Source organism: Pleurodeles waltl, chromosome 8 (assembly GCF_031143425.1).
Source record: "Pleurodeles waltl isolate 20211129_DDA chromosome 8, aPleWal1.hap1.20221129, whole genome shotgun sequence".
Taxonomy (NCBI): domain Eukaryota; kingdom Metazoa; phylum Chordata; class Amphibia; order Caudata; family Salamandridae; genus Pleurodeles; species Pleurodeles waltl.
Window position 1 is genome coordinate 827,426,691 of NC_090447.1, and position 1,132,866 is coordinate 828,559,556.

A 1,132,866-nucleotide genomic window follows, 5' to 3' on the forward strand; every position below is an offset into this window, starting at 1 on the left:
TTCACCTCTTCCAGTGGGGAAGAGATGGAGCCTCCTGTGAAGAATTTATAAAGGTAAAATTACTAAAAGTAAGTATATTTCACCTGTTTGGCATAAGTGTCAGCCATGAGAATAAACACTAAATGGAAGGGAAATAGGCACATACTATCACGTGACCCAAATCACACTCCTGACATCCTTCCATTTAAAACACATAAATACAGCCAACACCCAAAGCTCAGCCCTTTTCCCCTCAGACTATGGGCCTGATTCCAACTTTGGAGGACGGTGTTAAACCGTCCCAAAAGTGGCGGATATACCACCTACCGTATTACGAGTCCATTATATCCTATGGAACTCGTAATACGGTAGGTGGTATATCCGTCACTTTTGGGACGGTTTAACACCGTCCTCCAAAGTTGGAATCAGGCCCTATGTGACACTGCATCCAAAAGAAACTACATCCAACTTCCAGTGTGCAGACCATAACACTCGAGAGGAAGAAGAACTTCACTGAGGAGAATATAGGGGCTTATTTATAATCCCCTAGCGCTACCTTGCGCCACATTAACGTCATTATTTTTTACGTTAATATGTCCCAATGAGGTTTAAATCCCCGCGCTGCATTTAGAGAGTAGCGGAATGCATGCATTGCGCCACTCTGTAACCCTTTGTGCTACATTATGCTTGCGCAGGTATAATGTATGCAAAAGGGGCGTTCCCCCGCTAGGTGGGGGGACAAAAAAAATGGCGCAAGGAAATCTATGAAATTTTCTTGTGCCATTTTTTATGACACTTTTAACGCCTGCTCAGAGCAGGCGTTAAAAGGGGGCTTCCATTCTTTAGTATGGTCCCCTATGTACTCTGCTCGAGTAGCGCCAACAGTTTGGCGCTACTCCTGCAGAGTACATCAATAGCATCACATTGAATGACGTTATTGCCGCCTACTCTGCGCCATGGTGCGCCGTATTTTAAATACAGCGCACACATGGTGGCGGAAGGGGAGTGCTAAGGGGCGCAGGGAAAGTGAGTTGCACTTGGTGCACCACCACTTTCCATAAATCTATCCCATAGGTCCTGAATTGAAATATGCGGTCTGCCTCCTTAAATCAGAATAGCAGAAATGCAAGTCTTGTGGCAGGACTTTACATACTTTGCAATTGCATTGGGAAGGAGTCATGCACTATGGGGGAAATTAAAAATAAACTGCAGGCTGAGAGATGGCAGCTGAAGGAGATGTTCTTCATGGGTAGAAAAGGCTATTCCTGAAGATGGACCTGGATCTCTTCTTTGTTTCACACCCTTTGAGAAGTGTGTTCTCTATGTGGCACACCCTATCCTGCCACACAACCTTCCTCTTCTAGACAACCCAAACATAAGCCCAGGTAAGAACTGAAGACCTTCTCTTTCCCAATAGGATTTCCTGCAATCACACACACACACACTACTCTGTCCTTCTCCCAAAGCACAATGTTATGCAGACAGAATAGGCATATCAATTATACACTCCCACCAACATGTACACCTTTTAAATATGACACTATCATGATTTTCTTGTACTCTTCTTTCCTCTTATACAGTCATCCTTACATTAAATGTGATTACTACAGCTGGAGCAGGAGTACTTCCTAATGCAGCAGGGCATCGGGTCATATCTCCAAATCGTTTCCTGCAATACACACAGGATTGTTACTAGGTTATCAGTGCCACTAATGCATAACAGGAGATTTATATACGTTTGTAACCTTACAAGTTCTTTTTTAAATTGGTGGTCATTTTTATGAAATAATTTACTTAACTCAACCATAAAGTCATATTTTTCTTTAAACATGTTCAATGAATTTTTAGAGCAGTACCAACGGCAGCATGAGATGCATAAAAACAGTTTGATTGGCAATACTTCAGAAATTTATGTTGTCATACGCTGATCTTAAAAGACAAACACAGAAGGGTCAAAGAAAATATACATTCCCACTTCTCATCCTTTTAACTCCTCCATGGATGCCTAACATAGCTCAAGGATGAGCACAGGAAAATCATGCAAATAAACATTGCCGATGCTCTGAGGCAAACCTTTCAATGCCAGGAGATGTCATAAGATCTTTTAAAGCCAAGCTAAGCTATCTTGAAGAGTCTATGGCAGACTCTATCTTAAGACAGATTACTGTGCCATTTGTTGACATTGTGTGCATTGTTTTGTTATAAAAAACAATAACATTTACTATAAAAAAGACAGATTACTGTGTCATTAAAAGATTTGGAAGATCTAGAGGAGCTAGTGAATCTTTTTATTTCACATATTAAGTTAGTTACTGTTCAGGTGTACCTAGATTAATCGAACAGCTGTAATGCTCTAAACAAAGCATAGGAATTCTAATTTGGAGATCTAGACAACAATTTCCAATACACTGCAAACCTGCTTTGGGAGCGTGCTAGGCTGTGTAAGATCTGTTCCAATGCCTGCACATGCTATACAACCATATAGCTATAGAGGGCTGGTCCTTCTTTTTCCAGATGAGAACAATTAAATGTTTGTCAACCTCCGCCATATGACGAGCCAGGGCCCAAGTGTGTGTTGTTTCACTCTAACTTGCACTTACACCATGGACCCTCAGTGAGCTAACTTTAACTTGCTACCCAACCATGCACTGCTCATGTCCACCTATGTTGCATCACTCATGACATGTTAAAAGACATCATTGATAACATCACTACTGACATTTTAAATGGTATAATTAATGACATCACTGGTGGCATCATCCAATGAATGTGACAATTTTCCACACACGTTTCATACTGGAAGGAATTCAGTGAGCTACATCTAGACCCAATTTCCTATTACCTATGTGGTGCTAATGGCTGTCATCTTTGGCAACATGCAGGACATGAAGCATATATGTGAAATCACCTACATTTAGTAGATAATATGTTTTTAAGTGGTATTTAGGTGTTTAAGAATCATAATGATTCCATCAATTTATTAAAAAGAGGGATTGGACATTATTTGCCTTAATGACGTGCACCTGTTAAATAGGGGTGGGCAGAACTTGTGGAGTTTTACTCCAGGGATCTCTGCGGAGTTACATGACAACTCTGTGAGATTCCGCAGAGTTCCACCCACCCCTAATTACGAGTGACTCAATACATTTTGATGGGTAAGGTAGGGAGAGTTACTGGGAGCAATGGAATTATACATTTTCTGCGAATACTGCAACTACCTGGCATTGCACCCAGAACTTTGTCGGCTGCAAATAAGCTAAGTCCTCCAATGAAATAATTGGGGGGGGGGGGGAATTTGTAGGAGGCTGGCCTGGTTTGTAGTGGGTACCCTAGGTACTTACACCTTATACCAGGTCCAGTTATCCCTTATTAGTGAAATGCAGTCAGTGTTCTGGCAGCTTAGGCTGTCTAGAGATAGCTGTAGCAGAGCATCTTAGGATGAACTAGGAAACATGCAGAGCTCCTGCAATACCACTATAGTTACACAGTACTTCTACACAATAAAAGACAATACTCAGTGTTACGAAAAAAATATAGAAACTTTATTTTAGTGACACAAGGCCAAAATATCTTAGAGGCAATACTACTTCTGGAGGTAAGTATTATACACAATATATACACTAGAGACCAAAATCAGGTAAGTAAATAGTCACAGAATAGTGCAAACAGTAGAAAATGCAATAGAATGCAATAGGCCTAGGGGCAACACAAACCATATATTAAGAAAGTGGAATGCGAATTACGTCACAAATTCCCCTGTAGGCAAGTGTAGTGTGTAGAGGGCCCCTGGGAGTGAAAGAAAACAACAAAGATAAGTAAAATACCCCACCCCGGAGCCCAGGATAGTAGGAGTGAAGTACAGCAAGCTTCCTTAGAATACACTGCCAGTCGTGATGAGAGTTAGTGCAAGAACCAAGCAAGACTTCAAGCAAGATAAGGTGGATTCCTGGACCTGAAGACCTGTGAAGATAGAAGAACAAGTCTTGCAGAAGATTCCAGGAAGGACAGGAGCCCCTGCCAACCTAGGAAGATGGTGCAAAAGAGGATTCTCCGGTTGGAAGAAGTCTGCAGAAGAGCACCAAAGAAGATGGCTGCGGGTTCCTGCATGATGCAAGAGATGTCCCACGTCGAGAAGTTGTATGCAGGCAGTTTGTATCGCTGGATTCATCCAACAATCCTTGGTTCAAGCAAGGTCACAGTTTGCATCAAAATGGCGCTGCCTGGCCCCAGGAGGAATGTGGGAGCCTCAACTCAGACTGAGGAGGCAGAGGAGGCTGCCAACACTGGAGGGAACCCACAGATGACCAGGCAGCACCCACAGTAGTCCCAGGACATGGGGGCAAAGAAGGTGCAAATTGCAGTTGCTGCAGCACAACAAAAGAAATTCCCACACCGCCAGAGAACAAGTGAGTGAGTTCTGCTTCACAGGATGAAGTGCTGGGGACCTGGGCCATGCTCTGCATGAAGGATTCTTGCAAATAGTGCACAGAGGCCTCAGGAGCTACAGATGATGTGGTGCATCGGGGTACTGTCGCAAACTGGGAAGGCAAGCTCTTACCTCTGCCAAAGTTGGACAGCTAAACCGTAGGACAGTCTGGGTTAAAAGGGGTCCACCACCTGTGTTCCAGGGAGAACGATTGTCACCAGGAGAGGAGTCCCAGAGAACCGGTCGTCATCTTGGAAGGTGCCTGCTGGAGCAGGGCAGTGACTCCGTCTCTCCCCTGTAGATTCCTTTGGTTCTTCTGGTTCACGGTTAAAGCAGAGAGTCCTCAAAGCGTGCATACCTTGGAACCTGTTGCAGTTGCTAGCTGGAGCTGAAGTTGTAGGGTCACATCAGCCTTTCTGGATACTTTGTTGCAGTTACAGCGGTCCCTGGAGCAGTCTGCAGTTGATCTGACGGTCAGAAGCTGAAGCAGAGGTTGCAGAGGATTCTTGGAGGAAACTTGCAAGCTGAATCTGAAGAGGAACCCACAGGAGAGACCCTAAATAGCCCTGAGAGGGTGATTGGCTACCTAACCAGGTATGCACCTATCAGGAGAGATCTCTGACGTCACTGGCCACTCAGAGATCTCCAGTATCCCCACACCTTGGAAAACAAGAGGGCTAATGCCAGGGACACACTGGAGGAGCTCTGGGCTCCAACCCTGGGGTGGTGATGGGCAGGAAAGTGGTCACTCCCCTTTCCTTTGTCAAGTTTCATGCCAAAGCAGGAACTGGGATCCCTGAACTGGCGTAGACTGGCTTATGCAAGAAGGGCACCAGCTGTGCCCTTCAAAGCATTTCCAGAGGCTCTGGGAGGCTACCCCTCCGATGCCTGTAACACCTATTTCCAAAGGGAGAGGGTGTAACACCCTCCTACCAAAGGAAATGCTTTGCTCTGCCTTCCTGGGACTGAGCTGCTCAGACCCCAGGAGGGCAGAAACCTGTCTGTGAGGTGGCAGCAGATGTAGCTGCAATGCAAGCCTCAGAGAGCTGGTTTGAACGTACTGGGGGTCCATGGTGGAGCCCCCAGGATGCATGGGATTGGCCTACGAATACCAGATATGGAATGGGGGGACAGTTCCATGAGCTTAGACACCTTACATGGCCATATTCAGAGCTACCATTGTGAAGCTAAAAATAGGTATTGACCTATATGTAGTGCACGCTTGTAGTGGTATCCCTGCACTCACGAAGTCCGGGGACTTGGCCCTGGACAGAGTGGGGGCACCTTTGCACTACTTGCTAGTGCAAAGGTGCCCTCAGACTTATTAACTTTGTACCTAGACTTCAGTAAATGAAGGTTAGACATATAGGTGACATATAAGTTACTTAGATGCAGTGAAAATGGCTGTGAAATAGTGTATGCACTATTTCACGCAGGGTACAGTGACAGTCCTGTGAAAGTGTTTGTCTGAGCTACTTTTGGGTGGCAAAAGAAATGCTGCAGCCCATAAGGATCTCCTGGAACCCCAATGCCCTGGGTACATAGGTACCATATTCTAGGGACTTATAAGGGGGGTCCAGTGTGCCAATTGGAATATGAAGTCACTAAACTATAGTGACTAATTTGGAAGCAGAGAGAGCATAAGCAGTGAAGTTCTGATTAGCAGACCTTCAGTGACACAGTTAACCACTACTGACAACACACACATTAGGCCACAAACTATGAGCACTGGGGTCCTGACCAGCAGGATCCCAGTGAGACAGGCAAAACATATTGACAAACAGGTAGAAACTCGGGGTAACATGCCAAGAAAGATGGTACTTTCCTACAGAATGAACACGCTGTCATCAGCACAGACGAAGTTCCTGCATGTTTTCCACAACACATTGTAATCCCCATTATTTTCCCACTCATTTAGTTATCGGGCCCTCAGAAATAGTTATCATGCGGAAGGGAAATAACTGGCAGTATTTTGCACAATTTTTAATGAGGCCCCGAGTGTCGTTATGAGCAGGGCTACAATATTCTGTGGCGCAATGCCACAGAAGTTGCACCAGATGATAAAACAATGTTAATTTGAAAATTGTTTGTTGATACTGCTCTACTCCACCTTAGTTTAGCCTTTCCCCATCCTGTATTTTCTGTGGACTGCACTGTAGACATGTTCCTTGTCTGGGCTCCACCTGCTAATGCTGCTTGACTGTAGATAATTGCCTGCTTACAAGGCGCGAGGGACGCTGGGAGCGATCTCTGCTGTTATTTTCCAACAGTGCGGCTTTCACTCTTTGCTGAAATCCAATCCACAGAGGATTAATCTGAGACAAACAACCTCTGCAGCTTCACTAGTAAGTAAGTAATACTATGAAGTGCCGTGTACAGTGCCGAGCAGAAGAACTGATTTGTCTTTATAAACATTAACAAAAGAACCAGATTGGACACCAGAGTTCCTTGTGTCAAATCTGCTCTGCTTTCTGTTTAATCCCAATATTGATTAAAGCAACTGCCTCAAAAGTATGCCAGGTTTATTATAGCACTGCAACGCACTCTCGACACTTCAAATCACTGTCAATAACAAGTGCCCATCATTGCTCAATGCAATAGTTAGCATCTAATTACCTATGCATTTAATAACATGCAAAGGTTGAAAGCTTGACCAGAGTAGCAAAAACCCGAAACTACCTAGTTGCACACATATGTTTAGTGCAGTAACACACTGGCTTCAGGGTACAAGTCCTAAAAAAAGAAGTGGGGGGACTCACTAAGTTAGGTAGTATGAAAATGAGATAACGGTGCGTGACATCACATCGCGCAACATCACAGGAAGCATCATCACAGGAAGTGACTGTAGGAAAGTAACATCTTTCTTGTCATGTTACCCCAAATTTCTACCTGTTTGTCAGTATGTTTTGCCAGTCTCACTGAGATCCTGCTGGACAGGATCCCAGTGCTCATATTTTGTGGCATAATGTGTGTATTGCCAGTAGTGCTTATCTGTGTCACTGAAGTTCTGCTAACCAGTGCTTATGCTCTCTCTGCTTCCAAATTAGTCACTATAGTTTAGTGACTTCATATTCCAATTCCAATTGGCATACTGGACCTCCCTTATAAGTCCCTAGTATATGAAACTTAGGTACCCAGGGCATTGGGGTTCCAGGAGATCCTTATGGGCTGCAGCATTTATTTTGCCATCCATAAGAAGATCAGACAAAGCCTTCCACAGGACTGCTACTGCAGCCTGAGTGAAATAGTGCACACCTATTTCACAGCAATTTCACTGCACTTCAGTAACTTTTAAGTCACCTATATGTCTAGCCTTCATTTACTGAAAGCTAGGTGCAAAGTTACTAAGTGTGACGGCACCCTTGCACTAGCAAAGGTGCCCCCATGCTGTCCAGGGCCAATTCCCAGGATTGCAGGGACACCAATACACATTTGCACTACATATAGGTCAAGTCCTATATGTAGCTTCACAATGGTAACTCCAAATATGGCCATGTGGGGTGTCTAAGATCATGAAATTGCCCCCCCATTCCAAATTTGGTATTGGGGGCCAATTCCATGCATCCTGGGGGCTCCACCATGGACACCCAGTACTTTCAAACCAGCTCTCTGATGCTTGCACTGCAGCTACAGCTGATGCCACCTCACAGAGAGGGTTCTGCCCTCCTGGGGTCTGAGCAGCTCCGTCCAAGGAAGGCAGAACAAAGCATTTCCTTTCAGAGGAGGGTGTTACACCCTCTCTCTTTGGAAATAGGTGTTACAGGCTTGGGAGGGGTAGCCTCCCAAAGCCTCTAGAAATGCTTTGAAGAGCACAGATGGTGCCCTCCTTGGTAAGCCAGTCTACACCGGTTCAGGGATCCCCAGTACCTGCTCGGGTGTGAAACTGGACAAAGGAAAGGGGAGTGACCAGTCTCCTGTCCATCACCACCCCAAGGGTGGTGCCCAGAGCTCCTCCAGTGTGTCCCTGGCATTAGCCACCTTGTTTTCCAAGGTGTGGGGACACTCCAGGGACACTCTGGAGATCTCTGAGTGGCCAGTGCCAGCAGGTGATGTCAGAGACGTCTCCTGATAGGTGCATACCTGGTTAGGTCTCCAATCCCCCCTCTCAAGGCTATTTAGGGTCTCTCCTGTGGGTTCCTCTTCAGATTCAGCTTGCAAGACACCTCCAGGAATCCTCTGCATCTCTGCTTCAGCTTCTGACCATCATATCAACCACAGACTGCTCAAGGAACCGCTGTAACTGAAACAAAGTACCTAGAAAAACTACTGTGACCCTGCAACTTGAGCTCCAGCCAGCAACTACAACAGTTTCCAAGGTGTGCACGCTCTGAGGGCTCCCTGCCTTCATCCTGCACCAGAAGAACCAAAGGAATCTCCCGTGGAGTGACAGAGTCACTTCCCTGCTCCAGCAGGCACCTTCCAAGACGATGACTGGTTCTCTGGGACTCCTCTCCTGATGACAAGCGAGCTCCCTGGGACACAGGTGGTGGACCGCTTCGACTCAGACTGTCCTCAGGTCCAGCTGTCAAAATTTGGCAGAGGTAAGAGCTTGCCTTCCCAGTTTGCGACAGTACCCCTATGCACCACATCATCTGTAGCTCCTGAGGCCTCTGTGCACTATTTGCAAGAATACTTTGTGCACAGCGTGGCCCAGTTCCCCAGCACTCCTTCCTGTGATGCACAACTCTCTGAGTTCTTCTCCATCGGTGTGGAATCTTCTTTTGTAGTGCTGCAGCAATTGCAATTTGCACCTTCTTTGTCCCCATGTCTTGGGACTCCCGTGGGTGCTGCCTGGTCATCTGTGGATTCCCTCCAGTGTTGGGAACCCCCTCTGCCTCTCATTCTGAGTTTAGGCCCCCAGGTCCCTCCTGGGTCCAGGCAGAGCCATTTTGATGCAAACCGCAACATTGCTTGAACCAAGGCTTGTTGGACGAATCCAGCGCTGCATATTGCCTGCATCCAACATCTCGACGTGGGACATCTCCATGCAGGAACCCACAGTCATCTTCTTTGGTGCTCTTCTGCAGACTTCTTCTAACCGGACAATCCTCTTTTGCACCATCTTCTAGGTTGGCAGGGGCTCCTGTCCTTCCTGAAATCTTCTGAGACTTCTGGACTTGGTCTCGTCTCTGCACAGGTCTTGAGGTCCAGGAGTCTACCATTTGTTGCTTGCAGTCTTGCTTAGTTCTTGCAATAACTCTTATCACAACTTGTAGTGTGTTGCGAGGAAACTTGCAGTACTTTACTCATACTTTCCTGGGCTCTGGGGTGGGGTATTTTACTCACCTTTGTGGTTTTCGTATGCTCCCAGCACCCCTCTACACACTACACTTGCCTAGGGGGGAATTTGTGATTCGCATTACACTTTCTTAGTATATGGTTTGTGTTGCCCTTAGGCCTATTGCATCCTATTGCAATCTATTGTATTTTCTACTGTTTGCACTATTCTGTGACTATTTACTTACCTGATTTTGGTCCCTAGTGTATATATTGTGGATAATACTTACCTCCAGAAGGAGTATTGCCTCTAAGATATTTTTTGCCTTATGTCACTAAAAAAAGTACATTTATTTTTCGTAACACTGAGTATTGTCTTTTATCGTGTAAAAGTACTATGGCCCTGATTTATACTTTTTGGGGCAAAACTGCACTAAGGCAGTTTTGCACCAAAAAGTTTAGCACCGGCTTGCACCATTTCTGTGCACCAGCCAGGCACCATATTTATGTAATGGTTCAAGCCGGTGCAAAAGGTAGGCTAGTGTAAAAAAAAATTACGTTTGTCGGGTGGGGCTGGTGGTATGGAAGAAGGGGGTTCTACACCAAAAAATGACGTTCGACAGGTTATAGTAAAAAAAAATGACTCTAACCAGCCTAAAGTCATTTTCTGACACAAAGCCATCCATACCGTATGACTCTTGTCTTACAAAAGATAGGAGTCATGCCCACCACCCCAATGGCCAGCACAGGGGACCAGGGTCCCCTGGGAATGGCCATTGCACCCTGTGCCATGTATGGGGGGTCCATTTCAGGGTCCTCTATGTCACTTTAAAAAATAAAATGCAATACTTACCTGTACTTACCTGAGATGGGGTCCCCCATCCTCCGCAATCTCTCTGGTGTGGGTGGGGGTGTCCCTGGGGAGAGCCCCAATGGACTTTTTCCATGCTGTTCCAACATGGAAATAGGCCCACAGATCCCCTAACGCGTGTCCTGACCCAGGCGTTAAAAAATGGGGCAAAGTAAGCTTTGCACTATTTTTTGACCCCTCCTCCCTCCTGTGCACCATTTTTGCACAGGAGTATAAATATGGCATTAAGGCCATAGAGTCATTTTTCGCACGGCAACGCCTATCTTGCCTCTCATTAAGGCAAGGTAGGTTTCCACGTTCAAAAAATGACTTTAACTCTATAAATTTGGCACTAGATGGGCCTAGCGCCAAAGTATAAATATGGAGTTCATTTTGCACCGAATTAGAGTAAATAAAATTTACACTAATTTGGTGCAAACAGAGAATAACTATGCTCGTATGTGACTATAGTGGTATTGCAGGAGCTTTGCATGTCTCCTAGTTCAGCCTCAGCTGCTCTGTTACAGCTACCTCTAGACAGCCTAAGCTGCTAGAACACTGACTGAATTTCACTGATAAGGGATAACTGGACCTGGTATAAGGTGTAAGTTCCTAGGTACCCACTACAAACCAGGCCAGCCTCCTACAGTGACATCACAGGAAGTGGCATCACATGTTCGCAATGGCTATCATTGGAGCATATTGCGAGATTTAACAATAGAAGATGCTCAGGCCCATATTTATACTTTTTTAGCACTGCATTTGCACCGCTTTTTGATGCAAAAGTGGTGCAAACTTACAAAATACAATTGTTTTGTAAGTTTGCGCCGCTTTTGCGTCAAAAAATGACACAAATGGAGTGCTAAAAAGTATGAATATGGCCCTCAGTACTTAAGCCTGTGACGAGGTCTCTGTCTGAAGGACTGAACAGCCCACATGTGGATGTAGTTTGGTATCTAACTACATTTGCCAAGCCACTAAGGGCCGTATTTATAGGCACCTAGCACCACAGGAGCTTCACTCTTTGTGACGCTCCTGTGGCGCTAAGCACTGCGTCATATTTACAAGGTGGCGTTAAGCCATTTTTTGTGGCTTAACGCTACCTTGTAAATATGGCCCCTTCCCACGCAGCACTGTGCGTGGAAGGGGCGTGCAATGGGTGTTGCTGTGGGCGTGCCACAGCAACACCCACTGCATTTTGACACTGCCTCAGGTTTATGAAATTTTGTAAACCTGAGGCAGCGCCAAAATCTAATGCCACCCCCAAAGGTACCGTTAGCAGGGTGCAACGAGGAGAAATACTTTTTTCCTCCTCGTTATTGGCTTTTTTCTATGCATGCTGCATTCTACAGCACATATAGAAAAAGCAAAATGCCAGAAATGATTGTTTATGTGCGGGAAGGGACACCTTCACACACATGAACAATCACACCCCTCAACGCAGACATCCTTGCACGATGGTGCAAGGATGCCTGCGTTGGCAGCTAAATTTAGTGCCAGCAAAGGGGGAATCGTAGCGGTGCGCCCCTAGCGCCACAGGAGCTTCACTTTTTGTGATACTCCTGTGGCGCTAAGCACTGTGCCATATTTACAAGGTGGCATTAAGCCACTTATTGTGGCTTAACGCCACCTTGTAAATACGACTCCTTCCCATGCAGCACTGTGCTTGGAAGGGGCGTGCAGTGGGTGTTGCTGTGGACATGCCACAGCAACACCCACTGCATTTTGATGCCGCCTCAGGTTTATGAAATTTTGTTAACCTGAGGCAGTGCCAAAATCTAACGCCACCCCTAAGGGTACCGTTAGCAGGGTGCAACGAGGAGGAATACTTTTATTCCTCTTCGTTATTTGCTTTTTCTATGTGTGCTGCATTCTACAGCACGTATAGAAAGAGCAAAATGTCAGAAATGATTGCTTATGTGCAGGAAGGGACACCTTCCCTCACATAAACAATCACACCCCTCAACGCAGACATCCTTGCACAATGGTGCAAGGATGCCTGCATTGGCGCTGGCAGCAAAATTTAGCACCAGAACAGGAGGAATCGCAGGGGTGCGCCATAATCAGTTAAATACAGCGCATCCCTGCGTTTCTAAAGTGATGCAGCACGGCGCTGCCAATTTTGGCGCAGCACCGCACTGTGCCATTTTTCAATAAATCTGTCTCTAAGTGCTGCAAGACAGGCATACTAAATCTGGCACCATGAACAAAGCATAGTTTATGCATTGCAAAAAAACATGCTAGAAAATTGTGAATATCAAAACGATAAAATGTATTATCCTATCTAGCATACCACCATTAAAAACACTGACAATTTTAACACACTATGACCATTATAAAAACAAAATGCAAGTTGCACACTGCACAGTTTTAACCGGATGCTCTGCAAATCTGTTACTGCAGACATTACAGAACATTCTATATTGCCACAGGATGTTGGACCATGAAAAATTAGTAGTTAGTAGATTATTGAAAGCCTACCATGAATTAAGAAAACTCCCATGCTTCTGCATATCTTTTTATTGTGCTGCGCTGTAGCATATACCTTCCTAGACTGAGCATCATTTGCATGGCGATTAGCAGTCAGCCAGCTGTTAACATATGGCATTGGGGTCCAAAGCGGCAGAGGAGGGCACATGAAGTTTATAAACATTAATGAGGATAGGCGTCCAATACCGAGAGAGTTTTATAAGGGTGACAATATCAAGCTACTGGTGCTAAAATCCCTTTCGCAGTCACTTGAAGTCACAGGAAGTGTGTTTATAGTCCTGATAACAGACTACAGTTGATGTGGAATCTCATTACCACCATTATTAACATAGTCTCTGAAACCTTCAGATATGAGTTTATAATTAATAGAGAACCTCTTTCACAGGTTTTGCAGTTTGTCCTCACCTTCATACCATGGTCTCTCAATGGTATTTGGCCACTTGTGTGGGCTGAAAACATCTATCTCTGATGTGAGCGCTACAAATGCATCTGTCTGTGTTGATGTGGCAGACCTATTGCTTGATGACTGTGCATATAACCTAGAGCACGGGTTATCTGCCAGGTTTTGATAAAAGGGGGTAAGGTTTCTTTTTACTCACATGAGTCCTCACTGCTGATTGGCACTCCTCTAAATAAGCCACTCTCATTAGCTCATTCAGCCTCCTTCCTTTGTCTCTTTGGGAACTCCTTAGGCTTTTCAATTGCCCTAACTGAACAACTGATGAGCTGTTAAGCTTGCGGCAGAGTTACGTCATTCCTTTGCAGTGCTTCAGACAGTGTTCCAATTTCATAAATAGCATCCCCAACACCTGCTTGATTCCGCAAAAAATCTGAAGGCATCAGGATTTTATTCAACCCACTGGAAGTTGAACGATGTCTGACATCACAAGAAGTGCTTAAGCTTGACTGAAACAAATGCTGGTGAAGGGGTGGGTATGGCTCCCAACCTGCTTGACTTGCCCTTTTCTTTGAAGTAGTCCACTGAACATACTCACCCAATTTTCAGAATTGCAATTTCTAACTCTTTCACACATTCAGAGAGTTCCTGCTGATTTTTGGGAGACTGGTGGTACACAGCATACACTTTTTTGAAAAATGATGTAAGGTGTTTAACGCCTGGCACAGTATCAACTGTGTCCGATACACTAAGCTCAACCCGGTGGAATAGACACTGCCATTTTACAAGGTTAGGGAATTTTAGACATAGCCTCTCCAAAACACCAGAGTTTCTCCCATGCATTACACTGGCACCATCACTGCACACCCCTATTCAATTGCCTTCAGGGAACTTGTTGCAAAATCCAAGTTTCTCAAGACATTTCAACATTGAGGCCTCAACGCACTCTGCATCTCCCCTAGTTAACTCCACCAAGTCAATGAAAAAAAAGTTAAGAGGCTCCTTTCCATTGACTACAGCACATAAATAAATAATTAAAACTGACATGGAAGAAAGAGTTGTTGACTCATTGATACAAACAGAGATTTTGGAACCTGTTCAACAATAACCATGCATAGCTTTCTCCGCATTTCATTAGCGATGCAATCGGTTACCTGTGCTGCAGTATATTTGCTGTGTAGAATAGAGCCCATATCTGCTTCATTAGCAACCTGTAAGGCTAGTAGACCTGGGAAGTCTGAAAAGGGACGGATATTTTTTGGCACAAAAGTAAAGAGTGGGAAAAACCTTATCTGTAAAAGTATGGCAATGCCTTTGCCGTTCCACGATAGTTGATCGCAGTACTTCATTCTTCGACACAGCTTGGATGTCACATGCTTTAAAATGTGTTTCAGATAGTTTGTGCTTATGATTTGTTTTCCGCAGTGAGGTTAACTGGCTAGCTTTTGTTGGGCCAGATGTATAAATGCTCCCAGTGATCCATTGTAGGAAGTTGGCTCTGTATATACTATCTCAAAGTAAGAGATAGTGTGCACAGAGCCAAAGGGTTCCCCTTAGAGGTAAAATAGTGGCAAAATAAGATAATTCTAATGCTCTATTTTGTGGTAGTGTGGTCAAGCAGTAGTCTTATCAGAGGGTAGTGTTAAGCATTTGTTGTACACAGACAGGCAATAAATGAGGAGCACAAACTCAAAGACTTAACTCCAGACCAGTAGTTTTTATATAGAAAAATATATTTTCTTAATTTATTTTTAGAACCACAAGTTCAAGATTTGAAGTAGTTACAGAAAATGTAAGGTACTCCACACAGGGAAATTAGGAACTTTGAATTAGAGCAATAGCATACACAGTTTTGGCTAAAATGGCAATAAGCGATTTCAAAAGTGTACACACTGCAAAAATCAAAAGCTCCTAAGGGAGGTAAGTAATGGTTAGATTGTCAGGTAAGTAAGGCACTTACAAGTCTCAGTTCCTGGGCAAAGGCAGCCCACCGTTGGGGGTTCAAGGCAACCCCAAAGTTACCACACCAGCAGCTCAGGGCCGGTCAGGTGCAGAGGTCAAAGAGGTGCCCAAAACACATAGGTGCCTAAGAGAACAGGGGTGTTCCGGTCTGCCAGCAGGTAAGTACAAGCGTCCTCGGGGGGCAGACCAGGGGGGTTTTGTAGAGCACTGGGGGGCCCACAAGTAGGCATGCAAAACACACCCTCAGCGGCACAGGGGTGCCGGAGTGCAGTGTGCGAAGCAGGCGTCGGGTTTTGTATTGGATTCAATGGAGGGACCCCGTGGTCACTCTAGCGGTGCGGGCAGGGCACAGGCTAGCTTCTCGGGCCAGCCACTAACTGGGCTAGGCAGAGGATCACCTGAGGGTCACTCCTGCACTGAGGTTCGGTTCCTTCTGGTCCTGGGGGCTGCAGGTGCAGTGCTTGATCCAGGTGTCAGGTCCCTTGTTACATGCAGTCGCGGTCAGGGGGAGCCTCTGGATTCTCTCTGCATGCATCACTGTGGGGGACCAGGGGGGTCATCTCGGGCTACTCATAGGGTCGCAGTCACCTGGGAGTCCTCCCTGTGGTGTTGGTTCTCTGGATCTCAAGCCTGGGGTGTCGGGTGCAGAGGGTGAAGTCTCACGCTTCTGGAGGGAAGAGTGAGGTCTTTGAAGTTTGTAGAGAAGTTGCAAGTTTGTTGCTGGTTGCTGAGCAGAGCCGCTGCTCACAGACGTTTCTTAGTCCTGGGGTTCAGGGCAGTCCTCTGAGGCTTCAGAGGTCGCTGGTCCCTGTTGGATGCATCACTGATTGCGGGTTTTCGAGTCAGGGCTGGGGCCAAAGAAGTTATCGTCTTCCGTCGTCTCTGCAAACTTGTAGGTCAGCAGTCCTTCTTTGGTTCAGGTTGCAGGAATCTGATTTCCTGGGTTCTGGGTCGCCCCTAAATACTCTATTTAGGGGTGTGTTTAGGTCTGGGGGGAAGTAGCCAATGGCTACTGCCCTTGAGGGTGGCTACACCCTCCTTGTGCCTCCTCCCTGAGGGGAGGGGGGCACATCCCTATTCCTATTGGGGGAATCCTCCAAAATCAAGATGGAGGATTTCTAAAGGCAGGGGTCACCTCAGCTCAGGACACCTTAGGGGCTGTTCTGACTGGTGGGTGACTCCTCCTTGTTTTTCTCATTATCTCCCCTGGACTTGCCACCAAAGGTGGGGGCTGTGTCCAGGGGGCGGGCATCTCCACTAGCTGGAGTGCCCTGGGGCACTGTAACACAAAGCCTGAGCTGTTGAAGCTCACTGCTAGGTGTTAAAGTTCCTGCAGGAGGGAGGTGTGAAGCACCCCCACCCAGAGCAGGCTTTTGTTTCTGTCCTCAGAGAGCACAAAGGCTCTCACCCCAGGGGGTCAGAAACTCGTCTCTCAGCAGCAGCCTGGCACAGACCAGTCAGTCCTGCACTGAAGGATTGGGTGAAACACAGGGGGCATCACTAAGATGCCCTCTGTGTGCATTTTTTAAGAAATCCAACACTGGCATCAGTGTGGATTTATTATTCTGAGAAGTTTGATATCAAACTTCCCAGTATTTAGTGTAGCCATTATGGAGCTGTGGAGTTCGTTTTTGACAAACACCCAGACCATATCCTTAATATGGCCACACTGTACTTACAATGTCAAAGAACAGACTAAGACACTGTAGGGGCATATTGCTCATGCAGCTATGCCCTCACCTGTGGTATAGTGCACCCCGCCTTAGGGCTGTAAGGCCTGCTAGAGGGGTGATATACCTATTCCACAGGCAGTATTTTGTGTGCATGGCACCCTGAGGTTGATGCCATGTCGACTTGCCTTTTTCTCCCCACCAACATACACAATCTGCAATGGCAGTGTGCATGTGTTAGATGAGGGGTCCCTAAGGGTGGCACAACATATGCTTCAGCCGTTAGAGACCTTCCCTGGTCACAGGACCCTGGGTACCACTGGTACCTTTTACAAGGGACCTATCTGTGTGCCAGAGGTGTGCCAATTGTGGAAACAATGGTACATTTTAAGTGAAAGAACACTGGTGCTGGGGCCTGGTTAGCAGGGTCTCAGCACACGTCTCAGTCATCTCAGCATCAATATCAGGCAAAAAGGGGGGTAACTACAACAGGGAGCCATTTTCCTACATCCATTCTTTAGACATACTCACACCCTGTAATGCTGACACTCCAAGCAGCTTGACCTCAAGGCATATTTTGCACTCAAGGCAACCATTTTCACTGGTTGCCATGGATACTTTAAATTGAGCCCATTGATTGTGGTCTCAACACTCTGGCAAGCTAGTATCCCTTTCAAATCTGGCACCCACATCCTGGTTCTTAGTTATTGCGTCTTTCAGTTGAGCTGGTTGAATCAATCCTTGGGATGACATCACTCTCTCTGAATCTTGAGCAGATTCATCTTTCAAGCACTCCCTGGCTTGTATTAGGCTACCTTCAGAAACAAACCGTGATCTCTTGATTTCATTTGCAAAAACATCCATGATGCTGAGTTTGCGTTTGCCTATTTCTGTAGAAATCAGAAGGCACTGGATCAGCTTTATTTTGTTGCATTTCTCACTCTTATAACAATAATAATTAATGGTTGGTGAGCAGAAAAGTTTTCTTGGCAAAGCATTTCCAGCATTACTGAACCTAGGTGACTTAATTTGCATGTAGATTTTTTATTGACTTGGAAAGACCTTGTTTGTGCCATTATAGCCACCCATCCAGGTGTTAATAAAAAAATCAATAAAGAGGAAGTTATAAAAGTCCCTAGAAAATAAAAAAACTTGCCCTTAGCTAGCAATTAATGTTTTTCAAATTTATCCTTTCAATATGGCTCATTTAGTTTTCCAAGTAAAAGGTTTGTGGTCATAAATGGACCAAACATTTACTGACAAGGAGTATGATTGCTTTTTACTTCTCTTGGCTACCACTGATCAAGCCTCAAGGCTAGGGAGAGAACGCAAGGTTTCCTGTCTGGCAGAAGCTGGCTGTGCAGCACTCTGGTGATCTGAGTTGTCTCCTCTGTGTGCATGGGACCCGACGCAGCCCTGCTGTGTGGTAGGATGGATCATGGTAGGTATGAACAGGACAAGATAATGGGGCATGATTTCTGCACATAAGGCAGTGGCCTCTGTTAAATAGGGTGGCTCCCAAGATAACATCTGTAAACTGTGGCACATAAAAAATACTACATATATTAGGCGATTGTAAGCATTTTGGTAGTTGAAGGAAAGGTGACATGCTGCCATTGCCATTCATTCCTTAAATTACATTCTAGGCATTCCATGGATATCCATCAGTTTTGAGCACACAAAATGAATATTTGAAGGAGTTGAAGTGACTTTACATTTTGAAGGAACAGCAGGTTGCCTTTAATGAAATTTAGATCAGGTTCCATAGAATAATTTGTGGCTCCCAATACACAGAATAAAGAAAATAGATTGGAGATCTTGTTGTTATACCAGGTGGAAGAATTTTAACAACAGTTAAATCCGCATCCCATTCTAGGCCCATTCCTTACTCCATGAGAACATACTTAATTGGCACGTCTTCATCACGAACCAATTGCACTGCATCAAGACATTCTGACAAGCATATGGATGCCTTGCTGCACCACACAACCAATAGCAAGACGGTGCACAAACCTGCAATGACATCTAAATAAGTATATGAAGAAAAAGAATGAGAAAAGAGTCTCATGGCTTCCTCTACTCAATGCTGCTAGTGAAGTAAGAGGAAAGTGAGTTGGCTTGTGTACCCAACATATGAACTGGATTCACTGCACACATGCAGCAACATTGTAGGCTATTCAACAGAAGCGAGGATTTTGTACAAGGCACATCCTAAGCTCATGCACTTGAAGGTACTGCTGTATTTATTATTAGGGCTCCCAGTTTTATGGTATTTATTTTTTTAACATTTCTGTCTGTATTTATCTATATTTCTTTTTTGACCAGCTTGTTGTTATTGATCCATATTTATTTTGCACTAACTATTCTACGGATTTCATGTGGTCTATAACAGTCATGGCGATAGAAATACATCTGTTTACGTTGGACAGAAAATAGTATTGATTGAGAGCTTGAACAGGCAAGAATGTGAGCAATAAAGCTTATTCTGCCACTGACTGCTTCTGCATTTTACAGCAGCCACAAATCATGCTAAAAGAAATTTCAAATGAATGAAATACCTGTGCTTGCAGCACATATATTTTCCATGTGCTCTCAAAATGCATGTGCCATAAAATAAAATATAATAAAATTTGCCACCAATATGTGCCAAGGGGCTGTTGTCCTAAGTGAAGGTATTCAATGTCAGCTTAGCTATCTATTACAAGAAAAGGGCTATGGATCAAGACCATAGACTGGAAACAGGTGGGGTTTAAATATCCAAGTTTAATGATACATCAACGGGGCACCATTGAGGCTTAACACAGGGGACACTTTACCTTGGGTGGAAACAAATGAAAACATTTTCACATTACATGTATTAGCATGGATCTATGCTAACATTCCTGAAATACGTGTAATCATTTTTAATCGGGCCCAGATTTAAGGGGGCCAAGTGCCTCCTTGCACCATATCATCGTAAGTTTTTTTTCACGCTAATCTGACCCAACAAGGCCAAAATTGCTGTGTCATATTTACAAAGTAAAAGATTTATTTGGGCCATTTTTTGCGACATTTTTGACGGCTGCACAGAGCAGGCATTAAAAGGAGGCAAACCATTATTTATTATGGGCCTTAATGTCCTTTGCAGGATTAGCGTCAACAATCCTGCAAAGCACCAAACTAACATCAATAATTTTGACACTAGCTCACTAACTACCACCACGGTGCACCATATGTTAAATATGCGGACACATGGTGGCGTTAGGGAGGCACTAAGTGACGCAAGAAAAGTGGCACTGCATTGTATGCAGCGCCACTTTTCTTAAATCAGTCCCTCAGTTTCCAAACAGAAGAGAACACATCCTCCTTCCGCCATTAACTTAATAAAGTTAATGATTAAAATAAAATTAATTATACTTATCCAAAGGATTGCATAAAAAATAAAACAAGCCAAGCCAGCGAGTGGAGTGGTTGGCGATGTGTGGCTAGCTTCAGTTTTGAAAAAAATCCTTTCCTTTGATTTACCACTTGTCTAGTCCAGCCAGTACAGCACTCGGAGGCAGGCAGCAGGGGATGGAACAAAGTACCAGGGGAAGAGCTGACTTGCCTTTCGATCCTTTGTTGTGAGACCTGGTACACGTAGCAGGCAAATAGGTCAGGAAGGCAGCAGCAGGGCCAGGAATCTACATCGAGTCTCAAAGGGGAGGGGTGAAGATATCTGGGTCAGGTCTCAAAAGGTAAGGACCCAGAGGAAGCAAGAGCAATGCAGCACGAGTGCGGGACTGTAGAGGTTCAGCAATGCCCATGCAGTGAGGCCTGATATGACCACTGATTGGTCTCAGGGTCAAAGCGTTTACTGGAGGCAGCCGGCAAGGTCACACGGCAGATGAAATGGCAAGTCAGGGCTGCCAAAGGTAGCACTTTAGTGTGCTACACACGATTGACAGCCCTGTAGTGTGGTGGTGGGCAGGCACAGCTACCCCTCTGAGGCAAGGTATATGCAGAGGGCGTGGTAAAAGGCTATTCAAGGAATTTCCAGATTTTGCCTACATTAAATGGACTTGCTTGGTGGTGCATTCTTGTTAGAGTGCACAGCTTTTTCAGCAGGGTGGACGCTTTTCACCCTTTAAAAATAGTGGGGGGATGACATCTACCCGCAGGTACCCTCGACCTGTGCCCTGACTGGCTTTGAAGAAAGTTTTATTTTAGGGCAGGGGGAAGTAGGGCTCTTGTTGCCAGGCTACTATACAGTGACAATGCTGCAACATGTCATGCATTGAGATAATCTGTTTTTAAAGGGAAGATCTATATGATGAAGGCTAGTGATAGGAGGCCACATGGAGCAAAGAGGCAGGATAAAGTTGTGTAGATCCTTCTGCCTGGACCAGTTCATTCCTTTATCCATGAAATTGCACTTTTTTCACAAATCCATGGGCAGGAATACTAAACTGCCACTATCCCTGGTGAACTGTAGCTCCCCTGGCTTCGAGAGAGGGGTGACTTTGTAGTGTGGTTAGTTTTACGTATCCTTTGCGCATTAGCTTCAGGCTTTAGGCCTCTGTGCACTTTGCTCTACATGCTTTTATTCGGCTTCGTACTGTTATTTTTCAAATAGCCAGTTCTACGGTCCTGTTTTATATTTCATATCACACTGTTTAGCCTACTTCAGCACTGGAGTTCTCCATAACACATTCCTGTTTCACTCTGTGCTTCAGTCAAGGATACAGTCTGGTACATTACCGATAGACGTGGTAGGAGTTTAGTCTTTGGCATTCCTGCGTAGGGACATTTTGTGATCACGCTGACATGTTATTTATAAAAACACTTCCTTGTACCAATACACGCAAGAGGGAGATTCCGACCAGGGAACCATAACTAGACGCTGACTGCCTCGTTGCAGATGCTGAACCAGATCACAGGCCTTTGCTCAGGTATGAGGGCTGATGTCTCCCGAGGGATTCAGAAAGGCAAGTTAGAAGCTTAACATGCTGTGCTCGAAATAGAAATAGCTGAGGGAGAGTAGAAATAGTTAAACACCATGATAGCGTTATTCTTATGTTTTACTCTCCTCGTGACTATTTCAATCCTACTGTGTTGTATGGTTCTGGTTATTGCGGCTCACTCCTTATTATCTAAAATGCAGTCATTTTATTAAAACATTATATAAAACTTATACTGCCTTTGTCATTTGTATATGAGATCGTACTGTAAAAGAGAGAGTTGGTTTGGATCTGAGTGACCACGACTTCCCTGAGAAGTTCCAAAGATGTCATGCGCTCGGCTGCCCAATCATCTCTTCCCTTTGGGAGAAATGAGGCACTGCTAGTTAGCCGGAGCAAAACCGGATTTAGGGTGACAGAGGTCCTTCCAAGTGGGTCCGACTCAGTCCCCCACACCGTGAACGATCCTGCTGCCTAGAAATCCAGTAGTCTCATTTAGGATAATGAGAGCCCACGCGACATGGCGCCGCCAACGATTGGTCTGGCTCTAATTTTTGGGTCCGGCTGACTCTCTCGGTCTCATATATATATTGACTCCTCGGTTCCATAAGCGGAGACGTCCTTGGGGCTGAGGGTTTCGGCCGCCACGGGATAGGAGCATCCTATTACTTAGTGGTCGGTTGTTCAAGCTTGAACTTTGAAAGGAAAACCCGTTATTGGTGTGCTTTCTCTGCCCCAGTGCTATTTTTATGATGGTGAATCCTCAAGTAGTGAACGTAGCGCTTAATATGTGTCAACCGCTCACAGGACATCTGATGGCACATGGACTGACGGTCCAGGGGGGTCCGGTCACTTTTGTGGTGGACGCCCATGCAGCCTATAGAACAGAACTTTTTTATTCTTGGGTCATATTTCCAGCAGTTGATGCGGGTACAAACACTTTTCACGAATACACTATTGCAAATGTCCCTGGACAGTACAGGGCTTCAACATACTTAGAAATACCTTTATCTTATCAAGAACACCATAATTGGCTTGATGGCGCCCTCCCACACACAGTAGCACAAGTTAGGTTAGGTCCACTGAGTTATGATGGTTTGACCTGGCCTTTATTGGCTACTTACACACCATATCCTGCGGTTGCTAACTTGGCAGTGGCTGACGTACGTCGTTTATATATAGACTTAGCAACTACATACAGAAGACTGGTTCAGTTTGTGATGCAGGCTTTGTAGGAAGTTGGCTCTGTATGTGCTATTTCAAAGTAAGGAATAGCATACACAGAGTCCAAGGGTTCCCCTTAGAGGTAAAATAGTGGTAAAAATAGATAATACTAATGCTCTATTTTGTGGTAGTGTGGTCGAGCAGTAGGCTTATCCAAGGAGTAGTGTTAAGCATTTGTTGCACATACACATAGACAATAAATGAGGTACACACACTCAGAGGCAAATCCAGCCAATAGGTTTTTATATAGAAAAATATCTTTTCTTAGTTTATTTTAAGAACCACAGGTTCAAATTCTACATGTAATATCTCATTCGAAAGGTATTGCAGGTAAGTACTTTAGGAACTTCCAATCATCAAAATTGCATGTATACTTTTCAAGTTATTGACAAATAGCTGTTTTAAAAGTGGACACAGTGCAATTTTCACAGTTCCTGGGGGAGGTAAGTTTTGGTTAGTTTTACCAGGTAAGTAAGACACTTACAGGGTTCAGTTCTTGGTCCAAGGTAGCCCACCGTTGGGGGTTCAGAGCAACCCCAAAGTCACCACACCAGCAGCTCAGGGCCGGTCAGGTGCAGAGTTCAAAGTGGTGCCCAAAACACATAGGCTAGAATGGAGAGAAGGGGGTGCCCCGGTTCCGGTCTGCTTGCAGGTAAGTACCCGCGTCTTCGGAGGGCAGACCAGGGGGGGTTTTGTAGGGCACCGCGGGGGACACAAGTCCACACAGAAATTTCACCCTCAGCAGCGCGGGGGCGGCCGGGTGCAGTGTAGAAACAAGCGTCGGGTTTTCAATGTTAGTCTATGAGAGATCTCGGGATCTCTTCAGCGCTGCAGGCAGGCAAGGGGGGGATTCCTCGGGGAAACCTCCACTTGGGCAAGGGAGAGGGACTCCTGGGGGTCACTTCTCCAGTGAAAGTCCGGTCCTTCAGGTCCTGGGGGCTGCGGGTGCAGGGTCTCTCCCAGGCGTCGGGACTTTAGGTTCAAAGAGTCGCGGTCAGGGGAAGCCTCGGGATTCCCTCTGCAGGCGGCGCTGTGGGGGCTCAGGGGGGACAGGTTTTGGTACTCACAGTATCAGAGTAGTCCTGGGGTCCCTCCTGAGGTGTTGGATCGCCACCAGCCGAGTCGGGGTCGCCGGGTGCAGTGTTGCAAGTCTCACGCTTCTTGCGGGGAGCTTGCAGGGTTCTTTAAAGCTGCTGGAAACAAAGTTGCAGCTTTTCTTGGAGCAGGTCCGCTGTCCTCGGGAGTTTCTTGTCTTTTCGAAGCAGGGGCAGTCCTCAGAGGATGTCGAGGTCGCTGGTCCCTTTGGAAGGCGTCGCTGGAGCAGGATCTTTGGAAGGCAGGAGACAGGCCGGTGAGTTTCTGGAGCCAAGGCAGTTGTCGTCTTCTGGTCTTCCGCTGCAGGGGTTTTCAGCTGGGCAGTCCTTCTTCTTGTAGTTGCAGGAATCTAATTTTCTAGGGTTCAGGGTAGCCCTTAAATACTAAATTTAAGGGCGTGTTTAGGTCTGGGGGGTTAGTAGCCAATGGCTACTAGCCCTGAGGGTGGGTACACCCTTTTTGTGCCTCCTCCCAAGGGGAGGGGGTCACAATCCTAACCCTATTGGGGGAATCCTCCATCTGCAAGATGGAGGATTTCTAAAAGTTAGAGTCACTTCAGCTCAGGACACCTTAGGGGCTGTCCTGACTGGCCAGTGACTCCTCCTTGTTTTTCTCATTATTTTCTCCGGCCTTGCCGCCAAAAGTGGGGCCTGGCCGGAGGGGGCGGGCAACTCCACTAGCTGGAGTGTCCTGCTGGGTTGGCACAAAGGAGGTGAGCCTTTGAGGCTCACCGCCAGGTGTGACAATTCCTGCCTGGGAGAGGTGTTAGCATCTCCACCCAGTGCAGGCTTTGTTACTGGCCTCAGAGTGACAAAGGCACTCTCCCCATGGGGCCAGCAACATGTCTCGGTTTGTGGCAGGCTGCTAAAACTAGTCAGCCTACACAGATAGTCGGTTAAGTTTCAGGGGGCACCTCTAAGGTGCCCTCTGTGGTGTATTTTACAATAAAATGTACACTGGCATCAGTGTGCATTTATTGTGCTGAGAAGTTTGATACCAAACTTCCCAGTTTTCAGTGTAGCCATTATGGTGCTGTGGAGTTCGTGTTTGACAAACTCCCAGACCATATACTCTTATGGCTACCCTGCACTTACAATGTCTAAGGTTTTGTTTAGACACTGTAGGGGTACCATGCTCATGCACTGGTACCCTCACCTATGGTATAGTGCACCCTGCCTTAGGGCTGTAAGGCCTGCTAGAGGGGTGGCTTACCTATACTGCATAGGCAGTGAGAGGCTGGCATGGCACCCTGAGGGGAGTGCCATGTCGACTTACTCGTTTTGTCCTCACTAGCACACACAAGCTGGCAAGCAGTGTGTCTGTGCTGAGTGAGAGGTCTCCAGGGTGGCATAAGACATGCTGCAGCCCTTAGAGACCTTCCTTGGCATCAGGGCCCTTGGTACTAGAAGTACCAGTTACAAGGGACTTATCTGGATGCCAGGGTCTGCCAATTGTGGATACAAAAGTACAGGTTAGGGAAAGAACACTGGTGCTGGGGCCTGGTTAGCAGGCCTCAGCACACTTTCAATTGTAAACATAGCATCAGCAAAGGCAAAAAGTCAGGGGGCAACCATGCCAAGGAGGCATTTCCTTACACAACCCCCCCCCCAAACGAAAGAGGATGAGACTAACCTTTCCCAAGAGAGTCTTCATTTTCTAAGTGGAAGAACCTGGAAAGGCCATCTGCATTGGCATGGGCAGTCCCAGGTCTGTGTTCCACTATAAAGTCCATTCCCTGTAGGGAGATGGACCACCTCAACAGTTTAGGATTTTCACCTTTCATTTGCATCAGCCATTTGAGAGGTCTGTGGTCAGTTTGAACTAGGAAGTGAGTCCCAAAGAGGTATGGTCTCAGCTTCTTCAGGGACCAAACCACAGCAAAGGCCTCCCTCTCAATGGCACTCCAACGTTGCTCCCTGGGGAGTAACCTCCTGCTAATGAAAGCAACAGGCTGGTCAAGGCCATCATCATTTGTTTGGGACAAAACTGCCCCTATCCCATGTTCAGAGGCATCAGTCTGCACAATGAACTGCTTAGAATAATCTGGAGCTTTTAGAACTGGTGCTGAGCACATTGCCTGTTTCAGGGTGTCAAAGGCCTGTTGGCATTCCACAGTCCAGTTTACTTTCTTGGGCATTTTCTTGGAGGTGAGTTCAGTGAGGGCTGTCACAATGGATCCATATCCCTTCACAAACCTCCTGTAATACCCAGTCAAGCCAAGGAATGCCCTGACTTGAGTCTGGGTTTTTGGAGCTACCCAGTCCAGAATAGTCTGGATCTTGGGTTGGAGTGGCTGAACTTGGCCTCCACCTACAAGGTGGCCCAAGTAAACCACAGTTCCCTGCCCTATCTGGCATTTGGATGCCTTGATAGAGAGGCCTGCAGATTGCAGAGCCTTCAAAACCTTCTTCAGGTGGACCAGGTGATCCTGCCAGGTGGAGCTGAAGACAGCAATATCATCAAGATAAGCTGTGCTAAAGGACTCCAAGCCAGCAAGGACTTGATTCACCAACCTTTGGAAGGTGGCAGGGGCATTCTTTAAACCAAAGGGCATAACAGTAAACTGATAATGCCCATCAGGTGTGGAGAATGCTGTTTTCTCTTTTGCTCCAGGTGCCATTTTTATTTGCCAGTACCCTGCTGTCAAGTCAAAGGTACTTAGGAATTTGGCAGCACCTAATTTGTCTATGAGCTCATCAGCTCTTGGAATTGGATGAGCATCTGTCTTGGTGACAGAATTGAGCCCTCTGTAGTCCACACAAAACCTCATCTCTTTCTTTCCATCTTTGGTGTGAGGTTTGGGGACTAAGACCACTGGGCTAGCCCAGGGGCTGTCAGAGCGCTCAATCACTCCCAATTCCAGCATCTTGTGGACTTCCACCTTGATGCTTTCCTTAACATGGTCAGACTGTCTAAAGATTTTGTTCTTGACAGGCATGCTGTCTCCTGTGTCCACATCATGGGTACACAGGTGTGTCTGACCAGGGGTTAAGGAGAAGAGTTCAGGAAACTGTTGTAGGACTCTCCTACAATCAGCTTGCTGTTGGCCAGAGAGGGTGTCTGAGTAGATCACTCCATCTACTGTGCCATCTTTTGGGTCTGATGACAAAAGATCAGGGAGAGGTTCACTCTCTGCCTCCTGATCCTCATCTGTTACCATCAACAGATTCACATCAGCCCTGTCATGGAAGAGCTTAAGGCGGTTCACATGGATCACCCTCTTGGGGCTCCTGCTTGTGCCCAGGTCCACCAGGTAGGTGACCTGACTCTTCCTTTCTAGTATTGGGTAAGGGCCACTCCATTTGTCCTGGAGTGCCCTGGGAGCCACAGGCTCCAGAACCCAGACTTTCTGCCCTGGTTGGAACTCAACCAGTGCAGCCTTTTGGTCATACCAAAACTTCTGGAGCTGTTGGCTGGCCTCAAGGTTTTTGGTTGCCTTTTCCATGTACTCTGCCATTCTAGAGCGAAGGCCAAGTACATAGTCCACTATGTCCTGTTTAGGCTCGTGGAGAGGTCTCTCCCAGCCTTCTTTAACAAGGGCAAGTGGTCCCCTTACAGGATGACCACACAGAAGTTCAAAGGGTGAGAATCCTACTCCCTTCTGTGGCACCTCTCTGTAAGCGAAAAGCAGACATGGCAAGAGGACATCCCATCTCCTTTTGAGCTTTTCTGGGAGCCCCATGATCATGCCTTTTAATGTCTTGTTGAATCTCTCAACCAAGCCATTAGTTTGTGGATGGTATGGTGTAGTGAATTTATAAGTCACTCCACACTCATTCCACATGTGCTTTAGGTATGCTGACATGAAGTTGGTACCTCTGTCAGACACCACCTCCTTAGGGAAACCCACTCTGGTAAAGATACCAATGAGGGCCTTGGCTACTGCAGGGGCAGTAGTCGACCTAAGGGGAATAGCTTCAGGATACCTGGTAGCATGATCCACTACTACCAGGATATACATATTTCCTGAGGCTGTGGGAGGTTCCAGTGGACCAACTATGTCCACACCCACTCTTTCAAAGGGAACCCCCACCACTGGAAGTGGAATGAGGGGGGCCTTTGGATGCCCACCTGTCTTACCACTGGCTTGACAGGTGGGGCAGGAGAGGCAAAACTCCTTAACCATGTTGGACATATTGGGCCAGTAGAAGTGGTTGACTAACCTCTCCCACGTCTTGGTTTGTCCCAAATGTCCAGCAAGGGGAATGTCATGGGCCAATGTTAGGATGAACTCTCTGAACAGCTGAGGCACTACCACTCTCCTAGTGGCACCAGGTTTGGGGTCTCTGGCCTCAGTGTACAGGAGTCCATCCTCCCAATAGACCCTATGGGTTCCATTTTTCTTGCCTTTGGACTCTTCAGCAGCTTGCTGCCTAAGGCCTTCAAGAGAGGGACAGGTTTCTTGTCCCTTACACAGCTCCTCCCTGGAGGGTCCCCCTGGGCCTAAGAGCTCAACCTGGTAAGGTTCAAGCTCCAAAGGCTCAGTTCCCTCAGAGGGCAGAACTTCTTCCTGAGAAGAGAGGTTCCCTTTCTTTTGCTGTGTTGCAGTTGGTTTCCCAACTGACTTCCCTGTTCTCTTGGTAGGCTGGGCCATTTTTCCAGACTCCAGCTCTACTTTTTCACCCTGTGCCTTGCATTGTGCTCTTGTTTTCACACACACCAGTTCAGGGATACCCAGCATTGCTGCATGGGTTTTTAGTTCTACCTCAGCCCATGCTGAGGACTCCAGGTCATTTCCAAGCAGACAGTCCACTGGGATATTTGAGGAGACCACCACCTGTTTCAGGCCATTGACCCCTCCCCATTCTAAAGTAACCATTGCCATGGGATGTACTTTTCTCTGATTGTCAGCGTTGGTGACTGTGTAAGTTTTTCCAGTCAGGTATTGGCCAGGGGAAACCAGTTTCTCTGTCACCATGGTGACACTGGCACCTGTATCCCTCAGGCCCTCTATTCTAGTCCCATTAATTAAGAGTTGCTGTCTGTATTTTTGCATGTTAGGCGGCCAGACAGCTAGTGTGGCTAAATCCACCCCACCCTCAGAAACTAGAGTAGCTTCAGTGTGGACCCTGATTTGCTCTGGGCACACTGTTGATCCCACTTGGAGACTAGCCATACCAGTGTTACCTGGATGGGAGTTTGGAGTGGAACCTTTCTTGGGACAGGCCTTGTCTCCAGTTTGGTGTCCATGCTGTTTACAGCTATGACACCAGGCCTTTTTGGGATCAAAGTTTTTACCCTTGTACCCATTGTTTTGTGAAGAGGCTCTGGGCCCACCCTCCTGTGCAGGTTTTTGGGGGCCTGTAGAAGACTCTTTACTATTTTTAGTTTTGGTTGTCTCATCACCCTTCCCCTGGGGAGTCTTTGTGACCCCTTTCTTTTGGTCACCCCCTGTTGAAGTCTTGGACACCCTTGTCTTGACCCAATGGTCCGCCTTCTTTCCCAATTCTTGGGGAGAAATTGGTCCTAGGTCTACCAGATGCTGATGCAGTTTATCATTGAAACAATTACTTAACAGGTGTTCTTTCACAAATAAATTGTACAGCCCATCATAATTACTTACACCACTGCCTTGAATCCAACCATCTAGTGTTTTCACTGAGTAGTCAACAAAGTCAACCCAGGTCTGGCTCGAGGATTTTTGAGCCCCCCTGAACCTAATCCTGTACTCCTCAGTGGAGAATCCAAAGCCCTCAATCAGGGTACCCTTCATGAGGTCATAAGATTCTGCATCTTGTCCAGAGAGTGTGAGGAGTCTATCCCTACACTTTCCTGTGAACATTTCCCAAAGGAGAGCACCCCAGTGAGATCTGTTCACTTTTCTGGTTACACAAGCCCTCTCAAAAGCTGTGAACCATTTGGTGATGTCATCACCATCTTCATATTTAGTTACAATCCCTTTGGGGATTTTCAACATGTCAGGAGAATCTCTGACCCTATTTATGTTGCTGCCACCATTGATGGGTCCTAGGCCCATCTCTTGTCTTTCCCTCTCTATGGCTAGGATCTGTCTTTCCAAAGCCAATCTTTTGGCCATCCTGGCTAACTGGATGTCCTCTTCACTGGGGCTATCCTCAGTGATTTCAGAGGTGTTGGTCTCTCCTGTACGGGAACCAGCATCTCTGACTATTATTTTTGGAGTCAGGGTTTGAGGGACCCTGTTCTCCCTAGATAGGATTGGTAGGGGGGAATTTTCCTCCAAGTCACTATCCTCTTCCTCTGAGTTGCCACCCTCAGAGGGGTTGGCCTTTTCAAACTCTGCCAAAAGCTCCTGGAGCTGTATTTTGGTAGGTTTGGGGCCCATTGTTATTTTCTTTATTTTACAGAGTGACCTTAGCTCCCTCATCTTAAGATGGAGGTAAGGTGTGGTGTCGAGTTCCACCACAGTCACATCTGTGCTAGACATTTTGCTTCTAAAAGTTGGAATACTTTTTAAGAATCTACAACTGGTTCTAGAATCTAATTCAAACTTTTACAAACTTTTAAACTCTAAAAGAAATGCTAAACAGGATCTAACACAAGGCCCTAGCAGGTCTTTTAAGAATTTAGAAAACTTTTCAAATTGCAAAAATCAATTTCTAATGACAATTTTGGAATTTGTCGTGTGATCAGGTATTGGCTGAGTAGTCCAGCAAATGCAAAGTCTTGTACCCCACCGCTGATCCACCAATGTAGGAAGTTGGCTCTGTATGTGCTATTTCAAAGTAAGGAATAGCATACACAGAGTCCAAGGGTTCCCCTTAGAGGTAAAATAGTGGTAAAAATAGATAATACTAATGCTCTATTTTGTGGTAGTGTGGTCGAGCAGTAGGCTTATCCAAGGAGTAGTGTTAAGCATTTGTTGCACATACACATAGACAATAAATGAGGTACACACACTCAGAGGCAAATCCAGCCAATAGGTTTTTATATAGAAAAATATCTTTTCTTAGTTTATTTTAAGAACCACAGGTTCAAATTCTACATGTAATATCTCATTCGAAAGGTATTGCAGGTAAGTACTTTAGGAACTTCCAATCATCAAAATTGCATGTATACTTTTCAAGTTATTGACAAATAGCTGTTTTAAAAGTGGACACTTAGTGCAATTTTCACAGTTCCTGGGGGAGGTAAGTTTTGGTTAGTTTTACCAGGTAAGTAAGACACTTACAGGGTTCAGTTCTTGGTCCAAGGTAGCCCACCGTTGGGGGTTCAGAGCAACCCCAAAGTCACCACACCAGCAGCTCAGGGCCGGTCAGGTGCAGAGTTCAAAGTGGTGCCCAAAACACATAGGCTAGAATGGAGAGAAGGGGGTGCCCCGGTTCCGGTCTGCTTGCAGGTAAGTACCCGCGTCTTCGGAGGGCAGACCAGGGGGGGTTTTGTAGGGCACCGCGGGGGACACAAGTCCACACAGAAATTTCACCCTCAGCAGCGCGGGGGCGGCCGGGTGCAGTGTAGAAACAAGCGTCGGGTTTTCAATGTTAGTCTATGAGAGATCTCGGGATCTCTTCAGCGCTGCAGGCAGGCAAGGGGGGGATTCCTCGGGGAAACCTCCACTTGGGCAAGGGAGAGGGACTCCTGGGGGTCACTTCTCCAGTGAAAGTCCGGTCCTTCAGGTCCTGGGGGCTGCGGGTGCAGGGTCTCTCCCAGGCGTCGGGACTTTAGGTTCAAAGAGTCGCGGTCAGGGGAAGCCTTGGGATTCCCTCTGCAGGCGGCGCTGTGGGGGCTCAGGGGGGACAGGTTTTGGTACTCACAGTATCAGAGTAGTCCTGGGGTCCCTCCTGAGGTGTTGGATCGCCACCAGCCGAGTCGGGGTCGCCGGGTGCAGTGTTGCAAGTCTCACGCTTCTTGCGGGGAGCTTGCAGGGTTCTTTAAAGCTGCTGGAAACAAAGTTGCAGCTTTTCTTGGAGCAGGTCCGCTGTCCTCGGGAGTTTCTTGTCTTTTCGAAGCAGGGGCAGTCCTCAGAGGATGTCGAGGTCGCTGGTCCCTTTGGAAGGCGTCGCTGGAGCAGGATCTTTGGAAGGCAGGAGACAGGCCGGTGAGTTTCTGGAGCCAAGGCAGTTGTCGTCTTCTGGTCTTCCGCTGCAGGGGTTTTCAGCTGGGCAGTCCTTCTTCTTGTAGTTGCAGGAATCTAATTTTCTAGGGTTCAGGGTAGCCCTTAAATACTAAATTTAAGGGCGTGTTTAGGTCTGGGGGGTTAGTAGCCAATGGCTACTAGCCCTGAGGGTGGGTACACCCTTTTTGTGCCTCCTCCCAAGGGGAGGGGGTCACAATCCTAACCCTATTGGGGGAATCCTCCATCTGCAAGATGGAGGATTTCTAAAAGTTAGAGTCACTTCAGCTCAGGACACCTTAGGGGCTGTCGTGACTGGCCAGTGACTCCTCCTTGTTTTTCTCATTATTTTCTCCGGCCTTGCCGCCAAAAGTGGGGCCTGGCCGGAGGGGGCGGGCAACTCCACTAGCTGGAGTGTCCTGCTGGGTTGGCACAAAGGAGGTGAGCCTTTGAGGCTCACCGCCAGGTGTGACAATTCCTGCCTGGGAGAGGTGTTAGCATCTCCACCCAGTGCAGGCTTTGTTACTGGCCTCAGAGTGACAAAGGCACTCTCCCCATGGGGCCAGCAACATGTCTCGGTTTGTGGCAGGCTGCTAAAACTAGTCAGCCTACACAGATAGTCGGTTAAGTTTCAGGGGGCACCTCTAAGGTGCCCTCTGTGGTGTATTTTACAATAAAATGTACACTGGCATCAGTGTGCATTTATTGTGCTGAGAAGTTTGATACCAAACTTCCCAGTTTTCAGTGTAGCCATTATGGTGCTGTGGAGTTCGTGTTTGACAAACTCCCAGACCATATACTCTTATGGCTACCCTGCACTTACAATGTCTAAGGTTTTGTTTAGACACTGTAGGGGTACCATGCTCATGCACTGGTACCCTCACCTATGGTATAGTGCACCCTGCCTTAGGGCTGTAAGGCCTGCTAGAGGGGTGGCTTACCTATACTGCATAGGCAGTGAGAGGCTGGCATGGCACCCTGAGGGGAGTGCCATGTCGACTTACTCGTTTTGTCCTCACTAGCACACACAAGCTGGCAAGCAGTGTGTCTGTGCTGAGTGAGAGGTCTCCAGGGTGGCATAAGACATGCTGCAGCCCTTAGAGACCTTCCTTGGCATCAGGGCCCTTGGTACTAGAAGTACCAGTTACAAGGGACTTATCTGGATGCCAGGGTCTGCCAATTGTGGATACAAAAGTACAGGTTAGGGAAAGAACACTGGTGCTGGGGCCTGGTTAGCAGGCCTCAGCACACTTTCAATTGTAAACATAGCATCAGCAAAGGCAAAAAGTCAGGGGGCAACCATGCCAAGGAGGCATTTCCTTACACAACCCCCCCCCCAAACGAAAGAGGATGAGACTAACCTTTCCCAAGAGAGTCTTCATTTTCTAAGTGGAAGAACCTGGAAAGGCCATCTGCATTGGCATGGGCAGTCCCAGGTCTGTGTTCCACTATAAAGTCCATTCCCTGTAGGGAGATGGACCACCTCAACAGTTTAGGATTTTCACCTTTCATTTGCATCAGCCATTTGAGAGGTCTGTGGTCAGTTTGAACTAGGAAGTGAGTCCCAAAGAGGTATGGTCTCAGCTTCTTCAGGGACCAAACCACAGCAAAGGCCTCCCTCTCAATGGCACTCCAACGTTGCTCCCTGGGGAGTAACCTCCTGCTAATGAAAGCAACAGGCTGGTCAAGGCCATCATCATTTGTTTGGGACAAAACTGCCCCTATCCCATGTTCAGAGGCATCAGTCTGCACAATGAACTGCTTAGAATAATCTGGAGCTTTTAGAACTGGTGCTGAGCACATTGCCTGTTTCAGGGTGTCAAAGGCCTGTTGGCATTCCACAGTCCAGTTTACTTTCTTGGGCATTTTCTTGGAGGTGAGTTCAGTGAGGGCTGTCACAATGGATCCATATCCCTTCACAAACCTCCTGTAATACCCAGTCAAGCCAAGGAATGCCCTGACTTGAGTCTGGGTTTTTGGAGCTACCCAGTCCAGAATAGTCTGGATCTTGGGTTGGAGTGGCTGAACTTGGCCTCCACCTACAAGGTGGCCCAAGTAAACCACAGTTCCCTGCCCTATCTGGCATTTGGATGCCTTGATAGAGAGGCCTGCAGATTGCAGAGCCTTCAAAACCTTCTTCAGGTGGACCAGGTGATCCTGCCAGGTGGAGCTGAAGACAGCAATATCATCAAGATAAGCTGTGCTAAAGGACTCCAAGCCAGCAAGGACTTGATTCACCAACCTTTGGAAGGTGGCAGGGGCATTCTTTAAACCAAAGGGCATAACAGTAAACTGATAATGCCCATCAGGTGTGGAGAATGCTGTTTTCTCTTTTGCTCCAGGTGCCATTTTTATTTGCCAGTACCCTGCTGTCAAGTCAAAGGTACTTAGGAATTTGGCAGCACCTAATTTGTCTATGAGCTCATCAGCTCTTGGAATTGGATGAGCATCTGTCTTGGTGACAGAATTGAGCCCTCTGTAGTCCACACAAAACCTCATCTCTTTCTTTCCATCTTTGGTGTGAGGTTTGGGGACTAAGACCACTGGGCTAGCCCAGGGGCTGTCAGAGCGCTCAATCACTCCCAATTCCAGCATCTTGTGGACTTCCACCTTGATGCTTTCCTTAACATGGTCAGACTGTCTAAAGATTTTGTTCTTGACAGGCATGCTGTCTCCTGTGTCCACATCATGGGTACACAGGTGTGTCTGACCAGGGGTTAAGGAGAAGAGTTCAGGAAACTGTTGTAGGACTCTCCTACAATCAGCTTGCTGTTGGCCAGAGAGGGTGTCTGAGTAGATCACTCCATCTACTGTGCCATCTTTTGGGTCTGATGACAAAAGATCAGGGAGAGGTTCACTCTCTGCCTCCTGATCCTCATCTGTTACCATCAACAGATTCACATCAGCCCTGTCATGGAAGAGCTTAAGGCGGTTCACATGGATCACCCTCTTGGGGCTCCTGCTTGTGCCCAGGTCCACCAGGTAGGTGACCTGACTCTTCCTTTCTAGTACTGGGTAAGGGCCACTCCATTTGTCCTGGAGTGCCCTGGGAGCCACAGGCTCCAGAACCCAGACTTTCTGCCCTGGTTGGAACTCAACCAGTGCAGCCTTTTGGTCATACCAAAACTTCTGGAGCTGTTGGCTGGCCTCAAGGTTTTTGGTTGCCTTTTCCATGTACTCTGCCATTCTAGAGCGAAGGCCAAGTACATAGTCCACTATGTCCTGTTTAGGCTCGTGGAGAGGTCTCTCCCAGCCTTCTTTAACAAGGGCAAGTGGTCCCCTTACAGGATGACCACACAGAAGTTCAAAGGGTGAGAATCCTACTCCCTTCTGTGGCACCTCTCTGTAAGCGAAAAGCAGACATGGCAAGAGGACATCCCATCTCCTTTTGAGCTTTTCTGGGAGCCCCATGATCATGCCTTTTAATGTCTTGTTGAATCTCTCAACCAAGCCATTAGTTTGTGGATGGTATGGTGTAGTGAATTTATAAGTCACTCCACACTCATTCCACATGTGCTTTAGGTATGCTGACATGAAGTTGGTACCTCTGTCAGACACCACCTCCTTAGGGAAACCCACTCTGGTAAAGATACCAATGAGGGCCTTGGCTACTGCAGGGGCAGTAGTCGACCTAAGGGGAATAGCTTCAGGATACCTGGTAGCATGATCCACTACTACCAGGATATACATATTTCCTGAGGCTGTGGGAGGTTCCAGTGGACCAACTATGTCCACACCCACTCTTTCAAAGGGAACCCCCACCACTGGAAGTGGAATGAGGGGGGCCTTTGGATGCCCACCTGTCTTACCACTGGCTTGACAGGTGGGGCAGGAGAGGCAAAACTCCTTAACCATGTTGGACATATTGGGCCAGTAGAAGTGGTTGACTAACCTCTCCCACGTCTTGGTTTGTCCCAAATGTCCAGCAAGGGGAATGTCATGGGCCAATGTTAGGATGAACTCTCTGAACAGCTGAGGCACTACCACTCTCCTAGTGGCACCAGGTTTGGGGTCTCTGGCCTCAGTGTACAGGAGTCCATCCTCCCAATAGACCCTATGGGTTCCATTTTTCTTGCCTTTGGACTCTTCAGCAGCTTGCTGCCTAAGGCCTTCAAGAGAGGGACAGGTTTCTTGTCCCTTACACAGCTCCTCCCTGGAGGGTCCCCCTGGGCCTAAGAGCTCAACCTGGTAAGGTTCAAGCTCCAAAGGCTCAGTTCCCTCAGAGGGCAGAACTTCTTCCTGAGAAGAGAGGTTCCCTTTCTTTTGCTGTGTTGCAGTTGGTTTCCCAACTGACTTCCCTGTTCTCTTGGTAGGCTGGGCCATTTTTCCAGACTCCAGCTCTACTTTTTCACCCTGTGCCTTGCATTGTGCTCTTGTTTTCACACACACCAGTTCAGGGATACCCAGCATTGCTGCATGGGTTTTTAGTTCTACCTCAGCCCATGCTGAGGACTCCAGGTCATTTCCAAGCAGACAGTCCACTGGGATATTTGAGGAGACCACCACCTGTTTCAGGCCATTGACCCCTCCCCATTCTAAAGTAACCATTGCCATGGGATGTACTTTTCTCTGATTGTCAGCGTTGGTGACTGTGTAAGTTTTTCCAGTCAGGTATTGGCCAGGGGAAACCAGTTTCTCTGTCACCATGGTGACACTGGCACCTGTATCCCTCAGGCCCTCTATTCTAGTCCCATTAATTAAGAGTTGCTGTCTGTATTTTTGCATGTTAGGCGGCCAGACAGCTAGTGTGGCTAAATCCACCCCACCCTCAGAAACTAGAGTAGCTTCAGTGTGGACCCTGATTTGCTCTGGGCACACTGTTGATCCCACTTGGAGACTAGCCATACCAGTGTTACCTGGATGGGAGTTTGGAGTGGAACCTTTCTTGGGACAGGCCTTGTCTCCAGTTTGGTGTCCATGCTGTTTACAGCTATGACACCAGGCCTTTTTGGGATCAAAGTTTTTACCCTTGTACCCATTGTTTTGTGAAGAGGCTCTGGGCCCACCCTCCTGTGCAGGTTTTTGGGGGCCTGTAGAAGACTCTTTACTATTTTTAGTTTTGGTTGTCTCATCACCCTTCCCCTGGGGAGTCTTTGTGACCCCTTTCTTTTGGTCACCCCCTGTTGAAGTCTTGGACACCCTTGTCTTGACCCAATGGTCCGCCTTCTTTCCCAATTCTTGGGGAGAAATTGGTCCTAGGTCTACCAGATGCTGATGCAGTTTATCATTGAAACAATTACTTAACAGGTGTTCTTTCACAAATAAATTGTACAGCCCATCATAATTACTTACACCACTGCCTTGAATCCAACCATCTAGTGTTTTCACTGAGTAGTCAACAAAGTCAACCCAGGTCTGGCTCGAGGATTTTTGAGCCCCCCTGAACCTAATCCTGTACTCCTCAGTGGAGAATCCAAAGCCCTCAATCAGGGTACCCTTCATGAGGTCATAAGATTCTGCATCTTGTCCAGAGAGTGTGAGGAGTCTATCCCTACACTTTCCTGTGAACATTTCCCAAAGGAGAGCACCCCAGTGAGATCTGTTCACTTTTCTGGTTACACAAGCCCTCTCAAAAGCTGTGAACCATTTGGTGATGTCATCACCATCTTCATATTTAGTTACAATCCCTTTGGGGATTTTCAACATGTCAGGAGAATCTCTGACCCTATTTATGTTGCTGCCACCATTGATGGGTCCTAGGCCCATCTCTTGTCTTTCCCTCTCTATGGCTAGGATCTGTCTTTCCAAAGCCAATCTTTTGGCCATCCTGGCTAACTGGATGTCCTCTTCACTGGGGCTATCCTCAGTGATTTCAGAGGTGTTGGTCTCTCCTGTACGGGAACCAGCATCTCTGACTATTATTTTTGGAGTCAGGGTTTGAGGGACCCTGTTCTCCCTAGATAGGATTGGTAGGGGGGAATTTTCCTCCAAGTCACTATCCTCTTCCTCTGAGTTGCCACCCTCAGAGGGGTTGGCCTTTTCAAACTCTGCCAAAAGCTCCTGGAGCTGTATTTTGGTAGGTTTGGGGCCCATTGTTATTTTCTTTATTTTACAGAGTGACCTTAGCTCCCTCATCTTAAGATGGAGGTAAGGTGTGGTGTCGAGTTCCACCACAGTCACATCTGTGCTAGACATTTTGCTTCTAAAAGTTGGAATACTTTTTAAGAATCTACAACTGGTTCTAGAATCTAATTCAAACTTTTACAAACTTTTAAACTCTAAAAGAAATGCTAAACAGGATCTAACACAAGGCCCTAGCAGGTCTTTTAAGAATTTAGAAAACTTTTCAAATTGCAAAAATCAATTTCTAATGACAATTTTGGAATTTGTCGTGTGATCAGGTATTGGCTGAGTAGTCCAGCAAATGCAAAGTCTTGTACCCCACCGCTGATCCACCAATGTAGGAAGTTGGCTCTGTATGTGCTATTTCAAAGTAAGGAATAGCATACACAGAGTCCAAGGGTTCCCCTTAGAGGTAAAATAGTGGTAAAAATAGATAATACTAATGCTCTATTTTGTGGTAGTGTGGTCGAGCAGTAGGCTTATCCAAGGAGTAGTGTTAAGCATTTGTTGCACATACACATAGACAATAAATGAGGTACACACACTCAGAGGCAAATCCAGCCAATAGGTTTTTATATAGAAAAATATCTTTTCTTAGTTTATTTTAAGAACCACAGGTTCAAATTCTACATGTAATATCTCATTCGAAAGGTATTGCAGGTAAGTACTTTAGGAACTTCCAATCATCAAAATTGCATGTATACTTTTCAAGTTATTGACAAATAGCTGTTTTAAAAGTGGACACTTAGTGCAATTTTCACAGTTCCTGGGGGAGGTAAGTTTTGGTTAGTTTTACCAGGTAAGTAAGACACTTACAGGGTTCAGTTCTTGGTCCAAGGTAGCCCACCGTTGGGGGTTCAGAGCAACCCCAAAGTCACCACACCAGCAGCTCAGGGCCGGTCAGGTGCAGAGTTCAAAGTGGTGCCCAAAACACATAGGCTAGAATGGAGAGAAGGGGGTGCCCCGGTTCCGGTCTGCTTGCAGGTAAGTACCCGCGTCTTCGGAGGGCAGACCAGGGGGGGTTTTGTAGGGCACCGCGGGGGACACAAGTCCACACAGAAATTTCACCCTCAGCAGCGCGGGGGCGGCCGGGTGCAGTGTAGAAACAAGCGTCGGGTTTTCAATGTTAGTCTATGAGAGATCTCGGGATCTCTTCAGCGCTGCAGGCAGGCAAGGGGGGGATTCCTCGGGGAAACCTCCACTTGGGCAAGGGAGAGGGACTCCTGGGGGTCACTTCTCCAGTGAAAGTCCGGTCCTTCAGGTCCTGGGGGCTGCGGGTGCAGGGTCTCTCCCAGGCGTCGGGACTTTAGGTTCAAAGAGTCGCGGTCAGGGGAAGCCTCGGGATTCCCTCTGCAGGCGGCGCTGTGGGGGCTCAGGGGGGACAGGTTTTGGTACTCACAGTATCAGAGTAGTCCTGGGGTCCCTCCTGAGGTGTTGGATCGCCACCAGCCGAGTCGGGGTCGCCGGGTGCAGTGTTGCAAGTCTCACGCTTCTTGCGGGGAGCTTGCAGGGTTCTTTAAAGCTGCTGGAAACAAAGTTGCAGCTTTTCTTGGAGCAGGTCCGCTGTCCTCGGGAGTTTCTTGTCTTTTCGAAGCAGGGGCAGTCCTCAGAGGATGTCGAGGTCGCTGGTCCCTTTGGAAGGCGTCGCTGGAGCAGGATCTTTGGAAGGCAGGAGACAGGCCGGTGAGTTTCTGGAGCCAAGGCAGTTGTCGTCTTCTGGTCTTCCGCTGCAGGGGTTTTCAGCTGGGCAGTCCTTCTTCTTGTAGTTGCAGGAATCTAATTTTCTAGGGTTCAGGGTAGCCCTTAAATACTAAATTTAAGGGCGTGTTTAGGTCTGGGGGGTTAGTAGCCAATGGCTACTAGCCCTGAGGGTGGGTACACCCTTTTTGTGCCTCCTCCCAAGGGGAGGGGGTCACAATCCTAACCCTATTGGGGGAATCCTCCATCTGCAAGATGGAGGATTTCTAAAAGTTAGAGTCACTTCAGCTCAGGACACCTTAGGGGCTGTCCTGACTGGCCAGTGACTCCTCCTTGTTTTTCTCATTATTTTCTCCGGCCTTGCCGCCAAAAGTGGGGCCTGGCCGGAGGGGGCGGGCAACTCCACTAGCTGGAGTGTCCTGCTGGGTTGGCACAAAGGAGGTGAGCCTTTGAGGCTCACCGCCAGGTGTGACAATTCCTGCCTGGGAGAGGTGTTAGCATCTCCACCCAGTGCAGGCTTTGTTACTGGCCTCAGAGTGACAAAGGCACTCTCCCCATGGGGCCAGCAACATGTCTCGGTTTGTGGCAGGCTGCTAAAACTAGTCAGCCTACACAGATAGTCGGTTAAGTTTCAGGGGGCACCTCTAAGGTGCCCTCTGTGGTGTATTTTACAATAAAATGTACACTGGCATCAGTGTGCATTTATTGTGCTGAGAAGTTTGATACCAAACTTCCCAGTTTTCAGTGTAGCCATTATGGTGCTGTGGAGTTCGTGTTTGACAAACTCCCAGACCATATACTCTTATGGCTACCCTGCACTTACAATGTCTAAGGTTTTGTTTAGACACTGTAGGGGTACCATGCTCATGCACTGGTACCCTCACCTATGGTATAGTGCACCCTGCCTTAGGGCTGTAAGGCCTGCTAGAGGGGTGGCTTACCTATACTGCATAGGCAGTGAGAGGCTGGCATGGCACCCTGAGGGGAGTGCCATGTCGACTTACTCGTTTTGTCCTCACTAGCACACACAAGCTGGCAAGCAGTGTGTCTGTGCTGAGTGAGAGGTCTCCAGGGTGGCATAAGACATGCTGCAGCCCTTAGAGACCTTCCTTGGCATCAGGGCCCTTGGTACTAGAAGTACCAGTTACAAGGGACTTATCTGGATGCCAGGGTCTGCCAATTGTGGATACAAAAGTACAGGTTAGGGAAAGAACACTGGTGCTGGGGCCTGGTTAGCAGGCCTCAGCACACTTTCAATTGTAAACATAGCATCAGCAAAGGCAAAAAGTCAGGGGGCAACCATGCCAAGGAGGCATTTCCTTACACAACCCCCCCCCCAAACGAAAGAGGATGAGACTAACCTTTCCCAAGAGAGTCTTCATTTTCTAAGTGGAAGAACCTGGAAAGGCCATCTGCATTGGCATGGGCAGTCCCAGGTCTGTGTTCCACTATAAAGTCCATTCCCTGTAGGGAGATGGACCACCTCAACAGTTTAGGATTTTCACCTTTCATTTGCATCAGCCATTTGAGAGGTCTGTGGTCAGTTTGAACTAGGAAGTGAGTCCCAAAGAGGTATGGTCTCAGCTTCTTCAGGGACCAAACCACAGCAAAGGCCTCCCTCTCAATGGCACTCCAACGTTGCTCCCTGGGGAGTAACCTCCTGCTAATGAAAGCAACAGGCTGGTCAAGGCCATCATCATTTGTTTGGGACAAAACTGCCCCTATCCCATGTTCAGAGGCATCAGTCTGCACAATGAACTGCTTAGAATAATCTGGAGCTTTTAGAACTGGTGCTGAGCACATTGCCTGTTTCAGGGTGTCAAAGGCCTGTTGGCATTCCACAGTCCAGTTTACTTTCTTGGGCATTTTCTTGGAGGTGAGTTCAGTGAGGGCTGTCACAATGGATCCATATCCCTTCACAAACCTCCTGTAATACCCAGTCAAGCCAAGGAATGCCCTGACTTGAGTCTGGGTTTTTGGAGCTACCCAGTCCAGAATAGTCTGGATCTTGGGTTGGAGTGGCTGAACTTGGCCTCCACCTACAAGGTGGCCCAAGTAAACCACAGTTCCCTGCCCTATCTGGCATTTGGATGCCTTGATAGAGAGGCCTGCAGATTGCAGAGCCTTCAAAACCTTCTTCAGGTGGACCAGGTGATCCTGCCAGGTGGAGCTGAAGACAGCAATATCATCAAGATAAGCTGTGCTAAAGGACTCCAAGCCAGCAAGGACTTGATTCACCAACCTTTGGAAGGTGGCAGGGGCATTCTTTAAACCAAAGGGCATAACAGTAAACTGATAATGCCCATCAGGTGTGGAGAATGCTGTTTTCTCTTTTGCTCCAGGTGCCATTTTTATTTGCCAGTACCCTGCTGTCAAGTCAAAGGTACTTAGGAATTTGGCAGCACCTAATTTGTCTATGAGCTCATCAGCTCTTGGAATTGGATGAGCATCTGTCTTGGTGACAGAATTGAGCCCTCTGTAGTCCACACAAAACCTCATCTCTTTCTTTCCATCTTTGGTGTGAGGTTTGGGGACTAAGACCACTGGGCTAGCCCAGGGGCTGTCAGAGCGCTCAATCACTCCCAATTCCAGCATCTTGTGGACTTCCACCTTGATGCTTTCCTTAACATGGTCAGACTGTCTAAAGATTTTGTTCTTGACAGGCATGCTGTCTCCTGTGTCCACATCATGGGTACACAGGTGTGTCTGACCAGGGGTTAAGGAGAAGAGTTCAGGAAACTGTTGTAGGACTCTCCTACAATCAGCTTGCTGTTGGCCAGAGAGGGTGTCTGAGTAGATCACTCCATCTACTGTGCCATCTTTTGGGTCTGATGACAAAAGATCAGGGAGAGGTTCACTCTCTGCCTCCTGATCCTCATCTGTTACCATCAACAGATTCACATCAGCCCTGTCATGGAAGAGCTTAAGGCGGTTCACATGGATCACCCTCTTGGGGCTCCTGCTTGTGCCCAGGTCCACCAGGTAGGTGACCTGACTCTTCCTTTCTAGTACTGGGTAAGGGCCACTCCATTTGTCCTGGAGTGCCCTGGGAGCCACAGGCTCCAGAACCCAGACTTTCTGCCCTGGTTGGAACTCAACCAGTGCAGCCTTTTGGTCATACCAAAACTTCTGGAGCTGTTGGCTGGCCTCAAGGTTTTTGGTTGCCTTTTCCATGTACTCTGCCATTCTAGAGCGAAGGCCAAGTACATAGTCCACTATGTCCTGTTTAGGCTCGTGGAGAGGTCTCTCCCAGCCTTCTTTAACAAGGGCAAGTGGTCCCCTTACAGGATGACCACACAGAAGTTCAAAGGGTGAGAATCCTACTCCCTTCTGTGGCACCTCTCTGTAAGCGAAAAGCAGACATGGCAAGAGGACATCCCATCTCCTTTTGAGCTTTTCTGGGAGCCCCATGATCATGCCTTTTAATGTCTTGTTGAATCTCTCAACCAAGCCATTAGTTTGTGGATGGTATGGTGTAGTGAATTTATAAGTCACTCCACACTCATTCCACATGTGCTTTAGGTATGCTGACATGAAGTTGGTACCTCTGTCAGACACCACCTCCTTAGGGAAACCCACTCTGGTAAAGATACCAATGAGGGCCTTGGCTACTGCAGGGGCAGTAGTCGACCTAAGGGGAATAGCTTCAGGATACCTGGTAGCATGATCCACTACTACCAGGATATACATATTTCCTGAGGCTGTGGGAGGTTCCAGTGGACCAACTATGTCCACACCCACTCTTTCAAAGGGAACCCCCACCACTGGAAGTGGAATGAGGGGGGCCTTTGGATGCCCACCTGTCTTACCACTGGCTTGACAGGTGGGGCAGGAGAGGCAAAACTCCTTAACCATGTTGGACATATTGGGCCAGTAGAAGTGGTTGACTAACCTCTCCCACGTCTTGGTTTGTCCCAAATGTCCAGCAAGGGGAATGTCATGGGCCAATGTTAGGATGAACTCTCTGAACAGCTGAGGCACTACCACTCTCCTAGTGGCACCAGGTTTGGGGTCTCTGGCCTCAGTGTACAGGAGTCCATCCTCCCAATAGACCCTATGGGTTCCATTTTTCTTGCCTTTGGACTCTTCAGCAGCTTGCTGCCTAAGGCCTTCAAGAGAGGGACAGGTTTCTTGTCCCTTACACAGCTCCTCCCTGGAGGGTCCCCCTGGGCCTAAGAGCTCAACCTGGTAAGGTTCAAGCTCCAAAGGCTCAGTTCCCTCAGAGGGCAGAACTTCTTCCTGAGAAGAGAGGTTCCCTTTCTTTTGCTGTGTTGCAGTTGGTTTCCCAACTGACTTCCCTGTTCTCTTGGTAGGCTGGGCCATTTTTCCAGACTCCAGCTCTACTTTTTCACCCTGTGCCTTGCATTGTGCTCTTGTTTTCACACACACCAGTTCAGGGATACCCAGCATTGCTGCATGGGTTTTTAGTTCTACCTCAGCCCATGCTGAGGACTCCAGGTCATTTCCAAGCAGACAGTCCACTGGGATATTTGAGGAGACCACCACCTGTTTCAGGCCATTGACCCCTCCCCATTCTAAAGTAACCATTGCCATGGGATGTACTTTTCTCTGATTGTCAGCGTTGGTGACTGTGTAAGTTTTTCCAGTCAGGTATTGGCCAGGGGAAACCAGTTTCTCTGTCACCATGGTGACACTGGCACCTGTATCCCTCAGGCCCTCTATTCTAGTCCCATTAATTAAGAGTTGCTGTCTGTATTTTTGCATGTTAGGCGGCCAGACAGCTAGTGTGGCTAAATCCACCCCACCCTCAGAAACTAGAGTAGCTTCAGTGTGGACCCTGATTTGCTCTGGGCACACTGTTGATCCCACTTGGAGACTAGCCATACCAGTGTTACCTGGATGGGAGTTTGGAGTGGAACCTTTCTTGGGACAGGCCTTGTCTCCAGTTTGGTGTCCATGCTGTTTACAGCTATGACACCAGGCCTTTTTGGGATCAAAGTTTTTACCCTTGTACCCATTGTTTTGTGAAGAGGCTCTGGGCCCACCCTCCTGTGCAGGTTTTTGGGGGCCTGTAGAAGACTCTTTACTATTTTTAGTTTTGGTTGTCTCATCACCCTTCCCCTGGGGAGTCTTTGTGACCCCTTTCTTTTGGTCACCCCCTGTTGAAGTCTTGGACACCCTTGTCTTGACCCAATGGTCCGCCTTCTTTCCCAATTCTTGGGGAGAAATTGGTCCTAGGTCTACCAGATGCTGATGCAGTTTATCATTGAAACAATTACTTAACAGGTGTTCTTTCACAAATAAATTGTACAGCCCATCATAATTACTTACACCACTGCCTTGAATCCAACCATCTAGTGTTTTCACTGAGTAGTCAACAAAGTCAACCCAGGTCTGGCTCGAGGATTTTTGAGCCCCCCTGAACCTAATCCTGTACTCCTCAGTGGAGAATCCAAAGCCCTCAATCAGGGTACCCTTCATGAGGTCATAAGATTCTGCATCTTGTCCAGAGAGTGTGAGGAGTCTATCCCTACACTTTCCTGTGAACATTTCCCAAAGGAGAGCACCCCAGTGAGATCTGTTCACTTTTCTGGTTACACAAGCCCTCTCAAAAGCTGTGAACCATTTGGTGATGTCATCACCATCTTCATATTTAGTTACAATCCCTTTGGGGATTTTCAACATGTCAGGAGAATCTCTGACCCTATTTATGTTGCTGCCACCATTGATGGGTCCTAGGCCCATCTCTTGTCTTTCCCTCTCTATGGCTAGGATCTGTCTTTCCAAAGCCAATCTTTTGGCCATCCTGGCTAACTGGATGTCCTCTTCACTGGGGCTATCCTCAGTGATTTCAGAGGTGTTGGTCTCTCCTGTACGGGAACCAGCATCTCTGACTATTATTTTTGGAGTCAGGGTTTGAGGGACCCTGTTCTCCCTAGATAGGATTGGTAGGGGGGAATTTTCCTCCAAGTCACTATCCTCTTCCTCTGAGTTGCCACCCTCAGAGGGGTTGGCCTTTTCAAACTCTGCCAAAAGCTCCTGGAGCTGTATTTTGGTAGGTTTGGGGCCCATTGTTATTTTCTTTATTTTACAGAGTGACCTTAGCTCCCTCATCTTAAGATGGAGGTAAGGTGTGGTGTCGAGTTCCACCACAGTCACATCTGTGCTAGACATTTTGCTTCTAAAAGTTGGAATACTTTTTAAGAATCTACAACTGGTTCTAGAATCTAATTCAAACTTTTACAAACTTTTAAACTCTAAAAGAAATGCTAAACAGGATCTAACACAAGGCCCTAGCAGGTCTTTTAAGAATTTAGAAAACTTTTCAAATTGCAAAAATCAATTTCTAATGACAATTTTGGAATTTGTCGTGTGATCAGGTATTGGCTGAGTAGTCCAGCAAATGCAAAGTCTTGTACCCCACCGCTGATCCACCAATGTAGGAAGTTGGCTCTGTATGTGCTATTTCAAAGTAAGGAATAGCATACACAGAGTCCAAGGGTTCCCCTTAGAGGTAAAATAGTGGTAAAAATAGATAATACTAATGCTCTATTTTGTGGTAGTGTGGTCGAGCAGTAGGCTTATCCAAGGAGTAGTGTTAAGCATTTGTTGCACATACACATAGACAATAAATGAGGTACACACACTCAGAGGCAAATCCAGCCAATAGGTTTTTATATAGAAAAATATCTTTTCTTAGTTTATTTTAAGAACCACAGGTTCAAATTCTACATGTAATATCTCATTCGAAAGGTATTGCAGGTAAGTACTTTAGGAACTTCCAATCATCAAAATTGCATGTATACTTTTCAAGTTATTGACAAATAGCTGTTTTAAAAGTGGACACAGTGCAATTTTCACAGTTCCTGGGGGAGGTAAGTTTTGGTTAGTTTTACCAGGTAAGTAAGACACTTACAGGGTTCAGTTCTTGGTCCAAGGTAGCCCACCGTTGGGGGTTCAGAGCAACCCCAAAGTCACCACACCAGCAGCTCAGGGCCGGTCAGGTGCAGAGTTCAAAGTGGTGCCCAAAACACATAGGCTAGAATGGAGAGAAGGGGGTGCCCCGGTTCCGGTCTGCTTGCAGGTAAGTACCCGCGTCTTCGGAGGGCAGACCAGGGGGGGTTTTGTAGGGCACCGCGGGGGACACAAGTCCACACAGAAATTTCACCCTCAGCAGCGCGGGGGCGGCCGGGTGCAGTGTAGAAACAAGCGTCGGGTTTTCAATGTTAGTCTATGAGAGATCTCGGGATCTCTTCAGCGCTGCAGGCAGGCAAGGGGGGGATTCCTCGGGGAAACCTCCACTTGGGCAAGGGAGAGGGACTCCTGGGGGTCACTTCTCCAGTGAAAGTCCGGTCCTTCAGGTCCTGGGGGCTGCGGGTGCAGGGTCTCTCCCAGGCGTCGGGACTTTAGGTTCAAAGAGTCGCGGTCAGGGGAAGCCTCGGGATTCCCTCTGCAGGCGGCGCTGTGGGGGCTCAGGGGGGACAGGTTTTGGTACTCACAGTATCAGAGTAGTCCTGGGGTCCCTCCTGAGGTGTTGGATCGCCACCAGCCGAGTCGGGGTCGCCGGGTGCAGTGTTGCAAGTCTCACGCTTCTTGCGGGGAGCTTGCAGGGTTCTTTAAAGCTGCTGGAAACAAAGTTGCAGCTTTTCTTGGAGCAGGTCCGCTGTCCTCGGGAGTTTCTTGTCTTTTCGAAGCAGGGGCAGTCCTCAGAGGATGTCGAGGTCGCTGGTCCCTTTGGAAGGCGTCGCTGGAGCAGGATCTTTGGAAGGCAGGAGACAGGCCGGTGAGTTTCTGGAGCCAAGGCAGTTGTCGTCTTCTGGTCTTCCGCTGCAGGGGTTTTCAGCTGGGCAGTCCTTCTTCTTGTAGTTGCAGGAATCTAATTTTCTAGGGTTCAGGGTAGCCCTTAAATACTAAATTTAAGGGCGTGTTTAGGTCTGGGGGGTTAGTAGCCAATGGCTACTAGCCCTGAGGGTGGGTACACCCTTTTTGTGCCTCCTCCCAAGGGGAGGGGGTCACAATCCTAACCCTATTGGGGGAATCCTCCATCTGCAAGATGGAGGATTTCTAAAAGTTAGAGTCACTTCAGCTCAGGACACCTTAGGGGCTGTCCTGACTGGCCAGTGACTCCTCCTTGTTTTTCTCATTATTTTCTCCGGCCTTGCCGCCAAAAGTGGGGCCTGGCCGGAGGGGGCGGGCAACTCCACTAGCTGGAGTGTCCTGCTGGGTTGGCACAAAGGAGGTGAGCCTTTGAGGCTCACCGCCAGGTGTGACAATTCCTGCCTGGGAGAGGTGTTAGCATCTCCACCCAGTGCAGGCTTTGTTACTGGCCTCAGAGTGACAAAGGCACTCTCCCCATGGGGCCAGCAACATGTCTCGGTTTGTGGCAGGCTGCTAAAACTAGTCAGCCTACACAGATAGTCGGTTAAGTTTCAGGGGGCACCTCTAAGGTGCCCTCTGTGGTGTATTTTACAATAAAATGTACACTGGCATCAGTGTGCATTTATTGTGCTGAGAAGTTTGATACCAAACTTCCCAGTTTTCAGTGTAGCCATTATGGTGCTGTGGAGTTCGTGTTTGACAAACTCCCAGACCATATACTCTTATGGCTACCCTGCACTTACAATGTCTAAGGTTTTGTTTAGACACTGTAGGGGTACCATGCTCATGCACTGGTACCCTCACCTATGGTATAGTGCACCCTGCCTTAGGGCTGTAAGGCCTGCTAGAGGGGTGGCTTACCTATACTGCATAGGCAGTGAGAGGCTGGCATGGCACCCTGAGGGGAGTGCCATGTCGACTTACTCGTTTTGTCCTCACTAGCACACACAAGCTGGCAAGCAGTGTGTCTGTGCTGAGTGAGAGGTCTCCAGGGTGGCATAAGACATGCTGCAGCCCTTAGAGACCTTCCTTGGCATCAGGGCCCTTGGTACTAGAAGTACCAGTTACAAGGGACTTATCTGGATGCCAGGGTCTGCCAATTGTGGATACAAAAGTACAGGTTAGGGAAAGAACACTGGTGCTGGGGCCTGGTTAGCAGGCCTCAGCACACTTTCAATTGTAAACATAGCATCAGCAAAGGCAAAAAGTCAGGGGGCAACCATGCCAAGGAGGCATTTCCTTACACAACCCCCCCCCCCAAACGAAAGAGGATGAGACTAACCTTTCCCAAGAGAGTCTTCATTTTCTAAGTGGAAGAACCTGGAAAGGCCATCTGCATTGGCATGGGCAGTCCCAGGTCTGTGTTCCACTATAAAGTCCATTCCCTGTAGGGAGATGGACCACCTCAACAGTTTAGGATTTTCACCTTTCATTTGCATCAGCCATTTGAGAGGTCTGTGGTCAGTTTGAACTAGGAAGTGAGTCCCAAAGAGGTATGGTCTCAGCTTCTTCAGGGACCAAACCACAGCAAAGGCCTCCCTCTCAATGGCACTCCAACGTTGCTCCCTGGGGAGTAACCTCCTGCTAATGAAAGCAACAGGCTGGTCAAGGCCATCATCATTTGTTTGGGACAAAACTGCCCCTATCCCATGTTCAGAGGCATCAGTCTGCACAATGAACTGCTTAGAATAATCTGGAGCTTTTAGAACTGGTGCTGAGCACATTGCCTGTTTCAGGGTGTCAAAGGCCTGTTGGCATTCCACAGTCCAGTTTACTTTCTTGGGCATTTTCTTGGAGGTGAGTTCAGTGAGGGCTGTCACAATGGATCCATATCCCTTCACAAACCTCCTGTAATACCCAGTCAAGCCAAGGAATGCCCTGACTTGAGTCTGGGTTTTTGGAGCTACCCAGTCCAGAATAGTCTGGATCTTGGGTTGGAGTGGCTGAACTTGGCCTCCACCTACAAGGTGGCCCAAGTAAACCACAGTTCCCTGCCCTATCTGGCATTTGGATGCCTTGATAGAGAGGCCTGCAGATTGCAGAGCCTTCAAAACCTTCTTCAGGTGGACCAGGTGATCCTGCCAGGTGGAGCTGAAGACAGCAATATCATCAAGATAAGCTGTGCTAAAGGACTCCAAGCCAGCAAGGACTTGATTCACCAACCTTTGGAAGGTGGCAGGGGCATTCTTTAAACCAAAGGGCATAACAGTAAACTGATAATGCCCATCAGGTGTGGAGAATGCTGTTTTCTCTTTTGCTCCAGGTGCCATTTTTATTTGCCAGTACCCTGCTGTCAAGTCAAAGGTACTTAGGAATTTGGCAGCACCTAATTTGTCTATGAGCTCATCAGCTCTTGGAATTGGATGAGCATCTGTCTTGGTGACAGAATTGAGCCCTCTGTAGTCCACACAAAACCTCATCTCTTTCTTTCCATCTTTGGTGTGAGGTTTGGGGACTAAGACCACTGGGCTAGCCCAGGGGCTGTCAGAGCGCTCAATCACTCCCAATTCCAGCATCTTGTGGACTTCCACCTTGATGCTTTCCTTAACATGGTCAGACTGTCTAAAGATTTTGTTCTTGACAGGCATGCTGTCTCCTGTGTCCACATCATGGGTACACAGGTGTGTCTGACCAGGGGTTAAGGAGAAGAGTTCAGGAAACTGTTGTAGGACTCTCCTACAATCAGCTTGCTGTTGGCCAGAGAGGGTGTCTGAGTAGATCACTCCATCTACTGTGCCATCTTTTGGGTCTGATGACAAAAGATCAGGGAGAGGTTCACTCTCTGCCTCCTGATCCTCATCTGTTACCATCAACAGATTCACATCAGCCCTGTCATGGAAGAGCTTAAGGCGGTTCACATGGATCACCCTCTTGGGGCTCCTGCTTGTGCCCAGGTCCACCAGGTAGGTGACCTGACTCTTCCTTTCTAGTATTGGGTAAGGGCCACTCCATTTGTCCTGGAGTGCCCTGGGAGCCACAGGCTCCAGAACCCAGACTTTCTGCCCTGGTTGGAACTCAACCAGTGCAGCCTTTTGGTCATACCAAAACTTCTGGAGCTGTTGGCTGGCCTCAAGGTTTTTGGTTGCCTTTTCCATGTACTCTGCCATTCTAGAGCGAAGGCCAAGTACATAGTCCACTATGTCCTGTTTAGGCTCGTGGAGAGGTCTCTCCCAGCCTTCTTTAACAAGGGCAAGTGGTCCCCTTACAGGATGACCACACAGAAGTTCAAAGGGTGAGAATCCTACTCCCTTCTGTGGCACCTCTCTGTAAGCGAAAAGCAGACATGGCAAGAGGACATCCCATCTCCTTTTGAGCTTTTCTGGGAGCCCCATGATCATGCCTTTTAATGTCTTGTTGAATCTCTCAACCAAGCCATTAGTTTGTGGATGGTATGGTGTAGTGAATTTATAAGTCACTCCACACTCATTCCACATGTGCTTTAGGTATGCTGACATGAAGTTGGTACCTCTGTCAGACACCACCTCCTTAGGGAAACCCACTCTGGTAAAGATACCAATGAGGGCCTTGGCTACTGCAGGGGCAGTAGTCGACCTAAGGGGAATAGCTTCAGGATACCTGGTAGCATGATCCACTACTACCAGGATATACATATTTCCTGAGGCTGTGGGAGGTTCCAGTGGACCAACTATGTCCACACCCACTCTTTCAAAGGGAACCCCCACCACTGGAAGTGGAATGAGGGGGGCCTTTGGATGCCCACCTGTCTTACCACTGGCTTGACAGGTGGGGAGAGGCAAAACTCCTTAACCATGTTGGACATATTGGGCCAGTAGAAGTGGTTGACTAACCTCTCCCACGTCTTGGTTTGTCCCAAATGTCCCAGCAAGGGGAATGTCATGGGCCAATGTTAGGATGAACTCTCTGAACAGCTGAGGCACTACCACTCTCCTAGTGGCACCAGTTTGGGGTCTCTGGCCTCAGTGTACAGGAGTCCATCCTCCCCAATAGACCCTATGGGTTCCATTTTTCTTGCCTTTGGGACTCTTCAGCAGCTTGCTGCCTAAGGCCTTCAAGAGAGGGACAGGTTTCTTGTCCCTTACACAGCTCCTCCCTGGAGGGTCCCCCTGGGCCTAAGAGCTCAACCTGGTAAGGTTCAAGCTCCAAAGGCTCAGTTCCCTCAGAGGGCAGAACTTCTTCCTGAGAAGAGAGGTTCCCTTTCTTTTGCTGTGTTGCAGTTGGGTTTCCCAACTGACTTCCCTGTTCTCTTGGTAGGCTGGGCCATTTTTCCAGACTCCAGCTCTACTTTTTCACCCTGTGCCTTGCATTGTGCTCTTGTTTCACACACACCAGTTCAGGGATACCAGCATTGCTGCATGGGTTTTTTAGTTCTACCTCAGCCCATGCTGAGGACTCCAGGTCATTCCAAGCAGACAGTCCACTGGGATATTTGAGGAGACCACCACCTGTTTCAGGCCATTGACCCCTCCCCATTCTAAAGTAACCATTGCCATGGGATGTACTTTTCTCTGATTGTCAGCGTTGGTGACTGTGTAAGTTTTTCCAGTCAGGTATTGGCCAGGGGAAACCAGTTTTCTCTGTCACCATGGTGACACTGGCACCTGTATCCCTCAGGCCCTCTATTCTAGTCCCATTAATTAAGAGTTGCTGTCTGTATTTTTGCATGTTAGGCGGCCAGACAGCTAGTGTGGCTAAATCCACCCACCCTCAGAAACTAGAGTAGCTTCAGTGTGGACCCTGATTTGCTCTGGGCACACTGTTGATCCCACTTGGAGACTAGCCATACCAGTGTTACCTGGATGGGAGGTTTGGAGTGGAACCTTTCTTGGGACAGGCCTTGTCTCCAGTTTGGTGTCCATGCTGTTTACAGCTTTGACACCAGGCCTTTTTGGGATCAAAGTTTTTACCCTTGTACCCATTGTTTTGTGAAGAGGCTCTGGGCCCACCCTCCTGTGCAGGTTTTTGGGGGCCTGGTAGAAGACTCATTACTATTTTTAGTTTTGGTTGTCTCATCACCCTTCCCCTGGGGGATCTTTGTGACCCCTTTCTTTTGGTCACCCCCTGTGAAGTCTTGGACACCCTTGTCTTGACCCAATGGTCCGCCGTCTTTCCCAATTCTTGGGGAGAAATTGGTCCCTAGGTCTACCAGATGCTGATGCAGTTTTATCATTGAAACAATTACTTAACAGGTGTTCTTTCACAAATAAATTGTACAGCCCATCATAATTACTTACACCACTGCCTTGAATCCAACCATCTAGTGTTTTCACTGAGTAGTCAACAAAGTCAACCCAGGTCTGGCTCGAGGATTTTGAGCCCCCCTGAACCTAATCCTGTACTCCTCAGTGGAGAATCCAAAGCCCTCAATCAGGGTACCCTTCATGAGGTCATAAGATTCTGCATCTTGTCCAGAGAGTGTGAGGAGTCTATCCCTACACTTTCCTGTGAACATTTCCCAAAGGAGAGCACCCCAGTGAGATCTGTTCACTTTTCTGGTTACACAAGCCCTCTCAAAAGCTGTGAACCATTTGGGTGATGTCATCACCATCTTCATATTTAGTTACAATCCCTTTGGGGATTTTCAACATGTCAGGAGAATCTCTGACCCTATTTATGTTGCTGCCACCATTGATGGGTCCTAGGCCCATCTCTTGTCTTTCCCTCTCTATGGCTAGGATCTGTCTTTCCAAAGCCAATCTTTTGGCCATCCTGGCTAACTGGATGTCCTCTTCACTGGGGCTATCCTCAGTGATTTCAGAGGTGTTGGTCTCTCCTGTACGGGAACCAGCATCTCTGACTATTATTTTTGGAGTCAGGGTTTGAGGGACCCTGTTCTCCCTAGATAGGATTGGTAGGGGGAATTTTCCTCCAAGTCACTATCCTCTTCCTCTGAGTTGCCACCCTCAGAGGGGTTGGCCTTTTCAAACTCTGCCAAAAGCTCCTGGAGCTGTATTTTGGTAGGTTTGGGGCCCATTGTTATTTTCTTTATTTTACAGAGTGACCTTAGCTCCCTCATCTTAAGATGGAGGTAAGGTGTGGTGTCGAGTTCCACCACAGTCACATCTGTGCTAGACATTTTGCTTCTAAAAGTTGGAATACTTTTTAAGAATCTACAACTGGTTCTAGAATCTAATTCAAACTTTTACAAACTTTTAAACTCTAAAAGAAATGCTAAACAGGATCTAACACAAGGCCCTAGCAGGTCTTTTAAGAATTTAGAAAACTTTTCAAATTGCAAAAATCAATTTCTAATGACAATTTTGGAATTTGTCGTGTGATCAGGTATTGGCTGAGTAGTCCAGCAAATGCAAAGTCTTGTACCCCACCGCTGATCCACCAATGTAGGAAGTTGGCTCTGTATGTGCTATTTCAAAGTAAGGAATAGCATACACAGAGTCCAAGGGTTCCCCTTAGAGGTAAAATAGTGGTAAAAATAGATAATACTAATGCTCTATTTTGTGGTAGTGTGGTCGAGCAGTAGGCTTATCCAAGGAGTAGTGTTAAGCATTTGTTGCACATACACATAGACAATAAATGAGGTACACACACTCAGAGGCAAATCCAGCCAATAGGTTTTTATATAGAAAAATATCTTTTCTTAGTTTATTTTAAGAACCACAGGTTCAAATTCTACATGTAATATCTCATTCGAAAGGTATTGCAGGTAAGTACTTTAGGAACTTCCAATCATCAAAATTGCATGTATACTTTTCAAGTTATTGACAAATAGCTGTTTTAAAAGTGGACACTTAGTGCAATTTTCACAGTTCCTGGGGGAGGTAAGTTTTGGTTAGTTTTACCAGGTAAGTAAGACACTTACAGGGTTCAGTTCTTGGTCCAAGGTAGCCCACCGTTGGGGGTTCAGAGCAACCCCAAAGTCACCACACCAGCAGCTCAGGGCCGGTCAGGTGCAGAGTTCAAAGTGGTGCCCAAAACACATAGGCTAGAATGGAGAGAAGGGGGTGCCCCGGTTCCGGTCTGCTTGCAGGTAAGTACCCGCGTCTTCGGAGGGCAGACCAGGGGGGGTTTTGTAGGGCACCGCGGGGGACACAAGTCCACACAGAAATTTCACCCTCAGCAGCGCGGGGGCGGCCGGGTGCAGTGTAGAAACAAGCGTCGGGTTTTCAATGTTAGTCTATGAGAGATCTCGGGATCTCTTCAGCGCTGCAGGCAGGCAAGGGGGGGATTCCTCGGGGAAACCTCCACTTGGGCAAGGGAGAGGGACTCCTGGGGGTCACTTCTCCAGTGAAAGTCCGGTCCTTCAGGTCCTGGGGGCTGCGGGTGCAGGGTCTCTCCCAGGCGTCGGGACTTTAGGTTCAAAGAGTCGCGGTCAGGGGAAGCCTTGGGATTCCCTCTGCAGGCGGCGCTGTGGGGGCTCAGGGGGGACAGGTTTTGGTACTCACAGTATCAGAGTAGTCCTGGGGTCCCTCCTGAGGTGTTGGATCGCCACCAGCCGAGTCGGGGTCGCCGGGTGCAGTGTTGCAAGTCTCACGCTTCTTGCGGGGAGCTTGCAGGGTTCTTTAAAGCTGCTGGAAACAAAGTTGCAGCTTTTCTTGGAGCAGGTCCGCTGTCCTCGGGAGTTTCTTGTCTTTTCGAAGCAGGGGCAGTCCTCAGAGGATGTCGAGGTCGCTGGTCCCTTTGGAAGGCGTCGCTGGAGCAGGATCTTTGGAAGGCAGGAGACAGGCCGGTGAGTTTCTGGAGCCAAGGCAGTTGTCGTCTTCTGGTCTTCCGCTGCAGGGGTTTTCAGCTGGGCAGTCCTTCTTCTTGTAGTTGCAGGAATCTAATTTTCTAGGGTTCAGGGTAGCCCTTAAATACTAAATTTAAGGGCGTGTTTAGGTCTGGGGGGTTAGTAGCCAATGGCTACTAGCCCTGAGGGTGGGTACACCCTTTTTGTGCCTCCTCCCAAGGGGAGGGGGTCACAATCCTAACCCTATTGGGGGAATCCTCCATCTGCAAGATGGAGGATTTCTAAAAGTTAGAGTCACTTCAGCTCAGGACACCTTAGGGGCTGTCGTGACTGGCCAGTGACTCCTCCTTGTTTTTCTCATTATTTTCTCCGGCCTTGCCGCCAAAAGTGGGGCCTGGCCGGAGGGGGCGGGCAACTCCACTAGCTGGAGTGTCCTGCTGGGTTGGCACAAAGGAGGTGAGCCTTTGAGGCTCACCGCCAGGTGTGACAATTCCTGCCTGGGAGAGGTGTTAGCATCTCCACCCAGTGCAGGCTTTGTTACTGGCCTCAGAGTGACAAAGGCACTCTCCCCATGGGGCCAGCAACATGTCTCGGTTTGTGGCAGGCTGCTAAAACTAGTCAGCCTACACAGATAGTCGGTTAAGTTTCAGGGGGCACCTCTAAGGTGCCCTCTGTGGTGTATTTTACAATAAAATGTACACTGGCATCAGTGTGCATTTATTGTGCTGAGAAGTTTGATACCAAACTTCCCAGTTTTCAGTGTAGCCATTATGGTGCTGTGGAGTTCGTGTTTGACAAACTCCCAGACCATATACTCTTATGGCTACCCTGCACTTACAATGTCTAAGGTTTTGTTTAGACACTGTAGGGGTACCATGCTCATGCACTGGTACCCTCACCTATGGTATAGTGCACCCTGCCTTAGGGCTGTAAGGCCTGCTAGAGGGGTGGCTTACCTATACTGCATAGGCAGTGAGAGGCTGGCATGGCACCCTGAGGGGAGTGCCATGTCGACTTACTCGTTTTGTCCTCACTAGCACACACAAGCTGGCAAGCAGTGTGTCTGTGCTGAGTGAGAGGTCTCCAGGGTGGCATAAGACATGCTGCAGCCCTTAGAGACCTTCCTTGGCATCAGGGCCCTTGGTACTAACTAGAAGTACCAGTTACAAGGGACTTATCTGGATGCCAGGGTCTGCCAATTGTGGATACAAAAGTACAGGTTAGGGAAAGAACACTGGTGCTGGGGCCTGGTTAGCAGGCCTCAGCACACTTTCAATTGTAAACATAGCATCAGCAAAGGCAAAAAGTCAGGGGGCAACCATGCCAAGGAGGCATTTCCTTACACAACCCCCCCCCCAAACGAAAGAGGATGAGACTAACCTTTCCCAAGAGAGTCTTCATTTTCTAAGTGGAGAACCTGGAAATGCCATCTGCATTGCATGGGCAGTCCCAGGTCTGTGTTCCACTATAAAGTCCATTCCCTGTAGGGAGATGACCACCTCAACAGTTTAGGATTTTCACCTTTCATTTGCATCAGCCATTTGAGAGGTCTGTGGTCAGTTTGAACTAGGAAAGTGAGTCCCAAAGAGGTATGGTCTCAGCTTCTTCAGGGACCAAACCACAGCAAAGGCCTCCCTCTCAATGGCACTCCAACGTTGCTCCTGGGGGAGTAACCTCCTGCTATGAAAGCAACAGGCTGGTCAAGGCCATCATCATTTGTTTGGGACAAAACTGCCCCTATCCCATGTTCAGAGGCATCAGTCTGCACAATGAACTGCTTAGAATAATCTGGAGCTTTTAGAACTGGTGCTGAGCACATTGCCTGTTTCAGGGTGTCAAAGGCCTGTTGGCATTCCACAGTCCAGTTACTTTCTTGGGCATTTTCTTGAGGTGAGTTCAGTGAGGGCTGTCACAATGGATCCATATCCCTTCACAAACCTCCTGTAATACCCAGTCAAGCCAAGGGAATGCCCTGACTTGAGTCTGGGTTTTTGGAGCTACCCAGTCCAGAATAGTCTGGATCTTGGGTTGGAGTGGCTGAACTTGGCCTCCACCTACAAGGTGGCCCAAGTAAACCACAGTTCCCTGCCCTATCTGGCATTTGGATGCCTTGATAGAGAGGCCTGCAGATTGCAGAGCCTTCAAAACCTTCTTCAGGTGGACCAGGTGATCCTGCCAGGTGGAGCTGAAGACAGCAATATCATCAAGATAAGCTGTGCTAAAGGACTCCAAGCCAGCAAGGACTTGATTCACCAACCTTTGGAAGGTGGCAGGGGCATTCTTTAAACCAAAGGGCATAACAGTAAACTGATAATGCCCATCAGGTGTGGAGAATGCTGTTTTCTCTTTTGCTCCAGGTGCCATTTTTATTTGCCAGTACCCTGCTGTCAAGTCAAAGGTACTTAGGAATTTGGCAGCACCTAATTTGTCTATGAGCTCATCAGCTCTTGGAATTGGATGAGCATCTGTCTTGGTGACAGAATTGAGCCCTCTGTAGTCCACACAAAACCTCATCTCTTTCTTTCCATCTTTGGTGTGAGGTTTGGGGACTAAGACCACTGGGCTAGCCCAGGGGCTGTCAGAGCGCTCAATCACTCCCAATTCCAGCATCTTGTGGACTTCCACCTTGATGCTTTCCTTAACATGGTCAGACTGTCTAAAGATTTTGTTCTTGACAGGCATGCTGTCTCCTGTGTCCACATCATGGGTACACAGGTGTGTCTGACCAGGGGTTAAGGAGAAGAGTTCAGGAAACTGTTGTAGGACTCTCCTACAATCAGCTTGCTGTTGGCCAGAGAGGGTGTCTGAGTAGATCACTCCATCTACTGTGCCATCTTTTGGGTCTGATGACAAAAGATCAGGGAGAGGTTCACTCTCTGCCTCCTGATCCTCATCTGTTACCATCAACAGATTCACATCAGCCCTGTCATGGAAGAGCTTAAGGCGGTTCACATGGATCACCCTCTTGGGGCTCCTGCTTGTGCCCAGGTCCACCAGGTAGGTGACCTGACTCTTCCTTTCTAGTACTGGGTAAGGGCCACTCCATTTGTCCTGGAGTGCCCTGGGAGCCACAGGCTCCAGAACCCAGACTTTCTGCCCTGGTTGGAACTCAACCAGTGCAGCCTTTTGGTCATACCAAAACTTCTGGAGCTGTTGGCTGGCCTCAAGGTTTTTGGTTGCCTTTTCCATGTACTCTGCCATTCTAGAGCGAAGGCCAAGTACATAGTCCACTATGTCCTGTTTAGGCTCGTGGAGAGGTCTCTCCCAGCCTTCTTTAACAAGGGCAAGTGGTCCCCTTACAGGATGACCACACAGAAGTTCAAAGGGTGAGAATCCTACTCCCTTCTGTGGCACCTCTCTGTAAGCGAAAAGCAGACATGGCAAGAGGACATCCCATCTCCTTTTGAGCTTTTCTGGGAGCCCCATGATCATGCCTTTTAATGTCTTGTTGAATCTCTCAACCAAGCCATTAGTTTGTGGATGGTATGGTGTAGTGAATTTATAAGTCACTCCACACTCATTCCACATGTGCTTTAGGTATGCTGACATGAAGTTGGTACCTCTGTCAGACACCACCTCCTTAGGGAAACCCACTCTGGTAAAGATACCAATGAGGGCCTTGGCTACTGCAGGGGCAGTAGTCGACCTAAGGGGAATAGCTTCAGGATACCTGGTAGCATGATCCACTACTACCAGGATATACATATTTCCTGAGGCTGTGGGAGGTTCCAGTGGACCAACTATGTCCACACCCACTCTTTCAAAGGGAACCCCCACCACTGGAAGTGGAATGAGGGGGGCCTTTGGATGCCCACCTGTCTTACCACTGGCTTGACAGGTGGGGCAGGAGAGGCAAAACTCCTTAACCATGTTGGACATATTGGGCCAGTAGAAGTGGTTGACTAACCTCTCCCACGTCTTGGTTTGTCCCAAATGTCCAGCAAGGGGAATGTCATGGGCCAATGTTAGGATGAACTCTCTGAACAGCTGAGGCACTACCACTCTCCTAGTGGCACCAGGTTTGGGGTCTCTGGCCTCAGTGTACAGGAGTCCATCCTCCCAATAGACCCTATGGGTTCCATTTTTCTTGCCTTTGGACTCTTCAGCAGCTTGCTGCCTAAGGCCTTCAAGAGAGGGACAGGTTTCTTGTCCCTTACACAGCTCCTCCCTGGAGGGTCCCCCTGGGCCTAAGAGCTCAACCTGGTAAGGTTCAAGCTCCAAAGGCTCAGTTCCCTCAGAGGGCAGAACTTCTTCCTGAGAAGAGAGGTTCCCTTTCTTTTGCTGTGTTGCAGTTGGTTTCCCAACTGACTTCCCTGTTCTCTTGGTAGGCTGGGCCATTTTTCCAGACTCCAGCTCTACTTTTTCACCCTGTGCCTTGCATTGTGCTCTTGTTTTCACACACACCAGTTCAGGGATACCCAGCATTGCTGCATGGGTTTTTAGTTCTACCTCAGCCCATGCTGAGGACTCCAGGTCATTTCCAAGCAGACAGTCCACTGGGATATTTGAGGAGACCACCACCTGTTTCAGGCCATTGACCCCTCCCCATTCTAAAGTAACCATTGCCATGGGATGTACTTTTCTCTGATTGTCAGCGTTGGTGACTGTGTAAGTTTTTCCAGTCAGGTATTGGCCAGGGGAAACCAGTTTCTCTGTCACCATGGTGACACTGGCACCTGTATCCCTCAGGCCCTCTATTCTAGTCCCATTAATTAAGAGTTGCTGTCTGTATTTTTGCATGTTAGGCGGCCAGACAGCTAGTGTGGCTAAATCCACCCCACCCTCAGAAACTAGAGTAGCTTCAGTGTGGACCCTGATTTGCTCTGGGCACACTGTTGATCCCACTTGGAGACTAGCCATACCAGTGTTACCTGGATGGGAGTTTGGAGTGGAACCTTTCTTGGGACAGGCCTTGTCTCCAGTTTGGTGTCCATGCTGTTTACAGCTATGACACCAGGCCTTTTTGGGATCAAAGTTTTTACCCTTGTACCCATTGTTTTGTGAAGAGGCTCTGGGCCCACCCTCCTGTGCAGGTTTTTGGGGGCCTGTAGAAGACTCTTTACTATTTTTAGTTTTGGTTGTCTCATCACCCTTCCCCTGGGGAGTCTTTGTGACCCCTTTCTTTTGGTCACCCCCTGTTGAAGTCTTGGACACCCTTGTCTTGACCCAATGGTCCGCCTTCTTTCCCAATTCTTGGGGAGAAATTGGTCCTAGGTCTACCAGATGCTGATGCAGTTTATCATTGAAACAATTACTTAACAGGTGTTCTTTCACAAATAAATTGTACAGCCCATCATAATTACTTACACCACTGCCTTGAATCCAACCATCTAGTGTTTTCACTGAGTAGTCAACAAAGTCAACCCAGGTCTGGCTCGAGGATTTTTGAGCCCCCCTGAACCTAATCCTGTACTCCTCAGTGGAGAATCCAAAGCCCTCAATCAGGGTACCCTTCATGAGGTCATAAGATTCTGCATCTTGTCCAGAGAGTGTGAGGAGTCTATCCCTACACTTTCCTGTGAACATTTCCCAAAGGAGAGCACCCCAGTGAGATCTGTTCACTTTTCTGGTTACACAAGCCCTCTCAAAAGCTGTGAACCATTTGGTGATGTCATCACCATCTTCATATTTAGTTACAATCCCTTTGGGGATTTTCAACATGTCAGGAGAATCTCTGACCCTATTTATGTTGCTGCCACCATTGATGGGTCCTAGGCCCATCTCTTGTCTTTCCCTCTCTATGGCTAGGATCTGTCTTTCCAAAGCCAATCTTTTGGCCATCCTGGCTAACTGGATGTCCTCTTCACTGGGGCTATCCTCAGTGATTTCAGAGGTGTTGGTCTCTCCTGTACGGGAACCAGCATCTCTGACTATTATTTTTGGAGTCAGGGTTTGAGGGACCCTGTTCTCCCTAGATAGGATTGGTAGGGGGGAATTTTCCTCCAAGTCACTATCCTCTTCCTCTGAGTTGCCACCCTCAGAGGGGTTGGCCTTTTCAAACTCTGCCAAAAGCTCCTGGAGCTGTATTTTGGTAGGTTTGGGGCCCATTGTTATTTTCTTTATTTTACAGAGTGACCTTAGCTCCCTCATCTTAAGATGGAGGTAAGGTGTGGTGTCGAGTTCCACCACAGTCACATCTGTGCTAGACATTTTGCTTCTAAAAGTTGGAATACTTTTTAAGAATCTACAACTGGTTCTAGAATCTAATTCAAACTTTTACAAACTTTTAAACTCTAAAAGAAATGCTAAACAGGATCTAACACAAGGCCCTAGCAGGTCTTTTAAGAATTTAGAAAACTTTTCAAATTGCAAAAATCAATTTCTAATGACAATTTTGGAATTTGTCGTGTGATCAGGTATTGGCTGAGTAGTCCAGCAAATGCAAAGTCTTGTACCCCACCGCTGATCCACCAATGTAGGAAGTTGGCTCTGTATGTGCTATTTCAAAGTAAGGAATAGCATACACAGAGTCCAAGGGTTCCCCTTAGAGGTAAAATAGTGGTAAAAATAGATAATACTAATGCTCTATTTTGTGGTAGTGTGGTCGAGCAGTAGGCTTATCCAAGGAGTAGTGTTAAGCATTTGTTGCACATACACATAGACAATAAATGAGGTACACACACTCAGAGGCAAATCCAGCCAATAGGTTTTTATATAGAAAAATATCTTTTCTTAGTTTATTTTAAGAACCACAGGTTCAAATTCTACATGTAATATCTCATTCGAAAGGTATTGCAGGTAAGTACTTTAGGAACTTCCAATCATCAAAATTGCATGTATACTTTTCAAGTTATTGACAAATAGCTGTTTTAAAAGTGGACACTTAGTGCAATTTTCACAGTTCCTGGGGGAGGTAAGTTTTGGTTAGTTTTACCAGGTAAGTAAGACACTTACAGGGTTCAGTTCTTGGTCCAAGGTAGCCCACCGTTGGGGGTTCAGAGCAACCCCAAAGTCACCACACCAGCAGCTCAGGGCCGGTCAGGTGCAGAGTTCAAAGTGGTGCCCAAAACACATAGGCTAGAATGGAGAGAAGGGGGTGCCCCGGTTCCGGTCTGCTTGCAGGTAAGTACCCGCGTCTTCGGAGGGCAGACCAGGGGGGGTTTTGTAGGGCACCGCGGGGGACACAAGTCCACACAGAAATTTCACCCTCAGCAGCGCGGGGGCGGCCGGGTGCAGTGTAGAAACAAGCGTCGGGTTTTCAATGTTAGTCTATGAGAGATCTCGGGATCTCTTCAGCGCTGCAGGCAGGCAAGGGGGGGATTCCTCGGGGAAACCTCCACTTGGGCAAGGGAGAGGGACTCCTGGGGGTCACTTCTCCAGTGAAAGTCCGGTCCTTCAGGTCCTGGGGGCTGCGGGTGCAGGGTCTCTCCCAGGCGTCGGGACTTTAGGTTCAAAGAGTCGCGGTCAGGGGAAGCCTCGGGATTCCCTCTGCAGGCGGCGCTGTGGGGGCTCAGGGGGGACAGGTTTTGGTACTCACAGTATCAGAGTAGTCCTGGGGTCCCTCCTGAGGTGTTGGATCGCCACCAGCCGAGTCGGGGTCGCCGGGTGCAGTGTTGCAAGTCTCACGCTTCTTGCGGGGAGCTTGCAGGGTTCTTTAAAGCTGCTGGAAACAAAGTTGCAGCTTTTCTTGGAGCAGGTCCGCTGTCCTCGGGAGTTTCTTGTCTTTTCGAAGCAGGGGCAGTCCTCAGAGGATGTCGAGGTCGCTGGTCCCTTTGGAAGGCGTCGCTGGAGCAGGATCTTTGGAAGGCAGGAGACAGGCCGGTGAGTTTCTGGAGCCAAGGCAGTTGTCGTCTTCTGGTCTTCCGCTGCAGGGGTTTTCAGCTGGGCAGTCCTTCTTCTTGTAGTTGCAGGAATCTAATTTTCTAGGGTTCAGGGTAGCCCTTAAATACTAAATTTAAGGGCGTGTTTAGGTCTGGGGGGTTAGTAGCCAATGGCTACTAGCCCTGAGGGTGGGTACACCCTTTTTGTGCCTCCTCCCAAGGGGAGGGGGTCACAATCCTAACCCTATTGGGGGAATCCTCCATCTGCAAGATGGAGGATTTCTAAAAGTTAGAGTCACTTCAGCTCAGGACACCTTAGGGGCTGTCCTGACTGGCCAGTGACTCCTCCTTGTTTTTCTCATTATTTTCTCCGGCCTTGCCGCCAAAAGTGGGGCCTGGCCGGAGGGGGCGGGCAACTCCACTAGCTGGAGTGTCCTGCTGGGTTGGCACAAAGGAGGTGAGCCTTTGAGGCTCACCGCCAGGTGTGACAATTCCTGCCTGGGAGAGGTGTTAGCATCTCCACCCAGTGCAGGCTTTGTTACTGGCCTCAGAGTGACAAAGGCACTCTCCCCATGGGGCCAGCAACATGTCTCGGTTTGTGGCAGGCTGCTAAAACTAGTCAGCCTACACAGATAGTCGGTTAAGTTTCAGGGGGCACCTCTAAGGTGCCCTCTGTGGTGTATTTTACAATAAAATGTACACTGGCATCAGTGTGCATTTATTGTGCTGAGAAGTTTGATACCAAACTTCCCAGTTTTCAGTGTAGCCATTATGGTGCTGTGGAGTTCGTGTTTGACAAACTCCCAGACCATATACTCTTATGGCTACCCTGCACTTACAATGTCTAAGGTTTTGTTTAGACACTGTAGGGGTACCATGCTCATGCACTGGTACCCTCACCTATGGTATAGTGCACCCTGCCTTAGGGCTGTAAGGCCTGCTAGAGGGGTGGCTTACCTATACTGCATAGGCAGTGAGAGGCTGGCATGGCACCCTGAGGGGAGTGCCATGTCGACTTACTCGTTTTGTCCTCACTAGCACACACAAGCTGGCAAGCAGTGTGTCTGTGCTGAGTGAGAGGTCTCCAGGGTGGCATAAGACATGCTGCAGCCCTTAGAGACCTTCCTTGGCATCAGGGCCCTTGGTACTAGAAGTACCAGTTACAAGGGACTTATCTGGATGCCAGGGTCTGCCAATTGTGGATACAAAAGTACAGGTTAGGGAAAGAACACTGGTGCTGGGGCCTGGTTAGCAGGCCTCAGCACACTTTCAATTGTAAACATAGCATCAGCAAAGGCAAAAAGTCAGGGGGCAACCATGCCAAGGAGGCATTTCCTTACACAACCCCCCCCCCAAACGAAAGAGGATGAGACTAACCTTTCCCAAGAGAGTCTTCATTTTCTAAGTGGAAGAACCTGGAAAGGCCATCTGCATTGGCATGGGCAGTCCCAGGTCTGTGTTCCACTATAAAGTCCATTCCCTGTAGGGAGATGGACCACCTCAACAGTTTAGGATTTTCACCTTTCATTTGCATCAGCCATTTGAGAGGTCTGTGGTCAGTTTGAACTAGGAAGTGAGTCCCAAAGAGGTATGGTCTCAGCTTCTTCAGGGACCAAACCACAGCAAAGGCCTCCCTCTCAATGGCACTCCAACGTTGCTCCCTGGGGAGTAACCTCCTGCTAATGAAAGCAACAGGCTGGTCAAGGCCATCATCATTTGTTTGGGACAAAACTGCCCCTATCCCATGTTCAGAGGCATCAGTCTGCACAATGAACTGCTTAGAATAATCTGGAGCTTTTAGAACTGGTGCTGAGCACATTGCCTGTTTCAGGGTGTCAAAGGCCTGTTGGCATTCCACAGTCCAGTTTACTTTCTTGGGCATTTTCTTGGAGGTGAGTTCAGTGAGGGCTGTCACAATGGATCCATATCCCTTCACAAACCTCCTGTAATACCCAGTCAAGCCAAGGAATGCCCTGACTTGAGTCTGGGTTTTTGGAGCTACCCAGTCCAGAATAGTCTGGATCTTGGGTTGGAGTGGCTGAACTTGGCCTCCACCTACAAGGTGGCCCAAGTAAACCACAGTTCCCTGCCCTATCTGGCATTTGGATGCCTTGATAGAGAGGCCTGCAGATTGCAGAGCCTTCAAAACCTTCTTCAGGTGGACCAGGTGATCCTGCCAGGTGGAGCTGAAGACAGCAATATCATCAAGATAAGCTGTGCTAAAGGACTCCAAGCCAGCAAGGACTTGATTCACCAACCTTTGGAAGGTGGCAGGGGCATTCTTTAAACCAAAGGGCATAACAGTAAACTGATAATGCCCATCAGGTGTGGAGAATGCTGTTTTCTCTTTTGCTCCAGGTGCCATTTTTATTTGCCAGTACCCTGCTGTCAAGTCAAAGGTACTTAGGAATTTGGCAGCACCTAATTTGTCTATGAGCTCATCAGCTCTTGGAATTGGATGAGCATCTGTCTTGGTGACAGAATTGAGCCCTCTGTAGTCCACACAAAACCTCATCTCTTTCTTTCCATCTTTGGTGTGAGGTTTGGGGACTAAGACCACTGGGCTAGCCCAGGGGCTGTCAGAGCGCTCAATCACTCCCAATTCCAGCATCTTGTGGACTTCCACCTTGATGCTTTCCTTAACATGGTCAGACTGTCTAAAGATTTTGTTCTTGACAGGCATGCTGTCTCCTGTGTCCACATCATGGGTACACAGGTGTGTCTGACCAGGGGTTAAGGAGAAGAGTTCAGGAAACTGTTGTAGGACTCTCCTACAATCAGCTTGCTGTTGGCCAGAGAGGGTGTCTGAGTAGATCACTCCATCTACTGTGCCATCTTTTGGGTCTGATGACAAAAGATCAGGGAGAGGTTCACTCTCTGCCTCCTGATCCTCATCTGTTACCATCAACAGATTCACATCAGCCCTGTCATGGAAGAGCTTAAGGCGGTTCACATGGATCACCCTCTTGGGGCTCCTGCTTGTGCCCAGGTCCACCAGGTAGGTGACCTGACTCTTCCTTTCTAGTACTGGGTAAGGGCCACTCCATTTGTCCTGGAGTGCCCTGGGAGCCACAGGCTCCAGAACCCAGACTTTCTGCCCTGGTTGGAACTCAACCAGTGCAGCCTTTTGGTCATACCAAAACTTCTGGAGCTGTTGGCTGGCCTCAAGGTTTTTGGTTGCCTTTTCCATGTACTCTGCCATTCTAGAGCGAAGGCCAAGTACATAGTCCACTATGTCCTGTTTAGGCTCGTGGAGAGGTCTCTCCCAGCCTTCTTTAACAAGGGCAAGTGGTCCCCTTACAGGATGACCACACAGAAGTTCAAAGGGTGAGAATCCTACTCCCTTCTGTGGCACCTCTCTGTAAGCGAAAAGCAGACATGGCAAGAGGACATCCCATCTCCTTTTGAGCTTTTCTGGGAGCCCCATGATCATGCCTTTTAATGTCTTGTTGAATCTCTCAACCAAGCCATTAGTTTGTGGATGGTATGGTGTAGTGAATTTATAAGTCACTCCACACTCATTCCACATGTGCTTTAGGTATGCTGACATGAAGTTGGTACCTCTGTCAGACACCACCTCCTTAGGGAAACCCACTCTGGTAAAGATACCAATGAGGGCCTTGGCTACTGCAGGGGCAGTAGTCGACCTAAGGGGAATAGCTTCAGGATACCTGGTAGCATGATCCACTACTACCAGGATATACATATTTCCTGAGGCTGTGGGAGGTTCCAGTGGACCAACTATGTCCACACCCACTCTTTCAAAGGGAACCCCCACCACTGGAAGTGGAATGAGGGGGGCCTTTGGATGCCCACCTGTCTTACCACTGGCTTGACAGGTGGGGCAGGAGAGGCAAAACTCCTTAACCATGTTGGACATATTGGGCCAGTAGAAGTGGTTGACTAACCTCTCCCACGTCTTGGTTTGTCCCAAATGTCCAGCAAGGGGAATGTCATGGGCCAATGTTAGGATGAACTCTCTGAACAGCTGAGGCACTACCACTCTCCTAGTGGCACCAGGTTTGGGGTCTCTGGCCTCAGTGTACAGGAGTCCATCCTCCCAATAGACCCTATGGGTTCCATTTTTCTTGCCTTTGGACTCTTCAGCAGCTTGCTGCCTAAGGCCTTCAAGAGAGGGACAGGTTTCTTGTCCCTTACACAGCTCCTCCCTGGAGGGTCCCCCTGGGCCTAAGAGCTCAACCTGGTAAGGTTCAAGCTCCAAAGGCTCAGTTCCCTCAGAGGGCAGAACTTCTTCCTGAGAAGAGAGGTTCCCTTTCTTTTGCTGTGTTGCAGTTGGTTTCCCAACTGACTTCCCTGTTCTCTTGGTAGGCTGGGCCATTTTTCCAGACTCCAGCTCTACTTTTTCACCCTGTGCCTTGCATTGTGCTCTTGTTTTCACACACACCAGTTCAGGGATACCCAGCATTGCTGCATGGGTTTTTAGTTCTACCTCAGCCCATGCTGAGGACTCCAGGTCATTTCCAAGCAGACAGTCCACTGGGATATTTGAGGAGACCACCACCTGTTTCAGGCCATTGACCCCTCCCCATTCTAAAGTAACCATTGCCATGGGATGTACTTTTCTCTGATTGTCAGCGTTGGTGACTGTGTAAGTTTTTCCAGTCAGGTATTGGCCAGGGGAAACCAGTTTCTCTGTCACCATGGTGACACTGGCACCTGTATCCCTCAGGCCCTCTATTCTAGTCCCATTAATTAAGAGTTGCTGTCTGTATTTTTGCATGTTAGGCGGCCAGACAGCTAGTGTGGCTAAATCCACCCCACCCTCAGAAACTAGAGTAGCTTCAGTGTGGACCCTGATTTGCTCTGGGCACACTGTTGATCCCACTTGGAGACTAGCCATACCAGTGTTACCTGGATGGGAGTTTGGAGTGGAACCTTTCTTGGGACAGGCCTTGTCTCCAGTTTGGTGTCCATGCTGTTTACAGCTATGACACCAGGCCTTTTTGGGATCAAAGTTTTTACCCTTGTACCCATTGTTTTGTGAAGAGGCTCTGGGCCCACCCTCCTGTGCAGGTTTTTGGGGGCCTGTAGAAGACTCTTTACTATTTTTAGTTTTGGTTGTCTCATCACCCTTCCCCTGGGGAGTCTTTGTGACCCCTTTCTTTTGGTCACCCCCTGTTGAAGTCTTGGACACCCTTGTCTTGACCCAATGGTCCGCCTTCTTTCCCAATTCTTGGGGAGAAATTGGTCCTAGGTCTACCAGATGCTGATGCAGTTTATCATTGAAACAATTACTTAACAGGTGTTCTTTCACAAATAAATTGTACAGCCCATCATAATTACTTACACCACTGCCTTGAATCCAACCATCTAGTGTTTTCACTGAGTAGTCAACAAAGTCAACCCAGGTCTGGCTCGAGGATTTTTGAGCCCCCCTGAACCTAATCCTGTACTCCTCAGTGGAGAATCCAAAGCCCTCAATCAGGGTACCCTTCATGAGGTCATAAGATTCTGCATCTTGTCCAGAGAGTGTGAGGAGTCTATCCCTACACTTTCCTGTGAACATTTCCCAAAGGAGAGCACCCCAGTGAGATCTGTTCACTTTTCTGGTTACACAAGCCCTCTCAAAAGCTGTGAACCATTTGGTGATGTCATCACCATCTTCATATTTAGTTACAATCCCTTTGGGGATTTTCAACATGTCAGGAGAATCTCTGACCCTATTTATGTTGCTGCCACCATTGATGGGTCCTAGGCCCATCTCTTGTCTTTCCCTCTCTATGGCTAGGATCTGTCTTTCCAAAGCCAATCTTTTGGCCATCCTGGCTAACTGGATGTCCTCTTCACTGGGGCTATCCTCAGTGATTTCAGAGGTGTTGGTCTCTCCTGTACGGGAACCAGCATCTCTGACTATTATTTTTGGAGTCAGGGTTTGAGGGACCCTGTTCTCCCTAGATAGGATTGGTAGGGGGGAATTTTCCTCCAAGTCACTATCCTCTTCCTCTGAGTTGCCACCCTCAGAGGGGTTGGCCTTTTCAAACTCTGCCAAAAGCTCCTGGAGCTGTATTTTGGTAGGTTTGGGGCCCATTGTTATTTTCTTTATTTTACAGAGTGACCTTAGCTCCCTCATCTTAAGATGGAGGTAAGGTGTGGTGTCGAGTTCCACCACAGTCACATCTGTGCTAGACATTTTGCTTCTAAAAGTTGGAATACTTTTTAAGAATCTACAACTGGTTCTAGAATCTAATTCAAACTTTTACAAACTTTTAAACTCTAAAAGAAATGCTAAACAGGATCTAACACAAGGCCCTAGCAGGTCTTTTAAGAATTTAGAAAACTTTTCAAATTGCAAAAATCAATTTCTAATGACAATTTTGGAATTTGTCGTGTGATCAGGTATTGGCTGAGTAGTCCAGCAAATGCAAAGTCTTGTACCCCACCGCTGATCCACCAATGTAGGAAGTTGGCTCTGTATGTGCTATTTCAAAGTAAGGAATAGCATACACAGAGTCCAAGGGTTCCCCTTAGAGGTAAAATAGTGGTAAAAATAGATAATACTAATGCTCTATTTTGTGGTAGTGTGGTCGAGCAGTAGGCTTATCCAAGGAGTAGTGTTAAGCATTTGTTGCACATACACATAGACAATAAATGAGGTACACACACTCAGAGGCAAATCCAGCCAATAGGTTTTTATATAGAAAAATATCTTTTCTTAGTTTATTTTAAGAACCACAGGTTCAAATTCTACATGTAATATCTCATTCGAAAGGTATTGCAGGTAAGTACTTTAGGAACTTCCAATCATCAAAATTGCATGTATACTTTTCAAGTTATTGACAAATAGCTGTTTTAAAAGTGGACACTTAGTGCAATTTTCACAGTTCCTGGGGGAGGTAAGTTTTGGTTAGTTTTACCAGGTAAGTAAGACACTTACAGGGTTCAGTTCTTGGTCCAAGGTAGCCCACCGTTGGGGGTTCAGAGCAACCCCAAAGTCACCACACCAGCAGCTCAGGGCCGGTCAGGTGCAGAGTTCAAAGTGGTGCCCAAAACACATAGGCTAGAATGGAGAGAAGGGGGTGCCCCGGTTCCGGTCTGCTTGCAGGTAAGTACCCGCGTCTTCGGAGGGCAGACCAGGGGGGGTTTTGTAGGGCACCGCGGGGGACACAAGTCCACACAGAAATTTCACCCTCAGCAGCGCGGGGGCGGCCGGGTGCAGTGTAGAAACAAGCGTCGGGTTTTCAATGTTAGTCTATGAGAGATCTCGGGATCTCTTCAGCGCTGCAGGCAGGCAAGGGGGGGATTCCTCGGGGAAACCTCCACTTGGGCAAGGGAGAGGGACTCCTGGGGGTCACTTCTCCAGTGAAAGTCCGGTCCTTCAGGTCCTGGGGGCTGCGGGTGCAGGGTCTCTCCCAGGCGTCGGGACTTTAGGTTCAAAGAGTCGCGGTCAGGGGAAGCCTCGGGATTCCCTCTGCAGGCGGCGCTGTGGGGGCTCAGGGGGGACAGGTTTTGGTACTCACAGTATCAGAGTAGTCCTGGGGTCCCTCCTGAGGTGTTGGATCGCCACCAGCCGAGTCGGGGTCGCCGGGTGCAGTGTTGCAAGTCTCACGCTTCTTGCGGGGAGCTTGCAGGGTTCTTTAAAGCTGCTGGAAACAAAGTTGCAGCTTTTCTTGGAGCAGGTCCGCTGTCCTCGGGAGTTTCTTGTCTTTTCGAAGCAGGGGCAGTCCTCAGAGGATGTCGAGGTCGCTGGTCCCTTTGGAAGGCGTCGCTGGAGCAGGATCTTTGGAAGGCAGGAGACAGGCCGGTGAGTTTCTGGAGCCAAGGCAGTTGTCGTCTTCTGGTCTTCCGCTGCAGGGGTTTTCAGCTGGGCAGTCCTTCTTCTTGTAGTTGCAGGAATCTAATTTTCTAGGGTTCAGGGTAGCCCTTAAATACTAAATTTAAGGGCGTGTTTAGGTCTGGGGGGTTAGTAGCCAATGGCTACTAGCCCTGAGGGTGGGTACACCCTTTTTGTGCCTCCTCCCAAGGGGAGGGGGTCACAATCCTAACCCTATTGGGGGAATCCTCCATCTGCAAGATGGAGGATTTCTAAAAGTTAGAGTCACTTCAGCTCAGGACACCTTAGGGGCTGTCCTGACTGGCCAGTGACTCCTCCTTGTTTTTCTCATTATTTTCTCCGGCCTTGCCGCCAAAAGTGGGGCCTGGCCGGAGGGGGCGGGCAACTCCACTAGCTGGAGTGTCCTGCTGGGTTGGCACAAAGGAGGTGAGCCTTTGAGGCTCACCGCCAGGTGTGACAATTCCTGCCTGGGAGAGGTGTTAGCATCTCCACCCAGTGCAGGCTTTGTTACTGGCCTCAGAGTGACAAAGGCACTCTCCCCATGGGGCCAGCAACATGTCTCGGTTTGTGGCAGGCTGCTAAAACTAGTCAGCCTACACAGATAGTCGGTTAAGTTTCAGGGGGCACCTCTAAGGTGCCCTCTGTGGTGTATTTTACAATAAAATGTACACTGGCATCAGTGTGCATTTATTGTGCTGAGAAGTTTGATACCAAACTTCCCAGTTTTCAGTGTAGCCATTATGGTGCTGTGGAGTTCGTGTTTGACAAACTCCCAGACCATATACTCTTATGGCTACCCTGCACTTACAATGTCTAAGGTTTTGTTTAGACACTGTAGGGGTACCATGCTCATGCACTGGTACCCTCACCTATGGTATAGTGCACCCTGCCTTAGGGCTGTAAGGCCTGCTAGAGGGGTGGCTTACCTATACTGCATAGGCAGTGAGAGGCTGGCATGGCACCCTGAGGGGAGTGCCATGTCGACTTACTCGTTTTGTCCTCACTAGCACACACAAGCTGGCAAGCAGTGTGTCTGTGCTGAGTGAGAGGTCTCCAGGGTGGCATAAGACATGCTGCAGCCCTTAGAGACCTTCCTTGGCATCAGGGCCCTTGGTACTAGAAGTACCAGTTACAAGGGACTTATCTGGATGCCAGGGTCTGCCAATTGTGGATACAAAAGTACAGGTTAGGGAAAGAACACTGGTGCTGGGGCCTGGTTAGCAGGCCTCAGCACACTTTCAATTGTAAACATAGCATCAGCAAAGGCAAAAAGTCAGGGGGCAACCATGCCAAGGAGGCATTTCCTTACACAACCCCCCCCCAAACGAAAGAGGATGAGACTAACCTTTCCCAAGAGAGTCTTCATTTTCTAAGTGGAAGAACCTGGAAAGGCCATCTGCATTGGCATGGGCAGTCCCAGGTCTGTGTTCCACTATAAAGTCCATTCCCTGTAGGGAGATGGACCACCTCAACAGTTTAGGATTTTCACCTTTCATTTGCATCAGCCATTTGAGAGGTCTGTGGTCAGTTTGAACTAGGAAGTGAGTCCCAAAGAGGTATGGTCTCAGCTTCTTCAGGGACCAAACCACAGCAAAGGCCTCCCTCTCAATGGCACTCCAACGTTGCTCCCTGGGGAGTAACCTCCTGCTAATGAAAGCAACAGGCTGGTCAAGGCCATCATCATTTGTTTGGGACAAAACTGCCCCTATCCCATGTTCAGAGGCATCAGTCTGCACAATGAACTGCTTAGAATAATCTGGAGCTTTTAGAACTGGTGCTGAGCACATTGCCTGTTTCAGGGTGTCAAAGGCCTGTTGGCATTCCACAGTCCAGTTTACTTTCTTGGGCATTTTCTTGGAGGTGAGTTCAGTGAGGGCTGTCACAATGGATCCATATCCCTTCACAAACCTCCTGTAATACCCAGTCAAGCCAAGGAATGCCCTGACTTGAGTCTGGGTTTTTGGAGCTACCCAGTCCAGAATAGTCTGGATCTTGGGTTGGAGTGGCTGAACTTGGCCTCCACCTACAAGGTGGCCCAAGTAAACCACAGTTCCCTGCCCTATCTGGCATTTGGATGCCTTGATAGAGAGGCCTGCAGATTGCAGAGCCTTCAAAACCTTCTTCAGGTGGACCAGGTGATCCTGCCAGGTGGAGCTGAAGACAGCAATATCATCAAGATAAGCTGTGCTAAAGGACTCCAAGCCAGCAAGGACTTGATTCACCAACCTTTGGAAGGTGGCAGGGGCATTCTTTAAACCAAAGGGCATAACAGTAAACTGATAATGCCCATCAGGTGTGGAGAATGCTGTTTTCTCTTTTGCTCCAGGTGCCATTTTTATTTGCCAGTACCCTGCTGTCAAGTCAAAGGTACTTAGGAATTTGGCAGCACCTAATTTGTCTATGAGCTCATCAGCTCTTGGAATTGGATGAGCATCTGTCTTGGTGACAGAATTGAGCCCTCTGTAGTCCACACAAAACCTCATCTCTTTCTTTCCATCTTTGGTGTGAGGTTTGGGGACTAAGACCACTGGGCTAGCCCAGGGGCTGTCAGAGCGCTCAATCACTCCCAATTCCAGCATCTTGTGGACTTCCACCTTGATGCTTTCCTTAACATGGTCAGACTGTCTAAAGATTTTGTTCTTGACAGGCATGCTGTCTCCTGTGTCCACATCATGGGTACACAGGTGTGTCTGACCAGGGGTTAAGGAGAAGAGTTCAGGAAACTGTTGTAGGACTCTCCTACAATCAGCTTGCTGTTGGCCAGAGAGGGTGTCTGAGTAGATCACTCCATCTACTGTGCCATCTTTTGGGTCTGATGACAAAAGATCAGGGAGAGGTTCACTCTCTGCCTCCTGATCCTCATCTGTTACCATCAACAGATTCACATCAGCCCTGTCATGGAAGAGCTTAAGGCGGTTCACATGGATCACCCTCTTGGGGCTCCTGCTTGTGCCCAGGTCCACCAGGTAGGTGACCTGACTCTTCCTTTCTAGTACTGGGTAAGGGCCACTCCATTTGTCCTGGAGTGCCCTGGGAGCCACAGGCTCCAGAACCCAGACTTTCTGCCCTGGTTGGAACTCAACCAGTGCAGCCTTTTGGTCATACCAAAACTTCTGGAGCTGTTGGCTGGCCTCAAGGTTTTTGGTTGCCTTTTCCATGTACTCTGCCATTCTAGAGCGAAGGCCAAGTACATAGTCCACTATGTCCTGTTTAGGCTCGTGGAGAGGTCTCTCCCAGCCTTCTTTAACAAGGGCAAGTGGTCCCCTTACAGGATGACCACACAGAAGTTCAAAGGGTGAGAATCCTACTCCCTTCTGTGGCACCTCTCTGTAAGCGAAAAGCAGACATGGCAAGAGGACATCCCATCTCCTTTTGAGCTTTTCTGGGAGCCCCATGATCATGCCTTTTAATGTCTTGTTGAATCTCTCAACCAAGCCATTAGTTTGTGGATGGTATGGTGTAGTGAATTTATAAGTCACTCCACACTCATTCCACATGTGCTTTAGGTATGCTGACATGAAGTTGGTACCTCTGTCAGACACCACCTCCTTAGGGAAACCCACTCTGGTAAAGATACCAATGAGGGCCTTGGCTACTGCAGGGGCAGTAGTCGACCTAAGGGGAATAGCTTCAGGATACCTGGTAGCATGATCCACTACTACCAGGATATACATATTTCCTGAGGCTGTGGGAGGTTCCAGTGGACCAACTATGTCCACACCCACTCTTTCAAAGGGAACCCCCACCACTGGAAGTGGAATGAGGGGGGCCTTTGGATGCCCACCTGTCTTACCACTGGCTTGACAGGTGGGGCAGGAGAGGCAAAACTCCTTAACCATGTTGGACATATTGGGCCAGTAGAAGTGGTTGACTAACCTCTCCCACGTCTTGGTTTGTCCCAAATGTCCAGCAAGGGGAATGTCATGGGCCAATGTTAGGATGAACTCTCTGAACAGCTGAGGCACTACCACTCTCCTAGTGGCACCAGGTTTGGGGTCTCTGGCCTCAGTGTACAGGAGTCCATCCTCCCAATAGACCCTATGGGTTCCATTTTTCTTGCCTTTGGACTCTTCAGCAGCTTGCTGCCTAAGGCCTTCAAGAGAGGGACAGGTTTCTTGTCCCTTACACAGCTCCTCCCTGGAGGGTCCCCCTGGGCCTAAGAGCTCAACCTGGTAAGGTTCAAGCTCCAAAGGCTCAGTTCCCTCAGAGGGCAGAACTTCTTCCTGAGAAGAGAGGTTCCCTTTCTTTTGCTGTGTTGCAGTTGGTTTCCCAACTGACTTCCCTGTTCTCTTGGTAGGCTGGGCCATTTTTCCAGACTCCAGCTCTACTTTTTCACCCTGTGCCTTGCATTGTGCTCTTGTTTTCACACACACCAGTTCAGGGATACCCAGCATTGCTGCATGGGTTTTTAGTTCTACCTCAGCCCATGCTGAGGACTCCAGGTCATTTCCAAGCAGACAGTCCACTGGGATATTTGAGGAGACCACCACCTGTTTCAGGCCATTGACCCCTCCCCATTCTAAAGTAACCATTGCCATGGGATGTACTTTTCTCTGATTGTCAGCGTTGGTGACTGTGTAAGTTTTTCCAGTCAGGTATTGGCCAGGGGAAACCAGTTTCTCTGTCACCATGGTGACACTGGCACCTGTATCCCTCAGGCCCTCTATTCTAGTCCCATTAATTAAGAGTTGCTGTCTGTATTTTTGCATGTTAGGCGGCCAGACAGCTAGTGTGGCTAAATCCACCCCACCCTCAGAAACTAGAGTAGCTTCAGTGTGGACCCTGATTTGCTCTGGGCACACTGTTGATCCCACTTGGAGACTAGCCATACCAGTGTTACCTGGATGGGAGTTTGGAGTGGAACCTTTCTTGGGACAGGCCTTGTCTCCAGTTTGGTGTCCATGCTGTTTACAGCTATGACACCAGGCCTTTTTGGGATCAAAGTTTTTACCCTTGTACCCATTGTTTTGTGAAGAGGCTCTGGGCCCACCCTCCTGTGCAGGTTTTTGGGGGCCTGTAGAAGACTCTTTACTATTTTTAGTTTTGGTTGTCTCATCACCCTTCCCCTGGGGAGTCTTTGTGACCCCTTTCTTTTGGTCACCCCCTGTTGAAGTCTTGGACACCCTTGTCTTGACCCAATGGTCCGCCTTCTTTCCCAATTCTTGGGGAGAAATTGGTCCTAGGTCTACCAGATGCTGATGCAGTTTATCATTGAAACAATTACTTAACAGGTGTTCTTTCACAAATAAATTGTACAGCCCATCATAATTACTTACACCACTGCCTTGAATCCAACCATCTAGTGTTTTCACTGAGTAGTCAACAAAGTCAACCCAGGTCTGGCTCGAGGATTTTTGAGCCCCCCTGAACCTAATCCTGTACTCCTCAGTGGAGAATCCAAAGCCCTCAATCAGGGTACCCTTCATGAGGTCATAAGATTCTGCATCTTGTCCAGAGAGTGTGAGGAGTCTATCCCTACACTTTCCTGTGAACATTTCCCAAAGGAGAGCACCCCAGTGAGATCTGTTCACTTTTCTGGTTACACAAGCCCTCTCAAAAGCTGTGAACCATTTGGTGATGTCATCACCATCTTCATATTTAGTTACAATCCCTTTGGGGATTTTCAACATGTCAGGAGAATCTCTGACCCTATTTATGTTGCTGCCACCATTGATGGGTCCTAGGCCCATCTCTTGTCTTTCCCTCTCTATGGCTAGGATCTGTCTTTCCAAAGCCAATCTTTTGGCCATCCTGGCTAACTGGATGTCCTCTTCACTGGGGCTATCCTCAGTGATTTCAGAGGTGTTGGTCTCTCCTGTACGGGAACCAGCATCTCTGACTATTATTTTTGGAGTCAGGGTTTGAGGGACCCTGTTCTCCCTAGATAGGATTGGTAGGGGGGAATTTTCCTCCAAGTCACTATCCTCTTCCTCTGAGTTGCCACCCTCAGAGGGGTTGGCCTTTTCAAACTCTGCCAAAAGCTCCTGGAGCTGTATTTTGGTAGGTTTGGGGCCCATTGTTATTTTCTTTATTTTACAGAGTGACCTTAGCTCCCTCATCTTAAGATGGAGGTAAGGTGTGGTGTCGAGTTCCACCACAGTCACATCTGTGCTAGACATTTTGCTTCTAAAAGTTGGAATACTTTTTAAGAATCTACAACTGGTTCTAGAATCTAATTCAAACTTTTACAAACTTTTAAACTCTAAAAGAAATGCTAAACAGGATCTAACACAAGGCCCTAGCAGGTCTTTTAAGAATTTAGAAAACTTTTCAAATTGCAAAAATCAATTTCTAATGACAATTTTGGAATTTGTCGTGTGATCAGGTATTGGCTGAGTAGTCCAGCAAATGCAAAGTCTTGTACCCCACCGCTGATCCACCAATGTAGGAAGTTGGCTCTGTATGTGCTATTTCAAAGTAAGGAATAGCATACACAGAGTCCAAGGGTTCCCCTTAGAGGTAAAATAGTGGTAAAAATAGATAATACTAATGCTCTATTTTGTGGTAGTGTGGTCGAGCAGTAGGCTTATCCAAGGAGTAGTGTTAAGCATTTGTTGCACATACACATAGACAATAAATGAGGTACACACACTCAGAGGCAAATCCAGCCAATAGGTTTTTATATAGAAAAATATCTTTTCTTAGTTTATTTTAAGAACCACAGGTTCAAATTCTACATGTAATATCTCATTCGAAAGGTATTGCAGGTAAGTACTTTAGGAACTTCCAATCATCAAAATTGCATGTATACTTTTCAAGTTATTGACAAATAGCTGTTTTAAAAGTGGACACTTAGTGCAATTTTCACAGTTCCTGGGGGAGGTAAGTTTTGGTTAGTTTTACCAGGTAAGTAAGACACTTACAGGGTTCAGTTCTTGGTCCAAGGTAGCCCACCGTTGGGGGTTCAGAGCAACCCCAAAGTCACCACACCAGCAGCTCAGGGCCGGTCAGGTGCAGAGTTCAAAGTGGTGCCCAAAACACATAGGCTAGAATGGAGAGAAGGGGGTGCCCCGGTTCCGGTCTGCTTGCAGGTAAGTACCCGCGTCTTCGGAGGGCAGACCAGGGGGGGTTTTGTAGGGCACCGCGGGGGACACAAGTCCACACAGAAATTTCACCCTCAGCAGCGCGGGGGCGGCCGGGTGCAGTGTAGAAACAAGCGTCGGGTTTTCAATGTTAGTCTATGAGAGATCTCGGGATCTCTTCAGCGCTGCAGGCAGGCAAGGGGGGGATTCCTCGGGGAAACCTCCACTTGGGCAAGGGAGAGGGACTCCTGGGGGTCACTTCTCCAGTGAAAGTCCGGTCCTTCAGGTCCTGGGGGCTGCGGGTGCAGGGTCTCTCCCAGGCGTCGGGACTTTAGGTTCAAAGAGTCGCGGTCAGGGGAAGCCTCGGGATTCCCTCTGCAGGCGGCGCTGTGGGGGCTCAGGGGGGACAGGTTTTGGTACTCACAGTATCAGAGTAGTCCTGGGGTCCCTCCTGAGGTGTTGGATCGCCACCAGCCGAGTCGGGGTCGCCGGGTGCAGTGTTGCAAGTCTCACGCTTCTTGCGGGGAGCTTGCAGGGTTCTTTAAAGCTGCTGGAAACAAAGTTGCAGCTTTTCTTGGAGCAGGTCCGCTGTCCTCGGGAGTTTCTTGTCTTTTCGAAGCAGGGGCAGTCCTCAGAGGATGTCGAGGTCGCTGGTCCCTTTGGAAGGCGTCGCTGGAGCAGGATCTTTGGAAGGCAGGAGACAGGCCGGTGAGTTTCTGGAGCCAAGGCAGTTGTCGTCTTCTGGTCTTCCGCTGCAGGGGTTTTCAGCTGGGCAGTCCTTCTTCTTGTAGTTGCAGGAATCTAATTTTCTAGGGTTCAGGGTAGCCCTTAAATACTAAATTTAAGGGCGTGTTTAGGTCTGGGGGGTTAGTAGCCAATGGCTACTAGCCCTGAGGGTGGGTACACCCTTTTTGTGCCTCCTCCCAAGGGGAGGGGGTCACAATCCTAACCCTATTGGGGGAATCCTCCATCTGCAAGATGGAGGATTTCTAAAAGTTAGAGTCACTTCAGCTCAGGACACCTTAGGGGCTGTCCTGACTGGCCAGTGACTCCTCCTTGTTTTTCTCATTATTTTCTCCGGCCTTGCCGCCAAAAGTGGGGCCTGGCCGGAGGGGGCGGGCAACTCCACTAGCTGGAGTGTCCTGCTGGGTTGGCACAAAGGAGGTGAGCCTTTGAGGCTCACCGCCAGGTGTGACAATTCCTGCCTGGGAGAGGTGTTAGCATCTCCACCCAGTGCAGGCTTTGTTACTGGCCTCAGAGTGACAAAGGCACTCTCCCCATGGGGCCAGCAACATGTCTCGGTTTGTGGCAGGCTGCTAAAACTAGTCAGCCTACACAGATAGTCGGTTAAGTTTCAGGGGGCACCTCTAAGGTGCCCTCTGTGGTGTATTTTACAATAAAATGTACACTGGCATCAGTGTGCATTTATTGTGCTGAGAAGTTTGATACCAAACTTCCCAGTTTTCAGTGTAGCCATTATGGTGCTGTGGAGTTCGTGTTTGACAAACTCCCAGACCATATACTCTTATGGCTACCCTGCACTTACAATGTCTAAGGTTTTGTTTAGACACTGTAGGGGTACCATGCTCATGCACTGGTACCCTCACCTATGGTATAGTGCACCCTGCCTTAGGGCTGTAAGGCCTGCTAGAGGGGTGGCTTACCTATACTGCATAGGCAGTGAGAGGCTGGCATGGCACCCTGAGGGGAGTGCCATGTCGACTTACTCGTTTTGTCCTCACTAGCACACACAAGCTGGCAAGCAGTGTGTCTGTGCTGAGTGAGAGGTCTCCAGGGTGGCATAAGACATGCTGCAGCCCTTAGAGACCTTCCTTGGCATCAGGGCCCTTGGTACTAGAAGTACCAGTTACAAGGGACTTATCTGGATGCCAGGGTCTGCCAATTGTGGATACAAAAGTACAGGTTAGGGAAAGAACACTGGTGCTGGGGCCTGGTTAGCAGGCCTCAGCACACTTTCAATTGTAAACATAGCATCAGCAAAGGCAAAAAGTCAGGGGGCAACCATGCCAAGGAGGCATTTCCTTACAGGCTTTAAATACTAATGCAGCGCGTGCTGCTCCGGCTCACCCACAGGCTGTGGTTCCGGGTATTATTCCGGCCACTGTACACTCAGTTATGGGTAAAGTACCGGCTAAACGTGAGGACACTCCATTTTGGCTGTCGCAAAAAATTAATACGCTGGAAGCAGTATTTCCCCATACGGGACCTCAGGATAAACATAGAATATTGACGATGTGTTTGCCGTATAGAATGGTTCCTCCGGTGGACCATTGTAATACCTGGGGCACGGTGTTTGCTGCGCTCTACACTACAGCACACGGTACACCAACATTAGCTAATCTACCGGAACTGCTTAAAAAAATTCAAGATGAATATGGGGCTGCCCCCGCCTTAGATTTGGGCATGCAGCTGATGGGCAATTTTGCCGCAGTTTCTTCTATTATTCAGAGTAATCTCAAGGGAGAGGCAATGGCGCTAGCCGTTCGTATGCGTCTTCGAGACATTCCGCAGATTAATCAGGAGCGGGAACTCCCTAGAATAATAGCAGAAACATATTCTAGTATCGGTTGTGATAGCCTAGGGGCTAGACCGCAAAAACCCCAATTACAGGGTAAAAATAGTAAAGATAATGCTAAACAACAGCAGCCTGATGGTATTAAAAAGCACTGGGAAAAGAAACAGCAAACACCTAAGAAAGATGGGGGACAGTCTCCGCAACCGGAGACCCCGCAGAATTGGTATAATCTCAAGAATAGGGATAATTTGAAGACGCCTGATAGATATCAATATACTGATACACGCCAATCTCGTTCCTTTCAGGACTCCTCGGACAAGAGAAGTGAGAGAGGTGGGCGGTCAGAGCGGAGAACTGAGTACGTAAAACCTAGACAGGAATCACAACACTCAACTGAGGTTTCTGTTAAACAGGAAGAGAAACCGCTCCAACAAAAACAACAATTTAAAAAGAAGAAAGTGGCAGCAGTCTCAGTTAGACATGCTGCTCAAGAAGAGAGTTCTCTTGATGAACAAGACATGGGCGTTGGCACTGTTAGACAGCGCGGCAGAGGTCACAATAGTTCGCTGGAGTCTTCTAGAGCATCTGGAGGTGAAAGCAAATGATGACTTCATACAAGTCGAAACGGCAGATATGCGAGTCTCTGATCCTGATAGAGTATATAAAGTAACTCTGCAATTAGAAGGGGACATTGACCGCATTGTACACGCCATCTTTTGGGACCATGTGGTAAAATCATATGACGTTCTGCTGGCCGAACAAGATTGGCCACCTGACTTTGTTCGCGACTGTCCGGTTGGGGAGGAGGTTATTACACCTTCATTCTCACCACTTGTTCCAAGAGAACTAGCAGAGTCCTATAGTAAATCATGGGCTCTGGCACAGGCCCCTGCACTATATAGAAATAACGTGGGGTGGGATATACAATCACCTTATCATGTAATTCCGATAAAGGGCGAACCTCAGCTGCAGCCGCAGTATCCTATCAAATTTGAGGCAAGGGCATCGGTTAGGAAAATTCTTACACAATTGGAGTACCAGGGTGTAATTGAACCCTGTGTTTCGCCAATGAATAATCCCTTATTTCCAGTTGCTAAACCGGACCATTCATATAGGATAGTGGTGGATTACAGACACTTAAATGGACATACACGCACATATGCAGTACAGAATTCACACAGCGCAGCGCTTATGAATAATATTGTGCGTAAAAAATAAAAAACAACATTAGATATCTCAAATGGATTTTTCTGCCAGAATATAGTGCCCAAAAGTCGGGACTATACTAGTTTCAGTGCGTTTGGCTCTCAGAAAAAGTTTTGTCGTTTGCCTCAGGGGTATAAGAATAGCCCAGGACTATTTTCGGCTCGTGTAACTGAAATTCTGCACGAGTTGGACCCTGAAGCGTTATCATATGTTGATGACATATATAATTGAGAAAATACTCACTGCTGTACAGATGGCTGTGATTAAAGAAAGACCTCTTGCCCAGGGCCAACGCATTATTGTCGTTTCCCCGATTCCGGCCTTAGAGGAGGTTACTAAAGCGAGTGTTCCTAATTCGAAAGGTTTACACCCACGATGGATACAATGGGCTACGTCTTTGACAGCCACTGATGTAGATTATATATTTGACCCTAAACTGCAGACTCAAGAATTTCTTCAATATGAAATGGAGCACCCAGTTCCCGCTGGCACGTTACCTAATGACCAATATCAGGTGGTCATGTATACTGATGGCTCTGCGCAGCCAGCGGTTGGGACTAAACAACAGTATTCTGCTGCATGTGCGGTGGTGAGCGGCACTATGGAGGGGGAAGTGTTCTGCCCCCGACATACTTATACGCAGACCTTGGGAGATTGTACAGCACAGTTGGCTGAGCTCAAAGCTCTATTGTTAGCCTTGGAACACGCGGATCCGGCGATACTAACCTTGCTGGTCTGTGACTCCTACTAATGTGTTCAGTCTTTCAATGAATATTTACACTACTGGAGGTTGAATGGGTTCAGAGATTCTAAAGGCAACACCATTAAACACAAATTGCTGTGGGGGAAGGTTGCGAATCTGAAGGAAACGCTTTCTGAAGTCCATGTTGTACATACACTTGGACACCAGCGCGTTGGAATACATGTTGCTGGGAATACTTTGGCTGATGAAGCCGCGAAGTCGGCAGTGGCAGTTGCCACTGTGGCTGCAGTGACTCGTTCGAGGTCCAAACCAGACACAGAGATTTCGGCTGTCATAAAAGCTACGGCTGAGGGCACGCCATTTCCTAAAGGATTCCCTTCTAAATATAGTTACTGCTTGGGTAGTATGCTAAATGCTGTTGTTAAAATTCCAGGCGTTGGTGTACGTGAAATGCCCAATAAAGTTGAGAGACCTCGATTAATATCTGCAGCACATGAGGGGGCGGCATCTGCACATGCTGGTGTGGCTGCCACGATTTCACTTTTACAGGCTAGTTACTGGTGGCCTGGTCTCTATAAAGAGGCAAAGCAGTATGTCCTTTGTTGTGACGTCTGTCAACAAATTAAAGCTTTGACGGCTAGACGCCCGCAACAAACGCCCCTTCTGATTTCAAATAAACCTTTACAGTGTGTGTACTTGGATCATTGTGGTCCACTGACGCCAGATAGTGCATACAAATATATATTGGTTGCTGTAGATTCGTGCTCCAGATTTGTGTGGGTCTGGCCACAGCGCTCGGCTGACGCTCGGACTGTTATTAAAGATTTGCGCATCTTTGTCGATACATTTGCAGTTGCGGCTTTTCATTCGGACCAGGACCCTGCTTTTGCCTCTAAGGCATTCAGGGACACCATGGCTTCGTTGGGGGTCCAACTCCAGTTCTCGTCTCCATTTCATCCCGAGGGAAATTCTGTTGTGGAGCATTTAAATCGTGATTTAAAGCAATCCTTAACGGCCAGAGTTATAGGTACGGGTCGTAGTTGGCTAGCCCACCTGTATGGAGTACAGAGAGTACTTAATAACTTGCCTAGAAGGTCCCTGGGGGGTCGTACTTCATATGAGTGCCTGTTTGGAACACAAATGTATGTTCCTGATCTAGATGGTCCTGGTGTGGAGGCCGCAGATACGCCCTTTGACATAAATGATTGTGTCACTGTTTTGCAGGATTTACAACAATTTTGTGAAGATAACTCCTCTGCGAGTGCTGCCTCCACAGGAATTAAGGATGAGCCAGTAACGCCTACTGGTTGGAAACCCAGGATTGGGGATCTTGTGCGTGGAAAGGTCTCAGTAAAGAAAGAATTTGGTCCTTCTTATCGAGCACCAGTCCCTGTGTTAGGGGTTAGCGGCACGAGAACTGTAATTTTACCGCCGCTGCACGGGGCCAAAGGAAATCGCTTTGTTTCCATTGATAATGTCAAGTTACAACATGTGGCCGATTCTGCACAGCAGACCAAGAGGGACACCCAGTAGTTCCGGAATCCCTCTCACTACTGGGGAAGAAGTCCCGCTGCAGGTGATTTGCATCAATGCTGTTTCCTCTCCGAGCTTGGGGAGGGTGGAAGCTGATCTTGCGATTGTTCCACAGACGGTGATTAATTTGGAATCTTTTGATCAAGTTGCTGTACGTTCTAATGATATTTCTGAACATGTGGTTTATAGCGTGCCAAGGCGAGAGCCACCATCTGCGTCTTTGTTCACGGTTGCATCTTTTGCACGAACTGCCTCTGGCTGCTTCAACGACACTGATGATGCCGTGTCAGACTCCTCGTCCTCTCTATCTTCAGCCCGAGGTCCACGTAAGCTGCTGTGTTGGCTTAACCACACATATTTTGTTTTTCCTTGGAACTATTTGTGGCTTTTTATGACTGTAATGACTCTTTTCTTATGGTTGGGATTTGTGGTTACTTTTTTTTTGGTAATACATGGTCATTTTCTTCCTGAACGATCTGACATTGAGCACGTGGAGACGGTGTTGAAACCACATTTTTCGTCTCATATGGTTCGAAGAGACTTGTCCAATGTGAACATTTCTGCAATACCGATTCCGGATGGGATTGTGTGGGATAAAGTGATGTTTGATATAATATGGTCCCACTGAATTGATTCAGATACCGTATGTTCTCAAGTTATCAATGAATGATATTGTTATACCAGGCATTGTTTCTGATGATTGGGATGTGAAGACAGTAGATTCTATGCTGACAGAATTGCAATATTATACTGTCTACGACGATGAAGATGCTTACCTATTTAGAGATAATCATGGTGACATGTTTTGCTACAATTATTATGGACACCACTTTATTCATAAAGCGAGTAGCCCTAAGTCGATATTTGATTATGTGCAATGGGACCATTGCCCGACTCCTCCACAGGGGAGTTCTAAAACGTATTATGATAAATTTGCATATTTTTCTGGGCATAATCAACAGAATGCTAAATCTTACTATTTTAAAGTTACTCCGTATGCTAATAAGCAAATGTTATTGACCGATACTAAATTACTGTATTCAAATTTGTTTGTATCTAAACTTTTGGTTGAGGGGTATGAATATTGGTTCAAGACTGTTGACTTAAAAAGTGTCTGGGGAACAAAAAATTTGCAAATGCGAGGCAGGGACACTTTATTTAGGGCATATATTATTCCTGTCCAAATGATTTTCCTCAATGACACTGTGCAACAGACTAGCTGTTTGGGCTTAGCAACGATTAAAGATTTGAATTTGCCTGGTATACCTGTCCCTTCCAAATTGAACAATTGGCAGCGATATGTTAATGCCACGTTTAGTGAGTGTACACACTGGGTCCAGAATGGTACGCTTAACACTTCATTGATACATCCGGGCGGGTGGTTATTATGGCCCATAGACACTAATGGGTGTCATCAGCGTTTTGTCACCTCTTCAGGGGGGGTTCAGGACTAGTAGGGCAGACCCTTGCTACATATCACCAGAACATGCTCATATCATAACTTCATACAGCGTGGGAAAGCTTTGTCAGCAATGGTTGAAGTCATCCATGCTGGATGCAGTTAAGTCACATCTCACGTTACTGTCTAATGATACTGACTTACAAGATTTTTTGTCAGGACCACGGATGCCACGAAGAAACGTTTTTTGTATGAAGTATATAATGAGATTTGGAAACTTTCACAACAAGAGGCAGTGGCCCGGTTGAGACAAATTGATCAGGAAAATCTGATACAGGCTTTGTCTGTTGTGGATAATGGGATGCATACCCTTTCAGACCGTGTTTACACAATTGACAACATCGTTTCCTCTGCTATAGATATTATTAAATCAGATATGTCTGCTTTATATCATGGGCAGAGTCAGACGCGGTCAATCTTGCAGCTGGGTTGGACTCTGCAGACCTTGAAGGCAGGTTGCGTTCCGCGGCAGCACATTCGTGCCAGGGAGATATTTATTTCCTTTAATTTGACTCGTCAACAACAGCTGATGGCAAAAAAGGAAGCAACGTATGTTATGTTAAATATTTAAAAATTGGAGAAACTGCCTTTTACGGTTGCTGAGATTCCGTCAGCTGAGTGGTTGATTCATGGGGTTATTAATCTGCCTATCTCCACTCTGCAATGTACTTCTTGTTTAAAGCACATTCCGGTGGGTAGATATGAACGGTTGGGAGACAGTTCCATGCACAAGGTGTGGGAGCTTCCCTTTCTATACAGATGTATTAATGGTTTGAGGGAGGTTTTTCTTAGCGGTAGCGAATGCGAAACTTCTGTCAGCCATTCCATGGTTTGTAAACAGCTGTCCTTGCATGGGGCATGTAATGCCTCGATTGCTAACTTAGCTTGTTATCTGAAGGGAGTTCCAGTCCCAGTAATTAAAAACACTTTCCAGGTTCTTTCAAACAGCAGTTACATCCTTCTTAACAGTGAACCCTGTTGTGGCATGCGTGCCGGAATAGTTTACGTAGTCGTTGTCACCAAGGCCGTTACGTGCTGCGGGAATGTGTTGTTTCCCCCCACTCAAATTAGGGAGGTAGCGGACATCTGGCCTCATATTGCTACTTCCAAGGTGAATTTCGACAAGTTGAGTCGACTAAAGGCTCTATTGTTTCAAAAGCATGTGGCCCTTACATCTGCTAGCAAGACCTATGCACTTCAGGTGGCAAGGTCATCGGCGGAAATACAGTCTTTTATGAATACTAACTTTCCCAGTCAATTTGGTGAACTCGTGGGATGTATATTTAATGCGTCCAGCACTGCTGGAATTGCACGTTGGTGTTGGTTTCGCTCACACCTTCTCTTCTATATTCGGTTTAATACCTTCGGCTCTTCACTCTATTTTCGGAAGCATTTTTGGGGGTTTCCTGATTACTTTGGCTTTATTGGCTGGGGTTTTGCTATTGCTGCTGTTCTTCCGCAATGGCTGTCCCGCCGCTATGAGATCCCTTGTTGGCGCTCCCGTCAACGCAGCTGTGTCGTGAACGCATGATACAGCATTTTGGAGCGACACTCCTGGTACAATTGGAGTGTGACTGGTCTTTGACATTCCGGCCGGTTTTGGAGTGTGTGCAACCCGTGTTTCGGTGCCTCTGGTGCTCGTTTGAACATGCACTGTCTCTCTGTCTCTCACTGCAGCGCCCTCCAGTGGTCGATGCTGATTTGTTGATGTTCCCGATTAGGGCTCATTCCCAGACTTGTGTACTACGGTTGCGTTTGCTTCATGAGGCAGTTTATGAGATTCCCTTCCTGGAGGAAGATGGTTTTGTCTCATTGGTACTTTTTGCCGTGGATCTTCCGATATTGACGTATATCGAAGTGGAGGAACTCCTGCTTTCTATTGCTTCTGTCTGACAATTGGATTTTTTTTTTTCTCAGTAAAACAAAATTTACATTATATTGAATTTGGCATTATCGTCACATGCTTCCTAAATTTATGACTTTGTTGTCCTCTGACCTTGTTGAAATATATATTTTTATGTATTGTTTATATCTGGGGCATACTTTTATATTATTGGAACCACTTGCTACCGACAAGGGGAGGGTGTAGTGTGGTTAGTTTTACGTCTCCTTTGCGCATTAGCTTCAGAATTTAGGCCTTTGTGCATTTTGCCCTGGATGTATTTTATTCATTTGCTCGCAGCTTAGAGCCTCTGTGCACTTTGCTCTGCATGCTTTTATTCGGCTTCATACTGTTATTTTTCAAATAGCCAGTTCTACGGTCCTGTTTTATATTTCATATCACACTGTTTAGCCTACTTCAGCACTGGAGTTCTCCATAACACATTCCTGTTTCACTCTGTGCTTCAGTCAAGGATACAGTCTGGTACATTGCCGATAGACGTGGTAGGAGTTTAGTCTTTGGCATTTCTGCGTAGGGACATTTTGTGATCACGCTGACATGTTAGTTATAAAAGCACTTCCTTGTCCCAATACACGCAAGAGAGAGATTCCGACCAGGGAACCATAACTAGACGCTGACTGCCTCGTTGCAGATGCTGAACCAGATCACAGGCCTTTGCTCAGGTATGAGGGCTGATGCCTCCCGAGGGATTCAGAAAGGCAAGTTAGAAGCTTAACATACTGTGCTCGAAAAAGAACTAACTGAGGGAGAGTAGAAATAGTTAAACACCATGATAGCGTTATTCTTATGTTTTATTCTCCTCGTGACTATTTCAATCCTACTGTGTTGTATGGTTCTGGTTATTGCGGCTCACGCCTTATTATCTAAAATGCAGTTGTTTTATTAAAACATTATATAAAACTTATACTGCCTTTGTCATTTGTATATGAGATCGTACTGTAAATGAGAGAGTTGGTTTGGATCTGAGTGACCACGACTTCCCTGAGAAGTTCTAAAGATGTCATGCACTGGCTGCCCAATCATCTCTTCCCTTTGGGAGAAATGAGGCACTGCTAGTTAGCCAGAGCAAAACCGGATTTAGGGTGACAGAGGTCCTTCCAAGTGGGTCCGACTCAGTCCCCCACACCGTGAACAATCCTGCTGCCTAGAAATCCAGTAGTCTCATTTAGGATAATGAGATCCCACGTGACAACTCGGTATAGGAGGCTGGCATGGTTTGCAGTGGGTACCCAAGGTACTTACACCTTATACCAGGCCCAGTTATCCCTTATTAGTGAAATGTAGGCAGCGTTCTAGCAGCTTAGGCTGTCTAGAGGTAGCTATAGCAGAGCAGCTTAGGGTGAACTAGAAGACATGCAAAACTCCTGCAATACCACTATAGTTACACAGAACTTATACACAATAAAAGACAATACTCAGTGTTACCAAAAATAAAGGTACTTTATTTTAGTGACACAAGGCCAAAAATATCTTGGAGACAATACTCCTTCTGGAGGTAAGTGTTATACACAATACGTACACTAGAAACCAAAATCAGGTAAGTAAATAGTCATAGAATAGTGCAAACAGTAGAAAATAAAATAGAATGCAATAGGCCTAGGGGCAACACAAACCATATAGTAAGAAAGTGGAATGAGAATCACAAATTCCCCCCTAGGCAAGTGTAGTGTGTAGAGGGGTGCTGTGAGTGTAAGAAAACACCAAAGGTAAGTAAAATACCCCACCCCAGAGCCCAGGAAAGTAGGAGTAAAGTACAGCAGGTTTCCTCAGGACACACCACAAGTCATGATAAGAAATATTCCAAGAACCAAGCAAGACTACAATCAACAACCAGTGGATTCCTGGACCTGAAGACCGGTGGAGAGAGGAGACCAAGTCCAGAAGTCGTAGAAGATTTCGGGAAGGACAGGAACCCCTGCCAACCTAGAAGATGGTAAAAAGAGGATTCTCCAGTAAGAAGAAGTCTGCAGAAGAGCACCAAAGAAGATGGTTGTGGGTTCCTGTATGGTGCAGAAGATGTCCCAGGTCAAGATGTTGGATGCAGGCTGTTTGTGTCGCTGGATTGGTCCAACAAGCCTTGGTTCAAGCAAGGTCACAGTTTGCGTCAAAATGTCGATGCCTGGACCCAGGAGGGACCTGGGGGCCTCAACTCAGACTTAGGAGGTAGAGGGGGCTCCCAACACTGGAGAGAGCACACAGAGGACCAGCCAGCACCCACGGAGTCCCAGGACATGGGGACAAAGAACGTGCAAAATGTGGTTGGTGCAGCACTACAAAACAAGGCCCCCCGCCGCAGGAGAACAACTCAGTGAGTTGTGCGCCCCAGGATGGAGTGCTGGGGACCAGGGCTACACTGTGCCTGAAGGATTCTTGGAAGAAGTTTACAGAAGCCTAAGGAGCTGGAGATGACGCGGTGCACTGGGGTACTGTCGTTAACCAGGAAGGCAAGCTCTTACCACCACCAAACGTGGACAGCTGGACCTTAGGACAGTCTGGGTCGGATTTGTCCACCACCTGTGTTCCAGGGAGCACGCTTGTTGTCTGGCGAGGAGTCCCAGAGAAACGGTCATTGTCGCAGAAGGTGTCAGCAGGAGCAGGGAAGTGACTCCGTCACTCCACGGAAGCTTCCTTTCGATTCTTCTGGTGCAGGGTGAAGACAGGGAGTCCTCAGAACGTGTACACCTTGGAAACTGTTGCAAATACTGGCTGGAACTGAAGTTGCAGGTCACAGGAGTTGTCCTGGATACTGTGTTGCAGTTACAGTGGTTCCTGGAGCAGTCTGCTGCTGATCTGACGGTCAGAAGCTGAAGCAGAGGAGGCAGAGGATTACTGGAGGAGTCTTTCAAGCTGAATCTGAAAAGACACCCAGAGGAGAGACCCTAAATAGCCCTGAGAGGGAAATTGGCTATCTACACAGGTATACACCTATCAGGAGGGGTATCTGACGTCACCTGCTGGCACTGGCCACTCAGAGATCTCCAGAGTGTCCCTACACCTTAGAAAACAAGATGGCTAACACCGGGGACACACTGGAGGAGCTCTGGGCACCACCCCTGGGGTGGTGATGAACAGGGGAGTGGTCATTCCCCTTTCCTTTGTCCAGTTTCACGCCAGAGCAGAGTCTGGGGGTCCCTGAACTGGTGTAGACTTGCTTATGCAAGAAGGGCACCATCTGTGCCCTTCAAAGCATTTCCAGAGGCTCTGGGAGGCTACCAATCCCAACCCCGTAACACCTATTTCCAAAACTAGAGGGTGTAACACCCTCCTCCCAAAGGAAATGCATTGTTCTGCCTTCCTGGGACTGAGCTGCTCAGACCCCAGGAGGGCAGACACCTGTCTGTGAGGTGGCAGCAGCTAGAGCTGCAGTGAAAACCTCAGAGAGCTGGTTTGACAGTACTGGGGGTCCATGGTGGAAACCCCAGGATGCATGAGATTGCCCCCAATACCAAATTTGGAATGGGGGGACAATTCCATGATCTTAGACACCTGACATGGCTATATTCGGAGTTACCATTGTGAAGCTACATATAGGTATTGACCTTAATGTAGTGCACATGTGTAATGGTATCCCTGCACTCACCACATCCGGGGAATTGGCCCTCAACAGCGTGGGGGCACCTTTGCTAGTGCAAGGGTGCCCTCACACTTAGTGCCTTTGCACCTAGCCTTCAGTAAATGAAAGTTAGACATATAGTTGACTTATAAGTTACTTAAGTGCAATGAAAATGGCTGTGAAATAGTGTGGACACTATTTCACTCAGGCTACAGTGGCAGTCCTAAAGAGATGTTTGTCTTAGCTCCTTATGGGAGGCAAAAGAAATGCTGCAGCCCATAAGAATCTCCTGGGACCCCAATGCCCTGGGTATCTATGTGCCATATACAAGGAACTTATAAGGGGGGTGCAGTGTGCCAATTTGAATTGGAATATGGAGTCACTAAACTATAGTGACTAATTTGGAAGTGAAGAGAGCACAAGTACTGAAGTTCTGGTTAGCAGAACTTCACTGACAAAGTTAAGCACTACTGGCAACACACACATAGGCCACAAACTATGAGCACTGGGGTCCGGGGTAGCAGAATCCCAGTAAGGCAGGCAAAACACACTGACAGATAGGGTTTTAACTCTGAGCACTGGGGTCCTGGCTAGCAGGATCCCAGTGAGACAGTAAAAACACACTGACACACACTCACAAACAGGACAAAAGTGGTGGTAACTATCCTAGAAAGAGGCTACTTTCGCACATATCCCCCCTCAAATGAAGGACAAAAAGACTAACCTTGGCCAAAGAGACTTTATTGTCTAAGAGGTGATAAGTGGAGAGTAGATCTGCAATAGAGTGATTACTCCCTTTATCATCCACTGTATGGTTACTTCCCTGCGGGGATGTAAACCACCCTGTTTGGAGATTTTTACCTAACCAACAGTGTGAGTGTAAATTCTCTGAGTTTCTATTTGTAAGTTTTAAAGTTGGGCAGTGGGATTGGTACACTGGGCCTATGTCAAATGAAGAGAATGCCAGACAGGGATGTTGTCTCAATAAAGCCATAGCTGGATAAAAGGTTTGTACATATGGCTGTAAGAGAGAACACGGTTGCTGTTTCTCTTGAGTTGGAGCAGGGCAGGGCTGCTGTCCTATGAGCTCCACACTAGAACATGGCAGGCTTCCTAAGTGTTCAGAGGTAGTGCACGGCTGCTGCACTAAAGTTTCTCTGGGAGGGCTGGAGTGTTGCTCCATATTTACTAAAGTTGTGTAGTTTTGCACATCTGCTTTAGTGGTTCCACAGAGAGGTTCTTTTACCTCTGGGAGTCCAGCTTTGGTAGCTGGGGGCTCCTTTGGTACAGGTTCCACCCCAGGAGAAGTTTCTCCCACCACAGGAATGGTATCCTTAGTGGCAGGGTGGGTAAGGGTTACTTTGATATCCTTTTTACCTGTTGGTGGAGAGGGATCCTGAGATTTCAGGTCTTTTTCTCTCCTTTGCTTTCTTATTTCACCTGCTTCCTCAGGGATACCCAGCATGGATGCATGGGTTCTAAACTCTACCTCAGCCCAACCTGAGGCCTCTAGGTCATTCCCTAAGCGACAGTCTACAGGTAAGCTAGGTGATACCACCACCTGCTTTGGGCCAGTAACTCCACCCCAACTAAGTTGAACTACAGCTAAGGGGAGAGACTGAGTGGAGGTATTGACATCAGTAACCTGGTACTTCTGTCCAAGGAGGTGTTGTGCAGTTGACACCAAGGCCCTGATTTATACTTTTTGCTGCAAACCTGCGTTAATGCAGGTTTGCGTTGAAAAGTATAGAGCCGGCTAGTGCCATTCCTAGACGCCTGCTGGGCGGCATATTTAAGGAATTACGCTAGCCAGGGCAAAGAGTGGGCTAGCGTCAGAAAAGTTGATGCTAGCCGGGTGGGGGTGGCAGTATTAGACATGGGGGCTTAGCACCAAAAAATGACACTAGGCTGATTAGAGTAAAAAAATTACTCTAACCAGATTAGCGTCATTTTATAGCGCTTAACCTACCATGCCACATGACTTATGCCTTAGAAAAGGCAGGAGACATACCCACCACCCCAATGGCCAGCACAGGGGACAAGGGTCCCCTGGGCATGGCCATTGCACCCTGTGCCATGTGTGGGGGCCCATTTGAAATACTTACCTGTTCTTACCTTGGATTGGGTCCACCATCCTCTGCAGTCCCTCTGCTGTGGGTTGGGGTGTCCCTGGGGCCTGGGGAGGGCACCTGTGGCTTATTCCATACTGTTCCACCATGGAAATATGCCCACAGGTCCCCTAACACTTGCCCTGACCCAGGCGTTATTTTTTGACACCTCCTCCCTCCCATGCACCATTTTTGCACAGGAGTATAAATATGTAGTTAAGGCCATAGAGTCAATTTTTGTACGGGAACGCCTACCTATCATCTCATTAAGGCAAGGTGGGTTTCCACGCCCAAAAAATGACTTTAACTCCATAAATGTGGCACTAGACAGGTCTAGCGCCAAAGTATAAATATGGAGTTAGTTTTACACCAAATTAGAGTAATAAAAAATTACACTAATCCGGCGCAAGCAGAGTATAAATCTAGGCCTTAGTGTGACACAGCAGACCTGTCCCACACTAGAGGGCCTCAGACAGCAAGCTGTCAAACAGCAAAATGGGGATGTCAATGATGCCCATAGAGTTTAGTGGGAAAATAATCTCCTCTATACTGAGGCAAGGGACCCTAAACCTGGTGCCATCAGGAGAATGGTCATCTCCTTACAGTATAGGGAATTCTTCCTAACTCTGGCACGTGACATTCTTTTGGCTGGACATTTGGGGCAGAGTAAAACATGGGACAGACTTGTTCTTCATTTTCACTGTCCTCATACGTCAGAGGACACTAAGGAGTTTTGTCCCTCCTGTGTGATCTGCTAAGCCAATAGCAAGACTGGTGGCACCTCAAAGGCCCCCTTAATCTCACTGCCAATGGTTTGGGTGCCCTTTGAAAGGGTAGGGGTTGATATTGTTGGCCCCCTTGACCCTCCAACAGCTTCTGGAAATAGGTTCATCTTTGTGGTAGTGGACCATGCCACAAGGTATCCAGAAGTTATCCCCTTAAGGACCACTACAGCACCTGCAGTGGCAACGGCCCTGCTGGGAATATTTTCCAGGGTGGATTTCCCTAAGGAAGTTGTATCAGACAGAGGTAGTAACTTCATGTCTGCTTACCTCAAAGCTATGTGGAAGGAGTGTGGTGTAACACACAAATTCACTACCCCTTATCATCCACAAACAAAATGGATTGGTTGAGAGGTTTAATAAAACTCTCAAAGGCATGATCATGGGACTCTCTGTAGGAGGCTGGCCTGGCTTATAGTGGGTATCTGATGGTACTTACACCTTGTGCCAAGTCCAGTTATCCCTTATTATTAGATTAGTAGTGTTCTAGCAGCTTAGGCTGATAGAGGTAGCTATAGCAGAGCAGCTTAGGCTGAACTAGGAGACATGCAAATCTCCTGCTATACCACTTATATCATATAGCACTATATTAGAAACACAATACTCAGAGTTACTAAAAATAAAGGTACTTTATTTTAGTGACAATATGCCAAAAGTATCTCTGAGGATATACTCCCTTAGGAGGTAAGTAGAATACACAAGAATCCTACAGAGAGTCCCATGATCATGCCCATACACACACAGGCAATAAATGAGGAACACACACTCAAAGACTTACTCCAGGCCAATAGGTTTTTACATAGAAAAATAACTTTTCTTAGTTTATTTTAAGAGCCACAGGTTCAAGATTTACATTAAACACTTTAAATGTAAGGTACTTCACTTAGATACTTTAGGGACTTTGAAAAAAAGCAATATCGTATACAGTCTTTGCAAAAATGACAATAAGCTATTTTCAAAGTGGACACTGCAAAAATCAACAGTTCCTGGGGGAGCTAAGTAAAGGTTAGTTTGTGAGGTAAGTAAAACACTTACAAGTCTCAGTTCTGGGGCATTGGCAGCCCACTGTTGGGGGTTCAAGGCAACCCCAAAGTTACCACACCAGCAGCTCAGGGCCAGTCAGGTGCAGAGGTCAAAGAGGTGCCCAAAACACATAGGCGCCTATGGAGAACAGGGGTGCTCCGGTTCCAGTTTGCTAGCAGGTAAGTACCTGCGTCCTCAGGGGGCAGACCAGGGGGATTTTGTAGAGCACTGGGGGGGACACAAGTAGGCACACAAAACACACCCTCAGAGGCACAGGGGCGGCCGGGTGCAGTGTGCAAAGCAGGCGTCAGGTTTCAGGTAGAAAACAATGGAGGGACCCGGGGGTCACTCTAGCGGTGCAGGCAGGCATGGGGGGGGGGCTTCTCTGGACAACCACCACCTCGGCTAGGCAGAGGATCACCTGGGGGTCACTCCTGCACTGAAGTTCGGTTCCTTCAGGTCCGGGGGCTGTGGGTGCAGTGTTGGTTCCAGGCGTCGGGTCCCTTGTTACAGGCAGTCGCGGTCAGGGGGAGCCTCTGGATTCTCTCTGCAGGAGTCGCTGTGGGGACTCAGGGGGGGTCGTCTCTGGTTACTCACAGGCTCAGAGTTGCCAGGGAGTCCTCCCTGAGGTGTTTGTTCTCTGGATCTCGAGCCGGTGGCGTCGGGTGCAGAGTGTGAAGTCTCACGCTTCCGGCGGGAAACGTGCAGTCTTGGAAAGTTGCTTCCTTGTTGCAAAGAAGTAGCTGGTTTTGAACAGGGCCGCTGTTCACTGGAGTTCCTTGGTCCTTTAGTCCAGGGCAGTCCTCTGTCGGATGCATCGCTAGAGCAGGTTTTCGAAGTTGGAGACATGCCGGTAGGGCTGGGGCCAAAGCAGTTGTCATCTTCCTCCTTCTCTGCAGGCTTGTAGGTCCGCAGTCCTCCTTGTTTCTTCAGGTTGCAGGAATCTGATTTCCTGGGAACTGGGGAGCCCCTAAATACTGAATTTAGGGGTGTGTTTAGGTCTGGGAGGGCAGTAGCCAATGGCTACTGTCCTTGAGGGTGGCTACACCCTCTTTATGCCTCCTCCCTTTGGGGAGGGGGGCACATCCCTAATCCTATTGGGGGAATCCTCCAAACTCAAGATGGAGGATTTATGAAGGTAGGGGTCACCTCAGCTCAGGACACCTTAGGGCTGTCCTGACTGGTGGGTGACTCCTCCTTGTTTTTCTCATTATCTCCTCCAGCCTTGCTACCAAAAGTGGGGGCAGTGGCTGGAGGGGTGGGCATCTCCACTAGCTGGGATTCCCTGGGGTGCTGTAACAAAAGGGGTGAGCCTTTGAGGCTCACCCCCAGGTGTTACAGTTCCTGCAGGGGGAGGTGAGTAGCACCTCCACCTAGTACAGACTTTGTTCCTGGCCACAGAGAGACAAAGGCACTCTCCCCATGTGGCCAGCAACATGTCTGGTGTGTGGCAAGCTGGCAGAAACTGGTCAGCCTATACTAGAAGTCGGATTGGTATTCAGGGGGCATCTCTAAGATGCCCTCTGGGGGTATGTTACAATAGATTGCACACTGGCATCAGTGTGCATTTATTGTGCTAAGAAGTTTGATACCAAACTTCCCAGATTTCAGTATAGCCATTATGGAACTGTGGACTTCGCGTTTGACAAACACCCAGACCATATACTCTCATGGCTACCCTGCACTTACAACGTCTAAGGTTTCGCTTAGACACTGTAGGGGGATAGTGCTTATGCACATATGCCCTCACCTGTGGTATAGTGCACCCTGCCATAGGGCTGTAAGGCCTGCTAGAGGGGTGACTTACCTATGCCACAGGCAGTGTGAGGTTGGCATGGCCCTCTGAGGGGAGTGCCATGTCGACTTAGTCATTTTCTCCCCACCAGCACGCACAAGCTGTGAGGCAGTGTGCATGTGCTGCGTGAGGGGCCCCCAGGGTGGCATAAGACATGCTGCAGCCCTTAGAGACCTTCAATGGCATCAGGGCCCTTGGCACTAGGGGTACCAGTTACAAGGGACTTACCTGAGTGCCAGGGTTGTGCCAATTGTGGATACAAAGGTACTGTTCAGGGAAAGAACACTGGTGCTGGGGCCTTATTAGCAGGGTCTCAGCACACTTTCAATCAAAACTTAGCATCAGCAAAGGCAAAAAGTTAGGGGGTAAGCATGTCAAGGAGGCATTTCCTTACACAACCTCCCCCCAAACGAAAGAGGATGAGACTAACCTTTCCCAAGAGAGTCTTCGTTTTCTAAGGGAAGAACCTGGAAAGGCCATCAGCATTGGCACGGGCAGTCCCAAGTCTGTGTTCCACTATAAAGTCCATTCCTTGTAGGGATCTGGACCACCTCAACAGTTTAGGATTTTCTACTTTCATTTTCATTAGCCATCTGAGAGGTCTGCGGTCAGTTTGAACTATGAAGTGAGTACCAAAAAGGTATGGTCTCAACTTCTTCAGGGACCAGACCACTGCAAAGGCCTCCCTCTCAATGGCACACCAACGCTGCTCCCTTTGGAGTAACCTCCTGCTAATAAAAGCAACGTGCTGGTCAAGGCCATCATCATTTGCCTGGGACATGGCTGCTCCTATCCCATGTTCAGACGCATCTGTCTGCTCAATGAACTGCTTAGAGTAATCTGGAGCTTTCAAAACTGGAGGCAGGGGCATTCTTTAAGCCAAAGGGCATCACAGTAAACTGATAGTGCCCATCATGTGTAGAGAATGCTGTTTTCTCTTTTGCTCCTGGTGCCATTCTTATTTGCCAGTACCCTGCTGTCAAGTCAAAGGTACCCAGGTATTTGGCAGCACCCAATTTGTCAATCAGCTCATCTGCCCTTGGAATGGGGTGAGTATCTGTCTTGGTGACAGAATTAAGCCCTCTGTAGTCCACACAGAACCTCATCTCTCTCTTGCCATTTTTGTTGTGAGGTTTGGGGACCAAGACCACTGGGCTAGCCCAGGGACTGTCAGAGTGCTCAATCACTCCCAACTCCAGCATCTTGTGGACTTCCACTTTGATGCTTTCCTTAACTTGATCAGACTGTTTGAATATTTTGTTTTTAACAGGCATGCTGTCTCCTGTGTCCACCTCATGAGTACACAGGTGTGTCTAGCCAGGGGTTAGGGAAAAGAGCTCAGCAAAATGCTGGATGACTTGCCTGCAGTCAGCTTGCTGTTGACCAGAGAGGGTGTCTGACTAGATCACTCCATCTACTGTGCCATCTTTAGGGTCAGTGGAGAGGAGATCAGGGAGAGGTTCACTCTCTGCTTCCTGGTCCTCATCTGTAACCATCAACATGTTTTCATCTGCCCTGTCATGGAAGAGTTTTAGGCGGTTAACATGGATCACCCTCTTGGGGGTCCTCCTATTGCCTAGGTCTACCAGGTAGGTCACCTGACTCTTTCTCTAGCACTGGGTAAGGACCACTCCATTTTTCCTGAAGTGCCCTGGGAGCCACAGGCTCATGAACCTAGACTTTCTGCCCTGGCTGAAACTCAATCATAGCAGCCTTTTGGTTTACCACATCTTCTTGAGTTGTTAGCTGGCCTGAAGGTTTTTACCTGCCTTTTCCATGTACTCTGCCATCCTTGAACGTGGGCCTAGTACATAGTCCACTATATCTTGCTTAGGCTCATGGAGAGGTCTCTCCCAGCCTTCTTTCACAAGAGCTAGTGGTCCCCTAACAGGATGGCCAAACAGAAGTTCAAAGGGGAAAAACCCTACTCCCTTCTGAGGCACCTTTCTGTAGGCTAAAAGCAGGCATGGCAAGATGACATCCCATCTCCTTTTGAGTTTTTCAGGGAGCCCCATGATCATGCCCTTCAATGTCTTGTTAAATCTCTCGACAAGACCATTGGTTTGTGGATAGTATTAATTTGTAAGTGACCCCACACTCATTCCACATGTGTTTTAGGTAAGCTGACATGAAGTTGGTACCTCTGTTAGAAACCACCTCCTTAGGAAATCCCAATCTGGTAAAAATATCAATGAGTGCCTTGCCTACTCCAGGGGCAGTAGTGGACCTAAGGGGAATTTCCTCAGGGTCCCTAGTAGCATGATCCACTACTACTAGGATATACTGATTCCCTGATGCTGTGGGAGGTTCAAGTGGACCCACCATATCCACTCCCACTCTTTCAAAGGGGACCCCCACCACTGGAAGTGGAATGAGGGGGGCCTTTGGATGACCACCTGTCTTACCACTGGTTTGACAGGTGGCACAGGAGGCATAAAACCCCTTTACCTTCTGGGACATAGTGGGCCAATAGAAATGGCTGACTAACCTCTCCCATGTCTTGGTTTGTCCCAAATTCCCAGCAAGGGGAATGTCATGTGCTAAGGTCAGAAGGAATTCCCTAAACTCGTGAGGCACTTCCACTCTCCTAGTGGCACCAGGTTTGGGATCTCTTGCCTCAGTGTAAAGGAGCCCATCTTCCCAATAGACCCTGTGGGTTCCACTGACAATTCCTTTTTCTTGTTCAGCTGCTTGCTGTCTTAGTCCTTCAAGAGAGGGACAGGCTTCCTGCCCCTTACACAGCTGTTCCCTTGAGTGTCCCGCTGGACCTAAGAGCTCAACCTGGTAAGGTTCTAACTCCATGGACTCAGTTCCCTCAGGGGATAGAACTTCTTCCTGAGAAGAGAGGTTCTGTTTCTTTTTCTCTGCTGAAACGGGTTCCCCAGTCTTCTTTCCTTTTCTCTTGGAAGGTTGGGCCATTATTCCAGACTCCAACACTTCTTTTTCACCATGAGCTCTAAACTGTGCTCTAGTCTTGACACACACCAGTTCAGGGATACCCAGCATGGCTGCATGGGTTTTGAGTTCTACCTCAGCCCAGGCTGAGGACTCCAGATCATTTCCAAGCAGACATTCTACTGGTAAAACAGAAGAGACTACCACATGTTTCAGACCAGTGACCCCTCCCCATTCTAAAGTTACCATAGCCATGGGATGTACTTTAGTCTGATTGTCAGCAGTGGTGTAGGAAAGTACCATCCTGCCTGGCATGTTACCCCCAATTTATACGTGTGTGTGTGTTTGTTTTCGCCTGTGTCACTGGGATCCTGCCAGCCGGTACCACAGTGCTCATAAAGTGTGCCCTGTAAGTGTTCCCTGTATGGTGCCTAACTGCATCACTGAGGCTCTGCTAACCAGAACCTCAGTGTTTATGCTCTCTCTCCTTTTAAAATTGTCACTGCAGGCTAGTGACTAATTTTACTAATTCTGATTGGCACACTGGAACACCCTTATAATTCCCTAGTATATGGTACCTAGGTACCCAGGGTATTGGGGTTCCAGGAGATCCCTATGGGCTGCAGCATTTCTTTTGCCACCCATAGGGAGCTCAGACAATTCCTACACAGGACTGCCACTGCAGCCTGAGTGAAATAACGTCCACGTTATTTCACAGCCATTTTACACTGCACTTAAGTAACTTATAAGTCACCTATATGTCTAACCCTCACTTAGTGAAGGTTAGGTGCAAAGTTACTTAGTGTGAGGGCACCGTGGCACTAGCCAAGGTGCCTCCATTTTGTTCAGGGCAAATTCCCCAGACTTTGTGAGTGTGGGGACACCATTACACATGTGAACTACATATAGGTCAATACCTATGTGTAGCTTCACAATGGTAACTCCGAACATGGCCATGTAACTTGTCTAGGATCATTAATTTGTCACCCCAATACTATTCTGGTATTGGGGGGACAATTCCATGCATCCCCGGGGCTCCAGCATGGACCCCGGTTACTGCCAAACTAGCACTCTGGGGTTTTCTCTGCAGCTACCGCTGCTGCCAACCCTCAGACAGGTTTCTGCCCTCCTGGGGTCTGGGCAGCCCAGTCACAGGAAGGCAGAACAAAGGATTTCCTCTGAGAGAGGTGTTACACCCTCTCCTTTTGGAAATAGGTGTTAAGGGCTGGGGAGGAGTATCCTCCCCCAGCCTCTGGAAATGCTTTGAAGGGCACAGATGGTGCCCTCCTTGCATACGCCAGTCTACACCAGTTGAGGGAGCCCCAAGCCCCTGTTCTGGAGCGAAACTGGACAAAGGATAGGGGAGTGACCACTCCCCTGTCCATCACCACCACAGGGTTGGTGCCCAGAGCTCCTCCAGTGTGTCCCAGACCTCTGCCTTCTTGAATGTAGAGGTGTGAGGGCACAATGGAGACCTCTGAGTGGCCAGTGCCAGCAGGTGATGTCAGAGACTCCTCCTGATAGGCTCTTACCTGGTTAGGTAGCCAATCCTCATCTGAGGGCTATTTAGGGTCTCTCCTGTGGGTTTCTCACCAGATAACGAATGCAAGAGCTCACCAGAGTTACTCTGCACTTCTCTCTTCGACTTCTGCCAAGGATCGACCGCTGACTGCTCCAGGACACCTGCATAACTGCAGCAAAGTAGCAAGAAGACTACCAGTAACATTGTAGCGCCTCATCCTGCCGGCTTTCTCGACTGTTTCCGGGTGGTGCATGCTCTGAGGGCTGTCTGCCTTCACCCTGCACTGGAAGCCAAGAAGAAATCACCACTGGGTCGACGGAATCTTCCCCCTGCCAACCCAGGCACCAAATTTCTGCATCACCGGTCCTCTGGGTCCCCTCTCATCTTGACGAGCGTGGTCCCTGGAACACAGGAGATGGATCCAAGCGACCGCGACAGTCCAGTGATCCTTCTGTCCAAATTTGGTGGAGGTAAGTCCTTGCTTCCCCACTCCAGATAGTAATCCTGTATACTGCGTGAACTGCAGCTGCTAGGGCTTCTGTGCACTTTTGCAAGACTTCCTTCGTGCACAGCCCAGGTCCGCAGCACTCCATCCTGCATTGTCCAACTCGGTGAGTTGACCTCCAACTTCGTGGGACCCTCTTTTCTTGTGCTGAGATGACCGTCATGCTCAGATCTTCTGAATGCCTGATCAGGTGCTACTGCGGGTGCTGCCTGCTTCTGCGTGGGCTCTCTTTGCTACTGAGTGCCCCCTCTGTCTCCTCCTCCAAGGGGCGACCTCCTGGTCCTTCCTAGGCCCTGGCAGCACCCAAAATCTCAACGTGACTCTTGCAGCTAGCAAGGCTTGTTTGTGGTATTTCTGCGTGGAAACAACTCTGCATCCTCCAGCACGCCGTGGGACATCTTCTGACCAAAGGAGAAGTTCCTGGCACCTTCCGTTGTTGCAGAATCTTCAGCTTCTTCCACTCAGAGGCACCCCTTTTGCACCTTCATCCGGGCTTTAGTGGACTCCTGCCCCCCCGGACACTTGCGTGACTCTTGGACTTGGTCCTCTTCCTTTGTAGGTCCTCAGGTCCAGGAATCCATCTTCAGTGCTTTGCAGTCAGTTGTTGTCTTTGCAGAATCCCGTATTACTGTCTCTCTGGGGTAGTAGGGTAACTTTACTCCTAATTTTCAGGGTCTTGGGATGGGGTATCTTGGACACCTTTAGTGTTTTCTTACACTCCCAAGAAAGTACCTTTATTTTTAGTAACTCTGAGTATTGTGTTTCCTATGATATAGTGCTATATGATATAAGTGGTATAGTAGGAGATTTGCACATCTCCTAGTTCAGCCTAAGCTGCTCTGCTATAGCTACCTCTATCAGCCTAAGCTGCTAGAACACTACTAATCTACTAATAAGGGATAAGTGGACCAGGCACAAGGTGTAAGTACCACAAAGTACCCACTATAAGCCAGGCCAGCCTCCTACAATTGGTGACTGGATAAGTTTGTCCAGTCAGGTATTTTCCTGGGGAAACCAGTTTGTCTGTCACCATAGTGACACTGGCATCTGTATCCCTCAGGGATTCTACTCTGGTCCCATTAATTAAGAGCTGCTGCCTGTATTTTTGCATGTTAGGCGGCCAGGCAGCTAGTGTGGCTAGCTCCACCCCACCCTCAGAGACTAATGTAGCTTCAGTGTGAACCCTGATTTGCTCTGGGCACACTGTTGATCCCAACTGGAGACTGGCTATTCCTGTGCTAACTGGAGTAGTAGTTGAAGTGGAACCTTTCTTGGGACAGGCCTTGCCTCCAGTTTGGTGTTTATGCTGACTACAGCTGCAACACCGGGCCTTTTTGGGATCAAAGTTTTTATCCCTGTACCCAAATGAGGATTGTGAAGAGGCTTTGGAAACACCCTCATGTGCAGGTTTTTGGGGCCCTGTAAAATAAAACATTTTCCTTTGGATGTCTCACCACTCTTCCCCTGGGGAGGCTTTGTGACCCCTTTCTTTTGGTCAACCCCTGTGGAAGTCTTGGTCACCCTTGTCTTGACCCAGTGGTCTGCCTTCTTTCCCAATTCTTGGGGAGAAATTGGACCTAGGCTACCAGATGCTGGTGCAGTTTATCATTGAAACAATTACTTAAAAGGTGTTCCTTCATAAACAAGTTATACAGCCCTTCATAATCATTTACACCACTGCCATTAATCCAACCATCTAGTGTTTTGACTAAGAAGTCAACAAAATCAACCCAGGTCTGGCTCAAGGATTTTTTAGCCCCCCTGAACCTAATCCTGTACTCCTCAGTTGAGAATCCAAAGCCCTCAATCAGGGTAGCCTTCATGAGGTCATGGGATTCTGCATCTTTACCAGTGAGTGTGAGGAGTCTATCCCTCCACTTTCAAGTGAACATTTCCCAAAGGAGAGCACCCCAGTGAGATTTGTTTACTTATCTGGTTGCACAAGCCCTCTCAAAAGCTGTGAACCATTTGGTGATGTCATCACTATCTTCATATTTTGTTACAATACCTTTGGTGATTTTTAGCATGTCACTACTTTCTCTGACCCTATTTATGTTGCTGCCACCATTGATGGGAGCTAAACCCATCTCTTGTCTTTCCCTCTCTATGGCTAGGAGCTGTCTCTCCAAAGCCAATCTTTTGGCCATCCTGGCTAGCAGGAGGTCATCTTCATTGAGGCTGCCCTCTATGCTTCCAGAGTTACTGGACTCCCCTGTGGAAGAACCAGTATCTCTGACTATCACTTGTGGAGTCAGGGTTTGAGGGATCCTGGCCTCCCTAACTAGGATAGGAGGGAGGGAATCATCTGCCTGCTCATTAGCTTCTCCCTCTGTAGGGTTAACCTCAGAGGGGTGGTCTCTTGCAAATTCTGTCAAAAGCTCCTGGAGCTTAACTTTGGTAGGGTTTGACCCAGTCTTTGTACTTTTTAGTTTCCAGAGAGTCCTCAACTCTGACATCCCTAGATGGAGGTAAGGGGCGAGGTTGAGTTCCACCACCATCTCATCTGTGCTTGACATTATTTTTCTAAATGTTGGGATACTTTTTAAGAATCTAAAACTATTTCTAGAACTTAATCCAAACTTTTGCTAACTTTTACACTCTAAAAGAAATGCTAACAGGGACTTACACAAGGCCCTAGCAGGACTTTAAAAAAACTAGAAAAACATCTCAAATTGCAAAAATCAGTTTCTAATAACAATTTTTGGAATTTAGTTGTGTGATCGGGTATTGGCTGAGTAGTCCAGCAAATGCAAAGTCTTAGATCCCACTGCTGATCCACCAATGTAGGAAGTTGGCTCTGTATGTGTGTGTGCACAGAGTCCAAGGGTTCCCCTTAGAGGTAAGATAGTGGCATAAGTAGATAATTCTAATGCTCTATTTTGTGGTAGTGTGGTCGAGCAGTAGGCGTATCAGAGGGTAGTGTTAAGCACTTGTTGTACACACACAGGCAATAAATGAGGAACACACACTCAAAGACTTACTCCAGGCCAATAGGTTTTTATATTAAAAGATATCTTTCTTAGTTTATTTTAAGAACCACAGGTTCAAGATTTACATAAATGTAATGTACTTCACTTAGATACTTTAGGAACTTTGAATAAAAGCAATATCATATACAGTCTTTGTAAAAATGGCAATAAGCTATTTTCAAAGTGGACACAGGGCAAAAATCAACAGTTCCTGAGGGTAAAGGTTAGTTTGTGAGGTAAGTAAAACACTTACAAGTCTCAGTACTGGGGCATAGGCAGCCCACCGTTGGGGGTTCAAGGCAACCCCAAAGTTACCACACCAGCAGCTCAGGGCCAGTCAGGTGCAGAGGTCAAAGAGGTGCCCAAAACACATAGGCGCCTATGGAGAACAGGGGTGCTCCGGTTCCAGTCTGCCAGCAGGTAAGTACCTGCATCCTCGGGGGCAGACCAGTGGGGTTTTGTAGAGCACTGGGGGGGACACAAGTAGGCACACAAAACACACCCTCAGTGGCACAGGGGCGGCCGGGTGCAGTGTGCAAAGCAGGCGTCGGGTTTCAGGTAGAAAACAATGGAGGGACCCGGGGGTCACTCTAGCAGTGCAGGCAGGCAGGCACGGGGGCTTCTCAGGACAACTACCACCTGGGCTAGGCAGAAGGTCGCCTGGGGGTCACTCCTGCGCTGAAGTTCGGTTCCTTCAGGTCCTGGGGGCTGCGGGTGCAGTGTTGGTTCTAGGCGTCGGGTCCCTTGTTACAGGCAGTCACGGTCAGGGGGAGCCTCTGGATTCTCTCTGCAGGTGTCGCTGTGGGGGCTCATGGGCTCACAGTCGCGGGGGAGTCGTCCCTCAGGTGTTTGTTCTCTGGATCTCGAGCCGGGGGCGTCAGGTGCAGAGTGTGAAGTCTCATGGTTCCGGCGGGAAAAGTGCAGTCTTGGAAAGTTGCTTCTTTGTTACAAAGAAGTAGCTGGTTATGAACAGGGCAGCTGTTCACTGGAGGTCCTTGATCCTTTAGTCCAGGGCAGTCCTCTGAGGCTTCAGAGGTCACTGGTCCCTGTCGGATGCATCGCTGGAGCAGGTTTTCAAAGTTGGAGACAGGCCGGTAGGGCTGGGGCCAAAGCAGTTCTTGTCTTCCTCCTTCTTTGCAGGCTTGTAGGTCAGCAGTCCTTGTTTCTTCAGGTTGCAGGAATCTGATTTCCTGGGATCTGGGGAGCCCCTAAATACTGAATTTAGGGGTGTGTTTAGGTCTGGGAGGGCAGCAGCCAATGTCTACTGTCCTTGAGGGTGGCTACACCCTCTTTGTGCCTCTTCCCTGTGGGGAGGGGGGCACATCCCTAATCCTATTGGGGGAATCGTCCAAACTCAAGATGGAGGATTTCTAAATGTAGGGGTTATCTCAGCTCAGGACACCTCACGGGCTGTCCTGACTGGTGGGTGACTCCTTCTTGTTTTTCTCATTATCTCCTCTGGCCTTGCCACCAAAAGTGGGGGCAGTGGCCGAAGGGGCGGGCATCTCCACTAGCTGGGATGCCCTGGGGCGCTGTAACACAAGGTGTAAACCTTTGAGGCTCACCACCAGTGTTACAGTTCCTGCAGGGGGTGGTGAGAAGCACCTCCACCCAGTACTGGCTTTGTTCCTGGTCACAGAGTGCCAAAGGCACTCTACCCATGTGGCCAGCAACATGTCTGGTGTGTGGCAGGCTGGCAGAAACTGGTCAGCCTACACTAGAAGTCGGATTGGTATTCAGGGGACATCCGTGTGCATTTATTGTGCTGAGAAGTTTTGATATCAAACTTCCCAGATTTCAGTGTAGCCATTATGGAACTGTGGAGTGTGTGTTTGACAAACTCCCAGGCCATATACTCTTATGGCTACCCTGCACTTACAATGACTTACAAGGTTTTGCTTAGACACTGTAGGGGCATAGTGCTCATGCACATATGCCCTCACCTGTGGTATAGTGCACCCTGCCTTAGTGCTGTAAGGCCTGCTAGAGGGGTGACTTAACTATGCCACAGGCAGTGTGCGGTTGGCATGGTACTCTGAGGGGAGTGCCATGTCGACTTAGTCATTTTCTCCCCACCAGCACACACCAGGCAGTGTGCATGTGCTGAGTGAGGGGTCCCCAGGGTAGCATAAAACATGCTGCAGCCCTTAGAGACCTTACCTGGCATCAGGGCCCTCTGTACTAGGGGTACCAGTTACAAGGGACTTACCTGAGTGCCAGGGTTGTGCCAATTGTGGAGACAAAGGTACAGTTTAGGGAAAGAACACTGGTGCTGGGGCCTGGTTAGAAGGGTCCCAGCACACTTTCAATCAAAATTTAGCATCAGCAAAGGTAAAAAGTTAGAGGGTAACCATGCCAAGGAGGCATTTCCTTACATCTCCACACTACAAAAGAGGGTCCCACAAAGCCGGTTGTCAAATCAGCGAGTTGAGCAATGCAGGACTGAGTGCTGGGGACCTGGGCTGCGCTGTGCACAAAGGATTCCTTGCAAAAGTGCACAGAAGCCCTAGCAGCTGCACTTCACGCAGTACACAGGATCACTGTCTGGCATGGCGAGGCAAGGACTTACCTCCACTAAATTTGGACAGATGGACCACTGGACTGTCGGGGTCACTTGGTTCCAGGGACCACGCTCGTCAAGATGAGAGGGGACCGAGAGGACCGGTGAAGCAGAAGTTTGGTGCCTGCGTTAGCAGGGGGAAGATTCCGTCGACCCACAGGAGATTTCTTCTTGGCTTCCAGTGCAGGGTGAAGGCAGACAGCCCCCTGAGCATGCACCACCAGGAAACAGTTGAGAAAGCTGGCAGGATTAAGTGCTACAATGTCGCTGGTATTCTTCTTGGTACTTTGTTGCAGTTTTGCAGGTGTCCTGGAGCAGTCAGCGGTCTATCTTTGGCAGAAGTCGAAGAGGGAAATGCAGAGGAACTCTGGTGAGCTCGTGCATTTGGTATCTGAGGAGAAGCCTACAGGACAGACCCTAAATAGCTCTCAGAGGAGGATTGGCCACCTAGTCAGGTAAGCACCTATCAGGAGGAATCTCTGACGTCACCTGCTGGAACAGGCCAATCAGAGGCCTCCAATGAGCCCTCATACCTCTGGATTCAAGATGGCAGATGTCTGGGACACACTGGAGGAGCTCTGGGCACCACCCAGGGGGTGGTGATGGACAGGGGAGTGGTCACTCCCCATTCCCTTGTCCAGATTCGCACCAGGACATCCCTGAACCGGTGTAGACTGGCTTATGTAAGGAGGGCACCACCTGTGCCCTTCAAAGCATTTCCAGAGGCTGGGGGAGGCTACTCCTCCCCAGCCATTAACATTAACACCTGTTTCCAAAGGGAGAGGGTGTAACACCCTCTCTTAGAGGAAATTCTTTGTTCTGCCTTCCTGGGACTGGGCTGCTCAGATCCCAGGAGGGCAGAAACCTGTCTGTGGGTTGGCAGCAGCGGTAGCTGCAGTGAAAACCCCAGAGAGCTGGTTTGGCAGTACCCGGGGTCCATGCTGGAGCCCCGGGTATGTATGCGATTGGCACCCCAATACCAGATTTGACATGGGGGGACAATTCCATGGTCTTAGACATGTTACATGTCTATATTCAGAGTTACCACTGTGAAGCTGCATATAGGTATTGACCTACATGTAGTGTATGCGTGCAATGGTGTCCCTGCACTCACAAGGTCTGGGGAAATTACCCTGAACTATGTGGGGGCACCTTGGCTAGTGGCAGGGTGTCCTCACACTTAGTAACTTTGCACCTAACCTTCACCAAGTGAAAGTTAGACATATAGGTGACTTATAAGTTACTATAGTGCAGTGTAAAATGGCTGTGAAATAATGTGGACGTTATTTTACTCAAGCTGCAGTGACAGTTCTGTGTAAGAATTGTCTGAGGTCCCTATGGGTGGCAAAAGAAATGCTGCAGCCCATAGGGATCTCCTGGAACCCCAATACCCTGGGTACCTAGGTACCATATACTAGGGAATTATAAGGGTGTTCCAGTGTGCCAATCAGAATTCGTAAAAATGGTCACTAGCCTGCAGTGACAATTTTGAAGGCAGAGAAAGCATAAGCACTGAGGTTCTGATTAGCAGAGCCTCAGTGACACAGTTAGGCACTACACAGGGAACACACATTCAATCCACAGCTATGAGCACTGGGTTCCTGGCTAGCAGGATCCCAGTGAGACAGGCAAAAACACACTGACACACAAGTAAAAATGGGGGTAACATGCCAGGCAAGATGGTACTTTCCTACAGGAGCAGATGGACATGTTGAGTTTGGGGTCTCTGAGCTCACAATCTAAAAATATATCTTTTAGTAAAGTTGATTTTAAGATTGTTTGTTTGAAAATGCCACTTTTAGAAAGGGAGCATTTTCTTGCTTATACCATTTCTGTGACTCTGCCTGTTTGTGGATTCTCTGTCTGGGTCAGTTTGACAGTTGCGCTGGTTGCACCTCGCACGAGACAGTGACACAATGGGAGCTGGGTGTAGCCTGCATATCCTGATGAGCCATCTGTGCTAGGAGGGAGGAGAGGGGTGGTCACTTACACCTGAAAGGGCTAGGCCTGCCCTCACACAATGCAGTCTCCAACCCCCTGGTGAGTGTCTCAGACCTGGCCTGGGCAAGGCAGGATTTCACATTCAAAAGAGACTTTACTTTGAAGTAGGCCTACTTCAAAGGAGAAATTGGGTAGGAGAAGGGCACCCAAAACCATAGACTTTAGAACACTTCTGGAAACAAGAGGAACCTCTGCCTGGAGAAGAGCTGAAGAGCTGAGGAAGAAGAGCTGCCCTGCCTGTGACTGTGCTTTGTGGAGCTATCCTGCAGTTTCTGCTTCTGCAAGAGTAAGATGGCAAAGACTGGACTTTGTGTGCCTTCCATCTTGTGAAGAAATCTCTAAGGGTTTGATTTACAGCTTGCCTCCTGATGTTTGAAGTCTCAGGGACAGCAAAGACTTCTCTCTGCCAGCACCTGGAGTCTCTGGAGAGACTCCTGCTCTGTCAAGTGGTGCTCTATCCAGTCCCTGGGCCCTTGAAAGGATAGCTGGTGAAAATCCAAGGAAATCAATATTGGAGAAATCCGGAACCGACTCCGTGATCTTCAGTGGACCGCAACAACCTTCTCAGGCCCGACACCACTGCAGCCCCGCCGAAGTCCACGACTCCGTGGAAGTCACTGCACCACGTTGTGACCGACACCGCTCGAAGTTCACAGACTCAACGTTTCGCACAGATGCCGCGATCCCCGACTTCGCGTATCAGCTTGTTTTCACTCTTCACCAAAGGTACTGTACCTGGGGGTCTACGCGACTCTGCCTCCGGCGCCGCTGGTATTGGATTATTGGGAACGACTCCGTCACGACGCCGTGTTAACACCTCATCGAAGCATTTTGTGTTTCTAAGCGCTATTTTTTAGCTTAATCTTTAAAAATTCATAACTTGACTTGTGTATGTCGGATTTTTGTCATTTTGGTCTTGTTTTGTTAGATAAATATGTCCTGTTTTTCTAAACTGGTGTTGTGTCATTTTGTAGTGTTTTCATTAAGTTACTGTGTGTGTTGGTACAAATACTTTACACCTAACACTCTGAAGTTAAGCTTACTGCTCTGCCAAGCTACCAATGGGGTAAGCAGGGGTTAGCTGAGGGTGATTCTCTTTTACCCTGACTAGAGTGAGGGTCCTTGCTTGAATAGGGGGTAACCTGACTGTCAACCTAAGACCCCATTTCTAACAGTTCCTAAGTGGGAGGGAACCCTTGCACTAGCAAAGGTGCCCCCATGCTGTCCAGGGCCAATTCCCCAGACTTCGTGAGTGCTGGTACACCATTACACACGTACACCACATATAGGTCAATACCTATATGTAGCTTCACAATGGTAACTCCGAATATGGCCATGTAAGGTGTCTAAGATCATAGAATTATCCCCCCATTCCAAATCTGGTATTCAGGGGCCAATCCCATGCATCCTGGGGGCTCCACCATGGACACCCAGTTCTGCCAAACCAGCTCTCTGAGGCTTGCACTGCAAGTTACAGCTGCTGCCACCTCACAGACAGGGTTCTGAGCTGCTCAGTCCCAGGAAGGAAGAACAAAGCATTTCCTTTGGGTGGAGGGTTTTACACCCTCTCCCTTCGGAAATAGGTGTTACAGGCTTGGGAGGGGTAGCCTCCCAGAGCCTCTGGAAATGCTTTGAAGGGCACAGATGGTGCCCTCCTTGTATAAGCTAGTCTACACCGGTTCAGGGATGAAACTGGACAGTGGAAAGGGGAGTGGCCACTCCCCTGTTCATCACTACCCCAGGGGTGGTGCACAGAGCTCCTCCAGTGTGCCCCGGGCATTGTTTTCCAAGGTGTGGGACACTCAGGAGATCTCTGAGTGGCCAGTGCTAGCAGGTGATGTCAGAGACCCCTTCTGAAAGGAGCATACCTGGTTAGGTAGCCAATCCTCCTCTCAGGACTATTTAGGGTCTCTCCCGTGTGTTGCGCCTCAGAATCAGCTTGCAAGACTCCTCCAGAAATCCTAGGCATCCTCTGCTTCAGCTTCTGACCGTCGGATCAACCACAGGCTGCTCCAGGAACTGCTGTAACTGCAACAAAGTATCCAGAAAGTGTGGCCCTGCAACTTCAGCTTCAGCCAACAATTTGAACACTTTCCAAGGTGTGCCCGCTCTGAGGATTCCCTGCCTTCACCCTGCACCAGAAGAACCAAAGGAATCTCCTGTGGAGTGATGGAGTCACTTCCCTGCTCCAGCAGGCACCTTCCAAGACAACGACCGGTTCTCTGGGACTCCTCTCCTGATGACGAGTATGCTACCTGGGATACAGGAGGTTGACCCTTTCGACCCAGACTGTCCTAAGGTCCAGCTGTGCAAATTTTGTGAAGGTAAGAACTTGCCTTACCAGTTTGCGACAGTACCCCTGTGCACCACTTCATCTCTGGCTCCTGGCGCCTCTGTGCACTATTTGCAAGAATCCTTCATGCACAGCGTGTTAAAGGTGTCCAGCACTCCATGCTGTGACGCACAACTCACTGAGTTTTTCTCCGGCGGCGCGGGATCTTTTTTTGTAGTGCTGCAGCAACCGCAATTTGCACATTCTTTGTCCCCATGTACTGGGACTCCCGTGGCTGCTGGCTGGTCATCTGTGGATTCCCTCCAGTGTTGGGAGCCCCCTCTGCTTCCTCATTCTATGTTGAGGCCCCCAGGTCTCTCCTGGGTCTAGACAGCGCCATTTTGATGCAAACCGCAACATTGCTTGAACCAAGGCTTGTTGGACAAATCCAGTGCTGCAAACTGCATGCATCCAACATTACAATGTGGGACATCTCAATGAAGAAACCCACAGTCATCTTCTTTGGTGCTCTTCTGCAGACTTCTTCTAATTCGAGAATCCTCTTTTCCACATCTTCTAGGTTGGCAGGGGCTCCTGTCCTTCCTGGAATCTTCTGAGACTTCTGGACTTGGTCTCCTCTCTTCATAGGTCTTCAGGTCCAGGAATCCACCATTTGTTGCTTGCAGTCTTGCTTGGTTCTTGCAATAACTCTTTTCACGACTTGTACTGTGTCCTGAGGAAACTTGCAGTACTTTACTCCTGCTTTCCTGGTCTCTGGGGTAGGGTATTTTACTCACCTTTGTTGTTTTCGTACACTCCTAGCACCCCTCTACACACTACACTTGCCTAGGCAGGAATTTGTGATTCGCATTCTACTTTCTTAGTGTATGGTTTGTGTTGCCCTTAGGCCTATTGCATCCTATTGCAATCTATTGCATTTTCTACTGTTTGCACCATTCTGTGACTATTTACTTACCTGATTTTGGTCCCTAGTGTATATATTGTGGATAATACTTACCTCCAGAAGGAGTATTGCCTCTAAGATATTTTTGGCCTTGTGTCACTAAAATTAAGTACCTTTATTTTTGGTAACACTGAGAATTGTCTTTTATTGTGTAAAAGTATTATGGCCCTGATTATTACTTTTTGGGGCAAAACTGCACTAAGGCAGTTTTGCACCAAAAAGTTTAGCACCAGCTTGCACCATTCCTGTGCACCAGCCAGGCACTATATTTATGTAATGGTGCAAGCTGGTGCAAAGAGTAGGCTAGTGTAAAAAAAAGATATATATGTTAGTCGGGTGGGGCTGGCGGTATGGAAGAAGGGGGTTTTGCACCAAAAAATGATGTTAGGCAGATTATAGACAAAAAAAAATGACTCTATCCCTGCCTAAAGTCATTTTGTTACACAAAACCATCCATACCACATGACTCCGGTCTTAGAAAAGACAGGAGCCATGCCCACCACCCCAATGGCCAGCACAGGGGAGCAGGGTCCCCTGGGCATGGCCATTGCACCCTGTGCCTTGTATGGGGGCCCATTTCAGGGCCCCCTATGTCATTTAAAAAAATAAAATGCAGTTCTTACCTGTACTTACCTGGGATGGGGTCCCCCATCCTCTGCAATCTCTCTGGTGTGGGTGGGGGTGTCCCTGGGGCCTGGGGAGGGCACCTCTGGGCTTATTCCATGGTGTTCCACCATGGAAACAGGCCCATAGGTCCCCTAACGCTTGTCCTGACCCAGGCGTTAAAAAATGGGTCAAAGTAAGCTTTGCACTATTTTTTTACCCCTCCTCCCTCCTGTGCACCATTTTTGCACGAGAGTACAAATATGGCATTAAGGCAATAGAGTAATTTTTTGCACGGGAACGCCTACCTTGCAAGGTAGGTTTCCACGTTCCAAAAATGACTTTAACTCCATAAATTTGGCGCTAGATGGGTCTAGCGTTAAACTATAAATATGGAGTTAGTTTTGCACCGAATTAGAGTAAAAAAAATGACACTAATTTGGTGCAGAGTATAAATATGCCCCTATGTGACCATAGTGGTATTGCAGGAGCTTTGCATGTCTTCTAGTTCAGCCTAAGCTGCTCTGCTACAGCTACCTCTAGACAGCCTAAGCTGCTAGAACACTGACTGCAATTCACTAATATGGGGATAACTGGACCTAGTATGAGGTGTAAGTACCTAGGGTACCCACTACAATCCAGGCCAGCCTCCTACAGTGACATCACAGAAAGTGGCATCGCATGTTCGGCATGGCTATCATTGGAGCATATTGCGAGATTTAACAATGGAAGATGCTCAGGCCCATATTTATACTTTTTTAGCGCCGCATTTGTGCCACTTTTTGATGCAAAAGTGGTGCAAACTTACAAAATACTATTGTTTTTTGTAAGTTTGCACCACTTTTGCATCAAAAAATTACACAAATGCAGCACTACAAAAGTGTAAATATGGGCCTCAGTACTAAAGCCTGTGACTTGAGGTCTCTGTCTGAAGGAATAAACAGCCCAAATGTTGATATAGTTTGGTATGTAACTACATTTGCCAAGCCACCAAGTGCTGTATTTATAGGCCCCTAGCGCCACCGGAGTGTCACTTTTTGTGACACTCCTGTGTCGCTAAGCACTGCGCCATATTTACAAGGTGTCGTTAAGCCACCTTTTGTGGCTTAACGCCACCTTGTAAATACGGCCCCTTCCCACGCAGCATTGTTCGTGGAAGGGGCGTGCAAGGGGTGTTGCTGTGGGCGTGCTACATCAACACCCACTGAATTTTGACGCTGCCTCAGGTTTATGAATTTTTTTAAACCTGAGGCAGTGGCAAAATCTAACGCCACCCCCAAGGGTGCCGTTAGCAGGGTGCAACGAGGAGAAATACTTTTATTCCTCCTCGTTATTTGCTTTTTCTATGTGTGCTGCATTCTACCGCACACATAGGAAGAGCAAAATGCCAGAAATGATCGTTTATGTGCAGGAAGGGACACCTTCCCGCACAAAAACAATCACACCCCTAAATGCAGACATCCCTGCACAATTGTGCAAGGATGCCTGCGTTGGCGCTAACAGCTAAATTTAGTGCCAGCGCAGGGGGATTCGCAGGGGGAATCACAGGGGTGAGCCATATTCAGTTAAATACAGTGCATCCCTGCATTTCTAAAGTGATGCAGCACAGCGCTGTCAATTTTGTGCCATTTTTCAATAAATCTGGCTCTAAGTGCTGCAAGACATTCATACTAAATCTGTCCATATCATAAAGAGTACACATTTCCTACGTATTAAATGAAAAGGCAGAGGTTCATCTCCGGCAGTTCTCGCACTCAAAAGAGCAAGCCCTCACAGATCCGTAGGATATCATGCTTCATCATAGGGCCTGCTGAACGTCAGACCGGCGCTACAATGTCTGATGGGCCCCTGATGAGGGCACTCTGCCGGAACTCTTTAACAACAGTGTGTGCCTAAGGTAAAGGTAAGGAATATTTATAGACCCACCTTGAAGAAAGGCAGAAGAAAACAAAATTAAAATTGGCTCAAGGACCTCCTAATTACTAGTTTTAATTATGGTGGAGAGCCTAGGTCAAGATTAAAAACATGCAAATAAGGAGTGGGTATGGAGTAAGGTTCCCCCACCCACAAAAAAAGGGAGAGAGGCGCTGTTGAGGAAATTATTCCCAACAGCTAGTAACTCAGGTCAACATGTCTTGTGCTCTCTTTGCCCTACTGATGATATGGCGCTTCTTCAGGACCAAAAATTAGCATAAATCCTTCTGCCGTACTACATACCTCAATGGGTTGTCAGGGTGTAAAGGTTACTTACATGACACTACATCCTAAACGACCTAAATAAGTGAACCCTCCCCTCCTAGTGAACGAGCTCCTTGGGATCAAGCGGACCTTGGGAATCACAATTTTTCCATGGATTTCCCGAAGCTGGAGACCTATCTGGCCCGGACGGCACACGCCATGTGATCCGTAGGGGCAAAGAGGGCACAAAACGTGTTTATAATTAAAAGAGAACCTCTTTCACAGGTTTTGCAGTTTCTCCTCACCTTCATACCATGGGATCTCAATGGTATTTGGCCACTTGTGTGGTTTGATAACATCTATCTCTGATGTAAGCGCTACAAATTCATCGGTCTGTGTTGATGTGGCAGACCTATTGCTTGATGACTGTGCACATAACCTAGAGCACGGGTTATCTGCCAGGTTTTGATAAAACGGGAAAAGGTTTCTTTTTACTTCCGCGAGTCCTCACTGCTGATTGGCACTCCTCTATATAAGCCACTCTCAATAGCTCATTCAGCCTCCTTCCTTTGTCTCTTTGGGAACTCCTTAGGCTTTTCAATCGCACTTACTGAACCATTGATGAGCTGTTAAGCTTGCGGCAGAGTTACATCATTCCTTTGCAGTACTTCAGACAGTGTTCCAATTTCATACACAGCAGCTGCAACACCTGCTTGATTCAGCAAAAAATCTGAAGAGGTTACGATTTTATTCAACCCACTGGAAGTTGAACGATGTCTGACATCACAAGTAGTGCTTAAGCTTGACTGGAAAAAATGCTGGTGAAGGGCTGGGTGTGGCTACCGCACTGCTTGAATTGCCCTTTTGTTTGAATCAATCCACTGAACTGAAAATACTCACCCAATTTTCAGAATTGCAATTTCTAACTCTTTCACACATTCAGAGAGTTCCTGCTGATTTTTGGGAGACTGGTGGTACACAGCATACAGTTTTTTGAAAAATGATGTAAGGTGTTTAACGCCTGGCACAGTATCAACTGTGTCCGATACACTAAGCTCAAGCCGGTGGAATAGACACTGCCATTTTACAAGGTTAGGGTATTTTAGACATAGCCTCTCCAAAACACCAGAGTTTCTCCCATGCATTACACTGGCACCATCACTGCACACCCCTCTTCAATTGCCTTCAGGGAACTTGTTGCAAAATCCAAGTTTCTCAAGACATTTCAACATTGAGGCCTCAATGCACTCTGCATCTCCCCTAGTTAACTCCAGCAAGTCAAGTAAAATAAGCTAAGAGGCTCCTTCCCATTGACTGCAGCACAGACATAAATAATTAAAACTGACATGGAAGAAAGAGTTGTTGACTCATCGATACAAACAGAGATTTTGGAACCTGATCAACAATAACCATGCATGGCTTTCTAGGCATTTCATTAGCGATGCAATCGGTTATCTGTGCTGCAGTAGATGTGCTGTGTAGAATAGAACCCATATCTGCATCATTAGCAACCTGTAAGGTTAGTAGACCTGGGAAGTCTGAAAAGGGACGATTATTTTTTGGCACAAAAGTAAACAGTGGGAAAAACCTTAACTGTAAAAGTATGGCAACGCCTTTGCTGTTCCACGATAGTTGACCACAGTACTTCCTTCTTCGACACAGCTTGGATGTCACATGCTTTAGAATGTGCTTCAGAAAGTTTGTGTTTATGATTTGTTTTCCGCAATGAGGTTAACTGGCTATCTTTTGTTGGGCTAGATACATAAATGCTCCCAGTGATCCATTCTTTGGACATACTCACACCCTGTGATGCTGACACTCCAAGCAGCTTAACCTCATGGCATATTTTGCACCCTAGGCAGCCATTTTCACTGGTTAGCCATGGATACTTTAAATTGAGCCCACTGATTGTGGTCTCAACACTCTGGCAAGCTAGTATCCCTTTCAAAACTGCCACGCGTATCCAGGTGCTTGGTTATAGCGTCTTTCAGTTGAGCAGGTTGAATCGATCCTTGGGTTGATATCATCCTCTCTGAATCTTGAGAATGTTAATCTTTCAAGCACTCCCTGGCTTGTACTAGGCTACTTTCAGAACCAACCATTATCTCTTGTTTACATTTGCAAATAAATCCATGATGCTGGGTTTGCGTTTGCCTATTTCTGTAGAAATCAGAAGGCATTGGATCAGCTTTATTTTGTTGCATTTGTCACTCTTATAAAGATAATAATTGATGGTTGGTGAGCAGAAAAGTTTGCTTGGCAAAAAGATTTCCAGCATTACTGGGCCTAGGTGACTTAATTTGCATGTAGAACTTTTTTGACTTGGAAAGACATTGTTTGTCCCATTACAGCCACCCATCCAGGTATGCGGTGTTATTACAAAAATCAATGAAGAGGAAGTTATAAAATTCCCTTAAAAAAAAGACAACCTTGCCCTTAACTAGCAATTAATGGTCTTCAAATTTATCCTTGTGATAATGCTCATTTAGTTTTCCAAGTAACAGGTTTGTGGTCATAAATGGACCAAACATTTTCTGACAATGAGTATGATTACTTTTTACCTCTCTTGGCTACCACTGATGCAGCCTCAAGCCTAGGGAGAGAACCCAAGATTTCCTGTTTGGCAGCAGCTGGCTGTGCAGAACTCTGGTGATCTGAGTCGTCTCCTCTGTATGCATGGGACCCGACGCAGCCCTGCTGTGTTGTAGGAGGGACCATGGTAGGTATGAACAGGACAAGATAATGGGGCATGAGTTCTGCACATAAGGCAGGGGCCTCTGTGAAATAGGGTGGCTCCCAAGATAACGTCTGCAAGCTGTGGCACATAAAAAATACGACATGTATTAGGCGATTGTAGGTATTTTGGTAGTTGAAGGAAAGGTGACATGCTGCCATGGCCATTCATGCCTTAAATTAAATTCTAGGCATTCCATAGATATCCATCAATCTTGAGCATACAAAAATTTATATTTGAAGGAGTTGAAGTGACTTTACATTTTGAAGGAACAGCAGTTGCCTTTAATGAAATTTAGATCAGGTTTCATAGAATAATTTGTGGTCCCTAATACACAGAATAAAGAAAATGAATTGGAGATCTGGTTGTTATACCTACTCCATGAGAACATACATAATTGGCACGTCTTCATTACGATCCAATTGCACTGCATCAAGACACACTGACAAGCATATGGTTGCCTTGCTGCACCACACAACCAAGAGCAAGACAGTGCACAAACCTGCAATAAAATCTAAATAACTATATGAAGAAAAAGAATGGGAAAAGAGACCCATGGCTTCCTCTACTCAATGCTACTAGTGAAGTAAGAGGAAAGTGAATTGGCTTGTGTACCCAGCATATGAACTGGATTCATTCCATACATGTAGCAACATTGTAGGCTATTAAACAGAAGCGAGGATTTTGTACAAGGTACATCCTAAACTCATGCACTTGAAGGTGCTGTTGTACTTATAATTAGGGCTCCCAGTTTTATGGTATTTATTTTTTTAACATTTCCATCTGTATTTATCCATATTTATTTTATGGCTATCTTATTGTTATTTATCCATATTTTTTTGCACTAACTATTCTAGGGATTTCATGTGGTCTATAGCAGTCATGGTGATAGAAATGCATCTGTTTATGATGGACAGAAAATAGTATTGATTGAGATCTTGAACAGGCAAGAATGTGAGCAATATAATAGGGAAATATATTTGTAACCTTCTAGCCGTGCTGCTTAACCTTTGCAAACACTCTTTCACTTTGAATAAAAGCTTATTCTGCCACTGACTGCTTCTGCATTTTACAGCAGCCATAAATCATGCTAAAAGAAATTTCAACTGAATGAAATACCTGTGCTTGCAGGAAATATATTTTCCATGTGCTCTCAAAATGCATGTGCCATAAAATAAAAAATAATTAAATATGCCACCAATATGTGCCAAGGGGCTGTCGTCTTAAGTGAAGGTATTCAATGTCAGCTTAGCCATCTATTACAAGAAAAGGGCTATGGATCAAGACGTAGACTGGATACAGGTGGGGTTTAAATGTCCAAGTTTAATGATAGATCAAGGGGGCACTATTGAGGCTCAACACAGGGGACACTTTTCACATTACATTTATTAGCATGGACCTATGACAACATTCCTGAAATACATGCAATTAACATACTCAGTGTTAGAAATGGGGTCTTTGGTTGACAGTCAGGTTACCCCCTGTTCAAGCAAGGACCCTCACTCTAGTCAGGGTAAAAGAGAATCACCCTCAGCTAACCCCTTCTTACCCCCTTGGTAGCTTGGCAGAGCAGTAGGCTTAACCTCAGAGTGCTAGGTGTAAAGTATTTGTACCAACACACACAGTAGCTTAATGAAAACACCACAAAATGACACAACACCGGTTTAGAAAAATAGGAAATATTTATCTAAACAAAACAAGACCAAAACGACAAAGATCCGACATACACAAGTCTCGTTATGAATTTTTAGAGATTAATTCAAAAATAGCGCTTAGAAACAAAAATGCTTCGATGAGATGTTAACACGGCGTCCTGACGGAGTCGTTCCCAACCAGCCGACACCAGCGGCGCCGGACACAGAGTCGTGTAGACCCCAAAGTACAGTACCTTTGGTGAAGAGTGAAAACAAGCCGGTGCGCGAAGTCGGGGATCGCGGCGTCTGTGCGAAATGTTGAATCCACGCACTTCGAGCGGCGTCGGTCACGACGTGGTGCAGCGACTTCCACGGACTCGCAGACTTCAGCGGGGCTGCTGTGGCATCGGGCCTGCGAAGAGCGTTGCGTTCCAGCGAAGGTCATGGTGTTGGGTGCAGGCCGCGTTACCGGATTCAGCAGCGACGTCGGTCCGGAGTCGTCCGAAGTTGATTTCCTTGGATTTCCACCAGCTTTCCTTTCAAGGGCCCAGGGACTGGATAGGGCACCACTTGTCAGAGCAGGAGTCTCTCCAGAGACTCCAGGTGCAGGCAGAGAGAAGTCTTTGCTGTCCCTGAGACTTCAAACAACAGGAGGCAAGTTCTAAATCAAGCCCTTGGAGATTTCTTCACAAGATGGAAGGCACACAAAGTCCAATATTTGCCCTCTTACTCTGGCAGAAGCAGCACTGCAGGAAAGCTCCACAAAGCACAGTCACAGGCAGGGCAGCACTTCTTCCTCAGCAATCAGCTCTTCTCCAGGCAGAGGTTCCTCTTGGTTCCAGAAGTGTTTCTCAAGTCTGTAGATTTGGGTGCCCTTCTTATACCCATTATAGTCTTTGAAGTCACCTTTCTTCAAAGGGGACTCACACCTACTTGTGAAATCCTGCCTTGCCCAGGCAAGGCCTCAGACACACACCAGGGGGTTGGAGTCTGCATTGCAGAGGCAGACACAGTCCTTTCAGATGAGAGTGACCACTCCACCCCTCCCTCTTAGCAGAGATGGCTAATCAGGAAATGCAGGTTACACCCCAGCTCCCTTTGTGTCACTGTCTGGTGTGAGGTGAAAAACAACCCAACTGTCAAACTGACCCAGACAGGGAATCCACAAACAAGGCAGAGTCACAGAATGGTTTAAGCAAGAAAATGCTCACTTTATAAAAGTGGCATTTTCAAACGCACAATCTCAAAATCAACTTTACTAAAAGATGTATTTTTAAATTGTGAGTTTAGGGACCCCAAACGCCACATGTCCATCTACTCTCTAGGGGAATCTACACTTTAATCATATTTAAAGGTAGCCCCCATATTATCCTATGAGAGAGACAGGCCTTGCAACAGTGAAAAACGAAGTTGGCAGTATTTCACTGTCAGGACATATAAACCACATTACTATATGTCCTACCTTATCCATACACTGCACCCTGCCCTTGGGGCTACCTAGGGCCTACCTTAGGGGTGCCTTACATGTAAGAAAAAGGAAGGTTTAGGCCTGGCAAGTGGGTAAACTTGCCAAGTCGAATTTACAGTGTAAAAATACACACATAGACACTGCAGTGACCGGTCTGAGACATGATTACAGGGTTACTTGTGTGGGTGGCACAACCAGTGCTGCAGGCCCACTAGTAACATTTGATTTACAGGCGCTGGGCACCTCTAGTGCACTTTAGTAGGGACTTAACAGTAAAACAAAGATGCCAATCATGGAGAACCAATTACGTACATATTTTAAACTGGAGCACTTGCACTTTAGCACTGGTTAGCAGTGGTAAAGTGCCCAGAGTAACAAAAACAGTAAAATCAGAGTCCAGCACACATCAACAACCTGGGGAACAGAGGCAAAAAGTTAAGGGAGACCACCCCAAGGATGAAAAGTCTAACACTCAGGCACAGATTTAAGAGGGCCAAATGCCTCCTGGCGCCATAACCTCGTAATTATTTTTTACGATAACTTGACGCAACAAGGCCAAAATTGCTGTGTCATATTTACAAAGTAAAAGATTTCTTTGGGCCATTTTTTGTGGCATTATTAACACCTGCACAGAGCAGGCATTAAAAGGAGGCAAACCATTATTTATTATGGGCCTCAATGTGCTTTGCAGGATCAGTGTCAACAATCCTGTAAAGCGCCAAACGAGCGTCAATAATTTTGACGCGAGTTCACTAACTACCACCATGGTGCGCCGTGTGTTAAATACGCGCACAGATGGTGGCATTAGCGAGGCACTAAGTGGCGCAAGAAAAGTGCCACTGCATTGGACGCAGCGCCACTTTTCTTAAATCAGTCCCTCAGTTTCTAAACAGAAGAGAACACATCCTCCTTCCGCCATTAACTTAATAAAGTTAATAATTAAAATAAAATTAATTATACTTATCCAAAGGATTGCATAAAAAATCAAAACAAGCCAAGCCAGCGAGTGGACTGGCTGGCGATGTGAAGCGATCTTCAGTTTTGAAAAAATTATTTCCTTTTATTTACCACGTGTCTAGTCCAGCCAGTACGGCACTCGGAGGCAGGCAGCAGGGGATGGACCAAAGTACCAGGGGAAGAGCTGACTCGCCTTTTGATCCTTTTTTGTGAGACCCGGTACATGTGGCAGGCAAATAGGTCAGGCAGGCAGCAGCAGGGCCAGGAATCTACGTCGAGTCTCAAAGGGGAGGGGTGAAGATATCTGGATCTGGGTCAGGTCACAAAAGGTAAGGAGCCAGAGGAGGCAAGCTTGAAAAATAAAGAGCAATGCAGCACAAGTACAGAGCTGTAGAGGTTCAGTAATGCCCATGCAGTGAGGCCTGATATGACCACTGATTGGTCTCAGGGTCAAAGCGTTTACTGGAGGCAGCCAGGCAAGTTAACAGGGCAGGTTGAAATGGCAATTCAGGACTGCCAAAGGTAGCACTTTAGTGCACTACACAAGATTGACAGCCCTGTAGTGTGGTGATGGGCAAGCCCAAATACCCCTCTGAGGCAAGGTATGTGCAGTAGGCGTGGTGAAAGGCTATTCGAGGAATTTCCAGATTTTGCCTACATTAAATGGACTTGCTTGGTGGTGCATTCTTGTTTGTTAGAGTGCACAGCTTTTTCAGCAGGGTGGACGGTGTTCACCCTTTAAAAATAGTGGGAGGACGGCATCTACCCGCAGGTACCCTCGACCTGTGCCCTGACTGGCTTTGAAGAAAGTTTTATTTTAGGGCATGGGGAAGTAAGGCGCTTGTTGCCAGGCTACTATACAGTGACAATGCTCCAACATATCATGAATTGTAATAATCTGTTTTTAAAGTGGGGATCTATATGATGAAGGCTAGTGGTGGGAGGCCACATGGAGCAAAGAGGCAGGAGAAAGTCATGTACATCTTCTGCCTGGACCTGTTCATTCCTTTATCCATGAAATTGCACTTGTTTCGCAAATCCATGGGCAGCAACACTGAACTGCCACTATCCCTGGTAAACGGTAGCACCCCCTGCTTGAGAGAGGGGTGACTCGGTGCCGGAGGCTGGCCTGGTTTGTAGTGGGTACCCAAGGTACTTATACCTTATACCAGGTGTCCCTTAATAGTGAAATGTAGGCCGCGTTCTAGCAGCTTAGGCTGTCTAGATGTAGCTATGGCAGAGTAGCTTAGGCTGAACTAGGAGACATGCAAAACTTCTGCAATACCATTATAGTTACATTGGGGCATATTTATACTCTGTTTGCACTTAATTAGTGTCATTTTTACACAATAAAAGACAATGCTCAGTGTTACGAAAAATAAAGGTACTTTATTTTAATGACACAAGGCCAAAAATATCTTAGAGACAATGGGCCAGATGTAGCAAAACTAGGTTTTGCGACTCGGAAATTGTGACTCGGAGTGACTCGCAATTTCCGAGTCGCAAAACCATATGCAGAATGGTGTCTCAGACAACTTCTGCGAGTCGCTATGGGGTCGCAAAGACCCACCTCATTAATATTAATGAGGTGGGTCGCATCTTGCGACCCCATAGCGAGTCCCTGCACTCGCAGGGATGGTGGCCTGCTGAAGTCAGCAGACCTCCATGTCTGTGACTGCTTTTTAAATAAAGCAGTTTTTTTTTATTTTGCAGCCCGTTTTCCTTAAAGGTAAACGAGTTGCAAAATAAAAAAAATAACGAAACCTTTCGATTTAGGCTTTTTAGACTAGGCAGTGGTCCATTGGACCACTGCCTGCTCTGAAAAACCCTTTTTGGCAACATTCACAAAGGGTAAGGGGTCCCATAGTACAATCAACAACCGGTGGATTCCTGGACCTGAAGACCTGTGAAGAGAGGAGACCAAGTCTAGAAGTCGCAGAAGATCCAGGAAGGTCAAGAGCCACTGCCAACCTAGAAGATGGTGCAAAAGAGGATTCTCCAGTTAGAAGTGGTCTGCAGAAGAGCACCAAAGAAGATGGCTGTGGGTTCCTGCATGGTGCAGGAGATGTCCCAGGTCGAGATGTTGGATGCAGGCTGTTTTAGTCGCTGGATTCGTCCAGCAAGCCTTAGTTCAAGCAAGGTTGCGGTTTGCATCGAAATGGCACTGCCTGGATGTAGGAGGCTGGCTTGGCTTATAGTGGGTACCCTGTGGTACTTACACCTTGTGCCAGGTCCAGTTATCCCTTATTAGTAGATTAGTTGTGTTCTAGCAGCTTAGGCTGATAGAGGTAGCTATAGCAGAGCAGCTTAGGCTGACCTAGGAGACATGCAAAGCTCCTACTATACCACTTATATCACTCAGCACTATATCATAAGAAAACACAATACTTAGAGTTACTTAAAATAAAGGTACTTTATTTTAGTGACAATATACCAAAAGTATCTCAGAGGATATACTCCCTTAAGAGGTAAGTAAAATACACACACAAACCAAAATCAGGTAAGTAGCAGTTAGAAAAGTAGTGCAAACACTGAAGAACACAATAGAATGCAATGGGGAGAAACAGGCCTACGGCAACACAAACCATATACTCCCAAAGTGGAATGCGGACCACGAATGGACCCCAGGACTAGTGTAGTGTGTAGAGGGTCAGTGGGAGTGTAAGAAACACTAAGGGTGTCCAAGATACCCCACCCCAAGACCCTGAAAAGTAGGAGTAAAGTTACCCTACTACCCCAGAAAGACAGTAAAGTCATTTTCAGGGGATTCTGCAAGGACAACAACTGACTGAAAAACACTGAAGCCGGATTCCCGAACCTGAGGACCTGTAAAGGAAGGGGAGCAAGTCCAAGAGTCACTCAAGTGTCCAGTGGGGACAGGAGCCCACTAAACCCTGGATTAAGGTGCAAAAGTGCTGCCTCCGGGTGGAAGAAGCTGAAGATTCTGCAACAACAGAAGGGGCCAGGAACTTCTCCTTTGGTCAGAAGATGTCCTACGGGGTGCTGGATGATGCAGAGTTATTTCCATGCAGAAAGACTGCAAACAAGCCTTGCCAGCTGCAAGAGTCGTGGTTGAGGATTTTGGGTGCTGCCAGGGCCCAGGAAGGACCAGGAGGTCGCCCCATGGAGGAGGAGACAGAGGGGGAGGTCAGCAACACAGAGAGCCCACGCAGAAGCAGGCAGCACCCGCAGAAGCACCTAAACAGGCACTTAGAAGATCTGAGGATGACAGTTGACTCAGAACAACAAAAGAGGGTCCCACTATGTCGGAGCCCAACTCAGCGAGCTGGGCAATGCAGGACGTATTGCTGGGGACATGGGCTAGGGTGTGCACAAAGGAAGTCTTACAAAAGTGCACAGAAGCCAGAGCAGCTGCAGTTCACGCAGTACACAGGATTACTGTCTGGGGTGGGGAGGCAAGGACTTACCTCCACCAAATTTGGAAAGAAGGGCCACTAGACTGTCGAAGACACTGGGACCTAGCTCTGGTGCACCAGGGACCACGCTTGTCAGGATGAGAGGGGACCCAGAGGACCGGTGATGCAGAAGTTTGGTGCCTGCATTGGCAGGGGTAAGATTCTGTCGACCCACAGGAGATTTCTTCTTGGCTTGCAGTGCAGGGTGAAGGCAGACAGCCCTCAGAGCATGCACCACCAGGAAACAGTCGAGAAAGCCGGCAGGACGAGGCGTTACAATGTTGCTGGTAGTCTTCTTGCTACTTTGTTGCATTTTTGTAGGCGTACTGGAGCAGTCAGCGGTCGATCCTTGGCAGAAGTCGAAGAGGGAAGTGCAGAGGAACTCTGGTGAGTTCTGGCATTCGTTATCTGGAGAGATACCCACAGGGGAGACCCTAAATAGTCCTCAGAGGAGGATTGGCTACAGAGAAAGGTAAGCACCTATCAGGAGGGGTCTCTGACATCACCTGCTGGCACTGGCCACTCAGAGCTGTCCATTGTGCCCTCGCACCTCTGCATCAAAGATGGCAGAGGTCTGGGGCACACTAGAGGAGCTCTGGGCACCTCCCCTGGAAGGTGCTGGTCAGGGGAGTGGTCATTCCCCTTTCCTTTGTCCAGTTTCGCGCCAGAGCAGGGCTGGGGGGATCCATGAACCGGTGTAGACTGGCTTATGCAATGAGGGCACCATCTTTGCCCTTCAAAGCATTTCCAGAGGCCAGAAAAGGCTACTCCTCTCAGGCCCTTCACACCTATTTCCAAAGGGAGAGGGTGTAACACCCTCTCTCAGAGGAAATCCTTTGTTCTGCCTTCCTGGGACCAGGCTGCCCACGCCCCAGGGGCAAAGAAACATGTCTGAGGGTTGGCAGCAGCGGTAGTTGCAGAGGAAACCCCTGAAAGTTAGTTTGACAGTACCCGGGCTCTATACTGGAGACCCAGGGATGCATGGAATTGTTCCCCCAATACCAGAATGGTATTGGGGTGACAATTCCATGATTCTCGACATGTTACATGGCCATGTTCGGAGTTACCATGGTGACACTAAATGTTGGTATTGACCTATATGTAGTGCACACGTGTAATGGTGTCCCCGCACTCACAAAGTGCGGGGAAATTGCCCTGAACGATGTGGGGGCACCTTGGCTAGTGCCAGGGTGTCCTCACACTAAGTAACTTTGCACCTAACCTTCACTCAGTGAGGGTTAAACATATAGGTGACTTATAAGTTACTTAAGTGCAGTGTAAAATGGCTGTGAAATAATGTGGACGTTATTCCACTCAGGCTGCAGTGACAGTCCTGTGTAAGAATTGTCAGAGCTCCCTATGGGTGGCAAAAGAAAAGCTGCAGCCCATAGGGACCTCCTGCAACCCCAATACCCTGGGTACGTAGGTGCCATATACTAGAGAATTATAAGGGTGTTCCAGTGTGCCAATAAGAATTGGTAAAATTAGTCACTTGATTGCAGTGACAATTTTAAAAGCAGAGAGAGCATAAACACTGAGGTTCTGGTTAGCAGAGCCTCAGTGATACAGTTAGGCACCACACAGAGAACACATATAGGACACAAACTTAAGAGCACTGGGGTCCTGGCTAGCAGGATCCCAGTGACACATATCAAACATACTGACAACATAGGATTTACACTATGAGCACTGGGCCCTGGCTAGCAGGATCCCAGTGAGACAGTAAAAACACCCTGACATATACTCACAAACAGGCCAAACGTGGGGGCAACAAGGCTAGAAAGAGGCTACCTTCCTACACTGGACCCAGGAGGGGACTGGGGGCCTCAACTCGATTTGAGGAGGCAGAGGGGGCTCCCAACACTGGAGAGAGCTCACAGATGACCAAGCAGGACTCACGGGAGTCCCAGGACATGGGGACAAAGACGCTGCAAAATGCGGTTGGTGCAGCGCAACAGAAGAAGGTTCCACGCAGCCGGAGAACAACTCAGTGAGTTGTGCTTCACAGGAAATAGTGCCTCAAGAGGCGAAGAAGACGCGGTGCATAGGGGTACTGTCGTAAACCGGGAAGGCAAGCTCTTACTTCCACCGAACTTGGACAACTGGACCTTAGGACAGTCTGGGTCGTGTTGTTCCACCACCTGTGTTCCAAGGTACATGCTCGTCGTCAGGAGAGGAGTCCCAGAGAACCGGTTGTCATCGCAGAGCAGGGAAGTGACTCTGTCACTCCACGGGAGATTCCTTTGGTTCTTCTGGTGCAGGGTGAAGACAGGGAGTCCTCAGGACGTGCACACCTTGGAAACTGTTGCAAATGCTGGCTGGAGCTGAAGTTTCAGGTCACAGGAGTCGTCCTGGATACTTTGTTGCAGTTACCGCGGTTCCTGGAACAGTCTGCGATTGATCCGATGGTCAGAAGCTGAAGCAGAGGATGCAGAGGATTCCTAGAGGAGTCTTGCAAGCTGAATATGAAGAGACACCCACAAGAGAGATCCTAAATAGCCCTGAGAGGGGGATTGGCTACCTTCCCAGGTATGCACCTATCAGAAGGGGTCTCTGACGTCACCTGCTGGCACTGGCCACTCAGAGATCTCCAGAGTGTCCCCACGCCTTGGAAAACAAGATGGCTAACACCAGGGACACACTGGAGGAGCTCTGTGCTCCACCCCTGGGGTGGTGATGGACAGGGGAGTGGTCACTCGAATTTCCTTTGTCCAGTTTCACACCAGAGCAGGGACTGATGGTCTCTGAACCGGTGTACACTGGCTTATGCAAGGAGGGCACCATCTGTGCCCTTCAAAGCATTTCCAGAGGCTCTGGGAGGCTACCCCTCCCAAGTCGGTAACACCTATTTCCAAAGGGAAAGGGTGTAACACCCTCCTTCCAAAAGAAAAGCATTGTTCTGCCTTCCTGGGACTGAGCAGCTCAGACCCCAGGAGGGCAGAAGCCTGACTGTGAGGTGGCAGCAGCTGAAACTGCAGTGCAGACCTCAGAGAGCTGGTTTGGCAGTACTGGGAATCCATGATGGAGCCCCCAGGATGCATGGGATTAGCCCCCCAATACCAGATTTGGAATGGGGGGACAATTCCATGACATTAGACACCTCACATGGCCACATTCAGAATTACCATTGTGAAGCTACATATAGGTATTGACCTATATGTAGTGGACATGTGTAATGGTACCCCCGCACTCATGAAGTCCTGGGAATTGGCCCTGAACAGCGTGGGAGCACCTTTGCTAGTTCAAGGGTGCCCTCACACTTAGTAGCTTTACACCTAGCCTTCAGTAAATGAAGGTTAGACATATAGGTGACTTGTAAGTTACTTAAGTGCAGTGAAAATGGTTGTGAAATAGTTTGGGCACTATTTCACTCAGTCTGCAGTGGCAGTCCAGAAGAAAGGTTTCTCTGAGCTTCTTATGGGTGGCAAAAGAAAAGCTGCAGCCCATAAGGATCTCATGGAACCCCAATGGCCTGAGTAACTAGGTACCATATACTAGGGACTTATAAGGGGGGTCCAGTGTGCCAATTGAAATTGGTAAATTAAGTCACTAGCCTACAGTGACAAATTTAAAAGCAGAGAGATCATAAGCACTGAGGTTCTGGTTAGCAGAGCCTCGGTGACACAGTCAAGCACTATACAGACACACACATTAGGCCATAAACTATGAGCACTGGGGTCCTGACCAGCAGGATCCCAGTGAGACAGGCAAGACATAATGACATACAGGTAAAATTGTGGGTAACATGCTAAGAAAGATGGTATTTTCCTACACCGTATTACTACTGGTCTCTAAGATCCCTTGTTTTCACTAAGTTTTGGCACAACTTTCTGCATCACGCAAATCTGATTCAAGGTCGTTGGCAGGAGGTGAGCTGTGGTCCTGATACGGTAGGGCTGTGGGCTGGTGTTGCGTCTTATTACTTAAAGGATGAAGAGAGAAATGAAAACAGATGGAAATAAAAAATCTAGTCTTGTTTTTAATTATTATTTAATGTAAAGGAAGGATGTGAACCATGGACCTGAATTAGAACTAGCCGTCTGACCTGTCTTCACATTTCAGCACTGCTCACTAGATGATAATTTTCAGCACATCACAATTCATGGCATCTGTCTTTACAGTGGTAGGCCCACTGTGGTGACAGTGAAACAATTGTTCTTCTATCTGAGGTGGGCAATTGTCAACAGTAGGAACTCTGTGGGGGTGGACCAACATTGGAGCATGCAGAGCAGATCAGTCAGTCTGGTGCCGGAACAAGGGCATCATTACATTTCTTCAGCCATCTTGGTGCAGTAAAAACATGGTGAACTAGACATAGACAAAGGGGGTCATTCTGACCCTGGCGGCCGGTGACCGCCAGGGTCACCGACCACGGGAGCACCGCCAACAGGCTGGCGGTGCTCCCGAGGGCATTCTGACCGCGGCGGTTCAGCCGTGGTCAGAAAGGGTAAACCGGCGGTCTCCCGCCGGTTTACCGCTGCCCCAATGAATCCTCCATGGCGGCGGAGCGCGCTCCGCCGCCATGGGGATTCAGACACCCCCTACCGCCATCCTGTTCATGGCGGGAAACCCGCCATGAACAGGATGGCGGTAGGGGGTGCCGCGGGGCCCCTGGGGGCCCCTGCAGTGCCCATGCCAATGGCATGGGCACTGCAGGGGCCCCCGTAAGAGGGCCCCGCAAAGTATACGCGACGGGTGCAACTGAACCCGTCGCACCCCTGCAACTACGCCGGCTCAATTCTGAGCCGGCATCCTCGTTGCAGGGGCATTTCTGCTGGGCCGGCGGGCGCTCTTTTGGAGAGCACCCGCCGGCCCAGCGGAAATGTCTGAATGGCCGCCGCGGTCTTTTGATCGCGGTGCGGTCATTCGGCAGCAGAACCGCCAAGGTCTGAATCACCCCCAAACTCCTCAAAATCATTGCATGGCAGCATATGGTTGAGCTGTGTTCAGCTCTTTGCTGTTCTAAGCAGAGTGATTGCTGGGTGATGGGACGGGAGAACACTTTAAAGTCAGAGCAGTGATCTCCCTCAATCATGGTTGTCATTTTGCCACTCCTAAGTAGTGATGCAAATAGGTGGAGCCAAAGAGAAGGGGCAGGCGGATTGATGGAAAAATATGTATAGTTGGTATTGCTGGTCTGTGCTGCCACCTAATGTTCACTTCTTGAGTTCCATGACAAAGTATGATAACAGCACTGATGTCCCAGGAATAAAACGTGTAACCTATGCAGAACTAGGAAGGGGTGACCACCGGTAAAATCGGCCACGCAACGGTTGGCAGAGTTGCCGAACTCTGCTCTCCAAGCAGGGAGTGGCAAAACTTGGTGAACTCAGCCGTCGGAGTGAAGTTTACCGCCCACCCCGAAAGTTAAATGGCAATATTTTAAGCCAATGGCTTTATTCCTATGTATTAGCCAACAATATGCCACATAAAACCAGGCTCCATAGACAACCCTCCATAGTTTGTAAAAATACACTACATATATTCTTCAAAATGAGCAGAATGGTGTATACCAATGCCACAATGCTTAATGTCACACGACAACTTCTACCGTCTGTAAGTCAGCCATCCATTATGCATTTTTCAACAATAGATAATGTCTCAAAATTTCCACTGAGCTCCTGCAAATAAATATCTGTACCTTATAAATCTACACTTGATCTAGAAATTGTTCATAGCACTACTGGAAAACTCCTCTGCATGTACTATAAAGAGAAGCTTTTGTTTTCCTTACATATTTTTGGAAACAGTCCTTTGATTTAGGCCAGAATCTATTTGAAACGTGTGATTGCAAATCACACAAGTTGCTATCAGTCTCCACCTTGTGCAAATTAAGTAAAGCATGCATTTAAAGCTTTTCTGGTGGCCAAAGTATACACTATGGGGCATATTTAAAATCTGTTTGCACCGAATTTGCGTCATATTTTTTTTCTATTATTTGGTGCAAAACTAACTCCATATTTACACTTTGGTGCTAGACCTGTCTAGCGTCAAATTTATGGAGTTAAAGTTATTTTTGGGAGTGGAAACCTACCTTGCCTTAATGAGTTGCAAGGTAGGCGTTCCCGTGCAAAAAATGACACTATGGTCTTAACGCCATATCTATACTCCTGTGCAAAAATGGTGCACGGGAGGGAGGACGGGGGTCAAACAATGGTGCAAAGCTTGCTTTGACCCATTTTTTTCATGCCTGGGTTAGGGCAGGCGTTAGGGGACCTGTGGGCCTATTTCGATGGTGGAACACCATGGAATAATCCCACAGGTGCCCTCTCCAGGCCCCAGGGACACCCCCACCCACAGCAGAGGGACAGCCGGGGTTGGGGGACAGCATCCCAGGTAAGCACAGGTAAGTACAGGTAAGTATTTCATTTTAATATTTAAAGTGCCATAGGGGGCCCTGAAATGGGACCCCATATATGGCACAGGGTGCAATGGCCATGCCCAGGGGACCCTTGTCCCCTGTGCTGGCCATTGGGGTGGTGGGCATGACTCCTGCCTTTTCTAAGGCAGGAGTCATGTGGCATGGTAGGTTTAGTGCCATAAAATGATGCTAATTTGGTTAGAGTCCTTTTTTTTTACTCTAACCAGCCTAGCGTCATTTTTTGGTGCTAAACCCCCATCTCTAATACCGCCACCCCCACCTGGCTAGAGTCATTTTTTTTACCCTAGCCTACCCTTTGTGCTGGCTAGCGTCATTCCTTAAATATGATGCCTGGCCAGCGTCTAGGAATGGCGGTAGCCGGCGGTATACTTTTTGCCGCAAACCGTATAAATCAGGGCCTATTAGGTTTTATCATACTGAATCAGATTTGTTTCCAGGACTACTCTATTTCTATTTGTCCATGGACACGTACATAAAGTCCTTCTCTTCTGTATATTTAACATACACTAAGATCTTTTTTACCATATTTAACTATAACGTCATTTTAACATCTGTTTTTAAAAGTGAATTCTGGATTTTATTTTAACATAAAGGACTATCTTTTTACCATGCTTAACTGCAACATCTCTTTAACCTTTGTTGTCACAGTGAATTTTTTTAATCATATGTCCGTAGGACCAAATGTAGCGGTTGATAGCCCAGGCCCACCCCCTTTAGGTGCCCAACCCTGACTGCACACGACCTTCATCCGTGCACAGCTGTGCATTAGATCAGCTCTCGTCCCATCATAGACACTCAGAATCACTGTGCAGAGCCTATGTCTTGCACAGTGCCTGTTGGCCACAGAGTCTGCAATGCCAGCGCCTCTCGTTTGCCTTCAGTTGTTCACGTGCTACCCGTTCCCCTTTCTCCTGCCCTATGTGGTGCCTCTGCCCCTTCCTCCTACCTTCTGTGGTTCATTGTACTGCCACTGCCCCTCTCTCCCTGCCATTTGTGATAAACCATTTCACTCCTGCTCCTCCCATTTGCCGTCTATGGTCAGGTTGTTGTCCCTGCCCCTCCCTTCTGCCCTCTATGGTTTATTGTGTTGCCCCTGTTCTACCAACGATCCCTCCATTATTAACTATCTGTCTCTACCCTCTGTGTTCTGTCATATGTCCCCTGCCCATGGCCCATGTTGTCTGTGGGCTACCCCTCCTACCTGCCTCTGTGGTCAGCATGCTGCTCCTCCCTTGTGCCCTCTGAAATTCAAATGAGCACCGGTAGTCCCTTCCATCTGCCCTTTGTGGTCAGTTTGCTGCCGCTGTCCCCTCCAGTCTGTCCTGCATTGCCTGTATTCTGCTCCTGCCCCACCCCCTACCTGACAGTTCCTGGTGGGGGCACCTGCCAATACAGACTACTCTCTGTGGTCAGTTTGCAGCTCCTGCCCCCTCACGCTTGCCCTCCATTGTGTGGGTGCTGCCCATGCCCCTCCAGTTTGCCCTTTGTGATCAGCTTACTGCAGTTGTCCCTTTATCCTATACTCCATTGTCAACTGTTGTGCTTCTGCCCTACCATCGGCCCTTCTAGCCAGTTTGCTGCTTCTGCCCCCTCCTGCCCACCCTCTGTTGTTTGTTTGCTTCTCTCGCTCCATCCCACCTGCCCTCAGGCAGCTTGCTGCCTCTGCCCCTCCTGTCTTCATCCCATAGTCAGCTTACTGCCCCTCCTTCTTGCTCTGTGATCAATCCTGTTCCCAATCTTGCCTACCCTCCATTGCCAGCATGCTTCCCCATGTCATTTTCTCCTACCCTTCATGCCCTATGTTCTACCCTCCTGTCTGCCTTTGGAGATCTGCTTTGCTGTCCCTCTGTAGGAGGCTGGCCTGGCTTATAGTGGGTACCTGATGCTACTTGCACCTTGTGCCAGGTCCAGTTATCCCTTATTAGTAGATTAGTAGTGTTCTAGCAGCTTAGGCTGATATAGGTAGCTATAGCAGAGCAGCTTACCCTGAACTAGGAGATATGCAAAGCATATAAGATATCACTTATATCATATAGGTACTATATCATAAGAAACACAATACTCAGAGTTACTAAAAATAAAGATACTTTGGTGGTCATTACAACCCTGGCGGTCGGTGTTAAAGTGGCAGTAAGACCACCAACAGGCCGGCGGTAAAATGTTTGCAATTACGACCGTGGCGGAAACCACCAACAAAGACAGCCACTTTAACACTCCGACCGCCACGGCGGTACAAACAAACAGTGCGGTGGTCACCGCCAACCGACAGGCGGAAGACAATGTACCGCCCACAGTATCACAACCTACCAATCCGCCACTTTTTCCGGGGTGGATTCACCGTGGATAAAAACACGGCGGAAACAGGATTCCGAAGGGAAAACGCTCACCTCTACACACCCCACGAGGAACTTGGACACCATGGAGCCGGAACTCCAAATTCTCCCTGCGATAGTCTTCCTGCTCCTGTACCAGGAGCACGAACTCCGGCGGCAAAGACCAGGGTGAGTACTGCACCTACGACACAGGGGAGGGGGGAGGGGGGAGGGAAAAAACAGGGACACACACACGCAACACCCCCACCCCCACTCTCACCCACTACAACACACAAACTAATACATATTAATACATGATAGTTACACCCGCCAACCCCCCCGGAAGAATGCAAAGACAAAAGGAAATGAATGGAACCATTGTAATATATTAAAATCAAGGACGCAAAAATATATATATACACCATTAACAAAATATACACCAAGCATAGTAGTCCAGTTAGTGCTCCAATTAAGTCCATGGAACACTGGGCCCACACGGTATGGGCGAGGCCCACACAAGATCCCCGACCATGACGGAGAGAACACTGCAGGGGCATCAGAGAGCAAGAAAACAGGGGGAGAGAAAAGGGGGGCACCTCAGCCAGTTGAGTGCACAACACCAAATCCACGAGAGGGCCACATGCCCACTGTTCCATCCTGGGGAGTGCAAAGCCACAGTCTCTCAAGTCTCACAAGTGGGTGGGTTGCCCACCTCCATATCCTGGGGAGTGCAAAGCCACAGTCTTTCAAGTCTCTACAGTGGGTGGGTTGCCCACTACTTAATCCTGGGGAGTGCAAAGCCACAGTCTCGCAACTCTCACAAGTGGGTGAGTTGCCCACTGCCATATCCTGGGGAGTGCAAAGCCACAGTCTCTCAAGTGGATAACAGTCTCCACTGGTTCTGGAGGGGGCATGGTGCCCAGAGTGCTTCATCCTGCTAAGGACAGAGGTAGTGGATGTATCTCTCCACTGGTTCTGGAGGGGGCTTTGTGCCCAGAGTGCTTCATCCTGCTAAGGACAGAGGTACTGGATGTATCTCTCCACTGGTTCTGAAGGGGGCTTTGTGCCCAGAGTGCTTCATCCCGCTAAGGACAGAGGTAGTGGATGTATCTCTCCACTGGTTCTGGAGGGGGCATGGTGCCCAGAGTGCTTCATTCTACCTGTGACGGACTCAGTAGCGTCAGTGCCCTTGGCGCTCATGGGCCAGCGCTGCTTGAGGCGGTGGTGCCCTATTTAGCGGTGCTTGAGACGGCGGTGCCCTGTTCAGCGGTGCTTGACACGCGGTGCCCTGTTCAGCGGTGCTTGAGACGACGGTGCCCTGTTTAGCGGTGCTTGAAACGGCAGTGCCCTGTTCCGCGGTGCTTGACATGGCGGTGCCCTGTTCAGCGGTGCTTGAGACGGCGGGCTCCTTTGCAGTGACTCAGCTGCTGGCGGTCCTCTCTGTCCCAGCGGGGCTTGTGCTGGCGGTCCTCTCTAGCCCAGCGAGGCTTGTGCTGGCGGTCCTCTCTGTCCCAGCGGGGCTTGTGCTGGCGGTCCTCTCTAGCCCAACGGGGCTTGTGCTGGCAGTCCTCTCTAGCCCAGCGGGGCTTGTGCTGGCAGTCCTCTGTCCCAGCGGGGCTTGTGCTGGTGGTCCTCTCTGTCCCAGCAGGGCATGTGCTGGTGGTCCTCTCTAGCCCAACGGGGCTTGTGCTGGCGGTCCTCTCTCTCCCAGCGGGGCTTGTGCTGGCGGTCCTCTCTAGCCCAGCGGGGCTTGTGCTCACGGTCCTCTCTTGCCCAGCGGGGATGATGGCTGTGGCCTCCTGGTCAGCGGGGATGATGGTCAGCGGGGATGATGGCTGTGGCCTCCTGGTCAGCATGGATGATGTCTGTGGCCTCCTGGACAGCGGGGATGATGGCTGTAGGCTCCTGGGCAGCGGGGATGAAGGCTGTGGCTTCCTGGGCAGCTGGATGACGGCTGTGGCCTCCTGGGCAGCGGGGATGATGGCGGTCTTCTCCGCCGTGTTGCTCTTCCCAGACTTTCTTGTGGCCCTTCCCCCACCTTGGAAGGTGTCGCAGCTGACTCCACACTCCCACTGGGACCCCTGGGAGCGGCTTTGGTGGCTGGAGGCTTCCCCGTCTCCCGCCGGCCACTGGCCAACTTCTGATGCTTCGCAGGTGGGGGACTGTCTGTGCTGTGGCTCCGTGCCACACTGGCTGCCCTGGTGGCCGGTTCACTCCATATTCCGGTGACTACAGGCACCACTGGCCCCGGAGATGTTGTGGCTGAGGTGCTAGTTCGGGAAACAGGAGACGGACGGGGTGGGGGAGGTGTGGGAAAGAGGTCAAGGTTGGACAGGAAAAGTTTTTGGGAGACATTGGGAGGGGTAGCTGGAAGGGGTTTGGGAGTGGAGGAAGAGGTTGTGGTTGTAGGAGGTGTTCGTTTGCTGACTTTGGGTGAAGGTGCATGCGCTGGAGGCTGTTGTGAGGTGGATGGCTGTTGGGTTGGTGTCTGCCTGCGTTTGTGTATCTTGGGAGGTGGCGTAACAGACACACTGGGAGAGGACACAGGGGACGTGTGGATGGCAGTGGGGGTGGTGACTGCACATGAGCGGAGTGTGGTGGTGTGTGTGCTGGTGATGGCAGTAGTGGCTGTAGATGTAGTGCATGCAGGTGTGAGTGGAGACGAGACTGGGAGGGAGGAGGGAGACGAGGAGGAGGGGGACACAGTGGAGGCTTTGGATGTTGGTGTGTCTGCATGTATGTGATGCTTGTGTGAGTGCCTGTGGGATGTGTGGTGCTTATGTTTGCCTGAGCTTCCCTTGTGTGTTGACATGTGTGCATGCTGGTCTAGAGGTGTGCTTGGGATAGGCTGGGGTACAGGGAATTGGGTCTGGGTGGAGGATGTTTGAGGGGGGAGGCTGGACACAGGGACAATGGCTGCCATCAGTGCTGAGGCCAGAGTCTGAAAAGCTCGCTGAAGGACCGTCTGACCAGAATGAATGCCCTCCAAGAATGCATTTGTTTGTTGCAACTGCCTTTCTACACCCTGGATGGCATTCAAAATGGTAGACTGCCCAACAGAGAGGCACCTGAGGAGGTCAATGGCCTCCTCACTGAGGGCAGCAGGGGTGACTGGGGCAGGGCCTGAGGCGCCTGGGGCAAAGGTGATGCCCACCCTACCGGGTGAGCGGGCACTGGGCAAAGGCTGAGGGGCTGCTGGGAGGGCGGTGCTGGTGGGGGGGGTGGCGGCTGTACCTGTAGATGCGGGGGGCACAGATGTGGCCGCCACCACAAGGGAGCTCCCATTAGAGGACGAGTCCGTATCGCTGGTCTCAGCTCCTGTCCCCGCCGTGGAGATCCCCCCGCCCTCCATCCCACTGGTGAAGTCTGAGTCCGTAGTGTGGCCCTCTATGGCCATGTGGGATACAGCTCCCTCGTGTTCTGGTGCCACAGCTCCTCCGCTTGATGATGCTAATGCACACAAGAACAGGGAGACCACAAAAAGGGGGAGAGCGACAGAAGAAAGACATGTTGAGTGCATGCATTACCGCTACCGTTGGTGGACACGACAGACACAGAAGCCCCCTTCACTACGCCGCACTCTTGGGCTCCAATGTTCAATTCCTGGGAAATGGCCTATTAGGCTATGGATGACATCTGCACACATGGATGACACCGGGTCATGACTAGGTGTACTTGGCACTCTACAGAGGTGGGGTGGGGTGCCATATGGCCTGCCTTAAGGAGGGACCTTGCCTACGGAACACGCCCTGGCCTAGGGAAACCCACAGCACACCTCCGACACCCAGACACCTCCTCTGTGCGCAAAATCAGCAGGATGAGAGTGTACTCACCCCCATGTGGCTGCTGTGATGCCCTTAAGCGCCCATCCAACTCCGGGTACGCCACCGCCAGGATCCTGCACATCAGGGGGGTCATGGTGCGACGGGCACCCCTCCCACGTTGGGAGGCCATCCCCAGCTGAGCCTCCGCCGTCTTCTTGCTCCAGCGGCGAACGTCCTCCCATCTTTTCCGGCAGTGGGTGCTCCGTCTGTAGTAGACCACCAGGGTCCGGACGTCCTTGGCGATGGCTCGCCAAATATATTTTTTCTGGTGGGCGCTGATCTACATGAATTGTACAGGGGGAACAGAAACGTATTACCAACCGGACCGTCACAGTCATTGGCCCCCATCCCTACCTTTGCCATGTGGCACATGCACTCACCGTCGTTCTTCCTTCTTACATCCACCCCTCTCCACACAGGCATCGCCCATACAGCATGTTCCCAGTGTACTTACCTGTTTGTCTGGAGGACCGTAGAGTAGCGTGGACTAGGGGAGGACCCCATCCACGAGTTTCTCCAACTCCTCTATTGTGAAGGCAGGGGCCCTTTCCCCAGACACTCGAGCCATTGTCTCTTCCAGACTGAGGTCACAGCAGCGCTTGCAGTGTAGGTCATCTCCTGTCGAAGATCAGGTATCGAGTGATTGAACAGATAGAAAATGGCAGTAACGTCCGCGGCGGTGCGTACCGTCACTGCCGGCGTACATCGTCATTGGCTCCTGGGACCTATAGGGTCCAATGTTAACCAATGCAGCATTGCGCCGTGGTCTTCGACCGCCTACCGTGACGGTGTACAACGCCAGCGCAGTTACCTCACATCCCATTGTCTCAATTTACAGGTCAGGCAGCCACCATTTCAGGGGCCCACATGGCTTCATTTTTAACCTCGTCAGACATACCTAGGCCAAGACTCAACACACACACAGGCCACTTTTTAGATTATGGGGGTCATTACAACCCTGCTGGACGGTGTTAAAGCGGCGGTAATACCGCAAACAGGGTGGTGGAAAAAAAGGGAATTATGACCGTGGCGGAAACCGCCAACATAGACAGCCACTTTAACACTCCGACCGGCACGGCGGTACAGACAAGCAGCGCGGCGGTCACCGCCAACAGACATGTGGGAGACAAAGTACCGCCCACAGTATTACAACAGGCCAATCCGCCACCTTTTCCGAGGCAGATACACTGTGGATAAAAACACAGCGGAAACAGCTTTTGCAATGGGAAAACGCTCACCTTAACACACTCCACGAGGAAGGAGGGCACCATGGAGCCGAACTCCAAATACTCCCTGCGCTTGTCTTCCTGCTCCTCTACGAACATCAGCAACGGCGGCGCCGAAGACAACGGTGAGTACTGCACCTACGACATAGGGGAGGGGGGAGGCAAAAGTCACAGACACACACACGTAACACCCCCACCCCCAACCCGACCCTCGCACACTACAACACACACACCAATGCATTTCCAAACATCACAGTAACAACCCCCAACCCCCCCGGAAGAATGCAAAGACAAAAGGAAATGAGTACAACCATTGTAATGTATCAAAATACAGTAAGCTAATATATACAGATATATATACACATTGCAAATATATACATCATGATTAGTAGTGCAGGTATGCACATTTCAATGTCCGTTGACCACTGGGCCCAAAATGCATGGGAGAGGCCCACACACGATACCTGGCCTGAAACGGAGAGAACACTGCAGGGGCATCAAATAGAAATACAACAGGCACCTCAGGGGGAAGGGAAGGGGGGCACCTCAGCCGGATGACATCACCACGCCAAATCCACAACGGGGCTCCATGCCCATTGATATATCCTGGGGAGTGCAAAGCCACAGTCTCACAAGTCTTTTCAGTGGGTGGTTTGCCCACTGGACCATCCTGGGGAGTGCAAAGCCACAGTCTCACAAGTCTTTTCAGTGGGTGGTTTGCCCACTGTACCATCCTGGGGAGTGCAAAGCCACAGTCTCACAAGTCTTTTCAGTGGGTGGTTTGCCCACTGTACCATCCTGGGGAGTGCAAAGCCATAGTCTCTCAAGTGGATAACAGTCTCCACTGGTTCTGGAGGGGGACTGGTGCCCAGAGTGCATCACGCTCCCCGTGACGGTCCCAGTTCCGTCACTGCCCCTGCCGCTCATGGGCAAACGATGCTTGAGTTGGCGGTGCTTGCCCTGTTCAGCGGTGCTTGCCCAGTTCAGCGGTCTTTGCCCTGTTCAGCTGTGCTGTCCATGGCAGTCTTTGCCCTGTTCAGCGGTCTTTGCCATGTTCAGCGGTGCTTGCCATGTTCAGCGGTGCTGTCCATGGCGGTCTTTGCCCTGTTCAGCGGTCTTTGCCCTGTTCAGCAGTGCTTGCCCTGTTCAGCGGTGCTGTCCATGGTGGTCTTTGCCCTGTTCAGCGGTCTTTGCCCTGTTCAGCGGTGCTTGCCCTGTTCAGCAGTATTTGCCCTGTTCAGCGGTGCTTGCCCTGTTCAGCGGTGCTGTCCATGGTGGTCTTTGTCCTGTTCCGCGGTCTTTGCCCTGTTCAGCGGTGCTTGCCCTGTTCAGCGGTCTTTGCCCTGTTCAGCGGAGCTTGCCCTGTTCAGCGGTTATGTCCATGGCGGTCTTTGCCCTGTTCAGCGGTGCTTGCCCTGTTCAGCGGTGCTTGACTTTGCTGTCTCTGACCTGTGCAGTGGTGTGTGCCATGGCGGTCCCTCATTGCCCAGTGGGGCTGTGGCTGCCGGGGCCCTCCTGGGCAGTGACTCTGGAGGTGGTCTCCGGACCAGTGACGATTGTGCTGCCCTCCTGGGCACTGACTCTGGCGGTGGTCTCCGGACCAGTGACGATTGTTCTGCCCTCCTGGGCACTGACTCTGGCGCTGGTCTCCGGACCAATGACGATTGTGCTGCCCTCCTGGGCACTGACTCTGGCGGTGGTCTCCGGACCATTGACGATGGGGCTAGCGTGGCGTCTAGGGCAGCGGGGAGGATGCCGGCCTTCTCCGCCGTGCTGCTCTTCCCAGACTTTGGAGACTTCTTCTGCCCCTTCACCACCTTGGGAGGAGTCACAGCTGACTCGACACTCCACTCGTGTGGGTGTCTGAATTTTGGCGGGTTCCGTGCTATGGGTAATAACAGCTGTGGCGCATTTCCGCTGCCGCGGCGGTGTGTTGGCAGTCTTCTGCCCCGCGGTAAGTGGCTTTTATCGCCAATGTTGTAATGACCGCCTTTATTTTAGTGACAATGTGCCAAACATATCTCAGAGGATATACTCCCTTAGGAGGTAAGTAAAACACACCAAATATACACACAAACTAAAATCAGGTAAGTAAAACAGTCAGAAAGTAGTGCAAACACTGTAGAATACAATAGGATGCAATAGGTCTAGGGGCAACACAAACCATATACTAAGAAAGTGGAATGCGAACCACGAATGGACCCCTAGGCTAGTGTAGTGTGTAGAGGGTCGCTCGGAGTGTAAGAAAACACTAAGGGTGTCCAAGATACCCGACCCCAGGACCCTGAAATGTAGGAGTAAAGTGATACTACTTCTCCAGAAAGACACTAAACTTGTGATAGAGGATTCTGCAAAGACCACAACGGACTACAAAGCACTGAAGATGGATTCCTGGACCTGAGGACATGCAAAGGAAGGGGACCAAGTCCAAGAGTCACGAAAGTGCCCAGGGGGAGCAGGAGCCCACTAAACCTCGGATGAAGGTACAAAATGGCTGCCTCTGGATGGAAGAAGCTGAAGATTCTGCAACAACAGAAGGTGCTAGGAACTTCTGCTTTGTGCAGAAGATGTCCCATGGGGTGCTGGACGATGCAGCGTTGTTTCCTTGGAGAAAGACCACAAACAAGCCTTGCTAGCTGCAAAGGTCACAGTTGAAGAAAAAGGGTGATGACCGGGCCTGGTAGGAGCAGGATGTTGCCATTTGGGAGAGGAGACAGAGGGGGCCCTCAGCAATACAGAGAGCCCACGCACAAGAAGGCAGTACCCGCACAAGTCCTTGAACACAAGTTCAAGAAGACTGAGCACAGCAGTCGTCTCAACACTACAAAAAAAGGTCCCACAAAGCCGGAGGTCAACTCAGCGAGTTGAGCAATGCAGGACGGAGTGCTGGGGACCTGGGCTAGACTGTGCATGAAGGATTCCTTGCAAAAGTGCACAGAAGCACTAACAGCTGCAGTTCACACGGTGCACAGGGTTACTGTCTGGAGAGGGGAGGCAAGGACTTACTTCCTCCAAATTTGGACACTTGGACCACTGGACAGTCTGGATAACTTGGGTCCACCACCTGTGTTCCAGGGGCCACGCTCATCAGGATGAGATGGGTCCCAGAGTACCAGTGACTCTGAAGTTTGGTGCCTGCTGGAGCAGGGGGAAGATTCGTGGTTTCCAGTGCAGGGTGAAGGCAGACAGCCCTCAGAGCATGCACCACCAGTAAACAGTTGAGATAGTCGTCAGGATTAGCGATACAATGTCGCTGGTAGCATTCTTGCTGCTTTGTTACAGTTTTGCAGGCATCCTGGAGCAGTCAGTGGCAGGAGTCAAAGAGAGAGGAACTCTGGTGAATTCTTGCAAGTTGTTATTTGAGGAAAAGCCCACAAGAGAGACCGTAAATAGCCCTCAGAGGAGGATTGGCCACCTAGTGAGGTAAGCACCTATCAGGAGGGGTCTCTGATGTCCACTGCTGGCACTGGCCACTCAGAGGCCTCCATTGTGCCTTCACACCTCTGGACTCAAGATGGCAGAGGTCTGGGACACACTGGAGGAGCTCTGGGCACCACCCCTGGGGTGGTGATGGACAGGGGAGTAGTCACTCCCCTTTACTTTATCCAGTTTCATGCCAGAGCAGGGACTGGGGGTTCCCTGAACGGGTGTAGACTGGCTTATGCATGGAGGGCACCATCTGTGCCCTTCAAAGCATTTCCAGAGGGTGGGGGAGGCTACTCCTCCCCAGCCCTTAATACCTATTTCCAAAGGGACAAGGGTGTAACACCCTCTCTCAGAGGTAATCCTTTGTTCTGCCTTCCTGGGACTGGGCTGCCCAGACCCCAGGAGGGCAGACCCCTGTCTGTGGGTTGGCAGCAGTGGTAGCTGCAGAGAAAACCCCAGAGAGCTGGTTTGGCAGTACCCGGGGTCCATAGTGGAGCCCCAGGGATGCATGGGATTGGCACCCCAATACCAGATTTGTCATGGGGGGACAACTCCATGATCTTAGACATGTTACATGGCCACTTTTGGAGTTACCATTGTGAAGCTACATATAGGCTTTGACCTATATGTAGTGCACACATGTAATGGTGACCTCACACTCACAAAGTCCGGAGAAATTTCCCTGAACTATGTGGGGGCACATTGGCTACACTTTGCACCTAACATTCACTAAGTGAAGGTTAGACATATAGGTGTCTTATATGTTACTTAAGTGCAGTGTAAAATGGCTGTGAAATAAAGTGTGCTTTATTCCACTCAGGCCGCAGTGGCAGTCCTGTGTAAGATTTGTCTGAGCTCCCTCTGGGTGGTGAAAGAATTGGTGCAGCCCATAGGGATCTCCTGGAACCCCAATACCCTGGGCACCTAGGTACCGTATACTAGGGGATTATAAGCGTGTTCCAGTGTGCCAATTAGAATTGGTGAAAATGGTCACTAGTCTATATTGACAATTTTAAAGGCAGAGAGAGCATAAGCACTGAGGTTCTGATTAGCAGAGCCTCAGTGACACAGTTAGTCACTACACAGGTACACACATTCAGACCACAAACTATGGGCACTGGGGTCCTGGCTAGCAGGATCCCAGTGAGAGAGGCAAAAACAAATTGACATACATGTAAAAATGGGGGAACATGCCAGGAAAGATGGTACTTTCCAACACCCTCCTGTTCCCTTCTGCCCACCATAATCTTTTGTGCTGCCACTGCCCTTCCCGCATGCCCCCCTTGATCACCTTTCTCTTTCTGGCACTTTCTCATGCCCTCTGTGGTCTGTTGTGCTGCTTTTGTTCCTTCTTCATGTCCTCTGTGGCCGATTGTACTGCTCATGCCCCTACTGCCTGCCCTTCATCTTGCTGCCCCCACCCCTCCCTTCTGCATCCCCTGGGTCTATTCTGCTGCATTTGACCCTTTTTCCTGTCCTCCGTGGTCCATTGTGCTGCCTCTGCACATCCATCTTCATCTCGGTCATCTGTTGACCTGCCCCTGCCCTGTTTCCCTGCCACCCAGGGTGAGCTTTCTGCTCCTGCCTATCTCTCATGCCTTCTGTGGTCCATTGTGCCACCTCTGTCCTTCCCTCCTACCCTCTGTAGTTCATTGTACTGCCCCTGGCCCTCCCACCTGCCATCCATGGCAGCTTGCTGCCCTTCATCCTGACTTCCGTGGTCTCTTCTCCTGGCCTCCGTGGTCTATTGTGCTGCCCCTGCCCATTTCCTTGCCCTCCATTGTCCGTGGGCCTCCCCACTCCTCTCACCTGCCCTCCATGGTCAGTTTGTTACTTCAACCTCTTGCTCTTACTCTTCATGTTCCATTATGCTACCCTTGACTTCCTTCTTGCTCTCTATGATCAGCTTGCTGTCTCTGCCTACCGGCCTACCATCTGTGGTGTGTTAAGCTGCCTCATACTCTCCTTCTTGCCCTTTATGGTTAGCTTGTTACCCTCACCCATCCCTCCTGCCTCTGCAGTCATTTGTGTTGCCTGTGACCCCACCACCCACACTCTGTAGTCAGCTTGCTTCCCAGGCTTCTCCTGCCTTCCTTTCATGGTCAGTTGTTTTGCCCCTGTCCCCCCGTCTTGCTTCCATTGTCTACCGTGCTAGCCCTCTTCCACATTCCGTTATGCATGGGTTGCCCTTGCCCCTCATTCTACCCTCCATGGCAATCTTGCTGCCCCTGTCTGCTTGCCCTCTTAAGGGGAATGTGCTGTTCTTGACCCTCCCACCTGGCCTCCATGGTCAGCTTGTTACCTTTGCACCTCCTCTTGTCTGCCATTCGTGGTTCAATTACTCTTCTTGTCCCTCCCTCGTGCCCTCCGTGGTCACATGTGTTGCCCCAGCCATTCCCCCTGCACTTCATTGTATATAGGATGTCCCTCCTTCCTGCCCCCTGTGGTCCATTCTGCCTTTCCTGCCCCTCCCTCCTGCTCCCTATGATCCAACGTGCTGCAACTGGCCCACCCAGGGTCCTTCATTTTTGGTGGGCTGCCTGTTCCTATCCCACCTTCCCTCCATAGTCAATTTACTTCTCTGCTCCTCAATCGAGTATTCCATGAGTTACTGTGATGCCCCTGCTACTCCTGTCAGCCCTATGAGGTTAGTTTTGTGTCCCTGCCCTTCCTTCCTGGCCATTCTCTGCCCCATTCCTCCACCCTGAGACTTAAACTTCCACCAGGAAGACCAAACCAACCCCAACTCAAGAGCACTGACTGAAGAACTTTAAAGCCTAGGCCTCACTCAACACATAAAGGGAGCTACCCACATTGCTGGACACATCCTGGATCCTATTTTCACCAACTTCTACAACAACCAAGACAACAAGCCAACACAAATCTCATGGACAAACCATACCCGCACCAAGAAAAGCATCCCTACCCGGGTCCAATGCACATACTACTGCCAGACCAGCCCGCCAAAAGTGGAACAGCATCATTGACAAGGAATGGAACACCACTCTCAACACCCACTGACCTGAACACAACAACCGCCTCCCCAAAGCAATAAACATTTTTGAAGGATCATCCACCTCCTGTGCCACTCCCTGCCCCCGTTAACTAAAGAAATACAAGAAGCACACTCCCGGCCAGTTGGTACATGAAGTAACCTAGATTGATGAAATGCCACTGGAATCAACTGGAGCACAAATGGAGAATGAGCCAGGGTAATACAGAGAGAAACATGTTCAAATCCACCCTAACACACTATCACCAAATGATTCAGGCCACCATACACGATGTTCTGGTGGACTGCATCAATGCTAGCACCAACAGAAGCATGGAAATCTGTCCCATTATGAAAGCTTTCACATCACCATTGGCCACCTCTAACTTGATCACCCCCACGCAGGACCTCTGCAGCACTCTTGCTATATTCTTCAGTAACAAAATAACCTCCATTTTCAGCAACTTCAGCCCAAAATCTAATCTGACCGACCTCCCAAAACACCATCCAATCATATCCAAAGAATAAATGTAAACCACATGGCACAACATCATTCCAGAAGAAACCACCACCACCGTGATGTCCATCCACTCAGGGGTTCGACCCGACCCCTGCTCCCACCAGGTTTACTTCAGAGGATTGCAAGCCATCAGCTCCATGCCTAACACCAATTCTGATTGCCTCTGTCTCCACTGCAATTTTCTTAGATGCTTGGAAACACACACCTTTCATCCCATTGTTGAAGAAACCCTCTGCAGACCCTTTAAGACTTGCCAACTACAGACCAATGTCCCTTCTACCATTCCTGTCCAAGGCCGGAACATCATTAACAGACACCTCATCAACTACCTCAACGACCATCAACTTCTCAACACAACTCAGTCTGGTTTCAAACCTAGCAACAGCATGGAAACTGCCCTCATGGCCTCCACGGATGATATCCACATAACTTTGGATAGGGTGGCAAATGACAGCCCTAGCAACCTGGGACCTCACCTGGCATTTGACACAGTCTCCCACCACATACTCCTTCAATGGTCACATGACATAGGAATCCAAGGACAGACACTCCAATGAATAAGCAAGCTCCTTCTTGACGGGGAGGACCCAGTTAGTCAGCCTAGCATTGTTCATCTACACCTTATATGCCTGTGACCTCCTCTGTGGAGTTCAGCAAGGATGCTGTCTGAGCCTGACCCTCTTCACGGGCACACGTGATCCCTTTAGCCAACATCATCTGCTCTCACAACATCCATGTCCTCTCCCAGGCCGATGACACACAACTGATTCTTTCCCTCATTCACAAAACACCAAGTAGACGGATCAGGTTCAATGCCTGTGTAACTGAAATTGACTACTGGATGAAGACTAAGGCCCATATTTATACGTTTTAAGCGCCACACTTGTGTCATTTATTCACTCAAAAGCAGCGCAAACGTACAAAATACAATTATATTTTGTAAGTTTGCACCGCTTTTGCGTCAAAACAAGGCTCAAATACGGAGCTAAAAAAGTATAAATATGGGCCTAACTGTCTAAAGCATAATACTGACAAGCCTGAAATCATGATCTTTGGGAAGAGCACATCACTGTGGGATTACACCTGGTGGCCAAAAGAGTTAGGATGAACACCCACCTCACCATGTACTCCAGGAACCTTGGGATCATCATCAACAGCAAACTTGACATGACCATCCACCTGAATGCCATCACTGCCTCATGCTTTGAAGATGCTGAGAAAGATTTTCAAATGGGTCCCAGTCATCACCTGGAAACCCTAATGCATGCTCTGGTTCCAAGCAAGTTGCACTTCGTAAACACCCTCTATGCTGGAACAAACAAAAATCTTATCACAAGGCTGCAGACCATTCAGAAATTGGTGACTAGAATCACTTTCAATCTCCCATACTGTACTCACATCACACAACTGAAGGAGCTCTACTAGCTCCCCATTCACAAATGATCATAATTTAAACTCCTCACCCATATTTTCAAAGTACTACTTAACACTGGCACAGCATACCTCAACAATTACATCTGCTTTCACAAACTTCCCAGATACCTCCACTTGTATGGACTCCTACTTTCACAAATCCCACACATTCGGAAAACCTTATTCAGTAGTTGAGCCTTCTCCCACATTGCTCCTAAACAATGAAACTATCTGCCACTAAACTTAGGACCTAAGAAGCTGAAGACCGGGCTTTCCGAGTGGTCCCATAAGGCCCTAGTTGTGGATGGACTCACAGCTTAGTACAAGGATGTGCTCCCAGGTGATAGTGTGTTCCACATATCGGCGTAACATAACATAACATCCTATGCTGAAAGTCTGTTGTGTTGCCCCTGCCCCTCCACATGCAAAGAAATAAATGCTCTTCCTATGGAAACTTTGACATAAATATAACTACACTCTAACTACACAGTTTTCATGGAACAGCTCTAAATTACTCTCCTGTCACTTAATTAAAGTTTCATTTTTTTCTGAAAAAGTATGGTACATTTTTTAGCAGAAACATTCTATATATTCTATATTCTATATATTCAAACTTTTAACTTCTTTTAACTTTTAACTTCTTTCTCTGGCAGGTACTAGCACCAGGATACCCTCCCGGTGGTGATGCGCTTTACAAAGCTACATAACACAACACACAACATCCTACTCCCAAGCTCTGTTGCATTGCCCCTGCCCCTCCCCATGCTCTCTGTGCTCCATGGGCTGCTTCTGCCCCTACCACTTTCCCTCCATGGTCATTTTGCCACCCCTCTCTTCTTTCCTCCATGGTCCCCTCATACCTGCCCCCATATGATCAGCTTGCATCTCCTCCTTCTTGCCTTCCATGGTTTGTTTTGCTGCCACTGATCATCCTGTTGGTCCTCTGTGGTCTTCTTGCTGCCCCTGCTATTCCCTCCTGGCCTCCATGATTTGGTGTGCTGCAGTGACCCTCCCTTCTGCCCTTCATGGAGTGTTTTGCTGGCCCTTCCCTCAAGTGTGTGTGGGCTTCCCCTGCCCCTCCCTCCTGCTGTCTGTGAACTGTCGTGCTGCCCCTTAACCCTGCTCTTCATTGTCTGTGGGCTGCCCTTCCCTCTGTACTCTAAATCCTGTGGGCTTCCTGTGCCCCTTCTAACCAACTGTGGTCCATTGTGCTGCACCTGCCCCTCCCTCTCCTGCCCTCTGTGGTCAGCTTGCTTCACCAGTTCTGCTCTCCTGCTCTCTGTAGTTAATTGTGCTGCAACTGCCTGCCCCTCTTGGCCCTCTTTGTCAATGGGCTGCACCTTCCACATGCCCTTTGTAGTCAGCAAAGTAGCCCCATCTCATGCCCCTTTGGTTGGTTGTACTGCCTGTGCCCCTTCAGCTTGCCCTCAGTAGACCATTGTGCTGCTCCTCACTCTCCTTCATGCCTTTTCATAGTGCATTCTTGCTCCTCCCTCCAGTCCTCTGCTGTCAGCTTGTTGCCACTGCCCTTCCTCCTGATCTCCATGGTGTGCTTGCTGTCCCTCCTGCCCTCTGAGGTTTGTTGTGATGCCTCAGCTCCTCCTGCCAGCCCTCCATGGTCAACCTGTTGTCCTTGTCCCCTCCATACTTCACTCCATGGCATGTTTTGCTGGCCCTGCCCCATCTACCTGTCCTCCATGGTCATCCTCTCAAACCCGCCGCAACCTCCTTCCCTCTCTGGACAGTTGCTTTGTCTTACCTCTTCCCCCTGCCACTATAGTCAGCTTCCTGTACCTGCCAGTCCCACCTGCCCTCCTTGGTCAGCTTGCTGCAACTACCCCTCCCTTCTAACCTCAGTGGTCCATTCTGGTGACCCTGTTCCTCCTTCCTGCCCTACATAATCAGTACTTCTCCCACCTGCCTTCTGCAGCGTCTTTCCCATCCTCGGCATCCGCCAATGAATATGCCACACACAGAGCTATGATTTAAATAAATCTATTCTTCAGTATGTAACCATGAATTCAACATTCTAAACCTGTATTCATTTCACTGTGTTCTGAAACTTGCATCATCACTCTAAAGAGTCTTTCAGGGTCCAAAAAGGTCCCATCATACATATTCACAAGACACATTACCCCCTCTGTTAAATACATTTTATTTGCAACATATACACATTATAACTATTCAATGTGCCTTCTTGGTGCTTTGATGACTCATCCAGATCATGTCTTTGGAAACTGGAAATCAGTATTCAGAGTCCATGATCTGTTTCTGTGATGTAGAAGCAATGGCAGTCTGGAATACTCCAAGCATTCTCTGACCCAGTCTCTACATTGACATTAGGGTCTGGGGAGCAATGAACCAAATGTTTGAAGTGTGAGGCACCTTGAGTGATAGATTTTACTGGACCCTTGGGCAGTCACCATGTGCCCTTTGATAGTTACAATGTAAAATGTCTCAGCATCAAATGGAACATCAGATTTACTTATTGTGGCTGAGGAACAAGCACTCAATCTCATTGGGTAAAGATAGGGTTCTTTGCATGTCGCAGTTTGTCGGAATAGGCCTTCATTTTTTGTTTACAACTCAAGTCTGTTGCATGTGTGTCTGTATCACTTCTAGATCTGGTGATGCTCCACTGAGGCACCTAGGTGGTTATGACTCTCCTGAACATCAATGTTGCAGGGCTTTTACCTGTAGTCGAGTGAGAAGTCGAACGGTAACCACGTAACGTGGAAATAAAGACAGTCTTGAGGTTGAGCTTCTCTAACATAGCACGCTGAACAGCTTTCTTCAGTGTACTCGTGAAATGTTCAACTCTGCTGTTAGCCTGAGGCCAACAAGGTGTGCTCTTCTGATGCTTCTTATTAAGCAAATGAGGTATTCTCTGAATTCTCTACTATTAAATGGTCACTCTTCAAAATTGTAGGAATAACTCATGTTGCAAAGATGCCATCTAATCTCTCGATGATTCTAAATGATAAATTAGAGATCTTCAATTACTACAAAGCAAGAGTATTTGTACACAATTACCATTAAGTGATGTCCATTGTCAAGTGGACCAAAAAAGTCAAATAGCATTTTTTTTCCAGGCGTGCTTTTGTAACTCTGGCATGTTCAACGGATGTTGAGTAGTTTTCACTGAGAGGCAGTTACATAGGTGACAGTTTTTCTATTCTTGTTCAACTCGTTCATCAAGATGAAGACACCAGACTCAATCTCACAGAGATTGATTAGTGGCAATGATTCCACAATGTCCTTCATGGGCCACTTCAATCACTTGCTGTCACAGACTCTCCAGAATAACAATTCTTGAACTTCTCAAGATAATTCTTTCTTGGATCACAGACAGTTAATCTTTGACATTTTTATATTTATGATTCTTGCTATGATTAGTGAGAGATCAAGTATGTTGATTCAATAACTGATGGGCAATAATGTCTTTTAAACTTTGCATTTCATCATCTTGACGTATTTCAGTGTCAATCTGTTCCAATGAAATGGCAGCTGGTGTGTTTGATTTCACAATGAAGTTTAATTAAGCTTCAGCAATCTTGGATAGAGCACCTTAACATTGCATACGCACTCTCGAGAAGTGGTCAGCAGGGTTTTGATCTTTCCCTGGATGATGCAAAATATTGTATTTTACTCTTGCAGTTGTAGACCCCAAAGTTCAATTCATGGAGTCATCTTGGCCTTTGGATTGCCAAAGATAGTCAGCAATGCTTATTAATTTTGCACAAGCGTGAAAGGTTTTCCGTAAAGGAACACCTGGAAATGTTCACAAGCCCACACCACTAATAAACTTTGGAACAGATTTACAAGAAAGTGGTGCATCTATACTGATGCGCCACTTTTTTGGGGTCACCCTTGCCCCACCTAACAACACCATGTGTGCTCCATGTTTATAATATGGTGCACCATAGCGGTTGTTAGGACAATAGCATCAAAATGTTTATGCTATTGTGGCGCTTTGCTACACTAGCGCCAAAATGTTGACGCAAGTGTAGCAAAGTGCAAGAAGGTCCATTGATTTCAACAGGTGTGTCATTTTAATGTCTGCTCTGAGTAGGCGTTAAAAATTATGCAAAAAATAGCACAGTGAAATCTTGTACATTTCACTGTGCCACTTTTGCGGGCCTCCTAACGCCCAAACGCCCCCTTTCATACATTATGCCTGACGCAGGCATAATGTGGTGCAAGGGGTCACAAACTCTCCACATTGTAAATATGGTACAGCGAAAATTGCCTCATTGAGCCTCATTAGCGTAAAAAAATGCAGCTAGTGTGACGCAAGGAGGCGCTAGGGCCTTGTATATCTGGCCCTTTGTTTTTCGAGTTCGGAGTATGCACGTTCAGTCTGTGACAAACGTTTAATTGCATAATTAACAATATGTCTTCAAGCATTTGGCTATATGCTATGTTGTGTGAGGATAGCACCTAACCCAACTGGGCTAGCATCAACAACTTCAGTATGTAACTTTGGATCAAAATGTGCCATTTCAGTAGCATTTTCAATAGATTGTTTAATTCTTTTAAAACTTTGTTTCCATTCCGTTGACCAGTAAAATGAAACATTCTTTTTCATCAACTCTCTCCATTGAGCACTCACATTGGCAAAGTCTCCCATATATCTAGAACAGTAGCTGGCCATGCCAAGGATTGAACGTAACATAGAAACATCTTGTGGGGGACTGGCAGTTGACAACTTCTCTACCTTAGCTAGATTGGGTGTCACGTTACCTTCAGAAACTATATGACAGAAGAACTTTAGTTTTTATCTTGTTGAATTCACATTTCCCAGCATTTAGCGTTTAACCTACATCAAGTAAACAAATCAGTTGTCTTAGCACTCTGTCATGTTCTTTTTTTTGTGTTGCTCTGAAAACCTATGTGTCATCGCTATAGTTGAAAGCATTTACAACAGGTTGTATAATACGTCTAATGACATCTTGAAACATTCTGGCAGCTGATGACACACCAAACTTTAGTCTTCTGTATCTGAATAGTACCTAATGTGTAGAAAAGCTTGTAATGTACCTGCAATTCTCATTAAATTCTAACTGATGATATTATTTATTCAGGTCAAGGCGAGAGAAGACTTTTGCACCATTCAATTGGATTATACGTTATCACATCAACAATGTGTGGACGTGTATGTCCTCCTCTTTTAATAGCCTTGTTCGCTTGACACATATCCATGCACATGCATGCAGCTCCTTCACTGCCTTTTTTAGGTACTACCACTGTGAGAGAAAACCATGGCGTTGGGCCAGGAGAAGCTCAGTGATATCATGTTTCAGCAGAATTTAAGTTACTTTTCAACAGCTTCTTGTAAATGAAATGCAATTCTTTTATGTCTCTGAGCAACAGGACAAACATCACCATTGATTTGCAATTGTAGTTCATAGTTTTAAGTTTTCCTAGCCCTGAAATAATGAAATGATTTACTACTTTGTGATGAGCATACATGTAGTTCACTGAGATCAGTCCCATGTCAGCAGCTGTGCTGATACTGCGTAGATAGGCACTTGACACTGTACCTTGACGTACCTGAATGGGCATTTGCACCCTTGCCTTCTTGTGCTTCATATTTGCTACAAATGAACCTTTACTTTTCAAAGGTGTTGATGCAGCCTAAGTGTACACTTTTATCTTCGGTGGTGTCAATTATGGCCAGGGAGTTAGTTCATTGTATTTCTCCTCAGGCAAAACATTTATTGACACACCACTGTATTGCACAACCAGTTATTTTCAGTGTAATTTTCATATAATGTTTGAATGAGATGGGTGCATTTTCATGTTGACTTTACTATTACTGGTATTTGTCCTCACATGCGGCCATTCCACCATGTGCACACCTTTCTGAGGAAAACATCAACATTATGCAATCATATTCTTGACTTTCACTCAATACTAGTGCTGACTAGCTATTCACTGATGATTTAGAAGACAATCCACTTTCTTGGGCATTGATTTGTCTCAACTGATGCTGTCACTTGGCCTTGTGGGCATGCTTCAAACATCACTTCTGGAACATACAGTCACCCATTTTGTCTTTGCTCTGTGAAGCACTTTGTCATTAAACTAATTGAATCTACAGTGTTTTATAAGCATATACTGTCTCGTGACAAAGTCATCTATGGTTTCACCAAATCTTTGTCATTTTTGACTGAAAATATACCTTTCATAATCTACATTCAGCACTCGATTGAACTTGAGATTCAAGGCGTTTTTAATTTGACAGTGCATAACTTCATCAGTTTGCAGCATTTTCTTTGTGACTTTCTTTTACATCATCACTAACGAGATTCTTGAGGTATTTGATAATCTTTTAACTGTTTCTTCTAGCACATCAATGAAATCATTAAATGTCTCTATCCAAGTAGTCCATATTTCTCTAATATTCTGCTTTTTGGCAGTATTGAAGGGTGGTGGTGGTTTCAGTAAGATGGCAGCATTGTACTTGTTCACAGGATTGGCTAATAATGTGGCTGTAGATCTCGTGATCTTGGTGAATTGGTTTGTGCACACAATCTCTGACGTCTTGTTGATGCTGGCCTCTGGATCTTCTTTAACAGTCTGTGGAGATGTGGCTTCTTTCTTAGTCTCCATTAGAGCAGTTCACTTTGTGAAGACATTTGGAGTTGTGCTGAGCCTCCACTTCCCCCCAGCTCTGGTGGTGTGCTGCTTCAGGTATCAGACAGCTCCAGAAGCACAACCCCTGTGCTTCTTATTGGGTTGCCTCTCGCGCTGCTGAGGCTGTAAAGCTCTTCTTTTCAAGACTCAGGTGATTGTGACTACTATGTGCTTTATCACCAATCATTCTGTCAGTTTGCGCTTTTTTGTGTACCTGTGTTTGGACTCTTTTAGCGTTATCACTCCATGCACTTCATAGCTTTATATTGTGTAGTAGTGCAGTACCTTTTTGTATGTATTTGTTCATAGTTTCTTGATCAATGATGTGTGGATTTTTCAGTAAAGCTTTCTTTACCTTCAAATGCTTCACACTGACTGGAGATAAATTTTGACTCCACATATGCCATCTGTTGATTCACCACTTTGACAAAAGAATACGTGGCACACATGAGTAGTTTGCTGGGACCATGGTAAACTCTCTGGGAGAGCGCTGTTGATCATTGGGTTACGTATGCCTATCTCATTGCCAGTTGTATCATCTTTTCCAGCCTAGGAACATAAGGAGTATGTATGTCTTTATTCTTCAGCGTGTAACTGTGAAATCAACATTCTAAACCTGCTGTCACTTCACTACCTTCTGAAATGTACATCATCACTCTACGGGGTCTTTCAAGATCCAAAAAGATGCCATCGTACATACTCACAAGACACAACACCTTCACTGGTGAATGTGCTGCCCTGCTTCTTCCTCCTGCCAGCTATGGTCTGTGGGCTTACTTTGCCCCTCTCACCTGTCTACCATGGTCAGCTTGCTGCTCCTTTCCCTCCCTCCTACCCTCCTTGCTCTGTTCTGCTGCCCTTTCTTTCTCCTCCAGTTCTCAATGATCCTCAAAGTGCAGTCCCTCCCTATAACACTCTGTGGTCTGTTTTGATGCCCATTCCCCTCTGTCCTGCCCTCTGTGTTTCTCTGTGCAGCCACTGCCCCTACTGCCTCCCCTCCTTTGTTCATGAGATGCCAAATGCCACTTTCACCTGCCTTCCATCAGCTTGCTGCCCATTCCCCTCTCACCTTCCCCAGTGCTATTTTGTGCTGCCCTTGCCCCTTTGCCTGCCCTTTGATGTCAGCTTGCTCCTCCTGCCCCTCCATTCTGCCTCTGTGGTCCAGTGTGTTGCCCCTGCCCCTTCTGTATGCCCTCTAAGGTCTGTTTAGCAGCTCCTGCCTCTTCCTCCTTTTCTCCAAGGTCAGCTTTCTTCCCCTCCTGCCTACTTTCCGTGGTCTGTTGTGATGCCCCAGCTTCTCCCAACTATCCTCTGTGGTCAGCTTCTTACCAATGCACTTTCCTCCAGCCCACTGTGGTCAGTTATGATTCCCCAGCCCTTCCTGACTGCCCTCGGTGGTACATTGTGTTGCCCGTGTGCCCTCCAGCTGACCTTTATTGGCTGTATTCTCCTCACCTGCTGGTCTGGTTGTTTTTTGGGTTAGTTAATTTTTTTAACCGCACCAGAGAAGAAATCATTCTTTCTATTTATTTAATCAGTTAACAAATCATTACAGGAATGGCTGCACTGGATACCACAGTACCAGGATCTGGTACTATGTCACCCGCACCTTGATTGATTTTTTGTTTATTTTTAACTATGGTGGGGAGGCCCTACTCCCCTGTTGCCCTAGAGGTCAAGGTGTACCCACCCTTCCCCCTTACAGGCTATTTTCAATTATTTTTCATGTAATGGTTGTCACAACATTTTTCTTCTTGCTGTGGTCAGCCAAACAAATTCCTTTTTACCAAGAAACCAGTATATAAATTGCATTTCAGAAATCGGCACAAGGGAGAAAAATCTCCCTGGGCCAATTAGAAGGCCATATTTTTTACAATTGCGGTCCCACAGGACCATCCTCTTGAGCTCTATTTTGTTCATCACTAAATTAAGGTTTGAGTTTTTGTCTGAAAAAGTATGGTAAATTATTGAGCAAAAACAGTATTCTATATATTTTAACTTTTATCTTAGGAGATTGTTTGTTTGCTCAGTGGCTACTGTGACGTGGCTTAGCAGGCAGTTTTGGAGGCTTGGCAATTTCTTTTGGTTGGTGGCTGTCCAGAGGAATTGAGTAAAAAGTGAGGAGTCACATTTTGAAATTATGTCACACTCTTCCCACCCTGACAGAATTAACTAGGGTAGGCTGAAGTGGTGGAGTTTCATTCAACGGAATTCCATGGAATTGCATTAATATTCATCAGAATTCTGTGGAATCCTGTGAAGGGGCAGAGCAGGCACCGTAATGTTCAATGCATACCCCTTGATACCCTTAGATAAGTATGTAAGGGCACTGAGGGGTATCCACTCCAGTGCATACTCCTCAGTGCCCTTATACTTATTTGAGGGCACCGAGAGGTATGCAGTGCACACCAATGCAGTGCATACCCCTTGCTGCCTTTTCGTAAGTCTGTAAGGGCACCAAGGGGTATCCACTCCAATGCATACCACGGAGCTCCCTTACATAGTTATGTAAATGGCTTTGAGGGGTATGCACTGCACTGCAGTGGTACTTTACAGGGCTGGAAGAGGGAGCAGTCACTCTATGTTTAAAAATCACTGCAGGTTAAAGTATAATCTACAGTGGTTTTTAAACTTCAAGGGACTGCTCCCTCTTCCAGCCCTGTTTAAAACCGTTACAGTGCTAATTTAATTCGGCTAGGGAAATGGCTGAATTAATTAGTAATTTCGCCAGCAGAATTACAAATTCTGCCCACCCCTACAGTTATCCTCCTTGGACATTGAGTCAGTGGAATTTCTCCCACCTCAGGTCAATTATTCTAATGAGGCTGCTCTTGTTACCTAGTCCTCACAGGCAGCAGCAAGTTTGTTTCTACAACAAAGAATTAAATTTAGTTTAGGCATAGACATCTCACTATACACCCTTTAGCGCTATTCCCATGTGCTAGCCCCAGCAGACACAAATTGCACTAATAGTCCTTCAAATAAAAGGAAGGCAGTCTACTCTGAAGTAAAGAATGCCATGGGCAGGGACTCACCTGATACAACCAGAGGCATGACAATTACTCAAGGTCATATAAAGCACAAGGTCCTACCACAAATGGTCAACTGGGTGTGGCTACCATTGGCACTGTATAAAAAGATTACACAATGACCTGAAGACTCCCCTCTAGCAACAAATGTCAATAACTGGATTAATCTCAGCATTTGCTCTAGGAACATTGGTAGCCTCCCCTGTAAGTTGCATGATAATGATTTAATACTTTAGTGGAAACATTTTCATTTAGTCAGTCTGCAAGAAACATTGTTAATGTTGCCAAATCCTCTGCCAGGATTCTTAGAAATGGTTTGTCCTGTCATCAAATAGCTTAAGTATGGATGCCAAGGGGAGTGGGAGGGCCTGGTTTGTGGTCTATTTTCAGCCACTCTCAACTGCTGCAGCAAAAGTTTGACCCATGACAACACAAATATACTGTGCTTCATTTAGGAATTGTCTTCTAAACACAGAACTAACAGGAAGCCCTACTCATGGGGGATTTTGAGATTAAACTAATTGTTGTCCCGGGCCTTAACAACATGACTGTGTATTAGAGCAAGCAGTGGGGAATTTGGTATTGAAAATGTTGGGACAAGAAAGGTAAATACTTAGGGGCATATTTATAATTTCTTTGTGATGAATTAGCATAATTTTTTACGCAAATAAAGTGCAAACTTAACTCCATATTTATGTTTTGATGCTAGACCCATCTAGCGCCACAATTTTAGAGTGAAAGTCATTTTTTGGATCCGTGAAACCGCCTTGCGTCGATGAGATGCAAGATAGGCGTTCCCGTCCAAAAAAGGACTCAAACCCTAGCGGCTCATTTATCCTCCCATGCAAAAAAGGTGCATGGGGGGATGCAGGTCTAAATAATGGTGCTAAGCCTGCTTAGCGCCATTATTTAACACCTGGGTCAGAGAAGGCGTTAGGGGACCTGTGGACCTATTTCCATGGTGAAGCACCATGGAAAGAGTCCACAGGTGCCCACCCCAAGCCCCAGGAACACCCCCACCCCCAGGGACACCACAGGATCGGGGGCCCCATCCAAGGTAAGTAGAGGTAAGTATTTTTAAAATTATTTTAAAGTGCCATTGGGGGCTCTGAAATGCCCCCCCCCCCACACGGGGCTGGGTGCAATGGTAATGCTCAGGGGACCTTTGTCCCCTCCGCTTGCCATTGGGGTGGGGTGGGTCTTTTATTAGACAGGAGTCATGTGGTATTGATGGTTTTGTGTCAGGAAATCATGCTAGGCTGGTTAAAGGCGTTTTTTTTGCCTCTAACCAGCCTAACGTCATTTTTTGGTGCTCCCGCCATACCACCCGGCTAATGTCATTTTCCCAGACACTAGCCCACTCTTTATGCCCGGCTGGTGCTCTGGAATGCTGCAAGCCGGTGCTGCACTTTTTGGTACAAAACTGCGTCAAAAAGTTGAAATATGGACCATAGTCTCAGAAATAGAACAGCTTGACCTCAGCGTTATAAATGGTAGATTTGAGCCATATACTGTGGTCGCTTTTATGCAACAAACATGCACCTCACACTCCCCTCGATTACATGCTACTCAGTCTATCATTATTTCCATGTGTCACTTCCTTTAACAAAGAAGAAACGCTGGAACGTAATCATGTCCCAAAAACACTTGAGTAAGGCGCTATTCCTTCATTACAGTGCTTAGCAAATGAGATACCTGGTACCCTGCATATGGTAAATTTTAAGAAAATAATTTGGTCAGATATGTCAATCAAATCTATTGAGGCCACTGCAGCACAAGTGTTTGAATTCTGGTGAAGAGCAGACTTTAATGCTATTAAAAAATGGATACTGTTTGCGGAATTACTATTACACGGGTACACCAACTCTTCATTGAACTAGCCAAGAAACGCAGACTAAGAACAGGCTACCCAAAAATCAAGAGCTAGGAAGCTGTCACCGGCTTTCAAACTGGAAAAATGAAGTGTAATCAAGCACTGAGAACACTAAGGAAATCACCAACCAGCCCTGAGCAGTACACACACGTCAGGCATCTTAGTAAATAACACAGAAGTTTATTCTGGAATGAGAAGAGGAAAACTGATGAAGCTTTTCCAGCTAAACTCTTATTTCTAAGAAAGAAACAAAACTTAAAAAGCTTTTGGAAAGAAGTGAACTTCTCTAATAAAGCGTCCTTTGCAATCAATAACTCCAACATCTCTGAGGCCATATGAGCAGCGCATCTTCCTACCCATTTAATCCCCAACAGGAGACCAGCTTGAATATCATGGCTGGGCTCACAGTACTAACCCCACAAAGGATGAACTAGAAGAAATAGGTGCACATACTAATAAATCATTGTCTATGACAATGGATGTTGCCAATAATACCCACACAAATAGAACAATAGGGATAATCTCATCCTAAATTTAGATAATAATCACATGTTGGGATGGAGGCAATTTATAAAATCAATATTGGAGACTGGGCAGAAGAAGTGACGATAGTCTCCTACAGACCCAGACCATCCTTGACTCCTGAGATGCTCAATAGTCAATCTAATCTTAAGGCAGGGGGAGGGGGCAACAGGAACAACATAGCCCTACATGCCAAAAAACTAAGGGGCATATTTATGAGCTCCTAGCACCACGGAGCGTCACTTTATGTGATGCTCTGGTGGCGCTATGCCCTGTGACGTATTTACAAGGAGGCATTAAACCATTTTTGAGGCTTAACTGCACCTTGTAAATACGGCTCCTTCACACGCAACACTTTGCATGGAAGTGGCGTGCTCTGGGTGTTGCTGTGGGCATGCCACAGCAACACCCATTGCATGTTGCCTCTGCCCCAGATTCACAAGTTTTTGTAAACCTGAGCCAGCACCAAAATCTAATGCCAGACCAGAGGTGGCGTTAGCAAGGTGTAATGAGGAGGAATACTTTTATTCCTCCTTGTTTTTTGCTTTATGTATGTGTGCTGCATTATGCATACGACAGAGCAAAATGCCCGAAATGATTGTTTATGTGCAGGAAGGTAACCCTTCCTGCACATAAACAATCATTTAAAAATGACTCTTTTGCACTCTGCAGCACACACAGAAGTGCCAAATTGCCATTAGGGATGTGCTTCCTGCACATAAACAATAATTTCTGACATTTTGCTCTTTCTATGCATGCTGCAGATGCACATCCCACAACGCAGACACCCTTGCACAATGGTGCAAGGATACCTGCGTTGGTGCTAGGCAGCTCAATTTAGCACCAGCTCAGGGGACAACACAGGGGTGCACTGTATTAAATTAAATATAGTGCATTCCTGTGTTGTGAAAATGACGGAGCGCTGTGCTGCCAATTTTGGAGCAGCCTCATGCGCTGTCATTTTCTTTTAGATATAGACCAAAGTACTTTGCCTTACAGCTTCTTAAGGATCGCTACACCTGGTCCTTGGATCAAATACCATTAAACTAAACTGGGTTCACTTGAGGAACTGGGACCTCCACCAACATCATGGCATTGGCTCTAATCATTGACCATACGCTATCCAAACAACAGCTGCTGTGTTTATGCTTTATTGACTTTAAGGCCACATATGACTGTAGTGCAAAATCTTGTTTGGTCCAAACTAGGGAATACTGCAACATTTACTGTGAGTGACGCAACTACTATGCACAGACACCTGGTTAAGAATTAAGATTGGTGACAACACCCGACTTTCAAAGATAATTGCCACACATTAAGGTATAAACCAGGGATGCGTGTTGGCATCCAATTATTCAACCCTTTTCAACCTTTTTCTGACCGACATAACCACCGCCCTACACCATGTCAACTCACATGCGCAGAAGCTTTGTGATTATCAGTTTTCAGATCAATTATATGTGGACAGTGTAATTCTACTAAGACAAATAAAAATTGACCTCTAACATTTACTTGATTAATGAAATCAATATTCCACCATCAATGTGATGTTTATAAATCAGCCCAAATCCAAAGTTATGGTGATCAGTAACCAAATCAAGAGTCCCTTCAGATGGTACCTGCAAGGGCAGCCACTGGAAATGGTGGAAGAATACACATACTTGGGGTTTTTCTGATGAAAAAGGTTCCTTTCAGTCTCACAAATAGTGTGTTGTTCCCGGTATAGCATATTAAGAGGGTTATTCCTTGTCCCCCTTTGAAAGATAATTGCTGGCAAGCTTCCACCAGCCTTGACCTATGGCAGTGAGATACTGAGTGGCTGTGATGCTTTACTTCTGTATACTGCAATCTTAAAAATCTATAGGAGAACCTTTAGGCCTATATCTATACTTTTTTAGCACAGCATTTGCGTCATTTTTTTATGTGAAAGCGTCGCAAACTTACAAAATACAATTGTAATTTGTAAGTTTGCGCCACTTTTTGCATCAAAAAGTAGCGCAAATGCTGCGCTAAAAAGTATAAATATGGGCCTTAGTCTGCCTAAAAATGCCTCACCAGCACAAATATGTCTTGAATTTGTGATTAATAAACAATCATTATCTAGGACAGGGCACCTATATTAAACACTGCTACAAGCTAAAAACTAAAGCTGGCTACTCCATTAGCACAATAATATGGTCTGTGCTAGCTAACTGTTCCTCAGCACGTTTCAGATTCTATTTGGACTCAGCCTTGCAAACCTTTGGACTAGATTCCGTTTGGTAATTAAATATATCATAGACCATCCTAAAAAAATTACCGGTTGTTCAGTGAAGAAGCCTCATGTAGTTGCAGACAAGCTCATACTTTCCAAAACATTTTGGATGTTGTTACTGACCTACAAGATCCTAAAATATCAGCCAATTTTCAGTCCGGTTACTCTGTGTTCTTTAAACAAGTCAATGCTCTTTCACTTTGACTTCTTATAATCGGTCCTGCATAGACTCTGATGGCAAAGGACCAGTGAATAAATCAGTTTCTGTTTATGTAGGGATTGTAAAAAGTACATAGTACACCTGGTCTGCATATGCCCAGCTTTGATGCAGGACAAAAGGAAACTCTTGAGGATGGCCTTTAACCAACGTGGAATGTACTCATGCAGTCAAGCAATCCTTGCATGCTTTAATCGAACTGACCTCATTTTGAACTGTTGTTTTAATTTTCACTACGGGTTGAGCACAAAATGAACAACTGTGTACCTTTAATGTATTGCTTTTCTCTTGAATTTTTTTCTCACTTATATGTAATGATTTTAATTAATTGTGCATAATAAATTAAACTGAAATTGAAACAGAAACCATCAGCCAAGATCCCTCACAGTCGGACAGCAAACATATTCTAAGGTATCTCCTGATGATTGTTAGTCCCTAGCCACCAGCTAAGTAGCCACGTTACATGTCCTTCCACACAGTCCTTAAACCTCAGGTAGCTCAAATGACAAGCCTGCACACTCTTCCCATTTCGGAGAAGTCTTCTCCCATTCATTTGAGGGTGGGGAATCCACTAATAATGGGGAGCTCTTCCTTTTCATCAACTTGATGGCAGCCCTCTCCATGGTGGAAAAACAGCTATGTCAGATGACCACCAGCTGGGTTTGCCTAGCCAAATTCTGCTATTCCCTAGGAAACTATTTTAAGATGGGATATTTGTGGCATGGGGAGACTGTGAGAATTTATGAACCATTGTTGGAGTGTGTCTTTTAAAACCAATATTAATTATGTAATCTTGCAATATATTGTGTGATGAAACTGCATAGAAAATGTGTTAACATAGAAAATAATGCACACGTTCAAAATGTGCCCACAGGGAGTGGCTACCAATGTATACGAAGACTAATGAAAGGCTTATTAATTCTGAATTATTATGCAATAATTATTTGAATTTGTATTAGTATATCATAATTAGAGTTATGTGTTAAGAGTTTGCTTTATTAAATCAGAGGGCCTTAGCTTAGCGAGGGTTTAGCCTAGCTGCCTGGCCTCATATTGAATTGTATTTCTAACGTGTAATGCGCTGTTTTCTTGATGAACACAAAGCTGTACTTTTCCAGGAGCTATATGTGTGTAGCCGTAGTAAATTCTTTGTCATGAGAACTGCTTGCTCGAGGCGACGTTCTTGCTGGATGCAGCAATTTAATTCGCAACAGGTGCAATGTTAACTATAAAGGGAGAAGACAATGAAGACACTGACTGGAACGTAAAGTGTAACATTTTCTACCTGACATTCCAACCATTGAAGACGTCAATAACATGGACCAATCCTCAACACGGGAACTGAAAACTGTGGAAAATTCCAGTGAGGTGCTTACCGAATTATTGGACAGAGATAATAATGCACCAAACTTTATCTAATGAGGAATTAGGGAATAGTTAGACAGTTTTGATTTAACGGCGTGACTCAAGAAGAAGGGGGCACTTGCCATTTTCCTTTGCCATGAGTCTTTTGTCATTTTCCATTCTTCCGGACACTCCAAACCCATACATTTAGAGTTTAATTGTTATGCCACTTTAAACCATCCTCTACCCCATTCTTGTTCTTGCCTGATACTTACTTCGCCTCCATTTGAGGGAAGTAATTTGTTTCTTAGCTAAGTTATCTTGAGACTTTACCCTGTCCTGTCGCTGCTGATGGTGAATCAACTGATGTCCTGAGAACGAAGACTGACGCTGTTTGCTGATCTGTTGGATTGGTAACTATCCGATGCAAAATTGTGATTGTCTGTTTGCCTTTTCTTTCTAGGTACTGCTATTTTTGATAGAGGCCTTAATATAACGGTTTTCTAAATTTGTGTTCACTAAAATGTTTTGCATGAAGCCCAACATGCTAATGCTGATTTGAGGTTAGTTAAGCCGTTCACAAATATCTTAGGCAAATCGACAAATTACTGAGTTCTTGCTTTGTTGAATCATGTACTAATGAGACTCTGCTAAGTTGCTTCATGTAAATGATGTGCCTAAATACTGAATGAATATAACTGATGCATTGATCAAAGTCGTGCTTTGATTACTAATTAGGATTGTTGTTAGATTGTAACCAATAGGGAAATAAATATCTTAACTTTTGACTAAACTGGTGTGGTTATTCGTGACTGAGAAGTTACGGTGAATTCGATGATTAATTCTTACTAAATGTTTATTGATTAGCGATTGTTATTATTCATTGTTTATTGATTTATTGATTGGTGATGTCAAGAAGATATTTCATGCTGGGAAGTCCCCAAACGTAGTCCAAAGGTTTGCCGACCTAAACGCGTCTCCTTGTAAGTTTACTTATTAAGGCTCTGACGCGCTAACAGTTTTTGGTAGCAGAGGTGATGGTTTGCCACTTTGGGGCCCCAGTACGAAGGATTACGGTTTCATAGAGTTGATGGTGCAAATAACAGTTTTGGTAGTAGAGGTGTTGGTTTGGCTTTGGGGCCTGGTGTGAAAGATCAACAGTTTGGTAGAGACTGATGGGTGTGGTTTGGAGGTAGGCAAGGTGTACCAAATAAATTGGGTTTTGTGGTTTTTTTTCTTTTTCAAGGATGCAAATTGGAGGGATGATGTGTCCCTAAATCTCAAATGACTTTCCCAGAATTTCAGAGCTTGCTGAAAAGAGTTTGAGTATGTTCTCGGCGTTTTAGTGACAGTGTGAATGAAGTAGGGTTTTGCGTTTGCACAGCTAATGCATATCGCAGGTGAATTATGATGTTTGTGAGGATTTTAGGCCAGATGATGATGTTTTAGTAGGAGTGGGCTTACTCCGCAGTATGAGAGTAGGGAAGTCGGCGAACTTCATGTGAGTGTGGCGCTTTGTGCTAAAAAATTGTCCATGTGGTTGTTGATGATGTACGGACCCTGCGGGGTCTAAGACTCCGGAGTATATTGATAAGTATATGAGACACTTGGTTTATGTTGTAATTTGTGTGGTTTAATAGGTCGATAGTGAAGTCGACGAGTCGAGTTTGAGTCAAAAGTGAATGAATGAAAAATTTCGATGGAGATTTGGTGAGTTCTAATATGCACTAGAACAATAATCCATTGACAAGTCGAGAGTAGAATTTGCGGGTCAAATTTTGCTTGCGAGTGCGGGATGTGAGAAGGAGAGAGTAGCGACCGACGCTAGGCGAAATCTCTGTAAAGTTCTGAAGCGATTGTGTTACCCTTTCCTGTAGTAAACCGGCAAATTTTGAGTTTATTTTGGTTGGTGCTCGCAATATATTGCATTAGTTTGTGTGAAGCGAGAGTGGGAAGACAACCCCCAAGACTTTGTCAGCCACAGTGTGTGTGAGTATGATGTCATTGGAGCTGCGCTGGGATATGTTGGTTAGTAAGAAGGGTTGTGCACAGATTGGCAGCCTTTCGTGAGAGGCAATTGTTTGAGAAGGTAGGCGAAGAGAGTTCTGGGAATTAAAGTCACTTCCTGATTTGATTGTGAACAAAATAAAAGACATAAAGATGACATTTTTCAAGGCATTAAAGAGTGCTTTGAGGGGAGATGTATATATTAGTGCGAGTGCAGGGGAGGTTACACCACCAGAAGGTACACCTGCTTACATTGTAATGGAGGAAAAGGGTGTTGAGCGGTGTCATTGGCTAAAGCAATGGTGCAAAGTCACGGAGAAAGAGGGGTGCTTAGCGTTTCCTGAAAACGGTACATTAAATTTGAGAGTTTTAGAAAATCTGTGGAGGGTGCTAAATGATCTGAAGCCGCCTCCAAGACCTGCACAGTTTGAGGCGTTAGCAATCCGGGAACTAATGGCAATAAGGCAAGAGCAACAGAAATTTGAGAGGAGAATGAGGAAAGCAGAAAAGACACTAGCGGAGGCTAGGTGGGATAGTGCACAGAGAGTTTGGAGGAGAGAAACAATAGATGGAGTTAGGCTGTTTCCAACGATAGCTCAAGAAGCTGAAGACAAAGGGAGGAAAGCTACATGTAAGACTGACAAAAGTCCTTCCAAAGACAAAGAGGTCAGGAAGCCCTTGTCAGAGGTAGATGACTCAGATGATGATGAGTTCCTTAATCAGTTACTGAATGATCGACCACCACCATATGCGATAGACGAAAATAGACCAAGTATCAGTGCATGTCCTGCAGGTTTGACACAAGAGAAGGTGACAATGAACCCGACACAGGTTAGTCCTGTCTCGACACAAGTTCTGGTGCAGAGTAGTTTTAGCATGTCCACTGCCCAGGTTATGCAACCTCAGCTGCAACCGCCACAGGTTCAGAGACTTTACCCTGATGTCCCCATTTTAGAGACTACCACTAGTCTGATGGTGCCGACACAGCCAGTATATGGAAGACCAAAGTTGATACAGACTGAGCCAACTCCACCTTTACTGCCCCAGGTGCAGCAACAAATGATTCTGATATATACTTTGGTTGCAGGACTGCAGTCAGACATGACACCAGTGATGAGCCAGCATATGGGAGTTAGTCCTCCATAGGTTTTGGGGAACAGACAGACACCAGCTGCCATATATTTGCCTATTACGGTTGGCCCACCAGTGCCATTGTATGCGCAGACGAGGCCTAGTGTTTGTAATAAGGGGTAATGACATAAAATATGACAAGAGGAGGGTTCGTAGGAAGCTCCCAAGGAACCACTCCAGTGGAACCGACATTTGAAGGATCGAGGTTTTTGTTAGATTTCAGTCCGATTGGGGCTCCTCCAGAGGCCATGAGACAGACAGGTTCTAGACTGCTGACACTGCAAATCTCGAGTGTGAATGTACCACAGACACCTTTGGTGCAGGTTGGGAATATCTCATTGCAAGGTCTGACAGCACAACAGCTGACCGATTGGTTAGACAAGCTTAATACTCCACAGACTGCTCTTGTAGCCGCAGGAAGAGCGAAAGGAGAAGAGTACCTGAACCTTGTGAGGTTGGGTATGGAAGCCAATGAACTTGTTGAAGGGAGCATAGGTGTGAACAGGCTAGAGTCATACACAGAAGCAGAATTGAGGTACTTGTGTCCAAAGATAACTAGAGAAGTGAGCAGGGTGTACCAGAGGTTGGCAAATTTGGCAGACAAATATGGCATAGATTTAGAAAATACCAAACATCTGAAGAGGAGTTACAGGTTAGATTTTGAGCCCAAGGATTTCAAACACATGAGGTCTACTGGCATGAAGGCGCACGTCAAGGAGATACTGCAGAGTGCACAAGTTTGGGGATCCTTAGAGAAGTGGGAAGGCAGATGGGCAAAGAAAAGAGACAAGAGGAAGAGTGATTGCATAGAGCAGTCAGCGAAAGCATTACCAGATACAGGTACGGTAAAGATGTTACCAAAGAGAAATACTGCCGGAGGGGTTCTCTTCCATGTACCTTGGAATAGAGGGGATATTCTGTCATTTGCGAATGATTTCCCCAGGCTGAGGGAGACATGACACCAGTGATGAGCCAGCATATGGGAGTTAGTCCTCCATAGGTTTTGGGGAACAGACAGACACCAGCTGCCATATCTTTGCCTATTACGGTTGGCCCACCAGTGCCATTGTATGCGCAGACGAGGCCTAGTGTTTGTAATAAGGGGTAATGACATAAAATATGACAAGAGGAGGGTTCGTAGGAAGCTCCCAAGGAACCACTCCAGTGGAACCGACATTTGAAGGATCGAGGTTTTTGTTAGATTTCAGTCCGATTGGGGCTCCTCCAGAGGCCATGAGACAGACAGGTTCTAGACTGCTGACACTGCAAATCTCGAGTGTGAATGTACCACAGACACCTTTGGTGCAGGCTGGGAATATCTCATTGCAAGGTCTGACAGCACAACAGCTGACCGATTGGTTAGACAAGCTTAATACTCCACAGACTGCTCCTGTAGCCGCAGGAAGAGCGAAAGGAGAAGAGTACCTGAACCTTGTGAGGTTGGGTATGGAAGCCAATGAACTTGTTGAAGGGAGCATATGTGTGAACAGGCTAGAGTCATACACAGAAGCAGAATTGAGGTACTTGTGTCCAAAGATAACTAGAGAAGTGAGCAGGGTGTACCAGAGGTTGGCAAATTTGGCAGACAAATATGGCATAGATTTAGAAAATACCAAACATCTGAAGAGGAGTTACAGGTTAGATTTTGAGCCCAAGGATTTCAAACACATGAGGTCTACTGGCATGAAGGCGCACGTCAAGGAGATACTGCAGAGTGCACAAGTTTGGGGAGCCTTAGAGAAGTGGGAAGGCAGATGGGCAAAGAAAAGAGACAAGAGGAAGAGTGATTGCATAGAGCAGTCAGCGAAAGCATTACCAGATACAGGTACGGTAAAGATGTTACCAAAGAGAAATACTGCCGGAGGGGTTCTCTTCCATGTACCTTGGAATAGAGGGGATATTCTGTCATTTGCGAATGATTTCCCCAGGCTGAGGGAGAAGCCAATAGAGTGGTATCAGCAGACGGACAGGTTTGTGAAACTTGCGAAGTGTCTTTGGGAAGACCTGAATACTCTCTTTGAGATCATAGTTCCAGCTGATTTGTGGATTGAGTACAAAAGAAGCGTATATTGGCTGACCGAGGACCCGGCAAGGGACAGAAACACAGAGCCACCGTCTCCTGATGTGATGAAGTATTATTATAAGGTGATTGAGTTTCTGAAAACGAGAGTTTCGCCGAAGAATATTGATTAGCAAAGGATTGATCGAACAGCTCAGGAAGTCAAGGAGTCGATACATGCCTATTATGAGAGGCTGTTGAAGGCGTCTACGCATTACAGTGGTAGAGAGGTTATTGAGGCGAAGGACATGAATCACCTTGTGTTCAGGTTTGTGGAAGGGTTAAGAACTGAGATTGGCCAGATGATTAAGAATCACTTGATTTGCTGGCAAGCAAAGCCGACTGAAGAGGTGTTGCAGTATGCGAAGTACTGCAGCAATGAGATTGAGTTGAAGCAGAGAAAGTTGAAGGAGAAAGCGATGGTGATGCAAATTAAGGCAGCACGGACAGGGATGCAGGGAGGTTTTCTACAGCAGATGGTGCAGCAGACGCAGGAAAACGGGATGTTTCAGGCGCAAGTGAGAGGTAGAGGTCGAGGAGGTTTTGTGAACCGCAGTCCAGATTTGAACACTGTAGTAGTTCAAAACGATGCACAGAGAATAAAGAAGATATTACCTTGTCATGCTTGCGGGGTCATTGGACACTGGAAGCGGGAGTGCCCAATGATGGTGCAGGATGGTGTTTTTCAACAAAGCAATGATGTCAGTTCATTCTAAAATATGAGAGGGCCAAGATTGAAAGGTCCAAATCCAAATTTTCAGAACAATGTGAATCAGATGCAAGGTTTTCAATCCATGCAGCAGGTGCAAATGCCACGTATACAGCCAATACAGTTACAACAAGCACAACAGCAGGTCCCATGGTACCTAGACAGCAAATGCAAGTGCCTCTAGCCCCAATGGAAGAGCAACAGGTGATGCTACCTCAACAGGTCACAGGTCAAAGAGTGAGTCAGAATCACACAGTGCAACAGTACCCATTGCGTGGTGAGAATGGAATAAACGATGAATGGTCGGATGAGAGTTCAGACGGTGAAGAGTGTAGGCTTTCAGCTTCCTTAGAGGCAGATCAGAGAGGACATTATGTTCAGGGGAAGGTAATGGGTCACAAGGTTTCATTCTTGGTTGACACAGGAGCTACACGCTCCACAGTCAGAAGCGCAGAGATTCCGAAACTGCCCCTTTCGGGACAGACAGTTAAGGTAGTGAGAGTAGCAAACCAACTCCTGACTAACCCGATCACAGATCCTGTTCAGGTAGAGCTTGGCACTTTCCAAGGATTGTACAGATTTGTGGTTTGCGATTCAAGTCCTGTATCCTTACTGGGAAGAGATTTATTGTGCAAGACAAGGTGTTCAATCACCTGTTCCAATGAGGGAATTGAGGTCCAGACAAACAGTGATGATGAAGGGGAGGAACAGGGTTCAGAGCCTGAAACTGAGACAACAGATGGGGAATATCCTCTGATTAATGTCTTTCCGATGTTCACTGTGGCTGATTTCCCAGCAGACTTATAGGGAACAGTTCAAGAAAAGGTGTGGGACTTGACAGGGATAGAAGTAGGGTTGGTAAAAGGAGTAAAACCAGTAAAAATCAGTGTGAAGCCTAACGCTGCATTCCCCCAGATACTGCAGTATCATATGGTGCAAGATGTCCTTATAAAGGTTGCACAAATCATTGCAGATTTTGTGAAACAGGGAGTCCTGAAAGAGGTGTTGAGTAGTCCATGTAATTCACCAGTAATGGGACTGAGAAAGCCTTGTGGGAAGGTTCGGATTGCCCAAGATTTGAGGAAGATCAATGACATAGTAGTGAAATGTTGCCCAGTGGTGCCAAATCCTGCTGACATTATGTTTCAGATTCCATGCGATGCAGAATGGTTCACAGTAATTGATCTGTCCCAAGCATTCATTTCTGTGCCTCTTCATGAGGACAGCCATTTTCTCTTCAGTTTTAAATTCTTGGACAAGTTCTACAGTTGGGTTTGAATTCCTCAAGGGTTTTCAGAATCACCTTCCATATTCAATCAGGTATTGAAGAAGAATTTGGAGTCATTGGAGCTGCCTTTCCAATTGACTCTAGTGCAGTACATTGATGATTTGTTGATCGCATCTAAAATGAGGGACGAGTGCAAGTACGATTCGATTGCCTTATTAAATCACTTGGGAAAGAATGGGCACAAGGTGTCCCCAAAGAAATTGCAATATTATCAGAAAGAGGTAAAGTATTTGGGTCATCAGATCGAGAAAGGGTCAAGGAAGTTGTCCAGAGAGAGAATAACAGCAGTGTTACAGATGAATCCACCAACGTCACGGAGAGATGTTAGGATGTTTCCAGGAATGGTGGGTTACTGTCGCCAGTGGATCCCACATTTTTCAGTCATTTCTAAACCATTGCAGAGGATGACGGTCAAGGAGAATCAGGATGCCATAGTTTTGGGAGAGAAGGAAATGAGAGCATTCACTGAGTTAAGGGAGAGCATGTGTAGGGCTCCAGCTTTGGGTATGCCTGATTACAAGAAGTCTTTTGTTCTGTTTTGTCATGAACGTGATGCATGTTCTTTGTCTGTCTTGACACAGGTCCATGTTCTTTGTCTGTCTTGACACAGGTCTATGGAGGTGTAAACCGACCAGAAGCGTATTTTTCAGCTACTTTGGACCCAGATGCAGCAGCCTTACCGGGTTGTCTGCGCGCAGTAGCGGCAGTTGGACAAAGCCTCACACAGTGTGAAGGCATAGTGATGGGACATCCTCTAACAGTCATGGTCCCTCACTCAGTTGAGATACTCCTAACACCAACGAAAACGCAGCACATGACAAATGCAGGATTGACCAAATATGAAACAATTATATTGGGGTCACCAAATGTAACATTAAAGAGATGTACAGTGTTGAACCCGGCAACTTTGCTTCCAAGTGAAAATAAAGACGTTGAAAATGTGGAAAATGTAGAACATGATTGTCTTGAGGTAACAGAAATGTGCACCAAACCAAGACCTGATATTAAAGATACTCAATTGGAGGAAAATGACCAAATTATCTTTGATGATGGCTCATGTTTCAGAGACTCAGTAGGCATGCTGAGAGCCGGATATGCTGTATGCATGATTTCTGGTATCCTGGAAGTGTCCTAGCTTCAAGGAGTGTATTCCGCTCAGGTAGCTGAACTGGTAGCTCTTACCAGAGCTTGCCATGTCTCTGCTCAAATGAGAGTGACTATCTATACTGATAGTCGATATGGATTTGGAATTGTTCATGATTTTGGTCAACTATGGTCACAGAGGGGTTATTTGAACTCTTCTGGTTCACCAGTGAAAACTGGTGAAAGAATTAAGGAGTTGTTGCATGCGATTCAGTTACCTCATGAAATCGCGGTGGTGAAATGCAGTGCACACCTGAAGTCACAAGACTTTGTTTCAATGGAAAATGGATATGCGGATCAAGTCGCAAGGTTTTGCGCATTGAACTGTATATTGTTTAAGGATCAATGGGAATTGTTGCCTAAAAAAGAAAATGATACATGTACAGGTTTTGCATTGAGGGTGATTGACACGTTAGAAGAGCTGAAATTGTTGCAGGGTCGTGCCAGCAAAGATGAGAAGCGTTCTTGGGTTAGGATGCAATACGTACAAAGGCCAGATGATTTGTGGGTTTCAGATAAAGGGAAAATGGTCTTGCCGAACAGTCTCTTGTCACAATTTGCAAGGTTTTACCATGGCCAAGCACACATTGAGAGGGATGCCTTGATCAGGTTGTTCAAGATTGACTGGTTTAATCCAACATTTAGACAAGCTGCAGAGGTGATATGCCTTTGTTGTATCATATGCCAACAGATGAATGCAGGGAAAGGGACAGTGGTGAGTTTGAGCCACATTGGTAGAGCCGGAGGTCCATTTAGCAGAATGCAATTGGATTTCATTGAGATGCCTGTGTGTGGAGGTTTGAGATATGTGTTGGTGATTGTGTGTATCCTTAGTCATTGGATTGAAGCGTATCCTACACGCAGGAATGACAGCATCACAGTAGCAAAGCTGCTACTTAGGGAATTTATACCACGTTTCGGTTTTCCGATCTCTTTAGAATCAGATAGGGGAAGTCACTTCAACAATGAGGGGGTTAGGTTACTGTGTGCAGCATTGAACATTGAGCAGAAGTTGCATTGTAGTTACCGCCCTGAAGCATCAGGACTAGTGGAACAGTTGAATGATACCCTGAAATCGAGAATGGCGAAATTGTGTGAAGCTAATGTCAATGAGAAATACCCCTTACAAGAAGACAGGACTGTCTCCGCATGAGATTCTCATGGGTAGAGCTATGAGACTGCCCGCAGTGCCTGCAAATGCTCTTGTGAATATCACGGATGATATGGTGTTGGACTACTGCAAGGGTCTGGCTGATGTGGTCCTTTCTTTTTCTCACCAGGTGGAAGCTACCACCCTGCCACTGATTCATGATCCAGGACACAACCTGAAAGCTGGTGACTGGGTTGTCATCAAGAAACAAGTAAGGAAGACGTGCTTGGAGCCACGTTGGAAGGGGCCCTACCAAGTGATACTAACGACTAACACTGCTGTGAAGTGTGCAGGAGTTCCTAACTGGATCCATGCCAGTGACACAAAAAAGGTGACATGTCCAACTGATGAGGAAGCTGAGTTGTGGAAAGTACTGACAACAGACAAGGAAGTCTCAGGGTCGGAAAATGATCGAAGGGGAACTGAGACAGAAGGAGAGCCCATTGAGGAAGGCTTGATCACTCCAGTAAGAGACACAGGAGAAGAGATCCAGAGGGATGATGGTAAGCCTATCTCAAGTGAGGCAACAGGGGAGCCTAGTCGAAGAGAGGTTCTCTCAGAAGTAGACAATTATGAGAATGAGCCAGAGCACTTGATGGACCCAGAAGGCGAAGGAGCTGAAATGGAGGAGAGTCAGAGGGTCCAGACACCTCCTGAGCAGATTGCAGGTCCATCAAGAGAAAACACCCTATAGCAAAGAGAGGAAGAAGGGTTGCCACAGGAAAGATCAAAGACTAAAAAGATACAGAAAGGAGACAAGTGGCCAGAGTTACAAGTAAAGAGGGGAGAAGTGGTTGTCGAAGATGCAATAGAGGAAGAAATGCGCACAACAAGGAAAGAAGATCTAAGTGACGGAGAGTTGCAAGGTGATTGCAAATTGAAAAGGAAGAGAGTAGTAAATAGAAGGTACGCAGGTCCTGAATGGGCGTATGCAATGACAGCTGAATAGTAGCAGGAGTTCCTGGCATTCTGTTTTGATCTAGAGATCCCAGATCAATACTTTGGCATCTGAGTCTGGCTGAAAGATCTGAAAGGGTGTAAAGATTTGAGCTAAGATCGGACTTGATAAAAGAGACTGAGAAATGACCAGATGAGAATTTGAGAGCCTGAGTTGACTTTTGAAAAACGATTTAGACAACCTGCTAACCTGAATTGACAAGGGATCCTGGGAGTGAAATTGAAAGCTGTAAATAATCGCTGAAAGAAGACTTTGCTTATTCTGACTTTTGCTGCAGGAGAGAGTTATTAACCATCCTCTGTTGTTGTTTTGAATTAACTATCCTTCACTTTTCTGATCATAGCTAATACTAAGTAGGAGAATGGAGGGGTTAGGCGTTGTAAATACTTGGGTGGTTGGTTTAAGTATTGTGTGTGTGATATTCATGTAGTTGTGATTGTGGTTATGACACTAATGGATAAGAGTGGGACTAACAATGCTACAGTTTCTGAGACTAACACTGCACTAACAGCTTGGGAGAGGTTTGATCTGGATGAGAGATATTTACATGAGGGAACTAATGCAAAGGGGGAACTTTCTACTAATGTTTTCTATTGCTTGCTGAGTGAGTATGGTGAGACAATGGAAGCGAAGGATTGCTTTGTGTGCACACAGATTCCTGTTTCAGTACAAGAGGGGGTTACCTATCATAGCTTGCCGTTAACCTATGGGATAAGTTGTAGTCTGCTACTAACAAGATTTTATAACCAGGAGGAGATCCAATATTTCTATTCTAATCATGATTTAGTGTTTTCTTATGTACCTATAATAGAGGATTTGAGTGGTGTAGCTAGATACTACAGTATAAAGTTAGTTAAAGGATTCTTTGAGCCAACATTGACAATTAATACATCTTATGCACATCGCAATAATTTGACATGCTTGCTGACATCTGTAGAGAAAAGCTTTTTAGATCACACAGAGGATAGAAAGAGGGTATTAAAGGGTAAATTGGAAAAAGGATTGCAGCAGCAAGCTTTTGCTAGTAGTGAAAGTTATGGTGCAATTAGGGAGGAAGGGAAGCTAGCTTTAGATGCATTACACGTAGGGGAGCTTTGTATATCTAGGCAGAAATCATATTATGACAATGTGTTTATGGGAATGAGTGAATGTACGCACGTGTTTTTGTTTCAGAGTAAACGGACGTTCATGTTAAATGGGCAGGATCCAGCCATCCCAGGGATCTATTACATATGTGGGCGTAATGCTTATTACCGTCTTCCATAGGGATGGTATGGGACATGTTACTTGGGGATAGTTTCCCCAAAGATATACCAACTTGACAATTTGAAAAGGTTTCCGAAATTGTCTGAATTACATTGTACTAGAGAGAAGCGAGAGACAGCTGCTGGTGTAGTGGGAGACATATTTGGGGTGATAATTCCTTCTGTGGGAGTTATCTTGAATTCAATAAAGATTCGAAAGTTGTCTACTATTGTGGATAACATGCTGACACATTTTTTGGGAGCTATACACCTAATGGAAACTGAACTTGCTGCAGAAAGGGCGATGATTCTCCAAATCAGGCTTGCCTTAAACATTCTTTTAGCGTAAAATGGCGGAGTTTGTAGGATGCTTAATGAGCGTCATTGTTGCACATATATACCATATAATAGTGATGAGATTAGAAATATGCTTACTAACTTGACTAGGGATATCACAGACTTGAAGGACTTAAAAGAACCTGGTGTTTTGGAAAAAGTTGAAGGGGTTTTGCTTCAGTAGGGAATTGGCTTAGCAACATTTGGCATGGGATATTGTCAAAAATAATACAGGGGATATTGATTGTTATAGCTTGCCTATTTGGATTATGGGTGGCATGTAAAATTAGCAAAAGGATAAAATTGAATAAGGCAAAAAATAATAAGAGGAGGGAAGAAAAAGAAAGGGAAAAATTGTTTAGGGAAAAATCAAGGGAAAAGCAAATAAGTGAAGAGATTGAAATGACTAAATTTTGACTGATGTAAAATTCGTGGGGAAGGTTTTGTGTGATGACAAGTGTCATCAGAGGATGGATTGTTGGAGTGAGTGTTTTAAAGCCAATATTAATTATGTAATCTTGCAATATATTGTGTGATGAAGCTGTATTGAAGATGTGTTAACATAGAAAAGAGTGCACGCGTTTGAAATGTGCCCACGGGGACTGGCTACCAATGTATACGAAGACTAATGAAAGGCTTATTAATTCTGAATTATTATGCAATAATTCTTTGAATTTGTATTAGTATATCATAATTAGAGTTATGTGTTAAGAGTTTGCTCTATGAAATCAAAGGGCCTCAGCTTAGCGAGGGTTTGGCCTAGCTGCCTGGTCTCAGATTGAATTGTACTTCTAACGTGTAATGCACTGTTTTCTTGAAGGACACGAAGCTGTACTTTTCCAGGAGCTATATGTGTGTAGCCGTAGTAAATTCTTTCTCATGAGAACCGGCTTGCTCAAGGCGACGTTCTTGCTGGATGCAACAATGTAATTCGCAACAGGTACAAGGTTAACCATACTGGGAGAACACAATGAAGACACTGACTGGAGCGTAAAGTGTAACATTTTCTACCTGACATTCCAACCGTTGAAGACATCAATAACATGGACCAATCCGCGACATGGGAACTGTAAACAGTGGAAAATTCTAGTGAGGTGCTTACCGAATTATTGGACAGAGATAATAATGCACCAAACTTTATCCAATGAGGAATTAGGGAATAGTTAGACAGTTTTGATTTAATGGCGGGACTCAAGAAGAAGGGGGCACTTGCCATTTTCATTCGCCATAAAACTTTTGTAATATGCCATTCTTCCGGACACTCCAAACCCATACTTTAGAGTTTAATTGTCCTGCCACTTTAAACCATCCTCTACCCCATTCTTGCCTGATACTTACTTCGCCTCCATTTGAGGGAAGTAATTTGTTTCTTAGCTATGATATCTTGAGACTTTACCCTGTCCTACCTCTGCTGATGGTAAATCGACTGATGCACTGAGGACGAAGACTGACACTGTTTGCTGATCTGTTGGATTGGTACGTATCCGATGCAAAATTGTGATTGTCTGTTTGCCTTTTCTTTCTAGGTACCAACTGCTATTTTTGATAGAGGCATTAGTATACATGTTTCCTAAATTCGTGTTCACTATAATGTTTTGCATGAAGCCCAACATGCTAATGTTGATCTTAGGTTACTTAAGGCGTTCACAAATATCTTATGCAAATAGACAAATGACTGAGTTCTTGCTTTGTTTAATCATGTACTAATGAGACTCTGCTAAGTTGCTTCATATAAATGATGTGCCTAAATACTGAATGAATATAACTGATGCATTGATCAAAGTCGTGCTTTGATTACTAATTAGGATTGTTTGGCGTGGTTTATTGTTAATAAGATTAACAGACATGTTAGATTTTAACCAATAGGGAAATCAATATCTTAACTTTTGACTAAACTGGTGTGGTTGCTCGTGACTGAGAAGTTATGGTGAGTTTGATGATTAATTCTTACTAAATGTTTATTGATTAGCGATTGTTATTATTGATTGTTTATTGATTTATTGAATGGTGATGTCAAAAAGATATTTTGTGCTGGGACGTCTCCAAACGTAGTCCAAAAGTTTGTCGACCTAAACGCGTCTCCTTGTAAGTTTACTTATTAAGGCTCTGACGCGCTAACACCATCATAATGGACTATCTCTGATGGTTGACAAGTAAAACTGCGCGATAATATTGTGAATTGTTACCAAGACATGGCAAAGATGCACCGTGGTTAAGTGAATGTAAGGCCACATGTCTTAAGAATGAAGATGACAGGGCAGTAACATATAAGTGCCAGTGTGAATCTGCAGAATCAAGGCACACACAGGATTTAACTGAGTGAATCTCATTGTAATACCCACAGATGTGCCGCCTCTCCACTCAACCTTTACAACCACCACCTTAAGTACCACCTCAAGGACTATTTCAGAAACCACAAACAACAGCACACACAGCCCCAGATGCAACGTTGCAATCAAAATCACAACATATATTGCATAGCTATAAATATGAACAACTCCTTCTACACAGGTCATTAAGACCATTCACTGATTTATTTCACTACTCTCTTACCATCTCGCTCACTCAAACACACATTTAAATATATATTCTCAAGCACCATTTGCAAATCTACATTTGTTAAACTCTAAGAACAGCCTTAAAAACAAAATGATATGAAACCTAACATAAAGTCATGCTATTTTACATATGTTTGTGACTGCATCAGGTTTTTATAATGTTAATATTTATGAAGAGTGATTTCATCGCTATAGAGTTCACAATCAGGAATATCAAGGTCCAAGTCTTTCTACAAAAGAGAATACTTATAGAAACAAAATCAAAAACATAGTCCACTCTAAGCAGTCAAATAATATAGGGACAAATTCATAATTTGAATTTTCAGATTAAATACTTTGTATCATATTTCTCAGGGGGCATTGGATCGTGCCACAGACAGCACATCATATATGTGTCTGAGGAGGATTTTAATGTTGTGGTAGTGCAAAGTTACCTGGAGATTGGTAAATAACTTTTACCCCCAAAGCAGAAGCTGTGCTCTGATGCCTTCTTTGACTTGGGAGAGTGGCTTTATTTATAATTTAGACTATTAAATTGCATTTGGATATGCAATGATTAGAAAGCACACCATGCACCTTGATACATGCCGAAAAGCCTCCCATGTTTGATAGGCTCCTTATATTTGCACATGAGGACACCGCCTGCACTGCAGCATTAGACTTCCTTTTCCAGTGTGTCATTTATTTTCCTGTTTGCAGCTGTAGGCAGAGGTCTTTTTGCTGGGTATGGAGGTATGTGCCATATGCAGATATCCCTGCTCTAAACACGTATCTACCTTGCATGTAGAGGACTCCAAAAACCTAGGGAGAGGAGGTTTATTGTTAAAGGGTGTTGAATATTATGATGTGAAACCAAGATTAACTGTTTTGTGTAAAGTATATACATGATTTCAGTTTTGTGTAAATATATAAATATGCAAAAGTGAAGTGAAATGTATTAATATATAAAGCAGAGTATGTTTGATATTGTGATGTAATAATGCTCCATCATTGACAGTACATTGTCCAACCACAGTCATGCGGCAAGCAAACTAAAAACTAAGGTGCATACCGTGATCTCTGTGCTGTGCCCAGCCCTGGGAATCTGGATGGGTCTGTAGTTCAGGGGTAATGTCTATATGTAAGGTCTGTCAAATGCAAGGTTGTACAACATGCAAAACGCTACTCCTATCATGCACACAACATCCAGAGAGTACGGTGGCACCCTTCCCAAACTGTCAAGACATCTGAAGCATGACATAAGGATGTCAAAAATGTGTTCAGTGGCAGCTTGTTTATGAGTCTGTGCCATATTATACGTCTGTTGATGCTGTATGGTTAGATGTCAGAAGGGTATGAAGGGATGGGAAGAAAGTGCATATCCAGAACCACCTACAACAAGGATGTGATATATTTTAAGATGTAGTCCTATAGTAAATGTACTACATTATCTGCACATGAATACAGTGACCTTTTCACTAATGTATTTAGGGTTTATAGTAATGTAATGGGTAATAAGTGAGTGTTTGAGATGCCATCCCAGAGATGCAAATGCAACCGCAGTGTGAGATCACATAATATAGCTACAAGCCACGTTACTTACATTATCAGAAAGACACTGATGTGAAAGAGGTGACTGAAGAAATAGATTGGTATTGTGTGTGCTTCCAGGAAAGTAGTACACACATCAGTGAATTTACCCCTGGCATCACAGGTAGCTTGCCCATTGAAGGAGTGCCAGCTGTATCCTAGTAAGTGCCATATGGGTACACTAAATGCATCTAGAAAACAAAGGAGGAACATAAAAACATAGAATTCCCCTGCCACCCTTTACCTTACCTCCAATGACTGTGGAATGGTGGTACACTGATACTATCAGCTGGTGATGCATCTCAGTACTTGACGCAAGCATCCAGATCAGCTTGCCTGTGAGGTGTCTACATTGTCAGACTTAACCCTCTGGAAGGTTCATAGAACATGAAATGGACTGCAGTTATGATTTGACAGGGGCAAGGATAGGCAGGACATTTCCTGCTCTCAGTCTGCAACCATGTCATGTTTCACTTTTGGGTAGGAGAAATGTCTGGCAATCATTGCTTCCCTGAAATGGCTAAGATGTTGCTCCTTTGCCTGTAAATCCTAGATCTCATCTTCAAATAATAGTTATTCCAAAGAATGGACAAAACTGCAAAAACATTAACTGACAAAGTGAACACAAAAGTAGTTGAGTGCTCGAGTTTATTTCTTATGTGGTCAGCCTGCATGTGAATGGTTTGTGTTATAATGAATATCCCCTGCAACTAGATGGTAGAGTCCTTACTCAACATTAGCATTGGCAAGTAGTCTCTATGTATTGGGAGCCTCAATTTAATACTTTTTAAAGGAATTTTTATTTTAACTAAAGTGGTAAAATTTACTAAATTACATCATGAATTAAAAAAATAGTAAAGTCATAAACAATCCTTGAATTTTCCTATTTTTCTGTTAATATGTTAATGTCATTTGGTGCCTCATTGTATTCAGTGTTGCAGTACCATTGGTTGTCCTTGTAAGGTGCTTGCTTTATGGACAGGTATTAGTAGAGTACATTTGAGTTTGTTTTGTCTCTACTAGAGCTGTAGGGGAGTTAGATTTGTATTTTTTAATTGACATTGTCTTTCTCTTTGATGATTGTGTTTTTGTATTAGTGATTTAGGGCCTGATTCCAACTTTGGAGGACGGTGTTAAACCGTCCCAAAAGTGGCGGATATACCACCTACCGTATTACGAGTCCATTATATCCTATGGAACTCGTAATACGGTAGGTGGTATATCCGTCACTTTTGGGACGGTTTAACACCGTCCTCCAAAGTTGGAATCAGGCCCTTAATGTCCATAAAGTACACATAGTTTGTAGCAATTTTTCCCCATTTTCCAGCCACTCTCCATTGTCCCTCCCTTGGTATAAGAAGGTATGACTATGTGGGTAGAGAGCTCGACCTATGTGGTGGAGATGTCCATATAGAAACAATAGGATAGTAGAAGAGGCCCAGATGTGCAGCCAAAGTGAAATGTACTTTAAAATAAGTAAATTGTACCATTGGAGCAATACTGTAGATACTCCAAAATGCAGTTTGTGACTCAGGCCCATATCCCTAATGTTCAGTTGGAAGTAACAGAACAATTTCTTTCAATTCCAAACCTTAAAAATCTAATTACTAGAACTAGAAGAAACATAAGGTAAGCTACGAGGGGTCCAAGAGTATTTTAGGATATAGATATTCCTAACCACCTAAAGATAACTCACACAAAGGAGAATATTTGCAATGGCAATGAGAATAATGAAAACTGAATTATCCTTTTCAGCACAGCTGCTGACCATAATGTCCCCTGGTTGAAGAACATCACTTTTAAAGCATGCCTTCACCTCTTACCCAGAAAATTCAGAGGGAGTGCTAAAACTCCAATATGTGACTAATTTATTCACTATTACTACATAAACAGAGAACCACATATCAGGAATTACCAGCTTGTATAAAGGAGGAAACTAAGTACTACTATTCACACATAATAATCATGTATTTTGAACAAGTAATGGTTGAAACACTCCTAATATAGCCTTACACATCAATGCAAAACTGTTGCTGCAATTTCAATCCCGCCTCAGGGATGACAGCTTCCCTGGTCATTGCATATCATCCCACACATCAAAAATCACTTAATTTAGGTTTCCTACTAACAGACAATAGGACATTCTTTAAAGACTTATGCAAGGCAAATTCTAACTTTTCTTTTGGATTTTGTTTTCCTCTATAAGGCAGCACCGGAGCACTAGCTAAGCAATATCTTTTGGAACATCCAAATTCTACAGCAATCATCTATGATTTGCCTAAAGTTGTACAAACTGCAAAGAAACACTTCATATCTCCAGATGAACATCATGTCCAGTTCCTTGCAGGTAGGTTTATTTTTCATCTGGGGTGCAGTAGATCAAAATGTATTTGCAGCCTTTTCTCAAAAGCAAAAGCATATAGATGACAACGAGCAAATGCAGAGTACAAGACACCAGCCACTGAATAAAATTAGGATCTGATTACACAAGTAATCAACATGACATGATCTAACTATGATTCAATAGCTCAAAGTTAGAAGACACCCTTTTTGAAATTATGATGAGGTATAAACATGGTCATTTGGCCAGGGACTGAACTATTCTGACAAGATAATGATAAACATTATAAGGCTCCTATCAAGCCAAACGTGCTACCCTAGACTTAGGGCCTGATTTAAGGATTACTGCACAGTACTCCATTCGTCATGGTGGTGGAAGACATTCGCTCTGCCACCCTGATGGACTACTTCCATCTGCCAAATTTAGGGATACCTACCAGTCCAGTGGTAATTTCTGCTGTCACAGTGATTCCTTTCAATAAACAAAAAGACTCATAAGTGGCCGCCATCATTTTTGACAGCAGTTTACCAAACATTAAAATAAATGTTGTGTTTCAGAAACAAACTCAAGAAGCAGGAGTAAGTTTCTGAAACAAAGAATGACGCCCACTCTCTGGAAGTTTTCTTCCAGGGTATGAGGAGTATTATTGTTATTTTTCCATCCCTCACTGCCAAGTTTGTCCTGGTGACTGACAGACAGAAAAAAAGACATTGTACTGTCCACCTAAAATAGAGTAGGTGATGTAACCCCCCTTCCTAAAATTGCCGTACTCAGTCAGAGAAAACTTCAAGGTCAACAGGTCTGTAAATAAGGCAGGCAGACCTAGAGTTTGGGGGCCAGGGTTGTCTGTTGTGTTCGCTACAGAGTGCCCTATTCGCTAAATTCTAAATCAGGCTTTTGATGATTTCCAAACCTGGCTACATTGGTATGCATACCTCTATCAATGATAACATGTCAAACCATTCCCTCACTTTATTCAATGTCATGGACATATCAGTCAGAGACGTCTAGGCCCTTAATCATAAATGTGTCTAGGAACCACTCTTTTACATTGGCTAGACCCCTTCTTATTACCTCAACAAACTAAGTAAACAATACTGTGATAAAGTATATCTCATAATCAGTAATTGTGCTGTCATAATTGGACTTTCACTGCTGAATTTGGGGTGACAGCACTTTTGTTTGTAGGCAACTGAGCCACTCCTACAGCAACTCATAACTGTCGTCCCAACCCTCCTGGCTTACACAAGTACCTCACCAAAAACCCAAACAGTAAAAGGTGAATTCTGGCAGCCTAACGCATGGACTCTAGATAAGAACTCTCAGAGAAATCATGATGGAACGGAAGTTATCCTTTTCTCTGGTTAGCAACAAGTCTCAGTCACACACAGTCAATAAAGGAGATGCAGCAGAGTTTTAAATATATTTATTGAAAAAACTACAATCTCCGATAAAATGCACAAGCTGCAATGATTATAATAATGAACAATAAAAGAAGCAGAAGATGAGAGTTGTGAATATAAATACTCCCATTATTTCGCAAAACATGAGCTATAAAATCCCTGACAAAAGAGAACCTACTCCCTACCCTAATGAGAGCTAGGTGGGATAAACCTAATCTACCAGTACCATGTCCTTAAAAGGCGCCCCCAAATCTCTTTACCTTGGAATGAGGTCTCTGAATCAGACTCCGTGATGCAAAAAGCTGAATTCTGCAGCACAGATAGCGTCAATGGCATCAAGAAGAAACCCCTCTAATTACCTTGTCCGTGTGAGATGTATTTATATAGATCATGTAGGACCCCTGACACAGGTATGTTGCCAAACAACTGATAAGGAGGCAGACATGTGGCTGCAAATATATAAACTATCACCAACAAGAGTACATTAGGATCCTATCACACGTAAGTGAGAAAGGGACATGATGACCTTATCCACGTACATCACTGATCATGACGCTGGTAGTGCTGCCATCTCAGAGTGGCACTGATAATGCAAATCAAAACATTTCTATAACTATAAACAATGGCAGCCATCTTAAAAGAAATAATAAAATAAATGGCATAAAACAGAGCTGGCTAATTAGGTTGAAAGTCACTAGGTGACGGGGGCACAGGCCTGCAAGCCAAAGTCTAAGCTAACTCCTGAGTCCCAATAAAAACTAACATGGATTCATCACAGTGTTCGAGACAAAATATATACAGACAGAAAAAAAAACAGCTCACTGATTCATGAGTGCGATTAACAATCAGAGAAAGATCCTGTGTGACTATGCAAGAAAATAGAGAAACACATCATCTCCCTCTAAAACCACAACACCCCATTAGGAAAAAAGACTGTTAAAATAGCATATTTTCAAGTCAAAGGTGTCATTTTTAGTCTCAAACTTCCGAATGGTCGGGTCAGAAATTTGGCATATCCATATTCCTTATAGCTTGCAGAAGTGTCACAGGTTAGTGATAGTTCAGACGCTTCCAAGTAAACCTTCCGGTTCACCTTAGGAGGCAAATAGAAAGACTATAACAATGAAAGGAGGGGTTGGAAAATTATCCCAGACTGTGCTTTGATAGCCACGCGGAAGAACTCCTCCTCGATGCAGCACTTCACATTAGTCTTTACAAATGGTTTCTTTCCTAGTTGCAAATAAATAACAGACACAAAAAAAGGGGCATTTCATTTACTTCTGTCTTCTACTCAATACTGGATAAAACATTTGAGAGAAAACAATGGGACTTTAAACAAAAAATATGTAACAATGTCAAAATTGTCAATAAATGCATTACAAAAATAATAAATTAAGAAAATCTATTATGTAAAGAGAATGTGAATAATACTATCAAAACAATACATTATATCATATAAAAATAATTTATATTATACTTAAAATGTGTATAAAAACCTGTAATAAAAATGATGTAAACCAATTGCATGCAGTTAACAAACTGGACCATATTTACAAAAATTTTGAAAAATACAAATTAATGTTGGATACCTTTATAACATCTTTTATATTTCAGAAACAAAATATATGAACTGTTGTAAAAAATAAAAATATTTAACTTGAATATAAAAAAATAAAATAAAGAACAATGTAAAAATCATAAAATTTGCCCTTTATTGTCCTTTTAAGAAATGTCAATACTAATGATGTGTGTGAATAATGCAAAAATGAACGATTTATAATCTAATGTGCATACTGGTATATAACATATTAGATTAAATATGTTATACATGTAGGTGGTTACATTTTCTACTCACACTTCTTTTGATACCATTTTGGGGGTCACAATTACTGTTACACTCCAATTTAAGCCATTTAGGGAAACATGTTGGACACTAAAGTGGTCACATCCACTATCCCCACACAAATCTAAGCCATTTAATGGAAGGTGTTGGACACTAAAGGGGTATGGTCTACTATTACTGCTCCAATGTGGGCCACTTAGGGGAATGTTTTGCACATTAAAGGTTTTGCATTGACTACTCCCTCTCTAATCTAAATTATGTAAGGGAAGCTGTTGGACACTAAAGTGGTCAGATGACCTATTTTATACCAATCTAAATTAAGTTTTTGAAAGCTTTGAAAACTTGTGATAGTATTTTATATTGTTATCTTTCCATTAAAAATTATATTATTTAATAATATTAATTCTAAAAAAATCACATTTTTTTAATAAACAAAATCAAAATATGACAATCTACAAAAATTGACACATACATTAACATTGATTGTGTAACACCACAAATAAAATTATGATTCATTGAATGTAGCGAATATACCATTCTCCACACATTTAAACATAAATTAGAACATTAACATCACAATACATAGCTAAAAGTTAAACAAAATATAACTAACATAACTATAAAAATAAACTTATACAAAACTATGAACTAAAACAAAATCATATACCATTAAACATTGTATTTTTCATATACAATAACAATATATAAATAATTTATTTTCGCAACCACACTCTGGAGGCCAGATTTACAAAACGTTTGGCTGTGTTTGCATCACAAAATTGATGCAAACATATTCAAACCATTTTATTTGGATTTACCTTCTACAACAAAACTTGTTTTGCACTGGAAAGTTGCCTAAAAGTAAGAGTGCTGCTTTGCCTTAGTGTGCATCAAGGGGCTGTTACATGTATGTTACATGGCCGTTCCCATGCTACCACCCATGCAAACCTTTAACTACTAAGAATATTAGGCAGGTTTTTGTGCCTAAATATAAGGTCACTTTGAAGCAGGTGTTAAAAGGATTGGAAGGGGCTTGCATCCTGTATGCCTGGTTACCTTAGGGAGATTTTATAAAAATGTTAATGATTGATTTGTCGGCTTAGGCTATTTGTTTACATCTTATTATAATTGCTATTATGGTGGTATGACTAATGCATTTTCTACTACTGCTAAACTCCATGTATTTGCAATTGGTAATTGAAATTGAATAGGAAAATGCTTTGGTATTGATTTTTGCATTTTATCCTTTAATAATTTCTCAATAAAAAACAAAGGTCATTTTGTCTTTTATCTTTTGTCTTTGTGTACTTTTATTTTTCCTTTTTCTGACTATGCATGTGTGCTGCACTGTACATCACACGTACAAAGTAGGAAAAGTTCACAGTTTGGCTACGCATAGTATTTTGTACTTCCAGTACAAAACCTGTTCTATGGTGCAAAGGTGCATGAATGGTGCTTGCAGCCTAATTGTGCACCTGTGCTAGGGCGAGGGGAGGAGAGTGCCATATCTCTCTAGATATGGCATTTTCCTACTCACTCCCTGTCATGCTGAGCAGTACAGCAACTTTGGGTGCTGAGCTGTGTTGTGCGATAGGGTTATTAATTTGGCCTTAGAAGCAAAAATTATCAAGTAAACATATACATTATCATTAATTATTATAATTTATAATCAGATAAATCAAATTTATAAATAAAATATAATAAATAATGAGAAAGCTATATTGTATTAATTAATACAGTACATACATTCCTGGTTTTCTATACCTAATATATAAAACTATGAATAATAATGTATTCAGTATTTAAACATAAAATAAAAAATACTAATATAAAAACTGCATGGTAGAAAAGTAAATAAAATTATTGATAAACCGTAAATAAAAATATAAACCAAAATATAATACAATTTTTTCACTACAAATTATTTGTTAATAAATTATTAATTAAATTCAAACACACATTTTTTTGTTAACATCAATTTGAAAACAAATTAATATTTTTTGATAAATTCTGTACCACATTTATAAAAAATTATTAAGAACAGATAAAAAACAAAAAAATTACAAAACAAAAAAACGAATTTTCATTTACAAAGTTGCAAAATATTTAAACAATGATTTTCTCATGAAATATGAAATATTAACTTTAAAATTAAAATTTTAAAATATCATATCATCACCAATTCAGCAGGTCAGATATAGAGCTCAATATCCTGCAAGTTCAAATATTCCACCATACATTGTTCCAAACTACAATGGTCTAGACTCACAGTTTGCAAATTTAAGGTTTACAATTAAGGCACAGCCATTATGTGCACAATCAGTTTTCTTACCAGGCAAATCATGTGTATGAAACCCATTGCTATCCTCAGTTACCAATCAGTGTACCTAATGGTATAAGGATTGCCTACGATTCTCCCAGTGAATGATTTATAATCTCTTGGAACATTGCAGACCTAGATAGACACCTAAACCTATCCAGAGAAAAACTGAATGTAGAGTGCATGTAAGAAACATGCAGGTTCTCTAAACTCTCAGTGTCTAACATTTTAGCTCATGAAATTTGGGCAAAAAAAGGCTGGTATTGAGAGGCCCAGTGGAGGGCTGCTGACCAAATGTAGACATGGCTGAGTTTAATAATCAAGAACAAGCAAGGCTGCGAAAATTGGAAATTCATGGGATTACATAGATGGTAGATGCAGATAATTTAGTGATAGTTTTGCAAATGTCAACAGGATGCAACATCTTTTGTGATGACTGAATGAATTCAATCTTGCCAACTGAATAACAGCTAATTAATCCAAAACAAAATTCATGGTGTTCGGTAAGAAGCCAAAAGAAATATATTGGGAACTTGGCGATGCTTAAAATGAAAGTGTCAGCCAATATGATTATCTTGGAGTTTGATTGATACTAAGTTATCCGTTTGAAAGATCAATTCTACCATTACCACCAAATCAATAATGGGGTTTGCCAAATGATATAGAGGTAGAGTCATACACTATTCTCTAAAAGCTTCAAGAATGCAACTCAGTCCAATTCAACATATATTATTTACTTGTCCTAAATAGTGAGACTATCATTGATCTTGATAAAATTGACATGCAGAGCATGTCGTAACTCTTACATCTTCGATCGGCTATCCTTCACTTTGTCATGAGTTTGGAGTTAAATTTTAAATCTTTATTTTCACTCCACACTAGAGCCACTGTAAATTATCAATGTGATTGAGCAGGCACAGATTCCACCACCTTCAAATCTTTAATTTCCCTGAAATAAAAATAAAATAAAATTATGGTTTGGATTTAAACACCTCATCACTAAAAAAGGTAATTAAAGCACACTATGTATCAGACTTTGAGACTCTGGCCAAATTAAGTTGAGCAGCATGGAAGAGTATTTTAGGAAGAACCTTATCTATTGGTCAAAGGGAGAAAGACCTATTTAGTATTTGAATTTTATCTATTGTTGCATCAGGAATGTATCAACTCAACTCTGCAAGGTGCAACCAAATGTAAATACTTAAGATTCTAATTGTTATATATACCAGTCTATGGATTTGAGGGGTCTTGGACCCACTTCTACAAAAGAAAATCAAATATTGTAGCTACAAAGAGAACAACCTGAGTCATTTCATTACGCATTGGTCCAAAACTGTTGCCTCAACTGAGATTTTATTAGCAGAATCTTTTTAATGGCGTCAACATAAGATCAATTTCAAAACTGGTTAGGTACTGTATTACTATTAAATATCATGATTTTATTATTAAATGAATGACATTTTTAGACACTGTAATTGTTATAGGACAATTAAAGGTTTTCTTTTTATAATTCTGTTTGTACATGTTTATTATGATGATTGTGAAATGCCTATTTTTTTATTGTAACCCACATGATTAACACAATAACCTTTATGTACTACTATTAGTACAGAAACGTTTACCAAAAAATTATAGCAAACATTTTGTAAAAAATCCCACCACTGTTTTCCCCTACAAACCCAACTTCTCACTCCTATTACCTAATAAATGTTATAAAAAATAAAAAAACAGCTCTCATTAATAAAATGTTGATAATTTTAAAATATTACCTCAAAAGAATTAGAAATGAAAAATTACAAACATTAACCTACAATACGTATTTTATACCACAGAAATCTGATACAGTAACCTTAAAACAATATTATTTACACTATTTTCGAAAATAATATGTTTTACAATGATATTAAAGACACTTAAAGCACCGTGATATTTTGTACATCACAATATTCTTGACACAATATTTTTGATTCACAGTATTTTTTATGAATTCCTTGTCCAAACACCCTTGTAATCTTCTCCTAAAACACTCAGATGTCTAATTTCGGAGATTACATGTTAATAAAATGGGTGCAATCAGAATTCCAACAGGAGTGAGAAGTCAGCTGGACACATTCACTGAATATGACCCATGGAAGCTCGGAATTCTGAGAATGCAGAACTTTACTGGGTCTGCTACCTCGCTATACCTACTCAACAATATGGGCAACTTCTGGAAATGAAGTTCCATTAAAAGGATAGTCAAGGAATTAAAAACATGTGTATCCTTTTTGTTTTTTGAGTTTTTATCTTGCAATTATCTAGTCTACTGTCAGTCAATTGGATTACTACAGTTGATTCTTATGACAAATATTCTATCTGTGGCATGAAGCGAGCCCTGACAGGTTGACAGTTGAACATGGAAAATCAATAGAATGACTCCCATGGTTTTTGATCTTGAAATGGGAAACACTTTTAATCTGCCCTAACATTTTTTTCATAAACATTTGGTCGAACAATTAATTATTAGGTATTAAAAATTACTAAGGAATTAAATGAGATTGTGACTCATGTACGACCTCTGGGAAATGGATGAGAGATGTGTGGTATTCCATAGGTCTTTTCGCAGTACAAGATGTAATACCGTACGCTGAGACAGGCCAAATTTTGCCGCTAAGGATTTTACCTCTAATATGACAATAAAACACATATGTGTACAGATAGCTAAAAAAAATTACACGGGAAGGTGAATGTTATAGACATCCATCAGGTGTAAGGAAATGCCTCCTTGGCATGGTTATCCCCTGACTTTTTGCCTTTGCTGATGACAAGTTCTGATTTGAAAGTGTGCTGAGGCCTGCTGACCAGGCCCCAGCACCAGTGTTCTTTCCCTAAACTGTACCTTTGTCTCCACAATTGGCACAACCCTGGCACCCAGGTAAGTCCCTTGTAACTGGTACCCCTGGTACCAACGGCCCTGATGCCAGGAAAGATCTCTAAGGGCTGCAACATGTCTTATGCCACCCTAGGGACCCCTCACTCAGCACAGACTCACTGCTTGCCAGCTTGTGTGTGCTGGTGGGGAGAAAATGACTAAGTCGACATGGCATTCCCTTCAGGGTGCCATGCCAACCTCACCCTGCCTGTGGCATAGGTAAGTCACCCCTCTAGCAGGCCTTACAGCCCTAAGGCAGGGTGCACTATACCACAGGTGAGGGCATAGGTGCATGAGCACTATGCCCCTACAGTGTCTAAGCAAAACCTTAGACATTGTAAGTGCAAGGTAGCCATAAGAGTATATGGTCTGGGAGTTTGTCAAACACGAACTCTATAGTTCCATAATGGCTACAATGAAACTGGGAAGTTTCCCTGAATACCAATCCAACTTATAGTGTGGGGCTGACCAGTTTCTGCCTGCTTGCCACAACCAGACAAGTTGCTGGCCACATGGGAAGTGTGCCTTTGTCACTCTGTGGCCAGGAACAAAGCCTGTACTGGGTGGAGGTGCTTCTCACCTTCACCTGCAGGAACTATAGCACCTGGCGGTGAGCCTCAAAGGCTCACTGTAGGAAAGTACAATCTTGCCTGGCATGTTACCCCCAATTTTACTCTATGTATGTTTTTTTGCCTATGTGTCGCTGGGACCTGTTAGCCACGACCCCAGTGCTCATAAAGTATACCCTGTATGTGTTTCCTGTGTGGTGCCTAACTGTATCACTAAGGCTCTGCTAACCAGAACCTCAGTGTTTATGCTCTCTCTGCTTTTAAAATTGTCACTGAAGGCTAGTGACTAATTTTACCAATTCTGATTGGCACAATGGTACACCCTTACGTGGTACCTAGGTACCCAGGGTATTGGGGTTCCAGGAGATCCCTATGGGCTGCAGCATTTTTTTTTGCCACCCACAGGGAGCTCAGACAATTCTTACACAGGACTGCCACTGCAGCCTAAGTGAAATAACATCCACGTTATTTCACAGCCATTTTACACTGCACTTAAGTAGCTTATAAGTCACCTATATGTCTAACCCTCACTTGGTGAAGGTTAGGTGCAAAGTTACTTAGTGTGTGGGCACCCTGGCACTAGCCAAGGTGCCCCCACATTGTTCAGGGCAAATTCCCCGGACTTTGTGAGTGCAGGGACACCATTACACCCGTGCACTACATATAGGTCAATACCTATGTGTAGCGTCACCATAATAACTCCGAACATGGCCATGTAACATGTCTAGGATCATGGAATTGTCACCCCAATACCATTCTGGTATTGAGGGTGACAATTCCATGCATCCCCGGTCTCCAGCATAGAGCCCGGGTACTGACAAACTAACTTTCCGGGGTCTCCTCTGCAGCTACCGCTGCTGCCAACCCCTCAGACAGGTTTCTGCCCCCCAGGGGCCTGGGCAGCCCAGTCCCAGGAAGGCAGAACAAAGGATTTCCTCTGAGAGAGGGTGTTACATCCTATCCCTTTGGAAATAGGTGTGAAGGGCCTGGGAGGAGTAGCCTCTCCCGGCCTCTGGAAATGCTTTGAAGGTCACAGATAGTGCCCTCCTTGCATAAGCAAGTCTACACCGGTTCAGGGTTCCCCCAGCCCTGCTCTGGCACGAAACTGGACAAAGGAAAGGGGAGTGACCACTCCCCTGACCAGCACCTCCCAGGGGAGGTGCCCAGAGCTTCTCCAGTGTGTCCCAGACCTCTGCCATCTTGGATGCAGAGGTGTGATGGCACAATGGACAGCTCTGAGTGACCAGTGCCAGCAGGTGACGTCAGAGACCCTCCTGATAGGTGCTTACCTTTCTCAGTAGCCTATACTCCTCTGTGGGCTATTTAGAGTCCCTCCTGTGGGCTATTCCTCAGATAACGAATGCAAGAGTTCACCAGAGTTCCTCTGCACTTTACTCTTCGACTTCTGCTAAGGATCGATTGCTGACTGTTCCGGGACACCTGCATAACCGCAACAAAGTAGAAAGAAGACTACCAGCAACATTGTAGCGCCTCATCCTGCCGGCGTTCTCGACTGTTTCCTGGTGGTGCATGTTCAGAGGGCTGTCTGCCTTCACCCTGCACTGGAAGCCAAGAAGAAAGAAATCTCCTGTGGGTCGACGGAATCTTCCCCCTAATGACGCAGGAACAAAACTTCTGCATCACCGGTCCTCTGGGTCCCCTCTCATCATGACGAGTGTGGTCCCTGGAACACAGGAGCTGGGTCCAAGTGTCTTTGACAGTCCAGTGGCCCTTCTGTCCAAATTTGGTGGAGGTAAGTCCTTGCCTCCCCACGTCAGACAGTAATTCTGTGTACTGCGTGAACAGCAGCTTCTCGGGCTTCTGTGCACTTTTGCAAGACTTCCTTTGTGCACAGCCTAGCCCAGGTCCCCAGCACTCCGTCCTGCATTGCCCAACTCGCTGAGTTGGACTCCGATGTCATGGGAGGCTCTTTTGTGGCTCTGAGTTGACCGTTGTCCTCAGATCTTCTAAGTGCCTGTTCAGGTGCTTCTGCGGGTGCTGCCTGCTTCTGCGTGGGCTCTCTGTGTTGCTGAGCGCCCCCTCTGTTTCCTCATCCAAAGGGCGACCTCCTGGTCCTTCCTAAATCCTCTATTGTGACTCCTGCAGCTATCAAGGCTTGTTTGTGGTCTTTCTGCGTGGAAACAACTCTGCAGCCTCCAGCACACCGTGGTACATCTTCTGACCAAAGGAGAAGTTCCTGGCACCTTCCGTTGTTGCAGAATCATCGGCTTCTTCCACCCAAAGGCAGTCCTTTTGCACCTTCATCTGGGGTTTAGTGGCTCCTGCCCCCCCCCCGGACACTTGCGTGACTCTTGGACTTGGTCCCCTTCCTTTACAGGTCCTCAGGTCCAGGAATCCGTTTTCAGTGTTTTGCAGTCAGTTGTTGTCCTTGCAGAATCCCCTATCTCGACTTTACTGTCTTTCTGGGTTGCTAGGGTGACTTTACTCCTACTTTTCAGGGTCTTGGGGTGGGGTATCTTGGACACCCTTTGTGTTTTCTTACACTCTCAGTGACCCTCTACACACTACACTAGGCCTGGGGTCCATTTGTGATTCGCATTCCACTTTAGAAGTATATGGTTTGTGTTGCCCCTAGGCCTATTTCTCCCTATTGCATTCTATTGTGATTCTACATTGTTTTCACTACTTTTCTAACTGTTACTTATCTGATTTTGGTTTGTGTGTATATTTTGTGTAATCTACTTACCTCCTAAGAGAGAGTATCCTCTGAGATACTTTTGGCATATTGTCACTAAAATAAAGTACCTTTATTTTTAGTAACTCTGAGTATTGTGTTTTCATATGATATAGTGCTAAGTGATATAAGTGGTATAGTAGGAGCTTTACATGTCTCCTAGTTCAGCATAAGCTGCTCTGCTATAGCTACCTCTATCAGCCTAAGCTGCAAGAACACTTCTAATCTACTAATAAATGATAACTAGAACTGGCACAAGGTGTTAATACCACAAGGTATCCACAATAAGCCAGGCCAGCCTCCTACATTGGTGGCAGCTGTGGGATAAGTACTTCTAACTGCTTTACCACTTTGTCATTTGGTGCTTTTCATAAGAGAAACAAATACCAATTATTTCAATATGTGCACATTGAACCAAAACAGTTTACTGTTCTGCTCCAAAACTTTCTACTAAGTTTCTGAAAAGTTCTGAAAACTTTTTAAAGTTTTCAAAAAGTTTGAAAACGTTTTTCTCTCTGTGATTTCAAAAGTGTAATGCCGCACTCTGACGCAGCGTCTCTTTCTGTCCTTGCGGGTGGAACGCGCTACCGATATTCAGAGCACCGTTCCCCGCGTTTTTTGACTATGCCTTCTGGGAAGCATATATTTCGTTCCCGGTCACGCTACACTTACTTGTAGCCATTTTTCTTCTTTTATTGTTGGTGGTGGGTTTTTTGTTGGGACTTTTGCCTGTCTCTATTAATGTTGTGTACATCTTGTCTTCTTTGTGTTTTTGTCCCAGCATGCTCTGTTTTTCTTTTATACTCCTTTCTTTTTCCTATACTGGTCTATGGGCTTTTCCCAATCCAAGATGGTGTTTCTTCCCTTTCCTGTGATGTCACTTCCCTTTTCTCAGTATATAAGTCAGTCAGTCTTGTTCCTCCTTGCGTTGCAAACACTTCCTTCTGGTTGTGCTGTTCGCTCCTGTTCTTTGTTCCTGCTTTTTGCCTTGGGAGATTTTTGCCTGTTCTTTGTTCCTACTTTTGCCTTGGGAGATTTTTGCCTGTTCTTTGTTCCTGCTTTTGCCTTGGGATATTTTTGCCTGTTCCTTTTTTCCTGCCTTGATCCCTGGATATTGCCTATTTTTGTTTCCTGTTGTCAAGTCCTGTTTTTTCTTGTTTTCCTTCAGGCGTTCCTGTTAGAGGTTTTTTCCCCAGTGTTGGGTTTTTTTCCCTCTGGGACTCCTTCTAGAGCAGTGGTCTTCAAACTTTTTAATGCCGCGCCCCCCCCAGTTGAAAAATAAAAATCATTGGGCCCCCCCTTCAGAAATTTTCACAATTATTTTAGAAAGATGGCAATATTTAAATAGGTCTAAACCTATTTAAACATTGCAGTTAAGTACTGTTACCTTTTTAAAACTGCAATAACATGCTTCTGCTTAAAACAAAGGCATGTTATTTGTAAAATATTTATTTTGGCCAGAGTTTGGCGCCCCCCCTGGGATCACTTGAGGCCCCCCTAGGGGGGCCCGCCCCCCAGTTTGAAGACCTCTGTTCTAGACGGTACGGACTGCTTTGGCGTAGCCTGTCAAGCGGCACCGTGGCTACTAGAAGGGGTTGCCCTTATCTGGGAGCATCCAGGACCTGTAGAAGACTTGGTGTATTCGCCAATCCGAAATCCAGAGGTGAGAAGTCCAGCGCAGTACGTGACAGATTGCAACGCCAAAAGATTCTGCATTGCGAGAGCGCCATGGAAGATCCACAGGGAGAGGTGTCAGAAAATGCTCAAGCTATGTTACAGACTGTCCAACAACAAGCCCAAGAGTTACAACAGTTACGGGCAGAGAACACTGCGCTACGACAGGTCTTGTCTTCCCGATCAATGGACATACCACCCGTATCTGCTACTATTCCTCGATATTCCGGAGATCCTTTAAAGATGAAGGAATTTTTTGACGCCCTGACGGTTTTCTTTGCCTTTCGTCCACTGCAGTTTTCTTCGGATAAGACTGAGGTGGGCTGTCTGATCAGCGCCTTGTCTGGTCCAGCGCTTGCTTGGGCGACTCCTCTGGTTTCTGCAGATGACCCAGTCCTGGCTAACTATTCCGCTTTCCTGACTGTTTTCAAACAAATGTTTGAGAGACCTGGGGTAGAAGCAGCAGCTGAAGAAGCCTTATGTGACATTCAGCAAGGTAATCAGGATGTACTGCAGTATATAACCCGCTTCAAATAGCTGGCAGCTGAAACCTCCTGAGTAGAACGCACCTTCGTAACCCTTTTCCGCCGAGGCCTGCGTGAAGAAATTAAAGATGAGCTTGTACACTGTTCCCCAGCTTGTTCTTTGAAAGAATTAATGGATCAATCTATGAACATCGAGTATAGACTTCGAGAGCGCAAGATGGAAAGACGTAGAACTAGAGCTCCATACCAGCCCGATACCTTCCGTGCTAGCAGTCGGCGAACGGAAGATAGTCCATCTGAAGCCTCTCCACCTCCCCATGAAGAGCCCATGCAGATAGATCTGGTTTGTGGGCCATTGACGGAGTCAGAAAGGGAGGAACGACGACGGAGAGGACTTTGCCTATACTGTGGTAAGGCTGGCCACCTGCTCCGTAGTTGTCCAGTACGTCCCTCAAGGCCTGCGGGAAACACCAGCTCCCGTTCCCTGTAAGGAGGAAGGAGACGGGAGGAGCTGAAGTACCATCAATATGTTCCTCCAAAGAAAGCATGTCCGCCCTGTTTATCCTCTCGGTCAAGTTACAAAGTTCACAAGATCAAGAAGAACATCTTCTGGCTCTCCTTGATTGTGGAGCCAAAGGACTCTATCTGGATGAGCCCTGGGCTACTAGTAAAGGAATTCCCTGCATTCCTAAAGAAACCCCTGAGAAGGTTCACACAGTGGATGGCTCTCCGTTAACCTCAGGACCTGTGGTGGCCTCAACTCCTACTCTTTGTATGACATTTGGGGGGCATCAAGAACACGTTGCCTTTGATCTCATAGGCTCACCAAATCACATCATGATTTTGGGAATTCCCTGGTTAGCCCGACACAACCCCTATATCAATTGGGAAACACGAACTATATCCCTAACGTCTTCATTTTGTCAACAGAATTGTTATTCTACTACTTCTTATTGGACTCCAAAAAGGTCCTGTCAGTCAACTAAGGATAACACTAACTCTATCAATATTATCCAGGGGGTTCCAGATTGTTATCAGGAATATATCAGGATTTTTCAGAAACCTAGTAATCCTATTTTGCCTCCTCATCGCAGTTATGACTGTGCTATTCCTTTAATTCCTGATTAAGTTGTTCCCTTCGGTCGAATGTATTCTCTGACAGACCAAGAAAAGAAGGTGTTAGGGGAATATTTAGACGACAACTTACACAACGGTTTGATTGCTCCTTCCACGTCCCCCGCTGGGGCTCCTCTCTTCTTCGTCCCAAAGAAGACTAAGGATTTGCGTCCTTGTGTGGACTTTCGTGAACTCAACAGAATAACGATTAAGGATCGATATCCACTGCCTTTATTCAGAGATATACTGGAATGCCCTTCAAGGAGCCAAGATATTTACTAAATTAGACTTACGGGGTGCCTATCATCTCCTTCGGATCAAGGAAGGAGATGAATGGAAGAATGCTTTCCGTACCCCTTTTGGGCACTATGAGTATCGTGTTATGCCCTTTGGACTGACCAACGCCCCTTCTGTTTTTCAACGATTTATGCATTCAGTGTTCTCTGATGTACTCAATCAATATGTAGTCATTTATTTGGATGATATCTTGATATATTCCCGTTATCCTGAGCACCATATAGATCATGTCCTGCAAGTCCTGGAAAGACTCAAGAAAAACCAATTGTTTTGTAAACCTGAGAAGTGTGAGTTCCATAAATCTGAAGTAAGGTATCTCGGGTTTTGTATTAATCAACACGAAAAATCCATGGATCCTGACAAGGTCAGTGCCATATTAGATTGGCCTTCTCCAATGTCCATTAAAGAAATGCAATGTTTTCTTGGGTTATCAAACTTTTATCGTCAGTTTATTCAGAACTTTGCCCACCTACAAAGTTTCATAACACAAACAATTAAGAATGAGAACCTGAAGAAGGGTTTCATTTGGACCAAGGAGGCTGAACACGCGTTTCAAGAATTAAAGACAGCCTTTACCCAAGCACCCGTGTTGCGTCATCCTGACAATACCAAGACATTTATCGTCGTGAATGATGCCTCAGACCGAGATATTGGAGCAGTTCTGCTGCAGAAGCAAAACAATGATGGATTGGAACATCCTATCTTTTATCTGTCGCATATTCTATCAGAGGCTGAACAAAATTATTCTGTACTGGAACGAGAACTACTCGCTCTCAAAGTAGCTTGTAAGGAATGGAGGCATTTCCTGATGGGTTCCAGAGAGACTTTTGAAGCTAGGACTGATCACCGTAATCTCCAGTGTCTTCGGAGCTTTCAGTGTCGCAACAGTCGTCATACTCGATGGGCTTTCTTCTTTAGCCAGTAAGATTTCGTGATCACGTTCATACCTGGTTTCCAGAATTTAGTGGCAGATGCCTTATCCCGCAGAACTCCTGACATAGCCCAGAACTCCCCTCCACATCTTATTGAGTCTAGCAGGCTCATCGGAGCTACTCAATCTTTTCAAGAACGCATTCAATCCGAGTACCAGTTTCTGTCTGCTTCAGAATGGGATAAAGTGACTCCTTTTTTGCAGAAGAAGGACAACTACTTCTATCATCAACATGCTCTCTTCCTACCTACCAAGAAAGTGCAGACAGAAGCCCTGCAAATGTGTCATGATTCTCCTATAGCCGGTCAGCGAGGAATCAGGAAGACCCAGGAACTGCTTCAGCGATCTTTTTGGTGGCCTTCGCTAAAGACAGACACTGAAACCTATGTGTCAGCATGCCCAGTCTGTGCCCAGACTAAGACAGCCCAAACTAAGGTGGCAGGTTTATTAAGACCTTTACCGGTTCCCTCCGCTCCTTGGTGTACTCTATCCACGGATTTCATATGCTCTCTACCTACTTCCTCTGGTAACCAAGTAATCATGGTAACAGTAGATTCATTCACCAAGATGGCCCATTTTTCAGCCTTGAAGAAACTACCAACAGCCCCAGAAATGAGTCGCATTTTTCTACTAGATATTTTTCGCCTCCATGGTCTTCCTCTAGAGGTCATTTCGGACAGAGGGCCTCAATATGTATCACATTTCTGGAGAGCCTTTTGTGCCTTCTTTAACATTGAGATTTCTTTATCCTCGGGTTTCCATCCACAAACGAATGGGCAAACTGAACGAGTGAATCAAGAACTTCAGCAGTATCTGAGATGTTACTGTAATGCCACACAAAGCAATTGGTCGGAATATCTTGCTCTTGCCGAGTTCTCCTATAACAACACAATACATAGTGCGACCAAGACCACACCCTTTTATTGTACTTATGGATTTCCTCCGAGGACTTTCACTACTGTTTCTCGAACATCCTCTTCTGTGCCTGCAGTCACTTCTTTTTCACGACAGATCCGTCGAATCCAGGGCCTATTTCACACTACTCTCCTAGCTTCGAAACAAGCTATGAAGCGAAAGGCGGATCGTTATCGGCAAGCCGCACGTTTGTATCAAGTGGGCCACAAGGTATGGCTTTCCACCAGATTTCTACCATCCCGGTTTTCCACCAATAAGTTCAAACCACGTTTTTATGGACCCTTTCGAATTTCGCACATCCTGAATCCTGTAGTTGTGCGTCTCCGCTTACCTCATACCTGGAGGGTTCATCCTGTTTTCCATGTGTCCCTGTTAAAACCCTTTGTTCCTGATCCTTACCATCGCCAGTTCCAACGTCCAGCTCCTCTTTCTATCAACGGACAGCCTGAGTATGAAGTCCAGGAGATCTGTGATTCCAGAATTTTTCTACGCAAACTACAGTTTTTGGTCCACTGGCAAGGAGACCCCCTCAGTGACTGTTCGTAGGAAGATGTTTCCTCCGTCCATGCTCCCCGTTTGGTTCGCCTGTTTTTTGACAATCATCCTGACAAACCTGGAGCCTCGGGGAAGGGACCTACTGTAACGCCACGCTCTGACGCGGCGTCTCTTTCTGTCCTCACGGGTGGAACGCGCTACCAATATTCAGAGCGCCGTTCCCCGCATATTTTGACTATGCCTTCTGGGAAGCATATATTTCGCTCCCGGTCGCGCTACACTTACTTGTAGCCTTTTTTCTTCTTTTATTGTTGGTGGTGGGTTTTTTGTTGGGCCTTTTGCCTGTCTCTATCCATGTTGTTTCCATCTTGTCTTCGTCATGTTTTTGTCCCAGCATGCTCTGTTTTTCTTTTATACTACTTCCTTTTTCCTATACTAGTCTATGGGCTTTTCCCAATCCAAGGTGGTGTTTCTTCCCTTTCCTGTGATGTCACTTCCCTTTTCTCAGTATATAAGTCAGTCAGTCTTGTTCCTCCTTGCGTTGCAAACACTTCCTTCTGGTTGTGCTGTTCGCTCCTGCTCTTTGTTCCTGCTTTTTGCCTTGGGAGATTTTTGCCTGTTCTTTGTTCCTGCTTTTGTCTTGGGAGATTTTTGCCTGTTCTTTGTTCCTGCTTTTGCCTTGGGATATTTTTGCCTGTTCCTTTTTTCCTGCCTTGTACCCTGGATATTGCCTATTTTTGTTTCCTGTTGTCAAGTCCTGTTGTTTCTTGTTTTCCTTCAGGAGTTCCTGTTAGAGGTTTTTTCCCCAGTGTTGGGGTTTTTTCCCTCTGTGACTCCTTCTGGAGGGTACGGTCTGCTTTGGCCTAGCCTGTCAAGCGGCACCGTGGCTACTAGAAGGGGTCACCTTATCTAGGAGCATCCAGGACCTGTAGAAGACTTGGTGTATTCGCCAATCCGAAATCCAGAGGTGAGAAGTCCAGCGCAGTAGGTGACAAAAAGTTCTAAAACTTTTTCTCTCTCTGTCTTGAACCTATTCTATCATGTGTACAGTAGAGCGCATTCCAAAAATTGTTCAGGCAACCTATGAGAGTTTAAACTTTAAAAGTTTGAGGGGTCTCTGCATAAAAGAGGTTCAAGCATTGGTAAGAATCCTACAAAAGACTTTCTCTTTAATCTGCTCCTAGAAAGTGACCAGAACCAGTCTGGCGCATCCCAGGAACAGGAGGTAGGAGGGGAAGGTACCCAGTCAGACTCAGAGGAGTTCCCTGAAGAGATTAGGGAGGGTTTTTACAAATACCTGCCCTCTAGCAGGCCTCCTAGTGACACTGGTAGTGGGAAAGGGTCACACATTAGTAGGGTATCTTTCACTCCTAAAACCCAGGTTACTATGGTCCAGCCAGTTAGGGACAGGTCTCTCTCTGCCAATTCCCACATTTCCTCTGTAGCTAAACATTCCCAAGCCTCCCAACCTGAGGATAACTTAATGGAAAGGGAACTCAGAAAGCTGAGATTGGAAGAGGCCAGGGTGAAGCTTAAACAGCAGCAGCTGGCCTTAGACATGGAATCCCTGGATGTAGAGAGGGAAATACAGAGATTGGGGTTAGTTCCCCATGGTGGTAGCAGCAGTATTTCTGATAGCAATCCTGTTAGAGAGCAAGATTCCAGAAATCTGCATAAGATAGTCCCCCCTTACAAGGAGGGGGATGACATCAACAAGTGGTTTGCTGCACTCGAGAGGGCCTGTATGGTACAGTTGGTCCCTCAAAGGCAGTGGGCTGCTATCTTGTGGCAATCTTTCACTGGTAAGGGTAGGAATAGGCTCCTTACTGTCAGAGAAAGTGATGCTAATAATTACAGAGTTTTGAAGGATGCACTCTTGGATGGATTTGGCTTAACCACTGAACAATACAGGATTATGTTCAGAGACACCAGAAAAGAGTCCTCTCAAGACTGGACAGACTTTGTAGACTGTTCAGTTAAGGCCTTCGAGGGATGGTTACATTGCAGTAAGGTGACTGACTATGAAAGCCTGTATAATCTGATCCTGAGAGAGCATATTCTTAACAATTGTGTGTCTGATTTGTTGCACCCTTACTTGCTAGACTCAGATTTGACCTCTCCCCAAGAATTGGGAAAGAAAGCAGACAAATGGGTCAGAACATGAGTGAACAGAAAACTTCATACAGGGGATGAAAAGGATGGCAAGAATATGGATGATAAGTCTTCTGACAAGGGTGGGGACAAAGATAAAAAACATTCTGAGTCTTCATCAGGCCCACAAAAATCCTCTGGGTGGGGTGGGTCCAAATCCTCTTCTAACAATCAGAAAAAGCCTTGGTGTTATTTACGTAAAGTAAAAGGCCACTGGGCAAGTGATTCCACTTGTCCAAAGAAAAACACCAAACCTCGCACTACCACAACTCCAACTGCAACCTTTAGTGCCCCTAGTAATAGCAGTGGTGGTGGTAAGTCTACTACAAATAGCCAATCCAAGGGTGTAGCTGGGCTCACTATTGGCAGTGTAGTTGGGGTTGGTCTTGTTAGGGAGACCACAGAGGCTGTTTTAGTCTCTGATGGTGGCATTGACTTTGCCACCTTGGTTGCTTGCCCCCTTAATATGGGTAAGTACAAGCAACTACCCCTAATCAACAGTGTTGAGGTTGAGGCCTACAGAGACACAGGAGCCAATGTAACTATGGTGATAGAGAAACTGGTTCACCCTGATCAACACCTACTTGGTCAGCAGTACCAAGTGACTGATGCTCATAACAACACTCTTAGCCACCCCATGGCTGTTGTGAATCTCAACTGGGGGGGGTTACTGGTCCAAAAAATGTTGTGGTAGCCACTGAATTACCTGTAGATTGCTTACTAGGCAATGATTTGGAAACATCAGCTTGGGCTGAAGTGGAGTTGGAGGCTCATGCAGCAATGCTGGGCATTTCTGGGCATATTTTTGCTTTGACAAGGGCTCAGGCCAACAAGCAAAAAGGACAGGGAAACTTGGATCCTGGAACAATGGACCAACTGCTCCCAAAGGCTAGGGGTAGAAAGGGTAAATCCTTGCCCACTATCCCTCTCTCTCCAGAAGATTCCCCTTTTAAGGAAGAGGAATCCTATCCCTGTGCAGAACCTACGCCAGAGGAGCTGGCAGCAGACACTGCTGAGCTTTTGGGTGCAGGGGTGCTTGCTAGGGAAGAGCTGAGTGTGGCATAGCAGACCTGTCCCACACTAGAGGGTTTAAGACAGCAAGCTGTCAAGCAGCAGAATGGGGATGTCAGTGATAGCCAAAAGCTGTATTGGGAAAACAACCTCTTGTACACTGAGTCAAGGGACCCTAAACCTGGAGCTACGAGGAGATTGGTCATTCCCTTGCAGTACAGAGAGTTTCTTCTTACCTTGGCACATGACATTCCTTTGGCTGGGCATTTGGGCCAGACGAAAACTTGGGACAGGCTCGTTCCCCTGTTTCACTCGCCTCATATGTCAGAGGACACTAAAGAGTTTTGTCGCTCTTGTGTGACCTGCCAAGCCAGTGGCAATACTGGTGGCACCCCACAGGCCCATTTAATCCCACTTCCAGTGGTTGGGGTGCCCTTTGAAAGGGTAGGGGTTGACACAGTTGCCCCCTTGACCCTCCAACAGCTTCAGGCAATAGATTTATCCTGGTGGTAGTGGACCATGCCACTAGGTACCCTGAAGCCATCCCCTTAAGGACCACTACAGCTCCTGCATTGGCAAAGGCCCTCCTAGGAATCTTTTCCAGAGTGGGGGTCCCTAAGAAAGTGGTGTCAGACTGGGATAGTAACTTCATGTCTGCATACCTCAAAGCTAAGTGGAAGGAGTGTGGTGTAACTTACAAGTTCACAAATCCTTCCCATCCACAAACAAATAGTCTGGTTGAGAGGTTTAATAAAACTCTCAAAGGTATGATAATGGGACTCCCTGAAAAACTCAGAAGGAGATGGGATGTCCTGCTACCTTGCCTCCTTTTTGCTTACAGGAAGGTACCCCAAAAAGGAGTGGACTTTAGCCCCTTTGAACTCCTCTTTGGGCATGGTGTGAGAGGTCCACTTGCTCTTGTTAAGGAGGGTTGGGAACAACCTTTAACAGCTCCTAAACAGGACATTGTGGACTATGTACTTTGCCTAAGATCAAGAATGGCAGAGTTTATGAAAAAGGCCAGTAACATTCTTCAGGCCAGCCAGGAGCTGCAAAAGCAATGGCATGACCGAAGGCTGTCCTGACTCAGTACCACCCAAGACAGAAGGTGTGGGTATTGGAGCCTGTAGCCCCAAGAGCACTCCAGGACAAATGGAGTGCACCCCATCTCATTGTTGAAAAAAAAGGGTAAGGTTACCTATTTGGTAGACCTTGGCACTGCCAGGAGTCCCCTTAGAGTGCTCCATGTGAACCACCTGAAACACTACTATGACAGGGCTGATCTCACCCTACTCATGGCAACTGATGAGGGACAGGAAGCAGAGAGTGACCCTCTCCCTGATCTCTTGTCTACCACTGAAGCTGATGGCTTAGTGGAGGGAGTGGTCTTAGCAGATTGTCTTACTGCTGAACAGAAAGACAACTGTGTTAATCTCTTAAGTCAGTTTTCTATCAATACTGGAGACAGTTTACCTGTCAAAAGTAAGATATATAGGCAGCCTGACCATGTCAGGGACTACATTAAACAAGAGGTGCAGGAAAAATTGGACTTAGGGGTGATTGAGCCTTCAGAAAGCCCCTGGGTTAGCCCAGTTGTGCTTGTCCAAAAACCTCACACTAAAGATGTGTGGGAAGTTGGCTCTGTATATACTATTTCAAAGTAAGAAATAGTGTGCACAAAGTCCAAGGGTTCCCCTTAGAGGCAAGATAGTGGCAAAAAGAAATACTTCTAATGTTCTTTCTTGTGGTAGTGTGGTCGAGCAGTAGGCTTATCAGAGAGTAGTGTTAAGCATTTGTTGTACACACAAGGCAATAAATGAGGAAACAGCCCTTCCTATTTGCGAGTCGGAAATGCATTTTCGCCGTTTGCGACTCGCAAATGGTTTGCTACATCTGGCCCTATATCCTCTGAGATAATTTTAGCATACTGTCACTAAAATAAAGTACCTTTATTTTAAGTAACTCTGAGTATTGTGTTTTCATATGATATAGTGCTAAGTGATATAAGTGGTATAGTAGGAGCTTTGCATGTCTCCTAGTTCCGCCTAAGCTGCTCTGCTATAGCTACCTCTACCAGCCTAAGCTGCTAGAACACCTCTATTCTACTAATAACGGATAACTGGGCCTGGCACAAGGTGTAAGTGCCACAAGGTACCAACTATAAGCCAAGCCAGCCTCCTTTACTCACCACTTCACCACAGGGCATCCCAGTTAGTGGAGATGCCCGCCCCTCCGGCCACTGCCCCCACTTTTGACGGCAAGGCAGGAGGAGATAATGAGGAAAACAAGGAGGAGTCACCTACCAGTCAGGACAGCCCCTAAGGTCCCCTGAGCTGAGGTGACCCCTGCCTTTCGAAATCCTCCATCTTAATTTTGGAGGATTCCCCCAATAGCATTAGGGATGTGCCCCCCTCCCCTCAGGGAGGAGGCACAAAGAGGGTGTAGCCACCCTCCAGGACAGTAGCCATTGGCTACTGCCCCCAGACCTAAACACACCCCTAAATTTAGTACTTAGAATTCAGATTCCTGCAACCTGATCCAAGAAGAAGGACTGCTGACCTGAAAGCTCTGCAGAGTCAACAGAGACCACAACTGCTTTAGCCCCAGCACTACCGGCCTGTCTCCTGAGTCGAAATCCTGCAACAGTGACGCATCCGACAGGGACCAGCGACCTCTGAAGCCTCAGAGGACTGCCCTGAACCGAAGGACCAAGAAACTCCTATGAGCAGCAGCTCTGCTCAGCATCAGCAACAATATTGCAACTTCTTGCAACTTTTAAAGGACTTCACTCTTCCCGCCGGAAGTGTGAGAATTCACCGTCTGCACCCGACGCCCCTGGCTCCAGATCCAGAGAACCAACACCACAGGGAGGACTCCCAGGTGACTGCGACCCCGTGAGTGGTCCGAGACGACCACCCTGGACCCTCACAGCGATACATGCAGAGAGAATCCAGAGGCTCCCCCTGACCGCGACTGCCTGTAACAAGGGACCCGACACCTGGACCAAGCACTGCACCTGCAGCGCCCAGGACCAGAAGGAACCAAACTACAGTGCAGGAGGGACCCCCAGGCAACCCTCTGCCTAGCCTAGTCAGTGGCTGGCCCGAGAAGCCACCCTGTGCCCTACCTGCACTGCTAGAGTGACCCCGATTGAATCCAATACAAAACCCGATGCCTGCTTTGCACACAGCACCCGGTCGCCCCTGTGCCACTGAGGGTGTGTTTTGTGTGCCTACTTGTGTCCCCCCCAGTGCTCTACAAAACCTCCCTGGTCTGCCCTCGAGGACGTGGGTACTTACCTGCTGGCAGACTGGAACTGGAGCACTCCTGTTATCCATAGGTGCCATTGTGTTTTGGGCACCTCTTTGACCTCTGCACCTGACCGGCCCTGAGCTGCTGGTGTAGTAACTTTGGGGTTGCCTTGAACCCCCAACAGTGGGCTGCCTATGCCCAAGAACATGAACTTGTAAGTGCCTTACTTACCTGACAAACTAACCATTACTTACCTCCCCCAAGAACCGTAGATTTTTGCAGTGTCCACTTTTAAAATAGCTTATTGCCATTTTAACTAAAACTGTGTATGTTACTGCTCTAATTCAAAGTTCCTAACTTACCTGTGTGGAGTACCTTGCATTTTATGTATTTACTTCAAATCTTGAACTTGTGGTTCTAAAAATAAATTAAGAAAATATATTTTTCCATATAAAAACTATTGGCCTGGAGTTAAATCTTTGAGTGTGTGTTCCTCATTTATTGCCTGTGTGTGCACAACAAATGCTTAACACTACCCTCTGATAAGCCTACTGCTTGACCTCACTACCACAAAATAGAGCATTAGAATTATCTAATTTTGCCACTATCTTACCACTAAGGGGAACCCTTGGACTCTGTGCACACTATGGCCCTCATTCTGACCTTGGCGGGCGGCGGAGGCCGCCCGCCAAAGTCCCGCCGTCAGGTTACCGTTCCGCGGTCGAAAGACCGCGGCGGTAATTCTGACTTTCCCGCTGGGCTGGCGGGCGGTCTCGTTCAGACCGCCAGCCAGCCCAGCGGGAAAGAGGCTTCCACAATGAAGCCGGCTCGGAATCGAGCCGGCGGAGTGGAAGCTGTGCGACGGGTGCAGTTGCACCCGTCGCGTATTTCACTGTCTGCGCAGCAGACAGTGAAATACATGTAGGGGCCCTCTTACGGGGGCCCCTGCAATGCCCATGCCAGTGGCATGGGCACTGCAGGGGCCCCCAGGGGCCCCGCGACCCCCCCTACCGCCATCCGGATCTCGGCGGTCCGACCGCCGGGATCTGGATGGCGGTAGGGGGGGTCAGAATCCCCGCGGCGGTGCAGCAAGCTGCGCCGCCGCGGAGGATTCAATGGGGCCGCGGTACACTGGCGGGACCCCGCCAGTGGTGCCGGTCCGACCGCGGCTTTACCGCCGCGGTCGGAATCCCCAATGAAGCACCGCCGGCTTGTCGGCGGTGCTCCCGCGGTCCTCCGCCCTGGCGGTCAAAGACCGCCAGGGTCAGAATGAGGGCCTATGTCTCACTTTGAGATAGTACATGTAGGAAGCTGTGTCTTAGTTTGACTGCAGATTTTTATTTGTATTTCTCAAGACTGGAAACAATTCTAATGTACTCTTATAGCCTGCTGTAGTGTAGAATGTTCTAATAATCTTTCACCATACCAAAGAGGGCTATCACAGCTATTTAAGCCCTGTTTGACTCGGACTGAATACAGGAGAGCAAGACAATAATGAAAATATAGCTTGTTAAATTTATGAGACTATTCTTTCCATAAGACAGAGTGCCCTAATTAAAAATATTAGGTTTCCGGGAGAAATAGGGTTTTAAACTCCCAAGCAGCTCAGAAACTATTGGGTGTTTCACATCTCTTGCTGTGTATGTCTGACAGTTGCAGTCACATACAAGCCCATGTCTGCAAAGGACAAACAGCAAACAGTAACAGAAAGAGCCAAGAAATGGGCTGAAGTCAGGTCCTAGTACACCCCAGCTGTGAAAAACTGTGTTTATTCAATTGGCAGAGCCGAAGCAGACACAGGAGCTGAAGAAATTCCTTACTTCATAGTTCAACAGCTACAATGCCACTGTGAAGCACAGGAAAATGAAGAAGGGAAAGCTTGATGTATTCCTTCGCCCACAGACTCTGCCCCTCTCTTTTCCTCTGCAATTCACGAGGCAGGAGAGAGTGGCATTTGGTCTTTAATTTAGGGTTTTGTAATGTAGATAACATTTATATGCTACTCCCGCTCCAGTGTCTTCAATGCCCCTGTCAACATTCCATTGTTCAAAAAAAGATTAGAACATGAATTCAGATTAGTTAGTTTTCTAGAATTATGACATATATGTGTGTTTGACTAAGGGAATGCAGACATTGATGAGCACATGATTCAGTGAGGTAAAAATATTCTGGAGAAAAAGTACAACATATTAAAAAGAAATAAGTACAAAATGCGCTATTCAACAACTTAAAAAGAAATTAAGGGGGTTATTACAACTTTGGAGGAGGTGTTAATCCGTCCCAAAAGTGACGGTAAAGTGACGGATATACCACCAGTCGTATTACAAGTCCATTATATCCTATGGAACTCGTAATACGGTTGGTGGTATATCTGTCACTTTACCGTCACTTTTGAGACGGATTAACACCTCCTCCAAAGTTGTAATAACCCCCTAAATAAAGTTGCACAGTAAGTATGTGATTTCTAAAAAACATTTGTGCGAGTGGAGAACAAGAGTAGAAGCGGTGAGGTTGTCCATTTTAAGGATGGATTGAGGCAGGTGGTCAAATGACATCTTCCAAGCTCGATAGAATGATCTTCAGGAAACATTTTAAATCTTTGATTCTTATTGCAGCTCTTAGATGGCTTGGAAAATCATACCATCTAGGTCAAGCAGCTTATGTGAAGTGCAGTGAGGCAAAAGGTGTGTGTGGGTTCTCTTGACAAGATAAAGATTGCAGTATTTACTACAGGAGATTGATTTCTCTCCCATGACCCTACAGTGGAGCTTTGATATTGTATTTAAGTGTAGCCATAGTCCTGTTTGTTGGAGTTTTATAACTGTAACAATGCCCAATAGAAATATCACACCTATTTACAAAAGTGGGAAAATAAAATTTTCAATGTTAACTTCAGCAAGCGTATTAACAGAAGTGTGTACTGTTGCCTTACCTTCCTTCTAGGTGACTTCTTTGAAGATCCAATTCCAGAAGCTGACTTATACATCATATCCCAGATGTTGCATTGTTTTAACAATGAGGCGCGCATGAAACTGTTATCAAAAGTTTACAGTTCCTGCATGCCAGGTACCGTGCCTTTCTCTTCAATTCAAACCAATTCAAATTTAATGTTTATTACTGAAATAAAAATCATTAACAAAATGAATAAAAGCAAGACCTAAGTGCTGCAACCATAAGAATTAAGAGATTGCCTTATTGAGTCACTATAATATTTTGAAAAACAAATTCAGTATTTATTGTTATAGATAACTAACACTGACTAAAATGTGGCTTTAGTCTAATCAAGTGTTCATAACATGGTTATACCATATCTATAGTGGATTTGATGCATACCGTATACAGTGTAGCTGGCAATTCTCAAAGGTTTTAATTAACATTTTCAATTAATGTATAGAATTTGTAATCCCATTAACTGTCCAAATCACTTCAAGTTGTCCATTTTGCTTCCAACACTTTCTATAACTCTACCATGAAATTAAAGGAGCTAAAAAATTCCTGTGTAATATTTCAAGTTCCTTAATTAGATGAGATACCCTTTTTGTTCTCAAGCCACTCCTCTGACAGAAACATTTTTTTAGGCGTGGAAATTCAACAACGTTTTTGATGAAACATTTCTAAAGCACATTGCATACCCAAAATGTGACCTTGAGATACTTGTTGTAGTGGTACCAACATTTAACATTTTTTGTTTACATTTCCTTTGTTTACGAACATTGCCAAATTATAAAACAAATACTTGTTTTAGTTAAGATCATGAAAGAGGGCTTTTAACTTTGAAGTGCATTAGCAAATATTTGCAGCTTGAATATAGGAGGAGGGTTTACAAATTTTTATCTTCTTCAACAGACAATTCCTTGGTACCCTATTTCATTTTTTCACCTAGACTATTGAGTCCCAAGTCTTTATTAGTGATAATCATACCTTTCATTGTCCACTCAAAGTCCATAGCATCAAGCATTGAAATTCACCTGAATATTGTAGTTGATCTTAAGGATTGAGGGATATTAAAATTATGTTGTCACAGGTAAAACCTTGACACAGAAGAGGACCCACCAACCTATGCCTTATTTTTATAAACTAATAAGACTTTTTCCAAATTGTGTGTCAGCCAAACACATTTACTTCTGCAAACCCAGGCTTAATATTCATCAGAAATCTGTAATGTATCTTGATTGTTTTTATTTTCTTATATGGTCCAACGATTCCTTAATCATTTTTGTAATGAGGATTATTCACAGTTCCTCGATACTTTTAGTACAGACTAGAAAAGGTTTACTCATTTTGACATGCTACATGCATTCCTTCTTTAAAGAAAGTCTCTATGCAAACCAGTCTTTCTTGTGCACCAACATGAATAGCCCAGCCAGAACTGAAAGGTCAGGTGTCCTCCAGACAGGAATAAAAGTGACTTCAGGCTGGTTTTACTTTCGCTCTATTAGTGAAATAAAACTTACATCTTGTGGTGCAATGAGCATGAAACATTTGCCTGAGAATAACAGTTGCTTCTAAAGTATCTATAGGATCAAGCAAAAAAGGGTTGAAAGGAAGAACTGAATTTTATTGTTACTACATAAACTCAATTCAGTTACATAGTCATAAAAGTACAAGTAAATAAAACATCAAGCCACATATACAAACATCAGTGAAATAGATCAATAAAAAAACATGAAATATAAAATACAATAGGATTTAAAAAACAAAGCTATTATAACAAAAAATAAAAAACATATGGGTAAGACGACTTAAGACATGCAGCCATCAAATACAGTCCAATTAATCAATCCTGGTAGACTTCAGTTGCACTGCCACTCTTAAAAAGCAGGTTACTTTGAAAATAGTGTGCTTATCAGGTAAAAGCTATAAAAACAGTAGAGCTGGACAAACCTGCACAAAGTTTGGGGTTTTCAACAAAGGAATGATAAAGAATGTCCTAGTGAGCTTAAAATATTCACAGAACATGATTGAGCGTAGGATATCTTGTGGCGATGTAATGTTACAGCCACTGGGACCCAGTGAACCAAGGGTATTCCATCCACTGGGAAAAGTCAGTAGATGGTGCAACATGTTCAATCTGAATCTGGTGAACAAGAACCTATCCCTGTCACTTCTCACAATCAATAAGTAAGGTTCCATGAACTGAACCTTCTTTTAGGAGCATTTGACTACATACAGAGTGTTTCAACATTTTAACCTGCTCTCTATGAAACATTCTACATTCAAGGAATTGATCCCTCACCCAGTTCAACTCAAATTTGACCATGGACCCTGAGCTGAGAAATAAGATATCTTTCCCAGGCTTTTAAAAGACTCCTTGATATATGCAAACAAAGGGATCTAGCAGCATGATCAAGAGACAAACAATCCTTGACAATCAGGATATTTAGCCCTTCTCCAAACCTCGATCCAGCATAAAAAAGGCTTCAAGGCAGTATAGTCCCTAATGTCCTTTACACCTAGCTCCTCATGTGGGCAAACTGCTGGGGTACTTTGAGGAACACCCAACAAATGCCTTAAACCCCATTTTCAATAATATTTAAATGATCTGCCTTTACTTATCCCCAAATATTACTGTCATACATGACCTTAGAGACACACTTAGCCTGGTAAACCTTTGTTACAGCCAGAGGTGGCCTACCCACTAATCTATGGGAAAAGCTGGTCACAGCAGCGTTAGCCTTTATAAACACCTCCCTCTTGTTCAAATCATGGTTTCCAGGTCACACTGGAGTCAAATAACACCCCAAGATAAGAGAAAGCTGACGCTGAATGTTTGTGTTCTGGTTGAACCTGGGCCCACAACCATGAAATAGGACTTTGGGACTGATTTAGGTATTGGAAGAGGGAAATACACAGTTCCAATATCTCCTATGGGGATTGTAATATGGCGGATGAAATATCTGTCACATTTGTGATGGCGTATTCCCTCTGCCGAGATCTAAATTAGGCCCTTACTAAAATGAACAAAGAGATCCAGGCCCTCAATAAATTCTATCAATGTATTCAATAGCACCTGGAGACCCAGCGTGGCCCAGGCCGTTAGGACTTTCATCCTCTGCATATAGTATTTATATATATGGAGAATAGGAATGGGGCAAGAATACACCACAGTCGCACGCTTTTACTCGTTCTGAATAGACGGGTGCAGGCGGAGTCCTAGGTATACCGAACTAATGTTGTAGTGTTCACATATAAATCATTGAGTAATTGCACAATGTCAGGATCCACCCCAGAGTTTGGCCCATTTAAACCTGTCAAAAGAGAATGTCAGGTCCACAAAAGCTAAATGGATCAATTCATGTCAAGCTACTGGATACTTGTTGACAAGCATATACAAGTTCAGACATTGATCTGGTGTAGATCTACCTGGCCTGAAGCCATATTACACTATTCTCATCCACCCACAACAATAACCTATCCTAAAGCACCTACCCCAGACACTTCACCACAGAGTCAATCAAAGAAATCAGGCTGTAAATTTGGGGATTATGTTTTTCACCCTTCTTAAAAAGAGGGACAATGACTGAGGTGGACCACGACGGCAGCGGACCTCCTCTAACTGCTGCATTCAAAACCACCATTAGAGTTCAGCCCCAAATCTCAATATCTTCAATAAACATATCCAGGGAAATACCATCAGGCTTGGGAGCCTAATTTTTTGATAAAGCTAAAATGCCCTTCTTTAGTTTTTCAAGGGAAAAGATGAGGTTAGACCTCTCAAGCATGGACAAATGCAAATCATTATCTATTAGAAAAGATGAGCAGTTATAATACTCCCCAAAATGTGTAACCCACTGGCTAGCCATAATATAGTGGCGTAAGGCAGGACAGTTATCATTCGCAAAACACGACTGACTAATACCTGGCCAAAAGAGAGAACTCTTTTTTTACTGGCACATGCTTTCACTAGGTTGTCAAACGCTAGTTCTTTTAAAGTGTTTTTGCATTTTTCAAGTTTCATTTAGCAAGACCTTCTATTCCTGGGCTCTGGGAAGACATTTTAACATCTGCTCTAAACTTCATAATTCATTAGAGCAATTTTAATCAAACCATTTTGGAACAGAAGACACATTATTAACTGCGTTAAGTGTTAAGTAAGCTATCACCCTAAGAGATGCCTTCATAGGCAGTTAATACTGCCTAACTAGAGGAGCATAGATCAAGGCATGTAAAGAACTCTTAACGATAGGCTACAAAGAGATTTTTTAAAGAGCCTAGGTTCTACTTGGAACAACCTTAATTGCCTGCCTTGGTCCATAGGGAAAAACACCCCCCAGGGCCCAGGGAGGCTCCTAGCATGTGAGCACAACCCTTTAAAGGAAACAGAAGGTGGATTATTGTTGCTTAATGAACTAGGCAAGGTACTAACCTTGAAAATCATCATACGGAGGGATGCTGATACAAAAATTAACTCTATTATTGACGAGCAACCTCTATCCGTAAAGGTTGGTAATATGCAAGGTCTTGCAGAGCTCATCAATTTGTCCAGTGCAAAGACAAGATTGTCTTGTAAAGGTGGATATTAAAATTAGTCACTAAAATTAGATTTGCAGGGCCTTGTCTATTGATCAGCATTTCACTTAAAAAAGAGTATAAAAAGATAAGGTTAGAGGATTCATTCAGCCAGGCCTTGACAATGTAGAAATTAATTAGAGCAACAATAGTAAAACCAGGAATATTAACGTTCAAAACTCGTAATATACTTGAACACACACAAACCTCCTTGACGTTGCCCCCAAAATCTAAGAAGATAAAGGTGACAAAATCTCCCTTAGCCCTCCCCACTGCGGAAGCCACTGCTGGAGTAAAATATGTTTTAGAACCTTCAAGAAAGAAACAGTTTGACTTTCCCACACCTCCAGCAAACAAATTACCTCAAAACGCCTCATGACCTGTAACCAATTTAAATTATTGAACTGGAATGCAAGTCCAGAGAGGGGGTTGAAATCCGGCTTGCCAATAGGGGAGCTTTTAGGCAATGGGGAATCACGCAACAAGGGGGAAACAGGAACAGACTGGCCAAGCCAATCACACAAAAAGGTTGCTCAAGGGAGCATATCTATTAGCAAGAGTTGGGGAAAGGGGGTACAGAAGGCTGCCTGTGTTGAATACATGAATGGCGCAGAACTTGATTCCAAGAGGCACACCATACCATGCATATAAAAAAAAATAAGAAGGAGACCATGTATTGTTGAAAACCTACTAGATCTGAGTAGATCTGTGGTAGCCGGGGCTTGTGTCGCAATGGTAGGCCTTAAAAAATTGACCACCACACAAACACTTGCCCATTTATTCATGTCACTGCCCACCTAGCTCACTCTTCTTACCTTGTTATTTATCTCATAAATACAAGATCCCAACTTGGAATGGATACCTAATCAATGGATCACTTTGGCCCATATTTATAATTTTTGCAACAAAACTGTGCTAATGCAGTTTTGCAGCAAAAAGATAAGCACCTGCTTGCGCCATTCCACAGTGCCAGCCGGGCACCACCATGACCCCCCTGATGTTCTGCATCCCGGCAGTGGCCTATCCAGAGTTGGATGGGCGCTTGATGGCATCACAGCAGCCACAAGTGGGTGAGTACAGAATCTGACTCGAGCTGTGCATGCGTTAAGGGTTACCTGGGTGAGGGGTGGGGACTATGGGTGACCCTAGGCCAGGGCAAAGATAGCAGGGTAGATCACTTGTTGGCCAGGCTCTGAAGCACACCTTCCCCAATAGTGTTAGTGTGCATCTACTGCTGGGCACGGTCCTTTGGGTTTCTGGGGTGCAGCTGATGGCGTTAGGCATTGTACCCCATGGGTTGGTGACTATCTCAGTAACTGGTTGGGCATGGCCTAGTGCATAGGGCTGCTCCCTGTGTGTTGTGTACGCCAACGGTAGTGTTGTTGCTGGCATTGACCAAGTGTATCCTCCCCCCCCTCCCCTTTTTGTTTTGTTACCCTGTCCTGTGCATTAGCATCATCTGGCGGAGGAGTAGAGGCACCGGCGATGGAGGGAGCTGTATCCCACATGGGCCTGGAGGCCGAATCCACCAAGGGTGAGGGCACCAGTGGGACGGAGGGTGATGGGAGCACCACGACGGGGACATGAGGGGAGACCACAGACAGCGACTCCTCCTCTGATGGAAGCTCCCTGGCAGTGGCGGACACCTTGGTACCCACCCCATCAACAGGTACAGCCACCACCCCCCCACCAGCACCGCCTTCCCAGCAGCCTGTCAGTGTGTTTCCCGTGCCTGCTCAGCCAGGTGGTTGGGCATCTCCTCCGGCCCTGGCACCTCAGGCCCTGACCCAGTCAGCCCTGCTACCCTCAGTGAGGAGGATATCGACCTCCTGAGATCCCTCACTGTTGGGCAGTCAAGCATTCTCAATGCCATCCAGGGTGACGAGAGGCATTTGCAACAAACAAATGCATACCTGGAGGGCATTCACTCTGGCGTGGCAGCCCAACAGAGAGCGTTTCAGGCTCTGGCCTCAGCACTGATGGCAGCCATTGTCCCTGTTTCTAGCCTCCCCCCTCCAAATTCCTCTACCCAATCCCAATCCCCTCAAGCCCAGCCTATCCCAAGCACACCTTCAGACCAGCAATCACCCAAATCAACAAACAAAAGTGGCTCAGGCAAACACAAGCACCACACTTCATCTCACAGGCACTCACACAAGCACCATACCCATGCAGACACACCAACATCCACTGCCTCCACTGTGTCCCCCTCCTCCTCTTCATCCACCTCCCTCCCAGTAGCATCTCCACTCACACCTGCATGCACTACATCCTCATGCACTAACTCCATCACCAGCACGCCCATCACAACAGACCCCTCACGAGCAGTCACCACCCCTACAACCATACACACGTCCCGTGTCCTCTCCCAGTGTGTCTGTGACCCCTCCTCCCAAAGTACACAAACGCAAGCACCCACCCATCCAACAGCCATCCACTTCACAACAGCATCCAGCCCATGCACCTTCACCCAAACTCAGCAGACAGACACCTCCTACAACCACTCCCTCTTCCTCCACTCCCAAACTCTCTCCCTCTTCCCACCCCAGTGTGTCTAAAAATCTTTTCCTGGCAAACTTTGACCTGCTCCCTACCCCTCCCCCACCCGTCCTCCCCTCGGACCAGGGTGTCCAGAACCCAGCCCAGCACCTCAGCCACCAAGTCGCCATTCAATGTGGAACCTGGAACTCCCAGAGGCTCAAAGGGGGCATCCGTCAGGAAAGACAGTGTCTCACCAACCCCTGCAAAGGATCAAACCATTCCGACACCTGCCAAGGAGAAGAAGGGGCCAGCATGCAGAAAGGGCAAGGAGCATGACCCACCCAGCAAGGCCTCCTCCAAACCTCCAGCTGACAGAGCCAAGGGCTCAACAGCATCTGCCAAGGTGAGGAAGGGAAAGAAAATCGAAGGCAAGGCACTTCAGCCGACAGAGGATGCAGGTGAAGCCCTGGTGCCCACCAGCAGAACAGCCATCCCTGCCACCTGCACCGCGTGCAGCACCGCCAGCAGCCCCGCCGCAAGCACCGCCACCTGCACCACCGCTGCCACCACTTCTGTCAGCAGCAGCATCCCCAGTGGGCAGCCGACTGAGGCTGCAGGAGAAGGGCTGGAGCCTACCTCCACCACGGCCAGCACCACCAGCAGCCCCGCCGCAAGCACTACCGCAAGCACCGCCACCTGCACTGCTGGCAGTAGGACCACTACCAGCAGCAGCAGCCCCAGTGGGCGGCCGCCCGAGGCTGCAAGAGACGGGCTGGAGCCTACCATCACCGCTGGCAGCACTCCCACCAGCACCACCATCACTTAGCAGCCTTAGCCGCCGCAGTATGGAGTCTAGCCCTGCCTCCATGAACCATCATGCTACCTGTTCCCTACAAATCTTATGCCTCAGACACCCAGGTGAGGGAATGTGTACTGGCACACCCCAAGTACTGCATCACTGAGCACCAAGCCCCCTCCAGAACCAGTGGAGATATGCATCCACTCACCCTATCCTTGGCAGGATGAAGCACTTTGGGCACCAAGCCCCCTCCAGAACCAGTGGAGATATGCATTCACTCACCCTATCCTTGGCAGGATGAAGCACTCTGGGCACCAAGCCCTCTCCAGAACCAGTGGAGCTATGCATCCACTCTCCCTATCCTTGGCAGGATGAAGCACTTTGGGCACCAAGCCCCCTCCAGAACCAGTGGAGATATGCATCCACTCACCCTATCCTTGGCAGGATGAAGCACACTGGGCACAATGCCCCCTCCAGGACCAGTGGAAGAAGTCATCCACTTGAGAGACTGTGGCCTTGCACTCCCCAGGAGCAAGCAGTGGGCAAACAACCCACTTGAGAAACTAGAGAGACTGTGGCTTTGCACTCCCCAGGAGCAAGCAGTGGGCAAACCACCCACTTAAGAGACTGTGGCTTTGCACTCCCTAGGACCAAGTAGTGGGCAAACCACCCACTCGAGGGACTTGAAAGACTATGGCTTTGCACTCCCCAACACAAAGGAGTGGGCAAATCACCCACTTGAGAGACTGTGGCCTTGCACTCCCCAGGACATTGCTGTGGGCATGGAGCCCCCTCTTCCATCTTCCGGCTGAGGTGCCCTGCCTTCCCCATCCCCCTGAGGTGCCTGTGTGTTTTCGAACTGATGCCCCTGCAGTGTTCTCTCAGTATTGAGGCAGGAGTCAAGTGTGGGCGTGGCCCATGATTTTTGGCCCAGTGGCCCACGAACATTTGTGAAGGATAATGTACAGACTTCTGAACATATTGTATATTTGTGTAAATACTGTTTTTCAAAATCTTTAGTATATCTGCCTATTTCAAAAATATCACTGGTTAGATTTAATTCCTTTTGTCCTTGCGTTCTTCCATGGGTTACGGGGTGTATCTGTAATGTTGTTGGATCAGTTTGTGTGTATGGTGTTGTGGGTGAGGGTGGGGGTGTTGAGTGTTGCGTGTGTGTGTCGCTCTCTTTTTCCTCCCCCCCACCCTGTGTACTAGGTGCAATGCTCACTGTTGTCGTCACCGCCAGATTTGGTGTTCCCGGGGTGTCAGGCTCCGGCACGGGCGCGGTTTCAATCGCATCTTTCCTGAGGCTTCCCCAGATAAATTACGTTCCTGCTCCATTGTTTCTAATGTATGATGGTTCTCCTCCCATCCCTTTTGTGGCAAGGTTCATTTGCCAAGAGGTAGCACCAAATGGTGGCTTAATTGCCCTCACCCTTCACACACGGTGCCTGGGACTTCATATCCCAGCAATCCTCAATGGTAGCCATTTTTTGGGTGTGGCTCTCCAATATAAACCAGCCACACCCAAGCTCCAGTGCACACTATTCTGGAGCCGTCCTTGAACTGACTTGGTTTCCTGATTCTGCTTCAGAAAATTACTAACGAGTGTTCAACCTCGTTCCCGGTGAGCTCGTTCCATCGGGGCTTTCCCTGATGGTGTTTACTTTTGTTGCTAAGCAATTGTAATTGTTTGCGATCTCTCCTCCGGCCTTCGGAGTTGAGTAATTGCTTGTTTCTATAGTTACCGGTTTTCTTTTACCGGCAACTCTGTTTAGAATTCTTTCTTGAATACAATGTAGCCAAATAACTGAAATTGCTTGTTTCTATAGTTAACAGTGTCCTTTTACCAGCAACTCTGTTTAGAATTCTTTCTTGAATACAATGTAGCTAAATAACTGAAATTGCTTATTTCTATAGTTACCAGTTTCCTTTTACCGGCAACTCTGTTTAGAATTCTTTCTTGAATGCAATGTAGCTAAATAACTGAAATTGCTTGTTTCTATAGTTACCAGTTTCCTTTTACCGGCAACTCTGTTTAGAATTCTTTCTTGAATACAATGTATCCAAATAACTGTCAATTGCTGAAAAGAACATTTATTTCCTGCTGATTGATGTTTTAGATCTTCATGATGTTTATTCAATACATGTTACAGAAAATATAAGAAACAATCTTTTAATTGTTTACTCTTGTAGCATATTGTTTTTTTTGTTGTTATTAACCTTTGGCTTCCTGGTTTCTACTTTGGGATTTATTGTTTCTCCTGAGCTTCTGTCATATGCTCTTTGGTACATTCTTGTTTTGGTCTAGAGTGCCAATTCTTTTAGATTCCCAAGCGAGATTAGGGAGCTTTAGTTAGTTTAATATGTTTGATTGAAAAAACATATGCACTATACTATGACGTCTGATTTGTAATTACTCTATTGATGTTTTATTTTGTGTCTAACATTTTTTCCTTTTTAGATCTCGCTCCTGGCTGTTCCTATCCTACTTTCCCTTCCCCCCCACCTGGCCGCTCCAATCATCAGTGCTATTACGGCATACTGAGTTGGTGCTGCCTAGAGGCGGGCCTCTAATCATCAACACACAGACCCCGAGGAATTGGGCCCTGACACGGGGTATGAGGAGGTAGACCAGCATGGCAGGACCTGCAGCTTGGGCTCCATGGCATCCTGGTTCTTCCTTGAGTGTCGAGCGGTGAGTGTTTTTCCTTCCAAACACTGTTTCCGCCATGCTTTTGATGGCGTTGGTACCGCCGCGGAAAAGCTGGCGGATAGGCGGGTTGTAATGTGGTGGGCGGTACATTGTCTTCCGCCTGTCTGTTGGAGGTGACCGCCATGGTGTTTGTTGCTACTGCCATGGCGGTCAGAGTGTTAAAGTGTCTGTCTGTGTTGGCAGTTACCGCCGTGGTCGTGATCCCATTTATTTTACCGTTGGCCTTTTGGCTGTGTTGCCGCCGCTTTAACGCTGTTCACCAGGGTTGTAATGAGTGCCAAAGTGATTGTGTAGGTGCTGTTTATTTTAAAGTGCTGTAGTGCAATATGTACATAGTACAGGTTTGTGAGCCCATTAGTGTAAAGCAATTCATTGTGACGCAACACAAGTGCAAGGTTGAGGGACACGTCATAGGACATGCTGAGATGAAGTATCATTCAGTGCAGAGAAACATGATTCGCCAATTGGGTAGAGGGAGACAATTGCAGTCCATAGTCGTAAGGTTAACAGTGTGTCGGTGAAGAGTGCACGTCACCAACTGCAGCAACACTGGCATGTTGTCAAGCACATGACAAAGGAAATTCAGTGCCCATGTGGCATGGGCTGCTGGTCCGGGTACTCTGACAGGTGAAGTTGATCTGTTCCACATCGTCATCCTCTGATGTGTGTGTCGTCTCCCCTGCCCTTGAAGGTGGTGGGTTTGAGAGGGCAACACACACTTCAGTGGTTGGAGAAGTGGACTCCGAATTCCCAGCAGCTGCCATCTGTGGAACTAGATATGGCATAACTGCAGCAAGGAGGAGCTGCTGATTATTGAGTATGGCAGCAACACCCCTGTGGTAGGAAGCCATGTCTGCCCTGAGGGAGTCCAGCTTATTGTCATGCAAGCAGCTGCAAGATTGGGAGGGCATGTGTTGTGGCAACTCCCTCACAGCAGTGGTGAGGTCCCTCACACACTGTTGGACTCCTTGCAATAGGGATTATGTGACTTGAATGGCTGCTGACTGTTCTGCTGATGTCATCATGCGCACCCCCTCCAAGCTGGCTGCTGTAGTTTGCATCCCCAAATGCACCTCCTTGGCCAGCTCCCGCTGTACTCCCACAACTGTCCTCTCAAAAGTGGTCCCAGTGTCATCAGAGTCCTCAGCTGTGTTTGAGCTGGCAGGTCATACTATTGATTGGGGTGGTGGTTGGGTCCTCTGGGATGGCTGCTACGTTTGTGCTCCTCCTTGCGGCTGGAGGTGGTGTCTGGAGGGTTCCCTGGGCATCTTGGAGGGTTTCCTGGCTGATGGTTGTCAGCTGGTCATCCATGTCATCAGGGTAGTCCAGGACAGACAGATCCTCAGGAGAGCCATTGTCCTCTGCAATGAGATATTGTACAATTAGTGTGTCTGTGGTGTGGCAGTTGTAATGTGACGTCACTGACTTCCTATTGGTGGTACATTGTAATCTTGGTTCCCATGGATTGTTCCTATCATTTATGTTTGCAGTCTCTCAGGCCTATGCCCCACCTGCATGTCACATGTAGTGTGGGCAGTTGGGGGATTTGTCTGCGTCACATCTTCTAGGTGTGACTTCTGTCCAAATTGTGGCTTGCCATTTTCTTGTCCTAATCAACCCTCCCTCTGCTTCCATTAGCATGGTGAGGCCTTGCAATGCTTGTTGGTGTGCTGATGCCACATGCACCACACATAACAATATGTCCCTTTCCCAAGTCTATCATTTTTCACATACACCTATACGGTGCTGAGACCTAGCACCATACCATCTATTGCATTTACATGAAATAATACGTGTCACCATTGGTAGTTTCTCATGTTGATGTTTGCATATGTGTGCTACGTTGCATTGCACTGATGGGCCTGGCGGAGTTCCATTTCCTCTTATGACTGTGCAGGTGTATTTGCCTAGCTACACACATATGTCCTTCCCCTCAATGTAGTTTTCTTGGCACTATGATACCTGAGATGTTGCATGGTGGCATTGCAGTTATTGTGACACAGGCACAGGGTACACCCTGGAATTGGCAGCATGGGTATGAGATTACTGCTGTGTACTTCATAATGTATGTGACAGCGCCTGATTGTAGGACGTTGGCTCTGCATGTACTATTTCAAAGTAAGAAATAACATGCACAGAGTCCAAGGGTTCCCCTTAGAGGTAAGATAGTGGCAAAAAGAGATAATTTGAATGCTCTATTTTGTGGTAGTGTGGTCGAGCAGTAGGCTTATCAGAGGGTAGTGTTAAGCATTTGTTGTACACACACAGGCAATAAATGAGGAACACACACTCAAAGACAATTCCAGGCCAATAGGTTTTCATATAGAAAAATACCTTTTCTTAGTTTATTTTAAGAACCACAGGTTCAAGATTTACAAACAATATCTTAAATGAAAGGTATTTCACTCAGGTATCTTAGGAACTTTGAATCATCACAATAGCATGTACAGTTTTGGCAAAAATGGCTATTCTAAAAATGGACACAGTGCAAAAATCAACAGTTCCTGAGGGAGGTAAGTATTTGTTAGGTTCACAGGTAAGTAAAGCACTTACAGGGTTCAAAGTTGGGTCCGACGTAGCCCACCGTTGGGGGTTCAAGGCAAACCCAAAGTTACCACACCAGCAGCTCAGGGCCGGTCAGGTGCAGAGGTCAAAGTGGTGCCCAAAACACATAGGCTTCAATGGAAATAGGGGTGCCCCAGTTCCAGTCTGCCAGCAGGTAAGTACCGTGACTTCGGAAGACAGACAAGGGGGGCTTTGTGGGGCACTGGGGGGGACACAAGTAGGCACAAAAAGTACACCCTCAGCGGCACAGGGGCGACCGGGTGCAGAGTGCAAACAGGCATCGGGTTTGCAATAGGATTCAATGGGTGACCCGGGGGTCTCTTAAGCAATGCAGGCAGGCAAGGGGGGGGCTCCTTGGGGTAGCCACCACCTGAACTAGGAAGAGGGCCGCCTGGGGGTCGCTCCTGCACTGGAGTTCGGTTCCTTCAGGTCCTGGGGGCTGCGGGTGCAGTGTGTTTTCCAGGCATCAGGTTCCTTGAAGCAGGCAGTCGCGGTCAGGGAGAGCCTCTGGATTCCCTCTGCAGGCGTCGCTGTCGGGGCTCAGAGGGGTCAACTCTGGCTACTCACGGGCTCGCAGTCACCGGGGGAGTCCTCTCTGTAGAGTTAGTTTTCCGCAGGTCGAGCCGGGGGCGTCGGGGGCGTCGGGGGCAGAGTGGAAAATCTCACGCTTCTGGCGGGAAATGTGTGGTCTTTAAAAGTTGCTTCTTTATTGCAAAGTTGCAGTTTCTGTGAAGCAGGGCCATTGTCCTCTGGAGTTTCTTGGCCCTTTTAGATGCAGGGTAGTCCTCTGAGGCTTCAGAGGTCGCTGGACCCTGGGGATGCGTCACTGTTTCACCTAAAATGTACCATTGTCTCCATAATTGGCACAACCCTGGCATCCAGGTAAGTCCCTTGTAACTGGTACCCCTGGTACCAAGGGCCCTGATGCCAGGGAAGGTCTCTAAGGGCTGCAGCATGTCTTATGCCACCCTAGGGACCCCTCACTCAGCACAGACACACTGCTTGCCAGCTTGTGTGTGCTGGTGGGGAGAAAATGACTAAGTCGACATGGCACTCCCCTCTGGGTGCCATGCCAACCTCACACTGCCTGTGGCATAGGTAAGTCACCCCTCTAGAAGGCCTTACAGCCCTAAGGCAGGGTGCACTATACCACAGGTGAGGGCATAGCTGCATGAGCAATATGCCCCTACAGTGTCTAAGTCTATTCTTAGACAATGTAAGCACAGTTGTGGCCATATTAATTATATGGTCTGGGAGTTTGTCAAAAACGAACTCCACAGCTCCATAATGGCTACACTGAATACTGGGAAGTTTGGTATCAAACTTCTCAGAATAATAAACCCACACTGATGCCAGTGTTGGATTTATTAAAAAATGCACACAGAGGGCATCTCAGAGAGGCCCCCTGTATTTTACCCAATTGTTCAGTGCATGACTGACTGGTCTGTGCCAGCCTGCTGCTGAGAGACGAGTTTCTGACTCCATGTGGTGAGGGCCTTTGTGCTCTCTGAGGACAGAAACAAAAGCCTGCTCTGGGTGGAGGTGCTTCACACCTCCCCCCTGCAGGAACTGTAACACCTAGCAGTGAGCCTCAAAGGCTCAAGCTTCGTGTTACAATGCCCCATGGCACTCCAGCTAGTGGAGATGCCCGCCCCCTGGACAGAGCCCCCACTTTTGGCGGCAAGTCCAGGGGAGATAATGAGAAAAACAAGGAGGAGTCACCCACCAGTCAGGACAGCTCCTAAGGTGTCCTGAGCTGAGGTGACCCCTGCCTTTAGAAATCCTCCATCTTGATTTTGGAGGATTCCCCCAATAGGATTAGGGATGTGCCCCCCTCCCCTCAGGGAGGAGGCACAAAGAGGGTGTAGCCACCCTCAGGGCTTGTAGCCATTGGCTACTAACCCCCAGACCTAAACACCCCCCTAAATTGAGTATTTAGGGGCTCCCAGAACCTAGCAAGATAGATTCCTGCAAACTGAAGACGAAGAAGGACTGCTGACCTGAAGCCCTGCAGAGAAGACGGAGACACCAACTGCTTTGGCCCCAGCCCTACCGGCCTGTCTCCCCACTTCAAGAAAAACTGCAACAGCGACGCGTCCCCCAGGGTCCAGCGACCTCTGAAGCCTCAGAGGACTACCCTGCATCTAAAAGGACCAAGAACTCCAGAGGACAGCAACCCTGTTCCACAAAGACTGCAACTTTGCAACAAAGAAGCAACTTTTAAAGACCATACGTTTCCCGCCAGAAGCGTGAGACTTGCCACTCTGCACCCGACGCCCCCGGCTCTACCTGCGGAGAACCAACACTACAGGTAGGACTCCCCTGCGACTGCGACCCTGTGAGTAGCCAGAGTTGACCCCCTTGAGCCCCCCCCAGTGATGCCTGCAGAAGGAATCCAGAGGCTCCCCCTGACCGCGACTGCCTGCTTAAAGAACCTGACGACTGGTAAAGACACTGCACCCGCAGCCCCCAGGACCTGAAGGATACGACCTCCAGTGCAGAAGCAACCCCCAGGTGGCCCTCTCCCTTGCCCAGGTGGTGGCTAACCCGAGGAGCCCCCCCCCTTGCCTGCCTGCTTCGCTAAAGATACCCCTGGGTCTCCCATTGAACTCCATTGCAAACCCGACGCCTGTTTGCACTCTGCACCCGGCCGCCCCGTAGTGCTGAGGGTGTACTTTTTGTGCTGACTTGTGTCGCCCCCTGTGCCGTACAAAGCCCCCCTGGTCTGCCCTCTGAAGTCGCGGGTACCTACCTGCTGGCAGACTGGAACCGGGGCACCCCCTTCTCCTTCGAAGCCTATGCATTTTGGGCACCACTTTGACCTCTGCACCTGACCGGTCCTGAGCTGCTGGTGTGGTAACTTTGGGTTTGCCCTGAACCCCCAACGGTGGGTTACCTTGGACCCAATTTTGAACGCTGTAGGTGGTTTACTTACCTGCAAAACTAACAAATACTTACCTCTCCCAGGAACTCTTGAAATTTCCAGTGTCCAGTTTTAAAATAGCTTATTGTCATTTTTGCCAAAACTGTATACGCTATTTTGCTGATTCAAAGTTCCTATGATACCTGAGTGAAGTACCTTTCATTTAAAGTATTGATTGTAAATCTTGAACCTGTGGTTCTTAAAATAAACTAAGAAAATATATTTTTCTATACAAACACCTATTGACCTGGAATTGTCTTTGAGTGTGTGTTCCTCATTTATTGCCTGTGTGTGTACAACAAATGCTTAACACTACCCTCCGATAAGCCTACTGCTCGACCACACTACCACAAAATAGAGCATTAGAATTATCTCTTTTTGCCACTATCTTACCTCTAAGGGGAACCCTTGGACTCTGTGCATGCTATTTCTTACTTTGAAATAGTACATACAGAGCCAACTTCCTACATTGGTGGATCAGCGGTGGGGTACAAGACTTTGCATTTGCTGGACTACTCAGCCAATAACTGATCACACGACTAAATTCCAAAAATTGTCATTAGAAACTGATTTTTTAAATTTGAGCTATTTTTCTAAATTTTTAAAAGTCCTGCTAGGGCCTTGTGTTAGTCCCTATTAGCATTTTCTTTTACAGTTTAAAAGTTTTGTAAAAGTTTGAATTAAGTTCTAGAGATAGTTTTAGATTCTTAAAAAGTATTCCAACTTTTAAAGAAATAATGTCTACTGCAGAAGAGACGGTGGTGGAGCTGAACCTCACCCCTTACCTGCATCTTAGGATGTCAGAGTTAAGGACTCTCTGCAAAATCAAAAAGATAAAAACTGTGTCCAACTCTACAAAAGTACAGCTCCAGGAGCTTTTGGCTGAGTTCAAAAGGGACCACCCCTCTGAGGATAATCCTTCAGATGGGGAAATTAGTGAGCAGGAGGATGACTTCCCCCCTCCTGTCCTAAATAGGGAGACCAGGGTCCCTCAAACCCTGACTCCTCAAATCATAGTCAGAGAGACTGGTTCTTCCACAGGGGAGACCAGCACCTCTGAAAGCATTGAGGGCAGTCTCAATGAAGAGTACCTCCTGTTAGCCAGGATGGCCAAAAGATTGGCTTTGGAGAAGCAGCTCCTATCCATAGAAAGGGAAAGAAAAGAGATGGGTTTAGCTCCCATCAATGGTGGCTGCAACATAAATAGGGTCAGAGATTCTCCTGACATGCTAAAAATCCCTAAAGGGATTGTAACTAAATATGAAGATGGTGATGACATCACCAAATGGTTCACAGCTTTTGAGAGGGCTTGTGCAACCAGAAAAGTAAACAGATCTCACTGGGGTGCTCTCCTTTGGGAAATGTTCACTGGAAAGTGTAGGGATAGGCTCCTCACACTCTCTGGTAAAGATGCAGAATCCTATGACCTCGTGAAGGCTAACCTGATTGAGGGCTTTGGATTCTTCACTGAGGAGTACAGGATTAGGTTCAGGGGGGCTCAAAAATCCTCGAGCCAGACCTGGGTTGATTTTGTAGACTACTCAGTGAAAACACTGTATGGTTGGGCAACTGGAAATGAAGTGCATGACTATGTTGGGCTTTATAATTTGTTTATGAAAGAACACATTTTAAGTAACTGCTTCAATGAAAAGTTGCATCAGTATCTGGTAGACCTAGGTCCAATTTCTCCCCAAGAATTGGGAAAGAAGGCAGACCACTGGGTCAAGACTAGGGTAACCAAAACTTCCACTGGGGGTGACCAAAAGAAAGGGGTTACAAAGCCTCCCCAGGAGAAAGTGGGTGACACTAGAAATAAAGAAAAAGAGTCCTCTGTAGGCCCCTAAAAACCAGACCTGGTGGGTCGGCCCCAAGACACAACCCAAAACAAAGGTGGGTACCAGGGTAAGAACTGGGATGCCACTAAGGCATGGTGGCAAAACTGTAGACAGACAGGGCACCACACCAAGGACACTTCTTGTCCCAAAAACAAACCCCCTAGCAAAATCCCAGGGGTGACCAGTGTAGCCATTGGGGATGACTCCTCAGATGAGGAGGTCTTCATAGCCTTCAACTGGAAAAAGGGCCCAACAGGTGAGTTGGAGATTCCAGAGGGGAGTAGACACTTCCACCACCTACTGGTGAATGGAATCCCAGCCACTGCCCTGAGAGACACTTGTGCAAGTCACACTATTGTGCATGACAGGCTGGTGTTCTCAAACCAGTACATCCCAGGTGAGACTGCCAGAGTAAGAGTTAGCCCAGACAGGGTCACTGATAAGCCTGTGGCTTTTGTGCCCATAGAAGTGGGTGGGACTTTTAGCTGGAGAAGATGGTAGTCAGTACAGACCTCCCCCTTGATTGTCTCCTTGGAAATGACTACCCAGAGGTTAGTCAGAGCCCAAGAGAGGAACTGGTCCAGTGCCAGTCCTCTCCCAAGGATTCGGGAGGTGCTACCCCTGCAGTAACTGCAGGTAGGCCCCAAAAGAAAAGGAAAGGAAAACAGAGTAGGAAAGGTGGACAACCTTTAGCCAAGGTTCAAGCAAGCCAAGGGGATTCTGCTCCAGTAGGGGAGAACTCCAAAAATGGCACTGGTAAAGTCCAACCTGACCCACAAGTCCTGGCTAGTCAGGCAACTGTTACAACTGAGTAGGTGGGTCCTCAGTTAACAGGTGAAAGAGTGGAAGAAGGGTGTTTTCTACAAGATGTGGTAACCCCCCACTCTAACAAAGCAGACAGGCACCCTGAACCCAAAGAAGCCTGTAACTTAGCCCCTTCCCTTGTAGGTGAAGAGCTGAAGGTGTGGTTCTGGGCACTGACAGCTGTCAGTTGCCTCTGCTGGGGGTTAGCCTTTATGGCTTCACTATCCTTGGCATGGTGGTCTGACCCCATGCCAAATAGCAAGTTAGGCCCCCTGACCCTATTGGTCACGGTGGGGTTACTCCAGCTCTGGGTAACCTCTTTGGGTAAGCTAGAGGTGACCCTGGCTAAGATAAGATTAGCAGAGGTGGATACCTCTAACCCCAAAATAGAGAGAATGGGTGAAGACATTAAAAGCACAGACAAGAGGCAATTCAGACTAGGTCCTTTCACTGTGGAAGTGGGTCAGTTCCCCAGAGAGAATGACCTGAACAGGAGGATGTAAGGCAGAGTAGGCCCTGCAACAAACCAGCCTATTTCCTCTACTCTTCCTCGCCTGACAGACTAGGAAGACTCTCCCAGCTTTGGCTGAGTCTCCTGGCCTGTGGGCTGGGGGGGGGCTTGTGTAAGGAAATGGCTCCCTGTTGCAATTACCAACCACTTTTTGCCTGATACTGATGCTGACCTGACTGAGAAGTGTGCTGGGACCCTGCTAACCAGGCCCCAGCACCAGTGTTCTTTCACCTAAAATGTACCATTGTCTCCACAATTGGCACAACCGTGGCATTCAGGTAAGTCCCTTGTAACTGGTACCCCTGGTACCAAGGGCCCTGATGCCAGGGAAGGTCTCTAAGGGCTGCAGCATGTCTTATGCCACCCTAGGGACCCCTTACTCAGCACAGGCACACTGCTTGCCAGCTTGTGTGTGCTGGTGGGGAGAAAATGACTAAGTCGACATGGCACTCCCCTCAGGGTGCCATGCCAACCTCACACTGCCTGTGGCATAGATAAGTCACCCCTCTAGAAGGCCTTACAGCCCCAAGGCAGGGTGCACTATACCACAGGTGAGGGCATAGCTGCATGAGCAATATGCCCCTACAGTGTCTAAGTCTATTCTTAGACATTGTAAGTACAGTTGTGGCCATATTAAGTATATGGTCTGGGAGTTTGTCAAAAACGAACTCCACAGCTCCATAATGGCTACAATGAATACTGGGAAGTTTGGTATCAAACTTCTCAGAATAATAAACCCACACTGATGCCAGTGTTGGATTTATTAAAAAATGCACACAGAGGGCATCTCAGAGATGCCCCCTGTATTTTACCCAATTGTTCAGTGCAGGACTGGCTGGTCTGTGCCAGCCTGCTGCTGAGAGACGAGTTTCTGACCCCATGTGGTCAGGGCCTTTGTGCTCTCTGAGGACAGAAACAAAAGTCTGCTCTAGGTGGAGGTGCTTCACACCTCCCCCCTGCAGGAACTGTAACACCTAGCAGTGAGCCTCAAAGGCTCAGGCTTCGTGTTACAATGCCCCAGGGCACTCCAGCTATTGGAGATGCCCGCGATGTGCCCCCCTCCCCACATGGAGGAGGCACAAAGAGGGTGTAGCCACCCTCAGGGCTAGTAGCCATTGGCTACTAACCCTCCAGACCTAACCCCCCCCCTAAATTGAGTATTTAGGGGCTCCCAGAACCTAGCAAGATAGATTCCTGCAACCTGAAGATGAAGAAGGACTGCTGACCTGAAGCCCTGCAGAGAAGACGGAGACACCAACTGCTTTGGCCCCAGCCCTACTGGCCTGTCTCCCCACTTCAAGAAAAACTGCAACAGCGATGCGTCCCCCAGGGTCCAGCGACCTCTGAAGCCTCAGAGGACTACCCTGCATCTAAAAGGACCAAGAACACCCCCGAGGACAGCAGCCCTGTTCCACAAAGACTGCAACTTTGCAACAAAGAAGCAACTTTTAAAGACCACACATTTCTCGCCAGAAGCGTGAGACTTGCCACTCTGCACCCGACGCCCCCGGCTCTACCTGCGGAGAACCAACACTACAGGGAGGACTCCCCGGCGACTGCGACCCTGTGAGTAGCCAGAGTTGACCCCTTTGAGCCCCCCCAGCGACGCCTGCATAGGGAATCCAGAGGCTCCCCCTGGCCGCAACTGCCTGCTTCAAAGAACCTGACGACTGGTAGAGACACTGCACCCGCAGCCCACAGGACCTGAAGGATCCGACCTCCAGTGCAGAAGCGACCCCCAGGTGGCCCTCTCCCTTGCCCATGTGGTGGCTACCCAGAAGAGCCCCTCCCTTGCCTGCCTGCTTCGCTGAAGAGACCCCTGGGTCTCCCATTGAACTCCATTGCAAACCTGACGCCTGTTTGCACTCTGCACCCGGCCGCCCTGTGCCGCTGAGGGTGTATTTTTTGTGCTGACTTGTGTCCCCCCCGGTTCCCTACAAAGCCCCCCTGGTCTGCCCTCCGAAGTCGCGGGTACCTACCTGCTGGTAGACTGGAACCGGGGCACCCCCTTCTCCATTGAAGCCTATGCGTTTTGGGCACCACTTTGACCTCTGCACCTGACCGGCCCTGAGCTGCTGGTGTGGTATCTTTGGGGTTGCCCTGAACCCCCAATGGTGGGCTACCTTGGACCCAACTTTGAACCCTATAGGTGGTTTACTTACCTGCAAAACTGACAAATACTTATCTCCCCCAGGAACTGTTGAAATTTGCAGTGTCTAGTTTTAAAATAGCTTATTGCCATTTTTGCCAAAACTGTATACGCTATTTTGCTGATTCAAAGTCCCTATGATACCTGAGTGAAGCACCTTTCATTTAAAGTATTGATTGTAAATCTTGAACCTGTGGTTCTTAAAATAAACTAAGAAAATATATTTTTCTATACAAAAACCTATTGGCCTGCAATTGTCTATGAGTGTGTGTTCCTCATTTATTGCTTGTGTGTGTAAAACAAATGCTTAACACTACCCTCTGATAAGCCTACTGCTCGACCACACTACCACAAAATAGAGCATTAGAATTATCTCTTTTTGCCACTATCTTACCTCTAAGGGGAACCCTTGGACTCTGTGCATGCTATTTCTTACTTTGAAATAGCACATACAGAGCCAACTTCATACAGAGGGCAGTAGCCAATGGCTACTATCCTTGAGGGTGACTACACCCCCTTAGTGCCTCCTCCCTGAGGGGAGGGGGGCACATCCCTATCCCTATTTGGGGAATCCTCCAAAACCAAGATGGAGGATTTCTAAAGGCAGGGGTAACCTCAGCTCAGGACACCTTAGGGGCTTCCTGACTGGTGGGTGACTCCTCCTTGTTTTTCTTGTTATCTCCCCTGGACTTGCCGACAAAAGTAGGGGCTGTGTCCAGGGGGTGGGCATCTCCACTAGCTGAAGTGCCCTGGGGCATTGTAACACGAAGCCTGAGCCTTTGAGGCTCACTGCTAGGTGTTACAGTTCCTGCAGGGGGAGGTGTAAAGCACCTCCACCCAGAGCAGGCTTTGTTTCTGGCCTCAGAGGGCACAAAGGCCCTCGCCACATGGGGTCAGAAACTCGTATTTCAGCAGCAGGCTGGCACAGACCAGTCAGTCCTGCACTGAACAATTGGGTAAAATACAGGGGGCATCTCTAAGATGCCCTCTGTGTGCATTGTTTAATAAATCCAACACTGGCATCAGTGTGGTTTTATTATTGTGAGAATTTTGATACCAAACTTCCCAGTATTCAGTGTAGCCATTATGGAGCTGTGGAGTTCGTTTTTGACAAACTCCCAGACCATATACTTAATATGGCCACAACTGTACTTACAATGTCTAAGAATAGACTTAGACACTGTAGGGGCATATTGCTCATGCAGCTATGCCCTCACCTGTGGTATAGTGCCCCCTGCCTTAGGGCTGTAAGGCCTGCTAGAGGGGTGACTTACCTATGACACAGACAGCATTTTGTGTGCATGGCATCCTGAGGAGGATGCCATGTCGACTTTGCCTTTTTCTCCCCACCAACACACACAATCTGCAATGGCAGTATGCATGTGTTAGGTGAGGGGTCCCTGAGGGTGGCACAACATATGCTGCAGCCCTTAGGGACCTTCCCTGGTCACAGGGCCCTTGGTACCAATGGTACCTTTTACAAGGGACTTACCTGTGTGCCAGGGGTGGGCCAATTGTGGAAACAATGGTACAATTTAAGGGAAAGAACACTGGTGCTGGGGCCTGGTTAGCAGGGCCCCAGCACACTTCTCAGTCAAGTCATCATCAGTATCAGGCAAAAAGTGGCGGTAACTGCAACAGGGAGCCATTTCCTTACACTGATGTTTATTGAGTCTATGGACATGAGCAGTTGACAGGAGTTGCACTTGGATAGGGATGGTGGGTATTGATCACGTAGCCATGATGATCCCTCACTTTGAGTGCATTTGTGCCATGGGCACCTAACTGACATTTCCTAATTGACCAGCACACAAAGCACAGGTAGTAGTGGCAAGTGTTGTCAATGGTACATGCTGCTTGGGCCAAGGGCCTGAGAATGGGCATTGTCCCCTAGTTTACATTCTGACAATACCAGCTGTCCTGTGACACCAGACCAGTTTTACGTTCTACCCTACCCTCCTGGTCTGCTTCAGCAGCCTTGGCATGGCGGTGTACCCCCATGCAAAGGTTGTTGGTGTTGTGTTGTGCTGTGCCCCTGGATGCCCCTGCACAGCCCATGCACCCGTGCCATGCCCCTTTGCCCTTTCCACTGCCTGGTTTTCAGGGCTGACATGCATTATATAGTAGGCATGTACCTCCCCCTTCATCCACCTGACATTTAGGCATTTTTGTCCCCCATGCAACTTACCCTGCATATATGTTGTTTCCTGGTAGTATGCGGTGTCCTGTCCTGCGATTCCTGTGACGATCTCCTCCGGAATGATGGCTGCAACTATCTCCTTCACCTTGTCCAGGTCCTCTTGCGGTGCTGGGCTCCCACCTCCGGTCTTCAGTGCCGCCTTCCTGTTCCTTGCCATTTTTTCCTTTGTCCTGCGCTTGCAGTCATGCCAGTGTTTCTTACTCTCGGTGATAGTTCTCCTGACCTCTGCCACACTGTTAATCTTGTCAACAATGTGTTGCCAACTTGCCTCTCTCCTTCCAATTGGCAATTTAGAGGTGATGAATAATTGATGCTGGTGCTCCGTCACCTCTCTGACCAGGATTTCATGCTCCTCTGCGCTTAAGCGACACTTCCTCTTCTTCTTGTCTCTCCCCTGGGTCTTTTCTGTGTTCCTGGTTGATTGAGGTCTCTCTGGAGTCTCTCCTGGCTTCTGGGATGCATTTTGGGGCTCCTTAGCACTGTTTGCTGCGTTTGCATCTCTTTTTGATGCTATTGTGGTGAAAAATGGGACATATCCGTTTTGTGATGTTTTTCCATGTCGTAAATCGGATTAAAGTGATTTTTCCCACGTTAACATCGTTTTGCCTTATGACAAGGCGCAATGGTTAGCGTCAGGAAAAATTACTCTAACCTGTTGTTAGCACCACCGTGCATCAAAGTATAAATATGACGCACAGGTGGCATTAAGAAATTACGCTAGCCAGTGCTAAAAATTTTGACGCAAAACTGCATTTGCGTAGTTTTGCGTCAAAAAGTATAAATCTGGCCCTCGGTATCTTGTTGGCAGAGGTACATACCCTGTCCAAGCAGGAACCACAATCCTAGTCAGGGTAAGTCACAAACACACCCTAAATTAACTCATGCTCACCCCCTGGTAGTTTGGCACAGAGAAGTCAGGCTTAACTTGGGAGGCAATGTGTAAAGTATTTGTGCAACACTTCAAACAATAAAACAGTGACAAAAATCAGAGAAAAGCATACCACACTGGCTAGTAAAAATAGAGCTTAATTTAGCAAACAAAACCAAAACTACTAAAATCCAATAAGTAGAACCATAGTTACGAGTTATTAAAGAATAAACTGAAATGTATTGCCAACAGGGGCTACCTAGACATGCTAGACCGGGTCAAATGTGAACGTTGAGGCCCAAAATTCAGCACGGGTCAGACAGATACAGCACATTTCTTCTAGCCGCATCTGTCAGTGTTTCATGCTCCTAACGGGTTTCCCCCATTTTACTTTAATAATCCCTGGAGCGGGCCAATATTATCCACATTTGACAAATTCAGTCCCATCTGTGGAAACTTCTTCCCCCTTTCTATTTTTAACACAGGGATGCATGCGGCCCGCTAGCCTCCAGCCAATAGAGGAGCCGTTCTGAATCATGTCAACATGCTTTTTATTTTAATAGACTTGACATAGAAACTGGATCTTTTCATTGGGAACGTAGAGACACCATCCGACTGATTCAGGATTGGGGACTCATGTTCCCACGGACCACGTGTACTCAGCACTGGAAAAGGTATGACCCTTCTCTCCACGTCATAGTGCCGCATACGGATACTTGATGACTCTGTCTGACCTATTTTTATGACGCTCCCCTTTTTTTTCTTTCCGCCTTTCCATTAGGGCTTCTATCGTGCTCTGCCTCGACCTCTGTTACTCTTGACTCTTCTACGTGTTCGGAGGGTATGCGCCATCTAGTCCGTACCACCACTTATTAGTGCACCTTGGGGAGTTAGAGCCATAAGGGTTGATCTCAATCTTTTATCACCAGATTGTTTGTTGTTTAAACCTAGTGCACTCGTCTTCTTTTCTTCTCAATATTATACTGATTATATGGTCTATGGAGGGGGGTATTTTGCCTATCAGTTTTTTCTTTCCTTGAGATGCTAGAGATTTCTTCAAGAACTCTGGTCTTGTCACATTAATCATCTCACAAGTGGCGATTTGCTTCCGAGTATTTCGATTTTACATACTGCATGAATGAATCAGAGCTTAACTCTCGTATTGACAATACATTGTCTAACCTTTTCTTTTGATTTTTCAATCTATGTTCGCGGTCAGTAGGATCCATTTGCATCTCTTGTATCGGATGCTGTTGGACCTCTATCTAACTGTATGTATTTTAGAATGGATTTCCTTTCACCTTCATAACTGTACTTTGTTCATACATTTTGTGTCATTTATTACTGTTCCATTTCTACAAATCAATATGTGGCTAACTATGACCAATTATTCTTTGATCTCTTGTATGGCACCTTATTGGGGGCTTAGAACCTTTTGTGATACATTTCGTGGTCTCTAACATATTGACCGTATAATATCCACGTTTATTGGTACCATATTAATGACATGTTTGAAATGTGCTTTCCAAATCTGAATACTGTCGGCCGATGTTACAACATATATACGCTTATTTCTGGCATGCCGGAAATGGTGTTATTTCACATGTTCTTACCAATTTTCGATAATTCACCTCAATCCCAGGGGGCTCTTTCTCATTTTGTCTTTTCCTGACTTTTACTCATTTGTTTTCCTGTTTCATTCTCCTTCTTCTCTACATTGAACTTACTGTTGGGTGTGGGAGCAATATTAACAGCCAATGTATTTGACTCGGATTGGGATTGTCATAGGATTTAAACATTTGTAACAGTTCAACCCAGAACAATTTTCACAGTTTCTTGTAAAAGGGTAAGGGGTCATCCATTTTTTAGCACAAACTGTTTTTCAAATAACCCCATTATTTTACGGTGGGCCATGCATGTTTAACCCCTTCTTCTGAAACTGGTCCTCTGCAAAGGTACCTTGTTTACGTCGATGTTGCAGAAGATGCAAGAAACAGGAGGCAATGCACTGTTGTTAATCCTTGGGATGGAGATGATGCGTCAGCTCTGAACCGCACAAAGTTAGAGATGCGAAATAATGGAGGTGATGCATCTCACTGTCAGTGATGCAATGTCTTTGATCCTCACAGCAGTGGCGATGTGTCAGGGTTGATGGAGATGGTCCGGTTTCAAATGTTACAACAGTGACAATGCGGGGGTTTTGGTTGAATCAGCACTCAGGGTAAAACTCACAGATGGCAGAGTCCAGGTGCTGTAGCATGTGACTTGAAAGTCTTATATGTTCCTGGGACTTCGGAAAAACAGTCAGCTCACCACTGGAGTCACTATCGGTATTGGATTCAAGTGATGTAGGTCCAGTCCTTCTCACCCAGGCAGGAAGGGCAGCAGGCAGCAGGACAGCACAACAAGAAAGCAGTTCTTCCAGAGCAGCAGCCCAGCAGAGTGACAGTCCTTTTAGCAGCACAGCAGTCCTTCTTCCTGGCAGAGTATCCATAGGCCCAGGAGTGTGCTGAGTTGGTAGGGTCAAAAGTACAGTTCTTATACCTAGTGGTAGCTTTGAAGCGGGGAAGTCTTCAAAGAACGGCTTTGAAGTGCACAGAGGTCCTTCCTTCCTGCTCTGGCTCCAGACTCACTACATCGGGTTAAGAAGTCCTTTTTTGTTGGGACGGGACATAGTCTATTCAGGTGTAAATGTGAGGCTGTGCCCAGCTCCTTCCTCTCATCCTGCCCAGAATGGCCCATCAAGATGTGGATGGGCAACCAGTCCCACCTAAGCTCCTTTTTTCTGGGGCTGTCTAGATGCAATGTACTAAGCCCAGCTGTCACCCACCCCGGATGTGTATTAGAGAGAGGCTGCAGGTACAAAGGTCCAGAAAGGTGTGCCCTTTAATTTCCTGTGAGGGCTTTGTTTATGCATTTTTTCTTTCTTTCTCATTGTGCCCCAAGGAGGACTAAGGTAACCACCAACCATTTGTCAGAAGTCTCCTGTTTCATTGAATGCATGACAACAGGAAAACTTTTCATCTTTTTTAAAATACTCAGAGTTGGAGTTGTATTCTATTCTGTTACAGTGCAGGAACCTCTTGTGGTTGGTCTTACGGCCTGAAGAGAGTTAAAAAAGACTCAAATACGTTTTGTTTTTTAAGTCCTCATATCACTCAGCAAAGGCTATCCAAGGTAAAGAAACAGAAGAACTGACCACAAACCTAATGATCGCTTTGGCAATATAGTGCAACAGCAGAACTGTACTGTTTTACGAAATCAACATACCTTCCCATCTAAAAAATGTAGCCCAAATGGTATCCGCTTTGCCCTGAGATCCTTCAGCATCTAATTTGCATATACGTTGGACCGCATTCAACAAAGTCCCGGGAGAAAGAGGTGTATGAGTCAGGCAGTTTTTTCAGACCTACATTCTAACAATAAGCAGCAGATAAAATAAAATGCTCTGCTGAGATCTGTCAAGGAGACTATATGATGCAGTGTCCACACCAAACAAACAAGATTGTGACTGATATTACTTCAGATGTAATTGTACTCACGGTCTCCCAGAAGATGCAGAGAGAGAGAAATGCAGGAGACAAACATGTGCTTATCATTCGCTTCAGGGCAACCACATCTTCTACAGCTAGGGACTTGATTTTTATCAAACCTTGTAAATAGTGGGTTTAACAGTGCTATAAATTAATCTTAGCGATACATGCCATAAGTGCTGTAACTCTGTCCCTGGCATCATCCCCTCTCAGATTAAATACAGAGCCTTCAAATTTTCCCCCTTAGCATCTATGCGTTCCCAGTACAAGGTAGAGACCACTTTTTTATGGGCTGCATGTTCTGCATTCTCAACTCGATCTCCCAGGGCCTGCTGATATCCTGCTTTCCATTTACATACTGAGAGAGCAGCAGCACATATTTAATATAATAATATCTAATAGACACTCCGGAGTGCCGTGGGAGTCTCAAATAGGTAAAAAAAGATGAATAATATGTACTGCCCATGGTCTTCATGATTCTACACCAAAGACTAAGTGCTGCCTTTGATACCCTTAACTTGGCTTTTTAAAAGTATTTTGTTGCCCTGAATTTGTACAGAAAAACAGCAGTTCCCAGGACCTTGGTCACTGCTGTCATTATCTTGCCCCAGGTTGAAGTATCGGGGGACCCTAACAGCACCCTGCAAATCTTACACTAAAAGGCATCACGATACAGCCTCATATTAGGCAACACTGGGCCTCCTCTTTGAATCTATTTCTCAGCTTTTCCAGGAAAGTCTGATAGCCCCAGATGACCAAATGAAGGATGTTATCTTTCCGTGAACATTTTCAATTATTGTTTTGGAAAAGGGGAGGAGTATATAAATGAAAAGATATGTCAGGTTTGAAAGAACAGGCATTTTGATTAAATTAACTTGCCCATATATTGTTAATGGTAGATTCCTCTACTTGGTAAGTAGGTAGTCTATATCTCTGGCCACACTCAGGCCACCTTCCCCAGATTATATGTTGATATTGCCTCAAGGGAATGGACAATGGAAATGCCCAAATATTTGAGTTCTGACTTCACTTCTCTGTCAAAGTTACATTCCAAAACATAGGGGGTCATTCTGAAACTGGCGGTAATTACCGCCATGGCGGAGGTTGGCGGTAGCACCGCCAACAGGCTGGCGGTGCTCCGCCGGGCATTCTGACCGCGGCGGTACAGCCGCGGCCAGAAGCGGAAAGCCGGCGGTGTACCTTTGGAGATACTTAACTTCCTGCTTAAGCACCCATTAAATAAAATGTGGACTCAAGACCCTCCATACAGTTTTTGGAGAGTTACAATAAATTTTGGTCTGAATTCCAACACTGATAGGACCTCCCAGAAATATTCACAGCACACTGTTTTGGAAGCTTTGACAGCGGCTATTGTGACTACAGCCAAGGGATCCGAAGCAAGATCAATTGTACCAATTAGCTGCTGTGTGAGCTAGTGCATCTCCCTTTTTGGGACAAAACCTTTTTGGTCAGGATGAATTAATTGGGATGGTAGATTAGCCAATCTGCTAGCAGGAATACTGGTAAAGACCTTATAGTCAGCATTTAAAAGTGAGATTGGCCGGTAGGAGTCAGTCAAGTAATAATACTTGGCAAGTTTTAAAGTTAATACTTCTTTCCAATGGTTTCTTTCCATGAATCTAGGTTCTGGGCATTCCCAAGATAAATAGAATTGAACGAATTTCCCCATACAGGAGTAATTACCTTTTAATAGCGTATAAAGTTCTGAAGGGATGGCATCTGGCCCGATGCCCCATCATTTTTAGCTTTTTTCAAATGTTCCCAGATTTCACTCTCAGTAATCTAGGCTACTAGAGTGTTTTTCTCTAGTTCCTTAAGTAAGGGGAGACCTCCACCTCTCAATCATCCCATAGCTTTATTAAGTCCAGATGGACCTCTTTTATGTAGAGTGTAGTAAAAAGAGAGATCATGTGCTCCTGCATTTCCCCCACCTTATTTGAGATGTCCCCAGTATAGTTTATCATCAACTCTTTAATGTTGTTTGCATACCTATCAGATTTTGCCTTTCTGCCCAATAATGCCACACACCTCTTCCTGTACTCAATTTTTTTTATATCTTAACTGTACTTCTTTCAACCTCCTTAAGATTCGATCTCTGTCCACAAGTGAGTTCTTCCAGAAAAGTCATTTTAAAATCCAGCAATTCCACCCCAGCACCCTTCCCTAAAACTACTGCGACCCTCTTGGAATATTCTGCCTGATCTGAAGCAACTTACTGCTCTATTCACTTCTGCTTTGAAAATAGGGCCCTACTCTCCATAGCCGTCAGGTAGGTCCCTAGTAAAATCCGGAAGTGGGGCATGCTATCATCCATGTACTGGAACACAGATATTTGAGAATGATTCTTGATTCTTTCCAGATCCTCTCTCAAGATTTGTTATTGCTTTGCCAACATGGTGATATCTGTTGCATTTTTTGGTATGTCTTGCTTGACCTGGGTAACTGCATCCTCCAATACTATGGAACATTCTATCACCTCATTCGGCATTTTATTGAGATCCTGGCAGGAAGCTTGAATTCCCATCTGGTTGGCCTTCGATATCTCAAAACTATTTTTAATCTCTACTTTAAGGACCAAAAAGATTGATGCCAGTGATCTATCACACTGCCCAGGTCCCACCATATTCTTGTGCATCTCCTCACTGACTTTTGGCAGGGAAGTCACCCCACCCTGTTGTTCTCCTCATGGGCTGGGCTCACATCCACTCTCGTTCCACGAACGAAAAAAATGCAAAGACCTTGAATCTATTGCTGATAGTTAGCTGGGGAACAGATGGAATAGGGCCAGCTGCTGAAAGATTCACTTGCCTGTTGGCCGATGTGCTTTTTACTTCCATGTGATTAGCAACGGATACACTTGCAGAGATCCTTGTGTCTTGACTATGCCACCTTAAGTCTCAACAGAAGGAACCCCCCTCTATACTCTGCAAAGACGTAAATGGGGCTACGGCGTTAAAAAAAAAAATCCATAACAGGGTGATCTTAAGCAGGATGGGGGCCTTTTATCTCCTCCTACCCTCAGCTCCTGAAGGTTTTTTAGGCTTACCGGGGGACCTTCTGACACAAGACCTTTTAAATTTAGAATTAAATAACCCAGCACTCTTCCTTAAGCCAATGCCCTTTTTTAAGCTGGTTTTGGGTGCCCCTTGTGATTGATTAGCATTAGTCTTAGTGCTAGACTTAGGCTCACATCTCACTTCAGGAGAGGCTAAAGAGGAAAATTGGTGGCTGTACACTAGCTGGGTGCGAGCTTCTGATGGAGGAGATGTGATTTTGAAGTGCGATTAATGCCTTCCTCTTCCTCCATCTTACCTCTTCCCCACCCGCTGGTTCACTCTGTTTAGCTGTCTCAGGGTTGCCAAGTTTCAAATGCTCAATGGACATCCAAGAAAAGAAGAACATGCTTACCAATGCTAATTGACATCCAGCGTGCTTTCCTCAGTATCCTCTGTCCTTGTCTGGCTCCCCTGCTGGGAAGATGCTGTGCAGGAGCTTCGGTGCAGATGGGAAGTGCTTGCTCAGGTCCCGCACGGCAGCGCCAGTACAAGACCTGAGTTGGGGGTTCAGGGACAGGTTTTGGAGGCCTGGGACGGCATTTTCATGCCAGTGAAATGGATGAGGTGGTTGCAGACTGAGGAGACAGTGGTGGGGCACTAGCTTCAGTCGTTGTTCGGCGGGGCCAAAAGAAAGAGAACCTTCAGCAAGTGATTAGGACAAATGCCCCAGGTATTTGTTGCGTGCCCTTCCCCCTAGACTTTCCTCTTCTCAACCACATGCTTATGATTTTTTATTAACAGCTCTTTATTTAAAATATTTTTGTAACAATTAATATTAATGAAAATTGCAATGTGTATGTTAATAATAAATATATGCTGGTTTGTGGTTATCAATTAAATTGGTTTTAATGGTAAATTGTGGCTGATTTAATAATGTGGTGATCCTTTGACAAAGCCAGTTGGTCTCCTTTTCCTATGTTGATGTGGTGACCCCCTGACAAAACAATGGGTCTGGCTTTTTTATATTAATATTGTGACCCCTTGACAATGCCAGGAGGTCAGCATATTGAAAATGACACCCTCTCTTATTGTGATGTTGCATCCTGTATAGGTATTGTTGTTATGGGGGGTCATTACCCACTAGGGCTCAAATTGATTTGAGGGTATCACTAAATGTATTGCCTTCCACTTAATCCATAGCATTTACTAGTGTGTCTGTGTGTGTGAGAGTGATGTACATTTATTTTGACAATAAAGTTCACTAAGTAAACAATAATTTATTGAATGCTATTGTTGCGTGCCTGGGAATTAGGATTGCTACCCCACACCACCTATCCTGAGTATGCCTTACACTGCTCTGCTGCGTGACCCTGAGAGTGTCAAGTGCTACAATGGGGTATTTGGTTCTCAATGTAGAGTCAATTGTGGACTCATTATATGAATAAGATCTAGGTTTACATTAGAAAGACCCTATAACTTCACTGAAAAAACAAAGGTTGGTTTGTAAGTCAGTCAGACTTGTCAATAATGGCATGATGGGACATAGAGGAACATTCGGGGGAATATAGCATTGATTTTTATGACAGACTGCTCATTCGTTATAATAGTGCCAATAACATTTATTGGGAATATGGTGTTCAGTTTTTCCCACCTAAAGTGCCTTGCTAGTAAGAATGTGTGGGCAAGAACAAAACATTTTTATGAAAAGGTTGAAGACTGTGTTAACCTCTACTACCCCTTGTGTATACCAAGCCATTTGCTATTACAAGAAAAAAGGCCAACCTCTAGAGTATCTTCTTTTTCTTTGGCAGTGGACAAGGCCTTCTGTATCACCAGATTCTCGCGTTAGATGACTAGAAATTCCTGCTCTCCTTCCCAGGTGGATTGAGCCATGAAAATAGGTAATACAGGAGAAACCCTTGTTTTTTCTAGTCTACGTTTCCTGTACATTTTCTCAATTTTCCTTCAGGGGATGAAATATCTTCAAAAGCAAAAATAATAGCAGTTAACCATTCTTCTGTTTGCTTCCAGCTATTTTAACAGTGATCCAAATTTTGTACGATCAGTATGAAATGAGTGATCCAGAAAAGCTATACATTTCTGAAAAGTAGAAAAAAATTCTGAATTCTGCAAGGGGCCATGTATGTAGATTTCTCAGGTTTTCCCATGGAAAATAACTGAACTGTTGTAAACGAGTAGGAAAAAACAGGCATTTGTGACCACATTTTCATCTGTAACTTTTTGTCACAATGGCCGATTGAAAAAGCAATATGCCATAATGTCTGCTAGATGCTGGACCCTTCTGGTTGCAGGGACATGTAAGGTTTGTAGGTTCTCCAGGAACGCAAGGTACCCAGAGCAAACACCTGAGCTGCACTGTACAAAGGTTTTTCATTGAACATCAAATATAGACCATTTCTTATAGCAAAATAGTGAAATATGCGGAGTGAAAAATGGATATCAAAGAAACTTATGTATTTCTGAAATGGGCACAAGATATAGGCCCTATGGCAGCCTCAAAACGAGACAGCCAAAGCCACGGGCGCTAGGAAACCGCCAGTGCTGCAAATGATGGATACTGCCTGATTTCCACCACAGCTTGGGCAGAAATATGGCAGCAGCCATGCTGGCAGTCGGAGGTGCCTGGGCGGTGCTACCACCTGCATCGCCCCACCAGAAGGACTCCACCAGCCAAATTATGACCAATAATACGGCCTGGCGGTGTCCTGCTGGTGGGGTGCTGCCGGCGATAGCAGCACCCCTTCCTGTTGCCTGTCGGACGACCTCCTCGCTGGACATGGTAAATCGGGCATCCGACAGGGGAGGGGGTGTTGTGTGTGAGTGTGTGATGTCTGCACGTGTGTACGAATGTGTGTGCGTGTGTGAATGTGTCTGAGAGTGTTGTGTATGCGTGGTTGTATGCATGTGTGTGAATGCATGTATGAATGTTACAGAGAGTGCATGTCTGCATGTCAGTGTGTATGAATGTGTGAGCATAGAAGTGTGGATGCGTCCCTGAATGCATGTGAGTATGTGTGAGTGAATGTGTATATGGATGAGTGTGAGTGAATGCATGTATGGAATTGTAAGTGAATGGGTGTATGCGTGGTGCATGTGGGTGTGTGTGTGCATGTATGTGGGCAGGGAGTATGGGGGTTGGGGGTGCTGTGACAAAGGGGGTAAGAAGCACTGTGACTCTAGGGGGTGTGGTGGGTGCTGTGACTCTAGTGGGTGGGGGTTGGAGGTTTCTTAGGTGAGAACTGGGGGAGTGGGGGAGCCTTCTACAGGTGAAAGAGAAGGAATTCCCTGTCACCAGTAGCCCTACTGCCATGGTTTTTGTGGCAGTCCTACCGCCAAAGAAACTATGATGGCAGGCGGGCTCATTATACCGCCAGCAGTCTTGTGTGGACCGTCGGGTCAGAGAGGAACATCTCCAGCCCAGCGGTTCATACCACCATGGCGGTATGAGTGGAGATGTGGCAGGTTGGCAGCAGTCAACCCGCCACACTCATAATGTGGCAGTGTGCACCGCCAGGCTGTTGGGGGTGATACTGCTGCATTAACCCTGGCGTTCAAAAGACCACCAGGGTCAAAATGAAGGCCATAGAGTTTAGGAGCAGTGTTTATTTGCACATCTCTGAATTTGTACAAATTTGTACATCACTAACGTATGATTTTGAGGGTATTTTTCAAAATGTCATCTTCCTTATACACTGGTGTACAATTGACAGGCACAAACATAGCAAAATCTAATTGGTAATACCAAATGTTCTACTATTTTATGCTCCCACAGGTTTCCCTATAAAGATGGTTCCTCACTTGTGTAGGGAGATTCTCCCCTTTCAATGATACCTTTCCTGTCCTGATTGGTGCTCCGGGGGGCTGAGATAGCTCTCACGTGCACTGATGCAGAGAAAGTGAAATGAGGCGAACTGTTCATTTCACTTTCATGTTCAAGGCAATGACGTCAGCACACCGCACACTGATCATCATTTACCTAAAAACAAAGTAACAGCCTCTGGAGTTGGGGAAGCTCTCCTCCAGCTCCTGAGGCTGTTTCTTTGAAAAGGAAATCACTCTAGTACCTGTACCAGAGGAAGTTCCAGTACTGTGTGTGAGGACGGCCAGGAGGCGTCTGACATTCACAAGCACCATGGCGTTGGTCCCCTCCTGACCGCCAGATGCTCAGAACTGATTAAAGAGTATAGGGTGGTCATTTGAAAGTCAGGCACACCCTAGAAATAGCTCACATCAAATAAACTCCACAGACCAGCAAAAACAGACAAACACAAACTGCAGACATGGAAAAACACTAAGGGAAGTGACTCAACACTACAAAACAACAGAATAGTGTCAACATGCTACCTAAAACTACCCAATCAACTGAAAGGAAATACCTAGGGGGCAAAGTGGAAGGAGTGGCTGGAAAATTTTGAGGAATTCATTCAGACCTCAGGGAAAAAGATGAAAAATAAATCCTAGCCATGATGCAAAACCTCATTTGAAAGGAAATGCAAAAAAGTATTTGAAAATTACCACTTGCTCAATCTCAAACGTACTCAACAGTATATTCAGCCAAGGACATTAAATTTCTACCAAAAAGTCATTGACTTCAAGCGATACACATTTAACTATGTGTCACAAGAAATGAGAGAGTCAAACGGACAACTTAATTACAAGACTGTGTTGCCTAGTCAAATGCTGCAAATTCAGTAGATTCAATAACAAAGACACGATTCACCTATGAATCATAGAAGAGCGTTATATTCTAGAAGAAATTAAAAACTAACAAACCTAAATGATCTGACAGAGGCACCAGCAAAGAAAATTTAAGAATTAAAATGAAAAAAGAGAGCAAGCATTCTGGCTGAACACCCAAACCTGACCTAAATCAAGGAGGAACCAGTCACAATAGACACTAGAAGGAAAAGTCACTCACACCAAAAAGACAAACAACATAGCAAACAGATGAAAAGCGAGTGGCTATTGATGCAGGAAATCACATCCCATGTGACATGTCCGATGTCCATGTGACATGTCCCATGGACAGCACATGGCCCGCAATGGAACATCAGTTTCACAAATGTGGGAAGGGGAATCATTTTGAGAAAATTTGCAAAGGATTAAGAAAAGCATCAACTAGGCAGTCACAAGGGCACACAAACAGGCATCATGTACTTGCGGTGAGAGACACTAGTAGCAGGCCTCAAGATCACATGCACCATGTAAGACTACTAGGACGAAACAATCAACATCCAGGTCATTGTCAGAAAGCCCAACCTCATCCTCAATGTATTTTGCAAATGATGAATATCTCTTGATGATAGCTAACAAGGATGAAGCCAAAAGTAAAAGACTGTGTATCCTACTCATTATGGGAGATCATTGTATTAACTTCATAATAGACAGTGGAGCATCATTAAACTACATTGGTGCTACAGAATCCAGCAGGATGAAATCTAAACTACAGCTACAGCAAGCCAAGTTACTGGTCTATACCTGGATGTTGTGAAAACGATTACCATGCCTAGGGAAGTTAATTACAATACTAGCATGTAAGGATAGAACCACAGAAGCCAACATATTTGTAATAGATGGCTTAGGGCCAGCTGAGTGTTTACTTGGTTTACCCACTGCTGAACAACTTAAACTAATTGAAGTGCTATTCATGGTAGAATAGCCACCACTAGTTATGTGGCAACATCAAATTGTGTTCACTGAACCAGGAAAGAAGAAAAACTTTCAGGGATGTGGAATTCCTCTTGCCCGGGGCATACTGTTTGGGGTCAAGGGCAACAAGTTTTCATGTTTACTTTATCCTTGACACAAGTAAGCCCAACCCCTGGCAGTACAAACACTTTGACTCCTAGTTTACAGAGAAAGGAACTCTCTGCAGTTGAGGTAATATGTGAGTCCATAAGTTAATGCTGTTTGAACTTGTATTTATGGTTCATTCATGAAAGGCCTTCATTATTAGGATGAGTGCTGTAAATAAACGTTTTAAGATCACACTGTACTACTAACAGTGGTTTCAGTAAAAAAAAAGTGTACACACATGTTTGAAAAGTTTAACAATATGAGACGAAGTATAATGCTCTCAGAATGCTCTTTGATTAGATGCAAATGTTTGCAGAAGGCTGTGAGCAAGAGTGATGATTCTTTTCTTTCAAAATAAAATGTTCAGAAACAAATACAGGTAGGAAAAAAACATTTTGCTACTATGAAATTGTGGGTGCTATTTCTTTGAAGCGTCATTTAGTAAAATGTGTTGATGCATGCTAGTATTTCCAAAAAATATTCCTAATGGAAAATCAGTATAACCATTTTCAACAAGATCATGGAAAGCATTAAAATAAACAAGCACTGGCAAAGCCAAGCAATCCGACATTTTTTTGTTAGTCTCTTGGTTTTGTCAATGCATGGCTTTTGTAACACTTAATTGTTGTGGGAGCTGCCAGGCCTTCACCATTGTAACAAACAATGGAAAAAAGAAAAAAAGGTTTTTGGTTTAGAAAAGTACACATTGCCACGAGTGGAGTAGCAAAGGCCCCGCGGTCCCCCATCCAGGAGACCCCCTCAACAAAGCACCTGCCCTGAGTGAGTCTCGTGGGATAACTCCCCCCTACCAGTTTTGCGATGTCACTGATTGTCACAGTAGTTCATGGCACTGAACAAAACTACTTTGTGTGCCAACATGCTCCTTGTGGAAGAGCAGAATGCAATTACTCACAGTAAAGCCAGCCGATAGATAGAAAGAGAAATAGAAGTTTAACATAAACAAAATGTCTTTATTAATGCCAGACTTAATTAGGGACCCAATTCTGAAAGAAAGTCACAAAAGTGCACCCTGGGTATGTATTTGAATTAGTGCTTTTCATGAATTTACAACTACTTACAGAATGAGACCAGTAAATCATATTTCAAGAAAATATTTGTGATATGTGTTTTAGCACGATCAAATATACATGTATTGATTTGCTTGTGTGATAATTTATTGAGAGTTTGCAAGTTCACTTTCCCTCCAACCACTTTTTTCCCAACCATGGAAGAACCTCTACTGCTACCATTGTCAGTAATACATTTCCAACCTTTCTCATTATGGGAAAAGATTAGAGAAGAGCTGGTGAAAATCCTTAAAACAAGCAAGTTAGTAGGTTTGCCAACTCAAACACATTTTAGCCCTTAAACTATTGCTTACTGCTTCCACCAGCCCCAGTATGTAGATTTGCGAAATGGTGGCAAAATAAGGAAATTGCTATAGTAGGGATTGAAATTGCAAGTACTCAAGCCCTTCTGTAGTTGTAGCCCTGACATCATCAGAAAGGCTATTATCAGGGCTCTTACATAATGAAATTGCTCGCATAATTTGTTGCTGCACTACATGGCACAAAAGGGACAATAGATTTTTTTACAGAACAAGTAGACTTAAGAAGTAACCTGTCCCATGGACAAGTAGATATTTTATAAAATCGCACCCCCCTGTACTTTACTGTACGACTTCACATGAATGAACACATCAAGTCAGTAGCCTGATGTGACAAATACACAGACGAATACTATTTACATACAGAAAGAAATTAAAGATGAACTTCAAGAACTCCTATAAGCAGACCTCATTGAAAGGAAACATTCACCACTGCCTTGGGTGTCTCCAATCATAAAAGAATCCAAGCGTAACCCATAGGACTAGGTTCAACTATGCGTATACCAGAGATTACCCAACACTGCGATCCAATCAGAGCGGCACCCCTGACCACGCCTGTCGGACATGATCGGCATTCTCAATGGATGTTGAATCTTCTAAAAGCTGGATCTGAACAAGAAGTGTCATCAGCAAGAACTGCATGAATACTCGAGATACATCACAACATTTACCACGTACCTAGGTCTATTCTGAAACAAATGGCTCAGTTTTGGAGTATTGTCAGCAGGTTAGACCTTTCAAAAAGTAATGAGAAGAGTAATCATTTCAGTTGTAAATGCACTGAGCTACATTAGCAACATCATCTTCTTTGGTTGGAACAATAATACAGGAACATGAACTAGCACTGGAACAAGTATGCAGTGCACTTCAGAAAGCTCACCTGACACTAAACCCAGCCAGGTGTGAGTTCCATAGAACTTAGTTGAAGTTCTATAGACACATTGTTCTAGGTATGGCATGTAACTAGATCCTGATAAAGTCAAGGCACAAAAAGGGATAGCAGCCCTATGGATAGAGATGATGCCAGCCCATTCCTAGAATGGAAAATTAGTGTGCTCCATAGATAAAAGATTATGCAACACAATCAGCATTGCATGGAGAGAACTGACAAAGAATAGGCCTAAGAATGTGAAGCAGCCTTTTGAGAAATTAGAGAATCAGCCATGCCACACACTTTCATACCTTGACTCCACCCTGCATACAGAACTCACAGTGGACTCAAGCCTCTGAGAGCAATCCTGATGCAACATCGACATGATGAGGAGAGATGCATAGTTTCATATGCCAGTCAAAGCCTGTTAGATGTAGAGCGAACCTACTCCCATGCAGAAAAGGAAAGAGTGCAGTGGTGTTAGTGTGTGGGCACTACCACATTTCATCTTTGGGAAACAGTTCAGCATAATCACAGGTCACCAAGCACTTGTCACCATCTTCAGAAAACCCCAAGAAAAAATGACACCTAGAATAGAACACAGGGGGATCTGTCTACAAGAATACTCCTACTCTATCTGACACTGACCTGAGAAAGACAACGGCCCCACAGACTACATGTCTTGTCACCCACTTCAGAGGAAGAAAGGCACATCGTCCCCTGCAGAAGAATATCTAAATTTCATAATAAACCATGCGGTACCACCACCACTGTAGCTAACCATGACTAAAGAAGCCCAATCTCAATCTCTTTATTCAGTCAAATATTTAATCAACCCTAAAAGTACAAATCACAAAATTGCATCAAGATAAAACATTCATCTAATACATAAAAAGCTAAAATCAATATTAATTCCATTGCCAATCTTACTAAAAAATTACTATAAGTCATTTAAAACATTTCAAACATAAAATAAAAATCTAAGATCAAGATCTCCCAACAAATTCACTGCTTAGCATCTTTAATTAATATTATAGTGCACAGCAGTTAATAGATAATTTAACACTGCCTCACAATTTTCAACAGTCACTTGACAATGCAAGTGGAATATCCCTTATTTATATGAGGAGAATTCTTTGTTCAAAAGAATGGGGTGCAAAAATCTCTGTCTTGGACAAGCATACAGTGGACAGAACAGCATAAAATGCATGATGGATTGTTCTGTTACTATGTCACAGGGACAGGGTGGTAAAAATGTATGCCACGCCTTGGCCACAGTGAAGGCAAATAGATGGTGGACTAAATTCAGCCTTAATCAGGTAAGGTAGAATCTATATTCAGATTTAATTATCCAAGGCTTAAAGGCAGACGTACTTATTTGCACATATCTTATTACTGATGACATATGTAGAATGGTCACCAACCTTGACTCCTCACTATTCCACTGATATAACTCAATTACTTTTCCCTTTCAATTTGTGGTAATTTGTTCAGGTTTTCAAAAAAGGCGCCCACGACTTAAATTGTAAAAGGCCTGTTTTATATATGTTAGCCAGGGGATTAATGTCCTATTGTCCAGACTCGGGCAATCAGCCAAAACTCATCTAGAAAAGGTGGCTTGAGGGATGCTCCATATTTTAACCTATAAGAGTAAGCGCACCAGCTTAATGTGGTCTTCGATATAGCCTACTTCCAGTCCAGTATCAGTAATAAAACTAGCAGGAGCTCTAGAAGTGGCTAAGAAGCTACATAAAAAAGCTATTTTCAGGAATCTGCAGTTTCCCTGCCCCTGAATAACCCTACACTCCAGCTCCATAAGTTGGTGCTATTAAACATGTACTCATACAGCTAGACTAGGTTACGTACCGGCTTTTGCCCTAGTCTTTTTGAGAATCTAAATAGAGCGTCTCCCTCTAACTTACTTTACTGGGCCCTCAGGGATATTAACTTGTCCCATTTCCATTTAAGTCAAATGAAATACCGAAATAATTAAATATTTGAGTCTCCCCCCCAGGTTGAAACACTTGTGCTTGTTCTTTACGGGGCCGTTAGACAGTACAAAGGACTTTTGATGATTGACCTTAAGCTTAAGTTTAATCATAAAATTATTAAACCCTTCCAAGGGTTTTCGCAGGCCAATAGCTGTACGTGCCCGTAAGACAAAGTTGTCTGCGTACAATAACACTGGCACTAGCTGGTTACCTATCTTTGCAACATCTTCAGTACACCCAATTAATGCTTTAGCTGCGGCATTTATATAAAATAAAAAAGAAAGGTGCTAAAATGCAGCCCTGCCTAACGCCCGTAGCTACCCTAATTGGGACTGTGGAATCTCCACTGATGGAGTAGCTCACTCTAGTAAAGAATCCTGATGGAGCCGCCATATAAGGCCAAGTAACTTTGTGTCTATACCTGCTTGTTCCATTTTGTCCCACAAAACTGTCCTGTCAACCATATCAAATGCACAGGAAAGATCCATGAAGGACAAATGCAGAACACCGCACTTAGCCGTCACATATTTACCCAAGATAAGTGTGAGATTTATTGCCTGTTCTGCTGTACCTAATCCAGAATGAAAATCGTATTGCAAAAGACAGAAAAAGGAAATCTCCTCAGCCCAGGACTCCAATTTCCCGAGAATAACCTGGCCCAAGATCTTTATTGATGAATCTATCAGCGAGTTTGGGTGATAGCACGACAGCAGGTTCCTATCACCTTTCTTAAAGATAGGGACAATAATTGATTCCTTCCAAGACAAACTCAAACCTTCCTTAACTGCAGCACTCAGAGCATTCGTGACTAAAGGGGCCCTTGGGGCCTATATTATTTTTAAACAAATCAACTGGAGCCCCAATGAGGCTAGGTGCTTTACCAGGGGTGGCACTGCTTATTGCATTTGAAACTAAGGCTAAACCCGCAATATCTGCCACAAAACTATCTTCACATTCCTGTCCAACTTATTTTACTGCCACATTTCCCTTATTTCCTGGATTGAATTTGTGGAAAAAATACTAAACCAGTTGGGTTCAGGAATATGACACTCTAGGACAGCCGCAATCTTTTAGCTCAGTGTCTTTACATAGATCCTCCCATGCTCTTGTTCTAATTTCAGCCTTTCTCTGGTTAAGAGCTTGCTTATATTAGCTCTTGCTAATCTAACACTTTCAATAATAAGTGGGATAGTATTTGTGACTCCCTTAAGTACCTGGAGGGCAACTGTGCACTCACAGGAAAGCCAAGAGTGAACCAAAAGTTCCTTTGGTGTTCTTTTTACAATTAGCCCACTTGAGATCACCTAGCATTAGTCTCCAAACTTTTTTTAAGTGCCCTGCCGAATCACAGAATAGGAGACTGGAGCCATTTGCCGCCCGGGTATTGTATCAACAATTTGAAAAGAAAAAATTAGGACAATAGGATAATGGTCACTAAATGGAAGAGTAAGAACCTCGAAACATGAAAGCAACTGGGCAAGATCTCTAGATAGTAATATAAAATCTATTGTTGAGTTCCCTCTCTCTGCCTTAAAAGGTGGGTAGATTTTGCTTATTGTGCACCTGGACTCCGAGGAAAACATTAAATTCAAATATATAATCAGATGATTGAGGTCTTCCCCATACCCTGTATGTACGAAATGGCTAATACCTCTATCCTGGGTGTCCGTAACCCCACAGATTCGTCCCCCCTTCAATTGACATTTGGTGATATTACAATCACCCACCCAAATAAAAGATTTCCTTTGGTGATACATTCAGCAATCCTTTGGCCTCACTCTTCTATAATATGAACAGGATATGAGGTAAAAAAAAATGAAGTAAAAATTAATTAGAAGAATACTGGACTGAGTGGGTAAATGAAGCTTTAAAATTTGGAAACAGGGTCTTGGCTCGCTAACTTTAACCTTAAGAGTCCCAACAGAATTTGCTACAAAAACCACTAAACCCCCCTTTCCTCTCCCAGTAGCCACTGGAATGGCATTGGAGCAATAAGACCTAAGTCCATTCAGAGCCATGTTGTCAAAAGCCCATGTTTCCTGACAACAGAACACATCATAATTTCCAATAAGGGACAACCAATTCTCATCCTTTATCTTGCCCTGAATCCCGGCAACGTTCCAGGATAGCTAAAGACGAACCCTGGCCCATCATGTTAGATGCTAACATATTAGAGTTTTCTTTAAGACAGGCTTGGCCCTGGCTCATCATATTGGGTTCTAACGTACTTGGATTTTCAATATAACAGGCTTGAAAGAGTATAAGAGAATCAGGTGTGCCAGTATCAATATCTGGATAGCTAGGGAACATGTTAAGATTTTCTGTAAGATATGTTTGGAAAGGTGTGGGAGAATCGTGCTCCTGTATCATTGTCTAGCTTGCTGTGGGACCCAAGATTATCTTGGCAAAGCCAGTCATTGGCATCCAGGTCACTTAAAACAGAAAAATGGTTTACCAGTGGGAGCAGGGGAATCGGTTGTCTGCTTTAGGGAGTGGGGTGTAAACTCATTCTCTCTCTTACACTATACGGGACTGACTGCAGATGCCTGTAGAAATATTCTAGAAGCAGAATCAACATGGAATCAGTTTGTATTATGCCCATCCGTACTTGTGGCAAAATATCCCCCACTATCATGGGTCTACGGAAATTTACAATCACAGTGTTTCCTATTTAAGTACTCTCCAAAGGACCAGTATGGCCTACTCGCCTAACAAGTAAAGTCTTGTCTGCGAGATTCCATGGAAGGTCTAAACTTTGTTTTAACCAAAAGAGAACCTAATTTTTAAGGGATGCAGTTGATTCCATATGACCTGAGGGCAGTTGCAGAATGTTGGCCAGTATAATGACATGAGGGCATGGGGCTGGGGGAAGGTCAATAACAGCAAGATGGTTTACACCGCTAATATTGCACTCTCTCCAAGGCCTCTTAGATACCAAAACTGGTGTTCTTTTTTCTGTTAAAAAAGGCTACAGGTAACACATGTCTCGTAATGATTTAGTGGGCTAAGCTATATCAACCAAAGCATTCCCAGTGTCCATGGTGCATAAACTACCAGGAGGACATTCTTGCTGTGTCGAGGATTGGGGATCGGTAGTCATGAGAGGCTGTGTATTCAAGGGGGATGCCAAGTGAATTTCAGATCACGTGGGGAGATCAGATTTAGGGATCACCTCCCCCTGATTTCCTCCCCCTTCACAAAAATTAACAGTTTGAAATAATTGCTTTACGTTAGCTTCAATTTTAGCTAAACAATTGCAGAATGGGTGGAGTTTGATGTCCCGCAGTTCACTTAAACACACTTTCATAGATTCCAGAAAACTCACAGGGGAGAGGAAAAATGTGGGCTAAAGTTGACTGCCCACCCAACTCCTGTGCCTTCCGTCCTTTGTTCATAGCCACCTTAAGAACCTTTTTCTGCCATTTGGTTGGCCTCTGCTCCTTAAGTTTGGTCTCCACTGGGCTTGGGCAGGGGCTATTAGTGGTCCGTCTACATGGTTACAATTATTTTCTTGTGAAAGGGAAGATACTCCAATGCCTTCAGCACTAGACCCACCGGGTTCCTGCAGCTCAGCTGAAGAATTGGATCCAGCCATAAATATTGGTACGTCCTTGTCACATATTAAACTGCTTACACCCCGCATTGTTGACATTTCTGGGGAAGACAATAAAAGAGAAATCATAAGGTTATCTGCTGTTATGGAGAGGTGTTCCCCCAGCTTTGTTTCATTAGTTACTATGTCGACTGCCCTCACCAAGAAGTTGTCAAGTTTTGAAGCTGAAAGCTTTGGTTCTGTTTCTGCCCCCCCCCCCCGCCATGGCTGGCTTTCTCTTCCCCATGTCCTCAAAATGCCTAATCATCTAGCATCACACTTAGCTCAGAAATTGTAAAAAACAGAGGGAACAGAAATGAGGAGGGCTGCCATTGTATGGTCTATTTGTTGACACGACAAACAAAGATGTAAAGAGGAGAGACCCCGCCTCTGTCAGGTTATGACAGGCCCCTCTTGGCCTGGTTTTCCCCCGAACTCATGCCGGGTACGTATCACACTCCAGGAGGGTAACTGCACTTTTGAACTGCATTTTTGAAGTGCATCAGCGTACTGGGGCTGCCCAGATAGAAAAGAAGGCTAGGGGATGAAATCCCACCCCAGCAGCAAAGGCCCAAAAAGTATCTCCTGTCGATTTGGGGCACTCTGTGCCCCGCGCAGCGGGAGAGCAACCTTTCTTCTGAAGTGTGTCATCTCGTTGGGGCCGCCCAGATAGAATGGAAGGCTGGGTGATGAAGTCCCACCCTAGCTGCAAAAGCCCAAAAAGTATCTCTTGCTGAGTCTGTGCACTCTGTGTCCCATGCTGCGGGCGGGCAACTGCGCTTTTAATGCACATCAGCTCGTTGGGGCCACCCTGATAGAATGGAATGCTGGGGTATGAAGTCTCACCCCAGACGCAATGGCCCAAAAAGTATCTCTTGCCAAGTCGGTGCACTCTGTGTCCTTTGCTGCGGGAGGGCAACTGCGCTTTTAATGCACATCAGCGCGTTGGGGCCACCCTCATAGAATGGAAGGCTGGGGTATGAAGTCTCACCCCAGACGCAATGGCCCAAAAAGTATCTCTTGCCAAGTCGGTGCACTCTGTGTCCCGTGCTGTGGGAGGGCAAATGCGCTTTTGAAGCATGTCAGCACGTTGGAGCTGCCCAGATAGAATGGAAGGCTGGGGAATGAAGTCCCACCCCAACAGCAATTGCCCAAATAGTATCTTCTGCTGAGTCAGTGCACTCTGTGTCATGTGCTGCTGGAGGGCAACTGCGCTTTTGAAGCGCATCAGCACGTTGAGGCCACCCAGAGAGAGTGGATGGCTGGGGAATAAGAAGCCACACAAGCTGACCCCACCTTCAGGAAAGAGAGCAGATAGATCCAACAAGGGCAATGGTAACATCTAGAAGAGAAACCACTGGAAGATGGAATAAAAATGAAAGACCTAGCAGCATTTTGGCATGTACAGGAAGAACTATCAGTGACACCTTGAGAAATAATTATGAGACACCAGAACAGTAGTCCCCCAAGCACTTCAAACAAGCTCATAGATATTACACATGAAAGACACATGGGATTAGTGACAACAAAGAGAGCACTAAGTGACCGAATATGGTTTCCAGAACTGTATCAACTAGTTGAATACACTTAAGGCGTGCTATCAGTGCCAGATACCAAGACCATGCCACTTTAAATGTCAGCACCATCGGAAGCGATTTGGTGTACCATTGCAATGGACTTTTTCAGACCGCTACCTTTAGGAAAGTACATCTTGGTTGTGATGGAGGAATATTCCAGATTCCGCATCTCAAAACAAGTTTCATCTACCAGGACTAAATCAGTAATCTTAGAGGTGGATGAGATATTTGCAAAATGTGGTGTTTCAGAAATTGTAAAAATGGACAATGGGCCCCCACTCAACAGCAAAGTCTTCGCTGAATTTGCAGCCCACCTACATTTTGACCACCTGCTGCAGCCTGTAATGAGTGTGCTAAAAGGGGGGACACAACAAGTAGAACAGGACCAAGCATTGCTACAGCAAACACACAACACAGTTCTCATAGCATATCGCAATTTCCCACATAGAACCAAAGTACATACTTTTGGACCACAATACCAAGCTGGAAGCATGGCCAAAATCAAGAATGCACACATCAAGCCCAGACCAAATTACAAGTCAGAGACACAAAGGCAAAACAAAAAGTGAAAGAACATGTGGATAGGCAGAGATGAGATAAAGATTCTAATATCAACATTGGTGATTAGGAACTGGTTAAACAGAATCCAAACAAGAAACAACACAAGATACAACCCCAGTCCTCGTGGACTAGTTAACAGAAAAGGGCCAATGGCCACCACCAAAATCAGAGACAAACCATTAACCCTAAAAATAGCTCACTTCGGCACTTCTACAACAGGGAACAGAATGAAGAGGAGAAGCACACATTGGGCACTGAATGTGAGAGCAAAGATAAACACACTCACAAACATCACCTGGCTCCAAAACAATACAACTACTGACAACCCTCATCAGGCTCCAGAAAGCACTCCTAATTTTCACAATTGAAAGAGAAGAACCAAGAATCCCATAAGACTCATTGAAGAAATTAAATAATCAGTCTTAAAGGGAAGGTGAGAAAGAAGCAAACAAAAACACTTGTCTGGGGAGCGGGGCGAGTAGAAGTAATGTTGGCCATGAAGGGTCAAACACAGAGCAGGTCAGTCGTCTAGCTGCTGTACAACAGGAACTTCCTGGTGTGAACGGAAAGGTACATGAAGGGGACAGTAACCACGTAAGGGAGAAACAAGCAGGACATAGGGAGACTATCTCCACAGGAGTAGGTCCTGTAAACCAGCAGAGGGACACAAGAGAAATAAAGAATAAAAGACACTAAGGGGGTGATTCTGACCTCGGCGGTAAAATGCCCTTACCGCCGGTCAGAAGACCGCCATAACACCGCCGCGGCCGCGGTCAACCGCCACGGTCATTCTGACCCACAACGGCCAAACCTCCAAAAATCCGTCCTCCACTGCAGCCCGCCACATCGGCGGGCAGCGATAAACTGGAGATGACCAAACCTCCACCGTCACGCCAACAGAAATACGCCCATGCCATTACGACCCACGAATCCACACGGCGGTCATTCAAACGCGGTATTCCATTGGCGCTACACACCGCCGCGGTCAGAATACACACACAGCACCAAAACACAGCCACATTGGACAATTTGAAAAACACACACCTGATACACATACACACACCACTCCCACACAATCAACCAACTATAAAACACACACCCACATCACCCACAAACCCCTGCGACCCCAATTACTGAGAGAAGGAGAGAGAGACACAGCAGACAATCCAAAGCAAGACACACTGAGGCACACTACACCATCACACACACCACATAGTAGCACACAGCACCACTCACCAACACACTCCTCATCACATACACCACCCCACACCTCACCCACACCACCCCATGGCACCCCAAAGGCATCCACGATTTTCGGACCAAGAACTCCGGGTCATGGTGGAGGAAATCCTAAGAGTGGAACCCCAGCTCTTCGGCTCGCAGGTGCAGCACACCAGTATAGCCAGGAAGGCGGAGCTATGGCAGCGGATCGTGGACAGGGTCAACGCGGTGGGACAGCATCCCAGGAATAGGGAGGACATCCGCAAAAGATGGAACGACCTACGGGGGAAGGTCCGGTCGATGGTCTCCAGGCACAACATCGCGGTCCAGAAGACTGGCGGCGGACCCCCACCCACCCCTCCCGAATTTACATCGTGGGAGCAAGAGGTCTTGACCATCCTGCATCCTCAGGGCCTTGCAGGAGTAGCCGGAGGAATGGACTCTGGTAAGTCCCATCTCAACTACTATATCCCCCACACCCCACCAGCATGCCAACCCACACCCCCACCCTCACCCCCAACCCCCCAGCACACATCCTTCCTGACAATGTCTCACCAGCACAACCCACCCATCCCAACACCAACTCCTGCATGCCAACACAAACCATGGGCACCCATCACCTAAGCATGACCACTGCACTAACCCCTCCCCCCCACTAAATACCCTCACAACACCTCCCTCCAGGGAATGCCTGCACTGGGGGACAAGGGCACCCACAACACGCATGCTATTGCACACACAGAAACAATAACCAAACTCTCTTACCCCATGCAGGACCCGAACGACAACACACCAGCCAGGAGGGTCCAGAAGTTTCCATCCCACCACCGGAACAGGCCCACACTGAGGATAGCAGCTCTGTCGACAGTGAACCTGATGACCAGCCCGGACCATCGGGGACCTCTGGGCAGTCGGTTCCCCTCACCCAGACACAGGCCACACCAGACCCGACCCCCTCTGCCGACACCAGCACAGCTCCCACCCAGCGGGCCCATGCCTCTGTCTCTAGGACAGCTCAATCAGCGGTGTGTCTGCCACTACAGGGCACCCAGGCTAACCCGACACCCCAACAACAACAGGGACCTGGGGGCAGTGGGAGCGGGCACACCGGCCAGGGGACAGAGGCCGGGGGAAACCGGGCAGCTCGGAGGGCTGCTGTGCGACAGGGGGGGGAGGAGAGGCCCAGGGAACCCACTCTCCAAGAGGCCCTCACCACCCTCATGGGGGCCTACCACCACTCCGAAGAAACGATGGCGACGGTACTGGCCAGGTTCACTGAGATCCAGGCACAGCAGGAGGAACGCTACATGGGGTTCAGGCAGGAGCTGAGAATCATCGGGACCGCAATGGGGACCATCGTCCTGGCCCTCCACAGGATAGAGGACGCGTTGCGGGACCATGGTGCACCACACAGGGCCCCTGTCACTAGGCCGGACCAGGAACAGCCTACCACCTCCGCCGGCGCTAGTGGACAGGAGGTCCCAACACCTCGACAGCCCCCCAGAACCCCACCTCCTGCTGAAGAACAACCACCCCGTAAGAGGAGCCTGAGACCAAAGAAAAAGACAAAGTAGGATGTCAAGACCCCCGCCAGCAGGACATACCCCCTCAAGTCTTCCCACTGTCCCACATTGCCACCCTGTCCAACCATGAACTGCCTATGCTCCATCCTTCCACAGGCAAAAGAACAATGCACCTGTGAGACTGAGAACTGGACTCTGCCATGGATATTCCTCCACCCCCACCCATCACCCTTAGAATCACATGTACCGGTATCTAGCACTGTAAATAAATCACATTTTGCACACAAACCTGTTTTGAGTCATGCTGTATTATTAACAAAGGGATAACATATTACTGTTCAATTTCTGTTCTGTCAATTAGTCATGACAACATACCAATGTCAATACGCTGTATTTCATGGGCGAACCAAGCAGAAGTCAGGTACTGAGTCAGACAGCACTGAGAAGGGAAGGGAAAGGCATAAATTAATAAAAAACATCTGTGGGGAACTACAGAAAGTACAGATGCAGGAGGCTAGAAGCAATTGTGAAATGGCGTGGGTGATTCTTAGCTGGGTGTTACTGGAAATACTGTTGTATCACTCTGTCCCTATTGTCTGTGTCGTCCTCAGAGTCTTCCTCCTCTTCACTCTCCACAGGCTCCACGGCTTCTACAACACCACCATCTGGACCATCCTCCTGCAGGAAAGGCACCTGGCGTCGCAAAGCCAGGTTGTGAAGCATACAGCACGCCACGATGATATGGCACACCTTCTTTGGTGAGTACATAAGGGATCCACCAGTCATATGCAGGCACCTAAACCTGGCCTTCAGGAGGCCAAAGGTTCGCTCAATCACCCTCCTTGTACGCCCATGGGCCTCATTGTAGCGTTCCTCTGCCCTTGTCCGGGGATTCCTTACTGGGGTCAGTAGCCACGGCAGGTTGGGGTAACCAGAGTCACCTATTAGCCACACACGTTGTCTCTGTAGCTGCTCCATCACATAGGGGATGCTGCTATTTCGCATCACATACGCGTCATGCACTGACCCTGGGAACTTGGCATTTACATGGGAGATGTACTGGTCAGCCAAACAGACCACCTGGACATTCATCGAATGATAATTCTTTCTGTTTCGGTACACCTGCTCATCGTCTTTTGGGGGTACCAAAGCCACATGGGTCCCATCAATGGCACCAATGATGTTGGGGATATGTCCAAGGGCATAGAAATCACCCTTCACTGTGGGCAAGTCACCCTCCTCGGGGAAAATGATGTAGCTCCGCATGAGTTTCATGAGGGCAGACAACACTCTGCTCAAAATCTTTGAAAACATAGGCTGAGACATTCCAGATGACATGGCCACTGTGGTCTGGAATGACCCACTGGCCAAAAAATGGAGGACTGACAAAACCTGCACCAGAGGGGGAATCCCTGTGGGTTGGCGGATGGGGGACATCAGGGCTGGCTCCAGCTGGGCACACAGTTCATGGATAGTGGCACGGTCAAGTCGGTATCGAAGGATTATATGGCGTTCTTCCATTGTCGACAGGTCCACCAGCGGTCGGTACACGCGAGGATTCCTCCTTCTCATCCCAAGTCCCAGCGGACGGTGCCTAGGAAGGACAACATGGAGCACAGAGTCAGCCAAACCACAGGTACGTACAGACAGCTTGCACAGTTAAAGAATGGCAATGGGTTGAAAGGCGTGTATGTGTGGCAATGCAAGGCCTAGGCCTGTGTGTCACAGTCAAAATTAAGCCATGTGGGCCCTTGAAATGGCGGCTGCCTGACCTGTGAAGTGGGACAATGGGATGTGAGGTCACTGCGCTGGCGGGGCACACCGTGGCGGTAGGCGGTCGAAGACCGCGGCGCAAAGCCGCATTGGTTAACATTGAAGCCTATGGGTTTCAGGAGCCAATAACGAAGTGCGCCGGCGGTCGCGGTACGCACCGCCGCGGTACGCACCGCCGCGGACGTGACCGCCATTTTCTATCTGCTTAATCACTCGAGACCTGATCATCCACAGGAGAGGACCTATACTGCAAGTGCTGCTGTGACCTCGGTCTGGAAGATACAATGGCTGCTGTGACTGGGGAAAGGGCCCCTGCCTTCACGTCTGAAGAATTGGACAAGCTCGTGGATGGGGTCCTCCCCCAGTATGCGCTACTCTACGGTCCTCCAGACCAACAAGTGAGTACCCCGGGTGCTAATGGAATGGGCTATGCCTGTGTGGATTGGGGTGGATGTAAGTTGGTGGGGTGGGGGGCGAATGAGGAGTGCAACGCCCAACAGATGAGAGCATGTGCCATATGGCAAAGTGGGTGGGGGGGGGCCAATTACATCTAACATGCAGGCCATTGATGATTTCCTCCTTTCCACCCTGTACATGTCTAATAGGTCAGCGCCCATCAGAAGATCGACATTTGGCGTGCCATCGCCAAGGAAGTCCGGACCTTGGGGGTCCACAACAGACGGGGCACCCACTGCCGCAATAGGTGGGAGGACATCCGCCGCGGAACAAGGAAGACCGCAGAAACACTGCTGGGGATGGCCTCCCAACCTAGGAGGGGTGCCAGTCGCACCATGACCCCCCTGATGTCCCGGATCCTGGCGGTGGCCTACCCTGAATTGGATGGGTGCTTTAAGACATCACAGCAGACACAAGGGGGTGAGTATCAGCACATTCTCCTATCTTTCTGCGCAGTGGAGGCGTCTGGGTGGGGGAGGAGGGCTGTGGGTGACATTAGGCCAGGGCGCTTTCTGTAGTGTAGTCCTCTCCCTTAGGCATGGCCCTGTGCCCCCGGCCCCCACCTCTGTAGGGTGACAAGTACAGCCATTGAAGGTCCAGCATCTCCCATGTGCGCGTTTGACGTCTCTTGGCCTGTTGTCTTAGTCAGTAGTACTGAGTAGTGTACCCCGAATGCGCGGCTTAGTGCATTAGGCACCTGTGTCTGTCCTCTCCGCCAACGGTGTTGACATTGCATGCACTCAACCTGGTCTTCTTTTTTCTCCCCCCACCCTTTCTCTTCATCTTCTTGTGCATGTGTGCATTAGCATCATCAGGCGGAGGAGATATGGCATCGGAGCACGAGGGAGCTGCAGGACACAAGGCCCCGGTGGGCCCAGGAACAGACACCGAGGGCACCAGTGACCCGGAGGGCGAGGGGAGCACCACGACGGGGACCGCTGGTGAGAGCAGCGAAAGCGACACGTCCTCGGATGGGAGCTCCCTAGGGGTGGCGGCACCCAGCGCACCAGCCCCGCCCTCCCAGCAGCCCCTCAGTCTTCGCTCCGTGCCGTGCCGGTTCGCCCAGGAAGGCGCACGTCTCCTTCGCCCCAGGCACCTCAGCCCCTGCCCCTGTTGCCCCTGCTGCCCTCAGTGCGGAGCTCATTGACCTGGTAAGGACGCTCATTGTTGGGCAGACGACCCTTCTGAATGCCATCCAGGGTGTGCAAAGGGAGGTGCAACAGAGCAATGCGTACCTGGAGGGCATTCATTCGGGTCAGGCTGCCCATCAACGAGCGTTCACTGCTCTGGTCTCAGCACTGACGGCAGCCATTGTCCCTGTTTCCAGCCTCCCTCTTCTGACTGCCTCCAGCCTGTCTCTGTCTCCTGTTCCTCAGCCTATCCCATCCACACCATCAGACCAGCCTGCACACACCTCAACACCCAAGAGCAGCTCATCCAAACACAAGCACCACAGATCCCACAAACACTCACCCGAGCAACACCCAGATGCAGACATGCCAACAGCCACTGCCACCCCTGTGTCCCCCTCCTCCTCGTCTCCCTCCTCCCTCCCTGTGACGTCTACACTCACACCTGCATGCACCCCAACATCAGCCAGTGCTTCCATCACCACCTCACCCTCCAGTACAGTCCACACTCGTGCAGTCACCACCCCCACTGCCATGTACACGTCCCCTGTGTCCTCTCCCACTGTGTCTGTCACCCCCTCTTCCAAGACACACAAACGCAGGCAGCCACCCACCCAACAGCCATCCACCTCACGACAGCCTACAGCACCAGCACCTTCACCCAATGACAGCACACCTGACTCTCCTACAACCACCTCCTCTACCTCCACTTCCATCTCCACTTCTCCTACCCTTTACCTTGGCCCTAAAAAACTTTTCCTGGCTAACCTTAACCTCTTTCCCCCCGATGACCTCCCCCATCCATCTTCAAAGAGTCCCAAGAGCACCGCAGCCACCACCAGCCCAGCTTCGGGTGTCACTGTTGTGCCTGGGTTCTGGAGCCCACACTTTGCCAGCAGTGACACATCGATCAGCAGCAAGGACACATCCAGCCCCCCCCCCCCCGGCAAGAGGACCCGCAAAACCAAGGACCGCCGTGCGAGGACCGACAGGGCTGCCCCCAAGGAGCAATGTGCGGCCACTTCACCACCCACACCATCTGGGGGAGGCAAGGGCCCGAGAGTCCCATCAAAGGAGCGGAAGGGCAGCAGGAGCGCGGAGAAGGTGGACCCCACATGCCACATCCCAGCTGGGAAGGAGGACACTAAGGAGGCCAGGAGTCCGTCCCCGAAGGGTCCAGAAACGTCACGGTCCGAGGGCGACTGAACAGGGAGTCCAGGCCAGGTCTGGCTCCCTTGACCTGCTGGATGGGCACCGCTGAACAGGGCCCGCGGTGCAGAAGAGCACCGCTGAACAGGGCCCCGCCGTGGAGATAGGCACCGCTGAACAGGGCCCGCGGTGCAGAAGAGTACCGCTGAACAGGGCCCCGCCGTGGAGATAGGCACCGCTGAACAGGGCCCGCGGTGCAGAAGAGCACCGCTGAACAGGGCCCCGCCGTGGAAATAGGCACCGCTGAACAGGGCCCGCGGTGCAGAAGAGCACCGCTGAACAGGGCCCCGCCGTGGAGATAGGCACCGCTGAACAGGGCCCGCGGTGCAGAAGAGCACCGCTGAACAGGGCCCCGCCGTGGAGATAGGCACCGCTGAACAGGGCCCGTGGTGCAGAAGAGCACCTCTGAACAGGGCCCCGCCGTGGAGATGCCGCCGTCTCAAGCACCGCTCCGCTGGGCCCTTCATTTCAAGCACCGCTCCGCTGGGCCCTTCCTGTCAAGCACCGCTCCGCTGGGCCCCGCCGTCTCAAGCACCGCTCCGCTGGACCCTTCCTCTCAAGCACCGCTCCGCTGGGCCCCGCCGTCTCAAGCACCGCTCCGCTGGGCTCCGCCGTCTCAAGCACCGCTCCGCTGGGCCCTTCCTGTCAAGCACCGCTCCGCTGGGCCCCGCCGTCTCAAGCACCGCTCCGCTGGGCCCTTCCTGTCAAGCACCGCTCCGCTGGGCCCTTCCTCTCAAGCACCGCTCCGCTGGGCCCTTCCTGTCAAGCACCGCTCCGCTGGGCCCCGCCGTCTCAAGCACCGCTCCGCTGGGCCCTTCCTGTCAAGCACCGCTCCGCTGGGCCCCGCCGTCTCAAGCACCGCTCCGCTGGACCCTTCCTGTCAAGCACCGCTCCGCTGGGCCCCGCCGTCTCAAGCACCGCTCCGCTGGGCCCTTCCTCTCAAGCACCGCTCCGCTGGGCCCTTCCTGTCAAGCAATGCTCCGCTGGGCCCTTCCTCTCAAGCACCGCTCCGCTGGGCCCCGCCGTCTCAAGCACCGCTCCGCTGGGCCCTTCCTGTCAAGCACCGCTCCGCTGGGCCCCGCCGTCTCAAGCACCGCTCCGCTGGGCCCTTCCTCTCAAGCACCGCTCCGCTGGGCCCCGCCGTCTCAAGCACCGCTGAACAGGGCACCGCCGTCTCAAGCACCGTTGATGGTTCATTGTGCCCACCATGCCTCCTCCTTGACCAGTGGAGACTGTCATCCACCTGATGGACTGTGGCTTTGCACTCCCCAGGATGGTCCAGTGGGCAATCCACCCACTGCAGAGACTTGAGAGACTGTGGCTTTGCACTCCCCAGGATGGCCCAGTGGGCAGCCCACCCATTGTAGAGACATTGAGAGACTGTGGCTTTGCACTCCCCAGGATGGTCCAGTGGGCAATCCACCCACTGCAGAGACTTGAGAGACTGTGGCTTTGCACTCCCCAGGATGGCCCAGTGGGCAGCCCACCCACTGTAGAGACATTGAGAGACTGTGGCTTTGCACTCCCCAGGATGGTCCAGTGGGCAGCCCACCCACTGTAGAGACATTGAGAGACTGTGGCTTTGCACTCCCCAGGATGGTCCCGTGGGCATGGTGGCTCCTCGTGGATCTGGTGTCGTGGACTCATGTGGCTGTGGTGCCCCCCCCTTCCCTTCCCCCTGAGGTGCCTGTAGTTTTTACATCTGATGCCCCTGCAGTGTTCTCTCCAAAGGACTCAGGTCTCCTGTGTGGGCTTTGCCCTTGTTTCTCAAGACTTTGGCCCACGGACATGCTGAATTCGTAGGATGTGCAGGACTTGGTACTTCAGTTATACACTGATGTGTATGTCATTTGTTTTGTTGTGGATATCTTTCATGGTTGTACGCTACTTTTCTGGAGCTTTTTGGTACATAAATATTTATTCCAAATATGATTATGTCCTAGCATTTTTCAGGGGTGTTTGGGTGGTGTCACTGTGACTTGGTGCTCTGCATTGGTGAGTACATGATTGGGGGGGGGGGGGTCGCATATGTGTGTGCCCGTAACCTTTCGTCCTCCCCCTCCCGTGTGTCGTAGGTGCAGTACTCACCGTTGTCGTCTGCGCCGGACTTCGTACTCGTGGTAGATGAGAAGGTAGACGAGAGCAGGTAGGATGTTTAATTCGGGTTCCATGCTGTCCTCCGTACTCGTGGAGTGTGTTTTGGTGAGCGTTTTCCCATTCGTAGTCTGTTTCCGCCGTGTTTTTATCGGCGGTGCTCCCGCCCCGGAAAAGGTGGCGGATTGGTGAGTTATGATAGTGTGGGCGGTACATTGTCTGCCGCCTGCCTGTTGGCAGTGACCGCCGCGCTGTTGACTGTACCGCCGCGGCGGTCGGAGTGTTAAGTTGGCGGGCTGTGTTGGCGGTTCCCGCCAGGGTCAGAATTCCATTTTTTGGACCGCCAGCCTGTTGGCGGGTTGGCCGCCACTTTAACACCGACCGCCAGGGTTAGAATCACCCCCTAAGTTTCTGGTTGTCCTCATTTGACTGATGATCAACAACACCTTTTGGAACAATGTACTCTGGTGTGACATTGTGTATGTGTGACGGATTATCTAGAGCCAAAGTCAATTAAAGCTGTGAGTGGTCTACTAGTCACCTTAAAGAAACAATAACATTTGGAGCTTTGTTTTTCTATATAATAAATGGCTTTATTTTCAACTCCATTCTCTATTGGCTCCTCCTGTCACTTTGTTTGGCAAAGCAGGTAACGTGGCCCCACTTACCACGTTCTAAGCATTGGGCCCCCTATTTGATGGCAAGAGGGATTCTTTTCTTGGAGACAAAGTACCTTCACCCCTCCATTGAGTGAATGTTCTGAGAGGTGTTTTTTCAAATGTCATAGCTTTCTTCTTATTTTTTCTTTCTTCTACATGTGTTCTATTATCTTGAGCATGAGAAAAAGCAAAGGCAATTACTATTACTGAGATTAACGTCAGATTGCTATGCTGGCATACTCATTTTTGTACCAAAGGACTAAGAAAATGTATAAATTGTTCTATCCAATTGTTTCCAAAAAATGTCTCCTTTATTGAACAATCAGCTTAAGCTATTCTTCACATAAATCCTTACTATGATAATCTAGGGCTCAAGGAATCTCCCCTCGTTTTCTTTTTCTCTCCTAAACCATATTATATGTCTCACAGTCAATTCAAGTTCTGCTTAGGAAAATGTCCTTGATCTCTGCATAGGAAATCACACTTCCTTGATTGGCAGAGGGATATGAAGACTCTAGTGTCCAGTCAGTAAAGGTGCAAAGCACAGGACTATTTCATTACTTCAACCAGCACTTTGGGCAATCCTCTCAAAGCTTGTAAAAACAGTTTTTTTACTAGATTAATTGTTTGCATAACTATTGACTGCATATTATGGTCTCTTTTAATATTCTGGAGCATCTCCAAGTTTTCCCAGGGCAGAACCTTTATTTTGAGAGACCAGGTTAATCTGTTGGTAGTGGGTTTGTAGAATCTGTTGCACAGTTTCTCTTTATTGTAAATTCTTAATGTACCATTCTAAAGCCCACTCCAGATTCTTCTGGCCTTAAGTGCCCTGCTGAGCTAGTAGATCTCTGGGTAGATGTCTTTCATATCCCGTTTCTGATGCCAACAGATCTGACTGTATTGTAATTTAAGAGGTTTATTTAATGACACTGTGCACTAGCACAACTTTAGATTTAAACCTTTACTGACTGTTTCTGTCTCCAATTTCTTCTTCTTTTGTTTTAGAGCTTGTGGACCATAGGCCTGGTCCATACATTCATTGGTATTTACCTTGGAAAGAAAAGTCCATGTCGGAGTTGTGCAACAGAGAAGTAAACTAAATGACAGTCCGTGTTGTGAAATCGAGAAGTAAACTAAATGAAATACTTTTAAAATCACAACATGGCTGAGGCTTTTCTTGATATTAGTCTCACTTTTGGTGTCTCTCCTTTGAATCTTCTTCTTGCTTCCATTGCTAAATTCCAATCTCTCTCTTCCTTCATAATATCAGTATCACTTTGAAATCAAACTCCTTCATTCCTTGGTCCAACAAATCAATTGCTAAAAGCAATAAAGAACACTATAGACAACTAGTAGCTTCGAGCAGTATTATTCCCATTAGCTTTTATTTTTTCTTTCAAGATCTAGTCCAACTGCCAGGTTATATAAAATTATGTTTTTATTGTGATTTTCCTTTTCTTCTTTTTTCTCCCTTATCTAAGTAGCCATTGAGAATACTTATGTACAGGTTGCAATATCAGCAATTAATTATAGTCTTTGAAATTTAATTTTGCATTGTTTTCCCCATTCTCCTCTTTGGTACCCACCTGAGTAAACTGCAGCCCTCCTCGAATGTAGCAGGTCTGTATGCTTAACTGACTAGGGGTTGAAGTCCACAAGTTCTCTGATGACTTCTTGTCATTTCAGTGTCTTCCTGTTTTGACTTGTCTCTGGGTCCCTCAAGGTTGAAACACTTAGGCCCATTTTGATGGAAAGTTAGCGTGGCCCTAGTGTCATTTTTAGTACGGTAAAGCGGCGCTAACTGAACTCTATATTTATATTTTGACGCTAGACCCGTCTAGTGTCAAAATATTGGAGTTAGCACCATTTTTAGGAAGCGCCAACCCACCTTGCATCTCATTGCAACAATGAGATGCAGGGTAGGCATTCCCTTCCTAAAAATTACGCTAGCCCTCTAGCTCCATATTTACCTCCTGATGCAAAAACAACTCAAACTAAGGAAGCGTACCGCAAAAATGACGCTAAGTCCAATTAGCGTCAAAATGTAAAGCCTGGTCAGACCAGGCGTTAAAGAGAGGCCCACACACCACCACTCAAGGAAAACACACAGAAGGAACATTTGCAACCTCCAGGACAACATGGAAGTGGTACTGCTCTATCTTGGCACACGCCGCAGACTCAGTGAAAAAAGCATGTCCCTCCACCACCACTGCAGCAACCCCAAACAGCACAACAGCAGCCACAAAAGCAGCACAGGCGGCGGGGGAGGATCTTCAGACAGCTGAAAGCCATCCTTGGCCTAAGGGAACAAGATGTCATCAGGATGTACCGACTGAACCGGAAGTCCATTGTACACCTGCTGCAGCACAATGTGCCACACACACAGCAAGGGTGCAAACTCCCACAACTATTCCACCCATGACAAAACTCCTCACTGTCCTTCATATGCTGGCATCTGGATCTTTTCAGTTACGTGCGCACAAGTGGCTGGTATATCCCAACCATTCTTCTCGGTCCTCCTACCTGAGGCCCAGGACAAAATCATAAGCCTCACACCCCCACCACATCTGCTTCCCAAACACCCAGAGACTGCAGAAGGAGACCAAGCAAGGTGTCTACCAAATTGCTGGGCTCCCACATGTGCTGGGTGCAATGAACTGCACCCATGTCCAACTTTTGCCACCTGCAGCAACCGAACATCTATACAGGAACCGCAAGCACACCCATTCGATCAATGTGCAGGCCATTGTGGACCACTGTGGGCTATTCACTAACATCCTAGCAAAATATCCTGGCGTCCATGATGCCTACATATTCTTCCATTCCACTATTAACAAGCAGTTCCAGAATGGTCAATATGGCAATGGCCTACTCGTTGGTAAGCCACCATACCAATCATTACACACACAACACACCAACCATGTAGGACAAACAAGACATGCACCACCCAAATACACATGTGCAGGGGAACATAGATGTACAGGCAACAACACAAATGCAATATGCCACATTACACCGCAATCATTGCACATCACAAACACATACACCCACATGTACATAACAAAGCCACAATCTGACTGGCACACCATGTGTGGACAGGTGCAGCAATGTCCCCTTTGCATTCAGAAGCTGCCCACAAACCTCTACAAGTGTCCACTGGTTGACAACTAAATACAGATCCCACACACGTTACACCAAAGAATAGCTCAGCTATGTCAACGGCATGGGCCATGGCCATTTAACGAAAGTCACACATAGGCACAGCCCCACGTAAATCATGGTGTGCAAGCCTCTGGCAGCACCGATATCAAATGCCACCCAAGTGGTGCCACTACCAAATAGATATCAACTACTCATACTGGGCAAACCTGCAATGTGCACATACACCTGTCTGCTGCATTGTGCCGCACACATAGGAATACAAATTAACCTGCCATAAAAGACCATGAGGCAGAATCATGAGAAATGGGGAAGCACCTACTGCAGTGCCACCGCACATGCACCCCTTAGTGCCCCTAACACCACCATGTCTATTCCGTATACTAGAAACGGACCACCATGGTGCAGAGTTTGTGCAAAACTGTAAAGATCATGGATGCCACGGTAGGACTCGGCTGGAGTATAGAGGACATACCTGACCTTACATGCACCGTACAGAGGGACCCATGTGAAAAATAGGTGTGCCCCCTCCCAAAGCCCGCACTGTGCATGTGTTGTAAGTGTCTGTGATAAATCATGTATTGGAAGCTAGGAGATACTACTGCACCAAATTAGATAATCCTACAAATATGTGATACACACCCACGTACACTTGATGGCTGGCACAACCATCATCTGCCACAAAGGGTCACTAAGTGTTGCATGCATGCATAGTGCCACATGGTAGCATGGATGGCACCGTTTGGTTTTGTAGGGCTGCCGTGGTGTCTCTACATCTAACACCATTGTGGTACAACGACGTGGTAGTTTCCATCCAACAATAGGACACTGCCTCAAATATGAACAACAAAACACACCTTTGCAATGGTTTAATCATCAATTTGGAACTATTATGAAAATTCCCAGGTCCCTGAGACACTACCCAAGATTGTCATGTCCATGAACACAGACCTATGAAACCATGTCACAAAAACAGGAACAACTGCCAGGGTATATTCCAAACTACTATCAAGCTTTACCAACACATCTTCTCTCATTCCTTTGCAACTGATCAATATTACGCGTACAGCCATGGGTAATAACTCCTTTTACCAATCCCACAAAGGTGGAAGAGCGTGCATACAATGAAGGGAACAGAAGAGCACGCAGTGTGGTGGAGAGGACATTTGGGCTTCTGAGGTCAGGGTTCAGGTGCCTGGCCTGACAGGAGGATGCCTTTTGTATGCTCCACCACTGGTATGTAAAATCATGCTGGCACGTGCAATCCTTCATAACATATTTATACTAGCAAATGTTCCTTGGGATGAACAGGTTGACATCCCCAATGAGGAGGAGGATGATGATGGAGTAGCTAATTTTGAGAAGGAACAACAGAACGCTGCTGCAGGAGTTCGCAGGAAACTCCACATAGTACAGAACTTGTATACATAGGGACTGGACTATCATCATCACATAGTAAACAGCACAAAACAAATACTTTGCACCTGAATCTCCTTGGTCTACTCATTCTCCACTATATATTCCACCGGAATGTAACTCAAACCTCAGGGAGCAGGTAAGAAACACAATAGTTACAAGTATGATAGCAATATCATTTGTGATGTAAGAGGATCTACTGCCTCGTTTTCACATATTAGTGGCACGCAGTTCACGGGCATGTGACTCCTGAAGGCCTAGATCCATGCACCACAACATATATCGTGCCGTCAAGTGGGCAAGGTGCTAATTCCAAGCCCTTTCTTCACATCAACACCATGCCTACCAGGATGTATGCAGTGGGGGCACATAAGGTAGGGGCTGTGATCAAATGGTGTTTAAAGCCCTCATTACAACATTGGTGGTACCTGCCGCCTACCGCCATGGCGACAGCCGCCAACATACTGTCGCCGTGGCTACCCGCCGCCGACCCGCATTATGACAGAAGGCTGGAGGAATACCGCTGACAGTCATGGCGGCAGACGGTGGTAAGGTGGCTCTGCTGTCAGCAGCAGCGCCACGCCAGCAAAACACCGCCGACTGTATCATGAGCAATGATACGGCCTGGTGATGTTTTGCTGGCGGACGCTGTTGCTGACAGCAGCATCGCGTCCCGTCTCCAGCCAGAGGACCCCCTGCAGGCAGGTAAGTTGGGTTTTCCGACAGGAGAGGGGGTGGGGGTGTTGTGTGCGTGTGTGGGGGTGTCTGTTTATGACTGTGTGCATGCGGGTGTGAGTCTCGTTAAATGAGTGTGTGAATGCCTGCATGTGAGTGTACGTGTATGCTGTGTGTTGTGAATGCATGTGTGCGGCAAAGTATGTTGGTGTGTGTTGTGGTGTGTGGGTATGTATGTGTGCATGCGTGGGTGGATGTGGGTATGCATGTGGGTATGTGTATGTGCGTGTGGGTGTGGAAATGTGCGAGGGCAGGAGAGGGAGGGGAAAGGTGGGGGAGGACTCTGGGGAGGGGGAAAGGGTTAGGGGAGACCCCTATCAGTGCCAGGGAAGGAATTCCCTGGCACTGATAGTGCCTACTGCCATGGTTTTCGTGAGATTGCCACGAAAACTATGGTGGTAGGCGGGGTCATTATCCCATGGGTGGGACAGTGACGGCCGCCTGGCTGAAGACTGAAGTCTCCAGCCCGGCTGCTGTTACTGCCCAGGCGGACGGAGTAGTACATTGGCGGTTTGGCTTGGGCCAAACCGCCATTGTCATAATTTGGGAAAAGGTACCGCCAGCCTGTTGGCAGTACCTTTCCCCAAATTACTGCTGACCGCCAGGATCGTAATGAGGGCCTAAGTGATGTAGGAACTGAACACTGTCACATCTCAGAGTGATTGCTGCTTTGCCTGCACAGTGCATGTGTGACGGGGGGGACATCATTGGTAACTATGGACCTTCAGTAATTGTACAGAGATTGTAACCAATGTTAGAGACAGAGACTGCACAGTGTATCCATGGGATTATGTCCTGGCACTGTCATTGGGCACAACCCTGACACATGGTGGACTGTACCTCAGTTATGGCACACACACGTTGGCTGTGGAGTGCGCTATGAGTTGCCAGATAAATTATGCAGCTATGGGTACTGAATCACAATCTAAACACATGACAAATTGTCAGGATCTAAGAATTAAATGGGGCAATGCACCACCAAATAACTGTCTGGCTGAAATGTAGGCAGAGTGTGTTACAATCCTTATGTACATAAGATGCTCACTTTTCACACACATCTGCTGTCTTGACACGTACCTACAGCAATTCCAGATAAACATGTGAAGACTGATGTATGGGTGTATGTCCCAGGTAGCAAAGGGTTTGCTAGTACCAACAATGCATGACATTTGTCAGCATGGTTACCTAGAATGCTCTCTATAACAGCATCACACAGCACATAGCAATACACACCACTCATTGTCACTCACATGCACAAGTGCAAGGAAGCAACAGTTACAAATTATCCCAACCTGTTTTGGGCTCCAACATGGCAATCAGGTGTGGGATGTGCAACTATGTCCAGCAATGTTAAAAAATGTCAGACCCATCAAAAAATGAATGGGAGTAGTAGTGGCATATATGTTGCATTTGGCTACTGAAAAGACTAAAAAGAAAGCAATGAGATGATTTCACACTTAAACATCATTCAGTCTTGGTAAGAGTGACCTAGGTTGTGGCATGCTGGAAGAAATGCATACCCATGTTCAACAGAGGATGTGGGTGGACAGCTGAGAGATACCCACAAATACTTGCAAATACAACATGGGAGGTCACTTGGAGACAACACAAGTGCTGTGGCAGGTGTACTGTCATGTGTGCGTGGCACTAGTTACATCTCACAAATACCATCAATGGGACGGTAACTATCATGTGGCTAGTAGTAGAAGATGTGTACATCTACAATTTACACAAGTCACATGTTGCATCCTGTCCATGTATGACAAGAAAATGTTGCTGTAGAAGATGTGAACACAGTGCAAGCAGCCTAAAGAATGGGACAAAGCAGGAGACAATACATACCTTACAAGTAATACGGGAAAACCTGGAGAAGGAACACACATAGACCAATACTAACTGTGCAACAGATCAATGTCTACATGTCAACATTCAAAATATCTACAGAGAGGGTGGTCAGGACAGTACATAATCCAGTCATGTTTGCAACTACCATAACCTGGTACTTGCCTATTGCATGCCAACATGACAGGAGGCAGTGACAGAAAACACCACCTGTACCCTGTCACGTTCCAAAAATAGAAGTCACAACAGATATACAACCCTGAACCAAGCTGCCCATGGAAATTACTAAGGACATCAAATGATGAGACATGTCCTACACATGCAATTACCCAGTCCTCTGTACATGAGAGGGTAAGGCTGACATCATGTACCGCAGAGGAAAATGTGATATCCCGGTCTGTTTGATCACAATTGTGCATGTATCTGTATGCAAGGGAGTGTGTATTGTTCTGCTGAGTAGCAATCATGAAAAGGATAGTCCCCGCTCAAAACACCCTAACCCCACTGCTCTGGCTACATAAACGTGTGACATTATCAGGGGCCTGATGCATGGGCACAGTGGGCTGAGTAAACTGGAGCTCCGTATACGTGCCCCTTCACATGCAACCAAGGGTTTGTGTTGCCAGACAAACTCCCACAGTAGCGATAAAGAGTAAGCTGCCATCTATAACAGACTGCTACACAGTGGTATGCCATTGTATGTGACAGTCAAAACAAACATGTTGTGGACAAATGTGAGCACCTAGTTGGTGGCATGCACACATATATCACATATCGTAGCACACATGTATCACTGTAATGGCTCTGGCATGGTAATGAGTATAGGATTCTGAACAAAAGACAACCTACCCCAAATGTAAGGGCATAGCTATCACAAGATCAGTGACAGAAAAAATGACCTTCACACATGTTCTGACATACAGAAACATAGGTGGCACTGATATGACTACACATGCATTTGTCAAAGTCCAACATGTGTCCATGCAGGAAGATAGTAATGAGGTTTCACATCCCATGAACACTGCACTGTAGTCATATGCTACTGAAATGACACTACACATATCTTTACACACACACGGCATATAGCAACCTTCAGTGACACGTGTACATACCATCTCCTGCAACTAAGATGCATGGGGAACAATATGTCACACGTATAGCAGAGCATCATGAAGGCAAAATCAACAACACACCACAGAGTGGACACAGATGCACATGTAAATTGGCAGGGGTAACGCAATGTCAACCCAGTCCTAGTCCACTGCATAGTCTAAGTACAAATTGTCATGGCTGTCACATGCCTTACCAAATGTTGGACATAGGCCATCGTGTATTTTGTGTTGTTGGTATGTGTACATTTCTATATCAGACATAACAATGTAGTATTCCCACAAATAAGTGTTCAAACATATATGTACACTCATAGTACACAAGTGCTAACATGTATGTGGGCACAGTGTAGCTACACATGCATATATGCACAAGGTATGAGTAATCACATGCAGCAGACCATAAACAAACATTTAGGTTCAACATACCAATGTCACCGTACAGATATGACTGGATAATTACACACATGTAACCATACCATAATTACAACATTGTTGCATAACCCATGTGACATGGTAAGCGATTCTGGGTGCACTCAAGGACTACATTGCAAAAGTCCATGCATTCCTGTCATGCGTCAAAAAATAAATGATGCACATGGCTCAATTCCACACTTTGCAACCTTGAAAAAATGACGCCTGGCCCCTGAGCGTCTATCACGCGTTCACAGGCCTTTTCACGCACCATGGGGAAAAATCAACACTTGACCGTCATGAGTCGAAAATATAGACGCAAATGCCTATAATTCATACTTTTCGCCACAGATAAAAGACTCCTGGACCCTGAGTGCTGTTGGAGTTTTGGAGTATTTGGAGTGTGTTTGTGCTGTGTCCTGTAGCTGTTGTGTTTTATTTGTCATTTAATCTGTCTTTTGTATTGTAAGTGTTCTGTATCTATCACTGTATTGTGGGGTGTTTGTCTGGAGTAGGATATTTTTGGGTATTTAGGGTAGTTAGGGTAGTCTTAGGGCATTTATTCTTTCTATAAATTGCATTTGCAGTCCATTATGTCAGGGAAAGGGAGGATGGCCAGGATGTCAGCCGATGAGCTGGGGGGCTTCATATGGCTGGTACAACATTACCTCCCCATGATGCTGGTACTGAATGGCCGTGTCATACAGGTGTACCCACAAAGGCCAGGAAGCTGTGGTGGGTCAAGTTGCTCCACTACCTAACTAGAGATTTTGCCACAGGAAGGAATGACTACCAATTGAAACACTGATGAGCTGACCTCATCATGAGGAAGCAAGATCTGCTGGATCACCTGGGCATCGAGATTGGTGAAGCAGTTGGTAAGTATCCCATTTCCATACGAAGTCTATTATTTGCATTTGCATGACAGGTGCTGATACGGTTGAGAGCAGCATGTCATATTTAAGGATCTAGACATGTTGTGTGCTACCTGTATGAAGAGCCCTAGCGCCACCTTAGGGCTGCAATTCTAATGTACAATAATTAAACTGAGGTAGGGCAGATGTGCCATCTTCCCTTCACAACCATCACAAAGTGTTGTGATGCTTGCACATGGCAAGTCGGTTTTGAGTAGCACAACATGAGGCCTGAGCCATGCATCATGTATGGGAGGGGGCCCCAAAACCTGTTCGGGGAGCAAATGTAAAAGCCTCAGGGAAAAATGAGAAATACCTAAATTCCATATTTCATGAACTTTGAACGGCTGCTGAGAGCATGTGTTATATGGGGGCATATAAATGTGTGTGATGGGCCCCCATGTACTGAGCAGAAGTGGTGATGATCTGTTTTGTTGCAACTCCTCCTGAGTACATAATTTTACTACACATAAATAAATGAAGTTGGACCTTACCTGCATCATGCTGTGCATTAACTCTCATTGGGAGCACACACGGTGGGGGTAAGGAGTGCAGTGAGGGTCACAATGACTGTAGTGATGCACTTGGTGCTGCACCACTGTCATTCAATCTGCCCCTTTGTGTCATTGGCCAAGGCCATATAAGGGAGCTTGACTACGCACTGGATCCAGACTACGAGCATTTTCCTCTTCCTGTACATTGTGTATCACATACACCCCCAAACTATGTCTGTTTTCACACACACTTGTGCTGATTTAGTACCAAGGGCCTGGAGAATCTTACTGACAGTAAAGGGCTGCCCTGCATCTGCTCCATCACTGGCACATTACTCAGAAACCTACATCAACATATGGATCCTTGGACCACAGAGCAAGTGTGTCTGTGTTGAGGCATATGTCTATGCACATGTTCTTATCCTTCCCTGGACAAATAATGGTATACCATGCCAACAATGGCTGGCCACACACTATTTGCAATACATCCGTAATTTCAAACAGTCAATGTGAAGGTAGGTACAACTATTGAAACATAAGTAACCTCCCATGGCATTATTGCTCGTGTGTGTGTGCCTTGTGATAGCACACACATATTTGTAACTTCAAACAAGGATGTATCACAGATTTCCTCAACACTTTGGAATAGTCACACAACCCCTGGGCAGTTGTTTGTCAGTTTGTGGTGACAATGAGGTAGATGTCTACAACATCTGGGGCAGGCTCAAATGCTATGGGTGTCAAAATGGGATGGCCACTGCAACAACCATTGCATGCCCCTCTGATGCAGTATGCAGTGTCATGCAGTCCCATATGGTCCTGGAGGTGTAGAGCTAACAAACATCGGGGGTTATTACAGCTTTGGAGGAGGTGTTAATCCATCCCAAAAGTGACGGTAAAGTGATGGATATACCACCAGCCGTATTACGAGTCCATTATATCCTATGGAACTCGTAATACGGCTGGTGGTATATCCGTCACATTTGGGACAGATTAACACCTCCTCCAAAGTTGTAATAACCCCCATCATGTATAAATAGTGCAGTGAAAAGTACCACAGGATTGTCTGGGAAAGTGATGGTTTGTAGGTGAGTGGATCTCCATTAGAGACTATGGTGGTCATTACAACATTGGCGGTAAAAGCCGCTTACCGCCGTGCAGAAGACTGCCAACATACCGCTGCGGCCGCGGAATTCCGCCACAGCTATTATGACCCACATCTCGAAATCCGACAAAATCAGACACCCACACAAGTCCGCACACCAAAGGTCAGTGATAAACTGGCGATACCAAAACCTCCACCGTCACGCCAACAGAAATACGCCAACGCTATCACGACCCACAAATCCACGCAGCGGTCTTTCAACCGTGGTATTCCATTGGCGGTACACACCGCTGCGCTCATAATACACACACTCTTACAAAACATCCCCACATTGGACAATTCAAAATACACACACCTGATACACACACACACACCACTCCCACACACCCATTACAATATAAAACACACACCCACATCACCCACAAACCCCTACGACCAATATCACAGAGAGAAGGCCAGAGAGAGAAACCACCATCCACAAACTAGCATCCACAGGCACTCAACACCATCACCCACACAACTTCCACGCACAAAACACCACACACCACTACATATCACCACACTTATCACCACACACACCACCCCACACATCACCTACACCACCCCATGGCAAGGAAAAGACACCCCAGGTTCTCGGAGGAGGAGCTCAGGGTCATGGTGGAGGAAATCGTCCGGGTAGAGCCAAAGCTATTTGGAGCACAGGTGCAGCACACCTCAATTGCAAGGAAGATGGAGCTATGGTGAAGAATAGTCGATAGGGTCAACACAGTGGGGCAACACCCAAGAAATCGGGACGACATCAGGAAGAGGTGGAACGACCTACGGGGTAAGGTGCGTTCCATGGTCTCAAGACACTACCTGGCGGTTCAGCGGACTGGCAGCGGACCCCCACCTCCTACCCCACAACTAACAACATGGGAGGAGCAGGTCTTGGCGATTCTGCATCCTGAGGGCCTCGCAGGAGTCGGTGGAGGAATGGACTCTGGTAAGTCAAATCTTTACTACTATATCCCCACCCTTCCTGCATGCCATCACAAACTCCTACCCGTACCCTCACCCTCATCATTCCACCAACTCACACATACCCCACTATCACAAACCACCCATCCCAACACTAAGCCCTGCATGCAACCCCAACGCAGGGACACCCATTACTAAAGCATGGCCACTGCACATACCCATACAACCCCCTAAACCATCATCACACAAGTCCCACATAGGAATGCAAGCCCTGGGGTACACCGGTCACCCACCCATTGCCCACCATGACACACACAGATGCAATAATTAAGCTTTTACACCCCTGCAGGACCAATACCCAACGTCACCAGACAGGAGGGTCCAGACATCTCCACCCCACCCACAGAAGAGGCCCACAGTGATGACAGCAGCTCTGTCCAACTGGATCCAGATGACCAGCCCGGACCATTGTGGGCCTCGGGACAGTCGGTTCCCCTCGCACAGGCACAGGCCACCACAGACCTTCCACCCTCGGGTAACACCAGCACAGCACCCACCCAGCGGGCCCATACCTCCATCCCCAGGACATGTCAATCAGCTGTGTGTCCACCACTACAGGGAACCCAGGATAACCCACCACCCCAACAACAACAGGGACCTGGGGGAAGTGGCAGTGGGCACACGCTCCAGGGGACGGAGGCCCAGGAACACAGGGGAACTGGGAGGGCTGTTATGCGACAGGGGGCGAACAGGCCAAGGGAACCCACTCTCCACGAGGCCCTCTCCTCCATCATGGGAGCATACCACCTCTCCCAGAAGACGATAGCAACGGTCCTGGCCAAGTTTCAGGAGACCCAGCGCATGCTGGAGGAACAGTATTTGGGGTTCAGGGAGGAAGTCAGAACCATCAGCTCCGCCCTCGGCACCATCGTAGGGGTGCTGAAGGAAATACTAAACACCAGAAGGGAAATTGTGGCACTCCAAGGGGCCCCTGACACTAGCATGGACGATGAACTGCCCACCACCTCCGCCGGCGCTAGTGGACAGGAGGCACCGCCACAGGACCACCACACCAGCACCCCACCCCCTGCAGATGCATAACCACCCCACAAGCGGTCCCTGAGATCCAAGAACAAGACAGAGCACAATGCCAAGACCCCTGCCAAGAAATGAGACCACCCTGATTGTCAACCCACTGTCCCACTTTGTCACCCTGTCCATATTGGAACTGCCCCAGCTCCACTTCCTATCCCCATATGGGCAATGCACCTATGAGACAAATAGACTCGACTCTGCCATGGAAACTCCTCCGCCATCACCCCTCACCATTTATCTTCCCCCTCCAATATTTTGTATGTAAATAAACACACCTAAAGCACCAAAAGATCTTGAGTCTGTCTGTGATTTTGAAATAGTGTATTTGCAATTACAGTGACAAACTTTCCAGGAAATAGTAATGTCAACATACCTATTTCACACAGCTCTAGTCCATGAGGAATCTAAGCAGATGACACATGTTGGGACCCACACCTGTGAAACCGTAAGGGAAAGTGACAACTCAGTGACCATACACTGGGTGAAATCGACAGACAGGATAGAGGTAGAAGTAGAAAAGTACTTGTAGTAGGCAGGAATGTATTCTCACCTGTGTTTCACTGGAAATATTGCTGGATGACTGAGTCCCTGTTGTCAATGTCTTCTTCCTCTGCTTCCTCCTCATTACTGTCCACAGGCTCCACAGCTGCCACAACACCGCCATCTGGACCATCCTCCTGCAGAAAAGGCACCTGTCGTCGCAAAGCCAAATTATGAAGCATACAGCAGACCACGATGATCTGACACACCTTCATGATCTGACACACCTTCTTTGGTGAGTAGAATAGGGATCCACCTGTTATATGGAGGCACCTAAACCTGGCCTTCAGGAGGCCGAAGGTGCGTTCAATCACCCTCCTAGTCCGCCCGTGGGCCTCATTGTAGCATTCGTCTGCCCTGGTCCGGGGATTCCTCACTGGGGTCAGTAGCCATGACAGGTTGGGGTAACCAGAGTCCCCTAATAGCCACACTCGGTGCCTCTGTAGTTGACCCATTACGTAAGGGATGCTGCTATTCCGCATGATGTAGGCGTCATGCACTGAGCCAGGGAACATGGCATTCACATGGGAGATGTACTGGTCTGCCAAACATACCATCTGTACATTTATGGAATGATAACTCTTTCAGTTCCTGTACACCTGTTCACTCCTGTGGGGGGGGACCAAAGCCACATGGGTCCCATCAATGGCACCTATGATGTTGGGGATATGTCCAAGGGCATAGAAGTCACCTTTCTCTGTAGGCAAGTCTTCCACCTGAGGGAAAACGATGTAGCTCCGCATGTGTTTCAGCAGGGCAGACAACACTCTGGACAACACGTTGGAAAACATTGGCTGGGACATCCCTGATGCCATGGCCACAGTTGTTTGAAAAGACCCACTTGCAAGGAAATGGAGCACTAATAGCACCTGCACTTGAGGGGGATCCCTGTGGGATGGCGGATTGCTGACATCAGGTCTGGCTCCAACTGGGTACACTGTTCCTGGATTGTGGCACGGTCAAACCTGTAGGTGATGATCAAATGTCTTTCCTCCATTGTCGACAGGTCCACCAGCGGTCGGTACACCGGAGGATTCCGCCATCTCCTCAAATGTCCCAGCGGACGGTGCCTAGGAAGGACAACAGGGAGCACAGAGTCAAACAACTCAGAGGTATGTATCCACAGTCTGCACAGAACACCAATCATACACAAAATGTGGCCTGTATGTGTGTTGAGAGTAGGCCTAGGTATGTGTGATGCAGTTTGTAATTAGCCCATGTGGGCCCCTGAAATAGCGGCTGCCTGACCTCCAAAGCGGGACAATGGGATGTGAGGTAACTGCGCTGGCGTTGCACACCGTCGCGGTAGCCGGTCGAAGACCACGGCGCAATGCTGCATTGGTTAACATTGGACCCTATGGGTCCCAGGAGCCAATGACGATGTACGCCGGTGGTGATGGTACGCACCGCCGTGGACGTGACCGCCGCGGACGTGACCGCCATTTTCTAACTGTTTAATCACTCGATACCTGATCTTCGACAGGAGAGGACCTACACTGCAAGTGCTGCTGTGACGTGGGTCTGGAAGAGACAATGGCTTGTGCGTCTGGGGAAATGGCCCCTGCCTTCACTGCAGAGGAGTTGGAGAAGCTCGTCGACAGGGTCCTTCCCCAGTACACGCTACTCTACGGTCCTCCAGACCAACAGGTAAGTACACAGGGAGCATGTTGTGTGGGCTATGCCTGTGTGGAGAGGGCTGGTTGTAAGAAGGAAGGGGTCAGAGTTCTGAGTGCATGAAAGACGGTGAATGCATGTGCCACATGGCAAGGGTAGGGATGGGGGCAACTCACTTTGATGGTGCAGTTGTTAATGATTTCTCTTCTTCCCCTGTACATTTCATGTAGGTCAGCGCCCACCAGAAGAAGGATATTTGGCGTGCCATCGCCAAGGACGTCCGGACCTTGGGGTTCCACCACAGACGGAGCACCCACTGCTGGAAGAGATGGGAGGACATTCGCCGCTTGGGCAAGAAGACGGCGGAGGCTCAGCTGGGGATGGCCTCCCAACGTGATGTTCTGGATCCTGGTGGTGGACTACCCTGAGTTGGATGGGCGCTTGAGGGCATCACAGCAGACACAAGGGGGTGAGTACACTATCATTCAGCTGACTTTGCAAGCAGTGAAGGTGTCTGGGTGGGGGAGGAGGGCTGTGGGTTCCCCTAGGCCAGGGCGAGTTCTGTGGGCTAGGCCCATTCATAAGGCATGGACCTGTGGCCCCCCACCCCACCTCTGTAGAGTGCCAAGTACAGCTATTCATGCCCCAGGGTCATCTATGTGTGCAGATGTCGTCCATAGCCTTGTAGGCCATTTCCCAGGAATTGCACTGTAGAGCCCAACAGCGCGACTTAGTGCAGGGGGCTGCTGTATCTGTATTGTCCGCCAACGGTAACGGTAAGCCATGCACTCAACCTGTCTTTCTTCTGTTCCCCCCCTTTTTTTGCGGTCTCCCTGTTCTTGTGTGCATTAGCATCATCAGGCGGAGGTACAGTGGCACCGGAGCACCAGGAAGCTGCATCCCTCATGGGCATGGAGGCCCACACTACGAACTCAGAATACACCAGTGGGACGGAGGGTGAGTGGAGCACCACGGCGGTCACAGGATCTGCAACCAGCGACACGGACTCGTCCTCCGATGGGAGCTCCCTTGTGGTGGCGGCAACATCTGTGCCCCCCACTTCAACAGGTACAGATGCCACCCCCCTACCAGCACCGCCCTCCCAGCGGCCCCTCAGCCTTCGCCCCGTGCCTGCTCACCCAGGAGGGTGGGCATCACCTTCGCCCCAGGCACCTCAGCCCCTGCCCCTGTCACCTCTGCTGTCCTCAGTGAGGAGGCCATTGACCTCCTCAGGTCACTCACTGTTGGGCAGTCTACCATTTTGAATGCCATCCAGGGTGTAGAAAGGGAGTTGCAACACACAAATCCATTCCTGGAGGGCATTCATTCTGGTCATTCTGCCCTTCATCGAACCCTTCAAACTCTGGCCTCAGCACTGATGGCAGCCATTGTCCCTGTTTCTAGCCTCCCCCCTCCAACTTCCTCCACCCAGACCCAATCCCCTGTACCTCTGCCTATCCCAAGCATACCATCAGACCAGCCTGCACACACCTCACCACACAAGGGAAGCTCAGGCAAACATAAGCACCACACATCCCACAGGCACTCACGCAAGCATCACACACATGCAGACACACCAACATCCACTGCCTCCACTGTGTCCCCCTCCTCCTCATCTCCCTCCTCCCTCCCAGTCTCATCTACACTCACACCTGCATGCACTACCACTATAGCCACTACGTCCCGCACCAGCACACCCACTACCACACCCCGCTCACGTGCACTCACCACCCCCACTACCATGCACACGTCCCCTGTGTCCTCTCCCAGTGTGTCTGTAACGCCCCCTCTGAAAATACACAAACGCAGGGACACACCCACCCAACAGCCATTCACCTCACGACAGCCTCCAGAGCATGCACCTGCACCCAAATCCACAAAAGTTCCACCTCCTACAACCACCACCTCTTCCTCCACTCCCAAACCCCCTCCAGCTACCCGTCCCAGTGTGTCCAAACAACTTTTCCTGTCCCCCCTTAACCTATTTCCCCCCCCCAACTCATAGGTCCCATACTAGCACCTCAGCCAAAAAATCTCCGGGACCAGTGGTGCCTGTTGTTACAGGTATGTGGAGTGCAGCGGCCACCAGGCCAGCCAGTCTGTCACAGAGCCCCAGCACAGCCAGTCCCCCCCCTGTGAAGAACCAGAAGTTGGACAGTGCCCGGCGGGACAGGGGGAAGACTCCAGCCAGCCAAGCTGCTCACAGGGGTCCCGGGGGGAGTGTGGACTCGGCTGTGACTCATCCCAAGGTTGGGAAGGGGCAGAAGAAACCTGCAAAGTCAGTGAGGAGCAGCATGGCGGAGAAGACCGCCATCATCCCCCCTGGCCAGGAGGCCACCACCAGCCCCATCGTCGCTGGCCAGGAGGGCCCGCAAGCCACAGCCCAGCTGCCCAGGAGGGCCCCACAAGCCACAGCCCAGCTGCCCAGGAGGGCCCCACAAGCCACAGCCCAGCTGCCCAGGAGGGCCCCACAAGCCACAGCACAGCTACCCAGGAGGGCCCCACAACCACAGCCCAGCTTCCCAGGAGGGCCCCACAAGCCACAGCCCAGCTGCCCAGGAGGGCCCCACAAGCCACAGCCCAGCTGCCCAGGAGGGCCCCACAACCACAGCCCAGCTGCCCAGGAGGGCCCCACAAGCCACAGCCCAGCTGACCCATAAAGGACCGTCAGCCACAGCCCAGCTGGGCAATGACGGACCGCCAGGGCAAGGATCGCTGAACAGGGCAAAGACCGCCATGGCAAGCACCGCTGAACAGGGTAAGCACCGCTGAACAGGGCAGAGGCTGCCAAATCAAGCACCGCTGAACAGGGCAAAGACCGCCATGGCAAGCACCGCTGAACAGGGCAAGCACTGCTGAACAGGGCAGAGACTGACAACTCAAGCACCGCTGAACGGGGCAAAGACCGCCATGGCAAGCACCGCACCGCTGAACAGGGCAAGCACCGCTGAACAGGGCAGAGACTGCCAACTCAAGCACCGCTGAACAGGGCAAAGACCGCCATGTCAAGCACCGCTGAACATGGCAAGCACTGCTGAACAGGGCAGAGACTGCCAACTCAAGCACCGCTGAATAGGGCAAAGACCGCCGTGGCAAGCACAGCTAGCCCATTAGCGGCAGGGGCAGTGACGCAACTGGGACCGTCACGGGGTGAGTGCTGCACTCTGGGCATCAGTCCCTCTCCAGAACCAGTGGAGAACAGCATCCACTCTGTCTGTCCTGCACAGGATGAAGCACTCTGGGCACCAGTCCCCCTCCAGAACCAGTGGAGAACAGCATCCACTCCTTCTGTCCTGCACAGGATGAAGCACTCTGGGCACCAGACCCCCTCCAGAACAGTGGAGAACAGCATCCACTCCGTCTGTCCTGCACAGGATGAAGCACTCTGGGCACCAGTCCCCCTCCAGAACCAGTGGAGACTGTTATCCACTTGAGAGACTGTGGCTTTGCACTCCCCAGGATGGTACAGTGGGCAAACCACCCACTGTAGAGACTTGAGAGACTGTGGCTTTGCACTCCCCAGGATGGTACAGTGGGAAAACCACCCACTGTAGAGACTTGAGAGACTGTGGCTTTGCACTCCCCAGGATGGTACAGTGGGCAAACCACCCATTGTAGAGACTTGAGACACTGAGAGACTGTGGCTTTGCACTCCCCAGGATGCAGCAGTGGCTAAACCACCCACTGTAGAGACTTGAAAGACTGTGGCTTTACACTCCCCAGGATGCAGCAATGGGCAAACCACCCATTGTAGAGACTTGAGAGACTGTGGCTTTGCACTCCCCAGGATGGTACAGTGGGCAAACCACCCACTGTAGAGACTTGAGAGACTGTGGCTTTGCACTCCCCAGGATTGATCAGTGGGAATGGTGCCCCCTCGTGGATCTGGCGTTGTGCACTCATCCGGCTGAGGTGCCCCCCCTTCCCTTCCCCCTGAGGTGCCTGTTGTATTTCTATCTGATGCCCCTGCAGTGTTCTCTCCGTCATGTTCAGGTTTCTTGTGTGGGCCTCGCCCATGCAGTTTGGGCCCAGTGGTACACGGACTATGAATGATGCAAAACCTGGACTACTAATCGTGGTATATATTTTGTTTATAGTGTATATATATATGTATATTTTTGCTTACTGATTTTTGAGATATTACAATAGTTACACTCATTTTGTTTTGTCTTTGCATTCTTCCGAGGGGGTTGGGGGTGTTACTATAATGTATAGATATGCATTGGTGTGTCTGTTGTAGTGGGAGAGGGTCGGGGTGGGGGTTGGGGTTGGGGTGTTGAGTGTGTGTGTCCCTGTTTTTTTCCTCCCCCCACCCCTATGTCGTAGGTGCAGTACTCACTGTGGTCTTCGCCGCCGGCGTTGGTGCTCCTCGTAGAGGAGCAGGAAGACTAGTGCTGGGAGAATTTGAAGTTCCGGCTCCATGCTGTCCTCCTTCCTCTTGGAGTGTGTAGAGGTGAGCGTTTTTCATTCGAAATTCCTATTTCCGCCATGTTTTTATCCACGTTGAATCCACCCCGGAAAAGGTGGCGGATTGGCCTGTCATAATAGTGTGGGCGGTACATTGTCTCCCGCCTGTCTGTTGGCGGTTACCGCCGCGCTGTTAGTCTGTACCGGCGTGGCGGTCTGAGTGTCAAAGTGGCTGTCTTTGTTGGCGGTTTCCGCCACGGTCGTAATTGCAAAAATGTTCCCGCTGGCCTGTTGGCGGTCTTACCGCCACTTTAACACCGTCTGCCAGGGTTGTAATGACCCCCTATGTGTGATTGACTGATCATAGATGTTTGTCAGTTGCTCTGATCTACCACTAGGATGATTGCTCATTCAGCCTAACAAGTTGGTAGAAAACGATGTCGTCCATTAACTCATATGTACATATATCACTAAGCAATGTTTTCCAATTCATGTCTTGAAAGTGGACTTCTACCCTACACCGTTAGTAAGGTGGCCCGATTTGAATACCTTGATGCAACCAGTGTCATCTTGTGCGTCATGTGTGTCAATTGAGGGTTTGGTGTTAGTCTGATGTGTGGAATGATATGAGTAATGTTTTTGCCTGACCAATGATATGATATCATTGGAGTAAGGATGGTGACATCATGTCTTTGGAATGATGAGCACTGAGAATGGCATGCTTGTAGCACAAGGGGCAATGTGTGCTGGCATGGAATGCATTGTGGCATTGTGCCTTAATGCCACCTTGTATATATGGCCCCTTCACACGCAGCACTTTTCGTGGAAGGTGTGTGCAATGGGTGTTGCTGTGGGCATGCCACAGCAACACCCATTGGGTTTTGACACTGCCTTAGATTGACAACTTTCTTAAATCAGAAGCTGCGGCAAAATCGAATGCCAGCCCAGGGGTGGCATTAGCATGCCAATACTAGGAGTATTGCGTACATTTCTCCTAGATTTTTTGCTTTTTCTATGTGTGTTGTACTTTGCACAAGAGCAAATCGCCATTTAAGTTTGTTGTTGTGCAGGACGGTGTTCCTTACTACACAAAATCAATCTCCCCCCCAACGCAGCCACCCTTGCACTGTGGTGCAAGGGTGGCTGCGTTGGTGTGCTACAGCTAATTTACCGCTTGCGCAGGGGGTAAACAGGGGTGCACAGTATTCTTATAAATATGGCGCATCCATGCGTTTAGAAAATTACAGTGCGTGATGCTGCCTAATTTGGCACAGCCGCACGCACCATCATTTTCTGTATGATATGGCCCTCTACCTAGTCAGATGGTGAGGTTGCAGCTGCTTGTACAGCTTCACATGATTTTCACAGACATGCTTCATGTGTTGTATGTGTTTTATTTTGTGGCCATTCCCATATGGCGCATATGGTTGTCTCTGAGTTGTTGTGGGTTCACCCTTTATGGGTTGTGTTCCACAGGTTGCAAGCTTTAGGGCTGATTTTTCTCATGTGACATGGCTCAGGGGTAGCTGCAATATATGTTGCACTACACTACACCAGTTTAGATACGCAGGGATGTGTCATGTTTACGTGAATATGGTACAGCCTGCAATTCCCACTGCACCTGCACAGATTTGTTTTCCCTGCACCAACACATGCATTGTTGCAGCACGATGAAGGGGTGTCTGCCTTGAGGGGATGATTTGTTCATGCGTAAGGAGATGCCCCTGCACATGCACAAGCTATTTTTACTAAGGTGGCAATTTAATGTGTGCTGGAAGATGTAGCACACATGAGTAAAGGCAATGCGACAAGGAGTAAGGGAAGCATTTTGGCCAGAGACACCTCCTCTGGAGTGGTATTGGCTGATGTCCTAGTCTCTGATGTCTAAGATGTGTTAGTACAGGGGCTTTAACAATTATCAATGGGTTTTGTCATGGCACAGCCACAGCCACACTATTTGCACGTCCCTTCCAGGCAATGTGCTGCATATTTACATGGTGGAGTATAGCTATAGTGAGTGGCCTATGTTGACGTAGTGTATATGTTGGAGTGCATAGCACAACCATAGCATTAGTACATGTGTGGCTTGGGTCGGGATAGCATGTATTGATTCAGGGCCTATGTGTCCTGATGTAACCCTTAGCATGCATTGAGTGTGTACAATGTGCCTCCCACTTCTGCCATTTGTGGAATTCCAGATATTCCCTAGCTGCAACTTACCCTGCATTTGTGGTGGTTCTTAGTAATCTGCGCTGTCCTGTCCTGCAATTCCAGTGACTAGCTCCTCCGGGATGACTGCTGCAACCATCTCCTCCAGCTCATCCAGGCCCTCCTGTGTTGCAGGATTTCCACCTCCAGTCTGCAGAGCTGCCTTTTGGTTCCAGGTCAGTTTCTCCTTAGTCCAGCGCTTGCAATCGTGCCAGCGCTTCTTGCACTCGGTGACAGTTCTCTTCACCTCTACCACGCTATTGACTTTGTCTACTATTTCCTGCCATATTGCGTCTCTCCTACCAACTAGCAATTTGGAGGTGACAAAGAGCTGGTGTTAGTGCTCCGGCAACTCTCTGACCAAGATGTCATGCTCCTCCTCACTAAAGCGACACTTGCGCTTTCTCTTCTCCTTCTCCTGTGGCTTTTCTGGACTCTCCTGGCTGGTACTTGGGTGATTGGGGTCTCCCTGGGGTCTCTCCTTGCCTGAAAACTCCATCTTCTCTTCAATTTGCACCTTGTTCTGCTTGTTTGATGCTAGTGTGGTAAAGAAATGGCTCTAACACAACATATTTACATGCCGCAAAATGGTCTGGCGCCACTTTTGCAGCATTAGGGTCATATTTCCTTACGGCATGTCACAATGGTTAATGTCATTGTTTAACGCTAACCATTCCTTAGCGCCATTGTGTGTCATTTCTTTAAAATGGCACACAGATGGCACTAGGGGATGACGTTAGCTTGCGTTAAAAATGACATTTTTCTTACTTTAGCAGGTTTTAGGAATCCCTGTACTGGGTGACCTATTCTTGGGGAATGTCCTTTCGAGGTTCTTGGGCTCTGTCGTGTTCTATGGGTTGGTGTCAGCTTTACTTGTTGCCTTCCTGCCAGTGTCGCCCTGGAAATCATCAGGCATTCATCCCTACTTTATTTTTTGTTTTCTCTTTGTCTTTCTTCTCTACTTTCTACCCTGTCTTCCACTTCTCTTCCTTTCTGAACTCACTGTCTCTCTTCTTTTTCTAGCCTGTTGCCAGGCTCTGAGCCAAAGTGACGCAATATTGACATTTTAGTTGAGGTCTGCCCACTTTACAGCCCTACTAGCTTGTCGGAATGAAATCACCAATGATGGGAAGCCCTGAAGGTGCTTTGAAGTTGTCTCATACCATCCTTTTTGGTAGTCCTGTGAAGTGTAAGCCTTCAGTATCTCTCCTTATTGAGTATTTTCAACTGATTCTGTTCACCTAAAATAGGTTTCATTAAAAACGCTCTACACAACCTAAAAATTAGGGTGTCCAACTTTACTTATAGGTAGAAGTATGATTAATAGTAACGGTACCATAAACGAGACTCAGTAAACACCCATATTGTGGGAGAGTGATTAATTAAAAATGAAAAACCATCAGGTTAAATCTAATTTTGAATCAAATCTGAGGGAGAATGGAGAGGTGAATGGTCAGGCATTTAAGCACAAAAAACTATGAAGATAGGAACTAAAGCCCTCATTACAACCCTGGCGGTCGGTGTTAAAGTGGCGGTAATACTGCCAACAGGCTGGCGGTAAAAAAAAAAAAAGAGATCACGACCATGGTGGAAACCGCCAACACAGACAGCCACTTTAACACTCCGACCACCACAGCGGTAGCAACAACTCCACAGCGGTAACCGCCAACAGACAGGCGGAAGACAATGTACCGCCCACACAATTACAAGGCACCAATCCACCAGCTTTTCGGGGGCGGTACCAACGCCATCAAAAGCACAGCAGGAACAGTACACAGAAGGGAAACCACTCACCTTTTGACACCCAATGAAGAACTAGGATGCCATGGAGCCCGAATTGCAGATCCTACCCATGTTGCTGTATCTATTAATACACCACGAAGTGGAAAGAAGGCGATGGCGTCGATGACGGCAGTGAGTACTGCACCTAGCACACAGGGGAGGGGAGGAGGGAAAAGAGAGTGACACACACGCGACATGCAACACCCTCACCCCCACCCACAACAACATACACACACATATCCAATAACATCACGGATACACCCTGTCACCCCCTGGAAGAACGCAAGGAGAAAACGAAGTGAGTTTCACTAGTGTTATATTGGAACAATCATATAGATCAAGAGAAAAGCAAATAATTAGTATACACAAATATTTACATCAAGTACACAAGTCCATACACTGTCCCATGAAATGTCCGTGGACCAGTGGTCCCTAAAAACATGGGCGAAGCCCACAAATGACACATGCCTCAAAACGGAGAGAACACTGCAGGGGCATTGGTCAAAAAAAATAACAGGCACCTCAAGGAAAGTGGAGGGGGACACCTCAGCCGGATGATGGTACTACGCCACTGCTCCTCAAGGGGGCTCCATGCCCACTTCTTGGTCCTGGGGAGTGCAAAGCCACAGTCTCTCAAGTGGGTGCACTGCCCACTGCTTGGTCCTAGGGAGTGCAAAGCCACAGACTCTAAGTGGGTGGTTTGCCCACATGCTCTGGAGGGGGCGTTGTGCCCAGAGTGCTTCATCCTGCCAAGGACTGGGTGAGTGGATGCATTTCTCCACTGGTTCTGGAGGGAGCTTTGTGCCCAGAGTGCTTCAACCTGCCAAGGACTGGGTGAGTGGATGCATTACTCCATTGGTTCTGGAGGGGGCTTGGTATCCAGTGATGCTGCGCCGGGGGTGTGGCACTTGACATCCTCTCACCTGGGTGTCTTAGCCACACAATGTACCTGGAACAGGTAGCATGATACTCCATGGAGGCAGAGCCACACTCCATCCTGCGGCGACTTAGGCTGCCAATTGCTGGTTCGTGTCAGTGCTGGAGGTGGTGTCTCAAGTGGCGTGTCCAGGGTCCAGGACCTCACCTGCAGACTTTGACGGCTGCCCACTGGGGATGGGCTGAAGTCCGACAGAGTGGCATCGGCTGTGCACGTGGCGGTGATGATGGTTGTGCAGGTGGCGGTGGCTGCGGCGGAGATGCTGCCAGTGCTGGCCGTGGTGCAATTGACTGTTGTGGTGGATGGAGACACCATCCCGTCTCCGGCAGCCTCGGATGGCTGATCCTTGGTGAGGATGCTGCAGCCTGATGTTGTGGCAGGGGCGGTGCAGGTGGCGGTCGGAGCAGCAGTGGTGACTGTGGTGCATCTGGCTGCCATCCCTGATGATATGGTGGTCACCAGCCCCTCACCAGGAGATATCGTGCCCTGAGATGACGTGCTCTTTGGCTTGAGGCCCTTCCCCATCTTGACAGTCGCTGCAGGGACCTTGACACTGTCCACTCGGTGTTTGGGTGAGGCATTGCTGGGTGGGTGGTGCGACTGTCCCCTGCTGGAAGCCGGCCCCTTTTTTACCTTTGCAGGTGGTGGAAAAGGGTGGTCCTTCTTTTCTGTCAGTGGCACACTGGGAGCTCTGTTGCATGCACCGTTAGATCGTACTGCACTAGCAGGGACCACAGCGGATGCAGATTTGGTGGCTGAGGTGCTGGGCTGGGATCTAGACATCCTACCCCTAGGAGAAGGACGGGGGGAGGTGTAGGGAAGAGGTTAATGTTAACTAGGAAAAGTTTTTTAGACACACTGGCACGGGAAGATGGAGGGGGTGTGGGAGTGGAGGAAGAGGTAGTGGTTGTAGGAGGTGTACGTCTGCTGAGTTTGAGTGAAGGTGCATAGGCTGGAGGCTGTTGTGAGGTGGATGGCTGTTGAGTGGGTGTGTTCCTGCGTTTGTGTACTTTGGGATGAGGGCTCACAGACACACTGGGAGAGGGCACAGGGGATGTGTGAATTGTAATGGGGGTGGTGATTGCACGTGAGTGGTGTGTAGTGATGGGCGTGCTGGTGCTGGAGGCAGTGGCTGATGATGTAGTACATGCAGGTGTGAGTGGAGATGAGACAGGGAGGGCGGTGGAGGACGTGGAGGAGGGGGACACAGTGGAGGAAGTGGATGTTGGTATTTGTGCATGGGTATGTTGCTTGTGTGAGTGCCTGTGGGATGTGTGGTGCTTATGTTTTCCTGTGCAACTTTTGTGTGTTGATGTGTGTGCATGCTGGTCTGATGGTGTGATTGGGATAGGCTGAGGTAGAGGGGATTGGGTCTGGGTAGTGGAAGTTAGAGGGGGGAGGCTGGACACTGGGACAATGGCTGCTATCAGTGCTGAAGTCAGAGCCTAAAATGCTCTCTGTTGGGCCGCCACGCCAGAATGAATGCCCTCCAGGTATGCATTTGTTTGTTGCAAATGCCTCTCGACACCCTAGATGGCATTCAGAATGGTTGACTGCCCAACAGTGAGGGATCTCAGCAGGTCAATAGCCTCCTCACTGAGGGCAGCAGGGCTGACTGGGCAGGGCCTCCGGTGCCTGGGGCGAAGAAGATGCCCACCCTCCTGGGTGAGCGGGCACGGGAAACACACTGAGGGGCTGCTGGGAGGGCGGTGCTGGTAGGGGGGGTGGCGGCTGTACCTGTTGTTGGGGTGGGCACAGAGGTATATGCCACCGCCAGGCAGCTTCCATCAGAGGAGGAGTCGCTCTCACTGGTATCCCCTCCTGTCCCCGTCGTGGAGCTCCCCTCACCCTCCGTCAAATTGATGCCTTCACCCTATGTGGATTTACCCTCCTGGGCCATGTAGGATGCAGCTCCCTCCGTCGCCGGTGCCTCTGCTCCTCCACCAGATGATGCTAATGCACACAAGGACAGGGTGACAAAACAAAAAGTGGGGGAGAAACAGAGGATACACATGATCAATGCCAGCAACACCACTACCGTTGGCGGACACAACACACAGGGAGCAGCCCTATGCACTTGGCCGTGCACTACCAGTTAGTAGGAAAGTCACCAGGCCATGGGGTACAAGGCCTAACGCCATTTACTGCACACCTTGAACCCACAGAAGCCTGCCCAGTAGTAGATGCCCACTAAAATAATTGGGGTTGGAGTGCCTTAGAGCATGCCCAACAATGGACCTACCCTGATATGTACGCCCTGGCCTAGGGGAACCCACAGCCCACATCCCCCACCCAGACAATTCGTAAAGCACACAGAGTCAGCTTTATGACACTGTACTCACCCCCTTGTGGCTGCTGTGATGGCCTCAAGCACCCATCCAACTCCGGATAGGCCACCGCCAGGACGCGGAACATCAGGGGGGTCATGGTGCGACGGGCACCCCTTCCACATTGGGAGGCCAGCCACAGCTGGGCCTCCGCCGCCTTCTTGCTCCAGTGGTGCAGGTCCTCACATCTCTTGTGGCAGTGGGTGCTCCGTCTATGATAGACCCCCAGGGTCCGCACTTCCTTGGCGATGGCATGCCAAATACCCTTCTTCTGGTGGGCATTGACCTAGAGGAAAGGTACAGGAGGAAAGGACATTACTCACCCGGCCGGACCGTCAGACTAATTGCCCACCAGTTCCCAACCATGCCCTGAAGCACAGAAACTGACCATCCTCACATGCAGCCCTCAGCCCTCCCCCCCCCTCATGTATCCTCCATGCACACCACTCCAAACAGGCATTGCCCACGCACCATGCTTACATTGTACTCACCAGTTTGTCTGGAGGACCGTAGAGTAGCGTGTACTGGGGGAGGACCCCATCCACCAGTTTGTCCAACTCCTCCGCAGTGAAGGCAGGGGCCCTTTCCCCAGACACTCGAGCCATTGTTGCTTCCAGACTGAGGTCACAGCAGCACTTGCGGTGTAAGTCCTCTCCTATTGAAGGTCAGGTATCAAGTGAGTGAACAGATAGAAAATGGTGGTCACGTCCACGGTGGTACATACCGTCACTGCCGGCATACATCACCATTGGCTCCTGAAACCCATAGGGCCCAATGATAACCAATGCTGAATTATGCAACGGTCTTCGACCGCCTACCGCGATGCAGAACAACGCCAGCGCAGTTACCTCATTTCCCCTTGTCCCTCCTCACAAGTCAGGCAGCCGCCATTCCAGGGGGGCACATGGCATGGCACCTAACTGTGTCACAGCACATTTTGGCATATATACGGACTAACTACGCCACACACGGATTTACTCACATTACTGCAGACACATATGTGCAACCTATGTGGTACATGACCCTTTGCTCACCTTCCATAGGCTTCAACCGCTGAGGCTGAATATGAGATGGCAGCGTTCTCTGATATTCAAACCCCTGGTGGACCTTGCGACAATGGAGGACAGACACATTATTATCACCTACAGACTTGATCGTGCCACAATCCAAGACCTGTGTGCCCAATTGGAGCCAGACCTGATGTCATCTATCCGCCATCCCACAAGAATCCCCCCTCTAGTTCAGGTCCTCTCAGTGCTCCATTTCCTAGCAAGTGGCTCCTTTCAAACAACAGTGGCAATGGCATCAGGTATGTCTCAGCCAATGTTTTCTAACGTGTTGACCAGAGTGTTGTCTGCCCTGCTGAAACACATGCACAGCTACATAGTGTTCCCCCAGGTGGATGATTTGCCCACAGTGAAGGCTGACTTTTATGCCCTGGGACATATCCCCAACATCATTGGTGCCAATGTCCCCCCCCGCAGAAGTGAACAAGTGCACAGAAATAGAAAAAGCTACCATTCGATGAATGTGCAAATGGTGTGCTTGGCGGACCAGTACATCTCCCATGTGAATGCCAAGTATCCCGGCTCTGTGCATTACGCCTACATTTTGAGGAATAGCAGTATCCCTTATGTGATGGGCCAACTCTAGAGGCACCGGGTGTGGCTAATAGGTGAGCCCAAGGTCCCCACACAGTATGGGTAGGTGTCTGGGTACGGGGTAGTTCCTAAGGGTTAGTGTGTGACTTAACAGTTATCCCTTAACATTTTCAGGTGACTTTGGTTACCCCAACCTCTCATGGCTACTGACCCCAGTGAGGAATGCCAGGACAAGGGCACAGGACCACTACAATGAGGCACATGGGCGACCTAGGAATATTATTGAGAGGACGTTTGGCCTCCTGAAGGCCAGATTCCGGTGCCTCCATCTAACAGGTGGCTCCCTATACTACTCACTGAAGAAGGTGTGCCAGATAATCGTGGCATGCTGCATGTTGTACAACCTGCCATTGCGACACCAGGTGCCTTTTCTGCAGGAGGATGAGGATGGTGATGGTCTTGTGGCAGCGGTGGAGCCTGTGGACAGTGAGGACGAGGAGGCAGAGGAAGAAGATATTGACAACCTAACAAACATCAACATGCAGTACTTCCAGTGACACACAGGTAAGAGACTGTAACTCCTTGTCACATTTCTGAATACTGTAGGACATTGTATAAGTCTGCCTCTTAACCTCTGTCTATGGACAATGACAGTTCACTTTGGATTTACATTTTTCAGATCTGGGTCCCTCATTCTGCCTTCTGCTATATGTACTGCTGCCCAACAACTGTCATACATTGGTATGAGCAAATTAACATGTACATTGCTATTTGTTGCTGATGTTGTAATAATAAATTTGTGAAAGATCAGACTGACTCCAGATTGGTTTGAGATTAAAAAGTGTTTATTTAGGGGCTAATGAGTATAGGGGTATGTGCAAGGGGCTGGGGTGATGGTGAAGGAAGGTCCATAGTAGAGTCCAGTCTCTTGGTATCACAAATGCATTGTCCAATGGGGCCTAGGAATGGAAGTAATGGCAGTTCAAGGTGGACAGGTTAACTGAGTGGGAGAGAAGGGTGACAATCAGGAGAGTCTTATTTCCTGGCGGGGGTCTTGGCAATGTTCTCTGTCTTCTGCCTGGATCGCAGGGACCGTTTGCAGGGTGGTTCTCCTTCTGCAGGGGGTGGGGTGCTGGTGGCCTGTTGTTCCTGTGGCAGGGCCTCCTGTCCACTAGCGCCAACAGAGGTGGAGGGCTGTTCCTCGATTTGGCTAGTGTCAGGGGCCCTTTGTTGTGCCACTGCCTCCCTCATGGTGTTGCCTATGTCAGCCAGCACCCCTGCTATGGTGATCAGGATGGTGTATATGTTGGTGAGGTCCTCCCTGATCCCTATGTATTGTCCCTCCTGCAGCTGCTGGGTCTCCTGAAACTTGGCCAGTACCGTGCCCATGGTCTCCAGGGAATGGTGGTATGCTCCCATGATGTTTGATAGTGCCTCGTGGAGGGTCAGTTCCCTGGGCCTGTCCTCCCCCTGTCGCACAGCAGTCCTCCCAGCTTCCCTGTTGTCCTGTGCCTCTGTCCCCTGAACCATGTGCCCACTGCCACTGACCCGAGGTGTCTGTATGTCCTGGGTTTGTGGGGTTGCCTGGGGTCCCTGTAGTGGTGGACACACTGCTGATTGACGTGTCCTGGGGACAGTGGCATGGGCCCGCTGGGTGGGTGCGGTGGTGGTGTTTCCTGAGGAGGGAGGTTCTGTGGTGGCTTGGGACTGTGGCAGGGGAACCGACTGTCCAGAGGTCCCTGATGGGCCAGGCTGGTCATCTTGATCCAGGCGTGCAGAGATGCTGTCATCACTGTGGGCCTCTTCTGTGGGGGGAGTGGATATAGCTGGCACTTTCTGGCCGATAACGTTGGGTAGGTGTCCTGTTGAGGTGTAAATGCATTGTTATTTTATCTGTGTGTGCCATCTTGTGCAATGGGTGTGTTTCCCTCTATTACTATGCTTGCACTATCGCCTTGGCCCTTGTGTGAGTGGTGATTGTGTGCCCTGGGTGAGTCTCTCTATTGGACATGCTTTGGTGATGGGTGCACATGCATGTCTGTGATGGGTGTCCATGCATTGTTGTTGCATGCAGGGCTTGGTTGTGGGAGTGGTGGATCGTGATGGTGGGGTGTGTGGGAGTCATGGGAGTGAGGGTAAGGGTGGGAATATGTGATGGCAAGCAGGTAGGGTGGGGTGATATAGTATTAAAGAATTGCCTTACCAGAGTCCAGTCCTCTTGCTACTCCTGCGAGGCCCTCAGGATGCATGATCGCCAAGACTTGCTCCTCCCATGTTGTTAGTTGTGGGGGAGGAGGTAGGGGTCCACCGCCAGTCGCCTGTACTGATACCTGATGTCTTGATACCACAGAGTGTACCTTCCCCCGTAGGTCATTCCACCTCTTCCTGATGTCATCCCTTGTTCTTGGATGCTGTCCCACTGCGTTGACCCTGTCCACAATTCTCCATCATAGCTCCATTTTCCTTGCAATGGAGGTCTGCTGCACCTGTGATCCGAATAGCTGTGGCTCTACCCGGATGCTTTCCTCCACCCTGACCCTGAGCTCCTCCTCAGAAAACCTGGGGTGTCTTTGAGGTGCCATGATGTGGTGTGAGTGATGTGTGAGGTGAAGGTTGAAGTGATGTGTGGGGTGATGTGTTGGGGTGTGTGGTGTGATGTGCGTGGATGGTGTATGAGTGGTGGTGTTGTGTGCCTCTGGATGCTGGTGTGATCTTTGCTTTTCTCTCTCTCTGCTTCTTCCACATTTTTCATTGAAAGGGTTGTGGGTAATGCGGGTGTGTGTTTCATAGTGTTGTGAGTGTGTGGGTGTGGTGTGTGTATGTGTGTCAGGTGTGTGTATTTTGAATTTTCCAATGTGGTGTGGTTTTGTGAGTGTGTGTGTATTTTGAGTGCGGTGGTGTGTACCGCCAATGGTTTACCGCGGTTGAAAGACTGCCACGTTGATTCATGGGTCGTGATACTGTGGGTGTATTCCTGCTGGCATAACAGTGTAGGTTTTGCTATCGCCAGTTTATCACTGACCTTTGGTGTAGCGGACTTGTGTGGGTGTCTATATAGTGGCGGAATTCTCAGTGGGTCATAATACCCCTTGCGGATTTCCACCGCGGACACAGTATGTTGGCGGCCGTCGGCACGGCGGTAAGCAGGATTTACCGCCAGGGTTGTAATGAGGGTCTAAATCAGCAAACTGCAGGACTGGCAGAGGGAACCTAAAAAACCATGAAATGCTATAAAAAAAGATCAAGAATCTGGTATCTCAAGTGTTGTGGAATACAGAATAAAATTTTAACCTATGTTCTCTATGAAACCTTAGACACTGAGGAAGTGATATGTAACTACTTTATAACAATTTAATTTTTAAAGATAATGAGGTTCCCTTAGTTAGCAGGCAGAAGCAATGCAGGCTGAAATCAAAGTCTGAGCTTGACGTAACCATCCGAAATCTTCCACAGGAAAAGTGACATGGGAGGAAGAACTACTGGTAGAATAGGATCAATGCTTGATCCCTGAGATAGTTTCTCAGCTTGCACTGCTTTGTAACTGAATATTAGGAGAAGTAGAACCTAACACATTTAGAAAGGTATAGCAGACGATCTTTGTGAAACCTGGAAAACGCAGCTGGAGTGTAGATCTTATCATCCAAAGTCTATATGGGAATTATATATTGCTTATGAAAATATTATCTTCCCACCTCAGTGGAATAATTGGCTTTGTGTGAAGGGAGGCCAGGGGAGAATTCTTCTGGGTAGAATGCCGATTTTATGTCAAGACTGGAGGCTCATATTATGCTTCTCGATCTTGCTTTATTGAAAGAGAAGCAGTCAAGAAACTACAATTCCCATGAGGCTTAGGGAACGGAAAGCTAATAGGAATTAAAAACGTATCAGCAGATGCACCAATAGGGATATCAGGAATAGTGTAATCATTACGCTTGACTGCAACCAGCCCTCTTTCTTGCTGCTCGCAGTCAAGATAAGTGACTATTTATTCTTTATTCCTTTTTTATACGATTAATGTTTTAATGCACCTTTGTTATTTAGCCTGACGCTCGCTCTCTGTGTCCTTGTTTAATTGTTACTGCGCTCTAACTCTTGCGCCTTCTCTCAATGCTTGAGTGCTTCACCTTGTGCTTCACACGACCATTGACCGTTTCTGTCAGCATAACGGTCGTTGGCCCACTTTTCACATCACACTTCGCGTAGTGCCTCCGTTCTTCTTCGTTTTCGCCCCACACGCGACTTGCATTTTATCCTCGCCTGGTTTTCTTCATAGAAGCCTCTCCAATTTCCGTTTTTTCAGCATCGGTCACGCTATGTGGGCATGTGCTTTCTCCAGCTCGTCTCCTGCCTGACAAGATTTAACCCTTCACTGCCAATAGTTATTTTGTTGTGGTTTTTTCCCTGTGGCAAAATACAATGGAGCGACAGAGCTCTTTTGAACATTTTGATAATGATGGTGACATTGGGGCCTTTATTAGTGAGGCTGTAGCCAAGGCTGTTTCAGCCACAATGAATAAGATGTAAACAAAATATTGAATCTTCTGTCCAAAATATGGTGTTCAAATCCTTAATGGCCCATTCTGCGGGGATAGCAGAAAACGTAAATTGAAGGATTTGTCATCACAAAAAAACCCTCCCCAAAGTCACATCAGATGGCGCTTCTTTGATTGGTGAAGTTTCTTCACCCCAGACTGAGGACAAGTCTCCTCCCAGGCCTCCTTCTAGGGAGGGGAATCCTAATGTCCCTCACGTGTAATGTAAATCAAAAGTGAAGCATACTGCGATTGCGCCTAAAAAGATTGTAATTTCCCACATTTCGGATACTGATGATGACATAGGTGATTTGGATAATCTGGACGACAGTTCAGACATTTGGGGCTCACAGTCTCAATCCTCCCCTCCTTCTAAGAAGCCCAAGTTTGATCCTTCTAACCCCTTCACAGTTGAAACAATTCTGTATTCGGATGGCAATCCTATGTTCGACCCTTCTCTCCTTCATCACCCCAATTCCACAGAATGGTGTCCCTCTTCCCATGTTGGAGATTATATTGCCTTGAGATTAAGGCTTCAGCTGGGCAAGCAGACTAGAGCCAAATTGAAGTCAGGGTGCCCACAGGCCTTCCCTTTTTTCCAACATTACCTCTACTCCCACTATCGACCAACCCCTTCTCACCTTCTTTTTGAAATTTGGCAAATATCCCCGTGAAGGGGTAGACAAGGCCTTTTCGAACTGCCAGGATAAACTTTTAGACTTGGTGGGTCCCTTGGCCCGTATTTTGGACATGGCAGATTCCGCCACAATGGAGAATGCGGATATTGACCTGACAAATCTTTCCTTGTGGACCCAGAGAGCCTTTTGCCTCCTAGGTAACACGAATGCCGCCATTACCCATGAGAGACGAAAGGGTCTTCTTTTGGAACTGGATACCAATTTAGCTAACCTAGCCACTATGGATCCTGGAATTAAGGTGGACGGTCTCCTCTTCAGAGATTCCTTTACTAAGGACTTGGGCAAGTTCGTCTCTACGTTTGCCTCCATAGACAAAGCCCAGCAATCCATCAAAAAAGTGTTCAATCAGCTGGTTTTTGCAAGTGCCGGTACAGGCAGGAGCTGCTCTACTGTCCTTTCCTTTCGTCCGCAAGGATACAGAGGCTCCTTTAATTCCTCTTATGGATCACAATCTTACAAGCCCCAGTTCTACCATCAACGAGGCAGAGGCTATCGGGTCGTGGACAACGTGGCTTCAGGATCAACATTTCTCAAGGTAAGCCTTACTTCTGGACTTCCTCCAGTAGGGGGTCGTCTTCATTTGTTTGCTGCAAAATAGTGCTCTATAACTGCAGATCCATGGGTTCTAAATACAATTCAAGGTTATCTGATAGAGTTTTATTCAATTCCTCACCAATCATCTTTTCCTCCCCATCTGCGTTTTTCAACAGAAATGTCCTCTCTCATTTCGGAAGAAGTTCGACCTCTTCTCTCAAAACAGGCCTTTTAACCATCTCACCCAGATCCTTCGGGTTTTCTCAGTACTCTCTTTCAGGTTCAGAAGAAAAACAAAAAGATGAGGCCGGTCATCAATCTCAGAGCTTTCAATCGGTTTGTTGTCTATTCACATTTCACAATGGAAACCATTATCCATTTAAGGGACATTCTTCTTCCCTTCGACTTCATGGTCTGTCTGGATCTCCAGGACGCGTATCTTTCCATTCCCATTCATGTGAATCACAGGAAATATCTTCAATTCCAATGGCAGGGACAAACCTACCAATTTTCTTCCCTTCCGTTCGGTCTTTCGTCAGCACCTTGGTGCTTCACGAAACTAATGAAGCCGATAACAGCTCACCTCAGATCTTTAGGCATCAGACTGTTGATTTATCTGGACGACATTCTTATTATGCTTCAAAGTCATCTTACCCTTCAATGTCATCTGCAAATAACAAGCTCTCTTCTATCTTAACTCGGTTTCCTAATCAACAGAGAAAAATCAATCACTATCCCTCCACAAAGAATCGAGTTCTTGGGGGTTAAGGTAGATTCTTCTTCAGCTACCCTCCATCTTCCACAACAAAAAGCAACATCCATAAAATCAGAAATTTAAAAAAATCTTCACAGTTCTCAAATTTCTTTAAGTACCTTAGCCAGGATAGTGGGCTTTCTCTCTTCCTCGATTCAGGCCATATTTCCCGGTCCACTTCATTACCGGGATCTCCAAAGGATAAAGATTTGTCTTCTCAGAAAATGTCTCTCATACTCGGAAATAATCAGGTTAGACCAGGATTCTCGCTCAGAGCTCCAGTGGTGGATAGACCATTTAGATGCCTGGAATGGCAGGACTATCTTTGCATCAGCCCCAGATCTTGTGTTAGAATCAGATGCAAGCCTGACAGGTTGGGGCGCCCGTTGTGATCCAATCTCGACTGGAGGTTCATGGTCGTTAAAGGAGTCCAAATTGCACATCAATTATTTAGAGATGCTTGCGGGCTTCTTTGCAATCAAGAGTCTAGCAAAAGACAAAGTTCAGTGTACCATCCTATTCCGTATGGACAATGTATTGGCTGTTGGTTACATAAACCATTTAGGGGGCACCAGGTCAAAACCCCTAGCGGACCTAGCAAAGAGACTATGGGAATTTTGCCCACTCAACGAGATTTTGCTTTCAGCAGAGTACCTTCAAGGGTCCCTCAACAGGACAGGAGACTGGCACTCCTGTTTTCTCAGGGATTCCAGCGATTGGAAACTCCACACCGCAGTGTTTCAATCTCTTCTCCGTAAATGGGGCCCCCTAAGCATAGATCTTTTTGCCTCTCGCCTCAATATGCAACTACCTCAGTTTTACAGCTGGCGTCCGGATCATTCAGCATTAGCCTCAGGCGCTTTTCTGCAAGATTGGTCCCCCTCAGTCAATTATGCTTTCCCTCCTTTTCTGATGATCACCGAAGTTCTCACTCAAGTCAGACATCAGAAAGCCACGTTGGTAATAGTTGTTCCTTTTTAGCAGTCACAAGTATGGTTTCCCCCTCTCCTGGAGTTGACAATTGACTTTCCAGTTCTCCTCCCTCGCTTCCCTTCCCTTCTTCTAGATCCTCTAGGGAATCCGCACTCCCTGGTACTCAACAATACGCTCACTCTTCCTGCTTGGAAAGTGTCGGGCCTTCCCAACCTTCCATCCCTATTTCGTCGGAACCTTCAGACTTTATCATCAAAGCCTGGAAACCTAGTACCAGAAAAGATTATAATTCCGCCTGGTCTCTTGGGTCAAGCTAGTGTGTGGGAAGGAATCTCGATCCCATTTCAACCAATATAAATTACGTTATAAATTTTCTAGCTGCCCAGGCTAGTGCAGGTAAGTCCTACAGGACGATCAACTTATACAGATCGGCAATTTCTATGCATCATACTTACATCAATGGAAAGCCTGTGAGGGAACATCCTCTGCTTTGTTGCCTTTTATAAGGAAGTAAAATTTTCTATTCCTCCTCTACCCAAAATTATGAGATGTCAATGTTGTGTTAAACTTGTTTTTATGTTGGCAAGATAATTCAGTTTTGTCATTGAAAATGCTTTCAACTAAACTTGCTATGTTACTCTGTCTAGTGCCCATAAAGCGTTTATCTGATGTTAGAGCCTTAGACATTTCCTCTCGCCAATTCACCCCTACAAGCGTGTTGTTTTCTATTAACAAATGTACTAAGACCAATTTATGTACACGTTTTTATCTGTATTTTTCTATTCAACCCACATTGTGTGTGGTACGATGTCTCAAGTGTTACGAAGACTGCACTGCCAATCTCAGAACGTCTTCTCTTTCCCAGCTGGTTATTTCTTTCCGTAAGCCTCACAAACCGGTAACTTCTGCTACTCTGGCCAGATGGGTTCGTTGGGTCATGGCTGGTATCGACACCTCTGTTTTTGGGGCTCATTCCTCCAGGGGAGCTATGGCTTCCAAGGCTTACTGGGTGGGTTCCAGGTTGGAAGACATTCTAAGATCGGCCGATTTGTCTAACGATAATGTTTTTCAAACTTTTTATTGTAAACCCGTTCATGCTGCAACTTCTGTGGTTATTAACATGCTTTAAAAAAACATAAAATGAGCCTCCGGTCTTGACATAAAATGTAGATTTTCCTAGTATTTTATGACGGAAAGTCTTAATTTTATTAAAGACACGGAGGCGAGTATTATCCCATCGCGAAAGGCTTTTTTCTCTAACGGTTTTGTTCGCATTTTTTCTCCCTCCCCCTTAGCACCATCTACTCAACCTCCGCCTTCTTCCTGAACGTAGGATGGGTTGTTCGGCTACAAGTTCATGTCCAGAAGATCAGTTTCACCGACTTTGGAGCCCTCCTCCTGCCTACTGGATTTCGTCTTCTTCATGCCAGTTCTGGTTGAACTTTATTCAAGAACTTTGTTCTTTGTTGTTAGCAGTTTTCATTGCTCTAGCCATTTTTCCTTTGTTTTCTCGCACTGACTAGCCTTCTCACATCAAGAAAGAGAGCCGGTTCCGTCAAGCGTAGTGATTATACTATTCCTGATATCCCTATTGGTGCATCTGCCAATACGTTTTTAATTCCCATTGGCTTTCCGTTCCCTAAGCCTCATGGGAATTGTAGTTTCTTGACTGCTGCTGTTTAAATAAAGCAAGATCAAGAAGCATAATACTTGCCTCTGTCTTAAAATTAAGACTTTCCGTCATAAAATGCTAAGAAAATCTACATTGCAATGTGTTATTTTGCAGTGGTATTGTTTGTTGTAGAAGATCCCATTGGTAGCAATGTTCCTTGATGAAAAAAAGTTATTCGACTGGTAAGCTGGGAACGTTTTTGGATGCTTCTTAAGCACTTCACTTTTGCAGCTCAGTTTACTAGGTCGATGGCCAGGTTATTTGAAGCCACTGTGGCAACTCTGCAAATAAATGGAGGAAAGTCAGTGAAATCAAAAAATCAATGAGGGCTCTCCGCAAGGACACTCAGGCCCATTTTTATACTTTTTTTGCGCTGCATTTGCATCTCTTTTTGATGCAAAAGCGGTGCAAACTTACAAAATACAATTGCATTTTGTAAGTTTGCGCCTCTTTTGCGTCAAAAAGTGACACAAATGAGGCCCTAAAAATGTATAAATATGGGCCTCAGGATCTCCCCTTTTTATTTGCTCTGAACTGAAATGAACTGCTGGTAGCCTTAATCAGGTGGAGAATGGTAAAATGAAACTAGAAGGAATTTCAGAAGCTGCAAAAATGTGTCTTCATGCAGACTATGTGGCGATGTGTCTGACCCCCCACACAATGAAGCTGAACAACACTGAGGAGGTCCTAGAAGGCAGAAACCTCTCTTGGAATGTTTGTATGTAGATGCGTTTTGTCCCAGTAGTTCCTGGGATTAATTCAACCACTACACCATTAATTGTTTTGTTTTTCTAAGTGAGATTCTATATGTGCAGGGCTGGCTTTAGCGCTGGTGGTGCCTGGTACAACAATGTTTTTTGGCATCTCCCCTGCATACCATCCTCCTGGAGTCCCTCATTACCACCTGGCAAAAGTGATCCTCATCGCTCCAGAGCCCCTCTCTCACATACATTTCATTTGTTTTAGAGCGCTGATAAAGGCTAGCTTAACTAATCCACTCAGCTATCCATATAAAATACAGATCTGTTCTTTGCAGCGGTCATATTAACCCTCTGTGCTACATTATGACAAGTCAAAACTGCTGCTAGACAAAACTGGATTTCTCTCTATGGCAGGAACATTAATCACAAACGTAATCATTTTTATTTAATTCACAAGGTACTGCAAACACAGTGCCCCCCTTACCTCTGAGGTCAGTGCCCTCTCCAAGTTAGCGCCCAGTGAGATCGCACCAGTCGCACCGCCCTAAGGCCAGCCTTGCATATGTATCACAGCCATCCCTGGACATGGCTCCCATTTTCACTGCAATATGGATTCCAAACTGCACCTCAGTGAGGAGGAGGCTGTTACTATGGGGCCAGTCTTGGAATTTTGGTTTAGAATGTTCCTGTTGCAGCTGATGCAAGTCTGATTTGCATATTGCCAGTCTCTTTCTCTCTTTGGAGGATCACAATGAACTGGAATCTAGCCCTGAGTCATTAGCAGTGTCTGAGGTTAAATTAAGTATTCCACTCATTAGTTTTTGGTTTTTCTAATTGTGTCTATAGGTGTGACAGACATGCCCAGACACAGGTCCCTGTCTGTCTTGCTGTGACATAGGAGGCAAGCTGTACCTCAATGCGGAGGGAGTTATGATGGGACCTGCCCTGGCAATTTGGTTTGGATTCTTTCTATTGAAGCAGTGCTAAGGACCTGATTTAGAATTGGGCACATGAGTACTTTCATCACAAATGCTTACAATTGTTAGAACTCGTGGAGTGATATATTGGACTCAGGACTATATTGAGAAAGAAGGAATAAGGTCATCTACCTATAATGAAAGAATTGGATTTAATATCTGGTGTAAGGCCATCGCTGTGGGTTAACATCTATATTAAGGAACCCTTACTGATAAAAAGCATCGTCCTTTAGCTTATTAATACTCATTTAGGATTTGCAATGCTTTGTATTGACTTTCAGTGAGGTGTTCACATACTGTGCACGAGAGAATGGCAGGTCTAGGGTGGGCAAATCTTTCTAATCTCTTACACCTCTACAACTAGTGAAGATAGGAATCCATTGCAAGTAGTTTTCTGACGACTGCCCATCCATTGGTTTCACAAGGCGTTCTGTGGCACTCTCTCTCTTGGGTGCCACAAAGGACCTGGAACTTCTTGTCCAATGGTGTACCCTGGACAAATATTTGTATCCCCTTTCAAGAGAAATGTCATGCCTCTGCATGCCATGCTAGCTATAGGAGGACTGAGGTATTGTAGGGTACCTCATGGGCAGTGCCTGTGTCAAACTTTGATCCACTCTTTAGGGGCCTCTTCACTCTGAACTCCTTGAACATTCCAAATTATACATTTAGATCATCAGCACAAACTTCGGTATACAGGAGCCCATGACCAAAGCAGTTGATCCATGAAGAAATACCCAATCCTGTCAGGTTTTCAAACACAAAGCCTGATTGGTGCTAAAAAAACAAGGCACCTGCTTCAATTCTCAAGATACAAATCCCTACGTACACCTAGAGATGGGGCGCTACACATGAATGTCTGCAGTATTTGCCAAAGTGGACTTTTTCAGTACTAATTCTACGACACATGGTGGTGGATTTGCCACTGTAGACTGAGTGGAGCAGATGTGGCAAAGACATCAGTCATATATTGTCAGTCCACTAAGTTGGCATTGTCTCTGTTACAGCCATCTTCTAAATCAGTTCTAGCGTGTTTTCTGTGAAAATGTACATACCTATGCACCTTCTCATTATGAATGGTATTATGTGGCGCTTTTAATTTGCTTTCTACCCAACTGCTTCATCAATTAAAGCTTAGAAAACACCTTAGACATTACATTTCAAAATAATCCTAACTCAATACCACCAAACAGAACTATCCCAAACATATTATACTGTCCGTGTACTTATGAAGTTCTTATTTTCCTATTTATTTATGTTGAAGTACACGAAAAAACATCACATTTAAGTATAAAACAAAGAATATTTTTTTTCACGTTTATTCACTTCAATTATTTTGTTAGAGGAATGTAAAGTTGATAACAACCTGAAACAAGGTTTCACAAATTAAAAGCCGAGTATGCAATAGGGTAGATTTAAGTTACAGAAATTGACATTAGAAAACGTGTAAATATAATTGTACATTTTACACGTATGAGGACAGCATTCATGATCTACCCTTACGGCTAACTGATACTGATTACTATTAGAACATTTCATTTTATTGCAAGTATTGCGTCAAAGTACTTTCCAGTTGTCCTGACTTCAATACTGCTAAACCCAGCTGCAGTCAGAAGCTTCTTATATTCTGAAGGTGTCCTTTCTTTGCCTTCTGTGTGCATCAACATGTTCAAGGAATTAATCTGGGCTGTCAACGGACCACTTTTGTCTTCATTTAAAATGGATTCAACCAGGAGTACGCCACCACCTGGAGAGAATAAATAAAGATTTCGTGTCAATAAGTTGGATAGCATTGAAATCTAGGACTGAAATATTTGTGTTATGACATTTCCACATCCAAAATAAACAAATACATTTAAATAAAGATAGTTCAGGAGAGATCATTTTTTAACATGATGACATTTTGTAAATTGTCAAACAGCTTCTAATTTTTTGTGGTGTCTCCCTTTCAGCATACATTTTAGGGCATTGTATTCCTCACTCCTCATCAATCACTCTTCCTCCCTCATTCCTTATTTCTTACCCCTACATCGCATCCCTTATACGTCATCATTCCTCAGCTTTAATTTCTCATTTTTTCCTTCAAAGCATTTCCAGAGGCTCTGAGGGGGCTACCCCTCCCAAGCCTGTAACACCTATTTCCAAAGGGAGAGAGTGTAACACCCTCCTCCCAAAGGAAATGCATTGATCTGCCTTCCTGGGACTGAGCTGCTCAGACCCCAGGAGGGCAGAAACCTGTTTGTGAGGTGGCAGCAGCTGTAGCTGCAGTGCAAGCCTCAGAGAGCTGGTTTGGCAGTACTGGGGGTCCATGGTGGAGCCCCCAGGATGCATGGGGTTGGCCCCCCAATACCAAATTTGGAATGGGGGTACTATTCCATAATCTTAGACACCTCACATGTCCATATTCGGGGTTACCATTGTGAAGCTACATATATGTATTGAGATATATGTAGTGCATGTGTGTATTGGTGTCCTCACACTCACGAAGTCCGGCGAATTGGCACTGGACAGTGTGGGGGTACCTTTGCTAGTGCAAGGGTGCCCTCACACTTAGGGGCATATTTATACTTTGTTTGCATCGAATTTGAGTCAAAATTTTTGACGCAAATTCAGCGCAAACCTAACACCATATTTATACATTGACGCCCGACCCCGCGAACGTCAACATTCAGCAGTGTGCGTCATTTTCTGGATGCGTGAAACCGCCTTGCGTTAATGACATGCAAGGTAGACGTTCCCATCCAAAAAATGACTTTAAGACATGTGTGCCTTATTTATACTCCCACGTCCTTTTGACGCACAGGAGGGGCGGGCCTTAAAAAATGGCACACAGGCTGATTTGCGCCATTTAACGCCTGGGTGAGGGCAGGCATTAAGGGAGCTGTGGGCTCATTTCCATGGTCTCTGACCATGGAAGCAGTCCACAGGGGCCCTTCCCTCCCCCAGGGACACCCCATGCCACCATCTCCCACCCCTGGAGGACACCCATGGATGAGGGGATCCATCCCAGGTAAGTAGAGGTAAGTACATTTTCTTTTTTTAAGTGGCATAGGTAAAAACTACAGAGAAAAAATGTAGTCCAATCAAGAAAATACTCTGTGGGCCCCCGATAAATAGGACTATCCCCTCTCTTATGGATGTGCATGCCACCAGAGCTCCTGGAGGCCCAGAGCAGATGCAAAGCATGAGAGAGGTGTGGTTGACATAGTTGTGTTTGTCAATCTGGTTCGATCCATCCCTTCTACCAAAACGTAATTAAAATCCTCCCTACTATATGCAATTACAAGTTGGTCTCCAGCAGGATTTCAGATAGTTTTGTCAATGTTGATGGCTGGAGCCGGGGTGGGGGCATAGACACTACCAAGCATGACATTTGTTCTACCCCAAAGCCCCCTAACTCTCACATATCCCGCAGAAGGGTCTGGCCATTGTCATATCACCAGGAAAAGGTGGGTGGTTCTTTCTTCCCAATATGGCTACTCCTCTGGATTCCAACACATACCCTGCATGTGCTAATGTGGTATAGCCCCCCGCCCTAGAAATCTGCTGTGTGTCCCCTGAAGGTGGGTTTCATGGAGGACAACCACATCAGGCTGTAGGCATTTGATGTACTGGGTCACTAAGCTTCATTTGACTTTGTCTCCTAGTCTGTTTACATTCCAGGAGAGGATTCACAGGGATCTGGTGTCTACTGGTTGGTTACATTCCATATTTTTGTCCACGGATGTGCAGAGCATGCGTGTGTCTACTAGGCAGCATGTCAACTGCAAAGTCTGTGGGTCCTCCCCCACAACTGATAAATGTCTTACAAACCCTTGAACTCAACATCCTCCCAACCCCATCCAGCATGGTCCCCGGCAAGTGAAAACCCTCATTGCAAACTAAAACTACTCATGGGGGAAACAGAGGGGTTTGTAGCCCACCCACCCATCCAGTCAACTTGATCCCTTAAAATGCAAGAAGAGAAAAACAGGGAAAGGAAGAAAAAGGGGGGAAGCGTTCCACTCAAGAACGCCTAAGGGGGGGGAGCATTTCACAGAGCAGCACTTGTCCCTGCCCCTCGGTCCAAGAAGTGTCTGCCACCCATGAGGTGCTATCGCCACACTCAGCTCCATTTGTCACTTTGGATGAGGAGCCTGATCACATGGGTGTTCCAGATTGTTGATTGCCACAGCAACTGGGTGTGTAGAGTCTGATCCAGACTCTAACCTCTCTTTAGCATCTCCCATGTGTGTTTCTTTACCTAGGCCTCTCTGCCTAGATTGTTTGAATGTTGTTATGATGTTTCCATCAGAGTCAGAGGAAAATTAAAGATGAACTCTAAGCCGTGTATCATGCCAAGGAGTCTCAGGTCCCTGTTGTGGGCCCTTTTCTCCCCTCCTCCATGATCTCTGTCTGGTTTTTGGGTGAGCCCCTTCCGCACTGTATGAAGATCATGTTGTTGGCTGTGTTCCTGGGTTTGTCAGCTAAGGGCGTTCTTCGAGCCACTCCAAAGCTTCCTTGGGGGACTGGAAGAAGAGTGACTTCCCCTGATAGATAACTTTGAGCTTGACAGGAAACATGAGAATATACTGTAGTTGGAGAGTTTGCAACTTTGCTTTTACTAAGTCAAAAGTGCGCCTTTGGCACAACTTTGCAGGAGTAGTCAGGAAACACTAGTATCTTAGAATTTTTGAGGCGCACTTCACCCAGTCAATGGAGTTCAATAAGGATCATGACTCTGTCCTGATAATTCAGGAATTGCCCCACTACTGGCCTTGGGAGGATCCCTGAGATGGTTTGCCCCCTAAGCATGGTGTGCCCCCCAATGATGAAATAGGAAGAGAACTTTTCCATACAAATTATTTGTCACAGCCAGGTGTCAAGGAATAGTAACATGCTAGAACCCTCCACTCCTTCAGGGAACCCCATAAACCGTAGATTATTTCTGCAAGCTCAGTTTTCCATGCCCTCAGGTAACCACAGCAAATTCTTAGTTAGTGCGCGAGTCTGCGTCGCTTCCTTATAAGTCCCTGGACCGTGTCTTCAAGTTCCGAGATCCTATTTTTAGTCACTGTGTTAGTCACGTTACAGAGGTGTTGACGAAGGAGGGATACCTCAGACCGAATCTCACCCACCCTCCCTTCCAGGGCTTCATGGGAGGCCTGAATTGCCAGGAGGAGGGTGGTATTATCTGGTTGTGGTTCCTCCAGTGGTGGACTGATGGCTTTAATTTAGCGATCTATCTTACCCTGGTGCAGGGGCTTGGGTTCCTTGTCTTTGGCCATTATGCTTCTACCACATCAAACAGAGCATGACAAGTGACTTACCAAGGAGGCTCAAATCACATTATGTCCGGGGGTGGGGGAGAAGGAGGATCAGTGTATGCTTCCCCTGTCTCAATCACAAGCAATCCATGTCACCTCTGCTGATAAAAGGCAATTTGGGGGAGTTCTCCTTGTACACCTGTCTCTGTGTTTCTCCTCTCATGTGATCCAACCAGCGAAGCCTGCCTCTCCCCAAGTCACGTTGATTTAGTTCCCCCTTGGTCTACGGCCATGTCCCCCCATGTTGAATTGCAGAGGGTGAGGGGAGACGGGGGAGTAGAGGAGAAGATGCAGGCATCCTGATACCACTGGAGCGGAGGTTCCCTCCTTCCACGGTAGTCTGGCGGGATGGCCCTGGTGAGCAACCCAGGCTGTCAATACTTACTGCTGTCAATACTTACTGCTGCTCGTCATGCAAGAACCCAGTCTCCCTCCGCCGTCGTGTTGGGCTCATGCCGCCTGCCACCTACCTGTGGCCTCAGGTCACGTCCTGCAGGGGATACAGTGGCAGGGCAGTATCAGCCTCTCCACACTGCCTACACTCCCCGACCAGGGCATTGGCCAATACAAGTCTCAACAGGGGCACATCGCCCTTGCAGTCCGCTGTTTCTCACCCCACTGGTGGCGTCCACCACTTGCTGTGCTCTCCAGGCCATCTGGGTCTGTAACAGATTAGGCAGGGGGCCATCCCACTCTGGCATGATCCTGCTGGTGAGCGTGAGGCACACAAAATCCTCAGTGTCAGCCCCAGCCTAGGACGTACCGCCCCTTACTTTCTGCAAGGCCCAGGTCCCCCCACTCTGTAAGTGTAAGCAGTCAGGGAGGGCGGTGGGCCCAGGCAAGGGAGTCCATCCGGATGGGCCACTCTGTTGAATGTAGAGCAGATGAGCCACCGGTCACCCGCTCGGGTCTCCCTCTTCTCCAAGGCCCAGCCACCCTCACTGCATAACCACCTCCGTCTCGTCGCAATCACCCAGGCAGGTGCAGTGCAGGCCTCAATCGACTGCAGCCCCCCAAGCTCTTGCTGCGCTGCACTGCAGTCTTAGGTCAGCCCCATGACTGGTCCAACGGGATCATGGAGCTGAGGCATTAAAATGACGAACACTGTTGATGCATTTGCATGGATGCTTTAGGAATTTGTTTTGGGGCAAGGAGCTGAGCTCTCTCAAGGAGCATCTGACATCACCGCGATCTTGGCTACCTCCCTGGCAGTGAAGAATTTTATGTAACATAGTATTATTCCCCAGAAAGTAACCAATTCTAGATTCTGTACATTGGGCCTTGAAAGGGAAGTGAATTCTTTATCGGCTAGGTAGAATAATTGCCACAGGTCTACTAACCCATGATCTGGCATTAAATCTTCTGCTAGCAGGTTTCTACCTGCATTTTATGAAGATCTAGACTACCAAATCTATATGTTATTGGGTCAATTACTAAGTTCTAGTCTCCACCCACCAAAAGTTTTGATTGACCAAATTCTTATATGCTCTGCTCAATCTTGAGAAACAATCATCCTTTTGGATGGTTGGGGGTACACCTCTCCTATAACGAAGATGCAGTTTTGCAATGACAATTTGGTAATTGCTTATCTTCTCTCTGGGTCATCCTCACTCTTTATTATTCTTGCATGTACCTTCTTGTGTATAAGAATAGCTACTCCCCCTTCCCTATATGGTAGCAATCATTTTGTAAATAAAAAATATTTAATTGAACTGCAAAAGTCTATGCAACATAATACACTTATAATATAAGCGAATTTTGTAGTGGCTAGTCATAATAAGGTCTTGCAAGCATGCGCATGAAGTAACATGATGTACTGACTTAGGTTAGCCTAACTACTGATGCTATACTAACCGTGATTTCTACATTAGCATTGAAACGCCTGTTTCCACGTTGAACTGTTGTTTTGCATGACATGCTTTTCTCTCCCAGTGCAGCTGCTGTAACTTTCCAGAAGCCTTCTTTTAGTTGGTGAAAAGGCATTTCTTATGTGTTAGACAACTAACAGTGAGGTTCTCACCGGGATGAGTGGAGATGGCAGACAATTTGACTTATCAGAAGAACTGTCTGAACCGCAAGATGTGGACAAAGTATCTTTTCGAGGGCTTGCTTCTGTGGCCTATTATGAAGACATGACAAACTAGCAAGTTTACCTGCTCCCAAGGTTTACTGAATTCATGTTGGGCAGCCAAAGAATGGGGAATGTGTGGGATTCTGCAACTTCTGTTTTACAAATTTATATTAGTGTGTGTCTTTAGAGTAGGCTCTCAGACACCAAATCTCTCTCTGTATTAATTTATATTAAGGAAATTCCTTTATGAAACAAGCTTGCCGTGTCATGTATTTTATTTGTCATCTTTACTAATTTGAGATTTTACCTTGTTTTGAATTATTGAATAATGGATTATTTGAACTTATAATACTGTTGTCTTAAGACTTTAAATTACTGAATAAACAAATTGAACATATTTGAAAATTGGTAATAAAACCCTTTAACTCTCACCAACTCTCTCATTGATCATTGTGGAGTCCCCAATGTACTTCACTGTTCATTGAGTTTGATGTTTAAGAATTCTCCTTTTAATTTCTCCTTGTCAATGAGCAAATGTCTGCACAACCAGTGGTGGGGGTTACTTGATTATTACACCCAAAGACTAAGATATTAGGATCCCCACAACGTCAAATGGTAGCTGGAGGGTGGTTTATGTCACAGGAGATAAAAAAGCTGAAATAAATTGCCAAGGTTTAGATTTGCCAATCACTCCTAAGTCCAAACTTGAACACCGAAGGAGTTTGTGCTTCCAAAGGCAGTATGTTGTAGTGGAGATGTGAGTATCAATCGGGTTGTGGATCACATTTGTTTATGTTGAGCTTCTGATATTGTGTTGAAGCTATCTGTTCTGCAACCTGGTAAAGTCTATGATTTAGTTGTACTTATGCGTTTGATGTTGAGTACTTAAGGCTGTTAATGGACTTGGAGTAGTCCAAGATCCCGGGATACTTAAGATAGATCAATGAGAAATATTGTGATATTACTTGTCTGCCGGCATTTTGTGGTTTTGCTTCGTGAGGTACCATTGACTACACAATTGAGATAGAGACTGTAATACATTGTTGTGATTGCACTACTAATTATTGATGTTAGTGGAACTTATTTCACAAAGGGGAAACTATATCAGTCATGTTGATTTCCCGTTGGTCGAGAAATCATATATATGTGTATGAGAGGAAGTCATAAGGAAATATTTCCAATCGTTTCTTGTGTGAATGAACTATTTTGAATTCTCTAGTGAACCAGACAAGAGTTATTTGTTTATTGTGCTTGCTTTAAGTTGTAGAATTTGTGCACGAGAAAATTGTAAATTAGGGCGGACTGCAATGAGGGGTGAGAATTATGCAGAGTGTCCTGCACTGAGATAGGTCAATTGGTGCAGAGTTCAGCACTGGGGTTGGTTGGTGAATCATCAAGTACTGTATTGTGGTAGAAAAACTGAGTGGTGATTGAAAGTGAATACTGATTTGTACAGAACTGTAAATTAAGCAAAAACATTGAAATTAACTGAATCAATATTTGCTCATTTATTGTTGTATTTCTGTAGTCATGAAATACTTTAAAGCTCTGAGAGATTTAATGAGAGTTGATGCGCAAGTTTCTTTTCATGGGGGCAAACAGGCTCTCCTAGTAGGTACACCAGGTCATTATATGGTGAGAAATGTAGGGCTTCGTATAATTTGTATGCTTCTTAAATGGCACAAGATCAATAAAGAAGAGGGAACATTAGGTTTTCCATATTATGGTACTTTTGATTTAAAAATTATTGACAATTTAATAGAAAATATATTTGAAATACTGCCGTCTCCTTGGCCTTCACAGTATGAGGCATTAAATGCTTGGGAGCATGCAGGTCATACTAAAGAAAAGGAATGAGACCAGAATAGGGCAAAGAGAGCAGTGTGTAATTATGCCAATGCTAAATGGAATGAAGAACAACAGAGATGGAGAAAAAGTTTAGGGGAACTAGAATGTACCCAGCAAAAATGACAGAAAATCCTAAAAAGAATGGAAGACAGGGAAATTAAGATGAGAAGACAGCAACAAAAGCTGATTTTGATAGTGATTCAGGGGATGACATATTAGATGCTACCCTGTCCTCACGTCCTTCACTGTATGTGGCGCCAACATCAGGTTCAGAAAGTGCTACATTCGCTATTGACACAGTGACTACAGCCCCTGTTGACCTGAATATAATTCAGATTGGGTGATCACCTCTAACACTCTTGATTACACCTGCTGAAGCAGCCACTACTGTAAATGTTCCAGGTGTTACAACTTCTATTGTTACTGTTCCTACACCAGTATCTCAAGTTATATCAGTTCAGACATGAGTATTTCCTGCTGCAACTGCACTAATCTATATTGCTCTGAATCTTATCATTCCAGGAGTTGTAGGAGGAGTAGCTGCAACAGGGTTTATGTTGCAAAACTCATAAATTGTTGCTTGGACTCCACCACAGACTATTCAATCATTGAGAGAAGAGAGAAGCATGTTCAATCATTGAGAGAAGGGAGAAGGCTGTTTTTACAACCTAAATTGCTCAAGGAGAGAAAAGACCATTCACTGATGGGATTTTCCCCCATGGTTTGAGAAAACTCCTGATAACAAAGGAACAGGAGATATTGAGAGACCAACTGCTAGTCAAGAAAGGGCAAGACCCATAGATGCACTGAAATTAAAGGTGGAATTGGAAGAGATTACTAGAGAATGTTTAGGTATTTCCCTTTTTGAATCAGTGTCAGAAGAATGCGCTGATATACTTGAAAAGGAAATCACAAGATGTGCAGCTGCAACTCACAATACATTGGCAGAATTGGCAGGGTAATCTGAAATAGATGTCTCTAAATGTATTCATTTACAGAAAAGCTTTAAACTACAGTTAAATGATGAAGCAATTGTGAAGCATGCGATCCTCAGGAATGAGTTTGCATATTGCTGAATTGGTGCAGTGCATTCATATAGGGAACGATTTTAACACATTAGAGATCAAGTAGGCAAAGAAACCAGAGGAACAAAAAATAAACAATCAGATACTACAGAGGTTAGTGGTAAGCCAGCACCCCCACATGAAGATCAGACTCTATCTTTCCATATGAGAGAGATACCAGGTGGAGGGTATATTCATTTGCCATGGTGTAGAGATGATCTTGCAATGTCCATGAACAATTTCTCAAAACTGAGAGAGAATCCTGCCCAGTGGCATGCGAAAACAGCTTTGTGAAAATTGTGAAGGTTTTATGGACAGATTTAAACACTTTCTTTGACACAGTGGAACTAGTGACTTATCAACTGAATGTAAGATAGTTGTACAACGGACGCATACAAAGTCACCAAGAGATGCGTGTACCTGTGCATCTTCACTGATGGTGATGACAAAGTACCATGAAGTGATTGCTTTTTTGAAAGAAAAAGTTCCAGCAAGGGACCTTGATTGGTTAAAGACCAATAGAACTAATCAAGAAGGTAACAATCCAGTACATGCTTACAATGAATTGCTACAGGTGTTTAAGCAGCACAGTAGACATGAGAATCCTGAAAAAGAAGATATGGGGAGTTGTGTGTCACAATTCACCCTTGAGTTATGACCAGAAATGAGTATGCGCTTACAGCTGAATGTGATTTGTTGGCAGACATAACCCCTGGATGAGATCTAGAGGTTTGCAGAACACTGTAATGATAAACAAAAGATGATGCAGATGAGGCTTAGAGAAAAATGTGAATTGGTGCTTAAAAAGTTGACATAAGGTTTACAAAAGTAACCATGTAGGGAATGTTGCAAGGTGTTGGTTTCCATAATAGAGGACAGATGGCACAAGGTGGAGTTGAAGAGGTTGAGGTGTTTTTGTTGATCCAAATTCAGGGGTAGATATTACTATGTTAAAAAAGTCGACTCCTTGTCATTATTGTAACAAGTTTGGGCACTGGAAGAGAGTGTGTAGACAGAATTCTAATTGAGTAAGTGAGGATGGTCACATGCAAGGTAATGGGAAGTAGTGGGGATGGACCAACACATAGGCAAAATGTTCTAGTTGAGGTCCCAGTTCAAAGAATGCAGACACCAAACCAGTCACAAGTCCCTGTGGTGCAGGTTCTTATAAGCTCCAAAGGACCCACAGAATATGGGTAATATCAGAGTCAGTATGAATCAAACTCCAAGAGCAAAAACAAAAGCATTCCAAAATCAGAACCCATTTCAATAATTCCCTATGTGTTTGAGAATGAGAACTTTGATCCTGACAACTCGCAATGAAGGTGCTGTAGTGGATCCTATTTAGTTTTATTGGGAATCAGGAATTTGCTTACCCTTCTGGCTTGCAGGCCTGTGCCCCAGTCACCTAGTGACTTTTAACCTACCTAGGGGCATATTTATACTTAGTTTGCGCTGAATTAGCATCATTTTTGTTACGCTAATTCAGCGCAAACCTAACTCCATATTTATAGTTTGACGCTAGACCCGTCTAGCGTAAAAAATCTGGAGTTACCGTCATTTTAAGGATGCGTGAAACCACCTTCTGTCAATGAGATGTAAGGTAGGCTTTCCTGTCCAAAAAATGACTCAAAGCCCCTAGCACCATATTTATCCAACAGGTCAAAAATGACGCACGGGTAGGAGGTGAACCCAAAGAATGGCATTATCACCAATTTGCGTCAAATTTTAATGCCTGGCTCAGGGCAGGCGTTAAAATGAGGCAAACACTACTACTTAAGGAAAACTCACACAAGCAACATTACAGACCAACAGGTCAACATGAAGGTTCTGCTGATGCAGCTTGCAAGCCAATGCAGAGAACAGGACCAATTGCAGCAACTACCACCACCCCAATGTGGCCCACAAAAGCAACTCAGAAGGCAGGAGAGACTTTTCAGAAACAGTGCACCCTCCATGGCCTCAGGGATCAGGACATCATTTGGAGCTATCGACTCAACTGCTGCGCCACATTGAGCCACAACTAACAGCTAGCCTGCAGACACCACACAACATACCATCTGTGACCAAGCTGCTAGCTGTCCTGCATATGTTGGCAAGTGGCTCCTTCCAGACAACGGATGCCCTAGTCGCTGGGGTATCACAGCCCTCATTCTCGGCTTTCCTGCCCAAGGTGTTAGATGTCATAATCTACCTCACACTTCACCACATCAGCTTCCCCAACACCCAGCAGAAGCAGCAGGAGATAAAACAGGGTTTTTATCAAATCGACGGCTTCCTGCATGTGCTCGGCGCAATTGTCTGCACCCATGAACGGATCGTCCCACCTGCAGCAACAGAGCACCTATTTAGGAACTGAAAGCACACACATTCTATCAATGTACAGGCCATAGTTGACCACCAGGGTCTGTTCACAAACTTCTTGGCCAAGTATCCTGGGAGTGTCCATGACTCCTTCATATTCCGGCACAGCAAGATACCTGTCGGTAAGTCAACAAACCTAGCAATATACACACAGCACAACAACCCTGTAAGACACACAAGACACACACCACTACATAGGCACGTGGGCAGGGTGACACTGAGGTGTGACACTGGTAGGTATGTTGTACACCCTGACACAATGGGAGACACACCCTTGGACAACTGACAGCTGCCACAAACATTAGCTGCCACTCTAGAGCACCAAGGGACCAATGTTAAAGCCCACAGTGACAATTACATGGCCTACACTGTAAGTACAACTTGGAAGGTAAACTATTTACAATTACTTTAGGCCACATAGTCAATAGGCCACCCTCCCAAGCAGTGTGTAGCGTGGAAGGGGTGTGTAATGTGTGTTGCAGCAGGTCTAACACTATGAGACACATAGCATGATGATGCTGACTCAGATGTAGGTGACACAGAAATACTGAGGCAGTGCCAACATCAAACACCACTCCTGGTGTGCTGTTTGCTGGTTGTAATAAGGAAGTGGACTTTGCTATGAACACATATTGATGTGCCACCAATGCAAACTGCACACTGCTGCACACACTGAAAGAGCCAATTGTCCATCAAAACAGCATATGTAGAGGGAGATGGCCCTTCCTGCACAGATACATCTACCTCCACAAGGCAGTTAGCCAGGTTCCCTGGTGCAAGGTCGGTAGTGTAGGTGCATGGTTGCACATGAGCAACTGGCAGAGGGAACAGCAAAAGGTTCCCTAGAAACAAGTCACACATGGGACAATTGTGCATTGTCAATACTGAACAGCTCAGTGCTGCCAACGTATGGAGATGTGTTGTGCATTGTCACCTATCCAATTCAAAGGGCCTCAGTGTGGCATTTCATCTGCAATGACACATGTCTAAATGGATGGGATGTCCAGGCCATCTAGTGCAACCATGTTACCACAACACCTGAACCCATTGTGTGTGTGGATGTATCATGTCCCCTCCAGTGAAAGCACACTGATACATATGGGACAATGCATGGTACATACATGCTGACCAACAGCAAGGAAACCAAATCATATATCCCAGGTCCATGAGCCAAACACAAGTTGTCATGTCCAACAACCCAGTGCTGAGAAGACCTCACAGAAGCCCAGGAACTCACACCATACCACAAATACATATGAGTCACAGACAACACAAGATATCAACTGCCATGCTACATGACAGTCCTGTTGCAAACACTAACAAAATACTCACACCTATTATCTCTTGCAGCGGATCAGGGTTATGGGATCCAGCCATGGATCATGACCCCATTCCCCAACCCAAGCACAGCAGCAGAGCGTGCCTATAATGAGGCACAACGATGGACACACACCATTTTGGAAAGGACTTTTGGCATCCTGAAGTCCAGATTCAGGTGCCTGGACATCACAGGAGTCAGCTTTCTATATGCTCCACACATTGTGTGTAAAAGTCTACTGACCTGTGCTATCCTGCACAGAATCTGTGTGAGGATAAACGTCCCATTATAGGAGCCAGACCAAGAACTGCCTGCGGAGGAGGAGGAGGAGGATGGTGGCAGGGAAAATGAGAGGGAACAGCAGAACACAGCTGCAGGAATGCGCCGCAGACAGCAAATCTTACAAAACTTTTTCACTTTATAGTCACTCTACCCACCTTGTTAAGATATGTAAATAAACACCTTACTTGATCACACAATCCTGCTCTGGTGTCTTCATTCTCCATCACATGTACCTTAGGAATGTGAGTATTACCTCAGGGAGCATGTCACAAATAGAAATCTGACAACTTCTGATGCAACATCACATGTGATGCGTATAATTGCACAGCAACCATCACACACATAACAAATAGACTCATCACTTGAATGTCACAAATGAAGGACACAATCAATGGACCACAACATATGAGTCACATCCACATTGCCAACATGTTCAACTGTAGCACATGACACACAACTATGACATCTCCAATTATAAGTTAAACAAGGACCCATACATGAGGCAATGGGTGTGAAATGTCAGAAGGACAGGAATGTATGAACAGACTACTGACATTACTAAGTGTGACACTTGCAATGTCTGCAAGGAGCTTGTGTGATAAGGGGGGGGCATCATTTGTGACAATGGATAGCATGTTTGTCTCAGGTATGACAAGCAATGTTCACAACACTTGCCCTGCACAGTCCATCCCTGGAAATCAGTCCTGCCACTTCCATGGAGGCCAATCCTGACACAGGGTAGACAAGCTCACACACTTGGACTGGACACTTCTGTGGAATGCACATCTGAAATAATGTAAACACATGCAGCTAGGGCAACAGGTCCACCACACCAACACAAGAAACATAGCTAATTTTAATGAGTCAAACTGACGTGTACAAAACATTATATGGGTTGAATTCAGGCACAGTGTGTCAAACACAGTCCCTACTAAATATGTGCACATGTCAGACATTTGTGTAGTCCACACACAAGTTACCGTGAACTCATAACCAACAATTAGAGATATATGAGGGGTAACATATCCTACATAGCACTCATCAACCATCAATAAAAATGTGAGTTGTGTTTGTCGCCTGAAATGTAATGTCCTCTACGTCATTCAACTACACACATCACATGAGTCAACACATTTCACAAACACATACCATGACTGTGGTAGATCACTGATTGCCATCAAATGTGGATACACAGTTGGCACACATTCATACATATGCATCACGTCCAAAGTGTTGCATGCCGTTCATTCAGAAACATACACATTGGTGTAACAGACCATACACACCCAAATCACAAAGTGGCATGCTCTACCACATGTGGCCATACACAATATTACACACTGCAGCCCATACCGTCCCATTTGCGTGTTGATACAGGGTGCATCCATGGTAACTAGAACAAAATCACGCAATCACAAATAGAGTCAAAACATTTTACGCTAATGCGTCGAAAAGACCCGCAAATGCAAACGAACGATACACGGGCGTTTAGTGTGAATTCCACTCTCGCACTACACTCATCCGGATATCCTGTGAAATCAAAGTCTACAGGTAATGCGTCGAATATTGCCACACACACAGGAAATGCATAAAAATAGTCACACAAACATCTTATGCATCAAAAAAATACACACAACGTAAAATGTGTCGCAAGGGGACAGGAAGTGATGTAATAGGAAATCCTGTTTACAGGCATGGTACAGTGGGTATACTTTCACTTTTACTTTACAGTCTGTGCATTTGTTGAATGTGTGGCTATGTGTTGGTGTTGCTGGTGTGTTGTAGGTGATTTTTGTATCTTGTGGTGTCTCTCATGTTGTGTCTATTGTGAAATATGATTGTTACGTGTGCCAGTGCCTGTGATTTTATGTAGTTTGCTGTATTTCACTTTGTACTTGTACTGTGGGGTATCTGTCTGGGTATTAGATTAGTAGGATTAGTTGGGACTCATAAGTTTGGGCTGTAAGTTTTATTTTTGGTCATTTAATTGTTTTACTATTTACTGTTTCATATTGTTTGTGAGGGTCATGTCAGGAAGAGGGAGGTTGACACGGATGGGGGAGGAGGAGCTTGGAGGCTTCATGTGGCTGGAGTGCCACTTCTTACCTATGATGCTCAAGATGGGTGGCAGAGTGATACAGGGGTATCAGATTGAGGGGAGGCGGCTGCGGTGTGGCAAGGTGCTCCACCACCTGAAGTGGGTGTACCGTACCAGCCGTAATGAGCACCAGCTAAAGCATCGATGGGCTGAACTGGTGGCCAGAGAGCAGGATCGGCTGGACCACCTGGGTGTGGTGATCGGTGGCCCTGTTGGTGAGTATCCCATTGACATACTTGTACAGTAGAATGCTTCTGAGTGACAATAGCAGATGTGTTGGTGTGCTGAATGCAATGCTTGTGAACAGGTTGAATGCAACCAGAACGAAGTGTTACTTTCCCAGTACTGAGATGGAGTCCACATGTCTATACATGTTAACAATGCAGGTCAGAGGTTTGTTGAGTCATGTACGACTATCAGTTAGTCACACATTTCAGGGGCCATGGCAACACCTGTGCCCCGGCATTCTGTCAATGATGGTAAGGCAAGACACCAGCAGCATACCATATTTCACTGGATCCTGACAGCAAAGTGGGCAATCCATGTATAGTGCTACATTGTCATCATTACACACACAATCCCTGCCATTATGTTGGCAAAGGGGGCATACCCACCTTAGGGGGGCACTGGCAATGGGGCATTTGTTACCAACATACAACTGTGCCACATCAGTCATGGACCACTGAACGCATGATAATTGCAGACTAAAAATTAAGCCCCATGTCCATTAAACAGTTATTCATTGTGCCTTGATGCACAAGCCACAATACCTGAGTCACTTGTATTGCAGTGCACCAGGGAAGTGGCATGGATTTTTCACCCAAATACAAATCATGCCATGGAGTACCATCTTAAATGGGTTGGCCACATATCGTTGTTGTAGGATATAGCACTACATGAGTCTTAGACCCAGTGCATGTGTGCAGATGTGTGGCTCTCAATAACCGTAGTGTCAGTGTCAATGTGAGTTTGCAGTCTTTTGTATGTTATACTGTCTTTAAGAAGGATCACTAGCTCAAAATGTTACACACTGTTATATGTTGTCCACTCATAGTGACAGTGATATGACACTGAGCATGTATTTCCATCCATGTCTGGAGAAGTGGCAAGATTTCAGGACGCAGGTGTATCTAGTAAGTGTCATAATGTATGTTCCGTGTAGTGATTGCAGCTGTTGTGTGAGTGACTCTTGTGTGTTGCACTCATTGCTAGATATGATGAGCTGGTGCGTGATACGATTTCAAAGTAGGCTGGATGTTGACATTGTGTCTCATGCAAAGGTTACCCATTCACAAGCAGAAAGTCATATTTTGTGAGTACACGATAGGTAGCAGCATGTGAACAAGGTGATTAGTAGCCAAATGCAGGCCCACATGTGACTTGGAAGTGCACCACTGTCAGTATATTGGCACTGTGACATACCATCATTCTCACAACACAGTGATGCACCAGTTTTCCACACACATTGGTGCATCCCTGTATTGTAATGTACATGTAGGACTGGGTGGGTAACTGTCCACCAGCATGGTGCCCCATAGGTTGTACTCCATTTACGTGACACTTAGGTGGTATGTATTAGGCGAGCATGCAGGTCAACGCCAGACGTGTGCTGGCATCAATGTGGGTGTTTAAGGAATTGTTTTGGCAGATCAGGTGTTGATGGGTGTCCACACCTGGACACATGAATGTAGATGTGAATGACCTATGGATACCTGTTTCCTAGGTGGCAGCCCTCCTCACATGTGGTCCACTCTCTAACTCCATGTATAAGTGGACATGCCTTAGTGGTTGACCTTGACAGTTTTGATGATGGATTGCATGCCCATCCCCCCTGAGGCATAGGGGTAGGGGAACAACATATATGTAGGTAGATGTGATGGTCACAGTGTAGATAACAGTCATCTCAATCAAGCTTGCATGTGTCCCAATCAACACTGACCCCTTATGATTAGCAACTGCATACCATATTCCCAATGACATCTTATAGTTACTGCTGTTGTGCATCGCTTTGGTGTCAATTACATGATGGGTAGGCAGCGCTGCTGTTACATTCATCAGGGACATTGTATTATCTGGAATGTGATTCGGAGTGCATGTGCAAATCGAGGCACAGTGTAAGAGTATCATCTGTACATACATCACACAATGCTGACACTGATGGTTGCCTGTCTCAATTTGATAGCTACCAACATGGACAGTGAGGAACTCAGGGTGTTCCAGAAGAGAGCAGTGTGCTATAGCCACATATTGGATGTGGAGTCTGGGTACCACAGGATGGCACGATGCTATCGAAAGGAGCGAGCCACTGGGGAATGGCAGGCATTCAGCCAGGGAGGACCCATACTGCCCACAAAGAGTGGACCAAGCACCACAGCTACAAAGGGGGCCACAGCCCCACCGTCACTTCTGCCCCACCTACAACACCCTCTACATCGGCACCACAGCCCACCACGCCTGCTGCAGTGGACATGTCGGCAATAAAGGACCTACCAAGGGAAATAAATAAGGTCCTCAAGAAGCTGGACAGCCTAAAGAAGGAGGTGGACCGCAACACAAAGAGACTGAAGGTCATCAGGAGGACACTCAAGAGGTCCATCTTCTGAACTGATGCCTCCAGTTCACACCCAGTTCAGTCCCCTCCCTCCTCATTCCTTATCATAATTTGTAGTGGATTTTAGGGGGTTAGTAACAGGTTAGATTAGGTTAGTTGTTTAGATCGGATAAGTAAGTTTGGGGGTGGGTTTTCAAATTATTACATGTTAGTTTGTGGGTGGGTGGGTGTTGGTAATGTTGGCGGCAATTGTGTTTAAAATTCAAAAATATGATAAATTATACAAAAAATATATATATTTGTTTAAGGTTAGATAGTATACGTTTAAGTTGGTATATGTTGTCCTGCATGTGTCTCGTGATATAAGAGGGGTGGGGGGGCAATGTTTAGAGTGTGTTGTTAAATGTGGTAAGTAAGTTTAGCATAGGTTAGTTAGGGCCAGTTGTGGGTAATGTATATGTAGGATTGATTAGGTTAGGATAGGAGTTTAACATAGTTTTCAGTTCAGTTTTCTACATATATAACAAAAGTTTAGGTATTCCCTTATTGCATGTGTCATAGGCTTGGGTCTCAGGGTCTTCCTATGATTGTACAGTGCCAATTGTCTGTTGGCCTGGGGATTCCGTCCTGCATCCAAATTCCTCTCTTGATTCCCACTTCCAACAGAGCTGTCACATTGGCAGCTACAACACATCTACTTCTCAATGCATCTACCGTCCAATGTACCCACCACTCAAGGTGACTATGGTTCCCATGTATTGGACAGATAGGTGTGGTTTTTAAGCTGTCATTGTTTGGGTCCTGTGGCGGAATGTTGGGCACTGTGGGACGTCTGCCTGCAGCCTGAAGTTCATGTCAAATTTGCTAAACTGAGCAGTACCAATTTCAGGTGAGGTTAAGTATATCTATTTCACACCAATGTGTTTCACTGGTACTCTTAACTGATGTTATTGTCCGAGCACTCTTACACAGCCATTCCTGCTGTATGTAGTGGGTGAGGCATACATGTGTTAAACATATTTCACATACACCGTGACTTGTTCGGAGGGGATCTGTCCAGCATTGACGTTCATCATGTAGGTACCATGTGCGTAGATATGTGCCCCGAATATTTCTGCACTCTTGTACTGACACTCTGTGACTATAGACATGTTACACGCATCACAAATCAACAGCAAGGTAGATGTGTCACATTACACAGAGACAATGTGGTTGTGTAAGTGCTGTTTATTTCTAAGTGCTGTAGTGCAATATTTACATTGTCCTGGTCTGTGACCCCATTAGTGAAAACCATTCTGTTGTGACACAACACAAGGCCTGGGTTGAGGGACATGTCATTGGACATGCTGGGGTGAAGTGTTGTTCAGTGCAGGGGAACATGAATTGCCAATTGAGTAGTGAGAGACAATTGCAGTCCATAGTGGAAAGGTTAACACTGTGTTAAGTTAAATCACTGCCCATGTGGCATGGGCTGGTGCTACTGGGTACTCCTATGGGTGAAGAAGATCTGTTCCACATCTTCATCCTCTGATGTGTGTGTGGTCTCCTCTGCCCTTGATGTTGTGGTGGGGGGGTAGAGTGGGCCATACACACTTCAGTGGTTGGAGAAGTGGACACCAAATTCCCAGCAGCTGCTATCTGTGGAACTATAAATGGCATCACTGCAGCAAGGAGGAGCTGCTGATTATTGAGTATGGCAGCAACATCCCTGTGGTAGGCAGCCATGTTTGCCCTGAGGGAGGCCAGTTCCCGGTGCATGGAGTCCAGCTTGTTGTCATGCATGCAGCAGCGAGATTGGAAGGGCAGGTGTTGTGGCAACTCCCTCAAAGCAGTGGTTAGGTCCCTCACACACTGTTGGACTCCATGCAGTGCGGATTGTGTGCCTTGGTTGGCTGCTGTCAGTTCAGTGGCCGTTATGATGCATGTGCTTATACCCTCAAGGCTGGCTGCCATCCTTTGCAATCCCACCCGCACCCCCTTGGCCAGCTCCTGCTGGACTCCCACTGCTGTCCTCTCAAAGGTGGTCCCTGTGTCCTCGGAATCCTCAGCTGAGTTGAAGCTGGCAGGTGATACTATTGGGGTGGTGGTGAGCCTATGGGATGGCTGCTACATGAATAATCCCCCTTGCAACTGGAGGTGGTGTCTGGAGGGTTGCCAGGACATCTTGGAGGGTTTCCTTGCTGATGGTTGTCAGCTGGTCATCCAGGTCCTCAGGGTAGTCAAGGACAAGCAGTTCCACAGGAGAGTCATCTTCCTCTGCAATGAGATATTGTACAATTAGTGTCTCTGTGTTGTGGCAGTTGATATGTGATGTCACTGACTTCCTATTGGTGGCACATTGTCATCTTAGTTCCCATACATTGTTCCTGTACTTAATGTTTGCAGTCTTTCAGCCCTATGTCCCACCTGTATGTCACATGTGGTGAAAGGCAGTTTGTGTAATTGTCTGTGTCACATATTTTAGGTGTGGGTTGTGTCCTATTTGTGGCTTGCCACCTTCTTGTCCTCCTCAACCCTCCCTATGCTTCCATTTGCATGGTGAGGCCTTGCAATGGTTGTTGCTGTACTGATGCCACAGTACCACACATGACAATATGGCCCTGTCCCAGTCTTTCATGTTTTACATACACCTATGCGGTGCTGAGACCTAGCACCACCCCATGCATGGCATTACCAAGACACAATACACTTGTTACCATTACTAGTTCCTCATGTTGATGTTTGCATATGTGTGCTACATTGCATTGCACTGATGGACCAGGCAGAGTTCCATTTCCTCTTGTGACTGTGCAGGTGTGTTCGCCTCCCTACACACATATGGCCTTCTCCTCAATGTAGTCGTCCTTGCACTATGATACCTGAGATGCTGCACGGTGGCATTGCAGCTAATGTGACACAGGAACAGGGATAAACCCAGGGATGGCCAGTATGGGTATGAGATTACTGCTGTGTACACCATTATCTATGTGACAGTGCCTGATGGTTATTGAGTCTATGGACATGACCAGTTGACAGGAGTTGCACTTGGATAGGATAGATGGGGACTGATCACGTAGTCATACTGAACCCTCATTTCGAGTGTGTTTGTTCTTTGGGCACCTAACTGCCATTTCCTAAATGACCTGTGCCAACAGCACAGGTGGTAGTGGCAACTGTTGTCAATGGGGAATGCCCATTGGGCCAATGGCCTGGCACTGGGTAGTTTCCTGCAGTTTACATTCCTGCAGTACAAGCTGTCCTGTGACACCAGACCAGTTTTACGTTCAACGCTACCCTCCTGGTCTGTTTCAGCATTTCCAGCAGCCTTGGCATGGCGGTGAAACCCCATGCAGAGGTTGTTGGTGTTGTGTTGTGTTGTGGTGTGCCCCTGGCACGGGCAGTGCAGGGGGTCCCATGCCCAGGCTCTTTGCCCTTTCCACTGCCTGATTTGCAGGGCTGACATGCATTGTGTATAAGCTATGTGCTCCTCCTTCTTGCACTTCACATTTTGGTATATTTTTCCCCCATGCAACTTGCCCTGCATATGTGTTGTTTCCTGGTAGTCTACGCTGTCCTGTCTTGCGATACCAATGACGGTATCTTCCAGGATGACCGCTGCAACCATCTCCTCCATCTCGTCCAAGTCCTCTTGTGGTGCTGGACTCCCACCTCCTGTCTGCAGTGCTGCCTTCCTGTTCCTTGCCATTTTTTCCTTTGTCCTCCGCTTGCAGTCATGCCAGCATTTCTTGCACTCAGTGGGAGTTCTCCTGACCTCTGCCACACTGTTATTCTTGTCCACTGTCTGCTGCAAAATTGCCTTTCTCCTTCCAATTGGCAATTTAGGGGTGATGAAGAGTCGATGTTGGTGCTCCGTCACCTCTCTCACCGGTATTTCATGCTCCTCTTCGCCGAAACAACACTTCCTCTTTTTCTTGTCTCTCCCCTGGGTCTTGTCAATGTCCTCATGGCTGGTTCCTGGTTGTATGGGGTCTCCCTGGAGTCTCTCCTGGCTTTGTGTGTCCATCTTGCCTCTCCTTTGCACTGTTTTCTCCGTTAGCGTCTCTTTTTGATGCTATTGGGGGAAAAAATGGCACATTTCCATTTTGCGACATGTTTACATGTCATAAAATGGATTAGAGTTATTTTTCCTGCAATAACATCATTTTGCCTTACGACAAGGCGCAATGGTTAGCATCAGAAAAAAAGACTGTAACCTATTCTTAACGCCACCCATCATCCTAGTATAAATATGACGCCCCGGTGGCGTTAAGAAATGGAGCTAGTCAGAGCTAAACTTTTTGATGCAAAACTGCGTTAGCCGGCTCTGTTTTAGTGCATTTATTCAATTATTTCTTCCAAGATGGCTGCTATGTTTATAGTTAGGAAAATTTTTGATTTCACGTTATTAGGGCCACTCTGTGAAGGCGTCACTATCAGCATCAAAGACAAGTGATATACATAGGTATTCACATCATGTCCCTTTCCCACTTACGTGTGACAAGAACATAATGTACTTTCGGAGGGAATTGTTCATAGAATTGCTACCCCAAGCATGCCTTTTTATCCATTGTTTGGAAATATACTTGCGGCGGGGTCCCACAAGATCTGCATAAATACACCTCACGCAGACAAGGTTATCAGAGGGATTTCTGCCAGATGCCATCAACGCTAGCTATGCTACATGTCGCCTTGATGCAGACCTAGCCTTCGTGTTTCTACTGAGCCTAATCTTGATACGTCATTCCAAGGTAACAAGAGGTGGGATGCTTTTCATGGACATGGCACTGGCAGATTAGGTTTAACACACCAATCTCTCTTTGGTTTGGGGATTAGTTTCTCCATGCTGGGTACTAGGGCCTATTTCACATCTCATGTTGTTGCAAGATGGTGGTGGTCATTATATTCACAATTCTCATTTTTACAATTCTGTTCTTGCATTGTTCATTATCATATTCTTTGCAGCTCATACATTTTACAGTTGATTGCAGTCTTGTTAATAAACCTATTGAAAACTTTGCTGCATCTCCTTCATTGCCTGTGTGTGACTGAGACTTATTGCTGATGTGAGAAAAGGGTAGTCTCTGTTTAACCATGACTCCCCTGAGATGTCGCACTTTTGAGTCCAAGCGTAAAGGCTGCCAGAAATCATCTTTAATGTGTGGGTTTTTGGAGAGGTACTGCCTGTGAGCCAGGAGGGTTGGGCTGACAGTTGCTGTTGTAGGATTGGCCTAGTGGGCTAAAAACCAACGTGTTGTCATCCCTAATCAGTTGTTTTGCCTAGAGCAAGAGTCCAACTACGACAGTGCATACTTGGGGCAGTCTTGGAAGTAGACCAGAGTGGACCATTTGTAGAAGGAGAGGTAAATGGCCACTAAGTATTGTTTCTCATCGACACAGGAGCTACCAGTAGCATTGTTAGAACAGCTGAAGTCCCAGACCTATGCCTCTCATGGAAAAAGATCCAGATTGTAGGTACAAATATATAAATAACCAAACGTGTTTTGAAGAAAATTCCTGCAAAAATGGCTTAATTTGAGGAAGATCACCAATTTGTTGTGTGTGACTCAAGTTCTGTAAATCTTTTAGGAAGGGATCTTTTCTGCAAGTTAACTTTTACAATTTACTGCACACCAAATAGATGTTGAATTCAAAATGGGATAGTGCTGAGTTTCAAACACATGATGAAGATATTGAATTCAAAATGGCAAGACAAGAAACAGCTCTTGGCTTTTACCCTGCAAGAACAGTAGAGGATTTGCCTCCAGCTGTATGAGATACTGTAAAACCAGAAGTATGAAATTGTTCAGGGAAAGAGGTTGAACTAACTAAAGGTGTAGAGCCAGTCCAAATTACAATAAAACAGAATGCTGTGCTCCTGAGGACACCACCATATACTCTCACATCTGAAACATTAACTGGAATCTCTGTGGTGATTGAGACAATGCTAAGACCAGGAATTTTGAGAGAAATGGTTGAAAGTCCTTGCAAGTTTCAGATTATGGGTTTATGGAAGCTGAATGGCAAGTAGAGAATTGTACCAGATCTTCCAAAAATTAACAGTATAGTGGTTCCATGTTGCCTTGTGGTACTGAATTTCCCTGTGATGCAGAATGGTTTACTGCTGTGGATCTTTGCCAAGCCTTTTTCCTCTATCCCATTCCACAAGTACAGGCGATTCTTGTTCTACTTTGTGTTCAAATCTAGAGTTTTGGTATAGTACTAGGTACCACAAGAGTATGCAGAAAGCCCTTCAAACTTTACTCAGGTATTAAAAAAGAATTTTGAGACTTTGCAAATGGATTGCCATTTGCTTCTTGTCCAGTACATTGAAGACCTACTTGTGGCATCAAGTACACAAGAAGACAGTTGCAATACTGCTAAAAGAGGTCCTGTATTTAGAACATCTCATCGAAAAGGGAATGAGAAAGGTATTACAAGAGGGAATCGCAGTGTTAGAAATGAGGTTTCTGGTTAACAGAGGTATGCACCCTGATGAAGGAGGAACCACACTACTAGTCAGGGTAAGTTACAAACACACTCCAAATTAACCAGTGGTCACCCTCTGGTAGCTTGGCACAGAGCAGTTTAGGCTTAACTTAAAAGGCAATGTGTAAAGTATTTGTGCAACACTTCAAACAGTACAACAGTGAAAACACCACACAAAAATATGCCACACGTGAATAAAAGAAAAAAAGGCCTAAATGACAAAAATCCAATAAGCAGAGTTTGAGGTATGATTTTTGTTTTTAGAATAAACTGTAGAAAAGTGCTTAGAAGCATCAACCGGAGCTATCTGGTTCCGCCGGACCAGGACAAAGTCAAAAGTTCAGGCCGACTGCGACAGAGAGTGGGCTGGCTACAGAGACCCTGTTGGGCCTGCTGACCATTTACATTAAATCCTAGTGTGAGAGCATTGTGCTGGCTCCAAACCATGTTGTCGAAGAGATGCATCAATTTCCAACGGATATGAGATGCGTCAATGTTTCCTGTGCAGTGGTGGGAATGCATCTGAGCCAAGATGCGATGAAGTTTGGGTGCAGGTGTCAGCTGCATCGACATCAAGGTGATTAGCTGATTCCGATGAGCACAGTGTCTGCAGTACAGAGTTCATCAACATTGTTGAGGCTGTCGTCAACAGGGATGTACGGACTTTGTGCCGAAAGAAATGCAGTGCTGATTCCGAAAGTGATGCACCGGTTTTATCCATGTAACAGCGGAGATGCAGTGATTCTGCTGGAGCAGCACATGAAAATCTACATTCGAGGGTCCAGGTCTGGGGAAGCACCATTTGGCACATCAAGTGCTCACAGATGGCAGAGTTCAGTTGGATTGGTTGGAAGTCTTTTATGTCCCTGAGATTTCAAATCAGGAGACCAGTCCGCTGGCCTTCGGAGTCACTCTGGGTTCTGGGTTAGAGGAATGCTGGTCCAGTCCTTCTCACTCAGGTAAGGAAGGCAGCAGGTCAGCACAGCCAGGCAGCACTTCCGGAGCAACAGTCCAGCAGAGTGGAAGTCCTTGTAGCAGCACAGCAGTCCTTATTCCTGGCAGGGTATCAATAGGTCCAGACGTGTACTGAAATGTTAAGGTATGAGGTCTAGTTCTTATACCCACTGGTGCCTTTGAAGTGGGGGAGACTTTAAGAAGTCTTTGAAGTGCACAGAGGTTTTCCCCTCCTGCCCCGGCTCCAGACTTACCATAGGGGTGTATGCAGCCTGTTGTGTGGGGACAGGACATAGCCTATTCAGGTTTAAGTGTGAGGCTGTGGCCAGCTCTTTCCTCCCATTCTGTCTGGAGGGCCCATCAGCCCCCATCAAGTCACTCTTAAGCTTCCATTGTGTGTGGTTATCTAGAGGGAAGACACAAAGCCCAGCTGTCACCCGTCCCAGACAAGTGATCAGAGACAGGCTGCAGGCACACAGGGTTAAGAACAGAAATATTTCAACTTTCTAAAAAGTTTCATTTTCAGAATAGTAACAAAAAAAATCCAACTTTCACATTCAAGACAATTTATCATTCCAATTCCATAGGTACTAAACATAAAAGATGTACCTCCTCGCTATCAGGAATTACAGCTTATTAAAAGTAATAGGAAAGTTCCAATGCCATCCTATGTTAGGGGTAGGCCTCACAGTAGTTTTTCAGTATCAGGACATGTAAAACTGAAAGGTACATGTCCTAACTTTTAACTACATAGCGCCCTGCCCTATGGGCTACCTAGGGCCTACCTTAGGGGTGACTTATATGTAATAAAATGGGAGTTTATGGCTTGGCAAGGGATTTTAAATGCCAAGTCAACATGGCGGTGTGTCTATTAATTCAGACTGCAGTGTCAGGCCTGGCACATGTTCGGAGGCCTATCAGTGCTGCAGGCCTACTAGTGACATTTAGGCCCATATTTATACTTTTTAACGCAAATTTGCGCTAGCGCAGATTTGTGTCAAAAAGTATAACGCTGGCTACCACCATTCCAACGCGCCAGCCGGGTGCCTTATTTATGTAATGGTGGTAGCCAGCGCTGCGGCCTGGGTAGCGTAACAATAAATGACGGTAACCGGGCAGCGGAGGCGTAGGGAAGACTGGGGGATGTGCGCCAAAGAATGGTGCAAGTCATGTTAGAGTCAAAAATATTGGCTCTAACCTGACTAAAGTCATTTTTTGATGCACAATCCTCATGGAAAAGACTCCTGTCTTAGCAAAGACAGGAGTCATGCCCCCCTGCCCAATGGCCATGCCCAGAGGATTTCTGTCCCATGTGCATGGTCATTGGGCACAGTGGCATGTAGCGGGGGCCCAAGTTAGGCCCCCTATGCCACTTCTATGTAAAAAACAAATACTTACCTCTACTTACCTCTATTTACCTTTACTTTGTAGATGGGTACCCCCATCCATGGGTGTCCTCCAGGGGTGGGTGAGGGTGGCAGGGGGTGGCCCTGGGGGCAGGGAAGGGCACCTGTGGACTGCTTTCCTGGTCAGAGACCATGGAAATGAGCCCACAGGTCCCTTAACGCCTGCCCTGACCCAGGCGTTAAAAAAAGACTCTAAACCGTTTTTGTTAAGGCCCTCCCCCTCCTGTGCACCATTTTTGCACGGGAGTATAAATAGGGCACAAATGCCTTTGAGTCATTTTTTTGACCGGGAACGCCTACCTTGCATGTCATTAACGCAAGGTAGGTTTCCCCGGTAAAAAAATTACTTTAACTCCATAAATTTAGCACTAGACGGGTGTAGCGCCAAAGTATAAATATGGAGTTAAGGTTGCGCTGAATTTGCATACAAAACATTACGCAAATCCGGCGCAAACAGAGTATAAATATGCCCCTTAATTTACAGGCCCTGGGCACATGTAGTGCACCTTACGAGGGACTTATAAGTAGGACTCCCAGTTTTAAGGTATTTATTTTCATGACATTTCTGTCTGTAGTTATCCATATTTATTCTTTGATAAAATTATCTGTATTTATCTTTACTTATTTTGAGTTTTGTGAAAAATTAAGCTCAAACTAGTATATTTACACATTTATTTAACCAATAAATGTACACTAATTCTCGAACCCCAAACAGTTTGCAATGACATGAATATACATAAAGTATAAATCATTTCATTGGTGTGAAAACAAGTAAATTTTAATATGCACATCTGCACCTGTTTCAGCCTCATTCTCTAATTTTTCACTCCCTTAACTGTTAATCCGTACATGTACTGGCCTGGCAGTCAGGACTGACAGAATTTCGAATCACTGAAAAACAACTAATCCATTTTATCCATATTTAAAAATAAATACAGACAGGAAAATAGATTGTTTTCTTGCACTATTGATCTGTAAAAAACAGTAAAAACAGTAAAAATGGAAAACTGGGAGCCTTACTTATAAGTAAATTAAATATGCCAATTAGGTATATACCAATCAAACCATGTTTAGGGGAGTGAGCATAAAGTACTTTAGCACTTGTTAGCAGTGGAAAAGTGCAGAGTCCTAATGTTTTGGGAAAGACCACTGTACGGCTGACTGTTCTAACACACAGCAATTCTGAAAATGAATCCACCTTAAAACAAAAAGAAAGGTCAGAATGTTTCTGGGAATGGTGGGCTACTGTAGACGGCGGACACCCAACTTTTTCCTTGTGGTCAAGCCTTTACTGAGGCTGATGCAAAAGGATATGCCTGATCCACCTCCATAGCACAATGGCTACCTAAAAGCGTTCCTAGAGCTGCAAGAAAGTCTCTGTCGTGCCCAGGCACTGGGAATGCTAGATTATAGTAAACTGTTCACAATATTTTTCAGTGAGAGGGAGGGCTGTGCTCTCGCACTGCTTTCTCAATTGCATGGGGACTCTCAAAGACCTGTGGCATATTTTGCAACTACTCTTGACCCTGTTAGCACTGGATTGCCCGGCTGCCTTAAAGCAGTTGAGGCGGTTGGTGTTAGTACTGATGAAGCAAGAGCATAGTTATGGAATTTTCTCTTACAGTGATGGTCCCTCATTCAGTGGAAGTTTTGCTTGCTCGTACCAAGACCCAATATTTGACCAACAGTAGACATCTAAAATATGAACAACTGATTCTTGCTGCTGAGAATGTTGTTTTGAAATGAAATCAAACTCTCAATCCTGCTACATTGTTACCATGGCCTGAAAATTAAATTGATGGGAAAGAGTTTGAGCAAAAAAATATTTACATACTCTAACAAATGAATGATCATGTTGAAGGAACAAATGTGAGGAAGGAAAGACTATAATTGCAATCAGAATGGCCAATTCATGGGAAACAAATGAGATCTATTGTGTCAGTTGAACTCATACCACAAACCTCCATCAAAGAAGCAGAATCCAGTGGTATAAGTAACACAGAAGAAGATCAACAGATACAATGGAGATCCAAGAGAGTGAAAGTAACCTTACCATAGGTATGCAGCACCAGAATGGACCTACTAAAAAGAGAATGTGTCAAATGCAATGGATCAGGATCTAAGTGAACTGAGATCAGACTCCCAGTGATATGGCACACTAAGACAGCATTTGATATAAACTATAAGATAATGCAAAAATATAAATTGGCAATTGAGATCTAGTTGATTCAACTCAGTAAAATCTGATTCTACAAATATTGAACTGTGTCTAAATCAAACTGTAAAAAGTCTATGATAAGTTATCATAACAACTATATTTCAAGAAATATGAATAAAAAGCAGTAAGAAGATTTACCTAGGGCCAAGGTTGCAGTGGGAGAGTAGTGTTAACACAATTGAAGACGGAGTAGGGAAAGGGATGCCTCATGAAGACCATTGTTTATAAACTGAATGAAATAACTGCAAGATACCTATTGGAAGTGTACTCAACTTGCAGAAGTAGAAGTCAACACAGAATCTTGGATCTGCATGTTGCTATATTCTACTAAAGGTCTGACTGTAGACAAACATATTTCCTCATGAAAACTAAGGGGGTGATTCCGATAGAGGCGGGCGGCGGTAGCTGCCCGCCTCGCGGGAACCGCCATATGGCTGCTCCGCGGTCGAAAGACCGCGGAGGCCATTCAGGCTTTCCCGCTGGGCTGGCGGGCGACCGCCAGGAGGCCGCCCGCCAGCCCAGCGGGAAACCCCTCCCCACGAGGAAGCCGGCTCCGAATGGAGCCGGCGGAGTGGGTATGTGCGACGGGTGCAGTTTGCACCCGTCGCGTATTTCAGTGTCTGCATTGCAGGCACTGAAATACTTTGTGGGGCCCTCTTACGGGGGCCCCTGCAGTGCCCATGCCATTGGCATGGGCACTGCAGGGGCCCCCAGGGGCCCCGCGGGACCCCCTACCGCCATCCTGTTCCTGGCGGGAGACCCGCCAGGAACAGGATGGCGGTAGGGGGTGTCAGAATCCCCATGGCGCTCCCGAGCAGCAGAAAGTCGGCGGGAGACCGCCGACTTTCCGTTTCTGACCGCGGCTGAACCGCCGCGGTCAGAATGCTCGACGGAGCACCGCCAGCCTGTTGGCGGTGCTCCCGTGGTCGGTGACCCTGGCGGTCACCGACCGCCAGGGTCAGAATGACCCCCTAAGTGTGGACAAGTAATTGCAATTACACGAATAGTTATGTCAGTGCTTGTAATTCTTTTAGTCAGTATAAGTTTCAACCCAGAGATAGAAACTCTTAGATCTACACCTGCTCCTACATCAACTGCACACAGACTAAATAGGAGAACATTAAAAAGCTTCATTCATAGATGCTTCAAATGGAGATTTCACAACAAATGTTTTTTCTAGATTAGTTCACACAAGTTATAGATGTTAAAGACTGTTTTGTTTATGCACTTACCTTCTTCAGCTGCCAAGGATGCAAAAGATAATTATGGTCCACTTTCATATGCAATTACAGGCAGTATATTAGTTTGTTTTATAGACAAGAGTTTTAGACAATTATTTCTACAATTATGATATGATCCTTTCTAAAGTTCGCTGATCACTCATCTACAAGCTACGAATATGGTAATAGGTTGGTACTTCTTTAGATCCCCTACAAAGATAAACCCTGTTAAGGCATACAAATGAAAGTTTAATGAGACAATTAGAAAAGAAATGTATTATAGCATTAGAGGAAACGAGAGCTCATGTTTTTTCATAAAGCAAATAAAGAGAAAGATGTCTTAAAGAATGTTTGAAAGACAACAAATTAAAAAAGAAAGTGAAATTTAGTTAGACGCAGAAAGGTAAATTATAAGTTTATAAAAGGATAAATCAATTTAGAGAAAGGTAAACTGGGATATGTAGCTGTCAACACACATTTGAGGTTCTAAGAGGGCCCGTTCAAATATTAACTGAAGAAGAAACAGTTATTCCTGAAGTTTATTTTGTTTGTGGGCAAGAAATATGTTTTCAGTTGTCTGCTGATTGGGAAAGTGTTTGTTATTTAGCTCCATTATTCTCTAAAATGTACCATGTAAATAGTATAAATGCTCTGAACATGACCCCATTTCACAGACATACTTGAAGTTCCATTGATGAGACACAATTAGTGGGGGATTTTTTGGGGGCAATTATTTCCTCAGTAGGAATAGTTCTGAATGACGAGAAAATCTAAAAACTCTACAGAAGTAGATAAGCTGGCTACTAGTACACCTGGGGCCAGATGTATGACCTTTTGCTTTGCGACTCACAATTTGCGATCCATTCGCGAATCACAACATGCGCGTCACAAAACGAAATGTACAACAGTGTTAACCACTCTATTTGAAATTCCCAATTGGGTTGCAAGGGACCGGCCTCATTCATATTCATGAGGCAAGTCGCAATTTGCAACCCATTTTTGAATGGCCGCACTCATAGCGATGGTGACCTGCTGGTATCAGCAGACCACCAAGTCTGTGACTGCTTTTTAAATAAAGGAGCTTTTTTAAATGCATCTCATTTTCCTTAAAGGAATACGAGATGCATTCCAAAAATGAAAATGAAATGTTTTCTTCCATGGGACCACTGCCTGCTCTGAAACAAAAAAAAAATCCATTCGCAAAGGGGAAGGGGTCCTAAGGGGGTCCCTTCCCATTTGCAAATGGGTTAACACCAGTTTCAAATTGGTGTTATCTGCTACTGTTTTGAGGCTGCATTCATGGTCACAACACAATCACACATCCCCCTGCAAGTCCAATTAGGAAGGGATGCCTTTGAGACACCCCTTCCGAATTGTGAGACTCAATCCCTATTGTGTGAGTCAGTAACTGCATACTGACTCGCAAAATAGGGATGGTACATTGTGCAAGACCATTTTGCGGTCCCAAGCGGTGATTTTCGTCCTTTGCAACCGCAAAATTGCACCGTACATCTGGCCCTTGGTGCTTTACTAGCAGTTAACATAGAATTACTAGCTATTAGATCAAAGGCTTTACAAGACTGATTAGCTTTAGATATATTGTTACAGAGAAAGCTGGAGTTTGTAAGATGTTGAAGGCTCAACACTGTTGTTCATACGTACCTGACAAGAGTAGGAAGGTAGAAGAATTTGCAAAGAACATTTCTAACCCAAAACCTTGATTAGAAACTTTAGAGACAACTAGTGTGTTAGGAACTTTAGACAAAGGAGTATCTGCTATGAGTAACTGGTTTGGAACTCTTGGAAGTGGATTCTTAGGAGATGTACTAAAACCTATACTAATTTCTGTCAGTTGTTTAATATCCTTATATGCCTTACATAAAGGATTTAGATGCTACTGAATAAGAAAGAAAAAGAAAAAAAAGAAAAGCAAAAAGAGAGGAAATAGAAATGGAGCAAAGAAAGATTAAAGCATACAAAGCTGAAGGAAGTGGAAACCTCAAAAAGTAAGACAGATAACTCTGCAAGAAGGGAAAATGCACATTAAAGATTATTTTGTGATAGAATTGTGATGGCTCTTCTAGCCATCCGCAGGGGAGGTTGATGGAGTGAAATTTCTCATTTTGTAAACAAAAACACATTTAGTTGAAAAGTGCAAAAGTCTATGCAAAAAAATACACATATAATAAATGCAAATTTTGAAGTGGGTAGTCATACTTAGGAGTTGCAAGCATGCGAATGAAGTAACATGATTTACTGACTTAGGTTCGCCTAACCATCGACTGTATCCTAACTACGATTTCAGCATTAGTACTAAAAGGCCTGTTTCCACAAACTGTTGTTTTGCACTTGATGTTTTTCTCTCTCACTGCATATACTGTAACTTTCCAGGTGACTTCTGTTAGTTAGTGAATAGGCATTTGGTATGTATAAGACAACCAATAGTGAGGTTTTCACTGGGATAAGAGATGGCAGGAAATATGACTTATGGGAAAAACTGTCTGAACTACAAGATGTGGGTGAGGTATCTTTTCAAGAAATTGTTTCTGTGGTCTGTTGTGAAGATGTGAGAAGCTAGGGAGTTTACCTACTCCCTGGGTTTACTGAATTCCTACTGGTCACTGAGAACAGAAAATGTGTTTCATGTTGCAACTTGTGTTCTATAAATTTGTATTAGCATGTGTTCCTAGAGAAGACTCTCAGACACACAGGCAGTCATTTTGAGCCTGGAGGTAATGACAGTCCCGCCGGCGGTGGTGGTAAATACTGCCAACATGCCGGCAGTGCAGATCGCCAAATAATGAAGCATAGGAGACTCAGCCAGCGGCCCATCAACCCACCGCCATCTTTGAAGCACCGTCTACAATGGCAGAGGCCTTCTCCAGGCCGGTGCAAAGGCCCAACCCGACTAGCATATTATTAACACCAAACCGCCATCATTTCCCGGGCGGGAACCACCGCCACTCAAAGCCTGGTGGAAACGACCCATATAAAGGGAAACACTCACTGGAGGCATACAGAAGACGCCGACATGAAGCGAGAGTTGGAAATAAAGCCAGTGCCTCTCCTTGCCATATTCCTCCAGGACCGTGACTGCCGATGAAGACGACAATGGTAAGTATCCCAGCCTATCACACAAGGGAGGAAAGGGCACAATTACACAGCAGCCCACCACACCCACACAGCAACACACACCCAACCCCACCCACCACCCCAAGCCATACACACCCTAACAAAATGTACTTACCTGACAAAAGCCAACAAATACCTGCACCAATGCACACACTTGTGCACACCACCCTCCCACCCCCCCACAGTGAAATGCTGCACAACGGCTCAATTTAGCACCAACAGGTCTGTTGGGCAGCAAATTTGAATTCCAAAAATAAAAACTATTTACAAAAGGCCATTGTCCAGTTCAAAGTCCTGTCAGGGAAAAGATAGCCCACACTTGACTCCCACGATGTAAAGGAACACTCCAAAGAGAAGGGCCATCAATGAGGCAGCCAGGCACCTCAGGGTTCAGGGGCAGGGGGTGGTGGGGTGGGGACCCAGGTTTGGGAGGGGTTTTCTTGGTCGTAGGTTCTGGAGGTAGAGACGGTTTGGGCTTGCTCTTGGGAGGAGGATGAGTGGGCTTGGACTGGGGGGGGGTGGCAGAGGGACCAGGGACAACATGGGCCTTCTTCTCTGGGAAAGGGGCATGGCAATGGGTAGGGCAGACTGGGGAAGACTTGGATGAAGAAGGAATAGGTTTCTGGAGGCCAAGGGAATGTTTAGGGACAAGACGGAGTGGCCAGTGGTTTCAAACAGGTCAACATGGGAGAGGGAACGCTTTCGAGGTGCAGCTGGAGGGGTTTTGGAGACAGGTTTGGGAGTGGAGGATGAGGGAGTGGAGGTATGAGGTGTAGGTCTGCTGTGCTTGGATGCAGGTGCCTGTACAGTATGCCCATGTTTGGTGAATGTGTGTGGACTGGATGTCTGGGAGCGTTTGTGTCCTGGGCGCTGAGGGGGGGTGGACACAGTGGTGGAGGTGGATATTGCTGTGTCTGCCTTTGAATGTTGTGCCTGCATGTGGTGGGACGTGTGGTGCTTGTGTTTGTCTGCCTGCTTCTTGGGTGCTGGTTTGGGTGCATGGCTGTCTGGATGTGTGCATGGGAGAAGGGAGTGGGGTGCTGGAAGGGGTAGAGGTGGTGGGAAGGGGGACAGAAAGACCAGGGACACTGGCCGCCATCAAAGAGGAGGCCAGAGCCTGAAAAGATCTCTGGAGGCCAGACATGGCACAGTGAATGCCTTCCAGGAACGCATTTAATTGCTGCATCAAGGATGCCAGCCCGTGGATGGCATTCACAATGGTTGTGTGACCAACAGAGATGCCTCTCAGGAGGTCAATAGACTCCTCAGTGAGGGCAGCAGGGCTAACAGGGACAGGAGATGAGGTGCCTGGGGTGAAGGAGATGCCCACCATCCTGGGTGAGCGGGCACGGGCTACACGCTGGGGAGCTACTGGGAGGGCAGTGATGGTATGGGGGGTGGCTGAAGATGACAAAGAATGGCAAGGCCCAGTAGGCTCCACCACCACCAGGTAGCTGCCATCCGAGAAGGTGTCTGAGTCACTACCTCCAGTGGTAGTTGCCTCCCCCCTGGGACTTCCCTCGTCCTCCAACCCACTGGTCCCCATGGTGTCGGTGGACTCTGCTACCCTAGGATCCCACATTACACTAAATGACCATCTTGGCCCTCTACTCCGATACACTTTGTAACAGGATACAATGAGAGATGTTGGCAAGACAACAAATTTGCTAATTAATGAGGCTACATCTAAACCAATAGCCCAAATAGGGGACCCCTCACAGGCCTACATTTCCAGCCATATCTACCTAAGGACACTCTTCCACAGACATAGAGGGGGGAAGGACTGCAGGGACACACCTGTCTATGGGCCTGCCACCACACTGCATGCACCCCATGGCACGTAACTACACTCAGCCCAGTAGCATCACATTAGTGTAGGTACTCACTCCTTGTGGCTGCTGTGCTGCCTTCAAGCGCCCATCCAAAATTGTGATAGGCCACTGCCAGTATGTGGGCCATTAGGGGGGTCAGGGTCCAACGGGCATCTCTCCCTCGTTGGAAGGCCATCTCCAGCTGGGCCTCTCCGGTCTTCCGGGCCCAGCACTGCAGGTCCTCCAACCACTTCCTGCAGTGGATGCTCAACCGGTTGTAGACCCTCAGAGTCCGCACTTCCTTGGTGATGGCATGCCACATTCCTTTCTTCTGAAGGACGCTGACCTGCATGGGACACACAGAGTAAAGAAATAGACGTCAGTGTGGGTGTCCCATACACAGATGCCATGCCAGTTCGACCTCACATGGCCCATGGAGACACACATTTTGACAACAGCCAAGACAACAACTGCAGACACATTACGGGTAAACATTCACACAGCCAACAAAAATGCCTACAGCCACCCGCCACATTTTCACACCTTCATGGAAGTCAAATAGCAACTTACCTGAGCCTCTGGTCGCCCACACAGCTTCGCATACAGGGGTAGGACCCCATCCACCAGCATCTCAAGCTCCTCTGCAGTGAAGGCCGGGGCCCATTCCCCTGTGACACGTGCCATTCTAAGCACCAGAGTCAGGACACAGCAGCTCACGCAGTGGAGCTCCGTTTCTCTCGAGGTGCAGGAGTCAAGTGGCAAGGGCATAGCAAAATGACAGTATTTACTGCTGCAGTGTGCACCATCACTGCCAGCGGTGATAGTGATTGGCTCTGCTTCCCCATAGACACCAATGTTATCCAATGAAGAGGTGCACGACGGTGAACACCGCCTACCGCCAAGACAACTACCGCCAGTGGAATGAAGTCACTTCCTACACTACACTACCTGTAGGGCAGGGGGCTGCCATTTTGCATACACCAGGCCTTCCTTGTCTGTCCAGGGTCCTAATCCATGGCTCCATTCCCTCTCCCCTTCGTCAAGTAATGGTATGATCAGTGATCTCCTCATGGAATCATAGTGGGAAGTGTGCCTACACTGTGATGCAATGCAATATACACACACCACACCAGACAATACCGTGACAGGATTACCAAGTTCTTTGCATCTGTGTGAGGGGCAATAGTGTTACATGTACAAGTTGAATTGTGGAATATTGTGATTGAAGTGCTTGTGGCAACTCAATGTGTCTCTATTCCCCCGAATAGGTACAGACCCATGTGGCGAGGGAGGGCCCCATCTGTTTACAGACCCCTGGTTGATCTGGCCACAATGGAGGAATGTCACATCATCATCAATTACCGCCTGAATCAAGCCACTATCCTGGAACTCTGTTCACAAATGGAGCCTGTTCTGATGCCAGCTAGTGGGAATCACCATGCCATCCCTACAACTGTGCAGGTACATCTGTGCTACATTTTCTGGCCACGGGCTCATTACAAGTGACAGTGAGCATGGCAGGCGGTGTATCACAGCCAATGTTCAGCCACATCCTGTCCAAATTTCTGGTTTCCTTCATGCATCCCCTGCAAAGTTATGTCCAGTTTCCCCAAAGGGCTGATCTCACCCCAATCAAATCTGGATTTTATGCTTTTGCAAATATTCCCCACGTGATAGGTGCCATTGACGTTACCCACATAGACCTCATACCCCCAAGAGTAAATGAACAGGTGTTCAGAAATTGTAAAAGCTTTCACTCCATGAATGTCCAATTGGTGTGTACCGCAGATCAGTCCATTACTCATGTCAATGCAAGGTCCCCTGGATCATGACTCCTTTGTCCTGAGAAACAGCAGTGTGCCACACATGATGAGACAACTACAGAGAGACCGAGCTTGGCTCAGAGGTGAGTGTATATGACACTGGATCAGTTACATAGCTGACAGGCAGGCTATATACAAGTAGATTTTGTGTGTTTCAATGCTCTTTCACCCACTTTTCCAGGGGATTCTGGCTACCCAAACATGCAATGGCTCCTGACACCTGTGAGGAATCCCAGGACAAATGCAGAAATCCATTATAATGAGGCACATGGTCACAATAGGAGGGATTTTGAGAGGACCATAGGACTCCTGAAGGCAAGATTTTGCTGCCTCCATCTCATTGGAGGGTCCCTGTGCTATGTCCATGACAAGGTGTGTCAGATAGTGGTGGTCTGCTGCATGCTGCACAACTTGGCTCTGAAGAAAGCTATTCCAGTACTGGATGAAGTGGATGCTGTCTAACCACCCTTGCCACCTCAGAGGTGGATTAGAGTGATGGGGAAGAGGAGGGGGAAGACACAAACTCCAGGACCCTGCTAATCCGGCTATACTTCCAGTGACTCTCAGGTAGTGTTCTATGTTACCAATGGGTTTACTGCATTGTTTCAGGGTGACTTATGTGCAAAGTGCTGTGGTGTCCCTTACCAGTGATTTGTAGACTTCATATATGAAGAAGGAGATGTGTGTAACAGCATAGGAATGTACAGTGTGACATACTTCGAACACTGCAGTCTGTTAGACTACCTCATGCACTAAAACAGCATTATGATGGAAACTGGCTAGTATATTCACATTTACATTTGTTTGCTTATATTAATGAAGGACAGATAATTTTAGTGCACAGGAGTATTTATTTAAAGAAAAAACATCCATGAGTGATGGGACAGTGTAAGGGAGTGGGCATATGGTGAACAATATACGCAGGTATATTTCCACAGCTGTTGGTTGCACAGGGGCATAGTCCATGGGGCCATTGGAAGATGGTGAAATGGCAGCGGCATGTCGACAAGATGGTGGGGGACCACGGCCAGTCTTTTGTACAGCAATGTTGTGTCGTGATGCCATGGAACACACCTTCCCCCCAGGTCATTCCATCTCTTCCTGATGTTATCCCTTGTGCGTGGATGGATTCCTACTGTGTTGACCTTGTTAACAGTCCTCTGCCATAGCTCCATCTTCTTGACCAAGGGCGTCTGCTGCACCTGTGCCCCAAATAGCTGTGGCTCGACCCTGAGTATTTTGTCCACCATGGTCCTCAGCTCCCTGTCGGTGAAGCGGGGGTGCCATGGTGTGTGTTGTGGGTGGTGTGTTGTGTGTGACTTGTGGGGTGGTTGTTTGTATGTGTGTTGTGGTATGGTTTTCTGTGGTGCTGTTGGCATTGTAAAAGATTGTGGGTTGTGTATGAGCATGTTTTATAGTGGTGTGGATGTGTGTCACCTGTGTGGTTTCCATATTTGCCAGTGTGTGCCTCTGTTGTTGGCGGTTCCCATTTCTGAGTGCAGCGGTCGTTACCACCAATGGCCGTTCGGCATCCACTGTCCGCCGCGCTGATTTGTGCATCATTATTTGGTGGGCAGGGGCTTTGTAGCGATGGCGGGGTGCTGTGTCCTGCCTTTCCGTCGTCGTTGGCCCTGGCGGGGAGTGGAGGTTGTCAATCTTTTGACAGAGTGTGTTTTTGGCATCATTATTCGGCGGTGTGCAGTCCACTGCCACCGTCTTTTGTTCACCGCCAGCACGGCGGTCGGCGGTGATTACCGCCAAGTTCATAATGAGGGCCATAATCTATCTGTGCTCTGGCTCTTCACATGTGAGAGCACTCTGGAGTCTTTTACTGAGACCCGTAGGGTTACCTCTCTTCAGGAGAGTTTTCCCTTTCATCTTTTTTTCTTTCTAAAGGTGTCTGCTAAGTTATAGCTGAGAATACTTTACAGCTTAAAAAGTATTTTTGCTAAGTGCAACGGCTTCATGCTTATGCAATTAGTACTCTTTATGGAGTTTCTCAACTGACACCATTCTTTGACCTAATTATGAAGTTGTAATTTTAATCCTTAATTTAGATTTGGGAAATGTCTTTATGGGACATGCTTGATGTATCATTTCTATTTTATTTGTCATCTTTACTAATTTGTATTTTACTTTGCTTTGAAATTTCGACCAATGGATTATTTGAACTTGTAACAATGATGCCTAAAGACTAATTATTACTGAATAAACAAATTGAACATATTTAGAAATTGTTAATGAAACCCTTTACCTCACACCAGCTCTCTTCATTGATTATTGCGGAGCCCCAAATGAACTTCACTGTTCATGGTGTTTGATGGTTAAAATCACTCCTTTTAATTTCTCCTTGTTGATGATCAAAGGTCCATAAGAGCAGTGGCTGAGTTATTTAATGATTAAAACCAAAGACTACGATAAAAAGATCCCTGCACAGTCACTCTGTCCAATCTTGAGAAACAATCATCCTTCTGGGGGTATACCTCTTCTCTAACAAAGATGCAGTTCTGCAATGATGATTTGTTAAATGCATATCTTCTCTCTTGGTCAGAGTAACTCTTTATTATTCTTGCTTGTAAAGTCTTGTGTATGAGAATGGCTAATTCTTTTTCCCTATTGGACAATTTTAGGTATTTTGTATTCTGAAGAGGTTAGAAACTTTTTGCACTTAAGGGAAATCATTAGGTCATTCATTTTAGGGAATCAGAGATAGGGTTCTAGTAGAGAGAGTCCTGCTGGGCTACTAGATAAGGCCTCACTTAAACTGAGGTAATAACTGATGAAATTTCAGTTGTTCCTGGATATGAGGTATTTAGCATTATATGTCAATGATCATCATCTAGAAAATTTTGGTTCGTGTCATTTGCAGTCTTTGTGGGTTGTGGTCATAAAAATCTAAAATGCGAAACGTCATTCTTTGTAGACTACCAGTAGAAGATTTTGTTATCTAGAGAGCTAGTTGAAAAAGCAAAAAAAAAAAAATTCAAATTAGTCTGCAGAACATGTAGTGTCTCTGAATTTTGAACAGGTGTGCTGTGCTTCCCTCAGTGGCCTGTTGCCCACTCGAGCAGTAGATTGAACTGTAGATAGGTTAATAGTTGCACATCTGTGTAGATGCTACATTATGTTATGTGTCTTTCCATACTACACTATTAACCATGAAGGTTTTCTCGTGCGTAGCAGGTAAGCAAGGCTAGTATCAATGTGACTTAGTCAAAGAGGGAGGTATTCATCTTTTTGCAGAGTTCAAGAAGGGATGAGGAGGCTCTAATGTGGTGTGGGAAGTCATTCCACACTTTTGTAGGGATGTATGTGAAGGCAAAATCTCAAACTGCTTTTTTTGGTATGCTTGGGACGCATGTTTTTTAGAGCCCTGCTGAATGGAGGTGCATGGAGGCTTGATGGAACTGCACACAGTTGCTTAGGTGGGCAGGATGTGTGTTGTGTAGTGTTTTTTATGTGTGAGTGAGAAGCTTGAATAGTATGCTCTTTTGTATTTGGAGCCAGGATAGCTCCCTCAGTTATGCTGCAATGTGAGCTTGGAGTGAGTGGTTGAGAACCAGTCTGGCAGTTGTGTTATGGACAGTCTGAGTTATTTGGTGATTCCTGCGTAGAAGGTGTTCTCATACTGCAGTCTGCTTGTGATCAGGGTTTGAGTGACAGTTTTCCTGGTGCTGTTGGATAGCCACTTGAATATCTTTTCAGCATTCCCAGGGTGTGGAAGCCAGATGTGGTGCCTGCATTGACCTGAGTGGACATGTCCAGCTTGATGATGATAATGATTTTGAGGTTCCTTGCTTGTGTGCTGGAGGTAGATGATTTTGAGGTTCCTTGCTTGTGTGCTGGAGGTAGAGGTGGGACCATGGCCTTTTCAAGGCCACCAGGTTATTCCCATGGCGAGGCATCTTTTACAAAAATTACCACTTCCGTTTTGTCTGTACTCAGCCTGAGGCAGTTTGACTTCATCCAGGTGATCACTTCGGCCATGCACAAGTTGAAGTTGTTCCTGGTGCTGGGTGTTTTGTCCAAGAGGGATATTTTCAGTTGTGTGTCATCACCAAAGGTGAGTATGTCATTTTGTATGCATCTGCCAGCTGCGAATAATCTTCCCTTGTTCAGATGCTTCTGGATTTATTTTTTGAAAATAAAAAATAAAACAGTTTGGAAGGCTCTGTGCACCAAACATCAAAAAGTATTGACAGGAACTGGGGTACGGAATAGTCTTGGATTGTCAGGCATTAAGTCCTCCATCAGGCCAATGGAGATTACTCCACCCACCAAATTATAAATCAGGCCTTTACTAAATAGAACTATGTTTTCTTTAACAGAAAATGAAAAAAGTACATAGATGATATTTAATAAGGAGAGTCACATTAATAAATGTGCGACAATCAATGTGTATTCATTGTTGTGTGTTTCATATTGTTTATGTTGTGTCAAATCTATATGTATCTATATATACTCAATGTTGGAATGAAAATGTCCCTTGCATAATCATAGAGGTATACCTCTGCCTGAGTGCCCCAGCTGCAGTGATATCTGGATCCTTGGTACTTATTTGTGGTCATGAGTGAAAATGGATAATGCATGTGTGCTATGATCTAGGCCCGTCTTATGGACTGTGTTCTGCTTAGACTGGGAGGGGTGCTTAAAGTGCTTCCATCAAGTGCTGAAGTCTGCTTGCTTCAACAGGAGGTAAGTAGCATGAGCTCTGTAGTGGCAGCATATTGTGTTTTTGTGACCAGTACAGTGACCAGGCCATTTTTACCTGTGTCACAGGAGTAGCACCTCCTTGCTTACCCTGGTAAAGTCCTGCTGATGTGTGCTCAACTCACCCTCGGCCTGCACTGGATTGTGTGCAGTGCTGGGATGTATGGGTGCCTGGGTGAAATGCAGTGCCTAAGAAGATAGCATGCATGGTTGTGTGCTGAGATGCATGTGTGCCTCTGAGAAGAAATAGAGCATCAGGAAACCGCACAAGTGGTTACTTGTGCATAAGGGCTACATGTGTACCTGCAAGCTGGTATCGCATATAGGAGTTAGTGGGCTGTGTTGCATGAGCACGCTGCGATGTATGGCTGCCCGGGCAAAGGTGCAGTACATTAGAGGTTGTGCACGTGTGTATGTGTGTGTGCACAGTAAAGTGTGTGTGATTTCAATGAACACAACACATGGAAGACACTGTTTTCGTGTTTCAGAGGTCCAGAGCTTGATGGAGGAGCAGGGAGAGGAAGAGAGTTCCCGCAGACAGATCTGTGGGATCCTTTAATCCTGAGAGCTGGGTGGACCACACACTGAAGGAAGGACAAGCCAGGCTCTACGGTGCACAGGTATGAGGGCTCCTTGATTTTGAAAGGAGGTCACTAGTCAAAGGTTCCTGGGCATATTTAACAAAGAAGATGGGGCTGATAAGAGAATCATTAAGATAGGGCTGTGGCCCTTTGGTAACCCTTTGATGCACAGATTACTGAGGCTGACATTCAGGTGTGAACCTTTAGTCTCTCCCATGATCTATGTTTGTGGCTATCAAGATTGGAGACTGCCCAGCTGTGATAGACTGCTCCTTGGAGGAAGACCACAACAAAGGAGTGGGCACTACAAAGTGGGCAATCTCCAGAACACAAACTTCAAAGACAGACACTTGGGGCCAGATGTATCAAGAATCCACTTTGCGATTCTCTAATAGCGATTTTTAAGAAATCGCTTTTTCAGAGTCGCAAAATGGTATGTACCATATTTGCAATTTGGTAATAGCGATTTCCTAAAAATCGCGAATGCTATTACGAAACGCAAATAGCGATTCTGAGCCCATTCGCACCTATGGGCTTGTAGGCCCATATTTGCGAATTGTTCACATTTCCCAAATTGCGAATTCCTAACTGGAATTCACAATTTGGGAACTGCAAACCCCAGGGTGCTGGGGGCCTAAGCTGCACCCCAAAATTCTTTTTAAAGACATGTAAGGCGCACACATGCCAAAGGGACATGTGTGCATTACATGTAAATTTTAAAAATGCATTTTTAATGCATTTTTAAAATTTGCACATGATTACAACCAAATTGTATTTGGTGGCAATTGCGATTCCTTAATGCCCAATTCGCATTAAGGAAAATCTTCTTACATGTGCTTAAGAAATCGCAAATAAGGATTGCTTATTTGTGATTTCTTATTTAGGGAATCGCAATTTGCGATTCTCTAAACGGGTCGCAATTTTAAGGAATCGCTATTTTAGGGATTCCTTAAAATTGCATTGCTAATGCCTTTCATACATACTGAAAGGCACTTTTGCATTCGCAAACGGCATTCGCACCGTTAGTGAATGCAAAAAGGCTTGATACATCTGGCCCTAAATCACAAGGGTTTTTGGAAATTATGCGTTTCAGAAATGATGAGAAAATGTAATCAGCGATATATATATATATATATATATATATATATATATCAAACCTGTCTTCAAAAGTATTTATGTAAACTTGGGGCACTGAAAGCCATAAAATCAAAGTGCACTTGTAAGCAGAAATGTAGAAAAGTTGTATGCAAATTCTGTAGTGACATTTATTGATTGAAGAAATATACACACTCATTTGTATCAGATGTATTGGTACTATGATATCTTAGTTAAATGTTATGTTTTCATAGTTATTCCTCATTTATGGTACTTATGGGAATTGAAAGTATAATCATGTATTCGGAAGTGCATTGAGTTCTGTGTTAAGTTGGCTGGAATGAAAGGCTGAAATGTTTTTCTGTATTTAACCTTCAATGTGGAGTTTTGCTCTCATTGCAAATGTCTTTATTTGCAGGTGAAAGAGGAAACTTACTGGCATTGATGTCAGCTCCAGAAAGTTTTGCAAGGATTATAGTAGTGTTTAGTTAGTTAGAGAGCCAGATTCCTTTTACCCTTTGACTTGAGTGAATCCTTAGAGACTTAGAGAGGTTCGGACCTCTTTTCTTTTGCTGTGGCTGATGTGACTTTATGCTATGCACATCTCTCTTCTGCAGAACTTCTACTGAGGTTTCTGTCATTCTGACACTTTTGATTCTTTTACTATTTCTATAAATTTGAGATTTCCTAGGATTCCCTTAGCTTTATTAGAATAGTTCAATGTATTTAGAGTCTTAGGTTAGGCAGGAAAATCAAAGCTTGGAGTCTGAACTTCAGGTGTTGTTTTTGATATTTTGTAACACTGCAACAGAAATGTTGGTATGCTGTATGCTTGTACGATTCAATTTGATTCAGTGCTTTAAGACACCTTTAGTGATTCTGTACTTAAAATGTATGTTTCTGAGACTCATTTACATACGCCTGGCTTTGAATGTGTCATAAATCTTTTGAAATTCAACCCCACCTTTGAGATTCAATGTGTGGCCTAATGGGTTACATTGTTAATTGATTGAAATAAATTAATGCATCTCTTCTCACCCCTAGCAACACCTTAAAAGGATTTGTCAGAACTAGAAAATTAGTTTACGGGCCAGACGCGTTATCCGATAGGAGCAGAGGATGGTTAGGAGCCCGAAGTGAGGAGAGGTGGAACCCTGTTTTCTAGATTAGTTAGTCCCCAGAGCCTAGTCCCTAGTGCCCATGTCAAGATCTTGGAGGATCGGATGAGTTGTGGAGATTGGAAGAGAGTTGTATTAGTGATGGAGTAGTGAGTATCAATAGGGTCGCGAATTGCGGTGGATCATGTGTAGTTTGCAGTGTTGGTGGGTTTGGATGGTGGCTTCAATGTTGTGTGAGTCTGGTGACTTGTAAAGAAGTTGAAGAGGTAATTGGGTCTGACGTGGCCTAAGATCCCCATATAGTATTAAAAGGTGCAGAAGACACCATATTATAATTGCCTGCTAAGTTTGGTTGTGTTGGTCGTGAGATATTGTCAACAGCACAGTTGAGCTAGAGACTTATCTTTGTGTGAATGTGAGATAATTGGTATAGTGGATCTTAATGTGCAGAGTGAACCTATACTAATCTGGATGATACCCCACAGGTTGATATTTTTTTAAAGTGCTTGGGAGAATTTTTGTGTGATTGGGAGCTGTTGATTCCTTAGTGGAGCAGACAAAGGTTACTGTATTATATTTTGTTACATGTGCAATGTTGAAGAAAGTGTGTGCATGCAGATGGTGAAGAAGGGTGAACTGCTGCGAAGAACGAGATTGATGTCACAGTGTGTCATGCTGGTATTGGTTGGTTGGTGTGTTGCCACACGTCTATTGGCTGAAGACGTCATAAGGGGTTGTGCTGCGGCACAAGGGATTCTGGATACAATGTTGTTTTTGATTTGAAACAAAATTTTATTGTGATTATTAACATTTGATTGGGGAAAATTAAATTTTTCAAAATTATGCGACATTTGTTTAGAGGAGATGTGCATATACTGAGTAGAGAGGGAGAAGAGGAACTTCTTGAAGATACCCCAGCCATTATATGGCAACTAACAGAGGCCTCCATATATGTGTTTGGCTTAGTCAATGCACAAGGTCACATAAAAAAAGATGTATTGAGGGTTCCACAATATGGCACATTTAATATGAGAATTATTGAGAGTCGGGGAGAGATGAAACTGCCTCCTAGACTCGCACAATATGAAGCACTTAATGCTTCGGTACGTGCTACTTATGTCAGAGATAGAGAAAGATTTCAAGGTAGTGCTCGAAGAGTGTGCTTACCTATGCAGATGCTAGATGGGATGCAGAACAGAAGAGGTAAAGAACTGACATGATAGAGGGAGTTAAGCTGTTGAGGAATAGAAGGAAAAGAACAAGGATAAGAAACAGAAAGAGGGAAAACAAAAGGAACCAGATGACATGAGTGAAGACAGTGGCAATGATTCTGGAGATAGTATTTTGGATGTGTTGCTCTCCAAACACCTACCCTATACAATGAAGCTAGGAAGAGGGTGGAAATGGTAATGCTGGCAATAGAAAGATTGTATTTGCCACTGCTATAACAAATGTGACCCCTACTCTTGTGGGCACCACTCCAGCTAATTTGCCTGATGAGCAAAGAAGTGAGGATTCCGAAATATGTGCTCTAATTGATCCTACTACAAACACTGTTGATGCTCTTACTGTTCCAGTTACTATTTATCCTGCGGTTCCTATGTACAACCTGAAGGCCCAGGAAAAATAACTCATAATGTTGGTGTTCCAAATACAGTTGGTGGGCAAAGCAGAGTTCCAGCAAATCCTGATACCAGGGAATTTCTTCCTTTAGTTCCAACACATAAAAGTACTCCATGTGTGGCGAGTGAATATTCGACTTTGAATCTCTCTGAATGTACTTCTATAGACACTTACCAGAAAAAGCCAACTACTGGAACCCCTTTGTGGGAACCACCTTTAAATATTAGCTCAGGTGCACAGGGAAATGAGAATATGTCTAAAGTTCCTGTGGTGACTTGAGTGTTTAGTGCCAAGGAAATAGATGAATGGGTGAAGGCTTTTAATGAGGGTACCCCTTCAAAAGAAATTGTGAGTACAAAATTGAGTCGGGGAACAATTAATTATCTGCCAAGAGAGAGTTTAGTAGATGTGATGAGACTCAAATTAGAATTGGATGCAATTTTAAATAAAAATCTTGACTTGGATCGCCTGGACACTTATCATGAGAATGTACTTTTGTTTGTGATGAGACTCAAATTAGAATTGGATGCAATTTTAAATAAAAATCTTGACTTGGATCGCCTGGACACTTATCATGAGAATGTACTTTTGTTTATGTGTAAGGATATTACTAATCATGCAGGTCAAGTCCATGACAAACTAGCAGAGTTGGACCAGAGTTATGAGGTGTTTTGAATATGACCAAAGCTTTACAGATGAGTTATTGAGTGTGTTTTAATGACAAAGACATAATTGACATGAGAATTCCAGGAAGGAAAACTCAAATTAGGGAATTAATTCAAAACATTTGGATCTGGAATGAATTAGACAAATGGGAAGCTCGATCTGCGAAAAAGAAAGATTTAAAGAAACCCCCAGGAAAACCACCTCCTATAGTAGTTGGGGGATGCAACAAACCTCCCGTCAAGAGAAGTGCTTGGTAGAGATTATGTACATGTGTCTTAGAGCAGAAGTGATCTTCCATCATTTACTAATGATTTCCCAAAATTCAGAGACAAGCCATTGGAATGGTATATCAAATTGAGAGGCTTGTGAAAATATTGCAGGTGTTGTGGGGGGACTTGAACACATTGTTTGACATCATGGTTTGAGTGATTTGTGGGCAGAATATAAGGTATCTGTGCAGTGGCCAGAGACAGAGCCACCAAAAAGTACAGTGGCGAAAGGTCTTTCGCCATTGGTGATGAAAACTTATCAACAGGTCATGACATTTTTGAAGTTGTAAGTACCATCCCAGGATGTAGATTGGGTTAAGATTGACAGAACGACACATGAACCAAAAGAATCGATTCATGCTAACTATGAGAGATTGTTGCAGGCATTTAAGCAGTATAATGGAATGGAGACACTTAAAACCAAGATATGGGACATTTTATGTTGAGGTTTGTGGCAGGACTGAAGCCTGAGACTAGCATGATGATTCAGCAGCATTTGATTTGTTGGCAGAATAAATCAGTTGATGAGATTTTGAGATACTCCAAATACTGCAGCAATGAGTTTGAGATGAAATAGAAGAAGTTTAAGTGAAATCAATGGTTGATCGGATGAAAGCTACTCAGAGAACTAGTCAGATTCAGCCGTTTGCAGGGAATGTTGGTACTATGGAAGCTGTGTATCAGCAGGGACCAAATCCAATGCAGGGTAGAGGTCGGGGAGCTCCCATTGATCCTAGTACTGGAATGGATATTAACAGCCTGAAAAAGTCAACCCCTTGTCACGTCGATAACAGGTTGGGACTTTGGAAGAAGGAATGTCGTCTTAGTCTAGCAAATCAGTTCCACAATTCAGAGTTTGTAACAGTTCAGAATACTAACCCTGCAGAAATGCAGAATGTACCGAGGCAGAAAAGTCAAAATATTAATGTGCCCCAAGCTCCAGAGATGCAAGTCCCACAACCTCCGATGCCACAACAGAATGCTACTGGTCCTAGGCTAAATTTGAATCAGGTTCCAAATATAAACACAAATGTGACTCATGACAATACTCCTCTCCAAACATTTCCCATGTTTAAGATACATGAGAGTTATGGATCCTATCAGTCAGCCTGCCAGTGCCTGAGACGAGAAGAAGACTGTGTACTTGGCAGAGCCTTGGAGGTAGACCAGAGTGGTCCAACCATAGATGGTGAAGTTAATGGCCACAGCATGTCATTTCTGGTTGACACTGGAGCTTCCTGTTCTACTCTGAGAACAGTAGATGTCCCGACCTACCTCTCGCTTTAAAAATAGTTTAAGTTGGAGGAGTAGCAAAAAACAGATGGCAACCCAGGAAACTGCAGCAATATCAGTAAAAATAGGGTCCTTTGAAGAGAAGCATAAATTTGTGGAGTGTGGGAAGGGATCTACTCTGCAAGCTGAACTGCATCATTTGTTGTATGTCAACAGGCATAGGGATATAGACGTTTGAAGATGTTGACTTTAAAATGTCAAATGATGGGTCTTGCAGTACATTATTTACTCTGCTGACTGTTGATGATTAACCCCCAGAAGTGAAAGAGACAGTGAGATCTGAAGTGTGGGATTTTTCAGGAAAAGATATTGGACTGGTTAAAGGTGTTGAGCCTGTCCACATTACAGTCTAGCCAAAAGCTGAGTACCCAAGAGCACCTCAATATAACTTGGCACCTGAGACAATTGCAGGGATAATTCCCCTAATCAAGTCTATGATTCAGCAGAGGATCTTAAAGGAAATAATGGGTAGTACATGCAGTTCTCTCATTACGGTTTTGCAGAAGTCGAATGGGATGTACAGGAGTATACAGGTTGTGCGAACGGTGAACAACATTTGTTGTTCCTTGTCCCTTGATACCAAATTCAGTTGTGCTATTGTTTCAGATTCCATGTGAGTGAAACACTGTCATTGATTTGTGTCAAGCCTTTTTCTTGATACCGTTGCATGAGAACAGTCAGTTCCTCTTTGCATTTTGATTTGGAAATCGTGTTTTGGCATGGTGCCTAATCCCACAAGGGTATACTGAGAGTCCTTCCATTTTCAACCAGATTCTTAGGAACAATTTGGTGTCCCTGGTCATGCCTTTTAACTCAGTTTTATACAATTTATTGATGACCTATTGGTTGTATTGAATACTTAAGAAGCTGGAAAACAGGATACAATTGCACTGCTGAACCACCTAGGTGATAATGGACATATCCACAGGAAAGTTGCAGTACTGTCAAAAAGAGGTTCATGATCTTGAACATCACATTGAGAAAGGAGTGAGGAAAGTGTTGCAAGAGAGAATTTCAGCCATTTTGAAAATGAGTTGGCCAATCACGCAGAGAGAAGTTAGGATGTTTTTGGGAATGATGGGGTACTGTCGCCAGTGGATACCCAACTTTACCCTAGTGGCCAAGCCTTTACAGAGGCTGACACACAAGGATGTGTCTGATCTGCTACTCTGAGATAACGATTGTCTGATTACCTTCCTAGAGCTGAGAGAAAGTCATGCCCAGACTTAGGGAATGCCTCATTATAATAAGTCATTTCTCCTTTTCTGCAGAGAGAGGGAGGGTTGCAATCACTCAGTGCTTCCACAAAGCCATGTCAATGCTATAAGGCCTTTGGCCAACTTCTCCGTTACATTAGATCCTGTAGCTTCTGTGCTGCCTGGCTGTCTTAAAACAGTAGCCACAGTCAGCATAGAGAGATGTGAGAATATAGTTATGGGCCACCTGGTAGCTGTATATGTTCCCCATTCAGTGGGATCGCTGATGACAAGGACTACAACCCAGCACCGGGTAAGTAGCCACCTTTAAAGTATGAGCAAGTTATACTAGTCATGTAAATTGTGACTATCAAGCGCTGTGGTGTTCTGAATTCTTCTACATTGTTACCCATACCAGATCATGAAAATTATGATAAATGTGAAGTGGACCATGGTTGTCTCAATGTTACTGAACTATGCACCTAGGTGAGACCAGACATACAAGATGAGTCACAACCTGATTCAGATGTTGTGCTTTATGTCAATGTTTTTTGTTCATGAGACAGTGGAGGAAGTCTTAGAGCAGCTTATGCTGTCTGCACTATTTCAGGAAATGTTGAAGCTTCCTGGCTTTCAGGAGTATTCTCTGCTTAAGTGGCTGAATTGATTGATCTTACTAGGGCATGCTGTGTTTCAGACCAGCTGAAAGTGACACTATTTACCAATAGCCAATACAGCATTGGAGTCGTTCATGACTTCAGAAAAGTATGTTCCCAGAGGGGGTTTATGACGACTTCTGGATCACCAATCCGGAACGGTGAACAAGTGAGAAACCTACTTGATGCATTACAGTAACCTGAACAAGTTGCAGTGGTCAAGTGTCCCGGACATCGTACAGCGTTAGATCATATGACCTCAAGTAATAACCATGCAAATGAGGTTGCAAAGAACTGTGCTCACAATGTCTGTACATTTAATAGAGAGTACGCCAATGATGGAATGGATGAGACTAACTAGAACCTTTTTTTACTACAGCAGACACTATGGAAGAAGTTAAGAGGCTTCAAAATGAAGTGTCAGAGGAAGAACAACAGTATTGTGTCAGAGCAGTTTGTGTCACGAGAGATGATTACATTTGGGTTTCGATGGATGGAAGGCCAGTGTTGCCGAATAGTTTGTTACCCGCAATGGCAAGGCATTTTCAAAGTCCAGTTCATGTTGATTGGGATGCAACGGTGAGATTGCATAGGCAAACATGATTTGATCCCAAGTTCAGATTGATGGCACAAGCGTTATGCCACATATGTATTGTGTATCAAAAGAACAATGTTGGAAAGAAGACTGCAGTTACACTGAGTCACAAAGGGAGATCAGAAGGGCCCTGTAACAGGATGCAGTTGGATTGTATTGAGTTGCCTATGTGTAATGAGTTGAGGTATGTCCTAATGATTGTGAGCAACTTCTCTTGTTGGGTCAAAGCTTACCCAACCAGAAGGAATGATAATGTCACTGTAGCGAAATTGCTGTTGAGAGAACTTATACCCAGGACTTCTCTAGAGTCAAATCACAGGACTCATTTCAGTAATGAGGTCCTGAGATTGTTGTGTGCAGCATTACAAGTGGAACAGAGATTGCACTGTAGCTCTAGACCTAAGTATGCAGGTCTTGTTGAGCAAGTGAATGGGACACTGAAATCCAGACTGGCAAAGGTGTGTGCTTGAACATCTCTGAAATGGCCTAATGCTTTGTTTCTTGTATTGATGAGTCTTCGAAGTGTACCTGATCAAAAGGCTGGACTGTCTCCCCACAAGATCATTATGGGGAGGGTGATGAGATTGCCAGTGATTCTTATGAATGCACTTGTGAACATTACAGATGATATAGTCCTTGACTACTGTAAGGGCTAGCTGACGTGGTGAGTTCTAATGCTTTTTATTAGGTTGGAGCAACTACAGCATCTCCACACCAGGAGCAATGCCATGAACTTAGTCCCAGTGACTGGGTCTTAGTGAAAAAGCATGCAAGGAAGCTGTGCTTGGAACCTCGTTGGCATGGGCCATACCACGTCATTTTGGTCACAACAATTGCTGTGAAGTCTGAAGGTCTCCCCAACTAGATTTCAGAGTTGAATGTCCCCTTGAAATGACCACATGAGAAGATTAGTCAACCTTTTAGGGGTCAATCAGAGCCTGAAACAGCACTTGATTGGTTAGGGGGGTCTTGAGCAAGCCACAGTTGAAGCTGAATCAACTGAATCTTGTCCTGTGGTGGAGAACAAGTCAAATTCAGATTGATACCCTGATGAAGGACCTAGTGCTGGAAGAAATCAAGTGGAAGCTGAAGACTGATGGCCCAGAAGGCAAGAAGGAGAGAAATTGAGTTTGCCAGCGGATACTGAAAATTCTGATCTAAGTGAAAATGAGATTGAGTGAGTGGCACTGAGGAGATCAAAGAGAAGCGAATGCCCTGTCAGAGGTACTCTTTACCTGAATGAACATATTTTGCTGCAAATGACTGACAGAGAAAATTTGGCGAATTTTGGGAAAACACTGCAGATCCAACTGAACCTTCTTGAACTGAACATTGTGTTTGAATTCTGTTTTGAAGTTCCTTTACTTTTGGATAGACTACGACATTTAATTTTTTATGTGATTATTAGTGACTTGAGCTGTGCATATATTAGAGTCTTTGCATACTCTCTGAAGAATAATTATGAAGAATAACTCGGCCAAGTATAAGAAGAACACGGAGTAGTGTCAAGAAAGTCTAGCGAAGATTTGTATAATTTGTACGCCTCTTCTCACCCCTCGGAACTCCTAAAAAGATTTATCAAAACTAGAAAATTAGTGAACGGGATAGACGTTGTATCATTGTCATGTCCATTTCATGAGGTGGCTTGACGTGCTGGTCTTTCGCAGCACCACTTCCTGCAGCTATCTGGAGTCAGTGGTGAGGTGTAGGTCAGGCATATCTTGGTTCAGATATAGTTTCAGAGTTTTTGAATGAAGCAGAAGTGGGGAATAGGGCCTCCATAGCTTTCACTGTTCAGCATGTAGTGTTGTTTTCAACTTTGTGGAAGTGACTGTACTTCAGAGCTATTTAGAAAAACAATAAGGTGATGGGTGGAATGCTGGAATTAATCTCAGCCACTGGTAATTGCTTGGGGCAGCATCCCAAGTCATCATTTTTCCCCCACCATGCCACCTCAGTTTGGACCCAGCCAAATGCAAATCAGTCTTTACCCTGTTCCTTAAGGGAACACTCCAGCCCGAACTGCCAAGACAGGTCCTTCCTGAACAAGAACACAAGTAACCCAACCGGGTATAGCCTAGTTCCAGTGGCACAGTGAACCTGGAACTCACATCTAGGCATACCAAGCACACTTAGGACATAAATGCAAAAATAGCAAGGTGATAGATGAAATGAAAAAAATAACAATTGTATTCCATCTTACCACACACATACTGCTATAGCAAGAGATGCCTTCAACACTCCCTTTCCAGATACCGAATCAATATCAATTCACAGTTCTATTTTTGGAGTTGTGAAATCTTTTCTGACTCCTAAAATGATATTAGTGCATCTGAAAAAGCACTTTTATTATCTTAAGTGCTGACCAGGGGCATTGTGCATCAGAAATGCTTAATAATTGATACCCAAGATTCCAAGGATTCTTAGGACCAATGGGGTACATTACATGAGTAAATATTTAGTGTTTCTTTAACTATTTTTAAGGATTTGGGATTTTGACATGATTTTACATTTTTAATCAAAAGGAAATGACTACATTTTTTTGACGTTTTTCGCGCCTTTGATTAGCAATGTGGCTGCATGTGTTACATAAATTATATTCACATATGTGTAATGTTTTGCTTGCCTTATCCTATATGTATTGTTGGGAGAACCAAAACTGAGTTAAAATATGGTACCACAAATGTCAGCACTGGAATTTAAATAAAACATTGAAGTTTACGTAATGGCTTTGTTGTGCGCTTACCTTAGATTTTGTAACGCAGCAGCTATTTGCTTCACAGAGCTAAAGATTGGTCTGCAAGTCACAATTCCGATCATCTATTAGGATACTGTACAGTGGTTATTAAAGTTGCCACATATTAAATTATGTAAATAGAATTTTGGTTTGAACGGTGCCTAATGTTTGTTTAGTAACCATGTATTGGTTGGCAAAATGTATCATTTACTGATTGGGAGCTCTATGCCATATCAAGTATTTGAAATGTAGTATATGTTTACGTGTTTGAGCAATCGTAGAGGCAGTTCTCTGTTAAAAAATATATTTTTTGTTTTGGTTGAGTGCTTTTTTATGGGAATGATGGTATGAATGAAGTGATTGATGAGGGTTGCTGGATTATTGAGTCAGGTTGTGGGAGATACCCGGGATAGATGAGTGTTGTTTAAAGAGTTGTATTATGTTTCAATCATTTATATTGTGTTTGGTGATTTGTATATTGTTTGCATATATAATATAATGAGATAATAAAAACTGCGTATGAAGGAATAAGAATATCATTTTGATATTTTTGAGCTCCATTTCCGAATATAAAGTTGTATCACTTATGAGTTATAGTTATACTGAAGTAAAAACGTATTTGAAGGGATGCAGTAATTTTATTACAAACACGGAGGCTCCTATTATGCTAACTTCTCTTGCTTTAATTTGAATAGTAGCCAAGACCAAACCATAACTCCCAGCAAACCTAGCTGGGGAACTACTAAAATATGTCATCCAGAAGATAACCAATCAGAAAAACAGGTGAGTATAAACATATTGACTGAGAGCAACAAGTCCTCTTTTCTTGCTGCTCGCAGTCAAGATAAGTACTATCTTTCTTGGTCATGTATTATGTACTTATTTAATACGGTTATTTCATGTTTCTTTATTACATTTCTATGCTTATAAGAATGTATTCCTTATACGCTCATTGAAAATTACTCTTCGTGTTAGTTTTATCGTTTTTTTCTGCCGCTTGTTGATTCTATAATTAGCTTCCCCAGCGTTCTAAAGCGAACGCCTGGGGCCGCGCTGTGCACAGCAGCGTTTCACAGCTTAACGCGAGCCGGCACAGCATGTTAGAGCTCAACGCGTGTGAGCTCAGCTGATTTCCTCAGCTTTCCCTTCATCGCGGTCACGCTTTTCCAAGTGCGACCGCTACAAAATAAACAATTGCCGGTGAGCTTTTTCTTTGCTCTTCCCCGAGGGCATCAGCTGTTCCCTCAGCTGTTCTTCCTCCTCGGTCACGCGTTGCCTAGCGCGGCCGTTTTGGAACACAAGAAAGCCTTTTTTCTTCGTTCTTTCTCTGTTTTTCAATTTAAGAAAGTCATTGTTGTTTTTTCCCCTCATTTATACTGCCTGGCTCAGTTTTTTCCCCTTATTCTGTAGACCGAAGGCAGTTTAACCCTACATTTCAAATTTTAAATTATTATTGAAATAATTGTTTCTCTACAATGGAAGCCTATTCTGAAGATGAAGAGGCTCAACAGTTTAAAGAGGATTTAGATTCCTTTATTCAGGACTCGGTCCAGAAGACGGTTTCCAACTCAATTTCCGATTTTTCTAAGACTTTTGAAGCCTCTGTCAAAAAACTACTGTCTCTCAATTCTACATCTACCCCTTCCAAGTCCAGGAAAAGAAAGGCAGACTATATCGCCATTAATTCTGACTCTCCGTCAAAAAATGTTTCTAACCAACCGTCCACTTCCTCCAATACCACCTTCGCCATTCAAATCACTAACCTGGGAGATACAGATGACGACATGGGTGATACTGACATGGATAAGGGTGATCCAGACATAATGATCTGGTCAGGGCCTGTGGAGAAGAGGCGTAAAACTTTTCTAAATATATTGGGAGAGTCATCTAAACCCAAATCAAATAATTCCTTATTGGATTTTGCGGGTCAACCGATGTTTGATCCGTCGCTTATCCGTCACCCTAACTCCACCGAATGGACTCCCTGTGACCACGTGTCAGAATATGTTCTAAAAAACTTACGACAACCTTTGGATAAGTTAGTACGTAATAGACTTAAATCAGAGTGCCCCAGACCCTCCCTCCCCAACAATATTACTACCACTCCGGTTATTGATCCCAACATGTTAATGTTCTTTACTAAATTTGGAAAAGATCCTAAGAAAGGGGTAGACAGGGCCTGGACCAACTGCCAGGACAGGTTGCTAGATCTCTCTGGCCCTCTCACGAGAATTTTGGATTTGGCTGAAGAAGCTAGAATGGAGGGCAAGAAAGTTGACCCGGTCATCCTTTCTAATTGGGCCCAAAGGGCGATTTGCCTCCTTGGCAATACAAACGCCTCTATAGAGCAAGAAAGACGCAAAAGCCTGTTACTGAAAATTTACCCTAAACTCAACAGTCTCGCCTCCAAAGAGATGGGTCCAGAAGCCAACGGCCTGCTGTTTGGAGACTCCTTTATAAAGGAACTTAGCAAATATGTACTAACTTTTACCTCTATGGACAAAGCGCAGTCTTCCATGCAGAAGATTTTTCATTCTCGTGTTTTTGGAAGAGCCAGCAAAGGCAGGAGACGCTTTGCCGGCCGATAAACCCAGAGAGGTGCGGGCAACCAGACCAGAGGCTCCACTTCCTATCAACAGGAATTCAAGCCACAGTTCTACCCACAAAGGTATCGTTCCTTCAGACGTGGCTTCAGATCCAGAGGTGCACAAAACTCAGGTAAGTGCTCCTGTTTGTGGTCCATTGTTGGTGGGAGCTCGGACAGCATTATTTCTGACAAACTGGCAGTCTTTAACAGCAGATCCATGGGTTCTGCAGACAGTTTCAGGTTATCATATAGAACTCTATTCCACCCCTTAAATTTTTCCAAACAACAAGACAGTCTGCTCTCTCACGAGATTCATTCTCTCATTCTTAAGCATGTAATAGAGCCATGTTCCCCTCATCCTTCAGGGTTCACCAGTACGCTATTTTTAGTCCAAAAAAAGAACAAAAAATTTCGCCCAGTCATAAACCTCACTTTTTTCAACAAATTTGTGGTGTATCACCACTTCAAGATGGAAACTATTCTCCATCTTCGAGATTCGTTATTGACAAACGATTGGATGGTTTGTTTGGACTTACAAGATGCTTATCTCTCCATCCCTGTTCATCAGTCCTTCAGACAATCTCTGCAATTCCAATGGAAGGACCAATTTTACCGCTTCATATGTCTTCCTTTTGGTCTCTCTTCAGCTCCTTGGTGTTTCACCAAGGTGTTAAAGCCAATGGTAACGCATATGAGAGCGCAAGGGGTCAGGATTATAGTATACCTAGACGACTTTCTCATTTTACACCAGGACAGATCCTTACTAATACAACACTTAGACATGTTCGTTTCCCTCCTTCAGAACCTAGGATTTCTTATAAACAGAGACAAATCCGACCTTATTCCGTCCCGTCAAATGGAGTTTTTGGGGTTTCTCATAAATTCTATCACGGCTACTCTTCATCTTCCAGCTCAAAAGATTTCCCATATAAAAAAGGAAACACAGTCAGTTCTCAACAAGTCACAACTTACAATTAAAGGTCTAGCCCGGATAATCGGTCTTCTAGCCTCATCTATTCAGGCCATATTTCCAGGCCCTCTTCACTATCGAGCACTTCAGCGATTAAAAATTTGCCATCTTCGGGAAGGTTTTGCATACGAGGATCTACTTTTGCTAGATCACGAGTCCCGGATCGAACTCCAATGGTGGCTCGACCACCTAGACGCTTGGAATGGCCGGGCAATATTCTCTACAGCACCAGATCTTGTCTTAGAATCCGATGCAAGTAGGACTGGTTGGGGCGCAAGATGCGCTCAGTTCTCGACAGGAGGTTTATGGCCAAGAGAGGAGTCATCTCTGCACATAAATTGTTTAGAGATTCTTGCAGGTTCCTTTGCGATCCAAACCTTCGCCAAAGACAGGGTAAGTTGTTCTATTCTCCTCCAGATGGACAACCTTTCAGCAGTTCGGTATATAAATCACCTGGGAGGTACTCGGTCGAAACCCCTCGCCGAGTTAGCAAAAAGTCTATGGGAATTTTGTCTTCAAAACCAAATTTCCCTATGAGCAGAATACCTTCCAGGCAAGATGAACACAATTGCAGATTGGTGCTCCAGATACCTTCAAGACTCCAGCGATTGGCGTCTTCACCTTCTATCTTCAACAATCTCTCTTCCAAATTCGGTCCCTTCTCTGTCGATCTCTTTGTCTGTCGTTTGAACTCTCAAATCCCTCAGTTCTACAGTTGGCGACCGGACCCTCAAGCTTTGGCCACCAACGCTTTTCAACAGGATTGGTCCAACCAAACAAATTATGCTTTTCCTCCCCTCATTATGATCTCCAGAGTTTTGGCGCAGGTCTGCCGTCAATCCACCAAAATATTATTGATTACCCCCTCTGGCAGGGACAGCCTTGGTTCCCTTCAGCTCTCAAATTACTGGTAGACTTCCCTGTTCTTCTTCCACTCTTTCCCTCTCTTTTGTTGAATCCCCAAGGACAACCTCACGATCTGATACTCAACCACTCACTTCAGTTAGTCACATGGATGGTTTCGGGTCTGCCTGGAGAACCCCAGGAATTTCGCAGGAAGCTGCTAGCTTCATACATCAGGCCTGGGCTCCCGGCACAACTAAAGCTTACAAGTCAGCCTGGTCAATCTGGCATAATTGGTGTCTGGTCAGGGGTGCCAATCCCTCTTCAGTATATGTAGTCCTTATCGTTAATTTCTTAGCCTCCCTGGCAGCCCAGGGCAAAGCTTACAGAACGGTGAATATGTACAGGTCCGCGATTTCCGCGGAACATTATCGAGTCAACAATAAGCCTATTGGTGAACATCCTCTAATTTGTCGACTGTTAAAGGGAGTACGTTTTGCCAAACCTCCGTTACCTAAGTATAATTCTATGTGGGTTGTCAATGTGATCTTACAGTTTCTTCTATCTCAACAATCTAATTCTCTTTTATCTCTAAACTTTCTTTCTGCTAAACTTACCATTCTCCTCTGTCTAGTTTCTCTCAAGCGTATTTCTGATGTTAGAGCCTTGGATGTGACTTCTGTACAATATACTCCTCAAGGTGTTTTCTTCCAGGTTTTTTACCCATACTTCCCTGGTCATGCTAATTTATTCGTAGGAACTTGTTTGAAAGAATATATATCAAGAACTAAAGATTTGAGAAGGCCTTCTGAAACTCAACTCCTCGTCTCCTTCAGGTCCCCTCACAATCCTGTCACATCCACTACTCTGGCCCGTTGGGTAAAATGGATTATGAACTTGGCTGGCATCGACATTTCCCTTTTTGGGGCCCATCCACTAGGGGAGCTATGGCTTCCAAGGCCTTTTGGGCAGGATTGAGTTTGGTCGACATTCTCAAATCGGCAGATTGGTCAAATGTCTCAACCTTTAGAACTTTTTATTGTAAACCTGTTTCTTATGTGGCTAATTCAGTGATTTCTATGCTTTGAACTAGCATAATAGGAGCCTCTGAGTTTGTAATAAAATGGAGATTTTCTTAGCTTTAGTGAAAGAAAGTCTTGAGTTTATTAAACAAACGGAGGCGAGTATTATTCCACCACTTTTGTTCCTTCGTTTAACCCTCCCTTTGTTTTCAGCAGGTCCAGCTACCGCTACCAACCAGACATCCTAAGGTTTTTCCTTCACCACACCATGATGCTCCGGCTGACATATCTTCTTTTATTCAGAAGAGGACTCTACTTCAAGACTTTCATCTTTCCTTTTTTCATCCAGAACTCGATCAAAAGACTGTTAATATCATATATCATTTTGAAGCCTTATTTTCGATTTTGTTGGCATGTGTTATTTTACTCCTGATTGTTCCTTTATTCAAAGTGGATTAACTGCTCTGCAAGAAAAGAGGACTTGTTGCTCTCAGTCAATATGTTTATACTCACCTGTTATTCTGATTGGTTATCTTCTGTATGACATATTTTAGTAGTCCCCAGCTAGGTTTTCTGGGAGTTGTAATTTTGTCTTGGCTGCTATTCAAATTTAAGCAAGAGAAGTTAGCATAATACTCACCTCCGTGTGTTTAATAAAATCAAGACTTTCTTTCACTAAAGCTAAGAAAATCTCAATTTTTAAATATTTTGAAGGAGCCCGGGCACAACATTCACCCTTCAGTCTTCTGGCGGCACTGAGCCTGAGTTTAAATAAAAGAGGGTGACGAGTGCGGCCTGTGGGCCATCTTACATCTCTCCCTGCTTCATCCTACCACAGACTGCATTGACACAGAACTATAGAAGCCCAATAGCGAAGTACTCCGCAACTCACTGCTTAGATTCTTTCCTGCACGACACACTGGGAGTTACCTACCTCTGAATCCCAGCTGCTCCTGCAGCTGTGCCCTCGCTGTAAGCAGGCTGAGATTCCCCTTGACTCAGTGGCAACACCTTGGTATCTCCTCACCATGGGTAAAGACAAACTCAGTCAGCGAACAACTCTCAAACTCCATTCTCTCTGGCCCGCACATCTGCAAAAAGGCAGCTGCTGTCTCCGAGGGTAAGAAGATCACTGAGATGCGCGTCATCAACCTTAAGTCCGAGCTCAAGCTTTGCGGACTGGACATCACGGGGGTCAAGACCATACTAATCTTTCACCTGAAATAGGTGGGGCCGAGCAAAGTACTTATGCACGTTTCACAAGGAGCAAGGCTGCGCGTTCGCCTCGAATAGCGGGACCATATGGTTTTTGTGAGAGTTGCAAGCTACGTGTCCATCTCTGTGGTGCGTTTTATGTGCGTGAGGTGGGTTATAATCTGGATTTCCTTTCGGTTCGTAGTGGCAGTATTGTTGCACCTCTCTCATCCTCATGACCTCTCGGACATGATCGCCTCCGCGTGTAATGGCGCTGGTCCTCATGGGAAACCTCTATCTCCCTCCCTCGGCAGCTAAGTTGAGTGCTTAAACTTTCTGGTCGCAGGCGGTGCCCACAGCTTAATCAGTGGCAGAGACCCCAGTGTTGTGATCTTCAGTTGGCTAAGTTCGCATCGGCGTAGCGATGTGCAGTAAGGTGGCCTCTTGCCGGCCGTTGATATTGTGGTGAAACGGTGTTCATATTCTGAGAAGCTGCTTGGTTTACTCAAGGCAGATGCTACGGGCAGCGACTTTCTTGACTACTTCTAGCGATGGTTGTGTGAATGGATAATTGTCTCTCAGTCAGTTGTGAGCGTTCTTCAAAAAGATGGCGTTAAACTAGTTTTCTCAGGATTTTAATAAGACATGGCGCAGGGAGAAGTGTGGCACAATGGTTAGTGTGGCAGACCCTGATGCAGAGATCTGGTCCAGGACCTGGGTTCATTTTCCATCTTGGCGGGTCTTGGGCTCAATTCCCTTGGACCAGATAATTCTCACCTTGGTGCCTAATCTAATTAATGGGTCCCACTCTGTAACTCTGGGCAATAGCTTGCTTAATCTCCACAATGGCCCTCACAGCGCTTGGATGCTTGATTTCACCCTGGGGCTGTCCAAGAGTGGGTGCCTCAAAGGGAAAAGGCAGGAGGGGTTCTACAGTGGTATGCATACATCACCTTGAGACCCTAACAGGTGAGTAGTGCGCTATACAAGTGCAAAGTTTTTACAGGGATTTTATTATACTCATTTTTAGAGCCTTTAACCAAAGCGCTTCTCTTACTCTACATTTTGCGCCATATAACTGCCACCTCCATAGCACGTGTATCTGACATTCATTCTAACGAGGGGATCGAGAGACACCACTTACAATGTTATGTTTGCTTACATTGAAATTATGAAAGTAATATTTGTGCTGAAAATTATTGGATGCGATGCCTACCTATCGTGAAGGCTACTTCTCCAGCGAGACTGCAGCAGGCCTACCAGAGAAGGCTGTTGAGAGTAGGAATTCAACAGGTTAGCCAGAAATGAGTTTATTTGTAGAATTTGAAGTGGCAGCAGTAGCTTCTGTGCAGGGCAAATTCCATGTTGTACGCTAACGTGACATGCCATACTTTCGAGCTCTACTTACTAAGAGTGTTTGGTATAGCGTGGACATGACCCAAGGGTTTCAGAGTGCTGTGCATATGGTTGGATACAGAAACAAAAGATACATAACAAGAAAGAACATAAAGCATTTACTAAAAATTCGACCAGGATATGTTATGTTTTTACCGAGATATTAATAAGCATCCACCATGCTTATATGAAGCACTGAGAGAGATTTTCCAAGCTGGCTTTCTGAGACTGCTGTGAGTCAGTTTAGATCCAGGTGCCCCGGGAGAGCAATGTTTGTTAGGGGATTCTACTGGTACAGTTGGGCTTCGGTTCTGTATTGGAAATAATGTCAATTGTGGTGCCTTCGTGGACAGGCTATCCAAGACTTTACGAGAGGAATCTGTTCATTGGGATCTTTTTCACATCTTTTTTTACAGTTTGGAGTTTGATCGAACCTCAGGTGATAGTGAATTCCAGATCCGTGGAGCGATCCTGAAAAGGAGCGTGTGTGTATTTTTTTTTTTTTTGTTGCTTTCTACAGAATCACATTTAAATATTTAGCCTAACATCACAGCATCATACCGTAACTTCATTTTCCCTGGCACTATGGTGCCACATTACCTCTAATGTAACATAGCATCCGTCTTAACCTTAGAGTACGGTCAGCCAACATAACAATGGCTTCACAGAATTGTAAAGGAGGCCTTTTTTGTTTTTACACATGACTCTTTATACACATTACAGTTTTTTTAAACTTTCTGAAGCAATTATTTATGTTCACATGCCGATTCATTGAGTTTTACAACACGGGAAGTCAGACCTAATCTGTGGGCCAAATTCGTACCACACTGCTACATTAAACCCATTCTCAGATCCCTGGTTAAAAGTAAGGTATTGGCAGCGTAGACTGCATTCTAGCCCTTCTCAAATTTAATCTATACCTAACCGACATTACACTTGTACTTAATTCAGCAATAGCTTTTCCACTGCTGCTAGTGGGTACTAAACAGTTGCGGAGTCACCCCCCCAACCAGCAGCAAGCACTACACTCCTTTAACAATAAACGGATAATAAACTACGCTTATTATCCTTTCATTGTTAAAGGGGCAGGGCATTGGGGATGACGAGGACTCAGGGGAGTGCACAGAGCACTCCCCTCAGTGCGCATGTATGTTTGGCTGCCCGTCTCGGGCTGGCCAAACACACATGCTCAGTGTGCTCTCTCGAGCGTGCCAGGCTAGACAGAGCTGCAAAAGGCTCCCAGTCTGCCTGGGAGTTCCCTAGCTGTGTGCACCCAGCCAATCCTGACGCTGCTCTCAGCAGGATTGGCCACAGGGCAGGCTCGGAGCCTGTGCTTTCATCCTGAGGAGACATTTACACCTACCACAGTCAATAGTGCTGGGGGGGATTTTAATTGTGTGGCAGACCCCATTGTGGACCGATCCCACCCCCACTGAACAACTCCCCGATAACAAGAGTAGCACGGCAATTCACAACCTGGCAATCACATTGGGGCCTGGTAGATGCATGTCATAGGCTATACCAGAATGCCTGGGACTAATGATATTTTTCCTATTTACATTAACTACATGTACGTTTGGACTCATTTCTTTGCACTCCAGATATATCTGTCTTGCACCATTTCAAATCACAACCCCGTATTGCTGTCATTGAAGTGGGGCCCTACCCTTCCTCGCATTCCCACATGGAAATTAAAACCAGAATCACTGGAGAACACACAATACCAAGGGGAGGTGAGACAGCATATTGCCCAATTCTTCATGGACAGCGATGCCACAGCCAGCAGCCCGTTGATCGAGTGGGATGCTTTTAAGGTGGTACTGAGGGGGAGGTGTATAGCGGGCTCAGTGGGATTGCGATGAACATTAGGGACACAATAGAGGCAGAAGACAAACTGAGAGAGGAAGAAAAAAATAGACCAGAACAACCAGATTGTCAGCATAGAATATTATAATTAAAAGAGACAGTGGCGGAACATGTTGAGCGGCTTCATTGCTTTGATTACAAGAATTACATCGCAAGGGCTCAAGCAGAGAGAGATAAGGAGGGCCGCATGCTGACATGGGTGACATCGCCGACCAAGAAAGGAACGATTATTATGGAGGTGAAAACGCAAACAGGGAATAGCCTTAACAAACAGGAAAAGATTAATGCTCACTTCATGTCCTATTATGAGAGGCTATATAAAAACACCCTTCAGTACGATGAGGAGGCCACCAAAGCATACTTGGAACAGATGCCACTCGCCACACTTGAACCGAAGGTGGCAGAGCAGCTGGGGAGCCATTACGCTGCAGGAGATCAAGGGGGCCATTAAGGACTTAGCTAGGGACAAGACACCGGGGACTGACGGCTTCCCGGTGGAGTTTTATGCTACGTACGCTGACCTGTTGGCCCCAAGGTTGGAAGTCCTCCATAAGCCCGCAAAGGAGAGGGGACTACTGCCGGCAACAACAAGGGAGGGAGTGGTAATACCCCTGCAAAAACCCAGCAAAGACCCAATAGAATGCAGGGTATATAGACCATTGTCCATGCTGAATCTGGACTATAAGATCCTTAGTAAGATCCTAGCGACAAGACTTCTCCCTCATATGATGCATTTGATACACCCTAACAAAGTAGGCTTTGTCCCAGGACGGAACACTGCTGGTAACATACGCCGACTACTGGCGGTCATGCGAGACCCCTCCTATGTCAAAATTACGGCAGGTGTGGAACGGGTGGACATTGAAAAGGTATTTGATAGTCTTGAATGGTCCTTTCTTTATGCAGTGATGGCAAAGATGGGATTGGGAAAAGACTATGAGGCATATTTACACTTTTTGGTGAAAAACTGCACTAACGCAGTTTTGCATCAAAAAGTTTTGCACTGGCTTGCACCCTTCTTGAGTGCCAGCCGGGCACCATATTTATGGAATGATGCAAGCAGGCGCAAAGGGTAGGCTAGCGTAAAAAAAAAATGACCTTAGCCGGGAAGGGGTGGAGGTATGGGAGAAGGAGGTTTTGCATCAAAAAATAACGTTGGGCAGGTTAGAGTAAAAGAAAATCTAACCAGCCTAGCGTCATCTTCTGATGCAAAACCAACCATACCACATGACTCCTGTCTTAGAGAAGACAGGAGTCATGCCCACCAACCCAATGGCCAGCACAGTGGACCAGGGTCCCCTGGGCATGACCATTGCACCCAGTGCAATGTAGGGGGCCCAATTCAGGGCCCCCAATGGCACTTTAAAAAATAAAATACTTACCTGTACTTACCTATACTTACCTGGTATGGGGTCCCCCATCCTCCTATGTCCCTCTGGTGTGGGTGAGGGTGTCCCTGGGTGGGTACCTGGGGGCTTATTCCATGGTGTTCCACCATGGAAATAGGCCCACAGGTCCCCTAATGGCTACCCTGACCCAGGAGTTAAATAATGGTGCAAAGCAAGCTTTGCGCCATTATTTGCCCCTTCCTCCCCTGTGCGTGATTTTAGCATGTGGGATAAAAATATGGTGCTAAGGCCATAGAGTCATTTTTTGCACGGGAACATCTACATTGCATCTCACTGATGCAAGGTAGATTTCCACGTCCAAAAAATGACTTTAACTCGATAACTTTGGCGCTAGACGGGTCTAGCGCCAAAGTATAAGTATGGAGTTAGTTTTGCACAAAAATTGAGTAAAAGAAAATGATGCAAATTTGGAGCAAAACAAGTATAAATATGCCCCAATATTGCAGGGGTATGGCTACTCTACTCTGCCCCAACAGCTAGAGTCGTCAACAGTCGGACTATATCAGATAGATATACAGTTGAACGGGGCACCAGACAGGTTTGCACCCTGTCCCCGCTGTTGTTCGTGATAGCCATGGCAGCCATGGCTTGTGGGGGAGACGGGGCCAGGGAATACGAGCAGGCGGGGAGTGGCATCGCATAGCCCTGTATGTCGATGACCTGCTAATTTTTTTTGAGGAATACGCAGAGGGACCTACAGAGGGCCCAACTCATGTTGTCCAAGTTTGCGGTCATGTCGGGACTTGGAGTAAACTGGCAGAAGACCCGCTTATTCCCCCTGGGGTCAGCAGGGACGGCCCTCTCAGAGTTGGGCACAGTACTATGGGAATCACGTTGTCTTTCATACCTAGGGGTTAAAACATATCATGATTCACAGGACATCCTTGACAGAAATGTGGGGCGGGCCATGCGATCCACCCAAGGAAGTATGGCCTTCTGGCATACATTGCCCCTGTCATTGGCAGATAGGGTGGCTCTCCTCAAGATAATAGTCTTGCCAAGATTGCTGTACTATTTTACGGTGTTACCGGTGTGGATACCCAGGTAAATCTTCAAGGAATTAGATACACTAGTAACGTTATTCCTCTGGGCTAATGAGCAGAAACGGGTGGCTTTGGCTAAACTACAGAGACATCCGGCGGATAGGGGCCTGGCTGCCCCTGACTTTGAGGCTTATTACCTCCCAGCACAACTCCAATGGTTCACAATATGGCTGGCGAGCAGACAGGACTCCGGAGCAATGATGAAGCCATTCACCCCTCCGCTGATGAGATTGGTAGAAGTTTTAGTGGGAATCTGACGTACCAGGGGGATAGACTCACCCAAATTGAAAGTATTCACGCAATACTTGACAAGTTATTTATGTCAGTCCAAGACAAAGGTTCCCTACTCTCTAGACCTCCCTCTGTTGTTCTTAATAGTACTGCCACATATGTGTAATTGGGAAGGGCTACTTTCCTGGTATGCGGTGGGAGTGTTAACGATTGGCAACCTTTTTAAAGATGGTACAATGTTCCCGTTCGGAGACCTCAGAGCAGAGTTTGACCTACCGGGGGGTCATTTTCTGTTACATGGCTCAATCGCTACAGGTATTCGACATCACTGGCAAGCGGGATTAGCTGAGCCCCAAACACAGACCACTTGTACCTATCTAGTGGCTTTAACAGGTACTGTGAAGGCCGTCACAAAATACAAATGGATACGGCCCTCCCATTGGACTCGTTGAGGTTTAAATGGGAAGAGGATTTAGGAACCTGCATCTCAGATAAGTCTTGGAAAATTATACTGGAAGGAACCCCTAAAGTTTCGAGAAATGCTAGATTTAAGTTAATAAACGTTTACATGTTACATAGGGCAAACTTGACGCCCGGTCAGATTAAAGGACAGTTCACCACGGAAGGGGCAGAATGCGCAAGATGCAGAGTACTAGGGGCAGAAATTAAACACATGTTTTAGGACTGGCCACATATTAGGACATTCTTGGGAGAGGTGACACAAAAGGTGGCAGATGCGATAGATAGGGCAGTCCCTTGCACAATGGGCCATTGTTTACTAGGGTGGTTCCCACATACATCTAAGATGAAGGTCACCAGCAGATTCCAAGACCTAACCTACATTCTAGCCAAGAGGGAAATTGCCTTGAACTGGAAAAATTCAATCAGCCGAAGGTAACCAGTTGGTACAGGAAACTAGAAAGATGGGCTCACTGTGAAGGTGATGCTCTTTTCAGGGAGGTCAAACGGGGGATAAGACTCCTGGATATAGCAAGATCATTGTTAACCCTGGTGGAAAATATGAGGGAGGCGACCCAGGATACCCAGGACCCTGAATAGAAGTTGCTTAGGCCTGACCACTTCCCAATTGAAAATAAGGATCCAACCGGACTACGAGACCAAAGTAACCTATCTACACGAAAACAACACACAGCAGACCTCAACACGTTATACACCAGGCACCATATGGGGTGGAATTTTACCTAGTAGCCACAATCCATGTGACCTGTCTCCCAAATCCAGTAGCCTCATTACCATAATGAGAACCTATGCGACAATTTATCAGCATGTCTAATATGTATCTAAGATGTCTAAGATGTTTCTACAAGCATTTCACTATTGAAATATTGAGGAAAGATAAAATTAAACAAATAAATTAACTTCAGATAACTCTAGAAAGCCTGTATTTATATGATACAACTTTAAATCTCAAAATATTATTCCTTACACATTCATTCCCTTGATTATATAATCATGTATCTATACATCTACTACTCTAATCCTACTGTACAAGAGGAAAAAAACATTTCACTCTCGAAAGCTTTATTCTCTGACCACCCTATATCTCTATCAATCTATCCTCTATCTCCACTCTGTTTCATCCCAAACCAATTTTACTACTATGACCTCCAAAATAACCCTTCCCAGACTCTTCCCTCCTCTGCCCCTGCTGGCTCACGTCAAACCTCAGTTTACAACTGTTTACAACTATGATCTCCAAAACACCCCTACTGAATTCTCCCTCATTTATCTCTCCTTTGACTCACCCCAAACCCCATTTAACTACTATGGTCTCCCTAATCTCTTTCAACAGACTCTTCCATCCTCCACCTCTCCTTTACTCACCCAAAACCTCATCTTACTACTATGATTTCCCAGTTAACACTTCTGGATTTTTCCCATTATCCCTCCATTATTCTATTCAAATTAATTAATAGACTCACATGTCCTCTGCTCAAATTAACTCCTACCTCCCAAAACTAATAATGTATTTGTATTTCCCCATACCAATCCACCACTAATCTTTTTGGGTTCCAGAGTAACTTGCTACTTCCAAAAAAGCGCTTCAACTACTTGTAAGGGGTAGTAAGTGCTATATAGATACACTTACAATACAATAGACCAGTGCACCACTGGCATGGCCAGACTGGGGGTCCTCCCTTGAACAAAGTGTCATAATCTGAAGGTGACGTAGCTACAATCTTTCAAGTGATCGTTACATCCCAAGCATCTGTGGAAACCGAAATTGGGTTGGTACGCTTCGACGTGGTTGTTCTGGGTCAGGATCTCTGCAACGCCATGACTAGAATAAAAAAAGCCGAAACCCGCCTGTCCACAGCGTAAGTTGAACTCACCACTTTGAAGTCATAAGTCTCCCGTCTCCTTTCACACACAGCAGAGCTCCATTGCGGTGAGGAGGACTCTGAAAACCGTTCCCGGCATCTTAACTTGTGCTTTGTAGACATATCAGAAGGTGCTGAACACCCTCAGGTGGTGGAATTCCTTTAAACCTAGATTAAATCCTGGATGCCACTAGCTCAATTGTCTCCCTGGTTTGCAATCAAGAGAGCACGCAGGTCCCTGGCACATATACCACCTCCGGGAGCACCGCATAGACCCCTGGTCACCTGTATCCTCAATTTCAAAGATAGAGATGCTATCCTGCGGAAGGCCTGCTCTCGCCCTAACCTTAGATGCTGTGATACAAGGGGGATCATCTTCCCAGACTACACCAGGAAGGTGCCACAACAGCACTGTTCCTATGCCGCAGTTAAACAAAAGCTTCAAGACCGTACCCTCTCTTATAGGCTCCTATTCCCAGCTAGGTTCCGTGTTGTTTTTTCAAACAAAACATATTTCTTGGATACCTCGGAAGCGGACTAGACATGGATTACTGAGGAGAGACTGCTCCGTAGACAGAGTGGCATCCCTCCTCCAGTGGTCAAACCTCAAGAGTCGACGTGGGTGGACACAGCTCCCAAACCAAAAACAATTTCTATGAGATCCCAGAACCAAATGAACAACTCCATCTTGTCCATCACCCCATAGGTGTGATTTGCAATTCTCTGCTGCACACTCTGCCCTGCCTACTCCTTTGAGAGACTCTCCATCAACTTCAGATGGCCGTCCTGACGGGAGCCTAACACCTGCCGATGCACAATTAATAGACACTGACTTATTGTGGAGCCCCACAATGTGACTCTGGGGCCCCTTGGCTTTTGACGAGGGCCAGACGCCATAATTTACTGTTTACTAAGTAACTCAGTCCATGAAAGCTGCATCCGATCCTATAAGATGGAGGGGTCCACCATTCCTGTTCTGTTCAAGGTTGTATTGTGCTTTTGTTACTAGCTTAAGGGCAATAGATGCTTTTGGAATGAAAGTATGGAGTGGGCGGTTGATTCTGCAGGAGACACACCTGCTGGGGAACTACTGTCCATTTCTGGGATGCCAGGGTTGAGACAGGGTACTTCACTCAGGATATGCATGGGACTCCTGGGTGGGGTGGCAATTCTTTTCTGACATTCCTTTCCTATGACTGTTGTCTGGGAGATACAAGACCTCCAGGGCTGTTTCATTGTACTTGTGGGGACTGTTGAGGGACATAACTTAAATCTGGTCTGTGCTGATGCAACTCCTGCAGCCCTAGACCTTCTTCTTGGGGACCTCTCTAAGGTAATGCTAGCTCTCCCTGAGCAACAGACGGTGGTGGGAGGTGACTTTATCATGGTCCTTTCTCCAGGCATGGACACCACTGGCACCCCCTCTGTTTCCCGTCAGACTAGGTCCGCAAGGTCCATTCCTGCATATACCTCGTTCTTATGCCTGCCTTGCGCTGTTGTGAAGTGTCTCAAATCCAAATCCTCCCACGTGGTATATCTGACCATGCTCCTCTTCTTCTCTGTCTCGGCTCCCCCACAGATGGTCCTCGACCCATGTGACGTCTCAACATCTGGTATCTCCAGGGTGAATCATACTCACAAGCACTAAAAAGCGATCCACATACCTATTTTCAAACTAATGAGGCCACAGTCTGCTCGATTTGCACACTGTGGGCAGCCATCAAGGCCACCATTCGAGGCCATGGCAGGCGCCAAAGAAGAGAGCTGGAATGTCTTGTTCCCAACACATCATTCAGTTGGAAACTCAAACCCTTCACTTGGAATTAAGTATAGCCACCGATCACAAAGGTGAGGCTACCCTACAACTACACCTGGAACGAGAAGAGATCAATCTTTTATCTCTTCAGAACACAAAATAATGATTGCACACTTCTACAGCCAGGGTATATGGCTGGGGAGACAAAAATAGTAAGTTACACTACTGGCTGGCCTCACACCTGTTGGCAAATAGGATAATACCAGAAAACATAAATACCAGGAGTCAGGCCCACCATGCCCTTCGGGATATTATGCAATACTTTGCTGACGACTGCTGTCAGCTGTGTGAAGCAACTCCCAATGCAGACACTGATCCTGACCCACACCTACTGCAGGAGATTCCTCTCCCCAGGCTATCCCACATGGAGGCTCAACTCTCAAGATCAGCCCTTATCAGTTGAGGAGAAAGGGGCAGCAATTTCAAATGTAGCCTTAGGGAAGACCCCCAGCCCCAATAGGTTTCCCACAGAATATTACGCAAAGTTCAGAGAAACCCTGAATCCCAATTCCTCGCAGTTTACGAGGAGGTGGCTAAGGCTGGATCCTTCCGTCTAGAGATAGACACTGCCACCATCATCGTTCTTCAGAAAACACAGCCCCCGCCAACCTCCTGTGCTGATTATTGCCCAATCTCACTCATAAAAGGGGAAGTCAAGATTTATGCCACAATCCTAGCCACCCAGCTCAAACAGGTCACTCATATCCTCATACACCCTGACCAGTGCAGCTTCATGCCTGCCAGAGGCACACAGCACTGTCTCCATCATCTTCAGGTGGCTCTAGCCCACCATCACTTGCTTCCAGCCCTGCCTAGCACTGATTGTTTTCGACTTCAAGAAGGCTTTTGACACAGTGGATTGAGCCTATTTGGAGCGGGTGCTAGCTTTGGTCCCTGTTTTTGCAAGTTTGTTAGCATACTCTACTCTAATCCTATGGCACGGGTCCATATTAATGGGGTGTTCTTCAAAGTATTCCCTATTAAATGGGGAACCCAGCAGGGCTGTCCCCGGTCTCCCCTCCTCTTCATTCTGGTGACTGAACCATTTGCATGCCTCTTCATATACGACTCCAAGGTGGAAGAATGATGCTAGAGTGAGAGACATGAGCACCGGATCACGCTTTAAGCGGACAATGTCTTTGTCTTCCTGATGGATCCTTTGGTGAGCAGCCCATGATGTCTTCAGGTTCTTCATCTTTTTGGAGAAGCATTGGACCTACTTGTTAAACCAGCTAAATTAGTCCTAGTGCCTCTGGCCCGACTCAAGACTGCATCTCCTGGCAAGACGATGTCCCCCTGCGCTGCTCACCTTCTGGTACCTAGGGATGGGGTGGCATTCCACCCTGAACTCACCTCGCCCCTCAACCTTGTACCCTTGTTGCGAAAGGTCAAGATTGACCTTTGCAAATGGCAGTCCCTGCCACTCAACGTGTAGAAGTGCCCTATACAAAAGGATGGTGCTAACAAGGTTTCTTTACATTTAAAAAAAACACCTGATGCTCTTGCCTCTTTGGTGGTTCCATGATATGGACCATCTAGCATTGTTGTTTCTCTGGCACAACTCCAGGCCTGCCTCGCCATTATTCATTGCCAACACGCCTTGTATGATGGTGGCCTAGGTATGTCCAACCTCTATCTATACTATCTAGCCTCTCACCTCCTGGTGATCAATGAATGGCTTAGCGAGGGTGGTCTGACCCTGCCTACCAATTGGGACTGGCATCCCTGGGATTCTCTAGGATTGTGGTTATGTTATATGGTTCCACAGTCCCCACAAATATCCCTAAGGTGACACAGGCAGTCTTCCATGCTTGGAGAGGTGCACTTTGGCACACGAAGTGGGACAACAAACTCACACGTCAAACTCCTTTAGGGCACGGCACATGGTTGGGTGAGGTAACTACACTGGCAGGTTTCAAGCAATAGGACCTCATTGGCATATCACAGCTGGGGGACATATGGTCCAGGAACCACAAAGACTCCTTTCAGGAGCTTCCGTACATTTACACATTCACTCTGTCACAAATACCTGCAATCGTGCCACACCCTATGTGTCCACATAACCTGTGATGCCCCCCTTCCCGAGTTCAGCCCCCTGGAGTCCAAGTTTCTCATGGGTACGCTGGACAAAGGTGGAATTTCACAGATCTATTGTATTGTTATTATCAATGTTCCTTTGTCACTGGATCATTTTAGAATGTGCTGGGAGAATTGGCTGGACTCCCTTGAGGATGATGACTGGAGAGATACTGTGATGGTTCCTCGTGTTATCACGACTTCCTCCTGGCTGCATCTGATCCAAACCTATTATCTTTACTCTGCTTACCTTCCCCGGGCCAGACTACAAACAGTGGGCCTTCTCCCCACCGATTCCTGCCCCTGCTGTTCAGGCACCCGGGCAGACTTTTATCCTATTGTTTTGCTATGCCCAGTGATCCAGGGATACTGGACTGCTGTAACCAGGGGCCTTTCAGAATTGCTAGGGAGGGAGGTGACACTCACCCCACTGCTGCTGCTTTGCATAATGGAATGTGCAGGGTGGTTGAGCGCAGATCGCGCATTCCTGGGCTCGGCAACCATGGTGGCTAATCACGATATAGCAGCCACCGATCATTGAAAGCCACGCAGAGCTACTGTCTCATATATAGAGATTTGATAATGAAACACAATAATCAAGTGTCCCCACAGGAGCACCCTAGTCCTGCCCCATTGATCATTCACAAAATCTGTCCTGAAGAAGGTTTGCTTTTTGAGATGCCAATGATACATTTTGTTCCTATGCTTGTGTTGTTGGATTACTTGCAAAATGCAAGTGCCTCTTTGGAGCCTGTGTTCTCATTACGCAACAGATACAATGACACTATCTCTTAATTAGGTCTATGAGCAAAGGTACATTTTTCAAGGCGCATGCAGACCTGATAGCTTTTTACAAGTTAACATATTTAGGCATCCCCCTCCGCACAAGGTTTCATAACATACATAATAATGTATCTATGGATGTACTCGTATCTATAAAGCACAAACCTGGCTAGGAAGCAACGGAGCTCCAGAAAGGAAGGAAGAAAAGAAAGACAAAAATGAATGAACCAAATTAAAAAGGAAAAAAGAATGAGTAGGAGAGGATGAAAGACAGGGAGAAGTAGAATAAGAAATAATTAAAAAAGAAAAATTAAAAAAGAGTGAAATCTAGACAAAAACAGAACAAAGGAGGAAGAAAAAAGAAAAACAGAAAAACAAAAAAAGATAAAGACAGAACCTACAAGGAGAAACAAAGAGCTAAAGATATATAGAGAACGAGAAAGATAACATGGAAAAAGAAAAAGAAAGGAAATGAGGAAACTAAGAGGGAGAAAAAATATTAATTTACACCAAAAACAAAAGAGAAACTGAGAAAGGTGAGAATGAAAGAAAGAAAAGATGGGAGACCACGAAAGGAGAACAAGAAAGAAGTAGGGACCAAGATGTAGTAGTAATTGTGCTCTGAGAGCTCCATCCTCTCATTCCTGGTGATAATCCTGCCTGACGACGGCCCACCACCATATGTCCGTCAAGCAAGGCCAGGAAACCTCAGGTGGCATTGTGGTCATTTTATGTGGATCCAGAGTGCCTAAGTGGCGGCAACCTACAGGTGCCGGTGGAGAGCCGTTAATATTATCACCTGAGGAAGCTCTGCGGGCTGACACCTTTAAAGCTCTGACAGATGTGAGGGCCCCTGGATGATGTGCCTTCCCCCCGGTCCTGAACTGTTAGAGACCTTCCTCAGAGCCTTCCCCCCAGGCAACTCCTCATAGGCTGGAAGAACTAAGGCCCACCTGTCTGTTCGGTGCCCGGCGGCAAACTGAGAGCTTGGCTGATCTTGGCCCTGGCAGGAATGGAAGGGAAAATTGGTAAGTAGCAATGGTATGGGTGGAACAAAAGGAAGCCTACTTGTGCTGGCAGATTCTGAGTAGACCCAGGCAGCTTTCATGAGCTGAGTCAATGGACCAGACGCCTCTTGAGAAATATGGTGCAACCCATCAAAAGCTGGGATTGCCTCCCTGCTCTTCGTTGGCCAGAACTCCAGAGGGGCCCAAAAGAACTCCACCATATAGGTGAGAAGGAAAGGACAGACACCTCTGGCTACTGCCACCGGGAGCAAGAACCGTGCCTGACCCTTGTAACTGGGAATATATTAGGGTTAAGCCCAAGAGAGGCAAGGCTCCAGCCATGAGGGAACTTCACCAGTCTCTGCTAGGAGATGGCGAACAAGACGAACCAGCTCTTAAAACAATGAGAGCTGTGCTGGAGGGTCAAGCAGAGCAGCTAGAGATGATCCTACTGGCTATCAATGAAAGGCTCACTTGAAGCCAAAATCGATGGACCTGAAAATGATTTAGGGCTTCTAAGAATGGACCACTGGAAACTGCCCTCGCGGGTCACAGAGGTGAAAGAAATGGTGGAAATGATCAACCCTGAAGTTCGAGTCCTGAAGACACAGATTAAGGACTTGACAACAACGGTGACATGGCTCCATGAACGGACTGAGGCTGCAGAAGGATCTCACCCTGTTACAATATTTGGATAACAGGGCTACCAGAGAAACCCGAAGGACAATCTGCTGAACATTTCCTGAAGCAGTGGTTTATTTCAAACATTTATGATGGAATCCATTCGGCTCTGTTTACAGTGGAGTGAACCCACTATATGCAGGGATGCCCGCTAGTTCTGGATCCCCCTCCCAGGCTCTGGGTAGTGAGATTGCTGAACTTTTAAGACTGAGATTGGATACTTTAGGTAGTAAGGGCTCACTGTCATTGAACAAAAGAATGGACCAAAGTTAATCTTTTTCCTGGCTTCACACTACCAGTCCAAAGGCAGAGGAACTCTTTCCATAAAGTAAAGGCAACATTGAGCAACTAGGCCTACAGTATGCACTCCTAATTTCAGCCAAATTATGGTCTATCAAAGATAACTTCTCACACTTCTTTGCAGCACCACAGGATGTCTGGCAATGGCTTGACATACTGAAATGGCTGGAATGCACAGGGATGATTGAGTGACCGCCAGGACGAAAAGAAATAGGTGGAAGGGGCAGAAAAGTCCCAACCTGGCAGGTCATCCTTCGAGAATACCAGCAAAATTCGAGATGGCCAAGGGGTTGCAGGTATGGAAAACATCTGACAATCACACAGGACGATGACAGCTGATAGTCCGGGGGCTCTTGAGGGTCCACAGATTCTGCAGAGAACTCTACAGCAACCCTCCTTGAACTGGGACCTGATGTAACCAACATGACTGCGGAGAGCATTCCATGATCCACAAAGTGAAAAATGCAACTCTGAGGAAATACGATGAGCCGCTGGACAGACATCTCCAATCTGTACTGTGGGGCGAAAACACCAGGCTCATTGTATAAGCCGGGGTGAGAGATAATGGAACCTCTGAGTGTAAGTATGTATTTAATTTCCTCCAGGTCAGGTTTGTTACCAAACTGCGTTTTGTAGACGGCAATGATTATTGAGTTGTTGTTCACTTTAGTTCATTGAAGTGGGGTGGGCGACAGATCTTTCCTAAGTTGGGCTGTAAGTATATGCTTATGAAAAGAAAAAGTAGGGTGGGGAAAGAAGGAAGGACTTAAGAGTCATTAAGTGAATGAGCATACGCACACATCAGGGGATTGGTATACACAGTGTCAGGAGAGCTCGGGTGAGATCGGAGAAAGTCCTTAAGAAAAGTAGAACACAACCGTATGGCCAAGGCTGACAATGGGGACAGTAACCTCAGAATCCTTACCTGGAGTGTGAATAGATTAAGGTAGAAAATCAAGTGTGGGGTTGTGGTAGCACAATACATCAAGCATGTAACTGCAGATATTGTCTTCCTTCAAGAAACAGACTTGATGGGGAATGAATGCAGATTCCTATGAAGGGGTCAATAGATGTTCATTAGACATGTGTCATTCTCTCTGGCTCATGGGATAGTGGAGATACTGGCCAAAAGAGCACCCCTTTTAGGATCAGTAGGAAATGGTTACCCCAAGTAGCACAACTGTAGGGATACAGACACTCGAGGTACGCAAATCTTCCCTCTTTTTAAGGTCTATACTGACCTCTCCTGCAGAAAGACACACTGGAGAAACTAGGCCTGATAGTAATGGAATATGGGACATCCTATCTAGTTGGAGGAATTTTTAACAATATCATGATGCCACATTTTTAAAGGATGAGGTCCATGACAGGGAGATATCCACAACACCCTTAATTGTCATATGACCCAGGACACTGACAGAAGGTACAGATGGCTATGCCAAGAAAATGCCAATTTCGTAAAAGAATGCTTGAATTAACCTCAGCCACTGGCAATCACTCTGGCTACATCTCAATCCATCGTTTTTTTGCCCATAATGCCAGGATCCAGTTTGGATCTAGCCACAAGCAAATCAGTCTTGACCTTGCTCCCCATTGGAGCAATCCAGGCAGAACTGCCAGGCCTGGCCTCCCTGGACTGAAAAGAAACATCCTGGGACTGGTTTTGGGGTGTCACTCCCTTTTTAGACAAGTTAACTTGAATCCAGTGGCACAGTGAGCCCAGCACTCATGTCTGTGCATACCCGGCACACTTAAGGCTGCAAATGCAAAAAGAACAAGGTGATGGTTGGAATGCTTGAACTAATCTCAACCACTGGCAATCACTTGGGCCGTATCCCAATCTATTGTTTTTTTGCCCACCATGCCACCCCAATTTGGACCTAGCCTTATACAATTCAGTTTTTACCTGCTCCCCATGGGAGAGGTCCAGCCACAACTGCCACACTAGGTCCTTGCTGGACAGGAAACAAGCATCCTGCAAAAGGATTTGAGTTATCACCTATCATCAGCTAGGCTAGCTTGAATCTAGTTGCACAGTGAGCCTGGGACCAACATCTAGGTACACCTGGCACACTTAGGGCGGCAAATACAAAAAGAACAAGATGGTGGATGGAATGCTTGAATTAGTCTCAACCACTGGCAATCGCGCATGGTGCATCCCAATCCACCATTTTTTGCCCACCATGCCACCCACGTTTGGACCCAGCGATATGTAAATGAATCTTGACCCGGCAGTCTAGCCCAAACTTGCAGATGCCAAACTTCTGGCACCTGCAAGAATCCTCAAAATTCCTACCACCTACCATTGACCCACCTGTAGCAATAAAAATGCTTTCCCACTTGTGTGAAAAGACCTAGTGCCGCGACAGGAACATATCGCACCAAGGACAATGGGAGCCCTTGCATGGGAACTCCTATTGACCTCAGTTGGATCCATTCCTGTCATTGGCATAAAGCCTAACCATGCAAATGGGATAGCATTTTTATTGGCACAAGTGGAGCAACGCTGGGTGGTAGGAATTTTGTGGATTCCTGTGGATTCCGGAAGTTTCCATCACAGAAATGTAGGGAAAATTTGTGATTTCAGGAAAAGATTGAGGTTTGCAGAGCATTGAGGGTAAGAAAACCTCATGGGATTCACACAAGCCACACCACCCTGGAATCCCAAGATTGTCTACCTTACAGAAATGTCTGTGGTTGGTAGTTTTTCATGGGTGGTGGCCAAGCATGGCCCCAAATCCCGCAGCGACCACTATCGCTGATCTGTCATGCAGCACTTTAGGGCCTTTAATGTCAACGTCTCTTGGCCCACCCACACAAGTGATACCATTTTTATCAGGAGACTTCGGGGGATGCTATGTGGTAGGGCATTTGTGGCTCCCCACATATTCCAGGAGTTTTCCTCACAAAAATGTGAGGAAAATGAGTACAGGCGATTAGTAAATGACGCAACTCGAAAGAAATCTAACACTAATTTATACAAATAAAGCTGATTTTTATCTTAATTTAGACACTAACTAAATCCGATACATATAACCGGAGTTATGGATTTTAGAGTGAAAAATAAATACATACTTTACAGAGCTGTCAAACTTTACCCTTGGGGTTAATGGAAAAAACCATTAGTGACAATCGGTCACTTGCATATAGTGAGTTCAGTGGAGTCCACTGGAAGTTAAGGTGATGTAGGTCTCAAGACCAAGCTTCTACGGTCGTACCAATTTTACTTGGCACATGGGACACGGGTGCAGAGGTGTCCTGGCAGTTCTAGGTGCTGATCGCTGGAGCTGTGTGGGTGAAAAATCACACTAGTGACACTCGGTCACTTGCAGGTCAAGTTTGGTGGAGCCCACTGAGTGGTAAACTAGTGTGGGCCCCTGGACCAGGATTCACCAGGCATAACAACTCTACTTAGCTCAGGCGGCTTGGGTGCACAGGTGTGCTTGGCTGTCTTTGGTGCTGAACAGGAGCTGCTGGTCCTCGATTTACCACTGAGACGACACCGGAGAGGAAACAGATGCAAAAGCTCAACAACATAGTCGCTGAGGTGGATGGTTGAAGCTGCTGTGGAGTTCACTTGAGGTGCAGCATTGAACAAAAAGGACAGTGACCGTGCTGGCTACCAACAAACCTTTCTAGCAGCAAATGCAGTGCTTGGATGATTCGATGCCCTGGAGTTTGGGGGAAAGCGATAGCCATCTGAAACTTGGTAGAGCTCAGGATTACATTTCCCAGAAAACATTAGAGCATTTACTTTTGGACGATAACATGGCATGCCCGATGGCCAGTAATTTCTTGATTCCTGCACTGCGGTTTCTACCTGCAGGCTACATTGGACTAGTTCCTCTAGCATAAGGGAGTTCTGATGATGTCTTTCAGTTGCAAAGATGTTCCCCTTCCTTTTCGAACTGTTCTTTGGTCTGGGATGAGTCGTGGTCATGCTGGTGAAGAGTAGCTGCCACAGATGCAGAGTTATGCAACTTTGTCTTTGTGCAGTCCTGGAGTCACAGGCACAGGTGTCTTCTTTGTCCTTATTTCCGTTCCGAGTAGATCTGGGTTTCTGGTGTCAGGGTTGCCCCTTAACCCCTTCTGTGCCCAGGATGTAATGGTTACGTCCTGAGGCACAGTGCTCTTGTGCCCAGGACTTAACCATTACGTCCTGGGCACAGAGCCCAGAGGGAGCGCTAGCGCTTCCTCTGTGGGGTTCCCCCTCACCCCCCCAAGGCAGGGATGGAAGGGGAAGCCCTTCCCCTTCCGCCCCCCCTAATCCCCCTGTTACGTCAGCGCGCGATTGCGCGCTGATTGTCATAAGGCCTCCTCCCATGAGCTTCCAGCGCGATCAGAAGAGAAATGCAAAAGCATTTCTCTTCCGATCACGTGGAGGAGGCCAAGAGACTTCAAAGGGAAGGAAAGCTATTTCCTTCCCTTTGAAGTCACTCTCAGCGTTTTGGCAGCCGGATTACACGCAATCTGGCTGCTAAAACGCCCACTAGACACCAGGGATTTTATTTTTTGAATGAAATTGGCATGAGGGAGCGACCCCTTGGGTAAGGGTCGCTCCCGGGGGAGGGGGGGCATTTTTTTACCTCTAGGCACCAGGGAGCATTTATTTATTTTGTTTTGTTTTGTATTTTTGAGGTGGGGAGCAACCCCTTGGGCAAGGGTTGCTCCCCTAGGGGGCAAATTATATTTAGGCCATTTCTGCCCCCCTTGGGGGCAGATTGGCCTATGTTTATGAGGCCAATCTGCCCCCAAGGGGGACAAAAACCACTAGACACCAGGGATTTTTTTTTTTTTTGTGTGAATTTCACGCAAGTGGAGCGACCCCTTGGGCATGGGTCGCTCCCAGGGGAGGCATTTTTTTAAAGGCCTTTTCTGCCCCCAGGGGGGGCAGAAACCTCTAGGCACCAGGGAGCATTTATTTATTTTGTTTTGTTTTGTATTTTTGAGGTGGGGAGCGACCCCTTGGGCAAGGGTTGCTCCCCTAGGGGGCAAATTATATTTAGGCCATTTCTGCCCCCCTTGGGGGCAGATTGGCCTATTTTTATGAGGCCAATCCTCCCCTAAGGGGGACAGAAACCACTAGACACCAGGGAGTTTTTTTTTTTTTCGTGCGTTTCACGTAAGGGGAGCGACCCCTTAGGGGGGCAGAAACCACCAGGCACTGGGAATTTTTGTTGTTGTTTAACAGATGGGGAGCGACCCCTTAGGCAAGGGCCGCACCCCTGGAGGGGCATATTGTATTTAGGCCATTTCTGCCCCCTTTGGGGGTAGATCGGCCGATTTTAGGTCGGGGGCAGAAACCACTAGGCACCGGGGATCTTTATTTTTGCGCCAATGTCACGCAAGGGGAGCGACTCCGTAGGCAAGGGTCGCTCCCCAGGGAGGTGGGGGGGTAAATTTATTTTAGGCCATTTCTGTCCCCCCAGGGGCAGATCGGCCTATTGTTATTAGGCCAATCTGCCCCTGGGGGGGCAGAAACCTCTAGGCGCCAGGGCAAAATTGTTTTTGTGTTTTTTTTATATGTTTGTTTTTTTAGAGATGGGGAGCGACCCATTAGGGAAGGGTCGCTCCCCTGGGAGGCAAATTGTATTTAGACCATTTCTGCCCCCCTTGGGGGCAAATCGGATGATTTTAGGTCAATCTGCCACCAATGGGGGAAGAAACAACTAGGCACTGGGGATCATTTTTATTGCGCCAATGTCACACAGGGGGAGCGACCCCGTAGGCAAGGGTCGCTCCCCGGGGGGTGTTTGGGGGGGGCAAATTTATTTTAGGCCATTTCTGCCCCGCCTGGGGCCGGCTGAGCTAGAGGCCAAAATCCACAGGTAGGCACTTTGCAAAAATACACCTCTGTTTTTTGTGAAAAAGTGTGATGTATCCACGTTGTGTTTTGGGCCATTTCCTTTCATGGGTGCTAGGCCTACCCACACCAGTGAGGTACTATTTTTATCGGAAGACTTGGGGGAACGCTGGGTGGAAGGAAATTTGTGGCTCCTCTCGGGTTCCAGAACTTTCTGTCACCGAGATGAGAGGAAACAGTGTTTTTTTGGTCACATTTTGAGGTTTGCAAAGGATTCTGGGTAACAGAACCTGGTCAGAGCCCCACAAGTCACCCCATCTTGGATTCCCCTAGGTGTCAAGTTTTAAAAAATGCGCTGATTTGCTAGGTTTCCCCAGGTGCCGGCTGAGCTAGAGGCCAAAATCCACAGGTCGGCACTTTGCAAAATACACCTCTGTTTTCTAAGGAAAAAATGTGATATGTTCACGTTGTGTTTTGAGCCATTTCCTTTTGTGGGCGCTAGGCCTGCCCACACAAGTGAGGTACCATTTTTATCGGGAGACTTGGAGGAACACAGAATAGCAAAACAAGTGTTATTGCCCCTTGTCTTTCTCTACATTTTTTCATTCCAAATGTAAGGCAGTGTGTAAAAAAGACGTCTATTTGAGAAATGCTCTGTAATTCACATGCTGGTATGGGCACCCCGGAGTTCAGAGATGTGCAAATAACCACTGCTTCTCAACACCTTATCTTGCAGCCATTTAGGAAATACAAAGGTTTTCTTGATAGCTATTTTTCACTTTTTATATTTCAGCAAATGAATTGCTGTATACCCGGTATAGAATAAAAACCCATTGCAAGGTGCAGCTCATTTATTGGCGCTGGGTACCTAGAGTTCTTGATGAACCTACAAGCCCTCTATATCTCCGCAACCAGAAGAGTCCAGGTGACGTAACGGTATATTGCTTTAAAAAATCTGACATCGCAGGAAAAAGTTAGAGAGTAAAACGTGGAGAAAAATGGCTGTTTTTTTACCTCAATTTCAATATGTTTTTATTTCAGCTGTTATTTTCTGTAGGAAACACTTGTAGGATTTACACAAATGACCCCTTGCTGATTTCAGAATCTTGTCTACTTTTCAGAAATGTGTAGCTTTCTGGGATCCAGGTTTGATTTCTCACCTATTTTGGTCACTAACTGGAAGGAGGCTGAAAGCACAATTTTTTTTAAAAATGGTGTCTGTCCCAGTAAAATGTCCAAATTGTATTGAAAAATTGGGTTTTCCAATTCAAGTATGCCTGTTCCTGAAAGCTGGGAAGATGGTGATCTTGCCACCGCCAACCGTTTGTTGATGCCATTTTCAGGGAAAAAACCACGAGCTGCCTTCTGCAGACTTTTTGAAAAAAACAAAATTTTCACTATATTTTAGCTAATTTCTTGGTCTCCTTCAGGGGAACCCACAAAGTCTGGGTACCTCTAGAATCCCTAGGAAGTTGGAAAAAAGGACGCAAATTTGGCAAGGGTAGCTTATGTGAACAAAAAGTTATGAGGGCCTAAGCGCAAACTGTCCCAAATAGCCTTGTTGGGGCAAGTGGTCAATGGGCTTCTGGCCCCAGCGGCTAATCTGCCCCGAAGGTATCTACATATGGGGGTGTGTGTCACCTTTCCTACCCAGAACCCTGTATTCTGCCACTTTTCAACATGACAGGAGTCATCTTCAGCTATACAGGCCAGGAATCCAATTATGGAGTTGTGGCTAGACTTCCAGGGATGTACGCTTCCTGAATAACTAGTTTTCTCACCTGTCTGGTTGAAAATGTGCCTCGGGCAGAGGGTTGACTATGTTGTCCTCTGTGACTCATCCCAAACCCTATTTAACTACTACGGTCTCCCTAATCCCTTTCTACAGACTCTTCCATCCTCCACCTCTCCTTTACTCGCCCCAAACTTCATCGTACTACTATGATCTCCCAGTTAACACTTCTGGATTTTCCCGTTATCCCTCCATTATTCAATACAAACCAACTAACAGACTTGCATGTCCTCGGCTCAAATTAAGTCCTACCTCCCCATACTAATACTGTACTTGTATTTCCAGATACTAATCAACCACTAATCCTATATGGTTCCGGAGTAGCATGCTACTCGCCGTAGTTCGACGCCTTGTCAGGGGTATTAAGCGCAATATAGATACAATTACAGTATAATAGATCAGTACACCACTGGCCATGGGCAGACTGGGGTTACTCCCTTGAACAAAGTGTCATAATCTGAAGGTGACGTAGCCACAATCCTTCAAGTAATCCATACATACCAATCATCTCTGGAAACCGAAATTGAGTCGGTATTCGTCAACATGGTTATTCTGCATCAGGATCTCTGCAACGCCATGGGTAGAATAACAGAAGCTGAAACCCGCCTGTCCACAGCGGAAGATGAGCTCACCACCTTGAAGTCACAAGTCTCCCGTCTCCTTTCACACTTAGCAGAGCTCCATCGTGGTGAGGAGGACTCTGAAAATAGTTCCCGGCATAATAACTTGGGCTTCGTAGGCACACCAGAAGGTGCTAAACACCCTTAGGTGGCGGAATTCCTTGATTAAGTCCTGGATGCCACCAGATCAATTGTCTCCCTGGTTTGCAATCAAGAGAGCACGGAGGTTCCTGGCACCTATACCACTTCAAGGAGCACTGCATGGACCCCTGGTCGCCGGCATCCTCAACTTCAAATATAGAGAGCATATCCTTGGGAGGCCTGCTCTCGCCCTTACCTTAGATGCCATGATACAAGGGGGCTCATCTTCTCAGACTACATCAGGAGGGTGCAACAACAACACTGTTCCTATGCCACAGTTCAACAAAAGCTTCAAGCCCTTAATCTCTTTTATAGGCTCCTATTCCCAGCTAGGTTCCGTGTTGTTTTTGCAAACAAAACATACTTCTTTGATACCCTGGAAACGCCTTGACATGGATTACTGAAGAGAGACAGCTCCATAGACAGAGTAGCATCCCTCCTCCAATGGTCAAACCTCAGGAGTCGACGTGGGTTGAGGCAGCTCCCAAACCAAATATAGGGCCTGATTCTAACTTTGGAGGACGGTGTTAAACCGTCCCAAAAGTGGCGGATATACCACCTACCGTATTACGAGTTCCATAGGATATAATGGACTCGTAATACGGTCGGTGGTATATCCACCACTTTTGGGACGGTTTAACACCGTCCTCCAAAGTTAGAATCAGGCCCATAGTTTCTATGAGCTCCCAGAACCAAACAACTTCATCTTCTCCATCACCCCACAAGTGTGATTTGCAATCCTCTGCCACACCCTCTGCCCTGCCTACTCCTTTGAGAGACTCTCCATCAACTTCAGATGGCCGTCCTGAAGGGAGCCTAACACCTGCACAATTAATAGACACTAACTTACTGTGGAGCCCCACAATGTGACTCTGGGGCCCCTTGGCTCTTGACGAGGGCCAGAGGCCATAATGTACTATTCACTATCCATCCAATCCTATAATATGGAGGGGTCCAACACTCCTGTTCGGTTCAAGGTTGTATTGTGCTTTTGTTACTAGTTTAAGGAGGACAGATGCTTTTGGATTGAAAGTAGGGAGTGGGAGTTGATGCTCCCGGGTGGGGTAGCAATTCTCCCCTGGCATTCCTTTCCCTTGACTGTTGTCTGGGAGACCCAGGACCCCCAGGGCTGTTTCATTGTACTTGTGGGGACAGTTGAGGGACATACCTTAAATCTGGTCTGTGCCTATGCACCTCCTGCAGCCTTAGACCTTTTATTTGGAACCTCTCTAAGGTACTGCTGGCTCTCCCTGAGTACCATATGGTGGTGGAAAGCGACTTTATCATGGTCCTCTCTCCAGACATGGACACCACTGGCAACCCCTCTGCTTCCCGTTGGACTTGGTTCGCCAGGTCCGTTCCTGCATAGACCGTGTTCTTATGCCTGTCTTGCAGGGTTGTGAAGTGTCTCAAATCCAAATCCTCCCACATGCTATATCTGACCACTCTCCTCTTCTTCTCCGTCTCGGCTCCCCCACAGATGGTCCTCATCCCATGTGACGTCTCAACATCTGGTTTCTCCAGGATGAACCTATTTTCAACATATCAAGTGCACAGTCTGCTTGATCTGCACACTGTGGGCAGCCAACAAGGCCACCATTCTAGGCCATGCCGGGGGCCAAAGAAGAGAGATGGAACATCTTGTTACCAACACATCACTCAGTTGGAAACTCAAACCCTTTGCTTGGAATTAAGTATAGCCACCGATCACAAAGGTGAGGCTACCCTACAACTAGACCTAGTACCAGAGGAGATCAATCTTTTATCTCTTGAGAACGCAAAATAATTATGGCACGCTTCTACAGCCAGGGTAAATGGCTTGGGAGAAAAAATTGTAAGTTACTCTACTGGCTGGCCTCACACCTGTTGGCAAATAGGATAATACCAGAAATCATAAATTCCAGGGGGTCAGGCCCAGCATGCACTTGAAGATATTTCACAATCCTTTGCTGAGATTACTCTCCCCAGGCTATCCCATGTGGAGGCTCGACCCTTAGTTCAGCCATTATCAGTTGAGGAGAAAGGGGCAGCAATTTCAACTGTAGCCTCAGGGAAGACCCCCCAGCCCTGATAGCTTTTCCCACAGAATATTACGCCAAGTTCAGAGACACCCTGAATCCCAATTCCTCGCAGTCTACGAGGAGGTGGCTGAGGCTGGATCCTTCCCTTCAGAGGTAGACACTGCCACCATCGTCGTTCTTCAGAAAACACAGCCCCCCACCAACCTTCTGTGCCGATTATTGCCCAATCTCACTTATAAAAGGGGAAGTCAAGATTTATGCCACAATCCTAGCCACCCAGCTCAAACAGGTCACTCATACCCTCATACACTCTGACCAGTGCAGATTTCTGCCTTGGAGAGGCACACAGCAATGGCTCCACCGTCTTCAGTTGGCTCTAGCCCACCATCACTTGCTTCCATCCCTGCCTAGCACTGCTTGTTATCAACTACGAGAAGGCTTTTGACACAGTGGACTGAACCTATTTGGAGCGGGTGCTGGCTTTGGCCCCTGTTTTCGCAAGTTTGTTAGCATACTCTAATATAATCCTATGGCACGGGTGCAGATTAACGGGCGCTCCCCAAAGTATTCCCTATTAAATGGGGAGCCCAGCAGGGCTGTCCCCTGTCTCCCCTCCTCTTCGCTCTGGTGATTGAACCACTTGCATGCCTTTTTCAATACGATGCCCAGGTGGACGGATGATGCTGGAGTGAGAGGCATGAGTACCAGATTGCGCTTTATGCGGACAATGTCTTCCTCTTCCTGGTGGATCCTGTGGTGAGAAGCCCATGATATCTTTTGCTTGTTCAGCTTTATGGAGAAGCATTGGGCCTACTTGTTAACCCAGCTAAATTAGTCCTAGTGCCTCTGGCCTGACTCAAGACTGCATCTCCTGGCAAGGCGATATCCCCCTGCGCTGCCTCACCTTCTGGTACCTAGGGATGCGATGGCATTCCACCCTGAACTCATCTGGTCCCTCAACCTTGTACCCTTGTTGCGAAAGGTCAAGATTGACCTTTGCAAATGGCAGTCCCCGCCACTCAATGTGTAGAATTGCCCTGTACAAAAGGATGGCGCTTATGAGCTTTCTTTAAATTTTTCAAACCCGCCTGATGCTCTTGCCCCATTTGTAATTCCGTGATATGGACCATCTGACATCGTTGTTCCTCGCGCAAAACTCCAGTCCCGCTTCACCATTACTCATTGCCAACAGGCCCTGTATGATGGCGGCCTAGGGATGTCCAACCTCTATCTATACTATCTTGCCTCTCACCTCCTGGTGATCAATGAATGGCTTAGCAGGGGTGGTCCGACCCTGCCTTCCAACTGGGACTGGCACCCCTGGGATTCTCTAGGATTATGGCTTTGTTATATGGTTCCAAAGTCCCCACAAATATCCCTATGGTGACACAGGTGGTCTTCCATGCTCGGAGAGGTGTGCTTTGGCAACCTAAGTGGGACAACAAACTCACACATCAAACTCCTTTATGGCACGGCACATGGTTGGGTGAGGTAACTACACTGACAGGTTTCAAGCAATAGGACCTCATTGGTATATTACAACTAGGGGACACATGGTCCAGGAACCTCAAAGACTCCTTCCAGGAGCTTCAGTACATTTACACACTTACTTTGTCACAATTATACTAATACCTGCAACTGTGCCACGCCCTATGTGTCAACATAACCTGTGATGCCCCCCCTTCTTGAGTTCAGCCCCTTTGAGTCCAAGTTTCTCACGGGTACACTGAGCAAATGTGGAATTTCACAGATCTATTGTATGGTTATTATCAATGCTCCTGGTACAGTGGATCATCTTAGAAGGTGCTGGGAGAACTGGCTGGACCCTGTCAAAGATGATGACTGGAGGGACACTGTGACGGCGCCTCGTGTTATCACGATGTCCTCCTAGCTGCATCTGATCCAAACCTATTATCTTTACTCTGCTTACCTTACCCCGGCCAGACTACACAGAGTGGGCCTTCTCCCCACCAATTCCTACCCCTGCTGTCCTGGCACCCTGGCAGACTTTTATCCTATTGTTTGGCTATGCCCAGTGATCCAGGCATACTAGACTGCTGCAACCAGGGACCTTTCAGAATTGCTAGGAAGGGAGGAGACACTCGCCCCACTGCTGCTACTGCTTGGCATAATGGAATTTAGCAGAGTGGTTGAGGGCAGACCGAGCATTCTTGGGCACGGCCACCATGGTGGCTAAGAACGATATAGCAGCCTGTTGGAAGAACCCAGTTCCCCCACTTATGTCTCAGTGGCAGGGGGAGTGGACTGGTGCGCCATACAGGAAGACCCATATATGAGGCCGGGGAATGTCCATCGAAACACGAAAGCATATGGGGGAAAAGGCTGACTGATCCAAACTGATTCCTGGATTGTGTTGTACTTTTTATTTTCATGGAATGATCTCTAACACAGTTGTTCAATTCATGTTTAGGTTCACCCATGTATGTCTGTTACACATCATATCCAACATGTATATTCCTGTGCTGGATGAGTGGATTATTTACATAGTGTCAAAACTCAATAAAATTGGCTAATAAAGATGGCAGGCAGTATTTTGTGGCGGAGGATATATGAGCTGATGATTTCCAACAGTTCAGTTGCACCCTCAAAGCTTTAATGAAGGCCCAGAATCTGCAGAATCATCTCCTTTCCTCCACCAAAGGGCACTGCTCAGGAAAACATAGACATCAATTTCTTGCTAAAAGCCAGGGCAGCTTGGTGTCCATTCTCCCTCAATTCTGTTTCTCTGTCTCCACCCTCCATTTTCAGGAATGTACTGAACACACTTCCTCTTTCTCACTCTCACACGTGTGCCATAAATACACAATGTGTAAGTGCACTTGAAAGGAACACAGAATGCCAGTTCAAGGGTCTCTGTGTTACTGAACTGCAAGCTTTACATGAGTGTGACCAGCAGGTTGCACGCCCTTCAAGAACAGAAATAAAGATCAGTTCATGGCTATTAATCTTTAAAAATCAACATGCTTGCCCTGTTATTTTATACCAAGAACCCAGGACATGTACAACAGTCCTATGTCATGAGAGAGGTCACACTTGATGCACCCCTCATGCTCACAGAACAGGTTCTGGACCTTGGCTTTACAATCGATTAGCAATGTCCTCAATGCACATAATAGATTGTCCTGCGTTTTAATAATCTAATACCTACTTTTCATTCTCCACGTCTGCAAAGCCATGGTGTATCTTTCATATCCATTTGACCACCTTGCTTCTTAGCTCTATCTGGGTGTTTTCCCATCTCTATTTATGGTAGATACAGTTTTCATTTCCGTTTACTGACATAGCAGGAGTTTCACATTTTGCCCCAATAGTGATCAACCCATGGGCCCTAACCTTTCTAATAATGAGAGCATGGGAAACCATGGATCAGGAATACCACCATCAGATGCAAAAGTATCACTGATCATTGAAAGCCACGCAGAGCTACTGTCTCATATATAGAGATTTGATGATGGAACACAAGGATCAAGTGTCACCTCAGGAGTACCCTAGTCCTGCCCCAGTGATCATTCACAAGATCTGTGATGAAAAAGGTTTGCCTTTTGACATGCCAATGATACATTTTGTTCCTATGCTTGTGTTGTTTGATTACCTGCAAAATGCAAGTGCCTCATTGGAGCCTGTGGTCTCATTACTCAATAGATACAATGACACTATCTCTTAATTAGGTCTATCAGCAAAGATACATTTTCCAAGGCACCTGCAGACCTTATAGCTTTCTACAAGTTAACATATTTATACAGCCTCCTCCACACAAGGTTTCATAACATACATATTAATGTATGTATGCATGTGCTAGTATCTATGGAGCACAAACCTGGATAGGAAGCAATAGAGCACCGTGAAAGGAAGAACGAAAAGAAAGAAAGACAGAAATGAATGAACGAAGTTAAAAAGTAAAAAAGAATAAGGAGGAGAGGAGGAAAGACAGGGAAAAATAGAAAAAGAAAGAATTAAAAATGAAGAACAAAAAAAGAGTGAAATCTAGACAAAAACAGAGCAAAGGAGAAAGAAAAAAAAAAGAGAACAACAACACATACAAGGAGAAACAAAGAGCTAAAAATATATAGAGAAAGAGAAATACACGAAGAAAACAGAAAAATAAAAGAAATGAGGAAACAAAGATGGAGAAAAAAAATATAAATTCAGGCTAAACACAAAAGAGAAACCGAGAAAGGCGAGAATGAAAGAAGGAAAACACAGGAGACAACTAAAGGAGAACAAGAAAGAAGCAGAGACAAGGACCAAGATGGAGTAGTAAGTGTGCTCTGGGAGCTCTATCCTCTCATTCCTAGCCCTGTTGATAATCCTGACTGACAACGGCCCACCACCATATGTCCCTCAAGCAAGGCAGGTAATAGAAACCTAAGGTGGCACTGTGGTCATTTTATGTGGATCCAGAGTGCCTGAGTGGCGGCAGCCTACAGGTGCCTGTGGAGGTCCGTTGATATTCTCACCTGAGGAAGCCCCGAGGGCTGACACCTTTAAAGCTCTGACAGGTGTGAGGGTCCCTGGGGGATGTGCCTTTCCTCCTGTCCTGAACTGTTAGAGACCTTCCTCGGAGCCTCTCCCCAGGCAACACCTCATAGGCTGGAAGAACTAAGGCCTACCTGCCTGTTCAGTGCCCAACGGCAACCTGAGAGCTTGGCTGGTCTTGGCCCTGGCAAGAATGGAAGGGAAAATTGGTAAGTGGCAATGGTATGGGTGGAACAAAAGGAAGCCTACTTGTGCTGGCATATTCTGAGTAGACCCAGGCAGCTTTCATGACCTGGAGATGGGTCAATGGACTAGACGCCACCTGGGAAACATGGTACAACCCATCAAAAGCTGGGATTGTCTCCCTGCTCTTCATTGGCCAGAACTCCAGAGGGGGCCCAAAAGAACTCCATCATATAGGTGAGAATGAAAGGACAGACACTTCTGGCTACTGCCACGGGGAGCAAGAACCGTGCCTGACCCTTGTAACCGGGACCATATTATGGTTAATCCCAAGAGAGACAAGGCCCCAGCCAGGAGGGAACTACGCCAGTCTCTGCAAGGAGACGGCAAAGAAAATGAACCAGCTCTTAAAACAATGAGAGCCGCGCTAGAGGCTCAAGCAGAACAGCTTGGAATGATCCTAGTCGCCATTTATGAAAGGCTCACTTGAAGCCACAATTGATGGACCTGAAAATTATTTAGGGCTTCTAAGAATGAACCACAGGAAACTTGTCTCCCAGGTCACAGAGGTGAAAGAAATGGTGGGAATGATCGACCCTGAAATTAGAGTCCTGAAGACACAGATTAAGGACTTGACAACAACAGTGACATGGCTTCATGAACGGACTGAGGCTGCAGAAGGCCTCACACGCTACAACAATATTTGGATTACAGGGCTACCAGAGAAACCCGAAGGACAATCTGCTGAACATTTCCTGAAGCAGTGGTTCATTTCAAACATTTATGATGGAATCCCTTCAACTCTATTTACAGTGGAGTGAACATACTGCATGCAGGGATGCCCGCTAGTTCTGGATCCCCCCCCGAGCCCTGGGTAGTGAGATTGCTGAACTTTTGAGACTGATATTGGATACTTTAGGTAGTAAGGGCTCATGTTCCTTGAACAAAAGAAGGGACCAAAGTTAATCTTTTTCCTGGCTTCACACTCCTAGTCCTAGTCCAAAGGTAGAGGAACTCTTTCCATAAAGTAAAGGCAAAATTAAGCAACTAGGCCTACAGTATGTACTCCTAATTTCAGCCAAATTATGGGCTATCAACGATAACTTCTCACACTTCTTTGCAGCGCCACAGGATGTCTGGCAATTGCTTGACATACTGACATGGCTGGAATGGACAGGGATGACTGACTGACCGTAAAGACAAAGAAAAATAGGTGGAAGGGACAGATAAGTCCCAACCTGGTAGGTCATCCTTCGAGATTACCAACAAAATCCAAGCTAAAATGGTAGCAGATATGGAAAACATCTGGCAATCACACAGGACAATGACAGCTGATAGTCCGGGGGCCTTTTGAGGGACCTCAGATTCTGAGGAGGACTCTACAACAACCCTCCTTGAACTGGGACCTGATGTAACCAACCTGACTGCTGAGATCATTCCATGATCCACAAAGTGAAAAATGCATCTTTGAGGACAGACGACGAGCCGCTGGACAGACATATCCAATCTGTACCGTGGGACGCAAACACCAGGCTCATTGATGTAAGCCGGGGTGAGAGATAAAGGAACCTCTGAGTGCAAGTATGTATTAAATTTCCTCCAGGTGAGGTTTGTGACCAAACTGCATTTTGTAGATGGCAATTTCTATTGAATTGTTGTTCACTTCTTTATCATAGTTCATCGAAGGGGGTTGGGTGACAGACCTTTCCTAAGTTGAGCTGTAAGTTTATGCTTATGAAAAGAAAATGTAGGGAGGGGGAAGAAGGAAGGACTTAAGGGTCATTAAGTGAATTAACATATACAAACATAAAGGGGTTGGTATACGCAGTGTCAGGAGACCCCGGGTGAGATGGGAGAAAGTCCTTTAGAGAGAACACAACTATATGGCCAAGGTTGACAATGGGGACAGTAACTTCAGAATCCTTACTTGGAATGTGAATGGATTAGGGTAGAAAACCAAGTGTGGGGTAGCGGTAGCACAATATATCAAGTAACTGCAAATATTGTCTTCTTTCAGGAGGTAGACTTGATGGGGAATGAATGCAGATTCCTATGAAGGGGTCAATAGATATCCATTAGACATGTGGGCTTCTCTCCTGGTTATGGGAGAGTGGAGATACTGACTAAAAGAGCGCCCCTTTGAAGATCAGTAGGAAATGGTTAGACCCGAGTAGTACAGCTGTGGGGATAGAGACACTCGAGGTACGCAAATCTATCCTCTTTTTAAGGTCTATACTGACCTCTCCTGCACAAAGGCACACTGGAGAAACTAGGTCTGATAGTAATGGAATATGGGGACATTCTATCTAGTGGGAGAGGTTTTTAAGAATATCACAATGCCAGATTTTTAAACGATAAGGCCCCATGACAGGTAGATATCCACAGCACACTCAATTGTCATATGACACAGGACACTGGCACAAGGTACAGATGGCTATGCCAATAAAATGCCAATGTACTAAAAGAATGCTTGAATTAATCTTAGCCACTGGCAATCACTTGTGGCGCATCTCAATCTATTGTTTTATGCCCATAACGCTAGGATCCAGTTTGGATCCAGCAACAAGCAAATCAGTCTTGACCCTGCTCCCCATGGGAGCAATCCAGCCCCAACAGCCAGGCCTGGCCTCCCTGGACTGAAAAGAAGCATCCTGGGACTGATTTTGAGGTATCACCTTTTGTTAGACAAGTTAACTTTAATCCAGTGGCAGAGTGAGCCCAGGACCCATGTCTGGGCATACCTGACGCACTTAAGGCTGCAAATGCAAAAATAACAATGTGATGGTTGGAATGGTTTAATTAATTACAACCACTGGCAATCGCTTGGGCCGTATCCCAATCCATTGTTTTTTTGCCCACCATGCCACCCCAGGTTTGATCCAGCCACATGCAATTCAGTCTTAACCTGATTCCCATGGGAGCAGTCCAGCCACAACTGCCAGGGTAGGTCTTCACTGGACAGGAAACAAGCATCCGGCAAACGGTTTTGAGTTATCACCCATCATCAGCCAGGCTAGCTTGAATCTAGTTGACCAGTGAGCCCGGAACCCACATCTGGGTATACCTGGCATACTTAGGATGGCAATTGCAAAAAGAACAAGGTGGTGGATGGAATGCTTGAATTTATCTCAACCACTGGCAATCGCTCATGCTGCATCCCAATCCACCACTTTTTGGCCACCCCCATTGGATCCAGCGATATTTAAGTCAGTCTTGACCATGCTCCGCCTGCGAGCAGTCCAGCCCAAACTTGCAGATGCCAAACTTCTGGCATCTGCAAGAATCCTCATAATTCTTACCACCTACCATTGACCCACCTGTAGCAATAAAAATGCTGCCCAACTTGTGTGACAAGGCCTATTTTCGCGACAGGAACAGATCGAACCAAGGACAATGGGAGCCCCTGCATCGAGACTTCTATTGACCTCAGTTGGATCCTTTCCTGTCATTGGAGTAAGGCCTAACCACGCAAATGGCATAGCATTTTTATTGGACAACTGGAGCAACGCTGGGTGGTAGGAATTTTGTGGATTCCTGTGGATTCCGGAAGTTTCCATCACAGAAATGTAGGGAAAATGTGTGATTTCATGCAAAGACTGAGGTTTGCAGAGCATTGAGGGTAAGAAAACCTCATGGGATTGACACAAGCAAAACCGCCCTGGAATTCCAAGATTGTTTACCTTTCAGAAATATCTGTGGTTGGTAGTTTTCCATGGGTTGTGGCGAATCATGGCCCCAAATCCCGCAGCGACCGCTATCGCTGATCTCTCCATGTAGCACTTTAGGGCCTTTTATGTCAAAGTCTCTTAGCCACCCACACAAGTGAGATACCATTTTTATCAGGAGACTTGGGGGGATGCTATGTGGTAGGACATTTGTGGCTCCCCCCATATTTCAGGAGTTTTCCTCACAGAAATGTGAGGGAAATGAGTACCAACATGGACAATATGTAAATGACACAACTTGAAAGAAATCTAACACTTATTATAAAAATAAAGCTGATTTTTATCTTAATTTAGACACTAAAATGAAATCAGTCCGATACATATAATAGGACTTATGAACTTTAGAGTGAAAAATAAATACATACTTTACAGATCTGTCAAACTTTACCCTTGAGGTCAACGGAGAAAACCATTAGTGACAATCAGTCACTTGCAGAGTGAGTTCAGTAGAGTCCACTGGAAGTTAAGGTGATGCAGGTCCCAGGACCAAGCTTCAACAGTCGTACTAATTTTACTTGGCACATGGGACTTGGGTGCAGAGGTGTCCTGGCTGTTCTTGGTGCTGAACGCTGGAGCTGTGTAGGTGAAAAATCACACTAGTGACACTCAGTCACTTGCAGGTCGAGTTTGGTGGAGCACACTGAGGGTTAAGCTAGTGTGGGCCCCTGGACTAGGATTCACCAGGCATAACAACTCTACATAGCTCAGGCAGCTTGGGTGCAGAGGTGTGCTTGGCTGTCTTTGGTGCTGAACGGGAGCTGCTGTCCTGAATTCACCACTGAGACGATGCTGGGTAGGAAGCGGATGCAAAAGCTCAACAACAGAGTCACTGAGGTGGATGGTTGAAGTTGCTGTGGAGTTCACTCGAGGTTCAGCGTCGAACAAAGACGCCAGTGACCGGGATGGCTACCAACAAACCTTCCAAGCGCAAACACAGTGCTTGGATAATTCGATGCCCTGGAGTCTGGGGGAAAGCAATAGCCATCTGAAACTTGGTGGAGTTCAGGATTACATTTCCCAGAAGTCATTAGAGAATTAACTTTTGGACGATAACTTGGCGGACCCGATGGCCAGGAACTTCTTGGTTCCTGCAGTGCAGTTTCTACCTGCAGGCTGCAGGGGACTAGTTCGACAAAGGAGTTCTGATGATGTCTTTCAGTTGCAAAAGGGTTCCCCTTCCTTTTTGAACTGTTCTCTGGTCTGGGACGAGTCGTGGTCATGCTGGTGAAGGGTAGCTGCCACCGATGCAGATTTTTGCACCTTTTTCTTTGTGCAGTCCTGGAGTCACGGGTGTCTTCTTTGTCCTTGGTTCAGTTCCGAGCAGATCTGGGATTCTGGTGTCAGGGTTACCCCTTAAATCCTGAATTAAGTGGTATTATTGGTGTGGGGACAAGTGGTCAAAGGGCTCCCAGAGGCTAATCTGCCCCTAAGGTATCTACATCTGGGAGTGGGTGTCACCTTTCCTACCCAGAACCGTCTATTCTGCCACTTATCAAAATGACAGAACCCAGCTTCAGCTATACAGGCCAGGAATCCAATTATGGAGTTGTGGCTAGACTTCCAGGATGTATGCTTCCTGACTAACTAGTTTTCTCACCTGTCTGGTTGAAAATGTGCCTCGGGCAGAGGGTTGACTATGTTGTCCTCTGTGACTCATCCCAAACCCTATTTAACTACTACGGTCTCCCTAGTCCCTTTCTACAGACTCTTCCATCTTCCACCTCTCCTTTACTCGCCCCAAACCTCATCTTACTACTATGATCTCCCAGTTAACACTTCTGGATTTTCCCGTTATCCCTCCATTATTCAATACAAACCAACTGACAGACTTGCATGTCCTCCGCTCAAATTAACTCCTACATCCCCATACTAATACTGTACTTGTATTTCCCTATACTAATCGACCACTAATCCTATAGGGTTCCGGAGTAGCGTGCTACTCGCCGTAGTTCGACGCCTTGTCAGGGGTATTAAGCGCAATATAGATACAATTACAGTATAATAGATCAGTACACCACTGGCCATGGGCAGACTCGGGTTACTCCCTTGAACAAAGTGTCATAATCTGAAGGTGACGTAGCCACAATCCTTCAAGTAATCCATACATACCAATCATCTCTGGAAACCGAAATTGAGTCGGTATTCGTCAACATGGTTATTCTGCATCAGGATCTCTGCAACGCCATGGGTAGAATAACAGAAGCTGAAACCCGCCTGTCCAGAGCGGAAGATGAGCTCACCACCTTGAAGTCACAAGTCTCCCGTCGCCTTTCACACTTAGCAGAGCTCCATCGTGGTGAGGAGGACTCTGAAAATCGTTCCCGGCATAATAACTTGGGCTTCGTAGGCACACCAGAAGGTGCTAAACACCCTTAGGTGGCGGAATTCCTTGAAACCTGGATTAAGTCCTGGATGCCACCAGATCAATTGTCTCCCTGGTTTGCAATCAAGAGGGCACGGAGGTCCCTGGCACCTATACCACCTCAAGGAGCACCTCATGGACCCCTGGTCACCGGCATCCTCAACTTCAAATATAGAGAGCATAACCATGGGAGACCTGCTCTCGCCCTTACCTTAGATGCCATGATACAAGGGGGCTCATCTTCTCAGACTACACCAGGAGGGTGCAACAACAACACTGTTCCTATGCCACAGTTCAACAAAAGCTTCAAGTCCTTAATCTCTTTTATAGGCTCCTATTACCAGCTAGGTTCCGTGTTGTTTTTGCAAACAAAACATACTTCTTTGATACCCTGGAAATGGCCTTGACATGGATTACTGAAGAGAGACCGCTCCATAGACAGAGTAGCATCCCTCCTCCAATGGTCAAACCTCAGGAGTCGACGTAGGTTGAGGCAGCTCCCAAACCAAATATAGTTTCTTTGAGCTCCCAGAACCAAATGAACAAGTTCATCTTCTCCATCACCCCACAAGTGTGATTTTCAATCCTCTGCCACACCCTCTGCCCTGCCTACTCCTTTGAGAGACTCTCCATCAACTTCAGATGGCCGTCCTGAAGGCAGCCTAACACCTGCACAATTAATAGACACTAACTTACCGTGGAGCCCCACAATGTGACTCTGGGGCCCCTTGGCTCTTGATGAGGGCCAGAGGCCATAATGTACTATTCACTATCCATCCAATCCTATAATATGGAGGGGTCCACCACTCCTGTTCGGTTCAAGGTTGTATTGTGCTTTTGTTACTAGTTTAAGGAGGACAGATGCTTTTGGATTGAAAGTATGGAGTGGGAGTTGATGCTCCCGGGTGGGGTAGCAATTCTCCCCTGGCATTCTTTCCCTTGACTGTTGTCTGGGAGACCCGGGACCCCCAGGGCTGTTTCATTGTACTTGTGGGGACAGTTGTGGGACATACCTTAAATCTGATCTGTGCCTATGCACCTCCTGCAGCCTTAGACCTTTTATTTGGAACCTCTCTAAGGTACTGCTGGCTCTCCCTGAGGACCATATGGTGGTGGAAAGCGACTTTATCATGGTCCTCTCTCCAGACATGGACACCACTGGCAACCCCTCTGCTTCCCATTGGACTTGGTTCGCCAGGTCCGTTCCTGCATAGACCGTGTTCTTATGCCTGTCTTGCAGGGTTGTGAAGTGTCTCAAATCCAAATCCTCCCACATGCTATATCTGACCACTCTCCTCTTCTTCTCCGTCTCGGCTCCCCCACAGATGGTCCTCATGCCATGTGACGTCTCAACATCTGGTTTCTCCAGGATGAACCTATTTTCAACATATCAAGTGCACAGTCTGCTTGATCTGCACACTGTGGGCAGCCAACAAGGCCACCATTCTAGGCCATGCCGGGGGCCAAAGAAGAGAGATGGAACATCTTGTTACCAACACATCACTCAGTTGGAAACTCAAACCCTTCGCTTGGAATTAAGTATAGCCACCGATCACAAAGGTGAGGCTACCCTACAACTAGACCTAGTACCAGAAGAGATCAATCTTTTATCTCTTGAGAACGCAAAATAATTATGGCACGCTTCTACAGCCAGGGTAAATGGCTTGGGAGAAAAAATAGTAAGTTACTCTACTGGCTGGCCTCACACCTGTTGGCAAATAGGATAATACCAGAAATCATAAATTCCAGGGGGTCAGGCCCAGCATGCACTTGAAGATATTTCACAATCCTTTGCTGAGATTACTCTCCCCAGGCTATCCCATCTGGAGGCTCAACCCTTAGTTCAGCCATTATCAGTTGAGGAGAAAGGGGCAGCAATTTCCACTGTAGCCTCAGGGAAGACCCCCCAGCCCTGATATGTTTCCCACAGAATATTACGCCAAGTTCAGAGACACCCTGAATCCAAATTCCTCGCAGTCTACGAGGAGGTGGCTGAGGCTGGATCCTTCCCTTCAGAGGTAGACACTACCACCATCGTTGTTCTTCAGAAAACACAGCCCCCCACCAACCTTCTGTGCCGATTATTGCCCAATCTCACTTATAAAAGGGGAAGTCAAGATGTATGCCACATTCCTAGCCACCCAGCTCAAACAGGTCACTCATACCCTCATACACTCTGACCAGTGCAGATTCCTGCCTGGCAGAGGCACACAGCAATGGCTCCACCATCTTCAGGTGGCTCTAGCCCACCATCACTTGCTTCCATCCCTGCCAAGCACTGCTTGTTATCAACTTCGAGAAGGCTTTTGACACAGTGGACTGAACCTATTTGGAGCGGGTGCTGGCTTTGGCCCCTGTTTTTGCAAGTTTGTTAGCATACTCTAATATAATCCTATGGCACGGGTCCAGATTAATGGGCGCTCCCCAAAGTATTCCCTATTAAATGGGGAGCCCAGCAGGGCTGTCCCCTGTCTCCCCTCCTCTTCGCTCTGGTGATTAAACCACTTGCATGCCTTTTCCAATACGATGCCCAGGTGGACGGATGATGCTGGAGTGAGAGGCATGAGCACCAGATTGCGCTTTATGCGGACAATGTCTTCCTCTTCCTGGTGGATCCTGTGGTGAGCAGCCCATGATATCTTTTGCTTGTTCAGCTTTATGGAGAAGCATTGGGCCTACTTGTTAACCCAGCTAAATTAGTCCTTGTGCCTCTTGCCTGACTCAAGACTGCATCTCCTGGCAAGGCGATATGCCCCTGCGCTGCCTCACCTTCTGGTACCTTAAGGATGCGGTGGCATTCCACCCTGAACTCATCTGGTCCCTCAACCTTGTACCCTTGTTGCGAAAGGTCAAGATTGACCTTTGCAAATGGCAGTCCCTGCCACTCAATGTGTAGAATTGCCCTATACAAAAGGATTGCGCTGACGAGGTTTCTTTACATTTTTCAAACCTGCCTGATGCTCTTGCCCCATTGGTAATTCAGTGATATGGACCATCTGACATCGTTGTTCCACTCGCACAACTCCAGTCCCGCTTCACCATTACTCATTGCCAACAGGCCCTGTATGATGGCGGCCTAGGGATGTCCAACCTCTATCTATACTATCTAGCCTCTCACCTCCTGGTGATCAATGAATGGCTTAGCGGGGGTGGTCCGACCCTGCCTTCCAACTGGGACTGGCACCCCTGGGATTCTCTAGGATTATGGCTTTGTTATATGGTTCCAAAGTCCCCACAAATATCCCTATGGTGACACAGGTGGTCTTCCATGCTCGGAGAGGTGTGCTTTGGCAACCTAAGTGGGACAACAAACTCACACATCAAACTCCTTTATGGCACGGCACATGGTTGGGTGAGGTAACTACACTGACAGGTTTCAAGCAATAGGACCTCATTGGTATATTACAACTAGGGGACACATGGTCCAGGAACCTCAAAGACTCCTTCCAGGAGCTTCAGTACATTTACACACTTACTTTGTCACAATTGTACTAATACCTGCAACTGTGCCACGTCCTATGTGTCCACATAACCTGTGATGCCCCCCCTTCTTGAGTTCAGCCCCTTTGAGTCCAAGTTTCTCACGGGTACACTGAGCAAATGTCGAATTTCACAGATCTATTGTATGGTTATTATCAATGCTCCTGGTACACTGGATCATCTTAGAATGTGCTGGGAGAACTGTCTGGACCCCGTCGAAGATGATGACTGGAGGGACACCGTGACGGCGCCTCGTGTTATCACGATGTCCTCCTAGCTGCATCTGATCCAAACCTATTATCTTTACTCTGCTTACCTTACCCCGGCCAGACTACACATAGTAGGCCTTCTCCCCACCAATTCCTGCCCCTGCTGTTCCGGCACCCTGGCAGACTTTTATCCTATTGTTTGGCTATGCCCAGTGATCCAGGCATACTAGACTGCTGCAACCAGGGACCTTTCAGAATTGCTAGGAAGGGAGGAGACACTCGCCCCACTGCTGCTACTGCTTGGCATAATGGAATTTAGCAGGGTGGTTGAGGGCAGACCGAGCATTCTTGGGCACGGCCACCATGGTGGCTAAGAACGATATAGCAGCCTTTTGGAAGAACCCAGTTCCCCCACTGATGTTTCAGTGGCAGGGGGGTGGACTGGTGCGCCATACAGGAAGACCCATATATGAGGCCGGGGAATGTCCATCGAAACACGAAAGCATATGGGGGAAAAGGCTGACTGATCCAAACTGATTCCTGGATTGTGTTGTACTTTTTATTTTCATGGAATGATCTCTAACACAGTTGTTCATTTAATGTTCAGGTTCACCCATGTATGTCTGTTACACATCATATCCAACATGTATATTCCTGTGCTGGATGAGTGGATTATTTACATAGTGTCAAAACTCAATAAAATTGGCTAATAAAGATGGCAGGCAGTATTTTGTGGCGGAGGATATATGAGCTGATGATTTCCAACAGTTCAGTTGCACCCTCAAAGCTTTAATGAAGGCCCAGAATCTGCAGAATCATCTCCTTCCCTCCACCAAAGGGCACTGCTCAGGAAAACATAGACATCAATTTCTTGCTAAAAGCCAGGGCAGCTTGGTGTCCATTCTCCCTCAATTCTGTTTCCATGTCTCCACCCTCCATTTTCAGGAATGTACTGAACACACTTCCTCTTTCTCACTCTCACACGTGTGCCATAGATACACAATGTGTAAGTGCACTTGAAAAGAACACAGAATGCCAGTTCAAGGGTCTCTGTGTTACTGAACTGCAAGCTTTACATGAGTGTGACCAGCAGGTTGCACGCCCTTCAAGAACAGAAATAAAGATCAGTTCATGGCTATTAATTTTTAAAAATCAACATGCTTGCCCTGTTATTTTATACCAAGAACCCAGGACATGTACAACAGTCCTATGTCATGAGAGAGGTCACACTTGATGCACCCCTCATGCTCACAGAACAGGTTCTGGACCTTGGCTTTACCATCAATTAGCAATGTCCTCAATGCACATAATAGATTGTCCTGCGTTTTAATAATCTAATCCCTACTTTTCATTCTCCATGTCTGCAAAGCCATGGTGTATCTTTCATATCCATTTGACCACCTTGCGTCTTAGCTCTATCTGGGTGTTTTCCCATCTCTATTTATGGTAGATACAGTTTTCATTTCCGTTTACTGACATAGCAGGAGTTTCACATTTCGCCCCAACAGTGATCAACTCATGGGCCCTAACCTTTCTAATAATGAGAGCATGGGAAACCATGGATCAGGAATACCACCATCAGATGCAAAAGTATCACTGATCATTGAAAGCCACGCAGAGCTACTGTCTAATATATAGAGATTTGATAATGGAACACAAGGATCAAGTGTCACCCCAGGAGTACCCTAGTCCTGCCCCAGTGATCATTCACAAGATCTGTGCTGAAAAAGGTTTGCATTTTGACATGCCAATGATACATTTTGTTCCTATGCTTGTGTTGTTTGATTACCTGCAAAATGCAAGTGCCTCATTGGAGCCTGTGGTCTCATTACTCAATAGATACAATGACACTATCTCTTAATGAGGTCTATCAGCAAAGATACATTTTCCAAGGCACCTGCAGACCTCATAGCTTTCTACAAGTTAACATATTTATGCAGCCTCCTCCACACAAGGTTTCATAACATACATATTAATGTATGTATGCATGTGCTAGTATCTATGGAGCACAAACCTGGATAGGAAGCAATAGAGCACCGTAAAAGGAAGAACGAAAAGAAAGAAAGACAGAAATGAATGAACCACGTTGAAAAGGAAAAAAGAATAAGGAGGAGAGGAGGAAAGACAGGGAAAAATAGAAAAAGAAAGAATTAAAAAAGAAGAACAAAAAAGAGTGAAATCTAGACAAAAACAGAGCAAAGGAAAAAGAAAAAAGAAAAAGAGAACAACAACACATACAAGGAGAAACAAAGAGCTAAAGATATATAGAGAAAGAGAAATACACGAAGAAAAAAGAAAAAGAAAAGAAATGAGGAAACAAAGATGGAGAAAAAAATATAAATTCAGGCTAAACACAAACGAGAAACCGAGAAAGGCGAGAATGAAAGAAGGAAAACACGGGAGACAACTAAAGGAGAACAAGAAAGAAGCAGAGACCAGGACCAAGATGGAGTAGTAAGTGTGCTCTGGGAGCTCCATCCTCTCATTCCTAGCCCTGGTGATAATCCTGACTGACAACGGCCCACCACCATATGTCCCTCAAGCAAGGCAGGTAATAGAAACCTAAGGTGGCACTGTGGTCATTTTATGTGGATCCAGAGTGCCTGAGTGGCGGCAGCCTACAGGTGCCTGTGGAGGTCCGTTGATATTCTCACCTGAGGAAGCCCCGAGGGCTGACACCTTTAAAGCTCTGACAGGTGTGAGGGTCCCTGGGGGATGTGCCTTTCCTCCTGTGCTGAACTGTTAGAGACCTTCCTCGGAGCCTCTCCCCAGGCAACTCCTCATAGGCTGGAAGAACTAAGGCCTACCTGTCTGTTCAGTGCCCAACGGCAACCTGAGAGCTTGGCTGGTCTTGGCCCTGGCAAGAATGCAAGGGAAAATTGGTAAGTGGCAATGGTATGGGTGGAACAAAAGGAAGCCTACTTGTGCTGGCATATTCTGAGTAGACCCAGGCAGCTTTCATGACCTGGAGATGGGTCAATGGACTAGACGCCACCTGGGAAACATGGTACAACCCATCAAAAGCTGGGATTGTCTCCCTGCTCTTCATTGGCCAGAACTCCAGAGGGGGCCCAAAAGAACTCCATCATATAGGTGAGAATGAAAGGACAGACACTTCTGGCTACTGCCACGGGGAGCAAGAACCGTGCCTGACCCTCGTAACCGGGACCATATTATGGTTAATCCCAAGAGAGACAAGGCCCCAGCCAGGAGGGAACCACGCCAGTCTCTGCAAGGAGACAGCAAAGAAAATGAACCAGCTCTTAAAACAATGAGAGCCGCGCTGGAGGCTCAAGCAGAACAGCTTGGAATGATCCTAGTCGCCATTAATGAAAGGCTCACTTGAAGCCACAATTGATGGACCTGAAAATTATTTAGAGCTTCTAAGAAGGAACCACAGGAAACTTGTCTCCCGGGTCACAGAGGTGAAAGAAATGGTGGGAATGATCAACCCTGAAATTAGAGACCTGAAGACACAGATTAAGGACTTGACAACAACAGTGACATGGCTTCATGAACGGACTGAGGCTGCAGAAGGCCCCACATGCTACAATAATATTTGGATTACAGGGCTACCAGAGAAACCCGAAGGACAATCTGCTGAACATTTCCTGAAGCAGTGGTTCATTTCAAACATTTATGATGGAATCCCTTCAGCTCTGTTTACAGTGGAGTGAACATACTGCATGCAGGGATGCCCGCTAGTTCTGGATCCCCCCCCAAGCCCTGGGTAGTGAAATTGCTGAACTTTTGAGACTGATATTGTATACTTTAGGTAGTAAGGGCTCATGTTCCTTGAACAAAAAAAGGGACCAAAGTTAATATTTTTCCTTGCTTCACACTTCTAGTCCTAGTCCAAAGGTAGAGGAACTCTTTCCATAAAGTAAAGGCAAAATTAAGCAACTAGGCCTACAGTATGTACTCCTAATTTCAGCCAAATTATGGGCTATCAACGATAACTTCTCACACTTCTTTGCAGCGCCACAGGATGTCTGGCAATTGCTTGACATACTGACATGGCTGGAATGGACAGGGATGACTGACTGACCGTAAAGACAAAGAGAAATAGGTGGAAGGGACAGATAAATCCCAACCTGGTAGGTCATCCTTCGAGATTACCAACAAAATCCAAGCTAAAATGGTAGCAGATATGGAAAACATCTGGCAATCACACAGGACAATGACAGCTGATAGTCCGGGCGCCTCTTGAGGGACCTCAGATTCTGAGGAGGACTCTACAACAACCCTCCTTGAACTGGGACCTGATGTAACCAACCTGACTGCTGAGATCATTCCATGATCCACAAAGTGAAAAATGCAACTTTGAGGACAGACGACGAGCCGCTGGACAGACATATCCAATCTGTACCGTGGGACGCAAACACCAGGCTCATTGATGTAAGCCGGGGTGAGAGATAAAGGAACCTCTGAGTGCAAGTATGTATTAAATTTCCTCCAGGTGAGGTTTGTTACCAAACTGCATTTTGTAGATGGCAATTTCTATTGAATTGTTGTTCACTTCTTTATCATAGTTCATCGAAGGGGGTTGGGCAACATACCTTTCCTAAGTTGAGCTGTAAGTTTATGCTTATGAAAAGAAAATGTAGGGTGGGGGAAGAAGGAAGGACTTAAGGGTCATTAAGTGAATTAACATATACAAACATAAAGTTGTTGGTATACGCAGTGTCAGGAGACCCCGAGTGAGATGGGAGAAAGTCCTTTAGAAAGAACACAACTATATGGCCAAGGTTGACAATGGGGACGGTAACTTCAGAATCCTTACTTGGAATGTGAATGGATTAGGGTAGAAAACCAAGTGTGGGGTAGCGGTAGCACAATATATCAAGTAACTCCAAATATTGTCTTCTTTTAGGAGGTAGACTTAATGGGGAATGAATGCAGATTCCTATGAAGGGGTCAATAGATATCCATTAGACATGTGGGCTTCTCTCCTGGTTATGGGAGAGTGGAGATACTGGCCAAAAGAGCGCCCCTTTGAAGATCAGTTGGAAATGGTTAGACCCGAGTAGTTCAGCTGTGGGGATAGAGACACTCGAGGTACGCAAATGTATCCTCTTTTTAAGGTCTATACTAACCTCTCCTGCACAAAGGCACACTGGAGAAACTAGGCCTGATAGTAATGGAATATGGGGACATTCTATCTAGTGGGAGGGGTTTTTAAGAATATCACAATGCCAGATTTTTAAACGATAAGGCCCCATGACAGGTAGATATCCACAGCACACTCAATTGTCATATGACACAGGACACTGGCACAAGGTACAGATGGCTATGCCAAGAAAATGCCAGTGTACTAAAAGAATGCTTGAATTGATCTCAGCCACTGGCAATCACTTGGGGCGCATCTAAATCTATTGTTTTATGCCCATAACGCCAAGATCCAGTTTGGATCCAGCAACAAGCAAATCAGTCTTGACCCTGCTCCCCATGGGAGCAATCCAGCCCCAACAGCCAGGCCCGGCCTCCCTGGACTGAAAAGAAGCATCCTGGGACTGATTTTGGGGTATCACCCTTTGTTAGACAAGTTAACTTTAATCCAGTGGCACAGTGAGCCCAGGACCCATGTCTGGGCATACCTGACGCACTTAAGGCTGCAAATGCAAAAATAACAAGGTGATGGTTGGAATGGTTTAATTAATTACAACTACTGGCAATCGCTTGGGCCGTATCCCAATCCATTGTTTTTTTGCCCACCATGCCACCCCAGGTTTGATCCAGCCACATGCAATTCAGGCTTAACCTGATTCCCATGGGAGCAGTCCAGCCACAACTGCCAGGGTAGGTCTTCACTGGACAGGAAACAAGCATCCGGCAAACGGTTATGAGTTATCACCCATCATCAGCCAGGCTAGCTTGAATCTAGTTGACCAGTGAGCCCGGAACCCACATCTGGGTATACCTGGCACACTTAGGACGGCAATTGCAAAAAGAACAAGGTGGTGGATGGAATGCTTGAATTTATTTCAACCACTGGCAATCGCTCATGCTGCATCCCAATCCACCACTTTTTGGCCACCCCCATTGGATCCAGCGATATTTAAGTCAGTCTTGACCATGCTCCGCATGCGAGCAGTCCAGCCCAAACTTGCAGATGTCAAACTTCTGGCATCTGCAAGAATCCTCATAATTCTTACCAACTATCATTGACCCACCTGTAGCAATAAAAATGCTGCCCAACTTGTGTGACAAGGCCTATTTCCGCGACAGAAACAGATCGAACCAAGGACAATGGGAGCCCCTGCATGGAGACTCCTATTGACCTCAGTTGGATCCTTTCCTGTCATTGGAGTAAGGCCTAACCACGCAAATGGCATAGCATTTTTATTGGACAAGTGGAGCAACGCTGGGTGGTAGGAATTTTGTGGATTCCTGTGGATTCCGGAAGTTTCCATCACAGAAATGTAGGGAAAATATGTGATTTCATACAAAGACTGAGGTTTGCAGAGCATTGAGGGTCAGAAAACCTCATGGGATTCACACAAGCAAAACCACCCTGGAATTCCAAGATTGTTTACCTTTCAGAAATATCTGTGGTTGGTAGTTTTCCATGGGTTGTGGCGAATCATGGCCCCAAATCCCGCAGCGACCGCTATCGCTGATCTCTCCATGTAGCACTTTAGGGCCTTTTATGTCAAAGTCTCTTAGCCACCCACACAAGTGAGATACCATTTTTATCAGGAGACTTGGGGGGATGCTATGTGGTAGGACATTTGTGGCTCCCCCCATATTTCAGGAGTTTTCCTCACAGAAATGTGAGGGAAATGAGTACCAACATGGACAATATGTAAATGACACAACTTGAAAAAAATCTAACACTTATTATAAAAATAAAGCTGATTTTTATCTTAATTTAGACACTAAAATGAAATCAATCCGATACATATAACAGGACTTATGAACTTTAGAGTGAAAAATAAATACATACTTTACAGATCTGTCAAACTTTACCCTTGAGGTCAACGGAGAAAACCATTAGTGACAATCAGTCACTTGCAGAGTGAGTTCAGTAGAGTCCACTGGAAGTTAAGGTGATGCAGGTCCCAGGACCAAGCTTCAACAGTCCGTACTAATTTTACTTGGCACATGGGACTTGGGTGCAGAGGTGTCCTGGCTGTTCTTGGTGCTGAACGCTGGAGCTGTGTAGGTGAAAAATCACACTAGTGACACTCAGTCACTTGCAGGTCGAGTTTGGTGGAGCCCACTGAGGGTTAAGCTAGTGTGGGCCCCTGGACTAGGATTCACCAGGCATAACAACTCTACTTAGCTCAGGCAGCTTGGGTGCAGAGGTGTGCTTGGCTGTCTTTGGTGCTGAACGGGAGCTGCTGGTCCTGAATTCACCACTGAGACGATGCTGGGTAGGAAGCGGATGCAAAAGCTCAACAACAGAGTCACTGAGGTGGATGGTTGAAGTTGCTGTGGAGTTCACTCGAGGTTCAGCGTCGAACAAAGATGCCAGTGACCGGGATGGCTACCAACACACCTTCCAAGCGCAAACACAGTGCTTGGATAATTCGATGCACTGGAGTCTGGGGGAAAGCAATAGCCATCTGAAACTTGGTGGAGTTCAGGATTACATTTCCCAGAAGCCATTAGAGAATTAACTTTTGGACGATAACTTGGCGGACCCGATGGACAGGAACTTCTTGGTTCCTGCAGTGCGGTTTCTACCTGCCGGCTGCAGGGGACTAGTTCGACAAGGGAGTTCTGATGATGTCTTTCAGTTGCAAAAAGGTTCCCCTTCCTTTTTGAACTGTTCTCTGGTCTGGGACGAGTCGTGGTCATGCTGGTGAAGGGTAGCTGCCACCGATGCAGATTTTTGCACCTTTTTCTTTGTGCAGTCCTGGAGTCACAGGTGTCTTCTTTGTCCTTGGTTCAGTTCCGAGCAGATCTGGGATTCTGGTGTCAGGGTTACCCCTTAAATCCTGAATTAAGTGGTATTATTGGTGTGGGGACAAGTGGTCAAAGGGCTCCCAGAGGCTAATCTGCCCCTAAGGTATCTACATCTGGGAGTGGGTGTCACCTTTCCTACCCAGAACTGTCTATTCTGCCACTTATCAAAATGACAGAACCCAGCTTCAGCTATACAGGCCAGGAATCCAATTATGGAGTTGTGGATAGACTTCCAGGATGTACGCTTCCTGACTAACTAGTTTTCTCACCTGTCTGGTTGAAAATGTGCCTCGGGCAGAGGGTTGACTATGTTGTCCTCTGTGACTCATCCCAAACCCTATTTAACTACTACGGTCTCCCTAGTCCCTTTCTACAGACTCTTCCATCTTCCACCTCTCCTTTACTCGCCCCAAACCTCATCTTACTACTATGATCTCCCAGTTAACACTTCTGGATTTTCCCGTTATCCCTCCATTATTCAATACAAACCAACTGACAGACTTGCATGTCCTCCGCTCAAATTAACTCCTACCTCCCCATACTAATACTGTACTTGTATTTCCCTATACTAATCGACCACTAATCCTATAGGGTTCCGGAGTAGCGTGCTACTCGCCGTAGTTCGACGCCTTGTCAGGGGTATTAAGCGCAATATAGATACAATTACAGTATAATAGATCAGTACACCACTGGCCATGGGCAGACTCGGGTTACTCCCTTGAACAAAGTGTCATAATCTGAAGGTGACGTAGCCACAATCCTTCAAGTAATCCATACATACCAATCATCTCTTGAAACCGAAATTGAGTCGGTATTCGTCAACATGGTTATTCTGCATCAGGATCTCTGCAACGCCATGGGTAGAATAACAGAAGCTGAAACCCGCCTGTCCATAGCGGAAGATGAGCTCACCACCTTGAAGTCACAAGTCTCCCGTCGCCTTTCACACTTAGCAGAGCTCCATCGCGGTGAGGAGGACTCTGAAAATCGTTCCCGGCATAATAACTTGGGCTTCGTAGGCACACCAGAAGGTGCTAAACACCCTTAGGTGGCGGAATTCCTTGAAACCTGGATTAAGTCCTGGATGCCACCAGATCAATTGTCTCCCTGGTTTGCAATCAAGAGGGCACGGAGGTCCCTGGCACCTATACCACCTCAAGGAGCACCTCATGGACCCCTGGTCACCGGCATCCTCAACTTCAAATATAGAGAGCATATCCATGGGAGACCTGCTCTCGCCCTTACCTTAGATGCTATGATACAAGGGGGCTCATCTTCTCAGACTACACCAGGAGGGTGCAACAACAACACTGTTCCTATGCCACAGTTCAACAAAAGCTTCAAGCCCTTAATCTCTTTTATAGGCTCCTATTCCCAGCTAGGTTCCGTGTTGTTTTTGCAAACAAAACATACTTCTTTGATACCCTGGAAATGGCCTTGACATGGATTACTGAAGAGAGACCGCTCCATAGACAGAGTAGCATCCCTCCTCCAATGGTCAAACCTCAGGAGTCGACGTGGGTTGAGGCAGCTCCCAAACCAAATATAGTTTCTATGAGCTCCCAGAACCAAATGAACAAGTTCATCTTCTCCATCACCCCACAAGTGTGATTTTCAATCCTCTGCCACACCCTCTGCCCTGCCTACTCCTTTGAGAGACTCTCCATCAACTTCAGATGGCCGTCCTGAAGGCAGCCTAACACCTGCACAATTATTAGACACTAACTTACCGTGGAGCCCCACAATGTGACTCTGGGGCACCTTGGCTCTTGATGAGGGCCAGAGGCCATAATGTACTATTCACTATCCATCCAATCCTATAATATGGAGGGGTCCACCACTCCTGTTCGGTTCAAGGTTGTATTGTGCTTTTGTTACTAGTTTAAGGAGGACAGATGCTTTTGGATTGAAAGTATGGAGTGGGAGCTGATGCTCCCGGGTGGGGTAGCAATTCTCCCCTGGCATTCCTTTCCCTTGACTGTTGTCTGGGAGACCCGGGACCCCCAGGGCTGTTTCATTGTACTTGTGGGGACAGTTGTGGGACATACCTTAAATCTGATCTGTGCCTATGCACCTCCTGCAGCCTTAGACCTTTTATTTGGAACCTCTCTAAGGTACTGCTGGCTCTCCCTGAGGACCATATGGTGGTGGAAAGCGACTTTATCATGGTCCTCTCTCCAGACATGGATACCACTGGCAACCCCTCTGCTTCCCGTTGGACTTGGTTCGCCAGGTCCGTTCCTGCATAGACCGTGTTCTTATGCCTGTCTTGCAGGGTTGTGAAGTGTCTCAAATCCAAATCCTCCCACATGCTATATCTGACCACTCTCCTCTTCTTCTCCGTCTCGGCTCCCCCACAGATGGTCCTCATCCCATGTGACGTCTCAACATCTGGTTTCTCCAGGATGAACCTATTTTCAGCATATCAAGTGCACAGTCTGCTTGATCTGCACACTGTGGGCAGCCAACAAGGCCACCATTCTAGGCCATGCCGGGGGCCAAAGAAGAGAGATGGAACATCTTGTTACCAACACATCACTCAGTTGGAAACTCAAACCCTTCGCTTGGAATTAAGTATAGCCACCGATCACAAAGGTGAGGCTACCCTACAACTAGACCTAGTACCAGAAGAGATCAATCTTTTATCTCTTGAGAACGCAAAATAATTATGGCACGCTTCTACAGCCAGGGTAAATGGCTTGGGAGAAAAAATTGTAAGTTACTCTACTGGCTGGCCTCACACCTGTTGGCAAATAGGATAATACCAGAAATCATAAATTCCAGGGGGTCAGGCCCAGCATGCACTTGAAGATTTTTCACAATCCTTTGCTGAGATTACTCTCCCCAGGCTATCCCATCTGGAGGCTCAACCCTTAGTTCAGCCATTATCAGTTGAGGAGAAAGGGGCAGCAATTTCCACTGTAGCCTCAGGGAAGACCCCCCAGCCCTGATATGTTTCCCACAGAATATATCGCCAAGTTCAGAGACACCCTGAATCCCAATTCCTCGCAGTCTACGAGGAGGTGGCTGAGGCTGGATCCTTCCCTTCAGAGGTAGACACTGCCACCATTGTTGTTCTTCAGAAAACACAGCCCCCCACCAACCTTCTGTGCCGATTATTGCCCAATCTCACTTATAAAAGGGGAAGTCAAGATGTATGCCACAATCCTAGCCACCCAGCTCAAACAGGTCACTCATACCCTCATACACTCTGACCAGTGCAGATTCCTGCCTGGCAGAGGCACACAGCAATGGCTCCACCATCTTCAGGTGGCTCTAGCCCACCATCACTTGCTTCCATCCCTGCCTAGCACTGCTTGTTATCAACTTCGAGAAGGCTTTTGACACAGTGGACTGAACCTATTTGGAGCGGGTGCTGGCTTTGGCCCCTGTTTTTGCAAGTTTGTTAGCATACTCTAATATAATCCTATGGCACGGGTCCAGATTAATGGGCGCTCCCCAAAGTATTCCCTATTAAATGGGGAGCCCAGCAGGGCTGTCCCCTGTCTCCCCTCCTCTTCGCTCTGGTGATTGAACCACTTGCATGCCTTTTCCAATACGATGCCCAGGTGGACGGATGATGCTGGAGTGAGAGGCATGAGCACCAGATTGCGCTTTATGCGGACAATGTCTTCCTCTTCCTGGTGGATCCTGTGGTGAGCAGCCCATGATATCTTTTGCTTGTTCAGCTTTATGGAGAAGCATTGGGCCTACTTGTTAACCCAGCTAAATTAGTCCTTGTGCCTCTTGCCTGACTCAAGACTGCATCTCCTGGCAAGGCGATATGCCCCTGCGCTGCCTCACCTTCTGGTACCTAGGGATGCGGTGGCATTCCACCCTGAACTCATCTGGTCCCTCAACCTTGTACCCTTGTTGCGAAAGGTCAAGATTGACCTTTGCAAATGGCAGTCCCTGCCACTCAATGTGTAGAATTGCCCTATACAAAAGGATTGCGCTGACGAGGTTTCTTTACATTTTTCAAACCTGCCTGATGCTCTTGCCCCATTGGTAATTCAGTGATATGGACCATCTGACATCGTTGTTCCACTCGCACAACTCCAGTCCCGCTTCACCATTACTCATTGCCAACAGGCCCTGTATGATGGCGGCCTAGGGATGTCCAACCTCTATCTATACTATCTAGCCTCTCACCTCCTGGTGATCAATGAATGGCTTAGCGGGGGTGGTCCGACCCTGCCTTCCAACTGGGACTGGCACCCCTGGGATTCTCTAGGATTATGGCTTTGTTATATGGTTCCAAAGTCCCCACAAATATCCCTATGGTGACACAGGTGGTCTTCCATGCTCGGAGAGGTGTGCTTTGGCAACCTAAGTGGGACAACAAACTCACACATCAAACTCCTTTATGGCACGGCACATGGTTGGGTGAGGTAACTACACTGACAGGTTTCAAGCAATAGGACCTCATTGGTATATTACAACTAGGGGACACATGGTCCAGGAACCTCAAAGACTCCTTCCAGGAGCTTCAGTACATTTACACACTTACTTTGTCACAATTGTACTAATACCTGCAACTGTGCCACGCCCTATGTGTCCACATAACCTGTGATGCCCCCCCTTCTTGAGTTCAGCCCCTTTGAGTCCAAGTTTCTCACGGGTACACTGAGCAAATGTCGAATTTCACAGATCTATTGTATGGTTATTATCAATGCTCCTGGTACACTGGATCATCTTAGAATGTGCTGGGAGAACTGTCTGGACCCCGTCGAAGATGATGACTGGAGGGACACCGTGACGGCGCCTCGTGTTATCACGATGTCCTCCTAGCTGCATCTGATCCAAACCTATTATCTTTACTCTGCTTACCTTACCCCGGCCAGACTACACAGAGTAGGCCTTCTCCCCACCAATTCCTGCCCCTGCTGTTCCTGCACCCTGGCAGACTTTTATCCTATTGTTTGGCTATGCCCAGTGATCCAGGCATACTAGACTGCTGCAACCAGGGACCTTTCAGAATTGCTAGGAAGGGAGGAGACACTCGCCCCACTGCTGCTACTGCTTGGCATAATGGAATTTAGCAGGGTGGTTGAGGGCAGACCGAGCATTCTTGGGCACGGCCACCATGGTGGCTAAGAACGATATAGCAGCCTGTTGGAAGAACCCAGTTCCCCCACTGATGTCTCAGTGGCAGGGGGAGTGGACTGGTGCGCCATACAGGAAGACCCATATATGAGGCCGGGGAATGTCCATCGAAACACGAAAGCATATGGGGGAAAAGGCTGACTGATCCAAACTGATTCCTGGATTGTGTTGTACTTTTTATTTTCATGGAATGATCTCTAACACAGTTGTTCATTTAATGTTCAGGTTCACCCATGTATGTCTGTTACACATCATATCCAACATGTATATTCCTGTGCTGGATGAGTGGATTATTTACATAGTGTCAAAACTCAATAAAATTGGCTAATAAAGATGGCAGGCAGTATTTTGTGGCGGAGGATATATGAGCTGATGATTTCCAACAGTTCAGTTGCACCCTCAAAGCTTTAATGAAGGCCCAGAATCTGCAGAATCATCTCCTTTCCTCCACCAAAGGGCACTGCTCAGGAAAACATAGACATCAATTTCTTGCTAAAAGCCAGGGCAGCTTGGTGTCCATTCTCCCTCAATTCTGTTTCTATGTCTCCACCCTCCATTTTCAGGAATGTACTGAACACACTTCCTCTTTCTCACTCTCACACGTGTGCCATAGATACACAATGTGTAAGTGCACTTGAAAAGAACACAGAATGCCAGTTCAAGGGTCTCTGTGTTACTGAACTGCAAGCTTTACATGAGTGTGACCAGCAGGTTGCACGCCCTTAAAGAACAGAAATAAAGATCAGTTCATGGCTATTAATTTTTAAAAATCAACATGCTTGCCCTGTTATTTTATACCAAGAACCCAGGACATGTACAACAGTCCTATGTCATGAGAGAGGTCACACTTGATGCACCCCTCATGCTCACAGAACAGGTTCTGGACCTTGGCTTTACCATCAATTAGCAATGTCCTCAATGCACATAATAGATTGTCCTGCGTTTTAATAATCTAATCCCTACTTTTCATTCTCCATGTCTGCAAAGCCATGGTGTATCTTTCATATCCATTTGACCACCTTGCTTCTTAGCTCTATCTGGGTGTTTTCCCATCTCTATTTATGGTAGATACAGTTTTCATTTCCGTTTACTGACATAGCAGGAGTTTCACATTTCGCCCCAACAGTGATCAACTCATGGGCCCTAACCTTTCTAATAATGAGAGCATGGGAAACCATGGATCAGGAATACCACCATCAGATGCAAAAGTATCACTGATCATTGAAAGCCACGCAGAGCTACTGTCTCATATATAGAGATTTGATAATGGAACACAAGGATCAAGTGTCACCCCAGGAGTACCCTAGTCCTGCCCCAGTGATCATTCACAAGATCTGTGCTGAAAAAGGTTTGCCTTTTGACATGCCAATGATACATTTTGTTCCTATGCTTGTGTTGTTTGATTACCTGCAAAATGCAAGTGCCTCATTGGAGCCTGTGGTCTCATTACTCAATAGATACAATGACACTATCTCTTAATGAGGTCTATCAGCAAAGATACATTTTCCAAGGCACCTGCAGACCTCATAGCTTTCTACAAGTTAACATATTTATGCAGCCTCCTCCACACAAGGTTTCATAACATACATATTAATGTATGTATGCATGTGCTAGTATCTATGGAGCACAAACCTGGATAGGAAGCAATAGAGCACCGTAAAAGGAAGAACGAAAAGAAAGAAAGACAGAAATGAATGAACCAAGTTGAAAAGGAAAAAAGAATAAGGAGGAGAGGAGGAAAGACAGGGAAAAATAGAAAAAGAAAGAATTAAAAAAGAAGAACAAAAAAGAGTGAAATCTAGACAAAAACAGAGCAAAGGAAAAAGAAAAAAGAAAAAGAGAACAACAACACATACAAGGAGAAACAAAGAGCTAAAGATATATAGAGAAAGAGAAATACACGAAGAAAAAAGAAAAAGAAAAGAAATGAGGAAACAAAGATGGAGAAAAAAATATAAATTCAGGCTAAACACAAACGAGAAACCGAGAAAGGCGAGAATGAAAGAAGGAAAACACGGGAGACAACTAAAGGAGAACAAGAAAGAAGCAGAGACCAGGACCAAGATGGAGTAGTAAGTGTGCTCTGGGAGCTCCATCCTCTCATTCCTAGCCCTGGTGATAATCCTGACTGACAACGGCCCACCACCATATGTCCCTCAAGCAAGGCAGGTAATAGAAACCTAAGGTGGCACTGTGGTCATTTTATGTGGATCCAGAGTGCCTGAGTGGCGGCAGCCTACAGGTGCCTGTGGAGGTCCGTTGATATTCTCACCTGAGGAAGCCCCGAGGGCTGACACCTTTAAAGCTCTGACAGGTGTGAGGGTCCCTGGGGGATGTGCCTTTCCTCCTGTGCTGAACTGTTAGAGACCTTCCTCGGAGCCTCTCCCCAGGCAACTCCTCATAGGCTGGAAGAACTAAGGCCTACCTGTCTGTTCAGTGCCCAACGGTAACCTGAGAGCTTGGCTGGTCTTGGCCCTGGCAAGAATGGAAGGGAAAATTGGTAAGTGGCAATGGTATGGGTGGAACAAAAGGAAGCCTACTTGTGCTGGCATATTCTGAGTAGACCCAGGCAGCTTTCATGACCTGGAGATGGGTCAATGGACTAGACGCCACCTGGGAAACATGGTACAACCCATCAAAAGCTGGGATTGTCTCCCTGCTCTTCATTGGCCAGAACTCCAGAGGGGGCCCAAAAGAACTCCATCATATAGGTGAGAATGAAAGGACAGACACTTCTGGCTACTGCCACGGGGAGCAAGAACCGTGCCTGACCCTCGTAACCGGGACCATATTATGGTTAATCCCAAGAGAGACAAGGCCCCAGCCAGGAGGGAACCACGCCAGTCTCTGCAAGGAGACAGCAAAGAAAATGAACCAGCTCTTAAAACAATGAGAGCCGCGCTGGAGGCTCAAGCAGAACAGCTTGGAATGATCCTAGTCGCCATTAATGAAAGGCTCACTTGAAGCCACAATTGATGGACCTGAAAATTATTTAGAGCTTCTAAGAAGGAACCACAGGAAACTTGTCTCCCGGGTCACAGAGGTGAAAGAAATGGTGGGAATGATCAACCCTGAAATTAGAGACCTGAAGACACAGATTAAGGACTTGACAACAACAGTGACATGGCTTCATGAACGGACTGAGGCTGCAGAAGGCCCCACATGCTACAATAATATTTGGATTACAGGGCTACCAGAGAAACCCGAAGGACAATCTGCTGAACATTTCCTGAAGCAGTGGTTCATTTCAAACATTTATGATGGAATCCCTTCAGCTCTGTTTACAGTGGAGTGAACATACTGCATGCAGGGATGCCCGCTAGTTCTGGATCCCCCCCCAAGCCCTGGGTAGTGAGATTGCTGAACTTTTGAGACTGATATTGTATACTTTAGGTAGTAAGGGCTCATGTTCCTTGGACAAAAGAAGGGACCAAAGTTAATATTTTTCCTGGCTTCACACTTCTAGTCCTAGTCCAAAGGTAGAGGAACTCTTTCCATAAAGTAAAGGCAAAATTAAGCAACTAGGCCTACAGTATGTACTCCTAATTTCAGCCAAATTATGGGCTATCAACGATAACTTCTCACACTTCTTTGCAGCGCCACAGGATGTCTGGCAATTGCTTGACATACTGACATGGCTGGAATGGACAGGGATGACTGACTGACCGTAAAGACAAAGAGAAATAGGTGGAAGGGACAGATAAGTCCCAACCTGGTAGGTCATCCTTCGAGATTACCAACAAAATCCAAGCTAAAATGGTAGCAGATATGGAAAACATCTGGCAATCACACAGGACAATGACAGCTGATAGTCCGGGCGCCTCTTGAGGGACCTCAGATTCTGAGGAGGACTCTACAACAACCCTCCTTGAACTGGGACCTGATGTAACCAACCTGACTGCTGAGATCATTCCATGATCCACAAAGTGAAAAATGCAACTTTGAGGACAGACGACGAGCCGCTGGACAGACATATCCAATCTGTACCGTGGGACGCAAACACCAGGCTCATTGATGTAAGCCGGGGTGAGAGATAAAGGAACCTCTGAGTGCAAGTATATATTAAATTTCCTCCAGGTGAGGTTTGTTACCAAACTGCATTTTGTAGATGGCAATTTCTATTGAATTGTTGTTCACTTCTTTATCATAGTTCATCGAAGGGGGTTGGGCGACAGACCTTTCCTAAGTTGAGCTGTAAGTTTATGCTTATGAAAAGAAAATGTAGGGTGGGGGAGGAAGGAAGGACTTAAGGGGCATTAAGTGAATTAACATGTACAAACATAAAGTTGTTGGTATACGCAGTGTCAGGAGACCCCGGGTGAGATGGGAGAAAGTCCTTTAGAAAGAACACAACTATATGGCCAAGGTTGACAATGGGGACGGTAACTTCAGAATCCTTACTTGGAATGTGAATGGATTAGGGTAGAAAACCAAGTGTGGGGTAGCGGTAGCACAATATATCAAGTAACTCCAAATATTGTCTTCTTTCAGGAGGTAGACTTGATGGGGAATGAATGCAGATTCCTATGAAGGGGTCAATAGATATCCATTAGACATGTGGGCTTCTCTCCTGGTTATGGGAGAGTGGAGATACTGGCCAAAAGAGCGCCCCTTTGAAGATCAGTAGGAAATGGTTAGACCCGAGTAGTACAGCTGTGGGGATAGAGACACTCGAGGTACGCAAATCTATCCTCTTTTTAACCTCTCCTGCACAAAGGCACACTGGAGAAACTAGGCCTGATAGTAATGGAATATGGGGACATTCTATCTAGTGGGAGGGGTTTTTAAGAATATCACAATGCCAGATTTTTAAACGATAAGGCCCCATGACAGGTAGATATCCACAGCACACTCAATTGTCATATGACACAGGACACTGGCACAAGGTACAGATGGCTATGCCAAGAAAATGCCAGTGTACTAAAAGAATGCTTGAATTAATCTCAGCCACTGGCAATCACTTGGGGCGCATCTAAATCTATTGTTTTATGCCCATAACGCCAGGATCCAGTTTGGATCCAGCAACAAGCAAATCAGTCTTGACCCTGCTCCCCATGGGAGCAATCCAGCCCCAACAGCCAGGCCCGGCCTCCCTGGACTGAAAAGAAGCATCCTGGGACTGATTTTGGGGTATCACCCTTTGTTAGACAAGTTAACTTTAATCCAGTGGCACAGTGAGCCCAGGACCCATGTCTGGGCATACCTGACGCACTTAAGGCTGCAAATGCAAAAATAACAAGGTGATGGTTGGAATGGTTTAATTAATTACAACCACTGGCAATCGCTTGGGCCGTATCCCAATCCATTGTTTTTTTGCCCACCATGCCACCCCAGGTTTGATCCAGCCACATGCAATTCAGTCTTAACCTGATTCCCATGGGAGCAGTCCAGCCACAACTGTCAGGGTAGGTCTTCACTGGACAGGAAACAAGCATCCGGCAAACGGTTATGAGTTATCACCCATCATCAGCCAGGCTAGCTTGAATCTAGTTGACCAGTGAGCCCGGAACCCACATCTGGGTATACCTGGCACACTTAGGACGGCAATTGCAAAAAGAACAAGGTGGTGGATGGAATGCTTGAATTTATTTCAACCACTGGCAATCGCTCATGCTGCATCCCAATCCACCACTTTTTGGCCACCCCCATTGGATCCAGCGATATTTAAGTCAGTCTTGACCATGCTCCGCATGCGAGCAGTCCAGCCCAAACTTGCAGATGTCAAACTTCTGTCATCTGCAAGAATCCTCATAATTCTTACCAACTATCATTGACCCACCTGTAGCAATAAAAATGCTGCCCAACTTGTGTGACAAGGCCTATTTCCGCGACAGAAACAGATCGAACCAAGGACAATGGGAGCCCCTGCATGGAGACTCCTATTGACCTCAGTTGGATCCTTTCCTGTCATTGGAGTAAGGCCTAACCACGCAAATGGCATAGCATTTTTATTGGACAAGTGGAGCAACGCTGGGTGGTAGGAATTTTGTGGATTCCTGTGGATTCCGGAAGTTTCCATCACAGAAATGTAGGGAAAATATGTGATTTCATGCAAAGACTGAGGTTTGCAGAGCATTGAGGGTCAGAAAACCTCATGGGATTCACACAAGCAAAACCACCCTGGAATTCCAAGATTGTTTACCTTTCAGAAATATCTGTGGTTGGTAGTTTTCCATGGGTTGTGGCGAATCATGGCCCCAAATCCCGCAGCGACCGCTATCGCTGATCTCTCCATGTAGCACTTTAGGGCCTTTTATGTCAAAGTCTCTTAGCCACCCACACAAGTGAGATACCATTTTTATCAGGAGACTTGGGGGGATGCTATGTGGTAGGACATTTGTGGCTCCCCCCATATTTCAGGAGTTTTCCTCACAGAAATGTGAGGGAAATGAGTACCAACATGGACAATATGTAAATGACACAACTTGAAAAAAATCTAACACTTATTATAAAAATAAAGCTGATTTTTATCTTAATTTAGACACTAAAATGAAATCAATCCGATACATATAACAGGACTTATGAACTTTAGAGTGAAAAATAAATACATACTTTACAGATCTGTCAAACTTTACCCTTGAGGTCAACGGAGAAAACCATTAGTGACAATCAGTCACTTGCAGAGTGAGTTCAGTAGAGTCCACTGGAAGTTAAGGTGATGCAGGTCCCAGGACCAAGCTTCAACAGTCGTACTAATTTTACTTGGCACATGGGACTTGGGTGCAGAGGTGTCCTGGCTGTTCTTGGTGCTGAACGCTGGAGCTGTGTAGGTGAAAAATCACACTAGTGACACTCAGTCACTTGCAGGTCGAGTTTGGTGGAGCCCACTGAGGGTTAAGCTAGTGTGGGCCCCTGGACTAGGATTCACCAGGCATAACAACTCTACTTAGCTCAGGCAGCTTGGGTGCAGAGGTGTGCTTGGCTGTCTTTGGTGCTGAACGGGAGCTGCTGGTCCTGAATTCACCACTGAGACGATGCTGGGTAGGAAGCGGATGCAAAAGCTCAACAAGAGAGTCACTGAGGTGGATGGTTGAAGTTGCTGTGGAGTTCACTCGAGGTTCAGCGTCGAACAAAGATGCCAGTGACCGGGATGGCTACGAACAAACCTTCCAAGCGCAAACACAGTGCTTGGATAATTCGATGCCCTGGAGTCTGGGGGAAAGCAATAGCCATCTGAAACTTGGTGGAGTTCAGGATTACATTTCCCAGAAGCCATTAGAGAATTAACTTTTGGACGATAACTTGGCGGACCCGATGGCCAGGAACTTCTTGGTTCCTGCAGTGCGGTTTCTACCTGCCGGCTGCAGGGGACTAGTTCGACAAGGGAGTTCTGATGATGTCTTTCAGTTGCAAAAGGGTTCCCCTTCCTTTTTGAACTGTTCTCTGGTCTGGGATGAGCCGTGGTCATGCTGGTGAAGGGTAGCTGCCACAGATGCAGATTTTTGCACCTTTTTCTTTGTGCAGTCCTGGAGTCACGGGTGTCTTCTTTGTCCTTGGTTCAGTTCCGAGCAGATCTGGGATTCTGGTGTCAGGGTTACCCCTTAAATCCTGAATTAAGTGGTATTATTGGTGCGGGGACAAGTGGTCAAAGGGCTCCCAGAGGCTAATCTGCCCCTAAGGTATCTACATCTGGGAGTGGGTGTCACCTTTCCTACCCAGAACCGTCTATTCTGCCACTTATCAAAATGACAGAACCCATCTTCAGCTATACAGGCCAGTTATCCAACTCTAGAGTTGTGGCTAACCTTCTGGGGGTGTACGCTTCCTGACTATCTAATTTTCCCACCTGTCCAGGTGAAAATGTGCCTGGTACGGGGGTTGACTTTGTCTTCCTCTGTGGAACAATTTCCTTGCATATCATAAGCGGCGTGCACTTTGAACTTCACCACCTTCATGTGCCACTTCACTATCCTTCCTGCCAGGAAGAGAGGTGATACCTCCTGCCTAGGCAGGTCTTTATTTCTGACTCCTGTGAGTATTCACACTTCCTTGAAGGGGGTCAGAACCCTTCCTTGCTGGCAACAGCTCCAGGCTGTCAGCCAGGGTAGAGGAAATGCTGGGGCCCTATATGGACATATATGCCTACACTTATATGTCCATACTTGTAATATAATGCATCCTGCCTCCTGGGCTCAGGAGGCCTACCTTAGGGGCAACTGGTGCTTTGACCTTTGAGCAGTAATGAGGCTTGCTGTCAGCTGTTTACTTGGGTCACCCAGGGTGTCACAATCAGTGCTTCAGGCCCTTTAAACCCCTTTAACACAAATGCCCAGGGTACAATTGATACCATACACTACGGAATTATGAGGGGGTTAAAGTCCTTGCCAATTGGGAATACCAATTTACACTTAGCAAATTTAGAGGGAGAGCGCACTGGGGCCTGGTTTGCAGGCTCCAGTGCACTTTCAGAGCCATAACCAACAGCTTTGGGCCAAAACTTGTGGGGGTGACCATACAAATGAGCACTTTCCTACTTCTCTCCTAGCTTACAGTCTCATATGCTCGCAGACATGGCAATCATCTCTCCACAGGCCAGTGAATTTACTTTTCTAGATGGATCAGAAACTGCAAGTTTTCAAGTCTGTGGTATCAGGATGAAAGAAACAAAGGGATCAAATGTGTAACTAGACACACATGAGGAAGGTAGGATGACCGGGGAGGATCACAGCCTCAAGGTATAGGAATAGGAGCCAACGAGAAATATAGGTTTAGTATGGGTGAATTAAATCTTTGCTACTCATCTGTTTTGGTTCTGTGTTCAACCTCCTACATTTTGCTCTGGGAACACAAGCAGTGTTGCTTCACTTTTCAAGTCATGCAGCAGGAGCTACCACATCTTTTGCTCCCAGCGGACTCCTGCCCTTTTGGCTACCAACCATCAGTTAATTTATATTGACTTCACTTGGAATATACTTCAACCACGTTGTACTCAGTATCCATTATCTATGACAAAAATAAGCTAAACTGGATTTGTGTTTTCATAACATCATGGAGACTCAATATTCTGGTCTCTTTTAATTGTTAGCTTGTGTTTCTGTTCACTTTGTGGCATTGCAATTAATATTGTCAATAAATCCGCTAAATTGCATTGTGGTATAAGATTTAAAAAGTACCTGATTTGCAGGAATTGTAAACTTTTGTCAATAGTCTCAGGCATTTGTCGTCTTTCCAGCAATGAATAATTTGAGCCAAAATGTATAAATCAGCTTCTGGAATTGGATTTTCAAAGAAGTCTCCTAAAAGGAAAATGAGACGGTATCATAAATTTATTTACATGTCTGTCGAAAAGCGTCATTACAAATCCAATTTCTTCCTTCTTAGACAGTCACTTGGCATTCCAGATGTCTTGTTTTCACTTTAAAATTGACAAATTAACTTGGAATATTCTATTACCATGACCACAAAGTTTTTCGGCTTACTAAAATTGCAAATGAATCACACTTGCTTCCTCCAGAGTCCCCTGTTATAATAATACAGAAAGTAAAAAAGAAGTGCCGGTGCACAAACATTTCTGAGAAGCCTGCAAAGGCCCAACACATTTTGAAGACACCGAACACCAAGACTGTCTAGTCTTGATTCGTCCACGTTCCTCGTTCATCCACCACCCTACACTCCCTGTTCCTTTATCGTATTCTTGCAGGTTATTTTCATACCTCATTTGCCTCTTTCTCAAGGTTTTTCTGTCATTCTATTCTTTCTTTCCCCATTTTCTGATTTTCTCACTCTTATTCTGGGTTAAAGTCTAATGAAGGAAACATATGTTGTGGTCCCGAAAGAAGAGTGCAGTGGGCCTCAAAGGTAACTACTGGCTCATCGAAAATGCTAATAAAGCCACATTATGATTTCTTAATTTCACCTTTCCTCTTAAATAAAAGAACGCTCAACAAACATCTCGCCTATCCACATTTAATTCCTTAGCCTCATATCATTGAGCACATTTCCGGCCCTAAGGGTAAAAAGCTTTGCAGAAAGGGAGAAAGATAAGTCTTAAGGTCTCTTGTTTGGCACATATTCAGCATCTGACACACTGTCTGGTGATGGTCGAACCCATTAGTTTATAAAAAAAACTAAGCCCATCTTAAATCCATATTTTCATTTTTATGCACAGGATATCTCTACGTATGTACTATTTGTTTTTTACCATGCACACTTGGTATTTCTTTCATATTGTATACTGCAGCAAAATTCCTTTGGTTTCATAGTTAGCTCTTCTCTTTTCCCTAACCTTTACATCAACAACCTGGCAAAATTGTCTGGGGCAGATTTATGGAAAGTGGCATTGCGTTTAAGAAAAGTGGCGCTGCACCTAGTGCAGCACCACTTTTCTTGTCCCCCTTAGCGCCCCACTATGGCCACCATGTGTGCGCCGTACTTAAAATACGGCACACCATGGCACGGGGTAGAGAGCAATAGCATCAAAATTGTTGATGCTATTGACCTACTGTTCAGGGTTAGTGTCAAAATGTTGGTGCTAACCCTGAACAGTACATAGGGACCCATTGTAACCAATGGTGTACCCCCTTTTAACACCTGCTCTGAGCAGGGATAAAAAATCCAGAAAAAAATGACGCAAAGAAATCTTTTAGATTTCTTTGCACCATTGTTTCGCGCACCCCAGTGGGGGAGCGCCCCCTTGAATACATTATGCCTGGCGCACGCATAATGTTGTGCAAGGGGTTCCAAAGTGGCGCAATGCATGCATTGCACCACTTTGTATATCTGGCGCTGCATTTTTGCCAAAATATCACCACATTAGCATAGAAAAATGATGCTAATGTGGTGATATTATGGTGCAAGGGGCTCTTAAATCTGTCCCTTTGTTTCAGCTTCATTTGGGAGAAAGCTTAAGGTCTATTTGACATCGTCAGATTCCTGTATTTCTGTTCACGTTTGAGTGTTCTCCAGACTCGAAGGTTGTCAATCTCGGACTGGGACTGAAAATAGGCCCGGCACGAAAACATAAGTGGCCCTGTTAGTGAACCAGAAGCTAAACAAGTGGCCCAAGTTTGCCAATTTGGGCAGTTTTGAACTTGTAGAGAAACACTTTATATGTGTTTTGCAAGATATGAAAGACTGCATGGGTTAGAGCCTTCACAGCCAATGTTGGCTTTAATATCAGGGAAATCACCAGTAAAAACCAGCCCAGCAGACGATACAAAAGATCCACAAACAGTCAAACTGGCCAACACACTGAGGGCTTGATTCACAAAGGTAAACTTACACTTTTGTGTAAGTTTACTTTTGTTTGCTATTCATAAAAGAATTTTACTAGTAGTATCTTCCCCACTTGTACCTGACTCACAAGGAAACAGCAACTATTAACTTCAAAGCACTAATAAGGGGTCGCACACCATTAACAAAACAAATCGTAGCATGAGGGAAGCCTTCGCCTAGCAAGTTTATGGAAATGAGCTTCTACTTAATGTAATGATGAAGGTCTATTTAATCAGTGTCCCCACCCACCTCAAGAACAAAAACTAATACCTACATAGGTCCTCATTCTGAGTTGCAGGGTGATGGGGGCTAGTAAAGTTGCATACATCTACTCCAATATCATTCAATTAATTACATGCTAAAACCTATGAAATGAGGAATTACTGTGTGGGACCGATTTTTCTGCTTTGTGCCACTGGTAAATCTATACAGGGGTCTCTGGGTAGGATGGAGTATGAGGGAGGGTTTTAAGGAGTAGGGGACAAAACAGAAAGGTGTTGTCTTGAGGAGAATTGTACCCCCTCTCCATTCAAAAAATAAATCGAGAATGTGGCTAGCTGAGAAGGCAGCCAAAGTCTGATGCAATTTGATTGTGCACAATTACTGCACAGTAAAATCAGGTCTGGTTCTCCCACAAATGGGCAACCAGGTGTGGAAAACCAACCCAATTGGAATCAGGCAGGGTGGAATTTCATGAAGCGATTCTGCTCTGCTTCACTCATATTGAGGGCCTTAGTCTCATGAACTACAACATGGTTGTGATAGTAGTTTAAGATGTTTTAAATAGTAGTCTAAAATAGTTGATTTAAGTTTGTACTCCTTCAACCCTTTCAGGGTGGCGCTCTAGACAATGTTTTGAACGATCACATTCATTTTAATAACCATTCTTGATTCCCTTTAGTAAGTATTTCAAATGTGTGTATACATTTGGACAGTCATCTATTCTTTGCAAGCTAAGCATTTAGGGCCAGATGTACTGAGAATGGAGTGAGTAAAAGTGGTCACCTATTGCTCACCGATTTTTATGGAATCCATGCTCATTTTGCAAACTGATAGGTTGGTTCACAAAACAGAGAATTGTAGTGGGTCCCAATTTAACCTACTGCATGAATATTAATGAGGTAAGTCACAAATTGTGACCCACTACAATTAGCTGCCTTCTAATGGATGGTGGGCACCATTTTTGTGATTGCTTTTTAATAAATCAAACTATGCAGCCTGTTTTCTGTGAAGGAAAATGGGATATGTTTAATAAAAAATATTATCAAGTTTTACAAATATTTTTTAAAAGTACCACTTTTTTATGGGTTTCCATATTTTGTAATTCCAGAATGTTTATGTGTCGTATAGAACTTGTAGCTAAGAACATTCTGCAGAGACCAGCTGAACATGAATGCTGCCCTAGACAGTTGGTGTGCTCTGCGGAGGAATAAACAACTTTATTTTGGTGAGTGTGTATTGGCACTTCTCATAACACTGGTGAGGAGCTGCCTAGGAGGAGACAGGTGCTGCCACTCACCTCTCTTTAATGATACCCAAGTGCAAGTGAGCTACATCATCATCTGTGCTGTGCTTCACACAATGGATAGTGAATACAATCAGATGATAGACCTCCACCTGTTAAATGCTGGTTATTGGAGATGCAACATGGGAGCTACATTGTAAAAGACTTAGGGGCTTATTTACAAGGATTTAGCAGCACTGCAGTGTCATTTTTATTGACGCTGCAGCGACACTAAACTAACTCCATATTAAGAAAATGACGCTAGAGGCCTTTAGCGTCACTTTTCCCGCACTAGCATAATTTTTCCACATCATCGGATCTGGCAGCGTCAAATACTGACAATATATGCAAGGTAAGTGTTCCCTCCTAAAAAATGACGTTCACCGATAGCTCTGTATTTATAAGCTTTTCAAAAAATGATGCTCACTTAGGAAAAGTTGCGCTAAGTCTGACTAGCATCAATATTTAAATGCCTTTCAGACCAGGCGTTAAAATGACTCTTAGGAACAGGTACAAAAGGAGAACACACCCAAAACATTCTGGCAACCTGGATGACAGCATGGATTTACTCCTACTACAGCTTGGGGCACAAAGGAGACCACGGCAACCCCAACGATCACCACCACATCCACCATCACCACCACAATCACCACTACCCACACCATAGAGGCAGCCAAGGAGAAAGGAGCACATCTACTGTCAGCAGACATCCCTGATTGCAGGGAGGAGGAGGTCATCACCTTCTACTGGCTGTGCAGGGCGTTGGTCATCCAACTGCCTCAACTCATAGCGCCCGACTGCAGGCAACAGTTGACAGGGTGACCAACATACCACCCCTGACCAAGCTCTTGGCTGTGCTACATATGCTTGCGTCAGGCTCCTTCCAGACCAATGGAGTATGAGTGGGCGGAGTATCACAGCCATCCCTGTCATCATTACTCCCCTCAGTCCTATATGCTATCATCTGCCTCACACCCGCAACATCCTCTTCCCTAATAAGCCACAACTGCAGCAGGGAATTAAAAAAGGATTCTACCCCATTGCTGGATTTCTTGTGTGCTGGGTGTCACGGACTGCACCCATGTGCAACTCATTCCTCCTGCTTCAACTGAACACTTATACAGGAACCGGAAACATACCCACTCAATGAATGTACAGGCCATCATTTACCATTGTGGCTTGATCCTGAATGTGGTGGCCAAATACCCAGGCAGTGTCTATGATGCCTATATGTACTGGCAGTCCATCATTAACCAGGGATTCGAGGATGGACAATATGGAAATGGCTTGGTTGTAGGTAAGCAAACAGCTAATATCTAGAGACACAATGTCAAATAAATATGGAGGACACAATACACAGATAACTGTTCGATTGCATAGATAGAGACTGCAGGATGAGGCCTGTAACACATATATGCAATATGCTTCAGTAGACATATCTAATGCGAATCAACCTGACATACAAGTGAAGATAGCTCCAGCCAGTTTGGCACATGCTGCATGATGTAAAGGCACCCATCCATGCATGGCAGCCAGGAAATCTGCTCAACATCCATCCCTGTGTGAAAGGGAGGTGTACCATGTACACTGGACGGTGGTGTAGGAAAGTACCATCTTCCTTGACATGTTACCCCCATTTTTACCTGTATGTCAGTATGTTTTTGCCTGTCTCACTGGGATCCTGCTGGTTAGGACCCCAGTGCTCATAGTTTGTGGCCTAATATGTGTGTCTGTATAGTACTTGACTGTGTCCTTGAGGCTCTGCTAATCAGAACCTCAGTGCTTATGCTCTCTCTGCTTTTAAATTTCTCACTGTAGGCTAGTGACTTAATTTACTAATTTCAATTGGCACACCGGACCCCCTTAAAGTCCCTAGTATATGGTACCTAGGTACCCTGGGCATTGGGGTTCCAGGAGATCCTTATAGGCTGCAGCATTTCTTTTGGCACCCATAAGGAGCTCTGACAAACCCTTCCACATGCCTGCCATTGCAGCCTGCGTGAAATAACGCACACATTATTTCACAGCCAATTTCACTGCACTTAAGTAACCTATATGTCTAGCCTTCACTTGCTGAAGGTTAGGTGCCAAGTTGCCAAGTTTGAGGCCACCCTTGCACGAGCAAAGGTTCCCCCACATAGTGCAGGGTCATTTCCCGGGACTTTGTGAGTGAGGGGACACCATTACACGGGTGCACTACATATAGGTCAATACTTATATGTAGCTTCACAATGGTAACTCCGAATATGGCCATGTAAGGTGTCTAAGATCATGGAATTGTCCCCCCATTCCAAATCTGGTATTGGGGAGCCAATTCCATGCATCCTGGGGGCTCCACTATGGACCCCCAGTAATGCCAAACCAGCTCTCTGAGGCTTGCACTGCAGCTACAGCTGCTGCCACCTGACAGACAGGGTTCTGCCCTCCTGGGGTCTGAGCAGCTCAGTCCCAGGAAGGCAGAACAAAGCATTTCCTTTGGGAGCAGGGTGTTACACCCTCTCCCTTAGGAAATAGGTGTTATAGGCTGGTGAGGAGTAGCCTCCCCCAGCCTCTGGAAATGCTTTTAAGGGCACAGATGGTGCCCTCCTTGCATAAGCCAGTCTACACCAGTTCAGGAACCACTTGTCCCCTGCTCTGGCGTGAAACTGGACAAAAGAAAGGGGAGTGACCACTCCCCTGTCCATCACCACCAGAACTCCTCCAGTGTGTCCCAGACTTCAGCCATCTTGCTTTGAAAGGTGTGGGGGGACTCTGGAGGACTCTGAGTGGCCATTGCCAGCAGGTGACATGAGAGACCCCTCCTGATAGGTCCTTACCTGATATGGTAGCCAATCCCCCTCTCAGGGCTATTTAGGGTCTCTACTGTGGGTTCTCTTCAGATTCTACTTGCAAGATTCCAGCAGGAATCTTCTGCAACTACTACTTCATCCTCTGACCTTGGATCAACTGCAACCTGCTCCAGGAACTGCTGTAACAGCAAGAAAGTATCTACAAGGGATACTTTTCTTCTGCAACTTCAGCTCCAGCCAGCAACTGCAACAGTTTCCACAGTGTGCACACTTTGAAGACTCCCTGTCTTCATCCTGCACCAGAAGGCACGCAGGCACCCTCTAAGATGATGACTGGTACCCTTGGACTCCTCTCACAGGGACGCACAGTGGACCCCATTGACACAGACTGTCCTGAGGTCCTGCTGATGCAATTTGGAGGAGGTAAGACCTTGCCTTCTCTGAGAGCGACAGTGCCCCTGTGCACTGCGTCTTCTTCACCTCCTGAGGCATCTGCCCACTATTTGCAAAATTCCTTCATGCACAGCCTGGCCCTGGTCCCCAGCACTCTATCCTGAAACGCTCAACTCACTGAGTTGATCTCCGGCGGCGTGGGACCCTTCTTTGTAGTGCTGCACCAACCACATTTTGCACCTCCTTTGTCCCTGTGTCCTGGGACTCCCGTGGGTGCTGCTTGGCATCCTGAGGGCTCTCTAAAGTGTTGAGAGCCCCCTCTTCCTTCTCACACAGAGTTGAGGCCCCCAGGTCCCTCCTGGGCCCAGCAAGCGCCATTTTGATGCAAAACGCAACTTTGTCGTAACCAAGGCTTGTTTGCGACTTCCAACACAAAATCACATCTGCTTCCATCTTCACGTTGCGGGACATCTTTTGCATTATGCAGGAACCTGCTGGCATCTTCCTAGGGTGCATTTCTGCAGTCTTCGTCCAACCGGGGAGTCTTCTTTTGCACACTCTTCTGGGTTGGCAGGGGCTCCTGTCCTTCCTGGAACTTCTTTCGACTTCTGGACTTGGTCCCCTTCTCTTGCAGGTCTTCAGGTCCAGGAATTCAGGAGTTGTTGTTTGCAGACCAGGTTGGTTACTGCAAAAATCCATATCACGAGGTGTAGTGTGTCCTAAGGAAACTTGCAGTACTTTAATCCTGCTTTTCTGGGCTCTGGGAAGGGGTAATTTACTTACCTTTACTGTATTCTTACTCTCCCAGTGATTCTGCACACACTACACTTGTCTAGGGGGGAATTCATGATTTGCATTCCACTTTCTTAGTATATGGTTTGTGTTGCCCCTAGACCTATTTTCTCCAATTACATTCTATAGCATTTCCTATTGTTTGCATTATCCTATGTCTAATTACTTACCTTATTTTGGTGTCTAGTGTATATATTGTGTATAATACTTACCTCCAGAAGGAGTATTGTATCTAAGATATTTTTGGTACTGTGTCACCCAAATAAACTACCTTTATTTTTGGTAACACTGAGTATGGCCTTTACTTGTGTATAAGTACTGTGTAACTATAAGTGGTATTGCATGAGCTTTGCATGTCTCCTAGTTCAGCCTGAGCTGCTCTGCTATAGATACCTCTAAATGCCTAAGCTGCTAGAACACTACTACTTCACTAATAAGGGATAACTGGACCTGGTGTAAGTACCCAAGGTACCCACTACAAACCAGGCCAGCCTCCTACATTGGCGGCAGAGGTGGGATAAGTACTTGCAAATGCTTTACCACTTTGTTACTGGTGCTTTTCACAAGAAAAGCTTGCTCCAATACTTAGAGCATACATAGTATATACCTAGAAGCAATTTTCTAACTTTCTAAAAAGTTCTCTAAACTTTGCAAAGGTTTTTACAAAGTTCTGAAAAGTTTTCTTCTTTTCTCAAAAAAGTTAGCTCTTTATTCCACTAACTTCTTACTCACTCTCCCAAACTTTTTCTCTTTCAATATGTCTTCTGTAGAAGCTACCCCTAGAGTTGTGAAAACAACATATGAAAATCTTAACTTTAAAAGTTTGAGGGGTGTCTGTATTGAAAGAAGTTTGGGGATTGGGAAGAACCCCAGAAAGGAGTTCCTCTTAAATCTTCTCCTCCAAGATGACCAGGGACTTAGCACTGGTCCAGATCAGACAGAGGAAGAGGTAGAGGATGATTCCAACCAGGAAAGCTCAGAGGAGAAAAATGACAATCCTAGGGAGAGTACTTTCACAGTGTCGAGACAGGCCACTCACCTGAAAAGCAGATGTCTGCAGGGGCGATGGTATGCCCCCCGACCTCCTGGAACACCTCTCGCACTTCTTGGTGGACACAGAAACCCTGACAGATGTCCCAAAAGGAAAGGGGGAGTGGAAGAGAAAGAGACAAAACACTGCCACGTCTTGCCGGTCCAGCCAGGCACCCTGTATCTTCGGGGGGGGGGGCAGAGTGATAGCAAAGTTAGTGCACTCAACTTCCTTGAAACTGAATCTCTCTTTCTGATATGGGCACGGGAGCAGTAGACTAACACCGGGATGCTTCAGCACTTTTTTTGGATAATAATAACTGTCGGCACAATTACTAACACTGCATTACCAAAAACCCAAACTGAGTACCATAACAATAAGTACTGCGACACTAGGGAGGGCTTCACAGAGATTAACTGTTGCACTTATCATGCACAAGAAAGACAAACAAGGGCATTAATTATATCATGTATAACTTTCCTGCATGCTTAGGGTTAAATTAAAAGGACAAAAACAATCCAAGAAATACAAATGTCCACTCAGTGTTTGAACAGTTAGGGTGGCACAGTTTGGTTTGGTTTCACTGTGTGTGTTAAAAACCCTTCAAAAGCAAATTCCTCAAAATTGAAAAACAGGCATGAATGACACAATTTAAATCCAAGAGTTATGCTATTAGAGAAAATAAAGTCACGTAAATGCTCTTTTAAAATTGCACTGTCACTTTTTGTAGTAGTTGAGCTCAAGCAGATTTCCTGAAGCACATTTAGGCAAGTAACTACAATAATAATGTAGAATGTTCAGAAATGCATTTGTCTCTTCAAGATAAGCACTCTACCAAAATACGAGGTCTGAAATATACAAGCTGTTCTTGGAAGGTGCAGCGCTCAAAGAACAAACTCCCAGGAGAATACTAGTTACTTAGCTGCAGGCTTTTCCGGAATGCTGGAGGAATGCCTGGTGTAAGCTGGTACAGGAATGAAGAAAAGAATTGCCTCAAAAGTCCTGAATACGAGGACGACATCAGGGGCTGGACTGCCAAATCAGATGCTGAGATCAGGAAGCAAAACAAAGCCAAGCAGGGAGGCATGCTTCACTCTGCTATTTATAGCCAATCAGGAAAGCAGTTGAGTTTCCACATGTGGATGAGTCACCACACCAAATTAGAAGAACATGTCTACAGCACACACAATTAGAAGCACATGTCTATACCTGCTCACATTAACAAACAAACATTGGTAAAACAAGCATTGATAAAACCAATTGTGTAACACAGCATATTATGTTTACTCAGAAACATGAAGGTTTAACCAAGAACAGAGATATGATTTAATCCTAATCCCTGGGGATGCTGACAGATACCACAGGAGGCACCTTGGGGATTCCTGACACACAGATGTATCTGTTAACAAGCCCCTTAGTACAACTGGTAGCGGGAAGGGTTCACACACTAATAGGGCTCCCTTCACCCCTAGATGCCAGGTTACTAGGGTAGCCCCTGTTAGAGATAGATCTGCCTCTGCACATTCCCATGTTACCTCTGTTTCAGAGGCACCCCACACATCTAACCCTTAGGACCAGTCCCTAGATAGGGAACTCAGAAAGCTGAGGTTAGAGGAGGTCAGACTGAGGCTAATGCAGCAACAGTTGGCATTAGACAGGGAATCCCTGGCTGTGGAAAAGGAAAGGCAGGGTTTGGGGTTAGTTCCCCAAGGTGGTAGCAGCAGTTTCAGAAATTCAAACGTTAGGGAACCTTCATTTGACTCTAGGAATCTGCACAAAGTTTCCCTCCTTACAAGGATGGTGATGACATCTGTAAGTGGTTTGCTGCACTTGAGAGGGCCTATAAAGTTCAGAGGGTCCCTCATGTACAGTGGGCTGCTATCCTTTGGTTGTCCTTCTCTGATAAAGGGAGAGACAGACTCCAAATTGTCAGAGAGGATGATGCAGATAACTATCAAATTCTTAAAAGAGCACTCTTGGATGGTCTGGCCTTAACCACTGAACAATACAGGATAAATTCAAAGAGACCAGCAAGGAGTCATCACAGGACTGGACAGACTTTGTAGACTGTTCTGTGAAGGCCCTAGAAGGTTGGTTAAATGGCAGTAAGGTGACTGACTACGAAAGCCTATATAACTTGATTCTGAGAGAGCATAATTTGAATAATTGTGTGTCTGACCTGTTACATCAGTATCTTGTGGACTCAGATCTGACCTCTCCCCAAGAATTGGGAAGGAAGGCAGACAAATGAGTCAGAACAAGGGTGAACAGAAAAGTTCATACAGCGGGTGACAAGGATGGCAAGAAGAAGGATGGTAAGTCACATGACAAGGGTGGTGACAAAGATAAAAAAAATCAGAGTCTTCATCAGGCCCGCAAAAATTCTCTAGGGGTGGTGGGTCCAAATCCTCTTCTCACAAAGATAAGAAACCTTGGTGTTATATGTGTAAAGCCAAAGGCCATTGGGCAACTGATTCTCATTGTCCAAAAAGAAACACCAAACCTCCCACCACCACAACCCCAGCTGCAATCACTAGTGCCCCTAGTAATAGCAATGGTTGTGGGAAGAGCACTACTAATAGACAATCAAAGGGTGTAGCTGGGCCCACCATTGGTAATGTAGTTGTGGTTGGTCTAGTTAGGGAGATCACTGAGGCTGTTTTAGTCTCTGATGGTGGTATTGACCTAGCCACTCTAGTTGCTTGTCCCCTAAATATGGATAAGTGCAAGCAGCTACCCCTGATTAATGGTGTTCAGGTTGAGGCCTACAGGGACACAGGTGCCAGTGTCACAATGGTGATGGACAAACGGGTTGCCCCTGAGCAGCACCTACCTGGTCACCAGTACCAAGTGACAGATGCCCATAGCAACACTGTAAGCCACCCCATGGCTGTTGTGAATCTCAACTGGGGGAGGGAGGGGTTAATGGTCCAAAGAAAGTGGTGATAGACACTGATTTACCTGTAGAATGCCTGCTAGGCAATGATTTGGAGACTTCAGCTTGGGCTGAAGTGGAGTTGGAGGCCCATGCAGCAATGCTGGGCATTCCTGGGCATATCTTTGCTCTTACCAGGGCTTAGGCCAAGAAGCAAAGAGGACAGGGAAACTTGGATCCTGGAATAATGGCCCAAGTGCTCCCAAAAACTAGGGGTAAGAAGGGCAAACCCTTGTCTACTTTCTCTTCCTCTACAGATGATTCCCCTTTCGAGAAAGAGGAATTCTCTCCCTGTGCAGAACCTACACCAGAGGAGCTGGAAGCTAATACAGCTGACCTTTTGGGTGCGGGGTGGGTCTGCCAGGGAAGAGCTGAGTGGGGCACAGCAAACCTTTCCCACATTGGAGGGTCTCAGACAGCAAGCTGTCAAGCAGCAAAATGGGGATGTCAATGACAGCCACAGAGTTTACTGGAAGAATAATCTCCTCTATACTGAAGCTAGGGACCCTAAACATGGTACCAGAAGGAGACTGGTCATCCCCCTTCAGTACAGGGAATTCCTCCTAACTCTTGCTCATGACATTCCTTTGGCTGCTCATTTAGGCCAGAGTAAAACATGGGACAGACTTGTTCCACATTTTCACTGGCCCCATATGTCAGAAGACACAAAGGAGTTTTGTCGCTCCTGTGCCACCTGCCAAGCCAGTGGCAAGACTGGTGGCACCCCAAAGGTCCCCTTAATCCCACTGCAAGTGGTTGGGGTGCCCTTTGAAAGGGTAGGGGTTGATATTGTTGGCCCCCTTGACCCTCCAACATTTTCTGGCTATAGATTCATCCTTGTGGTGGTGGACCATGCCAAAAGGTATCCAGAAGATATCCCCTTAAGGACCACTACAACTCCTGCAGTGGCAAAAGCTCTCCTGGGAATCTTTTCCAGGGTGGGTTTCCCTAAGGAAATGTTGTCAGACAGAGGTAGTAACTTCATGTCTACATTCCTAACAGCAATGTGGAAGGAGTGTGGTGTTACCTACAAGTTCACTACCCCTTATCATCTGCAAACTGATGGATTGGTTGAGAGGTTTAATAAAACTCTCAAAGGCATGATCATGGGACTCCCTGAAAAACTCAGAAGGAGATGGGATGTCCTCTTGCCATGCCTTCTTTTCGCCGACAGGGAGGTACCCCAAAAAGGAGTGGGATACAGCCCCTTTGAACTCCTATTTGTTCACCCTGTTAGGGGTCTCCTTGCTCTTGTTAAGGAGGGTTGGGACCAACCTTTATAACCTCCAAAGCAAGACATTGTGGACTATGTACTTGGCCGAAGAAGTACATGAAAAAGGCCACTAAAAACCTTCAGGCCAGCCAAGAGCTCCAAAAGCAATGGCTTGACCAGAAGGCTGTCCTGACAGAGTACTACCCAGGACAGAAGGTGTGGGTATTGGAGCCTGTGGCCCCAAGAGCACTCCAGGACAAATGGAGTGGACCCCATCTGTAGAAAAATGGCTCCCTGTTGCAGTTACCCCCCACTTTTTGCCTGATATTGATGCTGACTTGACTGAGAAGTGTGCTGGGACCCTGCTAACCAGGCCCCAGCACCAGTGTTCTTTCACTAAAAATGTACCATTGTTTCCACAATTGACACACCCCTGGCACACAGATAAGTCCCTTGGAAAAAGGTACCAGTGGTACCAAGGACCTTGTGACCAGGGAAGGTCCCTAAGGGCTGCAGCATGTGTTGCGCCACCCTAAGAGACCCCTCACCTAACACATGCACACTGCCATTGCAGATTGTGTGTGTTGGTGGGGAGAAAAAGGCAAAGTCGACATGGCATCCCCCTCAGGATGCAATGCACACAAAATACTGCCTGTGGCATAGGTAAGTCACCCCTCTAGCAGGCCTTACAGCCCTAAGGCAGGGTGCACTATACCACAGGTGAGGGCATAGCTGCATGAGCAATATGCCCCTAGTGTCTAAGTCTATTTTTAGACAGTGTAAGTACAGTGTGGCCATACAGAGTATATGGTCAGGGAGTTTGTCAAAATTAACTCCACAGCTCCATAATGGCTACACTGAATACTGGGAAGTTTGGTGTCAAACTTCTCAGAATAATAAACCCACACTGATGCCAGTGTTGGATTTATTACAAAATGCACACAGATGGCATCTTTGAAGATGCCCCCTGTAATTTACCCAATCCTTCAGTGCAGGACTGACTGGTCTGTGCCAGACTGCCACTGAGACGAGTTTCTGCCTCCCTGGAGTGAGAGGCTTTGTGCTCTCTGAGGACAGAAACCAAGCCTATACTGGGTGGAGGTGCTTCTCACCTCCCCCTGCAGGAACTGTAACACCTGGCGGTAGCCTCAAAGGCACATGCCTTTTGTTGCAGCACCACAGGGCATCCCAGCTAGTGGAGATGCCCGCCTTCCGGCCACTGCCCCTACTTTTGGCAGCAAGGCTGGAGTAGATAATGAGAAAAACAAGGAGGAGTCGCCCACCAGTCAGGACAGCCCCTAAGGTGCCCTGAGCTGAGGTGACCCCTGCCTTTAGAAATCCTCCATCTTGGTTTTGGAGCATTCCCCCAATAGAAATAGGGATGTATCCCCCTCCCCTCAGGGAGGAGGGACAAGGAGGGTGTAGCCACCCTCAAGGACAGTAGCCATTGGTTACTGCCCCCCAGACCTAAACACACCCCTAAATTTAGTATTTAAGGGTGACTCTGAACCTAGGAAATCAGATTCCTGCAACCTGAAACAAGAAGAAGGACTGCTGACCTCAAAACCCTGCAGAGGCGACAGAGACGACAACTGCTTTGGCCCCAGCCGTACCGGCCTGTCTCCAAACGCAAAGAAAACTGCACAGCGATGCATCCGACAGGGACCACCACTCTCTGAAGCCTCAGAGGACTGCCCTGAAATCCGAAGGACCAAGAAACTCCCGAGAACAGCAGCACTGTTCACCTACAGCAACATTTTTGCAACTTTCTAACAACTTTCAAAGAACTCACTCTTCCTGCCAGAAGCGTGAGACTTCACACTCTGCACCCAATGCCCCCGGCTCGACCTCCAGAGAACCAACACTACAGGGAGGACTCCCAGGTGGCTGCGACCTCGTGAGTAACCCGAGAAGACCCCCTTGGGCCTCCACTGTGACGCATGCAGAGAGAATCCAGAGGCTCCCCCTGACCGCGACTGCCTGTAACAAGGAACCCGCCGCCTGGACCAAGCACTGTACCCGCAGCCCCCAGGACCAGAAGGAACCAAACTCCAGTGCAGGAGTGACCCTCAGGTGACCCTCTGCCTAGCCCAGTCGGTGGCTGGCCTGAGAAGCCCCCCTGTGCCCTGCCTGCACTGCTAGAGTGACCCCTGGGTCCCTCCATTGATTCCTATACAAAACCCGATGCCTGCTTTGCACACTGCACCCGGCCGCCTCTGTGCAGCAATGGGTGTGTTTTTTGTGCCTACTTGTGTCCCCCCAGTGCTCTACAAACCCCCCCCCGGTCTGCCCTCCGAAGACGCAGGTACTTACCTGTTGGCAGACTGGAACCGGAGCACCCATGTTCTCCATAGGCGCCTATGTGTTTTGGGCCCTCCTTTAACCTCTGCACCTGACCGGCCCTGTGTTGCAGTGCGGTGACTTTGGGGTTGCCTTGAACCCCCAACGGTGGGCTGCCTATGCCCAGGAACTTGAACTTGTAAGTGCCTTACTTACCTGAAAAACTAACCAATACTTACCTCCCCCAGGAACTGTTGATTTTTGCAGTGTCCACTTTTAAAATAGCTTATTGCCATTTTAACTAAAACTGTGTATGTTACAGCTCTAATTCAAAGTTCCTTACTTACCTGTGTGGAGTACCTTGCATTTTATGTATTTACTTCAAATCTTGAATCTTATGGTTCTAAAATAAATTAAGAAAATATATTTTTCGATATAAAAACTATTGGCCTGGAGTTAAGTCTTTGAGTGTGTGTTCCTCATTTATTGCCTGTGTGTCTACAACAAATGACTAACACGTAACCCGCTGATAAGCCTACTGCTCGACCACACAACCACAAAATAGAGCATTAGAATTATCTAATTTTGCCACTATCTTACCTCTAAGGGGAACCCTTGGACTTTGTGCACACTATTTCTTACTTTGAGACAGTATATACAGAGCCAACTTCCTACACTGGTGGATCAGCGGTGGGGTCTAAGACTTTGCATTTGCTGGACTACTCAGCCAATACCTGATCACACGACTAAATTCCAAAAATTGTCATTAGAAACTGATTTTTGCAATTTGAACTATTTTTCTACATTTTTAAAAGTCCTGCTAGGGCCTTGTGTAAGTCCCTGTTAGCATTTATTTTAGAGTGTAAAAGTTTTAAAAGTTTGGATTTAAGTTCCAGAAGTAGTTTTTAGATTCTTAAAAAGTAATCCCAACTTTTAGAGTGATAATGTCTAGCACAAATGAGATGGTGGTGGAACTCAACCTCACCCCTTACCTGCATCTAAGGATGTCAGAGTTAAGGACTCTCTGTAAGCTAAAAAAGATAAAAACTGGGTCCAACCCTACCAAAGTAAAGCTCCAGGAGGTTTTGGCAGAGTTCAAAAGGGACCACCCCTCTGAGGATAATCCTTCAGATGTGGAAGTTAGTGAACAGGAGGATGAATTCCTCCCTCCTGTCCTATATAGGGAGAACAGGGTTCCTCAAACCCTGACTCCACAAATCATAGTCAGAGAGATTGGTTCTTCCACAGGAGAGACCAGCACCTCTAAAAGCATTGAGGTCAGCCTCAATGAAGATAACCTCCTGTTAGGCAGGATGGCCAAAAGATTGGCTTTGGAGAAGCAGCTCCTAGCCATAGAAAGGGAAAGAAAAGAGATGGGTTTAAGTCCCATCAATGGTGGCAGCAACTTAAATAGGGTCAGAGAAAACACCGACATCCTAAAAATCCCCAAATGGATTGTAACAAAATATGAAGATGGTGATGTCATCACCAAGTGGTTCACAGCTTTTGAGAGGGCTTATGCAACCAGAAAAGTAAATAGATCTCATTGGGGAGCTCTCCTTTGGGAAATGTTCACTGGAAAGTGTAGGGATAGACTCCTCACACTCCCTGGTAAAGATGCAGAATCTTATGCACTCATGAAGGATAAACTGATTGAGGGCTTTGGATTCTCAACTGAGGAGTACAGGATTAGGTTCACGGGGGCTCAACAATCCTCGTGCCATAGCTGGGTTGATTTTGTAGACTTCTCATTGAAAACACTGGATGGTTGGGTAACTGGAAATGAAGTGCATGACTATAATGGGCTTTATAATGTGTTTATCAAGGAACACATTTTAAGTAACTGCTTCAATGAAAAGTTTCATCAATATCTGGTAGACCTAGGTCGGATTTCTCCCCAAGAATTGGGAAAGAAGGCAGAACACTGGGTCAAGACTAGGGTCACCAAAACTTTCACCGGGGGTGACCAAAAGAAAGGGGTTACAAAGCCTCCCCAGGAGAAAGTAGGTGACACTAGAAACAAAGAAAGAAAGTCCTCTGTAGGCCCCCAAAAACCAGACGAGGTGGGTGGGCCCCAAGATACAACCCAAAGCGAAGGTGGCTACCAGGGTAAGAATTGGGATGCCACTAAGTCATGGTGCCAAAACTGTAGACAGACATGGCACCACACCAAGGACACTTCTTGTCCCAAAAACAAATCCCCTAGCAAAATCCCAGGGGTGACCAGTGTGGCCATTGGGGATGACTCCTCAGATGCGCCTTCAACTGGAAAAAGGGCCCAACAGGTGAGTTGGAGATTCCAGAGGGAAGTAGACACTTCTACCACCTACTGGTGAATGGAATCCCAGCCACTGCCCTGAGAGACACTTGTACCAGTCACACTATTGTGCATGTCAGGCTGGTGTTCTCAAACCAGTACATCCCAGGTGAGACTGCCAAAGTAAGAGTTAGCCCAGACAGGGTCACTGATAGACCTGTTTCTTTTGTGCCCATAGAAGTGGGTGATACTTTTAGCTGGAGAAGGGTGGTAGTCAGTACAGACCTCCGCCTTGATTGTCTCCTTGGAAATGACTACCCAGAGGTTAGTCCGAGCCCATGAGAGGAACTGGTCCAGTGCCAGTCCTCTCCCCAGGATTCTGGAGGTACTGCCCCTGCAGTAACTGCAAGTAGCCCCCAGAAAAAAAAGAAAAGAAAACTGTCCCAAACAATAGATAACAGGCATGCTTGGGGTGGCAATTAATATAAACAATTCCCTCGAAAGCATAGAGAGGGAAAGTCCCTAAGTGTGAACATCTACTGTTTGTCTTTGTCAATTGATCTTGGCGCCTTAACGCGGTGACACTGATAATGCAAAGCATAACAAGTGGCCTAACTATAAACAAGGCAGCCATCTAAGAGGAATGAAATAATTAAATGAGCTAAGACAGAGCAAGCTAAGTAGGTTAAAAGTAACTAGGTGATGGGGGCACGAGTCTGCAAGCCGAAGGCTAAGCTAGCTCCTGTTATCCCATTAAAAAAACTAGAATTCACTACAACACACATGGGCCATCAGATGTGACATGGCTTACACATCAGGGACTAGGAGCCTCATTTAACAGGTTGTAGTGCCACACTGCACCACTGGAGCAAAATGTTTTGGATGCTCCATTTGCACAGTATGCCAGTCCATATTTACTAGGCCATGTAAAGCAACCTTGTGTGGCATTTCATGGTCTTGTAAATATGGACACCTTCCATGTGTAACACTGTGTGAGAGGGGCATTTCACAGGTGTTGTTTGGGGTATACCCAGGCAACATCCAAGGAACACGAAGGAATCTGACACATTCCTAGATTTGCTAGTCTAGAAATGCGTCAGATTCTTACGCCACCCCTGTGACGAAACAGGGAGAAATATCTTTATTTCTCCCTGTTTTTTCCTTCCTGCACAAACACAATCATAAGAATGAAACAACTCGTATGATTGTTTTTGTCCAGGAAGATGTCTTTTCTTGCACAAAAACAATCATACCCACAATGCAGGCACCCTTGCACCATGGTGCAAGGATGCCTGCATTGGTGCTAGGCAGCAATTTGTATGTCACTGCAGCGGGAGAGGACAGGAAGGCACCATATCTTCTAGATTTGGTGCATATCTGCCCTTCCCCACTGGTGCATGGCAGCAAGGCAGTTGCTGTGTCACACTGTGCTATGAGCCTCATAAATTAGGCCCTAGGTGCTACATGACAAACCACGGCCCATGGACAGGTGACACGCAACTTTACAGATGAACAATGGCATGTAAAATAACTCCCATCCCACATGTCTGAAGTGTGATGCTACACACAGCCATCACGCATCATGCTTCTGTGGTGGCAGCCTGGGCTCTAAGGTACTCCTGCATACACAAATTCAATCCAGAAAGCAAAGAAGAACCCCCACAGCCCCTGATTCAAGTACGATTGTGTACTTGCTAGGCAACGTGTATGTAAGTCTAGTTGTACGGACCTCGAAACTGCATGAGCCCCAAGTATTGTGTACCAGTTCTCCCTTTTAGAGATGTAGTGCCGTGCAGGAAGTTGTGTAGCTGGACTGCAGACGAGCACCAACAAATTGGCAGGATACATGTGTTGTGTGCAAACATTGGGCACAATGCCATCACACATGTACACAATGTTCCCCCAGCGTGACATGCAACCATGGATTGGGAATTGGCAGTTGTCATATCATGTCACTCAGTTGGGATGTGTAAGTGCATACTGTGTGGATGGCATCATGTCAACTGGCATGGAAAATGTAGGACAATGAAAGGCATGGAGAAATGTAATGTATGGCAACACCAACATCTGGGGATGAGCATGGACCTAAACATGTGTCTGTGTCAGTCATGTCACAAACAACCTAGGCTGGACCTACAAAAAAAATTCACATCCACATTCTTTCTCACCATACATGTATTGTGAACACAAAACATTGAGTGGATGGGAATCATCCACCATCAAAATCTGCTGCAGGAATATGACAGTCATGAAGTTTATTTGTATGATGTATCTGGCCACGCACTGCATTTCACAAAACATACAGTGAGTGTAAAGGCCCCTGAAAACGGCAGTACACTGGTATGATTGTCTCATCATGTAGTCAAAATTGGGAGACGTCCATGGTAATACCAATACACATAATACACATGGGCAGGAAGTATGCAAATACAGTGATCCAGAACAATTACATTGTTTTTTTTTTTCCCCATTGCAGCTGATCTAGGATATGGCATCCAACTGTGGGTCATGGCACTGTTTGGAAACCCACAAACTGAGGCAGATAAGGCCTACAACCAGGTGCGCAGTTGTATGAAAACCATCATCAAACAGACATTTGGCCATGGCCATGGCCATCAAGGGCCAGTTTTGCTGCCTGGACATTTCGGGCGATAGACTCTTGTACTCCTCCCCTCCCCCCCACCTGGTTTGCAAAATAATTTTGTCAGGACAAATGTCACCTGGGATGAAGTCCTGGAGGCACCAAGGGAAGAGGAGGAGGATGATCCACCACATCATAGTGACATTCAGAACACTGCTTCAGGTACACAGAAACGTGCATACATCGTGAAGAACTTCTTTAGTTAAGCACATGTGGCTGAAGGTATGACTACCAAACATGTTGATAAATAATTTAATCTAACATATGTCTTGAAGTGTTTGTCACAGTCCCACTTACATAAAACACACCCACATCCAGGAAATCATAAGTAGACAACAACAGTTGTCAACCAAGTGTGAACACTGCCATCATCCTTAAAGCACCATACACTGTTGCGTAGGCTCTCATTATCCAAATGAGGCTGCTGGATTCGGGCGGCATCATCACCTGAATTGTGGGGAACTGAGTCCATTTCCACACCATGTGACAACTGTCGGCCTAATCTGTTTCCAGCCAACTAGCAGCGCCTCATCTCTGCCCAAGAGCAGGGATGATTTGTGGCAACCGGGCGCATGACCTAATGACTTCTCAGGGAAATCGTGGTGTATCAGATCTCATCCGTTTCTCTCGGTCACATTAGTCTCACATATGCAAAGACAAACAGAGGCAGAAAATGGTTCAATAAGATTAATTGAATCAGCAGTGTCTTAGATAAAATGGCATGAATTGAAATAATTAGAATCATGAAACATGCTAGAAGCAAAATGGTGAAATTAAAAGTGAAACACAGGAAAAATCCTACCATACTGTCACTATGCGTAATATATGTGGTTCCTACCTAAGCTATGTTAGAGCACAGCGTGATAAGTCCTAATTCGCCCTTCAGGACTGGCCCTGGGAAGACATCATCCCCCATCCTGAGCAAGGAAGCCTGTTGTCTAAAGAGACACCATCCCCATGTAGGCTGGGGAACCGGTAGTCTCAGCAAGCAGCTGTAGAAAAGTCAATCAGCATGCAGTTGTGGTCATCTGGCTGGAATCTCCCTCTAATGTGCATGGGACAGAAAAGTGTTTTTATAATAAAACAGCTGATGTTTTGAGAAAATGTCCCCACATAAGAATGTGTATGTTTCTATGAATGTTGGAGATGCAGTGTACCATTTTGCTGGCAACCCAAATTCGCTGCAGCCTTGAGCAAAGCACAAAGTGAAAAGAATGTCTTGCTAAGAAATGCAATGCTTTCCCAGGCGCAGGAAGAACTAGATTAAGAAAATAAAACAGCACCACGAAATTGTCAGATTCTGAAATAATAAGCATGAAGCCCAGTAAAATGTAACTAGGCTAAAGGGTACAAGCGCAGGCCCTGGTGCTAAAATAACATGCCTAGAGGCATCACTAAACTAATACAATAACACAATGCACTGATCTCTGAAAAGTGTGGTGTGTAAGGTTTGCATTGCCTGTTGAACAAACATGTTGAACTGAAAACTCTCATATTCGTCAATGAACTGTTGGTACTAAAGGAAAAGAGATAGATATGAAGCACTATGTGATGCAATAGGGATAAACTGTATGCCAAGGTCTGTAAATAGTAGTCATAAACTGCAACAGTGGATCAGTGTCAGATATGTGTCATATAAATGGGTTTAAAATGCATTACACTGATGACAACTCACAGCATCCACTTCTTTTGCACTCACATATATGACAAATAGTAAGTGTATCACAGAGGACTGTACACATTATCTGTAGCACACATCAGTGATCATTTTGCATGTATGTCAATCAGTGTCATAGCATGTTTTATGGTGTTGCCATTATGAGTACATCAGGACACAGACTAAATTGTACATGTATGTGGGACCATTAGCTGCAATGACTATTCCCCCAATCCACCCCTACTCACTGTGCAGCAGACAAAGAACATAGGGGCATATTTAAGATCCCCTAGTGTAGGAAAGTAGCATCTCTCTAGATGGTTACCCCCACTTTTGGCCTGTTTGTCAGTGTTTTTGACTGTGTTCACTGGGATCCTGCTAACCAGGACCCCAGTAAATATGCTCTCTCCTTTAAATTTGATTGCTGGTAACATTTCATCCCACGATTGGCATACTGGTGCCCCCATGTAAGCCCCTAGTATATGGTACCTAGGTACCCAGGGCATCGGGGTTCCAGGGGATCCCTATGGACTGCAGCAGTTATTCTGCCATCCATAGGGAGCCCATGCAAAGGGTTCGGCAGCCTGCGTGAAAAGATGCGAGCACCCTTTCACTGCCACTTTTCACTGCACCATGTCACTTATAAGTCACTCCTATGTCAGGCCTTCAAGCCCAGAGGGCAGGGTGCAAAGTACCTGTATGTGAGGGCAACCCTGAACTAGCAGAGGTGCCCCCATGAACTCCAGGGTTATTTTCCCGGACTTCGTGAGTGCGGGGATGCTATTTTACACGTGTACTGGACATAGGTCAATGCCTAGGTTCAGCTACATAATGGTAACTCTGAACATAGATATGTTTGGTATCAAGCATGTTGGAATCATACCCCAATGCTTGTGCAAGCATTGGTTTTATGATTCCATGGACTCTGGGGGCAAATTAGTGGACCCCCAGAATTGCATTACAGCCTTCTGAGGTTTCCAGGCAACCCAAGCTGCTGCCACCTCCCAGACAGGTTTCTGCCCTCCTGTTGCTTGAGAAGCTCAAGCCCAGGAAGGTAGAACAAAGGGGTGTTACACCTTCTCCCTTTGGAATCAGGTGTTACAGGCTTGGGAGAGGTAGCCTCTCCAAGCCACTGGCAATGCTTTGAAGGGCACATTTGGAGCCTTCCTTGCATAAACAAGTCTACACTGGTACAGGGACCCCCAGTCCCTGCTCTGGCACAAAAATGGACAAAGGAAAAGGGAGTGACCACTCCCCTGTCCATCAACACCCCAAGGGTGGTGCTCAGAGCTCCCCCAGAGGGTCCCTGGGTTTTGCCATCTTGGATTCAAGGTTGGCAGGGAACTCTGGAAGCATCTGAGTGGCCAGTGTCAGCAGATGACATCAAAGCCCCCTCCTGATAGGTGGTCACCCAGCTACATGACCAATCCCCCTTTCAGGGCTATTTAGGGTTTCTCTCTTGGGTGGTTCCTCAGATTCGGATTGCAAGAGTGCAGCAGGAATCCTCTGCACCCTCCAGTTCGACTTCTGACTGAAGATACTGCATCTGGATGTTCCAGGACCCGACATGCTGCAACAAAGAAGCAAGACGCCTCCTGAAACATTGCATCCATGGCTCCTTCCAGCAACTACAACATTTCCTTGGTCATGCATCCTATGAGGACAACCCATCTTCAGCCTGCATCAGAAGGAAAAAGGCATCTCCCTTGGGATGAAGGAGTGACTCCCCTGCTACTGCAGGCACCAACTGCAACGACGTCCGGCTGCGTGGATCCCCTCTCCTGCTGTGCTGTGTGGATCCTGCATCACAGGTGGTGGGCTGAAGTGGTCCCCACGGTCCTCTTTTCCAGCTGTCCTACTTGGGTTGAGGTAAGCCCTTGCCTGCCCACGCAGGACAGTACCCCCGTGCACCACATCCTTTGCAGCTCCAAGGCTCGTTGGCATCTTTTCCATAAGGTCTTCAGACATCTTGAAGCTCCAGCTCCCAGCACTCCATCGTGTGACGCACAGCTCCCTAAGTGGTTCTCCAGCGACATTGTAGTCTTTTTCGTAGTGCTGCATGGGCCTCTTCCTCGACTTTCGTGTCCCCGTCCTGTGGGACTGCTGTGGGTGCTGCCTGGGCTTCTGTGGGCTCTCTGTGTTGCAGAGGGCCCCTTCTGACTCCCCATCCTGGGTAGAGTCCACCTGGTCCCTCCTGGTCCCCGGCAGGTCCACTTTCCGCTAACTGCAAGTTTTACGTGTGTCAAGGCTTGTTGGCGGAATCCGAAGATGCAAACCCTTCCGACATGGGACTTCACCTGCATCGTCCAGGAACTCAACTTCGTCTTCTTGGGTGCAGTGCTGACTCTCCTTCTTCATTGTCGACTCACCTCTTGCACCTTCAGTCTGGTGGGTAGGGGCTCCTGCCCTTCCTGGACTCTGCTGTGCTTCTTGGACTTTTGTCCCCTTCTTCCACAGGTCCTCTTGTCCAGGAATCCACTGTTGACGTTTTTCAGTCTCTTCTGGGTTTTGCATTCTTCTTTTTTTCTTCCAAGTGGGTGTTCTGGGGAATTTACAGTGATTTACTCCTGCTTTCCTGGTTCCTGGGGTGGGCTGTGGTACTTACCTTTGGGCTTTCCTAGTACTCCCAGCTCCCCTCTACACACTCCACTTACCTAGGTGGGGGACCGACTCTCGAATTCCATTTTTTTAGTATATGGTTTGTGCTCCCCCTAGGGCTATTTCTCTCTATTGTGATTTCCACTGATTGAATTATTTTCTAACAGTTTTTATGCCTATTTCTGCATACTACTGTAAATAATTTGTGTATTACTTACCTCCTAAGGGCGTATGGTCTCAATGGCATTTTTGGTATTTGTGTCACCAAAATAAAGTACCTTTATTTTTGTAACACTGAGGTGGTCATTATGACAATGGCGGTGGCTGTTAAAGTGGCAGTAATACCGCCAACAGGCTGGCGGTAATTACTGCCAAATTAAGACCATGGCGGTGATAACTCCCATAGACAGACAATGTACCACACCATCTGCCAGGGTGTTAACACCACTCAGCACGGCGGCAGCCATCAACTGCCAGGCGGAAGAGAAGGTACAGCCCACCATCTCATGACACAGCAAACCGCCACGATTTCCGGGGCAGTACCAACACGACCAAAAGCCTGGCGGAAACACAACACAGAAAACCAAACACAACACAGAAGACCAAAGACTCACCATCAGAGACACAGAGAAGATCAACACCGCCATGGAACCGAAAGTCTTCCCGATGCTCTTCTACGCCATGCTCCACCTGGAACACCAACGCCGACAAAGACGACGATGGTAAGTACAGCCACCTAGCACACAAGGGAGGGAAGAAAAGGAGAGTGACACTCACACACGCACAACACACTCCATTCACACACACACCATACACACAACCAGCTGCAAACATAAACCAGTGGCACAGGACACACAGCATAATAATGCAAGGACTACAGGTCGGCAGTGCTCATATTGTAATTACATGCCAACACCCACCATATGGAACAATTGGAGAACAAAGATATATGAACAATTGTCCAGAAAGGGCCAATGCCCAGTTGAAAGTACAAAAGGCCCACATGGCCACAGGGCACAGTCCAAGCCCCAACTTGATCCTGACTAACTCCGCACAAAACTGTGGAGGGGCACCATGTCAGAAGTGGACAGGCACCTCAGGGTGAATGGGGGCGGGAAGCACCTCAGCTGAATTTGGGAACTTGCCCACTGATCCTGGAGGGGGCTCCATGCCCATTTCCCATTGTTGAGGAATGCAAGGTCACAGTCTCTGAGGTGGGGAACTTGCCCACTGATCCTGAAGGGGGCTCCATGCACATTTCCCATTTCTGGGGAGTGCAAGGTCACAGTCTCTGAGGTGGGGAACTTGCCCACTGATCCTGGAGGGGGATCCTTGTACATTAGTCCATGGAGGGTGGCCTACATGCCTTCTGCTGGTGTCTGAGTGCCTGCATTTGTGTGCTTTAGGAGGGGGGACAGAAAGGGTGGGAGAGGACAGAGGGGACACCTGGATGGTTATTGTGGAGGTGTCTGCTAGTGAGGTGTGTGTGCTGCTTGGTGTGGTGACTGTTGAAGCAGTGCATGCAGGTGTGAGTGCAAATGTGACTGTGAGGGAGGAGGAGGAAAAGGAGGGGAGACAGTGGAGGCAGTGGATGTTGTTGTGTGTGCAACTGTCTGTTGTTTGTGTGAGTGCTTGTGGCCCGAACTGTGCTGCCTGTGTTTGTCTGTGCCACTCCTGTGTGATGTTTTGTGTGCATGCTTGTCTGCATGTGTGCATGGGATGGGTTGTGGATGACGAGACTGGGACTGGGAAGTGGTAGTTGGAGGGGGGACAGTAGAAACAGGGACAATGGCTGCCATCAGAGAGGAGGCCAGAGCCGGAATCGATCTCTGTTGGGCCCCCAATCCACAGTGGATGCACTCCAGGAATTCATTGCATTGCTGCATCTGGGATGCCAGCCCCTGGATGGCATTCACAATGGTTGACTGCCCTACAGAGATGGATCTCAGGAGGTCAGTAGCCTCCTCACTCAGGGCAGCAGGGCTCACCGGGGCAGGGCCTGAGGTGCCTGGGGCAAAGGAGATGCCCACCCTCCTGGGTGAGCGGGCACAGGCAACTTGGTGAGGGGCTACTGGGAGGACGGTACTGGTACAGGGGTGGCAGCTCACCTATAGACTGGATAAGGCCACAATCACAGAGCAGTGTGCCCAATTGGAGCCTGGCCTGATATCAGCTATCTGTCATCCCACTGGGATCCCACGCTCTTGAGCAAGTTCTATCAGTGCCCCATTTCCTGGCAACTGGTTCTTTCCAAGTGACAGTGGGCTTGGCAGTAGGAATGTCACAGCTAATGTTCTAAATCGTGCTGTCAAGGGTATTGTCTGCCTTGCTCAAACACATGTGCAGCTACATTGCTTTCCCCCAGGTGGAAGATTTGGCCACTGTGAAGGCTGGAATCTATGCAATGGGACATATACCCAATATTATTGGGGCGATTGACGGTACACGTATTGCGTTTGTCCCACCCCCACCAGAATGAACAGGTGTTCAGGAATTGGAAGATTTTCCACTCAATGAATGTGCAAATGGTGTGCCTAGCGGACCAGTACATCTCCCACGTCACTGCCAAGTATCCTGGGTCAGTGCATGACACCTTTGTTCTGAGGAATCGCAGCATCCCAAATGTGATGGGCCAACTACAGAGGCACAGGGTGTGGCTAATAGGTGAGCCAGAGTCCCCACCCACTGTATGTCATTGTATGCCTCAGGTGTTGTCGCAATAGCATTGTGTAAGGCTAATGTTTGTCCCTCACTACTTGCAGGTGATTCTGGCTACCCAAACCTATCGTGGCTCCTGACCCCTGTGAGGATTGCCAGGACAGGGGCTGAGAATCATTATAATGATGCACATGGGTGAACCAGGAAAATTATTGAAAGGACCTTCGATCTCCTGAAGGGCAGGTTCAGATGCCTCCATCTGACAGGTGGATCCCTGTGCTACTCACCCGAGAAGGTCTGCCAGATAGTAGTGGCATGCTGCATGTTGCACAACCTGGCCCTCAGACAACATGTGCCTTTTCTGCAGGAGAAGGTGACTGGAGATGCCCCTGTGGCAGCAGTGGACCCTGAGGACAGTGAGGATGAGGAGGCAGAGGATGAGGATGTGGACAACAGAACATCAGTTATACGTCAATACTTCCAATGACACACAGGTGAGACAGGGGGACTGACCATTACTCTGACAATTGATTTTATCTGTGTGGCTGTAGCATGATGGCATTAATTTCCTTTGCATCTCAACTTACTGTCACCTATGGCTTGTCATTTTACAGATGTTGGTGATATGACAACAGTGTCTTGATGTGATTACCACAGACAGCTACAGGTCATTGATTGTATGCTATCACAGTGTTCAGATTGATTGCGCTAGATGTGACAGTTCCCATAAATGCACATTTTCAACACATAAAACAGTGTCATTCAAGTTGTGTTGAAGGGTATTTATTGTAGTGCAAATAATTGAGGGAAAAGTGCAATGGAATAAGGTAATGGTAGAGGAAAGTCCAGGGTATTGTTCCAGTCTGTATGTAGCACAGGTCCAAGGGGCCATAGGAAGGGGAGCAACGGCAAGTGGACAGCGTGACAGTGTGGGGCACAAGGAGGACAATCAGGAGAGTCTCATTTCCTGGCGGTGGTCTTGGTCTTGGCAAGTGTCTCTGGCTTCTGTCTGGGTCGCAGGGAATGTTTGCGGTGTGGTTTACCTTCTGCAGGAGGAGGGGTGCTGGTGACCTGTGGGTCCTGCGGCGGGGCCTCCTGCCCAGTAGCTGCAGCGGAAGTGGAGGGCTGGTCAATAGACAGGCTTGTGGAAGGGGCCCGCTGCTGTGCTGTCGATTCCCTCATGATGTTGGCCATGTCTGACAGCATCCCTGCTATGGAGATCATGGTGGTGTTAAAGGCCTGCAAGTCCTCCCTGATCTCCTGATGGTGTTCCTCCTGCAGCCGCTTCTTGTCCTGCATGTTGGTAAGGATCTAGCCCATCATGTCCTGGGATTGTTGGTAGGCCCCCAGGACATTGGTGAGTGCCTCCTGGAGAGTCGGTTCCCTGGGCCTGTCCTCCCCTGGTACACAGCGGTCCTCCCAGTGTCCCTGTTGCCCTGTGTCTCTGTCCCCTGAACGGTGTGCCCACTGCCACTGACCCCAGGTCCCTGATTGTCTTGGGGGTGAGGTGTGGACTGGGGTCCCTGTACAGGTGGGCACACTGCTGATTGACGTGTCCTGGGGACAGAGGTGTGGGGACGCTGAGTGGGTGCTCTGGTGTTGGACACTGATGGGGGAGGCTCTGTGGTAGACTGTGAGTGGGCTGGGGTGAGCGACTGACCAGTGGTCCCTGATGGGCCAGGTAGTTCATCCAGATCCAGAAGTCTGGAGTTACTGTCACTGGAGGAATCTTCTGTTGGGAGACTGGTTAGTTGTGGCACCTCCTCTCCACTGACATTGGCTGGGGCACCTACGGGGATGTAAGTGATGTATTATGCCTCATGTCTGTGACATATTGTACATCCCTAGCTTCCCCTCTATCAGTGCTGTTGCCCTGCCACCTTTGTATGTGTATGGTGATGTATTGTGGGATTGTTAGTTCCCCTATGCTGTGCATGCTTTTGTGATGGGTGTACATGCAAGGCTGGGAGGGCTGTCCATGCATTGGTATGGCATGCAGGGCTTGGCATTGGGGTTAGTCATATGTGTAGGTGCACTGTGTGGGATGGAGTGGAGTGACGAGAGTGAGGGTGTGAGATCGCAGCAGGTATGGGGGTGATAAGTAGTAAATGTTGACTCACCAGTTTCCAGTCCTCCGGCTACTCCAGTGAGTCCCTCAGGATGCAGTATTGCCAAGACTTGCTCCTCCCATGCTGTGAGCTGTTGGGGAGGAGGTGGGGGTCCACCGCCAGTCCTCTGTACAGCGAGCTGGTGTCTTGCTGCCACAGAACACACCTTCCCTCATAGGTTGTTCCACCTCTTCCTGATGTCGTCCCTTGTTCTTGGATGCTGTCCCACGGCATTCACCCTGTCCAGGATTCTCCGCCATAGATCCATCTTCCCGGCAATGGAGATTTGCTGGGCCTGTGCTCCAAACAGCTGTGGCCCTACTATGACTATTTCCTCCACCATGACCCGCAACTCCACATCTGTGAAACGGGGGTGCCTTAGTGGGAACATAGTTGTTGTGGGGTGTGTGTTGCTGTGAGGATGTTGAGTAATGTGGTTGGGTGTGTGATGTGGGGTGTGTGAGGGATATATGGGTGTATGTGGTGTGTGTGTCTAGTTGTCGCAGTGGTCTTGTGTTATTCTGGTGGCAATAGTTTGTATTCGTAAAGGGGTGTGGGTAATGTGGGTTCGTGTTTTATAGGGCTGTGGGTGGGTGGGTGTGGTCTATGTATCAGTGTCAGGTGCGTGTTTTTGGTATTGGCCAATGCTGTGTAGTTTAGTATTTGGGTGGCTATTCTGAGCGCGCTGGTGTGTACCACCAATGGTTTAGAGCCATTGAATGTCCACCGTGGTGATTCGTGGGTCATAATGTGGTGTGCGTTGTTTTGTTGGCATAACGGTATGGGTGTTGGTACCAACACTTTAACACTGACCTTTGAGCTGGCGGATTTGTGTATGTGACAGTATTCTGTTGGATTGGTGTGTGTTCATAATATGGAGAACGGATATTCGCCACTGCGGTGGTATGTTGGCAGCCGTCACCGCAGTGGTAAGCAGGATTTACCACCCATGTCATGATGAGGGCCTGAGTGTTTTCTTTCATATGTGTAAGTACTGAGTGTGACTACAGTGGTATTGCATGAGCTTTGCATTTCTCCTAGATAAGCCTTAGCTTCTCACCCGCAGCTACCTCTAGAGAGCCTGGCTTCTAGACACTGACTACACTACACTAATAAGGGATACCTGGACCTGGTAAAAGGTGTAAGTACCATAGGCACCCACCACACACCAGGCCAGCCTCCTACATTAGTGATGCAATGGTGGGATAAGTACTTGCAATCGCCTTATCACTCTGCCACCTGGTGCTTTTCACAGGAAAGACCACTCCTTACCTAGAGGTATACATAGTACCTAGGCCCATATTTATGCTTTGTTTGCGCCGGATTTGCACAAACTTAAGTCTAAATTTATACTTTGGCGCTAGACCCGTCTAGTGCCAAGTTTTTGGAGTTTGAGTCATTTTTTTACGTGAAAACCTACCTTACGTTAATGACATGCAAGGTAGGCGTTCCTGTGCAAAAAATTACTCTAAGGCATGTGCGCCTTATTTATCCTCCGGTGTCAAAATGACGCACAGGAGGAGGCGGGCCTTAAAACATGGCGCCCAGCCGGATCTGCACCGTTTTTTAACACCTGGGTCAGGGCAGGCGTTAAGGGACCTGTGGGCTCATTTCCAAGGTGGGAGACCATGGAAGCAGTTCACAGGTGCCCTTCCCTGCACCCAGGGACACCCCCTGCCACCTTTGCCCACCCCTGGAGGACACCCATGGATGGGGGGACCCATCCACGGTGAGTGCAGGTAAGTGCATGTAAGTATAATGTTTTTTTAAGTGGCATGAGGGGCCTAACTTGGGCCCCCTTACATGCCACTGTGCCCAATGGCCATGCCCAGGGGACAGAAGTCCCCTGGGCATGGCCATTGGGCAGGGGGACATGACTCCTGTCTTTGCTAAGACAGGAGTCATTTCTACGGAGGTTGTGCATCCAAAAATGGTGCAAGTCAGGTTAGTGCCAATATTTTTGACTCTAAACTGACTTGCGCAATTCTTTGGCGCACACCCCCCAGTCTTCCCTTCACTTCCGCTGCCCGGTTAGAGTCATTTATTTTGACACTAAACAGGCTGCAGCGCTGGCTAACGTCATTCCATAAATAAGGCGCCTGGCTGGTGCCCTGGAATGGCGTTAGCCGGCTGTAAACTTTTTGGCGCAAATCTACCCAAGCGCTGATTTGCGTCAAAAAGTATAAATATGGGCCCTAGTGCAGAAACCTAGACTCTAAAGTTTAGGTAAGGTAGGGTCTAAGCATAGCCCTTGCTCTAAACTGCTTTCAGAGAGACTAGGAGTTAGGTACCTTAGGTACAGCCTACACTATCCTAACACACACCATGTCTACAGCTGGACATAGCTCTGATGTCATGGTCTCTCCCTATGAGAACCTGACATTCAAGGAATTGGAGGGGCTGTGTGCAGAGAGGACGTTGGACATGGGGAGGAACCCTAACAAGAGTTTGCTCTTGGGCTTCCTTCTTCAGGATGACCAGCCTCAAACTGGTGGACAGGTGGAGGAAGAGGAAGAAGTAGACCCTAACCACACTGCGGTAGAAAATGACATTCTAGATCTGGGGAAGGGTTCCTCAAAGGATCCTCATATTCCTAGCAAGCCAACTAGCATAGCTGGTAGTGGGAAGGGAAGTCACATTGGTAGGGCTCCTTTCACACCCAGAGGACAAGTAGATAGGGTCAACAAAACAAGGAATAGATCCCCATCTGCTCACTCTCACATCACTTCAGTGTCTGAGGGATCACACTGCACAACTCCAGGGGATAACTCTATATATAGATAGAGAGCTCAGGAAAGTGAGACTGGAGGAGGCCAGGCTGAGGCTGCAGCAACGACAGCTAGCCCTCGATAGGGAGGCCTTGGCAGTGAAGAGAGAAAGGCAGGGGTTGGGGTTAACATCCAATGGTGGCAACAGTTCAGGCCTCAGGGATTACATGGTCGGGGAAGACTCTTGATTCCAGAAACCTGCATAAAATTGTCCCCCATGCAAGGTGGGGAATCATATCTACAATTGGTTTGCTGCACGTAAGAGGGCCTGTAAAGTTCAGAGGGTCCCTCAAAGGCAATGAGCTGCTATCCTCTGGTTGCCCTTCTCTGACAAAGGGAGGGATAGACTTATCACTCTCAGAGAAGAGGATGCAGACAATTACACTATTCTTAAAACTGCACTCTTAATTGGTTTTGGTCTCACCACTGAGCAATATAGAATAAAGTTCACTGAGACCAGAAAAGAGTCCTCACAGGATTGGATAGACTTTGTGGACTGTTCTGTGAAAGCTTTGGAAGGCTGGTTACATGGCAGCAAAGTGTCTGACTATGAGGGCTTGTACAATTTACTATTGAGAGAGCATATTTTGAATAATTGTGTATCTGATTTGTTACCCCAATACTTGATAGACTCAGATCTGACCTCTCCCCAAGAATTTGGAAAGAAGGCAGACAAATGGGTCAGAACAAGGGTGAGCAGAAAAACCCATACAGGGGGTGACAAAGAAAAGAAAAAGGAGACACGTAAGTCTCAGGACTTAAGAATAAAGACTCCTCATCAGGTCTACAAAACTCCTCTGGGGGTGGGAATAAAACCTCTTCATCCTCTTCTGAATACAGTATAAAGCCTTGGTGCTATGTGTTCAGAAATGAAGGCCATATGCCAGGGGATAAATCCTGTCCAGGTAAAGCACCTGAGCCCTCATCCACTACTACCTCCACCTCCACCCCTAGTGCCCCTAGCAGTACTAGTAATAGTGGTGGGACTACTGGAAATAGTCAACTCAAAGTTATAGTTGGGTTCACATTTGGGTTGATTGTTGAAACTGGGGTAGGTGTAGAAACCCCAAAGACAGTTTCTGTCTCACAGGGTGGCACTTGCCTTGCCACCTTAGCTGCTTGTCCCCTTAAAATGGATAAGTACAAACAGCACATTTAGATAAAGGGTATTGAGGCCCAGGCCTACAGGGACACAGGTGCCAGTGTTACCATAGTCACTGAAAACTTAGGGGCATATTTATACTCTGCCTGCGCCAAAGTTGCGTCAAACCTTTTGACCCAAATTCGGCGCAAACCCTACACCATATTTATATATTGACGCCCGACCCTGCGAATGCCCACATTCTGCCATGTGCGTCATTTTCTGGATGCGTGAAACCGCCTTGCATTAATGACATGCAAGGTAGGCGTTCCCGTCCAAAAAATGACTTAAACACCGGTGCGCCATATTTATCCTACCATGCAAAAATCCTGCACGGCTGGGAGGCGGAGGCGGAAAATGACGCACAGCCCGATTTGCATAAAAAAATAACGCCTGGGTCAGAGCAGGCGTTAAAATGGGGTAAGCACACCACTACTTAAGGAAAACATACAGAACCAACTGCAGAGCTCCAAAAGGAAGACATGGAGGTGCTATTCATCCCGCATGCACGAAGACGCAGAGCACAGGACCAACACCAGCAGCTTCCACCACACCAGTAGGGACCCCAAAGCCAACGCCGAGGGCAGGAAAGGATATTCAGGATCAGGACAACCCTTCTGGGACTCAGGCACCAAGACATCATCCAGAGGTACAGACTCAACTGGCAGGCCATTCAGCAGCTGCTGCGCAACATTGAGCCACAGTTGCCACCCAGCGTGCAGACACCCCACATCATTCCACCAGAGACCAAGCTGCTAGCTGTCCTCCACATGTTTGCAAGTGGCTCATTTTAAACCACTGGTGCCCTGGTTGCCGGGATCTCACAGCCCTCATTCTCTGCCTTCCTACCCAAGGTATTGGATGCCATCATCTCCCTCACACCCCACCACATCAGCTTCCCCAACACACAGCAGAAGCAGCAGGAGACCAAACAGGGCTTCTATCAAATCAACAGCTTCCCACGTGTGCTTAGTGCTATTGACTGCACACATGTACGGATTGTGCCACCTGCTGCAACCGAGCATCTATACTGCAACAGGAAGCACAAACACTCCATCAATGTGCAGGCCATTGTCGATCACAGGGGTTTGATCACCAACATCGTGGCAAAGTATCCTGGGAGTGTTCATGATTCATTCATCTTCCGCCACTGCACCATCAATCAACACTTACAGAATGGACAATATGCAATGGCCTACTTGTTGGTAAGTACAGAAACCTACTTATATACACACAGCACAGCAACCCTGTAGGACACACAACACATATACCACTACATTGACATGTGGCCAGGAAGACACTGAGGTTGTGACACTGCTAGGCATGTTTGATATCCTGACCCAATTGGATACACACCTAGGGACAAATGACAGATGCAAATAACAACAGATGCCAGGCCCCAGACACAAGGGAACAATTTAAAACCACACAGTGACAATGACATGGCCTTAACTGCCAGTGCAACTTGGAAGATTAATCTTACATATCACATCAATAACACTCAATCACACACCCTTCCAAACAATATGTACAGTGAAAGGGGTATGCAATGTGTTTGCTGCAGTCATAATACCATGACACACATAGCATGATGATGATGACTCTAATGAATGGGACATGGAATCATTGAGGCTGTACCAATGTCTCACATCGCTCCTGGTCTGACATTGCCCACTACCAATAAGAAAGTGGACTGTGCTAAGAACACATATTGATGTGACAATATTGCAAAGTGCACATTCCTACACATACAGTTTGGGACAATTACACATATACACAACAGAAGTACAGGCATATGGACCTTCTGACACTTAAACTGTCAACCCCACAACCAACTTAGCCAGCTGAACTGGACCAGGTTCAATAGTGTAGGTACACGTTTGAACATGAGTCAACTCGGTAAGGGCAGATAAATAGGTCTGCAGAGAACTTGTCACACATGGGATATTTGTGCATTGTCAATTGTCAACACGTCAGTGCTGCCAACTTATGGAGATGTGTTGTACAATGTCACCTAGCCAAATCAAAAGGCCTCACTGATGTTTAACAAATTCTATTGTATATGTTAAATTGGATTGGATGTCCAGGCCATATAGATGCAACCGTGTTACCACCACTGTGGAATAGATTCTGTGTATGGAAGTATCATGTCACCCCCAGTTAAGACACATGGACACCTCTTTCACATGACATAATGCATGGCAGTACACAATCTACTGCAAGTCTACAAAAATACCGCTGACATCCGGTCAATCAGCCAAACACCAGTTCAGATAATGAAACATCACAGTGCTGATGGTACATCCTAGAAGCCTAGGATTCCACACAATAACACAAACACAGATGAGTCACAGACAACACAAGAAAACAACTGCCATGCAAAGTGATAACCAGGGTGCAAGCTCCCTCAAAAATGTTCCCTCATTTTCTCTTTCAGCCGATCAGGGGTATGGGATCCAGCCATGGGTCATGACCCGATTTGCAAACCCAAGCACAGCATCAGAGCATGCCTATAATGATGCACATCAGAGGACACGCACCATAGTAGAGAGGACCTTTGGCATCCTGAAGTGAAGATTCAGGTGCCTCGACATCACTGGAGGCAGTCTCCTATACTCACCTTAAATGGTCTGCAAGATCATTTTGACCTGTGCCATCCTGCACAACATTTGTGTAAGGAGGAACATTCCCTCTATGAACCAGACCCACAAATGCCTGAAGAGGAGGATGTTGTCCATCCAAACACTGCAGCAGGATTGCGTCGGAGACAACACATTGTACAAAACTTCTTTTAACTATAGTCAGCATCACTACTGTCTTACCATATGTCATTAAACACCTATTCTAATCTCTATATCATAGTCTGGGTAATTATTTATGCATCACATTATCCCTAGGATTCATAATCAGAGTTTAGCCTCATGGAGCATTGCAGATATACAGATTAGGATACTGAAAAATCCACATCACATTTGATGGGTATGAATGTACACCCAACTTCACACACACTGTAAATGACATATATCCTGTCCATTTCACATTTGAAGGGCAATATCAGAGGACCACAGCTATGGCACACATACATGTTGGCAACATGGTTCATTGCAGCATATGGCACAGAACTAAGACACCATCATTCATAAGGTAAAAAACTGCCTCATACATGAGGCAGTGGATGTGCTATTGCATTGGTAACAGGAATGAATGACCAGACCCTTGACAGCAGTAAGTGTGACATCAGCTATCTCTGCAATGAGTATGTGTGACAAGAAGTCCATGCAAGCTGCAAATGGATAGCACAAGTGCCCCAGGTATGACTTGCATTGATGTCATAAGTCCTGCCACTGCCATGTTTTCAGTCTCTCCCCACCCTTCTCTAGGGGGCCCTGGAAATGGACTATTTGTACCCAGATCATCCTTCATCTACACACACCCAGACTCACATTCTGACTCCAGTGTGCTTCCATCTTTAGTATGGCATGCCATAGTCATAGTTCATCTGTCTGCATGGACTTCAGGTCAGATAATGCACTGCCTGGTAGTCCGTAGGACCTGTAATCACCTGTCCATTGCATCCCATGTGAAAGGTACTGTTGGCCCTTTGAACTTGATTCTCACCTACAGGACTTGTGAGAGACTGAAGCTGCACATACCTGTGAGCACTTCCATGCAGACCAGCCATTTGAACCTGCACTGCCCTTGCTTCTGCCTGGAAAGGCTTAGAAGCTGCCATTATATGTATATCCTTGTTATGCATTGCCGTATAAATCACTTATGTAACACAGGCTTTGGGTGATTGTGTAACATTGCAGCACACAGGACAAATACAGTTTACATTTTCCACAGTGTTGTTCCAGCTTTGCCCAGTCTCAGTCTGCTCACTGTGTATTTGCCTTGTTCATGTTAGTTCCTGACAGAGCCTCCAACCTGTTAGCCTGATTGGTCCCTGTCTTTCTGTTACCATAAAGGTTCCCTGTGGCTACTTTTGTCTCATAGTTGCTCTCCATGCCCTCACTTTCCTCCTGGGGTATTGTGTCTGCTAGGTCTACAATGAATACTCAAATACATTGTATAGCGTAATCAGTTTACTTATCCTATCATGGGGTGGAACATGTCTTCAAATAGCCTAATCACGGCCCATCCCTTGTCTGAGTTTCATGTATGCATGAGTGACAAATAGTGACAGTGTACCATGGCTGTATGCATGGATTGGGTGTGGTACCTCCAGCACAACAAACAATGTTTGCTAATGTGCGTGGAAGGACAAAACATGTTTGTGCCTTGACGGTCCGCACACTGATTCACATCGGCCCCAACCTATTGATGGGGCTTGCTTGGTGAATAGCTGTGAGATTAATCAGCACAGAGGCACTGGAGTTCCCGGTTGCAGTGGGATTTGTTTAGGCCACCCTGTGTACAAATGTTGTGAGGAAACCTTCCAGTTTAAAATTACTGATTCATCAACTTTGTGAGCACACCAAGGTTGCCCTGTTGTCAGTCTCATAAAACTTCTGCAGTGCCATCGCTGGACTATCCCCATGCGTGTTTTCAATTTGGCTTTCGTTCAATTCTGCTTTGAAGGATACTTTGTTAATGCAGGGAATGGCTCCACAGACTCATGACTAGACCTGCACGTAACTGTGATAACATGGACCCCAATAATGGCACAGGGTACACATGGCCACACACTTGAACTGGACACCTCTGTGCAATTAACCACTGGAAATATGTGAACACATGCTGCTTGGTCTGCTGGTCCTCCATTGCCACAAGAGAAACATAGGTCATTAATATGACTCAAACTGTGGAGTGACATTACATTTTTGGATTGGTTTTAACACTCTGTGTCACAAACACAGTACATACGTAACATTTTCAAATGCCTGACTCATGGGTAGTATCCAAACAAGTGACCAGGAAGTGGTATCCAACATTCCAGTACATGTGATGGCTTAGTCTTGTAACATTGCCATAATCAACCGTCCTCTATCTATCCTGTGCATAGTTTGTCATGGGAGATGCTTTTGTCCCAAAATTCTGGGAAGTTCACACAGCATTTGTTGCTACGTGTATGACAAACACATTTCCTGACTCATTTCCACACTGAATAGAATCTGATGGTTATCCACATTTACAACACATGCATACAAGCACATTTATGAAAACACGTCTTGTAATGTTCACACAGAGGGCCAACTAAAATTGAAATAGCCAATTCACAGACATTGACACACAGGCAATGAGTTACTGTATTAAGTTCCGTAGCCTTGCTATCTTCTATTGACGCACAACCTGCTCAAACTGGGTAATACCAATTTGTATTCCAAAGGTTTGGGTATCTATTGCGTCAGTGAAGAGTGCAAATCTGGTACAACAACTATAGGATCATGGTCCGCAGTAGCGTGATCTGCCACATGTGCCCAAACACTGGAATGCACAATGTAGGTGCAAACAGCCCATCTCTGTATAGTTACAGCTGTCATGTACTATAAAAATTTGAGAAATTACCCAAACCCAGTAAAAGACATATATTTTGACGCATACGCGTCAAAAAAGCCGCATATGCATAAAAAAACGCTGCATATGCGTAGAAAAATGAAACTCAGAGCCATGATACATCCATTGGCCCCGAGCGGTAATCCCTACACTGTACCCCACGAAATTGGTTACCAAAGCGAAATATTTGGAACTATGGATGCAGGGTAATTTTTAAGCATGTGCGTTAAAAAAAAATGACGCACAGACTGTAAGCGTCATAATATTTTGACGCATCATAATAAAAACGCACCGCACTTGAGGCAGGAAGTGATGTAATAGGAAATCCTGTAAACAGAATTGGTACGGTGGGTGTACTTTCACTTTCACTTTGCAGTCTGTGATTTTTCTTGACTGTTTGACTGTGTTTAGAGATTTTGTCTGTCCCAATTGTGATTTTGTCTCCTGTGTGCCATCCAATTTGTCATCTGTGTTATTTGTAAGTGTCTCAGTTGTTCATTGTAAGTGTTTGTTTATCTTTTTTGGTGTCTAATATTGTCTTTGTACTGTTGGGAGTCTGGTGTGGGTATTGTTAGTTTGGGGATAGTTGGGCTGTTTTAGGGTTACTTTTGACACATTTTCCTCCCTCCTTTCCCTTTATTATCCTCTGTACCCTTTAATTTTCTTATTATTTCAGTCATGTTGGGTAGGCCACGTCTGGGGAGAATAGGTGAGAAAGAGCTGGGGGGATTCATTTGGCTGGTGTGCTACTTCCTCCCCTTGATGATCGAAGCAGGTGCAGGGTGATACAGGGGTATCACACAGAGGCGAGGAGGCTCCGGTGGTCAAAGGTCTTGTACCATCTGCGACGCTTCTACAACACACCGCGCAACGACCACCAACTAAAGCACTGCTGGGCTGACCTTGTTGCCAGAGAGCAAGACCTGCTGGACCACCTGGGTATTGTGATTGGTGGCCCTGTTGGTGAGTACAAATCAGAGTAATGTGCACATTTAAATGCTCTATAGTGACAGTTGCAGATTTGTTGATATGCTGAAGGCAATGTTTTTGGACATGTGGAATGCAAGTTAAACATACAGTGGCCCTGAGTTATACAATAATTGCTACTCATTACCATTATTTGTTGATGCAACAGCTGCACTAAGTTACAAAACACAACTGGAGCTTGTAAATTAGTGCTGCCTTCACGTCAATAGATGATGCAGATGCGGCTCAAACATATGTTTTAGCCATGGTCTGTGAGTGAACCAGGAAAGACATTTTATTCACCAGATAATTCAAAGAATTAATGTGTTCCCCAATTATTTTGAATACATGTCTGGACTGTATTCTGGCCCATATGTACCAATTTCTTACTAACCTCAGGTAATATCTTAGGCTGATAGTTTGACTTGGTTGTGCCGCAATTAAATTAGGAATGGATGCCAAAGTGATGCACACTGGTCCATATCTAAATGTTTGGTGCTACTTTCCATAGCTGTAGCATATAAAATGAAGCAAATGATACAAATTGAGGGATAACAACTATCCATGGCCCTCTGTTCATTGTACTTGTGTGTTTTAAATTGGTCTTGGGCACAATAGCTGGAACAGAGCCAATGCATTTCCCATCTGTGTTACTCTATAGCCAAGCACTTCTCATAAGTTATGGGATCATCATGGAATTACTGACATTGGGGAATGCATGGTCACAATGTATTACATGCATGATGTCGTGTATGGGACCCCTGACCAATTCCATCATACATATAAAGTTCCCTAATACTTTGCTAGTTTTGTTTGGTATACCCCTGCTGATCTAGTACAGCATATGTCCACAACTAACTTCCTAGTATGGAGGCTATCACAGACATGGGTGTATGCTAAGATCAGAAGACCAGCATTCCTGTGACTGCTGCCATTCCAAAGGTACATACAAATTGAAACCTACATCATCATGATTGACCCAGTGGTACATTTGTTAAACCATGTTTTAAGAATGTGACAGTGTCAGTTTGCTGTATACCCGCTGATCTCCCAACCTGGCAAATGCAAGATGATGAATGTGCCTAACTGTGATTTCCAAAACCCATTATGGATACACAGGGCAATGAGTGACACATTTCAGGTGCAATGACTACACCTGTGCCCATGCAGTCTGTGATGGATGACCACAACATACACTGTCAGCATATATTTCATTGTTGTATGAAAATATAAAAAATGGCCAATCCATGTCTTGCCTCAAATTGTCACCAATTAACGCACAGGATCTCTGCCATTATGGTGTCATAGGGGGCATATGTGGCTCAGGGTACACTGTTAATGTAGCATATGTAACCTCCACACAACACAGGCCGTACATGTAAGGGACCATAGAAAGCATAATAAATCATGACCTTAAATCAACCCACAGGAGCGTCACACAGTAAATGATTGTCCCTTGATGCACAAGCCACAATACCTGAGTGACTGGTATTGTAGTGCTCCAGGAATGTGGCTTTGCATGTCTCTCATTACTACAAATGATGAGAGGAGTACACTCCATAAATGAGTCTGCAACCCCAATTGATGGTGCATGTTTGTCATCACATGATAGTTAGGGCCAGTGCATTTGTGCAGATATGTGTGTATCACTCATTGGAGTGACAGGTTCTATACATGTTTGCAGTGGTATGTATGTTGGAGTATCATCATGCCTGAGAGGCTGGACTTTCAGATTTAATGTTTCACTCAGTAATCTTATTTGAAAGTGTTGTAGAGTGCACAGACATTGAGCACATTTCACCCTTCCATGCTTTACAGGTGGACCTGCCCCTTACACAATCGGAGAAGTGGCTCGATTTGCGGACCCAGACATATCCAGTAAGTGTTGATATTTCTGTTCTGTGTTGTGTTTGCAGCTGTTGTGTGACTGACTCCTGTGTGTTGGACACATAGCTAGGTATGATGTACTGGCACATGATCTAATATGTAACTTGACTGGAGTTTCACTTTTTTTTCCATCTTTGAGTTGGACAATCAGTAGCGTATAGTCATATTTTGTGATTGTAGTGCAGCCCTGTAGGCATGGCCATGTGAAGAGGGTGACATTTCTTTTTGAAATATTTTTAAAGAAAAATTAGCAGACAGCCATATTTATGATTTAGTCAGCAAGTCAGACCCTGAATCTCACAGAATAGGGATGTCAAAGTCTTACCCACAGACTTGAGCCTCCCTGTTCACTAATGAACATGTTTGACTGTATGTTTGACTTCCTAGCAGCATGTAGCTCCACATGTTGTACTACGTGTATGTGGCACTTGAATACAATGTCATAGGTGTGCATGCAGCTCACGGCCAGATATGTGCTTGTATCTATCTACTTGTTGTAGGACAGGTATTAGTGGTATCAAATGATGTTGACAATTGTCTGCATTTACAAACATAAATGTGGATGGTATTGTCCAAGGTTTGGGTCTATCCTAGTTGGATATCCTCCTTACCTGTGGTGGACTGCCTAAACCCATGTACAGCTGCCCAAAGCTTCCTGGGTTTCCTTGAAGTATGTGTTGGTTGTCCATCCCCCCCGAGGCACAAGCTTAGGTTTATGAAATGTGTACCTAGGTGTGATGATCCAAGTTTAGTACACAGACATATAAATCTGTAAATCACTTGTCCAAACCTAGGATACCCACTCATGATTAGCAACTGCATACCATCCTGGCAATTCCATTTACAAATCACAGATCTTGTGGCTCTTGATTGTCATCCAGAAGATAGTAATTAGTTGGCCTGTCACATGCAGAAGACTTGCAGCATTTTTTACGTGACTAATGGCTGAACAATGATGCATAGGTCATTTAAGTTGGTACACATCTTTTAGAGCATTGCTGTGCTGTTAGATAGGACATGTGTAGGCTGCGTTGGCATGTACTTCCTTAGGGAGAATCTGTGATCCGTATGGTGATATGGACTGTTTCAGCTACATTAGATGTATTGTCTGATTCTCATCAGTAGCTATATCACACAATGAAGTACCTAATGTTTGGCTTTATCTTTTTTAACAGCAGCCAATATGGATGCCATCCAGATCCGTGAGTTTCAGTGGCGGGCAATACGTTACCACCACATTCTGGATGTGGAGTCTGGGTTCCGCCACATGACATGGCGTTATCGCCATGAAAGAGCCTCAGGGGTGGGGAGGGCATTTGCCCAAGGGGGCCCTTTGGTGTCCACAACAGCTGCCACCACCAGCACCACCACTATGACCCAGGTGGCACCAAGGATGATAGCCACCGCTGCAGGACCATCGACTTACTCAGCTCCAGGACCACTGACAGCAGCACCTGCACCTCCCCCTCCAAGCATGGCACCACCAACCGGACAAACCTCAACAACTGGCACTCAGACCATCCCTGCTGCAGTCATTGACCCTGGTGATTTTAGAGCAATGCAACGTGACATGCAACGTATGTTGTGGAGACTGGACAGGCTGCCGCAGGAGGTGTCACAAATCAATAAGAGGGTGCATGCCATAAAGAAGACCCTGCGGAGGGCAAACTTGTGACTATAATACCCTCTGCCATGATTCAATCCCCTCCCTCCTCTTTCCTGGTTCTTTTAATTAGTGGGTTTAGGGGGCTTAGTGTTAGGTTAGAATAGGCTGTTAGTTTAGTTAGTAGTAGTGGGTTGGGGGTGGGTGTATGACATTTTTACATGTTTATTTGTATGTGTGTGGGTGGGTGGGTGGATGATGATGTTGGGGTTTTTGTGTTTAAAAAAAAAAAAAAAAAATTATATAAAAAAAAAAAAATACAAATAAATATATATTTGTTTTGTATAAGATAGTATGTGTTTAGGTTAGTATATGTTGTCCTCCATGTGTCCCATCTTATAAGGGGGGGAGATGTTTAGAGTGTTTAGTTAAATGTGATAAGTAAGTTTAGCTTAGGTTAGTTAGGGCCAGTTGTGGGTAATGTGTAGTTAGGATAGGTTAGGTTAGTTAAGGTGTTTCCCCTGGTTTTAGTATCGTTTTTCACAGTAAAGCAAATATTTAGGTACTCCTTTACAGTATGTGTCATATGCTTGGGGATCAGGGCCTTGACATGGGTGAACAGTGTCTATTTAGTATTTGGATCTGTGTCCCATCCTGCATCCAAAACCTAATTGAGCTGTCACATTGGCAGCTACACCAAAGCTACTTCACTAGGAATCTGCCATCCATTGCACCCACCACTCAAGGTTACTATGGATCCCAATGTGTTGTTAAGTTTTGATGTATGTTTTCAATCTGACATACTTTGGGACCAGATTTGGTATTGAGGACACTGTGTTACGTCTGCCTGTAGCCTGATGTTCAAATGAACGCTGATAAGGTGAGTGATGGTATAATCTCCTGTAGTATAGTATACATAACTCACACCTATCCTTTGTTACAATGTACACCCAGGTTACTTATTTGTACGTACACTCATACACATCCATTCCTGCTGTATGGTGTGTGAGGAAAAATTGTGACAAATGCCACATATGTTAAGATTGTCTGGAAAAATAATTTGAAGGCACTATTTTTCTGCTTAGACATCCCTTGAAGAAGACTAATTCTGTCCAACACAGCATTTTACTGTATAGTTTCTAGTTACCTCAGAATGAACCCTCAGGAAGGGTAGATGATGGTACAATTCAGACCACGGTGCATTGTTATCAGCCCACATTCTTTCAAGGCAGTTGTATTGACATTCTATGGGCATTGACATGAGGCAAACATCACTAATCTCCCTCATGGTTGATGTGTCACATTACGCAGAGACAAAGTGGTTGTGTAAGTGCTATTTATTTTAAAGTGCTGTAGTGCTATTTTACATAGTCCAGGATTGTGAGTCTATTAGTGTGACACCTTCCATTGTGGTCCTACACAAGTACAATGGGACATGTCATTGGAAATGCTGGGGTGAAGTGTCATACAGTGCAGAGGGACATGAATTGCCAGTGAGGTAGTGAGAGACAATCACAGGGCAGAGTGACAAGCTAAACAGTGGGCTGGAGAACAGTGCTTGTGAGCAGCTGTTGCAATACTTGCATGTTACAAAACACAGGACCTTGGTTATAAGTGGCCATGTGGCATGGACTTGTGCTACCGGGTACTCTTACGGGTAAAGGTGATCTGATCCACGTCTTCCTCTTCTGATGTGTGTGTCGTCTCCTCTGCCCTTGGTGGTGGTGTGTTTGAAGGGGCAACACACACTTCAGTGTTTGAAGACTTGGAGTCAGAAATCCCGGTAGCTGCCAACTGTGGGGCTATTACGGGCAGTACTGCAGCAAGGAGGAGCTGCTGGTTCTTCAGGTTAGCAGCTACATCACTGTGGTAGGCAGCCAGGTTGGCCCTGAGTGGGTCAATATTGCATTTGTGCACGCGTTGAAAGGTTTGTTGTTGGAGGTGTTGTGTCAACTCCCTTTCTGCTGTGCTGATTTCCTTCACACTTTGTTGCAGTTCTTGCAAGATAGATGTTCGCCCTTGCATGGCTGCTGCCTGTTCTGCAGTTGTCATCATGCACGAACGCACCCCCTTTAGGCTGGATGCAATATTTTGCATCCCCCACCCGCACCTCCTTGGCCAGCTCCCGCTGTACTCCAACTACAGTTCTCGCAAAGTGGGTGCCAGTGTCGTCAGAGTCCTCAGCTGGGTTGGAGCTGGCAGGTCGTACAACTGGGGTGATGGGTGGGACCTCTGTGATGGCTGCTGCATCTGTGCTCCTCCTTGCGACTGAAGGTGTGGTCTGGAGGGTCCCGGGGACATCTTGGAGGGTCTGCTTGGTGATGTTTGTCAGCTCGTCATCCATGTCATCAGGGAAGTCCAGGACAGGCATATCCCCAGGAGAGCCATCGTCCTCTGCAATGAGATATGGTACAATTAGTGTGTCTGTGTTGTGGCATTTGTAATGTGACGTGCCTGACTTCCTATTAGTTGAACATTGTGATCTTGGATCCTGTTCATTGTTCCTGTCATTCATATTAGCATTCTCCCAGGTCTATGCCCCACCTGCATGTCACATGTAGTGTGGGCAGTTTGGGGCAATGTCAGCGTCATATCCTCTAGGTGGAGGTTCTGCCCAAATTGTATGTTGCCACCTTCTTGTCCTACTCAACCCTCCGTCTACTTCCATTCTCATTTTGTGGCCTTCCACTGGCTGTGGTTGTTCTGATGCCACTTGCACCACACTTAACAATGTGGAACTGCCCCAGTCTCTGATATTTCACATCCAGCTATATGTTACTGAGACCTAGCATATACTATGTATAGCACTGGCATGGCACACTACAGATGTCAGCATTGGTAGTGTGTAATGTTGATGTTGGGGAATGTGGTCTACATTCAATTGCACTGATGGTCCTAGCAGTGTTCCAGTTCTTCCTCTGACTGTGCGGGTGTATTTCACTAGCCAGTGTCCTCCCCCTCAATGCTGTTGTCTGAGCAGTATGACAGTTGGGATGTTGCATGGTGTCATTGGAGCTATTGTGACCCAGGCACAGGCGTATGACCTTACTGCTGAGTACCTCATAATGTTTATGGCAATGGCTGATGTTTGTAGCAACTATGGACATTCACATTTGACAGGTTTAGCACAATGTTATTGATTTCAGGGGATTGATAACGTTGTCATCCTGAACCCTCTATTTTGGGTGTGTTTGATCCAGGGGCACGTAAGTGCCATTAGCTACTTGACCTGCACACACAGCAGAGGTGGTAGTGGCAACTGTTGTCAATATTAAATTCCACTTGCGGATATGGCCTGAAACTGTTAATTGAGCCCTAGTTCATGTAGCGACAATACCAGCTGTCATGTGGCAGCAGGCCAGTTTTACGTTGTACCCTACCCTCCTGAACTGGCTTTACCTTTCCATCATCCTTGGCATGGCAGCATACCCCAATGCTAAGGTTGTTGGTGTAGTGTAGTACTGTGCGTTGGCGCAGTTTTGCATCAAAAAGTACAAATATGGGCCTTAGTGTCACCTGCACAACACCTACTTGGTCACCAGTACCAAGTCATCGATGCCAACAACTCCACTGAGTCTCTCCCCTTAGATGTAGTACAATTTTGCTGGGGTGGAGTTACTAGCCCTAAACAGGTGGTAGTCTCACCTAGCTTACCTGTTGAATGTCTCTTAGGAAATTCCCTAGAGGCCTCAGATTAGGCTGAGGTAGAGTTCTATACTCATGCATCCATGCTGGGTATCCCCAAACAATTGCTCCCTTTAATCTCAAAAGAGACTAAAAAGCAAAGTAGGGAAGGAGCCCTGGAGCCTGAAATAGTGGCCCAGGACATTCCTAAAATCACAGGCATGGAGGATATCAAATTATCCCCTGCCCACCCTCCCACAAAGGATACCATTCCTCTGAGGGAGGATACCACCCCCAGGGTGGAACCTATACCACAGGAGCTAAAAGGTACCACATCTGAGCTCCCAGGGGTAAAAGTACCCCTCTGTGAGGAACTTATGACAGAACAGCAAACCTACCCTGTCTTACAAAACGTGGAGCAACCCTCCAGCCCTCCCAGAAAAACTTTGATGCAGCATCCCTATACCAACCCTAACACCTTAGGACAGTCAACCTGTCCTTATGTAGAGCCCTTGGGACAACCATCCTGTCCTGCTTTACTCCAGGTAGGACAGCAACCCTGTCTTCCTTTAGAGACCTTGGGACAATCTTTTTGTCCTGCTCTAGCTCTGCTTAGACAGCACCCCTGTCTAGCCTTACAAACCTTAGCACAACAACCCTGTCCTAACATAGGGACCCAGGGACAGTCATTCTGCTCCACTCTAAAACTTTTTCCAAACCTTAATAATAGGGAATCGCAGGGTCCACAGTTTAGATGCACTTCAGGCAGAAGTAACCAAACAGAGTGGTTCACCTCCCTACAGCGAAGAAACCACATAGTGGATGATAAAGGGAGTAACCACTCTACAGCAGAGCTACTCCCCACTTATCACCACTTAGACAATAAAGTCTCAACTGGCCAAGATTAGCCTTATTGTCCTTTGTTTTGTGTGGCGGTTGTGTAGGAAAGTAGCCTCTTTCTAGCTTGGTTACCCCCACATTTGGCCTGTTTGTCAGTGTGTTGGACTGTGTTTACTGGGATCCTGCTAACCAGGACCTTAGTTATTATGCTCTCTCCTTTAAATTTGGTTGCTGGTATCATTTCATCCCACAATTGGCATACTGGTGCCCCCGTGTAAGCCCCTAGTATAGGGTACTTAGGTACCCAGGGCATTGGGGTTCCAGGGTATCCCTATGGGCTGCAGCAGTTATTCTGCTACCCATAGGGCGCCCATGCTAAGGGTTCTGCAGGACTGCCTTTGCAGCCTGCGTGAAAAGGTGCAGGCACCCTTTCACTGCTATTTTTCACTGCAGCAGGTCACTTATAAGTCACCCCTATGGCAGGCCTTCTAGTTCAGAGGGCAATGTTCAAGGTACCTGTGTGTGATGGCATCCCTGCACTAGCAGAGGTGCCCCCACAAACTCCAGGCCCATTTTCCCGGACTTCGTGAGTGCGGGGACGTAATTTTACGCATGTACTGGACATAGGTCAATACCTATGTCCAGCTACATAATGGTAACTCCGAACATAGGCTTGTTTGGTATCAAACATGTTGGAATCATACCCCAATGCTTTTGCAAACATTGGTTGTATGATTCCATGCACTCTGGGGGCTTCTTAAAGGACCCCCAGTATTGCCATTACAGCCTTCTGAGGGTTTCCAGGCAGCCCAAGCTGTTGCCACCTCCCAGACAGGTTTCTGCCCTCCTGTTGCTTGAGAAGCTCAAGCCTAGGAAGGCAGAACAAAGGATTTCCTTTGGGAGAGGGGTGTTACAGGCTTCGGAGGGGGTAGCATCCCCAAGCCACTGGCAATGCCTTGAAGGGCACATTTGGTGCTCTCCTTGCATAAACCAGTCTACACCGGTTCAGGGACCCCCAGTCAACAGTGAGAGGTCAACAGTGGGCGATTCGACTTGAGGACAGTGACAGTTGTTCTGACACTGGCATGATCTTAAGCACAGAGCAAAGGAGAAAGGGGGTATGTGCCACAGAGAAATGCTACGGGGCAGTTGTCCTGGTGAAAGATGCTCCTTCCACATCTTCATCATCTGATGTGTATGATGCCTCCCGTGACAGGGGTGTTGTAGTTGCTGTAGTAAAGGGAGGCACACACACATCAGGGGCTGAAGATGTGTATCCTGGGTCCACAGCAGCTCTCATCTGGGGCAACACATGAGGCAGCACAGCAGCAAGAAGGATCTGCAGGGTCTGCAAGACTGCAGCAATGTCACAGTGGTAGACACCCAAGGTGGCAATGAAGGAGTCCTGCTTCCACTCCATGGACTCCAGAACATTTTTTATAGCCCCCAGCATGTTGGCAACCTCGTTGGTGCCACTTTGGCATGGCATCTGCTTGTGCCTCTGCCTCATGACACCAGCGATGTCAGCCAGGGCCTGCTGGATGCCAAGAAGCAGAGAATAGGTGCCTCATATGGATGCCAAGTTGTCCTTATTCGGACTGAGGCACCTGTGGACTGCCTCTAGGGTACCTGCCACAGTCTCCATCCCCACCTGCACCATATCTGCCACCTACTGCTGGACTCCTACCACAGTGTTTGGAATATAAGTCCTGGGTCCTGGGAGTCCAGGGCTCTGGTTGGGTTGGCAGGTGGTGTTTCCTGGATGTTGGGTAAATCATCTTGGGACCACACAACACTTTCTGGCCTCCCTGCGACTGGAGATGGTATCTGGATGGCACCTAGGATTTCCTGGAGAGTATCCAACTATATGGTTTTGCAGCTGGTCATCCACATCATTGGAGAATTGCAGGTCAGGCAGCTGTACAGGGATGTTTTGCATTTTGTTACATACAATGCATCCCTGTACTTTCAAATGGTGCAGCTCAGCATAGCAAGCTGGCTTGCAGCACCACATAGCATAATCTCCTCATACATGGGACCCTGAGTTGAACAGTAATGTGTAGTACGCCTGTTGGGCATGAGTATTGCTGCACAGTTTCCCACAATTTCCGTTACAGATGGATTGATCTCACAAGCACTGTGTGCCTGCTCTGAGCGAATGGGCCTTATCCTACTGGGTAGTTAGGCTCACTTAGATTCCCCTCATTGTATCCCAATGTGATTTGTTTATCTGCAGTGTGTCACACATCATATGACTCAGGCGCAGGCCATTGTATGTGTACAGACCTGCTCAGATTGCCCACTTTTGTGTCTTATGGTACTCAGGTAAGTGGCACACAGTGTTCCTACCCAGTTCATACATTCATTCTCACATGCCTACGACACATCTATCATGCATGTCCATATCTTGGTTATGGACAGCAATTATTAGGGCCTTACCGCACATGATAGGAGTGGTGTGATTAGTGTCACATCCCTACATCTGATTCCCACATCAGTAGGCCCATCCACTCCAGCCTGGGTTCTTCCATCAGTCCTCTCATTTGTGCTAACTATGCGTCTCTTGGTATCCCTTGTCAAGTCTCTGTTTGACATTCTCCAAATTGTACATGCAGCACCATGAGACAATGTTGCATCCTACTCCCTCCAGGCATGTGCCACATGCTCCCCACAGTCCACATGACATGTAGGTTGTAGTCCTCCAATGGGCTTTTCTCTGCCCTCCCTTCCCAGGTGTGCCACAAGCATTGCACAGTCAGACCCAGTGGTGCATGTGTATTTGTGTTGCTATAATGCACTACATGTTTATTCCCACCTCCCCAGTATGCACAGTCTCCCCATTCCAAATAGACGTCATTTTCCCTTTGGTCCCTTTCATGGCAGCTGACACCTGTGTGTACTTGCTCTGCCTGCCATGTCAGCTGGGTGCAATTTAGTTTAATGCAGGGTACAAAATCCATGCCTCTTCCCATGTCCCTATGTGTGGATAACTCCCATCTCCCACACCTGGTCCCCCTCTCACATGAGTTATTTGCCCTGTGACACAGCCATTTCATTCTTGGAATTTCCATCCTAGATTAGTGTGCATAGGCCCAAGTGAGACAGAGGAGCTACATGGTGCAAGGGTGCCTGCACTGGAGCTATGCAGCAGTTTATGCGTCATCAACATGGTAAGTACAGGGATGAGTTGTATTTCCATACATCCCTGCACTTTCTAAAAAACACAGCTCAGTGCAGCAAGCTGGCTGGCTGGCTGTGCTGCACTGCATCATTTCCTCATACATGAAGCACAAAGTTGAGTCAACGTGGACTGATGCTGCACTTCACACAATGATGAAGAGATTGAGGTGATGGTTCTGGCCTGGGCTGTGCAATCTATGGGAGGACAGTGCGCATTATATATCTTTGCTGTTTAACCATACATGTGCCAGCATAAAACCCTTTGGCCTGCAGACAGTGCATTTTAGCTCCAGAACATGGCTGCCTCCCCCTTTTGACATTGCATATTAAACACTTCAACTTACCCTGTGGTTGTTGTTGTTCATCATATGCTGTTAGTGCTTTGTCACCTCAGTGATCAGTATGTTGTTCTCCTTCTCACTAAAGCTGCACTTCCTCTTCCCCTTCTCCTGGGAGTCTGTCTGGACATCTTGGGTGATACTGAGGTTGCTGGGGTTGTCCTTGAATGTCTGATCTCCTGGCATCTCCATTTCTGCTTCTGCAGTCTCCTGTTTGGCTTCTTTTTTGAATTGCAGTGTTTTCTGTCTGGTTTTTTTCAGAATTTTAGGGGCATATTTATACTCCATTTGTGACGAATTTGCATCTTTTTTTATGCAAATTTGGCGCAAACTTAACTAGAGGAAAAGTGAAGTGAAAATGGATGTTTCTATCCTGTACATTTCATCTCACGCATTGCCAAACACCTCCCACCCTGGCCCAGACATACATACACACACAATCCTGACATGCTGCCCTCCCCACCCTCTTCCATCGACGCCAATGCACACACTCATGTGCCATCCACCATGCTCACAGTGTACTCACCTGTTTGTCTGGAGGACCGTACAGTTGCGTGTACTGGGGAGGACCCCATTCACCAGTTTCTCCAACTCCTCCGAAGTGAAGGTAGGGGCCCTTTCCCCAGACACTGTAGCCATCGTCGCTTCCAGACACAGGTCACAGCAGCACTTGCAGTGTAGATCCTCTCCTTTAGAAGGTCAGGTATCAAGTGAGAGAACAGTAAGAAAATGGCGGCCACGTCCGCGGCGGTGTGTACTGTCACCACCGGCGTACTTCGTCATTGGCTCCTGGGACCCATAGGGCCCAATGTTAACCCATGCTGACTTGCGCTGCAGTCTTCGACCGCCCACTGTGACGGTGTACAACGCCAGCGCAGTTACCTCATTTCCCCTTGTCCCACCTTACAGGTCAGGCAGCCGCCATTTCAGGGGGCCACATGTCATGGGAAAAAACTACATCACACCTATTTAGGCCTGGAATATGGACAGATAAAGGCACATTGCGAATTTCCAACTTTTTACCAAATAACACAATGTGATACCTAAGTGTTGGATGACCCTCTGCTCGCTGTTCTCCTCCATAGGGCACGTCTGCTGGGGCAGGTGCTAAGATGGCGGCATCCTCCGGTGTACAGACCCCTGGTGGACCTGTCGACAATGGAAGAGAGACACATCATTATCACCTACAGACTTGATCGTGCAACAATCCTGGAACTGTGTGCCCAGCTGGAGCCAGACCTGATTTCAGGTATACGCCATCCCACAGGAATCCCCCCTCTAGTGCAGGTTCTGTCTGTACTCCATTTCCTGGCCAGTTGGTCTTTTCAAACCACAGTGGCCATGGCATCAGGGATGTCCCAGCCAATGTTCTCTAACATGTTATCGAGAGTGTTTTCTGCCCTGCTGAAACACATGCGCAGCTACATCGTTTTCCCTCAGGTGGAGGATTTGCCCACAGTGAAAGGTGACTTTTATGCCCTGGGACATATCCCCAACATCATTGGTGCCATTGATGGTACACATGTGGCATTTGTCCCCCCCCCGCAGGAATGAACAGGTGTACAGAAACCGGAAAAACTACCATTCTATGAATGTGCAGATGGTGTGTTTGGCAGACCAATACATCTCCCATGTGAATGGCAAGTATCCTGGCTCTGTGCATGACGCTTACACTTTGAGGAATAGCAGCATCCTTTATGTGATGGGGCGGGCAACTCCAGAGGCACCGGGTGTGGCTAATAGGTGAGCCCAAGGTCCAAATACAGTTGACATTGGTGTCGGGGTATGGGGTTGTCCCTAAGGGTTAGTGTCTGTCTAACAGTTGTCCCTCAACATTTGCAGGTGACTCTGGTTACCCCAACCTGTCATGGCTACTGACCCCAGTGAGGAATCCCAGGACAAGGGCAGAGGAACGCTACAATGAGGCACATGAGTGAACTAGGACGATTATAGAACGCACTTTCAGCCTCCTGAAGGCCAGATTCCGGTGCCTCCATCTTACAGGTGGCTCCCTATACTACTCACCGAAGAAGGTGTGCCAGACCATCGTGGCCTGCTGTATGTTGCACAACCTGGCTTTGCGACGCCAGGTGCCCCTATCTGCAGGAGGATGGGCCAGATGGTGGTCTTGTGGCAGCTGTGGAACCTGTGGACAGTGAAGAAGAGGAGGCAGAAGAAGAAGATCTCGACAACCGAAACAACATCATCATGCAATACTTCCAGTGAGACACAGGTAGGAAGATGTAACTGCTTCCCACATCTCATACTATTGTTGGAGCTAGCATAGGTCTGTCATTTTCACTCAGTGTATGGACACTGACTTGTTACTTTGTCTTTCCATTTCACAGTTCTGGGTCCCACTTTGTGCCCTCTGCTATGTTTACTGCTGGCCCACAGCTGTGTAACATTGGTATGTGAACAAGTACATTGACATTGCTATATTCCAGAGATTTTGCAATTACACACTTGTGAAAGCACTGACTCCAGATTGTTTTGTGATTCAAGTGTGTTTATTTCTGTGCAAATAAGTGGAGGGCGTTGTAATATGGGCTAGGATGATGGTGGAGGAATGTCCATGGCAGAGTCCAGTCTATTTGTTTCACAGGTGCATTGTCCAATGGGGCATAGGAAGTGGAACAATGGCAGTTTAAGGTGGACAGGGTGTCAAAGTGGGACAGAAGGGTGACATTCAGGGGAGTGTTATTTCCTGGCGGGGGTCTTGGCAATGTTCTCTGTCTTGTTCATGGATCTCAGGTACTGTTTGCCGGGTGGTTCTCCTTCTGCAGGGCGTGGGGTGCTGGTGGCTTGTTGTTCCTGTGGCGGTGCCTCCTGTCCACTGGCGCTTACTGAGGTGGAGGGCTGTTCATCGTCCAGGCTAGTGTCAGGGGCCCGTTAGTGTGACACAGTGTCCCTCCTGGTGTTGATAAGGTCTGCCAGCACCCCTGCAATGGTGACCAGGGTGGTGTTGATGGACTTCAAGTCCTCCCTGATCCCCAGGTAGTGTTCCTCCTGCAACCGCTGGGTCTCCTGAAACTTGGCCAGTACTGTGCCCGTGGTCTCCTGGGAATGGTGGTAAGCTCCCATGATGTTGGAGAGTGCCTCGTGGAGAGTGGGTTCCCTGGGCCTGTCCTCCCCCTGTCGCACAGCAGTCCTCCCAGCTTCCCTGTTATCCTGTGCCCTCTGTCCCCTGATGTGCCCACTGCCACTGCCCCCAGGTCCCTGATCGTCCTGCGTTAGTGGGTTTGCCTGGGTTCCCTGTAGTGGTGGACACACTGCTGATTGACGTGTCCTGGGGACAGAGGGATGGGCCCACTGGGTGGGTGCTGTGGCGGTGTTTCCTGAGGGGGGAGGTTCAGTGGTGTTTGTGACTGTGTCAGGGGAACCGACTGTCCCGAGGTCCCTGATAGGCCGGGCTGGTCATCTTGATCCAGGCGTGCAGAGCTGCTGTCGTCACTGTGGGCCTCTTTTGTGGGGGGACTGGATATGTCTGGCACCTCCTGTCCGGTGACGTTGGGTAGGGGTCCTGTTGGGGTGTGAATGCATAATCTTAGTATCTGTGTGTGCCATCTTGTGCAATGGGTGAGTTAACCTCTACTCCTGTGCTTACATTATTGCTGTGGCCCTTGTGTGATTGGTGATTTTGGGGCATGAGTGAGACTCTCTACTGGACATGCTTTGGTGATGGGTGTCCATGCATTGGTGTTACATGCGTGGCTTGATTATGGGATGTGTGGGTTGTGGTAGTGGGGTATCTGTGGGGTGTTGGGGTGATGGGTGTGAGGATGAGGGTGGGGGTATGTGATGGTATGCAGGTGGGATGTGGGGGATAAAGTAGTAAGGATATGACTTACCAGAGTCCAGTCCTCCTGCTACTCCTGCGAGGCCCTCAGGATGCAGTATTGCCAAGACTTGATCCTCCCATGTTGTTAGTTGTGGGGGAGAAGGTGGGGTCCACCGCCAGTCCTCTGTGCAGCAATCTGGTGTCTGGATACCACGGAACGTACCTTCCCCAGTAGGTCGTTCCACCTCTTCCTGATGTCATCCCGTGTTCTTGGATGCTGTCCCACTGCATTAACCCTGTCGACAATTCTCCCCCATAGCTCCATTTTCCTTGCAATGGATGTCTGTTGCACCTGTGATCCGAATAGCTGTGGTTCTACCCGGATGATTTCCTCCACCATGACCCTGAGCTCCTCCTCAGAGAACCTGGGGTGTCTTTGAGGTGCCATGATGTGGTGTGGGTGATGTGTGAGGTGCTGCCTGTTGTGAAGTGTGAGGGGATGTGTTGGTGTGTGTTGTTTGAGGTGCGTGGATGTTGTATAAGTGATGGTGTTGTGTTTCTGTGGATGCTGGTGTTGTGTTAGGTAATCTCTCTCTCTGGTCTTCTTTCAAATTTTTTGTTGTAAGGGTTTGTGGGTGATGTGGGTGTGTGCTTTATATTGGATTGGGTGTGTGTGTGTGTGTCTGGTGTGTGTATTTTGAATTGTCCAATGTGGGGGTGTTTTGTAAATGTGTGTGTATTTTGAGCGTGGCGGTGTGTACCACCAATGCGTTACCGTGGTTGAAAGACTGCTGCGTTGATTCGTGGGTCGTGATAGTGTGGGCGTATTCCTGTTGGCGTGACGGTGTAGGTTTAGGTATTGCCAGTTTATCACTGACCTTTGGTGTGGCTGACTTGTGTGGGTGTCTGTATAGTGGCGGATTCCGAGCTGTGAGTCGTAATACCTGAAGCGGAATTCCGCAGCCGCAACGGTATGTTGGCGGTCTTCTGCATGGCGGTAAGCGGGATTTACCACCAGGGTTGTAATGAGGGCCTTAGTGTCTCCTAACCGACTTTGGTTGTTGGCACTGCTGAAGAATCCAACAATGCCCTGGGCGGACCACTTCAAAAAGGCCCATGAAAGAACATGGAGGCCAGTGGAGCAGGCTTTGGGCTCCTAAAGGCCAGAGTTCGGTGTGTGGACAAAACCAGTGGAGCGCTCCTCTACTCACCTGATAAAGGGTGCCAAATCACTGTTCACCCTGCAATGGAACATCCCAATCATTGCAGAGGATGGAGACCGTGAAGAGCCACCGTGAGAGGATGTTGAAATGCCCAATGAAAATGACAGTACTGAAGAGGAAGGAACGTCAAGATGTCATTGACCACTTCTTCACCTGAGTGTAAGTATATCCTTACATAATGTAATATCCAATGTCAGAACAACTTGTGACATACTGAACATATCAGTCTGTGATGATAATTTGGTAGGAATGATCAGTTCAGGAAAGTCCAAGGCCAAGATGTTTATTGATCAAAGTTTCCATACATTGACTACTATGTTTATTAACAGAGATTTTCTTTGCTTGTATTAAGTATATGTGTCCTAAATTAAATTTCCCTTGTTATTCTGTTTTAAGGTCCTTCACCGTGTAATCTTCTTTTGGACATTTTTCAAAGTTGTGACATTTGCAGTGTATGTTGCTGTTAGAAAGTACAAAGGGAACATGTGTTGATCCTGGGACAGACACCCACTTTGGATGGACAGATCATGTACCAAGAAAACTTGCACTGTGATTGAATGGAAGTTCTTGAGATTGTTTCAGACCCGTTTTCTATTTTATGTTGCCACCAATGCAATATGTGCTGCTTAACTTTCTCTAACCACATGTATATGTCAAGCCATAGCATACTGGTCTCCCTTCACATTGGCTAAATCTTCAGTTTGTGTTCAGTGTAGGAAGCTGTTGATGTGTCTCCTCATAGTTAAAAGAACTTTTCAGGTACACCACTGAATGAAGGTTCTGACATTACCCCAGATACTGCCACAGTATCCTGAAAATGTATTGTGGCCTCAATTTACGTTACTACCTTGGTGTAGACTATTGGTGTTATTGATGTAGGAATATTGCTGTGAGGGCAGGATGTCTGGCTGCGGCTGTGGTCATGAATCAATAATAGGTTGCCTGTTTTATTTGCTTTATGAAATATTGCCTTTTTCCATGGTGTCAAGGTTCTGAAGTGTCAATTTCTAAATGACACATACTTTTTGGTCTCTGCATGGTTTGTGGAAAGCATATTTGATTTTGTCACAGATGTGTTACCCACTAATGTATGACACCAATTGATTGTGATTTTGATTTGTTATGTTTGAAATAAATGAGTAACACATTGCCTATTTATCGTACCTAATATTTCTTTGGAACCATTTGTTCAATTGAAGTAACTAAGTGATGTTGGAAGGAAAACATGACAAGCAAAATACCACATTAAATACAACAACAGTCTTTGACTATGTGTCATTAGCACTTATTGTTAATACACAAATGAACTAAAATGTGTTTCAAAATAAAACCAATGAAAAAAGCAAAACAAGTTTATCATGGTGAATGAAAGTATAGTAGTACAGGCACAATTTATTTTAAGTACAAGGTACAAAATCCAACTGTCTTCAAAAAAAGTAAGTGTCCCTGAAATAGTCCACAGGGTGAATGTTAGGCACACAGTGGAGGAAATTAGGATCTGGGAGGGGGAGCACAGGTATAGGGACTGGGGGTGGGGGAGCAGTCTCCTGTTGTGGCAGAGACTCCCTGTCTTTGGCTGACATAGGTGTATTTTGTCTAGAAGGGCCACAGACAGGGGTTGATGGTGCCGGAAAAGTCCTGCACATATGATGATAGATGTCAAAAAGCACCCGCGTCAGGGAGATCATTTTGTTGTGGGGGCACTTATTTTTAATATGCGCTCCCTCTGCACTTGTTTAATGTCCTGGAGCTCTGTCACAACCTGGCCCATCACGTCTTAGGACGGTTGTAGTGCTCCCAGGACTTGGTCAGTGGTGGTCTGGGTGACAATGATACCGGTGGCCTCATTTTGCTGGCTCAGAGATTCCCTCCCATGACTCCTACCCACATTACCCTGTTCCCTGGAGGCAGTGTGCCCCATCCCTCTGGGTCCTGGCACAACTGGAGGTAATGTGGGTGTTGTCTCAATAGGAGCCACAACTAGGGGGCACAAGATTGGTGCAAAATTCCTCTGAACATAGAAGTGGAGGTATTCTGAAGCTGAGGTGTGGTTGCAGCTGAGGTGGGAGGTGCAGGGGTGGGCCGAGTGTGACTCGCTGCAGCTGTCTGCCCAGACAGGCCAGATGGACCAGGCAGATCCCTATCACCTGGACTTGCAGGAGTGGAATCTTCACTGAAGGTTTGATCCTGGTCTGGAGTGGAGGTGTCTCCCATAGCAGATGTTGGAAAATGGATTATTGGTAAGGGCAGGTAAGTACCTACACTTAGCAATAGGCCAATAACCTCCACTTAGGTCCAGTTAGGTCTCAGTAAATTAAACCCAGCTCAACCCTTGGTAGCTTGGCAATGAGCGACAAGGCTTAACTTAGGAGACCGAGTGTAAAGCATTCAAATATCACAAAATAGTAGTTAAATAAAACAGAGGAAACAGTTTAAAAATCCAAAATCAATTTATAAAAATAGGAATGATTTTTAGCTTTAAAATGACACAAGAATGAATAAAATCGGATAAGGGGAACAAGAGATATGAATTTTTAAAGAATTATTGCTTACTAGCGCATAGCAACAAAAAGCGCCAATCTGGTCATCTGGTCGCACCTCGACTGGGGCAAAGTCAAAGTTTAAGGCCGACCACGATGGAGCCCGGCTCAGCTACAGGCCATGGGAGGCCTCAGTCAAAAGTTTACCTTAGGACTTAATTGTTTTTCTGAAGATTTTCTTCAGCGGGATGAACAAGCCAGTCCAATCGGACCTCCTGGAACTCTTCCTCGGATACGCGTCGCGGGAGGCCTCATTGGAGATTTTTACCTTCGGACTTAATCGTTTTTTCGAGGTGAAAATCCTTCGACCAGGGCAAACCTGGATCTTGATCGGACGTCCTTGGAGCCCTCCTCGGATACCCTGGCTGGGAGGTCCCCGTCTACTTCCTACGTTCGGACTTAGTCTCTTTTTTGGAGATTTTCTTCACCGGGACGACCCTGCAAGTCAGGCCGGGTCTCGATTGAGGCAAGCCGGCTAGAGTTTCCGTGGCGGGTCTGTCCCTCTATGGAGCTTTTTTCCAAAAGTTCTCCAAACTTCTGGATCTTCTTCCAGATGTTCTTTTAAGGTTCTTTTGGGTTCCACAGCACACCCCAAGGTTCCAGAATCTCTGAGATGCTCCTTGGGGGCGTGGACTACAACTCCCAGAATGCACCTGGTGCAAACTCCTTTTTGGCCACTGGACAGTGGTCAGCTGGTTGGTTTCTTCAGGAGTTGGTGCAGGGGGCTCTGGTTAGCAAGTTTTTACCTGTAGCAAACAGGGAGTCCCTCATTGAACCAGTTGAAGCCAGCCAAAGTCCTTCTTGTGGTGAAGCCCAAGTGTGCAGCTGGTGAATTCCTTCAGAGTGCATGGTCCAGGTGCAGGCCAGGGGTCCAGCAGGGCAGTCCTTCTTCTCCTGTAGTTCTTCCTTGTGGGAATCTGATGGGGATCTGAGGTGTGGGTGCAGGTCTGCCAGTTTTATCCTTGCTCCTGGGTGAAAAACTGGGGGGTCCTGGTTCTACAATCAGGTGCAGGGTCCTTCCCCCTGTGATGACCACTTCCTGGGAAGTGTGGCAAAAATCAATCCCAGGGAGCAACATTCCTCAAAAATCCATCATGTCTGAAAGTGATTTTTGGGGGTTACATCTGGCTGAGCCCACCCACTGGTGTGGCTAAAAATCCTAAACACACCCCTCTCCTGCCCTCTCCTGATCTAATCAAGGGGGCACCTAATTGTCTGGGTTTGCAGGATGTGAGGGTGTTGCTGGGTTGCTCCAAATGTCCTTCCCTGCCTTTGAAGACCAGTTTGGCAGCCCTCCCCTTCCTTCTTCACCATCTGCTGAGGGGAGATCTCCCCCAGGCACATCTCTTTGTGTGGAGCCAGGCCACTTCACACCTCCTCAAGGCAGCCTGGTCAGGCTGCCAGAGGCTGGCCAATCCGAGCACAGCAGCAAAAACACTGCAGGGCTGAAGTTGGCAACTTTTCAGGCAAAGTTTAAAACTCTTTAATTGAACAAGTTATATTAAACCCAACAACTGGAAGTTGTGGGATTTATTATAACAATTAATTTGATACCAAACTTCCTGTATCTGTTACTTAAGGGGACTTTTAAAATTAAAATAAAGTCTCCCCATTCTAGCCTTTGGAGGCCAGTCACTACAATGAGGGAAAATGAATTTGGCTGTTTTACCTCACCAGGGCTTATAAAACTATTTTTATAAGGTTCCTGCTTATAGTTACTTGACACCCAGCCCTAGGGGCACATAGGGCACACCTTAGGGGTGACCTATATGTAAAAATAAGGTAGTTTAAGACTTTGGAACTACTTTATATTCCAAAGTCGAATTTGCATGTAACTTTAATTTAAAAGCAGCCAGCAAGGCAGGCCTGCCTTTAAAATGACACTGGGCACCTCAGCAGTGCACTAATGGGGGCACTACCTATGCTGGGGTCCCTAAACCTCCATGCCCTACCATATACCAGGGAGGTAAATTCTGCCAATTATAATTAGCCCAATTTGCATATCCACTTTACACAGAGCACTGGCACTGGGACTTGAAAGCAGTACCCAGGGCACAGCCAAGAGTCAGTAACCACCAGTACCTGCCCAAAAGGTTTGATGGTGACCAGGGCATAAAGGAGGACTTTCCTTCAGTGGTCTACTGACCCTGGGTGTTGGACCTGAAAAGAATACAGGCAATATGAAATTAAAATCTGGTTTGTACCTCAAATGTGTCTCAGCAACAAATGAAGCAAGCTAAAATTGTAAATTCAGGTTAATAGAATGATTAGGCCTTTGTGTGATAATAATTATTTTACCAATGCAGGTTGATTTACACAGATGTAAACTCTAGTAATAATGTTGAAGAGATTTCCTGAAATGCAAATGTTTATTTATGAAGTGTACATTACATGTTCCAGACATTCAACCCACCACAATGGTGATGAGATTTGAATACTAAACCATTCCAAGACCTAGCATACTTAAAACATTAGACACATGTTTGTCAATACTACTTCTATTCGGCATGCCACACGCAAATCTTAGATTACACAGACTAGGAATTATGTAAGTAATCACATCAATGCAATGTAGTAAAAAGAAGATGTTAACATGCCTGATCAACACAACAACTGACATTTTCATACATGGCAAGACATGGCGTCTGACAAATGCACAACTTTTGACATGTTTGCAAATGTGGAAGTAAAGGGAGATAGAGCCACATTACATTGCACTATTGTGTTGCAGATACAAAAACAGGGCATCATGATATTTGTCATCCGATAACACAATTGACAAAACTTGTTAAAAGGTGAGTTACACATACCTATTTCAATGACTATATAGGAGATGAACACACATTTACAACATGTACATACATATGGGTATAATGTGAATAGGTGAAAATACCACTTACACACACTTTACCTTCACTTGCAAATCAATGGAGTTTTGAACCAATTTTTTGTAGTACAACAACATACAATGAGAGAAAGCAAAGGACTAGGTAAATGCAAGGGATGATCCATAGAGAACAGCACACAATCTGACAAAACATATTGCTCATTGTTAATGAGATAAACAGCAATTATACTAGTAATTGGGATGAAACAAGTTTAGATATATATGTTTTGATAAGGGTGTGGAAACATTCTAAACAGCTTACTTAAGGCCATGAACTCTATTTGTGATTAAGACATTGGTAAGTGCAAATTACCATTCTCCACTCCACCAGGAATTCCAGTCAAGCCTTCAGGATGTAGAATCTGCAAGACCTTTTCCTCCGAGGGAAAGAGTTGGAAGTGGGGGCTGGGAGAACCAGCACAAGTCCCCTGGGCCTCCAGGTGATGCTTGGAGGCCAAGGAACGCACTGTCCCCGCAGGGCGTTCCACCTCTTCTCTAATCTCCTCAGGGGGTGAGCTTCTTTCTAGTGGTTTTAAGTGGAGGAACTGTGAGGTAGGATCCACTTTGCATCTAAATGAGGCCATAGGACAGTTAAATGTACTCTACATATTCCAATAAATGTACATCAGAGCAGGGTGAAAACTGATTTGTATATGGCTGGGACCAACCTGAGGTGGCGTGGTGTGCAAAAGAACGACAGGTAGAATACTACCCCCAAGCAATTGCCATTGGTTAGACTTATTGCAAGCATTCCTCTTATCAACTTTTGTATGTTTGATGTACTAACCTTAGTGGCAAGGGTATGCCCAGACGGGGAGTCCTGTGCTCACTGCGCCACTGAAGCAAAACTCAACTGAAGAGCCGCAATCAGGACAAAACCCATCTTGGGCTGCTTGTGTTCTGGTTCCTGGAGGGCCTGGCAGTTCAGGATGAACTGTTCTTTTTGGAGCAGGGTCAAGACTGACTTGCATATGACTGGATCCAAACTGAGGGGACACAGTGGGCTAAAGAACAATTGGTTGGAGCTACCCCAAGCGATTGCCAGTGGTTAGACTTAATGCAAGCAACCCTCCCATCACACTTAGAATGTGAGATAAATCATTTCCACACATCCAGTATTCCAACCAATGACCACACGGAAAAAAGCAAATGAAGCCACACATGCATGCCACAGAAGAACAAACATTGGCAAAGCCAATAGGACTAGTGTTGGCTAACAGCATTTTTGCTTTGTCAGTGCCTGTTGTGTTTTGTCATGTTTTTTCCCCAACTTTATTGCTGAAGAATCTGCCTTCGACTCCCTAGCAAAAAGGCATAAACCCATTATTTTTGGGTCTTAATAAGGACACATTGCCTTTGTAGTCCCTAGCACTGAAGTGAACTAATTTGTGCACAAATGTGCACTTGTGAAAAACAGCATGCCGCCACTCACAGTAAATTTAGCCAATGGCGGAATAAACTGACCAGTTGCCTCATAATGTATAAACTGGCGGTATCAAAACCCACACTGTTACACCAACAGAACAACACCCACAACATTATGATCCACAAATCACCATGGTGGACATTCAATGGCGGTAAACCATTGGCGGTACATACTGGCACACTCAAAAAACACACACACATACAAAACAACACCACATTGGACAATTCAAACTACACACACCTGCCACCCATAAACACAACACACCCACACACCCACACCACTATAAAACACACACCCACAGTACCCACAACCCTTTACGAATAACAATAATTGCCAGAAGAGAGAGTGCAAGAGCACTCACACAACCAGAGCCACATACCACCATCACCTATACACCACCCACACACCTTACATCACACACCCCAACACATCACCCTACACATCCTCACCCACACCACTCACACTACACCCATGGCACCACAACAACACCCCAGATTCTCTGAGGAGGAGGATCTAAGGGTCATGGTGGAGGAAATCATCCGGGTAGAGCCTCAGCTATTTGGATCACAGGGTCAGCAGATATCCATTGCTAGGAAGATGGAGCTATGGCGGAGAATAGTGGACAGGGTCAATGCCGTGGGACAGCACCCCAGAACAAGGGATGACATCAAGAAGAGGTAGAACAACCTACGGGGGAAGGTGTGTTCCATTGCAGCAAGACACCAGCTCGCAGTACAGAGGACTGTCGGGGGACCCCCACCTCGTCCCCCACAACTGACAACATGAGAGGAGCAAGTCTTAGCAATCATGCATCCTGAGGGCCTGGCAGGAGTAGCAGGAGGACTGGACTCTGGTAAGTCAACTCTCTATTACTATCACCCTGCATGCCATCACATACCCCCACCTGTACCCTCACTCCCATCATTCCACCACTTCTCATACACCCCACCATTACAACCCACTCATCCCAATGCCAAGCCCTGCATGCACCACCAATGCATGGACACCACTCACAGACCTGCATGGACACCTATCACTACAGCATGCACACTAGAGACAATCACCTAGCCCACCAAATAACAACTCACACAATGGAAAGCTGCGAGGGCAATAACAACCACAGAGGGCAACCCACCCATGCACAATATGTCACACACAGAAATAAAAACACAGAATTTACATCCCCACAGGTACCCCAGCCAATGTCACCGGAGAAGAGGTGCCAGCAACATCTAGTCCCCCCCCTCCAGAAGAGGCCCACAGTGATGACAGCAGCTCTGGTCACCTGGATCTGGATGACCAACCTGGCCCTTCCGGACAGTCGGTTACCCAGGCACAGTCTCACACCACCACAGAGCCTCCCCCTCAGGAAACACCACCATCCAGCGGGCCCATACCTCTGTCCCCAGGACATGTCAATCAGCAGTGTGCCCACTACTACAGGGGCCAAAGGCCACCCCACAAACCCAGGACAATCAGGGACCTGGTGTCAGTGGGCACACGGTTCAGGGGACAGAGGCACAGGACAACAGGGAAGCTGGGAAGACTGCTGTGCAACAGGGGGAGACAGGCCCAGGGAACCGACCATCCAGGAGGCACTCACCAACATCCTGGGAGCATACCAACATTCCCAGGAGACAAAGGGCCAGATACTGGCCAAGTTGCAGGAGACAGAGTGGCTGCAGGAGGGAAAGTACCTGGGGATCAGGGAGGACCTCAAACTCATCCACACCATCCTGGCCACCATTGCAGGGGTGCTGGCTGACATGGCCAACACCATGGCAGGGAGGCGGTGGCACACCAACGGGCCCCTGACACTAGCCAAACCGATGAAAAGCCTTCCGCCTCCTCCGATACTAGTGGACAAGAGGCCCCACCACAGGACTAACAGGCCACCAGCACCCCACCCCCTGCAGAAGGAAAACCACCCCGCAAACGGTCCCTGCGATCCAGGGAGAAGCCAGAGAACATTGCCAAGACCCCCACCAGGAAATAGAACTCTCCTGATTGTCACCCTTCTGTCCCACTCTGTCACTCTGTACACCTTGAACTGTTATTTCTCCCCTTCCTATGCCCCCTTGGACAATGCACCTGTGATACCAAGAGACTGGACTCTACCCTGGACTTTCCTCCACCATCAGCCCAGCCCATTGCACATCCCCCTCTACTTATGAGCACGTAAATAAACACCCTTGGAACAAATACAAGTCTGTCAACTGATTGAAATATGTATTAGTTCAACATAATCAAAGCTTTGCAACTCAAATGTACAGTCAAATATACTTTGAAATGACCTTTGGTGGGCAGCAGTACACATAGCAGGAGCCCGAGTGGGCCACAGAGATCTGAAAATAGAGATGCCAAAGGGTACAGTAAGTGGCCATAGACATAGGGAAATCAGGCTGCCATGTACAATGTCCAACAGATAACTTATAAGTTAAGTTACAGTGTCTTACCTGTGTGTCACTGGAAGTACTGCTGTATTATGTTGCTTCTGTTGTCAACATCTTCTTCCTCTGCCGCCTCTTCCTCACTGTCCACAGGCTCCACCGCAGCCACAAGACCCTCTCCAGGCTCATCCTCATGTAGAAAAGGCACCTCAAGGCCAGGTTGTGCAACATGCAACATGCAATGATGATCTGGCACACCTTCTTAGGTGAGTAGTACAGGGATCCATCAGTCAGATGCAGGGCACCTGAACCTGGCCTTTAGAACGCCGAAAGTCCTTTCAATAATCCTCCTTGTACGCCCATGTGCCTCATTGTAACGTTTCTCTGCCCTTGTCCTCTCATTCCTCACTGGGGTCAGTAGCCATGAGAGGTTTGGGTAACCAGTCACCTGCAAATATCGAGGGACAACTGTTAGACACACACTAACCCTTAGGGACAAACCCATTCCCAGACACCAAGTTATACTGTGTGGGGACCTTGTGCTCACCTATTAGCCACACCCAGTGTCTCTGGAGTTGGCCCATCACATATGGGATGCTGCTGTTCCTCAAGATAAAGGGGTCATGCACAGAACCAGGGTATTTGGCATTCACATGGGAGATGTACTGGTCCGCCAAACACACCATCTGCACATTCTTAGAGTGATAGCTTTTCCTATTCCTGAACACTTGTTCATTTCTCGGGGGGGGGGACAAATGCCACACGTGTACCATCAATGGCAACAATGATGTTGGGGATATGTCCCATGGCATAAAAGTCAGCTTTCACTGTGGCCAATTTCTCCACCTCCGGGAATACGATGTAGCTTTGCATGTGTTTCAGCAGGGCAGACAACACTCTGGTCAATACGTTGGAGAACATTGGCTGAGACATCCCTTATGCCATGGCTACTGTTGTTTGGAAGGAACCACATGCCAGAAAATGGAGCACTGACAGGACCTGCACTAGAGGGGGGATACCTGTGGGATGGCGGATAGCTGACATCAGGTCTGGTTCCAATTGGGCACACAGTTCTTGGATTGTGGCACGATCAAGTCTGTAGGTGATAATAATGTGTCTGTCCTCCATTGTCGCAAGGTCCACCAGGGGTCTGTATACCGGAGAATGCCGTCATCTCATATTCAGCCTCAGCGGTTGAAGCCTATGAAAGAAAATGGTGAGCAGAGGGTCATATTTACACATCTATTGCACTAATGATGATGTTCTTCTTTACAGAACCAGTATGTGAATCCGACAATCAGTTTCTGTGTCAATGTTTGCTGAGACGCAGTTAGGTGCCATGGCCTGTGCCCCCCAGAAATGGCGGCAGCCTGACCTGTGAGGAGGGACAAGTGGAAATGAGGTAATTCCGCTGGCTTTGTGCGCCGTCCCGGTAGGTGGTCGATGACCGCCGCACAACTTCGCATTGGTTATCATTGGGCCGTATGGGTTCCAGGAGCCAATGGCGATGTATGCCTACGGTGACGGTACGCACCACTGCGGACGTCACCGCCATTTTCTATCTATTCACTCACTTGCTACCTGACCTTCAACAGGAGAGTACCTACACTGCAAGTGCTGCTGTGACCTGTTTCTGGAAGCGACAATGGCTCATGTGTCCAGGGAATGGGCCCCTGCCTTCACTGCGGAGGAGTTGGAGAAACTGGTGGATGGGGTCCTACCCCAGTACACGTTACTCTACGGTCCTCCAGACAAACAGGTGAGTACACTGTGAGCATGATGCGTGGGCCATTAATGTACGGAGTGCTGTGTTTGTAAGCCACATGTTGGGGGGGCAGAGGCGTCCTGGCCAGAGTGCAGCATGTATGGTGGTCAATGTATGTGCATCAGGGGATGGGAGGGACATGGTGGGCCATGAGTCTGATGGTCTGGGCGGTTTACTAATTCCCTTTTCTGCTGTCTTTTCCCTGCAGGTCAGCACCCATCAGAAAAAGGGTATTTGGCGTGCCATCACGAAGGAGGTGCGGACCCTGGGGGTCCTTGAGAGGTGGAGCACCTAATGCCGCAAAAGGTGAGAGGACCTGCGCCGCTGGGCAAAGAAGAAGGCGGAGGCCCAGCTGTGGCTGGCCTCCCAACGAGGAAGGGGTGCCCGTCGCACCATGACCCCACTGATGTTCTGCATCCTGGCGGTGGCCTATCCGGAGTTGGATGGGCGCTTGAGGGCATCACAGCAGCCTCAAGGGGGTGAGTATAGATTCTGAATCCAGACTTTGCACGCATTAGGAGTTACCTGTGTGGGGGATGTCGGATATGGGTGCCCCTAGGCCAGGGCGCAGATGGCAGGGTAAGTCCCTTCTTGGGCAGGCTCTGAAGCACTCCTACCCCAATTGTGTTATTGGGCATCTACTACTGGGAAGGGTCCTGTGGCTTTCAGTTGTGCAGCTAATGGCATTAGGCAATGCACACCATGAGTTGGAGACTAGTTATGTAACTGGTAGTGCATGGCCTAGTGCATAGGGCTGCTCCCTGTGTGTTGTGTACGCCAACGGTAGTGGTGTTGCTGGCATTGACCAAGTGTATCCTCTGTCTCTCCCCCCTTTTTGTTTTGTCACCCTGTCCTTGTGTGCATTAGCATCATCTGGCGGAGGAGCCGAGGCCATAGCGACAGAGGGAGCTGCATCCCACATGGGCCTGGAGGCCAAATCCACTGAGGGTGAGGGCACCAGTGGGACGGAGGGTGAGGGGAGCACCACGATGGGGACAGGAGGGTAGACCACAGACAGCGACTCCTCCTCCGATGGAAGCTCCCTGGCGGTGGCGGAAACCTCAGTGCCCACCCCAACAACAGGTACAGCTTCCACCCCCCCTTCCTGCACCGCCCTCCCAGCAGCCCCTCAGTGTGTTTCCCATGCCTGCTTACCCAGGAGGGTGGGCATCTCCTTCGCCCCAGGCACCTCAGGCCATGCCCCAGTCAGCCCTGCTGCCCTCAGTGAGGAGGCTATTGACCTCCTGCGATCCCTTACTGTTGGGAAGTCAAACATTCTGAATGCCATCCAGGGTGTTGAGAGGCATTTGCAACCAACAAATGCATACCTGGAGGGCATTCACTCTGGTGTGGCGGCTCAACAGAGAACATTTCAGGCTATGGCCTCAGCAATGATGGCAGACATTGTCCCTGTCTCTATCCTCCACCCTCCAACTTTCTCTACCCAGTCCCAATCCCCTCAACCCCAGCCTATCCCAAGAACACCTTCAGACCAGCATTCACCCAAATAAACACCCAGAAGTGGCTCGGGCAAATACAAGCACCACACTTCATCTCACAGGCACTCACACAAGCATCATACCCATGCAGACACACCAACATCCACTGCCTCCACTGTGTCCCCCTCCTCCTCTTCGTCCACCTCACCACCCCCACAACCATGCATACCTCCCCTGTGTCCTCTCCCAGTGTGTCTGTGACCCCTCCTCCCGAAGTACACAAACGCAAGCACCCACCCACCCAACAGCCATCCACCTCACAACAGCATCCAGCCCATGCACCTGCACCCAAACTCAGCAGACACCTCCAACAACCACTCCCAAACCCTCTCCCTCTTCCCACCCCAGTGTGTCTAAGAAGCTTTTCCTGGCAAACATTGACCTGTTCCCTACCCCTCCCCCCGTCCTTCCCCTCGGGCCAGGGTGTCCTGCAACTCACAGAGCCTCAAAGGGGGCACCGGTCAGCCCAGCCAGTGTGTCACCAACCCCTGCAAAGGACAAAAGCATTTCGCCACCTGCCAAGGTGAAGAAGGGGTCAGCAAGCAGAAAGGGCAAGGAGCACGAACCACCCAGCAAAGCCTCCTCCAAAACTCCAGCTGCCAGAGCCAAGGTCACACCACCATCTGCCAAGGTGAGGAAGGGGCAGAAGACACCAGGCAAGGCACATCAGCCGTCGGAGGCCGCAGGTGAGTGCCTGGTGGCTACCTGGCTACCGGCACAACCGCCAGCCCTGCCACCTGCACCGCAGCCAGCACCGCCAGCAGCCCCGCCGCAAGCACTGCCGCCGGCACCGCCACCTGCACCGCCGCCAGCCCTACGACTGTCAGCAGCAGCAGCCCCAGTGGGCAGCCGTCCGAGGCTGCAGGAGAAGGGCTGGAGCCACCCTCCACCACTGGCAGCACCGGCACCTGTACCACGGCCAGCACCGCCATATGCACAGCCGCCAGCGCCACCACAGGCCCCGCGCAAGCACCGCCACCTGCACCGCTGACAGTAGGACCACTACCAGCAGCAGCAGCCCCAGTGGGCAGCCATCAGAGGCTGCAGGAGAAGGGCTGGAGCCTCCCTCCACCATTGGCAGCACCCCCACCAGCACTGCCACCTGTTTGCAGCCATAGCCGTCCCCAGATGGCACCCAGCCCTGCCTCCATGGACTATAATGCAACCTGGTCCCTGCAATTCTCGAGCCTCAGACACCCAGGTGAGGGACTGTGAACTGCCGCACCCCAAGTGTTGCATCACTGGGCACAAGGCCCCCTCCAGAACCAGTGGAGATATGCATCCACTCACCCAATCCATGGCAGGATGAAGCACACTGGGCACAAGGCCCCCTCCAGAACCAGTGGAGATATGCATCCACTCATCCAATCCTCTGCAGGATGAAGCACACTGGGCACAAGGCCCCCTCCAGAACCAGTGGAGAAATGCATCTCGTAAGGAAGTGCCTCCTTGGCATCGTTACCCCCTGACTCTTTGCCTTTGCTGATGCTAAGTTTTGATTGAAAGTGTGCTGGGACCCTGCTAACCAGGCCCCAGCACCAGTGTTCTTTCCTTAAACTGTACCTTTGCTTCCACAATTGGCACAGCCCTGGCACTCAGATACATCCCTTGTAACTGGTACCCCTGATACCAAGGGCCCTGATGCCAAGGAAGGTCTCTAAGGGCTGCAGCATGTCTTATGCCACCCTGGGGACCCCTCATTCAGCACATGCACACTGCCTTACAGCTTGTGTGTGCTGGTGTGGAGAAAATGACTAAATCGACATGGCACTAACCTCAGAGAGCCATGCCAACCTCAAACTGCCTGTGGCATAGGTAGGTCACCCCTCTAGCAGGCCTTCCATCCATAAGGCAGGGTGCACTATACCACAAGTGAGGGCATATGTGCATGAGCACTATGCCCCTACAGTGTCTAAGGAAAACCTTAGACATTGTAAGTGCAGGGTAGCCATAAGAGTATATGGACTGGGAGTTTGTCAAACACAAACTCCACAGTTCCATAATGGCTACACTGAAATCTGGGAAGTTTGGTACCAAACCTCTCAGCACAATAAATGCACACTGATGCCAGTAAGCAATTTATTGTAAAATGCATCCAGAGGGCTTCTTAAAGATGCCCCCTGAATACCAATCCGACTTCTAGTGTGGGGCTGACCAGTTTCTGCTAGCCTGCCACAACCAGACGAGTAGCTGGCCACATGGGAGAGTGCCTTTGTCACTCTGTGGCCAGGAACAAAGCCTGCACTGGGTGGAGGTGCTTCTCACCTCCCCCTGCAGGAACTGTAACACCTGGCTGTGAGCCTCAAAGGCTCACCCCCTTTGTTACAGCGTCCCAGGGCATCCCAGCTAGTGGAGATGCCCGCCCCTACTGCCATTGGCCCCACTTTTGGCAGCAAGGCTGGAGGAAATAATTAGGAAAACAAGGAGGAGTCACCCACCAGTCAGGACAGCCCCTAAGGTGCCCTGAGGTGACCCCTGCCTTTAGAAATCCTCCATCTTAGTTTTGGAGGATTCCCCCAATAGTATTAGGGATGTGCCCCCCCCAAAGGGAGGAGGCACAAAGAGGGTGTAGCCACCCTCCAGGACAGTAGCCATTGTTTACTGCCCTCCCAGACCTACACACACCCCTAAATCTAGTATTTAGGGGCCCCCCAGAACCCAGAAAATCAGATTCCTGCAACCTGAACTACAAAGAAGGACTGCTGACCTACAAGCCTGCAGAGACGACGGAAGACGACAACTGCTTTGGCCCCAGCCCTACCGGCCTGTCTCCAGAGTCAAAACCTGCAACCAGCGACGCATCCAACAGTGAACAGCGACCTCTGAAGCCTCAGAGGACTGCCCTGACCCCCAGGACCAAGAAGAAACTCCCGTGCTCAAAAACAGCAACATCTTTGCAACAAAGAAGCAACTTTCAAAGAACTCACTCTTCCCGCCGGAAGCGTGAGACTTCACACTCTGCTCCCAACGCACCCGTCTCGAGATCCAGAGAACCCACACCACAGGGAGAACTCCCCGGCGACTGCGACCCTGTGAGTAGGCTGAGACGACCCACTTGGACCCCCACAGCGACGCCTGCAGAGAGAATCCAGAGGCTCCCCCTAACCGCGACTGCTTGTAACAAGGGACCCGACGCCTGGATGAAGCACTGCACCTGCAGTCCCCAGGACCTGAAGGAACCGAACCTCAGTGCAAGAGTGACCCCCAGGCAACCCTCTGCCTAGCCCAGGTGATTGCTGTCCCGAGAAGCCCCCCTGTGCCTGCCTGCACCGCTAAAGTGACCCCCTGGTCTCTCCATTGTTTCCTATCTAAAACCCGACGCCTGCTTTGCACACTGCACCCAGCCGCCCCTGTGCCGCTGAGGGTGTGTTTTGTGTGCCTACTTATATCCCCCCAGTGCTCTAAAAAATAACCTGGTCTGACCACCAAGGACGCGATTACTTACCTGCTGGCAGACTGGAACCGGAGCACCCCTGTTCTCCATAGACACCTATGTGTTTTGGGCACCTCTCTGACCTCTGCACCTGACCGACCCTGAGCTGCTGGTATGGTAACTTTGGGGTTGCCCTGAACCCCCAGCGGTGGGCTGCCTAAGCTCTGGAACTGAGACTTGTAAGTGTCTTACTTACTTCACAAACTAACCATTACTTATCTCCCTCAGGAACTGTTGATTTTTGCACTGTGTCCACTTTTAAAATAGCTTATTGCCATTTTAACAAAAACTGTATGTTATTGCTCTAATTCAAAGTTCCTAACTTACCTGTGTGGAGTACCTTGCATTTTATGTATTTACTTCAAATCTTGAACTTGTGGTTCTTAAAATAAACTAAGAAAATATATTTTTCTATATAAAAACCTATTGGCCTGGAGTTAGTCTTTGAGTGTGTGTTCCTCATTTATTGCCTGTGTGTGTAGAACAAATGCTTAACACTACCCTCTGATAAGCCTACTGCTCGACCACACTACCACAAAATAGAGCATTAGAACTATCTAATTTTGCCACTATCTTACCTCTAAGGGGAACCCTTGGACTCTGTGCACACTATCTCTTACTTTGAGATAGTATATACAGAGCCAACTTCCTACACATCCACTCACCCAATCCTTGGCAGGATGAAGCACGCTGGGCACAAGCCCCCCTCCAGAACCAGTTGAGAAGCCATCCACTAGAGAGACTGTGGCCTTGAACTCCCCAGGACCAAGCAGTGGGCAAACCACCCACTTGAGAGAGTGTGGCTTTGAACTCCCCAGGAGCAAGCAGTGGGCAAACCACCCACTTGACAGACTGTGGCTTTGAACTCCCCAGGACCAAGCAGTGGGCACAACACCCACTTGAGAGACTATGGCTTTGAACTCCCAAGGACCAAGCAGTTTGCATGGAGCCCCCTCGAGGAGCGGTGGCGTTCTTCCATCTTCCGTCTGAGGTGCCCCCCCCCTTCCCCCAGAGGTGCCTGTGTGTTTTCGACCTGATGCCCCTGCAGTGTTCTCTCCATCTTGAGGCAGGAGTCAAGTGTGGGCTTGGCCCATGACTTTTTGGTCCAGTGGCCCACGGACGTTTTCATGGACAATGTACGGCCTTATGTACATATTGTATAGTTTTTGTAAATACTGTTTCTCAAAATGTTACTTATACCTGCCTATTTCTAATATATCACTGATTTAACTCAATTCCTTTTGTCCTTGCCTACTTCCAGGGGTTTAAGGGGTGTAAATGTGATGTTGTTGCATGTGTTTGTGTGTGTGTGTGGTGTTGTGGGTGAGGTTGGGGGTAGGGGTGTTGCGTGTGTGTGTGTGTCACTCTCTTTTTCCTCCCCCCTCCCCTATTTGCTACGTGCAGCACTCACCATAGTCGTCACCGCCGCCTTTGGTATTCCTGGTAGATGAGGAGGTAGACCAGCATCGGCAGGACCTGTAGCTCAGGCTCCATGGCATCCTGGTTCTTCGTTGAGTTTCGAGAGGTGAGTGGTTTCCCTTCTAATTCCTGTTTTTGCTGCGCTTTTGGTGGCATTGGTACGGCCCGGAAAAGCTGGTAGATAGGCGGGTTGTGATGTGGTGGGCGGTACATTGTCTTCCACCTGGCTGTTGGCGGTGACCGCTGCGGTGTTTGTTGCTACCGCCGTGGCGGTCAGAGTGTTAAAGTGGCTGTCTATGTTGGCCGTTTCTGCTGTGGTCGTGATCACATCATCTCCTGCTGTCACTGCTGCCTGTTGCCGTTTCCCCTGGAGCCTGCTGCACCCTTCTTTGCTGCTTTTGACCTTTCACTATTGGCATGCACTTTGCTCTTCTCTGTTCTAACTACCTTTTGCCTTTGATGATCTTTTCTTTCACGCTTTGTCACACTCTCACTTGTCATTTCTTTTTCCCTTTTGCTATTTTTCTCTTTGTTCACACTCTCTCTTGCCATTTCGTTTGACTTTTTTGCTGTTTCATGCTTGCTTTCTCTCTCCCACCTCTCGTGACCCCGGCTGCCCCAGCACGTTTCCCGCTTCCTCTCTCTCACCCACTCACTCCTTACCTGCTCTCCTCATTGTTTCTCCTCTTCTTCTTCCCATGCCCATTCTTCCACCCAGGACCTATTTAACATCAGCCACAGCAAGACCGCATAGCGAATGTACCACTGGTGTTCCAGAGGAGCACCAAAGGCAACCACATCTGTGCCCATGTGTAACTGGACTGCACCCAGTGTCAGGGACCCTGGTCCTGCTCCCACCCACAGCTACTCCACCACTGAACTCTGCACTCTGAACGCAGGACTCACCAGCAACCATTGCTGCTGTGCCTTCCCATGCTTCACAGAAGGCCCATTCTCATGCGCCCAATGCAGCTTCACATGTCTCTTCACATGTCTCAACAAAGCCACCATTCCACATGCAAAGACCATGCAAACATCCCACCATGCCACCACAGCACTCAACTCCCCCAAAGGCGCCTCAGCACCCACCAGCAGCTCACATGCTTCCTCCTCAACACACGTTCGATGTGCAAGCACACCAACAAGATATGGGACCTCATCTCCAGCATACACCGAACCTCAAGTCCCTCATTGAAACTTGGCTCAAACCTTCATCCACCATGACATTGACCCAATAGAACAGGAGGGATACAAAATCATCCACAGGTGTTATCGCCATCATCCACAAAGAAACCATCCAATGTTCCACCATCACAAACACTCTCACCCTGTCCATGGAAAACTTCACTTTCAGACTCCAATCCAATGACAAATTGACCATCGGAGCCACCCTCACCTATCGGCCCCTGGGCCCTCTCCACAGCTTCTGTATCGCCATCACTGACTACACTTTCCTCATGACCTCAATTTCCACCTCAAAGACAACAGCAACCGCAAAACCTATGCCCTCCCTCTCCAAGGACCCCACCAACAGAGACAGATTCCACAGCTGCATGATGAGCGTTGCCGACTGGATGAGAGAGAACTGCTTAAAGCTTAACATCGACAAAACAGTCCTGCTCTTCAGCAAAAATTCCACCCCCTGGAATGACTACTAGTGGAGTACGGAATTAGGACCTGCACCCTTGTCGTCCGATCACTCAAGGAACCTCAGCATCATCCTAGACAGCAAGCAGACTATGAGAGCCCAGGTCAACGCAGTCTCCTCAGCCTACTTTTCTACTCTGCGCATACTTCTGAAGATCCTCAAGTGGCTGCCCTCCATCATCAAAGGTACCGACACTCAAGCCCTTGTCACAAGCAGAGTTGGTTATGTCAATGCCCTCCACCACAGTATCTCTGCACACCTCCTCAGCAGACTACAGGTCGTCCAGAATGCTGCAACAAGACTCATTCTCAACCTCCCACGTCAGACTTGCATCTTCCCCCACCTCAAGGAACTCCACTGGCTCCCTGTGAAGAAGAGATGTCAATTCAAGCTACTAACCCACACAAAGCCCTCCACAACTGGGAACCAGCCTACATCAACCACTGCCTTAACTTCCAGCAACCTGCTAGACAACTCCACACCACCTCAATATCAACCACTTACATCCCCCACATCTATAGAAGAACCATTGGAGGACACTCCTTCTCCTACATCACAGGTAGATTGATTAATTAGTGGTAGCACCTCTTGGCCTCCAACAAGCCTTGGGAGTGGCAAACACAGCTTTTGGGTCCTTCAACATTCTGTAGTCTGGGGGGAAACAATAGCCACCCGAAACTTGCTGAAGTTCAGGACTACATTTCCCACAATGCACTAGACCATTTATTTTTAGACGATTCCTCAGCAGGCCCGATGGCCAGTAATTCTTTGGTCCAAGGAGTTTGATTTGCCTGAGGGCTTCAGGGGACAAGTACCTCTAGTCTAAAGAGTTCTAGAGTTGTCTTTCGCTTGCAGAGTGGTTCCTCTTTCTTTTGAAGCTATTCTCTGGTCAAGGACAAGTTGTAATTGTGCAGTTGCAGGATGGTTGCCACAGGTGCAGAGTATCAAGCCTTTGCTTTGTGCAGGTCCTGAAGTCACAGTCATGGGTCTCTTCTTTGTGCTTTTTCACGATTCAAGAAGATTTGAGGTTCTGGTGCCAGGAGTTCCCCTTAATTCCTGGATTTAGGGGTGATAAGGATGTGGGCACAAGTAGACAATGGGCTTCTAGCCCCAGTGACTAATCTGCATCTGAGGTGACCACATCAGGGGGTGTGAGACACCTTTTCTACCCAGCGTCTACCTCGGCTGTAGAGACAAGGTAGCCCACACTAGGGGTGTGGTTAGCCTTCTGGTGGTGTACACCTCCTGACTTCCTAATTTTCCTACCTGCCAGGTGTAAATGTGCCTCGGGGTAGGGAGCTGACTTTGTCTTCCACTGGGAGGTAGCCTGTATGCATATCAGAGGTGGTGTGAACTTTGAAGCTCACTGCCTTAATGCAGAACTTTACTAGCCATCTTGTCAGGGAGAGAGGTGACACCTCCCACTTAGACAGGCATTTCTTTCTGAAACTTGGGAATGTTCATACCTCCCAGCGGGGAGGGGCAGATTCCTGTCTCTGCCGCAGCCTGCCAGCCAGGGCACAGTAAAGGCTGGGGCAACCAGGTAGGCAATATCTAAGGTAGCCACGTGGGTACATGCCACTTTAAATCTGACTTTGGGAAAAAGTCAGGTTTGATGAGACTCATTGTTTGATAACAAATATGATACTTTTCAGTTAGATCATAATAGAGCTGGCAACCTCTAGATGCCCAGGTGCCAGCCCATATTAGGTTATGGCCACCTGACAACTTATAGTAGCCCTTAATGGAAAGAGACTATTATAGGGACATATAAGCTTGCACATATATGTTCACAACTTGTATATACTGCACACTGCCTTCTGGACTCAGAATGCCTACCTTAGGGGTGACTGGCACACATTAAAAATAGTGCTTTGACCTTGCCACACGTGGTGAGGGCAAACTTGAGTTTGAGTGGTTTGCACTGCTCATGCAGTCTGCAATGGCAGGATGGCTGCAATCTGTTTACTTCGGTCACTGAGGGTGGCACAATCAGTGCTTCAGGAACGGTGACCCCTTTAACTTTCATGCTCTGGGTACCACTGGTGCTACTTATCCGAGAATTATAAGGGGGTTAAAGTCCTTGCCAATTGGGGTTGCCAGTTCACATGCATACTATTTAGGGAGATAGCACAGGCACTGGGGCTTGGTGAGCAGACGTTAGCGCACTTTCAGAGTCATAGCCATCAGAATTGGAGAAAGAAATGTGGGATTGCCCATACAAAAGGGCACTTTCCTACACCCCTTCACTAAGATTCGGTGAGAATTCTGTCCACCACCTCATGCCTAGACAATTCTATGATCCTCCAAGCTCCTTTGGCTCCTCCTTCTAGCTCCCCTATTAACTCCTGCACACCGTCACCCAAGATCCCACATGGCACTCCGTGCCTCTCTGCCTCTCCTCAAGAACTACTGTATGTGTGATCATCCCAGGACAGGCCCATGCACCCTCTCTCCCAAGACATTCCAGTGGGCCCTCCACCGTCTATGAGGCACTTCTGACACAGTTCCCTCCTCCCAGCAACACTGATTGAGATCACTGCATGCATCAGCATAGGCCAATCTGTGTGTGAGAAAGGAATGGCAGGGCTGGGTTAGGGACATGAGGCAGAAGTCAGAGGGACAATGAAAGCTACAAATAAAATAATGTGCTATGTGTGATTTCTTTGTATGTGCATGCTTTGTGTGTGTGTGTGTGTGCATGCATGTGTCTGTATTTGTGTCCACATGTGCATGCCTGAAAGTATGAGCCTGTATGACTTTTGTGGAAACCACAGAAAAATGTTGGCCTTGTCATAATGGTTGCAAATCTTGACAACATATGACCATTTATGGGACTATGCCTATGATGAAATGCTGGTCCTTGAATGATGATGGTATTTATTTTAAACCTGTGGGCATTCATGGCCCTATTCCCACCTCAGGCCTCAGAAAGCCAATATGAGTGCAGGGGCCTTCCCCTCACAACCTGGGTCGTCACCATCACTATAGGTTTCCCACCAGGAATCCTCAATGGGCAGGAAAGCTAAAGGCACACAGTGAGTACACAGACTGTGGTGGACAGGCACCTACCCACCATTGCCGTCCCTGTCACCGGGGAGCGCTGGTTACCTCAATCCACCCGATCGCTAGATTATTCACCCTTCAGTAACATGCGCATTCATCGGGGGTGTAACTAAAGATGGTCTTCACACACTTGTTGCCAGAAAGGCTGAATATACCACAAAATACCAGATATACTAGGGCAGGTCCCGTAGGTGCTGGGATTCCGGCAAGCACACGATGAGCATACCACTAGAGATGCCTGTTTGGACCTCATAGACTAATGGCGACTTTTTGAAATGCCATGCACCTTGTGTTGTATTTAGATGTTAAAACAATAATGAAAAGTAAAAAAAAAGATAGTGAGAAAAATCTTCAATTAATCACATTAAAAAAAGGAAATCATGTTAAAATTGCATCTCCAGCTTATTATAATTTGGAATGGTGTGTACCATGCAATTGCAGTCGTAAACCACTGAAAGGTTTCCAACTCCTCAAAAGGAGGTGGTAACAGATTCATTAAATGAAGGCTCTTACTTTTACTTACTTTTACAGTTTAACCTTTGGGAATCATTTCAGTTGACCTTGGGGGGAGCAGGGAACACTCCAAATGACCACTGCCTGTCCTCTCTAGTGTGTTGCCAAACACATTTTTTTTGTTTTTTAAGTATTGCCTGTTCCTTCAAGGAATATAGGCTGCTTTAAAAAACAAAAAGGTTTCCCATTTGGGAATGCAACTCAGGGATGGTGGTCAGCTATTCCTTGCAGGCATCGACGTCTACGTACGTAGTCAATCACGGGGGTCTTAAATAGTGAAGACCTAGTTAATATTCACCCGGACGGACATTCTGCTATCCCCTGCTACTAGACATTTTGCAGTGCAACCTATCAATGTCACATTGGTGACATCAAAAAATTAAAAACTCATGGCCTGATTTATGAAAAGATAGCGCTGCCTTTAAGTCGTTTTTTGATGCAAAAGCGGCGCAAACTTACAATATATATAACTATATTTTGTAAGTTTGCATGTGAATGCTGAATTTCCACATATTAATAGGATTGAGAATCCAGCCTGCGGATTTGAAAGCCTATGTTCTGTATGAGGATAACATCTTTAGGATTTTTGGTTATTTAACCATTACTTGATCAGACCAGGCCCATAAAATTTTGTTATTCTAATAACGTGTGTATGCACTCTTTTTCATTACACACAATTTGTATACGATCAATTTACTCCTGCACAACGTAAATGCTCCCAATGGTTTTGCAACTATTTATTTTCTGAGCATTATTTGACTTCTCTCTTTGCACCATAGACTTCTTCTGGATCTGGTTTCGTGTTGTTGTTATACTTTGTCATTATTGCTAGTGTTCAGTCTCATTCAATTTTGTAAATCGCTTTGTGGAACGTGATTTAGAAATGTCATAGTAACTTCAAAAAACACATTTACATCTTAGGAAGTATCAGTGTGGAGTCAGTTCTTTCAGAAAAGTTCTTGATCTGGTTCATGTAACCATATTAAGCCATCATCAATAATCCCAAGGGGGTTATTTCTAACTTCAAGGTACTGAATCTTAGTTAGCAGAGGTCGCAGTGAATAGGGGTAGACTGCTAGTGTTTGTTTTTTGTTATTTGCATTTTCGATTTCAGTGTTTTTGAGTCTTGTGTGAAATTGGATTTAGTTGTGAAAAAAATGAAGGACCACATGTACAAACGTCAGGTTTTGCGACTCGTAAATTGCGAGTTTTAGTAACTTGCAATTTGCGAGACGCAAAATCTGATGTTCATCGTGTGTCTGACACACTGCGATTCCCAATGGATCGCAAGGGACCTTTCTTGTTAATATTCATGAGGCAGACTGCAATCTGTGACCCATTGGGAATGTCCGGCACTCAAAGAGATGGTGGACTGCTGGGGTAAGCAGACCTCCATGTCTGTTACTGCTTTTTAAATAAAGCAGTTTTTTTTGATGCAGCCTGTTTTCCTTAAAGGAAAACTGAATGTGTTTCAAAAAGAAAAATTAAACCTTTTAGTTTAATTTTTTAAGAGTAGGCAGTGGTCCATGAGACCACTGCCTGCTCTTAAAAAATGTTTTCGCATGCATTCACAAAGGGGAAGGGGTCCCTTGGGGGCCTCTTCCCATTTGCAAATGCATTAGCACCAAGTTGAAATTGGTGTTAAAAAGTAAGGGACATATTTATACTCTGTTTGCACCGAATTAGCGTAATTTTTTTTAACTCTAATTCGGTGCAAAACGAACTCCATATTTATTCTTTGGTGCTAGACCCGTCTAGCGCCAAATTTATGGAGTTAAAGTCATTTTTTGGAAGTGGAAACCTACCTTGCATTAATGAGATCCAAGGTAGGCATTCCTGTGCAAAAAATTACTCTATGTCCTCAACGCCATATTTATACTTCTGTGGAAAAATGGTGCATGGGAGGGGTCAAAAAATGGTGCAAAGCTAGCTTTGCCCCGTTTTTTAACTCCTGGGTCAGGGCAGGCGTTAGGGGACCTATGGGCCTATTTCCATGGTGGAACACCATGGAATAAGCCCACAGGTGCCCTCCCCAGGGGCACCCCCACCCACACCAGAGGAACTGCGGAGGATGGGGGACCCCATCCCAGGTAAGTACAGATAAGTACAGGTAAGTATTGCATTTTATTTTTTAAAGTGCCATAGGGGGGCCTGAAATGGGCCCCCATACATAGCACAGGGTGCAATGGCCATGCCCAGGGGACACCTGTCCCCTGTGTTGGCCATTGGGGTGGTGGGCATGATTCCTGCCTTTTTTAAGGCAGGCGACATATGGCATGGTAGGTTTAGCACCATAAAATGACGCTAATCTGGTTAGAGTCATTTTTCTTTTACTCGAACCTGCCTAAAGTCATTTTTTGGTGCTAAACCCCCTTCTTCTATACCGCCAGCCCCACCCGACTAAAGTTTTTTTTTTTTTACTCTAGCCTACCCTTTGCACCAGCTTGCACCATTCCATAAATATGGTGCCTGGCTGGTGTACAGAAATGGTGCAAGCCAGTGCTAAACGTTTTGGTGCAAAACTGAGTTAGTGCAGTTTTGCACCAAAAAGTATAAATAAGGGCCTAAGGGCCAGATGTAGCAAAGGGTTTGCGCCTCGCAAACGGCGAAAATCGCCGTTTGCGAGGCGCAATAGCCTCTTTGCTATTCAGAAATGCATATTGCGAGTCGGGACCGACTCGCAATATGCATTTCAGAATCGCAAATAGGAAGGGGTGTTCCCTTCCTATTTGCGATTCGGAGTGGAATGCAATTCCATTTGCGACCGCATATTCGCTCGCAAATGGAGTCGCAGTTACCATCCACTTGAAGTGGATGGTAACCCACTCGCAAATTGGAAGGGGTCCCCATGGGACCCCTTCCACTTTGTGAATGGACCCACAAATATTTTTTCAGGGCAGGGAGTGGTCCAAGGGACCACTCCCTGCCCTGAAAAAATACCGAAAGTAAAGGTTTCGTTTTTTTTTTTAAGTGCAGCTCGTTTTCCTTTAAGGAAAACGGGCTACACTTAAAAAAAAAAACTGCTTTATTTAAAGCAGTCACGAACATGGAGGTCTGCTGACGACAGCAGGCCTCCATGTTTGTGAGTGCCTAGACTCGCTATGGGGCCGCAATTAGCGACCCACCTCATGAATATTAATGAGGTGGGTCATTGCGACCCCATAGCGAGTCGGTGTCTGAGACACTGTACTGCATACCAATTTGCGAGTTGCAAATTGCAAGTCGCAGGGACTCGCAATTTGCAAGTCGCAAATTGGCGTTTTGCTACATCTGGCCCTAAATGTTTTGGATCCGCATTTCGGTCGCAAAACATTTATACATAGGACTGTGAGTCGCTATTAGGAAGGGACGCCCTTAACAAGCTCCTTCCTAATACTGAATCGCTAACCCATTTTGCGATTCGGTAATAGGTTACCGAATCGCAAAATAGGGATTTATACATAGAAAAATGCTTTTTTTCATTGCAAACAGCCCGATTCTGCGAATCAGGCCATTTGTGAGCAAAAAAAAGGTACATACTTGTGGCCCTAAATTTCTTTTGTAAACTACATTACCACGTTTGAGAAACCAACATACCTTCATGGAACTGGATGCGATGTTCTTCTGGGGATACGAAGTGCTTCTGTGCTCTTTGCACTATTTTAGGCAAGTCAAAAATGATGACGGTAGAATTTGGATGTACTCCAATAAACTGCTTGGCTAATACTCCTGAGCAGCCTTTTAAAGCAAAACAAACAGGGGAGAAAAGTCACCATTTGGCTTACATAAGACTATTAAGACTTTCCTATTTTCTAATGGAAAGAAGACAAAAACAGGCTTTTTTTTACCAAACTATTAAAAAAATACAGGTTCCCAGTGACAAGGCAATAACTTCTAAAAATGACACTTTTCTTATAAGGGCGCCAGATAATTGATGGATACTAATATTTATCAGCCTTGCTCTATATACCTACCGCTCCGAATAAATGGCAAATGAGTAATAAAGTAACAACAGATGATTAATAGTTATGATCTCTCATTGGCATATTGTATTTCAATAGCACAAAGGGCACGATATGCAAAAGGTTTTTAGAATCGCAAACCCTGCAGTTCACAAAATTACTGCCTTTGTCAATTCCAAAAGCTATGTCGCAGTGTACTAGATATACTTTGCACTTTCTTATTCGCCAACAGAGGAAAACCAGGAGTTGGTGTTCTCCAGTAGGAGTATCAAATGTCTGGGCTCCTATTTGACCACTTCCCTTGTCAAGACTTTTGGCTCCCTTTTTGAACATAGAGATTTCTGTTGTGAGGTGAAGACCGCAGTGTTGATTTTAAGGAGTCGGAAGGCCAGGATAGGATGTGCAGAAGGAGGATGACAATATGTTATGTTCATACCAGTCAACTCACTTTCATTTTTCAGGTGTCACCTTCTTTTCAATGATATTCATCGGCCACAAAAGCTACATCTACCTACACACTTTAATATCTTAACGCTCTTTTCAAATCTGTGCCACGTTCCACACTTTCTTTCCATTCAATGTATTGTTGAAGGAAAGTGAGCTTTTTGTTTGGTCACCCCCACACTTTTTCCCCATTGCTGATGGTTATGGCTCTTATTGTGTACTGGAGCCTGCTAACCAGGCCCCAGTGCCCTCTCCCTAAAATACGATAAATGTGAATCGCAAAGCCCAATTAGCAAGGACTTTAACCCCCTTATAAGTCTCAGTTAAGTAGTACCAGTGTTACCCAGGATATGAGATTTAAAGGGGTCACCAGGGCCTGAAGCACTGATTGACAGAAAGAAACTGATGACAAACTGCTCTAACTAAATTTTTCCTTCGTCAGGAGAGGTAAGTCCAAATTACTATTTTTAATATATGCCAGTCACCCCTAAGGTAGGCTTCCTGAGCCCAGGAGACAGGGTGCATTATATTAAAGGTGTGGACATATAAATGCAAGCTCATATGTTCCTATAATAGCCTTTTTCCATGAAGGGCTGTTAGGGGGCCTTAGAATAACATGGGCTGGCACCCGGGCACTCTGAGATAGCCAGCTCCATCATGGTCCCACTTGGTATCAATCAACTTGTCTCATCAAATCCAACTTTTTCCCAAAGCCAGATTTAATGTGACATGCACCCAGGTGGCTACCTTAGAGGTTGCCCACCTGGTTGCCCCAGTGTGTCCTGTGCTCTGGCTGCCTCCAGTGGCTACCACAGAGACAGGAATCTGACCCCTTGCCTGAAGGAGTCAACTCTCAAAGGAATTAGAAACAAAGGTCTGCCTGGGAAGGAGGTGTCACCCCTCCTCCAGGATAAAATGGCTAGGAAAGTGGCATATCAAAGTGGTGAGCTTCAAAGCTTCAACCTCTTCTGATATGTAAGAAGGCTTTTCGCCAGAGGAGAAAATGCCAGCCTCCTGCCCAAGGCAACTTTACACCCTGCCAGGTGGGACAATTAGGTAGTCAGAAGACGTACAGCTCCAGAAGGCTAGCCACACCCCTTTGGTGGGCTACTTGGCCTGTACAGCACAGAAAGGTTTCTGCCATTTTTAAAAGTGTAAAAATAGAGGGTTCTGGGTGGAAAAGGTGCCCCCCCTCCCCACCGGATGTGGTCACTTCAGGGTGGATTAGCTGCTGTGGCTAGTAGCCCATCAGCTATTAGCACCCTCACCTCTAATGCCCCTAAATCTATGATTAAAGTGGCAACCCTGAAACAAGAACCTCAGATCTGAGAAACGTGCAACAAAGTACAAATAAGAGACCAGTAACTGTGACTTCAAGATCTGCTCAAAACGTAGGCGTAATAACCTGCAGCTGCTGCAGTTGCACGACTACGACTTATCCTGGACCAGAGACTGGTTCCAAAGCAAAGAGAAACCTGCCTGCAAGCCAATGGCAACTCCAGAATCCCTTGGATTAGAGGTATTAGTCCCCTGCAGCCCGTAGGCAAATCACACTCCTGGAACCAAAGAATCACTGGCTATTGGGTCTACTGAGGGATCACTCAAAAATAAATGGTCTAGTGCATTGTGGGAAGCTGAGCCCAGACCTCCAGCAAGTTTCAGGCAGCAGGTAAATCACACTCCTAGAACCAAAGAATCACTGGCCATCGGTCCCGCCAAGGGATTACCCAAAAGTAAATGCTCTAGTGCACTCTGGGAAATGTAGTCCTGACCTCCAGTAAGTTCCAGGCAGCTACTATTTTCCCCGGACTCCACAATGTCAAAGTATCTGAAGGCTCAGCTTGCTGTAAACAAGGCTTGTTAGTGACCAGTCGGGCTACCACTACTTTTAGACCACCCTGTGCCTTGAGGGAGCCCTGCAGCATTTTCCATCTGATGTGCCTGTGGCACTTTTGCCAAGATCTTGTATCTCTTTCTTTGCCAGCACCATCTGAATGGCAAACTCAATACCTGCGGCATCCGCGTTCAGCACCAACGACATCTAGGACATCACTGCACCTGGGCCCTGTGAGCCAGGTTAAATTCAACTGACTGTCAGAGCCTAGTCCTGAGACCCACCTTATCTCTACACTCAGTGGGTTCCACTGAACTCAAGCTGCAAGTGACCCATTGTCACTAGTGCATTTTCCCCTTGACTGCAACGTTATTGTTTTGCTACTTTTAAATACAATGATTTATTTTTAATTTTTAAATCTATAACTCTGGTTATACTTATCCGATTGTCTTCATTTTGGTGTCTGAAATTATCTAAAAATCTGGTTTACTTTTATGAATTATGTCAGATTTATTTTGAATAATGTCAATTACTTATTGTCCATGTTGGTACTCTGAATTGCTTAACATATGTTCCTCTAGTAAAACCTGACTGCTCTAAGTCACACTACCAGGAATGAGCTAGGAATTTATTTGTGTGAATCCTAAGAACCTATTTGGGGTAACATGAAGGTGTTGCATAGTGGAGCCTAACCAGCCTCACTGCATAATATCCCACTTTCCTACAATTGTGATCACCATCTGAAACATCTGGCATCACTCTCATTTAAGAGCCAACAGATTGACGTGCGTATGTTGGTTCACTCTCTGGCAATTTTGGGTGAACAAGGTGAAAAAATGGTTCTACTCAAAGAGATTTGAAGTTGATGAAATGCAGGCCCAGGTGAGTGTTTAATGTACCTGGGTCAGATATTCATGATGCATTTCCTTATAAACATCCCTTTTGGGTTTTGCTCCACAGACACAGTAGTGCCAAGTCCAGAAATGATGATCCCAGCAGTTTTGTGTGAGTAATGCAGAAACTTGCAAACTGGGCCAAAGTGTCTGGCAGAAGATAAGGACAAGGAGTCTGGAGAAATAAGTAGTGGGCCTGGGGTCAGAGGAGCTGGTAATTAAGGTAAGGCGTGAGGAGAAATAGGCAGAGAGGGACATTCAATGCACAATGCTGGAGCTAGTGAGGACAGAAGAGAACAGAATGAAGGGTGCTTAAAGGGAGATGAGCTCCAAATGTGGGAAGGAAGTGAAGATGGGAAGAGGGCAAGGAGGAGAGTAAGAAGGAGATTGCATGGTACCTTTGAGAAGGAACTGAAACATTGCTATCAGTTAAAATGCTGACCCAAAGATCAAAGTGGAAAGATTAGTGAAGCACAGGGGAATAAGGAGAAAGCATTCAATAATATCCCTTCAGGCACATCTGAAGTAGCAGGGCACACTGTGGTTTCAATTGAAAGGATCTAAAGCAAACCAAGCAGTGAACGATGGTGGCTGCTCAAATATCGCTGTATTCTGGCATGACTTCCAGGGAAGGGGGAAGAGCAATCTTATTCCAAGTAAGATGATGTTGGTGAAACATAGTACAAACACAAGAGGATAATGGACAGAGTGTTGAAACTTTTCAACCACTCACCCCCAGTCACAGATCTAGGTTTAATTCATCGTTCTTTTGCTTACCATGCCACTGCAGGTTGGACACAGCCATATGCAAATCAGTCTTGACCCTCTTCCACTTGGGAACAGTCCGGCCCGAACTGCCAGGCCAGGTCCTCCCTGGACCGGAAACAAGCATCCTGGGACTGGTTTCAGGGTATCACCCTCCATCAGCCAAGCTAGCTTGAATCCAGTGGCACAGTGAGCGAGGGACCCACGTCTGGGCATACCCTTCCCACTTAGGGCAACTTTAGTAACACAAAAGGATGATGGACAGAGTGTTAACACCTTTCAACCACTCACCCCTAGTCACAGATCTGGGTTTAATCTGTCATTATTTTGCTCACCATGCCACCCCCAGGTTGGACCCCGCCCTATGCAAATCAGTCTTGACCCTGTTCTACTTGGGAACAGTCCAGCCCAAGCTGCCAGGCCAAGTCCTCCCTGGACCGGAAACGAGCATCCTGGACCCGGTTTCAGGGTATCGCTCTTCATCAGCCAGACTACCTTGAATCCAGTAGTACAGTGAGCAAGGGACCAACTTCTGGGCATACCCTTCCCACTTAGGGCAACTTTAGCAACACAAAAGGATGATGGACAGAGTGTTGAAACTTTTCAACCACTCACCCCCAGTCACAGATCTTGGTTTAATCTATCATCCTTTTGCTCACCATGCCACCCCAGGTTGGACCCAGCCATATGCAAATCAGTATTCACCCTGTTCCACTTGGGAACAGTCCAGCCCGAACTGCCAGGCCAGGTCCTCCCTGGACCGGAAACAAGCATCCTGAGAACAGTTTCAGGGTATCACCCTTCAACAGCCAGGCTAGCTTGAATCCAGGCGCACAGTGAGCAAGGGACCCACGTCTGGGCATACCCTTCCCTCTTAGGGCATCTTTAGCAACACAAAAGGAAGATGGACAGAGTGTTGAAACTTTTCAACCACTCACAGATCTGGGTTTAAACAATTGTTCTTTTGCTCACCATGCCACCCCAGGTTGGACGCAGCCATATGCAAATCAGTCTTGACCCTGTTCCACTTAGGAACAGTCCAGCCCGAACTGCCAGGCCAGGTCCTCCCTGGACCGGAAACAAGCAACCTAGGACTGGTTTCAGGGTATCACCCTTCATCAGCCAGGTTAGCTTGAATCCAGTGGCACAGTGAGCAAGGGACCCACGTCTGGGCATACCCTTCCCACTTAGGGCACCTTTAGCAACACAAAAGGATGATGGATGGAGTGTTGAAACTTTTCAACCACTCACCCCCAGTCACAGATATGGGTTTCATCCATCGTTCTTTTGGTCACTGTTGGAGGCTGGCCTGGGTTATAGTGGGTACCTGATGGTACTTACACCTTGTGCCAGGTCCAGTTATCCTTTATTAGTAGATTAGTAGTGTTCTAGCAGCTTAGGCTGATAGAGGTAGCTATAGCAGATTAGCTTAAGCTGAACTAGGAGATATGCAAAGCTCCTACTACACCACTTATATCATATAGCACTATATCATAAGAAACGCAATACTCAGAGTTGCTAAAAATAAAGGTACCCTAGGGGCAACACAAACCATAAACTCCAAAAGTGGAATGCGAACCACGAATGGACCCCAGGCCTAGTGTAGTGTGTAGAGGGTCGCTGGGAGTGTAAGAAAACACTAAGGGTGTCCAAGATACCCCACCCCAAGACCCTGAAAAGTAGGAGTAAAGTTGCCCTACTACCCAGAAAGACAGTAAAGTCGAGATAGGGGATTCTGCAAAGGCAACAACTGACTGCAAAGCACTGAAGATGGATTCCTGGACCTGCAAAGGAAGGGGACCAAGTCCAAGAGTCATGCAAGTGTCCAGTGGGGGCAGGAGCCCACTAAAACCCGGATGAAGGTGCACAAGGGCTGCCTCCGGGTGGAAGAAGCCAAAGATTCTGCAACAACGGAAGGTGCCAGGAACTTCCTTTGGTCAGAAGATGTCCCACGGGGTGCTGGAGGATGCAGAGTTGTTTCCATGCAAAAAGACCGCAAAAAAAGCTTGCTAGCTGTAAGAGTCGCGGTTGAAGATAATGGGTGCTGCCCGGGCCCAGGAAGGGCCAGGAGGTCGCCCCTTGGAGGAGGAGAGAGAGGGGGCACTCAGCAACAGAGAGAGACCACGCAGAAGCAGGCAGCACCCGCAGAAGCACTTGAAGAGGCATTCAAGAAATCTGAGCATGGCGGTCATCTCAACACAACAAAAGAGGGTCCCACCAAGCCGGTGGTCAACTCAGCGAGTTCAGCAATGCAGGATGGAGCACTGGGGACCTGGGCTGTGCTGTGCACAAAGGAATCCTTGTAAAAGTGCACAGAAGTCCTAACAGCTGCAGATCACGCAGTACATAGGATTACTGTCTGGCGTGGGAAGGCAAGGACTTACCTTCACCAAATTTGGACAAAAGGACCACTGGACTGTGGGTGGATCCAGCTCCTGTCTTCCAGGGACCACGCTCGTCAAGATGAGAGGGGACCCAGAGGACCGGTGATGAAGAAGTTTGGTGCCTGCGTTAGCAGGGGGAAGATTCCGTCGACCCACAGGAGATTTCTTCTTGGCTTCCAGTGCAGGGTGAAGGCAGACAGCCCTCAGAGCATGCACCACCAGGAAACAGTCAAGAAAGCAGACAGGATTAGGCGCTACAATGTTTCTGGTAGTCGTCTTGCTATTTTGTTGCGGTTTTGCAGGCGTCCTTGTGCAGTCAGCGGTTGATCCTTGGCAGAAGTCGAAGAGAGAGATGCAGAGGAACTCTGGTGAGCTCTTGCATTTGTTATCTGAAGAGAAACCCACAGGAGAGGATTGGCTACCTAACCAGGTAAGAGCATATCAGGAGGGGTCTTTGACGTCACCTGCTGGCACTGACCACTCAGAGGTCTCCATTGTGCCCTCACACCTCTGCATTCAAGATGGCAGAGGTCTGGGACACACTGGAGGAGCTCTGGGCACCACCCCTGGGGTGGTGATGGACAGGGGAGTGGTCACTCCCCTTTCCTTTGTCTAGTTTCACGCCAGAGCAGGGACTGGGGGATCCCTGAACCGGTGTAGACTGGCTTATGCAGGGAGGGCACCATCTGTGCCCTTCAAAGCATTTCCAGAGGCTGGGGGAGGCTACTCCTCCCCAGCCCTTAACACCTATTTCCAAAGGGAGAGGGTGTAACACCCTCTCTCAGAGGAAATCCTTTGTTCTGCCTTCCTGGGACTGGGCTGCCCAGACCCCAGGAGGGCAGAAACCTGTCTGAGGGTTGGCAGCAGCGGTAGCTGCAGAGAAAACCCCTGAGAGCAAGTTTGGCAGTACCCGGGGGTCCATGCTGGAGGCCCGGGAATGCATGGGATTGGCACCCCAATACCACATTTGGCTTGGGGGGACAATTCCACGATCTTAGACATGTTACATGGCCACGTTCGGAGTTACCATTGTGAAGCTACATATGGGTATTGACCTATATGAAGTTCACGCGTGTAATGGTGTCCCCGTACTCACAAAGTCCGGGGAAATTGCCCTTAATGTTGGGGCACCTTGGCTAGTGCCAGGGTGCCCTCACACTTAGTAACTTTGCACCTAACCTTCACCAAGTAAGGGTTAGACATATAGGTGACTTAGAAGTTACTTAAGTGCAGTGTAAAATGGCTGTGAAATAACGTAGACATTATTTCACTCAGGCTGCAGTGGCAGTCCTGTGTTAGAATTGTCGGAGCTCCCTATGGGTGGCAAAAGAAATGCTGCAGCCCATAGGGATCTCCTGGAACCCCAATACCCTGGGTACCTAGGTACCATATAATAGGGAATTATAAGGGTGTTCCAGTGTGCCAATCAGAATTGGTGAAAATGGTCACTAGCCTGCAGTGACAATTTTAAAAGCAGAGAGAGCATAAACACTGAGGTTCTGGTTAGCAGTGCCTCAGTGATACAGTTAGGCACCACACAGGGAACACATATAGGCCACAAACTATGAGCACTGGGGTCCTGGCTAGCAGGATCCCAGTGACACAGGCAAAGACAAACTGACACACAAGTAAAAAAGGGGGTAACATGCCAGGCAAGATGGTACTTTCCTACACAACCCCCCCAAATGAGGGATAATAAGGCTAACCTTGCTCAGATAGGTCTTCATTGTCTAAGTGGAAATATCTGGAGAGTCCATCTGGAGTGGTTACTCCCAGGTCTATGTTCCACTATATAGTCCATTCCCTGTAGGGAGATGGACCACCTCAACAATTAAGGGTTTTCACCTTTCATTTGTTTTAGCCAAAGTAGAGGTTTGTGGTCTGTCTGAACAATAAAGTGAGTACCAAACAGGTATGGTCTCAACTTTTTCAGTGCCCAGACCACAGCAAAGGCCTCCCTCTCTATGGCAGACCAACGCTTTTCTCTAGGGGTCAACCTCCTGCTGATGAAAGCAACAGGTTGATCTTGGCCCTCAGTATTAAGCTGTGATAGCACTGACCCAACCCCCAATTCAGAAGCATCAGTCTGGACTATGAACATTTTGGAGTAGCAAGGGCTTTTTGGGACAGGTGCAGAGCACATGGCCTGTTTGAGCTCATCAAAAGCTTTTTGACAGCTAGCTGTCCACAATACCTTCTTAGGCATCTTCTTACTGGTGAGGTCATTAAGAGGAGCTGCTATGGAGCCATAATTCTTAATGAACCTCCTGTAGTACCCTGTGAGGCCTAGGAAGGCTCTCAGCTGGGTTTGAGTTGTAGGGGGAGCCCATTCCATAATGGTTTGGATCTTCCCCTGCAGTGGTGCAATCTGTTCCCCACCTACCAGCTGGCCCAGATAAACCACATTCCCCTGCCCTATCCGGCACTTTGAAGCCTTGATAGTGAGGCCTGACTTTTGCAGGGCTGCCAAAACTTTCCACAGGTGGACCAGGTGATCATCCCAGGTGGAGCTAAAGACAGCTATATCATCTAGTTATGCTGCACTAAAAGCTTCCAGCCCTTGCAGGACTGTGTTCACCAACCTTTGAAAAGTGTCAGGTGCATTTTTCAAACCAAAGGGCATCACAGTGTATTGATAGTGCCCTCCAATGGTTGAAAATGCAGTTTTAGGTTTAGCATCTTCTGATAGTTTAATCTGCCAATACCCTGCAGTTAAATCAAAAGTGCTTAGATACTTGGCAGAAGCCAGTAAATCCATCAGCTCATCTGCCCTGGGTATAGGGTGAGCATCTGTCTTGGTTACTTGGTTGAACCCTCGATAGTCAACACAAAACCTCATCTCTCTTTTACCATCCTTACTGTGAGGTTTTGGGACAAGCACCACTTGGCTAGCCCATGAGCTTTCTGAAGGCTCAATCACTCCCAAGTCTAACATTTTCTGTACCTCTTGTTTTATGCAGTCCCTGACATGGTCAGGCTGCCTATAAATCTTACTTTTGACAGGTAAACTGTCTCCAGTATTGATTGTATGCTCACACCAAGTAGTTGTACCTGGTATCAGTGAGAAGAGTTCAGAAAACTGACTTAAGAGATTTACACAGTTGTCCTTCTGCTCAGCAGTAAGGCAATCTGCAAGTACCACTCCCTCCACTAAGCCATCAGTTTCAGTGGTGGAGAAGAGATCAGGGAGAGGGTCACTCTCTTCTTCCTGTCCTTCACCAGTTGCCATGAGCAGGGTGATATCAGCCCTGTCGTAGTAGGGTTTTAGGCGGTTGACATGGAGCAACCTAAGCGGACTCCTGGCAGTGCCCAGGTCTACCAAGTAGGTAACCTCACCCTTTTTCTCAACAATGAGATGGGGTCCACTCCATTTGTCCTGGAGTGCTCTTGGGGCCACAGGCTCCAATACCAACACCTTCTGTCCTGGGTGGTACTGGGTCAGGACATCCAGCTCCTGGCTGGCCTGAAGGCTTTTTCTGGTCTTTTTCATGTACTCAGCCATTCCTGATCTTAGGTCAAGTACATAGTCCACAATGTCTTGTTTAGGAGCTTTTAAAGGTTGTTCCCAACCCTCCTTAACAAGTGCAAGGGGACCTGTTACAGGGTGCCCAAAGAGAGTTCAAAGGATCTAAAGCCCACTCCTTTTTGTGGTACCTCCCTGTAAGCAAAAAGGAGGCAAGGTAACAGGACATCCCATCTCCTTCTGAGTTTTTCAGGGAGTCCCATTATCATACCTTTGAAAGTTTTATTAAACCTCTCAACCAGACCATTTATTTGTGAATGACAAGGAGTAGTGAACTTGTATTTTACACCACACTCCTTACACATTTCATTGAGGTGTGCAGACATAAAGTTACTACCCCTGTCTGACACCACTTCCTTAGGGAAGCCTACTCTGGAAAAGATTCCCATGAGGGCCTTTGCCATTGCAGGAGCTGTAGTGGTCCTTAAGGGGATAGCTTCAGGATACCTAGTGGCATGGTCCACTACCACAAGCATAAACGTATTGCATGAAGCTGTTGGAGGATCAAGGGGGCCAACTATGTCAACCCCTATCCTTTCAAAGGGCACCCCAACCACAGGAAGTGGAATTAGGGGGCCTTTGGTGTGCCACCAGTCCTGCCACTGGCTTGGCAGGTCACATAAGAGCGACAACACTCTTTGGTGTCCTCTGACATATGAGGCCAGTGAAACAGGGGAACAAGCCTGTCCCAAGTTTTACTCTGACCCAAATGCCTAGCCAAAGGAATGTCATGTGCCAAGGTGAGGAGAAACTCCCTGTACTGCAAAGGGATGACCAATCTCCTGGCAGCTACAGGTTTAGGGTCCCTTGACTCAGTATACAGGAGGTTGCCTTCCCAATATACCTTATGGCTATCACTGACATCCCCATTCTGCTGTTTGACGGCTTGCTGTCTCAAACCCTTTAGTGTGGGACAAGTCTGCTGTGCCACACTCAGCTCTCCTCTAGCAGGCCCCCCTGCACCCAAACGCTCAGCAGTGTCTGCTGCCAGCTCCTCTAGTGTAGGTTTTGCACAGGGAGAGGATTCCTCTTCCCTAAAAGGGGAATCTTCTGGTGAGGGAGGGGTAGTGGGCAAGGATTTACCCTTACTACCCCTAGCTTTTGGGAGCACTTGGTCCATTGTTCCACGATTCAAGTTTCCTTGTCCTTTTTGCTTTTTGGCCTGAGCCCTTGTCAAAGCAAAAATATGCCCAGGAATGCCCAGCATTGCTGCATGAGCCTCCAACTCCACTTCAGCCCAAGCTGATGTCTCCAAACCATTGTCCAGTAAGCAATCTACAGGTAATTCAGTGGCTAGTACAACTTTCTTTGGATCAGTAAACCCCCCCCAGTTGAGGTTCACAACAGCCATGGGGTGGCTAAGTGTGTTATTGTGAGTATCAGTCACTTGGTTCTGCTGACCAAGTAGGTGTTGATCAGGGTGAACCAGTTTCTCTATAACCATAGTTACACTGGCTCCTGTGTCCCTGTAGGCCTCAACCTCAACACCATTGATTAGGGGAAGTTGCTTGTACTTAACCATATTAAGGGGACAAGCAACCAAGATGGCAAAGTCAATGCCACCATCAGAGACTAAAACAGCCTCTGTGGTCTCCCTAACAAGACCAACCCCAACTATACTGCCAATGGTGAGCCCAGCCACACCCTTGGATTGGCTATTTGTAGTAGACTTCCCACCACCACTGCTATTACTAGGGGTGCTAGAGGTTGCAGTTGGGGTTGTGGTAGTGGGAGCCTTGGTGTTTTTCTTTTGACAAGTGGCATCACTTGCCCAATGGCCTTTTACTTTACATAAATAACACCATGGCTTTTTCTGATTGTGAGAAGGGGATTTGGACCCACCACCCCAGAGGATTTGTGTGGGCCTGATGAAGACTCAGAATGTTTTTTATCTTTGTCCCCACCCTTGTCAGAGGCTTACCATCCTTCTTCTTGCCATCCTTGTCACCCCCTGTATGAACTTTTCTGTTCACTCTTGTTCTGACCTATTTGTCTGCCTTCTTTCCCAATTCTTGGGGAGAGGTCAGATCTGAGTCTACCAAGTACTGGTGCAGCAAATCAGACACACAATTGTTTAAAATATGCTCTCTCAGGATTATATTATACAGGCTTTCATAGTCAGTCCCCTTACTGTCATGTAACCAACCCTCCAAGGCCTTCACTGAACAGTCTACAAAGTCTGTCCAGTCTTGAGAGGACTCTTTTCTGGTGTCTCTGAACTTAATTCTGTATTGTTCAGTGGTTAAGCCAAATCCATCCAAGAGTGCATCTTTCAAAACTTTGTAGTTATTAGCATCACTTTCTCTGACAGTAAGAAGCCTATCCCTACCCTTACCAGTGAAAGATAGCCACAAGATAGCAGCCCACTGCCTTTGAGGGACCAACTGTACCATACAGGCCCTCTGAAGTGCAGCAAACCACTTGTTAATGTCATCCCCCTCCTTGTAAGGGGAGACTATCTTATGCAGGTTTCTGGAATCTTGTTCTCTCACAGGATTGCTATAAAAAACACTGCTGCTGCCACCATGGGGAACTAACCTCAACCTCTGCCTTTCCCTTTCCACATCCAGAGATTCCCTGTCTAAGGCTAGCTGCTGCTGTTTAAGCTTCAGCCTGGCCTCTTCCAGCCTCAGCTTTCTGAGTTCCCTTTCCATTAAGTTATCCTCAGCGTGGGAGGCTTGGGAATTGTGAGTCACAGAAGAAAGATGGGAATTGGCAGAGTTAGACCTGCCCCTAACTGGCTGGACTATAGTAACCTGGCCATTAGGAGTGAAAGGTGCCCTACTAGTGTGTGACCCCCTCCCACTACCAGTGTCACTAGATGGCCTGTTAGCTGGCAGGTCCTTGAAAGAATCCTTCCCAGATTCCTTGGGGGACTCCTATGAGTCTGGCTGGGTACCTCCCTCCCCAACTTCTGGATCCTGGGATGGGACAGACTGGTTCTGGTCACTTTCTAGGAGAAGGCTAAGGAGAAGATCTTTTTTGAGATTCTTCCCAATACTTGCAGAGACCCCTCAAACATTTAAAGTTTAAAATACCATATGTTGCCTGGACAACTGTGGGAGTGAGTTCTACTGCAGACATGATTGTTAGAAAGAGTTTAAGGTGGAGAGAACAAAGTTTAGACACTTTTAGAGGAAAGAGAATTTTTTTTTTTAACTTTTCAAAACTTTTCAAAACTTTAGAAAATTTAAAGAAGGAAAGTTAAACTGTTTAGGTTAACTGTGTATAATCAGAAGTATTTGGTATATGTTTTTCTTATGAAAAGCACCAATGACAAAGTGGTAAAGCAGTTACAAGTACTCATCCCACCGCTGCACCACCAATGTAGGAGACTGGCCTGGTTTATAGTGGGTACCTGATGGTACTTACACCTTGTGCCAGGTCCAGTTATCCCTTATTAGTAGATTAGTAGTGTTCTAGCAGCTTAGGCTGATAGAGGTAGCTATAGCAGAGCAGCTTAGGCTGAACTCGGAGACATGCAAAGCTCCTACTACACCACTTATATAGCACTATATCAAAGAAACACAATACTCAGAGTTACTAAAAATAAAGGTACTATATTTTAGTGACAATATGCCAATAGTATCTCAGAGGATATACTTCCTTAGGAGGTAAGTAAAATACACAAAATATGCACACAAACCAAAATCAGGTAAGTAAACAGTTAGAAAAGTAGTGCAAACACTGTAGAACAAAATAGAATGCAATAGGAGACAATAGGCCTAGGGGCAACACAAACCATATACTCAAAGTGGAATGCCAACCACAAATAGACCCCAGGCCTCGTGTAGTGTGTAGAGGGTCGCTGGGAGTTTAAGAAAACACTAAGGGTGTCCAAGATACCCCACCCCAAGACCCTGAAAAGTAGGAGTAAAGTTACTCTACTACCCCAGAAAGACAGTAAAGTCGAGATAAGGGATTCTGCAAAGGCAACAACTGACTGCAAAGCACTGAAGATGGATTCCTGGACCTGAGGACCTGCAAAGGAAGGGGACCAAGTCCAAGAGTCACGCGAGTGTCCAGGATGGGCAGGAGCCCACTAAACCCCGGATGAAGGTGCAAAAGGGCTGCCTCTGGGTGGAAGAAGCCAAAGATTCTGCAATGACGGAAGGAGCCAGGAACTTCTCCTCTGGTCAGAATATGTCTCACGGCGTGCTGGAGGATGCAGAGTTATTTCCACGCAGAAAGACCACAAACAAGCCTTTCTAGCTGCAAGAGTCGTGGTTGAAGATAATGGGTGCTGCCCGGGCCCAGAAAGGACCAGGAGGTCGCCCCTTGGCGGAGGAAACAAAGGGGGCACTCAGCAATAGAGAGAGCCCATGCCGAAGCAGGCAGCACCTGCAGAAGCACTTGAACAGGCATTCAAGAAATCTGAGCACGGCGGTTGTCTCAACACAACAAAAGAGGTTCCCACGAAGCCGGTGGTGAACTCAGCGAGTTGAGCAATGCAGGAGGGAGTGCTGGTGACCTGGGCTGTGCTGTGCACAAAGGAATCCTTGCAAAAGTGCACAGAAGTCCTAGCAGCCGCAGATCACACGGCACACAGGATTACTGTCTGCCGTGGGGAGGCAAGGACTTACCTGCACCAAATTTGGACAGAAGAACCACTGGACTGTGGGGGTTACATGGATCCAGCTCCTGTGGTCCAGGGACCACGCTCGTCAAGATGAGAGGGGACCCAGCGGACTGGTGATGCAGAAGTTTGGTGCCTGTGTTAGCAGGGGGGAAGATTCCGTCGACCCACAGGAGATTTCTTCTTGGCTTCCAGTGCAGGGTGAAGGCAGACAGCGCTCAGAGCATGCACCACCAGGAAACAGTCGAGAAAGCCGGCAGGATTAGGCGCTACAATGTTGCTGATAGTCATCTTGCTACTTTGTCGCGGTTTTGCAGGCATCCTGGAAAAGTCAGTGGTCGATCCTTGGCAGAAGTCGAAGAGAGAGATGCAGAGGAACTCTGGTGAGCTCTTGCATTTGTTATCTCAAGAGAAACCCACAGGAGAGACCCTAAATAGCCCTCAGAGGAGGATTGGCTACCTAACCAGGTAAGAGCCTATCAGGAGGGGTCTCTGACGTCACCTGCTGGCACTGGCCACTCAGAGGTCTCCATTGTGCCCTCACACCTCTGCATTCAAGATGGCAGAGGTCTGGGACACACTGGAGTAGTTCTGGGCACCACCCCTGGGGTGGTGATGGACAGGGGAGTGGTCACTCCCCTTTCCTTTGTCCAGTTTCGCACCAGAGCAGGGGCTGGGGGATCCCTGAACTGGTGTAGACTGGCTTATGCAAGGAGGGCACCATCTGTGCCCTTCAAAGCATTTCCAGAGGCTGGGGGAGGCTACTCCTTCCCAGCCCTTAACACCTATTTCCAAAGGGAGAGGGTGTTCTGCCTTCCTGGGCTGCCCAGACCCCAGGAGCGCAGAAACCTGTCTGAGGGTTGGCAGACGCTGTAGCTGCAGAGAAAACCCAGAGAGCTAATTTGGCAGTACCCAGGTTCCATGCTGGAGCCCCAGGGATGCATGGGATTGGCACCCCAATACCAGATTTGGCTTGGGGGGACAGTTCCACGATCTTAGACATGCTACATGGCCATGTTCTAAGTTACCATTGTGAAGCTACATATAGGTATTCACGCGTGTAATGGTGTCCCCGTACTCACAAAGTCCGGGGAAATTGCCCTCACACTTAGTAACTTTGCACCTAACCTTCACCAAGTGAGGCTTAGACATATAGGTGACTTATTAGTTACTTAAGTGCAGTGTAAAATGGCTGTGAAATAACGTGGACGTTATTTCACTCAGGCTGCAGTGGTAGTCCTGGTTCAGAATTCTCTGTGCTCCCTATGGGTGGCAAAACAAATGCTGCAGCCCATAGGATCTCGTGGAACACCAATACCCTGGGTACCTAGGTACCATATACTAGGGAATTATAAGGGTGTTCCAGTGTGCCAATCAGGATTGGTGAAAATGGTAATTAGCCTGCATTGACAATTTTAAAAGCAGAGAGAACATAAACACTGAGGTTCTAGTTAGCAGAGCCTCAGTGATACAGCTAGGCACCACACAGGGAACACATTTAGGCCACAAACTATGAGCACTGGGGTCCTGGCTAGCAGGATCCCAGTGACACAGGCAAAGACAAACTGACACACAAATAAAAATGGGGGTAACATGCCAGGCAAGATGGTACTTTCCTACAGTCACCATGCCACCCCAGGTTGGACCCAGCCATATGCAAATCAGTCTTGACGCTGTTCCACTTGGGAACAGTCCAGCCCAAACTGCCAGGCCAGGTCCTCCCTAGCCAAGTAACAAGCATCATGGGACCACTTTCAGGGTATCAACCTTCATCAGCCAGGCTAGCTTGAAACCAGTGGCACAGTGAGCAAGGGACCCACGTATGGGCATACCCTTCCCACTTAGAGCACCTTTAGCAACACAAAAGGATGATGGACGGAGTGTTGAAACTTTTCAACCACTCACCCCCAGTCACAGATCTGGGTTTAATCCATTGTTCTTTTGCTCACCATGCCACCCCAGGTTGGACCCAGACATATGCAAATCAGTCTTGACCCTGTTCTACTTGGGAACAGTCCAGCCTGAACTGCCAGGCCAGGTCCTCCCTGGACCGGAAACAAACATCCTGGGACCGATTTCAGGGTATCACCCTTCATCAGCCAGGCTAGCTTCAATCCAGTGGCACAGGGAGCAAGGGACTCACGTCTGGGCATACCCTTCCCACTTAGGCCAACTTTAGCAACACAAAAGGATGATGGACAGAGTGTTGAAACTTTTCAACCACTCACAGATCTGGGTTTAAACCATTGTTCTTTTGTTCACCATTCCACCCCAGGTTGGAACGAGCCATATGCAAATCAGTCTGGACCCTATTCTACTTGGGAACAGTCCAGCCCGAACAGCCAGGCAAGGTCCTCCCTGGACCAGAAACAAGCATCCTGGGACCGGTTTCAGGGTATCACTCTTCATCAGCCAGGCTAGCTTGAATCCAGTGACACAGTGAGTAAGGGACCCACGTCTGGGCATACCCTTCCCACTTAGGGCACCTTTAGCAACACAAAAAGATGATGGATGGAATGTTGAAACTTTTCAACCACTCATCCCTAGTCACAGAACTGGGTTTAGTCCATTGTTCTTTTGTTCACCATTCCACCCCAGGTTGGACCCAGCCAAATACAAATCAGTCTTGACCCTGTTCCACTTGGGAACAGTCCAGCCCAAACTGTCAGGCCAGGTCCTCCCTTGACAGGAAACAAGCATCTTGAGACCGGTTTCAGGGTATCACCCTTCATCAGCCAGGTTAGCTTGAATCCAGTGGCACAGTGAGCAAGGGATCCACGTCTGGGTATACCCTTACCACTTAGGGCAACTTTAGCAACACAAAAGGATGATGGACAGAGTGTTGAAACTTTTCAACCACCCCACCCCCTAAGATGCTTTTTTCCGGTCCAGGGAGGACCTGGCCTGGCTGTTTGGGCTACAAAGACACAGATATGAATGCTACGCAGATACCAAAATGAATGAAGTGTTAAGTTTAAAAACAATTTTGTTTCAAGAATAGCCCTACCTATTATAAGGATCACAGTATTACGTGGATACATTTCAGAAAACACCTGTAAGTCAAAAGGTAGATGGACCGTGCTTTTATAACTGTCGCCTCAGAATGAAGAGAAGCACTCCTTCTTTGACTGGCACAAGGCCTATGATAGGATCAATATGGAAGCTCTGGTGTGTTCGCCAGGCACACGTTTTGTGGCAGTCTCTTCTGTGGGAGGTGTGGGAGAGACATCCGTGGTAAAATGAAACCTTCTGACTAAAGCACAATATATGAAAGTGCTTTGTGGGGTCATGTTGTACTTCATGCATAACTGTGGGAAGGGAACTGGAGGGCTGCCATTGAAACCTAAAAAATTCTCCACTTGAAGTATTACAACTAAGAAGGAACCAATGAGACCTTTCCAAGGTAAGCGATTGTCAACTCTTACCATTACTGCATATTTAACTTTATTTGCGCTTTCTAACAACCTAAAGAATAGTGCTGCTGTGTTAAAATAAAAGACTGAGAAATAACCAGAAACTGGAATTAAAGGCAACTTAGTATTAACAGCATCACATTGGTTGTGCAATGCTATATAGGGAAAGCATGTGTTGGACCGAAAACCTCTACTTATTTTTTTAGAACAAATGTTATTATTTTTCTACACAGTACAACACAATACACCCAAGGTTTATCCATCTGTGCAACAATATTACCGTAGTCTTCAGTAATATTAATGATACAAATCACTTTGGGCCGCAAGTTTCACAATAACAACACAGAGTCCCACCTTGATCACAAGCTTACCACAAATCTATTATTAGATTGAAAACATAGTTAAACGTATTGAATGCAGGCATTTTAGAGGTGCCCCTGTGCTCAATAGAGCAGTTCAATCCACCATGCACAAGGAATACTTAATCATCAGCAAGTCATACACCAATATGTTCTTGCAAAGAACGCAAATCAATTGGCCTGCTTTTGGTATATTGAAAGGTATATATCCAAAGCGCGGCCAGGTCCTAGATTGAGAACAGCTATTACTACCTATTTCATATGTGACATTGCGCGTTATGGGCTTTAGAACTGGTACAATTATTAAGTAAATATGTTAAAATGAAATGAACATTTTTGTTAGTAAGCTGGCAGTCTGTGTTATGTGCTGATGGCTTCATGTAGCTAACATACGTGGAATTAGATCGTATAATAAAATCACTCAGTTTATTTCACTTGTGTTCAGTGTTAAAGTGTCCGGATCCTACACCCCGGTCTGTTTACGCTATTATAAATTGATGGAGTTAATAATTTTATTTTGTTTAATAAATCTTTAACGACCTGCGTGCAAATAATGCCCCCGAAAAGTTTTTTGGTTTAGGTTTTTGTTACGGCGCACAAATCAACTGCTCATAAAGGGGTGTATTTTTTTCCAGAGCCTTAAATTACTTTCGACACGTTCTGTGGTAAGTCAAACCTATTGGCTTTACCAAGTCTTGTTTTAGTTTGCATTTAGCACTCCATCATCATTCAGGTGTTTCCCTGCTTACTCCCACACACTCCCCGGTGCTTCCCATCCATTGTTTTAAATATTTTAAAAGTATTTCTTTTCACAAGGACCTGGCAGCTGCAAAGTTCTACAGGACTGCTCACTTCTTTTCTTTGCACAAGTCAAGCTATTGGCTTTGCCAATGCTTTTTTCACTATGGTTCATATGCGTGGGTGTACAACATGATACATGCTAAACCATCAGCAGCCTTCTGGAATAGGTTTTCTTTAATACACAACCCATTGCAAGATTGCCAGCCATGGATGCCCATGTGTCAGGAGTCCAGCGTTTCTATGGAAACAGCAGTGAAAAAACGGGGTAAGCCATTAGTTCGGCCTTTTACATCTGAGACCTATTGGTTTTGCTCATTATGTGTTGTGTTAGCTAATTAATATGTTTTTTATGAATTTGATGTGACTCTTAGGGCCTGATTTATACTTTTTTAGCATAGCATTTGCGGCATTTTTTGATGCAAAAGCGGCGCAAACTTACAAAATCTAATTGGATTTTGTAAATTTGCGCCACTTTTGCGTCAAAAAGCGGTGCAAATACAGCGCTAAAAAGTATAAATATGGGCCTTAATGTTTTATGTGTTTAATTGCATGGACTTTTAAGTTTCAAACACTTTAGCAGGTTCATCTTCATGTGAATATTACTTACCGCCTAAATCGCACACCTTTGAGAAAAGTGAAAGATCGAAGGCTGTTATCACATCTCTGTCACATGATCTGCAAATGGAATCCATGTACCGCATAAACTTTAATATGTCATCTTCTTCCCTGATATGACAAAAAATATGCAAATATGCATTTTAAAGTGTACTTAACTTTAAACGTGAAATATAGATTCATTAGTAACAAGGGTCATCTGTCAAGTTTGCATAGAGAGTACAAGTTTGGGATGTTTCTTTATAAATACAAACATGGTTTGTTTATCTAGCCTGCATTTAATGACGATGGACGATGGTTCAAAGTGACATGGGTATTCGCTGAGCTTAAACAGGCTCATGAGATTCAGGCTCCAATCTTCTATAGTTTTTGAAGATGGGGATTCACAATATTGAGGTCTGAATATTGACCCTCAAGTATATCGACTTCAGAAAATTGACTACCACCCATGGGCGGCTCCTTCGCAATGGCGAAGGAGCGTTGCCCCACTGGCTAAAAGCCAGCAGCTGAAAAAAAAAAATATTTTACTATCGTTTTAGTTTTCACCTTCTGGCTCAGCCAGCATGTGCAGGGAGGGATGGACCTGGGCCAGGGGAGGGGGAAGGAGGAGGAGTAGAGTGATTGCACTAGTGCCCATAATTATACTTTTTTAGCAGCGCATGTGTGTCATTTTTTGATGCAAAAACTGTGCAAACTTGCAAAATACAAATATATTTTGTAAGTTTGAGCCGCTTTTGCGTAAAAAAATGATGCAAATGCGACACAAAAAAAGTATAAATATGGGCCTAAGTGCGCATGTCGGTTTGGCCAGCTGTCTTAGGTCGGCCAAACTGACATGCACACTTAGGTTTCTCCAACCGTTCGAGAAACTGCACAGATTCCAGTGCACTGTCAGAGCGGATCGCCAAGCCACTCAGACCATTCCTGACGCTGTCTCAGGCTATGTATAGCATGAGAGCAGTGCCAGGATTGTGTGGGGAGGGCCTTTGCTGGTTTCCCAAGGACTGCTGGGACATCACCAATGGGAGAGGAGCGAGGTGGCTGGCGGCATCAGGAACAGGTACTTTATTGCAGCGGCCACCGCTGCTATCACTATCTCATGAAGTAAGTATTTGTGGTCCTAGAATTCCATATTTGTACTTTTGTTTAGATGCTTACCTTCATGTTTTGGGTTTGTTAATATTTTGGCCCCAATATCTGTGCATATCGATAGTATTGATTTACATACTGTGGAATATAAACTTTTTGGAGAGTTCTGTAATGGATCTTCCAGTTCTTAATAATTTATGCTGTTGTATAAAAAATAATTATCACATATGATGCTCAGCTATGGTTGCTTATGCAAAATTAGAGCTTTTGTTTGAGGTGGTAAAAGCTATGGTAAAGATACATGACCTCAATGCATTCTCTCACAGTACAACACAATTTAGTGCAAAATCCAAAATTAAAATACATAATGATCAGCCAACCATACAATGATCCAGTGTTTTTAATCAGATTCATAATAATCCAGCTACATTATTCAGAAGGAACACATGTTGAATCAAGCTTGATTTTATACCACTTCATTGGAAAGGCTAGACTGTTTGAAGTGTGTGCCCCAGCTAAAAATGTATAGAAACACCCCGTGTTACTGCTTAATATTCTACAGTCAATTTTGTATCTCATACGGGGCTTCCATCTTGGTAATTTGTATTCACTGGTATGATATCAAACCTGGAATCTCTCTAAAACACTGCTGGGTTATCTTCACCACCTATAATTACGCTCAGCTAGTGCACCTATTCCAGGGGCCTCCGCCACAAGCAATAAACTGGTGCCCGCCTCTCAATTTCCAGTGTATAAGACCAATGGGATGAAATAATCTGTTCTTTACCCCTTCCTATAAATTGCAACCCTCTAACAAATGCATCTTCGGGACCACCCGCCTGTCACTTTTACTAAGCTAACTATAACCTGAGCCCCCACCAGGTCATACGGCCAATCCATGCTATATATGACTGAAGCCCATGCTTGGCGGGGGTTTGGTGGCCTGCAGAGGATTGGACGCAGGCCTTGTGTGGTTGGCTGCACATGGAGAATTGTCATAGGGCCTGGCTGCAGGCCAGGCCTCGCATCTAACCACAGAAGGCTGAAGGCCGTGAGCAGCATACGGTTGGCTGCCTCCTGGGGGTTTGGCAAGGCCAGGCCCTGTGGCCAACCACTCCACGCAGGGCCGACGGCTTTGCTTTGTGGGGGGCTGGATTCCTGCAGGGGGGTTGGGTGCAGGAATTGGCCTGCAGCTAGATCCTGCAGACAACCTGATGCTGTCCATGACATAAAGCTATACTCATGGAGGGACATTTTAGCTTACGTGTAAGAAAACCCTATCTATCACAACTAAAAGCAAAGGTTAAAGTGATGTTAAAGTTAGATGTTGTAGTAACATAAAAAGAAACATTTAAAAAAAAATAAAAGCACTGAAATTCACCAGTTAAAATGTACAGAGCTGATTATAACCTGCACCAGTTGTGCACTACTTATGGACAATTCCCACATAGCAGAAATTAGATTTTCTTGACTGATTTTCGTTGGTGGTTCATGAGTGAAATTTTTATGGCAAACGTCTGTAGTATAATATCAGCGGGCATATTTATCAAATGTTCACGCAACACAGGGCAGCAGGCAAAGCTGCTGCATTGGGTTGCATGAACGGAAGAGAGATGGAAATCACCATATGTAGTAAGATATGACACTCTTCATCTTGCTTTCTTCACGGTGCACTTGTGGCTGCTCCAGACTCCTCGTGTTATTGCTAGGGCAATCTCTTTTCTACTGTACCCATTTGTTTTATCTGCAAATTATCCAAATAGGCCATTCCAAAATGCTAATATAGCTGTCATTTGACTTCATAGTCATTCTAAAATGTACTCACTAAGAAATATATTTAACATGTGTGTTGGAAATTGGGTTACTTGTTGAGTGGGATGAAACCCTACTCAAGCAGCAACCACAATTTTGCTTAGGTTAAAACTGCAGCAACCCCAAATTAACTGGTGCTTATCCTTCTGGTAGCTTGGCACAAAAACAGGCTTAACTTAGAGGCAACTTGTAAAGAATCAATGCTGCATTTCAAGTAGTAATATAGTGATAACACAACAAAAGGAACATTTAGAAAGATAGAGTACAAGGTAATGAATTTTTGGACACCAAAACAACAAGAATCTAATCAGTAGAACTGGTGCAATTTCAAAGACTTAAAATAATTAAAGTGCCTAAAAGCACAAATTGCCACTAACTTTTATCTAGTTGTGCGAGACCGGGAGAAAGTCACAAGCTCAGGCCCACCTCGAGGGAGCACGGGCTGGGTACAGGGACTAGGTTAGTTTTGCTGAATGAGTAACTTCAAAGTCCAGCATGAAAAGTTCAGTTTGTGGTGGAAAGGGCCAGCCAGGAGCAGGGAGAACATCGCGGATGGTTCTCGAAGTAGCACGAAGAACATACCAGGGGGGTCATTACAACCCTGTCGATCAAAGACCGGCAGGGTTGTTCCGACAGAAGCACCACCAACAGGCTGGCGGTGCTTCCCATGGTATTACGACCGCGGCGCTTCACCACTGGGACCAGCGGTTTACCGCCACTTCAGTCCCAGCGGTTTTAATCCGCCAGGGCAGCGCTGCAGCGCTGCCCTGGGGAGTACGAGTCCCACTACCGCCAGCCTTTTCCTGGTGGTTTGAACCGCCAGGATAAGGCTGGTGGTACAGGGAGTCACAGTGCCCCTGGGGGCCCCTGCACTGCCCATGCCACTGGCATGGGCTGTGCAGGGGCCCCCTGACACGGCCCTGTGCAGCTTTTCACTGTCTGCTATGCAGACAGTGAAAAGCGTGACAGGTGCAACTGCACCCGTCGCACAGTCGCAACACCGCCGGCTCCATTTGGAGGTTGCCGCACGCTGGCCCAGCGGGGATCTCAAAATGACTGCAGCTGGAGTGCGGCCGCATTGGCGGCCGCCCGGTGGTCCAACCTTGGCGGGTGGCTTCAGCCACCCGCCAAGGTTGTAATGAGGGCCCAGGTGTTGTGGATGGTCATCTCTATACCGCGACGATCCTGTCAGGCATCGCAGACAGTTGTTGGTGGAGCTTCACCTTGGTGGCCACAGCAAGCTGTTGATGCTGTAGCGTGACATGCAGACCTTGCATTGTCAGGCATCACTGGAGGTTGCTGTGGTGGAAAAAGTCGAAGTCACAGGAACTTAGTGGTCGGTGCAAATAGCAAGATCCTGGTACCGACTGGCACATTCACATTCGAGGAGAGCTCAACTGATGCCACACCAAAGATCCAAGACATGAGGGGCATTTGTAGGGGATCAGGAATTCCCTCCAGCAGAGGCCAGCAGGGCCCATAAAGGTCCAGTTGCTGGTCAAGGCAGCAGGTCAGCTGGGCAGTTGCAGGGAGCCTTTGGAGCTTGTTATGTCCCTGTATCTCAGAACAGAAGGTCAGCAGCTGACCCTTGGAATCACTTCAGCCTGGGATGAAGGGAGAAGGTCCAATCTTCCTTCTCAGCAAGCAAGACAGCACGCAGTAGAGCAGAAGAGTAGCAGGGCAGCAGAGTGGCAGTCCTTCTGGCAGCAAAGCAGCACATCAGTACTTTTTCTGTAGTATCCACAGGTCCAGGAGAGCGCTGAAGAGTTGGGTCTGACAGCCCAATATTCATACCTGGTGCCCACTTTGAAGTAGGGAAAGCTTCAAAAGCATTCCCTTTGAAGTTCTTGAAGTTTCCTGCATCTCCTGTCCCAAATTCAAACAGGCTGTATGAACAATGTAGTGGTGACAAGTCTTTTGCGTGAAGCCAGGGCACAGCCTATTCAGCTGCAAGTGGGGCTGTGCCCAGCTCAGCTCCCCAATTCTGCCAGTGCCCATCAAGGCACACCTAATCCCACTATTGTGTGGCTGTCAGGAAGGAATAAGCAAAGTTCATCTGCCACAAACAGACTGCAAGACAAAATGATAAGGGCAGGGAAATGCCAAAATTCTTAATGTGGAACTTTCAAAATTGTAACTTAAAATCTGACTTTGCCATTAAAGAGTATTTTTAACTACAATTTCTCAGACAACAAACATGAAAAGTTTTCCTGTTCTCGATCAAGCGTTAGCACTAATAGATGTAATAAACTTAGCCAATGTTATCCTATGAGAAAGGTAGGTCTTGTAGAAGTGAAAAGCAAATTTAAAAAAACATTTCACTACTGGGACTGGTGAAACTTAAAACTACATGTTCAACTTTTAAAGCAGACTGCACCCTGCCATCTGGGATGTTTGGGCCTACCCTAGGGCGACTTATACATATTAAAAAAGAAGGTTTGGGCCTGGTAAAAGGTTCATTTTGCCAGGCTGAAATGCATTTTAAAACTTCACAGAGGCTGTAATGGCAGGCCTAAGGCATGTTTTAAAGGGGCTATTAGGTGGGTGGCACAATCAGTGCTGTATTCCCACTAGTAGCATTTAACTTACAGGCCCTGGGCACATGTAGTACCACTTTACAAGTAAATTAAATGTGCTAATTGAGTGTAAGTCAAATTTCTAAACACAAAGGTACGGGGCACAGTGACTATACGGAACAATCATTTGAGATTCATGTGGGACATAAAGCCAAATCCAGTTTTTCTGGCTAAAAAAGCCTCACTCACATTTTCTAGTATGCTTCATCATTGACTTCCTACCGCGTAATTTTGAAGTGTTTGGCTATTAAGAAAGGTGAGGTCAATGTGATGTTTAGGAGTCAACAAGCTGTAACTCAAAACAGTTTTACGTTTGGCAGATAATATGGAATCTCAAAAGTACTCCTCCTCACTGAACCTTTTAGTAGATATTTTTAATTTCAAGCAGAGTGCCTGCCTATCAGTTAAAGTGAAAAGGTCAGTAAGGAACCAGATTTGATAAAAGAGAAAGGATACAGATTTATTCTTTAGAAATCCTTTTTGAATAATTTCCAATGGATTTAACTAACTGCTCTCTTCCTACCTCACTGACACCTGGGTGCACTGGTGTTATTTTCAAGATTTTTTAAGGGTAAGAGGCTATTAGATCATCAAAAACAAAGTTTCTGGAAACTTAGAAGGAAAGAATGGGAAGAAAACAAAAAAACAAAACACGAAGGATATATAAAGGACACATTTTTGGTTTCTTTAAAAGATGGTTTCACTGGTTCCAGTCCCTCTATACATCCCTGTTTTAGTTGATCATGATGCTATCCCACAAATAAAGCTCTGACAGAATGAATATTTCTTTTTACCCTAACGTGGGTTGTGCTGCAACAATGGTACTTTGGTTGCTGATGAAGTCCTGAATACAGTTACTGCAAGTGCTAGGGTTCTCCTGTTTCCTTTTGTGATTGTCCTGTGAGACAGTATTTTAATACCCATAACATTTGTGACAGCCATTGTGAGTTACAGCCACAGTGAGAGATGAATGATTTGTAAGCAAGATGGCCATAAGGCCACTGTAAATCCCTCACTGTTTCTTGCTTCGTCCCATAAGGGGTGGCCCAACTCATTGATTACTAGGGACGGATGTTTCATAGCTGGTGATCAGGTAGAGGAATGTTGCAAGCTCCCATTTCTATGTATGCATATCAAGGCCTGTCAAAAATAAGCTACCTTTCATAGTGAAGATCCTGGACATATACAAGCAAGTTCAATCTGCTCAAGTATCTTCTAAAATTGTGGCAGTGCTAGATGGGCTTGCATTGCCTGCATCTCCTGATTCCTCTTCTGCAGGGCCACAATATCTCCAAGGCATAGTCACAGGCCAGCCACTGTATCTCAAATTCCCCCAACTGTCAAATCTTCTTTCATTTCTCTCAACATAAAGGCTCGCCAGAAGGATATTATCTTCACTCACCTCTCTAGCCTAGTGGTTACATCTCAGTGTCACCTCTAGAGGCTGAGTAGAACAACTTAATTATTTAGAATTTCTTTTGTGGGTGAAACAGGCACCTTCAGACACCACCCATCCAGTGAATACTCCCTGTCACCTGTCAGTTAGCCATAGGCATTTTTGAGAGTATGCAGATCTTCGGCTCAAGCCGCATGCATTCTTCTTCCTTCCTCACCTCTTCCCTTTCTACTTCATGGTATATACCCTGCAGGGAGGCATATTCCTCATGTGTTGTACATAAGTTTGATTGGGATGTGCCTCTTTGTTATCAACCACAGGGACATTAGGGCCCATATTTATACTTTTTAGTGACGCATTTGCGTCATTTTTTGACGCAAAAGCAGCGCAAACTTAAAAAATATAATTATATTTTGTAAGTTTGCTCCGCTTTTTGCATAAAAAAATCTCGCAAATGCGGTGCTAAAATAGTGTAAATACGGGCCTAGGTCTCCATTCTAAGCCAAAATTGGCAGCTATGGAATACACCTTTGGTGTTTCTCCCGTAAGTATAAGCAACACATCTACCACTGTTTTCAACACCGTACGGTTCACAAACATTTGAGCCCTCCTTTTTATCTATTGTATCCAAACCCTCTTCTTAGTGTCAGAAATCTTCAAAATGGTGGCCTGAGCTCTGTCTTCCAAAACCCTTTGGTTAAACTGAATGAGGATGCGCACTGTGGAAGATCTGGAAACATGTTTTTCTATTCAAAGGTGACAAAAGCCACTGGTGAGTGTTGCACAAAGCTGTGAACACATCTGACCCAGAATGTGTTCCCAGAAATCTATGAGTGAGGGGTCATAAGATTCTCCTCCAACAGATTCTGATGAGTCCCTATGACTTTCAGGCAGTGTATTGGATCCCGTTCACCACTTCTTTTGGAGAGATTTGTCAGTGTATTCATGGAGCCACATATGAACTTCAGGGTTCATCATAAACCTACGTATAGAAAGTAACTGTAATGCAGCATTCCAGTGCTTTTGTGTCATGCTCACCGCTGAAATCACAAAAGGAAGTTAACTACGCTACTGGGAAACTTTAAAAAGCTTGTGTCTCCTTTCTTGAGCATAGAATCTCTGCAATGCCGGTGCCTCTGTGTCTTTAGTTATTGGGTCGCGTGCCGTCCTCGGGAACCATATCTTTGCAAATACATCACATAACACTGCACATATTTCCACATTGTTACCCTTCATCCAGACAATCAATTTATTTTACTGGTGTGACCTTTCATGCTTCCTCAGACTAGAACACTTATATTGCTTCTAAACCTACCTATGTACTTCACATGGGCCAAAGAAACCTTCAATAGAAGCTGTTTCATATGTGTGTGTACTGTGTGCATTGCTCAAACGTAAATGCTAATGTACTGCATTGGTATGCTGATCCTCAGGGACTTAAATTAATTTTGCTTCAGCCTTTTACATGAGCCATCTTGCTGGACATTTCATTTTCTGGTTCCTTAGGCCTGCTCAGTTTCCTTCACTGAATCGGGGCATACTGTTTTGTCTCTTAAGAGGCCAAAGCCAGCTTTTCTATTTGTAGTCTCTCCTACTCCAATTAAATAAGGGATGAGACTCCTTCTAGAGGTCGAACTGCTGATTTATAACAGGACAGGAGAGACCTAGCATGCATAGACTTCACCATTATCTATAGTCTCTGGAAGAGTATTCTTCGGGCCTCCTCCTAGAGACCCACAGGTCGATGGGCTGCCTTGACAGGATCTCAGGGACCTGTACAGTTGAGGTTACCTTACTCAGGAGCTATAATTGAGATTTGTGATATTGCAAAGCCTCCTCAGAGCTGCAATATTATAACAAACAAGAAGGCCAAAATTATGTGTGTTGATGTGAGAAACATGTAATGGCACAAGCATTTCTGACATGACTCCATGAACTCGCAAAAGTAAATATGCATGTGTATATTTGCACACATACATTTACTTCTACACCTAGGTGTCAGTCTCCACTTTTTTCCTATTAATTATTTCTGACTGGAGTTTGCATCTATGTGTAGCCTTACATGTTTCCACCATCTCAAATGAGTGTATGAGTGTGCATAGCCTTCTACAACAGAATTTAAAGTGTAAAATCACTGCTAGTATCATTTCATATGTTACAGGTCATGTTCGCCACGAAGGCAGGGACCCCCCCATGAGAAAGTATAGGAATTCTTATTGATTACAAAAATCATTACACATATCTTAATGTATGATAGACATGTAAAATAATTTCAAATAATTAAAACTAACCAGGACCTAAACAAATACAAATGTTACAGCACATTGACTCATCAGACTAAGGGCCACATTTATCATAACATTATATTGCCCTTGCATCATGCATGATGCTGCAAGGGCAGCGCAATACTAAAGTCAGATTAACTAACAATGAGTGTCCTACGATGCTTGGTAAATCTGGAGTAATGCAAGGTAGCACAAGTCACTGCCTTGTGTTACTCTGCCCTGGAAAAGCCTTCGATGGGTGGAGCAGGGGTTTTACCACCATGCATCCAATCATTGATTTTGGCACATTCCCAGATTTACCAACAGTTGTAAACCTGTGAATATGTCAAAATGCTATGCCTTCCCAGGGGAGATACAATGAGAAACACTATTATTTCTCCTGGTACCATTCTGCAGCCCACTTAGAAAGAGGAAAAAGCCTCTGAGGATTGTTTTTGAGGAGGAAGGTGTCCTTTCCTGCACAAATACATCCTTGCCACTAACACAGGAACATTATACTATGGCGCAAGGGTACCGGTGTATGTGGTAGGCAGTAGATTGTGCGTCAGTAAGGGCAGAGAGCAGAAATGTGCCATATAATGGTAATTATGGCGCATTCCTGCCCTCTCCCTTTCACGCAGCACAGCTCAGTTCAGCTCATCACAGCAAGTTTTCTTGCTATGTTACGGGAAGAATGAAAAATCTGGACCTAAATATTTATTAAAAAGTGATTGAAATATATAAGTTTAATGCATTTATAATACATAATACCAAATTACCCCATGATTACAATTTTTATTTTTATTTCATATTAATGTAATATTTAGTGAACTTAGTTAACATGACCTTTCCCCAAAAGTTTAATGTATTTTTTAATGAAGTTTATCACAAATTTGAAAATTGAAAAAGATAAACAATGTTTATACCAAATATGTTTTTTTGCTAAAATTTGTTATTGTCGGTAAATTCAGAATCAGTGTGCACTAACTTGTGGGACAGGAGCCTCATGGCCAGTACATGCCAAGGCCATTGAAGCCACCGGGGCCATAGTGTGGGAAGAGGTTTTCTTCCAGTGGAGTGCTATTAACTGTCTACCAGATCCTCACATGTGGCATATGAGGAGCTACTCAGTGTGGTTATTGCTTCTAATTTTAAAGGGTGCATGCTTAGCATGACTGAAGTGTATAAAACAGAGAGAGGAAAGCCAGAGGCTCCCTTAATGTGGCTGAGGATCTCCTTCCAGTAAGTTTGAATAAAAGAGCACGACCACCATATGTGGGGAAAGCCTCCAGGGGCAATACCACACTGCCAACAGAGGTCACAGGTATCAGGGTAGATTGCTTGAAGGTGGGTCGGGGTGTAGTACCACCTAGTCATCAATTTGTACCCATCTTGTGGTGCGGGATGCTTTTATAAATTCTAGGGCAATCCCTCCAGAGTGTTTCCTATTGTTTCTGGGAGATACACTCAGTAGTATCTGTGTGCCACTGAGATTGATAGGGGTGTGTTTTGACCGGTGTGGAGTGTTGCAGTACATGGTAAGTGCAAGAGATCAGGCTACCGGTAGCATCGTAAGCCCGAACTAGTGTTTCGAAAGGGGTAAAGACTCAAGTGGCTCCCAGAGCACTGGAGGGGGGGGGAGGGGATGTAGTGCCCAATAATGTAGTTGGTAGTACTGTAATCGGGCCCGTTCAGGGATCCAGAACTTTAATATACAATGCCCAAATGACGCAATGTTGCTGCCCTTAAATAAATCACACAAAATGCTACATTCACCCTTCTCCCATTCTGGCAAATGATTGTGGTTCAAGGGCAGGAGTAAAGTCCGGATTGCAAGAGATTGGGATATTTGGGTAGGGAAAAGAGGTGAGACCCCTTTTAATCACTTTCCTGTCCCAGATGTCCAGGACAGTCCTGGTGGGGATGGCTATATGGGCGCTTTGCGATCTTGGGTGTTGAGGGAGCCAAGCAAAATCCCACAGAGAGCGACATACAACTGCCTTATCGATGTGAAACAAGTGCTTGTTTCTATCAAGGGCCATCCATTCAGAAATGTAGCGGAGGTGTGCCGCCCAATAGTTCTCATGTAGATTGTGACGTGCTAAACCCCCTCGGTTTCTAGGGAGCAGAAGCGCAGCGTTGGAAAATCTGGTTGTTTGCTCCCCTATATGAATGTCTGTATGTCGCTGTGAAGATGGACAAAGTCATCCTGAGGGATGAAGGTGGACAGGGATTGGAAGAGATAGATGATTTTTGGGAGGATGGTCATCTTAATGGCATTGAGGGGACACAGTCAGGACACTTGAAGTAGTTTGCAGCGGCAAAAGATGTCATGAATAGACCATTGAAGCCCAGACCAGTTAGCCTATGTGCATGAGGCAAATCGATGTAGTAAGGTTAAGGTCAAGGTAATGGATGGATTTTGTGGCCCAGTGAAATGGGGCGAGAGATTGTATAGCTGTAAGGTCCACCTTGGGAATCGTAAGGCTCAGATCATAGGACTTGGAAATATTACTCTTGAAGCCAGAGAAACGTTCGAAGGCTGTCAATGCTTGGACCACCTCAGGAACTTAGGTCACCAGTTGGGTTAGGGTGACGAGGAGGTCATCAGTGAAGAGACACAGCTTGTGCGAGCATCCACCAAATAGGATGCCCACAATGTACTCAGTCTGTTGAATAGTGGTGGCCAAAGGTTCCACCACCAAAGCAAACAACAGGGGTGAGCGCTGACACCCTTGTCGAGTGCCTCTTGCCAGCTGGATTGAATCAGTCTGATGGCTGCTGACTTGGATTGTAGCCATCAGAGACATGAGAGGCCATGATGTTCGGTCTAAGGCCAACCTTTTCAACGACCGCCCAGGGAAAGGACTACCCCACCCTATCAAATGCCTTCTCCATGTCAAGTTAGAGGAGGCAGGAAAAGATTTTGTGACTGTGGGATTTCTTGACCAGATGGGCAACGCAGAGGATATTTTCTGCACCCTGACTTTGGCGATGAAACCTATCTGGCCTGGGTATATGAGGGCCAGGATGTACTGTTCCAACCTAGTCACCAAGATTTTGGTGAAAATGTTAGCATCCGTGTTCAAGAGAGACATCGGCCCGAAATGATGCACACAAGGTGGGATTTTTGCTGCCACCATTGTGGGAGTAAGACCTGACTCTGCCATGAATGAGTTCAATAATTTCAGGAGCTGATCTTGGAGGGAGTGCAGAAAAGGCCTATAGAAGGAGACCGGGAGAGCATCAGGCTCGGCCTTTGCTGAGGGAAAGATCCTGTACGGCACATTGTACCTCAGATAGAGTTACGGGGCTTCCAAGAGCTCTATATGCTGTGGATCTAAATCCTCCCGAAAGCAAGTGGATAGATAAGAGTTGATAAGTTCACGGAGAACCTCCTCTCCCTTGAAGAGCTCCTTATAAAAGTTCTATGTAAGTTCTCAGTCCATTCAAACCGTGTCGCGCCCAGTCCTCCAGTTGCAACTGTTACCAATCTACCCTTCCAAATATCCAATCATGTGGAGAGCACGTGCACTTTTCTTGAATCACCTGTTGATCTGATATTTGCTCTATGTTGAGCATATTACCACTTTCAAAGCATTTGAGGACGCTAATTCAAAATTACTTCAATCCGATACTAAAACTTGTTTTAGTATTTTCCTTTATTAAAATCTCATTCCAAGTAGACCCAGCCAACGTGTTTCGTTCCCTCCTAGGAACTTTATCAGGGCCTATAAAGCATACGTTTAGATTGCAAAACTAGTTCATTAGTACGCTATAGTGCAATGGGAGAAGGGCTGCAGTGGAGGACCTAATCGTTTTCCTGCCGGGCACCTAGGGTCCCCCAGAGGTCCTCCAAGAACACAGGAGAATGCACCATCTAGAAGACCTGCACATGGGTCTCTGCCCCCAGGGCAATTTCAGCATAGGTGCCTATACCCACGGCTGTTCCCGATGCCCAGGCGGGAGATAGCCCGCTGCGAACCAGCTCAGGCCCTAGCCCACGCAAATAAATTATTACAAGGCACCTGCAGGGCTAATGAAGCATTATAGTTTCCCAGGACACCTGGGACACCTGAGTCACAGGATCCCATCGCGACACAGGAGGTCGTGCCCCAGGCTGGAGGAACACAATGCCGCACAGGACAGTCACCCAGAGGTGACCGACCAACTGAGCACTGGGTGCTGTTTAGCTCCCCACTACAGAGCTGGGGGGGGGAGACTGACTCACCACCCTCTTTGATCGCGTTGCATCAGGGCAGCACTGTTTCCAAAGTGGCTCTAAGGCTGCACGGCCATGCATCCGGGCCCAAGTCGTAGACAGCACCGGCTGGCAGAGGAGGCCTACAGCTGACTGCCACATGGGTTCCCAACAGTTCACTCCCATCCCGCCAGATCTTGGTTTCTGCTGGTGCAGCACCATTACAGGCTCGGAGGCAAGGGCAGATCCCAATTGGTGTCAACCACCATGTTGGTTGGGCCCTGGGCCTCTCCGGGACAGCGCAGTGGCTGCATCTGAAGTGGCAGTGCCTTTTTACAGGAGACAAAAGCAGCAGAGGATTTCAAAGGACATGAGAAGCTGTTGGGTATGAATAAGGTAGACTTATGGATGTGGACTGCAGCAGATGACGGAGGGTTCCAGAGCACTCTTAGAGTGCGACCGCCATCATGCCGCTTCAAGCCACGCCCTCCTGCTTCTATTTCAAGGTCCTCCTGTTTCATCTTAAGTTCGATCTGCTGTTCCTCTAGGACTGTGACCCTGGGCCATAACGCTTCTTGTTCTTTGGAGCTTGCATCAACTTTGTGCTCCAGATCATCGACACAACCTCCCAGTTCTGTGACGTCATGTTTAAGGTCCAGTACGCAGGATTTGAGGTCAACTTTGAGAGATCTAATTTCAGTCCGAATGTTTGGGAGAAAGCAGTCCATATAAGCCTGAGAAATGGTCACAGGCGCAGGATCCCCAGATGCATCACTGGATGGAGAAGCAGAGGGCTCCTTGGTCGCTGGGGTGGAGTGCTTTTTGCCATAGAGAGATGACCGGGTTGTCCTTAAGTGCCCCTGGAGCTGTGTCTTTAGTGGATTTGCCGTGTGGCATGACAAACGATGGCCAGGGGCCCTAGGGGCCCTAGGGGCTTATGCGTCCTCCGCCGCAGGGTATACATGATGGCCTAGGTGGCAGTCAGCCCGGGAAAGTGGACCCAATACAAGAGGGTCGGAGTGGAGATTTGCTGAGGTCTGCTTAGTGGCCCAGCACAGGGCAGTGAGGCAGCGGAAGACATCATTTGCTACAAGCCAACCGGGAGGTATCCCTGGTCATCAACTGGATTGCAAGATGGGTGGAAGCCCAGAGTCTCATGCTCACAGTTATGGGGTGCCTAGTGTCTGGAAGTCTGCAGGGTCGAATGTGAGCAAATAGGTCCTGGCCCTTAGAGATCCGGCACCATGGTACATGTGCAAGAGCTCTGCTCAATCCTCAGCTGCAAAGCACATGGGGGACACTCACCAGCCACAGTCAGCCCCTGCTGCTAGTTCTGAGATGAGAGGTTCCTGCCCAGGCCTGACATAGCACTGGAGGAGATGGGGGCTTGCCAACTGCCCCTCGCCTTATCCAAGTTCAGCGAGGGTGTGAACAAGATGGTGGCTGAGAAAAGACTGCTCCCGCTGTGAACAAAACCCCTGATGCGGGCTAATCAGAGAAGGCATCTTCAGAGACTAGGTGTGTCCAGCGGTAGCCTCCATGTCCCCTGAGCTCCCACGGGGGGTCCCAGTGCTGTGGATGATGCTGTAGGGCCAGCGAGTGACCAGAGCAGAGAAAGAGCACATCTAACTCCATGCTCCACTTGGCAACACCCCCTCTACCAAATATTTTATAACACACACACATACACCCACACTACGTAAAAGTCAAACTAATTGAATTGATTTAGCAGGAGTTCCTATGGGGTGTTATTTTAGTTCTATGCCCATGCACATTTTTCATTCCACAAGCATATTCTTAAAAATAGGAATGTCGCTAAATTACACCATTGTTCCATATTGTGCAAATGAGATGCCAGTTCAGAGAAAAATACAATCATGCTAGCATGAAACAATGCAATTGGCACACTTAACAATGCAATCAACCCGAATGTGAGTGGCAATCCTTTAACATGAGCACCAATAAAATTAACTCAAAAATTAATTTTGAGTTCATTTATTACCCAAGAGGACTGCTCTGGTAATTTGTGCATTTGAAATGCATCATTCTTTTTTTTTTACTTACAGAGGACATGCTATAGAGAGTGAGGCTACTGTACATAGAGGCCTAGATGTATCATTAGGTCAGGCAACACAACAAAGCAAGGCAACTTGCTTCGCTGCTTTACATCACAGGAACAGGGCAGGAATGTGGTTCTAAAAATTCTGGACCCATGTAATTTACTTTGCCACAGCAGTACGATTTTAGTATCAAAAGACCGATAATGACTAGTACACTAAGCATGAGCATTTTCGCTCAATTCCAGCAGCGTTTTCACCTCGAAATCGCCATTTTCGTCCTGCACTCGTGGCTCCCATTTTATACACGGCAGCCATTTTTAAAAGTTGCCCTCACATAGGCTTATAATACAGTCAGATTTGATTCCAAGGACACGTACACCTTGATTGACTTTTCTCTGACCTGGGCAAGCTGGAACCATTGCCTCAGGCCAAACCTGTTTGGTCAGTCCCTCTCCCAGTGGCCGAATCAGATAGCATCAAGGCACACCAGGCCATAAAACCCTTATTATCGCTCACACACCCTGCCTAACTTGCTCACACCTGCACCTGCTCTTTTCTTCTTCTTACTTTACGAGGGGGAGGTGCCCGTTTTTATTAGGGGTCCACACTTATCTGATGTAAAATACTAGGCCTTGCCGGGTAATTTATTATGGGTTGGATGACATGAAATATAAGGTTTCATCATGACACTGTTTTTTCCTTTGTAGTGAAAACATGTGAATGACCAACCAAAATGTCAAGAATGTTTGCCTGAAGCTTAAAAAACTGTATATAAGGAAACCTGACTTTGCATTGAAACACAGTCTCCTGAGAACATACAAATCGTGCTGTTGTACTTCTAGGACACTTGTCAATTGGTTGCAGCCAATAAATTCGATCTTTGACTTCACCTAGAAGACTCTGAGTTTCTGTAGTCTGAATCAGGAAAGTACCCGAGGTCTTTGGGTGTACCCTGGCACCGCTGGGTTACCGGATCAGTACCGGTTCTGAAAAACCAAGTACCTCAGTTGGTGCCCAACGTGGGGCGATACCAGCGGTACCGGTCCAAGCCTGAGGTCCGTGGGGAGCTTCGTGTGAAAATTCTGGAGGAAGGCCGCCACTTCATCGACCCCTGCATGTCGACGTGGTCCGAAAGTCTTTGTTGCGAGGTTCCCCGCTTCCCGACGGCTATGAAGGACTGCTGCCCTGGCTATCGCCCTGATTTGGACCCTTGATTTTTGGTAGAGCGAAACGATAAGACGAGTCTTCTGGTGACGTCATTGATATTTTCAGTTAAGTATAAGTGGAGCGTCTCCCAGTCCTTAGTTGGACACTTGGTTTGGTCCTTAGTTGGACACTTGGTTTGGTCCTTAGTTGGACACTTGGTTTGGTCCTTAGTTGGACATTTGGTTTGGTATCCCTTTGGGATCACTTTGATTTGGAACTTGCAAGTACCAAAGCCGAAGGACTCGTGTATTCACGAGACTATCGTAAACGATAATCCTTTGAAGTTTGAAGCTAGACTAGTGAGCGAAGATGCCTGGTCTTAGCAGACTTGGAAATTTGTTTTGTCTTGGTTGTAAAAGGGACTCCCGGTTGGAGGACTCATGTCCGGTTCCTCCGATTGGAACTCCAACCTATGAACTATATGTGAAGCACGGAGTGGGCCCCATCACGTTTAATAAAGTATGGGTCTGCTATTCTTGGAAATAATTGAGAAAAGTTTTCTTTTTTTTCTTGTAAATATGACTTACAACTAGGATCTGCAAACGGTTCTGTAAGTAAATTGCGACGGCGCTATTTATGAAAAATGGCTAAAGCGCGCTGTATTATGTGTACTGAGTGTTTTCTGTTTATATCTGAAATGAGCTCAATGTGTGTTTGTGGGTCTTCTTGATGTTTACAGTTTGTTAAGTAAAATGTTGGTTAATTAATATTAAGTAGAAACTTAGAAAAAATCCAGAAATGAACCATGTGATGTGCTAACATAGCTATATGTTGCTCTTTAATTTATAGAATGAGCAATTGTGCACATATACAAAACTGCCGTTAAATGCTTAATAAATTAGAAAACACATTCAATAGATATAAATAGGGCCCCCCCCCAAAAAAAACGAAATTATCTATTTTCAATTCAGCCAGCACTTTCCCAGTTAAACATGGGTGGAATTTTGCATAACCTTCCTTTTAAATGAAAGTGGCGCAAAAATGTGACGCATTTCAAGTTAGGCTTATGCGCTTAGGCTTGTGAGTTAATTTATCCCAAATAATAGGCAAGGGATGCAGCTTGCTTTTATATGTGGAATTATCACAAAAAAAAGAATAATTGGGTTTTTATTTTTTTTTAAAGAAAATTATTAATTATGGAAAAATTATTTAAAAAAAATAAGTGCCTTTCAAAATCGTTTTTTAATATTTATAAAGCTTAATACCTATACTATGACCTCCTAACATTAAAATTTAATTTAAGTTATGTTGCACCACTAAAATGACATTTGTATGTGCAATTTTCCCTTGGCGCAGGAGCAAACAAGCTCATTTCTATAAAGTATAAGTTGATATTTTCAATGGCTGACTCATGGATTGTGTAATAGACATTCTGGTAATGCATATTATGCAAGAAAATTGTAGGATATTGATTTTTTAATGCCTAAAATATCAAAGTCGATTTTGGGCAAAAGCACTGTTTAAACTGCATTTTCTTTCATTCAGAGTACTTTTTAAAGTGTCTCAGGCTTCAGTAAATGCATACATTTAGGTTTGATATATATTTGCAGGTTGTGCCTTCTTATGATTCAATGAGTCAATGTGCCAGTACAAGGCTTGTTTTAATATCAAGGTTGAAGGTTCTAACTTCAGCTGGGCCTACTGAGACGTTCATTCATTCGAGGTTGATGAAATATGTACCATTGCATGGGATTGCAACAAGCATTTATTCTAACAACTGGTATGTGTGTTATTAAGGTTTGTGAATTATTCACAGTAAATGTAGTTTAATAATCTGGAAATAGAGATAGTTTTTTTTAGCGCCTAAAAAGGAAAAAAATTTTTTTTACATAGAGTGAATTATTGCAGGTTAGAAGGAAAATAGAAAGGCCTACTGTCTTTGACAGATTCAGAGTGGCAGAAGCTAGGAGAGCTACAGAGGCTGGCTCAAGTCATGCTGCTGAGATGCTATCTTTAGTTTTCCCATAAACAATGGAGGAGGCTGTCGTGTTGACACTTGTGACCTTTTAAATTAGGGCCTTGTCTCTGTAAAATGCAGAATGACCCTACGGGCCTCTAAAAGTGGGATTTCTGGTTTCTCCAGAAGAACATCAATAAAATTAAAGAACTTAATTCCAAAGGGAAAATATAAAAAAAAGGGGTTTCTTCGAAAGTCCCAACATCATGTTAAATGCTCTGCAGAACTGATACATTTGTGTCTCCGCTCTAAAAAAATAAAATGATGCCTGCTAGTTGCTTTTATTTGACAGAAAACGAAGTGTTGCATTAAGTCTTAGACAGAAAATAAGATGCAGCCCTTTTTTTTTAATTTTGAAGGCTACATGCCTTAATGAGAACGATTTGCCAATTAAGACTTATTTTTCACAGTGGAAATTGTAGGTGCCAAATTAATATGGAGTGTCAGTGTAACAATTTTTTCTTTTAGAAAGGTAAAACTAAGGTGGCTTGATGTTGCGAAGTAACTGACAAGAGGGTAACAGTTAAGTAATGGAAATTTATTTTCATGTATTTGGTCCTATCATGAATTGTTCTTGCTGGTCCTGTATGTTAGAAGAGAAACAGTAAAGTTATATTTGACAGCAGATTTCCATTGCCTGGTGATCTACTGTCAAAAGGAGGGTAAGGATTTTAAACCTGACAAATTAAACAGGCCCAAATATTGGGTTTTGGGCTGCAGGTTTACAGTGCATAAAGTACATGACATGGTGTTGTGTGTCACCGCTTATTCACACATGCTATTGTTTTGTCTATGCTTTTTGTGCTTGATACACAGCAAGTATATCTGATGGCTTGACGTTTTGTGCGTTTTTATTATTTTTTATTTGTTTTTTGCATGTTTGTTGCTGCTTTTGATACTATTACAAGCTCCCCTGTGTTGTGAGGGGATGGTCATGACGATGCCCATCGCTACGCAACAGTTGGTTGAACTTGTTCTGGTTACTAAATTCCACAGATAATGATATTTCATGCTGTGAACATAAAAGACAACACTTCACCAGTGAATGTCTATTTGGCTATAATGGTATTGAAGGAAAATAAAAAGAGATATACAGGATCAAAGTGTGTCACCTGCAGTTAGTCACGTTACTGCCCCTTCCCTTAAAGGAACAGGCAGCCCTACATTTATGTATCCTTGATTGGACCTAAGGATGAAATTATAGATCTGTGACTCAAGGTGGCCTAATTTCTATATTACATTAGTTAATGATGTTCTGTTTCCTAAGTAGCATATGGCTTTCGTTCCTTAAAAGAAAACCAGGTTTTCATTTTTTCCTGAAGAAGGAACTGAAACATTAGCTAGGAGTACCGTATATGGTGTAGTCGCCAATGGTAGAGTTAAAATTTGTGTAACTTTGGCCTTTGTGTATCACCCGTACTCTCGGTGTTGTGTCACATGCCTGACTATCACCCAAATAATTTTTTTTGTTCTTCCTATAGATTTTTTCTTTTGTTACTTCCCCTGACCAATGTCGCATCATGCTTAGTTATTGAGATTTTAGCTATGTCCTAGTCCCATTTCTCTTTTTCGAATTCCTTTCACCAGTCAGCCCTTTTATTATTATTGATGTATTGTTCAGGTTCACATTTCCAGACTGCAGTGATGTACCAGGGACCCCCATGTTATGTATAATTCCCTTTGGTATGACCAGACTGGTTTTCAAGAATTTGCCTTAGGCCTGCTTCAATGTTTTCCAGCCTGACTGTCAGGGTAGCGATAGACTGGTTAACTGACTCAATATTATAGTAAGACAAGTTTTCCATCTCAATAGGAGATATCTTATGTTTACCTTTTTGAACATGACGAATTTTCAATGTCTATTTTAATTTGGTTTTCGGTTCCCTTCTGTTCCTGCTACTTTAATTTTTGGTGGGATCAGATGTGTCCTAATCATGCAAATATCAGGACCCTCTAGTTCTTGTCTTTTTGTTTGCACATTTGACTATTAGCCTGTGTATTGCATAGTGCACCTGATGCACAGTTTTTAAAGGAAGGTTTCTACATGTCCCTGATAATCGGTATCATGTGATTTCTCTATAGAGATGTTCTAAGGTAAGGAGAAACACCTAGACTTAATCATTGAGGCAAATATGTGTTTACCCCATTAGACAATGCCACTGTGTGAGGAAATCCATTCAGATAGAATTCTCATGTAGCTATAGATGGCAGAGAATAATGGAGAGAACCCAATTAAAGATGCTAGAGACCCTGTTTTGCCCTTCTGCCTTTGTCTTTGTATTTTATGCCCATGGTGTATGGCTACTCCTTTGAAGATTGCAGACCACCTGCTTGCAGTCCCCTTGTTAAAAACCATGAACTGTTTTTTTTTACTAAATTGAAGGAAACTAACAACTGTGGCACATTTCCTACGTCACTAGATTCTGCGGGTATCAAGTCATAATAACCTGCAGGACATTGATTTAAGCCTAATTCCCATCAGTGACAGCTACAGATGAAAGACGGACGTCTTGGCCCTACAGTCTCAGCACCCAGAAAGTAGCAAAGCTGGACAGCGATCGCCAGCGCATGGTATCGTACTTGCTCCATCAGACGGCGTTGGACATCACAAAACCAAAGTTTCAGTGTAAAAGAACTAAAGAGAAGGATTCCTGTTGTTGATGGCAGAGCTGTTTTGAGGTTTCATTTCTCTACCTGTCATGTGCTGGTAACCTCTGACAGTGTGCAATCCCTTGAGCCCCTTGGCCTGAGTTTTGGCCACACACCCCCTTTTCTTTGCTCCAACGGAAGAAGGGCAGTGCACCGGAGATTTCAAGTTTGGAAAAAGGCACTATATTGTGGTGCCCATGAAAGAGCAGCTTGAGCGTCCTCTGACACTAAATAATGAGTGTTGGAGTCTGAAAGTGCTGCTGAGCTTGAGCTATTTCCCAATTAATGGTGCTTGCGTCTGCACGAGATGATTTGTGCCCTTGATCAATGAAGAGCACATTGTTTGTAGTGTCTGCCACAGAGGAGAGACACTGGTGCATTGCTTTAAGACATTGAGACTTTCGAGTGAGCTGTGGGTGTTTGCCAGGAGGGCACTCCAACTAAGCAGTACTTTTCTCACGAAGAGGCCTGAATTGAGAGGCCCATGCGAAAGAAAACAACAAAAGAAAATTTGATGGACAATAGAAGCCTGTCAGAGAGGCTTTTTGAACGGACTCTGGGCATAGTTGGTTTCACAAGAGGTTTCCGTGTGATTGTATAGACTAGGTGTTAGGAGACTGATTGTTTTGCTGGCATTGTTTTAAAGTACTATTCTGTTTAGTAAAAGCAGAATAAAGTCCATTTTCTGTGGAAAGAGTACCCTCTTTTCACCTTAGAGCATTGATGAGAGTCACCACTGTTCCACCTGAACATACAAAAATTACTGAAATGCAGAGGAGCCCTAAAAATGTTACTAGATAATTTTAGGATTTGCTTTTTGGTTAGGGTTGTGAAAAATTATTATTTCATAGTGGTCACTACTTTCTCCCGTTGTCTATATGTTCTTAATAACGTGTTTTCTAGTGTCTTTTAAACATGACGTTGTCATTTATGGGTAGGATTGTTTTTCTCTACTCAATTGACTTCTGCACCCACTTCCCAACCTATGTCTTTTCCTACTATTGTTTCTTTGCACTCTTTTCACCCTTTTCCTGAACATGAGCAGGTTAGAAGATCAGAATTCGTAAGCAATTCTTTTGTACAGCTTCTGCATCAACACTAGTTAGTAGTGAACATCACTAATTGTTGGGTGTGTGATCTTATGCCACCTACTGCAGATAGAGGTATTCCTTATTTTGTCCTGCCATATGTGGCCTTTTGTGCTACTTCATGTTCGAGGAGACCTGTCCAGAGAGAGTTACCAAGTACTAGAATTTTGCTCCAGCAACATCTCCATGGCCTTATAAACATAGACCTGGACTCAGATTAGCATGAGAATAGGTTTATTACCTATGTAAGGGCAAAAGGAGGGTTTGTGGTTCTAAAAATTCTGGACCCATGTAATTTACTTTGCCACAGCAGTACGATTTTAGTATCAAAAGACCGATAATGACTAGTACACTAAGCATGAGCATTTTCGCTCAATTCCAGCAGCGTTTTCCCCTCGAAATCGCCATTTTCGTCCTGCACTCGTGGCTCCCATTTTATACACGGCAGCCATTTTTAAAAGTTGCCCTCACATAGGCTTATAATACAGTCAGATTTGATTCCAAGGACACGTACACCTTGATTGACTTTTCTCTGACCTGGGCAAGCTGGAACCATTGCCTCAGGCCAAACCTGTTTGGTCAGTCCCTCTCCCAGTGGCCGAATCAGATAGCATCAAGGCACACCAGGCCATAAAACCCTTATTATCGCTCACACACCCTGCCTAACTTGCTCACACCTGCACCTGCTCTTTTCTTCTTCTTACTTTACGAGGGGGAGGTGCCCGTTTTTATTAGGGGTCCACACTTATCTGATGTAAAATACTAGGCCTTGCCGGGTAATTTATTATGGGTTGGATGACATGAAATATAAGGTTTCATCATGACACTGTTTTTTCCTTTGTAGTGAAAACATGTGAATGACCAACCAAAATGTCAAGAATGTTTGCCTGAAGCTTAAAAAACTGTATATAAGGAAACCTGACTTTGCATTGAAACACAGTCTCCTGAGAACATACAAATCGTGCTGTTGTACTTCTAGGACACTTGTCAATTGGTTGCAGCCAATAAATTCGATCTTTGACTTCACCTAGAAGACTCTGAGTTTCTGTAGTCTGAATCAGGAAAGTACCCGAGGTCTTTGGGTGTACACTGGCACCGCTGGGTTACCGGATCAGTACCGGTTCTGAAAAACCCAGTACCTCAGGAATGCACCTTATCTATTGAGATAAGGAGGATTCCTGTCCTCTCCTTGTGCTGGAGCACTCAGTGCAGCCTAGCACCAACTCAGGCACCCTTGTGCGTGATACAGGGGTGTCTGGGTTAAAGGTAGGATTGTTTTTGTGCCTGCACTTTCCTGCATGAAAACAGTCAGAGGCATTTTCTTCCTTTGATGTGTGCTGCTGAATACATCACATTTAGAAAGAGGAAACAACAAGGAGAAATAAAGATTTTCCTCCTCATTGAGCCTCTATCGGGAAGGTGTACATTTCTGATGCATCCCCAGGTCTACTAGTGTTGGTAAATCTTGAAATGCACCGAAATACATGACTGGATGTTTGGGAACACCCATGCTCGACCCATGTAATGCCTTCCCAGTGCAGTGTAACGCAAGGCAGTGACTTGTGCTGTCTTGCGTTACACCAGATTTACCAAGCTACGCCGGGCCACGTAAGTTGCCTCTGCGTGGCATGGCAAATTTTATGCTAAGTTTTGTGTCACCATGTGTTGTCTTGCATGGAACAAAGGCAACAGAGAATTTTGATTAATCTAGGCAACAGTACCAACTTCTTCTTCCTGTCATGAAGATTCTTCCCCATGCTTTGTTCAGTCTTTGCCCATTTTAGTTTGGGATTTTGGAGGGAAAGCATCTCTTCTCGTTTGTCTACAATTACTGTTGCATTATCCACCGTTAGAATCTTTACTGTTTTCAGGATATCGAATACGTTCAGTGGAGTACTTTGCAAAATGTTTCAGTTGGCAGCCAACACTTTTTCTGTTCCTTTTTTTATTTTGCTTCTTTGTTGCTGGGTGGCCTGGAGTTTGTTTGAATGGGGGGGAGGGGGAGGGTGCGGGCAGCAGGCCCATGTGGGATTAAGGGTTTTCTGAATTTTGTCCTGATTACTCATTGTACAGATTTGTACTACTGCTTGTGGGGGATGTCTGCTTTAATCTTAGAATGCATTTTTAATTTGTTCTTCACATTCTCACTGCTGCTGTGCTAAAAATGTTTTAATATTGAAGGGCTTGTGGATGGCCTTATATTCGTGACAAATTTAGGTTACTTCTTTGTCTGCATGTGCCATTTGGTGGTTAGGGTCAGGGTGACTCCATGATTCCAGGCTCATGTAGCCAGATATTTTTCTTTTTTGATTCTTTGTTTTTCTTTAACATTTAAAAGAATTGTGCTGGGGTAAATGTTGTGTAGTGCTGCAAATGCTGTTTTTGCTTGGGTAATCATTAAAGTTTATTTCAATCTTTTCTCACTATTTCCATGTTGCCTCTGCTCTTCTAATATTTGGTTGAAGCATACATCTGAACTTCCCAGGAATGGTTAGATATTTAGGGGCAGATGCATGAAAAGTGACGCTGCACCTAGTGCAGCGCCACTTTTCTGGTGCACCTTAGCGCCCCCCAAATGCCACCATGTGTGCGCTGTATTTAAAACAGAAGCAGAAGGTTGAAATTCCTAAAGCGGAAAGCAAGGATTTGTTATAAGCAATCTTTTCAAAGAGACCCACCAATATCAGACATTTGGGTAGTTTATGAAAGAACAATTAAACCTCTTTCCATTGGTCTGTGTGTAATAACTGGTGGATTTAAAATGCCTCATGCATACTCTTTTCATTAGTTCTTTTCCAAAAAGTACTATATATGGTCCCTTTGCCAGTACTGATGTTTTCTGGAAGGCCATGAAGTCCAAAAATATGAATAACGGAGATGTCTACTAATTAAACAGTGGTTAGGAGTTGTTTGACTTGTTCAATGTGCCCCACCTTTGTAAAAAATAATCACTACTACCCAGTCATGAAAACAAGGAAGTAAGACTATGAAATCTGTTGACCTCATATTCCATTGTTTTTGAGATTTGGGAAGGGGTTGTAACACTCCTGCTGTTGGCGTATGAGCTGTGCTTAACTTGTGCTTGTTGTTTCTGGTGCAGAGCACCGGCCCTTATTTTTGAGGGCCGGCTCTTATTTTTCTGTCTCAAGCATTTTCCACGAGCAAAAGACACATATGGGAAAGACGGAGGAAGAGAAAAACTAAAAAGTTCACAATGGGAGAAAGCAGAAAGCTGCAAGAGTGAGTTAAAGGGGCAGGGAGTGGCTTTAAATGGATTGAAGAAGCCCGAGATTGCTTCAGGATTACGCTGCCTCAGTATTCTGTGTTCGCACATTCAATTGCAGCAGCTACGTGTTTAAGAGGAGGACTTTAGGCACTGGCACGCTTTTATTTACAAATTAAGCACTGCCTATGAGAAGCCACTCCTGCTGTTGGCATATGAGAAGCTTTGGCTTGTGCAGTCACTACACATCCTTCAACACATTTTTAACAGATGTCTTCAGATCGAGTCGTTGAAGCCTCTGTTAATCAAGTCCATCATTTTTCTTTGCCCAGCATCCCCTACAGTTGTAGAATCATGACACCATTTCAGAACCTGAGACTGCAACTGTTGAATAGGAATGTAAAATGTGTCTCCTCTAAAAATCATTGCACCTGTCAAGGATCCCTTGCCTGGCTCCATCTGTATCCACTGCTTCTGTGAAACACTCTTCTGAGCTTCCTTGATGAGGACTAATGATTCAGTAGTGTGCTTTGTGGAAAGGACTAACATATAGGGTGCAGACTGTTATTTGCATATTGATTCCCTCTTCTGTTTGAATGGACAGTGTGTCAGCTTTGCCAGACCTGTTTTCACATCGATTAGTTACAACATTATCAAATTGAGAGAAAAATATTTCCAACGACCATGGCTAGCATTGGTGAACTTCATGTTTGTTGAATACATTATGGCCCTCATTACAACCCTGGCGGTTAGTGATAAAGTGGTGGTAATACCACCAACAGGCTGGCGATAAATACTGCCAAATTATGACCATGGTTGAAACAGCTCAGACAGACAGCCACTTTAACACACCGACTGCCAGGGTGGAATCAACAGGCACCACAGCCGTAACTGCCTACAGCCAGGCGGAAGACAATGTTCCGCCCACTGTATAAAGATAGTCCAATCCGCCACCTTTTCTGGGACGGTACCAACGACATCAAAAGCCTGGCGGAAACAGAGCTCAGAAGTCAAAGGACTCACCTGTGGAGACTCAGGGAAGAACCACACCGCCATGGAGCCCGAGATGCACATATTCCCAATGTTGATTTACGTCCTGCTCCACTACGAACACCAATAACGGAGAAGACGACCACGGTGAGTACAGCCGCCTAGCATAGAGGGATGTGGGGTAGAAAAAAAAGAGTGACACACACACGCAACACGCAACACCCCCACCCCCAACACTATACACACAAGCAGATGCAGTAACATAACATATTGACCCCATACCACTCAAGAATAATGCAAGGACAACTACAATAGATAAAAGTGAGTGTAATAAGATAAAATAGTAGAAATGCGTGCATCCAAATCAAAAAGTATATACATATTTACAAATAAAGGGACACTGCCCAGTCCTCAATGTTCATGGGCCACAGGTCCACATTACAAAGTCCAAGGCCCCACTTGACTCCTGCAACACCACGGAGAGAACACTGCAGAGGCATCAGTTAGAAAATAGGCAGGCACCTCAGAGGGATGGGGAATGGGGGGACACCTCAGCCAGCAGATGGTACAACACCACTGGTCCTAGAGGGGGCAACATGCCCATTACTCTGTCCTGGGGAGTGAAAGGCCACATTCTCTCAAGTGGGTGACTTGCCCACTGGCTCTGGAGGGGGCAACATGCCCTTTCCTTGGTCCTGGGGAGTGATAGGCCACAGACTCTCAAGTGGGTGACTTGCCCACTGGCTCTGGAGGGGGCAACATGCCCATTACTCTGTCCTAGGGAGTGCAAGGCCACGGTCTCTCAAGTGGGTGACTTGCCCATATGCTCTGGAGGGGGCAACATGCCCATTACTCTGTCCTGGGGAGTGCAAGGCCAAAGTCTCTCAAGTGGGTGAATTTGCCCACATGCTCTGGAGGGGGCAACATGCCCATTACTCTGTCCTGGGGAGTGCAAGGCCACAGTCTCTCAAGTGGGTGACTTGCTCACTGGCTCTGGAGGGGGCAACATTTCCATTACTCTGTCCTGGGGAGTGCAAGGCCACAGTCTCTCAAGTGGGTGACTTGCCCACATGCTCTGGAGGGGGCATCATGCCCAATGATCTTCATCCTGGGGAAGATGGGGTGAGTGGATGGCATCTCCACTGGTTCTGGAGGGGTCATTGTGCCCAGTGATCTTCATCCTGGGGAGGATGGGTTGAGTGGATGGCATCTCCACTGGTTCTGGAGGGGGCATCATGCCCAGTGATCTTCATCCTGGGGAGGATGGATCGTGCCCAGTGATCTTCATCCCGGGGAGGATGGGGTGAGTGGATGGCCTTTCCACTGGTTCTGGAGGGGGCATTGTGCCCAGTGATCTTTATCCTGGGGAGCATGGTGTGAGTGGATTCCATCTCCACTGGTTCTGAAGGGGGCATTGTGCCCAGTGATCTTCATCCTGGGGAAGATGGGGTTAGTGGATGGCATCTCCACTGGGTCTGGAGGGGGCATCATGCCCAATGATCTTCATCCTGGGGAGGATGGGTTGAGTGGATGGCATCTCCACTGGTTCTGGAGGGGGCATCGTGCCCAGTGATCTTCATCCTGGGGAGGATGGATCGTGCCCAGTGATCTTCATCCCGGGGAGGATGGGGTGAGTGGATGGCCTTTCCACTGGTTCTGGAGGGGGCATCGTGCCCAGTGATCTTTATCCTGGGGAGCATGGTGTGAGTGGATTCCATCTCCACTGGTTCTGAAGGGGGCATTGTGCCCAGTGAGCTTCATCCTGGGAAGGATGGGGTGAGTGGATGGCATCTCCACGGGTTCAGAAGGGGGCATCGTGCCCTGTGATGCAGATCTTAGGGAGTGCAAGGTCACAGTCTCTCAGGTGGGAGTCATACCCACAGGATTTGCAAGGGGTAGGCCGCACATCAGCCCATGGAGACAGGTCTACAGAATGTCCGCCGGCAGTAACGGCTGTTCAGTGGTGGCAATGTTGCTGCTGCTGGTGGTTGTGGGGGGAGGCTCCAGCCCATCCCCTGCAGCCTTGGACGGCTGCCCACTGGTGCTGCTGCTGCTGGTGCTAGTTGTGGTGGGAGGCCCCAGCCCATCCCCTGCATCCTCGGACGGCTGTCCACTGGTGCTGCTGCTGCTGGTGGCGGAGCTGGTGGTGGGGGTGGGCTCCAGCCCATCCCCTGCAGCCTCGGACAGCTGCCCAATGGTGCTGCTGCTGGTGGTGCTGGTGGCAGAGCTGGTGGTGGTGGTGGGGGGAGGCTCCAGCCCATCCCCTGCAGCCTTGGATGGCTGCACCACCATGGTTGGTGGTGGGGGCTACGACTGAGTCCCAGCACCAGGCCCCTTGTCCTTACTGCCTGCTGGTGCAGGCCCCTTGCCCTTCCTACCAGCAGCTGGGGCTGGCTCCTTGCCCTTCCTGCCAGCAGCTGGGGCTGGCTCCTTGTCCTTCCTTCGTGCAGATGGGGGTGGCTCATTGCCCTTCCTTGCAGCAGCTGGGGGTGGCTCCTTGCCCTTCCTTGCAGCAGCTGGAGGTGGCTCCTTGCCCTTCCTTGAAGCACTTGGGGCAGGCACACGCTCTGTCTGGCTAACTGGTGGCCGGGATCCTTTCCCACCTGGAGTTGCTGGGGACACTACGGTGCCCATGGACTGGGTGGCTGAGGTACTTGCCTGGGTTTTGACGTGAGTGACGGGGGAGGGGTAGGGAAGAGGTCAGTGGTGGAGAGGAAAAGCTTCTTAGGGACATTGGGGAGGAAAGAGGGAGATGGTTTGGGAATGGAGGAAGAGGGAGTGGTAGTAGGAGGTGTCAGTCTGCTGTGTTTGGGTGCAGGTGCATGGGCTGGATGCTGTTGTGAGGTGGATGGCTGTTCGGTGTCTGAGTGCTTACGTTTGTGTACTTTGGGAGGAGGGGGAACAGACACAGTAGGTGAGGACACAGGGGACGCGTGCACGGATGTGGGGGTAGTGACTGCCAGTGAGGTGTGTGTTCTGCTAGGTGTGGTGGTGGTAGTGGATGAGGATGTAGTGCATGCAGGTGTGAGTGGAGACAAAACTGGGAGGGAGGTGGACGATGAGGAGGAGGGGGCCACATTGGAGGTAGTGGATGTTGGTATGTCTGCATCTGGATGGCATTTGTGTGAGTGCCTTTGGGATGAAGTATGGTGCTTGTGTTTGCCATGTCCACTATTGTGTGTTGTCCTGTGTGCATGCTCGCCTGCCTGTGTGCTTGGGATAGGTTGGGTTTGAGGGGAATGGGATTGGGTAGAGAAAGTTGGAGGGTGGAAACAGGGACAATGGCTGCCATCAAAGAGGAGGCCAGAGCCTGGATTGATCTATGTTGGGCCGCCAAGCCAGTGTGAATCCCCTCCAGAAAAGCATTGGACTGTGGCATTTGGGCTGCCAGCCTCTGGATGGCATTCACAATGGTTGACTGCCCAACAGAGATGGATCGCAAGAGGTCAATAGCCTCCTCACTCAGGGCAGCAGGGGTAACTGGGGCAGGGCGCGAGGTGCCTGGGACGAAGGAGATGTCCACCCTCCTGGGTGAGCGGGCACGGGAAACTCGCTGATGGGCTGCTGGGAGGGCAGTGCTGGTACGTGGATAGCAGCTGTACCTGTAGCTCGAGTAGCCCATGGATCCCAACTGCGTCATAGTTCACAATTTCACATTCTGGACATATGACACCAAAATATTGTAACAATCACAATATGCATTGAACTGTAGTGGTTACAATGTACAGATAATGACCAGCTGCCCACTCTTTTGCCCCATTGATTGCACCCCCTGTGGATGAATAGGAGATGGAGACAACCCCCGTTTACAGACCCTTGGTGGACTTGGCAACAATGGAGGACAGGCACATTATCCTCACCTACAGACTTGACAGGGCCAAGTCACAGAGCTGTGTACCCAATTTGAGCCTTACCTGATATCTGCTATCCGTCACCCCTCTGGGATCCCCCCTCTTGTGCAAGTGCTATCAGTGCTCCATTGTTTGGCAACAGGTTCTTTCCAAGTGACAGTGGGCTTGGCAGCAGGAATGTCACAGCCAATGTTCTCAAACGTGCTGACCAGAGTGTTGTCTGCCCTGATTAAACACGTGCAGCTACATCGTTTTCCCCCAGGTGGAGGATTTTGCCACAGTGAAGGCTGATTTCTATGCAATGGGACATATCCCCAACATCATTGATGCGATTGATGGGACACATATTGCAGTTGTCCCCCCTCGGCAAAATGAACAGGTCTTCATAATTCATAAAAGTTATCACTCAATGAATGTGCAGATGGTGTGTTTGGCAGACCAGTACATCTCCCATCTCAATGCTAAGTATCCAGGCTCGGTGCAAGATGCTTTCATCCTGAGGAATAGCAGCATCCCAAATGTGATGGCCCAACTCCAGAGGCACAGGGTGTGGCTAATAGGTGAGCCCTGGTTCCTACCTAGTGGATGTTTGTGTAAGGGTATGGTGTGGGCCATAAGGGTTAGTATGTGGCTAACAGTTGTCCCTCGATATTTGCACGTGACTCTGGTTACCCCAACCTATCATGGCTACTGACCCCTGTGAGGAATCCCAGGACAAGGACTGAGGAACATTACAATGAGGCACATGGGCGAACAAGAAGGATTATTGAACGTACCTTCGGCCTCCTGAAGGCCAGGTTTCGGTGCCTCCATCTAACAGGTAGATCCCTGTGCTATTCTCCCAAGAAGGTCTGCCAGATTATCGTGGCATGCTGTATGTTGTACAACCTTGCCTTGCAACTCCATGTGCCTTTTCTGCAGGAGGAGGAGGCTGGAGATAGCAGTGTGGCAGCAGTGGACCCTGTGGACTGTGAAAATGAGGAGGCAGAGGATGAGGATGAGGACAACAGAAGTGCAGTCATTCGTCAATACTTCCAATGACATACAGGTAAGACAGTGTTATTTCACATTTTGATGTGTGACATTGTCACTGGCAGGCTGTGTATTCCTACTTTTATGCCCACTCACTGTACCCATTGGCATCTCTTTTTGCAACTGTTGGAGCCCCCCTATTGCTCCTGGTGTGTTCAGTGCAGTCAACCATAGGTCTTTCCTATGTAAACATTACTGTACAGTTGAATTGCAATGTTTGAACCTTGTTAAACAAATAAATATTTAAATCATTTGACATACTCCATCCTTGTATTTTTTCAAAGTGTGTTAATGTAGTGCTCTGAAGAAAAGGGGGAAGTGCAATGGGCTGGGGTGATGATGGAGGAAAGTCCAGGTTGGAGTCCAGTCTAATGGTTGCACAGGTGCATTGTCCAAGGGGGCATAGGAAGGGGAGAATGGGCAGTTCAAGGTGGTCAGGGTGACAGAGTGGGCCACAAGAGTGACAATCAGGAGAGCCTTATTTCCTGGCGCGGGTCTTGGCAATAGTCTCTGGCTTCTGCCTGGATCACAGGGAACGTTTGTGGGGTGGTTCTCCTGCAGGGGAAGGTGTGCTGGTGGCCTGCTGGTCCTGTGGCGGGGCCTCCTGTCCACTAGCGGCAGCAGAGGTGGAGGGTGTTCAGTAGTCTGGCTAGTGTCAGGGGCCCGCTGTTGTGCCACTGCCTCCCTTATACTGTTGGCCATGTCTGCCAGCACCCCTGCAATGGAGACCAGGGTGGTGTTAATGGACTTCAAGTCCTCCCTGATCCCCAGGTACTATCCCTCCTGCAGCAACATGTTCTCCTGCATCTCGTCCAGGATCTGGCCCAGCATATCCTGGGAATGTTGGTATGCTCCCAGGATCGCGGTGAGTGCCTCCTGGAGAGTCGGTTCCCTGGGCTTGTCCTCCCCCTGGTGCACAGCAGTCCTCCCAGCTTCCCTGTTGTCCTGTGCCTCTGTCCCCTGAACCGTGTGCCCACTGCCACTGACCCCAGGTCCCTGATTGTCCTGGGTTTGTGGGGTGGCCTGGGATCCCTGTAGTGGTGGGCACACTGCTGATTGACATGTCCTGGGGACAGAGGTATGGGCCCGCTGGATGGTGGTGTTTCCTGAGGGGGAGGCTCTGTGGTGGTGTGAGACTGTGCCTGGGTAACCGACTGTCCGGAGGTCCCTGATGGGCCAGGTTGGTCATCCAGATCCCGGCGACCAGAGCTGCTGTCATCACTGTGGTTCTCTTCTGGGGGGGACCTGGATGTTGCTGGCACCTCTTCTCCGGTGACATTGGCTGGGGTACCTGCTGGGATGTAAATGCAGTGTTATTATTTCTGTGTGTGACATATTGTGCATGGGTGGGTTGCCCTCTGTGGTTGTTATTGCCCTGGCAGCTTTGCATTGTGTGAGTTGTTATTTGGTGGGCTAGGTGATTGTCTCTAGTGTGCATGCTGTAAGGATAGGTGTCCATGCAGGTCTGTGAATGGTGTCCATGCATTGGTGGTGCATGCAGGGCTTGGCATTGGGATGAGTGGGTTGTGATGGTGGGGTGTGTGGGAAGTGGTGGAATGATTGGAGTGAGGGTAAGGGTGGGGGTATGTGATGGCATGCAGGTAGGGGGGTGATAGTAATAGAGAGTTGACTTACCAGAGTCCACTCCTCCTGCTACTCCTGTCAGGCCCTCAGGATACATGATTGCTAAGACTTGCTCTTCTCATGTTGTTAGTTGTGGGGGACGAGGTGGGGGTCCCCCGCCAGTCCTCTGTACTGCAAGCTGGGATCTTGTTGCAATGGAACACACCTTCCCCCGTAGGTCGTTCCACGTCTTCCTGATGTCATCCCTTGTTCTGGGGTGCTGACGCACGACATTGACCCTGTCCACGATTCTCCGCCATAGCTCCATCTTCCTAGCAATAGATATCCGCTGACCCTTTAATCCAAATAGCTAAGGCTCTACCCGGATGATTTCCTCCACCATGACCCTTATCTCCTCCTCAGAGAATCTGGGGTGTTGTTGTGGTGCCATGGGTGTAGTGTGAGTGGTGTGGGTGAGGATGTGTAGGGTGATGTGTTGGGGTGTGTGATGTAAGGTGCGTGGGTGGTGTATAGATGATGGTGGTATGTGACTCTGGTTGTGTGAGTGCTCTTGCACTCTCTCTTCTGGCAATTATTGGTATTCTTAAAGGGTTGTGGGTAGTGTGGGTGTGTGTTTTATAGTGGTGTGGGCGTGTGGGTGTGGTGTGTGTATGGGTGGCAGGTGTGTGCAGTTTGAATTGTCCAATGTGGTGGTGTTTTGTATGTGTGTGTGTATTTTGAGCGTGGCAGTGTGTACCGCCAATGGTTTACCACCATTGAATGTCCACCGTGGTGATTCGTGGGTCATAATGTTGTGGGTGTTGTTCTGTTGGTGTAACAGTGTGGGTTTTGATATCGCCAGTTTATCACTGAACTTTGGGCTGGCAGATTTGTGTGTGTGGCTGAATAGTGGCAGATTGGTGTGTGTGTGTCATAATATGATTAGCGGATATCCACGGCGGTGGCGGTATGTTGGAGGTAGTGAGCATGGCAGTAAGTGGGATTTACTGCTAATGTCATAATGAGGGCCTATGTTTTTATGGTCAGTGCATACCGCTATATTATGCCATTCCTCTACAAAATGTGTCTTTGGCTTTAGAAGGCTTCTTCAATAGGTGGGATTTCTAAGTTGTACATCATGCAGTTCAGTTTGGTGTCTGTCTGAGAAGAATAAGTAAAGGTGTAAAGGTCCATAGTACCTGATGCGTATTGTGATAGAACTGCTCCAATTGCAATGGAAGAGGCATCTGTTAAGAAGATAAAAGTAGGTTTGTCACGTGGGAGTCTTATAGTAAGATTGGATGTGAAAGCAGTTTAAAATAGGTTGAATGATTGTGATTGTTCCTGTTCCACTCTCCAAAATAATTTCACTTCTTTCCCCGACAACTGAATTATGGTTTGTATAATCATGGGCAAGTTCTGAGTACACTGCATTTAGAAATTGCCAAATCCAATGAATCTCTATACTGCTTTCATTGTTCATTGAGGAGGCCATTCTAAGACCGCTTTAGCCTTTATTGGATCCATACTAATACCATTTCCTGGAATTTCAAAATATTTGAATTTGAATTTCGGTACTTCCAATAAACACTTTTCAGGCTTCGGATAAAGCTAATGTTTCCTAGATTTGGTTAGTACTTATTTAACTTGCTCCGGATGTTCTTTCAAAGTCTGTGATTAAGGCCCTCATTATGATCTCGGCAGTAAAAACCGACAAGATCTGCGCTGGCGGTCAACAGAAGACCGTCCGCCGTGTAATGTCTTCCCTGCTGGGTCGGCGGGCGCCGGCTCAGCAGGGAAAAGGGCCATAACATTGACAGCGGCTCCAAATGGAGCCGCCGCCAATGTTGGGTTTGTGGCGGGTGCAGCAGCACCTGTCGCGCAGATCACTGCCCGACTTGTGCGACGGGGCAATGCATGGGGTCCCCTGCACTGCCCATGCCAAGTGCATGGGCAGTGCAGGGGCCCCAAGTGGGGCCCCAAAGCACCCCTTCTGCCAGCCTTTCCCTGGTGGGGGAACCCCCAGGGAAAGGCTGGAGGAAAAGGGATCATTGTCGGATAATGATTTCCTCCACTGTGTAGCCTGGCAGTGGAGGAGGGCCGCCACAGTCGGCCCTCCCTGTGAACATTATATGGTGGTTCAGACTACCATGCCAGTGGTGGTCTTTGCCGCCGCCGCGGGCATGGCGGTCTGAACTGCCAGGGTTCGTAATGAGCCCCTAAATCACTATACTTTCCAGATATAAGACCATGAAGACATCTAATAGATCTCTGAATATATCATTCACAAACTGCTGGAAGGTGGTGGGCACACACATATACAAACACACACACACACACACACACACACACCCTCTCTCCGTCACACATTTTCATGTAAAATGCTATTTACATTTGACACAAATATGACTATTGCTTTGTGAGCTCTGCAAGTAGGCCAAGAACAGGATGAACATGTAATCTGTCAATGATTATGACACATTGAGAGGCACAATGAGAAACCCAAACTGCCTTCAGTATCAACTCCAGAACTCTCAATTTGCAGGAACACCCACACCAAACATGAATGCCCTTAAACAACTAAAGGTGACTCAGTTCACAGTTTGGATCATAGAAAAAACGACAAAAACAAATCTAAAAAAACAAATATTCTTTAACAAAGCAAGATGAAGGAATGCATTTGGAATGTAAACAGGAACTGTGTTGTTGCTATGGATTACCTTAAAGGTTTTGCCATTTTTGAGAAATGGATAAGGGTGTTTGCCTGAAATATTAAGGACATTAATATAGGGCCCCATTTCAAAGTCAGTTTTTAATCATTGCTGGATCTGAGATGTAGCAGAACCCATTACATTTAAAGCTCTGGTAGAATATTTTGTATCTCACAGATATAAGGAACTTGAAGAGATATAATATCATACAGCTTTTATTTTAAAACAATGAAAGAGAAATACAAAGAGAAAACCATGCAACAAACCTTTTATCCTATTATACTCACTACTCAAGTCACCCGCTCAAGTTAAGGAAACAGCACCCACCGGTACAAATTAACCACTGGCTATAAGTATTGCTGTCTTATCCTTCGTAATGTGGCCTGATCAGTAGTGTCAAAAAACTCCAGAGAAATGAGTGTGTGTTCTATTGTATAAATAACAACTGAATAGCAATATCAATGACAAATGTAATAATTTACAAGCCTAATTTCAGATAAATCAAAAACATCAATATATTATAAATAAATGCTAGAAAATCAAAGAACACCAGTAAGGGTATTCATATGATATTAGAGTTCAGCAAAACATATCCACAAGGAACACTAGGAAACCAAATATGGATCATTATAAAAGGCTAAAATTCTAAATAAATAATGACAATACCCTAACTTTAAAGTCGTATCGTGATCTATGTCCAAGTGAGGCCAACCAACAAAAGCCCACTGTCACATAGATTTTGGGGTTTGTGCAGGTAAATATCTTTCCTTTGGAGAGATATTTTTTTAGAAGTGACATAATTACTGAGGCTTGATCCTCATGAGTGAATGTCAAAACAAGAATTCTCTAACTAAAAGAGTTGTTGAAAACGTTTTGTAGAGATGAAAATGATCCACCAGTCAGAAGGCCCTCTAGCTACCTGAGGGGCTTATCTCTTTGTGTTATAAATAACACTGAGTGCCCTCAGTAGTGTAGATCTGCAAACGAGGAGTACTTCCTCTTAATATCTGTGGTTGTTACAAAAAAATTTAGATTTTTCACAAACAGTGAAAAAACAGGTTATAACAGTTTTACTAATTAGTTTTTCTTATGGTTCCTCTATTAATAGTTTCAACAAACTCATTCCACTTCAGGCTAGCTATAGAGGGTCACAGGCTACATAGCATGTTAGAATGTCCTACTAGTGTGCTTAGTGTTAATTGGTATGACTTCCAGTCTGTACTAAACTTCCTCTGTTCCAAAACAATTTTGTTGTAAACACATCTATGCTTATAAGGAAAGTGCCACAGCAAGTGGTAGGCTCTCCTAATGTCAATTCTCTAATGCCCTGGAGAGTTTCTTCGGAGACCGTCATCAGCACTTGCTTAAGAAGTGCTCTCAAGCAAAGATTTAAGTGAAGGTGATGACAGATCTCCTAGTATTTCCTCCAGCAGGCAAATTAGGGTTGTTCAATCTTCTCTCCTTCTCTTGCTTGAACTGAAGAACATTTAGGACAGAATTGGATTTTAAAGAGAGCACTTGAAAAAGGAAAAGGCAAAAGGCACAAAGATCAAATATTATGGAAGTATCACTATATTGCAAACCATAGTAATAACAAAACTCACTGAATAATCTTTCATTCATAATATCAACTGAGTTTGAGATGTGGGAACACATGTGGTTACAGTAAGCCAATAAGTTGCACCAATACCAATACCGATAAGTTGCACCATAGTCATACTGTAAATGCTCCCCATAGGTGACAAAAAGTTAGGCCACCTAAGTAGAACCGGTGCGAGGGTCGTACCACTAGTGCAAGGGAAGAAGTTCCATAACACTTAAGTCGTCTCTTTATCAGCAGAAGTGGATTTGGTCCCCAAGTCTCAATTACTCAAATATCAAGTATACCTACGTGGAGTCCAACACTGGTCCGCTGCATAGGGCAGAAACCCAGGAGATTCACATTCAATAATGGTCTCCATCCATGTCAGTGCCAGTTGCCGAGACTCTGCATTGCTACGCCATGTGCATGCTCTTGTAGCATTAGGTGTGAGGTTACTAAAGGTTATTACACTATTGTTGAGGAAGAACAGTGCCATCTTAATGTGGGGCACATTCAAACATATTTATATTTATAATTGGGGCAGCTTATGAGATTTATTATTTAATGAGATTACATTTTATTTTATGAGAATCATCTTCATGTCAGGAGGTATTCAGTTGTAGAAAGGTGGCATTGTTGTGGGAAGTGTTGTATGCCATGAACCAACCATTTAGGGGAAAGCAATGCGCGTTTCAACTCATCATTTAGTCGCAGGGCTAATTCTACTCTGCTCGCTATTATACTGTCAATGAGGAAGAATTGGCATCATTTTAATGTAGAACGCACTCAAAAATATTTATGTTTATCATTGGGACTCCATGAGCTACTTGTCGTTCTTTTCAAAATAATTATCATCTTCATGTCAGGGGATACTCTCCTATTGTGGAGAGAAGGTATTGTTGTGTAACATGAAGCCACCAGTTGTGGGAGAGCAGAGTGTATTTCAGCCCATCATTTGTGTGAAGATGTCATTCAACTCTACATAGTAAGTGGATGTAATACAGCAGCATGGTAAAAAATGTAAATGTTAATTCCATGGTGAAGGCTAGCCCATTTCGCCTTGCTTACTATTGCTAAAATTAAAGCCCCACTTCTATCACAGTGAATCAAGATATAGCTTCTGATTTAGAGTCTGGAAGAGAGGGGACCCCATCACCACTGTGACTGAGTACCCTGTCTGCAAAACTCCTGGTCTGCCCATGTGATTTAGAGGTGGACAGACCTCCAGGCCTTCCTTTGATGTGCCTAGGGAGTAATGATCGTCAGATGTATGCCGTTCGACCATCTGTCCTATTTAGAGTAGGTGGTCCGTTGGCTTTTTTTTCTGTCACCTACAAGTATACCCTGGCGGTGAAGAACAGTAAAGAAAGAAATATGACTCCGGCCCCATGGGAGAAAATTCCTATGGCATAAGGGTCATTACATTTTTTAATTTTGCGTTTGAAAAGTAAAAAGCTTTGGAAAAGTTTGACAGAAAGCCCTCATGCTTGATGGAGCCACTTGTCAAATTTGACCTACGTTGAATGGAATTGCCATGACAGCAAATCCTGCCAGTGTTAGAGATGTCTGAAGTGGCGGTTTAAATCTGGTGGGGGAGATAAAGGCAGGGTGGTGGACATTAGGCCATCCACGTCCTGCCTGCCTTTATTCCATCCACCAAACCCTAAATCAGGTCCATAGTGTCTTAGAATTGGTTATATTCATCTTCATCTTTCATCTTTCAGTCGCTTGACATTGGTTTTAGGTCAGAAAACCCATTGCTGTTTGTCAGTCATTTCACCTTACTCGATTTAACACAGTAAATTATAAAAGTACATGAATACCAATGTTTAAGTAAAAGCATCTAAAAAACAATACACATTATAACATAGAATAATTAAGAACTAAGAACTCCCTGCTGAACAACAAGTTAAAATGCATTATAAATGGGCAAACTTACATCAAAACAAAGACTTTACATGAGTTCAATTCATCTACACAAGCAGGGAACGAGCAGACTTATAATATAAAATCGTACATTTAAAACGTATGAATGAGGCGGTAAATAAAGTGATCAGTGCAACCATCCTTATGGTTGTGCAAACAGTTATTTCCGAAAGTATGTGCCACCCCAAATCTAGACAAAAAAGGCTAGAGTGAGAGTAGGACCGGCTTTGAATGCAGCTCTATTATACACACTAAATCCACCAGGACATAATAAACATAAAAGACTTTCAATCTGTAGACTTCGGCCCTATTTCCTTATGGCTACACAGGAAAGACTTCCTTGGCCTGCCCATAGGTTGTATTTAAATATGATTCATAAAGGGACAATCTTATAAAAACATGTTAGAACAGGTTGCTTAAAAAATAAGTAAGATGAATTCTAATGGTACAGTAAACGTAAAAATTTTACAATGAATAATCATTTGTCAGGTTACAGAGTTGTTACTTGACCTCCATCTCTTGCATGGCCTCCTTCCGTTAGTTCCTACTCTTTCTAGCATTAAGTACGGAACATAGAAAATTTGCGAGGCCAAAGCATGTTTCTATGTTCTGGAGCGTTTGGAGATAAAAGTAATGCGGGTGACATTGAAGAAAGTGAAAATATCTAAGTAATGGCCTTATATGTTGCCTTCTCTGTCTAGCATAGAATTTACAAAACAAAAAAACATGCATTGTGGTTTGTGATGAAACAGAGTCGCCAGGACAATTCCTTGATATCGCACTCCAGTCATTCATGATGGGAAAGCTGACCGGAATGTATATAACCTTAAACGGGTGAGAACAAAACGGTGCCTTGCTTTTGTTACAGATGTTGAGTATGATTGCATACCATCCTCAGTCAACATAAGTTGTTTTTTCAACCAATATGTTTCAGGGCTTTCACTGACCACCTCAAATCCATTAAGTGCTTAAAGCACATAAATCTCAAGTCTTTTCTGTTTAGGGTGGCCAGTAATTCTGGCTTCTCATAATAATCCAAGTGTCCCAAATCATTGAAAATGTTATTGATGTACTTCAGCTAGGTAATTCTCAAAGACATTCTGGAGGTCAAACATTCCCTTAAGAAGATAGCACGATTCAAACCTGCATGTTCCGATGTCCAAACTTTCTGCCATAAAAGAATTGGCTGTACCATTATTAAATCCGCCAAGTAGGTAACTCCCAATTCTGCGTGATATACACATGAAGAGGTGCCTTTTGGGACAGATAGCAGAAATTTCAAAAAGTAATTCTCCGGTATTTGCAACATGTTACAGTTGGTATAACCCCAAACGTCAGCCCCATTTATGACAGTGGGAACACATTTTGCTCTGTAAATTGTTATCATATCCCTAGTCATTTTGTATAGTTCTTCAGGGCCATATTAGTCTTTATAAACAGCAGTTTTCTCACATTTACTCACTGTGACCAGGAGCCTTCTTTATCAAACAGAATTCCCAGATATGAGAAAGACGCTGTGGAGGTCTACTTTTCCACCATCCACTGTAATATCGTGGGACCTGGCTGTCTTATTGCCACATTACATAACATAAGTTTTTGATCGATTGACTTTAAGACCCAGATTTAGCATGTAACTGACGAAAGCTGTTAAGTCTCTGAAGGGCTAGTGGGGTCCGTGCCATAAGAACGGCATTATCTGCATACAGAAGAGCCGGAATCGGCAGATGGACGATTTGGGGGAGGTCTTTACATTTACTTACTAGTTCCGACTCTACCTTATTTATATATAGGGAAAATAGGAAAGGTGTTAAAACACAACCTTGACGAACCCCTCTATGGATGCTGAAAGATCTAGTACAGTCCCCACTTACCACATATCTCACCTTTGCTTGGCATCCTGAATACATCTCCCTTATAAAATGGAATATTGTCTGATCTTCCCCCAGATCTTCCAAAATAGACCAAAGTGTATTGTGAACTACACAATCGAAGGCTGAGGACAGGTCTACAAAAGCTAGGTACAAGTTACCTTCCTTGATCTCAGTATATTTGCCAATTATAATACTCAAGTTCAATCCCTGTTCCACTGTTCCAATCCCTGGGCGGAAGCCGTATTGTATTCCTGGCAGGATATTATTTGTTTCCGCCCAGTCCTGCAGTCTATTCAAAATGATCGGTCCAGCTATTTTAGCCAGTGAGTCAAGGAGTGAAATGGGTCTGTAACATGATGGATTAAGGTGATCATACTTTTTAAATATGGGAATGATGATGGACTCTGCCCAAGATGGAATAAACCCTGAGGTGCAGCTGGCCCTCAGGACTTGGGTAAGCCTAGGGGCCCATAATGAAATGTTAGCCTTGTACAAATTTTCCGGAACGCCATCGGGCCTGGGGCTTTCCCATCTTTGCTTGCCTTAATGGACTCTACAACTTCCTCTAAGCTAAACGGAGGTATAATACTGGGGCGATTGTCTGTATGGTTGGTTACATCAGCTACAGGCTCCTTCAAATCTAATGCCGGTTTAAGGCTATATAGATCAGAAAAATAGTCAATCCATTCTCCCTCCATCATTGCAATCTCCAATCTGGGAGCTTCCCTTGTCCCTAACAATGGGGAGTTAATTACCTTCCAGAAGGCGATGTTATCATTTTTAAGGCTAGCTTCCTGGAGTAATTCCCAGGATTCTTCTTTCAGGCGATCCTTCCTTTTTGACTACAATCTTATATTCTTGCCTAAATATACGAACCTCATTCTTGCACCTGAGTGGTTTACTTAGGGCCCTCTTCAACCTTTTGTGTGCCTTTGTACATGCCAAATAAAACCAACCAATATTTTTGGACTGCCCCAGCCTCCCCCTAATGTTGGTAAGGCTCCTTTTCACACTTTGAGCAATCAAAACGTAGGCACTAATACATTTCAATGGTTCTACGTCATCTTCAAGGCATACCCCCAAATCAGTGATATGCTCACTGATTAACTGTTTCAAAAGACCTTGAGGTTCTATATGAGCCCATCTTAACGTATACCCATTATGTGAGGCTATTTCAATATTGTTAACCAGGTCCGGAGTTTCATTTTGACTTTGTTTGCCTATTGGGAATGAAAGCTGTATGCCTCGGGGATAATGATCGCTAATTGCTGTATCATGTGTTTGGTGACTGCGTAGACTATGAGCAAAGTTGTTTAGAGATTAATATAAAGTCTATCACAGTACCAGCACCTCTACTATCAAATGTGAGTTTAAATTGTGATTTGGTGGTGCATATCTCATTTATGAAAAACAAATCAAATCTATATATTAATTCATTCATGGCAATACCGTGATGATTATGTTGAAAATGGACTCGAGTCCCAGTAACTTCTTTGTTTAGGCCGCAAACCTTTTCTGAGGGTTCCTTACATAAGTAAGTGTTAAAATCATCACCCCATAGTATAAGCCTCTCTCTCCTAGTGTTTGGACAAGCTTTCTCTAAATCATCTCCCGGACGGGGAATAATACTGGCAGCCTCAAGCTAAGAGAGATTATTATAAAAATTCATGATCACTAGGTGGACCGACCTTCCTATGTTACAGGTGATTATTTGATAGCAAGGATTACAAGCTATCATGTTCAGCTTAGACAGTGGGATTTAATTTGAGAAGTATGTACATAGGCCCCCCTTTGGACTACAGTTTCTTGAGGGGATGGCTGGTGTGTGATATGTTCTATATCCATTAACATGAATAGGTTCCAGAATCTAGGCCTCCTGGAGACACAGAAAGGAGAAGTCTCCTATTGTCAACACCAGAGCAGTACGCGCTCTATTGGCGACAAAAATGCAAAAACCCAGCACTCTCAAAACAACGTAATTTATGCATTGTGCTGATATGTTGTGGTTTAACCTTTTGCATTGCAGAGTTCAATCCTGAAAACGTATTTTTAATATGCTTACAAATACTGTTCCTTTGCAATGTATTGCTGCAGGTTTCCAGAGTGTGTTAGGGTGTGGCCCCTTTCCAGGGCCTTCCAGAGACTTTCCCTGCAACCTGCCTGGGTATGGTTGTGGGCTGGGCCAAGACTCTATAAAAGGGAGCCAGCCCAACTCCCAGTGCTCACTATTCAGAGGTCCCGGTGCAGAGCAGCAGCTTCTTCCTGAGCTCCTGTCCCGGCCGCCTATTTGGATCTTCCAGTCTTCTGCCCTTCATCCTTCATTGGTGATCATTGTTCCAGGCAGTAAGACGGTGGTTGGACTGTTCCGACACCGTTATTGAGAATTTTCATATTCTTGTTTTAATTCTTAAATGAGTAACAGATTACTTGTGCCCTACCATCTCTTGATATTTATATGGTAGTTTACAAATATGCAAGACATGTGATTTGTTTCATAAAGGTTTGACTTTGTTATTCATTGCGTGCTACCATTTCTTGACATTGGCATGGTGGCTTAAGAATCGGCAAGACGCCCGATTCGTTTTATGGTGTTCAAACATTGTTGTCCATTGTGCGCTACTATTTCTTGACATTTACATGATGTTTTACGAATTGGCAAGACACGCAACTCGTTTCATGAGGATTTAACTTGTTGTTCATTGCGCGCTACCATTTCTTGACATTTACATGGTGGGTTAAGAATCGGCAAAAGAAGAGGGATTCGTTTCATTGTACTTTGATCTTGTTATTTATTGTGAGCTGTTATTTCTTGACATTTACATCGTGTTTTACGAATCGGCAAGACGCGCGATTCGATTAATGATGATTTGACTTTGATATTCATTGCGTGCTACCATTTCTTGGTATTTTACATGGTGACACTCGAATCGGCAAGACGCACGATTCTCTCCTCGAGTTTATTTCATGTTGTTTATTGTATGCCACTATTCTAAGATATTTATTATGTAATATTCGAGTTGACAAGTTATGTGATTTGTTTCCTGAATCCATATTGTGTTATTCATGGTGCACAATCCTTTTATGGTGTTTAATATATATATATATATAATTATATATATATATATATATATATATAGATATATATATATATTTATCTGCAATATGTGCAATATGTGTTGAAACATTCTAAAAGTATACAGAAGGCCAGAGTTTCTAGATGCAATACTGTATGGTCCTAGTATACATTCCGAAAACAGGATTTATATGTCTGGTTTAAAATTTAGTCAGAATGTTTTTTCTGATTCTCATGTAAAGGAAAGTACTTGAATAAGAAAGTTTTCATTTAATTCATCTTGATTCCCCTACAGGTATCCGTCCATCTTGAAACTTAGTCATTTTAAACTTAACTCTTAGATTTTTCATGTTTTCAGAGTGACTAGGCTTAGAATCATAGTCTAGTATTGACTTCAGGAGATATAATTTTCATATTGTGTGTTCTAACCTTTTTTTTACTACAGGTCTCCTTACCAGCTGTTCCCTTCCTAATCCCCTCTTCCCCTCTTTAACTCTCTCAGTCTCTGTGATTTATCTATCAGAGTCTTGGAGCTGTTCAGTGGTGGACGTGTTGGGAACATGCACAGACCCCGAGGATCTGCTGACTCTGACACCTATAAAGTCCATCCACTCTCTATTGATGATCTTACTACAAAGTCCTGCCACATTCCAAAATAGTAATTCTAATTCTGATTTTGCTAAGTTCATTTCCTGTATATCCCCTCATGTATATTTGTCTCAGTTACCTCAATTTTGTACGTCCCTGAGTTATCAGTACTCAGTCAATCCAAATCTTCTAAGGATGATAGAACTTGAAAACTGTTATGGGTGGGTATAATGCTGCTGGTCTTGGCTATTTCCCCTGTATGATATATCCAAGATCTAGGGGGAATTTGCCCTTCGTTTGTTTGGTAGAAATGTCCTAAGGGGAGTAATGAAATTTCATGTGGGGGTACTTGCCCTGAGCCGACCTTTCAGATGATTCTTTCTACTAATCCTGTGGATTCAAAGGAGAGAACCACGCAGCCTCCTAAAAGTGATTTCAGGCTGGTGCTTATCCATTTAACTCTCCTCACCATTTTCATGTCTTCAAAAAAGGGCCCAACCATGCCAGGTTCCATTCTAGTTCCGATCCAGTTCGGGGACTTATTACTCAGTTCAATCCATGATTCCTGTTTCCAGTTAGCCAGAACAGGGACGTTAGCCAAAATTACTACATAGGGTGTCATGGCAGGGAGGAGTTGTAAAAGGTCACTTGGGTGGATAGATGTGACCGATATTGGTTGAGAAGTAATCTCCCTCCCAGGATTGCTCAATCTCATATTTTTAGGGGTAGGCCATTGCACCCTACCTGACAGTCCTCTTTAGTATTCACCTCTACCTGTGATAATCTTGCAGGACCAGATTTTAGTGGGAGTTGTGTGTCACCTATGATAAGGGGCTTTGTCTGGAGTGTGCCATTAGTTTGTGCAACTGTACTGATTCCCCTTGCCAGACGCAATGCTGGTCTCGACCTGAGTAAGGCGTGCTGATAAGGATTCCAGTGACGTCTTAATTGTAATTTCCAGTGCTTTAATCATTTCATGAATATTTGTTAGATGTTTTAGTGTGGTGAATCCTAGTTTGTTTTATAGGGATACAGGAGTTAGCTTAGCCATTGGCTTGCAGGCTTGTGCCCCCGTCAACCAGTGACTTTTACCCTACTTAGCCTGCTCCGTTTTAGCACATTTATTTAATTAATTATTTTAAGATGGCTGCCTTGTTTTGACTTAGGCCCATGTTTTGATTTTCCTTATCAGTGCCACCGCGCTAAGGCGTCAAGATCAGGCGACAACGACAAACAAACTGAAAGTGTCCGCATTAGGTATTTTCCCTCTTCACGCTTTCGAGGGAATTGTTTATACTAATTACCGTCCCAAGCATGCCTTGTTATCTATTGTTTGGGAACTAACCCACGTCAGGGGTCAATGCAGGTCTGTATAAAAGCTCCTCACTTTATCAGATAGATAGAGGGATTTCGACCAGATGCCATCACTGCTATCGCTGCTGCACGTCGCCTTGACACTGACCTAGTCTTCGTGCTCCTGCGGAGTCTGAGCTTGAGACCTCATTCCAAGGTAACGAGGGTTAGGGGGCTCTTCTCATGGACATGCAATTGGTAGGATTCAGGTTCAACACACCTAGCTCTCTTCTGGGTTAGAGGTTAGGCCTACAGGCTAGAGTATTAGGACATATTGCACACTTCATAATATCTAGTGATATTGCAAGATGGTGGGGGTCTTTGTATTAATGACTCTTGTGTCTTTATCATTCTGTTTCTTGCATGGTTCATTATCCTAATCATTGCAGCCCATTCAACGTATCGCAGATTGCAGTTTTTATGAAATAAATATTATTGAAACTTTACTGCATCTTCTTCATTTTGTTGTGTGTGATTGAGACATGTTGTTAATGTGAGAAAGGGGTAATCTCTGTTTCACCATGATGCTCCCTGAGATGTCATGTTCTTGAGTCCATGCGTAAAGGCTGCCCCAAATCACCTTTGACTATTTAGAGTTTTGGGGCCAGATATAGGAAAAATCCAATTTGCGAGTTGCAAATTGGTAACCAGAACGGTGTCTCAGACACCGTCTGCGACTCGCTATGGGGTCGCAATGACCCACCTCATCAATATTCATGAGGTGGGTCACAAATTGCAGCCCCATAGCGAGTCTAGGCACTTGCAAACATGGAGGCCTGCTGTAGTCAGCAGACCTCCATGTTCGTGACTGCTTTTAAATAAAGCAGTTTTTTTTTTTTTAAAGTGTAGCCCGTTTTCCTTAAAGAAAAACGAGCTGCACTTAAAAAAAAATCTGAAACCTTTAGTTTTGTTTTTTTTTCAGGGCAGGTAGTGGTCCCTTGGACCACTACCTACCCTGAAAAAATATTTGTGGGTCTATTCACAAAGTGGAAGGGGTCCCAAGGGGACCCCTTCCAATTTGCGAGTGGGTTACCATCCACTTGAAGTGGATGGTAACTGCGACACCATTTGCAACCGCATATGCGGTCGCAAATGGTATTGCATACCACTCCGAATCGCAAATAGGAAGGGAACATCCCTTCCTATTTGCGATTCTGAAATGCATACCGACTCGCAATATGCATTTCTGCATTGGGAAACGCGATTAGCGAGTCGCAAGCGGCAATTTTTGCCGTTTGCGAGTCGCTATCCGTTTCCTACATCTGGCCCATGGTGAGGTGCTGCTTGTGAGCCGGAAGGGTTGGGATGGCAGTTGCGTTTTGTTGTTGGATTGGCATAGTCGCCTTCAAACATAAGTACTGTGATCATTAAACCAGTAGTCTTGCCTAGAGCAAGAGTCCAACTATAACATTAGGGTACTTTCCACTGGTTTTTTGGAAGTCCTATTTGGGCTTTTTTTGTTTATGGGCTGTCTGACTAATGGTTTGTCCAGATTTTCTTTTGTTTCTAGCTGGACATTCCCCTTGTTTAAATCAGTGCCCTCCCGGTATATCTGGGGCTTTCTTATGAGTTTAGGTGGGGGGTGAATCATCTGAAGCTGTGATTGTGTCTGTAATAAATTAGATACACCCGTTATCGTTATAGTTACTCAGTCCCTCAGGTTCCACCTCCGCAGGGTCTGGGTCAAGGTTAGTATGTCCATTCTGTGTTAAGGGGGCTGGTGGCGAGCACCCATGGAACTGCAACCTTTCTTCCACAGATAAAATTTGTTTATATAAGGCCCCCATGGCACCTGAGATATATTGTAATATAGATGTGTGGTCTCTGGAGGGGATTTTGAGTTTGGATGTTGTCTCTTGCCCATCCTTCAGAAGAGCTAGGGATACAGCTAGGGGGCCTATATTCTTATTGAATTTTCAATGTGGTGTACGTAAACTGTACCCTCAGTATGCACTAGTGTCGTATATCTGCAATATCTATGTGGGTACTGTCAGGGTTACCAAAAAATGTTTGTACACATATACAAAGATGAGAATTGGGGAAGCCCTATGTTAAAATAAGCTTGTAAACTCCACTTTACCTTTTCTTTTTCTCTGCAGATGTTAGAGGGGTGGCCCAGTCCAGCCTCCTCCAGGCTCCACCGGGCATGGACGGGCCTGCCCTTGGCCTGGGCTTTGCCGGGTGCGTCTCGCGCTGCGGTTTTCCTTTCTGCACTTTATAGTGAGATGCTATGCTCCTCCCCTTGCGGACTGCAAGTGCTTCTGGGATTCGTAGTCCCACAGCTGGCCCCCACACAGTGTGCGCGTCTCGCGCTGCGGTCTTCCTTTCTGCGCTACATAGCGCGATGCTTGGCTCTTCCCCCTGCAGAGTGCAAGGGCTTGTGGGCTTCATGGTCCCACAGCTGGTCCCCACACAGTGTGCGCGTCCCGCGTTGCGGTCTTCCTTTCTGCGCTTTATAGTGCAATGCTTGGCTCCCCCCCTGCCGTCTGCAAGGGTTTCTGGGCTTCGTAGTCCCACAGCTGGCCCCCACACAGTGTGCGCGTCCCGTGCTGCGGTCTTCATTTCTGCAATTTATAGTGCAGTGCTTTGCTCCTCCCCCTGCCAACTGCAAGCTCTTCTGGGCTTCGTAGTCCCACAGCTTCCCCACACACAGTGTGCCCGTCCCGGTCTGCGGTCTTCCTTTCTGTGCTTTATTGCACGATGCTTGGCTCCTGCCCCTGCTGACTGCAAGGGATTCTGGGCTTCAAAGTCCCACAGTAGGCCCCCACACAGTGTGCACGTCCCGTGCTGCGGTCTTCCTTTCTGTGCTTTATAGCACGATACTTGGCTCCTCCCCTGCCCACTGCAAGGGCTTCGTAGTACCACAGCTGCCCCCCACACAGTGTGTATGTTCCCTATCATTATCATTCACCGAGTGGGAGCCCCTCCGCAGGCAACCATCCACGTTCAGGAGAAGGCTGAATCAGCCCACCACTGCAGTTGAAGCCCACGTCTTGATCCACAGCCCAGGTGCAGCAAACGCAGCCACACCGTCAGCTGCCAGCACTCAGCAGGACCACCCCATGGTCCAGAAGAGGAGGGTAGCCAAACAGCAGTGCACCTTCAGGGAAGTTACAGGCCCGACCAGGCTCTGATGGTAAGTCTGTCAGGAGGGGACGGAGGTCACTTGAACCGATTCAAGCCCAAGGGAGGCCCGATGATAAGCGTTACCTCAATGCCATCTCCCGGCCCAGATTCAAGCCACACCGTCGCCCACCAGGAACAGGAAGGCCTCCTCTCTTTAGCAGCCGTTGCTGTTCATAACACAGGAGTATTCAATGACTGTCAATTTAAGGGCACATTCACTATGACTCTTTGCAGTGTCTTATGAGCTTCGTCAGGGCCAGACTGGGAGCCCAAACCAGCCCTTGCACTTTTGTCAGACCAGCCCCGGGGTTGGGGCTGGGTGGGTGGAGTAGGGTGCACTGCTGCTTTTGTTAGTGGTAGCCGATATTGCAGCATTGCTGCAAAACCAGCCCCCAGTAACAAAACTGGCTCTCACCTTTGGAAAACAGACCCCCATCCTTACGGCCTCCAGGGGAAACACCTGATGCCCGCTACAGCCAGTCTGGCCCTGAGCTTCGTTGTTAGGTTTACCTAAGCAAATGTTGCTAAGGTACTCTATAATGTGTGCCTTAACATATTTCACATTAACACATTACATCATTTCAAATGACCTGAATGAATATGGACAAATAGGCCCATATTTATACTTTTTTTGCGCCGCATTTGCGTTATTGTTTGACGCAAAAGTGGAGCAAACTAACAAAATATAATTGTATTTTTTATGTTTGCGCTGCTTTTGCATCAAAAAGTGACACAAATGCAGCGCAAAAATATATAAATATGGGCCCTAGTCTTATAGACAACAGAATCAGTACTACAGTTGCGTGAATTCTGTTTCCATCATTACTTCAGCCCTAGATCTAATTCCATACTATCTGAGGTAAAACTGCAGACTCAACATAGTGTCCCAGTACTTTTGCCTATGACATAAGATTAGCTGGTCACTCATTTTCTGAAATGGAAAACATCTCATCCCTCCCACCCCAAACTTAGAGCAAGATGTGGGGCAGATGCCCCCAACAGGCGCCAAAGTTATAGGCAAAATAGAAGTCTTATTAACAACTTGTCATCATTTTTTCCAAGGATGCCACATATGTTAATTGTGTTCAGATACAGGTTGGGAAAGGAACTGCCAGCAATTCACAGTTGATGGAACGTGGGAGTGGGGAACGATCCCGCTAGACACTAATGCACAATTAAATATTTTTTGGGCATATTTTTGGACTAGGGTATTTTCAGTCTATATTTTCAGTGTTTACTTCAGTAACACTTTCCCTTGTGCCTTAAATCAAGCAATCCAATGCTTTGTAAAATCTAATAAGATGCAGACGATAAATTCAGTTATAAGCATGTTTGTTTTAGTAATTGAAGCCAGCACGCTTTTGTCAATCAATTGTACCTCTAGATTTCTTTTGTTAAAGTACACAAATAATACATAGAATCAGCAGTTTTTGTTGTGTTTTATTTATCTAGCAAATTACTGCATATAAAGTTAATTCTCAAGTGTCTCCTGATTACAGTGTTTTTGGATTTATATTACTTCTTCTGAATAACAGCAGTTTTTAACATAATGGCCCTCATTACAACCCTGGCGGACGGTGCAAAAAGGGAGGTAAGACCACAAACAGGCCAGCGGTCATTACCGCCCCATTGTGACATTGGCGGTTTGGCATATGCCAAACCGCCAATGTCCTGCACTGTCCACCATGACGGTAACAACAGCCAGGCTGGAGACAACGGTCTCCAGCCCGGCGGCCGTCACTAGTCCGCCAGCGGTATCAGGACCCCGCATACCGCCATGGATTTCATGGGGTTTTCAACCACCACGAAATCCATGGCGGGATGCACCATCAGTGCCAGGGAATATGTTCACTGGCACTGATTGGGGTCTCCCCCGCTCCCCTGAGTCCACCCCTAACACCCACAACCGCCCTACCACCCTCCAAAGGTAGTAGGACCCCCTCCCCACCCGCCCCCATAGAACCCCCAAACATACCCCCACGCCCCTTCATGCACGCTCACACCACTCACACACATACACACGCATCATACATGCACACATGCACACATACATACACGTTACATTTCCCCTACACACATTACACCCCTGCATACATACACGCACCCACACGCCCCCTCTAAGCACTCACACTCACACCCCCATTCACGCACACACCACACAACACACCCCCATCCCCTCCCCTAATGGACGATCACCTTACCTGTTTCGGTGATCCTCTGGGAGGGAACAGGATTCATGGGGGCTGCTCCGCCGCCAGCACCCCGTCACCAGAACACCGCCACGCTGAATACTGAGTCGTATTACGGTCGGCGGTGTTCTGATGACGTGGCGGTGACGGTGGAGCAGCCTTCACTACACTGCCGAACGCCAGTATGGCTGCTGGCGGCTCTCCATCCAAAAAAGGGCAGAGGGTCACCAGTAGTCATAATATGGTTGGCGGAAGACCACCAACAATGGTGGTCTTCGGCCCGGCGGAACCTCGCCGGTCTGTGGAAAAGACCGCTGAGGTTGAAATGAGGGCCAATATTTTCTTCCTGGGCCAGTTTATTGTCACATGTGAGCTGGAGTCACTCAATTTGATTCTTGAAGGTCCTGATGTTCCTATTGCGATAAATCTCATGCCTATGTTTGCAAAAAGAAATTAAAATATGGATGTGATATAACATTATCACGAATCTCTGTGTTTTCCATTCATTCTTAACGTTGTTAATGAGTGATTGATATTACTTCGTTCATGAGCCTAATGTATGTTGTTTATCTTTGCTGCTCTTGTCAAAACAGTCCACAGGTTCCTTCAACCACTGGCAGTACATCCGGATGATCATGGGATGTTCAGACTCTTTCTGGGCAGAATGCACTTTAGTCAACACTGTGATACCTGTTACAGCAGAGCAGCACTGCTCTACATACATTTTTTAGACTATCCCTTGTGGATAGACCATGAGAAGATAGGACCAGACCCCTCTGATACAAGAGGCAGAAGATCAGACAACATGCAGCTGTCGTATTCACTCTTGTGCATATTATATAATCGCATATGATGTAAAGCAGCCATTTTGAAAGTGTTAGTTGCAATGCATATTCAGCCACCCCTTCATCCAACTATTTCAGATCAGGAAAAGATTTCTGCAAAGCTGTTTTTCCCCTAACTGAATCAGTCTGTGGTGTATAGTGAGACCACGACTTCAAAGCAGGAATACATGCACATCATACATGATGTTTGCATTTCAAAGAGCTTAGACCCATAGTTATAGTTTTTGCTGCTAAACTGCGCTAGCGCATTTTTGTGGCACAAATATTAAGGCCGGCTAATGCCATTCCTTAGGGCCATCTTAACGCCATGTTTATACAATGATGCAAGATGGTGCTAAGGAATGGCTAGCGTCTGGAAAATAGATGCTAGCCGGGCAGAGATGGTGTTAGGGAGTATGGGGCTAGTTGGTAAGAAATGACGTTAGGCTGGTTAGTGGCAAAATAAATGCCTCTGACCAGCCTTGTGTCATTTTCTGATGCATAAGCAGCAACAAACATGATTCCTGTCTAAGTATACAGTAGACAGGAGTCATGCCCACCTCCCCAATGGCCTGCATAGGGGACCAGTGTCCCCTGGCAAGGCCATTAGACCCAGTGCCAGGCAGGGGGCTCCATACCGAGGGCCCACCAATGGCACACCTCAAAAGCATTAAAATATTTACCTCTTTTTTACCCCCATCCTCTGGTGTACCTCTGGTGTGGATGGGGGTGTTCCTGGGACTTGGGGTGGGCATCTGTAGGCCCATTCAATGGTGTTTGACCATGGAAATGGGTCCACAGCCACCCTAACGCCTGGTCTGACCCAGGCGTTAGATAATGGCGCTAAGCAGGCTAGGTGCCATTATCTGGGCCCGCCTACTCCTTGAGCGTGGGCTCTGCGCCGGAGTATAGGGGGTTAGAGTCATATTTTCTACAGGAACGCCTACCTTGCAACTAATTAGCGCAAGGTAGTTTGTCACATCCACAATATGGTGCTAAGCCAAATATTTTGACGTTAGACGTGTCTAGCATCAAAGTATAAATATGGCATTAGGTTGCGCCGTTTTAGCGTCATTTATTTTGAGAGTATAAATATGCCCCTTACAATTATTTTTTGTACCTTCTGACTTACAGGACACCAAAACAGTGTTTTAGCATTTTTCACAAATTAATATGGAGGTGGTTAACCTGCACAGGGTTTGGTGATGTAACTAGTTTAAATTCAGGGTGTTGAGTTCCTGCTTATAGTTCTGAGACTCTGGTTTTTATTTTGAATTCCAAAATTGCGTCTCTTACCTAAATTTACTTTACCAGTTTAAACGTTCTACGGAATAAACATAGAGAGTGATGCACCTTCAGCTTTTTTCATTCAGAAACCTGGAAAAAACACTAAGGAAGAGGAAACAATAGGGAACCTTTGAAAACAATCTAGTAGTACCCATTTAATGTTAAACTTTTGAGGCTGAAAAAAATATTGTTATTCCATTGCCTAGATTTGCTGGGAGAGAAACAGAATAGTTCTCACCACTTCCCTTATAAATATTCAAGCAAGTGCTGCCTCTTGTAAAGATCCCTGTTAGGAGGAGGTGTTTAGCATTGCTAAAGTGAATTTTATTTGCAAACAAAAGCGGTTTTATTGAAAATGTGCAATGTTAAATAACGCATATGAAACACATATTTTCCAATAAGCAATCACACTTAGACTATATAAACATAGAAAAAAAATAATGTGCTGACTTAAGTTAGCTTAATTCAAGCATTGATGATATTTTGCATGCAAGTCATGCAGCAAACATCATGTTAGAAACTTATGGTGTCTTAACATTTTTTTTAAATATATTCCTTTCAGACAAGGATGAAAAAGTTTTTAAACATGTATGGAAAAACATTCCTGCTCTCACCCTGACGATAGTGCAGTCATTGACCTAAGAGCAAGTCAATTGCTTGTGAAACCTATATGTGGACAGCAGAAGTTTTTGTCCAGCGAACATCGTGACCTAACATATTTCAAGGTGTTCTAATGTTTGATAATGAACAAAATGGAGGCTAGGTGGAAAATAACTATTTTCCTAGGATCACACTGTTTGGCCAAACATGGAAACCAGGATTGATCTTGGATTTTCGAGTTTCACACTGTGCAATTAAGCGTGGGTGAAAGGCAGAATAAACATTTTATTTTTAGCAGTTTTACATAGCACAAACCTTGCCCAAGAAGAAAAAAAGAGTTTCACAGCAGGCACCGGCTATGCCACACTTATCTTATCAGTACAGGGAGATTTACTGAGATTCAAAGGATACTGAGCTGAGGCCAGAAAATTACTTCCTGTGAAAGCTCAACATGTTTTGGGCTCAAGGTTCCAAGATCTTGAGCTAAGCCCAAGCCAGACCTCTGGCACGAGCCTGCCTCGAGCTTTCAGTGTATTGCCCACCTTTTATTTTAATATGGACACCTCAGTAAGTTACTGCTGTCACAAAGATTCTTTTGTTGCCTAAGCCCAGATTTACTACCGCTTTGTGCTGGGTTTGTGTTACTTTTGTAATACAAACGTGACACCAAGGATTTGTGTTGGATAGTTTCCCAAAGTAGTGCAAACTTGTGCTATGTACTGCTTTGTGTTAATTTGCCTCAAGATAGGTACAACCACTGTTGGGTCTTGATGCACATCCGCATAAAATCTTACCCCTCCTCAAGCCAGGCATAACAAAGAGAAAAGTTTTCATTTCTTCTCGTTTGTCCTACTTTGCATATGTGCTGCATTGTACAGCACACATACAGAGCAGGAAAAGTGTCAAGGGATAGTTTTGTACTGGAAGAATACCCTTCTAGTACAAAAGCTATGCCTTACAGAACACACTCCCTTGCACTATGGCACAATGATGTGTGCATTGGCAAGGGACAGCTTAAAGGGTGCCAGCTCAGGGAGAGAGGAAAATAGTGCCATACCTTAGATATGGCACTGTTATGCTCTCTCCATTTCACGCAACGTATTGCAGCAACTTAATTAATGGTAGTTTACATCTGGGCCTTAAAGTTCAAAAGTTACAATCCCTCTAATATAGCAAAGTGAGTAATTAACCACCAGCAAGAACCTGCATGCATATTGCAATACATAAGTTTGGAACTTGTTTTTTCTCAATCTTTCGTTATTGAATATAGGGCCCATAAGGTAACCATTTTCAAGTCAGCTTTGGGACCTGCTCCACTTCAAGCCCTCAGTGGGAGATAGTGGTAAAGGAACCATATGGTTTGATGAGATTGCACAGTTGAAGTGTGGTATGAGAGGGGGAAGAGCTAATGAAGAAGGAGATGGGCGTTGGATGGGGCAAGATTTGTGATGGCAGTGATGGCAAAATTGAGTGAGTGTTATGATGCTGAGATGTTGGAGTAGGGTATCACTGAATATTTTGGAAAAGGGGCCTTTTTGCTTTCTGCTGCAATATACATGCATTCATTAGGACCCCAAACAAACACATCTGCTTATTGACATGACTAGGATCTGTGGTCTAGTCCTTGCTGCAATACGAACCAACAAAATTGGTCCTGTGTATCTTTAATGCCAGAGCAGGTGGTCATGGTGAAAGACTGGAGGGCAGCAGACTGGTCAGAGTAAGTAACCGTCTCTTCTCCAGCCTTTTGACTACATTTTAACTGATTGGGTGAGGGTCTCTCGTCGTACAGCAGCAACCATTAGCTGTAGGACAGGGTGCTTCTCCTTCAATATTATGTTTTCACACTGTGGTATCACGTTTAAGCACACTTGCTTTGCAGCAATACCCCTTTTTGAATTGCCAACTGTAATATTAATTTTGATGCTGTCTCATATTAATTTTTGTAAATGAGGCTTTTTTGTTGAAGGATCTGAAGGTATTTAAATAAAAATGCAAGCCTTGCCAAATAAATTGTGCTGGCATTACTATTAATATAGGGTTGGTTTCTTTTTATGTTTTTCATTGTATGGTTTTAATTGTGAAAGATCTGTTTAATGTACTGTTTTTGGAGGCGCACTGGTGGAAGTGATTTGACATTTCCACTCACAGACCTCATTAAAGTGGATTATAATCTGGACTTGTAGAGTTTATTCATGAACACCAGGTTTTGATTTGGATTTCTGGTGACAGAACTGCCAGTTAGAAAGACACAGTAGGGCTGATTTTCAAAATGAGTAATATTTAGTAGAATTTGGGCAGGTTTACATCAGTGTAAGGTGGCAAATCAACTTCCTCCCTTCATACACTTATTGCATAGAAATTAGAATTATGTTTAAAATGCTTCATTTATTCTATTTTAGCATAATTTAAAGGTTGCAATTTTGGGTTGGTTTTAGGCTGAGACTTGGACGGCTTCAGGCTTGAGACAGGTCTCTAAATCTGGCAACACTGTTTAGCAGTCAGAAGCAGCAGCGCTCTGAGCAGAGCTGCTTCTAAAATGTGGGCTTGGAGGACAGCCAACCACAGGGAGGTCTACCCCCCAAGGATATTGGAAGGGTGGTGCAATCCAGGAGACTGTCATCTTGATTGGGATATTTCACTGTTTTTTCGTAGCCCAAGGGTTTTCAAAGGCCTCTTTTTGGGTTCTCTGACACCATTTTAGGTACAGGTGACCTGATGACTGGTGGCAGTGAGTCTTAGCAGCAACATTTTTGCAAGCTTGGTTATTTTAGTTATGGCACTTGGATCCATAGCACAGGTTACTATGGCTGATGCAAAGGTGAAGGTGGTGGAAGTGATGCGACTTTTGAAGGAGGCTAGGTACCTCAATTTTATTGCCAGTGGAGAAGCGGTGACAGGTGTAGCCCGCCCAGTGTGCCAGCTGTCTGACCGCGTGGCAGCAGCGGGCTAGGCATGCTCAGCGTCTCATAAAATGTGGGTGACAGCATCTGTGGGAAGTAGAGTGAGTGATCGGGGCTGCTCAGCAATGTGTTGCGCGGCTCCAGGCAGTGCAGCGAAGGGCAGGGCCTCTTCAGCAGGGGCTGGCTTGTCAGGGAAGGCCCTTCCTGTGCCAGGCCTAAAAATAGCAACAGGGCCTTGGAGCACGGCCGTCCGAAAATGTAGCCGCAGGTGCGGAATGGCCCACAATAATTGAGGAATGGCAGTGGCCCAATCGTGCAGGATGGGACCGCTGCCAAGGACCACATGGCAACGCCAGTGGCCATCTTGGATCTGTCTGCTTGCTTACAGCAGTAGAGAGGTAGAGCAAGGGCAAATTTAGAGGACCCTCTTGTTGTGGGGCCCTCACAGGCAGCAGGCATAGAAATGAGGTCATGGGCCCCTGCAAAGGAAGGGACTGAGGCCACACTGTCCTCAATGCTGTAGAGGTGAGAGCAGCTCTGGAAGGCCCTGCAGGACATATGTGCGATCTGGGCAACCAGGGGTACTTGGGGAATGAGGGACAGGGGAGACGGGCAGAATGGTGCAGGACGGGTCATAGTGCACAGAGGGAAGACATCATGGGGGGCACTGTGGCAATCAGTGATTGTGGCAGTGAGGCTGGAGTGGAGCAGTGAGGAGGATGGGACGAGAGTGAGGGGCAGGTAGACACTGTGGCCCTCATTCTGACCTTGGCGGGCGGCGGAGGCCGCCCGCCAAAGTCCCGCCGTCAGGTTACCGTTCCGCGGTCGAAAGACCGCGGCGGTAATTCTGACTTTCCCGCTGGGCTGGCGGGCGGTCTCCTTCAGACCGCCAGCCAGCCCAGCGGGAAAGAGGCTTCCACGATGAAGCCGGCTCGGAATCGAGCCGGCGGAGTGGAAGCTGTGCGACGGGTGCAGTTGCACCCGTCGCGTATTTCACTGTCTGCGCAGCAGACAGTGAAATACATTTAGGGGACCTCTTACAGGGGCCCCTGCAATGCCCATGCCAGTGGCATGGGCACTGCAGGGGCCCCCAGGGGCCCCGCGACCCCCCCTACCGCCATCCGGATCTCGGCGGTCCGACCGCCGGGATCTGGATGGCGGTAGGGGGGGTCAGAATCCCCGCGGCGGTGCAGCAAGCTGCGCCGCCGCGGAGGATTCAATGGGGCCGCGGTACACTGGCGGGACCCCGCCAGTGGTGCCGGTCCGACCGCGGCTTTACCGCCGCGGTCGGAATCCCCATTGAAGCACCGCCGGCTTGTCGGCGGTGCTCCCGCGGTCCTCCGCCCTGGCGGTCAAAGACCGCCAGGGTCAGAATGAGGGCCTGTGTCTAGTTTTTTGGTGGGTGACGGAAGAAGAGTGGGTGGGGGAGGTAGGTGTGCAGTGTGGAGGTGGAGGGGATGAGGGATTGTACACAGCGGGATGCACAAGGCATAGAGTAGACATGCAGCAGGGTAGTTGGCAGCGTGTCCCTGAGGAGGATGCATACTGGGCCACAAGGGTGCTGGGTGCCAGTACACCACTCCTGTCATCTTTTTCCCCGTTAGGGTGGGTACAGCAGGTTTACAGATTCAGAAGAACACAGTGCAGCTCATGCGCCCTGCAGAGAAGTAATGGCAGGGCCCAGTTTGACAGGGACAAAACAACAGCTGGCAAAAGAAGGTAACACCCTTGTCGGATCCACCAACAGGAAGGTTCTGCACTTACTCCAGCTCCTATATCGAGAAATGCGGAGGGGCGGCATTGGGAGATCAGTATGAATGGGCTATTACGGCCCCCCCTGGACATCGACTATTGACCCACCAAAGAAGCTAAAATCAATGGTAACAAGACAGATGGAGATTGCAGGCCTGAGCTGGGTAAGGGTGGAGTACCCTCTGGGTGAGACAATGGTGAATTATGAAGAGGAAGGCGAGGTGCATGTTCCCAGTGAGATGCAGAATCGGAAGAAGAATAAGGGGGGGGCACATTATTGTGTCCACGCCTAGTGTGCTACAGGCAGCCGGTAAGGCACAGCAGATGGGGGTGTCGGAGACAAAGAGGTAACTGTTGAGTCAGCAAGCTTCTTTACCACCACCAACCGTGGAGCCAGGTAAGAAGCCGGAAATGTGTGGGTCTGGTGATGGTGTCAACAGGTGTGGACATGGGTGGGTTAATGGGGGAGGGTGGATGAGCAGCTGCATAAGGGTTAGTATGTAACAGACATGGAGGTAGATGCAGATGAGGTGAACAACAGCAAAAAGGAAGAGCAGATGACAAATAAGGATGAGGACATGGATACCAATAAAAGGGGAACAGAGTACAGAGCAAGAGGGGTAAAGGTGACAGAAAAGCAGGGGTGAAAAGCAAGGAATTAAAGATTACAAAGTTACCTTAAATGGGTGTGACAAAACCTTTGAGGACACACTTGATGCTGGGCACAAGATTTGGAAGGAGGAATATGTGGAAATATTCAAGTTCTGCCTGGAGAGCTTCCCTCCAAGGAAGGGTCCAAGGAGGAGGAATATGAGCTGATCGAGGGTTCCTTTGACAATTGAGAACTGGACCGTGGCATGGCTTGATATACGCCAGTGTCTACTGTGGGAAGTTCCTGTAGTGATGAGTGGCGCTGTTCAAATACATAGGTGTTATATGCAAAGCTCAAATCACCTTTGAGGGGTGTGCCTGGGCTCAGTATGATGAGGAATTTAGGACACACTTGTCAGAGGACCCTGAGGAAAAATGGGCGGAGCTTAATATAGACCTATGGCAGCACACAGGTGGCCCAGAAAAGTTTGAGCAGACTATTTTTATGGCCAGTGGCCTACCAATTATTTACCTCCCCTTTCAGGGGCACCCTAGCAGGGAAGGGGTGGGGAATGTACCAAAGGGATAGAAGGGGACTTGGGGAACCACTTGGGATTACAACAAGGGGTTGTGTGCACAGGAGTACTGCAAGCACCAGCATGAGTGCTCCAAGTGCTCGTGAAAGCACATCCTCATGCATTGCTTCAGCGCCGCTGGTGGACATCAAGGACAGAACCCAGGAGAGTGGCAGTCATACTCCAAGGGCCCTGGTGCACAGCTGCAGCCACAATCTTTCAGCAACAGAGGAAGCATGGGGGTACAGGGTTCTGATGCAAAAGGCCTGTACTCCGTTTAAAATGCACAGGTTGTAGTACTGGGTGGGCTTTTACAATTGGCAAGAGGAGGCAAAGATACTGCAGGATCGATTTAGTTGGGGTTTCCGCTTAGGATTTGAGGGCCCCAGGTCAGGAGATGGGTGGAACATTTATGTTCAGTAAAAGAACACAACAAGGTAGTGCAGGATAAGCTAGATCAGGTAGTGTGGTAGGGTAGGATGTAGGACCCCCTTTGAAGACTGGCCAATGGACACTCTGATTGTATCACCAATTGAGGTGGTTCCCAAGAAAGAAAAAGAGCAGTTTCAGTTGATACAGCATTTGTTTGGCCTGAAGGAGGGTTGGTCAATGACTTAATTTCAAAGGACTTGGCATCAATGTCATATTCATCGCTGGATGTGGCATCAGTGTCATATTCACTGGTGGTGAAGGCAGGCCAAGGGGCACAAATGGTGAAGTCAGCCTATCAGAATCTACGGATGCACCCGGAGGATATTCAACTTTTGAGCATGCATTTGAGAGGGGCATTGGTACATAGACAGGGCCCTGCTGAAGGGATGCTTAATATCGGGTGCACTGTTTGAGTGTTTCAGTTCATTCCTGCAAGGGCTGTTCACGTGGCACATGGGCATTCAGCTGGTGACACATTACTTGGAGGATTTCTTCTTTGTGGGGACGCCCAGCTCTGTGGCCTGCCAGTGGATGACAGTAAATTTTCAAGAGCTCATGGGTGACTTGGGAGCCCCTTTAGCACCAGAGAAGACAGTGGGGCTGAGCGAGGTAATGTCATTCTTGGTAGTCTGAAATTGATTGTCAAGGAATGAAGGCGAGATTGCCTCAGGACGAACATTAGAAGATGCGGGCACTGCTGAGGTTCATGCTGGCTAAAGAGAAGGTGAAGCAGAGGGAGATTTAAGTGTTGTTGGGGCACGTACATTTTGCATGCAGAGTGGTAAGGGCAGGGAGAACTTTTTTCAGGAGGTTGGGCTAGGCTTTATCTGTTTTTCGTTGCCACACCACCATGTGCAACTATCAGCAAGGGTCAAAGAAGATCTCAGGATGTGGAGTTTTTTCAATGGCATTCCATTGGTCATGCACGGTGATATGGATTGGGGCATGCAGATAATCTCAGATGCTGCAAGGGGGTTGGCCCATACTGGCAGGGGCATTGGTGCCCAGAAGAATAGCCGGCACAGTGGAAGTCAGGGGACAGGATCATCACATTCTCGGAATTCTCTCAGTTGGTTGAGGCAGTCACATTGTGGGAAGTGGAGTTGGCACACTGGAGGGTGATGTTCAGTGTGGACAACATGGTGGTAGTTCAGATCGTAAATATAAAATCTGCCAAGGATGTGCAATTTTTGAAACTGATGCATGCTTTTGTGCTTGGTTGCCTGAACCATGACATTTTGTTAAGGGCACAATATGTTCTGGGGTGGCAATGACATTGCTGAGGCTTTGTCTCATTCACAGTAGAAGAGATTGGGTGGATTGGTCAAGGAGGCGAACAGATACAAGAAGTCCATGTTTTCAAGTTCTGTTCCTGGCTCAGCAGCAGTGGATCTGGCCATTTAGGTGGTGGGACACTCGTTTATCAAGTGGGCAGAGAGGCAAGAGATGCAGAGGGAATATGGTACGAATTTGGGTTTCGACCAATTGTTTCCTGCCACGTGGGAGGCAAAAGGAGGCATGAGATAGCATGAGTTGATTTGGTGTCTGAATGGCAATATGTCAGGAGGAAGATGCCCAGAGGGTTTGGTTCTCTGGGGGATAATTACCGTGTGTGTTAGAGAAGGGTGTGGCGCTGTGAAGGCAATTAAGAAGGACTTATTGGAGGTCAAAACTCAGAGGTCAGGTTGCTTTGTATTCTGGAAGGATTTTATTCCAAGGCGGAATTGGAGAGGGGCCAGCAGGACATGAGTGATCGATAGGGCATGTATGAAGGTAAACAGGGAGATGAGTCCGTTTTCTAGGGACATTAGTTTTGAGCTCATCAGTCATGCAGACATTAAGTATGACAACATTGAGTTTGTCAGTGGAGATGGCATGCATTTAGCATGGATTGGCATGGAATCATACTTGTTGGAGCTGAAAGAGGTGCTGGTGAGGACTTTGAGCATTCTTAGGTAGGGGAATCTAGAATACTGGGGACTGAGCATGGTGAGGGAGGCAGAAAACGTCAGCAGGTGGGTTTTTTCTGGGTGCCAGTGGCCTGGAAAGTTTTGCGTGAGTTTCCAGCAGTTTGATTGCCGAAACACATGGAAAGGGAGGGGGTGAACAAACTCTCACCTGGAATAGGCAGGAAGTTCAAGGTTAAGTATAGGAAGTATAGTTGCTTTGATGTTAATACATGCAGCCATAAGCTGTAGGGGAAAGTTGAGGTTGAGAACTCTTGAACTGCAGTACAGTTGAAAGCATACTGTTATGAGGTGGGGTATGTGGGTGGGATGGTAGGGGGTGGGTGCAGGAGTGTGGATAGTTAATTTGATGTATAGTGAGGCTTTAGTTATGTAAGACTGATTACCCAGGAAAATATTGTGATGTACACCTGTTTCAGTAAAGCAACCTTTTTCACACAATTTATGTGTCAGTGGTCTGTGCTGCTCCCCTCTCTCCCAATGGGTGCTTGAGGGCAACGGCCACAGGGGGTCTGCCCCCTGGGATATTGGGAGGATGGTGCAGAACAGGAGACTGCCTTCTTGTTTGGGCTATTTCCCCATTTTTTCATAGTGCAGGTTTTTTTTAAATGGCTCTTTTGGGGCTCCCTGCCACCATTTTATGTACAGGTGACCTGATGGCTGGTGGCAGAGAATCTTAGAAGTAGCATTTTTGCCCCGTCAGCCCAGCCCTAAATGTTCAGTTTTTTTAAGGGGGTTATTTCACCATTATTTTGAGATTCTGGGTTGGAAGAGGTGAGCAATTCGGGATCTTTGTTGTACAGGTTTGTCGCTTGAGACAGGTACTTGTCAGGTGGCCTGGGTAGTTTGGCATGAGTTTACAGAAGTTTGATTGGTGTTGCCATTGATGAAACACGTGGAAAGGGAGGGGGAGAACAACCTTTAGCTGGATTAGGCAGGATGTTTGAGGTTAATATAGGAAATGTAGTTGCTTAGATGTTGATACATGCAGTCATATGCTCTAGGGGAAAGTTAAGGTTGCAAACTGTTGAACTGCAGTCCAATAGGTAGTAGATAGTTGTGGAGTGTGGTATGTGGGTGGGACAGTAGAGGTGGGAGTAGGAGATTGGACAGTTCATTTGATGTGTAGCGAGGCTTTAATTTTGTAAGGCAGATTGCCCAGGAAAATATTGTGATGTGAACCTGTTTCAAAAAAGTGTCTTAAAGCAATCTGTGTTCACCATTACTACTATACCAGCATTACTATTATACATTTAACAGACCTACTAAAGTAGCAGAAGACAAAGGCCAATGGCTTTTTAGTTTTCATTGGTGCCGTAGTCGATTGCTGATTGCCCAGCCATGCCATGTTGTGCAGCCATGTGTGACCTGAGCCGAGTGGAAGCTGCAGCTGGAGCTGCAGACATGTTAGAACCAAGCCAAGTGGGTGTGTCGTGCCGAGCCAAGTACGGTGAAGCACAGAAGAGTGGTGCCACATGGAGGAGTGCTGCCGTGCAAAAAGTGGGGCCACAGAGGAGAAGCACGACAAAAATGCCGCAACATACGGCGAGAACCCTTAAGCACCAGGCCCTCGCTGTCCAAGCTCCTACATGCTGCTCGCAGCTTGCTGCCCACAACCGAACATCCAGAAGTGCACTCAGGAGCACATCTTTGAATAATGCTCTGCATACAGGGTGAGAGTCCTAAAAGTTGATTTGTAGCTGGTAAAAACCTTTTAGGAAAACGTTCTGGACACCCCCAGCTGGAGAGGACCACAGACTGGTCAGTGGCAGCGGTGGTGGTAGTGGCATGTGTGGGTGGGTGGGTGATTCTCAGGTGAGCCTTGGGCAAGGCACAGGTGCAATGAGTGGGAGTAAGGCCCAGGAGCAAGGAGCCCAATCTAGCCCGCACCCACACCCGGCTTGAGAACCAGCTTGTAATCTAGCCTGATACCCAACATCAATATTAAATTCCACGGCAGGTGACTTGAGGAACGTGACTTCAAGCGTTAAGCTGTACGGAAGGTGGGGGGATAGAGGGTTAGTTCTTTCTCATTTGGTCGAGACCCCTGGTCGTGGAGGCGGCTTGACTAGGTCGAGTGCGGCTTGTGATCAGGGTGGGCCCCCGCCGCTCCCCCGGGCTATCCTCATAGGACACACAGGCATACAGGCATAACGGCAATTTGTGTTGGTCTTCAGGGAGGAGTTAGGAAATTCCAAATCCCAGTCTAACTTCATCTCAACTCCAAGCTACAGTGGAATCAGCCTTATCATCAGTATTTTCATCAGCATTAGTACCAGGGGAAGAACTTGATAGCACCTGATAATCTATGAAAATTTGCCAAGTGGCTGACCGTTCATCTACCTGGGTTGAGTACTCACCGCACTGTCAATTACATTTCTTTCCAGCCGCCGGCACCATCCTTTCCTGAAGATCCACTATTCTCGTCTGGAAATACTGGCCTGGCTTGCAATCTCAATTTTATAGCACCTCAGTTTGCTCACTTCCTTGCATGACTCCATCTAGAACTTCTTGCGTGACTCCATCTAGAACTGCACTACTCAGCATTATTTATTAAATAGACCAACTAGTCTAATTTAACTTAATTCCTATCCCTCTAATATGCTTCTGGCCATACCAGGAGTGCTCCCATGACGCGTCAGAAATAGAAAATAGTCTGGGCCAGGGGAGATGAGGCACCGGAACCAGAAGAACTTCCCAACATTATTGTCCCAATACTGTCCTCACAGGACAATGCCCCAACCCTGGCAGTACAGGTCAAGGCAGATTTAGCAGTCACAAGGACTGTCCAAGAGGTACTTTCAACGAGCAAACACCAGTCCAAAATTGATGGCAAGTTATTTTTCCTCAAGGACCCGTGTCAGCCATTTACCCAGCTAATTCAAGTATTGCAGATTTACCATGTCAACTGGAGGCCACCATTATTAATCTAATAGCTGCCTTTGGGCTACCCAAAATGCATCATTGCACCTTAAGGCCAAAGGCTCCACTATGGAACCCTCTTGCAACCCTTAGATTAGAGATATCTGCCTCCTTAGCTACTGATAATAGGCAGCCTCATAGACTTATCAACTGTGCCAGGGATGATGAGTATGCTTTACAAGTTCTGCAACAACAGAATCTTACAAAGGCTTAGAACTGCTCTCCTGCACATCCTCCTGTGCAATCAAGTAACTGCTACGGAGGCAGCTACTCTCCTCCAAATGTTTGATTTACCACTTCACACGTTTGTTCAAATGCTCATGTGACAACGGTTTCACCTATAGCTCTTGAGAACGGAGCTAGTGATCTAGAGGACAAGCTTGCCATACCAATAGAAACCACTCATTCCCGACCTTTGCTTTCATCTCCCATGCAGTTGACACAGCAGACAAGCCCACCCCATGGCACGTGCATAAAATCACTGTTATCCATCAGGAGCTAGCCCAGAGCCTTGTCAACTTCCCTCGCAGGCACTCGCAGCCCAGCTATGTCAGGATGGATCGCCCCCCAAAAGTCCAATTCCCCAGGAAACCCACGAAAGTAGATGTGAGAAGGTAGCCTCTTTCTAGCATAGTTATCCCCACTTTTGCCCTGTGTGTGTCAGTGTGTTTTTACTGTGTCACTGGGATCCTGCTAGCCAGGACCCAGTGCTCATGGATAAAAACCTATATGTCAATGTGTTTTGCCTGTCTCACTGAGATCCTGCTAGCTAGGACACCAGTGCTCATTGTTTGTGGCCTAATGTATGTGTTGTCAGTAGTGCTAGACCGTGTCACTGAGGCTCTGCTAACCAGAACCTCAGTGCTTATGCTCTCTCTGCTTTTAAATTTGTCACTATAGGCTAGTGACTTCATTTACCAATTTCAAATGGTGCACTGGACCCCCCTTTTAAGTCCCTAGTATATGGTACCTAGGTACCCAGGGCATTGGGGTTCCAGGAGATTCACATGGGCAGCAGCATTTCTTTTGCCACCCATAGGGAGCTCAGACAAACCCGTACACAGGCCTGCCATTGCAGCCTGCGTGAAATAACGCACACGTTACTTCACAGCCATTTGTACTGCACTTAAGTAACTTATAAGTCACCTATATGTCTAACCTTCACTTCCTGAAGGTTAGGTGCAAAGTTACTAAGTGTGAGGGCACCCTTGCACTAGCAAAGGTGCCCCCACATAGTTCAGGGCCATTTCCCGGGACTTTGTGAGTTCGGGGATGCCATTACACGCATGCACTACATATAGGTCAATACCTCTATGTGGCTTCACAATGGTAACTCCGAATATGGCCATGTAACACATCTAAGATCATGGAATTGTCCCCCCCCATTCCAAATCTGGTATTGGGGAGCCAATTCCATGCATCCTGGGGGCACCACTGTGGACCCCAAGTACTGCCAAACCAGCTCTCTGAGGCTTGCTCTGCAGCTACAGCTGCTGCCACCTCACAGACAGGGTTCTCCCCTCCAGGGGTCTGGGCAGCCTAGTCCCAGGAAGGCAGAACAAAGCATTTCCTCTGAGAGCATGGTGTTACACCCTCTCTCTTTGGAAATAGGTGTTACAGGCTGGGGAGGGGTAGCCTCCCCCAGCCTCTGGGAATGCTTTGAAGGGCACAGATGGTGCCCTTCTTGCATAAACCAGTCTACACCGGTTCAGGGACCCTATGTCCCCTGCTGTGGCACGCAACTGGACAAAGGAAAGGGGAGTGACCACTCCCCTGTCCATCACCACCCTAGGGGTGGTCCCAGAGCTCCTCCAGTGTATCCCAGACTTCAGCCATCTTGATTTGCAAGGTGTGGGGCCACTCTGAAGGGCTCTGAGTGGCCAGTGCCAGCAGGTGACGTCGGAGAGCCCTCCTGATAGGCCCTTATCCGGTTAAGGTAGCCAATCCCCCTCTCAAGGCTATTTAGGGTCTCTCCTGTGTGTTCTCTTCAGATTCTGCTTGAAAGTTTCCATCAGGAATCCTCTGCAACCACTACTTCGTCCTCTGACCTCGGATCAACCGCAGCCTGCTCCAGGAACCGCTGCAACAGCAACAAAGTATCCACAAGGGATACTTTTATTTTGCAACTTCAGCTCCAGCAAGCAACTGCAATAGTTTCCACGGTGTGCATGCTCTGAGGACTCCCTGTCTTCATCCTGCACCAGAAGTACCAAAGAAATTTCCAGTGGGATGACGGAGTCACTTCCCTGCTCACAAAGGCACCTTCCAAGACGACGACCCATACCCTTGGACTCCTGTCACAGCAACGAGTGTGCTCCTAAGGACACAGAGGGTGGACTCCATTGACATAGACTGTCCTGAGGTCCTGCTGACGCAATTTTGAGGAGGTAAGACCTTGTCTTCCCTGAGAGCGACCGTATCCCTGTGTACTGCGTCTTCTTCACCTCCTGAGGCCTCTGAGCACTATTTGCAAAAAAATCCTTAGTGCACAGCCTGGCCCAGGTCTCCAGCACTCCATCCTGTGACACTCAACTCACTGAGTTGTTCACCAGCGGCGTGGGACCTTCCTTTGTTGTGCTGCACCAACCACGTTTTGCACCTCATTTGTCCCCGTGTCCTGGGACTCCCGTGGGTGCTCTCTGGCATCCTGAGGGCTCTCTAAAGTGCTGAGAGCCCCCTCTTCCTCCTCACACAGAGTTGAGGCCCCCAGGTCCCTCCTGGTTTAGCCAGCACCATTTTAATGCAAAACGCACATTTGTCATAACCAAGGCTTGCTGGCGAGTTCCAACATGAAATCTCATCTGCATCCATCTTCACGTCATGAGACATCCTTTGCATCATGCAGAAACCCACTGGCATGTTCCTAGGGTGCATTCCTGCAGTCTTCATCCAACGGTGGACTCTTATTTTGCACCCTCTTCTGGGTTGTCAGGGGCCCCTGTCCTTCCTGGAACTTCTTTCGACTTCTGGACTTGGTCCCCTTCTTTTGCAGGCCTTCAGGTCCAGGAATCCAGCAGATGTTGTTTGCTGACTTGGTTGGTTACTGCAATATCCTAATCACGAAGTGTAGTGTGTCCTAAGGGTACTTGCAGTACTTTACTCCTGCTTTTCTGGGCTCTGGGGTGGGGTAATTTACTTACCTTTCCTCTATTCTTACTCTCCCAGCGATTCTGCACACACTACACTTGTCTAGGGGGGAATTCGTGATTTGCATTCTACTTTATTAGTATATGGTTTGTGTTGCCCCAGACCTATTTTCTCCCATTGCATTCTATAGCATTTCCTATTGTTTGCACTATCTTATGTCTAATTACTTACCTTGTTTTGGTGTCTATTGTATGTATTGTGTATAATACTTACCTCCAGAAGAAGTATTGCCTCTAAGATATTTTTGGTACTGTGTCACCCAAAAAACTACCTTTATTTTTGGTAACACACAGTACTTATACACAAGTAAAGACAATACTCATTAACTATAAGTGGTGTTGCATGAGCTTTGCATGTCTCCTAGTTCAGCCTAAGATGCGCTGCTATAGCTACCTCTATCAGCCTAAGCTGCTAGAACATTACTACTTCACTAATAAGGGATAACTGGACCTGGTATAAAGTGTAAGTACCCAAGGTACCGACTACAAACCAGGCGAGCCTCCTACAACGGATAATTCAAGATTTGGGGCATTAAATCACAGTCCGAGTGGCAAGTTACATGCACATATTGTTGCTGGCCAGATAGATGATGTGTACACATAGGTGGAAAAGCAGGGGTGTAATGTGTTACTAATGTGTAATTGTTAGTGGTGACGTGTGCTGTGTATCATGTCCTTAGTGAATCACATGACATGCTACAGTTCGTATATGAGATGTATAATGTAAATTGCAAGGGACACAATTAATGACAGCCATATTCTCCTTTTGTCCCACATAGTTACCCTGGAGAATGATCAGACAACCTTCTGTATACCGTCCACTGGCAGATCTGCAGGCCATTGAAGACAGACCTGTAATCCAGATATACCACCCGGATAGGCAGACAATTGTGGATCTTTGTTGTCAGTTGGAGCCAGATCTGATGCCAGCCATCAGTCACCCAAATAGCATAGCACCCGTTGCACGAGTCATGTCAGTGTTGCACTTCCTGGCCAAAGGGTCCTTCCAAAATACAGTGGCCTTAACTGCTGGGTTGTCCCAGCCTATGTTCAGTCTAGTCTTGAAGGATGTCCTCTCAGCAATGTTAAAACACCTGGACAGCTACATCCGGTTTCCTCAACATGAGTATTTTCCCTTTCCCTGAAGAAAAACATTTCATACATCCCTGATGAGAGGGACCTGGCAGTGCCACCAGGTGAGCCTCTGGAAATGCCAAAGGTGGATGACAGTGATGAGGATCAAGGTGGACACACTCGGGCAGATCTCATCAATCACTACTTCACTTGAGTGTAAGTATGTGATGTTCTGTGATTACTGTGATTGTGTGGGGTACTGTAGGAGTCAGGATTTGTTGAGAAAGGTATCTCAGTCACCATGAGCTAGGGCATCTCATGCTATACATCATACAGCCAATGTTTGCTGGCTACATCAGACTTGAGGATGTGACTCTCTTGATGATCTCCTTTGTTTGGGGCAATCACATTGCACTGTCAGTGAAACAACTAAAGTTTCAAATAAGGTTTGTGTCTTTTCTTATGTATGCCTTTACCTGCCTAAACTCCTTGTATGTGACTTTTTCCTTCCAGGTGCCTTCACCATGCCATCCTCATGTGGCCATTTCAGAGTTGTGTCATTGGCAGGTAGCTGTTGCTGGTCTGACATGTGAAGTGGACATGAGTTGATTTAGGTAATGTTGGTCGCAGATTTGGGGTGTATGAGTCCTATGCCCAGGCTGCCTGGACAGTGGGAGGGCAGGAATAAGAGCTACACAATAGACCTATTTGCCGTGGTGTGTTGGTCCAATGATCTGATGTGTGTGATCATGTGGCTTTGTAATGTCATCCTGTGCAATCCATTCCTTCTACCTTCACATTGTGTTGACGTTGATCCTGTGTGACCTGTTAGTGGCTGTCAATGTGTTTCTTCATTGTAGGCCAGCGTGCCTGTGCCACAACACTGAAACCGGTTTGTGACATTCCACCAGATGCTTGCTCATTGTTATGGGAAGGGCCTAGGCTCAAGCTCTGTTGTACTGCCCTCTGTCTGTGTCATGGCCATGTTAAGTTGCCAGGCCTTGTTTTGTTATGTGAGAAGGGTCAAACTGACAACAACTTCTAATACTCTGTTAGCTTAATCTTTGGAACAAGGTCTTGCAAGCCCTTTCTGGTGTGGTCTGGGGCATGGTAGTAATAGTTTATCTGGTCTGACTCTATCTGGCTAGAGCGTTCTTGGCTTTGACTGTGCAGATATTCTTAACACCTTATGGACAATACAGTACAACAAAACGTTTGTTGTGACCAGACAATTATGACATTCTGTTGCTAGTCATCTTCTGCATGACACTACCTGAGACATCTCCCTCCATCCATTGCATTCTTATGTTTTAATCATGTACATTACACATGATTAGCATTCAACATTCCAGACAGTTAAAAAAGAGAGGTAGTAGGCAGTGTTTTAGTGATGGGTGTGTTTATTTACATTACTACAGAACTCAGTAGTGATAATAGAAGAAAAAAACATACATTGATAAGGTGAAGGAATCAGTCATGGTGGATACAATCAATAGAGTAAAGGCCACAACATTGGAGGCCAGAGACCTGTGTCCTACTACCATGGAAAATGGAACGTTTTTAAGAAACAGTCAGCAGAGTGAGTCCGTGGCACACAAAGGAGTGACATCAGGAAGTAATCACTTGCTGGCAGTGGTTGGTTCTTGCCATCCGCGCACCCTGGATACTCAGCTGCACACCCCCGCTTTTTGGGAGGGTGAGAAACTACAGACGCAGGGGCGTCTGAGGCAGGTGCTTCCCCTGGCAGGGCCTCCCTTCCAGTGGTTGGCACTGATCAATGGCCTGGTGTGGATGCACCAAAGGAAGGGGTGGGATGTTGTTTCCTCTCCCTTCTGAGGGTACTGTTAATGTCCCTCAGTACCCCTCTTAGGGAGACCATGTTGAAATTGTGGGCCTCCTACTGTTCCCGCATCTTACGATGAAAATCCCTCTGTAGCTCCTTGATTTCCCTGAGTTCAGTCAGTACCTGGCCCATCACGCCTTTGGACTGTTGGTAGGCTCCCAAGACCTCACTTCTGGTATCCTGGCCAGGGCATCACCAGCAGCCTCTTGCCGCTGTACCACACCATCCCTCACACACACCCTTGGTGCAGCCTGTCACCTTCCACTGGTTCCAGGTCCATCGCTGTCAGGGTTTAGAAGTTGTGACTCAGGAGCCTGGACTTGGGGGCACAAGATGTTGGTGACTGTTGTAGGGACGCAGGTCTGGGGGGCGACTGGCTGCCTGCGATGTAGAGGTCACTGGGCTGGGAGGAGTCATTGTGGTCAGGCTGAGGCTGACCAGTGTCATCTAGCCAGGTTGCCCAGATGGCTTGACACCATCCTCAACATCCAGCAGTCTAGGAGTCTATGAGTGTTCTCCACACTGAGGGCTTCGTTCATGTGAGGTAGCAGCAGTCTCCTCTGTGTTGTCGGTAGTAGCAGTTGCAGTTGCAGTGGCAACACAACCTGTTGATGTGGAGATACAATGTCAGTGGTTGTATTGTGACATCTACCTCCAATAGTTGACTGTGACATTGGGCTAGGGACATGATCACTTTGTGTTTGCTGATTTCCCGTATGTGACAGGTACACATATTGTCATTTGTAGCGAGCTGACATTGTTGTCACATAACAATTCCTATTCAGTGACCTAGCCTCAGACTGGAATCATTAGCTGTTGGAGGGATGGTAATAGACTCATATCTTGCCAGCAGTGCAGGCAGGATGTTGTTTGTGTCATCTTGAAAGCTATTTGCATGTCAGGCAGGTATTGTCAGAAACTTGGATGATATGTGATTGTTGTCATCCTGTGGTCAGTGCATTGTTGATGTGACTGCTACCAATGCCATACAACAGACACAATTTTGGGCCTTTGATATGTGTAGGAATTTTTTTCCAGACATTTTGAGCTGTCCATTCTGTCTACCCTATTTTCATCTTGGCATAGCAGCTCTAGATGGATCTGGGTGTGCTGCAACATCACAGGGTACACCAGGACCTTTATTCTTGTCCCTCTCAGGTGTGTCACATTCATGGGTTTTGGGGCTGTGGCACAATGTTATATGGACAGTGGCCTGGTGTTTGGCGTCACATGGCCTGGTGCTCCTTGAAATTATTCAGATGTTACTCTTATCACAACTCACAGTTCAGATTGTCTGTCCTCTGAGGTGAATGGACTTTCATGGCAAGTATACCAACAGGGATATTTGACCGTACGAAGAGTGGGTTGGGTAATTGGATTGGGTAGACAGAGCCTCCTGGCCTCAGCAGTCATGTGACTCCCTGTACTACATGCAATTTTTCAATTTGACTCTCCCAGGTGTGTGCACGTCATGTGTGTGTTCCAAGGTAAAAGTATTTTGGCAGGTGTACAGTGTACTGTTGCTTGGAGTGTAAGTAAGGGATCCTTCTATGAGTACTAACCATTTCACCCCCTGTATCCCACACACTGTAGAGTTGTCCTCCTGTCAGGTTAGTACAGTTCAATGGGTGTTTTGTATGGGAGCACTCTGAATTGGCCGGGGATGAGTAACACTATGGCCCTCATTACTACTCCGGCGGGCGGCGGAGGCCGCCCGCCAGAGTTCCGCCCTCCGTAATACCGCTCCGCGGTCAGAAGACCGCAGAGGGTATTATGAGTTTTTCCCTGGGCTGGCGGGCGGTCTCCAAAAGACCGCCCGCCAGCCCAGGGAAAAACTCCCTTCCCACGAGGATGCCAGCTCGTAATAGAGCCGGCGGAGTGGGAAGGTGCGACGGGTGCTGTTGCACCCGTCGCATATTTCACTGTCTGCAAGGCAGACAGTGAAATACATTTTGGGGCCCTCTTACGGGGGCCCCTGCAGTGCCCATGCCTTTGGCATGGGCACTGCAGGGGCCCCCAGGGGCCCCGTGACTCCCCCTCCCGCCATCCGGTTCCCGGCGGGAGAACCGCCAGGAACTGGATGGCGGGAGGGGGAGTCGGAATCCCCAAGCCGGCGCAGCAAGCAGCGCCGGCTTGGAGGATTCCTTGGGGGCAGCGGGAAACCGGCGGGAGACTGCCTGTTTCCCTTCTCTGACCGCGGCTAAGCCGCCGCGGTCAGAATGCCCCGCGGGGCACCGCCGGCCTGTCGGCGGTGCCTCTGTGTCCAGCGGCCCTGGCGGTTACAAACCGCCAGGGTCGTAATGAGGGCCTATATTTGCCCTCTGGCCTTGGCATTCCTGTCAATGCTTGTCCTATTCTCACACACTGTTGAGTTGTCCTCCTTTCTGGTGAGTAGCATTCACTAGGGAATTGCAGGACATGGTAATCTTAAGTGTGGTACATAGGTCTGGTCTTTCTTATGGTAGTACAGTGCCTGCTGGGAATTATGGTGCAGTAATTTCCCTGTGCTACATCCAGTATACAGAGACGTGTTTCCCCCAGGTGGGTCTAGTTCCCATGTGAGGTAGCATTCATTGATCTATGGACAGGTGGTGACTGGGCTGGTGGGTGGGTTGACAGTGAAGGTGGCCAAGGATGGTCAGCGAGCATGCATGACAATACATTTGTGTATCCTTTTTGTGGTTGTGACTTACCCGACTCCACTCCCCCAGGTATTCCTGTCAAGCCCTCAGGATGCAGGATGGACAAGACCTTCTCCTCCCATGATGTGAGCTGTAGGGGAGGAGGTGAGGGACCACCGGCAGTTTTCAGGACCACAAGCTGGTGCCTGGATGCCATGGGGTCGTTTCACCTCTTCCTGATGTTGTCCCTTGTGCGCAGGGAGCTGCCTTCAGAATTTACTTTGTTGACTATCCTTTGCCACATTTCCATTTTCCTAGTGATAGTAGTTTGCTGGACTTGGGTTCCAAATAGTTGTGGCTCTACTCTGATAATTTCATCCACCATGGCTCTTAACTTAGCATCTGTGAAAAGGGGATTTTTCTGGGATGACATGGTGATGATGGAAAATAAACGGGTGGGTGCTGGGTGCTTAACCCCTTCTGTGCCTTGGACGAGATGATCTCATCCAAGGCTACAGTTCCCCTGTGCCTTGGACGAGATCATCTCGTCCTAGGCAAAGGGGAACTTGGGGGCACGCTAGCGCGCCCCCCGTGCACCCCCCTCCCCCCCCAAGTCGGGGATGGAAGGGGAAGACCTTCCCCTAACACACCCGACCCTCCCCCCACCCCCCCGTGACGTCAGCGCGCGCTGATGTGTCACAGGGGCCTCCCTAGTCGCGCTGGAAGCTCTGCTTCCAGCGCGATTGAAAAAGAAATGCAAAAGCATTTCTTTTTCAATCATTGGGAGGCCCGGAGGGGCTTCAAAGGGAAGGAAAAGTATTTCCTTCCCTTTGAAGTCCCTCCGATGGGTTTCAAAAGCCGGATTGCTTGCAATCCGGCTTTTGAAACCCCACTAGACACCAGGGATTTTTTATTTTTTTATTGAAAGTGACAAAAGGGAGCGTCACCTTGGGCAAGGGTCGCTCCCAGGGGGGGCATTTTTTTGAGAAGGCCTTTTCTGCCCCCCCGTAGGCAAGGGTCGCTCCCGGGGGGGGTGGGGGTTGGGGGGGCAAATTTATTTTAGGCCATTTCTGCCCCCCCCCGGGGGACAGATCGGCCTATTATTAGGCCGAACTGCCCCCGGGGGGGGCAGAAACCTCTAGGCGCCAGGGCAATTTTTTTTTTTGTGTTTTTTTTTTTGTTGTTTCTTTTTTTAGAGATGGGGAGCGACCCATCCGGCAAGGGTCGCTCCCCTGTGGGGGTAAATTGTATTTAGACCATTTCTGCCCCCCTGGGGGCAGATTGGCCAATTTTAGGTCAATCTGCCCCCAAGGGGGCAGAAACCACTAGGCACCGGGGATTTGTTTTTTGGCGCCAATGTCACGCAGTGGGAGCGACCCCGTAGGCAAGGGTCGCTCCCGGGGGGGGGTGGGTGTTGGGGGGGCAAATTTATTTTAGGCCATTTCTGCCCCCCCGGGGACAGATTGGCAGAGTTTAGGTCAATCTGCCCCCAAGGGGGCAGAAACCACTAGGCACCGGGGATTTGTTTTTTGGTGCCAATGTCACGCAGGGGGAGCGACCCCGTAGGCAAGGGTCGCTCCCGGGGAGGGTGGGGGTTGGGGTGGCAAATTTATTTTAGGGCATTTCTGCCCCCCCCCCCTGGGGCCGGCTGAGCTACAGGCCAAACACCACAGGTAGGCACCTTGCAAAAAACACCTCTGTTTTCTGTGAAAAAATATGTTGTGTCCACGTTGTGTTTTGGGCCATTTCCTTTTGTGGGCGCTAGGCCTACCCACAGAAGTGAGGTGCCATTTTTATCGAGAGACTTAGGGGAACGCTGGGTGGAAGGAAATTTGTGGCTCCTCTCAGATTCCACAACTTTATGTCACCGAAATGAGAGGAAAAAGTGTTTTTTGGGCCAAATTTTGATGTTTGCAAAGGATTCTGGGTAACATAACCTGGTCAGAGCCCCGCAAGTCACCCCATCTTGGATTCCCCTGGGTATCTAGTTTTCAAAAATGCACTGGTTTGCTAAGTTTCCTCAGGTGTCGGCTGAGCTACAGGCCAAAATCCACAGGTAGGCTCTGCTTTTTATAAAAAAATGTGATGTGTCCACGTTGTGTTTTGGGCCCTTTCCTTTCGTGGGCGCTAGTCCTACCCACACAAGTGAGGTATCATTTTTATCGGGAGACTTGGGGGAACGCTGGGTAGAAGGAAATTTGTGGCTCCTCTCAGATTCCAGAACTTTCTGCCACAGAAATGTGAGTAACATGTGTATTTTTAGCCAAATTTTGAGGTTTGCAAAGGATTCTGGGTAACAGAACCTGGTCCGAGCCCCGCAAGTCACCCCTCCTTGGATTCCCCTAGGTCTCTAGTTTTCAGAAATGCACAGGTTTGGTAGGTTTCCCTAGGTGCCGGCTGAGCTAGAGGCCAAAATCTACAGGTAGGCACTTCGCAAAAAACACCTCTGTTTTTTTCCAAAATTTAGGATGTGTCCACGTTGCGCTTTGGGGTGTTTCCTGTCGCCGGCGCTAGGCCTACCCACGCAAGTGAGGTATCATTTTTATCGGGAGACTTGGGGGAACGCTGGGTGGAAGAAATTTGTAGCTCCTCTCAGATTCCAGAACTTTCTGCCACAGAAATGTGAGGGACATGTGTTTTTTTAGCCAAATTTTGAGGTTTGCAAAGGATTCTGGGTAACAGAACCTGGTCAGAGCCCCGCAAGTCACCCCTCCTTGGATTCCCCTAGGTCTCTAGTTTTCAGAAATGCACAGGTCTGGTAGGTTTCCCTAGGTGCCGGCTGAGCTACAGGCCAAAATCTACAGGTAGGCACTTCGCAAAAAACACCTCCGTTTTTTTCCAAAATTTAGGATGTGTCCACGTTGCGCTTTGGGGTGTTTCCTGTCGCCGGCGCTAGGCCTACCCACGCAAGTGAGGTATCATTTTTATCGGGAGACTTGGGGGAACGCTGGGTGGAAGGAAATTTGTAGCTCCTCTCAGATTCCAGAACTTTCTGCCACAGAAATGTGAGGGACATGTGTTTTTTTTAGCCAAATTTTGAGGTTTGCAAAGGATTCTGGGTAACAGAACCTGGTCCGAGCCCCGCAAGTCACCCCTCGTTGGATTCCCCTAGGTCTTTAGTTTTCAGAAATGCACAGGTTTGGTAGGTTTCCCTAGGTGCCGGCTGAGCTAGAGGCCAAAATCTACAGGTAGGCACTTCGCAAAAAACACCTCTGTTTTTTTCCAAAATTTAGGATGTGTCCACGTTGCGCTTTGGGGTGTTTCCTGTCGCCGGCGCTAGGCCTACCCACGCAAGTGAGGTATCATTTTTATCGGGAGACTTGGGGGAACGCTGGGCGGAAGGAAATTTGTAGCTCCTCTCAGATTCCAGAACTTTCTGCCACAGAAATGTGAGGGACATGTGTTTTTTTAGCCAAATTTTGAGGTTTGCAAAGGATTCTGGGTAACAGAACCTGGTCCGAGCCCCGCAAGTCACCCCTCCTTGGATTCCCCTAGGTCTCTAGTTTTCAGAAATGCACAGGTTTGGTAGGTTTTCCTAGGAGCCGGCTGAGCTACAGGCCAAAATCTACAGGTAGGCACTTCGCAAAAAACACCTCTGTTTTTTTCCAAAATTTAGGATGTGTCCACGTTGCGCTTTGGGGTGTTTCCTGTCGCCGGTGCTAGGCCTACCCACGCAAGTGAGGTATAATTTTTATCGGGAGACTTGGGGGAACGCTGGGTGGAAGGAAATTTGTAGCTCCTCTCAGATTCCAGAACTTTCTGCCACAGAAATGTGAGGGACATGTGTTTTTTTAGCCAAATTTTGAGGTTTGCAAAGGATTCTGGGTAACAGAACCTGGTCCGAGCCCCGCAAGTCACCCCTCCTTGGATTCCCCTAGGTCTCTAGTTTTCAGAAATGCACAGGTTTGGTAGGTTTCCCTAGGTGCCGGCTGAGCTAGAGGCCAAAATCTACAGGTAGGCACTTCGCAAAAAACACCTCTGTTTTTTTCCAAAATTTAGGATGTGTCCACGTTGCGCTTTGGGGTGTTTCCTGTCGCCGGCGCTAGGCCTACCCACGCAAGTGAGGTATCATTTTTATCGGGAGACTTGGGGGAACGCTGGGTGGAAGGAAATTTGTAGCTCCTCTCAGATTCCAGAACTTTCTGCCACAGAAATGTGAGGGACATGTGTTTTTTTAGCCAAATTTTGAGGTTTGCAAAGGATTCTGGGTAACAGAACCTGGTCCGAGCCCCGCAAGTCACCCCTCCTTGGATTCCCCTAGGTCTCTAGTTTTCAGAAATGCACAGGTTTGGTAGGTTTCCCTAGGTGCCGGCTGAGCTACAGGCCAAAATCTACAGGTAGGCACTTCGCAAAAAACACCTCTGTTTTTTTCCAAAATTTAGGATGTGTCCACGTTGCGCTTTGGGGTGTTTCCTGTCGCCGGCGCTAGGCCTACCCACGCAAGTGAGGTATCATTTTTATCGGGAGACTTGGGGGAACGCTGGGTGGAAGGAAATTTGTAGCTCCTCTCAGATTCCAGAACTTTCTGCCACAGAAATGTGAGGGACATGTGTTTTTTTAGCCAAATTTTGAGGTTTGCAAAGGATTCTGGGTAACAGAACCTGGTCAGAGCCCCGCAAGTCACCCCTCCTTGGATTCCCCTAGGTCTCTAGTTTTCAGAAATGCACAGGTTTGGTAGGTTTCCCTAGGTGCCGGCTGAGCTAGAGGCCAAAATCTACAGGTAGGCACTTCGCAAAAAACACCTCTGTTTTTTTCCAAAATTTAGGATGTGTCCACGTTGCGCTTTGGGGTGTTTCCTGTCGCCGGCGCTAGGCCTACCCACGCAAGTGAGGTATCATTTTTATCGGGAGACTTGGGGGAACGCTGAGTGGAAGGAAATTTGTAGCTCCTCTCAGATTCCAGAACTTTCTGCCACAGAAATGTGAGGGACATGTGTTTTTTTAGCTAAATTTTGAGGTTTGCAAAGGATTCTGGGTTACAGAACCTGGTCCGAGCCCCGCAAGTCACCCCTTCTTGGATTCTCCTAGGTCTCTAGTTTTCAGAAATGCACAGGTTTGGTAGGTTTCCCTAGGTGCCGGCTGAGCTAGAGGCCAAAATCTACAGGTAGGCACTTCGCAAAAAACACCTCTGTTTTTTTCCAAAATTTAGGATGTGTCCACGTTGCGCTTTGGGGTGTTTCCTGTCGCCGGCGCTAGGCCTACCCACGCAAGTGAGGTATCATTTTTATCGGGAGACTTGGGGGAACGCTGGGTGGAAGGAAATTTGTAGCTCCTCTCAGATTCCAGAACTTTCTGCCACAGAAATGTGAGGGACATGTGATTTTTTAGCCAAATTTTGAGGTTTGCAAAGGATTCTGGGTAACAGAACCTGGTCCGAGCCCCGCAAGTCACCCCTCCTTGGATTCCCCTAGGTCTCTAGTTTTCAGAAATGCACAGGTTTGGTAGGTTTCCCTAGGTGCCGGCTGAGCTAGAGGCCAAAATCTACAGGTAGGCACTTCGCAAAAAACACCTCTGTTTTTTTCCAAAATTTAGGATGTGTTCACGTTGCGCTTTGGGGTGTTTCCTGTCGCCGGCGCTAGGCCTTCCCACGCAAGTGAGGTATCATTTTTATCGGGAGACTTGGGGGAACGCTGGGTGGAAGGAAATTTGTAGCTCCTCTCAGATTCCAGAACTTTCTGCCACAGAAATGTGAGGGACATGTGATTTTTTAGCCAAATTTTGAGGTTTGCAAAGGATTCTGGGTAACAGAACCTGGTCCGAGCCCCGCAAGTCACCCCTCCTTGGATTCCCCTAGGTCTCTAGTTTTCAGAAATGCACAGGTTTGGTAGGTTTCCCTAGGTGCCGGCTGAGCTAGAGGCCAAAATCTACAGGTAGGCACTTCGCAAAAAACACCTCTGTTTTCTCCCAAAATTTTGGATGTGTCCACATTGCGCTTTGGGGCGTTTCCTGTCGCGGGCGCTAGGCCTACCCACGCAAATGAGGTATCATTTTGATCGGGAGACTTGGGGGAACATAGATTAGCAAAACAAGTGCTATTGCCCCTTGTCTTTCTCTACATTTTTTCCTTCCAAATATAGGAGAGTGTGTAAAAAAGACATCTATTTGAGAAATTCCCTATAATTCACATGCTTGTATGGTCACCCCGGAATTCAGAGATGTGCAAATAACCACTGCTCCTCAGCACCTTATCTTGTGCCCTTTTTGGAAATGCAAAGGTTTTCTTGATAGCAATTTTTTACTCTTTATATTTCAGCAAATGAATTGCTGTATACCCGGTATAGAATGAAAACGCACTGCAGGGTGCAGCTCATTTATTGGCTCTGGGTTCCTCGGGTTCTTGATGAACCTACAAGCCCTATATATCCCCGCAACCAGAGGAGTCCAGCAGACTTAACGGTATATTGCTTTCCATAATCTGACATTGCAGGGAAAAGTTACAGAGTAAAACGTAGAGAAAAATTGATGTTTTTTTCACCTCAATTTCAATATTTTTCTTTTTCAGCTGTTATTTTCTGTAGGAAACCCTTGTAGGATCTACACAAATGACCCCTTGCTGAATTCAGAATTTTGTCTACTTTTCAGAAATGGTTAGGTTTCTGGGATCCAGCATTGGTTTCATGCCCATTCCTGTCACTGACTGGAAGGAGGCTGAAAGCACAAAAAATTGCAAAAATGGGGTATGCCCCAGTAAAATGCCAAAATTGTGTTGAAAAATTGGGTTTTCTGTTTCAAGTCTGCCTGTTCCTGAAAGCTAGGAAGCTGCTGAGTTTAGCACTACAAACCCTTTGTTGATGCCATTTTCAGGGGGAAATCCACAAGCCTTCTTCTGCAGCCACTTTTTCCATTTTTTTAAAAAAAAACGAAATTTTCACTGTATTTTGGCCAATTTCTTGGCCTCCTTCAAGAGAACCTACAAAGTCTGGGTACCTCTAGAATCCCTAGGATGTTGGAAAAAAAGGACGCAAATTTGGCTTGGTTAGCTTATGTGGACAAAAAGTTATGAGGGCCTAAGCGCGAACTGCCCCAAATAGGCAAAAAAAGGCCTGGCACAGGAGGGGGAAAAGGCCTGGCAGCGAAGGGGTTAACAGATGACGGGGAGTATGTACAATGGAGATGTGCAAATGTGTGTGATGTGGGTGTGTTGAGGGTGTGGGATGTGTGCTGAGTGAGAGATGGTGGGGTGCCTATTTCATTTGAAAGTTTGTTTTGGTGAGCACTCTGGATGGTGTATTTTACGTGGGAGTTGCAAAGGATTGTAGTGTGGGAAGGGGTGTGTTTTATAGTGTGCTTTGCAGGTGTGTTGAGTGTGAAAATGTGTGTCAGCTCTGTTGTTTTCAAATGCATCCAATGTGGTGTTGTGTTTTACTGTGGTGACCGCCGCGGTTTGAACCACCATTAGAAAACGGCAATGGCAAAACCGCTACTTAGATTTTTGACTTGTAAAAGGTTCGGTGATAGGTTGACGGGCCGGCGGTGCCTGGGGTTGGACTGACTATTTCCCATCCTCCAGAGTCCTTGAGGGGTCGGGTTTTTGGCTGGCCTTTGCCAGTCCTACCTTTGTAACTCGTAATACGGCGGTCTGTAACACTGCCAACATGGCGGTCTTTTGGTGGCCGCCACCATGGCGGTTTGTCAGTCTGACCGCCAAACTCTTAATGAGGCCCTAAATATTATAGCACATATGGGCCATTATATTTGGTATCCCCGAAAGAAAGGAAACAGATGTGAAAGCTTGTGGAATGAAATCAAAAATGAAAAAAAGATACAGTAATCTGCTATCAAATAAAAGAGAACTTGAATTTGTTGACGGCTGAAGGATAATCCATGAAAGTAGACGATACAAGGTATTACAGCAATGCATGAGACATAATATTTGGTATATTTGGTATCCCTATAGTAAGCCATGCTGGAAAACGTATTGAAGAGTGCTATTAGCAAGACAAGCACTATATTTACTAGGGGTGAGTGTAGAATTCTGCTACGCCAGCTGACTTTGCAGAGTTTTAGCCACTCCTCGTTACGCATGTAATACGGAACTCCCACTAAATTCCACACCGTGCTGCATGGCAGAATTTTTCCTTGCGTGTGACTCACAAACGGTAAGTGGACAAGCAAGAATTGATGTCCTCTAATGTGATTTTTGGGAGCCAGGAGAGCAGCCAGCGAGATTTTCGGAACTCTGGTGATTGGAACCGTACGCATTGGTAAAGCTGCCACTTGAGTAGAAAATCTACTAGAGCTGCAGTAAAAAGCTTGAAGAGGAGCACCCTCTGTCATTACATGTGGTGCAGTTCATGCTGATTTCTCAGTGAGGAACAAGCTCACTGCACTTAAAAACAGCTCGGGCAGCACGATCTACCGACTTCTGCCCACTTGTAGTACTCTGCGGTATTTTAGTTGACTCCAAGTAATTCTGCAGACTGAAACTTTGCGAGGTCTGCCCAGCCCTAGTCTTTACCTAGTCAACAAGAAAGCATGTTAAAATGCATCCTTGTAAGTTCTAACCCTAGAAACAGAGGGGATACCAAATATTATAGCCAGTGAGGGACAAGTCATTTGTATCCCCAAAGTAACCAGATGTGAACGCTTGTGGAATTAAATTAAAAATGTGAACAGATAATGTAATCTGCAATCAAATAAAAGGCTGCTTCGGCTGATTTTTGGATCCAATGTAATCCTTGAAAAGAAGGGGATACCAGCCATTAGAGCAATGCAGAAGCTGTGATATGTGGTATACCCAAAGTAAAAGATGATGGAAAACACAATGAAGGGTGCTATTTAGCAGAAAAATACTGAGTTCACCCAGCTAACATAAGAGCATTTCAAATTGTATCAGATTTAACCCTAGAAACCCATGGAAAAGCAAATATTATAGCCCATATGGGACATGTTGTTTTGTATCCCCCAAAGGAACCGGATGTGAAAGCTTGTGGAGTGAAATAAAAAATGTGAAAAGATACTGTAATCTGCTATCAAATAAAAGGCAACTTCAATTGGTCAATGGCTAAAGGATAATCCATGAAAAGTAGGGGATACAAGTTATTGCAGCAATGTATGAACCACACTATTTGGTAAACCATGTTGGAAAACTCAGTAAAGGGTTCTGTTTACCAGATAAATACTCTGTTGACTGAGTCAAAATAAATAGCCTCATAAATTCTAACCCTAGAGCCCCAGGGGATGCCAGATGTAACAGCAATGAGGAGCCATAATATGTGGTTTACCCAAAACAAAAGATGTTGGAAGAGTGCTATATAGCAGAAAAATTGTTTTCACCCAGCCAACATGAGACCATGTCAATTTGTTTCCTATAAGTTCCAACCATAGAAACCTAGAGCATACCACATAATATAGCCCACATGTGCCATTATTGTTGGTATCCCAAAGGAACCGGATATGAACGCTTGTGGAATGAAATCAAAAATGTGAAAAGATACTGTAATCTGCTATCAAATAAAAGGGAACTTCTATTGGTTAATGGTGAAAGAGTAACCCATAAGAAGTAGGGGATGTGAGATATTACAGAAATGCATGCACCATAATATTTGGTAACACCATAGTAAACTGTGTTTGAAAAGACAAGGAAGGGTGCTATTTGGAAGGCAAATAGTGTGTTGCCCAGCCAATATAAGTGCATGTCAAATTGTATCCTAGTAAGCTCTAACCCTAGAAACCTAAGAGATTGCAAACATTCAAGCATATATTGGCCATAACATTTGGTATCCCCAAAGGTACTGGATGTGAAACTCTCTGGAAATAAATCAAAGATGTGAAAAGACACTGTAATCCGCTATCAAATAAAAGGCACCTTCAATTGGTCAATGGTAACGGGTAACCCATGAAAAGTAGGGGATATGAGATATTACAGCATTGCATGAGCCATAATATTTATGTTTGCCCATAGCAAACGGTGTTGCAAAACTCAAGCAAGGGTGCTGTTTGGCAGACAAATACTGTGTTTACCCAGCTAGGGGACTCCAAATATAATAGCCTGTATGGGCCATAATATTTGGTATCCCGAATGGAACCAGATGTGAAAGCTTCTGGAATTAAATAAAGAATGTGAAAATATACTGTAATCTGCTATTAAAAAAACACCTTCAATTGGTCAGTGGCTAAAAGAGGTAACCTTTGAAAAGTAGGGAATGACAGACATTACTGCAATGCAGGAGCCATAATATGTGGTATTCCCAAAGCAAAAGAGGTTGGAAAAGGGAAGGGTGCAATATGGCAGACAAATTCTGAGTTTACCCACCCAACGTAAGACCATGTCAAATTGAATCCTGTCAAGTTCTAACCCTAGAAACCTAGGGGATACCAAAACCTATATCCCCATGAGACATTCTGTTTGGTTTTACCATAGGAACTGAATGTGAAAGCTTTTGGAATTAAATAAAAAATGTGTCAAATTGTATCCTTTTATAACCTATATGGGCCATTATATTTGGTATACCCAAAGGCAATTGGATGTTAAAGTTTGTACAATGAAATGAAAAATATGAAGAAATACTGTAATAAGCTATCAAATAAAAGGCAACTTCAATTGGTCAGTGGCTAAAAGCCAATTTAATGCCATGTCAAATGTAATCCTGTTATGTTCTAAGCCTAGAAACCTTGGCAATAGCAAAACTTATAGTCCTATGAGGCATTCTAATTGATGTCTCCAAAGGAACTGGATGTGAAAGCTTGTTTAATGAAATTAAGAATTCTAAAAGTTACTGTAATCTGCTATCAAATAAAAGGCAACTTCAACTAGTCAATGGCTAAAGGGTAGTCCATGAAAAGTAGGAGATACGAGATATTATAGCAATGCATGAGCCATGATATTTGGTAATCCCATAGTAAACAGTGTTGGAAAGCTCAAGGAAAGGTGCTCTTTAGCAGATAAATACTGTGTTTACCCAGTCAACATAAGACCATGTCAAACTGTTTCCTGGTAAGTTCTAACCCTAGAAACCTAGGGGATTGCAAATATTCAAGTGTATTTTGACCACAATATTTGGTATCCCCAAAGGAACAGGATGTGAAACCTTCTGGAATAAAATCAAAAATGTGAAAAGCACTGTAATCTGCTGTCAAATAAAAGGCACCTTCAATTGGTCAATGATAATGGGTAACCCATGAAAATTAGGGGATATGAGATATTACAGCAATGCATGAGCCATAAAATTGGTACCCATAGCAAACGGTGTTGCAAAACTCAAGCAAGGGTGCTGTTTGGCAGACAAATACTGTGTTTATCCAGTCAACATAAGAGCATGTCAAATTGTACCCTGGTACGTTCTAACCCTAGAAACCTAGTGGATACCAAATATTATAGCCCATGCAGGTTATTATACTTAGTATCCCCAAAGGAACAGGATGTGAAAGCTTGTGGAATGAAATAAAAAATGTGAACACGATACAGTAACCTGCTGTCAAATAAAAGGCAACATCAATTGGTCAGTGGCTATAAGAGAACCCTTGAAAAGTAGGGGATCCCAGATATTACAGCAATGAGGAAACTATACTATGTGGTACAACCATAGACAAAGATAATGGAAAATGCAAAGATATGTGCTATATAGCAGAAAAATAATGTTTTCATTAAGCGAACATGAGACCATGTCAAACCGAATCCTGTAAATTCTAACCATAGAAACCTAGGGGATACCACATGTAATAGCGCATGTGAGCCATTATATTTGGTGTCCCCAAAGGAACCAGATGTGAATGCTTGTGCACTGAAATCAAAAATGCAAAAAGATACTGTCTGTTATCAAATAAAAGGCAACTTCAATTGGTCAATGGCTAAAGGGTAACCAACAAAAAGTAGGGGATACAAGATATTACAGCAATGCATGAGCCTAGCCATAATATTTGGTATCTCCATAGTAAACTGCGTTAGAAAACACAAGAAAAGGTGAAGTTTGACAGCAAAACACTGTGTTCTCCCAGCCAACATAAAACCCTGTCAAATTGTATCCTGTCACGTTCTAATCCTAGCAGCCTACGGGATACCAAATATTATAGCACCTATAAGGCACTATGCTTGGCATCCCACAAAGGAACTTGATGTGAAAGCTTGTGGAATGAATTAAAAACTGTGAAAATATACTGTAATCTGCTGCAAATAAAAGGTGAATTCAATTGGTTGATACCTAAACGGTAACCTGTGAAAAGCAGGGGATACAAGATAATGCAGCAATGCATGATCCATCATTTTTGGCATAACCACAGTAAACCGTGTTCGAAAACTCAAGGGAGGGTGCTATTTAGCAGACACATACTGTGTTTACCAAGTCAACATGAGACCATGTCAAATTGCAAGTCCTGATCCTAGAAACTAGGGGATACCAAATACTATAGCTCACAAAACATTCATACAGGCCCTTGTGACTTGCTATTAGGAAGGGACACCCTAACACACCCCTTCCTAATACCGAGTCACAAAATAAGGTTAGTACATGTCAAAAGGCTATTTAGCGGTTGCAAACGGCCCAATTCGCCATTTGCGGCTACTAAAAATGTTTGTACATATGGCCCTTAGTGCCTGTAGCCTGTCTCTGGGTCACATGACGGTGTAGCTGAGAGTTGGGCCCCCTAGGGAACCACCCACAATAGAGTGCCTAAGTGTGCCTGAATGGGCCATCACTGGCAGGAAGGGAGGGTGAAGCTGAGCCCAGCCCTGCTTACACTTGAATAGGCTGTGTCCTGCTGCCACACAAAGAATTGCATACCCCCTTTAGTTAGTTTAGAACCAGAGCAGGGATGGCCGGATGCATGGGGACTGCAAAGGGAATTTCAAGAAGCTTCTCCCACCTTCCAGTGAAAGAGAACCAGGTAGAAATATTGGACCTGAGACACTAACTCTTCAGTACACTTCTGGATCTGAAGATACTCTGCAAGGAAGAAGGACTGCTGTGCTGCTGAAAGAACTGCCACTCTGCTGGACTGCTTCTCTGCTGTGCAGACTGGCTGCCTGCTGCCCTCCTACCTGGGTGAGAAGGACTGGACCTGCATCTGTTGTACATCCAGGACCACAAAGGACTTGTTGACTGGCCTCTTGACTAGAGTCTTAGGGAGAGAAGGCTCCAAGAACCTTGAATCCAACACCTCAACTCTGCTATTTGTGGATCTGCCCTGCCTAGTGATTCCACCCCAGTCCAGGACCCTTGGAAGTAGACCTAAGGTGCTTTGCCAGCCTCTGTAAATGGAGCTGAACGGACACATCTCCTCTGCTGCATGGCAAAACCATAAGCTGAACCAACACATAGACACTGCTGCAATGATTGATACTGCTACAAAGACTTGCATCTCCTCAGCCAATTGCCTCATCGGAACTGCCGCTGCACAATGCACCTTGGAGCGTCAGCCTTGATGACACTGTCCGTATCACAGCCTCACAACTCATCAAAACCGATGCATCTCCCCTACTTCACAACACATCCTCGATGCTAGACTTCACATCTCAAGCCCTCATTGTTGGGATTCTCTACAATGATGAAGACCTCACACCACCGCCTTGCAGCATCTAGGACACAATACATCACTTCGGCTGTGCGACACATCTTCAATACGGATCCTTGCACCGCTCTGCAATCCAGAATTTAAGGGACTATGTTCAGCTGGAGTATCTGCGTCCCTTTAGCTGGCCCGTGCTCCATTGCTGTCAGGCTGAACTTGTGACTTTGTCCTGGTCCGACGTGACCAGATATCCCCAGTTGGCACTTTGTGCTTTTTGGCACTATTTTTACTAAAATCTTGAAAACTGCATATCTCTGGTTCCAATGGTTTCATTTTTGTCATTTTGGTCTTATTTTATTTATTAAAAATACTGTATTTGTCTAAACTGGTGTGGGATCCTTTTGTTGTGTGTTTTCACTGTGATACTGTTGGAAGTGTTGCACAAATACTTTACACATCGCCTCTGAGTTAAGCCTAACTACTCTGTACCAAGCTACTGAAGGTTGCGCACAGGTTAAATTAGGGTTTGCTTGTGACTTCACCCTGAGAAGAATTGTGGTTGCTGCTTGAAAAGGGTTCCACACCCCTCAACTAGTAACCCAGTTTCTTACAGACCATTTACCCATTTTCTTAGGGAGGTGTCAGGAAACACCCACTCGTTGGTGTCAGGCATAAATGCGACCCCTCCAGGCACCCTTTTTAGAACACTTTAGGGACCTGTGGAAGAACAGAAGAGGGGTGGACCTGCTGTATGTAACCTAAGAAGAGCCTTGAGGGCCTGGATCAGCTTCCCCTTATTCCCAGGTCAAAAAAGTGAATTCTAAGAGTCAGTTGGCTGACCTCCTGTGTAGCTAAAGGACCACAACAAGCTGCAAGTGGTCTTTTCTGTGAAGTACCCACGTGACCAGTAACAACTGGACCTGACCTGGAACCTGCTGGAGCAAGCCTTGACTCCCGAATGCTGTTCCCCAGGTCCTGGAAACCTGGGATGTGTCTAACTGGACTTGCCATACCACCTCTGAAAAGCTGGGACCTAGAAACATTTTAGATAACCAGACATCTGGAGAACCGTAATGAACCAAACCAGTCTATCCACCGAAGGCGCTGCCCTGCTGGGTTAAAGAAAGAGGTTTCTCCCACTCAGAGCTTCTCCACAGCAGTAAATCAGGGGGCCCTATGCGAGAAGTAATTCAGCCTCAGGGAAACCATCGTCGAATACACCCTGCCAGCTTGACCCACTCAAGTATTTTGGCTTCAATTTCACAAACTGAGTCCCAAGGGAAAATGCTACTGTGACTATTGATTATCATTGGTGCATAATTTTTTTTTGTGCCATTTTCACTTTAATCTCCAAAAATACATATCTTTCGTATCCCTTAATTGAGTTTTGTTGTTTTGATGTCATTTTATTTAGGGAATTTTGATCTATGTTTCTAATTCAGTTTGGGATTTTTATTGCTTGGTATTTTGACTTTATTACTGTTCTGACACTGGATAAATATGTCACACATTGCCCTGAGTTAAACGTGTCTGCTCGCCACCATTGCTATCAGAGGATGGATCTCAGATTAATTAATGACTTTGAAGGTCTACCCTGACTTGACTTGTGATTATTCCTTAAGGTGGGCAGTCGTCTATCCCAGATAATAATCCAATATCTTACAATCACTGAAAAATATATTTTTTAAAGGATTTCTTTGTGTGCTTCATATTTTAGGTTTATATGTCAAAAGGAAAAAGTACCTATTTGTATAGCTTTTTTTAGTTAGCATACACCCAAAAATATAGGGTAAGCTGTTAAAATGCCAGTAAGGTCCATGGTTGCTAAGTTGTCAAGGTCCATGTATGTTCAGCTGGGCCAGTCCATGTTGTTTTTCTTTGAATCTGACTTGCACTCCTTTTTTAGTGGAATAAACAACACTACAGGTCCCAGAATTAAAAGGAAAAACACCTGGACTGGAGCAGCACATCACAGTGGACCTGGGAAACTTGATAGGGATGTAGTTGGAAACCTAGCTATTATATGAATCTAATCAAGCATGCACTGTTATTGAACTTACTGTACAAGTTGTGTTTGTCAATAACACTTTTTAAACATGTTCATTACACCTAAACAAAAATGTTTTATTTAGCCATTTTAATCTCTTTATTTTTCGCATTGCCTTTTTCTTTCCATTCCCATTTAATCTTTCTCACATTTTGATATTGATGTTTCCCTTGTAGCTTTCTATTTTAGCCTTTGCCATGGCTTCTATTATCTTTCATTTTCTCCCCCTTGTGTTTATTTCGTTATGTGATTCCATATACTCCAGCAAATATTTTTCTTGCTTTCACTATGTATATGCAATAATGTAACTGTCCTTTATTCTTTGTGTTTATCTTGCGTTCTGTCTGTGTCTACTCATGCAGCAATGACCCGCTGCAGTATTAGACAAGTTTCAGGTGATTTATAGCCTGAGCTGAGTTTTGTGTCCAGTTGAATCGTGCATTCCCTAGAAGAGAGATCAGCTGCTTCCGTCTGATTCTGCCTGGGCAGAGTTTCCTTTCCGATAACAGCTGAAGAGCAGGAGATATGTGATTCGAAGGGTGTTAGACTTGACAGCCTGCAGGAGGCTGGCCTGGAAGGTAGTGGGTACCTTGAGTACTTACACCTTATATCAGGTCCAGTTATTCCTTATTAGTGAAATGTAGTAGTGTTCTAGCAGCTTAAGATGATAGAGGTAGCTATAGCACAGCAGCTTAGGCTGAACTAGGAGACATGCAAAGCTCCTGCAGTACCACTTACAGTTACACAGTACTTATACACAAGTAAAGACAATACTCAGTGTTACCAAAAATAAAGGTATTTATTTGGGTGACAAAAGGCTAAAAATATCTTAGAGGCAATACTCCTTTTGGAGGTAAGTATTATACACAATGGGGGTAATTACGACCCTGGCGGTCGGAGACCGCCAGGGGTAATGTGGCGTCCGTGCCGCCAACAGGCTAGCGGTACGGAGACCTGTATTACGACCGCGGCGGTAGCGCCGCGGTCGCACCGCCAGGGCCGGCGGTTTGCCGACGTTTTAGCCCCAGCGGTGATAATCCACCAGGGCAGCGCTGCAAGCAGCGCTGCCCTGGGGATTATGACTCCCCTACCGCCAGCCTGTTTCTGGCGGTTTGCACCGCCAGGAAGAGGCTGGCGGTAAGGGGTGTCCTGGGGCCCCTGGGGGCCCCTGCACTGCCCATGCCACTGGCATGGGCAGTGCAGGGGCCCCCTAACAGGGCCCCGGGCAGCTTTTCACTGTCTGCAGAGCAGACAGTGAAAAGCGCGACAGGTGCTACTGCACCCGTCGCACGGCCGCAACACCGCCGGCTCCATTAGGAGCCCGCTCCTATGTTGCGTCCTCATCCCCGCTGGGTCGGCGGGCGTAAACCTGGTTTGCGCCCGCTGGCCCAGCGGGGATGTCGTAATGGGGTCCGTGGGAGTGCGGCCGCATTGGCGGCCACACAGCAGTTACCGCTTAGCTTGTAATGACCCCCAATATATACTCTAGACACCAAAATAAGGTAAATAATTAGACATAGGATAGTGCAAACAATAGGAAATGCTATAGAATGCAATGGGAGAAAATAGGCCTAGGGCAACACAAACCATATACTAAGAAAGTGGAATGCAAATCACAAATTCCCCCCTTGACAAGTGTAGTGTGTGCAGAATTGCTGGGAGAGTAAGAATACAGTAAAGGTAAGTAAATTACCCCACCAAAGAGCCCAGAAAAGCAGGAGTACTGCAAGTTTCCTTAGGACACACTACAAGTCTTGATTAGAGTTATTACAAGAACCAACCAAGTCTGCAAACAACAAATGGTGGTTTCCTGGACCTGAAGACCTGCAAAGGAAGGAGGCCAAGTCCAGAATTCGAAAGAAGTTCCAGGAAGGACAGGAGCCCCTGCCAACCCAGAAGAGGGTGCAAAAGAAGAGTCCCCGGTTGGACGCAGGCTGCACCCTAGGAAGATGTCAGAGGGTTCCTGAATGATGCACTAGAAGTCCCACGTCATGAAGTTGGATGCAGACGAGTTTTGGCACTGGATTCCTCCAACAAGCCTTGGTTCCAGCAAAGTCCTGTTTTGCGTCAAGTAGGCGCTATCTGGACTGAGGAGGGACCTGGGGGTCTCAACTCAGTGTGAGGAGGAAAAGGGGGCTCTCAGCACTTCAGAGAACCCTGAGAGCACCAGATAGCACCCATGGGAGTCCCAGGTCACGGGGACAAAGAAGGTGCAAAATGCAGTTGGTGCAGCACTACAAAGGAAGGTACCACGCCGCCGGAAAACAACTCAGCGAGTTGAGCGTCGCAGGAAAGAGTGCTGGCGACCTGGGCCAGGCTGTGCATGAAGGAATTTTGCAAATAGTGCACAGAGGCATCAGGAGGTGAAGAAGACACGGTGCACAGGGGTACTGTCATTCTGGGGGAAGGCAAAGTCTTACCTCCTCCAAATTGGGACAGCAGGACCTCAGGACAGTCTGTATCAATGGGGTCCACCCTCTGTTTTCCAAGAAGCACGCTCGTCACCAGGAGAGGAGTCCAAGAGAACCGGTTGTCCACTTAGAAGGTGTCTGCTTCAGCAGGTGAGTGACTTCATCACCCCACTGGAAATGTCTTCGGTCCTTCTGGTGCAGAGTGAAGACAGGGAGACCTCAGAGCGTGCACACCGTGGAAACTATTACATTTGCTGGCTGGAGCTGAAGTTGTAGAGGAAAGGTATCCCTTGTGGATACTTTGTTGCTGTTACAGCAGTTCCTGGAGCAGGCTGCGGTTGATCCGAGGTCAGAGGATGAAGTAGTAGTTGCAGAGGATTCCTGCTGGAAACTTGCAAGTAGAATCTGAAGAGAACCCACAGGAGAGACCTTACATAGCCCTGAGAGGGGGATTGGCTACCTTATCAGGTAAGGACCTATCAGGAGGGGTCTCTGATGTCACCTGCTGGCACTGGCCACTCAGAGGCCTCCAGGGTGTCCCCACATCTTGCAAAGTAAGATGGCTGAAGTCTGGGACACACTGGAGGAGCTCTGGGCACCACCCCTGGGGTGGTGATGGACAGGGGAGTGGTCACTCCCATTTCCTTTGTCCAGATTCGCGCCAGAGCAGGTACAAGGGGTCCCTGAACCGGTGTAGACTGGCTTATGCAAGGAGGGCACCATCTGTGCCCTTCAAAGCATTTCCAGAGGCTGGGGGAGGCTTCCCCTCTCCAGCCTGTAACACCTATTTCCAAAGGGAGAGGGTGTAACACCCTGGTCCCAAATGAAATGCTTTGTTCTGCCTTCCTGGGACTCAGCTGCTCAGACCCCTGGAGGGCAGAACCCTGTCTGTGAGGTGGCAGCAGTTGGAGCTACAGTGCAAGCCTCAGATAGCTGGTTTGGCAGTACTGTGGGTCCATAGTGGAGTCCCCAGGATGCATGGAATTGGCTACCCAATACCAGATTTGGAAGAGGGGACAATTCCATGATCTTAGACACCTTACATGGCCATATTCGGAGTCACCATTGTGAAGCTACATGTAGGTATTGACCTATATGTAGCGCACGCGTGTAATAGCGTCCCCACACTCACAAAGTTCCGGTAAATGGCCCTGAACTATGTGGTGGCACCTTTGCTAGTACAAGGGTGCCCTCACACTCAGTAACCTTGCACCTAACCTCAGCAAGTGAAGGTTAAACATATAGGTGACTTATAAGTTACTTAAGTGCAGTGAAAATGGCTGTGAAATAATGTGTGCACTATTTCACACAGGTTGCAGTGGCAGTCCTGTGAAAGGGTTTGTCTGAGCTCCTTATGGATGGCAAAAGAAATGCTGCAGCCCATAAGGATCTCCTGGAACCCCAATGCCGTGGGTACCTAGGTACCATATACTAGGGACTTATAAGGGGGGTCCAGTGTGCCAATTGAAATTGGTAAATGAAGTCACTAGTCTATAGTGACAAATTTAAAAGCAGAGAGAGCATAAGCACCGATGTTCTTATTAGCAGAGCCTCAGTGACACAGTTAAGCACTACACAGACACACACATTAGGCCATAAACTATGAGCACTGGGGTCCTGGCCAGCAGGTTCCCAGTGAGACAGGCATAAACATGCTGATATACAGGTACAAAATGGGGGTAACATGCAAAGAAAGATAGGGATCCACTATTTGTTTCCCACCCATTTTTGTCACTAACTGAAAGAAGGCTGAAATCACAATAAAATAGTAAAAATGGGGTATGTCCCAGTAAAATGCCAAAATTGTGTTGAAAAACTGGGTTTTATGATTCAAGTCTGCCTGTTCCTGAAAGCTGAGCTGGGAAGCTGGTGATTTTAGCACCACAAACCCTTTGTTGATGCCATTTTCAAGGAAAAAAGACAAGCCTTCTTCTGCAGCCCTTTTTTTTTAAAAAAATGAAATTTTCGCTGTATTTTGGCTAATTTCTTAGTCTCCTTCAGGGGAACCCACAAGGTCTTGGTACCTCTACAAACCCTAGGATGTTGGAAAAATAAGGACACACATTTGGCGTGGGGAGCTTATGTGGACAAAAAGTTATGAGGGCCTGAGTACAAACTGTCCCAAATTGCCAAAAAAAGGCCTGGCACCTGAGGGGAAAAGGCCTGGCAGCGAAGGGGTTAAACATGTCTCAGGCCTGCCACTGCAGAGCCTGTGTGCCGTTTCACTGCCACTTTTACTTGGCATTTAAAACCCCTTTCCAAGCCTTAAAGTCTCCTTTTATTACAGATAAGTCACCCCTATGGTAGGCTCTAGGAAGCCCATAGGGCAGGGGATGCTATCTGAGTAAAAGGCAAGACGGACTTTTAAGTTTTACATGTTCTGGTAGTGAAAAACACATTTTTCACTACTGTAAGGCCTGCTCCTCTCATAGTCCTGCATTGGGAATTCCTTAGAATACTTTAAAACTGTAATTCATGATCAGGGAGGAGTCACTTTATAATGTTTCATATTGTTGTAATGGTAATGATAAATCCTCTTTACTGGTAAAGTCGGATTTAGCATTATTATTTTAGAAATCCCGCTTTTAGAAAGTGGTCATTTCTCTGCTCTTTCTGCTTCGTGAGCCTTGCAGCCTCTCTCCAATATATGTCTGGTGTAGGTGACAGCTACACTTTGTGCATTCTCTCTAGACAGCCACAAACACAGGAAGGTTGTGTCTGAAGCACTCATCTGCATCTTGATGGACCTTCCTGGGCAGGAAGGGTGGAGGGGAACTGACACACATGAAAATATGTTGGGTTTGGCTAATGCTAGTGGGTGGAACACTGAAGGGTAAAAGGAATGTGGAATGTAGGGGAGAATATGCATTTTTTGAATATGGGACATTTGTTTCCTCCCAGCTGCCCTCCTGGTTGTATGTCATGAAGCTTCAAATAAAACTTACTTTGAGGATCTCCCTGCCTCCTGTGATCTTTGGAAACTGATCTCTTTAATAGAGAACTGCCTGTCCTGACACACAGGGCTGATTACCCCCTACTGATAGTCTGGAACCAGAGCTGGGGTGAAAGGAAGACCTGTGCACTTGGGTATAAACACTGGGGCTCTAACCTGCCAAATCAGTACACTCCCGGACCTGGAAAGAACTCTGCTGGAGTAAAGACTGCTGTGCTGTACCAATTGCCAATGTGCCTGGATTGACTGTTTTGAGGAACAGCTTTTCTGCTTTGCTGAGCTGCCCTGCTGATTCCTGCCCTTCTGAGGACAAGGATTGGACCCACCTCACTTGAACCCAGAGTGACTCCAAAGGCTTGCTGGCTTTCCTTCTGTTTACTGAAGTCTGAGGGACACACAAGACTTCCTGTAGCTCTCCTGGTGCCGCTGGACTCTGCCACCTGTGAGTTCTACCCTTGCCTGAGGTGTCCCCTCCAGGATTGGGCATGAATGACAAGGAGAGAGAGGGAAACAGAGAAGGAGAAAGAGAAAAAGAGAAAGATCAATTGAGGGGAGAAGAGACAGAGAAGAGACAGAGAATAAATGATGGCTGGATAGATGGAAAGAGAGAGGGGAGAAGAGAGCAGGGCTAGGATGAACATATTTGCCAGGGCTGCTTTTCGTTTTCAGTTCTGACCCAGAGAAGGGGTTTTCCAACCTGCTGCTGCCCCCTTCGACCATGTGCTAATCACAATTAATGAATATTCTCAAGTGCATTATTATTGGAACACTGGTCCTTTGCTTTTGTTATGTGCCTTTTTCATCTTTTGCCAGTGGCACACCATTTGGGAAATAGGACATTACCTCTAGATGAAGACATATAAAACGTTCTTTAAAGCTGTAGAATGAAAATGAATGTCATTCCCCTTCACAAAAACTTAATGGCACAAACAAGGCACATAAATTGTGTTGAAGAAGTAGAGAATTGTCATCAGTGTTAAAGCACACAAAAATGGACAGTTGAAAACTGCAGACACCAGATGTAATTTACATCAAAAGAGATTACGTCTATGCCTAAATGATGTGCTGCTTGGTTTGGAATTGCAAATAAGCAAGAACAAATGGAGTACAATTCTTTACATTCCATCAGAAACAAAATGGAATTAACATTACCAATAAATGACTTCAAATGTGTGTTTTGAAGGTATTCCATAAGCTTTTTCGTGCTGGCTTGTCCCTTCCCTGTAGACAAAATAATAATGAGAGATTTACACACGGTTTTGTTCCAGAATTTCGTTTCCTCAGTCTCCTAGCCAGTTATAGCTAAGTAGACAAATATTTATTTAATCGATTATCAAATATTTTAATGATCAAATTAAGTTAACATTAGGCATTGATAAACCTATTTGTTAGATGAAGTGCTTCGTGATACTTGTGCGACGTTATGTGTGTTGTCCCAGTTCATTTATTAAAGAAAATCACATTATGAAGTGTCATCTTGGGCTACAGCAATATGAAATATGTAAGCTGGGCCGCTTTGACTAATACAGTTGAGTTGTATCCTCAAAGAAGAGTGTTACGAGGAGTCAGAAATGTGCATTGTAAGTAGCGATATTTTTTAACAAAGGCCATGTATTTTTGTTGCATCTCTAAGAAAGTTTATATGCATGTGTGATTTTACCTTGGAATCCAAAAAAGCTGTAAACCCAAAAAATAATATAATAAAATCAAACAAATAAACATGATTGGGCAAGGGCAATTTTTAAACACAACTATATGCCATAATGCTGAGTTAAATGGAATCCATATAACATGCATTTCTGAAAGAAAAATCCATAAACCAGCAATTATGATATCATTCCAACATTAAAGTTAATGCATCAAGGAGCACTCACTGGCTCTAATGAAAAGGCTACTTCATGCCTCATCAGCAAAACTAATGAGACCACAAATGAGACAAAGTAAGCATCCACAATATACCATGGCCTTGATGAACAGCCCATCCACGCAAGAGCAACTCATGAAAAATACATAAAAGGCAACGGGTGAAAAGGACCAAACAGAAGCCCACTTGAAGCCCACTCATTTGTTGCGCTTCTTACTGTATTTTCTTTGAAAGAATTGATGACACGAGTCTTTGAACAGGTAAAGTTCTTTGTTGGCAAGCCTAGCAATTTATATACAAGGTAAAACCTAACACGTAAGCTCATTTATCAAGAGTTTCATTATTATGATGTTTTGTCAGCTCTACTTTTACAATATAATAAACCCCACATTGGTCACAACAGAAACTGCCACAATCCGACTTTGCCTTTGACCCAGACACTGTCCACAAATATAAATGCACAAGTACCAACCATCTCCTTCCTATCCCAAAATTCTTACTAGCGGAATGCAAAGCTAATGAAAACACAAACTGATTTCTCATGAATCTCAATCAACAGCCTAATGCTACTGTAGCTAGTAGTATTAAATAAAGCAAATTATTTGATTGAACGTTTCCTAATTGTTCAGGCTGATGGCAAACACTCTTTTTTAACGATTTGTTGTACCAGAGTGAATTAGCAAACTATATATGTGTTCTACCCGTATGTATGTCACAAATGATTTGACTGTTGTTGGAGAGATAACAAAAAACAATTATGCCCAAATGAAGTTTGCCCAAATGTATTTAGATAGTTAGGCAAAGTGTAATGCTTGCATGCACATTGGCAGCAGGTGCCCTATATAATGCTGAACATTTGATGCTAACTGCACCAGACTTGCATGATTTTCTTCCTATACCTCTTCAAATGAGAATACACATGATAGAAATCAAAACTTTAGATACGCAGTTGCACGTTTTATTCATGAGAACACTAAAGTACCTTGAGATAGACACAAGAAATGTGAACTATTCAGGCGTTGGTAATTTGTGAATCCTTTTTGGAGGTGTTGAGAATTTCGAGGAGGCCGTGTACATCAAGATGGAAGTTAAAGAATAAGCATAGCATCAGCAATTAAGGCGGTTCCTAAGCAGATTTTTCATGCAGTTTTCACAGTGTTGACTTGCATATTTCGTTACTAATATTTGAAGAACCAATGCAACTCCTCTAATGAACACTGACTTTTGCTATCTGAAGCTGCTTGAGTGCATGTAACATTATTTTGGTGGTGATGCTGCTATTCCAAACCATTGGCTTGTTCTAATGACCTAATTACAAGTGTTCAATAACCCCGTAACCAGAGTTAAATAATCCAGGAACATTAGTAATTTCCAGGATGAAGTTACTGGTTAGGAGCCTGAGGGACCCTTCAGAAGTGAAGAACTACCAGGAGTATCAGTAATTATGGCCCTGATCCCACTGGTTGTTCATCATTTCACACCCTGAAACTCCACCTACTACTAACAGGCAGAAGCAGGTAGAGTCTATAGGTGATATGCCCCTGACCCACGTTGTTCCCTTGGGACTTGTAATTACGATGGGGCTGGTAACTTCCGTTCCTGGCCTATTGAGATAAACATGCACTCAAAATGAGACCCTTATGTTTGGCGCTCTACACGTCAGCTAAACAGCCCTTAAACACGTAGAGTAGAAAATTATGTTTTTTATAATTCAGTACTTACATCTTTATATGTGTCTCAATTTATTTAGTTAAGACATAGGCTGCCTTAGCTCTTTCATATTAAGACAAAGAGTGTGGGTCTGATTCATAAATAATTCTTCTGTCTACTGAACAAAATGGATTTTTACAGGCAACTAATATATGACTATTCCGCCTTAACTCTTTATATAGTGCTGAACAAGCCTTTGCTGCTTTAGTGGTGGCAAAGTGCGAGATTAATTTAAATTTAGTGTAACGAGCAGTAAAATAGCCAACTGGCCTCCATGAAGCGTCCTTTAAAAAAAATATTTTTTATCTCTGGCAGGATCCTTGGGGGACCCCTGCACCAAGGCAAGGGGCTCAGGGTATCCCTATCCTGCCCCCTTTTCTTTTTTAATCTTTTTTTTGTGGGACTCGGCTGAAGTCGAGTCCCAACGCTTCCTTCTTGAAGTGTTGGCAGCCAATCAGATATTAGCACTGGGACTGTTGGATCCATGGAGGATGTACATCCCTAGATATTTATATTTATTTTTCCTTTAATAGCTCTAAAACTATTGAACGGATTTACACCAGATCACAAAAAGCACGGACCAATAGATAGCTTTCTACTACAATTGGTGTAATTCTGTGCAGCGGTTCAGGCTGTAGTATTTAGATTTGTATTTGTGATTCTTAAAGAGCTCATTCAGACCAGTGGTATTGAAGCGCTAAGCGGGTGAGAGTTGCCAATGCAATTCCAGGATCTAGAGTGAAAACAATGAGGTCTTGAGTTGCTTGCGGAAAGGAATAGACGGTGAAATACTTCTACTTGTTATAGGGAGCCAATTCCATAACTTAATAGCTGCTACTGAGAAGGCCCTATCTCCCCATTTTACTGTTTTGCTCCTCAAGGTCCGTTCCATCTTAAGATCGGATGATCTTAATAGGTGACTCGGCTTGTAACAATTGATAGCTGTTCTCAAGTATCTTGAGCCTTGAGAATGAAGGGCCTTAAGAGCCAGACATAGGCCCATATTTAAAGTGAAATGAAGGAGCGTGATGTTGCACCGAAATTGGCAGCGCCATGCTTTGTCATTTTCACAACGCAGGGATGCACCATATTTAATTGAATACGGCGCACCCCTGTATTGTCCCCTGCACTGGAGCTAAATTGAGCAGCCTAGCGCCAACACAGGCATCCTTGCCCTATCATGCAAAGATGTCTGCGTTGAGGTGTGATTGTTTATGTGTGGGAAGGTGTCCCTTCCTGCACATAAACAATCACTAATGGTGATTTGGCACTTCTGTGTGTGCTGAAGAAGGCAGAACACACAGAAGTGCCAAAGCTTCATTTTGAAATGGTTGTTTATGTGCAGGAAGGGAGACCTTCCCACACATAAAAAACATGTCTGGCATTTTGCTCTTTCTATGCGTGCTGCAGAAAAAACAGGGAGGAATAAAAGTATACCTCCTCGTTGCGTCTTGCGAACACCACCCCTGGGTTGGTGTTACATTTTGGAGCTGCCTGAAGTTTACAAAAACTCGGAAATATGAGGCAGCATCAAAATGCAATGGGTGTTGCTGTGGCACACCCACAGAAGCACCCATTGCACGCCCCTTCAACACAAAGGGCTGTGAAGGGGCTGTATTTACAAGGTGGTGTTAAGCCACAAAAAGTGGCTTAAAGCCACCTTGTAAATATGGCGTAGGGCATTGAGCCTCTGGAAAAGTGATGCTCTGGTGGCGCTAGGGGATCATAAATATGCCCCATGGTGCCTTACAAATTATTTGTTTCCTGATTGGGAGCCAGTGCAGCTCCCTCATACCTTCCTTGGTAGATTTAAACTTGGATAGCCCAAGCACCAGTAGGGTGGCTGAATTTTGAGTAATCTGCAGTTTGTTCAGGGATAGATGATTAATATTTAAATATAGGGTGTTACAGTAGTCTAGTCTAGATATAATAAGGGCCAAAGGCACTGTTACTCTGAGTTCCTATGGGATAAATGGCAGCACTTTTTTAAAATTGTATTCATCCATGAGCAGGTGTTGGTGACTCTATTACCTGGGCATCAAAGGATTAAACTGAACTGTAAATGACCCTGAGGTTCTTAGCTGTGGGTATAGGTGTAGGTGGAGTCCCACATCTCTCGGGCCACCAGTTTAGGTTTCAAATAGAGGTTCTTGCCTAAAAAATAATAACCTCAGTTATGTCACCATTCTTTTTCAGCCACTTGTGACACATCCACTTATTAACCACTCTCATACAGGTTCGAAACATGTCAGCTGTGATGTGCACCTTGTCTTTAAAGGAGGCAATTATCTGGGTGTCATCAGCATATGAGGAAACCTGGAAGTCAAAAGACCAAACCAGTTTAGCAAGGGGGGCAACGTCCAAACTAAAAACGGTTGGGCTTAAAGAGGACCTCTGGGGGAGTTGCAAAGGAACAGAGCTAAAGTTACCACACTTGTCTGACAGTGTTCTGTCTTGGAGGAATCTCTCCAAAATACTCAGAGACGATCCTTTCAAACCTCCCTGATATAAGCAGTGTGTCGATATCTTGGGCGAAATAGTGTCAAATGCCCCCGACAGGTCCAGCAGGATTAGAACAGCGCTACCTCTCTGATCTACCTGTTTTCTAATGGTATCTGTGGTAGCAGTTAGGGGTACTCTGTACTATGGGTTTTCCAGAATCTGTGGTGGAAATATCCAGACAGTTGTGATCCAAAGTAAAGACCTGTAGTCATGTGTAAAATCCCTATGCGAATGAACATGGGAAAACGTGTTTTGAGACCCCCTCTTTTTCTTGGCCACCGCTTGATGAATCACTCAAAACTTTGAAAAAACTGCCTACTGGTGTATGCATATATATACATGCAGACACAATCACACACACACACACACACACACATATATATATATATATATGTATGCATATTCACTGAATTTACTTGCACAAAACCATATAAATTCAACAGTTAGAGCTATTTCAAGTAACTATAACTTGCACCCTAAGGTAATTATAATTTGTCACCCCATTAATAGTTTTTTCTTAATTTGACTGCTATTGTTTCATTGATATTTTATTGATGTTCTCAAAGTTGTCATGAGTGCTGTAATGTCTGTGGTAATTACAAGTGCATAACAATGGCACGAGTAATAGTTACCTTTGGGCGTAAGTTATAGATACTTGAAAAAACTTACTGAAGACTGCTTAATTTCTGTTTTTGTGCAAGCGAATTCAGAACCTGACTGTAATGTCTCTGTAACCTTTGTTTTTTTAAGCAAATTTCTATGTTTCTTATAATGTAAGGTATTTTTAATTACTATACATTAAACCAACCACCGCTGTGCATGGGCTTTAGCCAAGCGTTGTGGTGGCCTGCGGCCAGGCCTTGCAGCCAACCCGCTATAACTACTCAACCCAGCGCCACACATGGTCTTCGGCTGTGTGTGGCAGGGGTTGGTCCAGGGCCTGGCCTGCAGCCAGGATCTGCGGCCAACCCCCTATAACCACCCAATCCCCAACCCCATCACTACAGGGGTTGGCCAACCCCCTAAAGCCACCCAACCACTCATGCATAAGACTCTGTGTGCATGACTGTTTGAGTACGTCTGTGAGTGGATTGCCTCTTTCTTCTTATTTGTGACCTTTATTTTGCCTCTTTCGGTTAGATTCTCACCTTTATTTTGCCTCTAGCTGCTGGTTTCTGACCTCTATTTTGCTTCTTTCTGCTTGTTTCTGACCAGTATTCTGCCTCTTTCTGCTTGCTATTGACCTTTATTTTGTCTCTTTCTGCTCGCTTCTGACCTTTATTTGCTTCTTTCTACTTGTTTCTGACCTTTATTTTGCCTCTTTATTCTCATTTCGCACCTTTATTTTGCCTCTTTCTGCTCAATGCAGACCTTTATTTTGCCCCTTTCTCCTCATGTCTCATCTTTATTTTGCCTCTTTCTGCTAATTTCTGACCTTTATTTTACCTCTTTTTACTTGTTTATGACCTTTCTTCTGTCTCTTTCTGCTAATTTCTGACCTATACTTTGGCCCTTTCTGCTTGTTTCTGACCTTTATTCTGCCTCTTTCTGCTAATTTCCTGCCTTTATTTTGCCTCTTTCAGCTAATTGCTGACCTTTATTCTGCCTCTTTCTGCTTCTTTCTCACCTGTATCTTGCCTATTTCTGCCCATTACTGACGTTTATACTGCATCTTTCTGCTCGTCGTGGCCTTTATTCTGCCTCTTCTTGGACGTTTCTCACCTTTATTTGCCTCCTTTAGCTCTTTGCTGAACCTTATTTTGCCTTTTTTGCTCGTTGCTGACCTTTATTCTAAATTTTTCTGCTCTTTATTCTGCCTCATTCTGCTCTTTTCTCAACTTTATTTGACCTCTTTCTGCTCTATGCTGACCTTTGTTTGGCTGTTTCCGCCCTTTAATTTGCCTCTTTCTGCTTCCGCCTTTATCTTGCCTTTTTCTGCTCATTTCTGACCTTAGTTCTGCCTCTTTCTGCTTGTTTCTCCCCTTTTCTGCCTCTTTCTGCTCTTTTTAGGACCACAGGGATCCTCAGTGCTCCTGTGGGCCCATCTGCCTCCCCATCTCCTGCGGGAGCTGGCATTGCTCTTGCACACAGGGGCCTGCTAAACATGCAGCTCCCTGTATGCAAGAGCAATTGTTTCATCTCTTTCCCTGCCCGCATGTCTGCACGCAGGGAACAAGATAAAACCTCTACTTCCAGTGGGGGAGAGCATTTTGAGAGCTCTCGCCCGCTGGAACTGGAGTATTTGCTCTGACTTTGCTGGAGCTGTCAACGCTCCTGCCAAGTTAGAGCAAACAGGTATGGCCCAGGACGGGGCACCCTGGGACATAGAAGGAGTGAGCCCTAAGGGGTGACAGTCCCAAGGGCTATAACTGGTTCTATCAGGGGGCCTGCATGGCCCACCTCCAACCTTCAATTTACCCACAGGGAGGTGGTGGTCCCCGGGGCCATGGGACCGTGACGGACCCCCCTCATTATTTTTGTTCAGTCCCAGGGAGGTGGTGGTCCTGAGGGCGGCAGGTGGGACAGGCAACCCCTCCTTCATTTAAGCAAATTGCCCCAGGGAGGTGGCAGGCCCGGGGCTGTGAGGGACACCATACAAGCCTCCCCCATTTTAAATAAAGATTTTGCCCCAGGGAGATGGTGATCTCCAGTGTGTTGGGGCCACCTGCCTCCCCTGCATATTTCTGCATAACTGCCCCAGGGAGGAGGTGGTCCCTGGGGCTAATATAAGCCCTAGGAGGGCTTCCCGTGTGCCCACTCCTTTTTCAATCCCTGATGCCCCCTAGACCTGGCACATCTGGGGACTTTTTCCAAAACAAGGGTGGGAGCCAGCTTTTGTTTATTTTTTTAAATTTTCACCTGAGGTGTGGATACACCACGACTCTCTGCAAAAACTCAAAAACCTGATTTTTTGCCCTGTAGGGGGTCCCTCTGACACCTCAGTATCAGAGCTAAGAGGTCAGGGTGTCCCTACCCTGGCCCCTTTTATTTTTTTAAATCTTTTTTTCAGAAACTCTGCGGAATCTGAGTCCCAAGATGGCTGCCAAACCTTCCTAGTTGAAGTGTTGGCAGACAATCAAATCTCAGCACAAGATCGGGAAGGTTTGAGGTGCCTTCGAGTCCTTATGTATACAAATTTGATTTTTCTTTAATATCTCTGAAACTACTGATCAAATCTACACCACATAACAAAAAGGGTGCTTTCCGGGCCAACATTATATATATTTATTTTATCGGGTGACCAGAGAGGGAATTGTAGGATTTTTGTCCCTCAATAACTTTGCACCTGTTTGATGAATGTCCATGAAACTTTTGCAGACTTACTGCCCTCATTTCATTATCAGAGCACTGAAAGGGTTGTGGCATTTGGTCAAGGGGATGCAAAGAAAAAAGTAGTGCCCCAAAATGGGTGTAAATCAAATACATTTTACATAGACGTCTGTATTTCATGTAGCGTGAAAAACGCTTGTTGGATTTTGACAATATTTGGCAGGAATGTATATTGTGGTTCACAGCTGATTCTGTTGCATATGGCAGGAAAGTAGGTAAGTATTTTTTAAGTTGTAAGTGTTTGAAACTTAGTGATATCTGTGGTTGTGGTAGTACTACGGTAATACCCAGGTACATAGCTATGAAAGGTCATCAGCTGATTGGCTAATGACTGCCTTTACAAAAGTTAAAAGCAATGTTAACACAAAAAGAGGCAAGAGGTACTACTCTTTAACCCTCCTCCCAAAATAAAAATCAATCACACACCTAGAGGTTTGTAAGGGATCTAATGAATAAAGTTCAAGTAAAACTATTGTAAGGACACCCTACCATCTCTCTCAAGGTATTGTTTGATAATATAACTGAGAAAGATGGTAAAGTGATAATACCTTGAGACTAACCAATCTTGTTTTTTTTTTTTTACCCTATCTGAGGAGCCTAGAATAAATGAACCAGAGATTTAGAGGGTATCCTTTAGATAGTTTTAACTGTGGATGGTTTTCACACAATGCAAAATACAAATCTTATGTAAATACGTTGGATTTAAGCATAAGCATGTGTTTTTTTTCTTTCAACCACTTTCACTAAACCCCACAAAACATTTACTCCTTCCACAATCAAACAGGTGGAACAAGTCTGCAAAATGTAGTGGACATTTATCAAATGGGTCCAAAGTTATTAAGGGTCAAAATTTAAAAAAATCCATAGGTCCATAATATATACAAATTTATTAAGAAAAATGTTTACCTATTAGCACTTAAATAAAGTTGTAATAGATTGTTCACAACTATTTAATTATATGTAACACCTTAACCTAGATGTCAGTGAACCACTGACTGTACTATAATGCGAATTTGTGATAAAACTACATGGATAATTTTTACCATTGGTAAACGCGGCCATCAACCAATCATATACTCAGTTCTAAGCCCCATGTACTGTGATAGACCATTAACTTAGCACTGTATACAATAGTACAATATATAACTATGTTTTATTCAATTTATAAGTTGAACGTTTTAGAGTAATATAAAAAAAATGACATTTACATATTATAATACATGTTTGGGAGATATAACGTTAAAATCTTTTCGCACACTTTAACGGTACATTTTCTTTAATTTACACACTACTTTATGCCAATCCACTGTGTGCTATTTAGTATATAACTCCACTTTATGACACTCCATTATACACAACTACATTGTATGCTAATGCACTGTACATTGGTTCACTCTTCTCCACCAAACTCCTCTGTATGTCACTATACTCTACGCTCTTATACTGTTCATTACTGTATTGCATTATACTTTTATATATGCCAGTTTCTGGATGTCCATAAACTGTACTGCTCCCAACTGTACTCTATTCCACTGTACAGAACTCCCCTTTACGTTATTCTACTATATGCTGTGTGACTATGCCCCACTTTAGGGTACACTATTAGAGTGTACAATATTCCAGTGTATGCTACGTCACTCTACAGTACTCCATCCTACTGAAATGCAGTGTATGGCATTGCACAGTACCACAATCTACAGTATGCTTTTACACCTTACAAAAATATATTCTACGTTTTGCACTAAACAACAATTCACTGTACATGACTAGACTTGATGCTTCTATAATCAACCCTATTTAGATGCACAACATTCTTAGTTACGCTCTTCCACTTTCTGCCAATCCAATGTAAGTTTCAAAATTTAACACCACTAAATTCAATAATACACTTACACTATACCCCACTGTAGCATTCCCCTTTCTGTTCTGCACTGCAGCACTGTACGGCTCTCCAATATATGTCACTCCACTTTACAGAATTTTACTTCACAACACTACATTGTACCATATTCCACTTTACAAAAGCCCACTGTACACCATTCAACTGTACGTCAATCCACTGTATGACACTCCTGTGTACCCCACGCCAGTGTACGTTACTCCAGTTTACGCCACTCCCCTGTACCATACTCCAATGTACACCACTTAACTAGGGTATTTCAGTATACTATATTACAATTCCACCCTCAGAATACCTACACGCAGACCCTTGGGGACTGCACAGCACAGTTAGCAGATCTCAAGGCTTTTGCCCTGGCGCTGGAACATACGGATCCAGATTTCCCAACACTAATTTTGTGTGATTTGTATTATTGTATTCAGTCATAACATGATTACCTGAATCACTGGTGCCTGAATGGCTTCAGAGATTCGAAAGGGAACACGATCCAACACAGAAACTCGTGGGGGAGGGTAGCTGACCTATACAATAGACTACAAAAAGTTCATGTAGTACTGTTGGATATGACCCTTTTTGCAGGGTCACCCTCAAACCTTTTGCCTCCTTTTTCCTACTTTTTTCTGACCAGCTTTTGTTGGCTTTAGGACTCAGGGCACTTTACCACTGCTAACCAGTGCTAAAGTGATTATTCTCACTGTCTAAATGGTATTGGTGATTGGCTATCCATGATTGGAATATTTGATTTACTAGTAAGTCCCTAGTAAAGTGCACTAGAGGTGCCCATGGCCTTTAAATCAAATGCTATTAGTGGGCCTGTAGTGCTGATTGTGCTACCCATATGAGTAGTTCTGTAAACATGACTTAGACCTGCCACTGTGTCTGTGTGTTCAGTTTTGAACTGCCAATTCGACCTGGCAAGTGTACCCACTTGCCAGGCCCAAACCTTCCCTTTTTGTACATGTAAGGCACCCCTAAAGTAGGCCCTAGGTAGTCCCATGTGGAGGGTGCAGTGTATGTTAAAGGTAGGACATGTTCTGATGTATTTTACATGTCCTGATAGTGAATTTACTTCTTTTAGTACCATTGTTTTAATTTCATTATAGGCTGCTATTCTGTGAAAGCGTCATTATCAGTGTTATGGATGACATACTTTGCATCACTCGCTTTTCTTTGGAATCAAAGAACAGCATGTGATGCACACAGAATAATATTTTGTGTTGCCTGCCGCAAGACTACATAAACAGTCCAGCGCTTAGGTGCATACCTGCATCAGGCTTCTGTGCATAAATACATGTCGCCCACAAAAACACTTGTAGGATAAAGGGTGGTAGTGGGGGTTCGAGCCAGAATTTCCATCCATTCTGCATGCCGGTTTTCAGTAGAACTGAGCCTTTGTGTCTCCATGGATCCTGATCTGGGGACTAACGGCCTGACCTTGTACCAAGGTAACTGGGGTAAGATGTGCTTCTCATGGACAGTCTACATACAGATTTGACTTACATCACCATGATCTCACTGAGGAGCTAGATATAAGGCTGCCACAAATCACCTTTACCGGTTGGGTTTTGGTGAGGTGCTGCTGGTGAGCCTGGAGTGTTGGGTCAACAACTGCCAACTGGTGTGGAGTGACTCAGTCACGTGCAACGCCAAAGGTGCTGCCTCCCCAAATCCAGCAGACTTGTTACTTTACAAGTGTCCTTGTGACAGAACATACCTCCCTTCTAACATACTCAACTCTATGATTACACACTGTATACACTGCACTGTAAACCACTACACTCTTTGCCACGCCACTATACACTACTCGAATGTATCCTGCTTTATTCTACACCACTCCCATGTATGCAACTCCACTCTACGCCACTCTGCTGTATGCCATTCTTGTGCGCGCCAGTCCAGTATACCTCATTCCACTTTACTCCACTGCACTATACCACAACAGATTTTACCACAATAGACGAACACTATCTTCCACAATATTCTACCACACTTCACATAATAACACTCCACTCAACAAAACTAAACTGGACAAATATTACAAATTTGCTACTAATATTATACTAACCATGAACGGGGAATATGCGTTTTGGGACCCCCTCCTTTTTCTCAGTTCCCACTTGATGGATCACCCTGAATCTTTAAGACAGCAGCTGAAGTCACCACCATTGATTTTTTGAAAATTTTGTGAAGATTCATCAAACAGCGCTAAAGTTATTAGCAAAACAAAAAAAAAAAATTCTATGGAGACTAAGGTGGTCATTGTGAACATGGGGGTCTGGACCGCCAAGCCGGCGGTGGCGGTCACTACCGTCAATGAAATGGCGGTCCAGACTGCCATATTCTGAACACAGGAGTTAACTGGCTGCAAACCAGCCACTTCACTACCACCCACCGTCAGGTGAGATTTGACCACCAGGCCGACTGTGGGCACATTGGACCTGGGGGTGGAGGCCAGACATGCAGTGGGATTATGATCCCATTTCCACAAGGGATTCCCTGGTGAGTTACCCCGCCAAGTAATCCCTGGCGGAAAGCATACTGTCACGGTTTCGGGCGGGTCTGATCAGGACTTTGGTTGGGACACCCCTTGAGGTCACTGAATATCCTAAAGAGGTAGTACACTGGGGCAGAGGAGCAGCTAAAGGCATACACGGAAAGGACATCTATGGATAGGCACAGGAAACAGGAAAGTAAAAGCAGAGCAACCCTTGTGTGAACAAACAGGAAACGGATTACCAGTGGACAAACACGCTGGGGTTGTACACAGAGTAAGGCGCAGAACCTCCCACAGTGACAGGGAATCTCAATGCCTCTGTGCAGTTTGCTCTTACAGATAGTCACCCTGCCAGCCCCATAGAAAGGAGGCAGCAGAAGTGATTCTGTCTCTGTACCCTAGAGCACAAACAAGGATAGTACTTACATACAAAGGACACGCTCTTGTGGGTCCAGCTGGAAACACAGTGGCGATTCCTGAGAAAACAGCAATAGCACACTGTCACTGTTAGGCACAAAATACAACGTATAACACTGGACAAGGATGGGGGCTGGAATTGCCTCCTGGAAACCAGGAGCCAACCCCAGTACACAGGAGGACACGTATACACTGGTGAAGACTGATAGAACACTTACCAGACACAAAGAACCAAGAAGAAACAGAAACAGAAGGGAACAAACAAAGAGGCAGAGGCAAGAACTAGGAACAGGCTCAGGCTGAAGCAAAGGCGGGTCTAGGACTTGAAAACAGGGTGCAAACTTCTGGCTGGGACAGACAGAGACAGGACTGGGAAACTGAGAACAGGCTCTGGCTGGAACAGGCAAGGACAGGACTGGAATACAGGGAGTAGGAAATGAGCAGTAAACAGGACTGGTAAACAGAGAGAAGATTCAGGCTGAAACAAGGCAGGAGCAGGGCAGAGAAACAGGGAGCAGGCTTTGGAAGAAACAAACAGGTACAAGGCTAAGAAGTAGGGAGCAGACTCTGGCTGGAACAACCAGGAACAGGGCAGAGAAACAGGAAACAAGATCAAGCTGGAACAGAACAGGAACAGGAACAAAACTGGAACACCATCCGACAAGGGGTCTGTAACACAAAGGAATTGAAGTCCGATGCACAACGGGGAGCTTGAGGAAATGGCTGCTTATCAGCAGTTCCAAGCTGGGCTGCACAGGAGTGGTCACAGGTGTGTGTGGTTTCGGACACTTGCAAGTCCTGGATGAGAGGATCCAGTTAAAAGGAGCAACTGGACTTCTCCCATTGAAAACAATGGGAAACAGAATTCGGGTTTTCCTGACTACCAAGCTGTGCATTATGGGATTTGCAGTCCCAAGAAGCAAATGTAGTCCTACACAAGTGTACCATAGAGAAAAGAGAAACAAACAGGAGTCAGCAAGGGACTCTAGATAGGTGTTCAAGGTGATTCCCAGACTTCTGACAGTCCCCTTACAGCGCCCCCTGGAAATGGGACGACCGAGTCGTAACACATACGGGTGACAGGAATAATAATTCCCCCCTTTCCAGTACACCTACCCACCCCCCAGACCCTAGAACAGCTCCCACCCCCTGAACCCCGAAAACCGACCCTCCACCCCCAAAACCCCATGTAGGTCCCCCCAACCCGACCCTCACTTTCCCCCCACCCCCTACCCCTACATACAGGTCCTCTCAAACCCCAACCCCCCACACCCACATGCACCCATTCACTTACATGCACACATGCATACATGCACTCAGACACACATCCCCCCCACACATATCATGTACACCCCCATGCACTCACACACTCACACACACACTCCCCTTCCATCTTGGACAACACTTACTTCTTCCATTGTGCTGCTCTGGGAGGGAACGGGCCCCCTGGATGCTGCTCCGCTGCCATAGCCACCTCTCCATACAACGCCACGCCTATAACTGCTTTATTATAGGCATGGCGGTGTATGGTCTGACGTGGCAGTGAGGGTGGAACAGCATCCACCCTCGCCACCGACCAGCAGCATGGCGCATGGCGGCCCTCATTGCCATCAATGGCTTTCATTGACCGACGGCACGGTTGGCGGCAGGGCATCCCACCAAAAATGTAATGACCACCTAAGTCCTAACTATATCTACCTAGTGGTGAATATATATATATATATATATATGCCACCTCCCGGGGCAGAATGACACTCAATATGGGGGGCTCCCTGGGTCCCCCCCATAGCCCTGGGGACCTCCACCTCCCTGGGGCATAGATACAAATTGATTGTGGGTGGTGTCCAGATCCCCTGAAGCCCTGGGGACCGTCAACTCCTGGGAGCAGAATGTCACTGAATGTGGGGGGACACCTGGCCCCCCCTGTAGCACCAGGGACTGCCACCTCCCCGGGGCGAATATAGATATTAAACGCAGCTGTCTTCCCAGCATCCCACAATCCTGTGGACCGCCATCTCCCTGGGGCAGAATGACATTGAGTACATAGGTGCTGCCGGGCCATCCTGCAGCCCCAAGGACCACCACCTCCCTGGGGCTAGGTTATATTGGAGGGGGGGCTATGCGGCCCACACCCGAGGAACCAATGATGGACCTGGGCACCGCAACCCCCAAGGCTGGCTCCTGCTATGTCACTTGGAGCCTACCCCCAGGACACAGCTGTTTGCTCTGACTTGGCGGCAGCCTTGACAGTTGCCAACAAATCAGAGAAAACACTCCACTCACAGCAAGTGAGAGCTGTCAAACAACTCTCATTTGCTGCGAGCAGAAGCTTCCTCTGTTTCCCTGCCTTCGGAGAGGCAGGCAGGGAAACAAAGAAAACATTGCTCTCACAGAGAGAGAGAGCAGGTCCATCTCTGTGACAGCAATGCCGGTTTCTACAGTAGGTGGGGACCCGGCTGGGACAGAGGGGGCCTTCAAGTTCCCTGCGATCCCCAACATTGTCACTGGGTGCTCCGGGTGGCACCTAGATCACATGGTTGGGCGCTGAGGGGTAGGGTTCCTTGGGCTGAGATTGGCCTGGGGAGGTGGGCCGTGCAGGGTTGGGTATATCATGAACTTTTTCAAGAAAATATGATGCTCAAAAAAAGTGTCTGTCTGGAAAACTTTGGGACGATCTGTCAAGCAGTGGCCGAGAAAAAGGTAGGTCTTTTAATCCCTGCATTTTCCCATAGCGATTTTAAGCAGCAATATCGCCCGAATCACTGGTCAGAATTATACCAAATTTAGCAGAAAGGTAGCTCTTGTTCCAGAAGCGCCCTGTTTGTTATTTGGTGTAAATCTGATCAGTAGTTTTTAAGAAATTAAAGAAAATCCAATTATATATATATAAATATATATATATATATATATATCAAAACAAATCCCTTTCAGGGTTAGAGTGACGCATAAATTATGCAAAAAAGAGAATAGAGAACTCTGGGTAGTTCCCAAGTTTAGGTGGAGAGCAGCTCTACTAAGGAGCACCCTGCAACACCAGCGACACTCTAGATTTGCTCACCTCAAATGTCTGTTTATCTAGCAAAGTATTTAAGCATTGGATCAGCAAAGTGCTATCCACGCCGAGCTAGATAGTGACATTTGAGGTGAGCAAATCTAGAGTGTCGCTGGTGTTGCAGGGTGCTCCTTAGTAGAGCTGCTCTCCACCTAAACTTGGGAACTACCCAGAGTTCTCTATTCTCTTTTTTGCATATATATATATATATATATATATATATATATAGATGAAGGCTCTGCGAACCCTTCCGATCGCATGAAAGAAAAGTGGCCAGGAAAGGGACACCCTGACCCCTTAGCTCTTGTGCAGAGCATTTTTTTTTTAAATGTTCGGCATGAGATGCAGTGGATCCACCAAAAATTGAAATAAATAAATAAATACATAAATAAAAAATAATAATAAAAACAAATGTGGGCTCCTGGCCTTGTTTCTGTGAAGCCCACAGTTGGGCCAGGTCCCGTGGGCATTGGAATTATCAATGCAAGGGGGGCACACAGTGGGGGGTACCCTGCCCCCCTCAGCCCCGGGGACTGCCACCTTCCCAGGGAAGAATGACACTGAATGCGTGGGGGCTGTGCAGTTCCCCTGCAGCCCTGAAGACCGCTACCTTCCTGGGGTAGAATGACACTGAATACAGGGAGGCTGACCGCCCCACCCTGCAGCCCTCGGGACTGCCGCCTCCCTGGGGCAAAGATACAAATTGAAATCAGGGGGGCTGACTGGCCTCCACGGAGCCCCAGGGACTACCACCTTTCCAGGGCAAATATAAAAATTGAATGTGGGGGGACCACCCGGCTTTCCCCCACACACCCGGGGACCTCCAACTCCTCAGGGCAGAATGACACTAAATATGGGGGGGGGGGTCATCCGGCCTGCCACAGCCCTGGGGACCACCACCTCCCCGGGGCTAGGTTATGTTGGAGGGAGGCACATGCCCCTCCCGAGGAACCAGTGATGGCCATGGGAACTGCCACCTCCCAGGGCCAGCTCCTGCTATGTCCCAGGGTGCCCACCCTCAGGACATAGCTGTTTTTCTGCCTTGGCAGTAGCTTTGACAGCTGCCACCAAGTCAGAGCAAACACCCCACTCATAGCAAGTGAGAGCTGTCAAACATCTCTCACTTGATGCGAGCGGAGGTTTCCTCTGTTTCCCTGCCCGTGGAAAGGCAGGCAGGGAATCAGAAGAAACGTTGCTCTCACAGAGAGAGCTGCTTTAGCTGCTCCCCCACAGTCCCTAACATTGTCACTGGATGCTCTGGGTGGCACCTAGATCACATGCCAGTGCCCTGAGGGATGTGGTCCCCGGGGGCCAGGATCGGCCTATATATATATATATGCACACACACACACACACACACACACATATATATATATATATATGTCTGTATAGATAGATAGATAGATAGATAGATAGATAGATAGATAGATAGATAGATAGATAGATAGATAGATATACACAGCATACAGTACCTCAACGGTATACATAGAGTTACACTGTGGCTGAGGATTGCTGGCTACCTACATTTGTAGCACTTTAGAAGCAGGTATTCCAGGTTGCCTGAGAAAAAGCTTACATTGTAGCCTGCACACAATTATTTTCTTTCATTGCCAGTAAATGTTGCATGCCAAACTAAATATTTCACAGTGCAATATGCATTGGCTGCATACATCCAGAGCTCTTTAACCAAGACAGCAGACTATATGACTTTGGAGAACTGTCCTTCAATGATCATATAAGGTTTTTAGGTGAGGTCTTCAGCCAGAACCTGAAATGGGTGCAGTCAAGAAACATTCTTGGAGGTCAGCCAGGCATATGAATCTGTTAAACATGGAAACACTTGGAACCTGTTGACCAGCCACAGTAAAGAATAGGGGCCTCTGCTATAAGAAGGCACTACTAGGGAGAAACTTAGGAAATCACCTGCAAAGTGGTACCAACTTACAGCTACATGCATCAAGCATATCTCCTTTGCCAGGTTTAAAGGTGGCAGTGTGCCATTTTGCCCATGGCATCAACAATATGCGCACAGGCCCACTGAGCAATGCAAAAAATGAAGTCACTTCCCAACTGTGATCCTTAGATGATTATACACAGACATTCAGTACAAACTTGAAAATAAAGATACCTTAGACACCAGAGTTGTAAACAGATGACAATATTATGAGTTACCTGGACCAGTACCAATGGATAACTGTGTCTAGACACAGGACAATTTCATAGGGTATACCTTCCTGGCCCCTGATTGCGCCACAGGAGTAGACGGTGGTATCACCAGCATTGTCCTGAAGTGTTGTGCCCATACCTTGCACTGACCTCCAACTCATTTCAATCACACTGGAACTATTCTTGGAGTAACTTGTAAGTTTTACCTGGATAAGGTAATATCATGTAGCAGGCCTGCAGTTGTTCTCTTTTTTAGGTGAAATAACTTGGTTTACCAGTTATTTTTTCTGGCGACGCAGACCTAAATCGGAGATTCTAGCCTCTGGTGTTCACATAAAAAATAACAGGTGACTAGTAATCAGGCCCCTAGCTTATTAATATGTATAGGTGGGACATGCTCACTAAGTAACTTTGAATTTCTGTGTAATAACGTGATTCTAAATACTATTTAATGTACCAGCTAAAACAAGCCACACAGTTTGCAAAGGACTGCTTTAAGTTTAAAATCATTAAATGCCTTTGACTGATTAGGGTCCAGCTAGACTTAAATTTGTGGTAGAAACAGAACAAATAATTTTTGGGGAAATGGTTATCTCTGCCTAAACCATGATAGCCCAGTAAGGTTCTTCTTGGTTTTCCATCCTTAGAGTGACTAGAGCTATCTTGGAGTTGGCGTAAACAGGCCTCACAAGAGTGTTCTTGGACCATAAAAAACATATTGGGCAACTGTCTTGCTGAATGTTTCCTGGGTGGAAGAAAGGGAGAGGTAATAACAGTAAAGTATATCTACTCATATGTGAGAAACGAGAGGGTGAGAAGTGGATACCAAAAGGCAACATAAATCCAAATGCAGGCACTCTGGAATTCTGTTATTGATGGGAAAAGAGAAATTTAGATTTATCTAAATTTGAAATGGTACAGTTTCCAACTAGACTGGCTCCTTTCCCACAAGAGGGTGGCAGGAGATCCCAACCAGTTTGAATATAATTTCAATTTTTTTAACAGAATGAAGTACACTATTTTAAAAGGGAAGCTCCATCTTGGACAACTGTCTGTTCGACCAGGGCTTTATTGGCATGTTGCAGCATGACATGACACTGAAATGTAGGGCAGGGTCCATGGTGGAAAGTCTGTGAGGATAGGTTCAGGGGGTTCCAACTGCTACTGATTGTCTACCACCTAGAAATCAGAACAAAACTGGGCTTGGAGATGACAAAATGAAAAAAGAGAGGATGTCTGCTTGCTGTCTTATGTTTTTATGAGAAGACAGTGGTCTTGGATCTTGCTCCCCTTCTGTGCTCAAGCCGTGGAGGTGATTATCAAGTACCCAGATAACCTGGCCTCAAGAAGTTCAATGAAAATGAGAGACAATATAACACCTTGGAAGAGGAATCATCAAGTTCAGTGGTTTGAGGCTTTTGTTGTGGCCCTAAGGAAGAGAGAGTAAACAAGATTGTCTTTCAGTTGAATCTGGGGCTTGTATCACCCAGATCAGCTCCTGAAAATGCAGGACTGTTGGACTTGGCCCTCTCTGCAGGGTCATCTCCAAACATTTTGCCATCACCCCTCCCATTTTACTAAATTAACTTTCTGTTGCTCAAGAACGGACTCCGTGCCCTCTATCACTGCTAACTAGCACTAAAGTGCTTTTACTCACTCCCTAAAACATGGTCAAATTGGCTTATACTTGATTGGCATATTTAATTTACTCATAATCCCATAGGAAAGTGATATATCTTACACCCAGAACCTGTAATTTGAATGCCACTAGTGGACAAGCAGCACTGATTGTGCCACCCACTTAAGGAGCCCCAAAAAACATGTCCCAGGTCTGATATTGCAGCCTGATTACAATTTTAAACCGATAATGTGAATTTTTAATATGACCCCCTTGCCAAGTCGTAAACACCCCTTAAAGAAGGCCCAAGATAGCCCATGGGGCAGAGTGCTTCCAACATTGGGTTGCTTTATTACATTCAATAAGTGCTAAGGTTTGATTGGGAACTGGTGAACATTTCATGCTAGGTATCAGAGAAATTGTAATTTAAAAACCTCTTTAAAACGTTGACTTTAGGTCACCCATGCTCACTTAGATCAACTCCGTACAGATGTGGCCTTAATAATGGTTGATTTTCTAAAAGCATTCGACACTGCTGACTGGAGTTATATGGGGGCGGTGCTAGACCAAATGGGCTTTGGTACCTGCTTCGCGCAATGGTTTCTCCTCTTTACTCCCACCCAATGACCCAAGTTTTGATAACGGGGTGTTGTCTGAGATACTTACAATCCAAGGGGACACCCTTCAGGGTTACTTCCTCTCTCCCCTCATCTTTTCCCTTGCTGCTGAACCCTTGCCGGGACTAATCAGATGTGATGCACAGATGAGGGGCCGGAGGTGGGAGAGGGCCTCAGAAGATAAAATTGCACTGAACGCAGATGATGTCCTCCCATACCTCATGGACCCAGGGTGTTCCACATGTCCTTGAGCGTCTCCATCTTTTTGAAGAGGCTGCCAGCCTCCAGAAAGAGAAATCCTTCTTATCCCTTTTCGGGACAACCTCGCATCGAGTGCCTGGTGGGAGGGCATATCCATTCACCATCTTAGTTTTTAATACCTTCTGATTCACATTGCAACACTGCCTAATCTTACTCACTCACTTCATCTAATGCCCCTCATGAAGACTACCAGAAAAAAGCAAAGCTGCATCGGAGGATCTCTATCTCAACCACCTTGGTAGGGTCGCTCTAATAAAAATGATGATATTACCCCTTGCTTATACACCTTGCAGAATTTCCCTCTTCAAATTCCCAGTACTTGGTTCTGAGAAATAATGGTGCTGATATGATCCTTCCTTTGGTGCGATCATTCTCCCCAGATTGCATATGCCAAATGGCGGCTCTCCGTTATGATGGTGGGATTGCCGCAGTGGACATTTGCCTCTATCACTGGGCATCCCATCTACTGATCATATATGACTGGTTGGTGGGTGGCTAGGCTGACACAGTATAACAACTGGAAATCTGTGAGGTGGGTCTGGATGGGGTGATGCACTGCATGTATGGCCAACGTTGTGGAGGCGGGAGCACTTTGCTTCATGGATTGGGATAGATGACTTACTGGTCAGACACCCTGTTGGAGATGTCAATTGTTGGAATGTCTCTCACACTTGGAAGGCTTCCATAGGTGGGATCTATTAGGGATTACAACTCTGGCCTAATGTGTGGCATGAATCTACCATATACTCATTAGATGGCCTCCAGCTTCAATTATTTTTCCCATACGCAAGTTCAGAAATACCTCCAGATTTATAACGTGCTTGGTTGTTTTAGTAAACACCTTCAGAATCAATCTCCAAGACTTTGACCCCTTCGAAGCAAAGCTGATGATGGGGAGAATGGGGCATAGAGGCAGATCCCAGATATATTGTAAATAATGGATCAGCTCTGCTGGAGATGGGAGGGGTTGGTTGGGAAGATGGAGGAGGCCAAGGTCAGGAGGTACGTTTGGCCCCGCTGGAACTAGTGATATCTGCCCACCTACATCAGATACAACCACACTATTTACATTAGGCCTACATGACTTCTCAGTGCTTATACGCAGCAGCTATCCTCCCAAACCCTAACTGTATGCATTGTCACTCCCCTCCACCGACTTCTTTCACATGGTATGGCTATGCCTGATGATCGCCCAATATTGGTCCCAGATCTCAGTCATTCTGGGCATTCCACTTCAATTGACTCCAGAATTGGCACTGCTGGCTGTGATGGAGGATTTTGGGAGCACCTGGAGGGACAGAGCTCTGCTGGGGCTGGTGAAATTGGTAGCTGAAAGAGACATAGCACCCTCCTCGCAAAAACCAGGGGCCACAAATCTAAAACAATGATGTATTGGCATGGATTGGTGGACTAAGTTGAGAGAACTGATTTACAAAGACCGTGGTTGCTCTAACAGATTCTCAAGAATTTGGGGTAAATGGTGGGAGTATTATGAACTCTCTGCTAAACTGGAAGATTTTTCTGCTACTGGTGACTGAACTAAGTGAGAGGGGTGGGAGTGGTAGGGTGACAGGGATCGCGAGTGAACACACAAAATATTTTGCTCCTTTATTTAATACTGAATAGTATCATGCTTTTCTTTGTATCTTTATCATAAAATCAAGACAATATGTTTATTAAAAAAAACCTCTTTAAAGGTAATATCAGATTTTAAGTTATAATTTTGAAAATGCCACTTTTAGAAAGTGGCTATTTCCCTACCCTAACTATTTGGTGCCTGCAGCCTGGTCCAGGGTCACATGACTGGGTGTAGTTGGCAGTTGAACTTTGTTTATTCCTTCTGGACAGCCACACAATAGAAAGTCTACTTGTGCCTGGATGAACCATCACTGGCAGGATGGGGGGGGGTGGCAGAGCTGGGCACAGCCCCATTTGCAACTGAATAGACAGTGCCCCTCCTTCACACAAAGAATGTATCACCAGGATATTGCTCACACAGCCAGTCTGGAGCCAGAGTAGAAGAGGCAGGAAACGTCAAACACTTCAAAGGGAATTCTTTAGAAATGTCTCCTACTTCAAAGAAGGCTTCAGGTATAAAAACAGGACCATCAGACCACTCTTCAGTTCCCTTTCTGGACCTGGAATAGGACTCACAGAGGGCTGCCTGCTGCTGTGGCCTACTGTGTACTGTGTGCAAGGCCTACTTTGCTGCACCTGGAAGGACTGTTCTGTTGCCTGAATCCTGCCTTGAAACCTCTGAGGCTTGTCCTGCTGCTTGAGCCCTGTTCTGCTGCTTGAACATAGGACTACCAGAATGACTCATGGACAGAAAAGCCTCCTAGCATCTTAAACCTGCACCTGGGCTCAACCTCAGTGAGTTCTAACCCCCCAAGTGGTACCCTTTCAGTCCTGGACCCTTGGTGGTACCTAGAGGTCACAGGAAACTAAAATCAAAAACTTGTACCTCAAATTATTTTTTGCAATAGACGGCTCTGAGAATCAAGAGGAGACTGGGACCAACCTGTGCATCTATCTGCCCAAGGTGCATTGCCAGATGGCCTGACTTTGCAGCAGTTTCTGCCACGCTGTTCTCCGCAGCAACAAACCCTGTTTAGTAATCTTTCACCAAAGGGGTATACGGCTTCAAGAAACTATCATCAGCTACAGCCTCCAACCTTGTCTTGCTGCAGAGATCCGACTTTGAAAAAAGAAACTGAGTCCAAAAGTGGGAATCCTCAATGCCACTTCATCGAGCAGCTCCCAGATGATGACTATGCCTCATCCTTGGACACCTATTGCAGCCTTGTCCTGTTGAACTTTACTTTCTCAGACAACTTTTTTCTGAAAAGATAAGCGCCAACCCAGCTCAATCTACTCTTTGCATCCGATTCGTGTTCCATTGTGGTCAACCATATTTTTTGACAATGAGCAGTGTTAGGCACCTGGATTCCGACGGATGGTTCTTTGATCTTTTAAGTGTTAGTATTTACCTTAAATTTTTAAAATTCATAACTCTGATTCTACTGTTTGAATTTTTGTCATTTTGGTGTCAAATAATTTATTAAAATTTACTCTATTTGTCTAAATTGGTGTGGGATTTTCTTGTGTTATGTTTTCATTTTATTAATGTCTGTGTGCTGAATAACTGCTATGCTCAGTGTCTTAAGTTAAGTCTGACTGCTTTAAATTGAGTGCATTTTGTGGTTCACCCTGAAAGGAATTGCGGCTGTCATGTCCATTTAAAAAAAAAATGAATGCATATCCCCTAAGGATCACTAACTACAGGACTATATCGCTACTCCCTTATCTCAGCAAAACTATGGAGACTCTAGTAAATAAACATCTTTCCTTTCACTTGGAAGTGAACTCCAACCTGGATCCCTCCCAGTCAGGATTTAGAGTCTCACACAGTACATAAACTGCATTGATGGCAGTATTGTACACTATCAAACCTTCCCTAGATTATGGTCTTCCTCCTCTGTTGGTATTACTTGACCTATCCGCTGCTTTTGACACATCTCACAGTCCATCAGTCACTTACTAAGATTCGTGTCTGCAGAAAAGCTCTAGGGCTGTTGAAAAACTTCTGTAGCAACCGGACAGTATATTTGGGATCTTTCATATCTGACATCATGACTTTAGATAAAGGGGTACCACACAGGGCTTCTTTGAGCCCAATGCCTTTCAAGATCTATGTGGCCCTTTTAGCTCAAGCGGTAAGATCATGCAGCTTTGAAGTCACCTCATACTTAGATGAGAGGCAATTGATCATCTCCATGGGTCCTAATCCAGAATCCACAAAAAGTGGATTTGGGGATTGCCTGAGGAAAATTGCTTCCTTTGATGTCCTTTCAGCTGAACAGTGACAAAAAGGAGATCCTGTTGTTCAGCAAGGCCCTCACATACTGGTTGGCTGATTGGTGGGCGTCCAAATTGGGTGCAAATCCTCACCCTAAAAAGGTAGTGAAAAATCTTGGCATATTGATTGACGAGAACATCTCTTTGAGAAATCAGGTAGGCTCCACCTGCGGTGCCTGCTTTGGAATCATGCACATGCTCAGAAAGGTTTTTCAGTGGGTAACGCTACACATTAGAAGAACTCTTACTCAGGCACTTATTGTAAGCAGCGTGGACTATGGCAATGCCCTTTTTGAAGCAACAGAGGAATCACTGCTATCTATGTTACAAGTGGTTTAAAATACTGCTGCACACCTGATCTGTAAACTTCTACCTAGTCTCCATCAGAACCCACATTACAAAATATTTACTGGCTTCCTGTGAGGACCGTTTTATATATATAAACTCCTGTGCTGGTGCACAAATCTTTGCCTAGTATGGGCCCTGCATATCTTCAAAATAAACTCCACCCATATCGTCCTACAATAGATCTGGGATCGAAAGGTCAACTCTTGCCTTTACCTTGGCGTGAACATGTAGTCAAACATAGTGATTGATCTTTTTCCTATCTTGGCCCCCACCATTGGAATAGACTGTGGCCCTCATTACAACTTTGGCGGTCTTCCAAAAAGACCACGGAAACTGCGGGCGCCACTATACCGCCAGTGCTGGCGGTATTTCTGGCATCCTATTATGACTTTTCCGCTGGCCCAGCGGAAAAGTCACATCAGCATTGCAGCCGGCTCATGATAGAGCCAGCGGAAATGTTGATGTGCAGCAGGTGCAGTAGCACCGTCACGCATTACACTGCCCGAAATGCACAATGGGGCTGTGCCTGGAGGCCCCTGTACTGCCCATGCCAAGTGCATGGGCAGTGCAGGGGCCCCCAGGGGCACCCTGAGTCCCCCTTGCTGCCAACCTTTCCATGGCTGTGTTAACCGCCATGGACAGTCTGGCGGTTGGGGACTCATAATCCAGCACCGCTGCCCTGGGGATTATGACTGCCAGGTGGAAGCCTATTGGTATGTTGGAAGGGCCGGCGGTATGGCCGTGGCTAATGCGCCAAGGTCATAATCCACTGATGATACACCGCCAGCCTGTTGAGAGTGTTAACACAGGTGTACCGCCGGCCGCCGGGGTCGTAATGAGGCCCTGTGTTTGTACATTTGGTCTTGCTCAGACATTTCCTGCATTAAAAAGCTCCTTAAAACCTGGCTTTTTTACATTATTACTCTCCCATTTTACCTATAATTGCGCTCCAGCGCAGAGATACTCCTTTGGGGGATGATTTGTTGTAGAATACTAAGTACCTATAACAAACCATTTCACATAACATATCATGACCTAACCTAATATAACATAACATTTGCCACATGTCCTGCCTCTTTACAGTGGTAGAAGGCCCGCTTGACAACCTCCTGACACAGATTTTTCCTGTGTGGGTCTCCCATGCAAGGTGTGACTTACCAGGAAGGGAAAATCAGTAGAGTTCTAAAGGTTTAGGAAAAAAACTTCCGTTACATCAGTGACATTGTCTGTCATTTGGGGAGTTGTTTTTTAAGAAACAAAAAATATGAGTATGCTGCAACAACTAGGTTACCCACTGTTGGACCAGGCTCTTTCTGCAGGGTCATCCCCATACTTTTTGCTTTCTCCTCCATTTTTTATAGATTTTGTTTTTGTTGACTTTAGGACTCTGGGCATTTTACAACTACTAACCAGTGCTAAAGTGCATGTGCTGTCTGCTTAAAACATGGTAACACTGGCATATTTGCATGGTAACATTGGCATATTTAAAGTACTTATGGTAACATTGGCATAATTTATGTACTTATAAGTCCCTAGTAAAGTGCACTACATGTTTCCTGGGCATGTTAATTAAATGCTACTAGTAGGCCTGCAGCACTGATTGTGCCACCCGCTTAAATAGACCTTTAAACATGTATCAGGCCTGCTATTGCAGAGGGTGTATGCCAGTTTCACTGCTATGTCGACTTGGCATTTAAAACCCCCTACCAAGCCTTAAACTTCCATTTTACTACACATAAGACACCCCTAAGTTAGGCCACAGGTAGCCCATAGGGCAGGGTGCAGTGTAAGTAAAAGGTAAAACATACACTTTTTAGTTCTACATGTCCTGGTAGTGAAAATCTCACAAATTATTTGTTTACTACTGTGAGGCCTACCCCTCTCATAAAGATAACACTGGGGATTTCTTAGTACATTTACTGAGTGTAAATCCTCACTGAGAAGGAATAGGACTATTGTGTTTGGTATCTACGTGCATGTAATAATAAATACTCAATAATGGTAAAGTTGCATGTATGATTATACCTTTAAAAATGCCACTTTTAGGAGGTTGGCATTTTTCTGCTCTTAAGCCCTGTATGCCTGCTCCCTGTCTCCAATAGACACCTGGGTTGGGTAACAGCTGTGCTCTGGTCATTGCCTCTAGACAGTCAACCACAAAGGGAGTTGAGATGTGCCTGATGGGACACCCACATCCTGATGGGCCATCACCAGGCTGGTGTGCCATCCTAGGCAGGATGGGAGGGAGGAGCTGAAACTTACCCCTGAAAAGGTCCATGCCTGTCCTCATGCAAAGACCTGCGTATCCCGCTACAGTTTCTGGAGTCAGGGCAGGAAAGGAAGGAGCTGTGTAAACTTCAAAGCCCTTCTTTGAAGTGACCTCCACTTTAAAGGGACCACTGGGGTAAGAATTGGACTTTTGACCCTACCAAATCAATACACTTCTGGACGTGAAGACATTCTGACATGAAGAAGGATTGCTGTGCTGATCAAGGGACAGTTACTCTGCTGGAACTCTGCTGGACTTCAGCTTTGCTGTACCAGCCCTGCTGACTGCTACCCTCCTTGCCTGGGAGTGAGAAGGACTGGACATGCATCTCTACATCCAAAGACTTGCTGGCTTGCCTCCTGACTTCAAAGACTTCACTCAACTCTGATTCAGCTTCTGGACTCTGCCAACTGTGAGTTCTACCTTGTCAAGTAAATCCAATCTAGTCCTGGGCCCTTGGAAGAGGGTTCTGCAAGAATTCTCTGCAGAAGTCGAGAGATCCTCGCTTCTGCACAAATTGGAACCGCTGCATCTCTCCTCAACGACGATGCATTGCTGCAGGGGACAAAGATATCTCAGTACTAACTGTACTGCTCGGAACTAAAGCATCGATCCAGCCTCAATGCCTTGCTTTCACATCACCAGCTGCATGACTTGACGACAATGGATTGCCTCCATTGTAAATGTTTCAACACAGCACCACAAGGACATTGTATGCACTACTTTGCAGCTTGATGATCATCCCTGAATGCATGAATCAGAACTGACTCATCACCTTCCAATCAGATCTTCAATGTCGACACAACCCTCCACACAAGGTACTGTTTCAGTAGGACAAAGTTGGTCCCTGTAGCCGGCCCATAATCCATTGTGGTGGGCCTGAACTTTTGGTTTTACCCCGGTCTAGCACAACCAGATAGCCTCAGTTGGTGCTTTAGGTTTCTAAATACTACAACTGCAGATATTCTTTAAAAATGTATAACTCAACTTCTACATATTGGATTTTGTTGATTTGGTCTTGTTTTGCATATTCAATTCTGACCTATTGTTCTAACCTGATGTGGTGTCTTTGTGTGTGGGGTTTTCACAGTTTTACTGTTTAAAGTGTTGCACACATACTTTACACGTTGCCTCTAATGTTAAGTCTGACTGCTCTGTGCCAAGCTACTAGAGGGTGAGTACAGGTTAATTTATGGTGTGAAACTGACTTACCCTGACTACGATTCTGGTTCCTATTTGGACAGGGTGAATACTTCTGCCATCCAGAAACCCAATTTCTAACACCTACCCATCATTCACAAGCATTTTTAGCAAAGCAATCTCCATCAACAAATAAGTTGGGTGTGTCTCCACCAGAAGAGAAATGTTACCACTGACTCTTCACCCACCAGGGACAAATTAACTCATAAGTTCAAATATAGTGAATGAGCATAGAAGAAATAGCAGAGTGATTCAAGCCACAAGATATCTTTGTAGGTTACAATTTTCAAGTTTGCCCAAATGAGCCTTTTAGCACCAAACCTCAGATCTCCACTGCAATCATGAACTCAACCTATCTGACTTAAATAACCCTCAGTGACCACATTTCCTTACTTTGGCATTTCTAACTCTGGAAAAAACTATGGGCCTGATTTAAGGAAAATGGCCTTGCACCCAGTACAGCGCCAATTTCCTTGCACCCCTTAGCACCCCTTTAATGCCACCTTGTGTGCACTGTATCTAAGATACGGCACACCATGTCGGTAGTTAGGGACTAGCCTCAAATTTTTGACACTAGTTCGGATTTTGCAGGATTAGCGGGAAAAATGTTGACGCTAATCCTGCAAAGCCAATTGAGGCCCATTGTAAACAATGGTGTGCCTTCTTTTAACGACTGCTCTCAGCTGGTGTTAAAAGTGCTGAAAAAATTGATACAAAGAAATCTCTTAGTTTTCTTTGCACGATTTTTGTGGCCCTCCCTAATGGAGGAGAGCCTCCTTTGCTTACATTATGCATGACATAGGCATAACGTAGCGCAAAGGGTTACAAAGTGGCACATTGCATGCATTGTGCCACTTTGTACATTTTGCGTGGAGATTTTCGCCTCGTTGGGCCATATTAGCATAACAAAAATGATGCTAATGTGGCACAAGGAGGCTGTGGGGGTTCTTAAAATTAGATCGGGCTCTTAAATCTGCCCCTATGTTGGAAGGCAATACTAATGACCCAGACAAACTTGTAGTTTTTAGTCAACCTGCAATCCATCATGATCAGCATGAAAGTACATCTAAGACTCGGTCATGCAAGGCCCCAGCGACAACATTTACTGTGGTTTTATTCATTTGTCACAATTCCTGATTCCCTTTTCAAGTTTTTGTCATTTTGGTTGTCATTTTTTAAATAAATTATTTTCCTTCTTTACTAAGAATTTTATCTGACTAATGTTATGCCTTTAATGCTGTTTGAGTACCTAACACACATTTTTACAGAGAGCCTGCCGTGATTTTGAGACATAGCCATAGGTCAAGTCTAGGACGCCTATTTGTAAGCTTATTTTTTCTTGTTGGGCACTGTGCTACTTACCTTTGTGGGGGCTCATACATTACAATCACCCTATTACGTAATTGTAGGAAAGTACTATCTTCCTTGGCATGTTACCCCCATTTTTACCTGTATGTCAATATGTTTTTGCCTGTCTCACTGGGATCCTGCTGGTCACGACCCCAGTTCTCATAGTTTATGGCTTAATGTGTGCATCTGTATAGTGTTTGACTGTGCCACTGAGGCTCTGCTAGTCAGAACCTCAGTGCTTATGCTCTCTCTGCTTTTAAATTTGTTACTATAGGCTAGTGGCTTCATTACCAATGTCAATTGGCACACTGGACCCCCCTTATAAGTCCCTAGTATATGGTACCTCGGTACCTAGGGCATTGGGGTTCCAGGAGATCTATATGGGCTGCAGCATTTCCTTTGCCACCCATATGGAGCTCAGACAAACCCTTGCACAGGCCTGCCATTGCAGCCTGCATGAAAACACGCACACCTTATTTCACAGCCATTTTCACTGCACTTAAGTAACTTATAAGTCACCATATGTCTAACCTTCACTTGCTGAAGGTTAGATGCAAAGTTACTAAGTGTGAGGGCACCCTTGGACTAGCAAAGGTGCCCCCACATAGTTCAGGGCCATTTCCCCAGAATTTGTGAGTGTGGGGATGCCATTACACACGTGCACTACATATAGGTCAATACCTATTTGTAGCTTCACAATGGTAACTCCGAATATGGCCCGGTAACATGTCTAAGATCATGGAATGGTCCTCCCATTCCAAATCTGCCATTGGGGAGCAAATTCCATACATCCTGGGGCTCCACTAAGGACCCCCAGTACTGCCAAACCAGCTCTCTGGGGCGTGCACTTCAGCTACAGCTGCTGCCACCTTACAGACAGGGTTCTGCCCTCCTGAGGTCTGGCCGTCCAGTCCGAGGAAGGCAGAGCAAAGCATTTTCTCTGAGAGCAAGGTGTTACACCCTCTCCCTTTGGAAATAGGTGTTAGAGGCTGGGGAGGGGTAGCCTCCCCCAGCCTCTGGAAATTCTTTGAAGAGCACAGATGGTGCCCTCCTTGCATAAGCCAGTCTACACTGGTTCAGGGACCCCTTGTCCCTGCTCTGGCGTGAAACTGGACAAAGGAATGGGGAGTGACCACTCCCCTGTCCATCACCCACCACCCCAATGGTGGTGCCCAGAGCTCCTCCAGTGTGTCCCAGACTTCAGCCATCTTGCTTTATAAGGTGTGGGGGCCTTCTGGAGGACTCTGAGTGGCCAGTGCCAGCAGGTGACATCAGAGACCCCTCCTGATAGGTCCATACCTGATAAGGCAGCTAATCCCCCTCTCAGGGCTATCTAGGGTCTCTCCTGTGGGTTCTCTTCAGATTCTGCTTGCAAGTTTCCTTCAGGAATCCTCTGCAACTACTTCATCATCTTCTGATCAACCACAGCCTGCTCCAGGAACCGCTGTAACAGCAACAAAGTATCCACAAGGGATACTTTTCCTCTGCAACCTCAGCTCCAGCCAGCAACTGCAACAGTTTCCATGGTGTGCACGCTCTGAGGACTCCCTGTTTTCACCCTGCACCAGAAGGACCAAAGAAATCTCCTGTGGGGTGACGGAGTCACTCCACTGTTCCAGCAGGCACCTTCCAAGATGACGACCGGTACCCTTGGACTCCTCTCACAGTGACAAGTGAGCTCCTAAGGACACAGAGGGTAGACATCATCTACATAGACTGTCCTGAGGTCTTGCTGATGCAATTTGGAGGAGGTAAGACCTTGCCTTCCCAGAGCGCAGTGGTACCCCTGGGCACTGTGTCTTCTTCACCTCCTGAGGCCTTTGTGCACTATTTTCAAAATTCCTTCATTCACAGCCTGGCCCAGATCCCCAGCACTCCATCCTGTGATGCTCAACTCGCTGAGTTGTTCTTCGGTGGGGAGGGACTTTCCTTTGTTGTGCTGCACCAACTGCATTTTGCACCTCCTTTGTCCCCGTGTCCTGGGAATCCCGTGGGTGCTGTCTGGCATCCTGAGGGCTCTCTAAAGTGCTGAGAGTCCCCTCTTCCTCCTCACACAGAGTTGAGGCCCCCACGTCCCTCCTAGGTCTAGCCAGTGCCATTTTGATGCAAAATGCTCTTTTGTCGTAACCAAGGCTTGTTGGTGACTTCCAACACGAAATCACATCTGCATCCATCTTCACGTTGTGGGACATCCTTTGCATCATGCAGGAACCCACTGGCATCTTCCTAGGGTACATTCCTGCAGTCTTCGACTAACCGGGGACTCTTCTTTTGCACCCTCTTCTGGGCTTGCAGGGGCTCCTGTCCTTCCTGGAACTTTTTCCGACTTCTGGACTTGGTCCCCTTCCTTTGAAGGTCTTCAGGTCCAGGAACCCAGCAGTTGTTGTTTGCAGACTTGGTTGGTTACTGCACAATCCCAATCACAGGGTGTAGTGTGTCCTAAGGAAACTTGCAGTACTTTACTCCTGCTTTTCTGGGCTCTGGGTTAGGATAATTTACTTACCTTTACTGTATTCTTACTCTCACAGCAATTCTGCACACACTACACTTGTCTAGGGGAGAATTTGTGATTCGCATTCCACTTTCTTAGTAAATGGTTTGTGTTGCCCCTGGACCTATTTTCTCCCATTGCATTCTATAGCATTTCCCATTGTTTGCATTGTTCTATGACTATTCACTTGTCTAATTTTGGTGTCTAGTGTATATATTGTGTATAATACGTGCCTCCAAAAGGAGTATTGTCTCTTAAAAATTTTGGTACTGTGTCACCCAAATAATTACCTTTATTTTTGGTAACACTGAGTATTGTCTTTACTTGTGTATAAGTACTATGTAACTATAAGTGGTATTGCATGAGCTTTGCATGTCTCCTAGTTCAGCCTAAGCTGCTCTGCTGTATCTACCTCTATTAGCCTAATCTTCTAGAAAACTACTACTTTACTAGTAGGGGAAAACTGGACCTGGTACCCGCTACAAACCATGGCAGCCTCCAACAATAATTCAGTTCTGCATCTGCGTTATATAACAATCACCTACATGAGGTAAAGTCTGTTATGAATGTCTCGTAAGATGCACCTATATTTCGGGGTCTTCCTCTATCCTGTTCTCCACTTCAACTCCAGAGCCTCCCTATGGTAAAGTACATTGAAAAGTAAAGAAACCTATATAACGAAAAACAAATTAATAACAATATTTTTTATGTTACACATTATTGTAAATTAAATGTATATATTTGCTTTAAATTTAGGAAAAATCGCATGGCACATCAATATTGAATTAATTTCTAATTAAATATTTAATTAAGATTAATCTATTAACTTAAAAATGATTTAGTTGAAGTTTTAAAATAAAAAATAAACTCCCACTAAAATAAAAACTATATTATGATCTACATTATTAAGTATTAAAGGTGATGTATAGTATTAATTAAAAGTATTTTCACGATATTTTAATGAAATTACTTACATTAATTCTTGAATTCAGAATTTTTTGTTACATTATTTTACAATTAAATAATAAATGTGTTTTATTTTCATATGCGCTGTTAAAATTATATTTATTCATGTGATTAACTATTGTTTTTACTGTTGTTAGAAATGGGCTATTTGGTTGGCAGTCAGGTTACCCCTGTCCAAGCTAGGACCCTCACTCTAGGAGAAACACACCTGGTTAACCCCTTCTCACCTCTTTGGTAGCTTGGCATGAGCAGAAAGGCTTAACTCAGAAGCAATGTGTAAAGTCTTTGTAACAACACACATGGGAATACAGTGAAAATGCTACAAAATGGACACCACACCAGTTTAGTAAAATAGGTAATATTTATCTAAATCACACAAGACCAAAATGACAAAAATTCAACATACGCAAGTCAAGATATTAATTTTAAAAGTAAAAGCAGCCTTACTCCTTAGAAAACAATGGAAACATTGATTTTACACAAAGTACCTGGCTTGCATAAAAAATAAAGCTGCATGGGCGAGCGTGTGTCGGAAAAGTCAGCAATGCGTCGATTCCTTACTCGTAAGTGAGGCTGTGCATCGTTTCTTCTCCAGTTGGGTAGACGATGCATCATTTTTCTCCCCTGCAAGAAAGCGATGCATCAATTCCCGGACATGGCACCTCAGATCCGTGCAGGTTCATAATGACTTTGACGCCCAGCGACGATGCGTGAGAAATCCGGTCACACTGTGTTAGAAAACCACGCTGTGTGGGGTTTGTGTCATTATCAGCAGCAACAAGCAGGTGTTGCTTCCTTTCTCCAGCTGTGATGCATCGATTTCCCAGCCGCGGTGCAGGTGGGTCGGTTTCAGCCGCAAACCTGGTGGCGCATCATTTTTCAGCCACATTGCAGGTGGTACATCGAGAATGTCCCCGCACAGTCTTCTGTGCGGGGATTTCAGCCCTTGTTCTGCCAACTTCACCTTTCAGGGGCCTAGGGGCTGGGTACGGTACCACTTGGCAGGGAAGGAGTCTCAGAAGAGAGTCCAGATGCTGGCAGAGGATGTCTTTGATGGCTCTGAGGCTTCAAAACAAGAGTCAAGCTCAGTTCAATCCCTTGGAGATTTTTCACAAGCAGGAGTATGCCTGAAAGTTCAATCTTTGTCCTCTTTGTCCTCTTTCAGATAGAAGCAGTAAATGTAGACCAACCCAATAAAGCATAGTCACACTCATACCCCTTTCTGCCTTTGAAGTAGGTAAACTTCAAAGAAAAGTATCTGTTGTTCACAAGATCCTGGCTTGCCCAGGCCAGGCCCCAGACACACGCAAGGGGGTTTCAGACTGCATCTCCTCACTCCACTCTATCCCAGATAGCCCAGATGGCTCATCAGGAGATGCAGGCTACACCCCAGCTAATTTTGTGTCACTGTCTAGTGGGGATTCACAGGAGGCCTAAGGTTTGGGGATGACCCTGCTAAAAGGGCCAGGTCCAACAGCTGCAGTAATGTAGAAGGGCAGTTTGTGAATAGCAGTGGGCTTACTCCTTTGTGGGTGGGTGCATTCCCATCCCTAACCACCTCCTTTACCCTCTCTAAGCCCCTCCTTGACTCCATATTAATTCAGAACTATACACCACTTTCCAAGCACTCCCCTCCGCCCATCCTACATTTACTAATAGAGCTGTTTACTTACATTTGTGAAGAGTCTGCATTCTGGGTAAGATCATCTCACAGGAAATGATAGGAGGGATCGAGGCATAACCTACACATTAAGTTTGTAAATAGCATTTTGCAGTATGTTTGTAGCCCTATTGTTGTACTATAAAATATACTAAAAAAATGCAGCTTGTGAATAGGCTCCTATATTTGTTGTGAATGATATGTGTGATGTCTGATCTAGATGTTCACTACACACTAACCTCTGAAAGTAAATCTTGACTATTCAACCCTGAAAGTCAAATATCAAGGATCAGTTCCTTGGATATCGATTGATTTCATAGTAGTACATGGTCCCTGTATTTACAAATAACGTAACATACTTATCACAAGGATTTCCTAACTGCCCTTGAATCACACAGGCCATGGAGAACTGACCTGACCTTGAGTTTGAGGCAAAGTTTAGAGATGAATCCAGAGCATCCTTTAGAGTCCGAGAGATCAGGTACGCTGGTTTGCAAAAAGGCGAACTAGTAACATGCATGTCACTCTGGGACTATTGGTTAAGGGTCTAGTGCGTAGCCCCATCACAAGATCTTCCTTAAGTGCATCCTCACTGTCGGTTTTCCTGAGCCTTGTGATTTGTTTTCCCCGTCTAGCCATGTCCCTGATTGCACAGTTACCTCTGCAGATTAAATCACACTTTGCATAGGAAAGTAGATCTAATAATGAAGCTACAGAATGTTTGAGTGAACCAATTGTTTCCAAGAAAAAATTACAAGCTAAAAGAGAGACCTCATATAAGAGATGAAATGGGCAATTCCCCTTTATGCCTTTTGTGGAAGAGCAAAATCATCTAAGCTCTGGCTTTATTGTGGTCCTGTCCAATTTCTCTTTGCTTTGATTGATAAATTGGTGAAGATGAAAAGCCACTGTTGCGCACCAGTCAAGGAGCACTAGTTGTATCGATCCAGTATCCCGCTTCAGATACCAACCCTCTCTTAACTGAACTATATCTTGTCGATGGAACTTTGACCTAGCAGATGGTTCTGCTCAGAAGCAGCTCACAACTCCCACCCAAGCCGTTTGGAACTGTAGAGGTCACATGCTTGTGGTTGCTAAAGCTCATGAAAGGCAAGAACGCAAAGTTGCTTCTGTTGTCCGTTTCTTTACAAGGGTTGCATATCAGCCACAAGCATAATCTGGATTGTCCCCTGGGAATACATATGTGTTTTCTAGATAGTTGTATGCACTTTCATGCAAATACATAGGCCCATATTTATACTTTTTTTTGCTCTGCATTTGCGTCGTTTTTTCACGCAAAAGCGGCGCTAACTTACAAAATACAATTGTATTTCAGGTACAGCAGAAGTCTGGCAGAGTGCACAGCAGGCCATAGCAGGAAGTAGTCCTCTTAGTGAGATGAAATGCAGTCTGAAGGTCCTATTTTTCTACCCTGCTCCTAGAAGGTGGGCAAAGTTTCTGGAAAGGTTCTTTAAAGTGCTTGGAATTTCCTGACTCCCATGCCCTGAGTCCAATCTAGCTGCAGTGACATTACTGGGCCATTAGGCCCATTGTGAGGAGACAGGGCCCAGGACATTCAGGTGCATGTGGGGCTGTGCCCAGCTCTGTCCCCCCATCCTGCAAGTTGATGACCGATTGAGGCTCAGGTAGTACCTTTATTGTGTGACTGTCCCGGAGGAATTCACAAACTCTAACCATCAGCTACACCCAGTCATGTGACCCAAGACAGGGTGCAGGCACAAATGGCTACTGGAGAAAATACCAACTTTCTAAAAGGGGCATTGTCAAAATTGCAATGGTAAATCCAACTTCACCCTTAAAGAGGGTTTATCATTATAATTCTATAGCTACCAAAAATGATATATCTAACCCCTCTCATTTAGGAATTATAGCTTAATAAATGCTCTAAGGAATCCACTATGTTATCCTATGAGAGGGGTAGGCCTCACGTTAGTGAAAAATGAATTTCTGAGTTTTTCACTACAAAGACATGTAAAACATAAACGTACATGTCCAAACTTTTAATTACAGGGCACCCTACCCCAAGGGCTACTGAGGGCCTGCCGTAGGGTTGACCTATATGTAATAAAAGGGGGATTTAAGTATTGGGAAGGAGGTTTACATGCTAAGTCGACATGGCAGTGTGACACTGCATTCAAGCTGCAATGGGAGCCCTGGGGCATGATGTGAAGTGATGCAGGCCCTCTGAAAACATTTAATTTACAGGCCCTGGGAATACCATATACCACTCTATAAATGACTTACAAGTATATTAAATATGCCAACTAGGTATATGCAAATCAAGCCATGTTTATGAACGTTAGCACAAGCAATTTAGCACTGGCTAGCAGTCCTAAGGCCAATCAAAATTAATTCAGCAAAACGTGGAGGGTAAAGGTGAAAAGGTTTGAGGTAACCTTGCAGAGAGGGCCAGGTCCACCTACATCTTGCATTGATATAAAAACCCATGTTTCACAATGAAACTTACAATATGGGAAATATTTCTTGCTTCCCTACATAGAAAAAACATTGTTTGCTATGCTAAAAACTTCAGCATCATTTGAAGATTCTTCACAATAATACTAATATTAATTTACCTCAGCTCCTTTCTAAAACATTTTGGGCTTAATTCATCAAGTGGTGGTCAAGAAAATGTGGTGTCCCAAACCATGTTTATCCTATGAAATTTCCCACAGGAACTTTGGGACGCAATGAACAACAAAAGAGATTTACAGCAAATTAGACAGAAAGATATATCTTTACTCAGAAAGGGTACCTTTTGTGATTTGGTGCATAGTTCTTTTTTGAGAAATTAAGCTTCAAAATGTAGTGATGTCTGAAGGTTGTTCCAATGGGAGTACTATACTCTCATTGTACTGCAAAGGAGCTGTATTGACCAAGAGGCTGTTTTTCCCAGTCAGCCCCTTTGTTATTATGGGGCTGATTCACTCCTTTGGTACCGAGCAATCAGATTGACCCAGTGAGGTATCTTATGAGGACCTTGTGGTCCAGCAGGAATGCCACAGAATATCCCTGGACTGTGCAAGTCTTAGAAAGTGAAGCTTGCATTGTCCAGTGGTACCTTGGAGATCCAACGTTTGCGAAGATACCACAGAAGTACTGCAGTACCGGAGAAAAAAATGTAAAATGTGGGGGCGGTGTGCATGGAGGGTTTGTCGGACCATCGGGTGTTTTTACATCAAATCATAAAAGCACATTTTGTGGGTAAACATCAAGCTTTTTTACAAAATTGGTGTAATTCTGTGACATTATTTCTGCATCATTGATCTCTGCAAGAAGACATTAGGAAAAAGTGTTCTGGGACTCTTATTTTTACTCAGCCAGCAGATGAAAGATCCCCTGAAACTTTCAAATTTTTTGAAGATATTATACAGCGCCCAAGTAATAAGCAAAACAAAAAATGCTCTTCCCATGAAAACTCTGATGTACCTATAACTACACTGTGGTAACTGCTACTGTGCTATAGACATACATACATACATGTGTACATATAGCCAATGTGTAGTTATATTTGAGACTAAGGGGCATATTCATAATTACATTGTGTACAATGTTTAGTAGTACAATAGTAGTGTACTTATTGTAATATCAACTTTTTATAAAATACTATTTACTAACCTACGTGTGGAGATTTACGCTTCTCACCTTTCCTATCCTTTATATGCAGAAGTTGCCACCCTGGCTGCAGAGATCTCCGCACATGTAAACCTACATTTCAGTAGTAAATATAGGAAGGACAGAAGAATAGCGGGGCAATTGGGAACATCTGCTACAAAATGGAGAGGGTTAACAGAGGAGTAAGGAGGAGATTTAGGAAGGGTTCAGAAGGGTTTTATGGAGGCACATGCACCCTTACACAAAAAAGTGAAGTTATTGCTGCTATTTACAGACTGCTCTTCTATTTTTACTACAGCCAAAGAGGTCCAAAAACTATTGTAAATGTACTCCTCCTCAGACCTGGAGTAAGTCCCCCGCCCACATGCTCAACCACTGATACTGCAAGACCCTCCCATAGAAACAATGGAGAGTGGGATTTAAAATAGAATCCCAAAGGAAATAATGTTAAATTATATTACTTTTTTATGACTTTTAATTAACACAAAATAATTTTAATTTAAAGTTAAACTAAAGTATATTTATATTTTAAACCAAACTAATTCAATAAATTTTAATTAATTCTATACCTGGCTTTTGGTAAATTTGAATTAATACGAAAAAATAAACATTATACTTTAGCTGTTTTTTTTTTTAAATAAATCTTTACAAAATGTATTTATATTGAACTTAACATACTTAAATCAATTAAACATGCAATTCAAAATTAATTTAATAATGTTCTTTTTATTCTACATTTTAAATAAGTAAAATTGACATTAATATGTAATGTAATAATATTTTAGTTTTTTTAATTCTTATTTAAACAGTGTTTCATTATCTACCCCCCCTCCGCTTACATATCAAAAGTTACTAGTAGCAACTTTACACTGTAAATTAGTCTTCACCACCTGAATTCAGAGGTGGAGACATGTAAATCTATCCTTTATAGTAAATGTACCCTCAAGAGTAGTCTAAAGTGAGGAATATACTTCAAAGTGTAAGGGTAAATCTCCAACTGTAGTTTTACTTACATGTAAGTTTACCTTTGTGAACAGGCCTGCATTTCCATTGAAAGGGTATTTTTTTTAATTGCCTATAATTTTGAATGTATTCATATGTTTTCACAAAATTATGGAACCTACCTAATGAGAGAGTAAAGTTTCTGCCTGCCAGGTTTTGTGAAGATCAGTCTTTGGGAAAAAGTTAGGGGTGGATGAAAACGTGTTCCATTGCCAGTTTTAGGTCCCATAGGAAATTATGCCAAAAGGCAGAGAAAAAATCTCTGAACTGATTTTCATCAATCATGGCATAAAGCAGATCTTTAATCAGAAAGTGAGGTTTTTTTATTGATGTGGTGTAAAATCTGTTCAGTAGTTCTTGAAGTATATGCATTTAAAAAATGTGCCTGTGGGTTTTAAAGGATTAATACCTTTGTATCAACCTACCATTTAAATATCATAGTTAAAAACTGGGTTACTTTTATGGCTCAAACATGTAAAACCTCTGTACAGAAAAGAAAGGGTCAGCAAAGTTCTCCATCAGTAAGTTTCTGAATAGCATTTTGTAGTACGTGAATAGTACTACTGTAGGTCCACTATACACTGTTCAAAATGCTGCTTGTGAAGAAGCACCATGGTACTTATGGTATGTACAGTGGTCCCTTCCCTTCATCACATACAAGTAAACCAATCAGTCACACTAAATTTGACCACAATGATATATGTTTAATCATTTACAATGATGCTTCTGCTGAAATATAAAACAAATATTTCTAGTGCATCACTTTTTTATTGACTGTTTTGTGAGGTAACTGCCAACATGTGTTGCTTCTTTAATGTTTTATTAATTTGGTACACCAACTGATTCTTTCTGTTGTCCACAGTGAAGTAGGGAAGTTTTTATGTTTCGTTTGGTAACAGGACTTCTTTTCTTTTGACACCTTTACTCAATTGGGTATAACAAGCATTAGAAAGACATCAGATCCTTGTTTAGCACCTTGAAGTTGAATTAATCATTATGTTGGACTCAACATTCATACAATGCGAAAGTGAATTGATCTTAAATTATTGATTTGCTGTATAATCTTTGTTCAAAGGAATTTAACCAGTTTTAGAAATTAAACATAATAGTATTTGCTGTAAATGGGTCATCTTCAATGGAACTGATTTTGAATTAAGAGGAGAAATCCACAATGATCCTTTTCTTGGATGGGGCATTTTCCACAGAATATGATTACAACAAGGACTGAAGTAGTGAGCTATCAAGGAAACAACAATGGATGCAAAAATGTGAAATAATTGTTTCCTACCTCACTGCATCTGGCAAATAGTTCCAATAATTGTACTTCTTATCAGAGAAGTATGTCATCATGGGAATAAAGGACTTTGGGCTGGACTTTGTCAGGTAGGTATCAGACAGTGCAGTGTTCTTGTAACATGCTAGAGAGATACAATTGGAATTAATCAGTAAAAGTAAATGGCATTAATGAATTGCTACAGTATAACAACTACCAATGTAACAGTATAATAGATACCAAAAGGCAAAATAATTTTGAAGTATGCTATCGAGTTGCAGTGGTAATTAGAGAATAGAAGATTAAAAAGCACTATTGATATGAAACATCCTCATTGGAAAGTGAACAAGTAACTTTTGTTAATCACATTTTAAAGGGAAGTTTTTTAACTTCCTGGCTTCACAAGTGGGGTCTCCAGAAATGCTTTTAGAAGGCAATAGAATAGGCCACATATAATATTGATGGTGTTGCGGCATCATGTAATAAATACACACGTACATTATAAGTTTAGGTCCTTTTTTAATTTGCATAATGCTGTAGTATGAAAAACATGTTACACATTGAAGCGTGAACTATGCTAAATAAGTGTCAGTTCCTTGTGAAATATGGATTTTTTAACAAAATGACATCCCAACCAAACACTCTGCATAGCTTTACAATTGTCTGGGTTACTAGAAATATGAATAAGAAATATTGTGTCAAGAATATCAAGGACAAAAATATTGTGAAGACAGCTTTCTATGGGAAAGCAAAGTTTTACTATACTTAGCTCCCCAGATATGTACCTTGACAATATATGTATATATAGATATATATATATAAAAATATATGTATATATATTCATATATATGTATATATATATATATATATATATATATATATGTATATATATATCTTCAAGGTTCTTAGATATGGATTTTGTATTTACCGTCTGGATATTTTGGTCCCTGATATTTTTGAAACCATATTCCGTCCTCACAATATTTTTAATTTTGATATTCTATCAGACAAGCAAAAAGCACAAGTCATGCAGCACGTGGCCTTTTTGAGTGAAATCTCCAACCCCAAAATAATCATGTAGCATAGCAAGTTCATTTAAGAGGTATTATGCAATATTCTTACACACCCATACACACCTACACACACTCTCCTGCCACCCACACACACAGAGATATAGATAGATAGATAGATAGATAGATAGATACTATAATTTGAATACCAGTGGCTGGGGGGCTGGAAACTACATGCCGCAGCCACATTTCGGCAGGAATCAGACGTCAATGCCTTGCCCTGCACCAGGAAGCGCTTTATAAGCCCTGACAGGTCCCGCAGTGCAGGGAATACAATTTGCATACCTATGGCTAAGGGGCTGGAAACTACATGCCCCAGCCACATTGCTTCAAGAAGCAGCTGCCAATGCCTTGTCCTGCACCAGGAGGTATTTTTTAAGCCCTGATTAGGTCCCACATCCTGGGACACACGTGGGTTGCACCCAGAAAGACCAGGCCAAAACAGGACTGTCTTAGCCCGACAGAGGCCCGACAGAGGCCGGGCCCATCCTCTTGGCACTTGCTTTTCGTTTGGGCCCTACAGATCTTTGAGGTCTACATATCTGCTTCCAACTGCCACCACTGCTACAAATATCGTAATCTGGTGATTTGTTTTTGTTAATATATCAACATGGGCAAAAGAAAGGCTAATACAGGTGCCAACCAGGGATTACAAATACTCCCATGCACGACTATTGATAGTTTTTTGGTACGGGTAGTGAATCTTGTTTCAAATGAAATTAAGTTGGCAGAGTGGTGCTTGTCACTTGTATCTGAGGATCCTGATATCCAGTCTCTTTCTGAAGAGGTGCTAGCTCAGCTGAGTATATTGGTGTCTCTCATCAATTAACAAGCCAGCTAAGTTTACCTATAAAGCATTGCTCCCCTTCGATTCGGCCTGCCAGTAGCTCAGCTGAAGAGAGAGCTGCCTCTTGTTTTTGACAAGACCGTCAATGTCTGTTCACCTGATATCGGGCCAGCTGCCAAAAGGAGGAAAAGGGTCCAAGGAGCTAAGCCATCTAAATCTATGTCAAAGTTAAGGACATGAAATTCTGATGATCCAAGATTTCAGTGCTTCGCAAGCTCTGATGTTTGGGATACCCTGAGCGTGTGCCTTAGTGACCTTCTGAATTCAAAGCTTTGCCCGTTTAATAGCTTGCTTGACACTATTTAGTCCAAATTAAGTACTTTGGCCAAGGCATTTGAAAATGATGTAGCTAATTTTCAGGACTTAGTCCGTCTTCAGGATTTGCCGCCCCATACCTATTTTTATGCTATTTCCACCCAGCTCACAGTGACTACCCAACTGATGGGTGGTGTGGATGAAAGAAGTGGAGCCAATAGTGCACTGCTTACCCGGCCAGTAGCCCTTCCTTATTCGATGAGTGGAGTGGATGAAAGGGGTGGAGTTAATAGTACAGCCCTCACCCGGCCAGTAGCGCTTACTCAATCAATGAACAGAGTGGTTGAAAGGAGTGGAGTTAATAGTGTAAGTAAGTCCATGTTTATGGGAAACTGTCGGCATGCTGACTGTGTACATCGGCAGCCAGCAGGCCAGCAGTCAAGTGTGCCTCCGTAACCAGTCATTTACCTGTTCCCAGACTCCTGCCCTTATGTTGCCATCTTGGCTAATGTTCCCAGTCTTCATGTGAATGCAGCAGGATCGACAGCTCCACTTAAAAACAAAGTAACTTTCTGGTTGAACACTAATGTGAGCAATAAGTGAAACTGTTTTCACAAGATTTTGTTTATTCGGTGGGTGGGGAGTATTGGTCCTCTAAAGAGGCAGTTTTCTGGTAATTTTGTAATTATTAGTGTACAAAAAACCTCTTGTTGCTAGGGAGAATTTGGATTAGTCTAGAGCAGGTATGGTGAAATCCAGCCCGATCAAGACCCCACCACTTGTTTTTTTTTGTGTTTTTTTTTTTTTTACAAAGACTTAGAGGCCCCATAAGTAACTGTTAATGAGCCCCAAGTCTTTAAACAAACATTTACAAGATCATCCTGGAATAATCAACTCCACCTCCAAAACAGATTTTCTTCCCTTTCAGGTTTGTAGGAGATTGATTGACAAAAGAGGTTGATGTGTGGCTCAAGTCCTATTATATTTGCCACTAGAACTGATCTTATCTCAAATGATAACTCTCTGGGCCTAGTAAATCCCCCCTCCTCGCTAACAATTTATGAGTCTGTGTCCATTGAGTCTGAGATTAACCCTCTGGTGGTGTCTCATGCTTGATTCAATTGAGGCTTGAGTGGGGGTCATATGGGTACGTTTGGCACTTGTCTAAAGTTCCTTAGCTGAAACATTGCCTGTCTTGCATAAAAAATTCAAATTGAGGGATGACAGGTGTTCATATATAAGTTTGTCACTGTGTTTATGCAAGAAACATGGGAGTAACGGAAGTCGCTTCTGACGGGTTTATGTGCTTTAGCCTCCCGGCTATTTCTTCTGTTATGGGGGGGGGGGTGCTAAAGTGTGGTTGATTGCCTGGTTTAAGGTTACCTTGGGTGCAAAATTGTTCCTATTGTAACTGAAATGGATGGGGTACATGCTCTAGTTCTTCACTGGGGCAATAGCTGTACGATTTTTGTGCTGAACTTCTATAGCAATGATTTTGCAAACCGGGACAACCCACATTTTTGGGGTTTACATTCCCTAATTGAATCTTTAGCAGAGAAGGAGTTACTTGCTGGGAGGTCATTCAATCTGCTCCTATTAGGTGATTTTAATGCTAAGTTGGGTGAGTGTTTACCGCAATTGGCATCTCCTTTTGACCCTGCCAATCAATTCATTGATTTTACTCGTATGGATGCCAGCGGGTGTCATTTATACTCTCTTGTGTGGTGCCCACTTCTAGTTTTTCAGTAATTCCCACATTGACTGGAAAGGTGTTGGGACATCAATTGATTATGTTTTTGCCTCTCGAAACTTGCACCTTTTGATTATGGGAGTGAGGTTATTCCCTCGATTTTTAACGATCACAATCCTATAACATTTGAAGTTATAGTGCCCTTAAAGCATCGGCAAAATAAGTAGGATCTAGTCAGGTAATAAATACTAAGGATGATAAGCGCAGTCTAGTCTGGCGCTCTGCTAATATGACTTTTATTATAGAGTATGTCTATAATAATTATACTAAGTTAGTAGCATCCTGCCTTTTGGAATAAGGGGACCCTAACATCCCTGAATGTAATTTTGTCAAACGTTTGTCATATGAAGGCTATGATGTGTAAACCTGCTGGGAAACCCCATCTGAACGGCAAATCATGGTTTAATATAGAGTGCAGGCAAGCTAGAAATAGCTTAAACCCCCAGGAATCAATATTCAGTTGCTACCTGTAGGTAGAAATATGCCTTGTCTGCGAAAAAAAGAAAGTCAGAGTTAAAAGATGAGCAGTGGGTTTCATTATAACTGTGTCAAAATAAAGATCCAACGGCGTTCTGGAAGATGGTCTGTTCTGATCTAACGCATGGTCAATTGGTGGATAAAGTCACAGTCCATTTTAGCCCAACTGCTTAGGTCAAGTATTTTTGTGGTATTTACGGCTCATGTAATGAGAGACAAGAAGAGGTGCTGGTTAACTTATCTCTGCATGAGAGTTTCTGCTTTTTTGAAGAGGATATTTCCAATAGCTCCTCTACAAAGGGCCTTAGCCTGTATGGTATGCCACTTGACTTATTTAAAGAGGACCCCGGGTTCTAGTCCTCAGTACTTACAAGTGTTTTCAACTCTGTCTGGCAGGTGGGGCCACCAGATTCTTGGCACGTCTCAATAATTGTCCTTGTTTTGGAAAAGGATAATGCCCAAGTGTTATTGGCACATCTCTCTCCTTGACTCTACCATTAAAATACTAGGTAGAATCATTTTGGAGCACGTGATGTCCTGGGTTTATGACAACCTAATTTTAGCCCAGGTGCAATATGGTTCCGGGAGGGCTTAGGCAAAATTGAACAGTGCCTTAACCCCTTCGCTGCCAGGCCTTTCCCCCCTCCTGTGCCAGGCCTTTTTTTGCCTATTTGGGGCAGTTCGCGCTTAGGCCCTCATAACTTTTTGTCCACATAAGATAACCAAGCCAAATTTGCGTCCTTTTTTCCCAACATCCTATGGATTCTAGAGGTACCCAGACTTTGTGCGTTCCCCTGAAGGAGGCCAAGAAATTGGCCAAAATACAGGGAAAATTCAGTTTTTTTAAAAAAAAATTGAAAAAGTGGCTGCAGAAGAAGGCTTGTGGTTTTTCCCCTGAAAATGGCATCAACAAAAGGTTTGCGGAGCCAAACTCAGCAGCTTCCCAGCTTTCAGGAACAGGCAGACTTGAATCAGAAAACTCAATTTTTCCACACAATTTTGGCATTTTACTGAGACATACCCCATTTTTGCAATTTTTTGTGCTTTCAGACTCCTTCCAGTCAGTGACGGAAATGGGCATGAAACCAATGCTGGATCCCAGAAATCTAAATATTTCTGAAAAGTAGACAAAATTCTGAATTCAGCAAGGGGTCATTTGTGTAGATCCTACAAGGGTTTCCTACAGAAAATAACAACTGAAAAAGAAAAATATTGAAATTGAGGTGAAAAAAACATAAATGTTTCTCTACGTTTTACTCTGTAACTTTTCCCTGCAATGTCAGATTATTAAAAGCAATATACCGTTACGTCTGCTGGACTCCTCTGGTTGCGGGGATATATAGGGCTTGTAGGTTCATCAAGAACCCAAGGAACCCAGGGCCAATAAATGAGCTGCACCCTGCAGGGCGTTTTCATTCTATACCGGGTATACAGCAATTCATTTGCTGAAATATAAAGAGTAAAAAATTGCTATCAAGAAAACCTTTGTATTTCCAAAAAGGGCACAAGATGAGGTGTTGAGGAGCAGTGGTTATTTGCACATCTCTGAATTCCGGGGTGACCATACTAGCATGTGAATTACGGGGCATTTCTCAAATAGATGTCTTTTTTACACACTCTCCTATATTTGGAAGGAAAAAATGTAGAGAAAGACAAGGGGCAATAACACTTGTTTTGCTAATCTATGTTCCCCCAAGTCTCCCGATAAAAATGATACCTCACTTGTGTGGGTAGGCCTAGCGCCCGCGACAGGAAACACCCCAAAGCGCAACGTGGACACATCCAATTTTTTGAAAGAAAACAGAGGTGTTTTTTGCGAAGTGCCTACCTGTAGATTTTGGCCTCTAGCTCAGTCGGCACCTAGGGAAACCTACCAAACCTGTGCATTTCTGAAAACTAGAGACCTAGGGGAATCCAAGGAGGGGTGACTTGTGGGGCTCCGACCAGGTTCTGTTACCCAGAATCCTTTGCAAACCTCAAAATTTGGCTAAAAAAACAAATGTTCCTCACATTTCTGTGGCAGAAAGTTCTGGAATCTGAGAGGAGCCACAAATTTCCTTCCACCCAGCGTTCCCCCAAATCTCCCGATAAAAATGATACCTCACTTGTGTGGGTAGACCTAGCGCCCGCGACAGGAAACGCCCCAAAGCGCAACGTGGACACATCCAAATTTTTGGAAGAAAACAGAGGTGTTTTTTTTTGCGAAGTGCCTACCTGTAGATTTTGGCCACTAGCTCAGCCGGCACCTAGGGAAAACTACCAAACCTGTGCATTTCTGAAAACTAGAGCCCTAGGGGAATCCAAGGAGGGGTGACTTGCGGGGCTCGGACCAGTTTCTGTTACCCAGAATCCTTTGCAAACCTCAAAATTTGGCTAAAAAAACACATGTTCCTCACATTTCTGTGGCAGAAAGTTCAGGAATCTGAGAGGAGCCACAAATTTCCTTCCACCCAGCGTTCCCCCAAGTCTCCCGATAAAAATGATACCTCACTTGTGTGGGTAGGCCTAGCGCCTGCGACAGGAAACGCCCCAAAGCGCAACGTGGACACTTCAAAATTTTTGGAAGAAAACAGAGGTGTTTTTTGCGAAGTGCCTACCTGTAGATTTTGGCCTCTAGCTCAGCCGGCACCCAAGGAAACCTACCAAACCTGTGCATTTCTGAAAACTAGAGACCTAGGGGAATCCAAGGAGGGGTGACTTGCGGGGCTCGGACCAGGTTCTGTTACCCAGAATCCTTTGCAAACCTCAAAATTTGGCTAAAAAAACACATGTTCCTCATATTTCTGTGGCAGAAAGTTCGGGAATCTGAGAGGAGCCACAAATTTCCTTCCACCCAGCGTTCCCCCAAATCTCCCGATAAAAATTATACCTCACTTGTGTGGGTAGGCCTAGCGCCCGCGACAGGAAACGCCCCAAAGCGCAACGTGGACACATCCAAATTTTTGGAAGAAAACAGAGGTGTTTTTTGCGAAGTGCCTACCTGTAGATTTTGGCCTCTAGCTCAGCCGGCACCTAGGGAAACCTACCAAACCTGTGCATTTCTGAAAACTAGAGACCTAGGGGAATCCAAGGAGGGGTGACTTGCGGGGCTCCGACCAGTTTCTGTTACCCAGAATCCATTGCAAACCTCAAAATTTGGCTAAAAAAACAAATGTTCCTGACATTTCTGTGGCAGAAAGTTCTGGAATCTGAGAGGAGCCACAAATTTCCTTCCACCCAGCGTTCCCCCAAATCTCCCGATAAAAATGATACCTCACTTGTGTGGCTAGACCTAGCGCCCGGGACCGGAAACGCCCCAAAGCGCAACGTGGACACATCCAAATTTTTGGAAGAAAACAGAGGTGTTTTTTGCGAAGTGCCTACCTGTAGATTTTGGCCACTAGCTCAGCCGGCACCTAGGGAAAACTACCAAACCTGTGCATTTCTGAAAAATAGAGCCTTAGGGGAATCCAAGGAGGGGTGACTTGCGGGGCTCGGACCAGTTTCTGTTACCCAGAATCCTTTGCAAACCTCAAAATTTGGCTAAAAAAACACATGTTCCTCACATTTCTGTGGCAGAAAGTTCAGGAATCTGAGAGGAGCCACAAATTTCCTTCCACCCCCCTAGTTCCCCCAAGTCTCCCGATAAAAATGATACCTCACTTGTGTGGGTAGGCCTAGCGCCTGCGACAGGAAACGCCCCAAAGCGCAACGTGGACACATCAAAATTTTTGGAAGAAAACAGAGGTGTTTTTTGCGAAGTGCCTACCTGTAGATTTTGGCCTCTAGCTCAGCCGGCAGCCAAGGAAACCTACCAAACCTGTGCATTTCTGAAAACTAGAGACCTAGGGGAATCCAAGGAGGGGTGACTTGCGGGGCTCGGACCAGGTTCTGTTACCCAGAATCCTTTGCAAACCTCAAAATTTGGCTAAAAAAACACTTGTTCCTCATATTTCTGTGGCAGAAAGTTCGGGAATCTGAGAGGAGCCACAAATTTCCTTTCACCCAGCGTTCCCCCAAATCTCCCGATAAAAATGATACCTCACTTGTGTGGGTAGGCCTAGCGCCCGCGACAGGAAACGCCCCAAAGCGCAACATGGACACATCCACATTTTTGGAAGAAAACAGAGGTGTTTTTTGCGAAGTGCCTACCTGTAGATTTTGGCCTCTAGCTCAGCCGGCACCTAGGGAAACCTACCACACCTGTGCATTTCTGAAAACTAGAGACCTAGGGGAATCCAAGGAGGGGTGACTTGCGGGGCTCGGACCAGGTTCTGTTACCCAGAATCCTTTGCAAACCTCAAAATTTGGCTAAAAAAACACATGTTCCTCACATTTCTGTGGCAGAAAGTTCTGGAATCTGAGAGGAGCCACAAATTTCCTTCCACCCAGCGGTCCCCCAAGTCTCCCGATAAAAATGATACCTCACTTGTGTGGGTAGGCCTAGCACCCGCGACAGGAAACGCCCCAAAGCGCAACGTGGACACATCCAAATTTTTGGAAGAAAACAGAGGTATTTTTTGCGAAGTGCCTACCTGTAGATTTTGGCCTCTAGCTCAGCCGGCACCTAGGGAAACCTACCAAACCTGTGCATTTCTGAAAACTAGAGACCTAGGGGAATCCAAGGAGGGGTGACTTGCGCGGCTCGGACCAGGTTCTGTTACCCAGAATCCTTTGCAAACCTCAAAATTTGGCTAAAAAAACACATGTTCCTCACATTTCTGTGGCAGAAAGTTCTGGAATCTGAGAGGAGCCACAAATTTCCTTCCACCCAGCGGTCCCCCAAGTCTCCCGATAAAAATGATACCTCACTTGTGTGGGTAGGCCTAGCGCCCGCAACAGGAAACACACCAAAGCGCAACGTGGACACATCCAAATTTTTGGAAGAAAACAGAGGTGTTTTTTGCGAAGTGCCTACCTGTAGATTTTGGCCTCTAGCTCAGCCGGCACCTAGGGAAACCTACCAAACCTGTGCATTTCTGAAAACTAAAGACCTAGGGGAATCCAAGATGGGGTGACTTGCGGGGCTCGGACCAGGCTCTGTTACCCAGAATCATTTGCAAACCTCAAAATTTGGCTAAAAAAACACATGTTCCTCACATTTCTGTGGCAGAAAGTTCTGGAATCTGAGAGGAGCCACAAATTTCCTTCCACCCAGCGTTCCCCCAAGTCTCCCGATAAAAATGATACCTCACTTGTGTGGGTAGGCCTAGCGCCCGCGACAGGAAACACCCCAAAGCGCAACGTGGACACATCCAAATTTTTGGAAGAAAACAGAGGTGTTTTTTGCGAAGTGCCTACCTGTAGATTTTGGCCTCTAGCTCAGCCGGCACCTAGGGAAACCTACCAAACCTGTGCATTTCTGAAAACTAAAGACCTAGGGGAATCCAAGATGGGGTGACTTGCGGGGCTCGGACCAGGTTCTGTTACCCAGAATCCTTTGCAAACCTCAAAATTTGGCTAAAAAAACACATGTTCCTCACATTTCTGTGACAGAAAGTTCTGGAATCTGAGAGGAGCCACAAATTTCCTTCCACCCAGCGTTCCCCGAAGTCTCCCGATAAAAAGGATACCTCACTTGTGTGGGTAGGCCTAGCGCCCGTGACAGGAAACACCCCAAAGCGCAACGTGGACACATCCAAATTTTTGGAAGAAAACAGAGGTGTTTTTTGCGAAGTGCCTACCTGTAGATTTTGCCCTCTAGCTCAGCCGGCACCTAGGGAAACCTACCAAACCTGTGCATTTCTGAAAACTAGAGACCTAGGGGAATCCAAGGAGGGGTGACTTGCGGGGCTCGGACCAGGTTCTGTTACCCAGAATCCTTTGCAAACCTCAAAATTTGGCTAAAAAAACACATGTTCCTCACATTTCTGTGGCAGAAAGTTCTGGCATCTGAGAGGAGCCACAAACTTCCTTCCACCGAGCGTTCCCCCAAGTCTCCCGATAAAAATGATACCTCACTTGTGTGGGTAGGCCTAGCGCCCGCGACAGGAAACGCCCCAAAGCGCAACGTGGACACATCCAAAGTTTTTAAAGAAAACAGTGCCTACCTGTGGATTTTGCCCTGTAGCTCAGCCGGCACCTAGGGAAACCTACCAACCCTGTGCATTTTTAAAAACTAGAGACCTAGGGGAATCCAAGATGGGGTAACTTGTGGGGCTCGGACCAGGTTCTGTTACCCAGAATCCTTTGCAAACCTCAACATTTGGCTAAAAAAACACATGTTCCTCACATTTCTGTGGCAGAAAGTTCTGGAATATGAGAGGAGCCACAAATTTCCTTCCACCCAGCGTTCCCCCAAGTCTCCCGATAAAAATTATACCTCACTTGTGTGGGTAGGCCTAGCGCCCACGAAAGGAAATGGCCCAAAACACAACATGGACCCAACATATTTTTTCACAGAAAACAGAGGTGTTTTTTGCAAAGTGCCTACCTGTGGAGTTTGGCCTCTACCTCAGCCGGCCCCGGGAGGGGGGGGGGCAGAAATGCCCTAAAATAAATTTTTGCCCTGGCGCCTAGAGGTTTCTGCCCCCCCCTGGGGGCAGTTCGGCCTAAGAATAGGCCGATCTGCCCCCAGGGGGGGCAGAAAAGGCCTTCCCTAAAATATTCTCCCCCTGGGAGCGACCCTTGCCCAAGGGGTCGCTCCCTTTTGTCAGTAACAGTAAAAAAAAAAAAAATCCCTGGTGTGTAGTGGGGTTTCAAAAGCCGGATTGCAAGCAATCCGGCTTTTGAAACCCTCGGAGAGACTTCAAAGGGAAGGAAATACATTTCCTTCCCTTTGAAGCCCCTCCGGGCCTCCCCCACGTGATTGAAAGAGAAATGCTTAGCATTTCTCTTTCAATCGCGCTGGAAGCAGAGGCCCCTGTGACTAATCAGCGCGCGCTCGCGCGCTGACGTCACAGGGGGGGGTGGGGGGGCCGGGGGTGGAAGGGGAAGGTCTTCCCCTTCCATCCCCGGTTTAGTGCACGGGGGGCGCGCTAGCACTCCCCCAAGTTCCCCTGTGCCATGGACGAGATGATCTCGTCCAAGGCACAGGGGAACTGTAGCCTTGGACGAGATCATCTCGTCCAAGGCACAGAACCGGTTAATTTACACCTACTTATAGCAAAATACAAATAAGCGAAGGGCACTGCTATTCATCATGCATTTGTTGACTTATCCAGTGTATTCAATTGTGTCTATAGATCTAAGTTTTGGGACAGTCTTTTGAACATGGACTTGGATATGGGCTTAGCTTCTTTTTTAAGACTACTCCTTTATGATCTCAGGGCGTCTGTTAAATATGGGACCAGTGGAGTGTGTACTTCTCCTCTTAAAATCAATTGTGGTGTCTGTCAAGGCTGCGTCCTTTCTCCTATTTTATTCTTACTTTATATTAATGACCTAGAAAAAACGTTGCTGACGGTTGGAGCAGACATGCCATGTATTGATAAAAGAGCTATGCCCGCCATTCTCTATGCAGATGATGTGGTTTTGTTGGCCAGAAAGGCAAACAGGCTAAAGTGATTGATTACTAGTATTGTAGATTTTATTAAGGGGTTGGAATTAGAGACCAATTTTACTAAGACATTAACAATGGTTTGTGGCCCATAAAACACAAAATCCCGTACTTTGAATATAGGGGTACATAAGCTAGGCAGGGTGAGCTCGTTTCAATACCTTGGATGGAGTTTGATGATACCTGTAAGTGGTCTAGCTTTATGCCGGCGGTTGGAGACACATTTTCACTTGCCGCTAGAATGGGGAAGAAACCCATTGCACCCATTACTGTAATATATAAAAGAAAATGCCTACCAGTTGTCTCCTATGGTATGGGGGCATGGGGCTATAGAGAAGTTGGCATTATCCTGGGGGGAGGCAACAGGTTTTGTTGTCGGTTGTTGGGGGTCCCTCCCTCAACACTGCATTACTCCTCCCACCTGGAATTAAGATTAGAATATGTCCATGATACCATAGATGCCACCCCTCTGTCACTTTGGTATTTAATTTGGTCCAACACTGAAGCAGAGCTTAACCATGCCATTATTAGGAATTGTCTTTCTTGTGCGCGTGGGATAAGTATCCCATGGTTAAAATAAATCAGGGATAGTACCTCAGCCCTGGGTTGCGCTTTCGTTTAATCAGTCAGAAACCACCACTAAAAAGGATAAAGCCTGAGTTCAGGACTGTTTTATTGAACAGAGGCAGGCGGCAAGGGAGGTAGTATAGCTAACAAAGCCTACCATTAGAGAATTTTGCTCAGAACAAATGGTTCTTCTGGTAGTGCCATATTTATTGTATGTGCAGAATGGCATATTTATTGTATGTGCAGAATGTTTACAAAAGATTGCTACTGACCTGTTTTAGATTGGGCTCCAACCGGTGGATGTTGTGTTTTCCACTGGGGCAAATTTCTTCAACTGATGTATGTCTTTCCCCATGCGATGAGTATTCATCCCAAACTTTGTTTCATTTTGAATTTTTTTGAAAATACTATTGTTTCTACACAAGACATTTCCTGCTATCTTTATTGTGCAAACTCAAGATAACCACGCGCAGTGCTGCTTTGCATTTTTTCAGCAATTCCAAGACCCAGAAACCTATTCTGCCATCAGTTGTTTTCTGAAAAGTGTTCTGACTGTGAGGAGGGCCTAGTTGTTTTAACTTGTTTTGTTTAACTTGTTTTAATTACTAGTGTTGTTTTTAATGCTATTTGTATTACATGTGACTGTGCACCTATTTTGTGCTATGATTTTTAATTGCCCTTTTAAACTCAGATTATGTATTGACATAATATCATGCTGTTTTTTATATGCATTGTCCTTTAATATCTATTTTATAATGATCAAACAGAGATTCATAAGTAAATAAGTAAGTAAGGTAGATAGATAGATAGATAGATAGATAGATAGATAGATAGATAGATAGATAGATAGATAGATAGATTTAGAAATAGATTTAAACACTGGTAATAGCTCATGGTTATGAAAAAGTTACCATTGAAAAGCCAGCTCTTGTTTTCTTAATAACCATGGTGCCATTAGTCGAATCTGCACAAAATTAAAACCATCACCCAATCGGATACAGCATGGCAAGTCACTTGTCTTATTTTTCTGTGATATTACAAAACTTTCTGTTAAACTGCAGAAACACGGTGAACTGCTTTGAAGTTGGCATACAAGTAGAATTTTACTCTAGGAAGCTCCTAGGTTTGGTGTATTCTGATCAGTGGTTAGCCAGAAATTAGCATTACATAAGTATGTTGAGAGGGCTTGATGTATTTAAAAGGGTTGAGATATATGGACCATTGGCATGCAAACTATCCTCAAACCCAATTTTTGAGGAAATTTCATGGATCAAATTTAAAACAAAAGCAATCCTCATTGAGTCAGTGATATTTTTTCATACTCCGTGGACTTAAAACTGAGACCACAGACAGCAATGATTTGATTGCCTGGCTGGAAGAGATCATTTTCTATTGCAGTCTGTGAAAAATTGGGTTGTTGGTTGACTGGGGTGTGAGCCCTGATCAAGCAACACCCATAATCCCTTGCAAGGTGAACAACAAAAAGTCACTAAATTAACCTGTGCTTAACCCTGGGTAGCTTGGCACAAAAAGCAGCCAGGCTTAACTTAAGGGCAGTGTGTATTTATGCAGCACACAAACAGTAGTAAAGTGAAAACACAGAAGAAGAAAAATACCTAACCAATTTAGGAAAATAGAGTAAATTGTAGAATTAGAATTATGAATTTTTAAAGCTTAAGGTTTAAAATAGTGCCGAAAAGATCAAAGCACCAACTGTGGCCACCTGGTCGCACAAGACCAGGTCAAAGTTGAAAGTTAAGTCTGACCACAATGGAGCACCATTTAGATATAAGAAGAGGATTTGGCTTGGTCAGCTCTTACCTTCAGTATTTGAAAAAGTTTGAAGTTCAGGTGGGCAAAGTTGCAGGAGTGCCTGAGAAGAGAATGTCACCATCTGACGGCCATGGAGCAAAATTGCAGTATAGATTTTTACCGTAAGACTTAGTTGCTGAAATAGAACTTGAAAAATCTCCAGCAAGATGAAGCAGAAGGCTTTAGCCTCAAGACAGTTCCATGAGGTCAGATACCCCTTTGGCGAAAGACTGCTGAACTGGTTTTTCCGCTGGGGAGAAGAAGGTAGCAGCAGAAGCCATGAAGTCAATCTAACAGGCAATGTCCCTCGGACGGATAGGCAAGCAGGTTGGTCCCAGTTTCCTCCTGGTTCTCGGAGCAGTTTTTGGTCAAATTTTGTCCAAGTTCTCGATTTTAGAAAATGGTCATCTGGCCCCATTAGCACTGCAACTAAGAGACCAGGAGTGGACGGAGACCTCTTGAGTGTTCGGGATTCACTTAGGTTGGGTCCAGATGTGGGTTCAATGTGGTGGGAGTCTGTTAGCTCCCTGTGACTGTAAAGAGGAGGCCAGTAAACTAGCCCTTGTAAACACTTCTCGATGTCCCGGGCGCAAGTGTAGATGTGAGACAAAGGTCACAGCAGTTCCTAGTAGCAGGCAGTTCTCTGAGTGTCCTTCCGCAGGTCCATTAGTGAACTAAAGTGTGGGTCTGAAGGTCTTATACTCTGGTGTTGTTCTCATGGAAGGTAGGGGATGTTTCTGGAGAGGTTCCTTGAAGTTCTTCTAATTTTCTGACTCCCTTGCCCTGGCCCTAAGCTGTCTGCAGTGACAATACAGGGTTGTTAGGCCTAATGTAAGGAGAAAGGGCACAGCCTATTGGGGGGCAAGTAGTGCTATGCTCAGCTGTGCCCCCCCCATCTTTACAGTTGATGGCACATTGAGGCCACTATTATGTGACTGGAAGGAATTCACAAACTCTGTCAGCTACCCACTGTTATGTGACCCAAAGCAGCATTCGGCACAAAGGACTAAGGGTAGGAAAATGACAACATTTCAAAAGTAGCATTTTCAAAATTGTAATGAAAAATCTGATTTTGCCATTAAAGATTGTTGTTCATTACAATTCCATAGGCATACTAAACATGACATATCTACCTCCTCTCAATTAGGAATCACAGCTTATTAAATGTAATAATGAATATCCAATATTATCCTAAGGGATGGGTAGGCCTCACAGTAGTGAAAAACAAATTTGGGAGCTTTTTACTTCCAGGACATGTAAAACTTAAAATTATATTTTAACATTTAATTACACAGCAAACTGCCCTATGGGCTACCTAGAACCTACCTTAAAGGTGACATATGTAGTAAAATGTGAGTTTAAAGCTTGGCAAAGGGGTTTGAATGCCAAGTTGACCTTGTAGTGTGACACTGCATTTAGGAAGCAATGGCAGGCCTGGGACACGTTTTAGAGGGCTCCTTCGGTGGGTGGTGCTTTAAGTGCTGCTGTCCGGCACGTAGAATTTAATTTACAGGACCTGGTATATAGTATACCACTCTAAAAGGGACTTACAAGTACATTAAATATTCAATTGGGTATAAACCAATTTGACTGTGTTTTCGGGAGAGAGCATAAGCACTTTAGCAGTAGTTAGCAGTGGTAAAGTGCACAGAGTCCTAAGGCAAACAAAATCGAATTCTGCTAAAAGAAAAGTGTAAAAAGGCAAAAGGTTTGGGGGTGAACCTGTAGAGATGCCCAGGTCCAACACAGCTGCTATTAAATCAACTTGAAAGGCCACATATGGTGGTACAGTGAGCATACCCTGATAACACAGCCTGAACTTGGGGACGCTTAGGGATTCTCCTACCCCAAGTCTGTAAATAAAACAAACATTGTTTTGATGTGAGTTTTACAAACCCTGGCCAGCACTGGCCAGTGATTTACAAAAATGAAATTCACTAAATATAAAAAAAAACACCAAACACAACATAAGTTACAATTTATGCCTCCGGCAATGTTAATCTATTTTTTGCTCTTCTTTTTCTTTCTAGCTGGTTTGCAATGTGGTATCTTGACCAGCCTTTCATGTCTCATTTAATTAGCAGAGACAATATTTGTTTCAAATATATTGCTCTGTATAGAAAACAATGACAGCAGGTAGGAATACCCTAAACCAAATTTGAGGACTTGAACAATGCATGCTGGCGCAAAAGTGTACGGTTCATCTAGCATAGCTACCACATTCAGTGGGTTTTATATTTTGCTTTGTAAATATAACGTCCCTTTCACTGTGTTTTTCAGAGATTTGCCTAGGTTTTCCCCATGGGAATTGTTGAGATGTAAAAGCAGCCCCTGCATGATGATGGGTATGCACCTCTTCCTGAGCACCCTGAATATCTACTTGAATACTTACCCCAGATAATTAATGGGACACAACATAGAGGACAAAATATTTAATGAGAAAATATAGACAGATAATGAAGTCTTTATTTTCTATACCTAACACCACACATATATATCTAAACCATATATATATCTTCGAGGTAGGTAGATGTGGACTTTATAAATAATAAATCTATTCTTCCCTATAGACACTTACCATTTAATATTCCGTCCCTTGATATTCTGTTCTTGCTATTCTTGTATCATGAGATTCTGGGTGTTGTTGTTTACTAGAAAAATACAAAATGCTGCCTAGATATCTGGATCCCTAGTATTGATTTTGGTCATGGGCGAAGACAGATGATGCTTGCGCGCCATGAACTAGACTTTTATTACAGTGATGCAGCTGCTTAAATGGGAGATGTGAGAAATTATCCTCTTTGTAGCATGGTAACCCCAATTTTTGGCCTGTTTGTCAGTGTGTTTTGTGTGTGTCACTGGAATCCTGCTAGTCAGGACCCCAGTGCTTATAGTTTGTGCCCATTTCAGTATGTTTCACTGTTTTTGTCAGTATGCTTGTCTGCGTCACTGGAGTCCTGCCAATCAGAACTCCAGTGCTTATGCTCTCTCTGGTTCCAAATTTGTACTTACATACTGGTAACCCAGTATTCCACTCCAAATTAGCATACCGGACCACCCTTATAAGGGATATTGTACTTATGTTGTAACTTAGTAGCATTAGCAGAAGACATCTTGTATTTAGCAACTATTGTGAACATTTCGCGGAATCCATTTGTATTCATGGCAGCCATTATCTCTGCCACATGCTGCCATGTGCTCGCCATGTGCTCTGTCCTACCTTCCTGTTAACTACTCTTGAAAATCTGTCTAGTGACAAGTTATATTTAGCATCTCCCACTTTTGCACATGCCCAGTAAGATCTGCAGCTGTTAGTAATTAGTAACAGACAGTAATGTGTCAACTAGTCCTTGAAAACTGTTAGCCCCTCCTACCTGTTGACTGTGCATTTCCATCTGACCTTATAAGTATATAAGTCTTGCTTCTATAATTGTACCACCTTCTTTTTAGCCCCTGTGTGGGTATATAAGGACCATGCTCTCTTAGTTCAGTGTGCTACTTCAAACATTACTGAAGGGTGCTGTTTGAACTGTAGTACCACCTCTTGAGGTTTAATAAACTTTGTCTTTTATTTCAGTTTCTGTGCCAACTTCTTCGTATATGGTCTGAGGACTTTGTGCAGAGAAGGGACAACCCCTTGCACTAGTAGGCCTTGCTGAGGCTTACTTCGACACTTAGGTATCCAGGGCATTTGGGTTCCAGGAGATCCTTATGGTCTTCAGCATTTCTTTTGCCACCTTTCAGAAGCTCATCCAAACACTTCTTCAGGACTGCCATTGCAGCCTGAGTGGAATAGTGTAAGCACTATTTCACAGCCATTTTCACTGCACCAGGTCACTTATAAGTCACCTGTATGTCTAACCTTCAGACCCTGAAGGCTAGGTGCACAGTACCTGTGTGTGAGGGCACCTCTGCAGTAGCGGAGGTAACCCCATGTTGTCCAGGCCCATTTTCCCAGGCTGGGACGCCATTATCAATGTGCACTACATGTAGGTCAATACATATATGTAGCTTCCCAATGGTAACTCCGAATATGGCCCTGTAAGATGTCTAACTACTGGGAATTGTACCCCAATACTGATTCTAGTATTGGTGGTCCAATTCCATGCACCCTGGGGGCTCTACAATGTACCCCCAGTGGTGCCATACCAGTCATCTGAGGTTTTCACTGCAGCCCCAGCTGCTGCCACCTCATAGACAGGCTTCTGCCCTCCTAGGGCTTGAGCATCTCAATCCCAGGAAGGTGAAACAATGCACTTCCTTTAGGACAGGGGTGTGACCCCCTCTCCCTTTGGAAATAGGTGTTACAGGCATGGGAGGAGTGTCCTCCCAGAGCCTCTGGAAATGCTTTAAAGGGCACATATGGTGCCCTCCTTGCATAATCCAGTCTACACCAGTTCAGGGACCCCCAGTTCCTGCTCTGGCATGAAAGTCGACAAAGGAAAGGGGAGTGGCCACTCCCCTGTCCATCACCACCCCAGGGGTGGTGCCCAGGGCTCCTCCAGAGTGTCCCTGGGTTGTGCCATCTTGGATTCCAAGGTGGTGGGATACTCTGGGAGCATCTGAGTGGCCAGTGCCAGCAGGTGACATCAGAGACCCCTCCTGATATGTCCTTACCTGATAAGGTAGCCAATCCCCCTATGAGGGATATTTGGGGTCTCTCCTGTGGGTGTTTCCTCAGATTCAGATTGCAAGACTCCAGCAGGACTTCTCTGCATACTTTGCTTCACCTTCTACCATCGGATCAACCGGAGAACTGCTCCAGGAACTCTACAACTAGCAACAAAGTATCCAAGGCGACGAATGCAACTCTGTAACTCCAGCTCCTGCCAACAACTGCAACAGTTTCCAGGTTGTGCATCCACAGGGGACTCCTTGTGTTCGGCCTGCACCAGAAGAATTGAAGGAATCTCCCATGGAGTGACGGAGACACTCCCCTGCTTCAGCATGCATCTCTCTGCAGTGACAACCGGCACTCTGGGTCCCCTCTCCTGATGACGAGCATGGATCCTGGAACATAGGTGGTGGACTAAAGTGACCCTGACTGTCCAAAGTTCCTGCTTTCCCAATTTGGTGGAGGTAAAAGTTTGCATCCCCATGCCAGACAGTACCCCCGTGAATCAATTTTTTTGCAGCTCCTAAGGCTTCTGTGCACTTTTCAGAGAATTCCTTTGTGCACAGCCTAGCCCATGTCCCCAGCACTCTATCCTGTGCACTCAGCTGCCTGAGTTGTTTTCCGGCGGCGTGGGATCCCTTTATGTAGTGCTGCAGTGACCGCCATTTGCAACTCCTTTATCCCCATGTTGTGGGACTCCTGTGGGTGCTGCCTGTTCTTCTGAGGGCTCTCCGAAGTTCTGAGAGCCTCCTCTGTCTCCTCATCCTGAGTTTAGACCCTCAGGTCCCTCCTGGGCCCAGGCAGTGCCTTTTCCCACCAAACGCGTTTCTTGCATGAGCCAAGGCTTGCTGGTGGAATCCAGGATGAAAAGCAGCCTGCATTCATCTACTCGATGTGGCACATCTCCTGCACAAAGCAGGACCCTGCAGCTGTCTTCTTTGGTGCATTTCTGACTTTTTCTTCCAACCAGAGGTTTCACTTTTGCAGTGAGCCTGGCCCATCTATTTCCACCATTTGGTTTCCTTGCCTGATCCATAACATTGTGTCTTCAGCACCCCTTAAGGGACTGTTCAGAACCCTTTTCTTCTAGTGGGGCACAGTACATGAGCTCAATAAATGATCATGCTGGCCTTTCCACTCTATCACATAGCAGGCCACCTGTGTTTCACCGTCTTTATAGAGTGACGCTATCTACATCACATCAATGCTCTGCCATTGTCCTTATTGCTCAGCTTCTACAATTTTCAACACACAGCCTTGAGTATTGCATCGAGTACGATCACATCGCCAAGTATGTCATCAGTACTGGAACTCTACCCACTATTCCCTGGTTATACTTTGAATAGTGGGTAGAGTACCATTTCACACTGAAATTAAATATTTATGGTACTGCTTCTTCACATTTCTTTGTGCATGTGTAACCTTGTTTACCAATAATATGGACAGAAATATATAGTTGTTTATGGCCCTCCCTATAAGTGCAGGGCTAAATTCCATTCCTTAGCGCCTTGAGACCCGCACGGGTGAGTGGCGCGCTTTATAAATGTTAATGATTTGATTTGATTTGATTTGATTCCTGTGCTTTAAACAGGAATCGGAATTATGAGTTGTGTGATAATTATCACACTCTCGCAGTTTTCCCCAGATATGTTGCGGTAGGTCAAACCCATTTAAATTTATTGAGGGAAAAGATCAGGAAAAAGGCAATACTTGCAAAATTCAGTGTGTTAAAAACAGATCTCACATGTTATGCCTTGTTTTTTTGTTGAAAACTTGAAATAGGAGGTATCTAAATGACATAAATATACCTCATCTTAGGGTAACGGTATTTACTATGTATGGTAAATACTTCACCCTATTGCAACAAAGTTGTAATGAATATGTATATCTCACAACAAAGGCCTCAATATGAGTGGCCATATTCCATTCCACCCGGAATGATATTTCTGGATAGAAATCTCCCACTCAAATTTCTGAGTGCCTCAGTGTCTCTGAGTCTGGAAATCCTGGGTCTGCCAACTCTGGGTCTCCTATTACCAAGCCTGGAGCTACTGGGCCAGGTTTTACCAGATGTAAATGTGCACCCATTTAAACACTGAAGGGGCAAGGGATGAGGGCAGGAACGTGGATGGCCAACTACCATGCTCTATCAGGGGAGCTTACCATGTTCCTTCCAATCAAGCCCTGGATCCTCCTTTGTCCTGTCCCACCCGCCGGAAGAAGGACCACCGAGGAACAATGTCATAGATCAGTGCTTCAGACACTATCCTTCTCCCTATTCCTAGGTCCACATCCTAACATAGGGGTTGGAAACCATGCTTACTTCAGAGTGTCGTTACCGTAGTGTCCTTACCGTACCTTACCCTGAAACCCCAACTCAATCCTGCACTCCACTGTTACTGTCCATCTGCTCTGAGTAGCTGTTTTCTTCCAGGAATCACACAAAATACATGGGGAAAGGCCCAGTATATATGAATCTATGTGGTTATTCTCCATTGCAGAAAGAACACTTGTAATCAATGAATTTTCATGTGGGGATGCCAACCTGAATCAGGAATTATAGCCCAACAGTCTCCCTGTACCAAAATCCTCTGAGATCTTAAAGACTGCGTGAGCGTATTTTATTGAGCAAAAATAATTATTGTTCTTTATGGACTGCTAAAGTTTTTCTTCTGACTTTTATTTAAAAAATACTTGGAATTTCAGCTTGCAGGCTTTTCGTTTCCCAGTGACTACTTAAACATTGACCTATTTCACAATAAACAGTAGCACGTTTACTTGATGGTTTCACAATAATAAATATTTTTTTGGAGGAACTGAAAATTAATTGCTCACCCAGGAAAAATACAACTACATTTAGAACACTCTATAATTGGGCAAATCATATGTGTACACACATTAATGCTACCAATCTAATAAACTATGATTATAGTGATATGCTCAATATTATCAGGCTGCACTGCACTGTGTATATTTCAATTATTGAAGTACATGATGTGAAAGTCAGGCATTGTAATATCTCACAGATTCCCTACTCAAAATTGTATCCAAATTACCTACCCTCTCTATTATATAATCAACAAAATCAGTGGCCAACTGGTAGCATAATCACTCAAACTCGTATTCACATCCTATAGTGAGGCTCCCTAAATGTAAATTACTCTGTGAGGAATCAGTATCTAGTTTATCCATTTGCTGAAAAAAAGTGTCTCTTGTATACACTGTGTTGCAGTTACAGCGTTTCTTGGAGCAGGCAGCGGTTGATCCGAGGTCAGAAGAGTCTGAAGTTGTTGCAGAGGATTCCTGAAGGAAATTGCAAGCAGAATCTGAAGAGATCCCACAGGAGAGACCCTAAATAGCCCTGAGAAGGGGATTGGCTACCTTATCAGGTATTGACCTATCAGGAGGTGTCTCTGACATTACCTGCTGCACTGGCCACTCAGAACCCTCCAGAGTGCCCCCACACCTTGCAAAGCAAGATTGCTGAAGTCTGTGACACACTGGAGGAGCTCTGGGCACCACACCTGGGGTGGTTATGGACAGGGGAGTGGTCACTCCCCTTTCCTTTGTCCAGTTTCCCGCCAGAGCAGGGGAGAAGGGGTCCCTGAACCGGTGTAGACTGGTTTATGCAAGGAGGGCACCATCTGTGCCTTTCAAAGCATTTTCAGAGGCTGGGGAGGCTACCCCTCCCCAGCCTGTAACACCTATTTCCAAATGGAGAAGGTGTAACACCCTGCTCTCAGAGGATATGGTTTGTTCTGCCTTCCTGGGACTGGGCTGGCCAGACCCCAGGAGGGCAGAACCCTGTCTGTGAGGTGGCAGCAGCTGTAGCTGCAGTGCAAGCCTCAGAGAGCTGGTTTGGCAGTACGGGGATCCATAGTGGAGCCCCCAGGATGCATGGGATTGGCTCGCTCCCCAATACCAGATTTGGAATAGGGGGACAATTCCATGATCTTAGACATGTTACATGGCCATATTCAGAGTTACCATTGTGAAGCTACATATAGGTATTGACCTATATGTAGTGTACGCATGTAATGGCGTCCCCGCATTCACAAAGTCTGGGGAAATGGCCCTGAACTATGTGGGGGCACCTTTGCTAGTGCAAGTGTGCCCTCACACTTGGTAACTTTGCACCTAACCTTCAGCAAATGAAGGTTAGACATATAGGTGACTTATAAGTTACTTAAGTGCAGTGAAAATGGCTGTGAAATAGTGTGTGCACTATTTCACGCAGGCTGCAATGGAAGTCCTGTGTAAAGGTTTGTCTGAGCTCCCTATGGGTGGCAAAAGAAATGCTGCAGCCCATATGGATCTCCTGGAACACCAATGACCTGGGTACCTAGGTACCATATAGTAGGGACTTATAAGGGGGGTCAGTATGCCAATTGAAATTGGTAAATGTAGTCACTGGCCTACAGTGACAAACTTAAAAGCAGAGAGAGCATAAGCACTGAGGTTCTGATTAGCAGAGCCTCAGTGCCACAGTAAGGCACTACACAGGCATACACATTAGGCCACAAACTATGAGCACTGGGGTCCTGGCTCGCAGGATCCCAGTGAGACAGGCAAAACACACTGACATATAGGTTTTTATCTATGAGCACTGGGGTCCTGGCTAGCAGGATCCGAGTGACACAGTAAAAACACACTGACACACTCACAAACAGGCCAAAGGTGGGGATAACCATGCTGGAAAAAGGCTACTTTCTCACAGCCTCCTACCAAGTGGCCGTGCCGGCTCACTCAGGAGGGTGGCATCTCCTTCGCCCCAGGCACCTGAAGCCCTGCCCCAGGCAGCCCTGCTGCCCTCAGTGAGGAGGCTTTGACCTCCTGAGATCCGTCTCTGTAGGGCAGTCAACAATAGTGAATGCCATCCAGGGGCTGGCATCCCAGATACAGCAATACAATGTCTTCTTGGAGGGCATTCACTGTGTCTTTGCGGCTCCATAGAGATCTTTCAGGCTCTGGCCTCTTCACTGATGGCAGCCAGTGTCCCTGTTTCTACTGTCCCCCCTCCAGGTACCACTTCTCAGTCTCCTCATCCCCAACCCATCCCACACACACATTCAAACAAGCATGCACACAAACCATCACACAAGACTCGCACAGACAAACACAGACAGAATACTTCAGTCCACAAGCACTCACACAGCCAACAGACAGATGCACACACAACATCATCCTCTGCCTCTACTGTCTCCCCTCCTCCTCCCTCACAGTCACATCCACACTCACACTTGCATGCACTGCATCACAGTCCCTGAACCTACCACCTACTCAGCCTTACCTACAGTCACCAAAACAGCAAACCTGCAGACTTGCACCCCACACACCACATGCGCACCCACCACCACCACCATCTCCACATCATGCAGCACACCCACCTCACTTGCAGACACCACAACAACATCCAACCACACGTCATGTTTGTCATTCCCCACCCTGCCTTCCCCCCCTCCAAAGACACACAAACCTTCACACTCAGACCCCCAATAGCCATCCACCTCACACAGGCACACTGTCCATGCACCTACACCCAAGTCCAGCACACCTCCTGCTCCTCCTACAACCACTCCTTCTACCTCCAATCCCATCCCTCCTCCGACATCCCGCCCCATTGGCCCTAAGAAGCTTTTCCTTGCCCGCCTTGACTTCTTCCATCCTGCCCATAAGAGGAAGGTCTCACCCCCCCAGGACAGTACTTCAAGCACACAGTCTGACATTGTACCACCCCTAAAGTCTCCAGCAGCCACTAAGGGGCATATGAGTGCGACACCCACCCTCCGCACCAAGGACACTCATCCACCGACAAAACAGAGAGCTAAAGTGCTGCCCACTCCCAAACAGACAACCAAGAGCATGGAGCCACCTCCAAAACCTAGGACAAGGAGACCCCTCCCAAGACCAAGGAGGCCACAACAAGAACAAAGCCCAAGGAGGCCTCAACAAAAACAAAGCCCAAGGAGGCACCAACAAAGACAAAGCCCAAGGAGGCCCCAACTAAGACAAAGCCCAAGGAGGTCCCAACAAAGACAAAGTCCAAGGAGGCCCCAACAAGACAAAGCCCAAGGACATCCCTCCAGAGCCAGTGGCCAAGGACAGCCCTCAAGAACCAGTGGCCAAGGACACCCCTCAAGAACCAGTGGCCAAGAACATCCTGCCAGAACCAGTGGCCAAGGACAGCCCTCATGACCCAGTGGCAAAGAACAGCCCTCATTAACCAGTAGCCATGGACATCCCTCAAGAACCAGTGGCCAAGGACACCCCTTAAGAACCTGTGGTCAAGGACATCCCTCCAGAACCAGTGGCTAAGGACAGTCCTCAAGAAAGAACAAGCGGCCAAGGACATCTCTCAAGAACCAGTGGCAAAGGACACCCCTCAAGAACCAGTGGCCAAGGACAGCCCTCCAGAACCAGTAGGCTAGGAGCCCCCTCAGTATCCAGTGGGCACGGAGCCCCTCCAGAACCAGTGTGGTTGGAGCCCCCTCAGCATCCAGTGGGCAAGGAGCCCCCTCAGTATCCAGTGGGTAAGAGTCCCCTCCAGAACCAGTGAGCTAGGAGCTCACTCAGTATCCATTGGGCAAAGGTCCCCTCCAGAACCAGTGGGCTAGGAGCCCCCTCGGTATCCAGTGGGCAAGGAGCTCCCTCAGCATCCAATGGGCAAGGGTCCCTTCCAGAACCAGTGAGCTAGGAGCCCCCTCAGTATCCAGTCGGCAAGGAGCCCCTCCAGAACCAGTGGGCTAGAAGCCCATTCACAAAGAGTTGCACCTGCACCCCCCTCACCCTCTGAGGTTGCTGCCCTTTTCCAACATGATGCCCCTCAACACTGGAGTCCCGATGTTGTGAGGAGGCAAGTTGGGGCTTGGACTATGCCCTGTGGGCATTCGTGACTTTGAACTGGCCTTTGGGCCTGCATGTACATATGCAGTTGTAAGTTCTTTGAATTTGATTTGTCATCCAACATGATTACGGTGGTTGAAACAGAGGTATGTGTCCTAGCCTTCTTTGCTCATGGGTCCTGTTACTGTCTATTTACTCTGCAGCTGGTTCTGGGTGTGTGTATGGTGTGTGTTGTGCATGTGTGTGTCACTCTCCCCCACTTCCTTGTGTGCTAGGCGGCTGTACTCACTGTCATCGTCTTGGTCAGCATCGGTGCTCCAGGATGGCCCTGGTGTAGTACAGCATCAGGAAGACTTGCAGTTCTGGTTCCATAGCGGCTGCAGACTCCACTGTGTCCCTGGAGGTGAGTGTCTCCTTTTATATGAAGTGTTTCCTCCAGGCTTTTGGTGTTGATGCTATCGCCCCAGAAATCCTGGCGGTGTGCTATCCCATAACATGGTAGGCGGATCCATATCTTCTGCCTTCCTGTAGGTGGCTTCCGCCGTGTTCAGTGGTCGTACCGCGTTGGCGGTTGGTGTGGTACATTGGCTCTCTATGGGAGGGATCATCGCCATGGTCATTATTTGGCGGTCATTACCGCTGGCCTGGCGATGGTACTACCGCCATTGTTGGCATGGCGGTAACCTGACCGCCAATGTCATAATGACCACCGTAATGTCAATCATGACAAGCACAGCAGGCCAAAGTTAAAGGCAATGTTGGCACAAATGTTGAACTTTAGAATAGGCCAATGGTCAAATTTATCTAACCGTAGTCATGATTGTGAAGAATGTCTTCAAAGTCAAATGGAAAGGCATTCAAAAAGAAACTACATAGTCAGATGTTAAATCGATGACAGGATTGGCAGATGGATCTACAGAGCAGTAGTGAGCAACAGCCTTAGCTGTAGGATCTCCCATGACAGAAGCACTATACAAAGAGACCAAAGGAGCCAGACAGTCCACCAAGGGTGGCTCATAAGTGGCCTCGCAAATCAGCCTCAGCTTCATGGGGCACAACTGTGAATAAACCCTCATCGGGGACATCAGCAGTTCTTTGTCCACGCAAGGCACTGGCGGAACAGCAAGGCACACAAAAGGTAGATGTTTGGACAGACACCTGGTGCAGTGAAAGACTGTTTGCACACACCATAGGACTGGTCAAAATGACAATGACCAATCATCCTCCAACTCTTCCAGTAACGGAGCACCAAATAGCTGTACCATGCAATCACGGCACAGCTATGCTGGTGGTAGTAGCTCCATCACTCCGCTTGGCTGGAAAGGTACAACCACTGTGTATCAGGAACAACAGGAATAATATCTTGCTGATCAATGCCAAAGTCACAGGGTAGCCACCAAACACACTGGAAAAGAGTGAATGGATAGCTGAAGGAATGACTCCGAAGACAGTTTGGAAGATGGACATGAATACAGACCCAACAGCCTTAAAGTAATGCACAATCCCTGTAGTGTTTGAAGCATTGAATATTCTGGATACCAGCTCTCCGAAGTGCTCTGGGAAGTTGGTATTTAATAGGGATTGTATCTCGGCTGATGATCTTGCTATCTGGAGAGCATACTTCTCTCTAGCTGATGTCAATTAACTTGTTTCTGGAACAGTAGCACCTTTAGTCTGCTCAACCTGTCATAATTTACATTAGTAGTATCAATGTGAGGCCACATTTCTGCTACTCTTATCTCTCATGTGGGGGGGATAAAACATGTCTGCAACACGTTACGATCTTAAAGACTAAAATTGCATAGACAATTCATTTTTGCATTCCACAACAGCTTTGGTCGTTTAGCACCACATAACTTCCATTTGAAAGTACATGAAATGCCAGATGAATGAAAGGGACAGGAGTACAATGCAGAAAACAGGCCAAGTTCACGAACCCCGCATTGCAAAGGCCATGAAGGGACACCTGTTTGCAAATCATTGAATGATTAACAGTAGTCTCACATTCGCTTCAGCTAAGAAAGACCTCTGTTTCGCCGCTCAGACATTTATATTCAAAGGGTAACTTCCACTCTTCTTTAATATAGCTATCACCCAGCCACTCGTATCTGCCCACAGCAAGATGTTTCAAGCATTTTGAAAAACAAAAAGTGGAAATGGGTAGGTTTGTAATAGCATGTATGAGCCAAATTGTCGATGGGCTTTCTGCAACTGTAAAAGGCAACCTTTATTAGCTTTTCTATATGAAACTTGCTTCCCTTTTATCCATTGTCCCTGGACAAATTAATAGCAGCAAACAACTTACTACCATTAATATACTTCAATGGGACACAGCCGTTTTTCAGAACCTGTAGTGTCCAACTTAATTGCATGATGGAACGCAGCTGACTTTGCCCATGATGTAAAAAGGATGTCATTTTGAATGATGTCAATCACAGATGACACTATGGCCCTCATTATTACCCTAGCGGTCGGCGCTAATATGGTGGAAAGTACTGCCAACAGGCTGGCGGTACTTTCCACCATATTATGACATTGGTGGTTTGGCTGAAGCCAAACCACCAATGTACCACACCAACCGCCACAGAGGTAACGGCGCCAGTCTGGAGATCTCAATCTCCAGCCCAGCGGCCATCACCGTACTGCCTGCGGGATGAAGACCCCGCCTACCACCATGGTTTCCGTGGCTTCCTTACCGCTACGAAAACCATGGTGGTAAGCATTATCAGTGACAGGGAATCCCTTCCCTGTCACTGATAGAGGTCTTCCCCACCCCTACCCCATCCCCAGATTGCCCTCCCACCCCATTCTTCTCCAAACCCCCCTTCATTCACGCCCCTCCCTTCACACACACACACCCGCATATACGCATGCACAAACATTCACACACACACACACAACACCTCCCGCACAACCTCCCCTGTCGGAGCACCCACTTACCTGTGTTTAGGGGTTCCTCCGGCAGAAGATGGGGCACTGCTGCCAACAGCAGTGTCCGCCAGCAGAACACCACCAGGCCGTATTATGGGTGGCAAAACGGCTTGCGGCGGTCTACTGGCGGGGAGCTGCTGCTGGCAGCAGTGCCACCTTACTGCCATCCACCGGCATGGCCACAGCCGGATTTCCGCCATCCTTCTGGTGGAAATCTGGCTGTGGACATAATACGCAGGGATGGTGGCCTGCTGGGCTCAGAAGACCACCATGTCTGCGATTGCCTTTAAATAAAGCAATATTTTTTTTAAAGCAGCGGGATGCATTTAAAAAAAGAAAAATGAAAAGTTTTCATTTTATTTTTTAAGAATAGGCAGTCGTCCGTGCTCTTAAAATATGTTTTCACATGCATTCACAATGGGGAAAGGGTCCCTTGGGACCCCTTCCCATTTGCAAATGAATTACCACCTACTTGAAGTTGGTGGTAAAATGCAAATGTTTTTCAACCACATTTCAGTCACAAAACACTCCTACATACCGCTGCAATTCAGTTTTAGGAAGGGTCACCCTTGACACACCCCTTCCTAATACTGAATTGGTATGTAGTCGCGATTCCAGTTTGTGATTCAGTAACAAGTTACGGAATCGCAAATTGGAATTTATACATACCAAAATGCATTTTTGCGATCGCGATCACAAAAATGCCCATGATACATCTGGCCCTAAGGGAATAAATCCTGTTGGACAGAGTGTTCATGGCATTGTCGACAACAGCTAAAGCCTTTTCTAAATTTTCTTTATCTAGCTGCCTTAAACACGCAGCAGCTACCATTTGAGAAAGATTCCAAATCTCATTGTATATGGCATAGAATAATTTTTTAGAGTGTGGTCTTTTTGGACCTAGCAAGAAGTCCTGCAAGTCTATATCTTCAGTAAGAGTATTAATATGTTCCTTGACTGCTGCTACCGTATTGTAACCATTGTTGGCACAGTTTACCCACACTGTATGTTGTAACTATACCCGAGTGTTGAACCAAGACAAAGCGAGGGTCTAGCCGGCTAATCTGGAAACCCTCTGAGGAATTCACAAAACGTGCCTGACACCCATTTGTGTCCACTGGCCACAATAACCACCTGCTGGGACTGGAAAGTGAAGAATTATAGGACCCAGCCTGAACCTTTGCATCTAGTTCTTCCTCGGTGATGTTGAGGAAGGATTGCTAATTGGTAAATTGTACCGGTGTGGGCATACTGGGCACATTCATTTCCTTCATTTTTGCTAACCCCGGAGTGGATGCCTGTAGAATTATGACTTTTAAAAAGATAATTTAAACAAGAATAAGGCACGCTCTAAATAAAACTTCTCTACCCTGAATTTGCCAATCTTGTGCACCGGATACACTCTTGATATCAATAGTGTTCTTCCAGTATTTGTAACCTTCAACTGCAAGATGGGAAACAAAGGAATCTGAGTACATTAACTTTGGGTTTGTTAGCAAAATCTCTCTAATTTTTGAAGGTGGTAATTTGAAATAATACGACTCACAGGGAGAGTTGAACAGTGTTCCCACTGTGTGTAATATAATACTGATCTATGTCTTGTTGCACGGTGCAGATAATAATATCCTTGGTTGTTATAGCAGAACATCTCCCCATAATTCTTTGTGTGAGTGTACACATCATCACTCTCAAAAACAGTGTAATCTTTCATTTTGTCTAACATGGAATCAACTGTTTGGACATCCCAGTCATCAGATACAAAACCAGGTGTGATTACATCAGTCACTGAAATTTTGAAGACATATGGAATCTGAATGACCTCAGTAGACCTGTAAATATAAAATTTAACTTTATCCCACACAATCCCATCAGGAATCGGTACATCTGAAATGTTCACAAGGGACAAATCGCTGCGGACCTTATGCAAGGAAAGATATGGAGGTAAGACTTCATCCACAGGCTCAACAGAGGAGCGTTCAGGAAGGTAATGACCATTTATCTGCAGGAAGAAACAGTCACAAAGCCAATCCATCGGAAAAATGCAAGCAATGTCAAAGATAACCACAGATAGTTCCATGGATAAATTAAATAGTTATTCTTTAACCATATGAATGGCTTATGTGTCTTTGAAACAGTTTCAATAGCAGGTACGGATGAAGTTGGAGAAAAGTCATCAATGGCGATAAAGTAACTAGAACCAGTCTCTGCAAGCACAGGGGCCAGTGCATTACTGGTGGATGGATCCACTTCACCTGGAGGCTCATAGTATACGATGTCATCAGTTTGTGTTGTGTTGGAATAGAAGACAGCCAAATCTTGGACAGGTGTTGTCGTTGAAGTGGTAACTGGAATCAGGAAAAGCTCATTTTCCACCCTCCCCTTGCTCGTGGAGGCATTTGTAGCAACGCTGGATCTGCTGTTGCAATCAGAAGAGGTGTTATTTCTTCTTTGAAGAGGTATGTCCTGTTGGGTAGTGAGAGGGGACCAGGAACTACCCAAGGGACCTCCGGGTCTACTGTGCAGGACCGGCCACATGATGGAGTTTGACGTTGTCAGTTGAGACAAATCTGTTTCCTTTGGAACCAGGCAGCAGTGGTAGGATGACTGTTCTGGTACCTTGTATTCCCAGGACTTGGACCGGTTCTCTGTAGGATGGACTGAATTCTTTCTTCACAGTGATCTTCTCATGAACCAGATCCCCAACTTTAACAATCCAGCATGTATAAGTTGTTGGTAAATCCCTTATTCCTTAGGTGGCAACATTGGCGGATGAGTTCTCATCACAGTATTGCTGAAGCTTCTGTAAAACAGGGAGATGTTGATTTATGTCAAAAGGTGTATCTGCTGCCACCAAACGAGATACCACAAGATCTGGGACATACATAGGTTTCCCAAGAGAACCTCGTAAGGATCGCCTCCTCCCAAGGACCTTCTTGGCAGATTATTCAGGGCTCTCTGGACCCCATATAGGTGATGAAGCCAGCTCGCAAGGAACCTAATACTCTGGCTGTTAAAGACTGCTATAGATCTCGATTCCTCCTTTCAGTGACTGAATTTCCCTTGGGATGGCAGGGTGAGGAGTAATGGAGTTCAACACCCATCGTCCCCATGGTGTCCCTGAAAGCCTTAGAGGCAAAAGCAGGGCCCTGGTCCGAATGGAATGCTGTAACCACATATGTACAGATAAAGATCAGCAAGTCTTTTGTAACAGTTCGAGCATCAGCCTACCATTGAGGCCATACCCACAGGAATCTAGAACAGGAATCTACAGCGACTAAGATGTTTTTGTATGCACCATCAGTTTGTAGAAGACTACAATGGTCCATGTACACACATTGTAGTGGCCTGTTGTACTCTAGGAGGGATGACTGTGGAGGGTGTTTAATGTTGGAGCCCTTTATCTGCTGGCAGATATCACAATAAAGGACATATTGGTTGGTCCGCTTAGATAGGCCTAGCCACCAAAAGCATTTCTGTAAGAGTGTTATTGTGGCCGCAATACCAGCATGTGCAGATGCGACACCCTCATATGCTGTTCTTATTAGATCTAATCTCTGGTCTTGATTGGGGATCACTCGATCTCTAACCCCAGGAAGTGTTGCATAAGCAACATTCTGTGCACTGATGTGGTAAGAGTATTTTGTAGGGTATGCTTATGGGAGAGGCTTACCTTCAGCTAAAGCTTTCATGGCAGCCCAAATGTCATTATCCAATCTTGTCTGAGAACGAGTCACTGCAGCTACAGAAGCTGTAGCTACTGTTGATTTGGCTGTCCCACCAACCAAATTATTGCCAATAATGTGTACTCCTACATGTTGATGGCCCAACTCATGGACTACATGAGCACTCAGTAGCTTATCCTTAAGATCAGCCACCCTCCCCCACAAAGTTCTGTGTTTTATGGTGTTCCTTTTAGAGTCTCTGAACTTGTTCAATCACCAATGATTAAGATAATCATTGTAGGACTGGGTGCAGTAGTATGAGTTACAGACAATCAAAGTGAGTAGTCCTGGCTCTGGATGTTCTAGATCAAAGATAAGGACTTTGAGTTCAGCCAGATGAGCTGTACAGTCCCCTAGGTCTGCTTGTAGGTATTGTGAGAGTGGAATATACCACCCTTCATCACCCCGCTCACGGCTGCCCAAGCGGCTGAGTACTGATGTTTAGTACCTGCGACTGATTGGGCTGAACCATCAGTGTAAATGACAGTATGATATCTGTCAAGTGGCAAGATGTCTAGAGGTGCTGGGAACTCCTGTTCGAATTGGAGAAATTCTTATGTCTGAAGTTTAGGATCAAAGATGTAATCAACATCAGTGTCAGTCAGGGAGGTTGCCCACTGAATCCAACGTGGATGTAATGCTTTAGCATTAGGAATGCTTGCTTTGGTGACAGCCTCTGAGGGCGGCACCGGGGTAACGACAATAATGCGTTTCCCTTAGGCAAGTGGCCTCTCCTTAATGACAGCCATCTGTACTGCAGTAAGATTTTTTCTGTAGGTGGAAAGCATTGTTCTGCATTGGAGTATAAATGTGATTTATGAGCTTTGGGCACGATGCTACCGTCATTAAAGGTGACATAAGTGAACCCAATGGCACCAGCAATTATTATGATGACCACATTTGTTTTGTTATCACAGGTGTGTAAGTGTCTTGCTTCTAGCATGTCGGATGCATGTGTGTTCTACTGTCCAGTGTCTGCTAGAAAAATAAGGGTATATTAAGACATAGAATGGCTTGATACATTGTGCACAGTCAAGAATGTAAGTTCTGCCAAAATTTAAGAAACCAAGTAAAAGCTGCAGTTTCTTGATTGTATTTGGTGGCCGAAGTTGAGCACACTTCTCTAAAAAGTGTGGGCCAGGCTCTTGCCCTCGTTTGATAGCTCGTATCCCAGGAACAATATGCGTAGAAAGGCTACTTTAGTTTAAAAAAAAATTAATTTGTAACCAAAGGCTACGAATCCTTGATTGATCTGATCGACCCTGGCAAGATGAAAGTTGAGGTCGTCATCTGTGAGATAGATGTCCTCCACATAGGACAACGCCTTCAGGATCACTATCATGCAATATTGATGTGACACAGGCTGAGAACAGCCCTGGGCTGTTCTTGTAGCCTTGGGGTACACCGCAGAAAAGTTTCTGTGAGACAAATGAGAATGCATTGAGGGACCAACTATCATGGCTAAGTTCAGGCAAAAAATACCATTGGAAATATCCAAGGTTGTTTTGTATTTTATATGTCCTATGTTGTTTATTAGTGCTGTGCTGTATTATTTTTGTATTGCATATGTGCGAGTATGACTGTTTAAGTGTCTGTAATCTAAGACTATTCTGTAAGAATGGTCGGGTTTTGCAATGGGGAATAATGGGTTAGTCATTGAAGAGACACAGCGCTCAATTACTCTCCGGTACTCGAGCTGAGTGAGGATCTCCCTCACTGGAGCTTTGGCTTTGTGTTTAACAGGATATTGTGGCTGAGGCTGGGATATAGACATAATGGGTATTACATGGCAACATGAATCCTTGTCCCAACCTACATGGTTGTGGTATAGTGCAGGTGCCTGTGCTGAAGCCCAGTTGACATCGTAGTCTTGTTTTCCTGCTTCTGGCAGAAGATCAGAGAAAGAAGGCAAAATTACATCTTCCTCATATGGGAGCTTACGGACGTGCTCAGGTTGCCAGTCCCTCTCAGCCAGCAGGATATCAGAACTAAGTTCATCCCAGAATATCACACTAATGGTGCGCTCTATGTGTTTGCCTCAATTTTGATCTTTAAATCATAAACCCTGTTGGGTGGGAGACTGCACCTGTTCACAGTCTTGATTGCGATAATATCGCTAGTTGCTGTCGCATCCAGATGATCTTTCAGACTCTCGTGACATATTGTGACCTCTGCCGCACTGTCTAGCAGAATTGGTAGAATTGGGCACCCAACACCAACAGAAGCCAACATTGGCCAGATGAAAAAACCCACACCTGACACATATACACACACCGTACACACCCACAAACAGCACTATAAAACACAATCCACAATCCTTTGCACACACGAAAAACGAACCACACCTTGCCAGCAAAAGACAGTACAAGAACTGCACACACAAACTACAGCCACCTATACACCTTTCACGCATCAAACACCACACACCATACCCCAACACCCATCACACTCTGCATAACACACACACTACACCCACCACACATTAGGCATGTCCCCACAGAAGAATCCCTGTTTCACTGATGAGGAGTTGCAGGTGATGGTGGAGGAAATCAACAGGGTAGAGCCACAGCTATTCATTGCACAGGTCCAGCAGATATCCATTGCCAGGAAGATTGAGCTATGGCGGAGGATCGTAGACAGAGTGAACTCCGTGGGAACATATCGACGCACAAGGGATGACATTCGCAAGAGGTGGAATGACCTACGGGGGAAGGTGCATACAGTGGTTTCCAGGCACCAAGTTGCCATTATGAAGACTGGCATTGGACCCCCTCCTTCTTCCCCACAGTTTACAGGATGTGAGAAGCAAGTCTTGGCAATCCTGCTTCCTGAGGGCCTCACTGGAGTCACTGGAGGGCTGGACTCTGGTAAGTCACAATTACTACCCTACCACCACCAATGCCTGCATAACATTTCACCCCCTCACCCTGGCTCCCTTCACCCCACTCTAACCCATACAGTGAACCACCCCATTACCACCCTCAACTGTGTACCTCTGCGTGCCCTACCCACTATAAGCACACCCCTCCCAGCTCCACATGCACACACAACAGTAATGCATGAGCAACATGTAGTACTACCAATACCACAATCCATCAGCATACACTGACCAAAGGTGGGAGGACAACACCCAAACCATAGGGAAAGCCAGAAATGTAGAATATGTGACAGACAATGACTGTAACAAATCAGTTACATTGCCACAGGTGCCACAGCCAATGTCAGCGGTGAGTTTGTGCCACAACAACCCAGTCCTCCACCAGAAGATGTCCTCAGCGATGACAGCAACCCAGGATGTCCCAATCTGGATGAACTCCCTGGCCCATCTGGGACCACTGGTCTGTCGGCTTCCACATCCCACACCCAGTCCACCACAGGACCCCCCCATCTGACTCCACCACCACTACATCCATAAACCTTTGTCCCCAGGACGCATCGATCAATAGTGTGCCCACCTGTACAGATACCCGAGTCGACACGACACAGGCAAGACGATGAAGGTCCTGGTGTAGATGGGAGTGGGCACACCATTCAGGGGACAGAGGCACAGGGGGCCAGGGCCAGTAGGAGGTTGGCTGTGCGCCAGAGGGAGGCCAGACCCAGGGAACCGACTGCCCAGGAGGCACTATCACATGCCCTGGGGGCATACCAACAATCCAAGAAAAGGACAGGGCAGGTGATTACCAACTTGCAGATGAACCAGCAGCTGCAGGGGGTACAACACCAGGAGGTCATGCAGCAGTTGCAGGGCCTAAATGCCAACATGGCCTCCATTGCAGGGGTGCTGGGTGACATGGCCAACACGATGCGTGAGATTAGAGCCTACCATTGGCCCCTTCCACTAGCCAGTCCACTCACTAGCCAACAGTATCTGCTGCAGCTAGTGGACAGGAGGACCTGCCACACCACTCACAGGCCATCAGCACCCCTCCCCCTACAGAAGCTGAACCACCCCACAAATGTTCCCTGCGACCCAGATAGACACCAGAGTCTGTTGCCAAGACCAAAACCACCAGCACCTCCAGAATGTCTCCCCTGTGTGCCACTGATTCACCTTGTTCAGTTTTGACTGCTATTGATCCTTTTCCATGGCCCAATGGATAATGGACCTGTGCTACAAACCAACTGGGCCACTTCACTGAAGTTTTCATCAACCATCACCCCACTCAATTGCACTATCCTACCCTTTTTGTCACTTAAATAAACACCCTTGAACACAACTGAAGTATTTGTGCTTTATTATACAACAATATGCAATGTATTGAACTGCATTATTCTGTGCAAATGTCCTGTAATGTGTGACTCCATCCAACAAATGTGTTTAAGCAGTCTGTAGTCGTCACATCAGTACACAGTTGTGACCACACCAACATCTGCAAAAAGGGAAAGCATAAGTGACAGTCAACTGAGAAGTAAAGGTTGTGCTTGGCACAACACAGCAGGCGCACAGCACTTAACTGTAATGAAAATATGAACAGTAGCACAGTCTTACCTGAGTGTCATTGGATGTATTGCTGTATTATATGTATCCTGTTGTCCACATCCTCCAACTCCTCACTGTCTACAGTGTCCTCTGCTGCCACAGGTGCATTGTCTCCCCCCTCCTCCTGCAGGTAGGGTACATGGCATCTGAGGGCCAAATTGTGCATCATGCAGCAAGCCACCACTATCTGGCAGACCTTCCTAGGGGCATAGCATAGGGATCCACCAGTTAAATGGAGGCACCAGAACCTGGCTTTAGTAGACCAAATGTGCGTTCAGCAACCCTCCTGGTATGGCCGTGTGCTTCATTGTACCGATTTTCTGCCCGTGTCCTTAGATTCCTCACTGGAGGCAACAGCCAGGATAGGTTTGGGTAGCTGGAGTCACATGGAAGTAGTGAGGGACACACATTACTTATGTGCAATGGCATGGAGTACAACTTCAGTTGGCATACACTGACATACATTGGGTGAAGACTCAAGCTCACCTATGAGCCACTCTCTGTGCCTCCGTAGTCGTGCCATCACCTTTGGGATGCTGCTATTCCTCAACAAATAGGCATCATGCACAGAATCAGGAAACTTGGCAGTGACATGGGAGATGTATTGATCAGCAAGGTACACCATCTGGACATTTAGAGGGTGGTAACTCTTCCTATTCCTATAGACCTGATCATTTGCCCTGGGAGGGACCAAGGCAATATGGGTCCCGTCAATGGCCCCAATCACATGTGGTATGTGTCCCATGGCGTCGAGTGCAGCCTTCACAGTGGGCAGATCTTCACTCTGAGTGAATTAGATGTAGCTGCTCCTGTTTTTGAGCAAGGCAACCAAAACCCTACCAAGCACAATCAAAAACATTGGCTGTGACATTCCTGCAGCCAAGCCCATAGTCACCTGGAAAGAACCACTTGCCAGGAAGTGGAGCACTGATAGTACCTTCCTGCAGGGGGTTTTGCTGTAGTGCTACGGATAGCAGGATTCAGATCTGGCTCCAATTGTCGACACAGCTCAGTAATTGGGCCCCTGTCCAGACAATAGGTGATTATGATATGTTGTTCCTCCAGTGTAGCCACGTCCATAGGGGTCTGTACACGGGTGCTTACCTTCTCCTCTGCAGTAGTAGGTATCTAAGTAAACCAAAAATTAGATGTGTGTCACTACAGGATGAATGGACACACAATATTACAGTACACAGAGTATGTATGTATGTAGCAGACTGGAATTGTCTTGGTGTGTACCATCGAGACCTATGATGAACATTAAATTGTCCAACATGAGTCCCAGCTTTAGGAATTGACAACCGCCTGTCTTGAATGCAGTGACAGGTGGAAGTGACCTCACTCCACCTGCGTTTGGCGTCATGGTGGAAGGCGGTCTGCACCACCATGCAAGTCCTCATTGGTTAACATGGAGCTCTATGGAGCCCAGGAACCAATAATGATCAACGCCGGTGGTGATGGTGTTCAACGCCACAGACGTGACCGCCATTTTCTCTGTCCCACTTCACTTGATTCCTGACTCTCTTCAGATCAACATCTCCACTGCATGTGCTGCTGTGCCCTGTGTCTGAAACCTGCGATGGCCTGTGCTACAGGGGAAAGGGCCCCAGCCTTCACATCGGAGGAGCTGGAGAAGCTTGTGGATGGGGTCCTACCCTCCTATGGGCAGTTGTATGGGCCTCCAGACCGACAGTTGAGTACCTCATGGGTACGTCGGATGCGTTTGATGCGACATGACTTCATGAAGATGTATGTGTGTGCTGGCAGTGTCATTTGGAGGGGTTTGCTGCATGCAACGTGTATGCAGAGGTACGGGTCATGTGTGTGCTTTATGTGGGATCTATGCAGTATGTAAGCCATTTCTTTTACAGAATGGAGTGTGGAGTTAATGGTGTCCATCCGTCTGTGTTCCCTATGCAGGTCAGCACCCATCGGAAGAAAGGGTTTAGGCGTGCATTGCCAATGACGTGCGGACCCTGGTAGTCCATAGCCGGCAGAGCACCCACTGCAGGAAACAGTGGGAGGACCTGAGACGCTGGGCCCGGAAGACCGCGGAGGCCCAGCTGGGGACAGCCTCCCAATGAGGGAGGGGTGCCTGTCGGACCCTGACCCCCCTAATGGCCTGCATACTGGAGGTGGCCAATCCTGAGTTGGATGGGCACTTGAGGGCAGCACAGCAGCCACAAGGGGGTGAGTACAGACTGTGTGGTAATTTTTTGTTGTTGCCTGCCATAGTGTTTAGGTGCAAGGTTCTAGTCAGTGGATGCCCCAAAATGCCGGGTTAGTTGATCTCGTGGAGTCATGCCTAGCAATGTAGGGTGGTATTTATATTTGGTGTCGGTAAGTAGCTGGCATACCATGGCAGACATGGCTTAGTGAGTCCAATTAGGTCTGCAGATGGCGGTGTTTGGGGTAATTTCTGCTGTTGTTCCCATGTAATGGTTTGTCACTGTGGTTCATACTGCACAGTGTTAGTCCCAGTGAGTGATTTTGATGTGTATGCCATATGTGCTGTTGTTGCTGTGATTGACCCTCAGCAACAACAGCACATATGATCCCTTTATTTCTCCCCAACCTACCTCCTTTTCTCATCCTCTCCTTGTGTGCATTAGCATCATCTGGCAAAGGAGCAGGGGCACCGGTGAGTGGGGGATCTGCAGCCCACGGGACCCAGGAGGCAGAGTCCACCGACACCGAGGGGACCAATGGGTTGCAGGGCGAAGGCAGCACCATGGGGGGGACTGGAGCTACATCTACAGACTCTGATCTCTCCTCCGATGGAAGCTCCCAGGTGGTGGCGGACCCCACTGAGACCACCCCAGCTACTACATTTTCTGCCACCCTGTACCAGCACCGCCCTCCCAGTAGCCCCCCACCGAGTTGCCCGTGCCCACTCACCCAGGATGGTAGGAGCTTCCTTCGCCCCAGACACCTCGGGCCCTGCCGCAGTCAGCTCTACTGCCCCCACTGAGGAGGCTATTGATCCCCTGAGATCCATTTCTGTTGGGCAGTCAACCATAGTGAATGCCATCCAGGGGCTGGCATCCCAGATGCAGCAATGCAATGCCTACCTGGAGGGCATTCACAGTGGCTTGGCTGCCCTACAGAGATCATTTCAGGCTCTGGCCTCCTCTTTGATGACAGCCAGTGTCCCTGGTTCCTCCGTCCCCCCTCCAACTACCTGTTCCCAGTCCCAATGCCCTCTCCTGCATCCCATCCTATGCACACAATCAGGCAAGCATGCTCCCAAGACGACAAACAGGACTCACACAGACAAGCAAAAACACCACACTTCACTCCACAAACACCCACACAGCCAACACACAGAAGCACATACAACGACAGCCACTGGCTCCCCTGTCTCCCCTCCTCCTCCTCCCTCACAGTCACATCAACAATCAAACCTGCAAGCACTGCATTATCAGTCCCAGATCCTGCCACCTGTACAGCCTTGCCCACAGTCACCACAATAGCAGACATGCAGACTAGCACCCCATTCACCACATGCGCAGTCACCACTACCACCATCACAAGCTCATGCAGCACACCCACCTCACTTGCAGACACCACAACGACATACATACACACGTCCTGTTTGTCCTCCCCCACCCTGTCTGCCCCCCTCCAAAACCACATAAATGCTCCCACTCAGACACTCAGCAGTCATCCACGTCACACACACACACACTGTCCATGCACCTGCAACCAAGCCCAGCACACCTACTCCTCCTACAACCACTCCCCCTACCTCCACTCCTAAACCTCATCCCAAAACCCGCCCCATTGGACCTAAGAATCTTTTCCTTTCCCACTTTGACCGATTCCCTCCCCACCGCCCTGCCTATAAGAGGAAGATCCCTCTCCCCCATCCCAGTACCTCGAGCTCTCAGTCCTCTCCTGTTCCTCCCCCTGCAGCTACACCTACCACTATGGGGCACAAGAGTGGCACTCCGGTGTCATTGACACTATACAACATTCGGTTTTGCGAGTCGCAAATTGCGAGTCGGTTTGACTCGCATTTTGCGAGTCGCAAAACCAAAGATTGATACATGTAGCCCCTAATCTCACAGGTTGTATTACGTGAGGTAGGGTGCCATTAAACCAGTTCTGATGTTCTTGATAAGTTATCGGAATTTCAAGACACTAGTATGCTTGGTACCGTTGAGGTACGTTTACAATTTTGTATGTATGGAATGTGAATGATCTTTTGTCTTCCTCAGGAAAGGTGACCCAAGTGTAGAATGTTTCCATTTGGTAAGCTTCACTAGCTTATACTGTGAATGTGACATCCCCGCCCTCGTCTGTTAAGCCATGTGCTACTAAGTGTAGCGTTAGTGCTTGTCTAGCATTCTCAGGAATGTCTAAAGCATTAGCCATATTGTGTAATGGGTAAAGAGATGGAACATCAAGTGGGGAAAAAGTCCTTTTAATAGTTCAAGCTCGAACAACCTACAGCCTAATTAGGTGTTCCCTGTTCAGTTGAGGAGGATCTTCCCCAAGACTACAGATGTCTCCGTATTATGGTAGTTAGGGTACCTGTTGTATGTGAGACAGTGATAGTCAGGGTATCCGTAAAGTAGTGCCTAAATACAATCATTGGTGGTGCCATGTCATAGTTTGTCTCTTGCTCTAGGCAAGACTGCTGGTTTAAGGATGACAGAACTTTTGTTTGTAGGTGACTAGGCCAATCCTATACAAGTCGCAACTGTCGTCCCAACCCTCCCGGCTCACAAGCTGTACCTCACCAAACATCCAAACAGTAAAAGGTGATTTGTGGCAGCCGTTACACGGGGACTCAAGAGTGGAACATTTCAGAGAGGTTGTGATTAAAAGGAGATTACCCTTTTCTCACATAAGCAACTTGTCTCAGTCATACACAGGCACTTAAAGAAATGCAGTGAAGTTTCAATAGGTTTTATTAACAGGACTGGAATCTACAATGAATTGCATGGACTACAATGGTTAGGATAATGAACAATGCAAAAAACAGAATGGTAAAAACTGAGTCGTGAATAGAAAGACCACCACCATCTTGCAATAACATGAGATGTACAATGAATGCAAAATAGGCCCTAATACCCTAGCTTGATAAAAATAATCTTTAACCTAAAGACAGCTAGGTATGTTAAACCTAATCTGCTAGTACCATGTCCATGAGAAGAGCCTTCCAACCTTTGTTATCTTGGAATGAGGTCTCTAGATCAGACTCCGTGGTGACACGAAGACTGAGTCAGCATTAAGGCGATGTGTAGCATAGATAGCGTTGATGGCATCTGGTAGGAATCCCTCTGAGTATCTTGTCTGTGTGAGATGTATTTATACAGATCTGGTAGGACCCCTGACGCAGGTATGTTTCCAAGCAATAGATAAGAAAGCATGTTTGGGGCGGCAATTGTATAAACAATTCCCTGAAAAGGTACATTATGTTACAGGCAAACAAATGAGGGAAAGTACATATTGTGAATACCTATGTATCTCATTTATCTTTGACACTGATAACATGAAACTAAAACATCTTCCTAACTATAAACATGGCAGCCATTTTGGAAGAAATAATTTAATATGCTAAAACAGCAAGCTAAGTAGGTTAAAAGTCACTAGGTAACAGGGGCACAGGCCTGCAAGCCAAAGGCTAAGCTAAACTCCTGATTCCCATTAAAAGTAAATAGGATCCACTACAATGTCCGAGGACATATCATGCCCCAGCAGGTCAGACAGGAGACATTCTACAAAGCGTTCCATACTGTCTACATTGGTCGACTCAACAATGCCAACAATTCTCAGGTTGCTCTTACATGAGCAAACTTTCAGGTCCTCCACATTTGACTGAAACATTTGAAGGAAAATGTCAATTTTCTTTTGAGCCGCAGTTGCCACAACCTATTCATCTTTGGCCTCAGATACCAGTCACCCGACCATGTCAAAATGCTCAGCATGTTTGTCCAGTCTTTCCGACATCCAGTCCATCCTAAAGGTCATGTCATCAATTTTGCCACTAGTTTTCATGAGACTATGCTGCATAGCTGTCAAGATTTGCTTCAAGTCTGAGTCACCATCTACTTCTGGGTCCTCGACAATAGGTACAAGTACTGCAACATTCCCTTCAGAAAATGTTGGAGTTTTATGGCAATCAAATTGCAGTTTTGTAGGAAAGTACCCTCTTTCTTCGCATGTTTACCCCCATTTTCTGTTCAATGGGATCCTGCTAAACAGGACCTCCAGTGGTCATACTCTCTCTTTCTTAAATTTGGTTGTTGGATGCTGTTAATACAGTATTTCATCCACAACTGGCATAATGGTGCCCCCTTATAAGTCCCTAGTAAATGGTACCTAGGTACCCAGGGCATTGGTGTTCCAGGAGATCCCTATGGGCTGCAGCATATATTTTGCCACCCATAGGGAGCACATGCAAAGGCTTCTGCAGGACTGCCATTGCAGCCTGCATGAAAAGGCGCAAGCACCCTTTCACTGCCATTTACACTGCACCAGGTAACTTATAAGTCACCACTATGCAGGCCCTCCAGCCCTGAGAGCAGGGTGCAAATTACTGTGTGTGAGGGCACCCCTGCACTAGCAAAGGTGCCCCGGCGACCTCCAGGACCATTTTCCTGGACTTCATGAGTCCGTAGATACCCTTTTACGCATGTGCTGAACATAGGTCACTTCCTATGTCTAGCTACATAATGGTAATTACAAGCATAGGCATGTTTGGTATCAAACATGTAGGAATCATACCACAATGCTTTTGTAAACATTGGTTGTATGATTCCACGCACTCGGGGAGCTCCTTAGAGGACCCCCAGTACTGCCGTAACAGCCTTCTGAGTATTTCCAGGCAGCCCCAGCTGCTGCCACCTCACAAACAGGTTTCTGCCCTCCTGTTGCTTGAAAAGCTCGAGCCCAGGAAGGCAGAACAAAGGATTTCCCTTTGGAAATAGGTGTTACAGGCGTAGGAGGGGTAGACTCCCCAAGCCACTGGAAATGCTTTGAAGGGCTCATTTGGTGCCCTCCTTGCATAAACCAGACTACACTAGTTCAGGGACCCCCAGTCCTTGCTCTGGCGCGAAACTGGACAAAGGTAAGGGGAGTGACCATTGCTTTATCCATCACCACCCCAGGGGTGGTGCTCAGAGCTCCTCCAGAGGGTCCCTGGGTTTTGCCATTTTGGTTGGCAGGGAACTCTGGGAGCATCTGAGTGGCCTGTGCCAGCAGGTGATGTCAGAGTTTCCCCTGATAGGTGCTTACCTGGTTAGCTGACCAATCCCCCTTTTAGGACTATTTAGGGTCTGTCCTTTGGGTGGTTCCTCAGATTTGGATTGCAAGACTCCAGCAGGAATCCTCTGCCTCCTCCACTTCGACTTCTCACTGAAGAAACTGCATCAGGACCATCCAAGAACTCTACAAACTGCAACAAAGAAGCAAGACGCCTTCTGCAACATTGTATCTCCAGCCCCTGCCAACAAATGCAACTGTTTCCTGATCCTGCATCCGCTTAAGGCAGCTCGTCTTCAGCCTGCATCAGAAGAGCGAAGGAATCTCCCTTGGGGTGAAGGAGTCACTCCCCTGTTACTGCAGGCACCAACTGCAATGACGACCAGCTGCGTGGATCTCCTATCCTGCTGGGCTGCGTGGATTCGGCATCATGGGTGGAATCCACTGTTGGTGTATTGCAGTCTCTTCTGGGTTTTGCATAATTCTTCTTTACGTTTCTGTGTGTGTTCTGGGAAAGTTACTGTGTTTAACTCCTGCTTTCCTGGTCGCTGGGGTGGGTTCTAGTACTTACCTTTGGGGTTTTCTAGTACTCCAAGCTCTCCTCTAAACACTACACTTGCCTAGGTGGGAGACAGACTTTTGCATTCCTCTTTCTTAGCCTATGGTTTGAGCTCCCCCAGGCCCATTTCTAACTATTGTGATTTTCGCTAATTGGACTGTTTTCTAACTGTTTTCATGCCTATTTTTGCATGCTAGTGTATACAATTTGTGAATTACTTACCTCCTAAGGGAGTCTAGTCTCTATGGTATTTTCGTTATTTGTGTCACCAAAATAAAGTACCTTTATTTTTGTAACATTGAGTATTTTCTTTCATGTGTGTGAGTACTGTGTGACTACAGTGGTATTGCATGAGCTTTGCATGTCTCCTAAATAAGCCTTGGCTGCTCAGTCACAGCTACATCTAGAGAGCTTGGCTACTAGGCACTGGCTACATTTCACTAATAGGGGATAACTGGACCTGGTATAAGGTGTAAGGACTTTAGGTACCCACTACCAACCAGGCCAGCCTCCTACAAGTTTTGGTTGAGACTTATCTGTCTTGTCCATCCGTACACTGCCACCACCGTGGTCCCCGACACCTTATGCCAGCAGATTGATCATGAAGAAGGGGGGTAGTGTCAGCCAATGTAAAAAGGATTAAATGGCACTGGAACAAAGGGAGTCCCCCATCAAGTAAATGCACTGCGTAGTAGTCCGTTTATCCAGGGGTGGCACCTGGGTAGAGCAGGGGGGTTGCAGGGCACCACATGCACCGCTGTTTACCTCCAGTCTAGGGATGTGTCACTAGTGGGCCCCTGTGCAAGGCCAGCCCACAACAGCCACCAGTCTGCCATGCACCTTCCTTCTTGCAATGTCCAGGCTATTATCAGCAAGCACGTTTGCCCCTTTTGGACTTTGCCTCTTTGTGCCAATTGCCCACCTAGAGATAGAGTTCTGCTTTTCTTGGGAGCCCCTTTGAGCTTGACATGTTCATCACACGCTCACCTCAGTCCAATATGGCTGTTCCCAAGGTACAGCTTGGTGCAGGTGGGAAGGGAATCAGCGGATACATGCAGCCGAGCACCGGAGTATGAGCATGCTCCAAGGGCCAGGGGGTGTCTCAGAAGCTAAGTAGACATCACCCGGTGTGCAGCACCTCTCTTCTGCACTGAGGATGAGTGGGTACCTCCTGCCACTGAATCCCAGGGCAGCGCATCACTATGGTTCTCAATAGCAACAACACCCAGGCAGTGTGCAGAGGCCAAGCCCCGGGGACTCTATTGTAAGCTATTGGGTATTCTTTATGTATAAAGCTTGCACGATCCACTCAACTTGACCATGCCACTTTAGCCACTTACTTCCTGTGGCACACTTTCGCACAGCAACTTTGTTTGCCGATGGGAGCCTGGGGTCAGGGAGCCGAGTTCCACAGTCTGCACAGTCAAGTTCCTGTCAGTGTGCAGGGTCCAGTCAGGGGAAGGGCCTGCTGGCCGTGGGGCTCACCACAGTCCATGGCACATCTCCTTCCCTCGCCAAGGCCTGGTCATGATATAGGCCACAAATCAGTGGTCAGCCGTCCCGCACCGCCAAACTCCATTTTCTGCATGAATATAAAGCTGCTATGTAACAGCAAGTGCAGTGAATGACAAATGCTAGAATCAGTGTTGTTTAGGCATGAGGATCATTTACTATTTCTAACAGTCGAAGGAGCACACCTAAAGGCCGGCCATTTTTGAGGCCACCTAGCTCTGCCCCCCGAGATGCCCCTTCTTAGGAACAGAGCCAGACATGGTTTCCCATTTTTTCCTGTGAACTGAGGAATATCTGGCTCAAACTCTGCCGTGAAATGACTGTGCCACTCCAATTATCTTTTGAGGTGGTAGGCTTTATTGCCCAGAAACCGAAGGGGCTTTGGGATATCTTCATGAAAGGACATAATACAGAATAATCCACAGCCAGTAAAATGTGTGATAACAAAGTCATACTGATGAAAGAAATAAGCCCATTACGCTTGGAGACTGTTCTGGCACTGCATATTTCTGAGACATTGGAGACTGTGGTGATCAAGGCGAACATTTGAAGGGTTCTCAAGTGCCCTTTTATAAACGCCTCCATTCAGAGCAAACCTTCTCCATAGTTGAAAGTTCTCTTTCTAGAACTGAGTAATTCTTAGAATATGACAGAATATGAGAGAGATAGAATATAGGATCTTCTAATCTGTCGTTTTCTTGGAGCTGAAGTAGAACGGATTCACAAACACGGTCAGAGGCATCAGTCTCAACAATAAACATTCTAGTTGGATCATGTTGAAGTAAGATGGGAGCTTGATTAAATGCTTGTTTTAGAGCCTGCAAGGCTTTCACTGCTAAAGATTTCCATTTAAAGCCATGACTGACCATGACTTTTCACAAACACAAGTGATGTTATCGCTTAACTGGGCAAAATTTGTTAATGAACTGACAGTAGAAGTAGGCTAGACCAAGAAAGCACTGTGTTTCCTTGACACTTTTTTTTAACACACCTTATTGCATTTTCTCTTAAATTTACATACATGTGTGTGTGCCATTTATGAGAGTAAAAAAGAATAAGAAGCGCTTGCTTGTGATTACAGTACATGCAGTAAGAAGGATGAATAAAATCAATCCACTACACATTGGGCTCACTGTAATGCAATCAGACAACCTGGAAAGGTATTTAGTAGTCAATCCCCCCTCTCTGTCCCCAAACGTGTATCCTTGACACTTGTAGGAGACGGTTGATTCAAAAAGGCATAAACTTTGTGTCGATCCATGAAAATTCCAGTATCATTTATGTGAAAACCTATGTAACCAAAGACTTGTTGCATTTACATTTTCAAACTTGCAGTAGAGTTGATTTTGGCATAGTTCAGTTAACACTTGTCTGACATGCTCATGATGCAACTGGGGATCTTTTAAGAAGACAAGAATACCATCAAGGTACACTTCTGAAAATTGATTATGTCAGAGAATATGCACTTCATAAAATGCTGTAATATGGATGATGCTTTGCCTAAGCCAAAGAGCATTACCAGATATTTAAAGTGACCTAATGGAGTCCAATAGGCTGTTTTCCATTTATCAAAAGCAAAACAGAAGGGCTCAGAATCGTGTGAGATTTAGGAAAAATTGGTCCTGTGCATAAACTTCTATATATACCGAAAAACAATGAATGCACAGTTCCAAAAAGAACGTGCAGGTAATGATTTCACCTAAGTCAAGGGGAAAACAAGTTACAGTTCCTGTGAATGACCTGAGTCAGGAACAGGTGCCCTCGCTCACCGATAGGTGACATGCTTCATCATCGGGCCTTGCTCTTCATCAGACCGGCACTGCAATGTCTGATGGTCCCCTCGTGGGGGCTCTTTGCCAGAGATCTTTTGTAGAAAGATGCCGTGAATGAATTCAGGAATGTGGGAGTGGTGTGAGAACTGTTAAAATTGACTAAAAGGACCATGTAGTGAAATGTTTAATGGAGATATGGGCCTTTGTCAAGATTAAAAACAAAAAGGGGGGGAGAAAGAATAATGTCAGTCTTACCCTATTGAGAAAATGGAGTCAAAAACTCGAAGAGTCCTGAACTTTTGGGAAAAGAACTAAAATGGCAATTCAAATTCAATCTTGAAAAGGTTCAACCAACACAAAGAAGGCAGATGAACAGAAACTACAGACTGACTTAAATTATAAAATTTGAGATAGGGATTGATGGCCTTCTACTGCTCTTCCATCTTTCATTCACTTTTCTGAAACAAACTAATATTAATACAGTTTTGAGACCATATACAGTGGAGTTTACCGCTCTAGCTCTTCATTGGAATGTGATATTTGATCCTGTTTTTTACCATGCAGTCACTTAAAAGGTAAGTGCCTGAATTCAAGCCTTTGTCATGAAGCTGATGCCTGGTCGAGAGTCTTTGGCTGTGTGTTGGAACAGAGGCCCAGGTTTCCACGATTCTTGACTGCCAGTTGTATGGGTAACAAATTCCAGTAACCACATTGCTGCAGACACAGAAAGTGCTTGAGCAGAAAGTATCTTCCTGAATTAGCCCCATTAAACAGAAAAAAACCCAAAGGACAAAAAAGCCGTCAGGATGACTTCTGGGCACAATTGGAACTTCAAGGTAAGATACAAGGCTGAGGGCCCAAACAACAGCAGGTGACTGGATATTCTGGAAAGAGCCACAGAAAGACTGGGGTTCTGGAATGGCTGGGGACAAACTGAATTAACAGGAGAAGACTGAAGATTCCTGGAGTAGCTAAAGAAGGACTGGGGTGCTGGAATGGAGTGGAGTGTTGTGATGCAAGGAGAATGGAAAACCCTTCCTCATATAGACCTAAGACAGGAATTGCATCACAGAAATTTAGACCACTACATTGGATTGGAAATGTCCCATTGGAAGGAATGGACAAGGTGTCATATTGCAACAGGCAGTATTTCCTATCCCAGAAATCCCCTCCAAAGGATTCTGGGAAGAAGAAGGAGAAGAAACATGAAGGCACCCAGGTTTCCTACCAATATATCCCCAAGGAGAGGACCACTGCCCAAGAGAGCACCTATTGGGTGGCAGCCTTGAAGTAAGTGTGTTTAGGGCCCTCAGCTGCCCACTGGTAACTCCGCAGTTCTCCTGCTCCTGCAGAGCAGGAACCTCAAAATATTAAGCCACATCAACGGGGGATACAGGTTGTAACGAGTCCTAGTCCCATATTAAATAGAAGGCCTTTTGAAGAAGAGGGTATAACAATTACAGTCGCAAATTCAGAATAAGCAGAGCACAATGGGGCTCAAACCGAAGCCCTTTTGGCCCAATATCAGGGAAAAAATCGAAGAAGGACAAGATCCACCCTGGATGAAGGTTACTTAAGTGGCTTAATAGCAAAGCAAAGAGCTATAAAGTTGGAACGGTCTGATAGAGAGCCACCGGTAGGGAGTCAGGTATTAGAATATTTGAGGACTGCCAAACTAGATGAACAGACGGATATTATAGGTAGCTCTGATTTCATTTTGCCAAATGATTGTTTACAACTAATATTAGAACCTCAATATCACTCCAGGGGGTGATTTGACATCTTAAATAGAGGGAACATACTAAACTTATTACAAGTTATTACTGCATTAAAAGATATGAAATCTACTGATATTTTCTCCATAGAGTTTTTAACTAGGGAAAATATAAAAGAGAGAGGCTTAAACAAATTAACCCTGGTAACCTGGAGGACATCACAGATGGTTAAAAGAGCTGTTAATGAAAAAGGTTCCTTCTTAAAATGGGGAATAAATTTCAGCATACCCAAACAAGTAGGCTATCCTGACCTGTTAGAGGAACTAACCAATTCGCCTAATCAATCTAAGCCAAAAGAGTTGGATAAACCTTTCTCAGTACTTAGATCTGCAACTGGAAGAATGGAAGATTACCCCTTAGCGCGTAACATATCTAATACATGCTTATCGCAGCTAAATTTAGACTGGATATCGGAAACAATCCATCGAGAAAACCATCAGTGACTTATGAGTAGTAGGGCGCATAATAAACTGACAATCTTGCATGAAAACTCCCTCCAAGTTTGCTCCAGGAATAGAAATGGGATTAGATCAAATATCCTACAAAAAGATCTATCAAGTTTACTAAAGAAATTTCAAATTATTTTTCTCCAGGAGTCTTGGGCCACCGACTATTTTTCAATTGATGGATTTATGGGATTTTTTCCCCCAGGAATAAAGGAGAAAAAATATGGACATCCAAAGGGGGGATTAGCAATTTTTATCTCAACAGGATTAAAGATATTATTTACTCGACTATACGAGGAAAACAAAGACTTCTTGTTAGTGAAGTTAGATGGGTTGAATAAGGAACATCCCAGTCCACTCCTGCTAATTAATGTCTATATCCAACCAGATGTACGATCCAGGAAATATATATCTTCCAAATTAATAGATACAATTTTAACTGCCCATCAGGATCTTGGACCCTTGGAGCTCTTAGTAGCAGAGGACTTTAATCTGAAATTACTATACTCCTTTAAAAGGGATACACAAGCCATTTAGCAAGATCTATTATGGGCAGTACCACAGCAGTCCCAGGGGGCAACAGAGAAAGGAAAAGCCGGGATAGTAGCACTCTTCTTAGTAAAAGATCTTGAGGCTCCTGGGCTTACACTGCTGAATGGAAGATATCTGCAAGATACTCCTCCGGCAACTACCTGCTATGCCGATGGAACTCAAGCGACAATTGACTATACTGTGGCAAAATTTTACATTGTTAAATCGGATATGAGCGACCATGGCCAGCAATGCCTGGAGATAGGATGTGGCCTTCCTAACTTTAACCTTGCACTTACTACACCTAGGAATATTAATACAACCAACTATAAAAAACTTTGATGGTCTGAAAGGTTAACAGAATCCATTGGTGAACGGTCAATGGAGATAATCGAGCAATGCCATATGGATTTAACAGGGGATTCAATAACGATCTGGTCATCTTTCCTAGATAGATTTGCGGCTGTTCTCCTCATAGATAGATCGCAAAAGAGGTATCAAAACCAGGGTCGAGGTGCGAAAATGAACAAAAATATAAAGTTTTTAGCACCCATGATTACATTGAGAAAAGAATGGAATAGAGCTTTAAGATTATACTACAAGAATTCAACAAACCGTTATTTTAAGGCAGATTTAAAAAGACTACACAACATATATTGGAAACAAATTTGGGAATACAAGCATCAGGAAAATCTTGGTTTTTGGGCCAAGGTCCTATTCTTGAGTAATAAATCAAATACACAAGGTTTTTAGAAAATGGTGAATGCCCTGAATAAAGCTCCGATGACTCTGACCAGCTCCAATATCTCGGAAGCTGTCTGGTTTGATTACCTAAGTCACCACTTCGGAGAACAAAAGAGAACCAGCAAAAATTTGGAAGAGGACGCGAAAAAGTTAAGCCTAGAAAAAGCAAAATTAAAACCCCTTACACCCCAAAAGGAAACCAAAAAAATAATATTTACAATGGCTGAATTTATGAGGTCAATAAAAAACAGTAGAACTGGGGGTACTCCGGGCCCAAATGGGATCCCAAATACCTTGTTTAAACTGAATCCTGCATTTTGGGGTGAAAAATTGGCTTTGACTTTCAACCATTGTATGGCACTAGGAAGTATTCCAAAATCTTGGAGGGGTGCGATAATCTATCCACTATTCAAAGGAGGTAATAAGTCACAAACTGAGAGCTATCGACTAATTACCCTAACGGACGTAGAAGCTAAATATTATGCAGAGATTTTACTGGAGTATCTTCGTAGGTGGGCAATCGAAAATAGCATTATTCCTTCCAATCAGACAGGTTTTATAAAGGGCCTGGGTACTGCTGCAAATATTTTAACTCTATCCCTGATCATTGATAAGTACAAACAAAAAAATCAACCCTTGTATCTATGTTTTGTAGATTTTAAATCAGCCTGTGACCTGGTACAGCGACCTCTCCTATGGGAGAAATTAGTCTCCCTGGGGATACCCGCGAATCTGTTAAAGGCTATTGAACAGTTATACACGGATACATGGGTAAGAGTTAAGATAGGGGATGGATCCTTCCTTTCAAGGGAAATTAAAACAAAAGAAGGATTGATACAATGCCGAGTGCTGGCACTATATCTTTTTAATCTCTTTCTATCTGACTTGACTGCGGAATTAAACAAGGTAAATGCGCACCCCCCAAAGCTTGGTGATATGACTATTTCAAACTTGCTATATGCTGATGATGTAGTACTCCTGAGTCAAACTAAAGTAGGGCTACAGCGGCTCATCGGAAAGATATTTGAATATGCAGAGCAAAATGGTCTGGAAATAAATCAGAAAAAAAACAAGGTTATGGAAATTAGCAAAACAATTTCGAGAGCAAAAAAATTGAATACACAAAGTAAACCAGTATAGATATCTGGGAGTGCTTTTTAATGAACGGGGCTCCTTTGTTCACCAAAAACAGGAGCTATACAGAAAAGGAAATGTTCTATTATTTTCTTTTCGTACTGTAAAGAAATTGCTTACTGGCTCAAGTTATCGGCCACTGCTTCAAGTCGTTACAGCCAAACTAATTCCAACATTAGGATACGAAAGCAAAGCCTTGTGTGGACAAGATGCTATAATCTTAAATAAAATTACTGGGAACATTTATAGGTCCTTATTCCAGCTACCAGGATATACCTCCCAGGCACAAATCAGGCTGCAGTTTGGTTATCTAAATCAATTTATAGATTGGAAAGCCAGTTATATCAAAGTTTAGAAACATTTACAGCTAACAAAGGAAAATCAGCTCTGCCAAGCAATTTGGAAGGAGATTAGTTCAAACCCCAAGGCTAAATCTCAAGAGTATCTAGATCAGGCATTAACAGAGTTGGTATCGGAAGTATAGAATTTAAATCTTTCCTACCCAGCTTTTACATCGAATAACAAGGAAAAGATCAGTGAACATGGAAAGGAGCTTATTGGCCTGCAGATCGCACTCCTGGATGGTAACAAACTAGTATAAACCTTTGAAATGTCAGCCCTCCCTGGAAGCCGGGTGGACAAAGTCAGTTAAGGACCATTTCGTCAAATACCTGTTTGATATACAGGGAGTGCAGAATTATTAGGCAAATGAGTATTTTGACCACATCATCCTCTTTATGCATGTTGTCTTACTCCAAGCTGTATAGGCTCGAAAGCCTACTACCAATTAAGCATATTAGGTGATGTGCATCTCTGTAATGAGAAGGGGTGTGGTCTAATGACATCAACACCCTATATCAGGTGTGCATAATTATTAGGCAACTTCCTTTCCTTTGGCAAAATGGGTCAAAAGAAGGACTTGACAGGCTCAGAAAAGTCAAAAATAGTGAGATATCTTGCAGAGGGATGCAGCACTCTTAAAATTGCAAAGCTTCTGAAGCGTGATCATCGAACAATCAAGCGTTTCATTCAAAATAGTCAACAGGGTCGCAAGAAGCGTGTGGAAAAACCAAGGCGCAAAATAACTGCCCATGAACTGAGAAAAGTCAAGCGTGCAGCTGCCACGATGCCACTTGCCACCAGTATGGCCATATTTCAGAGCTGCAACATCACTGGAGTACCCAAAAGCACAAGGTGTGCAATACTCAGAGACATGGCCAAGGTAAGAAAGGCTGAAAGACGACCACCACTGAACAAGACACACAAGCTGAAACGTCAAGACTGGGCCAAGAAATATCTCAAGACTGATTTTTCTAAGGTTTTATGGACTGATGAAATGAGAGTGAGTCTTGATGGGCCAGATGGATGGGCCCGTGGCTGGATTGGTAAAGGGCAGAGAGCTCCAGTCCGACTCAGACGCCAGCAAGGTGGAGGTGGAGTACTGGTTTGGGCTGGTATCATCAAAGATGAGCTTGTGGGGCCTTTTCGGGTTGAGGATGGAGTCAAGCTCAACTCCCAGTCCTACTGCCAGTTCCTGGAAGACACCTTCTTCAAGCAGTGGTACAGGAAGAAGTCTGCATCCTTCAAGAAAAACATGATTTTCATGCAGGACAATGCTCCATCACACGCGTCCAAGTACTCCACAGCGTGGCTGGCAAGAAAGGGTATAAAAGAAGGAAATCTAATGACATGGCCTCCTTGTTCACCTGATCTGAACCCCATTGAGAACCTGTGGTCCATCATCAAATGTGAGATTTACAAGGAGGGAAAACAGTACACCTCTCTGAACAGTGTCTGGGAGGCTGTGGTTGCTGCTGCACGCAATGTTGATGGTGAACAGATCAAAACACTGACAGAATCCATGGATGGCAGGCTTTTGAGTTTCCTTGCAAAGAAAGGTGGCTATATTGGTCACTGATTTGTTTTTGTTTTGTTTTTGAATGTCAGAAATGTATATTTGTGAATGTTGAGATGTTATATTGGTTTTACTGGTAATAATAAATAATTTAAATGGGTATATATTTTTTTTTGTTAAGTTGCCTAATAATTATGCACGGTAATAGTCACCTGCACACACAGATATCCCCCTAACATAGCTAAAACTAAAAACAAACTAAAAACTACTTCCAAAAATATTCAGCTTTGATATTAATGAGTTTTTTGGGTTCATTGAGAACATGGTTGTTGTTCAATAATAAAATGAATCCTCAAAAATACAACTTGCCTAATAATTCTGCACTCCCTGTAATTCCTGGTGGTGCCTACCTAGCCCAGTGGGAACGCCCTGGAACAATCCCTCAGTGCAGGCTGTGTGGCCGGGGAAAGGAAGACATAATCCACTTGATCTGTATTTGTAATGGCCTATGAAATGAACTCAAATCTCTGTTGAAGGCAGCATTCAACCAAAGAAGGATACGGACTTGCAGGCAAGCGGTGATTGCCTGTTTTAAACCCTCTGACGTTGTCTTAAATGTTAAATTTACCAAGTTTTTACGTTTAGCAACACAATTTTTTTTTAAAAAAGATCCTAATTAGCACATATGTATTAGTTTTTATAGAATTATAAACAATTTTAACCCACTTAAAAAAAAACAAAATAATCACTGCACAGTACTCATGAAATGATTCTTAATCATAGTTAAGTAAGGTATAAGACATATATGGGTAGTCTATACTGACCTCGGAAAAGGAGGTACCTATTAGGAAATGTCATAAATAAAATTATTTTTGTGCATATTAGGGGTTACAGATTGATATTTATAAATCATATATATTATGATTTACATATATTTTTGTATTACATAGAAAGATGTGATGTGTTGTTATTTGTTAACTATGCATCGAATAAATAAAAACTTGAACTTGTTCCTGCTCCTGCAGGATCTAGTGTTCTGCCCATTATCAAAAGCTGACCGTAGGTGAGGCACCACTGTCTTAGACTTCCATTACACTACAATGTCCAGCAAATTAGGATAGAACTGTACCTTTATCTTGCATGGGATTCTTAGGGTCACCATGACAGTTGGCCCTATATTTAAAGGAAAATGATGGAGCACAACGCTGCACCAAAATTGGCAGCACTGCGCTCTGTCATTTTCACAAGCCTGGGATGCGTTGTATTTAATTGAATGCTGCACACCACTGTGCTGGCGCTAAATTGAGCTGCCTAGCGCCAGAGTGGGAATTCTTGCACCATCATGCAAGGATGTCTGCGTTGGGGGGTTTGATTGTTTATGTGTGGGAAGGTGACCCCTCCTGCACATAAACAATCATTAATGGCGATTTGGCACTTCCGTGTGTGCTGCAGACTGCAGCACACACAGAAGTGCCAAAGCTTCATTTTGAAATTTTTGTTCATGTGCAGGAAGGGACACCTTCCCAGACATAAGCTAACACGATCCCTGGGTTGGTGGTAGATTTTGGAGCTGCCTCTGTGTTGGAAAGTACCATCTTGCCTGGCATGTTACCCCCATTTTTCACTGTATATATGTTGTTTTAGTTGTATGTGTCACTGGGACCCTGTCATCCAGGGCCCCAGTGCTCATAAGTGTGCCTGAATGTGTTACCTGTCTAGTGACTAACTGTCTCACTGAGGCTCTGCTAACCAGAACCTCAGTGGTTATGCTCTCTCATTTCTTTCAAATTGTCACTAACAGGCTAGTGACCAATTTTACCAATTTACATTGGCTTACTGGAACACCCTTATAATTCCCTAGTATATGGTACTGAGGTACCCAGGGTATTGGGGTTCCAGGAGATCCCTATGGGCTGCAGCATTTCTTTTGCCACCCATAGGGAGCTCTGACAATTCTTACACAGGCCTGCCACTGCAGCCTGAGTGAAATAACGTCCACGTTATTTCACAGCCATTTTACACTGCACTTAAGTAACTTATAAGTCACCTATATGTCTAACCTTTACCTGGTAAAGGTTAGGTGCAAAGTTACTTAGTGTGAGGGCACCCTGGCACTAGCCAAGGTGCCCCCATTTGTTCAGGGCCTATTCCCCGGACTTTGTGAGTGCGGGGACACCATTACACGCGTGCACTACATATAGGTCACTACCTATATGTAGCTTCACAATGGTAACACCGAATATGGCCATATAACATGTCTATGATCATGGAATTGCCCCCTCTATGCCATCCTGGCATAGTTGGCACAATCCCATGATCCCAGTGGTCTGTAGCACAGACCCTGGTACTGTCAAACTGCCTTTCCTGGGGTTTCACTGCAGCTGCTGCCAACCCCTCAGACAGGCTTCTGCCCTCCTGGGGTCCAGCCAGGCCTGGCCCAGGATGGCAGAACAAAGAACTTCCTCTGAGAGAGGGTGTTACACCCTCTCCCTTTGGAAAATGGTGTGAAGGCAGGGGAGGAGTAGCCTCCTCCAGCCTCTGGAAATGCTTTCATGGGCACTTTTGGTGCCCATTTCTGCATAAGCCAGTCTACACCGGTTCAGGGACCCCTTAGCCCTGCTCTGGCGCGAAACTGGACAAAGGAAAGGGGAGTGACCACTCCCCTGACCTGCACCTTCCCTGGGAGGTGTCCAGAGCTCCTCCAGTGTGCTCCAGACCTCTGCCATCTTGGAAACAGAGGTGCTGCTGGCACACTGGACTGCTCTGAGTGGCCAGTGCCACCAGGTGACGTCAGAGACTCCTTCTGATAGGCTCCTTCAGGTGTTGCTAGCCTATCCTCTCTCCTAGGTAGCCAAACCCTCTTTTCTGGCTATTTAGGGTCTCTGTCTCTGGGGAAACTTTAGATAACGAATGCAAGAGCTCATCCGAGTTCCTCTGCATCTCTCTCTTCACCTTCTGCCAAGGAATCGACTGCTGACCGCGCTGGAAGCCTGCAAAACTGCAAAATAGTAGCAAAGACGACTACTGCAACTCTGTAACGCTGATCCTGCCGCCTTCTCGACTGTTTTCCTGGTGGTGCATGCTGTGGGGGTAGTCTGCCTCCTCTCTGCACTAGAAGCTCCGAAGAAATCTCCCGTGGGTCGACAGAATCTTCCCCCTGCTACCGCAGACACCAAAGAACTGCATCACCGGTCCCCTGGGTCTCCTCTCAGCACAACGAGCGAGGTCCCTTGAATCCAGCAACTCTGTCCAAGTGACTCACACAGTCCAGTGACTCTTCAGTCCAAGTTTGGTGGAGGTAAGTCCTTGCCTCCCCACACCAGACTGCATTGCTGGGAACCGCAACTTTTGCATCTACTCCGGCCTCCGTGCACTTCCGGCGGAAATCCTTTGTACACAGTCCAGCCTGGGTCCACGGCACTCTAACCTGCATTGCACGACCTCCTAAGTTGTTCTCCGGCGACGTGGGACTCCTTTGTGCGACTTTGGGTGAGCACCGTTTCATGCATCCTCGTAGTGCCTGTTTCTGGCACTTCTCTGGGTGCTACCTGCTGCTGAGAGCGCTCCTTGTCTTGCTCGACATCCCCTCTGTCTCCTGACGCAATTTGCTACATCCTGGTCCCTCCTGGGCCACAGCAGCGTCCAAAAACCCTTACCGCATGATTTGCATCTAGCAAGGCTTGTTGGTGGTCGGTCGGCGGGAAAACACTTCTACACAACTCTCCACAGCGTGAGGGATCTGTCCTGTAAAGGGGAAGTCTCTAGCCCTTGTCGTTCTTGCAGAAACCTAAGCTTCTACAGTCCAGTAGCAGCTTCTTTGCACCCGCAGCTGGCATTTCCTGGGCATCTGCCCATCTCCGACTTGCTTGTGACTTTTGGACTTGGTCCCCTTGTTCCACAGGTACCCTCGACTGGAATTCCATTGTTGTTGCATTGCTGGTTTGTGTCTTTCCTGCAGAATTCCCCTATCACGACTTCTATGTCCTTTGGGGAACTTTAGTGCACTTTGCACTCACTTTTCAGGGTCTTGGGGTGGGCTATTTTTCTAACCCTAACTATTTTCTAATAGTCCCAGCGACCCTCTACAAGGTCACATAGGTTTGGGGTCCATTCGTGGTTCGCATTCCACTTTTGGAGTATATGGTTTGTGTTGCCCCTATCCCTATGTGTCCCCAATGCATCCTATTGTAACTATACATTGTTTGCACTGTTTTCTAAGACTATTACTGCATATTTTGGTATTGTGTATATATATCTTGTGTATATTTCCTATCCTCTCACTGAGGGTACACTCTGAGATACTTTGGCATATTGTCATGAAAATAAAGTACCTTTATTTTTAGTATAACTGTGTATTGTGTTTTCTTATGATATTGTGCATATGACACTAAGTGGTACTGTAGGAGCTTCACTCGTCTCCTAGTTCAGCCTAAGCTGCTCTGCTAAGCTACCATTATCTATCAGCCTATGCTGCTAGACGCCCTATACACTAATAAGGGATAACTGGGCCTGGTGCAAGGTGCAAGTACCCGTAGGTACTCACTACAAGCCAGTCAAGCCTCCTACATTGGTTGTGCAGCGGTGGGATAAGTGCTTTGAGACTACTTACCACTCTTGTCATTGTACTTTTCATAAGAGAAAAATATACAAAACAAGTTCAGTGTATATACACATAACCAAAAAGTTTTGCATTTCCTCTTTTCACTCTTTTCTAAGTGCTGAAAAGTACTTCTAAACTTTCTAAAAAGTTCTAAAAAGTTTAAAAAGTTTTTTCTGTCTTTCTAAAAAGTTCTGAAAACTTTTTTCTCTTTTTCTATCACTTTAACTCTCTCTAAAAAATGTCTGGCACAGGCCAAAATGTTGATCTGTCCAAACTTGCATATGATCACCTTAGCTGGAAAGGAGCACGGAGTCTCTGCATAGAGAGAGGTTTGAGTGTAGGGAAGAATCCTTCCTTGGAATTGTTACTTAATATGCTTAGAGAACAAGATAAGGCTAAAAGTGCCCCATCTGTTGAAAAAGTAGCTAATGGTTCCCAATCTGATCCAGGGACTCCCCCAGGAAAAGATTCAGGAAAGAAACTTTCTAGCCTGCCCATTACTAGACAGTCTAGCATAGTTGGTACTGAGGTGGAGTCACATCATACAGATGGTGTGCTCTTACATTACACTGTCAGCCAAGCTGTTAGGGTGCCCTCTGTAAGGGACAGGTCTCCTTCTGTCCATTCTCATCATACTTCTGTATCTAGAAATGTCCCTCCCAACAACCCTGATGACAGAATGTTAGAAAGGGAACTCAATAAGTTGAGGGTGGAACAAACCAGACTGAAGCTTAAAAAGCAACAGCTGGATTTGGATAGACAGTCTTTAGAACTAGAGAAGGAAAGACAGAAGTTGGGTTTTGAAACCCATGGTGGCAGCAGCAATATTCCCCATAGTCATCCTGCAAAAGAGCATGATTCCAGGAATCTGCATAAGATAGTTCCCCCTTATAAGGAGGGGGATGACATTAACAAGTGGTTTGCTGCACTTGAGAGGGCCTGTGTTGTACAGGATGTCCCTCAAAGGCAGTGGGCTGCTATCCTATGGATATCATTTAGTGGAAAAGGTAGGGATAGGCTCCTTACTGTGAAAGAAAGTGATGCCAATAATTTTACAGTTCTTAAGAATGCACTCCTGGATGGTTATGGCTTAACCACTGAACAATACAGGATAAAGTTCAGAGATACCAAAAAGGAGTCTTCACAAGACTGGGTTGATTTCATTGACCATTCAGTAAAGGCCTTGGAGGGGTGGTTACATGGCAGTAAAGTTACTGATTATGACAGCCTGTATAACTTGATCCTGAGAGAGCATATTCTTAATAATTGTGTGTCTGATTTGTTGCACCAGTACTTGGTGGACTCTGATCTGACCTCTCCCCAAGAATTGGGAAAGAAGGCAGACAAATGGGTCAGAACAAGGGTGAACCGAAAAGTTCATACAGGGGGTGACAAAGATGGCAAGAAGAAGGATGGTAAGTCTTCTGACAAGGGTGGGGACAAATCTAAAAATGAGTCTTCATCAGGCCCACAAAAACACTCTGGTGGGGGTGGTGGGCCCAAATCCTCTTCTAATCAAAACAAGGAAAAGAAACCATGGTGCTATTTATGTAAAATAAAAAGCCATTGGACAACAGACCCCAGTTGTCCAAAGAAAAGCACCAAGCCTCCTACCACTACAACCCCTACTGCTACACCTAGTGTCCCTACTAATAGCAGTGGTGGTGGGAGAAACCTACTAATAGCCAATCCAAGGGAGTAGCTGGGCTCACTATTGGTAACTTAGTTGGGGTTGGTCTTGTTAGGGAGACCACAGAGGCTATATCAGTCTCTGGGGGGGCTATTGATTTAGCCACCTTAGTTGCTTGTCCCCTTAATATGGATAAGTACAAGCAGCTACCCCTAATAAATGGTGTTGAGGTTCAGGCCTACAGGGACACTGGTGCCAGTGTGACTATGGTCATAGAGAAACTGGTCCACCCTGAAAAACACCTACTTGGTCACCAGTACCAAGTAACCAATGCTCACAACAACACACTTAGCCACCCCATGGCTGTTGTAAATCTCAACTGGTGGGGGTTACTGGTCCAAAGAAAGTTGTGGTAGCCACAGATTTACCTGTAGACTGTCTATTAGGAAATTATTTGGAGACATCAGCTTGGTCAGATGTGGAGTTGCAGGCCCATGCAGCAATGCTGGGCATCCCAGGGCATATTTTTGCTTTAACCAGGGCTCAGGCCAAAAAGCAAAAAGGACAGGGAAGCTTGGATCCTGGAACAATGGACCAAGTGCTCCCTAAAGCTAGGGCTAGTAGAAGTAAAGCACTTCCTACTATACCTCCCTCTACAGTGGATTCAACTTCTGAGGAAGAAGAATTTCCACCCTGTGCAGAACCTACACCAGAGGAGCTGGAAGCAGACACTGCTGAGCTTTTGGGTGAAGTGGGGCCTGCCAGGGAGGAGCTGAGTGTGGCACAGCAAACCTGTCCCACACTAGAGGGTCTAAGACAGCAAGCTGTCAAACAGGCTAATGGGGATGTCAGTGACTCTCACAGAGTTTACTGGGAGGACAACCTCTTGTACACTGAAGCAAGGGATCCTAAACCTGGAACTGCCAGGAGGTTAGTGATTCCTCAGTAGTACAGAAAGTTCCGCCTAACTCTAGCCCACGACATTCCCCTAGCTGGACATCTGGGGCAAATGAAAACTTGGGACAGGCTTGTTCCCCTGTTTCATTGGCCTAGGATGTCTGAGGACACAAAGGAATTTTGTAAGTCCTGTGAAACCTGTCAAGCCAGTGGCAAGACAGGTGGCACTCCAAAGGCACCCCTTATTCCACTGCCTGTGGTTGGGGTTCCCTTTGAAAGGGTAGGGGTTGACATAGTTGGCCCCCTTGACCCTCCTACTGCTTCAGGCAATAGGTTTATCTTGGTGGTAGTGGACCATGCCACAAGATATCCTGAAGCAATTCCTTTAAGGACCACTACAGCACCTGCAGTGGCAAAGGCCCTCCTAGGAATATTTTCTAGGGTGGGCTTCCCAAAGGAAGTAATATCAGACAGGGGAAGCAACTTCATGTCTGCATACTTAAAGGCCATGTGGAAGGAGTGTGGTGTAACTTACAAGTTCACTACACCCTATCATCCACAAACAAATGGACTGGTGGAGAGATTTAACAAAACTCTCAAAGGCATCATTATGGGTCTCCCTGAAAAACTCCGCAGGAGATGGGATATCCTGTTACCATGCCTCCTTTTTGCCTACAGGGAGGTACCCCAGAAAGGAGTGGGCTTTAGCCCCTTTGAACTCCTCTTTGGACACCCTGTTAGGGGTCCACTAACACTTGTCAAGGAGGGTTGGGAACAACCTTTAAAAGCTCCAAAACAAGATATTGTGGATTATGTACTTGGCCTCAGATCAAGGATGGCTGAGTATATGAAAAAGGCCAGTAAAAACCTTCAGGCCAGCCAAGAGCTCCAGAAGCAATGGCATGATCAGAAGGCTGTTTTGGTTCAGTACAAACCAGGGCAGAAAGTGTGGGTCTTGGAGCCTGTGGCCCCAAGAGCACTCCAAGATAAATGGGGTGGACCCCACACAATAGTTGAGAAAAAGGGAGAAGTCACCTACTTAGTTGACTTAGGCACTGCCGGGAGTCCCCTTAGGGTGCTCCATGTCAACCGCCTGAAACCCTACTATGACAGGGCTGATCTCACCCTGCTCATGGCAAGTGATGAGGGACAGGAAGAAGACAGTGATCCTCTACCTGATCTCTTCTCTTCCACAGAACAAGATGCTCTAGTGGAAGGTGTAGTTTTGGCTGATTGTCTTACTGCTGAGCAGAAAGACCATTGCATAAATCTCCTGGGTCAGTTTTCTGAACTCTTCTCTACTGTGCCAGGTACCACTTCTTGGTGTGAGCACACTATAGATACTGGAGACAGTTTACCTGTCAAAAGTAAGATCTATAGGCAGCCTGACCATGTCAGGGACTGCATAAAGCAAGAGTTGCAGAAAATGCTAGAACTGGGAGTGGTTGAGCACCCTGAAAGTCCATGGGCTTCTCCTGTGGTACTTGTACCAAAACCCCATTCCAAAGATGGAAAGAAGGAAATGCGGTTTTGTGTAGACTACAGAGGTCTCAACCAGGTAACCAAAACTGATGCTCACCCTATACCCAGGGCAGATGAGCTCATAGATACACTGGCATCTGCCAAGTATCTAAGCACTTTTGATTTGACTGCAGGGTATTGGCAGATCAAATTATCAGAAGATGCTAAACCTAAAACTGCATTTTCAACCATTGGAGGGCATTACCAGTTCACTGTAATGCCTTTTGGATTGAAAAATGCACCTGCCACTTTTCAGAGGTTGGTGAACACAGTACTGCAAGGGCTGGAAGCTTTCAGTGCAGCATATTTGGACGATATAGCTGTCTTTAGCTCCAGCTGGGATGATCACCTGGTCCACCTATGGAAAGTTTTAGAGGCCCTGCAAAAGGCAGGACTCACTATCAAGGCTTCAAAGTGCCTGATAGGGCAGGGTAAGGTGGTTTATCTGGGACACCTTGTTGGTGGGGAACAGATTGCACCACTTCAGGGGAAAATCCAAACAATTATTGATTGGGTTCCCCCTACTACTCAGACTCAGGTGAGAGCCTTCCTAGGCCTCACTGGGTATTGCAGGAGGTTCATTAAGAACTATGGCTCCATTGCAGCCCGTCTTAATGACCTCACATCCAAGAAAATGCCTAAAAAGGTATTATGGACAGGAAACTTTTGAGGAGCTGAAGCAGGCCATGTGCTCTGCACCTGTCCTGAAAAGCCCTTGTTACTCTAAAAAATTCTATGTCCAAACTGATGGATTGTGGTTCTAAAAATTCTGGACCCATGTAATTTACTTTGCCACAGCAGTACGATTTTAGTATCAAAAGACCAATAATGACTAGTACACTAAGCATGAGCATTTTCGCTCAATTCCAGCAGCGTTTTCACCTCGAAATCGCCATTTTTGTCCTGCCCTCGTGGCTCCCATTTTATACACGGCAGCCATTTTTAAAAGGTGCCCTCACATAGGCTTATAATACAGTCAGATTTGATTCCAAGGACACGTACACCTTGATTGACTTTTCTCTGACCTGGGCAAGCTGGAACCATTGCCTCAGGCCAAACCTGTTTGGTCAGTCCCTCTCCCAGTGGCCGAATCAGATAGCATCAAGGCACACCATGCCATAAAACCCTTATTATCGCTCACACACCCTGCTTAATCTTGCTCACACCTGCACCTGCTCTTTTCTTCTTCTTACTTTACGAGGGGGAGGTGCCCATTTTTATTGGGGGTCCACACTTATCTGATGTAAAATACTAGGCCTTGCCGGGTAATTTATTATGGGTTGGATGACATGAAATATGAGGTTTCATCATGACACTGTTTTTTCCTTTGTAATGAAAACATGTGAATGACCAACCAAAATGTCAAGAATGTTTGCCTGAAGCTTAAAAAACTGTATATAAGGAAACCTGACTTTGCATTGAAACACAGTCTCCTGAGAACATACAAACCGTGCTGTTGTACTTCTAGGACGCTTGTTACTTGGTTGCAGCCAATAAATTCGATCTTTGACTTCACCTAGAAGACTCTGAGTTTCTGTGGTCTGAATCAGGAAAGTACCCGAGGTCTTTGGGTGTACCCTGGCACCACTGGGTTTACGGATCAGTACCGGTTCTGAAAAACCGAGTACCTCAGTTGGCGCCCAACGTGGGGCGATACCAGCAGTACCGGTCCAAGCCTGAGGTCCGTGAGGAGCTTCGTGTGAAAATTCTGGAGGAAGGCCGCCACTTCATCGACCCCTGCATGTCGACGTGGTCCGAAAGTCTTTGCTGCGAGGTTCCCCGCTTCCCGACGGCTACGAAGGACTGCTGCCCTGGCTATCGCCCTGATTTGGACCCTTGATGTTTGGTAGAGCGAAACGATAAGACGAGTCTTCTGGTGACGTCATCGATATTTTCAGTTAAGTATAAGTGGAGCGTCTCCCAGTCCTTAGTTGGACACTTGGTTTGGTCCTTAGTTGGACATTTGGTTTGGTATCCCTTCGGGATCACTTTGATTTGGAACTTGCAAGTACCAAAGCGAAGGACTCGTGTATTCACGAGACTATCGTAAACGATAATCCTTTGAAGTTTGAAGCTAGACTAGTGAGCGAAGATGCCTGGTCTTAGCAGACTTGGAAATTTGTTTTGTCTTGGTTGTAAAAGGGACTCCCGGTTGGAGGACTCATGTCCGGTTCCTCCAATTGGAACTCCAACCTATGAACTATATGTGAAGCACAGAGTAGGCCCCATCACATATAATGAAGTATGGATCCGTTACACCAGAAAAGATGGTGTTTTAAAATGGCCCCAAAATGGTAGCTTTGACACAGAAATCTTAGATAACCTCAAAGTTAGACTTTTTAAGAAGAAAGCCCGGCCGGCAATGTTTGATTCTTTCCGCTTATGGCGTAAGGAAGCCAAGCAAAAGGAAATTAAATTAGCTAAGAAAAATAAGAGAGAAAAAGGTATTTCGATTATGCAAGCTGCTATACAGTTTAAAGATAACGAAGTAGAACAGTTGAATGAGCAGTTGCATGGGCGACATAAAATGACAGTAGATAAATGCTATCCAGTTTTGCCACCTCTTCAGCAAGATGCAGCAAAAGACTCTGAAAAAGATCCCCTAATGTCGCATTTGCTAAGTTCGCCACCACCCTATACGCAGAATGCCACGGCACCTCCGCAACCTCTAGTTGCACAACCAGTGGTTGCATTGCCTCCTGCTCCTCCACAGCACCCACCAGCTATTCTTCAGTTGGTTCCTATTCCTCCGGTGCAGCCTCCTCAAGGGCCACCAGCTTTGACATCTGCTCTGCCTTTACTTCCTACAACTTTGACTACTATAGCGACTACCACTCCTGGTATTGTTTCTGACACTGCTTCTGTCTCTGCCTTGTCTCATTCTGTTTTTCCTCCTGTTCATTTGTCAACCTCTCCCTCTATCCGTCAGAGAATGACAAACACTGTGACTAGTCTTTTATCCCCTCTCTTTGGGTCATTAGCTACGACCCCAGTTTCAGAGCGTAAACAATTGCGTAGCCAATTGCCTGGTGGTAGGGAGAAGGAGACACTGAATTATTTGGTGCATAAATGGGTTACTGAACCAGCGAGATATGAACTAGAGTCTGTAATGGATGTCTTCCATCAGTGGGAAGAACCGAAACAGAGATACGTTTTTGAGAAAATGTGTACTTTTCTTTCTGAGGATTTAGAGGAAAATGGTTTGGAGCCCAATCCGCCTAAATTGTGTCGTGTACGGTTCGATTTTGCGACAGGTTTGATTGTGGGTTCAGATGTCGAGAAAGCAGTTGCGATGTTATTGTCGTTTAGGACTGAAGGTGTTTCCAGGTTATTGTTTAAATATGATTCTTCTGCTAAAAAGAAAGGGAAACAGTACCCCATGAGAGAAGTTCCCCCACAATCGAGGGAAGGGGACCCAAATGCTAATCCACCTGTCCTGCCTCATTTCCAGCGTGTATGGAAGCGAGCTGAAGTTTTAGGCCTTAAGCAGACATTGCCTGATCCCCGTAAGAATCCTACAGGGTATTACAAGGAATTGTCACAGACTGCGGGGTCTTGCATTATGAATTTAGCTGACATAGACATGTTGTTTGGGAATGTTGTTCCACAGCCTTTATGGGGAAAGATTCGCCATACAGACCATGCTCAAGAGTTAGGTGACACATGGGCTAATATTGCTGCTGCAGATGCCCGACAAATTGGTGGTGCTAAACCTGAGCCTTTAGTGACAGAGCTTCCTGGTAGGATTATTGATTACATGAAAACTATAATGCCTGCGATGCGTGTAAACTGGCATAAATTGTCTGCATGTAAGCAAAAGAAAGAAGAAACGGTATCAGATTTCTTCACCAGGTTTGAAGAAACGTTTGTGGACCACAGTGGTCAAGATATGAGCACGGAAGGTGGTCAATGTTTGTTCGTCGATAAATTTGTGCATAATCTGCTTCCTGAGTTGTGTAAAAAGTTAAAAGATTCAGAAAGTTCTTGGGCAGTTTCCTCTTCAGCGCAGATATTGGCTACTGCACAGTACTACGAAAATAGAGATAAAGATGAGAGAGATAGAGTAGAAAAGAAAACTAAAGAATTGAAAACGAAGGTTCTTTTACAACAAGCGTACCCGCCACGTGGTGGTCAAAATAGTGGTGCACAGAGTAACTATCAGAACAACTATCAGAATAACTATCAGCCCCAACCGTTTCAGAGAAACTCGCAAAAAGCCGAGTATGCTCAACCACGTATCCCAGTAGGTCCCAATCAGTGTTCATATTGCAAGGAAGAGGGTCATTTCAAGTATAGTTGCCCTGCTTTGCTACAGCGCGCAAATGGTACTTCTGGTTTAAGAGGTCGAGGTGTTCCACAAGCACCTAGAGGAAGAGGACGTGGATATGTTCCCCAGAGCGCGCGCCCATTCCTCCCTCAAAACTCAATGAACAGATTTGATCAACAGGTTAATGCATCTGGTAGGATGGCTCAGTACTATACTGATGATTACTATACAGAGGATGAGCATTTGGACAGTAATGATTGCTAGGACAGCCATAGACAAAGAGAGGGAGTTGTTTCAGTTCCAGTAGATCAGAGTGGGCCTTATGTTAAGGTGATTGCATCAGGTGTGTCAGAACCTTTTCTGTTGGATACTGGTGCTACCAAGAGTTCTATTATGCACTCAAAACTCCCTGGCGCACCTTTGTCTGGCGAAACAAATGTATCAGTAGGGTTTTCCGGCGCCCCAGTTAGAAATCCGATTTCTAACCCTATATCTCTTTCTGTTGGACCTTGTAAATTTGAAACACCCCTTATTTTGACGACAGGTTGTGGCGAGAACTTGTTAGGATTAGATCTGTTAAAGAGATTGTATGCAACATTGTATTGCTCTCCTTCTGGAGTGCAACTCACATTGGGTAAGAAAGTGGTTTCACCAATGTATTTGTCAAAGGACAGATTTCCACCAGAATTTTCATCTCTTCCTAATACTCTTTGGGCTACTGGACCTAATGATGTAGGTCTTTTCTTTTAGAAATTCAGCCATATGTGATAACATTAAAAGCCAATGTTAAAATGCCACGTATTCCCCAATACAAGATCTCTAGTGAAGGGGAAAAAGCGTTGTTAGCAATTATTTGTGATCTGATTGAATAGGATGTAATTGAAGAGACAAGAGGCAACGTTTGCAATAGTCCTGTTTTGCCTGTCTTGAAGCATACTGACCCTACTCAGCCACATGTTTATAGGTTTGTAATTGATCTTAGAGAGGTGAACAAAATAGTTGTGCCACAGTTTCCAGTCGTCCCCGATATCACTGCATTGTTGACAATGATTCCAGCTTCAGCCACTTGGTTTTCAGTGATAGACCTGAAAAATGCTTTCTTCAGCATCCCTATTGCAGAAGAGAGCAGGGACATTTTTGGCTTCAAGTTGAGAGGACGAAGCTTCAGATTTAAGAGAGCGCCTCAAGGCTATTGTGAAAGTCCATCTATCTATAGTCAGGCTTTGAAAGCACAACTTGACACTCTTATGTTACCTGATGGCGCCACTCTCATTCAATATGTCGATGATTTGCTAGTTGCTGCAGATACTAAGGAGATCTGCAAAGAAGCAACATTGTCATTATTGCGTCATTTGTCTGATTTACACCACAAAGTGTCCCTTTCAAAGTTACAGTATTGTAAAAAAGAAGTGACCTATTTAGGTCATCTCTTTTCGAAGGAGGGAAGGCAACTGACTCCAGAGAAAATCAGGGCTGTTGCAGCAATGAGTGTGCCAAGAACACAGAGAGAAGTGCGTGTTTTCTTGGGTATTACATCATATTGCAGACAATGGATACCTAATTTTTCGTTAATAGCCAAAGCCTTGGTGGCATTAACTTGTAAAGATACACCAAATCCCGTCCCATGGTCTGAAGATTGTCAGAAAAGTTTTGTCGAATTACGTGATGCATTATGTTCAGCTCCTGTGTTGGGTACCCCCAACTACAGCAAGCCTTTTACATTGTATGTCCATGAGAAAGAAGGTTGTGCGTTAGCAGTTTTGACACAACAGTTTGGAGACAGGGAGCGTCCATGCGCCTATTTCTCTTCAACCTTAGACCCAGTAGCTAAGGCACTACCAAGCTGCTTAAGAGCGGCAGCGGCAACTGCTGTTTCTATCCGACAGTCTGCTGGTTTAGTGATGAATAACACATTAATCGTAATGGTTCCACATGCAGTGGACACGTTGTTAAACAGAACCAAGACACAGCATTTAACTAGTGCTCGATTGTCAGGTTACGAGTTGACATTGTTAGCAAACCATGTACATATAAAAAGATGCACTACACTTAACCCAGCTACGTTATTGCCAATTGTGACGGAGTTAGATACTTCTGAACAACATGATTGTCTCCATAGAACAGAAGAAGAAACGAAAGGGAGAATAGACCTTCTGGACACTCCCCTTGCAAAGAGTGATGGTACTTTGTGGGTGGATGGTTCATGCTTTAAGCTCACGAATGGTGACACGACTGCGGCTTATGCTGTGATAACTTTGTGTACGACTGTTGAAGCTGCACGTATCCCACACAATTCAGCCCAAGCAGCTGAGTTAAGAGCCCTAACAAGAGCATGTATAGTATCAAAAGGAATGAAAGTGACTATCTATACCGATAGCCAATATGCGTTTGGTGTGGCCCATAGTTTTGGGCGTTTGTGGAAGGAACGTGGGTTCCTGACCTCGCATGGAACTAAAATACAGCATGGTCAGTTGGTAAATAAGCTCCTTGATTCACTTACTTTACCGTTGCAAGTTGCGATTGTGAAGTGTAGCGCACATAAAAAGGTGACTGATGATGTTGGTCGTGGGAATGCATTTGCTGACGAGGTCGCAAAAGAAACGGCAAGGAATGTGATGAGCCGAATGTATGTCACGGGCCCTGCAAGATGGATTGGTGATGTTGGAATGTGTGAAGGCACGATAGAAAGCGTGAAATCGATTCAAGCTGAAGCCACAGAGAGAGAATTGAGTGTGTGGAGAGAAAGTACAGGTAAATTGGATGCGAATGGTTGTTGGGTCGAGTTGTCAGAACATCAAAGATGATTGCTACCCGATGCGTATGTGCTTGCAGTAGTTACAATGGCTCATGGAATGGCTCACATCAGTGTGAAAGGGATTTGTAAGTTGTTGGCCCCAGTATGGCAAAATGCAGGAATTCCCAAGTGCGCAGAAAATGTGGTTAAAAATTGCATGGTATGCCTGAAACACAACCCTGGTAGAGGAACCCCAACTCCAGCTGGTCATTTTGCACCTCCTTCATATCCGTTTGAGGTTTTGCAGCTAGATTTCATCCACATGGAGAGGTGCAACAACTTAAAATACGTACTCGTTGTTGTTTGTGCCTTTTCAAGATGGGTGTAAGCCTATCCCCTAAAAGACAATACTGCGCTATCCACAGCCAAAGCCCTTGTGAAAGAGTTCTTCCCTAGATTCGGAATGCCGAGAATGATCTGGAGTGACAATGGAAGTGAATTTGTGGGTCAAGTGATGAAGAAAGTATGCGAAGGGCTAGGCATAAACCAAACGTTTCACGCTGCAAATCACCCCCAATCAGCTGGATTAGTGGAGTGCTATAATGGCACTCTAAAGCTAAAATTGGCCAAGGTACAAGCGAGCTCTGGTCTTAAATGGCCTGACGCTCTACCCTTAGCACTCCTATCAACCAGAATGACTGTGCATTCACGAGTGAAACTTAGTCCTTATGAAATAGTCTTTGGCCGCCCGGCCAATATATGGGGAGTGCCCAGGCCCAAGAAGTTTAGCGAGATAGAGCATCCTGTTTTGCTTGACTATCTGTATGAATTGACGGCTAAATTGCGTGTTTTACATCAACAGGTCCACGACACCCTGCCTCCGGTCTCTGAATCTCCAGGTCATCTCATTGAGCCTGGATCCTGGGTTTTAATAAAGAACTTTCAGCGAGCCAAAAACAAGCAGCCCAGGTGGACCGGACCGCACCTCGTTCTTCTCTCCACAAGATCAGCTGTTCGAGTAGAAGGGAAGAAACACTGGATCCATGGGACCCATTGCAAAAGGGTACCCCTACCTCTGCCATATGACCGGTGGGTCCAGGAAGGTGTCGCCGACTCAGAGACTGAAACCGTGCCACGTTTTCTGCCTTTCAGCGATGCACGAATAAAAGGAACACTCACTGAGAAAGAAAGTGATGACATTTTACAATCAGCAGTATCACCGTCAGTTCGATTGGACACTACAGAACCTGAACTCCTTTTTCAGGACCACACGATACCTGGGACTAACCGTTATAATCTACGACCAAGAAAAAAGGACAAATAAAGCAGTTTACTTTTCTTCCCTTTAGCAAAGTTCTCCAATATGGAAAATTATTTTTGAATGACTTTTTGCTTTTTTGTGTTTTTTTAACCTCCATCTGGGTTCAGCTGTAGGATCGTGGCTGAAAAGACTTAGGGGGGTAGCCTGTGGACACAAGGTCTACAGGTCTGGTTTGTTCTAGGGCGGCCTGGAACATTCAGAACACTCCTAAGTGAAGTAAACCAACCGCCACGAACGGCAACGTTTAGAGGATGGAATCTTTCCAAAATGGAGAACATGTTGAAAGACTGAGTTTCAAGAAGAGAATATGTGAAACGATAACCAGGAAACGGTTTTTGCTGCTGTGCATTTTTATGTTATTTAGTATACTTATGTTTTTTATAGGATATGTTTTATTCAGTTTTAACGTGATATTGGCACCCACTACCTCGTCTACACCTCCTCCTTCCACTGTTTCTCCACATTCTTTTCAACTCCTCCCTAAACATGAATCTGCTAGGAGACTAGAGTTCATTAATAACTCCTTCATCCAGCTTTTGCACCAACACCAACTAGTGATAAATACAACTAACTGTTGGGTGTGTGGCCTTATGCCTCACACAGCAGATAAAGGTATCCCTTATCTGATCCTGCCTTTCAGCCACAATGGTTCCGTGTGGGCATTCAGAACGATATTCATCTATGCACACTACCCCCTACGTTTTGCGGAAGACAACCCTAAGAAAAATGCTTTAGTTAAAGGTATCATAGACATGATGAAGGACAATATCTTCTACAAGACTATCCCCAGAGATGAGACAATGGCATATATAGGATGGAACATGACCGGATATGAAGCCACAATGAGTGAGAAACAGCAAGCTAAGATATCTTCCCTGATTTGGGTTGTACCCCATCAGGGTCACCTGTGTCTGCAAGGTACTGGCAAGAATCCCAGAGCTCAGCTAGGGGAAAGCGTCTGCACTGAGACATATGTCTTCGCATCTCAGACCTCCCCTCCGCTCTTGGCAGCTAAGGGTACCTATTTCATCTGCCATGATAGAGCCTTTACATGGTTGCCCCCTGACTTTTCGGGCACATGCTTCGTTTCGTTCCTGTTGCCCCCTACCTACACAGCAGCAGCAGATTACCACAAGACAAGGATAGTTAGAGGCGTCTTCAGTGAAGAAGACACTGCAGGACAAGAATTTGGGGACTTCGTAAAGGGTTTTCTGCCGTTCTGGGGACAAATAGGTAACAGCAGGAGCATAAGGCATTTGATAATGCGAGTGGTTTAATCCACCGTGGCTGAAACCGCTGGTGCCCTTGGTAACTTGACTGCTGAGCTCCAGTCGGATCGTCTTATGACCCTTCAGAACAGGGTTGCATTAGATGTCATACTTGCAGACCGGGGTGGAGTATGTACATTGATCCAATCGAGTTGCTGTGTTTTTGTCCCAGATAACGCATCAACAGTATACCAGGCCATCTCCAAACTGCATAGAATTTCCGAATCTATTCATTTAGATAGAGGAGATTGGTCATTAATGGGATGGTTCTGGGAACTAATATCAGCATGGGGATGGAAGATACTGATGGTCATTGGGATGATCTTGGCCATTCTTTTCCTGTCCTGTCTATGCTTGCAGTGTGCTCCTGCGATATGTGGCCTCTGTGTTACATCATGCATAAGGAAACCTGCACCAAGAGACGAGCTAAATACTAGGATGATGTTACAGCAACATCTCAACGACTTTAGAAACATAGACCTGGACTCAGATTAGCATGAGAATAGGTTTATTGCCTATGTAAGGACAAAAGGAGGGTTTGTGGTTCTAAAAATTCTGGACCCATGTAATTTACTTTGCCACAGCAGTACGATTTTAGTATCAAAAGACCGATAATGACTAGTACACTAAGCATGAGCATTTTCGCTCAATTCCAGCAGTGTTTTCACCTCGAAATCGCCATTTTCGTCCTGCACTCGTGGCTCCCATTTTATACACGGCAGCCATTTTTAAAAGTTGCCCTCACATAAGCTTATAATATAGTCAGATTTGATTCCAAGGACACGTACACCTTGATTGACTTTTCTCTGACCTGGGCAAGCTGGAACCATTGCCTCAGGCCAAACCTGTTTGGTCAGTCCCTCTCCCAGTGGCCGAATCAGATAGCATCAAGGCACACCATGCCATAAAAGTCTTATTATCGCTCACACACCCTGCTTAATCTTGCTCACACCTGCACCTGCTCTTTTCTTCTTCTTACTCTACGAGGGGGAGGTGCCCGTTTTTATTGGGGGTCCACACTTATCTGATGTAAAATACTAGGCCTTGCCGGGTAATTTATTATGGGCTGGATGACATGGAATATGAGGTTTCATCATGACACTGTTTTTTCCTTTGTAATGAAAACATGTGAATGACCAACCAAAATGTCGAGAATGTTTGCCTGAAGCTTAAAAAACTGTATATAAGGAAACCTGACTTTGCATTGAAACACAGTCTCCTGAGAACATACAAACCGTGCTGTTGTACTTCTAGGACGCTTGTTACTTGGTTGCAGCTAATAAATTCGATCTTTGACTTCACCTAGAAGACTCTGAGTTTCTGTGGTCTGAATCAGGAAAGTACATGAGGTCTTTGGGTGTACCCTGGCACCACTGGGTTACCGGATCAGTACCGGTTCTGAAAAACCCAGTACCTCAGCATCTGAATTAGGAGTAGGGGCAGTCCTATCACAACTTAATTCTGAGGGCCAGGATCAACCTGTTGCTTTTATTAGTAGGAGGTTGACCCCTAGAGAAAAGCGTTGGTCTGCCATAGAGAGGGAGGCCTTTGCTGTGGTCTGGGCTCTGAAGAAGTTGAGGCCATACCTGTTTGGCACTCACTTCATTGTTCAGACAGACCACAAACCTCTACTTTGGCTAAAACAAATTAAAGGTGAAAATCCTAAATTGTTGAGGTGGTCCATATCCCTACAGGGAATGGACTATACAGTGGAACATAGACCTGGGAGTAGCCACTCCAATGCAGATGGACTCTCCAGATATTTCCACTTAGACAATGAAGACTCATCAGGTCATGGCTAGTCTTATTGTCCTTCGTTTGGGGGGGGGGTTGTGTAGGAAAGTACCATCTTGCCTGGCATGTTACCCCCATTTTTCACTGTATATATGTTGTTTTAGTTGTATGTGTCACTGGGACCCTGTCATCCAGGGCCCCAGTGCTCATAAGTGTGCCTGAATGTGTTACCTGTGTAGTGACTAACTGTCTCACTGAGGCTCTGCTAATCAGAACCTCAGTGGTTATGCTCTCTCATTTCTTTCAAATTGTCACTAACAGGCTAGTGACCAATTTTACCAATTTACATTGGCTTACTGGAACACCCTTATAATTCCCTAGTATATGGTACTGAGGTACCCAGGGTATTGGGGTTCCAGGAGATCCCTATGGGCTGCAGCATTTCTTTTGCCACCCATAGGGAGCTCTGACAATTCTTACACAGGCCTGCCACTGCAGCCTGAGTGAAATAACGTCCACGTTATTTCACAGCCATTTTACACTGCACTTAAGTAACTTATAAGTCACCTATATGTCTAACCTTTACCTGGTAAAGGTTAGGTGCAAAGTTACTTAGTGTGAGGGCACCCTGGCACTAGCCAAGGTGCCCCCACATTGTTCAGGGCCAATTCCCCAGACTTTGTGAGTGCGGGGACACCATTACACGCGTGCACTACATATAGGTCACTACCTATATGTAGCTTCACAAAGGTAACACCGAATATGGCCATATAACATGTCTATGATCATGGAATTGCCCCCTCTATGCCATCCTGGCATAGTTGGCACAATCCCATAATCCCAGTGGTCTGTAGCACAGACCCTGGTACTGCCAAACTGCCTTTCCTGGGGTTTCACTGCAGCTGCTGCCGCTGCCAACCCCTCAGACAGGCTTCTGCCCTCCTGGGGTCCAGCCAGGCCTGGCCCAGGATGGCAGAACAAAGAACTTCCTCTGAGAGAGGGTGTTACACCCTCTCCCTTTGGAAAATGGTGTGAAGGCAGGGGAGGAGTAGCCTCCCCCAGCCTCTGGAAATGCTTTCATGGGCACTTTTGGTGCCCATTTCTGCATAAGCCAGTCTATACCGGTTCAGGGACCCCTTAGCCCTGCTCTGGCGTGAAACTGGACAAAGGAAAGGGGAGTGACCACTCCCCTGACCTGCACCTCCCCTGGGAGGTGTCCAGAGCTCCTCCAGTGTGCTCCAGACCTCTGCCATCTTGGAAACAGAGGTGCTGCTGGCACACTGGACTGCTCTGAGTGGCCAGTGCCACCAGGTGACGTCAGAGACTCCTTCTGATAGGCTCCTTCAGGTGTTGCTAGCCTATCCTCTCTCCTAGGTAGCCAAACCCTCTTTTCTGGCTATTTAGGGTCTCTGTCTCTGGGAAACTTTAGATAACGAATGCAAGAGCTCATCCGAGTTCCTCTGCATCTCTCTCTTCACCTTCTGCCTAGGAATCGACTGCTGACCGCGCTGGAAGCCTGCAAAACTGCAACATAGTAGCAAAGACGACTACTGCAACTCTGTAACGCTGATCCTGACGCCTTCTCGACTGTTTTCCTGGTGGTGCATGCTGTGGGGGTAGTCTGCCTCCTCTCTGCACTAGAAGCTCCGAAGAAATCTCCCGTGGGTCGACAGAATCTTCCCCCTGCTACCGCAGGCACCAAAGAACTGCATCACCGGTCCCCTGGGTCTCCTCTCAGCACAACAAGCGAGGTCCCTTGAATCCAGCAACTCTGTCCAAGTGACTCCCACAGTCCAGTGACTCTTCAGTCCAAGTTTGGTGGAGGTAAGTCCTTGCCTCCCCACGCCAGACTGCATTGCTGGGAACTGTGACTTTTGCAGCTACTCCGGCCTCCGTGCACTTCCAGCGGAAATCCTTTGTGCACAGTCCAGCCTGGGTCCACGGCACTCTAACCTGCATTGCACGACCTCCTAAGTTGTTCCCCGGCGACGTGAGACTCCTTTGTGCGACTTCGAGTGAGCACTGTTTCACGCATCCTTGTAGTGCCTGTTTCTGGCACTTCTCCAGGTGCTACCTGCTGCTGAGAGGACTCCTTGTCTTGCTCGACGTCCCCTCTGTTTCCTGACGCAAATTGCGACATTCTGGTCCCTCCTGGGCCACAGCAGCGTCCAAAAACCCTTACCGCACGATTTGCAGCTAGCAAGGCTTGTTGGCGGTCTGTCAGCGGGAAAACACTTCTGAACGACTGTCCACGGCGTGAGGGATCCGTCCTCCAAAGGGGAAGTCTCTAGCCCTTGTCGTTCCTGCAGAAACCTAAGCTTCTACAGTCCAGTAGCAGCTTCTTTGCACCTGCAGCTGGCATTTCCTGGGCATCTGCCCATCTCCGACTTGCTTGTGACTTTTGGACTTGGTCCCCTTGTTCCACAGGTACCCTCGACTGGAAATCCATCGTTGTTGCATTGCTGGTTTGTGTCTTTCCTGCAGAATTCCCCTATCACGACTTCTATGTCCTTTGGGGAACTTTAGTGCACTTTGCACTCACTTTTCAGGGTCTTGGGGTGGGCTATTTTTCTAACCCTAACTATTTTCTAATAGTCCCAGCGACCCTCTACAAGGTCACATAGGTTTGGGGTCCATTCGTGGTTCGCATTCCACTTTTGGAGTATATGGTTTGTGTTGCCCCTATCCCTATGTGTCCCCATTGCATCCTATTGTAACTATACATTGTTTGCACTGTTTTCTAAGACTATTACTGCATATTTTGGTATTGTGTATATATATCTTGTGTATATTTCCTATCCTCTCACTGAGGGTACACTCTGAGATACTTTGGCATATTGTCATAAAAATAAAGTACCTTTATTTTTTGTATATCTGTGTATTGTGTTTTCTTATGATATTGTGCATATGACACTAAGTGGTACTGTAGGAGCTTCACTCGTCTCCTAGTTCAGCCTAAGCTGCTCTGCTAAGCTACCATTATCTATCAGCCTATGATGCCAGACATCCTATACACTAATAAGGGATAACTGGGCCTGGTGCAAGGTGCAAGTACCCCTAGGGACTCACTACAAGCCAGTCCAGCCTCCTACACTCTGGTTTACGAAATCTTATAAATATGAGGCAGCGTGAAAATGCAATGAGTGTTGCTGTGGCACGCCCACAGCAACACCCATTGCACGCCTCTTCCACGCAAAGGGTTGCGTGTGAAGGGGCCATATTTACAAGTTGGCGTTAAGCAACAAAAAGTGGCTTACCACCATCTTGTAAATACGGCAACGAGCATAGCGCTACCGGAGCAACACTAAAAATGATGCTCCGGCGGCGCGAGGGGCTCTTAAATATGCCCCTTGATGATTTGGCTAAATTAAATAATCCTAAACCTTTTACTTTACTAACTCTGCGCTGGGAGACCTTCAGTGTAATCAGGCAACTTGATAAAAGTGTGCGTTAGATGAGTTTTGTTCACCTTGCCTAAGTCTGAGCCATTTTCAACAAAGGGAGTGTGTCTTTCTTGACAAAACAGTGGAGAATTATAATTCTTAGGGTATAAGAACAGATGTTTTTCTACTTCAAGAAGAAATCTTTGGTCAGGTGATGCTAGGGCCTATTTTGAGGTCGTGGATGTTTATGGTGGAGTTCCCGGTCCTCCAGCTCCCTGTTTGCCTTCTCTATTTAGAGTCGTGTGAACGATTATGTTTCTGCTGGTGAAGCCTCTACTGACTCAGCCAGTGGTAATGTCTAATTGCACGACTAATTGGGCCTTCTGTCAAAGTACCTCAGACCATTTGCCCTATTTAGGATAGACGTTCAATCACACTTTTTTTCTGTTTGGGAGCTCCAAAGAACACCTGTTTTCCCTGAGTAGGAAAACTAATAAATGACCACCACACACTCAGAAAAACCTCCCAGTATGCCATGGGCAATTATGTGTGTTATTCAACACAAACTCCTGCTTTTGGGTTTATTTTTTTTAATTCTTCAATTAAACTAAAATTAAATGCTTGCATACAATGACAAGGAGCACAAGGCAATTATTAAAATATTCCGTGTTATTACAAAATTCTGTGAAGTCATTGTCTAGAGAGTATCTGACAGTTGTAGATAAAAATCATGCAGTCATGATTATGCATTATTGTGCAATATTTTATTTTCACCTGAATGGCCATTAGCAAATTAATTTTATCCAGAACATAGATACAATGCAGAACCTCAGTAGCTTCATGGGCACAGCTGTTTGTGGAAAGCTTTGATATGTGTTCAAAGGGGAGGGGAATTAGCGTTTTTGTGGATGACAGTTCCCTTTAGATGATACCCTACCTAATTGTCATTTTCATTTACAATATATTACAATGTATGCACTCAGAACTAAGGTATATATTTACTAAAAGGATAGTGCAATGCAGCCAGCTCAACCTAAACGTTATTTCACTAGGTTGCATTAGGAGAAGGAAGTAGGGCAATCAAATACAGGAAAACCATAAACAGCCCGTGACTGTTGACTTTCTCAACTGTCCCTTAAACGGGACGGCACTGAAAAAACAGATTATTCAATTCTGTATAAAGGGGTCACGGTCTTATTGTGAGCTGTATCCCAGCTCTCACAAAGTAAATCTGGTTCCTAAAAAAGTAAACATATTTCTGTGAGGAAACACTAATTTATTCTAAAAACCTTAGGGCAAGCAACAGGGTCTTCCTCAAAATGGCCGCATATGAATCACGAACAACATCACCAAAACAACATTAAAGGTAACAAACATAAATAGGTTAATATTCTCGAACTAATTTGCTTAATTTTATTTTTGCGTATTGAATAAAATGACACTTAAGCAACTGAAATATGATGTGAGAATCAAGTTATGAAATTATTGCAGCAAACTGTTGCACAATATGATTAAAAAAATACAAAGAAAGTCAATAGGGTGCGGTTGCCTAGGGCCTAGGCACTCTATGAAGCTAACTGCTGGTGGAGCAAGCTGAGACGCTAAAACGTATGCCCCCCTTACGTTTTATCTAAGAGCAGAACTTAGGTATCCTTTCAAGCCATATGGAGTCATACTCTGAATTTTATATTCTGCTGACTTGGTTGTTATGGCCACAACGAAAATAGGTTCACAAAGGAAATGGTATTCTTTTGCTAAATACTGTGAAAAAAAGAAATGAGCATTACAAACTGAAAAGACCAAAGCAATGTTTTTTTGTTAGTATGAAGTGAAAGCACCATTGGTTCTTAAATAAAACTAAGGTGGAGGAAGTGCCCCCCATAAATGCCTTGGAATGTTTTTTACTGCTAATTTTGATAGGAAGTTGCATGTAGATACAATAAACATCCAGGGCTCTACCCAAGTATAGTAAAGTTACAGAGGTTTAGTAGTTATTATTGAGAACGGGTGCTAGATGCTTTCATAGCAATTGTGCAAACAAAATATTTATTCCCCACAGAATTATTATTTATGAGTGGGTTTCAGAACTGGATCAAAATGGAGGATTTATGAAAGCTCTTTTAGCTCTTTCTCAATATTCCACGATTTAGAGATCAGGATGGAAATAAGATTAGTTTCCTGGTATTTTATGTCAGTGAAGATAATGATGAAATTCCAGAATAAATTACAAATATCGGTGAGGATAAAATATGCGTTTTGCTATACAAATAACTTTTTTATAATGAACTGAGGTGGGCTGCGAGTCTAAGAGGAAAAATGAAAATCATATTTGATCTGCTTTTTTAGGTTCTCCCAGCTCGGATGTACCTGTGAAAATCTCTAGATGTGATCTAAAAATTAAACTAGAAATGATGTCACGGTATCAGGATCTACAATACTTACAAGATCACCTGCTTGATAGACACTTGAAGTAATGATACAACACTTCCGTGCACTTCTATTCTTACCAAGCATACAACACAGAATTCTTAAATACAGCATTGGGGTTAATCCCATTTTTGCTTCGCTTGTGCTCTCTAATAGGATATAGAAACAAGGGGGATACTCTGAATATGCCTAATGTATATATTTGATTGGATTGTCAACAGGCTTAGAAGTTTACAATTGATTTTGAATAATATGCCATAAGCTCCCGACAGGAAACAATAACTATTTATTTGCTATGCATTCCTTTGGCGTATTAAGCACTGTGAGAAAAGGTTTAGAAATGGTAACACGGAAACAAATTGTTTTTAATTTGGTTTTAAATATTTTAAAGCCGGAATAATGATTGGTTGTGTAGTATTCTTTAGTTTTAGGTTTTAGGATTTTATATTACAATGTGTTGTGGATGAATTGTCACATGTACAAGTGCTGGTTTTACTGCATTCTAAACACATAATGGTAACTCACTCTTTTTGCTATGCCTGTCATAGTTTAATGGACTATGGTCCTAATAAACCTAATTATTTGGCACACATAGGTTTTCCTTGAGACTGAGCACATCAGTTCTTATAGGATACACTCCACTGAAACGGCCACTTTCATCTAAGACAATCCAGCTAAAGTTGCTGCACATGCTTCTCCTATCTTCTACAAAGATCCAATTCCTCTTGCCCAAAGCTAATACACCGCTAAAGCAAGCCCATAAATAATGTTTTGTTCTCCATTTGTCCAATATGGCAGAATTGTGCCTGACTTGAGTTCCACCTCTTTTTCTTTTACTCCCGCCAAAGCAAACCCACAACACTTCACCTCTTTTGGGCTCACTTACTTGTACAATCCATAATAATTGGCTCATTCAGGTCTGCAATTACGTGATATTTTGTTAGGCAGTTTGGAACAGACAGCGATGGGAAAACCTTTGTCTATAAAAGACTTCAATCAGTGGAAGTAGGTCACCTTTCAAGAGAGTGTATAAGGACTGAAAAGCTGTAATTAACTATGAGCTTCAGAGGAATTCAGCCAATGGGATCCGAGTAAAGCCATCCGCACAGGCTAGTTTCTTTAAAGAAAGTCATATGTCGAGTTGTAATCTGACCTTTGGAATTTTCTAGAGTTTAACTATAGCCCTCCAATTGAAAATAGCTTTTTAGGCCTAATCATTAGAGGATAATGGCATTTTAATGTCGCATGTTCCACTTTTAAATACCAAGCCTCCTATCTTGTGGGTAACAAGGTGCATGTAGAGGTGACTACTCAATATTTAAAAGAAAGATTGTCCGCCTGACAAAAAGGGTTAATTTCACATGTGTGACAGCAGATTTTTAAGAACAGTCAGCCAAAACGTGGCAGGCCTGAAGCTATGTATTACTATCCACCCCTGTTAATAGAACCATGTTGGCTTCAGTCAATAAGGGGAATTCAACTTCTAGGCCCTGTGTGTATTTCCTACGGATTTACAAACAAGTTAAATATGTCAGTCAAGGGTACGCCAATTTAATCATGTTTTAAAGAGGAGCATGGGCTCTTTACTCCTACCAGAAGTAAAATGCACAGATAAGCAAGCGTGTTTTCATCCTTCCCAGGAATCAAACGTGTCAGAGGTCGATGGACCTTTTGACCCAGAAGACAGTGTGGTGAACCATAGACAACTTAGTCAGTACCACAAATGATTTAGACAACATGACCAATGTGGCAACAGAAAGAAATCTTTAATCAAGAATAAAATTCAAAGCTTTATTTTACAACCACAAAGATAGTGTCATGAAGGCAGTGCTCAATACCAAATTTTAAAGGTGTATGGTCACCATAGGTTGCCCAAAGCGGCAAAATTAATTCAATATAAATAGCATTAGCTCAACTAGGCATTCAAGAAAAATCATACATATCATTAATGAAATTATCTGATACTGAAACATATCTTAGGTCAGACTTTATCAACATTTATCAAGTTCAATTGAGCAGAGTATGCAAATTTAGGACCAGATTTATACTCTTTGTGCGGAATTAGCGTCATTTATTTTTACGCTAATTCAGTGCATACTTAACTCCATATTTATATTTTGCTACTAGACTAGTCTGTCAACATATTGGTGTTAGAGTCATTTTTTGGATGCGTGAATGAGATGCATGGAGGGCGTTCCCATCCCAAAAATTACTCTAAGGCCCTTGCGCGTTATTTATCCTCCTGTGCAAAAATGGTGCACAGGCGGGAGACAGGCCTATATAATGGTGCTAGGCCTGCTTAGCGCCATTATTTAACGCCTGGGTCAGGCATTAGAGGACCTGTGGACCCATTTCCATGGTCATAATCCATGTAAAAGCCCACAGATACCCCCCCTAAGCCCCAGGAACACCCCCACCCACACCAGAGGATGGTGAACCCCATCCCAGGTAAGAATAGGTAAGTAGAGGTAAGTATTTGCTTTTTTCAAAGTGCCATTAGTGGCCCTGAAATGAGCCTCCCCTACATGGCACTGGGTGCAGTGGCCATGCCCAGGGCACCCTTGTCCCCTGTGCTGGCCAATGGGGTGGTGGGCATGACTCCTGTCTTTAATAAGACAGGAGTCATGTGATATGGATGGTTTTGCATCAAGAAATGATGCTAGTCTGGTTAGAGTCAATTGTTTTTACTCTAACCAGCCTAACGCAATTTTTTTGTGCAAAAACCCCTTCTCCTATACCTCCACCCTCACCCGCGAACGTAATTTTTTTTCTACGCTAGCCCACCCTTTGCGCCGGATTGCGCCACTCCATAAATATGGCACCAGCCTGGCGTATTGGAATGGCTCTAGCCAGAGCTATAGTTTTTGACGTAAAACTGCACAAACGCACTTTTGCATCATAAAGTGTAAATATGGGCCTTAGTCTGGGCACAGGTTGTCCCTACAACTAACCAAATTAGAAAATGCATGTGTGGGGAGGGGCAAACACAAGGGGTCAAAATGCAAAAGAAGGTAAGAATAATTTGGAGAAAATTTCCTCGGGGTAGAGAACACTAGCTAGAAAAATAAAAAGAATAAATGTCAGCATGATAGATTCTATACTAGAAAAGGTACATGTAAAGGAGCAATGGCATTCAGCTGAGAGGGGCATACCTCTTAAAAGGAACATCAGTCAAGGGGTCTTCATCAGCAAAGCATCAATATCAGCAAAAGTCATCAGGGATAGGTGCAGAGTCAGTGAAGAAAGAAGATCTGCAAAGGTCTTCAAGCTTCTCTAGAAGGCATCTAAACTAACCTTTAAATACCATCCCTAATAAGAAATACATGAATAAATCTGGTGGCACTACATTGCCCAAAAGAGACTTTGTCCAATTACAACCATTAGGTGATTCCACGGTTGTAGCAGCCCATCATATTCTCATAAGTGTCATGAGAAACTTCTTCCTCCTTGCGAATCGATGCAGTATTACAACAAATTGTAACAGGTTAAATCCACAGGCCAGAATGTCGTCAAGGACAGTGCTCTAAAAATCTTTATGAATTGAACAAAAACCTACTGCTACTTGTAATATTTCTCATGAGAACAGCACCTAGAGAAAAGCTCACAGAAAAAACATGATTGCAACACTTTTACAAAACTGCAAATATTGCAAGTTCTGCATGCCTTGTTAAGCTAACATAAGATTTTCAAATGCATTACAGTTTATTCTTTGCAATTTAATAAAGCATGTAAAATATAAACTTACAAACTCATCATTGTTAATAATTAATTACTAAAACAATACATTTTACTTTCAATGAAAACGTTCTCAATACATGATACTAAATGTGACAGAGAAGTGCATTTCTTTTATTTCTGCTTGACTCCTTATACTAATAAATCACATATTAAATGTTTATTAAACAAATTTGTTTCAATATATGTGAATAATAATTTAGGGCCAGATGTAGGTAGCCAAAAAATTGCGAGTCGGAAATTGCGATTCAATGCGAATCACAATTTCCGACTGGCAAAATGGAATCCAAGAAAAAAGTGCGACACCAATTTGCGACTCGCAAATGATGTCGCACTACATTTTGCGAGTTCGCTTCTAGCGAGGTAGCATTTTGCGACCTCGCTAAAAGCGAGGTCTCAATTTGCTAATAGGGTGTCGCAAATTGCAATTGCCCAGCATATTGCCTGCAGGTGCTGCACAACAGTTTGGAAATTCACTTCCTGGCTCTTGGTGATGACATCAGAACCAGGAAGTCATCAAATACACCTGGAAGGAGGGAAGACCACACCCTTTCCAAACTGCTGTGCAACACCCAGGAGAGAGGACCTGCTGGTATAATGGAGGAAACAGGCAGTGCTGGGAGAAAAAGAAAACTGAAATTTTCTGACAAAGAACTGGAGGTGCTCACAGAGGAATGTTGCCAGCACCACGACAAACTGTTTGGGAAGGCAGCCCTGAGTGTCCCAGACACCGGAAAAAAGATCATTCATCCAGGACCGGATTAATGCCATAGGGGTGAGCCACCGCACCCTGGAGGAAATCAAGAAAAGGTGGTATGACCTGCGCTCCAGGACAAAGGAGAGGGTAGCAGAGCGGCTGAGAGAAATGAGGGGCACCGGAGGCGGCCCATCCACCGTCCCACCACCCTCAGCCATGGAAGCAATGGTGGAGCAGACCCTGGAGCCTGAGGTGTACTCGGAATGGGAGAATTGGACAGTTCTGCGCCAGGGAAATCCAAAAGTGAGTACCATGAGATAGGCATTCATACCTACAAATGCAGTATCCACACTCTCCCAGTACACAGCAGCAGGCACCACCAGACTAACTCCATTCCAGTCTAGCAACCACTAGAATAGTGCATTATGGGCAATGTAGTACAGTAGTCAGCATATTGGCAAATGTTTATTATGAGGCATAAAACGGATGTGAGAGACTGACAGTATATTCCCTATGTCCCACAGGTCTCCCACGAGACACCCCCAGCAGCGACAACAGGCAGGGAGGAGACCATGGGCCAGAGACAGTGCAGGAGGCTGCTGCAGAAATTCCTGGGCCCAGCAGGACACCACCAGGAACAAGAGCAGGAAATGGGGAAGCTGATACGACCCCTGGCTCCAGCCCCACAGCAAGTCGTTCTGAGCCAGCAGCAGGACAAAGGCATAGACACAGACTCAGAGTTCTGTCGGTGCCCCAGTAGGAGATAGGGGAGGCAGGCTTTGCAGGAATGGAAGCATCCCTCATCAACGGTCAGCACCTGCAAAACAGACAATTGAGGTCAATCTCAAGTACATGACACAGGATGGAGAGCAACATGACCACTGGGCTGGCTGAAGTGAACATGCAGTTCACTAGAATGAATGAACATATGGGAATCTCACCCAGGCCATCCGCCAACTTGTGACGGAACAGGTGGCAGACAGACAGTACGCAAGGCGCAGGGAGCGCCACACAGTGGCATGATTCGACTGCATGGCAGCTTCAATTGGGCGTCTTGCAACAAACACAACTGGCCTGTCTAGACGGACATTGAGTTTACAGGTGGAACTTGGCCACTTTGCGGGCGATGTGGCACGTGGACTTGGCCGCATCAGCCACGCAGTGGACTTGATGGAAGCTAGGCAGGTGGCAAGGGGCACAGGTGAGACCCCTCAGGACAGTGAGGAGGGGTCCACAATAAGTAATGTGTCTGCCAGTGAGTCCCGTGTGCTAAGGAGTGCAAGTGCACGGCAGGGGTCAGCTGACCTTCCGGGTATGAGCCATGCTGGGCGCACAAGGAGGTCGCTCCCCCTGCCGCTGCAGCTCCACCAGCCCAGGCTCCTGAAACTTCCAAGCAAGTCCTGTGAAAATACAGTAAGTACTCCCCCGCCCAGCCCCTCACCCTGCCCCGCGCTACTCACCTCTTCTCCTGCTTCTTTCTTCATCTGTATTCTTCATCTGTATTCTTCATCTGTATTCTTCATCTGTGTTCTTCTTTCTTCCCTGCACCCCGTCCTGCGTGTTCTTTCTTCTGTCTTCATCTGTGTTCTTCTTTCTTCCCTACACCTCGTCCTGCGTGTTATCTCTTCTTCTTTGTCCTTCTTCTGTGTTCTTCATCTGTATTCTTCATCTGTGTTCTTCTTCTGTGCACTTCATCTGTGTTCTTCTTCTGTGTACATCATCTGTGTTTCTTCCTTCTCTTCTGCACCGCGACCTGCGTGTGCTTTCTTCTTTCTTCATCTGTGTTCTTCATCTGTGTTCTTCGTATCCTCTGCTTCTCAGGTCTCTCCTCTTCTGCCTGACTCCTCTTCATTGACTCTTCGCTCCTCTTCTTCTTTACCTTTCTCCTTGGCTCTTCTCTCTTCTGCTCTTCTGCTCCTGACTCCTTGCTCCTCTTCTTCTTTACCTTCTTCTTGGCTCCTCTCTCTTCTGTTCATCTGCTCCTGACTCTTCTCTCTGTCCTTCCTTACTCCCCTCCACCTCTGTAACCCCCTTCCCCTGTCTTCCTATCGTTCTTCCTTACTCCCCGCCACCTTTAACCCCCCTCCCCTATCTTTTCTCCCCTCCCCTCTACCTGACCCCCCCACCCTCCGCTTTCCCGCCAAAACCTCCTGCTCGCCCCACCCCCCCTGCCCCCATTCGTCGCCCCCCCCTCCCGCCCCCAGCTGACCCCTCCTCCCCCCTCCTCCCTCTTATGGCGCCCGCTGCGCGACAGAGTTAGCGACCCTTGACCCAAGGGTAGGTCGCTCCCCCTGCCACTGCAGCTCCACCAGCCCAGGCTCCTGAAACCTCCAAGCAAGTCCTGCGAAAATACAGTAAGTACTCCCCCCGCCCAGCCCCTCGCCCTGCCCCGCGCTACTCACCTCTTCTCCTGCTTCTTTCTTCATCTGTATTCTTCATCTGTATTCTTCATCTGTATTCTTCATCTGTGTTCTTCTTTCTTCCCTGCACCCCGTCCTGCGTGTTCTTTCTTCTGTCTTCATCTGTGTTCTTCATCTGTGTTCTTCTTTCTTCCCTGCACCTCGTCCTGCGTGTTCTCTCTTCTTCTTTGTCCTTCTTCTGTGTTCTTCATCTGTATTCTTCATCTGTGTTCTTCTCCTGTGCACTTCATCTGTGTTCTTCTTCTGTGTACATCATCTGTGTTTCTTCCTTCTCTTCTGCACCGCGACCTGCGTGTGCTTTCTTCTTTCTTCATCTGTGTTCTTCATCTGTGTTCTTCGTATCCTCTGCTTCTCAGGTCTCTCCTCTTCTGCCTGACTCTTCTTCATTGACTCTTCGCTCCTCTTCTTCTTTACCTTTCTACTTGGCTCTTCCCTCTTCTGCTCTTCTGCTCCTGACTCCTTGCTCCTCTTCTTCTTTACCTTCTTCTTGGCTCTTCTCTCTTCTGTTCTTCTACTCCTGACTCCTTGCTCCTCTTCTTCTTTACCTTCTTCTTGGCTCCTCTCTCTTCTGTTCTTCTGCTCCTGACTCTTCTCTCTGTCCTTCCTTACTCCCCTCCACCTCAGTAACCCCCTTCCCCTATCTTCCTATCGTTCTTCCTTACTCCCCGCCACCTTTAACCCCCCCTCCCCTATCTTTTCTCCCCTCCCCTCTACCTGACCCCCCACCCTCCGCATTCCCGCCACCACCTCCTGCTCGCCCCACCCCCCCTGCCCCCATTCGTCGCCCCCTCCTGCCCCCAGCTCCCCCCTCCTCCCCCCTCCTCCCTCTTATGGCGGCCGCTGCGCAACAGAGTTAGCGACCCTTGACCCAAGGGTAGGTCGCTCCCCCTGCCACTGCAGCTCCACCAGCCCAGGCTCCTGAAACGTCCAAGCAAGTCCTGCGAAAATACAGTAAGTACTCCCCCTGCCCAGCCCCTTGCCCTGCCCTGCGCTACTCACCTCTTCTCCTGCTTCTTTCTTCATCTGTATTCTTCATCTGTATTCATCATCTGTATTCTTCATCTGTGTTCTTCTTTCTTCCCTGCACCCCGTCCTGCGTGTTCTTTCTTCTGTCTTCATCTGTGTTCTTCTTTCTTCCCTGCACCTCGTCCTGCGTGTTCTCTCTTCTTCTTTGTACTTCTTCTGTGTTCTTCATCTGTATTCTTCATCTGTGTTCTTCTTCTGTGCACTTCATTTGTGTTCTTCTTCTGTGTACATCATCTGTGTTTCTTCCTTCTCTTCTGCACCGCGACCTGCGTGTGCTTTCTTCTTTCTTCATCTGTGTTCTTCATCTGTGTTCTTCGTATCCTCTGCTTCTCAGGTCTCTCCTCTTCTGCCTGACTCCTCTTCATTGACTCTTTGTAGGAGGCTGGACTGGCTTGTAGTGAGTACCAAGGGGTACTTGCACCTTGCACCAGGCCCAGTTATCCCTTATTAGTGTATAGGGTGTCTAGCAGCATAGGCTGATAGATAATGGTAGCTTAGCAGAGCAGCTTAGGCTGAACTAGGAGACGAGTGAAGCTCCTACAGTACCACTGGTGTCACTTGCACAATATCATAAGAAAACACAATACACAGATATACAAAAAATAAAGGTACTTTATTTTTATGACAATATGCCAAAGTATCTCAGAGTATACCCTCAGTATGAGGATAACAAATATACACAAGATATATGTACACAATACCAAAATATGCAGTGATAGTATTAGAAAACAGTGCAAACAATGTATAGTTACAATAGGATGCAATGGGGACAAATAGGGATAGGGGCAACACAAACCATATACTCCAAAAGTGGAATGCGAACCACGAATGGACCCCAAACCTATGTGACCTTGTAGAGGGTCGCTGGGACTATTAGAAAATAGTAAGGGTTAGAAAAATAGCCCACCCCAAGACCCTGAAAAGTGAGTGCAAAGTGCACTGAAGTTCCCCAAAGGACCTAGAAGTCGTGATAGGGGAATTCTGCAGGAAAGACACAAACCAGCAAATCAACAACAATGGATTTCCAGTCGAGGGTACCTGTGGAACAAGGGGACCAAGTCCAAAAGTCACAAGCAAGTCGGAGATGGGCAGATGCCCAGGAAATGCCAGCTGTGGTTTCAAAGAAGCTGCTACTGGACAGTAGAAGCTAAAGGTTCTGCAAGAACGACAAGGGCTAGAGACTTCCCCTTTGGAGGATGGATCCCCCACGCCATGGAGAGTCGTGTAAAAGTGTTTTCCCGCCGAAAGACCGCCAACAAGCCTTGCTAGCTGCAAATCGTGTGGTAAGGGTTTTTGGATGCTGCTGTGGCCCAGGAGGGACCAGAATGTTGCCAATTGCGTCTGGTGACAGAGAGGGCATCGCGCAAGACAAAGAGCCCTCTCAGCAGCAGGCAGCACCCGCAGAAGTGCCAGAAACCGGCACTACAAGGATGCGTGAAACAGTGCTCACCCGAAGTCGCACAAAGGAGTCCCACATCGCCGGAGGACAACTTAGGAAGTCATGCAATGCAGTTAAGAGTGCCGTGGACCCAGGCTGGACTGTGCACAAAGGATTTCCGCTGGAAGTGCACGGAGGCCGGAGTAGCTGCAAAAGTCACGGTTCTTAGCAATGCAGTCTGGCGTGGGAAGGCAAGGACTAACCTCCACCAAACTTGGACTGAATAGTCACTGGACTGTGGGAGTCACTTGGACAGAGTTGCTGGATTCAAGGGACCTCGCACGTCGTGCTGAGAGGAGACCCAGGGGACCGGTGATGCAGTTCTTTGGTGCCTGCGGTTGCAGGGGGACGATTCCGTCGACCCACGGGAGATTTCTTCGGAGCTTGTAGTGCAGAGAGGAGGCAGACTACCCCCACAGCATGCACCACCAGGAAAACAGTCGAGAAGGCGTCAGGATCAGCCTTACAGAGTTGCAGTAGTCGTCTTTGCTACTTTGTTGCAGTTTTACAGGCTTCCAGCGCGGTCAGCAGTCGATTCCTTGGCAGAAGGTGAAGAGAGAGATGCAGAGGAAATTGGATGAGCTCTTGCATGCATTATCTACGGAATCCCCAGAGACAGAGACCCTAAATAGCCAGAAAAGAGGGTTTGGCTACCTAGGAGAGAGGATAGGCTAGCAACACCTGAAGGAGCCTATCAGAAGGAGTCTCTGACGTCACCTGGTGGCACTGGCCAATCAGAGCAGTCCAGTGTGCCAGCAGCACCTCTGTTTCCAAGAGGGCAGAGGTCTGGAGCACACTGGAGGAGCTCTGGACACCTCCCAGGGGAGGTGCAGGTCAGGGGAGTGGTCACCCCCCTTTCCTTTGTCCAGTTTCGCGCCAGAGAAGGGCTAAGGGGTCCCTGAACCGGTGTAGACTGGCTTATGCAGAAATGGGCACCAAAAGTGCCAATGAAAGCATTTCCAGAGGTTGGGGGAGGCTACTCCTCCCCTGCCTTCACACCATTTTCCAAAGGGAGAGGGTGTAACACCCTCTCTCAGAGGAAGTCCTTTGTTCTGCCATCCTGGGCCAAGCCTGGCTGGACCCCAGGAGGGCAGAAACCTGTCTGAGGGGTTGGCAGCAGCAGCAGCTGCAGTGAAACCCCAGGAAAGGCAGTTTGGCAGTACCAGGGTCTGTGCTACAGACCACTGGGATCATGGGATTGTGCCAACTATTCCAGGATGGCATAGAGGGGGCAATTCCATGATCATAGACATGTTACATGGCCATATTCGGAGTTACCATTGTGAAGCTACATATAGGTAGTGACCTATATGTAGTGCACGCGTGTAATGGTGTCCCCGCACTCACAAAGTCCGGGGAATTGGCCCTGAACAATGTGGGGGCACCTTGGCTAGTGCCAGGGTGCCCTCACACTAAGTAACTTTGCACCTAACCTTTACCAGGTAAAGGTTAGAAATATAGGTGACTTATAAGTTACTTAAGTGCAGTGTAAACTGGCTGTGAAATAACGTGGACGTTATTTCACTCAGGCTGCAGTGGCAGGCCTGTGTAAGAATTGTCAGAGCTCCCTATGGGTGGCAAAAGAAATGCTGCAGCCCATAGGGATCTCCTGGAACCCCAATACCCTGGGTACCTTAGTACCATATACTAGGGAATTATAAGGGTGTTCCAGTAAGCCAATGTAAATTGGTAAAATTGGTCACTAGCCTGTTAGTGACAATTTGAAAGAAATGAGAGAGCATAACCACTGAGGTTCTGGTTAGCAGAGCCTCAGTGAGACAGTTAGTCACTACACAGGTAACACATTCAGGCACACTTATGAGCACTGGGGCCCTGGCTGGCAGGGTCCCAGTGACACATACAACTAAAACAACATATATACAGTGAAAAATGGGGGTAACATGCCAGGCAAGATGGTACTTTCCTACACAACCCCCCCAAACGAAGGACAATAAGACTAGCCATGACCTGATGAGTCTTCATTGTCTAAGTGGAAATATCTGGAGAGTCGATCTGCATTGGAGTGGCTACTTCCAGGTCTATGTTCCACTGTATAGTCCATTCCCTGTAGGGATATGGACCACCTCAATAATTTAGGATTTTCACCTTTCATTTGTTTTAGCCAAAGTAGAGGTTTGTGGTCTGTCTGAACAATGAAGTGAGTGCCAAACAAGTATGGCCTCAACTTCTTCAGTGCCCAGACCACAGCAAAGGCCTCCCTCTCTATGGCAGACCAACGCTTTTCTCTAGGGGTCAACCTCCTACTAATAAAAGCAACAGGTTGATCCTGGCCCTCAGAATTAAGTTGTGATAGGATTGCCACTACTCCTAATTCAGATGCATCAGTTTGGACATAGAATTTTTTAGAGTAACAAGGGCTTTTCAGGACAGGTGCAGAGCACATGGCCTGCTTCAGCTCCTCAAAAGCTTTCTGACAGTTTGCTGTCCATAATACCTTTTTAGGCATTTTCTTGGATGTGAGGTCATTAAGAGGGGCTGCAATGGAGCCATAGTTCTTAATGAACCTCCTGTAATACCCAGTGAGGCCTAGGAAGGCTCTTACCTGAGTCTGAGTGGTAGGGGGAACCCAATCTATAATAGTTTGGATTTTCCCCTGAAGTGGTGCAATCTGTTCCCCACCAACAAGGTGTCCCAGATAAACCACCTTCCCGTGCCCTATCTGGCACTTTGAAGCCTTGATAGTGAGGCCTGCCTTTTGCAGGGCCTCCAAAACTTTCCATAGGTGGACCAGGTGATCATCCCAGCTGGAGCTAAAGACAGCTATATCGTCCAAATATGCTGCACTAAAAGCTTCCAGCCCTTGCAGGACTGTGTTCACCAGCCTCTGAAAAGTGGCAGGTGCATTTTTCAATCCAAAAGGCATTACTGTAAATTGGTAATGGCCTCCAATGGTTGAAAATGCAGTTTTAGGTTTAACATCTTCTGATAATTTGGTCTGCCAATACCCTGCAGTCAAATCAAAAGTGCTTAGATACTTGGCAGATGCCAGTGTATCTATGAGCTCATCTGCCCTGGGTATAGGGTGAGCATCAGTTTTGGTTACCTGGTTGAGACCTCTGTAGTCTACACAAAACCGCATTTCCTTCTTTCCATCCTTGGAATGAGGTTTTGGTACAAGTACCACAGGAGACGCCCATGGACTTTCAGAGTGCTCAACCACTCCCAGTTCTAACATTTTCTGCATCTCTTGCTTTATGCAGTCCCTGACATGGTCAGGCTGCCTATAGATCTTACTTTTGACAGGCAAGCTGTCTCCAGTATCTATAGTGTGCTCACACCAAGAAGTGGTACCTGGCACAGTAGAGAAGAGTTCAGAAAACTGACCCAGGAGATTTATGCAATGGTCTTTCTGCTCTGCAGTAAGACAATCAGCTAAAACCACACCTTCCACTAGAGCATCTTGTTCTGTGGAAGAGAAGAGATCAGGTAGAGGATCACTGTCTTCTTCCTGTCCCTCATCAGTTGCCATGAGCAGGGTGAGATCAGCCCTGTCATAGTAGGGTTTCAGGCGATTGACATGGAGCACCCTAAGGGGACTCCTGGCAGTGCCTAAGTCAACTAAGTAGGTGACTTCACCCTTTTTCTCAACAATTGTGTGGGGTCCACTCCATTTATCTTGGAGTGCTCTTGGGGCCACAGGCTCCAAGACCCACACTTTCTGCCCTGGTTTGTACTGAACCAAAACAGCCTTCTGGTCATGCCATTGCTTTTGGAGCTCTTGGCTGGCCTGAAGGTTTTTACTGGCCTTTTTCATGTACTCAGCCATCCTTGATCTGAGGCCAAGTACATAATCCACAATATCTTGCTTTGGAGTTTTTAAAGGTTGTTCCCAACCCTCCTTGACAAGTGTTAGTGGACCCCTAACAGGGTGTCCAAAGAGGAGTTCAAAGGGGGTGAAGCCTACTCCTTTCTGGGGTACCTCCCTGTAGGCAAAAAGGAGGCATGGTAACAGGATATCCCATCTCCTGCGGAGTTTTTCAGGGAGACCCATAATCATGCCTTTGAGAGTTTTGTTAAATCTCTCCACCAGTCCATTTGTTTGTGGATGATAGGGTGTAGTGAACGTGTAAGTCACACCACACTCCTTCCACATGGCCTTTAAGTAAGCAGACATGAAATTGCTTCCTCTGTCTGAAACCAGCTCTTTTGGGAAGCCCACCCTGGAAAATATTCCCAGGAGGGCCTTTGCCACTGCAGGAGCTGTAGTGGTCCTTAGAGGAATTGCTTCAGGATATCTGGTGGCATGGTCCACTACCACCAAGATAAACCTATTGCCTGAAGCAGTAGGAGGGTCAAGGGGGCCAACTATGTCAACCCCTACCCTTTCAAAGGGGACCCAAACCACAGCAGTGGAATAAGGGGTGCCTTTGGAGTGCCACCTGTTTTGCCACTGGCTTGACAGGTTTCACAGGACTTACAAAAATCTTTTGTGTCCTCAGACATTCTAGGCCAATGAACAAGGGAACAAGTCTGTCCCAAGTTTTCATTTGTCCCAGATGTCCAGCTAGGGGAATGTCGTGGGCTAGAGTTAGGAGGAACTTTCTGTACTCCTGAGGAATCACTAACCTCCTGGCAGTTCCAGGTTTAGGATCCCTTGCTCAGTGTACAAGAGGTTGTCCTCCCAGTAAATTCTGTGAGAGTCACTGACATCCCCATTAGCCTGTTTGATAGCTTGCTGTCTTAGACCCTCTAGTGTAAGACAGGTTTGCTGTGCCACACTCAGCTCCTCCCTGGCAGGCCCCCCTTCACCCAAAAGCTCAGCAGTGTCTGCTTTCAGCTCCTCTGGTGTAGGTTCTGCACAGGGCGGAAATTCTTTTTCCTCAGAACAGGAATCCACTGTAGAGGGAGGAATAGTAGGAAGTGTTTTACTTCTACTAGCCCTAGCTTTAGGGAGCACTTGGTCCATTGTTCCAGGATCCAAGCTTCCCTGTCCTTTTTGCTTTTTGGCCTGAGCCCTGGTTAAAGCAAAAATATGCCCTGGGATATCCAGCATTGCTGCATGGGCCTCCAACTCCACATCTGACCAAGCTGATGTCTCCAAATCATTTCCTAGTAGACAGTCTACAGGTAAATCTGAGGCTACCACAACTTTCTTTGGACCAGTAACCCCCCCCCCCCAGTTGAGATTTACAACAGCCATGGGGTGGCTAAGTGTGTTGTTGTGAGCATCGGTTACTTGGTACTGGTGACCAAGTAGGTGTTGTTCAGGGTGGACCAGTTTCTCTATCACCATTGTCACACTGGCACCTGTGTCCCTGTAGGCCTGAACCTCAACACCATTCATTAGGGGTAGTTGCTTGTACTTATCCATATTAAGGGGACAAGCAACTAAGGTGGCTAAATCAATAGCCCCCTCAGAGACTAACACAGCCTCTGTGGTCTCCCAAACAAGACCCACCCCAACTAAGTTACCAAAAGTGAGCCCAGCTACTCCCTTGGATTGGCTATTAGTAGGTTTGCTCCCACCACCACTGCTATTAGTAGGGACACTAGGTGTAGCAGTAGGGGTTGTAGTGGTAGGAGGCTTGGTGCTTTTCTTTGGACAACTGGGGTCTGTTGTCCAATGGCCTTTTATTTTACATAAATAGCACCATGGTTTCTTTTCTTTGTTTTGATTAGAAGAGGATTTGGGCCCACCACCCCTACCAGAGTGTTTTTGTGGGCCTGATGAAGACTCATTTTTAGATTTGTCCCCACCATTGTCAGAAAACTTACCATCCTTCTTCTTGTTGCCATCTTTGTCACCCCCTGTATTAACTTTTTTGTTCACCCTGGTTCTGACCCATTTGTCTGCCTTCTTTCCCAATTCTTGGGGAGAGGTCAGATCAGAGTCCACCAAGTACTAGTGCAACAAATCAGACACACAATTATTAAGAATATGCTCTCTCAGGATCAAGTTATACCGGCTGTAATAATCAGTAACTTTACTACCATGTAACCACCCCTCCAAGGCCTTCACTGAATGGTCAATGAAATCAACCCTGTCTTGTGAAGACTCCTTTTTGGTCTCTCTGAACTTTATCCTGTATTGTTCAGTGGTTAAGCCATAACCATCCAGGAGTGCATTCTTAAGAACTTTGTAATCATTGGCTTCACTTTCTTTCACAGTAAGGAGCCTATCCCTACCTTTTCCACTAAATGATAGCCATAGGATAGCAGCCCACTGCCTTTGAGGGACATCCTGTACAGCACAGGCCCTCTCAAGTGCAGAAAACCACTTGTTAATGTCATCCCCCTCCTTATAAGGGGGAATTATCTTGTGCAGATTCCTGGAATCATGCTCTTTTGCAGGATGACTGTGGGGAATACTGCTGCTGCCACCATGGGTTTCTAAACCCAACTTCTGTCTCTCCTTCTCTACTTCTAAGGTCTGTCTATCCAAATCCAGCTGTTGCTTCTTGAGCTTCAGTCTGGTTTGTTCCACTCTCAATCTATTGAGCTCCCTTTCTAACAATCTGTCATCAGGGTGGGTGGGAGGGACAAGCCTTGAAACAGAAGTATGGTGAGAATGGACAGAAGGAGACCTGTCCCTTACAGAAGGCACCATAACAGCTTGGTTACCAGAAACATCACTTCTACTGTGGTGAGAATGAATGCTCTTGCTATGATGTGAGACAACACTATCTGTATGGTGTGACTCTACATCAGTACCAACTATGCTAGACTGTCTAGTAATGGGCAGGCTCTGAAGTTTCTTTCCTGAATCTTTTCCCAGGGGTGTCCCTGGATCAGATTGGGAACCATTAGCTACTTTTTCAACAGATGGGCCCCTTTTGGCCTTATCTTGTTCTCTAAGCATGTTAAGCAAAAATTCCAAGGAAGGATTCTTCCCTACACTCAAACCTCTTTCTATACAGAGACTCCTTGCTCCTTTCCAGCTAAGGTGGTCATATGCAGGTTTGGACAGATCAACATTTTGGCCTGTGCCAGACATTTTTAGAAAGAGTTTAAGTGACAGAAAAAGTGAGAAAAAGTTTTAAAAACTTTTAGAAAGACAGAATTTTTTTAAAAAACTTTTTAGAACTTTTTATAAAGTTTAGAGGTACTTTTCAGCACTTAGAAAAGAGTGAAAAGAGGAAATGCAAAACTTTTTGGTTAGGTGTACATACACTGAACTTGTTTTGTATATTTTTCTCTTATGAAAAGTACAACAACAAGAGTGGTAAGTAGTCTCAAAGCACTTATCCCACCGCTGCACAACCAATGTAGGAGGCTGGACTGGCTTGTAGTGAGTACCAAGGGGTACTTGCACCTTGCACCAGGCCCAGTTATCCCTTATTAGTGTATAGGGTGTCTAGCAGCATAGGCTGATAGATAATGGTAGCTTAGCAGAGCAGCTTAGGCTGAACTAGGAGACGAGTGAAGCTCCTACAGTACCACTGGTGTCACTTGCACAATATCATAAGAAAACACAATACACAGATAAACAAAAAATAAAGGTACTTTATTTTTATGACAATATGCCAAAGTATCTCAGAGTATACCCTCAGTATGAGGATAACAAATATACACAAGATATATGTACACAATACCAAAATATGCAGTAATAGTATTAGAAAACAGTGCAAACAATGTATAGTTACAATAGGATGCAATGGGGACACATAGGGATAGGGGCAACACAAACTATATACTCCAAAAGTGGAATGCGAACCATGAATGGACCCCAAACCTATGTGACCTTGTAGAGGGTCGCTGGGACTATTAGAAAATAGTAAGGGTTAGAAAAATAGCCCACCCCAAGACCCTGAAAAGTGAGTGCAAAGTGCACTAAAGTTCCCCACAGGACCTAGAAGTCGTGATAGGAGAATTCTGCAGGAAAGACACAAACCAGCAATGCAACAACGATGGATTTCCAGTCGAGGGTACCTGTGGAACAAGGGGACCAAGTCCAAAAGTCACAAGCAAGTCGGAGATGGGCAGATGCCCAGGAAATGCCAGCTGTGGGTGCAAAGAAGCTGCTACTGGACAGTAGAAGCTGAAGGTTCTGCAGGAACAACAAGGGCTAGAGACTTCCCCTTTGGAGGATGGATCCCCCACGTGGTGGAGAGTCGTGCAGAAGTGTTTTCCCGCCAAAAGACCACCAACAAGCCTTGCTAGCTGCAAATCGTGTGGTAAGGGTTTTTGGATGCTGCTGTGGCCCAGGAGGGACCAGGATGTTGCCAATTGCGTCTGGGGAAAGAGGGGGCATCGAGCAAGACAAGGAGCCCTCTCAGCAGCAGGCAGCACCCGCAGAAGTGCCAGAAACAGGCACTATGAGGATGCGTGAAACAGTGCTCACCCGAAGTCGCACAAAGGAGTCCCACGTCGCCGGAGGACAACTTAGGAAGTCGTGCAATGCAGGTTAGAGTGCCGTGGACCCAGGCTGGACTGTGCACAAAGGATTTCTGCCGGAAGTGCACGGAGGCCGGAGTAGCTGCAAAAGTCGCGGTTCCCAGCAATGCAGTCTGGCGTGGGGAGGCAAGGACTTACCTCCACCAAACTTGGACTGTGGGAGTCACTTGGACAGAGTTGCTGGATTCAAGGGACCTCGCTCGTTGTGCTGAGAGGAGACCCAGGGGACCGGTGATGCAGTTCTTTGGTGCCTGCGGTTGCAGGGGGACGATTCCGTCGACCCACAGGAGATTTCTTCGGAGCTTCTAGTGCAGAGAGGAGGCAGACTACCCCCACAGCATGCACCACCAGGAAAACAGTCGAGAAGGCGGCAGGATCAGCGTTACAGAGTTGCAGTAGTCGTCCTTGCTACTTTGTTGCAGTTTTGCAGGCTTCCAGCGCGGTCAGCAGTCGATTCCTTGGCAGAAGGTGAAGAGAGAGATGCAGAGGAACTCGGATGAGCTCTTGCATTCGTTATCTACGGAATCCCCAGAGACAGAGACCCTAAATAGCCAGAAAAGAGGGTTTGGCTACCTAGGAGAGAGGATAGGCTAGCAACACCTGAAGGAGCCTATCAGAAGGAGTCTCTGACGTCACCTGGTGGCACTGGCCACTCAGAGCAGTCCAGTGTGCCAGCAGCACCTCTGTTTCCAAGATGGCAGAGGTCTGGAGCACACTGGAGGAGCTCTGGACACCTCCCAGGGGAGGTGCAGGTCAGGGGAGTGGTCACTCCCCTTTCCTTTGTCCAGTTTCGCGCCAGAGCAGGGCTAAGGGGTCCCTGAACCGGTGTAGACTGGCTTATGTGGAAATGGGCACCATGTGTGCCCATGAAAGCATTTCCAGAGGCTGGGGGAGGCTACTCCTCCCCTGCCTTCACACCATTTTCCAAAGGGAGAGGGTGTAACACCCTCTCTCAGAGGAAGTCCTTTGTTCTGCCATCCTGGGCCAAGCCTGGCTGGACCCCAGGAGGGCAGAAACCTGTCTGAGGGGTTGGCAGCAGCAGCAGCTGCAGTGAAACCCCAAGAAAGGCAGTTTGGCAGTACCAGGGTCTGTGCTACAGACCACTGGGATCATGGGATTGTGCCAACTATGCCAGGATGGCATTGAGGGGGCAATTCCATGATCATAGACATGTTACATGGCCATATTCGGAGTTACCATTGTGAAGCTACATATAGGTAGTGACCTATATGTAGTGCACGCGTGTAATGGTGTCCCCGCACTCACAAAGTCCGGGGAATTGGCCCTGAACAATGTGGGGGCACCTTGGCTAGTGCCAGGGTGCCCTCACACTAAGTAACTTTGCACCTAACCTTTACCAGGTAAAGGATAGACATATAGGTGACTTATAAGTTACTTAAGTGCAGTGTAAACTGGCTGTGAAATAACGTGGACGTTATTTCACTCAGGCTGCAGTGGCAGGCCTGTGTAAGAATTGTCAGAGCTCCCTATGGGTGGCAAAAGAAATGCTGCAGCCCATAGGGATCTCCTGAAACCCCAATACCCTGGGTACCTTAGTACCATATACCAGGGAATTATAAGGGTGTTCCAGTAAGCCAATGTAAATTGGTAAAATTGGTCACTAGCCTGTTAGTGACAATTTGAAAGAAATGAGAGAGCATAACCACTGAGGTTCTGGTTAGCAGAGCCTCAGTGAGACAGTTAGTCACTACACAGGTAACACATTCAGGCACACTTATGAGCACTGGGGCCCTGGCTGGCAGGGTCCCAGTGACACATACAACTAAAACAACATATATACAGTGAAAAATGGGGGTAACATGCCAGGCAAGATGGTACTTTCCTACACTCTTCGCTCCTCTTCTTCTTTACCTTTCTCCTTGGCTCTTCTCTCTTCTGCTCTTCTGCTCCTGACTCCTTGCTCCTCTTCTTCTTTACCTTCTTCTTGGCTCTTCTCTCTTCTGTTCTTCTACTCCTGACTCCTTGCTCCTCTTCTTCTTTACCGTCTTCTTGGCTCCTCTCTCTTCTGTTCTTCTGCTCCTGACTCTTCTCTCTGCCCTTCCTTACTCCCCTCCACCTCTGTAACCCCCTTCCCCTATCTTCCTATTGTTCTTCCTTACTCCCCGCCACCTTTAACCCCCCTTCCCCTATCTTTTCTCCCCTCCCCTCTACCTGACCCCCCACCCTCCGCTTTCCCGCCACCACCTCCTGCTCGCCCCACCCCTCTGCCCCCATTCGTCGCCCCCCTCCCGCCCCCAGCTCACCCCTCCTCCCCCCTCCTCCCTCTTATGGCGGACGCTGCGCTACAGAGTTAGCGACCCTTGACCCAACGGTAGGTCGCTCCCCCTGCCACTGCAGCTCCACCAGCCCAGGCTCCTGAAACCTCCAAGCAAGTCCTGCGAAAATACAGTAAGTACTCCCCCCGCCCAGCCCCTCGCCCTGCCCCGCGCTACTCACCTCTTCTCCTGCTTCTTTCTTCATTCGTATTCTTCATCTGTATTCTTCATCTGTATTCTTCATCTGTGTTCTTCTTTCTTCCCTGCACCCCGTCCTGCGTGTTCTTTCTTCTGTCTTCATCTGTGTTCTTCATCTGTGTTCTTCTTTCTTCCCTGCACCTCGTCCTGCGTGTTCTCTCTTCTTCTTTCTCCTTCTTCTGTGTTCTTCATCTGTATTCTTCATCTGTGTTCTTCTCCTGTGCACTTCATCTGTGTTCTTCTTCTGTGTACATCATCTGTGTTTCTTCCTTCTCTTCTGCACCGCGACCTGCGTGTGCTTTCTTCTTTCTTCATCTGTGTTCTTCATCTGTGTTCTTCGTATCCTCTGCTTCTCAGGTCTCTCCTCTTCTGCCTGACTCTTCTTCATTGACTCTTCGCTCCTCTTCTTCTTTACCTTTCTCCTTGGCTCTTCCCTCTTCTGCTCTTCTGCTCCTGACTCCTTGCTCCTCTTCTTCTTTACCTTCTTCATCTGTATTCTTCATCTGTGTTCTTCTTCTGTGCACTTCATCTGTGTTCTTCTTCTGTGTACATCATCTGTGTTTCTTCCTTCTCTTCTGCACCGCGACCTGCGTGTGCTTTCTTCTTTCTTCATCTGTGTTCTTCATCTGTGTTGTTCGTATCCTCTGCTTCTCAGGTCTCTCCTCTTCTGCCTGACTCCTCTTCATTGACTCTTCGCTCCTCTTCTTCTTTACCTTTCTCCTTGGCTCTTCTCTCTTCTGCTCCTGACTCCTTGCTCCTCTTCTTCTTTACCTTCTTCTTCGCTCTTCTCTCTTCTGTTCTTCTACTCCTGACTCCTTGCTCCTCTTCTTCTTTACCTTCTTCTTGGCTCCTCTCTCTTCTGTTCTTCTGCTCCTGACTCTTCTCTCTGTCCTTCCTTACTCCCCTCCACCTCTTTAACCCCCCCTCCCCTATCTTCCTATCGTTCTTCCTTACTCCCCGCCACCTTTAACCCTCCTCCCCTATCTTTTCTCCCCTCCCCTCCCCTCTACCTGAACTCCCACCCTCCGCTTTCCCGCCGCCACCTCCTGCTCACCCCCACCCCCCTCCCCCATTCATCGCCCCCTCCCGCCCCCAGCTGACCCCTCCTACCCCTCTCCTCCCTCTTATGGCAGCCGCTGCGCATCGGCGCAGCGGGCGCGCCAAAGTCAAGCCCGTCTGCGCCCGTCCGCGCCTGGACCGTGCCCAGCCCCACGACCCCTGGCCCCCAGCACTCCCAAACCCCGCAGCACCGCCACGACCCCATCACCCTCCACGTCCTCAACCCGGGGCGCTCCAGCACCTGCTTCCAAGCCAACCCGAAACGTACCCACGGACCCTTCGTATGTCACACCTGCAAACTCACCTTCCACCTCGAAACCACCACGCCCGCCAGCCCACGCGCCAACAACCACCTCAAATGCATCCTGACCAACGCGCGCTCCGTCCACAAGCACGCCGCTGAACTATGGGACCTCCTGGACTCCACCGCACCGGAAGTCGCCTTCATCACTGAGACCTGGATGAACGCCTCCTCGGCCCCCGACATCGCCATAGCCATCCCCAGCTACAAGATTTCCAGGAGAGACCGCACCAACCAAGTAGGTGGAGGAATCGCCATCGTCTTCAAGGACTCCATCAACGTCAACACCTCCACCGAAGACACCCCTCTCGCCGCCGAACACCTGCACTTCCAGATCCACACCGACCCTAGGACCACCCTCAGAGGAACTCTCATCTACCGACCCCCTGGACCACGCGCCCTCTTCAGCGACTCTATCACTGACTTCATCTCCCCGCACGCCCTTGCCTCGCCAGATTACATCCTCCTCGGTGACCTCAACTTCCACCTGGAACAGAACAACGACCCCAACTCCACCGCCCTGCTCGCCAACCTCGCCAACCTCGGTCTCAAGCAACTGGTGAACACCCCCACCCACATCGCCGGACACACGCTCGGCCCCATCTTCTCCGCCAGCAACCACGTATCCTTCAGCCACTCCTCCACTATACACTGGACCAACCACAGATGTGTCCACTTCACCTTCCGACGCGAGACTCGCCACCTCTGCACACAACCCATCCCACGCCGACAGTGGAACAAAATCCCCACCGAACAGCTTCTCTCCACTCTCAGCGACAACCAACCCACCTTCTCCACCGACCCCAACGACGCAGCCCTCAGCCTCACGCATTGGATCACCAATTGCGCAGACAACCTCGCTCCCCTCAGACGCCTCCCAAGACAGACCAACACCAAAAAACCTCTCTGGTTCACTGATACCCTCAAGGAATAAAAAAAAAAACTGCTGCACCCTCGAGAAAGCCTGGCGCAAGGACCACACCGCAGATAACATGACTGCCCTCAAGAACGCTACCCCCAAACACCACCAACTGATCCGCACCGCCAAAAGAAACTCCTTCACAGACAGACTGCACAAAAACAGCCACAACAGCAGAGAACTCTTCAACATCGTCAAAGAACTCTCCAACCCTAGCGCCAACGCCAACGCCATCACGCCCTCACAAGATCTCTGCAACTCCCTCGCCACCTTCTTCCATCGTAAGATCACTGACCTACACGACAGTTTCGGACACCAGACCCAGCCAACCACCACAGAACCTACAACCCCAGCCATCACCCTCAACGCCTGGACTCACATCAACACGGAAGAGACCAAAGCCACCATGAACTCCATCCACTCCGGTGCCCCCTCGGATCCCTGCCCACACTTCATCTTCAACAAAGCCGACAACATCATCGCCCCGCATCTCCAGACCATCATCAACAGCTCGTTTGCTTCTGCCACCTTCCCCGAGAGCTGGAAACACGCTGAAGTCAACGCCCTACTGAAGAAACCTACGGCGGACCCAAGCGACCTGAAGAACTTCCGCCCCATCTCGCTCCTCCCCTTCCCTGCCAAAGTCATAGAGAAGACCGTCAACAAGCAACTTACCAACTTCCTTGAAGACAACAACCTACTCGACCCCTCTCAGTCCGGATTCCGAGCCAATCACAGCACAGAAACCGCCCTCTTCTCAGTCACAGACGACATCAGAACCCTGATGGAGAACGGAGAAACAGTCGCCCTCATCCTCCTCGACCTCTCGGCTGCCTTCGACACCGTCTGCCACCGCACCCTAATAACCCGCCTCTGCTCCACCAGGATCCAAGGACAGGCCCTGGACTGGATCACCTCCTTCCTCTCCAACCGCTCCCAAAGAGTCTACCTCCCACCGTTCCGCTCAGACCCCACCAAGATCATCTGCGGCGTCCCACAAGGCTCCTCACTCAGCCCGACTCTCTTCAATGTCTACATGAGCCCCCTCGCCGACATCGTACGCAAACACAGCATCATCATCACCTCCTACGCTGACGACACTCAACTGATACTTTCCCTCACCAAGGACCCCACCAGCGCCAAGACCAACCTGCAAGATGGAATGAAAGACGTCGCAGACTGGATGAAACTCCGCCGTCTGAAACTGAACTCAGACAAAATGGAAGTCCTCATCCTCAGAAACACCCCGACCGCCTGGGACGACTCCTGGTGGCCCACGCACCCCGGCACCGGGGAGAGTGCCCCTCAGACCACGCACGCAACCTCGGTTTCATCCTGGACCCACTTCTCACCATGACCAAACAAGTCAACGCCTTATCATCCTCCTGCCTCCTCACCCTCCGCATGCTCCGAAAGATCTTCCGTTGGATCCCCGCCGACACCAGAAAGACAGTGACCCACGCCCTCGTCACAACCCGCCTGGACTACGGCAACACCCTATACGCAGTAACCACCGCTAAACTCCAGAAACGTCTGCAACGAATTCAAAACGCCTCCGCCCGCCTTATCCTCAACATACCCCGCAACAGCCACATCTCCGCCCACCTGAGACACCTGCACTGGCTTCCCGTCAACAAAAGGATCACCTTCCGACTCCTCACCCACGCACACAAAGCCCTCCACAACAAGGGACCCGAATACCTCAACCGCCGCCTCAGTTTCTACACACCCACCCGTCATCTTCGCTCCGCCAACCTCGCTCTCGCCGCCGTCCCTCGCATCTGCCGCACCACAGCAGGTGGGAGGTCCTTCTCCTACCTGGCAGCCAAGACATGGAATTCCCTCCCCACCAACCTCAGGACCACCCAGGACCACTCCGCATTCCGGAGACAACTCAAGACCTGGCTCTTTGAGCAGCAGTAACCCCTTCCCCCTAGCGCCTTGAGACCCGCACGGGTGAGTAGCGCGCTTTATAAATGTTTATGATTTGATTTGATTTGATTTGAAGGAGGAGGGTGTGAGCCATCAGACGGCATGACTCATGAGGCACATGATGTTAATGTGTCATCATTACATTAGGACATGTACAGACTTTAACGGACAACACTTTTCTTTCACCATTTAGTTTACAAATAAAAAGGTTTTGTTTGTTCCACTGCACAACTGGGCTCTGTTTGTCTGACGTCAGTGAGTGTGGTGACAGTTGCCACGTACCTGCCAAAGTATTGGGTTGCAATGTGGTTCCGTAACTGTCTGCCTTGATTTGCAATGCTTCTATCCCCAGGCTGTCGGTGTGGTAGTACTTGCTCCTCATCCTCCGAATCTGTGTCTTCAGGGGTGAGATGTAGCCCACGTCTGGTGGCAATGTTGTGTAGGATTGCACATGCGGCAACGATCTTGAATGCTGTTTCTGGGGCATACTGGAGCGCACCTCCACTTTTGTGGAGGCATCTGAATCTTGACTTTAACAATCCAAAGGTCCTCTCGATGACAGTTCTGGTCCGCTGATGGGCACTGTTATATCGCCTCTCGTTCTCATTGCCAGGTGTTAGGTACAGGGTAAGTATCCATGGTCTTAGAGCATATGCACTGTCACCTGTTTGACAAAAATAAGCAATGTTAGCAGGTTGGCTTCAGGGTGTATTCAGCAATACCTAATGGATGTCCGTCTCCAAACTACCCACGTTCTAGGCGTTGGTGTATCCCACTGTGTCTGAATATGTGTGAGTCATGTGTACTCCCTGGAAATGTGGCTACAATGTCAGTAATGACATTATGGGTGTTGCATACCACCTGGATGTTTAGTGAGTGGGTACATTTCCTATTGCGGAACACATTTTCCAGATTTCCAGGAGGGCAGATTTGTATATGTGTCCTGTCCACACACCCTATTACATGGGGTAAGCTGGCAATTCTGTAGAAGTCCAACTTGGTGCTGTTAATTTCTGCCTCATTCCTGGGTAGGTATATGTATCTGGACATGTGTGTGAGTATGGCATTATAGGAAACATCTGAAGAATCGTGAGAGTGCACTTTGGGATACCCCACCTGCCACTGCAATCACCCCCTGATAGCTACCCGAGGACAAGAGGTGCAGTGAGCATAGCACTTGCACATGTGTAGGGATGACGCTGCCGCGCATTGTCTTTCGTTGAAGCTGCGGATTGAGTAGTTCAATTAAATCTAATATTGCTGCACTGCTCAGTCTATATTTGTCATAAATCTCCTCCTCAGTTTGTTGGAATAGTGTCTGCCTGGTTCGGTATATCCTCTCCTATTTCTGCGTCCTCCTCCTCCTCTGCTGGGCAGCGTGGACTCTCCTCCTTCATGCAATCACATACAGATCAACCATTTTGAGTAACCCAGATGCCTTCTGGGTCTCCTTTTATACTTTGGTTCTGGTTACCACCTGCTCGGACTCAGTGGTAATCTGGGTGTGCAAAATGGGCTCTTTGTGACTAGTTGCAATTTGCGACTGGCTTTTTCATATGGTTTGTGACTTGCAAATTGTGACTTCCTCCTTGCGGGTCGCAAAATCGCATCGCAAATTTTGCAATTCGGTAATGGCTCGCAACATTATTTGCACTTCGGAAATTGGATTTTTGCATACCATTTCGGATTTTGCGAGGTCGCAAGTTGCGAATCAGGCCATTTGCGACTCGCAAAACTTTGCCACATCTGGCCCCTAGTGTCTAAGTTATACTTAAACACCACGTTGGTTTTACTAATATGTTAATCAATAAGGTAGGCACAATTGTGACCACCACAAATGAAAACATTAGCACATTTTATATGTGTCAGTGCAGTTTTCTAAGAAAGGATGTTAAACATGAGACATAAATTGTCTCCTTCTGCTGATGTCTGAGTCACTGAAAGCGTTACTAAAAGTTACACTCCAACAAGGCTCTACCAGCCTTGCAGGACATCACCTATTGGTTTTATAGGTCTAAGCTGGCTTATGACAGTTGTTTTATTGTCGAAAATGCCACTGCCATCAACTTCACTGAAATTGTAAATCTGACTGGTTGCCATTTTATGGCAGCCAGCCACCATGTGCTTCACTACACAGGAACAAATCCCAAACATTGTGCCAAACAAAATAACAGTAGCCCTGACACACAGGGAGTTTCCTTCATTGTGTTTGGAGATGTGTTTGTCCACCATGACTCACATGAGAAACCTAGGCAGATAAAATCTTTGTCAAATCCTAGTGGCCAGCCTGCCAACAAAGCAAGGCAGGTGTAGACACAGCCTTGTGCTGCTGCTAACAATATATGTATTCTGCTGTTGGTTTGTAATTTGTTAATACACCCATTAACGAAGCAGATAATTCATAGGGTCACATTGTTTTTAGTACAGATGCGGCTCCAGTCATGAAAGCCCACCTGCGTCATGTGCCCACTGCCCAGCGAAGCCGTTGTCTGTAGGCATGTGCAGTACCTCATGGGTGAGGGCTCCTATGCAGACAGTAAACTTTAAGGTGATCTTAGGATCCGTTGACCCAATTGAAATGGTGATTTCTTTCTGGTGCACAGTGTCAGACTTAATAGTCAACACCAGCACTTATCACAGTCTGCCTCGTGGTGGTGCTATTTCTCTAATTTAGAGACAAGCACAACAACACAATTTTACTAATTTAATATACATTAAAATAATTACTATCTGCTGCTAAAGCCACTCACAGCTTTGATGGCATGGAATAGTCACAATTGTTACAGATGTGGGAGTGTGATGGTTTGTAAATGTGATGTTACTGTAATTGGCACTGCTGATAGTGACAATAAGTGGTGCAAGCAGAAGAGGCCTCCTGAGGAAGGCCCTGGTACTTATTTGATTACAAAGTGTGGACTGCATCGTACCCACATATTGGAAGCTGAAGTGTTGCAGGAATGTTTTTGTGTGCTCTACTTGTGGTTTCTTTGAGCGGTTGAGGAGTGACTATTTTGCCTACTGCATGGTGAGGGCAGGCTCACAGCCCTTATAAACACATGCAGAACATTCCATATTCAGCATACAGTTCAGCAGTGTGTAACTGCAGATATTTGCACAGGGTTAAAATAGGCTACTTATGAATAAAGTACATACACAAATGGTTCTGCTCAGTGTCATACATGTTGATGATGGTATCCAAACCATGTGCATGGGGCAGAAGCTGTAAAGTACACAAGTGCCTGACTGTTTCTTTTAATGGTCTCAGTTCAGTACGTAAGCTAATTGTGTATGGGTTTCCTGCCTCGTTCCAGGAGGTCTGGACCCATACAGGATTTTAATGATATCCACTTTATAGTTAAAAGTTAACACAATGCATTTACATTGGAATCACTTTCATTATCAGTGCTTGTTTTTAGGTTTCACTGTGGCAAAATCAATTGTATTAAAAAAAAATCTTAAAAGGGGCTCAGAGCCCCCACATTACTTACCTCTACTTACCATTGCTTGGCTGCCACGTCACCATACTTGCCATTAGCTACCTCCCGCTTGGGTCTCATTTCCTTGCATCCTGTTGGTCAGCCGCTCTTTATTCACCACTGGCTGGCACCCACGTGGGTCTCCTTTCCTTGCTCCCAATTGGTCAGCACTCCTCCAGGCCTCAGCTTCCTCCTCCTAGGCTTGGAATCTTCATCCATGCCATGGTGCTTGAACCAAGTACTTCTTTCAGTGGCTAGTGTTATTCCACTAACCACATCCCTTTGCCAAGGTACTTTTTGTTACTTTAACAAATGCACTCTCTATGAATGCATGTGTCTGTAGTCCATCCGCCGAAGTCCGCTGTCTCTACTTTTCTAAAGTTTCTTCTTCCATCCCTCTGTTTTCCCAACCTCTCTGCCCCACCCCTGTCATATTGCTTCCCGGTTCACCCTACTCCCCCTTCCACTGTACACCACCCACCTTACACCCACTGGCCCACCTGTCAGCCAAACATGCATTTTAACCTGCACCCCCTGGTTTTCACCCACCACCCCTCCACCTGCCCCTCCCAGGAATGCTTTATCATGTCTCCCTTGATTAACCATGTTGCACAGGCGCACAAGCTCCTGTATACCATGGCTTAAAGTAAATGAAAACAAAACACGATGGCGGGGTCAGTGCTGGCCATGCCACAGCGCTTTGCTTTTATGTACTTCAAACAATGTTACATAGCAGCTCGAGTTGCTGTGTAACATCTTTAAAAGACACTGAGAACCCGCATAGGTCTTTCATAGGCAAAACCTATTGGCTACGCCAATGCTTGTTAAAACCTGCCATGGCTACGGACCTTGTGGAGCAGTAGTAGACATCCTGATATGTTCCTTTGCTGGCCTGGTGGGCAAGTTATATGCTGAGTGCCTCCTATATAATGTATTTGGCTCAGAGGTTATTTGTGCATAGTGCATGCATGTATTGGGAAGTTCTGCACCTTGAGAGAACATATTGAGCGCTACCTGCATAATGCACATGCATGCTGGCCTTGCTGAAGTGCAAACATTATTAATAAAATTGTGTCAGTAAAACATAATGAAGTAACATGTATTAAAAGGTTAAACTGAAAAATATGTGTTTTGGAAAATATGATCAACCTGGTGTCAGCCACAATGTTGTTGGACATGATAATAACTAAATGTCTAATGAAAATGTATTTTGTTACTTCATAACTAAATGTACTGAAAGATGAATATTACTATGTACTGAAAGGATTAATTGTTTAAATATTGTGGAATGTTGTATTCTTCATGTTTTAGCATAGGTTTTAAAAAAGGACTCACATTTTAGTAATTTTCTGGAGGCAATGGTTTAAAATTGCTAGCTCTGCAAAGAATGTTTCTCTAGGCATCCTGTGTGACTTGTACACTGTGGAAAAGTTACGTTCTTATGCTGTAACATTTGTTTGACTTCCTGGGATGGGATAATGTGCACCCAGGAACAATAGTCTGCAGTGCTCATGTATAACCTGCAGCAATGGTATTCTGTGGAAACTGGTGACTGCAGTGAAAGAAGATGAGCCAATTGTGAATGGAGAAAATGAAGAAAAGATATTTCTGAAATGTGGAATAAATGTAATTGGCTCTGAACTAAACCACCCCATAAACTGACCAATGGCATTCTAGCTAGTTGCTTTCTATGGCTTTAATACAGAAAAACTGAAGGGATGTAGATTCATTTATTTGTTTACTGTGCTAGTGTAATGAAGTGCTGTATCCTTAGCTTTCTGTCATTGTCAGTTCAGATGCATTAATGCTAAACTTTACTGAACTGTTCCTTATTTTGTCATTGCCCAATGAAGAAGACCAGAAGATGCTCAACTAATGAAGACATCTCTGCTTGCTGATCCATTTAGGAGCGGTATAACCAAATGTGCATTTCTCTTTCTTGCAGATTTTTATGTTTCCTCTTCTTAAAAAAAGACAACATCTATTTTTGGTGAGTGCCATAGTCAGATGTTTTCCAAATTATTTTTGTCTTCTTTTCTTTTTTCATGAAGACCAAACATGCTTATCAAATTCGAGTAATAGTTAGGGATGCCAAAATCTAAATTTAACTGTTTCATATAAATTGATTGTATACAATTCATCTGTGATAATTAAATGTAATCTGTATTTATCATTCATTGGTTACTGTTATTATTCTGCATGGTGGTTCTTGAATGTTTAATAATAAATATTCTGTCTATGGAAGATTCTTACAAAGATTTGGTCAGCCTGTTATTATTTCTGTTAATTTGGTATTGCATTTGGTTCATATAATCTTAGCATTGTTTATCTAAAGGGCAATACATGTTTAAACTTTATTAAACTGGTGTGGTGATTAATGGCCACATAGGTAATGGAATATATAAACTATTGACTCCAAATTGAAATTGATGCTTAGTGATTTGAAATTGTTACTGCTGTTTGTTAATACATTATCGCACTCCTATATGAGTCCAAAGAAATATTAGGCTGGACATGCCAACAATTCTGGTAGCAGACGATGGTTACATCTCAATAGGAGGGTTTTATCTGATGGGTTTCCTCTCATTAGGCGGGAAATTTCTTGTTTTTATTAGTCATTTAGAAATAAATTGGGAGAATTGGTTTCTAGGAAGTTGGCTCTGTATATACTATTTCAAAGTAAGAAACAGTGTGCACAGAGTCCAAGGGTTCCCCTTAGAGGTAAGATAGTGGCAAAAGTAGATAATTCTAATGCTCTATTTTGTGGTAGTGTGGTCGAGCAGTAGGCTTATCAGAGGGTAGTGTTAAGCATTTGTTGTACACACACAAGCAATAAATGAGGAACACACACTCAAAGACTTACTCCAGGCCAATAGGTTTTTATGTTGAAAAATATATTTTCTTAGTTTATCTTAAGAACCACAGGTTCAAGATTTACAATTAATACTTTAAATGGTACTCCACTTAGATACTTTAGGAACTTTGAATAAAAGCAATATCACATACAGTCTTTGCAAAAATGGCAATAAGCTATTTTCAAAGTGCAAAAATCAACAGTTCCTGGGGGGAGGTAAGTAAAGGTTAGTTTTGAAGGTAAGTAAAACACTTAAAAGTCTCAACGTTGGGGCATAGGAAGCCCACCGTTGGGGGTTCAGGGCAACCCCAAAGTTACCACACCAGCAACTCAGGCCCGGTCAGGTGCAGAGGTCAAAGAGATGCCCAAAACACATAGGTTTCTATGGAGAACAGAGGTGCCCCGGTTCCAGTCTGCCAGCAGGTAAGTACCTGTGTCCTCGGGGGGCAGACCAGGGGGGTTTTGTAGGGCACCGGGGGGACACAAGAAGGCACAGAAAGTACACCCCCAGCGGCACAGGGGCGGCCGGGTGCAGTGTGCAAACAGGCATCGGGTTTTGTATAGGAAGTACTGGAGGGAGCGGGGGTCACTTCAATGATGCAGGCAGGCACGGGGGGCTCCTTGGGGCAGCCACCACCTGGGCTATGCAGAGGGTCACCTGGGGGAAGCTCTTGCACTGGAGTTTGGTTCCTTCAGGTCCTGGGGGCTGCTAGTTCAGTGTTGGTTCCAGGCATCGGGTCACTTGTTACAGGCAGTCGCGGTCAGGGGGAGCCTCTGGATTGTCTCTGCAGGTGTCGCTGTTGGGGCTCTCGGGGGTCGTCTCTGGTTACTCACTGCCTTGCAGTCACAGGGGAGTCCTCCCTGAGGTGTTGGTTTTCTGCAGGTCGAGCCAGGGGTGTCGGGTGCAGAGTGGGAAGTCTCACGCTTCCGGCGGGAAACGTGAAGTCTTTAAAGTTGCTTCTTTGTTGCAAAGAAGTTGCAGGTTTTTTAACAGGGACGTTGTTCACGGAGTTTCTTGGTCCTTGGGTGCAGGGCAGTCCTCTGAGGCTTCAGAGGTCTCTGGTCCCTGTTGGATGCATCGCTGTTGCAGTTTTCTTCGAAATGGGGAGACAGGCCGGTAGGGCTGGGGCCCAAGGCATTTGCCGTCTCCGTCTTCTCTGCAGGGCTTCAGGTCAGCAGTCCTTCTTCTTGTTAAGGTTGCAGGAATCTAGTTTCCTAGGTTCTGGGGTGCCCCTAAATACTAGATTTAGGGGTGTGTTTAGGCCTGAGAGGGCAGTAGCCAATGGCTACTGTCCTGGAGGGTGGCTACACCCTCTTTGTTCCTCCTCCCTATGGGGAGGGGGGCACATCCCTAATCCTACTGGGGGAATCCTCTACTCTCAAGATGGAGGATTTCTAAAAGCAGGAGTCACCTCAGCTCAGGACACCTTAGGGGCTGTCCTGACTGGTGGGTGGCTCCTCCTTGTTTTTCTAATGATCTCCTCCAGCCTTGCCACCAAAAGTGGGGGCAGTGGATGGAGGGGCGGGCATCTCCACTAGCTGGGATGCCCTGTGGTGCTGTAACAAAAGGGGTGAGCCTTTGAGGCTCGCCGCCAGGTGTTACAGTTCCGGCAGGGGGAGGTGAGAAGCACCTCCACCCAGTACAGGCTTTGTTCCTGGCCACAGAGTGACAAAGGCACTCTCCCCATGTGGCCAGCAACATGTCTGGTGTGTGACAGGCTGGCAGAAACTAGTCTGCCTACACTGGAAGTCGGGTTGGTATTCAGGGGGCACCTCTAAGGTGCCCTCTGGGTGTATGTTACAATAAATTGCATACTGGCATCAGTGTGCATTTATTGTGCTGAGAGGTTTGATACCAAACTTCCCAGTTTTCAATGTAGCCATTAAGGGACTGTGGAGTTCGTGTTTGACAAACTCCCAGACCATATACTCTTATGGCTACCCTGCACTTACAATGTCTAAGGTTTTGCTTAGACACTATAGGGTCATAGTGCTCATGCACATGTGCCCTCACCTGTGGTATAGTGCACCCAGCCTTAGGGCTGTAAGGCCTGCTAGAGGGGTGACTTACCTATGCCATAGGCAGTGTGAGGTTGGCATGGCACTCTGAGGGGAGTGCCATGTCGACTTAGTCATTTTCTCCCCATCAGCACACACACGCTGTGAGGCAGTGTGCATGTGCTGAGTGAGGGGTCCCCCGGGTGGCATAAGACATGCTGCAGCCCTTAGAGACCTTCCCTGGCATCAGGACCCATGGTACCAGAGGTACCAGTTACAAGGTACTTACCTGAGTGCCAGGGTTGTACAAATTGTGGAGACAAAGGTACAGCTTAGGGAAAGAACAATGGTGCTGGGGCCTGGTTAGCAGGGTCCCAGCACACTTTCAAATCATAACTTAGTATCAGAAAAGGCAAAAAGTCAGGGGGTAACTATGCCAAGGAGACATTTCCTTACATGGTTTTACCAGTGCTCACTGAAATGTTGACATTTTGAAATTTGCTTTGCCAATGGTTGTTTGGATGAACTTTGGTTTTTCCAGTGCTTGTTTGGACATCTTCCCAGTGTTCCTAGTAATTTGTGGTTGAGATAGGGTTTATACTTGCTGTGCTTTAGCAAATCGCAGTTGAATTGTGATGTTTATGAGAAATGGGGAGTTTGTGTACTCCAGTGTAGTTTGTTAGGGAGTGTGCGTACTCCAAAGAGTGGATGTAGGGAAGTTGTTGTACTTCAAATGGGTGTGGTGCTTTGTGCTCAAAATTTGTCCCTGTGGTCTGAGACTCCAGAGTACTGAGTAGTGATCAAGTCTCTCATAGACACTTGGTTATTGTTGTAACTTGTCTGTTTAGTTGGTCAGTCAGGCATGGTTGACTAACAGTATTTCTAGAGTATGTGTTAAAGGAGTGTTAGTTTGACAGATATTGGTGATTCCTGAATGCTCAAGGAAGCTCAAGTATTGGTCAAGGGTGAAAGTTGTTGGTTGAATTTTACTTGCGAATCTGAGAAAGGAAAGATCGAATGTGCAGTTGTCAGAGCAAAAAGCCGCAATTGAAATATTTGTGAAGCTTCCAAAGTGATTGTGTTCCCTACCTGTAGTAAGCAGAAAAATTGGTGTGTTGATTTTTCTTTGGTGCTCGCAATATTTTGTATTTGGGTGAGTCCGCAAGACTTTGTCAGCTGCTGTGTGTGTGAGTGTGACATCACTAGGTCCGTGCTGGGTAGGTTGGTTGGTGAAAGGGAGCTACGAAAGGACTGGTGGACAACCGCGAAGGGTTATTGGTTGAGAGAGGCAAGCAAAAAGGATTTTGGGATTGAATTACTTCCTGTTTTGAATTTAAATTGTAGTTTTAAGCCTGATTAAAGTAAAAATTACATTTTTCAAAGCGTTAAAGAGTGTGCTTAAGGGAGATGCTTTATTTCCAGTTACATTAGGAGAAATTGCCCTACCAGAAGGTACACCTGCATACATTGTGGGGCAATTTATACTCCGTTTGCGCCGGAATTGCGTCGTTTTTTTTACGCAATTCCGACGCAAAACTAACTCCATATTTATACTTTCGCGTTAGACGCGTCTAGCGCCAAAGTCCCTGGAGTTAGCGTAATTTTTTAGCGTGGACACCTACTTTGCGTTAATTATATGCAAGGTAGGCGTTCCCGTCTAAAAAATCGACTCCGAGGCATGTGCGTCGGATTTATACTCCCGGGCAAAATTCACGCCCGGGAGTGGGCGGGTCAAAAAAAATGACGTACGGCCGCTTTTGCGTAGTTTTTTTGCGCCTGCAAAAGGCAGGCGTTAAGGGACCTGTGGGCTCTGAAGGAGCCCAGAGGTGCCCTCCCATGCCCCCAGGGACACCCCCTGTCACCCTTGCCCACCCCAGGAGGACACCCAAGGCTGGAGGGACCCATCTTAGGGACATTAAGTTAAGTTCAGGTAAGTGTTTTTTTTTTGTTTTTTTTGTGGCATAGGGGGGCCTGATTGTGCCCCCCTACATGCCACTATGCCCAATGACCATGCCCAGGGGACAGAAGTCCCCTGGGCATGGCCATTGGGCAAGGGGGCATGACTCCTGTCTTTGCTAAGACAGGAGTCATTTCTATGGGGGTTGGGAGTGAAAAAAAATGGCGCAAATCGGGTTGAGGCGAAAAAATTGCCTCAACCTGACTTGCCCCATTTCTTGACGCCCAAGCCCCATATCCTCCTACGCACACCAGACGGCGCCGGCGGCTAACGCCGGCTAACGTCATTCAATAAATACGGCGCCCGCATGGCGCTTCAGAATGGCGTTAGCCGGTGCTAATTTTTTTTACGCAAAACTGCGTTAGCGCAGTTTTGCGTCAAAAAGTATAAATATGGGCCTGTATTTGAAGAGAAGGCTACCGCAGCATTTATTTGGTTGGAACAATGGTGCAAAAGTACATAGAAGGAAGGGAGCTTAGCATTTCCTGCCTAAGAAACTTGTAATATGAGAATTATAGAAAATTTGAGAAGAGTGCTGTATGAATCAAAACCTCCACCTACACTAGCACAATTTGAAGCTTTAGCCATTTGGGAGTTAGTGTCCAGACAATTAAAATTTGGGAGGAGAATGAGAAAAGTTGAGGAGACATTATTAGAGGCAAGGTGGGTACAATGAGCAGAATTTTTTGAGAACTCAAACTTTAGAGGGTATTAAAATGTTTCCTACAATTAGACAAGAGAAAGAGAGCAGTATCAGACAAAAGACAAAGAAAAAGAAAAAGGACTCTTCTGAAAAAGATGAGTCGAAGTCAGATGAGGCTAGGATATCATTGACTTATGATGATGACTCAGATGGTGGATTTATAATGCAATTACTGAGAAGTCGTCCTCCACCATATGCAGCACAAGAGACAAGTTCAGGTACTAGGCCTGGTCTGAGAGCTCCAATACCAGTTGTAGTGATGTAAAGTCAAGTACAGGTTGCAACTAACATTCCTACTATTACTGTAACTCAGACACCTATGACTCAGGTTGAGCTATCTGTAGTCTATCCTACAATTCCTGTTTGAAGTACTGAACCAAGCATGACAGTACCAGTGGTGCCATCATCACAGATATCGCAGACTAACCAGAAACCAGTGATGGTTCAGATGGAGTCTACACCTAGTACAATGGCTCCAGTGCAAGTTCAGACAATGCCGAGGTATACACCTCTAACATTATCAAAGTCAAATTATTTAATGCTATCAGGTCCGAATACTGGAGTAATTTACTTGAGAAATTAGAAAGTTTAATCAAGTCCAGAAGCGTTAACAGTACCTGTTACTATTGGTCCTATTGTGCCTTTGTTTGCCCAAGAAAATAATGAGAGTGATGTACAGAATATTTTTACTTTGAAAACAGAAATGGAGAGATTCAATGTTACTGCAGGAGTCATGTCTCCAATGAATCAGACTATTGACAAGACAGGCCACTAATTGACTCAAATTATCCTAGGACTTCACAGAATGTGGTAAAGTCAGATTTGAATTCAAATTTGTTTTTGATGACTCCTGAGACTCCATGTATTACTCCACATAGTATGCCCAGTGTAAATAATAATATCTCCTTACAAGGTTCTACAGCTCAGCAGTTAACAGACTGGTTAGAAAACATGAGTGGAGCAAAACCAAATGCTGAAGGGGGAAATTCACTGAATTTGGCAAGACTTAATTTAGAATTAAAGGAAATGACGGAGGTAGAACTTGAGTTAAATAGAATTGACTCATATAATGAAGATGAGTTACGTTTCATGAGTAAAAATGTTACGGACAAAGCAGGAGTGGTACACCAAAATTAGCAGAACTTGCTGAGAAATACAAGATAGAAATAGAGAAATCAAAGTCACTGAAAAGAAGTTACAGATTAGAATTTGATTAAAAAAGATATTGAGTACATGAGATACCTCAAGCTCCAATGGTACAGCAGCAGATGTTGCTTCCACAGGAACACACAGGTCAAAAGTCAAATCTAAGTAATCAGACAGTACAAAAATTTACACTTCACAGTGAGGATGAATCGAAAGATGAAGTGATGAGTGAGAGTTCGGATGAAGCAGAATGTGTGTTAGCAGCTAAATTAGAAGTGGATCAAAAGGGTCCTTATATAAATGGAAAAGTAATGGGTCATCAGGTTTCATTCCTAGTTGATACAGGAGCTACACGCTCTACAGTAAGAACTTCGGAAGTTCCTAATGTGCCACCTTCTGGGAAAATATAGCAGATTGTGGATGTTGCAAATCAGTTCCTGACAAACCCGATTACTAAACCGGTTCCTGTTAAAATTGGCAATTTTGAAGGTTTGCACAAATTTGTAGTCTGTGACTTTAGTCCAGTTTCCTTACTGGGAAGAAATTTGTTGTGCAAACAAAATATTCAATTATGTGTACAAATGACAGAATTGTTATTCAGGTGAATAGTGATTATGATGATGATTCATCTATGCCAATTGAATGTGATTCAGTTGATGAAGAGTTTCCACTGATTAGTTTATATCCTGCATTTACAGTACAAGATTTGCCAACTGATTAACAGGGTACAGTTACATTAAAAGATTAGGATCTTTCTGGAAAAGACATTGGTCTGATCAGAGGAGTTGAACCAGTTAAAGTCACAGTCAAGCCTAAAGCAGTTGTTCCACAAACTCTGCAGTATCATATGGCACCAGATGTAGTTGAAGCAATTACTCCTGTATTTGCAGATTTTGTGAAGCATGGAGTTCTTAAAGAAGTGCTGAGTAGCCCATGTAATTCTCCTATTATAGGTTCATGAAAACCAAGTGGGAAATTTAGAATTGTTCAAGATTTGAGGAAAATTAATGACATAGTGGTCAAATATTGTCCAGTGGTACTAAATAAACAGTGATTTTGTTTCAGATAGCATGTGATGCAGAATGGTCCACCGTGGTAGACCTATCACAAGCATTTTTCTCAGTGCTTCTTCATGAGGATAGTCAGTTTGTTTTCTGTTATACATTTTGCAATCATATGTATTGCTGGTGTAGGATCCCAAAAGGCTTTTCAGAATCTCCGTTAATATTTGGAATAATTGGAAATGCCTTTTCAATCAGCATTATTTCAGTATAATGATGATCTTTTGGTTGCTTCAAAGATGAAAGAAGCATGCAGGCAAGATACTATTGCCATATTGAATAATTTGGGTGAAAATGGACAACATAAAGTATCCCCAGCGAAATTGAAGGATTGTCAGAAATAAGTGAAGTACTTGGGTCACCAAATAGAAAAGGGTGCAAGGAAAGTGTTTAGAGAGAGAGTTACAGTTATTTTACAAATGAATCCTCTAGTTACACAAAGAGATGTCAGGATGTTTTTGGGAATGGTGAGCTACTGTCTCCAATGGAATCCCAATTTTTCTGTTATTTTAAAGGTGTTGCAGAGACTGACCTACGAGGATATTTCCGACACTGTGCCCTTTGATGAAGCTTGCATGAAAGCTTTTACTGAGCTGAAAGAGAGTTTGTGCAGAGCACCAGCTTGGGTAATGCCTGACTATACGAAACCATTTATGTCATGAATGTGATTTTTGTGCCCTTTCAGTTCTTGTACAGGTACATGGTCGTGTAAATCGCCCTGTAGCATATTTTTCTACTACTTTGGGCCCAGTCGCAGCAGCTTTACCTTGCTGTTTGTGGACTGTGGCTGTGGTTGGTTTGTCACTCACTCAACGGAGAGTATTGTGATGAGACATTCTTTAACTGTCCTTGTTCCACATTCTGTTGAGGTTTTGCTCACCTGAACAAATACACGACATTTGACAAATGCAAGGCTCACAAAGTATGAGCTTTTTTTTTATTTAGGCTGTCCAAATGTTACTCTGAAAAGGTGTACAGTGCTTAACCCAGCAACCTTGCTCCCGGTAGGCTGAAAATGAGAAACTGAAAGAAGTTGAACATGACTGTCTGGAGGTTACTAAATTGTGCATGAAAACCACACCTGATATTCAGGATACTCCACTAGAGGAAAATGATCAAATTGTTTTTGCTGATGGTTTCTGTCTAAGGGATAATGTGGGAACATTGAAATCTGGATATGCTGTGTGCACAATTTCTGGTACACTCGAAGTTTCATGACTTAAAAGAGTATTTTCTGCATAAGTGGCTGAATTAGTTGCTCTTACTATAGCATGCTGTAATTCTGCATAGCTTAAAGTTACATTGTTCACAGACAGTCCATATGGATTTAGTATAGTGCATGGCTTAGGGCAGTTGTGGTCACAGAGAGGTTTCATGACCTCTTCTGGCTCGCCAATTAGAAATGGATGTGGAATTCATGATTTGTTGCAAGCCCTACAATTGCCTGAGAAGATTGCTGTGGTTAAATGCAGTGCACACCAAAAATCAAAAGGTTTTGTTACAATGGGAAATGCTGATGCTGATCAAGTGTCAAGATTTTGCACATTAAGCAGAATGTCTTTTAATGAGGAATGGAAAGAACTAAAAGACGATGATGTAAACCCAAGTTACACATTAACAGTGACAGATACATTGGAGAAAATCAGAAGTTCGCAAGAAAATACTTCTGTAGATGAAAAGAAAAGTTAGATAAAATTAAAATGAGACAATGTTGAAATATGGATTTCAAATAAAGGACAAGTGGTTTTGCAAAACTGTTTACTGACACAAATAGCAAGATACTATCATGGTCCAGCACACATTGGCAGAGATGTGATGATTGGAACATTTAAACAATCCTTGTGCAAACCAAAGTTCAGACAGGTTGCTGAAGCAATTTGTCACAGATGTGTCACATGCCAACAAATGAACGTGGGGAAAAGAACAATTGTCAATTTGAGTCATTTCGGAAGAGCAGGAGGTCCATTCAAAAGAATTCAAACAGATTTTATTGAGATGCCTGTGTGTAGCGGTCTGATACACATTTGATGATTGTCTGTATTTTTAGTCAATGGATTGAAGCTTAATCCACACGTAGAAATGATAGTCTCACAGTAGCAAATCTTTTACTTAGGGAGTTAATTCCTCACTTCAGGTTTCCAGCCTCTTTAGAATCAGACAGAGGAAGTCACTTCAATAATGAGGTGACAAAATTACTATGTTCAGCCTTAAACATTTAGCAGGATTAGTAGAGCAAGTGAATGGTACTCTGAAGGCACGACTTGCAAAAATGTGTGCATCTCCAAATCTGAAATGGCGAGATGTGTTGCCTTTGGTTCTGCTGAGCATTAGAAACACACCTGAAAGAAAGACTGGACTCTCTCCCCAAGAAATCCTCATGGGCAGGGCAATGAGATTGACAGCTGTTTCTGCAAATGCACTTGAGAATATAACAGATGATATGGTGCTGGATTCCTGCAAGAGTCTGGCTGACGTGGTTCGCTCTTTCTCCCAGTGTCATGGTGGGAGCTGGTGATTGGGTGGTTGTCAAGAAGCGCATGAGGAAAACCTGTCTGGAGCCTAGGTGGAAGGGCCCCTACCAGGTCGTACTTGTCACAAAGACTACTGTGAAGTGTGCTGGGATTCCGAACTGGATTCATGCCAACCACACTCGGAAAGTGCCATTTCCTTTGAAAGATGAGCAAGAGTTGTTGAGAGCACCAACAACTACTATACAGTTTGAAGGAGAAAGAAAAGAGACTGTGGAGACAAAACAGAGACAGTGAAAAATGGTGAAGATCCAAGTACTCCTCTAAGAGACAAAACAAACACACCTCTGAAAGATGAAATAGAGGAACCTCTGTGTCCTGAAGTTGCTCAAGCATCAGCAAACATAGCAGGACAGTCAAGTCAGAGGAGGACTCTCCCAGGAGCAGACGATTGGGTTGATCAGTTGAAACAAATCATGGTCCCTGAAGCAGCTGAGTTGCATCAAAGTCATATAGATTTGACTCATCTTGAATTAGCTAATGTTGCAGGTATATCAAGTCAAAGTCAAAATCCTGCCGAATCAAGAAGAGTTGTATGTTTTGTGAACAACACTGTCAAAGAAAACTGTGAAAGGAGACAAATAACCCAAACTGCAAACAAATGAAAAGGTTTCAGTGTACTGTGAACCATAAATGAAGAGCCAGACACAACAGCAAGAACAGATACAGATGAAGATCTGACTGAAGGAGAAATAAGTGCAAATTGAAGGTCAAAGAGTAAAAAGAGTTGCAAGTTGAAGATACTGAGGTCCTGAATGAACGTATTTTACAACAGATGAGTGACAATGTGAATTTCTGTCCTTTTGTTTTGATCGTGAATTTCCAACTCAATGTTTTGGAACTTGAAATTGCTTATGAACTGAATTTTGAAACTACATTGCCAACTGAACAAGAGCGACATTACATGCTATAAGTGCTAATTACTTTTCAATAGACTATGATCTACTGAAAGATACTTTTGAAAACTTATTTTGACAAGCTTCTAAACAAATTTTGACAAAGTTCTGGAAAGGTCTGAAAGCTGCTGTAAATGACTGCAATAAAGACTAAAGATTTCGTTTTAATTCTTTTTGGCGGCATAGTTATATATTTTTCTTTTCTTTTCCTTCTACTTTCTGATTCTTTACAGGTCATGGTTAGCAATCACACTTGCGGAAAAAAAACAGAAGTTGGAAATGCATGTGTATTGGTTTGGGAATTTTAAGTGTGTTAGTAAGTTTGTTATTGATTGTGAGTCTGAGTGTTTCTAGCAAAGCTGAAACCAATTACACACCTTCTTCAGAGACTACTACACTTTTGAAGTTAGAAATGTTTAACAGACATGAGAAAAATTTGCACTTAGACAACTCACAAGGGGATATCTCTACTAATGTTTCCATCTCTCCTTGTTGTATGAATATGTTGAGACAATGAATCTGAGAGAATGTTACATTTGTATGCAGATTCCTTCATTAGACCAGGAAGTAATTACTTACCATACATAGCTTGCCATTAACTCATGGAATTAGGTATAGTCTTTTACTATCAAAGCTCTATAACCAAGAGTACATTCAATAGTTCTGCTCTAATTTCGACATACTGTTTTCTTTTGTTCTGATTAATCAACACTTGAGTAATGTAGCTAAAGAGAGAATTATTAATATTTGTGGAGGTTTCTTTGAGCCTACACTAAGATTAGGTACTGCTTCGCACACCGCAATAATCACGCATGTTTGCTTTTGCCAGTTGAAAAATCTTTCTTCTATCAAACTGATGATTGAAGAAAAGGATGGAAGGAGAAAATAGATAAAGGGTTAGTAAAAAGGACACTTAGGAATGATTATGCATTTAGTGAAATTCAAACACAAGGAAAGCTTGCTTTAGATTTTCAACGTGTAGGAAAGCTTTGCATCTATAGACCTCAATCCAGAACAGATACTAAGGTTGTGGGAACGAGTGAGTGCAGACATGTATTTCCTTTTAAGAATACATGAGACTTTATGTCAAATGCACCAGATTCTGCGATTCCTGGGGTATATTACATCTGCGGAAAGAACACTTATTATCGTCGCCCAATGGGATATTATGAGACTTGTTATTTGGGAGTTGTGTATTCCCAAAGATTTACTAGATTGACAATATAGATGACACACTCTACACAAACAAATTGCAAAGACCAAGATCAAAAAGAGCAACATATACTGAAATAATTGGGGATATTTTTGTAACAATTATTCCTTCTGTAGGAGGTGTTCTGAATGCTTTGAAAATTAGAAAGCTGTCTACTATTACAGATAACATGTTGACTGATTATTCTGGAGCCATAATTTTAATGGATACTGGAATGTCTGCGGTCCGTTCCATGGTTCTCCAGAACAGACTTGCATTTGATATACTTTTAGCTAAGGAAGGCAGAGTCTGTCGGATGTTGAAAACAAAATATTGTTCCACATGCATACTTGACAATAGTAAAGGAATTCGAAATTTTATTAAGAACCTGACAGATTCAAATTCAGACTTAACAAAACTGAAAGAACCAGGGGTGTGGGAAAATATTGGCAAAGGTGTTATTAAAGTGAATCTTGGTCAGGGTATGGTGGGAAACATATTTAAACCATAATAAATTGTGGTTATATGTGTCATCTGTATAATCGTATTTTACAAGCTGTAGATACTGCTAAAAAGGCAAAGGGTGAACAATGAACAGAGGAGGAAAGAAATTAACTTAGAAACAAATTGAGAATCAGATACTTTCCTGATTTGAGAAAAACTGAAAACTGGAGAAAACCAAGAAACAAAAGATATTCTAAACAAACTAAACTTTAAACTGACTCACAAGTATTAATACAAGTATTAATAAGTGCATTTTGTGATAACACATATAGGCACTCATCATGACAATGGCGGTATTGACCGCCTACTGCAGTGGTGACGGCTGCCAAAACGCCGTCCCCGCTGCTACCTGCCGTCCGCCATATTATGACTGTAGCCGGAATTCCTCCAGAAGGCTGGTGGAATTCCGGCTGCGGCCATGGCGGTGGATGGCGGTAAGGTGGTAAGGTGTCAATACCGTAAGCTAGCGCCACACTAGTAGACCGTCGCAGACCGTATCATGACACATGATACGGCCTGGCGGTGTTCTGCTGGCGGGCACCCCGTCCCCTCTCCTGTCAGAGGACCCCCTACAAGCAGGTAAGGCGGGTGCTCCGACAGGGGAGGGGGGTGGGGGGTGTTGTGTTTGGGTGTGTGTGTATGTCTGTGTGAGCGTGTATGCGGTTGTGTGGCATTTGGAATGCTTGTGTGCATGCATGGTTGTGATTGTGCATGTATGTTGTGTTGTGTGAATGCGTGTGTGCTTGTATATATGTAAGTGTGTGTGGATGTGTGTGTGAATGGATGTATGAATGAGTGGGCGAATGTAGGTATGATTGTGTATGCATGTGTCTGATGGTGCGTGTTTGTAGTGGGGGGCAGGAGGGGGAGGGTAGGGAAGAGGAAGAGGGAGGGGGCGGGGCGGGGGAGACCCCTATCAGTGACACAGAAGGGATTCCCTGTCACTGATAGTGCCTACCACCATGGTTTTCGTGGCTGTAAGGAAGCCACGAAAACCATGGCGGTAGGCGGGGTCATAATCCCACGGGTGGGACAGTGACGGCCGCCTGGCTGGAGACTGAAGTCTCCAGCCCGGCGGCTGTTACTACACTGGCAGACGGAGTGGTACATCGGCGGTTTGGCTTGAGCCAAACCGCCAAAGTCATATTTTGGGGAAGAGTACCGCCAGCCTGTTGGCAGTACTTTTCTCCAAAATACCACAGTCCACCAGGGTCATAATGAGGGCCTATAGTTTTCAGAGGAGGGATTGATGGAGTGCAAACATTATTAATAAAATGTGTCACTAAAACATAATGAAATAACATGAATTGAAAGATTAAACTGAAAAATGTTTTGGAAAATATGATCACCCTTGTGTCAGCCACAATGTGGTTTGACATAATAAGGAATAACTGTCTAATGAAAATTTATTTTGTTTATTCATAATTAAATGTACTGAAATATGAATATTAATATGTACTAAAAGGATTAATAGTTTAATTATTATGAAATATTTTATTCTTCATGTTTTAGCATTGATTTTAAAAAAGACCTCACATTTTAGGAATTTTCAAGAGTCAATGTTTTAAATGTGTTAGCTCTGCAAATAATGTTTCTTTAAACCTAGTGTGACTTGTACACTCTGGATGTTGTTTGTTTGTATTCTACTGCGGAAACTGGTGATTGCAGTGAGAGAAGATGAGCCAATCGTGAATGGAGAAAATGAAGAAAAAATACTTCTGAAATGTGGAATAATTGTAATTGGCTCTGACCTAAACCACCCCAGAGACTTAACAATGGCAATCTATCTAGTTGTTTCTGGGGATTTAATACAGCAAAATTGAAGGGATGTCGATTCAGTTACTCTTTTACTCTGCTACTGTAATGAAGTGATGTGTCCTTAGCTTTCTGTCATTGTCAGTTCAGATGCATTAATGCCAAACTTTACTGAACTGCTCCCTATTATGCCATTGCCCATTTAAGATGCTGTTTGCTGATCCATTTAAGAGAGATATAACCAAATGTGCCTTTGTCCTTCTTGCAGATTTTTAAGTTTTCTATTTTTAGAAAACGCAACCTCTATTTTTGGTGCGTGCCATAATCTGATGCTTTTCAAAATATTTTTGTCTTCTTTTCTTTTTGCATGAAGCCCAAACATGCTTATAGAATTAGAGTAACAGTTAAGGATGCCAAAATCTAAATTCAACTATTTCATATAAATTAATTGTAAACAATTTATCTGTGATGATTAAATGTATTCTGAATTTATCATTCATCGGTGACTGTTATTATTCTCCATGGTGGTTCTTAAATGTTTAAAAATAAATATTCTGTCAAGGTTAAGATTCTTTCAAATATTTCGTCAGCCTGTATTGTTTCTGTACTTTTATCATTTGGTCTTGTGTTTGGTTTATGTGATCTTAGCATTGTTTATCAAAAGGACAATAAATGTTTGAACTTTATTAAACTTGTGTGGTGATTCATGGCCACATAGGTCATGGTGCATATAAACTATTGACTCCAAATTGAAATTGATGTTTATTGATTTGAAATTGTTAATGTTGTTTGTTAGTACGTTATCATGTTCCTATCTGAGTCTAAAGATGTGTGTCGACCTCTAAGGGCAATTGATGGTTACCCTACACTTGTCACCTTATAAATAACTTATCAAAAGAAATATAATGCTGGACACGCCCACAGCCTTGACCAGTTTAGAACATGTAAACAAGAGCTAACTGTGCATTCTCCATTCATTTACCTCTCTCTCTCACCTTTCTTTCTCCCCACCTAGCTGTCCCCTATGTTTTCTTCTGTCCCTACACTCTGCTTTTCTCTTTCTCTTTGTCTCCTTTCTAACCTTCTGTCTATTCTCTTTCTCTGTGCACCGTTCTCATCCTTTCTCTATTTGTTTCTCTTGTCTATCTCTCTCCCTACCTTTTCCTTCTGCCGGGTTCCCTTTTCCACCGTTGTCTCTCTTGACTAGTTTCCGCTTAGATGCACTTACCTCTGTTGTAGATGGAGTAGAGCTTTGTGCTTTTGGGTGGTTTGATGCGGTCTTCAGGATAGGCTTCACCAGGAGCCCTTTAAGAGTGAAGAGTGTAAATGTTTGTATGTACGAGAATAGGCACTTTATTCCAGTGGTTGTGTTGCTCTTAGAATGATCGCACGACGCTGCTTTTGATTGTGCAGCAGTGATCACACTGTGATTTATGTGAGTATTGGGAAGTGTGAAGGGTGGGATTGCAGTTTCAATTGCGGACATTTCCAGACAGAGCTGTTCCTGTTGCATGTCTGATTACTGCTACAGGAGGGCTGCATAACAGCCAGGTGTAAGATCTGACACTTCATTGTGCTTCTATGGTAGGTACTCTAGATTAGAGACAGCCACAATGCTACCTGCCCTGAGAAGCACTCCTTTACACTAGCTCACTAAAACAGACTGTGTTACCCTTTATCTCACCCTGAACATCAGAGGGTAAGGGGAGAATAATTTCTAGCACAAACATTTAAAATACCTCATAGAATGAATGTATATACTAGGTTAACAGATGACTCATTGTCACCAAAAATGCAGTGCTCCACTCTTGAGCTTTAGTTTAGAAAAATATTACAGCCCTGCTTCATTTCAGTTGATGCAGTTGTACTATAATACAAATGAAACAGTGATTTGTAGAAGACAAGCCCAGGGCTGCTCACTATGAGGCTCATTTACAAGAAACTAGAGCATCATGATTGATGTGCTAGATTTCTTCACCACACTGCACCCCCTTAGTGATGCCATGGGAGTGCTGTATTTACAACATAGTGCTGCATGGTGCAAAGTGTCTACAACAGCGTCAGAAATTCTGACGCTGTTGTGGCGCTAAACCATAACATTGCTAGACTAGCGTTAAAATGTTGACGCTAGTCCAGCAATGTCAATGGAGCCCCATAGACAGCAGCATAGCATCACCTTTAACATCTTCCCTGAGCAGGCTTTAAGAAAATGACGCTATGCTGGTGCAGTGAAATCTTGTAGATTTCACTGTGCCATTTCTGCAGGGCCTTTAATGGGGTTACGCCTACTTTGCATGCATTAAAACCTGGTGCAGGTATAATGTGGTGCAAGGCTTTACAAACTGGTGCAATGTCACCATTGTTTGTAAATAGGGCTTGGGGTGGGCTACTGCTTTGCTCTGCCTTAGCATAACAAAATGACGCTAAGGCAGCGCAAAATCCTTGTAAGTGAGGCCCTATGTGCTGGTTTATGGAGTGAGCTAGTAACCATGTTGTTACATGTACCATGGTAAATGGAGGTTTTTTTTCTCACGTGTCTTTTCATTAGTGTATGAACATTGCCTTTTCTGGCACCCTTGTTCCTGACTAAACTTGAATAAATGCACATGCCTCCAAATACAATGAGGGTGAATAGAAACGGTTGTGAGTGGCAGGGTGATAGGTGAATGTTGTGAGACATCAGAGCCCTTGTTTCCTGGCATACAGTGGATTCAATTGCATCCTTGTTGTTCAATTAGATAATATTTTCCCATGGTGAAACCATATGCAGCTCTGCTATTGAAAGCCCAGTAGTCCCCTCAACTCTAAAATCAGCATTTGCAATGCAATGGGTCTCGTGTTTGCTTGAGTAAGAGATGATAACATTGTAAATTCCTAACTGGACTGTTCTTGCCACATAAATAGAAAATAAAAAGTAAAACAGTTGGCCAAAGCTACCAGATTCAAAGCACCACAGCCGCCATGAGCATGAGCACAAAGGAGAGACACTAAAGGAAAAAGAAGTTCTCTCGCAGTCAAACGTACTGGCAAAAGTGGGACTATCCATGTAACAGGGTTGATGTCCAAGGCTGTAACAAAACTGCCCCAATGAGGGAAAAACGCAAAGCATTTACGTATGATAACAAAGGATTTTTGAAAGGCAAGTCCACAAACAAGTGATACTGATGGGGGTGCGGTGGGCGTGGTTAAAAGCCCACAGATAGATTACAACAGGCCAGAGCACTTGCTCACTCGATCTAAACAGCAGGGGAAAAGTGAGGTTGGTGGGCTGGGACATCAGCTATTTCATGGTGATTGTCCTACATCTGCCAACCTTCACATGAGTTGTTACTATGGGGCATATTTATGTGCCCTTTTGTGTCGCTCTTGCACCACGCAACATGGTGCAAGAGTGATGCAACTGAAAAATTAGATTTATGAAGCTATGCAAGGCCACCTTGCATCTCCCTGAGAGGAGTCAAAAATCTTGAGTAATGCAACACACCGCAAATCACTGTACTGTTTATTCTGCACCGGGGAGGCATTTCCATGGGTTTTGCGCATCCATGCATGTTGACGCATTCCAAGATTTACCAGAAGTGGTAGATCTGGGAATGTGCCAAAAACCTATGCCTCCCCAGGTGAAGCATAAAAAAGGAGAAATATCTTTATTTCTACACATGTTTTCCTCTGTCTATCTGTGCAGCATCCTCCAGCTCACATAGAAAAAAGGGAAAAATCCAGAGGGGATTGCTTTTGTGCTGGAAGATGCCCGTTCATGTACAAAACCAACCCTATATGCAACGGAGGCACTCGTTCACCATGGTGCAAGGGTGCCTGTGTTGGCCCCAGGCTGCCAAATGGGGGCCAGCACAAGAGAAAAGGCAGGAATGCACTGTAATGCCTTAAATACAGTGCATTCCTGCCCTTTCCCTGTAACGCAGTATAGTGCAGCAAGGTGGCTTGCTGCGCTGCTTGACAAACTCATAAACATGCCCCCATGTATACTGGCTTAGCTTTTCATCTAACAGACCAGTGCATTTTGGAAGTTGAAGTCTTTTAGCTTCCTTGGACATAAAAGGACCAAAACAATTGATAATAACATAAAAGGACCAAAACAATTAATAATAACAATTTGTAAAACGAATAACTTAGACATGTGCCGAGTTCATGAGGCAATCTGACAACCCAAAATGTGACATATATTAATCTTGGAGGGAGATTGGAAGTCATTGACGACAGTGCTGCTCATCTATTATTATACTAAAGATACCAATAATTGAATACATATGCAGCGCTACATTAAGGTTTTTACTGAAAAGAAGGCAACGAACAGACGAGAAAGCAGAGGAGAAATATAATAACCATGGCCAGAATTGTCAATCACATTACATGTATCAAAGTGGTATAAGGGAAACTGGGTTTGAATAAACCCACTGCCATCACTTTTTTCCACCTTTATTTTTAGATCTTTAGAACATAAAATGAAGGCCAGCATCATCTTGTAGGTGTGACATTTACAAAGAAAGAGGAAAGAAATTAATTATGACATCATGTAAAATTATTTATTTTCTGCTTGTGGTACATCGATATTTTTCATCCTATTGTATCGCAGTGTACGTTTTGCATAGTGCGTGGCTGTTTAAAAGGTTACCTTCCATATTGCTCATCTCAGTTTCCAGCAGCTTTAATCCCACACATGCGCAGAGTAACCTTTCCATTCCATCCTTACTGGCATGCAGACGCTCAGCAATGGTGGCAGAGGGCAGGGGGCTACCGGACTCCTGTAACAGGTCAAAGATGCCCAGTTCGCAGGCAGTGAACATTACCTGAGGAAAAATAACAAATAAATCTTCGAGTGACAGTAACTCTTTAAAAGCTTTTGAATGGATTGATTAGTGGGTAAAGGTCTTGCACCTTCTAAGTTATTCCATTTGTTAATGACTGTTATAGAAAGTGAATTATTAGGTGATGTGGATAGTAATCTTCTTCAGGTGATAAGTGCAATCTTCCTTACAAGATTCAGTTAGGTCTCAATAATTTAAACCTGAGCTTAACCCTTGGTAGATTTAGCACAGAGGAGGCAGGCTTAATTTACCAGAGCAAGACATTTATCAGCAGGAAAACAGTTAAAAAATAGACAACGCAATAAAAATCACTTCCCAATTTATAGAAAAAGTGAACTTTTTAACGAACAAAGAGACACCAAAATGACAAAAACCTGATGTAGGACACCAGAGATATAATTTTTCAAGATTTTAGATATTTCTAGCGCCAAAGTGTATAAAGGTCCAAAAGTGGGTCTGTGTTTCAAACTCAAAAGTTAACCCCTTAACCGATGAGGCTTTTTCACCCAAGTGCTTAACCCTTTTTTGGTTATTTATGGAAGTTTCCGCTTAGGCCTCCATAACTTTTTTCCTTATAAGGTATTGGAGCAGCCTAATTTAGGCTCCATCCTTTTCAAGCATGTTTATACATTTATGCACCCTTATACGACATTATGTTCAACAGATAGTTTAATCAGATTAACATGTGTGACAGATTTAAATGAATTAATAAGTATGTAACCATAGTAATCACTAAGAGTTCAACACAAGTTTAATAAGATGATCAATAGAATTATGCCATTGTGTTAATTTGACATTTACGTTTGCTTGCTTCCATTGATTTACAATGCTGTAACATGCATCCATGGCTTAGCTGAAAAGTTTGCCTCGACATTGCCAGCATGCTGTTTTCTCTTCTTTGCAGGTACACTATCATGTTTCTCATTAGCTAGTGATATTCTTATTGTATGCATTAGATAGCAAAGCCTGGGAGGAGAACGTTGGCAACAATTGTGGGGAACTGATAATGAGAGAATGCCTTCTGTTCATTGTGTACCAGGATGAAGCAACGTTCGGGGTAACTGCATACCTAATTATTTGGACATGGGAATCTTAGGGAGTACATCGACTCCCTTCACGCGAAGCTACCTGATTGGTTGTTAGTTGTGGTAATGAGATATGGATGTTCCAGCAGCTGTTGATGGTATTTGTAAGACTAGTAAGACTGACTATATCCTGAGTTCGAGAGGGAAAAGATATCTCTCTCTGCTGGCCTTCTCTGTGTGCAAGCATCATGCTTAACACCCTTTCATTTTTCCTCAATTTTCTACTGAAGTTTGACCTTATCCTGGTACCTTCTATGTTCCCCTTTAGAAATAACCTTTATATTTGATAATAGCCTATTTTTAGATTAGAAAGGGAAAGTTTAATTATGGCACACCTGATCGCATCAATTAGTTTTCTCTGCATTGTGGCTGTTACAATTTTGTATTCCATCTCGTTACACCTTAGTTTATTAGCACATTTCAGTCTCTAAACTGTACTGTTATATCTTTTGAATTTATTTTTGGTTCCCATATATACTGCTTAATTGATGTTTGAATTAATGTTCTAAAACAAACCTTTACAGCTTATTTCAAATCTGTTATGGTCCTAGAAACCATATAGCTTCGGAGCAACTGTCATAAACATTCACAATTAAACTTTTTTTTCAAATTACCTAGAAAATATCATATGGAAATAAAATAGTATTGACCGCACTCTGTTTCGTGGCTTGGCCTTAGTGGCCAGACTCCGTTAAGGGTACTTAGCCGTAGAGATTGACAAATAAGATTTACATCCCACTCAATGGAACCATAAGTGTAAAATGCGTATAGCAGAAAAATGAGACTGTGGTCTGATTTATCACTTTGGCCCTAATGACCCACCTCCATTGAAGATACTTGGTCACAGCACATACAACAGATTCCCTGGTTTCAGTACACAGGATCCTAACCATGCAGTGAAACTATCTGTACCCCAGTTGTCTACATAACGGGTTAATCCAGTATTTCCTAGGACGACTGTAACCTGGGCAGGAAAAATGTGTGCTAAGGTCTCTTCAGCCTGAATGCGTAACAGGCTCATAATATTAACATCAATGTCTGGGGACCATTTAGAAGAAAAAGCTGAGAGGGGGCAGTACCATATCACACTTTGAGGGACAAACTTCTGGCTCCCAAATCATTCAAAAAATCGAAAAAATAATCAAATTCTCCATGGGGTTTGATTTGCAGTGTAGATCATTCGTATGGGAAAATATAAAGAGTGAAAAATGGGTATGGTATGAAGGAAACCTATGTGTTTCTGAAATGTCGACCAGTACTGAGTTTACAAGCAGTGGCTATTTGTAACTGTCTGTATTTGTGGGTACCCATACCAGCATGTGGATCAGAGGGCATTTTTCAAAATGTATTTTTCCGTACACACTGGCTTACAACTGGAAGGCACAAATGTAGAGGAATGTAATTGATAATAACGAATGTTTTACTCATCTATATTCCCACATATCACCTGATACAAATGGTACCTCACTTGTGGAGGTAGGCCAGGCGCCTGCAAGCGGAAAGGGACCAAATTGCAACATGGAGAGATCACATTTTTCAACTGAAAACCAACCCTTTTTTGCAATGTGGGTAGATGTGGATTTTGGGCCTAGCTCAGCTGGCACTTGCACATTTTTCAAAAATAGACAACTGGGGGAATCCAGGATGGCTGACTTGTGTATCTCTCACCAGGTTTTCTTAACCAGAAGCCCTTGCAAACCTCCAACGTTGACAGAAACACACATTTTCCTCACATTTCTGTGAGGAGAAATTCAGAATCTGCAGGAAGTCACACATTTTCTAACACCCAGCATTTCCAGAAGTCTCCAAATAAAAATGGTACTTCAATTGTGTAGGTAAGCTTAGTACCAGTGACACAAGAAAGGGCCCAAAATACAATATGGACACATTAAATTTTCTATCTGAAAACTGTCCCTTTTTTCAATTTGGGCACCTGTGAATTTTCAGCCATAGCTCTGCCGCAACCTAGGGGAACCTAGCACATCTGCACATTTTTTAAATCTAGACAACCAAACAAATTCAAGGGCAGGCTCTCACCACGTTTTTCTGCCCAGCAGCCCTTGCAAACCAAAACCTTTGTCAAAAACACACATTTCCCCATACAGTTCCGTGAGGAAAACTTCTGGAATCTGTGAGGAGCCGCAAATTTCCTACCACTTAGCATTCCCATAAGTCTCCCGATGAAAATGGTACCTCACATGTGTGCCTAGGCCTAGTGCCTGTGACAGGAAAGGGCCCAAAACACAACATAGAACCATCACATTTTCCCACTAAAAACTGAGTCTTTACTTGTAATGTAGGTAGCTGTGGATTTTGGACTGTACCTTAGCTGGCACCTAATAAAACCTAGCACACCTGTATATTTTTGAAAACTAGACACATAGGGTGCGTTGTCTGGCATGGCTCTCAATAGGTTTTCCTATCTAGAATCCTATGCAAACCTCAAACCGTGAGAAAAACACACATTTCCCTCACATTTTCTGGAAAGAAAACATCTGGAATCTGTGGCAAGCCAAAACTTCCCCACCACTCAGCATTCCTCCAAGTTTCTTGATAAAAATGGTTCCTCACCTGTGTGCGTAGGCCTTGTGCCGTCTGCAGGAAAGGGTCCCAAAACACAAAAGAGCCACATCACATTTTTCCACCTGTGCATTTTTCAAAACTAGATACCCAGAGAATTCCAGGGTCAGGGTGGTATGCTTTGCATGGATTCCGCAAGGCTTTCTTCATCACAGTACCCTGCATATCTCAAACTTTGCCTGAAATCACATATTTTCTTTACATTTATGCGATGAAAACTTCTGGAATCTGCAGGAATCAGCACAATTCTACCATCGAGCGATACCCCACTTGTCCCTATAAAAACACTAGCCTACTTGTGTAATTGGGCCTCGTGCCTGCATCAGGAATGGTTCAAACTAAGGTCAATGGGAGTCCCCTACAAGGGCTACTGTTGGCCCTGGTTTGATCCATTCTTCTGGAAGGCACTAGGCCCAGACACACCAAGTGGGTTATTGTTTTTTATCAAGACAATTGGGGGTATACTGAGTAGTAGGAATTTTCTAGATCCATGTGGATTCTGGAAGTATACGTCACAGAAATGCAAGAAAAATGCATGATTTTAGGCAAAGGTTGACGTTTTCAGGGCATTGTGGGTGAAACATGTTGACCGATCCAGGCAAAGCTCATCATAATGCCCCCCCCCTGTGTCTAATTTCAGAAATGTCTAGGTCTGGTAGGTTTCATCAGGTGGCCTACTGCCCAGGCCCAACAAGTGTGGCCATGCACCATGGCAAGAGGGACGATAATAGGATTTAGCAGCACCCTCCAAGCCCATATGTAAAAACAACACTCTAAAGAAACAAATATCCACTCACTTGCCTTTGGGACAAGACAATGAAGTGAATAGGGGAGCAGTACAACTGTTCAGCTTCAGGGATAAGGGTGGGGCCTGATGTCAGGAGGGACCAGCTCCACCTCATTATTTTTGGGAAAAATATTCTTGCTATCCAGTGGGTTTTCTGCCCCCTGGGGCAAATTGGGGACAAACTCCATCTTTGCCCTCTGGGGTGGTCAAAATATGGGTGTGTCCTTTAAGTGGCACAGGGGTGTGGCCAATACCAGAGTTCAATGCCCACACCTCTTTATTTGACCCCAAATACAAACTCCTTGGTGTCAAGTGGGCTTTCTACACCCCGGGGGGACAGGTGTGGGGTACTATCCTCAATTTGAACAAGCCACCTATCTGCCCCCGGGGGAGCAGGGATACACTATTGCCCCTTCTGGGGTGAATGTATACCTTGAAGTTAGGGTAGACAGCCCCATTTGTTTGCTTGTTTTGGAAAACCTTTGAAATACCTGGGCCCGTATTCATCAATTATTTGAGTCGCCCTTGCTCCATGCAAGGGGACTAAAGGATAAAGTAAAACCTTAATGAGATTTACTAAGCCATGCAAGACCATCTTGCGTGGCAGCGCATGGCTTGATAAATGTAGAGTAATGCAAGGCACCACTAATTGCTGTCTTGTGCTACTCTGCAGCTGGGTGGCGTGCCGTGGGTGGAATAAGGGTGTTGCCAAACATCCACTCACGCATTCTAACACATTCCCAGATTTATCAACACTGGTAAACCTGGGAATGCATCAGAATTATACACCTCTCTACCAGAGGCGTAACAAGGAGAAACATCTTTACTTCTCCTCATTGTTTCCTCTTTTGAAGTGTGCCGCATTGTACAGCATACTTAGAAAGTGAACAATGCATGTGAGGATTCTTTTTGTGCAGGAGAGTGTACCTTCCTGCACAAAAACAGCCCTGCCTACATCAAAGGCACCTTTTCACCATGGTGAAAGGGCACCTGCATTGGTGCTATGCAGCAGTTTGTGCACAAGCAGAGAGCAGGAGTGTGACATATAATGTTAATTATGGTGCATTCCTGCCCTTTCCCTTTCATGCAGCACAGCGCAGCAAAGTGGCTTTCTGCATTGTATGAAATATTAGTGTATATATATGGGTACTGGTGTCTAGCAGGCTTTGTGCCTCAGGGGCAATTGGGGGAAACCCCCCTGTCTGCCCCTGGACAGTGGCAGAAAGACTCGTTTGTCCCTTTTATAGTAGGGGCAAGGCCACACCCATGGTACCACCCCCACCTGTGTGTTATTTTTATTCAAAATCACTGGAGTCTAGTGGGCTTGCTATACCCCTGGGGGAGACATATTAGGGCAACCCTTCAATCAACCCCAGTGAGGCAGAAAGACTGTTGTCTAGTAGACTTTTCGCCCCTGGGTGGGCAGATTGGGGCAAACCTAAAAACTGCATGCTGGAGGGGGCTTAAAGGCTCTTGTACCCTTTTCAGGGTTGGGGACATGACCATGTTGTGTTTTTAAAAATTATTCCTTGGTGTCTGGTGAGTTTTCTTCCCCCCATGCCAGGGAATCAGATTGCGACAAACCTTCAATCTAACCCCTGGGAGGTCAGGGGGGAAGAAGACTGTTGGCTCTTTTTGGGATGGAAGATTTAACATGCCTATGCTGGCTAGGCCCCACTCCTGTTTGTTTTTTTCTTTTCTAATTGCCTGGTGGCTGGCAGGTGTTCTGCCCCCAGGGAGACGATTGGTGCAACCTCCCCAATTGGGACAAACCTCCACATCCTCATAGGGAGTTGGAAGGACACTGTACCCCTGCTGAGGCGGGTGCATGGCTCGGTGCCAGAGTAGACTGTCCCCTCCTTTTGTTTGTTTTGGTGCTATTTTGAAATCCCTGGTATCTAGTGGGATTTCTACCCCCAGGGAAAATTAAGGGGAAAGAAACTCCTGTTTGCACCTGGTGGGGGGCAGAAAAACTAGTTTGTCCCTTTTGGAATGGGAACATGGCCGTGCCCATGGTAGAGCCCCCATAACTGTGTTTTTTTATTCATATCTGTTTTTTAGTGGGCTTTCTTCCCACCATTAGGGCAGTATGTGGCAAACCTCCAATCCGACCACCGGGGAGAAGGGGGAGTCTTTTGCACCCTTTTTGGTGGGTGAGGCATGGACCTGCCCATTGTGGGCAACCCCCACCCTTATGTTTTTTAAAAACAGTTACTGGTGTCTAGTGGGATTTCTGCCCACCTGTAGGAGGTATATTAGGGCAAACCTTCAATCTGTAACCCCAAAGAGACGGAAAGACAGTTGGACCCCTTTTAGGGCGGGACATGGCCACGCCCCTATAGCCAGCCCCCACCCTATGTTTTCTATCCTAATTCCCTGGCGTCTAGTGGGATTTCTGCCCCCGTGGGGGACAGATTGGGGCAAATCTCCAATTTGCTTCCAAAGGGTAAAAAGATTGCTGCAACCCATTTGGGGATAGGGGCATTGCCATGCTCATGATGGGCAGCCTCTGTATGTTTTTTCAAACATTCCCTGGCCTCTAGTGGGATCTCAGACCCTCCCTAAATCAGGCAGACTGAAACAAACCAATCTGCCCCCTGCAGGAGACAGAAAGACTGTTGCACCCTTTAGGGTTGGCAGAACGGTATTGCTTGTGGTGGGCAGCAACTGCCCTTATATTTTTCTTTAAAAACATTCCCTTGTGTCTAGTGAGCTTTCTGCTCCCCCCAAAGGAGACAGATTGGGGAAACCTTTAATCTGCCCCCACGGGTAATAAAGAGTATTTGACCTTTTTGGGGTTGGGGATGACCATATCCTCGGTGGCCAACCCCTATGTTTTTTTCTTAATTCCCTGGTGTCTAGAGAGCATCCTGCCCCAGGGGGTAGCTTGAGGGTAATAGACCCAATTCACCACCCAGGGCAGAAAAACTGACAACCTTAGTGGGGGACCAGGAGGAACGCAAGCCCTTACCCAAAGGGCTGCTACCCTGGGCAAAAATCCCTGGTGTCTCATGGGTGGATCCCAGCTAGTGTTTCATTCTCCTGTGGCAACCCCCAAGCAGGGACCCACTGGACAGAGATGCCACTGAATAGTGAAGGTCTTTGCCCTTTTCCAACAATGCCTCCCCCTAATGAGTCAGAGCTTGAGAGGCTGGGATATGTAACTAAGCACTGATGCAGTGAAAGTAAAATGAGCCTATCCACTTGTTTTACTTTTACTTTTATGATAATGATGTAAGCGTGCCCTGCATGCTGATCGTCATTTCTCAGTTTAAAAAAAACAACTTCAGGCAACTCAAAGAAGCTCTTTCTGTGCAGCCCTAGTCCAGAAAAAATTAAAACCTCTCATGCAAGTACCAGATGGTCCTTTGAAACTCTCCTCAGTGATGGCCAATGGCCGTCAAATGAACTTGCGAGGGAGTGCCCGTGTCAGCCATTAGCCAACGTCTGCACTTAGGGCCAGATGTACAGCATTTTGTTTTGCGAATCACAAAACAAAATGTGTATCATTGTTAACCACACTGTTTGTGATTCCCAAATGGGTTACAAGGGGCCTACATCATTAACATTCATGAGGCAAGTCGCAATTTGCGACCCAATTGGGAATGGCCACACTCACAGGAATGGTGGACTGCTGATGTCAGCAGACCACCATGTCTGTGACTACTTTTTAAATAAAACCATTTTTTGAATGCAGCCTGTTTTCCTTAAAGGAAAATGGGATGAATTTAAAAAATAAATATAAAAAAGCTTTCTTTTCATTTTCTTAGAGTAGGCAGTGCTCTGAAAAATCATTTTTGCTACTATTCGCAGAGGCGAAGGGGTCCCTTGGGGGCCCCCTCCCGTTTGCAAATGGGTTACCATTAACTTGAAGTTTGTGGTAACTGCTCATGTTTTGAGACTGCATTCCTTGTCACAAAACATTCTTAGATCCCCTGTGAGTCGCAATTAGGAAGGGACGCCCATAGCACACCTCTTCCTAATAGCTAGTGGCATACACATTTTGCAAGTCGGTAATAGGTTACTGACTTGCAAAATGAGGATGGTACATGCCAGAAGGGTTTTTACTGGTTGCGATTGGTAAAAGCCTTTGTACATCTGGCCCTTAAAGAGTTAGGGTTGGCCACAATAGAGTATGGGTCCGATACAAGGACTAGTTTTGTACCAGTGTAAAGGTTATCTTGTGACTTATGGCCTCATTTAGATTTTGGCAGAGGGGGTTACTCTGTCACCGCCAGGCCCTAAGTCATTTATCTGGAGAAAAGTCCTCATCCATGCAGTCTTCTTTGGCACAGGGTGTAGGTTGTATACCAAAGAGAGATTTGCCGATGGCAGCTGGCTGCAGCAAAAGGCCTCTGTTGGAGCATTGGATCCAGCAGGAGGGTTAAGGCTCTCAATGTCAGATGGGAAAACTGTTGGTGGTCCAAGTCCAAAGTCAGAGCCCAGGAAGGCAACATCAGGGTGCTGTGCTGAGTTAGTCCCAGGAAAGTCTTCTACATTTGGACTTAGACATTTTTCTAGAGGTTGGGATCCTTTCAGTGGGGCAAACCAGCAAGTTTGACGTCAATGGCTGCAGCTCTGCAGCCTGTAGTACTTTTTGGAAAAGAGTTCATGAAGTTTCTAAATGTCCAGTTTTGTAATTTTGAAGGGTGAAAGCAGACCTGCCAACTCACACGCTGCCACCATGTCTCACACAGTTTTGGTTCTCTTCACACGGTTTTACAGTGAGGAATCAAAATCACATGGTGGCAGGTAGGAGGAGCAGGGACAGTGTGAATTTCCAGCTCCTCTTTGGCAGCTGCAAGCAGCTGATGTCCATTAAGAGGTGTCCAAACACCCCAGGACATTGACTGCAGCCCCAGCAACTAATTGTTTTTTTGTTTTATGGGAGGGAGGAGGAGGTCGAAGGGGGCAAAGCACAGGGGCCTTAAAAGGTAGCTCCCAACATAAAGCCCTGCCCCTAGAAGGGCACACCCCCTTTCACATGGTGAAACTTATGTTAATTTTGTCAGGACTGCAAAAGATTATACTATGATACCAACCACGGCTTCAAGACCTTTTGGACACCATTTGGAATTTAGGACACAGTCTCCCAGAAGCCACCAGTATGGTCCAGCACAAATCCAGTTGGAACTGATCAGGTGAGCTCGGAAGACATTTGGGCTGCTTTCAGCTTTTCTGTTCTTAGAGCTGAACAGGAGGCTAGCAAGTTTAATTAAGTTCCTGTGCACAGCCCAGATGTCCATCCTGTAAGGGGGAAAAACATCTTCCCACACCCAAGCCTTGTGTTGGCCTTCTGAGAGCAAGACTGTAGGAGGCTGGCCTGGCTTGTAGTGGGTACCAAAGGTACTTACACCTTGTGCCATGTCCAGTTATCCCTTATTAGTGTAGAAGAGGTGTTTCTAGCAGCTTAGGCTGATAGAAGGTAGCTATGGCAAAGCAGCTTAGGCTGAACAAGGAGACATGCAAAGCTCCTTCTATACCACTTATATCATATGCACAATATCATAAGAAAACGCAATACACAGAGTTACTAAAAATAAAGGTACTTTATTTTTATGACAATATGCCAAAAGTATCTTAGTGAGTACCCTCAGTAAGAAGGTAAGTAATATACACAAGTTATATGCACACAAACCCAAATCAGGTAAGTAAGAGCAAGAAAAGTAATGCAAACAGTGTAGAATTACAATAGGTTGCAATAGGAGAACATAGGTATGGGGCAACATAAACCATATACTCTAAAAGTGGAATGCAAACCACGAATGGACCCCAAACCTATGTGAGCTTGTAGAGGGTCGCTGGGACTGTAAGAAAACAGTGAGGGTTAGAAAAATACCCCACCCCAAGACCCTGAAAAGTAGGAGTAAAGTGCCCCTACTACCCCAAAAGAGCACAATAGTCGTGATAGGGGGATTCTGCAAGAAGAACAAACACCAGCAGTGCACTGACAATGGATTTCTAGACCTGAGGACTTGCAAGGCAAGGGGACCGAGTCTAATAGTCGTGACAGTGTCCGGGGCGGCAGGAGCCCAGGAAACCCCAGATGAAGGTGCAAGGAAGCTGTCTCCGGTTGGAAGAAGCTTGGAGTTCTGCAAAAAAGAAGAGGACTAGGGACTTCTCCTTTGGAAGACAGATGTCTCATGTCGCGTTGAAGCTTGCAGAGGTGTTCCCACACAGAAAGACCGCAAACAAGCCTTGCTACCTGCAAGGGTTGTGGTAGAGGTTTTTGGGTGCTGCTGAGGACCAGGAAGGACCAGGATGTCGCCACTTGGAGGAGGAGACAGAGGGGGTGCTCAGCAACTCAGAGAGCCCTCACAGAAGCAGGCAGCACCCACAGAAGTACCCCAACAGGCACTTAGAAGAAGAGTGAACCGGAGTCCACGCAAAGTTACAAAAGGGAGTCCCACGACGTCGGAGGACAACTCAGAAGGTTGTGCACTGCAGGACAGAGTGCTGGGGACCCAGGCTAGGCTGTGCACAAAGGAAATCATGGAAGAGTGCACAGAAGCCGGAGCAGCTGCAAATCACGCAGTACACAGCTTTGCAGTCTGGCGTGGGGAGGCAAGAACTTACCTCCACCAAACTTGGACTGAAGAGTCACTGGGCTATGGGAGTCACTTGGACAGAGTTGCTGGGTTCCAGGGACCATGCTCATCAGGATGAGAGGAGACCCAGGGGACCAGTGATGCAGTCTTTTGGTGCCTGCGTTAGCAGGGGGAAGATTACATCGACCTACAGGAGATTTCTTCGGAGCTTCTGGTGCAGGGTGAAGGCAGTCTACCCCCAGAGCATGCATCACCAGGAAACAGTCGAGAAAGCCAGCAGGATTAGGTGCTACAATGTTGCTGGTAGTCATCTTGCTACTTTGTTGCGGTTTTGCAGGTGTCCTGGAGCAGTCAGTGGTTGATCCTTGGAAGAGGGAGATGCAGAGGAACTCTGGTGAGCTCTTGCCTTTGTTATCTGAAGAATTTCCCAAAGCAGAGTCCCTAAATAGCCAGAAAAGGAGGTTTGGCTACCAAGGAAGGAGGATTGGCTACCAAGAGAGGTAAGAGCCTATCAGAAGGAGCCTCTGACGTCACCTGCTGGCACTGGCCACTCAGAGCAGTCCAGTGTGCCCCCACCACCTCTGTTTCCAAGATGGCAGAGGTCTGGGACACACTGGAGGAGCTCTGGGCACCTCCCCTGGGAGGTACTGGTCAGGGAAGTGGTCACTCCCCTTTCCTTTGTCCAGTTTAGCGCCAGAGCAGGGCTGGGGGATCCCTGAACCGGTGTAGACTGGCTTATGCAGATATGGGCACCATCTGTGCCCATCAAAGCATTTCCAGAGGCTGGGGGAGGCTACTCCTCCCCAGCCCATCACACCTATTTCCAAAGGGAGAGAGTGTAACACCCTCTCTCAGAGGAAATCCTTTGTTCTGGCTTCCTGGGCCAGGGCTGCCTGAACCCCGGGGGGGGGACAGAAACCTGTCTGAGGGGTTGGCAGCAGCTGCAGTGGAGACCCCAAAAAGGCAGTTTGGCAGTGCCCGGGTTCTGTGCTAGAGACCCGGGGGATCATGGAATTTCCCCCAAATACCAGAATGGTAATGGGGTGACAATTCCATGATCTTAGACATGTTACTACCATTGTGACGCTATACATAGGTAGTGACCTATGAATAGTGCACGCGTGTAATGGTGCACCCGCACTCACAAGGTCCGGGGAATTTGCCCTGAACAATGTGGGGGCACGTTGGCTAGTGCCAGGGTGCCCACACACTAAGTAACTTGGCACCCAACCTTCACTAAGTGAAGGTTAGACATATAGGTGACTTATAAGTTACTTATGTGCAGTGGTAAATGGCTGTGAAATAACGTGGACGTTATTTCACTCAGGCTGCAGTGGCAGGCCTGTGTAAGAATTGTCAGAGCTACCTATGGGTGGCAAAAGAAATGCTGCAGCCCATAGGGATCTCCTGGAACCCCAATACCATATACAAGGGAATTATATGGGTGTACCATTATACCAATGTGAATTGGTAAATTTAGTCACTAGCCTGTTAGTGACAAATTTGGAAAGCAGTGAGAGCATCACCACTGAGGTAGGTTCTGATTAGCAGAGCCTCAGTGAGAAAGTTAGGCATCACACAGGGAACACATACAGGGCACATACTTATGAGCATTGGGGCCCTACCTGGCAGGGTCCCAGTGACACATAGACTAAAACAACATATATACAGTGAAACATGGGGGTAACATGCCAGGCAAGATGGTACTTTCCTACAAAGACACACCTCACAATAGGATAGCCATTAACTGTCAGGTGATACCGAACAATGACAGAAAGGTACATTTTGCTCTGGCAGGAAAATGCTTTTTAAAATAGGCATTTCCTAAAAAATAATTTAAATGTGACTTGACCATTAGATTGGTTTTGAAATTACTAATTATTTGAGTTCTTGAACCATGGTTCTGGCTATTACCAAACTGAAGTTATGCATTATAAGGTGTTATAATGTAAACCTGTGCTTTTCTATGGGAAAGCCAGCCTAGCCACAGTGAAAAAAGGAATTTGTAGATTTTTATCTACCAGGACATGTGAATCCTAAATACACTGGTCCTACTTTTCAAATATCAAGCACTCTGTCCTATGGACAGTTAGAACTTACCTTAGAGGCGACTTATAAGTATAAAAAAGGAGGGTTTAGGCCTGTAAAAGGGATATTTTGTCAGGTCAAATTTTTTGTTTTAACAGTGCACTTCCAGCCTGCAGGGGCAGGCCTAAAGACATGTTTGCATTGTCACTTTAGTTGTGCCATAAAAAAGAGAAACAGTACACGCCCTGCTCACATTGGGTGCCATATAATAAGGATGCATAGGTAGGTTGAATGTGCTAGTCAGGATTCATAACCAATCCAGAAAGGTTTTAGGGGTTGGAGCACATACCCTGGGGCCTGATAAACAGAGTACCAATGTCCAGAGTCCAAAAACCAATAGCATCAGTTAAAATAATTGAGGTGATCATTCAAAAAGAGGATTTTTTTACATGAGAAAAAATTAACCACCCCCTTGGTAGTTCGCCTGCACCAAAAATGTGGTCTAGGTACTCCACAGATCCCCGCCCTATCAGGCACTTATTGATCTTGACAGTCAAGCCTGTCTGCAGCAGGACCTGCAGCATTTCTCATAGGTGGATCAGATGCTTGTGCCAAGTAGAGCTAAATACAGCTATGTTATCAAGATATGCTTTACTGAAGGTTTCCGCTACAGACAGTTCCCTGGTCACTAGCCTGTGGGAGATGACACATTCATTTTTCAGACCAAATGGCATCACCTTAAACTGAAAGTGGTGCTCATAAGTGGTGACCTCTCCTTGGCTCCCTCTTTTGGGGTGTCCTGTCACTTCCCAGAAGTTAGATCCAAAGTACTGATGTAATTGTTAGCCCCAAGTTTGTTAATTATCTCTTCAGTTCAAGGGATGGATGTGCATCATTCTTGGTGAAAGCAATGAGTCCCCTGTAGTCCACATAGACTCTGAGGTCTAGGCCCCCACTTTCAGGTTTGGCTTGAGTACCAGCATTGTTGGACCTGTCCAGAGACTACAGGAGGGCTCAATAACGCCTAGGTTCAACATCTCGGCAACCTCAGCCTTAATGCTTGCCTTGACCTCATTTGACAGCCTGTAGATCCTGTTTTTGACAGGTAAACTGTCACCAGTGTCAATATCATGGACACACCACTGGGTCTGGCCAGGCATCGGATAAAACAGTACAGCAAACTGTTCCAGCAACAGGCAACAATCCATTTGCTGCTGTTCAGTCAGTGAGAAGAGAGAGAGGCCCTACTCCTTTCACTGACCCACCCTACACACTATTGGATAAGACATCTAGAAGAGGCTAATTGTCCTCCTTTCGTCAAGCCTCCATGAGCATACTCATGCCTGCACTGTCAGTGTGGTTCCAAACTGTTAACATGGATCACCCTGTGGGGGTGTCGGGGAGTTCCCAGGTCCACACAGGTAAGTAACTTCTCCCATCTTTTCCAGCATTGTGCCCTCCAGTCCATTTGTCCTGAAGGGCCATGTAAAATAAAAAAAAATCCACCATCCACACTTTCTTTCCTGGCTGGTGCTCCTCTAAGAACACTTTTTTGGTCATACCAGTGCTTAATGAGCTTCTGGCTAGAATTTCTATTCTGGCTATGTTCTGGGTAGCTTTCTTCGTGTACTCTGCCATAAGGGAGTGGAGGCTTACTACATAGTCCACTATTCTTGTTTGGGTTCTTTGAGCAGTTTCTTCCACCCTTCTCAGACTAGACTGAAAGGACCTCTAACAGGGAGCGCATACAAAAACTCAAAGAGGCTGAATCCCTCTCCCTTTTGTGGTACCTCACTTCAGGCAAATAAAAGGCATGGGAGAAGGGCATTCCAGCAGAGTTTGTCAGTGAGCTTCATAGGCATGTCTTTTGATGTATTTTTGACTGTCCCCCAAGACCATTTGTTTTGGGGGTGATAAGGGGTAGTGAAATTGTGAGCACCCTCTACTCCATATCGCCTTCAGGTATGCAAACAAGAGGTTTGTGTCCCTGTCAGATATTATCTCTTTGGGGAACCCCACTTTGGTGAACACTCCAAGTGGAGCCCTGGCCACTGAGTCTGCAGTCACTGTCCTAAACGGTATTGCTTCAGGATACCTTGTTGCATGGTCACTACAAAATGAAGTTATTTCCTGAAGTAGTTAAAGGGTCTAGTGGACCAGAAATGTCCATCTGCACTCTCTCAAAAGGCACCCCAACCACAGGGGGTGAAATTAAGGGGCCCTTGGGTTGCCCTCCTGGCTTGATGGGGATTAAATGAGTGACAGAACTCCTTTGTCTTCTCAGTTGTCTGGAACTAGTAAAAATAGTTGAACAGCTTGTCCCAGGTCTTGGTATGCCCCAAATGTCTAGGCAATTGAATGTTGAGGGCTAAATTTAGAACGAAGGCCCTATGCTGTTACGGGACCACCGATCTCCCAGATGTGCCATTTTTGAGTCCCTAGTATCATTGTCCAGAACACCAGTGTACAGGCTTCAGGTTTTCCCTCAATCCTCCGACATGCTTTCTGGGATTCTGTGGCTTCTATGTTATTTCCCAAGAGACACTCAACTGGGATGGCAGGGATTACAGCTGCTTTCTTCAGGCCAATAACCCTTCCCCCCTCAAAGTTGACCATTGCCATGGGATTGAACCTGACCTCACTGTTAGTATTGACCATTTTATTAAAGTCAACGGGGATAATTTGTTCTGAGGAAACCAGCCCAGCCACCACAGTGGACTTTGGTTCCATTGATGTTAGGCCAATGCCTGTACTTCAACATGCTGGGAAGTAAGGTGGCGAAGGCTTCTACCTCCACACCACCCATGAAGAATAAATTGGCTTCACTGTAACCCCTAGTTTCTACTGAACAAACTTTCACCCTAATTCTTACACTTGTAATCCATTGGGACTACTCACCTGAGGCGGAACATACATTCTCCTTTTTTGTGTCATGGTTAATGACAGTCCAGGCAAACCCCGGCACTAACAGGGTGAAAAAGTTGTTTTCCTTTGCACACTTCCAAGTTATATTTGGCAACGGCATGGGACACCCCTTCCCGGACAGGTTGTTTTCGGGCCCCCTTGAGGGAACTCCTTCTTTTTATCCTTGTTGCTCCCCTCTTTCCCCTGTTGGAGGGCCTCAACTCCTTTCTTAAGAACAACCCCTAGGAACATTTTGGATGCATAAGTCTACACCCAGGAATCAGCTGTCTTACTTAGCTCTCTGGGGGTAAACAACTTGGAATTGACTACATTAGGATGTAACAACTCTGAAGAACAGTTACTCAGCGTTGGACTTGGCTCTTTCTGCAGGGTCATCCCCAAACTTTGATCCTTCACCCTCCTGTTTTCTAAACCCTTTTTGGTTGGATTGAGGACTCAGCACACTTTACCACTGCTAACCAGTACAAAAGTGATTGTGCTCTCTTCTAAAAAAACATAGTGGAATTGGCTTATAACCAAATTACATATTTAATTTACTTGTAAGTCCCTTATAAAGTGGCATCACAGGCACCCAGGGCATGTAAATTAAATGCTACTGAGTAGGCCTGCAGCACTTATTGGGCTACCCACTTAAGTTACCCTGTTAGAATATGTCCCTAGCCTATTATTCCAGCCTGTGTGTGCAGTTTTAAAATGCCATTCATTTTTTATTATATATACGTCACCTCTGAGCAGGCCCTGAACAACCGAGAGGACAGGTGTATTTAAAAAGTTAGACATGTACTTTTAAATTTCACATTTCCTAGTTGTCAATAACTTTAAAATTTGTTTTTCACAACAGCAAGGCCTACCTCTGAAATAGGATAACATTTGGTTTCCTTATTACATTTAATAATTGCTAACTTTCATTTGGGAGCAGGCCGACAATTCAAGTTTGGTATCTGAATTTTGTTAATTAAAAACCCTCTTTTACAGTAACGTTGGATTTTTAGTCACAATTCTGAAAATGGCACTTTTGGAAAGCTGGCTTTTTCTTGTCTCAACTATTTGGTGTTTGCAGCCATTTCTTCGTTCACATGACTAGGTGTTGCTTACAATTGATCTATGTGTATTGCTCCAAGAAGATGAGACAAAGCCAGGTGTTGGCAGGGTGGTACACTCTGACTTAATAAGTAGGAGGGGCTGTTACCTATCACACTTGCACATCACAAAGGCTCTGCCTGAGCACTCCCACAAAGGGGCTGTCACTAGGTTATTGAGACCCAAGACAATCTAGGGCCAGGGCAGGAGGCATAAATTCCCAAGCACCTCTAGGGTAGTGGAAGCCTCTAAAAGCCACTCCCACTTCAAAGGGGGCAAAAGGTATAAATATTGGACCTCAGAACTCACCTCTTCAGTACACTTTTGGACCTGTGGAAGACTGAGAAGAAGACTGCTATGCTGCTTGCTGACAGAAAGACTACCACTTTGCTGTTATGCTGCTCTGCTACCTTCCCCAAAGAAGAACTGGACTTGCATTTTGAACCCAGGACCAGAGTGACCCCAAGGTCTAGTTGGCTTGCCTCTTGATAAGAAACCTCACAGACATAGCAGGCTTCCTCCATCTTGAAGTGAGTACCATGACTCTGCCAGGTGTGAGTTCTACCCTCCCACTCCTGGCCTCTTGGAAGTGGGCCTGAAGGCATACTGACAGCTGTAGTCCCAGCAGAACTGCCACATCAGAGCAGTTGCAAGATGCATTGCCTCTCCAAACTCCACATAGAAGCTGATGCGTGACACATCACCTCTTGAAAACTCTGCATTGGTACCGCTACATGAACCATTCCTAAAGCAGCACTCTGCATCACCACCTGCAGCCTTCCAGGAACCGCCGCTGCATGACTCATTCACAATGCAGGCCTTAACTTCACAAGTCCCTCGGAGACAGCATCCTCAATGACGATGAAGGACTACTCATTGTGATCGCCTGTAGCTTACTAGGAAACCAGCTGGTGCATCATGTATGTCTACGCAGGACTTTACATCACAATTCTATTGTCTACAACACAGGATCTCACAATGCAGCTCATAGGAATTGCCGCTGTGTGACTCCTCCTCGACGCAGGATTCTGCAGCGCTCCACAATAAGGATTATTGCTACTTTTGTTCAGCATGCCTAACCGGGTTCCTGTAGCCAGCCAGTGCTCTGTCTCGGTTGGCCGGAAACTTTGACTTTGTCCAAGTCTTGCACGACTAGATATCCATAGTTGGCGCTTTGTGTTTTTTGCCACTATTTTCACTGAAATCTTTAAAAAAAATGTATGTCTCCAGGTCTACTAAATACATTTTTGTCATTTTAGTCTTAAATTTTTCATCAAACTTTATTCTAAATCAGTGTGGGATTTTTAATTTTGGAGTGTTTAACTTTATTTCTGTTTGAAGTGCTGCATACATACTTTACACCTTGCCTTTAAGTTAAACCTAACTGCTTTTGTGCCAAGCTACCAGAGGGTTATGTACAGGATTGTGGTTGCTGCTTGAGTAGGGTTTCGCCCCCCTCAACCAGAAACCTAATTTGTTTCACTGGTGTTTAGCAATGAGGATCGGGACTTGTGTTTGTGTAGTGCCATACAGTGATTTTGCATTACACTAAAATCTTGGATAAGTATTGTGAGACCAATTTGAGCCTTTTTGAATTCTCCCTAGTTTTGGATTAGCTTTTTCAGAACTTAAGTTCCCTACCTCTTTGTCTCATACCCTGTAAATGAAGAAGATCAATGTGGATAATCTCAGCAGAGTTGAGCTGCAGAAATTCTGCAAAGGAGAGGGGAATATGTACAGGAAAGAAGGCCACAAAGGTGGACCTTCAGATAGCCATCTGCACATATGAGGAAGTCACTGGGATACAGTCCCAGCCTGAGGCTCTGTGGATGAGGATTCTAATGTGGAGGATCCTCATGAAGAGAAACTTGATTTCAAAGTAGAAGACATCCTGGCCCGGGGAAATGAGCAAGAGCTCCCAGAGGAAGGAGACCATTTGCCCACTGAGAAAGATCCCAGGGTGAGGGAAGAAAGCAGTGTGTCTTCAAAGAGCCTATCATTAGAGGAGCCAGAGAACAGGAAGCCAGAAAGGTAGCTCAAGCTGCAATTGGCGAAAATTATCTTGAACTCAGCACCTGGACTATGCCAGGTGTGAGGATAAGAAGGCTGAGAAAGCCTTAGCAGAAATGAAAATGTTGCTGGAGCATGAGAGAAGCCTGAAAGAACTGGAGAGCAAAGCTAGACAAAAGCCAGAGTCTATTTGCAATGGTAGCACAGCATACTTGCAGTCTCTGAGGGTGACAAGAAGGTCCACATTCCTAAAGATCAGGTTCCCTACTGTGTGGTGGGAGATGATATAGACAAGTGGTTTGCTGTAGGTGAGGTAGCCTTAAAGGTACACAAAATCCCAGAGGAGTACTAGGGCTGTAGCTTATGTAAACATATGCCTACAGCGGAGAGGAACATCCTTCTCACAATAGGCCGTTGATGACCAGACAAGGTATGACCCCCTTGAAAGCTATACTTGTTGTGAAATTTGGGCTGACAGCGGAGAAGTATTGTTAGAGGTTCAAGGACAGCCATCATCTACCAAACTAGTCTTGGGTGGATTTATTGAATTACTTCAGTAAGGCACTAAGGCCCTCATTACAACATTGGCGGTAACTGCTGCCTACTGCCATGGCGATGCCCGTCCACATACCGTCGCCGTGACTACCAGCCGCCCACCAGAAGGCTGGCGGAATACTGCTGACGGTCATGGAGGCGGACGGCGGTAAGGTGGAGCTGCTGTCAGCAGCGCCACACCAGCAAAACACTGCCTACTGTATCATGAGCAATGATACAGCCTGTGGGTGTTTTGCTGGTGGACGTTGCTGCTGACAGCAGCGCCGCATCCCGTCTCCAGCCGGAGGACCCCCTGCAAGCAGGAAAGGAGGGTTCTACAATAGGAGAGGGGGGTGGGGGGTGTTGTGTGCATGTGTGAGGGTGTTGTGTGTGTGTGGGGGTGTCTGTTTATGAATGCCTGCATGCGGGTGTGAGTCACGTTGAATGAGTGCGAGAATGCCTGAATGTGAGTGTACATGTATGTTGTGTGTTGTGAATGCGTGTGTGTGGCAACGTTTGTTGGTGTGTGTTGCGGTGTATGGGTATGTATGTGTGCATGCGTTGGTGGATGTGGGTATGCATGTTTGTATTTGTGTATTTGTGGGTGTGGAAATGTGTGAGGGGCAGGAGAGGGAGGGGGAGGGTGGGGGAGAACTCTGGGGAGTGGGAGGGGGCAGGGGAGACCCCTATCAGTGTCAGGTAAGGAATTCTCTCGCACTGATTATGCCTACTGCCATGGTTTTCGTGGCGGTATGATTGCCACGAAAACCATGGTGGTGGGCAGGGTCATAATCCCGAGGTTGGGATTGTGGCAGCCGCCGGGCTGGAGACTGAAGTCTCCAGCCCAGCTGCGGTTACCACCCTGGTGGACAGAGTGGTACATTGGCGGTTTGGCTTGAGCCAAACCGCCAAAGTCATAATTTGGGAAAAGGTACTGCCAGCCTGTTGGCAGTACCTTTCCCCAAATTACCACTGACCACCAGGGTCGTAATTAGGGCCTAAATGACTGGGTGAGGGGCATCTGAGTTAAAGATCATGTTGAGCTGTACAACTTGATACTAAGGGAGCACATACTCGGTATTTGATTTACAGAGCTGCATCAGCACCTACTGGACATCAAGCTGACCGATCCCAAGAAGCTTGCTGAGAATGTGAGCATCTGGGTCAGTGTAAGAGTATTCAAGATGGTACCTGGAGTGACCCCAAAAAGGGTGATTCAGGTTCCCCACAGCATAGTGAGGGGAAAGTGAAGGAAGACACAGACAGGTCTTAGAATAAGGGAGAGAAAGTGTTCCCAAATCTTTTTTGAAAAACAGAGAGGAGGTTCTGGTATGTGGGGGCACTGGAAGCTCCATTTCCAACCGCATTGCTTTGACTGTTCTCATTTAGGACATAAGCAGGGAGATTCTGTCTGTCTAAATAAACCACCCACTGGTGGGAACTGTACAGGTGTGGACAATATGACAGTAGGGCTGGATAGTCCCAAGGGGCAGGTCATAGACAATGTTATGATCTCCTCCAGCTGGGAGGTAGACTCAGAGCATGGGCTGGTGATCCCTGAGTGAGGGAATCATCACTTCCACCAGGTGAGGGTAAATAGGAACCCTTTCACTGCTTTGAGGGACACCCGGGCTAGCCAGGCCATGGTACTTGAAAGGTTGATGTCTCCAGAGCAGTACACCAGTCAGGTGTGTATGGTAACTCAGGCATAGGGGTGGGAAGTTTCCACTGCATGGCCCTGGTATCCCTGGAGTGGGCTACAGAGGTGACCCAGAGGAAGGTCATAGTTAGTCCCCAGATGCCCACAGACTGCATTCTGGGGAATGAGTTGCCTCCATTGTCAAGAGAGTTTTTAGGGTTGTCTGCGGAGAGTACCCTGCAACTCTGTTTTCTGAGGGTACCACTCCCAAGTGGGGGATACGAAAGCACAGAAGGAGGGACAGGTTGAGGGAGGTCTCATCACTGAACTCAGTTTAGCCTCAGGGCACACACTCTGGAAAGTATGGCTAGTACTAAGCTAGCACCCCTAAACAGGAAGGAGGTAAAGTGGAAGTGGGGTGCTTAACATTTAGACTACCACCCCCCACTCTGAGAAACCTCAGATGTCAGAGAACCTTGGCTAGGTTGGGCCTGCTTCTTGACATTGGGGTGGTGGAAACCGCTGGAAGCTTCAACTGCTCCAAAGTAGGTACCATTATAAATATTGGACTTCAGACCCCAACTCTTCGGTACACATCTGGACCTCTGGAAGACAGAAGAAGGACCGCTGCCCTGCCTGCTGACAGAGAGACTGCTGCTCTGCTGCTTTGCTGTGCTGCCCTGCTGCCCTCTTGCCTGAGGAAGAAGGATTGGACTTGCATCTTGAACCCAGGACCACAAGAATGACTCCAGGGGCTAGTTGGTTGGCCTCCTGATTAGACACCTGAGGGACATAACAGGATTTCTACATCTTGAAACCAGTACCTGGACTCTGCCCATTGTGATTAATACCCTCCCAAGTGATGCCAGCCCCGTCCAGGACCCTTGGAAGTGGGCCTGAAGATGCTCAGCTAGCTAACTGTGATCACAGCAGAACAGATGCATCAGAACCACTGCACAACACATTGGCCCTCCAAACTCCGAATTGGGACAGCTGTGTAAATCATCCCTAAAGCAGGACTCTGCATTGCTGCCAGCAGCCTTCCAAGAACTGCAGCTTCACAACCTTCATATAGCAATCCCCTTGTTGACAACATCCTCAGTGACGACACCGGACTCTGCTTCACAAGCTGTACTGTTTCTTTGGAACCAACTGGGGCACAACGCATCTCGATGCAGGACTTAGCATCCCATGAGCCTCACTGATGACATCCTCGATGACGACACAGGACCTGAAATCGGACCTTCGCAGCTCCTAGGAATTGCTGCTGTGTGACACACTCTTGACAAGGTATCCTGCATCGCTGTATAACCAGGATTTATGGTACTTTTGCTCAGAGGGCTTAACTGAGTCCCTGTTGTCAGTCCGTGCTCCATTGCGTTCAGCCTGAACGTGTGACTTTGTCCCGGTCTTGCATGACTAGATATCCACAGTTGGAGTTTTTATCTTAAATTTTTCACTGAGTTTTACTCTATTTTTTTCTAAATCGAAGTGAGGTTTTTTGTGTTGTGATTCAATTTATTACTCTTTGAAGTACTCCATTAATCCTTTACATCGTGCCCCTAAATGAAGCTTGACTGCTTTTTTTCCAAGCTTTACCCTTTGCTTTAGTAAGGTTTCACTCCCTTCAACCAGTAATCCAGTTTCTTACACTTCAGATGTGCTCTTAGACTCAAAATGTATGGCCTGTCATATGTTGTACTTCATTATCTTTTACCCAGCCTTCTAGTGCTTTCACTGAGATTGCCACAAAATATACCCAGAACTGTTGTACATCTTGGTTGGTGTGTCTGATCTTTTTGCATTATGGTCAGGTTTTAGCCCAGACTTCTCTACTAATGCATTCTACATTTGTTGATAGGATTCCGATACCCCTTCCTCTAAGCTCCAGACCATATCCTTCCCCACTACAGGCACTAATTCCCATAGTAGAGAGCCCAAGTCTTGTGGACCTACCTTGCACAATCAACAAGCTCTCTCAAACAAGGCAATTTATTTATCTAAGTCATTCATCAACACAAAGAAAGGCCCAATGCGCTATGGCAGGAGAGGGGAGTGTGACCTATTGCATATATTTCTTCCTTGCTGTCATCATTGTCACAGGCCACCAGGTCCGTCCTGGTCTTTTTTCCCCTCAGGACCAGTTTCCTTTCCTTAAGGTCAGGTTTCTTCTCTTCCAGGTCCATGGCTGCCAGCTGAGCCTGTAGCTCTCATTAATGAAGGGCCATTTCAGAATGACTGGTATTGGAAGAGCTCAGCTGATTACAATCCCTGGAAAGAGCCCTTCAGAGAGTATACTGGGATCAGTAACCCCCCTCATCTCCATTTATGTTTTTTATCTTCTTCTATCTTGGGAGTTTCCTGTGTTTCATAGGTGATCTGGGCTAGGTGAGTTTTCTCCCAGGTCCGAGGGCCGTTTCATAATCTGCCTTCTTGTATTTGTGACTCAGCTTCAATTGTCCCTCCTAGCATGCAACCTTCAACTCACCCACTGTGAGATCTGCCATTGTAGCATGATACAACTCCATTTTCCCTCAGACTTTTGAAAAGGTGCCAAAAATGGAATCACGAATAAATATGAAAAATAAAAAATAGCTTAATCGAACGCTTAATAACAATTAGAAATCAAAAACAATGTTTGCATTCTGTGGATTTGGAAATGTTTGATTTTCTTAGTTTGATAGCTGAGTTGTATTGATAAACACAAGTTCTGGATCCTACTGCTGAACCCCTCAATAATGTAATCCTGAGATCCTCCTTTGCTAACTTTAGCACAGAGCAAATAAGCTTAACTTAAGAGAGATGTTTAAAGCATCTATCAGTACAAAACATAAAAAAAAATACAAAGGAAAACATAATAGAAATGCCACTCCAATTTATGAAGATTAATAACATTGTAATGAACAAATAAACTACAAAAATCTGATGTAGGAAAATGGAGATTATGGTGGTCATTACAACCCTGGCGGACGGTGTTAAAGCTGCGGTAATACCGCAAGCAGGCCGGCGGACAAAAAAAGGGAATTACGACCCTGGTGGGAACCGCCAACTAAGACAGCCACTTTAACACACATCCCGCCACGGCGATACAGACAAACAGCGCGGCGGTCACCGCCAACAGACAGGCGGAAGACAATGTACCGCCCACACTATCACAACACACCAATCCGCCACCTTTTCCGGGGCGGATTCACCGTGGATAAAAACACGGCGGAAACAGCTTTTGCTATGGGAAAACGCTCACCTCAACACATCCCACGAGGAACGAGGACACCATGAAGCCGGAACTACAAATACTCCCTGCCCTTGCATCCCTGCTCATCTACGACCAACAGCGACGTAGGCGCAGAACATACCGGTGAGTACAGCACCTACGACACGGGGGGCAAAAGTTACGGGGACACCCACCAAACACCCCCACCCCACCCTCGCATATTACAACTTACACACCAATGCATTCACAAAAATCACAGTAACAACCCACAATCCCCCCGGAAGAATGCAACGACAAAGCGAATAGCGGTCAACCTTTGTATTGTGCCAATATACTACTCATTAAAAAATATACAGATATATATATCACGAAATCTGTAAAAAATAAATGTACAATACAAGAAGTAGTGCAGATATGTACACAACAATGTCCGTGCACCAACAGTCCAAAAATGAATGGACGACGCCCACAATAGATACCTGACCAAAATCCGAGAGAACATTGCCAGGCCATCAGATAGAAACAATACAGGCACCTCAGGGGGAAGGGAAGGGGGGCACCTCAGCCAGATGAATGCGAAGCCAGATCCACGACGGGGCTCCATGCCCATTGATGTATCCTGGGGAGTGCAAAGCCACAGTCTCTCAAGTCACTTCAGTGGGTGGGTTGCCCACTGTGCCATCCTGGGGAGTGCAAAGCCACAGTCTCTCAAGTCTCTACAGTGGGTGGCTTGCCCACTGTTACATCCTGGGGAGTGCAAAGCCACAGTCTCTCAACTCTCTACAGTGGGTGGGTTGCCCACTGTGCCATCCTGGGGAGTGCAAAGACACATCTTCGCAAGTAGATGCAGTTCTCTACTGGTACTGGGTGGGACTGGTGCCCAGACTGGATGAGTCTCCCCGTGAAAGTACATGTCCTGTCACAGTCCCAGCTGCACATGGGAGAACGATGCCTGATGTGCCGGATTATTCATATCCAAACGGTCTTTGCCCTGTTCAGCGGTGCTTTGCCATGGCAGTCTTTGCCCTGTTCAGCGGTATTCACCATTCAGTCTTGGCCTTGTTCAGCGGTGCTTTGCCATGGCGGTCTTTGCCCTGTTCAGCGGTCTTCACCATGGCGGTCTTTGCCCTGTTCAACGGTCTTCACCATGGCGGTCTTGGCCTTGTTCAGCGGTGCTTTGCCATGGCTGGCTATGGACTGTTCAGCGGTGCTTTGCCATGGCAGTCTTTGCCCTGTTCAGCGCTCTTCACCATGGCGGTCTTGGCCTTGTTCAGCTGTGCTTTGCCATGGCTGGCTATGGACTGTTCGGCGGTGCTTTGCCATGGCGGTCTTTACCCTGTTCAGCGGTCTTCACCATGGCGGTCTTTGCCCTGTTCAGCGGTCGTCACCATAGCAGTCTTGGCCTTGTTCAGCGGTGCTTTGCCATGGCTGGCTATGGACTGTTCAGCAGTGCTTTGCCATGGCGGTCTTTGCCCTGATCAGTGGTCTTCACCATGGCGGTCTTTGCCCTGTTCAGCGGTCTTCACCATAGCAGTCTTGGCCTTGTTCAGCGGTGCTTTGCCATGGCTGGCTATGGACTGTTCAGCGGTGCTTTGCCATGGCGGTCTTTGCCCTGTTCAGCGGTTTTCACCATGGCGGTCTTGGCCTTGTTCAGCGGTGCTTTGCCATGGCTGGCTATGGACTGTTCAGCGGTGCTTTGCCATAGCGGTCTTTGCCCTGTTCAGCGGTCTTCACCATGGCGGTCTTTGCCCTGTTCAGCGGTCTTCCCCATGGTGGTCTTGGCCTTGTTCAGCGGTACTTTGCCATGGCGGTCTTTGCCTTGTTCAGCGGTCTTCTCCATGGCGGTCTTTGCCCTGTTCAGCGGTCTTCACCATGGCGGTCTTGGCCTTGCTCAGCGGTGCTTTGCCATGGCTGGCTATGGACTGTTCAGCGGTTCTTTGCCATGGTGGTTCTGGTACGGATATTGGTGTGTGGCATTACGATCTCCACAATGGACATAGGTGTGTGGATGTACGATCTCCACAATGGACAATGGTGTGTGGCATGACGATCTCCACACTGGACATTGGTGTGTGGCATGACGATCTCCACACTGGACATTGGTGTGTGGCATGACGAACTCCACACTGGACATTGGTGTGTGGCATGATGAACTCCACACTGGACGTTGGTGTGTGGCATGATGAACTCCACACTGGACGTTGGTGTGCGGCATGACAAACTCAAAACTGGACGTTGGTGTGTGGCTTGACGTTCCATCATTGCCCAGTGGGGCTGTGGGATTCTGGACCCTCATGGGCTGTGACTCCGGCGGTGGCGGTGGTCTCCTGACCAGTAACGATACGTGGGCCCTCCTGGGCTATGACTCTGGCGGTGGTCTCCTGACCAGTTACGATACTTGAGCCCTCCTGGGCTGTGACTCCGGCAGTGGCGGTGGTCTCCTGACCAGTAACGATACTTGGGCCCTCCTGGGCTATGACTCTGGCGGTGGTCTCCTGACCAGTAACAATACTTGGGCCCTCCTGGGCTATGACTCTGGCGGTGGTCTCCTGACCAGTTACGATACTTGAGCCCTCCTGGGCTGTGACTCCGGCGGTGGTCTCCTGACCAGTAACGATTCTTGGGGCCTCCTGGGCTATGACTCTGGCGGTGGCTCTGGTCTCCTGACCAGTAACGATACTTGGGCCCTCCTGGGCTATGACTCTGGCGGTGGTCTCCTGACCAGTTACGATACTTGAGCCCTCCTGGGCTGTGACTCCGGCGGTGGTGGTGGTCTCCTGACCAGTAACGATACTTGGGCCCTCCTGGGCTATGACTCTGGCGGTGGCGGTGTTCTCCTGACCAGTAACGATACTTGGGTCCTCCTGGGCTATGACTCTGGTGGTGGTCTCCTGACCAGTTACGATACTTGAGCCCTCCTGGGCTGTGACTCCGGCGGTGGCGGTGGTCTCCTGACCAGTAACGATACTTGGCCCCTCCTGGGCTATGACTCTGGAGGTGGTCTCCTGACCAGTTACGATACTTGAGCCCTCCTGGGCTATGACTCTGGCAGTGGTCTCTGGACCAGTGACGATACTTGGGCCCTCCTGGGCTGTGACTCTGGCGGTGGTCTCCTGACCAGTAATGACGGTGCTGGCGGTTGGGTCTGGACCGCCGGAAATGATGGCGCACTTCTCCGCCGTGACACTAACAACAGGTTGGGGAGACTTCCTCGGGACCTTCCCCACCTTCTTTTGAGTTACAGATGACTCACCAATCACCTTGGATCCCATTTCACTGTTTGTCCCACCAGGAGTCTTGACACGGTCCCGTCGTCCACTCTCCAACTTCGGAGCCTTTACAGGGGGTGGGCTGACAGTGCCTTGGCTCTGGGTCCTACTGCCTGCCCTGGTGGACGAGGCACTCCAAAAACCTGGTACGCGCACCACTGGTACTGGAGGCTTTTTGGCTGATGCGCTACGCCGGGACTGATGAATTGGAGGGGGGGTGGGGGCAAAAAGGTCAATTTGACATAGGGACAGTTTCTGACGTACACTGGGATGGGTAGCTGGAGGGGCTCTGGGAGTGGAGGAAGAGGAGGTGGTTGTAGGAGGTGTCACTTTAGCTGTTTTGGGTGCAGGTGCAGGTACTGGAGGCTGTCGTGAGGTGGATGGATGTTGGGTGAGTGATTGCCGGCGTTTGTGTACTTTGGGAGGGGGCGTCACAGACACACTGGGAGAGGACACAGGGGACGTGTATATGGCAGTGGAGGTGGTGAGTGCAGGTGAGCGGCTTGTGGTGCTGGGTGTCCTGGTGCGAGTTCTAGTGCCTGTAGATATGGTGCATGCAGGTGTGTGTGTAGACGAGACTGGGAGGGAGGAGGGAGAAGAGGAAGAGGGGGACACAGTGGAGATAGTGGATGTTGCTGTGTCTGTATGGGTCTGATGCTTGTGTGAGTGCCTGTGGTGTGTGTGGTGCCTATGTTTGCTTGAACTACTTGTGTGTGTTGACTTGTGTGCATGCTGGTCTGTAGGTGTGCTTGGGATGTGCTGGGGTACAGGAGATTGGGTCTGGGTTGAGGAAGATGGAGGGGGGAGGCTGGACACAGGGACAATGGCTGCCATTAGTGCTGAGGCCAGAGATTGCAGGGTTCGCTGAAGGACAGCCTGACCAGAATGAATGCCTTCCAGGAATGCATTACTGTGTTTCAACTCTCGTTCTACACCCTGGATGGCATTCACAATGGTAGACTGCCCAACAGTGAGTGACCTGAGGAGGTCAATGGCCTCCTCACTGAGGGCAGCAGGGGTGACTGGGGCAGGGCCTGAGGTGCCTGGGGCGAAGGTGATGCCCACCCTCCTGGGTTAGCGGGCACGGGGCGAACGCTGAGGGGCTGCTGGGAGGGCAGTGCTGGTAGGGGAGGTGGCGGCTGTACCTGTAGAAGTGGGGCGCACAGATGGTGCCGCCACCACAGGGGAGCTCCCATCGGTGGACGAGTCCGTGTCGCTGTTTGGTGATCCTGTGGCCGACGTGAAGCTCTCCTCGCCCTCCGTCCCACTGGTGAATTCAGAGTCTGTGGTGTGGCCCTCCATGGCCATGTGGGATGCAGCTCCCTCGTGCTCCGGTGCCACTGTACCTCCGCCTGTTGATGCTGATGTACAGAAGGACAGGGAGAGCAGAAAAAGGGTGGAGACAGAAGAAAGAGAGTTTTAGTGCATGGCATACAGCTACCGTTGGCGGACAAGACAAACGCAGCAGACCCCTGCATTACGCCGTGCTCCTGCCCTCTGCACATGCAATTTCTGGGATATGGCCTACATGGCAATGGTAGAAATCTGCCCACATGGATGGCAAAGGGGCAATTGAGCTGGGGTAGAGTGCCACATGGCCTACATAACGGAGGGGCCTTGCCTACCTAACTCGCCCTGGCCTAGGGACACCCACAGCCCACCACCCCCACCCAGACAGCTCCACTGCACGCAAAGTCCATAGGATGAGGTTGTACTCACCCCCTTGTGTCTGCTGTGATGTCCTTAAGCGCCCATCCAACTCCGGGTAGGCCACCGCCAGGATCCGGAACATCAGGGGGGTCATGGTGCAACGGGCACCCCTCCCACGTTAGGAGGCCATCCCCATCTGAGCCTCCGCCGTCTTCTTGCTGCAGCGGCAAATGTCCTCCCATCTCTTCCGGCAGTGGGTACCCCGTCTCTGGTAGGCCCCCAGGGTCCGGACTTCCTTGGCGATGGCACGCCAAATGTCCCTCTTCTGGTGGGCGCTGACCTACATGACATGCCCAAGGAAAGAGGAACAGTCATTACCTACAGCACCGTCGTTGTAATTGGCCCCCTCCCAACTCTATCCCTGTGGCCCATTCATCCCCATGCATGACTGTTCTATGTACTCTGCCCCCTTCCCTCATCCACCCAGCCCTCTCCACCCAGGCCTAGCCCATACAATGTGCTCCCTGTGTACTAACCTGTTGGTCTGGAGGACCGTAGAGTAGCGTATACTGGGGGAGGACCCCATCCACAAGTTTCTCCAACTCCTGTGCAGTGAAGGCAGGGGCCCTTTCCCCAGACACAGCAGCCATCGTCGCTTCCAGACTGAGGTCACAGCAGCACTAGCAGTGTAGGTCCTTTCCTGTCGAAGGTCAGGTATCTAGTGATTGAACAGATAGAAAATGGTGGTGACGTCTGCGGCGGTGACGTCCGCGGCGGTGCGCATCATCACCGCCAGCGCACCTGTTCATTGGCTCCTGGGACCCATAGGGTCCAATGCTAACCAATGCAGCATTGTGCCGCGCTCTACGACCGCCTACCGCGACGGTGTCCAACACCAGCGCAGTTACCCCACAATTCCATTGTCGCAGTTTAGAGGTCAGGCAGCCGCCATTTCAGGGGCCCACATGGCTTCAATTACTACTGCGTCACACATACCGAGGCCTACACACAAAACCTTTCCCGGGTGGGTTAATTGTCTGGTGTAGTCTTGTGTGTGACTGTGGGTACATACCTGGAGGAATGCTGACAGTTTTTTCGCTGTTGCCCTTCTTAGGCACCGTCAGTTGGGACATATTGGAAGATGGCGGAATCCGCCGGTGTACCGAACGCTGGTGGACCTGTTGACAATGGAAGAGCGACATGTCATCGTGACCTACAGGTTTGACCGTGCCACAATCCGGGAACTATGTACCCAGTTGGAGCCAGACCTGATGTCACCAATCCGCCATCCGACTGGAATCCCCCCTGACGTGCAGGTGCTGTCAGTGCTCCATTTCTTTGCAAGTGGGTCTTTTCAGACAACAGTGGCCATGGCATCAGGGATGTCCCAGCCTATGTTTTCCAACGTCTTGTCCAGAGTGTTGTCTGCCCTGCTGAAACACGTAAGGAGATACATAATTTTCCCTGAGGTGGCGGATTTGGCTACAGTGAAAGGTGACTTCTATGCCCTTGGACATATCCCCAACGTCATAGGTGCCATTGATGGGACCCATGTAGCTCTGGTCCCCCCCGCAGGAATGAACAGGTGTACAGGAACAGGAAGAGTTATCATTTGATGAATGTCCAGATGGTCTGTTTGGCAGACCAGTACATCTCGCAGGTAAATGCAATGTTCCCTGGCTCAGTGCATGACGCCTACATCCTGCGGAATAGCAGCATCCCTGATATGATGGGTGAACTCCAGAGGCACTGTGTATGGCTATTGGGGGACTCTGGTTACCCCAACCTGTCCTGGCTACTGACCCCAGTGAGGAATCCCAGGACCAGGGCAGAGGAACGGTACAATGAGGCCCATGGGCGGACTAGGAGGGTGATGGAGCGGACCTTCGGCCTCCTGAAGGCCAGGTTCAGGTACCTCCATATGACAGGTGGGTCCCTATTCTACTCACCGAAGAAGGTGTGCGACATCATCATCGCCTGCTCCATGCTCCATAACTTGGCATTGCGACGCCAGGTGCCTTTTCTGCAGGAGGATGATCCAGATGACGGTGTTGTTGCAGCTGTGGAGCCTGTGAACAGTGATGAGGAGGAAGCTGATGAAGATGAAAACGACAACAGGGAGTCAGTCATACAGCAATATTTTCAATGAGACACAGGTGAGTACAATTTCATGTTTCACATTATATTACATTTCACACGTCTACCTCTATCCTGTACCTACATTTCACTCCCTATTTGGTAACTGAGTTGTCCCCTTACATTTCAGTTTCAGTAATGTGGTAACCTACGTGTCAACAGCTTGCACCCTTGAAAGGCTTGTGATGTGTGACATTGGTATGTTGGCCCTCCAATGGGTAACCTTTTTTAACACTGTAATTGACAATACAAAGTTCACAATCATTGACTGACTCCAATATTATTGAGGTTTCAAGGGTGTTTATTGAAGTGCATAAAAATATAGGGGGGTTGTGAAATGGGGAGAGGTCATGGTGGAAGAATGTCCATGGCAGAGTCCTGTCTATTAGTCTCACAGGTACATTGCACATCTGGCCATTGTAAGTGGAGCTGGGGCAGTTCCAATCTGGACAGGGTAACAAAGTGGAACAGTGGGGGGACAATCAGGGTGGTCTTATTTCCTGGCGGGGGTCTTGCCATCTTGCTCTGTCCTGTTCCTGGATCTCAGGGACCGCTTTCGTGGTGGTTGTCCGTCTGCAGGGGGTGGGGTGCTGGTGTGGTGGTCCTGTGGCGGGGCGTCCTGTCCACTAGCGCCGGCGGAGGTGGTGGGCATTTCATCGTCCTGGCTAGTGTCAGGGGCCCCTTGGAGTGCCACGGTGTCCCTCAAGGTCTTTTGAATGTCCGTCAGTACCCCTACGATGGTGCCCAGGGCGGAGGCGATGGTCCTGAGCTCCTCCCTGAACCCCAAATACTGCTCCTCCTGCAGACGCAGGGTCTCCTGCAACTTGTCCAGGACCGTTGCCATCGTCTCCTGGGAGTGGTGGTATGCTCCCATGATGGAGGATAGGGCCTTGTGTAGAGTGGGTTCCCTTGGCCTGTCCTCCATCTGTTGCACAGCAGCCCTCCCAGTTCCCCGGTGTTCCTGTGCCTCCGTCCCCTGGACCGTGTGCCCAATACCACTGCCCCAGGTCCCTGTTGTTGTTGGGGTGGTGGGTTACCCTGTGTGCCCTGTAGTGGTAGACACACCGCTTATTGACCTGTCCTGGGTAGGGAGGTATGGGCCCGCTGGGTGGGTGCTGTGCTGGGGTTACCAGAGGGTGGAAGCTCGGTGTTGGGCTGTGGCTGGGCAAGGGGAACCGACTGTCCTGAGGCCCACGATGGTCCGGGCTGGTCATCAAGATCCAGTAGGGTAGAGCTGCTGTCGTCACTGTGGGCCTCTTCTGGGGGTGGAGTGGTGTTGTCTGGACCCTCTGGTGTGGTGACGTTCCTTCGGGTTCCTGCGGGGGTATAAGTACATGATTATTGCATGTGTGTTTCATGGTGTGCAATGGTTGGGTGTGCGTGAACCTCAGTGCAGGCATTCCTGTGTGGGGGCTTGTGTGGTGATGGTTGGGGGGTGTTGTGGGTCTGTGCAGTGGGCATGCTTTAGTGATGGGTGTCCATGCTTAGTTGTGTCATGCAGGTCTTGGGGTTGGGATGGGTGGTTGGTGTTATGGGTAGATTAGTGAGGAGTTAGGGTGATAGGGGAGGGTGTGAGGGTGGGGGTGTGTGATAGCATGCAGGTTGGGTGGGGGATATGATAGTTGAAATTTGACTTACCATTGTCCGTTCCTCCAACGACTCCTGCGAGGCCCTCAGGATGCAAGATGGACAAGACTTGCTCCTCCCATGTTGTTAGTTGTGGGGGAGGAGGTGGGGGTCTGCCGCCAGTCCGCTCTACCGTGATGTGGTGCCTGGATACCGTGGAACGCACCTTCCCCCATAGGTCGTTCCACCTCTTCCTGATGTCCTCCCTATTTCTTGGGTGCTGTCCCACAGCATCGACCCTGTCGACTATTCTTTGCCATAGCTCCATCTTCCTGGCTATGGATGTGTACTGTACCTGTGAGCCAAATAGCTGTGGTTCTACCCTGATGATTTCCTCCACCATGACCCTGAGCTCCTCCTCGGAGAAGCGGGGGTGTCTTTGGCGTGACATGGGGTGGTGTGTGTGATGTGTGGGGTGGTGTATATGTTGATGAGTGTGGTGAGTGTAGTGGTATGTGGTGTTTTGTGCGTGGATGTTGTGTGGGTGATGGTGTAGTGTGCCTCTGTGTGATGGTGTTATCTATTCTGTGCTGTCTCTCTCTGGCCTTCGTCTCTAATTTGTGGTCGTAGGGGTTTCTGGGTGATGTAGGTGTGTGTTTTATATTGTGTTGGGTGTGTGGGAGTGGTGTGTGTATGTGTATCAGGTGTGTGTATTTTGAATTGTCCAATGTGGCGGTGTTTTGGAGATGTGTGTGTATTTTGAGCGCGGCGGTTTGTACCGCCAATGGAATACCGCGGTTGAAAGACCGCCGCGTGGATTCGTGGGTCATAATAGCATGGGCGTGTTTCTGTTGGTGTGGAGGTGGAGGATTTGTTGTCGCATATTTATCGCTGACCTTTGGTGTGGCGGACTTGTGTGGGTGTCTAAATTGTGGCAGATTCAGTGATGTGTGTCATAATAGCTGTGGCGGTCTCCCGCCGCCGCGGCGGTGTATTGGCGGTCTTCTGCACGGCGGTAAGCGGCTTTTACCGCCAATGTTGTAATGACCCCCTATATTTTTTAATTTTAGATGTTTTCTAACACCAAAAAGCACAAACCAGCAACCACAGGTATCTGACCATGCTAGATGGGAGAAAGTTAAAATTGAAAGCCGATTGCGATGAAGTGTGGCTTGAACACGGACCAGGCTAATTGGTAAGTTAACTATCTGTTGTAGTTGTTTTTCTGGACAAAAGTCCTTGTCGACAAGGTCTGAAATTTTTCTGGAAGTCAGGATCCTGCCAGCAGGGCAAACCGACAAGTTAAGTACGACAAGCAGTTTGACTGCTCAGTGGCAGTCTATTGGTTGCGCTGGTTCTTTTTGTAAAAGTTTTAGAAATAATCTTTCTAGTAGATGCTCTAATTATTAATCTACCAAACTGAAATTGAAGCCTAACACTTGAAGAATAAACTCAGACCCTCTAGCAGATCTCTGTAGCAGGCAGTCACGAAAAGGAACATGTTGCAGGGATTGAAAGTTAAATATCTCGGTTAAACAGGCAATATCAGCAGGGTCCTACTTCCATTGAGATAGCACACAGATCTTTGCCACAGGCACAAACTCAGCTAAAGTTCTGGGATTGAAACCAATGACCTACAAACTGCTGGGATCTCTTTGGAACAGTGACACGTCCTAATGATTTATCTTGGCTGCAAATAACTGCAAAGCATTTGAAAGAGGAATCATAGCTATTTTTCCTGTTGATGTGAGATAATTTAATGGCCCTTCATTTCCAAACCTTCTTAGTCATGGCATTCTAAAGTGAGGTGCTCAGCACAGCATGCTGGATATGATATTCTTTGCTAGGTACTACATTAAGGCTCAGCTGTTGGGAATACTGCACTGGTGCCACTGCTGTTGATGGTTATTAATATCATGCTGTGTAGTCATTTCTGATATTTGGTAGTGCTCAGGTAAAGGAATTGTCATATTCAGGGGCCCACTTACAAAGAAGCCAGCTTGCTGCACCGCACTGCATCATTTTGAAAGTGCAGAGATGTGGTGTATTTACAGAAATACCACTCATCCCTATACTTTCCCCTGCACTAGTTTACAAACTGCTGCCTATTGCCAATGCAGGCACTCTTGCACGATGGTGCAAGGGTGTCTGCGTTGCAGGAATGATTGTTTATGTGAAGGAATGAACAGCTTCTTGCACATTAACAATCAATAATGGTGTTTTCCTTTTTCTACGTCTGCTGCACAATGCAGCACATATAGAAAGAGAAAAAAATCGGGAGCAATAATGCTATTTCTCCCCTTTGTGCCACTTTAACGCTATTTGCTCAGGTGGCGTATGAATTTGACACATTCCCAGCCTTTTAAATCCGGGAATGCATAATATTTCATGGGTGCTGCGAATGAACACCCAGAGCAACGCCCATGGAACGGCCATTTCACACAGAGTTAAGCATAAATATTTACAAGGCCATGAGAAGCCAAGCAAGGAGTCTTTGCATGGCCTTGTAAATACATATGGGATCACTGTGCCACCAGAGCAACAACAACAATTATTCTCTTGTGGTGCAGTGTGCGACAATAGGCTTGTAAATGAGGCCCTCAGGTTCCGCGTCGATGTTGTTACCATGCACTGGAGCACATGTGTAGCACATTGATCTTCAAAAGTGCAACTGATTTCATTCCCACCAGGAGTAGTGCACACTGCATGCAAAAGAGAAAATTGTGTTCTCTGGGATACTTGAAAAAGCTAAAGGGATATGGGACAAATATAAATACACTTGTAGAAAAGGTCACAGTACATCAGAGGCTGGTTATACACAACAGTGTGGCGCAAGGGATGCCTGTTCACATCCCTGTTTTTTTCTTTAGCAAATGGGAATAATAAATAGGGAAGGACCAAAGGGTGCTGGCAAATATTCAGGTACAAATGTGGACCAGAGTGTAGTACAAAAGAGTGGCACAGTTAAAGTGTACATGACCTTGAGCCCAAATGTGGTCAGTTTGACTCTGATCTCTACAGTCACATTTCTACCTTCATTTCTTTAACATTTTACTACTGACTTTCACCAACTTCCCAATATCTTTCTTAATATAATTATATTTTTTCATGTCCGGTATACATTACAATAGCTAACATTGAGCAAAAGGGGAATATAATGAATGTAGATACCCCTGTCACCGAGAGGAGGATGTATCAAAGTGACACAATGGAGACTGGCCTGAGGACAGTGTCTGCCAGCCTAATTTTATACTGTTATCTTTGGGTCTGGCAAGAGCCAGTGTTATCTCTCAGCCAAAGCCAGTCATAGCAGACGTTAAAAGGGGGTATTGCATTGAATAAAATGGGCCCCTATGTACTATGCAGGAGTAGTGCAAACATTTTGCCCTACTCCAGCAGAGTACATCAATACCGTCAGGAATTCTGAGACTATTGCCCCGTCCCCCGGGCCATTGTGCACCCTATTTTAAATACAGCGCACACATGGTGTTAGTAAGGGGCACTAAGGAGCACAAGGATAGTGAAGATGCACTGGGTGGAGCACCACTTTTTTAAAATCAGCCTATAGATTTATTATCTCCTTAGCACCATCATGGCATTTCATTGGCAGAGCTGTTGTGGGAGTCCAAATGGCAGCCCGCAGGCTCCTATACAAGGAGCCCATCATCAGTATGTCATGATTTTGTGTAAGGGCTGTTGAACCTTTGTTTCCTGAGATATTGACCCAGATTTTAAAATGTACAATTACAGTGAATTATATGAAGATGCAATCTTACATTGAGGATTGTATGCATGAATGAGCAGTCATTTTGGAAACTGATGTGATAAAAGGATTTGTGTCAAATCCACAGTGGATATTAAAATATTTAAAGTACATGAATGTTAAAGCTCGATTTCTATAAATGGTAACTACATGGATAATACAATTTCTATTCCTCCTCCTTTCCTTTCTGCACACCATGCCTATTTAGAAAGATGAGATGGTATCTATTTTTGGCAGCCAGGCAATAGCTTAACAGTGTGGGCTTGAGTAGAGAGGTTAGCAGGAGAGGTTGAGGTGTGACAGCATTTCTTTATCATTTATTCAACACACATTTCTTTGGTGTTCTTAGCATGCTATATTTGCCTTAAACAGTGTATGCTATAGTTACTTAGTTAAATTACTGTGGCCCTCATTATGACTTTGTTGGTCTTTTCAGCAGACCACCGAAGCCACAGGCGGTACTGAAGGATTTCACCAGCGGCCATGCCCCGCCAAAAGGACTCCACCAGCCGTATTACAACCTGTAATACAGCCTGGTGGTGTCCTGATGGAGGGGCGCTGCTGGCGGTGGAAGTGCCTGTTATCTTTCCCTGCTGGACGACCTCCCGCCAGACAAGGTAAGTTGATCGTCCGACAGGGGAGGGGGTGGTAGGGTAGGGGGTATTGTGTGTGCGTGTGTGATTAGGTGTTGTCTGCGTGTGTGAATGTAAGTGTGTATGCGTGTGTGTATGGGTGTTTGAATGCGTGTATGATTGTTGAAGTAAGTGCATGTTGGAATATTTATGTGAATGTGTGTATGGATGCGTGTGTGTGAATGCATGTATGTCAGTGTTTGTGAATGAGTGTATGCAGGTGTGTGTGTGTGTGTGCCTGTGCGAGTATGCGGGAGGAGGGGTGTCTCGGTATGGAAGGGGAGGTGAGGGATGGGGGTTCTTGTATGGAGGAGCGGGTGTGGGGGTGTTTGGATTGCAGACGGGGAGTCATCTACCAGTGACACGAAAGAAATTTCCTGTCAATGGTAGCCTTTCCGCCAGGGTTTTCGTGGCGGTGGTACAGTCGCAAAAACCGTGGAAATGCAACTCTTGATACCACCGGTGGTCTTCATTGGACCTCCGGGTCAGAGATGCTAATCTCCAGCCCGGCTGTTCAACGCCCTTGTGGTACAGGCGGGAGATGTGGCGAGTTAGCAGAGGCCAACCAGCCACACTCATAATGTGGCGGTCTTCACTGCCGGCCTGTCACCGTTGAGACCGCCACCGTGACCCTGGAGGTCTTTAGACCGCCAAGGTCATAATGAGGGCCTTAGTGTCTGAGTAATGAAAATCATTAAACTAAAAACACAAAGTACAATAGAAATTTACCAAAATTAAAAAAAATAGTCATGGCAGGACTCCTACTATATCCAATACACGACTACATCATTTTCAACAATTACAATTGATGTCCCAAAACATTCTTCCATTTCACAAAGGCACTTAGGCCCATATTTATAATTTTTTTGTGCTGCATTTGCATATTTTTTTGACGCAAAAGCGGCGCCAACTTACAAAATACAATTGTATTTTGTAAGTTTGCACCACTTTTGCATCAAAAAGTGACTCAAAAGCGGTGCGAACAAAGTATAAATATCAGCCTAAATTACCCCAGTATCTATTTATCATTAAACATACACTGCCAAAGAGGTGTTCATAGCTGAAAGTCAACAGAGAGAAAATCGACTTGGCACACACTACTTCGCTTCCTAGTCTAGAATGCCTACGTTGCTAGGTTAATCCCCACATGGTAGGCTGAAAATTGTGTTCACTTAAACGTGATCTTTTTTGTGATAATTGCACAAGTGCCTTTAATTAGGGATCTTTTCAGTGAATACAATCCATGTCCAAAACCTTCAGAAACCTATGGATTATTTGTTAAAATGTTGCCACATACCCACTGAGTGTGATTTGTCTTCTTTCAATTGTAAAACAAGCCCTAATCCCTGATTGCACTGACTCTTGCAGATCAGAAGAAGTGGGGTTTGAATAATTTACTTTGATCTCAGCTCCATCTAAACAGTGAATATGAGCATATTCCCATTCTCCTGAACCTTTTTAAAAGTGTCAATTCTACCAGTGGCAGTTTAAAATGGTTGTAGCCCTCTCTTGGGCTTCCTACAGTTTTGAAGTAAAATAACTTTGCAGAGTAAAGGAAGTAGTTTTAGCTAAAACATGTTCTTCATTTCTCTTTTGACTAAATTAGGCCAGGTACTACCAATTAAAGACAGGAAGGGCCTGATTTAGAACTCAGCAAACTGGTTGCTCCGTCACTGTTGTGATGGATATCCCATATGCCCAATTCTAAATCTCATATGCTATGGGATTTCGATTTTGGCGAAAGGGCTATCTCTTACGGTTGTAAGGGAGTAACCCATCCTCTGAGTTCTAAATCAGACCTGAAGTGTCTATCAATCCATCAATCAATCAATCAGTATTTGCATAGTGCAGCACTATCACTCTGAGGGTACCCGGGTGCTGAGGATGCAGGGACTTTGTTGAAGGGCCAGGTCTTGAGCTTCTTCCTGAAGTCAGTAACGGAGGGTGCAGTACATAGGCAGAGGGGCGGGTCATTCCAGGTCCTGGTGGCGATGTAGGTGAATAAGCAGCCTCCACAGTGGCTGTGGTGGATGTCTGCCAGGGCCAGGGAAACAAAGCGCAGGCGTCTGGAGGGTTTGTGGAAGTTCATGTGGTGGTTGATGTAGGTCAGTCCCTGGTTGTGCAAGTCTTTGTAGGTGTGTGTGAGGGTCTTGAACTTGCATCTCTTCTGCACTGGAGGTTCCTGAGGTGGGGAGTGATGTGGGACTATTTGGGGAGGACTAGGATGATTCTGGCGGTGACATTCTGTATGACCTGTAATCTCTTGAGGAGTTGGTTGCAGATGCCAACATAGTGTGCTCTGCCTTAGTCAAGTCTGTTGGATACGAGGGCCTGGGTACCTGTGGGTTTCCATCTGAAGATCTTGTGGAGCATGTAGAGGGTGTGGAAGCAGGATGTGGAGACTGAGATGATTTGGGGTTTCATGGTAATTTCGGAGTCTAGGAAGATGCTGATATTGCGAGCGTGGTCTGTTGGGGTGGGTGTACGGCCTAGCTCAAATGTCCACCAGCTGTTGTCCCTTATGGAGGTATTTTTCGCAAAGATCAACACTTACGTTTTGTCTGAGTTTAGCTTGAGGCAGTTGGTTTTCAACCAGTGTGTGACACAGGTAATGGTGCTACAGAAGTTTCATCTGGTGGTGGAGGGGTTTTTCTGAGCAATAGGATGAGTTTTGTGTTGTCTGCTGGGGCTATGATGCTGGGTCCATGGGATCTGATGATGTCCAGGAGCTGGATCATGTAGGTATTGAATAGTATTGGGCTGAGGGAGGATCTTTGAGGTATGCCACAGCTGATGTTCTTAAGTTTTGAGGTGAAGGATAGCAGGCTGACCCTTTGTATTCTTTCTGCAAGGAAGGAGGCTATCAATTTGAGGGCATGGTCCTGGATGCTGATGATGTTGAGCATGTTGATAAGGGTGTGGTGGGTTACTGAGTTGAATGCTGCTGGTAGGTCGAGTAGGATCAAGGCTACTGTCCCCCCATGGTCAAGGAGGGATCAGATGTCATCTGTGGCCACTATCAAGGCTGCTTCCATGCTGTGGTTGGTGCAGAAGCTGGATTGGGAGGCGTTGAACAAGTCGTTCCTAGTCTATTTATCCAGCCAAATAGTGCAAAATATCTGCTACTTACCTAGTGGCCAACAAAATAGTACATACTATCTGCTGTTTAGGTGGCCGTGGAAGAAATGGTAAAGATGATGTACAATTTGACCAGTGCACATAAATAGCATGAAGGAGGTCTTTATATAGCCAGCCATAAAGAAACAAAATTACTATAGACAATGGTAGTGTGGTAGCTATCTTATAATGTGGGTGCGACATGTATGAAGCATTTAAAAGTAAGTGCATATACAAATGTACAATAGTTAGTTTTAAAAAAGTAGGTGAATGAATTAAGCTAAACTGTTAACAGATCAGTTTTGAATGAAAACATTGTGTTATTTTATATTCAAACAAGTCATATAGAAATCACACAGAAGCTATTGGATATGGTACACAGATATGTTGCACTTCACTCGGGAAGTATTTAGCTGTCAGTAAAAAATACTGAGTATGGTTTTAATGTATGTTATCTAAATGTTTTATCAACTAATGAGAACTTATTATTTTTTCATGTTCATGATGCTCCTTTTGATGATTTTTTAGAGCTAGTCTCTTTTTGGGCTTCTCTTTAAGGGGATTGTGCTTGCTTAGTATTTCAAATCTGACAGCACAGGAAACAGGGAATGCGACGGATAGGTCGTTATGTGGATCCCAGAGAGAGGGACATTTGCAGTAGGAAACTGATGCTTTTTTGTCCCATGTCATGAGTGGCCCCTCAGTCACACTGACATTTTAGTCACCTGCAAAATACATCTTAGTTTAGATTTTTAACATGTTAAGTTGCATTTTAGGTGGGCAAAGCCCTGTTTCTACTGGGCCCTCATTTCTGTACTTGATAGTGCTGTCTCATTAAAAGAAATCTGGGAGCCAAACATAAAATCTGTATGACAGGCTTGGAGGTTGTTCCTGACTAAAGTCATTGTGGAGGGGAGCTGGGTAAGGAAGCAGTAGGAGGAGGATGAAAATTAGGAGAATATGGACCAGTAGCTGGAACACTAGGAGGGCTAGAGTGACCAGAGCCATGATGACCAGGACAAGATGAACCAGGCCCAAGAAGACCTAATCTATGAGGACAATGGTTACCAATGCCAGAGGGGACTGGAAACAAATAGATAATGAGGAACAGGACAATGAAAAACCACACTTGGGTACTGGGTCAAGGGTGAGAAGGATCAGAATGGATGAGGACCATAAAGATGTGGAACAGCTGGATCTGGACCCAGTGGAAAAGGGACCAAAGGAACAGAAGGACCAGAGGAGGAAGGAACAGAAGGCCCTGGGCCACAATGACATGAAGGGGTATGAGGGCCTGTGCACACTGACCAGGACCAGAGGGAAAAGGGCAACCAGGGCAGGAGGAGCAGATTCAAGTAGACAGACGAAAGAGGACCAGTAGACCCTTAGAAAGAAGGCCCAGATGCAGGAGTGCAAAGATCAAGGACCAAATGCAAAATGACCGTGAAGACCAGAACCAGAAAGGACAAGGGCTAGCAGGACCAGGAACCCCCAAATTACAATGACAAGGGTGGTTATAAAGGATTAGGAGTTCTACATACAGTATGACCATGATGAGAAAGTCTGGAGATGTGAGAATGAGGGGAATTCTAAACCAGGCTGACAGGAAATACATGAAGCAGGTGACTCACAACATAGGAACTAGATGGACTAGTGTCAGAGGAATGATGAAGACCAAGCCCAATAGGACCATTACTAGGAAGACCATGATTGAAGGTCCCATGGTCAGATGGAGAATGACAAGGAGGAGTCGGCAAACCTGGAGATTAGGGAATAGTAGATAGAATGGGGCATGAGGGCCGGGGCTAGCAGGACCAGGAAAACCAAGGCCAGTAGAACTAGCACAGACAACCCGATACATGAGGACCAGGTAAATGAGTACCAGAACTAAGACCAGGACTACACAGACCCTGGTATCTGAAGAATTAGGAACTGGCACACAAGGGGACTAGATAAACCAGGAGAGCAGGGGCTGGAGGATTTATGGGTGAGAATTAGGGTGAGAGAATGAAAAGGTCCAGGATCTGAGCCTGTGAAACAGGAGGCCCAGAATCCAGGACCAGGAATTACAGGGCCAGGACTTAGACTGGCATTATCCATCAGAACTAGGAAAGGCAAGGATGATCTGTGACAGGACAAGTTATTGCAGAGCCATGTAGGCAAGGAGCAGGAGGACGAGGGCCAGGAGGATTAGGACCAGATTGAAGAGGACTACAAAGATTGAGACATGAAGGGAAATGGCCAGTAGTGTCAGGATTCTAGGATAAAAAGGATAGGATTAGGAAGATCAAGGAGAGCAGTACCAAGGGCACTCAGAAGTCTAGAGCAAAAGGATTAGTTAAACTTAAATGATCATGACCATGAGGACTTGAAACTGGGCTAAGTGTCAGGAAGATCAGACCTAGGGGACCAGGGCTTGGATTACTAAGTGGAGCAGAGAAATCATTCCAAGTAGCAGGACCAAGGTGAGGAGGATCAGCGGTAAGAAGGCTAACTAGCATCTGGAAAAACCAAGTGGATGGGCAGAAGGACCAGGTCCAAAATGACCAGGCTCAGGGAGACCTGAACAAGGAGAACCTGTTTCAATGTTTGAAGTACCAGTAGGACTAAATTAACATGGAGCAGACACAGGAAAACAAGGACCACCCAAACCAGGAGAAAAAGAATAAGGCCCAGGTTTGAGAGGGCTTAACGCCTCCTTGAGCCACAACACTTTGGTGCTAATTCTGCACAGTATATCACTAGCACAAAAAATGTTGATGCTATTGCCCCTACCCTGTGCCATGGTGCTCCGTCTATTAAATATGGCAAACACTTGGTGACAGTAGGGGGTTGCTAAGGGAAAAAGTGGCGCTGCATTGGATGCAGCACCACTTTTCTTATATGAGGCCCTAAGAGTGCCAGGACACAAGAAGCTAAATGGACTGGGACCACTGGTACCAGGGATAGGAGGATGATGGTAAAGAGAACTAGGACAAGGTGGCCAGGACCATAAAGACCACAAAGGAACAGGGCCAAATGGACCAAGACTAGGTAACCCAGAAAAACAATGATGATCACAAGGCAAAGCTTATCATAACAAGCACAATAAGACAATGAGGACCAGGACCAAGGAGCCCAAGACGAAGGCCCTGATTTTGAGTTTTGTGGATGGGGATACTCCATCACAAATGTAACGGATATCCTGTTCGCAGTATTACGATTCCCGTTATATTTTGTGGGAATTATAATATGGCGGGCTGAATATCTGTCACGTTTGTGATGGAGTAACTCATCCACCAAACTCTAAATCAGCCCTAACATAGGAGATTAGTCCAGTTCAAGAAACCTAAGTCCAGGAGAACCCAAAGAATCAGGAACAGGGCCCAGAAGATCAGGGACAATGGGAACAGAATCTTGCGAAGGACAAGAAACTATGAAAAATAAGAATAGCTTTGTCTAAAGCCACGCATGCCAGGTCGCTAAGACCAGGAATAAAGGTAGCCAGAGGCAGAAGGAAAAGCTCTAACAGTACCAGGAAATACAGGACTAAGGGGACCAAGAAGATCGGGCAAAGACATTCAGGCCCATATTTATACTTTTTGACGCACAACTGCGCCAACGCAGTTGTGCATCAAAAATGTTACCGCCGGCTAACGCCATTCCAACACGCCATGCGGGCGCCTTATTAATGGAATGATGTTAGCCGGCGCTGCGGACTGGTGTGTGTAAAAAAAATTACTCACACCAGGCAGCGCCGTTGTATGGGAAAATGGGGGTTGTGCGTCAAAAAATGGTGCAAGTCAGGTCTGAGGCAAAATTCAGGCCTCAAACCGGATTTGCGCCATTTTTTTTGACGTCCAACCTCCATTGACATGAATCCTGTCTTAGCAAAGACAGGAGTCATGCCCGCTTGCCCATTGGCCATGCCCAGGGGACTTATGTCCCCTTGGCATGGTCATTGGGCATAGTGGCATGTAGGGGGGCCCAAATCAGGTCCCCCTATGCCACAAAAAAAATCGGAAAAAAATACTTACCCGAACTTACCTTTACTTCCCTGGGATGGGTACCTCCATCCTTGGGTGTCCTCCTGGGGTGGGCAAGGGTGTCAGGGGGTGTCCCTGGGGGCAGGGGAGGGCACCTCTGGGCTCCTTCTGAGCCCACAGGTCCCTTAACGCCTGCCCTGACCCAGGCGTTAAAAAACGGCGCACATCAGGCTGTGCGCCGTTGTTTAAGGCCCACCCCCTCCTGTGAGTCAAAATGATGCCAGAGTATAAATAAATGCCACAGGCCTTAAAGTCATTTTTTGGAAGGGAACGCCTACCTTGCATATCATTAATGCAAGCCTATTTCCCCCTTCCAAAAAATGACGCACATGGTGGAATTTTGACGCCCGTGGGATCGGACGTCAAAGTATAAATATGGGGCAGGGTTTGCGCCGATTGTGCGTCAAAAATTTTACGCACATTCGGCGCAAACAGAGTATAAATATGCCCCTCAGAACCTTGACTTCCAAGTCTAGGCAGACCAGGTTAGAAGGAAAAGGAGGATCAGGACCAGGGACATCAGGACCAGACTGATCACAGTCTGGAGGTCAAGGGCCACAGGGCTACGAACAAGATGGCCAGACAGATGAGCAACAGAATGGCCATGGTTAGAAGGATCAGATAAAGGAGGACCATGCTAAGTATATGCAGCAGCACACGGACAACCAGCAGGAAGTCCAGGGTCAAACAGAACTGGGTCAGATCCCAGAAAACATGATTCAGGGCAATAGGACCAGGACCAAAATAAGAATGTCAAGGGGGTCAGTTCCAAGCATATAAGTAGAATCAGAGCAGGGAGGACCAGAGCAAGGACGATTGGAAGGATCAGCACCAATACGAAGAGAAAGAGGCCTAGGAGTGCAAGGGGGGCCATGACCTTAGGACCAAGGCCCAGAATACCAATTAGAGCAGAAAGGCCAGAATCTGAGGGTAGCAAGACCAGTGTGAACAAGATCAGGAGGACCAGAACAGCCAGAATCAAGAAGACTAGGGGAACTGGACCTAGATGTCCAAGAGGACCAGGACCAAAATATTGGGGCTCAGAAGGACCCAAACGAAGAGAACCTGGACCACAAGGGCTCAGACTATTGGATACAGTGTCAGAGGACCATGATGACAAGGGACAGGGCCCAGATGATCCAAACAAGGAAGAGCTGAGAGGGCAAAGCCTGAGAAGGTAAGGACACAAGCGGCCTGGTAGACCGAGGGCACTTGCAGGATCAGGAACTGGTGTACTGGAAATCAGATGAGCAGTGTAATGAGGATCAGAAGGACTATGTTAATTGAAAGAGTGTCAAGAGGATCAAGAGAGAAAAGAAAGAATTATTAGAAGGTGGCTAAAAGAAGCAGGATGGCCAGAATCACTACAGCCAAGTGGATTAGATACACAAAGACCCAACAAGGAGGACCAGAAGTAGGAGAATTTGTGGAGCATGAGACAGCACATAAAGGCACTCCTAAGTCGCAATGTCTTGGCCCATGCTGGAATAGAGTGGCATTCTGTGACATGTTTGTCAGAATACTTTTTATCAATCAAACATTTGGTACCTTTAGACCTATAAATTAGTGCCTGCATGTAAGCCCGTTTTAGCACTAATGGCCTCATGTTGCAAGATCACAAGGTTTTCAGGAAGTACATATCACTATGTACAAAAAGATTTTTATGAGTTGGAAATTTCTTTAAATTAATAAAAGGACATGTGTGATTGTTTCTGAATTACAAACAGGAAAGTTCATGAAAGGTGTTTCCTCCCTCTCCTTTCCAATTCGGAAAGGAATGTATTGATAGTTTGTGACTGCAATTGCTGTTGCAAACCATTGATAAGGTAATGATCCCCAAGTTGGAGTGGTAAGTAACTTACAAGGGGAAGGGGTCCATTTAACACAGGATGGTGGCAGGCCTGGGGAGGGGTGAGTTTTCCAAAACCCATTTTTTTTAAATGAGCACTGCTTTCCCTGATGAACATAGGCTGCTTTGGAAAAAGAAATCCATTGTGGAATACATTCATAGATGCTGTGTTGTCCTTTGCAGGCCAGTATCTTTGTGATTATGGCCAATCACAGAGGGCTGCAAATTGTCAATTGCCTAATGAATATTGATTAGGCAAGTCGTTCTGCAACCCCCTGCAATTCAGTATGTTGTGAACCGACCAAACAGTACATAGGTAGGTTCGCAAACTACTAGTCCATTCGGACAAAGTATGTGCAGAATTTTCAACCACATTTTGCAAATTAACCAATAATAAATCAGGACCCTAACTTTCATAAGGAATTATGCTCACTCCTTGTTTTCAATTCTACCTTTTGTAAGTACATGCAGAAATCTACATAAGTCATAATAAAACACAATTAAGCTGATTAAATGGCAAGCAGCTCAGTAGTAAAGTTCCTCCGATATTTGCACACCTACTAGATAAGTTGTGCATCCTGTCTACTATTTATTCAACCATCAGGTGGATAATGAAATATGTTTTCAAGTTATTTGCAAGGCCACTTGCAATACAGTACATTATTTATGCTATTTAGCCTGCCAATAATTGGATTTGTTTACTATGGTATACACTACTGGTCAGCTAATGTATAATTTCTGCTATTTATCCTTAAGACACATAAATAATTATGTTCATTTGCTGTTTGCATGGCTGCTGTCCTAATTCTACATGTCTACTGTTTTGCTAGTAGCTGGTTAATCATTAACTTTTTTTTATTGACTGCTGGGCAAATAGTACAAAACCTCTGCTATTTACTCAGTGGCCAGGTAAATAGTGAAGTTTCCTTGTTATGAGAACCACTGCCAGCCAAACAGTGCATAATCTCAACTATTTAGCCAACAACCGGGTAAATAGTGATGTTTTTCTGCTATTTGCAAGACTTCCAGTCAAACAGTGCAGAATCTCTACTATCTAGTCAAAGCCAAGAAAATATTAAAGTTTTTCTGATATTTGTGTGGCTGCCAACTGAACAGTGCAGAATCTCTACTATTCTGCCTGCAGCCGGGTAAAATATAAAGTTGTCCTGCTATTTCCCAGCTGCTAGATGAACAGTTCGAAATCTCTACTATTGAACCAGCAGCTGAGCAAATTGTGAAGCTTTTCTGCTATTTGCACAGTCACCAGCCACCCAGTGCAGATTCTCTGTTGTTTAGCTAGTGGCCAGGTAAACGGCGAAATTCTTCTGCTATTTTCATAGCCACCAGCTAGGACTGCATAGCATCTCTACAATTTAGTCAGCAGCTTCCCGCTATTTGTACCGCCACCAGCTAGACAGTGCAGAATATCTACTGTTTAACCAGTGGCCGGGTCATCCGCCACTTCTCTGTTCCGACCGCCAGGGCGGAGACAACCGCTGGGCTGGAGACCTGGGTCTCCAGCCCGGCGGTCGTCACAATACCGCCGGCGGTATCATGACCCGGCTGACTGCCATGGGTTTCATGGGGTTTGGAACCGCCATGAAATCCATGGCGGTAAGCGCTATCAGTGCCAGGGAATTCCTTCCCCTACACCCCCCACCACGCCTGCCACCTACAAAGGTGGCAGGACCCCCCTCCCACCCCTACCCCTACCCCCAACATTACATTACACATACACACCCGACACGCATGCAGGCACCACCAACACACATACCTGCATGCACATCAGCATACATGCCAACAGCCACACACACAGTCATAGGCACACACCCACATTCAGACATACACGCACACATCCATACAAACATACATACAGACATACACGCACTTACACACCCCATCTACATACACACACTCACACCCCCATGCATGCACACAACACACAACATCCCCCCACCCCCTCCCCTAACGGACAATCAACTTACCTGGTCCGTTGATCCTCCGGGAGGGGATGGGATCCATGGGGGCTGCTCTGCCGCCACCACACCGTCAACAGAACACCACCACTCCAAATCACAGGACGTGATTCGGTGGGCGGTGTTCTGTTGATGTGGCGGTGGAGGTGGAGCAACCTCCACTTCCCCACCACCCGCCAGTACGGCTGCTGGCGACCCTCCATCCGAAAAAGGATAGAGGGCTGCCAGCAGTCATAATACGCCGAGTGGAAAACCGCCACCACTGGCAGTCTTCAGCACAGCGGTCCCTCGGCGTTCTGGTCAAAAGACCGCCGAGGTCAAAATGACCCCCAAAGTCTTTTGCCATTTGTACAGCAAAGTCTTTAAGCATAGGTTTGACACAGTGTCAACCTTGCCGAGCTGTAAAATGAACTACCCAGAGTTCTCTATTCTTTTTTGCATCACTCTAACCCTGAGATATATATATATATATATTTATATATTTACTTTTTTTTCCCAATAGTATGTTTTTATTTTTTCAACAAAGCCTAATAATTATCCTTGCACCCACTAAAACCTAATAAATATAGAAATACATGTAAAACCACAAACCTATAACATATTATAAAAATCTAAAACCTAACTTATCTAAACCTATCCTATCAACTATCATCCTAACTATTCAAATTCTATAACATAAAAATATTAAAACATGCTATTTAAAAATGTTCAAACAAGTTGGGAGAGCTCCTCCGTGGCCTCCTCAATGTTTATCATCCACAAATGTAAGATGGCTTGCTCCTGATGAATATCATCCAGTTTCTGGTTGACCTTTTTGAGTTCCTTCTCTTCTAGGCTTCCTGGCCTATGTGGGTCTCTGCTGTGTGGCGGCAGGGGTAGCTGGTTATATTGGTAGCTGGGGTGCCTGATGCTGGCTTGGGCCTGCTCTGTCCTGGCCAGTGGCAGATGTAGGCATTGCTGGTGTGGTAGGTCGAGGGACTTCCCAGGACCTCGCTGCCTTTGCACGTTCATAGAGTTTGTGCATCTTTCTGTATGCCCTAGAAACATTCCTGACATGGGGGAAACTATCATGTCACATCAATGGACACCATTTAGGGGTCACCAAGGGTCGCAGTTAGGACCCCAAGCTTGCGACCTATGACCCCTGCCTCTGCAACCTCTGGCCTCAGAGTTGGCAAAATCAGTGCCAGGAACACAAGGGCAGCTCATCATTATCAACATTGCTTGCAGCTCCACGTCCCTGTTTTCAATCAGTCTTTTTATTACTCTAATAGTGACTAATATATTATTCACTATTTTTGCAATACAAAATTGAGTAAACGTAGCTGGAATATGACTCTCCTTGCTAACTGAGGCAAGCAAAAAGCACTTTTAAGTGAATGTTGTGTGCACGCTTGCGGGTGAGAGTATATTTATGTAAAAGAGAGTGTGTATGAGTGAATGTGTGTTTATGTAAGCATATGTCTGTGAGTGAAAGTAAAGATGAAATGGCTTGTGATGTCACTTCCACTACCCGTTGCATTTTTGTGAATTGATGTCCATGGGCACATCTTGAATTTCCTGGTTTCATCAGCTATCATGTTGTCTAGGGTAAACATGGAGAAAATAGTTTCCTGGTTTCATCAGCTATCATGTTGTCTAGGGTAAACATGGAGAAAATAGTTAGCACATGCAGTACATGTACATGATTGTGTGTGACATAGTCTGACATTGTAACACAATCATAATCAGCTGACCAAACCAATACCAGCAATGGATATGGATGCATGTTCAATATATTGTGATTTACATAGACATCCACTACTTGAGCCAGGAAAACAGAGTCAAGTGCCATCTGTGTGGGTGCTCGAAATGTAACATTGATCATAATGTGATAAATACCATATTATACAGGGCAAAAATCACATTGATGCCCTATTTAAAAATGGAAACATGGGCCTGTCTCACCAAATTTAGGATTTTAGAGTTGCATCACGTAAATGTGCTGATCATTGCTCATCAACATAAGTGGAAGTGGAAAAGGAGAAACAGTCCATGCAGTGTGGCTTTGGCTTGCATGCACAATCTTGAGTATCACAAGGCTGCACACATTGCTGGCTTCACTTAATCTGTGTTGGATAGTTAATTAATGGATGGGGGTTGCCATGTACCTCCTGTAGACCACGATTGGGGAACATTGCTAAGATGTAGCCTTAGGCAATTGTACAGAAGTGTAACAAATATCTCTAGCTTCAGACTTGTAGAGAAAATCATGAGGAGTCATACTTGAACATGCATATGTACACACATCATCCCAAGGTTGCATTTGGATTCATACATCATTAGTTCTACATAGCATTTCAATAGTGTGTGTATGCTTGTGGGACTACTCATCTGGCCTAAAGATTTTTTTATATGATGCATGGACCCTTGAACTATGAGGGAGACTCAAGTACCATTGAGGCTGGATTATAACAGACATACCCTAGGGATAGGCTAACACATCAAAGATCTACATGTCCATACAATACTGAACAAACACATGAACAGATACACATGTAGGCAGGTCAATTATTGTCTGTTATGACCCAAAGATATTACTTATGAAGATGTAGGTCCATCACGAAAAAAACATGCTGCAGCTACGATATTCAAATTTACTTAGATTGTGATGGCAACCTAGATGCCACTGTCATTTGTGTTTACATTTTCTGCTCAGTTCTGTCATATTGCTACAAAGACAGTTCTGTTCTTTACAAACATATTATGTGTAACACAGCAAATATGTATGCCCACATTTATGGTCAATAAAACTGAAATATCTTATCTGGAGAGCACTAAATCATGGAGCATGTCTGAACCCATTATGCTGCTATTGATGAAACATATTTTCTACAATCACACATTGTGTGAATATGATTCCATGATACCTGTCCTGTCCATGTTTAGTAACAGTGCATATGTGGAAATATTGCACAGTATCTTCCTGAGTGTCACGCACAAGTTTTGACATACACAACTGATCGCTGCCCATAAATCACTGCGCTAAAAAATGTGTTTACTCCAGAATTTGGGGGTTTGGCAATTTGTTGGACTAGATAATGGACCTCATTACAACCCTGGTGGTAAATCCCGCTTACCGCCCTGCTGACGGCCGTCAAGATACTGTGGCCGCAGTGGAAATCTGCTACAGGTATTACGACCCACATCTCGTAATCCGCCACAATACAGACACCCACACAAGTCCGCCACACCAAAGGTTAGAGATACCAAAACCTACACCGTCACGCCAACAGGAATACTCCCACACTTCAACGCGGCGGTCATTCAACCACCGTAATCCATTGGCGGTACACACCGCCGCGCTCAAAATACACACACATTTACAAAACACAACCTCATTGAACAATTCAAAATATTCACACCTGATACACATACACACACCACACCCACACACTCACACCACTATAAAACACACACCCACATTACCCACAACCCCTTACAACAAATTTTTGGGAAGAAGCAGAGAAAGAGAGAATAGCAAACACAACACCAGCATCCAGAGGCACACAACACCATCACTTATACAACATCCACGCACCTCAAAGCACACACACCAACACAACATATCACACAGCACAGCAAACATCACCTCACACATCACCCACACCACATTATGGCACCTCAAAGCCACCCCAGGTTTTCTGAGGAGGAGCTCAGGGTCATGGTGGAGGAAATCATCCGGGTAGAGCCACAGCTATTCGGATCACAGGTACAGCAGACATCCATTGCTAGGAAGATGGAGCTATGGCGGAGAATTGTCGACATGGTCAACGCAGTGGGACAGAATCCAGGAACACAGGATGACATCAGGAAGAGGTGGAACGACCAACAGGGGAAGGTGCGTTCCATGGTATCCAGACACCAGGTAGCAGTACAGAAGACTGGCAATGGACCACCACCTCTTCCCCCACAACTAACAACATGGGAGGAGCAAGTCTTGGCAATCATGCATCCTGAGGGCCTCGCAGGAGTAGCAGGAGGACTGGACTCTGGTAAGTCATATCTTTACTACTATATCCCCCCACCCTACCTGCATACTATCACAAACTCCTAGCCCAACCCTCACACCCATCACCCCAACACCCCACAGATACCCCACTATCACAATCCATACATCCCAAAACCAAGCCCTGCATGTTACACCAATGCATGGACACCAAAGCATGTTGAGTACAGATACTCACCCAGGCCCCAAAATCACCAATCATACAAAGGCAAAGACAATAAGCCAAGCACAGGAGTAGAGTGTAACTCACACATTACACAAGATTGCACACACAGATACAATAACTATGCATTTACACCCCAACAGGACACCTACCCAACGTCACTGGACAGGAGGTGCCAGACATATCCAGTCCCCCCACAGAAGAGGCACACAGTGACAACAGCACCTCTGGATGCCTGGATCAAGATGACCAGCCTGGCCCATCAGGGACCCCTGGACAGTTGGTTCACCTGCCACACCTGTCACAAACCACTACTGGGCCTCCCCCTTTCAGGAAACACCACCACATCTCCCACCCAGCGGGCCCATCCCTCTGTCCCCAGGACACGTCAATCAGCAGTTTGTCTACCACAATATGGACCCCAGGCAAACCCACTAACCCAAGAAAATCAGGGACCTGGGGTCAGTGGCAGTGGGCACACGGTTCAGGGGACAGAGGCACATGATAACAGGGAAGTGGAGAGGACTGCTGTGCGACAGCGGGAGGACAGGCCCAGGGAACCCACTCTCCACGAGGCACTCTCCAACATCATGGGAGCATACCACCATTCCCAGGAGACCAAGGGCACGGTAGTGGCCAAGTTTCAGGAGACCCAGCGGCTGCAGGAGGAAGAATACCTGGGGATCAGGGAGGACTTGAAGTCCATTACCACCACCCTGGTCACCATTACAAGGGTGCTGGCAGACATGGCCAACACCATGAGGGACAAGTGGCACACCAACGGGCTCCTGACACTAGCCTGAATGATGAACAGCCCTCTACCTCCGTCGGCGCTAGTGAACAGGAGGTTCTGCCACAGGACCAACAGGCCAGCAGCACCCCACCCCCTGCAGAAGGAGAACCAGCCCACAAATGGTCCCTGAGATCCAGGAACAAGACTGAGAGCATTGCCAAGACCCCCACCAGGAAATAAGACTCTCCTGATTGTCATCCTTCTGTCCCACTATGTCACCCTGACAACCTTGAACTGCCATTACTCCACTTTCTGTGCCCCCTTGGACAATGCACCAGTGATACCAATAGACTGGACTCCACCATGGACATTCCTCCACCATCACCCCAGCCCATTGCACAGCCCCCTCCACTTATTAGCACAGAAATAAACACCCTGGAATCACAAATCAATCTGGAGTCAGTCTGTACTTTTCACAAATGTGTTATTGCAACCTCTCAGAAAAATAGCAATGTCAATGTTCATTTTCACATACCAATGTTCGACAGTTGTTGGGCAGCAGTAAACATAGCAGAAGGCGGAAAGTGGTACCCAGATCTGTGAAATGGAAAGCCAAAGTGAACTGTCAGGGTACATACATAGAGGTAAAAAGGCAGAATCATGCAATGTCCTACTGTAGTCTGATATGAGAGGAGCAGTGCCAGTCTCTTACCTGTGTCTCACTGGAAGTATTGCATGATGATGTTGTTTCGGTTGTCTATATCTTCTTTTTCTGCCTCCTCTTCTTCACTGTCCACAGGCTCCACAGCTGCCACAAGACCAACATCAGGCCCATCTTCTTGCAGAAAAGGTACCTGGCGTCGCAAAGCCAGGTTGTGCAACATACAGCATGCCACGATGATCTGGCACACTTTCTTCGGTGAGTATTATAGGGAGCCACCTGTCAGATGGAGGCACCGAAACTTGGCCTTCAGGAGGCCAAAAGTCCGCTCAAATATCCTCCTAGTTCACCCATGTACCTCATTGTAGCGTTCCTAGGCCCTTGTCCTGGGATTCCTCACTGGGGTCAGTAGCCATGACAGGTTGGGGTAACCTGCAAATATTGAGGGACAACTGTTAGACACACACCAACCCTTAGGGACTCTCACATACCCAGACACCTATTTAAACAGTGTGGGGAACTTGGGTTCACCTATTAGCCACACAAAGTGCCTCTGGAGTTGCCTAATCACATAAGGGATGCTGCTATTCCTCAAAATGTAAGCGCCATTTACTGAGCCAGAATACTTGGCATTTACATGTAAGAAGTACTGGTCTGCCGAACACATCATCTGCACATTCATGGAACTGTAGCTTTTGCGGTTTCTGTACACCTGTTCATTCCTGCGTGGGGGGGACAAATGCCACATGTGTACCATCAATGGCACCAAAGATGTTGGGGATATGTCCCAGGGCTTAGAAGTCACCTTTCACTGTGGGCAAATCCTCCACCTGAGAGAAAACGATGTAGCTGTGCATGTGTTTAAGCATGGCAGACAACACTCTGGACAACACGTTAGAGAACATTGGCTTTGACATCCCTGAGGCCATGGCCACTGTTGTTTGAAAGGACCCACTGGCCAGGAAATGGAATACTGACAGGACCTGCACTAGAGGGGGGATTCCTGTGGGATGACAGATAGCTGACATCAGGTCTGGCTCCAACTGGGCACACAGTTCATGGATTGTGGCACAATCAAGTGTGTAGGTGATAATGATGTGTCTGTCTTCCATTGTCAACAGGTCCACCAGGGGTCTGTATTCCGGAGGATGATGCCATCTCATCATCTGCCCCAGCAGACGTGCCCTATGGAGGAGAAGGGTGAGCAGAGGGTCATACACCACATAGGTTTCACAAGGATGTTTTGAACAATTGTGATGTAATCGGTGTGTTCCGCTGTCTGTCAGTATTCTTGCACAAAAGTGATGTGACGCAGTTAGTTGCCCTGCCATGTGGCTCCCTGAAATGGCGGTTGCCTGAGCTATAAGGAGGGACAAGGGGAAATGAAGTAACTGTGCTGGCATTGTGCATCGTCACGGTAGGCGGACGAAGACCGCAGCGCAATTCAGCATTGGTTATCATTGACCCCTATGGGTTCCAGGAGCCAATGACGATGCACACCGGCGGTCACGGTACGCACTGCCGCGGACGTGACCGCCATTTTATATCTGTTCACTCACTTGATACCTGACCTTCAACAGGAGAGGACCTACACTGCAAGTGCTGCTGTGACCTGAGTCTGAAAGCAACAATGGCTACAGTGTCTGGGGAAAGGCCCTCTGCCTTCACCACTGAGGTGTTGGACAACCTGGTGGCTGGGGTCCTCCCCCAGTACATGCTACTCTACGGTCCTCTAGACATATAGGTGAGTACACTGTGAGCATGATGGATGGGACATGAATGTATGGAGTGGCGTGGATGGAAGATGCAGGGAGGGTGGGCATAGGCCAGCATATGAGGATGGTGAGTGTATGTGTTTCTGGGCCAGGGTGGGAAGTTGTGGCCAATGAGTAAGAAGAACCAGACGGGGGAGTAAAATCCATTCTTACTTCACTTTTCCTCTAGGTCAGAGCCCACCAGAAGAAGGGTATTTGGCGGGCCATTGCCAAGGAAGTTCGGACCCCAGACTTTCTTCCTAGACGGAGCACCCACTGCCGCAAAAGATGGAAGGACCTTCGCCGCTGGAGCAAGAAAATGGGGGAGGCCCAGCTGGGGATGGCCTTCCAATGTGGAAGGGGCGCCTGTCGCACTATGACCCCCTGATGTACCAGATCCTGGCGGTGGCATATCCTAAGTTGGATGGGCGCTTGAGGGCATCACAGCAGCCACAAGGGGATGAGTACAGTCTCATTCAGCTGACTCTGCACGCTTTATGAGGTGTCTGGGTGGGGGAAGTGGGCTGTGGGTTCCCCTAGGCCAAGGCAAACATGCCAGGGTAGATCCATTGTTAGGCAGGCTCAGGGGCACAGGCTCCTGTGGGTTCCAGGTGTGCATCAAGTGGGTCTAGGCACAGTCCCCCATGGGCATGTGATTTTCCCCTGAACTGTTAGTGCATGGCCTATTGCATAGGGCTGCTCCCTGTGAGTTGTGTCCGTCAACGGTGGTGTTGTTGCAGGTATTGACCATGTGTCTTTTCTGTATTTCCTCCTCTTTTTGTTTTGTCACCCTGTCCTTGTGTGCATTAGCATCATCTGGCGGAGGAGCATTGGCACCGGAGCAGGAGGGATCTGCAACCCACATGGCCCAGGAGGGTGAATGTACAGAGTCTGAAGGCACCAGTGGGACGGAGGGCGAGGGGAGCACCACGACGGTGACAGGAGGAGCGACCAGCGACAGTGACTCCTCCTCTGATAGGAGCTCCCTTGTGGTGGCGGGCACCTCTGTGTCCACTGCATCAACAGGTACAGCTGCCACCCACACTACCAGCACTACCCTCCCAGCAGCCGCTCAGCGCGTTTCCCGTGTCTGCTCACCCCAGGAGGGTGGGCATCTCCTTCGCCCCAGGCACCTCAGGCCCTGCCCCAGTCAGCCCTGCTGCCCTCAGTGAGGAGGATATTGACCTCCTGAGATCCCTCACTGTAGGGCAATCAACTGTTCTGAATGCCATCCAGGGTGTCGAGAGGCATTTGCAGCAAACAAATGCATACCTAGAGGGCACTTATTCTGGCGTGGCAGCCCAACAGAGAGCATTTCAGGCTTTGGCCTCAGCACTGATGGCAGCCATTGTCCCTGTGTCCAGCCTCCCCCCTCCAGCTTTCACTACCCAGTCCTAATCCCCTCTACCTCAGCCTATCCCAAGCACACCATCAGACCAGCATTCACACTCATCAACACACAAGAGTGGACATGGCAAACATAAGCACCACAAATCCCACAGGCACTCACACAAGCACCATCCCCATGCAGACACACCAACATCCACTGCCTCCACTGTGTCCCCCTCCTCCACGCCCTCCGCCTCCCTCCCAGTCTCCTCTCCACTCACACCTGCATGCACTACATCCTCAGCCACTACCTCCATCACCAGCACGCCCATCACCACACACCGCTCACGTCCCATCACCACCCCCACTACAATTCACATGTCCCCTGTGTCCTCAGCCACGAAATCCTCAAGCACTGTGGTCCCTGCAAGCCCGTAACATCACGGGCGGCACCCATCAGGGCTGCCAGTGTGCCACCTAGTGAGGCCAAGGATCACCCTATTCCGCCATCTGCCAAGGTGAAGAAGGGGCCCCCATGCCGTCGGGACAATTCTGCACCAACCACCCAGCAAGACCTCCTCCAAGACAAAAGAGGACAGTGCCAAGGTCCCAGCAGCGACTTCCAAGGTGGGGAAGGGACACAAGGCTAAAGGGAAGTCATCTCAGGGCACAGAGCCTCAGGGTGAGGGACTGGTGTCACCCGTTCTGCAAGACAGAACAGCACCGTCACCTGCACTGCCACCTACACGTCTGCTGCCTCTGCTATAGTCCCCAGCATCATCCCCAGTGGGCAGCTGCTCAGGATGCAGGAGACGTCCTGCTGTCTCCCTCCGCAGGTGCTGACACATGCACCACCAGCAGCATCTCCGCTGCAGACACCGCCGCAACAACTGCCACCTGCCCCACGACGTGCTCAGACAGTGCCACCGCAGCCGACATGAACATCATCCCCAGTGGGCAGTCATCTGAGGCTGCAGGAGACGTCCTGGACCCTGCACACACTACATGAGGCACCACAACCAGCACTGGCAGTACCAGCAGGTGGCAGGCAAAGTCGCCGCAGGGTGGAGTGTGTCTCTGCCTCCATGGAGTATCATGTTACTTGTTCCCAGAAACTCTTGTGGCTCTGACACTCAGGTGAGGGAATGGAAACTGCCACACACCATGTGCAGCACTTTGGGCACCAAGCCCCCTCCAGAACCAGTGGAGAAAAGCATCCACTACCCCAGTCCTTGGCAGGATGAAGCACCCTGGGCACAAAGCCCCCTCCAGAACCAGTGGAGAAAAGCATCCACTACCCCAGTCTTTGGCAGGATGAAGCACTGCGGGCAAAAAGCCCCCTCCAGAACCAGTGGAGAAAAGCATCCGGTAGAGAGACTATGGTCTTACATTCCCCAGGACCAATCAGTGGGAAAACCACCCACTTGAGAGAATTGAGAGACTGTGGCTTTGCACTCTCCATGACCAATCAGTGGGCAACCCACCAACTTGAGAGACCTGTGAGGCTGTGGCTTTGCACTCCCCAGGACTAATCAGTGGGCAACCCACCCACTTGAGAGACGTGTGAGACTGTGGCTTTGCACTCCCCAAGACCAATCAGTGGGCAACCCACCCACTTGAGAGACTTGTGAGATTGTGGCTTTGCACTCCCCAGGAGCAAGCAGTGGGCATGGAGCCCCCTCGTGGAGCAGTGGCGTTGTCCCATCATCCGGCTGAGGTGCCCCCTTTCCCTTCCCCCTCTTGCACCCAATATCTGCAGACTGAACTTCAGGCATACTTCGACATGAATGATGGCTCAGTTTCATCCCTGGGAGACACTTGTGCAATTGTTCATGAACAATTGTCTCTCTAAAGGATGGAGATGGGACACTAATCACGAAGATCGTATAGCATTGTATGTGGACCATGTACTCCCTCATTTGGCAGACCCTGCCGTTTTTGGCCTGCATCGTCTCCACCTCTTCCAAAGTTTTGAAGAGGCGTCAGGCCTCTGAATGAATCCCTCTAAAACCCTTTTGGTCCCTCTTGTACCATTGTGAGATTGTTTTGCATGGCAATAAGTAGTACCCATATAGAGGCTTAGCTTTGAATATTTGTGCATCTGGGTGGCACTCCTCCCTAAACTGACCTGGTCCCGGAACCTTCAACTGGTGACTCAGCAGGCAAATGCAGACCTTTTGAGATGGTGGTCCCTCCCAGTGAATGTGCTGGGTTGCATAGCACTCCTTAAGATGATGATCCTCCCAAGATTCCTATAAATTTTTCAGAGTATATCGACTCCACTGACACGTACATAGTTTGGTACCATGAACAGGGCCATAACATCCTTTATCTGGCAAGGAACTAAACACGGATTGGCGATACACCATTGTCAAAGAGGCCAATATGATGGTGGGTTGGGATTGACTAACCTACATCTTTATTACCTGTTGACTCATCTCCTTGTCCTAAATGACTAGTTCAATGGGGGATGGTCACACCCGACATATCGTCTTGAACTCTCAACTCTTAGCTTCCCGCAGATACTGGGCATAATTTATGGCTCCCTGATTCCTGAAACCATGGCGCCCCGAACCAAGATGGTCTTTACAGCGTGGAGGGTTGCCCTATGTCACACTCGATGGGCGAATCTCCTGATGCAACAGACTCCCCTCTGGAGAGGCACATGGCTTTGGGAATCAGCAGTGCTCTGGGGCTTTCACAGATGGAATCTGCTGGGTATCTCTCACCTTGGGGATGTGTGGAACATATGTGTTCATTTCCAGACCTATTTGTGAGCTACCAACTCTCCCACACCCAATCCTACAAATACCTCCAACTCCGCTATACACTACATACACACATAGCAAACACTGATCCCCTTCCGGAGTACAGTCCCCTGGAAGCCACACTACTTATGGGGGTGCTGGGGAATGGGGGAATATCCCAAATATATAAAATGTTGATCAATAATGCCCCAGATGATCTGAGCCATATCAGACACAGATGGGAACGGTGGCTGGGCCAGCTAGAGGAGGAGGACTGGTGCAACGTGCTAGTGGCACCCAGAGTTATCGCTATGTCCTCCCGCCTAAGCATGATACAAACATATTAACTGTGTGGGACTATCTTTCCCCTGCTAGTCTGCACCTGGCTGGTTTCCCTCCTGAACCTGCCTGTCCTAGATGTGGGACTACTCCTGCAGACTTTTATCACATGACGTGGATATGTCCTCTCATCCACCAATACTGGGTAAGGATTCTTGATGAACCCACCAAGACATTGGCCTGGGTGGTCTGGATGTCCCCCAAAATGGTATTGTTGGGGGTGATGGAGGATACAGGAGGTATGACAGCTGACCATTTTTTTATAGGAACTGTGTTGTTAGTGGCCAAAAGAGATATTGCGGCAGACTGGGCCAAGTCCGAACCACCGACCCTATCAAAATGAAGGAGAGGCGTGGACTGGTATGCACAGTAGGAAAAAACAGTTTATGAGGCACAGGGATGCCCTCGCAAACACACTACAAAATAGGGGAAATGGTTTGGCCAAATGGCTTGATGGTTTGCTTGGCTCATGTCCCACTGTTTATATTATTCTATTGTGCTATGAATACGTAGTCTATGTCTGGAAACAAACTAACGCTACTGCCTGTCAACTGACAATAATGTGCTGGCTATGTGTGCCTTCCACTGTTTATTCTAAAAATGAATAACAATTGTTTATCAAATAAAAAAAAGGGTACCTCACTTGTGAGGGTAGGATTAGTGCCCGCAACAGGAAATGCCCCACAACACAACGTGGAGACGCCACATTTTTCTCATGAATCCGGACTCGTTTTCTGCAAAGTGCCTAGCTATGGATTTTGGCCTCCAGCACTAAGGGAAACCTAGCAAACCTGTACATTTTTGGAAACTAGACACCTGGGGAAATGCAAGATTGGGTGACTTGTGGAGCTCTCACTGCGTTCTATCACCCCAAATCCTTTGCAAACCATAAAATTTGGATAAAATCACATTTTTCCCATGAAAGCGGTTGTGATTTTTGCAAAGTGCTTAGCTGCGGATTTCGGCCTCTAGCTCAGCTGGCACTTAGGGAAACCTAGCAAACCTATATATTTTTAGAAACTAGACCCTAGAGAAATCCAGGATGGGGTTACTTGTGGAGCTCTCATTGGATTTTGTCTCCCAGAATCCCTTGCAAACCTCTCACTGGGTTCTGTTATCCAGAATCCTTTTCCAACCTCACAATTTGATTAAAAAACCCTTTTCCTCACATTTCAGACTTCATAGTTCTGTAATCTGAGGGGAGACACAAACTTCCTTCCACCCAGCATTACCCCACATCTCCGATTAAAAATGATATCTCGCTTGTGTTGGTAGGTCTAGTGCTAATGACATAGGAAGGGTCCAAAACACAACATGGACACATCAAAATTATCTATTACAATACTACCTATTTTGCAAGGGGGCACCTGCATTATTGGTCCTGGGTTCGACAACCATCTAGGGAAACCCACAAAAAGCAGACATTTCTGAAAACTAGGGGGCATATTTATACTCTGTTTGCACCGAATTAGTGTCATTTTTTTTTACTCTAATTCGGTGCAAAACTAACTCCATATTTATACTTTGGTGCTAGACCCCTCTAGCACCAAATTTATGGAGTTAAAGTCATTTTTTGAAAGTGGAGTCCTACTTTGCCTTAATGAGATGCAAGGTAGGCGTTCTCGTGCAAAAAATGAGTCTATGGCCTTAACGCCATATTTAGGGCCATATTTATACTCTGCAGCATATTTATACTCTGTTTGCACCGAATTAGTGTCATTTTTTTTACTCTAATTCGGTGCAAAACTAACTCCATATTTATACTTTGGTGCTAGACCCATCTAGCACCAAGGCCCTGATTTAAACTTTTTTTGCACCGCCTTAACGTCATTTTATGACACAAAAGTGGCACAAACTTACAAAATATTGGCCCTTATTTATACTTTTTGCTGCAAAACTGCACTAACTCAGTTTTGCACCAAAAAGTTTAGCACCTGCTTGCACCATTTCTGTGCACCAGCCGGGCACCATATTTATGGAATGGTGGAAGCCGGTGCAAAGGGTAGGCTAGAGTTTTAAAAAATGACTTTAGTCGGGTGGGGCTGGCAGTATAGAAGAAGAGGGTTTAGCACCAAAAAATGGCTTTAGGCAGGTTAGAGTAAAAAAAAATGACTCCAACCAGATTAGTGTCATTTTATGGTGCTAAACCTACCATGCCACATGACTCCTGCCTTAGAAAAGGCAGGAGTCATGCCCACCACCCCAGTGGCCAGCACAGAGGACAGGGGTCCCCTGGGCATGGCCATTGCGCCCGGTGCCATGTATGGGGGCCCATTTCAGGGCCCCCTATGGCACTTTCAAAAATAAAATGCACTTACCTGTACTTACCTGTACTTACCTGGGATGGGGTCCCCCATCCTCGCAGTCCCTCTAGTGTGGGTGGGGGTGCCCCTAGGGCCTAGGGAGGGCACCTCTGGGCTTATTCCATGGTGTTCCACCATGGAAATAGGGCCACAGGTCCCCTAACACCTGCCCTGACCCAGGTCCTAAAAAATAGGGCAAAGCAAGCTTTGCCCCATTTTTTGACCCCTCCTCCCTCCCTTGCACCATTTTTACATGGGAGTATAAATATGGTGTTAAGGCCATAGAGTAATTTTTTTGCACGGGAACGCCTACCTTGCATCTCATTAAGGCAAGGTAGGTTTCCACTTCCAAAAAATGACTGTAACTCCATAAATTTGGTGCTAGACGGGTCTAGCACCAAAGTATAAATATGGAGTTAGTTTTGCACTGAATTAGAGTAAAAAACAAATTATGCTAATTCAGTGCAAACAGAGTATAAATATGCCCTTTAGCGTCAAAAAATGATGCTAATCTGGTCAGAATCATTTATTTTGACTCAAAACTGCCTAACGTCCTTTTTTTTTAAGCTAGCCTACCCTTTGCACCGGCTTGCACCATTCCATAAATATGGTGCCCAGCTGGTGCTAAAAAATTGTGCAAGCCGGTGCAAAACCTTTTGGGGCAAAACTGCCTTAGTGCAGTTTTGCACCAAAAAGTATAAATAAGGCCCTAGATACCCGAGGGAGTCCAAGGAAGTGTGACTTGCATGGATCCCCCTGTGTTTTCTTACCCCGAATTCCCTGCAAACCTCAAATTTATTTAAAAAATCAAATTTTCCTCACATTTCTGCATGGGATCACCACACCGGCACAAATTTCCTACCATCCAGCATTCTCCTCGGTCTCCCAATAAAAATTATACCTTGTGTAGGTGGGTGAAGTGCCTGTGATAGGGAAGGATCAAAAACATGTTGAAATTGAGGGGGAACCAAAGCGGGTCCAAAAGGATAGTTTAAAACAAAACGTTTTAGGGCTGCCAAGTGGGGCAGAATTTTTATCAGTATCGATGCAACAATGCTGGGAGGTAGGAATTTTGTGGATTCCTGTGTATTCAGAAGGTTCCATCACAAAAATGTAAGGAAAATGCTTGATTTCAAGCAAAGTTGGAGGTTTGCAGGGCAATGTGGGTAAGAAAATGGAGTGGGGTGCATGTGAAGCACACCACCCTGCACTCACCCAGAAGTTTAGTTTTCAGATGTGTCTAGGTCTGGTTGGTTTTTCTAGGTGGCAGTGTACCAAAGTCCAAAAAGTGCAGCCGCTCACCATTCCAAGTGGGACGATTTTGAGAGTTAGCCAAGCTCTCTTGGCCCAAATGTAAAATCAAAACCCAAAATAATAAAGTGTTCACTTGCTCGCCTTTGGGATGAGATGCTTTAGTTTGCAGGACAGGCTGATCGACTGTTACCCCCTTCAGTTGGGGTGTGGGGCATAACCATGCCCATAGTGGTTGGCAGCCCCCACCCCTCTATTTTTTTTTATTCCCTGGCATCTAGTAGGCTTTCTGCCCCCCCGGGGTGCAGATTGGGGGTAATTACCCCATTTACCCCCAGTGGGCAGAACAACTTTGTTCCCATTTATTTGGGTTGGTGGTATGTCCATACCCCCACCCTCTTTCTAAAAAACAAAATCTTCCCTGGCGTCTCGTGGGCTTTTCGCCCCCCTTGGTGCAGATGGGCCTTACAAAAGTAGACTGGTCTGTCCCCCGGGAAGGCATAAATGGCCATCTGTAATGTGCCCCCAAAAGGAGCGACAATTGCTCGAGAGGCCGTCCCCCCAAACAAAACACACACCGATCCCTGGTGGCTAAGTGGTTTCTGCCCCACTTCGGGGCAGATAAGCCTAATAAAAATAGGCTGATCCGCCCTTAAGTGGAGCAGAAATGGCCAACAGTAATGTGCCCCTGTGGGGAGGGACCCTTGCCCAAGGGGCCGCCCCCCAGTTGGCACGCCTGACCTTGGTAAGTAAACTTACAAGGGGACACAAATAGGTAGATGAACCTTTTGACTACGCTTCAGATGGTCCCACCATAACCCGTATGAACCACTCAATAATCAATGGCAATCAATAACATTAGTAATCAATAATAAATAGGAGTCAGTAATTATCACACACCATGACCCTAGGGTCATGAATAACCACACCTTTATGTAAAAGTTAGAATATTTATTTCCCTATATTAACAATGCTAAGGTCACGTAAGTTAATCTCAAAATCAAATGATAAACATACAGAAACATACTGGCTGGCCAAATCTGCAAGTCTGAAAGAAATGCAATCTAATCAAAGCTTGGACTATTACACATTCTAAAGTCACAGTGTAAATTAATAAGAACAACTGCGCAAACTATATCACATACATTTAGATTCAGCAAAAGAAGACATCAATTGTTACTCCAAATATTGGTTTTCAGCAGTGAAGGGTCCAACTAACCCCAGATTAGAATTATCATGTTGGGCTTCATGCAAAACAATTTAGTCTACATAAATTTAGAAAAATATCTAACTATGGCTCTATCAAAATAGTGTGGTTGGTACCTGGGAAGAAAATCAAAGAGACATAGCAAATAACATTACTATCAATCACCACCCCCACTACCATTCACACGTCCTCTGTGTCCTCAGCCACCAAGAAGTGCCTAAGCCCCATAGTGCCATCTGGCTGTGTGCAGCAGGGATTGGCTGCAGGGTCTGGCGTATGGCCAGGCTTTGTGCATAACACTCAAGAGAACACTCAAACCCTGCTGCACACGACCTTCAGCCATGCACAGTGGGGACTGGATGAAGGGCTTACAATGTGGCCCATCCTTGCATGAACCTGAAGTTCACATGCTTGACTAAACCTTTCTTTCTTCTGAAGACGATTAAAAAATACTAGTAATTACTTGAGAACAATAACATGCTGTTGATGTGCTGGTAGGAATTCTCAGAGGATTAATGTGGCAGGTGTGTTTTCCATGAATCCAGCCACTTGCTCGGATTCTGATGTGGCTGGGTCAGCATTTCTTTGTACTGAGAGTGATAATTTGCTAGTATAAGATTCAAGATAGAACATATAGTTCTTAGTATCACTGCAACTGAAATTTGTGCAGCTTGAAGACTTTGAGGGCAGATTTAAGAAAAGTGGAGCTGCACCCAGTGTAGCACCACTTTCCTTGCGACCCTTAGCACCCACCTACTGCCGCCATGTGTGCACCCGATTTAAAATACTGCACACCATGGCACAGGATAGGGGGCAATAGCATCAAGATTTTTGGGACTATTGATGTACTGTTCAGGGTTAGCGCCAAACTTTTGGCGCTAACCTTGAACAGTACATAGGAGCCCACTGTAACCAATGGTGTGCCTCCTTTTATTAACTGTAACAAAAATACAGGGTCCCTATGCAAATAAAGAGAGAGATTCAGGGAAATCTACAAACAGTAAAAAGTGCATCGCTCTCCAATCTATTCAGTCAAGCTAACCATTTGCAAACAAAGCCTTAATGTTGATTCAAATGTTTGTTAACCTAAATTCAAGTCCATCATTATTCTAAACTGTGCACTTTATAAAATAAATAATCAACCCCCATCCACTCAATAACTCTCACACAAAAGGCCTTCACTCATCTATATATGACTCAAACACACAAAAAACATCCAACGCACAATCACACACCACTGGAGAGAAAAACAATTACAAACACAATAGTGTATCCTAATGAAAGAATATCGTTAATCTCCAAATGTCAAAACAAATGTTGAAATTAAGATACCACACTTATGTATATGCAAATCACAATTACTTTCCAATAAAGAACTTCAAATCAATCCTTTGCGCGAATGTTGAAATTCATATCAACAGAGTCAATGTCTGTTATCAAACTGTAGATTCTAACTCTTATGACAACTTCTCATCTGCAAAATTTCTTCATCATTTAGTTCAATAAAACTCAATCCGGTAGGTCTTTAAAGGCATGGTCTTATAGACAGAAATTCATAATCAATTGGTGAGTCCTCCTTCTTGCCAGACGATGGATAATCCTGATTATCCTAATAAGCCATCAAATATTGACAAAACAGCCCGAACCAAAAATTCTAGAAAAATCACCTTTAGAGAACCCAAATGTCTTGATGCTCTCCATTGAATTAATGACCTATATAGCTGGCACTACTTACCCGTTACCCGGCAAGCTGTAAATCTAAAGAAACTAAAGACTCAATAGATTCAATGGGCCCCACACTCACACACAAAGGAGCAGGCAGGGGGACATAAAAAATACATAATGTGAGTAACCGTGACCAACCCTGACAGCAACGTGCTGTACATCAACTAACTGTAACAAAAATACAGGGTCCCTATGCAAATAAGGAGAGAGATTCAGGGAAATCTACAAACAGTAAAAAGTGCATCACTCTCCAATCTATTCAGTCAAGCTAACCATTTGCAAACAAAGCCTTAATATTTATTCAAATGTTTGTTAACCTAACTTCAAGTATATGTGTATATATCCATCATTATATCAAACTGTGCACTTTATAAAATGAATAATCAACCCCCATCCACTCAATAACTCTCACACAAAAAGATTTCACGGATTGAGTATTATTTAACTAAATAATGAAGAAATTTTGCAGATGAGAAGTTGTCATAAGAGTTAGAATCTACAGTTTGATAATGGACATTGACTCTGTTGATATGAATTTCAACATTCGCGCAAAGGATTGATTTAACTGTTTGTGCCTCCTTTTATTGCCTTCTCTGAGCAGGTGCTAAAAGTAGCCACAAAAAATTACGCAGTGGAATTTCTAAGATTCCACTGTGCCACTTTTGCGGTCCCCCTACTGTGGGAACACCTTTTGCCTACATTATGTATGGCACATGCATACTGTGGTGCAGTGTTACAAAGTGGTGCAATGCATGCATTGCGCCACTTTGTAAATATGGCACAGCGCTTTTTGAAGCCTAATGTCACATTAGAGTAAAAAAATGATGCTAATGTGGCGCTAGAGCTTCATAAATCTGGGCCTGAGTTTTGAACACTGTCACTCATACTTTCATACTTCTGAGTCTATAAAAATGCTACTCAATATAGTAATATTGAGGAGTGAGATGAAAGGCGCTCTGCAGAGGGTTCTTCAAAGGTAAAAATTTGGATATTGGACAGTTGAATCAGCCTTTCAGCCATCTGAGAAAGACAAAAAAAAAAGTGGTGCTTGTAAATTGGGTAAAATAACAATTAAGAGGCAAAATTATTTTCACAAGTAACTCTGTATGTACACAAAGGTTACTTTTTAACCAGATGTACAAATCTGTAACCGCTAGCCCAGACGCACAAGGGATGTTTATTTTCCCCAAAGCAACTAACTTTATATTTATACATAACTAAACAAGTTGAGTGCTGAATAACAGCGGAAGTACATGTCAACACCCTCATATATTAAAGTATTTTACTAAATATATTAAAATATATTACATTAAAGTAACTTCCAAATAACATCACAAAGCACTGGATTAGCGAAAATAATACTACTTTCGCAAATACAGTAACTCCACAATCGGTTGCCCACGTTCGTCTAAATCTCCTCTCTTGGTAAATATACAGAACTAGTAACTATGCAGCGAGATATGGATAGTTTTTTTCAACAAACTTAGTAAAATCCGCAAAATGATGTTACACTTACCGATCACAACCCAAAGGTATCCAGAAAAAATCAAATATACTCGACAAATGCCTTTTTCTCACGGCGAGATTCTTTTACCACTGCCAACGACGTCCTTAGATGAGTAGGTAATAGCTTCTCACTTGGTAAAACTCTTAGGGGCATATTTATACTCTGTTTGCGCCGAATGTGCGTCAAACATTTTGACGCACATTTGGCGCAAACCGTGCACCATATTTAAACTTTGACGGCCGACCCCCCGGACGTAAAAAAACCTCAGTGTGCGTCATTTTTTGGATGCGGGAAATGACATTAATGACATGCAAGATAGGCGTTCCCCTCCAAAAAATGACTTTAAGGCCTGTGCGCCTTATTTATACTCTTGCGCCATTTTGACGCACAGGAGGGGGCGGGTCTTAAAAAACAGCGCACAGCCTGATGTGCGCTGTTTTTTCACGCCTGGGTGAGGGCAGGCGTTAAGAGACCTGTGGGCTGAAGCAGTCCAGAGGTGCCCTTCCCTGCCTCCAGGGACACACCCTGCCACCCTCGCCCACCCCAGGAGGACACCCATGGATGGGGGGACCCATCCCAGGTAAGTTGAGGTAAGTATTTTTTATTTATTTTTCAAAGTGGCATAAGGGGGCCTAATTTGGGCCCCCCCTACATACCACTGTGCCTAATGGCCATGCCCAGGGGACAGAAGTCCCCTGGGCATGGCCATTGGGCAAGGGGGCATGACTCCTGTCTTTGCTAAGACAGGAGTCATTTCAATGGGGGCTATGCGTCAAAAACTGGCGCAAGTCCGGTTTGAGCCATGATTTTTTACTCAAAACTGACTTGCACCATTTTTTTACGCACAACCCCCATTTTCCCCTACACCGGCGCTGCCTGGTTTGAGTCTTTTTTTTTTACTCTGACCAGCCCGCAGCGCCGGCTAACGTCAATCCTTAAATAAGGCGTCCGCATAGCACGTAGGAATGGCGTTAGCCGGCTGTAAAGTTTTTGACGCAAACCAGAGCCGGCGCTGGTTGCGTCAAAAAGTATAAATATGGGCCTTAGTTACCAAAGATCTAGAAAAGCTTGCAATCACACTGACTTAGCTGACAAATCATCTAGTGTACCTCACCTTCAAAGGAAGCATAATTCCATATTTTCCTAACTATGTCACTGTGGCCCACAATGGAAGTACCATTAAATTGTAGAAACTGTCATTTACAGTGCTTTAAAACTTTAAACCGGGTATAAAGCGAATACTAAAAATTATGACTATGCTGGTTGTTTGTTAAAGGCCCTTAACCACAGATATAGGCCCGAGTCTCACTACGAAAAATTAAGGTTAAAGCGACGTTAGTCAGGTAAGGTGCTAATGTTTCAGCTTACGTTAAAAAAAAACAAAAAAAAACAACTTACAAATGCCCCGCAAAAATCAAACTTTAAAGTGACGTATAGTAGGTGTTGTAATAATATAAAAAGTGAAATGCCTATAACTTGCACACGTCATGCACTGCTTAGGACATCACATATCACATCACTCAAGGTGTATTAAGTTACATCATTAATGACATTATTGATGACATCTCGATTTACATTGATGAGATTCTCATATGCAGCTTAGTATTGCTGTGTATACATGTGTAGATGCATAGAATAGAGAAAGCATAAATAATGGATGCAGCATTAGCTGTGCACGGTGAAAGCTATGTAGTGAACGGTTTACCAGCCAGTAGAGTTTTGGGTACAAGCAGATATCCATGTTAAATAAGTTAAAGGCTGAGCTCATCTTATCTGGGTTGCAGAGGCATGTTCTAAATAAGGTTGCAAGAAAAGACAAAGCTTCTATTCATAATTATCCTCCAGTTGATGTCTGGAAAGCTCATGTTTAATAATTGTTAAAAGGTGCTATAGAAAAAATCAAGGTAAAGAGAATGTTTTTAGGGTGTGGAGGTTTATTTGTATAACTATGCTGAAGAGTGTGAGGCATTGCTGAAATTGGTTATTAATGTAATATGCATGTGTACACACTTACAGTTGGTTTAACTCACAATTTGGTTATAAGCATGGCTATATAGTTGTGTACTACTGCACTCTTCTCGGGAATGTGTGTAAAATGTTAACCCAAACTATAGAGGGTCATCCATAGGGCCCTGATGAAAGAGACCTATCATTGGCTATTGCATACCTTTCAGCCTTATGACTTTAAATTGCAGGTCATGGGAAGTCTCCAAGACAGTGATTCCATTAAGATGAATTAAAAATGAACTTTTTCTTTGAAGGGTGTTGGGGTTTAAAAAGTAAGAGATCCATTTGGCCATGTACAGTAGGAGCTGGCCACCCTGCAGCGGATTTGTTGCAGGGCTTGGCTTGCATCGACAACTTCTCCACCCCCCCACCTCTGTGAGCACACACCCTCCAAGAAGTGCCTAAGCCCCATAGTGCCATCTGGCTGTGTGCAGCAGGGATTGGCTGCAAGGTCTGGCGTATGGCCAGGCTTTGTGCATAACACTCAAGAGAACACTCAAACCCTGCTGCACACGACCTTCAGCCATGCACAGTGGGGACTGGATAAAGGGCTTACAATGTGGCCCATCCTTGCATGCAACCTCCTGGGGAGCAGCCAACCCCCTCCACATAGGCTTGAGGTTCGGTGCGTGCACATCCTGTCCACTTATGAGCCCTTTACAAATCTTTTTCAGAATGTAGGCACCAAGGCCCATATTTATACTTTTTGACGCTAAACTGCGCTAACGCAGTTTAGCGTCAAAAAAATTTGCGCCGTCTAACGCCATTCTGAAGCGCCATGCGGGCGCCGTATTTATGGAATGGCGTTAGCCGGCGCAAGCAGACCGGCGCTGCCTGGTGTGCGTGGAAAAAAACCACGTACACCAGGCAGCGCCGGCGTTGGGCAAAAATGACGTTAGGGCGTCTTAAAATGGGGCAAGTCAGGTTGAGGCAAAAAAATCGTCTTAACCCGACTTGCGCCATTTTTTAACGACGCCCATCCCCCATCAACATGACTCCTATCATTGTAAAGATAGGAGTCATGCCCCCTTGCCCAATGGCCATGCCCAGGGGACTTCTGTCCCCTGGGCATGGTCATTGGGCATAGTGGCATGTAGGGGGGCACAAATCAGGCCCCCCTATGCCAAAAAAAATTATTAAAAAAAAAAAAAAAATACTTACCTGAACTTACCTGAATGTCCCTGGGGTGGGTCCCTCCAGCCTTGGGTGTCCTCCTGAGGTGGCCAAGGGTGGCAGGGGGGGTCCCTGGGGGCAGGGGAGGGCACTCTGGGCTCATTTTGAGCCCACTTGTCCCTTAACGCCATGCCTGACCCAGGCGTTAAAAAGCGGCGCAAATGCGCCGTTTTTAGCCACGCCCACTCCCGGGCGTCTCTTTTGCCCGGGAGTATAAATACCACGTAAAGGCCTGGGAGTCATTTTTTAGACGGGAACGCCTCCCTTGCATATCATTAACGCAAGGAAGGGGTTCACGCTAAAAAATGACGCACATTCCGGGAACTTTGGCGCTAGACGCCTCTAACGCCATAGTATAAATATGGCGTTAGTTGGCGTTAGTTTAGCGTCGAATTTGCGTCGAAAAAAACGACGCAAATTCGGCGCAAACGGAGTATAAATACGGCCCCAAATACTTGAGATCCGAAATGGCTACTGCAACATTTACTCCGATGGTGCAAGCCAGGCAGATTGTTTTGGTACCATGGAACTGGTGCCAATTCCACAATACCAAAATGTCTGATTTATATTGTTTGTACTGCATGAGTACTGAAGGACTCCCTCTGGACCCACTGTCCGGATATCCCTAACTTTTCAGAGGTTACCCCCTTCGGACACAACCCAAGTCACTTTTTAAAAGATAATTTCTCAGAATCAACTGAAAACATTAACACCAAATCACAAAAAATACAAGTAGATACACAGTAAGTTACTAAATCATTTGGGTTCATGATTGTTAAATATTGAAAATAATGTTTCAGTGTTATATTGCAGTTACTAAAGCAGTATGAGGGCGAAAGTAATTTGAAGTATATATATGGGGACTTGCGAGAGTTAGAAAAAACAATATCTCCAATAAAGTATCAATAAAGTTATTTAAAAAAAAGGAAAAAGCATGCTTTCTGAGTAATTAAGTGCAATTCCATTCCTTTTTCTAGTCTTCTTTTGTGACGCAGAGAGCAAAGTTTCCTGTGGAAATTTAAAATAGGATATCTCACTTTTCTTCTTTGATTGATGGAGCAGCGTAATACTTTCAATGCACCAGACAAAGTGGGTGTACTTCTGTCTTAGGAAGTTTCTTGCAGATTCCCCAAACTCAACAAAAGGTATAAGCAGAACAGAAAATTCCATTCCTACGGAAGCTGTGACCTAATTATAACTACACAGTGGTGACTGACACCGGTAGTTATAGTTAGGACCACATCCATAGGAAATTGATTTTTTTCATTTGCTATCAATGTTAGCGCTGTTTGACAAATCTTCACTAAGCTTTCCAAAAAAGCCTCTATTCTCCTCAGCTCCTTCTTGGAAAGTTTTGGGATAATCCATCAAGGAGGGGCTGGAAAAACGGGGGTGTCTCAAAATGCATTGTCCTCATTCATTTTTCTATGGAATAATTACCGACAGCTGCAGCCAAAGTGGCTGAATGGTCAAGGGAACTGATGCTGGGCAAGAGGTTTCTGACGATGGGTAGACTGGGTAGACTGGAGTGCCTAGGTTTTAATTGTTCTTGTCTGACAGAGGTAGAGGTGAACTCTTTCTAGTAGCCATTATGACACCCACCTATATAGCGTCCAAGCAGTGCCTTCATGAAGGAGCTACAAGGGGAAGAAAAAGCCCAAATGCAAAAAACACTCGTGGCTGGTAGTGAGACTCCAGACGCATGAAGACCAGAACAAGAGTACTGAAGAGCACTCAAGGAAAAACTGGAACAGTGTTATTGAAAGATAAAATCTTCAGGAAGGAAACAGGAGTGAGGAAAAACATCTGTAGCACAAGTGAAATGCAGTGACACAAGCAGGAAAGAACTACCTCATTATATACCTTGCAAACAATAAGTTACATCAAAAGCATTGGTGCCCCGATGTTGGATTGGGAGCCTTCAGGTAAGATTGAAAAAAAGTGCTGCATGATCCATCTCCCATTATTAATGACATTTGACTCCAGTGGATGGGGTCCCCAGGGCCAAATATGGCTTGAGGAGGTGGCACTGAGATTTCAATCCATTTTCTATTTAATTTGGCCCCAGTAACTGGAGTCCCTGATGTTTAACAAGGTTCAGGGAGAGGGCTGCCTGTCACCCTCCAATTGTAAACAACATAGGGCCCAATGGGATGGGGTCACCAGGGCCTAATGAGGCTGAGCAGGGCGCTTCAGGGCCTACTCTCATTTTTCATTTTCTTTGGCTCTGAGGATGGGGTCCATGTGGCCTACTAAGGCTCTGGGAGGGTGTCCATACGCCCCACTCCCTTTACAATTCAGCCCCTTAGGGAGGCCCAGGGCCTAATAAGTCTCAGGGAAGTGGGACATGTGGTCTCCCTCACTTTAAAAAAAATAAAATGCCTTGGGGAATTGGGTCCCTGAGGCTGAAAGGCCCAAAGGTCGACTCTTCTCTGCGTATGTCAAATGCCATACAAGGCGTTGGGTTGGCAACCTGTAGGGTGCTATCTGTCTGTGCATGACCAGCAGCAGCAGACAAGCAGAGACAGGCCATGGCCAAAGGGATGTGTGCAGTTGGGGTTGGGGGGCTAGCCACAGGGTCTGAGCACAAGCCAGGCCCTGCGGCCAATCACCCCTGTGCAAGGCCGTAGGCTGTGCATGGTGGTGGTTGAATTCGGCTTCTGTAATGAAAATTACGTTACACTAGAAAAACTATAGAAATTCACTAAAAAAAACAAGGGATGTTATAATTAGGATTAAAAATTTAAAAAAACACGTTGAAATTCACTTAAAAAAAACAAAAGTTACAAGGACATTATAGTTAGACTCACATTTTAGACATGCAAAACCATAGAAATTCACCTGTTATAGTTAGAGTTATCTCAGGTAACTATAACTCATGCCCTAAGGTAACTATAACTCGCGCCCTCGCCATGCACAGCTTTTTCATCAAAAATATTTACTGCAAACATTACATTGATATTATCAATGATGCTATCAAAGATGTCACGAGTGCAGTAATTTGTGGGGTGATTAGCAGAGCAGGGTGAGGGCCCAAGTTAATCCAACCACTGCCATGCACTGCCTTCATCTTTTTCTGGACAAATACAAAAGAAAAATGTATTTCTCAAGTAAAAAAGAAAGAGATTACCTTCCAGTAGGAATCTTAAACACACATCTGGACTAGAACCCCCAACTTTCAGTTCAAGGGTCTGTGACCTTGACCATTATGCCACAGGAGACTCATTACTTTTTGGCTTTTTTAGAGAGACCATTGCAATGATTATCTCTCTCTCTCTCTCTCTCTCTCTCTCTCTCTCTCTTCCATCCAATTTTGGAATGGAAGAGAGAGAGAGTGACAGGACAGCGGGGGGAGCTTGATGGCCCCCTGCGGTCCTAGCTGCTTCCCCACGTCTGGCTGGAGCCAGCATTGCTGCCACAAGTTACGAGCTGCTTTTAATAGCAGCTCCCTGCTTGCATGCGCAATGTTTTCATCTGTCTTCCCTGCACATACATTTGCATGCAGGGAAGACAGATGAAAACTCAATTTCCTGCAACGAAGAGCTGTTTGACAGCTCTCTCTTGCAGAAACTGGAATTTGTTTCCTTTTGCTTGGTGGAGGCTGTCAGCTCCCACCAAGCAAAAGCAAACAGCTATGTCACTGGGGTGGTCACCCTGGACATAGGAGGAGCAGTCCCTTGGGCAGTGGAAGTCCCCAGGGCCATTAGTGACTCCTCGAGGGGGCCATACGGCTCCCTCCAATGAGCATAGCACTAAGGAGGTGGTGGTATCTGAGTCTGTGGGGGTCAAAAACGGACCACCATCACTCTTTTAATATATCCCTGGAGAGGTGGTGGTCCTCGAGGCTGCGGGTGAGTTGCATGTCCCCCATCATTTTTGCTTTAAGCCCCAGGGAGGTGGCAATCACTGGGGCAGTGGGGGGCCGCATGCCCCTAAATTCAATTTAATGAAAGGCCCGGTAGGAGTTGGTCCCTGAGACAGAGTGGGCTGTGCAGCCCCACATCATATCTGTTATAAACCCCAGGGAGGTGGCGGTCCCTGGGGCTGCAGTGGGGGCCCGGCAGTCCCCCCATTTAATTTGTTTGTAACACTAGGGAGGTGGCTGTCCCTCGGCCAGTGTGGAGGGCAGGCAGCCCCCCACATTAAAATAACAATGCCCCTGTGGTTAGCCCACCTTGAGGCTTATTAAAAAACTAGCACAAGAGTCTGTACTTGGTTTTTTCTTTTAATTTTCAGCAGATCAACAGATATGCTGCAACTCCCAGTGAAATTATTTAAAAAAATGCTTTTTTGCTCTGCGGGGTCCCTCCAGGACCCCACAACCAGCACTAAAGGGTCAGGGTGTCACTACCCTGGTCCCTTTTCTTATTTTTCAAATTTTTTGTGGGACTCAGCTGAAGCCGAGTCCCAACATGGCTGCCAACACTTCCTTGCTGAAGTGTTGACAGCCAATCAGATCTCAGCACGAGATCGGGAGGGTTCACTGAGCCTTCGTGTCCCTGCATATACAAATTTGGATTTTCTTCAGTTTCTCCAAAACTACTGAATGGATTTACACCACATCACAAAAAGGTTGCTTTCTGGACCATGCCCTAGCTATCTGCCAAATTTGGTGTAACTCCCTCCTTTGGCCTGTGACCAAGCCCTGAGGCCAACCCCCTTTAAGCACCCAGCCTTCCACTATGTCCACTGATCCATGGGCAGCAAAGGTTGCCCACAAGACCTGGCCTGCAGCCAGACCCTGTGGCCAACCCCCTAACCACCCGACCCCGTGCTGCGCACTTCCCTTTGGTTGTGCACGGCAGGAGTTGGCCGAGGCCTCTCTGGGTGTGAGAATAGGTGTTAGAGGGTGTATACAGGATGAGAGTGGCTGTGAGTTTGTCTCCCTGGGTGTGAGAGTAAGTACATCAGTGTTTTAATAAGTGCAACCAGTGTGTGTGCTGGTCTGTGAGTGGGTCTATGAGGGTGTCACTGTTTCTGTGAGTGGGTGTGTAACTATCTGAGTGGGTCTGCGAGTGGGTGAGTAAGGGTCTGACTGGGGCTATGGGTAGGTGCACAAGGGTCTGAGTGGGTCTGTGAGTGAGTGTGCGAGAGTCTGAGTGGGTCTGTGATTGGGTGCATAAGTGCCTGAGTGGGTGGGTGAGTGGGAGAAAGATTGAAGGAGAGAGACAGTGAGAGGAGAGGGATAGAGACTTTTGCAGGCTTTGATATATGGTATATTTAGAATGATACCAATTGAAAAGTAAAATGTATTTGTCATCTAAAAAGAGTAAGATCACCTTTCAGAATGAGCCTTAAACATTTGTGGTAAAAAAAAAAAGAAAAAAGAGGGAAAGAAGTCAGCTGGACTCAAACTCTCAACACTCAGTGTGAAAGTCTGTGACCCTGACAATGAGCTATTCCATTTATTTTCTTCTTTTGTAATTTTTTGTTAAGTGGCAATCAGCACTTGGGTGATGATTTTGAGATTCTGATATTGGGATTCACATTATTGATGCAATACAGGTTGAAATCACTGGTGGAGATAAGCTAACTTGTTTTTAGTTTGGAAAACTAGCAGAACCTAAGGTTACACATTGGCCCATTCTTATGGGTGGAAGGGAGCCACCCTCCACCTTTTTGCAAACATGAAGAGTGTCTGCCAGGTTGAACAAAAGTCAGCCTGACATACATTGTCCATGGTCTGGTCAGGCAGCCAGGCGCGGTACATGTGCTAAATGTGCAGGCGTATGGCTGCCTAAGCTGAACTTTGCTGGGCTGAAGATTTCACACCCTTGTGGGTGTGAACTTCTCAGCTCAGGATTTTTTTTGGAGGGCCACCCCCTCATGATGAGGGTGTGCTTTATGGATAGACTCTGGCTTAGGTGCTTCAGTTTTAGGCCCGCAGTGCCAAGGGATGATTGTCCATCAGTGTCCTTCAGTGATGCTTATCAGAGTGAGGTTAGGTCACTAATCTTACTGACCCCACCCCACCCCACCCCACCCCACTCTATGACGAGTAACAAACTGCCACCTCCTTTCATTGACTGGCCGATAACAAGCTCAGCCAATGAGAAGAGGTGGCATTCCCTGTTCTCCAGGAACAACAGAGACTTATCTCCTGCCACCTGAGATCACCATTGCAGCCAGTAAGTTTTTTTAATGTTTGGTGCATGCATAGTAGTATGCATGTATAAATATATATGTATTTGTGCTGCTTGCGTGCTGTGAAACTGTGTTTTCATTGATATGTGCTTGGTATGTGCTTGTGAATAGTGGGTGTATGTGTGCATGCTTGTGAATGCATGTGTGTGGGGGGTGTGGCTTCGCAGTGAACGGAGTTGGGTGGTGAGTTCCAGAGCTCCGGTGAGCCAGGCCCCACCCAACCCTCATCCCGCTGCTGCAATCACAAGAAATTACCGGATACGTGTTCCGGATGACAAATGGGTCCTCCACGACAAAGATCAGACTCGGGAAAGTGCGACAAAGAGGAGAAACTGCTCCGACGAAGGAATCAAGATGATCCAAGATGTCGGTCACGCCCGGGACTGCTTCAGCAGCCTCACGAAGCTGAACCAGGAGCATGGAGAAGACGATCCAGAAGGCGGAGACATCCAACGGGAGCTGGACCGCATCGGAGCGCACCAGGGGAAAACGGCAGCGCCCAGAGACGGGGAGGAGGTGAAGTGGGCGCTGCAGTTTTTGGAGGAGGAGGTGAAGTGGGCAGCCTTCACCGGCCTGAACCAGGAGGCATGACTGTAAGTGGGCAGCCGGCGATTAATGAAGTGAGAGAGGAGAGAGGCCCCTGCCACACATGGTGGTGATGCTGTTCGGAGACACTGAGGGGAAGACCCTGGCCAGCAGACGAGAATACCAGAGAGAGAGGACCAGCTGCTATTTTTTGGAGGGAGAGTGCTTTAGCAACAGGCTCAAACTGCATAATCAACTGTGTGAATAGATGCAGCTAGATCCCACTAGACAAGGGGAGAAGGCGAGCAGTAGAAGAGACTTGGGTTGGGCCCTGGGGACCCCTATAAATGTGTTAATGGCTGAAAGATCCTGGAGCCTCAAGTCACAGAGTTGCTCGTAAAGAGGATTGGTGCTTCGAAGGGCCTGAAGCTGATGAACGGGGTCCCCAGGAACCACAGCAAAATTGATGATGGGACCACATCCATGTTGCGTCACACCTGTAGCAGGGAGAGCTACCCAGCTGCGGAATTCATAGCGAGAAAGGTGGAGAAACCAACCATTGCTATACAGAATACTGCGAAGGTGACAGATCCCGCGGCGAGCAAGGAGAAAATGACCCCTGAGGACTGAATGGCCACAGGAGGGGCACAGAAGGGAAGTGGTACACAAGGCTGTACATAGTATCCTGAACGAGGGCACTCCCACAGGTTGTTGGAAGGAACGAATAGCAGAAGCACAAAAATATACATTATCTGCCCCACAAGACTACGCCGTGGGTAAAGCTCTCAAAAAGAGGCATAGAGAATTGGGGGATCTCAGCACCTGGGGCCAGTTAGCAGGAAGTCGGAGCAAACGTTATCCGAGTCATTGGAGACAATGCCCCGACCCCCACACTTCAAGATGTATTTGCAAGCCATTACGGCATCGAGAGAGGCCCTAGAGGTCAAAATCGACACACTTAGAGCCAGATGTATAGAAAGTGGCCCTGCATCGAGTGCAGTGCCACTTTCCCTGTGCCTCTTAGCATCCTCCTACCGCCAACATGTGTGCCCCATATTTAAAATATAGCGCACCATGGCGCAGGGTAGTGGGCAATAGTGAAAGTTTTTATGGCGCTATTGATGTACTATTCAAAATATTGGCAGTACTCCTACAGAGTACATAGGGGCCCATTCTAAAGAGTGGAAACCCCCTTTTAACGCCTGCTCTTGAGCAGGCATTAAGAGTGCAGTAAAAAATCTCATAGATTTCCTTATGCCATTTTTCCAGCTCCCCTGACTGGAAAACGCCCCCTTTTCATACATTATGCATGGTAAAGGGTTACAGAGTGGTCGGATGGATGCATTGCGCCAGTCTGTAAGTACGACGTGGGAATTTTGGCCTCGTTGGGCCACATTAATGTCAAAATAAATGATGTTAATGTGGCGCAAGGTGGCGCTAGGGGCCTATATATGTGCCCCTAAGTATTGATCTGGGGGTCTTGCAAAATGACCATAGGTGCCCATCAGAGAGAGTCACTGCGACTGAAAGGGAGATCTCAGAGACTATACCTGTGGTGGTTGCAGTAGGGGGACGAAAGGGACTCTGTGGAATCTTGACTATGCGCACTTGAGAGTAGAGTAGAAGATGCGGAAAATAGAGCGTGCTGCAACAACATTAGAGTGGTGGGACTCCCTGAGAAAGTTGAGGGCTCCAACATGGTGTGCTACCTGGAGGAATGGATTAAGAAGGAAGTGGCCCGGGAGGGACCCTACCCCTTTTTTGCCATGGAGAGGGCACATAGGGTACCAAGTCGACAGCATTCTCCGGTTGCCCCCCTAGACCTGTGGTGGCAAGGTTGCTCCACTACAAGGACAGGCACTACATTTTACAGCGCGCTTGGACGGGCAACAGACTTGTAGTGGAGAACAATAAGGTTTCCATATTCCCAGACTTTTCCAGGGAAGTACAGTGCCGAGGGCTGCTTTCACTGCCTTGAAGAGACATTTAAGAGAGGCAGGAATAGTATACTCCATGCAGTTACCTTCATGACTCAGAGTGGTAACACCCACGGGAATACAATTCTTCACTACACCCAAAGAGGCCTGGTACTGGGTGGAGGGGCAGACCAACCCGGGCCTTGAACAGCCCACCCTGATCGCAGAAGAGAAAGCACCGCCCTCGTTCATGGCGACGGGAATGGGCAGCACTGACTGGATCTCCCACGGAGCAGGCTGCACAGAAAGGCCGACATGAGGCAGTAGCTGCAGCGGCGTTCTTTGGGAAGGCTAGTCGCCAGGCCCTGGATCCCTGCTCAGGGAGGCGAGTGAAGATGGAACTGAATCAGATAGAGACTCAATAACCTCAATACCCTCCAATGAGATCCTACCAGTGGTTACCCCAGGAACTGCAGATGAGATTATCTTGTCCTATCCCTACCCATGAAGTGGGTGCTCACCTGGGCAGACTGGAGAGGACGGTACTTAAATGACTGCAAATCAGATCACACTGCAGTAAGGAGAAGTTCCTTGGGACACAGCTTATGATGCTTATTCCCAGATGTGTCGTTTTGGGAATCTGGTGGGTACCTGAGAGGCCCGGAGCCCAAAGCCATGAATTGACAGTGGTATCACCCCCCGCAGATCGTAGCCCGAGCGTTGGAGGGCACAAACATGTTTGACTATTTCTTGCTTGATTGTTTGGGCAAATGGATCACACTGTTTGCTCTGGGGCATGGGAGTTGGGAAATGTTTAAACCAGTAAAGAAGGGGTTTGTCTGCTGTCGCACATACCTAATATCAGCTGTGTCACTATGGGAGTGATCCCAGATGGAAGAGAGGACGGACCCTCTCTAACACAGTGCCAACATAGTTTTGTGTCAAAAAGTTTTGCGCTGGCTAGCGCCATTTCTTAACGTCACCTGTACATTAAATTTATACTTTGACACTGGAAGGCGCTAAGAAGAGGTTAGAGTCATTTTTCCTGACGCTAACCATTGCGCATTGTGGTAAGGCAAAATTACGTTAACGCAGGAAAAATGACTCTAATCCGGTTTCCCCGCAATAGCATCAAAAAGTGACACAAATGGAGCAAACAGTGCAAAAGAGCCCCAAAATGGATCCCAGAAGCCAGGAGAGACCCCAGGGAGACCCCAGACAAACAGGACCCAGCAAGGAAGACACAGAAAAGACCCAGGGGAGAGACAAGAAGAAAAGGAAGTGTTGCTTCAGTGCAGAGGAGCATGAAATACTGGTGAGAGAGGTGACGGAACGCCAGCCTCAACTCTTCATCATCTCTAAATTGCCAATTGGAAGGAGAGAGGCAATTTGGCAACAGATTGTGGACAAGATTAACAGTGTGGCAGAGGTCAGGTTAACTGTCACTGACTGCAAGAAACACTGACTGGCATGACTGCAAGCGGAAGACAAAGGAAAAAATGGCAAGGAACAGGAAGACAGCCCTGCAGACCAGAGGTGTGAGTACAGCACCACAAGAGGACTTGGAGGAGATGATTGCAGCCATCATCCCAGAGGAAATCATCACTGGTATCGCAGGACAGGACAGCGCAGACTACCAGTAAACAACACATATGCAGGGTAAATTGCATGGGGGACCAAAATGCCTAAACGTCAAGTGCAAGAAGGGGGAGGCACATACCTACTGCACAATGCATGTCAGCCCTGCAAATCAGGCAGTAGAAGGGGCAAAGCGGAATGGCAAGGGACTCCCTGCATTGCCCATGCCAGTTGCATGGACTGTGCAGGGGCATCCAGGGGCACAGCACAACACAACACCAACAACCTTTGCATGGGGATACACCGCCATGCTAAGGCTGCTGGAAATGCTGAAGCAGACTTGGAGGGTAGGGTAGGGTAGAATGTAGAACTAGTCTGGTGTCACAATACAGCTGGTATTGTCAGAATGTAAACTAGAGGACAATGCCCAGTCTCAGGCCATTGGCTCAAGCGGCATTCCCCATTAACAACATTTGCCACAACCACCTGTGCTGTGTACGCTGGTAAAATTAGGAAATGGCAGTTAGGTGCCCATGGAACAAACACACCCTAAATGAGGGTACAATATGACTACGTGATCAGTCCCCATCAATCCCTATCCAAGTGCAACTCCTGTTAACTGGTCATGTCCATAGACTCAATAAACATCAGGCACTGTCACATATATAATTATGTACACAGCAGTAATCTCATTCCCATACTGCCCATCCCTGGGTTTACCCCTGTGCCTGTGTCACAATAGCTGCAATGCCATGATGCAACATCTCAGGTATCATAGTGCTAAGACCACTGCATTGAGGGCAAAGACATATGTGTGTAGGAAGGCAAACACACCTGCACAGTCACAAAAGGAAACAGAACTCTGCCAGGTCCATCAGTGCAATGCAATGTAGCACACATACACAAACATCAACATGAGAAACTACCACTGGTAACATGTGTATTGTCTCATGGAAATGCCATGCATGGTGTGGTGCTAGGTCTCAGCACCACATGGGTATATGTGAAAAATGACTGGGACAGGGCCATATTGTTATGTGTGGTGCTGTGGTATCAGCATACCAACAATCATTGAAAGGCCTCACCATGCAAATGGAAGCAGAGGAAAGGTTGATGAGGACAAGAAGGTGGCAAGCCATAGTTTGGACAGAACCCACACCAAGAAGATGTGACGCAGACAATTGCCCAAACTGCCAACACTAAATGTGAAATGCAGGTGGGGCACAGGGCTGTGAGGCTGCAAACATTAATGACAGGAACAATGCATGGGAACCAACATGACAATGTACAACCAATAGGAAGTCAGTGACATCACATTACAACTGGCACAACACAGACACATTAATTGTACAATATCTCATTGCAGAGGACAATGGCTCTCCTGTGGATCTTCCTGTCCTGGAATATCCTGATGACCTGGATGACCAGCTGACAACCATCAGCCAGGAAACCCTCCAAGATGTCCTGGGAATCCTCCAGACAACACCTGCAGTCGCAAGGAGGAGCATCCATGTAGTAGCAATCCTAGAGGACCCACCCACCACCCCAATAGTATGACCTGCCAGCTCAAACACAGCTGAGGACTCTGATGACACAGGTACCACCTTTGAGAGGACAGTAGTGGGAGTAGAGCGGGAGCTGGCCAAGGAGGTGCAGGTGGGGATGCAAACTATGGCAGCCAGCCTTGAGGGGATGCACATGTGCATGATGACGTCCGCAGAACAGACAGCAGCCAAACAAGTCACACAATCCCTACTGCATGGAGTTCAACAGTGTGTGAGGTACCTAACCACTGCTGTGAGAGAGTTGCCACAACACCTGCCCTTCGAATCTTGCTGCTGCATGCATGACAACAAGCAAGACTCCATGCACTGGGAACTGGCCTCCCTCAGGGCAGACATGGCTGCCTACCACAGAGAAGTTGCTGCCATACTCAATAATCAGCAGCTCCTCCTTGCTGCAGTGATGCCATATGTAGTTCCACAGATGACAGCTGCTGGGAATTTGGTCTCCACTTCTTCAACCACTGAAGTATGTGTGGCCCCCTCAAACCCACCACCACCACCATCAAGGGCAGAGGAGAAGACACACACATCAGAAGATGAAGATTTGGTACAGATCATCTTCACCCCTAGGAATGCCTGGTAGCACCAGCCCGTGCCACATGGGCAGTGATTTCCCTTTGTCCTGTGCTTGACAACATGCCAGTGTTGCTACAGTTGGTGACATACACTCTTCACCAACACACTGTTAACCTTTCCACTATGGACTACAATTGTCTCTCACTACTCAATTGGCAGTTCATGCTCCCCTGCACTGAACGACACTTCACCTCAGAATTTCCAAAGACATGCTTAACACTAATGAGGTCACAGACCTGGACTTTGTAAATATTGCACTACAGCACTTTAAAATAAACAACACCTACACACCCACTTTGTGTCTGTGTAATGTGACACATCTACTTTGATGGAGATTGTTGATGCGTGTGACATGTCTATGGTCACAGAGTGTCAATACCAGAGTGCAGAAGTAATGTAAGCAGATATCTATGCACAGGTTATCTACAAGATGAACGTCAATGCTGGCCACATCCCCTACAAACAAGCCACTGTGTATGTAACATTTGCTTTAAAACATACATGCCTCACCCACAACATACAGCAGGAATGGCTGTGTAAGAGTGCTCGGTCAATAATGTCAGCTGGGAGTACAAGTAAAACACATTGGCCTGAAATTTGTGTATTTGACCTCAACTGAAATTGGAACTACTCAGTTTAGCAGTGTTGACATGAACTTCAGGCTGCATGCAGACGTCCCACAGTGCCCAACATCACGACACAGGATCAAAACAATTACAGCTTAAAAAGCACACCTACCTGTCCAATACATGGGAACCATAGTTGAGTGGTGGGTACAATGGATGGAAGATGCATTGAGATTTAGATTTGTTTTAGCTGCCAATGTGACAACTCAGTTGGAAGTGGGAATTAACATGTCAAAAGAGGGATATGGATGCAGGACGGAATTCACAGGCCAACAGACAATTGGCACTGTACACTCATGCAAAGACCCTTAGCCCAAGCATATGACACATGCAGTAAGGGAGTACCTAAATCTTTAATAACTATGTACGAAACAGAACTTAAAACTATGTAACACACCTATACTAACCTAATCTATTCTAACTATACATTACCTACAACAGGCCCTAACAAACACATGCTAAGCTTATTTACCACATTTAACAACACACTCAAAACATTTGCCCCACCCCCTTATATGACGAGACACATGCAGGACAACATATACTAACCTAAAAATATACTACCTAATACTAAACAAATATATATATATTTTTTTATTTTTTTTTTACATTTTTTTAATATATATACTTTTGTAAATACACAAAAGCCCCAACCTTAACCCCCACCCACCCGGCCACAAACTAACATGTAATAATATGAAAAACCACCCCCAATCCTTATCCTATCTAAACAACTAACCTACTCTAACCTATCACTAAACCCCTTAAACCCACTACAAAACAGGATGAGGAATAAGGAGAGAGGGGACTGAACTAGGGCTGAGGGGAGGCAAGAGTTCACAGATTGGCCCTCCTCAGTGTCTTTTTGATTGCCTTCAGTCTCCTTGTGTTTTTGTACACATCCTTCTGAATGCTGTCCAGCTTTTTTAGCACCTTCTTCATGTCCCTCTGGATCTCCCCTATTGCCGACATGTCCATTGCTGTAGGTGTGGTGGTCTGTGGTGCAGAGTTTGACAGTGCAGCAGGTGGGGCAGATGTGACAGTGGCGGCTGTGGTATTGTGTGTAGTGTGGTGGTGGCTACAACCTTCGTGGCCAATGCAGTCCTCCTTGGCTGAAAGCCCGCCATTCCCTTGTGGCTCACACTCTTTGATAGCGTTGTGCCATCTTTTGGTACCCAGACTCCACATCCAAGATGTGTCGGTATCGCACTGCCCGCTTCTGGAAAGCCCAGATTTCTGCAACATCCATGTTGGCAGCTGTAAAAATTAGACAGGCAACCATCAGTGTCATCATTGTGTGATGCATGTACAGATGATAATCTAACACTTTGTCTCAATTTGCACATGTAGTCCAAATCACAGTCCAGATAATACAATGTCCCTGATGAATGTAATGGCAACGCTACCTACCCATTGTGTCTTTTACACCACAGCAAAGCACAACAAGAGTTGGACCAAATAAAGTGATCTATGCATTGATGTAGTGCAATGTGTCACAATGCAAAGGCAGCAACTACTTCACATGGGCCAGGCCGACTAAGGTTTATCATCTGAGTCAACTTCAAAGCACACAGACCAGTGACTTGTAGATGTAATTGGCAGGATGGTTTGCAGTTGCTAATCAGAAGGGATCAGTGTTGTTTGGGACACATGCATGCTTGAATGAGATGACTGTCATCTACACTGTGACCATCATATCTACCTACATATACGTTGTTCCCTTACCCCTGTGCCTCAGGGGTGATGGGCATGCAATACATCATCACAACTGCTGAGGACAACCATGGAGGCATGTCCACTTGTATATGTATTTAGTGAGTGGAGCACATGTAAGGAGGGCTGCCACCTAGAAATAAGGTATCCATAGGTCATTCACATCTACATTCACGTGTCCAGTTCTGGACAACCATCAACACCTGATCTGCCAACACAATTCACAAAACACCCACATTGATGCCAGCACAATTCTGGCCTTGACCTGCATGCACGCCTATTACATACCACATAAGTGTCACGTAAATTGAGTACAACTTATGGGGCTAGATGCTGGGGGACAGTTACCCATACAGTCCCACATGTACATTACAATACAGGGATGCACAATTTTGTGTGGGAAACTGATGCATCACTGTGTTGTGCGAATGAGGGTATGACCCTGTGCCAATATACTGACACTTGAGCACTTCAAAGTCACATGTTGGCCTACATGTGGCTAGTAATAACCTTTGACACGCTGCTGCCTATTGCGCAGCACAAGACCCCCAAGATATGACTCTCTGCCTGTGAACATGTAACACTTGCATGGAACACTATGTCAACATCCAGCCGAGTGAGATATCAGATCACTTGCCAGCTCATCGTATCTTGCAATCAGTGCAACACACAAGAGTCACTCACACAACAGCTGCAATCACTACACGGGACAAACATTATCACACTTACTGGATACTTCTGGGTCCTGAAATCGAGCCACTTCCCGATGGTTTAGAGTGCAGGTCCACCTGTAAGACATGGAAAGGAAATATATGCTCAATGTCAGATCACTGTGCAAATGTGTGGACAACATTTCACAGTGTGTAACATTTTACATGAGTGAGCTTGTGATCCTGCATGTAGACAGTTCAACAGACATACCACTGCAAACTCACATTGACACTGACACTCCAGTGAGTGATAGCCACACATCTGCACACATGCACTGGGCCTAACAATCATGTGGTGCTAAACCCTACTACAACCATTTGTGGCTAATCCATTTCAGATGGTACTCCATGGCATGATTTGTATTTTGGTGACAATTTCAATGGCACTTCCTTGGTGCACTGCAATACAAGTGACTCAGGTATTGTGGCTTGTGCATCAAGGAACACTGAGTTACTATGTGATGGACCTGTGGCTAAATTTTCAGTCTACAATTATCATGCATTCAGTGGTCCATGACAGATGTGGCACAGTTGTATGTAGGTAACGAATGCCCCATTGGCAGTGTATCCTAAGCAGTGTATGCCCCCTTTGCCAACATAATGGCAGGGATCATGTGTGTGTAATGATAACTATGTAGCGCTGAACATGGATTGCCCACTTTGCTGTCCTGATACAGTGAAATGTGGTATGCTGGCAGTGTCTTACCTGATCTTCATTAACAGAATGCATGGGCACAGGTGTTGCCATTGCACATGAAATGTGTGACTAAGGGCCACATGTACGAAGATTAGGTTTTGTGAGTCGCACATTGCAAGACTTAGGAACCCGCAAATTGCGAGTACGATAATCTGATGTACAACACTGTTATTAACACTCTTTGAAAATCACAAATGGGGTAGCAAATGACTTACCTCATGAATATTAATGAAGTAAGTCTCATTTTGCAAACCCCTTGGGAATGGTGGCACTCACAGGGATGCTGGCCTGCTTGGCTCAGCAGATCACCATGTCTGTGACTGCTTTCAAATAAAGATGTATTTTCTTTTTTTAAATACAGCCTTATTTCATTAAGGGTAAACAGAAAGCATGTCAAAAACAAATCTTATAACTTTTATTTTTATTTTTTTTAAAGCAGACAGTGGTCCATGGGACCACTGCCTGCTCTGAAACCATTTTTTGGCATGCAGTCACAAAGGGAAAGGGATCCCATGGGGACCCCTTCCCTTTTGCGAATGGGTTAGCACCAACTTGAAACTGTTGGTAACTGCAATTGTTTTGTGACGGCACTTGCGGTCACCAAACAATCAATCAGCGGACTGCGACTCGAAAATAGGAAGGGCACACCCCTTCCTAAATGCCACTAGCAAACCCTGTTTTGTGATTTGGCAATGTGATTGCAGAATGGCAAAATTGGTGAGCATTTGAATAAGCATTTTTTTTTACATAAACACACAAAATCTGAAAACTAGGCCATTTGTGACAATTAAAAATAGCTTTGCACATGTGGCCCTAAGTGATAGTCGTACATGACTCAACAAGCCTCAGGCCTGCATTGTTAACATGTATAGACATGTGGACTCCATCTCAGTACTGGGACACTCACACTTTGTTCTGCTTGCATTCAACATGGCCACAAACATTGCATGCAACACGTCAAGACATCTGCTACTGTCACTCAGGAACATTCTAATGTACACATTTTTCAATGTGATACTCACCAACAGGGCCACTGATCACCACACCCAGGTGGTCCAGCAGATCCTGCTCTCTAGCCACCAGGTCAGCACAGCGATGCTTCAGCTGGTGCTCATTCCTGCTCATAAGGTAGAGTCTTTTGACCAAGTCTTTTGAGGTGGTAGAGCACCTTGCCCCACCACAGCCGCTTCGCCTCTGTGTGATACCCCTGTATCACCCGTCGACCCATCTCCAGCATCAAGGGAAGGAAGTGACACACCAGCCACACAAAGCCCCCAAGCTCCTCCTCCCCATGTGGGTCAGCCTCGCCCTTCCGACATGTCCCTGAACAACAAATCAAGACTGAGAATGTGTAAAAAAAAGGAAAATAAATGAAAAAAGGAAACTTACAGCCCAAACCTAAGAACTCAAACTAACCCAAATAATCTAACCTCCAGACAGACACCCGACAGTACAAATACAATCTGAAAGACACTAAACTACACAAAATCACATACACAGGTACAATAATCAAACAGAATTCACAAAAGACACAAGAGAGTCACCACAAGATACAAGAAATGCAATCGAGACACCAGCAACACCGAGACACAGCCACACAGTCAAGAAATAGTAAACCCACTGTACCATGCCTGTAAACAGGATTTCCTGTCACATTACTTCCTGTTCCCTTTGCGGCCCGTTTTCCGTCATGCGTGCATTTTTTTGACACACATGATGTTTGCATGAATATTTTCAACACATAACCTACATGTACAGCACAATACCACACATTACCTGTAGACTTCAATTTCAATGGATATCCGCATGCAGGTGGAGTTCACGCTAAGGACCCAGTTATAGTTAGTTTACGTTTCCGTGATTGTTCGACGCATTTGCGTCAACATTTTTGACTCAATCGGTGATTGCGTGATTTTCTAATATTTAACATGCATGCACCTTGTATCAACATGAAGCTAGGATGGTATGGCCTGAAGTGTGTGGTATAGTGGTTGGCCACGTGTGGTAGAGCATGCAACTGTGTGTTTAGGGTATGAATGATCTGTAACAACAATATGTGTGTTTCTGAAGGAACTGCATGCAATACATTGGACGTCATGCAAATGTATGAATGTGTTGCAAATGGGTATCTATATCTGATGGCTATCAGTGATCTACAACAGTCATGATATATGTTTGTAATATATGTTGATTCGTGATGTGTGTAGTTGTTTGACTATGGAGACATTTCATTTCACACGAGAAACAAAACTTAGGTATGATTGAGGATGGCTGATGAGTGCTATGTAGGATATGTTACCCTCATATGTCATTAATTGTTGGTTACGACTTCATGGTGACTTGTGTGTGGACTACACAAATGTCTGACATGTGTACATGTTTGGTACATACTGTGTTTGAGACACTGTGGCTTAATTCCACCCATAAAATGTTTGGTATGCGTCAGTTTGACTCATTACAATTACCTATGTTACTTGTGTTGCTGTGGTGTGCCTGCTGCCCTGGCTGCATGTGTTCACATATTTTCAGATGTGCATTCCACAGAAGTGTCCAGTTCAAGTGTGTGGGTATGTGTACCCTGTGTCAGGATTGGGCTCTATGGTGTCACAGTTTCGGGCGGGTCTAGTCAGGACTCTGTTAGGGGCACCCCTTGAGTTCAAAGAGTATCTCACAAGGAAGTAGTGTACCAAAGCAGAAGAGCAGCTAAAGGCATACAAGGGGAAAGGCCAGCTATGGTAAGGCAGAGAAAACAGGAAAGTGAAGGCAGAGCAACTTTAGTGTGAGTAAATATGGAACGGGTCAGCAATGGACAAACACGCTGGGGTTATCACTAAGGTTGTCCACAGTGCAGGGTTCAGAACTTTCCACAGCAACAGGGAATGTCAGTGCCTCTTTGCAGATTAATCTTACAGATAGTCACCAAACAAGCCTCATAGAAAGGAGGCAGCAGAAGTGATTCTGTGCCTGGACCCCTGGGGCACAAACAAGGACTGTACTTACATACATGAGATTAGCCCTTGTGGATCCGGCTGGAGACACAGTGGCAATTCCTGGAATACAGCCATAGCCCACTGTCACTGTTAGGCACTAAAGACTGCATGCAACACTATACAAAGGATAGGGGCTGGATTTGCCTCCTGGAAACCAGGTGCCAACCCAAGTACAAAGGAAAACACTTCTACACAGGTGAAGACTGATAGGACACTTACCAGATACGATAACCCAAGAGGAAACAGAAAGTGAAGGAACCAACTAGGAGGCAAAGCTAGGAACAGGAAACAGGCTCAGGCTGATGCAAAGGATGGGACAGGTCTGGGAAACAGAGAGCAGGCTCTGGCTGAAACAAACATGAACAAGGCTGAGAAACAGGGAGCAGACTCTGACTGGAACAAGCAGGAACAGGACTGGGTAAACAGAGAGCAGGTTCAGGCTGAATCAGGACTGTAACATAATCCAACGAGGGGTCTGTAACACAAAGGAATCGTACTTCAATGCACGATGAGGAGCTTCAGGGAATGGCAGCTTATAAGCAGCTCCAGGCAGCAGCAAGGCCAGGGCCGAGTCACACGGCTGGGCTGCACAAGAGAGGTCACAGGTGTGTGCAGCTTCAGTCTCTCACAAGTCCTGGAGGAGAGAATCCAGTATAAAGGGACAACCAGACTTTTCCCATAGGAAGCAATGGACAGTAGATTACAGGTCCTACCGACTACCAGGCAGTGCGTTATGGGACCTGAAGTCCAGCAAACTAATGTAATTCTTCTATAGCATGCCATATGAAAAAAGGAAGCAAACATGAGTCAGAAAGGAACTCTGAGTGAGTGTTAATGATGATTCCCAGGGTACAGACAATCTGTTTACAGCGCCCCCTAGAGATGGGAGGGCAGAGACGTAACACATGGAGCTGGCAAGAGTGGGATGGACTGCGCAGTGGCAGTTCCAGGGATGGATTGCGCAGGGCATGTGTTGTGAACATTGCTTGTCATACCTGGGACACTCATGCTATCCATTTTCACAAATGATGCCCCCCTTGTCACACAAGCTCCTTGCAGAGATGTCAAATGTCACACTTACTAATGTCAGGGGTCTGTTCATACATTCCTGTTTTCACTGATATTTCACATCCACTGCCGCATGTATGGGGCGCTTATTTACCTTATGAGTGGAGATGACATAGTTGTGTGTCATGTGCTACAGTAGACCATGTTGGCAACGTGGATGTGAGTCATATTCTGTGGTCCATTGATTTTGTCCTTCATATGTGAAATTCAAGAGATGAGTATTTTTTTATATGTGTGTGATGTTTGCTGTACAATTATACGCATCACATGTGATGTTGCACCAGAAGTAGTCAGATTTGTCTTTGTAACATGCTCCCTGAGGTAATACTCACATTCCTAAGGAACATGTGATGGACAATGAAGAAACCAGAGCAGGATTGTGTGATCAAGTAAGGTGTTTATTTACATATCTTAAGGTGTGTAGAGTGAAAAGGTTTGTATAATGTGCTGTCTGTGGCGCATTCCTGCAGCTGTGTTCTGCTGTTCCCTCTCATTTTCCCTGCCATCATTCTCCTCCTCCTAAGGCAGTTCTTGCTCTGGCTCATACAGGGGGATGTTCCTCCTCACAAACATTTTGTGCAGGATAGCACAGGTAAGTATAATTTTACACACAATGTGTGGGGCATATAGGAGGCTGCCTCCTGTGATGTCCAGGCATCTGAATCTGGACCTCAGGATGCCAAAGGTCCTTTCCACAATGGTGCGTGTCCTACGATGTGCCTCATTGTAGGCATGCTCTGCTGCTGTGCTTGGGTTGGGGAATAGGTTCATGATCCATGGCTAGATCCCGTAACACTGATCCGCTGCAAAAGTTAATAGGAGTGAATATTTTGTTAGTGCTTGCAATAAGAATGTCATGTAGCATGGCCGTTATCTTGTGTCGTCTGTGACTCATGTGTGTTTGTGGTATTATGTGAGATCCTGGGCTTCTGTGAGGTTTTTTCCGCAGTGGGTTGTTTGACTTGACAACTTGTGTTTGGCTCATTGACCTGGGATCTATGATTTTGTTTTCCAAACTGTTGGTCAGTATGTATGTACCATGCATTGTGTAGTGTCCAACATATTTTAGTGTGCTTTCACTGGAGGGGACATGATATTTCCACACACACAATAGAGTCCAATGTGGTGATAACATGGTTGCACTACATGGCCTGGACATCCCATCCATTTAGAGATGTGTAATTGCAGATGAAATGCAACAGTGAGGCCCATTGATTTGGCTAGGTGACAATGCACAACGCTTCTCCATAAGTTGGCAGCACTGAGGTGTTCAGTATTGACAATGCACAATTGTCCCATGTGTGACTTGGTTCTAGGCAAACCTTTGTTGTTCCCTCTGCCAGTAGTTCATGCCCAACCGTGCACCTACACTACCAAACTTGCTCCAGGGAACCTGGCTAACTGCCTGGTGGATGTGGATGTCTGTGCAGGAAGGGCCATCTCCCTGTACATATGCTATTTTGATTGACAAATGGCCCTTTAAATGTGTGTAGCAGTGTGCAGTTTGAATTCATTCCACATCAATATGTGTTCATAGCACAGTCCACTTCCCTATTGCTACCTGGAAACAAGCACCCCAGGAGGGATGTATGATGTTGGGACTGCCTCAGTATTTCCGAGTCACCTACATGTGAGTCGGCATCATCATGCTATGCGTCTCATGGTGTTAGACCTGATGCAACACACATTGCACACCCATTCCACGCTACATACGGTTTGAGAGGGTGTTGGACTGACTATGTGACCTAATGTAATTGTAAATGGTTTATCTTCAAAGTTGTACTTCCAGTGCAGGCAATGTCAATGTCACTGTGGGCTTTGACATTGGTCCCTTGTTGCTCTAGAGTGGCAGCTAATGTTTGTGGCAGCCGTCATTTGTCCAGAGTTGTGTATACCATTGTGTCAGGGTGTACAACATGACTACCCGTGTCCAATAGGGCTGTTGTGCTGTGTGTATATTGCTAGGTTTGTTGACTTCAGGCAGGTTGCTCCCCCGCACTGCATGCTGGTTTCCTCCGCTGCTCCTTATCTTTTTGGTCCTGCCTGGTGTTCCCCGCCTTGGTGTTCCCACCCGCTGCGTCCCTGCGGCCCCGCCCCCCTCCTTCCACATCTTTTTTTGCCTTTTCTTGCACTGCATTCCTGCGGCCCCGCCCCCCTCCCACCTCATTCGCTGCCCAGCTCCATCCCCCCTGCTGCCCCTCCGTCCCACCTCCCCTTATATTGCAGCCGATGCGCGGTGAGGAGGGAGTCCCTTGACCCTGCTTCATGCAGGTCGCTCCCCCACACTGCGTGCCGGTTTCATCCACTGCTCCTTATCCGTTTGGTCCTGCCTGGTGTTCCCCGTCTTGGTGTTCCCCACCTCTGCGTCCCTGCGGCCCCGCCCCCTCCCACCCCATTCGCTGTCCAGCTCCATCCCCCCTGCTGCCTCTCCCTCCCACCTTCCCTTATATGGCAGCTGATGCACGGCCGCGCCTAAGGCAAGCCGGTCTGTGCCTGTCAGTGTCCAGACCGCACCCAGCGCAAGGATCCCTGGTCCCCAAGACCGCCACTGCAACCAACGCCTCTACACCGCCTGCACCCTCCATGCACTCAACACCGGACAAGCACATGCTTGCTTCCTGGCATCCCCTAAGAACACCCAGGGACCCTTCACCTGCCGGAACTGCAGCTCACCAGCCTCCAAATCGCCAAACCTCCTGCCAAGCCAGACCGCAACTACCTTCGATGCATCCTACTGAACACCCGCTCCGCACGCAAACATGCAGTCGAACTCTGGGACCTGCTCGACACCTCCACCCCAGATGTCGTCTTCCTGACGGAGACTTGGATGAACACCTCCTCGGCCCCAGACATCGCCGTAGCCATTCCAGATGGCTACAAGATCACCCGCAGGGATCGCACCAACGGAGTCGGAGGCGGAATAGCCATCGTCCACAAGAACACCATCAGGGTCACGACCGGTACCAACGACCCTCTCAGCACCGCCAAACATCTGCACTTCTAGATCCACACGTACCCTAACACCACCCTCAGAGGCACTCTCGTCTACAGACCCCCGGACCACAACCTCAGTTCTGCGACTCCATCGCCGATCTTGTCAGCAGGCACGCCCTAGCCTCCACAGACTACAACCTCCTCGGCGACCTGAACTTTCACCTGGAGAATAACAACGACCCCAACACCACCACCCTAATCGACAACCTCGCCACCCTCTGACTCAGACAACTCGTCACTACTCCAACACACTCCACCGGCCACATGCTGGACCCCATCTTCTAAGCTAGCCCCACGTCACCTTCAGCCACACCACCGAACTCCCGTGGACCGACCATTGCTGCATCCACTTCACCTTTCAGAAACCCACCACACACCACCGCACCCAACAGCTCCCCAACCGCAACTGGAGCAAAGTCAGCCAAGACCAGCTGAACACCATCCTTGCCCGTGAACCTCCCACCCTACCCACCAATCCAAACCTCGCAGCCGGCAACCTCTGCCGCTGGATCGACGACTGCACCAACACCCTCGCCCCGCTCAAGAAGCCGTCCAACAGAGATGCCAACAAGAGAGCAAGCAGGTTCACCTCGGACCTTCGAGCCTCCAAGCAAACCTGCCAAAAACTGGAGAGAAAGTGGCTCCACAAACAGACACAGGACAACCATGCCTCACTCAAGAACGCCATCAGCAATCACCATCAACCCATCAGATCTGCCAAGAAAACCTCCTTCAAAGACCACGTGGACAACAAGGCACACAACAGCAAAGAGCTCTTCAACATCGTGAAGGAACCCCAGCTCCAGCCCCAGGAACTCGCCAACCCCAGCTCCAGCACATCGCAAGACCTCTGCAACTCCCTCGCCACCTTCTTCCACCACAAGATCACAAACATCCATGACAGCTTCTACAGCCAGACCTCGTCTCCACTCACTGACTCCGCTGACTCTCCACCCACCTTCAACCACGACCCCCTGCTCGTCTGGGCCAACGTAAACAACAATGACACAATCAAAACCACGAGCACTATCCACTCTGGATCTCTGTCAGACGCATGCCCGCACCACATCTTTAACAGAGCAAGCACCACCATCGCACCCCACCTCTGCAAAATCATCAACATCTCCTTTGAGACCGGGACCTACCCCGAGAGCTGGAAGCATGCTGAAATCAAACCCCTACTCAAGAAACCCATGGCGGACTCGAGAGGCCTCAAGAATTTTCGTCCCATCTAACTGCTCCCATTCCCGGCCAAGGTCATCGAGAAGATCGTCAACAGACAACTGACCCACTTCCTCGAAGAAAACAACATCCTGGACCCTTCCCAGTCAGGGTTCAGCAGAAACCACAGTACCGAAACCACCCTCATCGCAGCCACCGACGACATCAGGGTCCTACTTGACAACGGCAAAACCACGGCCCTCATCCTCCTGGACCTCTCGGCCGCCTTCAATACCGTCTGCCACCGCATCATACGCACACGCCTCCACAATGCAGGGATCCGGGACAGAGCTCTGAAGTGGACCACCTCCTTCCTCTCCGGCAGAACCCAGAGCGTCCGCCTCCCCCCTTTCTGTCCTAAGAATCCAAGATCACCTGTGGCGTTCCCCAAGGATCATCCATCAGCCCTAAACTATTCAACATCTACATCACCCATCTCGCCGACGTCGCCCGGCTACACAACCTCAACATCATCTCCTACGCTGACGACACCCAACTGATCCTTTCTCTCACCAAGGACCCCCTCACCGCCAAATACAACCTCCACAAAGGAATGAAGGCCATCGCAGAATGGATGAGAAACAGCAGACTGAAGTTGAACTCAGACAAGACGGAGGTCCTCAACCTCTGAGCCAATCCCACAGCCTGGGACGACTCCTGGTGGGCGACCTATCTGGGAGCAGCCCCAACACACACCGACCACTCACGCAACCTGGGCGTCATCCTCGACTCAACACTCTCCATGTCCAAGCAAGTCAGCGCCATCTCCTCATCCTGCTTCAACACCCTCCACATGCTCCGCAAGATCTACAGATGGATCCCCACAGATACAATAAAAACAGTCACCCAAGCCCTCGTCAGCAGTAGACTTGACTACGGAAACGACCTCTACGCAGGAGCCACGGCCAAACTCCTCAAACGACTGCGATGCATACAAAACACCTCTTCACGCCTGATCCTCGATGCCCAATGCCACAGCCACATCACCCCCCTCCTGAGAGACCTACAGTGGCTCCCCGTCAGCAAAAGGATAACCTTCAAACTCCTAACCCACACACACAATGCGCTCTACAACACCAGTCCAGCCTACCTCAACAGACAAATCACCTTCTACACCCCATCCCACCAACTCCGCTCCGCCGACCTCGCTCTCGCCAACATCCCCCGCATCCGAAGAACGACAACCGTAGGCAGATCCTTCTCCCACCTCGCTGCCAAGACCTGGAACACCCTTCCTCTGCACCTATGTCAGACCGAAGACCTGCTGACCTTCAGGAAGCGGCTCAAAACCTGGCTATTCGAGCAGTAGCAGCAGAACCCTCCCTCCCCCAGTGCCTTGAGACCCTCACGGGTGGTAATGCGCTCTACAAATACTTGATTGATTGATTGACTAACAGACAAGAAGGTCATTGCCATATTGTCCATGCTGGAAGCGCTGATTGATCCTGCTGTGTTGGAATATGAATGAATCATGGACACTCCCAGGATACTTGGCCAAGATGTTAGTGAACAATCCCTGGTGGTCAATTATGGCCTGCACATTGATGGAATGCATGTGCTTTCTGTTCCGGAATAGGTGCTCTGTTGCTGCAGGTGGGACAATTCGGACATGGGTGCAATCAATTGCACCAAGCACATGTGGAAAGCCATGGATTTGGTAGAAGCCCTGTTTTATCTCCTGCTGCTTCTGCTGGGTGTTGGGGAAACTGATGTGGCGTGGTGTGAGGGAGATTATGGCATCTAACACCTTGGGCAGGAATGCCGAGAATGAGGGCTGTGATACCCCAGGGACCAGGGTACCCGTTGTCTGGAAGGAGCCACTTGCCATCATATGCAGCACAGCTAGCAGCTTGGTCAACGGTGTTATGTTGTGTGGTGTCTGCAGGCTAGCTGTTAGTTGTGGCTCAATATTGCACAGCCTTGTTGCCTTAGTGGGCCTTGTTGGGGTGGTGGTGGCTGCTGCCGTTGGTCCTGTGCTCGGCGTCGTCTTGCAAGCTACATAAGTAGCACCTCCATGTTGTCCTGTTGGTCTGTGATGTTGCTTGTGTGTTTTTTTCTTTAGTGATGTGTTTGTCTCATTTTAATGTCTCACTTGACCCAGGCGTTAAATTTTGACACAAATCGAGTTTAGCATATTGTTCTGGTCAGCCTCCCACCAGTGTGTCATTTTTGCCCTGTTGGATATATATGGCGCTAGGGTGTTTGAGTCATTTTTTGGACGGGAATGCCTACCTTACATCTCATTGATGCAAGACGGTTTCACGCATCCTTAAAATGATGTTAACTCCATATATTTCACGCTAGTCAGGTCTAGCGTCAAAATATAAATAAGGAGTTAAGTTTGTGCTGGATTTGCGTAAAAAAAATGATGTATAAATATGGGCATTAGCCTATAATAGATCCTTTGGGGAGGTATGTCATGATCACAGGAAGGCTAGACAGGTGGGAAATAGCGATAGGGAGTTTTTATGGTCCTAACGGTGATCAGCTGGGATTTTGAGGACCCTTTCCGAATGCCTAGACCCCACTTTATGGGACTGGTACTCCTGGGTGGAGACTTTAAATATAAATCCGACATGACTCTAGATAGATCGCACCCCCCGTAGGAGGCTGGCCTGATTTGTTGTGGGTACCTAACGTACTTACACCTTATACTAGGTCCAGTTATCCCTTATTAGGGAATTGTAGGCAGTCTCTAGAAGCCAGGATCTCTAGAGGTAGCTGTGGATGAGCAGCCAAAGCTTATCTAGGAGACATGCAAAGCTCATACAATATACTGATCACCTGGCATGGGTGGATGGGCTCTTCCCCTCTCTGCCTGGTGGTGCAGGCTCCTTCCCCTTCTTCACTGCTGGTGCAGGCTCCTTCCCCTTCCTCACAGCTGGTTCTTGGGTCCTTTCCCTTCCTCACAGCTGGTGCAGGGCCCTTTCCCTTCCTCACAACTGGTGCAGGACTCTTCCCTTTCATCCCTGGTGGTGCTGGCTCCTTCCCCTTCTGTGTCATATGTCTGGTATCCTTACCAGCACGAGTAGGTGGTGCTACCACTCTCCCCGTGTACTGTTTGGCTGAGGTGCTGAGCTGTGTCCTTGGAACCTTGCCCATACGTGCAGGATGGGGGGAGGAGTAGGGAAGTGGTCAAGTTGGACAAGGAAAAGCTTTTTAGGGACATTGGGGAGGGAGGAGTAATGGGAGTGGAGGATGAGGGAGTGGTTGTTGGAGGTGTATGTCTGCTGGATTTGGGGGCAGGTGCATGGGCTGTATGCTGATGTGAGGTGGATGGCTGTTGGGTGTCTGAGTGCTTACGTTTGTGTCCTTTAGGAGGGGGGTACAGACACAGTGGGAGGGGACACAGGGGATGCGTGCATGGATGTTGTGGAGGTGTCTGCTAGTGTGGTGTGTGTTCTGTTTGGTGTGGTGATGCTGATAGTGGATGTAGATGTAGTGCATGCAGGTTTTAGTGTGGATGTAACTGGGAGGGAGGTGGAGGAGGAGGAGGGGGAGACAGTGGAGGCTGTGGATGTTGCTGTGTCTGCAATGGTATGGTGTTTGTGTGAATGCCTGTGGGATGAAGTGTGGTGCTTGTGTTTGCCTGTGACTCTCTTGTGTGTTGCCTTGTGTGCATGTTCCTCTGTCTGTGTGCTTGGAATGTGTTGGGGTTGAGGATAATGGGACTGGGAAGTGGAAGTTGGAGGGGGGCTGTAGAAACAGGTACAATGGCTGCCATCAGAGAGGAGGCCAGAGCCTGAATAGATCTCTGTTGGGCTGCCAAACCACCATGAGTTCCCGCCAGGAATGCATTGCATTGCTGCATCTGGAATGCCAGCTCCTGGATGGCATTCACAATGGTTAACTGCCCTACAGAGATGGAGGAGGTCAATAGCCTCATCACTCAGGGCAGCAGGGCTCACTGGGGCAGGGCCTGAGGTGCCTGGGGCGAAATGCCCACCTCCTGGGTGAGCTGGTAGGGGCAACTCGCGAAGGGACTACTGGGAGGGCGGTGCTGGTACAGTGGGTGGCGGCTGTACCTGCAGCTGGAGTGGTCACAGAGGTGTCCGCCACCACCAAGGAGTTTCCATCTGAGGAGGTATCAGAGTCTGTGTTGTCCCCTCCAGGCTCCTCCCTGGTTCTCCCCTCGCCCTCCATCCCACTTGTTCCCTCTGCGTCTGTGGACTCTGCCTCCAGGGTCCTTTAGGATGCAGATCCCTCTGTCGCTGATCCCTCTGCTCCTCCGCCAGATGATGCTAATGCACACAAGGACAAGATGACAAAACAAGAAAGGGGGGGAGAGAGACAAAGGATACATTGGGTCAATGACTGCACTAACACCACCGTTGGCGTACACAGCACCCTCACACACAGGGAACAGGCCTACGCACTATGCTTTGCACTACCAGTAAAATGGCTAGTCACCAAGGCATGAGGAGGAGCACACACCACCAATTGCAACACACCTGGGACCCATGCAGTCCTGCCAAGAAGTGAATACTAACAAGCTAGGTTACCTGTATTTGCCATGCAACAATTACCCTTCTGAGGACCTACGCTGCTATGCCTGGCCTGGCCTTATGGCAACCGCTAACACATAAACACCACCCGGATACCACCTCACCAGCCATAAGTTGTAATGATACCCACTGTACTCACTCCCTTGTGGCTGCTGTGATTCCCTCAAGTGCCCATCCAGCTCAGTGTGGGCCACCACCAGTATGCGGTCCATCAGGGGGGGCCAGGGTCCGATGGGCAACCCTTCCTTTTTGGGAGGCCATCCCCAGCTGGGCCTCTGCGCTCTTCTGTGCCCAGTGTCTCAGGTCCTCCCACCGTTTCCGACAGTGGGTGCTCCACCTTCCATAGACCCCCAGGGTCTGCATGTCCTTGGTGATGGCACACCATAATCCCTTGTTGTGATGGGTGCTGACCTGCAGAGGTAATAAATACAGGAGAACTCCATTAAACAAACAGTCCAGCATGTCACACACATGATCCCATCACCATTACAACACACATGGGCCAGCTCACAACATGTACACCACCAACAGATAATCCCCCACCCGCCCTTACACGATGCCTTCATACACAACTCCATGCATTCATGCCACATGCATCGTGCCCACAGTGTACTCACCTGTTGGTCTGGAGGCCCATACAGCTGTCCGTACTGGGGTAGGTCCCCATCCAATAGTCGCTCCAACTCCTCTGAAGTGAAGGCTGGGGCCCTTTCCCTGATTACACGGCCATGGTAGGTTCCAGACACAGGTCACAGCAGCACATGCAGTGTAGGTCTTCTCCTGTGGAAGGTCAGGAAATAAGTGAGGATTGAGTAAAATGGCGGTCACGTCCACGGTGGTGTACACCGTCACCACCAGCATAGATCCTCATTGGCCTCTGTACCCCATAGGGCCCAATATAATCCAATGAGGAATTGCACGGTGTTTCACTACCTCCTACTGCCACGGGGCACAACGTCGGTGGAATTACCTCACTACCACCTGTCCCTCCACACAGGACAGGCAGTCGCCATTTCAGGGGGAGTGAACATGCCTATCAATAATTTCTGTGTCACAGGGTAAATAGGAACATACTTTTAAATTACACTGTCCCAAAGCATGATTGCATGATGTGGACTGCTGTTATGGTATACCTGTTCAAATTGTGACAGCCTACTCACTCTTGTGTCCCTTAGATTCCTACCACTGCGGATAAATAGGACACAGAGACATACCCCTGTATACAGACCCCTGGTGGACTTAGCTACACTGGAGGACAGGCACATAATACTCACCTATAGACTGGACAGGGCCACAATCACAGAGCTGTGTGCCCAGTTGGAGCCTGACCTGATCTCAGCTATCCGTCATCCCACTGGGATCCCCCCTCTTGTGCAGGTTCAGTGCTCCATTTCCTGGCAACAGGTTCTTTCCAAGTGACAGTGGGCTTGGCAGCAGGAATGTCACAGCCAATGTTGTCAATCGTGCTGGCAAGAGGCTTGCCCGCCCTGGTAAAACAGATGTGCAGCTGCACTGCTTTCCCCCAGGTGAAAGACGACTTGGCAACTGTGAAGGACAGATTTTATGCAATGAGACATATCCCCAATATTATTGGGGCAATTGACAGTACACTTATTGCGTTTGTCTCCCCCCCCCGGCAGAATGAACAGGTGTTCAGGAATCGTAAGAGTTTCCACTCCATGAACGTGTAGATGGTGTGCCTGGCGCACCAATACATCTCCCACGTCAATGCTAAATTTCCAGGGTTGTGCATGATACCTTTGTCCTGAGGAATAGCAGCATCCCAAATGTGATGTCCCAACTACAGAGCCCCAGGGTGTGGCTTATTGGTGAACCTTGGTCCCCACGTATGTATGTTGGTCTATGCCTCTGCTGTTTGCCAACTAGGATAGTGTGTAGCTAAATGTTGTCCCTCAATACTTGCATGTGACTCTGGCTACCCAAACCTATTGTGGCTGCTGACCCCTATGAGGAATGCCAGGACAAGGGCTGAAGAACGTTATAATGAGGCACATGGGCAAACCAGAAGGATAATTGAGAGGACCTTCGGCCTCCTGAAGGCCAGGATTAGGTGTCTCCATCTGACAGGTGGATCCCGGTACTACTCATCTGAGAAGGTCTGCCAGATAGTAGTGGCATGCTGCATGTTACACAATCTGGCCCTCAGAAGCCATGTACCTTTTCTGCAAGAGGAGGAGACTGGAGATGCCCATGTGGCAGCAGTGGAGCCTGAGGACAGTGAGGATGAGGAGGCAGAGGATGAGGATGTGGATAATAGAACATTAGTAGTTCGTCAGTACTTCCAATCACACACAGGTGAGACAGTGCAACTTTACATTTCTATGACTATTGTTGTATTCTGTGTGGCATTGGCATGCTAGCATTACCTACTTGTTTCCTCTTGTTACTGTTATCTATAGATTATCATTTTACAGATGTTGGTAATATATGACAACAATTTTGTGATGTGATCACAACAGCCAGCAACAGGTCATTCATTCTATGCTCTCACTATGTACAGTTCATTTGCAATGAATGTAGCTGTTTCAATCAATACATATTTGCAATACATGAAATACTGGTAGTCGAGTTTCATCCAAGGGTGTTTATTGTAGTGCTAAGAAACTGAGGGGAAAGTGCAATGGAATGGGGTGATGATGGAAGAAAGTCCAGGGTTTGTTCCAGTCTGTTTGTGGCACAGGTGCAATGTCCAAGGGGACATAGGAAGGGGAGCAATGGCATTTCAAGGTGGACAAGGTGGACAAGGTGACAGAGTGGGATACAAGGGGGACAATCTGGAAAGTCTCATTTCCTGGCAGTGGTCTTGGCAAGTGTCTCTGGCTTCTGTCTGGGTCGCAGGGAACGTTTGCGCTGTGGTTCACATTCTGCAGGGGGAGGTTTGCTGATGCCCTGTGGGTACTGTGGTGGGGACTCCTGACCACTAGCGGCAGTGGAAGTGTAGATCCATTCAGTTGACTGGCTAGTGGTAGGGGCCCGCTGGTGTGCTGTTGCCTCCCTCATGATGTTGGCCATGCCTGCCAGCACCCCTGCAATGGTGATCAGGGTGGTGTTAATGGCCTGCAAGTCCTCTCTGATCCCCTGATACTGTCCCTCCTGCAGCCGCCTGTTCTCCTGCACGTTGTCAAGAATCTGGCCCATTGTGTCCTGGGAATGTTGGTAGGCTTCCAGGATCTCAGAGAGTGCCTCCTGGAGAGTCGTTTCCCTGCTCCTTTCCCTCGCCTGGCACACAGCAGTCCTCCCAGTGTCCCTGTTGGCCTGTGTCCCTGTCCCCTGAACGGTGTGCCAACTGCCACTGACCCCAGGTCCCTGATTGTCTTGTGGGCGAGGTGTGGCCTGGGGTCCCTGTACAGGTGGGCACACTGCTGATTGACATGTCCTAGGGACAGAGGTGTGGGGGCTGTGGTGCTGGTTCCTGATGGGGTGGGCTCTGTGCTGGTCTGTGAGTGGGCATGGGTGACCAGCTGTGGTGTTCCCTGATGAACCAGGTATGTCCTCCAGATACAGAAGTCCAGAGTTACTGTCATCACAGGGGGCCTCTTCTGATGGGGGACTGGATAGTGGTGGCACCTCCTCTCCACTGACATTGGCTGGAGTACCTGTGGGGATGTAAATGATGTATTATGCTTCAAGTGTTTGACATTTGTACTTCTGTAGCTTCTCCTCTATGGTTGGTGTTTCCCTGCCAGCTTTTGCTTGTGTATGGTGATGTATTGTGGTTATGTTAGTTTCCTTATGCTGTACATGCTTCACTGATGGGTGTTCATGCAGGGCTGGGAGGGCTGTCCATGCATTGGTTTGGCATGCAGGGCTGGGCATTGTGGTTAGTCATATGTGTAGGTGCAGTGTGTGGGATGGTGTGGAGTGATGGGAGTGAGGGTGAGGGGGTGTGATGGCATGCAGGTATGGGGGTGATAACTGATAAATGTTGACTTACCAGTGTCCTGTCCTTTGGCTACTCCAGCGAGTCCTTCAGGATGCAGTACTGCCGGTAACTGCTCCTCCCATGCTGTGAGCTATGGGGGAGGAGGTGGGGGTCCACCGCCAGTCCTCTGTATGGTGAGCTGGTGTCTTGCTGCTATGGAACGTACGTTCCCCGTAAGCAGGGACTGGGGGTTTCTGAACAGGTGTAGACTAGATTATGCAAGGAGGGCACCAAATGTGCCCTTTACAGCATTTCCAGTGGCTTGGGGAGGATGCCCTTTCCAAGCCTGTAACACCTATTTACAAAGGGAGAGGATGTAACACCCCTCTCCTAAAGGAAATCTTTATTCTGCCTTCCTGGGTTCGAGCTTTTCAAACAACAGAAGGGCAGACATCTGTCTGTGAAGTGGCAGCAGTGTGGCTGCCTGGAAAACCTCAGAAGGCTGAAATGGCAATACTGGGGGTCCTCAAACGTGCCCCCAGAGTGCATAGAATCATACAGTCAGTGCTTGCAAAAGCCTTGCGGTATGATCCCAACATGTTTGATACCAAACATGCCTATGTTCTGAGTTACCATTAAGTAGCTGGACTTAGGTAATGACGATGTCCAGTACACATGTAAAATAGCATCCCCGCACTCACAAAGTCGATGTGGGGGCACCTCTGCTACTGCAGGGGTGCCCTCAAACACAGGTACTCTGCACTTTGCCCTCAGGGCTGGAGGGCCTGCTATAGAGGTGACTTATAAGTGACCTGGTGCAGTGTAAATGGCAGTGAAAGGGCGCTTGCACCCTTTCATGCAGCTGCAATGGCAGTCCTGCAGAAGCCTTTGCATGTGCTCCCTATTTGTGGCAAAATATATGCTGCAGCCCATAGGGATCTCCTGGAACACCAATGCCCTGGGTACCTTGGTACCATATGCTAGGGCCTTATAAGGGGGCACCATTATGCCAATTGGTGATGAAATACTGTGTTAACAGTATCCAACAACCAATTTGAAGGGAGAGAGCATAACTACTGGGGTCCTGATTAGCAGGATCCCAGTAGACACAGTCAAGCACACCAACATCAGGCAGAAAAAGGGGGTAACCATGCCAACAAAGAGGGTGCTTTCCTACACCTCACTGCAGGAATCCCTGATTAGGCGCACCACTAAGGCATTTTGGGAATGGCAACAAGAACGGGGGCTGAACGACTTATGGCGAACTCAGCACCCAAGAGACAGGGATTATTCCTTCTATTCCCCGTTATATGATATCTATATATGGTTGGACATCTTCCTGGGTTCCCAAGACGTTCATGAGCTGACATGCTTGACAGAATACTTGAGCAGAACGATCTCGGGTTAATAATAATCCTTTATTACTGGGCCTTTGCTGGGTCCTCCCTGGTCCCCAATGCCCACATGGAGACTCAGGCTAGAACTGTTAGAAGACCATGGGGGTCATTACAACCCTGGCGGACGGTGTTAAAGCGGCGGTAAAACCGCCAACAGGCTGGCGGTCTTTTTTTTAGTATTATGACCATGGCGGTTACCGCCACGGTCATCCGCTGCTTCCCCGTTCCGCCCGCCATGGCGGAGACGACCGCTGGGCTGGAGACGTGGGTCTCCAGCCGGGCGGCCGTCACAATACCGCCGCCGGTATTGTGACCCGGCTTACCGCCGTGGATTTCCAGCGGGTGGAACCGCCATGAAATCCATAGCGGTAAGCACTATCTGATAGGAGTCTCCCCCACCCCCACCCCGACTCCCTCCCCTACACCCCCCACCACCCCTGCCACCCCCCAAAGGTGGCAGGGCCCCCCTCCCCACCGACCCCCGACATTACCTTACACATACACACACGACACGCACGCAGGCAGCACCAACACACATACACGCACACACACTGACATACATGCCAACATCCACACACACACTCTGACACGTACACCCACATTCACGCATTCACGCACACATCTATACAGACATACATACAGACAGACACGCACACATTTCCGACACACGCAACACCCCCGCAAGCATACACGCACTCACACCCCCCCTACATACACAGACGCACACTCCCATGCACCCACACAACACACAACATCCCTCCACCCCCCTCCCCTAGCGGACGATCGACTTACCTGTTCCGTCGATCCGCCGGGAGGGGACTGGAGCCATGGGGGCAGCTCCGCCAACACCACACCACCAACAGAACACCGCCGCGCAGAATCACAGGACGTGATTAGCTCGGCAGTGTTTTGTTGGCGTGGGGGTGGAGGTGGAGCAACCTCCACTTCCCCGCCGCCCGCAAGTATGGCTGTTGGCGGCTCTCCGTTGGAAAAACGACGGAGGGCAGCCAACGGTCATAATACGCCGAGCGGCAAACCGCCACTACTGGCGGTCTTCCGCGCGGCGGTCCCTCAGCGGTCTTCTTAAAAGACCGCTGAGGTTGTAATGACCCCCCATGTCTTTATAAATGCCATCGCTGCAGACATAACTACCTGCTTCAGCGACAATGTGGTTTCCACAGACTCACGTCTCCTGGAATGGGACACCTTTAAGGCAGTAATAAGGGGGAGATGCATCTCTGCCGAGAAGGGTGTCATGCATTTGATAATAAGGGAAACTGAGAAGGCAGAATGTGAGTTGAGGGAGATAGAGCGGAAACGACCTGGAGAACCAAAACTCCGAACATCAGTCATGGAGGCCCGAGAACAAGTAGCAACAGGGGTTGAAAGGCTCCGCTGTTATGACTATAAAGCTTACCTGGTGAGAACTCATACTGAGGGCAACCGAACGAGCTCGCTTTTTGCATGGATGGCAAATCTGGCAATGAGGGGGCCAAGTATAGTCGAATTAGAAACATCCTCAGGCCTGACGGCATATAGCCAGGCTGCAATTAATCAGGAATTTTATAATTATTGCTCAGATCTCTACAGGAGCAAGGTCCACTCATCGCTGACAGACATGCAAGAGTTCTTATCCCACCTTAATCTCCCGAAACTATCGGAGCAGGAATCTGAGCCCCTAGGACAGGCAATTGAACTGTCAGAGGTGCAGGCCTCTGTCACTAGTATGCTGCAAAACAAAACTCCGGGACTAGATGGCCTACTGGTTGAATTTCTTTCTTCCTATATCGCAAGGCTGGTTCCCCGATTGGTCAGCATGTACCAAGAAGCCAAGATAGCCGGGACTCTCCCTCCATCAGCTCGAGAGGCCACTATCATTCCCCTTTTGAAACATAGGAAGCCACCCATTGATGTAGCTTCCTACCGACCTCTGTCAATGTTATAGGTAGATTACAAAATCCTTAATAAAATACAAGCGACACGCCTCCTACAATATATGCCTCGCTTGATCCATAGAGACCAGGCGTGATTTATCCTTGGACGACATTTGGACCTTAACATACGCCGACTATTCTCATTACTCTATGGCAGCTCTTATGATAAAACCAGTGCAGTGGTCTTTGCTGTAGACTTCGAAAAACTATTTGGCAGCTTAGAATGTGCATACCTATACGAAGTGCTAGGCAAATTCGGGCTAGGCGAGCACTTTATAGTCTCGACATGATTACTCTATGCCATGCCTCGAGCGGGACTCCGCAAAGGCAGCACTATTTCAGGGGACTATCAACTGGAACAAGGCACTAGGCATGGATGCCGCTCTCCCCTCTCCTCCTTGCCTTGGCCATTGAGCACCTTGCAAGCCTAGCAAGAGTGGTTACTCCTAATAGAGGCTAGAGAGTGGGGAACAACACCCATTACATGGCCTTATACGCTGATGATCTATTGTTATTCTTAGCGGATGCAGATGACGCACTTCGGGGAGGGAGGCAGCTACTGGATCATTTTGGATCACTATCGGGCATTTGGATTAACTGGGGGAAATCCAGGCTGTTCCCCATGATCCCTGACTGAGCGGCAACTCAGGACCTGAAAAGCCTACAATGGGAACTACGTTGTTTGACAAATCTGGGAGTGCATGTCTATCATAAAAGAACAGACCTTTTTGAAGGTAATATAGGGCGAGCGCTGCGGGGACTCTGCAGCAATAAGGCCTTCTGGGAATTGCTGCTCTTATTAGTGGCAGGACGAGTTGCTTAATTGAAAATGATTACCTTACCACAATTGCTTTATCTTTTTGTTACACTACCGCTATAGATACCCCAAACCTTTTTTATTTTAAGGTTCTGAATTCATTAATAATTGGTTTCCTGTGGGGGATGGGTAGACGACGACTTGTACTTGAACAGCTCCAGAGACCAACAGGGGATGCGGGACTGGCAGTACGAGTCTTCGAAATCTACCATCTAGCAGGCCAACTACAATGGTTGACCCAATGGATAGCCAGCCATGTGCAGCTGGACAAAGTGGTAACACCCTTTACTCTGGACCTCCTGACTTTGGCCATGGTGGTCCTCTGGCTTGGCCCTCCAACCGCCACCCTACCAGTGGAACTGAGTGTGCTGTGTGCCTGCTGGCTGCCCTACCTCCGCAGATCGGATGAGACTAGGCCTTACGACCGGAGGTCCCAATACAATTTTTATCAGTGTTATGCCATGGAGGTGACTGGGGTGGACTGTCTAGCTGGGTAGAGGCAGAAGCAACATCGATGGGAACTTTGTTTGAGGCAGACGCTTTATTACCATTTGAAGAGTTCAGGACCCGATATGAATTACCACAAGGGCTCTTCTTGCTCTATAGAGTAGTCACCGAGGCAATCACCAAAACACTGGTGAATGGGACGAACAGAACCTCCCCTCTCAAGCATCTGTCAATATTTGACTAGTAGTGCAGGTACATATAAGGCAGTGTTTTTCATCTATATCGGAGAATGAGAGTAGCTCTTTGCCAACCCCTCACGAGCCTTAAATTGAAGTGGAAGAGGACCTAGGCTATAGAGATCACGGATGTTGAGTGGGAGAACATATTGACCTGGGTCACCAAAGTCTCTAGGAATGCCAGATTCAGGCTCATTAACGTGTATGCACTACACAGAGCATATTTGACACCAGGAAGGCTGCAAAGGCATTTTAGTCTAAAGGAAGCCAGATGTCTGAGGTGTGGGGAGGAGGCAGTAGAGTTTTTTCATATGTTCTGGACTTGTCCAGTTTTGAGAGGCTTCTGGAACTTTGTGATTGGTACACTAGAGGAAGTCATCCTTATAACCCCAAGCATTGCTTACTCAATGGGTACCCTCACACGCCCCAACAGAAGGTGACCAACCAGTTTCAGGATCTAGCGCTATTGTTAGCAAAAAAAGAGAGAACTAGGAATTGGAACCAGGTACAAGGCCCCCAGTATGGGGACTTGAAAAGGGAAGTAGTACGATGGGCAAAGACTGAGGAGAAGGTGAGGGACCAAGAGGTCAAGCAAGGTCAGAGTTTGATGGAGCGAGCACGGGCCTGGAGTTCTTTAATAGGTCTCTTAGAAAATGTAGATAATATGCCAAGTGACGATACACTACCCCCTTGATCACCATGATCTAATGCATCAACTAGTCAAGTAGTGAGTATATAATGATTTCTTGCGAAGTATACCTTAAGGAGACAGGTAGGAAATCAGGAATGGCTCACATTGGGTGATCTCGAGCAACACGGGAAGTCAGACATATCGGGAACACAGGAGATTTGGGGTGGCGGAGGACAAATGGGGAGGGAGGGGTCAGACGAGGGTAGGCACCTGAGCTGAGGTGCAATTAAAACAGATGAAAATGTGATGATTGGAAAAGGGGAGGTAGCAGGGAACTTTGGAGTGAAATATCTACCATAACTGCTGAAACACAGATCCCCCACATCAATAGTCACATTGTTTAGCCATCCTAAGCTGTAAATACTATGATTGTTATCAATAATATCTTAATAATGTTGAAAGACAATGATCAATATAGAGCTCTGAAAGTGCCTATTTGTTGCTAATAAAGTTCAATAAAATATGTTTTTAAAAAACATGACTGCATGTGTGTAAGAGAGTTTGCATGCAATTGGGTGTGTGTGAGTATTTATGTGTGGCCTGCCCCGTTCAAATTACTGGCCACCACTGGGGCATGACAATGGTTGGCAAGTACTCTGCCAGAGCCGAAGGTTAGAAGTTTAGTTTTTGCAATGATCACACAGAGCTTGTTTTTATTGATCTAGGACTGCATGTGATTCAGCAGTAAGGATATTGGTGAGGCATGGTTGAAATTATATTTGGGAAGACATATGCCGAACAGGATATCATCAGGACAGCCATTCAATTTTAGTATGTCCACACCAAGAAGCGCAGGGGCAGAAGCCATCATATAAATGATTAGTAAAAAAACACATTCATTGCTAATTACTTGGTGCACAATCTACCAGGTCAGAGAAACCTATCTTTCCTACTATAGCAGTTCTTATTTATAGGAAATACAGATACTTGTTTCAGTGAGAAATAATACCAGGTTGATTTCTGTTTATATTTCTATTTATATTAATGCTCATATTGCAATTCTATATCTTATTCCCTTTCTTATGAAAAAGTGAGCCATCACAATTAAGAGGCTGGAGTGAAAACAGAAGTACTCAGACCATAGCACAACATTGAAGCAGCTATATACTCAATGGTTGACAACACCTTCCTTCACAACAAACAAAACAATCTATGCCTCATAGTCTTTCATGACCTCTTTCATGCTTGTGGCACATTCAGCTATCAAGAGCTAATTCACACCATGAAAATATTAATGGATCTCCTAAACCCTATCTTGCAGTGGTTTTCAACATATCTCACCAGCTGTCAGCAAATCTTACAGACTTTAACCACAACATCTTGGCTTCTTGTTGTCACTTCAGGAGTTCCTCAGGGATCCTTCCTCTCACCAATCATTTTTAACCTTCATATGGAATCCCTTTTATCCATTCTGACCACAGAAACATCATAGTGCTCCTCAATTCCCCATATCTAGGGTCCTGGATGACTGAAAAACAACCATGTTAAAACATCTTTTAAAGTCACCTCTGCTATCTCCCTGGGACTCACATAACCTCCAGCCTATCCCTCATCTACCTTCCCTTGTAAAAGTGCAAGAAAAAATGTTAATCAATAAATTCCAACCTTATGTTGATGTCAATAACCTTCTTCATCAATTTCAAGATGGATTTATTACTGAACAAGTACAAGTGTGGTGTCAGTTTTAGATGATGTAACATGGATAAGGGAAATACAGACACTGTAATTATATTAGACTATGAGAAGAGTCTAATACCTCTGACAACGTCATTCTACATTCCAGATGAAGGTACCTGGGCTGCGATTCATTTGTTAGTATACTGATTTGAATCATTTCTCAATTCTTCCACCAAACCTTCTACTATTTCTGAGTAACCATATGTTGGCCTCCTTTGATGTACCACAGGGATCAGTACTGTTGTTCTTACTTTTCAGCATCTATTTGGATTACCATCCACTATTGTTACTTGCCATGAATATGCGTTTCTACTCATATGCTGATGATACAGTTTATTTTTTAACTTTAGCAGTGAAATAACCCTAAAACAGTCTAGTTTGCTCACTCTTATCTGGCACCCATTTTGACTATAGTTTTTCCCTGGATGTCCAACAATTTCTTGAAGCTCACTGCATCAACAACCAAAATATAGATCACCAGGAAAGACATTCACAAAAGGCAGCCCTTCATCTGGCCAGCAATACAAGCCCCTGTCTGTAATATTGTAATAGTATTTATATAGCACTTACTACCCCTGACGAGGCGTCAAAGCGCTTTTCGGCGAGTAGCACGCTACTCCGAAACCCAACAAGAATTAGTGATGGATTAGTATTGGGAAATATGAGTATAGTTTTAGTATTATTATGAGTTAATTTGAGCCACTGACATGAGAGTTTGTTAGTTAGATTGACTGGAGTAATGGAGGGGTGGAGGAGGAAAGATATCCAGAAGTGTTAATTGGGAGTATATCCCTCATTTACTCATCCCAAAGGCTTGGGATGAGTAAAGGGGGATGGAGGAGGAAAGAGTCTGTGGAAGGGTTAGGGAGATCATAGTAGCAGGGTGAGATAAATGAGGGAGAATTTAGTAGGGTTGTTTGGGAGGTCATGGTAGTAGAGTGAGGTTTGGTGAGTTAGATGTGGAAGCAGAGGGAAGAGCTTAGGCAGAGTTATTTAGGAGATGAAAGTAGTAGAATGGATTTGGGATGAGTCAGAGAGGGAATGGAGGATAGATTGATAGAGACATGACATATGATGATGAGTAGATAAGTGTGATAAGATGAGAGCAGGGATTCATACATATCTAGTATAACAACCCACCCAGAAGCCATGCAATGACCCACAAACATGCCAAGCACAGAACAACATACACATATACATACATACACACACACACACACATGTACATACACACATGAATACACACACATATGCACACATATATGTACATACAATACATAATTAGAACCATGACTAAATATACTTAGTCAAACAGGTTTAAAGAGTGTGTGTGTAATTTATTGTTATGACATAGTAGCACTATATATTTTCTAAAGAACTATACATAACTAGAAATAGACACATAATCAGAAAACATATTTATCAACATAGGCATATGCAGGCCATAGTTGTTTGAATATGGTGGTTATAAAGGAAAGAGACAATTTTTGAGTAGTTTTCTAAAGACAAGAAAGTTATCTGTGGCTCTTATAGTTCGGGGTAATGAATTCCATAGTTTGGCTGCTTGAATGGAGAAGGATGTACTGTCTATAGTCTTTTTCTTGTATGGTGGTGTTCTAAGGTGGGGTGCCAACCTTGAGTGGAGGTTTCTTTGTTGGATGTGTTTGGTTATTTTGTTTCTGATAAAAAGCGGTCCTGTTCCATGTATAGCTTTGTGGGTAATACAAAGCAGCTTGAAAGTGCATCTTCTGGCAACGGGTAACCAGTGTAATGTTCTCAAGGCAGGGGAAATGCGGGCTTGCGGGTTTATATGTAATAGTAGCCTGGCTGCGGAGTTCTGAATACGATGTAGTTTTTCCATAATAGATAGAGATGATCCATGGTAGAGGGCATTGGCATAATCCAGTTTGGATAGTACAAGCGAGATAGTAGCTTGCACCTTGTGTGGAAATCCGAGGTGGGGGAAGGTGCGTCGTAGAGTCTTCAAGGTGATGAAGCTTGTTTGTGCTAATTTGTCCACTTGGGCATTCATAGTTAACTTGGAATCCATGGTGATTCCAAGGTTTTTTACTTCCTTGGATAATTGAGGAGATGGTCCGAGATCGTCAGGCCAGACGCACAGAGGGTCATAACTTTTCCAGTCATCACAAATGAGTATTTCTGTTTTAGAGGTATTTAGTTTGAGATGGCTCCAGGTCATCCACTGATCAACGGCTCTGAGGCAACTGAAGATTTCTGAGTTTTCAATGTTTTTTGGGCATTCTAATTTAAGTAGTATTTGTTTGTCATCTGCATAGTTATAGCATGTGAGATGGAAATCATTGATCAGTTCTGGTAATGATATCATGTAGATGTTGAAAAGCAAAGGTGAGATGATGGATCCTTGGGGGACCCCTGCTTTTGTGAGGTAGGGTTTGGATGAGAAGGGGGCGAGTAGATGATATTAGATCTTTTTTGAAGATAGGAAGTAATCCAGTCAAGAGCAGTCTCTTGTATGCCGGCTTCGTGGAGTCTTTGAATTAGGGTGTCATTGTCAACCGTATCAAAGGCAGCTGAGAGGTCTAAGAGAAGTAGTGCAGCAACTCCATTACGGACAACTGTGTTTTTAAGATCATCCCAGATTGCTATGAGTGCTGATTCAGTGCCTCTTCCTGGGTGGAATCCAGTTTGGAAGTCTGAAAGTATAGAATTGTCTTCAATGAATTGTGACACCTGGGCGAATGCTCATTGGAAGACCTGACACCTGGGTTGCCACAAACATGAAGCAGTCACAGTTGCCAGCCTTTACTGGCCTCCCAGGGTGTAGAGTGATCACGGAAAACCTTTTGCCTCTCAATTTCTTTCAGTTGTTTATGGACGATGTATTTTTGGAAGAGATATTTGAGCAGACTAATTTGTATGCAGAGTAGTATTTGAGGGACAAAGCTGCCAGACTTAGGCCTCAGTCTAGAGCTACCCGGTGGATTCCCACAAACCTGGAAGAGTTGAAAACATTCCTGGGGTTGCCTTTTTTGATGGGGCTGATAAGGAAGCAGTCATTGGCTTGTTATTGGTCTACTAGTCCCTTGATGGAAACAGCTGTATTTCCTGCAAACATGACTCATAATCGGTATTTGCTTCTTCTTCGGATGCTTCATTTTATTAACAATGCCTTAGCCTTGCCACGAGATCACCTGGATTGTGACTGTCTTTTTAAGATTATGCCTGTCCTTGATCATTTTGTAGATTGGTTTTCAGATGGGTGCAGACCTCACTTTACAGCATCAGTTATCTACAGCAGTCAGCATCTATTTTTGGCAACTCAAACTGTTGCAAAAGATTTGCCTAGTATGGATAACATAGCAGAAAAAAGGGCAACCATGTAACCCGTGGACCCGGGTACATACGTCTATAAACAAAAAATTGGTCCATGAGTGGGAAGTATTAGCCTTGACTTCCACGGCTAATGTACACCCTCCCAAAAGGTAGGTTTAAAAAACAAAAAATTGAAAAATACTTCTTTTTTTAATTAAAAACAAATTACTTAATGGTAAAATCAAAGGAAAACAGCCCAAATAACAATAAAAGTATTATTGTATCATAAAAAGGTGCTCCTATGCATTGATGGCTCAGTGAACGGTGAATGAGTGAATGTAACGTGCACCAGTGTTATTTACAAATATATACACAAAAGAGTGTGGCTGTCAAAAAATTCTGTATTCACATCATGTCGCACCTATTAGGGGCCAGATTTATACTTTTTGACACAAACCTCAGTTAGTGCAGGTTTGTGTCAAAAAGTATAGTGCTGGATAGCGCCATTCCAGGATGCCAGCCTGGTGCCATATTTAAGGAATGGCCCAAGGCGGAGGTAAGGCCCGGTTAGCGTCAAAATAAATGATGCTAACCGGGTAGGGGAGGCGTAGGGCAAACTGGAGGTTGTGCGGGAAAGAATTACGCTAGTGAGGTTAGAGTAAAAAAAATTACTCTAACCTGACTAGCGTCTTTTTTTTAATGCACAACCCCCATGGACATGACTCCTGTCTTAGTAAAGACAGGAGTCATGCCCCCCAGACCATGCCCAGTGGACGTATGTCCCCTGAGCATGGCCATTAGGTGCACTGCCATGTAGGGGGGCCCAAGTTAGGCCGCCCCATGGCACTTTAAAAAGAAAATAAAAAAAACTTACGTGGACTTACCTGGGATGGGTCCCCCCATCCTTGTGTGTCCTCCCGGTGTGGGTGGGGGTGGGTGGGGGTGGGTGGGGGTGTCCCTGGTTGCAGGATAGGGCACCTGTGGGCTGTTTCAATGCTCTCTGACCATGGAAAATGACCCACAGGTCCCCTAACGCCTGCCCATACCCAGGTGTTAAATAATGGTGCTAAGCAGGCTTAGCGCTATTATTTAAGGCCCTTCCTCCATCCTGCATGATTTTTGCTCTGGAGGATAAATAAGGCACAAGGGCCTTAGAGTCATTTTCCCGGGAACTCTTACCTTGCATCTCATTGACGCAAGGTAGTTTTCTGCAGGCAAAAAATGATGTTAAATCCAATATTTTGACGCTAGACGTGTCTAGCGTCATAATATAAATACAGAGTGAAGTTTGCACCGGATTTGCATCAAAATAAATGACACAAAATGAAACAAGTATAAATATGCCCTTAGGTGTCATAAATCCTCTGGGCCTGTTTTTACTGGTTTTAGGACTCTGGACACTTTACCACTGCTGACCAGTGCCAAAGTGCATGTGTGCTCTCCCCTAAACATGGTAACATTGGCACCTACCCAATTGGTGTATTTACCTTATCTTTAAGTCCCTACTAAAGTGCACTAAAGGTGCTCAGGGCCTGTAAATTAAATGCTACTAGTGGGCCTGCAGCACTGATTGTGCCACCCACATAAGTAACCCCTTAACCACATCTCTGGCCTGCCACTGCAAGACCTGTGTGTGCGGTTTCACTGCCACTTCAACTTGCCATTTAACAGTCCTGGCCAAGCCTTAAACTCCCCTTTTTCTACATATAAATCACCCCCAAGGTAGGCCCTAGGTAACCCATAAGACAGAGTGCTATGTACGTAAAATGCAGGACATGTACTTAAGTGTTTTACATGTCCTGGTAGTGAAAACTCACAAATCCATTTTTCACCACTATGAGGCTTGCTCATCTCATAGGCCAGCATTAAGACGGCCTTATATATTCTTTTAAGTGGTAGATTCTGATCTGAAAGGTGTAGCCCTGGCATGTTTAGCATGGCCAGAATTTTAATAGAAAATCATTATTTCTGGTAAAGTTGGATTTAATATTACTATTTTAGAAATGCCACTTATAGAAAGTAGGCATTTTTCTGCACTTACTGCCTTCTGTGACTTACAGGCTGTCTCCAATTCACTTCTGGGCTGTGCTGGTTGACAGCTCTCCTTGTGCATCCCACCTAGACAGCCATAAACACAGGATACTCAGCTGCATTTGAATTTATCTGCATACAGATGGGTCTCCCTGGGCAGGAAGTGAGGAGGGGCTCTCACTTACACTTCAAAGGCCAGTGGTCTGACCCTCCACAAAGGACTGATAACCCCCATACCCCGATAGGGATCCTTTCAGACAGGGTTTGGTTGAAAGGGGACCTTGTGCACTTCAAAACCACTCTTTGAAGTTTCTCCCACTTCAAAGGCATTTGGAGTATATATACTGGGTCTGTGACCTTCCAAAATCAGACACTTCTGGATCTTCAACTGTGCTCTGTCAGACGGACTGCCTGGCTGCTGAAGGACTCATTTGAACTTCTTTCTTGGAAGGACTGCCTGCCTGCTTGTTGCCCTACTGCCTGCTAGCCCCTGACTCTGCTGGAAGGACTCTGCCCTACTCCACAAGTGCTCTCCAAGGGCTTGGATTGAGTTTGGCTCCTGTTCTGAAGCCTAGGATGACAAAGATTTCAACAAGAAAAGAAAATCCCCATGCGTCGGAAAATCTAAGCAACACCTGCAGAAATCGGCACAACGCCGGCCTTGCTGCTGAAAAAGCGCTGCATTGCCTTCCAGATCCACGCAGCACCTGCTCCTTCTTAGCAGCTCGCCAAGGATTTTCAACACATCGTCCCTGGGTGGCAAAATATCCCTTCATTGCAATGAGGAACCAAGGCTGCGTTCTTGCAGTGTGGAAAGGAATGACCTATTGCCTGTTCTACAGTGGAAAATCCGACGCAGCCCCTAATTTTTCAATGCATCTCCTCCTCTGCGGTCCCAGTGCATTGTTATTTTTGATGCATTCCAGGTACTGTGTGTTACAAGGATACAACCACTGATTCTTAAGGATTTAGACTAATTCAAAAATTTAAAAAGTACTATCTTGACTTGTGCATATTGGATTTCTGGTGTCTTGGATTTCTTAGTGTTATTTTATTCAGATAAATATTATCTTTTTTTCCTAAACTGGGGTGGAGTACTTTTTGTGGTGTTTTCCGTGTTACTGTATAAGTTATTGCACAAGTACTTTATACAATGCTTCTAAGTTAAGCCTGCCTGCTCTGTGCCATACTACCAGACGGTGACAACGGGATAATTTAGGTTGTATAGTGACTTAATCTGACTGAGAGTGTGGTTCCTACTAGGACAAGGGTGTATACCTCTGACAACTAGAGACCCAATTTCTAACAGCAGCTAACAATGTACAGCAGATTGTACATTTCTGAGAATTAATTATGCAGTTATTTCCATAATAAGCCCCCCAAACTTTCTAACACGCCTTTTGGTATTCAAGCACCAAGATAATATGTCTAGCCTAACTTGAACGTGACCGGACATTGGCAATGGATGCAAAAGTGTAAGGAAATGCCTCCTTGGCATGGTTACCCCCTGACTTTTTGCCTTTGCTGATGCCAAGTTATGCCAAGTTATGATTTGAAAGTGTGCTGAGGCCCCAGCACCAGTGTTCTTTCCCTAAACTGTACCTTTGTCTCCACAATTGGCACAACCCTGGCATCCAGGTAAGTCCCTTGTAACTGGTACCCCTGGTACCAAGGGCCTGATGCCAGGGAAGGTCTCTAAGGGGTGCAGCATGTCTTATGCCACCCTGGGGACCCCTCACTCCGCACATGCACACTGCTTGCCAGCTTTTGTGTTCTGGTGGGGAGAAAATGACTAAGCCGACATGGCACTCCCTTCAGAGTGCCATGCCAACCTCACACTGCCTATGGCATAGATAAGTCACCCCTCTAGCAGGCCTTACAGCCCTAAGGCAGGGTGCACTATACCACAGGAGAAGGCATAGGTGCATGCGCACTATGCCCCTACAGTGTCTAAAGAAAACCTTAGACATTGTAAGTGCAGGGTAGCCATAATAGTATATGGTCTGGGAGTCTGTCATCCACGAACTCCACAGCACCATAATGGCTACACTGAAAACTGGGAAGTTTGGTATCAAACTTCTCAGCACAATAAATGCACACTGATGCCAGTGTACATTTTATTGTAAAATACACCCAGAGGGCTTCTCAGAGATGCCCGCTGAAAACATACCCGACTTTCAGTGTGAGCTGATTAGTTTTTGCCAGCCTGCCACACACCAGACATGTTGCTGGCCACATGGGGAGAGTGCCTTTGTCACTCTATGGCCAGGAACAAAGCCTGTCCTGGGTGGAGGTGCTTCTCACCTCCCCCTGCAGGAACTGTAACACCTGGTGGTGAGCGTCAAAGGCTCACCCCCTTTGTTACAGCACCACAGGGCATCCCAGCTAGTGGAGATGCCCACCCCCCCGGCCACTGCCCCCACTTTTGGCGGTAAGGCTGGAGGAGATAATGAGAAAAACAAGGAGGAGTCACTGGCCAGTCAGGACAACCCCTAAGGTGTCCTGAGCTGAGGTGACTCTGACTTGTAGAAATCCTCCATCTTGCAGATGGAGGATTCCCCCAATAGGATTAGGGATGTGACCCCCCTCCCCACCGGGAGGAGGCACAAAGAGGGTGTAGCCACCCTCAGGGCTAGTAGCCATTAGCTACTAACCTCCCAGACCTAAACACACCCCTAAATTGAGTATTTAGGGCCCCTCAGAACCAAGGAAGATAGATTCCTGCAACCCGAAGACAAAGAAGGACTGCTGACCTGAAGCCCTGCAGAGAGACGGAGACACCAACTGCTTTGGCCCCAGCCCTACCGGCCTGTCTCCCCACTTTAAGAAAAACTGCAACAGCGACGCATCCCACAGGGTCCAGCGACCTCTGAAGCCTCAGAGGACTACCCTGCATCTAAAAGGACCAAGAAGCTCCAGAGGACAGTGGCCCTGCTCAACAAACCTGCAACTTTGCAACAAAGAAGCAACTTTTAAAGACCACACGTTTCCCGCCGGAAGCGTGAGACTTTCCACACTGCACCCGACGCCCCTGGCTCGACCTGCGGAAAACTAACTCTACAGGGAGGTTTCCCCGGTGACTGCGAGCCTGTGAGTAGCCAGAGTTGACCCCTCTGAGCCCCCACAGCGATGCCTGCAGAGGAAATCCAGAGGCTCCCCCTGACCGCGACTGCCTGCTTCAAGGAACCCGACGCCTGGAAAACACACTGCACCCACAGCCCCCAGGACCTGAAGGAACCGAACTCCAGTGCAGGAGCGCCCCTCTTCCTAGCCCAGGTGGTGGCTACCCCGAGGAGCCCCCCCTTTGCCTGCCTGCATCGTTGAAGAGACCCCCGGGTCTCCCCATTGAATCCTACTGAAAACCCGACGCCTGTTTGCACTCTGCACCCGGCCGCCCCTATGCCGCTGAGGGTGTACTTTCTGTGCCTGCTTGTGTCCCCCCCAGTGCTCTACAAAACCCTCTTGGTGTGCCCTCCGAAGTCCCGGGTACTTACCTGCTGGCAGACTGGAACCGGGGCACCCCTATTTCCATTGAAGCCTATGTGTTTTGGGCACCACTTTGACCTCTGCACCTGACTGGCCCTGAGCTGCTGTTGTGGTAACTTTGGGGTTGCCTTGAACCCCCAACGGTGGGCTACCTTGGACCCAACTTTGAACCCTGTAAGTGTTTTACTTACCTGTGAACTTAACATTTACTTACCTCCCCCAGGAACTGTTGATTTTTGCACTGTGTCCACTTTTAAAATAGCTTATTGCCATTTTTGCCAAAACTGTACATGCTATTGTGATAATTCAAAGTTCCTAAGATTCCTGAGTAAAATACCTTTCATTTAAAGTATTGTTTGTAAATCTTGAACCTGTGGTTCTTAAAATAAACCAAGAAAATATATTTTTCTATATAAAAACCTATTGGCCTGGAATTGTCTTTGAGTGTGTGTTCCTCAAGTATTGCCTTTGTGTGTACAACAAATGCTTAACACTACCCTCTGATAAGCCTACTGCTCGACCACACTACCACAAAATAGAGCATTAGAATGATCTCTTTTTGCCACTATCTTACCTCTAAGGGGAACCCTTGGACTCTGTGCACACTATTTCTTACTTTGAAATAGTAGATACATAGTATATACAGAGCCAACTTCCTACAAAAAGGTTGTAGTTTTCAGTGCCTAATAATGGAGAGCTCTTGATTCAGGGGATTAATAGGCAGTTGAGTGACGGGCAACCAACACAGCACATGAGTATACAGGCTTCTGGGGATGCCCATGGTGTGTGCTGCGCCCCTTGAATGACCCCAGAAGATACCATGCAGTAGTGTGAATCAAGGCCCTGTCCTGTTTGCATACATATGTCGTGTGCGCAGTGGAACAACTCACTATGGCAGTTTATCATCACTTTTGACCACCTAGGAGAAGGATAGAACCAACCCACCCCATGCCCTTGTCATCAGAAGCCTCCATAAACACCTTGACTACTTTCTTCTTAGGTGGCAGGGTGTGCAAAATAACAATGGTCCGAGTAATTGCAAGTGGCTGAGACTAATTCAAGCATTCCACCCATCAGTTGACAGATGCCCTCTCTCTAACAATCTCACTGCTTGCAAATTGTATGACTTCTGCCTCCCATTGCTTATTGAAGGGTCATTTGCATGATTTCCAGTGCATGGATATGGCTTGCATTGCTGATACCATTAGATGGCCTGTGGATCTAGTCTTGGCCTTCCACATTTTAGGCCGTGGGCAAGTCCCAAGATACAAATTTCCGCCTAAAAAATAATGTCCCCTGTGTCATTCTTTCTGGTCGGTTGTTGGAAGAGCATTTAGGGGTGTATGTTGGTTCTTCGTTGCACAGGGCTTTGTATGAGTGGGTCAGCATCTTGAACTGACATCTCTTCTGGATCAGCAGCCAGTGTAACTTCTTGAGATGCAGGGTGACATGGGTCCATCTGGGGGGTTAAAGATGAGTCTTGCCACTGAGTTTTGCATTGTCTGTAGTCTCTTTAGGGAGCATGCAGTGATTCCTATGTAAAGAGCGTTACCGTAGTCCAACCTGCTGCTGACAAGGGCTTGAGTGAAGGTCCTTCTGGTGTCAATTGGCAGCCACCTGAAGATCTTATGGAACATGCATAGGGTGTGGAAATAGGTGGATGAGACTGCATTGCAGATGATTCAGAGGTTGCGGGTGTGGTCTGTCAGGGTGGGGGAAGGGCTGAGTTGACTAGCGATGGGATTTTGCCAGTGGTTAGACTTATTATGAGCATTTCTCTCATCTCTCAAGTGTCTAATGTACTGCCCTTAGTGGCAAAGGCGTGTCCAGACATGGGTCACATGAGTGTGGCACCATTGGAGGCAGCTACACCCAACTGAAGAGCCCCTGTAAGGGTGAAACCGTTCATGGGTTGGTTGTGTTCTGGTTCAAGTAGGACCTGGCCTGGCAGTTTAGTCTTGACTGCTCCAATTGGAGCAGGGTCAAGACTGGTTTGCATCTGGCTGTGTCTAGACTGAATTGGCGTGGTGAGCGAAATAAAGATGGGTTGGAACTCCACGTGCACATTTGCCCATGATGAAACTTATTGTAAACATTTCTCCCATCACTTTTTATGTATTAAATGAACTGTCCCGATGTGGGTCCCCTGCTCACTGCGACATTGGAACCAAACTGCACCCAACTGAAGGGTCCCACTCAGGGTACCATCAGTCTTAGGTTGCTTGTTTTCCTGGAGCATTTGGGGTAGCAGTTCAGTCTGGCCTGTTCTGATTAGAGCAGGACCAAGATTGGTTTGCATATTGTTGGGTCTAAACTGAAGTGACATGGTGGGCAAAAGAACAAAGGGTTGGAACTCTATCTTCAGTGTTTTCCACACTTGATTTTATTGCACGCCTTTCTCTTATTACTTTTTCTGTGTTTAATTGACTGCCCTAATTGGCAAGCGTATGCCCAGAAGTCCTGGACCTGGCCTGGCAGTTTTGTCTGGCCTGTGTCGATTGGAGAAAATAAGACTAGTTGGCATATGCCAGGGTCCAAACTGAAGTGGTATGGTGGGCAAAAGAACCATGGGTTGGGACACGATCCTGAGCATATGCAAGATTTTTTGCAAGCACTCCTTCCTTCACCTTTTGTGTGTTTAATGTATCTCTCAAGTTTAATAGCACCCACTCTATACATGTAAGAAGCCTTTGACCATCACCCAATGTAACATGCCTATATTTAGTCATGTGTTTGTGTCTCTATGTCTGTGAAGGCCCATAAAGAGCTCCAAAATGAGTGCATACCAGCCACAATTACTCTGTGATGCAGGAGTATTCCAAGCAGGAGCCCCATTGTGCCTGTCTGTGTAGCTAGGAGAATCAACTTCCTGTTCTTAGATAAGTCCTTCCCACTGTATGTAATAGAGCTTGTTATCTCATGTTTATGTCTATACTACCTTGCAGCCCAAGAGATGCAATGAATGGAGGATATGTTTGGTGCAAGTTCCAGGTGCATCACAGAACACACCAGTGACATTGTTGGGCCACATGCTGGAGGCCGGAGTGAGTATTCTGAGACCTGGATGTGGGCAACAGATGACTTAGGAGAAAAGATTAGCCTTTTGCCTGCAAGGTACTGCCAACTTGTGTAAGTTGTGCCTAGCTAAACACAGCCAACCACCGAGTCAGGACCACACTACAGTACAGCTTCAGATCTGAGACCCCCCACTACCCCCGGCCCACTCGCCTCTTCATAGTTCTCAATGACATCTGGCATTGACACCCTTCCCAAATGAAATCCAGTAGGTCTTTAAAATATCACTTGGGTATAATGATGCTTAAATTAGAAAAAAAGTTGAGCAGGTGTGGGAGTACTATCATTTAAGTCACAGCCCCCTGCCAGCCACCACAGTGATACATTGTTCCAAAAGGTCAGCTGTGACCTAATCAGTCAAATTGCATGTCCTAAATAATTCTTGAGCAGGCGAACCATATGATAAATCTGGCCTACCAGACATTTAAAGGTGGTGTTCTCTCACCTGACCAAGCTCCTATCCCTAATCACAGGAGCTGGTGCCACCCCAGACCACAATAGACAGACACAGGTTTTCTCCCAGTTCAACCGCAGCCCTGAGCATCTCCAGAAGGGGTCACTGCTTCAGTGATAGACCTGAACCCCATTTCCACATCCTGGGCATGCATTAAGAGGTCACTTGTATGCAGGGAGATAACATTAGTAAGTTAATCTGTTGATTTAAAAGCCTAGTGTTGGTTTTGCTTTACTTTCCCATTCCTTTCTTCAGTGCCAAATAGCTTTGGTGTATATAAACACTTAATAAATATAATTACAAATACAAATATGCCACCCTGCACTAGCTAAAAATGTCCTCAACCAATGACATGCAGTGACTCAAACCCTGCCTCGATCACCTCAAATGCTGGATGTCAAATAACTACCTGGGCCACATTATATAAAGTGCTCCAGAGATGCAACAGCTGTGTGCATCCATTTTCTGCTTCCCCGGTTCACTTTGGTATTACAGAAGGTAGTGCAAATGCTTTTCGCAGCCCCTTCTGTAATAGAGTTAGGGCCAGATGTAGCAAAGGGTTTTTCCCATTCTGTGTCAATGGGAAAATGTGTTCGTACATATGGCCCTTAGTTCCATCTCAAATGTGAATGAGAAATGAATGAATCAGTGAGAAATAAGTGCAGAGCTACATAGAAGAGTGTCCCCGTGCAACACGTGTACAGAAAGCGTGCAGACTAGCTTACAAACTAAGAACGAACAGGTTTGTTTTGAGAGCTTTCCTGAATAATGATTATTGTGAAGTGTCACTGAGTGGAAGTGGAAGCTGATTCCATGCTTTACTGGTGAGTACTAAGAAAGAACCCCTGCCAGTCCTGGCTCAATTAAATCTAGGTATCTTTAGGAGCATCACCGCAGCCGACCAGACATTTCTAGCAGGGTTGTAGTGTACCATCCTAGAAATCAGATACAAAGTACAGCCGCACAAATGACTTGATGGATAAAAGTAAGCACTTTAAACAACATTCTTTTCTTAATAGGGAGCCAAGTAAAATCCTAATGATGACCTGAAACAGATTCCTTCCTGGGTATAGCCAAAATAAGATGGTCTGCAGGATCTTACACCACCTGAAGTCTCCTAATCCTACATTCCTGCAGGACAAGAAATATGCTATTCAAGCAGTCCAGCCTAGATGTTATCAATGCATGGACTACCATTCTGCAAGCCTCAGGAGACAGCATATCAAGAAATGTCCTAATTTACTTCAGCAAGTCAAAGCAGGTATTAGTCACTGACAAGATTTGAGAATGCAAGGACAACTTGTCATCTATCATAACTTCTACATCCTCAACAACAGGCATAGGAGGACATGGACGGGGAAGATCAGCAGGCAACCTGTCATTTAACCAAAGATCCCTAACCATCCCAAACAACAAGATCTCTGTTTTATCAGTATTTTATTGAAGGTGACTCTCATGCATCCAATGATAGACACCCTTCAAACATGCAGCAAAAACAAAGCCTTCTCTGAAGCGAAATGGTCAAAGGTGTGGAGGAGCAGAGACTCATAGGCATCAGACCAGGCAATTCAATAAGTTTAGTTATGGTTTAGCTAAGGGGGCCACATAGATGTTAACCAGAGTGGGGCTCAAAGAAGAGCCCTGTGGCACCCAGCAAGTTTCTTACTAAATGAAGAATAGGGTGCAACCCAAATTGATTGTTCTCTTCCTTCCAAGAAGTATTTAAACCAGTTCCACACCTAACCACCAATCACCATATCAGCCATCCGATGCAGTAGAATTGAGTGAAACGCGGTATCAAAGGTCGTAGACTGATCGAGCAAAATCAAGGTGGCACTTTTACCTTTATCAAAAGCACATTTAATCGTTTCCACCACATAAACAAGCATTTGCAATGCAATGTGTCTCACATTTCCTGGAGTTAGAGCTACTGGTGTTGTAAATTCATAACTGGACTTTTCTTGTCACATAATTTGGTCATCCTGCCTCATAATTTGACCTTTTTCACCCACATAATTCCCAGGGCCCTGTATATAACTAAAGCACTTCAATTTAGCATCTTTCTCTATCTGCAGCAAGAAATGAAAATGTTGCCACTTAGCATCCTAATTTAATTCTGCCATGCTGATTCCAAAAGAATACCACTTTCACCACCCCACCATCAGAGTTCCTGGCTGGCTACAACAATTCCCAAAACAAGACAGCCATAAAGGAATAACAAGAGAAATAAAGTAGAAGGGTCACCCAAACATATCAAGAGTGTTTAAAGCGTCATAGTGTAATAATGTTGTTAAGCTGGCTTGAATCATAGTCATGATTGCAAAGAGGAAAAATTAATAATACATATACAATTATCACATAAGTCCAATAAAAACCTTTATCAGAAATAAACATTTGGCATTGTAGTGCATTACACATTTTCTGGGCTAGCAATCCTACTGCAATATTATGATAAACAAGACCCTTAAAACACAAAGTACTCTCAGCTGTAAAACAAAAGTTTCAGCCATGAAAGAGATACTGAATGGAGGGAGGGGTTATTGTTTTGGGGTCCCCACTAACATAGTGTGGGGACCCAGAAATGATCTAGACAGAAAGAGACGGTTGTGGTGAACGTTTTGAAGGTGGACCACCACAGACTGAGTTTTGAGCAAAAATGTTTTGCAAAAGAATGCCCTGCAAAGCATTATGGGGTGAATGAGTGCAGCAAATATTGTAGTATGTTGACTGTATTGCTCAGAACAGCCCCTAGAGTACACCACATAAAAATTTCATTTGTAAGAAACATGGTCATACAAGAGTATAATCAACCCCCAGAGGGCATAACCACATGAAAATAGAAAGGCACAAATTAATGTAGTGCAACTATATATTTAGCCCCTGGAGAACGTAGGGCCTGCTTTAAGAGGCCCAAGCACCACCTTAGCACCACCATAGCTTCATTTTCTTCAAGCTAACGCAGCACTAAAGTGGCTTTTTACATGTGCCATAATTACAAAGTGGTGCAATGCATGCATTGCTCCACTTTGCAAACCCTTGCAAGGCTGAGATATGGGCAGAATTGTTTTGAAAAGGAATTCTTGCAAAGTATTATGGGGCTACTTTTCCTGAGTGCAGTAAAGATTGTAGTATCGGCTCTCCCGCTGTGCCCGGAGTGCCGCATGGTGAATTTCTGTTTTTTTTAGTAAAGCATTTATCGATTATAAGTGTTTTTGGGAAAGCTATAGAGCATGAAGTGGAGAGCCAAAAGAAATGACTCTGATTAGGTAACAGTGTGAACAATGTGAGCAGTGCTCCAATACCACAGATGAAGTTTACGCTGTTGGTGCTGTGAAGGCCATGGCTGCCATCGAACAAGAAGAGGAGAGACAAAAGAAAAAAATAGTTCATTCACGCTGAAGTATATCAGCAATCGTGCAATTATCCATTTAACAGGGTCAGTCTGCAAGGCGGTAACAAAACTGCCACAAGGGAGGACAAATGTAAAGCAATTACCAATGACATGAAGGAGTTTTTGAAAGGCAAGTCAACAAACGAGTGAAAGTGATGGGTGTGAGGTGGGCATGGTTAAAAGCCCAGAATACTTACACCAGGTCAAAGTGCTTGAGTGCTCAACGTAAAAAGGGATGTGTAGGGAGAGAAAAAGTGATTCTGGAAGTAAAAAGACAGAAAGACTGGAGTTCTAGAGCACTACGTATACAGGAAACAAGAGATGCACACTGCAAAGGCAAAACAGTAACAATGCATGTATACCTTCCTTCATCTCACACACAAGCGCAGGCGGAATGGGTATGTCAGAGTAAGGAAGACGCATGAGAAAAGAAAGCAAGTCTAGGACAGACTCTCTATCGTAACTGTATTCTCTGCAATATTTGATCCAAAATCGAGCTATGATTATTCATTGAGTTTATGAGAAACCAGTAAGTAGAAAAATCCTGAAGTCATGTGACAAATAGTGCATCTGTGTAACTGACCTCACAGTACTTGTCGCCCTCTCAAATTTTCTTGAAACCGCTCTTCCTCAGGTCAGAAAAATACAATTTTCATTGTAAACTGAGATGCTGAATACACCTTTTTAGATCTATGACTTTGATCTTGAGGACTGTGACTAGTCAGTTGTTTATCCATTCATATTGTAGCTGCGTTTCCCATTTGTAATCCAAAATCCCATCTCTTCCATTAATTCTTAATCAATGCATATGTCAGTCATAAGGGAATGGGGGTCAGACACGTGAACCTTTCTCTTGTTTCAGTGAGATTATGTGTATATAATCAGAAATACCACGAGCTGAGGGGAAGCAGAGCCCATGACAGTCAAGGAATCAGCCTGAAATGTGCAGCTATGACAAAATTAGAGGGCAGGAGATATAGATGTTCATGAGGAACACAGAGGATACACACTAAGGGGTAGATTTATTAAAAGGTTGCATCACTTTTGGACCACGCAGTGGGGTGCAAGCGAGATGCAACCCTTAAAGTGTGATCTAACAAGCCACACAAGGCCACCTTGTATGGCCCTGAGTGACTTGATAAATCTAGAGTAACACAGCGTCACACACATCGCTGTGTTGCAATACTCTGCCCCAGGAAGGCATTCCGTGTGTGGTGCTCAGGTGTTCTCACACAAAAAACATGGATTTTGCTGCATTCCCAGGTTTACCATGACTGGTAGACCAAAGAATGCAGCCAAAGTGCAAAGCATCCCCAGATGAGGCGTAATGATGAGAAATATATTTAATTCTCTTTGTTTTTTCCTCTTTCTATATGTGCAATATTTAGCAGCACACATAGAAAGAGGAAAATACCTCAAAGGATTGTTCTTGTGTAGGAAGGTAACCCTTCCTGCACAAAAACAATCCTGCTTACTACGCAGGCACCCTTGCACCATGGTGCAAGAGTGCATGTGTTTGTCCTAGGCAGCACAGCACCAGCTCTGGGAAAAGGCAGGAATAGGCTATAAAATGTTAGATACGGCAATTCCCGCACTGTTACCCAGCACAGGAAGGTGAGTTTCTGTGCTGCGTGACTTTTTGATGAACGTGCCCCTAAGAGAGGAACGTGGAAGAACAACAAAGAAGATGTCACAGTACAGAGAAGAGACAATGCAAGAGCAGAGGTATAGCAAAAAATTATGGGGACTTCTGCTGAATAAATTGTGGGGCCCTGAGACTCACATCTATCATAGATATTGATCAGACTAGAAAGAGAGCCCTGAAGGTTGGAGGCCCCCTGCGCCCAGGGATTGCAAGGGCCTTCATTACACCCCTGTGAAAGAGAGAGCAGCGGCATGCAGAGAAGAGAAAGAAACATCAAGAGGCCAAAACACAATTGAAGACTGTCTACTATGAAGAAAAGTACAAAAGAATCTGCTAAGAAGAGAGAGATAGGAGCGCTTTAGGAAGCTAGAACAATACACAAATCTTCACCTTTCACAATGTCATTCAGAAATGGGATGATAGTAACAAAGTCTATCCCATCCCCACTATTTCGCACTCCATTCTTTGCCTGCTCAGGACCATAAACTTTAAGCAAAATACCTCAAAGTGGGCTATGATCATTACAAATACCATAAATACCTGCAGAACTGTGCAAAGCTACCAGCCTAATACAACCATAAATGTCATACCTCTCTCTCACAGCTCTTCAACCATCACATTGCTAAGCCCTGCACCCCATAACACTATAAACTCAATTCACTGTTCATCACACATGACATGGAAACAATTCCCACATAGGATCAAAAAAGACTACACCCTCCCAACCACAAACCCTATACGGCTTAGCTTGCTACTCATGTAAGCAAGTCTTCAGCACACCACATGGGGTAGTAAGTGTTAAATAAATGTTTTAGGCTCTGGAGTACATATGATTTCAAAACAACAAAACAAATTAGGAGTATAAAATACCAACTGAGATCAAAAGAGAGCATTGAATGCTAATAAACAGTTTCGAAATGCAATCTGCAATTTAAAGGAATACTCTCTCAATTGTAAAGAAAAATGAAAGCATCAAAAGTTATATCCAGTAGAAAAACATTTGGAAGAGACCAACTGGAATTTCCATCAAGCTACACAACGTGAAAAAAACTAGAAAATATGATTGGGTAAACTTTAAAATAAACAAGTGAAGCTTTAGGCGAAATGACTGCAACAACTACAAAAAACATAACAAACATAAAATATTTCGCATCCAGAGAGAACAGCCTTGCCGTTCAATAGCTTGATTTACACACGATTACACTCTCATGAAGTACGGTGAAACGGGCAAGGGGTGCTTGAATAACTGTTGTACTCAAAAACATCTGGCAAAGAGTCAGTCCCTTTAATAGTGTGTTTTGGCATTAGGGGGAAACGTCTTCAGTTTGTGCTGAGCATGATCTCATATGAAAGCTAAGAACATGCAAATTGTTATTTTCGGTATATCATGGCTAACCTAAATAAAGGTGCAATGAGCCAACCAGGTATGAATGGATCTCTATCCTTTGGATTTATCATCTTGTTTGCGTTTTACCATGAAAAGGAGGCTGGAAGGCTGTGTGTGCCATGGGATCAGGACAGGCATGTCCTGTACGGACAAAGAATGCACGTGTACTTCACACATGGGGGGACCTCGATAATGTTGGGAGCAGCAGACAGGCACTAATTAAGTTGAAATCAATTAGTGCTTGAGTTCTGCTCCACACAAAGGAACGGAACTGATGCCAGACATGCCTTGAGGAATTGTGAGGCTAGAAAGAAGAGTGCCATGCAAGGCAACAAATGGTGAACTGCAGGCGGGCTCCAAGCCCTTTACTGAACACAAAAGTGTCTTCCATGTGAGATGCATGTCCTAGCGCATGCACTCGCAGGCCCGACCCTAAAAAGGGAGGTTTCAGTGCTGTGTTGCAGGTGAAAACCTGATTGATTACAGTGAAATAGATTGTTCATCCCCAAATGGCTGGAAAGCTTTAACTAACTTTTCCAACATTTCAGTAACAGAAGGCAGCAGAGAAATAGGGTGATAATTGGACAGGTTGAAGGATCATCAAAGAAAAAGAGGGATGATTTTAGCCCTCTTTCAGCAAGCAGGAACTTCAGCAAATTCTAACAAGTAGTTAAAACGTTGATTGAGGATTGGCACAATAGCTTCAGCAGCTAACCTAAATAGAACAGAAGGGGCTGGATCAATGGGGGAGCCAGATTCACACCTTAGCAATGCTTGCTTAGTTTGAGCTAGCGAGATAGGTCTCAAGTTATTCAAAGAGCACTACACACTAGATTTAGGGGCATATTTAAGACCCCTAGAGCCATCTTAGCGCTGCCATAGCGTCATTTTTTTTACACTAAGGCGGTGCTACAGTGGCATTTTTCCTGCACCATATTTACAAAGTGCTGCAATGCATGCATTGCACCACTTTGTAAACCCTTACCCCACATTATGCCTGTGCCAGGCATAATGTATGCAAGGTTGGTGTTCCCCCATTGGCTAAAACAAATGGTGCAAGGATATCTAAGAGATTTTCTTGCAACATTTTTTCCCGCACTTTTAACGCCTGCTCAGGCAAACTTTTGGCACTACTCTTGCAGAGTACATCAATAGCGTAAAAATAAAAATGACGCTATTGCCCCCTACCCTGTGCCATGGCGCACCTTATTTTAAATACGGCACACACATAGTGGTGGTAGGGGGGCGCTAAGGGGTACAAGGAAAGTGGTGCTGCACTAGATGCAGCACCACTTTTCTTACATCTGCCCCCTAGTAGCTACAACTTGTACTGCCGGTGAAACTACAACCGAAGTTGAAGAATTAAGGCCCTCATGATCCTAACGATCTTATCTGCAAAAAACATGAGGATACGTTCTCACAGAGATCTACAGATCCATGGTTTGTGAAATTACACTCTATCAGGATCATATATAATTTTACAATTTTAATATTCTCTCTCGAGGAAGTTTCTGCCACAACAGTGTGATTGACATAAAAGGAAGACTGAATGTTTCTAATGGCTTTCTGAAATTCTTTTAAATCCAGTTCATAACAGTCCTTGCGCCGGGCTGTAGTTCCCTCACCACTGAAGCTCCAGTTGTTTGCAATACGTGTTTAAGGTCAAGAGTTCAGGAGTAAACAAGGGTACAGGAAAGGTATCTCTTTTCAGTTGTGTATTTTTTAGGAGACAAAAGAGGTTGTTGTTCCATGTAGACAGATGTTAAATAGCTCAGCAAACAACAAGGACCAAAGCAAGGACGTTAAAAAGTTATATATCTGCTACATGAACATTATTCCAAACTCTTACTTTCAAATTGTTGGAAAATGGGTTATTGGTAAGGGCAGGTACCTACACTTAGCAATAGGCCACTAACCCCCACTTAGGTCCAGTTAGGTCTCAGTAAATTAAACCCAGCTCAACCCTTGGTAGCTTGGCAACGAGCGACAAGGCTTAACTTAGGAGACAGAGTGTAAAGCATTCAAATACCACAAAATAGTAATTAAATAAAACACAGAAAACAGTTTAAAAATCCAAAACCAATTTATAAAAATAGATTATATTTTTATCTTTAAAATCACACAAAAACTAATAAAATCGGATAAGGGGAACCAGAGATATGAATTTTTAAAGAAATATTGTTTTCTAGCACCTAGAAACAAAAAGCGCCAATCTGGTCGCACCTCGACCGGGGCAAAGTCAAAGTTTAAGGCCGACCGGGATGGAGCCCGCATTGGCCACTGACTGCGGGAGGCCCCGGTCAAAAGTTTACCTTCGGACTTAGTCGTTTTTCTGAAGATTTTCTTCAGCGGGACAAACCTGCCAGTCCAATCCGACCTCCTGGAACTCTTCCCCGGATACGCCCTCGGTGGAGATTTTTACCTTTGGACTTAGTCATTTTTTCAAGGTGAAAATCCTTTGACCAGGGTAAACCTGGATCCTGATCCGACGTCCTTGGAGCCCTCCTCTTATACGCTGGCTGGGAGGTCCCGGTCAACTTCCTACATTCGGACTTAGTCTCTTTTTGGGAGATTTTCTTCACCGGGACGAACCTGCAGGTCAGGCCGGGTTACGGTTGAAGCAAGTCTGCTATAGTTGCCGCGGCGGGTCGGTCCCTCTATGGAGGTTTTTTTCAAAAGTTCTCCAAACTTTTCCAAACTTCTGGATCTTCTCCCAGATGTTCCTTTAAGGTTCTTTTGTGGTCCACAGCTCACCCCAAGGTTTCAGAAGCTCTGAGATGATCCTTGGGGGTGAGGACTACAACTCCCAGAATGCACCTGGCGCAAACTCCTTTTTGGCCACTGGACAGTGGTCAGCTGGTTGGTTTCTTCAGGAGTTGGTACAGGGGACTCTGGTTAGCAATTTTACACCTGTAGCAAACAGGGAGTCCCTCCTTGAACCCGTTGAAGCAAGGCAAAGTCCTTCTTGTGATGAAGCCCAAGTGTGCAGCTGGTGCAGTCCTTCAGAGTGCAGGGTCCAGGTGCAGGCCAGTGGTCCAGCAGGGCAGTCCTTCTTCTCCTGTGGTTCTTCCTTGGTGGAATCTGATGGGGATCTGAGGTGTGGGTGCAGGTCTGCCAGTTTTATCCTTGCTCCTGGGTGAAAAACAAGGGGGTCTTGGTTCTGCAATCAGGTGCAGGGTCATTCCCCCTGTGATGACCACTTCCTTGGAGGTGTGGCAAAAATGAATCCCATGAGGCAACATTCCTCAAAAATCCATCATGGCTGAAAGTGATTTTTGGAGGTTACATCTGGCTGAGCCCACCCACTGGTGTGGCTAAAAATCCTAAACACACCCCTCTCCTGCCCTCTCCTAATCTAATCAAGGGGGCACCTAATTGTCTGGGTTTGCAGGATGTGGGGGTGTTGCTGTGTTGCTCCAAATGTCCTTCTCTGCCTTTGAAGACAAGTTTGGCAGCCCTCCCCCTTCCTGCCTCACCATCTGCTGAGGGGAGACCTCCTCCCACAGGCACATCTCTTTGTGTGAAGCCAGGCCACTATACACCTCATCAAGGCTGGCCAATCAGAGCACAGCAGCAAAAACACTGCAGTGCTGAAGATGGCAACTTTTCAGGTAAAGTTTAAAACTCTTTACCTGAACAAGTTATATTAAATCCAGCAACTGGGAGTTGTGGGATTTATCATAACAATTAATGTGATACCAAACTCTTGGTATCTGTTACTTAAGGGGACTTTTAAAATTAAAATAAAGTCTCCCCATTCTAGCCTATGGAGGCCATTCACTACAATGAGGGAAAAACAAATTTGGCTGTTTTACCTCACCAGGGCTTATAAAACTATTTTTATAAGGTCCCTGCTTATAATTACATGACACCCAGTCCTAGGGGCACATAGGGCACACCTTAGGGGTGACTTATATGTACAAATAAGGTAGTTTAAGACTTTGGAACTACTTTTTATTCCAAAGTCGAATTTGCATGTAACTTTAATTTAAAAGCAGCCAGCAAGGCAGGCCTGCCTTCAAAATGACACCGGGCACTTCAGCAGTGCACCTATGGGGGCACTACCTATGCTGGGGTCCCTAAACCTCCATGCCCTACCATATACTAGGGACTTAAAGGTAGGTTAACTTTGCCAATTATAATTAGCCTACTTTGCATATCCACTTTACACAGAGCACTGGCCCTGGGACTGGTAAGCAGTACCCAGGGCACAGCAAGAGTCAGTAACCACCAGTAGCTGTCCCAAAAGTGTGGGGGTGACCAGGGCAAAAAGGAGGACTTTCCTACACAAATAGTCCTTAATGAGAGGTCTACTTTTCATAGAAGCCTTGCCTCATGTAAAAGAAACCAAATAATTGGCAGACAGGGAAGGGGAAAAGGGAAGTCAGGAGGCAAAGATAAATTGGATAAAATTGAATCAAGTATATGCCCATTTTGATGTGTAACATGAGTAGGGCCACTGGAATTATGCGATTGTGTGGCTGCGGCGATTTTCGCATAATTATGGATTTGCCATATTTGCCACATAATCCATCAACTGCCGCATAATCTGATGATTTTAACAAAAAAAATGTTTCTAGCTCAAAGATTTCAAATGTTACTAAATGTGCAGCAACACCTGTTGCTGTGCAGTGGAAGGCCCTTTGCAAAGCCTGACTGGTCACCTTTCTGTTGCTTATTGATATATTTGGATTTCAAACTGGTACTAATGGGGCACAACCAATGTCCTTACACTGTTACCAAGTTTCAAAATGCTGAAATAATTGAAGTTATACAGTTACAAAATGTGCCACATTGTGCCGCATAATGTGGCTATAATTGCTGCATGATTTACTTGACCCTGCCACATAATTTGTCCTTTTGCTGCTGCATAATTCCAGTGGCCCTAAGCATAAGTGACTAATTGGTGCAGAATAAAGCTGGGAAGGCTTCAACCAGCGCCAGCCCTAAAATCACTGTGTTGGTATCCACATGCAAGTTAAAATTGACTGAACAGTCAAGTTTGAGTACTTTAGTGCCGCTGAACAAGACACCTCATCCCAATACTCTACGAATTCTGAGACCGGACCAGGAGGTCGGTAGATCAAAATGCCAGTGAAAGGAAGGTTTTCAGGAAAAGTTAGACACAAAATCCCATCTTCTCGGCCAATCTTAAATTATTGAACAAGAACATACTACAATGGTATTCTGCCCAAGCTATATGAGCAAATTCACCTCCTCGTTTACCTGTTCGATTTTTGCTGTAAATGATGAACCCTGAAGGATCTGCTTGAAAAACTTCAGGCTCTGAGTATGAAAGTAGCAAACTTTCAGTCAAAAGCCTTGGACGAAGGTCAGAGTCTGATAATAATTGCTAGATGTGAAGTTCATGTTTAGACAAGGAGAGGACTGCACTGCGGTGCAGCACATTTCTCCGCTGTCCTTACATAAGTATCAAAGGGCATTGATACTTATGCACTACACTCCAGTGCAGTGCATACCCCTTGTTGCCCTTCATAAGTATGTAAGGGCACTGAGGGATATGCACTGCACTGCAGTGTCCTTACATACTTATGAAGGGCACTGCACTGGAATGTATACCCCACAGTGCCCTTCCATATTTCTTTGAGCGCACAGAGGGGTATGCACTGTACTGGCATGGAAGCTGCAGTTTGTGTAGCTGTTGAGAGGGTTTTCCATTTTAAGTCATAACCACACCGTGCATGGATCTTGAAACTATGCAGTGAGCTCAACAGAATCTAACTTGGGTCCATGAACCCTGCAGTAAAATGTATCTATTAAAAAATACTGTGCTTGGGGTAGGGGGTCCCTATGAGCCACCCCACTTGAGTCAGTCGGTTAGCGGATGAACTCCCTATCCCCTTATGGCTCCTTCAGTTTGTTCCAGGGCTTCGGAAGAAAGCCATGCATTCAGTAATAGGGGGAAAAACACAGTTTTCTCAGTTGGGTCTAGCCGAGCAGAGACTTTCAATCAGCAGACCGTTCTTCGGGTTGACCCACACTGAATCATGTGAAAAAAACTCCCTCATCCAATCAGATGTTATTATATGTTTACATTTGGGCCCACTAATTGTCTATGAAACTGGGTTTGCAGGCAAATCACAATTTAACAGAGCAGACATATATAATTGTTTAAACCTTCCATACTCATCCACACATTTTTAGAACACTAATTTCTCAAAAATGACTAAAGTGCTGAATGAATTTGCACTAAAGCAAGCGAAGGCTCTAAGTCGAGTGAAGGTCAATGTCAAAGCTTGGTGTAACCACTTATATCCCATTGGAGATAAAATGTGAAAATTCTGTGTCTGTGTGTGAGTGTGGGTGGAAAGTATGCTTTTTAATGTTTTTGTTCAATGTGAGAAGGGGACACACACAAGTGTTCAGACTCACAGCACTTAACTTGGGTTGGTGCTGCACACGGGTTTACAAGTCCAGTATATCTTCATAGACTACAAATAATTCCTTCATCATGAAAATAGTTTCAGCACACTGGAGACTAAACAGCATTTATTTTCACTTTATTTTGTATTGAAAGAAACTCGTATCACTACATCATGGACACATTTTGACGCCAGTAGAAAACAAGTCTGGGGCCAGATTTACCAAAGGGTCAACCAACGCAGCACAGTGGGCAAAAATGCTGCACTGAATTGTTTGAGAAGTCATAAGGAGAGCACCATATTTACAGAATTAGGGCACTGCCCTCCCGTTTCCCTAGCGCTGGCACAGAATTTTGCTGCTGGGTGCCACGCACGCTCTTTTGTGCAATAGTTCAAGGGTGTGTGCATGATTATAGCATAGGTTTTGTAATGAAAGAGTTCCCTTACATTGCAAAATACTTTGCCTAGACAACATGTAAAACTATTCTGACTTTTTCAATGTGTTCTGCACTGTGCAGCACACATGCAAAGTCAGAAAATAAAGGAGAAACTAAAGTATTTCTCCCTTTAACACCTGCTTTTAAGTGGCACCAATTTCTGACACAAAACCCTGTCAGCTATTCTTATTAGATAGGGTCTTGCATCAAAAAGCAAGGGTGGCAGCACAGGAATACTCATGTACCACCCACGTAACACCCTCTTGACCTAAGTAATGCAATTACTTTGCATTACTGTAGGAGGCTGGACTGGCTTGTAGTGAGTACCAACGGGTACTTGCACCTTGCACCAGGCCCAGTTATCCCTTATTAGTGTATAGGGTGTCTAGCAGCTTAGGCTGATAGATAATGGTAGCTTAGCAGAGCAGCTTAGGCTGAACTAGGAGACGTGTGAAGCTACTACAGTACCACTTAGTGTCATATGCACAATATCATAAGAAAACACAATACACAGTTATACTAAAAATAAAGGTACTTTATTTTTATGACAATATGCCAAAGTATCTTAGAGTGTACCCTCAGTGAGAGGATAGGAAATATACACAAGATATATATACACAATAGCAAAAATATGCAGTATAGTCTTAGAAAACAGTGCAAACAATGTATAGTTACAATGGGATGCAATGGGGAAACATAGGGATAGGGGCAACACAAACCATATACTCCAAAAGTGGAATGCGAACCACAAATGGACCCCAAACCTATGTGACCTTGTAGAGCGTCGCTGGGACTATTAGAAAATAGTGAGAGTTAGAAAAATAACCCTCCCCAAGACCCTGAAAAGTGAGTGCAAAGTGCACTAAAGTTCCCCTAAGGACAAAGTAGTCGTGTTAGAGGAATAATGCAGGAAAGACACAAACCAGCAATGCAACAACTGTGGATTTCCAATCTAGGGTACCTGTGGAACAAGGGGACCAAGTCCAAAAGTCACAAGCAAGTCGGAGATGGGCAAATGCCCAGGAAATGCCAGCTGCGGGTGCAAAGAAGCTTCTACTGGACAGAAGAAGCTGAGGTTTCTGCAGGAACGAAAAAGGCTAGAGACTTCCCCTTTGGTGGACAGATCCCTCTCGCCGTGGAGAGTCGTGCAGAAGTGTTTTCCCACCGAAAGAAGGCTAACAATACTTGCTGGCTGCAAATCATGCCGTTAGCGTTTTTGGACGCTGCTGAGGCCCAGGAGGGACCAGGAGGTCGCAAATTGGACCAGCAGAGAGAAGGGACGTCGAGCAAGACAAGGAGCTCTCTCTGAAGCCGGTAGCACCCGGAGAAGTGCCAGAAACAGGCACTACGAGGATGCGTGAAACCGTGCTCGCCGAAGTTGCACAAAGGAGTCCCACGTCGCCGGAGACCAACTTAGAAAGTCATGCAATGCAGGTTAGAGTGCCGTGGACCCAGGCTTGGCTGTGCACAAAGGATTTCCGCCGGAAGTGCACAGGGGCCGGAGTAGCTGCAAAGTCGCGGTTCCCAGCAATGCAGCCCAGCGAGGTGAGGCAAGGACTTACCTCCACCAAACTTGGACTGAAGAGTCACTGGACTGTGGGGGTCACATGGACAGAGTCGCTGGATTCGAGGGACCTCGCTCGTTGTGCTGAGAGGAGACCCAAGGGACCGGTAATGCAGCTTTTTGGTGCCTGCGGTTGCAGGGGGAAGATTCCGCCGACCTACGGGAGATTTCTTCGGAGCTTCTGGTGCAGAGAGGAGGCAGACTACCCCCACAGCATGCACAAGCAGGAAAACAGTCGAGAAGGCGGCAGAATCAGCGTTACAGAGTTGCAGTAGTCGTCTTTGCTACTATGTTGCAGGTTTGCAGGCTTCCAGCGCGGTCAGCAGTCGATTCCTTATCAGAAGGTGAAGAGAGAGATGCAGAGGAACTCGGCTGAGCTCATGCATTCGTTATCTAAAGTTTCCCCAGAGACAGAGACCCTAAATAGCCAGAAAAGAGGGTTTGGCTACCTAGGAGAGAGGATAGGCTACTAACACCTGAAGGAGCCTATCAGCAGGAGTCTCTGACGTCACCTGGTGGCACTGGCCACTCAGAGCAGTCCAGTGTGCCAGCAGCACCTCTGTTTCCAAGATGGCAGAGGTCTTGAGCACACTGGAGGAGCTCTGGACACCTCCCAGGGGAGGTGCAGGTCAGGGGAGTGGTCACTCCCCTTTCCTTTGTCCAGTTTCGCGCCAGAGCAGGGGCTAAGGGGTCCCTGAACCGGTGTAGACTGGCTTATGCAGAATTGGGCACCTCTGTGCCCAACATAGCATTTCCAGAGGCTGGGGGAGGCTACTCCTCCCCTGCCTTCACACCATTTTCCAAAGGGAGAGGGTGTCACACCCTCTCTCAGAGGAAGTTCTTTGTTCTGCCATCCTGGGCCAGGCCTGGCTGGACCCCAGGAGGGCAGATGCCTGTCTGAGGGGTTGGCAGCAGCAGCAGCTGCAGTGAAACCCCAGGATGGGCAGTTTGGCAGTACCAGGGTCTGTGCTACAGACCACTGGGATCATGGAATTGTACCAACAATGCCAGGATGGCATAGAGGGGGCAATTCCATGATCATAGACATGTTACATGGCCATATTCGGAGTTACCATTGTGAAGCCACATATAGGTAGTGACCTATATGTAGTGCACGCGTGCAATGGTGTCCCCGCACTCACAAAGTTCAGGGAATTGGCTCTGAACAATGTGGGGGCACCTTGGCTAGTGCCAGGGTGCCCTCACACTAAGTAACTTTGCACCTAACCTTTACCAGGTAAAGGTTAGACATATAGGTGACTTATAAGTTACTTAAGTGCAGTGTAAAATGGCTGTGAAATAACATGGACGTTATTTCACTCAGGCTGCAGTGGCAGGCCTGTGTAAGAATTGTCAGAGCTCCCTATGGGTGGCAAAAGAAATGCTGCAGCCCATAGGGATCTCCTGGAACCCCAATACCCTGGGTACCTCAGTACCATATACTAGGGAATTATAAGGGTGTTCCAGTAAGCCAATGTAAATTGGTAAAAATGGTCACTAGCCTGTTAGTGACAATTTGGAAAGAAATGAGAGAGCATAACCACTGAGGTTCTGATTAGCAGAGCCTCAGTGAGACAGTTAGTCACTACACAGGTAACACATTCAGGCACACTTATGAGCACTGGGGCCCTGGGTTACCGGGGTCCCAGTGACACATACAACTAAAACAACATATATACAGTGAAAAATGGGGGTAACATGCCAGGCAAGATGGTACTTTCCTACACAACCCCCCCCCAAACGAAGGACAATAAGACTAGCCATGACCTGATGAGTCTTCATTGTCTAAGTGGAAATATCTGGAGAGTCCATCTGCATTGGAGTGGCTACTCCCAGGTCTATGTTCCACTGTATAGTCCATTCCCTGTAGGGATATGGACCACCTCAACAATTTAGGATTTTCACCTTTCATTTGTTTTAGCCAAAGTAGAGGTTTGTGGTCTGTCTGAACAATGAAGTGAGTGCCAAACAGGTATGGCCTCAACTTCTTCAGAGCCCAGACCACAGCAAAGGCCTCCCTCTCAATGGCAGACCAACGCTTTTCTCTAGGGGTCAACCTTCTACTAATAAAAGCAACAGGTTGATCCTGGCCCTCAGAATTAAGTTGTGATAGGACTGCCCCTACTCCTAATTCAGATGCATCAGTTTGGACATAGAATTTTTTAGAGTATCAAGGGCTTTTCAGGACAGGTGCAGAGCACATGGCCTGCTTCAGCTCCTCAAAAGCTTTCTGACAGTTTGCTGTCCATAATACCTTTTTAGGCATTTTCTTGGATGTGAGGTCATTAAGAGGGGCTGCAATGGAGCCATAGTTCTTAATGAACCTCCTGTAATACCCAGTGAGGCCTAGGAAGGCTCTCACCTGAGTCTGAGTGGTAGGGGGAACCCAATCAATAATTGTTTGGATTTTCCCCTGAAGTGGTGCAATCTGTTCCCCACCAACAAGGTGTCCCAGATAAACCACCTTACCCTGCCCTATCTGGCACTTTGAAGCCTTGATAGTGAGGCCTGCCTTTTGCAGGGCCTCCAAAACTTTCCATAGGTGGACCAGGTGATCATCCCAGCTGGAGCTAAAGACAGCTATATCGTCCAAATATGCTGCACTGAAAGCTTCCAGCCCTTGCAGGACTGTGTTCACCAACCTCTGAAAAGTGGCAGGAGCATTTTTCAAACCAAAAGGCATTACAGTAAACTGGTAATGTCCTCCAATGGTAGAAAATGCAGTCTTAGGTTTAGCATCTTCTGATAATTTGATCTGCCAATAACCTGCAGTCAAATCAAAAGTGCTTAGATACTTGGCAGATGCCAGTGTATCTATGAGCTCATCTGCCCTGGGTATAGGGTGAGCATCAGTTTTGGTTACCAAGTTGAGACCTCTATAGTCTACACAAAACCGCATTTCCTTCTTTCCATCTTTGGAATGGGGTTTTGGTACCAGAACCACAGGAGAAGCCCATGGACTGTCAGAGTGCTCAACTACTCCTAGTTCTAACATTTTCTGGACCTCTTGCTTTATGCAGTCCCTGACATGGTCAGGCTGCCTATAGATCTTACTTTTGACAGGTAAACTGTCTCCAGTATCTATAGTGTGCTCACACCAAGAAGTGGTACCTGGCACAGTAGAGAAGAGTTCAGAGAATTGATCTAGGAGATTTATGCAATTATCTTTCTGCTCAGCAGTAAGACAATCAGCCAAAACTACACCTTCCACAAGAGCATCTTGTTCTGTGGAAGAGAAGAGATCAGGTAGAGGATCACTGTCTTCTTCCTGTCCCTCATCAGTTGCCATGAGCAGGGTGAGATCAGCCCTGTCATAGTAGGGTTTCAGGCGGTTGACATGGAGCACCCTAAGGGGACTCCTGGCAGTGCCTAAGTCAACTAAATAGGTGACTTCTCCCTTCTTTTCAACAATTGTGTGGGGACCACTCCACTTATCTTGGAGTGCTCTTGGGGCCACAGGCTCCAAGACCCACACTTTCTGTCCTGGTTGGTACTGAACCAAAACAGCCTTCTGATCATGCCATTGCTTCTGGAGCTCTTGGCTGGCCTGAAGGTTTTTACTGGCCTTTTTCATGTACTCAGCCATCCTTGATCTGAGGCCAAGTACATAGTCCACAATATCCTGCTTAGGAGCTTTTAAAGGTTGTTCCCAACCCTCCTTTACAAGTGTGAGTGGACCCCTAACAGGGTGTCCAAAAAGAAGTTCAAAGGGGCTGAAGCCCACTCCTTTCTGGGGTACCTCCCTGTAGGCAAAAAGGAGGCATGGTAGAAGGATATCCCATCTCCTGCGGAGTTTTTCAGGGAGACCCATAATCATGCCTTTGAGAGTTTTATTAAATCTTTCCACCAGTCCATTTGTTTGTGGATGATAGGGTGTTGTGAACTTGTACGTTACACCACACTCCTTCCACATGGCCTTTAAGTATGCAGACATGAAATTGCTTCCCCTGTCTGATACTACTTCCTTTGGGAAGCCCACCCTGGAAAATATTCCCAGGAGGGCTTTTGCCACTGCAGGAGCTGTAGTGGTCCTTAAAGGAATAGCTTCAGGATATCTTGTGGCATGGTCCACTACCACCAAGATAAACCTATTGCCTGAAGCAGTAGGAGGGTCAAGGGGGCCAACTATGTCAACCCCTACCCTTTCAAAGGGAACCCCAACCACAGGCAGTGGGATAAGGGGTGCCTTTGGGGTGCCACCTGTCTTGCCACTGGCTTGACAGGTTTCACAGGACTTACAAAATTCCTTTGTGTCCTCAGACATTCTAGGCCAATGAAACAGGGGAACAAGCCTGTCCCAAGTTTTCATTTGTCCTAGATGCCCAGCTAAGGGAATGTCATGTGCCAGTGTTAGGAGGAACTTTCTGTACTCCTGAGGAATCACTAATCTCCTAGCAGCTCCAGGTTTAGGATCCCTATGCTCAGTGTACAAGAGGTTGTCCTCCCAGTAAACTCTGTGAGAGTCACTGACATCCCCATTAGCCTGTTTGACAGCTTGCTGTCTGAGACCCTCTAATGTGGGACAGGTTTGCTGTGCCACACTCAGCTCCTCTCTGGCAGGCCCCCCTTCACCCAAAAGCTCAGCAGTGTCTGCTTCCAGCTCCTCTGGTGTAGGTTCTGCACAGGGAGGGAATTCTTCTTCCTCAGAAGTAGAATCCACTGTAGAGGGAGGGATAGTAGGAAGTGGTTTGCTTCTACTAGCCCTAGCTTTAGGGAGCACTTGGTCCATTGTTCCAGGATCCAAGCTTCCCTGTCCTTTTTGCTTTTTGGCCTGAGCCCTTGTCAAAGCAAAAATATGCCCTGGGATGCCCAGCATTGCTGCATGGGCCTCCAACTCCACATCTGACCAAGCTGATGTCTCCAAATCATTCCCTAATAGACAGTCTACAGGTAAATCTGAAGCTACCACAACTTTCTTTGGACCAGTAACCCCCCCCCAGTTGAGATTTACCACAGCCATGGGGTGGCTAAGTGTGTTGTTGTGAGCATCGGTTACTTGGTACTGGTGACCAAGTAGGTGTTGTTCAGGGTGGACCAGTTTCTCTATGACCATAGTCACACTGGCACCAGTGTCCCTGTAGGCCTGAACCTCAACACCATTTATTAGGGGTAGCTGCTTGTACCTATCCATATTAAGGGGACAAGCAACTAAGGTGGCTAAATCAATAGCCCCCTCAGAGACTAACACAGCCTCTGTGGCCTCCCTAACAAGGCCAACCCCAACTAAATTACCAAAAGTGAGCCCAGGTACTCCCTTGGATTGGCTATTAGTAGGTTTGCTCCCACCACCACTGCTATTAGTAGGGACACTATGTGTAGCAGTAGGGGTTGTAGTGGTAGGAGCATTGGTGCCTTTCTTTGGACAACTGGGATCTGTTGTCCAATGGCCTTTTATTTTACATAAATAGCACCATGGTTTCTTTTCCTTGTTCTGATTAAAAGAGGATTTAGACCCACCACCCCCACCAGAGTGTTTTTGTGGGCCTGATGAAGACTCATTTTTAGATTTGTCCCCACCCTTGTCTGAAGACTTACCATCCTTCTTTTTGTTGCCATCTTTGTCACCCCCTGTATGAACTTTTCTGTTCACTCTTGTTCTGACCCATTTGTCTGCCTTCTTTCCCAATTCTTGGGGAGAGGTCAGATCAGAGTCCACCAAGTACTGGTGCAACAAATCAGACACACAATTATTAAGAATATGCTCTCTCAGGATTAAGTTATACAGGCTGTCATAATCAGTAACTTTACTGCCATGTAACCACCCCTCCAAGGCCTTCACTGAATGGTCAATGAAATCAACCCAGTCTTGTGAAGACTCCTTTTTGGTCTCTCTGAACTTTATCCTGTACTGTTCAGTGGTTAAGCCATAACCATCCAGGAGTGCATTCTTAAGAACTTGGAAATTATTAGCATCATTTTCTTTCACAGTAAGGAGCCTATCCCTACCTTTTCCACTAAATGATAGCCATAGGATAGCAGCCCACTGCCTTTGAGGGACATCCTGTATAACACAGGCCCTCTCAAGTGCAGCAAACCACTTGTTAATGTCATCCCCCTCCTTATAAGGGGGAACTATCTTGTGCAGATTCCTGGAATCATGCTCTTTTGCAGGATGACTATGGGGAATACTGCTGCTGCCACCATGGGTATCTAAACCCAACTTCTGTCTTTCCGTCTCTAATTCAAAAGACTGTCTATCCAAATCCAGCTGTTGCTTTTTAAGCTTCAGTCTGGTTTGTTCCACCCTCAACTTATTGAGTTCCCTCTCTAACATTCTGTCATCAGGGTTGGTGGGAGGGACATTCCTAGAAACAGAGGTATGATGGGAATGAACAGAAGGAGACCTGTCCCCTACAGAAGCCACCCTAACAGCTTGGTTAACAGAAACATTACTACCAGTATGGTGAGAATAAATGCTTTTGCTATGATGTGAGACAACACTATTTGTATGGTGTGGCTCATCATCATTACCAACTATGCTAGACTGTCTAGTAATGGGCAGGCTAGGAAGTTTCTTTCCTGAATCTTTTCCTGGGGGAGTCCCTGAATCAGATTGAGAACTATTAGGTACTTTTTCAACAGATGAGGCACCTATGGCCTTATCCTGTTCTCTAAGCATGTTAAGTAACAGTTCCAAGGAAGGATTCTTCCCTACACTCAAACCTCTCTCTATACAGAGACTCCTTGCTCTTTTCCAGCTAAGGTTGTCATATGCAAGTTTGGACAGATCAACATTTTGGCCTGTGCCAGACATTTTTTAGAGAGAGTTAAAGTGATAGTAAAAGATAAAAAGTTTGTCAGAGCTTTTAGAAAGACAGAGAAAAAAAACTTTTAAAACTTTTTAGAACTTTTTAGAAAGTTAGAAGTACTTTTCAGCACTTAGAAAAGAGTGAAAAGAGGAAATGCAAAACTTTTTGGCTATGTGTATATACACTGACCTTGTTTTGTATATTTTTCTCTTATGAAAAGTACAATGACAAGAGTGGTAAGTAGTCTCAAAGCACTTATCCCACCACTGCACAACCAATGTAGGAGGCTGGACTGGCTTGTAGTGAGTACCAAGGGGTACTTGCACCTTGCACCAGGCCCAGTTATCCCTTATTAGTGTATAGGGTGTCTAGCAGCTTAGGCTGATAGATAATGGTAGCTTAGCAGAGCAGCTTAGGCTGAACTAGGAGACGTGTGAAGCTACTACAGTACCACTTAGTGTCATATGCACAATATCATAAGAAAACACAATACACAGTTATACTAAAAATAAAGGTACTTTATTTTTATGACAATATGCCAAAGTATCTTAGAGTGTACCCTCAGTGAGAGGATAGGAAATATACACAAGATATATATACACAATAGCAAAAATATGCAGTATAGTCTTAGAAAACAGTGCAAACAATGTATAGTTACAATAGGATGCAAAGGGGAAACATAGGGATAGGGGCAACACAAACCATATACTCCAAAAGTGGAATGCGAACCACGAATGGACCCCAAACCTATGTGACCTTGTAGAGGGTCGCTGGGACTATTAGAAAATAGTGAGAGTTAGAAAAATAACCCTCCCCAAGACCCTGAAAAGTGAGTGCAAAGTGCACTAAAGTTCCCCTAAGGACAAAGTAGTTGTGTTAGAGGAATAATGCAGGAAAGACACAAACCAGCAATGCAACAACTGTGGATTTCCAATCTAGGGTACCTGTGGAACAAGGGGACCAAGTCCAAAAGTCACAAGCAAGTCGGAGATGGGCAAATGCCCAGGAAATGCCAGCTGTGGGTGCAAAGAAGCTTCTACTGGACAGAAGAAGCTGAGGTTTCTGCAGGAACGAAAAGGGCTAGAGACTTTCCCTTTGGTGGACGGATTGCTCTCGCCGTGGAGAGTCGTGCAGAAGTGTTTTCCCGCCAAAAGAACGCCAACAAGCCTTGCTAGCGGCAAATCATGCGGTTAGTGTTTTTGGACGCTGCTGAGGCCCAGGAGGGACCAGGAGGTCGCAAATTGGACCAGAAGAGAGAAGGGACGTCGAGCAAGACAAGGAGCCCTCTCTAAAGCCGGTAGCACCCGGAGAAGTGCCAGAAACAGGCACTACGAGGATGCGTGAAACGGTGCTCGCCGAAGTTGCACAAAGGAGTCCCACGTCGCCGGAGACCAACTTAGAAAGTCGTGCAATGCAGGTTAGAGTGCCGTGGACCCAGGCTTGGCTGTGCACAAAGGATTTCCGCCGGAAGTGCACAGGGGCCGGAGTAGCTGCAAAGTCGCGGTTCCCAGCAATGCAGCCCAGCGAGGTGAGGCAAGGACTTACCTCCACCAAACTTGGACTGAAGAGTTACTGGACTATGGGGGTCACTTGGACAGAGTCACTGGATTCGAGGGACCTCGCTCGTCGTGCTGAGAGGAGACCCAAAGGACCGGTAATGCAGCTTTTTGGTGCCTGCGGTTGCAGGGGGAAAATTCCATCGACCCACGGGAGATTTCTTCTGAGCTTCTGGTGCAGAGAGGAGGCAGACTACCCCCACAGCATGCACAAGCAGGAAAACAGTCGAGAAGGCGGCAGGATCAGCGTTACAGAGTTGCAGTAGTCGTCTTTGCTACTATGTTGCAGGTTTGCAGGCTTCCAGCGCGGTCAGCAGTCGATTCCTTATCAGAAGGTGAAGAGAGAGATGCAGAGGAACTCGGCTGAGCTCATGCATTCGTTATCTAAAGTTTCCCCAGAGACAGAGACCCTAAATAGCCAGAAAAGAGGGTTTGGCTACCTAGGAGAGAGGATAGGCTACTAACACCTGAAGGAGCCTATCAGCAGGAGTCTCTGACGTCACCTGGTGGCACTGGCCACTCAGAGCAGTCCAGTGTGCCAGCAGCACCTCTGTTTCCAAGATGGCAGAGGTCTTGAGCACACTGGAGGAGCTCTGGACACCTCCCAGGGGAGGTGCAGGTCAGGGGAGTGGTCACTCCCCTTTCCTTTGTCCAGTTTCGCGCCAGAGCAGGGGCTAAGGGGTCCCTGAACCGGTGTAGACTGGCTTATGCAGAATTGGGCACCTCTGTGCCCAACATAGCATTTCCAGAGGCTGGGGGAGGCTACTCCTCCCCTGCCTTCACACCATTTTCCAAAGGGAGAGGGTGTCACACCCTCTCTCAGAGGAAGTTCTTTGTTCTGCCATCCTGGGCCAGGCCTGGCTGGACCCCAGGAGGGCAGATGCCTGTCTGAGGGGTTGGCAGCAGCAGCAGCTGCAGTGAAACCCCAGGAAGGGCAGTTTGGCAGTACCAGGGTCTGTGCTACAGACCACTGGGATCATGGAATTGTACCAACAATGCCAGGATGGCATAGAGGGGGCAATTCCATGATCATAGACATGTTACATGGCCATATTCGGAGTTACCATTGTGAAGCCACATATAGGTAGTGACCTATATGTAGTGCACGCGTGTAATGGTGTCCCCGCACTCACAAAGTTCAGGGAATTGGCTCTGAACAATGTGGGGGCACCTTGGCTAGTGCCAGGGTGCCCTTACACTAAGTAACTTTGCACCTAACCTTTACCAGGTAAAGGTTAGACATATAGGTGACTTATAAGTTACTTAAGTGCAGTGTAAAATGGCTGTGAAATAACGTGGACGTTATTTCACTCAGGCTGCAGTGGCAGGCCTGTGTAAGAATTGTCAGAGCTCCCTATGGGTGGCAAAAGAAATGCTGCAGCCCATAGGGATCTCCTGGAACCCCAATACCCTGGGTACCTCAGTACCATATACTAGGGAATTATGAGGGTGTTCCAGTAAGCCAATGTAAATTGGTAAAAATGGTCACTAGCCTGTTAGTGACAATTTGGAAAGAAATGAGAGAGCATAACCACTGAGGTTCTGATTAGCAGAGCCTCAGTGAGACAGTTAGTCACTACACAGGTAACACATTCAGGCACACTTATGAGCACTGGGGCCCTGGGTTACCAGGGTCCCAGTGACACATACAACTAAAACAACATATATACAGTGAAAAATGGGGGTAACATGCCAGGCAAGATGGTACTTTCCTACAATTACTACTTGGCACGTTTCAATGGTCAAAAGTCTTGCTGGAAAGCAATTGAAAAATATTTTGTACTGGTTTGTATCACTCTTGTGATTAAAAAAACAGTGCAAAGTGTTTGTAAATCTGAGCGGAAGTCTTTCTAATTAATCTCTAGAGTTCTGAAACCTTGTCACTCATTAAGTTGAACAATGCAAATGTCAACTTCCTTGTTAGGACCACTTGGCTCCTAAACTGATTTACAAAATGATGCTTAATCGCTCACCGTTTACAGTAGAATCAGATGACAGGTGAACATGCTACTGTAATCGGAAAGCACAGTTGTTCACGAATTTAACCTATGGACTGTGGATGCTGTTGGATTATTTTATTTTTTCTGCACAAGAGCGTATGCGCCAACCTGCAGATTTGCATAAAGTCATATGTTATTTAGGGCTATTGTTGAGGGCGGAGGGGCAACATGCCCCACTCGAGACTCCGTCTCTCAATTATGACCCCTTCCCACACTTTATGGTAGTGCCTTGGTGATAAATAGCATAGTATGCTGAACATCAAAATATGTAATATAGTTACATTATAAACGGGGCACATTACAATATAATAAATGTGGCTTGATAAAACATGTTATTTAGCTCAAGTAAAATAATAAATGCAGACTCCGACACATATTACTATAGGTCAAAGATCAAATCCCATCTTTTTTTTATTTAAGTATAGGAGACATTCTCATGTGGTTCTTTTGGACCCCCATCCACTTCACCGTCACTCCATCACACAATGAAATTGTCCTCTGCTTCCGCTTTAATATCTGTTTTTATATCTAAACTTCATTAAAAAAAACAGTATAGCACAAACCATACTTGCAAGTGCGCAGGGAACATTATTTTTTTAATTAATATTGCTGAGGGAAGAGGGGAGCAGAGACAACCCCCTCAAGGCCTCGACTCTAGTGAGTCTCCCTACAGTCAACCCTCGTAATAAATAGCCAGTTATACTTTGAATATATGCACTGTATGTATACGATGGGTCTAGGTGTGTACATCTCACTCCTCACTGCAAAATAGACATAGGCCCATATTTATACCTTTTTTGCGCCGCATTTGCGTCATTTTTTGACGCAAAAGCGGCTCAAACTTACAAAAATGTATTTTGTAAGTTTGCGCCGCTTTTGCGTCAAAAAGCGGCGCAAATGAGGCGCTAAAAAGTATAAAAATATGGGCCATAATTCCACAGAGCCCCCTTCATTATGGCGTGTTAATTATCACCTGCTGCTATATAATTGTACATGTCTACGTGAGTTACCCCTGTCCCCACTCATTTTTCTACTTGAGCCTTTGCCATTCTACTGAAATCAATACATTGGGCTTGATTTAAAGTTTGGTGGGTGGCTACTCCTTCAGAAATCTGATAGCTATCCGCCAGCGTTTTAATAAGCACATTTGTGACAAGGTAGCACCACCCCCCCCCCCACATCAAGCTTTAAATCAGGCCCCAAAATGTTAAGGTACTTTGCTTTTTAATCTCATTCAGTCTACACAGCATTGAATCCATCATATTTAAGTGTATTGTTAATATGAAACATGCCTTTCTTATCTTTTTTGATTATATTTTTCTGCTACTGTTAGGATATTACCCATTTTCGTTTCTTTTAATATTTCTACTTCTGACAGGTTTAGTTTACAAATTATTTAAAAAGTAATTAGCTTTGTTATATTGATTTCTGCATTATCTGGCGTTCCCTACCTTGGAGACAATAAATCCATCTCTGTATGCAAGCAGTTGCTTTGGATAGTGCAGTTCCTCTGCAGAGCACATGTTATTACTTGACGCACTTGCATTTGACTTACCTCCTTATTCACTGAATAAATGCTCTAACTCATTACTCATTGGCCAGGTCTGGAAATGATAAACTTTGTATACTCTTGTGATAACAGAGATGAGACCCGGTTAATGTAAACTAATTCAGATTTAAGCCTCTTCCAGGAAGACATTTGTTTGCCCTGTTATATGGCCGGAACACGGACTGAAGATAGAAAAGCGTTTTTCAAGAGAACCACTTCATGTTATAGAATGTTTTTTATTTTTTTATTTTTTAGGTACAGGGAGATAAATAAAATAAAGTGATTTGCTGAGAGCAAGAGAGGCCCCAGAAGTAAATTTTAAGGGGGGCATATTGGGCCACAGAAAGTGCAGAGGCCACTTACTAGAAAGTATATATATAAACCATAGAAATACAGCAGTTCTATTTAGCTCACCTGAATATAACTTGCTCGCCAGCAATGCACTGCTTATGACCTGCGTTTGACCTCACATACTACATTACTCATGACATGATTGATGACATCACTGATGACATCTAAAAAGTCATCACTGATTAAATCATCCAGTGAGTGTGAGTGTTATGTAAAACTATGTGAGAGAGAGCTATATAATAAGATGCTGCATAGTGAGAAAGTAGCCTCTTTCTAGCATGGTTACCCCAACTTTTGGCCTGTTTGTGAGTGTGTCAGTGTGTTTTTACTGTGTCACTGGGATCCTGCTAGCCAGGACCCTAGTGCCCATAGATAAAAACCTATATGTCAGTGTGTTTTGCCTATCCCACTAAGATCCTGCTAGCCAGGACCCCAGTGCTCATAGTTTGTGGCCTAATGTGTGTGTTGTCAGTAGTGCTTGACTGTGACACTGAGGCTCTGCTATCCAGAACATCAGTGCTCATGCTCTTCCTGCTTTTATATTTGTCACTGTAGGCTAGTGACTTCAATTACCAATTTCAATTGGCACACTGGACCCACTTTATAAGTCCCTAGTATATGGTACCAAGGTACCCAGGGCTTTGGGGTTCTAGGACATCCGTATGGGCTGCAGCATTTGTTTTGCCACCCATAAGGAGCTCAGAGAAACCCTTCCACAGGCCTGCCATTGCAGCTTGCGTGAAATAGTGCACATACTATTTCACTGCCATTTTCCCTGCACGTAAGTAACTTATAAGTCACCTATATGTCTAACCCTCACTTGCTGAAGGTTAGGTGCAAAGTTACTACATGTGTGGGCACCCTTGCACTAGCAAAGGTGCCCCCACAAACTTCAGGGCCATTTACCTGGACTTTGTGAGTGCGGGGGCGCCATTACACATGTGCACTACATATAGGGCAATCCCAATATGTAGCTTCACAATGGTAACTCCGAATATGGCCATGTAACATGTCTAAGATCTTGGAATTGTCCCCCCATTCCAAATCTGGTATTGGGGAGCCAATCACATGCATCCTGGGGGCTTCACTATAGACCCCCAGTACTGCCAAACCAGCTCTCTGAGGCATGCACTGCAGTACAGCTGCTGCCACCTCACAGACAGGGCTCTGCCCTCCTGGGGTCTAAGCAACTCAGTCCCAGGAAAGCAGAACAAAGCATTTCCTCTGAGAGCAGGGTGTTACACCCTCTCCCTTTAGAAATAGGTGTTACAGGCTGGGGAGGGGTAGCCTACCCCAGCCTCTGGAAATGCTTTGAAGGGCACAGATGGTGCCAGCCTTGCATAAGCCAGTCTACACCAGTTGAGGGACCCCTTGTCCCCTGCTTTGGCGTGAAATTGGACAAAAGAAAGGGGAGTGACCACTCCCCTGTCCATCACCAATCTAGGGATGGTGCCCAGAGCTCCTCCAATGTGTCCCAGACTTCAGCCATCTTGCTTTGCAAGGTGTGAGGGCACTCTGGAGGGCTCTGAGTGGCCAGTGCCAGCAGGTGACATCAGAGACCCCTCCTGATAGGTCCCTACCTGATAAGGTAGGCAATCCCCCTCTCAGGGCTATTTAGGGTCTCTCCTGTGGGTTTGCTTCAGATTCTGCTTACAAGTTTCTTTCAGGAATCCTCTGCAACTACTACTTCATCCTCTGACCTCAGATCAACCGCAGCTTGCTCCAGGAAATGCTGTAACAGCAACAAAGTATCCTCAATGGATACTTTTCTTCTGCAACTTCAGCTCCAGCCAGCAACTGCAACAGTTTCCATGGTATGCACACTCTTAGGACTCCCTGTCTTCATCCGGCACCAGAAGGACCTAAGAAATCTCCTGTGGGATGACGGAGTCACTCCCCTGCTCCCGAAGGCACCTTCCAAGTCGATGACTGGTACTCCTGGACTCCTCTCACAGCAACGAGCCTGCCTCTGGACTCACGGAGGGTGGACCCCATCGACACAGATTGTCCTGAAGTCCTGCTGACGGAATTTGGCGGAGGTAAGACCTTGCTTTACCTGAGAGCGACAGTACCCCTGTGCACCGCATCTTATTCATCTCCTGAGGCCTCTATGACCTATTTGCAAAATTCCTTCATGCACAGCCTGGCCCAGGTCCCCAGCACTCCATCCTGTGATGCTCAACTCACTGAGTTGTTCTCTGGCAGCGTGGGACCTTCCTTTGTTGTGCTGCACCAACTGCGTTTTGCACCTCCTTTGTAACCATGTCCTGGGACTCCAGTGGGTGCTGCCTGGAACCCTGAGGGCTCCCTAAAGTGCTGAGAGCCCTCCTCACACAGAGTTGAGGCCCCCAGGTCCCTCCTGGGTTGAGCCAGCTCCATTTTGACACAAAACACACATTTGTCGTAACCAAGGCTTGTTGGCAACTTCCAACACGAAATCACATCTGCATCCATCTTCTCAACATGGGACATCCTTTGCATCATGCAGGAACCCGCTTGCGTCTTCCTAGGGTGCATTCCTGCAGTCTTTGTCCAACCAGGGACTCTTCTTTTGCACCCTTTTGTTTGTTGGCAGGGGCTCCTGTCCTTCCTGGAATTACTTTTGACTTCTGGACTTGGTCCCCTTTTTTTGCAGGTCTTCAGGTCCAGGAATCCAGCAGTTGTTTTTTGCAGACTTGGTTGGTTACTGCAATAATCTCTATCACAAGGTATAGTGTGTCCTAAGGAAACTTGCAGTGCTTTACTCCTGCTTTCCTGGGCTCTGGGGTGGGGTAATTTACTTACCTTTACTGTATTCTTACTCTCCCAGCGATTCTACACACACTACACTTCTCTAGGGGGGAATTTGTGATTTGCATTCCACTTTCTTAGTATATGGTTTGTGTTGCCCCTAGACCTATTTACTCCCTTTGTATTCTATAGCAATTCCTATTGTTTGCCCTATCCTATGTCTAATTACTTACATTATTTTGGTGTCTAGTGCATATATTGTGTATAATACTTACCTCCAGAAGGAGTATTGCCTCTAAGATATTTTTGGTACTGTGTCACCCAATTAAACTACCTCTATTTTTGGTAACACTGAGTATTGCCTTTACTTGTGTATAAGTACTGTGTAACTATTAGTGATATTGCATGAGCACATTTGTAGTGGCACACGATATATCAAATAGTTAAATACATATCAATGACACAAGCAAGTATTATAGTCCACAATATAACCGCTCCTTATGTTGAAAGCAAACTGTTTTATTCCTCTTGAGATACTGAATTCCAATGAAAAATTCACAACTCCAACCGTCAAGAATGTTCACAGTTTCATTTGTCCGTCAACACGTGTTTCGTCAGGGGAATACCCCTTGACTTCACCAGGACTTCCTACAACAACATTCCTGTTATAAAAAAATCATTAAGATAATCATATACATTAATTATGACCACACCCATCTTAGTGAATGTCAAGTTATGCATGCTTTCATGTGAAAACCGTAATCCAATAGATTGTGTGTTCATATTAAACTGAATTAGCAAATATTCCTAATTGTGCGTTCTTTCCTAATACAGACATTAATTACTGTGTAAGACATTCCAATAATACATTGTTCAATTAATCCCCTCATTCACATACTAGCCTAGTGCGGCTAAATCCATAGCAAGTATAGAAACATAAGAGGCGCCTGAGTTCAAAAGTTCAAAAACATACTAAAAAGTGTGTAATTTGTGCAAAAATACACCTAAAACATTACAGAGCCCCTTGTGAATACACCAACTTTGTACCTTAAATCCACTATTTTTTTTTTGACGTAGCCTTTATCCAAACCAGTAGAACGGGTATACTATAACCTATGAGGCAATCCCTTTGTTAGTAACTATATGCGCTGTATATTTTTAATTAATTGACATTCCCCATGTCGCTCACCTGACACTAAATTCTTGACTTACTAGATTAATTTCATTTGGATGCCTTGATCAATAGCCGTCCGGCGTATCCCGTAAACATGATCACGATAATAGAAATCTATTCGATTCACTCAAGACAAACAAATATATTCATTGCTAGACGAAATAGCGGGTGTTACCTCCCTTAAGCTCTCGCCTGTTTATTTTCTTCGAATCCCGGTCGTGGTATGCCGTGAGTGCGTCGGATACCAGTAAAAGAGGGGAAAATCCCACTTTGCCATTTTTAAAGCCGCAATCTCGTTCGTGGAAATAAATGAAGGACTATCTAAAAGGGGACTGTCTGCCCTACGTAGAAGTTAAAAACAGACTCGTCTATATCTACATGGCTAGGCCTCCTATGCAAACGAAACCAATCACGATCTCATACATATCAAAAGTCCTGTTCGACCGCCTAATTGGGTGCATCATTGCTTCATTTGGTATTCAGTAAATGACTAGTAATATTAGGTAATGATTACTATATCCCTAGTTATATCATATCTGTATATTACAGTTCTCTCATATATTCTGAATAAAGGCAGGAGCACTGTGCACGTAATAGCTCGGTCATCTGATACCAGTCCTATTCTTATCACCATATTATACTGATCACAATTAAATAGTAATAGATACCCAAATGTAATTCTCTATTGTATCTAATGATACAATGTACACTTAATATCTAACATATTCCAGGGAACCTGCATACCTTATGGCACAGCTGACAAACATAATTATACCTCATGCGTTCATTTCCCTGGATTACTGATATAAACTTAGGTAGTCAAATGTTGCCCGAAAGGCAATTGTTCAGAAACTATTAAAGTTCTCATAATCTTCTGAAAATAGCTCCACATATCTCTCACCAAGAATTCCAGGATGAGATTAAGCATAGAAAAGCCAGAAAACTAAAAAAAGATGAATTGGATTATCTGAATGGCAGAGTATTTACTTTTTCACGTAAATATGATCACTTGGTAAGAAATACTGTACCTACAGCTGAATCTACAAACTCTTTAGACTCTGCAACTACATCTAGAAGTAGTTTGGCAACTAGCTTAAGTGATACAGATGGAACAGAGGCACATACATCGAAGTCAGATACATAAGGGGGAGCTTTTTTACAATAACTCAAGAGAATAAAACAGGACAATTGGGAACAGAATCAAAAAAGAAATTGGGGAGGAAGACAAGAAGAGGGAAAAGAGGAAAGAACAGGCGAACCATACTCGGGTATGAAAACAAGATCACGGGACAAAAATACATTAATTCCCTTATAGGCATTGAGAATAATGTGGTTAATTCATCTAGAAAGGAATTATCATCTGGGATGTTGCAACTTTTGAATAAAGGATTGGGATTCTGTCCGTCATCTATAAGAGACACATGCAAATCTAAGATAGATTTATTCAAATATATTAGAAAGTTAAAATTTAAGAAATACTTTGATACACAGATGGTAGCAGTGGAAGCAGTTCCACATGTTAAATCGATTCATAGTGAGTTATCAATACAGGATGTGTATGACACTGTGGCACTGATGTCCATTACTGATTATGAAGAATATCCAACAACCACATCAATAGTGCTGCGTGATTTGAATGTGCTATTAGATGTACATGTTACAAGTAGACTTAAACAGAGGTCTACCTGGACGCCAGACAGGCAATGGACAACATTGATATATTCTTTAAATTGGTTTGGCGTGACCTGGATAAAGAGGCGCTGAAAAAGAAGTGAGCGATGAAACATAATCTAAAGCATGAAGAGTATGTGGCATTGAGAACTCTCAAATTCAATGCTGATTTGATTATCAAGCGAGCGGACAAGGGTGGGAACATAGTGGTGATGAACCGTAAGGATTATGAGAATGAGATATATACACAATTGTGCAATACCAATTGTTATGAAAGGCTTTCACATAATCCAATGTCAGCGCTAACTGGAAAGATTAACATTACTAAAAAGTTGGCGGGATAGGAATTTATTGGATGAGGAGGAATATTTATATTTACAGGTGAATCGTCCTAAACTCCCATGCTTGTAAACATTGCCCAAAATACACAAGCAATGTGAATTTCCACCAGGAAGACCGATAGTTTTGGATATGGGGGTCCCACTGAAAGACTATCAGAATTTGTTGATATACTCTTGCAACCTTTTGTATGTAATCTGCCTTTATATGTTAAGTACACAAAACATATACTGAGTTTGCTATCAGATATTCATTGGGAATCAGGTATGATTATGGTAACCTTAGATGTGGTAGCATTATACACCAGCATACAACATGAATGTGGAATGAAAGCGATTGAGTATATCCTCAATAGGAGATCAGCGAGTCTAATGGAACACACACGCATGATAATACATATGATTGATCTTATTTTGAATAACAACGACTTTCTCTTTAAAAGAGATTGGTTTAAACAGAAACAGGTGGTGGCAATGGGATCAAGATTCTCTCCCTCATATGCAAACCTCTTTATGGGATGGTTTGAGGATAAATGGTTGTGGGGTCCGGGGGCAGCTGAGTGGCAGACACACATTATGTACTAGGGAGATACATTGATGATTGTTTTATGCTATGGACAGGGAATGTGGAAATATTAGAGAGATTTTGTGATTATCTTAATAACAATGAGGTTAACATCAAGTTTACACACAAATACAGTACGACTTGCATTGACTTTTTAGACATTTTAATTATTTGTGGAAAACAACAAGATAGAAAGCAGGTTGTACTGGAAACCGATATCTTGTAACACCCTATTACATGCAACAAGTGCGCATCCTAAACACCAAATAGATGAGATACCGTTAGGTGAAATGGTTAGAGCAAGACGTAATTGCAGCAGGAACAGGGATTTTCGTAAGGTTATTGAGGATATGGGACAGAGATTTATTGCTAGGGGTTACTCAGAGGATGTTGCACACAAGTCTCAACGTAAAGTTTCTAGAATATCCCGTTCACAGACATTGATGCCTGAAGGACCTACAGAGACAAGAAACAAGAAGAGTGATACTCGGAGGGTGAGGATAATTTTGGATTATACGGATTGTTCTCATAAATATTGGGAATTATGAGGAAGCATTGGACTGTATTTACACAGGATCGAACTCTGAGGAAGTATATTGGTAACAAACCGGAGGTATGGTTTAGGAGAGGTAATACACTCAATAATATTCTCAGTCCTAGTTACTTGTTGGACACAACTAAACCCAGCTGGCTTAATTCACATAATCTGGGCTTTTATAAATGCGGTAGTTGTGCACTGTGCAGGTGGGCGTGTCAGGCTAAAAAGGATTTTCTAGGTATTGGAAACAAGAAATACAATATCAAATCACATATAGATTGTAACACCAAGTATGTGGTATACATGCTAATTTGCAAATGTGAAAAAATATATGTGGGCAGTACTATTCGTCCCCTGAAGGTAAGAATTTCTGAACACTGGAGAGTGATAAGGCAAGAAGATGAACGGTATCCTATAGCTTCTCACATGAAGATATGTGATACACAGGGAACTCATAAAGAATTCAAGTTCTTTGGCTTTGATCAATGTGAAAAAAACATTAGCCCTAAGAAGAAAGGAATACAGATGGATTATACGATTAGGGGCCGTAGAACGAGGTTTAAATTTGGATCATGAGATGGAGTACTTTCTTGGTGAGGGATAAGTGGAGCTATTTTAAGAAGATTATGAGAACTTTAATAGTTTATGAACGATTGCCTTTCGGGCAACATTTGACTCCCTAAGGTTATATCAGTAATCCAGGGAAATGGACGCATGAGGTATAATTATGTTTGTCAGCTGTGCCATAAGGTATGCAGGTTCCCAGGAATATGTTAGATACTACGTGTACATTGTGTCATTAGATACAATAGAGAATTACATTTGAGTATCGATTACTATTTAAATGTGATCAGTATAATATGGTGATAAGAATAGGATTGGTATCAGATGATCGAGCTATTACGTGCACAGTGCTCCTGCCTTTATTCAATATATATGAGAGAACTGTAATATACAGATATGATATAACTAGGGCTATAGTAATCATTACCTAATATTACTAGTCATTTACTGAATACCAAATGAAGCAATGATGCACCCAATTAGGTGGTCGAACAGGACTTTTGATATGTATGAGATCGGCGATTGGTTTCGTTTGCATAGGAGCCCGAACCATGTAGATATAGACGAGCACGTTATTAATTTCTACGTAGGGCAGACAGTCCCTTTTAGATAGTCCTTTGTTTATTTCCACGAACGTGATCGCGGCTTTATAAATGGCGAAGTGGACAACATTTGACTACATAAGGTTATATCAGTAATCCAGGGAAATGGACGCATGAGGTATATTTATGTTTGTCAGCTGTGCCATAAGGTATGCAGGTTCCCAGGAATATGTTAGATATTAAGTATACATTGTATCATTAGATACAATAGAGAATTACATTTGAGTGTCTATTACTATTGAATTGTGATCAGTATAATATGGTGATAAGAATAGGATTGGTATCAGATGATCGAGCTACTAAGTGCACAGTGCTCCTGCCTTTATTCAGAATATATGAGAGAACTGTAATATACAGATATGATATAACTAGGGATATAGTAATCATTACCTAATATTACTAGTCATTTACTAAATACCAAATGAAGCAATGATGCACCCAATTAGGCGGTCGAACAGGACTTTTGATACGTATGAGATTGGCGATTGGTTTCGTTTGCACAGGAGGCCGAGCCATGTAGACGAGCCCGTTTTTAATTTTTACGTAGGGCAGACAGTCCCTTTTAGATAGTCCTTTGTTTATTTCCACGAACGTGATTGCGGCTTTAAAAATGGCAAAGTGGGAACTTTCCCCTCTTTTACTGGTATCTGACGCACTCATGGCATACCACGACCTGGATTCTAAGAAAATAAACAGGTGAGAGCTTAAGGGAGGTAACGCTAATTCGTCTAGCAATGGATATATTTGTTTGTCTTGAGTGAATCGAATGGATTTATATTATGGTGATAATGTTTACAGGATACGCCGGACGGCTATTGATCAAGGCATCCAAATGAAATTAATCTAATAAATCAAGAATTTAGTGTCAGGTGAGCGGCATGGGGAATGTCAATTAATTAAAAAGATAGAGCGCATATAGTTACTAACAAAGGGATTGCCTTATAGGTTATAGTATACACGTTCTGCTGGTTTGGATAAATTCTATGTAAAAAAAAAATAGTGGATGTAAGGTACGAAGTTGGTGTATTCACAAGGGGCACTGTAATGTTTTAGGTGTATTTTTGCATGAATTACACACTTTTTAGTATGTTTTTTGAACTTTTGAACTCATGCACCTCTTATGTTACTATACTTGCTATGGATATAGCCGCACTAGGCTAGTATGTGAATGAGGGGATTAATTGAACAATGTATTATTGGAATGTCTTACACAGTAATTAATGTCTGTATTAGGAAAGAACACACAATTAGGAATATTTGCTAATTCAGTTTAATATGAACACACAATCTATTGGATTAAGGTTTTCGCGTGAAAGCATGCATAACTTGACATTCAATAAAATGGGTGTGGTCATAATTAATGTATATGATAATCTTAATGATTTTTTATTACGGGAATGTTGTTGTAGGAAGTCCTGATGAAGTCAAGGGGTATTCCCCTGACGAAACACGTGTTGATGGACGAATGAAGCTGTGAACATTCTTGACGGTTGGAGTTGTGAATTTTTCTTTGGAATTCAGTATCTCAAGAGTAATAAAACAGTTTGCTTTCAACATAAGGAGCGGTTATATTGTGGACTATAATACTTACTTATGTCATTGATATGTATTTAACTATTTGATATAGCGTGTGCCCCTACAAATGTGCTAATTGGATAACATTGCTTGGTTATCGTATGGGGCTGACTTGGGGGTGAAGCTTCAGTTAGTGGTACCGTTGATAACTCAGGATAGATGGGGATTAATTTTTTGAGACAGAGCGCCGGAGACTCATATTGAATCACTCCTAACTTGTTTGTGGTATTGCATGAGCTTTGCATGTCTCCTAGTGCAGCCTAAGATGCTCTACTATAGCTACCTCTATTGGCCTAAGCTGCTAGAACACTACAAATTCACTAATAAAGGATAACTGGACCTGGTATAAGGTGACAATATCCAAGGTACCCACTACAAACCAGGCCAGCCTCCGACATGCATACATTAAATTACTATTTATTCTATATCACTAATAAGTTATACTAATTCTTACATATGTCTTCTGAGTGGCTGTGTGACTGTCTGTATGAGTTTGTGAGTAGGTGTCTGAGGTGCTAAATGGGTATGTAACTGGGTATTTCAGTGGCTGCATGGATGTCCAGGTGGTTGTGCCAATGTTTTTTATGTTTGTCAGTGGGTGTGTCAGAGCCTGTATAGGTGTGTGAATGGTGATCTTTTAGGTTTTTCATGTGCTGCTTTAATGGTTGAATGGCTATGTGTGCAGATGTGTCAGCAGGTTTATGGCTATGTGTGAGTTTGTATGGCTGTGTGAATGGGTGTGCGAGTTGTATATTAGTGTGTGCCTGGGTATTGCAGTAGCTGTGTCAGTGTGTGAGTGAGACTTCAAGTATCTATATAGATGTGTGACTGAGTGTGTGAGTGGATGTGTGTTGTATTAGTGAGTGTGTGTGTCTGTATGGGTGTGTAACTGGGAGTCAAAGTGATTGAGTTTGTAAGTGGGTGTGTGAGCAGATGTGTGTGTGTGTGAGAGAGTGGGTGTGTGAGTGGTTGTATATGTATGAAAGTGAATGTTTAAATGTATGTGTGAGTTTTTCAGTGAGTGTGTGTGCTTGTGTGGGTGTCTGAATGTTTGGGTGGGTGTGTGAGTGGTTGTATGAACGGGCGATGGGTGTGTGAGCAATTGTATCGGGGTGTAAGTTGGTTAGTGAGTGGTTGTGTGTGTTTCTCAGTGGTTGTTTGGGTGTATTACTGGGTATGTAAGTATTTATGTGGAAGTGTGATTGGTTTTGTAGATGATATCATCAGTGATGTCATCATTGATGGCATCAGTGATATCTCTGACCATGTCATGAGTGATGTAATATGCAAGGTCATAATAAGTGTATTGCAGGGCATAAGCTATAGTTAGGTGGGCTAACTACACCGGCTGAATTTCTATGGTTTTGTACATTTGAAATGTGAGCCTAGCTATAACGCCCCTGTAACCTTTGTTTTTTTCAGTGAATTTCTACTTTTTTGTCTAGTTCCTGACTATAACATCTGCGAAAAATTAGATTTTTCAGTGAATTTCCAAGATATTTTAAATATAATTTTGACAACTACAAAGCCCCTGTAACCTTTGTTTTTTCAGTGAATTTCAAAGTTTTTTTTGTAAATGTTTTAGTAAGTATACCATGTCTATACCATTTAATTTATTCAGTGAATTTTAAACTTTTTATGTTTTTTTAACTAAGTTTTATTTTTGTCTATTTATTGTTTTTTAGAACATTTCTAAAGTTAATTTATAGAACAAAGTGTAGTACTATTTCATTTTGAATTGTAATGTTTTTTTGTTTATTTTTTAAGTTATACATTTTTTGGATAAACATTTTTTTTATACATTTAAAAAAATAAAAAAAACACAAATGTATTCAAAGAAAATGATGTAATGATTTTCTACAATTATTTAAACAAGATTTATCGAGTTTTTAAAATAGTTTTTCGAACCATGATCCTCTGCGGGCCCGAAAAGTAAGACAGAACTACAGCTACTATGTGGATTCTAATTCCAATCATGTAAACAAAACAAATCCATGAATTCAGTTTCGCCAAAAAAACAAAAAAAATATTTTAAGTGTACACAACCCTCTAATTTCATTAATGACATCAGTGTAAACATATTTAAAAGTGAATATGTGGCACTATATAGTTGATTTTGATGATATGTACTTGATTTATGTGTTTCTCAAATTCGCAAATCTATGGACTAGATCTGCAAATTTGGGCAATGACACACCCAAAGGTTTCCTTCTCCTTGGTCACATTAGTGCCACACCCACATTTCAAATAATCCACACCCAAAATATATTTTTTCAGTTTCACCTCTGCAGAGAAAACAGGAAAATCTCCATCTCTCCTTTTTCTACTCTGGTGAAGTGGAATTTTTGCAATAATGGCACCTGAAATAATCTCCACTGACTCTGAGGATCCTGTGGTTGTGCAGGAAGAAGAAGAACTGGATATGCCTCCTCCTAATTAAGAAAGCACAGTTTGGGGGTACTTTACCTTATGGGTTAAAAAGGTGGCAGTCAGATTTATGCAGTGCAACGTCTCCCAAGGCACCAGAAAAAGTACTCACATTGAACCAGTTCTGTGTGGAAACATTTGAAAACAATCCATAAGCGAACATATACCAGGATGGTTTGAGAGAAGACAACTGGTATCGGGCCATCAACATCATCTGCACCTTTTCCTGCACCCTCCACCACAGACACTATAACAGTTTCAACTTTGTGCCATATCAGCGCGTATATGGCAACCCACTATTAAAAGTGCAACATGCCAGTGGATTTGAACACTACTTAATTGGCACAATGTCTGGATGAAATTAGCACCCATCAGTGTACATTTTTGTTTTCCTTTCTTTGTGTGCATCATATATGTTTTTGAGTTTTGAAGCCTGTTGCTTTTGTTATTCATGTTGTTGTACTACTTTTGAACCTTGTTTCTTTCAGGTACTTGAAAGAAACTACAACAAAATATGTTCAAAAGTGATTAAAAAAATCTGAAAAAAGGTTATGTTTCGAACATTCCATCCAGTCATAAAAGAGCTTTCCTTTGTGTTTTGAATATCTATATGTGTGTGTGTGTGTGTGTACATTGTTATATATCAATATATATATATTGTACAAGTGTGGGGGCTGGGTGTGTCAGTGGATGTCTGAGATGAGTGTATGCCTGGGTGTATTAGTGTCTGCATCAGTATGTGCCTGGGTGTGTCAGTGTCTGTAGAGGGGAGTGCATGAGCATGTCTGTTTCTGTGTCAGTGTCTGCAAGGTTGTGTGATAGTTTCTATGAATGTATACAGTGGGAGTCTCAGTGTATCCCTGGATGTCTCAGTGTCAACATGAGTGTTTGCTTGGGTATGTTATTAGCTGAATTAGTGTTTGGCTGGGGGTGTTAGTGTCTGCATTGCCATGTTCCAGGGTGCATCAGTGCATTGGTCAGTGTTTGTCTAGGTGTGTTATTGGATGCATTAGTGATTGGTTGGGTGTGTCAGTGTCTGCAATGGCGTGTGTTTGGGTTTCTGAGTGTATGCATTGGTCTATGTCTTAGTGTCTATAGTTTCTGTTAGTTTCTGTATCAGGGTCTGCCTGGTTGTGTAATAGGTTGTATGATTGTATGCCTGGTCGTTTCAGTAACAGCAAGACTGTGGGCCATGGTGTGTCAGTGTCTGCATTAGTGCTTGGCTGGGTGTGTCAGTGTCTGCATTGGTATATGCCTGGGTGTGTGAGTTTATGCATCGTGTGTGCCTGGGTGTGTTAGTGGTTGTATTAGTGTGTGACTGAGTGTGTGAGAGTCTAAATTGGCCTGGGTGTCGCAGAGTATGCTTCAGGGTGTGCTTGAATGTGTTATTGGATGTGTCACGTAGGCTCTCATTATTCTAATGGGACTACTGGGTTTCGAGCAGCAGAATCGCTTGCGGTGTGGGAGACTGAGTCTGACCCACTGCGGGTGACAGCTGTTGCCCCAATCTGGGTTTTGCTCGGGCTAACTAGCAGTGCCTCATCTCTACCCAAGGGCAGGGATGATTGCGCAGCCGAGCGCATGATATAAATGGTTTCTCAGGGAAGCCGTGGTCACTCCGGTCACATCCGTTTCTCTCAGTTACATTAGCCTCATACACATAATGACAAACAGAGGCAGGATATGTTTCAATAAGATTTTAATGAAGCAACTGCATCTTATTTAGCAAAGCGTGAGCTGCAATAACCAGGACGACACAACATAACAAGATTACAATTGTGACGAAGAGAGTAAAGCATAAAAATAACGCTACCATGTTGTCACTAGAGTCAATAGACTAATTCCTACCTAGGTTCTAATCGAGCACAGCGTGTTAAGCTCTAAATCTGCCCTTCAGGTTCCCCTGGGAAGACATGATCCCCCATACCTGAGCAAAGGCCTGAATTCTGCATTAGCATCTGTAGCGAAGCATTCGGCAATCAACATACAGTTGTGGTTCTCTGGCTGGAATCTCTCTCTAACGTGTAAAGGACAGGGAACTGTTTTTATAATAAAACAGCTGATGTTCTGAGAAACTGTCCCTAAGTAAGGATGTGTGTTTTCTATGAATGTCAGAGACTAAACTCATACCACATTCACCGGCAACCTATCTTCCTATAGCCTTGGAAGAAGCACTGAGTGAGCAAGAATGTCTTGTTTGAGAACAGAGTTCTGGCCTAAGCAAAAACAGTCAGCTAGAGAAAATACAACAAGACCGTGAAAGTGGCTACTATAAAAATAATAAAGAAAGCTGAATGAAACATATCTAGGTGAAAGTGCACAACGGCAGGCCTAGTAGTCTAAAATAACGTGCATTATGCTTACAACTAAAATGGCTACACAACACCCTCCCATTGTCTGTTGAAGGTGTTTTAAAGCCTAAACATACATAAAAGCTACCAAAACTTTCTTTAAGATATATGTAAAAAAAATTCAATAATGACAAGTTAAATGGACACATGAGCATAATAAAGGACAATTTAAAACTGTTAACATGTGGCATAAAAAAGACCGATTTTCAAGAGTCATAGTTACTTTTAGAATTCCCAATCGATTCTGGGGCAATAGAGGACAGGAAATCTTCCACTTCGGCAGGTGTTAAAATTGGAAAGGCATCGCCGAGAAGGACCAAGGAGCATTTGTTTTCCATAGTCTGAGCCTCAGCCAAGGTGGCATTCCATGGTGTGCCCATTGATGAGTTAAGAGCCACATCCTCCAGGAAGGGCAACTCATAAGTAGCTTCCCATAGCAAATGACCCTCAACGCGCATGTCTGGTAATGAGCCCTCAGCGAGAACATCAACAGATCAGCGACCAATGAAAGCAAGTGTTGCGTGGAAAGACAAACTTCCAGTGCACATTCAAAAGAGCGCTGAGGCACCGAAACACGGGCTGCACACAATGTAAAACCGGTCTGAATGACAGAGACCAGTCACACTCCGCTCCAGGAGTGTTGCTCCAAAATACTGCATCATGTGTTCACGACACAGCTGCGCTGATGGGAGCACATTCATTCCTCCTTTTTGTGGCGGGACAGAAATTGCGCATGAAAAATAGCAACAGATAAACGCCAGCTAATATAGCCAAAGTTATTGGAAATCCCACAAAAATACTGGAGAAAATTGAGCGAATGGCTGATGGTATTAAACCGGATATGGAGGAGAAGGTGTGAATGAAACCAGAACCAACAGCCTTAAAGAAGTTTGCGATTACAGTAGTACTGGACGCATTAAATATCCGTCCCACGAGTGTCTCGTAAAGTTGGTACTTAAAAGGGACTGTATCTCTGCTGACGACCTTGCCACCTGAAGTGCGTAGGTCTTGCGTGCAGAAGTAAGAGCCACATGTTTTTGAAACAATAGAGCCTTGAGTCTGCTCAACTTGTCAAAATTCACATTAGATGTAGCAATATGAGGCCAAATGTCAGCTACCTCTTTTACTTTCGTGGGAGGAAAACGTATGTTCCCGCAGCATGTTATGATCTTAGAGACCGAAACAACATAAACTATTCCGGCTCGCATCCCACAACAGTCTTCACCATTGAGGAGGACATAGCTGCCGTTTGAAAGCACCTGGAACGTAGGTCTAATCAAGGGGACTGGAACTCCCTTCAGATAACAAGCCAAGTTTGCTGCAGACGCGTTAGACGCCCCATGCAAGGACAGCTGTTTACAAACCATCGAATGGCTGACTGACACTTCTTTCATGCCACTGAGACATTTGTACGAGAAGGGAAGCTTCCACACCTCATGGATGTAACTATCTCCCAGCCTTTCATATCTGCCTACCAGAATGTGTTTTAAACAGGAGGTGAATTGTAGTGTGGAAATAGGCAGATTAATGACCCCGTGTATGAACCATTCAGCAGATGGTTTCAGCCACAGTGAAAGGCAACTTTTCCAATTTCTCAATGTTTAGCATGACATAAGTTGCTTCTTTCTTAGCCATTAGCTGTTGTTGTCGTGTTAAATTAAAGGAAGAAAATATTTCCCGAGCGCTGACATGTTGCCAGGGAACGCGACCCACCTTCAATGTTTGAAGTGTCCAACCCAACTGCATAATGGACCTTGGTTGACTCTGTCCATGATGTAAGGAAGACATATCAGTTTGTATAATGTCTATTGCAGAAGAAACAATGTTGTTTAAAGTGTATATCCTGTCGGACAGGGTATTAATCCCATTATCTACAACAGCTAATGCCTTTTTTTTTTTTTTTTCCTGGTCTATTTGCCTTAACCGGGCTGCAGATTCTTGTTGTGAAAGCTTCCAAATTTCATTATACACTTCATATAGGAAGTGTTTTTTATGTTGTTTTCTGGGGCCTAACAGGAAGTCCTGTAAGTCGGTGTTATTAGACAGGAGACTGAGGTGTTCTCTAACTGCATTTAGTGAGGAAGTCTTTAACCATTGCCATAACCATAGCGTTTCCCTACACTGTATGATGTTACTATACCCACATGTTCGGACGATACATAGCGAGGGTCTGGCCTACTGGTTCTGAAACTCCCCGAGGAGTTAATAAAACGTTTGTGACACCCATTGGTATCTATTGGCCACAATAACCACCCGTCAGGACGTGTCAGTGAAACATTAACAGGGTTATTACAACTTTGGAGGAGGTGTAATTCTGTCCCAAATGTGACTGATATACCACCAGCCGTATTACGAGTTCCATAGGATATAATGGACTCGTAATACGGCTGGTGGTATATCCGTCACTTTACCATCACATTTGGGACGGATTAACACCTCCTCCAAAGTTGTAATAACCCCCTAAATGTACCATTCTGGACCCATTTATCAAGCTGATCTTGAGTTGCATTTATATATTTTTGCCATTTATAAAATTTTGCAGGAGCAGGTATACTGGGCGTGTTTAATTCCTTAATCTTTGCTAAGCCTAAACAACTTGTTTGTTGTACAGTTGCATTTTAAAATATCATTTGAATAGGTATCAGGCATGCTCTTAATAAAGCTTCCTTCCCCCTTATTTGCCAATGTCTAGTTCCCCACACACTTTTTAAGTCAATCGGCTTCAGCCAATTTTCATAGCCTTCTATAGTCAACCGGGAGACAAAGGAATCCGAATATATGAATTTCGTATTTGTCAATAATATACGTATGTTTTCTGTAAGTGGCAATTTAAAATAATACTACTCAGCATTTTTGACATCATTCCCAGAAAAATATGTAAACTTTCAGCATATGTTTTAGAACTCCCTTGGACAATGTTCCCATTGTGTATAATTAAAGACAGTCTTTGGGCTGCTTGCTCTGTGGATGAAATGGTGCCCATAACAATTATAGCAAAACATATCACCATAATTCTCTTTAGATTGATAAACATCTTCGTTTTCAAATACAGTATAATACTGCAACTCTGTCATCATAGAATCAACTGTTTTCATATCCCAATCATCAGAAACAATGCCTGGTACTATTATATCATTCATCGAAAGTTTGAACACGTATGGTATGTGAATGACCTCCGTAAGGCCGTATATATCAAATATGACTTTATCCCAAGCAATCCAATCAGAAAATGGAATAGCGGAAATTTTCACAAAGGACAAGTCTCTGCAGACCTTGTGCAAAGAATAATGTGGTTTTAGGACCTCATCCACCAGTTCAACTGTTGATCTTTCAGGAAGGAAATTACCATGTATTAATAAAAAGAAAGTGATGACAAACCCAATCGAAAGCAGGAAGGCTAGAGCAGTCAAAGAAAGCCACAGATAGTTCCATAGAAGAACGAAATAAGTTACTTCAAGCCAGTTTATCAGCTTACGTGTTCACACCTTAGTAACGCCTGCTTAGTTTGAGCTAGCGAGATTGGTCTCAAGTTATTCAAAGAGTACTACACACTAGATTTAGGGCATACTTAGGAGCCCCTAGCACCATCTTAGCACTGCCATAGAGTCATTTTTTTTTTAACACTAAGTCGGTGCTTCAGTGGCATTTTCCCTGAGCCATATTTACAAAGTTCTACAATGCATGCATTGCACAACTTTGTAAACCCTTGCACCACATTATGCCGGTGCCAGGCATATTGTATGCAAGGTTGGCGTTCCCCCGTTGGCTAAAAAAAATGGTGCAAGGATATCTAAGAGATCTTCTTGCAACATTTTTTCCCTCACTTTTAACACCTGCTCAGGCAAAATTTTGGCGCTATTCCTGCAGAGTACATCAATAGCGTAAAATTAAAATTACGCTATTGCCCCCTACCCTGACATGGTGCACCGTATTTTAAATACGGCACACATATAGTGGCGGTAGGGGGGCGCTAAGGGGTACAGGGAAAGTGGTGCTGCACTAGATGCAGCGCCACTTTTGTTAAATCTGCCCCTTAGTAGCTACAACTTGTACTGCCGGTGAAACTACAACAGAAGTTGAAGAATTAAGGCCCTCATGAATCCTAACGATCTTATCTGCAAAAAACATGAGGATAGGTTCTCACAGAGATCCGCAGATGCATGGATTGTAAAATTACACACTATCGGGATCATATATAATTTTGCAATTTTAATATTCTCTCTCGAGAAAGTCTCTGCCACAACAGTGTGATTGCCATAAAAGGAACACTGAATGTTTGTAATGGCATTCTGAAATTCTTTTAAATCCAGTTCATAACAGTCCTTGCTCAGGGCTGTAGTTCCCTCGACACTGAAGCTCGAGTTGTTTGCAAGGCGTGTTTAAGGTCAAGAGTACAGGAGTAAACAAGGGTACAGGACAGGGCTCTCTTTTCAGTGATGTATTTTTTAGGAGACTAAAGAGGTTGTCGCGCCATATCGACAGATGTTAAATAGCTTAGTGGTGGTCATTACAACCCTGGCGGACGGTGTTAAAGCGGCGGTAAGACCGCCAACAGGCCGGCGGACAAAAAAAGAGAATTATGACCCTAACGGGAGCCGCCAACAAAGACAGCCACTTTAACACACCGCCTGCCAGGGCGGTACAGACAAGCAGCGCGGCGGTCACCGCCAACAGACAGCTGGAAGACAATGTACCGCCCATAGTATCACAACCCGCCAATCCACCACCTTTTCTGGGGCGGATTCACCGTGGATAAAAACACGGCGGAAACAGCTTTGGCAATGGGAAAACGCTCACCTGAACACATCCCACGAGGACTCCATGGACCCGGAATTCCAAATACTCCCTGCCCTTGTGTTTCTGCTCCTCTACGACCATCATTTACGTAGGCGCCGAAGACAACGGTGAGTACTGCACCTACGACATGGGGGGGGGAGGCAAAAGTTAGGGGACACCCACCAAACACCCCCACCCCACCCCCAACCTCGCATTATACAACATACATACCAATGCATTCACAAACATCACAGTAACAACCTACAATCCCCCCGGAAGAATGAAAAGACAAAACGAAATTCGGTCAAACATTGTAATGTGCAATATACATGTCATACAAAAATATACAGATATATATGAAAATCAGTCATAATTATATACAGTACGAGAAGTAGTGCAGATATGTACACAACAATGTCCGTGCACCAACAGTCCTAAAATGCATGGGCGACGCCCACAAAGGATACCTGACCACAATCGGAGAGAACACTGCCGGGGCATCAGAAAGAAATACTACAGACACCTCAGGGGGAAGGGAAGGGGGGGCACCTCAGCCGGATGACTGCAAAGCCAGATCCACGACGGGGCTCCATGCCCATTTATGTATCCTGGGGAGTGCAAAGCCACAGTTTCTCAAGTCTCTACAGTGGGTGGTTTGCCCACTGTACCATCCTGGGGAGTGCAAAGCCACATTCTCTCAAGTCTCTAAAGTGGGTGGTTTGCCCACTGTACCATCCTGGGGAGTGCAAAGCCACAGTCTCTCAAGTCTCTACAGTGGGTGGCTTGCCCACTGTGCCATCCTGGGGAGTGCAAAGCCACAGTCTCTCAAGTAGATGCAGGTCTCTACTGGTTCTGGAGGGGAACTGGTGCCCAGACTGGATGAGTCTCCCGTGAAAGTTCCTGTCCTGTCACTGTCTCAGCTGCACATGGGATAGGGATGCCTGATGTGGCGGCATATTCATTCCTACCCGGTGCTTGCCCTGTTCAGCAGTGCTTCGACATGGCGGTTCAGGACTGTTCAGCGGTGCTTTGCCATGGCGGTTCAGGACTGTTCAGCGGTGCTTTGCCATGGCGCTCTTTGCCCTGTTCAGCGGTGCTTTGACATGGCGGTGAAAGTTCCTGTCCTGTCACTGTCTCAGCTGCACATGGGATAGGGATGCCTGATGTCGCGGCATATTCATTCCTACCCGGTGCTTGCCCTGTTCAGCGGTGCTTCGACATGGCGGTTCAGGACTGTTCAGCGGTGCTTTGCCATGGCGGTTCAGGACTGTTCAGCGGTGCTTTGCCATTGCGCTCTTTGCCCTGTTCAGCGGTGCTTTGACATGGCGGTCTTTGCCCTGTTCAGCGGTGCTTTGCCAATGTCGCTCTTTGCCCTGTTCAGCGGTGCTTCGACATGGCAGTTCAGGACTGTTCAGCGGTGCTTTGCCATGGCGGTTCAGGACTCTTCAGCAGTGCTTTGCCATGGCGCTCTTTGCCATGTTCAGCGGAGCTTTGACATGGCGATTCAGGACTGTTCAGCGGTGCTTTGCCATGGCGCTCTTTGCCCTGTTCAGCGGTGCTTTGAAATGGCGGTTCAGGCCTGTTCAGCTGTGCTTTGCCATGGCGGTCTTTGCCCTGTTCAGCGGTGCTTTGCTATGGCGCTCTTTGCCCTGTTCAGCGGTGCTTTGCCATGGCGGTTCTGGTACGGACATTTGTGTGTGGCATGACGTTCCCTACACTGGGCATTAGTGTGTGGCATGACGTTCCATCATAGCCCACCTGGGCTGTGGCAGCTGGGGCCCTCCTTGGCTGTGACTCCGGCGGTGGTCTCCTGACCAGTGACAATACTTGGGCCCTCCTGGGCTGTGACTCTGGCGGTGGTCTCCTGACCAGTGACGATACTTGGGCCCTCCTGGGCAGTGACTCTGGCGATGGTCTCTGGACCAGTGACGACAGTGCTGGCGGTTGTGTCTCGACCGCCGGAAATGATGGCGCACTTCTCCTTCGTGACACTCACAACAGGCTGGGCAGACTTCCTCTGGCCCTTCCCCACCTTTGGTGGAGTCACAGCTGACTCTCCAATCCCCTTGGAACCCATGTGAGTTGTTTTCCCACCAGGAGTCTTCACAAGGTCCCGTCGTCCACTCTCCAATTTTAGAGACTTTACAGGGGGTGGGCTGCCAGTGCCTTGGCTCCGGGTCATACTGCCTGCCCTGGTGACCGGTGCACTCCACAAACCTTGAACAGGCACCACTGGTATTGGAGGCTTTTTGGCTGAGGCGCTACGACGGGACTGATGAATTGGAGGGGGGTGGGGGCAAAAAGGTCAACTTTACAGAGGGACAGTTTCTGACGAACACTGGGATGGGTAGTTGGAGGGGGCCTGGGAGTGGAGGAAGAGGAGGTGGTTGTCGGAGGTGTCACTTTAGGTGTTTTGGGTGCAGGTGCAGATACTGGAGGCTGTTGTGAGGTGGATGGATGTTGGGTGAGTGATTGCCGGCGTTTGGGTACTTTGGGAGGGGGCGTCACAGACACACTGGGAGAGGACACAGGGGACGTGTAAATGGGAGTGGAGGTGGTGAGTGCAGGTGAGCGGCTTGTGGTGCTGGGTCTCCTTGTGCGATTCATGTTGCCTGTAGATGTGGTGCATGCAGGTGTGTGTGTAGACGAGACTGGGAGGGAGGAGGGAGAAGAGGAGGAGGGGGGCACAGTGGAGGCAGTGGATGTTGCTGTGTCTGTACGTGGGTGAGGCTTGCATGAGTGCCTGTGGGTTGTGTGGTGCCTATGTTTGCTTGAGCTACCTGTGTGTGCTGACTTGTGTGCATGCTGGTCTGTAGGTGTGCTTGGGATGGGCTGCGGTACAGGAGATTGGGTCTGGGTGGAGGAGGTTGGAGAGGGGAGGCTAGACACAGGGACAATGGCTGCCACCAGTGCTGAGGCCAGAGTTTGCAGGGTTCGCTGAAGGACAGCCTGACCAGAATGAATGCCCTCCAGGAATGCATTACTGTGTTGCAACTCTCGTTCTACACCCTGGATGGCATTCACAATGGTAGACTGTCCAACAGTGAGTGACCTGAGGAGGTCAATGGCCTCCTCACTGAGGGCAGCAGGGGTGACTGGGGCAGGGCCTGAGGTGCCTGGGGCGAAGGTGATGCCCACCCTCCTGGGTGAGCGGGCACGGGGCGAACGCTGAGGGGCTGCTGGGAGGGCGGTGCTTGTAGGGGAGGTGGCGGCTGTACCTGTAGAAGTGGGGCGCACAGATGGTGCCACCACTACAAGGGAGCCCCCATCGGCGGACGAGTCTGTGTTGCTGCTTGGTGATCCGGTGGCCGACGTGAAGCTCCCCTTGCCCTCCGTCACACTGGTGCATTCTGAGTCCATGGTGTGGCCCTCCATGGCCATGTGGGATGCAGCTCCCTTGTGCTCCGGTGCCACTGTACCTCCACCTGATGATGCTGATAGACAAAAGGACAGGGAGAGCAGAAAAAGGGGGGGAGACAGAAGAAAGAGAGTCTTAGTGCATGGCATACCGCTACCGTTGGCGGACAAGACAGACACAGCAGCCCCCTGCATTACGCCGTGCTCCTGCCCTCTGCACATGCAATTCCTGGGATATGGCCTACATGGCAATGGTGGATATCTGCGCACATGGATGCCACAGGGGCAACTATACCTCGACTTGGCACTCTGCTGAGGTGGGGTAGAGTGCCACATGGCCTACATTACGGAGGGGCCTTGCCTACCGAACTGGCCCTGGCCTAGGGACACCCACAGCCCACCTCCCCCACCCAGACACCTCCACTGTGCGCAAAGTACACAGAATGAGAGTGTACTCACCCCCTTGTGTCTGCTGTGATGCCCTCAAGCGCCCATCCAACTCCGGGTAGGCCACCGCCAGGATCCGGAACATCAGGGGGGTCATGGTGCGACTGGCACCCCTCCCACATTGGGAGGCCATCCCAGCTGAGCCTCCGCCGTTCTCTTGGTGCAGCGGCGAATGTCCTCCCATCTCTTACGGCAGTGGGTGCCCCGTCTCTGGTGGGCCCGCAGGTTCCGGACCTCTTTGGCGATGGCACGCCAAATGTCCCTCTTCTGGTGGGCGCTGACCTACATGACATGCACAAGGAAAGAGGAACTGTCATTAACAACTGCACCGTCGTTGTGAGTGGCCCCCTCCCTACTCTGGCCATGTGGCTCATTCATTCCCATGCATTAATGTACTATGAACTCTGCCCCCTTCCCTCTTCCAACCAGCCCTCTCCACCCAGGCCTAGCCCATACCACATGCTCCCTGTGTACTAACCAGTTGGTCTGGGGGACCGTAGAGTAGCGTGCACTGGGGGAGGACCCCGTCTACCAGTTTCTCCAACTCCTGTGCAGTGAAGGCAGGGGGCCTTTCCCCAGACGCAGCAGCCATCGTCGCTTCCAGACCGAGGTCACAGCAGCACTTGCAGTGTAGGTCCTCTCCTGTCGAAGGTCGGGTATCTATTGATTGAACAGATAGAAAATGGCGGTGACATCCGCGGCGGTGACGTCCGCGGCGGTGCGCATCATCACCGCCGGCGCACCTGTTCATTGGCTCCTGGGACCCATAGGGTCCAAAGTTAACCAATGCAGCATTGAGCCGCGGTCTACGACCGCCTACCGCGACGGTGTGCAACGCCAGCGCAGTTACCCCACAATCCCATTGGCCCAGTTTAGAGGTCAGGCAGCCGCCATTTCAGGGGCCCACATGGCTTAATTTACCTCTGTGTCACACATAGCTAGGCCTAGACTAAACACACATACAGGAAGGGTTCTGTGAGTGGTGTAGTCTTGTGTGTAACTGTGGGTACATACCTGGAGGAATAATGACTGATTCTTCGCTGTTGTCCTTTGTAGGCACCGTCAGCTGGGACAGTTGAGAAGATGGCAGAATCCTCCGGTGTACCGACCGCTGGTGGACCTGTTGACAATGGAAGAGCGACATGTCATCGTCACCTACCGGTTTGACTGTGCCACAATCCAGGAACTATGTACCCAGTTGGAGCCAGACCTGATGTTACCAATCCGCCATCCGACTGGAATCCCCCCTGACGTGCAGGTGCTGTCAGTGCTCCATTTCCTTGCAAGCGGGTCTTTTCAGACAACAGTGGCCATGGCATCAGGGATGTCCCAGCCTATGTTTTCCAACGTGTTGTCCAGAGTGCTGTCTGCCCTGCTGAAACACGTAAGGAGATACATCATTTTCCCTGAGGTGGCATATTTGGCTACAGTGAAAGGTGACTTCTATGCCCTTGGACATATCCCCAACGTCATAGGTGCCATTGATGGGACCCATGTAGCTCTGGTCCGCTCCCACAGGAGTGAACAGGTGTATAGGAACAGGAAGAGTTATCATTCAATGAATGTCCAGATGGTATGTTTGGCAGACCAGTACATCTCGCAGGTAAATGCTATGTTCCCTGGCTCAGTGTATGACGCCTACATCCTGCGAAATAGCAGCATCCCTGATATGATGGGTCAACTCCAGAGGCACTGTGTATGGCTATTGGCGGAGTCTGGTTACCCCAACCTTTCCTGGCTATTGACCCCAGTGAGGAATCCCAGGACCAGGGCAGAGGAACGCTACAATGAGGCCCATGGGCGTACTAGGAGGGTGATCGAACGCACCTTCGGCCTCCTGAAGGCCAGGTTCAGGTGCCTCCATATGACAGGTGGATCCCTATTCTACTCACCGAAGAAGGTGTGCCAGATCATCATCGCCTGATCCATGCTCCATAATTTGGCTTTGCGACGCCAGGTGCCTTTTCTGCAGGAGGATGATCCAGATGACGGTGTTGTTGTAGCTGTGGAGCCTGTGTCATCTGCTTGCATCCTTCAAGGACTTGTGATGTGTGACATAGGTATGTTAGCCTTACAATGGGAAACACATTATGACACTGTCATTGATAATACATATTTAGTAAATCACAGACTGACTCAAGATTGTTTTGTGTTTCAAGGGTGTTTATTGAAGTGCTCAGAAATGTGAGGGGGGTGTAAAAAGAGGATGGGTGATGGCGTAGAAATGTCCATGGCAGAGTCCAGTCTATTAGTCTCACAGATGCACTGCCCATCTGGGCATAGGAAGTGGAGCTGGGGCAGTTTAAGTATGGACAGGGTAACAAGGTGGTACATAGGGAGGACAAACAGGGTGGTCTCATTTCCTGGCGGGGTCTTGCCATCTTGCTCTGTCCTGTTCCTGGATCTCAGGGACCGCTTGCATGGTGGTTGTCCGTCTGCAGGGGGTGGGGTGCTGGTGTGTTGGTCCTGTGGTGGGGCGTCCTGTCCACTAGCGCCGGCAGAGGTGGTGGGCAGTTCATCGTCCTTCATGGTGTTCTGTATGTCCTTCAGCACCCCTACGATGGCGCCCAAGGCGGAGCTGATGGTCCTGAGCTCCTCCCTGAACCCCAAATACTGTTCCTCCTGCAGGCGCAGGGTCTCCTGAAACTTGGCCAGGACCGTTGCCATCGTCTCCTGGGAGTGGTGGTATGCTCCCATGATGGAGGATAGGGCCTCGTGGAGAGTGGGTTCCCTTGGCCTGTCCGCCCCCTGTCGCACAGCAGCCCTCCCAGTTCCCCTGTGTTCCTGTGCCTCCGTCCCCTGGACCGTGTGCCCACTACCACTGCCCCCAGGTCCCTGTTGTTGTTGGGGTGGTGGGTTATCCTGGGTTCCCTGTAGTGGTGGACACACAGCTGATTGACCTGTCCTGGGTAGGGAGGTTTGGGCCCGCTGGGTGGGTGCTGTGCTGGTGTTACCAGAGGGTGGAAGGTCAGTGTTGGGCTGTGCCTGTGCAAGGGGAACCGACTGTCCCGAGGCCCACGATGGTCCGGGCTGGTCATCAGGATCCAGTAGGGCAGAGCTGCTATCATCACTGTGGGCCTCTTCTGGGGGTGGAGTGGTGTTGTCTGGACACTCTGGTGTGGTGATGGTCCTTTGGGTTCCTGCAGGGGCATAAGAGCATGATTATTGCATGTGTGTGTGATGGTGTGCAATGGGTGGGTGTCTGTGTACCCCAGTGCAAGCATTCCTGTGTGGGGGCTTGTGTGATGATGGTTAGGGGGTTGTTCGTGGTATGTGCAGTGAGCATGCTTTAGTGAGGGGTGACCATGCTTAGTTGTGTCATGCAGGGCTTGGTGTTGGGATGTGTGGTTTGTGTTATTAGTACATTAGTGAGGAGTTGGAGTGATAGGGGAGGGTGTGAGGGTGGGGGTGTGTGAGAGCATGCAGGTAGGGTGGGGGATATGATAGTTAAGATTAGACTTACCAGTGTCCATTCCTCCACCGACTCCTCCGAGGCCCTCTGGATGCATGATTGTCAAGACTTGCTCCTCCCATGTTGTTAGTTGTGGGGGAGGAGGTGTGGGTCCTCCGCCAGTCCTCTGCACCGTGATGTTGTGCCTGGAGACCGTTGAATGCACCTTCCCCCGTAGGTCGTTCCACCTCTTCCTGATGTCCTCCCTATTTCTTGGATGCTGTCCCACGGCGTTGACCCTGTCCACTATTCTGCGCCATAGCTCCATCTTCCTGGCTATTGATGTGTGCTGTACCTGTGAGCCAAATAGCTGTGGCTCTACACGGATGATTTCCTCCACCATGACTCTGAGCTCCTCCTCGGAGAAGCGGGGCTGTCTTTGGCGTGACATGGGGTGGTGTGTGTGATGTGTGGGGTGGTGTATGTGGTGATGAGTGTGGTGATGTGTAGTGGTGTGTGGTGTTTGGTGCGTGGATGTTGTGTGGGTGATGGTGTTGTGTGCCTCTGTGTGATGGGGTTGTCTATTCTGTGCTCTCTCTCTGGCCTTCGTTTGTGATTTTTCAGTCGTAGGGGTTTGCGGGTGATGTGGGTGTGTGTTTTATATAGTATTGGGTGTGTGGGAGTGTTGTGTGTATGTGTATCAGGTGGGTGTATTTTGAATTGTCCAATGTGGCGGTGTTTTGGAGATGTGTGTGTATTTTGAGCGCGGCGGTGTGTACCGCCAATGGAATACCGCGGTTGAAAGACCGCCACGTGGATTCATGGGTCGTAATAGCATGGGCGTGTTTCTGTTGGCGTGGAGGTGGAGGTTTTGTTTTCACCAGTTTATCACTGACCTTTGGTGTGGCGGAGTTGTGTGGGTGTCTAAGTTTCGGCGGATTCCGAGCTGTGTGTCATAATAGTTGTGGCGGAAGTCCGTGGCCGCGTAGGTGTATTGGCGGTCTTCTGCACGGCGGTAAGCTCCTTTTACCGCCAATGTTGTAATGACCCCCAGTATCCGTAAACAAGGAGCACCGAAGCAAGGACATTAAAAAGTTATATATCTGCTACATGAACATTATTCCAAACTCTTACTTTCAAATGGTCCTTAATGAGAGGTCTACTTTTCATAGAAGCCTTGTCTCATGTAAAAGAAACCAAATAATTGTCAGACAGGGAAGGGGAAAAGGGAAGTCAAGAGGAAAAGGGAAATTGGATAAAATAGAATCAAGAACGGAGGAGAACATGGCGGCTGCCTTCTGCGCAGTGCGCTGAAGCACTTACTGGCTCCTCTGCACTGTGCACATTGGATGACGTCTCCAGCGTTTTTGGGGGAGGCAATTCCTGGGAAACAACTCCATTGGCTCCCACGCTCATGAATGGGAGCGCCGCAGGAGCATAGCGAGGGCGTCGTGGGGGGTCCCGGTGCTTCTCCTGGGCTGTGCAGGCTCAGGGCAAGGCTAGATCTGGGACGCTCCAGGCGTGTAGTAGCCCGACTCCCTTTCCGGGTTAGGGCAGGCAGAGTCAGCAGTGATGCTGACAGGCTGCAGACCGAAGACAGGACAGTTTCAAGCTTGAAGCAAGTGGCAAGATGGAGCAGTGGCAGCTCCACTATTCGTCTCTCCTCTGGTAAAACAGCACTCCATGAGAAGGTAGGAGGCAGTGGGAGCAAGGAGAGGGAGGAGAGCCAGCTGGGCATGGTATATTGTGAGTTGGATTCTATGAGGCGCCATACCCCTCTTGATAGGCAAAGTTTGCCACGAGCTAAATTGGATATTGGGGAAGGAAATGGAAATAGTGGTTTTAAGCCCCTAAAAAATATAAAAATTAGGAAGAAAACAGTAAGGTCCATATTTATACTTTTTTAGTGCCGCATATGCGCCACTTTTTGCGTCAAAAAATGACGCAAATGCGCCGCTAAAAAAGTATAAATATGGGCCTAAGTTCCAAATTGACTCCATCGGCAAAAACCTTTTTTAGAGTTAAGTCCTCTGATAAATTGGTGATTTTTGAAAGCGAGATGAACGGGAGTGTTTTAAGGGGTCTGGAGATGGAGGCAGAAGGGGAAGATGGTTGCCAAGGTGGGAGACACTTTCCTGATAGCTAACAGCAACCCTTGACATTTCAAGGGACTTAAGTTGGTCAGCAGAAGGCTGGAGAAGTTATGGTTAATGAGGAGATAGTCCCTCAATCTGTATCATCGTTGGTTGATATTTCGCAGGGAAGTGGGGTTCCTGTTCCCCCCCCCGACCTCCAGCCTTGGCTCCGTAGTCCTCGATAGTAACCCTGGCTCTCCTATTAAGGAAGTGCTCTCAACCTTGTCGAAGAAAATTAAAAAAGGTTTTGCCATTTCTGAAATTAATAAAGGGGAAATAAGAGAGGCTTGTGGAGCTTTGGAAATTTTTTTTGGGATCTTTTGGTATTAAGAACACATGCTCTGGAAGAGGCGGTGGAAGAAGAGACCACAAAAAAGAAATTGATATGCTAAAGGGGAATGAGCAGGCCCTTCATAGCAAGCTGGAACAATTGGAGAACAATTTTAGGAGAAACAATCTGAGAGTGCTGAATATCCTGGAGGGCGTGGAAGGTGGAAACTTAAAAACGTTTCTGAGTTCTCTTCTTAAAAGTTCGCTCTCATTGGAAGAGTCTCCAGAGGAAATAGCAGGAGATATTTAGCTAATTCAAAGAGACCCTTTCAAGAAGAGGCCAGATATTCTCAAACCTCAGAAGATTCTGATAAATTTTCAAACTTATTCTTTGAAAGAGAAAATCCTGACCCTGGCTCTTAGACAGAAAACTTTAAAGGGAGATCACTTTACATTTGAGGTCAGGTGTGACTTGTCTAGTGCGACTATAAACTGGCAGTGGGATCAAGGGAGGCAGATGGAAGATTTTAGCAAACAAGGTGCCTCGGTTCAGATGAAGTTCCCTGCTACCCTCAAGATTGTACACAATAACAGCATGTATAATGTAAGAGAGGTGAAAGCAGCGGATGAGCTGCTGGAGACTATCAAAGATGGAGGCATTGAGAAGTAATCTGTGCCCGCCAAGGGATGGCCAAATGGTACTTCAAGATTTGGTCCTGGACCTGAACAAAGGGGAGGGTTCTCCTGGGAAGGGAAGGAGGGGCACGAGAGGGGGGTAAGGGGAGCACAGGTTGGGGGAGGGGGAGCTTTCCTGGGAGGGGATGGAGGGTCACGAGAGGGGGGAAAGGGGTGCACAGGGTGGGGAGCAGATGGGGGGAATATTGGCAAAAAGAAAAAAAGTCCTGTACACCTCAGCTTATTAGTCAGCCCGTAAGGGATGTATAAGGAAGGTGCAGCCCAAGGTGTTTACTCTCAGGGGAAACTTTAAATACTTTCTTGGAATGTGAATGGTTTGAGGGTGAGAGGCAGGAGAGACAGGATTTTACAGTATCTGAGGGATTCTTCTGCTCAGGTTTTGATACTGCAAGAAACGCACTTAACTGGTGAAGAATGTAAAGCCTTGTTTAGAAAACAGAAGTGAGTCCGCTGTTGTGCATGTACTAAACAGGGCTCTCATAGTAGGAGGGTGGCAATAGTGTTTAAACATCAGGACGATCCAGTAATATTAAAGGCTAGTGTAGATACCGCAGGGAGATGGGTAATAATCAAGTTTAAGTTACTTGGCAGACCTGCTACTTTGGTTGGGCTTTATGGTCCCAATAGTGACGATACAGAGCCTCTTAAGAAGCTGTTTTGTCAGTTGTTGGATTTCTCAGACCCAGTGTTAATGGCAGGACATTTTAACATAATATTATACAATAAGTTGGATAGATCAACTAACAGTAGATCAGTAGTTAATTCAAATTCTCAGCAGTTTTTGAAAAGGATGATGAAGGAAAGGGCATTGGAGGATTGGTGGAGAGATAGAGTGGGACCTCAACAGGCTTTTTCATATAATAAGAAGTATAACCACTCTTCGCGTATTGATTATTTCTTGGTAGATCAGTCATGGCGCGCTGCGATAGTTAATATTGTGCATCTTCCCCCTCATTTGTCGGATCATGGAGCAGTTGTATTAAAAATGAATCTATTAAAAGAGAGGGAGGTGAGTCGGTGGACGCTGGACCGCTCCTTATTATTAGATGAAGAAGTCAGAATCAGGCTGCGTGTAGAAACGGAGGAGTTTTTTTAAGGTGAATCTGGGTACAGCCCCATTTTATGTGGTTTGGGACAACTATAAGGTGGTGATACGAGGGATTATTATTAATATTGCCAGTTATAAGAATAAGCTGTTTAGGGAGGAGTTGGAGTATTTGGAGGGAGAAATGAGGATGTGTAGAGAACAGTTATTGATGAGTACAGACGAAGATGAGAAGCAGGTAAGGCAGCAAAGATTGGACGTTTTGAAACATCAAGTGGAAGCTCTTTTTCAAGCAAGACTTATGAAGCGATGGGAGGCGAGTAAGTTGGCACATTTTGAATATGGGGAAAACTCAGGGAAACCACTAGCTTGGAAAGCAAAAAGGGACCAAGTGAGAAATTCCATTAAGGAAATTGAGGGAGAGCAAGGGCAGAGGACCAGAGAGAGTGGGGAAATAAATAGGGCCTTTGTACAATTTTTTTCTCAACTTTATACAGAAGAGGTCGAGGTCACTGGACAGGCTGTTCAAACTTGGCTGGGGGAAGATATTCTACCCTGCTTATCCTCGAAGCAGCAGCTTTGGTTGAATAGGCCTATTACCCCAGATGAAATCATAGTCGCTTTGAGGGAATGTAAGGGGGTAAGGCCCCAGGTCCAGATGGTCTCCCGGGGGAATTGTATAGGGTCTTGGAGCAGGAATTAATGCCCTTTCTGTTAAAATTATTCTCCAAGGTATTTACCAATGACTCCCCCATCCCGGCATCTTGGAATGAGGCAGTCATTTTGTTAATTCTGAAACCAGGTAAAAACCCGACCCTGTGTGAGTCATATAGACCCATTTCGTTGTTGAATTCAGATTACAAGTTGTTTGCAAAGGTTCTTTTAGGTAGGTTAAATTTGGTGGTAAAGGATCTAATTAACATGGATCAGAAGGGGTTTGTAAGGGCAGGTATTTACATGAGTTGACGCACACCTTAATTGGTGCAATAGATCTGGCAACTACTTATAGGATCCCCTTGGGGGTTATAGCCTTGGATGCTACGAAGGCTTTTGATAGGGTCAACTGGAGTTATTTAGCTCACATTTTAAATAGTTGTAATTTGGGGAATAATTTTTGTAAAGAAACGGATTTACTATGACCCCTCTGCTAGAATCTTAATTAATGGGAAACTAGCAAACTCTTTTAGGATACTGAGGGGAAGTAGGCAGGAGTGCCCGCTGTCTCCACTCTTGTTTGATCTGTATATCGAACCCTTTGCCCGGAGAATAAGACAGCGTTCTGAAATAGCTCCTTTTAAATGGGAGCAGTGGGAGAGGAAAGTTGCACTTTATGCAGATGATTTAATGGCATTCACCGCTGACTTATCGACTGCTCTCCCAGCCCTACGAAGATTAGCTGAGGATTTTGGTTCTGTCTCTGGCTACCAGGTTAACTTAGAGAAGTCTGAAATTATGGCATGGAACCAGGATTGTCAAGGGAAGGCTGAAATACATTATTTAGGGTTATTAATTACACATGATATTGAGAAGTTAGTGGTCAAAAACCAAGAAGCACTGTTTGTAGAGTGCATTAATTTATTGAAGGGCTGGGCCTACCTGCCGCTGACAGTATTGGGAAGGGTAAACCTGGTTAAAATGTTTCTTCTTCCTAAAATTAACTTTATTCAGAATGCCATTCCGCTACAAATGTATGGTAAATATCTTAATAAACTTCAACAGGCTATCACTTCTTTTATTTGGGCATGTAAGGGTCCCAGGATTGCGTGGAAAAAGCTACGGAGGAGGAGAGAGAAGGGAGGATTATCATTGCCAGACCTACAGTTATACGTTTGGGCCTTTCTGCTGAGAAACTCAAGGCTGTTATTTACCTCCCTGGATGATGTAGGTGTAATGTTTAAAGCAATGACACGTAACATTCAGGGGGCGGCAAAACAGTTTCTTTTTAAGTTTGGAGACCCAAATGTTTTCAAGAAAATATGATTAGAAGTTCTGAGGGAGGCAGCAATGTGTTGGTATCAGGTGAAATCCACTATAAAGATTGATTATTATTATCAGCTAGCCCCTATTTGGGATTCTCCAGGCACTCCAGAATGTTTGAAAGATGCTCTGGCCAAACCGTTAAGAGATGCCGGTCTAGAATATTGGGGTGATCTTATACAGGATGCAACGTTACTTTCCTTGGAAGAACTGAGGGGTATGACAGGAGGCACTTTGTTTAGATTTAAATATTTCCAACTGGCTGCCCGGGTACAGTCTACTCGACAAAGCCGTTTGGGGGAGAATCCTCTATCAAAAGACCTTTTTAAATGCTCCCCAGATGTCTGTAAGATTGCAAGGTGGTATTGGGAGATTTTGGAGCTGATGGACGGAGATTTTAAGTTGCCGGAGCAGCTGTGGCAAGGCACTATGACAAAAGAAATGGCACAGTCTGGATGGCAAGAATCCATGAGAATGTGTTTTGAGGTAGTTAAGGCTGCCCCGTTGAGGAAGAACCATCTATATGTTATACATAGAGCCTATATCACCCCAGCGAAACTTACGAAGATAAAGAAAGGGGAAGTCGTGACATACCTCAAATGTGGAGCTCCAAAGGCCGCAGATGTTTATATGTTCATGGAGTGCCCGGGAGTTATCTCCTTTTGGTCGGAAGTGGTGGGTGCGCTATCACAGATGGTAGGAAAGGAACTGACTGTAAGTCTCCCCCTAATTTTTTTTGGCAAACCCGGAGATTCGGTAGGGTGGTCGAGAAATAATAGGAATTTCTTGTTTTTTGGTATTTTGCTAGCTAGAAGGCAGATATGTTTAAAGTGGATGATGGCTGCCCCTCCACTGTATGGGAGCTGGCTGGACATGTTTACGAAAACAGCTAAATTAGACCTTACGTGGGCAGTCCTGATCAGAGGAGGAAAAAAAGGAAACTATGGGCTCCGCTTTTGGAATGCCCCCCCCCCACTGTAGGGGCACATTGTCTGATGATTTAAATCCTCCCCCCTTCTCACATCTGGGCCAGCCACTGGGGGTACCCCAGTTGGGCTGAGCAGGTGATACAGGGTCCTCCTTGGGCGGTATGTCCACCTTTGGTTTCGGATACAAGTAAGAACTTGCTGGAAATAAGGTGTGACTTATCAGTGAGGTGTATGAGGACAAAAAATAAAAAATAAATCAAGAATATGCCAATTTTGTGGTGTAACATCAGCAGGGCCACTGGAATTATGCGAGTGTGTGGTTGCTGCGATTTTCGCATAATTATAGATTTGCCATATTTGCCACATAATCCATCAACCGCCGCATAATCTGCTGATTTTAACAAAAAAAATGTTTCTAGCTCAAACATTTCAAAAGTTACTAAATATGCAGTGACACCTGTTGCTGTGCAGTGGAAGGCCCTTTGCAAAGCCTGACTGTTGCTTATTGCTATATTTGGATTTCAAACTGGTACTAATGGAGCACAACCAATGTCCTTACAGTGTTACCTAGGGCCAGATGTAGCAAACGTTTTCAATGGTGCAAACTGCAAAATTCGCAGTTTGCGCTATGCAAAACGTGCATCGCGATGCACATTCCCATTTTGAGAGTCGGTACCGACTCACAAAATGGGAATGCGACTCGCAAATAGGAAGGGGTGTTCCCCTTCCTATTTGCAATTCGCACCGCAATGCAGAATTGCTTTGTGACCGCGAATGCGGTCGCAAAGCAATTCGCAGTTCGCACCTATGTGAAGTGGGTGCTAACTCATTTGTGAAAGGGAAAGGGGCCCCATGGGACCCCTTCCCCTTTGTGAATGCCTCTCAACATATTTTTTCAGAGCAGGCAGTGGTGCTATGGACCACTGCCTACTCTGAAAAAATGAAACCAAATGGTTTCATTTTCCCGAGTGTATTGCATCTCGTTTTCCTTTAAGGAAAACGTGCTGCAATACAAAAAAAAAAAAACTGCTTTATTAAAAAAGCAGTCACAGACATGGTGGTCTGCTGTCTCCAGCAGGCCACCATCCCTGTAAGTGCAGGGAATTGCAAATTGCGACCCACCTCATTAATATTAATGAGGTGGGTCTTTGCGACCCCCTTGCGATTCGCAGATGGTTTCAGGGACACTATTCTACATATGGTTTTGCGACTCGCAAATTGTGAGTTGCTCCGACTCGCAATTTGCGAGTCGCAAAACCATTTCTACATCTGGCCCCAAGTTTCAAAATGCTGAATTAATTGAAGTTATACAGTTACAAAATGTGCCACATTATGCCACATAATGTGGCTTTTCTTGCTGCATAATTTACTTAACCCTGCCATATAATTTGTCCTTTTGCTGACGCATAATTCCAGTGGCCCTGAGCATGAGTGACTAATTGGTGCAGAATAAAGCCCGCCCTAAAATCACAGTGTTGATATCCACATGCAAGTTAAAATTGACTGAACCGTCAAGTTTGAGTACTTTAGTGCCGCTGAACAAGACACCTCATCCCAATACTCTATGAATTCTGAGACCGGACCAGGAGGTCGGTAGATCAAAATGCCAGTGAAAGGAAGGTTTTCAGGAAAAGTTAGACACAAAATCCCATCTTCTCGGCCAATCTTAAATTATTGAACAGGAACATACTACAATGGTATTCTGCCCAAGCTATAGGAGAAAATTCACCTCCTCGTTTACCTGTTCGATTTTTGCTGTAAATGATGAACCCTGAAGGATCTGCTTGAAAAACTTCAGGCTCTGAGTATGAAAGTAGCAAACTTTCAGTCAAAAGCCTTGGACGAAGGTCAGAGTCTGATAATAATTGCTAGATGTGAAGTTCATGTTTAGACAAGGAGAGGACTGCACTGCGGTGCAGCACATTTCTCCGCTGTCCTTACATAAGTATCAAAGGGCATTGATACTTATGCACTACACTCCAGTGCAGTGCATACCCCTTGTTGCCCTTCATAAGTATGTAAGGGCACTGAGGGATATGCACTGCACTGCAGTGTCCTTACATACTTATGAAGGGCACTGCACTGGAATGTATACCCCACAGTGCCCTTCCATATTTCTTTGAGCGCACAGAGGGGTATGCACTGTACTGGCATGGAAGCTGCAGTTTGTGTAGCTGTTGAGAGGGTTTTCCATTTTAAGTCATAACCACACCGTGCATGGATCTTGAAACTATGCAGTGAGCTCAACAGAATCTAACTTGGGTCCATGAACCCTGCAGTAAAATGTATCTATTAAAAAATACTGTGCTTGGGGTAGGGGGGTCCCTATGAGCCACCCCACTTGAGACAGTCAGTTAGCGGATGAACTCCCTATCCCCTTATGGCTCCTTCAGTTTGTTCCAGGGCTTCGGAAGAAAGCCATGCATTCAGTAATAGGGGGAAAAACAGTTTTCTCAGTTGGGTCTAGCCGAGCAGAGACTTTCAATCAGCAGACCGTTCTTCGGGTTGACCCACACTGAATCACGTGAAAAAACTCCCTCATCGAATCAGATGTAATTATATGTTTACATTTGGGCCCACTAATTGTCTATGAAACTGGGTTTGCAGGCAAATCACAATTTAACAGAGCAGACATATATAATTGTTTAAACCTTCCATACTCATCCACACATTTTTAGAGCACTAATTTCTCAAAAATGACTAAAGTGCTGAATGAATTTGCACTAAAGCAAGCGAAGGCTCTAAGTCGAGTGAAGGTCAATGTCAAAGCTTGGTGTAACCACTTATATCGCATTGGAGATAAAATGTGAAAATTCTGGGCCATATTTATACTTTTTGACGCAAAACTGCGCTAACGCAGTTTTGCGTAAAAAAATTTTGCGCCGTCTAACGCCATTTGGATGCGGGCGTCAAATTTATACTTTGACGTACGGCGGCGCAACCAACAGGTGGGCGTCAGGATATTGTGACGCACACAGCGGCGTCAAGTCGTAAGGAAAAACCACGTAAAGGCGACACACATCACCGTGGGCCGATTTACGACAGCGCAATCGTGAAAGCGCTGGTTTTTCTCACGCAATTGCGTCAAATTCTAGCGCGAAAACTGCAGTGTTACCAGAGAGCCAACATGGATCCCAGTGGACACAACAGAGCCCAGGATGATGACAGCAGACCAGGAACCAGCCAAGAGGTCCCACAAACAAACCAGGATAACCAAAAAAAGAAAAGAAAGTGTCGCTTCAGTGAAGAGGAGCAGGAAATCCTGGTGAGAGAGGTGACGGAACACCAGCACCAACTTTTCATTACATCCAAATTGCCACTCAGTAGGAGAGAGGCCATATGGAAGCAAATAGTGGACAAGATCAACAGTGTGGCTGAAGAACGCCGCACAGTCACTGAGTGTAAGAAACGCTGGCATGACTGTAAACGCAGGACCAAAGAGAAAATGGCCAGGAACAGGAAGGCAGCAATGCAGACTGGAGGTGGGAGTCCAGCACAACAGGAGGCCCTGGACCACATGGAGGAGATGGTTGCAGCCGCCATCCCCGAGGAGATCGTCACAGGGATTCAAGGGCAGGACAGTGCAGACTACCAAGACACAATGCACATGCAGGGTAAGTCGCATGGGGAATTATAATGCACTAATGTTAACTGCAACCAGGGGGGGAATACCTACTACACAATGCATGTAAGTCAGCATATACATAGAGTGGCATGGGTAAAGGAGCACAGTAGGGGGGCATGCCTAGCACACACTGAAGCTGGGGCACCACCAAACACAGCAACAAGTACAGCCCCATGGGGACATCCTGTAAGTACAACAATAGAGCCAAGGGAAAGCAGCGACAGGTAGGAAGGCCACTACAGCAAACTCACATCCAGGCACTTGTTTTGTAAAATCTATCCTACAGCAACTAGGTCCCTATCAGTAACCCAGTAGGCAAAGCAACAACTGCAATGTAACTGCCACAACACCTTACAATAACGCCTCTCATCTCTGTGCAGCTACAGTACCAAATGGCAGCAACCTCCCCATGGAATATACATACACAAATTAGGGGGTGACATTGACATCCGCAACAAGTCAGTGTAAAAATACAAACGCACCAGTACACTCAAATGCCCAATGTCCATACCTGACACATACATAAGCCAAAGTAAACAGCAATAGGACCCACACAGCACCAACCACACACACATGCTGCATACGTCAGGGTCCCTCACATGCCTGGATAACAAGGCTACATCACTAATGTCATACTGCTCAGACAACACCTGAGGAGGAGACATAGGCAACTGGTCACTCAAACACACCTGCAAAGTCTGACAAACAAATCGGACCTTCATATGATAAACAGGCTTATACAATCAAACACACATGACCCACCTTCATCTTCAAACATCAACAATGTTTACATCCACACCACATCCAAACATGAACATGCATAGGAAATGGCACGGAACATGTACACTGCATGCAATGTGAATCAAAAGTGAATGGGGCAGGTCCTGAGAGGCAAGTGTGTTGGCAGGGCACTCACAACACCCACAGTCAGTCAATGTGTATTCTGGCAAGTGTAATGTATACTTTGCGCATTAGCCTCAGGCTGTAGGCCTTTCTGCACCTTACCCTGAATGTACTCTTACGCATATGCTCACATCTAAGAGCCTCTGAGCACTTTGCACTACATGCTTCTCATTGGCCTTCCTATCAGGAAATATACCAAATAGCCAGTCCTAGGGTGTTGTTAATAAGTCCAATCACACTGTTTTGCCTACATCTGCACTGGAGTGTGCCAGAACAGATACACTCTGTGCCCCAGTCAAGGATACAGTCTGGTACTTTGCGGATAGATGGGGTAGGGGTTCTGATTTGCCATTCCTGCGTAGGGAAACTATCTCATCACCATGACTTATGACTTATAAAATCACTTCCTTGTCCCAAGACACACAAGAGGGAGTCTCCAAACAGAGAAACACCAGACGCTGCCTGCCTTGCTGCAGATGCAAAACCAGATCACAGGCCATTGCTCAGATATGACGGATGAAGTCTCCCCAGTGATTCAGACAGGCAGGCTAGAAGCTTAACATGCTGTGCTATAAATAGAACAAGCAGAGGGAGAGTACAAACTGTTAGGCACCATGATAGCTTTCGACCAATGTCTTACTCTCCTGCTGACTATTTCAAGTCTACCATGTTGAAGTATTTGGGTTATTGTGGCTCACACCTAAATATAGACAAGTCAGTTGTTCAAAGAGATCATCATATGAAACAAATACTGTCTTTGACTTTTGTGTATGAGTTCATACTGGAAAAGAGTGAAGATGTTGGGATCTGAGTGACCACAACTTCCCTGAAAAGTTCCAAAGATGTCATGCGCTCGGATGTATAATCATTCCTTTGCTGTGGGAGACATGAGCCAATGCTAGTTAGCTAGAGCAAAATGAAAGAATCAGGGTGACAGAGTCAATTAAAAGTGGGTCAGACTCAGTCCATCACACCATTAGCTATCCTGCTGCCTCGTAAGCAAGTCAGCTCAGGTCGGATAATGAGAACACACCCTCGAAAATGCCTCTACATAAGAATAGTTAATCACGGAGGGACTAGTAGGACACAAAGATGCCTATTCACAAAATATTACAAAGCAACACCTAGCGGCAATTAGGCAGACAAGTCTGGTAGCTCCACATCACACATGTGACACACAGGTGGGCCATAGGCCTACAACAATGCCCATATGAAGGACAGCAGATACCCAGAAAAAAACAGAGACCAAAGATAAGGCATCCAAACGCCTGTAACTGTTTGCAAACTTGTTACAACACAGACACACTAATTGTACCCTGTTTCATTGCAGAGGAACATGGATCTCCTGCCGATATGCCTGACCCTGATTTCCCTGATGACATCGATGACGACCCCATCAACCTCTCCCCACAAACCCTCAACATGGTCTTAGGAAGCCTCCAAACCCCACCTTCAGTCCCAAGGAGGAGCCCAGAAGAAGCAGCCACCCCAGTAGACCCACCTGCCACCCCAAATGTAATACCTGCCAGCTCCAACACAGCTGAGGACTCCGACGACACTGGAACCAGCTTTGAAAGAACCGTCGTTGGGGTCCAGCGGGAGCTGGCCAAGGAGGTGCGGGTGGGGATGCAAACTATGGCAGCCAGCCTTGAGGGGGTGCGTTCGTGCATGATCCCTCCTGCTGATCAGACAGCTGTGATGCAAGCACTAACATCGCACATGCAGGAACTTGTAGAAACACAAAAGCAAATCGCCACAGCTGTCATCCAGTTGACGGAACAACTAAGAATGCAAGCCAGTCAACGGGTGCACGAATGCAACATCGAACCCCTCAGGGCTGACCTGGCTGCCTACCATCGGGATGTGGCTGCCATTCTGAGAAACCAGCAGGCCCTCCTTGCTGCAGTATTGCCCTTCCTAAGTCCACAGGGACTAGCCCCCGGGATGTCTGCCTCCATGTCTTCTAACACTGAGGTGTGTGTTGCCCCTTCACAACCAACAACAACGTGGACAGAGGAGGCAACACACACATCAGAAGAAGAAGACGTGGAACAGATAACCTTCACACGGAGGAGTACCCGGAAGCCCTAGTCCCTGCACCATGGCCTACTCTGACCAAGGTCCTGCGTTTAGTCAAAGCCCAGTTTCTGAACACCTACACTCAATGACTGTTTGGCAATCCACTGTTTGACTTGTCCACATTGCCAGTGAATGTCTCTCTCCTACAATTTGGTAATCCTGTCCCTCTGCACTGACACCTTCTATAGGCTCACCAAGAAATGATGCCCCAGAACGGACTCAGCAAAAATGTTGAATGGACAATTTGCACTACAACACCTGTAAATAAATCGCACTTGCTCACCTATTGTGTCTCTGTGTCATTTCACACTTCAACTGTGCAGTACCTAACTCCAAAGTGGCTGTGTGGCAACCCTGTTGAATCTCTATACTACTGTCCTGATGTCATATATTCAGATCCATCTGTGCATTGGCTAGGATTGCATCATAGCCCTACCATACTGAGGGAAATAACTGAGGAAGGAACTAAGCACACACAATCATGCTGTGTTGGTCAGAATGATGCACCATCTCTCGCTATTCCAGAGAGCAAATGGTGGCTGGGAAATGTAGGCTCCATGCAAGACTTAAATAAGAATGGATGCCGCTTAATGTAATGAATCGTGTACAAATCACACTGCATTAACTTCCCTTACAGAGTAGGCTTCCATGAAGGAAATTCATGCTGCTTCAGTACACACATGATGTAGCTCAGCAATGAAAGCAGCAATACATGAGTGTGAACAACTCCTCATCTACAAAGATCTCCCTGAGCTTCACACTGCTGTCCGACCTAACAATTAACCCACATTGACATGTAATGAAGCACTCTTTGTGAAGTTGGACACATATCATAACAAAAGCTTGGTGTACAATGCACACTACCAATGGGGAGTCTCCCAATTTGAGGATACTTAACAAGTGAGCACACGGGTAGATGGGATGTTAAACATCCATTCCCAGGGGATGCTGAGCATAGGACACAAATGTCACACTAAATCATTCTGCAACATGGATGTCAAGGCCATGATAAAGTAGCACCTAACGCATCAAGTAAAGGGTTAACAAAATATTTATTTATATCTAGTACTACAAGAGGCAACTAAGGGAAAGGTACACCTACACTAATCTAACCTGACTACTAATAACCCACAACTGTCCCTATCTAACCTAAGCTAAACTTACTCTACACATGTAACGAAACGATCTAAACATCAACCCCCTACCCACCATTATGAGACAGGACACATGCAGGACAAAACATACTAACCTACACACATACTACACTATCCTAAACAAGCAGATATTTTTTTTTTTTTTTTTTTTTTTTATTAAACATGAATCCCAACATTGCCCCCCACCCACCCACCCACACACAAATATTTGAGAAAAATAACAAGGACCCCCCACCCTCTTCCCTAACACTAACTAAGCTACATACCTATCCTAATCCTAATACTAATCCCCAAAGCCCAACTAACAGGAGAAAAAAAGGAAAGAGGTGAGAGGGGAGGGATAAAAGTTTAAGAGGGCAAACGAACTAGACGTTTGCACTCCTTAGTGTGCGCCTGATGTCGCGGACCCGGGTCTTTACATAGTTCATGTCATCAGTCAGGTTGTCCACCTTCCTCAAAAGTTTGTCCACTTTCTGGGACAATGCCTGGAAGGCTGCAGGGTCCACGGGAGGGTCTGTGGGGAGGGTTTGTGTGCCAGCAGAGGTCGAGCTAGTGGCAGCTGTTGGTGGGACATGTGACTGTCCTGCTGCCAGCACACGGCTGGGTCCAGGTCGTGCTGCATGCGGCGGGTCCATGGCAGCCGAAGTAGATGGGACCACTGGGCCAGACCTGGTGGCTGTGTCGTTGGTGGCTGTAGGTGGCACACTTGTTGGAGGCTGTGGTGTGGCCCACCACGCCCCGGAGGCCCTTTCGGAGTGATACCTGCGGCCCATCCGCCGATACCCAGACTGCACCTGCAGGATGTGCCTGTAACGGATGGCACGCCGCTCAAAATGGATGCGATCGGCCGCCCTCATGTTAGCAGCTGTGAAGAGAAAAGGCAGATATTTACCTTTGGCTTTGCATTGGGTGGGATAGCACAATGGGTTATTTGTACATTACTAGAAATGTATAGGTTGCAGCAATTGTCACAACATAGTTCACAGAAGGGCTCAGAGGAAGTACATGTGAAGCATGCATACATAAGGGCATATCACACCTAGAATATCCAGGTCTCTACATGATGGATGACATCACCCTACACTACTCATCCTAATCAACCCTACGGTTTTGTACATCATGGCTGCACCTCTTCCGCATACTTACTTCACTACATATGTCACTATATGTGATAACTATCACACTCCTCACTCTAAGCCATCTGGAATTGGTTGTGTGCTAAGATTGAACCAATGGGCTATAACCCAATGTCTACACTAGGGACCAGATGTAGGAAGATGGGAAATGGGACGAACAATCTGCAATGCAGAATGGGGTATCTGACACCGTCTGTGAGTTGCTATGGGGTTGCTAAGAGCCACCTCATTTACATCAATGATGTGGGTTGCAAGTTGCTCCACCTTTGCAACTATGGGCACTCACGGGGATGGAGGCCTGCTGGGAACAGCAGACCTCCATGTCCGTGACCGCTTGGAAATAACGCAGAACATGTTCCCCAAGTGTAGGCCGTTTACCTCAACGGGAAATGAGCAGCACTTAGAAATAAATTACGACAATTTCAATATTGAATAATTTAAGGCACTTAGGCCCGTATTTATATTTGTTGTTGCGCCGCATTTGCGTCACTTGTTGACGCAAAAGCCGCGCAAACTTGCAAATTCCAATTGTAATTTGTAAGTTTGCGCCGTTTTGGCGTCAAAAAGCTGCGCAAATGTGGTGCAAAAAAATTATAAATACGGGCCGCAGTGGTCCCTTGGACCACTGCCTGTTTTGTACAGGATTATTTTGGTACACTCGGAAAGGTGATGGGTTACAATGGGGACCCCTTACAGCTAGCAAGTGGGTTACCATCCACTTCAAGTGGATGATAACTGCGACTCACTTAGCAACCACAAACTCCATTGCAAATGGACTTGCATACCACTGTCAGTTGCAAATAGGACTGGAAAAAGCCTTCATATTTAGGATTAGGAATAAAATCTCCCATATATTTTCATGATCACCTAATACATTTCGGAATAGGAAACAGATGTTTGCAACTCACACACAATAATTATGAGTTTATCAACTTGTACACAGTTTGGCACATCTGGCCCTAGGTTCTGACTCACGACACAAAAGGTGTCAAGTAAGTGTGAGATACTGGTTGCTACAGTCCAAGGTAGCCTGTTTCACATAAACATCCCAGTCGTTGAGGGTGGTGTGGGAAGAACAACCACCAATCCCATGTGAAATGCACACCCAGGAGTGTATTGAACGTTCACCAAGTATGTGCCTTCACACACAAGACCTATGAATGGCTAGCAACACGTTGGACTTAGGCAAACATTGTGACATCCATGGACCACACATGTCACAATGATATGACTTTTGCCAACATGACATACTATCAGTGAGGCATGTTTTACTACACACACAGAGGAGGTGGAACACCCATTCTCATGATTCAACAGAACACATAGGCCATTGCACTCAAGTCACACACACTCCTAGTTCAGCTTGTGTAAGTACATGCCCCCGGAAGATCCAACCTACAGTGTGCACAGTCCATCCTCAACTAGGAAGATGCACTTTTCATCACAGCCATGTGCCTAAGCTATATGGGAGAATGTCAGTCTGATATGCAGACTCAGTTCATGTCAAGTCCCCGACCAAGTCTTACTTTGACCAGTGTATTCTAAGTAACTCATCCCATTCCCCATTGCGGCCCAACTGTAATGTCCTACAGCCCCTCAATCTCAGAGATGGCTAGGTGTTGCTTAACAGAAACATAAGTCCAATTTGATATCACACTAACACGACAATGGCAATGAACGGCCAGCGCATCACATCATGATTTCTCTTGAACACACAGTAGTCCATTTTGCGTCATTGGCAAATAAATATATCAAATAGCACTCAGGCAACACTCACTGTAGGTATCGGGGTCGTCGAAGTGTGCCACCTCTCCCACGGTGTAAGGCTCTGGTCCACCTGTAAAGCATGACAGGAAGAATGTACTCAGACTGGGTGGACTGACAAAATAATTCTGTTACAATGACACTGTGAGAATATGACATGGTAATGATACACTTTCACACATGCTCATACTGCATGGATGAGTTTGTATTCAACATTAACATTGGATGATTCTCCTGCTACAGTTACACACCCTACTACACACATGCAGTGGCCAGGACAGTCAGGTGTCGTCCAAGTTTACTCACAATAATTATGCCCCGACAATATTGTTATCCAAACATCTCAGCATGTGCATTCCAGAGAGACATCCAGACACTTGTTCCATGAGGACTGCATGACCACTCACAGTCAAACAGCCTATGTGGACATGTTCAACACACAGCAACCACACACACATGTGACATATCTGTGGAAAACATATCTGACTTCATGTGACGTGTATAAAACACACATGTATATCATCATCATGGGATTCAAATCAGATTTCGAGCAATGGGGTCTACATATGTAGGTATGTTGTTTCGACATGACTTACTCATTGCCCATTATGACATGTAGAGTACAAATAGAGCCATTAACGTGTTGCTTGTCTGACAGAAATGCTACACTACATTACATACAGCTACAGCCATCTGGTATGTGTAGAACAACTGAGCCATCTGACTGCTAGCATAGGTCTTCATACACATTGTGCAACACGTACACATTAGGGCACATATGTAAACATTAGTAAGGCAGCATTTGCATCATTGCATCACGCAGAGATGGGCCACACCTGCCAAATACAGATATATGTATTAAGTTTCTGCTGTTTGAGGGAGAAAAAGTGTAGCCAATTTGGGGATATCAATATATATTGACAAGGGCCTAGGTTTCCCTAGCATTACACATAGGCAGCTCCTTATCTAGCAGATTGGGTAGCATTCATCACATGTTCACACACAGATTACTATCATGTCCATGTAATTGATTGCTACTCACCAACATGGCCACCAATCCTGACTCCCAGGTGGTCCAGCAGGTCCTGTTCCCTCGTGATCAGATCGGCCCAGCGGTGTTTCAACTGATGGACATTCCGCATGGTCCCATGGACCCGGACCATGTGATGGCGCACCTTCTCCCAGCGAATTTTCCGGGCCTCCGTGTGATACCCCTGTATCACATGGCCCCCAGCCTCCAGCATCAGCGGGAGGAAATGGCACACTAGCCAGATAAATCCCCCCAATTCATCTTCGCCCATCCTGGACAGGCGAGGCTTCCCTGACATTATGACTGATGACTAACAGAAAAAAAAAAGTAGGAAATGGGGAAAGGTAGAGGTGTGAAGTTAAGAAAAGGAGAAAATAGCCCAACTAACCCCAATAACTACCCTAGCCACAACAGACTCCCACAGACAATACAAACAAATACAGGAATGGACAAAACTAGACTTAACAGACTGAGACAATGATACACAACAATATTAGACTGAACAAAGTACAAAAGACAAGCTACACAGGACAACAAAGCAGTAATTCACAGGACAACACTCTTCACTGAACCACACAGTCTAGAAAAATCTGAGACTGAAAAGTGAAAGTGAAAGTCAACTTCCAATACAGATTTGGCAAACAGGATATCCTATTACATCACTTCCTGCATAAAATGGCCGCCGTTTTTTAATCCCGGTTTGCGTCGTATTTTCACGCATACATAATTTCGCGTCATTTTTTATGACGCATAATATTGCACATGCTGCTGAGTGTAAAAATATGATATGAATATTAATATTTATTTACTGTACGAGATGTCCAAAAATATGTGCATGTTGCGTCATTTTTTCCGACGCATACATGATGAGCGTCTTATTTTATCCACCTACAGGAGTGCTAATGCTGCTGAGTGAAAAAATATGATATGAATATTGTTGGACTTTTGCTTTTGCAGGGTCATCCCCAGACTTTTTTGCCTCCTGCCTCCTATATTTTTCTGACATGTTGCTGTTGGCTTTTCAACTCTGAGCACTTTACCACTGCTAATCAGTGCTAAAGTGCATATGCTCTCCTGTTTAAATTGTATGTAAGTGGTTTATCCATGATTGGCATATTTGATTTACTAGTAAGTCCCTAGTAAGGGGCACTAGAGGTGCCAGGGCCTGTAAATCAAATGCTACTAGTGGGCCTGCAGCACTGGTTGTGCCACCCACATAAGTAGCTCTGTAATCATGTCTCAGACCTGCCACTGCAGTGTCTGTGTGTGTATTTTTACACTGTAAAGTCGACTTGGCAAGTGTACCCACTTGCCAGGCCTAAACCTTCCCTTTCCTTACATGTAAGGCACCCCTAAGGTATGCCCTAGGTAGCCCCAAGGGCAGGGTGCAGTGTATGGATAAGGTAGGACATATAGTAATGTGGTTTATATGTCCTGACAGTGAAATACTGCCAATTTCGTTTTCACTGTTGCAAGGTCTGTCTCTCTCATAGGATAATATGGGGGCTACCTTTAAATATGATTAAAGTGTAGATTCCCCTAGAGAAGAGATGGACAGGTGGAGTTTGGGATCCCTGAACTCACAATTTAAAAATGCATCTTTTGGTAAAGTTGATTTTGAGATTGTGAGTTTGGAAATGCCACTTTTAGAAAGTGAGCATTTTCTTGCTTAAACCATTCTGTGACTCTGCCTTGTTTGTGGATTCCCTGTCTGGGTCAGTTGACAGTTGGGTTGTTTTTCACCTCACACCAGACAGTGACACAAAGGGAGCTGGGGTGTGATCTGCATTTCCTGATTAGCCATCTCTGCTAGGAGGGAGGGGTGGAGTGGTCACTCTCATCTGAAAGGACTGTGCCTGCCTCTGACAATGCTGTCTCCAGCCCCCTGGTGTGTGTCTGAGGCCTTGCCTGGGCAAGGCAGGATTTCACAAGAAGGTGTGAGTCCCCTTTGAAGGAAGGTGACTTCAAAGACTAAAATGGGTATAAGAAGGGCATCCAAACTTACAAACTTGAGAAACACTTCTGGAATCAAGGGGAACCTCTGCCTGGAGAAGAGCTGATCGCTGAGGAACAAGTGCTGCCCTGCCTGTGACTGTGCTTTGTGGAGCTTTCCTGCAGTGCTGCTTCTGCCAGAGTAAGAGGGCAAAGACTGGACTTTGTGTGCCTTCCATCTTGAAGAAGAAATCTCCAAGGGCTTGATGTAGAGCTTGCCTCCTGTTATTGAAGTCTCAGGGATAGCAAAGACTTCTTCCTGCCAGCACCTGGAGTCTCTGGAGAGACCCCTACTCTGCTCTGTGGTGCCCTTCCAGTTCCTGGGACCCTGAAAGGAGAGGCTGGCAGCCTAAGGACAAAAATACACGCACCGAGCGCCGTGCGGAGAAAAGATCGACGCGAATCCGATCGCAGCTGAGAAAACGACGCGACGCCGGCTCCGCAGCTGAGAAACGACGCCGCTGGAAACGCGACCGGAGAATCGACGCCCGGAGCAGGAGAAACGACGCGCAGCATCGCTGACGAAGGCTGAGAGATCGCAACCAGCGCCGCGGGACTTCGGACCGTCGCGTGGCTGGCTTTTTCGACGCGCCTCGCCGAGCCGAGCTGTTTTCGACGCATATACCCGTGCCGGGTTATTTTCGACGCACACCGCCCGTGCGGGGTTATTTTTGCCGCAAACCAGGTACATTTTCACGCTAGCAGCGCTAGTGTGGTGTTACAACTACCTAAAGACTCTTTTTATTTTAAACCTTTAAAAAATCATAACTTGACTTGTGTATGTTGGATTTTTGTCGTTTTGGTCTTGTTTTGTCTAGATAAATATTTCCTATTTTTCTAAACTGGTGTTGTGTCATTTTGTAGTGTTTTCATTAAGTTACTGTGTGTGTTGGTACAAATACTTTACGCCCAGCACTCTGAGGTTAAGCCTACTGCTCTGCCAAGCTACCAAGGGGGTAAGCAGGGGTTAGCTGAGGGTGATTCTCTTTTATCCTAACTAGAGTGAGGGTCCTTGCTTGAACAGGGGGTAACCTGACTGTCAACCAAAGACCCCATTTCTAACATTGGTGACCAGCGGTCGGGATTTGGACTTGTATTTGTACTTGACATACAGTAATTAAGTGTACACTACTGTTTTGATCTCAGACCACTACGTGACCACATACTACTTGTCTTGTGATTCTGCTTTTTGTTCTCTGATGTCCTCCTGGAAGTATTGCTAATATTTTTGGACTTTGGTTTTTGGTTGTGAAGCCTTTGCAGAATGGAAGTCAATTTCTGGCACCTATTTATGTATAAAAAGTGGCAGCTTAAAGCATTCTGCATGGAAAGGGGACTGGCTGTGAACAAGAAATCCAGAAGGGAGGATCTTGAGTCAGCCCTGTTTCAGTATGAATTGAAACGTTGTCAGGCAACACCACCAAATGAGTCTGAGGAGGATGACTACTCCGAAGAGGAGGGAACAGAAAGAGATGAGTGGCTCCTAGCTCGAATCCGGAGTCTGGAAGAGCTAGATGCAGAGCTTGAGAGGGCTGAGGAGCAGAGAGCCTTAGTCCTGGAAAAAGAAAGGATTGCAGCTCAAGAGCTGAGCTGTGAAGAGCTGAAGCTGGAGGCCATGAGGGCTGAATCCAGTTCAGATGGTGGCAGCAAAAATCTTGTATCCAGTACTGCTGAAGAAGTGCACATGCCCAGAGAGGTGGTGCCCTACTTGAAGGAGGGAGTTAACACACGCCAGGAGGTTCAGGGGTATGAGGTAGCTCCAGTGATGCACAGGGTCTCTGAGGTAGATTGGGGAACTGGCATGGGGAGTCATATTCCTACTGGTGGGAGGGACACTCTACTGACTCTAAGTGAGAGTGACAGGGAGAGGGGTTCCCCCCAAGTAGAAGTCCTGGTTATGGAGTGTGAAGACATCCCAGAAGAGTGTGGGTTGAGTGTCAGGGACAGTCAGGTACTGTCTCACCAGTCTCCGGAGGGTGATGTGGGGTGCTTTGTCAAAGCAGAGTCACTGGATGGTTGGGTGAAGGGTACTTTGGTTAATTCATGTGAGGGGCTGAGTGATGTAATTGCTGGAGAGCATATGTCTAGTCCTTATTTTCCAGAGCTATGCCAACACCAGGTGGAGTGTGAGTTCTCTGACCCCAGGGAGCTTACAATGGAGGCAGACTTCTGGGTGAGTACCAGAGAGTCTGAAGAGGCATTTGGGGGTGCTCCTGAGAGGAGTGGTCTAGGTAGTTCCCAACCAGGTGAGGTAGGGAAGGATTGTAGTGTCCCAGGTAGGTCCCAGTGTAGTGGGATGGGTGAGGGACCCCATGTCCAGTCTCAGAGGAGAGGGAATGGGGATGGGTTGAGGCCCAAGGTGCCCGAGATCCGGTCCCAGGTCCTGGAGGGTTCCCTGCGGGAACACCAGGAGGGGAGCCTAGCCTGTACCATAGGGCCATCTGTTGAGGGAGACCCCACAGTGTCAGGAGAACTTGGGGGGGCGGCTGTAGCCAGCGTCCCACCAGTTCTGGTGTCTGGCAGTACCACTCCTAGTGAGGGGGTGCAGAAGTCCAGACAGAGGGTTGAGAGGGGGTTGCGGACCCCAGTGGAAAACCTGGAGGGTCAGGGGTCAGCTCTGAGAGCAGAGCCCCCCATGAATGACCTTGGTGAGACCATTTCTGGGTTGGGGGGAATCCAGACTCTGTCAGATGGGCAGAGGTCAGGAGACCTGCGCCAGCCAGACTCTTGTGTGGCCCTTCGGGACAGTGTGTCCCTTGAGGGGGGTAAGTGTGCCCCCCTGGAAGTCCTGGTGTGCCAGGCAATGGTTCAACCGCAGGGTGGTGACTCTGGGTTGAATAATCAGGTTCAGGGGGTAAACTCTGACCTGATGGGGGGTAAGTGTGCTCCCCAGGAAGTCCTGGTGTGCCAGGCAGTGGTTCAACCGCAGGGTGGTGACCCTGGGTTGGATGACCAGGTTCAGAGGGTAAACTCTGACCTGGTAGGGGGTAGGTATGCCCCCCAGGAAGTCCTGGGTTGCCAGGCAGTGATCCAGTCTGTGGGTACAGGCCCTGGATTGGGAGGCCAGGTTAAGGGTGTCCCCCCTGACCTGGAGGAAGGGGCTACTGCTAACAGTGCCCCTACCATGTTGTCTTCTGGGGGGGCCGCTCCTAGTTGGGTGGTTCAGGACCCCAGAAGAGAGGGCAGGGGGAGGGAAGCCTCACCCCTGGCCCTGGTCCAACCTGAAGGTACAGACCCCAGGTTGGAGGATCAGTTGCAGGTTAACATCCCTGCACTGATGGAAGAATTGTGCAGGACTGCTTCTACAAGCACCCTGACAGTTTTTGACTCTGGGGGTGCCGCTTCTGCAGGGAGGGTACAGAGCCCCAGAGGGGAGGACCAGGGTCAGGTTGTCATCCCTGACCTGGTGGAAGAGAGAGTGGTCAAAGGGTGCCAGGCACCTGGGGCTACCACCCCCCACTCTCCACAGTCACAGTGGTTAGAGAGGCCTGAGGTCGGGCTCTCATCCCTGACAGTTGTCTGGGGCCACTGTGGCTTGCTGTCCTGGTGGACAGAGTTGCCCCTGGGGGGGGAAGAACGAGAGTCACACCCCAGGGGTGGAGTGGGCAACACCATTGTGTTGGCCCTGGTGGTACTATCTGCCCATTGCAATACATCTGTGAGCAAAGTAAAGTTAGGTGTTGCACAGATGGTGTCTGTAGATGTGGAGAAGGGTTCCCCATGGGTTAGCTTAGTGGGCCCTGAGAGTATGGACAGAGGGATCCAACTGGAGTCAGGAAGGCGTAGAACTGGAGCATGCCCCTGCTGTTGTGGGCCTGGGTCCCTGTTCTATCGCCCCAATCAGGGAAGTACATCAAGGTATTGATTGTTCTCCCCTGGCTTTAGGCTGGTAGGGGGTCGTGTTGGACTTTTGCTTTTGCAGGGTCATCCCCAGACTTTTTTGCCTCCTGCCTCCTATATTTTTCTGACATGTTGCTGTTGGCTTTTCAACTCTGAGCACTTTACCACTGCTAATCAGTGCTAAAGTGCATATGCTCTCCTGTTTAAATTGTATGTAAGTGGTTTATCCATGATTGGCATATTTGATTTACTAGTAAGTCCCTAGTAAGGGGCACTAGAGGTGCCAGGGCCTGTAAATCAAATGCTACTAGTGGGCCTGCAGCACTGGTTGTGCCACCCACATAAGTAGCTCTGTAATCATGTCTCAGACCTGCCACTGCAGTGTCTGTGTGTGTATTTTTACACTGTAAAGTCGACTTGGCAAGTGTACCCACTTGCCAGGCCTAAACCTTCCCTTTCCTTACATGTAAGGCACCCCTAAGGTATGCCCTAGGTAGCCCCAAGGGCAGGGTGCAGTGTATGGATAAGGTAGGACATATAGTAATGTGGTTTATATGTCCTGACAGTGAAATACTGCCAATTTCGTTTTCACTGTTGCAAGGTCTGTCTCTCTCATAGGATAATATGGGGGCTACCTTTAAATATGATTAAAGTGTAGATTCCCCTAGAGAAGAGATGGACAGGTGGAGTTTGGGATCCCTGAACTCACAATTTAAAAATGCATCTTTTGGTAAAGTTGATTTTGAGATTGTGAGTTTGGAAATGCCACTTTTAGAAAGTGAGCATTTTCTTGCTTAAACCATTCTGTGACTCTGCCTTGTTTGTGGATTCCCTGTCTGGGTCAGTTGACAGTTGGGTTGTTTTTCACCTCACACCAGACAGTGACACAAAGGGAGCTGGGGTGTGATCTGCATTTCCTGATTAGCCATCTCTGCTAGGAGGGAGGGGTGGAGTGGTCACTCTCATCTGAAAGGACTGTGCCTGCCTCTGACAATGCTGTCTCCAGCCCCCTGGTGTGTGTCTGAGGCCTTGCCTGGGCAAGGCAGGATTTCACAAGAAGGTGTGAGTCCCCTTTGAAGGAAGGTGACTTCAAAGACTAAAATGGGTATAAGAAGGGCATCCAAACTTACAAACTTGAGAAACACTTCTGGAATCAAGGGGAACCTCTGCCTGGAGAAGAGCTGATCGCTGAGGAACAAGTGCTGCCCTGCCTGTGACTGTGCTTTGTGGAGCTTTCCTGCAGTGCTGCTTCTGCCAGAGTAAGAGGGCAAAGACTGGACTTTGTGTGCCTTCCATCTTGAAGAAGAAATCTCCAAGGGCTTGATGTAGAGCTTGCCTCCTGTTATTGAAGTCTCAGGGATAGCAAAGACTTCTTCCTGCCAGCACCTGGAGTCTCTGGAGAGACCCCTACTCTGCTCTGTGGTGCCCTTCCAGTTCCTGGGACCCTGAAAGGAGAGGCTGGCAGCCTAAGGACAAAAATACACGCACCGAGCGCCGTGCGGAGAAAAGATCGACGCGAATCCGATCGCAGCTGAGAAAACGACGCGACGCCGGCTCCGCAGCTGAGAAACGACGCCGCTGGAAACGCGACCGGAGAATCGACGCCCGGAGCAGGAGAAACGACGCGCAGCATCGCTGACGAAGGCTGAGAGATCGCAACCAGCGCCGCGGGACTTCGGACCGTCGCGTGGCTGGCTTTTTCGACGCGCCTCGCCGAGCCGAGCTGTTTTCGACGCATATACCCGTGCCGGGTTATTTTCGACGCACACCGCCCGTGCGGGGTTATTTTTGCCGCAAACCAGGTACATTTTCACGCTAGCAGCGCTAGTGTGGTGTTACAACTACCTAAAGACTCTTTTTATTTTAAACCTTTAAAAAATCATAACTTGACTTGTGTATGTTGGATTTTTGTCGTTTTGGTCTTGTTTTGTCTAGATAAATATTTCCTATTTTTCTAAACTGGTGTTGTGTCATTTTGTAGTGTTTTCATTAAGTTACTGTGTGTGTTGGTACAAATACTTTACGCCCAGCACTCTGAGGTTAAGCCTACTGCTCTGCCAAGCTACCAAGGGGGTAAGCAGGGGTTAGCTGAGGGTGATTCTCTTTTATCCTAACTAGAGTGAGGGTCCTTGCTTGAACAGGGGGTAACCTGACTGTCAACCAAAGACCCCATTTCTAACATTGGTGACCAGCGGTCGGGATTTGGACTTGTATTTGTACTTGACATACAGTAATTAAGTGTACACTACTGTTTTGATCTCAGACCACTACGTGACCACATACTACTTGTCTTGTGATTCTGCTTTTTGTTCTCTGATGTCCTCCTGGAAGTATTGCTAATATTTTTGGACTTTGGTTTTTGGTTGTGAAGCCTTTGCAGAATGGAAGTCAATTTCTGGCACCTATTTATGTATAAAAAGTGGCAGCTTAAAGCATTCTGCATGGAAAGGGGACTGGCTGTGAACAAGAAATCCAGAAGGGAGGATCTTGAGTCAGCCCTGTTTCAGTATGAATTGAAACGTTGTCAGGCAACACCACCAAATGAGTCTGAGGAGGATGACTACTCCGAAGAGGAGGGAACAGAAAGAGATGAGTGGCTCCTAGCTCGAATCCGGAGTCTGGAAGAGCTAGATGCAGAGCTTGAGAGGGCTGAGGAGCAGAGAGCCTTAGTCCTGGAAAAAGAAAGGATTGCAGCTCAAGAGCTGAGCTGTGAAGAGCTGAAGCTGGAGGCCATGAGGGCTGAATCCAGTTCAGATGGTGGCAGCAAAAATCTTGTATCCAGTACTGCTGAAGAAGTGCACATGCCCAGAGAGGTGGTGCCCTACTTGAAGGAGGGAGTTAACACACGCCAGGAGGTTCAGGGGTATGAGGTAGCTCCAGTGATGCACAGGGTCTCTGAGGTAGATTGGGGAACTGGCATGGGGAGTCATATTCCTACTGGTGGGAGGGACACTCTACTGACTCTAAGTGAGAGTGACAGGGAGAGGGGTTCCCCCCAAGTAGAAGTCCTGGTTATGGAGTGTGAAGACATCCCAGAAGAGTGTGGGTTGAGTGTCAGGGACAGTCAGGTACTGTCTCACCAGTCTCCGGAGGGTGATGTGGGGTGCTTTGTCAAAGCAGAGTCACTGGATGGTTGGGTGAAGGGTACTTTGGTTAATTCATGTGAGGGGCTGAGTGATGTAATTGCTGGAGAGCATATGTCTAGTCCTTATTTTCCAGAGCTATGCCAACACCAGGTGGAGTGTGAGTTCTCTGACCCCAGGGAGCTTACAATGGAGGCAGACTTCTGGGTGAGTACCAGAGAGTCTGAAGAGGCATTTGGGGGTGCTCCTGAGAGGAGTGGTCTAGGTAGTTCCCAACCAGGTGAGGTAGGGAAGGATTGTAGTGTCCCAGGTAGGTCCCAGTGTAGTGGGATGGGTGAGGGACCCCATGTCCAGTCTCAGAGGAGAGGGAATGGGGATGGGTTGAGGCCCAAGGTGCCCGAGATCCGGTCCCAGGTCCTGGAGGGTTCCCTGCGGGAACACCAGGAGGGGAGCCTAGCCTGTACCATAGGGCCATCTGTTGAGGGAGACCCCACAGTGTCAGGAGAACTTGGGGGGGCGGCTGTAGCCAGCGTCCCACCAGTTCTGGTGTCTGGCAGTACCACTCCTAGTGAGGGGGTGCAGAAGTCCAGACAGAGGGTTGAGAGGGGGTTGCGGACCCCAGTGGAAAACCTGGAGGGTCAGGGGTCAGCTCTGAGAGCAGAGCCCCCCATGAATGACCTTGGTGAGACCATTTCTGGGTTGGGGGGAATCCAGACTCTGTCAGATGGGCAGAGGTCAGGAGACCTGCGCCAGCCAGACTCTTGTGTGGCCCTTCGGGACAGTGTGTCCCTTGAGGGGGGTAAGTGTGCCCCCCTGGAAGTCCTGGTGTGCCAGGCAATGGTTCAACCGCAGGGTGGTGACTCTGGGTTGAATAATCAGGTTCAGGGGGTAAACTCTGACCTGATGGGGGGTAAGTGTGCTCCCCAGGAAGTCCTGGTGTGCCAGGCAGTGGTTCAACCGCAGGGTGGTGACCCTGGGTTGGATGACCAGGTTCAGAGGGTAAACTCTGACCTGGTAGGGGGTAGGTATGCCCCCCAGGAAGTCCTGGGTTGCCAGGCAGTGATCCAGTCTGTGGGTACAGGCCCTGGATTGGGAGGCCAGGTTAAGGGTGTCCCCCCTGACCTGGAGGAAGGGGCTACTGCTAACAGTGCCCCTACCATGTTGTCTTCTGGGGGGGCCGCTCCTAGTTGGGTGGTTCAGGACCCCAGAAGAGAGGGCAGGGGGAGGGAAGCCTCACCCCTGGCCCTGGTCCAACCTGAAGGTACAGACCCCAGGTTGGAGGATCAGTTGCAGGTTAACATCCCTGCACTGATGGAAGAATTGTGCAGGACTGCTTCTACAAGCACCCTGACAGTTTTTGACTCTGGGGGTGCCGCTTCTGCAGGGAGGGTACAGAGCCCCAGAGGGGAGGACCAGGGTCAGGTTGTCATCCCTGACCTGGTGGAAGAGAGAGTGGTCAAAGGGTGCCAGGCACCTGGGGCTACCACCCCCCACTCTCCACAGTCACAGTGGTTAGAGAGGCCTGAGGTCGGGCTCTCATCCCTGACAGTTGTCTGGGGCCACTGTGGCTTGCTGTCCTGGTGGACAGAGTTGCCCCTGGGGGGGGAAGAACGAGAGTCACACCCCAGGGGTGGAGTGGGCAACACCATTGTGTTGGCCCTGGTGGTACTATCTGCCCATTGCAATACATCTGTGAGCAAAGTAAAGTTAGGTGTTGCACAGATGGTGTCTGTAGATGTGGAGAAGGGTTCCCCATGGGTTAGCTTAGTGGGCCCTGAGAGTATGGACAGAGGGATCCAACTGGAGTCAGGAAGGCGTAGAACTGGAGCATGCCCCTGCTGTTGTGGGCCTGGGTCCCTGTTCTATCGCCCCAATCAGGGAAGTACATCAAGGTATTGATTGTTCTCCCCTGGCTTTAGGCTGGTAGGGGGTCGTGTTGGACTTTTGCTTTTGCAGGGTCATCCCCAGACTTTTTTGCCTCCTGCCTCCTATATTTTTCTGACATGTTGCTGTTGGCTTTTCAACTCTGAGCACTTTACCACTGCTAATCAGTGCTAAAGTGCATATGCTCTCCTGTTTAAATTGTATGTAAGTGGTTTATCCATGATTGGCATATTTGATTTACTAGTAAGTCCCTAGTAAGGGGCACTAGAGGTGCCAGGGCCTGTAAATCAAATGCTACTAGTGGGCCTGCAGCACTGGTTGTGCCACCCACATAAGTAGCTCTGTAATCATGTCTCAGACCTGCCACTGCAGTGTCTGTGTGTGTATTTTTACACTGTAAAGTCGACTTGGCAAGTGTACCCACTTGCCAGGCCTAAACCTTCCCTTTCCTTACATGTAAGGCACCCCTAAGGTATGCCCTAGGTAGCCCCAAGGGCAGGGTGCAGTGTATGGATAAGGTAGGACATATAGTAATGTGGTTTATATGTCCTGACAGTGAAATACTGCCAATTTCGTTTTCACTGTTGCAAGGTCTGTCTCTCTCATAGGATAATATGGGGGCTACCTTTAAATATGATTAAAGTGTAGATTCCCCTAGAGAAGAGATGGACAGGTGGAGTTTGGGATCCCTGAACTCACAATTTAAAAATGCATCTTTTGGTAAAGTTGATTTTGAGATTGTGAGTTTGGAAATGCCACTTTTAGAAAGTGAGCATTTTCTTGCTTAAACCATTCTGTGACTCTGCCTTGTTTGTGGATTCCCTGTCTGGGTCAGTTGACAGTTGGGTTGTTTTTCACCTCACACCAGACAGTGACACAAAGGGAGCTGGGGTGTGATCTGCATTTCCTGATTAGCCATCTCTGCTAGGAGGGAGGGGTGGAGTGGTCACTCTCATCTGAAAGGACTGTGCCTGCCTCTGACAATGCTGTCTCCAGCCCCCTGGTGTGTGTCTGAGGCCTTGCCTGGGCAAGGCAGGATTTCACAAGAAGGTGTGAGTCCCCTTTGAAGGAAGGTGACTTCAAAGACTAAAATGGGTATAAGAAGGGCATCCAAACTTACAAACTTGAGAAACACTTCTGGAATCAAGGGGAACCTCTGCCTGGAGAAGAGCTGATCGCTGAGGAACAAGTGCTGCCCTGCCTGTGACTGTGCTTTGTGGAGCTTTCCTGCAGTGCTGCTTCTGCCAGAGTAAGAGGGCAAAGACTGGACTTTGTGTGCCTTCCATCTTGAAGAAGAAATCTCCAAGGGCTTGATGTAGAGCTTGCCTCCTGTTATTGAAGTCTCAGGGATAGCAAAGACTTCTTCCTGCCAGCACCTGGAGTCTCTGGAGAGACCCCTACTCTGCTCTGTGGTGCCCTTCCAGTTCCTGGGACCCTGAAAGGAGAGGCTGGCAGCCTAAGGACAAAAATACACGCACCGAGCGCCGTGCGGAGAAAAGATCGACGCGAATCCGATCGCAGCTGAGAAAACGACGCGACGCCGGCTCCGCAGCTGAGAAACGACGCCGCTGGAAACGCGACCGGAGAATCGACGCCCGGAGCAGGAGAAACGACGCGCAGCATCGCTGACGAAGGCTGAGAGATCGCAACCAGCGCCGCGGGACTTCGGACCGTCGCGTGGCTGGCTTTTTCGACGCGCCTCGCCGAGCCGAGCTGTTTTCGACGCATATACCCGTGCCGGGTTATTTTCGACGCACACCGCCCGTGCGGGGTTATTTTTGCCGCAAACCAGGTACATTTTCACGCTAGCAGCGCTAGTGTGGTGTTACAACTACCTAAAGACTCTTTTTATTTTAAACCTTTAAAAAATCATAACTTGACTTGTGTATGTTGGATTTTTGTCGTTTTGGTCTTGTTTTGTCTAGATAAATATTTCCTATTTTTCTAAACTGGTGTTGTGTCATTTTGTAGTGTTTTCATTAAGTTACTGTGTGTGTTGGTACAAATACTTTACGCCCAGCACTCTGAGGTTAAGCCTACTGCTCTGCCAAGCTACCAAGGGGGTAAGCAGGGGTTAGCTGAGGGTGATTCTCTTTTATCCTAACTAGAGTGAGGGTCCTTGCTTGAACAGGGGGTAACCTGACTGTCAACCAAAGACCCCATTTCTAACAAATATTAATATTCATTTACTGTACGAGATGTCCAAAAATATGTGCATGTTGCGTCATTTTTTCCGACGCATACATGATGGGCGTCATATTTTATCCACCTACAGGAGTGCTAATGCTGCTGAGTGAAAAAATATGATATGAATATTAATATTCATTTACTGTACGAGATGTACGAAAATATGTGCATGTTGCGTCATTTTTTCCGACGCATACATGATGGGCGTCATATTTTTGAAACGTACAGGAAAGCACATGCTGCTGAGTCAAATCTGAAATATGATGTAACTTATATTTTGCTGTCTAAATCTGTGAAATTTTTGTATACATTCAGATTTGACTCTGCATTCTGTGCACTCATGTACGTGACCAAAATATGACACCCATGCTGTATGCGTAGAATTATGATCAAATCTTTTTGTTACGTCTTCATGTTTTTAACTTGGGGAAGGTGATTTGTCAGGGTCAAACGGGGCAATGTGATACACATTTGTGTTTGGATATGCCACATGTCCATTGTTGTATGTATGGCAGGCATTCACACAGTAATGGTGTGGATACGTTACATAATGTCTTTTCCATATTTGTCAACATATTTGTGGCAATTGCTGATGGCTGTTTGGAAATGATGGATGGGATACCATGATGTATTCCTTCTCCAAATTTGGTCCACACTTATGATGGTGATGCTTTTATCTGGAGTCCTAACAGGGAGTGCAATGGTCACTTACAGTTATTATGGGGCTAACCATGTCCTAGCCTCATTTTGTGTTTGTGCTTTGTGTTCTACTCTTGACATGTAGGCCACACATGTACCTTATGCATGTGTTTGGCTCACAAGTACAGGATTTGTGTATGTTTGTGGGACCGTAGAAGTGGACTTAGGCCCCCAGCACCCTAGGATTTGACCATCCTGATTAGTTACAGTATCCATGGCTTGGCTTAATATTTTATGGGAAACCTGCAGCAGCAGGCTAATGTAAGGCCATATGGTATGTATGACTGTTGACCATTCATTCATCTCATTAGCCCATTAGAAGTTTGCAGTAATGATGATTTTGAGCTGACATGCCTACCATTTCCCAATGACTATGTTTGGAAGACTCTGAGCGTTTCTGATGTTCTGGGGAATATTCTTTAGTGGGTGTCTGTGTCCCTTTCTGCATTAACTGGTTAAGTGGCATGTCACATTCTTCCTGCTAGGTTCAAACTGGGACCCGACTGTGATGGTCTACTTTCAATAATTTGGTTGATTGTATGACATATGTGTACATGTGTGTTGGTATGTGGATCCACTATCACCTGTCTGGGTGTATGTTGTCACTGTGACATCCAGGTCTCCTCCTGAGTTAGTGGCAGCTAATGTTGTCCCAATTGTGTTTTGCTCATATCACCCACTGGAGAGAAGCCATTGATGACATGGTGACGTACACATGGATGGTCCCACCCTGTCTCTGACCACATGTGATGTGACTTTCACATGATCTACTTTTTTTGTCTGGGTGCAAGACTGTCTCAGGTGTTTTGATGTAGCATGTGGATTTGCCACATTTGTACTCATGTGGGCCTCTGTGTATGGCAATGTATCATGTCACATCCTACCCTCTGTGCATACAATTGAAATGTTCTTTTTTGTTGTGATGATTGTTATGGCATTGTTGGTCAAGAAGACCACATTCTTCGTCAGCATTTTATAAGTAAAGGTGCTCAGTAATGCATGGACCAAAGAATGATGTGGTGTTTGATATCTGTGTTTATTTACAATAGTGTAATACAGGTGATTATTATACATTAAGCAAAAAAATTATTTACAAGCTGCTGGCGCCTACGCTGTCCTGCTGCCGTGTTGGGTTGTCCCCCCTCCTGTTGCGGCCCAGCATCCTCCTCTTCGTCATCCTCAGGCATGCCTGGGTCCAGTTCAAGGAGGGGAATGTTCCTCTGGACACATATATTGTGCAATATGGCACAAGTGAGGATGATTTTGCACACCATCTCTGGGGAATAGAGTAGGCTCCCGCCAGTGATGTCAAGGCTGCGGAACCTAGACTTTAGGATCCCAAAGGTCCTCTCCACAATGCTGCGGGTCCTCTTGTGGGCGTCATTGTATGCCCGCTCTGCAGCAGTGATTGGGTTCCCGAATGGTGTCATCACCCAAGGCTGGATGCCATACCCCTGATCAGCTGAAAGAGAAAGAGAATGGATTGAATTAGATGTAGGAGGCAGTGTTGTACGGATCTTTGATGGCTGTAGTTGTCTTGTGTTGTCTGTGACTCTTTTGTGTACTAATGTTCCAACCTATGGTTGTTATTGAAAACTTTGCTTTGATATATTTTCCCTTGGCTGAGCAAGTGTTTGTTGGCTAACCGTTTGTCAGAAGGACTGTTTTTGTTGTTGCAGTAGAGTGTTCCCTCCCTAGCATTGTGACTAGTGATACAGTTGTCTGTGTGTCCTCACTGGGGGTGTGATGTTAGTTCCATGCCGAGTTAAAACGTGAAAGTGTATTTGACACCTTCTTGTGTATGAGCCCAGGCCATCCCATACCTTTTGACTTATGCATTGTATTAGTGTACAGGTTATTTTGAGACTTCCAATCTGTAAAGTGACATTTGGCCAACCACACTCATTGATGTCTTCACATTAGGCTGTGGATTAAATTCCAACGTGTGACAGGTTAAATGTTGACTTCTGACACATGGCTAGTGATGTGAGTACCTCAGTGTGTTCCTGGCTAGGTGTTGCTATTGTGGTGTATGTGTTGTTTGTCCTAGAGGGTTTGTGTGCGGTGTGTGTATGGGTTTGTTTTTTGTCCTTACCAACAAGTAGTCCATTGCCATAGCGTCCATCCTGGAAGTGTTGGTTGATGGTGGAGTGACGGAAGATGAATGCGTCATGTACACTCCCAGGATATTTGGCCACGATGTTGGTGATCAGTCCTTGGTGATCGACTATGGCCTGCACGTTGATTGAATGTGTGTGCTTCCTGTTGCGGTAGAGGTGTTCTGAATCAGCAGGTGGCACAAGGCGTACGTGTGTGCAGTCGATTGCACCAAGGACGTGCGGGAAGCCACTGATGGCGTAGAACCCCTGTTTAATTTCCTGCTGCTTCTGCAGTGTGTTAGGGAAGCAGATGTGGCGGGGTGTCAGGCGAATGATGGCATCCAGGACTTTAGGCAGGAATGCAGAGAATGATGGTTGGGATATTCCACCAACCAGGGCACCAGTTGTCTGAAAGGAGCCACTTGCCAGCAGGTGTAGTACGGCAAGCAGCTTTGTTTCAGTTGGGATAGTGCGGGGTGTCACTAAAGTGGGGGCCAACTGTTGTTCGATATTTGCCAGCAGCTGCTGAATGGCCTGCCAGTTCAACCGGTACCTCTGAATGATGTCCCGTTCCCTGAGGCCATGCAGGGTTGTTCTTGGGCGGAATATCCTGTCCTGCCTTCTGCGCTGTCTTTGGGGTCCCTGCTGTTGTTGTTGTAGCTGCTGTTGTTGATGCAGGGCTCTGCGTCTACGTGCACGTTGAAGAAAAAGCACCTCCATAGCTCCCTGTTGCTGCTCTGCTGCTCTGTTGTTTGTTCTGTGTGTTCTGCTTAAGTACAGGTGTGTTTGCCCCATTTTAACGCCTGCCCTGACCCAGGCGTTAAAATTTAACGCTATTCGTGCTTTGCGTCATTTTTTTGCGCCGCCTACGGCCCGGGAGACATTTTTGCCCGGAAGCATAAATACGACGCACCGCTGTATGCGTGGGTTTTTGGACGGGAACGCCTACCCTGCATGTCATTAACGCAGGGCGGGGTGCCGCTTCCAAAAACTCACGCACATAGCGCCATTCCCCTTGTGCGCCGCATCGGGCGTCAGGGTATAAATATGGGGCATCGTTTGCGCTGAATGTGCGTCAAAATTTTTGACGCACATTCGGCGCAACCGGAGTATAAATATGGCCCTCTGTGTCTGTGTGTGAGAGTGGGTGGAAAGTATGCTTTTTAATGTTTTTGTTCAATGTGAGAAGGGGACACACACAAGTGTTCAGACTCACAGCACTTAACTTGGGTTGGTGCTGCACACAGGTTTACAAGTCCAGTATATCTTCATAGACTACAAAAAATTCCTTCATCATGAAAATAGTTTCAGCACACTGGAGACTAAACAGCATCTATTTTCACTTTATTTTGTATTGAAAGAAACTCGTATCACTGCATCATGGACACATTTTGACGCCAGTAGAAAACAAGTCTGGGGCCAGATTTACCAAAGGGTCAACCAACGCAGCACAGTGGGCAAAAATGCTGCACTGAATTGTTTGAGAAGTCATAAGGAGAGCACCATATTTACAGAATTAGGGCACTGCCCTCCCGTTTCCCTAGCGCTGGCACAGGATTTTACTGTTTAGCGCCACACACGCACTTTTGTGCAATAGTTCAAGGGTGTGTGCATGATTATAGCATAGGTTTTGTAATGAAAGAGTTCCCTTACATTGCAAAATACTTTGCCTAGACAACATGTAAAACTATTCTGACTTTTTCAATGTGTTCTGCACTGTGCAGCACACATGCAAAGTCAGAAAATAAAGGAGAAACTAAAGTATTTCTCCCTTTAACACCTGCTTTTATGTGGCACCAATTTCTGACACAAAACCCTGTAAGCTATTCTTATTAGATAGAGTCTTGCATCAAAAAGCAAGGGTGGCAGCACAGGAATGCTCATGTACCACCCACGTAACACCCTCTTGACCTAAGTAATGCAATTACTTTGCATTACTACTTGGCACGTTTCAATGGTCAAAAGTCTTGCTGGAAAGCAATTGAAAAATATTTTGTACCGGTTTGTATCACTCTTGTGATTAAAAAAACAGTGCAAAGTGTTTGTAAATCTGAGCGGAAGTCTTTCTAATTAATCTCTAGAGTTCTGAAACCTTGTCACTCATTAAGTTGTACAATGCAAATGTCAACTTCCTTGTTAGGACCACTTGGCTCCTAAACTGATTTACAAAATGATGCTTAATCGCTCACCGTTTACAGTAGAATCAGATGACAGGTGAACATGCTACTGTAATCGGAAAGCACAGTTGTTCACGAATTTAACCTATGGACTGTGGATGCTGTTGGATTATTTAATTTTTTCTGCACAAGAGCGTATGCGCCAACCTGCAGATTTGCATAAAGTCATATGTTATTTAGGGCTATTGTTGAGGGCGGAGGGGCAACATGCCCCACTCGAGACTCCGTCTCTCAATTATGACCCCTTCCCACACTTTATGGTAGTGCCTTGGTGATAAATAGCATAGTATGCTGAACATCAAAATATGTAATATAGTTACATTATAAACGGGGCACATTACAATATAATAAATGTGGCTTGATAAAACATGTTATTTAGCTCAAGTAAAATAATAAATGCAGACTCCGACATATATTACTCTAGGTCAAAGATCAAATCTCATCTTTTTTTATTTACGTATAGGAGACATTCTCATGTGGTTCTTTTGGACCCCCATCCACTTCACCGTCACTCCATCACACAATGAAATTGTCCTCTGCTTCCGCTTTAATATCTGTTTTTATATCTAAACTTCATAAAAAAAAACAGTATAGCACAAACCATACTTGCAAGTGCGCAGGGAACATTATTTTTTTAATTAATATTGCTGAGGGAAGAGGGGAGCAGAGACAACCCCCTCAAGGCCTCGACTCTAGTGAGTCTCCCTACAGTCAACCCTCGTAATAAATAGCCAGTTATACTTTGAATATATGCACTGTATGTATACGATGGGTCTAGATGTGTACACCTCACTCCTCACTGCAAAATAGACATAGGCCCATATTTATACCTTTTTAGCGCCGCATTTGCGTCATTTTTTGACGCAAAAGCGGCTCAAACTTACAAAAATGTATTTTGTAAGTTTGCGCCGCTTTTGCGTCAAAAAGCGGCGCAAATGAGGCGCTAAAAAGTATAAAAATATGGGCCATAATTCCACAGAGCCCCCTTCATTATGGCGTGTTAATTATCACCTGCTGCCATATAATTGTACATGTCTACGTGAGTTACCCCTGTCCCCACTAATTTTTCTACTTGAGCCTTTGCCATTCTACTGAAATCAATACATTGGGCTTGATTTAAAGTTTGGTGGGTGGCTACTCCTTCAGAAATCTGATAGCTATCCGCCAGCGTTTTAATAAGCACATTTGTGACAAGGTAGCACCCCCTCCCCCCTCCACATCAAGCTTTAAATCAGGCCCCAAAATGTTAAGGTACTTTGCTTTTTAATCTCATTCAGTCTAAACAGCATTGAATCCATCATATTTAAGTGTATTGTTAATATAATACATGCCTTTCTTATCTTTTTTGTTTATATTTTTCTGCTACTGTTAGGATATTACCCATTTTCGTTTCTTTTAATATTTCTACTTCTGATAGGTTTAGTTTACAAATTATTTAAAAAGTAATTAGCTTTGTTATATTGATTTCTGCATTATCTGGCGTTCCCTACCTTGGAGACAATAAATCCATCTCTGTATGCAAGCAGTTGCTTTGGATAGTGCAGTTCCTCTGCAGAGCACATGTTATTACTTGACGCACTTGCATTTGACTTACCTCCTTATTCACTGAATAAATGCTCTAACTCATTACTCATTGGCCAGGTCTGGAAATGATAAACTTTGTATACTCTTGTGATAACAGAGATGAGACCCGGTTAATGTTAACTAATTCAGATTTAAGCCTCTTCCAGGAAGACATTTGTTTGCCCTGTTATATGGCCGGAACACGGACTGAAGATAGAAGAGCGTTTTTCAAGAGAACCACTTCATGTTATAGAATGTTTTTTATTTTTTTATTTTTTAGGTGCAGGGAGATAAATAAAATAAAGTGATTTGCTGAGAGCAAGGGAGGCCCCAGAAGTAAATTTTAAGGGGGGCATATTGGGCAACAGAAAGTGCAGAGGCCACTTACTAGAAAGTATATATATAAACCATAGAAATACAGCAGTTCTATTTAGCTCACCTGAATATAACTTGCTCGCCAGCAATGCACTGCTTATGACCTGCGTTTGACCTCACATACTACATTACTCATGACATGATTGATGACATCACTGATGACATCTAAAAAGTCATCACTGATTAAATCATCCAGTGAGTGTGTGTGTTATGTAAAACTATGTGAGAGAGAGCTATATAATAAGATGCTGCATAGTGAGAAAGTAGCCTCTTTCTAGCATGGTTACCCCCACTTTTGGCCTGTTTGTGAGTGTGTCAGTGTGTTTTTACTGTGTCACTGGGATCCTGCTAGCCAGGACCCTAGTGCCCATAGATAAAAACCTATATGTCAGTGTGTTTTGCCTATCCCACTAAGATCCTGCTAGCCAGGACCCCAGTGCTCATAGTTTGTGGCCTAATGTGTGTGTTGTCAGTAGTGCTTGACTGTGACACTGAGGCTCTGCTATCCAGAACATCAGTGCTCATGCTCTTCCTGCTTTTATATTTGTCACTGTAGGCTAGTGACTTCAATTACCAATTTCAATTGGCACACTGGACCCACTTTATAAGTCCCTAGTATATGGTACCAAGGTACCCAGGGCTTTGGGGTTCTAGGAGATCCTTATGGGCTGCAGCATTTGTTTTGCCACCCATAAGGAGCTCAGACAAACCCTTCCATATGCCTGCCATTGCAGCTTGCGTGAAATAGTGCACATACTATTTCACTGCCATTTTCACTGCACGTAAGTAACTTATAAGTCACCTATATGTCTAACCCTCACTTGCTGAAGGTTAGGTGCAAAGTTACTACATGTGTGGGCACCCTTGCACTAGCAAAGGTGCCCCCACATACTTCAGGGCCATTTACCTGGACTTTGTGAGTGCGGGGGCGCCATTACACATGTGCACTACATATAGGGCAATACCAATATGTAGCTTCACAATGGTAACTCCGAATATGGCCATGTAACATGTCAAAGATCTTGGAATTGTCCCCCCATTCCAAATATGGTATTGGGGAGCCAATCACATGTATCCTGGGGGCTTCACTATAGACCCCCAGTACTGCCAAACCAGCTCTCTGAGGCATGCACTGCAGTACAGCTGCTGCGACCTCACAGACAGGGCTCTGCCCTCCTGGGGTCTGAGCAACTCAGTCCCAGGAAAGCAGAACAAAGCATTTCCTCTGAGAGCAGGGTGTTACACCCTCTCCCTTTGGAAATAGGTGTTACAGGCTGGAGAGGGGTAGCCTACCCCAGCCTCTGGAAGTGCTTTGAAGGGCACAGATGGTGCCAGCCTTGCATAAGCCAGTCTACACCAGTTGAGGGACCCCTTGACCCCTGCTTTGGCGTGAAATTGTACAAAGGAAAGGGGAGTGACCACTCCCCTGTCCATCACCAATCTTGGGATGGTGCCCAGAGCTCCTCCAATGTGTCCCAGACTTCAGCCATCTTGCTTTGCAAGGTGTGAGGGCACTCTGGAGGGCTCTGAGTGGCCAGTGCCAGCCGGTGACATCAGAGACGCCTCCTGATAGGTCCCTACCTGATAAGGTAGGCAATCCCCCTCTCAGGGCTATTTAGGGTCTCTCCTGTGGGTTTGCTTCAGATTCTGCTTACAAGTTTCTTTCAGGAATCCTCTGAAACTACTACTTCATCCTCTGACCTCAGATCAACCGCAGCTTGCTCCAGGAAATGCTGTAACAGCAACAAAGTATCCTCAATAGATACTTTTCTTCTGCAACTTCAGATCCAGCCAGCAACTGCAACAGTTTCCATGGTATGCACACTCTTAGGACTCCCTGTCTTCATCCGGCACCAGAAGGACCTAAGAAATCTCCTGTGGAATGACGGAGTCACTCCCCTGCTCCCGAAGGCACCTTCCAAGTCGATGACTGGTACTCTTGGACTCCTCTCACAGCAACGAGCCTGCCTCTGGACTCACGGAGGGTGGACCCCATCGACACAGATTGTCCTGAAGTCCTGCTGACGCAATTTGGCGGAGGTAAGACCTTGCTTTACCTGAGAGCAACAGTACCCCTGTGCACCGCATCTTCTTCATCTCCTGAGGCCTCTATGACCTATTTGCAAAATTCCTTCATGCACAGCCTGGCCCAGGTCCCCAGCACTCCATCCTGTGATGCTCAACTCACTGAGTTGTTCTCTGGCAGCGTGGGACCTTCCTTTGTTGTGCTGCACCAACTGCGTTTTGCACCTCCTTTGTAACCATGTCCTGGGACTCCAGTGGGTGCTGCCTTGAACCCTGAGGGCTCCCTAAAGTGCTGAGAGCCCTCCTCACACAGAGTTGAGGCCCCCAGGTCCCTCCTGGGTTGAGCCAGCTCCATTTTGACACAAAACACACATTTGTCGTAACCAAGGCTTGTTGGCAACTTCCAACACGAAATCACATCTGCATCCATCTTCTCAACATGGGACATCCTTTGCATCATGCAGGAACCCGCTTGCGTCTTCCTAGGGTGCATTCCTGCAGTCTTTGTCCAACCAGGGACTCTTCTTTTGCACCCTTTTCTTTGTTGGCAGGGGCTCCTGTCCTTCCTGGAATTACTTTTGACTTCTGGACTTGGTCCCCTTTTTTTGCAGGTCTTCAGGTCCAGGAATTCAGCAGTTGTTTTTTGCAGTCTTGGTAGGTTACTGCAATAATCTCTATCACAAGGTATAGTGTGTCCTAAGGAAACTTGCAGTGCTTTACTCCTGCTTTCCTGGGTTCTGGGGTGGGGTAATTTACTTACCTTTACTGTATTCTTACTCTCCCAGCGATTCTACACACACTACACTTCTCTAGGGGGGAATTTGTGATTCGCATTCCACTTTCTTAGTATATGGTTTGTGTTGCCCCTAGACCTATTTACTCCCATTGCATGCTATAGCAATTCCTATTGTTTGCACTATCCTATGTCTAATTACTTACATTATTTTGGTGTCTAGTGCATATATTGTGTATAATACTTACCTCCAGAAGGAGTATTGCCTCTAAGATATTTTTGGTACTGTGTCACCCAATTAAACTACCTCTATTTTTGGGAACACTGAGTATTGCCTTTACTTGTGTATAAGTACTGTGTAACTATGAGTGGTATTGCATGAGCACATTTGTAGTGGCACACGATATATCAAATAGTTAAATACATATCAATGACACAAGCAAGTATTATAGTCCACAATATAACCGCTCCTTATGTTGAAAGCAAACTGTTTTATTCCTCTTGAGATACTGAATTCCAATGAAAAATTCACAACTCCAACCGTCAAGAATGTTCACAGTTTCATTCGTTCGTCAACACGTGTTTCGTCAGGGGAATACCCCTTGACTTCACCAGGACTTCCTACAACAACATTCCTGTTATAAAAAAATCATTAAGATAATCATATACATTAATTATGACCACACCCATCTTAGTGAATGTCAAGTTATGCATGTTTTCATGTGATAACCGTAATCCAATAGATTGTGTGTTCATATTAAACTGAATTAGCAAATATTCCTAATTGTGCGTTCTTTCCTAATACAGACATTAATTACTGTGTAAGACATTCCAATAATACATTGTTCAATTAATCCCCTCATTCACATACTAGCCTAGTGCGGCTAAATCAATAGCAAGTATAGAAACATAAGAGGTGCCTGAGTTCAAAAGTTCAAAAACATACTAAAAAGTGTGTCATTTGTGCAAAAATACACCTAAAACATTACAGAGCCCCTTGTGAATACACCAACTTTGTACCTTAAATCCACTATTTTTTTTTGACGTAGACTTTATCCAAACCAGTAGAACGGGTATACTATAACCTATGAGGCAATCCCTTTGTTAGTAACTATATGCGCTGTATATTTTTAATTAATTGACATTCCCCATGTCGCTCACCTGACACTAAATTCTTGACTTATTAGATTAATTTCATTTGGATGCCTTGATCAATAGCCGTCCGGCGTATCCCTTAAACATTATCACGATAATAGAAATCTATTCGATTCACTCAAGACAAACAAATATATTAATTGCTAGACGAAATAGCGGGCGTTACCTCCCTTAAACTCTCACCTGTTTATTTTCTTAGAATCCCGGTCGTGGTATGCCGTGAGTGCGTCGGATACCAGTAAAAGAGGGGAAAATCCCACTTTGCCATTTTTAAAGCCGCAATCTCGTTCGTGGAAATAAATGAAGGACTATCTAAAAGGGGACTGTCTGCCCTACGTAGAAGTTAAAAACAGACTCGTCTATATCTACATGGCTAGGCCTCCTATGCAAACAAAACCAATCGCCGATCTCATACATATCAAAAGTCTTGTTCGACCGCCTAATTGGGTGCATCATTGCTTCATTTGGTATTCAGTAAATGACTAGTAATATTAGGTAATGATTACTATATCCCTAGTTATATCATATCTGTATATTACAGTTCTCTCATATATTCTGAATAAAGGCAGGAGCACTGTGCACGTAATAGCTCGGTCATCTGATACCAGTCCTATTCTTATCACCATATTATACTGATCACAATTAAATAGTAATAGATACCCAAATGTAATTCTCTATTGTATCTAATGATACAATGTACACTTAATATCTAACATATTCCTAGGAACCTGCATACCTTATGGCACAGCTGACAAACATAATTATACCTCATGCATTCATTTCCCTGGATTACTGATATAAACTTAGGTATTCAAATGTTGCCCGAAAGGCAATTGTTCAGAAACTATTAAAGTTCTCATAATCTTCTTAAAATAACTCCACATATCTCTCACCAAGAATTCCAGGATGAGATTAAGCATAGAAAAGCCAGAAAACTAAAAAGAGATGAATTGGATTATCTGAATGTCAGAGTTTTTACTTTTTCACGTAAATATGATCACTTGGTAAGAAATACTGTACCTACAGCTGAATCTACAAACTCTTTAGACTCTGCAACTACATCTAGAAGGAGTTTGGCAACTAGCTTAAGTGATACAGATGGAACAGAGGCACATACATCGAAGTCAGATACATAAGGGGGAGCTTTTTTACAAGAACTCAAGAGAATAAAACAGGACAATTGGGAACAGAATCAAAAAAGAAATTGGGGAGGAAGACAAGAAGAGGGAAAAGAGGAAAGAACAGGCAAACCATACTCGGGTATGAAAACAAGATCACGGGACAAAAATACATTAATTCCCTTATAGGCATTGAGAATAATGTGGTTAATTCATCTAGAAAGGAATTATCATCTGGGATGTTGCAACTTTTGAATAAAGGATTCGGATTCTGTCCGTCATCTATAAGAGACACATGCAAATCTAAGATAGATTTATTCAAATATATTAGAAAGTTAAAATTGAAGAAATACTTTGATACACAGATGGTAGCAGTGGAAGCAGTTCCACATGTTAAATCGATTCATAGTGAGTTATCAATACAGGATGTGCATGACACTGTGGCACTGATGTCCATTACTGATTATGAAGAATATCCAACAACCACATCAATAGTGCTGCGTGATTTGAATGTGCTATTAGATGTACATGTTACAAGTAGACTTAAACAGAGGTCTACCTGGACGCCCAGAGAGGCAATGGACAACATTGATATATTGTTTAAATTAGTTTGGCGTGACCTGGATAAAGAGGAGCTGAAAAAGAAGCGAGCGATGAAACATAATCTAAAGCACGAAGAGTATGTGGCATTGAGAACTCTCAAATCCAATGCTGATTTGATTATCAAGAGAGCGGACAAGGGTGGGAACATAGTGGTGATGAACCGTGAGGATTATGAGAATGAGATATATACACAATTGTGCAATACCAATTGTTATGAAAGGCTTTCACATGATCCAATGTCAGCGCTAACTGGAAAGATTAACATTACTAAAAAGTTGGCGGGATAGGAATTTATTGGATGAGGAGGAATATTTATATTTATAGGTGAATCGTCCTAAACTCCCATGCTTGTACACATTGCCCAAAATACACAAGCAATGTGAATTTCCACCAGGAAGACCTGTAGTTTTGGATATGGGGGTCCCACTGAAAGACTATCAGAATTTGTTGATATACTCTTGCAACCTTTTGTATGTAATCTGCCTTTATATATTAAGGACACAAAACATATACTGAGTTTGCTATCAGATATTCATTGGGAATCAGGTATGATTATGGTAACCTTAGATGTGGTAGCATTATACACCAGCATACAACATGAATGTGGAATGAAAGCGATTGAGTATATCCTCAATAGGAGATCAGCGAGTCTAATGGAACACACACGCATGATAATACATATGATTGATCTTATTTTGAATAACAACGACTTTCTCTTTAAAAGAGATTGGTTTAAACAGAAACAGGTGGTGGCAATGGGATCAAGATTCTCTCCCTCATATGCAAACCTCTTTATGGGATGGTTTGAGGATAAATGGTTGTGGGTTCCGGGGGCAGCTGAGTGGCAGACACACGTTATGTACTGGGGAGATACATTGATGATTGTTTTATGCTATGGACAGGAAATGTGGAAATATTAGAGAGATTTTGTGATTATCTTAATAACAATGAGGTTAACATCAAGTTTACACACAAATACAGTACGACTTGCATTGACTTTTTAGACGTTTTAATTATTTGTGGAAAACAACAAGATAGAAAGCAGGTTGTACTGGAAACCGATATCTTGTAACACCCTATTACATGCAACAAGTGCGCATCCTAAACACCAAATAGATGCAATACCGTTAGGTGAAATGGTTAGAGCAAGACGTAATTGCAGCAGGAACAGGGATTTTCGTAAGGTTATTGAGGATATGGAACAGAGATTTATTGCTAGGGGTTACTCAGAGGATGTTGCACACAAGTTTCAACGTAAAGTTTCTAGAATATCCCGTTCACAGACATTGATGCCTGAAGGACCTACAGAGACAAGAAACAAGAAGAGTGATACTCGGAGGGTGAGGATAATTTTGGATTATACGGATTGTTCTCATAAATATTGGGAATTATGAGGAAGCATTGGACTGTATTTACACAGGATCGAACTCTGAGGAAGTATATTGGTAACAAACCGGAGGTATCGTTTAGGAGAGGTAATACACTCAATAATATTCTCAGTCCTAGTTACTTGTTGGACACAACTAAACCCAGCTGGCTTAATTCACATAATCTGGGCTTTTATAAATGCGGTAGTTGTGCACTGTGCAGGTGGGCGTGTCAGGCTAAAAAGGATTTTCTAGGTATTGGAAACAAGAAATACAATATCAAATCACATATAGATTGTAACACCAAGTATGTGGTATACATGCTAATTTTCAAATGTGAAAAAATATATGTGGGCAGTACTATTCGTCCCCTGAAGGTAAGAATTTCTGAACACTGGAGAGTGATAAGGCAAGATGATGAACGGTATCCTATAGCTTCTCACATGAAGATATGTGACACACAGGGAACTCATAAAGAATTCAAGTTCTTTGGCTTTGATCAATGTGAAAAAAACATTAGCCCTAAGAAGAAAGGAATACAGATGGATTATACGATTAGGGGCCGTAGAATGAGGTTTAAATTTGGATCATGAGATGGAGTACTTTCTTGGTGAGGGATAAGTGGAGCTATTTTAAGAAGATTATGAGAACTTTAATAGTTTATGAACGATTGTCTTTCGGGCAACATTTGACTCCCTAAGGTCATATCAGTAATCCAGGGAAATGGACGCATGAGGTATAATTATGTTTGTCAGCTGTGCCATAAGGTATGCAGGTTCTCAGGAATATGTTAGATATTAAGTGTACATTGTATCATTAGATAAAATAGAGAATTACATTTGAGTGTCTATTACTATTTAATTGTGATCAGTATAATATGGTGATAAGAATAGGATTGGTATCAGATGATCGAGCTACTAAGTGCACAGTGCTCCTGCCTTTATTCAGAATATATGAGAGAACTGTAATATACAGATATGATATAACTAGGGATATAGTAATCATTACCTAATATTACTAGTCATTTACTAAATACCAAATGAAGCAATGATGCACCCAATTAGGCGGTCGAACAGGACTTTTGATACGTATGAGATTGGCGATTGGTTTCGTTTGCACAGGAGGCCGAGCCATGTAGATATAGACGAGCCCGTTTTTAATTTTTACGTAGGGCAGACAGTCCCTTTTAGATAGTCCTTTGTTTATTTCCACGAACGTGATCGCGGCTTTAAAAATGGCAAAGTGGGAACTTTCCCCTCTTTTACTGGTATCTGACGCACTCGTGGCATACCACGACCTGGATTCTAAGAAAATAAACAGGTGAGAGCTTAAGGGAGGTAACGCCCGCTAATTCGTCTAGCAATGGATATATTTGTTTGTCTTGAGTGAATCGAATGGATTTATATTATGGTGATAATGTTTACAGGATACGCCGGACGGCTATTGATCAAGGCATCCAAATGAAATTAATCTAATAAGTCAAGAATTTAGTGTCAGGTGAGCGGCATGGGGAATGTCAATTAATTAAAAAGATAGAACGCATATAGTTACTAACAAAGGGATTGCCTTATAGGTTATAGTATACACGTTCTGCTGGTTTGGATAAATTCTATGTAAAAAAAAAATAGTGGATGTAAGGTACGAAGTTGGTGTATTCACAAGGGGCACTGTAATGTTTTAGGTGTATTTTTGCATGAATTACACACTTTTTAGTATGTTTTTTGAACTTTTGAACTCAGGCACCTCTTATGTTACTATACTTGCTATGGATATAGCCGCACTAGGCCAGTATGTGAATGAGGGGATTCATTGAACAATGTATTATTGGAATGTCTTACACAGTAATTAATGTCTGTATTAGGAAAGAACACACAATTAGGAATATTTGCTAATTCAGTTTAATATGAACACACAATCTATTGGATTAAGGTTTTCGCGTGAAAGCATGCATAACTTGACATTCACTAAAATGGGATTAAAAAAATCAGAAAAAAGGTTATTTTTCGAACATTCCATCCAGTCATAAAAGAGCTTTCCTTTGTGTTTTGAATATCTATATATGTGTGTGTGTGTGTGTGTGTGTGTACATTGTTATTTATCAATATATATATTGTATAAGTGTGGGGGCTGGGTGTGTCAGTGGATGTCTGAGATGAGTGTATGCCTGGGTGTATTAGTGTCTGCATCAGTATGTGCCTGGGGGTGTCAGTGTCTGTAGAGGGGAGTGCATGAGCATGTCTGTTTCTGTATCAGTGTCTGCAAGGTTGTGTGATAGTTTCTATGAATGTATACAGTGTATCCCTGGATGTCTCAGTGTCAACATGAGTGTTTGCTTGGGTATGTTATTAGCTGAATTAGTGTTTGGCTGGGTGTGTTAGTGTCTGCATTGCCATGTTCCAGGGTGCATCAGTGCATTGGTCAGTGTTTCTCTAGGTGTGTTATTGGATGCATTAGTGATTGGTTGGGTGTGTCAGTGTCTGCAAGGGCGTGTGCTTGGGTTTCTGAGTGTATGCATTGGTCTATGTCTTAGTGTCTATAGTTTCTGTTAGTTTCTGTATCAGGGTCTGCCTGGTTGTGTAATAGGTTGTATGATTGTATGCCTGGTCATTTCAGTAACAGCAAGACTGTGGACCATGGCATGTCAGTGTCTGCATTAGTGCTTGGCTGGGTGTGTCAGTGTCTGCATTGGTATATGCCTGGGTGTGTGAGTTTATGCATCATGTGTGCCTGGGTGTGTTAGTAGTTGTATTAGTGTGTGACTGAGTGTGTGAGAGTCTAAATTGGCCTGGGTGTCGCAGAGTATGCTTCAGGGTGTGCTTGAATGTGTTATTGGATGTGTCACGTAGGCTCTCATTATTCTAATGAGACTACTGGGTTTTGAGCAGCAGAATCGATTGCGGTGTGGGAGACTGAGTCTGACCCACTGCGGGTGACAGCTGTTGCCCCAATCTGGGTTTTGCTCGGGCTAACTAGCAGTGCCTCATCTCTACCCAAGATACTAAAGAGGTTAAAATAAATGGTAAAATACATACACAAAAGGATTTTACTAATTGTAATACAAAAAATGTGATTTACTGCATTAAGTGCCCTTGCGGCAAAGCATATATTGGACTGACTGCTCAACCAATTAAAACCAGGATCTTGCAACATCGGTCAAGAATCAAATGTGGAGTCAAAGGAGCACCATTAGTCGAGCATTATCAGGAATATATGCATACAACAGAAGACATCTGGTGGACAGTTTTACTGGCAATACAACCCAAAGTGGATGGATTACCAATGACAAAAAAACTATTGAAAATGGAAGCTAGATTCATTGAGAGATTTCAAACAGCGAGAACTGGGTTAAATGACGTTGACGAAATGTGGGCATTAATTAAGTGAGATTTGCTATTTATCTCAAGAAACTATGTTATCTTGTCAATATTTATAGAATGATAATGCATCTTGTGCAATGTGTTATATTACTTTAGTTACAATAGGGCTGCAGAAATAGATGTATTTCTGTAGCACTTTGATGCGAAGAAAAAGCATGTTAACTTGTTTTTGATCTTTGATTAATGTCTTTTAGTTGACCTAGTAGTATGAAGAAATGAGTCTTAAAAATCTTTTTTAGGAAGAGAGGAATATGCAAAGGCCCTTAAGATAGCTAAACTGGTAACAATTTAAGAAGCAATATAACAGATATATCGAGCAGATGTAAATTATCTTATTTTTATGTTCACCAATTGGGTGTAATTTCTGCTGTCACGAGGTGAGGATACATACATTTCTGAATAATTACTCACCGTAACACCAGGACAAGTTTAAAGAATTTCGGAAATACTGGCTTTATTAATGGGAAAGAGAATTTGGTTTCTCAATTTTAAGATGGCCTCCGTCTTCACTGACGCGAGCCACCTTGTCTTTAAGAATACCCATGATGCTATGATCGGCACTCACTATTAGAGACGCCGCAACGCCGCGAGCACGTTTAGTTGCCTAGCAACTATCAGAACACGGAAGACCGGCAACTTTAAGGCTACACGCCGGAGAGCCAGTTCCAGTAACTAACGCGCTGTACACGGTAGAGATAACAACGATATTTGAGTTATTTAAAGCAGCTAGTTTGAAACAAGGTTCTGAATGTTGATTTAAGCCTCTATGTTTCCTGGTAGGGTGCCGTTTTTAGCAGTACTTGACCCATTCCAGATCGACACATATAAGCAGCTAGGCTGAGCGCTTATGTTAACCAAGGACAAGATCTTAGGCACGTGTCACTGGGTGTAATTAAGGTAAATACATCAGCTGGTTATTTCAGAAATAATTAAAATAAAGTATATCTGGTTAAATAACGTAGTCTACTCTATAAGTAGTGAAGCAGTTATCCATAGCGAGTTACAAAATTAGTTTATGCTGATTTACATAGATTCTTATACTACAAAATTTAGTGAATAAAGGTTCCAAATATATTTAAGTTTTATGTAATCATATATTCTCTAGGCATGTATCATACACCGTTAAATTGATTTATTTATTATATAGATGAATGTATATTCGTAAGTCTTTTCCATATTTTCTCCTTTGTTTCTTCTAGAGCTATGATTGCCCTTGTTCAGTCCTGATGAGGCCTTAAATCAGCAGGCCGAAACGCGTCGACCTTTTTGTTTTTGCAAGTGTATTGGGTGGTTAAATAATGGACTATTTTGGAAAAATTGAAGACACATTGTATCATGCTTGTTGGAAAGAAATATACAACATATTGACGATGCTAAAAAAGCCTAATACCTTAGCATATAAAAGTAGATCACATGTGGAGTGATAACAAGTGACCACCATTCAAATATATAGGGCATTATTTTAAGATGTTTTTATAGTGGTAATTCTTTGATGTGAGTTATTATGTACGTCTTGTCAATTGTTATTTGGTGTATTGTTACTGTGAAATCAGTTATAAGTGTTATATCACCATAAGTCCTTTTTGGCTATTTACATAATTTAGTTGAAATAAATGTGAGAAAGAAATAAACTCAGAAGTAACAGAATATAGGACTGTTCTTTCAATTTAAGATGAAATTTGTCTCTACCTGCCACTCTTTTCTGTATTAATGTCATCTCTACCCAAGGGCAAGGATGATTGGGCAGCCGAGCGCATGATATAAATGGTTTCTCAGGGAAGCCGTGGTCACTCCGGTCACATCCGTTTCTCTCACTTACATTAGCCTCATACACATAATGACAAACAGAGGCAGGATATGTTTCAATAAGATTTTAATGAAGCAACTGCATCTTATTTAGCAAAGCGTGAGCTGCAATAACCAGGACGACACAACATAACAAGATTACAATTGTGACGAAGAGTAAAGCATAAAAATAACGCTACCATGTTGTCACTAGAGTCAATAGACTAATTCCTACCTAGGTTCTAATCGAACACAGCGTGTTAAGCTCTAAATCTGCCCTTCAGGTTCCCCTGGGAAGACATGATCCCCCATACCTGAGCAAAGGCCTGAATTCTGCATTAGCATCTGTAGCGAAGCATTCGGCAATCAACATATAGTTGTGGTTCTCTGGCTGGAATCTCTCTCTAACGTGTAAAAGGACAGCGAACTGTTTTTATAATAAAACAGCTGATGTTCTGAGAAACTGTCCCTACGTAAGGATGTGTGTTTTCTATGAATGTCAGAGACTAAACTCATACCACATTCACCGGCAACCTATCTTCCTATAGCCTTGGAAGAAGCACTGAGTGAGCAAGAATGTCTTGTTTGAGAACAGAGTTCTGGCCTAAGCAAAAACAGTCAGCTAGAAGAAAATACAACAAGACCGTGAAAGTGGCTACTATAAAAATAATAAAGCAAAGCTGAATGAAACATATCTAGGTGAAAGTGCACAACGGCAGGCCTAGTAGTCTAAAATAACGTGCATTATGCTTACAACTAAAATGGCTACACAACACCCTCCCATTGTCTGTTGAAGGTGTTTTAAAGCCTAAACATACATAAAAGCTACCAAAACTTGCTTTAAGATATATGTAAAAAGAATTCAATAATGACAAGTTAAATGGACACATTTGCATAATAAAGGACTATTTAAAACTGTTAACATGTGGCATAAAAAAGACCGATTTTCAAGAGTCATAGTTACTTTTAGAATTCCCAATCGATTCTGGGGCAATAGAGGACAGTAAATCTTCCACTTCGGCAGGTGTTAAAATTGGAAAGGCATCGCCGAGAAGGACCAAGGAGCATTCGTTTTCCATAGTCTGAGCCTCAGCCAAGGTGGCATTCCATGGTGTGCCCATTGATGAGTTAAGAGCCACATCCTCCAGGAAGGGCAACTCATAAGTAGCTTCCCATAGCAAATGCACCCTCAACGCGCATGTCTGGTAATGAGCCCTCAGCGAGAACATCAACAGATCAGCGACCAATGAAAGCAAGTGTTGCGTGGAAAGACAAACTTCCAGTGCACATTCAAAAGAGCGCTGAGGCACCGAAACACGGGCTGCACACAATGTAAAACCGGTCTGAATGACAGAGACCAGTCACACTCCGCTCCAGGAGTGTTGCTCCAAAATACTGCATCATGTGTTCACGACACAGCTGCGCTGATGGGAGCGCATTCATTCCTCCTTGTTGTGGCGGGACAGCAATTGCGCATGAAAAATAGCAACAGCAAAACGCCAGCTAATATAGCCAAAGTTATTGGAAATCCCACAAAAATACTGGAGAAAATTGAGCGAATGGCTGATGGTATTAAACCGGATATGGAGGATATGGAGGAGAAGGTGTGAATGAAACCAGAACCAACAGCCTTAAAGAAGTTTGCGATTACAGTAGTACTGGACGCATTAAATATCCGTCCCACGAGTGTCTCGTAAAGTTGGTACTTAAAAGGGACTGTATCTCTGCTGACGACCTTACCACCTGAAGTGCGTAGGTCTTGCGTGCAGAAGTAAGAGCCACATGTTTTTGAAACAATAGAGCCTTGAGTCTGCTCAACTTGTCAAAATTCACATTAGATGTAGCAATATGAGGCCAAATGTCAGCTACCTCTTTTACTTTCGTGGGAGGAAAACGTATGTTCCCGCAGCATGTTATGATCTTAGAGACCGAAACAACATAAACTATTCCGGCTTGCATCCCACAACAGTCTTCACCATTGAGGAGGACATAGCTGCCGTTTGAAAGCACCTGGAACGTAGGTCTAATGAAGGGGACTGGAACTCCCTTCAGATAACAAGCCAAGTTTGCTTCAGACGCGTTATACGCCCCATGCAAGGACAGCTGTTTACAAACCATCGAATGGCTGACTGACACTTCTTTCATGCCACTGAGACATTTGTACGAGAAGGGAAGCTTCCACACCTCATGGATGTAACTATCTCCCAGCCTTTCATATCTGCCTACCAGAATGTGTTTTAAACAGGAGGTGAATTGTAGTGTGGAAATAGGCAGATTAATGACCCCGTGTATGAACCATTCAGCAGATGGTTTCAGCCACAGTGAAAGGCAACTTTTCCAATTTCTCGATGTTTAGCATGACATAAGTTGCTTCTTTCTTAGCCATTAGCTGTTGTTGTCGTGTTAAATTAAAGGAAGAAAATATTTCCCGAGCGCTGACATGTTGCCAGGGAACGCGACCCACCTTCAATGTTTGAAGTGTCCAACCCAACTGCATAATGGACCTTGGTTGACTCTGTCCATGATGTAAGTAAGACATATCAGTTTGTATAATGTCTATTGCAGAAGAAACAATGTTGTTTAAAGTCTATATCCTGTCGGACGGGGTATTAATCCCATTATCTACAAAAGCTAATGCCTTTTTTTTTTTTTCCTGGTCTATTTGCCTTAACCGGGCTGCAGATTCTTGTTGTGAAAGCTTCCAAATTTCATTATACACTTCATATAGGAAGTGTTTTTTATGTTGTTTTCTGGGGCCTAACAGGAAGTCCTGTAAGTCGGTGTTATTAGACAGGAGACTGAGGTGTTCTCTAACTGCATCTAGTGAGGAAGTCTTTAACTATTGCCATAACCATAGCGTTTCCCTACACTGTATGATGTTACTATACCCACATGTTCGGACGATACATAGCGAGGGTCTGGCCTACTGGTTCTGAAACCCCCCGAGGAGTTAATAAAATGTTTGTGACACCCATTGGTATCTATTGGCCACAATAACCACCCGTCAGGACGTGTCAGTGAAACATTAACAGGGTTATTACAACTTTGGAGGAGGTGTAATTTTGTCCCAAATGTGACTGATATACCACCAGCCGTATTACGAGTTACATAGGATATAATGGACTCGTAATACGGCCGGTGGTATATCCGTCACTTTACCATCACATTTGGGACGGATTAACACCTCCTCCAAAGGTGTAATAACTCCGTAAATGTACCATTCTGGACCCATTTATCAAGCTGATCTTCAGTTGCATTTATATATTTTTGCCATTTATAAAATTTTGCAGGAGCAGATATACTGGGTGTGTTTAATTCCTTGATCTTTGCTAAGCCTAAACAACTTGTTTGTTGTACAGTTGCATTTTAAAATATCATTTGAATAGGTATCAGGCATGCTCTAAATAAAGCTTCCTTCCCCCTTATTTGCCAATGTCTAGTTCCCCACACACTTTTTAAGTCAATCGGCTTCAGCCAATTTTCATAGCCTTCTATAGTCAACCGGGAGACAAAGGAATCCGAATATATGAATTTCGTATTTGTCAATAATATACGTATGTTTTCTGTAAGTGGCAAAATAAAATAATACTACTCAGCACTTTTGACATCATTCCCAGAAAAATATGTAAACTTTCAGCATATGTTTTAGAACTCCCTTGTAGGAGAGTCGGACAATGTTCCCATTGTGTATAATTAAAGACAGTCTTTGGGCTGCATGCTCTGTGGATGAAATGGTGCCCATAACAAGTATAGCAAATCACTTTATCCCAAGCAATCCAATCAGGAAATGGAATAGCGGAAATGTTCACAAAGGACAAGTCTCTGCGGACCTTGTGCAAAGAATAATGTGGTTTTAGGACCTCATCCACCAGTTCAACTGTTGATCTTTCAGGAAGGAAATTACCATGTATTAATAAAAAGAAAGTGATGACAAACCCAATCGAAAGCAGGAAGGCTAGAACAGTCAAAGAAAGCCACAGATAGTTCCATAGAAGAACGAAATAAGTTACTTCAAGCCAGTTTATCAGCTTACGTGTTCACACCTGAGTAACGCCTGCTTAGTTTGAGCTAGCGAGATTGGTCTCAAGTTATTCAAAGAGTACTACACACTAGATTTAGGGCATATTTAGGAGCCCCTAGCACCATCTTAGTACTGCCATAGAGTCATTTTGTTTTTAACACTAAGTCGGTGCTTCAGTGGCATTTTCCCTGAGCCATATTTACAAAGTTCTACAATGCATGCATTGCACAACTTTGTAAACCCTTGCACCACATTATGCCGGTGCCAGGCATAATGTATGCAAGGTTGGCGTTCCCCCGTTGGCAAAAAAAAATGGTGCAAGGATATCTAAGAGATCTTCTTGCAACATTTTTTCCCTCACTTTTAACACCTGCTCAGGCAAAATGTTGGCGCTATTCCTGCAGAGTACATCAATAGCGTAAAATTAAAATTACGCTATTGCCCCCTACCCTGACATGGTGCACCGTATTTTAAATTCGGCACACATATAGTGGCGGTAGGGGTGCGCTAAGGGGTATAGGGAAAGTGGTGCTGCACTAGATGCAGCGCCACTTTTGTTAAATCTGCCCCTTAGTAGCTACAACTTGAACTGCCGGTGAAACTACAACAGAAGTTGAAGAATTAAGGCCCTCATGAATCCTAACGATCTTATCTGCAAAAAACATGAGGATAGGTTCTCACAGAGATCCGCAGATGCATGGATTGTGAAATTACACACTATCGGGATCATATCTAATTTTGCAATTTTAATATTCTCTCTCGAGAAAGTCTCTGCCACAACAGTGTGATTGCCATAAAAGGAACACTGAATGTTTGTAATGGCATTCTGAAATTCTTTTAAATCCAGTTCATAACAGTCCTTGCTCAGGGCTGTAGTTCCCTCGACACTGAAGCTCGAGTTGTTTGCAAGGCGTGTTTAAGGTCAAGAGTTCAGGAGTAAACAAGGGTACAGGAAAGGGCTCTCTTTTCAGTGATGTATTTTTTAGGAGAATAAAGAGGTTGTCGCGCCATATAGACAGATGTTAAATAGCTTAGTGGTGGTCATTACAACCCTGGCGGACGGTGTTAAAGCGGCGGTAAGACCGCCAACAGGCCGGCGGACAAAAAAAGAGAATTATGACCCTGGCGGGAGCCGCCAACAAAGGCAGCCACTTTAACACACCGCCTGCCAGGGCGGTACAGACAAGCAGCGCGGCGGTCACCGCCAACAGACAGGCGGAAGACAATGTACTGCCCATAGTATCACAACCAGCCAATCTGCCACCTTTTCTGGGGCAGATTCACCGTGGATAAAAACACGGCGGAAACAGCTTTGGCAATGGGAAAATGCTCACCTGAACACATCCCACGAGGAACGAGGACTCCATGGACCCGGAACTCCAAATACTCCCTGCCCTTGTGTTTCTGCTCCTCTACGACCATCATCTACGTAGGCGCCGAAGACAACGGTGAGTACTGCACCTACGACATGGGGGAGGCAAAAGTTAGGGGACACCCACCAAACACCCACACCCCACCCCCAACCTCGCATTATACAACATACATACCAATGCATTCACAAAAATCACAGTAACAACCTACAATCCCCCAGGAAGAATGAAAAGACAAAACGAAATTCGGTTAAACATTGTAATGTGCAATATACATGTCATACAAAAATATACAGATATATACGAAAATCAGTCATAATTATATACAGTACGAGAAGTAGTGCAGATATGTACACAACAATGTCCGTGCACCAACAGTCCAAAAATGCATGGGCGACGCCCACAAAGGATACTTGACCACAATCGGAGAGAACACTGCCGGGGCATCAGAAAGAAATACTACAGGCACCTCAGGGGGAAGGGAAGGGGGGGCACCTCAGCCGGATGACTGCAAAGCGAGATCCACGATGGGGCTCCATGCCCATTTATGTATCCTGGGGAGTGCAAAGCCACAGTTTCTCAAGACTCTACATTGGGTGGTTTGCCCACTGTACCATCCTGGGGAGTGCAAAGCCACAGTCTCTCAAGTCTCTAAAGTGGGTGGTTTGCCCACTGTACCATCCTGGGGAGTGCAAAGCCACAGTCTCTCAAGTCTCTACAGTGGGTGGCTTGCCCACTGTGCCATCCTGGGGAGTGCAAAGCCACAGTCTCTCAAGTAGATGCAGGTCTCTACTGGTTCTGGAGGGGAACTGGTGCCCAGACTGGATGAGTCTCCCCGTGAAAGTTCCTGTCCTGTCACTGTCTCAGCTGCACATGGGATAGGGATGCCTGATGTGGCGGCATATTCATTCCTACCCGGTGCTTGCCCTGTTCAGCGGTGCTTCGACATGGCGGTTCAGGACTGTTCAGCGGTGCTTTGCCATGGCGGTTCAGGACTGTTCAGCGGTGCTTTGCCATGGCGCTCTTTGCCCTGTTCAGCGGTGCTTTGACATGGCGGTGAAAGTTCCTGTCCTGTCACTGTCTCAGCTGCACATGGGATAGGGATGCCTGATGTGGCGCCATATTCATTCCTACCCGGTGCTTGCCCTGTTCAGCGGTGCTTCGACATGGCGGTTCAGGACTGTTCAGCGGTGCTTTGCCATGGCGGTTCAGGACTATTCAGCGGTGCTTTGCCATGGCGCTCTTTGCCCTGTTCAGCGGTGCTTTGACATGGCGGTCTTTGTCCTGTTCAGCGGTGCTTTGCCATGGCGGTTCGGGACTCTTCAGCAGTGCTTTGCCATGGCGCTCTTTGCCATGTTCAGCGGTGCTTTGACATGGCGATTCAGGACTGTTCAGCGGTGCTTTGCCATGGCGCTCTTTGCCCTGTTCAGCGGTGCTTTGACATGGCGGTTCAGGCCTGTTCAGCGGTGCTTTGCCATGGCGGTCTTTGCCCTGTTCAGCGGTGCTTTGCCATGGCGCTCTTTGCCCTGTTCAGCGGTGCTTTGTGATGGCGGTTCTGGTACGGACATTTGTGTGTGGCATGACGTTCCCTACACTGGGCATTGGTGTGTGGCATGACGTTCCATCATAGCCCACCTGGGCTGTGGCAGCCGGGGCCCTCCTGGGCTGTGACTCCGGCGGTGGTCTCCTGACCAGTGACAATACTTGGGCCCTCCTGGGCTGTGACTCTGGCGGTGGTCTCCTGACCAGTGACGATACTTGGGCCCTCCTGGGCAGTGACTCTGGCGATGGTCTCTGGACCAGTGACGACAGTGCTGGCGGTTGTGTCTCGACCGCCGGAAATGATGGCGCACTTCTCCGCCGTGACACTCACAACAGGCTGGGCAGACTTCCTCTGGCCCTTCCCCACCTTTGGTGGAGTCACAGCTGACTATCCAATCCCCTTGGAACACATGTGAGTTGTTTTCCCACCAGGAGTCTTCACAAGGTCCCGTCGTCTACTCTCCAATTTTAGAGCCTTTACAGGGGGTGGGCTGCCAGTGCCTTGGCTCCGGGTCATACTGCCTGCCCTGGTGGCCGGTACACTCCACAAACCTTGAACAGGCACCACTGGTATTGGAGGCTTTTTGGCTGAGGCGCTACGACAGGACTGATGAATTGGAGGAGGGGTGGGGGCAAAAAGGTCAACTTTACAGAGGGACAGTTTCTGACGAACACTGGGATGGGTAGTTGGAGGGGGCCTGGGAGTGGAGGAAGAGGAGGTGGTTGTCGGAGGTGTCACTTTAGGTATTTTGGGTGCATGTGCAGGTACTGGAGGCTGTTGTGAGGTGGATGGATGTTGGGTGAGTGATTGCTGGCGTTTGGGTACTTTGGGAGGGGGCGTCACAGACACACTGGGAGAGGACACAGGGGACGTGCAAATGGGAGTGGAGGTGGTGAGTGCAGGTGAGCGGCTTGTGGTGCTGGGTCTCCTTGTGCGATTCATGTTGCCTGTAGATGTGGTGCATGCAGGTGTGTGTGTAGATGAGACAGGGAGGGAGGAGGGAGAAGAGGAGGAGGGGGGCACAGTGGAGGCAGTGGATGTTGCTGTGTCTGTACGTGGGTGAGGCTTGCATGAGTGCCTGTGGGTTGTGTGGTGCCAATGTTTGCTTGAGCTACCTGTGTGTGCTGACTTGTGTGCATGCTGGTCTGTAGGTGTGCTTGGGATGGGCTGCGGTACAGGAGATTGGGTCTGGGTGGAGGAGGTTGGAGGGGGGAGGCTAGACACAGGGACAATGGCTGCCATCAGTGCTAAGGCCAGAGTTTGCAGGGTTCGCTGAAGGACAGCCTGACCAGAATGAATGCCCTCCAGGAATGCATTACTGTGTTGCAACTCTCGTTCTACACCCTGGATGGCATTCACAATGGTAGACTGTCCAACAGTGAGTGACCTGAGGAGGTCAATGGCCTCCTCACTGAGGGCAGCAGGGGTGACAGGGGCAGGGCCTGAGGTGCCTGGGGCGAAGGTGATGCCCACCCTCCTGGGTGAGCGGGCACGGGGCGAACGCTGAGGGGCTGCTGGGAGGGCGGTGCTGGTAGGGGAGGTAGCGGCTGTACCTGTAGAAGTGGGGCGCACAGATGGTGCCACCACCACAAGGGAGCCCCCATCGGCGGACGAGTCCGTGTTGCTGCTTGGTGATCCGGTGGCCGACGTGAAGCTCCCCTTGCCCTCCGTTCCACTGGTGCATTCTGAGTCCGTGGTGTGGCCCTCCATGGCCATGTGGGATGCAGCTCCCTTGTGCTCCGGTGCCACTGTACCTCCACCTGATGATGCTGATAGACAAAAGGACAGGGAGAGCAGAAAAAGGGGGGGAGACAGAAGAAAGAGAGTCTTAGTGCATGGCATACCGCTACTGTTGGCGGACAAGACAGACACAGCAGCCCCCTGCATTACGCCGTGCTCCTGCCCTCTGCACATGCAATTCCTGGGATATGGCCTACATGGCAATGGTGGACATCTGCGCACATGGATGCCACAGGGGCAACTATACCTCGACTTGGCACTCTGCTGAGGTGGGGTAGAGTGCCACATGGCCTACATTACGGAGGGGCCTTGCCTACCGAACTGGCCCTGGCCTAGGGACACCCACAGCCCACCTCCCCTACCTAGACACCTCCACTGTGTGCAAAGTCCACAGAATGAGAGTGTACTCACCCCCTTGTGTCTGCTGTGATGCCCTCAAGCGCCCATCCAACTCCGGGTAGGCCACCGCCAGGATCCGGAACATCAGGGGGGTCATGGTGCGACGGGCACCCCTCCCACGTTGGGAGGCCATCCCAGCTGAGCCTCCGCCGTTCTCTTGGTGCAGCGGCGAATGTCCTCCCATCTCTTACGGCAGTGGGTGCCCCGTCTCTGGTGGGCCCCCAGGTTCCGGACCTCTTTGGCGATGGCACGCCAAATGTCCCTCTTCTGGTGGGCGCTGACCTACATGACATGCACAAGGAAAGAGGAACTGTCATTAACAACTGCATCGTCTTTGTGAGTGGCCCCCTCCCTACTCTGGCCATGTGGTCCATTCATTCCCATGCATTAATGTACTATGAACTCTGCCCCCTTCCCTCTTCCAACCAGCCCTCTCCACCCAGGCCTAGCCCATACCACATGCTCCCTGTGTACTAACCTGTTGGTCTGGGGGACCGTAGAGTAGCGTGCACTGGGGGAGGACTCCGTCTACCAGTTTCTCCAACTCCTGTGCAGTGAAGGCAGGGGCCCTTTCCCCAGACGCAGCAGCCATCGTCGCTTCCAGACCGAGGTCACAGCAGCACTTGCAGTGTAGGTCCTCTCCTGTCGAAGGTCGGGTATCTATTGATTGAACAGATAGAAAATGGCGGTGAAGTCCGGGGCAGTGACATCCGCGGCGGTGCGCATCATCACCGCCGGCGCACCTGTTCATTGGCTCCTGGGACCCATAGGGTCCAAAGTTAACCAATGCAGCATTGAGCCGCGGTCTACGACCGCCTACCGCGACGGTGTGCAACGCCAGCGCAGTTACCCCACAATCCCATTGTCCCAGTTTAGAGGTCAGGCAGCCGCCATTTCAGGGGCCCACATGGCTTAATTTACCTCTGTGTCACACATAGCTAGGCCTAGACTAAACACACATACAGGAAGGGTTCTGTGAGTGGTGTAGTCTTGTGTGTAACTGTGGGTACATGCTTGGAGGAATAATGACTGATTCTTCGCTGTTGTCCTTTGTAGGCACCGTCAGCTGGGACAGTTGAGAAGATGGCGGAATCCTCCGGTGTACCGACCGCTGGTGGACCTGTTGACAATGGAAGAGCGACATGTCATCGTCACCTACCGGTTTGACTGTGCCACAATCCAGGAACTATGTACCCAGTTGGAGCCAGACCTGATGTTACCAATCCGCCATCCGACTGGAATCCCCCCTGACGTGCAGGTGCTGTCAGTGCTCCATTTCCTTGCAAGCGGGTCTTTTCAGACAACAGTGGCCATGGCATCAGGGATGTCCCAGCCTATGTTTTCCAACGTGTTGTCCAGAGTGCTGTCTGCCCTGCTGAAACACGTAAGGAGATACATCATTTTCCCTGAGGTGGCATATTTGGCTACAGTGGAAGGTGACTTCTATGCCCTTGGACATATCCCCAACGTCATAGGTGCCATTGATGGGACCCATGTAGCTCTGGTCCCCCCCCACAGGAGTGAACAGGTGTATAGGAACAGGAAGAGTTATCATTCAATGAATGTCCAGATGGTATGTTTGGCAGACCAGTACATCTCGCAGGTAAATGCTATGTTCCCTGGCTCAGTGCATGACGCCTACATCCTGTGAAATAGCAGCATCCCTGATATGATGGGTCAACTCCAGAGGCACCGTGTATGGCTATTGGGGGAGTCTGGTTACCCCAACCTTTCCTGCTATTGACCCCAGTGAGGAATCCCAGGACCAGGGCAGAGGAACGCTACAATGAGGCCCATGGGCGGACTAGGAGGGTGATCGAACGCACCTTCGGCCTCCTGATGGCCAGGTTCAGGTGCCTCCATATGACAGGTGGATCCCTATTCTACTCACCGAAGAAGGTGTGCCAGATCATCATCGCCTGATCCATGCTCCATAATTTGGCTTTGCGACGCCAGGTGCCTTTTCTGCAGGAGGATGATCCAGATGACGGTGTTGTTGTAGCTGTGGAGCCTGTGGAGCCTGTGGACAGTGATGAGGAGGAAGCTGAGTAAGAAGACAACGACAACAGGGAGTCAGTCATACAGCAATATTTCCAGTGACACACAGGTGAGAACATTTTCATGTTTAACATTACATTAACTTTCATACGTCTACCTCTATCCGGTTTGTCGATTTCAAACACTATTTGGTAACTGAGTTGTACCTTTCCATTACGGTTTCACAGGTGTGGTAACCAACGTGTCATCTGCTTGCATCCTTCAAGGACTTGTGATGTGTGACATAGGTATGTTAGCCTTACAATGGGAAACGCATTATGACACTGTCATTGATAATACATATTTAGTAAATCACAGACTGACTCAAGATTGTTTTGTGTCTCAAGGGTGTTTATTGAAGTGCTCAGAAATGTGAGGGGGGGTGTAAAAAGAGGATGGGTGATGGCGTAGAAATGTCCATGGCAGAGTCCAGTCTATTAGTCTCACAGATGCACTGCCCATCTGGGCATAGGAAGTGGAGCTGGGGCAGTTTAAGTATGGACAGGGTAACAAGGTGGTACATTGGGAGGACAAACAGGGTGGTCTCATTTCCTGGCGGGGGTCTTGCCATCTTGCTCTGTCCTGTTCCTGGATCTCAGGGACCGCTTGCGTGGTGGTTGTCCGTCTGCAGGGGGTGGGGTGCTGGTGTGTTGGTCCTGTGGTGGGGCGTCCTGTCCACTAGCGCCGGCAGAGGTGGTGGGCAGTTCATCGTCCTTCATGGTGTTCTGTATGTCCTTCAGCACCCCTACGATGGTGCCCAAGGCGGAGCTGATGGTCCTGAGCTCCTCCTTGAACCCCAAATACTGTTCCTCCTGCAGGCGCAGGGTCTCCTGAAACTTGGCCAGGACCGTTGCCATCGTCTCCTGGGAGTGGTGGTATGCTCCCATGATGGAGGATAGGGCCTCGTGGAGAGTGGGTTCCCTTGGCCTGTCCGCCCCCTGTCGCACAGCAGCCCTCCCAGTTCCCCTGTGTTCCTGTGCCTCCGTCCCCTGGACCGTGTGCCCACTACCACTGCCCCCAGGTCCCTGTTGTTGTTGGGGTGGTGGGTTATCCTGGGTTCCCTGTAGTGGTGGACACTCAGCTGATTGACCTGTCCTGGGTAGGGAGGTTTGGACCAGCTGGGTGGGTGCTGTGCTGGTGTTACCAGAGGGTGGAAGGTCAGTGTTGGGCTGTGCCTGTGCAAGGGGAACCGACTGTCCCGAGGCCCACGATGGTCCGGGCTGGTCATTACGATCCAGTAGGGCAGAGCTGCTATCATCACTGTGGGCCTCTTCTGGGGGTGGAGTGGTGTTGTCTGGACCCTCTGGTGTGGTGATGGTCCTTTGGGTTCCTGCAGGGGCATAAGAGCATGATTATTGCATGTGTGTGTGATGGTGTGCAATGGGTGGGTGTCTGTGTACCCCAGTGCAAGCATTCCAGTGTGGGGGCTTGTATGATGATGGTTAGGGGGTTGTTCGGGGTATGTGCAGTGAGCATGCTTTAGTGAGGGGTGACCATGCTTAGTTGTGTCATGCAGGGCTTGGTGTTGGGATGTGTGGTTTGTGTTATTAGTACATTAGTGAGGAGTTGGAGTGATAGGGGAGGGTGTGAGGGTGGGGGTGTGTGAGAGCATGCAGGTAGGGTGGGGGATATGATAGTTAAGATTAGACTTACCAGTGTCCATTCCTCCACCGACTCCTCCGAGGCCCTCTGGATGCATGATGGTCAAGACTTGCTCCTCCCATGTTGTTAGTTGTGGGGGAGGAGGTGGGGGTCCTCCGCCAGTCCGCTGCACCGTGATGTTGTGCCTGGAGACCGTTGAACACACCTTCCCCCGTAGGTCGTTCCACCTCTTCCTGATGTCCTCCCTATTTCTTGGATGCTGTCCCACGGCGTTGACCCTGCCCACTATTCTGCACCATAGCTCCATCTTCCTGGCTATTGATGTGTGCTGTACCTGTGAGCCAAATAGCTGTGGCTCTACACGGATGATTTCCTCCACCATGACCCTGAGCTCCTCCTCGGAGAAGTGGGGCTGTCTTTGGCGTGACATGGGGTGGTGTGTGTGATGTGTGGGGTGGTGTATGTGGTGATGAGTGTGGTGATGTGTAGTGGTGTGTGGTGTTTGGTGAGTGGATGTTGTGTGGGTGATGGTGTTGTGTGCCTCTGTGTGATGGGGTTGTCTATTCTGTGCTCTCTCTCTGGCCTTCGTTTGTGATTTTTCAGTCGTAGGGGTTTGCGGGTGATGTGGGTGTGTGTTTAATATAGTATTGGGTGTGTGGGAGTGGTGTGTGTATGTGTATCAGGTGTGTGTATTTTGAATTGTCCTTTGTGGCGGTGTTTTGGAGATGTGTGTGTATTTTGAGCGCGGCGGTGTGTACCGCCAATGGAATACCGCGGTTGAAAGACCGCCACGTGGATTCATGTGTCGTAATAGCATGGGCGTGTTTCTGTTGTCGTGGAGGTGGAGGTTTTGTTTTCACCAGTTTTTCACTGACCTTTGGTGTGGCGGAGTTGTGTGGGTGTCTAAGTTTCGGCGGATTCCGAGCTGTGTGTCATAATAGTTGTGGCGGAATTCCGTGGCCGCGGCGGTGTATTGGCGGTCTTCTGCATCTTAAGCGCCTTTTACCGCCAATGTTGTAATGACCCCCAGTATCCGTAAACAAGGAGCACCGAAGCAAGGACATTAAAAAGTTATATATCTGCTACATGAACATTATTCCAAACTCTTACTTTCAAATGGTCCTTAATGAGAGGTCTACTTTTCATAGAAGCCTTGTCTCATGTAAAAGAAACCAAATAATTGTCAGACAGGGAAGGGGAAAGGGAAGTCAAGAGGAAAAGGGAAATTGGATAAAATCGAATCACAAACGGAGGAGAACATGGCGGCTGCCTTCTGCGCAGTGCGCTGAAGCACTTACTGGCTCGTCTGCACTGTGCACATTGGATGACGTCTCCAGCGTTTTTGGGGGAGGCAATTCCTGGGAAACAACTCCGTTGGCTCCCACGCTCATGAATGGGAGCGCCGCAGGAGCATAGCGAGGGCCTTGTGGGGGGTCCCGGTGCTTCTCCTGGGCTGTGCAGGCTCAGGGCAAGGCTAGAGCTGGGACGCTCCAGGCGTGTAGTAGCCCGACTCCCTTTCCGGGTTAGGGCAGGCAGAGTCAGCACTGACGCTGACAGGCTGCAGACCGAAGACAGGACAGTTTCAAGCTTGAAGCAAGTGGCAAGATGGAGCAGTAACAGCTCCACTATTCGTCTCTCCTCTGGTAAAACAGCACTCCATGAGAAGGTAGGAGGCAGTGGGAGCAAGGAGAGGGAGGAGAGCCAGCTGGGCATGGTATATTGTGAGTTGGATTCTATGAGGCGCCATACCCCTCTTGATAGGCAAAGTTTGCCACAAGCTAAATTGGATGTTGGGGAAGGAAATGGAAATAGTGGTTTTAAGCCCCTAAAAAATATAAAAATTAGGAAGAAAACAGTAAGGTCCATATTTATACTTTTTTAGCGCCGCATATGCTCCACTTTTTGCATCCAAAAATGACGCAAATGCGCCGCTAAAAAAGTATAAATATGGGCCTAAGTTCCAAATTGACTCCATCGGCAAAAACCTTTTTTAGAGTTAAGTCCCCTGATAAATTGGTGATTTTTGAAGGCGAGATGAACGGGAGTGTTTTAAGGGGTCTGGAGATGGAGGCAGAAGGGGAAGATGGTTGCCAAGGTGGGAGACACTTTCCTGATAGCCAACAGCAACCCTTGACATTTCAAGGGACTTAAGTTGGTCAGCAGAAGGCTGGAGAAGTTATGGTTAATGAGGAGATAGTCCCTCAATCTGTATCATCGTTGGTTGATATTTCGCAGGGATTGGGGTGCCTGTTCCCCCCCCTGACCTCCAGCCTTGGCTCAGTAGTCCTCGATAGTAACCCTGGCTCTCCTATTGAGGAAGTGCTCTCAACCTTGTCGAAGAAAATTAAAAAAGGTTTTGCCATTTCTGAAATTAATCAAGGGGAAATAAGAGAGGCTTGTGGAGCTTTGGAAATTTTTGTGTGGATCTTTTGGTATTAAGAACACATGCTCTGGAAGAGGCGGTGGAAGAAGAGACCACAAAAAAGAAATTGATATGCTAAAGGGGAATGAGCAGGCCCTTCAGAGCAAGCTGGAACAATTGGAGAACAATTTTACGAGAAACAATCTGAGAGTGCTGAATATCCTGGAGGGCGTGGAAGGTGGAAACTTAAAAACGTTTCTGAGTTCTCTTCTTAAAAGTTCGCTCTCATTGGAAGAGTCTCCAGAGGAAATAGCAGGAGATATTTAGCTAATTCAAAGAGACCCTTTCAAGAAGAGGCCAGATAGTCTCAAACCTCTGAAGATTCTGATACATTTTCAAACTTATTCTTTGAAAGAGAAAATCCTGACCCTGGCTCTTAGACAGAAAACTTTAAAGGGAGATCACTTTACATTTGAGGTCAGGTGTGACTTGTCTAGTGCGACTATAAACAGGCAGTGGGATCTAGGGAGGCAGATGGAAGATTTTAGGAAACAAGGTGCCTCGGTTCAGATGAAGTTCCCTGCTACCCTCAAGATTGTACACAATAACAGCATGTATAATGTAAGAGAGGTGAAAGCAGCGGATGAGCTGCTGGAGACTATCAAAGATGGAGGCATTGAGAAGTAATCTGTGCCCGCCAAGGGATGGCCAAATGGTACTTCAAGATTGGGTCCTGGACCTGAACAAAGGGGAGGGTTCTCCTGGGAAGGGAAGGAGGGGCATGAGAGGGGGGTAAGGGGAGCACAGGGTGGGGGAGGGGGAGCTTTCCTGGGAGGGGATGGAGGGGCACGAGAGGGGGGAAAGGGGAGCACAGGGTGGGGAGCAGATGGGGGGAATAGTGGCAAAAAGAAAAAAAGTCCTGTACACCTCAGCTTATTAGTCAGCCCTTAAGGGATGTATACGGAAGGGGCAGCCCAAGGTGTTTACTCTCAGGGGAAACTTCAAATACTTTCTTGGAATGTGAATGGTTTGAGGGTGAGAGGCAGGAGAGACAGGATTTTACAGTATCTGAGGGATTCTTCTGCTCAGGTTTTGATACTGCAAGAAACGCACTTAACTGGTGAAGAATGTAAAGCCTTGTTTAGAAAACAGAAGTGAGTCCGCTGTTGTGCATGTACTGAACAGGGCTCTCATAGTAGGTGGGTGGCAATAGTGTTTAAACATCAGGACGATCCAGTAATATTAAAGGCAAGTGTAGATACCGCAGGGAGATGGGTAATAATCAAGTTTAAGTTACTTGGCAGACCTGCTACTTTGGTTGGGCTTTATGGTCCCAATAGTGACGATACAGAGCCTCTTAAGAAGCTGTTTTGTCAGTTGTTGGATTTCTCAGACCCAGTGTTAATGGCAGGACATTTTAACATAATATTATACAATAAGTTGGATAGATCAACTAACAGTAGATCAGTAGTTAATTCAAATTCTCAGCAGTTTTTGAAAAGGATGATGAAGGAAAGGGCATTGGAGGATTGGTGGAGAGATAGAGTGGGACCTCAACAGGCTTTTTCATATAATAAGAAGTATAACCACTCTTCGCGTATTGATTATTTCTTGGTAGATTAGTCATGGCGCGCTGCGATAGTTAATATTGTGCATCTTCCCCCTCATTTGTTGGATCATGGAGCAGTTGTATTAAAAATGAATCTATTAAAAGAGAGGGAGGTGAGTCGGTGGACGCTGGACCGCTCCTTATTATTAGATGAAGAAGTCAGAATCAGGCTGCATGTAGAAACGGAGGAGTTTTTTTAAGGTGAATCTGGGTACAGCCCCATTTTATGTGGTTTGGGACAACTATAAGGTGGTGATACGAGGGATTATTATTAATATTGCAGTTATAAGAATAACCTGTATAGGGAGGAGTTGGAGTATTTGGAGGGAGAAATGAGGATGTGTAGAGAACAGTTATTGATGAGTACAGACGAAGATGAGAAGCAGGTAAGGCAGCAAAGATTGGACGTTTTGAAACATCAAGTGGAAGCTCTTTTTCAAGCAAGACTTATGAAGCGATGGGAGGCGAGTAAGTTGGCACATTTTGAATACGGGGAAAACCCAGGGAAACTACTAGCTTGGAAAGCAAAAAGGGACCAAGTGAGAAATTCCATTAAGGAAATTGAGGGAGAGCAAGGGCAGAGGCCAGAGAGAGTGGGGAAATAAATAGGGCCTTTGTACAATTTTTTTCTCAACTTTATACAGAAGAGGTCGAGGTCACTGGACAGGCTGTTCAAACCTGGCTGGGGGAAGATATTCTACCCTGCTTATCCTCGAAGCAGCAGCTTTGGTTGAATAGGCCTATTACCCCAGATGAAATCATAGTCACTTTGAGGGAATGTAAGGGGGGTAAGGCCCCAGGTCCAGATGGTCTCCCGGGGGAATTGTATAGGGTCTTGGAGCAGGTATTAATGCCCTTTCTGTTAAAATTATTCTCCAAGGTATTTACCAATGACTCCCCCATCCCGGCATCTTGGAATGAGGCAGTAATTTCGTTGATTCTGAAACCAGGTAAAAACCCGACCCGGTGTGAGTCATATAGACCCATTTCGTTGTTGAATTCAGATTACAAGTTGTTTGCAAAGGTTCTTTTAGGTAGGTTAAATTTGGTGGTAAAGGATCTAATTAACATGGATCAGAAGGGGTTTGTAAGGGCAGGTATTTACATGAGTTGACGCACACCTTAATTGGTGCAATAGATTTGGCAACTACTTATAGGATCCCCTTGGGGGTTATAGCCTTGGATGCTACGAAGGCTTTTGATAGGGTCAACTGGAGTTATTTAGCTCACATTTTAAATAGTTGTAATTTGGGGAATAATTTTTGTAAAGAAACGGATTTACTATGACCCCTCTGCTAGAATCTTAATTAATGGGAAACTAGCAAACTCTTTTAGGATACTGAGGGGAAGTAGGCAGGAGAGCCCGCTGTCTCCACTCTTGTTTGATCTGTATATCGAACCCTTTGCCCGGAGAATAAGACAGCGTTCTGAAATAGCTGCTTTTAAATGGGAGCAGTGGGAGAGGAAAGTTGCACTTTATGCAGATGATTTAATGGCATTCACCGCTGACTTATCGACTGCTCTCCCAGCCCTACGAAGATTAGCTGAGGATTTTGGTTCTTTCTCTGGCTACCAGGTTAACTTAGAGAAGTCCGAAATTATGGCATGGAACCAGGATTGTCAAGGGAAGGCTGAAATACATTATTTAGGGTTATTAATTACACATGATATTGAGAAGTTAGTGGTCAAAAACCAAGAAGCACTGTTTGTAGAGTGCATTAATTTATTGAAGGGCTGGGCCTACCTGCCGCTGACAGTATTGGGAAGGGTAAACCTGGTTAAAATGTTTCTTCTTCCTAAAATTATCTTCATTCAGAATGCCATTCCGCTACAAATGTATGGTAAATATCTTAATAAACTTCAACAGGCTATCACTTCTTTTATTTGGGCATGTAAGGGTCCCAGGATTGCGTGGAAAAAGCTACGGAGGAGGAGAGAGAAGGGAGGATTATCATTGCCGGACCTACAGTTATACGTTTGGGCCTTTCTGCTGAGAAACTCAAGGCTGTTATTTACCTCCCTGGATGATGTAGGTGTAATGTTTAAAGCAATGACACGTAACATTCAGGGGGCGGCAAAACAGTTTCTTTTTAAGTTTGGAGACCCAAATGTTTTCAAGAAAATATGATTAGAAGTTCTGAGGGAGGCAGCAATGTGTTGGTATCAGGTGAAATCCACTATAAAGATTGATTATTATTATCAGCTAGCCCCTATTTGGGATTCTCCAGGCACTCCAGAATGTTTGAAAGATGCTCTGGCCAAACCGTTAAGAGATGCCGGTCTAGAATATTCGGGTGATCTTATACAGGATGCAACGTTACTTTCCTTGGAAGAACTGAGGGGTATGACAGGAGGCACTTTGTTTAGATTTAAATATTTCCAACTGGCTGCCCGGGTACAGTCTACTCGACAAAGCCGTTTGGGGGAGAATCCTCTATCAAAAGACCTTTTTAAATGCTCCCCAGATGTCTGTAAGATTGCAAGGTGGTATTGGGAGATTTTGGAGCTGATGGATGGAGATTTTAAGTTTCCGGAGCAGCTGTGGCAAGGCACTATGACAAAAGAAATGGCACAGTCTGGATGGCAAGAATCCATGAGAATGTGTTTTGAGGTAGTTAAGGCTGCCCCGTTGAGGAAGAACCATCTATATGTTATACATAGAGCCTATATCACCCCAGCTAAACTTACGAAGATAAAGAAAGGGGAAGTCGTGACATACCTCAAATGTGGAGCTCCAAAGGCCGCAGATGTTCATATGTTCATGGAGTGCCCAGGAGTTATTTCCTTTTGGTCGGAAGTGGTGGGTGCGCTATCACAGATGGTAGGAAAGGAACTGACTGTAAGTCTCCCCCTAATTATTTTTGGCAAACCCGGAGATTCGGTAGGGTGGTCGAGAAATAATAGGAATTTCTTGTTTTTTGGTATTTTGCTAGCTAGAAGGCAGATATGTTTAAAGTGGATGATGGCTGCCCCTCCACTGTATGGGAGCTGGCTGGACATGTTTACGAAAACAGCTAAATTAGACCTTACGTGGGCAGTCCTGATCAGAGGAGGAAAAAAAGGAAACTATGGGCTCCGCTTTTGGAATGCCCCCCCCCACTGTAGGGGCACATTGTCTGATGATTTAAATCCTCCCCCCTTCTCACATCTGGGCCAGCCACTGGGGGTACCCCAGTTGGGCTGAGCAGGTGATACAGGGTCCTCCTTGGGCGATATGTCCACCTTTGGTTTCGGATACAAGTAAGAACTTGCTGGAAATATGGTGTGACTTATCAGTGAGGTGTATGAGGACAAAAAATAAAAAATAAATCAAGAATATGCCAATTTTGTGGTGTAACATCAGCAGGGCCACTGGAATTATGCGAGTGTGTGGTTGCTGCGATTTTCGCATAATTATAGATTTGCCATATTTTCCACATAATCCATCAACTGCCGCATAATCTGCTGATTTTAACAAAAAAAATGTTTCTAGCTCAAACATTTCAAAAGTTACTAAATATGCAGCGACACCTGTTGCTGTGCAGTGGAAGGCCCTTTGCAAAGCCTGACTGTTGCTTATTGCTATATTTGGATTTCAAACTGGTACTAATGGAGCACAACCAATGTCCTTACAGTGTTACCTAGGGCCAGATGTAGCAAACGTTTTCAATGGTGCAAACTGCGAAATTCACAGTTTGCGCTATGCAAAACGTGCATCGCGATGCACATTCCCATTTTGAGAGTCGGTACCGACTCACAAAATGGGAATGCGACTCGCAAATAGGAAGGGGTGTTCCCCTTCCTATTTGCGATTCGCACCGCAATGCAGAATTGCTTTGTGACCGCGAATGCGGTCGCAAAGCAATTCGCAGTTCGCACCCATGTGAAGTGGGTGCTAACTCATTTGTGAAAGGGAAAGGGTCCCCATGGGACCCCTTCCCCTTTGTGAATGCCTCTCAACATATTTTTTCAGAGCAGGCAGTGGTCCTATGGACCACTGCCTACTCTGAAAAAATGAAACCAAATGGTTTCATTTTCCCGAGTGTATTGCACCTCGTTTTCCTTTAAGGAAAACGGGCTGCAATACAAAAATAAAAAAAACCTGCTTTATTAAAAAAGCAGTCACAGACATGGTGGTCTGCTGTCTCCAGCAGGCCACCATGCCTGCAAGTGCAGGGAATTGCAAGGGGGTCGCAAATTGCGACCCACCTCATTAATATTAATGAGGTGGGTCTTTGCGACCCCCTTGCGATTCGCAGATGGTTTCAGGGACACTATTCTACATATGGTTTTGCGACTCGCAATTTGCGAGTCACAAAACCATTTCTACATCTGGCCCCAAGTTTCAAAATGCTGAATTAATTGAAGTTATACAGTTACAAAATGTGCCACATTATGCCACATAATGTGGCTTTTCTTGCTGCATAATTTACTTAACCCTGCCATATAATTTGTCCTTTTGCTGACGCATAATTCCAGTGGCCCTAAGCATGAGTGACTAATTGGTGCAGAATAAAGCCCGCCCTAAAATCACAGTGTTGATATCCACATGCAAGTTAAAATAGCCTAACATAGTCAAGTTTGAGTACTTTAGTGCCGCTGAACAAGAGCTCATCCCAATACTCTACGAATTCTGAGACCGGACCAGGAGGTCGGTAGATCAAAATGCCAGTGAAAGGAAGGTTTTCAGGAAAAGTTAGACACAAAATCCCATCTTCTCGGCCAATCTTAAATTATTGAACAGGAACATACTACAATGGTATTCTGCCCAAGCTATAGGAGAAAATTCACCTCCTCGTTTACCTGTTCGATTTTTGCTGTAAATGATGAACCCTGAAGGATCTGCTTGAAAAACTTCAGGCTCTGAGTATGAAAGTAGCAAACTTTCAGTCAAAAGCCTGGGACGAAGGTCAGAGTCTGATAATAATTGCTAGATGTGAAGTTCATGTTTAGACAAGGAGAGGACTGCACTGCGGTGCAGCACATTTCTCCGCTGTCCTTACATAAGTATCAAAGGGCATTGATACTTATGCACTACACTCCAGTGCAGTGCATACCCCTTGTTGCCCTTCATAAGTATGTAAGGGCACTGAGGGATATGCACTGCACTGCAGTGTCCTTACATACTTATGAAGGGCACTGCACTGGAATGTATACCTCACAGTGCCCTTCCATATTTCTTTGAGCGCACAGAGGGGTATGCACTGTACTGGCATGGAAGCTGCAGTTTGTGTAGCTGTTGAGAGGGTTTTCCATTTTAAGTCATAACCACACCGTGCATGGATCTTGAAACTATGCAGTGAGCTCAACAGAATCTAACTTGGGTCCATGAACCCTGCAGTAAAATGTATCTATTAAAAAATACTGTGCTTGGGGTAGGGGGTCCCTATGAGCCACCCCACTTGAGTCAGTCGGTTAGCGGATGAACTGCCTATCCCCTTATGGCTCCTTCAGTTTGTTCCAGGGCTTCGGATGAAAGCCATGCATTCAGTAATAGGGGGAAAAACACAGTTTTCTCAGTTGGGTCTAGCCGAGCAGAGACTTTCAATCAGCAGACCGTTCTTCGGGTTGACCCACACTGAATCACGTGAAAAAACTCCCTCATCCAATCAGATGTTATTATATGTTTACATTTGGGCCCACTAATTGTCTATGAAACTGGGTTTGCAGGCAAATCTCAATTTAACAGACAGACATATACAATTGTTTAAACCTTCCATACTCATCCACACATTTTTAGAACACTAATTTCTCAAAAATTAGTAAAGTGCTGAATGAATTTGCACTAAAGAAAGCGAAGGCTCTAAGTCGAGTGAAGGTCAATGTCAAAGCTTGGTGTAACCACTTATATCCCATTGGAGATAAAATGTGAAAATTCTGTGTCTTTGTGTGTCTGTGTGTGAGTGTGTGTGGAAAGTATGCTTTTTAATGTTTTTGTTCAATGTGAGAAGGGGACACACACAAGTGTTCAGACTCACAGCACTTAACTTGGGTTGGTGCTGCACACGGGTTTACAAGTCCAGTATATCTTCATAGACTACAAATAATTCCTTCATCATGAAAATAGTTTCAGCACACTGGAGACTAAACAGCATCTATTTTCACTTTATTTTGTATTGAGAGAAACTCGTATCACTGCATCACGGACACATTTTGACGCCAGTAGAAAACAAGTCTGGGGCCAGATTTACCAAAGGGTCAACCAACGCAGCACAGTGGGCAAAAATGCTGCACTGAATTGTTTGAGAAGTCATAAGGAGAGCACCATATTTACAGAATTAGGGCACTGCCCTCCCGTTTCCCTAGCGCTGGCACAGGATTTTGCTGTTTAGCGCCACACACGCACTTTTGTGCAATAGTTCAAGGGTGTGTGCATGAGTCTAGCATAGGTTTTGTACTGAAAGAGTTCCCTTACATTGCAAAATACTTTGCCTAGACAACATTTAAAACTATTCTTACTTTCCATGTGTTGTGCACTCTGCAGCACACATGCAAAGTCAGAAAATAAAGGAGAAATAAAGTATTTCTCCTTTTAACACCTGCTTTTAAGTGGCATCAATTTCTGACACAAAACCGTGTCAGCTATTCTTATTAGATAGGGTTTTGCATCAAAAAGCAAGGGTGACAGCACAGGAATGCTCATGTACCACCCACGTAAATCGCTGCTTTGCATTGCTACTTGGCACGTTTCAATGGGCAAACGTTTTGCTGGAAAGTAAATATAAATATTTTGTACTGGTTTAGATCACTCTTGTGATTAAAAAAACAGTGCAAATTGTTGGTAAATCTGAGCGGAATGGTTTCTTATTAATCTCTAGAGTTCTGAAACCTTGTCACTCATTAAGTCGTACAATGCAAATGTCAACTTCTTTGTTAGGACCACTTGGCTCCTAAACTGATTTACAAAATGATGCTTAATCGCTCACAGTTTACAGTAGAATCAGATGACAGGTGAACATGCTACTGTAATCGGAAAGCACAGTTTTTCACAAATTTAACCTAAGGACTGTGGATGCTGTTGGATTATTTAATTTTTTCTGCACAAGAGCGTATGCGCCAACCTGCAGATTTGCATAAAGTCATTTGTTATTTAGGGCTATTGTTGAGGGCGGGAGGGGCAACATGCCCCACTCGAGACTCCGTCTCTCAATTATGATCCCTTCCCAAACTTAATGGTAATGCCTTGGTGATAAATAGCATAGTATGCTGAACATCAAAATATGTAACATATTTACACCAAGAACGGGAACATTACAACGTAAATGTGGCTTGATTAAACATGTTATTTAGCTCAAGTAAAATGATAAATGCAGAATCTGACATTTATTACTATAGGTCAAAGATCAAATCCCATCTTTTTTTTACCTAAGTATAGGGGGCATTCTCATGTGGTACCTTTGGAACCCCATCCACTTCACCGTCACACCATCACACAAAGAAATTGTGCTCTGCTTCTGCTTTATTATCTGTTTTTATATCTAACCCTCATAAAAAAGACCAGTATGGCACAAACCATTCATGCAGATGCGCAGGTAACATTATTTTATTGATATTGCTGAGGGAAGAGGGGAGTAGAGATAACCCGCTCAAGGCCTTGTCTCTAGTGAGTCTCCCTACAGTCAACGTTCGTATTAAATAGCCTGTTATACTTTGCATTTATGCACTGTATGTTATGTATACGATGGGTGTGCCTGTGTATATCTCACTCTTCACTGCAAAATAGACATAGGCCCATATTCTTACTTTTTTGACGCAAAAGTGGTGCAAACTTACAAAATACAATTGTATAAATATGGGCCATAGTTCCACAGAGCACCCTACATTATGGCGTGTTAATTATCACCTGCTGCTATATAATTGTATATGCCTACGTGAGTTAACCCGTCCCTACTTATTTTTCTACTTGAGTCTTTGCCATTCTATTGAAATCAACAATACATTGGGCCTGATTTAAAGTTTGGTGGGCGGCTACTCTGATAGTTATCCGCCAGCGTTTTAATAAGCACATTTGTGACAAAGTACCCCCACTCCCCCATCAAGCTTCAAATCAGGCCCCAAAATTTTAAGGTACTTTGCTTTTTAATCTCATTCAGTCTACGCAGCATTGAATCCATTATATTTAAGTGTATTGTGAATATGAAACATGTCTTATCATTTTTGTTTATATTTTTCTGCTACTGTTAGGATATTGCCCATTTTCGATTCTTTTTAATATTCCTACTTCTGACAGATTTAATTTAAAAAGTAATTAGCTTTGTTTAATTGATTTCTGCATTATCTTTTATAATTAAAATTTAATATGAAATGCTTGCGAATTAATGTTCAATGAAGTCGCAGAGAAAACGTATTAATATGTTTCTAATGTACACGTTTGAAATGTGCCCACGGGGAGTGGCCATCAATGTATATGATGATTAAAGAAACTGATTATTAATGGGTTATTAATGTACTAATGTATGATTTTGTATTAGTATTAAAAGTAATATGTTACGATTTTGCTAAGTTAATCACTAGGCCTTAGTTAGCAAGAGTCTGGGCCTAGCTGTCTGGTCTCATATTAAATGTGTTTTTCTAACTTGCAATGTGCTGTCTTGCTGAAGGACATGAAGCCGTACTTTTCCAGAAGCTAGAAGTTGTGTGTAACTGTAGTAAATTCTTTCTCATGAGACTCGACTTGCTCAAGGAGACATTCTTGCTGAATGCAACAGTGTAATTCGCAACAGGTGCAAGGTCGCCTGAACTGGTAAAGACAATGGGACTACTGACTGGGACCGCAAGAGTAACCTTTTTTGTACCTGACATTCTACCCGTTGGAGACGTCAATTACAGGAGCCAATAAACTACGTGAGAACTGTCTTAAGTGAAAATCCTAGTAAGGTGATCCACAGATCATTGGATAGAGATAATGATGCACCAATTTTTTCCCAATTGGAAATCAGGAGCCTGTACAACAAGATTATTATAATGCTGTGTCACAAGGAGAACTCAGCCATTATCTAGCCATTCCTAGCCATTTTGCCATTCTTTGACACTACCTAGACACTTTGTCATTGCGTGCTGTTACTATGATACTCTGTCTTAAAGACTTTTCTGTTTGACTCTTCAAACCATCCTCATTCTTGCCTTGCCTAATTCATATTTTTCCTCCTTATGAGGGAAGTGTTTCTCATTGCCCTGTTTTGCTGAACTTTGCTGCTTACCCCTGCTGATGGCGAATCAACTGATGTCCTGAGGACGAAGCCTGACTCTGTATGCTGACCCATTACGGAGGGTAACTATATAATGATGAAATTGTAATTGTCTGTTTGCCTTTTCTTTCTAGGTACCAGCTGCCCTTTTGATAGAGACCATAGTTAGATGTTTTTAAATTTGTGTTGCTAAATTGTTTTGCATGAAGCCCAGCATGCTAATGCTAATTCGAGGTTAGTTAAGGAATTCACTAAACGGATGCAAATAGACAAATGACTGAATCTTTGCTTTGTTGAAATAAATGCACTAACAATACTCGGCTAAAGTTAATTCACGTTGTGCTTTGTTCTAATGTTCATGATCTTTGCTTTGATGAAGTCTTATTCAAGCTGCCATATTGTGACTTTGTTGATGTAATTTCTGGTACTGAGACTAATAAACTTACTAGTAAAGTGACAAATAGGGAATAAATATCATAAATCTTACTAATTCTGTGTGGTTATTCATGCCTGAAAGGTCATGGTGTGTTTTCGATTCTTATTAATGTCATTGACTAATCCGATTGATTTGCCATTGTGAATATTGATGAGGTTATTGATCTGTTGATGACATGTTGATTAGTTATCTCATCTTAAGGTGTCCCCAATCAGGGTCAAAAGATTAATTGGCCTAAAAAAAGGTCCCACTGTAAGTAAATTACCTAGGACGGGACGCGTTATCAGTTCTGGTAGCAGAGGACGGTTTAGGCCCTTTGGGGCCCTAGAACGAGGAACCATTGTTTAGTATTGTTTTTGGAATAATGCATATTGGAGATATGATGTGCCCCTAAGCCCAAAATGACTTTCCCGGAATCTCGGAGCTTGCGGAGGTGAGTTGGGTATGTTCTCGGCGTTCTAGTGATAGTATGCGTGACGTAGAATTTGCGCTTGCACAGTTTATGCATATTGCAGGTGAATTGTGAGGATTGTGAGAATTTAGGTCAGGTGATGTTTTAGTAGGAGTGTGCGTACTCCGCAGTATGAGAGTAGGGAAGTCAGCGAACTTCATGTGAGTGTGGGGCTTTGTGCTCAAAGAATTGTCCACGTGGTTGTTGGTGATGTATGGACCCTGCATGGTCTAAGACTCCGGAGTATATTGATAAGTGTATGAGACACTTTGGTTTATGTTATAATTTGTGCGGTTTAATAGGTCAATCGGGCTTGGTTGACGAGTCGGTTTGAGTCAAAGTGTGTGAGTGAAAACTTCAATGAAGATTTGGTAAGTTCTAGAGTGCACTAGGACGAGCCATTGACAAGTCGAGAGTGAAATTTGCAGGTTAAATTTTGATTGCGAGTGCGGGATCTGAGAAGGAGAGAGTAGCGGCCAAGGCTTCAAGTGAAATCTCTGTAAAGTTCTGAAGCGATTGTGTTACCCTTCCTGTAGAAAACCGGCAAATTTGAGTTTTGTTGTTAAAATGCTCGCAATATATTGCATTAGTTTGCATGAATAGAGAGTGAGGAAGACAAGCCACAGGACTTTGTCAGCCGCAGTGTGTGTGAGTGTGACGTCATTGGATAGGTCGGTTAATGAGAAGGGTCGCGCAGGGATTGGCAGCCGTCCATTAGAGACAATTGGTTGAGAAGGTAGGCGAATGGTGTTCTGGGAATTAAAGTCACTTCCTGATTTGATTCTAAACAAAATAAAAGACGCAAAGATGACGTTTTTCAAGGCTTTAAAGAGTTCTTTGAGGGGAGATGTGTACATTACAGCGAGTGTGGGGAAGCCTACACCGCCAGAGGATACTCCGGCTTATGCCGTAACGGAAGAGAAGGGAGTCGCGCCATGTCTTTGGGTAAAGCAATGGTGCAAATTAACAGAGAAAGATGAGTGTTTGGCATTTCCAGAGAATGGGTCATTCAACATAGGGATCCTAGAGAATTTGCGGAAGGCGTTAAATGAGCAAAAGCCGCCTCCAAGGCCACCCCAGTTTGAGGCGTTAGCGATTTGGGAATTAATGGCCATACGACAGAGGCAACAGAAATTTGTGAGGAGAAGGAGGAAAGCAGAAAAGACACTAGCGGAGGCTAGATGGGATAGTGAGACCAGGATGTGGAGAAGGGAAATAATAGACGGAGTTAGAATGTTACCGGCAATAACTCAAGAAGCTGACACACAGGGAAGAAAGGCCACTTGTAAAACAGACAAGGGCTCTAGCAAGCAAAAGGAGACTCAGAAGTCTTGGGTAGATGCAGATGATTCAGAGGATGCTGAGTTTCTCAATCAGCTGTTACATGATCGACCGCCACCATATGCCATAAATGACAATAGACCGAGTACTAGTGCAGGTCCTGTAAATTCGACACAGAATCAGGGGACCACGAATACAGCACAGGCAAATAATGTTACCACATCAGCTCTGATGCAGAATGGTGCTAGTGTATCCAATGCACCAGAGACGCAGACACGGTTGCAGCCACCACCAGTTTAGAGGCTTTACCCTGATGTCCCAGTATTAGATACGACTACAAATTTGATGGTTCCGCCCGATCCAGTATACACGAGATCAAAGTTAGTACAGATTGAGCCAACTGCACATTTGCTGCCCCAGCCGCAGCAACAGGTGGTTCTGAATTACACTTTGGTCGCAGGACTGCAGTCAGTCACAGCACCTGTAATGAATCAAGCTATGGGAGCTAATGCTCCACAGGGATTGGGAAACGGACTGGCGCCAGCTGCAATATCTTTGCCAATTACCCTTGGTCCACCAGTACCACTATATGCACAGGCAAAGCCTAATGTATGTGATCAAGGAGTAATGACTCAAGAGGTGATAAGAGGAGGGTTCGCAGGAAGTTCTCAAGGGATGACACAGGGAGAACAGACAGCAGAGAGATCTAGATCCTTGTTAGACTTCAGTCCGATTGGGGTTCCTCTAGAGAGAATGAGACAAGCAGGTTTGGGACTATTAACTCCACAGATACCGAACACGAACATGCTGCAAACACCAATGATGCAGGCTGGAAATATCTTGTTGCAAGGCTTAACTGCGCAACAATTGAATGAATGGTCAGACAAGCTTAATACTCCACAGACTACTCCTGCGACAGCAGAGCAGACAGAGGGGGTGGAATACTTGAATTTTGTGACACTGGGCGTGGAAGCAGCTGAGTTAGTTGAAGGGACCATGGGAGTGAACAGATTAGAATCGTACACTGAAGCAGAGCTGAGGTATCTGTGCCCCAAGATATAACCAAAGAAGTGAGCAAGGTGCACCAAAGGTTAGCAAATTTGGCAGACAAATATGGTATAGACTTAGATAATACTAAGCATTTGAAGTGGAGTTACAGGTTAGACTTCGAGCCTAAAGATTTTGATCACATGAGATCTACTGGGATGAAGGCACACCTTAAAGAAATATTACAGAGTGCCCAAGTTTGGGGAGCATTAGAGAAGTGGGAAGGCAGATGGGCAAAGAAGAGAGATAAGAACAGCAGCAGGCTAAAGCTGTGCCAGATACGGGAACAATAAAGATGTTACCAATGAGAGAAACAGCTGGAGGGGTTCTAGTCCATGTACCGTGGTCTAGAGGTGACATTCTATCCTTCACAAATGACTTTCCCAGACTGAGGGAAAAGCCAATAGAGTGGTATGAGCAGATGGACAGGTTTGTGAAACTTGCAAAATGTCTTTGGGAAGACTTGAATACACTCTTTGAGATAATACTGTAGTTCCAGCTGATTTGTGTCTTGAGTGTAAGAGGAGTGTGGATTGACCGACAGAAGAGCCGGCTAGGGATAAGGTTACTGGAGCACCGTCTCCTGAGGTGATGAGGTACTACTTTAAGGTGATTGAGTTCCTGAAGCAGAAGGTGTCGCCGCAAAATATTGAATGGCAGAAGATTGATCGAACGGCACAAAAAGGCAAAGAGTCAATGCATGCTTACTATGAGAGGTTGTTGAAGGCGTTCAAGCATTACAGTGGCACGGAGGTCATCCTAAAGACATGAATCACCTAGTGTTCAGGTTTGTTGAGGGACTGAGGCCAGAAATTAGCCAGATGATTAAAAATCATTTGATCTGTTGGCAAGCGAAGCCGAATGATGAGGTGTTGCAGTATGCAAAATACTGTAGTGACGAGATTGAGTTGAAGCAGAGAAACCCAGCGCCTTGAGACCCTCACGGGTGAGTAACGCATTCTACAATTTCTTTTGATTGATTGATTGATTGAAAGTTGAGAAAGAAGGTGATGGTGATGCAAATTAAGGCCGCACAAGCAGGAATGCAGGAAAATGGAGTACAGCAGATGGTGCAGCAACCACAAGGAAACAGAATGTTTCAGGTGCAATCGAGCGGTAGAGGTCGAGGAGGTTTTGTGAACCGTGGTCTAGATTTAAATACTGTTGTGGTTCAAAATGATGTGCAAGGGATGAAGAAGATGTTTCCATGCCATGCGTGCGAGGGCGTGGGACATTGGAAGCGGGATTGTCTGATGATGGTGCAGGATGGTGTTGTTCATCAAAGCAATGATGTCGGTACATTTCAAAATGTGAAGGGACCAAGAATGAGGGGTTCTAATCTGAACTTTCAGAATAACATGGTTCAGATGCAAGGTCTCCAACCCATGCAACAAGTGCAAATGCCACGTGTACAACCAGTGCAGGTGCAGAAAGTGCAACAGCAGATTCCTGTGGTACCTAGACAGCAAATGCAGTTGTCTCTAGTTCCAATGGGACAGCAACAGGTGATGCTTCCTCAACAGGTCACCGGCCAAACAATGAGCCAAACTAATGCAGTACAACAGTTCCCATTGCGTGGTGAGAATGGAATAAGCGATGAATGGTCGGATGACTGTTCAGATAGTGAGGAGTGCAGGCTTGCAGCATCTCTAGAAGTAGATCAGAGGGGACCTTATGTGCAAAGGAAGGTGATGGGCCACAAGGTTTCATTCCTGGTTGATACAGGAGCTACACGCTCTACAGTCAGAAGTGCAGAGGTTCCGAAATTGCCTCTTTCAGGACGTACAATAAAGGTGGTAGGAGTAGCAAATCAGCTCCTGACCAATCCTACTACAGATCCGGTACAAATTGAGATTAGTACATTTCAGGGATTGCACAGATTTGTAGTCTGTGATTCTTGTCCCGTATCCCTACTGGGAAGAGACTTATTGTGCAAAACGAAGTGTTCAATCACCTGTTCCAATGAAGGAATTGAGGTGCAGACAAACAATGATGATGAAGGGGATAATGATCAGATGGCAGAGACGGAGACCACAGATGAGGAGTACCCTTTGATAAGCTTTTTCTCGATGTTCACAGTGACCGAATTGCCAGCAGAGTTACAGGGAACAGTCACAGAGAAGGTGTGGAACTTGACAGGAAAAGAAGTGGGACTGATTAAAGGAGTAGAACCAGTCAAAGTAGATGTGAAGCCAAATGCTGTGTTTCCCCAGGTGCGGCAGTACCACATGGCACAAGATGTCCTTATACAGGTGACGCAGATAATTGCAGACCTTGTGAAGCAGGGGGTCCTGAAGGAAGTGATGAGCAGTCTGTGTAATTCACCAATATTGGGATTGAGAAAGCCCAGTGGGAAAGTTCGAATTGTCCAAGATCTAAGGAAAATTAATGACATAGTGGTAAAATGTTGCCCGATAGTGCCGAACCCAGCTGTGATTATGTTCCATGTTCCATGTGATGCAAAGTGGTTCACAGTTATGGACTTGTCTCAAGCGTTCTTCTCTGTGCCTCTTTATTAGGACAGCCAATTTCTCTTCAGTTTCAAATTCTTGGACAAGGTTCACAGTTGGTGTCAAATTCCTCAAGGGTTTTTGGAATCGCCTTCCATCTTCAATCAGATATTGAAGAAGCATTTAGAATCATTGGAATTGCCTTTTAATTCGACTCTAGTGCAGTACATTGATGATTTGTTGATTGCATCTAAAACAAAAGATGACTGCAGGTATGATACAATTGCCCTACTGAATCATTTGGGAAAGAATGGGCATGAAGTGTCCCCAGAGAAGCTGCAGTACGGTCAAAAAGAGGTGAAGTACTTAGGCCATCTGACTGAGAAAGGGTCAAGGAGAATATCTAAAGAAAGAGTGACAGCCATATTGCAGATGAATCCTCCACATCCAAAAGAGACGTTAGGATGTTTTTGGGAATGGTGGACTACTGCCGCCAGTGGATCCCGAACTTCTCAGTTATCTCTAAGCCATTGGTGGGGCTGACCATTAAGGAGGTTAAGGATGGCCCGGATACCCTAACTATGTCTGAGAAAGAGATGAGGGCGTTCATTGAGCTGAGGGAGTATATGTGCAGGGCTCCAGCTTTAGGTATGCCTGACTACACAAAGCCTTTTGTCGTGTTTTGCCATGAGCGTGATGCTTGTTCTTTATCTGTCCTGACACAGGTCCATGGAGGTGCAAACCGCCCAGTAGCATATTTTTCAGCTACTTTGGACCCAGTTGCAGCAGCCTTACCAGGTTGTCTGCGTGCGGTCGCAGCAGTTGGTCAGAGCCTTACTCAGTGTAAAGGCACAGTGATGGGACATCCTTTAACAGTAATGGTCCCACACTCAGCCGAAATTCTGTTGACCTGAACCAAGACTCAGCATGTGACAAATGCCAGACTGACAAAGTATGAAACGATTCTATTGTGGTCACCAAATGTGTAATTGAAACGCTGTACTGTGTTGAACCCGGCAACTTTGCTTCCCAATGAAAATACAGATGCTGATGATGCTGAGGAGGTAGAACATGATTGTCTTGAGGTAACAGAACTGTGCACCAAACCGAGACCTGACATTAAAGATACCCAATTGGAAGAAAATGATCACATTATCTTTGTTAATGGTTCATGTCTGAGAGACTCAGTAGGTGTCCTGAGAGCCAGATATGCCGTGTGTACAATCACTGGTATCCTAGAAGCATCTTGGCTCGAAAGAGTGTATTCTGCTCAAGTGGCTGAATTGGTTGCTCTTACTAGGGCATGCCATGCCGATGACAAACTAAAGGTGACTATACTGACAGCAGGTACAGATTTGGAATTGTGCATGATTTTGGCCAGCTATGGTCACAGAGGGGTTTCATGACCTCTTCTGGTTCTCCAGTGAAAAATGGTGAAAGAATTAAGGAGTTGTTGCACGCAATTCAGTTACCTCTTGAAATTGCCGTGGTGAAATGCAGTGCTCATGTAAAGTCACAGGACTTTGTGTCAATGGGAAACGGATATGCAGATCAAGTCGAAAGGTTTTGTGCATTGAAGTGTATATCGTTCAAAGATCAGTGGGAATTGTTTCCTGAAACAGAAAATGAGACGTGCACAGGTTACACACTGAGGGTGGTTGACATGATGGATGAATTAAAACTGTTGCAGGGACGTGCCAGCAGAGAAGAGAAACGCTCTTGACCTGATGATTTGTGGGTGTCAGACGAGGGGAAAATTATTTTGCCAAACAGTCTTTTGTCACAGTTTGCAAGGTTTTACCATGGTCAAGCACATATTGGGAGAGATGCCATGATCAGGTTGTTCAAAATTGATTGGTTTAACCCTAAATTCCGACAAGCCGCAGAAGTGATTTGTCACACGTGCATCATCTATCAGCAGATGAATGCGGGGAAAGGGACCGTGGTGAATTTGCGCCACATTGGGACAGCTGGAGGTCCATTTAGCAGAATGCAATTGGATTTTATTGAGATGCCAGTGTGTGGAGGTCTGAGATACGTGTTGGTGATTGTGTGTCTCTTTAGTCACTGGATTGAAGCTTACCCTACACTTAGGAATGACAGTCTCACAGTAGCGAAGTTGCTGCTTAGGGAATTGATACCACGTTTCGGATTCCCGATCTCTTTAGAATCAGATAGAGGAAATCACTTCAACAATGAGGTGGTTAAGCTCTTGTGAGCAGCATTGAACATTGAACAGAAGTTGCATTGTAGCTACCGTCCTGAAGCCTCAGGAGTAGTGGAACAGATGAATGGTACCTTGAAGTCGAGAATGGCAAAGATTTGCGCAGCTACAAATTTGAAATGGCCTGATGCATTGCCCTTAGTGCTAATGTCAATGCAAAATACACCCAACAAGAAAACAGGACTGTCTCCTCATGAAATTCTCATGGGCCGTGCTATGAGATTGCCCGCAGTGCCTGCAAATGCTCTTGTGAATATCACGGATGACATGGTGTTGGACTACTGCAAGCGTCTGGCTGACGTGGTCTGCTCTTTCTCTCACCAGGTGGAAGCAACCACATTGCCACTGATAAATGATCCAGGTCACAACCTGAAAGCTGGTGACTGGGTTGTTGTCAAGAAACACGTGAGGAAGTTGTGTTTGGAGCCACGTTGGAAGGGGCTGTATCAAGTAATACTGACAACAACTACTGCTGTGAAATGTGCGGGAATACAAAACTGGATTCATGCCAGTCACACAAAGAAGGTGACATGTCCAACTGATGAGGAAATTGAGCTGTTGAAAATAACAGCTACAGAAAAGGAAGTCTCAGGGCCGGAGAGTAATCAAAGGTTAACTGAGACTGGAGGAGAGCCTGTTGAGGACGGCTTGGTCACTCAAACAGTAAACGAGATCCAGAGGGGTGACGGTGAGCCTATCTCAACTGAGGCACCAGGAGGACCGGCCCAAAGAGAGGTTCTCCCAGAAGCAGACGGATACAGGTTTGAGGTTGAACCCCTGGCAGATCCAGAAGGCGAGGGAGTTGAGGCAGAAGGAAGTCAGAGTGTCCAGACTCCTCCTGAGCCACTTGCAGGTCCAGCAAGAGAAAACGCCATAGCACACGAGGAGGGCATTGAACAGCAACTTGAAAAGCCGAACAGCAAAAAGGCACTGAGAGGAGATACGTGGCCAGAGTCACAAGCTGTAAAAGGAAAAGTGGTCTTTGACGAAACAATAGAGGAAGAGGTCGTTACCACAAGGAAAGAAGACCTGAGTGAAGGAGAATTACAGGGTGACCGCAAGTTGAAAAGAAAGAGAATAGCAAACAGAAGATACGCAGGTCCCGAATTGGCTTATGCAATTTCAGCTGAATGGCAACAAGAGTTCTTGGCATTCTGTTTTGATCGAGAAGTCCCAGGTCAATACTATGGTACGTGAGTTTGGCAACGAGGGAAATAGATTGTGTTAAGTTGAAATTAGGTTGAAGGAACCCTGAGAAAAGAGACTGATAAATTCCTGGATGCGACACTGTTAACCTGAATTGACTTTTTGAAAACCGATTGTGACAAGCTGCTAGCCTGAATTGACACAGATCCTGTGAGTGAATGAGAAAGTTGTAAATATTTGCTGAAGAAAGACTCTGCTTAGCCTTGCTGAAAAAAAAAATGAAAAAAAAGAGAGAGTTTCTAACTATCCTCAAAATAGTTGTTTACACTTATAGCACTTTACTTTCTGATTCTTTACATATCATGCCTAACACAGGAGATGATAGTGAGGGGAGTAAGCGTTGTAAATATTTGGGTGTTGCTTTAGGTATTGTATGTGTGATATTCATTATAGCCTTGTTTGTGGAAATGCGTTTGGTGGATGAGAATGAAGCTAACAATGCTACAGTTTTTGAGACTGCTACACTAACACCTTGGGAGAGGTTTGAGCAGGATACGAGGTACCTGCATGAGGAAACTAACTCAAAAGGGGAACTGTCTACTAATGTTTTCTATGGCTTGGTGAGTGAGTATGTTGATACTATGGATGTGAAAGCCTGTTATGTGTGTACATAAATTCCTGTTTCAGTACAAGAGGGGTCACATATCATAGTTTGCCATTAACGTATGGGATAAGTTGTAGTCTGCTATTAACACGTTTTTATAACCAAGAAGTGCAATATTTTTACTCTAACTATGACCTTGTATTCTCTTATGTGACTATCATAGAAGATTTGAATAGTGTAGCTAAATATTATGCCATAAAGCTGATTAAGGGGTTCTTTGAGCCTAGAGTGACGATTAGTACATCTTATGCACACCGCAATAACTTGACATGCTTGTTTACACATGTAGAGAAAAGCTTTTTAGATCACACTGAAGATAGAAGAAGGGTTTTAAAGGGGAAATCAGAAAAAGGCTTTCAGCAACGTTCCTTTATAAATAGTGGTAGTTACAATGGGGTTAGGGAACAAGGGAAATTAGCTTGAGATGCGCAACATGTAGGTAAGCTTTGCATTACACGGCCAAAGTCATATTATGATAATGTGTTTGTGGGAAATAGTGAATGTAAGCATGTGTTTTGGTTTCAGAGTAAATGGACATTCATGTTAAATGGAATGGATCAAGCAATCCCAGGGGTTTAATATATTTGTGGACTTAATGCTTATTACCGTCTTCCAAAGGGATGATATGGGACACGTTATTTGGGAATAGTTTTCCCAAAGATCTATCAGTTAGAGTATTTGAAGAAATTCCCGAAAGTGACAGAATTACTTCATACTAGGCAAAAGAGAGCAACTGCTGCTGGTGTAGCAGGAGACATATTTGGAACAATAATTCCTTCAGTAGGGGTTATCTTAAACTCCATAAAGATTTGAAAGTTGTCTACTATTGTGGATAGCATGCTGACAAACTTCACAGGAGCTATACTCCTGATGGATACTGAACTTGCTGCGGAGAGGGCTATGACTCTTCAAAACAGGCCTGCTTTAGACAATCTTTTAGGGAAAAATGGCGGAGTCTGTAAGATGCTTAATGAGCATCACTGCTGTGCCTATATACCCGACAATAGTAATGAAATTAGAAGTATGCTTACTAACCTAACAAGAGATAGTGCAGATTTGAAGGAACTGAAAGAACCAGGAGTTTGGGAAAAGGTTGGGAAAGGATTTGCAAAAGTGGGAAGCTGGTTTAGTAATATTTAGCATGGGTTATTGGGAAAATGAATACTGCGGATAGTAATTGTTCTGGTTTGTTTATTTTGGCTATGGTTATCATGTAAAATTAGTAAAAGGATCAAAGCAAAATTGGTAAAACGCAATGCGAGGAGGGGAGAAAAGAAGAGGGAAAAATTGTTCAGGGCAAAATATGAAAAGACAAAATCAGGGGAAGAAATAGAAATGAAGGAGATAAGAAAATGAATGAATTGTAAAGGAAGGGATTTGTGATGACAGGAGTCATCGGAGGAGGGATTGTTGGAGTGTATCTTTTATAATTAACATTTAATATGAAATGCTTGCAAATTAATGTACAATGAAGTTGCAGAGAGAACGTATTAATATGTTTCTAATGTATGCGTTTGAAATGTGCCCACGGGGAGTGGCCACCAATGTATATGATGATTAATGAAATTGATTAATAATGGGTTATTAATGTACTAATGTATGATTTTGTATTAGTATTAAAAGTTATATCTTAAGGTTTTGATAAGTTAATCACTAGGCCTTAGTTAGCCAGAGTCTGGGCCTAGCTGTCTGGTCTCATATTAAATGTGTTTTTCTAACTTGCAATGTGCTGTCTTGCTGAAGGACATGAAGCCGTACTTTTCCAGAAGCTAGAAGATGTGTGTAACCGTAGTAAATTCTTTCTCATGAGACTCGACTTGCTCAAGGAGACATTCTTGCTGAATGCAACAGTGTAATTCGCAACAGGTGCAAGGTCGCCTGAACTGGAAAAGACAATGGGACTACTGACTGGGACCGCAAGAGTAACCTTTTTTTGTACCTGACATTCTATCCATTGGAGACATCAATTACAGGAGCCAATAAACTACGTGAGAACTGTCTTAAGTGAAAATCCTAGTAAGGTGATCCACAGATCATTGGATAGAGATAATGATGCACAATTGGAAATTAGGAGCCTGTACAACAAGATTAATATAATGCTGTGTCACAAGGAGAACTCAGCCATTATCTAGCCATTCCTAGCCATTTTGCCATTCTTTGCCACTACCTAGACACTTTGTCATTGCGTGCTGTTACTATGATACCCTGTCTTAAAGACTTTTCTTTTTGACTCTTGAAACCATCCTCATCCTTGCCTTGCCTGATTCATACTTTTCCTCCTTATGAGGGAAGTGTTCCTTATTGCCCTGTCTTGCTGAACTTTGCTGCTTACCCTGGCTTATGGCGAATCAACTGATGTCCTGAGGACGAAGACTGACTCTGTATGCTGACCCATTACGGAGGGTAACTATATAATGATGAAATTGTAATTGTCTGTTTGCCTTTTCTTTCTGGGTACCAGCTGTTCTTTTGATAGAGACCACAGTTAGATGTTTTTAAATCTGTGTTGCTAAATTGTTTTGCATGAAGCCCAACATGCTAATGCCAATTCGAGGTTAGTTAAGGAATTCACTAAACGGATGCAAATAGACAAATGACTGAATCTTTGCTTTGTTGAAATAAATGCGCTAACAATACTCTTCTAAAGTTATTCCATGTTGACGTCGTGCTTTGTTCTAATGTTCATGATCTTGGCTTTGATGAAGTTTTATTCGAGCCGCCATAGTGTGACTTTGTTGATGTGTTTTCTGGTACTGAGACTAATAAACTTACTGGTAGAGTGTAACAAATAGGGAATAAATATCATAAATCTTACTAATTCTGCTGGTTATTCATGGCTGAAAGGTCATGGTGTGTTTAGATTCTTATTAATGTCATTGACTAATCCAATTGATTTGCCATTGTGAATATTGATGAGGTTATTGATCTGTTGATGACATGTTGATTAGTTATTTCGTCTTAAGGTGTCCCCAATCAGGGTCAAAAGATTCATTGGCCTAAAACGAGTCCCAGTGTAAGTAAATTACCTAGGCCGTGACGCATTATCAGTGCCTTGGCGATAAATATCATAGTATGCTGAACATCGAAATATGTAACATATTGACACCATGAAAGGGAACATTACAACGTAAATGTGGCTTGATAAAACATGTTATTTAGCTCAAGTAAAATAATAAATGCAGACTCCGACACATATTACTATAGGTCAAAGATCAAATCCCATCTTTTTTTTTCCTAAGTATAGGGGCCATTCTCGTTTGGTTCTTTTGGAACCCCATCCACTTCACCGTCATTCCATCACACAAAGACATTTTGCTCTGCTTCTGCTTTAATATCTGTTTTTATATCTAACCCTCATAAAAAAGACCAGTATGGCACAAACAATTCATGCAGATGTGCAGGGAACATTATTTTATTAATATTGCTGAGGGAAGAGTGGAGTAGAGATAACCCGCTCAAGGCCTCGTCTCTAGTGAGTCTCTCTACAGTCAACCCTCGTAATAAATAGCCTGTTATACTTTGCATTTATGCACTGTATGTTATGTATACGATGGGTGTGCCTGGGTATATCTCACTCTTCACTGCAAAATAGACATAGGCCCATATTCTTACTTTTTTAGTGCCGCATTTGTGTCATTTTTGGACGCAAAAGTGGTGCAAACTTACAAAATACAATTGTATAAATATGGGCCATAGTTCCACAGAGCCCCCTACATTATGGCGTGTTAATTATCACCTGCTGCTATATAATTGTACATTCCTACGTGAGTTACCCGTCCCTACTCATTTTTCTACTTGAGTCTTTGCCATTCTATTGAAATCAACAAAACATTGGGCCTGATTTAAAGTTTGGTGGGTGGCTACTCCTTCACAAATCTGATAGTTATCCGCCCACGTTTTAATAAGCAAATTTGTGACAACGTACCCCCACCCCTCCATCAAGCTTCAAATCAGGCTCCAAAATTTTAAGGTAGTTTGCTTTTTAATCTCATTCAGTATACGCAGCATTGAATCCATTTTATTTAAGTGTATTGTTAATATGGAACATGCCTTTCTTATCTTTTTTGTTTATATTTTTCTGCTACTGTCAGGATATTGCCCATTTTCAATTCTTTTTAATATTCCTACTTCTGACAGATTTAATTTAAAAAGTAATTAGCTTTGTTTTATTGATTTCCGCTTTATCTGGCGTTCCCAACCTTGGAGACAATAAATCCATCTCTGTATGCAAGCAATTGCTTTGGATATTGGAGTTCCTCTGCAGAGCCCATGTTGTCCCTTGACCCACATGCAGTTGACTCTTTATTCAGTGAATACATGCTGTAGGAAGTTGGCTCTGTATATACTATTTCAAAGTAAGAAATAGTGTGCACAGAGTCCAAGGGTTCCCCTTAGAGGTAAGATAGTGGCAGAAAGAGATGGTTCTAATGCTCTATTTTGTGGTAGTGTGGTCGAGCAGTAGGCTTATCAGAGGGTATTGTTAAGCATTTGTTGTACACACACAGGCAATAAATGAGGAACACACACTCAAAGACAAATTCCAGGCCAATAGGTTTTTATATAGAAAAATATATTTTCTTAGTCAAGATTTACAAACAATACTTTAAATGAAAGGTATTTCACTCAGGTATTCTAGGAACTTTGAATAATCACAATAGCATGTACAGTTTTGGCAAAAATGGCAATAAGCTATTTTAAAAGTGGACACAGTGCAAAAATCAACTGTTCCTGGGGGAGGTAAGTTAATGTTAAGTTCACAGGTAAGTAAAACATTTACAGGGTTGAAAGTTGTGTCCAAGGTAGCCCACCATTGGGGGTTCAAGGCAACCCCAAAGTTACCACACCAGCAGCTCAGGGCTGGTCCGATGCAGAGGTCAAAGGGGTGCCCAAAACACATAGGCTTCAATGGAAATAGGGGTGCCCCGATTCCAGTCTGCTAGCAGGAAAGTACCCGCGACTTCGAAGGGTAGACCAGGGGGGTTTTGTAGGGCACCGGGGGGGACACATGCAGGCACAGAAAGTACACCCTCAGCGGCACAGGGGCGGCCGGGTGCAGAGTACAAACAGCCGTCGGGTTTTCAATAGGAATCAATGGGGAGACCCGGGGGTCTCTTCAACGATGCAGGCAGGCACAGGGGGGGCTCCTCGGGGTAGCCATCCCCTGGGCTAGGCAGAGGGTCGCCTGGGGGTCACTCCTGCACTTCAGGTCGCTGGACCCTGTTGGATGCTTCGCTGTTGCAGTTTTCTTTGAAGAAGAGAAACAGGACGGTGGGGCTGGGGCCAAATCAGTTGTCGTCTCCGTCTTCACTGCAGGGCTTCAGGTCAGCAGTCCTTCTTCTTCTTCAAGTTGCAGGAATCTAGTTTCCTAGGTTCTGGGGAGCCCCTAAATACTGAATTTAGGGGCGTGTTTAGGTCTGGGAGGGCATTAGCCAATGGCTACTGTCCCTGAGGGTGGCTACACCCTCCTTGTGCCTCCTCCCTGAGGGGAGGAGGGCACATCCCTCTTCCTATTGGGGGAATCCTCCAAAACCAAGATGGAGGATTTCTAAAGGCAGGGGTCATCTCAGCTCAGGGCACCTTATGGGCTGTCCTGACTGGTGGGTGACTCCTCCTTGTTTTTCTCATTATCTCCCCTGGACTTGCCGCCAAAAGTAGGGGCTGTGTCCAGGGGGCGGGCATCTCCACTAGCTGGAGTGCGCTGGGGCACTGTAACACGAAGCCTGAGCCTTTGAGGCTCACTATTAAGTGTTACAGTTCCTGCAAGGGGGAGGTGTGAAGCACCTCCACCCAGAGCAGGCTTTTGGTTCTGTCCTCAAAGAGCACAAAGGCCCTCACCACATGGAGTCAGAAACTCGTCTCTCAGCAGCAGGCTGACACAGACCAGTCAGTCCTGCACTGAACAATTGGGTAAAATACAGGGGGCATCTCTAAGATGCCCTCTATGTGCATTTTGTAATAAATCCAACACTGGCATCAGTGTGGGTTTATTATTCTGAGAAGTTTGATACCAAACTTCCCAGTATTCAGTGTAGCCATTATGGAGCTGTGGAGTTCGTTTTTGACAAACTCTCAGACCATATACTTAATATGGCCACAACTGTACTTACAATGTCTAAGAATAGACTTAGACACTGTAGGGGCATATTGCACATGCAGCTATGCCCTCACCTGTGGTATTGTGCACCCTGCCTTAGGGCTGTAAGGCCTGCTAGAGGGGTGACTTACCTATGCCACAGGCAGTATTTTGTGTGCATGGCATCCTAAGGGGGATGCCATGTCGACTTTGCCTTTTTCTCCCCACCAACACACATAGGGCCTGATTCTGATGTTGGCGGCCAAGCGGGAACCATCAGAAGACCGTACCGCGGTCGAAAGACCGCGGCGGTCATTCTGGGTTTCCCACTGGGCTGGCGGGCGACCGCCAAAAGGCCGCCCGCCAGCCCAGTGGGAAACAGCCTTCCCACGAGGAAGCCGGCTCCGAATGGAGCCGGCGGAGTGGGAAGGTGCGACGGGTGTAGTGGCACCCGTCGCGTATTTCAGTGTCTGCATAGCAGACACTGAAATACATAGTGGGGCCCTCTTACGGGGGCCCCTGCAGTGCCCATGCCATTGGCATGGGCACTGCAGGGGCCCCCAGGGGCCCCGTGGCACCCCCTACCGCCATCCTGTTCCTGGCGGAAGACCCGCCAGGAACAGGATGGCGGTAGGGGGTGTCAGAATCCCCATGGCGGCGGAGCGCGCTCCTCCGCCATGGATGATTCTCAAGGGCAGCGGAAAGTCGGCGGTACACCGCCGACTTTCCGTTTCTGGCCGCGGCTGAACCGCCGCGGTCAGAATGCCCAGCGGTGCACCGCCAGCCTGCTGGCGGTGCTACCGCAGTCATTCGCCCTGGCGGTTTTTACCGCCAGGGATAGAATGACCACCATAATCTGCAATGGCAGTGTGCATGTGTTAGGTGAGGGGTCCTTTAGCGTGGCACAACATATGCTGCAGCCCTTAGGGACCTTCCCTGGTCACAGGGCCCTTGGTACCACTGGTAACTTTTACTTTGGACTTATCTGTGTGCCAGGGGTGTGCCAATTGTGGAAACAATGGTACATTTTAGGTGAAAGAACACTGGTGCTGGGGCCTGGTTAGCAGGGTCCCAGATCACTTCTCAGTCAAGTCAGCATCAGTATCAGGCAAAAAGTGGGGGGTAACTGCAACAGGGAGCCATTTCCTTACACATGCACTGACTCATTACTCATTGTCCAGGTCTAGAAATGATCAACTCTAGTGATACCAGAGATAAGACCTGATTAATGTCACTTAATTCAGATTTAAGTCTGTCCAGGAAGACATTTGTTTGCCCCTTTATATGGCCGGAACACGGACTGAGGACATAAGAGCTTTTTTCAAGAGAACCACTTCGTTATAGAATTTTTTATTTTGTTATATTTTAGGTACAGGGAGATAAATTGAATAAAGTGATTTTCTGAGAGCAAGGGAGGACCCAGAAGTAAATTTTAAGGGGGGCATATTGGGCCACAGAAAGTGCAGAGGCCGCTTACTAGAAAGTATATATATAAACCATAGAAATACAGCAGTTACATTTTTCTCACCTGAATATGACTTGCTCGCCAGCAATGCACTGCTTATGACCTGTGTATGACCTCACATACTACATTACTCATAACATGATCAGTGACATCACTGATGAGATCACTGATGACATCTCAAAAGACATCACTGGTGAAATTATCGGTGAGTGTGAGTATTATGTACAAGTACGTGAGACAGAGTTATATAATAATATGCTGCATAAGTTAAACTACTATTTATTCTATATCACTAAGTGATACTAATTCTTACATATGTGATCTGATTGGCTGTGTGACTGTATGAGTTTGTGAGTGGGTGTATGAGTGCTATATGGGTATGAAACTGGGTTTTTCGGTGGCTGTATGGATGTCTAAGTGTTTTTGCCAGTGTTTTTTATGTTTGTCAGCGGGTGTGTCAGAGCCTGTATAGGTGTGTGAATGGGTGTGTGAGTGATCCTTCAGGTTTTTCATGGGCTGCTTCAGTGGTTGCATGGCTATGTGTGTAGATGTGTCAGCAGGTTTATGGCTGTGGGGGAGTTTATGTGGGTGTGTGGGTGAGTTGTATGTTAGTGTGTAGCTGGGTATTGAAGTAGCTGTGTCAGTGCGTGAGTGAGACCTTAAGGCCCGTATTTTTACTTTTATAGTGCCACATTTGTGCCGCTTTTTGACGCAAAAGCGGCGCAAACTTACAAAATACAATTGTATTTTTTAAGTTTGCGCCGCTTTTGCGTAAAAAAATGGCGCAAATACGGGGCTAAAAAGTATAAATATGGGCCTAAATATCTGTATAGATGTGTGACTGAGTGTGTGAGTGGATGTGCGGTGTGTTAGTGGGTGTGTGTGTCTGTATGGGTGTGTAACTGGGAGTGTATGTGATTGAGTTTGTAAGTGAGTGTGTGAGCAGATGTGTGTTTGTGTGTGAGTGGTTGTACATGTATGAAAGGGAATGTCTAAATGTATGTGTGAGTATTTCAGTGGGTGTGTGTTTGTGTGGGTATTTCAGTGGGTGTTTGAATGTTTAGGTGGGTGTGTGAGTGGTTGTATGAATGAGTGATGGGTATGTGAGCAGTTGTATCGGTATGTAAGTTGGTTAGTGTATGGTTCTGTGTGTTTCTCAGTGGCTGTTTGGGTTATTACTGGGTATGTAAGTAGTTATGAGGGCGTGTGATTGGTTTTGTAGATGATATCATCAGTGATGTCATCATTGATGTCATTTGAGATGGCATCAGTGATATCACTGACCATGTCTTGAGTGATGTAATATACAAGGTGATAAGAAGCGCATTACAGGGCAAAAGCTATAGTTAGGTGGGGATAAGTATACTTGTTGAATTTCCATGGTTTTGTACATTTGAAATGTGAGCCTAACTATAACATCCCTGTAACCTTTGTTTTTTTCAGTGAATTTCTACGTTTTTTCTCTATTTCCTGGCTATAACATTCGTGAAACCTTTCATCTTTCAGTGAATTTCCAAGATATTTTTAAATTTAATTTTTCTAACTATAAAGTCCCTGTAACCTATGTTTTTCAGTGAATTTCATTTTTTTTGTAGATGTTCTTAGTCAGTATACCATGTCTAAACACTTTAGTTTCTTCAGTGAATTTTAAATCTTTTATGCTTTTTTTTTTACTAAGTTTCATTTTTTTCTAATGATTGTTTTTTTTAGAACATTTCTAAAGTGAATTTATAGAACAAAGTGTAGTACTATTTCATTTTGAGTTTTAATGTATTTTTTCATTTATTTTTTCAGTTAAAATTATTTTGGATAAACAATTTTTTATACATTTTAAGAAATCAAAAACACAAATGTTTCCAAGTAACTGATTGTAAGACGATGCCTCCTTGGCATGGTTACCCCCTGACTTTTTGCCTTTGCTGATGCTAAGATTTGATTGAAAGTGTGCTGGGACCCTGCCTGCTAACCAGGCCCTAGCACCAGTGTTCTTTCTGTACCTTTGTTTCCACAGTTGGCACAACCCTGGCACTCAGATAAGTCCCATGTAACTGGTACCCCTGGTACCAAGAGCCCTGATGCCAGGGAAGTTCTCTAAGGGCTGCAGCATGTCTTATGCCACCCTGGGGACCCCTCACTGAGCACACGCACACTGCCTCACAGCTTGTGTGTGATGTGGGGAGAAAAAGACTAAGTCGACATGGCACTCCCCTCAGAGTGCCATGCCAACCTCACACTGCCTGTGGCATAGGTAAGTCACCTTACAGCCCTAAGGCAGGGTGCACTATACCACAGGTGAGGGCATATGTGCATGAGCACTATGCCCCTACAGTGTCTAAGCAAAACCTTAGACATTGTAAGTGCAGGGTAGCCATAAGAGTATATGGTCTGGGAGTTTGTCAAACACGAACTCCACAGTTCCATAATGGCTACACTGAAGTCTGGGAAGTTTGGTATCAAACCTCTCAGCACAATAAATGCACACTGAAGCCAGTGTGCAATTTATTGTAACATGCACCCAGAGGGCATCTCAGAGATGCCCCCTGAATACTAATTCGACTTCTAGTGTGTGGCTGACCAGTTTCTGCCAGCCTGCCACAACCAGACGAGATGCTGGCCATATGGGGATAGTGCCTTTGTCACTCTGTGGCCAGGAACAAAGCCTGCACTAGATGGAGGTGTTTCACACCTCCCCCTGCAGGAACTGTAACACCTTGCGGTGAGCCTCAAAGGCTCACCCCTTTTGTTACAGCACCCCAGGGCATCCCGGCTAGTGGAGATGCCTGCCCCTCCGCCCACTGCCCCCACTTTTGGCAGCAACGCTGGAGGAGATAATTAGAAAAACAAGAAGGAGTCACCCATCTGTCAGGTCAGCCCCTAAGGTGCCCTGAGTGGAGGTGACCCCTGCCTATAGAAATCCTCCATCTTAGTTTTGGAGGATTCCCCCAGTAGGATTAGGGATGTGCCCCCCTCCCCACAGAGAGGAGGCACAAAGAGGGTGTAGCCACCCTCCAGGACAGTACCCATTGGCTACTGCCCTTCCAGACCTAAACACACCCCTAAATCTAGTATTTAGGGCCCCCCCAGAACCCAGGAAATCAGATTCCTGCAACCTCAAGCAAAGAAGAAGGACTGCTAACCTACAAGCCCAGCAGAGACGATGGAAGACGACAACTGCTTTGGCCCCAGCCCTACCGACCTGTCTCCTGAGTCGTAAACCTGCAACCAGTGACGCATCCAACAGGGACCAGCGTCCTCTGAAGCCTCAGAGGACTGCCCTGAATCCCAGGACCAAGAAACTCCCTTGAGCAGCGGCTCTGCTCAACAACCAGTAACAAACGTGCAAGTTTTGTACAACTTCAAAGACCTTGCTCTTCCCGCTGGAAGCGTGCGACACCGTGAGTAGCCCGAGACGACCCCCCTGGACCCCCACAGCAATGCCTGCAGAGAGAATCCAGAGGCTCCCCCTGACTGCGACTGCCTGTAACAAGGGACCCGACGCCGACGCCTGGACCAAGCACTGTACCCGCAGCTCCCAGGACCAGAAGGAACCGGACTTCAGTGCAGGAGTGACCCACAGGTGACCCTCTGCCTAGCCCAGGTGGTGACTGGACCGAGAAGCCCCCCTGTGCCCTACCTGCATCTCATCGAGTGATGCCCAGGTCCCTCCATTGTTTCCTATACAAAACCCGACACCTGCTTTGCACACTGCACCCGGCCGCCCTTGTGCCGCTGAGGGTGTGTTTTATGTGCCTACTTGTGTCCCCCACAGTGCTCTACAAAACCCCCCTGGTCTGCCCACCGAGGACGCGGGTACTTACCTGCTGGCGGTCTGGAACCGGAGCACCCCTGTTCTCCATAGGCGCCTATATGTTTTGGACACCTATTTGAACTCTGCACGTGACTGGCCCTGAGCTGCTGGTGTGGTAACTTTGGGGTTGCCCTGAACCCCCAACGGTGGGCTGCCTATGCCCAGGAACTGAGACTTGTAAGTGTCTTACTCACCTCACAATCTAACCTTTACTTGCCTCCCCCAGGAACTGTTGATTTTTACAGTGTCCACTTTTAAAATAGCTTATTGCCATTTTAACAAAAACTATATATGTTATTGCTCTAATTCAAAGTTCCTAATTTACCTGTGTGGAGTACCGTGCATTTTATGTATTTACTTAATATCTTGAACTTGTGTTCTTAAAATAAACTAAGAAAATATATTTTTCTATATAAAAACCTATTGGCCTGGAGTAAGCCTTTGAGTGTGTGTTCCTCATTTATTGCCCGTGTGTGTACAACAAATGCTTAACACTACCCTCTGATAAGCCTACTGCTTGACCACACTACCACAAAATAGAGCATTAGAATTATCTAATTTTGCCACTATCTTACCTCTAAGGGGAACCCTTGGACTCTGTGCACACTATCTCTCACTTTGAAATAGTAAATACAGAGCCAACTTCCTACATTGGTGGATCAGCGGTGGGGTCTAAGACTTTCCATTTGCTGGACTACTCAGCCAATACCTGATCACACAACTAAATTCCAAAAATTGTCACTAGAAACGGATTTTTGCAATTTGAACTATTTTTCTAAAAAATTTTAAGTCCTGCTAGGGCCTTGTGTAAGTACCTGTTAGCATTTCTTTTAGAGTTTAAAAATGTGTAAAAGTTTGGATTTGAGTTCTAGAAGTAGTTTTTAGATTCTTAAAAAGTTATCACAACTTTTAGAGAAATAATGTCTAGCACAGATGAGATGGTAGTGGAACTCAACCTCACCCCTTACCTGCATCTAGGGATGTCAGAACTAAGGACTCTATGTAAGCTAAAAAATATCAAAACTGGGTCCAACCCTACCAAAGTTAAGCTCCAGGAGCTTTTGGCAGAGTTTGCAAAGGACCACCCCTCTGAGGATAATCCTACAGAGGGGGAAGCTAGTAACCAGGAGGATGATTCCCTCCCTCCTGTCCTAGTTAGGGAGAAAAGGGTCCCTCAAACCCTGACTCCACAAGTGATAGTCAGATATACTGGTTCTTCCACAGGGGAGACCAGTAACTCTGGAAGCATTGAGGGCAGCCTCAATGAAGATTACATCCTGTTAGCCAGGATGGCCAAAAGATTGGCTTTGGAGAGACAACTCCTAGCCATAAAGAGGGAAAGACAAGAGAAGGGCTTAGCTCCCATCAATGGTGGCAGCAACATAAATAGGGTGTCAATAGAGAAAACACTGACATGCAAAAAATCCTCAAAGGGATTGTAACAAAACATGAAGATGGTGATGATACCACCAAGTGGTTCACAGCTTTTGAGAGGGCTTGTGCAATCAGAATAGTAAACAAACCTCACTGGGGTGCTCTCCTTTGGGAAATGTTCACGGGAAAGTGTAGGGATAGACTCCTCACGCTCTCTGGTAAAGATGCAGAATCCTATGACCTTATGAAGGCTACCCTGATTGCGGGCTTTGGATTCTCAACTGAGGAGTAGAGGATTAGGTTCAGGGGGGCTCAAAAATCCTCGAGCCAGACCTGGGTTGATTTTGTTGACTTCTCAGTCAAAACACTAGATGGTTGGATTAATGGAAGTGGTGTAAATGATTATGATGGGCTGTATAACTTGTTTATGAGAGAATATCTTTCAAGTAATTGTTTCAATGATAAACTGCATCAGCATCTGGTAGACCTAGGTCCAATTTCTCCCCAAGAATTGGGAAAGAAGGCAGACCATTGGGTCAAGACTAGGGTGACCAAGACTTCCACAGGGGGTGACCAAAAGAAAGGGGTCACAAAGCCTCCCCAGGGGAAGAGTTTTGAGACATCCAAGGGAAAAAGTAAAGAGGCTTCTACAGGGCCCCAAACACCTGCTCAGGAGGGTAGCTCCAAAGCCTCTTCACAATCCTCATTTGGGTATAAGGGTAAAAACTTTGATGCCAAAAAGGCCTGGTGTTGCATCTGTACTCAGCATGGACACCAAACTGGAGACAAGGCCTGTCCCAAGAAAAGTCCCACTACTACAACTCCAGTTAGCACTGGAATAGCCCGTCTCCAGGTAGGATCAACAGTGTACCCAGAGCAAATCAGGTTTCGCACTGAAGCTACATTAGTCTCAGAGGGTGGGGTGGACCTAGCCACACTAGCTGCCTGGCCCCCTAACATGCAAAAATACAGGCAGCAGCTCTTAATCAATGGAACTAAAGTAGAAGCCCTGAGGGATACAGGTGCCAGTGTCACTATGGTGACAGACAAACTGGTTTCCCCAGGACAATACCTGGCTGGGCAAACATATCCAGTCACCAATGCTGACAATCAGACTAAAGTCCATCCCATGGCAATGGTAACTTTAGAATGGGGAGGGGTCACTGGCCTGAAACAGGTGGTAGTCTCTTCTGCTATACCAGTAGAATATCTGTTTGGAAATGATCTGGAGTCCTCAGCATGGGCTGAGGTAGAACTCAAAACACATGCAGCCATGGTGGGTATCCCTGAAATGTTGTGTGTCAAGTCAAGTGCATAGTGCAGGACTCAGGGTGAAAAAGTAGTGTTTGGGTCTTTAATAATGGCCCAACCTTCCAAGAGGAAAGGAAAGAAGACTGGGGAACCAGCTTCAACACAGCACAAGAAACAGAACCTCTCTTCCCAGGAAGAAGTTCTATCCTCTAAGGGAACTGAGTCCATGGAGCTGGAACCTTACCAGGTTGATTTTTTGGGCCCAGGGGGACCCTCAAGGGAGCAGCTGTGTAAGGGGCAAGAAACTAGTCCCTCCCTTGAAGGCCGAAGACAGCAAGCAGCTGAGCAGGAAACAGGAAATATCAGTGGAACACACAGAGTCTATTGGGAAGATGGACTCCTTTATACTGAGGCAAGAGATTGGCCCAATATGTCCCAGAAGGTAGAGTGGTTTTGCACCTCCTGTGTCACCTGTCAAGCCAGTGGTAAGACAGGTCGCCATCCAAAGCTCCCCCTCATTCCATTTCCAGTGGTGGGGGTCCCCTTTGAAAGAGTGGGAGTGGATATAGTGGGTCCACTTGAACCTCCCACAGCATCAGAGAATCAGTATATCCTAGTAGTAGTGGATCATGCTACTAGATATCCTGAAGCAATTCCCCTTAGGTCCACTACTACCCCTGCAGTACCCAAAGCACTCATTGGTATTTTTACCACAGTGGGATTTCCTAAGTAGGTGGTTTCTGACAGAGGTACCATCTTCATGTCAGCTTACCTGAAACATATGTGGACTGAGTGTAGGGTGACTTACAAATTCAACCACACCATACCATCCACAAACCAATGGCCTTGTTGAGAGATTCAACAAGAGATTGAAGGGCATGACCATGGGGCTCCGTGAAAAAAATCAAAAGGAGATGGGATGTCCTCTTGCCATCCCTACAGAGAGGTGCCTCAGAAGGGAGCAGGGTTTTCCTCCTTTGAACTTCTGTTTGGCCATCCTGTTAGGGGACCATTAGCTCTTGTAAAAGAAGACTGGGAGAGACCTCTCCATGAGCCTAAACAAGATGTGTTGGAGTATGTACTAGGCCTAACTTCAAGGATGGCAGAGTATATGGAAAAGGCAAGCAAAAACCTTGAGGCCAGCTGCCAACAACTCCAGAAGATGTGGTATGACCAAAAGGCTGCTATGGTTGAGTTTCAACCAGGGCAGAAAGTCTGGGTTCTGGAGCCTGTGGGTCCAAGGGTACTTCAGGACAAATGGAGTGGCCCTTACCCAGTTCTAGAAAAGAAGAGTCAAGTCACCTACCTGGTGAACCTAGGCACTAGCAGGACCCCTAAGAGGGTGATCCATGTTGACCGCCTCAAACTCTTCCATGATAGGGCAGATGTAAACATGTTAATAGTTACAGATGAGGACCAGGAAGCAGAGAGTGAACCTCTCCCTGATCTCCTCTCCACTGACCCTAAGGATGGCACAGTAGATGGAGTGGTCTATTCAGACACGTTCTCTGGCCAAAAGCAGGCTGACTGCAGGCAAGTCCTCCAGCAGTTTGCTGAGCTCTATTCCCTAACCCCTGGTCAGACACACCTGTGTACCAATGATGTGGACACAAGGGACAGCATGCCTGTCAAAAACAAAATATTTAGACAGTCTGACCAAGTTAAGGAAAGCATCAAAGTGGAAGTCCACAAGATGCTGGAGTTGAGAGTGATTGAACACTCTGACAGTCTCTGGGCTAGTACAGTGGTCTTGGTCCACAAACCTCACACACAAGATGGCAAGAGAGAGATGAGGTTTTGAGTGGACTACAGAGGGCTTAATTCTGTCACCAAGACAGATGCTCACCCCATACCAAGGGCAGATGAACTAATTGACAAATTGGGTGCTGTCAAATACTTAAGTACCTTTGACTTAACAGCAGGGTACTGGCAAATAAAAATGGCACCAGGAGCAAAAGAGAAAACAGCATTCTCTACACCTAATGGGCACTACCAGTTTACTGTGATGCCCTTTAGCTTAAAGAATGCCCCTGCCACCTTCCAAAGGTTCGTGAACCAAGTCCTTGCTGGCTTGGAGTCCTTTAGTGCAGCTTATCTTGATGATATTGCTGTCTTTAGCTCCAGCTGGCAGGATCACCTGGTCCACCTGAGGAAGTTTTTGCAGGCCCTGCAAGCAACAGGCCTCTCTATCAAGGCATTTAAATGTCAGATAGGACAGGGTACTGTGGTTTACTTGGATCACCTTGTAGTTGGAGGCCAAGTTCAGCCACTCCAACCCAAGATCCAGACTATTCTGGACGGTGTAGCTCCAAAAACCAAGACTCAAGTCAGGGCATTTCTTGGCTTGATTGGGTGCTATAGAAGGTTTGTGAAGGGTTATGGATCAATAGTGACACCCCTCACAGAACTTACCTCCAATAAAATGCCCAAGAAAGTGAACTGGACCATGGACTGTCAAGAGGTCTTTGACACCCCGAAGCAAGAAATGTGCACAGCACCAGTTTTGAAAGCTCCAGATTACTCTAAGCAGTTCATTGTGCAGACAGATGCCTCTGACCCTGGGATAGGAGCAGTCCTGTCCCAAGCAAATGATGATGGCCTTGACCAGCCTGTTGCTTTCATTAGCAGGAGGTTACTCCCCATGGAGCAGCGTTGGAGTGCCATTGAGAGAGAGGCATTTGCTGTGTCTGGTACCTGAGGAGGTTGAGACCATACCTTTTTGGTACTCACTTGATAGTTCAAACTGACCACAGACTTCTCAGATGGCTAATGCAAATGAAATGAGAAAACCCTAAACTGTTGAGGTGGTCCATATCCCTAGAAGGAATAGACTTTGTAGTGGAACACATACCTGTGACTGCCCATGCCAATGCTGATGGCCTTTCCAGGTTACCCCCTGACTTTTTGCCTTTACTGATGCTAAGTTTTGATTGAAAGTGTGCTGGGACCCTGCTAACCAGGCCCAAGCACCAGTGTTCTTTCCCTAATCTGTACCTTTGTTTCCACAATTGGCACAACCCTGGCACTCAGATAAGTCCCTTGTAACTGGTACCCCTGGTACCAAGGGCCCTGATGCCAGGGAAGTTCTCTAAGGGCTGCAGCATGTCTTATGCCACCCTGGGGACCCCTTACTCAGCACATGCACACTGCCTCACAGCTTGTGTGTGCTGGTGGGGAGAAAAAGACTAAGTCGACATGGCACTCCACTCCATGCCAACCTCACACTGCCTGTGGCATAGGTAAGTCACCCCTCTAGCAGGCTCTACAGCCATTAGGCAGGGTGCACTATACCACAGCTGAGGGCATATGTGCATGGGCACTATGCCCCTACAGAGTCTAAGCAAAACCTTAGACATTGTAAGTGCAGGGTAGTTTGTCAAACACGAACTCCACAGTTCCATAATGGCTACACTGAAATCTGGGAAGTTTGGTATCAAACGTCTCAGCACAATAAATGCACACTGATGTCAGTGTGCAACTTATTGTTACATGCACCCAGAGGGCATCTTAGAGATGCCCCCTGAATACCAATCTGACTTCTGGTGTGGGGCTGACCAGTTTCTGCCAGCCTGCCACAACCAGACGAGTTGCTGGCCACATGGGGGGAGTGCCATTGTCACTCTGTGTCCAGGAACAAAACCTGCAGTGGGTGGAGGTGTGTCACACCTCCCCCTGCAGGAAGTGTAACACCTGGCGGTGAGCCTCAAAGGCTCACCCCTTTTGTTAAAGCACCCCAGGGCATCCCAGCTAGTAGAGATGCCCTCCCCTCCGGCCACTGCCCCCACTTTTGGTGGCAAGGATGGAGGAGATAATTAGAAAAACAAGGAGGAGTCACCCACCAGTCAGGACAGCCCCTAAGGTGCCCTGAGCTGAGGTGACCCCTGCCTTTAGAAATCCTCCATCTTAGTTTTGGAGGATTCCTCCAATAGGATTAGGGATGTGCCCCCCTCCCCACAGAGAGGAGACACAAAGAGGGTGTAGCCACCCTCTAGGACAGTAGCCATTGGCTACTGCCCTCCCAGACCTAAACACACCCCTAAATCTAGTATTTAGGGCCCTCCCAGAACCCAGGAAATCAAATTCCTGCAACCTGAACCAAAGAAGAAGGACTGCTGACCTACAAGCCCAGCAGAGATGACAGAAGACGACAACTGCTTTTGCCCCAGCCCTACCGGCCTGTTTCCTGAGTCGAATCCACTCAAACGCATCCAACAGGGACCAGCGACCTCTGAAGCCTCAGAGGACTGCCCTGAATCCCAGGACCAAGAAACTCAGGTGAGCAGCGGCTGTGTTCAACAACCAGCAACAAACTGGCAACTTTTCTACAACTTTAAAGACCTCACTCTTCCCGCCGGAAGCGTGAGACTTCACACTCTGCACCCGACACCCCTGGCTCGAGATCCAGAGAACTAACACCATAGGGAGTACTCCCCGGCGACTGCGGCCCCGTGAGTAGCCCCAGACGATCCCCCTGAACCGAACAGTGACACCTGCAGAGAGAATCCAGAGGCTCCCCCTGACTGCACATGCCTGTAACAAGGGACCCGACGCCTGGACCAAGAACTGCACCCGCAGCCCCCAGGACCAGAAGGAAGCGAACTTCAGTGCAGGAGTGACCCCCCAGGCGACCCTATGCCTAGCCCAGGTGGTGGCTGGCCCAAGAAGCCCCCCTGTGCCCTGCCTGTACCGCTGGAGTGACCCCCGGGTCCCTCCATTGTTTCCTATACAAAACCCAAAGCCTGCTTTGCACACTGCACCCGGCCGCCCCTGTGCCGCTGAGGGTGTGTTTTGTGTGCCTACTTGTGTCCCCCCCCCTTTGCTCTACAAACCCCCCGGTCTGCCCCGAGGACGCAGGTACTTACCTGCTGGCAGACTGGAACCGGACCACCCCAGTTCTCCTTAAGCCCCTATGTATTTTGGACACCTCTTTGACCTCTGCACCTGACCGGCCCTGAGCTGCTGGTTTGGTAACTTTGGGGTTGCCCTGAACCCCTAACGGTGGGCTGCCTATGCCCAGGAACTGAGACTTGTAAGTGTCTTACTTACCTCACAATCTGACCTTTACTTACCTCCCCCAGGAACTGTTGATTTTTGCACTGTGTCCACTTTTAAAATAGCGTATTGCCATTTTAACAAAACTGTATATGTTATTGCTCTAATTCAAAGTTTCTAACTTACCTGTGTGGAGTACCTTGTATTTTATGTATTTACCTCAAATCTTCAACTTGTGGTTCTTAAAATAAACTAAGAAAATATATGTTTCTATATAAAAACCTATTGGCCTGGACTAAGTCTTTGAGTGTGTATTCCTCATTTATTACCTGTGTGTGTACAACAAATGCTTAACACTACCCTCTGATAAGCCTACTGCTCAACCACACTAACACAAAATAGAGCATTAGAATTATCTAATTTTGCCTCTATCTTACCTCCAAGGGGAACCCTTGGACTCTGTGCACACTATTTCTCACTTTGAAATAGTATATACAGAACCAACTTCCTACACTGATGTATTGATTTTCAATAATGATTTCAACAAAATTTATAGAGTTTTTTAAAATATTTTTTGGAACCGCGATCCTCTGCGGGCCCGAAAAGTAATCAGAACTACAAGTACTCTTTGATTTCTAAATCCAATCACGTAAAGAAAACAAATCTACAAATTCAGTTTTGCCCAAAAATGTTAAAATTCTTTTAAGATTACACAACCCTCTATTTTCACTAATGACATCAGTGTAAGCATCTTTACAAGTGTATATGTGGCACTATATAATTGATTTTGATGACACATTCTTGATTTATGTGTTTCGCAAATTCGCAAATCTATGGCCTAGATCTGCAAATTTGGGCAATGACACACCCAAAGGTTTCCTTCTCATTGGTCACATTAGTGCCATACCCACATTTGAAATAAGCCACACCCAAAATATATTTCTTCAGTTTCACCTCTCAGAAAATCTCAATTTCTGCTTTTTCTACTCTGGTGAAGTGGAATATTTAGAATAATGCCACCTAAAATGACCTCCAGTGACTCTGAGGATCATGTGGTTGTGCAGGAAGAAGAAGAACTGGATATGCCTCCTCCTAATAAAGAAAGCAAGGTTTGGGGGTACTCTTCCATAAGGGTGAAAAAAGGTGGCAGTCAGATTTATGCAGTGCAACATCAGTGGGCAACAACTGTCCCAAGGCACAAGCAAAAGGTACTCACATTGATCCAGTTCTGTGTGGGAAACAATCCACAAGTGAACATATACCAAGATGGGTTGAGAGAAGACTGGTGGTGTCGAGCCATCAACATCATCTGCACCTTTTCCTGCACCCTCCGCCACAGACACTATAACAGTTTCAACTTTGTGCAATAAATTAGTGCATATATGGCAACCCACTGTTAAAAATGTGACATGCCAGTGGGTTTGAACACTACTTAATTAGCACAATGTCTGGATGCAATTAGCACCCATCAGTGTTAATTTTAGTTTTTCTTTATTTGTATCTAAGTTCATCATATATGTTTTTGAGTTTTGAAGCCTGTTGCTTTTTGTTATTCATGTTGTTGTACTGTTTTGTAGATTGTTTCTTTCAGGCACTTGAAAAAAACTACAACAAAATATGTTCAAAAGTGATTACAAAAAATATGAAAAAGGTTCCTTTTAGAACCATTCCACCCAGTCATAAAACAGCTTTCTTTTGTGCTAAAAAAATAATAATAAAAAAAAATATATATATATATATATATATATATATATATAGATATAGATATGTGTGTGTGTGTACACATTGTAATATCTCAATATATATATTTTATAAGTGTGGGGGCTGGGTTTGTCAGTGGATGTATGAGATGAGTGTCTGCCTGGGTGTGTTAATGTCTGCATCAGTGTGTGCCTGGGTGTGTCAGTGTCTGCAGCGGAGAGTACATGGGCATGTCTGTTTCTGTGTTAGTGTCTGCAAGGTTGTGTGATAGGTTCTATGAGTGTATACCTGGGTGTCTCAAGGTATGCATCAGTGTATGCCTGGGTGTCTCACTGTAAACATGAGTGTTTGCTTGGGTATGTTATTAGCTGGTTAGTATTTGACTGGGTGTATTAGTGCCTGCATTGCTATGTGCCTGGGTGCATCAGTGTATTGGTCAGTGTGTGTCTAGGTGTGTTATTGGATGCCTTTGTGATTGGTTGGGTGTGTCAGTGTCTGCACTGGTGTGTGCTTGGATTTCTGTGTGCATGCATTGGTCTATGTCTTAGTGTCTATGGTGTATGTTAGTTTCTGTATCAGTGTCTGCCTGGTTCTGTAATAAGTTGTATGATTGTATGCCTGGGCGTCTCAGTGACAGCATGACTGTGTGCTATGATGTATTAGTGTCTGCAACAGTGCTTGGCTGGGTGTGTGAGTGTCTGTATTGGTATATGCCAGGGTGTGTGAGTTAATGTATCGATGTGTGCCTGGGTGTGTTAATGGCTGTATTAGTGTTTAACTGAGTGTGTGAGTGTCTACATTGGTATGTTCCTGGGTGTTGCAGAGTATGCCTCAGGGTGTGCTTGAATGTGTTATTGGATGCATTAGTGATTGGCTAGGTTTGTCAGTGTCTGCATAGGGGTAAGCCTGGGTGTCTCAGTGTATGCATGAGGGCATGCCTGGTTGTCTCAGTGAATGTATGAGTGTATGCCTAGGTGTTTTAAAAGCTGCATTAGTGGTTGTTTGGAAGTGTTAGTGTCTGTATCAGTATGTGTCTGAGTGTGTCAGTGGCTGCATAGGTGTGTTTGGCTGGCTATGTCAGTGTCTACATTGGTATGTACCTGGGTGTGTTAACGTATGCATCAGTGTGTGCCTGGGTATGTTATTGAGTGTATTAGTGTTTGGCTGGGTGCGTCATTGCCTGTATTGGTATGTGCCTGGATGTGTCAGTTTATGCATCAGTGTGTGCATGGGTGTGTTATTGAATGCATTAGTGTTTGGCTGGGTGTGTGAGTGTCTGCAATGGTGTATGCCTGGGTGTCTCAGTGTATGCACAAGTTTGTGCCTGGTGTGTCAGTGCCTGCATCAGTGTATGACCAGATGTGTCTACATCAATGTAGGCCTAGGAGTGTCAGTGTATGTATCGCTGTGTGCCTGGGTGTGTCATTGGGTACATTATTGTTTGACTTGGTGTGTCAGTGCCTGCATTGGTATGTGCCTGGGTGCGTTAGTGTATAGACTGGTGAGGGCTTGGGTGTGTCAGTGCATGCGTCAGTGTGTGCCTGAGTGTGGTATTGGATGTGTTAGTGTTTACCTGAGTGGATTACTAGTTCTATCAGTAAGTGCCTGGGTGTGTCACTGTCTCTATTGGTGTGTACATGGATGTGTCAACGTCTGCCTCAGTGTGTACCTTGAGAATGTTTGTTGAACAACACGTAGAGGACTAGTTACTAAACCACAATACTACAATAGATGGTTCCATTCATCTGTATAAAAAACAAATAAGCATACATATAAGTTAGTGCAACATTTTATAAAAATTAAACAATAAACTTTAAATTTCTGCAATGTATAAGTTCATATTATTAACAAAACAGTATACATATCCTATGATGTAATGCAATCTCACATTAAATTTAAACATTTAATTTTCCCCTTTTTACTGTTCACAGGTTCTATACTCATACATCATAAATGATGTACTGTAGAAAGAATAATCCTTGAAAGTGAGGAATAGCAATCATTTAGACTGTAGAAATAAACAGAACTGCACACTATGTTACTGTAAATAAGCAACACTATGCTTTGCACTCACTACAGTTATTTAACCAATTGTTTTACCTGTACTTACTCAGCTAATTGAAAGAAGCAAATCTAAAAATAACTGTTTTTTTTTTTTAAGAGTGCTATAATACAAAAATATATATAAAGGAGTCTAGGATATAGAGAGCCTTATAAAGACATCACCTCTGTGTAGACCATAAGGTGTAAAACAAACTGATAATAGATGAACTACAACTACACTATTTCACTTTGTCAATTCTAATCCTCCTTGGAACTTGGTAGGTTATAATGCAATGTTTGTTTGATTCTGACATTACTCATTACATTGTATCCATCCAGTTTTACTTTTTAAAAACAGATTGTAATGTCCAGATGTAACACTAACTCCTTCATGAACGATGATACCTGTAGTAGCATTTGTTTTTCCAGAAATTTGTTTTTGTCCTGCTTTATAGCTTATAATGTTTGCTTCCAATTTGCTGCCACCTGCTCTGCATCAATGTGGCATGCACATCGGCATCTCAAAAGCCTTATAAAGACATCACATCCGGTAGGCCGTAAGTTGTTGTAAAAACCTTCTTATAACGTAGGCTCAAGAAACCAAAAATAAGAATTTGGTAGCTTTTAAGGCAGCCTTTGCTTTAAGTTGAAGTGTCTGTCCTTACATTCTGTACACCCAGTTTTACTTTCAAATAGGCAGTGTGGTGTCCAGATGTAACACTAACTCCTTCATGAAATATAATAGCCACAGTATTATATGTTTTTCCAGAAATAGATGTTTGTCCTGCTTTAAAGTTTATAATCTATGCTTCCAATTTATTACCATCTGTTCTCCATCTGTGTAGCATTAGAATATTATACTTGCCACTTCTTTGTATAGGTAAAATTGATATAAGATCTGATCGACTATTTCTGCAGGTAGTTCTTTGTTTACCTTCTTTAAACAGTCAGGTAGTGTTAAGTACATAAATCACTCTGAATCAATTTCTGTAACTGAAGTCAATGAACAATCTTCAAACACATGGTTCTATAAGTAACTAAGTCCACATAACTTGTCAATTGGTTCTTCCTCTTCTCCTAAAACACAAAACATCAACATTAGAAATTCCTATGCATTTTCTTGAGTGTTTTGAGTAAACTCTACAGATTCAGGCCCGTATTTATACTTTTTGACGCAAAACTGCGCTAACGCAGTTTAGCGTCAAAAATTTTTGCGCCGTCATTTTTTTAGACGGGAACGCCTTCCTTGCATCTCATTAACGCAAGGAAGGCGTTCACGCAAAAAAATGACGCTATTTGCCCATACTTTGGCGCTAGACGCGTCTAACGCCAAAGTATAAATATGGCGTTAGTTTTGTGCCGAATTTGCGTCGAAAAAAACGACGCTAATTCGGCGCAAACGGAGTATAAATATGCCCCTCAATGCTTACATCTACAAGGTCTTGAATGTGTGACGCATAATGTGCTTTACCTCTATCACTACAGAGACTTTCCAACAAAGAAAAAAATGCAGAGCACAATTTCTTCTGTTTTCTCTGTTCAATTGCATGAACAGGAGGCAATGTAAACAGTGCTTTGAGAACCACATTGGCATAGCAGTTGACAACAGAAGGGTTGGACAACCGGTAACCAAAAATCGCTCCATCATTGTCAATATTCTTTTGTTAACAGCTTCCTTGTTCTCTTTCATTCCCTTCTTTTCAACAATATCACTACAATTCTTTGAAAGCTTTTGCTTCAGGCAGGTGGTATATATTTCATAAACTGGACACTGTCCTAAATAGGGGCATGAGCATTTCTTAATCATTGTACTTTCACACAACTTGGATCAGCATTTACTTTTACTGTCATCCAACTCAATAAGATACAAACTGGACAATGTTCTACCTTGAGATTAGGCTACAAATAACATGCCTTTCTTAAACACATTTTTACCAATATTAATAAATGCAGCATCTACACTTAAACTTTGAGATTTATGAATAGTCAGAGCGAATGCTAAAGAAACTGGAAACTGCTTCTACCAAACATACAAGTTTCTCACAAGCACAAAATGTGCAATGGACTTTCCAATCTGCTTTATGCCATCAACTTGATCAAATTTAATCATTAGGTATTCAACTTCATTCCTATTAGGAAAGCAAATGAAATCAATGACTTTACCCATACCATTATTAACTAATCCTTCCTCAACATTTAAATTTCAACACAAAGTTTCTCTGCAGTTTTTACAAACACTTAAGCGTTTCTCTAATCCTGCAGTTCTAGAAAGAGATTTTTCCAATAAATCCAATTTTGCTTTCAGTTTTTCAATTAGGCATACTGTCACACCCTGGTGTTCCATTTTGTCAAATGTTGTAAGTTGCAATATTTCTTCTTTAACCAATTTTAGTAATTCTTCATTGAAACAGGCACACTCTTCAAGTGCATTCATTAGGCACACAATGGATTTTCCTTCTTCAATAAAAGTGAACATTAGCGCTGCTGCTGTTTTGTTTGTAGGAAACAGTTTCTTAACAAATCAACTTTCTAAGTGAAATCTCCCCTCTTTTGTGAGAGCACCTACTCTAATATATTTGAGAATATTTGTGTATTCAATGTCAGATGCTCGTTGCACATTCCTCAGTAGTTCTTTGCATTGGAAGTTATACTGAACATTTATGTTTCCAATACTTCCCAAATAATTCCAAGTTTCATCATGTCTTGAACACAGCTGTCCTTTGACTGATGTAAGTTGAAGTAGATTGCTGAACACAATCAAGTGTTCTCCTCCAAATAGCACATCATAGTCTGACCTTAGAATCTGTTGCATTCTTAAGTGTACAAAGGCAAGCATTAAGTTTGAGACCGTGCTCACCTCATAAACGATTACGAGTTTTAATTTCTTCAGTACTCTTGAGACTTCATGGCAAGCTTCACTGGATAGCTTTTGGTAATCCAGTTTGCTGTCATGTTTCACAGACAACATACAAAGTTGATGTAAAGCAATTCCTTTATTGTTGTGTGCAGCTAATCCAGTGGGTGCTGTTACCACACACAACAAATTACACTCAGTAATCTTCTGTAGGAAAGCAGTGAGAGCTTATATTAAAAAAACATTTAACTGTACCAGCTTGACCGCTGAAATACAATTGTATTGGCTTAAATGATGTGTATGTATACTGTTTCTTCTCTTGAAGGCATCTATGCTCAACTCTGTCTTTTTACTCCATATATATCTTTCTTTTTTTGCTGGTCTTTAGTTGTCTAATTAACTGTTCCAAATCAACACTTTCCTGTCTTGCTTGTTGCATTGGAGTCTCCACTTCACTCACTGCAATGGCTGCTTCTTTTTCAATTATTGGCTGTCCAGGAAGATCTTAACTTAGAGAACCTGAATGATGGTTGTTTTGTGAACTGTCCTTAGCTGTCTCAGCAGCAATTGTTTCTTCTTGTTCAATCTCATTATTTGCCATTGTCAAACAGTTAGGAAATACCCACCACTCAATACTAGCTTTTGCAGCATTAAAAGAGTCTTCATAGTAGTCAAAGTCTCTGAGTAATTCTGATTCAGAATGCCAAGGCCAAAACAGTTAGAGATGGCCCAAACAGAAGAACTCTATTTTTTCAGTTTGGAAACTAAGGGCTTAATTTAGATTTTGGTGGTTGCACCGCCAAGCCGCTCACTGGCAGACCTGAGAAGACAACCAAGTTGATGGCCTTCCACCTGCCATACTTAGATGTATTGCAGCTGAGCTGAAGAATGCCACGGCGGAGTGCTCTTTCCAGCCATCAGGCAGGTGGGTTTCTGCCATCCATATTTAGATGTTACAGTTGGACCGACAGTGTGCCGGTGGCTGGTTGCTGACAGAGGGAGGACAACACTGGACCCTCTACACATTGGACAATGTCAGTGGCTGTGAAATAGCAGTAAGTCAAACACACATACTCTATTCTTCATTCACATATGCATCCCCCTACAGCACACACAACACAACACACCACATGCATACCATAATCCATTGCCATTACACCATAACAAAACACCTACATGCCCCAAACACACATACAACCATGGCATAACATACACACACTAGTGGCACTGCATTCAATATACAACACAACCACAAAAACCAACACACTCATCTACACAAACACTCGCACACACAAGCACAACTAAACGCATCACAACAGCGAGCACCACTCAAGAACATACACAACATCCACGCCATATGCAAGGGGCACACATACTGACACAACCACATCACCCACTACATCTCCCGCCCTACAACTCACCCAGCCATTCGCATTGCACACACATGTACACATTCTGACTCATGCACACAACTCAAGCACAACATGACAGGTCCCCTTGCAATCTGCACACATTGGCACAGTTGACAAGTGTGAATGTATCATCATTTTGGTGTCAGCATTCATTTGGCAATGAATAATGGCAACAGAATGACAGCTGTGTATGTGTTTGATATGTGTTATGCACTAATATGTCCTCACCAGTTTCTAGCCCACCTGTGTCTCTGACATATACATGTTACAGTAATAAAAAAAAATACTGTAGCATATATCTATCAGCAGTGGTCTCGTGCCCATATGCAGCGACCCCCCACATACACAGTCAATGCAGGTTGCCTACCTTTGTGTCCAGCGATGAGTGGGTCATGTTTGTTATGGGTTCCCATTGCTGCAGCAAAAGAGGGTCATGTCCAGTCATGTCCAGCATGAAACGGACGTTGAATCCAGAGAAAAAGTGCATTTTCACCCCATACCCTGAATCTGCCAAGTCAGAAGTGGAGGTTGGACCACCACGTTCTGCTTGGCAATATGGCACATAAAAATTTGCTCAGTAGTGAGTGTGGCTGGAGTCCCATCATCAGCCACTCTTTCCTGTGGTGCAGGGGCAGTGGATGGGATTCCTTGGCAGAGTTGGCAGACTCAGGCGAGTCAAAGTCTATGAGACTGATAACATCTAAATACAGCAGGTGTACAGTCATGGCGGCGGATGGGTTTTCAGTTAGAAAAATGATGGCAGGATAATTACGGCCAATATCTAAATCAGGCCCTCAGTTTTCTGTGGTTAACTAGACTGCCTTTTATATATCATACAAAACAAACCACCACAATCAACTACTGCAAATTCACCGTCATCTACATTTTCTGTTACATTATTTCTCATCTATATTGTTGAAGTACTTCATAATGGCAAACATTTTCAAGATGTGGACTTCTTTTAGGATAGTACATGTTTTGACAATATCTATATTTTCTGGGTCAAACTCTGCAAGGTACTGAATTTCTGGAAAATACTTAAATGCTTTATTACATGTGCATGCCAGTCCCACGCTTCTGCAAACCAAACAATTCCTTTTGACTTCAAGTACAGACTAGCTAAGCTTAACCAGTCACATCACTCATAGGATCCAATTTCTGTGTGTGAAAGCATCTTCAAACTGAAACTGTGAAATTTCTTGATTAGAGAAAAATCTCCCACATCTCGTTCATCTCCATCTCCGATCTTGTTATGTAAGAAGTCACAGAATGAGCAACAGTTATCGAATTGTCTGCCACTAACTGAATATCCATATTGGCATTCCACATTTTGAGAATCAGAGGATTATAGTTGGAAGATACTTGGGGTCCTTCTTTGTTCTCAGGTTGTATGTGGTTTTCAGTGATTTTTGAGTAAGTGTATGTCTCACTGCAGATAAAAAACTGTTCACTTTGGCTTTGGAGACGACATGCCCTGGAAATCCAGAACAACACTTTAGCTAGGTACAGTTTTCCTTTGCTCTGTATTTTTGCCAACAGTATTTCCCACATACATGTGTCTGAAAGCACCGAACTTGCTGTTTCAAGTCTTTTTCATCCCTGTCTTTCAGGATGGCGCATGTCACATACTGTTCTATAAAAGAGAGTACAGAATCATCAGTGTCTGTTCCACATTTATGAGCATCTTTTATCCGTAGCAGAATATGAATGTGTGGAGCATCTTATACTTGGTACTCTTTATGCTCAAAGAAATCAATGATTTCTCAAAGAGGAAGTTTTTATGTTACAGATGAATGACAGGATGGCTTGAAATCTGTGATTTAAATATTCACAAACATTTGCAGGATCCAAAGAGCAAAGTTCTCCTGGTGTCTTCAAATTGATGTCGTAATGTTAGAGGTTGTTTCTCTCAAAAAGTCAAGTAACTCATCCCATGCATACTCTGCACAACTGAGGGTCAGAAACCAAGTAGGTGTACCTACATTTTAGAAGCTACATTTCAGTTCACCATAAAGATGATAGTAATAATGATTGGTCCCATGTTGGCATGTCATCCAATTTCTTAAATTCTATTCCAACTTTTCATCATTTCGATAAAATTGGTGAACAAAGTGTTTCACAGGCAGATTTAGTAGATTAAGTCTTGTCTTAAGTATGTGATTAACAGCATATGAAACCCCAGACAAATCACTTTCAAATAACATATGGAATATATATGGAATGCATTACAAAATCTAGGGTCCTCTGAATATTATCTGGGTGACCTGTACTCAGCTGGTATTTGCACCAGGTAGTCATTATACCAGCAACCTACTCTTCTTAGAAATAGTTGTGGAAAACAGCGAGCCTTGAAACCTTTATCCCGCACACTCATTGGAGCACCTTTTGCATGTTCTATCTGACACAAATCAATGGCATCACCCACAACTTCTTGTGAATGCAGTGGATGGATATCCGAGTGCACATATATTTCTTCTGATTTAGTTCTATCCACTTCTTCAGTCTGTCCACTTGATGGTAACGATTCATCCTTCATACAACTTCCATCTGCAACAACATCAACATCTTTGTAACAAACATTATTTTCTTTCAGGTACAATAAAGCTGTTTTACTTTATTATCATCCACTAGTTCTTGTCATTTTTTTGTTTTTAGTCAGCACACCATTTACTAGAATAACAAGTGGTTCGTCCATATCTCTGTCTATCCACACACTATCAATATTACATTTAAAATCTAAAGATAAGTACACAACTTTGTAGCTCTGTCAGTGGTAGTTTCCCTGTCTTTTGGTCCATATGAACTGTTGCTGAAATGGGTGTGTATATTGTATCAGTATTGATTCATGAGTATTTAACTCTTGAAGTTCTTGTAGAATTGAAACCAACTCTAACTTATTATGTATTGTTCTGGAAGGCATTTTGTTGTCCTCCAACATATCATAGCAATAATTACATACATATTAATACTTACATATAATTTGCTGTGTTGACAAATTAAAGTGTTCCTCCATGATTAAATATACAGCAAGTTCGAGCCACTTATCTGTGTTCTCTTGTTCAGTTTTTGAGGGCAAAACAACACTTTGAGTTTGGGGTTTGTAGTGAGTGTGTCGACAAGAAATACAAACACAATTTAGTTTCATAGTAGAAACTACATTAAACTTAGCAATTTCTTATGCAAAGTTATCAGTACTAATACCTGTGATCTGTTCCTCTATACTTGCACATACCAACTCCTCCTTTTCCCTAGACTCCTCTTCAGGACCTCATGACCGAAGAAATATAACTGAACATCTTCACAAATGTTTTCGTCCATTCATAGTGTAACATACAAAATAACTTTATTCATCTCTCCTAAACATAAGGCTGGACTTTTTGCAGGGTAAAGTCTCCTAACTAAATTTTGCATTTTAGAGTGGTGAATATTCTGAAGTGATGAAAAGTGCTTGTGTACACTTTCTTGGATAGACACACTAGTTAATGTCCATGTAAATTTGTATATTTCCTCACTTTGCATAGATCTTATCCTTGCAAAATTTAAAATCTCTACTTCACACTTCTGTCAGGAAAGTGACGGAGAAAATGTCTTAATATATCAATTGATTTGTGCCAAACACTTCAAATACTACTAAAGTTCCATTTATATATCTGAGCATGTCTGCACCTTTCTTGTACCTCTTCAGCTATCTCGTCCTCTACATTTCTATAAAGGATCTCCTCTTTTGCAATAGGAATGTCATCCTTTCCAAAATTACAAAAAATATTTCTATTTACAAGTCTTTTTTGGCTTATTCTCTTCATAGACAAAACTGTTTTATCCAGTATTCTCATTCTGTTCAGTATCAAAATAAATAGTTTCTGCTTCAGGGCAAATGCTTTATCAACTACAGTCTCAATATGTTGTTTTTGTTTGACTGCTTCCCTTATCATTTTATACAGCCTCATAGTTAATACCAAATTGTATATTATTCTACTACGAAACATTCTCACTCATATTTCCTTTAATTGTTTATGTCTTCTTGTTAATGTATCTTTTTTCCTACAAGATTTAGTCGTTTTAATGTCACTTACTCCTCCTACTTTCATAGCTGATTTTAAAACTCCCATTTTCTTTGCATGTTTTTGCATACTTTGCATTGTTCCATATACTATTTTAAGAAACTTCTTGGATTTCTTACCAGCAGCTCTTTTCTCTTTAAGCACATTCTCCACATGATGTCCCTTTTCACTCTGCCTTTTAAGGCAATAGTATTCTTTCTTCTGTTCCTTTCATGTTTCTGTCCTTTTTGGCATTCTTGTTCTTTCTTTGTAAATGCAAGTAGATGTCTGACCAATAAATAAAATACATTTAGCTTACCATACATAGTATTAAGTTACATAGTTTTAGCAATTTAGTAGCTATATAAATAGTTATGCCATTGTGTAACAGACACTCTAAGTTTGTCAGTTTGCATCTAGAAATGCGTTTATGAGTTACTGTATGGATAAATGAGTAGGTGCATGAATACTTAAGTTAATATCTGAGTATGTGTATCAGTCAGTTGTACATGTGTCACAGTGCTTGTACTGGGTGCCCTTGAGTATGTTAACATATGGATTGGTACGTAAATGGGTGTCTGAATGGTTTTCTTAGCTTCTTTCTCAGTGTGTCAGTTACTGTTTAGCTATATTACTTCAGGGTTCATAAGAACTTTTCTAAAACTATGACTAGTTGTATAATTGCAGTGTTTATGTAGCTTGTAACATGCACTGTTATTATTTCGCTTTGCATGTATAAACATATTAATGATCCACTGTATGGACAGCTGAGTAGGTGTATAAGTACTAGAGTACATATCTCAGTGATTATATCAACGCCTTTGTGACTTGCTCACTGGATTTGTAAGTAACTATGTCAGTGTATGACTGCCTATTTTGGGAAATCTATGGGTTTTGTAAATGGATTTGTAACTGTCTGTCTGGATTTCTCACTGACTGTGTTAGTTAGTGTTGGGGTATGTAGCTGTGTGTGAAAGTGCCTTTGTTTGTGGTAGAAATATAATAGCTGTGTAGCTGTATGAATGGATGTTTAACTGCCTCTGCCACCCTCTGATTGAATTTATGATTGGCTCTATAGTTTTCTAAATAGGTATGTCACTGGCTATATTATTGTTTGATCAGCTGTGTCAGTGCCTGCATCAGTGTGTGCCTTGGTGTGTCAGTGGCTGCATTAGTGTTTGTCTGGGTGTTTTATTCTGTGTCTCAGTGTATGCCTGGGTCTGTAAGTAGCGGTATTAGTATTTAGCTGGGCATGTCTCTGGCTGTATTAGTGTGTGCTTGGGTGTGTCAGTGCCTGCATCGGAGTGTGCCTGGGTGTCAGTGGTGTATTAGTGTGTGGCTGAGTCGATCAGTGTCTGTATTGGTGAGTGCATGGGTGTGTCAGTGGCTGCATTAGTGTTTTTCTCGGTGTGTCAGTGTCTGCATTGGTGTTTGCCTGGGTATGTCATTAGATGTATCAGTGTGTGCCTGGGTGTGTCAGTGCCTGCATAGATGTGTACCTGGGTATCTTCTTGTCTGCATTAATGTTTGGCTGGGTGTGTCAGTGTCTGCATCGATGTTTGCCTGGGTATGTCAGTAGCTGTATTAGTATTTGGCTGCATGTGTCAGTAGCTGCAATGGTATATATGTGGGTGAGTTAGTGGCTGCATTAGTGTTTCTCTGGGTTTGTCAGTGTCTGCATTGGTGTTTGCCTGGGTATGTCAGTGGCTATATCAGTGTGTGTCTGGGTGTGTCAGTGGCTATTTCAGTGTGTGCCTGTGTGTGTCAGTGCCTCCATTAGTGTGTGCCTTGGTGTGTTACTGGATACATTAGTGTCAATGAGTATGTTAGTGGATGTATAGGTGATTAAATGTGTGAATAGGTTTCTTTGTGTCTCTCTCAGTGTGTCAGTTACTGTCTAGCTATACCACATTTGGGTTCATAAACGCTTTTCTGAAAATATAACTCGGTGTATACGTGCAGCAGTTATGCAATGTGTGACATGCACTGTTAATCTGACACTGGATTTATAGATGTGTTTATGAGTTATTGTATGGATAAGTGACTAGGTGTATCAATACATCTGTAAGTGACTGTATGTGTGCCTCTGTGGCTCACTCACTGGATTCATAAGTAACTATATCAGTATATGACCTCCTACCTTAGTAATCCTTATGGGTCTCTAACGTTTTAGGCCTGTCAGCCTTAGGGTAGTTTTGCCCCAAAATGATTGCCAGCTTTCCTCCTTTTTGTTTGCATTTTTGCTCTGTTGGCCTTAGGACTGCTACCCAGTGCTAAAGTGTATGCTGTCACTCTCCTTAACACTCTCCTAAACATGGTTTAAGTGGCATGTACCTGATTGGCCTATTTCATTTACATGTAAGTCCCTTGTAGAGCAGTATACCAGAACTTACTGTGCCACCCACTTAAGAAGCACCTTAAAAATTGTCCCAGGCTAGCCATTGCAGCCTGAAGGAAGTATCCCACTGTCATGTTGACTTTGCATTTAAAACCCCTTTCCTAGCCTTAAACTCCCATTTTGTTACATATAAGTCACCCCTAAGGTAGGCCCTAGGCAGCCCATGGGGTGGAGTGCTGTGTAATTAAAAGATAGATCATGTATGTTTTAATTTTACTTGTCCTAGTAGTGCAAAACTCCAAAATTCATTTCTCTCTACTGAGAGGCCTACTCTTCTCTTAGGGTAACATTGGGGATTCCTTATTAAAAGTAATACGCTGTAATTCCTAACCCAGAGTTGGTAGCTATCTCATGTTTGGTATCTATGAACTTTGTAATGATAAACCCTCTTAAAAGGTAAAATTGGATTTATCATTAAAAGTTTGAAAAAGCCTCTTTTAAAAAAGCTGGTATTTTCCTGCCCTTAGCCCTCTGTGCCTATAACCTGTCTTAGGTCACATGGCTGTTTGTAGCTGACAGTTGGCACTTTGTGAATGCACCCCAGATGGTCACACAATATGGGGATTAGTGCAGCCCGAATGGGCCATTAACTGACTTGATGGCGTGGAGCTAAGCACAGCCCGACTTGCAACTGAATAGGCTGGGCTCTGCCACCACACAATAGGCTTATTGATCCTGTATCGTCAGTGCAGCCAGCTAGGAGCCGGGGCGGGGGAGGCAGGAAATTCCTGGAACTTCAGAGAACCTTTCTGGAAACCTCACCCAGCTTCTATGAGCAGGACACCACGGTATAAAAACAGGGCTGTCAGTCCTGCTCCTCAGTCCACTACTGGACCTCTGGAAGGACTCTCAGAGGACCAGCTGCTGCTGTGACCTAATGTGCACTCTGACAGACTACTGCCGTACCTTGACGGACTGTTCTGCCACCTGGAGCCTGCTTGGAACTTTCAAAGGCTAGCCCTGCTGTAGAGCCCTGTACCATCTCCTTCCCCCAGGACTCCAGAGGTGACTCCAAGGGCTAGTATAGCTAATCCCCTGTTCTGAGCCAGAGGGCCATAACAGGCTCCCACCATCCTAAACCTGCATCTGGAGCCAGCCTGAATGAGCCTTTAACCCCCAAGAAGTCTCCATCCATTTCTGGACCCTTGGTTGTGGTGCTAAAGGTGCTCAGGTGGCCATTCTAAAACTGAGGACTTCCTATGTTGAACCTTAAACTTTAAAAGATTATAACTCCAGTTCTACCTTTTGGATTTGGATGGTTTTGGTGTCAAATAATTTATTACAATGTTCTATTTTTTTCTTAATTGGTTTAGGATTTTGTTGTGTTTTCACTTTGTAGCTGTTTGTGCATGCATCAATATTTAACACATTATATCCAAGTTTAGCCTAGCTGCTTTTCGTGCCAAGCTACCCATGGTTAAGCACAGGTTAAATTAGTGACTTTTTGTGGTTCACCCTGTAAGGGATTGTGGCTGTTGCTTGTCCAGGGCTCATACCCCAGTCAATCAACAACCCAATTTCTTACAGTACCTACATGCCTCTATAGATTGCTTACTGGTGTGTGTACCTGTGTGTGAAAGTGGCTCGATTTGTTTTGGGTACATAAGTGCTACGTAGATGTGTATGTAAATATGTAAATGCCTCTGTCACAGCTTGACTGCATGTGTAAGGGGCCCTATTTTTTTAAATGAAAATACCGGTAGCTAAATTAGTCAGTGGCAAGGTTTAAAACTGGATGTATTGTAGTGTACATCTGTCTGCTACAAAGTTCTTTTTGGATTCAGAAATAGCTCCATATTCCTGTGAGTGTATCACACAATTTCTCTATGGTGGTGTCAAACACTATTTTACTACAGTGTCAGTTTCTCTCTGGCCATACTAGTATGGTGATCATACTCACTTCTGTAAATCTTAATCGGTGCATAACTACTGCTGAGTTCCTAAGCGGGTACAAAATATGCACTATTCATGTATTTACTAAAATCAGTCATCTACATCTACTTCCAAAATACATTAATATTTAGCAGCTTGATAAAAATAACTGTTGCACTTTACAAATTTGTCTTTCCCCTTTGCTGTTCATTGTACATTCCCTTATTATCATCATGTGCCTTCCCTTTTACATTCCCTTTTACTCATTCACTTTCTTTCACTTTATACACACAAATGCATTTTTTAATACATTTTGGGGGTCATTTTGACCCTGGCGGTCATTGACCGCCAGGGCCAACGACCACGGAAGCACCGCCAACAGGCTGGCGGTGCTTCCTGGCCAATTCTGACCACGGCGGTAAAGCCGCGGTCAGAAAAGGGAAACCAGCGGTTTCCCGCCGGTTTTCCCCTGGCCAAAGGAATCCTCCATGGCGGCGCTGCTGGATTCCGACCCCCTTCCCGCCAGCCTGTTCCTGGCGGTTTACACCGCCAGGAAGAGGCTGGTGGGAACGGGTGTCGTGGGGCCCCTGGGGCCCCTGCACTGCCCATGCCACTGGCATGGGCAGTTTAGGGGCCCCCTAACAGGGCCCCATTAAGATTTTCAGTGTCTGCTTGCAGACACTGAAAATCGCGACGGGTGCAACTGCACCCGTCGCACCCCAGCAAATCCGCCGGCTCCATTCGTAGCCGGCTTCATCTTTGCTGAGGCTTTCCCACTGAAGATCGCCCGCCGGCCCAGCAGGAAAGTTAGAATGGTCCCCGCGGTCATTTGACCGCAGGGCGGTGTTTGGGCGGTTTCTGCCCGGCGGGCGGCGTCTGCCGGGGTCGGATTGACCCCCTTTATGTTTAAAAGTACACCCTAACTCACATACCTGTTAAATGTCTTTGTTGGTCTGTACATTTATTAGTCAGTATCAGTTACAATCTCTTCTCACTGAAAATGTGAACTCACAAGCTCAAGAATGGTATACCGCTCTCAGTACAGAGGAACCATTATTGGCAACCTTTTCAATTTTGCTTTCAGTGATACTCATGTACAAAACAAAATATGAACTGCATGGTCAGCCTTTTTTAACTCTTTCTAAGACTGCTGTAAAGAAGCCCAACACTGCTTATGCAGCATTTTTTATAGCACTCCCCTTCCATGTTAAGCCTATTGTTATTTGTTATTTGTTCCCTTCCCCAAGGCTCTTGTAGCTGTGTTTCCCTATTGGTCACGTTTGAAGCATTCTCTGCTAGTGATAGGTCAAAAGTTCAGAACTATCTGAGAGCAGCATACTTTGTTCAAAATCAACTGTAGCAGGTGTGGTTGAGTGTTTGGAATTATACACATATCCCAAACACCACTACTTTCTTGTTTTTTCTCTAAAGACAATCACACAGGTACGTACGTACCTTTATCTCAATACCAATACCTACTTTTAGCCACCAGCATATTTACATCATCAAGTCAAAAATGATCATTTATATTTTAGGTGCTACCCTCCATTTAAACTGCCTTTCATTTTAAATCTGTTATTCAGCTGCATACTTCTCCTGTGTGCTACTCCGGCTTCTCTCCAAAATGCATAGAGTGTGGGTTGTGAGTCATAGTTTTGTGTCTGTGGCCAGAGAAAATGCTAGAAAGAGTAGCATTGTTAGAGACTTGGGTTTATCTAATGTGGACATTATTTGGTTTGGTCAGAGAGGGTTAAAATGGCATCAATGGCTGCCTTTGGTTGATAGCATTATTGATTGTCAACATCCAGACCTCATATTTGTGCTCTGTGGTGGCAATGACATAGGCACAGTTGCTGTGGTAGGACTGGAAATATTAATGAAGGATACCTTTGGTAAATTAATGGCACTTTCCCCACACACTGCCTTGGTGTTCTCCAACATTTGCCAAAGGCAGAGGTGGAAGTGGTCAACTTAATTCTGTCCACAGACAGACAAATCCAAGAAACATGTGAATAAAACTGTTTCTGTATTCCTCAGATACCACAACATGGGTTCTATATACCATAAAAATGTACGCTTTGAAATGGACAGTATGTATGGCAATTATGGTGTTCATTTGATAGAGAAAGGCAACAGTGTGTTCCTTAAGAACTTGACAGACTTCATCCTGTTTTATGTGTAGTTATCATCTAAACTTCATAAACACAACAGCTCTTTTCAGAGTCAATCCTTTTACCAGAAAGATGTCTTTTTTCAATTGCTATTTTTTAAATCTCAAGTTGATCCATTGATCCATCGTGGATTCACAAAACAAAAGCACTCATCCAATACATACCAGAAACACTTAAGGATGTCTCAGTGGATGTGTGAGTGGTTTTATCAGTGTGTGTGAGGGTGTGTCATTGGATCTCTAGGTCTGTCAGTGGGTGTGTGAGTATCTGCTTAGGTCTGTGAGCGGATGTATGAGTGTCTGTGAGTGAGCATGTAAGTGTGTGAGTAGGTCAGTGAGTGGGTGTGTGAGTATCTGAGTGCGTCTGTGAGTGGGGGTGTGAGTGTCTGGGTGGGTGTGTTAGTGTCTGAGTTGGTCTGTTAGTGGTTGTGTGAGTACCTGAGTGGGTCTGTTAGTGGGTGTGTGAGTGTCAGAGTGGGACTGTGAGTTGGTGTGTGAGTGACTGAGTAGGTCTGTCAGTGGGTGTGTGAATGTCAGAGTGTGTCTGTGAGTGGATATGTGTGTGTCTGAGTGGGTGCGTGAGTGGACATGGGAGTGTTTCCATGGGTCTCTGAGTGCATGTGTGAGTACCTGTATACTTCTATAAGGGGTGCATAAGTGTATATGCGTCTGTGTCTCTTAGGGGTTCTGAGAGTGCCTCTGCAGATCTGAGTGGGTCTGTGACTATATATATATATTTCTTTACTTTGTGTCGGGATCTGCAGATCCATGGCAGATTGACACGAGGGTCCAAGCTGAGCACTGTGGTGGATCTGTGGATAGGTACCTTGTCATATAGCAGGAGCAGACCCGGGGGTTGGCAGGCCCTAGGGCTATTAATAGTCCAGGAGGGGGGCTGCTTTGCCCCCTCCCTTTAATTGCAGTGTCAGCCCCATGGTGGTGGTGGTCCCCAGGGTCGTATATGGCACAGGAGGAGGGTCTTGTCGCCCCCTCCCAGTTTTATCTACATGTTTGGCCCTAAGCTGGTGGTGGCCCCTGGAACCCAGACAGTGAGTGTGCCCCCCCCCCTGCATATGTGTATATTTTGCCTTGGGGCAGTAGTGGTTTCTGGGAAATAGAAAGCCCCAGGAGGGGGTCCGCACACCCCGCTCCTCTATTGTCAGAAAGCCCTGGGGAGGTGGTGGGCCTCAGAGCTCCTACAAGCCCAATGGAAGAGGTTCTACGCAGCCCCCCTCCAATTTTACAATAAAGCCATGAGGCTCAAAAGAGCGCCCTCATCCTTTTTCCCATTATGCTCACCTGGGGGCTACCTTTTGAATAAGCGACAGTGACCGCACTTGTTTTCTTAAATACTTTTTACTGAATTTATTGATCCTCTATGATTTTTGGTGAAAACTAAAAAAACATTTTTTTTACCCTGGCAGGGTCCCAGAGGGACCCCAGCACCAAAGCTAGGGGGTCAGGGTATTCCTACCTTGCCCCATTTTTTTCTTACATTTTTTTTGGGACTTGGCTGAAACCCAGTCCCAAAATGTCTGCCAACACTTCCTGGTTGAAAGGTTGGCAGCCAATCAGATCTCACTATGAGATCTCTGGGATCGGAGGAGCCTCCGCGTCTCTAGCTGTCTATATTTCTTTTTCCTTTAATACCTCAAAAACTACTGAATGGATTTATGCAAAATCACATAAAGCAAGATCTAGCTTCCTGCCAAATTTGGTGTTATTCTGCTCAACGATTCAGGCTGTAGTCTTGTAAAAAGACCCTAAGGGTCTAATGCATTTTAGGATACCCCACTTTTTCTCGGCCCCACTTGACAGGTCATCCTGAAACTTTCAAAACAGAAGCTCAACTGACTGTTGTACTAGTTTTGAAAATTTCATGAGCATTTGACAACGATATTGGCAAAACAAAAAATGTTTTTCCTAAGGATTAGGTCTTAACTACAACTATCTACTGTTATATATATATATATATATATATATATATATATATATATATACATACATACACGGATACAGAACAGTCAAAGAAGACACCCACTCAAGATTGCAGTGTAGGAACAGATTTACTGCATCCCAAACATTGAGATTGAGCGTCTTCCTTGACTGTTGTGGATTTGTATTTCAGCCAGCTTACTCCGCTGGCATGGACGCTCCATCCCCCGTCGGGCTAACTCATACAATATCATTGGTGCCGGATGACGAATCTTCACGAACATTTCCCAAAAAAATTGCCAGTACCGTCAGCTGCTGCATGGAAAGTGTTATATAGCTATTTTAGCCACATTTTAGACACATTATTTTAGCAAACTAGGCCTGCCATTGTGCACTTTAGCCCATATACATTTTATTCAGCTTTGCTTTATTTATCTAGCATAAGCCACATTTGCCGTGTTGTTTTATTTTCTCTGACTATTTGTTCCTTCGCCTAGGAAAGTATCACACTCCTAGCATTGCATTCTGTGCTTTCCTCAAGCCTACAGTCAGGTAGGGTTGCCAGCAAAAGGGGTACGCTGGGTCTCCATTATTCACAGAAACATACATATCCTATGTGGGTACCTTTTCTCCTTTGTCCTATACACCTTAGAGGGAGATTCCAGCCAGATGACCACGACTGCATGCTGATTGCCTTCGCTACAGTTGCTTGCTTAGACTACACAATCCCTGGCCCATATTTGGGGATGGTGTCTGTTGAGACTACTCAGGTATTGCTCAGGTATGAGGGATGATGTCTTCCCAGGTAGGAAACCTGAAGGGCGGATTAGGGTTTATTATGCTGTGCTCTAACAAAGCTTAGGTAGGAAAGATATGCATAGCTCCTAGTGACAGTATGGTGGGACTGATTTTGTATTTCACGCTCCTTATCACCCTCTTACTTCTAGTGTGTTTTATCATCCCAATTAATGTAATACATGCCATTTTGTCTAAGATGCAATAACGTCAATAAACCCTTATTTAACTATATTCTGCCTCTGTTTGTCTTTGCCTATGTGAGACTAATGTAACTGACAGAATGTGGTGAGATCTGATCGATCACAATGCCCCTGAGGAGTCTTTCTTGTCATGCGCCCGGGTTGCCACAATGATCCCTGTTCTTGGGCAGAGATGAGGCACTGCTAATTATCCAGAAAACCTGGATTAGGCCGACAGGCATCACATGGTATGGAATTGTACTTAGTATCCCACAATCTATGTGATTTTGACACCCAAATCGAGTAGCCTCATTAGGATAATGAGAACCTATGCGACAAAAGTTTTGGGATGATTCGTCCAGGGAGGGCCGAGAAAAAGGAGAGGTCCCAAAACACGTTTTCATCATTCATTTTTCCATATGGATTTCAATAGTGCAAAAACTACTGGCTGTAATTACACCAAACTTGGCAGGAAGGTAGGTCCTGGACCAGAAAGTGACCTTTTTTGTTTTGGTGTCATTCCGTTCTGTAGTTTTTGAGAAATTAAGGGAGAAAACAAATTTGTATATGTAGGAACGCGAAGGATTCGCAACCCCTCCCGATCTCGTGCAGAGATCTGATTGGCTGATAACACTTCAACAACAGAGGTTGTTGAAGTTTTGTCAGCCATCTTGGGTCTCAGCTGAAGCTGAGTTCCAAAAAAAAAGTTTAAAAAAAAGAAAAGGGGCCAGGGTATGGATACCCTGACCCCTTAGCTCTCTTGGTGAGGTCCCAAAGCCTTTTTCTTTTTTATTTTTTACGAGTGGAATTGCAAGTGCAGATGTGGATCTGCAGTTACATTTAAAAAAATGAAGTGCGGGCTCCTGGGCTTCATTTATATATTGCCTCCAGGTGGGCCAAGTCACAGGGGCTTTTCTGTGAAAATGCAGGGGGGCTCTCCTAGCCCTCTCCCGCTGCCCCTGGGACCGCCACCTCCCTAGGGCTTTTCATTCATGTGCGAGGGACAGAGTTCTCCCCCCTTCTGCCCTGGGGATCACCACCTCCCCAGGTCAAATATTACATATCCGGGGTGGCCGTGAGCCTTCCTACTGGCCCTGGGACCACCACCTTCCTAAGGGCGATGAATGTAATTAATGCTGGGGGCCTGTGGCCCCCCTGCACCCTAGGGACTATCACGCCCAGGGCTGCACTGTATTTAGAGCGGGGGCCACATGCCCACCGCACCCTGGAGACCACCACCCCTTGGGTCTATACTGTATTCTGAGTGGGGGGCCACATGGCCCCTCTGCTGCCGCCCCAGGGACCACCACCCATGGGACAAATATTTAAAAAAAGACAAAGGATCCATTTATGACCCCCAAGACCTGGGGACCAGCAACCCCTAGGCTATTTCTTCATTGGAGGGGGGCGCACGGCTCCCCTCTTGGAGCCACAGATGGGCTTGGGAACTGCCACCCCCCAGGGCCAGCTCCTGCTATGTCCTGGGATACTCACCCCTAAGAGATAGCTGTTTGCTGTGGCAGCAAAGCTGCAGCCAAGCCACAGCACACTCTTTGGGTTTTTCACAGCGGGACCTGTAAAGCATATCCTGCTGTCAAAAAACTGAGCTTTCATCTCTGTCTCCTGCAAACAGAGGTGAAATACTTACGCAAGCACAGAGCTGCTGTCAAGGAAGCTCCATTATTGCTGAAGCAATGGCACTTCAAGGTAAGCCTTAAGGCTTCCTCTGCAGTGCAAGGTAACCCATAAGGGCTTTTTCTTTAAAAAAAAAAGAAGAAATTATTACAAGTAATTATAAATAAATAAATAGGGACCATGAGGAGCCCTTAAGGGCTCCCTTGTGGCCCAGAAAACTATAAAAGGCTAAAAAAATCAATAAAAAAAAACACTGAGCTTTGGGGGTTCGAGTCCAGCAGGATTCATTTTCCCCTTATTGTTTAAAAAAAATAATAATAAACAATTTGTTTTATTTTAAATCAAACACAAATATATCATTCTAAGTATATGAGATATTAAAGGCTAACAAACTCTGTTTCTTTCCCTCTCACTTTCTTTCTCTCTTTCTGTCTCCTTTTCAATCAATTTCTCCCACTCACTCACCCACTCCCAAGATGGCTGCCAACACGTCCTGATTTGAAGTGTTGGCAGCCAATCAAAGGTGAGCATTACCCTGCACAAGCTCGTCTTTGTTCACAAATACTTCGTGGCCAGAGATATGCAAATTTGAATTTCTCTAAAGTTTTCAGAAACTACTTTACAAATTCACACCAAATAAGCAAAAGCATAATCTGCGTATCAACATCTAGCTTTCTGCCAAATTTGGTGTCATTTCATTCAGTGGTTCGGTCTGTAGTTGTGTCTAAAGAATCTTGTGGGAATTAACATGGGAAATGCAATGTTATTTGAGCCCCATTTTTCTTGGCCCCTGGTTGACCGATCCCCCCGAAATTTTCCATGTTTAACAAGTATCACTGCAAAAATATTTTGGAAAATTTAGTGAAGACTCATCAAACAGTGCCAAAGATAGAGACAAGTCAAAAAATACTTTTTCTATGGAAACATGGTCCTAACTATAACTACCTAGTGGTGACCATTTTAAAAGTATGAAACCATAGAAATTCACTAGTGATAGAGATATCTCAAGTAACTATAACTCAGGCTCTAAGGCAACTGTAAACCACTCCCTTGCCATGCACTGCTAATTACCCCACACATTAAGGCACTCATGACATCTTGTTTAACATCATTGATAAAATCAATGTAATATTTGCAGTACAATTATTTTATGAAAAAACTGTGCATTGCGAGGGTGCAAGTTATGTTTACCTTAGGGCTGCAACCTTCACTCTTTAGCTAATTATTGTTTTCCCATATTTGTGGGCTATCTGGGACCACAGGGAAGCCTCAAGGCCTCCCCTGTGGTCCCTGACTATTTTATTTTGTTTATTTTATGCTATGCCCTTTACGGGCTATCTGGGACCATGGAGGGAGCCTCAAGGCCTTCCCCATGATCCCATTACTAAGTAGGAGCTCCGTGCTTGCTAGAGCAAAGCTTTCACCTATGTTCCCTGCACGGGTCTTTGCATGCAGAGAACTGAGATGACAGCTCTGCTTTTTGACAGCAGGACATATTTGACAGTTCCCGTTGTCAGAAATTGGAGTGGTTGCTGTGGCTTGGCTGCAGCTTCAAAGCTGCAGCTAAGCCACAGCACACAGCTATGTCCCTGGGTTGGGCACCCGGGACATAGCAGGATCTGGTCCTAGGGACTGGCAGTCCCCAAGGCCATCAGTGGCTCTACATGGTGGTCCACGGGCCCTACCTCCAGCAAAAAAGAGCCCCAGGGAAGTGGTGGTTTCAGGGTCTAAGGGGGTCCAAAATGGCCTCTCTTTCTATTTTTTTCAGTTTGCCCCGGGGAGGTGGTGGTCCCCAGGGTGCGGGGGGCTGGGCAGTCCCCATTACAAATCAACATTGCCCCTGGAACTTGGCCCACCTGGGGGCTTAAAAAAATGAAGAACAGGAGCTTGCGCTTCTTTTTAATTTTTAATTTTCACTGGATCCGCTGATCTGCCGTGAATCCCTATGAACTTTTGAAAAAAATGCTTTTTCGCCCTGGAGAGGTTCCTTTGGGACTGCAGCAATAGTGCTGAAATGTCAGGGTGTCTGCACCCTGGTCCAATTTTTAATTTTTTTTTTTTTACATTTTAGTCTGGGACTTGGCTCAAGCCGAGTCCCAACATGGCTGACAACACTTCCTTGTTGAAGTGTTGTCAGCCAATCATATCTCAGCCTATATTCAAATTTGGATTTCCTTACATTTCTCAAAAACTGCTGAAAGGATTTGCACCAAATTAGAAAAAGGGCTCTTTCTGGACCAAGAGCTACCTTTTCTGCCAAATTTGGTGTAATTCTGTCAAGTAGTTTTGGGCGTTTCACTGTTCAAAATCCCTATGGGTAAAAATGAATAGGGAAAACATGTTTTGGGAACTCCCCTTTTTCTTGCCCCCCATTCTCAGACGGATCACCCCTAAACTTTCCAGACAACTGTTGATGTGAGCGTGAAAGCTTTTTGAAAAATGTTGTGAAGATTCGTCAAGCGGCACCAAAGTTATTAGCTAAACAAAAATATTTTTTCTATAGAAACTAGGTGCTAACTATAACTACATAGTGGTGACCGGTCGCCATAGTTATAGTTAGGACCTTGTTTCAATAGAATACCAACAAATTTGGCAGGAATGTAGGTATTGGCCCAGAAACTGCTTTTTGTTATTTGGTGTAAATCTGTTTAGTAGTTTTTTAGAAGAAATTTGTACATCTGAAAGGAGTCTAAGCACAGATTTCATGGTGAGATCTGATTGTCTGTCAGCACTTCAATGAGAAAGTAACAGCGACCAATATACATGATAGCACCAAATTGAAATGCATTGTAGTGAATAACAGGTTTTGAGGGTGACAAAAAGGAGAACATGTAAAGGGTGAGACATTTTAGTTACAATATAAATCATTTGTTGGTAGTGCCATACTAATTTTAGGAACTGTGGTTTGTTCTAAGTTGATTTTACCCTGCTAGGATTTCATGAATCATGTTTGAGAGAAAACTGTTTTCTCATGATTTTCCTATAGAGGTTATAGAAGGTGCTCGAGAAGCTAGAATTAGAGCATATATTCTGTAAATTCACACTATCTCTGTCAGACATATGAGAATGAAGTCTGACAGTCTCAGTAAAACACGTACTCCCAACAGGAGAAGCCTGTCCGTTGATTCCCCTGTGTTCTATTGCAGCCTGCCAGATTGTTCTAAAGAACAACTAGAACACTAAGGCCCTGATTTATACTTTTTGGTGCAAAACTGCACCAACGCAGTTTTGCACCAAAAAGTTTAGCACCAGCTTCCACCATTTCTGAGCACCAGCTAGGCACCATATTTATGGAGTTGTGCAAGCCGGTGCAAAGAGTAGGCTAGCGTAGAAAAAATAAAGCTAGCCGAGTGGGGCTGGTGGTATGGAAGAAGGGGGTTTTGCACCAAAAATGACATTAGGCAGGTTAGAGTAAAAAAAAAAGACTCTAACCAGCCTAGCATCATTTTCTGACGCAAAACCATCCATACGTCTTAGAGAAGACTGGAGTCATGCCCACCACCCCAATGGCCAACACAGGGGACCAGGGTCCCCTGGGCATGGCCATTGCACCCAATGCCATGTAGGGGGGCCCACTTCATAAACTAAGGTTTGTGTTGTAGAAAGAAAAATAAGCATGTTTTAAGTGAGTTCTCAAATATCTTTCTCTTCTATTTCATTAAAACATTCTCACATGAAGACTGAAACATGTACTTTCAACACCAGCAGCAGATTGTCAGTTAATTTCCTGGTGATCCGCAGCTTACAGTGTTCTAAAGAGCAACAAGAGTGCTAGCATTCTGAATGTAGGACAAAAGTGTGCCACATCTGAATGCAATCTTGATGTAATTGAAGTGAAAAAGTGAAAGGATTTTCTACTGAGGAAACTGCAGTAAATAAGAAAATTAGGGAGTCAGAACCCGGGTCCTAACCCCAGAAAGCAATAGGCATCCTGCTTAACATTAAAAAAAAAACGTACAAATTCACTGACAAACACAAAGATTACATGATGGTTATAGTTAGGTTCAGGTTTTACATATACAAAACCATGGAAATTCCTCTGCTATACTTAGAGTTATTTTAAGTATGTATAGCACGTGCCCTAAGGTAACTATAAATCATGTCCCCTAACTTAATCTATCCTCAGTTAGGTGGTGGTCCCCAGGGCTCAGGAGTCCAAATCAGATCTCTTTCATTCTTGTATTTAAGCCCTGGAGAGGTGCTGTCCTCAGGGCTGTGGGGGGCAATGTGGCACCCCACATTACATTTCATTAACGGTCTGGGGAGGTGGTGGTCCCTAGGGCTGTGGGGGGGGGGGGTCGCACAGCCCCTCACTCTGAATTGCATTCATGCCCCTGAGAGGTCGCAGTCCCTAGGGCTGCAGAGGGAGCCAGGCAGCCACTGCACATACTCAAAAATGCCCCAGGGAGGTGGTGTCCCCGGGTTCCGGGGGAGCATGACCTCCCCATATTAGTTATGGCATTTTGCCTCGGGTGGTGGTGATCCACAGGGGCCCATGTGCCCCCATCCTTATATTTTCCATGACCCCAGGACCTGGCCCACCAGGGGGCTTAATAAAAGACAAGCGCTGGAGACTGTGCATGGTTTGTTTTCATTATTAGCGTGATTTCACAACGACATCGCAAATTCACAGTAATTTTTTTAAAGTGTTTTTTTGCTCTGCCGGTGTCTCTCTGGGACCCCAGCACCAGAGCTAGTGGGTGAGGATGTCTCTACCCTGGCCCCTCTCCCTTTTTGTTTTGCTTTTTTTGCTGAAGCTGAGTCCCAAGATGGCTGCCCACGCTTTCTGGTTGAAGTGCTAGCAGGCAATCAGAACTCTGCATTTCCCTGCATGAGCTTGTCATTATATATCAAGTCATTGCAACCAGAGATATCCAAATGTATTTTCTCTTCAATTTCTCAAAAACTACTGAATACACCAAATAAGCGAAATCACAATCTGCAAACCGAAAACCAGATTTGTGTAAAATTTGGTGTAATTCTGTCCAGCGATTCAGGCTGTATTCATGTTCAAAGGTAATATGGGAATCAACATGAAAAACAAAACTTTATTGACCCCCCTTTTTCTTGGCTTTAAATATATTTCATGCCCTAAGGTAACTATAAGTTGTGCCCCCACAATGCCCATTTTTTCTTCAAAGATTTGACTGCTTAATGTTTCACTGATATTTTTACTGTTGTTGGGGTAATTAGCAGTGCATGATGATGGTACACGTTGTAGCTACTTGAGCTAACCATAACTGCAACTGCTGAATTTCTGTGGTTTTGAGTGAGCACATTTAGATCCTAACTATATCATCCTTGTAATCTTTGTTTTTTTAAGTGAATTCTGTGAAAAAAAACAAAGGTTACAGGAACGTTATATGTAGGTTCACATTTCACTCGTGCAAAATCAGTGACATTTAGGAGTTATAGTTATCTGAGCTAACTATAACTTAAGCCCCCACAATGCACTGCTTATGACCTCACATATTATATCACTCACGACATGGTCAGTGACATCACTGATGCCACCACTGATGACATCATCCAGTTAGAGTCAGTGTTTTTTAAAAGTTTATGGGTGTTAGGCATATATGCCATGATGCTACAAAAGTTAAAATGGTATACTTTCTGAACTTCTGATACTATTTTTAACATATATTAGGTGAGTAGCTGTTTGTCTGTGAGTATCAATGTGTGAGTGGATGTCCTAGTGCCTGTGTTGGTGTTTGAGTGAATGTGTGAGTGCCTGTATGGGTGTATAGGTAGGTATGTGAGTAGTTGTGTGGGTGACTGAGTGGCTGTGTGACACTATGTTAGTGACTAAGCAGGTGTGTCAGTGGCTGTAAGGGAGAGGGAATGGCTATGTGAGTGGCTGTATGGGTGGGTAAGTGGGTACGTAAGTGAATCTATGGGTGACTGAGTTGGTGTTTGAATGGCTGTATGAGTAAATGACAGGCTGTGTAAGAGACTGTCTAGGTGAGTAACTGGGTCTTTGAGTGGCAGTTTGGTTAAGTGAGTTTCTGTGTGAGTGGATGTATTGTAGAGTAAGTGTCTGAGTGAATGGATGTATGGGTGAGTGTGTGGTTGTGTGAGTCATTGTATGGATGTGTGAATGGGTATGTAAGTGGTTGTGTGGGTGTGTGAGTGAAGGTGTTGAGAGAGTGAGAAAGGGCCTCCTTTGACATGGTAGCCTTCCACGTTTTGCCAGGAAAATTATGTGGTTTCAAACTGTAAATGCCCTGAGCCCATGCTAAACAGGCTTCTAGGGCAAGATCTCTTTCCACAAAACTCTACTATGTTTGGCACTTCACCCACTCTTGTAAGTCCATAGTAAACGCTACCCATGGTACCTAGGGCATGGGTACTGAAAAGGGCCTCCCGGAGCTGCAGCATCAACTGTGCCACTCTGAGAGGCCCCACACTAGCCTCATGCAGAGTGCCATTGCAAGTGCATGCCAAGCTGTAAGTAAAAGTTGCAAACTCAACATGGCATTTGACAAGAGTGTCATGTACACTAACCCTTCATGCACTATAGATATATCACCCCTATGGCAGGTCTTACAGTCCTAAAACAGGGTACACTATAATGCTTGTGAGGGCTTATGTGTGCATGAGCAAATATGCCCCTAATATGTTTTTGCAAACCCTTAAGACATGGTAAGTATACAGGGAAGCCATAGCAAATAATACTGCTGGACACTGGTCATTAAGAGTTCCCCAGCTACAAGGTGGGCTCTCTGAGCATTGGAATGTTTGGTATCAAACAACTGAGAGCAATAAACCCACACTGATGCCAGTGTTGGATTTATTATAAAATGTACCCAGAGGGCACCTCAGATGTGCCCCCTGCAAAACAGCTCTGGCGTGGTTGCTGAGTGGTTTTTACCAGCCTGCCACCACTAGTATGAAGTCTGGAGACCTGGGGTGAGAACCTCTGCTTTCAGGAGCCAGAACACAAAGGGTTTCCTGGGTGAAGGTGTTACACCTCTGCCCCAAGGCAGGCACCCCACACCAGTGGTCAGCTTCAAAGACTTTACTGCCTTTGAAATCTGACTTCTGACTCTGCTACTAGCGGCAGATGGACAACCAATGTTTTTTTCTTCCACTTTGAGCAGGAAAACGTAGCCAGAGTAGGAGGAGTGGCAACCCACAGCCTGCACCACCCCCTCAGTTGTGGCAGGCAAGGTTATCAATCCATTTAATTTTCCTCCATCTTGGATGGTAGGGAAATAGCCAATCAGGGTTAGGGATGTGACCCATTCCCACAGGAAGTGGTCACATAGTGGGTGGTTTCACCCTGAGGTAAGTGGCCCATTGGCCCCTCCCAGGTACTCCCCATAATGCCCACTAAATTGCCCACTAAATGAATATTTTGTGGACACCCCTAAACCAACAGATCAGATTTGATGGTCACAAGAAGACCAGAAACAAAGAAGACCTGAGACACAAGAACAGAAGTCCTGCTACAAGAAGAAAAAGGAGTTAACCCCTGCCTGCTGCTCTTAGAATTTGTAAGTTGCAGCTGAGGTATTGCCTGGAAACCTAAAGGACTCTAAAAGCCCCAGAGTACCTCCAGTCTTTCTGCAAATTGCCAAGAACCTCCCTCAGAGTGAAGTAATCACTCTCCTGCAACCTGCAAGTAAGTATCTGGTGATGTCCAGTTCACTGACCAGCCACTGATCGATGAACCGGACACAGCAGCCCAACTAAAATCCACAACGTAGACTAGAAGGAAAAATCCTACTGGTGTGCCATGTTTGGTGGCACTGCGATCTTCAGAGCCTGAGATGTCCTATTGCCCCGGGGACTGGACACCCAATGTCAAACACCCAGAAGCTAAGTTCACTTCAGACTTTCCGAGGACCAGAAGCAAGCTCCAGTTGAGAGACCTAAGGATACCCAAGAACCACCTTCCAGAGTGGCCCTGCTGACCTGCAATCTACCCTCCAGGTGACCTGCACCTGGCTCGAAGGTCTCCCTGACACACAACTCTTGGCTGACCTATCTGCACTGCACCCGTCCTCCCTGCATCAGAAAACCAGCTGTGCTCTAGGGGTCCCTAACCCAGTGCGACCTCTACACTTCAAGGGGACCCACCAAACTTACCTTTAAGTCCATCTGTGCAGTGTGTTTCCAAATGATCCCCTTCTCCATTTTGCACCAGCTCCAAGACTTTCAGTCACTGCTCCTGCTTGAACTGGGAACACCCAAACTTCTCCAGCTGGCCCACAGGACATCTCAATGACCTCGGCCTATGAATAGAAGATGACACTTGTAAGAGCATTGCATGATTTAATTAGCATTTTCAAAGCTTTTCCCATTCATTCCTATGGTGCGTAATTACGCATAAAATGATTATGGCCCTCATTATGACACTGGCAGTCAATTCAGAATTCCTCTGTGGTGACTGCCACCAACATACCACCAGGGAGATGAATATCCGTCAACCAGATTATGACACACACACAAAACAGACAGAAAACAGCCACAACCAAAAATCCGCCAGACCCACTGAATTTGATAAACTGACGGAATTACCACCCATACCGTTATGCCACCAATACTACTCCCTCCAAATAATGACCCACAAATCACCATAGCGAACATTCAATGACGGTAAACTATTGGTGGTCAACACTGCCGCAACGGATATGGCCACACAAATACAAAACAAGACAGCATTGGACAGAACAAAAAGCCCACATCTGACAAAAATACACACTCCCCACACACCCACCAACAGCACTATAAAACACCCCCCCATATCACCCACAATTCTCTGCAAACACGACAAGACAGCTACACTTTGCAAGGACAATCCAAATGAGAGCTGCACATACATCACAACTACCAATTCAGCCAACACAGACTACACACCACCACATCCCATACCACCCCTGCACAACCTACACACACCACACATGTTAGAAATGGGGTCTTTGGTTGGCAGTCAGGTTACCCCCTGTCCAAGCAAGGACCCTCACTCTAGTCAGGGTAAGTCACACACAATCCAAATTATCCTGTGCCCACCCTTTGGTAGCTTGGCATTGAGCAGTCAGGCTTAACTTAGAAGACAATGTATAAAGTATTTGTGCAATAAATAAGACACTAACACTATATAGCACCACAAAAATACACCACATAGGGGGTCATTCTGACCCTGGCGGCCGGAGGCCGCCAGGGCCACCGACCACGGGAGCACCGCCAACAGGCTGGCGGTGCTCCCACGAGCATTCTGACCGCGGCGGTTCAGCCGCGGTCAGAAGCGGCAAGTCGGCGGGTTCCCGCCGACTTACCGCTGCTCGGGGGAATCCTTCATGGCGGCGGAGCGCGCTCCGCCGCCATGAGGATTCTGACAGCCCCTACCGCCATCCTGTTCATGGCGGGAAACCCGCCATGAACAGGATGGCGGTAGGGGGTGCCGCGGGGCTGCTGGGGGCCCCTGCCGTGCCCATGCCAGTGGCATGGGCACGGCAGGGGCCCCCGTAAGAGGGCCCCGCAAAGTATTTCAGTGTCTGCCATGCAGACACTGAAATACGCGACGGGTGCAAACTGCACCCGTCGCACCCCTGCAACTACGCCGGCTCAATACTGAGCCGGCGTCCTCGTTGCAGGGGCATTTCCTCTGGGCCGGCGGGCGCTCTTTTTGAGAGCGCCCGCCGGCCCAGAGGAAATGTTAGAATGGCCGCCGCGGTCTTGTGACCGCGGTGCGGTCATTTGGCGGCGGAACCTTGGCGGACGGCCTCTGCCGTCCGCCAAGGTTAAAATCAGGCCCATAGTGTTTAGAAAAATATATAATATGTATCTGGGTAAATAAGGTCAAAACAATTAAAATGCAATAAGTAAATGTTGATATATCACTTAAAAGTGATATAAAGGCCCTCATTACAACCCTGGCGGTTGGTGGTAAAGCGGCGGTAATACTGCCAACAGGCTGGCGGTAAAATAAATGTAATTATGACCACAGCAGAAACCGCGAACACAGACAGCCACTTTAACACACTGACCACCATGCCAGCTGCAACAAGCACTGGCGCAGTAACCGCCAACAGCCAGGCGGAAGACAATGTACCCCCCACTCTATTATGAGAGGCCAACCCGCCACCTTTTCTGGGGAGTTACCAACGCCATCAAAAGCACAGCAGAAACAGTATACAGAAGGGAAACCACTCACCTCTCAACATTCAAGAAAGAGCCACGCCGCCATGGAGCCTGAGTTGCACATATATCCCATGCTGTTATACCTCTTCCTACACCAGGAACACGAACGGCGGCGAAGACGACCCCGGTGAGTACCGCACCTAACACACAAGGGAGGGGGGGAATAAGAGAGTGACACACACACGCAACACGTAAAACCCCCACCCCCACCGCTAACACCATACACACAAACAGATGCAACAACATTACATATCTACCCCGTAACCCTCAGGAATAACGCAAGGACAAAAGGATGTGAGTAAAGCCGGTGTAATAAAAAAAAAAATTGGATAAATAGGTCCTTAAAGCACAAAACAGTATCTACAATATATACAAATGGAGGGACAATGCCCAGTCCAAAATGTCCGTGGCCCACAGGGCCATAACACATAGGCAAAGGCCACACTTGACTCCTGCCTCAATACGGAGACAACACTGCTGGAGCATCAGGTCGAAGATACACAGGCACCTCAGGGGGAAGAGGAACTGAGGGCACCTCAGTTAGAAGATGGTACAACGCCACTGCTCCTGGAGGGGGCTACATGCTCTCTGCGATGTCCTGGGGAGTGCAAGGCCACAGTCTCTCTAGTGGGTGGTTTGCCCACTGCTTGGTCCTGGGGAGTGCAAAGCCATAGCTTCTGTGGTGGGTTGATTGCCCACTGCTTGGTCCTGGGGAGTGCAAGGCTACAGTCTCTCTAGTGGGTGGTCTGCCCACTGCTTGGTCCTGGTGAGTGCAAAGCCACAGTCTCTCAAGTGGGTGGTTTGCCCACTGGTTGGTCCTGGGGAGTGCAAGGCTACAGTTCTCTCTAGTGGGTGGTCTGCCCACTGCTTGCTCCTGGGGAGTGCAAAGCCACAGTCTCTCAAGTGGGTGGTTTGCCCACTGGTTGGTCCTGGGGAGTGCAAAGCCAACAGTCTCTCTAGTGGATGGCTCCTCCACTGGTTCTGGAGGGGGCATTGTGCCCAGTGTGCTTCATCCTGGCAAGGAGGGGGTGAGTGGATGCCTTCTTCCACTGTTTCTGGAGGGGGCCTTGTGACTAGTGTGTTTCATTCTGGCAAGGAGCGGGTGAGGGGATGCCTTCTTCCACTGGTTCTGGGAGGGGCTTTGTGCCCAGTGTGCTTCATCCTGGCAAGGAGAGGGTGAGTGGATGCCTTCTTCCACTGGTTCTGGAGGGGGCCTTGTGCCCAGTGTGCTTCATCCTAGCAAGGAGGGGGTGAGTGGATGCCTTCTTCCACTGGTTCTGGAGGGGGCCTTGTGGCCAGCGATGCAGATCCTGGATGGTGCAAGGTCACAGTCTCTCACCGAGGTGTCACACCTACAGTGGTTGCAGGGGCCAGGACGCACTACAGCCCATGTAGGCACGACTACACGCTGCTCGCCGGAGGTGAAGGCTGCTCAGTGGTGGCAGTTGCGGGACTGGCAGCGGTGCTGTCAGTGATCGGGGAGGCTCCAGCGCTTCCCCTGCAGCCTCAGATGGCTGCCCACTGGGGCTGCTGCTGCTGGCAGTGGTGCTGCTGGCAGTGGTGCAGGTGGTGGTGCAGGTGGTGGTGCAGGTGGCGGTGCTGGCGTCTGTGCAGGTGGCGGTGCTGCCAGTGGTGGGGAGAGGCTCCAGCCCTTCCCCTGCACCCTCGGACGGCTGAAGTGCCATGGCTGGTGTTGTTTGCCCAGATGCTGCTCCAGGCACCAGATCCATCCTGCCTGCAGCGTCTGTAACTTATACATTGTCCTTGGCAGCTGTTGTTCCCTTCCTGCCCTTGGCAGCTGGTGAGTCCTCCTTGCTTATGCCAGCTGGTGTTCTCTTGCTGGCCTAGCTAGCTGGTGGTGCCTCCTTGCTTCTGCCAGCTGGTGGTGCCTCTTTCCCCTTGCTAGCTGGTGGTGCCTCCTTGCCCTTGCTAGCTGGTGGCCCCTTCTTGCCCTTGGCAGGTGGTGCAGGCACACGGACAGTGCTGACGGGTGCCTCCTTGGAGCCTCTCACACATGCAGTAGCTGCAGAAACTACAGTGGCCATGGACTGGGTGGCTGAAGTGCTGGCCTGGGTTCTGCCCACCTTGGCCCAACGTGACGGATGGGGGGAGGGTCAGAGAATCGGTCAAGGGTAGAGAGGAAAAGCCTTTTAGGGACACTGGGGCTGGAAGAGGGTGAAGGTTTGGGAGTGGAGGAAGAGGGAGTGGTTGTAGGAGATGTCTGTCTGCTGTGTTTGGATGCTGTTGTGAGGTGGATGGCTGTTGGGTGTCTGAGGGCTTGCATCTGTGTGCCTTGGGAGGAGGGGGCACAGACACCATGGGAGATGACACAGAGGACGTGTGCATGGATGTGGGGGTAGTGACTGCAAGTGAGGGGTGTGTAGTAATAGGCGTGCAGGTGATGGAGGTAGTGGATGAGGGTGTAGTGCATGCAGGTGTCAGTGGAGACGCTAATGGGAGGGAGGTAGACGAGGAGGAGGAGGGGTACACAGTGGAGGCAGTGGATGTTGGTGTGTCTGCATCTGGATGGTGCTTGTGTGAGTGCCTATGGGATGAAGTGTGGTGCTTGTGTTTGTCTGAGCCACTTCTGTGTGTTCATTTGGGTGCATACTGGCCTGAAGGTGTGGTTGGGATAGGCTAGGGTTGAGAGTATTGGGACTGGTTAGATTTAATTGGAGGTGACAGGTTAGAGACAGGGACAATGGCTGCCATCAGTGAGTTGGCCAGAGCCTGTTGGGTCTCCACGCCAGAGTGAATGCCCTCCAGGAATGTATTTGTTTGTTGCAAATGCACTGCTAGACCCTGGATGGCATTCAGTGTGGTTGACTGCCCAACAGAGATTGATCTCAGGAGGTCAATAGCCTCCTTACTGAGGGCAGCAGGTCTCACTGGGGCAGGGCCACCCTCCTGGGTGAGCGGGCACGGGAAACACGCTGAGGGGGTGCTGGGAGGGCAGTGCTGGTATGGGGGTGGCGGCTGTACCTGTAGTTGGAGTGAGCACAGACGTGTCTGCCGCCGCCAGCGAGCTTCCATCGGAGGAGGTATCTCTGTCCGAACTGTCCCCTCCAGTCCCCGCCATGGTGTTCCCCTCGCCCTCTGTCCCACTGGTGCCCTCACCGTTGGTGGATTCGGCCTCCAGGCCCATGTGGGATGCAGCTCCCTCCGTCGCTGGTGCCTCTGCTCCTCTGCCAGATGAAGCTTATGCACACAAGGACAGGGTGACAAAACTAAAAGGGGAGGGAGATACAGAGGATACACTTGGTCATTGCCAGCAACAACACCACCGTTGGCGTACACAACTCACAGAGAACAGCCCTATGCACTAGGCCATGCTCTACCAGTTAAAATACTAGTCACCAGGCCATGGGGTACAATGCCTAATGCCATTAGCAACACACCTGAAACCCACAGGACCCTGCCCAGTAGTAGATTCACACTCGCATTATTGGGGTTGGAGTGCATCTGAGCCTGCCCATCATGGAACCTACCCTGCCATGTTTTTCCTGGCCTAGGGGCAGCCACAGACCCACATCCCCCACCCAGGTAACACCTCAACACGCGCAATTCATGATTCTGAAACTGTACTCACCCCCTTGTGGCCGCTGTGATGCCTTCAAACGCCCATCCAACTCCGGATAGGCCACCGCCAGGATGCGGAACATCAGGGGGGTCAGAGTACAACGGGCACCCCTTCCTCGTTGGGAGGCCATCCCCAGCTGGGCCTCCGCCATCTTCCTTGCCCAGCAGCGCAGGTCCTCCCTCCACCTGTCAAAGACCCCCAGGGCCTGCACCTCCTTGGCGATGGAACGCCAAATACCTTTTTTCTGATGGGCGCTGACCTGCAGAAAAAGATATATAAGAAAAGGTATTAGTCATTCCTTACGGACTGTTACACTCATGGCCCACCATATGTTCCCATCCCCTTACGCACAGACATTGCCCACCAAACATTCAGCACTCTGCCCAGGACCCCTCAGCCCCCCCACACGAGGCTTACACACACAGCACTCCATACATTCATGCCCCACACATTGTGCTCACAGTGTACTCACCTGTTTGTCTTGAGGACCATAAAGTAAAGGATACTGGGGTAGGACCCCATCCACTAGTCTCTGCAACTCCTCCGAAGTGAAGGCAGGGGCCTTTTCCCCAGACACTCCAGCCATGGTCGCTTCCAGACACAGGTCACAGCAGCACTTGCAGTGTAAGTCCTCTCCTGTAGAAGGTCACGTAGCAAGTGAGTGAACAGATAGAAAATGGCATCATGTCCGTGGCGGTGCATACCATCACTGCCGGCGTATATCACCATTGGCTCCCGGAACTCTTAGGCCCCCAATGATAATCAATGAGGTATTGCACGGCGGTCGCCGACCGTCTCCGGCAACGGCGCACAATGTCAGCGGAATTACCTCATTTCCACTTGTCCCTCCTCACAGGTCAGGCGGCTGCCATTTCAGGGGGGGACAGGCCATGGCACCTAACTGCGCCACAGCAGACATAGGCACATCAACGGACCTACCTGTTCACATACTGTTTTTGTAAAAAATTGCAAGGCATTTTAATCTGAGGATATCTAGGAATATGACCATCTGCTCACCGTTTTTCACCCTAGATTTCAACCACTGAAAATAAATAGGAGATGGAGACATACACCCGTGTACAGACCCCTGGTGGATCTGGCGACAATGGAGGACAGACACATTATCCTAACCTACAAATTTGATAGGGCCACAATGCAAGAGCAGTGTGCCTAATTGGAGCCAGATCTGATCTCAGCTATGCGCCACCCCACTGGTATCCACCCTGTTGTGCAGGTCCTGTCAGTGCTCCATTTCTTGGCAAGTGGGTCCTTCCAAGTGACAGTGGCCATGGCAGCAGGGATGTCCCAGCCTATGTTCTCAAACGTGCTGACCAGAGTGTTGTCTGCCCTGATGAAACACATGCGCAGCTACATCGTATTCCCCCAGGTGGAGGATTTGGTCACAGTGAAGGCTGACTTCTATGCAATGGGACATATCCCCAACATCATTGGTGCTATGGATGGTTCACATATTGCCTTTGTCCCCCCCCCCTGAAGAAATGACAGGTGTTCAGAAATCGAAAGACCTTTCAATCTCTGAAAGTATCTTGGGGCTGTGCATAATGCCTTTATTATGAGGAATACCACCATTCCTTATGTGCTGTCTCAACTCCAGAGGGACAGGGTGTGGCTAATAGGTGAGCCCATTGTCCCCACCCAGTGTCTGTTGGTATATGGGTGTGGGTTTGGCCCTAAGGGTGAGTGTTTGGCTAACAGGTATCCCTCGATATTTACAGGTGACTCTGGTCATCCCAACCTCTCATGGCTACTGATCCCAATGAGGAATGACAGGACAAGGGCAGAGGAACGTTACAATAAGGCACATGGGCGAACAAGGAGAATCATTGAGCACACCTTTGTCCTCCTGAAGGCCAGATTCCGGTGCCTCCATCTGACAGGTGGATCCCTGTGCTACTCACCCAAGAAGGTCTGCCAGATCATGGTTGCATGTTGCATGCTGCACATCCTGGCCTTGAGATGCCAGGTGCCTTTTCTGCAGGAGGATGAGGCTGGAGATGGTCGTGTGGCACCGGCGGAGCCTGTGGACAGTGACGAAGAGGAGGCAGAGGATGTGGACAACAGAACAACTATAATTCAACAGTACTTCAAGTGACACACAGGTAAGACACTGTAACTTCCATTGCAGTTTTGTGTTGGACATTGTACATAGCAGCCTGATTTTCCAAATTCTATGGCCACTTACTGTACCCTTTGGCATATCTATTTTCAGATATCTGTGCCCCACTCTGGCTCCTGGTGTGTTTGCTGCTGCCCACTACAGGCCATACCTATGTATATATAACTGTACAGTTGAACTGCAATGTTTACAGCTTGTTCAACTAATACATATTTCAATCAATTGACAGACTCAATTCTTGTATTAGTTCCAAGGGTGTTTACTTATGTGATAATAAGTGTAGGGTGTATTGCAATGGGCTGGGTTGATGATGGAGGAAAGTCCAGGATAGAGTATAGTCTATTGGTATCACAGATGCATTGTCCAAGGGGGCATAGGGAGTTGGGCAATGGCAGTTCAAGGTGGACAGGGTGACTGAGTGGGACACAAGGGTGACATTCAGGGGAGGCTTATTTCCTGGTGGGGGTCTTGGCAATGTTCTCTGGCTTCTGCCTGGATCACAGGGACCTTTTGTGTGGTGGTTCTCCTTCTGCAGGGGGAGGGGTGCTGGTGGCCTGTTGTTTCTGTGGTGGGGCCCCTGTCCACTAACGTTGGCGGAGGTGGAGGGCTGTTCATCAGTGAGGATAGTGTCAGGGGCCTGGTGGTGTGCCACTGCCTCCCTCATGGTGTTGGCCATGTCTGCCATCACCCCTGCAATGGTGACTAGGGTGGTGTGGATGTCCCTTAGGTCCTCCCTGATCCCTAGGTACTGTCCCTCCTGCAGCCGCTGGGTCTCCTGCACCTTGGCCAGTACCTGGCTCATCGTCTCCTGGGAATGGTGGTATGATCCCAGGATGTTGGTGAGTGCCTCCTGGAGAGTCGGTTCCCTGGGCCTGTCCTCCCCCTGTCGCACAGCAGTCCTCCCAGCTTCGCTGTTGTCCTGTGCCTCTGTCCCCTGAACCGTGTGCCCACTGCCACTGACCCCAGGTCCCTGATTGTCCTGTGTTCGTGGGGTTGCCTGGGGTCCCTGTAGTGATGGACACACTGATGATTGATGTGTCCTGGGGAGAGTGGTATGTGCCCACTGGGCAGGTGCTGTGGTGGTGTTTCCTGAGGGGGGAGGCTCTGTGGTAGTATGGGACTGTGCCTGGGTCACTGACTGTCCAAAGGTCCCTGATTTGCCAGGTTAGTCATCCATATCCAGGCATGCAGGGCTGCTGTCATCACTGTGGGCCTCTTCGGGGGGACTGGATGTTGCTGGCACCTCCTCTCTGGTGACGTTGTGTTGGGGTCATGTGGGGATGTAAACGCAGTGTTATTGTTACTGCATGTGACATCTTGTGCATGGGTATGTTTCCCCCTATGGTTGTTATTACCAAGGCAGCTTTGGCTTGTGTGAATTGTGAGTTGGTTGGCTAAGTGATTGTCACTAGTGAGCATGCTGTGGTGACGGGTGTCCATGTAGGGCTATGAGTGGTGTCCATGCATTGGTGGTGCATGCAGTGCTGATTACTGGGATGGGTGGGTTGTGATGGTGGGGTGTATGTGAGGTGGTGGGGTGATGGGGGTGAGGGTATGTGATGGCATGCAGGTAGGGGGGTGAAAGTAGTTAAGATTTGACTTAACAGAGTCCAGTCCTCCTGCTACTCCTGCCAGGCCCTCAGGATGCATGATTGCCAAGACTTGCTCCTCCCATGTTGTTAGTTGTGGGGGAGGAGGTGGGGGTCCACCGCCAGTCCTCTGTACAGTTACCTGTTGCTTGCAACCACTGAACGCACCTTCCCCCGTAGGTCGTTCCACCTCTTCCTGATGTCATCACTTGTTTTCTGGAGTGCTGTCCCACAGCGTTGACCCTGTCCACGACTCTCTAGCAATGGACGTCTAACGCACCTGTGATCCAAATAGCTGTGGCTCTACCCTGATGATTTCCTCCACCATGACCCATAGCTCCTCCTCTGAGAACCTGGGGTGTCTTTGTGGTGCCATGGGTGTAGTGTGAGTGGTGTGTTTGAGGGTGCGTGGGGTGATGTGTTGGGGTGTGTGCTGTGAGATGGATGGTGTATGGGTGATGACGTTCTGTGGCTCTGATCCTGTGGGTGCTCCTGGCATGTCTCTCTCTCATTTGTAAATTGTTTCTAGTGGTAAATGGTTGTGGCTAATGTGGGTGGGTGTTTTAAGTAGTGTGTGGGTGTGGTGTGTGTATGTGTGTCAGGTGTCTGTAGTTTGAATTGTCCAATGTGGTGTTGTTTTGTTAGGTTGTGTGTAATTTGAGCGCAGCGGTATGTACCACCTATGGTTTACCGTGGTTGAATGTCTGCCGCAGTGATTCATGGGTCATAATGCTGTGGGCGTAGTTCTGTTGGCGTAATGGTGAGGGTTTTAGTACCGCCAGTTTATCACTGACCTTTGGTCTGGCGGACTTGTGTGCTTGTCTGTATAGTGGCGGATTTCTCTGTGTGTGTCATAATATGCGTAGCGGTATATCGTTGCGGTCGCGGTGTGTTGGCGGTGGTTAGCATGGCGGTAAGCAGCACTTACCACCAGTGCCATAATGAGGGCCAAAGTGTCTCAAGTCTTTATAAAAGCAAACAAAGTCTTGCTCAAGCACAAAGTACCTGGTTCGCATGAAAAATCTCCATAAAGAAGCGCAGACGATGCGTCATTTAGTTTTCATGCAGGGACGGCTGTGCGCCGATTGCCGGTGCTCGGTCATGGATCCTCTTCAGGTTGCGGGGTTTTAAGGTGCCTTGGGGACGGTGCGTGGATTTCTTGCGCTGGTAGGATGAAGTCACAGGAGCTGCATCGATCTGGTGGGCATTGCGTCGAATTTTCTACTGCACGGCATGTGCTGTGTCGATTCTTCTCTGAAAGTCGGGCTGCGTCGTTCCGGCTCAGCTGTGCATCGATTCAGTGGGCCGTGCGCCAAATTTCTGGTCGCTACGCTCATGCTGCATCAATCTTCTTGTTGTAAAGTCGGGCTGCGTCGTTCTGGTTTGGCATGTGGTAAAATTTTCAACGCGGTGCAGGCTGTGTGTCGAATTTCGCCATACAAGGAGTCCTTCTTGAAGAGATGAAGCCATTTTAGTCCTGGGACTTCAGGGAACAGGAGGCAAGCTCTATCCAAGCCCTTGGAAAGCACTTCTTCACCTCAGCCAGAGGGAAGCAAGGCAACAGGGCAAAAGCAAGGTAGAAGTTCTTCACAGAAAGCAGCCAGGTGAGTCATTTGGGCAGCCAGGCAGTTCTTCTTGGCAGGATGCAGGTTCTGGTTACAATTTGTTTCTCCAGGAAGTGTCTGAGTTGGTAGGGGCAGAGTCCCTGTTTATATACCCAAATGTGCCTTTGAAGTGGGGGAGACTTCAAAGAGTGGCTTAGAAGTGCACCAGGTTTGATTTCAGTTCAATCCTGTCTGTCAGGGTCCCAGTAGGTGGTATGCCAGTCCTTTGTTTGAAAGCAGGCCCTCCACCCTCCCAGCCCAGGAAGACCCATTCAAAATGCAGATGTATGCAAGTGAGTCTGAGTATCCTGTGTTTGGGGTGTGTCTGAGTGAATGCACAAGGAGCTGTCAACTAAACCCAGCCAGACGTGGATTGTAAGGCACAGGAAGATTTAAGTGCAGAGAAATGCCCACTTTCTAAAAGTGGCATTTCTAAAATAGTACTGTTAAATCCAACTTCACCAGTCAGCAGGATTTTACATCACCTTTCTGGCCATACTAAATATGACCTTCCTACTCCTTTCAGATCAGCAGCTATCACTCAAACAATGTACGAGGGCAGCCCCAATGTTAGCCTATGAAGGGAGCAGGCCTCACAGCACTGTAAAAACAAATTTAGTAGTTTTACACTACCAGGACATGTAAACTACACAGGTACATGTCCTGCCTTTTGCCTACACAGCACCCTGCCCTATGGGTTACCTAGGGCATACCTTAGGGGTGTCTTATTTGTAGAAAAAGGGGAGTTTTAGGCTTGGCAAGTACTTTTAAATGCAAAGTTGAATTGGCAGTGAAACTGCACACACAGGCCTTGCAATGGCAGGCCTGAGACAAGGTTAAGTGGCTACTGAAGTGGGTGGCACAATCAGTGCTGCAGGCCCACTAGTAGCATTAAATCTACAGGCCCTGGGCACATATAGTGCACTGTACTAGGGACTTATAAGTAAATTAAATAGTCCAGTTGGGTATGATCCAATGTTACCAGGTTTAAAGGGAGAGAGCATATGCACTTTAGCACTGTTAGCAGTGGTAAAGTGTGCAGAGTCTTAAAACCAGCAAAAACAGTATCTAAAAAGTGGAGGGAGGCAGGCAAAATGTTAGGGGTGACCACCCTAAGGCTGTCAGGTCTAACATGTGTCCCACCCAGCTGAAAGTGGGGAGAGCCACCCAACCTCCTGGGAGCTCTCACCGCTAAGACGGAAGTATCTGGAGAGACCATCAGCGTTGGCGTGGTCAATCCCCGGGCGATGCTCCACCGTAAAGTCCATGCCCTGTAGGGAAATGGACCACCTTAAGAGTTTAGGATTCTCACCCCCTCATCTGCATGAGCTATCTGTGGGGCCTGTGGTCTGTCTGAACTCAGAAGTGAGTCCTAAATAGGTATGGCCTCAGCTTCTTCAGTGCCCAGACCACAGCAAATACTTCTCTACCAATAGCACTCCACCTCTGTTCCCCGGGTAATAGTCTCCTGCTAATAAAGACTACTGGTTGGTCTGAGCCCTCCTCATTTAGCTGTGCTGGAACAGCCCCTAGGCCATGCTCTGAAGTGTCTGTCTGCACAATAAATTCCTAGGAGTATTCAGGGGCCTTGAGCACAGGGGCCATGCACATGGCTTCCTTCAGAGAATCAAAGGCTTTCTGACAAGCCTCTGTCCAATTCACCAACCTAGGTTGCTTTTTGGAAGTAAGTTCTGTCAAGCGTGACACAATGGTACCATAGCCCTTGACAAATCTGCGGTAGTATCCAGTGAGGCCTAAAAAGGCTCTCACTTCAGTCTGTGTTCTAGGTGGTTGCCAGGCCTTGATAGTTTCAATCTAAGCCTAGAGTGGCTACACCTTGCCACCACCTACTAGGTGTCCCAAGTACACCACGGAATCCTGCCCAATCTGGCACTTACTAGCCTTGATGGTCAGGCCTGCATGTTGCAGAGCCTGAAGCACCTCCTTCAGGTGGAGCAGGTATTCCTCCCAGCTGGAACTATAGAAAGCTATGTCATCTAGGTAGGCTGCACAGTAGGCATCCTTGCCAGCTGGGACTACGTTAACCAACTGTTGGAAGATAAAGGGGGGATTTTTCAACCCAAAGAGCATCACCCAGAACTGGTAATGGCCATCAGGTGTGGAAAATGCAGATCTCTCTTTAGCCCCCTCAGTTACAGCGATCTGCCAGTACCCTGATGTAAGATCAAACGTACTGAGGAACTTGGCAGCACCTAGCCTGTCAACGAGCTCATCAGCTTGGGGGATGGGCTGAGCGTCAGTCCATGTGAGTGAGTTGAGACCCCGGTAGTCTACACAGAACCGGAGTTCTGGCTTTGCACCGGGACAGCAGCCTTAGGAACCAGTATCACAGGGATGGCCCAGGGATTACTGGATTTCCCAATAACCCCTAAGGTCAACATCTTGGAGACCTCATCCTTGATGCTGACTGTCACCTTATCCGACACCTGTAAATGTTGTTTTTCACAGGGGGACTGTCTCCCGTGTCAATGTCATGGACACATAGGGGGTTATTCTAACTTTGGAGGAGGTGTTAATCCGTCCCAAAAGTGACGGAAAAGTGACGGATTTACCACCAGCCGTATTACGAGTCCATTATATCCTATGGAACTCGTAATACGGCTGGTGGTATATCCGTCACTTTACCGTCACTTTTGGGACGGATTAACACTCCTCCAAAGTTAGAATAACCCCCATAGATGGGTAAGTCCAGGAGTAAGGGAAAACAGGGAAGATAACTACTCTAACAGCTCATAGCAGTCGCCTCTCTGGTCTAGTGTAAGGGAGTCAGAGAGAATGACACCCTCCACTGGCCCATCACCTTCTTTGGCAGGGAGGAGGTCGGGGAGAGGTTCACTCTCCTCTTCCATGCCCTCATCTGTGAGTAGGAGCATACTGACCTCAGACCTCTCAAAGTGAGGTTTGAGCCTGTTGTGATGGAGAACCCTTAGTGGGTGCCTCGGGGTCTTGAGGGCCACAAGGTAAGTGGCCTCCCCCTTCCACTCCTTAATCTCAAATGGGCCAGACCAGCGGTCCTGGAGAGCCCTAGGTTCTACTGGCTCCATCCCCCAAGCCTTGTCTCCAGGTGTGAATTCAACCAGAGTGGCCTTCCGTTCATACCACTCCTTTATCACCTCTTGACTGGCCTCAAGGTTACTTTTGGCCTGCTTCCAGAAGCGTTGGGTTTGGTTGCAGAGGGCCAGCATGTAGCTGACTACATCCTGGGTAGGTGTCTTGGGAGCTTTCTCCCAGCCCTCTTTAACTATGCTTAGTGGTCCCCTGACGGGGTGACCATTGAGAAGTTCAAAGGGGCTGAACCCCGTCCCTTTCTGGGGCACCTCTTTTAAGCAAACAGCAGGCATGGTAAGAGGATGTCCAATTTATGCCTCATGGCTTCAGTCAGGCCATTGATCATGCCTTTAAGGATCTTTTTGAATCTCTCAACAAGCCCATTGGATTGAGGATGATAAGGGGTGGTAAACCGGTAGGTCACCCCACACTCATCCCACATGGACTTCATGTATGCAGACTTGAGGTTTGTGCCTCTGTCAGACACAACTTCCTTAGGGAATCCTTCACGGGTAAATAGTCCCAGCAGGGCTCTGGTAACCACTGGTGCAGTCATTGTTCTCAGAGGGGTTGCCTCTGGATAGCGGATGGCATGGTCCACCAAAACCAGGATAAACCTGTTGCGCAAAGCAGTTTTGGGGTCCAAGGGACCAACAATGTCCATGCCCACCCTTTCAAAGGGGGGGGGGCAATGATGGGGAGTGGGATCAGGGAAGCTTTAAGCTTTTTCCCTGTCTTCTCACTAGCCTGGTAGGTGAGGCAGGCTCTGCAGAACTGATACGAATTGTCATTGTGGGCCAATGGAAGTGGGTGACAAGCCTGTTAAAGGTGTTGTCTTGGCCCAGATGTCCTGCCAGGGGAATGTCGTGAGCCAGACCCAGTAGGAAGGCCCAGTAACACTGGGGGACCACCAGCACATGTGGTGCCCCAGGGCCCGGAACCTTAGGCTCACTGTAAAGCAGATCATTCTCCCTGTAAAGATGGTGATCGCCAGAGGATTCACCAGCTGCTTGGGCTGCGGCCTTTCGCCTCAGACCCTCAAGAGCAGGGCATTCTTTCTGCACCTTGCAGAATTCTGCCCTGGTTGGCCCACCCTCTACTTGCCAGCCAGCAAGTTCAGGCAGGTTGCCCCGGTCATCTATGTCCTCTCCAGTTTGCTCAGGGGCCACCTCCTCCTCAGGGGCCGCGTCCACCACTGTGGGAACATCTGAGGTGGGTTTCCTGCGCCTCTTGCCCTTCTTCTTTGCAGCTGTCTGGGCCATTGTTCCAGGCTCCAGACGCCCTTGACTCCCTTCCCGGGCAGCCATGGACCTTGTGGTCATGCAGACCCATTCAGGCAAACCTAACATCTCCAGGTTGGATCTGAGCTCTACCTCCTTCCAGGCAGTATGCTCAAGATCATTGCCTAACAGACAATCTACAGGCATGGCAGGACTCACAGCTATTGTCAGAGTACCAGAGACCCCCCTACTCAAAGGGAACCAGAGTCACCAGCAGGTGACTCTCACGATTGTCAGCGACTATGACCTGGTGGAATGTATTAGGGACTATCTGCTCTGCTGACACCAGCTGACTCTAGACAGTAGTCATCCTGGCTCCTGTGTCACACAGAGCCTCCACCCTTTGCCCATCAATGGTGACCCACTGCCTATACTTTGAAGTATTTGCAGGCATGTGAGCTTTAGGCACCATCTCTCTATCTCCCATGGACTCTAGGGATACTTCTGTCTGGCCCCAAAGCTAACTGGGACTGTCTCCACCCCCGAGCGCTACACTAGCCAACCCAGGTGTCTGCCAAGTGGTTGATTGTGCCCTCTTGGAACACTGGGAGTCACCCTTAAAGTGTTCATGCTGGTAGCACTCTAAGCATTTGGGGATAAACCTCCCTAACTTTCTGTCAAAGAACCCTGGTTTCTTCCCAATTCTAGAAGAAGAATGGTTACCACCCCCCCTTGGGAATTGTTTTGGGGGCCTTTAGAGAACTCCTTATCTTTAAATGTCCCCCCCTTTCTTCTGTTGGGAAACCTGACCACCTTTGTGGGTGTCACCCCCAGATGCCTTCTTGGACACTCTGGTGCTAACCCAGAAGTCTGCCTCCTCAGCAAGCTTCCTGGGATCAGTCAGCTCACTATCTACTAAGTGCTGGCACAACTCTGTAAAAGAAATACTGAGCATATGCTCTGTCAGAGTCAAGTCATATAACCCCTTGTAATCATCTACTTTGTTGCCCCGTACCCATCCATCCAGTGCCTTATTGGAGAAATCATAACAATCTACCCAAGTTTGTGTGGAAAGTTTGGTGCTGTCCCTAAACCTCTGACGATATTTTTCAGGGGTCAGTCCAAACTTAGCCAGTAAAGTGGCTTTCATGTGAGTGTAGACATTCCTGTCCTGCGGAACAAGTATAAGAAGTGTATCCCTCCCCACTGCTGGTACATAAAAACACAAGGCCGCCCCCCACTGCTCCTCAGAGGTCCCATGGTCCCTTAGTGCAACTTCATAGGCAGCCAGCCACTTGTCAATGTCCCACCTCAAAACGTGGCACCACATTCTTGGGTATTCAAAACTTTTTTCTCCCCAACATGTCTCGCCTTAATCTGCAGCTCCTTGAGACTCAGTTCATGAGCCAACAAAAGTTTTTCCTCAGCCAAGGCTCTCTCAGCTTCAATCTGTTTGGCTGCTCTTTCAGCCTCAGCTTGCTTGGCTTCTCTCTCTGCTTTCCTTTCCTCCTGTTGAACCTCATTTTTCAACCTTGCCATCTGCAATTGAAACTCTCTCTCCTCTCTCCTTTCCTCTGTGGTCAGGCCTTGATCAGAGACACTGCAATGGTAATATCATCCACTGATGGCAAAAAATCCTCTGAATGGCCATCCTCTGGACCATCCTCCTCAATATCCTCTTCTGAATGGGCTTCTGCCCAGGCCCTCAGCGCCACTTGAAATTCCTCCTTTCTGGAGGCACCTTGGGTGGTTACTCCCATATCCCTGCAGAACGCCCTCAGCTTTTTAACTGTGTAGGTCTCCAGCATAGCCAGATCAAAATCTTCATCTCTTGCTTGAGACCCAGCCAAAGGCATGTTGAATGAGGATTTTAGTCAAAAATTGTCAGGAAAAACGAAATTGCAGAAAAAAGATAAAAAATCAAGTTGACCTTCAACTGTGGGTAGGTAGTGAAATACATAGCTACTGTATGTCACTGCACAAATACAAGTCCTATCCTCACCGCTGATCACCAATCTTAGAAATGGGGTCTTTGGTTGGCCCCTGTCCAAGCAAGGACCCTCACTCTAGTCAGGGTAAGTCACACACAATCCAAATTATCCCGTGCCCACCCTCTGGTAGCTTGGCACTGAGCAGTCAGGCTTACCTTAGAAGGCAATGTGTAAAGTATTTGTGTAATAAATCTTAAACTAACACCAAATATAGCACCACAAAAATACACCACATAGGGGGTCATTCTGATTCTGGCGGGCGGCGGAGGCCGCCCGCCAGAATTCCGCCCCCATTATACCGCTCCGCGGTCAGAAGACCGCGGAGGGTATTATGAGTTTTTCCCTGGGCTGGCGGGCGGTCTCCAAAAGACCGCCCGCCAGCCCAGGGAAAAACTCCCTTCCCACGAGGATGCCGGCTCGTAATCGAGCCGGCGGAGTGGGAAGGTGCGACGGTTGCAGTAGCACCCGTCGCGTATTTCAGTGTCTGCAAGGCAGACACTGAAATACCTTGCGGGGCCCTCTTACGGGGGCCCCTGCCGTGCCCATGCCATTGGCATGGGCACGGCAGGGGCCCCCAGGGGCCCCGCGACCCCCCCTACCGCCATCCTGTTCATGGCGGCTTTCCCGCCATGAACAGGATGGCGGTAGGGGGGGTCAGAATCCCCCATGGGGGATTCTGAGGGCAGCGGTAAACCGGCGGGAGACCGCCGGTTTACCCTTTCTGACCGCGGCCAAAGCGCTGCCTTCAGAATGCCCTGCGGGGCACCGCTGGCCTGTCGGCGGTGCTCCCGCCGACCCTCGCCCCGGCGGTCGAAGACCGCCGGGGTTAGAATCAGGGCCATAGTGTTTAGAAAAATTGATAATATTATCTGGGTAAATGCAGGTCAAAACGATTAAAATGCAGTAAGTTAATGTTGAGATATCACTGAAAAGTGATAGAAAGTGTCTTAAGTCTTTTTAAAAGCAAACAAAGTCTCTTTCAAGCACAAAGTACCTGGTTTGCGTGCAAAATCTCTGCAAAGAACCGCGGAGGAGGAAAAGCGTGAAAACAAAGGGGTGTGCATCGATTTCTCGGGGCGCACATGGCGATGCGTATTTTCGTTTTCACGCAGGGACGGCTGTGCGTTGATTTCAGGTGCTCGGTCATGGATCCTCTTCGGGTTGCAGGGTTGTAAGACACCCTGGGGATGGTGCAAGGATTTCCTGCGCTGGCAGGATGAAGTCACAGGAGCTGCGTCGATCCGGTGGGTGTTGTGTCAAATTTTCTACTGCAAGGCAGGCGCTGTGTCGATTCCTCTCTGGAAGTCGGGCTGCGTCGTTCCGGCTCAGCTGTGCATCGATTTGGTGGGCCGTGCGTCGAATGTCCTTTTCGCTACACTGGCACTGCGTCGATTTTCTCATTGCAAAGTCGGGCTGCATTGTTCCGGTTCGGCGTGCAGTGAAATTTTCACTGCAGTGCAGGCTGTGCGTCATTTCTGGCAGGTTGTGTATTGAATTTTACCACACAACGAGTCCTTCTTGAAGAAATGAAGTCTATTTGGTCCTGAGACTTCAGGGAACAGGAGGCAAGCTCTGTTCAAGCCTTTGGAGAGCACTTCTTCACCTCAGCTAGAGAGGAGCAAGGCAGCAGGGCAACATCAAGGCAGCAGTCCTTCAAAGAAAGCAGTCAGGTGAGTCCTTTGGGCAGCCAGGCAGTCAGGATGCAGGTTCTGGTTACAAGTTTCTTCTTCAGGGAGTGTCTGAGTTGGTAGGGGCAGAGGCCCTGTTTATATGCCCAAATGTGCCTTTGAAGTGGGGGAGACTTCAAAGAGTGGCTTAGAAGTGCACCAGGTCCCCTTTCAGTTCAATCCAGTCAGCAGGATTTTATATCACCATTCTGGCCATACTAAATATGGACTTCCTACTCCTTTCAGATCAGCAGCTACCACTCGAACTATGTATGAGGGTAGCCCCAATGTTAGCTTATGAAGGGAGCAGGCCTCACAGAAGTGTAAAAATGAATTTAGGAGTTTTACACTACCAGGACCTGTAAACTACACAGGTACATGTCCTGCCTTTTGCCTACACAGCATCCTGCCCTATGGGTTACCTAGGGCATACCTTAGGGGTGTCATATATGTAAAAAAACAGGGGTTTTAGGCTTGGCAAGCACTTTTAAATGTCAAGTCGAATTGGCAGTGAAACTGCACAAACAGGCCTTGCAATGGCAGGCCTGAGACAAGGTTAAGTGGCTACTGAAGTGGGTGGTACAATCAGTGTTGCAGGCACACTAGTAGCATTTAATCCACTGGCCCTGGGCACATATAGTGCACTGTACTAGGGACTTATAAGTACATTAAATCATCCAATTGGGTATGATCCAATGTTACCACGTTTAAAGGGAGAGCATACACACTTTAGCACTGTTAGCAGTGGTAAAGTGTGCAGTCTTAAAACCAGCAAAAACAGTATCTAAAAAGTGGAGGGAGGCAGGCAAAAAGTTAGGGGTAACCACCCTAAGGCTGTCAGGTCTAACAACACAACACCCATGTCCCCTAAAGGCACCCCTGTTTCACCGATGAGGAGTTGCGGGTGATGGTTGAGGAAATAGTCAGGGCAGAGCCACAGCTATTTGGAGCACAGGTACAGCAGATATCCATTGCTAGGAAGATGGAGAAATGGCAGAGGATCATGGACAGGGTGAACGCCATCGGACTATATCCACGCCCAAGGGACGATATAAGGGAGAGGTGAAACGACCTACGGGGGAAGGTGCGTTCCATTGAAGCAAGGCTCCAGCTCGCTATCCAGAGGACTGGTGGTGGACCCCCACCCCTCCTACAGCTGACAGCATGGCAGGATCAAGTCTTGGCAATCCTGCATCCTGAAGGGCTCACTGGAGTTACTAGAGGACTGGACACTGGTGAGTCAACATTTACTACCTATCACCTTCCCATACCTGCATGTCATCTCGACTTCCACCCTGACTCCCATCACCCCACTACATCCCACACAGTGCACCACCACAATCAATAAACCTAAATGCCAAGCCCTGCATGCCATACCCACTGCATGCACATCCCTTCCAGGCCTGCATGTACACCACCACCAATGCATGCACAGCATGGAGAACTAACAATCCCACAATCCATTACCATACACAAACAAAGGTGGCAGGGCAACAGCAATAATATAGGGGAAGCCAGGGATGTATAATATGTCACAGATATGTAGCATAATGCACCACGTACATCCCCACAGGTGCCCCGGCCAATCTCAGCTGCGATGAGGTGCCACAGCTACCCAGTCCCCTACCAGAAGATGCCCTCAGTGATGACAGCAACTCTAGAGTTCTAGATCTGGATAAACTCTGTGGCCCATCAGAGACCACTGGTCAGTCGGCTACCCCAGACCACACCCAGTCCATCACAGAGTCTCCCCCCTTAGTATCCAGCAACACAGCAGCCACCCAACGTCCCCAGGCCCCTATTCCCAGAACACATCAATCAGCAGTGTGCCCACCTGTACAGGGACCCCAGTCCACACCTCACAGGCAAGACAGTGAGGATCCAGGGGTCAGTGCCAGTGGGCACACCGTTCAGGGGATACAGGCACAGAAGGCCAGGGACGGTCAGAGGAAAGCTGTGCGCCAGGGGGAGGACCGGCCCAGGGGACCGACTGCCCAGCAGGCACTCACTAATGTCCTGCGGGCATATCAACAATCCCAGGACAAGATGGGTCAGGTGATAAACATCATACAGGAGCACCAGAAGCTGCAGGGGGAACACCATCAAGAGATTAAGCAAGAATTGCAGGCCCTGAACACCACCATGGCCTCCATTGCAGTGGTGCTGGGGGAAATTGTACCTATTTGTAGCCCTTGTTCTCAGATTTCTAACAGGGGTAAGTACTCTGGGGTTAGGAGCCAGGACAGGTTTGGGTAGTCAGAAACACCTGAAAGAAGTAAGGGACACACATTAGCCCTGCACAATGGCATGGGCTATGACTCCTGAAGACATACACTGACATACATTGGGTGGGGATTCAGGCTCACCTATTAGCCACACTCTGTGCCTCTGTAGTTGTGTCATCGGCTGTGGGACACTGCTATTCCTCAAGACAATGGCATCATGGACTGACCCTGGATACTTGGCAGTGACGTGGGAGATGTACTGGTCAGCAAGGCACACCATCTAGACATTGAGTGAGTGGAAACTCTTCCGATTCCTGTACACTTGCTTATCGGCCCTGGGGGGGACTAAGGTAATATGGGTCCTGTTAATGGCCCCAATTTCATGTGGTATATGTCCCATTGCATAGAATCCAGCCTACACACTGAGTAAATCATCTTCCTGGGGGGATGCAATGTAGCTGCACATGTGTTTGAGCAAGGAAGCCAAAACCCTTGCAAGCACAATAGAGGACATTGGCTGTGAAATTCCAACAGCCAAGCTCACTGTCACCTGAAAAGAGCCAGTTGCCAGAGAATGGAGCACTGAATGCACTTGCACAAGACGGGTATTACTGTGGTGTAACGTATAGCAGGTAGCAGATCAGGCTCCAGTTGTGCGCACAGCTCGGTGATTGTGACCCTGTCCAGACGATAGGTGAGGATGATGTGCCTGTCCTTCAGTGTAGCCAAGCCCACAAGGGGTCTGTACCTAAGGGACCCAAGAGTAAGAAAGGAGTGACAACAGGAATCATGAACACACTACAGCAGTGTACACAGAGCATGCTTGTATGTTGGACATTGGAATTGTATAGGTGAGTACATTTGACTACAATGACGCATTTATCAATCTGCACATGCGTACCATCATTAGAAAATGGCACCCGCCTGTCCTGTATTGAGAGACAGGTGGAAGTGACCTCACTCCGCCAACATTCGTGTCATGGTGGCAGGCGGTCTGCACTGCCGTGCAATTCCTCATTGGCTAACATAGCCCTCTATGGAGTATGGGAACCAATGATGATCAACGCAGGTGGTGATGGTGTTCACCACCGTGGAGGTGACCGCCATTTTATTTCTACCACTTCACTTGACTCCTGAATTTCCACACAACGATGTCTCCACTGCGTGTGCTGCTGTGACCTGTGTCTGGAACCTGCCATAGGTCGTGCAACAGGGAAAGGGCACCAGCCTTAAGTTGGAGGCGTTGGAGAGGCTTTTGGATGGGGTCCTACCCCTGTATGGGCAGTTGTGTGGGCCTCCAGACCAACAGGTGAATACACCATGGGTACGTTGAATGCGACATGGCTGCATGGAGATGTGTGTGTGCTGGCAGTGTGTCATATGTGGGGTATCGCTGGTGGCAATGCTGTTGTAGGGGTACGGGTTATGTGTGTGCCTGATGAGAGGATAATGCATTTTGTAGGCCATATGTGTGACAGGCTGGATTGTCTGGTTAACGTTGTCCCACTATTTAGGTTTCCTCTGCAAGTCAGTGCCCATCAGAAGAAGGGGTTGTGGCGTGCCATCACCAAGGACCTGCTGACACTGGGGGTCTATAGCAGGTGGAGAACCCACTGCAGGAAACGGTGGGAGGACCTGGGATGCTGGGCCCGGAAGACCGGGGACGCCCAGCTGGGGACGGCCTCCCAACGAGGGAAGGGTGCCTGTCACAACCTGACCCCCTTGATGGCCTGCATACTGACAGTGGCCTACCCAGAGCTGGATGGACGCTTGATGTCATCACTGCAGCCACAAGGGGGCAAGTACAATGTGTTTGACAACCATCTCTGTTGCCTGGCATGGGAATTGGGTGCAGGGTACTAGTCAGTGGATGCCCCACTATGCCAGTTTAGACATT

The 1,132,866-nt window shown here is 46.1% G+C and overlaps 1 protein-coding gene across 1 annotated transcript; it reads right to left on the bottom strand.

Moving 5' to 3' along the window:
* Positions 1–306,467: 306,467 nt before the first annotated feature.
* On the bottom strand, positions 306,468–946,509 carry LOC138249169 (acetylserotonin O-methyltransferase-like). The gene is made up of 8 exons (XM_069203173.1): positions 946,433–946,509; positions 796,067–796,241; positions 666,852–666,981; positions 626,005–626,073; positions 530,076–530,194; positions 510,112–510,252; positions 428,147–428,269; positions 306,468–306,895 (listed from the first exon to the last, which is right to left on the bottom strand). Exons 1-8 carry the CDS (start codon positions 946,502–946,504, stop codon positions 306,684–306,686), a joined length of 1,041 nt encoding a protein of 346 aa, XP_069059274.1. The 5' UTR covers positions 946,505–946,509; the 3' UTR covers positions 306,468–306,683.
* Between the last annotated feature and the right edge of the window lie 186,357 nt (positions 946,510–1,132,866).

Bases quoted from the DNA above. Each gene is read 5' to 3' on its own strand.
- LOC138249169 (XM_069203173.1), bottom strand. From the start codon at position 946,504: ATGTGCTCTGCAGAGGAACTGCACTATCCAAAGCAACTGCTTGCATAC. The intron at 626,074-666,851 runs GTAGGAAACAAT...TTTTGTCTACAG, and splicing joins TATTTGCCAGATGCAGTGAG to GGAAGGGACAAGCCAGCACG. The intron at 428,270-510,111 runs GTATGTTGGTTT...TTTTCCTTTTAG, and splicing joins TCGCATCCAGTTCCATGAAG to GAGACTTCTTTGAAAATCCA.